The sequence below is a fragment of the Mobula hypostoma genome, chromosome 6, assembly GCF_963921235.1.
Source record: "Mobula hypostoma chromosome 6, sMobHyp1.1, whole genome shotgun sequence".
Lineage (NCBI taxonomy): Eukaryota > Metazoa > Chordata > Chondrichthyes > Myliobatiformes > Myliobatidae > Mobula > Mobula hypostoma.
Window position 1 is genome coordinate 137,312,943 of NC_086102.1, and position 1,153,433 is coordinate 138,466,375.

At 41.3% G+C, this 1,153,433-nt stretch overlaps 6 protein-coding genes across 10 annotated transcripts; 3 read left to right on the forward strand and 3 right to left on the reverse strand.

Annotated features, from left to right (window-relative positions):
* The first annotated feature begins 22,738 nt into the window (after positions 1 to 22,738).
* LOC134347657 (uncharacterized) lies at positions 22,739 to 29,838 on the forward strand. The gene is made up of 12 exons (XM_063050025.1): positions 22,739 to 22,925; positions 23,064 to 23,167; positions 23,696 to 23,824; positions 24,451 to 24,579; positions 24,696 to 24,740; positions 26,225 to 26,269; positions 27,135 to 27,179; positions 27,380 to 27,421; positions 28,027 to 28,071; positions 28,650 to 28,694; positions 29,625 to 29,669; positions 29,802 to 29,838. The coding sequence occupies exons 1-12, from the start codon at positions 22,739 to 22,741 to the stop codon at positions 29,829 to 29,831; spliced, it is 891 nt and encodes a 296-aa protein (XP_062906095.1). The 3' UTR covers positions 29,832 to 29,838.
* Positions 29,839 to 60,266: 30,428 nt separating this feature from the next.
* Positions 60,267 to 66,903, forward strand: LOC134348764 (secreted phosphoprotein 24-like). The gene is made up of 7 exons (XM_063052566.1): positions 60,267 to 60,318; positions 60,461 to 60,564; positions 62,627 to 62,755; positions 63,323 to 63,454; positions 63,564 to 63,608; positions 64,196 to 64,240; positions 66,871 to 66,903. Exons 1-7 carry the CDS (start codon positions 60,267 to 60,269, stop codon positions 66,901 to 66,903), a joined length of 540 nt encoding a protein of 179 aa, XP_062908636.1.
* Positions 66,904 to 89,377: 22,474 nt separating this feature from the next.
* Positions 89,378 to 168,469, reverse strand: LOC134347658 (thioredoxin domain-containing protein 6-like). Of its 2 annotated transcripts, XM_063050026.1 has the most exons (21): positions 168,356 to 168,469; positions 159,170 to 159,217; positions 148,548 to 148,605; positions 143,865 to 143,968; positions 143,151 to 143,222; positions 131,024 to 131,140; positions 125,288 to 125,363; positions 123,285 to 123,367; positions 122,321 to 122,413; positions 121,466 to 121,620; positions 119,704 to 119,903; positions 119,231 to 119,375; positions 117,441 to 117,548; positions 115,717 to 115,868; positions 111,454 to 111,598; positions 109,682 to 109,920; positions 109,195 to 109,251; positions 101,332 to 101,391; positions 100,793 to 100,894; positions 96,850 to 96,909; positions 89,378 to 91,883 (listed from the first exon to the last, which is right to left on the reverse strand). In XM_063050026.1, the coding sequence occupies exons 2-21, from the start codon at positions 159,200 to 159,202 to the stop codon at positions 91,774 to 91,776; spliced, it is 2,169 nt and encodes a 722-aa protein (XP_062906096.1). In that variant the 5' UTR covers positions 159,203 to 159,217; positions 168,356 to 168,469; the 3' UTR covers positions 89,378 to 91,773. The 2 variants fall into 2 exon arrangements, with proteins under 2 accessions (XP_062906096.1, XP_062906097.1); XM_063050027.1 differs by lacking the exons at positions 123,285 to 123,367; positions 125,288 to 125,363.
* Positions 168,470 to 178,175: 9,706 nt separating this feature from the next.
* Positions 178,176 to 860,836, forward strand: vps8 (VPS8 subunit of CORVET complex). Of its 2 annotated transcripts, XM_063051802.1 has the most exons (47): positions 178,219 to 178,318; positions 186,884 to 187,727; positions 191,540 to 191,608; positions 197,488 to 197,618; positions 205,915 to 206,011; positions 210,711 to 210,743; positions 215,547 to 215,601; positions 223,509 to 223,633; positions 225,444 to 225,530; positions 226,723 to 226,790; positions 229,890 to 230,043; positions 232,812 to 232,871; positions 233,325 to 233,432; positions 236,489 to 236,569; positions 247,272 to 247,442; positions 263,192 to 263,266; positions 264,672 to 264,707; positions 267,356 to 267,446; positions 272,749 to 272,795; positions 274,867 to 274,956; positions 285,391 to 285,437; positions 297,012 to 297,234; positions 298,953 to 299,042; positions 301,512 to 301,563; positions 304,971 to 305,013; positions 311,137 to 311,209; positions 327,859 to 327,978; positions 335,105 to 335,176; positions 339,867 to 339,986; positions 340,391 to 340,447; positions 341,432 to 341,514; positions 344,354 to 344,438; positions 360,533 to 360,631; positions 362,631 to 362,720; positions 376,171 to 376,217; positions 396,765 to 396,912; positions 408,918 to 409,007; positions 420,967 to 421,006; positions 449,814 to 449,917; positions 462,808 to 462,889; positions 475,168 to 475,250; positions 548,571 to 548,651; positions 590,772 to 590,941; positions 653,800 to 653,968; positions 706,553 to 706,606; positions 804,084 to 804,161; positions 860,490 to 860,836. In XM_063051802.1, the coding sequence occupies exons 2-47, from the start codon at positions 187,209 to 187,211 to the stop codon at positions 860,628 to 860,630; spliced, it is 4,638 nt and encodes a 1,545-aa protein (XP_062907872.1). In that variant the 5' UTR covers positions 178,219 to 178,318; positions 186,884 to 187,208; the 3' UTR covers positions 860,631 to 860,836. The 2 variants fall into 2 exon arrangements, with proteins under 2 accessions (XP_062907874.1, XP_062907872.1); XM_063051804.1 differs by lacking the exon at positions 186,884 to 187,727 and having other exon boundaries at positions 178,176 to 178,318; positions 860,490 to 860,825.
* Positions 860,837 to 915,140: 54,304 nt separating this feature from the next.
* Positions 915,141 to 959,348, reverse strand: c6h3orf70 (chromosome 6 C3orf70 homolog). The gene is made up of 2 exons (XM_063051805.1): positions 957,449 to 959,348; positions 915,141 to 929,540 (listed from the first exon to the last, which is right to left on the reverse strand). Exons 1-2 carry the CDS (start codon positions 957,630 to 957,632, stop codon positions 928,948 to 928,950), a joined length of 777 nt encoding a protein of 258 aa, XP_062907875.1. The 5' UTR covers positions 957,633 to 959,348; the 3' UTR covers positions 915,141 to 928,947.
* An 84,467-nt stretch (positions 959,349 to 1,043,815) lies between these two features.
* On the reverse strand, positions 1,043,816 to 1,063,298 carry LOC134347659 (uncharacterized). Of its 3 annotated transcripts, none has more exons than XR_010018224.1 (6): positions 1,062,972 to 1,063,003; positions 1,062,587 to 1,062,711; positions 1,059,818 to 1,059,940; positions 1,051,941 to 1,052,510; positions 1,046,198 to 1,046,371; positions 1,043,816 to 1,045,003 (listed from the first exon to the last, which is right to left on the reverse strand). XR_010018224.1 is itself a non-coding variant. In XM_063050028.1 (6 exons), the coding sequence occupies exons 1-5, from the start codon at positions 1,063,294 to 1,063,296 to the stop codon at positions 1,046,210 to 1,046,212; spliced, it is 1,071 nt and encodes a 356-aa protein (XP_062906098.1). In that variant the 5' UTR covers positions 1,063,297 to 1,063,298; the 3' UTR covers positions 1,043,816 to 1,045,003; positions 1,046,198 to 1,046,209. The 3 variants fall into 3 exon arrangements, 1 of the variants encoding a protein (XP_062906098.1); XR_010018223.1 differs by lacking the exon at positions 1,062,972 to 1,063,003 and adding an exon at positions 1,062,812 to 1,062,882; XM_063050028.1 differs by lacking the exon at positions 1,062,972 to 1,063,003 and adding an exon at positions 1,063,206 to 1,063,298.
* Between the last annotated feature and the right edge of the window lie 90,135 nt (positions 1,063,299 to 1,153,433).

The window sequence follows — 1,153,433 nt, forward strand, 5'->3', positions numbered from 1 at the left end:
TATGATCCCCCCCATTTTTTAAATCATTCGCCAAACACCTCCAAGTTTAATACCCCTTCCAATACTATGACAATATGACCTCCAATAAACCTTTTCGCACTCTTCACTACTTTCTTCACCACACCCTGTGCCCTTTTATACTTAATAAGGTCACTCGAAAAGTGATACTTCTTAACTTCCTAAACACCTTATTTCTCTCCCTAATTGCCTCTGAACACTTCTCAGTCCACCATGGTACAGCTTTTCTCCTATTAATGCCCTTTTTAATAGGAGTCACTTCCACCACAGTTTGACAAATAATGTGACATAACCTTTCATTGCAGAAATCCACATCATCCTCAAGATTCAGCCCTGATAGGCATTCATCACATGAAACCTTAAACCTCTCCCAATTTGCTTTAGCGAAATTCCACCTCCTAAAAATGGCCTTCTATCCCCTATATAAATCCACACCTAAGCTTATAAATATAGGAAAATGTTCACTTCCCAATATTTCATCTGCCATGTCATCCCACTCACTTACTCCAGCTAGAATTTTGGAAACTAAAGTTAAATCTATAGCAGTTCCAGAACTATTATGAACATTAAATCTCGTGCCCCTTCCAACATTAAAACACAAGATGTAAAATATCTAAAACTTCTTCTACAATCAAATCATTACCATCATTCTGCGAACAGCCCCACAGTGAACTATGTGCATTAAAATCCCCACACCATATAGTGAGCTAGAGCTACATATGCTTTCCAGCAAATCAATCGAGAGCTTTCCTCGGATTATAAAAATTTACCTCTTTAATACCCCTACCTGTTGAATCAAATATTTCTACTGCAAGTGCCTCATGTACTTCATCTACAACTTTATGTCCTATCCCTTTCCTTATAAAACTTGCAACATCACCCCTTTTACCAACTAATCTATCATACCTAATTACAATATAATCCTGCAAAGAAGAACTTAAATGTGGTAAAAACCAGGTTTCCTGAATACATATAACATCAGGTAGATTTGATAAATCAGAAACAAACTTCTTAGAGTCATGATGGTTTGAAACCAGGCTTCTCACACTCCACTGCAATATTCTTATGCCCATAATGTACCTTCACAAGGAGACTGAAAAACAGATACCCCACCTGTTACAGCTTCATTTACAGCTTCCCACATAACACCTGTTATACCCAGATACTTTTCTGCAGCTTCCACAATAATTATAATTTTTTCAGTGTGACTAGATGTCTGAGCCATACAATTCACTATATCCGTTATGAACATCACAAACTTCATTTGATCAACTAGTAAAATACCTTTAGTAAGAGAAGTATAATGCTGACATATAGCCTTTGACTTCACAGTCTGTTCTCTGACTGGTAATACTCTATTAATGTTTGGTTTAACTTTTCGCACAGCCTCTACACAAGACACACCTAACCGTACTTGAATCTTTTGAACTTCAGCTGCCTTTTTAAGCACTTCACATCTTCTGTAAGTTGCACTATGTTCCCCTCCGGACTTACAAACATCTAAACTTTACGCTTTCACAATCTTCCTATTTATGTTCCCACCACACTTACTACATCTTAGTTTCCCATGACGCACTGCCACAATATGCCCAAACTTCTGACATTTGTAACATCTAAGCGGGGGTGAAATATAAGCTAGAACATTATTACAAACATACCCCAAACTAACTTTATCAGGGAGCTTCTCTTCATCAAAATGTATCAATATAGATAAACTATCCATCCTTTCCCCATCTTGACTACATGCAATCTCTTTACCTCCTCAACTTTGCCTCCCAATAAATGAGATTTAACCTCTTCTATCAAAATCTCTACCTGTACATATGAAACAACACTCCGAACACCTCTACTTTCATTAGGCAAAATAGCTACTATCCTTTTGCCAAGTAAAGTCTTCCATCATAATGCCTTCTCACACTGCTTGTTTTCCTTACGCACAATTAACATCTTCTCAACTTTTAAAGTACAAGCACAATCTATATTCCCTATGGCCACTTTTAGCTCTGCAGTAAATTTAATGGGATTGATGGAGGGCATCTGTTCTAGTTCAAAGTTGAACAATACTTTGAAGTCTTTCTTTTTTTTCTCAAAGTATTGATCTCTTCCTCTCTATCACTTGAAATCATTCCAATATTATATTTCTTTTTCCATTTTCCAGATCTCCATTTGCGGTTTCTTTTCCAGATCTTTCCCCCTACCTAAACCTACACTATTTCCCAACATCCCCACACCATCCACAGCCTGCGCCACCAACCATCACTCCTCCAGCAAGTTCCCAAGTCTGACCGCTCCACCATCCAGCCAGTCCTCTTCTTGTACAGTCACTCAGTTTTTCCTCCCCACTCTAGATTTAGAGTGAGAACAAGAGAGTTTAAAGGAGCTAGATCTTGGGGCTACTTATGAGTTTCACCTTACAGGAGTTTAAAACAGGCAAGTTTTCTAATTGTTGGTTAATTGTAAGTTCATTGAACTAATAAAGAGCAGCAAATAAGAAGAAGGTTGGGAGAAGCAGAGTGTCCATATTGGAGAGGTAATTGTGTGAGTGGGTGAGTGGAAGCATGAAGGTGCTGAGCCTTTGGTTCAGGAGGCTGAGAAAGAGGCCCAGGTGTTGGATATATGTGTGTATCTTTAAAAAGGCTTTGGTAAGGAGGCATTTGCAAGTTCTTAGGTTGCTGTTGATCCTTTGTACTTGATTCAGTGTTGGCAGGATGGGGATAAGGCCAGTAGCATGCTCTTCCTGCAAAATGTGGGAGGTCAGGGAATCTCCTGATCTCCCTGATGACCACATCTGTGGGAAGTGTACCCAGTTACAGCTCCCGATAGACCAAGGCAAGGAACTGAAGTCGGTTCTGGATCATCTGGGATGCAAGGAGCATGATAGATGAGACGCTTATTGAGGTTGTCACACCCAAGGTACAAGCTTCAGATGGATGGTTGGATGGATGACCACCAGGAAAAGTAAAGGGACCTGGCAGTAGTACAGGCTTCCACTGTGCCCATTCCACCTAGATGCAGGTGGACCTCCTCCCTGATGACATCTTCAACAGATGATGCCTCAAGAAGGTGGCATCCATCATGAAGGACCCTTGCCATCCAGGACATGAGCTGTTCTCATTGTTACCATCAGAGAGGAGGCATAGGAGCCTGAAGGCACACGCCTTTAGGAATAGTTCCTTCCCCTTTGCTATCAGATTTTTGAACAGATCGTTCTTTTACATACTTAAGACCATGCCTCACTTTTTACACTCATTTTACACTACATACATGATTTTTATTTATTTTTGTAACATAGTAACTTTTTAATGTATCGCATTGTACGGCTGCCACAAAACAAAACAAAAAAATTGTAACATGCGTCAGAGATAATAATCCTAATGCTAACAGCCTTGGATACTTCTGGGGGGGGGCGGATTCTTTCAGGGACTAGCAGCAGTAGTCAGGTCTCTGACTCAGAGGGAAAGGATCCAGGATGATAGGAGACCTGATAGTGAGGGGGACAGGCGGGAGATTCTATGGCTAAAGAAGAAAAGCCAGGATGGTGTATGCCTCTTGGGAGCCAGTGTCAAGGAAGTCTCTGAGTGGATGCAGAAATATTCTTCAGGGGAGGTGAGCAGTTAAAGGCTTTGTACATATTAGGCACAATTGACATAAGCAGTACAAGGGACGGGGCTCTATAGAATTAGTATAACGAGTTAAGTAAGAAACAAGACCTCAAGTGTAGTGATATCTAGATCACTCCTGGTGCCACATGCTAGTGAGCTCAGAAACAGAAGGAATGGCCAGATGAATGTGACTGAGCAGCTAGTACAGAGATCAGGGGTCAGGGATTCAGGTTTTTGGGTAATTGGGATCCCTTCTAGGATTGGGATGACCTGTACAAGAGGTTGTATTTGGATCTAAGAATCATGATATCCTTAAAGGGTAATTTGTTAATGCTATACAGAAGGGTATAAACTAGATTGGCAGGGTGATGAGGCTCTGAGCAGGAGCAAATCATGGGATAAAACAGTAACCAGTGAGAGCAAATTTGGTCATCAGGATTGCCAGAGACAAATAAAGGAAATGAATACTCAGTTAAGCTGCATTTACAGCATGTCAATGCTGGAGGAACAGAGAAGAAGTGGCATGGTTAGCATAATACTGTACACTGCCAATGACCCAGGTACAATACTACTGCTATCTGAACAGGAGATTGTACGTTCTCCCTCTGACTGTGTGGCTTTCCTCCAGGTGCTCAGGTTTCCTCCCACATTCCAAAGATGTACAGCTAGAGATAATGAGTTATGGGCATGCTGTGGCAACACTTGTGGGCTGCCCCCAGCACAATCCTTGCTGATTTGACTTGATGCAAGTGGCACATTTCACTGTATGTTTCAATGTGCCTGTGACAAATAAAGTTCATCCTTACCTCAACATGGATTGGCTCTGAGAGCTGGGATATTATAACCGTAACCAAAATGTTCCTGAGAGAAGGACAGGACCAACACCTCTACATTGCAGGATACAGATGCTACAATTGTGACTGAGATACAGGGAATGAGGAGGGTGAAGCCTTTTTAATAAGGAAGTACGAAACAGTGGTACTTACAGATGATATTCTCAGGGCATTGTCCAGTGAGGCCATATGGGTAGAACCTAGCAACAAAAAAGGAAGGGTCACTCTAGTGGGGCTGTAGTGGAGAACCACCATCACCCCTACCTCTACTCTCCAGCAGGAACTTGAGGAACAGGAGTGTAGAGGTACTGCTCATAGTTATGAGAAGAAAAGTGTTGCCTTAGAGGGAGATTTTAGTTTCTCCAGTACTGACAGGACTATCCAGAGTGTTAAGGGTCTAGACAATGGAATTTGTAACTTTGTCTAGGAAAACATCCTTATTCAAAGGGCCCTACTTAGAATGTAATACTGGACTTCCTCTTAGAGAATGAAGCAGGGTAAGGGACAGAAATGGCAATCGGGGTGCAAGTTGGTTCTAGTGACCAAAGTTGAGGACATGCCCATAGGTTAGGGTCCTAAATTGAAGCAGGGATAATTTAAGGGAATTTAAGCTGAGTGATTTGGTGAGCACTTTGGAGGGACAGGAATGGATAGAAATTGGGAGACTTTTAAAGGTGTGATATAAGGTATTCAGGAGCAGCATATTTTTGTTGGGACAAAGGGTAAACCTGGTACGTTTAAGGAAGAATGGCCAGTAAGAGATATTGAGGCTCTGATCAAGAAAAAGAGAAATTTTCTGTTGTACTGTGAACAAAGTTGCCATAAAGGCACTGAAGCTCATGGATATAGAAGTGTTTTACTCAACAAAAACAAACAACAGGCATCATAATGAGATCTTTTCGGAGGAAAAGGCCTCGCGACCCAATATTACATAACAATTATATGCTAAAGATCAAAGGACAAGTCTATAGTTACACTATATCTACAATACTTCCTTTGAATCACATATAGTTTTCACACATCTCCTTCTTTGCACCCACACTCCAGACACCCAAAATAAATGAATGTTAATCAGCATTCAAACTGCTGAAGGAACTCAGCAGGCTCGGCAGAATCAATGGAAAAGACTACAGTTGGTGTTTCGGGATAAGGCCCTTCAGCAGGGCTAGAGAAAAAAAGATGAAGAGTAGAGTTAAACTCTTTTTCTCTCCAGTCCTGCTGATGGATCTCAGCACGAAAAATGAACTGTACTCTTTTCTATAGATGCTGCAAATTTTCTCTTGTTTGTAAACCAGCATTGTCTGGTATTCAATTAACTGGCATCCACAGCTGCAAGAAACTAATGTCCAGGGCTGCATTTTAAATTTAATCTACAAAGTACAATCTATGTTCAGGTCTAAAGATTTGTTGCTGAAATTAATATTTTGCTATACAACCTAACTCCAGAATACGCCCTAACAGTTCCTCCTATTGGCCTTCCTGGACAAAAATAAATTTGTTCCAGGAATAGCCAAACCTTAAGAGCGATTGAATCAAATAGGGTCGCAAAGATGCCCTGCTTCAGAACACCTCTCCCAATTACTCTACCGTATGTGCATCTACATCTACACTATCACCCTTAATGCCTACCTACAAGATTCTAAGGAGAGATCATTCCAGAAATTTGACCAACAGTCTTTAAAACACAGCTTCATCATTCGTATGTCTGTTGCTTCCTTCCCCGCCGAACGATTGCAATTTAATCACATTCTTTATCTTCATCCCTTCATTTATTTTTGATAGCTAAAACTCTGTAGTGGCTATCCATGGATACTTTCAAGTCAGGGGCATCAGCAAGGTAAATGTATCAGGCTCAAAGGCCCTCTCATTGATGTACGGGAGGGGTGGGGTGGGGTGGTCTCTATTTGAATGACTGCAAATACTTCACCGTGGCGGCACACCCTTCTGGTCTATTCATTTGATGCCTGGCCCAACCACTCAAAGGGCCCAGTTCATTTGTATTCACTCCCCATTCAGGCTGGGGTGACTGCCCTCAGATGCTGTGTGGATTTTCTTTTCTTTCTCTGTCTGCCCCAACATCGAAGCTGATGTCTCTGCTGTAACTTGGATCCCTTTCCATCAATTCTCCCCAAATGTTTTTCTATACTGAGCCATACAACTGATCATCTACCTTCAGGAACCAGGCTTCATTACAGAGTACCTTCACCATTACATTTTAACATGCTATTCACGACTTGCTGTTGCACTCTCTTGGTGTCCTCTGCCTTTGCATTTGCTGTGGGTCTGCTTCTGTCATCTGTGGTCAGGTCTGAAGCAGCCTGCTGGTGTTCATCACCAGGGTTCTCTGCAATGACACTGTTACCGGGTACACTTGATCTCCCGCTCTGTCTGTGGGGTGACGAGAAGGTGGGCCATACAGTTTAACCTGATCCCAGTGTTTCCACCGGCTGCCTTGCTGGGACTGTACACCAACGCAGGCATCATTCATCCAGAGCTCTGCCTATGGTTCTATCCACCTGGGGGTGAAACCTGCCATTTTAACCAGCTCTTTTTCCATGACTTGGTCACCTGGCTGTGGGAGGACTATCTTCTCTCCCTCAAGCTCTCTCTGATCTGCAGTGTATCACTACTGCTTTGGTTGATCCCTCAATGTGTTACCCTGGTTACAGTGGTCTTTCACATCTCCATGTAATCTTAATAAATTGGCAGTTGTAGTTTCTTTTGTACATTTGTAATTTCTGTTGCTTCTTGTTCTTCCACTGCCTTCCTCGCACTGATGTCTGCCCACTCCTTACTACCCCTTTCTGGTGAGCCTTTACTTCAATCACTGCTACCTCCTCAGGCAGCTGCACTATTTCTAACAACTCCTGACTGTGTTTGGCCCCTACCTTTGGGACCTTCGGACATGATTCCCACACATTGCCCTGTCTCCTCTCTCTGCTTGGATCTGCTGTCTCCCTGTGCGCCATGTTATCTGCGTTACAGGTCACATGTCTACTGCCCCTGTCTTGTCCACGTTATTTCTCCTTTTACTGAGTCTATGATCACACCTGCCTGAGTCAGTGTGTCTGTCCCCAGGATAGCACCTTCATTGTTTGGGCACACCCAAAAATCTACAAAGAGCTGCACTCCCTCAATTTCAAGTACCCAGGGCTGACTTCTCTCCACCCTTGTTGTTTCACCTCCTGCACTGGTAATGTAAATTGCCTCTCCAGTCATGGACAAGGGTAGGTCAGTTGTCGATGCTGACAATCCCATGTCCAATAACATTTCATATTGCTGGTCCCCTAATAAACCTTTGTGTACATCCGTGGATGACCACTACTGGCAATAGAGGCTGCTGTCAGCTGTTTGTCTGACTGAACCAGTCCTATAATCTAGTCAGCAGCCAAATGGGAAAGAGAGAGGGCTGCTGTGGATTCTGCCTAGTTTGGTAAGTGATTTTCACACTTTTCTTTTTTTTTTCACAACACTACCTCCAACCATGGCCTGAAAAGCTGCAGCTATAACAGATCATCTCCTTTCTCCTCCCTCGTCTTCTCCAGCAGTTCCCTTACTGCATGCCCAGCTGTTGACACACAAAGCAAGTTCTCTTTGATGTCACGATAGCTACGTTCACCACAACCACTTTACGACTTCTCTTCCCCCTCCTCTGGTCTATCTCACTGTCCCATAATACTATCTTGCAGTTGGCCGATCCCACTGCTGTCCCCAAATCGAAAACTTCCTGGTGGGCTGAGCTCAGGCCTTCCTTCAGCATTTTCAGGAAGACAGGGTCATCCCTCCCTGGATTGTCCAACCCTGAATATTCCTCTTATGCTCGATATTTACATTCTGCATAATCCATGGCTGGCTCATCAGCTCTCTGAATGACTGATACTATCGTTCCCCAGTCATTTGCACCTCCCCCCAGTTTCTGCTTCACTTCCCCCTTAAAGAAGCCATATCACTCTTCATTGCTGGCATTCCCAATAGTTGCCCATGTACCATCCTGCACACCCCCCGTGCTGTACTGTCCCAGGTATTCCTCGGGCACTTTGCTTTTACCAACACATGGCTAACTTTAGGGCGCATCTGGTGAATTTCAATCATTTCCTGGAGCTTGCGCCAGAGATCTGCATTCCTACAGAGGTCCAAGTGTGAGGTCTAATTTCCCTAAGTAAGGGCAACTCTGACAAAATGCTCTGCTTCTCCTCAGGGGTGAAGGGCTTGTGAATGCTCATAATCAAAGTCAAGGGCTGGCTCGGGCCATCAGGGTTCTCGACCTCAATCGGTGCCATCCCAACAGATATATCTGGGGATCTCCACATTAATTCCAATATTACATACAATATAAGTGATGGATAAAAATTAAACAGTAACACTTAAAACTGCTGGATATGTACTCTGCAAACTGCCTCTTATGTATGTCTGAACTCATAATGCCTGTTATATTTCTTGACATCTAACTGTTACATCAAGGTTACAGATGGTTTGTTAAAACACGCACTCACAAATGCATCAACCAAAATACCATTCCCAGGAAAGTATACCTGACCCCCCCTCCCACCAATGTCCCAAACTGTCAGTAATCTCCTTTCACAACTGATGACCTTGTCTCACCAAATCAACACACAAAGTTCAGTCTCTTATATAAACACACATGTACGCGCACACACACCACACCACCTATCAGCTCTCCGCCATGTTCGTGATACCTCATGATCTCAAAGCCACTGACTCGAACAGGTCCAAGTGTGAGTGTTAATTTTAAAAACACTCTCCCACTTAGACTGCTGAGATCACACAAAGGTATCACATGATGGGTCTCACAAAGGTATCCTGGACGAGCCCCCAAACGTTGTAACAAGAACAAAGCTGCTGGAGAGACACTGAAGCTAGTGGATACAGAAGTGCTTTCTTCAACAAAGATGAGCAGCAAGCATCATATTGAGACCCTTTCGGAGGAAGAGGCCTACACAACCTAATTATACATGATATTTTATATGTTAAAGATCAAAGGACAATTCTATATTACAATGTATCTACAATGCTTCCTTTGAATTACATATAATTTTCACACCTTCTTCGCACCCACACTCCAGACACCCAAAATGAATGTTAACCAGCATTGTCTGATTTTCAATTAACTAGCATCAAAAGCTCCAGGAAACTATTGTCCGGGGCTACATTTTAAACTTAATCTACAATCTACTTTCCGGTCTAAAGATTGTTTGCAGAAGTTAATATTGTGCTATATAACCTAGAACATACATTGGGTTTAGGATGTTGGGGAATGAGTGAATCCCTTGAAAACTAAGAAAAGATTAAGAATACTCTAAGAGGGGCATCAGGAGGTAAAGAGATGGTTAGTTGTATAAGTTGTTGATGAGGTAGCGGCTGGAGTACCTTGTACAATTTTAGTCACCCTGTTATAGGAAAGACATGGTTATGGACTAGACAGTCTGAGCTTTCGGCTAGGTTTTTATTTCTTGAGCATAGGTATGTGAACGAGAGGTGACCTTATAAAGGTTTATAATATCATAATAAGGTTAATGGGAACAGTTTGTTTTTCCCCCCAGGTAGGAGAATCAAAAACTAGGGAACATAGATTTAAGGTGAAATGGGAAAGATTTCAAAGTGATCTGAGGGGCAACTCCTTTATTCAGAAGGTTATGAGTTAATGGAACAAGTATGGATGAAGTGAGCTAGGTGGGCAACATATTCGACAATGACTCATTGGGACAAAGGGCCTCTATCCATACTGTATTACTCTGACTCTGACTCTCTGCAGAAGACTTCTCAATTCCTGTTCTGTTTACTGCCTTTCAATTCTTAGTCTGGTTTCACTACCATTCTAATTCCCCACTCTGGAATCTGCACTGGTAGTTTTGGCATGCTGCCTACACCATATCATTTTATTTTGGCTTTGATTGTATTTCTCCCTTTTTATCCAGGAGCTCTGACTTCAGTGCTCATCACTTTTCCTTCTGTGCGAACGTCTCAATCATCTGAATCTTCAATTTCAAGGCCATCCCTCATCCCATTGGAGTTAAATCTGAATCCTCCCTTCCACTTTACTCTGGCTAGGTCCCCTTTCATCTATTTCAGCTCACATTGCTCCTTGATTTCTTTATTAATAATCTAAACCTTAAAAACACATTAGTGTTTTTTCACTCTCTCTCAACCTATATCATGCCCCAGGACCAGGTCCAGCAAAGACTACTTCCTTTCTGGGCAATCTTGCTGATGATCAAGGATCTTTATTGGACACCAAATTTATTAAGTGACCTACATGATGGATTGAAAATCATAGATTTTCAATGGTAAAGTAGCAATGGAAATGTTAAATTATAAATTAATAGATTCATTGTGCAGAAAAAAATGTGACAAATGGAACAGCATAGTACAGTTCTATTTGCGATATAGGGCCTGTATTGTGCAGTAGCATTTTATGTTCTAGTACAAACCCTTAGGCCCACAATGTTGTGTAGATCTTTCAACTACTCCAAGATCAATCAATCCCTTCCCTCCCACATGGTCCTCCACTTTCTTTCATTCATGAGCATATTTAATTGGAACAAATTGTCAATTGTTAAATGATTTCCTCTTTTACCTTTAAAATTCAAATAAATCGCCATAGATCTCTAATTTATAGGGTCCCAATATTTTTAGTCAGCCTTGATACAGGAATCCTTTATGTTGGGGATGACTATAATGGCCCTTCTCTGTAAATAAAATTCTTGCTCTCATATACCCTATGAGGATATCAAAACGGTCAGGATTTTCCAAGTGATGTCTGAATAAGTACCATAAATCATGCGTCAATCCAGATCAAAGGTCTTGACTCAACATCAACTGTCAATTTCCCACCACAAAATCCTGCCTGCCCTACCGAATTCCTCCAGCATCTTGATTGTTATTCCAGATTCCAGCTCCTGAGTCTGAATAATACCATGCCTTGCACTTAGTGTTACTTCCTATGCACTCCAGTATCTGGTTTCACCTATCAACTATGTTTGTACTACTTCCCCTCCCCCTTCCTATCCACAACCTTATTCTGGCTTCTTCCTCCTTCCTTTCCAGTCCTGATGAAAGGTCTCAGCCTGAAACATCAACTGTTCATTCTTTTCCACAGATGCTGCCTGACCTGCTGTTTTCCTCCAGCAGTTTGTGTGTGTTGCCCCAGTACCTCATTCTCTCAAGCTGTCTCTTTGCAACACTGATCATCTATCTTCAAAGGTGTCAGTACCAGCTGCCAAATTCTTTGTTTCACTGAGGGTGTATATATGTTAACAATTATCTGCACTGATGTTTAACACTGAAAATCATTTTCCAGTAATGAGGCTGTTTTCCTGACACATTAACTAGACAAGGATTGCCTGCAGTGCTACCACTCACATGATGGTAGGCATCATCTATCAATTTGGAAATTGTGCTCGAGCACCTCCATCTGGGGTTTCAAAGCTCAAAGTAAATTTATTATCAAAGTACATATATGTCACTATATACAACCCTGATATTCATTTTCTAATGGGCATAATCAATAAATCTGAAACAATGAAAGACTGCAAAATCTGGACACTTAAACCAATGTACAAATGACAACAAACTGTTCAAATACAAAAAGAGAGAAATAACAATACTAAATAAATAAGCAATAAATATCAAGAACATGAGATGAAGAGTACTTGAAAGTGAGTCCATTGGTTGTAGGAACGTTAAATTTTCAATGATTGGGCAAATGAAGTTGAGTGAAATATGGCTTAACAGCCTGGTGGTTGAGGGGTTATTAGTTGTCCCTGAATCTGGTGGTGAGAGTCATAAGGCTTCTGTACCTTCATCTTGATGGTAGAACAAGAAGTGAGCATGCCCATGGTGGTGGTGGTCCATGATGATGGATGCTGCTTTCCTGTGACAGTGTTTCATGTAGATGTGCTCAATGGATGGAAGGGCTTAACCCATGATCAACTGAATTGTATCCATTACTTTTTTGTAGGATTTTCAGTTCAAGGCCATTGATGTTTTCATACCAGGCTGTGATGTAACCAGTCAATCCACTACACATCTACAAAAGTTTGTCAAAGTTTTAGATGTCGTGCCGAATCTCTGCAAACTGCTCAGGAAGTAGAGGCTTTCTTCATTGTTGGACTTGTGTGCTGGGCCCAGGTCCTCTGACATAATAACACCTAAGAACTTAAAGTTGCTGACCCTCTCAGCTCTGATTGTCCAATGAAGACTGGCTCATGTACCTATGGTTTTCTCCTCCTGAAGTCAATAATCAGCTCCTTGCTCTTGCTGAAATTGAGTGAGAAGTTGTTTCCCAAAGCAGTGAAGAGCAATGAATGGATCTAATACCCTGGGATACCACCAGTAACAGATCTCCAAATGGACCCAAATCCGTCCAGAATTTTGCCTTCAGCTTTCAAGCCCGACTTTAATCATTAGAGATTCAAAAGACTGCAAATGCTGGAATCTGAAACAATGTGCTGGAGGAACTCAGTAGGTTGTGCAGCATCTATGGCATGCTAGGAATCATTGACATTTGTATCATGTATCAAATGTCAAACATTTCATGTCCATCCTCAGCCCCCAACAGATGTTGTCCAACTCACAAGTTCCTCCACCAGGTTGTTTAACAATGAGAGGGTTCAAGCCAATGATCATATATATTTATAAATAAAAGTTTCTGCTCAACCTGGGCCTGAAACATTAACTGTTCTCTTTCACACAGGTGCAGCTTAACCTGCCAAATATTTGCATCATTTTATTATTTTAAATTTTCAGAAACTGTAGTTTCTGACCTATTCTGTTACAATGATTTGCTTGGTTCTGCCCCATTGGTCTGATTTTTTAAAAACATTTTGTTCCAGGGGACTGCTGGAAATGACTAGAAATCAGTTCTCATCCATTATGTGTTGCCCCTGACATTCGTTTGGAGCGTCAGTGGGCAGACACTCAAAGCCATTATGGATTGCAGAAATGCACTGGTGTTCTGAACCAGGCAGAACAGTTGCTCATTCTTTAACATTGCAGGTCTGTCTGTTAAATCAGATGTAAAACAGGTCACCAGCAAACAGGGAACCCTCTGTAATTTTCAGGGCAATGACAGAGTTCGCATCATTAAACAATGTGGCTTAAAGTCAGTAGTTCGCAGAATCTTATGCATAGACTGACCTGTAAAAAAAAGTCCATCACAACTACCGCAGGTGATGACTCTCACTAATTCTCATCCAGGATCCTATTTGCCACCTGTCAATGATTCAGTCCAAATGTTGTCCCACCCTCTCTGCGGTCCTGATGACAATTAAGTTCCACAATTTCACCTCGCAATGTAAGTGGTGAGAGCAGATCTTTTTTCACTTCTTTGAAATGTTGTCTCAACCAAGTCTTCTTGCTCATTAATCCTCAAGATATACCACTTCAACTTTTCTTCCCAGTTGAAGAAATATAGAAACATAGAAATCTACAGCACATTACAGCCCCTTCAGCCCACAATATTGTGCTGACCATGTAAGGTATGCTAGAAACTGCCTAGAATTTCCCTACTGCATAGCCCTCTATTTTACTAAGCTCCATGTACCTATCAAAGAGTCTCTTAAAAGACCGTATTGTATCCAAGAAATGACAGTTTGACCTCAGAACATCATGAAGGGTAAAACATTTTAACTGAAGGATTTCTGAGTCTGAATCTTCTGCAGCACCATGCTTTTCAGCAGTAAAGAGCGGCAGGGTTTGGATGAGGATTGCTGAAGCTTCATTGCCAGGCCAGCTATGTGTCACTCACCATACAACAAGGTCACTTACCATCATCAGTATGGTGAAGCTGGTACAAAGCCACAAACACCCACTGATGTAACCCATTAAACATCAATATTAGATGTTTACAAAGGAAGGCTCAGATCTTCCCTGAAACTTGTATTTTCTGAGGGATGAGGGATGGGCCCATGACCCTTGAAGTTCACTTGTCAGCATTCCTGAAGAGTGACCACAACTCTCCCTTTTCACACTCCTACACATTGCCCACAATGCTCTCTTCCCCCAACCCCTGAATAGTGAACACCCTGCAGTAGGTAATTATCACCTTCTCCCTCAGCCCTCCATTAGTAATTACCTTCATCCCACCCCACAGCATTGGCCACCCTCCCTAACTCCACCTTCTGGTCAGCGACCACAATCGTGACAGCTAAGTGATCTGCTTTGTCCTGGATGATGTAAAGATTCTTGACAATTACTGGAGCTGTATTCATCCAAGCAAGTGAAAGCTGCTTCATTATGCTGCTGATTTGCGCCTTGCAGATAATGAAAAGACTTTGGGGGCTCAGTGCATCTGTTATCACATATTTAACCTTCAACTAATACTCATGGAACACAGAAATATGCATGTCAAACAAGCACACATCGACACTAATCCTTCAATAATCCCATTTTGTTTTAATCCCTCTGCATTCCCATCAACTCACCCCCGGTTCGACCACACACCAGGGGAAGATTACTGTAGCCAATGAACCTGCACACCTTCGGGACGGCGAGGAAACTGGAGCACCTGAAGAAAAGCCATGTGCTTACAGGTGAATGGCCTTCCTCCATTCTAACTCCTTGTACTTGTCCAGATAAACACCATCTGTCATTTCTCATCACCAATCTCCAACTGATCTATATTTTGCAGTATCCTTTGACAACCCTCCCTGATCTTCACAACCCTGCCAATTTTCATGTCCTCAGTAAATTTGCTCATGAGACCATCCACATTTTCAAACATCAATAATATGCATTACAAACTATAGAGGTCCATGCACTTATCCTTACAGAACACTACTGGTTACAGGACTGTCATCTCATCCAGAGAAACAACCCTCTACCATTACCCTCTCTCTTCGAAAAACCAAACCAATTTTTCATCCAATTTACCAAATCACCTTGATATCATATGATTTCATTTTCTGGTTCAATCTGTCATGAGGTACGATGTCAAGTGTTTTACAAAAGTACCCTATAGGCAACGTCCATTGCCTTACCCTCATTCGCATTCTTTATCATTCCTCAAAATACTTAAATTTGTCAGAACCTCCATGCACAAATCATACTCACTACCCATAAAGTCCATGTTTTAATGCGAGTGGAGGAAAATTTAATGTCCTAGAGTCATAGAAAAGTACAGTTCATAAGTAGGCCCTTCAGCCCATTTAGTCTGTGCCAAAACCATTTAAACTGCCTACTTACGTCTACCTGCACTGGGATCATAGCCTTCCATAACCCTACCATTCCTGTACCTATCCAAACCTCCTGTAAATGTTGAAATCGAGCTCATATGGACCATTTGTGCTGACTGATCATTCCACACTCTCATGACTTTCTGATGGAAGAAGTTTCCCCTCATATTCCCTTTAAACTTTTCACCTTTCACCTTGAATCTAGTTGTTATCTCACCCAACCTCAGTGGAAAAAGCCTGCTTGCACTTACCCAGTCTATACCCCTCATAATTTTGTATGCCTCTATCAAATCTCCCCTCAATCTTATATGCTTCAAGGAATAAAGTCCTAACCTTTTTCAGCATTCCTTATAACTCAGGTCCTCCAGTCCTGGCAACGTCCTTGTAAACTTTCTCTGAACTCTTTCGATCTTATCTACATCTTTCTTGTAGGTAGGTGACCAAAACTGCACACAGAACTCCAAATTAGGCCTCACCAATGTTTTATACAACTTCAATATAGCATCCCATCTCCTGTACTCAGTTCCTTGATTCGTGAAGGCCAATGTGCCAAAAGCTTTCTTTGCGAATCTGTCTAGCTGTGACTCCACTTTCAGTGAATTATGGACCTGTATTCCCAGATCCCTTTGTTCTACCACACTCCTCAGTGTCCTACAGTTCACTGTATAAAACCTATCCTGATTGGTCTGACCAAAGTGCAATACCTTGTACTTGTCTGCATTAAATTCCAGCTGCCATTTTTCAGACCATTTTATACAGACGTCAGAGATAGGTATTTTACACAGAGCTTGATAAGTGTGTGGAATGCAAGGCCAGAGGTGGTAGAAAGAACATTTAAGAGACTCAGTCACATGGATGAAAGAAAAATGGAGGGTTGTGTACTATGGAGGAGGGAAGGGTTAGATTGATCATGGAGCAGGTTAAAAGGTCAGCATGACATCATGGACAAAAGAGCCTGAACTGTGCATTAGTGTTCTACGTTCTATGTTTTTCTCAAAGTGAGTAAATATAGTCCTTCAGAATTTTCTCCAGTAATTTCCCTACTACTGTATGTGCAGTCATCCAAAACATTCCCATTTCTGACCCTACAAAGGTAAGGCTCATGAACTGGCATAGATAATTTCAATCACAACAACTCTGAACTGATTCTACAACCTACAGACTCACTTTCAGGGACTCTTTGCAACTCAAGTTCTCAGTATTTTCTTTTATTTGCACAGTTTGTTTTCTTTTGCACATTGGTTGTTGAATGAGAGTTTACCCTCTGGCTTAATTGTCTGGGTTGAATGAGGGATCTGCTGTGCCAAGGGGTTAAAAATTGTGGTGTACCGTTTTCTGTTCCTTACAGATTCTCATGGAAGCCCACCTCTCTGATCTGTTCTGAGTCTATTCCAGCAAGCATATTTGTTTTACAACACGAGATAGAGGTCGTCCTCAACATGAAGGCAAAATTCAGCAGAACTAATGACTAATCCCACCATGGAAAAATGCATCAAGTAGATTGGGTGAGGTTGAGGCCATGTAGATTCATCCCTTTTATTGATGTTTTCCACTGCCTTTTGTAGATCCCTCTATAAGAAATGGTTCATGTTCCCTCATGTTACCCTTCCAGAAGTCCACAATCAGCTCTTTCACCTTATTGACATTAAGTGCAAGGTTATTGCTGCAACATCACTACACTAGTTGGTATATCTCACTTCTAAATGTCCTCTCATCTCCATCTGAGATCCTACCAACAATGGTTGCATCATCAGCAAATTTATAGATGGCGCTTGAGCTATACCTAGCCACACATTCATGGGTATAAAGGGAGTAGAGCAGTGGGCCAAGCACACACCCCGAGGTACACCAGCATTGATCGGCAGTGAGGAGGAGATATTATTAATAAGCCACACAGATTGTCGTCTTCCGGTTAAGAAGTCAAGGATCCAATTGCAGAGGGAAGTACAATGGCCTAGGTTCTGTAGCTTATCGATCAGCACTGTGGGAATGATGGTGTTAAACACTGAGCTATAGTCAACAAATAGCATCCTGACATAGGTGATTGCATTGTGCAGGTGATCTAAGGCCGTGTGAAGAGCCATTAGGATTGTGTCTGCCATAGACCTATTGTGGCGATAGGCAAAATGCTGAGGCAGGAGTTGATTCTAGCCATGACCAGCCTCTCAAAGCATTTCATCACCGTAGATATGAGTGCTACTGGACAATGATTATTAAGCTAGCTCACACTACTTTTCTTGGACACTGGTATAATTGTTGCCTTTTTGAAGTAGGTGGGAACTTCTGACCGTAGCAGTGAGAGGTTGAAAATATCCTTGAATACTCCCGCCAGTGAAGAAGATCCCACTCAGATTCCACTTAAATATTTCACCTTTCACCCTTAACCAATAACCTCTAGTTCTAGTCTCGGCCCACTCAGAGGATAAAGCCTGTTTGCATTAACCCTATCTATACCCTTCATAATTTTGAATACCTCTGTCAAATCTCCTCTCATTCTCCTGTGTTCCTGGGAATTAAGACCTAACCTGTTCAATCTTAGCCAATAACTCAAGTCCTCAAGTCCTGGCAAAATCTTTATATAAAGTGATGATGGACAGGACGAGAGGGACAGAAGAATATCTTCCTGTTCCTAATGCTCTGGTCTTCCCAGGTTTTTTGGTCCATTGAGTTCAGGCTTGCACCTCATTTGTTGCCCCTCTTGATGTTACTCTTCACATTCTCATCTGGGAACAAGGTTTTCGTCAAATCAGTTCAATGGTCAACTGTAATGTTTCAACACCAGCCACAGCCAATGCTGAAGAGTTCAATCATGTAAAAGATTAACTCAAACTATTTCACCCCCCCTACCCCGCCCCACATCCTCACCCACCCACCTTCCCCCTTATCTGGTTTTACTTATCACCTGTCAGCTTGTACTCCTTCCCATTCCCACAGCTTCTTATTATGGTTTCTGCCCCCTTCCTTTCCTGTCCCATTGAAGGACCTCAGCCCAAAACATTGACTCTTCTTAGATGATGCCTGGCCTGCTGTGTTCCTCCAGAACTTTGTGCCTCTTCCTTTAGATTTCCAGCATCTGTAGAATTTTTTAAGTTTAAACTAAAAATAGGGACAGTTTTCCCACAAAATAATGGGACTCAAGTGACCTATGTGCTAAAATATAATCAATGTTTGCAATCAAATTATGATAACTTAGTTCTTGTTCAAAATACGATGTATATTTTCGTGCAGATGTTGACACATGTTTCCCTGGGCACTGATCATTCCCTTGAACTGTTTACCTCCACTAATTATTTTGATGTTCTCTCTTTTGCTCCACACTTCACCTCACATCAACTCTGAGGTCAGTGTGCAACCCAGGAGGCAAAAAGCCTGACCATAGGTTTCATTAACATGTCAACAAGTCCCCATCCAAAACAAAGCCCTGAGTCAAGCACCCATGCTCAGAGACCTAAATAGTTTCTGTCGTCAGGAACCTGTTGCAGAGAGAAGTTTGTAATAGGGCTGATCTTTTATTCAGACAATACTGTGCTGCAACACCATAATAATATGAACTCTTTGTGTGTAGTCGTTTGAGCAAAAGGACAATCCATATAATACGGTGAGGATCAATCCATGATCACAGTCTAAGCTGTCTTGTTGGCCTGTCATTCAATGTCTGAGCACTAACACTGGGGTAAATGTGAACACAGGGCCATGAACACATCAGGTGTTTACTGCTTTGGCACGAGGAGACTTGAATAGAACAACATATTCTGATCTAACTTCCTCAGCGACCGCACTGGGGCTTTGCAGCACCGTGTTTGCCTGTTCCAGAGTGAACGTTTCAGTTCCTGCATGATAGATTACTCAGTAATCCTTGCCAGCTGTTTATCTGCACGTTTTCAGTTTTATATACCACCAAACTGTGATGATGTGTTCTTCATATCCCGCACAATTTTGGCAAGCAGATAAAGACACCGTCAGTTCATGAGCAGCCCACAAAGCCATGTTGGCAATGGTCAACGTGAACCCACTGCCCCCAGTGCATCAGTGAGCTGGTACTCCCATACACGGCACAGTGGATCATCTCAACAGTCAGTGCTGCTCAGAAATACTCAACTGTGTGAAATCGTCATTCTGTTTACAGATCAGATTAACCAAACTGTGCCATGTTTGCTCCAAGTTCAACCCACGGACAATGAATAAGTTAAGGATATCATTACTGGAATGATGCCTGGAAAAGCTTGGCAGGTGCTGAGAGTTGTGCAGTGCACGACAAGCCAGTTCTGTGCTGCTGCTGTTACTGAACGCCCTTTACGTCAGCTCCATAGGGATGATGATACTGCTCCAGGTCCGTGCCCTCCTCTCCAACGTCATCCTTGACGTTGCCTGCCGGAAGGTGACCAAAGAAGCATCGGATCGATAATGCCAAGAAGTGGTCTCAACAACAATAGAACTTTAGAACTAGCCACTTGTCGCTGGCTCCTGTAACTTCCTGTGCTGAGCTCAGTTCGTACCAAGGAGTCGATCTGTCAGAGTGGGAGAAAGGATGTTGAAACCACAAAAAGTGGCTTGGCATCAAATTAGTGATGAGGAATGGAAGTTAAATTTAAGATGCTACGGTATTTTGGATTTAAATTTTTAGATTTAGATTAGCTTTATTTGTCACATGTACATTGAAAAATACAGTGAAATTTTATATTATTTATTTATTTTATTTAGAAACACAGTGTGGAACAGGCCCTTCCAGCCCAACAAGCCACACCACCCAGCAACTAATCTATTTATCCATAGCCTAGTTACAGGATAATTTGAAATGACCAATTAACCTATGAACCAGTATGTCTTGAGAATGTGGGATGAAACCAGAGCACCCGGAGAAAACCCATATGCCCATGGGAAGGACACACAAACTTCTTGCAGACAGCATTAGAATTGACTACCAAACTCCAACGCCCTGAGCTGTGATAGCATCGTGCTAACCTCTATACTACCGTGAAATGTGTCGTTGACATCAAATCAGATCAACAAGCATTGTGCTGGGCACCATACTTCCGACTACAACTTAGCATGCCTACAACTCACTTAGCCGAACTGTGCACTTAAAAAAAAAAATGTGGGAGGAAACTGGAGCACCAGGGTGAAACCCATGAGGTCACAGGGAGAAAGTACAAAATCATTGCAGACAGCAGCGGGAATTGAACCGGATCTTGCGGGTGATACAGTAAAGAATTGCACTAACTGCTACACTACCATCTCGTTGATGCAGGGAAGGATTAATTTAATAGGAACTTAAAAAAATAATATATATAAGTCTTGACAGTGAGAACACAAGGACAATAGAACATAAAAACATATGAAATTAAAACAGGAGACCTTAACTTCATGCCTGTTCACGCAATATATATTGGCGAGACCCGACGCAGACTGGGATACTTCGTCTGGTGCTCCCGATGCGGCTTTCTATATATTGGCGAAACCCGACGCAGACTGGGAGATCATTTCGCTGGACACCTACGCTCTGTCCGCCAGAGAAAGCAGGATCTCCCAGTGGCCACACATTTTAATTCCACGTCCCATTCCCATTCTGATATGTCTATCCACAGCCTCCTCTACTGTAAAGATGAAGCCACACTCAGGTTGGAGGAACAACACCTTATATTCCATCTGAGTAGCCTCCAACCTGATGACATGAACAGTGACTTCTCAAACTTCCGCTAATGCCCCACCTCCCCCTCGTACCCCATCCGTTATTTATTTATATACACACATTCTTTCTCTCTCTCTCCTTTTTCTCCCTCTGTCCCTCTCACTATACCCCTTGCCCATCCACTGGGTTTTTCCCCCCCTCCCCCTTTACTTTCTCCCTGGACCTCCTGTCCCATGATCCTCTCATATCCCTTTTGCCAATCAACTGTCCAGCTCTTGGCTCCATCCCTCCCCCTCCTGTCTTCTCCTATCATTTTGGATCTCCCCTCCCCCTCCCACTTTCAAATCTCTTACTAGCTCTTCTTTTAGTTAGTCCTGACGAAGGGTCTGGGCCCGAAACGTCGACTGTAACTCTTCCTAGAGATGCTGCCTGGCCTGCTGCGTTCACCAGCAACTTTGATGTGTGTTGCTTGAATTTCCAGCATCTGCAGAATTCCTCGTGTTTGAACATTCAGAGGTGTCTCCCACTGTAGATATGCAATTTAAGGGAAGCATTGTCAACTCAAATAATTGAAAGCAAACAATGTCATTGTAACCACTGAAATTGTATAAAATCACTTCCTGTTATCTTGATCTTAAGTTAACAAAAATGTGATGTACCTGAGGGTTTGTGAAACTTTACTGAGAGTGTCTCCAGAATGATGGCTGCTTGTGGCGCTGAATAAAGATTCTATATCACCAGCTTCAATGTCTCTCTGGTGACGTTGTTCACAGTCCAAACAATGTGAAGAATGGACATTTGGGTCAAATATGAGCCCTGGGATGAATGGCAGGAACTGGGGGAAAAGGATCAGGGAGAACAGAAACTGCTTAATGTAGAAAGCTGTTGCAGGAAGGACTTGAATTTGGCAGCTGACCTGAATAAACCATGGAAGGTAACATACCAGTGAATTCAGTCAACCTCCTGGGGTAATGATAAATACAGCAACATTGCCCCCTAGACTTGCGAGTGCCAAATCCAACCTGAACATATTCCAGCAAGTTACATTTTATAATATCCCACTCATTTAAGCAACCTCTTCACGAAGATGATAGAAACCTTAAAGAAAAATGTCCACAAAAAATGAAACACTGTTCTGATCAATAATGTTGTTAGCAGTAGAATCCCAGAGATTAACTTTCAATTATTGGAAAGTGCAGGAAATTCCTGAAATTAGCAACCCTGTTCTAATTGAAAGAAACATAGATGTAATTCCTTTGAATTGAGAGCTGCCTTGTTCAGATTTGTGATGACAATTTCCTCTCTTTGGTTAGTTTATTATTTCAAACTCTAAGGAATAAAACCTGATTTCACTCTTTTCCCACCAAATCTAAACATGATGACGATACAAGGAGGCGGCTTTGCCAATATTATTGCCCCCCTTTCATCTGGTTCCTGTGCCCACGACTTTCAAGCTAGGTAAATATGAGTCAGTGTTTGAATGTGGTGGTGGTGCAAGATATAAAGACCCAAGGCAGTGAGGTGAAAGCAGATCGATCGAGAGAGAGAAGCAGCTTCTTCACTCTGAGAAACCAGCTAGCTGATTCCATACAAGGCAGAATGAAATCCTTCCTGCTCACCATCATTGCCGTGCAGATCCTCCACTGCTTAGGTAGGTTCTGGGGTGAGTGGGACCCCCAGAGAGTGGGACCTCAAAGAACAATGAGTTATTGGTAATGAGCTCCGGTCAGTGATACTTCATGCATGGGTAAAGGGAGTATTTGATAAAATATTCTTTCTCTCTCTTCAGGAGTGCCTGTCCCTGAGGATGCTCTGAGAGCCTCAGTTCTGAAGCTGAATGAAATTACTAAGGTTACCAATCTCTGTGGTATCACTGGAAGAAGGGTAGCAAATGTAAGTGTGTCCTTGTTTCAAGTGTGTTTCACAGACTGAATATTATTAGAAGAAGAGGAATATTTTAGAAGAATACCATTGAGCACAGTTAGACACTTTATTGCATATGAGAAGAATATTAAGCATGCTCAACTTTTCATGAAATTCAGTTCAATTATTTAAATTCTAAATCTGTATTTGGTTTTAGAGACTGGAGTAACCTTTGGAACTGTGATTTGAAATTTCATCCAACTTTGGGATTTATTTTCTTCTGAAATATTTCTAAATCCTGAATTTCCTGTCATTAATTGTTCATTAATTTCCTGTAGAAAATGAAGGCTCCAGAACATTGTTCATTTTGCACAATGAGGGGCAAAGAATTAAACTTACGCTCAGATGCGTTAAATCTTTTGTCCCTGTTACATTGTCATTCTGACTGTCAAATGTAAGCATCTGAATGGAATACAGGCCTCTTTTGTTCTAAGCTGTATCTGACCAGTTATGGATGGCAAATGTGGTAACATATTCATGACTTGTTTCTGTTAATAGACCTATCGCACAGGTAAACTGTCATACAGTGTGGATTTAACATTCTCTGTGAAAGAAACCATCTGCTCCAAGAATTCTGGACTGGAATTTGATGATCCCAGCTGCTATTTCCGTCCCAAAAATATCGCTGTAAGTCCTGTGCTATTCTGTGACATCAAACGCTTCTTCTGAGTAGTAAGTTATACTGTAGTATTGAAATACCTGAAATCAGTATCTCCTGGGTCATCTGGTACAAAGATCCCTGAATACCAATTAATATCAAGAGAAAGGACTTGAGATACTAAGATGCACCGTTGAAATGGCCTCACAACTCCAGGTTCAATCCCGATTTTGGGTGATGTCTGTGTGGTCGTGTATGTTCTCCATGTGACTGCATGGGTTTTGTCTAACATCCAATGACATGTTGGTTGGTAGGATAATTGCCCTTAGCGTGAGTGGCTGGTAAAAGTATTGTGGGAGTGGGGCGAAGATGATAGAGATGTTAGAGGAACAATGGTACTTGTGTAGCTCAGTGCTTGCTTGTCACCACAGATGCAGTAGCCTGAAGGACCTGTTCCCATGTTGTATGATTTCATGAGTACTATATTAAATTTGCAAAAAAAACATAAATACTGAGATATGTCATAGAAACTGCCCGAAGTACTAAGCAACATCATAAGAAAATCTATGGAAAAAGCTGAAAATTGAGCTAAATGGCATTCTACTTCAAAACAAAATTTGCAATCATGTAATACATCATGTTATTCTAACAGGAGGAAGGGTTTTGCAAAAGCCATGTTGAATACTTTGCCGATAAGGTGGCTGACATTGAAGTGGAGTGTGAAGGTCTGAAGATAGTTATCAGTGAGAGTGACTCAACAGAATCAAGTGAAGCCATTATTGAGGTAACTTCACCTTTACACTGTTCAAGGCACTGGGATTTCTTAAAATGGGAGTTTATTTGCTGAATATTTCATTGGTTTCCTGGGCTAAAGATGTGAACATTACTCTTAACGTATAGGAAACATCTGAGTCAAGAGAGACATCATTTGAAGAAACATCAGATGTGAGTATTAACTGCTGACTTGATAAATGATTTTCACATTAATCTCAATTATGCAATAAGTATAAAATGTCACCATTAGTTTTGCCATAATTGATTCTGAGAGACCAGCTTATTTCTGTTCAAGGTGTTAGGAAAAGGGATTCATGTGCTTTATTCCAGTGGGAAATTTCTAACATTTTCAAAGGATTTTAGAATTCCCCCGATCCTGAGGTAACTTTTTTCCATGAAGTCAAAGCTAACTGAAAGTCTAAAGAATGAGATTTTTGTGATGCCATTATTTGTAGAACATAAGCTTCTAGGGATCTCTAATAGTTGGTCCTTACTGAATAGGAAAGGTTTAAAACAATAAATACCAGTTGATGATCATATCACTCATCAACATATCCATTGACAGCAGAATATCAAAGGCTTAGTGAAGATATTTTCACTCTGACTGAGCTATTGCATCTGAGAAGTAAAATATCCCTGATTATCAATTCTATCTCTATAACATTATTTGTCACTTTGTAAATGTTTGCTATTTATCAAATGCAGTGTACAATCCTAAATTGAAAGTGTTAATATTGTAATACAGAGGATTCCTGTTAATTGGGCCGTTGTTACATCAGGGCAGCTGCTTTTTTGGGACAACACGTAAAGAAAAAAAACTAATCAAAAAAATATCTGGAATTCCCTTCATTTATTTGGGATACTATGCAATTTAATTGGGGCAGGAAACCATTGCCATATCATTTCTAACTAGCAGCAGTCATGTGCACTTGCGAGCTCATTAGACGTTACACCATGATTCAAGTAAGCAGTTTTTAAATAGCATCAGTTTTTAGTGTTCGTCTTAAAAAGCAGTGATTTTTGTCACTGATAGTTGGCAAGAAATTAACAGTGAGACAATTCAGAATTGTTTTGCTCACTGCAGTTTCAAGCAATCATGCTTGAAGATGCTAGAAATGGCCATAAGTAAAAATGAAAAGATTTTATGACTTCAACAAGTTGGGAACTATGAAGAATTTGAAGGTGTTGAAAATTGTCTTGAATGCTACAATCAAAATGAAGATTTAGAAGTTGCAATCATTGACAGCATTGTATGAAAGCAGTTCATTATCTGCTCTACGTTTTTGCGCTGATTTTGTTCATTTACAGTCAAAAGAACATAACACAGATTAATTCCTTCATTGATAAGTATTAGCAGCTAATACAGAGTTTTATAATATGGTAGTAGCATTAGTAGTATTTTAATTCATTCTCTATTCATTTAAATATATAATTTGTTACTCAGTTTGTCTTTGTTATACTATTTTAACTATTTCCATGAAACATCAGCTAATTAGGGCAGCCACTTAATTGGGCCAAAATGGACTGGTCCTGATGTGTCCCAATTAACCAGAATCCACTGTACAATTATTTTTAGGTATTTTTTACAAATGTGAAGCATATACATAATTTATCAATTACCTCTTCATTAAACATAAAATAATATCTTAATACAGGTGGAAAGCAAATCAGTCGAGTATTCATTGGAAGAGCCATCAAATGTAAGTTTAAGCTAATGATTCTTAAATATAATATGTCATCAAGATAGAATCTGAGGACTTCAGTTATTGGTTGAAACCCCCAGGAACAGTAAGAGAGAAAGAGACTGTCCAGGCACTAGCAGCATCAAGGCAATTAATGCTGATGCCTTCCTGACAGCAGCCACACATTGAATCTCCTCTTTCAATGTACACTATTCAATAGTTCTGAGGGAAATCAACCCAGCTAGTGGGAAATCTCACCCCCATCATTGATCTTGCAGTTCTACAATTCCAGGGTTGTGTTGATGCATTGCTACAGTGGAACATGAGATACCTGGTGAAGCCTTCCCACTCTCCAAGGTTCAGTCAAGATTTATAAAATTAGGACTTTTTTCCCCCAATTGCATAGGGGGATGAGGGGAGATTTGATATAAGTATACAAAATCATGAGGGACATTGATAGGGGAAATTCAACCAAGCTTTTCCCACTAAAATTGGGTGAGATGAGAACCAGAGATCATGGGTTAAGTGTGAAAGGTGAAATCTTTAAGGGGAACAAGAGGGGGAACTTCTTCACTCAGAGGGTGGTGAGAGTGAGGAGCAAGCTCCCAGCAGAAGTGGTGGATGTGAGTTTGATTTCAACATTTAAGAGACATTTCCTAAGTACATGGTTATGGTCCGGGTGCAGGTCAATGGGATGAGGTAGGTTAATAGTTCAGCATCGACCAGATGGGCCAAAAGGCCCATTTCCGTGCTGTAGTGTTCTATGACTTCTAAACTCTCATTAATAACCTAATAGTCAAATCTTATACACGCTGGGAAATAGTTTTTAAGATGGCACTTTGGTCTTCTGTGCTGAAATGTAAATATTAATATTTCTTTACAGGACCAAACAGAGTCAGAGGACACAACTCTGGAAGAGACAACAGATGTGAGTACTAGTTGGAACTTTGCAAGATGATTTTTCTGTTGATACTGAATACTGAGCCATTGAATACAACTGAGAATATACCATAACTAACAATTCTATATTCGTAACATTTTGACAGTTTTTGAATATTTTAAATATATAATTGAAAAACAGGTATCAATACACTTTTTGCTAAACTTATGAATATTATTCCAATATAGGCACAAAGCAAGTCAGAAGAAACACCATGGGAATCTTTAAAAGTAAGTTTAATCTGGGAAGTTTTATTTTCTGATTCTTAACTACAAAAAATGTGAAACGGATTAAGCTCTCAGAATCTTTTCAGAGTCAGAGGCATTTACTTATTCACATATCCCATAAATAGAAAAGGGGATATGGTGCTCACTTGCTGTTGGGTGTTCACTAACCACATGAGTTTGTTCTTCACTGAATCTGCGGTGACATAAGATAATCAAGAGCACACTCCCCTGACAACAATCAGCACACGTACAGCTGATAGCTTTCTGAAAAAAGCCTCATTTATGTTCCCCTCATCTAAGGGTCAAGTTCTGTGGAAGTTCAATACAGCAGAGACCAGTTGATGGGAGTGGTTGTCTCAGTTAGATTATCCCATGACCCTACCCCTCTCTGCATGAAGGATATACTAACCATTGCCACAATGCACCATAATAGGTACTTGGTGAGAACTTCTCCAATCCAATGCTTAGCAATGAGCTGAAATTCCAAAATGTTCAGATTTAATAATAGCTCATTTGTAACTTAACATATAATTAATTGGTAACAATTGAACTCTTATGGCTCTTTGCTCTCCTATGCCAATTTTTAAAATATTAATATTTTCACACAGGTCAAAACCAGATCAATAGAGACATCACTGGAGGAGACATCAGATGTGAGTATAAACTGGGGACTTGTCAGATGATTTTCTTGGAGATCTTGCTTTTGGGCAATAAAATATGAAGTCCTGAATTTCAGTTTCGGGGCAGACTGAGAGAGCAATTTCATTTTAATTCAAAACTCCAGGGTGGGTTTACAATGTTTGTAAAGGGATTGTTGAATTGACTCCAATATAGGATGAGTTGGTTCTCGAAAGATAAGCTGAATACCAAATTGCAAGGAAAAGTATCAAAGACAGAATTTTTATACTCAAAACAAAGAAAAACACCAAGTACTCATCCTTCCTGATGCAGAATAGCAGGGTTAATACAAGAGATACTGATGGATGGGATGTGTCCCTATCGTTACATAACTATTGACCCTAGAGTCCATATACCAGTTCTGTACTGATCAATACAGTACACAGTAGAACAAGAGAGGTTTGGTGAGGACTTCTTTATCACAATAACAAGTCACTGAATTACAGCTTTGATATGTCCACATCAAACTAATTTAATTTCAAAATCATTTGCTGAAGTTAATTTATCATTTACCAAATGTATTCATTAATCCTGTCCTGATGCTTTCATACAGATGAGAAGCAGATCAGAGGAGACATATCTCCAGGAATCTTCAAATGTAAGTTTAAGCTGAGAGTTTTATCTGCTTACTTTCTCGTATAGCAAGTTGGTGGGATGGTGCAGGCGTTTAGCTAGTAGATCTGCTGTCTAAACACTCCAGCGACCCAAATTCCACACAGACCCATGTTCTCCCCACAATTATATGGGTTTCCAGAAGGTGCTCCAGGTTTATTTCACACCCAAAGACATACAAGTCGGTGGATTACTTATGGGAGTGTGGATGAATGGCAAAATCTGTGGCAGCAAATCGGAATGTGGGGAAGATAGGCACGGGGAAAACTGAGACAGAGATTAGATTGCAGGCTGACAGAGACTCAGTAAGCTGAAACAGCCTCAACTTCAAGTTCAAGGGTATAAAATTAACTTTTTACAGCATTAGTACAGAATATTATAGCCTCTTTTTATGTCATAAGGGAACATGGAGATAATACGGAAATTTGAACCGTCAGAAAAGAATCTGAAGTTTACATTTAAGTGCAGTGATTCAGCTCTTATTGAATTCTCTACAACTATGACCAGAGGGTTGTTGGGTGAAGCTGAGCTTTTGCTCCCTAAACTTTAGAGTAACCCAGATCAATTACCCTAATAGCACCAATGGTCTGTGGATACGTAAAACTAATGGATTCCTAAAAGCAGCCCATCTTACATTCTCCTCACGTAATTATCAGTTCTAGGGAAGTTCAGAACTATAGTGATTAATTGATGGAATATTCCTCCAACATTAGAATAGCTATTGACCCCTCCTATACTGACAATTTCTGCACAACAGAAATTCAAACTTCATTGAAGGTATTTTAACTCTAACATTGAGCAAATGAACGGTACCTCAGGAATATAAGTTGTTCTCACCTCCCGACTTACACCCAGATATTATTTATGCTTTTTGTTTAGAAATGATTCTAAAAATATATACATTATTTTCATTCAGGAGAGAATCCAATCAACAGAATTATCACATGAAGAATATTCACATGTAAGTATAACTGTGTCAGATAATTGCCTTGCTATTATTATCACAAATACAAAAATTATTCTAAAAATAACTATATTTCTTGTATATAAATTACTACTACTATAACAGTTCTGTTAATTCCATCCATCCTAGGAATACGAGGATCCATGGTTCCATCACTAATCAGAAAGAAGCATCTGAAAGTTCAAATTCTATGTGAACACATGAAAGTTTGGTTCCGATTAAAGAAAATGTTGTCAATTTTTTTCATATATAAGACCAAGGGGCCTGGGGCTCCTAACTGTACATAAAATGTACCTAGGGATATCTATACATTGTAAATGTTCTGTATATTGGTGTGTAATGTTGTATTGTATACTATGGATCAAATTAAAATTATAAAGGATTTATTCACATGTTCTTTGAAACAAGTTTTTCATTCTACTAATTATATTTGAATTAGGCTGTTGCACACAGACAGGATTTGTCAGTCTACAGATAATTAGGATGAGCTGCATACTTAGCTGATTGAAGACTGGTGTGGAGATGTGTGAGCGGTATTGCAGTGGCCCAAACTAAAATTTAAAGTCTCCACGTTTCCTGATCCAGAATCTAGCATTAGCTCAGTGAACTCTTTTGTGAGCACAGAATCTTGCATCTTGAGTCAAAGTGACCAGACAACATTTTTCTGTCTCATTTTATTGGAAGAAAACGCTTTGTCCTGAAAATACTTACTGTAAGGTTATTGGTATGAATGATCTCTGACCTAAATATACAAAAGTTATGAGGGTTATAGATAGAGGTATTTACCACTCAATTGGTGAGCCTAGAACTTGAGATCGTAGGATTAGTGTGCAAGTTGTGATATTGAAAGGAAATCTGAAGGAGATCTAGTTCATCTGTGGAAATGGTGGATGCAGGTTCAATCGTAACATTTAAGATAAGTTTGGATAGGTACATTGATGAGAGAGGTGTGGAGGGCTATGATCCAGATGCATGTGGGTGGGACGAGGCAGATAACCACGCCAGCATGGACTAGATGGGTCAACAGGCTTATTCTGTGCTGTAGTGCTCTATAACTCTATGATACTAATCTGCTGAAAGCAGCAAGAAGACTTGCAGGATAATGGGACAATGTGAATGGGACAATGGCATATCCAGACCAGTCAACACTATGAGGTCCTCCATTAAAATTTCAGGACGAGTGTCTACGTTAAGATGGCCATCGCATAGACTCATCAGGCAGCACCCTGATATAGCCATGCACACACAATCCTGTCATTCAGCCAATATTCAAAGCTCCTCCATAATGGTATGTTTCTCATATCTCTCATCTGACAGCTCCAAAGAAGATGGCAATTCAAAGACATACACTTTGAATTGCCAACTAAGAGAGTAAGGCCTCTGAGAGTTTTTAAAATAAACTACATTAAATCTAATGAAAACTGGTCTTACACAGGCAAGGAGCCCCTGCTTATCACCACACATTACAGACTTCCTATCGGATCGCCAGCAGGTGGTAAGGATGGGCGCCCTTACCTCTGCCCCTCTGTCCCTCAGCACAGGTGCTTCTTAGGGTTGTGTCCTGAGTCCCCTTCTCTACTCCCTTTACACCCACGAGTGTACTGACACACACAGCTCCAATCTGCAGATCAAATTTGCAGATAACACGAGTTTGATCAGCCTTATTTCTAGTGGTGATGAGATAGTCCACAGAGGAGAGGTTAATACCCTGACTCAGTGGTGCCAAGATAACAACCTTTCCCTCAATGTCCAAAAAACAAAAGAGCTGATTGTGAATTACAGGAGGAATGGAGACAGGCTTGGCCTGATCAATATCAATGGGACTGCAGTGGAGAGGGTGAATAGTTTCAAGTTCCTCGTATACACATCACTGATGATCTCCCCTGGACTGTACTCACCGGATTTGTGGCAAAAAAAAACCACAAAAACGTCTCTTCCACCTCAGGCGGCTGAAGTTCAGCATGAGCCCTCAAATCCTCAAGAGCTTCTACAGGGGCACCATTGAGACCATACTGACTGGCTGTATCACCACCTGGTATGGGAACTGTACCAACCTTGATTGCTGGGCCCAGTGCATCTGTGGATGTCAGCTTCCCTCCATTGAGGACATTTATAGCAGCAGGTGCAGAAAGAAGGCCTGAAGGATCATCAGGGACACCAGTCACCCCAACCATGAACTGTTTCAGCTGCTTCCATCTGGCAAACAGTACCATAGTATTAAAGCCAGGACCAACAGGCCATGGGACAGCTTCTTTCTACATGCCATTCGACTTTTAAATTCACATTGCAATAGAGTCATAACACAAAGATTATTACTCCCTCACATTGTGGGATGGATGTAAGATTTAAATAAATTCTAAATTCTGGGGAGTAAAGCCCAAACCTATTCAACCTTTCCCTAAAACTCAGATCCTCAAGTGCAAGAAACAACTTTGTAAATTTTCTCTGCACTCTTTCAATCATATTTACATCTTTTCTGTAGGTAGTTGACCAAACCTGGACACAATACTGCAAGTTGGGTTTCACCAACGTCTTATATGTTATCAAGGCCAATGTGAAGCAAGTTTCCTTTATGACCATATTTACCTGTGATGCCACCTTCAAGGAATTATGGATCTGTATTCCCAGATTCCTCTGTTCTACCACACTCCTCAGTGCCCTACCACTCACCATGTAAGACCCACCCTATTTGGTCCTCTCCAAGTGCAACACATTGCACATGTCTGAATTAAATTCAATCTGTCATTTTCAGCCATTTCACCAACTGGTTCAGAACCCACCACAAGCTTTAATAGTCTTCTTCACTGTACACTACATCCCCAATCTTGGTGTCTTCCACAAATTTACTGTTCCAGTTAACCACATTATTATCCAGATCGACGATATAGATGAGAAACAACGATGGACCCTGCACTGATCCCTGCGGTACACCACAAGTCACAGGCCTCCAGTCAGAGAGGCAACCATCTACAACCACTCTCTGACTTATTCCGCAAAGCCAATGTCTAATCTAATTTACTACCTCTTCTTGAATACCAAGCAACCAAATCTTCTTGACCAACTTCCTGTGCGGGACCTTATCAAAGGCCTTGCGAAAGTTCATGTAGACAACATCCACTGCCTCGCTTTCATCCAGTTTCCTGGTAATTTCCTCTATAACATTGGTTAAGCATGACTTACCATGCACAAAGCCACGTTGATTGTCCATAATCAATCCCTGTCTATATAAATACTTATATATCCAATTCCTGAGAATATCTTCCAATAATTTTCCCTCTGCTAATGTCAGGCTCACTTGCCTATTCTCAGAGCCTTTCTCAAATAATACAACAACAATAGCTATCATCGAAACCTCCAGCACCTCACCTGTTGCTAAGGATGTTTTGAATAGCTCTGCTAGGGCCCCTGCAATTTCTGCACGCCTCCCACAGGGTCAGAGGGAACATATCATCAGGCCCTGGGGATTTATCCACCCTCAAGACAGCAAAGACCTCCTCCTGTGTAATCTGCATAGGGTCCACAACCTTGCTGCTGCTTTGTCTCACTTCTATAGTGTCTCACCTGAGTAAATACAGATGCAAAATACCCACTTAAAATCTCCTCCTTCTCTTTTACCTCCACACATAGATTACCATTCTGATCTTCCAGAGGACCAACTTAGTCCCTTGCAATCTTTTTGCTCATAATTTATCTGTAGAAGCCTTCAGGATTCTCCTTCACCTTGCCTGCTCAAGCAACCTCATGTCTTCTTTTAGCCGTCCTGATTTCCTTCTTAAGTGTTCTAATGCATTCCTTATACTCAAGTATCTCATTTGTTCCTGCCTGCCTTTACTTGCTATATACCTCCTTCTTTTTCTTAACCAGAGCCTCAATATCTCTCGAAAACCAAGGTTCCATAAATCTGTTATCCTTGCCTTTTATTCTGACAGGAATATATGAACTCTGTTCTCTCAAAATTTACTTCTGAAGGCCTTCCACTTATCTAGTATACCTTGGCCAGAAAATAGCCTGTGCCAATCAACACCTGGCAGATCCTTTCTGATACCATCAAAATTGGCCTTTCTCCAATTCAGCATCTCAACACAATCCCACATCTATCCCTTCCATAATTGCCCTGAAACTAATGGCATTATGATCATCAGATGCAAAGCAGTCTGCAATCACTCTACAAATTTGCTCCTTTAAGTCCCGCAATGTTGGGTAGTGCATAATATAATCCCATTAACATGGTCATACCTTTCTCTGTTCTACCCATAAAGCCTCACTAGACATGCTCTCCAGTCTGTCCTGACTGAGTACTGCCATGACATTTTCCTTGACAAGTTATTCTGCTCCTCCCTCTTTAATCCCATGCATTTGAATTCCCAAAATGCACCATCACACATAGTCCAGATTCAGCAACTTCTGCCATTTCTCCACCCCTTTCTGTCCTCCAGCGGAGCAACACAGTAACATAGTGGTTAGCATGATGCTGCTACAGTGACAGCAATCGCTGACTGAGGTTCAATTCCTGCCACTGCCTGTAAGAATTCTATACATTCTCCCCATAACCAAATGAGTTTCCTCCTTGTGCTTCAGTTTCCTCCCATATACCAAAGACATAAGGTTATGGTCAGTAAGTTGTGAGCATGTTATGTTGGTGCCAAAAGCATGGCAAAGAAACCAATAGATCCTTCTGCTATTTCTCTACCTCTTTCTCCCCTCCATTGGGGCAGCACAGTAGCATAGCGGTCAGCGTAACACAAATACAGCACCAGTGATCACGGATTGGGTTTCAATTCATGCCTATGCCTGTAAGAAGTCTGTACGTTCTTCCCATGACAGTGTGGGTTTCCTTCGGGTGCTCCACTTTCCTCCCACATTCCAAAGACATACAGTTACGGTTACTAAGTTGTGGACCTGCTATGTTGGTGCAGAAGCATTGCGACACTTTTGAGGCTGTCCAGCACAAACCTTGCTGATTTGATTTGAGGCAACAATGCATTTCACTGACTGTTTCAATGTTTCAATATACAAGTGACAAATGAAACTATTCTCCATCTTTATAAATATATGACTGATCTTATTCCTGCCATATCCTTTGACAACTTTCTTCACAATCCACTATTCCACCAGTTTTTGAGCTGTCTGAAAACTTACTAGTGTGATCATCTACATTTTCCATAAGACCATATGTCCATAAGACATAGGAGCAGAATTAGGCCATTTGGCCCATCAAGACTGCTCTGCCATTCATCATGGCTGATCCTTTTTTCGCCTCCTCAACCATATTTCCCGGCCTTCTCCCCGTAACCTTTGATGCCATGTCCAATCAAGAACCTATCAATCTTGGCCTTAAATACACCCAACGACCTGGCCTCCACCACTGCCTGTGGTATCAAATTCCACAAATTCACCACCCTCCAGCTAAAGAAATTTCTCTGCATCTCTGTTTTAAATGGACACCCCTCTATCCTGAGGCTGTGCCCTCTTGTCCTAGATTCCTCCACCATGGGAAACACCCTTTCCAAATCTACTCTGTCTAGGCCTTCTAATATTCAAAAAAGCTTCAATGACATCTACCTCCCCCATCCTTCTAAATGCCAATGAGTACAGATCGAGAGCCATCAAATATTTCTTGTATGATAACCCTTTAATTTTCAGAATCATCCTTGTGAACTGCCTCTGGACTCTCTCCAATTCCAGGAAACTTTTCTGAGATTAGAAGCCTAAAACTGTCCAAAATACTCAAGATGTGGCCTCACCAGTGCCTTATATAGCCTTAGCATCACATCCCCGCTCTTGTATACTAGACCTCCTAAAATGAATGCTAACATAGCATTTGCCTTCCTCACCACCGACTCAACTGACTTTAGGATGTCCTGCACAAGGACTCCCAATTCCTTTGCATTTCAAATTTTTGGATTTTCTCCCTTTTAGAAAATAGTCTGAACATTTATTTCTACTACCAAAGTGCATGGCCATGCGTTTTCCAACATCATATTTCATTCGGCACTCTCTTGGCCATTCTCCTAATCTGTCTAAGTCCTTCTGCAGCCTACCTATTTCCTCAAAACTACCTGCTTCTCCACCATTCCTAGTATCATCTGCAAACTTGGTATCAGAGCCATCTATTCCATCATCTAAATCATTGATATACAGCTTAAAAAGAACCTGTCCCAACACCGAACCCTGCGGAACACCACTAGTCACTGGCAGCCAACCAGACAAGAATCCTTTTATTCCCATCGCTGCCTCCTACCGATCAGCCAATGCTCTAACCATGCCAGAAACTTTCCTGTTACACCATAAGCTCTTAACATGGTAAGCAGCCTCACGTGTGGCACCTTGTCAAAGACCTTCTGAAAGTCCAAATATACAACATCCCCTTTATCTAGCCTACTTGTAATATCCTCAAAGAATTCTAACAGGTTTGTCAGGCAAGATGTTCCCTTACGGAAATCATGCTGACTTTGTCCTATCTTGTCCTGTATCACCAAGTACTCCATAACCTCATCCTTAACAATTGACTCCAACATCTTCCCAACCACTGAGGTCAGGCTAACTGGTCTATAATTTCCTTTCTGCTGCCTTCCTCCTTTCTTAAAGAGTGGAGTGACATTTGCAATTTTCCAGTCCTCTGGCACCATGCCGGAGTTCAATGAATTTTGAAAGATGATTGCTAATGCCTCCATAATCTCTAATGCTCCCTCCTTCAGAACCCTAGGTGCAGTTCATCTGGTCTGGGTGATTTATGTACCTTTAGGTCTTTCAGCTTTTTGAGCAACTCCTCCCTTGTAATAGTAACTGCACCCACACCACTTCCTTCACACACTACAGCATCTGCCACACTGCTAGTGTCTCCCACAGTGAAGACTGATGTGAAATATTCATTTAGTTAATCTGCCATCTCCTTGTTCCACCATTATTATTTCTCCAGCCTCATTTTCTAGCCATCCTATATCCACTCTCATCTCTCTCATTTTTACATACTTGAAAAAGCTTTTACTATCCACTTTGATATTGTTTGCTAGTTTGCTTTCATTTTTCATCTTTTACCTTTTAGTTGCTCTCTGTATGATTTTAAAGCTTCCCAATCTTCTATCTTCCCACTAATTTTTGGTTTGTTGTATGCCCTCTCTTTTGTTTTTACATTAGCTTTGACTCCTCTTGTCAGCCATGGTTGTACTATTTTATCATTTGAGTATTCCTTCATTTTTGAAATACATCCGTCCAGCACCTTCCCCATTTTTCCCAGAAAATCACACCAATACTGCTCTGCTATCATCCCTGCCAGCAGCTCCTTCCAATTTTCAGACATACTTTGGCCAACTGCTCTCTCATACCACTACAATTTCCTTTACTCCACTGAAATGCTGCTACATCAAACTTTACTTTCTCTCTATCAAATTTCAAGTTGAACTCAATCATATCATGATCACCGGCACCTAAGAGTTCTTTTACCTTAAGCTTTCCAATCACCTCCGGTTCATTACATAACCCCAGTCCAGTGTAGCTGATCCCCTCGTAGGCTCAACAACAAACTGCTCTGAAAAGTGATCTCATAGGCATTCAACAAACTCACTGTCTTGAGATGAATTACCAACCTGATTTTCCCAATCAACCTGCATGTTAAAATCTCCCATGACTATCATAACATTGTCCTTTTGACACATCTTTTCTATTTCCTGTTGTAATCAGTACTCTACATCCCAGCTATTGTTTGGAGGCCTGTATATAACTGCCATCAGACTCCTTTTACCCTTGCAGTTTCTTAACTCAACTCACAAGGATTTAACATGTTTCGATCCTATGTCACATCTTTCTACTGATTTGATGCCATTCTTTACCAGGAGATCCATGCCACCCCCTCTGCCAACCTTCCTATCCCTCGGATACAATGTGTAACCTTGGACATTCAGCTCCCATCTACAACCATCCTTCAGCCATGATTCAGTGATAGCCACAACATCATGCCTGACAATCACTAATAGTACAACAAGATCATCCACCTTATTTCTTATACTCTGTGCATTGACATATAACACTTTGAGTGCTGTAATTGTTACTCTTTTTGATTCTGCATCCTTAATACACTGATACTCACCCTGCTGGCTATCATCTGCCTACCCTTTCTGACAGTCTGACTGCATGCTACAAGGGGTGACTGATAAGTTCGTGGCCTAAGGTAGAAGGAGTCAATTTTAGAAAACCTAGCACATTTATTTTTCCTACATCTACACACTTAGTCCAGCAGTCATGGAGCATACGGATCCCTTCTTTGTAGAAGTCGGAGTCTTGGACCTCCCGAAGTGGTCCACTGCAGGGGTGATTGATAAGTGTGTGGTCTAAGGTAGAAGGAGATGAGTTATTAACTTCAAATTTTCTGCATTTTCACTCAAAGAGTTGAACTGCACGTGCATGTAACGAGAGCTGTATAACTCATCTCCTTCTACCTTAGACCACAAACCTATCAATCACCCTTGCTGTGGACCACCTGGAGGTCCAAGACGCTCTCGTTACATGCACATGCAGTTCAACTCTTTGAGTGATAATGCAGAAAGTTTGAAGTTAATAACTCATCTCCTTCTACCTTAGGCCACGAACTTATCAATCAACCCTGCTGTGGACCACTTCTACAAAGAAGGGATCCGTATGCTCCACGACCGCTGGACTAAGTGTCTACATGTAGGAGGGGACTATGTTGAAAAATTAATGTGCTAGGTTTTCTAAAATTGACTGCTTCTACTTAGGCCACGAACTTATCTTTGCTTTTTTACTATCCGTCTTATCCTAAGGCCCTTCATTCCAGTTCTCACCTCCCTGCCAAATCCTCCACAACAGCTTTAGCAAACCTGCCCGCGAGAATATTGGTCCCCCACGGGTTCACGTGCAACCCATCCCTTTTGTACAGATCGTACCTTCCCCGGAAGAGATCTCAGTGCTCCAAGAACCTGAATCCCTGCCCCCCCCACACCAGCTTCTCAGCCACGCATTTATCTGCCAAGTCATCCTGTTTCTACCCTCGCTAGCATGTGGCACAGGTAACAATCCAGAAATTACTATCCTGGAGGTTCTACATCTCAACTTTCTGCCTAGCCCTCTAAATTCTTTCTTCAGGACCTCTTTGCTTTTCCTTCCTATGTCATGGTACCAAAATATACCAAGTGGGAGGACGGCTCTCCCTCTGTCTCCAAAATGTTGTGGACACAATCTGAGATGTCCCTGACCATGGCACCTGGGAGGCAGCATACCATCTCACCATCTCACGTCCGCAGAATCTCATTTTCATCCAAGATCAATTTATCTATTACAAACTGCAGAGATCCCACCACTGAACCCTCTGGATCTCCAGTCAGAGTAACTTTCCTCTACCACTATGCCTCTGTCTTTGATGACTGAGCCAATTTTGGTGTCAATCTACCATCTCAGTGTGGATCCCATGTGACTTAATCTTGTGGATTATAATGAGGAACATTGCCAAATGTAAGGTCCGTGTAGACAACATTCATCACCCCACACTTGCTATTCAACTTCATCTTTACCTCAAACTGTAATCATATTTGTGAGACTGGACCTCCTCTGCAAAAAGCCATGCAGACTATTTCTACTAAGCTCATGTTTTTCCAAATGTAACTGTATCATGTCCCTGAGTTTCTTCTCCAATAATTTCACAACCGGTGATGTAAGACAATAATTTCCTAGTTTGTCCCTGTTGCCCTTCTTAATCAAAAATGTCTTTGGACATTCTGCAGTATTTAATTTTACATGGTATGTGTGTATCTTAGTCACTGTATGTCTTTGCATGTCTGTGTGTGTCTTGAGTGTGTACCTCTATCTGTGTATGATCTTGTCTATGTCTGTTTTGTGTGTGGTACGTGACTCAGTAACTCGCAAATCCAAACACCCCCATCCCCTCCCTCGCACAAAAAATAACAGATCACTCGAAATCCCAGCCCCCCAATCCACAACAAGAAAGAATGGGCGAGAACACATAAAACAACACAGAACTGAAAGAGGCCAATATGAACTGCAGTTAGCTTGAACTACAGTCCAATCCATAAATCACAGAATTTCGATAGCATTTCTGAGAGTATCAGGACCCAGCAGCCTCTCTGAGGAAAACAAAATGAACCAGCAACCTCTCCAAGAACCATTCATTCCCCTCTGCATTTGCCTCGATGCTTCAATCTGCCTCAACGCTTCAATCTACATCAATGCGTTAATCGGCAAGAAACGTAGTTGATCATGGCCCCTCGTCTCATCTCTCAACTTTTCCTTGTGGTAGCTCAAGCTTGCTTACATTTCTCTCCTGGAGTTTTCTTGGGGACAGCAGAGCATTAGCTCACTCAATCAAACTACAGACTGTAAGTCGCAGGCTCCAACAGTTTTCAAAAACAAAATTAAGATAAAAAGTAGATGTAGAAAAGCTGAAATGATTGACTATCTGGAAGATGTTGCCCAAGGAATCATTCATGGGTGCCACCTTGACTGGAAAATTCACTAGATAAACATAAACTATAAATGATATACAATTTTTACAAGGCAGAACACAAGTAGAACAAAAATTAAATAAAAATACATTTTAGTGCAAAATAATCAAAATAGTCATAGTGTGGCTAAACTGTGGTGATTTGGGTTATATTGGTTGTTTCAAGAATCAAACGGTTGAAGGAATGTAGCTGTTCTTGAACTTGGTGGTGTGGGACTGTAGCTTTCTGTATCTTCTGTGCAATGGCAGCTGCAAGAAGATGGCATGCTGAGAACAATGGGGATCTTTGATGATACATGCTGCCCTCCTGAGGCAGTGCCTCTTGTAGATATCACCAGTGGTGGGAAGGGATGTGCTTGAGATGAACTGGGTTAAATCCACTACTCCCTCCAGCTTCTTATGTTCCTGCAGAATTGAAATGCCATTCCAAACTATAATGCAACCAGTCAGGATACTTTCAACAGTTACAATCCAAACTTGCTTAACTGTGTGTGCTGTTTCTATCTTTTCTGGCTGCTGTGCTGTGTGCACTCAACAGTTCCTTGGCATCATACACTTATATTCCAGTCTAGCTGCTGCAATACTAAGAGATTTAACACAGTATTCATTACAGTGTCCCCTGGCCCTCAGTTTGTTTTTGGAGATTTGTTCAGTGGTATGCTCTATCCACAAAGAGCAAAAAAAAACTCAATATCTGTCATTTCTGCCTTGTTGATCGACATTCAGTCATCAACGAGAAAAGACAAGATATATTGTTGGCCATGTTAGTGCCAGGAACATGCTCACTAATACTCTACTTGGATTCTGCCAAGGTCACTGGGCTCCAAATATAAATGTAAAGTTGGTCCAAACAAGGATGCAAGAGCTGTATTCCAGAAGTGGGATGAGAGGAACAGCCTTGTTAACCCTGTGTACTTAAAAAGAAGCTGGAACAAAAGTAAATAGGAACAATGGTGAAAGTTATCCACCAGCTGGATTCATGCCTCGCACAATGAAAGTGGTTTTAGTTAATATAGATCATCAGGTCCCAGGACATCACTGGAGAGATTCCACGTTGCAGAATCCTTCACCAGCCATCTTCAATGTTTCATTAATGACCAGCCCTCCACCATATGGCCAGAAGTGGGGATGATCACTAATGACTGCAGATTGCAAATTACTGTACACAATTCTCAGATTTAGATGTACCTACCTCATGTAAATGGAAACATACAGTGAAATGCATCATTTTTGTTCAGAATCAACACATCGAAGGATGTGTTGGGGCAGCCCACAAGTGTTGCCACATAGCATGCACACCATGCTTGGCAGGACAGTACAGAACTCAACAAGCAGCAAAATAACAGCAAACCAATATCCTTTCCTCCTGCCACCTACTCATAGACAAAGAGAGTTCTGCAACTCCAGACAGGCCTCCAGCCTCCAGGTTACAACCACCAGGCTTTGATCTTTGGTATCAACACCCAGACTAGCCGATGGCAGGGCACCAAATTCCAGGCTCAAACACCAGGCTGGCCGACTGACTGGCCCTCATTCCTCCTTGTGCCTGCTGCTCACACAGACATCTGATCCTGGGACCAACTGACATGGGACAGCCCAACATCCATGGATGTCCTTTTTCACCCATCCACGTTGTTGGCCTTCAAGCATGGAGAAGAGGCCTATACTCCAAATGTCTTTCATCGCCCATCCACATCGGTAGACTTTGAATGCGAGAACGCAGAGCGGAGGCCTGAACTCGATATCCCTGTCCCTAAACCATAATCTGGACTCTAAGTCACCACATCCCTAACCTGATTTTGAACTTCCCTCTCTGTCCCCAAAACTACAAGCCAGCATTTTCTCAATATCCTAAATTAAGCATTCTTGGAATTCTATTAGGCAAATATATTTCTAATTTTGAGAATCTGCCTTCTTGTGAGAAGCTAGGGACGAAGTCATGGAGCTCCAAAGGGAAATATTTGTCATATTATTAACCATATAAGAGGTACTGGGAGACTGGAAGATTGGAAGATGGCTAATGTCAGAATCAGAGTTACATTTATTATCATTGTCTTATAAGTAGGTCTTAGAATCAAAATCTCAGATGGTGAGGTGCACAGGAGTAAGAGATCAGCTGGTTGGGCAGTGTCACAACAACCACACACCATATCAGTAAAATCAAGGAATTGATTGTGGATTTCAGGTAGATGTTTCCTACATACAACGATCCTTCGGGCGATATTTTCTGGATAGATCATGAAACCATATATTTCACTTCATTCATGTCTTTTGAGAGGGAAGAATGCCTTTTTATCACTTGTGAGATTGCTCTGCTGTGAAGAGGGAGAATGTTGCCCAGGTTTTCTACATTTTGGATGTGGACTTGGACTATGGACTCTTTTTCAGTCCTATGGTTTTTTTCTATTCTGTGTTTTTCGGCCAATCTTTCTTATTTTTTGTGTGGGGGGAGGGAATTTGGGGGTCAATGTGCATGTTCTGTTTTTGTTCATTTTTTTGTGCATGGAGGAGGGATTTGGGGTTGATGATCGTGCTGCTGTTATTTTCTTTCTTAGTTTCATGGCTATCTGGAGAAGAAGAATTTCAGAGTTGCATAGTTTGATAATAGATGTACCTTTGAACCTTTTAATGTGGACTTCAAGTAGGGAGGTCAGAAGAACATACACCAATCCACATTGAAGGTCAGTGAGGGAAAGGATGAGCAGCATGGGTGTCAGCATCACAGAGGATCTATTCTTGGACCAACGCTTTGATGCAAACACAAAGAAGGTGTGGCATATTAGACTCTGTAATCAATGAATGAATGTCTGACAGGTCAAATGATAAATTACCTCTTTCCATGATGGGTGAAGGTACAAGGAGAAACCCAAACTGTGTCTGTGGATAGGGGTAAACTGACTAAGGAAAAATGAAAATATTTTCTGTCTCTCTGTTTTAAAGGTTCCTACTGGAATTTGCTTTGTTCCATTTCAATGCTTGCCTGATGTTTTGTTGGATATCTAACTCTGTTGAGACCCAACAAGCCACTGACAACCTTGTGATTTGTGAAAATGATATTATTATTTTGGGAAAATGTACATTATTTGATATCCACTAATTGAGAGTATGGCAAGCCTATAAGTGAGGGAATGCTGTACACCTAGGGTGACTGGTCTCATATGGCTGTTTTTTCTGGGAAACAAGTAAAGTGCCAAATTGACTGTAATCTGCCTCTAGTAAGTTAACCAAGCTAAGAACCCATGGTATTACAGGAAAGTTACCCTAATATGGTTGGAGCATTGGCTGATTGGTAGGAGGCAGCGAATGGAAATAAAAGGATCCTTTTCTGGTTGGCTGCCAGTGACCAGTGGAGTTTTGCAGGGGTCGGTGTTGGGACCACTTCTTTTTATGCTGTGTATAAATTATTTAGATGGTGGAATAGATGGCTTTGTTGCCAAGTTTGCAGATGATATGAAGATTGGTGGAGGGGCAGATAGCATTGACGAAACAGGTAGGATGCAAAAGGACTTGGACAGATCAGGAGAATGGGCAAGAAAGTGTCAAATGAAATACAATGTTGGACAATGCATGGTCATGCACTTTGGTAGTAGAAATAAATGTGAGGACCATTTTCTAAACAGGGATAAAATCCAGGTAGAGGTACCTTGGAGTCTTTTGTTCAGAACACCCTGAAGGCTAACTTGCAGGTTGAGCCTGTGGTGAGGAAGGCAAGTGCCATGTTAGCATTCATTTCAAGAGGTCTAGAATACAAGAGCAAGGACGTGATGCTGAGGCTTTATAAGGCACTGGTGAGGCCTCACCTTGAGTATTGTGAACAGTTTTGGGCCCCTCATCTTAGAAAAGTTGTGCTGGCATTGGAGAGGGTCCAGAGGAGGTTCACAAGGACGATTCCGGGAATGAAAGGGTTATCATATGAGGAACATTTGATGGCTCTGGTGGGTCTGTTCTCGCTGGAATTCAGAAGGATGAGGGGGAAATATCATTGAAACCTTTCTAATGTTGAAAGGCCTAGACAGAGTAGATGTGGAAAAGATGTGGACAAGGGGGCATTTAAGGCAGAGATTGGTAGGTTCTTGATTGGACATGGCATCAAAAGTTATGGGGAGAAGGCCAGGAACTGGGGTTGAGGGGGAGGTAAAAAAAAGGATCAGCCATGATTAAATGGCGGAGTAGACTTGATGGGACAGATGGCCTAATTTTGCCCCCATGTCTTATGGTCTTATGGATTACAATAAAATCTTGATCATTTTGGTAAGTGGGCTGAGTAATAGCAGATGGGACTTATTGCACATAAATGCAACATGCTATATTTTGATCAGTTAAACCAAGTAAGGACTTGCACAGTAAATGATAGGGCCCTGTGGAGTGTTGTAGTTCAGACAGATAGCTTCTTGAAAATTATGCTATAAATAGATGGAGTGGTGAACAAGGTGCTTGGTAAGCGTGCCTTCGTTGGTCAGGGTAATGTTCAGGAGTCAGGATGTCAGGTTACAGCTGTACAACATATTGGTATGGTCACATTTGGTAAGGCACATGACCAAGGACTGAAAGTGGTAGCTATGGAGTTGGCAGGTGCACTCAAAAATCTAGTTTCTAGCTGAGGTTCATGAGAAAGAGCTAAAGTTTGGCTTAGCTAGGACTTTATTCCTAGGAGTCCAGATAGCTGAGGGATATATTCATAGTGGTTTATCAATTCATGCAGAGCATAGACAAGGTGGTTTGTATGTGAAGCAAGTTGCCAGAGGAAAAGTAGATCTGGATACAGTTAGTAATAGTAATGTGATCACTCAAGTTGAGTACGATGTTCTCCTAAGGGTTTGCATTTTGATGGGTCCTCAGGTGGCTGCCAAGGCCAATATAGAATACACTTAATCTGGTGCAACGTGGTCACGAGTAAGTGGTGGCTATGGTTTGCAGTTGGGTCTTTCGATTGTTCAGTTTTTTCTTTTTATAGCTGCTAGTTGTTCTGTGTGGCACAGCAGAGGTCACTGCCATGTAGCGGAGCTCCCTCTTTAACAGAATTTCTCCAGGTGTATCTATAGAGTGTAATGTCTTCCCAGTTTTTGTTGAATTTCTTCAGGTTGATTTTCATGTTATTGTTGAAGCATTTCCTTTGGCCACAAGGGGCTTGCTGATCTTCTTTCAACTAGGAGTAAAGGATCTGTTTGGGGAGACATGAGTTAGGCATCCGAATGACATGACCTGTCCCTCAGGACTGGTGCTGTTTTATTGTGCTGGAAATGCTGTTGGCCTCGTTCAGTACCCTGGAATTAGTACAACAGTCATTCCAGCAAATCCTCAAGATCTTTTGTAATGTACTTTGCTGGTATTGTTCCAGGGTTTTCAGGTGTTTATTGTAGGTGGTCCATGATTCAACTCTATACAGTAATCTAGGAAGGACCACTGCTCTACGGACCAAAAGTTTTGTTTGGACCTGTAGGCTGCTGTCTTCAAAGACTCAGGTGGTGGTTGATCTCCGAGTCATTGCCTGTTTTTGAGGAGAGAGTACAGCCAAGGTAGGGAAAGTGCTTTACATTTTCAATGGTGATATGGTCAACTTATACGGTGGACTGGATAAATGGGCTATGGGGCGGTGACTGATATAGGGCCTGTGTCTTTTTTATATTCAAAATAAGACCCAGCACTCTGTATGCCTTGGCAAGGGCCTTCAGGATACATTGGAGCTCTTCTTCAGAGTGTGCTATGGTGTCATTGTCATCTGCATACTATTAGTTTCATGATAGAGGTGGTGTTGACCTTGTTTATGGCCTTAAACTGGTTGAGGGTGAAAAGCCTACTGTCCATTCTATACATGGCTTGGGATTCCTTGTGGCAGGTCTTGAACCTGAGGTGAAGGATGGCAGGAATAAACATGGAAAATAGGATGGGTGCAATGATGCAGCCCTGTTTGACTCCTGTCCAGACAATGAAGAGTCTGATTCAATGCCGTAATTGCTGAGTACCGTACTTGACATGCCATCATGCAGTAGCGTCATTATTCATAAGTATGTGTCAGGCCAGTTATGTCTTAATAGAATATGCCAAGATCCTCGGAGAAGATAGTAACTGTCTCTTGGAATGAGGCATAAAGAGCCTTTGGCAGCTGTACACACGATGGAGCAGACCTATTTAGGATCCACTCTACTCACCCTATTCGGGGAAGGGACTGGAAAAGGTCCCCTTAAAATAGCCTGCCTCGAATCCTCCTGGCTGGATTACCACATCCAGAGGATCTCCATGTGTGGTCAGAAACAAAGGAACGTGATATATGGAGCCTGGAATATGCAGACTCTGATAGATAGTGCAACCAGTGATAGACCAGAGTGAAAAGCTGGGATCTTCACCAGAGAGCTGAGGAGATACCCGATTGACCTAGCTGCTCTTTCTGAAACCTGCCTGGCAGATGAAAGGCAACTGAAGGAAGAGAAGGGTGGTTACACATTGTTCTGGAAAGAGAAGGCAACTGACAAGTCCAGGATCCATGGTGTTGGGTTTGCAATAGAGAACCAGCTAGTCAGCGAAATCTTTGAACTTCCCGTGAGGAAATCAGTGAACACTCATGACATCCATTTGGTTCCTGACAACTACTAGATGGCTACCATCATGACTGCTTATGCATCCACTCTGGATGCACATGAGTATGACAAGGAGGCCTTCTGCACTTGCCTAGACGCAATACTGTCAAACATCTCCAAGGAGGATAAGATAATTCTTTTCTGGGACTTCAATGCCAGGGTCGGTCAGGACTTCAGCCTTTGGACAGATACCATAGAAAAGGAAGGCATTGGCAACATCAGCTCAACTGGAGTACTACTTGTCATCATAGGTGCTGAGAACAATTTTATCATCACAATCACTCTCTTCTGCCAGAAAAGCAAATTCAAAGCAACTTAGCAGCACCTGCAATCTAAACAGTGGCCCCTATCACGCAGTCTAACCACGTCATTGTCCGAGCTAGGCACCACTGTGATGTGAATATCACAAGGACCATGACTACCAACAGATGACTGCTAGACAGATCAACACCTGATCCGCTCCTCCATGTCCATCTGTCTCATGACAAAAAGGAGGCTTCAGATGAAGCAGACCAGGACAAGACTAAAACTTGAGAGTCTGCTTGAGACTGCCACCCAACAGCACCTTCAGGTGTCATTTGGGGAAACCTCCAATGGGAATTTCTAGAGGATATCAAAGAACACTCAGGTCTGCTTAAATCCATCATTCTCAATACCTGCAAAAGCATCATTGGGTACTTGGTGAACTGAGAAAGCTCTGGAAATCCAGAGACCTGCAGACTCTGGTAACATGAGTGGCTTCTTTAGTGCCACCAAAGCACTCTATGGTCGGAGTTACTGCTGATTAAACACCCTGCACTCAAAGGATGGGAAGAACTTATTAAAGAATCTGAAGGATATGTACAATTGATAGAGATAGCATTTTCAAGAACTTCTTAACCACCACAGCACAGCTGAACCAGAGATTACTAAGCAAATCCTACAGAGATCTGTGAGCAGCTCCAGAGGCATGGGGCACCTCTCAGTACGAAGGAGGCTTATATTCCATAGCCTGAAAAGCAACAAAGCCATTGGTCCTGATAGGATTGTTGCAGAGATCCTCAAGGAAGGCGGAGCAGCATTCCTGCATCACATATCCACCCTGCTCCTGAAGGTCTAGGAAAAGGAACAACTGCCCTCAGAGCTCAGGGATGAGCTAGTAGTGACCATTTTCAAGAAGGGAGACAAGACAGATGGTGGCAATTGCGGAAGCATCTCCCTCCTGTCAAAAGCAGGCCAAGTGCTTGCATGTATCCTTGTTAACCAATTCCTTCCACTATCTACAGAAGTACTCCTTGAATCACTGTGCAAGTTTCCTCACATCTAGAGGTACAGCAGACATGAACTTCACAGTCTGCCAATTACAGGAAAAATGCCATGAAAAAAGGCAACCCTTGTACTTGGCTTTCATAGATTTGACAAAGGCACTTGGTACAGAAGACTGCCAAGCTCTGTGGCATATACAACACAGAGCATATACAATTACAACATTTAAAAGACATTAGACAAATAGGAAAGGTTTAGAGTGATAGGGGCCAAACACAGGCAAAATAAACAAATAATAATAATGTGACCATAGGACCATAAGACCATAAGACATCGGATCAGAATTAAGCCATTTAGCCCATCAGGTCTGCTCCACCATTCAATCATGGCTGATCCTTTTTTTCTCCTCCTCAACCCCATTTCGCGGCCTTCTCCTCGTAACCTTCGATGCCATGTCCAATCAAGAACCTATCAATCTCGGCCTTAAATACACCCAGCTATGTGGCCTCCACAGCTGCATGTGGCAACAAATTCAACAAATTCACCACCCTTTGGCAAAAGCAATTTCTCCACATCTCTGTTTTGAATAGACGCCCCTCTATCCTGAGGCTGTGCCCTCTTGTCCCAGACTCTCCCACCATGGGAAACATCCTTTCCACATCTACTCTGTCTAGGCCTTTCAACATTCAAAAGGTTTCAATGAGATTCCCCCCTCATTCTTCTAAATTCTAGTGTGTATGGACCAGAGCCATCAAACGTTCCTTGTATGATAACCCTTTCATTCCTGGAATCATCCTTGTGAACCTCCTCTGGACCCTCTCCAATGTAGCACATCTCTTCTAAGATGAGGAGCCCAAAACAGTACACAATACTCAAGGCGAAGCCTCTCTAGTGTCTTATAAAACCTCAGCATGACATACCTGTTCTTGTATTCTAGACCTCCTAAAATGAATGCGAACATTGCATTTGCCTTCCTCACCACAGAATCAACCTGCAGGTTAACCTTTAGGTTGTTCTGCACAAGGACTCCCAAGTCCCTTTGCATCTCAGATTTTTGAATATTCTCCCCGTTTAGAAAATAGTTCACACATTTACTTCTACTATCAAAGTGCATGACCATGCATTTTCCAACATTACATTTCATTTGCCACTTTCTTGCCCAGTCCCCTAATCTAAGTCCTTCTGCATCCTACCTGCTTCCTCAACACTACCTGCCCCTTCACCAATCTTTGTAACATCTGCAAACTTGGCAACAAAGCCATCTACTTCATCATTTAAATCATTTATATACAGCATAAAAAGAAGTGGTCCCAACATTGAACCCTGCGGAACACCACTAATCGCTGGCAGCCAACCAGACAAGAATACTTTATTCCCACTCACTGCCTCCTTCCAATCAGCCAATGCTCTAACCATGTTAGTAACTTTCCTGCAATATCAAGCGCTCTTAAATTGGTAAGCAGCCTCATGTGTGGCACCTTGTCAAAGGCTTTCTGAAAGTCTAAATATACAACTTTCCCTTTATCTATCCTAATTGTAATCTCCTCAAAGAATTCCAACAGGTTCATCAGGCAGGATTTTCTCTTAAGGAAACCACGCTGATTTTGTCCTATCTTGTCCTGTGTCACCAAGTACTCCATAACCTCATCCTTAACAATTGACTCTAACATCTTCCCAACCACTGAGGTCAGGCTAACTGGTTCTTTAATTTCCTCTCTGCTGCCTTCCTCCTTTCTTAGAGTGAAGTGACATTTGCAATTTTCCAGTCCTCTGGCACCATGCCAGAGTCCAATGATTTTTGAAAAACCATTGCTAATGCCACTACAATCTCTACCGCAACCTCTTTCAGATCCCTAGGGGGGAGTTCGTCTGGTCTGGGTGACTTATATACTTCAGGCTTTTCAGCTTTTTCAGCTCCCTCTCCCTTGTAATAGTAACTGCACCCACTTCTCTTCCTTCACACACTACAACATCTGGCACACTGCTAGTGTTTTCCACAGTGAAGACTGATGCAAAATACTCATTTAGTTCATCTGCCATCTCCTTGTCCCCTGTTATTATTTCTCCTGCCTTGTTTTCTAGCAGTTCTATATCGACTGTCATCTCTCTTTTATTTTTTACAGACTTGAAAAAGCTTTTACTATCCACTTTGATATTATTTGCTAGTTTGCTTTCATATTTCATCTTTTCCCTTCTAATGATTTTTTTAGTTGCTCTCTGTAGGTTTATTAAAACTCCCAATCCTCTATCTTCCCACTATTTTTTGCTTTGTTGTATGCCCTCTCTTTTGTTTTAACATGAGCTTTAACCCCCCTTGTCAGCCACGGATGTACTATTTTGCTATTTGAGTATTCCTTCATTTTTAGAATACACATGTCCTGTACCTTCCTCATTTTTCCCAGAAATGCACACCATTACTGCTCTACTGACATCCCTGCCAGCAGCTCCGTCCAATTTACTTTGGCCAACTCCTCTCTCATACCACTGTAATTTCCTTTACTCTACTGAGATACTGCTACATCAGACTTCACTTTCTCTCAAGCAAATTTCAAGTTGAACTTAATCATATTGTGATCACTGGTTCCCAAGGGCTATTTTACCTTAAGTTCCCTAATCACCTCCAGTTCATTACGTAGCACCCAATCCAGTGTAGCTGATCCCCTCATATGCTCAACAACACTGTTCTAAAAAGCCATCTCTTCGGCATTCGACAAACTCACTCTCTTGAGATCAATTGACAACCTGATTTTCCCAATCGACCTACATGTTAAAATCTCCCATGACTATCATAACATTGCCCTTTTGACATGCCTTTTTTATTTCCTGTACTAATCTGTGGCCCACCTCCCAGACACAATTGAGAGGCCTGTATATAACTGCCATCAGGGGCCTTGTACCCTTGCTGTTTCTTAACTCAACCCACAAGGATTCAACATCTTCCAATCCTATGTCACATCTTTCTACTGATTTGATGCCATTCTTTACCAGTAGAGCCACACCACCCCCTCTGCCTGCCTTCCTATCCCTCCAATATAACGTGTAACCTTGGACATTCAGCTCCCAACTACAACCATCCTTCCGCCATGATTCAGTGATAGCCACAACATTATACCTGACAACCTGTAATAGTGCAACAAGATCAGCCGCCTTATTTCTTATACTCCGTGCATTGACGTATAACACTTTGAGTGCTGTAGTTGCTACCCTTTTTGATTCTGCATCCATAATACAATGATACTATGACTATGTCCCATCACCTGCCTGCCCTTCCTGACAGTCTGACTGCATGCTATCTTTACTTTTTACCATCTGTCCTTTCCTGAGTCCCTTCACTCCAGTTCCCACCCTCCTGCTAAATTAGTTTAAACCCTCCCCAACAGCTCTAACAAACCTGGCTGCAAGAATATTGGTTCCTCTCAAGTTCAGGTACAACCCGACCCTTTTGAACAGTTCATACCTCCTCCGGAAGAGATCCCAATGATCCAAGAACCTGAAGCTCTGCCCCCTGCACCAGCTTCTCAGCCATGCATTTATCTGCCAAATTGTCCTGTTTCTACCCTCACTGGCGCATGGCACAGGCAGCAATCCAGAAATCACGACTCTGGTGGTCCTGCTTCTCAGCTTTCTACCTCGCTGTCTAAAGTCTCTTTTCAGGATCTCTTTACTTTTCCTTCCTATGTCACCGGTACCAATATGCACCAAGACATCCGACTGCTTCCCCTCCCTCTCCAAAATGTTGTGAACGTGATCTGAGACATCCCTGACCCTGGCACCTGGGAGGCAACATACCATCCAGGTGTCCCGTTCACGTCCACAGAATCTCCTGTCTGTTCCCCTCACTGCTGAGTCCCCTATCACTACTGCTCCCTTCTTCTCTCTCTTTCCCTTCTGCACTATGGACCCATGCTCACTGCCTGTAACCCGGTCGCTGTGGCATTCCCCCAGGAGGTCAGCCCCCACAAAAGTATCCAAAGCAGTATACTTGTTCTTGAGGGGAATGGCCACAGGGGCGCTCAGCTTTGACTGCCTATTTCTATTTCCATTCCTCCTAACAGTCACCCAGTTACTGGCCTCCTGCAACTACGAGGTGACTACTTCCTTGTCACTCTGATCCATTATCTCCTCACTCGCCCATACAAACCTGAGGTCATCTAGCTGTTGCTCCTGTCCCTAACACGGTTTTCAAGAAGCTGCAGTTGGATTCACTTCACGCAGATGTAGTTCCCTAGGAGACTCTGGGTCTCCCAGGACTTCAGCATCTGGCATGAAGAACACACAACTCCTATTTACTATACCAGGTACAGTCAGAGGAAAACAAAAAGGAAACCTTAACAGAAGCTTGCCCAGAGCCAACACCTCCTTTAAACCAAAGCCTGACGCTTCTACTATCGCCCCTGGCCTACCACTGTCAATGGCCGCTCTGCTTGTCCCTCCTGTACTTTTATTTAGTTTGCAGTGTTCTGCTCCCGCTGCTGACAGGGCCTCTGCAACGGCCATATGCTCGCGAAGCTCTCTTTTTAAACAAGCATCGCCGACCTGCGAGAAACCTCTTCACAGTGCTCTGCTCACACCGGTGATAGGGCCTCTGCGATGGCCAAACACCCACAAAGCTCTCTTTTTAAACAAGGGACATGCTGAGATAGACACCCTGGTTGATATGACGGCCTTAAGGGCCCATTTACTGTGCTGTCTACCTCTGTGAACATAGCTGCTCTCAATTGAACTTATCAGCTCATTTCATCATCTTCAATACCTCAGTTAGAATTCCTTGTAATCCTCCATACTGATGAACCAAGCCTGGAGTGCACAAAAATATACACTATGTCATAAAAAAGATAGTGATCTGCAAAGTGAGTTGGGAACTATTCAAGGGAGAACTGTCATGTCAAACTTTACCTCATGCATTTAACATACTGAATACAAAAGGAGGATATTTACATGGATTTATTAAATGCTGTAGAAATAAATACAGGTTACATTAGAAGGCTTTCAGAGATGATAGACGATGCTCCACTAAGAATGAAAAATTACTGTGGAACAGCAAAAACAAATCAAGTGGGATTATCATGGTGGCAAATAGAAAGTACTATGTTATTCCTGGAACAATTTAATATGTTTTTTTTAACTACAGGAAGTTTCCTGACTGTTTACACACCGCTATCAATGGTCAGATGATTAACTCAAGCCTTCCAAACACAATCTTCTGGTTTTAAATCTTCCGCCGCTTCTTCTGACTTCTGAACTCAAACTTAAAACATTGCAAGCAAACTCATGAGTGGCTACTGCATCCATTTTAAGCCACTAAAGCTCACATAAGGACTATCTAAACCAGAGAATCTGTACAAGGAGACTGAATTTTTCTATTAGTAGAAGACTAGCAAAGATTAGCAAAGAATTAACAAGTAGCAAAGATTTCTCAGCCGACTGTTGTTGCAACCAAGTTGGGAGATCAGTTGTAATTCAGGGGATGCTGTAGAGGATTCAGTATTATTCAGTACATGTTTTGGGAAAACTAATCTCACCTGGACTGTACATATCGGCTGTGTGGTGAAAAATGCACAACATCACCTCTTTCACCTCACCTCTGACAGCTGAAGAAATTCAGCACAAGTCCCCAGGTCCTCAGGACTTTCTACAAGGGCATCATTGAGAGCATCCTGACTGGTTGTGTCATGCTGGTACGGGAACTGTACTGCCCTCTATCACAGGGCACTGCAGACAGCAGTGCGGCATCCGTTAGTCTTGCAAGACCATGGATCTGTGCCTGGAAAGTCTTCACTCTCCAGGGCGCAGGCCTGGACAAAGTTGTATGGAAGACCGGCAGTTGCCCATGCTGCAAGTCTCCCCTCTCCATGACACCAATGTTGTCCAAGGGAAGGGCATTAGGACCCATACAGCTTGGCACCAGTGTCGTCGCAGAGCAATGTGTGGTTGAGCGCTTTGCTCAAGGACACAACACATTGCCTCAGCTGGGGCTCGAACTCACAACCTTCAGGTCGCTAGTCCAATGCCTTAACCACTTGGCCACGTGAGGACAGCCCAACATATCTGTGGACGTGAACTTTCCTCTGTTCAGGACATCAACTGCAGCCTGTGCGTAAAAACGTTCTGGAGGATCATCAGGGACTCCAGCCACCCCAACCACAAACTGTTTCAGCTGTTACCATCTGGCAAACAGTACCCCAGCATTAGGGCCAGGACCAGCAGCCTCCGGGACAGCTTCTTTCACCAGGCCACCAGATTTATTAGTACATTGATCTGGCTGTGTATCTGACTGTATGTATATGTACTCAAAACAATTATGTATACAATGTTAGTGTTTGGGCAATATTCTCCCCCATTTCCCTTCTTTATTGCTTGTACCTTGCGACAGAGGTGCAGCATAAGGATTTTTACTCCCTTGGGTGTAAGAAATAAAATAAATACAAATACAAACAAATCTAGAATCTTAAATGAAGTCAGGTTTCAGATTTCTGAGCAGACATAAACCCACGAATACTACCTCACTATTTTTGCTCTCTTTCGTACTACTTGTTTATTTGTTATCTGGTGCTGGTGAACCAGCCCCACTGCCTTGTGGGTAACCCAGGAGAGATGAAGGCTACAGGATTAAACCCAGGCAGAAGATCCGGAGTGGAGCCCCTAAGGTGGCCGGACATCACTGAGCATCCTTCCGGCAGCTCCTGCAGCCAAGCTGGTGGCAAACGTATTGCTTCACTTTCCTTTAGACTACACCGGTGAAGTCAAGAGGAGGACCTTGACAACTGGGCATCCCAGGATCTCCGTACCTTCCGCACAGGCTTGTGCTGTGGAGAGGGCACAGCCTCCATTGTCCTTCGAGAAAGACGGATACCATCAATTTACTTTTCATTACATAGTTCTTATTATAACTTATAGTACATTTTATGCATTGCACTGTACTGCTGCCACAAGAAAAACAAATTTCATGACACGACAGTGATAATAAACCTGATTCTGATTCTGATTCTGAAATTAGACTAGGACTAGGATACAAGTTCTTTAATGAGATCATCAGTATTTATAACATGCTGAACATAGAATTGTAAAGGCATAATTCTCTGGTGGAATTGTAAACACAGTAGTATACTGTCAGTGGATTGAAATGCAGTTAATGGATAAGCAAGGAGAGACTGCCTGGTTTTCTTTATTGTTTACTGAATTATCTGTCCCACAGAATCTCGGTTATGAAACCATCTCTCCAAAAAAACATAAAGCAATTCCTAAAGCACCTGCACCTGGCAGAAATGTTAATGTTCGCTCCAGTTTTTATCCAATCCTATCTCTCACAGTATTCTATAACACACCATTCAAAATGTCTGCATTGACTGAAGTAGCTAACTCCTCACAAGTTTGTTGATGTCACCACTGCTGTGGACTGTATCAAAGGTGGCGATTAATCAGCATGCAGGAGGAAGATAGAAAATTTGACCAAGTGGTGTAATAACAAAAATTTCTCACTCAATGTCAATAAAACCAAACAACTGATCATGGACTTCAAGAGAGGGACACCAGACGTCCATAAGCCAGTACTCATTGAAGGATTGGAGGTGGAGGAGGTCAGTAACTTTAAATTCCTGTGTGTCACTATCTCAGAGGACCTGTCCTGGACACATGATATGAATGTAATTGCAAAGAAAGCACAACAGCACCTCTACTTCCTCAGGATCTGTGAAGATTCGGCATGTCACCAAAAACCTTGATAAACTTCTATAGATGTGTAGTGGAAAGCGTATTAACTGGCGGCATTATGGCCTGGTATGGGAACATCAATGCCTTTGAGCCGAAAATCCTACAAAAGATAATAGCTTCAGCCCAGTACATCACAGGTAAAGCCCTCCCAACCAGTGTAATGAAATACTGTTGTAGAAAAGCAGCATCCATCATCAAAAATCCCCACCACCCAGGCCATGCTCTTTTCTCGCTGCAGCCATCAGTAGAAGGTACAAGTACCTCAGGGTTCACACCAACAGGTTCAAGAGCAGTTACTACCCCTCAACCATCAGCATCTTGAACAAAAAGGGATAACTACGCTCATTCAATATCTGGTGTTCTCACAACCATGATCTCACTTGAAAGACTCTTTATCTTGTTATTTCATGCTCTCATTATTTATTGCTATTTATTTGTATTTGAATTTTCACAGTTTGTTGTTCATTGATCCTGTTAACAGTTGCTGATCTATAGATTTGCTAAGAATGCCCACAGGAAAAAGAATCTCAGGGTTGTATGTGGTGACATGTATGTAATCTGAGAATAAATTTTACTTTGAACTTTTGAACTTAGAACTTTGAAGCAAATGAGCATAGTTACATATTCTTGGTTTGTCTTCGGGTCAGTTTAGTCCACATGAGAGTTAGAGCCAGAGCGGCAGCCAGAATAGTTTTTTTTAATTGCTTTAACATGCGTAAATATGCTTAAGAAGATAGAGAGTGCTAAGATCACTAACGCTATCGCTTAGACCGTTATTTCATTTTATATTGCTAGTTTTAGTTGCATTAGGTTTTTTTATCATTAAAGTAGGTTCAATAGGTACATATAAAGTCAGGGAAGTGTATAAAATATACATCCTGAAATTCCTTTTCTTTGCAAACATCTACAAAACAGAGGAGTGCCCCAAAGAATGAATGACAGTTAAACTTTAGAACCCCAAAGCCCCCTTCAGACCCTCCCTCCCACACACAAGCAACAGCAAGGCAATGACCCCCACCAGCAAAAAAGCATCAGCGCCCTCCACTGAACACTCAAGCGTGCAACAAGCATCAATAAAGTCACAGACTTGCAGTACCCTAAAGACTACTCGTTCACCCGGTAATTCGACATACCACAGGCTCTCTCTCTCCCTAATAAGAGAAAAAGTTATGTCCCCATTTCACAGCGAGAAACAAACAGCTCACCGATTTACAATGTTAAAAGTCTGTTGTGCCATTTTTCCCGAGCTCTGTGCCCAGAGAGTCAGCTCCAGAAAGACACTGCTCTCCGGACACACAACCCATGGCAGCTAACCTGCTGCTCCCGATGTTCCGTGCTCTCCCGCGGCATTTCAGTCAGGGGCACCAGCCGAGAATCAGCACATCTCCAGAGCCACAAAAATCCAGCACCCTGAAAGCGCACCAGTCTTCCAGGCTGCATCCTTGGGATATCAAAAACAGCCGGTTGTGAGACCCTGACAGTGGGTCCCATTCCCACAAAGAACCGAACTCGGAGTGTAACTCCAGGTCAGGGTCTTCAAAAGAACCTTTAAAAGGAAAAAAAAGAGAAGATAGAAATAGAGCGACTTCCGAAGATGCAAGCAAAGGAGTCGCCAATTAGCGCCATCATAACTTTGCTCCACCCTTCCTATTGATTGTCTTTGCTGATTCCATACTAAAGGATTAAATGTACTCTTTTGAACTTTGAAACTTGGTTACTTTGGAGTGCGTCATATAGTGTCAACCCCCATGATTAGTCTCTGAGTGGTTTTGGCTTGTTTTCATGTAATCACTACAATGAGCGTAATGCTGGCAGATGGAATTTATGTAGATAGGCATCACAGGCGACACAGACGAGATGGGCTGAAAGGCCTGTTTCTGAACTGTATGATTCTCGGTTTCTAATATACAAATCACAGTTCTTTCATAATTATCTATGTAATCAACAATTTCACAAAAGACTCAGCCAATAAAGGCTGGCAAAAACCAGTGAGGTAAAAACGCAGTCAACTTGAATACCACTGGAATCATATGAAAATATGAGATAATTAAGTTCAGCACTATTCCCTGGATTTGTATGCCTGCAATTCAAAAAATGTTGATGAGAAAATAAAGGGCATTCAGCCCACAAACACAAGAAACTGGCCAGACAATAAAATGAATATGGAAACAACCAAGGAATGAGAGGCAAAGGGTCATGAAGATGAAGAAAGCAATCAATCATGAGGCATTGGAGTTCGAACTAAAGTGCCATTTGATCTCAAAGACTAATCCAGAGCAGCTGAAGAACAAATCCTCTGGTGAATGTAACCCTGATTAGCCTTCAGAACACTCTTCCTGTTCATTTTAACCATCCCATGGGGCTATAGGAATTTCTGATGGTGATATACTAAATATTTTCCTGATGCGGTTGTTTATTCCTCTGATAATTATCCTCACCCACCCCTTCTACATTCCTGCCTCTGAACACTCCCTCTCCCCCACTTGCCTGAAACCACTCAGTGCCCTATAAATTGAGCAGCCAGGAAGCCACAAACATAAACCTCTCCACAACTGTCAACAAGACCCTGGTCCAAAGTAAATCTCTGCATGCAGCACCCACGCTCGCTGATGACTGGCCCCCGTTGTCAGTGACGTGAAGCAGAGAAAGCCTGGAGTTTGCTGTGGGTTTCTTCCAATAGCTTCTATATAGTTAGCTGCCACTGCAAGGCATGCAGGGCTGAGGCGGAGTTGTCAAGGGCAGAAAAGTATAAAATTCTGTTCAAAATTAACTCCAACATGAGAGCAGAAGTGAAGTGCATGCAAACGCTTAGATTCAAATTTCCAACTATTGGCACCACTGATCAATTAGAGAATATCTTTAAAATGCCTCAGGGTAGGTACCATCCATCATGAAGGACAAGAGCCATCTTCAACACAGTTTTTAGTAGCCCTGGTTACTAAATGAGAAGTAGAAAACACACTTCATGGAGCCACACTTGGGTAATGTACAAAAGGTTAGAATTTTACTATGAGCACGTTCATATTCCTCGTCCACCAGCTCACAAGGGGGTAGCTGTCTGGGACTCCCAACATCAAAAGGAACATGCACAAGAACATAGGACATAGAAAATTTACAGCACACTACAGGCTCTACGGCCCATAATGTTGTGCCAACCATGTAAACCACTCTAGAAGCTGACTAGAATTTCCCTACCTGTTAGCCCCATGCCCGATGTTTTCTCCAAGTGTATCAATGTTCATCAGTGCTGCCTGTCACCAATACCTCCAAAGGTACTCATTCCATAGACTGAGACTGCAGTTTGAAAGTCAGTCATTGGCAAACAAGAAACTAAACCCAAAATGGAAGCTAACTCATCAAAACGGTGACATGGTTGCAATTATAGAATATCTTTCTGACAAGTTGTATATCAAAGATAGTACAATGACTTCTGTTCATCTGCATTATTCCATGCAACCAATGCGACTTAATGCTTTTACAGTATAATGCACAACAATACATTTTGTTGATGCACACTAATAGCACAATTTATTATGATAAGAGTTCTACTAATGAGAAGCAGAAATCTCAGGGCTGTTCTTCATGAACATCAGACTTTCATTGATGGAACTGTTTTCAACCTTATCAAAACAATCAAAACAAGAAAACTGAAGTGAACTTTAACATTTTTCCTATTAGTCAGACTAGTCTGGAAAATCAGTAGTTTTGCTACCCAAGGTCTAAATGGGCAACAACTGTTCTATTGAAGCAATATTACTACTTTGTAATTTTTTGTCTCTAAAATGAAAAGAAAACATGCTGTGGAATTTCACTATCATACATGTACATATATATTTTAAAAATATAAGTGTTTTAAAACAATAAAAATTATTTGACTTACAGTATTTACAGAGTATCAGCTTTCATGCCCATTGTGCCATTGTGCATTTGTACCATACTCTGTCTAATATTCGTATGTTTAATAAAAACATATTCTATCTTGCAAGGGCACACGCAGCAGTGCTGACGCATTAGTATTAACATTTGGACTATAGAGATCCTCTTAACATCTGGAGTACTGAGATATCTGATAGCAGCAAGTTTTACAAAAAAGAAAATCTATTATACCAAGATACATCTTTGCAAGAAGCTTTTTTCCAGTTCAATGAAATGTGACAGTCATTTACTACTGACCACAAACTCTACACCATGACTTGTGTGGTAAATTATCCAAATTAATAACATCAAGGTATGGTTGACTGATTCCAGGAATCCATTGAATGGACAGAGTGTGATTTTGTACTCTTACCAATAACCATTTCCTTTCTTCCGTCAGTTTTTTATTTAGCATTCTAAGAAATAAAATCGTACCTCATCCATTTGCCACCAAATCTAAACATGATGACCTTTCTAGGAGGAAGTTCTGCCCATTTTTACAGCCCACCTTGTTCCGGTGCCCATGATGGTCAAGCTGGGCAAATATGAGTCAGTGTTTGAATGTGGTGGAGGTGCAGAATATAAAGACCAAGGGCAAAGATGTGAAGGCAGATCAAGAGAGAGAGAAGCAGCTCCTTCACTCTGAGAAGTCATTCGACTGATTTCACAGGAGGCAAAATGAAATTCTTCCTGCTCGCCATTGCTGCTGTGCAGATCCTCTACTGCACAGGTAGGTACTGGGGAGAGTGAGGCATCTGAGATCTCTGAGTTACTGGTAATGAACTTCAGTCTGTTTTATTTCACCTCTGCCTAAGGAGAATACATAGAAGTTTCTTGGAGAGTTTTATCTAAATTCACCTTTTCTTCTGCAGGACTGCCAAGCACTAAGGAAGCTCTGAGAGCCTCAGTTATAAAGCTGAACGAAATCACTGAGATCACCAACCTCTGTGCAATAACTGGGAGGAGAGTGACAAATGTAGGTATATCTGAGCAAAGAACAGGGAGCTTAAATATCAAAATTTACAAATATATTTGACGACATTTAGATGCTGAGTATTAAATATGCACAGAATATGATACAACACATTGTAGAGGCTGAATCTCTGGTCAGTAGTGTTACAGGAAGGATTCTAGTATGTATAAAATAGTGGCTGATTGGCAGGAGGCAAAGACTGGGAATAAAGGGAGCCTTTTCTGACTGGCTGCTGGTGACTAGTGGTTTTCCACAGGAGTCTGTGTTGGGACTAATCTTTTTACGTTATATGTCAATGATTTGGATGATTGAATTGATGGCTTTGTTGCAAAGATTGCAGATAATATGAAGATAGCTGGAGGGGCAAGGAGTTCTGAGGAAGGAGAGATGCTTCAGAAGGACTGAGACAGATTAGGAGAATGGGCAAAAAAATGGCAGATGGAATACAATGTCAGGAAGTGTACGGTCATGCACTTTGGTAGAAGAAATAAAAGAGCCGACTCTTTTCCTAATTGAGAGAAAATACAAAAAACTGAGATGCAAAAGGACTTGGGAGTCATTGTGCCAGATTTGCCAGAGGGTAATTTGCAGGTTGCGTCTGGAGTGAGGAAGGCAAATGCAATGTTAGCATTCATTTCAAGAGGACTAGAATATTAAAGCAAGGATGTAATGCTGAAACTTCGTAAGGCACTAGTGAAACCGCACTTGGAGTATTGTGAGCTGGTTTGGGCCCCTTATCTTAGGAAGGATGTGCTGAAACTAGAGAGGGTTCAAAGGGGGTTCACGAAAATGATTCTAGGATTGAATGGCTTATCATATGAAGAGCATTTGATGGCTCTGGGCCTATATTCACTGGAACTCAGAAAAATGAGGGGTGACCTCATTGAAAACCTATCAAATGGTGAAAGACCTTGATGGAGTGGATGTGGAGAGGATGTTTCCAATGGCGGGAGATTCTAAGACCAGAGGACGCAGCCTTAGAGTAGAGGGACATCCTTTTAGAACAGAAAAGAGAAGGAATTTCTTTAGCCAGAGAGTGGTGAATCTGTGGAATTCTTTGCCAAAGGCAGCTATGGAGGCCGTCTTTATGTAAATTTAAGACAGAGGCTGATAGATTCTTGATTGGTCAGGGCATGAAGGAATATGGGGAGAAGGCAAGAGCTTGGGGCTGAGATGAAAATTAGATCAGCCATGATGAAATGGCAGAGCAGACTTGATGGGTCAAATGGCCTAATTCTGCTCCTATATCTTATGGTATTATTTTCAAAGGGAGACTAACAAATCAGATAATAATCTTGGACAAGTAGTTTAAGATGTCTCAACACTGATTAGGAAACAACACTTCAAATGGCCACAATAGCTACATGATGAAATTATATCCATTCAATTAAATTAATCAGGTATAAAAATGTATCATCAATAAATGCATCATTAGAACAATTGAATTGTTATTCTTAACTTACTGCAGAAAATAAAATTGCTACTTTTCCCTCTCTGGCCTTGGCATGATTTCAGATTCACTGAACTGAGTAACTCTTCACTACTCTCTGAAATAGGTTTATAAGGCAGCCATTCAGTTTATGGCTTTAATCAATGACCAATTGCTGGGCTTGTGTGTAACATCGACATAACAGGAATCAATTAACCCGAGATAAAGTTCAGTTATTCTCAGTTCCTGAGTTTAATTGCTAAATCAGTATTTGATTTTAGGAATTTAGATTGGACCAAAGTCTGCAAATAAAATCTGCTGTTTTTTCCAAACTTTGAACACAGGATTATTTTGTTCTCGTTCCAAATTCTAATTACCTGTTGATAAGAAATAGCCTACAGATACTGAAAAGTTAACGTAAAAATAGTCAGCACTTGTGAAGATAGAAACAGAGTTCATGTTTCAGGACAGCATATTGAACACTACTGAAAATTTAAAGGGATTTTTTTGTCCTTGAACAAATTAAATTTTCCAATCTATGTTGCCTGTTGATGCCGAATGGTAAAGCAGTGAAATCTGTGTAGAGTTTCTCCAACCAGAACAAGCACACACCAATAATCTGTTTCCTTTTATCAGACTTATCGCACAAGCAAACATTCATACAATGTGGATTTGACATTCTCGGTGAAGGAAACAATCTGCTCCAAAAGTTCTGGCCTGGAATTTGATGATCCCAGTTGTCGTTTTCGCCCCAAGAAGATTGGTGTAAGTCTCAAGTTTTATTACAGCATGCAAACTCCATGTGTGCTGAATTATATCAACACAAGGGCCAAGGGTGATAAGTTGTATTAGAGGCAGGGCCAATGGTAGACACATCTTTTCTATTCAGAGTGGTAGGTGCCAGGAACACACTCCCAGAGCCAGTGGTGAAAACTGAGATCTGCTACATTAGTGGCATTCAAGAGGCTTTTAGATCAGCACATGAATATGTGGGAAATGGAGGAGTGTTGATCATGAGCAGGAATGTGGGTTAGTTTAATTTGGCACGATGCTTAGCAGAATTGTCATGGATGGAAGGGTTTGTTTCTGTAGTGTATTATTCCATGTCTATATGTCATAGGAAGTGCCGGCAATGCTGAGTTATATCATAGCGAGTCCCTATTAGGGAACTGAGTCTGAGTGCTGAATTCCATGCATACTGTTAACTCATAGGGAGAATGGTGACCCCTGAGATAAATCAAAAACAAAGAATTGAGCTACACTGTGACCATTTTGTACCTGTGAGGATCGCACAGTCATCAAAACTTAATACATTTCTTTTTATTTTCACAGGAGAAAGGGTTTTGCAAAAGCCGTGTTGAATATTTTGCTGATAAGGTGGCTGACATTGATGTGGAGTGTGAAGGTCTGAAGACAGTTGACAGTGAGAGTGACTCTCTAGAGTCAAGTAAAACCAGTATTGAGGTAACCACAGTTATACAATTCAAGGCAAAGGGATTTCTGACATAGGGTTGTTTAAAATTTGTCTCATTTTCTGCAGTACTGATGATTATTAAATAATCTTTTCATACAGCACAGAAACAAATCCCAAGAAACATCACTGGAAGAACCATCAATGGTGAGTTTAAACTGAGGATTCATTGGATGATTTTCTGGTTGGTCGTGGTTGTCACAAATATAATGTGAAACCCTGGATTCAATTTGGCCAGAATGAAGTGTGAAATGAAATATTAACTTAATTTGAGGAATCCAAGGAGAGTATTCTGATGCTCAACTCCTGTGGGAGATCTCCACTTATTGTGGAGATAAGTATTATTGAAATGGCTCTACATACAGAGGAGCAGTTTGTTTCCTTCTGAAGATAAAGAGAACTCAGCAGAAAAAAAGGGATTTTGGAATGCGTACTATCTGTCACATAATACCAATAATAAACACTATGAAGTTGACGGGAATAGCATTCATTATTAGCTTATCTATTAAACTCACAGCCCCACCACACCTGGACTACATGGCAGAATATGTTAGGTTTATTGACAGTTTTCCAGGTCCAACACTGAGCCATTGAATCACAACTTAAAAACTCAATGAATAAGTCCTCATTTATTATTCAACATATTAATATTTTGTATATCTTATGTATGATTATAATTAACTAAGTATTTAATGAACCCTGTGCCAACTTTGTATGTATTAATATCTTGACAGGAGAAAAGCCATTCTAAAGAGACATCACTGGAGGAAGCATCAAATGTAAGTCTAACTTTTGTCTGCTGGTTTCCACTAAAAAAAGGTTTTCAAATCTGGATTGAACTCTGTTAGAATAGTCTTTGAGAATTTGATTTAACTAAACACCATGCAGAAATAAATGGGAGAGGGAATAATTGAGCTTAATTGCTATTGGTATTTCTACAGACATTGCCAGAGCTTGGGTTGACTTGACCCCAATATAGAAAATGAATTTGCATTGAAGTTAAAGGGAATAGAATGTTGACGGGACTGGGAGTTGCTGCAGATGGAGCATGACAGTACTGTTGTTTACATATAACCATATAACAATTACAGCATGGAAACAGGCCATCTCCGCCCTTCTAGTCCGAGCCGAACTCTTACTCTCACCTAGTCCCACTGACCTGCTCTCAGCCCATAACCCTCCATTCCTTTCCTGTCCATATAGCTATCCAATTTAACTTTAAATGACAACATCAAACCTGCCTCAACTACTTCTGCTGGAAGCTCGTTCCACACAGCTACCACTCTCTGAGTAAAGAAGTTCCCCCTCATGTTACCCCTAAACTTTTGCCCTTTAACTCTCAACTCGTGTCCTCTTGTTTGAGTCTCCCCCACACTCAATGGAAAAAGCCGATCCACGTCAACTCTATCTATCCCCCTCATAATTTTAAATACCTCTATCAAGTCCCCCCTCAACCTTCTACACTCCAAAGAATAAAGACCCAACTTGTTCAACCACGAACAATGGTCCAAATTACAGGTCCTTCCTGTAAGTTCAAAGTGAAAAATCAAAACTGAAGTGGAATTCTTCTTTTGTTATTCAATATTATTGAAATTTGTAGCCCAGCATTTATTGTTCATTAAATGCTGGGTTGCAGATTCTCGTGAATATTGAAAATAGCTCTTGGGAATGTGATGGTGAGCTGCCTTCTTGAACCACTGTTGAAGCTACTTCCACAATACGGTTGGGAGCGGATGCCCAGAATTTAGATCCAGCAGCAATGATAGTTGCATTTCCAAGTTAGGACGAGTTGAGACTCACAGGGCAAATCCCATGCTCCTCTGAACTTGCTTGACTTCCTGTGTGAAGAGGTTTTGCCACTTCATCATTCTGTGATGTAACAATATTAGTGCATTTGTTTGAAGGCGATGCCAGAAATAAAAATGTGAATATTTTTATACAGGTGAGAAGCATATCAATAGAACGATCATCCCAGCAATTTTCAAATGTGAGTATCTGCTGTAACTTTGTTATCCAATACTTTACTCTCAATCTTGAACACTAGCAACCAAATACTGAACTCAGACTGTATTCAGTCCATCGCGAGATGACAGCTCTGTTGGTTCTGTTTATTTTAGGAAAATGCTGAGGATTCAAGAGGCCAGTACTAACAATGAAGAAAAAAACTATGAATGACCAAATGATACAAGCAGACCTCAATCAAATTGAAGAAAATTTGATGAAATATACTTGTCCATAACTAAGGGAGTGGTGGGTGGTGGGGGAGGGGGTGTTCTGGGTTGGGAGCTGCGAGTCAAACTGAGGTTCTCTGACTGTACATTTTACTGTGATGGGGAGATTTTATAATTTGTAAATATTGGTATTGTTTCTTGTGCATTATTGCCTTGTATACTGTGGATCAGATTAAAGTTATAGAGAATATTTCAAGTTCAGGTTTATCTTCATTCAATGAAACACACGTATGCAGCTAAACAAAACATAATTCCTTTGGGGCCAAGGTGCAAAACACAGTACATATAATCACACACACCACATATACGTATATTACTTAAGACCCAGCACATATATTCACAGTCCCCGAGTGGCATGCCCCAGGATTGATGATATGTGGGATGTTGTCCTGTCAGTACTGGAGAACTGGCCTGCAGGGATTAGCTTTTAACCTCGCACGGATTCTAGCGCACTTAGCGTGCTTCTGTTTTTTCTCACACTACTTCCAGTGCCCGGTAAACACAAAATAATCTGCAGATGCTGGGGTCAAAGCAACACTCACAACACGCTGGAGGAACTCAGCAGATCGGGCAGCATCTGTGGAAATGATCAGTTAACGTTTCGGACCAGAACCCTCTGTCAGGACTGAAGAGGGAAGGGGCAGAGGCCCTGTAAAGAAGGTGGGGGGTGGGTGGGAAGGAGAAGGCTGGTAGGTTCCAGGTGAAAAAGCAGTAAGGGGAAAGATAAAGAGGTGGGGGAGGGGAGGCAGGGAGGGGATAGGCAGGAAAGGTGAAGAAAGAATAGGGGAAAACACAATGGGGAGTAGAAGGACGTGGAACCATGAGGAAGGTGATAGGCAGCTGGGGGAGGGGGCAGAGTGACATAGGGATAGGGGAAGGGAGGGGGTGGGAATTACCGGAAGTTGGAGAATTCTATGTTCATACCAAGGGGCTGGAGACTACCTAGACTTCCAGTGCCTCCTTCCCTGGGTGGCTGTAAAAGGTGGCACTGTGCAATAACCCGAGGAGAACCTTTGCTATTGGTCTCACTAATGAACTGTGCTTACAGTATTTTGTATTAATAACGAGCAACAGGGTCCTGCAATCAGAAGAAAAACGTGTCAGATAAACATTTGCACCATTGGAGTGGTTGCTGCGACTAAACATTTACTAATATTCTTCCAAATATTGTTACTTAGCTGAGTGATCACACTGCAAAAAATAAGGAATGAATGCAAATAAAGCAAGTTGTTTCTAAACCTTATCTTATTGCTGGGTGAAATAATAACACCGACTATCAGAAATAAACAACAGAATGTGAGCAAAAGTAGCTAACATAGTTTAGAAAGAAAACACCTTTCCTTTGCAAATATTGTGGTAGAAAATTACATCTCAAGTATGCAGTAAAAATGTGCTATGGTCCTGAGCTTGAAAACTCTTCCCATGAATTTCTGTACTTCTACTGGAGAAGTGTGTGAAGGGAAGCATTGTACAGTCTGAAACTGAATAATGCAACAAAAGGGTCAGAAGAATTGTGTTATTATTTGGCCACCTTATGGAAGACTTGTAGATGAACTGAGCAAAGTTACTGTTTTATAAGTATAAATTACCCAACTGCTGTAAAACTGCATGATATGTCCAGCATTTAATTAGCACCTGTTGGTCTTTGGTACACGCGGGTGTTCACACAATATATGATGCGGTGCTTTACGTTCATGTGGAATCAATGGTCCCACATGAATAAATCTGTCCCTCCCTGAACCTTTGGGAAGGTCAGATATATTCATAATAGTCATGTGAAAGTAAATCCGCACAGAGTTTGGAAGGGCTATCACATCCACAAATATCTGCGACAATAAGTACATTTTCTTATGGTCGGGGCTGTATTTCTGAGGAACACATGTGACTTGTATTTCCTGAGGTGGTCAATAGCACAAACCGCTGCAACACAGTAGCCCTGCCATTTGGGGAATACAAGTTATTTCTTCCTCGGCAGGCTTTCACCCAGAGCTGCAGAACAAGGGGGAAGAGAGGGAGAGAAGGCTGAGAAGTGAGAGTAGAGGGAGCTGCAGGAAAAGGCTAAGTAGAGGTGGAACATATCTGCAAATAAGAGTGAAGAGTGGCCTACTCTGGATACGGTGCCAGGAATGCGTCTGATTTTCTTTAGAGAACCTCACCCCATTGGATCAGTGGCCAAACAGTGTTACGTACCCCGTAACTGGGTTGCCAAACCAGCAGAAATGGATCACTCAGTTGGAGTCTGGATTACTAGAACTCAGAAAGTTTTATTAAAGAAACAAGCAACACAGTAATCGAAAGGATAATAAATGCAACAGTTCAGCAATGATAAACCCACATGTGCACAGAATTAAGATAACAGCATCAATCAAGCTCAGTCGTTGTCTAGGGATAAATGACCAATTTCAAAGTGACACAAAGTTCAGTCCAATTTAGTAGTTCAGTTCACAGTAATCGTTGCCATGGCGATGGACAACGTGGGGGGAGAGAGAGAGAGAGAATGGGAACGACTGATCATTCAGACACGGCTTCCACTCACAGACCGGCGATATTGCTCACAAGCAGCTTCCGGGCGGGTCCTTGGTGATGTCACCTGAGGTCACCGACTGTGACCCCTCCTCCAGATGCGGTCGATCCTCTGCAGTGAACCCGGCACCCAAGCGAGGGTGGACACACACCGGGTTCCCGCTGATCGTACCTTTTCACCCTGTGCGTTGTCCGATACTTCCCACCGACTCGTGAGAGGCTCACCGCTTCCAGGGTCTCGTTACCTCGGGTGTCGTGTGTGTGCTGCCTTAGCGAACCTGTCCCTTTTTATCCCCCTGCTGGGGTATCGCCTGTCCATCACTTCAAACAGTTCAGGGTTCAAAGGGGGAGCCGCTCCAGAGAGCTCTCTCTCCCCCGTCCCTTCATTACACATCTCCAGATGCTGTTTCATTGTGTTCCTTATCTCTCTCTTGAAGACAGGTGGCAGACCAACTGCTGATCACACAGGACAGCTAACATCTTATCTATGTGTATTCTTGTCACAACAGGAAGATCAGTACTGAGGTATAACTGACCAGCAATAATACGGCAAGGCTTTCAAGTCCTATGGTTTGAGTATATTGGTGTACACTTTCAGCCCACTGGGAATTTCTTACTATATGGATGTCACCTGATTAAAGTTATAAGCAATGTCTGAAAGTAGTTTGCAAGACCTGAACATTATAGGAAATCAAGTTAGAGAGTCACGATTCCTCAAGAAGCTGTGGAACAGCATAAATGTATCCTGTTAAAGAATTTCTTCATTAAGTATCTGTAAGGTATGGATCTATTTCTTTTAGAGCAATGACTTCCCTCAGCACTACGCATTGATCTGTTATCTATGCATGCACATTGCTTTCTCTCTCTCATGCAATGTGAATGCACCAGTTAAAGCCATCTCCCATGTGCATGCTTTTACTTAACTGATATGTAGTTGTGAACAGACACACCAGCATCTACGTAGGAACGTAAGACATGGGAGCTGAAAAACAGTGCCCTGCCATTGATCAAGATCATGGCTAATCTTGCACCTCTGCTCCCTTTTTCTGCAATATTCCAATATCTCTTGATTCCCTTAATAAATAGAAACATAGATAGATAGATAGATATACTTTATTGATCCCGAGGGAAATTGGGTTTTGTTACAGCCGCACCAACCAAGAATAGAGCATAAATATAGCAATACAAAAACCACAAACAATCAAACAACAAAATGCAAACTATGCCAGATGGAAAAAAGTCCAGGACCAGTCTATTGGCTCAGGGTGTCTGACCCTCCACGGGAGGAGCTGCAAGTTCGATGGCCACAGGCAGGAACAACCTCCCGTGATGCCCAGTGTTGAATCTCGGTAGAATGTGGTCGAAGTCCAATAGTAGAAAGCTCAATATCCGGTCTACAAACACATTCCTCGATCATAATATGACCCGGATTGCACCATCTGTTGTAAACCAGAACAGTAAGCACCCAACTCCTTTACGCTTACCACTCTCAGTGCACTTCCGGTCAGCCCGAACGGTCTGGAAACCGTCCATGGAGAAGTTTTGATCAGGTATGTCCTCGTGCAGCCCCGTTCCAGTGAAACACATAACACTGCACTCCCGAAATGTTCTCTGACGCCTGGCTAGTGCCATGAACTCCACCATTTTATTACCCACCAAACTCCTCTTCTCCATAAGTCTCTGTTGTCTCGACCCAGTCATCTTTCCTCGACTTTGTGATCCCCCCCCTGCATCCTCTGTGTGATTTCCTCCAGATTTCAGCAGGGGTGTCCGCCGCTCTGCTCGCTAAACCGGCCGGCATTAGCGCAAGCAGCTGGTCCCTGGAATGAACAATGTGACCATGCTTCTGTCCCGCGTGTTGGGATGTAACTATTTCCAGAGCTAAAAACCCAAATAAAACTCTCTCTACCAGCATGTTAGAGAGGGTGCAGCTTCAACATGTTACCGTGAAAATAAATACAAAAATAACTTAAGTTAAAAAGTAAGAAGAAAAAAGTAAGAATCCGATCGGAACGGCTGTAACAGGCTGCATGCATGACCAGCACATGTGCACTAGGAGCCTGAAACGAGATATCAGTCTCGTTTCTGAGTGAATACAGTGCATGAGCCTCTAAAACTCATAGGGGAGAAGAATTGCAAGGATTCACCTCTCTCTGGGTGAAGAGTCCTCTCCTGAATTCAGTCCTGCTCCTGAATGCAGCCATAACCAGGGAGATGGTGATTGATTTTAGGAGGAAGAGGCTTCTGACGAGTCCTGTATACATTCTGGGAGAAGAGATTGCAGTGGTGGACAAGGTCAAATACTTGAGCGTTTACCTCGACAACAGACTTAACTGGAAAACCAACACCATGGTTGTTTACAAGAACAGGGATGAGCAGACTCTATTTTCTAAGGAAGCTGAGACCCTTCAAAGTGCGCAGCAGGATGTTGGAGATCTTTTACCAGTCTGTTGTAGCAAGTGCAGTCTTCTTTGCTTCTTTATTTTGGGGGAGTAGCATCGTCAAAAAGACTGAATCCTTCCTTGGCTACAACCAGGACTATTTTGAGTTTAGTGGTGGAGGAGAGGTCACTAAGCCAACTGTTATCCATTATGGACAATCTGGCACATCCTCTCCATGACCTACTGAATAAGCAGTGGACAGCCTTTTCATACAGCCTCATTCTGCTCTGCTGTCACAAGGAGCAATACAGAAAACCTTTCCTACCAAATGTAATACGCTTATACAACACAAACAAGAGAAAATCTGCAGAGGCAGGAAATCCGAGCAACACACACAAAATGCTGGAGAAATTCAGCAGGCCAGGCAGCATCCATGGAAAAAAAAATACGGTTGACCTTTTGGGTCGAGACCCTTTGGCAGAACTGGAGAAAATAGGCTGAGCAGTAGATTTGATAGGTGGGGGGAGGGGAGAGAGAAATGCCAGGCAATAGGTGAAACTTGGAGGAGGAGGGATGAATCAAAGAACTAGGAAGAAAGTGGGGGGCAGGAGCACCAGAAGGAGGTGATGGGCGGGCAAGAAGATAACATGAGAGAGGGACAAGGGGATGGGAAATGGTGAGGGGGTGTGGGTAGAGGCATTACTGGAAGTTTGAGAAACTGATGTTCATGCCATCAGGTTCGAGGCCAACCAAACAGAATATAAGGTGTTGTTCCTCCAGCCTAAGTGTGCTCTTATCCCGACAGTGGAGGAGGCCATGGATGGACACATTGGAATGGGAATGGGAATGGGAAGTGGAATTGGAATGGTGGCCACTGGGAGATCCCACTTGTTCTGGTAGATGGAGTGTAGATGCTCAGTGAAGCGGTCTTCCAATCTACATCAGATCTTTTTATCTCTGTGCAACAGGAGAACATACATCATAGTACAATAGTCTCTGCTTTATTGTTTCGTACATTATAGGATGTGGAAATCATAGAAAGGGTTCAGAGGAGATTTACAAGGATGTTGCCTGGACTGGGGAGCATGCCTTATGAGAATAGGTTGAGTGAACTCGGCCGTTTTTCCTTGGAGCGACAGAGGATGAGAGGTGACCTGATAGAGGTGTATAAGATGATGAGAGGTATTGATCATGTGGATAGTCAGAGGCTTTTTCCCAGGGCTGAAATGGCTAGCATGAGAGGGCACAGTTTTAAGGTGCTTGGAAGTAGGTACAGAGGAGATATCAGAGGTAAGTTTTTTATTCAGAGAGTGGTGAGTGCGTGGAATGGGCTGCCGGAGACGGTGGTGGAGGCGGACATGATAGGGTCTTTTAAGAGACTCCTGGACAAATATATGGACCTCAGAAAAATAGAGGGCTATGGGTAACCCTAGGTAATTTCTCAGGTAAGGGCATGTTCAGCATAGCTTTGTGGGCCAATGGACCTGTATTGTGCTGTAGGTTTTCTTTCTTTTCCAATCTTCTCATTAATTTTCAAAATTATAAATATTACAACAATATTAATGAACAGAGATTGGGATTACATTATTAATAATTGACATTACAAATATAGCATTGGTAATAATAGATGTGTAAAGTTTCCCAATCTCTAAATATAATTAAACATGATAGAGGGACGTGCTATAGGTTTTCTATGTTTCTATCATTATTGAACATTATTGAACATTGGTACATTATTATTGGGTATATTGTTATTCTGTATTTTATCATTAGTTAAGTCTGCACACAGCTAAGTGTGTTTTTTAAAATGTTGCTGCTGTAACAAAAGAGGGAGCTGTTCCCACTCAAGATGAATAAAATCGTTATTATTATTATTATTATTATTATTATTATATCCCTTACAATCCAAACTGGCGCCAAGCTGTGACCTCTGTTAAATTGCAGCCTAGGTTTAGTTGTTTATTAATTGTTTTTTAGGTTTGTAAAATGGTTTTGAGGACAACATCCCAACCACTGAAGTCAAGCTAAGTGGTCAATAATTTCCTTTCTTCTGCCTCTCACCCTTCTTAAAGAGTGAAGTGACGTTTTCAATTTTCCAGTCCTCTGGAACCATGCCAGAATCTAATGACTATTTGCTTCTATGTTCTTTAATACAATAGATTGTTGGGGGTAGAGGGGAAGGAAGCAATGAATTATTTCGATGTTTGGAAAGTTTTCAAAAGAATCCCACAAAGGAGATTGGTCAGTAAGGTTATCCCTAGAAGCAATTAGTCAATAAGGAAACAGAATTATTGACTGCACCTGGCATTATTAAGCCCCTCTGGCAGAAGTTGTTTTTAATATAGTCAATGACTTGGTCTCCACAGCTATCTGTGACAATGAATTCCACAGATTTACCACCCTCTGGATACAGGAATTTTTCCTCATTTCTTTCCAAACTGGACATCCCTTTATTCTGAGGCTGTACCCTCAGTCCTAGACTCCCCTCTACAGAAAGCATCCTCTCCACATCTGCTAGTATCTTTCATGCAATACTATGAGCTTTGCTGAGAAGCCTTATGTGAAACACCTTGTCAAAGGCCTTTTGAAAAAGCAAATGAGCAACATCCGCTGACTCTCTTTTGTCTATCATGCCTATTATTTCCTCAAAGAATTCCAAAAGATCTGTCCGGCAAGATTTCCTCTGAAGGAAACCATGCCAACTTTAGCCTATTTTATCACGTGCCTCCAAGTACTTTGAAATGTCCCCCTTAATAATGGACTCCAACATCCCAACCACTGAAGTCAAGCTAAGTGGTCAATAATTTCCTTTCTTCTGCCCCTCACCCTTCTTAAAGAGTGAAGTGACGTTTTCAATTTTCCAGTCCTCTGGAGCCATGCCAGAATCTAATGACTAATTGCTTCTATGTTCTTAAATACAATAGATTGTTGGGGGTTTGGTGAAAGAAGTAATGAATGTATTTCATTCCATATGTTGTAATTTGACCTTTCCAAACCTATTCTACTTCTTTTAAATATATGCAGAGAGGAGCAGAGTCAATGACACTAATGGTTCTTTTTGATGTTACACAACACCCCATGTCTTTTCTTTTTCTCAGTTCAGTTGGTTAGTATTTTTGGGCGGGGGGTATTTTTTTTCTTTTTTTTCTTTTTTCATGCTATTTCTGTCTTTTTTGTATATTATATTTGTATTTTGTGCGATTTTGGGAGGGTTAATACCTGTGTGCCAACTGAGCTTATATTTATATATGTTAATTATTGACAATGTAATCCCAATAACTTTGTATTAATACTATGTTATGTTTATCATTTTGATATTAATAAAAAGATTGAAAAAGAGAAGAATGTATTTCAGTGTTTGGAAAGTTTTCAAAGAATCCCACAAAGGAGATTGGTCAGTAAGGTTATCCATAGAAACAATTAGTCAATAAGGGAACAGAATTATTGACTGCATCTGGCATTATTAAGCCCCTCTGGCAGAAGTTTAATTAAGTGCATAACACATTGCCTCATTAGGACTTCTAGCTAACAAATAAATTTTAAATATCTGACAATGATCCACCAAATGAATTGCAGAAGTACTCAGGAGAGGACTTTTTCATGTCACTGAAGATATATATAGCAGGTGTCTTGCCAATTAACTGGCCAGGGCATTGTGGTTGTTTTGTAACTTCAGAGACTTCAGTGCAGTGCGACTGAGCAGCAGAATATGGCAGTATCATTCTTGTCAGTCATGCGCCTGACTCCTGACGTCTGACACATTGGGACACTCAGTCATTGCTGGCCAAGTCTGCAGCATTTTCTATCCCCTGGTCGAGGGTTCAAGATGTGTCAAATTAGAATGCCTCAGAGACTGATGCTGTCTCCTCCTCTGTGAAAGGATGGGGCAAGGTCAGACAGTTAGTCAGTAACAATGCCACAGCACTCTGATATAAAACAAAACTCAACAGCTACCTAATTGCCCTCATAAAAATACTTCCTTCAGTCCTCAATGTCTTTCCTTTGCATTCTGAATTCTGGGCACTCAGCAAAAGCAAGAAGTTATCACTATCTCAGCTCTTGTAGCCAAATGGAGAGGATTCTGTGGGTGCTGAAGGTGATGATTTTGAAGCATCGATTGACATTCCTTTTAGCACTGCTCCTGCCTTTTGTAAAATTAATGAAGTGCAGAGCAGTTAATTAAGAACAGTGAAATGTCTAGCTCAACATGTTTGGGAGTCAAAGTCAAAGAGGTCAAAGTACATTTATCATCAAAGAATGTATAAATGATCCAACCTTGAGATTTCGTTGTTCACAGGTAACCACAAAGCAAGACACCTGAAAGAACCCAATTAAGTAAATAGATGAAAGATCAATACCGATGCGCAAGAGAAAGAAAACAAAAACACAAATTATGCATACAATTAAAGCGAACAACAACATTCTGAACCAAATTGACTCCTCAGGTCTGAACCCAGAGCAGCCCTGAATAGGCCCAAAGCCCCACTTATCAGTTCATCATATTAGCAGGTACAGAGCACTGCAACTGGGGCAGTCTTCATGGAGAGAGGAGTGACTATCACAGAGGACAAATAAAATTGGTTCTTAAATCAGTCGAGCCGATGTTTAAGTTGACCAAACAACAGAACAGCAAAAGCTCCAACGCCCTGGAGAGAGGAGTGAACATCACGTAGAGTGAGCGAAATCGGCTCTCGTCTCCGATCTGGGCGGCGCTTAAATTGTCTAAACAACATATCATACCTTGCACTAGGACCCTGCTACTGTGAAGTACTCGGAGCCTAGACCACGCCACCCTGCGACTGGGTCTGGGCTCAGATTTCCCTGGCCAGCACGAAGCCGCTCTCAAGCTCTTCAAATCAGCTCGGTGTCCAGGGCGATCCAACCTTGCACCCAGGCCAATTGTATGGGCATTGACTGTCCTCTGCCCAGGCCCCAACTTCTCCTCTCAGTGCTAGAGCGATCCAAACTCACATCCGGGCCAGTTTATGGGCACTGGAACTCCATCAGCAACGATTCTGCAACACACCATATCAATTCATCCCCCAAACTCACTTCACTGTTTGCAGTGATAACTTAACACAATTTACCTCAGAGAAGGTATCTTTAGTGATGTCTTTAGTCGGATTTCTTAATTTTTTAACTATCAGTGAGCTGTCACATGAGTTCAGTAGCACCATCTTAGCCATGAGTATAGCGTTCAAGTATAGCAGGCAATCCATTCTAATTTATTATCAGCTGAATTCAATGTGCAGAACGGCAAGTGAAATTGGGTCACATTTGGAAATCTGCCACTGATTTCTGGTGACTAGGGCTAAATAAAGTCGTCAGTACTGTTCCAAGATGGCGCCGATCTGCAACCCTCTATTGAGGCTGCAGCTCAGATTGAGCTATTTTTCAGTTGGTTTTTTTTTAGGTTCATAGAGATGGCTTTGGGAATAGAGAAGGGAGTTAGATCTCAATGTCTGCGAGACCAAGTCTGAGTTGTTTGGAGGCTGAAGAACACAGGCTGTCCTAGGTTTAGAGGGCTGCGGATGTGCATGGGTGGCAGGGAGAAACAGGGCTTGTTCTGCTGTTGTTGTTTTGTTCCTTGCTGTGTTCTCTTTTGTTGGGATCTAGGTTGTTCTCCTAAGCCTTATGGGCTACATTGGCACCAGAATGTGTGGCAACACTTGTGGGCTTCCACAGCACATCCTCAGGTGTGTTGGTTGTTAACACAAATGACACATTTCACTAAATGTTTCAACGTACGTGCGTTAAATAATCTTGATCTTGAACATTAATCAAGCAGATCATTACTGTTTAAAGAATGAGTTACTAGCAAAGAATGTGACTGAGGTACAAATTCAATATCTCTAAATTTTAAAAAATAAATTAATCCCTTCAAAAAAACAGTGTATTGAATTTAAATTAAATTAGTTAAATTAATGAACTGGTTGAAGGAACTGCTGGTATTGTAGCAAGTTTGCAGATGATACCAAGGTAGGTGGAGGGCTAGGTAGATTTCCAGGTGCAGGGAATCTGCAGAAGGATTTGGACAGGTTAGGAGAATGGCAAATAAGTGGTAGATGGAACGTAGCGTGGGGAAGTGTATAGTTGTCCACTTTAGTAGAAAGAATGAAGGCATCTATTTTCTAAATGAGGAGAGAATTCAGATATTGGAGATGTAAAGGGACCTGGGAGTCTTAGTTCAGGATTCTCTTAAAGTTAACTTGCAGGTTGATTTGGTTGCAGGAAGCCAAGTGCAATGTTGATATTCATTTTAAGAGGATTAGAATGTAAAATCAAGGACATACTGCTGAAGGTTCGTAAAGTATTGTTCGGGCTACATTTAGAATATTATGGGCAATTTTGGGCCCTGCATCGAAAGAATATGTGCTGGTCCTGGAGAGGTACCAGAGGAGATTCACAAGAATGATCCCAGGAATGAAAAGCTCAATATATGAGGAGTGTCTGATAGCTCTGGGAACTATCAAACAAACATTCAGGGGATGGGGGTACCTCTTTGAAACATACTGAATATTGAAAGGCTTAGATAGAGTTGATGTGGGGTCGATGTTTTTATTACCAGCAGAGTCTAGGAACTGAGGGCACAGCCTCAGATTAAGGAGATGTCCCTTTAGGACTGAGATGAGGAGGAATTTCTTCAGTCAATGGATAATGAATCTGTGGAATTTCTTGCCATAGAGGTCTGAGGAGGACAGGTTATTGGGTGTATTTAAGCAAAGATTGATTGGTAAGGAGGTTAGGGTGTGAGAATGGGGTTGAAGAAAGAAAAAACAATCAGCCTTGATTGAATGACAGAGTGACTCAATGGGCTGAATGGCCTAATTCTGCACTTCAATCTTATAGTATTATGGTCTAAAACAACTATCAGCAGCCATAACATGGGGCAAAGTCCAGCCTGATCTGCAAAAAAGGGAGGGATAGTTCAAAGAGTCACACTCTAAGTCTTCATTTGAATCACACAGTATATGAGAATACTAATCACATTAATCACCATGACTGATCCAGAAGACCTAAATGTCTTATAATATTAAGGGAGTAAATGATTAAAATCTCTTATGAGATCTGACAATATTCCACTTGTTCACTTTAACCATTCCCTAATTCCATTCAGTTCTGAGCTGATGATGGTGATATACTAAATATTTTCCTGCTACAGTTGTTTATTCCACTAATGATTATCCTCACCCACCTCTTCTACATTCCTGCCTCTGAACCCTCCCCCTCCCCCACAATCCCCAGGCCATTCAGCGCCCTATAAACTGGACAGGCAGGAAGCCACAAACACAAACCTCTCCACAAGTGTCAACAAGACCCTGGCCCAAAGTAAATCATTGGATTCAGCACCCACGCTCGCTGATGACTGCTCCTGTTGTCGGTGACGTGAAGCAGAGAAAGCCTGGAGTTTGGTGAGATTATTGGCCAGTGCTTTCTATCATTGGCTGCAGGTACAGCAAGGAGAGCATGGCTGATGGAGTGTAATGTCCAATAAACAAAATAAAACCCAAACTACCTGCAACATGAGGGCAATATTGAAATGACTAATATACTCTGGACTCATGTCTCCAACCATGGACTGAGTTAGCATTCATATTATAACTAGTGTATATCAGGGATTGATATAAGCATGTGATTAATATAAGCATTAACTGATCAATATATTTCATTTGTGATAAATCATACTCTCTTGCTCTGAAGCTCCTAGAAAGAGATCATTATTAGTAGTGCTTACTGCCTCCATAAAGTAGGCTCAAAACCACCACTAAGTATGCTACAACCCAGCCCAGGGCAAGAATAGCTGAAACAATCAATGCCTATTAGCTCCTGAAAACAAACGGTGACTGAAAGGAACTCTTCAAACTATCTACCATACACAGATCCACAAAACTCTGTGGTCAGGAAAATAAAAACCTTTGATTGGCTTACATTTGAAGTATTATGTGCAGATCTGGTCACTGCATTGCAGGAAAGATGGGGAGGATTCAGAAGCGATACGGAAGAAATTTTACAGCATATTGCCCGGATTATAAGGAGAAATCAGACAAATTTGGACTGTTTTTCTCTGGTCAGGGGCTAAGGGATGACCTGATAGAAGTATATGAATTATGAGAAGAATAGATAAGGTACTGTAGTTAGTCAGAGCCTTTTTCCCAGGGTGCAAATGTTAAATATAAGAGGGCATAGGTTTCTAAGGGCATGGGGAGATGTGTGAAATATTTTAAAGATTAACAAGTACGCAGAAGGGATTATGCAGATGCTGGAAATCCAGAGTATCGCACACGAAAATGTTGGAGTAACTCATCAGGTCAGGTAGCATTTATGGAGATAAATAAACTGCCGCCGTTTTGAGCTGAAACTTTTCATCAGAAGATTAACGGGTAAAGGGTTTTGCAGAGAGAATTTTAAGTTCCTGGATTACACTGCCAGAGAAAGTGGCAGTAGATATAATAGGCATTTAGAGAGAGGGATGTAGACCAGGTGCAGTATATGGGATTGGTTTAAATGGGCATTGTAACCAGCTGAGAACTCATAGGCGGAAGAGCCTGTTACTCTTCTGCACTGTTCTATGTTGTATATTCTAACAGCATTGACTTGATGAGTTTCTCCAGCAACTTGTGTGTGTACATCCATGAGCCTATCTGAGAGTCTTTTAAATTTCTCTTTTATCAGCCTCTACCACCAACCCACTGTAGTGCTTTCCAGGAACCCAACACTCTCTGTGTAAAATACCTATATCTGACATCTCCCCTTATCTTTCCTCCACTCACCTTAAAAGGATGTCTTCTGCTGTTGGTCATTGCTGTACTGGGAAAAAGGTGGTGTAGAAATTGCAAGATTATATCAATGCACAGATACTCTAACAGTCAGTGACCATATTATTATAATAAATGGTGTATCCCTTTATTGATACAAAAGTGGCAATGCACCACCAAGTATACTACAAAGACCCCTGTCTAAGCAAATTTAAAAGTTCTAAATAGATATATGTTACTGTAAAATAGCTTGAGATTCATTTTCTTGCAGGCATTTACAGGAAAGAAGAAATACAATAGAATTTTATGAAAAGTTGATGCACAAAGACTGGCAAACAACCAATGTACAAAAGAAGACAAAAGAAGGTAAAAAAATACTTTTGAGAACAAGAGTTTAAAACAAGTCCTTGAAAGTGAATCTGTAGGTCATAGAATTACCTCAGTGTACTGGTGACTGAAGTTAACAACACCAGTTCAGAAGCCTGATAGTTGTAGGGTAATAACTGTTCCTGAACCTACTAGTGAGGCACCTGAGACTTCTGTGTCTACTTCCCTGTGATAGCAGTGGGCAGGGGGAATGGGCTGGATGGTGGGGTTCTTTGATGATGGATACTGCTTTTTTTTATGGCTGTGCTCCTTGTAAGTGTACTCAATGGGGGGGGAGGGGGGGAGGCTTTGCCAGCGATGGACTGAGCTGTATCCACCACTTTCTGTTGCCTTTTCTGTTCCTGGGCATTGGTGTTTCCATAACAAACTATGTGCAATCAGTCAGTATACTCTATAGTATTTGGTGACATGGCAAATCTATCGAAACTTTTAAGAAAGTAAAGGAGGTTTCCTGCCTTCTTTGTGATGACACTTACAGCTATGTATGTGCTTGTCCCAGGCAGAGTTTCTGACATTTTAGGTACCAAGGAATTTAAAGCTTGTGAGCTTCTCCACCTCCTTTCCCTGAGTGAGGACTGGGTTATAAACCTCCAGCTTCTTCCTCCTGTAGTTGATAATCAGCTAATTGGTTTTGCTGACATTAAGTAAGAGGTTGCTGTTGTAGCTCCATTCAACCAGATTTTCAGTCTCGCTCCTTTTTGACGATTTGTCACCATCTTTGGTCTGGCCAACAATTGACATATATCAGTATGGACCATTCGCATTTACTGATGACTGAGCCCTGAGTGAAGATAGAGTTGAACAAGGCTAGTATTTTCTTCAGTTTATCTTTTTGTTTCATTACAATCATTACTGTGAGCTGAGAAAAACTGAAAAATTGAGGGAGAGTTACATCCAACTCATTAGGGTAAAAAATAATCTATCTCCATCCTGAGGAAGGGTCCAGGCCCATAACATTGACCGGTTGGTCCCCTCCAGAGATGCTGCCTGACCTGCTGAGTTCCTTCAGCAGTTTTTGTGTGTTGCTCTGGATTTCCAGCGTCTGCAGAATCTCTTGTATGAACTTATCTCCATTATGGAAGCAAGATCAAAATGGTTATGAAACCTTCAACTCAAATTCCCAACCACATACATGAGATTTACAACATCACAGGTCATGTATATCAGCTGTTTACTGCTCTACTGATGAACATGGCTTTTGGAGTTTCTTACTCAATGCATGGTTCCGATCTCAGGTACAGCATCTTGTATTTGCTTAGGACCGGAACAAAACCTCCCAAGACACTTCACAGAGGTGTGATCTGACAGGAAGCATGATGGGATTTATAGTACGGAATTCACCAATGTGAGTATAGATATCATTGCTCATCAAACTTCCATTCTCTCTGAAACTTTAATCTGTGCTTTCAGCATAACGATCCTGTTATGCAACAAACATCTTCCAGAACCAAATGGTAAGATGAACAACACATGTAGCAGTTGAATTATCACTTTTGGCTTATTCATAGTCATTCATCTCCTGGTACCCACACAAGATAACAATGCAGCAAGATGGCTGTGCTATGGGGGGTTAACAGAACTGAGTAAGATTCTCGTCAGGTGATTCATGTAATGTATGCAAATATTGATATCAAATTCAGGTCAAGCATTCTGAATGGATCCTTGGGAAAAAGCACATCTTGAGTCCAGGATCCAAAGAGGTCCCACATTTATTGGTGAACAATGAAAACTGAAGATGCAAGAACTGCTCAGCAGGCCAAGCAACATCTGTGGAAGTTAATATTACAGTTCAAAGATCTTTCACTGCAATTAGCGGTCTTTCAGTTGGTTGAGCTCAATATCAATAGCCAATCATTAATTGTAGTTTCATTCCTGAAGAATGGTGACAGGTCAGCCACTGCTGCTAATGAACTAAACCCAGAAGAATGGAGTTAGCACAGGGGAGAGGAATGGAGAGAAAGTGTGGAAAATTCAAATGGAAATAAACGAAATTTGTTTTACACCTCATCCACGTGATGGTTTACAGACAAGTCTTCGATACAGCCACAGGACAGGAGTTAAATATTTTTCCTGCATGTTTTTTTATGCAAAAAATAATTCAAATAACATGCTCAACTCCTCACTGAAAAATTCCAGAAGTTCATCCCAGTGGAGAGAGTGTCACTATGTACACATGGCAAATGATTATTTGTGCTCTTTAGTTTATTTATTATTACATAATCTGATAAATAAGACCAGATTTCACCCCTTTCCCACTAAAACTAAACACGTTGATAAAATTCGGAGGAAGCTTTGCCCATAATTAGAGCCCACCTTTCATCTGATTCCTGTGCCCACAGTCAGCATGCTGGGCAAACAGCAGTCAGTGTTGAAACGTGGTGGAGATGCAAGATATAAAGGCTGAAGGCAGTGAGCTGACAACAGGTAAAGAGAGCGAAGCAGATCCTTCACTCAGAGAAACCAGCCAGGGGATTCCACACCAGGCAGAATGAAATCCCTCCTGCTCGCCATCACTGCTGTGCAGATCCTCCACTGCTCAGGTAGGTACTAGAGAGGGCAGTGAGCTATTGGCAATGATCTTCGGTCTGATTTATTTCAGCCATGTGTAAGAAGAATCCACTGAAGTTTCTTGGAATGTCTTTTTTTTACAACTCCCCCCACCCCCCCGTCTCTCTCTGCAGGAGTGCCAAGCACCAAGGAAGCTCTGAGAGCCTCAGTTATAAAGTTGAATGAGATCACTGTGATCACCAACCTCTGCAGTATGACCAGGAGAGGAGTGATAAATGTAAGTGTGTACATTGTTTTGTTGCATAAATTCTGCAAGAATATCAATGATCTCTGATAAACGGATTACTAAGTATTATCCATACATACTACGTTATGCTGGCTGATTCTCAGTTTGAGAATCTCTAATCTAAATCACTGCTTGATTTCAGAGATTTGGATTGGAGGAGGGATTTCACATATTTTCAGGATTAGTGCTTCATTTCCTCTAAATTATTTCCAGATTTCCAGAGATGCCTCCTACTTATGAACTTTTATCAATAATTAAAAGTTCTGGCAGATTGGACATCTTCTCTATCTGGTTCATCACGGTCATTCAGTAACTGGACAACACTAAGTGTCTTGTCCATGTAGGCTGACAATTCTGAATTTATAAGTGGAGGTATCTCTTCAATCATAGAGCCATGGAGCCAAAGAGCACAATCAACCCGTTATTTGGTCTAGTCCCATCATCCTGCACCTGGATCATAGCTTTCCATAACCCTCCTATCCATGTACTTAAAAAATTAATCTTAAAGTGTTGAAATGGAACCTGTATTTATCACATCATTGGCAACTTATTGCACACCCTGAGTGAGGAGATTCACCCTCAGATTCCCTTTAAACACTTAAATAAAAACCTGTGACATTAAGAGCTATATGTGACCACAGTAATACATCAGTAAACTGCTTTCCTTTGTTTTAGATTTATCGCACTGGCAAATTGACGTACAATGTGGATTTAACATTCTATGTGACAGAAACCATCTGCTCAAAAAATTCTGGATGGGAGTTTGATGACTCTGCCTGTCTTTTCTATCCTAAACCAAATGCTGTAAGTACCGAATTACGTTGTAGCATTGAAACCTTTATATGCCACTATCTAATCGAAGAACGGATGCTGATGTTTCACCTTGCAAGGATGATAATACCTTCCTTGTATTAAATTAAAGCCATACATACTCAGCTACAGCAAAGGAAATACGAAGAGATTTCAATGATATCAAAATACCTTTGAGTTAGTTCTAGTAGTGGTTCATTCAATCTCTCGAGTTGTGTGCATGGTTCTCCTAAGGGATGTCTATTGATGGGAATTCAGGTGGCTGTAGAGCACAATTCTGCCCCCTTTTGCCATGGGAATCAATTCTATGCTTACATAAATCAATATTCTTAATTTTGACAGGAGAGGGGTTTTTGCAGAAGCCACGTGGAATATTTTGCTGATAAAGTGGTTTATGTTGACGTGGAGTGTGATGGGTTGAAGACAGTTGACAGCGAGAGTTACTCATTAGAATCAAGTGAAATCAGTTTTGAGGTAACCACGCAGTTATACAGTTCAAAACTTTCTTATACTTGAGATTAATTATAAAATGTCCCAATATTACACTGTGCTAAAGATGTAAATATTCATTTTTTAAAACAGGATGAATCCAAACCCAAAGAGACATCACTAGAGGATGCATTCAATGTGAGTATTGACTGGATGTTTAATGATTTTCTTTTATATCTTGATTGCTACCAATAAAATCTCAAGTTCTAGGTACAACTGTGCCTGAGTGGAATGCAAGAAGGCAATGTCTTTCGTTTCAAAGCACAGGAGGAAAGAGTTTGATTAATGTTTGATTCCTAAATGAATGTAAGGTTGTGGGGATGGGGCTGGGGTTAATTTCCAACCACTTCCAAAGGTTGTTGAATTGACTCCAACACTTATTTTCCACTGAAGGCAAAGTGAATTGTCCACCAACAGGACATAATAATTGCAAATGATGACATCTAGAGAGCAGCCTTGATGCAATCTCATTAATGGACCTTCTCTAAAGGGAAGATCATGAAGGACCAGTTCTAGAAGCACGTTCACATAATTGGTTTGACCTTTGAACCCAGGGCAGTATTGATCACCTACTATACAATTCCATTTATTTGGTGAGGAAATTCTCTGCTCCAAAACTGAGCTACTGAATCACAGATAATATCCATAATTGACAATTAATATTTGAAATTTTTTGATTTGCTGGTAGGTCCTTATTTACTATTGAGCCCGGCACTAAATACATCAATATTTTCATGCAGGCATATAGCATGTCAGAAGAAACATCAGTGCAAGAATCCTCATTGCAAGACTCCTCAAATGTAAGTTTTTTTGGGGAAATTTTATGTGCTGTTTCTGAACTACAAACATGTTCCACTCTAGGTTAATCTGTCAGGATAAAGTCTGAAAATCAACAAAAGGAGGGGAACGATACTGATACTCAATTGTTTTTCGGGGGTTTGCCATTCTTTAAGGAAGGTTGTTGAGTTGTCCAATGAGCTTCATGAAAAACACTCACTTTCATCCTACAAAGGCCATAGTATCAAAAACTAGGACATTTATATTTATATTCTCCTCATTTAATAAATACTAGTTATCAGCTCCTCAGGATTGCAGGAATCAACACTATCGAGACTTACAGATAGAACACCTCAATTCCATTAGCTCATTCACTGACCATGCAGCCCCCTTGTACCAGGGCTGCTTTGATCCATGCTGCACTGCAGACCAAAGCAATTGCTGAAGACTTTTCAACAATAATATTAAATTTCAATTGTGCCATTTTGACTTTTGCCACTTCCTACAGTTATGATTTGATTGCATTTAAATGTTTTAATAGTTATTACATATTTGAGGTGATGCCAAAAATTAGGATTATTTCCAAAATACTAAAGGTGTAACATTTATGTTTTAAAATAGGTGAAAAGCAAGGAAACAGAATCATCTTCAAATGTAAGTATGAAGTTGGACTGTGTTGATTAAGTTGTCATCACAAACACACACTGAAGCCAGATTCAGTACTCTCCAGCTGCAGCTATTAATTTTGTTAATTCCATTTATTTCAGGAAAGCACTGTGGATTCAAGAGCTTGGCATTAACCATAAAAGTAACTCCTGGGAGCCTAAGCTCAGTGTGAACACAAGAAAACCTCATTCAGAATAAAAAATGCTGTTATCCACTCTACATGTACATGTAAAAGGGGCACTTGGGGTTTCTAACTCTAATTTTCTACTGTAACTGCAAGATACCATTGATTGTAAATGTTTTGTACTTTCATGTTTTATTCTCTTGTATTGTGTTATCATCTTGTATACTGTGGATCAAAATGAAGTGTAAGTTTTTGTGGTATTCTGTACAGCTGTTGTCCATTCTACTCTGGAGTCAATAGCCAATGCCTGCTTGTTAACCTAGGCTTTGTACTGCCACCCTATTTTCTGACAAGATTATCTATTTCACCACCCAGCAGGTCTATTGGTTTACTACAGAGCAGATCATTAATCTGGTCAGTTTGGACTTGTTGTATTGTACTACAATCATATATTCTTGGCTTTTATATCAGAAACAATATAACTGCATTGTTTTTGCAGACATGTACAGGTATATCCTTTTTTTCCTGAAAACAAATGAATAAATTACTTCTAACGAATATGTGTTGTGATTCATTTTCTTTTGTTACCTTGTTTTTATTTGTACTATAACTTTTTTTTTACTAAAATTACATTGGACAACATTGACCACCAGCAGTATCTCCAGCTGAGTTCAGTAATTATCTTTTTTTTACTTTGACTGTACCCAGTATTATGGGGCTACGTACATCATTCCTGTCTATCAGTCAGCCGTACTTTCTACCCCATGATGGATAAGAGCGAATGATTCTATTATATTTAATTACATATGGCTGTTCCCTGCTTCTTTAAGAGAATTGAATGTGCCTGTATCAAATAATAGGAGCTTTGAGAGCAAAGTCAGGCTGTATTGAAACTAAGGAACTGGTTTGTCTTACTTATTTTTTTGTCATCAGTACTTTCTTATTTCCAATTGAAAATTAAAAAAAGAAATTGCACATGCTGGAGAGGCTGAAATAAACAGAGCAAAAGCTAGGAACATGATGGACAGTCTGAGCCCAAAATATCAATAACTTATTCCCTTTCATAGATGCTGCCTGACCCACTTTGACCTGAGACATTGACTCTGTTTTTCTTTTCAATGATCTTGCCAGATCTGCATTTCCCTCTCTCTACATGAATGAAAATACACGTGGAATAACTCCCTATGGTCGGAGTAGAAAAGAATATTGTTACAAAAGTGAAGATTAGTAAGGTTCAATATAAGACTGGCCGCAGATTCTTAAGGCAAGAGGTCAGTCACTTAGACAGAGCAATCTCAAAGTCCCACACTGACTATATCTGCTCCTATTTCCTGCACTCTCATTGAAACTTATGGCTCTGATGCCACAGTAACACAGTAACTTTCTCCCAGACCTCTATCACTGTAAGTAGGATGTTCTGCAAACAAGATAACACTGTGTAGTTTGCTCGGCCTGTGGAGATGCCACAACCTCTGTTTTGACACTCCATATCCAGGATGCCTCAACCTGGATATTGAAAGTGGAAATTGTTCCCCATCCCGGCCTGTTTGTGGGAAAGAGCCAATTCTACTGCTGATGGTCATTTTGTCATTACTACTACTGACAGTCACTAAGAGTAAGTTACTCATGGTTTGTACACAAACATCAAGAATTAACCAAAGAGAGACAGTATTTGTCTATCAGATAAGTAGAAAGGATATTTACTTTGAGATCCACAATTAAACAAAGTAAATTTATTATCAAAATACATATATGTCACCATATACAACTCTGATGTTCATTTTTTGCAGGCATTCACAGTAATTACAAGAAACACGATAGAGTCATTGGAAGACCACACCTAGCAGGATGAACAAACAACCAATGTGGAAAAGACAAGCTGTGCAAATACAAAAGAAAGAAAAAAAAATAATAATAATAATAATAATAGTAATAAATAAATAAATAAATAAATAAGCAATAAATATCAAGAATATGAGATGAAGAGTCTTTGAATGTGAATCCATTGGTGGTGGGAACATTTCAGTGATGGGGCAAGTGAAGCTAAGTGAAGTTATCCCCTTTGGTACTATTGCCTGATGGTTGAGGAGTGATAACTGTTCCTGAACCTGATGGTGTGGGTTCTGAGGCTCCCATACCTTCTTCCTGATGGCAGCAGTGAGAAGCGAGCATGGCCTAGATGGCAGATGCTGCTTTCCTGCGACTGTATTTCTTGTAGATGTGCTCAATGGTGGGGAGGACTTTACCCATGATGGACTGTGCTGTATGCTTAAATACAAGAAAATCTGCAAATGCTGGAAATTCAAACAACAAAATTAAGGGTCTGGTGAAGGTCCTGATGAAGAGTCTCGTCCCAAAGAGTCGACTGTTTACTCTTTTCCACAGATGCTGCCTGGCCTGCTGGGTTCCTCCAGCATTGTGTGTGTGTGTGTGTGTGTGTGTGTGTGTGTGTTTGTTTGTTTGTTGCTGGGCCGTATGCTTTACTTTTTGTAGGCTTTTCCATTCAAGTGCATTTATGTTTACATACCAGGATGTGATGCAAACAGTCAATGTACTTTCCACTACACATCTATAGGAGTTTGTCAGAGTTTTAGATGACATGCCAAATCTTCACAAACTTCAAAGAAAGTAAAGGCACTGCCATGATTTCTTCATAATTACACTTACGTGCTGATCCCGGGACACATCCTTTAAAATGATAAGACCGAGGAATTTAAAGTTGCTGACTCTCTCCACTTCTGATCCCCCGATGAGGACTGGCTCATGGACCTCCAGTTTCCTCCTCCTGTAGTCAATAACCAGTTCCTTGGTCTTGTTGACATTGAATGAGAGGCTGTTGTTGTGGCTCCACTCAGCCAGATTTTCAATCTCCCTCCTGTACGCTGATTTGTCAACATCTTTGATTCGGCCATCAACAGTGGTTTTGTTAGCAAACTTAATGGCACCAGAGCTGTGCTTAGCCTCACCGTCATAAGAATAAAGCAAGTACAGAGGGGGCTAAGCACACAGCCTTGTGGTGCACCTGTGCTGATGGAGATCCTGGAGGACCCTATTTGGCACACTATTTGCCAACAGTGACTTCCAGTGAGAGGAAGAAACATTTTCAAGAAACCAACATTGCATTGCAGAAAGCTATTGAATCATCACTGCGCATCTCATTAAGGTTAAATTTGTGGAATATCTTTCCTGGAACATTATCACGCTTCGGAATATATGCAATGCCTGATGCTGATCAGTCTAAGGTTGGACCCAGCATCACTGACTGCTTGAATTTCATTGCAACCATAACCTCACTAAATTGTTTCTCCATCTGAAACAGAATCAAGGGAAATGACCTTTTTGATTTTCTCGCTCATGTTTTTCCCATTTCTATTAAGCCACATCTGTTGTGTTGTTGCTAGTGAGTCAGAGATGTGGAGGAAAAGCAAAGCACTGCAGATGTTGGAAACCTGAAACCAGAACAGAACATTCTGAAAACACACTGCAGGTCAGGTAGAGTCGTGGACAGCAAAACAGAGTTAGCACTTCAGGTCGATGAGCTTTCAGAACTACAAACATTTAGTATTTCTTTTCCCAAGGACACTGGCTGACTTATTGACCATTTTCTGTTCTAACTTCAGAGTTGTTTCATAATGTCATATAGTATTGAAAAAATGTTTTTTAGCCTCACTCTTCCAACTGACCAAAACTCACATCTAAGCTAGTCCCCTTTGCCCATGTCCCTCTAAAGTTTAAACCTCCAGAGTCTAAACCTTTCCTACCATGTATCTACCCAAGTGCTTCTTAAATGTTATTTATGTGATAGAATCCTACTCACAAAAATAAAAGTAAGTGCCATCACACATCCTGAGAAATCATAGCAGTGGACTCGGAAAGGCTTAAGGAAATTTTTGGCCCCATCAGTTTACTTATGGTCCTCGGTCAGACCAAAATGCTATACTATGGGAGTCAATTTTTAGAGCAGGGTAGTATTTATTTTCCAAGATCCATTAAATAATCAGGCAACATCTCAGTTCAAGTATACTGTACTGCTGTAACTAGATTGACATAACTTTATGATAAAACTATATGTATTACAAATATCATTAGCACACATTATCATTCACAACATTTCCTTATAGATCATAGTGAAGTTGTAATTCAGTCTTCACACTTGAAAAGTTTCTTTCGGTAAATTACGACACTCAGTGATGTAAAAGACCAGAGTAAGGAGACAGTGATTTTCACATCCTTAGTTAAATCCAATGTGCATGCATGTCCAATCAATGGCTAGTTAGCTGCAGTAACGTGGGTTGTTTAGGCACCTTGTTTTATGAGGTGGGCAGCACAGTAGCTTAGCGGTTAGAGCAATTGCTTTACAATGCCAGTAATCACCAATCAGGGTTCGATTCCCACCACTGTAAGAAATTTGTATGTTCTCTTCATGACCACATGGGTTTCCTCTGAGCACTCCAATTTCCTCCTACATCCCAAAGATATACGGGTTAGGGTTAGTGAGTTCTGGGCATGCTAATTAGGCACCAGAAGTTTGGTGACATTTGCAGGCTACTCTCAGAACAATCCTCAGACTGTGTTGGTCATTGACGCAAAATGACGCATTTCACTTTGATTCAATGTACATGTGAAAAATAAAACTTTTTAATCTTTTGATATAAAGGCCTCAGCAAGGATTCCAAGGAGCCTTACTGCAAGGTCTGCAGGATGCTGACAGAGGTTAGTCAGCGCTAATGCTCCTTAAAATGTGGAAGAATCAAATTTAGTCATATTTACAATTTAGTATGATCAATAAGACTGCCAATTCTACCGAAGTCTGTGGTGTAGTGGATAGTAGTCAAGATTATGCAGGATTACAAAAGGATGTAGATCAACTGGGAAAGTGGGCCAAGGAGCGGCTGGTGAAATTTACCTCAGGTAAGTGTGATCTTGGGAAGTTAAACCAAGCCAGGACTTACACAATAGATGCAGGGCTCATGAGAGTGTTGTACAACAAGGAAGGGTACGAGTACGTAGTTCCCTGAAAATGGCAACACAGTTGGTGAAGAAGACATTGCTTTCATCATTAGCACATTGGATACAAGTCATGAGTGTCATGATAGGCCTATACAGGACTTTGGCGAGACTGTATTTGGAATATTCTGCGCAGTTCCAGCTAATAGGAAGAATGTCATTAAGTTAGAGAGAGTACAGAAAGATTGACAGGAATGTTGCTAGGACAGAACTGTTTGACAAATGGATAGGCTGAGGCCTGTTTTCCCGGGAACTTTGGAGGCTAAGATTGATTAAGCGGAGATACAGTATATTAACTCATAAGGGATATAAGTAAGGTGGGTGACTACAATCCTTTCCTCACAGTAAGTGTTTAAAACCGGAAGGCATTGGTTTGAAGGAAGTAGATGTGTATGTGGAACAAGCTGCTAGAAATGCTAGTGGGAGGTACATTTACAGCTTTTAAAAGATGCATAGAAAAGAAGAATTTGGGCCAAATGCAAGCAAATTGTATTTGCTCAGAAGGATATCTTGAGCAGCAGAAAATTAATTGGGAATAAGCGCCTGTTTCCATGATGTATGACTCTAAGACTAGAATGCAATAAAATGGAGTTCTTCAAGAGGCTGAGTGGTCTTGATGCACTGGAAAGAGAAAATCTATTCCTTCTGGTGACGAGTTTAATAACTAGTGATCATAAACATAGAAGTAAAATTGACAGAAGTTGAATGATTAGTACCAATAATGTTAAATAGGACAACATCATGTGACTTTAAAAAAAATCAAGGCATGGTAGTCATTTATTTATTTAGCATTACAGCATGGAGTCGGCCCTTCCAGTCCTTCAAGCCGCCAAAGCCCCAGTAAGCCCACAACCCCGATTAACCCTAACCTAATCACGAGACAATTTACAATGACCAATTAACAGCCTTTGGACTGTGGGAGGAAACCGAAGCACCCGAGGAAAACCCATGCATTCCACAGGGACTATTCACGGAACAGCGTCAGAATTGAGCTCTGACTCCCTGAATGCCCCGCGCTGTCATCGTGTCATGCTAGCCAGTGTTGTATGCTGGACCTACTGACATATCAAGTTTTCAGTCATCAATAAATCAGCCTTTATCAATTAAAGCTGGATTGTTACTATCCAAACCAGACTTAAAAAGAGAACAATGTAATGGTTGATTAATGATAGACGTTGTTCTGTGAGGAATCAGATGAAGAAAAATACCTCAAAGAGACTTCAATTTCATATATGTATTTTTTTGGTGTTAAGGTGCTTTTTTTGCTGTATCAGACTGCCATAGTCAGTCTGAGCTGTTGAAGAGCTGTGTTGCACTGTTTGTAATAGGGTCATATGTGCAGCTTCAGCCAATGTCTTCTCTGCTGATTATATGGAATCACTGATGGAACTATTTCCTTCTGCATTTTCCTTCTCCTCCTCTGTGGGTCCATCTGGAGAGCTTATATTCAAGTGCTCAGCGTAAGCATCATCAGGAGCTGTAAAATTGATAGTGCAAAGGCTGTTTTAATCCCTTCATAAAATGGTCTTACGGTATTGGTATTGTTTTATTATTGTCACACACCGTATACCAAGATGCAATGAACTCCAAAAGCCACGTTCATCGCTAGAGCAATAAACAACTGATATACAGGACGTGTGATGTTGTAAATTTCATTTATGTGGTTGGGTACTTGAGTCGAAGTTTTCATTACCATTTTGATCTTGCTTCCATTACAGAGATAAGGTTAATAAATACAAGAAATCCTGCAGTTGCTAGAAATCCAGAGTAACACACACAAAATGCTGGAGAAATTCAGCAGGTCAGTCGGGGGAGTAAACAGTTGACATTTCAGGCTGAGACACTTCATCTGGACTGGAAAGGAAGAAGCCAGAGGTGGGGGTGGGGTGGGACGTAGTACACCCTAGAAGGTGATAAAGGAAGCCAGGTGGGGGGGAGGAGAGGGGAGGTGAAGTGAGGGAGGTTGAAGAATCTGGGAGGTGATAGGTGGAAAATGTAAAGGACTGTAGAAGGAACCTGATAGGAGAGGAGAGTGGGCCATGGGAGAAAGGGAAGGAGGCGGGGGACCAGGGAGTGGTAATAGACAGGTGAGAAGAGGAGGTAAGAGGGGAGTCAGAGTGGGGAATGGAAGAAGAGGGAAGGAGGAGGGGGAACATTTACTGGAAGTTAGAGAAATTGACGTTCATACCATTAGATTGGAGGCTACCCTGTGGGAATATGAGGTGTTGCTCCTCTAATCTGAGTGTGGCCTTATTGTGGAGGTAGATGAGGCCATGGAGTGATGTGATGGAAGGGAAATGGGGATTGGAATTAAAATGGTAGGCTATGGGGAAATCCTGCTTGTTGTGGATGGAGCAAAGGTGCTTAACAAAATGATCTCCCAGTCTACGTCTGGTCTCACTGATGTAGTGGAGGCTGCATCGACAGCACCGAATACAGTTGATGACCCCAACTGTATTGGATAACAAAAGTGTTACTTCACCTGGAAGGAGAATTTGGAGCCCTGAATGAGGGAGGAGATGAATGGGCAGGTGTAGCACTTCTTCCACTTGGAGGGATGAGTGCCAGAAGGGAGATGAGTGAGGAGTGACAATGGACAAGGGAATCACGGAGAGAGTGATCCCTGTGGATGGCGGAGAGTGAGGGAGGGGTAAACATGTATTTGTGTACCATCCAGGCAGAACATGCCATACATAACTGCTTCACAGTAATAAAGAAAACTGAATACTTTCTATGGTGTACTTCAAAAGGGCAATGGAGTTAAACAAATCACGTGAAAGGACCATGGTGAGGCTGACTGAGAGTTCATCTTCAGTGTAGAAGAAAAACTAACAATATGTTAAGTCCCTAAAGACATGTTCGGCAAAACTTTATGGGCCTGTATTGAGCTGTAGGTTTTCTATGTTTCTGATGTATGACTGTTATAGGACAGATTGACTTCAATGGTTTGTGTTATTCAGAATCAGACAAGACTATTACCCACTCAACTACTCTAGGCACTGTTGAATTCTCTAAGGACAGTAAAGCTTTTTGATTATGCTCTCAATGGCCACCTTATTAGGTACACTGTACACCTGCTCGTTACTGCAAATAACTAATCTGCCAATCATGTGGCAACAACTTAATGCATAAAAATATGCAGACATGATCAATAGGTTTTTTTTTGATCAAACATCAGAATGGGGAAGAAATGTAATCAAAGTGACTTTGATTGTGAAATAATTGTTGGTGCATGACAGGGTGGTTTGAGAATCTCAGAAACTGCTGAACTTCTGGCGTTCTCGTGCATAACTGTCTCTAGAACTTAAAGAGGATGGTGCCAAAAACAAAAAACTTCCAGTGAGCAGCAGTTTTTTGGATGAAATCACATAGTTTGTGAGAGATGAGGACCCTGGTCAGACCCCACTTTGAGTACTGTGCCCAGTTCTGGTCACCTCACTACAGGAAGGATGTGAAAGCCATAGAAAAGGTGCAAAGGAGATTTACAAGGATATTGCCTGGACTGGGGAGCATGCCTTATGAGAATAGGTTGAGTGAACTCGGCCTTTTCTCCTTGGAGCGACGGAGGATGAAAGGTGACCTGATGGAGGTGTATAAGATGATGAGAGGCATTGATCATGTGGATAGTCAGAGGCTTTTTCCCGGGGCGGAAATGGTTGCCACAAGAGGACACAGGTTTAAGGTGCTAGGGAGTAGGTACAGAGGAGATGTCAGGGGTAAGTTTTTTATGCAGAGAGTGGTGAGTGCCTGGAATGGGCTGACGGCAACGGTGGTGGAGAAGGATACAATAGGGTCTTTTAAGAGACTTTTGGATAGGTACATGGAGCTTAGAAAAATAGAGGGCTATGGGGAAGTCTACTAATTTCCAAGATAAGGACATGTTCAGCACAACTTTGTGGGCCAAAGGGCCTGTATTGAGCTGTAGGTTTTCTATGTTTCTATGTCAGAGGAGAATGGGTAGACTGTTTTGAGCTGGCAGGCAGGCAACAGGAACGCATATAACCACACGTTACAACAATGGTGTGCGGAAGAGCATCTCTGAATGCACAACATGTCGAACCTTGAAGTGAATCGGCTACAGCAGCAGAAGACCAGGAATATACACTCAGTGGCCACTTTATTAAGTACAGGAGGTAACAAGAGGTTCCTAATAAATTGGCCACTGATTGTATATGCACCAGCATTTTATATATAACTATACTAGGAACAAACATCTCAGAAAAATATTGCAGCAATTCCGCGCGGTTACAAGATAGAAAGGCGTAAAGAATGAGATGAATTTGAAAACATTGACCAAGATGTTAGAATTGAATGGAAATCAAACAAGCTGCAGATGCTGGAAATCCACAGCTAAACAGAAAATGCTGAAATTACTCAACAGGAGAGGGCAAACCTGTAGGATGAGAAACAGAGTTGAACTTTCAAGTCAAAGACCCTCTATCAGACGTTATTTTGTCTGAAGGATGAAGAGGAGTGAATTATCTTTCCATCACACTCATGTAAAATCTATGTGTTGCTAATAATTAGCAATGATTAATCAATAGAGAGTAGTATTTTCAGTACACGCTACAGAAAATATCATTAGGTCAGCATGTTGAAAAGTTTTCATGTTTTCGCCCTAACTAACTTGACAAAGTTGGGATCTGGTTCCACATCTAAAAGTCTATACTCAAGTCTACTACTTCACAGTAGTAATTACTCCTCATAAATAAGCCTAATCAATGAGTGAGAAGCAACTAATTAAACTATTTAAACTAGACAGATATGGCAACATTAATATCCTTCCTTAACCTGTCTATGCATTCATCTGCAAGGTTCACTAAACAGTAAACAGGGATCCTGTGCAGGTCTCTTCTGGGGGTTAGTTAAAAAATACTCGTGGACTAAGATGTTAGCTGTCCTGTGCTTTCACCAGTGGGATCATCAGTTGATCTGCCACCTGTCTTCAGGAGTTTCGGCCCGCTTATAATCAAGACTCCCTCGAGGTGGTGGGCCAGCAGTGCTAAAGCACCTCCTCCCACTGGTGAGCTTAAAAACTTGGCATCTGCCTCTATCGAGTTGTTGGTCAGTCTGCTCTTCAGGTGTCTATGCAACTACTGAAGGGTTTGCAAGATATGTATACACTGTCTGACTATCTGCCCCTCTGGACATACTTGGTCCACACCCATGCTGATCCTTTTTCTGCTGCCTCAGCTACAGCCCTGCTGGTTGACTTGATCTCTCTTCTAGTGAAGGCAAGGTCACGCAGCCATTTCTGGAAAGTGAACACAATAAACCCACAGCAGCCTACATCGAATGGATAGCATGAGACCTTCCACCCTCTGTCTCTGCTCTCTGATCTTAATCCTTCATACTTGGTTAACTTGCACTCATGGGCTTCATCGCTGTTGTCTTCCCGGGGACTGTGAGTTCACCAATAACCACTTCTCTACTGCTGTCAGACCATACAATTATATCTGGACGCAATGTGGTGAAAACTATTTGCTCTGGGAAACTGCCTTTCCCGTCCAGGTCAGCCTTGACACACCAATCATTTATGCTTGATCGTGAGCCTGCGCTGTACACCCTTGACTTGGAGCCCTCTTTCACAAATGATATACCACGTTCTGTGCAGCATGGGGCATTGCAGCACCTCCAGCTGACTCAGCACAGATAAGGTTCGTGGTTCAGGCTATTCAAATTTTGGAGGCTCTATACTTTGACTCATGGTACATGGAAGGTTTAAGATTGAAAACATCAGAAGCTCTCGCTGATCTTTCCTCAGTTAGGATCTTACTGAATGGGTAGCTGCTCTGGTGAAGGGCCTTATTCTGTCCATTCTGGGGCAGCTCACTCACTTTTGGTCCCCACTGGACACTCAGCCCTCACCTGTGGCTCCAAGTTGCTGTTTGCATGTGAGAGCAGCCACACCCTGGTGCACCACTTTGACAGGCATTCTAAACCCGGTGAGGATGACCAGCGGGCCTCATACCCCAGTGAGATGTGGATCTGCTTGTCCTAGCATACAAAGTCAGCTGTGGTGGACTGGGCAGATGAGATCAACAGTGAGATCTAATGGCCAGAAAGGCAGTTACACAGTGCTTTATTGAGAGTGAAGGGAGAGTGTCATGACAAGGCATAAAAGTAGTGATGGTTATCCACTGCCACCAAGTAAAACCCCAGTTATGACGACTACCCATACCACTGGACCCAGACTTCCAAGGTCGAGGGAGTGAAAGTGCCCAAGTTCAAAGGCTTTTGCACTTTAAAAAAAATTTCCGCACAGGTTTCAAAACTGTCATCATCGGATACAACGAACAACTAAACAATCAGTGAGCTGCCATTACTCTGACAGATGAACATACACCCAGATAGTGTATGTTTTTCTATTAACGAACTGGAATAATGAGTCTTAATTGAAAGTGTAGTTCTGGAATTATTGTGGAAGCAATATTGTAACTCACATTCAGGTTCTGCTGAAGCCAATTCTTTTGCCTCCACCTCATTAGATGCCACCACGGAATCTATAAAAGAAATGCTATAAAATTAACAGAGAATATTTTACAATACTCCCAATATGCAAATTTTGACCACCCATGCAAAGATACAGATTACTTACATATTAACTTACTCTGAAAAATTAAAGTATTTTTCTGCTTCTGGTCACTTTGCTGACCTGCCTTGCCTGTGTGACTCTGGATCAAGTATAATATAATGTTTAAAAGCTGTTTTGTAATGCCCAGAGGAGGAACCAAAAATAAGCAGATGCAGATGGTACATAATATCAAGAACAGAGAATAGAGGAGACACTTCTGGTGCTGAGAATGAGTTGTGGAGGGTGGTGGGGAGGTGCTATTTTAAAAAAATATCTGGAGGGCAAAGACAGTCCACAAAATATTACTGGCACTTCAAAATGAACACTCCTTTACTGTATTCGCTTAGGAAACAAATACTGTAGGTGCAGGTTTCGTGGAAGGGGAGGGAGAGTTACAGAGCATGTTAACATTTAAGAGGAGGAGGTATTAGATATCTGAGCAAACATAAAGGTGGAAAGGTTCCAGGACATGATAACAGTACCCTAGGCTGCAATGGGAGTAATGTAGGAAATTGCTGGGGCCCTGACAGAGATATTTAAAACTTCACTGGCCTGAAGTGAAGTTCCAGGTGGAAGGTGGACAGCAAATGTGTTACCTTTATTCAAGAAGGGCCCCAGGGATAAGGTAGGTAACCATAGGCCAATGAGTCTAACTTCCAGTGGTAAGAAAGCCATTGAACCAAAATTGTGAGAGATAAGAGTAACCTACATTTGGAAAGGTAGGGGCTATTCAGGGATAGTCAGACCTGGTTGATTGCAGGGAGATCCTGTCTGAATAATTTGGTTGAATTTTTGAAGAATAGCAAAATACATTGAAGACAGCAGTTTGGTTAATGTAATTTGCATAGACAAGATCCCAAATGGAAGACTGGTCCTAAAGCGAACCCATGGGATCCAAAGAAGTTGGCAGATTGGATTCAAAGTTGGCTTGTAATAGGAAATTGGGGGTACTTTGTGATTCGAAGCTTGGGACCAGCTTGGGTACTTGATGTTCAGCATGAACAAGGTGGGCCAAAGAGCCTGCTTCTGCACATTATGGTGCAATAAAAGCTTTGTACCTCTGAATAACTGCATGTAGTGTCAGTTTCTCAAAAAAAAAATCTGAGTATTACATCATATTGGCCAGAGATTTCCACAATAAAAAAAACCTATTCAAAGTTGATGTGAGAATTTAGCTCCATAACCATCAGGAAGTTTGAGATTCCCTAGAAAACATCCACAAACATAGAAACTTCAAAATTCCCACAACTGGTTGTCACTGTCACTCAGATACTGGACTCCTCATTGTGAAGGATGAACATGAGAACCTGTTCACTGAATCTATTCCAGGTGAGTTCATTCATTTTAATGGAGAGAAATGGGTGTGATCAGAATATAATTAGCATATTTTGTAATGACTAATCAGGAGGGTTTAATCTAGTCTGGCAGAGATGTGGGACCCAAGGCAGTAGTGCAGAACCTGGGCTAGTGGCAAATATAAATGTTAAAAAGAGCAATTTCAATGGACAGGACGGGCAAGGGAAAGTCAGAGAGCAAGGAAGATCTGCAGGAAGCTTGGCACAAAAGGCAGGTGAACCTAGGGCATGGATTTGTGCATGGCGCTGGGATATTATAGCCAAAGCAGAAACATGCTTGAAGGAGGGGCAGAACTGACAGCTCAACGTTCTAGGCTATGGAAACTCTTAGATAGGCACGTGGATGTACAAAAAGTGGAAGGTTATGATTGTGTAGGAGGGAAGGGTTAGTTTGATCGTGGAGTAGCTTTGTACAGGTCAGTACAACACCGTGGGTTAAAGGGCCTGTACTGTGCTGTACACATGCTCTATGTTCTTGAAAGGTAGGACGTTACATTTTGGAACAGGAAAGTATCACCCTGGTACTTAGAGAGGATATTCCTGTGAGATCTTTTATGCAAGAAAACACAATTGAACTCTGATATGAAGTTATCTGATATCTATACATAGATTGATTGGATTGGATTGTTCGAATTAGTGCAAAGGGTAAGAGTGTCTGCATACTTCTTCCTTGCAATGATACCTGGAAGCCCTGGTATTTTCTGATTGTTTCCAACTTAATACTTTCCAACCAATTACACCAGGAACTTATTGGGTTATCTGAGGCCACAGCCCATTGCTTGCTGAAGGTTAAGATTCAAGTCATCCTTGAATAAGTACAAATGGCTTCAGTGTTTCTGGGTCAGGAAGGAGACAGATCGGCACGGTTTCAGGTTCTGGTGGCTAAACAATGAATCATGCTGGAAAATATGCATATGTGGGTTGTGGAAGAGAATATGATCAGGCATCTACAAGATTGAATAATCTTCCAAAGTTTAATGTCTAGATTTCAGGTTAGGAATAGCAAATAATTGCCTGCATTTAATGGAATTAGCAATAATTAGCAGGGGGGAAGCTCATCTGCACAGGCATAATGGAATGGACAGAACAAAACAGAGGCATGGGTCAATGAATTTGCTATGAGCTCCAAGATCAGCTTCTTCTAGACAATATATGAGAATACTGGGGTAAACTTGGAACAGGGAGATCAATGGCTATGCAACACACACAAATGCTGGAGGAACTTAGCAAGTCAGGCAGCAATTGAAGGCACAGGGGCACAGCTAGTGGCCTTGTGGGACTCACAGTTCCATAGCCCAGGTTCAATCCTGATGTCCATTGCTTTCTGTATGAGGTCCCTATGACTTCATGTGTTTCCCCTGGATTTCCAGCTTCCTCCAACATTACAAAGACATGCAGGTGAACTGGAGACTGCAAATTGCCTCTAGTGTGTTGCTTAGCGGTACAGGTAAGGGGACTGTGGAGAGAATAAGTTACAAGGAGATAAGTGGGAATAGATTATTCTGTGAATATACATAGACTTGATGGGATGAAATGGTCTCTTTCGGTGTTATAAGGAACAGTTTGCAAGATAAGCTTCTCACAGTACCTTGATACATGTGACAATAACAAACCAATACCATCACCAAACAATATTTGGTTTTGATACTAAAAAGACCAAATTGTCTTGTAAACTCACCAATTCTGAAATAATTGTATTTTCCACTTATACTTCCAACCTCTTGCTAAAAAGGCAAGCATACCGTTTACTTGACTGCTTGCATTTTTTTGGTATTTCAGATTTTAAGTATTTTTTTGCATCTTCCACAGGAAGACAGACACAAAATATTTGTTTAAAGTCCTTGCTACTTTCTTTTTTCCATCAAAAATTTTCCGATATTTGTCCCTATTAGATCCATATTTCCTTTCACTAAAACCTTTGTTCCATTTTTGCAGGGGTTCTAGAAATCTGCTCTTATCATTAGGGCTCCCAGCAATCACCATGACGATCTCTCAAGGCAACCAGAGGGGAATTGGTTAGAATGAAAGGATTGGACCAAGTGGGTATCCCATCCCTTCCCCCACCCCCAGGTTCTCCAGTTCTCCCACATCTCAAGCACAAATGACTTGGCAGTTAAGCTAACTGCAGCGAACTGCCCTGGAAGTAAAGGTGAGTAATAAAATGTGGAGGGGAATTGACGGGGACATGGGGAGAATAAAACAGGATTAGTGTAGATGGGTGTGCAATGACTAGCGTAGACCAGTGGGCTGAAGGGCCTGTTTCTGTGTCATGATCATGAAGTGTTGGTAGGAGTACACCAATGTGTTCACTTGACAATGAGCTTGCAAGAGTAACTGTTATCAAGTTATTCTTCAAGCTCTGCAGGTCAGATTGTTCTCTATGTACTGGAGTCTGTGTGCACAGCCCCTAACTGATTCCACTTCCCCACTATAGAGAACATTAGACAGGATCATTACCTTCTTCATTAACTTGCCCCTCTGGAGCTTCTTCTGGCAAATTCTTCTGCAAGTTCTCATCAAAGGTGCTCTTTGAGTTTTCAATCTGAGTGTCTACAGGAGCTGTAGAAATTAAAGGCACAAAAAGACTATTTTGGCAATTGTAGAGATTAAGGGTGACAGAAAAAGAGGTGGGAGTGGACATAGTGGCTCAAAACATCAAATGCTTATTTCACTTCATAAATGCTGCCTGACCTGCTGAGTACCTCCAGCATTTTTATGTGCCATTGAGAGAAAGCAGTTGGCCTTATGTGCATTATTCCTCTAATTCAACTGTCCACAGAAATTCATCTACATCTTAAGTATATTTTATGATACTGACCATCAGATTTACAACAGAAGTAATCTCAGTGAGGACTGGTGTCAACCAATGCTGCCCCAATGCTTTGTACAATCTTTCTCGCCATAAATTAGGATGTCTCTATTTTGGATGGAAGGTTTTAGCTAAAACTGTAGGTTTTTAGCTTACAAAAGGGATGATAAGAGATAGATGCTCTTACTTTCATCACCTACTTCAGTTTTCTCTGTTGAGTCCACTGCATCAGCTCTTAGCTGTGTACCTAAAAAGCAACAAAACAAGAGAATAAAATATTATTTTTACTCTTAGTATCTGCCTCTTCACCATACATGGAATACATACTTACAATCTACTTAATTTTCTATGTTGTTTTATATTAATTCTGTGGAGAATTCGCTCAGATTTCTCTTTTATCTTTAATTTTAAAATGCTCTCCTAATCCATTGTGCAGGATAAAGACCAAAAATATTACTAACATAATTCTTTCCCTCTGCTGAATTGTGCAGATCCAAAAGAGGAAAACTACATTAATCCCAAGGGTCCTGGATTAAAGAAAGGCGATGTAACCCAGTTTTGTTGTTGCCTGTTGGTATCTAACAGCCCCTGCTGGTGGAATGTGTACACAGACATGACTGAGTCAAAAATATGGCTCTGCTGCCACTGGTGGTTGGAGGAGCAGAGGTGCAATAGGGTAGGAATTGTCTTCTTACAATGCTGCAGTCATCATGAGAGTGAAGCAGAGACAGATTTGGCCTTCCTGCTTATTACGTTCACGTGCTTGGAAAATCACTGCCTGTCTACCAAGAATCTGAGGATGACAAATCATATGGAGATGGGCAGAAAGTTAACCCTTACACTTTAACATAACACTTGATTCTACATTCTGTACTGATGTGATGATATGATCTATATTGATAGCATGCAAAACAAAGTTTTACACTGTACTTTGGTGTATATGTAACAATAATAACCCAATTTACCAAACTGATGAAAATGGTGGGTTGATTCTTTAAAGAGATGCCAGATAGCATCTGTTGTTTCAAAGTGAAAGGCTGGTGCACAGTACGACAGTGGACACATGACGAATTCACTATTGTTATGTAGGAATATGTCATTCTTTCCCTCCAGACAAAAAGTGATGTCAGAAATAACTCCCTCTAGAGAGGTGCTGTAGTCTCAGGTTGTCCTAAAACTTGGTACATCTAGTGTAATAGTTTATGCTTTTTATACTGGAAGCAATGACAATACCTTGGATAGAAGTGGAAGACTTATTTTATACATCAGAGGGCTATATTTGACCCTGGAGTAGTGCCCAGTGCCTATAGTGTAAATGCCTCTGACAATATTCATCCAAGATTTAAAAGCAACCTTCACATGAAAATTTAGACCAGTCTTCTCAGAAAGCATTGCTCAAAGCTCAAGAAGGGTTTCTCTGCTACTTTGATAACAAATGGAGCATTCCATTTTGTCAATACCCACACAGATTAAGTCTCTTGGGAGTGACTATTGCTAAAGAATAAACAGTGGAAAGTTACCTTATTTTCTCTGTGACCACAAATCTTTGCCTAATTGTGGATCAGACCGGTCCACAGGCAGGAGTGATCTCACAGACCAGTCTGCATTAGCCCTACTTATTAATGTTTCTGTAATGGAATAAAATCGTTCCAACCCTAACTAATAGTTAAAACAAAGATGACAGCCAAAACTCCCAATTACTAGTATCATGAAATACTGTATTAAATACACATTATGATTTTCCAGGGTTAAACAGCTGGAACCTGAGTAACCTTGTCTCTGCCCTATTTCTCCTGAATATTGTCCAGCACTTGAGCTGCCATATTCATAGTAGACCTTTGGAAAAGATGGAAAGGGCTGTGTAGAAATGTTTCAATCATAACAATGAGGGATATAGATACAAACATGCTTTTTCCACTGAGGTTGGGTGAGACTAGAATCAGAAGTCATAGGTTAAGGGTGAAAGGGTCAAAGTGGAAATATTTAAGGGGAATATGAGGGGGAATTTCACTCAGAGGGTAGTGAAAGTGTGGAACTAACTGCCAGTCGAAGTGGTGCATGCAAGTTTGAATTGAGCACTTAAGAGAAATTTGGATAAGTACATGGATAGGAGGGGTGTGGAGGCCTATGGTTCAGATGCAGGTCAATGGGACCAGTCAGAATAATTGTTTGGCATGGTCTGGATAGCCAAAAGGCCTGTTTCTGTACTGCCATCTATAATTCAATAACAACATGGTGAGGGTAGGGCCTAGAATAAAGCATTTGACAGATCTTCCATGGTAGGTTGGTCCAAAAGGTTCAGGCACAGAGGATCCACATTTAGTTGGAAACAAAATAGGGCTGGTTATTGAGAACAGATGATAGTGGTTGAGAGGTGTTGTTCTGAATGGAGGACTGTGGCTAGTGCTGTTCCACAATATTCAGTGCTGGAAACTTTATTGTTTGTGATATGCACCCAGTGACCACTTTATTAGCTACTTCCTGTACCTAAAAAGTGGCTATTGAGCGTATGTTAATGATTTTCTGCGGTTGTAGCCCATCCACTTCAAGGTTCGTTGTGTTGTGCATTCAGAGATGCTCTTTTTAACACCACTGCTGTAATGTGTGACTATTTGAGTTACTGTAGCCTTACTATTAGCTTGAAGCAGTCTGGCCTCTCTCCTCTGAACTCTCTCATTAACAAGTCGATTTCACCCACAGAACTGCCACTCTGGATTTTCTTCTTCTTTGCACAATTCTCTGTAAACTCTGAAGACTATTGTTCATGAAAATCCCAGCAAATCAGCTGTTTCTGAGATACTCAAACCACACCATCTGGCACCAACAATCAACCTACAGTCGAAGTCACTTAGATCACATTTCTTCCCCATTCTGATGTTTGATCTGAACAACAACTGAGCCTCTTGACCATGTCTGATGCTTTTTCTGCATTGGGTTTCTGCCACATGTTTGTCTGATCAGATATTTGTATTAACAAACAGGGACACGGGTGTACCTAATAAAGTAGCCACTGAGAGTAAGTAAATGATCTGGGTGAAAATGTAAGTGGCCTGATAAGTAAGTTTGCAGATGACATGAAAATTAGCAGAGTTATGGACAGTGATGAAGGTTGTCAAAAGTTAGAGCAGGAGATCACAGTCATCAGGAAAACTGGGTAAAGAAATAGCAGATAGAGTTTAATCCAGACAAGTGTGAGCTGTTGCACTTTGGGCAGTCATATGCAAAAGAAAGTGTACATCCCCCTAAGCAGCTTTGATCTAATGAGGAACCTTAGGATACAAGTGCTTAGATCTCTGAAAGTGACAAGACAAATGGATAGCATGGTAAAGAATGGGTATGTTATGCCAGTTTTCATCGGGTAGGCATTGAGTGTAAAGTAGGAAAGTCATGTTGCAGCTATATAGAACTTTATTCAGGCTATATTTTGAGTATTGTGTGCAGCTCTAGTCAGTGTGGATGAACTGGAGAGGCTGCAGAGAGGTTCACCAAGATGTTGCCTGGATTAGAGAGCATCAGCTATAAGGAGAGGTTGAACAAACTTAGATTGTTTTCTCTGAAGCATCAGAGGCTCAGGGGTAGAAAATTATTTGAGGCACAGGTAGGACAGATGGCCAGAGTCTTTTTCCCAGTGTGGGAATGTCAAATATTGGAAGGTGTTGGTTTAAGGTGAGAGGGAGAAGTTTAAAGGAGATTTGCTAGGCAAGTTCTTTAAACAGAGAGTAGTTGGCAACTGAAATGCAGCACCAGGATAGATTGGAGAAGCAGGTATGATTCCAATCTTCAGGAAGCATTTAGATAGTGACATGAACAGGTAGGAAATGGATGAATGTGGACAATGTCCAGATATGTGGGATTAGTTTAGATTGGCATCAAGTTCAGCATGGATATGGTGGCCTAAATGGCCTGTCCTGTGCTACCCTGTTCTATGTGTCCATGGTAGCGGTCCCCAACCACCGGGCCACAAAGCATGTGCTACCGGGCTGCAAGGAAACGATATGAGTCAGCTGCACCTTTCCTCATTCCCTGTCACGCACTGTTGAACTTGAACATAGGGTTGCCAACTATCCCGTATATTGAGCTAAATTGGTTTGTCCCATACGGGACAGCCCTTATCCCGTATTTCCCCCGCTAAGGTAGAGCGTTCTTATGAAACCTTTCGTGCCGAAATGGCATAAAGCAAAGAAACAATTACCATTAATTTATATGGGAAAACTTTTTGAGCATTCCCAACCCCAAAAGATAACCTACCAAATCATACCAAATAACACATAAAACCTAAAATAACACTAACATATAGTGAAAGCAGGAATGATATGATAAATGCACAGTCTATATAAATTAGAAATAAGTTATGTACAGTATAGTCGGGAAGATTAAGCCAAAACTAATCTGTGGAAAAAAAATCAGCACGTACACGCATGCGCACGTCACGCATGTGCACACAGGTGCCCGTGCAAGGCTTCATGGTCATGGTAGTCTTATGGGGTAAGCACAAGTGTCCCGTATTTGACTGCTACTTTTGTCCCTTATTTGGGAGTGAGAAAATTGGCAAGCCTAACTGTAAAAGACATGCTGAGGTGAGTTTAACCCTACTTGAATACCACCACCCACCCCCCAGTCGGCCGGTCCGCGAGAATATTGTCAATATTAAACCAGTCCGCAGCGCAAAAAAGGTTGGAGACCCCTGGTGTATGGGATTAACCATTGATTTTGTGAATGGAAAACTGTTGTAATGTTAAAAGGAAAACATTCCATTTGGCTGCCCAGCAATTGAAGTGCTGGGGGAAAATGAGAGGTCAGCACAGATTTTGGCGCCAAAAAAAAAGGGAGAGGGCGGTTGTTGATGATCGCAATGCCTACCTCACTGCTCCCTTTTAGATCTGCTCATGCTACCATGTTACTCCAAGCAGACATGTGATTTCTCCACACAATCCAAAAAAGCTTCAAGCAGCACAATCCACCTCATGAGGAGAAGGATAACTGAGGGAATGTCAGACCCAAATAACCCATGTCAGCTCTAACTTTAATCTGTGTTGATAAGAGTTCCAAAATGATGGATAATTGTGGCAGAAATCCTGCTTATTTATAGCTTGGCCATTAGAACATTAAAAAAAACAAATTAAAATAACTTGTTTTGGGAAACAAATTGGTTCATGATTAGACTGCTAGAATGTAAAACAACTTATAAATATCTCTTCAAATTTATTTTTGTGAATGAGCTTGGCATGTAACTTTACTGGAGCAGAAACAAATTTGACTCATCTCAGAAAGTAATACAAACCCCAGAGTAAAAGGAAGAGACACTTGTGGTTTCTCTCCATTTTTACCTGTGTTTTTCCTAAGGTAATAGATGTCCTTCAGGAGTTTGACCCCTAGGAGGAAAGAACCCTTCATTTTATGCCCACCACCCCACTGCCCATAGGACTGCAGGATATCACCAAGTCAGTTGTCAGTCTTTGCTTTTATTATAGACTAGGATCTCTGCTCAATTACATTGATCTTGTTTTCAGTTGAAATGAGTGTAATTTGCATCAGATACAAATTTTGTGAGTTCTTGCACCAGTTATTTCCAAAATAATAACAATAATGTTAGTTACAAAATTGGTCATATTCCCGGACCAATTTTACTTTAGTTGAAAGTCTCCACCCATGTGTTGACCTTCAAAGAGGCTCTAAAAATTAAGCTGGCAGCAATATAGTCCGTCAGCCAGTAGGGTTGATCGGTACCATCTGAGGGGAATAATGCTCATAGTGACTTTTGGCAAGGTATACATCTCTAGAGTTAGAAAACATGTGATAGCATTGCACCAGTGGTAGCTTTATGTGTGCATTTTATAACACTACCCTAAAATAAGCATTTCTGAAAAGTGGCCAATATAAAGTACAACATATATATTCAACCTAGTGGTATTCTGTCATCAGTGATCCCTCAACATTGAAGTTTGTCACAACGATAGCTGAGTTCAAGTACTTTTCATCAACTGTTGTCACTGGTGGCACTCGCAGTACAGTGTCCAATTTCAGTAGAGTGAATCATTTCATTTTTGGAAAAATCTTTGTCCGTTGTTCATTTTGGAAAAGTCAATAAAAACCCTAGGACACATATAATCACATGGATTTGTGGAGAATTTATTCAAGAATTCAAATAAGTAATCACTTTTTGTATATATTCCATATTAACATCAGTACAGCAGAAAATGTTACCCCACCCCAGCAAAAGGTAAAAAAAAAACCTCATTTGGAGAGATTTCTGGAGTTTTATCAATGTCATGATATTTTCCATATTGTTGTATCATATCAAAACAATCCTAAGCTTTTGTCATAGCATATAGAATTACAGTACAATAATTCAAATGTGGGGTTCCACCCTGCCATAACCTAGGCCCCATTTGGTTGTAAAATGAATATATTTAATCAAAGACTGCTTTCCATACTTTGTTTTCCATACTTTCATAACCTATTAATAATCATAATAATTTTCCAAGTCTTCCAAATCTTCCACATCTTCATCTGAACTTTCCACACTCTCTGGGGTAGATGCCTGGTTCTCACAGTCTGCCAGTCTACACATGTCAGTACACCTGAGGCCATTTGCAACACACATACATCTTGGGAATCAACATTTGTTTGGATAGTTACAGGCCAGTAGATCCAAGTCTGTCCACAGGGTTATCAGCTCAGCTAAGAGTGGACTTTGCAGCAGATTGTTCAACTTCTGTTGGTTCAAGTCACTGGCCATGTCGTTCACATGGTCTAAGAATGATTTGATCATCCCACTCCTCTCTGGAACATTGTCCTCAACCCATGGTGTGAACTCTGCCCACACGAGTCGTATCAGTGCTTCATAGATGTACTTGTGGACCCTGACAGCACAATTGTAGTGTTTACCATCAAAAATCCATTGATGGACCCCTCTGCGATAATTCCAGCCTCTATGCATACTTCCTTTAGATCAGCATCCCAAAATCGCTTTCCTAGGATGGCTAAGACATTACATATGGTATGGAATGTCCCCATCCTGAGAAGAATGTTGGAGAAGGGGTCTTTATGCTTCCAGGCAATTTCAGTGGCTTTTGCATAGAGTGCTTGATCCATGACCACCACAATTGTTTCTAGATGAAGTTCCTTCCTGGCTCTGATTGGTTCAGGATTTCAAATACTGTGGTCAACTCTGTGGCTGGTGAATTGATGGTTGGCAGATACCCAACAATATCTTGGGAAATTGGTTCCTGGTTCCTGGTCCCTGGTGCTGATATTAAAACCAGTCCAGCTTGGGATTGTCTGATTCTCTGGATCTGTTTTCTACCACCGCTGCAATGCTATCACATATTTTCTAGCACTAGGGGTGTATACCTTGCCAAAAATCACTGTAAGAATTATTCCCCCCAGATGGTACCAGTGGTCCAAATTTGAGGTCCTGGTTCACTGATAACAACATTTAAATGTTTCTGTTTGTAACTTATGTTTCGATTTGCCAAAAACCCAACCATGATATTTTCCACACACGTGGCACATATTACTTGCACTTTAGAGAAAGAAGCAGAATTAATTAGCAGAAACACTAACTCTGTTTTTCTCTCCATAAATTCTGTCTGAACTACTGAACAGTTCCAGTACTTTTTCTTTTCCTTCCAATTACTAACATTGATTTCATTTTGGGATAGATCCATTTTCAGTTGCAGTTATCAAACTTCACTGTTTCCAACTTTGTGAAATGGAACAATTTTAAAAATATATGTTTTCAAAAGAACTCCTAAATACACAGGTTTGTGGGTGATTTCATGTACAGCAATATGCAGAAATCCAGAGGGTAAGATGGAGAACAGAAATATTATGTTAAAATTTGCTTAAGCCTGGGAATATTTTTTGCACGATCGATAGCTTCAAACATTCCTTATTTTCCTTTTTGCAACATGTTGCTTAAAAGTTATTGTTTGGTATGTTTACCTGCACAGAAACATTCAAATTTGTTTTCAAAATTATGTTATCGCATTGGCTGTGTTAGCTGAATTATCTAATTAAAATAACCATTGGAGTCATTCAAACAGACCTTCTGATTCCTCCATATACTCCGGGTAAACTATTTTCTCCAAGTTTGGTTCAATACCTGAAAGTAAAAAAGACAACTATCAGTAGTATTATCAATTCAAAAATTAACCAACTTCTCGTCTTTTACTTAAGCTGCCCTGTCAAGAGCTTAATTAATTCTTTCAATCAATCTGCACTATAGCTTCAGTTTTGGTCTTAGAAATAATCCTTATATGTCCCATATCCTGAAGCTTCAGATAAGGTGCATTTACAAAGCTGTCAGCTGCTTTCATGTACTTACACTCTAAGCCTGTCATGCTTGTGTTGAGAATAACAGGTTTAGGGTATGGATAAGAATTGGAATATCTAAATGATAAAATATTTAAATTTACATATATCTCCATTTTAAATATCCATTTATTTCACGCAAATATTGTAATATTTCATAATTTAATGCTATAAGCTTAGCCAGACTCCACATTTCATTTCTTCTGCTTATATGTTCTGACCTTGGACAATACCATCCACTCCGATATTTATGTCCCCAAACAGAAACTTGATTTTTTCCATGGCTTCCATCCGATCTGTGGGACCATGCAAGGAATTCCGTAAGACATCCTTTGCAAACTTGGCTCGCAAAGAATCTGGTGCTACTTTCTTGGCCTTCTCAGGATCTCTTGGACCCATCAAATTTCTCCATTCTTCTACTGCGTTCTCCTTACTTAGAATCATCGTCAATGATGGACCTCTGCAGAGGGCACAAAGAGGATTAGAGGCTATCAGTATTAAACTTACTTTAACCTATCTTTCAAAATGTGCACAATTTCTTACCAGAAGGTTCACAAAGAGAAAGTGGTTTCAAACAATAGATTTTAAAATAATGGCTTCATGAACATTCAATGTGCTGAAATCCAAAGTCAATGTATAGAACATTCTATCTATTGAAGGCTCCAATGCATAAATTGCTTAAGGCAAAACTAGACCTACAACCTTTGATTTATTTGCAAGATGTGGACCCTTGGTAGAAATTTTAGTATTAATTGCCAATCCTTATTTGCCCCCAATTGAAGAAGTTAACCACATTGTAAGTTCAGATGTCACATACAAGCTGACTGGGTAAGAACAGATACCCTTCCCTCAAGAAAATTAGTGAACTAGTTGGGATTTGACACCAATCTGACAATTCCTTGAACACCACGTAATATTGGAATTCCAGATTTGGTCACATCTGACATTGTATGATTTGAACTCCTGTTTTTGGATCAATTGCTAGACAAGTAACTTAGCCACTTTGCTACCATACTGTAACCACAGTCAGCTAAGATTATTATTTTCAAATATTGATTTGAAAACTGTGCTGGGTGGACTAATGACCAAAACTCTAAAATTAACACAGTCTTCTACTGTTTATCAAATGATATTCATAGCTGAATCCCATCATATCTTTGTGTCCATGAACTTTGTCAGTTTTTTCCTGACATGTACCATGCTTTTGAGTCAAAACAGAATATTCTAATGGCTCTCTGTCCTCCTCCCCATGGAAGTACATAAAAGGACATAAAGGGTCAGCTGAGAGGGAATGGAGCCAATACTAACACACGAACTGAATAGCCAGTTTCTTGCTGGTGTTTACATTAATTTATCAAACTAAAGAAGGTGGTTTATATGGTGGAAAATAAAACCCAGGAGAAAATAACGTTCAATCAAATGATATTTTTATTTTCCCTATCCTTTTGATCATAACTCTCTATTATTTATTTTGCCGGCCATATTTACATCTTGGCTCCAAATGAATTTCCTTTGGATGGCTGGTTTGTTTACTGCAGGAATAAAAGCCAAACCTTAAATTATTTTCTTAGTAATGAGTAAAATGCTATATTTATAATCCAATGGGATTCATTAGTTGGGTTGGGCTTTGGAGACAAGGTGAGTTATAAACAAAGCCAGACATCAGTTCTACACACTATCTGTCTACCCAAGAATAGAATCATATGATCATAGCACGGAAGGAAGGGCATTCCTTCCAGCATGCCCACTTTGTAAAGGGCTAGCCAATCGGTCCCACTCTCCCCAGAACTCCACAGTTTCCCCTTTTCTATTCCATTTTGTGAGCCGCTGTTGACTTTTAGACAATGCACTCCATATCACTAAATCTACATCAACATTCAGAAATATTTGCATTTCTGCCAATGGAAACAATTTTCCCTCATTTATGCTTTCAAAACTCTTCAGATGTCTGAAGAGCTCAATTAAATCTAGATAGAATCCAAATAAAACCTACTCAGTCATATAGTCAATCAGCTTGTCAAAGAATGGCTTGCCCTTGTGTTCCTTGTAGAACTCTTCAACCAGCTCTCTGCTAAATACTTTTTCTTCCATCTGTGAAATAATAAAGCCTCCTTCTTCAATCTTCTGTACAATCATATCTGCCATAGTTGAAAGTTAAATCACACAAGCAGGTTAACAAAGGCTGCACTCATTCTAATATGATAAAAACAATCATAGCTAGTGAGTGGATAAATATCACAATGATATTGGGAATGTTTTTATGGAATAAGAAATCAAAATGATGAAAATGCTTTAAAAAGTGCTGGTGATTGACTTCAGGACGGAGAAGAGATGTACATGCTCCTGTTTAGATCAATGGCGGTGAGGTTGAAAGGATTGAGAGCTTTGAATTCCCTGGAATAAACACTGCCAATAGTCTGTCCTGACCCAACCATGGTCAAGAAAGAACACCAGCACCTCTACTTCCTCGGAGGTTAAGGAAATTTGCCATATCCCCATCAAACCTTACTAACCTTTATAGATGCACCATAGTAAGCATCCAACCCAGATGCATCACAGATTCATATGGCTACTGCTCTGTCTGAGAACGCAATAGGCTTCAGAGAGTTGTGGGCACAGTTCAGCATATTATGATGGACTCTGCCTGCACTCTTCAATGCTTTAGAATGGCAGCCAAATGCATCAAAGACCCTCCCCACCTCGGACATTCTCTCTTTTCCCCCCTCCCATTGGGTAGAACGTTGAAAAGCCTGAAAGCACATACCCGCAGGCTCAAGGGTAGCTTCTGTCCTGCTGCTATAAGAATAATAAACAGACCGCTTGAATGATAGTGTGGACTATTGACCTTACTGCACTTTCACTGTAACTGTAACACATTACTCTAAATGCTGCTATTGCTTTTCCCCTGTGCTACCTCAATGTGATGAAATGATCTGTATGGATGGCATCAAAACAATGCCTTTCACTGTGCCTCAGGACAAGTGACAATAATAAACCAATTCTGTTACTGTGACAGTATTGTTAAATCTTTCATGAACAAAATTATGCTTGTTTTCACATCAAGAAAGTTTCTTATTTCATTTGGAAAAATTTTGTTGAAATTAAATATGACTGAGTGAAAACTTAAGCAAACTAGTCAGATCTGTATGAACTCGTAATGCAGGACAATTCAAGAGAAGTCCTCATCCTTGTTTACAATTCCCAGCATTAGTTTGTCCAAGCCAGCCCTGGAACCTCCTCTGGTTTCTGCCCAGGTCCAAATCCTCTTATCTCCTTCAAATCTCACCTCACCTTTGCTCCACCAACAATGGCATAAACAAGACTCTGATTTTTTGAAGGGCTTGAAACTGACTTCACAGACAATGCTAGAAACACTCCAACAAAATGGTCGATCTAAATGCCCAAAGTGCCAGAGCTCAAGGATGAAGTTAGTCGAGGCAGTCTTGAGGAGGACTTCATAGAATGCATACATGATAGTTTTCTGAACCTACAAGCGAACACGCTATCTTGGATCTGGTCCTGTGCAATGAGACAGGTAAAATTAGTAACGTTGTAGTTAGGGATCCTCTTGGAAAGAGTGATCACAGTATGGTTAAGTTTCTCATACAAATAGAGGGTGCAATAGTTCAATCTAAAATCTAAATCAGGTATATTATGCCTAAAAAAAGGGAGAATACAAAGGGATGAGGGAAGGAGATGGATAGGATAGACTGGGATCACAGGCTATATGGTGGGACAGTTGAGGAACAGTGGAAGACTTTCAAAGAGATTTGTCACGGTGTATATTCCAGTTAAAAGAAGGGACAGTAAGTGTGGAGAGAGCCAGGCTTGGATAACTAAGGAAATAAAAGAAGGCGTCAAACTAAAAGCTCAGCTGTACAAAGTTGCCAAGAGTAACGAGAAACTGGAAGATTGGGAAAACTTTAAAAAGTAATGAAGAAGCACTAAGCAAGCAATAATGAAAGGGAAGATAGATTATGAAAATAAACTAGCACAAAATATAAAAACGGATAGTAAACATTTTTATAATTATATAAAGTGGAAACGGGTAGCTAAAATGAACATAGGTCCTTTGGAGGACAAGAAGGGGGAATTGATATTAGGTAATGACGAAATGGCAGAAGCTTTGAATGACTATATTGTGTTGGTCTTCACAATGGAGGATCCATCTAACGTGCCAAAAAGAGATGATATGGATGCGATGGGAGGTGAGGACCTCGATACAATAGCTATCACTAAAGAGGTAGTGCTGAGCAAACTTATGGGCCTAAAGTTAGACAAGTCTCCTGGTTCTGATGGGCTGCATCCCAGGGTACTGAAAGAAGCGAGAGCTTATACTTGAGGCTTTGGTGATAATTCACCAAAATTCTCTGGACCCTGGGCAGGTCCTGGCTGACTGGAAGGAGGCAAATGTCACACCACTGTTCAAAAAAGGATATAGGCAAAATGCAGGTAACTATAGGCCAACTAGTTTAACATCTGTAGTTGAGAAAATGTTTGACGCTATCACTAAAGAAGAATTAGCGAGGCATCTGGAAAGAAATGGATCCATCAGGCAGACGCAGCATGGATTCAGCAATAAGTCCTGTTTGACAAACTTACTGGAGTCCTTTGAGGATATAACAAGCAAAGTGGATAGAGGGGTACAGATGGATGTTATTTACTTGGATTTCCAGAAGACGTCTGATAAGGTGCCACATAAAAGACTTATTCATAAGATATGGATGTATAGAGTTGTGGTGATGTATTAGCATGCATAGAGAAGTGGTTAACCAATAGAAAGCAGAGAGTTGGGATACATGGGTGCATCTCTGATTGGCAATCAGGCGTGAGCAGTGTGCTGCAGGGGTCGGTGCTAGTCTGCAACTGTTAACAAAACAGGTCAATGATCTGGAAGAGGGGACCGAGTGCGGTGTATCTAAGTTTCCTGATGACACTAAATTGAGTGGAAAAGCAAACTGTGCAGAGGATAGAGAGAGTCTGCAGAAAGGTTCAGATAGGTTAAGTAAGTGGGCAAGGGTCTGGCAGATGGAGTACAATGTTGGTAAATATGAGCTCATCCGCTTTGAAAGGAAAAATGGCAGATCAGATTATTATTTAAACAGTAAAAGATTGCAGCATGCTGCTGTGCAGAAAGACTTGGGGAGCGCTTGTGCATGAATCGCAAAAGGTTGGTTTGCGGGTGCAGCAGGCAATCGAGAAGGCAAGTGGAATGCCGGCCTTCATTGTGAGAAGGATTGAATTTAAGAGCAGGGAGCTGCAACTGTACAGGGTACTGGTGAGGCCGCACCTGGAGTACTGTGTGCAGTTCTGGTCTCCTTACTTAAGGAAGGATTTACTGGCTTTGGAGGCAGTAAAGAGGAGGTTCACTAGGTTGATTCCAGAGATGATGGGGTTAGACTATGAGGAAAGATTGAGTCACCTGGGACTGTACTCGTTGGAATTCAGAATAATGAGAGGAGATCTTATAGAAACATATAAAATTATGAAAAGGATAGATAAGATAGAGGCAGGAAAGTTGTTTCCAATGATAGGTGAGAATAGAACTAGGGGACATAGTCTCAAGATTCGGGGAGTAAATTTAGGACTGAGATGAGGACGAACTGCTTTTCCCAAAGAATGGTGAATCTGTAGAATTCTCTGCCCAATGAAGCAGTGGAGGCTACCTCAGTAAGTATATTTAAGACAAGGTTGGATAGATTTTTGCCTAGTAGGGGAATTAAGGGTTATGGAGAAAAGGCAGAGAGATGGAGATGAATCCATGGTTAGATCAGTCATGATCTTATTGAATGGCGGAACAGGCTGGATGGGCCGGATGGCCTACTCCTACTCCTATTTCTTAAGTTCTTAAGGATGTTTTATTCCTATTCATGTTTCCTCCTGGTAGATGGTGCCAACTTTGATAAGATACCTCAGATGAAGCTCCCTCAGAAGACTGATGTTACCAAACATCCCAATGATACTGATGGTAAAAGTACAGCTGTACATGAAAAACTGTTAATACTCTATGTTAGTCAATGGAACTATCCAGCCCACATTTCCCAACTCTGTCTTTGCTATTTCCCATCTTCAAAAGTCTCCAAATGCACCTCTTCCCTTAACAACATACTTAACACTCCTCTGAATAGTTTTTATATATTTATTGAGCATTTATTTAAAACATCTTAAAAATGCATGGTTTTTGATTAATTTTGCTATCCTGAATTGCTGGACATTGTTTCTGGTACTGTGTTTGTTTACTGATGTCTCTACATACCTTTGTGATTCTCTATTGCATCAGGTTTGATGACAGCCAGCGTATGTTCCATTTGGAAGAAGAACTTCAGCTCCCTTTCTGCTTCCTCTGGTGTGTTGCTGCCATGCAACTGATTTATTGGAATAGATTCCACTGCAAACCGTGCCCTCAGACTGCCGGGAGGAATGCAATAAATGTATTAAATATGATAGATTACAGCGAGGAATGTAATAGATAGCTCATTTGTAGTTTCGAGGCTCCAGTTGGCACACCTGGTCCTGTCTCCAAAGCTACTTGTCCTTTCAAGTTCCCTGAAGGTATCAGTGACACCTCATTCAAACTGTTATTACCTTAGTCAAATGAACACTCAGTGCCATCAGGAGCCCTCAGAAGTTGTTCTAACACAATCAAGAAGTGAATCCGGTTTACGTTCACACTAATACCTTCCCCCACATTACACTACAGACTGATGACATTGCTGTACTTTCCTCATTTTACTTCACTGCCATCACCAGCGAAACATAATGTAAGGCTTTATTAAAATAACGGATAGTGACAACTTTTTAGATAATGCTATGCCTTTGTCACAAATAAAGCACTTATTTGATCCAAAATATTCTTTGAAAGACCTTTTCCAATCTTTTCAGATCAAATATATTTCCCCCCCAGTTTTCTACGCTTTTCTCTTCTCTCCAGAGGGTCGTCATGAGCTAAGGTAGTTCTATGGGTCTGTGGAGTCCTCCTGTATCACATCAGGTGTCCTTTATTCCTGCATTAGGCTAGTTAGTTGCAGTTGGCAGGACACTTCATAATTACTGTCTGGAATTAATATATTGGTCATTCCTCATCCAGCATTCCCATAATGCACATTAGAGCAAGAGCCACCAACTGCCCTTTCGATCAGTGAGATCCCCCAGCAGCTCAGTCCCAGGATTGGATGTCCAGGGGAGCAGGAGGCAAGAGGACCATTGATCCCTTCATACGCGAGTCAGCGGGCCTAGAGTTTAATGCATAGAGTTTGGGGTCCTGTCATCGGCACGTCCGGAGTATGAGGCCTGCAATTCAGGGTCCCAACATCAACTAGTCCTAGGGTCAGTACCGAAGCTTGAAACCTGAAGATCGATTGGAAGCCCAGAAGTCGAGGCCCTGGTCTATGAGTCTGAAGTGCACTGGGGAATTGGAGGCCTTTTGCCTGCAAGTCTGCAAATCCTCTGTGTGTATGGATTGATGGGAGAGAGAAAAGGGCCTTGTTTTGATGCTGTTGCTCTGTGGCCTGTTGTGTTCTGTGTTGTTTTGCTGAGCATTGTGGGCATACTATGCTGGCACTGAAATGTGTGGTGGCACTTCCATCAGGGCTCTCTCCAGCACATTCTTTGGTTGTGTTGGTTGCTAATGCAAACAACACATTTCACTGCATGTTTTCATGTACCTGAGATCAATAAATGAATCTGAATCGGAACCTGAATCAATTAGTTGTCAGGTCGCCTTTAGAATCAACACGAGTCTACTCGTACAAAACTCAGTTTCAGTACCTCTGTTGCCATTGCTCTGACAGAAGTCAGCTAACTTAGGGCCGTCTGGGGTTAAATATTTATTATTGTCAGATTGGAAGCTACTGAGTCAGCCAATAAACAAAGTCTGTTCATTCTTGACAAGAAGTAAAGGGGCACGTTTTTATTTTTCATCAAATAAATTCACTCCCAGTCTCTGCAAAGAAAACCTGATGGTCATTTGAAAGGACATACCTTTCAGGGGCTTCTTCTTTCGCTTGACGCACATCTTGAGGCCCTAGCTGATTCCTCCAACGTGAAACAGCATCATTGCTGGCAAGAGCCAAAGCAAGTACAGGCCCACTGCAATACAATACAGGCTAATGTTATCACTGATACAGAAGTTTAGTGGGTAAAATACAAGCAGAATACAGACTGCTGATGCTTCAACGGAGCTTCCGTTTGGCTGAAATGATAAAGTCCCCCATGGCGGGCAAGTTGTTTTGTAATACTGTATTTTTTATCATAATGTTCATGGAAAATATTCCTTCAAGGAAAAAATCAAGGCAGGTGTTGATATTGATGGATGCAATCTACCACCCCAGAGACCTAAAACATTCTGTAGTCAAGGAGTACTGCCTGAGTTTGCAAGAGAGCTTCAGTAATATTCATTTATTATTTTGGGGTGGAAAGGCCAAAGCTCCTTCACTCAGGTGAACTTAACCGAAGGGATTTTTTTTTCCCCAAAGGCAGCCAGTTAGCCTCCAAGTGAAGTCACTGATCAGCTTAGCAAAGGCTTGGACCCTTTCAGAATGCCTAAGAAATGTTTAAGACCTCTGAGATGAGATGATGTAAGATCCATCATGGACCTCTAGATAGGCTTCTGCCGAGTAATTATGGGTTACTCAGATTGCAAAGTATTCCTTGTACCAAAGGATTATAGGGAAGCAATCCAACAAGCTTGAAGACAGCTTTATTTGATTATTCCATGATTCTTACATTTCAATCTGGTAAACTAGTTTCAATATTTTAAGCGGTTAGATGAATCCTGACTAATTTTTAAACTCCCTTTCAATTTATTGAACATTATAACATGGATCAAATCAAAATCAAGACAATATGTTTTTAATATTTATTATTATGGAAACGTTCATTGATATACACAGTACATTGGTTAGCAAGATTACAGCAACTGTATTTATAAAGAAATAAAATACTACTGCTGCTGGAAAAGATTAAACCAGAATATGCAGGAAATACTCAGCAAGTCAGGCAGAGTTTACAAAGTACTTTTTCAAATCAGCAAAATTAAAGGTAGATGGGTTTTGAATATTTAAAGGAAGAAATAGGACAGGATGAAGGCGGGAGCAAGAGAAAGAGCTGACAATAGGCCATTACTGTATAACAAAATGATAGTCCATTATAACAAAAGCTTGGTGCAAAATGCAGAATGGTTTTCTAAATTTACCAAGGGAATTTGAAAGGAATTCTAGAAATCCTTTGAGTGTGGTCTCCCCATATTTTGGAGTTGGTGTGACTGTTTTGCAGAACAAAATCCAATATTTCATTATAAGCTTACAATCTCTCGTTCTCTGTATACCTGTCACCTCAACCTCTCTACTTTATGTTGCTCCAACATAAGGAACAAAAGCCTATTGGAAAATGAGGAAATAATAATGAATTCAATAATTTAAGATTATCAACTTAAGTGTTTTTATTTCAAATTATTTGCCTTACCACACATATACAGCATACATGTGGTACTATTCAAGGCATTCTGTAATATGTCCAACACTTTATTTATTTTTCTTTATGTGTTTCTACAATAGAGCTACAGAAAAAAAAATCAACTAAATGGAGATTTATACATTGCAAAACAAACAAGTCCAATATATAATTCACAACAATAAAAAAGCACCCAAAATAAAATCATGTAAGATTAGTATCCACCCCAACCTCTCACTGAGAAAAAAACCCAGGCCAACCATTTCTGTGTATATGTCCAACACTCAAATGCTAAATATAACAATTGTGAATAATGGTACCTGGTCATGTTCTGAAGCAGTGCTGGGAAATATTCTGCTTCCGTGTGCTCTCTGTAAAATTCATAAACTTGTTTTTCTGTAAGTAAGATCTCCTTCTGCATGGCTATTGTTAAGCCAGCCTCACTAATCTTCTGCAGGATGGATTCTACACAGCAGGAATAAAGAATTAACACATGTGGAGTGACAAAAATTGTGTTGTTCATACTTTCAGAAAGCCTTAAATGATTTAAAATTAAAGTCTAATGGTAAGACTGAGGATGATATTAAAACTCAAAAGTTATGTTGTGAAAACCAGAGATTTTTGATCAAAATGAGCAGGAACGAGTAACTGGACTCCACAAGAAGTCTTTAGCATTTTCAGTTCTTTCTGTGCTTTGTTCTCTCCCTTTATCAGATTTAACACTGTGTAAATCTGTGCGGATAGGGCCATATTCAGAGGAACTGTGGTGCAATGCTACACAAATTATTCTCACCCTTCTTATCCTTTAAGATATCCGGCCTGATCAGAGCCAAGGTCTTCTCCACACGTTGGCCAGTCTCAGCATCATTATGGGCCTCAGAGCCGGCCCCAAAGTTGGGGAAGAAAAATGCAAGTTCCCTGGCAGCTTGTTCCTTGTCATCACATCCATGAACTGCATTGAAGAGCTTCTCAGTACCGTATAGAGCTCGGAGACTTTGGGGGAAAAATATCCATTAGGAATTAAAAAGCAGTAAGCACACCAGGTAAGCGTTCTGTGCTTTTGCTGTTACTATTCAAAGCAAATAATTTGGCATATATAATGCGTGACTTACATATTATTGTCTTTTTATTGCATATTTTAAATTATATCTAAGAGTGTTTTCTTCTCTCCCACATTGAATATCTTTCAGGATTGAGGAATTGTGAATGGGAAACTAGGTAATCTGATTTTACATGATGTTGAGAGTTCACAGCTAAAATCTTAAGTATTTATTGCCAATAATCATGAGATGCAGATAATTTCCAACAAGTAAATCACCCTCACCTTGCTTTCAACACTGTTACCAATTATGAATCTCTCACCATTACCATCCTGGGAGCCACCATTCAGCAGAAGCTTAATTGGAGAAGCCACATAAATAGTGTGGCTACAACTGAAGGCCACATTTTAGATACTCTGTGGTGAGTAGAATACCACCAGGCTTCACAACATCATTCTAATGTCCACAAGACCCAGGACACTCATACAGATACAGCAAGACAAATGGTGTATTGGTCTTAATTGCAAAATGATGGAATACAAGAGCAGAGACATCTTGCCTCAACTACATAGAGCCCTGTGAGATTCCATCGGTAATATTACGTGCAGGTCTGGTTTCTCTACCCGAGTAAGGATATCCTTGCAGTAGAGGGGTTACAGACAAGGTTTGCCTGATAAATCCCTGAGATGGTAAAGAGAGATAAAGCCGGCCCTCTAGAGATCAAAAGAATGGGATGCAACCTCATTCAAACATACAAAGTGTTCATGGGGCTTGACAGTATAGATTCAATTTTGATTCCTCCTCAACCTGGTGTGTCTAAACCAGGGTCACAGTCTCAAAATAAGGTAGCTACCTCAGGGCAGAGATGAGAAATTTCTGCACCAAGACCAATTCTCTAACCCCAGAAGGGTGTGGAAGCTCAGGCTGAGTATACTCAAAACAAAAACTGATTGATTTTTAGACTCAAGTTAATCAAGGTAAAAGTGATTACAATAAAATGTGGATTCAAAGTAAAATATCAGTAATGACATTGAATAGCAAACCTTTACCATTTCGACTTATCACCTTCCAGCTTCTTAATTCATCCTCCCCCCCCATCCACCCACCTACCCCCTCACTTGGTCTCACCTATCACCTGCCAGCTTATATTCCTCCCCCCCCCCACCTTAGTCTGGCTTCTTCCATCTTCCTTCCCAGTCCTGATGAAGGGTCTCGGCCTGACATGCCAACTATTTATAACCCTCCATAGACGTTGCCTGACCCGTTGAGTTCCTCCAGTATTTTGTGTGCGATACAGTAACCTTTACTATTTAGAATTGCAACAGTTCAAAAAGATGAGTCACCACCATCTTTTCAAGGGTATTTACAGGTAGGCAATAAATGCTGGACTTCTCTATGGCTTAACATCCCAGTGCTGAGGTAGTTGGTTTAATTTCTTCAAATCCTTAATGCTACCCAGATCAAACCACAGCAGTCAGTAGGACAAAGTTTGGGAGTTCCTTGGTGCTCCAGTACCTTTCAGGTTTCTCCTGTTTTGCAATTTCGACATCTGTTGGGCCAATGAACTCTTTCCACAGAGGAATGACTTCATCTGTTCCTTCAGGTTCGGATATGACCAGAGCACGGCAGGGACCACTTGACATGAAGCGAATTAGCTCTTCGAAATGAGACTTTAATGTCAAGAACAAACAATGTTTGAAAATCAGTATACATTTTTAGATTAATCTTTTATGGTACAATATTTTCTTCCTTTTCTCTTCCTTCAGGCTTCCTTTGACTGTTTAGTACTATGGCATTGGGTTGATGACTAATAACCAGGCTTCCTTTGTTGCTGCTGAGTCTCATCACTGTCACTCATTTTCTGTTTTAAGTCCATAAGCAGCCATACTTAGAGATACCTAGAAAGACAATTTTCTTTCAGGGAAAAATGAATCCTCTTTTTCATGGCCACTCACCTGGTAGCAGAGTAGGAAGGCATTCCATCACATAGCATTAGGGTGAAGAGGTTATATCTTATTCCAGCTTTCTGAATTCATTGGGAAAGTGGGCATATGTATAAAATGACCTGACAGAGTAGATAACTCCCCTTGGATGGAGCATCTAAGAGCAGGAATTATAGTCTCTAAATTGGCTTTCAGGAGCAAGATGAGAAATTTCCACAGCAAGGCGATAATGATTCATTGCAATTTTCTACCTGAGGACTCTGGAGATTTGGAGTCTCAGTTGCTGAGTATATTCAAGACAATTGATGGATTTTGAGAGGTTCCAGGGATCAAGGTATATGGGGTTACAGCAGAGTTACAGATTTTTGACATCCATCTTTTATTCCAATTTAGCAAGACCCAGATACCTGGTACTTTTCACACCCACCTCCTCTGACTGATGTTGGTAGAGGCCTCGTGCCTCATCTTCTGTTAATGTCCGCTCCTCTTGGCAGATAATTTCAAAGCCTGCTTCCTGAACCTAAGCAGACCAAGAGATATTAGAAGGAGTTCAGTGTTTTCAATTCTGAAAATTACAGAAATATTGGTGTATCATATAATCAACTATTTCTACCATAACAATGTGGTAAAATTACTCCTGGATCCAAAAATATTATTAGCATTCAAGCAACCATAGGTCATAGATTTATAGTGTAATATGACAAAGAATTCCACCTCATTTCATTTTTAAGGTAACATCCCTTTGTTTGAGCCTGTTCCTCTCCTCCTTTTGGAAATATCCTCTTCACACCCACTGTATCCAGGCCTTTCAGTATCTATTAGGTTTCAATGAGATCCTTTCTCATCCTAATGAACCCCATTGAGTTTTCCATTCTAGTTTAAAAACCGAAAACATTTTCTGTCAGCAAAACAAAAATAACATTGCAAAGACTCAAGTAGGTTACACAGCATCTGTGGAGCAGTAAACAGAGGGTCTTGAGGATCAAAAATTTACATCTGAATAAAAAAAAACTGCTGGAGGAACTCAGTGGATCTGACAGCAGCTGTAGAAGTAAAGAAGTCAACATTATGGGCCAAGACCCTGTGTAAGATCCTTCCTTAAATCTGAATAATTTGAAACATTAATTTTGTTTCTTCCTCCATGGAAGCTGACTACCTGTCGAGTGCTTCCAGCAGTTTTTAGATCTTCAACTTTAGCTGTATTTTGTTTCTGCTGTATTCTTTACACTTTACATCAGTACATCACTACTAGTTCTATCTCCAGGGATTTCAAGATTCAAACATCAGAGTAGAATTAAAATACAAAGCTGAGTTGCAAACCTGTAAATTGACTGACACTAAATATCCTCAAATAATTTTTAACATTAATGGTTTGAAATTCTGCTTCTCACCTTCATTATTATATCATCTGCTTTCCCATGAGCCACAGCATCAGGTTTGATGATTGCAACCGTGAATGCCTTATTGACAGTAACTGTATCAAATGAACACAGAGTTTGTGATACACATGAGGAATTCACTTTTATTGAATAGTTTAGTGAAAAGATTTAGGAACACAGGTAAAGCAGTCAAACTATTGAGCTGGCCAGGATTTAAAGCACTTGGGAATATATTTCAGTATGTATCTTACTGCTGCCCCCTAAAGGTTGATGTACCAACTACACTGTGGAAACATGTTTACAGCTTTGCTGGTTTTCTCCTCTTTACTCCCTTGTTGTTTATAACAGTCAGCCTGACTCGTGTGGCGCCAATCAGAATTAACACTCACAACATCCTGGTTCAAGTTCTGAAGACCTGAGGCTGAAACTTTAATCTGACACTGAAGAAGTACTGCACACATTTTTGTGACAGGACCTTAAGCCAGGATCTCATCTACCCTTTCAAATGGTTATAAGCATTCCCATAGCACTATTTCAGAAAGAATTTCTAGTGTCCTGGTCAGTACATCACTTAATCAACAACACCAACAGCAACTTATCTGGTCATTGCCTTACTCCTAATTATGGACACTTGCTGTGCATTGTATTTTCTACATCATGAGAGTATCTGTTTAAGATGCACTTGACTAGCTGAAAAGGGTTTTTAGATATCGTCAGGACATAAATGATGAAACTTAAAGCCAAGTCCTTCTTTCATTTGAAAGTGACTAACCTTTAAGATTATACAGGTCACCAGAGCCAATCTGACACTTCATCCTGACAGCGTTTCCAAGCTGGTGTAAAAATATTGAGCTATTACCATCTATTACCAAGTTTATACATGGGAATGTTCCCATCAGTGATTACATAAAAGGAAACTGATAGGGTCATTACATCAAATGGGAAAAAAACTACAAAAAGTAGTGGATACAGCCCAGTAGTGGATACAGGTTAAGCCCTCCCCACCACTGTGGACTTTTACAAAGACAGCTGTCACAATAAATCAGCATCTATCATCAAGGACTCCCGCCATCTAGGCTATGCTCTTCTCTCACTACTGTCATCAGAAAGGAGTTACAGGAGCCTGAAGTTCCATGACACAAGGTTCAGGAAGTTACTACTCCTCAAGCATCAGGCTCTTGAACCAGAGGGGATAACTTTACTCACCCCAGCACCAAATCTGATTCTACAACCTACGGACTCTCTTCTAAAGACTCTGCAACTCGTATTCTCAATACCTGTTGCTTACTTATTACATTTTTTCTTTTCATTTTGTATTTGCGCAGTTTGTTGTCTTTTGCACATTAGTTGCTTTTCCCTGTCATGTGCATTTTTTCATTGATTCTATTGTGTTTCTTTCTACTTACTGTGAATGCCTGTAAGAAAATAAATCACAGGGTTGTATATGTTGACATATATTTACTTTAATAATGCATTTACATTGTATGTTGAACATTCAACCTTTCTCTAGTTCTGCAGTATTACCTATACATTGCCTTAACTAAGATCAGGTGATACTGTACACATCAATAATTGAATATGTAACTTCCTGATCTGCGTGTGACAGGACTGCACCATCAAGCGAACTTACTTCCAGAGACATTAACAGTTCTTTCCTAGTTGGTCTCGCTAATATTGTTACTAGGTATAAATGTCCAGAAATATAACTAAGTCACTGTGGTGTTACGTTGCTCCAGAAAGGAGCCTATAGTAGAAATACAAGACGACAGGAAAAATCCATGAGTAACTGCTTTTTGGCTGACAGTGGTTGGGAACATCTGCAACATGAAGATTTCTTCCCATATGATGTTTTCAAGGACCTCCACTTTCCCTCGTCATTCTAAGTAACTGAGCTGATGCTCCCTCCTCCACTCTATCAAAGGGAAGCAGTGGGTCACCTTGATGGCATCCTTTTGACATTCATTGCTCCAATGGTCCAAGTGGCCTAATTATGCTCCTATATCTTATGGTCTTACCGAGTTCTTTCTCTTCATCAACTGGCAGCACTGTCACTTCCTCGTCATCTTCTTTTACTAAACCTCCATCTTTGATCTAAATCCAAAAGCAAACCATGGCTTTGATTGGTTGCCTTGTTGAGACACTTGAACAATTTTTATGACAGGATTAGACAAAGAAGATATTTCACTGAGGTGCATAGACTTATGAATAAAGATAAATTGAATCCCAAGTATCTACATTCCGTAACAAAGAGTTTTTTCTTAACCAGAGAACATGTATCAGTAATAGATGGCTCGGCAATAACTGCAGACGAATGATTCAAATGTTCGGATTCAGATTCTGATGGAGATGCAGACTAACTTATCATATGTACGTTGAAACATACAGTGAAACGTGTTGTTTGTTTTCTTAAGACTCCATGTGCTTCTCCCTAAATAATACAATTCTAATAAAATTTATCATTCAAGGATTTAAGGGTGTTGATAGATCAGTTTGAAAAAAACTTGCAAGGACTAGATACCCATATAAAAATGAGAGGTGATTAAAAATAAAACGTTCCATTTCTCAGAGTCACAGAAAAGAACGGCACAGAAACAGGCCCCTCAGGCCCACCTAGTCTGTGCCAAACCATTTAAACTGCCTATTCCCATCAACTTCCACGGAATCATAGACCTCCATATCCTAACCATCCATGTACCTATCCAAACTTCTCTTAAACATTAAAATCGAGCTTGCATGCACCACTTGCACTGGCAGCTCATTCCACACTCTCACACCCCTCTGAATGAAGAGGATTTCCCTCATGTTCCCCTTAAACTTTTCACCTTTCACCCTTAACTCATGACCTCTAGTTGTAGTCCCACCCAACCTCAGTGGAAACAGCCTGCTTGCATTTATCCCATCTATACCTCACATAATTTTGTATACCTCTATCAAATCTCCCCTCAATCTTCTATGTTCCAAGGAACAAGTTCAAATCCTGCCCAATCTTTCCTTACAGCGCATTCAAATTTGCCTCAAGGCAGCAAGTATCTCGTCCTCTGTATTCTATATAGGGTCCATGAAGTTCATGCTGCTTTGCCTCTGTTATATGGATTCTGTGTCCATCTCCTGAGTAAATACAGATGCAAAAAATTCATTTAATAGCTCCCCCATCTCTTTTTGCTCCATCCATGGATTACCATTCTCATCTTCTAGAGAACCAATTTTGGCCATTGCAATCCTTTCTCTTAACATATCCTAACAGGAGTAAGGGGAGGCCGTGGCTGACAAGGGAAGTAATGGACAGTATAAAAATAAAAGAGAAGAAGTACAACATAGCAAAGACGAGTGGGCAGCTGGAGGATTGGGAAACTTTTGAAGAGCAACAGAATGTAACTAAAAAGGCAATACGCGGAGAAAAAATGAGGTACCAAGGTAAACTAGCCAAGAATATAAAGGAGGATAGTAAAGGCTTCTTTGGGTATTTGAAAAGGAAAAAAATAGTTAAGACCAAAATTGGGCCCTTGAAGACAGAAGCGGGTGAATTTATTATGGGGAACAAGGAAATGGCAGACGAGTTGAACAGGTACTTTGGATCTGTCTTCACTAGGGAAGACACAAACAATCTCCGAGATATAATCAACATACATCAAAGTTGCTGGTGAACGCAGCAGGCCAAGCAGCATCTATAGGAAGAGGCGCAGTCGACGTTTCAGGCCGAGACCCTTCGTCAGGACTAACTGAAGGAAGAGTGAGTAAGGGATCCCTTACTCACTCTTCCTTCAGTTAGTCCTGACGAAGGGTCTCGGCCTGAAACGTCGACTGCGCCTCTTCCTCTAGATGCTGCTTGGCCTGCTGCGTTCACCAGCAACTTTGATGTATGTTGCTTGAATTTCCAGCATCTGCAGAATTCCTGTTGTTTCCGAGATATAATAGTGGCCAAAGGACCTAAAGTAATGGATAAACTGAAGGAAATTTATATTACGCAGGAAATGGTGTTGGATAGACTGTTGGGTCTGAAGGCTGATAAGTCCCCGGGACCTGATGGTCTGCATCCCAGGGTACTTAAGGAGGTGGCTTTAGAAATCGTGGACGCATTGGTAATCATTTTCCAATGTTCTATAGATTCTGGATCAGTTTCTGTGGATTGGAGGGTGGCTAATGTTGTCCCTCTCTTCAAGAAGGGAGGAAGAGAGAAAACAGCGAATTATAGACTGGTTAGCCTGACGTCGGTGATGGGAAAGATGCTGGAGTCAATTATAAAAGATGAAATTACGACTCATCTGGATGGCAGTAACAGGATCGGTCTGAGTCAGCATGGACTTACGAAGGGGAAATCATGCTTGACTAATCTTCTGGAATTTTTTGAGGATTTAACTATGAAAATGGACAAGGGCGAGCCAGTGGATCTAGTGTACCTGGACTTTCAGAAAGCCTTTGATAAAGTCCAACATAGGAGATTAGTGGGCAAAATTATGGCACATGGGATTGGGGGCAGAGTACTGACATGGATTGAAAATTGGCTGGCTGACAGAAAACAAAGAGTAGTGATTAATGGGTCCCTTTTGGAATGGCAGGCGGTGACCAATGGGGTACCACAGGGTTCAGTGCTGGGACCACAGCTGTTTACACTATACATTAATGATTTAGACGAGGGAATTAAAAGTAACATTAGCAAATTTGCCGATGACAGAAAGCTGGGTGGCAGTGTGAAATGTGAGGAGGATGTTATGAGAATGCAGGGTGACTTCGACAGGCTGGGTGAGTGGGCAGATGCAGTTTAATGTGGATAAATGTGAGGTTATCCACTTTCGTGGTAAGAACAGGAAGGCAGATTATTATCTAAATGGGGTCAAGTTAGGAAAAGGGGAAGTACAACAAGATCTAGGTGTTCTTGTACATCAGTCACTGAAAGCAAGCTTGCAAGTACAGCAGGCAGTGAAGAAAGCTAATGGCATGCTGCCCTTCATAACAAGAGGAATTGAGTATAAGAGCAAAGAGGTCATTCTGCAGCTGTACAGGGCCCTGGTGAGACCACACTTGGAGTACTGTGTGCAGTTTTGGTCTCCAACTTTGAGGAAGGACATTCCTGCTATTGAGGGAGTGCAGCATAGGTTCGCAAGGTTAATTCCCGGGATGGTGGGACTGTCATATGTCGAAAGATTGGAGCGACAGGGCTTGTATACTCTGGAATTTAGAAGGCTGAGAGGGGATCTTATTGAAACATATAAGATTATTAAGGGATTGGACACGCTGGAGGCAAGAAGTATGTTCCCGCTGATGGGTGAGTCCAGAACCAGAGGCCACAGTTTAAGAATAAGGGGTAGGCCATTTAGAATGGAGTTGAGGAAAAACTTTTTCACCCAGAGAGTGGTGGACATATGGAATGCTCTGCCCCAGAAGGCCGTGGAGGCCGTCTCTGGATGCTTTCAAGAAAGAGATGGATAGAGCTCTTAAAGATAGCAGAATCAACGGTTATGGTGATAAGGCAGGAACTGAATACTGATTGTGGATGATCAGCCATGATCACAGTGAATGGCGGTGCTGGCTCGAAGGGCTGAATGGCCTACTCCTGCACCTATTGTTTATTGTCTATATATCTGAGTGCCCCTTAGGATTCTCTTTCACTTTGTCTAAGGCAACTTCATGCCTTCTTTTAGCCCTCCAGATTTCTTTCTTGTGTACTTTTACATTTCTTATCCTCCATAAGCACTACATTTGTTCCTACCTGCCTATACCTACTATGCACCTCCTTTCTTTTTCTTAACCAGGGCCACAATATCTCTTGTAAACCAAGGTTCTTGAAACCTGTTATCTTTACCTGTTATTCTGACAGGTACATACAAGCTTTGTATTCTCAAAATTTCACTTTCTAAGGCTTCCCACTTATGAAGTACACCTTTGTCGGAAAACAGCCTGTCCCAATCCACATTTGCCAGGTCCTTTCTGATACCATCAAAATTGGCCTTTCTCCAATCTAGAGTTGCAACTCGCCAACCTGACCTATCTTTTGTCATAGTTACTTTGAAACTAAAGGCATTATGATCACTAGATACAAAGTAATCCCCTACACAGTATCCATTAATCTGCTCTGCCTCATTCCCGAATAGCAGATCAAGTACCTTCCACTATCTCATTGGGACTTCTATGTATCTCGTTGGGACCTCTATGTACTGATTAAGGAAAACTCCTGAGCACATTTGACAAACTCTATCTCATCTAGTCCTTTTATAGTTTGGAAATGCCAGTCAATATGTGGAAAGTTAAAATCACCTACTATAACAACCTTATGTTTCTGGCAAGTCTGTGATCTCTCCACAAATTTGTTCCTCTAAATCCCGTGGACTGTTGAGTGGTTTATAATAATAGCCTCATCAACATGGCCATACCATTCTTATTTCTTAGTTTCACCCCGAAAGTCCCACTTGACAAGTTATCCTGCCTGTCCTGATTGAGCACTGACTAGTAATGCTACCCTTCCTCCTTTAATCCTTCCTGCTCTGTCACATGTAAAACAATGGAACCCCGGAATATTGAGCTGCCAGTCCTCCTCCTCCTGCAACCAAGTCGCTCTAATAGAAACAATATCATAATTCCACATGCCCTGAGCTCATCTGCCTTTCCTATGATGCTCTTGCATTGAAATATATGCAGCACAGAACAATACCCTCACCATGCTCAAACTTTTGATTCCTGACTTTGTCTGAGGTCTTAGCAACATCCGTCTCCACTAGCTGTTTTGGCCCTCTGGTTCCTACTCCCCTGCAACTGTAGTTTAAATACCTCATGCAGCACGAGGAAACCTTCCCGCTATGATATTAGTCTACTTCCAGTTCAGGGGCAAACCAACCCACCTTCTCTGGAAGAGAGCACAATGATCCAAAAATGTGACAACTCCCTCCTACACCAATTCCTTAGCCACATGTTAAACGGTATACTATTTCTATTTCTGGCCTTACTAGCATATGGCACGGGTAGCAATCCTGAGATCACCGCCCTGGAGGTCCTGTCCTTTAACTTTGCATCTCACTCCATGAATTCACTTTGCAGAACATCACCACGCTTCCCACCCATGTCATTGGTACATACATGGACCAGGACCTCTTGGCTGTTCACCCTCCCGCTTAAGACATTTGAGATGTCCTGGACCCTGGCAGCAGGGAGGCAACATAGGCATCCAGGAATCTCAATCTCATCCACAGAACCTCCTTTCTGTTCCCCTAGCTAACGAATCCCCTATCACCACAGCTCGCCTCTTCTCCCCCCTTTCCTTCTGAGTCACAGAGCCAGACCCAATGTTAGAGACCTAACCACCATGACCTTCCTCTGCTACGTGATTTCCCCCAACAGTATCCAAAGTGGTCTACCTATTTTTGAGGAAGATGGCCACAGGGATACTCTGCAAGGGCTGTTTAACCCCTTTCCCCTTCCTGACTGTCACGCAGTTTCCTGTGTCCTGCACCTTAGGTGTAACTACCTACCTACATGTCCTAACTATCACTCTCTCAGCCTCCCAAATGATCCAGAGTTTATTGAATTGCAGCTCCAACTCCTTAACATGGAGAGTTAGAAGCTGCAAATGGATGCACTTTTCTCGCAGGTGTAGTCGTCAGGGATACTGGAGGTCTCCCTGCCTTCCCACATCCTGCAAGAAAGGCATTCCATTATCCTATCTGGCACCTCTACTGTACTAACTGACTGAATATAAAGGAAAAACAATTAAAGACATTAGTTCGGAATCAGTACTTTTTTTTTGTCATTACTGTTCTCACCACTTTCCGGTCAGCTCCCTCTTCAAGCACCTTCTTTTCTGCAACTAAATGTTCGCGAATGGTTTTCTGGAGCAATGGTGCATTTGCCCCCCTCACAACTGCAACCAGCTGACCTCCCTGAAACACAGAAAGTGCAAGAGTGGCAAGTTTAAAATGTAAGGGTAAGCTTCACAACAAGCTCACCTTCCATGTGAGCTCAGTGTCTCAACAGTTAACGGCCAGTTGACATTCCTAGCAGATATGTCAGTAGCCAAATGGAAAAATCTGGCAGTTGCTCTACAGTGTAGGTGAAGGTAACACAGCCAAGACAGCATTTTCTGACTTATATATTCCACTGGAGCCTCCTCTTACCCTAGCTCTTCTATTTCAGTGAGTAAAACCCTTCATTTGAACCTTGCACAGGAAAATGTTCATGCCTTTCCAATAGATTTCATGACATTTATTTGGTATTATAATAATATTGTTTTTAAGTGTATTTAAATACATGTAGCCCCCCTGGCCAACCTTAGAGTCACTCGGCTCGCTGTCATCTAGGGAAACAGCCCTCAATCCTGGCAAACTGGGTAATTGGTTTGTGTGGATGCTGTGTGATGTACCCCACCCTGCCCAAATAACAGACAATACACCAGATATGATTAAATGATTTACAGTTTATAGATATTACTGGAACTATATAATTAATAAAGAATAAAATATAAAAGGTGCCACACTTATCAAAGTTCAATTTCTTCGTGCACAAACAGTTGGAGCTCAGGACCCTTCTTCACCCTGCGACCCCTTGGACCACCTCGACTGACCGCCTGGGACCAACAACAGTGGTTGACCAGACGCTCCACACGAGTCCGTCTCCAGCTCCCCTCCTCGCCGAATGCCCCGCTCGGGGTCCAATCCCATTAGCAGACTTACAGCACCTGGTCCATTCTCTGTCTCTCTCTCTCTCCAGCCTTCTCCCTCAAAATCCCGCGCATACAAATCTTCCAGATACACCAAAGTCATAACAATTATCCCAATTGGTTCGTAGCATCCTCTTATCACCCCCTAACCCACAACAAGCTGCTAATGCAAAACTTTCTCAGTGTTTAATATAACAAAGAAGCATTCCCAAATATAACATAACAAATAAGCCATTTTAGTAACATAAAAGACGAAACCCCCTTACATACATATACAAGCACTTGACTTTACCAAGTGCTGGTAAATAGGATTAGTCTACTTGGGTTGGCATGGACAGGGTGGAACAAAGGATCTGCTTTCACACTGTATGACTTTTTTTTAAAAAGGCATTATGAAGTAAATGATTAATCATAGTGCTAACCATTTCTCCACTCTGTTTCCAGATCCCTTATTTACCTAGCAACTGGTGGTCATCACCGTTTGTTCCAGATATGACCTCTGGAGCCAGGGAGGATAAACTTCCTTCTTCTTACTCCTTGTCTTCCTTTGACACGGAGACCAAAATGAACCAATCGTCATTATAATCCAGTGCCTTATTTGGTTTCCTCTCATGGCATTAACCCCAAAAAGAAATTCCCGCCCACTAAGTAACAGTGTTCCCCTTCTAAAATAACCCAGCTGGGCCTGAGTAAGTAATTAGCAATGCAAGCCAGGAATCGATGGTTCGTAGTTCTGCAAAAATGCTGATGGAGTCTCAGAAGCATTTCTCAATGTTGAGTTCAGGTGCAGATCACCTTTAATGTAATTAAGTGAGCAAAAGAGACAAATGGCCTGTTTATTGGTATTTACCATGAAAGAGGTCATGGAAGTCAGGGAATTCACAGAAGAGAAAAGTAATCCCCTAAAATGATCAATGTTATAAAAGAAGAGCTGCTGGTAGTCATGAGATGGGTAAATCCCCGGGGTCTGATCCAGTGTATCATTGCAGATTGTGGGAAGGAAGGGAAGAAATTCCTGGGGATCTGCAAGGCAATTTTGTATCTTCCTTAGGAATGGCTGAGGTACTGATACCTGGAGGGCGGTTGCTGTTGTGCAAGCACTAGCCAATGAACTACAGGCTGCCGAGCCTAACATTATCTATGGGTAAGTTACTAGAAGGGATTCCAAGAGAACAGGATCTACCACAATTGTAAAGACAAATACTGAGAAGAAATAGTCAACATGACGACTCATGTGTGGGCAATTATGTCTCACCAACTTAGTTGATATTTTGAAGAGGACAGAGAGGACATTGTCTACATGGACATTAGCAAGGCTTTTGACAAGGTCTGGCATGGTAGGCTGATTCAGAAGGAGAGATCATGTGGGATCCAGTGTGAGCAAGCAAATTGGATTTTAAAAAATGGTGGAAGGAGTCAGGGGGTGATAGTGGAGAGCTGATATTCAGATTAGAGGCCATTACCTGTGGTGTTCTGCAGGGACTGGTGCTGGGTCCACTAATGTGTACCATCTACATTAACGATTTGGGTAAGAATGTAGGTGGCATGATTAGTAAGTTTGCAGTTTGGTGACAAGTGGATGACAAATAAGGTCATCTAACATTATAAAAGGATCTAGCTCAACTGGGAAAGGGGGCCAAGGATTGTCAGATGGAATTTAAGTCAGACAAGTATGAAGTGATGCATTTTCAAAGTTCAAAAGTTCAAAGTAATTTTACTATGAAAGTACATATATGCCACCATATAGAATCCTGAGATTCATTTTCTTGTGGGCATTCACAGTAAATACAGTTGGACAAGCAACCAGTGTGCAAAAGACAACAGACTGTGCAAATACAAAAATAAAATAATAATAGTAATATTATTTTCTCAACTGGTGTCATCCCAAAAGCACTACACAATAGCATTAAGTAATTAGGGCTACACACCAATATCTATGTAGATCTTCAGAAAGCCACAATACTAAACATCACTAGAACAGGCCAAAACTACGCAAACTTCTGATAAATTAGAGGAGCTGCTGTGCTTTCTTTGCCATGTTCCTTATGTGCTGGACCCAGTACAGATCCACTGAAATGAAAATACTGAGGAATTTAAAGTTGCTGAACCTCTCCACTTCTGATCCCCCCAATGAGGACTGGCTCAAGGACATCTGGTTTCCCCCTCCTGTCATCAATAATCAGCTCCTTGGTCTTGCTGACATTGAGTGAGAGGTTGTTGTTGTGGCACCACTCAGGCAGATTTTCAATCTCCCTTCAATATGGTGATTTGTCACACCCTTTCATTGGGGAAGTTAAACTACGTCAGGAATAACAGAATCATGGGGTGTGTTGTAAACCAGAGACACTTAAGGATACAAGTGCATAGCTGACACAGGTAGACAAGTAGAGAATATAAGAACATAAGAAATAGAAGTGGGATTTGGTAATTAGCCATTCATTGTCACGGCTATTCTGGCTATGGACTCAGTTCCACCTGCCTGCCTTTAACCCTAACTCTTACTCCCCCTAGTATTCAAAAAACTGATTGTGTCTTAAACACATTTGGTGATGTAGCCTCCACTGCTTCCCTGGTGGAGAATTCCACAGATTCACTACTCTCTGGGAAACGCAGTTCCTCCTCATCTCCATCCTAAATCTATTCCCTCGAATCTTGAGGCTATGTCCCCTAGTTCTAGTCTCAATTACCATTGGAAACAAGTTTCCTGCTTCTATTTTACCTATCTCTTTCATAATTTTGTATGTTTATATAAGATTCTCTCTCATTCTTCTGAGTTCGAGTGACTATAGTCTCAGACAACTTAATCTTTTCTCATAGCCCATCCCCCTTATAGCCCAGCCCCCTCATCTCCAGAATCAACCTGGTGAACATCTTCTGCACCATTTCCAAAACAAGTATCTCTTTTCTTTAATAAGGAGCCAGAACTGCACACAGCACTCAGGTGCAGCCTTGCCATTTCCCTGTACAGTTCTAGCATATGGCATGTTTGTTTTCATTGGATGGGACATTGAGTACAGGAGTTGGGAGATCATGTTACAGCTGTACAAGGTATTAGGGAGACCATTCCTGGAATATTAACTGCAGTACTGGTGACCATTTCATACAAAGGCTGTGATTCAGCTAGAGGGAATGCAGAAAATATTCACTAGGACATTGCTAGGACTGGAAGGCTTGAGACAGAATATGCTGGAATAGATTTCCCTGGAGCAAAAGAAGTTGAGAGGTGACGTTAAGGAGAATTATAAAATTATGAGGAGTTAAAATAGATTAACAGATAAAATAGATTGTCAATGTATTCCCCCCCACAGTAAGGAAGCCTTTAACTAGAAGGCTTGATCGGGGCATGACTGCTCAAGCACGTGGACATCAGCCAGTGAGGACAGCGAGAAGAGTTCAAAAGGAGATGGTTACTTCTTCAGCGGTTTGATCAGGGCACAACTACGCAAGCGCGTGGACGTCAGCCACTGAGAACAGCGAGAAGAGTTTAAAAGATGCCAGCTTTATAGAGCAGGCATCAGAAGAGCGGGCGACGGAGTAGAGGGAAACAGAGTAGGAAGGCTTTGGCTCAATGGGGCTTCGGCGATAATGAGTCAAGGCGAGGTAGGTTATCTGTGGAGAATACAGACAGGAAGAGTGTGTATGAGGCCAGTGTTCTGTGCTTAGTGTCAGATGTGGGAAGTCCTGGAGTCTCCCAGCCTCCCGGACAGTCACATGTGCACCAGTTGCGTCAAGCTGCAGCTCCTTAGGGACCACGTTAGGGAACTGGAGATGCAGCTCGATGACCTTCATCTGGTCAGGGAGAGTGAGGAGGTGATAGAGGGGAGTTATAGGCAGGTAGTCACACCAGGGCCTTGGAATAAGTGGGTAACAGTCATGAGAGGAAAAGGCAGGAGTCAGACACTGGAGAGCACCCCTGTGGCTGTACCCCTTGACAATAACTACTCCTGTTTGAGTACTGTTGGGGGGGGGGAAACGGCCTTCCTGAGGGAAGCAACAGTCTCTGGCACAGCGTCTGGCCCTGTGACTCAGAAGGGTAGGGAAAGGAAGAGGATGGCAGCAGTGATAGGGGACTCTATAGTTAGGGGGTCAGACAGGCGATTCTGTGGACGTAGGGAAAAAGCACGGATGGCAGTTTGCCTCCCACGTGTCAGGGTCCAGGATGTTTCTGATCACGTCCATGATATCCTGAAGTGGGAAGGAGAACAGCCAGAGATCGTGGGACATATTGGTACCAACGACATAGGCAGGAGAAGGGAGGAGGTCCTGAAAGCAGACTACAGGGAGTTAGGAAGGAAGTTGAGAAGCAGGACTACAAAGGTAGTAATCTTGGGATTACTGCCTGTGCCACGCGACAGTGAGTATAGGAATAGAGTGAGGTGGAGGATAAATGCGTGGCTGAGGGATTGGAGCAGGGGGCAGGGATTCAGATTTCTGGATCATTGGGACCTCTTTTCGGGAAGGAGTGATTTGTACAAAAAGGACGAGTTGCACTTGAATCCCAGGGGGACCAATATCCTGGCAGGCAGGTTTGTTAAGGCTATTGGGGAGAGTTTAAACTAGGATTGCTGGGGGGTGGGAACCAAACTGAAGAGATGGAGGAAGAGGCAGTTGGCTCACAAACAGAGAAAGCTTGGAGACAGTGCGAAAGGGAGAATAGGCAGGTGATAGAGAAGGGACATGGTTTGAGATGTGTCTATTTTAATGCAAGGAGTATTTTGAACAAAGCGGATGAGCTTTGAGTGTGGATCAGTACTAGGAACTATGATGTCATGGCCATTACAGAGACTTGGATGCTTCAGGGGCAAGAATGGTTACTTTGAGTGCCAGGCTTTAAATGTTTCAGAAAGAACAGGGAGGGAGTCAAAGGAGGTGGGGGCGTGACACTGTTGATCCGAGATAGTGTCACGGCTGCAGAAAAGGAGGAAGACATGGAGGGATTGTCTATGGAGTCTCTGTGGGTGGAAATTAGGAAAAGGAAGGGGTCAATTACTCTACTGGCTTTTTTTTATACACCACCCAATAGTAACAGGGACATCGAGGAGCAGATAGGGAGACAGATTCTGGAAAGATGTAATATTAACAGGGTTGTCGTGGCGGGAGATTTTAATTTCCCAAATATCGATTGATATCTCCCTAGAGTGAGGGGTTAGATGGGGTGGAGTTTGTTAGGTGTGTTCAAGAAGGTTTCTTGACACAATATGTAGATACGCCTACAAGAGGAGAGGCTGTACTTGATCTGGTTTTGGGAAATGAACCTGGTCAGGCGTCAAATCTCTTAGTGGGAGAGCATTTTGGAGATAGTGATGACAATTCTATCTCCTTTACCATAGCATTGGAAAGGGATAGGAACAGACAAGTTAGGAAAGCGTTTAAATGGAGTAAGGGGAAATATGAGGCAATCAGGCAGGAACTTAGAAGCAAAAATTGGGAACAGACGTTCTCAGGGAAATGTACGGAAGAAATGTGGCAAACCTTCAGGGGGTATTTGCGTGGAGTGCTGCATAGGTATGTTCCAATGAGACAGGGAAAAGATGGTAGGGTACAGGAACCATGGTGTACAAAGACTGTTGTAAATCTAGTCAAGAAGAAAAGAAGAGCTTATGAAAGGATTAAGAAACTAGGTAATGACAGAGATCTAGAAGATTATAAGGCTAGCAGGAAGGAGCTTAAGAAAGAGATTAGGAGAGCCAGAAGGGGCCATGAGAAGACACTGGCGGACAGGATTAAGGAAAACCCCAAGGCATTCTACAAGCACGTGAAGCTCAAGAGGATAAAACATGATAGAATAGGACCAATCAAGTATGACAGTGGAAAATTGTGTATGGAACTGGAGGAGATAACAGAGGCACTTTATGAGTACTTTGCTTCAGTATTCACTACAGAAAAGGATCTTGGCAATTGTAGGGATGACTTACAGCACACTGAAAAGCTTAAGCACGTAGATATTAAGAAAGAGGATGTATTGGAGATTTTGGAAAGCATCAAGTTGGATTAGTCACCGGGACTGGACGAGATGTACCCTACGCTACTGTGGGAGGTGAGGGAGGAGGTTGCTGAACCTCTGGCAATGATCTTTGCATCATCAATGAGGACGGGAGAGGTTCCAGAGGATTGGAGGGTTGCGGATGTTGTTCCATTACTCAAGAAGGGGAGTAGAGATAGTCCAGGAAATTTTAGACCAGCGGTCTTACTTCAGTGGTTGGTAAGTTGATGGAGAAGATCCTGAGAGGCAGGATTTATGAACATTTAGAGAGGCATAATCTGACTTGGAGTAGTCAGCATGGCCTTGTGAAAGACAGATCATGCCTTACGTGCCTGAATAAATTTTTTGAGGATGTGAATAAACACATTGATGAAGGTAGAGGAGTTGATGTAATGTTATGGATTTCAGCAAGGCATTTAACAAGGTACCGCATGCAAGGCATATTGAGAAAGTAAGGTGGTATGGGATTCAAGGGGACATTGCTTTGTGGATCCAGAACTGGCTTGCCCACAGAAGGCAAAGAGTGGCTGTAGACAGGTCATATTCTGCATAGGTGACCAGTGGTGTGCCTCAGAGATTTGTTCTGGGCCCCTACTCTTGTGATTTTTATAAATGACATCAATGAAGAAGTGGAGGGATGGGTTAGTAAATCTGCTGATGACACAAAGGTTGGTGGTGTTGTGGATAGTGTGGCAGGCTGTCAGAGGTTACCGCGGGACATTGATAGGATGCAAAACTGTGCTGAGAAGTGGCAGATGGAGTTCAACCCAGAAAAGTGTGAGGTGATTCATTTTAGTAGGTCAAATATGATGACAGAATATAGTATTAATGGTAATCCTCTTGGCAGTGTGGAGGATCAGAATGATCTTGGGATCTGAATCCATAGGACACTCAAAGCTGTTGCGCAGGTTGACTCTGTGGTTAAGAAGGCATATGGTACATTGACCTTCATCAACTGTGGGATTGAGTTTAGGAGCCGAGAGGTAATGTTGCAGCTATATAAGACCCTGGTCAAACCCCACTTGGAGTACCGTGCTCAGTTCTGGTCACCTCACGATAGAAAGGATGTGAAAACCATGGAAAGGGTGCAGAGGAGACTTACAAGGATGTTGCTTGGATTGGGGAGCATTCCTTACGAGAATAGGTTGAGTGAACGCAGCCTTTTATCCTTGGAGCGACAGAGGATGAGAGGGGACCTGATAGAGGTGTACAAGATTGTTCATGTGGATGGTCAGAGGCTTTTTCCCAGGGTTGAAATGGCTAGCAAGAGAGGGCACAGGTTTAAGGTGCTTGGAAGCAGGTACAGAGGAGATGTCAGGGGCACGTTTTTTTTTTAACACAGAGAGTGATGAGTGTGTAGAATGGGCTGCTAGCGATGGTGGTGGAGGCGGATACGATAGGGTCTTTTAAGAGACTCCTGGACAGGTACATGGAGCTCATATAAATAGAGGGCTATGGGTGACCCTAGGTAATTTCAAGGTAAGGACATGTTTGGCACAGCTTTGTGGGCTGAAGGGCCAGTATTGTGCCATAGGTTTTCTATGTTTCTATGGCATAGATTTAAGGTCATAAACATGAGAAATTCTGCAGATGCTGGAAATAGGTTTATGGTGAGAGAAATCAATTTACAGGGATCCTGAGGGGCAGGTTTACCACACAGACTGCTGGTTATATGGAGCAAGCTGCTGAGAAGTGGCAGATGTGGATGCAATTATGATTATAAAACGTTTGGACAGGTTCATGGATAAGAAAGATTTAGATAAGGAGCCAAATGCTGGCAAATGAAACCAGCTCAGGAAGGCTCTTTCATAAGCATGGATGAATTGGGCAGAAGGTCCTGTTCCCATTCTCCATAACTTTATAACTCCTTTTTGATAATATTCCTTCATCCTGCTGCATATTTGATGATCTTTTGGCTCTACTGACTCTGATATTGGCCTCAAGGCACTGAACTCGGAATTAGAGTGGAAATCAAGATCTGAAGTAATGAGCTCTGAAAACCTTCCTTTGACTGCCAATTGGAATATTTATTATTTCACAATGTTATTTCGGACAATTTCCATCCCCCTTCAAAGGTTTTTGTAACCACATAGAAAAGAGGAGGTTAATTTATAAAGGGGAATTTTGTTAAGAGCTGTCCGTAAGAATAAATAATATTTTATTTTTCATAAATATTATTACTGGCCTTCATAATACTGAGTTCATTTTATTAAATGACCAAGGTTTATGCTTTCATGTTCTAAGGTGGAAATGGTTTGCATGGAGTTGGTAAAGGTACACAATTGTTTATGCAACCAAGGCGGATGATGGTGAGCATTTCAGGTATCTCCTGTAGAGGGAGAAAATCTCTCCTAGTCTCACTTACAAGAATCTATCCTTTTAGCTGACATGTAATGTTTACATATGTCTAACTTCACAGATGCAAGGTGGGCAGTGTGAAACTGTCACCTCATTAAAGGAAAAATAATTTTGAGGGACATTTTTGAACCATTTTTGACCAGTCTATCTCAATGGTTCATTCATTGAAAAATCCTGAAGACACATTGGAGAGCTCAACAATAAATTGGGATAAGGCAAACATGAGGAAATCTGCAGATGCTGGAATGCAGATGCCGAAGGGTCTCGGCCCAAAACGTACCTCTTCCTATAGATGCTGCCTGGCCTGCTGCGCTCACCAGCAATTTTTAAATGGGATAAAGGCTATGAATCTAGGAAAATTTGTGAAGAGTTAAATGAAAGGAGGAATGAGGTCAGCAAAATTCATTTGGTGATTCCAAGATATCCTAAGCTGCTCCTTGAAGGTCAAATTGCTCAACACATGGTTAGTGGTCATTTTAACGATTCAATCAAGATCAAAGAAAAGCTGGGCAATGAGTTTCTCAATCTAATTGTTCTTATTCCTCTGTACCATACCATCTGTAAATAGCCACCATGGTCATGAAGGGGAATCACACTGAAACATCGAATATCGAAAGACGTAGATATAGTGGACGTTGAGAAGATATAGGGGAGCCTCGGAACAGAAGGCTCAGCCACAGAATACCAGAATGTCCCTCTAGAACAGCGATAAGGAAGAATTTCTTTAACAAGACAGTGGTGAATCTGTGGAATTCATTGTCATAGATGGCTGTGGAGGCCAAATCATTGGGTACATTTAAAGCGGTGGTTGGCAGGTTCTTGATTAGTAAGGTTCTAATTGGCAGAGCAAACTTGATGGACTAATTCTGCTCCTACAGTTGAAATCAGAAGTTTACATACACCTTAGCCAAATACATTTAAACTCAGTTTTTCACAATTCCTGACATTTAATCCTAGAAAACATTCCCTGTCTTAGGTCAGTTAGGATCACTACTTTATTTTAAGAATATGAAATGTCAGAATAATAGTAGAGAGAATGATTTATTTCAGCTTTTATTTCTTTCATCACTTTCCCAATGGGTCAGAAGTTTACATACACTTTGTTAGTATTTGGTAGCGTTGCCTTTAAATTGTTTAACTTGGGTCAAACGTTTTGGATAGCCTTCCACAAGCTTCTCACAATAAGTTGCTGGAATGCACAGAACTGGTGCAACTGAGTCAGGTTTCTAGGCCTCCTTGCTCGCACACACTTTTTCAGTTCTGTCCACAAATTTTCTATCAGATTGAGGTCAGGGCTTTGTGATGGCCACTCCAATATCTTGACTTTGTTGTCCTTAAGCAATTTTGCCACAACTTTGGAGCTATGCTTGGGGTCATTGTCCATTTGGAAGACTCATTTGTGACTGAGCTTTAACTTCCTGGCTGATGTCTTGAGATGTTGCTTCAATATATCCACATAATTTTCCTTTCTCATGATGCCATCTATTTTGTGAAGTGCACCAGTCCCTCCTGCAGCAAAGCACCCCCACAACATGATGCTGCCACCTCCATGCTTCACGATTGGGATGGTGTTCTTCAGTTTGCAAGCCTCACCGTTTTTCCTCCAAACATAACAGTGGTCATTATGGCCAAACAGTTCAATTTTTGTTTTATCAGACCAGAGGACATTTCTCTAAAAAGTAAGATCTTTGTCCCCATGTGCACTTGCAAGCTATAGTCTGGCTTTTTAAATGGCGGTTTTGCACCGGTAGCTTCTTCCTTGGTGAGCAGCATTTCAGGTCATGTCGATATAGGACTCGTTTTACTGTGGATATAGATATTTGTCTACCTGTTTCCTCCAGCATCTTCACAAGGTCCTTTGCTGTTTTCTGGGATTGATTTGCACTTTTCGCTCCAAGGTACATTCATCTCCAGGAGACAGAATGCGTCTCTTTCCTGAGCGGTGTGACGGCTGTGTGGTCCCATGGTGTTTATACTTGCATACTATTGTTTGTACAGGTGAATGTGGTACCTTCAGGCATTTGGAAATTGCTCCCAAGGACTCCCAAGGATGAGTTGACATCATTTTCTGACGTCAATCCGATAGAAAATTTGTGGGCAGAACTGAAGAAGCATGAGTGATCAAGGAGGCCTACAAACCTGACTCAGTTACACCAGTTCTGTCTGGAGGAATGGAACAAAATTCCAGCAGCTTACTGTGAGAAGCTTGTGGAAGGCTACCCAAAACGTTTGACCTAATTTAAACAATTTAAAGGCAATGCTACCACATACCAACAAAGTATATGTAAACTTCTGACCCATTGGGAAAGTGATGAAAGAAATAAAAGCTGAAATAAATCATTCTCTCTACTATTATTCTGACACTTCACATTCTTAAAATAAAGTAGTGATCCTAACTGACCTAAGACAGGGAATGTTTTCTAGGATTAAATGTCAGGAATTGTGAAAGACTGAGTTTAAATGTATTTGGCTAAGGTGTATGTAAACTTCTGACTTCAACTGTATGTCTTATGGTCTTTATCTGAGCCATTGTGAGTGGAAATTTTCTCTGTGACCTCTTTTTGGAGTTGACAGGAACCTGACAGGAAACTATAAGCAAGTTCTCAGGTCTTAGAGCATATGAGAGTATTAGAGATTGTCTTTACGACAGAGGCACCCTCTCCATCCCTCATTCGCGTCTTTCCACCAGAGCTGTCAACGTGCCTTCTGATAATCATAGACTGCACTCACAATTAAGAGAGGCTCCCTGGGAAAAGTACAAGCAGCAGCCAATATTTCAGTCAGCATTCTGTGGAGTTCAGATGTGGGAAGGGTACTGCAGGGGAAGAAGCATAACACAAACCCAAAAACATGTGACATTTCCACTTGATGAATCTATTTTAAATGATCTCACCCCATAGAAAAGGAAAGTGGGTTCACATTTCCCTCTGTACTCTTGTAGAGAGTCAACATTGTCCACTTCGGCCTGGAAAATAAATGTGTGATAACATCAGTGGGTTAATTGCGTTCTGGGAGAGTTTTATTTCCTAGCATGACTGCTTATTTTATGGAAATGTTACTCATTCCACATGGGAATGGAGTGAATTTGCCTCTGGACAGGTTAACAGTTCCCCTAAATTTTAGCCATTTGTGGGATAGTTGCTCACTGGAAGGCCAGCATTTCTGCCATATCTCCAAAGGCATTTGAGCTGAGTATCTTGGGAGACCATTTCAAAGGACATTTCAAGGCAGCCACATTGTTGTAAGTATAGAGTCACATGTAGGCCAGATCTCTAAAGCAGATGAGTGAAGCAAGTACTGTAGCTTGAACAATGATCAGGTGGTCATCTTTGTAATCCAGATACATTGTGGGTATTAGATTGTGATGCTTAAGCCAGTCTCTGTGTTATGATAGAAGATGAATGGCCTCTGGCACTGCATTCGGTCCAGGCAAAGCTACTTCATCCACCACACCTGTAACACTATTTTTTTCTCAAACAATGTTTCCATCTAAGACTCATTCAAGGAGATTTGGAATTGAGTTTTTTTTTGATGAATTTCAAATGAAACCAATTTAGCAGTGATACTGCCTTTCTGAAATTCCATACAAAAAAAATTAAGGTCTTACCACTGCAAAATGCAAGAGGTCGTCTCCCAACTCATTTTTAATCTTCCGAAATAGGCTAATCACAGCCTTACATGGACCACACCACCCTTGGTACACATCAACCACTGCCAAAGAGAAGAGAACTAGCTGTAAACCAAAACATTCTATCTGAAATGCATGTAAATCTCCTTAAAAATTGATTACACGAAAGCAAGGATGCATATTAACTAAATTTAAGGTATTAATACACGACCTATTTTAATGTATTGTTTCTGGGATGTGGGCATCTCTGTCATGACCAGTATTCATGGTCTGTCCCTAACTGTCCCTGCGAAGAGGGCAGTGAGCTGTCTTGTTGAACCGCTGCACTCCTTCCGTTGAAGTACTCCCACAGTGGGGAGGAAGTTCTAGGATTTCAAACTAGTGATTATGAAGGAATTTTGACATATTTCTAAGTCAGTGGTTACAAAGTGCTAAGTGTATCCAAAGCCTTTATTTTCAAGTTGCTCTCAATGTTATTTGTGAGACTTAGGCAAGACAATGCATATTGTTCACCGCTGGTGATAAATAGCCAACCTTGCAGTGTTGAATGAGGCTCATCTCCAGATTAACAAGCTGAGCAAGACCTCGAACCTCCAATTGCTCTTCTGCAGACATCCCACTCTGCAAAAACTCGTTTCAGGGAGGTAGCACCATCAATTTGCAGGAGACTTCCGGGAGAGGTGGGATGTCTGCAATAGGGTAGCCCCTTAGCAGCCAGCCAGCTAGTTTAAATAACATTAGCTATGCTAATGAATGAACGACACCTGTTAAACTCACCTCAACATGTCTTTTACATTTTAACCCACCATGGGCAATAGAAAAGTCACTGTCACAAACAGCGCAGCGAGCAACAGTGTCATTACTTTTTGACCCCTATTAAGCAGGGGTACACTTTAGGGTAGTCTGGGGTGACGTATGTTTCATATTTTCTTTTTTTGGAACACTCTCCCATGGTGTGCTCTTGCTCTCTCTCTCTCTCGCGCGCATGGTCGCTCTTGCTTTCTCTCTCGCTCTCGCTTGTTTTCTCTCTTGCTCTCTCGCTCGCGCGCTCTTGCTTGCTCTCACTCTCTCTCGTGGTCACTCTCGCGCTTTCTCTTTTGCTTTCTCTCTCGCTCGCTCACTCTCAAAAAAATTGATTTCCGTGATATTGTATATAATTTGCGGGCATCAGGGAGCCACTATTCATATTCGGGAGACTCCCGGAACTTCCGGGAGAGGTAGGATATCTGCTTCTGCTGCTAAAACCCTTGTGAAGGCCTTGCATTTTAAGTCTGCCCTCCTGGCTGCTCTCTGGCCTCTCTCGCCAAACAAATTCATGTTCATTCAAAATTCTGGTATCCACCTTTATTTGAAACTAAGCCCTTTTTGTTCATGGCGCTGCACTGCTCCCCAGTCTGAACGCATTTTCATTCATAGATTATTCTAGTCATTTTCAGAGCCCACTGTGGTCTTGCTTTTCTATATCTCACCTCCAACTCTACAACTGTTTGAGGCACTGATATTACTCAATGGTTCTGCATATCCACCATTCTAAATTCATATTTGAAGACCAATCTATAAATTAACAAAGCCGTAGGCTATGGAATTTGTTCCATAAAGCTCGTTGTTTTCTCTACCTCTCTCTCCTTCATTCTTTTGTTACATGAAACCTACTTCTATTTTTTCACAACACACACAAAATGCTGGAGGAACTCAGCAGGTCAGGCAGCAGCTGTGGCAAAGGATGAATAGTCAGAGTTTTGGGCCGAGACCCTTCATCAGGTCTTGGCCCGAAAAGTCATCTATAAACTCCTCTCCATAGATACTGTCTCACCTGCTGAGTTCCTCCTGCATTTTGTGTACGTTGCTCTGGATTTCCAGCATCTGTAGAATTTCTTGTGTTTCTATTTTTCCACATTTCCTCATTTCCTAATAGTCCCTGCATGATACTTGCTATTAGATCTTCAACAGTTTTAATGGGGTTGATGTGGTGCCTAAAAATACTTACTTAAGGGTAGTTAGCATATGACAAATAAAACCATTGAAAGTGTCATGTCCAGATGTTTAACATCCAAGTGAATGAATCACATGAATGAGCAATTCATGGGTGTGCTTCAACAACATATCTTTTAATTCAGCAGCTAAACCACTGAGGGTGATTATAGGCTACAGTGGTCTTAGCATGACTAGCTCATGATGTAAGCAATAATTCCCAAGAATCATCTCTGTGGTAGTTGAACATTCACTTCAGTTTTTCAGTCATCTCTTGCTTGAGCACGCAAACTAGGTAACTTTGATTAAAATATATAAAATGAGAAAGGAATTTAAGGCTTACTTCTTCTACTGATTATGCAGAATTATTTCAACCGTCAGCTCAACCTGATCCACTTGCTTCCCAGAGGAAGATGAGGATTATTCAAGGCTGTTTATGTTTTTCATGGTTTTCTATCCTGTATTTATAATCACTGTGAATATTCTTAGCCAAACCTCCAACCAGAGAAGTTACAACAGATAGCTAATTGAATCTGAGATACTGGTCAACATTGAATTGTTATTTTACATGCAGATTAACTTAGGTAAAATACATTCCGACAATGTTGCTGTACTTACTGAAAGTGTACTGTTGACTTCCAGCAATTACTGATGTTTAACTAAACTTTAAGTGCGGATGTTACATTAACTTAAGACATGGGGCCTCCATTAAAATAACTTTCAAGGGGATATTTGTACTCACAAAGCTTAGTATCAAAACAGTACCAGTTGGAAAATACAGGGTGGAATTTCCTGAAAGAGGAGCTAACTATAAATAAACACAAAATCATTTTCATATGTATTCATAGTTTGGCAATAACAAATTACTGTTAAATTCCAGCCAATTTTATTATCAAATATGAAAACACAGAACTATCAGCAACGTTTTAATTTCACTCCTTATGGTACTGTCAGTATGAAACTTGAAGTATTATGCAAGCTACTGCCCTTACACATCTGGGAGTTACTTTAAAAATCTGTAAGTTTTTTCATTTGCACTGAAACCATAAGAAAACACATTCAAAGAAATGCAAATGCAAATATTTTGTAGGTCTGAATGCAGATGAATTATTTTTTAAAGAAGTTCATTTAAGAGGAGAAAAAGTAGGTTTAGCTGTAAACTCATTCTGAGCGTGTGCAAACTGAGAGCAAAACTCTTCAGTCTGAGGACAGAACTATCATTATGAGCTGAAATGTATTCAGATGCATAGATCTACAGACAGCAGAATCTAAGAAAGAAACAATTTAATTTTGTTCTTAGTACATTTTCCTTAGCTTGATTGAATTTCACTCTAGGTTTCTGATTTACACTGTCCTTATCCATATCGCTGGCTCAAAGTACATAGGAATTCCATGCTTTTCGTCAGCGCTTCATAGTAAAGGACAGTCTAACTTCCTTATCCTGCCTTGGCTAAAGCTCTGTAATTTCTTGAATATAGCAAGGCGTCCCTGTTTGCGGTCCTCTTATCCATGAGCAATTCAATGCACAAAACTGGTTGCTAAGAGGGTCCACACATACAGTGTTCTCTGGTTGTAACTGCCACAAGAACGTGGTTGAGCCAGGTCCTCGGGTCAAAAGTGTCAGGCAGCCTGAATGTTCATAAATGCCCGTAACGGACCATGAAGGAAATTTCGAATATTCTGTATTCAAGCAGGAGTTCTATCCTCCTGAGAGTTTTACGGGAAATTCCAACATTTCTCTGGAGTATCCAGGCTGGTATTTTCTTTGGTTATACTGGACCCAGCCCGTCTCTTGCATTTCCCCTTTACAGGATGCTTATGGCCTCACTGACTGTTGCCATGCAGCTCCCAGCATCAGGTCAGAACAGGCACTGAGGTCATTCTGCATAGGGGAGTGGGCCACATGTTACAAAACCTAAGGGCCCACCATCAACACTGTCTTCAGTCTCCTCGCCAACTTCAGACCTTTCGACATTAACACCATTGCCCCAGGTTCAGCTTGGGCTGAATTAGGCTATTTGCATCTGCAGCAGCTGGATCAACCCTGCACTAGGTGTCTGATCCACACCTTCATAATTCCATTCAACCCTATTTCACTCTCATTAGCACAACCTCTCCACATCCTGTCTGTAGTGCACTCCTCCTCACTCCAGGATTATGTTTTTCAAAGCTTTTCCTCCTCGCATGATGCCAATGGCCTCATGTAACTTTTGTGGCCGTTTGTTCTCTTTTAAAATTTTCTGTGCGCTATAACTCTTACCAAACTTCTCCCAGCCTTGGTGATGCATTTTCTTTTAATTCTGTGCCATTCAATGACTCCACAAACGTTAATTTTTCAGCTGTAACTTTAAGTCTTTCACTGGTGGCATTGCTTCTTTTCTCCAGGAGCTGCTGCTGCCCCACATACCCTCTATCACAACACGAATTTTCAGTTTCTCTGATTTTGTAAGTAATAGTCATTCAATTCAATCTTAATGTTAGTTATGTAAATTCATTCATTTTTATTGAGTGTTAATCTGTTTAATTGAAATACCTTGATTAACAATGGACCCAAGATTTCATATAAATGTAGTAGTGTGTTCACAGTTAATTTTGCAGAGTGTGATTTTGTTCCATTGTTATCCTTACTCTTAAATACCACTCCTATTTTGATGCCAGATTGACTGAATTTCACTTTAAGAAATTTCTTACCAGTCAGCCCAGTTACAGCCAGCATTTCATCCCATTGCTCCTGGCTCGAGACAGTAATCTGCACAGGAAACAGTAGAGTAAATGTTGGGTGCAGTTGTGAGGAACTAAACAGATCCAAAGTAAAGGGACATTTGCTGATAACAGTGACTTAGCTGGGCATCTTCAGAACTGACTGCAAGCTGTTCAAACCCCATTCAACATGCAGAGTGTGCTACAGCTAACAGGGAGGCCTTTTGTTCAGTACTTTGGTGCTGAGATTCTCATTCAATGGATGCCTCAACGTTAACACCACTTGCACCAATTCACTCAGATGCTATTGATGTGGACATGACTGGCCACCCTGGATTAGGGATCTTGAGGCAGGAGGCAAAGTTATGACTATCAGTAAAGTACCTGGGTCCACAGAGATTCTGAATCCTACCTAGATCTCTTTGACAAATAACGTATTTGAAGACTGAGGCTTTTCAATGCTGTGTCTCAAGATATGCGTACTGGCAAGGAAAGACCTTTCACTGCACTCTTGTGTCTTAACCCTCTCTCTTCAGAGCTCAAGATCACATTAGCCCCTAACTTCCTTGCCAAGTGGTGACAGCAGATTCCTACAATGCCTACTAACTTGCTGCTCATCACAACATCAAGGGAGTCACCCAGGCACGTTATTCAGAGAGAAACAGCGATAGTAATGATTCTACCTCACAACTCTGATCTGCGTTCAGTCCTAATCTCTGGTGCAATGTGTGTGGATTTTACATGTTCTCTCTGACCACATGTGTTCTTTGGGGTATTCTACTACCTTCCCAAGTATGGGGTTAATTGCCCAACCGTAATGGCACTTGGTAGATTTGAAGGTGGCAGTTGATGGGGATATGGAGAGTTTTTTAAAAAATGTGTCAGGGTCTGATAGGTTCCCATGCAGTATCTTTTTGAGATGGTTTCAGCTATCTTGATAAACAGCTGGCTCTTCAGGCATTGGGTTTTGCCAGAACTGCTGAGAATATGCAACACTGTTCATTGTATTTTACAATGAATGTGAAGTGGCTTCTTTTCTTTTGAAGGAGCCCACATGGCCTTTTCTTTGTCCCTCAGTCGTACTTATAAAACTCCTGCTCTGTGCAATTTAGCTTGTTGCATCACTTCTGATTTCATCAAGCTTCATTTATCTTAATATTTCTCCATACCACAAATAGCTTGTCATCAATTCAAATACCATTAACTGTTTTATTTTACTTTTAAAATGAGAGTTAATAGTGATCAAAATGATTTAGACAGTAAATGAACTGTCAGAGTTGCTAAGCCTGTGTGTGAAGAAACTAGACTGACATTAGCAGAGATACTGTTATTGAGAAGGGCTGTCTCAACACTGTATGATTATAAATTAATTCAGCTCCCACGCATTGTCAGAATACAGAAATTCTTTCATATTGGCTTTCTGACATCACCAGCATTTGCTGTTTAAATAGGAATATTTAAACATAGACAAAAAAGAAAAACAGCAAAAATGCCTGCTACGTTAAAAGGATTTTTAAGGGGATTGTTTACTGGGTGTGGATGTGCCTCATTAGTAGAGATAATTTCATCTCTGCTCTAGTAAACAGGTTTCCAAAACGTTCCAGTCATACTATTTTAGTAACAGTTCTTAGGCTTCTTAAAATAAGGTGGATTAATAAATGTGCTAAAACTGCAAATACTAATTCACATGAACATGTTACCCTATATTATAATGGTTGAATGTGAGAGAAATCGGTCTTACTTTTACATTCATTGATTGGTGTTGTTCTTAACTTAACCTGTTTTCTTTGCCGCTTTTCAGTAAGTGCTACTTATTCTAAGTGACATTAATTCAAGCACTGGCTGAAATTAAAATAGTTTGTTAAACTTGTTTTCATCGCTTTGAAAGGCTAATGACATTCTGCAGTGTTTTTTAATGAGGAAATTAATATCAGGGCAATGAACTTCATCTGTGTTTTTTTCCAAACGGCATCATGAGCTCAAATTTGTTGTTCAGTAAATATTCTGAATTGATGTTGTTAAGGAATCTGCCAACAATATGGACCCTCCCTTGGGTTAGTGATGGTGGAGCAATCGGAAGTCAGACCACAGTAAACAGGGACTAGGAAGCACAACGTTAGTGTATCAGTTCTGCTTCACTGAAGAAAGACCATATCCCTGTCATTCGCGGAAGCCCCACAGACAGTTCAGCTGCCTAACAGGAAGTGGTTGTGTGTACTATTATTATATTAATTATTTGTACTTAAAAATAGGTTATCTGGCAACTTAAATAATTATAAATTGCACAGGAAAGAAATAATCTTGCGCTTAAAATAGGTAACTTGAATTAACTAATTTTGTATTAACCAGCGTTATTTTTAATCTTGAGGTTGTAACTCAGTTGCAGGTTTGCACGATTAATTCCCATTGGATTGCTCCATTGGGATGATGTGGAACCCTTGTGAATTCATCAGCAGCATTTATTTCTCTGATGTGCTCGTGGGCAATCCATGGCGTGGTAGGTGACTGGGAGAGTCCTGAGGGATGTCAGTGCTATGGAGAACAAGAGCTATCTGATTTCAGTCAGGGCACGTTACCAGTGGGATACTTGACTCTCGGAACACTAAAGGGAGAGGCAGATAAAAAAAAGCATAGTTGGAAACATTGTTCTGAATTGGTACTCCAAGCTGCTGCTGAGAGAAAAATAATGAAAGAAGGAGATGCAGAAAGCAACATCAAATCCGTGCGAGTAATCTATATTACATGTTGTCTATCTTGAAAGGTGGACATTTGAGAATGCAGGCTAAGGGATGGAAGGAGCTTGTTTATTATGATTCTGTCTGCAGGCACCACAGCGTGTGGGTCCAAAACATGCACTTGAGTTGCTGGGGACAAATCCATACATTATTAGGGCACAGAAGGAGAGAAGGAAACATATGGTAGGAAAGGAAGAAGTGGAACGAAAATATTTAATTGTTCCACCCATTTTGACTCATTTCTTTGGGTTTTATTTCGGCTATGAATGCTTTCATACTTTTTGCTGCTGTGCTGTGAGGTGTGATTTATAGTCAGCACCTCACATCAGATAATATAAAACTAATGATATTGTCAGCAAAGAAAGGGCTGTTTGGTACTTTGTTAGAGCAAACTTCAATTAATTCCTCCATCCTATTTTCCCTTTATTGCCCTAAATCTTTCTGTGCTTCAGCTATTTATCATCTGTCCCATTAAAAGGTGGACTTGCCTCTCCTTTAGCTTTGTCTGCTACCATTGTGAAAATCCAAACTAACTTTACAAAGCTCAATTAGCCATCTGTTTAACTCCAGTGAAAAAAAGCACCAACCTTGCCTATGCTAGTCCATGATTCAGCCCAAATTTTAACACACAGTTGTAATTACTTGTGCAAAACTAGACAAAGGGGCCAGGCAGAAAGTCCAAATTCAATTTGATTTGTAAATTAATTATTTTCATTTCAGGCTTTCATAGAGTCATGGTGTTATGTAGCATGGCAGATATCCCACCTCTCCCAGGAGTTCTGGGAGTCTCCCGCATATCGATAGCAGCTCCCTGATGCCCGCAAATTATATACAATTTCCCAGAAATCGATTTTTTAGAGAGGGAGAGGGAGAGGGAAAAAAAGAAAGAAAATGATTGAATCCTGCTTGATATCTCTTTGTGCTAAGTAGACCTATCAGTTTTCTCTGTGGGCGGGCTTTACAGTCAATCTCTCTCTCCCTCTTCCATAGTCCATCAGTTCAGTTACTGCTGTCTGTAATGACACCGAAATGATCCAGACAACTGTCGGTGATGAAGTACAAAAGCCTTGCGAAGAAATTCCCAAGGCTGGCGGTGACAACCTGACTACGCGAGGCTGTCCTATATGGGCGGAGTGTGTTGGCGTCTTAAAGGGGGTGGTTTAAATTGGAGCAAAATTCCAAAATTGTCTGCTAAGACATCTTTAAAAACGCGCTCCCAAATTCTTCGGGGTTTTTTTCCTGAAACACTTCCACTTACAGGTACATCGAAGCCCGTGATGGCTGGGTTTAAGCGCAGCCGTTTTCAGAAGAAAAACCGATTTTAATAAATACCCGGCCCCCACTGAGGTCTCATCATTAGGACAGTGAACTGTTTACCTGTGCTGTGCACTTTGTATGTACTTTGAATTACACTTTATTAAATAATATGGTAATATATTGTTTTATGTGGTGTGCATGATATATGTATTGTGGCTACACCGTGGTCTGGACAGAGGTTGTTTCATTTGTGGACAATCAGCCAGATGACAATAAACTTGAACTTGAAGATACAGAACTTCTAAATCACTCATTTAAAATCCCCCATTTCGATGTAAAATAGTAAGTTCTGATCCCGACTATTGCAGGCAATGTGTGTGTGTGTGTGTGTGTGTATGTGTGTGTGTGTGGTAGAACAGAGGGATTTGGGTAGAACAGATCCATAATTCCTTGAAAGTGGCGTCACAGGTAGATGGGGTTGTAAAGAAAGCTTTTGGTTCAATGGCCTTCATAAATCAAAGTATTGAGTACAGAAGTTGGGATGTTATCTTGAAGTTGTATAAAACACTGGTGAGGCCTAATTTGAAGTATTTTGTGTGGTTTTGGTCACCTACCTACAGAAAGATGTCAATAAGATTGAAAGACTGCAGAGAAAATTGAGAAGGATGTTGCCAGGACTTATGACCTGAGTTATAAGGAAAGGTTGAATAGGTTAGGTCTGTATTCCCTAGAACATAGAAAAATGGGGGGAGATTTGATAGAGGTAAACAAAATTATGGGGGGTACAAATAAGGTGAATGCAAGTAGGTTTTTCCACGTTGTCCAAATGGACTTTCAGCGGTGCACACCTACAATAAGGATACACCTTATGCTTTTTTCTTTTAGAGACCACAACATATTAGGGAGGCTAAGCGCAGGGAAGGCTGCTCAAGTATTTCACAGTTCTTGTCAGCAGAAAACCAAAGTCTGACAGAGAAGGTCGCTAGAGCTGAGGTGTACTTTACATCTTTCATCACTGAGCATAACCTCCCATTCCAGGTATGTAAGCTCACAGGCAAGCTATTCAGGTAAATATTTCCTGATTCAGAAACAGCAAAAAACTATGCCTGCTCATCAACCAAGACAGCAGCAATTGTGAACATGGCACATTAAGACAGAATTGAGAAGTCGGCTGTCTCACAAAGCACTTATGAATCTGTTGTCTTGCAAAATTAACAAATTCATTGACACAGACTGCTATAAGGTTGAGACTTCCGGTTGAGACCTCCGTAAAATGAGTTTTTGCAGGGTGGGATGTCTTGCATGGAAACAGGCCCTTTGGCCTAACTCGACCAGGCTGGCCACCTGCTAGTCTCGTTTGCCCACATTTGCCCTAGATCCCTCTTAACATTTCCTAACCATGAACCTGTCTAAATGTCTTTTAAACATTGCAATCATGCCCTCCTCTACCACATATGGTAGTTTGTTCTATATATCCAACAGGCTCCATGTGAAAAACTTGCCCCTTTGATCCCCTTCAAATCTTTCTCTTCTCATCTTAAATCTATGCTGTCTAGTCTTAGACCTTCCTACCCTTGGAAAAAGACAGTGAGAGTTCACCTTATTTATGCCCCTCATGATTTTCTAAACCTCTATAAGGTCACCCTTCAGCCTACTTCACTCCAGAGACACAAGTCCTAGTCTATGCAGTTTATCCTTATAACTCAAGCTATTCAGTCCTGGTGACATTCTTGTGAGTCTTTTCTGTACTCTTTCCAGTTTACAGTCATCTTTCCAATAGCTAGGTGACCAGAACTGCACACAATAACCAAATGCAGTCTTGTATGGCAGTAACATGTTGTACTTATTGCCCTGACCAATGAAGACAAGCTTGCCAAATACTTTCTTCATCACCCTGTCATTCAACAACAGTCACTCAACTTCAGCAACACTAAACAGCTGATTATTGACCACAGGAGGAAGAAGCTGGAAGTCAGTGAGCCAGATCTTATTAGGGGAATGGAGGTGCAGAGGGTCAGTAACTTTAAATTCCTCAGCGTTAACATATCAGACAATCTGTCCTGCGACCAGCACATAAGTTCCATCACAAAGAAGGCTTGACAGCACCTCTATTTTCTTAGAAGTTTGCGCAGATTCAATGTCATCTAAGTTATTGACAAATTTCTATAGGTGCACAGTGGAGAGTATCCGGATTGGTTGCATCGTGGCCTGAAAACACCAATGCCCAGGAATGGAAAAGTCTACAAAAAGTGGTGGACACAGCCCAGTCCATCACAGGCAAAGCCCTTCCCACCATTGAATACATTTACAAGGAGCACTACGAGAAAGCAGGATCCATTATCAAATGCTTCCACCATCCAGGCCATGTCCTTTCCTCATTGCTACCATCAGGCAGGAAGTACAGGAGCCTTGGGTCCCACACCACCAGGTTCAGGAACAGTTATTACCCAACTGAACTCGTGTGGATAAATTCACTCATCTCAACAGTGAACTAACTCCACAACCTACAGACTCACTTTCAAGGACTCCACGACTCATATTCTCACTATTATTTATTTACTTATTATTATTATTATTTGTAGAATTTGTCTTCTTTTACACAATAGCTGTTTGGCTGTCATAGTCACGAGTCATACAGTACAGAAGTGCTGTCCATGCTGACCAGCATGACTCTCTGAGTTAGCCCATTTGCCTACCTGTGGTCCATGTGATGCAACTGCAGCTTGACCATGTAAAGGACCTCCCTGCAGAAATGCAATCTCAAAGAGTAGGAAGATTTTGGAAAGAGATAATGAGAGTTAGTGAGCAAGAATTCAGGATGAGCAAGCAACAGCAAACATAACTGTGCTTTCTGTGGATTATTGCTGTATGTTCTCAAAAAGAAGAGGAAGGTGTTTTTCTCCATCAGTGGGAGGAAGAGTTCTCCAAACATTGGCAAGACATTGTTGTTGAAGGTAACAAACAGCAGCAACAACGTGCCTAGGTCTTACATATGGCTTCAGAAGTGACTTAATAACCTAATAAGCCCAAAGAATGTGAGTGCAGTTTCTGATTTACCAGCTTCCTGTGGTGTACAAACCTGCCTCCACTCATAACTAGCCAAGTGTAATCTGTCACATCATTCATCACACCTACTCAACTGTCAGCTGCAACAAACTTATACTTCCTGGGCACTTCATTACTTCTAAATTTATATATCCATTGCTGCCACTCACTTCAATCCTTATGGAAATGTTTGAGTCATCCACAAGTAAATACATTAGAAAAAGTAATATTGGTCCATTTGGCTCTTTCTGTCTGTCCTATCATTCAATAGGATCATGGTTAATGTTGTGTATTTAATATTTAAGTAATATCTGATAAAACCTTGTATATATATATATATTGTTTGATTAAGCATTCCTGGCTGGTTGATAATTCAATAATTATGGGTTATATGTAAAAATGCATTAATTGCATACATCATCACGCTACCATGTGATATATGCACACTTCACTTAAAGTAAACTTGAAGCTAGGCCCACATTTCATACTCTTGTGTCATCCTTCAAATAAGTTCAATGTTTTGAAGTTTCAAAACACAACAATTCATACTCTGCCTCAGGATCCCAGTTCTGCACTAGTGCTATATCCTTTGATTTCATTAACAAACAAAAAGCATATTAATCTCCAACTTGAATATACTCTAAAAATGGAGCCTCCAAGGTCCTCTTATACAGCCAATTCATTACCAATGGAGGAAAGAAATTTCTTCTCATCTCTGTCCTGAATGGCCCTGTTATTGACACCCCAACCTTGGAAAACATTATCCATCTACCTATTCAAATTCTGTGTATTTCAATGAAATCACCTCTCATAACCTCTCCTCATATGGAAAATCTGCCATTCTAGGAATTAACGATTAAATCTTTGCTAAACTTCCACTATTATAAGGAATTTATTCTTTAGATAGATAGGAGAAATTATCGAGACTCTTTATAATTGGAGCAATACTCCTACACTCAAATCTTCTTGCAATGAAGGCCCACATATTGTTTGAGTTCCTAATTACTTTTATGTACCTAAATATTAAGTCTTAGTCATTCATATTCGAGGACTCCCAGGTCTCTCTGACCATAGACCTCTTCTACATCTCACCGAATAAAAAAGGACTCCGTGTCAAATCCCAAGGCAATCCTATCAAATCCATTCCACCTTACTGTAAATCCCTGCAACCTATTGTCTGACATAACTCTGCCACTGGGCAGTCCCAAGCCCAGCTACAAAAGCAGGAGGATTGGGCATGGGGCAAGCTACTTCATTCCATTAAAAAAACACCATAGCTGCTGGAGCTCCAGAGACTTCATCCCTGGGAGAGGAAGAATTTTTGATGGGCTACAACTTGGAAAACTGGCCCTGAACTGAGGACTCTGGCAAGCTACGGTGGCCTATGCCCCAGTAGGGATGATGGGCTTAAGTAAGTGAGTGAGTATTATATGACTTGCCCATCCTGGTCCTTCAACCACCCACTTACAGTAGGGGCAATTTACAGGAACCAATTAACCTACCAACTGGCATACCTTTGTGATGAGGGAAACAAATGAGAAGACTCCCAAGGTCACAGAGGAAACTCTACACAGACAGCACTAAAGGCCAGGATGGAACACAGGCTTCTGGGACTGGGAGCTACAGTACTACCTGCCATGTGACTCTGCTTCCCACAGCCTGTCTGCATTGTCCTCACAGCCCACCCTGTCCCTCAGATTATTTGTGTAGTGAATTCACCGGATAGACAAAATTCCTGTGATTCACTCATGGATGTGTTCTTTCATTTTTTGTTAGGAGAAAAAAAATGGTATATAAAAGGCTAAGAAGTAGAAATGGCTCCCACAGTTTGTGGAGCTCACAATGAGGTTGTTGCTTGTTTATTTATTGAGATACAGCATAGAATAGGCCCTTCCAACCCTTCGAGCTGCGCCACTGAGCAATCCCCCAATTTAATCCTAGCCTAATCACAGAACAACTTACAATGACGAAATAACCTACCAACTGGTACATCTTTGGACTGTTTCAGGAAACCCGAGCATTTGGAGGAAGCCCACACAGTCACAGGGAGAACGTGAAAAACTCCATACAGGCAGCAGTAGAAATGGAAAACATAATATTTATGCATCCCCCTCAGATCAATATGAAAGAGTCACAAGCCTTGCAAATGGCTTATGATTAGCTCTGACACACTTCTGTTGACCATGTTTTACGGATCACTGAACCAAGAAAACCCGGCTTATCAAGACTGTGACTTTGCCAAGTATGCTCGGATGGCCTAGTGATGGATGCTCCATCTCTAAGCTGTTTTTCCTCCATAATACCACTTTCGAAGGGGATGATGAGACCCCATGCTTTTATTTCCTGGGTGTTTCTCTTCCACCAACCTCTGCCCATCCGTTTTACCTCCATTCTGCATTCTGCTCAGTTCCCTCCAGGACACCACTGAACTCTGCACCATCCTCCCCTATATTTCCCTTCCATGCTTCTCTCTCTCTCTCTCTCATGCATCTCCCTCATGTACAACCTCTTCCTGTACCCCTGCCTGCTCTACCTCTCCCATCCTCTTTCCACTGTCATTCCACTCAGTATGCCATCTTTCTGTGCATTTTCCTCCTACACACTCTCTCTCTCTTTCAAGCACTTCCCTCCAATAATCCTCCTTTCTGATAATTCCCTTTCGTGCTTTTGTGGACCTTCTCTGCTGCCTCTTTGTTATTGTCCCTCTCTCTACTGGCCCACTCTTTATTGCTCCTCCCCCTTCTCCTTCATCCTCTCTCCTGTGCCTGCTCTCCCTGCTATGCCCCTCTCACATGCCTGTCTCATTTGTGCCCCTCATTCCAGTGTCATATTCTGCTGACACCTCTGCCTCTCCCATCCATCCTGTCTACCTCATCCTGTGAGCCATAGTCTGCGTATTGGAGATCCAAAGCCAACACAACACCACTTTACTGGATAACATTAATCTTCATTGCCTAATGTCCTGGTGTGGGTATGCACACTACTCCCCTGCATTCTGCTTGTGTCATAGATTGACCTCTAGACTTCACAAGAACTGCTTGCAAAATGTTTGTTAGTTGGAAATGAGACATCTTATATTGAGCATTCATTGAGACTGAGAAATCCGAATTTGAAACATCTTATCAAATGCACCTCAGCCTCATCTCCATTTTACTGGCGAGCTTCCCAAGTCCTTGAAAATTCCTGCTGGAAGTCTTAAATTCTGATTTTGTTGAAAAGCTTTTACATTGCCCTTATGAGCTTGCAGTAATGATTGACATTAAGTTATGTGTATGAAGTCAAATGAACCTGTTGGGGGAGTCCTTGCTGTTTTTACAATTCCTTTTCCTTTACACTCAGCCTCACAAGCACCCTTCGTTGATATAGCATAATGGCCCTCTTGTGTCCATTTTAGAGTACAACTAAAAAGGACTTTTTTAGAATTTGTATTGAGTAACAATCTATGAAGTTTTAGATCAATGTACATGATAAAAATTATTTGGGATAGTTTTACAATGTTTTATTATTAATAAAAGTAGGTAACAAATCCAATGGAACCTTGAGATTGCAGCCGTTTATTTAATTTCCTAGTCATACCTGCAGTGTTGTTTCTTTCTTCTTTCCAGCCATTTGTCCCACTCCTGACTGAAATGGAAATTAACAATGTTTGCAAGATTCAATCCACTTTCATCATCTATTGACATATTTTCTTGTACCACTGCAGCATCTTATTAATCAGAATCAGGTTTATTATAACTACTATATGTTGTGAAATTTGGTGTTTTGCGGCACCAGTGCAGAGTAATATAAAAAATATACAGTACCATAAATTATAATTTGAAATATGTAGGTCGTGTTTATGGCTATTCAAAAATTTGATGACCAAGGGGAGTAGCTGTTCCTAAAAAGTTGAGTGTGTGTCTTTAGGCTCCTGTGACTCCACTCTGATGGAAATAATGAGAAGACAGTAAATCCAGGGAGGTGGAGGTCCTTAATGATGGATGTTGCCTTTTTGAGACATTGCCTTTTGAAGATGTCCTCGATGACAAGGTGGCTAGTGCCCATGATGGAGCTGACACCAGCCTCCCCAGCGATAATTTTGGTGGTTGCTAAAATTTATCTTCGTCCATGCACCGCAGTTTAACAAATAACTTTTAAATTAAATTTGCTCAGATGAGAGCAATTTCCATGTTTTTAGAAGATTGAGCTTAAATGATGATCAGCTGGGGGACCAGATTACACAGGTGATTGGATTTAGTTTTTGATGTCTGGGGCTAATTTCAATTCAGTCATGGAATAATTGCCTTCCAAGCATGTGACATTCAAGGTAAACCATTGGAGATAATTCTTCCCTGTGAAGTTTTGTTCAGTGCAAGCACTAATCAACCAATTATTTCCCTCTTAATTTTGTTGGGAATTGGGTCTCTGAAATCAACTCTTAAATATGGTGACTGGACTGAATCTGGCACTGCCAACCAATTTCTTAATGGGATTGAAAGAAATGTGGTCTTTTTAATACTTAGCATCAGTCAGGTGCAAGAAAATAGGGACTTGAAGAGCACCAGAAGATCCCATATACTTCCCTATTCATGGGCAATGCTGCCACCTCCTGCTCAAATGCACTGCTTAGCCACAGACTGATGAGCATATATAAGCAATCCCAATTGGTTTCAGAGATCGAGTTAGTTTCAGAGAAAAAGTTAGTGATATTGTATAAATATATAAATAAATAATCAATCATTGTCAACTGGTCTGACTATTTTTTTCTGTTTATCTCACCACTGGGTGTGATTATCTGAAGGTTCTGTGAATGTTGTTCACAGGAGTCAGGACTTTCACAAAGTCTGGGGAGACTTCATAGAGGAGATAAAATGGAAGCTGGGATTGTGGAAGTAATGCAAGAACCTGGTCACTGGGTTTAAAGTGTTCTTGCTGCAGGCCCTGGTGTTACTCAGATCCTGTGCCTGTGCTGCTGCAATCACCCCAGCATCTTCCACAATATCGAAAAAGGGACAATGTGCTCAGAAATATAACATGTAAATCTTTTAATAATTGGAGGGGGTGGATGTACCAAATAGCTCTCACCTTGATGGCTACCTTTATATGTGGCTGCATTAGATTCAGATCAGACTTAGATTTATGTATCACCTGCACATGGAAACATATAGTGAAATGTGTTCATAGAAACATAGAAAACATAGAAAATAGGTGCAGGAGTAGGCCATTCGGCCCTTCGAGCCTGCACCGCCATTTATTATGATCATGGCTGATCATCCAACTCAGAACCCCGCCCCAGCCTTCCCTCCATACCCCCTGACCCCTGTAGCCACAAGGGCCATATCTAACTCCCTCTTAAATATAGCCAATGAACTGGCCTCAACTGTTTCCTGTGGCAGAGAATTCCAGATTCACCACTCTCTGTGTGAAGAAGTTTTTCCTAATCTCGGTCCTAAAAGGCTTTCCCTTTATCCTCAAACTGTGACCCCTCATTCTGGACTTCCCCAACATTGGGAACAATCTTCCTGCATCTAGCCTGTCCAATCCCTTTAGGATCTTATACGTTTCAATCAGATCCCCCCTCAATCTTCTAAATTCCAATGAGTACAAGCCCAGTTCATCCAGTCTTTCTTCATATGAAAGTCCTGCCATCCCAGGAATCAATCTGGTGAACCTCCTTTGTACTCCCTCTATGGCAAGGATGTCTTTCCTCAGATTAGGGGACCAAAACTGCACACAATACTCCAGGTGTGGTCTCACCAAGGCCTTGTACAGCTGCAGTAGTACCTCCCTGCTCCTGTACTCGAATCCTCTCGCTATAAATATACCATTCGCCTTTTTCACCGCCTGCTGTACCTGCATGCCCACTTTCAATGACTGGTGTATAATGACACCCAGGTCTCGTTGCACCTCCCCTTTTCCTAATCGGCCACCATTCAGATAATCATCTGTTTTCCTATTTTTGCCACCAAAGTGGATAACTTCACATTTATCCACATTAAATTGCATCTGCCATGAATTTGCCCACTCACCTGACCTATCCAAGTCACCCTGCATCCTCTTAGCATCCTCCTCACAGCTAACACTGCCGCCCAGCTTCGTGTCATCCGCAAACTTGGAGATGCTGCACTTAATTCCCTCAGCCAAGTCATTAATATATATTGTACACAACTGGGGTCCCAGCACTGAGCCTTGCGGTACCCCACTAGTCACTGCCTGCCATTCTGAAAAGGTCCCGTTTATTCCCACTCTTTGCTTCCTGTCTGCTAACCAATTCTCTATCCACATCAATACCTTACCCCCAATACCGTGTGCTCTAAGTTTGCACACTAATCTCCTGTGTGGGACCTTGTCAGAAGCCTTCTGAAAATCCAAATATACCACATCCACTGGTTCTCCCCTATCCACTCTACTAGTTACATCCTCAAAAAGTTCTATGAGATTCGTCAGACATGATTTTCCTTTCACAAATCCATGCTGACTTTGTCCGATGATTTCACCACTTTCCAAATGTGCTGTTATCACATCTTTGATAACTGACTCCAGCAGTTTCCCCACCACCGACGTTAGGCTAACCGGTCTATAATTCCCCGGTTTCTCTCTCCCTCCTTTTTTAAAAACTGGGGTTACATTAGCCACCCTCCAATCCTCAGGAACTAGTCCAGAATCTAACGAGTTTTGAAAAATTATCACTAATGTATCCACTATTTCTTGGGCTACTTTCTTAAGCACTCTGGGATGCAGACCATCTGGCCCTGGGGATTTATCTGCCTTTAATCCCTTCAATTTACCTAACACCACTTTCCTACTAACATGTATTTCGCTCAGTTCCTCCATCTCACTGGACCCTCTGTCCCCTACTATTTCTGGAAGATTATTTATGTCCTCCTTAGTGAAGACAGAACCAAAGCAATTATTCAATTGGTCTGCCATGTCCTTGCTCCCCATAATCAATTCACCTGTTTCTGTCTGTAGGGGACCTACATTTGTCTTTACCAGTCTTTTCCTTTTTACATATCTATAAAAGCTTTTACAGTCAGTTTTTATGTTCCCTGCCAGTTTTCTCTCATAATCTTTTATCCCCTTCCTAATTAAGCCCTTTGCCCTCCTCTGCTGAACTCTGAATTTCTCCCAGTCCTCAGGTGAGCCACTTTTTCTGGCTAATTTGTATGCTTCTTCTTTGGAATTGATACTATCCCTAATTTCTCTTGTCAGCCACGGGTGCACTACCTTCCTTGATTTATTCTTTTGCCAAACTGGGATGAACAATTGTTGCAGTTCATCCATGCAATCCTTAAATGCTTGCCATTGCATATCCACCGTCAATCCTTTAAGTGTCACTTGCCAGTCTATCTTAGCTAATTCACGTCTCATACCTTCAAAGTTACCCCTCTTTAAGTTCAGAACCTTTGTTTCTGAATTAACTATGTCACTCTCCATCTTAATGAAGAATTCCACCGTATTATGGTCACTCTTACCCAAGGGGCCTCTCACGACAAGATTGCTAATTAACCCTTCCTCATTGCTCAAAACCCAGTCCAGAATAGCCTGCTCTCTGGTCGGTTCCTCGACATGTTGGTTCAAAAAACCATCCCGCATACATTCCAAGAAATCCTCTTCCTCAGCACCTTTACCAATTTGGTTCACCCAATCTACATGTAGGTTGAAGTCACCCATTATAACTGCTGTTCCTTTATTGCACACATTTCTAATTTCCTGTTTAATACCATCTCCGACCTCACTACTACTGTTAGGTGGCCTGTACACAACTCCCACCAGCATTTTCTGCCCCTTAGTGTTACGCAGCTCTACCCATATCGATTCCACATCTTCCCGGCTTATGTCCTTCCTTTCTATTGCGTTAATTCTTTGTGTTAACAATCAACATAATCTGAGGATGTCCTGGGTCAGCCAGCATGTGTTTCCACACATTCCAGCACCTACATAGCATGCCCTCAGTACACAGCAGAACAACAGAGAACACAACAAACATCAAAACAAGCCCCTTTACTCCCTTCTACCCACCCACCTTTCACATGCAGACAGTCCTGCAACTACAGAACACGCCTCCATTCTCCAGTCTCCAGGCTTTAGGCATTGGACTTCAACTTCTGGACTTCCGATGGACTTTCAGATGATAATCTTTAGCCTCAACCACCCCAGACTAGCTTATGACAGGATCCCGAACTCCAGGCTTGTCAACTGACTGGCTCTAGTGCCTCCTTGGGCCTTATGGACATCTGATCTTGGAACCTACCAACCCAGAGCAGCCCGACATTCACAAATGTCCTTCATCATCCCTCCACAGTGTTGTACTTTGAGTGTAGAGCAGAGGCTTGGACTCTGGATATCCTTCATCTAGCTATGCATGCACTCTGGGTACCAAATGTAACCAAGTTCTGAGATGCTACCTGCCATTGGGCCTGCTTATGTTGTCATGAAACATTCCATTCATTTAGACCCCACCATTCTCACTTCTCACTTGTCCCTTATACAAATGCTGACAGAGGCAAACACCTGCTAACATAACTCAGTCATGCAGTGGTTTGCATGGAAAGTGCTTTAAGCACTGCAGAAAAAGGGGTGGGGGGGGGCCAGTGGATCCTGTCCATTGGTTTCCTAAATAGACCAGCCTAGTGCCTTATCACCAAAACTTTGAAACAAACAGGACAAGACATTGCTTGGTTGTGCTGCGAGGAGGGCCCCTCCCTGTGAAACCTTCATATATGTCTGGGGTTTTAATCTCATCATCACACATTGCCCTTGTGGCAGCCATCTTCCATCTCCATCTTGGAAAGATGCTGAGTTCTTTGTTTAAGCTGACATCGAAACTTTGCACATGCTCTATATTCTGCTCTTGGAAGACCCCAGTGAGACAAATAGTAACTGCGTCCATAACATTATTAGCTCGGTGTAAGTTGTCAAGTTGTCTGCCTGGCACTTTGTAGTCTCCCGCTATGACATGGCCAAACGTTGTAGGTTCAGGACCTCATACTGAAGGATTCACTGTGTGAAAACGTCACAATGGCTGTATGGGGAAAGACCCTCCGATATTATGTCAAGCAAATTTATATGTATATAAAGAGAATTACATGGTTTGTGCTGAGAATGCGGGTACATGAGTATGCTGTGTAAAAAAAATCTCAAACTTTACAATTAAAAATATGCCAACTAGATACCTTTCAAAGGGTTTTCTTTCTGGAATCATGTGGAAATTAAAAACCTTCACTGTCAATTTTTACTAACAATGTTTTATAGTCATCCCTAATATTTTGTAAAATTGAAACTTTGTGTCACTTTGCTATCAAATATTACTTTTATTCCACTTGAGGAAAATTGAATACTTTGCGCAGAAATAAATATTCTGTAATCAATTTCCTTAATGATAATACCAAATTATGATTATATTGAGATTTTTTTTAAATCAAATTAAAATTTGTCTTGGAAACCCATAAGACATTTGAGCAGAATTAGGCCAATTGGCCCACTGAGTCTGCTCCACCATTCAATCATGGCTGATCCTTTCTCCCCCTCCTCATCCCCTTTCCCCGGCCTCTCCCTGTAACCTTTGATGCCTTATCCAATCAAGAACCTACCAAGCTCTGTCTTAAATACACTCAACAACCTAGCCTCCACAGCTGCCTGTGGTAATAAATTCCACAAATTCACCATCCTCTGGCTAAAGAAATTTCTCCACATCTGTTTTAAATGGACACCCCTCTATCCTAAGGCTGTGCCCTCTTGTCCTAGACTCCCCCACCATGGGAAAAATCCTTTCCACATCTACCCTGCCTAGGCCTTTCAACATTTGAAAGGTTTCTATGAGATCCCTCCCCATCCTCCTAAATTCCAGTGAGTACAGACCCAAAGCAATTAAACATTCCTCGTATGATAAAACTTTTGTTCCCAGAATCATCCTTGTGAACCTCCTCTGAATCCTCTACAACACTAGCACAAGTTTCTTAGATGAGGAGCCCAAAATTGCTCACAATACTCAAAGTGAGGCCTCACTAGTGCCTTATAAAGCTTCAGCATCACATCCTTGCTCTTGTATTCTAGACCTCTTGAAATTAACGCTAACATTGCATTCACCTTCCTCACCACCAACTTTACCTGCAAGATAACCTTTAGAGTGTTCTGCACAAGAACTCCCAAGTCCCTATACATCCCAGATTTTTGGATTTTCTGCCCGTTTAGAAAATAGTCTTCACATTTATTTCTGCCATCAAAGTGCATCACCATGCATTTTCCAACATTGTATTTCATTTACCACTCTCTCACCCATTCTCCTAATCTGTCTAAATCCTTCAGCAGCTTACCTGCTTTCTCACCACTGCCTGCCCCTCCACCAATCTTTGAATCATCTGCAAACTTGGCAACAAAGCCATCTATTCCATCATCTAAATCATTGATATACAGCGTAAAAAGAAGTGATCTCAACACCAACCCCTGTGGAATACCAGTAGTCACTGGCAGCCAACCAGAAAAGGATCCTTTTATTCCCACTTGCTGCCTCCTACCAATCAGCCAATGCTCTAACCGTGCCTGTAGTTTTCCTGTAATATCATGGGCTTTTAACTTGGTAAGCAGCCTCATGTGTGACACCTTGTTAAAGGCCTTCTGAAAGACCAAATATACAACATCCAATGCATCCCCTTTATCTATCCCATGTGTAATCACCTCCAAGAATTCCAACAGGTTCCTTAGGCAATATTTTCCCTTATGGAAACCACGCTGACTTTGTCCTAACTTGTCATGTGTCACCAAGTACTCCATCACCTTATCCTTAACAATTGACTCCAACATCTTCACAACCATTGAGGTCAGGCTAACTAGTCTATAATTTCCTTTCTGCTGTCTTCCTCCTTTCTTAAAGAGTGGAGTTACATTTGCAATTTTCTAGTCCTCTGGTACCAAGCCAGATACCAATGATTTTTGAAAATTATTACAAATGCGTCCACAATCTCTACCGCTATCTCTTTCAGAACCCTATGTCATGGGGGTGGGGGAGGGGAACACTGGGAGCAGACCCAAATGCAAGACACAGGCACGGAAGTACTAGGAACAGGACTTGACTAGAGAGCTGGGACAGGAACACAGACTTGGGCTAGGAAAGCAGGACCAGGACAAGGAACTGGGAATTAGGAGCCTGGGCTTGGACTCCGAGCCAGAAACTGGACAAGGACCCAAAACCTGGGTCTTGACTCGGGCTCGGACCCTGGAACTAGGCGAGGACAAGATGTGGCAAGGCAACAGGACTGGACGTGGCGGCAGGACACGGGACTCCAGGGCAGGACAAGGCACTAGCACTGGATGAGGACACAAAGCTCAGACTTGGACTTGGGAGACTGGAACACAGAACCTTGGTAATCTTGGGAGACAGGAATGCGGAACACAGAGCCTTGGTCTTGATAGACAGCAACGCGGAATACAGAGCCTTGGTCTTGAGAGACAGGAGCGCGGAACACAAAGCCTTGGTATTGAGAGACGGGAACATGGAACACGGAGCCAGGACCCCTCCTTGGGAACAGGACATAGGGCCGGGACTCATACACAGAACACAGAGCCAGGACCCCTCCTTGGGAACAAGACGTAGGGCCAGGACTCATACACAGAATTCTGAACACAACAAGACGGTTCCCAACTAAAGGTAGTGGTAAATGGCTGGACCTACCCAGTGAAGGCGTGGACACAGAGATGGTTCTCAATACAAGGTAGTGGCAAACAGCCGGACCTACCTAGTGAAGGCATGGACACAGAGACAATTCCAAACAACAAAAGACAGTTCCTTAACTAGAGACAGCAAGGCTCCAGTCTTGCTCCAGCAGAAGAGCTTGACGGCAAGAATAGGCAAGGCTTGGGATGGGATGGGATGGGATGGGATGGGATGGGATGGGATGGGATGGGATGGGATGGGATGGGATGGGATGGGATGGGATGGGATGGGATGGGATGGGATGGGATGGGATGGGATGGGATGGGATGGGATGGTTTTGACAGGAACAATCCGGCAGCCAAGCCCTGGTCTCCAGAGGTATTTATGTATCTGCGCAAACGAGAATCATGTGCCTCAATTAGAGCATCCTACAGAACAATGGAAAACCGTAAAACCTGGAATACGGATCGATGGACCGGACCATGGATCGGAATGCGGACTTCACGGACCGGACCATGACACCCTAGGATGCAGTTCATCTGGTCCGGGTGACTTATATACTTTTCGAGCACCTTCTCCCTTGTAATAGTAACTACACTCACTTCTCTTCTCTCACACCCTTCAACATCTAACAGACTACTAGTGTCTTCCACAGTGAAGACTGATGCAAAATACTCAGTTAGTTCATATGCCATCTCCTTGGCCCCGATTATTATTTCTCCAGCCTCATTTTCTAGCAGGCCTATAACCACTCTCATCTCTCTTTTTTGCATACTTGAAAATGCTTTTACTATCTACCTTGCTATTGTTTGTTAGCTTGCTTTCGTATTTTCCTTCCTAATGAACTTTCTTAGTTGCTCTCTGTAAGGTTGTAAAAGCTTCCCAAACCTCTGTCTTCCCTGTAAATTTTGCTTTGTTGTATGCCCTCTCTTTTGCGAGATCTATACACGAGATTTCAATTCCAATTGATTCGTGATGCTTTGGTTCTAAAATATCACCAAGTTATGCCGGTATTATTTGGACCTTTAATCAGTATCCACAAAGGCCATCAGCAAGAAAGGGACATTTTTCCGACAGGAACACTCACAACTTTGTGTGCAGAAGATAATCTTTGAGAAGCTTAAGAGTACCTTGATGGAAGTGCTGTCGAACCCAGACTACCCAGCAGCTGGAAGAACTGTCTTTTTGGTGGCAGTGTCCGTGTCTTTTTGTCTCGGACACGAAGTTCAATGGGAGAATCTCAGGAAACCAACTGGCTTCGCAGGCGGAAATGTAAACTGTTGCTGGTTGCCTTGGTTAACCATCATGTGATCTGCATGGCCAGTCCAATGGCACTGTTACCCTGCTTTGGGTCCGTACTCCGGTTTCTTTGCAGTACATTCAAGTGGTGCACTTTGAAATTTGAATACATCAGTGACGGATAATCCGAGAGCGAAACAATATCGCCGCAATAAAGTAATTGAATTTGTTTTCCCACTATCACTTATCGTTTCTCATCCGTTTTCAAAATGCTGATTCAAACTGTGTTAATCGGTTCACAGTTGATTTCCCTCTGCGCTTGTATTTATTGCACAAATGACATTAATTTTATCCGTTAAATTACGCTAGACAATGAGGGGTGTTTTCGGCTTTATCTATTCAGCTACTGGTAACGGTGACCCTGTTTCATTTTAGCGTCAACAAAGTGAAGAGTTGGAAAACCCTACTTGAAATTGACGAAGTTATCAGTTTATTTAAACTAGAGACATTTTCCTTCTCAGCACCATGACACTTCCAATCCGGTTTAAACCAAGCGAGCTCTTAATTAAATACCACAGTGATAAAAAAAAGTTTTAAAAACCCATCCAAAAATATTGTATTATGTAACGCTATTGGAGCGAAAAACTACAAATGCGGGAATTCAGAAGCAAAAACAGAAAATGTGGTTGTTGAGTCCAGAAGCTGACTGAGGCGATGTTACCAATAATCAGAATGAGAATCAGGTTTAACGTCACGGCACATGTCATGAAATTCGATGTTTAGCGGCAGCAGTACATTGCAATACATATTAATTAAAACTGTAATTTACAGTAAATATATATACATTCAAAAGTTACATTTTTACAATAAATATATATACATTCAAAAGTTACATTAAATAAATAGCGCATATTCAGAAAAAAGTGGTGACGTGGTGTTCATGGACTACAGAAATCTGACGGCAAAGGGGACGAAGCTATCCCAGAATCGTTGAGTGTATTCTTCAGGCTCCGGTACTTCCTCCCTGGGGGTAGCATGTCCTGGATGATGGGGGTCCTTAATGATCGGTGCCTTTTTTTTGAGATGTCCGTCATTTTGATGATACTAAATGAAAACGCAGCACACCATTTTCAATTTCTTGACTGAGACTTGAATGCTAAGTCTCCCAACATACAACTAAGAGTATAACTAACTGTGAGCCATTTTGATACCTTGATATGCAAAGATAAAGTCTGGAGTTAGCAGATAACTTCTTTGTCCAACAAAAGACTGCAGATGCTGGGAATCTGGAGCAACACACAAAATACTGGAGGAACTCAGCTGGTCAATCAGCATCTATGGAAGGAAATGGACTGTAGACATTTCGGGTCGGGACCCTTCATCAGGACAGGATCGGGACCTTTATCTTGGAAACAGATTTAGCATATTCATTTGGGAGTTGCCTTGTGATTCAACAGTATACTGTTTATTGAAAATTCTATTCATTTGTTAAAATGCATATCTCTGGAATTACATGTAACAGATTATTAAATTTATATACACAATTGATTTCCATTTTATAATGTATTGACCTAAAATCGGGTCAATTCTGAGACTTACTGATGACAGACCTAATGACACTTTTTATTTGTTACATTGTACACATTAGAAGCATTCTTTTTGCTGCTTGCTAGAATAAAATCCTTTCAATTGTTCTTTCAAATTTAAATTTGCACTTTTGTGAAACACTGAACATATTCTGTTAATTGTCAGTACCTATAATAGTTGTATCAAAATTGACATTGGAATGTGATTGAAGAGGCTGTATGTATATCTCAGGCACTTCAAGTCAATCACTCTCTTGTACATTGCGATGACCAAGTAGTGCAGGGTTCTGTGAATTTTTTTAAAAAGCAATAAGATAATGATAGATTGATTGTATTCAATTATGATCATAACAATATTTTTTCAAATATTTTATGGATTTATGAAGATTATTTACTAATTTAAAGATATGATGTAAAGATGTCCTTTAATTCACTGCCAGAGGATGATGTACCACTATCTTTTTTTCTCTATTTATATAAGCAGATAGCAGAATTAGCCTGAACTGCATGTCCAGTTATTTCCGCCTATTGAATTTTTGCTCTTCACTTCTGGATCTTCATTTCAATTTGCAATCAAACTATCAATATGGCTCACAATTAGCTATACTTATAGCTGTATGTTGGGAGACTTAGAACTCAAGTCTCAGTCAAGAAATTGTATATAATGATTAGATTCTTGAAAAAGAGAGGGAAGAAGAGGAACCTATTAGCCAGTTGGCTTAATATGCATCATAGGGAAAGTATTAGCAGCTATTATTAAAGATGATACATTGCGTCACTAAGAAAAACATTATGATAATCAGACAACTCAAAGTAGCCATTGCTTCACAAAAAGGAAGCAATGTTTGACGAATTCATTGATTTTTTTTTGAGAAAAATAACACATGCAGTGGACAAAGAGAAATCAGCAGATGTACTAAAATTACCAAAAGCATTTGATGATGTACCATGCCAGCTGTAGAAAATAAAAGCTCAAGTGCAGGAGATTACATATTGTTGTGGATAGATGACTGACTTGCAAACAGGAAAAAAGAAAGTAAACATAAATATGCCTTTGATGGCATGACACAGGAACAGGGTTGGGGTCTCAACTTATTACAATTTAAATAGTATGCTTGCATAAAAGGACTAAAGGTATGGTGCCTAAATTTTCAGCTGACTGAAAGAGTAGGAATGTAAATTGTGAAGCAGTAATAAAGAGGGGGCTATAAAGGAATATACAGTGATTAAGTGAGTGAACAAAAATCTAGCAAACCGAGTTATTGTTCAGATTAGTAGAAAAACTGAGAGAAGAAAACATAGCATTTAAATAATAAGAAATTGTCAGTCTTCGAGATACAGGTATTTGGGTATTCTGGTGCACAATTTTCAAAATACAGTCACATTAAGTAATTAATAAAATCTAATCATCAGGCCTGCACAGGCAGACACCTCCAAGTCTCCACCCAGCTAACAGAAGTCACAAGTTCCCTGCCACTCATTTCCAACTAATAACCTGCAGCCTACTAAAACCCAGCTTTTATCCACAGTCCTTGTTGTTGTGTATTTAATATTATAGTAATACTGGAGTAATTTTGTAAACATATTGTTTGTTTAATCATTCTTTGTTGTTTATATAATTTTTATGGTTATATGCAAAAATACATGAATTGCATATGCCTCGCGTAGACTCTTATTTTGGACTCGCCTTTCTTCCTTTGAATTAGTTTAATGTTTTGAAGTTACAAAACATAACAGTGGTGACGAGATATTTTTAAAAACAAACCCAAGATGGCCAGCAACCTGTTGAAGTGCAACAGGCCATTCAAATTGAAAAACACTGAAGTGAGGAATGGTGAGTGAAAAAAGCAGCCCAGCAGATGCGGAGACTGTTGAGTTAAAAACAAGGCAGTAAACAGAAAAATTTAGCATACATAATCAGTGAGTTTCGGATGGTAATGACAGAGGCACAATGGAGTTGCAGTCAAGAATGAGGTGACCATGAGCAATATTGCAGCATCTATACACAGGTCAGCCTGGCAGGGGCTCACATACACCAGACTAATGTAGGTTTCACGGTGGAACTTGCTACATAGTAGGACACATGCAAAGAGAGTGTCGTCAGGCAGCCACAAATAAATGGACTGCACAGGGAAGAGAAAAAGATAAAAAGTCAAGTTGCAGTTTCAACAAATGCACTAATCTGCATACTGTTAGTGACCAATCTGATAATGATGAGCGTGATATTGGGCAGTGCAGCCTTAAGGTTTACAGTGTGAAAATTTACAATGGACAGGCAATATGTTGTACGTCAGAAATGAACATTAAATTAATTAAGTAACACACACAAAATACTGGAGGAACTCAACAAGCCAGGCAACATCTATGGAAAAAATACAGTCAACATTTCAAGCCGAGACTTTTTTCCATCGATACTGCCTGGCCTGCTGAGTTCCTCCAGCATTTTGTGTGTGATACTTGGATTTTTAGCATCTGCAGATTTTCCCTTCTTTGCGGTTAAACTAATGAAAATGGAATTGGAATCTGGCTCGGCTGGTGCAGTCATTCCATAAAATGAGTCTGAACAGCATTTCACAGATACTAAACCGAAGCCTGCAAGTTCCTACTAAGAACTTATATTGGAGAAAATATCCTATGGGAATGATGCTCGTGACAGTGAAATAAAACAACCAATACGCCACATTGAGCTTGTATGCGGTAAAAACAGGAGGACCAGCATTGTGGGGACATGATTGTCTGAAACAATTAAAACTTGAGGGAGATCCATCCACAATTTGCATACCACATTCCCTGCAACAAAGTCAACTGAAAGTGAGTTAACAAGGTCAGTGGATGATGCCACAACTGTCACCATGCTAAACACCAGGAACTGTTGCCCAACGGAGGACAAACAGGTGTTGGTGCCTACCTCTGTGCCTCTGGTTGGAAAGCATATTGGACCAAGGAAGGATCATGCTCGGAGGAATTGTGAAAGTGACAAAAGCATGGCCCGAGTACAACAGCTTTTGTAGATAACATATCTGAGAAAGCTTCTAATTTGTTGATCAAAAAGTTACTTGTGAAACGTAGCTTGGTTTTAAACTGAAAGTAAGCTTAAGGAGCTTCATGAAAGTGATAAGCATTTGGCTTTTGTAGGTTTAACGAACCAGAATCTACTCTACATGGATTAATGTTATTGCATGAACTTCAAGTGGAAGACAAAAAGCTGCTTGTAAAAGTAGATGTAAAAACCAAAGCCCCGCTGGATAAATAGAAGGCCAAAAAGATAGGAGTCAATGGAGTAATGAAAACAGAGGATTCATCAGATGATGTTGTGGACGAAGAAACCAAGAGGAGAGATCTGATCGTAAATGGAGCAATAGAAGGATTAATAAGAGAATGCTCCAGTGAACTAAATGAAACTTCCCAAGATCAAGATGCGCAAACTAGAAAAAGAAAAAGGAAGAAAAAGAAAGGTGAACCATTTCCTGCAATCTCAGAGTCAATTCCCACAACCAACACAGAAGAATCCCCAGAATCTGAGATTATTTTCACAGCCACAAGTCTCACCTGCTAAAAGGAGTGATTCCCCCCCTTCAGCAAAGACATTATCACACAAGAGTAAGAGATCCTCCTCAGCAATTAAATCTTTAGGCTGAATGGGACAATTTAAAATTTACTATGTTGTGGATATCCTTATAGAGTTGGTTGAGACCTCCATCGGTTAGAGTTAATCATGGATATTGCATCCCAGCTGTCTAGATATGCAAGCCTAGGCAGTACAATATGGAGAATAAGCTGTTGCCCATGTAGCAAGCTTCCCCCTCCATGCTTCTTATGAACCCAAAGGAACAGCGGAGACTGGTACAGTTGGTACCAGCAGCATTTCAGGAGTTGCCAGTCAGCTTTGAACCCAATGTAGGACTCCAGCTCTGGGTTTTTCCCTCGGGGTTTACTCCTGAAGCCTTCCCCATGGGTGGGTATAGCCGCAAGGCAGCGGAGGTTTGAGATCAGAGTTTTCCTTCTAGATTAGCTGCCAACCACGGCTAATGAGCCCCATTTGACTGAAGCGACTGATTTTAAGGCACCAGTAACCCACCTTTCCCCTTCTCCTGTCAGTAGAAACGGGCAAGAGCTGGATGTGATTGTCAGAGGCTATTTTAAGCGCGTGCCATTGGGAGTATTTAATAGGTAGCGGGAGCTTGTGCCATTACTACCCCCCAGCTATAACAACCTTAAGGATAGTAGTTGCATTATATAATATACTGTGTATATAGTTGAGATGCATTCTCTATTGAGTTGGAGTTTATAGCTAAGCAGGGAGAGTGTGTATTTGATATTTCAGTAAAATTTGAGTAATCTTGTAATACATTTTTTAATTAAGCATTTTTCATTGTTTATGTAATTAATTATGGTTATATGTAAAAATATGTGAATTGCATACGTCATCACGCTACCACATGATGCATGCACACTCGCTTAAACACGAAGTTAGACTCTCATTTCAGACTCCTTTGTCTTCCTTTGAATTAGTTTAATGTTTTGAAGTTACAAACCATAACAGTTGTTCACTTTTATATGAACCAGCTAGCCTCAATGAGTTGCTCCTAGCCTTCAGTTACCATGTTGCCTTGTCATGTTAAGTATCCGTTCTTTCTTGTTTTGTGGGCCCCCCCCCACCCCCGTGGCTTGTTATTTTGCAGTTTATGACTAAAGTGTTTGCTCACTGCCAAATCACTCCGCTACTCTGTATTTGGCTCAAACCTACTCGACATTTCCTGACAGGATGGGTGAACCAGTGATTGACTAGCAGAGTTTGCTTCAAGTGGAAGTTGTCTGCCGACACGAGTACGTGATGCAGAAGTAGCAGGAAACCAGTGACCATTTCTTCTGCCCTTTCAACCATCTCTCCATAATGTTACAGCAACCCTGTGACAGGCAAACTTCTCCCTTGGGGCTTTGGATTCCAGTACCTAAATGCATTGATGAATCCCCAACTTGATGCTGCAGTTTCCTGTCCCAGTGCTTCCTACACTTTGAGCTGCAGCCAACTCTGTTTCTACAGACCAATCCAAGATTACCTTCAACTCTCTTGACTGGCAGGTTCTGACCTGGGCTGCCACTAACTGGGACAATAAAACCACCATCTGCAATAAATATGAGGAATTCACCGCTGAGATGTGCGGCATTTTCAACCATCAATGTGGAAAGGGGGGACAGCTAATCAGATACTTTGCCTGAGTCAAGGCTCACACTTCGTGCTGGATTACAATGTGGAATTTGGCACTTTCTCGGTGGTGTGCAGCTGGAATGCAAGAGCACTGCTGGCTCATTATCATCATGGCCTCTCAGAGTGCTCGTCTACCCAGGAATTGCATACCAACCTTGAAAGCCTCATCGCTCTGGTCTTCTGTGTTGACAAGTGTCTTATGGAACAAACCTCCAGATAGCCTGCTAGAACCATTTCAGGCTGCAGGACACTCATTTGCAATGCCTTGCAGTTAGGGACAGCTCTCTTAATCCCACCAGAAGCATGAGCATCAGTGGAGAAGCAACTTGTGTGCCTACTGTGGAGTTGCTAATCATCTACGCATCTAATGGCTACTGCATTTAGGAAAATGGCACCACCATCTAGTGAGCTGCTCCCCACCCCCAGCCCTTGTTCCAGCACCATGGTCCAACTCTCTCTCTCTGTACTCCTTCAAACCCTGATGGCTCTATGTGCACTGAGGTCTGTGGTGGATTCTGGTGCAGAAGGCAACTTTCTGGGCTGGACACCGTGTGTGTGCAGCTTGGACTCCCTACGAAGTCTACCTCTCATCTCTTCTGCATCACAGCCATTGATGGACCTCTGGTATAGTCAGAACATGCACACGGCCTGTGCAGATTCGCACAGGAGAGCATCGCGAGTCCATCCAATTCTTCCTTATTGAATCATCCAACACTTCGCTCATCTTGGGTTACCCCTGTCTCTCCAGTCACGACTCGCACTTCTGGTCATTAGGCTCTCTGCTGAGTTGGCGACCCCTCTGCGGGACCTCCTGCCTGCAACCTCACTTGACTTCACTCTGTAAATCCAAGGAGGTGGAGGAAACCCTCAACCTTACCAGCCTCCTGCAGGAATACCATCACCTTCAGTAAAAGGGAAGCCAGCATTCTGCCACCTCACAGATCACACAACTGCACGATTGACCTCCTTCCAGGCACCACCTCTCCACAAGGCCATCTGTTCTCTCTTGCCCCTCCCGAGACCCAAGCCATGAATGACCACATTGCTAATGCCCTACAGCACGGCTTCATTTGACCATCCCGGTCCCCAGCTGGTGCACGATTCATCTTTATCAATAAGAAAGATGGGGGATTAGTCCCTGCATTGACTACTTCCCTCTTGCTTTGAGGCCCCTCATTGCTTAATATTTTGCAATTTATTATGAAAATGATTGTGTATTGCTAAATTGTCTCTATTACTCTGCGTTTGGGTCAAGCCTCCTCTACATTTCTTGACACCCATAGAATGCTATTTCTTTCCATAGATGTTGCCTGGTTCACTGAATTCCTCGAGCATCTCGCCTAGTGCTCTCGGTTCCATCATCTGCAGTCACTTGTGTCTCCAGAATGTTATCGTTTAATGTGAGTGATACCGAATGTAAAAGTTGGAAAAATTTTGCTTCACTTATGTAGGATTGATAAGATGGTGACTGGAATAGGGGAGCAGAGAAGGTTATTGGGGTCTCCCTACCTTCTGTCCAAGACCTCTTTCAGAGTCGATGCCTCCAGAAGACACGGTACATTATTAAAGACCCCTCACACCCTCTCCATGAACTGTTTGTTCTTCTGCCATCAGGCAAACGTTACAAGAGCATCAAAACTAAAACCACAAGGCTACTAAACAGCTTCCTCCCACAGGCAGTCAGACTGCTAAATAGCTGCTCTACCTGACTCTGCTTTGGACACTTTTAACTTGTACTGGACACTTACAATTTGATTTTAACTGACATGTGGCTGTTGTGTTTTACTATTTATTGTTATGTCTATTATTTAGTGTTGCGTTTGTTATGTTATGATTGAACTGCTCCTGGGAAACGCTGTCTCATTCTGCCCTACAGAACTGATGTACGGCTAGAATGACAATAAAGTTTTTTGAATCTTTTGAATCTTGAATACCATAAACACAAGAGATTCTGCAAGTGCTGCAATCTATAGCGGCAGGCACAAGATGCTTGAGGAAGTCAGCAGATCAGGCAGCATCTGTGGAGGTGAATAAACAGACGATGTTTGATGTTTCCAGGCAAGACCCTTCATCAGGATAGACAACTGGAATACTATGTACAGCACCTCTCCTAAACTGAGGAACGACTTCACTGCAACAGGAGTGGTTCGGCGTAAGTATACCACCACTTGGATTAGTCGAGTTGTCTTTTGATAGGATAAACTGGGATCCGTTGTGCGTTCTGGAGAGTGAGGGTTGGGGGTGGTGATTACACGAGTTAATATTAAATCCCGAGGAGTCTTTAACATAGTCGATATGGAGAGGATGGTTTCTCTTGTGACAATCTGTATCCAGGTTTTAATGTTTAAAAATGAGGGATCACCATTACAAATGTGCAAGCAGGAATTTGGAACTGAGGTTTGAATTAGGTCAGTTGGAGCAAGATCGTGGGACCGAGTCGTGTTGTCTTGCATTCCTTACATTCGCATGAAAGTAGCCTTTCTCGTTCAGTATCGAGGAAACGGCACGTGGTTGTAAACACCTGCTCTTCAGTAACCGTTAAAAAAAGACTTGCTATCAAGTTGGCATATGAGATTCGCTTTGCAGAAGATCACTGGAGTTACCCTGGAAAGCATGATCACTATTTATCAACAACAGGTAAAAGACTAATGACATTGCTTTCGAGGAGAAATTCACGACCCTAAATCCCTCTGACAGAGGGTTCAATTTACTGGATTGGCAGTGAAGTTTTGGGATGCACAGAGCATTTATATCGATACAAACACTTCCCAATCCGTGTGTCCGCTCACTGTCAATCACTTCCGGGCAACCAAACAAACTTTCCGCATCAGAGGCATCTGATTGGTTTAGCGCAGCTGTCTGTCAAAGTGCGCGATGACGTACGTTGCGGAGAACATCCCGTAGGCTGGCGGTTGCTACGGTGAGGTTTGGGCGGGACTATCAGCAGAGGGTCAGAGACAGGTGATCGGGGAGGTGGAGCACGGAAGATGTCGGAGTCGCCGGACACACAGAGCTTAACATCGTCTTCGTCCCAGATCAACCTGACGGACGCTGACGGGGTAAGCCGGCTAGGCCCAATGACACCCCCCTTACCCGCGCGGCTACTTACCTTGGCCTTATGCCTTCCTCTTTAACTGGACCCCAGTGCCACAATATCCCCGGTTCAGGCTGCACCATCCCGCCCCTGTGCCCTCTCATTGACCGGCTCATTGGCCCCTATGACCGCCCCCACCCCCCACCTCACCTGCCGTGATCCCAGTGCCCTTCCTTACCTTACCTCTTAGAAACATAGCAAACCTACAGCACAATACAGGCCGTTCGGCCCACAAAGTTGTGCTGAACATGTCCCAACCTTAGAAATTACTAGGCTTACCTATAGCCCTCTATTTTTCTAAGCTCCATGTACCTATCCAAAAGTCTCTTAAAAGACCCTATCGTATCCTTCTCCACCACCGTTGCCGTCAGCCCATTCCAGGCACTCACCACTCTCTGCATAAAAAACTTACCTCTGACATCTCCTCTGTACCTACTCGCTAGCACCTTAAACCTGTGTCCTTTTGGGGCAATCATTTCAGCCCTGGGAAAAAGCCTCTGCCTATCCACACGATCAATGCCTCTCATCATCTTATACACCTCTATCAGGTCACCACTCATCCTCCCTCGCTCCAAGGAGAAAAGGCCGAGTTCACTCAAACTGTTTTTATAAGGCATGTTCCCCAATCCAGGCAACATCCTTGTAAATCTCCTCTTCACCCTTTCTATGGCTTCCACATCCTTCCTGTAGTGAGGCGACCAGAACTGAGCACAGTACTCCAAGTAGGGTCTGACCAGGGTCCTATATAGCTGCAACATTACCTCTCAACTCCTAAATTCAATTCCACGATTAATGAAGGCTAATATGCCTTCTTAACCACAGAGTCGACCTGTGCAGCTGCTTTGAGCGTTCTGTTGACTCGGACCCCAAAATCCCTCTGATCTTCCACACTGCCAAGAGTCTTACCATTAAAACTACATTCTGCCATCATATTTCACCTACCAAAATTAACCACTTCACACATATCTGGGTTGAACGCCATCTGCCACTTCTCAGCCCAGTTTTGCATCCTATCAATGTCCTGCTGTAACCTCTGACAGCCCTCCACACTGTCCACAACACCTCCAACCTTTGTGTCATCAGCAAACTTACTAATCCATCCCTCCACTTCTTCATCCAGGTCACCTATAAAAATCACGTAGAGTACGGGTCCCACCTTTTCTGTAGCCGTGACACTATCTCTGATCGATAGTGCCACGCCCTCACTTCTCTTGCCTCCCTCCTTGTCCTTTCTGAAACATCTAAAACCCGGCACTTGAAGTAACCATTCCTGTCTCTGAGCCATCCAAGTTTCTGCAATGGCCACCGCATCATAGCTCCAAGTACTGATTCACGCTCTAAGTTCATCCGCTTTGTTCACAATACCCCTTGCGTAAAAATTGACACATCTCAAACCTTCCGCCTGAGCGCGTCTCTTCTCTATCACCTGCCTATCCTCCCTCACACACTGTCTCCAAGCTTTCTATTTGTGAGCCAACTGCCTCTTCTCCAGTCTCTTCAGTTCGGTTCCCACCCCGCAACAATTATAGTTTAAACTCTCCCCAGTAGCCTTAGCAAACCTCCCTGCCAGGATATTTGTCCCCCTGGGATTCAAGTGCAACCCGTCCTTTTTGTACAGGTCACACCTGCCCCAAAAGAGGTCCCAATGATCCAGAAATCTGAATCCCTGCCCCCTGCTCCAACCCCTCAACCACGCATTTATCTTCCACCTCATTCTATTCCTATACTCACTGTCGCGTGGCGCAGGCAGTAATCCCGAGGTTACAACCTTTGCGGTCCTGCTTCTCAACTTCCTTCCTAACTCCCAGTAGTCTTTTTTTCAGGACCTCTTCCCTTTTCCTACCTATGTCATTGGTACCAATATATACCACGACCTCTGGCTGTTCTCCCTCCCACTGCAGGATATCTTGGACGCGATCCAAAACATCTTGGACCCTGGCACCTGGGAGGCAAACTACCATCTGAGTTTCCTTCCTGCGTTAACAGAATCACCTGTCTGACCCCCTAACTATAGTGTCCCCTATCACTATTGCCTTCCTCTTCCTTTCCCTACCCTTCTGAGCCACAGTGCCAGACTCTGTGCCAGAGGCACGGCCACTGTCGCTTCCACCAGGTATGCTGTCCCCCTCAACAGTACTCAAACAGGAGTACTTATTGTCAAGTGGTACAGCCACAGGGGTACTCTCTCGTACCTGACTCTTCCCCTTCCCCCTCCTGACTGTGACCCTCTTGTCTATCTCCCGTGGCCCCGGTGTGACCACCTGCCTATAACTCCTTTCTATCACCTCCTCGGTCTCCCTGACCAGGCGAAGGTCATCGAGCTGCATCTCCATTTCCCTAACGTGGTCCCTTAGGAGCTGCAGATCTACACACCGGGTGTAGATATGGTCATCTGGGAGGCTGGGAGACTCCAGAACCTCCCACAATTGACACCAAGCACAGAAAACCGGCCTCACACTCATACTGCTTCCTTTCCACAATTAACACAGGTAAACCTACCTTGCCTCATTACTGCTTAAGCCCGTTGAGCCAAAGCCCTGTCACTGTTGCCCGCCGGATATGGTGGTCTTCTTTTTAAACTTTTCCCGCTCTACTGGCTGACATCACGCACCCGCGCAGTCTTGCCTCTCTTTTACCCCGGTAGTAAAATGCCTTCGCTCCGGAAATCCTTAGCCGTTTCATTCGTAGCCTTCTTGCTCCGAATCTTCAGTTCACTCCAGTTCAGCTCCTTCCTTCCCACCACTGCCCTTGCCATAACACTGCCACCTGTTTCACCCAGTGCGCTCCAGGAACGCTGCCCGAGATCAGTTTTTCACGTAAGGTGTTCCAGCCCCCAGTAACTTATCCAGGACTTCAGAGTTAGTTGCTAACTAACTAATCTCTGTGCCACCTGATTGTTTGATTACCCTGCCTTGCTGTTCTGTAGACCCCTTCCTATGTTAAAATAAAACAATAGTATCATGTCATTTCTCTATTCTTTAGATTTGTAGCACAATTGGTTGTATTGGTGTGAAACAAGACTATATTTTAATGGAGTGACACATTTGTTAATGTATACCACACCTCACTTCATCCCACCTCTTCCACCCACCTACTTACGCCTCACGTGGCTTCATGTATCACCTCCAGTCATAATCATAGTCATAGTTTACTGATCCCGAGGGAAATTGGGTTTCGTTACAGTTGCACCAACCAAGAATGGAGTACAGGCTTGCACTCCTTCCTCACCCTCCACCACCTTATTCTGACTTCTTCTACCTTCCCTTCCATTCTTGTTGAAGGGTCTTGGTCCGAAATGTTGATGTTTATTCCTCTCCGTAGCTCCTGCCTGACCTGTTGAGTTCCTCCAGCAGTCTGTGTGTTACTCTGGTTTTCCAGCATCTGCAGATGATCTTGTATTTATAACAATGCAGAATAGAGTCTTACAAAGAAAATGCAGTGTAGGTAGATAATAAAGTGCAAGGCCATAACGAGGTAGATTGTGAGGTCAATATCCATTTTATTTTGTTAGTTTCCGTACTGTAGTCTTATAACAACATGATTGAAGCTGTCTTTGAGCTGAGTGATATGTGCTGGCAGGGATTTGTTTCTTTTGCCCAGTGGGAGGATGTAAGAAGAGAAAATGCCCAGGGTGGGTGAGGTCTCTGATTATGTTGGCTGATTAACAGAGGCAACAAGGTGCAGACAGAGGGGAAGCTGATTTTTGTGATATGATTAAAGGCCCCATGGCACCATTTTGAACAAGAGCAGAGGAAATGGGGCCGGATTAATGTTTCAAAGAAGAGCAGCAGAATTATTTTGATTACTGGGGAACAACTAATACTGCAAATGCTGAAATCTGAAACACAAACAGAAATGTTGAAGGACTCAGCCAGTCAATCGGCATCTGTAGAAAGGGAAACCAATTAAAGTTACAGGTCAAAGAATGAAGGATCTGCCATCCGTGACTTAACTGCAGAATAATTGTGGAATTATTCCCAGTGCCTTAGCTATCACTTTCATTGTGCTGATTGCTTGCTGACACGTTCCATGTTTACATTTGCTGGCATTATTTCAGTTGTAACAGCATTTCAGAAAGACAGTTCTTCATTAGCTGAAAATATTTTGTACATTCTGTAAGAGATAGGAAAGGCACTACATCACTACAAATTTAGTTGAATTCTACCCTTTGTTGGTGTAGGGTAAAAATGTTATGCTGTACAACTGGCATGCTGTTGATTATTAATACTATTATGAATCTTCTTTTGAACTCTGAAAACCACACACGATTTTATACCTTTAGCATGAGATTATTATCACTCCATGTTGGAGCTACCTGTTTAAAAACATACTACTGTGTTATATTTATAGTTTCAGTGGGTTAACATTGCAGAATAAACAATAACATTGATTTGTTTTTCTCATAATTTTTAAACACATCACAGTGCAGCTTGTGGTCTTGCTTATAACTGCTTGTTATTTCCATCTATTTGGTTTGCCCATTCATAGTTTTTGAATTGTTATTCCTGGCCGATGTCATGTGCTGCATTTTATGTTGTTATAGTCTAGTTGTTGGGAGATATGTGACACTCATTTGTAAGGTATTAAATGTATGACACCATACTGAGATTGTGGACAGCTCTGCTTGCTCCACAAAGTGAAGAACATTGGTTGTTGATGGTATTTTCAGACTTTGATTTCTCATTTGAGTCAATTCTTCTTAGTGTGCGGTAGATGGAAGGTGCATCTTCATGATAAGATGAACCTATACAGAAATGCAGTATACTGTGGACCCACGATAAGCATGTCATTAATCCATGACAAAATAAATCTCACTGCAAAACAACACAAACTTGAGCCCTACTCCATTGGCATTTGTGAATGTGTAAACCAGGAGATGTGGTACACAACAGGATAAGAATAGAACTCCAATAGTCAGCATCTAGGAGGGAAGATAAAAAAAGTATTTCTGCATTACTCTCAGTGCCATATGCCAGTGAAAGTATAAATAAGAAATATATGGAGGTTCAATGTGTAGGCATGGTGCATAAGACATAGGAGCAGAATTAGGCCATTTGGCTCATCGAGTCTGCACTACCATTTCATCCTGGCTGTTTTATTATCCCTCTTGACCCCATTCTCCTGCCTTTTCCCTGTAACCTTTGACACCCTGATTAATCAAGAACCTATCAACCTCTGCCTTAAATATACTCAATGACTTGGCCTCCACAGCCGCCTGTGCCAGTGAATTCCACAGATTCACCAGCCTCTGGCTAAAGAATTTTTTCCTCATCTCTGTTCTAAATGGATGTCTCTTTATTCTGAGACCTTGCCCTTAGGTCCTAGACTCCTCCACTAAATATTAAAAAAAATCCTCTCCATAACCATTCTGTCTAGGCCAGGGGTTCTCAATCTTTATGTCATGGATTAATCTCATTAAACAAGGGAACATGGATGCCAGGTTGGAAGCCCCTGGACTAGGCCTTTCAATATTCAATCAGTTTCAATAAGATCCCCCCTCATTCTCCTAAACTCCAACAATTGCAGGCCCAGAGCCAGCAAACAATCCTCATATGATCACTTTTTAATTCCTGGGATCATTCGTGTGAACCTCCTGTGGACCTTCTTCAATGCCAGCATATTTTTTCTTGGATAAGATGCCTAAAACTGCTCACGATAGTCCAAGTGCAGTCTGACCAATGCCTTATAAAGCTTCAGCATTACATCCTTGCTCTTGTATTCTAGTTGTCTTGAAATTAATGCTAACACTGCATTTGCCTTCCTTACCACTGTATCAACCTGCAAGTTGATCTTTAGGGACTCCCAAGATCCCTTTGTGCCTCAGTTAGAAAATAGTGCACACCTTTTTTCTTCTACCAAAGTGCATGACCATGTACTTCCCTACACTATATTCCATCTGCCATTTCTTTGCCCATTCTAAGCCCTTCTGCAGACACCCTGCTTCCTCAACATTACCTGTCCTCCTCTTTTCTTCATATCATCTGCAATCTGGCCGCAAAGTCATCAATTCCTTTATTGAAATCATTGACATATAACGTGAAAAGAAGCGGTCCCAACCCTGACCCCTGCGGCACACCACTAGTCACTGACAGCCATCTAGAAAATGCCCCCTTTATTCTGACTCTTTGCCTCCTACCAGTCAGCCAGTCTTTATAGTGGTCATAGTCATATTCATCCATGCTAGTATCATTCCTGTAGTACCATTAGCTCTTATTTTGTCGAGCAGCCTAATTTGCGGCATCTTGTCAAAGGCCTTCTGAAAATCCAAATAAACAACATCCACTGACTCTGCTTTGTCTATCCTGTCTGTTACTTCTCAAAGAGTGCTAACAGATTTGTCAGGCAAGATTTCCTGTTAAGGAAACCATGCTGACTTGGGCCTAATTTGTCATGTACCTCCAAGTACCCCAAAACCTCATTCGTAATAATAGACTCCAACAATGTTCTAACCACTGAAGTCAGATTAAACTGCCTGTAATTTCCCTACTTCTGCCTCCCTCCCTTAAAGAGTAGAGTAATATTTGTAATTTTCCAGGTCTTCCAGGATCTAGTGATTCATGGTCATTTTTAACGCCTCCACAATCTCTTCAGCCACCTCTTTCAGAACTCTGGGGTATAGTGCCTCTGGTGCAGGTGACTTGTCTACCTTCAGACTTCTGATCTTCACAAGCACCTTCTCCTGAGTAATCCCAATGACACTCACTTCTGCCCCCTGATGCTCTTGCATTTCTGGCATTCTGCTAGTGTTTTCCACAGCGAAGACTAATACAAAAAAAAAGTTCATCCAGCATTTCTTACTTCTCCATTACTAACTCTCCAGCATTATTTTCCAGTGGTCCAATATACATACTTGCCTCTCTTTATATACAGGTTTCCCCCGCGATTCGAAGGTAGAGCGTTCCTATGAAACGGTTCGTAAGCCGGAATGTCGCAAAGCGAAGAAGCAATTACCATTTATTTATATGGGAAAATTTTGTGAATGTTCGCAGACCCAAAAATAACCGACCAAATCATGCCAAATAACACATAAAACCTAAAATAACAGTAACATATGGTAAAAGCAGGAATGATATGATAAATACACAGTCTATATAAAGTAGAAATGGTTTGTACTTTTCTGCAATCATTGCCGGCACTGTTGTCCGTAGCGAAAATCTCACGCAAGTGCCGTCGGCAAAAACACGGCGCAAGCGCTCTCGGCAGAAAATCTCACGCAAGCGCTGTTGGCAAAAACACTCTCTCCAGTAACCTTTAAGCTATGAAGCTGCCAAATCATACCAAATAACACATAAAAATACACAGCCTATATAAAGTAGAAATAATGTATGTACAGTGTGGTATCACTTACGGGAATCGGGAAGACAGCTTGCCGAACACACTGATGATGGTGTGTTAGACTGAGTCGTCGGAGTTTGGGTGGTGCAGTGGCCCCCACCCTCCAGGCAGCAACCCAATACCGATCCGTGAAGCAGGCAGCGGTGCAGTGGTAGCCGGGAGGCACACAGCACATCTTTAAGAAAAAAGCTGAAATAAACATGCTAATAAATTACGTGTCGGGTGGCACCTAATTACTTAGCATATTTATTTCAGCTTTTTTCTTAAAGATGTGCTCTGTACCTCCCGGCTACCGCCGCATTCTCCACGAATCGGTATCTGTCCGCAGCCTGGGGGTTGGGGTGGTGGGACACTGGGGTGTCATCTCGTTGTCGTCTGTTTCCATTAGGGCAGGCAGCTCATCTTACCTATGACTGCCCGCCTCGATGTCGAAGGTCGAGGTTCGTCGTCTGCTATGGCTGATGTGGAAGGCTTGCTTGACTGCTGAGACTCGTGCATTTTTCTATAATACAGTTCTTTGTAAGCACTCAAACCATCCTGCAAATATCCCCTAAACCTACGTATCCTTTCAAAATTAAAGTCGTACTTTATCATTGCAGCGAAAAACTCACACAGTTGCTTCACGTTCAGTTCGCTACTGCATTCAGTTTCGATTGTTATCCTTTCCTCTTCCAATTGCATCAGCTCTTCATCTATCAGTTCTTGGTCATGGGATGCCAAAACCTCTTCAACATCATCTTCGTCAACTTCCACAAACCAAACTCACTTTGTCCTTACTTCGTTCACCATGATCAAAATGCTTAATTATGTCTAGTTTTACGCTAAGTGTAACACCCTTACGAGCTCTTTCAGGCTTTTCCAATACCTTAGAACTCTTCTTGCTAATGGCTGGTCACGGGCACGTGTTTAAGCAATGCTGGCGAGAATGCCGTTCCGAATCCAGGGGAGAGCAGCTGCTCAGGATGCGCGCTGCCTTTTATTGTGCGCTGATTTTTTATCGCGCGCTGATGTTTTTTGTAACAGTGAAAACACCTTCTGTTAGTGAAAACTGGGAACTAATGTAGGTCTTTCGTAACAGTGAGGTTTTGTAAAGCGAACGTTCGAAAAGCGGGGGACACCTGTATCTAGAAAAACTTGTTAATCACTTTTTATATTATGGCTAGCTTAGCTTCATATTTCATCTTTTCTTTTATAGCTTTTTTAGCTGCCTTCTGTTACAAGAGAATTACAGGAGATCCAGGTATGACCTATGGAAGGCTGTCTCACGGGCAAAGTAGGAACTCCGGACTAAAACTTGAATCAATGAAGGATGCGTGATAGTTTGAATACTATCTCCTCTTATAAAGTTAAATCAGACGACGCAGGGCGACAGCAGGTCTTCAATTCCTGATGAGCTCAATGCCTTCTGTGCTCGCTTTGACCATCAAAACGTGCAGGAACCATCACAAACTTCCACAGCCCCCGATGATCATATGATTTCAGTTTGAGCACGTGTGAGCAGCCTTCCGGAGGATGAACCCATGAAAACGTCTGGCCCAGATGGAGTACCTGGTCAAGTACTGAAGACCTGTGCTGATCAACTGACTGGATGTTCACTGAGATCTTTAAACTCTTGTTTCAATAGTCTGAGGTACACACCTGCTTCAATTATACTGGTGCCCAAAATGAACTTGGTGACCTGGCTCAATGACTATCATTCAGTAGTACCTACATCCACAGTGATGAAGTGTTTTGAGAGGGTGGTGATGAAACATATCAATTCCTGTCTGAGAAATGATTTAGATCTGCTCCAATTTACCTACTGGACCAATAGGTCCACAACAGATGCCATCCCATTAGCTCTTTACTCAACCCTGGAACATCTTGACAACAAAGATACATATATTAGGCTCAAACAACAGGAATTCTGCAGATGCTGGAAATTCAAGCAACATACATCAAAGTTGCTGGTGAACGCAGCAGGCCAAGCAGCATCTATAGGAAGAGGCGCAGTCGACGTTTCAGGCCGAGACCCTTCGTCAGGACTAACTGAAGGAAGAGTGAGTAAGGGATTTGAAAGCTGGAGGGGGAGGGGGAGATGCAAAATGATAGGAGAAGACAGGAGGGGGAGGGATAGAGCCGAGAGCTGGACAGGTGATAGGCAAAAGGGGATACGAGAGGATCATGGGACAGGAGGTCCGGGAAGAAAGACGGGGGGGGGGGTGACCCAGAGGATGGGCAAGAGGTATATTCAGAGGGACAGAGGGAGAAAAAGGAGAGTGAGAGAAAGAATGTGTGCATAAAAATGAGTAACAGCTGGGGTACGAGGGGGAGGTGGGGCCTAGCGGAAGTTAGAGAAGTCAATGTTCATGCCATCAGGTTGGAGGCTACCCAGACGGAATATAAGGTGTTGTTCCTCCAACCTGAGTGTGGCTTCATCTTTACAGTAGAGGAGGCCGTGGATAGACATGTCAGAATGGGAATGGGATGTGGAATTAAAATGTGTGGCCACTGGGAGATCCTGCTTTCTCTGGCGGACAGAGCGTAGATGTTCAGCAAAGCGGTCTCCCAGTCTGCGTCGGGTCTCACCAATATATAAACGGCCACATCGGGAGCACCGGACGCAGTATATCACCCCAGTCGACTCACAGGTGAAGTGATGCCTCACCTGGAAGGACTGTTTGGGGCCCTGAATGGTGGTAAGGGAGGAAGTGTAAGGGCATGTGTACCATATATTAGGCTGTTCTTTATCGGCCACAGCTCAGCATTCAATACCATCATCCCATCAAAGCTAATCAATAAGCTTAAGAACTTGGCCTCAGTACCTCCTTGTACATTTGGATCCTTGATTTCCTCATTTGCAGACCCCAGTTAGTCCAAGATCTCTATCAGTACAGGTGCACCACAAGTCTGCTGCTTAGCCCCCTGCTCTTCTCACTTTACACATACAATTGTGTGGCTAAGTACAGCTCCAATGCCATATTCAAGTTTGCTGATGACACCAGTGTCACAGGCTGAATCAGCATTATTAAAGGGAAATTTTAAATCTGGTTGAGTGGTGCCATAACAACAACCTCTTAACTCAATGCCAGCAAGATTAAGAAGCTGTACTGCAGGAGAAGGAAACCAGAGGTAAATGGTTGATGAACCAGTCTTCATCGAGGATCAGAGGTGGAGAGGATCAGCAACTTTAAATTCCTCAGTGATATCATTTGAGAGGACCTGTTTTGGGGCCAGCTCATAAGTGCAATTACAAGAAAAGCATAGCAGCACCTCTACTTCTTTACAAGTTTGCGAAGATTCGGCATGAGATCTAAAACTTTGACAAACTTCTATAGATGTGTAATTGAGAGTATATTGACTGGCTGCATCACAGTCTTTTATGGAAGCACTAATACTCTTGAATGGAAACTCCTGCAAAAAGTAGTAGATATGGCCCAGTGCACCATGGTAAAGCCCTCCCCACTATTGAGCATATTTACATGATAACACTGTCTCAGGAAAGCAGCATTCATTATCAAGGACCCCCCACTACCCATTATCTGCTTTCTGATCACTGCTGCCGTTAGGAATAAGGTACAGGAGCCTCAGGACTCACACCACCGACTTTAGGAACAGTTACTACTCAACCATTAGGCTTCTGAACCAAAGGGGATAATTTGACTCAACTTCATCATTGAAATGTTCCCGCAACCAATGGCCTCACGTTGAAGGACTCATGTTGTCGATATTTATTGGTTATTTATTTATTATTATTTCTTTCAATAGGTGCATTTAATGTCAGAGAAATGTATATAATATGCATCCTCAGATTCTTTTTCTTCTCAGACATCCATGAAAACAGAGGAGTACCCCAAAGAATGAATGACAGTTAAAATGTTAGAACCCCAAAGCTCCCCTAACTCCTCCCTCCCAGCAAGGCATTGACACCCCCCCGCACCCACCAGCAGAAAAACATCAGCACTCTCCACCGAGCACTCAAGTGTGCAGCAAAGCATTAGTAAAGACACAGACTTACAGTACCCCAAAAACTACTCATTCACCTCATAATTTGACATATCACAAGCTCTCTCTCCCTCCCTAATAAGGGAAAAAGAGGTGTCCCCATTTCACAACAAACAACTTGCTGATTTACGATGTTAAAAGTCTGTTGCATCACTTTTTCTGAGCTCTGCGCCCAGAGAGGCGGCACCAAATAGGCACAGCTCTTCTGACACACAACCCCCAGCCCAGCAGTTAGCCCGCTGCTCCCAATATTGCATGTTCTCCCACGATGTTTCAGTCAGGGGCACTGACCTAGAATCAGCGCATCCCCAGAGCCACAAAATCCCGGAACCTTGAAGGCGTGCTGGTCTTCCAGGTTCCATCATTGGATATCAGAAAGTGGCCCGACGTGAGGTCCTGACAGCGGGTCCCATTCCTGCAAAGAACCGAAGTCAGAGTGTAACTCCAGGTCAGGATCTTCAAAAGACCCCCTCCCACACCCTGAAAAAGGAAAAAAGAGATATTAAAGATAGAAATAAAGCTATTTCTGAAGATGCAAGCAAAGGAATCGCCGTTTAGTGCCATCTTAACTTTTTTATTTACAAAGTTTGTTGCCTTTTGTATACAGGTTGAACATGCAAGCCGATGTGGTCTTTCATTGATATTGCTATGGTTATTATTCTATGAATTTATTGAGTACGGCTGCAAGAAAATGAATCTTAGTGTTGCATATGGTGACATAAATGTACTTTGATTATAAATTTACCTTGAACTTTGGTTTTTAAAAGCTTCCCAATCTGAAAATTTCCCACTAATTGTTGCTCTGCTCTGTGTCCTCCTTTGCTTTTATGCTGTCTTTGACTTGTTAGCCATGGTTGCCTCATCCTCCATTTAGAATACTTCTTCATCTTTGGGATGTATCTTCCCTTCACCTTCTGAATCCCAGAAGCCCCAGCCATTGCTGTTCTGTTGTCATCATGATAGCAGCTCACTGAAAAGTCCAGAAGGTATCCGAGGTCTGTTTAAACTGTTTGAACCTCATGCTGCATCACTAATGAACAACCTCCACTGCTGACTGCGAGAAAGAGCTCATTGAAGAGTCTTGAAAGCACCTTGTAGATAGGAGGGCCTTAGATTCTTGGGGCTAGGAGACTATGTGTAGGGAAGAAGGCAAATAAAGTGGGTTGCATTTGCCCCTGCGGTACTCTTTAGCTTTTGTGCTTGTGGTCATTTTTAAAAATTAAGTTCAGAATCTCAGGCATGGTCTTGTGGTGGAACTTCTGTAGTGGGGTAGGGGGTAGGTTGGAGTTAGTGACACAGCTGGCTTTGCTTATCGACTGTCGTAAGTGCTGTACCCAGTGTAGGGTTGACACTGAACTACTGAGATAAGGATACCAAATGTCATACTTTGGTAAGGGATTATTCAGTAGTATTAGGCACTAATTTTGATAAGAATTCATAAAACTGCCACAATTAAAATAAAAACCTTTTCATGAAATTGCAGTATTCTTGAAATTGAACTTGCTGAAATAGACTTTTTTTTGTAGATGAACTGCTTGGCTGTATTAGTCTTTACCAGTGGGGTCTTCAGTACCCACTCAAAGATGTAGTTGTGTGAAATTCCATCTGCTTCATAAACAATGAAACCAGATTCCTCACGAAGAGGTTACCCATTTCAGAAGCAGTCATATTAACCACTTAGTGTTTTTTGTGTGCTCAGAATATTTCATGATTTATTCTTCAATCGATTTTCAATAAGCTCCCTACATTTATTGCAATGGCTGCAACACGTTCTGGAGAATCTGGGAAAGGATGTGATAGCTGCCAGTCTTATTTTTTCTTGATATGTAGGGAAGAGAAAAAACACCTAATTTTCTTTCTTTTGCAGATCGATGACAAAGAGTTTGATATTCCTCAGGTTGATACTCCACCTACTCTAGAAAGCATTCTAAATGAGGTAAGCTTAATGCTAAAATAAGAGTGCTCTGCCTTTAAAAAGTGCTGGACAACAGATGTGTTGTAGGAATTAATGCTTGATTCATTGACTTTACCTGCATCCCATAGCATTGTAAATTACGTAGTGTCACTGGTGATCTGGGACTGGTTTTGAAATGTAAGGCATATTAAAAAATAACTAAATACTGGAAATGTAAAATAATAAAAAAAAACACTTGCACTTGTAAAAGTGGACGTAAAAGATTGGTTGAATTTCATCAGAATTAAGTTTGTTGCTAGGATTTCTTCATGCATAATATTTTGGTGTAGCTTAGGATATTTTGTTCCAAAACATTAGATTGTGCCAAGACTAAAGGACAAAAAAAGTGCCTGATTGGATTGATTACTAGCTCCTTATACTGCCCTCCTGTATCTTTCCCCTTGGTCCAGATTTGGAACCAAAGGCAAAACACTGATAATTATTGGAATGATCCTTAAATTCATCCTTGCACCACACTAATTATGATTAATCTATAAGTAGCAGTGGTAACATTTGTTAGTTCTGTGAAAGCAATAAATTTTGGAATCATTGAGAAATATAAAAGGTAAAGAAACTAAAGTAATTAAGAACAAGTTTCAATCATCGGGTTTAATGCAATGCTCACAATGGTTATTTAAAATCTTCCAAATGCACAAAAGAGAATGTGTTGTTTTTTCCATGGCCATTGAGGATAATAGTGAGGAAGTTAACGAGTCCAAACCGTCAGAGAAACCTGGCCGAGGTATTTGTCTGCAAAGCTACATAATTAAAAAAAAGCCCTGTCTATATCCAGAAATTAACCCAGAATTTGTGTTGATTTCTGGGGGGATTTGGCATCCATAGGGAAATATGACTGCTGATTTTACAGTGGAATTTTTTTGCACTAACGCTTTTATCAGTGCTGAACTCCCTCCGAATGACTCTAACAGTAGTGTAACACCTAAAATATGCCTACATTGAAATTTTAAATCTTGGTATAAAAACAATAGTTCTTATTTGCTCTTATTAGCTCTTTCTCCTGAAACCACACAATTCATATTGCTGTTGAGATCTGTAAACTCAAATAAGGTGGAAATCAACATTACAGTGACCAACAGTGTCCAGATCTTCATGTCATTCTGGGATATAGATTTTTGCCACATCTGAATTTACTGCTTACCAATGCAGTAAAGGTTTTGCCTTCATAACATGCTTCTCCAAGGTACAAGCATTCATTGATTGTACTCAAATATTTGCAGAGACTACCATGTTAATTTACCAGTAGCTTAATGGCCTCTTGCACAAAGAACATGCTTCTGGGAGAATTGCTTTACCAGTCCCTGTCCAGTTTTCTCTGATCCTCTGCACTTTCCCATCTCAGTTCCATTCATTCAGTAGTATGCTCCTCTGTAGCTTACCAAATACTGCTTTCTACCTCTTTTGACTTTGCTGAAATAATCTTGCTTGTGTTGTTAAGTGCCAGCAACTGAGAGAGATTGCAATAGATCATTAGGCAATATTGGTTTTAAGTACAGCATTATTTATGAAGTCTTTAGTATCTATGAACAGCACATTTGAAGAATGTGATCTTTGTGCAATTCTCATAAGCGAAATTGTGTTGACCCACAATGTGCCTTTAATATAATTAAAAGATGCTAAATCAATTTCTAACCCTTCATCGTGAGAGTTTGCATCAGTTCAGAATCACAGAAAGCCTACAGCACAATACAGGCCCTTTGGCCCACAAAGCTGCGCCGAACATGTCCTTACCTCAGAAATTACTTAAGGTTATCTATCCATAGCCCTGTATTTTTCTAAGCTCCATGTACCTATTCAGGAGTCTCTTAAAAGATCCTATCATATCCGCTTCCACCACCATTGCCGGCAGCCCATTCCATGACTCACCACTCTGTAAAAAAAAAACTTCCCCTGACATCTTCTCTGTACCTACTTCCAAGCACCTTAAATCTGTGCCCTCTCATGCTAGCCATTTCAGCCCTGGGAAAAAGCCTCTGACTATCCACATGATCAATACCTCTCATCATCTTATACACCTTCATTAGGTCACCTCTCATCCTCCGTCGCTCCAAGGAGAAAAGGTCGAGTAAACTCAATCTATTCTCATAAGGCATGCTCCCCAATCCAGGCAACATCCTTGTAAATCTCCTCTGCACCCTCTCCACATCCTTCCTGTAGTGAGTCGACCAGAACTGAGCTCAGTACTCCAAGTAGGGGCTTTGACTGTCCTGTGGACTCAGACCCCAAAATCCCTCTGATCCTCCACACTGCCAAGAGTCTTACCATACTATATTGTGCCATCATATTTGACTTATCAAAGTGAACCACCTCACACGTATATGGGTTGAACTCCATCTGCCACTGCTCAGCCCAGTTTTGCATCCTATCAATGTCCCGCTGTAACATCTGACAGCTCTCCACACTATCCACAACACCCTCAACCTTCGTGTCATCAGCAAATTTACTAACCCATCCCTCCACTTCCTCATCCAGGTCATTTATAAAAATCTTGAAGAGGAAGGGTCCCAGAATAGAACCCTGAGGCACACCACTGGTCACTGACCTCCATGCAGAATATGACCTGTCTACAACCACTCTTTGCCTTCTGTGGGCAAGCCAGTTCTGGATCCACAAAGCAATGTCCCCTTGGATCCCATGCCTCCTTTCTTTCTCAATAAAGTCTTGCATGAGATACCTTATCAAGTGCCTTGCTGAAATCCATATACACTACATCTACTGCTCTTCCTTCATCAAAGTGTTTAGTCACATCCTCAAAAAATTCAATCAGGTTTGTAAGGCACAACCTGCCTTTGACAAAGCTATGCTGACTATTCCTAATCATATTATGCCTCTCCAAATGTTCATCAATCCTGCCTCTCAGGATCTTTTCCATCAACTTACTGTTACATACCCTGTAACTGGGTTGCCAAACCAGCAGAAATGGATCACTCAGTTGGAGTCTGGATTACTAGAACTAAGAAAGTTTTATTAAAGAAACAAGCAACACAGTAATCGAAAGGATAATAAATGCAACAGTTCAGCAATGATAAACACACATGTACACAGAATTAAGATAACAGTATCAATCAAGCTCTATCGTTGTCTAGGGGTAAATGACCAATTTCAAAGTGACTCAAAGTTCAGTCCAATTTAGTTCAGTTTGCAGTAATCGTTGCCATGGCGATGGACAACGTGGGGAGAGAGAGAGAGAGAGAGAGAGAGAACGGGAACGACTGATCATTTGGAAACGGCTTCCACTCACAGACCGGCGATATTGCTCACAAGCAGCTTCCGGGCGGGTCCTTTGTGATCATCGACTGTGACCCCTCCTGCAGATGCGGTCGATCCTCTGCAGTGAACCTGGCACCCAAGCGAGGGTGGACACACACCGGGTTCCCGCTGATCGTACCTTTCCACCCTGTGCGTTTAAGGTCCGGTACTTCCCACCGACTCGTGAGAGGCGCACCGCTTCCAGGGTCTCGTTTCCTCACGTGTCGTGTGTGTGCTGCCTTAGCGAACCTGTCCCTTTTTATCCCCCTGCTGGGGTATCGCCTGTCCATCACTTCAAACAGTTCAGGGTTCAAAGGGGGAGCCGCTCCAGACAGCTCTCTCTCCCGTCCCTTCATTACACATCTCCAGATCGCCTGTCCATCACTTCAAACAGTTCAGGGTTCAAAGGGGGAGCCGATCTTGGCAATACCCAGACTGATGGCTCCTTCATTAACATCTCCACATGCTGCTTCATTGTTCCTTATCTCTCCTTCCCCTGAGGACGGGTGGCAGACCAACTGCTGATGCCACTGATGCTAACCCAGGCCAGCAAACATCTTAATTTTATGTGTATTCTCGCCACAATCATGTTATGCCTCTCCAAATGTTCATCAATCCTGCCTCTCAGGATCTTTTCGATCAACTTACCAATCACTGAAGTAAGACTCACTGGTCTATAATTTCCTGGGCTATCTCTACTCCCTTCCTTGAATAATAGAACAACATCCGCAACCCTCCAATCCTCCGGAATTTCTCCTGTCCCCATTGATGATGCAAAGATGATTGCTAGAGGCCCAGCAATCTCCTCCCTTGCCTTCCACTGTAGCCTGGGGTACATCGCATCCAATCCCGGTGACTTATCCAACTTGATGATTTCCAAAAGCTCCTGCACATCCTCTTCCTTAATATCTACATGCTTAAGCTTTTCAGTCTGCTGTAAGTCATCCCTACATTCGCCAAGATCCTTTTCCGTAGTGAATACTGAAGCAAAGTACTCATTAAGTACCTGTGCTATCTCCTCTGGTTCCATACACATTTTTTCGCAGTCACACTTGATTGGACCTATTCTGTCACGCCTTGTCCTCTTGCTGTTTGTATACTTGTAGAATGCCTTGGGGTTTTCCTTAATCCTGTCTGTCATGGCCTTCTCATGACACCTTCTGGCTCTCCTAATTTCTTTCTTAAGCTCCTTCCTGCTATAATCTTTTAGATCTCTATCATTACCTAGTTTTTTGAACTTTTCATAAGCTCTTGTTTTCTTCTTGACAAGATTTACAACAGCCTTTGTACACCATGGTTCCTGTACCCTATACCATCCTTTCCCTGTCTCATTGGAACGTTGCAGAACTCCATACACATGTCCCTTGAACATTTGCCGCATTTCTTCCATACATTTTCCTGAGAACATGTGTTCCCAGTTTATGCTTCCAAGTTCCTGCCTGATAGCCTTATATTTCCCCTTACCCCAATTAAATGCTTTCCTAACTTGTCTGTTTTTATCCCTGTCAATACTATGGTAAAGGAGATAGAATTGTGATTGCTATCTCCTAAATGCTCTCCCACTGAGAGATCTGACAATACTTCATTTCCCAATACTAAATTAAGTATAGCCTCTTCTTTTGTAGGCTTATCTACATATTGTGTCAAGAAACCTTTCTGAACACACCTAACAAACCCCACCCCATCTCAACCCCTGACTCTAGGGAGATGCCAATCGATATTTGGGAAATTAAAATCTCCCACCACAACAACCCTGTTATTATTACACCTTTCCAGAATCTGTCTCCCTATCTGCTCCTTGATGTCCCTGTTACTGTTGGGTGGTCTATAAAAAACACCCAGTAGAGTTATTGACTCCTTCCTGTTCCTAACGGAGACTCCCTCGACAATTCCTTCATGAGTTCCTCCTTTTCTGCAGCCGTGACACTATCTCTGATCAACAGTGCCATGCCCCCATTTTACAGTTTAATTTAATTTGATAGAGTTTAATTTTGTAAACTCTAAGCATTGCTTTTAATTCACTCTAATGCTTTTATAGCTTCTTGCTTTGCTGGCAGACACTATTGTGGGCAATACGTTATGAGAACTGGCTGCAAAGGGAACGTTAGAAAAGTAGTTCAATTTTTTTTCTTTCACTCTTTTAAATAAGAAAAATGGTTAAAGATTGGGGGAGGGGATTCATAAGATAAAAGATAGGAGGGATTGGGTTTGCAGCCTCTCATGATTGTTCTGCTATTTGGTAAAATCATGGCTGTCCATCTACCTCAGCCTCTCTTGCTGCAGCAATTTCATTTCCATTGGTTCTCCTAATATCCCCAAAATTATCAATGTCTTTATTAAAGAGGGTAACAGAGCTGTTGGGCTGAGAATTCCAAAGATTCATTACCTTCTGGGGGTAACTACATGTCCTTTAATTTCAGTCGTGATTGATCATCTCATCGTTATGAGGTTCTTGGCATATTTTTTGTAACACCTAAAATATGCCTTGGTTTTGGACATCGTAGCTAGGTGAAACATCATCCAGGCAAAGACAGATCCAATCCATTTAAAATGATGTTTCCCTTTTCTTTCCAATATGCCTTTCCTTTAAACAGACAGAAGATGAAGATGAATCATTTATACTGGAGGACCCAACTCTCTTGAATACAGATAATATTGATGCACATTCTGGTGAAACCTCTTCTCTTGCTAGTTCAGACAGTGGTGACAGAGCAAACTTAAAACGGTGAGAATTTGGAGATTATCAGTTCCTACTGTCAAGTTACCACAAAGTGACAAGAATTTACAACTGTGGGAATGGCAGTAACTAAACTTGCAGGGTTTATCTTTGCATGCATTATATTAAATTTAATTTCATTTTTATGAAATTAGTCACAGTGACATTTGTGTTTTGTCATAACATTGATAAGAAGCTAAATGGAAAGGCTCAAAGGATGGACAGTGAAGTAATATATTGAATTTAACAAAAGGGTCATACACTAAGTGGCCAATTTATTAGGTACACTTGTATACCTCATTAATGCAAATATCTAAACAGTCAATCATGTGGCAGCAATTCAATGCTGAACAGCATCCACACACAATCAGGTGGTTCATTTGTTGTTCAAACCAAACAATGGAATGGAGGAGAAATGTGATCAGGTGACTTTGAATGTGGAATAATTTTGATGCCAGAAGGGGTGGTTTGAGTATTTCAGAAACTGCTGATCTCCTGGGATTTTCACATACAACAATCTGTAGAGTTTACACAGAATGGTGTGGAAAAACAAAAGAAATCTAGTGAGCGGCAGTTATGTGGGCAGACATGCGTTGTTAATGAGAGATGTCAGAAGAGAATGGCCAGACTGGTTCAAACTGACAGGAAGGTGACAGTAACTCAAATAATTACGTGTTGCAACGGTGGTGTGCAGAAGATCATCTTTGAATGCACAACATGTTGAACCTCAATTGATGGGCTACAGAAGCAGAAGACCAGGAGGTATCCAATAAAGTGACCACTGAGTGTATGTTTTGTATCAAGGCAATGCCTAGGACAGTTCAATACTGGTATCTATACTAGAATACTCGAATCTAGTTTTCTGCTGACACAATGTTTATATATTTTGAACACAAAGCTAACAGTAAACTAGCAACCACAATTTTCATTGGCAATAATCATATCTGCAAACTAAGCACTGCTTTTAATTCACTCATTTTGAATGCAGACAGGTAACTTTGAAGAATTACATCTTTAAAATGGGAGTGCATCCAGGCTAGCAGAACTCCTTGAATATTCAAATATTGGTGGCTGTTCTGGGAGTATCTGGGCACAAATTTTAGACATCCAAAGTATATCTGTTGTTACATTGTTGAGAGATAACTGCCTGAATATATGAGTGGAAAAATAAGTGGCGCCACATGTAAACAGGGTGATGGAAATGGTGTTTAGCAAGCTGGCCTTTATCAGTCACATCATTAAGTTTAGGAGTTCGGACATTATGGTGCAGTTGTACAAGTTGTTGGTGAGACTACACTTGAAGTAGTATATACAGTTTTGGTCACTCTCTTATGAAAAAAATGTGATTAAACTGCAAAGAATGAAGAAAAGATTTGCAAGGATGTTGTCAGGACTGGAAGGCCTGAGTTTGGCAGAGGTTAGCCTCATTGTAGGAAAATGAGGGGCAATTTTATAGGAATGTTTAAAATTATGGGAGACAATGGTTAAGGTGAATGAATGGTAGCTGCCTTTTTCTCAGGGTAGGAGAGTGCAAAGCTAGAGAGCATAGATTAAGGGTGAAAGGGGAAAGATTTCAAGGGACCTTGGGTAATTTTTTCATACAGAGGGCAATGACTACATGGAATGAGCTGCCAAGAAAACTGGCTGAGGTAGGTAAAATAATATCATTGACAAAGCACTTGGATAGGCACATAGATGGGTGGGGCTTAAGAGGCACATGAGCCCAACACAAGAAATTGGGACTAGCATTGTCAGCATGGACTTGTTGGGCTGAAGGGCCTGTATTCATCCTGTATTGCTATAACTAGCCAGAATATTAAATGACAAAACATACATGTCCTTAACTGTGTATTAAGTGGCAGGGACATGTCTTTAATAATGTTTTAATATATGAGATGGCTGCATAGTGCTTTCCCTAAACTAATCCTGAGGTTTTCACTGAATACTGATTAATATGAACATTCATCTGTTGTCTTCCACCACATAGTTTTAATGGATAGAATCAGAATATCCAGCATTTAATGATTGGTTTCAATAGGCTCAAAGTAGCTAAAGTTAAGTTGTGAACATGTTTTACTTCCTGAAGATGTGTTCCCCTTTTTCATTAATGTCTGCTGTCCATAATTTCATTCTGGAGTAATCCCTTATTTATCTATCTATCATTTATCTATTTATTATTATTTTTATTTTTTATTCTTCTTTGATATTATGTATTGCATTGAACTGTTGCTACTAAGTTAACAAATTTCACGACACATGCCGGTGGTAATAAACCTAATTCTGATTCTGATTCTAACACTGGAACCAAATCAAGTGTTCAGAGTCACAAGCAAAAGAAAATCTGCAGATGCTGGAAATCCAAGCAATAAAGTCAAAATACTGGAGGAACTCCGCCATTCATAGTATCTACGAAAAGAGTACAGTTGACATTTTGGGCTGAAACCCTTCAGCAGGACTGGAGGAAAAAAACTGAGGAGTAGATTTAAAAGGTGGGGGGAGGGGAGAAAAGCATAAAGTGATAGGTGAGACCTGAAGTAGGATGGAGCATCCCCTTTTCCTTCTCATGTTATCTCCTTGTATGCCCATCACCTCCCTCTGGTGCTCCTCCCCCCTTTTCCTTCTTCCATGCCCTTCTGTCTGTTTTACCAATTTACATCCCAGCCTGGCCTGCTGAGTTCCTCCAGCATTTTGTGTTAGTGTTCAGAATATTGGTTTATGTTGAAAATATGGATGTGTGGAGTGATCTATGAGCTGGTATCCAATTCTTCAGTTAAGTTTCTCTAGGGATTTGCAAGTATTGTCTTAAAATAATAAGCACCTAATTTTTAATGTTGCCATCTTTCAAAATTAGTTGATTCTTTTGTAACTCTGGTGCCCAGTAGAATAGAATAGATCTTTATTGTTGCTCAAGACTATGAGATTGCAGTGCTACAATGTTTACAAAGTCTCTTCCTGAGGAAAGACAGTGACTGCATTAATTCTAGGCAGTACATTTTTTAAAGAGGCGGTGACCTTAACTCCCCAACCTTTAGCATAGCCTTGGACAAAGATAGAAGCAGATGGTGTTGGAAGGTACTTAACCGGAGAGGGCTAATTGTGTTGCTTTTAAGCAGGAATTTGGCAGTGTAAATTGAGAACTGCTTCTCAGGGAATTTTACAATGAAAGTATGGAGGTTGTTTGGGGAGCACTTGCATGGTATGTTTGTCCCGTTGAGGCAGGGAAGGAACCATGGTTGACAAGAGAAGTGGAGCATTTAGTCAAGAGGAAGATGAAGCATACTTAAGGTTTAGGAAGCAAAGATTAGATAGGGCTCCTGAGAGTTGTAAGGTAGCCAGCAAAAAAAAAAAAAAAAAAAAAATTAAGGGACTTAAGAGAGCAAGAAGAAGGCGTGAGAAGGGTAAGGGTTAACGACAACTCCATGCCATTGTATACACATACTGCAAGGATGTAATGCTGAGACTTAAGAAAGCACTGGTGAGGCCACACTTGGAATATTGTGTGCAATTTTGGGCCTCTTATCTTAGAAAGGATGTGCTGAAACTAGAGAGCATTTAAAGGAGGTTTACGAAAATTATTCCAGGATTGTCATATGAAGGGTGTTTGATGGCTCGGGGCGTGTACTCACTGGAATTCAGAAGAATGAGGGTAACCTAATTGAAACCTATTGAATAGTGAAAGGGCTTGATAAAGTGGATATGGAGAAGATGTTTCCTGTGGTGGGAGTGTCTAAGACCAGAGAACACAGCTTCAGAGTAAAGTGGTGTCCTTTTAGGATGGAGATGAGGAGGAATTTCTTTAGTCAGTAAGTGGTGATTCTGTGGAACTCATTGCCTCAGGTGGCTATGGAGGCCATGTCTTTATGTATATTTAAGGCAGAGGTTGATAGATTCTTGATTGGTCAGAACATGAAGGGATATGGGGAAAGGCAGGAGACTTGGGCTGAGAGGAAAAATGGATCAGCCATGATGAAATGGCAGAGCAGACTAGATGGTCCAAATGGCCTAACTCTCCTCTTATATCTATGGGGTTATGTTCTTACGTGAAGAACAGGAGTTTGACTAGAGTGAGGGTAGGACAGACCAGGGATAAGATGTGCCTAGAGTCAGAAAAGGTAGGTCCTTAATGAATACTTGGCTTCATTATTCACTAGTGAGAGGACCTTGACAAATATGAGGTCAGCATAGAACAGACTAATGTACTGGAACTTGGTGAGGCTAACAAAGAGGATGTGCTGGAATGTTTGTAAAACTGTAAGGTAGATAAATCTTTGGAGCCAGATCTGATATATCCTAGGTTATTATAGAAAGAGAGGGAAGAGATTACTGCACTGTTGGTGATGATCTTTGGATCCACACTACAGGGATAGTATGAGAAGATTGGAGAGTTGGCAAATGTTATTACTTTGTTCAAGAAAGGTAGTAGGTATAATTGTGGAAGTTATAGAGTAGTGACTTTTGCGTCATTTGTGGACAAACTATTGGACAGGATTCTTAGAAGCAGCATTTACAAGTACTTGGAGAAGCATAGTCTGATTAGACATAGTCAGTTTGGCTTTATGAGGGTGTAGGTTGTGCCTCATGAGCTTGATTGACTTTTTCAAGGAAGTGACAAAATAAATTGATGATGGTAGAGTGGTGGATGTGGTCTAGATAGAGTTTAGTAAGGTATTTGGCAAAGATACCCCATCATTCAGAAAGTCAGGAGGCATGGGATCTAGAGCAGGGGTCCCCAACCTTTTCTGCACTGCGGACTGGTTTAATATTGACAATATTCTTGCGGACCGGCGGACTCGAGGTGTGGGGGGGGGGGTTGGGTTGCCAACGGCCAAGGGTAGTAGTGAAATACATTGTGTTTACCCAGAGAAAGACAAAATGACCATGAAGCCTTGCGTGGCACCATTGCACATGCATGTACGTGCCAATTTTTTGGTTGCAAATCGTTTTTGGCGATTCTGTTCGGGGCGGGCGTGGGGTGTTAATCACGACCGGAATATCGGTGATAAGTGGCTAATACACTCAAATTCTTTTCTAAACGGGTTTATCTAACGAATTTAATATTAAACACAGTGCATATTTTCCTTGCATGATTATAGTGATAAGTCAATTATCAGGGCAGGACAGGGAGCTTGAAGTAAGTGTTGAATGAACTTCCAGTAGAAGTGGCAGAAGCAGGTTTGATATTATCACTTAAAGAAAAATTGGATAGGTATATGGACAAGAAAGGAATGGAGGGTTGTGGGCTGAGTGCAGGTCGGTGGGACTAGGTGAGAGTAGCGTTTGGCACGGACTAGAAGGGCAGAGATGGCCTGTTTCCGAGCTGTAATTGTTATATGATTATATAAGTCAATAGCATCATAACATTTTAAGTAACGTTTGGATATTAAACACACAGCACATATTTTCCCCGTATGAGCATATAAAATCATTGCAACACACCAATATCGCTGAATCAGTGGGAGCTCTGGGCTTGTTTCCCTGCAACAACACTGTCCCATCGAGGGGTGATGGGAGACTGTGATACTCGAAGGGGGTTCATTATGTCCAGTCTATTCCACAATTTAGTTTTCGTTGCATTCATTGCAGCAAACTCCGCTTCGCAGAGATTATGATGTTGGAAATGGAAGCAACGTTTTCAGTGCTTTTGTGGCTATCTCAGGATATTTAGCCTTGACTTTGATCCAGAATGCCGGCAGAGATGTTATGTCAAACATACTTTTCAGCCCGTCGTCATTTACAAGCTTAAGGAGTTGATCTCCTTCCCGCGCTGACACGGATGACGTGCGGGTCATGACCTTGCATGTGTAATGGCTCAACAGAGCGTGACAGAATGAGGAAAGGTGCAGCTGACTCATATCACCAAATCATATCATTCTCTCGTGGCCCGGTACCGGTCCGTGGCCCGGTGGTTGGGGACCGCTAATCTAGAGAGATTTGGCTGCATGGATTTAAATCTGGCCTTTCCACAGAAGGCAGAGGGTGTAGAGTATTCTGCCTGGAGGTCCTTGACTAGTGGTGTTCTGCAGAAGTTTGTTCTTTGTGAATTTTTTAAAGTGACTTGGATGAGAAGGTGGAAGGGTGAGTTAGTAAGTTTGCAGATGATAGGAAGCTTGGTAGTGCTGTCGGTAGTGTAGAAGGTTGTCATTGGTTACAACAGGACATTGATAGGATATGGATGACATCCGAACAGATACCAAAATGTTAGTGTACAAAGCAGTGGTAATCCCAACGCTCCTGTATGCATTAGAAACTTGGACAACATACCGACGACATCTGAAGGCACTTGAAAAGTTCCATCAACGCTGTCTTTGAAACATCTTAAATATCAGCTGGGAAGATAGAAGAACCAACGTCAGTCTGCTAAATGAAGCAAAAACAACAAGCATTGAAGCCTACGTCATCAAGAACCAACTAAGATGGAGTGGTCATGTTGTTCGGATGAAAGAGAAACATCTGCCGAAACAAATCTTCTGCTCCCAGCTTAAAGAAGGCAAACGTAAAAGAGCAGACAACAGGAGAGAATCAAAGTTGTCTTAAAAGCCAACATGAAGAAATGTAACATCGACATCAACAATTGGGAAACCAATGCCAAGGACAGGAAACTCAAGGACAGGAAACTCTGGCAAGCCATCATCCGAGAGAGAACAGCAACTTTCGAAGGCGACAGATGTGCAGAATTAGAAGAAAAGAGAAGAAAATAGAAAGAGAGGCAGCAACAACTAAAGCCCGATCTGCCATCTGGAACTACCTGTTCTGAATGCGGAAGAACTTTCAAAGCCAAGGTTGGACTCATAATCCACTTGAGAGCCCATAAGTAGATCAACAGAATGAAGACCATCATCCTCAACCTCGAGGGATAGCCATGATGACAACAATAGGATACAGAACTGGGCTGAGAAGTGGCAGATGGAGTTCATTCTGGAGAAGTGTGAAATGATTCACTTTGGAAGGTCGAACTTGAAGGCAAAGTGCATAGGTCCCCAAGTTGCCACGCAAGTCGATAGCATAGTTAAGAAGGCATATGGCCTTCATTAGCCTAGGGATTGAGTTCAAGAGCCACGAGATAATGTTGTAACTCTTTAAAATGGTTACGCCACTCTTAGAGTACTGTGTTCATCCGTGGTCACCTCTTTAAAGAAAGAATGTGGAAGCTTTAGAGAGGTTGCGAAGGAGATTTACTTAGGATGCTTGCTTTTTTTTTACAGTGGTAAGTGCATGGAATGCATTGCTGGGGTGGTGGTAGGGGCATGTACATTAGACATATTTAAGAGAATGTTAGATAGACACATGGATGAAAGAAAAATGGAGGGCTATGTGGGAAGGAATGGTGTGATTGATCTTGAGGTAATTGTTAAAGGTCAGGACAACATTGTTGGCCAAAGGGCCTATATTGTGTTGTGGTCTTCTATGTTCTGTGAACTATTATTTTAGGTGAAAGAAAATATGAAAGCATGTCATTTTTTTAACGGCAGACCCTCGTTGTCATTTTTTTTGAAATTGACAGTTTTTATTCAAGTTTGTTTTCAGGTTATTCCAGTACTGTCACTGTAAAGAGGAGTCTTATGCTGCAGAGTGTCAACATTGCAGTGTGAAGTGTGACTTTGCACTGTTTTGGTAGCTGCTCTGAACTAAGGGAACAAGGTTCCTTAAACTCTTCTCTTTCATCATCTTTGTTCCCCTTTTAACAGTTTCAGGTTGCAAATGTATTTAAGTAAGAGCGATCTTACACAATATTTACCTTTTTTTTCATGTGTAAATTATTTATAATTCATGTTTATTACATTAATTCTGAATTTTTGAGTGATAAGGATTGGGTCTGAAGTCACAACTAGACTGGATAAGGATTGGATAGGAAATTTTACTTCCCTAAGAACATTAGTGAGTTCAGTGTATTTTTGTTTTCTTGTGTTTTCATGGTTCTGTAATTTTGTATTCCAGGATAATTTAGTTAACTGAGTTTAAATTCTCCGCATTGTGTGGTTGGATTATTGTGAGCTGTCCAGATTATTAGGCCTCTGATTACTGGTCCAATAGCAGAACTATTTCATTGTACCTTTTAGACTTTAATTTACAGAACTAGTTGATACAAATAAGAGAATTGTCATTGTAATCTCAGCCATGAAGACAGTTGCAATAATTCTGTCATTGCCTCCTGCAATTAATTCTCTTGACTAATCTTGATACTGATTAATTTAGAAGGATCTAGATTAAAATCCAGTTGGGAATGCTTGTGAAGAAGTGGCAAAACAAGGTAACAATAATGTAATTCTCAGTTTTTCTTCTTCTCCCTCATTAACCAATTGTCTAGAAGGAAAAATGTTTCAGATGTCAGCTTATGCATTCATGGTTCAGTTGTTCGGCGATCAGTTCTTAAAGGGGTTTCTGCACAAGTTGTATCTGCAGCAGTAAGTAAATTTTCTCTCTTATCACCTCTCCTAAATGATCCCAGTGAAATGCAGTTTTAACTTTGCTTAATACCTTTTGATTCAACCTGCAATGCAGCACAATAAGGGGTTGGCAATTGTAGATTTTTTTGTGTTTTCATAAGAGGGATCACTGATCAATTTTGAAAAATGCTGTACAACCCCTTCTAGACCAAAGTCAATCTAGAAAGCAAACACTCTGTTGGCTTCAAAGCAAAAATATCCTTCCCTAAACAAGAAGACCAGATCTGTAAGAATTTCTCTGTCATCATAAAACTCAATATGTAGTCGCAGCAAGACCTCCTTATTCTTGCATTTGTCCATGCTGTGCCAGTTTGATGTGAACTCACCGTACTAAGTTCACTTTCTTTTTTCTGTGTTTCTTAATTATGCTTTCATTTTACCACCTTATTCCAAAGTTCAAATTGTCGTGAAGAGGAATTAATGGTCCACTTCTTATGGCTATTGAATGGATGTTTTTGGTGAAGATTGGTGCTATGTCCATGATTGTAATGCCCATGTGAATGTCGGGATAATTAACAAAAAATAAATACAATCAACATTAGGGTATATGAGTGTGTGAAAAGTCAACATAGGGTAGCTAAAAGAGGAATAAAGGGCAATGGGACATGAGGGAGAGTAGGATAAAGATATGAAGTTTAGAAGGTGAAGAATGAGAGATTGACCATGACAGAAATTAACTGGTTGAATCTAGAGGCCGCAAAAGAAAGACACATACAAAATGCTGTGGAACTCAGCTGGCCAGGAAACAGCTATGGAAAAAAGCAACAAACACAAAATGCTGGTGGAATGCAGCAGGCCAGGCAGCATCTATAGGAAGAAGTACAGTCGACGTTTCGGGCTGAGACCCTTCGTCAGGACTAACTGAAAGAACGGATAGTAAGAGATTTGAAAGGGGAAGGGGGAGATCCAAAATGTTGGGAGAAGACAGGAGGGGGAGGGATGAAGCTAAGAGCTGGAAAGTTGATTGACAAAAGGGATACAGAGCTTGAGAAGGGGGCGGATCATGGGATGGGAGACCTAGGGAGAAAGAAAGGGAGAGGGGAGCCCAGAGGAAGATGGAGAGCAGGCAAAGAGTGATTGTGAGAGGGACAGAGAGAGGAAAAAAAGAGGGGGAGAAATAAAAATAAATAAATAAGGGATGGGGTAAGAACGGGAGGAGGGGCCAGAAGGAATATCAGGTGTTGTTCCTCCAACCTGAGTGTGGCTTCATCTTGACAGTTGAGGAGGCCATGGATTGATATATCCTCCCCATCCCTTCCCACCGATCTCCCTCCCGGCGCTTATCCTTGTAAGCGGAACAAGTGCTACTCATGCCTTTACACTTCCTCCCTCACCACCATTCAGGGCCCCAGACAGTCCTTCCAGGTGAGGCGACACTTCAACTGTGAGTCGGCTGGTATGATATACTGCGTCCGGTGTTCCTGGTGTGGCCTTCTATATATTGGTAAGATCCGACGCAGAATGGGAGACTGTTTCGCTGAACATCTACGCTCTGTCTGCCAGAGAAAGCAGGATTTCCCAGTGGCCACACATTTTAATTCCACATCCCATTCCCATTCTGATATGTCAATCCATGGCCGCTTCTACTGTCGAGATGAAGCCACACTCAGGTTGGAGGAACAACACCTTATATTCCTTCTGATAATCAAATGGCACCTGTTAATAGATTCATATCCTTGCTGGTGCATTTGTGGGGAGGCAAATGAGACCAGGGTGATTATAGGAAGCAGATGTGTATCTCTTTAACCAAGTGGATTGATCTACTATGGACTGAACAGTGCAAACACTGGGAACGATATACATAGATTAAGTGAATTCATTGCCAGGTGGATTGATAATGAGGAATAAAGATTGCAAAATGATGGCTTGATTAAGAAACACAGGAAAGAGAAAGTGAATTTAGTATGGTGAGCTCATATCAAATTACTGCAACATGGACAAATACAAGATACTTCTACACCAAAATCAATCTTGTGAACAAGTACTCCATTTCCTCCAAAGCAGAAGGGGTTGTCATCTGGGGAAAAATTGTGGAGTATTAGTCTGCTACACTGAAGTTTAGAAGCATGAAAGATCTCATTGAAATTCTGAGGTAGCATAGCAAGGATGATGTTCTGAAGAAATGACTCCTAAATGAAGAGGCATATTCTAAGGAAACATATCAAACACGAAAGACTTGAGGTACAAAGGGATTCCTTCTCGTGTAAATCTTTGGATTCCTTTAGTCTGGAGAGTTGTGGATGCTGAGTCATTAGTTGTATTTACTTTGAGAACACAAAGGAATTGGGGCCTTATAGAAATTAACCAGAAAGGTGGAGTTGGGGATAAAGTTTGAATTAGTCATGCTTTCATTGAATTAGATATAGACTTAATGGAAGTCATGGGATCACAGGATGAATAGTGCCATATAACACACAGATAGTTTTGCAGCATAAATTGGGCTGTAAAATCATAAACAGGAGAAAATCTGCAGATGCTGGAAATCCCAGCAACACACACAAAATGCTGGAGGGAGGAACTCAGCAGCCAGGCAGCATATATGGAAAAAAATACTGTTGACATTTTGGGCCGAAACCCTTCTGCAAGAATGGAGAAAAAACGCTGAGTAGATTTGAAAGGTGGGGGGAGGGGAGAGAGAAACTTTAGGCAATAGGTGAAGCTTGAAGGGGGAGGGATGCAGCAAAGAGCTAGGAAATTGATTGGTGAAAGAGACAGAAGGCCATGGAAGAAAGATGAAAAGTGGTGGGGGGAAGCGAGGAGCACCAGAGGGAGGTGATGGCAGGCAAGGAGATAACATGAGAGAGGGACAAAGGGATGGGAAATGGTAAAAGGCGGGTGGAGGCATTACTGGAGATTTGAGAAATCGATGCTTATGCCATCCGGTTGGAGGCTACCCAAACGGAATATAGGGTGTTGTTCCTCCAACCTAAGTGTGACCTCATCATGACAGTGGAGAAGACTGTAGATAGACATATCAGAATGGGAATGGGAAGTGGAATTAAAATGGGTGACCGCTGGGAGATCCTGCTTGTTCTGGAGGGTGGAATGTAGATGCTCGGGGAAGCAGTCTCCCAATCTACGTTGGATCTCACTGATATACAAGAGGCCACACTGGGAGCACCGAACACAGTATATGACCCCAACAGACTCACAGGTACAGTGTCGCTTCACCTGAAAGGACTGTTTGGGGCTTTGAACAGTAGTGACAGAGGAGGTGTAGGGGCAGGTGAAGCATTTGTTCCACTTGCAAGGATAAGTGCCTGGATGGAGATCAGTGGGGAGGGACAAATGGACAAGGGAGTCGCATAAGGAGCAATCACTGTGGAAAGCAGAAAGTGGGGGGAGAGGAAGACGTGTTTGTGGTGGGAGCCAGTTGGAGGTGGCGGAAGTTTCGGAGAATTATGTGCTGGACGCTGAGGCTGGTGGGGTGGTAGGTGAGGACAAAAGGAACCCTATCCCTGGTAGCGTGGTGGGAGGGTGGGTAAGAGCAGATGTGCGGGAAATGGAAGAGATGTGGTTGAGGGCAGGGTTGGTGGTGGAGGAAGGGAAGTCCCTTTCTTTGAAAATGCGGACACCTCCTTCATTCTAGAATTGAAAGCCTCATCCTGAGAGCAGATGTGGCAGAGACGGAGGAATTGAGAGAAGGGGATGGCGTTTTTATAAGTGGCAGGGTGGGACGAGGTATAGTCCAGGTAGCTGTGAGAGTCCATTGGTTTATAATAGATATTGGTGGATAAGCTGTTTCTGGAGATAGAGACAGATCGAGAAAGGGAAGGGGAGTTTTGGAAATGGACTAGGTGAATTTGAGGGCCGGGTGGAGGTTGGATGCAAAGTGGATGAAATCGTCGAGTTCAGTATGGGTGTAGGAAGCACTCCTGCAGTGCTTCACCTGCCCCTACACCTCCTCCCTCACTACCATTCAGGGCCCCAAACTGTCCTTCCCCGAATACCTACGCTCTGTCCGCCAGAACAAGCTGCATCTCCCAATAACCACCCATTTTAATTCCACTTCCCATTCCCATTCTGATGTGTCCATCCGTGGCTTCCTCCACTGTCGGGATAAGGCCACACTTATGTTGGAGGAGCAATACCTTGTGTTCCGCTTGGGTAGCCTCCATCGTCATGGCATGAATATCAATTTCTCAAACTTCCAGTAATGTCTCCATCTTCCCCCTTCATCATTTTCCATCCTCTTGTCTCTCTCTCATGTTATCTCCTTGCTTGCCCATTGCCTCCCTCTGGTGCTTCTCCTCCCACTTCCATGGCAATCTGTCTCTTTCACCAATCAACTTCCTAGCTCTTTGCTTGATCCCACCCCTCCAAGTTTCACCTGTCAACTGGCGTTTCTCTCTCCCCTCTCCCCCCAACTTTTCAAATCTACTCAGCTTCCTTTTTTCAGTCCTGCTGAAGGGTTTTGGCCTGAAACACCGACTACTTTTATCCATATATGCTGCCTGGTCTGCTGAGTGCCTCCAGCATTTCGTGTATGTTGGCCCATAAAATGCTTGCTCTGTTGTTTAATTTATCTTGTATCACGTTTGTTTTAGGATTTTGTCATTTGTTTAACATAACTGGAGGAAATACTAGGTTTGTGTAAAGTGTCCCTTGGTGAGATGTGTCTATTTGGTAACGAAATTTTATAACGTTTTTTTTACAGGATAGAGTTGATGCAGGATTACCCACTGCTGTTGTAAGTACAGCATATATAAATCATTCATTTCCACTTTATGGTGTTGGTTATTGATGAAATGTTTATTTTACCTTTTGTAAATGAGATAAAATTTTTGAGATGAAGGTTGATGATCTAATGAATGATTTTATGACTGAATACATACATTGAATAAAAACTGCAAAAACAAACTATTGAAAATACGATTAGTTTGGGTAAATTTTTCAACATCTGCCATTGATATAAGGGAGCAATTTGTTGCCTCAGTGTGTTTTATCTGTGGTTCTCTGATTATAAGACAGTGATTTTTCTTTCTGTATTCAGTGAGGTGCTCCTTGTGATAGAAGAAGATAATTTATTGATTTGACCAGAGCCCAAAATGACTTAGACTTTATTTTCTGTTCCTTTTCTCGAAAATAAAAGCTACCACAATTGCAGATGGAAGATCCTTGTATATATCTGCTATATTTCTCAACTTTCGACTCATACTTGCATTTTTGAGGCACTAAAATAATTTACATTTGATCTCTCTTTGAGTATACCATACTTATTTTAGTTTCTTGCTTTAACTTGAAAATCGGCGTACAGAGTCCAAACTTTTAGGGAGATTCAAGTGATAGTGTTGATATTTGATTTTGTCCCCACTGGCCCAGGAGGTCTTGACTCTATATTTAAACAATACTATAAAGTACTACCCAGGTTTAAAATACTGTCCTGCAAATCATACATTAACTAATACACCCATTAACAGTGCAGTAGAAGAAATTAAAAACTGATACTGGCTTAATGAACGCAAACAACAGGAATTCTGCAGATGCTGGAAATTCAAGCAACACACATCAAAGTTGCTGGTGAACGCAGCAGGCCAGGCAGCATCTCTAGGAAGAGGAACAGTCGACGTTTCGGGCCGAGACCCTTCGTCAGGACTAACTGAAGGAAGAGCTAGTAAGAGATTTGAAAGTCTCCTCTACTGTAAAGATGAAGCCACACTCAGGTTGGAGGAACAACACCTTATATTCCGTCTGGGTAGCCTCCAACCTGATGGCATGAACATTGACTTCTTTAACTTCCGCTAATGCCCCACCTCCCCCTCGTACCCCATCCGTTATTTATTTATATACACATGTTCTTTCTCTCTCTCTCCTTTTTCTCCCTCTGTCCCTCTCACTATACCCCTTGCCCATCCTCTGGGTTTTCCCCCCCTCCCCCTTTTCCTTCTCCCTGGGCCTCCTGTCCCATGATCCTCTCATATCCCTTTTGCCAATCAACTGTCCAGCTCTTGGCTCCATCCCTCCCCCTCCTGTCTTCTCCTATCATTTCGGATCTCCCCCTCCCTCTCCCACTTTCAGATCTCTTACTAGCTCTTCCTTCAGTTAGTCCTGCTGAAGGGTCTCGGCCTGAAACGTCTACTGTACCTCTTCCTAGAGATGATGCCTGGCCTGCTGCATTCACCAGCAACTTTGATGTGTGTTACTGGCTTAACGAATTTCCTTTTAGGCATTATCTCTGGAGGTAGTTTAGAAAAAGAAAGAGGGAAAGAAAGCTACTACTTAGAAATTGGATTTTTTGATGTGCTGTGCTAGCACCATGTATAACACTGAAGCCCATATAGAAATCCTGTAAAAAGAAAACACAAAATTGTAAAGATAGAAGCATGCAACTCTACAGTACAGACACAGGCCCTTCAGTTCGCAGTGTCTAGACAAACCATTAAACTAATATACCTGTTCTGTATCACTTTATTCCTTGCTTGTTCATGGTTCTTTTAAATGTTGCTATCATATCTGCTTCTACCACTTCACCTACATATATAACATTTACCATCAAGAAAAACTTAAGATTGTTCTTAATCACGGCATAGTTTGTGTGTGGGAAATTCGTGCCATTGAACAAAGAGTCCAGGGCATTAACGGGAAGCTAGAATGGATCAAAGTTGCTGGTGAACGCAGCAGGCCAGGCAGCATCTCTAGGAAGAGGTACAGTTGACGTAAGAGATTTGAAAGTGGGAGGGGTAGGGGGAGATCCAAAATGATAGGAGAAGACAGGAGGGGGAGGGATGGAGCCAAGAGCTGGACAGGTGACTGGCAAAAGGGATATGAGAGGATCATGGGACAGGAGGTCTGGGGAGAAAGACAAGGGGGGGCAACCAGAGGATGGGCAAGGGGTATAGTCAGAGGGACAGAGGGAGAAAAAGGAGAGTGAGAGAAAGAATGTGTGTATAAAAATAAATAACGGATGGGGTATGAGGGGGAGGTGGGGCATTAGCGGAAGTTACAGAAGTCAATGTTCATGCCATCAGGTAGGAGGCTACCCAGACGGAATATAAGGTGTTGTTCCTCCAACCTGAGTGTGGCTTCATCTTTACAGTAGAGGAGGCCGTGGATAGACATGTCAGAATGGGAATGGAATGTGGAATTAAAATGTGTGGCCACTGGGAGATCCTGCTTTCTCTGGCGGACAGAGCGTAGATGTTCAGCAAAGCGGTCTCCCAGTCTGCGTCGGGTCTCGCCAATATATAAAAGGCCACATCGGGAGCACCGGACGCAGTATATCACCCCAGTCGACTCACAGGTGAAGTGTCGCCTCACCTGGAAGGACTGTGGGGCTGGAGGTCAGCGGTTGCTCTCCACAGAGGCCATGGGTCAGTGGGTCGGTAGTTGGGTCGGTGGCATTTGGAAGGATGCAAGTCTGCGGTGCGGCTGGTGCTCTTCACAGAAGGATTGAATTTAATTCTGACGGGAGGGTGTTTCTGAAGTTGTAAGATTTATGTGATTATTAGACTGTAGTTTATATTGCTTTCCTTCCGTTTTCTGTATTTTCTTGTTGCAGATTGGCAGGTTGGGCTGCAGGATGGGTGATGTGTTGGTTTTTGTGAAAGAAAAGGGTTGGGGATTTTAGGTTTAATGTTCTTCCTGACTTTTCTTTATGAACGATCTGTTAATTTTTGTGTATGAGAGTGGGGGTTTGATACTATTGTTGCTGTTTTTTGTGAGGAAGAGAATTGGGGGTTTGATGTTATTGTCACTACTTTTTTGCAAGGGTGTGGATATGGGGTTTTATGTTCTAGCCACTATTTTGCATGGGGGCAATCTGTTAGCTGTTGTGCGAGGGAGGGTTTCGGGGTTTAGGATTTGTGGATTTTGTTTCTTTTTCTCTTTCATGCAGGGAAAAGGGTTGATGTCTTCTTTCAATGATTCCTGTTTTTTTTTCTGCATTTCATTGCTATCTGGAAAAGACAAATATGAGAATTGCATTGTACATGCATACTTTGACATTAAAATGAACATTTTGAACTGTTAACCGAAGTGACAGATAGACTGGGATGTCGAGCAAGAACTTGATCATCAGGTGTGAGACACTCTCAGTGTTGCTGTTATTGGTGGAGGTGTGCCATACCATGAGAGTGTGCTGTGACAGTCATTTGATCTCTTTCATCTTGAGATCGAGGATTGTTTGTTTCTATTTAGTCATTATATATAATTCTCCAGAGGAAATAGGAGAAAAAAACAAACTCCATGTACCCCTTACCATGATAGCTATCTTTGTGTGTGCTGCATCATCCTGTTCATAGAACTGAAGTATACATGTGCTGAGGTTCTATGTCTTGGTGTTGTGAAGGCTGGGCCTGGCCTCATTGCTGTGTATTGTTCCATTAATTTGCACCTTGCCACATTGCTTGACCTTCACTCGAAGACAGACAGGCATTAGTCAACATGGAGCATGCTGCCGGCCTCTGAAGAGAAGGGTACAGCAGTCACTTTCCACAAATGCTGCCCTTGAGATGGCAGCCTTGCGGATGAGATTGTCTTCCACTTATTTATAGACTGATTGTCAAGGAGTTTTGGAAAAGGCTGAGGTAGCCCTTGTTGAGGTTTTCCCTGAGCAGCTGTGCAGCAGATGATTTTATAATCTTTGAGCTGTTCTCAGGGATACACGTGAAGTCAAGCATCAACTGGAAGATCATCAACACAGTGAAAAACCTTGCTATGGTTTGCCTCAAACCTGATGGCCTTCCATTGTACTAAGATGCTACCATTCGCTATATTCCAGGATATAAGCATATATGCTGTGGGATGTACTGAAACTCAGTGCAGCCCCTGCAAGAGCTTTGTGAGAAGGGACTACAGTTTGAGGTCCTGATGCCACTGGAAACCGAGGGCTGAGTCCTGGTGGCATCTTTCAAATATTTCATGTAACAGGTTTTCAATTATAAAATCACCCATCACCCATTATTCTTTTCTTCCAGCTGCTAAGGCAATATTTGATCCAGTTTACCACTGTACCTTTGTTTACTTGTCCAGTCTGTCAAATAGCATCTTGACGAAAACCTTGCAAAAATGTATGTGGACTATATCAAACAGTTATTGACCCTCCACAAAGAGTTCGGGTAGTAAGGTCTGCCTTTCAGTTACAAATTCATGCTGATTGACCTTGATTAATCTGTGCCTTTTTAAATGAAAGTTTTACTGTCACTTAGAAGTCCAATAACTTATCCACCAATAAACTTAAACTAGTTGGTTTATAATAACTTGTTTAGCCCCCTTCTAACTTTAACAACAATGTTACAATACTAGCAGATGTAAAAATCTGGCTCTGTTTCAAATGCTAAAGAAGATTGAAATGCAGCATTCAGAGCCTCTGCCATTTGTCCCCTTGTTTCTGCTAGCAACCTGGAAAGTAAATCATCTGAGTGCCAATTTAGCCATGTTATAAAGTGGTAACTTCCTTAATACTTTCTCTGTTATGATATTCTTGTAGCCACTAAAATATTCTTGTAGCCACGAGTCTACGTTATTTATTTAAATTTACTTTTTGCTTCTCCAGGTTGTGTCAAACCTCATAGCAGTGGGCACGTCGCATGGATTGGCACTTGTATTTGGTAAGGTAGAAATCTTTCACAGACTCTTCACTTGTTCAGTGCTCATTGTAACAACCCTAATAATATTGTTGTCTTAAAATAAAAGTTTTTCTCTGAATCTGCAAATGTTAAGTTATTCAGATTTCTTCTAACTCCATTGAAATCTTCATGTTCAAATTTTTCTACATGTAAATATTTGCATCCAACATTGTCCCTGTTTCTATATGGCAAAAAAGAGATAATGTTGAATTCTACCGATTGGTGTGGTAAGATAGAAAGTTATGGCCTCAAGATAGAAATTTATAGGCCCAGTGCCCGTTAGGTTCTGTCATGTGAAATAAATAGAAAATATTTGGTTAAGTTTTTATCATTTTATTGTTCCTAAAATGTTGTTCCAACTGAACGTAGATTCACCCTTCTCCAGCCCTTTGTCTTTCACCTATCAACTTCCCAGATCTTTATTTCATCCCTCCCCCTCTCCTGGTTTCACCTATCACCTGCCACCTTATACTTTTCCTCCCCTCCCCTCACCTTCTTGCTCTAACTTCTCATCTTTTTTTCTCAGTCCTGATGAAGGGTCTCAGCCCGAAATGTTGACTATTTACTCTTTTCCATAGATGCTACTTGACTTGCTGAATTCCTCCAGCATTTTGTGTATATTCATTCTGGCAAGATGTGTGTGTTCATCCTTGGAATGAACTAAAGCCCGAATTATTTGTTACCTGAGTGTATGCTGAAACTGGTGGTGACCTTTCTATTGGTTGATTGGAGTAATGCAAGGCTGCTTTCTGATTGTGCACTCCTTTGTGAGAAAGAATCCTGCTTTCACTTGCTATTTCTATTCAGTGATATGATTTGAAATTAAGAGCTTGGCTGGTGGAGGGATTGACTGACAAACATCCATTCAATATTACAATCTGGATATGTGTAATAATTGATAGAATTCTGGCCATTTCAACTTCCGTTTTTATTAAATCTTGAATATTATGTTTGCAGACAATTCTGCAACCTGATATGTTGGTGGATCAGTTCTCCCTTAATTTGGCACACTTATGTGAAATTATTTTGATTCTGTTGTAGTTGGGGATGAAAAAAATACATTAATTCCAAAGAGAAAATTGTTGGTATTTAAATGGACTGGGTAATGTGGTGTTTTTCTGTTTGTGCAAATAAAATTAGCTACATCACAACATACTAATTGGCCGTAAAAGCATTGTCAAAACCTTTTAATGACCATATTTGAGCTTCAAATCAATAAAAGTATTATATGTGCAATTAATTTTGAATATAAGAAAAAGCTTGCCTTTAAATAGTTCTAAATTGTGTTGTCAATATGAATTACTGTTGGAAAGCAATGACTTGCAGTGCAGCTATCCTTTGTATCGATAGGAAGTTTCAATATTTGAAGTGTTGGCTTACTCCAAGGCAACATCACCTCTGTTTTACAAGCTGTTCAGTCAAGAGTAACCCCAGGACATGGTCATGTATTTTATACTCTTGATGGAATACGACAGGAGTGCTATCTGGAGCCATTTCCCAGCATGGCTGGACTTGAATCAGTGAACTCTGGGTATTGTGTTCAGGCTCTTTTAAAGTTAACATCCCTCCCTCAAATAATAGCACAAATGGCACACCTAGCAGAGCTGTTGCTTTATAACTGCAACATCCTGGATAAATTTATCAGAGTCAGCTTTATTATCACCGACATGTGTTGTAAAATTTGTTAACTTAGCAGCAGCAGTTCAACGCAATACATAATATAGAAGAAAAAAGACACAAAATAGGATAATAAATAAATGAATAAATCAATTACAGTATACGTATATTGAATGATTAAAAATTGTTCCAAAAACAGAAATAATATATTAAAGAAATGAGGTAGTGTCCAAGGGTTCAATGTCCATTTAGGAATCGGATGGCAGAGGGGAAGAAGCTGTTCCTGAATCGCTGAATGTGTGCCTTCAGGCTTATGTTTAATTTAAGTTTATGTTTGCCATTATTTTGTATGGTGAAGGCTCGTGCAATGTTGCACCAATCTTTTTGTAGTATGCATCTCTTTCGTGTGCAGAGTACTGTTTTTCTTTAAGTTATAGAGGAAGTGTTTAATATTGTTATGTATAATGTGCTGAACATTGAATGCTGACTTGTGGTCTCTTCTTTCTCTTCATGTCGCCCTGGATATATAGGAAAAGGTACAGAACACAGAGCTGTGGGTGTACCTAGGGGTTTGCTTGCTTTCTGCTTTTACAAACTGAAGCTCCAATAATTGACATAAAGTAAAATGCTTGTTTTTCTGTCTAAGATTGCAAGTTACCTTTAAATTTAAGTACTGCAGGTGAATTTTATCTTATTAACATTTTTTTGTAAGCTATCTCCAATATTCACCTATAATGATATATTTAAGTAAATAATAGAACATAATTGTAATATTTTCTATTTTGTGATTCTACCCCCATCCTCATCTCCTTTTTTTGGGGTTTTAGGGATATTTCATGCATCTTTAAATTAGCACAATTCTTTAACAGTCTCAAACAAACAATAACAATCAAAACATTTAATACCTTAGTACGTAGAGATGTAATGGGTGATAACAAAAAGCTTGGTCAAAGAGATGGAATTTAAGTAGTGACTTAAAGGAGAAACAAAAAGTGATAGAGATGTGAGGAGGAAATAATTCTTGAGCGTAGGCAGCCAAAAGCACGACCTCTGGAAGGGCAGAGGGGTTTGATTAATTTTGTGACATGCATATTGTATGTCATTAGTATTTTGATGAAAGCTATTTTGATGGCTGCTTTTGGAAGGCTTCAAACAAAAAGTTCCAGGAAAGATCAACATGAATCTGGGGAGTAACAACCTGTTCAGTGAGCTTGGATAGGTTAGTGAGTTTGGATTTGAGTTTAACATGGCAAGTGTGATGACAGCAGATTTGCAGAGGGAGGCAGCCTGTCCCTGAGTTGAAAGAACTGTTAATAATACTAGTTACTATGGGAGCCAGGAAGCAAAGCTGAGTGGCTAGAAGCTTGTAGGAAATAGGGCAAAGGCATGGGAGGTGGTTAAATGAACAGTATAAAGTGGGTGGGTATCAAGGGATAAAATAGAGAGGTTAGGGAAATGCAACTTTGATACTAGGATGGGGGTTAACAGATGAAATTTAGAGGATTAGAGAGATCAAGAGAGAAATGAGGCATTAAGGAAATGAAAAAGAAATTAGGTTAAATAATTAATAACTTGTTTCATATGGATGTTTATACCAAAGGTACCTCAGCCAGATTTTGTTCCAGTATTGGAAAATTCGTGGTGCTTGTTTGCAACTGAGATTGTCATGCCAAGTTAGTATTTGCAATGAATGACTGGATCTATCTTTTAAGCATTAAACCTACTCTCGGAGCTGGTGACTCCTCTGCACGTTCATTATTACTGAACTCAGTCCCAGAATTGAGAGAACTGTTAATAATACAAATCATCCCTTTAGATCAGAGATGAGGAATTTACTTAGCTAGAAGGTGGTGAATCTGTGGAACTCATTGCCACAGACTGCTGTGGAGGTCAAATCATTGGGCATATTTACTGAGGAAGTTAATAGATTCTTAATTAGTAAGGGTATCAAAGGAGAATGGGGTTGAGAGTGAAAATAAATCAGCCATAATTGAATGCAGACTCATTGGGCCAAATGGCATAATTCTATTCCTATGCTTTATGATCATATGGTCATATAATTTATCAGAATGCATAATGGAAATAAAAGCAGAATGTTGGTCTGCAGCAGTGGAAAGAGAGTAAATGAGTTAATGTTCTCCTCGGATTCCTTGAAGCCACACTTGGTCAAATGACTGACTCTTTAATATTGAGGGTAGTCACTCTCGCCTCATGTCTTTAAAAACTCAGCCATTTTACTGATAATTTGGACTGAGACTGTAATGAGTTCTTAAGCTGCATGGTGCTCTGGAGCCAAAAAACTGGGCATCATTGACCAAGTTATTGTTGAGCAAATAGACTTCATGGCTGTGGGCATATCGTCCACTACTGCTAACAACTGAGAAGAGACTTGTGGGCAGTCTATAATTTACTCTGCTTTTGTTGAGATTTCTGCTGAGTGAATTGTTGGCCATTTTAGATGATTGATCAGCATCAACCATTGGTCTGACTTTGTGTATAGACTTACCAGTTATGGATGGTGGATTTCTTTCCTTTAGTGAGCTTATGGTATTTCAGGAAAGATACGAGAATGGATAGAAGATCGGCTGAATGGCAAGAGGGAAAGAGTGGGAATAAAAAGGGCCTTTTATAATTAGCTGCTGTGTTTCACAGAGTTTGGTGTTGGTGGAGGGGCAGGTAGTGTTCAGTAAGCAGGGAGTGTGCAGAAGGACTGAGACAGATTGGGAGAAAGGGCAACGTTGTGGCAGATGGAATATAGTACAGGGAAGTGTATGATAATGCACTTTAGTAGAAGAAATAAAGGTGTAGACTATTTTCTAAATGGGGAGAAAATTCAAAAATCAGATGTGTGAAGAGACTTGGGAGTCTTTGTGCCAAATTCTCTAAAGGTTAACTTGCAGGTTCAGTTGGTGATAAGGAAGATAAATGCAATTTTAGCAACCATTTCAAGAGGATTAGAATATAAGAGCAAGGATGTGATGCTGAAGCTTTATAAGGTATTAGTCAGACCACACTAAGAATATCGTGGCAACACACATCAAAGTTGCTGGTGAACGCAGCAGGCCAAGCAGCGTCTGTAGGAAGAGGTACAGTCGACGTTTCAGGCCGAGACCCTTCGTCAGGACTAACTGAAGGAAGAGTGAGTAAGGGATTTGAAAGTTGGAGGGGCAGGGGGAGATCCAAAATGATAGGAGAAGACAGGAGGGGGAGGGATGGAGCCAAGAGCTGGACAGGTGATAGGCAAAAGGGATACGAGAGGATCATGGGACAGGAGGTCTGGGAAGAAAGACGGGGGGGGGAACCCAGAAGATGGGCAAGAGGTATATTCAGAGGGACAGAGGGAGAAAAAGGAGAGTGAGAGAAAGAATGTGTGCATAAAAATAAGTAACAGATGGGGTACGAGGGGGAGGTGGGGCCTAGCGGAAGTTAGAGAAGTCGATGTTCATGCCATCAGGTTGGAGGCTACCCAGACGGAATATAAGGTGTTGTTCCTCCAACCTGAGTGTGGCTTCATCTTTATAGTAGAGGAGGCCGTGGATAGACATGTCAGAATGGGAATGGGATGTGGAATTAAAATGTGTGGCCACTGGGAGATCCTGCTTTCTCTGGCGGACAGAGCGTAGATGTTTCAGCAAAGCGGTCTCCCAGTCTGCGTCGGGTCTCGCCAATATATAAAAGGCCACATCGGGAGCACCGGATGTAGTATATCACCCCAGTCGACTCACAGGTGAAGTGTTGCCTCACCTGGAAGGACTGTTTGGGGCCCTGAATGGTGGTAAGGGAGGAAGTGTAAGGGCATGAGTAGCACTTGTTCTGCTTACACGGATAAGTGCCAGGAGGGAGATCAATGGGGAGGGATGGGGGGAACGAATGGACAAGGGAGTTGTGTAGGGAGCGATCCCTGCGGAATGCAGAGGGGGGGGGAGGGGAAGATGTGCTTAGTGGTGGGGAGTTGTGTAGGGAGCGATCCCTGCGGAATGCAGAGGGGGGGGGAGGGGAAGATGTGCTTAGTGGTGGGATCCCGTTGGAGGTGGCGGAAGTTACGGAGTATAATATGTTGGACCCGGAGGCTGGTGGGGTGGTAGGTGAGGACCAGGGGAACCCTATTCCTAGTGGGGTGGCGGGAGGATGGAGTCTCAGACCAAAGTGTACATCATCAGAATAGAAGGACGTCTGTTTAGAACAGAGATGAGGAGCAATTTCTTTAGCCAGATTGTGGTGAATCTTTTTAATTCATTGCGATGGATGGCTGTGTAGGCCAAGTCATTGGGTACATATTAAGCAGAGGTTGATAGGTTTTTGATTGGTAAGGGTGTCGAAGGTTACGGGGAGAAGGCAGGGAATGTGGTATGGGGGGAATGATGAATCAGCCATAATAGAATGGTAGAGCAGATTCAACGGGCTGAATATCTTGATTCTGCTCCTATGTCTTATGGTTTTTAATGAACCAATAGTTTTCATTGAATTTGAAAACTTCAATGTCACTACACTAAAATTAACTTGTTTTTGTGATGGATTTGAATAATTGAAATTGCCCAGTGGCCATGCTATCTCTCTGGATCACCAATGCAGACATTTGGATCACTAGTTCAGGAATATAACCACATTGCAGCCATAATACTTTCTCCCCTTTCATATGAATGTCTAAGATAGAATGCATGAACTGAAAAAGACCATTTGGGAAACCAAACCATCTTGTTCCAAGTCAGTTTTCATACATTTAATGGTAATCCTGACATAATTAATTTAATGTTTAGGAATATTTGTCTGACTTTTATATCCAACATAGCTAGTGTAATAACATACTGTATATTAGCTGTTAAACTTGGCTTAGTGCCAGTGCATTCTTCCCTGACTCGGCGTTCTAAGATTAAGCCCCAATGGAACAACTCCACAATATAATCTAAATTGGCATTTATTACTGGTGGGGTAATGCTGCCATAATAGGAGTGCTTGCTTTCCAGTGAAACATTAAACAATATGTTTCTCTCTATGAATTGATAAGAGGAGAATTAGCTGTCTTTTTTATTATATAATGGCTTAACACTATGTGTGATTTTGATAATGTCTATTTCACTTTCTGTTTGTATTGTTATCAATATGTATAATTGAGATAATTCTCCTCTTGTTTGTATTTATGCTCCTTTTAAATAAATAAAAAGATTGATAAAGAAAGAAAAAGAAACATTAAACAATATTAACTTGATTTAGAAGATCCCATGGTTTTATTCAAAGCATTCTGTCAATCATTAGGAGATAATTGAACTGCTCAAAGCAGTAATTCTTTTGTGGAGATAGACATATCTTTTATGGAAATTGAATGCACAGATTCTTTGTGTGTCGCTCCAGATCTTCTTCATCTGCAGTCTCTTGTGTCTTCCTGAGACTTGGACAAGACTTAAAGGAGTACTACTGGGCGAGAGCTGGAACAGAGCTTCATAAAATAGCCAATGCAGACTAACTTTCCTAATTTGTCTCCATTTGTAATATACTTTCTAATATCATGATTAAAGCCTGAAGCAACATCTAATGAAACCTTGGCCAATTTGGCGATTTATTTCAGAACTGTTTGTGTTATTTAGCTGCTTTGCAGCACTGTCCACACTCCAAAAATACAACTGCGTTATTTATTGGGGAGAACTTCAGGTTTTACTGGAGTTTTGGATAAAGCTAGATTAATGCAGGCTTTTTTTTCCATATAAAGTCCTTGCTTTACAATCCTGTATCTTACAGTAGTTCGTGTGAAGCAATTGCTTCCATTACTGCTTTCTTTCCTTAACAAAAAAATTGTGTTTTCATCATCTTTCACCTTTGTTTCTTCTTGCCTTTTACTTAGCATATTCTTTTTAACTTGAAAATTGGGATGTTGTAAGTTTTATTTATCAGCATCTTATTTCACAGATAGTTGTGATCTAGTGAAAGACAAGGGTTAGAGCATCTTGAAGACACCTGTTAATTTGTAATGAGCACATTCTTCTTAAATCATATATTTTAAAATCAAGTCAATTAACTTGTAGCAAAAAGAGCAGAAATTAGTTGATGTTCTGTAGTTTATTTATATAACTAACCTGGTATTTATGACATTTGATTTTTACCCCTAAAGGGCAAAATAGTTTTTCTTTGATGCATAAACTTCTTAATTTTCTTCATATTTTTTAGATACAGAAATTTTAACTTGCCCTGTCTAGATGAAGCTACTAATTGTATCATTTGTTACTTTATGAAAGTATATGTAGCTCTGTGATGAGCTTATTTATCTGATTCTCTTTCAGATCCAAATCAAGCTCTGCGGTTGTGTCTAGGGAGCACGGCAGTAGGGGCTCAGTACGGAGCTGTATCAGCGCTCAGTATCAACAGTGACTGCACTCGTCTCCTCTGTGGGTTTGCCAAGGGACAGGTAGGTTTAGTTGACAGCTGGCAGTTATTGTAGCAGAGGACTGATGTCCACTTGGTGGAAGGTTGGCGGATATTTTAGTATATCTGCCTGCAAATTTTTAACCTTTTTTTTAAAATTACTCACATCAAGCATTTAAGTTGGTGGCATGGTGTTTTTTTTTACTGGATTCTGATACCCTTGGTACAAAGGTTTGTCACTGGATAGGCAGGTACAATTTTGACACATTTAATTTTAGGAATCAACAGATTCTGAGGCAAGGTTAAATATTAAAATTTTCTACTGGTTTAAAAATAATTATTGCATTTTCTGCCAGCTTTCACTAATCTGCCTTATCTGAAAGGGAGAGCTCTTGGCCAAAATGTCAGAGGACTGAGGGCTCTTATAGGAGCCTACAACTAATACACCAACCTTCCGATTCCTGCATCAAAGCATGAATTATAGAATTCTCATTTCCTTTGAATTTTCTGAAAAAAAAAATTGCCATCATGTGCTTTTATGTTCCAGCTGACTGAGTGACTTCATCTGCATCTTTCCTGGTATATGTTGTGTCTCCTTTATTGTAGAAATTGGGCTGTCGGAGTTTGTGACAGAAAAAAATTACTTGAGGTCCTGAATTAATTTTGGGGTGGATGTTTGTAGAAATAATCATTAGTTTAGGCTTGTGTAAGAAAAAAGGGTTGTAAAATCTTACTGAGGTGGTTTTGAATAATAGCATGTTTGGCAAAGTATAGAACCAGCATGTCAACTATTAAACTGCAACTTGGCAAGGAATGAATGCTATCAGGGGAAGGAGTAGAAAGTATGAGTAAAAGATATCCCTGATTATAAAAGAATACTGTGGATGCTGTAGTGATTGGTTCGTTGTAGAACCAGCCTGCTATATCAATCTTTCTGACATGGTAACGTATAAGATGCTTCTGAGGTTTGTCCTGTGTTGGAGTAACTGGTGAAGAATTTTATGTAACATATTGAAATAGCTTGCAATTCAGTGCTATAACTGGGAATCATGTTTGTATTTAGTTTTTAATATTCTCTTGTAACAATTCTAGTCAGTGTAATTGGTTTGTTGCAAAGGTTTATCAATGTCTTTTGTACAAATCGGATGGACTGGGTTATAGGTAGAATTTATAGAAAAATTGAATTGCACCTTCAAAAAGTGTTTAAATCATGCTGAAGTATGCATTTAGATTATGAGAACACTCAGTCCTCTTTTTATTGTCATTTAGAAATGCATACATGCGTTAAAAAATGTTACAATGTTTCTCCGGAGTGATATCACAGAAAACAGGACAAACCAAAGTCTTAACGGTGACAGAACCACATAATTATAACATATAGTTACAGCAGTGCAAAGCAATACCATAATTTGATGAAGAACAAACCATGGGCATGGTAAATAAAGTCTCAAAAGTCCCCGAGTCGATCGACTCCCGAGTCCCCGATAGCAGGTGGCAAAAGGGAGAAACTCCCTGCCATAAACCTCCAGGCACCGTCAACTTGCTGATGCCTTGGAAGCAGCCGACACTGAGTCCATCTGTCCGAAAACTTCGAGCCTCCGACCAGCCTCTTTGCCGAGCGCCTTCGACCTCGCCCCGGCCGCTGAAACAGGCAAAGCCGAGGATTTCAGGGCTTTCTGCTCTGGAGATTCCAGTTACCACACAGCAGCAGCGGGAGCGAAGCGGGCATTTCAGAAATATTCCAGATGTTCCTCCGTGCTCTCACATCTGTCGTCATCAAATCAGAATTGTGCACAACTGTGAATGCAGAATTTACAATTATAAAACACGTGTGTTATTTTTGTCTCTTGTAGATTACCATGTGGGACTTAGCGAATGGGAAGTTGTTGAGAACAATAACTGATGCTCATCCTCCAGGGACAGCCATCCTGCACATAAAGGTTTACTTATCATGAATAAATTTCAATAGCATAGAATACTAATTTCCTTAATGTACATATGAATCCTCAATTTAGTAACTACAGTTGACCATATTATGTTGTGGAGTGTGAATTTAATGTGAACTTATGGAATTTATTGAAACTTTCTGACTTTAGTGAGCTTGGCAGTAAAACAATATTGAATATTTCTATGTCATAGAAGTCATAGAAATCTTAGGACTCTACAGCACGGAAACAAGTCCTTTGTCTTGTTTGGTCTGTGCTGTACTATTAATCTGCCTAATCCCATCGACTAGCACCTGGACCATAGGCCTCTAGCACCTGGACCATAGGCCTCTATACCATGTACCCATCCAAATTTCTCTTAAATGTTGAAATTGAACCTGTGTCCACCACTTCCGCTGGAAGCTCATTCCACATTCACACCACCCTCTGAGTGAAGATGTTCCCCCTCATGTTCCTCTTAAACATTTCACCTTTCACCCATAACCTCTAGTTCTAGTCACATTCAACCTCTGTGAAAAATGTCTGTTTACATTTATCCTATCTATACTCATAATTTTGTATACCTTTATCAGATCTTCCTTCATTTTTTATGCTCTATAGGGCATGAAGTCCTAAAGTATTGAACCTTTCCCTGTAACTTGGGCCCTCAAATCTTGGCAATGATTTAAAAGAATCAAATAACAAAGATGAGGGATTAAAATAGTAGATTTCAATTAAAATTAGGCTTTTGATTACTTTTTCCTTCTTATTTTAGGTTTATTGATCTGTATGGTTCATTTAAGTGTTAGGGACACAGTTTTTATCAAAATGTGATTGGCTGAAGTATTACAGTAATAACACTTGACCTCAAAATAAAGAACTCTGCTTCAGGTATAAAGATCAGCTTGAAATAGTTGTGTATTTTGGACATTTTAAAGGCTGGGGATTATCATAATTGAAAGTGAATTATAACTAATTTGATTTGAAAAACAAGTAGTAGGAAGCTAATAAACAGAAGTAATTTTTATTGCTTACAATATGGGAAGAAAATAAGTAATAAAAATAAATGGGTATCTGGGACATATCTTGTGTGTTCAATATTAAGTAATTGTAATTGAATATTTGTTTTGAATTAGGATCTTTATAACAAGCCACTCTGTTAATTTAATTTGTGTGTAATACATGTGAATTATCCTTTTTATAACAGTTCACTGATGACCCAACTATAGCCATTTGCAATGATAGTGGAGGCTCAGTGTTTGAACTTTCCTTCAAGTAAGTTTGTATTTTTTTATATACATTAGAGGCAAATCTCAAGATCATTCCTTATAGATCTTGTACTTAATCTATGCCTACTGATGATTAAACATGAGTTTCAGATGAGCTTTTGTGGGAAGCCATCCCTTATTTATTTATTTAATATATTTTTTATTTTTTCCCTGTTTTTCCCTCTCTTTTTTCTCCCTCTGTCTCTCTCACTATAACTCCTTGCCTGCTCTCCACCCTCTGGGCTCCCCTCCCCCCTTCTCTCTCTCCCCAGGCTTCCTGTTCCCTGATCCTCTCCCTTCTCCAGTCTGGTATCCCTTTTGCCAATCAACTTTCCAGCTCTTAGATCCACCCCTCCCCTTCAGTCTTCTCCTATCATTTCGGATCTCCTCGTACTTGCAAATCTCTTACCATCTCTTCTTTCAGTTAGTCCTGACGAAGGGTCCCGGCCCGAAATGTCGACTATACCTCTTCCTATAGATGCTGCCTGGCCTGCTGCGTTCCACCCGTATTTTTTGTGTATGTTGCTTGAAATTCCAGCATCTGCTGATTTCCTTATTTCTGTGGCAAGTCTATGTGCAAGATTAAGTATGTTAGATTTCGTTAATATTTTTAGTTGTATTGCTTCACTCATATCATCATGGAATAGTAATACAAATTGGCCTAGTAGTTGAATCACCAGAATAAAGGTAGGATGTGGGCCAGTTATAAATTTGGTTTGAGACTCTTGCAAGGCATGTGTTGGGGACATGGGGAAGGTTGAATTTCAATTGAAGGGAATTGCAACTATGGGGGAGTGGCAAGACTATTTACCCTGAAAATTGGAGTTTTTGAAGGGGTTGGCTGTTGGTGGTGGTTAAGATTGGCTGCTAGAGATCAGTGGGTAGTGAAGGGTATGTCTGAGCAAGGATTAGGTTCATAAGTTATTTCAAGTTGGTAATAAGGTTGCGTCTCAGGTGGTAGATCAGATGTTTTTAGAAAAAGGATGGGTTAGATGGCAGATTGATGACCTTGTGAGACACAGGAAGACAGATTTGGTGTCATTGAAGTTGCAGATTGGTGATTTTGGTGGTTGGACAGATGTTGCAAATAAAAAGTGTTGGGGCAAGGAAGAATGACAACACAAATTTGTTATTTGTCAAGGGTTTATCTGTATTGCATTCCTAGTATTAGAATCACAGAATGAAGCCTACAGTGGGCAAGTCTGCATTACGCATGGATAAAGCAAACCTCAAAGCATTTTGGTGGTCTATGGGCTGTTCATGCAGATTGATATCATGGTAGTAACCTTCAGGAGAGTTGTTGTCGACTGTTTGATCTTTCTTGTATTAGCAGACAAGATGTATTAAGGAGCTAGAACAAAAACTGAGAACTTTGTGGAACTTGCAGTTGATATTTTATTGAAATTTAATTGCATAGAACAGAACAATGTGGCACTCCTGAGATCGAGTTTCAGGGCTGTTTTGTTGTCATAATTTTAGATTTATTTCATCCTTACCGTTCATATTTTCTTTTACATTGTGAGTTGCCCCCAGCATTTGCTTAACATATATCAGGCTTGTAGCTGATTCTGTTCCTGCCATTGCTGCTGCTGAATAGTCACATAGAACATACAGTAGTATCATAAGCAAGGGGGGCATAAGCTTAAGATGAGATGGAGGAGATTCAAAGGGATTTGAGGGTGTATTTATTTTACAGAGTGATTGATGTTTGGAATTAGTTTCCAGAAGAGGTGGTGGAATCAGATACAATACTCATCACATACTGTACACTTAAACAAGCATCTGAATAGGTGAGGATAGAAGGATATAGATCTAATATGAGCAAATGGAATAGTGTAGATGTGGAAAAAGGCTGGCATGACTATGATGGGCTGATGGGCTTGCTTCTGTGCTGTATCATTATGATTCTATAGTAGTAGACTGTCAATGCTGCTGATCTTCTGGTTCAGGAACTGTGGTCAATTCTTCTTGTTTCTGATTAGCTTTGAAATCTTCTTTCGAAAAGTGTGCTCTTGGGTGTTGGGCATAATTGGAAATAGGTTTAATTGTGACCTGTACTTACTGTCAATCAGATCAGGGTGTGATTGTGTATTGGAAGGGCTGTTAATGATTGTACTACAGTATTTTTTGTAATTTTTTTGAAAAAAGGCAGCTGAAAGAAAATTGCTTTAAAACTTTTTCAGCATATAAATTTTCTCTTGTAGATTGTTATAATTTAAGAAGTTGTTACATCTGTTTTAAACAAGTGGGATGATTTCCTTGCAAGCTGATATCATCATGTACTGTTCAAAGTTTTGGGGTAAACTTGCTACCGTCAGGTGGGGAAGTGTAGCACCAAATAGGAGTCTGTGTTGTCTGACTCCTCTTGTGTTGCCACTGAGCATGCCAATAAAATATGAAGTTACAAGTATCCGAAAAAGATGTTGAAAACCTGAAGGTTGGAGAAAACATAAAAATGGGAGAAATTCTGAAAGACAGCGTGAAAAGATGTAAGGTGTCTTTTAGAAAGCATCAGTCCATCAAGCTGATACTTTCTGCAAGTCACGTGCTTCCTTCCATATTTTGGGCTTAGCTTCACTCAATGTCATAAAGGAAAATGGTGTTGAACTATTCCTCCCCAACTCTCAAAGGTTAATCTGGGAGCATAGATTTGTGTCCATACTCTTGATTTTTAACCTGGGCTGATTCCTCTTCACAGATCCAAGTGACCCACTGATTAGAGAAGAATTTAAGTTCTGTCTCATATAGTGATCTATAAACTAGTGTATTTTCTGTTTTCCACTTGATGTTTAACATATTTGTTGGTTGTTGTTCCTTTCCACTCCTTGTTGCGCATTGGGTGGCAAGCTTGCCATTTCTAAAGCATTTTTTTCTGTCTTTTACGAGGCCGAATTGCTTGTCCGATGCTCAACCCAGCACAAATGGAAAGTGTGCTAGGAGCTGGCCGGATTCAAACCCGAGACCTCTCGCCTCGAAGTCTAGTGCAGATGCCATTACACTCCCAGCGGGCTACTTAACATGTTTAATCTAGCTTATTTTATTAATTCCTACAGCTTTATTACATGTTGTTCTGCACCTGAATGTCATTCTGTAATTTTAATCTCAGGAGAGTAATGGGAGTAAGAACATGCGAGTCCCGCTGTTTGTTTAGTGGAGCTAAAGGCGAAGTTTGCTGCATTGAACCGTTACTTGTAAAGCCAGAAATGAGAGATCACCCAATAACACAATATGCACTACTGGCGATGGCTTCTTTAACCAAGGTATAAATGTTTTGATTAATAAAAATATCTATTTTTGAACTGCATCTAGTCTCCTGTGCCCTCCTCTATTGATGACTGTCAAAGAAGGTGTCTACTTACTTGAATGCAGAGTAATATCTGAAAATTGGTTCCAAAGCAAGAAGAGCAGCAATTTGCCAAAAATCGTTGATTCCTTCATTATACTTGAGTACAGCATTTCTCCCACTGCCAGCTTCTCACCTTCCACCCTGATTATATTCAGCTCGTTCAGCCCTCTGTTCATGTACCTTAATGTCCCACATATTTCACTGACCAACATTGACCCTTGTTGTGCAGTATCTTAAAATTTAAACTTCCTTGCATTTAACTTATCACTGGATCACCAAACCTAATCTTTGTGGTAATCTAGTATTTGTCTTCCTAAATTTCCATTTATGCTGATAGATCCTCAGCTGTTTGGGTAAAGTGCTGAAATTTGTCTTTCTTAACTCTGTCCTCTATTTAATCACTCACTGGGGCCATCTATTTATCAATATTCATTTATCTCTCCTAATGTTACCCTTTCTCTCTTATGCATTTCCCTTATTTGTAATTAGTGAGGTCTCTTGGGATTTGTTTTTACTTTTGGACAGTTTAGGTGCAAATTGGATAAGAACTTGAATGTACCATACAATTTTTGAAGAACAACCAAGCATTATCAACTATTTTGTCATATTTTTGAAGTACCTTGTTCTATCTCTGCCCAATCTGCTTGAATTAAAAATACCACCTAAAATAAAAAAATATTGTCAGCAATTTTTAATTGAAAAACAATTACTGAGCAATTAATGATCTAACAACTACATTATAATATAAAGGCAATGCAAGGGATGTGGAACAACAGAATTATTTTTGGCTGAATAGTAGGTAAGTAAGTAATGTAAGTGTTACCAGTCTAATTTGCAGATGCATGATAGAGTTTTGAGAATTGCTTTTAAATTGGCCAGGCTGTTGTTTGCTGTGCTTGATGACTTGGTTATCTGGATAGAGTCATTGAGTGACACAGCATAGATGTCCCAACAATTCCATGCTAACCATGTTGTCCACCTAGCTGGTCCCAGTTTACTGTGTTCAGTCCATATTCCTGCAGGCCCCTCCCTTCCATGAATCTGTTAGGTGTTTCTTAAATGATGGTATCGTACAAGCCTCAACCACTTCCTCTGGCAGCTCGTTTATATACTCACCACTAAAAGTGAAAATATTTTCCCTCAGGCAGATTTTACATCTTTCCTCTCTCTAAATCTATCCTCGCGTTAATCTCCCATACCCTGGGGCAATGTCTAGTACCGTCCACCTTATCTATGCCTCCAATAATTTTAAACACCACTGTGTAAGGTCACTCCCTCATTATCCTACTTTATGAGAAAGAAGGACATAGCCTGATCAACCTCTCCCAATAACTTAGTCCCTGTAGTCCTGGCAATATCCTTGTATGTCTTTTCTGCTTTCTTTGCTAGTTAACCACATCTTTCCTGTGAAAGGGTGATCAAAACTGTACACAGTGTTCCATATATAGCCTCACAAATGACATGAGCAACTGCTACATAATATCCCAACTTCCTAAGGGGATTTGAAGCAAATTCTTTCATCCACAGGATGGATGGAATCCGGTTGCTATGACAATATTTAAGAATTATCTAGATGAGCACTTAATTGTCAAGGCATTATATATTATGAGTTTAGTTCTAGTGACCCAGAATTTGAGAGGAGTTTCGTTCCTAGAAAACCGTTTTGTAATGTGATTGTTTTTTCTTCTCATTACCCGAAAATCTGCATACAATTGAATCTCATGTTGCAATTGGAAATGTGTTCCTATAGGATGTTTTTCTCACAACAGTAATATTTGTTTTGCAGCTGTTGGTTCAGTGTTAGGGCCCACTTGAGATATTACCATATCAGCTTCCCAAGCAAATCTATTGAGGCTTGTACTTGTGTTTAGAAACACAAGTATCTGCAGATGCTGAAAGCCAGAGATAGAGAAAGTTTTTTAAAAAGGTGCAGATGGAGCCAAGTGAGGGAAGTGGAGGTTGGTGGCAGCGTTTGTGTCTCTACTTGCATCTAGCCTTCAGTTTGAATAGAGATGTATTCTTTTAAACATCAAATATAGGTAGGATAACAAAGTAAGAGCAACAGACAATCTTTTGGAGGAAACACTATCTGTGTGGGGGTGGGGGGGTTGTTGGAGTGGAATGATTTGTTGATGTTTCGAGTCAAAACCTGCTTTGACTACTGCCTTACACCTGATTTCAGCATCTGCAGTCTCTTGTGTGTCTCCAGCTAGCAAAATGAATCCCTTGGGTTAAAGTAAAAAGTGCCACATTATCTGCATGTTTCTTAAGAATTATGAGTTAAACAAAAATAAGAAGAGACAAAATTTGTTGTGCCTATTGCATGTTGTGTTTACTTATTTAATTTTTTTCCTGTACATAAATTCCATAAGAGCAAATTTTATTCTGTTTCTTGGATTTTTAAGTAGTTATTTATGAATTTAGTAAGGGTGAATTACTGTAACCTAAATGATTATATTGGGGGTGGGTGGTGAGGGGTCACCTGTAAATAGAATTAGTGTAGACGGGTGCTTGATGGTAGGCATAGCCGTTATGGGCTGAAAGGGTCATTTCTGTGCTATTTGACTGACTGTAGAAAAAAAACTTCTAAACAGAAGCATAAATAGAGCTTGTTCATACCATTTTTTGAAAATGCATTTTTTAAAAAGTGGAATAATTCCAACAACTTGGTTTGTTTTTAAGGTCTTGGTCATTGGATTGAAACCCTCGTTAAAAGTCTGGCTGACATTTCCATATGGAAAAGTAAGTGTACATGTGTTACTTTGGCTTCCTATAACAAATGGGGTACTAGTTCCTCAAAAACCTTCAGATATAATACTGGTAATAGTCTTTAGATGTTTATTTTTCCAATTTTCATATCACACTGTGGGTTGTATTTAACTTTTAGTAACCATTAATCTTCTGAACAGAATATCTGGCCAAGAACTAAAGGAATTATCACCTGCTGTCTTCCATGGTACATGAATTTGTCAGGAAAATGGGCAATATTTTCCTAATTTACGCTGCACATTCTGAATTTATATGATTAGTCTGTAAAACAATTGCAATTACATTGTATACTAGACTGTGTTTCAAACATTAAACGGATGTAACATTTACCTCCATATGACTAAGTTATTGACTACCTACCTAATCAGATTATTAAATTAAAGTTGGCAGTATTTAAATTTTTTTTTTTGTTTTTGTTTATTCTAGACAAATCCAGCAAGTGTTCCGCTTCTATCTTGGCAGTTTGTTGCAGTACAGAGTGTTGTGATGCCCATGCTAGCTTTTTGTAGAGGAAATGCCATTCATTTCCTTCTGGTAAGTTTATCAAGTACGTGAACTTGCATCTGAAGAAAAGAGCATCAGAATATTTTCCTCCACAAAATATTTGTCAATAATATTCTCAACTATAAACTCTTTAGCTTCTGAAATTCTCTCATTCAAACATCTCAATGAAGTTAAAATGCCTTAGTCTTCGCTAATCATGAAAGTACTATTCTTGTGCACAATTGACCTTGGATCTGTCCTTTGCTACTCTCATGCAGTTTAACTGTAAGTACATGGGCATTGTACTTCTCTACTTGTATGTGTAGTAGGAAGTACACAATTCCGCAGTAAGCCAAACTCCACTAAGCTGAAGACGGGAGTCAGGATATAGCATTCAAGCTCCATAACATATAACAATTACAGCACGGGAACAGGCCATCTCCGCCCTTCTAGTCCGTGCTGAACTCTTACTCTCACCTAGTCCCACTGACCTGCACTCAGCCCATAACCCTCCATTACTTTCCTGTCCATATATCTATCCAATTTAACTTCAGATGACAACGTCGAACCTGCCTCAACCACTTCTGCTGGAAGCTCGTTCTACATAGCTACCACTCTCTGAGTAAAGAAGTTCCCCCTCATATTACCCCTAAACTTTTGCCCTTTAACTCTCAACTCATGTCCTCTTGTTTGAATCTCCCCCACTCTCAATGGAAAAAGCCTATCCACGTCAACTCTATCTATCCCCCTCATAATTTTAAGTACCTCTACCAAGTCCCCCCTCAACCTTCTACACTCCAAAGAATAAAGACCTAACTTGTTCAACCTTCCTTTGTAACTTAGGAGATGAAACCCAGGCAACATTTTAGTAAATCTCCTCTTTATTGACATCTTTCCTATAATTCGGTGACCAGAACTGTACACAATACTCCAAATTTGGCCTCACCAATGCCCTATACAATTTCAACATTACATCCCAACTCCTATACTCAATGGTCTGATTTATAAAGGCCAACCTACCAAAAGCTTTTTTCACCACCCTATCCACATGAGATTCCACCTTCAGGGAACTATGCACCATTATTCCTAGATCCCTCTGTTCTGCTGCATTCTTCAATGCCCTACCATTGACCATGTATGTCCTATTTTGATTAGTCCTACCAAAACGTAGCACCTCACATTTATCAGCATTAAACTCCATCTGCCAATTTTCAGCCCACTCTTCTAACTGGCCTAAATCTCTCCGCAAGCTTTGAAAACCTACATCATTGTCCACAACTCCACCTATCTTAGTATCATCTGCATACTTACTAATTCAATTTACCACCCCATCATCCAGATCATTAGTATATATGACAAACAACACTGGACCCAGTACAGATCCCTGAGGCACACCACTAGACACTGTCCTCCAATCTGACACACAGTTATCCATCACTACTCTCTGGCATCTCCCATGCAGCCACTGATGGATCCATTTTGCTACTTTGATATTAATGCCTAACTATTGAACCTTCCTAACTAACCTTCCGTGTCTAACCTTGTCAAAGGCCTTACTGAAGTCCTTATAGACAACAACCACCGCTTTACCCTCGTCAACTTTCCTAGTAACCTCATCAAAACATTCAATAAGATTTGTCAAACATGACCTTCCACACACAAATCCATGTTGGCTGTTCCTAATCAGACCCTGTCTATCCAGATAATTATATATTCCATCTCTAAGAATACTTCCCATCAATTTAAAGTACTCTGGGTGCTTTATTTGGGCAACACACAGGCATACAATTGAGTAAAAATAAAACAGAATGAACTAGAAAAATACTGCAAGTATTTAATGCATCTAACTTATGATGATGAAGTCACACATTCATAAGAAATTAGGAACATATGAAGCAAAACTTACATGTAACATACGCAAAATTACACCCAACGTAAGTAAGCAAAGTTTTAAAGTATGCAAGAAGATTAATATCATGTAAGCACTTATTAAATAGCTAAGGCTGGTCAAACGATATACCGATTTATCAGTTCTGTAAGAGCAGTGTGTTCTGCTTTTAGCATGTTTGGGTTTGAGCTAAAAATGAGCTATGTTGTTCAATTTAGAAATGTTCTGTCAGCCAATCAGGATGATGGAATTGGGAGAAGGTTCTTGAGAACGCTGGGTGGAGAGGTTTTTGTGACTGACACTGGTGTGGGTTGAGGTCTTTTTGGTGAGAGCTGGGAAAAGACAGGAGGGAAGATGGCTGAGGATGCCGTCCCTGGTGCACAAGATGCTTGGTGCAGATGAATGGCTTCACGGAGGAGGGACCAATGCTCCCATGGGAGAGCCTGTTTGTTCCAGGTGAATTTTGAGTGACATCCAGAAGGTGGTGTATGCTTTCATGCAGACCATGGATCCAGCGCACGAGTTAAAGCCATAAAGCCAACTTCAAGATGAGCTACAACTTAACTGCACATATTTAGACTGGGTGAACTGTAATGTTCCCTTTTACTTTTTTTCTTTTTTTCCCTACTAACTTCAATAAATCAGATATTTGAAAATATACTTTCTTTATAATTGTATGCAGTGTACAATCTATTATTTCTTGCCGACGGGAAATTGCACAGTGCCAGTAGTTACACAGTATTCACACAGATTGGCGTTTGGGTGAGTGAGACACCCCAACTTCCTGAGTTTGGTGGGACCCAAGTCATATTGACCCTGGACATATGGAGTCTGCAGAAAGCTAGTTTTATCATTGCTGAGTCTGGTGGCTGTGAGCAAGGGGCTAACAAGCTGAATCTCCAGAGACGCTTGATGAAAGCAGGGTTTCATATCCATAACATACAGAGGGTTTAATTAGGGCTACAGTGTTGTGTAGCTGGAGTCACGGTATTGTGGGTTATTTAATATACATCTGATACTTATTGATTGAGCTTTGGATTTTGATGTTTCTGGAAAATGGACAAAGTTTTTGATTTGCACTATGTTGATGTAAGCAACATTTTGTTTGAATTTATAGCTGACTATGCTGTTTTTCTATTTTGATATGTACCTACTTTAATATTTTTGACTTCATTTATAGTAATAGTTTATTAGATAACTTTTTTTCTGTTCTTTGCAGGTAAAGAAAGATGAATCTGGAGCTATACATGTTAGCAAGCAGAAACAATTACACTTACACTATGACCTCATCAACTTGACGGTACGTTTGAATTTGCGATTTTATACTAGTTTTTTTACTTGTAGAGTACACTTATAATCAACTCTTCCCATTCTGTGTTGACCAAAAACTATATACATTTGGCTACTCAGAAGTGGTACCTGGTGTGGTCATCTGCTGCTGTAGCCCATCCCCTTCAAGGTTTGATGTGTTGTGCATTCAGAGATGCTCTTTTGCACACCACTTTTGTAATATATGGTTGAGTTATTGTTGCCTTACTGTCAGCTTGAATCAGCCTGGCCTTTCATCTCTGACCTCTCTCGTTAACAAGGCATTTTCGTCCACAGAACAGCAGCTCACTGGGTGTTTTTCTTTTGCTTTTAGCACCATTCTCTGTAAACTCTAGAGATTGTTGTGCGTGAAAATCCCAGGCGATCTGCAGTTTCTGAAATGATCAAACCACTCTGTCTGGCACCAACAATGTTTCCATGGTCAAAGTCACTTAGATCACACTTCTTCCCCATTCTGATGTTTTATCTGAATAACAAATGAACCTCTTGACCATGTCTACATGCTTTTATGCATTAATTTTCTGTCACATGATTGGCTGAATAGATATTTGCATTAATGAGCAGATGTACAGGTATACCTAATAAAGTGGCCAGAGTGTAATTTCTTACATTTCATTGGTACTTGAGAGGAAGTTCAGCAGTTTTTTAAACAGCAGTCCTCACATGCTTTCTTGAACTTCAATGAATTGTTGGCTGATACAGAGCAGGTGTTTGACAAAAAATTAAAAATCAATTGCCCATTAAAAGCAAAATCCTTTTGTCTATGTAAATCTCATTGATGGGATCGACATGGATTCACATGTTGTCACAATGTCAGCATTCATAGAATGTTATTATTATTTATGAATTTTTTCTCAGTAATCTGTGTTGTAGTGGTTCATGTTAGTTATGATGATTACCCCATATCTTGCAATTTGGTAACCCTTTTTCTTAGTTCTGTGAAACCATCAGTCTTCCCATTGGAATTTAGTTACATGATTCAGTTCATTTTAAGAAATTGTATACAGTATATAACCTGAAATTTCTACTGCATGTTATCAATGACTATTTCTAGTCTTTGACCAAGTTATCTATACAGTACAAGACAACTAAAAAGGGGCACACATACAGAAAACACAATTGGGCCTAATTTAAACTGTGCTTTATAAATGATAGTCTTTATATGAGGATATCAGGGATAGCTTCTTCACACAAAGGGCAGTGAGTATTTGGAATTAGCTGCCAGAAATAGTAGTTGAGGCAGGCACATTAACAATGTTTAAAAGCCATCTAGATATTTATATGGATAGAAGAGGTGTAGAGTACTATGGGCCAAATGCAGGTAGATGGGAATCACTAGCACAGTCGGCAGGAACGATTTGGGCTGAAGGGGCTGTTTCCATGCAGTATGACTGAAGTATTGTAGCTTAGTACTTGTCCCCTTTGTGCATCTGGAATCTTTCCTTCAACAATGCTGTTTTTTTTGCCATTCCATTATACATTTCCCCAGATGGAGATTTGAAGAATATTTGTGCAGATATCTGTGGATTTGTGCTAGACTGTTTGATACTTCCCTCAAGTTAGATGCTGTGGTTCTGAGGAAAGTAGTTGGTACTTCAAGTCAAGTCAAATCACTTTTTATTGTCATTTCGACCATAACTGCTGGTACAGTCCACAGTAAAAACGAGGCAACATTTTTCAGGAACATGGTGCTACATGAACAATACAAAAACTACACTGAACTACGTAAAAAACAACACAAAACTACACTAGACTACAGACCTACCTAGGATGGCATAAAGTGCACAAAACAGTGCAGGCATTACAATAAATAATAAACAAAACAATAGACACTGTAGAGGGCAGTTGAGGTTGGTGTTAGTCCAGTCCAGGCTCTGGGTATTGAGGAATCTGATGGCTTGGAGGAAGAAACCGTTGCATAGTCTGGTCGTGAGAGCCCGAATGCTTCGGTGCCTTTTGCCAGATGCAGGAGGGAGGAAGAGTTCGTATGAAGGGTGCATGGGGTCCTTCATAATGCTGTTTGCTTTGCGGATGCAGCGTGTGGTGTAAATGTCTGTGATGGTGGGAAGAGAGACCCCGATGATCTTCTCAGCTGACCTCACTATCCGCTGCAGGGTCTTGTGATCCGAGATGATGCAATTTCCGAACCAGGCAGTGATGCAGCTGCTCAGGATGCTCTCAATACAACCTCTGTAGAATGTGGTGAGGATGGGGGGTGGGAAATGGACTTCGTAATAGTATCACAGTTCTCTCTTTCGTTATGATACAGCATTGATTTAGTTTACTTGGTGTAATGTCCTGATGCTTTCACAGAGCTTGACTGTTACTGCACTTTCCCAGCTCTTTCATCTTGTCTCTGTAATTTTATTTTCTCCTTTGCACTTTTATTCAATTATCTTCTGGAGGTTACTTAATCTATTTTCACCACCTTTCAAATCATGCATTCTAAATTGCACTAATTTGCTGATTTTTTTTTAAAATAAGCTTTGATTAAGGTTACTGATCCTTCTGCCATTCATAAGTTTTTCTGCATTTACCCAGTCAAAATCATTATTAATTGTGAACACTTCAACTGAGTCTCCTCTTGGACTTCACTTGTCTAAGGAGAGTGACCCAGGCTTCCCAGACTCCAAAATACTGTAATTTAAAAGAATTGAAGTTTCATCCAGGCAGTATCATAAATCTTTTCTGCATCCTTCCTAGAGTCTATACTTAACAGTTAAACATAGTTCTGCAGTTTGTGTTTTAGAATGGTTTAGGTTAATTTTCTTGGTTTTGGGCTGTATTTCATTAATGAAGCCAAAGCTGCTAAATGTATTTACAACAGTGATCTTGACCTGAGCTACTGCCCTCAATGATTTGTGTATGCATATACCCTAATTTTTACATTATAAATGGAAAATTAAGAGACGGGAGGGTCCGATTGAGATCAAAATTGAGGCCAGCTTCTGGAGGTGAAGGGCATGAGAAAGGAGCTACTTGAACTTGATTGTTTTCACTCTTTCTGATTCCCATTGCAATTATACTGTAGGCTTTGAATTATCTTTCTTTATTAACATCATGCATCACTTCACATTTTTCTGTTTAAATTTCACCACTTGGATGTTTGTCTTTCTTATTTGCCAGTGTAGGTCCTTGCCTAATCTTATTATTCTCTTTTACTTCTCACTGTGTTTCTGAGTTTTATCATCTGGAGTCATTGAAATCCTAGCATGCACATCCAAAAACAAATAATTTATACTCAAAAGACTGGTAGGCCTCAGGGTATTCTTTGTGAGAAATCAATGTAAAATGTGTATATGGAAATAGTACTATTTTAACCTATTACCATATTACTTCAAGTGCTCCCTTTAATAACATAAGCTTTATTTTTTCTATGTACTCCATTGGAAAATAGTTCTTTAACCATCCTTTGAAAACCTAAATATATTTCATCCTTGTGAACCTTGTCAATCATTTGTTATTTCAAAGAGTTCAATGAAGGTAATCAAACATGATTTGCTTTTAACCATTTTATTTTAACCCCTATTTTTTTCCCAAATGGTATTTAATTTCCTTATCACCAAAGTGTGGCTGTTAGTTCTGAAGTTAACCCCTCCCCTTTGTTAAATATATTGGTAACATTTGCAATCTTCCAGACTTTTAATATTTTGCAGGGCATTACTTCCTACAGTGTGAAACCCAACATCATAACTGGCTGCGATGCTTCACTCCCAAATGAACTGAATGCTTTTTATGCATACTTTGAAAGGGAGAATAAAACTACACGTGTGTGAATCCCTGCAGCATCTGGCAACACTGTGATAGCTGTTTCAGATGCTGCCATCAGAGTATCTTTCAAGAGAGTGAATACTCTCAAGACATCAGACATCGATGGTGCACCTGACAGAGCACTAAAAACCTGTGTCAACCAATTGGTTTCAGTGTTCAAGGACATCTTCAATCTCAATCTGCTACAGTTGAAGGTACCTACCTGCTTCAAAAGGGCAGCAGTCATATCACTTCCTTGAAGAGCAGGATGAGCTTCCTCAATGACTATTGCCCAGTTGCACTAACATTTGCTATGATGAAGTGCTTTGAGAGGTTGGGCATAGCTAGAATTAACTCTTGCCTGAGCAAGGGCCTGTACCTACTGCAATTTTCCTACCACCTTAGCAGGTATACAGTGGGTGCAATCTCACTGGCTCTCCCCTTGGCTTTGGACCACCTGGACAACAGCAATACCTACGCCAGGTTGCTGTTTATTGACTATAGCTCAGTGTTCAAGACTACCATCCTCTTAGTACTAAACAACAAGCTTTAAAACCAGGGCCTCTGTACCTCACTTTGCAACTGGATCCTTGACTTCATCAGGAGGCCACAGTCACTGTGGATCAGTAATAGCATCTTGCTGACAACCAACAAGGATGTGTATTTAGCCTGCGGCTCTACTCTCCTATACTTATGACTATGTGACAACGAACAGTGCAAATGCCATCTATAAGTTCGCTGATGATACACTGTTCTTGGCAGAATCTCAGATGGTGATGACGAGTGAGGTCAATAGGCTGGTTGAGTGGTTTTGCAACAATGAATTTGCATTTAATGTCAGTACAACCAAGGAATTGATTGTGAATTTCAAGAAGGAGAAATTGGAAGAACTCATAGTATTTCTCATCGAGAGTTAGGTAGTGAAAAGGATGAGTAGTTTCAAGTTTCTGGTTGTCACCACCTCTGACACCTTAGCCAAGTAGATTCGATGTAGTTATGGAGATGGCTCACCAGTGGCTATATTTACTTAAGAGTTTTAGGAGATTTGACACATCATTAAAGCCTAGCACATTTCTGCGAATGTACCATGGAAAATATTCTGATTGGTTGCATTACTGTCTGGTATGGAGATGCTAATGTGCAGGATCAGAAAAAACTGCAGAGGATTTGAATTCAGATAGCTCCATCATGGATACTAGTCTCCCTAGCATAGAGAACATCTTCAAAAGATGATGCTTCAAGAAGGTGGAGTCCATCCTGAAGGAACCTCACCATCCAGGACATACCATCATCTCATTACTACCATCAATGTGGAGGAATAGGAGCTCAAGGGCAATGTTTTAGGAACAGCTTCTTCCTCTCTGCCGTCTATCAGATTTCTAAATAGACAGTGAACGCACCCTAGAACACTAACTCACTGTTCTTGCTATCTTTTTTTGCATGACTTATTTACTTTAATTTATTTAATATATATAGTTTTTATTGTAATTTATGGTACAGTAGTGGTTAGTTGGGACAGCCACTTAATTTGGGCTACCTCTTAAAGAACAAAAACTAATTGTGAAAATAGCTGGGATTCCTTCATTTGCTACGATACCATGCCACTCAATTGGGGCAGGAGTCTGTTGCCGAACAGTTTCTAATTCACGTCAATCGTGTGTACTTGTGTGCCTTTTAGACACTACACCATGCTGAGAGTGGACAGTTTTTAAATAGTGCTAGTGTTTGTGTTCAAATAGCAGTGATTTTTGACCAGCAGTTGGCGAAAAATAAGCTGTAAGATAATTCAGAATTATTTTGCTCACTCTGGTTTCAAGCATTCAGGCTTGATGGTACCAGAAACAGGGAGTGAAAATGAAACTTTTCAGTACATTAATAAGTTAGGAACTACAAAGGTATCGACAGTCATCTTGAATGTTAGAATGAAAATAAATATTTGGAGGATGCAATTGTTAAAAGGATTGAATGAATGCAGTCCATTATCTACATGAGACGTCTATGCTGATTTTTTTCATTTACAGTCAAACAAGAGAACATGGTAGTGTACATTGATTTCCTCCATCGATCACTATTAGGAACTAATACTCAATTTTATGGTACTATGGTATTATTGATAATATTTTAATTTGTTCTGTATTTCATTTAAATATATAATTTGTTGTTCAGTTAAATTCATCTTTTTTAAAATACCTTTTTAACTATTTTCCTGAAAATTTGGAAGCCGTTTAATTTGGCCAAAATGTGTAGATCTCGATATGTCCCAATTAACTGGAATCCATGTATATTTTATGTATTGCACTGTACTACTGCTGTAAAGCAATAAATTTCATGACATATTTTAGTAATAATAAACCTGATTCTGATTCTGATTCTGAAAATTGTAGCTGAATCTTATTTCCTTGCTGCTTGGGGATGGAGTCCATTTGGACTCCATCCCCAAGCAGCAAGGAAATAAGATTTTATTTCTTATAAATTAATTTCTTTGTTAAATTAATCTCTACCAACTCTTTTTTTTGAGCATATGTTCATAGCCATCTTTATTCCATCCAGTGTTGCTGCTCTTTCTTCCACTCCTCTGTTGGCAGCATCTCTTTGCTGGTGTTGAATAAGTGTTCAATTAGTTCCTCAGCCATAGCCATTTCTGCACAAGATCTCTATTTTGTTCCTTGATTTGCTTCAATTTTCCTTTAACGATTTTTAATATTATGTATATGTACAAAAACCTTTTGACCATTTTATTTCAATTTAGCTTACTATCTATGGCCTTTTAGCTCTCTCTGGCTTGGCTGCCTCCTGTATTTGATGTCTGCTTTTTCTGTGCCATTTCATTATCTTTGGTTATTTCAAGGCAAGCTACCTTTGTACACTCTTCGTTTCCCACTCTGAGGAATTTTTTTTACTGGCATCTGAACTGTTTCCTCTTTGATGAGATCCAGTTGTCAACCAACCTTTTAGCATATCTATTCTTGTTTTCAGTCAACCTTTTCAACTAATTGGGTACATTTTCTCCTTAATTACTTGACTATACTTTTATATTTGATCTTTTTTGTTACTGTCCTTATGTGATTGACAGAAGCTTATAGTTTTGCAGTCACAGGTCTTTCAGCTGCCAAGATCCTGCTCTAGAAACCTCATCGTCTCTTCGAAAGCTCTTCAAAGGTTCTTTTTGTTCAAAGGCTAAAATATTTACTCAGTGTCTCCTTATGTGGCTTTGTGACAAATAATGTTCAGTGAGGAAGTTTGCACCTCCAAATGTGCTACTTGCAGACCTGTTTCTCATGTTTTTGAGTGTACTAATTTTGATATCTCTTCAACTGGCCACCAGATGTCACCTCTGTCCATGGGATCTGTACTAATTAGTTATTTATATTTTGTCACAGTGTGATCAGTGCAAAGGTCAGCCTTCAGACTCTTTTATTTAGCATGACAAAACATGTAAAATGCATTACCTCAGTTAATGGCTTTGAACATTTTTGCTGTTTTGTGAGCACCTTCACATACAGATTCTGTTATCTTGCTCCTTTCTGTGCTTCAGCTCCATAATTTATCTGTATGTGAACATCTTTATTGCTATCTTTGTCACCTTTGCTAGAATTGTAGATGCATTCAAATTAAAGGTTGTCTCTTCATTAGTATTGTATAAGCTTAATTTGGCTTTCTGTGACATAGAAAATCTCTTATTGTTGATCATTGATTCCTTTATTTTTAAACAAGTTGTGCTTCTTAATACCTGTACATTTGATGTCATAACTTGAATTTATATCCCAACACTTCTTCCCCTCTGCCATCCGATTCCTAAATGGACATTGAACCCGTGAACGCTAGCTCACTTTTTTAGTATGTTATTTCCGTTTCTGCACAATTTTAAATCTATTCAATATACATATACTGTAATTGATTTATTTTTTCTTCTATATTAGGTACTGCATTGAACTGCTGCTGCTAAGTTAATGAATTTCACGACACATGCCAATAATAATAAATCTGATTCTGATTCTAAACACCCTTGCCCTGTATTCAAGCCTATACAAGGAATAGCAATGTCAGTCTGTAACCCATCTGCAATGATAGTACAGTTGAGGAATGAACCAACTTTCAGATCAAAATATTTGATGTCCAACATGAATCCACTTTTAGTAGGGCATGTGTATGAATGGATTTTTGTAAGTTGAGAGTCCTTCTCAAGAGTAATGTTTTTTAAGTTATGTATGATCTGTTGATCTAATTGCATTTTATTTAAGGTAATGCTGCTTTTTGATAACTTTCAACTGAATAAAATTGAATAATGTCATTCTGAGAGTTTTTTTTAAAGTTTAATCTGACATTTTTTGATATGACTTAGCCAGGACATTGTAAGAGAATGTTTACTGAGTTTTGTCACTTTGCCTTGGTATTCTCTGAGGCTTTTCTGAGGTGACTTCGGTAATTCAGTTATGAGACCGAACACACACAAATTCTGATGCAGACCATTGGAGCCAGATGGTTCAATAATTAGAGCTGCCTTTCCTTTTTGATTGCATTTAAATATGCTAATATTCAATGAAGCATTAATGATAATAATGCCCACATACTAGCTAGCTGGTGCCTTTCTAAGAACACCATTTTCCTTTTGAATGTTGAATCAGTCATAGTTCTGCATTTTATTACCAGCCTTAATGTGGAAATTGCTTTGAGTTTGAAGCTGCTGGCAAAGTTGCCCAGTGGTTGGTAATTTATTTAACTGTCAACGTTTGTTGTATATGTCATTTATACACAAAACATTTAATGCGTAGGTGATACCATGTGATGTCTAAAAGTTCTAGTTAATTTTTGTTTCCTGCATTGTCCTGTTCAGTTAATGCTTTTGCTACAGTGAGAATGCAACCCAAGTCAAGATATGCTAGTTGGAATCAAATGGAAGTGATAGCTACATTGGTGTGTAACAAATAATGGCATTGAAAGAAACACAGACCTCAAACATGATTCCTTTCCCCTGTCATGAAACCACTACCTATCACATATTGAGGTGTATGGATATACCATTTTCAAAATTTATACGTACAATAACAAGAAACAATGAAAATTAATTGAATCATCTTGGTTGAAAGCAGCATCCTTCATTAGGACCTCTAGCACCCAGGACATGTTCTTTTCTTGCTGCTGCCATCCAGAAGAAGGTACAAGAGCCTCAGGACTCACCACCAGGTTCAGGAGCAGTTACTACTCAACCATCAGGGTCTTGAACCAAAGGGGATAACTTCACTCAACTTCACACCTCATACTTGAAATTTTCCCACAACCTATGGACTCACTTTTAAGGACTCTTTATCTCATGTTCTTGGTAGTTATTATGTGTTATTATTAATTGCTTTATTATTATTGTTTCTATTTTGTATTTGCATAGTTTGTTGTCTTTTGCACACCAGTTGAATGCCCAAGTTGGGGTGGTCTTTCATTGATTCTGTTATGGTTATTATTCTATTATGAATTTATTCCGTATACATGCAAGAAAATGAATCTCGGGTTTGTATATGGTGCCATATATGTACTTTGATAATAAATTTACTTTGAACTTAAAACTTAGTGATATTTTTTATCAGAAGAATGTGGTGTTGAGCTCTGAAAGAAATATGAATAATGGAGAAAGGAAATTCCCCATCTTTATTTTTTTGAGTTCTTTATTGAGTCCTCTACATATAAATTGTGACCAGAATGTGGGAACAATTGAAGAGAATTGACTGAAGATTTTATTTCTTGTTGATGCTTTTTTTTTTAGATTTTTTTTAATTTCATGGCTAAAGTTAGAAACTGAATGGAATTATCATTGTAAGAACATAAGTAAGAGCAGACATAGGCCACTTGGGTGCCTGTGCCTGCTTGACCTTTCCATGCTATTTTCCAGTACTCACTCCATATTTCTTGATACTCAATGTCCAAAAGTAAATTATCTCTGTTTTGTTAGTCCTGACGAAGGGTCTCAGCCTGAAACGTCGACTGCACCTCTTCCTATAGATGCTGCTTGGCCTGCTGCGTTCACCAGCAACTTTGATGTATATCTCTGTTTTAAATATGTTTGGTGACCGAATTTCCAAATTCTTTTAAAAAGAGACTGCCCTTTGGGTAAAGAAACTTCTGTTTTTAATGGATAATCCCCCTTTAATTTGTTACTCATATCCCTCTGAACAATCCTTTTAATCTTTCAGCATTTTAAAAAAAGTGTGCTTCTATTTTTATCTATCAAAGTGGATGCTTACCTTTTATAAATAGTGTTCTCTCATCTATGTCCTTGTGCATTCACTAAGACTGTATTTATTTCTTACCTGATCCTCTATTTCCACCTCACAATTCACACCGCCATCCTGTCTTATTTCATTGGCAAACACTGATATATTAAATTTGGTTCCCTCATCCATGTTATTGAAATAGATTGAGAATAGCTGGGTTTCAAGTACTGATCCATATGGCAATATATGTGATACAACACCCCAACCTGACCCATTTATTTTGAAGATGCGGAAGTAGGTTTTACAAAAATTCAGATGAAATCCTGAATATAATATATTACACCATTGAGTAACCTATCAAAGCTTTCTGATTAGAGTGTTTCCAATAGAAGTTGTATACCACCAAAAATTTACTAGGTGGCTGTGCAAGAGTAAAATATATGGGGATTTAGGAAGAGGCTCATTTTCTCAGCTGCAGTTAGTGAAAACTATGGCAAGTTTATGAAGTGTGAAAAATAGGAATACATTTGAGTAATAATATTCAGACAATTAAAGAGCATAAAAGTTTGAGTGATACGAGCAAGTCCCTTTAGATTTCTTAACTATTATCTGGAATATTGTTACATGTGCTTCAGAACTGTATGGGGTTATTCATCTTTCATCTTTAGCTGAACAGTGAAGGGAGAATTCATTCTCAACTTTTTCCCTTTCTTATCACAGTGGATCAATTCTCGGACACTGGCTCTACTAGATAGTGCTGAGAAGCTACATATGGTGGACCGGCAGAGCCAGAACGAGCTGGAGATCGTAGACATTGCTGAAGTGCAGTTGGTTTATAACAGCAGCCATTTCAAATCCCTGGCCACTGGTGGAAATGTGAGCCAGGCTTTGGTAAGAGCTCAGCAAATTCAAATTATCTTTTTCTTTCCTCTTGTTTTATGGTTAATAATTACAGATATTGATTTGTGGTGGCACCTTTATTGTTTTCAAATTTAAATTAAATCTCCAATAAATTACATTGTTCTTAATATCCTCTCGTATCATTTGAGAGGCTGGTATTGTCTCTTCTCTAGTTAAACCAACATGGCTGTGATTATCAATGCTGTATTTTGTAAGGCTGCATGAAGTAATTACATTTACAGGTTAAAAATAAAGGCCAGTAGATATGCATGCACTGATCTAGGTGAAAACTGTTTTAAATAAAATGCGTTTTGATGAATGCACATGCTCATTTTGTGTTAAATGTTTAATATATTTTTTCCACAATGTTGAATGCCTTCTTTGATCTCATGGTCATACACAGAACTAAAATGATTTTTTTGCTAATAAATTAACTTGTATTGGAAACCAGGACCTTTATAAGATATTTTTCAGGATGCATGTAAATCTTCCAGTGCTTTAACTTCGTATGATTGTCACAAAATTAACTTAAGTTCCATATCAAGAAAGAAACAAATAGTATATGCTTTCTGAATGTTATGCATAAAGGGAGAGGTATGTGTTATGAATAATGTATGGAAACTACTATATATCTTACAAATTCAACATGTTAGACACTGCCACGTACTTTAGTCTGTAGATTAATCAAGGTACAGTTGTATAGTTCTAGGTTGGATCATTACTGGCCCATATGAAGATATTTTTTGTCTGTAGATTTGATACAATTTGAATGGATGAATATTTTCAGATTATTAGCCTGATTTGGGGATTATGTTTTTATTTAATTTAAGATATGGCATAGAGACAGTGGACCAATGTGGCCATTGGGCAGAATTTGTTTGGCCTCCTTTCCTGAATAGGTGTGCTTCCAGCACCTCTAGCCACCCAGGTTCAATCTTGATCTTAAGTGCTGTCTATGTAGAATTTGTTCATTCTTCTTGTAAATGCATGGGTTCCCTTTGGGTGCTCTCATTTCCTCAGTTAATTGACTACTGTGAGCCATCAATGTAAATTTGTTGTGCCAAAGGGCCTATTTCTCTGCTGTTTGATTTTAACTCTTATGAATTGTCAAGACCTGAATCCATCCCAGGCAAAGCAGTCTGCTGGATTACACGCTATCTACCATCTTGGACAAATCATTTTCTGGCATCCTATGACTGCAGTGTGCACTATCTGCAAAACCTATTGGAGTTAATTGTGTTAGGCTACTTCAACAGCACTTCCCAAACCTGAAAACTCTACCAACAAGTGGTTCAAGGACATTAGGCTCATAGGTACACCACAAGTTGCATGTTCTCCTCCTATTCTGAATTGGTAACACTCCTTCCTCAATATCAGATTTGTATCCTGGAATTTCCTCTTTCCAGCATTGTGTCAGTGCCTTCAGCAGAAAGACTGAAATGGTTCAGGTGGCTCCTGCTACCTTCTCAGTGGCAATTAGGGATAGGCGATGAATGCAGACCTTGCCACTGATATTTAGATCTACCCGTATTTATAAAGGCAAGAAATGATTATGCAAAGTCAGGATGGCTCTATGTGTGGAAAATTGTGTCTCTCAGATTGAGGATTGACGAGAGCTATGTGGACTTTAGTGAAACCTTTGTTCAGGTCCCGCATGATATCCTGTTCTGGTTTAGATTACATGGGATTCAGGGTGAGCCAGCCAATTAGGTCTAAAGCTGGCTTGATGGTAGGAGTGAGGGAGTGGTGTGGAGTGTTGTTATTCAGATTGAAGGCACATGACCAATGTTGCGCCACAAGGATCTATGCTGGGTCTCCTGTTTGTAATGTGTATTAACAATTCAGATGAAAATTGTGGTGGCATGGTTGCAGCATAGGTTGTGGAATTGGTGGTATAGTGGATGGTGAAGTAGGTTATCTAAGATTACAATAGGATCTAGTTCAACCAGGAAAGGAACAGAAATTAGAATTTAACTCAGACAAGTGCAGAGTGACAAGTGAACATACATTTACCACCATTTTCTTTTAAAGTTTAATTTTATCATGTTAGGAATTGAGTTATTGGGATGTTGGTGTAGTTCAATTTGCTAGTATTGTAATGTTTGAGACTCCCACACCAAACATCAACTTAGGTTGACCACTTCAAATGCAGCAATGAGTAATCCAGTTCCACAGCTGGTCCAGACATAATTTTTGCCAGCCTAATTTCAAATTTCCTGCATCACTGCACCAACACTTTGTCACTGTTTTGAGGGCGCCATTAGCGGTCAGCTGTGGTACGGTCTTTAAGAGAAGCAAGTCATTCTTCTGTATTTTTCTGCCTTTAGTTTTATAACCTATGCTTATCCATCCCCAATCATGTCTTCGTTGAATTAAAGGAAGTGCTTCTAATGGTGTAAAGTGCAAAAACCATACGTTATCTATGCAAGATAAGGTGGAAATTCTGAAGAAGCTCGACAGTGGTGTGTCTGTGAAAAGCATATGTGATTTGCATAACATTAGCTGTTCCACAGTTTATGATATAAAGAAACAAAAAGAAAAGTTGCTCCAGTTCTTTGCTGACAGCGAAATAATAAAACAGATGTGCATAAGGAAAACAATGGAAGATTGAAGATGTTCACAAGAAGATAAAGTTCTCATAAAGTGATTTAAATTCCACATCAGCAAAGCTATAGAACTATCAGAGATGGTGAAGGAATAAGCAAAATTGTTTCATGAAGAATTAGGACTGGATTATGAGTGTGATTACACTGAAGGGTGGCTTCAGTATTTTAAGCAGAGACATGGCATAAAATTTTGTGCAGTGTGTGGAGAAAAAAGGTCAGCAGACAAGGAAGCAACTGCTGAGTTTGTTGGTGAGTATGCCAAGTTCATTTCTAACGAAAATTTTAAGCCCTGATCAGGTCTACAATGCAGATAAAACTGCCTTACATTGGCATTGTACTCCAAGATGAGCACTGATTACAGAGGATGCAGAATCACCAACAGGTTGTAAAGCATCAAAAGACTGTGTCACTGAGTTGGGCTGCTCTAACGCTGCAGGAACCCACAGATGGAAGTTGTTAGTCATTTGCAAATGTTTATGTCCCTGAGCTTTCAAGGGTATGAAGCAGTTTCCAGTAATTTACCTTGCCAACAAAAAAGATGGATCACAACTGACATTACATTGAAATGGTTTGAACGTTACTTTGTTCCGGAAGTGAGAGCTCACTGTGACTGTTGGTCTGACAAAAATTGTAAGATGATGCTGATTTTGGATAAATGCTCTGCACATCCAAAACAGAGCTCTTTGTTAAAAAATTTTTATGGTATCATAGTCATAGTCATACTTTATTGATCCTGGGGGAAATTGGTTTTCGTTACAGTTGCACCATAAATAATAAATAGTAATAAAACCATAAATAGTTAAATAGTAATATGTAAATTGTGCCAGGAAATAAGTCCAGGACCAGCCTATTGGCTCAGGGTGTCTGACCCTCCAAGGGAGGAGTTGTAAAGTTTGATGGCTGCAGGCAGGAGTGACCTCCTATGACGCTCTGTGTTGCATCTCGGTGGAATGAGTCTCTGGCTGAATGTACTCCTGTGCCCACCTAGTACATTATGTAGTGGATGGGAGACATTGTCCAAGATGGCATGCAACTTGGACAGCGTCCTCTTCTCAGACACCACCATCAGAGAGTCATCTACCTGCCACCTAAATGTACGTTATTAATTCAAACACTGGACAATGGCATATTATGCTCTTCGAAGGCTAACTACCGTTCTCTGTTTATGAAGTGGCTACTGAGTGCAATTGACTCTAGCAGACCAGTACAGGAATTTGTGAAAGAATTGCTTTTCATTTGCAGTTTCTTTTTTCTTTTTTATCCAAGGGTGAGGTGATCATCAAGTGGGTTAGAGCTGTTTGTTTATTTAATCCTAATCTAACCACTAGTGGTTCAGCAAAATCTCTAATCCGACACTTATCATTCTAGATTTGTGGTGACCAACCTGTGCTACTATGTTATTGTGTTTGTCTTTTCTATCCCATATACTCTATGATTGCAGTTTTATATAATAGTGAAGCAATGTAGAATCTTGTGTTCCCGAGTTAATTCTAGATCAATATTCTCTGCTGATTCTGCTGTGGAACTATCTCAGCCTGTGTAGAATTGGGTTGAAGTAGCACTCCAGAAAGCAAATGTGTAGCTAATTTGTATTTCTTAACACTTCCTTAGGTGCTATACTTCAGATTCTTTCTTCTGTTCTCATGACGGTTGTAAATCTTATGTGCAAAATATTCAGCTCCCACAACTATTTTCATATTTAAGTACCTCATTTTCTAAATGTAAAATATATTGAAGTGGGATTTTTGAGCTAATCTACAAAACATTGTGCATCATGTCAAATCAAAAGAAAAATTCCAAAACCCATCAACAATTTACTAAAAATTAAAAACCAAAATTGTGATGCTAAACAAGTATTCATTCCCTTTGTAATTAGTATGCCAACTTTTCTTGGGTGCAATACTATATCATCATCATCATCATCAACGATCACTCACGGTCGAGTATCCGTGGTAGTTGATCTGTCCTGTCCTGTGCTAATTTGTCCCATCTATTTCGGTTGATGTGACACTTCCTCAGGTGGGTCTTGATATTGTCCTTGAACTGCTTTTTCTGCCCTTCAGGAGTGTGCTTTGCATTCTTGAGTTGGCCGAGCAGGAGTTGTTTAGGAGGCGGGAGTCAGGCATACGGATGTTGTGCCCGAACCATTGCAATTCGTGTTGAGTCATGATTGTGGCTATGGAGTTAATGATATCTTCCTCTAGGATGCTGGAGATAGTATGCTTGTTCTTCAGCTAACACTCCGATCTTTTGAAGGCATCTTTGATGGTAAGTTTCTGGGAATTTTATGTGCCTGCTGTATGTTGTCTATTACTTCGCTCCATATAGCAAGGAGGGGAGGACTTTTGCTGTATAGACCAGAAGCTCAGTGTTGGTCTTGATATCCCAATCTTCAGAAGCCCTCTTTCTCAGCCTGACACAAGCTCCACTTGCACAGACTATTCTGCGACTTATTTCAAGGTCAATATGGCTCTTGAAGAGAGAAGCCTGTCAAGATACTGGAGATGATCAATGTTTCCTAGAGGGGTGTTGTCAACTTAGATGGTTGAAGGTTTCGGAACTTGATCTGGAACAGGTTGGTGCAGGACTTGGTGTTTAGATCAAGTCCCAGGAGCTTCTATGCTCTGGCAGAAACATCCATTATGCACTGCCGATCCTCTTCAGAGTGAGCTATGATGGTGTTGTCATCTGCATATTGGAGCTCCATGATGGAAGTAGCTGACACCTTGCTCTTAGCCTTGAACCTGTTAAGGTTAAAGAATCCCCCATCTGTCCTATAGAGAATCTGGACACCTTGTGGGAAGTCTTGGCCTGTGAGTTGGAGACTTTTTACAATGAAAATGGCAATTAGAGTTGGGGCAATGATGCACCCGTGTTTGACCCCGGTCTCAACCTTAAAAAGTGCTACTTCAGAGCCACTGTTGCTGATGACTGATGCACTCATTTGTTGTGTAGGAGCTGCAGGATCTTGAGGTATTTCTTCGGACACCCCATTTTGCACAGTATCTGCCAAAGGGCAAGGATGATTTACAGAGTCAGATGCTTTTTGTAAGGTCTATGAAGGCCATATAAAGTGGGAGATTTTGCTTCCAGGCTTTCTCCTTTTTGAAGAGTGTGATAATCAGGACGTCCCTGAGTTCAGCTGGAATCTTCTCCTGGTCCCAGATCTTGACAAGCAGGTCATGAATATGATTTAAAAGTTCTGTGCCACCTTACTTGAGGATTTCTGCTGGAATTCCATCAGGCCCAGTGGCCTTGCTGTTGCTCAATTTCTTGTAAGCGGTCTGTACCTCTTTGATACTATGAGGTTTACTCATATCCTCCTTCATGGGTTGTTGTGGGAGCCGGTTGAATGACTTCAATGTCAACAGTGGTGTTATGAATAAGTAGCTCCTGAAGGAGTTCCTTCCATTGAGAATAGATGGCATTATTGTCTTTAGCAGCCTTTGTCCAGCTTTGGAACAAACAGGGTTTAGGCCAGAATGGTTAGGGCCATGCCCTCCTTGGTGGCAATAAAGAAGCCCCTGATATCACCAGAGTCAGTATGGGCCCTCTCAGTCCACCACTGATTCTTTATTTTCTTTACTCAACTCTGGACTATGGTCTTGGCTTTCGTGGGCTTTTCTTTTTGCCTTGCAGTTGATGTCTTTCAACAGAAAACTTCCCTTTTGTTGTTGATCAGCTCTTCTATTTCATTGTCATTTTCATCAAACCAATCTTTGATACTGCTTTGAGAGTCTTTCAGAAAGGACAGCCTAGCGATGTTGTACCTTTGCTGTGTCTTTTAGGCTGTTGATGTTGAACCTGGGATGGCTCAGCTTCTTTTGCACTCTGCTTTTCCATATGATTTTGTTGTTCATTTGTGAGTGAATAAGCCGATGGTCTGTCCAGCCATCATCAGCACTGATTATGGCTTTCATTCTTTACGTGTCTGCGATCCTTCCTCCGGGCAATAACATAATTTATAAGATGCCAAGTGAAAACAGAGAAACGTAGAAAAAACTACAGCACAATACATGTCCTTTGGCCTACAATGCTGTGCCGAACATGTACTTACTTTAGAAATTACCTGGGGTTACCATGGCCCTCGATATGTCTAAGCTCCATGTACCTATCCAGGAGTCTCTTCAAAGACCCTATCGTATCCACCTCCACCACTGTCGCTGGCAGCCCATTCCACACAGTCACCACTCCCTGCGTAAAATAAATAACTAAATATATATATATCCCTGACATCTCCTCTGTTCCTACTTCCAAGCACCTTAAAACTGTGCCCTCTCGTGATAGCCATTTCAGCCCTTGGAAAAAACCTCTAACTGTCCACATGATCAATGTCTCTCATAATCTTGTACACCTCTATCAGGTCACCTCTCATCCTCCGTCGCTCCAAGGAGAAAAGGCCGAGTTCTCTCACCCTATTCTGTAAGGCATGCTCCCTAATTCATGCAACATCCTTGTAAGTCTCCTCTGCACCCTTTCTATAGTTTCCACATCCTGTAGTGAGGTGACCAGAACTGAGCACAGTCCTTCAAGTGGGGTCTGACCAGGATCCTATATAGCTGTAACATTACCTTTCAGCTCTTAAACTTAATCCCACGATTGACGAAGCCCAATGCATTGTATGCCTTCTTAACCATAGAGTCAACCTGCGCAGCAGCCTTGAGTGTCCTGTGGACTCGGACCTCAAGATCCCTCTGATCCTCCATACTGCCAAGAGTGTTACCATTAATACCATATTCTGCCATCATATTTGACCTACCAAAATGAACCACTTCACACTTATCTGGGTTGAACTCCATCTGCCACTCCTCAGCCCAGTTTTGCATCCTATCAATGTCCCGCTGTAACCTCTGCAGTCCTCCACACTGACCACAACACCCCCAACCTTTGTGTCATCAGCAAATTTACTAACTCATCCCTCCACTTCCTCATCCAGGTCACTTATAAAAATCACGAAGAGAAGGGGTCCCAGAACAGATCCCTGAGGCACACCACTGGTCACCGATCTCCATGCAGAATATTGACCCGTTTACAACCACTCTTTGCTTTCTGTGGGCAAGCCAATTCTGGATCCTCAAAGCAGTGTCCCCTTGGATCCCATGCCTCCTTTCTTTCTTAATAAGCATTGCATGGGGTACTTTATCAAATGCCTTGCTGAAATCCGTATACACTACATAAATGTATTGAGTCACATCCTCAAAAATTCAATCAGGCTCATAAAGCACGACCTGCCTTTGACAAAGCCATGCTGACTATTCCTAATCATATTATGCTTCTCCAAATGTTCATAAATCCTGTCTCTCAGGATCTTTTCCATCAACTCAACGACCACTGAAGTAAGACTCACTGGTCTATAATTTCCTGGGCTATCTCTACTCCCTTTCTTGAATAATGGAACAATATCTGCAACCCTCCAATCCTCCGGAACTTCCCCCGTCCCCATTGATGACGCAAAGATCATTGCCAGAGGCTCAGCAATCTGCTCCCTCACCTCCCACAGTAGCCTGGGATACATCTCATCCGGTCCCGGAGACTTATCCAACTTGATGCTTTCCAAAAGCTCCAGCACATCCTCTTTCTTAATGTCTATATGCTCAAGCTTTTCAATCTGCTGTAAGTCATCCCTACAATCGCCAAGATCCTTTTCCGTAGTGAATACTGAAGCAAAGTACCTCAGCTATCTCCTCCAGTCTTTGAAAGGGGATGCATCCACAAAGTTTTCACCTTATTATCTGGCAGAACAGGGTATTGGTGGTGGTCATGGCATGTTCAGCACACTTGGAGAGTAAGAGCATTCCATTGGAGTTGATGTTGCCAACAGCTTCCTTCCCAATTGTGCCCTTCCCTGCCAGCTCTGGCATTGAAGTCTCCATGACGAATTGCCTTATTTTACTTGGGAATATCTGATAGTTATGCGGTTTAGGTCAGCGTAGAAGATCTCCTTAATATTGTCTGGTGAGTTTAGGGTTGGAGCGTAGGCAGTCACAGCTGTAACCATTTGGTTGTTAGTGAGTTTAAGTTACATGGTAATGAGGTGTTCAATGATGCCATCTGGCAATTCGGAGAGGTGACTGATGATGCTGTTCTTTCTGGTGAATCTTCCTCAGTGGATTCTGAATCCAATACTATATATTACTTACCTTGCCAACTTACCCTATTTGTTGAAACCTGTGATCACCTTATAAATTCATAAGGATAAATAAATCCCTCTCTTTGTAACTTCCAACAGTATGGTAGATTTTCAATAGACCAAACAAAAAGAAGACAAAAGAGCTTTTAAGGCAAATTAGAGAAATGATAACAGAGAAGCACAAATCTGTGGAAAGATACAAGATCATCATAAAGGCACTGAGCATGCCTTGGAGCTCAATGCAGTCCATTGTGAAAAATGTGAAATCATAGCAAAACTGTTAGGTCAGGCCACCTCCCTAAACTTAGCTGCTGGTGAAGAATGGCATCTGTAAGGGAGGCAAGATCATTAAATATGTTTAAGGTGGTGACAGATAAATATTTTAAGATTGAAGAATAGAAGGTTATGTGAAACTGATATGGAGGAGGTGTTGAGGCATCGTAGATAAGACTTGATCATCTTGAATGGCGGGACTGACTTTATGGGTCTGGTGGGTTCTTATGATGGGTGGGTCAGCAGATGGCTAGCAGAATAGGAGGATCAACAGATAGTTGGTAGATCGGTTGAGTCTGCAGATAAGTTGGTGGGATTGTCATGGGAGGGTGGGGGAGAGTACAGATCAGGTATTGGTTTTAGTGAGGGATGGGGTGGAGGGGTGGGGATCCACTGATTGTTAAAAGGTTAGGATAATCGTGCATTACTATCAGAATGGGGCATACAGTATGTTGTGTAACCTGTGGTGCCTGATCGTCCAGTGAGGCTCAACGTAAGCTTGAGAAATGACATCTCATCATTGGTCTGGGTATATTGAAGCCCTTGAATTGAGTTGCATTGAATTGAATTGACTTTATTTCTTACATCCTGCACATACATGAGTAAAAATCTTTACGTTATGTCTCTATCTAAATGTGCAATGTGCAATCATAGTAACTTATAATAATTTATAATGAATAGAACAGTCAATGTAATATTAATATACTTTATACTTTATTGAGTACACTCAAGTCAGCGTGAGTTCATCAAGAGACAATAGACAATAGGTGCAGGAGTAGGCCATTTGGCCCTTCGGGCCAGCACCGCCATTCACTGTGATCATAGCGGATCATCCACAATCAGTATCCAGTTCCTGCCTTATCCCCATAACAGTGGATTCCGCTATCTTTAAGATCTCTATCCATCTCTTTCTTGAAAGCATCCAGAGACTTGGCCTCCACAGCCTTCTGGGGCAGAGCATTCCACATATCCACCACTCCCTGGGTGAAAAAGTTTTTCTTCAACTCCGTTCTAAATGAGCTACCCTTTATTCTTAAACGGTGGCCTCTGGTTCTGGACTCACCCATCAGCGGGAACATGCTTCCTGCCTCTAGCGTGTCCAATCCCTTAATAATCTTATATGTTTCAATAAGATCCCCTCTCAGCCTTCTAAATTGCTGGGTATACAAGCCCAGTCGCTCCAATCTTTCGACATATGACAGTCCCGCCATCCCAGGAATTAACCTTGTTAACCTACGCTGCACTCCCTCAATAGCATGAATGTCCTTCCTCAAATTTGGAGACCAAAACTGCACACAGTACTCCGGGTGTGGTCTCACCAGGGCCCTGTACAGCTGCAGAAGGACCTCTTTGCTCTTATACTCAGTTCCCCTTGTTATGAAGGGCAGCGTGCCATTAGCTTTCTTCACTGCCTGCTGTACTTGTATGCTTGCTTTCAGCGACTGATGTACAAGAACACCTAGATCTCGTTGTGCTTCCCCTTTTCCTAACTTGACTCCATTTAGATTATAATCTGCCTTCTTGTTCTTACCACCAAAGTGGATAACCTCATCCACATTATCCACATTAAACTGCATCTGCCCACTCACCCAGCCTGTCGAAGTCACCCTGCATTCTCATAACATCCTCCTCACACTTCACACTGCCACCCAGCTTTGTGTCATCGGCAAATTTGCTAATGTTACTTTTAATTCCCTCATCTAATTCATTAATATATTTGTAAACAGCTGCGGTCCCAGCACTGAACCCTGCAGTACCCCCCGGTCACCGCCTGCCATTCCGAATGGGACCCGTTAATCGCTACTCTTTGTTTTCTGTCAGCCAGCCAATTTTCAATCCATGTCAGTACTCTGCCCCCAATACCATGTGCCCTAATTTTGCCCACTAACCTCCTATGTGGGACTTTCTGAACGTCCAGGTACACTACCTCCACTGGCTCTCCCTTGTCCATTTTCATAGTTACATCCTCAAAAAATTCCAGAAGATTAGTCAAGCACGATTTCCCCTTCGTAAGTCCATGCTGACTCAGACCGATCCTGTTACTGCTATCCAGATGTGTCGTAATTTCATCTTTTATAATTGACTCCAGCATCTTTCCCACCACCGACGTCAGGCTAACTGGTCTATAATTCCCTGTTTTCTCTCTTCCTCCCTTCTTGAAGAGAGGGACAACATTAGCCACCCTCCAATCCACAGGAACTGATCCTGAATCTATAGAACATTGGAAAGTGATTACCAATACGTCCACGATTTCTAAAGCCACCTCCTTAAGAACCCTGGGATGCAGACTATCAGGTTCCGGGGACTTATCAGCCTTCAGACCCAACAGCCTATCCAACACCATTTCCTGCCTAATATAAATTTCCTTCAATTCATTCATTACCCTAGGTCCTTTGGCCACTATTACATCTGGGAACACACATCAAAGTTGCTGGTGAACACAGCAGGCCCGGCAGCATCTCTAGGAAGAGGTACAGTCGACGTTTCAGGCCGAGACCTGGGAGATTGTTTGTGTCTTCCCTAGTGAAGACAGATCCAAAGTACCTGTTCAACTCGTCTGCCATTTTCTTGTTCCCCATAATAAATTCACCCACTTCTGTCTTCAAGGGCCCAATTTTGGTCTTACCTATTTTTCTCCATTTCACATACCTAAAGAAGCCTTTACTATCCTCCTTTATATTCTTGGCTAGTTTACCTTCATACCTCATTTTTTCTCCGCGTATTGCCTTTTTAGTTACCTTCTGTTGCTCTTTAAAAGTTTCCCAATCCTCAGGCTTCCCACTCGTCTTTGCTATGTTATACTTCTTCTCTATTATTTTTATACTGTCCATTACTTCCCTTGTCAGCCACGGCCTCCCCTTACTCCCCTTAGGATCTGATCAGTCTGATGGCCTGGTGGAAGAAGCTGTTCCAGATACTGTTGGTCTTGGCTTTTATGCTGCGGTACCGCTTCCTGGTTGGTAGCAGCTGGAATAGATTGTGGTTGGGATGGCTTGTGTACCCAGTGTTCCTACGGGCCCTTTTTTCACACCTCTCCTTGTAAATGTCCTGAATCATGGGAAGTTCACAACTACAGATGCGCTAGGCTGTCCGCACCACTCTCTGCAGAGTCCTGTGATTAAGGGAGATACAGTTCCCATACCAGGCAGTGATGCAGCTAGTCAGGATGCTTGGGCTTGATATTGAATTAAAATATTTCAAACAACAACTCTATTTTCCCATTCTCCACAGATGTGGCTGTACCTTTCTGTTCTACAGTATTTTCTTTTTTTCTCTGTCTCCAACTGCTGTTTTTTAAGTAGTCATTGTCATGCCCATGACTGTTTTGTACACCTTTTTACAGATGTTTTCTGTTAACTCCCCCCTCCCCCCAACAGCTTAAAGTTTCCTCTCCATTGCTATCAGTGCAGCCTTTGCGTTATTTTCTTCCATTTCCTGCACATCTACTTTCACCCCATTCCCCCTCTCCTCATCTAATATAACAAGAATGGGCTTCCTCCGGTCCTTACCTACCATCTCATAAGCTTCCACATCCATATCATTCTCTTCAATGTATGTCATCTCTGGTGGGATGCCACATCTAGGCATATCTTCCTGTTCCCTGTCCCTCTCTGCTTTTCACAGGGATTGACCCTTTTTCTACTCCTCCTCCCCCCCCCCCCAGCAACCAGGTGCACTTATTCCTCCCCATCAATGTCCCTCCAGGTACTTATACCTGCAACTGTCTTGAATGTTTTTTTCTCCCAGATTCCATCACTTATCACAAATATAGAAAACTAGTTTATTTATCCTTGATGGGCGGACTCAAAATATTTGTTTTTTTGTGTGATTAAGCTATTTTATTAGCACTCATCAGATAGCTTACCATTAACTATTTTGGCTCTCTTTTTGCACTACTTATTTAATTTAACCACTGACGTTTTGGGGGTGTGACTCTTAATCAGGACCCTTCATGAGTCCTGATGAAAGGTCTCGTGAAGAAGTGTTCACCAGTTGGTTCATTGTCTCGAAATCTGATGCCATTGTTCCTAAAACACTGAGTGTGTGTCCTCAGGCTCCTGTCCCTCTTCTTTGATGGTAATAGTGAGAAGAGAGCATGTCTTGAGTGATGGGGAACCTTAATATAAAATATTTCAGATATTAAATTGAGTAGTTTCTAATACAAACTTGAACAGTAATTAAATTTTAAAATCCTTCATACTTGTGCAATTTGATGGAAAAATTTTGACAACGCCAAACAAGGGAATGAAGACCTATGTAAATAACCATTCTCTTAAAACTAGTGTATATTATGGTCTGCTCCTCATGGTTGTGAAGCACTTTGTGATGTGCCAACTATGTGAAATCATCTATCTATGTACAATATTTCATTTGTCTTGAAGCTATCGCAAACAAAATGTCTGAGTTAATAATTCATTGATGTCATTATTGATGTCATCTTTTTTCAGGTTTTTACTATTAGCTTGTGATTCTAGCTAATCCATCCCCAATAAAAAGAAAACAGAATTTTTTAGAATCAAGGTTGTTTTGTGTGAATTTTTACACTGACAAGTATTGACTTCTGATTGTTAAAACAGTGAACTTTGTTTTATGTTTCCTTCTCCTCTTCTCAGTTAGTGAGGGTGACAAATTTTAGTAACCAATCCAGCAAGTGCCAGTGGGTCTCTTGTTTGTTTGCTCTCATCCGAAGTGTCACATACAGGTGTGCCCCGCTTTTCGAACGTTTGCTTTACGAAACCTCACTGTTACGAAAGACCTACATTAGTTACCTGTTTTTGCTAACAGAAGGTGTTTCAACTATTACGAATAAAGGCAGCTCGCGAAAAAAGCAGCGCGCGATAGAAAAGGCAGCGTGCCCCGAGCAGCCACTCTCCCCCGGATTCGGAACAGCATTCTCGCCGGCATTGCTTAAAGACGTGCCTGTGAGCAGCCGTTAGCAAGATGAGTTCTAAGGTATCGGAAAACCCTAAAAGAGCTCGAAAGGATGTTACACTTAGCGTAAAACTAGACATAATTAAGCATTTCGATCATGGTGAATGAAGCAAGGACAAAGTGAGTTTGGCTTGTGGAAGCTGACGAAGATGATGTTGAAGAGGTCTTGGCATCCCATGACCAAGAACTGATAGATGAAGAGCTGATGCAATTGGAAGAGAAAAGGATAACAATCGAAACCTAATGAGTAATGATAAAGTACGAATTTAACTTTGAAAGGATACGTCGGTTTAAGGCATATTTGCAGGATGGTTTGAGTGCTTACAAAGAACTGTATGATCTAAAAATGCGCAAGGCTCAGCAGTCAAGCAAGCCTTCCACATCAGCCACAGCAGACGACGGACCTCGACCTTCGACATCGAGGCGGGCAGTCATAGGTGAAGATGACCTGCCTGCCCTAATGGAAACAGACGACGATGAGGTGACACCTCCGTGTCCCACCACTCCAACCCCCAGGCTGCAGACAGATACTGATTCGCGGAGAATGCAGCGATAGCCAGGAGGCACCCAGCACATCTTTAAGAAAAAAGCTGAAATAAACATGCTAATTAATTAGGTGCCGCCCGGCACGTAATTGTCGGCCCAGATCAGAGATGATTGCCGATTGCGTCGTCTCTGATCTGGGCCGACATTTATGTGCCGGGCGGCACCTAATTAATTAACATGTTTGTTTCGGCTTTTTTCTTAAAGATGTGCTGTGCGCCTCCCGGCTACCGCTGTACCCCTGCATGCTTTGCGGATCGATATTGGGTCACTGCCTGGAGGGTGGGGGCCACTGCACCACCCAAACTCTGACGACTCAGTCTAACACACCATCATCAGTGTGCTCGAGGCTGTCCCGATTCCCGTAAGTGATACTACACTGTACATACATTATTTCTACTTTATATCGGCTGTGTATTTTTATGTGTTATTTGGTATGCTTTGGCAGCTTCATAGCTTAAAGGTTACTGGAGAGAATGTTTTTGCCAACAGCGCTTGCATGAGATTTTCGGTATGGAGAATAGTGCCGGCAATGATTGAGGAAAAGCATTTCTACTTTATATAGGCTGTGTATTTATCATACCATTCCTGCTTTTACTGTATGTTACTGTTATTTTGGGTTTTAAGTGTTATTTGGCATGATTTGGTAGGTTATTTTTGGGTCTGTGAATGCTCACAAAATTTTCCCATATAAATAAATGGTAATTGCTTCTTCACTTTACGACATTCCGGCTTACGAACCGTTGCATAGGAATGCTCTACCTTTGGATGGCGGGGGAAACCTGTATTTCTGTTTGAGACCAATATTGAGTTATGGTAAAATTCTTCTATTTTTGGAAGAAGCATAGTTAAACCTGTTCTTGACTGTATCTGATACTCACAGACTTGTATTTGCCAGTGAGGTTCATCTGAGAACCATATACATTATTTTTTTCTGGTCTTAATGTTTTAAGTACTGAAACCAATAATTGGCATTCTGCTTCCATCCTGTATGAGAACAACCAATTAAGTACTGACAAAGGATTGTCCCTGGAATTCATTTTTATATCTATGTCTCTTGATCACGCCATATGCTCTAATTAACCACCATTGTGGAGGTTAATTGGATTGTATTGTGGAGGCTAAAATAATTGAAGGATATAATTTTTTCCTAATTATTATTCTCAGTAATTTTATTGGCATCCACAACAAATTGCGATATTATTGGTTCTTTGCTGTTAATTTCTGTTAATTAAATGACTGTTAATTTCTTAAAGGCTCTGGTTGGTGAAAAGGCATGCTATCAGTCAGTCAGCAGTTATGGAGGACAAATTATCTACCTGGGAACTAAGGTAAATGTGGTGCATCATTCTCACTACCAGTATGGTGGAAGAGTGTGTGTGTGTGTGTGTGTGTGTGTGTGTGTGTGTGTGTGTTTATATATTTTATATAAATTATATATATGTAATTTTTTAAGACTTCAGATTGGTAGTGAAGTATTAACTTGTGTGATTCATTAAATAGCAGTTTTATGTGTATGATTTCTGCATTATTTTGTTTAATCTGATTTTCTTTGTTTAATCAAATTCAGTTTGCTTTCTCATAAGAAAGAGAATTGATGAATCCTGCAAAATAAAATTCCGCAAACACTTTAATAGAATTTCTTATCTTTGGGGTAGTGTGCAGTTCTGCAAAATGTATAACTTTGTTCTACAATGTTTTAATTGACATGAGTACCTGTAACTTGATTTTGACTAGTTATTGCACATAGTTTTCTTGCCAGAGCACACGTGGCTGAACGAACATTTAATGTATTAAATTGCTTTTCACTGAGAAGTTTAGGTGCCCCCATTTGTGATCATTTATCTTCACGTTCACCCTGTGCTATGTACCAACCCTTCTGCAGACTGAATTTTATATTTCTGATAATGGAGTTCACATGCAAGTTCTTTCATGAGCCATTTGCAGCCATCTATACCTGTCTTTTTGGCATGGTATTCAGTGCGAGTCCTGTACATAATCCCATCAGTTAAATCTTCACTGACACTATTTTGTTGTACTGTTGATGTCATTGTTTGCACACAAGATCCTAATCCTTTCTCAGTTTTCTAAACCATTGATTACTTCAGTCTGTATGGTCACTTTATTTAATACGAATACTGGAGTTCTCAGCACCACACTAATTGTTTTGCTGTATTCTAGAATTGACTACTCCCAGTATCGATCAGCATTATTGCATTTTTACGAATATTCCAGATGGGTTCTCCTCAAGTGTCAGTGTCACTCTCCTACATTACCTAGTCAAAATTATGCAGAGTAGCTGTATAATCCATCTCTTAAAGATATTTCTTTATAATGAAGATTTAAGATACATCAGGTATCTGTTGGCAGAAATAAGGACCATTTATAAAAAATACTTCTGTCTCTCTTGACGATGATATGGAGTGAAGAAAAATGGAAAAACTATCTTGAATTTTTATAACTAGTTGTAATTACAGATATATTTGCAGCTAATAAATTTGCTGCAAAATGTCAAGTTAATACCTACTATGCAGGTTATATTATTAAAATGATGACTCGCAATTGGGTGTGCTGGTGTATGGAGACTGCATTTGATAAGCTGTGAGACTTTGAAATGATTAAACCTTATGCTGCTTTTTCATTGATAAGCTTGATGGGACCTTCCATTGCTGAATATGGGATAATCATGAATAATATTGGCCCATATATTGACTTCATATTTCTTTTTTTTTGTAGTCTGTGCATGTGATTACTCTGAGGACTTGGCGGGAGGTAAGCAAGTTAAAATGTTTTGTGGGAGGATCAGGCTGGCTCTTCATTTTAAAGAAAAACAATGTTTTGCTCCACTTTGGCCTGGCGCTAGGCATTTGGACGACTTAGTTTAGCTTATAACATAAAATTTCTTGGTTGTGCAGATCAATAAAAAAATTGTTCCTTTCGGCCATTTCCATCTCCATTGATGTGTATATAGCAAAATCTAACTATGTGAAAGATTAGTTCTCATCTGTTGCTTTAAGTGCAATCTGTCAAAACTGCACCCATCATGGAGGTTTATCTTTCCTTCTGACTGGATTCCTTTTCATCACTCCTGCATTCCCAAATATCCTTTCTTCTTTTGATAGCCGAGTTAAAGAAAACAGCATTAATAGAGAGGACAGCATTTTTTTTTTAAATAGGCAACAGTTTCCAGTTTATTTTAGAAGTTTTCATTATGTACTGATAATAAAAATATTGTTGAAAGCTATATTAGAGAGATAAAAATACATTGGGAAAATTGAGATAAAAATACATTGGGAAAATTGAAAGCACATGAGACATTTGAGATTCATGAAACTGCTGCAACATGCAATTGTGGTTACAGCCTTCAACATGAAAGTTCAGAATTTTGTAGTAATCATAAACAAGATACAAAAGATGCTGACAATCTGAATTAAAAGTATTCAGCAGAGTTATTTAGTTGGTCAGATAATATCTGGGAGAATCGGAGTTATTGTTATCACAACAGGGATAACGTTGCTGAGCTCCGAATCTTTTGTTTGAAGGATCCGTAATATTACTCTGAAGAGTGGAAGATCTTCAGGAGAAGCAGTTATAACTTGAATTAAATTCTCATTCAAGGATGTCATCTTGAACAGTGCAACACTTGCTCGGTCATGCAGTGCAGTATCTGTCCAGATCTTTCAGCACAACTGTTTTTCTAAACCATGGGCAGGAATGCCATGTGCTTGAATCCTGTGACTTGTATGTTGTTGTAATAGAAGTAGACAGTGGTGTACTTTGCAAGTGTGTGTACTTAAGTTAGCTGGTATTTTGTTCAAAAAGCAATGGATGGGTTTTGCTTTGGTGCTTCAAGCACTGAATGCTGTTAAAATGCTTTTTGGAAAATCAGTCCAGGGTTTGAAGGGGTTTTGGGTGTACACAAAGTATTGATTTAGATTTCAGCTATATCGATAGATAGATCCTAATTGATCCAAAAGAAAATTACAGTGTCACAGTAACATTACAAGTGCACAGATATAAATATTAGAAAAAAAGTAGGAAGAATCAAAAATGTTACCACAAACAGCCTAACAGTTGGGGGTCAACATTTCCCCAGCTATGGGTTGACTCATTATAGAGCCCAATGGCCGAGGGTAAGAATGACCTCATATAGCGCTCTTTGGAGCAGCGCAGTTGTTTTAGTCTATTACTAAAAGTGCTCCTCTGTTTGGCCAAGGTGGCATGCAGTGGGTGAGAAACATTGTCCAGAATTGCCGTGATTTTCCATAGGGTCCTTGTTTAACCACAGCCTCCAGTGTGTCCAGTTTGACTTGTATAACAGAGCATAATCAGTTTATTGAGCCTCTTGGCATCACCCATGTTGATGCCATTACCCAGCACACCACTGTATTGAAGATTTTACTGGCAACAACAGACATGTGAAGGAGAGGCCTGCATACCCCAAAGAAGCTGTCTCCTCTATAAGTTGAGCCCTTCTTGTGCACAGCCTCTGTGTTGATGCTCCACTCAAGTTTGTCATCCAGGGGCACCTCGGATACTTGTAGGTCCTCACCATCAATAGTAACAGAGAGCGGTGCGTGATTAGTCTTCCTGAAGTTAATCACTATTTCCCTTATCTTACTGATGTTGAGTTGCAGATGATGCAGCTTGCACCATTTGACAAGTCCTCCACCGGGGTACTGTATTCATCCTCCTGTCCTCCCTCTATACACCCAACTATTGCTGAGTCATCAGAGAATTTCTGCAGATGACATGACTCAGTGTTGTACCTAAAGTCCGAGGTATACAGGGTAAACAGGAAGGGAGCCAATGCAGTCCTCTGTGTGGCCTCAGTGCTGCCTATAGCCATATCTGACACGCAGCTCTGAAGCCGCACATACTGTGGTCTGTCCATTATCCGGAATACAATATGAAGAACTTGAATGTGACTAGCTATTCTGATGTTTCTTTCATTTTGAATAATACTGGGAGATTGTAAAATGCTTATTCATTTTTCTCAGTCATTGTGATATATATTTGAAAAGTGAGTTACTTAACATTGTGTGGCGTGAATATTACAAGCTTCTTGCAGCCATTTACAATTGAAGCATTAATTTTATCCTATTTGCATGAATTATGTAGACAAAACATAGTGATTTCCTTAACCAAAAGTGTGAGGTTGCCTTCTATTGTTTGGTCTGTGAATCATTTTCCAATGACGAAGTTTGCAACTTAGATCAAACTGAGATAACACATGAAGCATTGCTTGAAGATCTTTAGTACAGTCAGATAGTTCACTCACTCTGCAACACTCCAGCCGTTAAACCACGAATGACACGTGCTACTGCATGTGCTGTAAGGAAGTAGATACTTCCTATAGATGCTACTGTGAAGAAGCGTGAGCATTGATGTATGTTTTTCTCCCAATGCTGTGTCTGCAGAGGTTGGATTACCTGTTAAAGCAGGAAAGATTCATTGAGGCACTGTCTCTCGCCTGGTCCTTTCATGAAGGAAAAGCCAAAGCCGTAGTGGGTGAGTTATAATCTTTCCTGAATATCATTGATTGTTAAACTTTCAAATGTTCAAGTTTATTTACATTGATAAAATCATCGAAACGCAGTGTACAGAATTTGAGCGTTCAACAATCATGTTGATGCTATCCTTTTGAAAAGGCAGTTGAGCGCAGTTCCACTAATAATTTGTGACTGAAAATCTTGAAGTTGGGGGAATTAATAATTTGGCGAGGGGGTAAAGGAATTTCAGAGTTCAGTATCCCTTGGGAAACTGATATAGTATTAAGAGGTTTTTAAGGATTAAGTGTTTCAAATGTATGACAAAGATGAGAAGAAAGCTGAGGGGTGTGGAAAAGTGGTGTTGAGGTCAAGATTGCAGCTTCCATTATTTTACTAAATAAGCTTGAGAATATGGTGCAAACAACAGGAATTCTGCAGATGCTGGAAATTCAAGCAACACACATACAAGTTGCTGGTTGCTAATGCCCCACCTCCCCCTCGTACCCCATCTGTTACTTATTCTTATACACACATTCTTTCTCTCACTCTCCCTTTTCTCCCTCTGTCCCTTTGAATATACCCCTTGCCCATCCTCTGGGTTCCCCTCCCCCCCCCCTTGACTTTCTTCTCGGACCTCCTGTCCCATGATCCTCTCGTATCCCTTTTGCCTATCACCTGTCCAGCTCTTGGCTCCATCCCTCCCCCTCCTGTCTTCTCCTATCATTTTGGATCTCCCCCTCCCCCTCCAACTTTCAAATCCCTTACTCACTCTTCCTTCAGTTAGTCCTGACGAAGGGTCTCGGCCTGAAACGTCGACTGCACCTCTTCCTAGAGATGCTGCCTGGCCTGCTGCGTTCACCAGCAACTGGTATGTGCGTTGAGTATATGATGACCTGGTCCTGTTTCATTTGTTCTTATTAACATAAGAGCAAGCTTCTACTTTGATAAAAGCTGCTTTTGGGTAAAGACTGGCAAAATTTCAGGTGCTGCCTACTACAAAGAAGTCGCAAGAAAAGCTCTTAATGCAGATCTAGACAGATTGGTTGTAGGAATCCACGCAAATATTTGTGACAGAAATATCCATGAAATGTCAGAATGGAGAAAGTGATAAGCAATACAAATATTCTAAAGGGTACTAGGCTACAGTGTATCTGTAGAATTAGAAAGAAAGTCTTGACACGCAATGAAGTGCAGCCTTAGAGATATGTACAACATTTTGTGACAGACTGTCTGTTGCCCAGACATCCTGCACAATGAAAATACTGTGTGTATATATGTGCTGTGGTCAGATTACACTGGTACTGCTTTCTACTGCTTCATTCCTTGTGACTTTCTCTTGTATGATGTAGGGATTGATGTTAAAGCCACAGTGTTTGAAATGCTAAATTCAACCCAGACAGAAGTCAAAATCAAAGTACATTTATTATCAAAGTATGTATACGGAATACAACTCTGATATTCGTCCTCCCGCAGGCAGCCATGAAATAAAGAAACACCATGGAACCCATTCAAGAAAACATCAAACACCCAGTGCGCGAAAAAAGAACAAATTACGCAAATGTCAAAAAGCAAACAAACAGCACAAAGAATATCAAACATCAAACCAGCAGTTCAATAGTATTCAGTACAGTTTAGTTCAGTTCAGCACCACATTGCAAGCCCACTGCAGGCTGCAGGTCCATTCTTCACTGAAGTGCCCCAGTTCGTATCGATAGCCCCGATTAAACTGCTCACAGAAATCAAAATCCAGAAACACGTGCAACATGAACTTGAATGGCTCCCAAAACAAGTCCACAGTCTTGCTGATCAATCCTTGCAACATGGATCCCAAGACTCTTACACTTTCCTCTGACAGCAGCTCGCGAGGAGGAGCAGAAGACTGGACAAATGCAGGCAGATGGCGCTGTACACCCACCTGTCCTCTGGCTCTTGTCCTCCTCGACTTCAACCTTGTTCGATGCCTTAATCGGAGAGAAGCAATAGAGTCGATCATGAGCTCGCGCCCCATATCCAGGCCTCTAAAGCGGTACACTCCGCTCCAAATCTCACTAAACTTCCTCAGAGACAGCAAAGCACCAATTGCATAATCGGCCCACAAACATACCATCAAAATGTAAATCACAGGTTCCAATAGCCTGCAGCTTAGTAGTAGAGTCAAATTTGAAAGAAGAAGAGTAAGTGACAGTAGCTTAGTGAACTGTCTCCAGGACATTGCCGTTGATTACATTGTTTGCTGATGCCATTTTGAAGACATTTGCTTCCACAACAGAAATTTAAACCCAATCCAAAAAATTGGCTAATTGTTACAATTGTGAACTATAGTCAACTTATTATAGCCAAGATAGATGCAGCAAAATTAAAGCAGTATTCAGAAGTGGGCTGATATGCCATATTAGATTCACACTGCGGAAGAACTTGACAAAAATTGTGACTAACAATATGTCTTTGATTTCTGCTTTATTTCCATGACTGTCCCCTACTGTTAATGGCCTAGGAGTGAAGAGTTAATAAAAAACGTACTGGACGAATAGCATAGCATTAAGAGCAGGTCAAAGGTTGGAAATTCTCTGCAGTCCACAGGCTGGAAATATGACAGAGTACTTTCAACTTGCCTGGATGCATACAAATCCAACAGCATTTGGAAAGCTTGATGCTATCTATAACGATGCAAATCACCTAAAACTTCCACTGCCTCTCCTACTGGTCACTGTTCTATTGCGGTGGCTATGTACCAACCAAAAATGCTCTCCATTCCTACTTTGACATCAATCCCCAAACCCATGTTCTCTACCAGAAAGAAGAACAGGCTGATGAGAGAACTCCTGCCTGTAAGATCCTCACCATTGTTTTGTGGAAGCCTAGCCCCCTTCCTTCATAACCACTGGGTTGAAATCTTGGCATTTCTACTCAATACTGTTTCAAGAGTGCTTTCAATAGAAGCACAAAGTAGGTTGTGCTTGAGCATTTAAGGATGATCAATAAATGTCAGCCCTGCTTGTAATCTCTCATCTTGTAAATGAATACTTAAAAAAAAAGTTGGCACAACAAATATAAGAAACATGATCATAGAAAATAAAGTTGAATGGAGGGAATTATGTTCATATGCAATTTTTAAAATTAAATATGCAATCATGCAAGAAAGGATCCTGGCAGCTGCCAGTAAATGGTATTAGTGTGCTTGATCGCAAGCAGGCTGTGATGTTGATCTTTGGCAAAATAAGTTGACTATTAAACCCAAGAAATTCTGCAAATTCTGGAAAGCCAAAGCAATGCACAAAATGTTGGAGGAACTCAGCAGGTCAGGCAGCTTCCATGGAAATGAACAAATAGTTGACATTTCAGACTGAGACCTTTCCCATGAGATATTTGTATGGATATCTCAAAGATAGAGCAGAGTGCTTGCTTTCAGATTAAATTGAATTTCTCTAACTCTGGAAAAAGCGTAAAAATAAATACATGTTTTTCTCTATTTAACACAATAAATCTTTTCTGCTTTTCAAATCTTTATTTTCTGTATTTGTTTTTCACATTCTACAAAATCCTTCTCATCAGTTTCTTTTCTCATTTTGATTATTTCTATATACAATAGAAAGTGAAAACTTGAGAGAAGCACATTCTGTTTTGAAGCATTCCTTACTCTTGTATGCTAGGCTTTTGCTATGATGAATGAATAGAAGAAAATATATTCACTAATGTACTAATTGAATAAAGATCGGTACCTACAGTGGAAAATATCACAATTGATAGTTGGCCAGTGGCTAAGCAAATTGTTGAAGTCAGAAGATTTTTGAGTGGTCTTATTTTTTTTTGATTTAAAACAATAAACAATTCTTGGACAAATGGCACTCATGCTTTTTTGTCTTCTTTCATGAACTACCATGTAAGATAATGTATTTTGATAGGGAAAATACTTGGGGCTGTTCTGAAGAATTTTACATTTTTTTACAGCTTCTACATTTTATGGCGATCTCATTCTGCATCTTGAAATTGCTAGTAACGATGAAACTCTAAACACCTTCAAATTACATTGTATAGTAGTAGTTTTATCACTGTTTGCACCCCTTGCAGATGCAGTAAATCTTGAGATGCAACCAGCATAAAATATGGTGAACAATTAAATTCAACTATTTGTTTGTTCTAGCTTATGAAGTTACAGAATATTCATATAATAAACTATTCAGCAGAATACATTACTTTTGTTGTACTGACCTTAATTTGCTTTAAAATTGTTGCTTTTTTCAGGTTTACCTTGTTAAGAAGCTTTAAGTCCCACCCAGTGTAGCTTCATTATGTTTTGTGTATGTTATCTGTTGGGACAAAAGGGTGTTTTATTCATTCTAGGATATTCAGAATTTAACAGTGAGAAAGGGAATATCTACAGAAATAGTAACAGTGGATAAATATTATTAATCATTTGAATAAGCATTTGATAGTGCAAATTTCAACTATTACAAGATTTTTGATCCAGTAGAGCAGTGGATTCACGGCTTTCCCTTGCACAACCATAAAGACTAAGTTGTAATAATTGAGTTTAATTTCAAGCGAACTATGAATACTTCAAGCCCAATCTCAACCTATCCTTAAGACATAGTGTTGCAGCATGCTAGAATTTCTAGTAAGTCAGCTGCTTGACTCCAATTTATAACCACTACAGGAATTCTCAAGATGGTACCCATTCAGTTCAGAGACAGATAAAAGGCAGTCGATATGCCCTACGGATGAAACTTAAATCATCGTATATATCTGCTAAGTTAATTTGTCTGTAATGAGGCCTATTAACATAAAAAGTGAAATTATATAACTACCCCTTGGGAAATCATGAATAAGGAATTAAAAGAAATGAACATTTCATTAACTAGAGAAATGTTAGAACTGGAAAAGGAAGTGATTCTATTTTTGTGATTCTCTGCCAAGCACTTAAGGTCAAGACCAGAAGAGCACAGATGAATATTAAAGCTCTATGTGATGCTTCTAAATCCCACTCTCTGAATAATGCTTTTTAATGCGATTATCCACATAAACACATTTGGTGGCCACAGTAATGAAAATAATTTAGCGCTGAATTACAATGGCACCACTGTCTCGGGAACATATACTACTTGCAGCTAGATTTATGTTGCCACAAACTCATTTCAATAAACAATGGGGTCTGTAGGAAAAGGTAAAATGTCAGCATTTTAATGTTTGAGAAAATATGCAGATTCAGTGTCACCTTGTTCTTAATTCCCATCTCTCCTATGTTTATTGGCTATTCATATCAGAAACAGATGTACATTGTTGGAAGCATTTTTGTTCATTATTCCATTATTATTTGTTGATAGGGCTGTTTGGAGATCAGAACAAACGGAAAGGAGTTGTGGCTGATCGGGTAAAGTATTGCTTATTCATGATTTTCATCTCATTTTATCTACCTAAAACTGTTGAGCATGGCACTGAATGGTTAGAACATCAGTTGCCAAAACAATCAACTCTTGGTACAGCTGTGCTGCTGACAGACTCAAGATGTGCTTTGGCGTGCAATGGTGTGTTTTTTTTCCAAATTTGGGCTTGTCTAGCTGATAAGTGGTTATAAACCTACTGTAGAGCAGTATTTTAAATACTTTCTTAATTGGAAGGGTTGCATATTTATGGAATATTTTGCCTATACCCTAACAATTCCATTGGTAAGTCACAATAGGTTCAGTAAGCTCCAATATGTTAAGTTGCAGGCAAAAGCCCGTGGCATACTTCCTTAGCTGTTCACTGTTCTTCAGTGATAATTTCAGTGAATATTTATCTCATAATAAATAAGATACATGAATGAACACAATCTTTTTTGTTATTTGCTAGTGAAAATTTTTTATCAGATTCTGATTTATAGTTTAACCTGAATGGAAAAAGTGAAAAAAACTACTCTTTTTGCATGACATTTTTACTGGATTTTTTTTTCTTCTTGCATTTTTAACTATATTTAGTAGTGACTATCTTTATTTATACTCGTTTGTCCTGAAATGTTTGCAAATGGGAATATCTCTGCATGTGCTCAGTTAAACTTTTGCATAGCTTATGGCATCAAAAACCTCTTCTACCCTCTCCCTTGAGTAAAGCCCTCAGTCTGTAAGAGTTTATTCTTGATATTATCATTTTAGTGCTGATACTGTCCAAGCAAAATTCTTTTGCACTTCTTCTTGTGCCACTACAGTAAAGCTCCATTAATCTGCCATGCTCAGGTCTTTGGTGATGCCAGATTGGCTGGACCATTGGATGTTATTTTTTATTAATGCGCCAGCACACTTTTAATTCACTTTTTTTTAAAAGCGATTTTACACAGCAACATTTCAGTGAAAAGGAGTAGGAAGTAGAACCAGTTAAGAATCAAGGGAAAGAGCAAACAGAACCAGCAGTTTGAAGGATATGTGGGAACTAGGGCTCCAGTAAGTGACCCGGGAGCTTAGGAATAGGTGCCATGGTGAGTGGCCAGGGAGCACAGGAACATTGATCCAATGAATGGTCAGGCAGGACAGGAACAGGGAAATGTTATAACTGGAGCTTTGGTGAGTTGAAAGGAAACATGGAAATCAGGGCACTGACAAGTGGATGGGGAGTCGAACAACTGAGATCCTGGTGAGTGGTAAGTGGAAACATTACCTGGTAAGCCAGATGCTGATCTATCGGGATTTCTGAATTGCTGGACAGTGGACTATTGAGATTTTCTCTGACCCTTATGTAGAGATCAGAACTGTTCAAGGTACCCCAAGGATTCTGAGCCATGATTTTAAATATGATTTCCTTAATTTTTTCTCATTTTCCATTCTGCACCTTAAGAAATAAACCCTATTTTATTTCCCTATAGCTTATTAACCTGCATTGCCACTTCTACTGATTTGTTTGCCTTTATTCACAGATTCATCTGTTTCTCCACTGCACTTAAGATTATTTATTTTACAAGAAATATGACGTCTTTTTCCCATTGTTCTTGTCACAAATGTGTCACTTCAGAATGCTGGATACTTAAATTTGTTTGCTATTGCATGCCCTATTGGCAAATTTATTAATACTGCTAATATTTTTTCGGGATTATCATCTATAATAACAGCACTCTCTAATCATGACCCATCCACTAACTTTGGAATTGTAATTTGGATTTCCCCATCTTGATCGTTTATGTAAACTTTGTTGATATATCCATATCTTCTGGAATACCATTCCACAGCCTTTGCTATGTGAGCAACTGTAATTCATCCTTTTCTTTGTCTTTGTTTTGTAGCCATACATTCTTCATGCATTTGGACCCCACATGATCCAAATAAGATGTAAAACTGCTCCCAAACTAAAATTTTGTTATCTTAAACATACTTCCTTGCTCTTCAAAATTTTGTTCAGGCTACAAGGAGAGATGTAGTTGACATTTGCATGAAATTGGAATAAATCTGATCTATGTTTAAAATCTTTCTCTTCAGATGGTAGAAATCCTGCTTCAGTATGCTGACCGTGCTCTGAAGAAATGCCCTGAACAGGGCAAGATACAGGTTATGGAACAGCATTTTCAGGCAAGTGAATAGCTCATACTTTTTTTTTAAAGAATGGTAACAAATGCAAACAAAAAGATAAGTTGTACACTGTATTAAAAGGCCATTTACTATAAATGAAAAATGGAAAATACTGCTGAAATATTACCAACTTGAAATACTTGGAACGCCATTTTCCAACGATAGCCCCGTGACTTACGGTTTCTGGTGCTTTTGTTCCCCCCCCCCCCCCAGATTCTTGCATTTGCTATATTTTTGAATTATCTCAGCATTTTGATATAACTATAGAGCAAGTCACTGTTTGTGCAGTGTCAAAGTGCTATAGTTCAGTAACTAGTGTGCCCAATAAATTAGTGAATATGCTGTGGCATGTTATCATATGTTGGTGATACTGGTCTTGTGGAGCAAATGAGTATAGCAGTCATATAGTTGGTGATATCTCCCATTTATATATGAGTAAACAGCATTTATTCCTATAATCACTTGCCATCTACTAATAGATGTTTTTGTTCAAAGGTTCTAGCTAATGAATATTTCTCCTTGCATCTTTGCTGATGATATTTTGATGTTTAATTTCCTGCCTTGAGGACATTCTATGTTATTCTAGCCAGGGGCTGCAGCAAGTAATGTGAAAAAAGTAGTTAGATTAGAGATACTGGGAATAGGGAAGGAAATTGGGTGAAGGCTCCGGATCTGGTAGGATGAGGGACTGGGAGGGGTGGAGTAGCAGAGATTGCACAAAGGCTCTAGTTGTGGGGGAGGGGTTGAATTGCATGACAGCTCCTATAAATTGGGAGAGAGAATTAATTGAAGGAGGCAATATATGGGGAGGGAAGTATTGGGTGAAAGCTGCAGTGTGTGGGGCAGGGGAAACTAGAGAAAGGTTCCTGTAAGTGAAGCAGATTAGATGGACCAGAGATGAACAAATGAAGCAATGTCCCTTGGAATCCACAGGCTTGAATCCAGACAATCTTGTATTAGATCAGACTTGGGCAAAGAAACATCCTCCTCATTTTGTTGAACAAAACTTGGAAGCAGCACTAAAAGAACCATGAGCACGTAATGTACAATGGGACAGTCGCGGGTAGGACTTCAGTGTTCATCACCAGGAGCGACTTGGTAGCACCAGAATTCACCGAAATGGCCAAGTTCTAAATGAAATCAGAATCAGAGTCAGGTTTATTATCACTGGTATGTGTCGTGAAATTTGTTAACTTAGCAGCAGCAGTACAATGCAATACATGATAATATAGAAAGAAAAAATAGTAAATCGATTACAGTAAGTATACAGTAAGCAAAAAACAAATTATATATATTTATTAAAAAAAAAGGGTGAGGTAGTGTTCATGGGTTCAGTGTCCATGTAGGAATTGTATGTTAAAGGAAAAGAAGCTGTTCCTGAATCACTGAATGTGTGCCTTCAGGCTTCTGTATCTCCTTCCTGACAGTAACAAGGAGAAGGGGGCTTGCCCTGGGTGATGGGGGTCCTTAATAATGGACGCCGCTTTCTGAGGAACTGTTCCTTGAAGATTGTTGGATACAATGAAGGCGTGTACCCAAGATGCAGCTGTCTAATTTTACAACTTTCTAGAGCATCTTTCAGTCCTGTGCTGTAGCCCCTCCCCCGTACCAGAATGTGATGCAGCCTTTCAGGATGCTCTCCGTGGGTATATAGAGGTTTTTGAGTGTTTTGAGTGACAAACCAAATCTCTTCAAATTTCTTATGAAATATAGCCACTGCCTTGCCACCTTTATAGTTGCAATGATAAGTTGGGACCATATTAGATCCTCAGAAATCTTGACATCCTAGAACTTGAAATTGCCACTCTCTTCCCTTCTGATCCCTCCATGAGGATTGATTTGTGTTCCTTTATCTTACCTTTCCTGAAGTTCCACAATCAGCTCTTTCCTCATACTGGCATTGAGTGCAAGGTTGTTGCTGCGACATCACTCAACTAACTGGTATATCTCACTCCTGTGCGGCCTCTCATCTCTGTCTGAGATTCTAGCAACACTGGTTGTATCATCAGCAAATTTATAGATCGTATTTCAGTAGGTTTCAATAAGTACATTTAATGTCAGAGAAATGTATACAATATACATCCTGAAATTCTTTTTCTTTCTGAAATTCTTCTTCTTCGCAAACATCCATGAAAATAGAGGAGTGCCCCAAAGGATGAATGACAGTTAAACTTTAGAACCCCAAAGACCCCTCCAGTGCCCCCCTCCCACACACAAGCAGTAGCAAAGCAACGACCCAGACCAGCAAAAAGCATCCGCGCCCTCCACTGAGCACTCAAACGTGCATCAAGCATCAATAAATACTCAGACTTGCAGTATCCCCAAAAACTACTCGTTCACCCAATAATTCGACAGGCTCTCTCTCCCGCCCTAATAAGGGAAAAAGAAGTGTCCCTGTTTCACAGAGAGACGGGAGACATAATAAACAACTCACTGATTTACGATGTTAACAAGTCTGCTGCAATGCTTTTTTTTGAGCTCTGCACCCGGAGGGTCGGCCCCAGAAAGGTGCAGACCTCTGGGCACACAACCCACAGCAGCTAACCTGCTGCTCCTGATGTTCTGTGATCTCCCACTACGCCTCAGTCCTGGGCACTGTTCTAGAATCAACGCGTTTTCACAACTATGAAAATCCATTTCCCTGAAAGCATGCTCGTCTTCCAGGCCACGTCCTAGCGATATCAAAAAGTGGCTGGTCGTGTGGCCCTGAGAGCGGGTCCCATTCTTGCAAAGAACCAAAGTCAGGGTGTAATTGCAGGTCAGGGTCTTCAAAAGAACCTTGACAAGGGGGAAAGAAAGAGATATCAAAGACAGAAATAGAGCTGTTTCTGAAGATGCAAGCAAAGGAGTTGCCGTTTAGCGCCATCTTGACTTTGCTCCATCCTCGCACCTAGCCACGCAGTCACGGGTATAGAGGGAGTAGAGCAGTGTGCCATCCTGGATGCTGCCAAATTCGATCTGTGGAAGGTAATGGATGAATCTACTTGACCTCATTCTCACCAGTTTGCTTTCAGCAGATATATTAGGGAGAGTCAACAGAGCTTTATGTGTAGTAGGTCATGTTTGACCAATCAATTGGAGTTTTTCGAGGAGGTTACCAGGAAAGTGGATGAAGGGAAGTCGGTGGATATTGTCTACATGGACTTCAGTAAGGCCTTTGACAAGGTCCCGCATGGGAGGTTAGTTAGGAAAATTTAGTCGCTAGGTATACATTGGAGAGGTGGTAAATTGGTTTAGACATTGGCTCAATAGAAGAAGCCAAAGAGTGGTAGTAAAGAATTGCTTCTCCGAGTGGAGGTCTGTGACTAGTGGTGTGCCACAGGGATCAGTGCTGGGTCCATTGTTATTTGTCATCTATATCAATGATCTGGATGATAATGTGGTAAATTGGATCAGCAAATTTGCTGATGATACAAAGATTGGAGGTGTAGTAGACAGTGAGGAAGGTTTTCAGAGCCTGCAGAGGGACTTGGACCAGCTGGAAAAATGAGCTGAAAAATGGCAGATGGAGTTTAATACAGACAAGTGTGAGGTATTGCACGTTGGAAGGACAAACCAAGGCAGAACATACAGGATTAATGGTAAGGCACTGAGGAGTGCAGTAGAACAGAGGGATCTGGGAATACAGATACAAAATTCCCTAAAAGTGGCGTCACGGGTAGATAGGGTCGTAAAGAGAGCTTTTGGTACATTTGCCTTTATTAATCAAAGTATTGAGTATAAGAGCTAGAATGTTATGATGAGGTTGTATAAGGCATCGGAGAGGCCGAATCTGGAGTATTGTGTTCAGTTTTGGTCACCAAATTACAGGAAGGATATAAATAAGGTTGAAAGAGTGCAGAGAAGGTTTACAAGGATGTTGCCGGGACTTGAGAAACTCAGTTACAGAGAAAGGTTGAATAGGTTAGGACTTTATTCCCTGGAGCGTAGAAGAATGAGGGGAGATTTGATAGAGGTATATAAAATTATGATGGGTATAGATAGAGCGAATGCAAGCAGGCTTTTTCCATTGAGGCAAGGGGAGAAAAAAACCAGAGGACATGGGTTAAGGGTGAGGGGGGAAAAGTTTAAAGGGAACATTAGGGGGGTCTTCTTCACACAGAGAGTGGTGGGAGTATTGAATGAGCTGCCAGATGAGGTGGTAAATGTGGTTTCTTTTTTTAAAATTTAAGAATAAATTGGACAGGCACATGGATGGGAGGTGCATGGAGGGATATGGTCCGTGTGCAGGTCAGTGGGACTAGGCAGAAAATGGTTCGGCACAGCCAAGAAGGGACAAAAGGCCTGTTTCTGTGCTATAGTTTTTCTATGGTTTCTATATATATCCACTACAGCATTGGGAGAAACGGACCATTGTACAGTCCTTCTGTGAATGCCTTACATTATAAATAAATAATTTTATCAATGAAGTTTTATTTTTAAATATAATACTGAAATATAATATTTGACTCTAGACTTTTTTCCCCTTATCTGGGTAGGAGGAGGTAACTAAAGGATCTTAAGTCAGCTTCAGCAGTAACTAAGCATGCATTGAAAAATTATGAGGCTGGAGAATGTGATGTTGAGGGATTTCAGCTAGGCACTACGCATGCATTTGCAAGTAAACAAAGTTCTGGCAAACTGCTGGTAGCAATGTACCGTTAGAAGAACTCAAGTGTGACAACTTCAGTAGTCCCCTGAAAGCTTGAAGTTGCTTCAGGCAGCTATCAGTCAAGTCATAAAGGACATTGTCTGGCCAGAAGGTGATTATGTAATAGACTGTGCCCAATGATGACTTGTCAGGAGCAAATCAAAAATTTTTTCTGTTTGTATTGATGTGGTAGCTGAATTCTAAAGCAATATGATTGAACAGTTTTGGTCGTTTATGGAGCATTTCTCTGCTGATATTTCAAGTAATCATGGCCCACTGCTGTAATGATGTAAATCTGTTCAGAACAGCTTAGACCTTAGCTGTAATTTGATGGAAATTTCTTATCAGGCTATCAATTATTAAAGCTGTGAATGGTAGTGCCATGCCTGTCCCACTTAACTGACAAGTACTTCTTTTGCCCAAATCTGGAAGATCCGTCGTTGCATTCTATCCAAATTATAGAATTTCCAGTGGTTGAGTAATACAGAAAGGAAGTGATCATTGTTGAATTGGTTTGTGGTTTTAATAGATGTTAATAGACAGGGTATGAAAGGATTTGGACATAATGCAGGCTAATGGGATTAGCGTAGAAAGACAAAAGTGTTGGCATTGAAGTGTTGCGTTGAAGGATCTGTTTCTATCGTGTACAACTCTTGTTTCTGTTTTGTTGACCAGTGTCCAGTTAAGGCTACTTTACAGCTGTTTCCAATATAGAACAATGACCTTGGATATAGGGCATAATTTCAAAAAGTGGTGATAATGCAAACTTTGGAAGAGAAATGAAATATGAGATTGAGTGCAATATGGGCACATGTAAATGTGCAGAATATGTCAAATTTAAAGTGAACATCTAAAAATGAACAAATTTTAATTTCTATGAAAAGGAATAAAGAGAAATCATTTTTGGTAGATGCAGAAAGAACATAATTTGTCATTGTAAGTTGTCCCGTAATTAGTTTAAGGTTAATCATGTTTGTAGATTGTTGCTGGGGAGACGTGGCTCAAAGGGCCAGAAGGGCCTACTCTGTGCTATATCGCTAAATAAATCAAATAAATATGTGACAAAAACATAAGGAAAGCTCATTTCATACACTGAGGATTTGTAATCTTAAGACTTCAAAAACCTATTCGATGCATCTATACTCGTCATTTACAGATGCGCAGCAGAGAGTATTCTAACATGCTGCATGACTGCATGGGTTGGCAACTGTAGTGGACAAGAAGGATCTACAGCGGGTAGTCATAACTGCCCACTGCAAAACTGGCACCAGCCTTTCTGCCATTAAGGGCATATTATGTCCTTAAAAAACCTGTGGGCAAGTTTGTTAGGGGTGTTGGGGAGGGTTTAAACTAATTTAGCAGGGATGGGAACTGGTATGATAGGGCGGAGGATGGGGCAGTTGGTATACAAGTTGATGTATAATGAAACTGAGGAAGGACATGCAGATGAAGGAACAAAATTGTGGTCAGTGGGTTGAGCTGAAGTATAATATGGCAAAATCGAAAAGGGTAACAAATACAGGACTGAAGGTGCTATATTTGAATCCATGTGGTACATGAAATAAGGTAGATGATTTTTTAGCGCAATTAGAGAGTGGTGGGTAATGTGGGCATTACTGAGTTGTAGCGAAAAGAAGATCATAGTTGGGAACTTAACATCCAAGGATATCCATTGATTCAAAAAGACAGGCAGGTAAGCAGAAGGGGTGAGGTGGCTGTGCTGGTAAAATATGAAATCAAATCCTTAGAGGTAACATAGGATCGCAAGATGCAGAATCCTTGTGGGTAGAGTTAAGAAACAACAAGGGTAATGGGAGTTACGTACAGGCCTCTGAACAGTAGCCAGGATGTGGGATATAAATTGCAACTGGAGATGCTCTGTACATACATCTATTGATGCTTCTGGACACATCTTCAGTGATGTTCCTGGAATCATCGGGTGTTTCGGGTCTTTCAACATCATACAACCTCCTCCAGGTGACCCAGCCGGGGCTGATCAGACCCCAGCAGATAAAAAGAGTATATAAAAAGGGCAATGTTACAGTAGTCTTGGGGGATTTCAATATGCAGGTAAATTGGGTAAATCAGATTGGTGCTAAATCCCAAGAGAGGGAATTTGTAGAAGGCTGATGAGCTGGCTTTTTAGAGCAGGTGGTGATTGAGCCCACTAGGAGAATGGCAGTTCTGGATTGGGTGTTGTGTAATGAACTAGATTTGATTAGAGAGCTTAAGGTAAAGGAACCCTTAAGAGACATTGATCATAATATGATAGACTTCACCCTACAGTTTGAGACTGAATTACTTGATGGAGAAGATTGAGTCGGATGTATTGGTATTGCAGTGGAGTTGTGATGAAAGTTCTTGACAAGCATGAATTGTACCCAGATGCAGGGATATCCAAAGTAAGGTTCGAGACACAGTATTACGCTGGATCTGAGCAGAAAGCAAACACTAGGTGATATCACGAGTAGGCTTACAATTGAGCACTGAGCTACAGTTCAGATGTGCCTTAAATACTCAATTCTTGGCATTCGAAACAGGATTACCAATTAGTGGGACTGTCCTGAACCCTTAAAGGGGTCACATCAGCTATCTGTTCTCTGGGGAGTTTGAGCGTCTAAATCCCAGAAGCTGGTACGGTTGGGTATGTCTTGTAACAGGGGTAAAGGGATTTACTGAGGCCTGAGAGAGGAGCTGGCCAAAGTTAATTGGAAAGGGACTATCAAGGGATAACAGCAGGACATCAAAGGTTGGAGCTTCTGGGAGCAATTCAGAAGGCATGGGCTAGAAACATCCCAGAGATGAAGTACTCTAAAGCGAGGATGAAGCAACCATGGGTGACGAGGGAAGTTTAAAGGCAGCATAAAAAGAAAAGGAAGGGCATATAATATCGCAAAGATTAGTTGGGTTGATGGATTGGGAAGCCTTTAATAACCACCAGAAGGCAACTAAAAAGCAATAAGGAGAGAAAAGATGAAATATGAAGGTAAGCTAGCCAATACTATAAAAGAAGATACAAAAAGGTTTTTACAGATATATAATGAAAGATGGGAGTGGATTTCGGACCACTGGAAAATGACGCTGTAGAGGTAGTAATAGGGGACTAACAAATAGTACACCAAGTTAGTATGTATTTTTCATCAGTTTTCACTGTGGAAGACGCCTGCATTATGCCAGAAATTTCAGAGTGTTGCTATTACTAAGGAAATGGTGCTTGGCAAACTGAAAGTTCTGAAGGTGGATAACTCACCTGTGCACCAGATGGACTACACTCCAGGGTTCTGAAAGAGGTAGCTGAAGAGATTGTGGAGGCTTTAGTAATAATCTTTTAAGAATCACTAGATTCTGGAATGGTTCTGGAGGACTGGATAATTGGAAATGTCACTCCACTATTTAAGAAAGAGGGAGGCAGGAGAAAGGAAATTATAGGGCTGTCGGTCTGACTTCAGTGTTTGGGAAGATGTTCAAGTCCATTATCAAGGATGAGGCTTTAGAGAACTTGGAGGCACGTGATAAAGTAGGCCAAAGTCAGCATGTTTTCCTTAAAGGGAAATCTTGCCTGACAAATTTGTTGGAATTCTGTGAGGAAATAACAGACAGGATAGACAAAGGTGAGTCATTGGATGTTATTTATTTGAATTTCAGTAGGCCTTTGTCAAGGTGCCACACATGAGGCTGCTTAACAAGATAAGAGCCCATGGTATTACAGGGAAGATTCTAGCATGGATAGAAAATTGGCTGACTGGCAGGAAGCAAAGAGTGAGAATAAAGGGAGCCTTTTTTGGTTGGCTGCCGGTGACTAGTGGTGTTCCACAGGGGTCGATATTAGGACTGCTTCTTTTCACATTATATCTCAATGATTTGGATGACAGAATTGATGGCTCTGTGGCCAAGTTAGCAGAGAATATGAAGATAAGTGGAAGGGCAGACAATGTTGAGGAAGCAGGGAGTCTGCTGAAGGACTTGGACAGTTTGGGTTTATGGACAAAGAAGTGGCAAATGGAATGTAGTGTAGGGAAGTGTACGGTCATGCATTGGTAGAAGGAATAAAGGCATAGACTACAGTGGCATGGAAAAGTTGGGCACCCCTGGTCAAAATTTCTGTTACTATGAATAGCTAAGTGAGTAAAAGATGACCTGATTTCCAAAAGGCATAGTTAAAGATGACACATTTCTTTAGTATTTTAAGCAAGATTACTTTTTTATTTCCATCTTTTACAGTTTCAAAATAACAAAAAGGAAAAGGGCCCGAAGCAAAAGTTTGGGCACCCTGCATGGTAGTACTTAGTAACACCCCCTTTGGCAAGTATCACAGTTTGTAAATGCTTTCTGTAGCCAGCTAAGAGTCTTTCAATTCTTGTTTGGGGGATTTTCGCTCATTCTTCCTTGCAAAAGGCTTCTAGTTCTGTGAGATTCTTGGGCCGTCTTGCATGCACTGCTTTTTTGAGGTCTATCCACAGATTTTCGATGATGTTTAGGTCGGGGGACTGTGAGGGCCATGGCAAAACCCTCAGCTTGTGCCTCTTGAGGTAGTCCATTGTGGATTTTGGGATGTGTTTAGGATCACTATCCTGTTGTTGAAGCCATCCTCTTTTCATCTTCAGCTTTTTTTTTACAGACGGTGTGATGCTTGCTTCCAGAATTTGCTGGTATTTAATTGAATTCATTCTTCCCTCTTCCAGTGAAAAGTTCTGTGCCACTGGCTGCAACACAAGCCCAAAGCATGATCGATCCACCCCGTGCTTAACAGTTGGAGAGGTGTTCTTTTCATGAAATTCTGCACCTTTTTTTCTCCAAACATACCTTTGCTCATTGTGGCCAAATAGTTCTATTTTAACTTCATCAGTCCACAGGACTTGTTTTCAAAATGCATCAGGGGTTGTTTAGATGTTCCTTTGCAAACTTCCGACGCTGAATTTTGTGGTGAGGACGCAGGAAAGGTTTTCTTCTGATGACTCTTCCATGAAGGTCATATTTGTGCAGGTGTCGCTGCACAGTAGAACAGTGCACCACCACTCCAGAGTCTCCTAAATCTTCCTGAAGGTCTTTTGCAGTCAAACGGGGGTTTTGATTTGCCTTTCTAGCAATCAACCTATGCATGGAAGTAACCTATCTATTTATACTTATTGTGTTTTTGTTGCACTGAATCGGATCTGAAGTAACAATCATTTTATTCTCCGTGCACCTGTGTACTGGAAATGACATTAAACAATCTTGTATCTTAAAGTAATGTTGAGTAAATTGTTAAAGGATAATTACTGTAGGTATCTAGGGTGTGTGCTGGAGTAGGACTAAACGGCTGTCCAAATTCCATGGAGTGTGTGACTTTCTCCTTGACTGTCCTATTGTGATGATGAATGTTTTTGATTTAATGAATATTATCTATCTTTAGCTTGGATTTGACCTGTGAAAACAACTATTGATTCAGCACTTGGTGATGTTGGAAATACGTGCATCAAAGGAGTGTTTGATTTGTCTTGTGTTTTTTTCCTCTCTCTTTTTCTCTGTAAAAGTATATAATCAATTGTACTTTGGGATCTTGTGAAATTCAGCAACCGACGACTCTAAATAGCTAGGTGGAGAGTATTTTAAATCTCTGGTTCTGTTATTCAAATTAAGTTAACAAACTTCTGACTGAAGCTTACCATACCAATCTGACAAAATTTCAGGGCGTTCTGTCTTATTTTGCTCAGTTCTTGAGATGAAACTGTCTTTTAAGTCTCTCACAGAATTCTACAATTTTATTATCAATAAGCAAACGTTTAAGGCTATTGACTATGTTCTATCATGATTTTCCTTTACAGGAAATGGTACCCATCATGGTTGATTATTGTCTTCTGTTAGAACGCATGTAAGTTTTAAATATTATGTTTATTGATATATGTGCTAAATTTATGTGCATATCGTTTTAGGTGAAAGATGAAGTTCTAATTTGCAAATTTTTGATTTTTAGTTTTGTTTCAAATTTTACTTTCATTAATATTCTGAAAATAATTCAGAATTAATAGTTTAAACTTGACTCCTAAAATGAAGGTAATATTAAATGAGAATTCATGATTCTTTATAATAGTGAGAAAAAGATTTCCAATTTGCATTGCATATCCTCTGAACTGAGATGGGTAGTAAAATCTTAAGTGTGGATGAGATTGTCTTCCTCTCACAATTCATAGTCTTGGCCTTTGTTCATTATGTAAACTTCTACTCATGGTTTTTCCAGTCATTGTTCTCCGACTATGAAGTTAGTACCAATCATTTTGCTGCTTTAAGTTAATTTATACTTTAAAGTTTTGTAATGAAGAGTTTTCCAGTCATGGTTTGTAAGAAGATGAGATTAGGAGCAGGAGAAGGCCACCAGGCCCTTCAAGCCTGTGTGCGATTCATTAAGACTTTTCCTGCAGTATCTACACTTTACTTGATCCTCAGCATGAAACTGTAATCTCCTATCTGATTGTTTGGAAATCCCAAGCGTTTGATATTTGGCAAACTGAGACTCTCTTCCCACACTGTCTTTAGCACACGGCATTTCTGGTCCCCATACTATTGCACCAGGGCCCTAGCTTTATATTTCAGAATTAGTGTTTATTCATAATAAAAAATATATAATAGAAACACTGTAAAACTTTTACATTCATTGTCATTATATTCAGTAGTGTTAACTTATCATAGAAACATAGAAACATAGAAACATAGAAAATAGGTGCAGGAGTAGGCCATTCGGCCCTTCGAGCCTGCACCGCCATTTATTATGATCATGGCTGATCATCCAACTCAGAACCCAGCCTTCCCTCCATACCCCCTGACCCCTGTAGCCACAAGGGCCATATCTAACTTCCTTTTAAACATAGCTAATGAACTGGCCTCAACAGTTTGCTGTGGCAGAGAATTCCACAGATTCACCACTCTCTGTGTGAAGAAGTTTTTCCTAACCTCGGTCCTAAAAGGCTTCCCCTCTATCCTCAAACTGTGACCCCTCGTTCTAGACCTCCCCAACATCGGGAACAATCTTCCTGCATCTAGCCTGTCCAATCCCTTTAGGATCTTATACGTTTCAATCAGATCCCCCCTCAATCTTCTAAATTCCAACGAGTACAAGCCCAGTTCATCCAGTCTTTCTTCATATGAAAGACCTGCCATCCCAGGAATCAATCTGGTGAACCTTCTTTGTATTCCCTCTATGGCAAAGATGTCTTTCCTCAGATTAGGGGACCAAAACTGCACACAATACTCCAGGTGTGGTCTCACCAAGGCCTTGTACAACTGCAGTAGTACCTCCCTGCTCCTGTACTCGAATCCTCTCGCTATAAATGCCAGCATACCGTTCGCCTTTTTCACCGCCTGCTGTACCTGCATGCCCACTTTCAATGACTGGTGTATAATGACACCCAGGTCTCGTTGCACCTCCCCTTTTCCTAATCGGCCACCATTCAGATAATAATCTGTTTTCCTATTTTTGCCACCAAAGTGGATAACTTCACATTTATCCACATTAAATTGCATCTGCCATGAGCTTGCCCACTCACCCAACCTATCCAAGTCACCCTGCATCCTCTTAGCATCCTCCTCACTGCTAACACTGCCACCCAGCTTCGTGTCATCCGCAAACTTGGAGATGCTGCATTTAATTCCCTCATCCAAGTCATTAATATATATTGTAAACAACTGGGGTCCCAGCACTGAGCCTTGCGGTACCCCACTAGTCACCGCCTGCCATTCTGAAAAGGTCCCGTTTATTCCCACTCTTTGCTTCCTGTCTGCTAACCAATTCTCCACCCACACCAATACCTTACCCCCAATACCGTGTGCTTTAAGTTTGCACACTAATCTCCTATGTGGGACCTTGTCAAAAGCCTTTTGAAAATCCAAATATACCACATCCACTGGTTCTCCCCTATCCACTCTACTAGTTACATCCTCAAAAAATTCTATGAGATTCGTCAGACATGATTTTCATCATACTCTGCAACAATTTAAAAAAAAGCAAATTGAAAGTGTTATGTAGTTTTAATTTAAAAAACATTTGGTAGTCAAAAAAATCTGCCAGCTCAGCACCACCTAGATCAAGCTTTCTCAACCTTTTTGCCCTGATGACCCCGTGAAATAATTTTCAGGTCTCAGGCACTGCTGCATTATCATATCTAGAGCTCATGGTACATTAGCATGATCAGTAAGTTGTAGATGTAATAATAATCCAAAAATAATTGTCAATGCTCTTTTGAGTAGAGAATTAATTTTTAGCTAACCTTTCTTGAAAAAAAACATAGTTAAGCTTAGCTTACCTTTCTTGAAATTAATCTTTCTTTCTCTTTCATAAATTTTAAAAACTCATAAAGCAAACATAATAAATTTCTCAATTCTGGGTAAAACTTGAGATAAGCACACACAGATTTTATCTAGAACTGAAATGAGACGATTTCTATCTTTGCTCTTGTTGCTTAAATAAGAAAAAGCTTGCTCACATGTAAGAAGTTGAAAACTGCAGCAAAATGTTCATTGCTTTCCTATGTATGGCAGGATACTTTTCTTTCACAGAAATCCAGAACTTATCCAGGGCAAGGTCAGTAAATCTCATCTTGAGTGCACAATCAGACTCTAGCTCACAAAGTTCTTCCTTGTCTCTCAAAGTCAAGTTCTCAGGCTGAGCAGAAGATTCAGGGAAAGGGTCCCTCACCCAATCAAACACTTGTATTGAAAAGGAGGTAAAATACTGTTCATTTTTGTTCTGCAGTTCTTCTAGGTGGTTTTCAATTAGACTGGAGACTTTTTGTTATCTTTCCTCACTCTCAAGCTCAAGCAACAGTGGAAACATTTTAAGATCTCCTTTTGCAGCATGATTTTTCCAAAGATTCAATTTCCTTTTAAATCTAATAATCCTGTCACTTAAAGTTAAAGCATTTTCTCCAGGGTCTTGCAGAGACTTGTTCAACTGGTTCATTTGATGAAAAATGTCTGCCAAGTAGGCTAGTTTCTGCAGCAATTCTTCATTTTCAAAGCACTTAGCAAAATCTGGTCTACTATTCTCTTAAAAGTACTCGTGCAATTCGCCTTTGAGCTCACACACCCTGCTGAGAACTCTTCCTCTGCTAAGCCACTGGATTTCTGTATGAAGCAGGAGATTGGTGTGATATTTGTTCAGGATTTCACACAGTTTTTTAAACATTCTTGAGTGATCTGTTTTTAAAGCCACTAAATAACCTGCGTCCTGAAACTTTTTACTGACTGTTACTTTATTTTCAAAAGTTTTAATCTGTTTGTTTTGAGATTCCAATAGTCATATAAAATAATCAGCATTTTTACGTGTCATATGGCTGTGATTTGTAGTTAAGTGCCTTTTCAATTTTGTTACAGCTATTGCAACATTTGTAAATTGCTTGCCACAGGCTAGGCACAATGGAATAGCCCAACTTATAAAACCCACTGATAAGTAGATTTCATTGTAAAGAATGGTAGCAGCTAATTACTTTAGTCCTGCCCACCGCTTTTGTCTTGAGGATCCAGAGAGGCTATGGTGGACTTCTTCTGGGACAACAGGAAGCACTGGGTCTCTGCTGCCGTTCTGAGTCTCCCGATTGCGGAGGTTGGTCAGTCTTTGGTGTAGGTGCGCGCCCAGCTGGTGCCTCTCCGCCTCAGGATCCTGCGGAGTTACAAATGTCCCCTGCTTTTCGAACGTTCGCTTTACGAAACTTCACTGTTACGAAAGACCGACATTAGTTCCCTGTTTTCGCTAACAGAAGGTGTTTTCACTGTTACGAGAAAAGGCAGCGCGTGGAAAAAGCAGCGCGCGAGAAAAGGCAGCATGTGCCCTGAGCATCCGCTCTTCCCCGGATTCGGAACGGCATTCTCGTGGCATTGCTTAAGCACGTGCCTGTGAGCAGCAGTTAGCAAGATGAGTTCTAAGGTATCGGAAAAGCCTAAAAGAGCTCGTAAGGGTGTTACACTTAGTGTAAAACTAGACATAATTAAACGTTTCGATCGTGGTGAACGAAGTAAGGACAAAATGAGTTTGGCTTGTGGAAGTTGACGAAGATGATGTTGAAGAGGTTTTGGCATCCTATGACCAAGAACTGATAGATGAAGAGCTGATGCAATTAGAAGAGGAAAGGATAACAATCGAAACCGAATGAGTAATGATAAAGTACGACTTTAATTTTGAAAGGATCCGTCGGTTTAGGGCATATTTGCAAGATGGTTTGAGTGCTTACAAAGAACTGTATGATAGAAAAATGCGCGAGGCTCAGCAGTCAAGCATACTGTACTGTCGTTTTTCAAGCCTTCCACATCAGACGATGAACCTCGACCTTCGACATCGAGGCAGGCAGTCATAGAAGAAGATGACCTGCCTGTCCTGATGGAAACAGCCGACGATGAGATGACATCCCAGTGTCCCACCATCCCAAACCCCAGGCCGCAGACAGATACCGATTCGCAGAGAATGCAGCTGTAGCCAGGAGGCACTCAGCACATCTTTAAGAAAAAAGCCGAAATAAACATGCTAATTAATTAAGGTGCCACGTGGCACGTAAATGTCGGCCCAGATTAGAGGTGATTGCCGATTGCGTCGCCTCTGATCTGGGCCGACATTTACGTGCCGGGTGGCACCTAATTAATTAGCATGTTTGTTTTGGCTTTTTTCTTAAAGATGTGCTGGGTGCCTCCCGGCTACCGCTGTAATCCTGCATGCTTCGCGGATCGGTATCGGTTCGCTGCGACTCAGCCTAACACACCATCATCAGTGTGCTGGGCGCTGTCCCAATTCCGGTAAGTGATACTACACTGTACATACATTATTTCTACTTTATATTGGCTGTGTATTTTTACATGTTATTTGGTATGATTTGGCAGCTTCATAGCTTAAAGGTTACTGGAGAGCGCTTTCACCGTGTTTCTGCCAACAGTGCTTGCGTGAGATTTTCGCTACGGAGGACAGTTCAGGCAATGATTGTGGAAAAGTATTTCTACTTCATATAGGCTGTGTATTTATCATATCATTCCTGCTTTTACTATATGTTACTGTTATTTTAGGTTTTATGTGTTATTTGGCATGATTTGGTAGGTTATTTTTGGGTCTGTGAATGCTCACAAAATTTTCCCATATAAATAAATGGTAATTGCTTCTTCGCTTTACGACATTCCGGCTTATGAACCGTTTCATAGGAACGCTCTACCTTCGGGTGGCGGGGGAAACCTGTACTTGTATAATGATCACCCTCTGAGATGGCATGTGCTGCCAACACACTTTCGTCACCAGGGACACAGCTTGCAGGAGGCTCACGGCTTCCAGCTCACAACATCAGCTGCGCCACTTTGAGGGAACTGCCTCGCTTATACGGAGAGCTGTTGAGGCTATTGGGTCTAGTCTCATCCAGACAGGGTGCTCCTGAGCCATCAGGGGACGGTGCTGTAGCTGCGAGGGGGACTGGTCCCCATCCTATCAGAGTGAGTGTTGCAGGGGCTCGGGGAAGTGGATGGGTTCCGGCTGCACCACCACCTGATGGGCCAGAAGTGCTCATCGGACCCAGGCCTCGGGATACCACACAGGAGAGTGTCCCAGACAACGTGAACCATCTCGCAGGGATACCCACTGTGCTGTTCTGTGATGTTCCCAAGCATTTCTTGTCTGTGCTGCTCTTGCACACCTTTCACTTCCTTGCCTTCGTCTTCCACCCAGATTCACCTTAGCGATCTGTTTTACCATCCATCAGCGAAGGAGGTTGCCAGTGGAAATCTCTTTATGCAGGGATCCTTCCCCTGTACATTGGGGATCTGGAGAGGAAGCAGTTGCACAGGTTTTTAAGCAGGTTACTGACAACCTGTCCACCTTTCTATTCTGTGGCCAGGAGGAGTCAGTGTACCTGCTTATATGGAGTGTGGGAGGTTGCACCTTCTGCTTGAGTATCTGAAGTGGCTGTTGCTCAGGTTCTTGTTTCACTTCAGCCTTGCCCTCCTTATATACGGGCACCCAGTATGGAGAGGGTGAGTCACGAGTAGGATCTATTGGTGGGCCTGCTCCTGGCCCTGGCTAAGATGGTTAATCACAGGTCTAGGTGGCGGAAAGTCAAGGGCTCTGCCAGAGCCACCTGCCCCTCTTCCAAGGCTATATTCATGCTTGGAGAGAGGGAGCATGCAGTCACAATAGATACAGTGAGGGATTTCCAGGAGTGGTGCTCCTCCCAGGGAATCGACTGTATTAGAGACAGTAATAATCATATTTTAATTTAAATTTACTCACTGTCTTGTAAATACTTGATGTTTGTACTTCGTGCATTTGTTGTGTAAATAAATTTTATAGTTTTGTGAAAAAAGACACTCTTGTGTCGGTGGTTGTACTAGTGCAATGAAATGACTCAGAACATTGTAATTCTTCATCATTACCCTTACAAGAATTGTTTGTAGGCCTGTACCGGGGATCCTGCTCTTCAACAATTGCCACACTGGACCATCTTTAGAATGAAAATTTCCTTCCAATTTTCTACTACACCAATAGATTTTGTTTGCTTCCTGAAGTCAGTTGGCAGCATGTCAGGGAAAGTTGGGGAAAGTAGTTCGGGAGGGGAAGGTGACGTCACAGCCCGAGTTGGGCGAGTCCATTCAATGCTTGGAAAATGCACTTCATGCTCCTCATCAGACCACCGTCTTCCCCTCTGTGCAATACAGCACTCACCATTATCAGCCTACTGTCCTCACCTTCGGGCAATACAGTGCTCACCATCAGTCCACCATCCTCCCCTCTGTGCAATACAGCATTCACCATTATCAGCCTACCATCCTCCCCTCTGTGCACCAATTTTCAACGGCATCCCCTATGTTGTGTTAAAAACTGAGAATGGACTCAAGCAAGTACACATGATCCTACTGTGCACTGCCATACTGGGCCAAGAGAGTTCTAATGAGATTGCTAATGGGGCTGCTCGGTCAATGTCCACCAATGCAGTTGCTATCATCGCGCATTGCGCAGAGTTTCCAAAACAATGTTTTTTTTTAATCATAATCTCTTTCGGAACCCCTAGCAACCTCTTGTGGAAGCCTAGGGTTCCTTGAAACACCAGTTGAGAAACGCTGACCTAGATCCTGAGTGTGTCGGAGGTACTGGATCCAGAAATCAATCGATCTTCATGTTCAGTAATTTCTTTTTCAATATTTTAATTAATTTTTCTACATAGCAGAATACAGAGTTCAAGAAAAAAGAAATATATCAAATATATTATACCGAATCGCACATACGAACTCCTTACTCATATTCATACAAATTGATTAATTCATAGTATTGAAATATAGTGAATTTATTATGAGGAAAAAAATCTAACCCACTACCAAAACCAAAGCTGATTAGTGAAGAAGAAGAAAGAAAAAAAGTATATTATTAGCCATCATCTGTGCTTTAACGGCAAATCAAAGGTTTTGAAAATAGTTCAGAAAAGGTCCCCACAATGTTTGAAAGTCTTGATTAGATTCAGAATTTGAACACCGAATCTTCTCTAAATTTAAACATGACATCACATCACACAGCCATTGAACGTGAGTGGGCGGAACTGCATCTTTCCATTTAAGCAAGAGCGCCTTCCTAGCCATAAGAGAAATAAAAGCCAAAATGTGCAAATCAGATTTCTCCAAAATAATATGCTTTCCTCCAACAATACCAAATAAAGCGGTCAAAGGATTAGGCTTAAAATTTACTTTAAAAAGTACCAAGAAGTACCGCGAATACTGCTTTCCAATATTTTTCAAGACTCTGGCATGTCCAAAATATATGAATGAGTGAAGCTTCTCCATTGTTACATTTCTCACAATGAGATATAGCCAAATAAAAGCCAGACAACTTGTCCTTCGTCATGTGGGCCCTATGGACCACTTTAAATTGTAGGAGAGAGTGGTAAGCACATAACGATGAATTGTTAACCAATTTAAAAATTTCATTCCAAGTTTCCTCAGAAATTGAAGTCTGTAAATCTTGTTCCCAAAGATTTTTAATTTTATCTGAAGGAACACTTCTCATTCCCAGCAACATATTATAAATATTAGATATAGATCCATTATAAAAAGGTTTCAAATTAAGAATTACATCTAGTAGGTTCTTATCAGGACTTTTAGGAAATGTACATATCTGAGACCGTAAGAAGTCTCTTATTTGTAGGTATCGTTAGAAGTGAGTTTAGGGTAAGCTATATTTAGCTGATAGTTGCTCAAATGAAAGGAAACATCCCTCCACAAACAAGTCCTGGAAGCATTTAATACCTAATCTATCCCATCTTTTAAAAGCCCCCACACGTTCTGTAATTTCAATTACTGAAGTGCCACAATCCTTGGGGAGAGTGAATTCTATATATTCACTACCCTTTGAGTGAAGAGGTTTCACATTATCTCATTCATAAAGGGGGTACTCTTGCAACCTGTGTTTTTAGACTCCACAGCAAGGCTAGTCACCTTGTGTGTACTCTTAACAAGCTCCACAGTCACCTCTCATTCCGCTGCATGCCAGAGAGTGCTGACCTTGTTTACTCACTATGTTCTGGAGTTACACAGTATGGAATTCTGCTCCTATGTCATATGGTTGTATGGTTTTATCAAACAGATCTTTAGTCTTAACTCATCCAAGCATCCATCCATGCTTGTCCCATTTGCCTATGATTGGCCCTCTGACTTAATCTTGTAGCAGCTTAAATATGTTTTAAACTTTGCGATTGCACTTGCCTCTTCTACTTTCTCTGTATACCCTCTACCATCTGGAAAAAATATGCCCCTTAGGTCACCTTTTAATCTTCTTAAACTTGTGCCCTCTAGTTTTGGACTCCCCTACCCTGGGAAATTGACTCTGACCATTCACCTTATCTATGTATCTCCTGATTTTACATGCCTGTATAAGGCCATGCCTCTGCCTTGTATGTTCCAGTGGGATTAAAAACCCCAGTTTATGCAGTGATCCTTGTAACTCAAGTCCTCCAGTACTGATAACATCTTTGTGAATCTTTTCTATATTCTTTCCGCCTTAATGACATCCTTCACATAGGTAGATGATTAGAACTGTGCACAATATTCCAAAGAATATGCCTTTCTCATCACTTTGTATATCTTCTGTTGCCACTGTTGGAGAACTGTGTGCTTGTATTCCAACAACACACATAAAATGCTGAAGCAATTCAGCAGGCCAGGCAGCATCTATGGAAAAGAGTACAGTTGACATTTCGGGCTGAAACTCTTCGACGGGACTGGAGGAGAAAAAGCTAGGGAGTAGATTTAAAAAGTGAGAGAAGGGGAGAGAGAAACACAAGGTAGTAGGTGAAACTTGGAGGTGGAAGGATGAAGTAAAGAGCTGGGAAATTGATTAGTGAAAGAGACAGAAGGCCATGGAAGAAAGAAAAGCAGGGAGGAGTACCAGGAGGAGGCGATGGGTGGGCAAGGAGATAAAGTGAGGCGGGATAAGGGGATGGGAAGCGGGGGTGGGGGTGGGGTGGTGGATAGGAGGCATTACTGGAAGCTTGAGAAATCTATGTCATGCCATCAGGTTGGAGGCTACCCAAGTGGAATATGTTGTTTCTCTAACCTAATTGTGGCCTCATCTCGACAGTGGAGGAGGCCATGGATGGACAAATCAGAATGGGCATGGGAAGTGGAATTAAAATGGGTGGCCACTGGGAGATCCTGCTTGTTCTGGTGGACAGAAGTGCTCGGCAAAACGGTTTCCAAATCTCCCATTCCATATATTGTGAGACGTGACGTAGATTCTGATGGGGGAGAGGAATGGACCATGGAAGAAAAGGAAGGAGCAGCAGCCTCAGGGGTAGATGATGGGCAGGTGAGGGAAAAGAGGTCAGAGACTGGAGTGGGAAATAAATGAAGATGAGTGGGGTAAAAAAACAAAACGAAAAATTGATGTTCATGCTATCAGACTGGAGGCTCCCTAGATGGAATATGAGGTGTTGCTCCTCCACCTTAGAATAGCTTCTGTGGCAAAAGAGGAGGCTGTGGCTGAATGGGGAATGGAATTAAAATGATTGCCCTCTGCGAAATTCTCCTTTTGGCTTCAGCTGCAAATCTGTTAGGGTTTTCTATTGTATCTTGTGCTTCTGATGCAGCCTCCTCTACATTGGTGAGACCCCACGTAAGTTGAGGAACTACTTTGTCGAGCACCTCCACTCCATCCTCCAAAAGCTTGCTTTTTCTTCATGTCCTTCCTGTCTTTTTTTGAAAGAAATATTGATTAATATAAAAATAGAAAATGCTGGCATCTCACACAGGACTGTCTGAAGAGAAAGCCAACAGCTGTCTACCTGCTATTCAGTGATGAATCACTTGCAGGTTTTGGCTGTCTGGGTTTGGAACATGCTGTTCTGTGCTATAAATTTTGATAACAGTTACTCTGTTTTATTCATGTGATTTGTGCATTTTAAATAGTGAGGAGGATATGCCTGCTTTTCATTCCTTTGTCATTTTTTACTATCCTGCTGTTGGCCCACAGCACACTTTTTCCAGCCCTTCTCATTCAGAATTCTGAAAGAACTTGGATTATTTTGCTAGTCACCTACACTAAGGGGTAACTCTCATATGCCCAGTTAACCTACCCACACGTTAGGTTGGGATATGAGAGGAAAATCACTCCACTCACACCTATGCATAAATTCAAAAAAAAACCTTTACGATCTTAAATCATTGTATTCAAGATGGGCAAAGCTTTTTTTTTAGCAAAAGCAATCATTTTCAGCTTTCGAATCCTTTGAATACTACAAAACTGCAGTGCATTGGGGATGGATTGGAGTAGTAGAGATGGGTAGGGAATGAGCTGAACAGCCTTGAATCCAAAGGCAGTTACTATATACAGAAGAATTTTACTAAGATATTGCCAGGACTGTAAAATTGTAGGTATGAACAAATATTTGATAAAATGGGTTACTTACTTTGGAATAGAAAAAGCTGAAGAGAGTATCTACCTGACTGGGGTGTATAAAAATGAATGGCATGGTTAAAATAAAGGACTTATTATCTTCATTATGTGATTGGTCAAAAATTAGTCTTCATGGATATAATTAATTGTTAGTAGTATATTTTCTTTCAGAAAGTGGTAGGGTCTCCCAATTACTGTCTCAAAGGGTGCTTGAGGAAGAAATACTCATCATAGTTAAATAGTCCTAGACTGTGTCCTTGAGCTGTGACCTGCAAAGTTGTGGACTAATTGCTGGAAACTGGGGTTAGTGCTGGATAGTTCTTTCTGTCCTTTGGTATTAGTCCAAAAATAGCTGTCTTCACTTTTGTTTTTTTTTGTGATTTCCCCATGGATTTATATTTGGATTGAAGTTTTATCAAATCCAGGAATCCCTTATTTTACTGTAGTCTTGTCCTTCTGTTTATTTCAGTGTAGTTACATAGATAATGTACATCTGCATATTATATAAATTAATTTTAATAGTAAAATAATTTAACTTTTCTTTTGTTACAGAGACCTTCTATTTGGCCAGATCTACAATAGACTAAGTGAGATCTCAGTGGCAAAAGGAGTTTTTCTTGAATGCCTAGAACCCTATATTTTAAATGACAAGCTAACAAGCATCACACCACAGGTGATGAAGGATTTGCTCATCCACTTTCAGGACAGGGATATGATGGAGAACATTGAAGCATGTATTGTACATATGGACATCACTAGCTTGGACATTCAACAGGTGAATTCATCTTTGTTTTGTTTCCCTTAATATAAATGATTTATTTTTTGCATGTTAGATTACTCTTAGGGCTCCCATCTCAGTGTATTTCTCCTATCGTTAAGCTACTGCTACATTTTCAGCAATATGTTTGGGCTAATGACTGACAAGTCTATTCCTGCCTTTTTTATGATGCAGAAAGTAAGAGCGTCACATGGCCTTGTTCTTCTCATATTATTCAGGCAGCTGATGGTACAAAGTTACATGTTTATGGCAACAAGTTTATTTTTGTTTATATAGTTCTTTTTACTGTATTCTTCACTGATTAGAGCTTGCAATGTTGTCTTTTGAAGTTCAAGTTTATTGTCACTCAACCATATACATGTATACCACAAAAAAATGTTCCTCTGGACAAAATTGCACAGCACTGTACATATGACTCACACACATAACACAAAGTAATATCACCTCAAATAAATTGATAAATAATAGCATGTATTTCCAACACAAGTTTAAAAAGTAAACAGTACAATGCTACTGGTGCTTCATATGTGATGATTCTGGGTGGTGCCAGGGAGTTCAATAGGCTCACGCCTTGAGGGAGAAAGCTGTTTCCTAACAGTCTTTGTCCTGATGCTATGGTACCTCTCGCTTGATGGTAAGTGGGTCAAAGAGATTGTTGGACAGATGCGAGGGATCAATGGCAATGGGAGGGATTAATGCCCTGTGTACGCAGCACTTTTGATAAATATCTCAAATGAGTGGAAGTGGGACCTGATGATTCTTTTAGCAATCCTTGCAATCCTTCGTTGCATCTTGCGGTCAGATGCCTTACAATTCCTGTACCAGACAGTGATGCAGCTGGTTAGGACACTCTCAATGGGCTCCTGTAAAAGTTAGTTAGAACAGGGGCTGGGGGTGGGAGAGCCTTGCTTACTCACTTGCCTCAATATCCTCAGAAAATGGAGGTGCTGCTGTGCTTTGATGGACCAGGTCTGTTGTGTGCACTCCCAGAAAATTGGTGTTCCTAATTCTCACCACAGACGAATCATTTATGTGAAGTGAAGAGTGGTTAGCCTACAGCTTCCTAAGGTGTAGAATCATCTCTTTCATCTTGTCCATGTTGAGATTAAAGTTGTTGCGCTTGCATCATTCTACAAACCACTCTACTTCGTTTCCGTATGCTGTCTCTTCATCCTTGTTAATGAGGCCGACCACTATTGTGTCGTTGTCGAACTTGATCATTTGGTTTGAACTCAATCTAGCATTACAAACTCAGGGGTAGCTCAGCTTTTCTAATTCACCTTAGGGAGTAGATAAGAAGAGAGATTCAGCAGCTGCTTGAAATCTTGAGCAACACATACTAAGTGATGGGAGAACTCAATGGGTAAGGCAGCATCTATGGAGGGAAACATTACTGACATTTCAGTCCAAAATCCTTTATCCTGTTCAATCTCATTAAATATGCTGCACAGTCATATTTCTTTGTTATTTGGTTAAAATCAGTGGAATAGATTTCAAAGGCAGTGTGCAAAGCATAGGCATGAGCTACATATCAGGCATGAATTTGTAGGGAAGAATCTGAATATAGGTAAATACCCTATAGCTTTTAATAAAAGAAAAGTCTATTCTCCAAGGTTTGATACTGAATCCAAAGAGAAGCCTTAAATTTCTGAAATGATTGACATGAAGCCCTTTTGGACATTTTTTGACTATATATATGTGTGCATTTGTTGTAGGTGGTCCATATGTGCTGGGAACATTCTCTCTATGATGCCATGATCTATGTATACAATAGAGGAATGAATGACTACATCACTCCAATGGAGGTAAGTCTTGCGTGTTAAGGGCAAAAGGCACATGATCTGTACATTCCCACCACACGCACCCAGCCCCCAAGTCATTCTGTATAGAAAATATGTGATCTCTCACCATGTGTGATTTGATATCACAGTTTACTTTCTTTGTATAACCTTGTCCTTCAACAGAAAGTTTTTTGGGCCATTTAAGAGTCAACCATTTTGCTGGAACTTGAGCCCATGTCAGTCAGATTAAGTAAGGTTAATAGACTTTCTCACTGAAGGGCATTGGTGGAACATTTGGGTTTTTACAAACATCTTGTACTTTATAGTCATTCATAGGTAGTCCAGATCACTGATCATTTATTAACAATGGAGTCCCCCAGCTACCAGCATTGTGGGACTGCTTTTATAACATGAGCTACAGTGGTTTGAGGTGACTCACCACAACTTCTTGGGGGGAAAAGGGATTTGTCACACAGTGTAAAATTGTCATGGTGAAAGATGCCAAGTTGATATATGAAACATACTACTAAACTGAATCAGCACTGAAAAACTACTTTGGCTATTATATATTAGACCCACTGGTTATCAGTATGACACAGTAAAATCAGTCAGATATGTCATCTTTCCCTCTTATTGGCAATAGCCCAAATGACAATACTAGGAAGTCTGAAGCTGTTCATATCCTTCTGACAGAATAATCTGCAGTGTGTTTACTTTGACTGCTGTGAGATGACAGCAGATATAATCATAATGGCTAAAAGATTTTAGCAGCTATATATTAGATGTACTGTTTAATGCCGAAATTACTTTGATCTTGCTTGGACTATCAAAGCAGATAAAAGCACGGCTGTCTCAGTGATCACTTAGTCATTGCTAACTTTTAGCCTTTCAGTAAAGTAGCTGGCATTCCACATGACTAACTACTGTGAATATCTTTTAGAAACTTCAGACACAAAAGTCTGATAACTCATTCCTAGAAAGATTTATTCAGGAGGGCTGTTACACTCTTCTCTTGAGATTATAATTACCTCATCATCATCATCATTATGTACTGTGTCGTATGATGTGGGTGATCATGATCCTCTATCCATGACCATGATTGTTCTTGGCAGATTTTTCTACGGAAGTGGTTTGATATTGCCTTCTTCCAGGCAGTGTCTTTACAAGGTGGGTGACCACAGTCATTATCAATACTCTTTAGAGATTGACTGCCTGGTGTCAGTGGTCGCATAACCAGGACTTGTGATATGCACCAGCTGCTCATACGACCATCCACCACTTGCTTCCATGGCTTCACGTGAGCCTGATCGTGGGCTTAGCCGGTGATACACCTTACACAATATTGAGTTGCAGGCAAGCAGAGGAAAGGTGCGCTTTACATCTTCTTTGGTAGAGATGTATCTCCACCCCTCTGCCCTTAGCACCTCATAATGAGTAAATAATACTTTTAAGCAATAACAGAGAAATAGCACGGTTTGCTCATAGCTGTGACAAGGTTGCTTTCTGATAATTGTTTCATCTTGCCTGATGGTCTTTTGAAGAAGAGAAACAAAATGGAGCCTTGCTTTTATTACACAGCCTTAAAATGCTGTGGATCTCTGCTAAAGTTTCTTTAGCTCAGTCTCCTAAATTGAGCAGAGCTAGAGCTTTAAGATTAAACTATGATGATGTGGTTTAAGTGGTCAAATGTATTTATTTGAAAATATAAATTGTGTGATTAAAAGGCAAGATAGGTGATGGTTTCTTATCTCACTTCAGTGGTTTATGTTTTCAAATCTAGCAGTCCTTTTGCCTTGTGTAAATGCAATGTTGTAAAAATTCTGAGTACTCTATATACCTCATTTATAAATTGCATAAAATTCCATGAAGTCCAAGCCAAGATGCGTTACCTTGAGAAAATCATGACATAATTAGGAACAACTTTCTGCTTGTGAAGATCAAAGGAAGGGTAATATTTATTTAGGAACAGGAACTTGGAGAGGATGCAACTAAGAGTGAGCAAGTATAGTAGGCTGGAAGGTAATTCCTGTTATCACAGAAAATAAATATTATGTGTGTCATGCTTTAGTCTGTGCACCTAATTAGCTATTGAGCCTTATTCTGTTTATCAACACACACTGTCCTAAGTAGGTGTGAGCACTGGAGTCATTTAATCATTTAATCATGGGGTGATCTTAATAAAATTATAATTTAAAAAAGCATAACAGTTATTGGTCTGTGGTTATGTACCCTTTTACTTGAACGGCTTTATGGCAACATTAGGAAGTATGAACCAAGCTTTTACATTACCTGGAGACAAAGCTAATTATTCACCTTGGATCTTACAATCTTTTTTCTGCATTGAAGTATGGAAACTATTGATCCTATTTTTGTTTGCCTATTGATTTGTTAAATAACGAATTTCAAACTTTAACAGTTATGTTAAGCCATGTTGGCTTGTGAAATCACAGAGTTTCATGTAACATATTGGCTTTTCTCCAAATTATTTTCCAGAAATTATTCCAGGTTATTAGTCCTCCTCTTCGGGCTGGAAAATCTCTCACAGGTAGATGCTACTTTTTCACTAATTAGTTCATGTCAGTAGTTATAAGTGAGCCTTCATGATTAGAGTTTTCATCTATTTAACAGTTTAACAGCTGACAGAACAGAGAATAAGGAATCAGATCAAATTGCACGCACGGAGCATGTTCATATTTTTATAGTCTTTCATCTTTTGTTTTATGAAATACAATGCCACATTGTTCTCTTTGGCTCACAGTTTTTGCATTTACCATTTCAAAGCTACACATTCATGTTTCTGACTTTCACACCTACACATTCAAGATGAAAGTTGAGAAAGTGTTGAAGGTCAGATGCCAGCTCATCTGACCTGCTGCTCTACTGCTGGAATTGACTTTGAGCTCTGAGTCATACTGAACTCAGTGGCCAGCTGCACTTTCCACTCAGCTTTATGCTGATCAAAAGGGTTAATGGACCTGGCTCATTTTCTTGAAATATGATTGTTAATTGCAATAAATTTGTATCAATTAAATGCTTTTCTTTGTAATAATATTTTTTAAAATATTGAGCTCCATTTCAACTGCTTTTTAAATGTCTCTGATAAGAACTATTTAGAGGTCATTGTAAAGATCTTTGATAGAATGAAGTCAAGGGGACATTTAGGGCAATATTATGGCTGTACCTCAGGAGCTACTACTGAGGCCAAGTTGCAGTTTATGGACAGCCCTCCTTCACAGAATGACTGGAGCATCAAGGTCTGATGCTGATTTGTACCATGGGACTGAAAAGGTTGCTGTGATGTGAAGCTTGGTCTGGTGTGAGCACATTTTGGCCCTTTACTTCTGATCTTGTGTAGAACCTGAGCTGTTTGAATTCCATTTCTTCCTGCCTTTTCGATATCTACTTCTCTGCATGGAATGACTTTCAATTTTCCATCAGTGCTACTTTATAGCATGCTGATGAGTTCCTTAAATTGAATTTCTTTGCCCTCTGCTTGTGCGGCTGGGATCCTAGCTGTCTGTTGAATTGCATTATTCCACTTTTTTGTATTTATCAGTCTATATCACTTTTCTCTTTTTGCAACCTTTTGCTATCCATGTTGTTTCCCACTTACTCACTCTTCTTACTGTTCTAGTTTACATTCTCTAAGGCAAATAATTTGCATTGTTCCTCCTACCACACAGTTATTGTCGAATTCTGCAATGAGTGAATACCACCATTCCAGACCCGTCATTATTTGATAATGACATTTCAATGACATAAAACAGCCTTGCCTTGAGATGTGAAGGTTATGTGTGTGAAATTATTAGAACTCAGTTATCATTTTATATCGAGTGTTTATTTGAACTTTATGTAATTTTGCTATGCCAAGACAAAAAAGATATCTCAATTATATTTATTGACTAATGAACCAGTAAAGGTTAAAAATCCATGCAATCACTCGTGTAGGATGTTGTTCTGGCATCACAATATTTGGATGTTCCTTTCCTCCTGGAAGGCCTGACTATTTTAGTGTCATAGGAACTTCCTGAGTAATAACACCTTGACAGTCAAATTGCCAAAGACCTTTTACTAAATGTCCCTAATTATCAGAGACATTTAAAAACAATTGAAAAACACATTCCTTCCCATTGAGGAATTAGATGGATCTGAAGCAGGATGAATATTTGCTGCTATTTCATAGGAATATTCTTGACGCTATTTCATAGGAATATACTTGCCTACTATCTTCAATGTACCAAAAGGGACATTATCAATAAAATTGATTCTATAGAGCTATCTGGGCAGATGAACAGGCGATTGTTCAAAATGGTGGTGTTTGGGGTGGTGGTTCTTTTTTTAAAAAACAGAGGAAAATGGTAGGGTGGCAGTGAGCTTCACAAAAGAATTTCAGGGTTTAGGGCCTTGTCATGTGAGTTATGAAGTAGTTTAAATCCTTGGATGATAATGAAAGTGTAATCAGAGGGACACACGCATTTGGAATGGTTTTGGGCTAGAATAAGTTACAAAGATAATGAGAGTTGAGATAACTGGGAGGTGATTTTGGTCGTAAGTGCAAACATGTCGGAAGTTGATGCATGATAGGATGAGGGCAGTGGAGTTTTAGATGATTATAAATTTTTAAAGGTTAGAGTGAAGGATGCAGGACTTCACCATGGTGGAGTAAGTCAAGGTTGCTGATCATAAAGATGCTGTCGAACAATCAGTACTTTTTGATCCGAAACAGCCATTGAATAGGGCCTTGTTGTGATCTGTGATCTCAATAATAAAGTATACAGTATATATGGTCCCTAATGTATTCTGGTGAAGGCACAAAGATTGGGAACAGGCACATTAAGTTTCATGTGATTGATGAGAGTCAGTGACTAAGCAATGAGCTTTGATAGGGACAATTATTTGGTCTTTCTAGTATTTAGTTAGCGCTAGATATCAAAAGTATAATCTGACAATGCAAAGATGAATAAGGGATCCAGGAGCTGTATGCATTTAAGCTGTACATGAAAACAGTTTTTGGATTGTTGCCAAGACACAGATGTAGATGAGAATTAGGGAAGGTTAAATATGATACCATTGTAGGAATAGCGTTTGTGATTGGTCAGATATGTAAGGAACTAGGTAAGTCTGGAAATTCAAGCAACACACACAAAATGCTGGTGAATGCAGCAGGCCAGGCAGCATCTATAGGAAGAAGTACAGTCGACGTTTCTGGCCGAGACCCTTCGTCAGGTCTAACTGAAAGAAGAGATAGTAAGAGATTTGAAAGTGGGAGGGGGAGATCCGAATTGATAGGAGAAGACAGGAGGGGGAGGGAAGAAGCTAAGACTTGGAAAGTTGATTGGCAAAAGGGATACAGAGTTGGAGAAAGGGGAGGATCATGGGACAGGAGGCCTAGGGAGAAAGAAAGGGGGAGGGGAGCCAAGAGGAAGATGGAGAGCAAGCAAGGAGTGGTGGCGGGCAATAGTATGGTTCGTCTTAACTTCTTCATATATTCATTTTTTGGAGATCTGGGCATGTTCACAAAGGCCATTATTTATTGCTTATAGCCAATTGCCCTTGAGAAGCTGATTTTGATTCTTATTCAAGCTTTTGGATAAAGTTTCCAGAATTTCAATCTGGTTTGTTTTTAAAACAACTTTATTGTTTTGTTTTCTACTGTATTTTCCTGGTTATCATGTATCTCCAATGGCCAGAGGGAGTGGTGGATAAATAGTCATGATATGGCTATATTTCCACTGTGTTGTTGAAGACGATATCAGAATTCAGCCAGTGGGTGATTATTAATGAAAAAGTGCATTTACCACTTTGGTACACTGTTTTGATGCTCATTTGTGTTAAATGTATAGCCTTCTTAATAACTTGCCACTTAGCACAAAATATTAAAGTATTGTGTTGACAAAATGTATGCTCAAAACAAGTTTCTTTTGAATGAATTTAGATTTTTTTTGTTTTCAGATGAACAAGTGATTATGGGTAATAAGTTACTGGTATACATAAGGTAAGTTCTGTTTTACAGATTGTGTTAAGGAATTGGAGCTGGAACTGGATGAACTCTGAATCACTCGGGGGGGGGGGCTGGGGAAGGGGTGATAGACAGGATACAGAGAGGTAGTTACATCCAAAACACAGCACAGAGGAAACTAGTTGACAGTCAGGAGAGTAAAAGGAGTTAAACAGTTAGTGCAGAGTATCCCTGTAGTCATCCCCCTCAACAGCAGGTATACCACTTTGAATTCTGTTGGGGGTGATAACTTAGCAGAAGAAAGTCAGAGTGGTCAGGTCTCTGGCGCTGAGTTTGGCTTTATGACTCTGAAGGGAAGGAGGAAGAAGAGATGAGCTGTGGCGACAAGGGATTCGTTAGAGGAACAGAAAGGAGGTTCTGTGGATGAGAATGAGATTTTTGAATGGTATGTTGCCTCCCAGCTGCCAGGATCCAGGACATCTTGGTTGAGTCTTTAGCATTCTTAAGTGGGAGGGTGAGCCGCCAATATACTGTAGGTGCCCATGAGTTAGGCAGAAAGAGGGACGAGGTTCTGCAAGTGAGTTCAGGAAGTTAGGTGCTAAGTTAAAGGAGAGAACCTCCAGGGTTGTGATGTGAGGATGGCTACCATACCAGATGCTAGTGAAACCAGAATTAGGAAGATCATATAGCTTAAAACGTGCCTAAGGAATTTGTGTAAAAGGAAGGGTTTCGGATTTTTGGATCAATGGGCTCTCTTCCAGGGAAGGTGGGACCTATACAGAAGAGACTGTTTGCACCTAAACTGGAGGGGGCCTAATATCCTATCAGGAAGGTCTGCTAGTACTGCATGGAGGGGGTTTAGACTGGAGTTCCAGGAGGATGGTAACCAGAGTGCTAGTACAGATGGTGGAGTGGTTATGGAGATGGATGTTGTTAAAACACAGACAAAGTCAGTAATCAAAAGGATAAGCATGGTGGGACTAACGTTCTGAGTTGTGTATATTTCAATGCAAGAAATATTGTAGTAAAGGCAGATGAACTCAGGGCAAGGATCAAAGTGGAATTATGATGTTGTAGCCATTAGGGAGACTTGGTTGCAGGAGGGGTCAGGACTGGCAGTTGAATATTCCAGGGTTCATTTGTTTTAGAGATGATAGAGTAGAAGGGATTAAAGGAAGAGGGCAATTTCATGGCAGTGCTCAGTCAGGACAGCCCAGAGAAATTATCTTGTGAGGCCTTATGGATGAAATTGAGGAATAAGAAAAGTAAGAATAGGAATAAGAAAAGTATGACCATGATAATGTGGCTATGTTATAGACTGCCCAACAGTCCACAGGATTTAGATGAACAAATTGATTTAGATGAACAAATTTGTAGACAGATCACAGACTTTTGTCAGAAAGTTAAGGTTGTTATAGCAGGTGATATTAACTTTCACATATTGATTGGCACCCGTGTACTGTAAAAGGACTACATTGGATAGAATTGGTCAAATGTGTTCAGTAAAGTTTCTTTAATCAGTACATAGAAGCGCCAATAAGAGAGTGTGCAATACTTGATCTCCAATTAGTGAATGAGATGGGGCAGGTGACAGATATTTGTATAGGGGAACACTTTGCATCTAGAGATCACAATGCCATTAGTTTCAAGGTAATTATGGAAAAGTAAGTTGGAGAGAAGCCAATTTGGTTATCAGAAAAGATCTGGCAACTGTGGATTGGGGCAGGCTGTTTCTGGCAAAGGTGATTGGGAAAGTGGGAGGCCGACAAAAATGAAGTTTTGAGAGTACAAAGCTTGTATGTGCCTGTCAGAATAAAAAAGTGAAGATAACAGGTTTAGGGAACCTTGGTTTTCAAGAGATATTGAAGCCCTGGTTAAGAAATAAAGGAGATGCGCAGCAGGTACAGGCAGGTAGTTTCAATTGAAGTAGCTGAGTTTAAGAAATCCAAGAAAATAAGAAAGAAATCAGGAGGGCTGAAAGAAGGCTATAACAGACAAGCTGAAGGAGAATCCTAAGGGATTCTACAGTTATGTTGAGAGTGAAAGGGTTGCAAGGGACAAAATTGGTCCTCTGGAAGATCAGAATGGTAATCTATGCATGGAGCCAAAATAAAGATGGAGGAGATCTTCAATGGATTTTCTGAATCTGTATTTACTCAGGAGACAGACACTGAGTCTACAGAAGTGAGACAAAGTAGCAGTGTCATGGACCCTATACAGATTGCAGAGGAGGAGGTGTTTGCTGTCTTGAGGCAAATCAGATTGGACAAATTCCCAAATCCTGACAAGGTGTTCCCTCGAACCCTGTGGGAGGCGAGTGCAGAAATTACAGAGGCCTTTGCAGAAATATTTAAATCATCCTTAGCTACAGGAGAGGTACTGGAGGATTGTACAATAGCTAATGTTGTTCCACTGTTTAAACAAGGTTCTAAGGATAAATCCAGGAAATTATAGGCTTGTTGAGCCTGATACTGGTAGTGGGAAAGTTATTAGAAGGTATTCTCAAGGACTGGACGTATGAGTATTTGGATAGACTGGGACTGATTAGCCCTAGTTAGGAGGCCCTGTGAGTAGTAGGTCATATCTAACCAGGTTTAGAGTTTTTCAAAGAAGTTACCAAGAAGGTTGATGAAGCAAGGTAGTGATGTTCTTCTTGGGCTTCTAGCTGGGTACAGATATAGATTAGCAGATGACACCAAGATTTGCAAACGACACCAAGATATCTGTATCTGGCTGTAAGCCTGAAAAGAATTTATTTGTCATATATGCCAGGAAAGCACTAGATTCTTTTCCATAGTGGACATTGTCTACATGGCTTTCAGCAAGGCATTTGACTCTGTTTGCCAAGAGGCTTCAGTCGCTTGGCATTCAAGATGAGTTAGTAAATTGGATGTTGGCTTTGTTGGAGAAACCAGAGAATGGTAGAAGATGTTTGGCTCTCTGACTGGAGGCCTGTGACTCATAGAGTGTTGCAGGAATTGGGGCTGAGTCTGTTGTTGTTTGTCATCTATACCAACGATCTGGATGACAGTGTAGCAGTGTAGTTAGCTGGATCAGTGAATTTGCAGATGATACTAAAAGTGGGGGTGTATTGGACAGTGATGAAGACCATCAAAGTTTACAGTGGGATCTGGATCAGCTGGAAAATTGATCTGAGAAATGGCATTTGGAATTTAATGCAGACAAGTGTGCGGCGTTGCACTTTAGGAAGACCAACCAGGGTAGATCTTACACAGTGGCGATAGGCCACTGAGAAGTGCGGTAGAACAAAGGGACCTGGGAATACAGATCCATAATTCATTGAAAGTGCTGTTACAGGTAAATGGGGTTGTAAAGGAAGCTTTTGGCACATTGCCCTTCATAGACTAAAGTATTGAGTACAGAAGATGGGATGTTATGTTGAAGTTGTATAAAACACTGGTGAGGCCTAATTTGGAGTATTGCAGTTTTGGTCACCTTCCTACAGGAATGATGTAAATAAGGTTGGAAGAGTACAGAGAAAATTTACAAGGATGTTGCTGGGACTGAGCAATAAGTTGAATCGGTTAAACTTTATTCTCTATAAAGTAGAAGATTGAAGGGAGATTTGATAGAGGTATGCAAAATTATGAGGGGTATAGATGGGGTAAATGCAAGCAGGCTTTTTCCACTAAGGTTGAGTGAGACTAGAACCAGACATCATGGGTTAAGGGGGAAATGTGAAATATTTAAAGGGAACATGTGGAGAAACTTCTTCACTCAGAAGGTGGTGAGTGTTGAATGAGCTGACATCACAAGTCATGAATGCAATTTTGATTTCAACGTTTAAGAGAAGCTTGGATAGATACCTGGATGGGAGGGGAATGGAGGGCTATTATCCAAGTGCAGATCGATGAGACTGGGCAACTTAAATGATTTGGCATGGACTAGATGGTCTGAAGGGCCTGTTTCTGTGCTGTAGTTATATTTGTCTATAGGGTGAGCTCAAATTTAGCATGCTTCTATATGAATCAATCAAAGATGCAACATAATGGGAAGCCATTTGTCCATTACCTCCATGCTAGTGAAAAAAGAGCTACTGTACACGGGCTAAGGAACTTCCTTTACCTCGGATCATGTATAACATTGCAGGTTATGATATATTGAATCTTAATAAAAAAAACTACTATTTTATCAGCATTTAAAGTTAGCAATATTCACCTTGTAGCAGTGTGCATATTAATTCTGAGATATGAAGAGGCAGATATTCCCATTGTCCAGCTGGACCTTTGTGATCAAGCAACACACACAAAATGCTGGTGGAACGCAGCAGGCCAGGCAGCATCTATTGGAAGAGGTACAGTCGACGTTTCGGGCCAAGACCAAAAGGGTCTCGGAAGGGTCTCAGCCCAAAATGTCGACTGTACCTCTTCCAATAGATGCTGCCTGGCCTGCTGCATTCCACCAGCATTTTGTGTGTGTTGCTTGAATTTCCAGCATCTGCAGATTTCCTCGTGTTGGACCCATGTGATAGTTGTTTTGGTTTATTGTTTGTGGGTAGGAGGCCAGGATTTGCTTTTGTTAAATGATACCATAAGGGCAATAATTCAAAAGAATATGTTAATATATTGTGGCTTAATGTTTCCTTGAAAAGCTGTGTTCAAAGGAAATACTTGTGTGTTGCTGCTGTTAAACTTGATAAACGAAATGGCTAATCCATTAGCTAATGTGGATTCATGGGCTAGTGAATGTTTTTTCAACTGGATTATTTCCAAAATTTTTTCACCATTGATCTTTCCTTCCCTCACACCAAACAAGAATGGGGGATAAAGGCTTACAGAAGTTGAAATTAAATGTCAAAAATCATTCAGGATGTGCCTTTTCAAAATTCTTTTGGAACCACATCCGGATTCTTTTGTACAGTAGAAATTCTTTCTGACACGTTCACTTCATTGATTTATTTTCCCCTTATACATTTACTAGAAAAATGTGTTCAGTGCTGATCTGGTACTGCTAGAAATCTAAGGACAATATGTTATGAGCATGTTCTGAATTTTTTTTTGAGGGAGGGGGACTAATTAAGATTGTTCTTGACATGTTTGCTTTCAATTTACACGTTCTATGTCTTCGAAAATTCTCTCCCATGCCTTCATAGCTAAGGGTTAGATTCTGATTGTAAAATATTTTCAGATTGTTAGTGTTCTTTTATTCATGAGGTTTTCTTTTGCTAATAATAATTTGCTTTTCATAGTCTCTCCTTGATAAGTGCTCCTGGGAGCTATTTTTATCAGTCAATTTATATTTTAATTAAAATGGTGAAATGCATTTGAAATGAGCATCGACAATAAGCATATTCGCACATTTATTTCAATGTACTCTGAATATTCAGTATCACTGTTTGTTGATTGAAACTAGCAATAGTGCAAACGATATTGTACAATTTTAAGCAAACTAATTTGATGAAAGAAATAATTAAAAGTAATTCCAGTTGTGTCAAACATGTTGCTGGGTAGCAATCTTGATAAACTGGAGATGACATTTTATGTAGTTATATCCTGAAGCTTTTTTTTTCGACTTTACTGTGATACAAGTAAAGCATGCCATTAAGAGCATTTAATTTTGCTTGCGCTATTACCTTTCTGCCTTCGATTGGAAAATGTGTGGCAAGCCTTGTTTGAATATATTGCTGGAGATTTCATCACAGAACCTACTTCCCTCTTCATGGCATTGGTTGCCTGATACATCCACTCCTGAGGCACTCCACTTTCCCACACCAGTTAGAAAAATCAATAGATTAGCTTATTTGGTTCTTGATAATTGGCCACCGTGTTTCTATGCCAGTATTTTATAATAAACAGAGCTGTGCAAAGCAAAGTTTAAAAATAAAGCTCTCTTTAGTCACATTAAAATGTTTCTGCAGATTTGCTTCCTATGCATTGAATATTTAATTCTTTGAGAATCCAGGCAACTTCAATCAGAATAGAAAATGCTTTTGACTCCGACAAACTTAATTACATTTTATTGATTTTACTAGTTGATGTGCCTCTGTTAACCTTTAAATGTCTGTTGTTCTTAAGAAATTTATAAAAGTTGTTGATGTATAAATTGCATGGTGTATTTTTTAAAAAATGCTGCTGAGATGAAATCTTTGCATGGTATGAGTCCTCAGACTACAGTACTGGAATTATTTTCCCTTTTCAGCTGTTGCCTGGCTGGACGAGCCTATCCTCTTGGTAATATTTCTGAGGACCTTGTCTCGTTGGTAAAGCATCAGGTGAGTAAACCTGATAGCACAAAGTCCTGGATTTGTATCAGTGGGCTTGTTCTACAGTTTAGGACATTAGGAAAAGCTTTGTCATTTCAGTCACTTTTCCTTCTGTAAACCTTGGGTTTCTTCTGCAGTAAACCTTGAGCTGTGTTTGCAAATTATTTAAGTTTAGATTCAGGATCAGAATTAGGATTAATATTACTGGCGTATGTTGTGAAATTTGTTGTTTTGTGGCAGCAGTACTTTGCAATACATAATAATAAAAAACTATAAATTACAATATAAAGAATATATAAAAAATTAAATAAGTGCAACAAGAGAGGGGGGAAAAGTGAGGTAGCATTCATGGTTTCATTGTCTATTAAGAAATCTGATAGCGGAGGGGAAGAAGCTGTTTGTGTAGCATTGTGTATCTTCAGACTTCTATACCTCTTCCTTGATGGTAGCAATGAGAAGAGGGCATGTCCTGAGTGATAGGGATTCGTAATGATGGATGCCACCATTTTTGAGGTATATCCTTTGAAGGTGCCCATGATGGAGCAGGCTGAGTTTATTTATTCCTGCAGCTTTTTCTGATCCTGTGCAGTGGCCCTTCCATATCAGATGGTGATGAAAACAGTTAAAATGTTCTCCATGGTATATCTGTAGAAATTTGTGAGTCTCTTCAAACTCCTTATGAAATATAGCCACTGTTATGCCTTCTTTGTAATTGCATCAATATGTTGGGCGCAGGATTGATCTACATTGACATCCTGGAATTTGAAACTGCTCACCTTTTCCACTGCTGATCCCTCAATGAGGACTGGTCTATGTTCCCTCGACTTCTCCTTCCTGAAATCCACAATCAGTTCGTTGGTCTTACCGGCATTGAGTGCAAGGAGTTGTTGAGACTCCACTCAACCAGCTGATCTGTCTCACTCCTATATGCCTCGTTATCACCATCTGAAATTCTACCAACAATAGTTGTGTCATCAGCAAATTTGCAGAGGGTGTTTGATTTGTGCCTAGTCACACAGTTGTGGGTTCAGAGAGAGTAGAGCAATGGGCAAAGTACACATCCTTGAGGTGTGCCAGTGTTGATTGTCAGCAAGGAGGAGGTATTCTTTCCAATCCGGACTAACTGTGGCCTTCCAGTGGTGAAGTCAAAGATCCATTTGCAGAGGGAGGTATAGAGGTTTTGGAGCATGTTGATTAGAACTGAGCATATGATTGTGTTGAATGCTGAGCTGTAATCAATAAACAGCAGCCTGACTTGGGCATTGCTATTGTCTATGAGATTGCACCTGCTTGTAGACCTATTGTAGCCATAGAGGGTCCAGGTTTTTGCTTTGGTAGGAGTTGATTCTGGCCTTGACTAACCCCTCAAGTCACTTCATCACAGTGGTTGAGTGCAGCTGGGTGATTGTCACTGACGCAGCTCATCCAGTTCTTGGACACAGTTCTGATTGTTGCACAGGTTTTCGGTACCATACCATGTACACCATCAGGGTGTGATACCTTGCGAGGGTTCACCCTCTTGAAAATTGCAATGATGTCGGCCTCCGAGACAGCCATGACAGTGTCACCGAAATCTGTAGGGATTTGCACAATTGTAGTTTTACTCTTCCTTAGTTCTCCTAGATTAGAAGGACAGAGATTACCTGCTTTCTGCCTTTTGATCTTCTCTTTCTTTTCTTTCTTTTTAAATCTTTTTATTGAGTAAGTATACAAAAAAGGTAAGCCATATAAACATTAATACAATGTTAAAGTATAATAAAATTCCAAAAGATAACAATACCAAAAAGAAAATACTACAAACAATGTAATTTAAGCATAAGAAAGCAAGATAACATAATAGTATACTAGATTTTATATATATCAATGGAAAAAAAAAGAAAAAAAAACCCCAAAAAAAAAACCCACCGTGCAACTAACTAAAAGCAAAGCAAAGCAATGGGCTAACTTGAAACCAAACAGAGTTAAACTTAAAATCACGTCCTCAATCCCGACCTCCATTAAAACAGTGAAAAAAAAACAAGAAGGGTAAATATTACATTAAATGAAAATATCGAATAAAAGGTCCCCAAATCTGTTCAAATTTAAATGAAGAATCATAAAGATTACTTCTAATTTTCTCCAGATTCAAACATAAAATCGTCTGAGAAAACCAAAAAAAGGTAGTTGGAGCATTAAGCTCTTTCCAATGTTGTAAAATACATCTTTTCGCCATTAAAGTAAGAAATGCAATCATTCTACGGGCTGAAGGGGAAAGATTACTAGAAATTTTAGGTAGTCCAAAGATAGCAGTAATAGGGTGAGGAGAGATATCTATATTTAATACCTTAGAAATAATATTGAAAATATCTCTCCAAAAAGTTTCCAAAGTAGGGCAAGACCAAAACATATGAGTTAAAGAGGCTATCTGCCCCGAACATCTATCACAGAAAGGATTAATATGCGAGTAAAAACGCGCTAACTTATCTTTGGACATATGTGCTCTATGAACCACTTTAAATTGAATTAGGGAATGTTTAGCACAAATAGAGGAAGTATTAACTAATTGTAAAATCTGCCCCCAATCATCCACAGAAATGGTAAGCCCCAATTCCTGTTCCCAATCTACCCTAATCTTATCAAATGGAGCTTTCCTAAGTTTCATAATAATATTATAAATCATAGCCGATGCACCTTTCTGACATGGATTAAGGTTAATTATCGAATCTAAAATATATATAGGAGGAAGCATTGGAAAGGAAGAAAGTATAGTACTTAGGAAATTTCTAACTTGTAAATATCTAAAAAAATGTATTCTTGATAAGTTATATTTATTAGATAATTGTTCAAAAGACATAAGGGAACCATCTAAAAATAAATCCAAAAACCGTAAAATACCCTTAGTCTTCCAAGTTTGAAAAGCGCGATCCGTAAAAGAGGGAGGAAAAAATATGTTACCTAAAATAGGAATCGCTAACCCGAATTGATTAAGATCAAAAAATTTTCTGAATTGAAACCAAATGCGCAAAGCATATTTAACTATCGGGTTAGAGACCTGCTTAAGGCGTTTCGAATCAAAAGGAAGAGAGGAACCTAAAATAGAACCAAGTGTATAACCCTGAACAGATTGTAATTCCAATGCTACCCATTTAGGAATAGATAGTATGTCCCGGTCAAGTAACCAAAATTTCATATGTCGAATATTAATAGCCCAATAATAAAATCTAAAGTTAGGTAATGCTAAACCTCCATCTCTCTTAGCTTTCTGTAAATGTATTTTACCCAGTCTCGGATTCTTATTCTGCCAAATAAATGAAGAAATTTTAGAGTCAACTTTATCAAAAAAAGATTTAGGAACGAAAATTGGTAATGCCTGAAACACATATAAAAATTTTGGCAAAAAAAACATCTTAACTGCATTAATACGACCAATCAAAGTTAAATATAAGGGAAACCATTTAGATGAAAGTTGAGTAATATGGTCTATTAATGGTAAAAAGTTAGTCTTAAATAAATCTTTATGTTTACAAGTAATTTTAATCCCAAGATATGAAAAGTAATTATTAATCAATTTAAATGGAAATTTATAATATAAGGGAAGATGTTTATTAATCGGAAAAAGTTCACTCTTACTAAGATTTAATTTATAACCTGAGAAAAGACCAAATTGTGCTAATAACTCTAAAACAGCAGGAATGGATCTCTCAGGATTAGAAATATATAAAAGTAAATCATCAGCATAGAGTGATAATTTATGGGACTTTAATCCCCGAGTTATCCCAGTAATATTTGAAGATTCTCGAATAGCAATTGCAAGAGGTTCTAATGCAATATCAAATAATAGGGGACTAAGAGGACAGCCTTGTCGAGTACCACGAAAGAGAGGAAAAAAAGGTGAGTTTAAGGAGTTAGTACGAACCGAGGCTACAGGGGAGTGATATAACAGTTTAATCCAGGATATAAATTTCAAGCTAAAATTAAACATTTCAAGCACCTTAAATAAATAAGGCCATTCTACTCTATCAAAAGCTTTCTCGGCATCTAAAGAAATAACACACTCAGGAACATTTTGTGAGGGAGTATAAACGATATTTAACAATGTACGAATATTATAAAAAGAGTAACGACCTTTAATAAAACCCGTTTGGTCTTCCGAAATAATAGAAGGAAGTACTTTTTCTAGTCTATTTGCTAATAACTTAGAAAAAACTTTAGAATCAACATTTAATAAAGATATTGGTCTATAAGATGCACATTGAGCAGGGTCTTTATCCTTCTTTAGTATTAAAGAAATTGATGCTCTATTAAAAGATTCCGGAAGTTTACCAAGTTTCAAAGAAGCCTCAAAAACCTTATAGAGCCAAGGAATCAATAAAGAAGCAAAACATTTATAAAATTCAACGGTAAACCCATCAGGGCCAGGAGCTTTCCCCAGATTCATAGAAAAAATAACATTCTTAATCTCATCCATTGTAATGGAAGTATCTAATAAAGAAGACATATCCTGTGAAATCTGAGGGAAGTCTAACTTATCTAAAAAATCATTCATATATTTAGAATCTCGAGGAGACTCTGATTGATATAAAGAAGAATAAAAATCACAAAAGGTTTGATTAATCCCCACATGATCCAATATCAATCGATCATTTTGGTTATAAATCTGATTGATTTGAGATTTAACATAATTAGATTTCAATTGATTAGCCAGCAGCTTGCCAATTTTATCACTGTGAACATAAAAATCACTTCTTGTTTTCTTTAATTGGTTTACAATCGAGGACGAGAGTAGTAAACTGTGTTCCATTTGAAGTTCAGTTCTTTGTTTGTATAGCTCCTCAGAAGGAGCCATAACATATTTCTTATCAATTTCTTTAATCTTGTCCACAATTGCCATCTCCTCCTGCTTCTGTTTCTTCCTCAAAGCAACGGAATACGAAATAATCTGACCCCGAATATAGGCTTTAAAAGTGTCCCAAAGAGTGTTAACCGAAATATCTTCTGTATGGTTAATTGTAAAAAAAAGCTCAATCTGTTCATTCATAAAATTAACAAAGTCCGAGTCCTGAAGCAACAGCGAATTAAAACGCCATTGTCTATTGTTTGGTATATTGGCCATAATTTTAATAGAAAGCTTAAGTGGAGCATGATCCGAAATGGTTATAGAATCATAATCACATTTAATCACTGAAGGAATGAGACGAGAATCAATAAAAAAATAATCAATTCTTGAATAGGAATGATGAACATGTGAAAAAAAGGAAAAATCTTTTTCCTGAGGATGCAGAAAACGCCAAATGTCCGTCGACCCAGAATCAGAAAGGAAAAAATTAATCAAATTTGCAGATTTATTAGGTAAAGTCCGTAAAGGAGCCGAACGGTCCAAAGCTGGAGATAAACAGGTATTAAGATCTCCGCCCCAAATCAATGAAAACTCGTTCAAATTCGGAAACTGATCAAACAATGATTTATAAAATTCCGGACAATCCATATTAGGAGCATAAACATTAACCAAAACTACTTTTTTATTAAATAGTAAACCACTAACCAATAAAAATCTACCATTCGGATCAGAGATAATATCCTGTTGTATAAAAGTAACTGAGGAGTCTATAAAAATAGAGACGCCTCGAATCTTAGCATTGGAGTTCGAATGAAATTGTTGTCCCTTCCAGAATTTGAAAAAACGTAGTCTGTCCCCCCTCCGTACATGGGTCTCTTGTAAAAATAAAATTTGTGCTTTAAGTCTCCGGAACACTTTAAAAACTTTTTTCCTTTTAATAGGATGATTAAGACCATTAGTATTCCAGGAGACAAAATTAATAATAGACTCCATAAATCCTAAAGTCAACCCATAACAAGGAGGATTGACAATAGGCGCGACCCACAAACCCGGAGAGGAAACAGAACATACAAAAGATACCAGGGAAAAGGACGCAACCAATACTTCAATAATGTATATAGCCCAAAGAGAAACAAACTAAAACGTGAAGCCCCTCCCACCACCCCCCACCCCAAGACCCCAAGGCGAAATCTAAAGCAGACCCGCCAGAAAGAAGCAAGCGCTAAAACTACCCCCATGACTTCCGGTATACGCTCCCTAAAAAAAAGGTATAAATATGAAAAGGATCAGCTAATTGTAAAACAGTAAAAAAATAAGTAAAAAAAAGTTAGCTCAATTAAAATACACACAGAACAGAACAAAAGCCGGAAAGTATATATTAAAAAAAAACCACAATAAACCTCAAACTCATGAATAGACACAGCAACAAAAAAAATAGGATTATTAACATAAAATGATTATAAAAAGCAAAACAGAATAAAATTTAAAAAAAAACTACAAAATTTAAGGCCGCACAGGAAATACGTAAGATGACAAAAGGGAAGTAACCACCCAGAATCCCCTGGGAAAAGAAAGAAATGACGCAGTTAAAAAGAAAGTTTAGCAGCCATATTAAGAAATCGAAAGTAAACTTTTCTGCCCAAATAGGGCACAGAAAAGTTAAAACCAACCAATTCACAGCCTCCGATCAACGGAGAAAATTAAAAAAAGGCAATTAAGATGTTGAAGATGAAAGTTGATCCAGATAACTCTGGGCATCCGATAGAGAATCAAAAAAACGAAGGGCTCCATCTAACATGCGAATCCTTAGACGTGCAGGGTACAGCAGCGCTGGTCTTAAATCCATCTTATAGAATTCCGACATCACGGATCTGTAACGGACCCGTTGGTCCCAGATTGGTTTACTGAAATCTTCCACGAATCGGAACTTAAGATCCGAAAAATCAATGAAACCTTTAGATCGAGCGAATCGAAACAGTCTCTCCTTGTCTTGAAAGTAATGAAAACGTAAGATAACATGCCTAGGTCTATCTGACCTAGACGAGTATGATGGGATTCTGTGAACACGATCCAGTAGCGGTGGTTGGTCAGGAAATACAGTAGGGAATGCATCTTTTAAAAGTTGGGAGAAATATTTCATAGGGTTGTTAGCTTCCACGGCTTCCCTGACGCCAATCATTCGTAAATTCTGCCGTCGCATTCTAGATTCCAAGTCAGAGTTTTTAAAAGTCAAAAAGTCAAGTTTCTTCTTCATTACATTAATTGTTTCTTCGACTTTCCCCATCTTAAGCTCACTTTGTTGCGCGGATTTTTGAAGATCAGATATAGCCGACTGATGTTCCGCAATACATGTTTGCATCTTATCAATTAAATCGGCAATTTTCTGGAACTTAGTTGAGATTTCCGTATGAATCAGGTCTTTAACAAAGCCCATAATTTCTGTACGAATCATCTCCCTAACAGAGGTTGAAATTTCCCTCTGAATTAACTCCGATATCGCTTTCAAAGTCACCGGTGATTCAGTCGGAGGGAGATCCGTAGCTTTCGGTTTAACCGGAGGTTTACCATCCTTGCCGTCTTTCCCGTTCTTAGACATAGCCGATCTCAGTATCATCCAATTGTCAGAGAATTCAGTTTAATTCAAAGTATTGTAAAAATTGATGCCTTAATAGTTAATTAAAGTATAGCTGACCATAGAGAGAAAAAACTCAGAGGTAATGGAGCGAGTCAAGAACGCGACTTCACTCCATGAGCGCTACCGGAAGTCTCCCTGATCTTCTCATGTTGATTTTGAATGTTAATTTCAGAAGAACTTTTGTTATCACATTCCTTGGTGAAAGTTAAGTGGTGGGGATGAGGTTAGAGGGAGATGTTAAGCAAGCTTTCCATAATAATTGGGTAAAGATTGAAATGGAAAGATGCAACTATACAATTGTTACTGCTTTCTTAGGCTTTGCTGAGTCTTGATCAGATTTTCTAAATGTCCTTCTGGAAGCATTTTTTCAGTAACAAGTTGAGTTTTTTCAGTTAACAAGTAACAAGGCTTCCTCTTCAACACCTATATTAAATGATAACAACTGCTGCATATGATCACAATTGGTGCATCCTTTAAATAGAGCAGCCAAAAAAAAACTAGGAGCTTCACGGAAGTATTACTAGTGAGATTTAATGTGCAGATTATCAAAAAGTCAAAGTAGATTTAAAGAGGCTTTTACGGAATGTAAAAATATGGAAGCAGGAGTAGTTCATTTGACCCTTTGCATTCGCTCCACCATTTGGTAAAATTATCCCTTGTTTTACCTCTGCTACTTTCCTGCCCTATCTTCGTGCATCTTGATTGCCTTAAAATCTGGTGTATTAATCTTAGTTTCAAATATGATCAGTGCTCAAGCCTCTACAGTCTTAGACAGAAAATTTCAAACATTATAGTTGAAAGCAATTTCTTTCCATCTTATTTCCAATCCCTTAATCTCAGACTGTGACCCTGGTTCTTGAGTGATACAGCAAAGCATACAATCCTAGATGTCAGACAGTCCACCATTTTGTAGGTGAAGAAGTCAACACTGGTGCTCAATCTCATCAGAGTACATATAGAAATTTAGATTGTGTCTGGAAAATTTTGCCATTGACCAGTATGAGGGTGAGAAATAGGAAGAGACCAACGATAGACACTGGGGAACACTGGAAATAATGGTGACTATGGATCAGGGAATTTATATCTGGCTATCCTCTGCTTACAACCAATATGATAAAACTAGAATCAGGACATTGAAGTCATATCCAGTTGAATGACCATTGGTCATATCATGACAGTTGCTCCTTTTTTTTTTGAGAGCTGATTTTTTTGTCTTTTGAATCATATTAGCTCTAGCCACCATGTTAAAGTAGCAGTAGCATCCAAAAGGTAATTCTGTTTATTAGTCTTTACCTTCAGCAATCCTAGCTGTATTGTGGTTTAGATTATTCCTAAGAAATTATTGATAGTTAACTGACGAAGTTGCTCAGGCCTCTGTATTTACATGCCATGACTCAGTACATCCTAAGTACAGGGAACCAATTGCATGCCTTTTAATACTGTAGTCTGATTTTGCATTCTCTGTCCATATTATTGTTATCTCTTGTGTCCAAAGTAAGTTCCTTCCCATATGAAAGCAGAATTGGCATAGGCTTCTGAAATGGCATTATAATTGCAATAATAGAAGATGGGAAGTAAGTCTCATTTTTCAACTGTCTGAACTGCAGATGTTTCTTCTTGTTATTAAAGGGTAAATACTATAATGAGGAGAAGCTTAAACTGGTCATTTGTAACATACTAGGTATCATATGGTCATTATGGTTAAGTCAGCCGTGTATTGGTTGGCTGTGAGCAGTGAACTTAGACGTATTGTGCTCCTGAATCTAGAGGTATAAATAATTCTTGTAGTGTAAACCTCAATTTAATAAACTTATTTTGACTAAGTAAACTGTACAGTACAGTCATTGTGAATGTAGGCTTTCTGAACAGTGGCTACTGTGGATAAACCGTAATAAAGAGTTGGGATTTAACTATATATTATGCTGTGAATCACAATAAATTAGTAAGCAGACTGAGAGCTTGTGATCATAATTTATGATTCTGTCCAACACAGCACTGATCAATGTTCCTTAACAAAATAATGATTGCATATCTTAATGAGTATGAAAATAAGATGATTGGAGCAGCCATATAGGAGCTGCAAGCTAAATTGATGTGGTTGGCTTTGTTATTCGACAATGACAATGAGCACATTCACAAGCCAGAGAGGGAATCTTTTGTAAAATATGTACTGAGGTATATAAATATCTGAAGAGCATCTCCTGTGTTCCTGTGTATAGGGTATCTCCATGTCACTTAAGGCTAGAGAGAAACTGGCATACTGTGCCTCAATAATTATGAAGATTTGCTCGAAGGATGTGTACTGTGCAGAAATAAAATTTGTGGAGGAATTGATTTGCTGAATGCATTTCCTGCTTATACCCCTAGATCCAAGTTTTCAACAGAAACTTAAGTGAGCAGTCCATAAATCTGAGAATAGAATAGAAGACCTCCTATTCCATAGCAACACACACAAAATATGTGCAGGAACTCAGCAGGTCAGGCATCATCTATGGAAATGAATAAGCAGTTGATATTTCTGGCCAACATCCTTCTTCAAGACAGGATTACCTTCTGTTCCATGTTTTTACGATGCATATTAAATATTATATGAATCTTGTGTTACATTATAATTTTATTTTTACTTTAGTTTTACCTTTAGGTATTCTGGTTATCGCTATTTTGACCGTGCTTTAAAATTGTCTGCTGATTATTTCTAGAATTTCATGCAACATTCTTTAATGCCCTAAACTTTAATGTTTATGTCTTACCCCTACTTGATTTCCCAGAATACATCACCTTTCACATACATAGAGCATAACATAGTACAGTACAGGATTAGATCCACAATGTATGTGCTGAACATGATGCCAAATTAAATTAAATCTCTTCGGCCTGCATGTGATCCCCAGTCCTACTTGTTTCTGTGTACCCTTCCTTCCAGCATACCTGTCCTATCATCTACTTTCCCTTCAATCCCTCCTTTACTTGCCTGCTTCTCTAGTTCCTATCGCCCGATTACACACTCCCAGATAGCACCAGAAAACAGCCCTTTGAGAATATTGGCTCTCCTCCAGCTCAGGTGTAATTTGTCCCTCTTGTGCAGGTTCCACCTCCCAATGATCCATATACCTAAAGCCTTCCTGCACCAGCATCAGAGCTATGTATTGAACTCCACTACCTTTCAGTTTCTGGCTTCACTAATATTTGACATGGTAATAATCCTGAGATTACAACTTTGAAAGCTCTGCTTTTTAACTTGCTACCTAGCCAGTAGAATGTTGAATTATGTTCTGAAGCTTAACACTAATTCAGTGCCTCCGTTTGTTTTGGAAATAGACTGATTTTACAGAGGTAAAATCTTGCTCCATGAAACTTTGTACAATTAATTTAAGATTGTGGAAAATAAAAGCTGGAAATCTTTTGAGTCACAGGGACATAAAATTGGAAATGGGCTCTTTTGCCCACTCCATCCATATTGACCATCAAGCACAATTTTTTTCTTTACTAAGCTTATGTTAACCTTTTTTTATTCTCTGTAAATTCTCATCACCTCTCTTCCAGATTCAACCACTTGCTAACTTCCAAAAGCCACTTCAGAACTTTTTGTGCATGGTAGAATTTTACAAATATGAAACCAAATGAGTTGAGTACATCATTTGATGTTAATGTTTCTATCCTTACCCTGTAGCCTGATTTCAAAGCCTCAAGCACTCAGAGCTAACCATAATTATAAATACAATTATATAATTGGCATTCCTAGCATTTCCAATGGAGATTATATAAACTGATGCAGCTCTCTCCCAAACGCTGAAAGGGAAAATATATCTGGATTTGTTTTCCACTATTGTTAAATTGACTGCCTATTCAATGTTCCTGATGGCATTAAGTAAATGTTAAAGAATCTTGGAAACTGACCCATTATTATAACCTAACTAAATGAATGGTTCTAGTCCAACCACTCTGCTGGTAACCAAACTTGGAAACTTACCATGCTTGAAAAAGATAACCTCTTCTGAATAAATTCATACAGAACCAACTGACAAAAAAAATTATCATTAATTAAGTCTGCAGTAAATGAGTGGAGAGATTGTTTACAGAATCAGTCAGATTTGTTATCACTGACATATGACATGAAATTTGTTGGCTTCCATCAGTAGTGTAGTGCAAAGACATAAAAAAAATCACTAAACTAGTTTCAAAGTAAATATGGGAAAAGATAGTTCTGATGTGTGGGGTGAGATTCTAGATTGGAGAAAGGCCAATTTTGATGGTATCATAAAGGATCTGACAAGTGTAGATTGGGACAGGTTGTTTTCTGGCAAAGGTGTACTTGGAAAATAGGAGGTCTTCAAAAGTGAAATTTGAGAGTTCAATGTTTGAATGTGTCTGTCAGAATAAAAAGTAAAGATACCAGTTTAGGGAACCTTAGTTTTTAAAGAGATATTGAAGCTTTGGTTAAGAACAAAAATAGCTATATAGGAGATAGGAACAAATAAGGTACTTATGGAGTTAAAGAGATGCGAGAAAACACTTAAGAAGGAAATCAGGATGGATAAAAGAAGGCATGAGGTTGCCTAAGCAGACAGACTGAAGGAGAATTTTATGAGATTCTACAGATATGTTAAGAGGTGTTTGCTGTCTTGAGGCAAATTAGGGTGAATAAATCCCCAGGGCCTGACAAGGTGTTTCCTGGGATCCTGTGGCAGACAAATGCAGAAATTGCAGGGGCCCTACCAGAGATATTTAAGTCATCCTTTACGACAGGTGAGGTACTGGAGGATTGGAGTATAGCTGATGTTGTCGTCTGATGTTTAAGAAATGCTCTAAAAGTAAACCAGGAAATGATAGACCAGTGACCGTGACATCAATAGTGGGAAAGTTATTGGAAAGTATTCTAAGGGACCGGATATAGGAGTATTTAGGAATATTTAGACTGATTAGGGGTAGTTAGGCACAAAGCATGCCTTTGTGCATAATGGTCGAGGGCCTTCTAACTTCCATCATACACTAATTGTTTCATTTCTGAAATCATTCTTGTCAGCCTGCTCTGAACCCGCTCCAATGCCAGCACATCTTTTCTTAGTTAAGAGGCATAAAACTGCTCACAATACTCCAAGTGCAGTCTGAACAATGCCTTATAAAGTCTCAGCATAACATCCTTGCTCTTATATTCCAGTCCTCTTGAAATGAATGCTAACATTGTATTTGCCTTCCGTCATCCAAATCATTAACGTATAACTTGAGAAGAAGTGTTAAATAGCCTCATATGCTGCACCTCATCAACGACATTCTGAAAATCCAAGTATAAAACGTCCACTGATTCTCCTTTGTCTATCCTGACTGTTAGAGTATTTCCTCAAAGAATTCCAACAGATTTGTTAGGCAAGTCTTCCCCTTAAGGAAACCATGCTGACTCTGACCTAGTTTATCATGATCCTTCAAGTACTCTGAAACCTCAACTTTAATAATGTTACTGCAACATTTTTCCAACCACTGAAGTTATACCAATTGGCCTATAATTTCCTTTCTTCTGCCTGCTTCCCTTCTTAAAGAGTGGATGGACATCTGCAATTTTCCAGTCCTCTGGAACCATGTCGTGATTCTGGAAAGAGCATTACATATGCCTGCACAATCTTTTCAGCTACCTTTTTCAGAACCCTGGGGTGTAGTGTATCTGTTCCTGATGACTTGTCTACCTTCAGACCTTTCAGCTTGCCAAGCACCATCTCCTTTGTCACAGCAACTACTCAGTTCTGACCCTGACATGTGAATTTCGGGCATATTGCTAGTGTCTTCCTCAGTGAAAACTGATGAAAAATATTTATTATGTTCGTCTGCCATTTCTCCGTCCCCCGTTACTACTCCTTCAGCATCATTTTCCAGTGGTGCAATATCCACTCTTGCCTCTCTTTTACTCTTTATGTATCTGAATAATAATCTGTATTATAGGTATTGTCTTTTATATTATTGGCTAGCTTACTTTCATATTTTATCTATGCAATTTTTAGTTGTCTTTTTTTTTCAAAGTTTTCCAATCCTCTAACTTCCCACTAATTTTAGCTGTATTATATGACCTCTGTTTAACTTTTTTCACTTTTCTTGTCAGCCATGTTGCCTCATCCTCCCTTTAGAATGCTTGCTCATCTTTGGGTTATATCTATCTTGCGCCTTCTGAATTGCCCCCAGAAACTCCAGCCATTGCTGTCATCTTCCCAGCTAGAGTCCCCTTCTAATCAACTTCAGCCAGCTCCTCTCACGTGTGTCTGTAGTTCTCATTAGTCCTTTAATACTGATAGGCCTGTTTTTATTTTCTCCTTCTCAAACTGCAGGGTAAATTATATCATATTATGATTACTGCTTCCTGTGAGTTCTTTTACCTTAAACTCCCTAATCAAATCTGATTCATTACACAACACCCAATTCAGCATAGCCTTCCCTTAAGTGGGTTCAGCCACTAGCTGCTCTAAGATGCCATCTTGTAGGCATTCTACAAATTCTGTCTCTTGGGATCCAGCACCAATCTGATTTTCCCAATCTACCTGCATATTGAAATCTCCCATGCCCTCTTTGCATCCTTTTCTATTTCCTGTTGTAATTTATATCCCAAATCCTGGCTACGGTTCGGAGATCTGTATATAATTCTCATCAGGATCCTTTCGTTCTTTCATTTTCTTAACTGTACCCAAATGGATTCTGCATTTTCCAATCCTATGTCACCTCTTTCTAAGGGTTTGATATTTTTTTTTACCAACAGAGTCACCTCGACTGCTCTGTCTTGCTTGTCCTTTTGATACAATGTATCTCCTTGCATGTTAAGCTCCCAACAAGGATCTTCTTTCGGTCACAGCTCAGTGATGCCGACAATATCGTACCTGCCAATCTCTTAACTGTGCTACAAGATCATCTACCTTATTCCCGATACTGCGTGTTCAAATGTAACACCTTCAGTTCTGTATACATCACTCTTCTCAATTTTGCCCGTGTTCCACTTCGACTCATTCCACTGACTGCAATTTTGTTTTATCATCTGCCTTTCCTTCCTCACACTCTCACTACACAGTGCATGTACTTGTATACCAACTGCCCCATCCTCTGCTCTATCACTCTGGTTCAGATTCCTCTGCGAAATTAGTTTAAATCCTCCCCAATAGCTCTCGCACATTTCAGATATTAGTCCCCCTTAGGCTCAGGTGTAACCCATATGTTTTGTACAGTAATACTTTTCCAAGAGATCCACCCAGGCTGTGCTCATTTCTCGCTGCTGCCATCAGGTAGAAGGTACAAATGCCTCAGGACTCCCACCACCAGGTTCAAGAACAGTTACTACCCTTTAACTATCAGGCTCTTGAACAAAAGAGAATAGCTACACTCATTTAAAGACTCTGCCATATGTTATTTCCTGCTCATTATTTATTGTCATTTATTTATATCTGCATTTGTGTAGTTTGCGTACAGTTAAGTTGCTGATGTTTACAGTTACTGTTCTAAAGGTTTGCTCAATATGCCAGCAGAAAAAGAATGTCAGGGTTGTATCTAGTAACATGTACGTAATCTGGTAATAAATTTTATTTTGAATTTTAAACCTTGAGGAGATCCCAGTGATCCAGAAATCTGAAACTCTGCCCCCGAATCAATTTCTCAGCCATTCATTCATCTGTCCTAACATCCTATTCCTGCTCTGACTAGCACATGGTATTGCAAGTAATCCAGTGATTGCTGGAGGACATAACTTTCAGCCTGTTCCCTAACTCCCTGTACCCACTGCACAAGACCTCTTCCCCCTTTCTCCTTATGTCATTGGTGCCAATGTACACCACAACCTCTGGCGGTTCACTCTCCCTCTTGAGAATATTCTGCAACCGCTCTGAGACATACTCGACTCTTTTGCGATCAGAGTCTCCTGACTAGAACCCTAACTATCAAGATTCCTATCTCTATTGCTTTACCTGACTTTACCCTTCCCTGCTGAGCCTCAAAGTCAGCTGCAGTGCCACTGGTCTGGTTGCTGCTACTGTGCCCTGATCTGTCATCCCCTTCAGCAATATCCAAAGGAGTATACTTGTTGCAGAGGGAGATACAGAGGCACGTGGTACTGGGATTATTAGTCATGAGGGAACGATGATGGTGAAGGTCCAGCTCAAATTGATAAACAGTGGACTGGCATGTGTTTTATAGTTGTCTAGGTAGCTGTAACACAGAGTGGGGAGCCAGTGTGACTGAGTCTACTGTAGACCCATTGTGATGGTAGGCAAATTGCAGTGGCTCTGGGTCCTTGTTCAGGCAGGATTTCATTAACCTATCTCTTGAAGCACTTCATTATGGTAGATGTGAGTGCTACTAGGCAATAGTCATTGAGACAGCATACCTTGCTCTTTTGAGCACTAAAGGTACTAGAAAGATTGTTGCCTTTTGAAGCAGGTGGGATCCTCACACTGCAACAGTGAGAGGTCGAAGATATTTTTAAACCCTCTGGCCAGTTGGCTGGCACAGATTTTTCAGTACCCGGGCAGGTATGGCATCATGACCTGACGTCTTGCAAGGGCTTCACCCTCTTGAAGGATGTTCTGACATTGGCCTCTGAGATAGACGTGGGTACTTGCACAAATGTAGTGTTATTCTCCCTTTCAAAGCATGCATAAAAGGTGTTGCGCTCACCGGAGACTGAAGCATCATAGCCAGTTTTGCTGTTATGTATAGCCTTTTCGTAAATAATGGCATGCAAACACTGCCACAGCTATTGTGCACCAATTCTGTCTTCAGTTTCACTCAGAGTTGCCTTTTTGCACTCACAGTAACCTTCCTTAAGTCATACCTGGACTTGTTTAATTATGGATTGCTGATGTTGAACACCTCAGATTTAGCCCTCAGCATACTGTGAATCTTTCTCACAGAGAACTTAGAGTTATCCTGGACCTTGTGCTTCCCCTGTATTGGTCGATTTATTTTTAATTAATTTTGAAGTTGTGCTCTGTGATACTCTGCAGGATTTGCTGTCTATTCAATGCTTCAACTAGAGCAATTATACATCAGCCATAAGCCTGGGTTTTATGCACACAGCTCATTAAAAATGTTCTACTGCTGTTTATAAATGCATCTCCTGTGCTCCAAAAGATTTGTTGAGAACAAAAAGGCTTTCTATGTCACATTTATGTAAAAGTGTATTTGAATGATGCTAATTTACATTATCTCTTTGATAGATATTTTCCTGTTTTTGATTTGTTTCAGGTCTTTGAGTTTCTGATCCGTTTGCACTCAACTGAAGTAGCTTCTGATGAAGAACTGTACCCTCAAATTAGGACACTCCTTCACTTCGATACTCGAGAGTTTCTTAATGTTTTGGCTCTGGTACAGTACTTCTACTTTAGCAATTTCAGTTTCATTAAGAGTGTGTTCAGAATTTGTTTTACTGGTGGTTTATTAAACAAAACATCAAGAACTATTTTTCATCTACAACAAATCTTTAATTCTTCGTTGCTTATGTTGCGGTGTTTACTTGCAGTTTTTCTTTAGCTGATGAGAGTAATGCACATCTCTTTGTCTTGCATTTTGGGACTAATTTATCTGTTTATAGCCATAAGATAATTTTGTAATGTATTCCCTATTGTAATGTGAGAAATGTGGCAGCACACAATAGGATTATACTGCCAGCAATGAGACGATGACAGATAAACTGTTTATAAGTGATTTTACCCTTAATGCCAAAGTAACAGTTCTTCAAAGAATTTTATGCATCTACCTGAGAAAACAGTTTATTGTTTAATGTTGATCTGAAAGATGCTGCTTCTTCTAGTACACCATTTCCTTGGACCAAGGTGGAGTCTTATGCTTCAGGCTGGACTTGAATCCACAATATTGAATGCGATGAATCCTGTTCATAGAACATCAGCTAACAAGTGATTATTCTTAAAATTATGGGCCCACACTCAGTGTAGTCGACATTTTAATTATGAGTGTTGCCACTATCAATTACAAACGTAGTATCGTATAATTTTGTTTAATTTGTTTCAATTTTTGTGTAAGTTAAGTTTCTGATGTTATGTGGCTGTGATGTTGCTACAGGTAGGCTTTTCATTCCACCTTCGCATACATGGACTTGTGCATATGACAGTAAATGCAAATTCCACTGTCAATTCAATGCTGGCCCTGTACTTCAGCAGATATTTGATTCCGAGGGTTCTGTTCATGAGCTGAATTACATCCAGCTCGTACAAGCCTTTTTAAGTTGTTTTCCCCAGTTCGTTGTACATTTTATCTAAGGGGCTAAGTATCATGAGGCAAGTATACCTTTTTTAAATTTAGTCCTCCTGTAGCCTGAGGCAGCCAAAATCTACAAGTGGCTCAGCTGCTTTTGCTCAAACAATGGATTCAGGTTTTCTTAGTTCATTTAGACTTGCATCATGTTGAACGGCATGTTCACTCACAAGATAATTGGAAATCTGCATGTGTGTTAGTCATTAATACACATAATTAGTTGTTGTTTAAAGTCATTTCAGAGTTTTAATTTTATGGGAGTTCTAGTAAACCTGTGGGGTTGTTTTACAGGGTTTGTGCTGTATTGAGTTTCTTTCCACCAACTAAATACTAGATATGAATTCATCCTTCATACTTAAACTCACCTTGAATTTATCCTCTGTGCGTTTCACTGTATGTGAAATAAAGCTACTCTTTAAAACACTATCACTGCTAACTTAGATTTTAAATTTAAACCCTCATCTCCCCACAATTACAGTATTACCCTTGCTACATACATGTCTAATTTTCTGATATATACCCTATTACTGTTATGGTTTCGCTGGCTTACAAATAACTCCTTATGTTTTCACACTGTTGTTCTTGACTTAACCCAAATTGATTTTTTTTTGGTAAACGCTCTTATCTAATTGCCCTTAGGAAGGTAGTAGTGACCTGCTGTAATGAACTACAACAATACTCCTGGCATAGGTATTCCCATATTTCTGATGGATAGATAGATTGACCCAGCTCTGGTGAAGGACCACTGATATTTTCCTACAGGGCTAATATAGAAATTGGAGAGGAACTTGTCTTTGGTTGTGCCCCTATTTGCCCCTTGTCCTTAATCCATGAGTATCCCCCCCTCGCATTCTCTTTTTTCACCAAGAGAATGATATGTCTAGAGTATTCTGCCTGAGAGTGGTGAAAGCAGAGTTGCTGATAGCACTTTTGAGACAAGCACTTGAATCGCCTAGGAATAGGGTACTATGGACCGTTTTCTGGAAGATGGGATTATTATTGTTCAGTGACCAATGATTGGGATGGAAGTGATGAGACAAATAGCCTGTTTTATGTTCTATTACTCCAAGTTATTTCTGTAATATCGCATCTGGAACAGCCTCAATACTCCAAATGTGGCTCAACTGAAGTTTTATACAGTTGTATAAAAGAGTAGGGATTAATGGGTCCTTTTCAGGATGGCAGGCAGTGACTAGTGGGGTACCGCAAGACTCGGTGCTGGGACCGCAGCTATTTACAATATTCATTAATGATTTAGATGAAGGGATTAAAAGTAACATTATCAAATTTGCTTATGACACAAAGCTGGGTGGCAGTGTGAAATGTGAGGAGGATGTTATGAGAATGCAGGGTGACTTGGACAGTTTGGGTGAGTGGGCAGGTGCATGGCAGATGCAGTTTAATGTGGATAAGTGTGAGGTTATCCACTTTGGTGGCAAGAACAGGAAGGCAGATTACTATCTGAATGGTGTCAAGTTAGGAAAAGGGGAAGTACAACGAGATCTAGGTGTCCTTGTTCATTAGTCTAGTAAGCATGCAGGTACAGCAGGCTGTGAAGAAAGCTAATGACATATTGGCCTTCATAACAAGGGGAGTTGAGTATAGGAGCAAAGAGGTCCTTCTGCAGTTGTATAGGGCCCTGATGAGACCACACCTGGAGTATTGTGTGCAGTTTTGGTCTCCAAATTTGAGGAAGGACATTCTTGCTATTGAGGGAGTGCAGTGTAGGTTCACGAGGTTAATTCCCAGGATGGCGGGACTGTAAATATGTTGAAAGATTGGAGCGACTCGGCTTGTATACACTGGAATTTAGAAGGATGAGGGGGGATCTGATTGAAACATATAAGATTATTAAGGGATTGGACACGCTAGAGGCAGGACGCATGTTCCAGATGTTGGGGGAGTCCAGAACCAGAGGCCACAGTTTAAGAATAAGGGGTAGACCATTTAGAATGGAGTTGAGGTAAAACTTTTTCACACAGGGTTGTGGTTCTGTGGAATGCTCTGCCTCAGAAGGCAGTGGAGGCCAATTCTCTGGATTCTTTCAAGAAAGAGTTAGAGCTCTTAAAGATAGCAGAGTCAAGGGATATGGGGAGAAGGCAGGAAGAGGGTACTGATTGTGGATGATCAGCTATGATCGCAGTGAATGGCGGTGCTGGCTTGAAGGGCTGAATGGCCTACTCCTGCACCTATTGTCTATTGTACCACGGCTTGCCATCTGTGTCTTAAGCGATGAGGGTAAACCTGCCGTGCACCTTCTTTACCACCCGAATACTTACAGGGAGCTATGGACTTGCACCCTAAGATCCCTCTGTACATCAGATTCCCAAAGTTCCTGCCATTTACAAGGACGTCCCTTTAGAACAAAGGTTAGGAGGAATTTCATTAGTCAGAGTATGGTGAATATGTGCAATTCATTGCTGCAGATAACTGTGGCAGCTAGTTATTGGGTATATTGAAAGCAGATGTTGATAGGTTCTTGGTTAGTAATGCCTTCTCTCCATAACTTTTGATGGCAGGAGAGTAGTGTTAAGAAGGATAATAAATCAGCTATGATGGAATGGTGAATCAGACTTGATGGGCCAAATGGCCTGATTCTGCTCCTGTGTCTTATGGTCTTATGTTTTCTTGTACTTGACCTCCTGAAGTGCAACCCTCACACTTATCTGGATTAAACTCTCATGTCATTACTTTGTCTAAATCTCCAGCTGATGTATTTGATGCTTTATCTTTGACAACCTTCCTCATTGTTCACAGCACCACCAATTTCAGTGTCATCTGCAAACTTGCTAATCAAACCACCTACAGTTTCATCCAAATCATTAATGTATATTACAAACAACAGAGGTCTTAGCATTGTATATTGTAGAGCACTAATAGTCACCGAACACCATTTAGGAAAGTACCACTTGATAACCCAATCTGATTTTGGATCCAGTTATCAAAACACTATGACATAATCTTCTGAACCACTCTGAGTGAAATGTTTTACTGAAGTCCATGCATTCAACATTCACTGCACTACCCTCGTCAATCATCTTCATTACTTCCTCAGAATTATTGGACATTGTGAGATTATCAGTGAATGCTCCCACTTCTGAACATGTAAAAAAGGTCATTGATGAAGCAGCTGAAGCTCATTGAGTGTAGGACGTTGCACTGAGGAGTTGTTGTAGTTACAGCATTATTGTTCCATGTACTAAACCAGGCTTTCTCATCAAGCAAATTACAAATTTGAGAACTTTGAGATAGTTCATCTTGCCCCTTAGTATAAGCTGAAGTCTTAGTTACAAATTTGAGGAGAATATTGCAAATTTCAAGACGATATTGCGTCTGATCTGGCGCCATGGTAGCGCAGCAGTATTACAGCTTGGGGCGTCGGAGTTTGGAGTTCAATTCTGACGTCACCTGTAAGGCGTCTATAAATGCGTGGATTTTCTCTGGGTACTTTTCCTCTTGCAGTTGAAATACACTGGTTAATAGGTTAATTGGTCATTGTTAATTGTTCCGTAATTAGGCTAGGGTTAAATTGGTGGTTGCTGGGTGGCGTGGGTTGAAGGGCTGGGAGGGCCTATACCGCGTTGTATCACAATAAATAAATAAATGAATAAAAATAATACCTCTCATTCTTAAGCTTTTTGTAGACATTACATTCTATTATGCATGTTCTTTAATAATTCTCTTGGGAGAGCTATTAAATAATATTTGGGAATCATTTTACGTGACAGTAGAAAATGGTCTATGTCAGGTTGCCCATCGTTCACTTAACTTGCTTGACTTTATTTTCCATTGACATTCCAGTTTATTTTTTGCCATGCTCTGAGTTGGCTTTAGAAACATATTGGTGAGATGAGGCCAGATATGATTAAGTAGCTTTAGTTTACTGTAAATCTAGAACATGGCCGAAGATGACAGTCTCAACTCATTTGTTGCCATGTGTTGCACTCTGGATATTGAAATATTGAGGCGCAAGGTTGAATTTGGAGGGAGGAGAAGATGGCGGCGTAATGCAGCGCGCGTGGCTGTTCCGAATGAATATCGATATGTGTTAACTAGGGGGCCGTGCACAATCCGGATTTGATGGAGACAGCCGGGAGAAGCACGGAGGAACACCTGGAGTAACTTCTGAAATGCCTGCTTCGCTGCCGCTGCTACTGTGCGATCAAAAATCTCCAGAGAGGAAGGCCCCAAATCCCCAGCTTTGCCTGTTGCCGGGGCCGGGGCCAAAGTGCTCGGCAGAGATGATGCTCGGTGTCGGAAAACTGGTCGGAGGCTCGGAATTTTTGGACGGACCCGGAGTCGGACTGTGGTCAGATGCTTCAGTATGCTGCATCGGCAAGTTGATGGCGCTGGAGGTTCACCGTCTGTGTGAGATGCTGGGACTTTTGAGAGACTTTGAGGCTTTTACTGTACCATGGTCTGTTCTTATCAAATTATGGTATTGCTTTGCACTGTTGTAACTATATGTTATAATTATGTGATTTTTGTTAGTTTTTTAAGTCGGTTTGTCATGTGTCATTTCTTAATGCATGCATTACTAAATGACAAAGAGGACTGCGTGTACTTGTAATCTTAAATAAAATTACTAATTTGTCTAAAATTAGACAGTTAAAAGCTGTTGATATTTCAAGTGTACATTTAGTTTTTACTTTTAAAAGTTATGAAACACTTCTACAATATTGAGCTAATAAACTTGTAAACTTAACAAAATTTGTTTACATTGGTATAACTTGTGTTTCATACCTTCTGAGATAATGCTGCTTTTGGACATCAAAGTACGTTTATATCATATACCACCTTTAAATTCATTTTCTTGCAGACATTTACAGGAAAATGAAGAAATACAAAGGAATATAAAAGCTATACATAAAGAATTGCAAACAACCAATGTGCAAAAGAAGATATATTATGCAAATTAAAAAAAGAACTAATACTGAGAAAATGAGCTGTAGAGTTCATGAATGTAAGTCTATAGGTTGTGGCTTTGTCAGAGTTGTGAGTGAAGTTATCCATGCTGGTTCAGGAGATTGATAGTTGTGGAGTAATAACTGTCTGCTGAACTTGTTGGTGTGGAGTCTAAGGCTCCTGCACCTCTTGCCCAATGGTAGTAGCGAGGAGAGATCATGGCCTGGGTGATGGGGGTCCGTGATAATAGATGTTGATTTTTTGTGGCAGCACTTCATGTAGACGTGCTGAATGATAGGAATGTGTTTGCCTGTGATGGACATGGAATGGAAGTGAAATGCAGATTTTTTAAAATTCTGAAAACTTTGTTTCCACAATTACTTCTGCTAACTCAGAAACCAAATTCGGGCCTACATCCTGGTTGATCTTGCAAATGTCTTCAATTAAATGTCTTCAGTATTTAATTTGGGGGCGGGGGGGGGAGCATGAGATATAAGAAGAAGTGAAACAGGCCTGATGCAGACTGTGGAGCCGAAATGGCAAGCTGTATCTTTTGCATCCATAGATGCTGCTTGATTCGATGACTTCTTCCCGCATTCTGTTTTTTTTGTTCCACAATGTAATACTTACTCAAGTAAATTATATCACTTATAATGCAGCTTCTTTACATCTTTTTTGAAAATATATTTTTGCTGGCTTGGTAACATGGTTCTTCTGGTCTTTGTAGATTCATATCTCAATAGCTCAAAATAACTGAGCCATTAAAGTACAAAAGGTGTCAGATGAGATATTAAAAAGGCATTACATCTCAGACTGGTTAAAGGTTTTATGGCAATATTTTGTTGAGCAGAGAAGTTGCATCTCGTGCCTTGACCAAGTATCTATCCCCTAAAGGCAGTACAGATATTATCTGGTTAGTATGTTTGTGGAACGTTGTTCAGCAGAAACAGAATGTTGTTTCAACAATATGTGTAAACTTCAAAAGTGTCACTTTAATTGTTAAAGATGTTGAAGCACCAAAGTGGTGCAAAATTTTCTCATTGAATTTTCTATGAAGAGCAAAATTTCATTGATTTTAAAGGTTTGTAGAGATTAATTTTTCCATTTTGTGCCTTAATTATGGAGTAGTATTAATAAAAGTCATGGATCTATGTTTCTTCTGTCCTGAGCAGATTAGGATGCAGTGAACCTTACTTAAAAGGAAGTGATGTAAAAATTATAAGGGAGATTTGTTTGTTCTTCTCTCCAAACCTCCATAAACTCATTTTGGCGTATAAGACATAATTCAGCAATGTGCTGCCTTTGTTTTCAATAGACTTTTGAAGACTTCAGAAATGACAAGCAAGCAGTGGAGCATCAGCAGAGGATTGTGGATATCTTACTCAAGGTAAGAATTCTTTGAAAAAAAATGGCAGTAGTCTCTGCAATGGTATAGGCCGTGGTTGTTGATGAAGCCCACTTGGGGCGATTTATACTAGATAGGCTTGGTCTCCATCTTAACTGCTGCAAGCTTTGTGCTGAAAAGAATTTCGGTGTTGTTAATGTTGGGGATTCCAGAACGCAAACTGATGAAGGAAAAACTGCGCGGTCCAGTAAGATTTACCTGAGAGGGAAACTTCTAGTGACAATGATCCCATGTGCCTGCTGCATTTATTCTTCCAGCTGTTAGAGGTAATGCTTTGGGAGATGCTGTTGCATTAGGCTTGTCAAATAACTACAGTGCATACGTCGATATACGTTAAAGCTGTAGTGTGCTGGTGTTGGAGGTGAATAATAAAAGTGGAGTACCTGCTGTGCAACTGACTTGACTTGGGTGCAGTAGAGTATCTTTGGGGTTGCAGGGTCATTGCTGCATTTGCACTCATTTGGGCAGTTGGAGAGTATTCTACCACAATTCTAACATGCTTTAACAGTGTAAAAATTGGTTTGTGGAAACAGTTGAATCATTTGTGGTAGGAAACCCAACATGTTAATACTGTTTCTTTTGTAGATGGTACATTTAGAAATATTTAAGTCTTGGTATCTATTTATGCACCACACATTCCTGTTGGTTAAAAAATACCTCTCAACTACTTCTAGTCCACATACAACAACTATTTTTGTTCTCCTTTGTGAGCTGTCATCGGCATGATGAAAATTATACTGTAAGCAGAGCACGTGAACATTGAGCAAAGAACATAGAACAGTGCAACACACCACGATGTTGTGATGCCCAATATAGTTCTAGTTCAAAGTTTGAGGTAAATTTATTATCTAAGTACATATCTGTCACCATGTACATCCCTAAGATTCATTTTCATGTGGGCATACACAGTAAATCCAAGAAATTCAGTAGAATCAAAGCAAGACTGCACCCAACAGGATGGACAAACAACCAATGTGCAAAAGACAACAAACTGTGCAAATACAAAAGAAAAATAATAAGTAAATAAATACATAAGCAATAAATAAAGAAAACATGAAATCAAGTGTGCTTGAAAGTGAGTCTATAGGTTGTAGGAACAGTTCAATGATGGGGCAGGTGAAGTTATTCCCTCTGGTTCAGTAGCCTGATGCTTGAGGGATAATAACTGTTCATGACCCAGGTGCTGTGGGTACTCAGGCTCCTGTACCTGCTTCCTGATAGCAGCAGTGAGAAAAGAGCATGGCCTGGATGGAGGGGGTCCTTGATAATGGATGCAGCTTTCCTGTGACAGCACTCTGTGTAAATGCGCTCAGTAAAGGGGAGGGCTTTATCTGTTTGACTGGGCCATATCCACTACTTTTTGTAGGATTTTCCATTCAAAGGCATTGATTTACCAGTACCATGCTGTGATACAACCAGTCAATATACTCTTCACCACACACCTATTAACATTTGTTAGTGTTTCAGATGTCATATTGAATCTTGCAAATTTCTAATGAAGTAGAGGCACTGCCATGCTTTCTTCATAATGACACTTATGTGCTGGACTCAGGGCAGATCTTCTGAAATGATAACATCGAGGAAGTTAAAGGTGGTGATCGTTTTCACTGCTGATGATGATGAGATCTGGCTCATGGACCTATGGCTTCCTCCTCCTGAAGTCAATAATCGGCAACTTGGTCTGGCTGACATTGAGTGAGAGGTAGTTGTTATGGCACCATTTAGCCAGATTTTCAGTCTCCCTAAGTGCTGATTTGTCACCACCTTTGATTCAGCCAATGATAGTGGTGACGGTAGGAAACTTAAATATAGCATTGGAGCTGTGCTTAGTCACACAGTCATAAGTATACATCAAGTTGACCAGGGGGCTAAGCACACAGCCTTGTGGTGCTGAGGGAGATTGTGGAAGAGATGTTGTTGACAATCAAAACTGCCTGGGGTCTGCAAGTGAGGATATCGAGGATTCAGTTGCACAAGGAAGTATTAGGGGTAAGATCTTGAAGCTTATTGTTTAGAAGTGAGAGGATGATAGTATTGAATGCTCAGCTGTAGTCGATGAAGAACATCCTGATGTACGCATCTTTGCTGTCCAGGAATTCCAGGGTGAGTGAAGAGCCACTGAAATGGCATCTGCTCTGGAGCTGTTGTGACTGTAGGCAAATTGGAACAGATCCAAGTCGCTTCTCAGGCAGGAGATGATGTGTTTCATCACCAACGTTTCAAAACACTTCATCACTGTGGATGTAAGTGCTGCTGGATGATAGTTATGAGGCAGGTTATCATGTTCTTCTTTGGCACTGGTATAGTGGAAGCCTGTTTGAAGCAGGTGGGTACCCCAGACTGCCAAAGCAAGAGGTTAAAGACCTCAGTGAACACTCCATCCATTTGATCAGCACAGGTTTTTAGTACTCGGCCAGGTATCCCATCTGGGTGAATGCTTTTGTTGGGTTCACTCTCCTGAAGAATGCTCTCATGTCAGCCTCAGAGACTGAAATCAGAGGGTCATCGAGGGTTGTGAAGATTGGTAAAGGTTCCTTCATGTTTTCATGGTCAAATTAAGTGTAGAAGTCATTGAGCTCATCTGGCAGTGAAGCCTTATTTTCACCTTTGTCATTTAGTTTCACTTTGTAAGAGGTAATTACATTTAAGCCCTGCCACAGTTATCGAGCATCCTCCAGTGATTCATGTTTGGTCCAGAATTGCCACTTCACACATATGATGGCTTTCTGGAGATCGGACCTGGACTACTTGTATTTTACTTGGTTGCCTGACCTGTATATTACTGATCTGGTCCTTAGCAGATTGTGGATCGTATAGTTCATCCAGAGCTTCTGCTTGGGGAACACTGGATGATTTTGTGGGGACACACTCATCCATGGCTGTTTTTAGAGTCCGTGATAAATGTGGCATATTCTTTCAGATCCTGTGCATCCTTGAACACAGTCCAGTCCACTGACTTGAAGCAATCCTGTAACCGTTCTTCTGCCTCCTGCAACCACTTCTTTGTTGTCTTCAGAGCCTTGCTGTTTTGGAGGGCAGAGGAGGATAGCCAGGTGGTCAGATTTCAAAAATGCGGTCTAAGCATGGAACAGTAGGCTTTCCCAATGGTAATATAGCATTGGTAATATTCCCAATGGTAATTTATCATGAGTGTGTTGGGATCCCTGGTGCTGTAGGTTATATGTTGATGATAATTAGGCAGAGGTTCCTCAAACAAGCCTGACTGAAGTCCCCGACAATGATTTGAAAGGCGTTGGGGTAGGCTGCTTCTTGTCTGCAAATGGCGGCACTCAACGTCTTGAGTGCCTGTTTAGCGTTGGCCTTTTGTGGTCAGGATCACAGAAGAGCACTCTCTTGCTAAGTAGAATGGTTGGCACCTAATTGTTAGATCTTCCAGGTTGGGGTGAAAATATGTGACAAGACTGCTGTGTCAGAGCACTACAAAGAGTTTATCATGAAACGCAGACCCCCACCTTTTGCCCTCTCAGAATCAGCAGTCTGGTACATACCGTGTATCGAGAAGCCTTTGAGTCTTACCAGTGTATCTGGAGTGAGCTCTGTCTCGGTGAAACACAGAATGCAGCAATTCCTCATTTCCCTGTGATACAGCAATCCTGCCCTTAGGCCCTCAATCTTGTTCTCCAGCCACAAGAGATACTTATTTCATTTCCTCAGGTTTCAGTCTGGCTTTGATTCTTTCCACCTTCTCCTTTCTTTCAGCTCTGGCAATGTACCTTCGTCTGCTTAAAGGTGCAATACCTGCATGCTTCAAAGTTAAGTCAGCTGTGTCATTCAGAATGATTATGAAGACACGTAGTCCTCTTTTATTGTCATTTAGTAATGCATGCATTAAGAAATGATACATTAAGAAGCTGGTGAAATTGCTAGTTCATTAAGTTGTTTCAAAAGTACATTATTTAAATGGATTTAACAGGCTACAGATTGTTTTGAGTATAGTTCAAAAGAAGTATATTTCAAAGTTTTGTCAGTTACCTGCAACATGTTGCCGTGGTTCACCAGCACCATCTTGTACTGCCATGCAATATAAACCTACTCCATGACCATCTAACCCTTCCCTCCAACACTGCCCAAAGCCCTTCATTTTTCTTAAATACTTGTGCCTATCTAAGGGTCTTTTAAATGTTCCTATTGTATCAGCCTCTACCAACACCCCAACAGTGCTTTGCAGGCACCCAGCTCTCTGACATCTCCCCTAAATTTTCCTTCACTTACTGATCTTAAATGGATGTCCTCTGGTATTGACCATTGCTGTCCTGGGAAAAAGGTGCTGGCTGTCCACTCTAACTATGCCTCTCGAAATCTTATTCACCTTTCTCAAGTCACCTCTCATCCTCAGTCTCGCCAAAGAGAACTGCTCTAACCTGCTCAACCTTAATTCACCAGGGAAGGTTGCTAATACTGAGCTAAATCCCATAGAGGAGTTTGATTTAAAAAGTGTAATGAAAGTAGGGCTTGAAGTTTTATCTGAAATTCACTTTCTAGGGTGGTTAGATATATGTTACAGGTATGAAGCTACATTTCTCTAAGTATTTCTAGGTTTCATAGATAAATATGAATATGTTAGTATGAATACTGTATATTATTTGCTGGTTTCATGATAATCAGTTACTGGGAGTGTTGAATTTCTTTGTTTTTTTTTTACTACTTGTAGGTGATGGTGGAGAATTCAGACTTTACTCCATCACAGGTTGGGTGTCTGTTTACCTTTCTGGCAAGGCAGCTGGCAAAACCAGACAACACACTCTTTGTCAACAGAATGCTTTTTGATCAGGTGAGTTATTCTAAGCAATTGTGTTGATTCAGAATTTGATGAAAAGTTAGATGTTTCCTAAATTCTTATCCAATCTTTTGTTTTGACAAAATAGTTCAGTATTTGATCCACCCGTTTATGTGAGTCAGTAAATAAGTACAGTCAATAAATACTCCTTTTTCCATAGAATGTGCCTTTCATTTTCAACCTACCTTACTGCCTCATTTAACACAACTGGCATTACACTTGTGTGAGCTGGCTCTGATATGCCATCTCTCATTTTGCTTCAGTCTCAAGCAAGAGTCAGTGATTTGTGATGGGAAATGGGGGTGAGAACATTTAAACAAGGAAAATTTTCAACTATTCCATTTAAATAATGCATTTGAATAACCTCTTAAAAAAATGTTCGCTTCTGTCTCTTTCAGGTTCTTGAGTTCCTGTGTAGTCCTGATGATGAATCTCGACATGCTGAGAGGCAACAGGTGAAGTGGTATTGATTCAATGGGATGTGCAATTGGATTATGTACTTTTAGAGGGTCCAGACTGCAAGATTCCCATGGTTCAATTTCTGATTCCCAACTCTAGGTTTGGATTTGCCAATGACCTTTTTGGTGCAAAGATGCATTTAGCTATGAAGTGGCAGCACCACTCATTGTAGCCAGTTGAACAGATGTGAAATGTGAAAAGGGTTAACTCTATCTAATCTTAAAATGGTGTTTGAAAGCAGAATAGGAGAAAGGTAAATTGAGGCAGTAGGTGGAGTGTGAAATGAATATAGTGGAAATATTAAGTACAGCAAATATCCCTGAATTATTTTGGGAACAATGACTTGATTTATAAGCATTTCATAATGAAATAAATCACAAGCTGCTTCATTAGTAACAATGAGTTGCCGGGGGAGTAGAGACTATTAATTTATGGATCCAGAATTTTGTGCAACAAATGAATATGGTTTATATTTTGATTAAAATAGAATAGTTGATTGGGCCACATATGAAGCAAGCAAAGACAAGCAATGAACTAAGGAGCAGATTAATGTTTGAAAAATAGCAGGTAAAATGATTGGAAGATGATGAAGGAAGAAATAAAGAGGTCTGTACGCTTTAAAAAAAGAACTGCAGAGCATGACCTGTGTGCACAATTTCATGGTGGAAAAATGGATGATGCATAAGAGACTGATGAAAGAAACGTAGTTGATAGCCTCATGGCCAAAGAAGCTGGTGGAGAAGTGGATCTGAATAAAATCAGTGTGTGTGTGGAAATTGATAAGCGATGTCCTCACAAGCAGACTGCAGATGAGAATCTGGGGTGGGCCATGTGTAGATCCTTGCAACAGTCCTGAACTATACATCTTTAGACAGGCGCAGTATACATTTGATGAAAACTGAATGTTCAAACTGTGTTCATGTGCAGTATAGAAACAAAAGACTTATTTATTATATTAACTGGATTTGGTGTCTTTTTAGGTTCTTCTAGAGCTGCTTCAGGCTGGAGGAATCGTCCAGTTTGATGAAAGCAGATTGATTGCCATGGCAGAGAAAGCTGCATTGTGAGTTGTGTTGAAATGGTTTCTATTAAGTCCTGTTCCATCAGCAAGAAATCTTTAAAGGTGTATTTTGTGGCTCTGGGTAGTAATTTTACTGCTAATGAACTTGATATTTTCATCTACTTAAATTCAAAAGGTAACATGATATTTAAAAAAATATACAAATCATAGAAAATCATTGGATGCCTTGTAATCCCTCTTTGGATGGAGGCCCACTTTAGAAGTTATAACACAAAATAAGGGTTATTGGAGTACATCAGTATGGACAGAGGATTGATTAAGGGACAAGAATCAGAGAAGGAATATTAAGTATGTCATTTACATATTGACAGAGAACTTTGTGGATGAATAGAGGCCTCAGCTATTTCTTATTTCTATTAATGACAGATGAAATGATAAAGTATCATATGTCCAGCTACAAATGTCTGTTGTTTCTTCCAGGTCAATCAAAACAATATGATAGGTTAATGGATTAAAAAGAATGTCTCCCCAGAGCATATCATCATGTTCTGCTGAGAAAAGTTGCCTTTATTCATTCTCTCCTGCAAAATGGCTAAATTAGTCTTTTCTGTCTTCTGGACTAAGTGAGCAATGTCTTGACTAACTCTGTCCCCTTTAGAGCAGTGTAAGCAGGTAAATTTTTGTGCTAAATTTATGACTACTTGGCATTAACCAATAGATTTATTTACTAATTAATACCAGTAAGATAGTCAATATTTGTTTATGATTCCTTTCTCTACCAATGATAGACTAGCAATAACAAATCAAAGTTTAATGTGGATCAGAATTCATTTCATTCTTGAGCACATCTACACCACCATTGTTTGTTCTTGAACAAACAATGGTGCTGGTCTTGCATGGTTTTAACGTTTAAATGTTTGAAAATTGAGCAGGTTTAGAAATAGTAATTCCTTTTCAGTCAATACATTTTCATGGTAATGTTAAGAGAAATTCTCATTAGACAGCATCTGTGGAAATTGAAACAGTTAACATTTCAGTTTTTAGACCTTGTGAGAACCTCTTTCCACAGATGTTGCCTGAACTGCCAAGCATTTCCAGCTTTTTCTGTTGTTATTTCAGATTTCCAGCATCTACAGTATTTTTGATATTCATTATTTATTTATTTTATTATGAATCCTTAGAATAGATTGGTTATAGTTTCTATTGTTTGTTTTTATTCTATAAAAGAAGGATTCGCATTCTTTTCAATCTACCCCTAAGTGCATCCAGAACCTGAACTGTGTCACAAAATGTGTCTTTAATTAATGGCTATAAATGTCCAAACTTGCTTGAGACTGAATGGATATGTCTGAATTACTTAAGGGATCAGTATAATGGTTTCAAAGGTACATTCAATGTCAGAGAAAGGTATACAATATACATCCTGAAATGCTTTTTCTTCTCAACCATCCACAAACACAGAGGAGTGCCCCCAAAGAATGAACAACAGTTAAATGTTAGAGCCCCAAATTCCTCCCCACCACGCTCCTCTCCCTCCCGCGCGTAAGCAGCAGCAAGCAACAATACCCCCCTCTCCCACTGGCAAAAAAAAAGCATCGGCACCCACCACTGAGCACTCAAGTGTGAGCAAGGCAACAGCAAAAACAGACTTTCAGTACTCCAAGGACTACTTGTTCACCTGGCATTTGACATACCAGAGGCTCTCTCTTTCCCAAAAAAGGGAGAAAGCGATGTCTCCATTTCACAGCGAAAGGGGAGAAATAACAACTCACTGGTTTATGATGTTAAAAGTCTGTTGACACACAGCCAAAGATCTTCCGTCTCCAGCGACACACCGGTCTTCTTCTCGGACACGGATTTCCGGTCCCCCCTCATCCTCTGAGCCACGAAAACTTGATCCTCCGAAGGTGACCGGTGCTCTTAAGCCGAGCCCTCGGCGTGCCGAACAACGGCCAGTTATGAAACCCCGACAGCAGGTCCCATTCCCACAAGGAACCTTAGTCAGCATGTAACTCCACGTCAGGGTCTTCAAAAAAATCTGGAAAGGGAAAAATAGACATTAAACATGGAAGTAGAGCTGTTTCCAAAGATACAAGCAAAGGAGTTACTGTTAGGTTATGAAGTTTACATCATGATTTTGTATGAAATATGACTGCATGCTGCATCCATTGTGAAGAATTTTCTCTCTGCAGGTAGTCTATTCAGATTATTGTGTTTAGAGTTTAACATTTGAGTGCATTATTAAAATAAAGCCTGACAGTAGAAGATTTAGCTAATGTTATGTAAAGAACTTCAAAACTCTGGATGCTGGAAACAAATAAAAGATAAAAGCTGGAGATGCACAGCTGGTCAGGCAAAATTTATGCAGAAAGAAACAAAATTAATCTTATATAGTGGACTTTTCATCATAACGAAGTGATGTTAGAAATGCAATGTTTTTAATCAAATGAGTAGAAATATATGCTGTGGGTAGTGTAATTGATTAAAATTACATGGAACCCTTATGGCTAATACAATATACCCTGTATTATTCAAACTGATGATTGGAAAGTTATAGATGATATGTGTGTACATACTTCATCCTTAATCAAAACTTTTTAATTTATTAATTCATCCTCTCTTCCCAGTTGGTAGAGTGACTCATTAGAATTTATTTCACATAAGCTCAGTGTAAGTTTAGAAGCAAAATAGTTTCAGTTCAGTTCACTTGATTCATTTATCTTTTCTGGGTCTTTGGCAGAGCAAACCAAAGGTAATGAGATTGTTTGAATCATTCCCCATATCTTTTCAATGACGCAGATTTCCTTGGAGGGTAGTGAAGTGCTTCTGTAAGCATTATTTTTCAAAATATTATTTTGTAATCACAGTTTTTTCTTTCCAGCTACCAAGTCTGTGAATTCATGTATGAAAAGAAACAACTCTACGTTAAAGTCATTGGCTGTTACCTGAATGACCCAGTTCGCCAGGTATTTTTGTCATAAGACAGGAACTTGTTTAATTATTGTGTTGCATAACACATGCATATTTTCCTCGATTTTTCTAATTACACCAGTATTACTCTGAAAGTCCCTATTATCAAAAAAATCCAAAAATGACATACAATCTACCCACACAGTCAAAATTTCCTGTAATGGTTGCAGACCATTAATGAGTATTTGAATTTATAGCTGAAATGCTGCTGTTTGTTGTTTACAAACTGTTAATATACACTGTTGTACCTAATAAAGTTGCTGGTGAGTATACATTGATGATCTGCTGCTGCTGTAGTTCATCCACTTGAAGGTCGGTCATGTTGGCATTCAGCAATGCTCATCTGCACAACACTATTGTAACATATATTTGAGGTAATGTTGCCTTCCTGTCAGCTTGAACCAGGCTAGCCTCTCCTCTGACCTTTCTCATTAACAAGATGTTTTCACCGACAGAACTGCCGCTCAATTAATTTTTTTCTTTTCTTTGTTTTTCGCATCATTCTCTGTGAATTCTACAATGTTGTGAGTGAAAATCTCAGGAGATCGTCAGTTTCTGAGATGCTCAAACCACCCCATCTAGCGTCAACAATCATTCCACTGTCGAAGTCACTTACATAACATTTCTTTCCCATTTTGATATCTGGTCTGAACAACAATTGAACTTCATGACCATGTTTGCATGCTATTATACACTGAGTTGCTGCCACATGATTGATTGACTGATTAAATATTTGGATTAACAAGCTTATGTACAGGTGTACCTAATAAAGTGGCCATTGAGTACACCAGACGCAGTGAGACAGAAAGAGCAGTGTTCACTTTAGGCAGAGAATTCTTTTGGAGACGGAAAGGATTAGCAACTGGCATAAAGACAGGAGATATGAAAGGCAAGATATATGAAAAGTCTGTGCAGACAGTTCATGATAACCTGTATGAGCTGACTTCAATATTTTGAACTTGCTTTATTTATTTATTTCATGCTTATATATTTCCCTTTCTATATCCTTACATATATATAGTATTCTTCTCAGCAGTTACCTCTCTTAGGTGTCTGATTTCAGGTTGAAGGGCAAAGATATCGTTAGTCTTCATAACTGAGACATACATCCTCTTGGCACTTCTCCATAGAGCTGTTATGATATTGATGTTGTCCTTGTATTTAGTTCCCAAAAATCAAAATAATGTTATGGTTTGATCACTGCTTGCCTTGGCTTGTATTTGATTGCTAACTGCATTCTAACTTTAGTATTTATAAATCTAAATAGTCACTTACTGGAAGATTATATTGGTAAGATGTACATATATTGAATAAAATCAGATTTACCACCCCACAATGAACTGCAGTCTGAGATATTAAGGAGTGGAGAAAGTGCCGGATAACTGTAGTCCCTATTCTCTACCGGTGTTTGGTTCTCTTCAGAGTATGTAAATTGTTTAGCATGGCTTGTGTTTTCATGAAAGTTCTTTTCCCCCAGTTTTATGGCATCTAATGACTGCTGCAATCAAAATTAGAACAGATTAAGTCATTATCTCTTATTTCCATTTTCAAGCAAGTAGTTGGAAATGACTCATTTTTTTTAACTGGATTAGACTCAGTAATGTCTTAATTAATGCTGGCTCATTCTGCAAGCAAAATCTGTGGGCAAGAAGAGGCCGCCCAAAGCAAGCTGTCCCTGTTTATTGCTGCCACATATGCAGTGGGCATTTTCCGGACTTGCTGATCTGAAGCCAAACCAGTCCAAACTGCTGTTCTATGGAGTTGCAGAATCTTGTATGATGTAGAACCATCTATCGGTCAGGATGGTGTTCTACATTGGAGAAAGCAAACAGAGATTGGTGGTCCCTTTACAGAGCATTTGCACACGATACTTGGGTGCAGCCCAGAGCAATGTCCTACTTTACCATCCTACTCCCACAATTTTATATCTATGATCTTCAGCAGTGCTAGAATAAAGTCCAAAGCATGCCTGAGGAACAGTACTTCATTTTACAACTGAGTATACCGCAGCCTTCAGAATTTGGTATAATTCTTAAACTTCAGAAAACTTGCTCTTTCTCCCTGCATCAAAAGCTGACATTTCTATCTGTTAACATTTTGGCTGAGTTTTTCTTTCTGTACAGTGTGACCTGTTCCATAGCCTTAACAATTGCAACATGTTTGCAACACGATACAGAAAGAAGCTCAGTTTAATTTTAACTGCTACCTAGCTACCTCATTTGAGGAATTTGTTCTGCATATCCCTTGTCCACCTTCTCTGCTACTTAAAACTAACTTGTTTTCTCTTCTTGAGTGCAAGCTTGAAGCTTTGATTGTTTGTCTTTGTTACGATGTTGCCTGGACTGCGCTTAATTGTTTCATGTAATTAGAACCATTAAAGCAAACACTATTAATTCAGAAAAAAATGTTAATGATCTTGTGCTTTGTCTCCTGAAATCATACCTTACCATTCGCAAGATTGGGTTCATTGTTTCTAAACTTTGTATAAACTGTTGTGTGTTCGGTCAGCAAGGTTCACAGGAGAGCTAATAGGGAGTTTTAGCAACTTCAGACCTGTGTTCGGTCAGCAAGGTTCACAGGAGAGCTAATAGGGAGTTTTAGCAACTTCAGACCACTGCTGAGCTCTATGAGGAGTGTAGCATTGGAGTGCAGTTAGAGAATCTTGACCATGACTACATGCTTTTATTCTTTGAGTTACTGCCAGATGATTGTCTGATTAGATATTTGCATAACGAGCAGGTATACCTATTAAAGTGGCCACTGTGTGTACATTCTAATTGTTTGGTGTCATCAGTAGCAACTTTGGCAATGCTATGTTAATTTTTTGAGGGTTTTTACTTGATGTAACATACCTATTGGGACTAATAAAAATTATAGGGAAAAAAGTTATTCATTAAAAATGAGATAGGGAAGCAACCTTTACATTTTGAGTCAAAGGATAAAGCTAAAATTCTGTTATTTAGTCTGAAAAACTTAAGTATTATTCCAATTACGCATTAATCTGTTTATAATTACTCATCATTAAACCTTAGTAATAAAATTAATATGCAGGTTGTCTTGAAGCTAACAATTTGAAGTATGCAGTAAAGTTGATGACCATGAAGAATAAGTAAGACCTCAAGACCATAAGATATAGGAACAGAATTAGGCCATTTGGCCCATCGAGTCTGCTCCACCATTTCATCATAGCTGATCCAATTTTCCTTTCAGCCCCAATCTCCAGTCTTCTCCCTGTACCTCTTTAGGCCCTGACCAATCAAGAATCCATCAACCTCTGTCTTAATTATGCATAAAGGTTTGACCTCTGCAGCTGCCTGTTGCAACAAATTCCACAGATTCACCACTTTCTGGCTAAAGAAATTCCTCATTTCCATTCTAAAAGGATGCTCCTGTATTCTGAGACGGTGTCCTCTAGTCTTAGACTCTCCCACCATAGGAAGCATCCTTTCCACATCCACTCTATCAAGATCTTTCACCGTTCAATAGGTTTCAATGAGGTCACCCCTCATTCTTCTGAAATTTAAGTGAATACAGGCCCAGAGCCATCAAGCACTCTTCATATGTCAAGCCATTCAATCCTGGAATCATTTTTTGTAACCTCTTTCAAACCCTTCCAGTTTCAGCACATCCTTTCTAAGATAGGGGCTCAAACCTGCTCACAATACTCCCAAGTGAGGCCTCACCAGTGCTTTTGAAAGTTTCAGCATTACATCCTTCCTTTTATAATCTAGTCCTCTCAAAATGAATGCTAAAATTGCATTTGCCTTCCTCACCACAGGCTCAACCTACAAATTAATCTTTGGGGAATCCTGCACAAGGACTCCCAAGTCCCTTTGCACGTCAGTTTTTTGTATTTTTTCTCCATTTAGGAAATAGTCAACTCTTTCATTTCTTCTACCAAAGTGCATGACCATACACTTCCTGACACTATTCCATTTGCCATTTCTTTGCCCTTTCTCCTAGTCTAAGTCCTTCTGTAGCCTCTCTACTTTTTCAAAACTACCTGCCTGTCCACCTATCTTCATATTGTCCATAAAATTTTCAACAAGGCCATCAATTCCATCGTCCAAATCATTGACATTCAATGTAAAAAGAATCAGTCCCAACACAGATCCCTGTGGAACGGACTAACTCGCCTATAGTTTCCTTTCTTTTGCCTCTCTCCCTTCTCGAAGGATGGAATGACATCAGCAATTTTCCACTCTTCTGGAACCGTTCAAGAATCTCGTGATTCTTGAAAGATGATTACTAATGCCTCCACGATCTCTTCAGCCACCTGTTTGATAACTCTGGGGTGTGTACCATCTGGTCCAGGTGACTTTTCTACCTTCTGTCCTTTCACCTTCCCAAGAACCTTCTCTCTGTAAATGATAACCTCACACACTTCATGCCCCCTAATACCTGGAACTTTCACCACACTACCAGTGTCTTTCACAGTGGAAACTGATGCAAAATACTCAATTCAGTTCATCTGCTATTTCGTTGTCCCTCATTACTACCTTTCCAATGTCATTTTCCAGCGGTTCAATATCCACTCTTATATCTCTTTTACACTTTATGTATCTGAAGAAACTTATGGTATCCTCATTAATATTATTGGGTAGCTTAATTTTGTATTCCATCTTTACCTTCTGAATTACTTTTTTAATTGGCTTCTGTTGGTTTTTAAAACTTCCCATTCCTCTAACTCCCTACTAATTTTTGCTCTATTATATGCCCTCTCTTTGGCTTGTATGTTAGCGTTAACTTCTCTTGTTAGACATGGTTATGTCATCTTTCCTTTAGAATACTTCTTCCTCTTTGGGATGTATATATCCTGTGCCTCCCGAATTGCTTCCAGAAATTCCAACCTTTGCTATCCTGTTGTCATCTCTGCAAGTGTTTTTCCCAATCAATTCTGGCCAACTTCTCTCTCATGCCTCTGTAATTCCCCTTACTCCACTTTAACACTGATACATTTGACTTTAGCTTTTCCTTCTCAAATTTCAGGGTGAGTTTGATCGTATTATGATCACTTGCCCCTAATGGTTCTTTCATCTTGAGATCTCTAAATCAATTCTGGTTCATTGCATAACACCCAATCCAGAATACCTGATCCTCTAGTGAGCTCAACCATGAGCTGTTCTAAAAAACTATCTTGTAGACACATTAGAAATTCCCCCTTCCTGTAATCCAGCACCAAGCTGATTTTCCCAATCTAACTCCATATGTCTATTCTAACATTGTCCTTTTGGCATGCATTTTCTAACTCTTGTTGTAATTTTTATGCCACCAACTTGCTACTGTTTGGGAGTCTGTATACAACCCTCACCAGGGTTTGTTTTTTTTTATCCTCGCAGTTCCTCAGCTCTAGCCACAATGATTCAACCGTTCCGACCATGTCAACTCTTTCTAATGATTTGATTTCACTTTTTTACCAACAGAGCAATGTTGTCCCTTCTGCCTTCCTGCCTGTCCTTTCAATACAATATGTATCCTGGACATTAGGTTCCCAGCTATAATCTTTCAGCCATGATTCAGTGATGCAGACATCATACCTGCCAATCTTCAACTGTGCTGCAAGTTCATCGACCTTATTCCGTATACTGCGCATGTTCAGATACAACATCTTCAGTCCTGTATTCATTCTTTTTGATTTTGTCCACCTTTTATGTTGCAACTCATCCTGTTGACCGCAATTTTTCCCTATCAACAGGATCTCCTCACTACGCATTGCCTCTGTTTGTAAACCAGGTACCTCATCTTCAGCACTATTGTCCATCTTTGCTACGATACTCTTTGCATTGAAATATAGGCATTGCAGGACACTAGTTGCACTATGCTCAGCCTTTTGATTCCTAACTTTGTCTGAAGTCTTACCAACATCTGCCTCCACAACCTTTCCACTAACTGTTTTGGCACTCTGGTTCCCATCCCCTTGCAATTCTGATTTAAACCCCACCATGTAGCATTAACAGTCCTTCCTACTAGGATATATGTCTCCCTCCATTTCAGGTGCAAACTGTACCTTCTATACTGGTCTCAGCTTCCCTGGAAGAGAGCCCAATGATCCAAAAATCTTGTGCCCTCCCTCCTATACAAACTCCTGAGTCACATATTAAACTGTATAATCTTCCTAGTTCTGGACTCATTGGTGCGTGGCATGGATAGCAATCCTGAGATCTCAACTTTGGGGGTACTGTCCTTTAACTTAGCGCCTAACTCTCTGAACTCCCTATGCAGAACCTTGTCACTCATCTTACCCATGTCATGCACCACGACTTCTGGCTGTTCACCCTCCCACTTAAGAATGTTGAGGACTTGATCTGAGATATCACAGACCCTGGCACCCTGGAGGCAACATGAAGAAGAAGAAGGTACCATCCAGGAATTTCTTCCTCACCCACAGAAACTTCTGTCTGTTCCCCTAACTAACAAATCCACTGTCACCACAGCGTGGCTCTTCTTCCCTCTTCCCTTCTGAGTCACAGAGGTAGACTCAGTGCCTGAGACTCAACCACAGTGACTGGGCTCAGTTATGTCATTCCCAACACTCCCCGCCCCCGCTGCCCCTGACAGTATCCAAAATGATATACCTGTTGTTGAGGGGGACGGCCACAGGGGTTCTCTGCACCAGCACAAAAGGAGATCACATGACCCGTTGTGTCTGTGCCAATTGTATTGGTACATCAGTGCAACATTATCCCACTGCTTGTTTTCTGGTAATCTATCATCATCCTTCTTCTGATATTTTAAATGTAGAAAGCCTTTTCACAGAATCTGTAATCTTGCACTATTTTAAAACTTTGGATGTCTCTTTGTCTTTACTTCTGGAATGGTAGAGTTAATCCTTGAGTCTGAAGTTTGTTCTTGTAACTTCAGTTCTTTGCCAGTCATGTCAGAGGCTCTGCACAGTTCACTCTATGTTTTGGTACTGGGGTGAGGACTGGGCTGTTCAGGACATTTTCAATGCAAGCGGCTGACCTAGATAAAGCTTTGGGGAAGGGCTGGTGACTAACAGGGCCCCAAATAGCAAGTAACCTCCTGACCCTTCTTAGCATTTCCTCAATCAATAGGATCATGACTGATGTTTAACTTCAGTTGCTCTTCTATCCTAACCTTGTATCCCTGTATGCCCTTAAAATCCAGAAATTGTTAGCAGTTCCTTTTACTAAAAGTTCTGCACAACAGAGCTTCCACTGAACTCTTCGAGATAAAATTCCAAAATTTATCTATCCTTTCGTTGATTTTATTTTTGCCATCTGAATACTGAATGCACGACCACTTATTTTGAGATGATGTCATCTGTTCCAGACAAACCAACTTGGAGAAATATTGTTGCCTAACATTTCCTATCTTTCAATAATTATAACCCACATTGTTCTATATATTACTTGTTTGAGCCAGCCTTTCCCTCTGCCACTTGTGCATTATTTTGGTAGTCTGTACTATACACATTTTGCTGTTTTATTCTTATTCTTTGGTTCTAATCATATGAATTTTAACATAATTATTTTCCCATGAATTTAACAATGTCTTAAATATTTAATAATTACAGGATTGGTACATTGGACAGATAGGAATTTTTTAATATGTAGTAATTAAAAATATGATCTTTTTTTCATTCTTGGAAATGGAATTGTAGGTTGGCTTAAAATGTAGTTAAACTTACATACTTTTAGTTATTGGCTAAGATTAAGACTGATTGGTTCTCCAAAGGTGGAATCATGGAGTCAGTAGAGCATAGAAACAGGAATTTCAGTCCAACTTGTTCATGCTAACCACATTGCTTCTATGAGCTAGACCCAAGCACCAGCACTTGGCCCATATCCCTCTGAACCTTTCCTATCCATCTATCTCTTTAAATTCCTTTTAAATATTGCAATTTTTCCTGTTCTACTATTCCTCTGGCATCTTGTTCCAGATACCCCCTACCCCCTGTGTGAAAAAACCTGCCCCTAAGGTCCTCTTTAAATCTTTCCCCTCTTGCCTTAAGTTTATGCCCTCTGGTTTCAAACTCCCTTGCTCTGCTTATTAGATAGTCACCACTTATCCTACTGATGCCCCTCAATATTTTAATATGTAACCGTCTCACTAGGCTTGTATTCACACTTGGCTTGTTGGCTAACTGTGCTAACAGCCACATGACAGCGGTGAGAAGACCACCTTTCATAAACAAAATACATCTAGGGTCAGTATGCTTTGAGATTCAACCAAACGGGAAAGTTGGTATGTTCCAATTAAGGATAATGGGCTGTAGCGAATGCTGTATAAATACTGCTCGTACATAGTTATTGGTAGCCCAGAAATGACAGATCGTACACCAGCATAAAATTATAGATAAAGTATATTCACAAGATATTCAACTTTAACAAACAGTTACTGACAAAGAAAAATACAAATAAGCCATTACAGTTAAACCTATCCAATGTGTACATAAACGTTGGAACTCGTCTCTGGAGAAGTTGGAGGTGTATCGCTTTACTCATGCCTGGACCCATGGTCTGCGTGAAAGCGTCTGCCACATCCCAAATGCCCCTCGAAGACCGTCTTGAAAGAACTCGCTCTCTCAGGAATATTGGCCCTTCCTCCTAGGAACCATTCATCTGTACAAATCACTTCTTGCAACGGGGTCTCTCCTTCCAGTGGCATTCTGCGGCATCTTCCCTTCCACTCTGTTCCGCCAAAAGACCCCAAACTGTGTTCAGAAATCTGATCCTGCCAGCTCTCTTGAAGCATCCACTGTGCAGAAAGTTACAATTGGCTGACACAACTTTCTTAAGTTGGACAACATGGCTCATTATCTTTAGCCAAAGCTAAAATACTCTTACCAGCAGGACACACTGCTATTATAGAAAACTGCTAAAATAAAGTACCTCTCAGCATAGCAATAGAAATCTTAACCAGGGTATTACATATATCTTTATAAGGTTATCCCTCAGCTTCCTACACTCCAGGGAAAACAAGTCCCAGCCAATCCAATCTCTCTTTACAACTCAGACCCTCCTTTCCTGGTACTATACTTCTGAATCTTTTCTGCATGCTTTCAAGCAATCATAACTGTACACACTACTTCAGGTATGGATTCACTTATGTCCTTTATGTTTGTAACACAATGCTCCAACTCTTGGATTCATTGTCCTAGATGATAAAGGCAAGCATGCCAAATATCTTCTTCACCACCTTATTTACTTACTTCACCACATTCAGGGAACTATATACTTGTACCCTAAGTGTAGCCCCCTCACTGGGCTCTGATGCAAACTTGGCTTGTTAGCCGACTCTGCTAACAGCCACATAATTCAGTGGTGAGAAGGCCACCTCCCACAAACAATGCGTGTCTAGTGTCAGCATGATTTGGAGTCCAACCAAATAGGAGTGTGTGATGTTTCGATCAAAGAAACCTCTATTTGAGCGAATATTGTGTAAATATTGCCCGTACACAACTATCGGTTGGCAAGAAATAACAGATTGTATACCACATAAAATTATAAAGGAAGTGTATTTACTAATTTCAGCTTTATCAAAGTTATTAAGAGAAAGAAAAGAAGGAAAAAAAATAAAAGGGCCCATTACAGTTAAACCAGTCTAAATGTGCACATGACCATTGGAGCTCATAGTTTCCAAAAGCTGGGTATAGCCATTACTCATGGTGCTGAATTCTCATTACCAATCACTGGTAGAGTTTCCCATCTTGGACTCCTTCATCTCGCAAGCTACTCCTTGCAATCACGTCTTCCCGTCAGTTTGAATCCTATGCTGTCCCTCACAATCTTCTCAGCATCTCCCACCAAAAGACCATGAACCCCACCAGTGTCCATCAAAAATCTCTGTCCGCCCAGCTCTCTCTGGAACCTTTTCTGAATTCCACCATCCTGATTGGCTGATACATCATTACTAAGTTTAACATCATAGCCCCTTATCTTTGGTTGAAACCAAAACATTCCACCAGCAGGACGCACTGCTTTTGCAGAAAGTACCCTATAACATAGCAGTAGAAATCTTAACCAGGGCATTACCTAAGTTTCTCTGTTCTATAACACTTTCCAGAGCCCTCTTGCTTACTGTGTAAGCTCTGCTTTTATCTCTCCCAAATGTCTTTTCCTTGTAACATTTGTTGTGAAGTGAAACAGTTAAAGTGAGGGAAGTCAGTTATCTTTTCTGGTCTCACTGTGCTTTGATATTTACCAGCCCTTCTTGAACAAGACCGTCTTGGGAAAGAAAGAAGCTGTTCTTGCTGAAGTGGGGCAGGCAGTATCCCCTAATGTTATCACTTAAAGCTTGAGTGGGGTTATTTGTGTTGGATTCAGGACAAAAAGGTTAATGTTGAGTGCCCTTGTGGAAGAGGGAAGTAGGAATGTTCCTCCAAACCAGAGAACCAAAGCTCCAGACTTATTATGATGTACAGTGTAGCTGCGACACACTTCAACTGTCTCTTCACAAGGCCAACCAACAGTGGTGTTGGAAGTAGTGCAGCTGTCTCTCAGTTCTATAGACCTGGGTTTAATCCTGACCTCAAGTTCTGTCTTTGTGGAGTTTGCATGTTTACCTCTGTGACTGCATGCATTTCCCTACGTGCTCTGGTCTCTTCTCACATCCCAAATGTGGATTAATAGAATACTCTACATTGGATACTGTATATTGTCCCTAGTGTAGGTGAGGTTGGTGTTCATGACCTTAAGTGAGAGGATAAGTAAACTTGAATTGAATTGACTTTATTTCTTACATCCTTCACATACATGAGGTGTAAAAATCTTTACATTACATCTCCATCTAAATTTGCAGTCATAGTAATTTATAATACATAGAACAGTCAATGTAACATAGAAATACACTCAAATCAGCGTGAGTTAATCAGACTGATGGCCTGGTGGAGGAAGCTGTCCCAGAGCCTGTTGGTCCTGGCTTTTATGCTGCGGTACTGTTTCCCAGATGGAAGCAGCTGGAATAGATTGTGGTTGGGGTGAGTCGCGTCTTCAATGGTCCTTGGGGTCCTTTTTACACACCTGTCTTTGTAAATGTCCTGAATCATGGGAAGTTTCAGAGCTACAGATGCGCTGGGCTGTTCGCACCACTCCCTGCAGAATCCTGCGATTAAGAGAAGTACAGTTCCCATACCAGGCAGTGATGCAGCCAGTCAGGATGCTCTCAATTGTGTCCCTGTAGAAAGTTCTTAGGATTTGGGGGCCCATACCAAACTTCCTCAGCTGTCTGAGGTGAAAGAGGTGCTGTTGTGCCTTTTTCACCACACAGCTGGTGTGTACAGACCACGTGATGTCCTCAGTGATGTGGATGCCGAGGAACTTAAAGCTGTTTACCCTCTCAACCCCAGATCCATTGATGTCAATAGGGGTTAAGCCCAACTCCATTCCTCCTGTGATCCACAACCAGCTTCTTTGTTTTTGCGACATTGAGGGAGAGGTTGTTTTCTTGACACCACTGTGTCAGAGAGATGACTTCTTCCCTGTAGGCCACCTCGTTATTGTTTGAGATAAGGCCAATCAATGTAGTGTCATCTGCAAATTTAATTAGGAGATTAGAGCTGTGGGTGGCAACACAGTCATGGGTATACAGGAAGTAAAGGATGGGACTTAGTACACAGCCCTGAGGGGCTCCTGTATTGAGAGTGGGGTGGAGGTGAGGGAGCCCACTTTTACCACCTGTAGGCGATCTGACAGGAAGTCCAAGATCCAGCTGCACAGGGCAGGGTGAAAGCTGAGACCTCTGAGCTTCTTGTCGAGCCTGGATGGAACAATAATGTTGAATGCTTAACTGTAGTCCAAGAACAGCATTCTCACATAAGCATCCTCCTTCTCCAGATGTGTAAGGATGGTATGTAGAGCAGTGGCTATTGCATTATCTGTTGATCGGTTGTGTCGGGAGGCAAATTGTAGGGGGTCCAGTTTGGGTGGTAGCATGCTGCATATGTAATCCTTGACCAGCCTCTCAAAGCATTTGCTTATTATTGAGGTGAGTGCAACAGGACGTCAGTCGTTCAGGCATGTTACCTTGGTCTTTTTTGGTACAGGAACAATGGTGGATAATTTGAAGCGTGATGGCACTCTACACTGGGAGAGCGAGAGATTAAAAATGTCAGTAAGCACACCTGCCAGTTGTGCTGCACACATCCTGAGTACTTATCCTGGGATGCTGTCCGGTCCTGCAGCTTTGCGACTGGCAACTCGTTGGGAACATTGCATACCTCAGCCTCAGAGATGACCAGATTGCAGGTTGTAGCAGTGGCTTTCCTCAGAGGCTGAGAGTTAACGACATTGAACTGAGCATAAAAGTGATTGAGCTCATCTGGGAGAGAGGCCGCGATGTTGGCAGCACCACAAAGTTTGGCTTTGAAGTCTGCGATGGTATACAGCCCTCGCCACAAGTCACGTGTGCTATTCGTTGTGAATCTTGACTCAATCTTGTCCCTGTGTTGTTGTTTCGCAGACTTGATAGCTTTGCGCAGGTCATAGCTGCTTTCCTTGAGCTCCAGTTAATCACCAGCAATGTAAGCTCTATGTTGTGCGGTAAGTGCTACTTGCACGGAACTATTGGTTCAGGGATTCTGGTTTGGGAAGACCCTAACCGACCTCTGGGGGATAACATCGTCGATGCACTCCCAGATGAAGCACCTGACTCCATCAGTGAACTCAGAGACATCCTCATCATGGAAGACGTTCCAGTCGACGTCATCGAAAGAGTTCTGCAGCATGGAGGCCGATCGGTTGGACCAACAGTGGATGGTTTTAACTATGGCCACCTATTGTTTCAGTTTCTGCTTGTACGTCGGCAAAAGTAGGATTGAAGAGTGATCTGATTTTCCAGAAGCTGGGCGAAAGAGAGCTTTGTAAGCATTGCGGAAGGGAGTGTAACAGTGGTCAAGTATCTTATCTCCACGAGTGCTCACCTGGAGATTAAAGATTTTAATATTAGCTTTATGTGTAACACAACAGCAAAACGTGTAGTGTCTTATGACCAACACTGTCCAAGGATGTGCTTGGGGCAGCACACAAATGTTGCTTTGTTTTTGGTGCCAACATAGCATGCCCACAACTTACTAACCCTTGCACCTTTGGAAACCCATGCAGTCACAGAGCAGAATGTATTACATCCTACAGACTGTGGTGCAAATTGAATTGTTACGTTCGTGGCTATGCTACTTTGCCCCCCGAGGTACAAGGAAATGGGTGAATAGGATAGCCTCCTGTATCAGAAGAAAATGTGGGAAACTAAAGCTTTTCCTTCCAACAGTCTTCTCCTCATCTGACCCCAAATTACACCTTCCTCCCTACCTCTTCCTTCCCCCTCTCTTAAACAATCATGCTGAGTTATTTCAGAAATTCTTCACATAGGTTGCCACTTCCTGCCACCAAATTAACACTCCCAACCAGTGATTGAATGAGATCATACAATGATTTAGCACTAAAATAGGCCCTTTTGGTCCACCTTCTCTGTGTTGACTGAGATGCCTATCTACACAAGTTCAGTTTACCTTAATTAGGCCTATATCTGTGTTGTTTGGAACTCTCCATAGATTTATTTAGATGAGGCTTTGCCTGTTAGGATTGACAGGTCTTCTAAGTCTTAGTCATTTTCCATGAACTCCATCTTAATTGAGGCCAGGATCTTTAAAGCTTTCCTGCTGTTTCTATTTACTTGATATTTGGTTGCAAAGCTCCTAATATGATCTCCCAGTTGAACTCCCAGTTTGTCTTGATTGATTGAATCGATTCCAATGTGGAATACTTCCTAGGTATCTCTATTTTCTTCACTTGGCTTGGCAGAAGGGAAGTGTTATAACTGGTTCATTGGCATAAAATTTATACCACAAAACACTATATATTCTAAAATCTAAAATTCTGGTTAATTGGGACATATCGGGACCAGTACTTTTTGGCCCATTTAAACGGCTGTCCCAGTTAGTCAACGTTTGGTGGAAATAGCTAAGAAAACAACCTACCATTTAACTGAGTAATAAATGATGTATTTAAATGAAATACAGAACAAATTAGAATACTACCAATGCTACTACAGTATTATAAAACTGTCTATTAGTTCCTACGGAGGAATTCATCTGGTTTACGCTGCTGTGTATGGGTTGTTCAGGGAGAAGTAGTACCTCTAGTGAATGGGCTTGTTATGTCCATTCTGGGACAGCTCACTCACCTTTGGTTACCACCGGATGGGTGCTCAGCTCTTATCTGTGGCTCCAAGCATCTCTTTGCATGTAACAGCAGCCACACCAAAGTACAGTGCTTCAACAGGCGGGCTAAATCGGGTGAAGGTAGCCAGTGGGACTCATACCCCGGTGAAATAGGGACATGCCTGTGCTTGCATGTGTGAAGTTACCTCCGGCAGACTGGGCGGATAAAAGCAATAGTGATCTCCAACGGCCAAGAAGGTGGTTCTGCAGTGCTTCATGGAGAGGGAAGGCATGATAAAGCACAGAAGAAGTCATAGTTATCCTCTGCAACCAAGGAAAACCCCAGTTTGTGATGTGTACTCATACCACTGGACCCAGACTTCTGAGATTGAGAGAGTGGAACTACCCTAGTGCAACAGTTTTTCCACTTTAAAAAAAATCTCGCAGTTCTCACCAAGATCGTCAGATACAATGGACACCTACCACTTTGCCATGTTCTTTTGATTGACTGTAAATTAACAAAATTAGCACAGACATCTAGTGCAGATAATGGACTGCCTTCATACAATACTTTTGGTGATTGCATCCTCCAGATTCGTTGTAATATTCAAGATGATTTTTGATACATTCAAATTCTTAGTAGTTCCAAACTTGTTGAAGTAATGAAATTGTTTCATTTTCACTCAATTCTGGCACCTTCAAGCTTGAATGCTTGAAACCGTAGTGAGCAAAACAATTCTGAATTGTCTTGCTGCTTATTTCTTGCCAACAATCAGTGACAAAAATAACTTTTTGAACACAAACACACACAAATGAAAGAATTTAAAAGCTGTTTGCTTTAAGCACACTGTGATGTCTAACAGACACAAAAGTGCATGCATCTGCAGCTAGTTAGAAACTGTTCTGCAACAGTCTCCTGTTCCAACTAAGCAATATATTACCCCAAATAAATAGAGGGAATCCTATTTTCTTGATTAGTTTTTGTTCTGTAAGAGTTGTCCCAAATAAGTGGCTGTCCCAATTAACTAATGGCCCAATTAACTGAAATACATAGTGTTATAAGTGGCTTTAATTTCTTGAGATATTTTTGGAAATTTTTTAAAATCTATTCTGCAAACAGTAACTCTTACTTGAGTAGCTCCTTGCATGCATGTACTTTTCAATCTTTTAATGTTTGTTTTGCTCTCTATTTTGGATCTTAGCCAATTTTTAGGCTTACTGATTAAATTTTCATGAAAATATTTCCTTTTAGATAAAGATGCAACATAAATATTGCAAATGGTAGTGTAGCATACCATTGACACGAACAGTTGTGTTATAACTTTAGGATTTCATAGTCAGGAATAAGTTGTGATGCATGCAAGAATGGATGCAGAACATGAGAGTAATTAAAATCTTAAAGCGTGTTGCCTGTGAAAACTCAAAATTCAACATAATATTTTGAGCATGTATTTCTGAAAAGAATTTTATCAAATAAGATTCATAAATATGTTCAGCATAATCTACCACTTCACTTGAGATAATTTATACGACTGCAGTGGAAAATACAATTTCTGGTCATCAGGAAATCTTTGGTATTGTAGTAATTTATGCAATCTTGATGGTCTGAACATTCCTATAGCAATTCATTAACACACTTGTTAAACTAATTTAACATCCAGAGGTCTGGTTAATTGATCTGGAGCTGAGAGTTCAAATATCAACCCAATGAAATGGGTATTTAAGTTGTTGAATAGATTTACCATGAAACTACTTAATTATTGTTAAGAACCTCTACTGATTCACTTTTGTTACTCGGAGGAGAAAATCCATCGTCTTTTACCCGAATTGGTCCATATGTGACCAGTGTGGTTGCCTTTTAACTCCTTTCCAGATCAATTAGGAGTAGACAGAAATTCTGAACATTGGCATAACCTACGAAATAAGTGATAAATGATGTGCTCCTGTTAATTTTCTTTTCTTCTTTTTTAGGAGGAGATTTTCAATTATGTCCACAATATGTTGTCTATACCTGGCTATAGCACCGAAGAGAAGGAATCTGTATGGAATAAAACAATGGAACACTTCAAGGTAGCTCTTGTGAAGTAACTTGGATGTACAGATCCAATGAGGATGGACAATATTCAAACCAAACACAAACATCCATTATAGGTTGTATAAAGGGTTGGATGGCACTGTGGTACTAGTGGGGCTGCTGCTTCACAGATTTGCTGACCTGGTTTCAGTCCTGACCACTCATGCCGTTTGTGTGGAATTTGCATATTCTCCCTCTTGCATAGCCAATATCATTTAGGTGCACTGGTTTTGGCTTGTTTGAAGTTAATTGTCCACTGTATATTGCCCCTGTTGTGCCCATGAATGATAGGATCTGGAAGAAATTGATGGGAATATAAAATGGAATCTCAACAGAATGAGCGTAATAAGGGCACTTTCTGGTCAGCATTGACTTCGCAGACTGATAGGCCTATTATTTGTAACTGCTAGTCTTGTGTAAATCTGTGTGATCGATAAACGAAGTACATCTGATGTCAATCTTTACAACTTGTATAAACAATTTGTTATTATTTATAAAGTGTTTGTATGAGTTATATTAACTATAGGAGATAGTTTGATTCCATGGAAGAATCTAATGTGTAGGAAAAACAAATTCCTTGCTGAGGAATACGTGATATTTATCAACTATTTTCATTTCTAGCTTGCTGAATAAGACTTGGAATTATACCAATATGATGTCCCACTTGTCTGTAATGTAGATCGAATTCGCAAAGTGAGAATTGAAGTTATTTCAATAGGTACATTTAATGTGAGAGAAATATACGTCCTGAAAGTCTTTTTCTTTGCAAACATCCACGAAAAGAGGAGTGCCTCAAAGAATGAACAACAGTTGAACATTGGAACCCCAAAGCACCCCCCCAGCTCCCCCACCCATGCACAAGCAACAGCAAGGCAACAACGACCCCCACCCCCATCAGCAAAAAGCATCAGCGCCCTCCATTGAGCTCAAGCGTGCAGCAAGCATCAATAAAGACACAGACTTGCAGTACCCCAAAGGCTATTCATTCACCCAATAATTCGACATGCCACAGTGTGTGTGTGTCTCTCCCTCTCCCTCTCTCTCCCTCTCTCTCTCCCTCTCTCTCTCCCCCTCCCTCTCCCCCCTCCCCCTCCCCCTCACCTCCCCCTCCCCCCTCTGTCTGTCATGTGTCCCCGTGTCACAGCGAGAGCGGAGATGTAACAAACAACTCGCTGATTTACAATGTTAAAAATCTGTTGCATCGCTTCTTCTGAGCTCTGCGCCGAGAGAGTCGGCCCCAGAAAGGCGCAGATCTACAGACACACAACCTATGGCAGCTAACCTGTGTTCTCCCACGACACTTCAGTCACGGGCACCGGACTAGAATCAGCTCGATCCAGAGCTACAAAAATCCGGAACCCTGAAGGTGCGCTAGCCTTCCAGGTTTGTGTCCTTGGGATATCAAAAAGCGGCCGGTCCTGAGGCCCTGAGAGCAGGTTCCATTCTCACAAAGAACTGAAGTCAGAGTGTAACTCCAGGTCATGGTCTTCAAATGAGGCTTGAGAAAGAAAAAAAGAGATGTCAAAGATAGAAATAGAGCTGCTTCTGAAGATGCAAGCAAAGGAGTTGCCATTTAGCGCCATCTGACATTGCTCTGCCCCTCCAAATCAATAATGCATTATTGATACAAAGCCTATAAAGTGGTTCATACCCGAGCAGTGCTTTTGATGGAACTGTGCATTTTGACTTTAGTTTATGGAGGTAGATGCTCAGAACCACATTTTGATTTCACTTACTGTATAGGTTTTTTTTTATACATTGTCCAGATTAGTGGCAAATACTATCTTGACTTCCTTTTTTAACACTTTTTATGAGAAGAACCTTGCATGCTATTTGACTCTAAATGAATGTCTTTCCACAAGTAGTAGATATGTAATACTTATCCAGTCTCATAGTGACTTACTGCAGCTGTTTTGACAGTTTTCTGTTGAGATATGCTGTGGAGATTCGCAGATTTTATTTGGAAAAGTAAACTGGCCTCTTTTTAAATTGCAGGAACTGGTGTCTATTAATCCTCCAAAAGCAGCCGAATTGTTAGCTGTGCATTTCTCTACAGAGCTACGATCAATTCTCAACCAATTAGAGGTAGAATTATTTTTCTTCCTTTTTCTGTAACTTAGTTTAAAAGAAATGTTCTTGCATTGAAATTTACACATGCACTTTTTTAAAACTGTGGTGCCTTACCTGCAAAAGTACTGAATCTAGCTGGGTTTTTTTTCTCTTTCTCGGCATTGCAAACTGGTTCTTCTGATCCATGTTCCATGCCAGGCTGCCTTTTGTTTCTCTGTCATGTATCCTACTAAAGAGTTATTTATTTGAGTCAATGTAGAAAACGCATTTTGGACAGCATGCTTCCTGCTGTGACATGAACATTCAGCTGCAGAAATAACGCCTTTGAACAACTATTAGTGCTCGCCTCACATAGTGAGTTATTGGTTCCATTTAAAAAGCAAGGGACTGAAGAAGAATTATGAAATCTTTTAAAATCCTGAAATGGATAATGTTGCAGCCTAGTTTCTCAGCTAATGCTGAGTGAAGCTATCAGATGCAAGGTTAATGAACTGTCTGTGCAGTTCAATATTTGAAAAGCTTATTTTCCTTCACAGAATGTGTGTGTGGAATATATTTACAGCTATTTTTCATCTGCAAATAACCCTAGTACAAGTTGAGGTTATTCTCATATGCACAAGTACATGTTTGCACAGTAGCAATAAAAAAACTTACTCGCAGCAACTTCACAGGCGTATAGCATCATGTAAGTAGTGCTCACAAGAAAAACATAAATTATAGGTCATTCTTATTACAAGAGACACAATTTGAACAAAAAAGTCGATTTTCATGCAAAGTGGTCAAAATAATCATCATGTTCTAAACTAGTGATTAGTATTTTGCTGGCTGGTTTAAGAATTAGTGGATGAAGAGAAGTAGCTGTTCTTAAAGCTGATGGGATGGACGAGGCTTCTGTGTCTCGTGTCCAGTGGTAGCTGTGAAAAGATGACATGGCCTATATAGTGTAGATCTTTGATAATAGATATTACCTTCTTGAGGCAGTGCCGCCTGTAGATACTATCACGGTGGGGAGGGTTGTACCTATGATATATTGGGCAGAGTCCACCGCTCTCTGCTGTCTGCAACTAGTTGTGTCTCTGTGCATTTGAATTACCAGACCTGACCATGATGCAACCAGTCAGGATACTTTCACCAGTACGTCTGTGGAAGCTAGTGTGTTCGGTGACAAGCCAAATCTTTTTAACCGCCTAAGACATTAAAGACACTGGCACGTTTTCCTTTTGATCGCTTTGATGTGCTAGGCCCAGGGGAGATCGTCCATTATGTTAATGTCCAGAAATTTAAAGCTGCCAAGTCTCTCCACTGCTAATCCCTCAACGTTTACTGCACATGTTTACCTTTAAATATGGCATTCGAGCTGTGCTTAGCCTCGCAGTCGTGGGTATCAAGCAAGTGGAGCAGGGGGCTAAACACATAGCCTTGTGCATCTGTGCAAATGGAGATAATGGGGGAGATGTTGCCAGTCTGAACTGACTGGAGTCTGCAAGTGAGGAAATCAAGAATCTAGTTGCACAAGGATGTACTAAGGCATAGATCTTGAAGCTTATTGATCAGTTTTGAAGGGTGATATGGTGATGAAACAACTAATTCCTGCCTGAGAAGTGATTTGAATCCACTCCAATTTGCCTACAGTCACAGCAGGACAACAGCAGATGCAGTTTCATTGCCTCTTCACTCAACCATGGAACATCTGGACAGCAAAAAGATGCATACATCAGGATATTCTTCATTGACCACAGTTTGGCATTCATTACTATCATCCCCCCAGAGTTAATCAGTAAGCTTCAAGACCTGGGTTTGAAGCTGGAGTGCTGTCAGGAGAGTTGTGAGTGCGTCATTTCTCTGTGAACACAACAGTTCCTCATTATACCTCTGATAAAGCTGTCTTGCTCTGAGATCTTTAATCTTGTTTTCTAATGGCTTATTAGGCTGGAGGGTGCTGGGAAGGGATGGGGTCAGGGGCAGGTGGGCCTTCCGTCTTGAGGGAAGCTTTCCCCTGCAGCCCATATTTTCTGAGACACTGGGGGCCTCCCCAGTGTTTCTAACAGCAATGTTTACCTTCTGGGTGTCTGTTCTGGGTAGTTGTTATTTATCAGTTACTCTGAAGATTATGGAAATAATTCCTCATCCAATCCCTTTTGCCTCAATTTGATTGTTCCAGTGCACATTTAGCTTTGCTTCTACAACTGTAAGTAAGTTATCTAAAGCACTACTGTTGGGTCAGGCAGCACAGTGATGTATATATTCTAATCTTGTTTTCAGACCTCTGTGGTGTGACTCTTCGCAGTCTTTTCAAGTTCCTCCAGTTCAGTTATGTGCACTCTTCAAATTCTGGCCTCTTGACCAAACTTAATCACTCCACTGTTAGCTGTACTTTTGGTTGTTAACCACTGCAATTCTCATCTCAGATCTCTTCATAGACTAATCATCTGCCCTGATATTTCCTTGGGTTTCATGATCTATATGAATTTCATTTGATAATTATTGCTGAGAAGCAATTCTTACATTTTACTATATTTTGCATTTCATAGATATGAAATGCTAGCTTCTGAGAATCTGCCATGGGGAGAAAAATTAGGGGCTGCAATTGTGTCATATTATCCTGTACCACAATGAAAAAATGATTCAATACAGCTGTAGTTTTTCTTCCTCTGCTTCATATATGGACTAACAGAAAAAGAGTAATTTCTGACAATTCATTTGTGCTTCTAAATTTTAATCTCACAACAACAGTAGCTTTATGTACGCAAACATGAGGAAGTCTGTAGGTGCTGGAAATTCAAGCAACACACACAAAATGCTGGTGGAACGCAGCAGGTCAGGTAGCATCTATAGGAAGAGGTACAGTTGCCGTTTCAGGCCGAGACCCTTTGTCACGACTCACAGGGTCCTGACAAATGGTCTTGGCCCGAAACGTCGACTATACCTCTTCCTATCGAGGCTGCCTGACCTGCTGCGTTCCACCAGCATTTTGTGTGAGTAGCTTTATGTAAACACTTTTGTTTCTAATTGTATATTGGTAGTTCTCCTGTTATGAACTAACAACAGAGAATGTTGAAAACATTTTGACGGTCAGGAAGCATTTGTGAAAAGAGAAACGGGTAACATTTCTGACCTGAAGCACTTCAGCAAAACTGGGAAAGAGGGAAAGCAATTTGGCTTTCTGTAGCATTTTTAATATGCAATTAAATTATCTCAATGTACTGAAAAAAGGAACAGATGCCTCTTTTAAATTTAATTTGGAATGTTCATGTGCCAAAAAGAATGAGCCTGGAACACTCACAGTAAGTGTCTGCAGAAGTTATAATACATCTCTGCTTCCTTGAAACAGATGAAGTTCAACAACAATTAATTTCCTAATATTTATGTAGTTAATTACACAAATTACACAAATCCAGAATGCACAGGACCCTGCTGAACCTCACATCACAGTGCTAAGCAGTATTGCACCCATATTGTACTGTCTCAGTACTTTTATATTTGTGTGCTGTAGCACTTTTTATTCACAATTATTTTGTAAATAACACTATTCTTTGCATTTCTGGTTAGATGCTAACTGCATTTCATTGGCTTTGTATCTGTACTCAGCACAATGACAATAAAGATGAATCTAATCTAATCTAATTCAATGAAATGATATTCTAGTTATAAATAAGAGTATTTCTAGAATTGCTAGCACCCAATATTTTTCACAATTTTTTTTAGAAACTACTTTTTCAGAGAATCTTTCCAAATTATTGATTTTAACCAAGAAATTTGTACATTACTGTTGCTACTACAAGATTTCCATTTGCATTTCAAAACCTCATTGTTAGTAGTTACTGTTTTTTTTGTCAGCCCAACTGTGAAGTGGAGAAACAAAAATCAATTTTAATACTTGTTTGAAGGAGAAAAACACAATCATGCCAGAATCGTTAGTTTAGAAAGATCAAAATGTTTTGGCATTTGCTGTGGGTACCATTTTCTTTTGCTATGTATCACTTTGAACTATAGAGTTAATTGTGCAGAATACTGGGAAGCAAAACTTAAGACTGGCTTTCTCATCCCTATCATGTCAAAGTAGCAGAGTGGAGTACTGAAAAAGTGAATGACTGTTTATGCTGTTGATCGTATCTTATCCTGTGATAGATATTCACTTTCCAGAGTCTGAGAGGTTTATTGATAAACTCGGCTTTTTAGCACAGCTGGATGACTTTTTCAAAGGGTCAGAATTAAACTTCTAACAAATATTATTTTTTCAGCTTTTTGCTGTAAAGCAGAACTAGTCCCCAGTTCTTAACGTAAGTTACAAACAACAAGCAGTTTGAGGTTGGAGGCATAGCTTTGCAAAGTATGCAGGAGACTTGTCTCCATTAGCCAAATACAAACAATGGGGTTATGTCACTTAACACATCAAACCTGGTCACAAGCTGGGATGTTTGTGTACTCAGGGGGTCAACCCTCACAGCAATAATTATGGATGTTTGGGATCTCTGTTGCCAGAATCTTTTAAGACCATCTCTGTGAGTTACTTTGTCCCAGCAAAGATATCTGGAAAATATCACATGCAGATTATGTCATCTAGTAGAAAATATTGTAAGTATTTAAAAGACGGGAAGGGAGTATTGTTTGGAATGACAATGAAAACAACAGAAAGATGAGGTTACAGAAAGAATTCAAACTTATTCCTCAACCCTTGGTTTCTGCAATTGACAACTCTTTCATTTGCAATTTGTATATGTTTGTATGAATTATAGCTGTGTTTGGAAATTTGCAGTTACTAACTTTTGAAATTTGAAACTCTTCTATAAATTAGAATTCCTCTGCAGGTGTTAAATGTGTGTTAAGAATTTTGTCTGAATTAATACACGTAACAGTAAAAAATAAAATGACTGTGTTTAAACTACTTTGTTAGCTGGAAGCATCTCATCCTTGGTAGCGTGGAGGGTGGGGGAGGACTCACCACTCAAGCAGTGGGTATTGGCAGCTAAACCTTGCCGCAGAAGCTAGACTGGGAAGGAAGCTAGGTGATTACAGTATAATCTCCTTCGAAGATAGATAGATAGTTTATTGATCCCAAAGGAAATTACAGTGTCAAGGTAGCATTACAAGTGCACAGATATACAAATGTACAAATATTAGAAGAAAGGTAAGACCTCAAACAGTCTCTCATGGAGCCTAATGGCCGAGGATGAGAATGACCTCATAGAGCGCTGTTTGGAGCAGTGCAGTGGTCTTAGTCTATTACTAAAAGTGCTCCTGCGTTCAGTCAAGGTGGCATGCAGAGGTTGAGAAACATCATCCAGAATTGCCAGGATTTTCTGTAGGGTCCTTTGTTCTACCACAGCCTCCAGTGTGTCCAGTTTGACTCCCATAACAGAGCCGCCTTTCTAATCAGTTGATTGAGCCTGTTGGCATCATCCGCGTTGATGCCTTTGCCCCAGCACACCACCGCATGAAAAATTGTACTGGCAACAACAAACTGGTAGAACATCTGAAGGAGAAGCCTGCATACTCCAAAGGACCTCAGTCTCTTCAGGAAATAGAGGCGACTCTGGCCCTTCTTGTACACAGCCTCTGTGTTGGTGCTATACACAAGCCTGTCATCCAGGTGCATTCCCAGATACTTGTATGTCCTCACCACATCCACTCCTCACCATCAGCAGTAACAGGGAGCGGTGCAGGCTTAGTCTTCCTAAAGTCCATCACCATTTCCTTGTCTTACTGATGTTGAGCTGAAAATGATTCAGACCTTTTGACAAAGTCCTCCATCACAGCCCTGTATTCATCCTTCTGTACACCCAACTATTACTGAGTCATCAGAGAATTTCTGCAGATGACATGACTCAGTGTTGTATCTAAAGTCCGAGGTATACAGGGTAAACAGGAAGGGAGCCAGTATAGTCCCCTGTGGGGTCCCAGTGCTGTTTGTAGCCATGTCTAACACACAGCTCTGAAGCTGCGCATTCTGTGGTCTGTCAGTCAGGTAGTCTATTATCCAGGATACAATGGAAGTGCCAACCTGCATTGAATGAAGCTTTTTCCCCCACCAATGAGGGCTGTATGGCATTGAAGGCACTTGAGAAATCAAAAAACATGATCCTTACAGTGCTGTCCTGCTTATCGAAATGGGTGTAGGCTCTTTTCAGCAGGTAGATGACACGTTGTCGACTCTAATGTGCTCCAAGTGGGCAAAATGCAGGGGATCGAGGGCTGATCTGACAAGGGGTCGGAGGTGAATGAAAGTACCCTATCTATATTGGATAGGGCTTAAGGTCTTCTTTTGAGTTTACAGCTGGATGGACAAAGAGCCCAATTTCATCACAAACCAAACTGGTCACTATTTCAAGAACTAAATATAAGTGACAGACAATTTGCATTCTGGACCATGGTCTCTGTCTTGAACTGAAATTGGTCAATTTTGAAGCACTTGCTCCCTGATCAGACCTTAAGCATCAGTGTTCAAAGTGAAATAGTGACCCTTCATGATTTTGGAACCAGTTTGTCTGCCTTGGAGGGGTACAGATTTCTATGGTCATGTACAAATATATAATGAGTGTCTCCTGTTGACGTTCATCATCTTGAATATTGAGATTAAAAGATAGATGATTAATCGGGGGAGGGGGGCGGTGAACTAGTGCGGGTAAGTTCAATGTTGAATCCAACCCAAAAAGAGAGACTGAAGTTTGAATAAGGGAAACTGAGAAGTAAATTTCAATAAAATGCATTTTTCAAATCTATGACTATAAACAGTCTGAAAAATGAGACACCAGACTTATTTAATTTTTGGAAAAGTGTTGACTGACAATCAATAAAAATCATGTTGCCAAAAAGAAGGGGCATGTGATTAATTATAAATAATAACGATTATAAATACAACAAATCATGAAAGTGACAAATGTTAATCAATTACTATTTTTGAAAAGCTAATGATAGAGTGGCACAAACTAACCAGAAACTAGGGGTGATTTATCATTTATGGATAATTCATCCAATCTATATTGCCTGGCTAGTTTCCACTTTAATGAAGTTGTTCATCAGGCACTTATTCGGGCTAATTTCTTTAGAGTGCATTATGCTAGTACATGAGTTCAGCTTGCTTATCTTGAAGATGCAAATTTCACCTGGGAAATGGTTCATTAGTTATTATATTGTAGAATATTTTTGAACAGAAATGAAACAATTATGTTTTTGTTCAGGTTATTTGATAATTTTGAATGCCACACTGATTTTAATGTTTCATAGTTTAATTTTTATTAAACGTGGTGCATCCTCTGGCATTTTATTCAGATGTAATCTGCACCCTCATTTGAGCATCACAGTCTATAAGCTTTAATTTTTTAAAAAGCTCTTTCCTCAAAGTCTGCTTTGGAGAGAGATGATATGTTGTACTGAATTTCACAACTATTCAGTGTTACATTCTATATTGGCATATTGCCTGCATATTACATGTTAATAATGATTGCTGCGATTTATAAGCTTTTTTGTAACACATTACTAATTTTATTGTTATAATTCTCTTCTTGTCCCAGACTTAGTCTTGCATGAAAGTGTGTATCCTGGCTGTTAAAGATTGCTGTTGTGTTTTAAACCTGCAGCAGCTGATTTAAAATTTTAAAAATAATATAATGAAATAAAAGCAAGTGTAGGCCATCTAGTCCTTTGAGATGCTGTCCCCTTTAATAAGGTCACTATCGAACCAGTGCATTATCCACCTTTGAACTTGATCACTCATGTCCTGTCGAGAAATCTTCTACTCTCTTGAAAATGCTCATAAATTAACACCCACAGCACTCTTAAGAACTCCACCTTCACAATCTTGATCTTGGTTAAAGGAGAAAAGGCTTCTTGATCTCTTCTCTGTCTATCCCTCTAAGAGTATTAGTTTTCTTAGAGGGATAGTTTTCAATGAGTTGAATTATTCTTGTAAACCTAATGAGTGTAGCTGAGGGTCATTTCTTCATCTGTAATGTACTGACTCCAAGGACTGTACAAGAACACTCCCAATTCTCGATGTGTGGTCTCAGTAATGACGTATATACAATCAGTGCCTCTTTATTAGGTACACCTGCACATCAATGCAAGTATCTTTTCAGCCAATTATGTGGCAGCAACTCAATGCATAAAAGCAGCCAGACATGGTCAAGAAGTTCAGTTGTTGTTCAGACCAAACATAAGAATAAGGAAGAATTGTGATCTAAGTGACCTTTACAGTAGAATGGTTGGTGGTGACAGACGTAGTTTGAGCAGCCAAGAAATTGCTAATCTCTTGGGATTTTCATTTACAACCATCTCCAGAGTTTATAGAGAATAGTGCAAAAGTAGAAAAAAAAATCCAGTGAGTTGCAGTTCTGTGGGCGAAAATGCCTTGTTAATAAGATGTCAGACGCCAGAGTGGATCAAGCTGATAGAAATGTGACAGTAACTCAAATAATCACGCTTTACAATAGTGGTGTGCAGAAGAATGTCTCTAAGTGCATAACATGTCGAACCTTGAAGTTGATGGACGATAGCAGCAGATGACCGTGAACATAGGTACAGGAGGTACCTAATTAAGTGGCTGCTGAATGTAGTTTCAGCAACTTGTTGAAGTTAAAATTCAGTGATACAGTTATTTTAAGCAAGCAATGATACAGGTGTTCCTTTCTGTTAAGATTAAGATCATTTGGAATGTCGTGTACAGGAATGAATAATGTAGTTTCGTATCTTGGGTTATTAGCTCACATGTCTCTTCAGGGAGAAATGTATAGATTTTTATCTTGGAAGATCTATCCATAGTTATTCAATTTCTCCGAGAGGATAAATTTGTTTGAATATCCTGAAGCTATTGTCCAATCATTTATCCTATCTTCCTCTGCATTGTATGCCATCGAGAAAATTGGATACTTTTAAAATGGAGGATGTACTGTTTCCCTTTGACAAAATAGATTAACGCCCTATTATAATGTGCTTGGCAGTGAATTAAAAAAGACAGTGAACATAGAATTGCAAATTTTACCTAATTATAAACTGGGTAATTTAAACACCAGGAACACCCCATTAATTGCAGGATTTTTGCCAGTTACTTATGTTTGTGTATTTGACAGTTTGCTTTGAAATCCTGCAGTTAAGAACTATAATTCAGTGCTATTAGTGATGCTACAATTTTGAATAATCTTCAGTTCTCAACTGCAGAGTATTTATGGTCATTGTTAGCAGTTTGATTACTCTGGGTGATTTGTATTTTTTTAAACACTTTTAGGTGGCAAGGAAAGAGAAGAGTGCTGAATCTAATGAAAATTGGCACCTGATGTCAATACTGACAGATGGTGCAGAATTTTACACAATTATTTTTAAATTGTATGCTGAAACTTTATAATACCACAGGGATCGCTACTAGAAAGTGAGACATTATTGAGTGTTTAGTGCTGTAAACTTTGCTAGTACATTTGATGTGGAAGGTGTTAGAATCTTGCCAGAAGAATGGGATTCTGAACTATCTAGAAACATGAATAAGCAGCAGTGATGATTTTTATGTGATTGCAATTCACGATTTGAGACCAAATTGCTTGGATAAAGAAGCACTGCAATAATATATACTTCCATGTTTCTAACATGTTGCCCTATTGCCAAATGTCACTCAACATCTTGAACTAACTGTTACGCAGGCGAATGCTGTAGCCTTGCTGCACCATGTTATTTGCAGTAAGTATCAATTGTATCATTGTGTATAATGTTAATAGATCAGTTGTCTTCCAGAGTGAGAGCCATTTCTGAGGATTCTTTGATAATTCATTTTACTCAAGAATAATTTGTGTTTAAGCTGTGCAGTTAGTGCAGAAAAACACTCTTAGAAACTTTTCAGGTGTACGGTTAATAAAACATTACTATTACATAATGAAAATGATGCTTGTGTGTGACTTCATGTCTTAATATTTATTCAGCTTCTTCGAACTTCATATGAATTGCATAACTTTTTGTGATGATCATATCTTTATTTTTAAGAGAGCTTTTTTGATTTAATACATATTTGAATTACTGATGTAATCTTAGTTAAGGAGGCTCAAAGGAAGAGAAAGGGATGCAGAGGTATAAAGGGAAATTCATCTTGAGTGTCTTAATGTTCCGGAGGAAGGATAGAAATGATTGTTTAGGGTGGTGGTGCTTCAGCATTTGAGAATTAGAGTGCCCAAGGAGAAGATTTTCAGATAGCAAGTTTACAGAGGTGGGGAGTGATTGTGAATGAGGTAAAGGTTTTTCTGGACATTGGATCTGTGGAAATGTTGAAAGAACAGGACCAATGAAATTCAGCAATGATGAGGTTGACAGAAATCTGACATTGTGCATAATACAAAGATGTTAGAATTTGAATCCACTGAAATTAATGTAGAATGGAAATGCAATAATGACCAGGGATATAGAATATTCAAAACTAGAGATTAAAGCTGATTAAAGATGTAGGGGACTAGAGGCAGTGTTACACAGCCAAAGTGATGGAGAATTAGGAGGATTTGAAGCTGCTTTCTGGGATAAGATTTCAAGTCGCCTCAGCATCCGTGTTTTGCCCTTGAACCCCAGCAGAAAAATAATTTTTGACAAAAGCGTCGTTACCTAATATAACTTGGGAAAAGCAAGAACAGTATTCCTTTTCCCTATATTTTTAACTGTACTGGTATCAGGTTAATGGTGAGGGCAAAGAAAGAAATAATGTTCCATTAAACATAATCATAAAACATCAATAAAATTTGACTAAAAGTGACAGAATTCAAAGCTATTATTGTCTGGAGGATATGTCCTATTATTTCTGAAATATGTTAAGACAAGTCTTAAGTACACAAACATATTGGTTATTGATTTATTATTGCCACATGTACCAAGGGACAATGGAAAATATTTGCTTTACATGCCATCCATGCAGACCATTTCATTACAACATTGCACTGAGGCAGCAGTATCTGAAAGTGAATAAAATGTTACTTTTACAGAGCCAGTACAGTCTGGCAGAAAGAAATGTGCAGGGCCCACAGTGAAATAGACTGTGAAATCAAGAGTCCATCATATTGAACAAGGGTACCATTCAACATTCTTACAGTTGTGGGGTAGAATCTGTCTTTGAGCCTGGTGTACATGCTTTCAGGCTTTTGCATCTTCTGCAAAGAGGAGAAGAGAGAATGTCTTGGGCGGATGGGGTCTTTGATTATGATGGTTGCTTTACCGAGGCAGCACAAAGTATAGTTGAAGTCAGAATCAGGTTTTATTATCACTGGCATGTGACGTGAAATTTGTTAACTTAGCAGCAACAGTTCAATGCAATACATAATCTAGCAGAAAGAAAATAATAAATAAAATAAAAATAATAATAAAGAAAGAAATAAATCAATTACAGTATACATATATTGAATAGATTTTTAAAAACTTGCAAAAACAAGTACTGTACATTTAAAAAATGTGAGGTAGTGTCTAAAGCTTCAATGTCCATTTAGGAATCAGATGGCAGAGGGGAAGAAGCTGTTCCTGAATTCCTGAATGTGTGCCTTCAGGCTTCTGTACCTCCCACCTGATGACAACATCGAGAAAGGGCCATGCCCTGGGTGCTGGAGGTGCTTAATAATGGACGCTGCCTTTCTGAGACACTGCTCCCTGAAGATGTCCTGGGTACTTTGTAGGCTGGTACCCAAGGTGGAGCTGACTAGATTTACAACCTTCTGCAGCTTCTTTTGGTCTTGTGCAGTAGCCCCCCCCCCACCCCATACTAGACAGTGATCCAGCTTGTCAGAATGCTCTCCACGTTACAACTATAGAAGTTTTTGAGTGTATTTGTTGACATGCCAAATTTCTTCAAACTCCTAATAAAGTATAGCCGCTGTCTTGCCTTCTTTATAACCGCATCGATATGTTGGGACCAGGTTAGATCCTCAGAGATCTTGACACCCGAGAACTTGAAGCTGCTCACTCTGTCCACTTCTATGAGGATTGGTATGTCTTCCTTCATCTTACCCTTCTTGAAGTCCACAATCAGCCTTTTATTGTCTTACGTGACGTTAAGTGCCAGGCTGTTGCTGCGGCACCACTCCACTAGTTGGCATATCTCACTCCTGTACACCCTCTCGTCACCACCTAAGGTTCTACCAACAATGGTTGTATCATCAGCAAATTTATAGATGGTATTTGAGCTCTGCCTAGCTACACAGTCATGGGTATATAGAGAGTAGAGCAGTGGGCTAAGCACATGCTCCTGAGGTGCGCCAGTATCGATCGTCAGCGAGGAGGACATGTTATCACCAATCCGCACGGATTGTGGTCTTCAGGTTAGGAAGTCAAGGATCCAATTGCAGAGGGAGGTACAGAAGCCCAGGTTCTGCAACTTCTCAATCAATATTGTGGGAATGATGGTATGAAATGCTGAGCTATAGTCGATGAACAGCATCCTGACATAGGTGTTTGTGTTGTCCAGGTGGTCTAAAGCCATGTGGAGAACCATTGAGGTTGCATCTGCTATTAACCTATTGTGGCTATAGTCATAGTCATACTTCATTGATCCTGGGGGAAATTGGTTAGGATAGGTTGTTTACATGAGTTTTAGTAAAGCATTTGGCAAGATCCCTCCTGGTATGCTGATCCAGAACATTCTGACACACTCTATTAGTGCAATAGATTAAAAATTGGCTTGATGATAGAAAACAGGGGGTAGTCATGGAGGGGTGTTTCTCTGGAGTTAAAGCAGAATTGGATTCTTTGGTAACCGCATTAAGGATGTTAGCTACATTGAAGTCCAGTCCTCACATGGTGTTGAAGGTCAATGGACACATTCACGGTGTAGTTGAATTTGTGTATATTCATATTATAGTATTTTCTTTACACCAACGTCACAGTTAATATGGTCCACTTGAACCCAAAGCCGGCTGAGTCTTGAACAAAACGGAATATGTCTCCTTGGTTGATCATGCTGTGTTTTAAATTCTGCCATCAGTACTGTGTTTCCAATAGAATCAGAATCAGTAACGTATGTTGTAAGATTTGAATCAGTAGTAAAGTGCATGAAATAAAAGTCACTATAAGTTACAAACATAAATAAATAGTGCGAAAGACCAAAAGCCAATTTGCATAAATTCCAATGTAAATATAGCTTTGGGGGAATAGATGTATATCAAATGTATCAAGGAATTGGAAACAGTTGACAATTTTCTATATTAATTACTTGAATAATTGGATGAGAGCAAAGCCTTTGTTGTGGTTATGTTGCCTGCTTGGTTTAAGTACACATAAAGTTGGTATTGCTACATTCTATGCTGACAATAATTAAAAGGGAATAATTTTTTCATGTTTTCATCCTCAAATGCTAAAAAATTAGTCTTTATTTCTTCCAATCTGTCCAAAACACACATTTTTAATTAAAAAAAGACTGGTGTTGGGATTCATTGGTTATTGCTCAGTACAAAAATATCTAAGGTCTGGTGATAACTTAAGGGTAGTGTAATTGTTTTTTTGTCCTTTATGTTTTTTTCAGGATGAACACATGCTATTTCAGTTATTACAGAGTCTTTTGGATTCTCCGTAAGTATACCTTTGCTGCAAATATAACCTAATATATTCATGCATTAAGTTAACTTCTTCCAGTTATTTGATTTGGATTGATCATTTTTCTACCCTTTGTAAATGTCTTGTGCTTCAAAAATGCCATTACAACCAACATCCTTGCTGAGGTTATGAGGTTTGAAAACATTTTCAAAGGTAAAGATGAAATAAGTGAATTGACAGAAAAATGTTCAGGTTTTCAAGTTAGTACATAGGTGCAGGCAAATAAAGTAATTTTCATTTTCATTCAGCATTCTAAAATAAGTTACTAGCAGAGGCAGACTGAACATCATTATGAACTTATATTAACTTTATGCATCAAATTGCAGAGATGGTGTCGATAAAGCTTAGTATTGTATTACTCACAACAAAAATACACCTTTTTGGCAATGATGTTAGAATTTCTCTATTAATACCAATGATTTGCATATTTTGAGCAATGTTCATTTACTGCAGAACGTGTATTATGTATTTGTGTGGGATTTCTTGGAGCATCGCTGTTCATGTTATTCCATGACAACCAAGTCTCAGGTGCCCAATCCCTCCCTAAAACCCAGAAACATTTGTAAGCTCTTTGAAGGAATTTCAGTAATTAAAAAAATCCAAACTTATCCACTAAACTAAAATAGCTAAATGTATCTTTTTGATCAAAGTTGGTGAATGCATTCAACCACAAGGGATCACGCGGAGCAGAGAATCTGAGCTGCAGCTCATTTCTGACTTTTATACTGTAGTATGCACACGTCAGTAATGAGCTGATCCAACACACTGCAACTAGCTTGCAATCATGCAACTCAGTGAGTAAGCAACACAGTGTTGTGTTACTGTATGTTTGTTCAGAAATTAAAATAGCCATTTCATATTTCCCTCTTATTGTTTGTAATATTTTCTAATAATGGAAATATTTTCGATTTTATTAGCAACTGTATACATACATTCCTGGTATGTTTTCAGTTTTTCTTTATATGAAATCGGCATCAGGCAATCTCAGGAAGAATACAATGAGCTGCTTCCTTGATATTCTTTCCAGTTAATTGAACCTCAGATGTATCACAGTTTAAAGGAATAATAAATCTGATCTAAATATGAGATTCTGCAGATGTCAGAAATCTTGAGCAACACACACAAAATGCTGGGGGAGCTCAGCAAGATTGGCAGCGTATATGGAGGGTAATAAACAGTCGCTGTTTCGCATCAAGACTGGAAAGGAAGGGGGAAAGTAGCTAGAATAAAAAAGTGAGGAAGCGGAAGGAGTACAAACTGACATGTAATATGCGAGACCAGTTACTGGAAGGGTGAGGATAAAGTAAGAAGCTGGAAGGGATAGCTGAAGTGGAGAGTGGCTGATGAAGGAGGAATCCAGGAGAGTGGACCATGCAAGAAAGGAAAAGAGGAGGGGAACCTGGGGAAGGTGATGGGCTGATGAGGAGAAGCAAAGGTATGAGAGGGGAACTGAATAGAGGATAGAAAAAGAGAGAAAGGGGAGAGGGAAAGATACTACCAGAAGCTCGAGAAATTGATGTTCATGGTATCAGGTCTGAGGCTACCTAGACGAAATGTGAGGTTCAAAGGGTGTTGGATATAGAATCTTTGAATTTCCTTTCAGACAAGTAGATAGATCTTTAATTCAGGAGGTGAAACATGACTGTGGGTAGACTGGAAAGAAGGTAAGGTTATAATCAGATCAGGCTTGAGGATCCAAGTGGAACATTCCTGCTTCAGGAGCAGCTTCTTCCCCTCTGCCATCCAGTTTCTTGCTCACTATCTCACTCCAGTTTTTATTTATTTTTGCTTTTTGCACTATTTGTTTTAACTTAACTATTTAACACACACACACACACACAATTACTGTAATTCTGTTTTTTTTCTTTATCTATCATGTATTGCTGCCGCAAAGTTAAGAAATTTCACGACATATGCTGGTAATGCTAAACCTGATTCTGCTTTCTAGTTACTATGTTTCCCTCATTTAAATCTTTCCTTCTCCATTTTTGTCATATAAGTAACAGCCTAGTTTCTCTAGCCACTAAATATCATCAAAGTTTTTATACTAAGTGCAATTCCAATTAATTCGCATCTTTAATGATAGTTTAATATGGTCATTCCCAGTATCCGGTGGGTAAACTGTCCTTGCTGGGTCTCAACACCTCTCTCTGTAACTGGATCCTGGTCTTGACAAGAAAAGTCACAGTCAGTCCATGTTGGTAAAAACATCTCTAGCTCCATCACACTGAGCACCAGTGTTCTCCAGGGCTGCATGCTCAAACTACTGCTCTTCATGCTGCTGGTTCATGATTGCATTCCTAGATCCAGTTTGAACTGGATCATTGAGTTTGCTGATGACACAACGGTATTTGGCTTCATCAGCAATGACATGAGTTGGCGTAGTTGGATCTAGATACAGTGCCTTGTAGAAGTATTCAGCCCCTGATCTTTGTTTACATAAATATTGCAACCAAATACTTTTCTATTACTAATTTTTTTATTGCAACACCAACAAATTACATTCAATACAACCAATGGCCAATTACATTTTGACTGTTTAACCCAGCCACCCCCAACCTTCATCACCATCCCCCCTTCACCCCTCTCTCCCCCATCCCTCTCCCCTCCACCAACCGAGTAGTAGTGCATACACAGACAAAGCATTCCTATTTTAACAAAAGATCTTTTAAGTTAGATATCAAATTTGTCCACATTAAGATTGTGTTTGGTCGTGCATCATTTACTGTTGCTGAAGAAAGTTCCAGGTAAGAAATGTCCAAAAAGCTCTGAAGCCAGTGAGTATTTAAAAAATCATGGGGAGGTTTCCAACACTGGACTACAATCTTCTTAGTTGCAGTCAGGCCTGCCAGCCAGACTTTGCGTGTTTTTTCCGTAAGGGAAAGGTGGGAGTCACAATTTAGAAGATGTACAGCAGGGTCCATTGGTAATTGTACCCCCGTTAGTTCTTTAAGAGTACTGATAACCTTCCCCCACAAACTAAAAACCCCTGGACTTGCCCATACAACATGAATAAAAGAGCTAATGGTTCTGTGGGGGCAAAATGAGCAATATGGGTCAGGAACCAGTCCCATTTCATGTCTAATTCTCAGTGTTAAATATGCTCTATGACAAAATTTCAAGTGTATATACCGATGATTTGGGTTTTTCGAAGCACCGGCAGCGTTTTCCCAAACTGCATCCCAGTCTAAGTCTTGTCCCAATTCAGATATGTCCCTATCCCAGGCTTTCATTCCTGATAGTATATGACACTATCTGTCCTGGAGCACTCTGTATCCAACTTAAAATGGGATGGTCTTTTAAATCGGATCCCCAGGGAATGGCGTAGGTTTTACAAGCTGATCTTACTCTAAATTAGAAGAAAAGAGAGTGTTTATCAATATTATATCGAGATATCAGTTCTTGAAAGCTAAGAATAGTACTTGTCCCATTAATATCTTGAAGAGTAGTAATACCTTTATCCTCCCAACTTCTGTTAGTGAATGGTTTCCCCCACAGATAGAAACTGATTATTGTTCCATAATGGAGATGATTTGCACCATACGCTTTTAAAATTTAGGAATTTTTCTGCTGCTCTAAACACTTGTAGCATATGGGTTAAAATCGGACCGTAATACAAATCACATTTTTTGGTAGACATACCTATAAGGAGAAAGTCCTTCAACTTTATTGATGCTATTAGCTCTTGTTCTATATTTTTCCATGACAAAACTTTAACCTCCTCCATCCAATAGCTCAGACTTTTTAATACAAATGCCCAGTGATACAATTTAAAATTTGGACATGCCAAGCCCCCATCCGACTTTTTGAATTGTAGAGCTGACCACTTTATATTGGGTCGTTTACCATTCCAAACATAGTATCGTAGTAGGGAGTCCAGTTTTTGCCAATATCCTGCTGGAGGTGCAAGTGGCATCATTGAGCTGATAAAATTAATGCGGGGTAAGATGTTCATTTTTATGACCGATATACAGGCTGGGACTGATGCTGGCAGGTGCTTCCATCTATTAATATCTTCTATTTTTTTCGAAATTAAAGAGTAATTTGTTTTAGCCACAGATGATAGGGAGGTATTAACTTTAATACCCAAGTAGAGGACCTCATTCGTAGCCTTAATCTGGGGAGGGAGAGACACCTTACTTTTATCCGTATTAATCAACATCAGTGCTGATTTTGACAAATTAACTTTGTATCCTGAAAGGAATCCAAATTGCTCCAGTGTTTTTAAAACATAAGGGAGAGTTTGTTGAACATTTGCCATATAAACTAGCGTGTCGTCCGCGTAAAATGATATTGAATGTGAAGTTGTACCTATTGTAATAGGGGAGATCTGAGGAGAGTTTCTAATTAAATTTGCAAGCAGGTCAATAGATATAGTAAAAATTAAAGGAGACAAAGGGTCCCCTTGTCATGTGCCCTGTCCTATGTCAAATAACTCTGAGAAACCTCCTCCCACACGTACCCAGGCTGAAGGATTAGCATACAGTGTTTGAATCATATTGATAAATGTATTGCTGAATTTAAATTATTTTAGAACTCTCCAAAGGTATGGCCATTCAAGACGATCAAACACTTTTTTAGCATCTAGAAATAGCAGGCCACAGGCAGGCGGGATTTTATGTGTTGCACTCAGTATGTGTCAGAGCTGGCGAATATTATCAGATGCGAGATGCCCCCTGATAAAGCCCGTTTGATCTGGGCTAATTATTTTCCCAACTACTGTCTCAAGTCTACTGGCTAAGACTTTGGAAAATATCTTGAGATCGGCATTTATCAAGGAGATTGGACGGTAATTGGTACACACCAAGGGGTCCTTACCGGTCTTAGGTATAACTGTGATCAGGGCTGTGTTTAGATCTCTATGGAAAGCGCCATTTCCAAAAGCATAATTTAATGTTTCTAACCATACTGGTCCAAGAATATCCCAAAGTGCTAGATAAAGTTCCACTGGTATGCCATCTATGCCTGGCGTATAGCCCTTATTTGTAGCTTTGACTGCTTTAAGTAGCTCATCCAACTGTGATAAGACTGCTGAACAGATCCTGACCCGGATCTAGGCTGTACCCTCCAAATATCCGGACCTGCCTCTCGGTTTTTTTGCACTACCTTACTTTCCATTTTTCTATTTTCTATTTATGAATTTATAATTTAAATTTTAAATATTTACTAATTACTAATTTTAATATTTAATATTGGTAATCCAGGGAGTGGGAAGCGCAGAATCAAATATCGCTGTGATGATTGTACGTTCTAGTACCAGTTGTTTGGCGACAATAAGGTATAAAGTATCCAGTGTAATAGGAGAGTCTAGAGTTTTGGTATCCTCTAATGACAACGTAGGGAGGTCTAATCCACTAAAAAAATCTGTGAAGTCATTCTCAGAAGGAACTGAGCCACTTGTATACAGTTCTTTAAAGTAATTCTTGGATGTCTCATTTATTTCCTCTGTTGAAGATACTGTTCCACATTTAGCACATCTAATTGTCGGAAGCAGGTCGTTGGGTGACAATCAGAGGGGGGAAAGCGAAGGTGAGCAGACAGGTAGTGCAGAGCACCCCTGTGGCCATTCCCCTGAATAATAAGTTTACCGTCCTGGATACTGTTGGCGGGGACGACCGACCAGGTGTGAGCCACGATGGCAGAGCCTCCGGCACTGAGTCTGACCCTGTGGTGCAGAAGGGTGGGACGGAGAAGAGCAGAGCTGTCGTCATTGGAGACTCTATAGTCAGGGGAGCAGACAGGAGATTTTGTGGATGTGAGAAGGACAACCACATGGTTTGTTGCCTCCCGGGTGCCAGGGTCCGGGATGTCTCTGACCGGGTGCACGACATCCTGGTACGAGAGGGAAAGCAACCAGAAGTCGTGATACATGTTGGGACCAATGACATAGGCAGGAAGAGGGATAAGGTCCTGAAGTGTGAGTTTCGGGAATTAGGCAGAAGGCTGAAGAACAGGGCCTCAAGGGTGATGTTCTCAGGATTGCTGCCAGTGCTACGTGACAGTGATGGTAAGAATTGGAGGAGATGGCAGTTGAATGCGTGGCTGAGGAGTTGGTGCAGGGAGCAGGGTTTTAGATTTTTAGATCATTGGGATCTCTTCTGGGGAAGGTGGGACCTGTACAGATTGGATGGGTTGCACCTGAACTCGAGGGGGAGCAATATCCTTGCAGGTAGGTTTGCTAGCATGGTTCGGGAGGGTTTAAACTAATTTGCGAGGGGGATGGGACCCAGAGCGATAGAGCAGTGAAAGAAGTGCGTGGAGTAAAGCCAGATCTAACATACAGAGAGGCTTTGAGGAAAGAGAAGCAGAATAAACGGTGTAAAGACAGTAAGGTAGAAGGGCTGAAATGTGTGTACCTCAATGCAAGAAGCATCAGGAACAAAGGTGATGAACTGAGAGCTTGGATACATACACAGAATTATGATGTAGTGGCTATTACAGAGACTTGGCTGGCACCAGGGCAGGAATAGATTCTCAATATTCCTGGATTTCAGTGCTTTAAAAGGGACAGAGAGGACGGAAAAAGGGGAGGAGGGGTGGTATTACTGGTCGGCGATACTATTACAGCTACAGAAAGGGTGGGTAATGTAGCAGGATCCTCTTTTGATTCAATATGGGTGGAAGTCAGGAACAGGAAGGGAGCAGTTACTCTACTGGGGGTATTCTATAGGCCCCCTGGTAGCAGCAGAGATACAGAGGAGCAGATTGGGAGGCAGATTTTAGAAAGGTGCAAAAATAACAGGGTTGTTATCATGGGTGACTTTAACTTCCCTAATATTGATTGGCACCTAATTAGTTCCAAGGGTTTAAATGGGGCAGAATTTGTTAAGTGTGTCCAGAATGGATTCCTGTCACAGTATATGGACAGGCCAACCAGGGGGAATGCCATACTAGATCTAGTACTTGGTAATGAACCGGGTCAGGTCACAGATCTCTCAGTAGGTGAGCATCTGGGGGACAGTGACCACCACTCCCTGGCCTTTATAATTATCATGGAAAAGGATAGAATCAAAGAGGACAGGAACATTTTTAATTGGGGAAAGGCAAATTATGAGGCTATAAGGCTAGAACTTGCGGATGTGAATTGGGATGATGTTTTTGCAGGGAAATGTACTATGGACATGTGGTTGATGTTTAGAGATCTCTTGCGGGATGTAAGGGATAAATTTGTCCCGGTGAGGAAGATAAAGAATGGTAGGGTGAAGGAACCATGGGTGACAAGTGAGGTGGAAAATCTAGTCAGGTGGAAGAAGGCAGCATACATGAGGTTTAGGAAGCAAGGATCAGCTGGGTCTATTGAGGAATATAGGGAAGCAAGAAAGGAGCTTAAGGAGGGGCTGAGAAGAGCAAGAAGGGGGCATGAGAAGGCCTTGGCGAGTAGGGTAAAGGAAAATCCCAAGGCATTCTTCAATTCTGTGTAGAAAAAAAGGATGACAGGAGTGAAGGTAGGACCGATTAGAGATAAAGGTGGGAAGATGTGCCTGGAGGCTGTGGAAGTGAGCGAGGTCCTCAATGAATACTTCTCTTCGGTATTCACCAATGAGAGGGAACTTGATGATGGTGAGGACAATATGAGTGAGGTTGTGTTCTGGAGCATGCTGATATTAAGGGAGAGGAGGTGTTGGAGTTGTTAAAATACATTAAGACAGATAAGTCCCCAGGACCTGACGGAATATTCCCCAGGCTGCTCCACGAGGCGAGGGCAGAGATTGCTGAGCTTCTGGCTAGGATCTTTATGTCTTCGTTGTCCACGGGAATGGTACCGGAGGACTGGAGGGAGGCAAATGTTGTCTCCTTGTTTAAAAAAGGTAGTAGGGATAGTCCGGGTAATTATAGACCAGTGAGCCTTACGTCTGAGGTGGGAAAGCTGTTGGAAAAGATTCTTAGAGATAGGATCTTTAGGCATTTAGAGAATCATGGTCTGATCAGGGACAGTCAGCATGGCTTTGTGAAGGGCAGATGGTGTCTAACAAGCCTGATAGAGTTCTTTGAGGAGGTGACCAGGCATTTAGATGAGAGTAGTGCAGTGGATGTCAACTATATGGATTTTAGTAAGGCATTTGACAAGGTTCCACACAGTAGGCTTATTCAGAAAGTTAGAAGACATGGGATCCAGGGAAGTTTGGCCAGGGTGGATTCAGAATTGGCTTGCCTGCAGAAGGCAGAGGGTGGTGGTGGAGGGAGTACGTTCAGATTGGAGGATTGTGACTAGTGGTGTCCCACAAGGATCTGTTCTGGGACCTCTACTTTTCGTGATTTTTATTAACAACCTGGATGTGGGGGTAGAAGGGTGGGTTGGCAAGTTTGCAGACAACACAAAGGTTGGTGGTGTTGTAGATAGTGTAGAGGATTGTCAAAGATTGCAGAGAGACATTGATAGGATGCAGAAGTGGGCTGAGAAGTGGCAGATGGAGTTCAACCCGGAGAAGTGTGAGCTGGTACACTTTGGAAGGACAAACTCCAAGGCAGAGTACAAAGTAAATGGCAGGATGCTTAGTAGTGTGGAGGAGCAGAGGGATCTCGGGGTACATGTCCACAGATCCCTGAAAGTTGCCTCACAGGTGGATAGGGTAGTTAAGAAAGCTTATGGGATGTTAGCTTTCATAAGTCGAGGGATAGAGTTTAAGAGTCGCGACGTAATGATGCAGCTCTATAAAACTCTGGTTAGGCCACACTTGGAGTATTGTGTCCAGTTCTGGTCACCTCACTATAGGATGGATGTGGAAGCATTGGAAAGGGTACAGAGGAGATTTACCAGGATGCTGTCTGGTTTAGAGAGTATGGATTATGATCAGAGATTAAGGGAGCTAGGGCTTTACTCTTTGGAGAGGAGGAGGATGAGAGGAGACATGATAGAGGTGTACAAGATATTAAGAGGAATAGATAGAGTGGATAGCCAGCGCCTCTTCCCCAGGGCACCACTGCTCAATACAAGAGGACATAGCTTTAAGGTAAGGGGTGGGAAGTTCAAGGGGGATATTAGAGGAAGGTTTTTTACTCAGAGAGTGGTTGGTGCATGGAATACACTGCCTGAGTCAGTGGTGGAGGCAGATACACTAGTGAAGTTTAAGAGACTACTAGACAGGTATATGGAGGAATCTAAGGTGGGGGCTTATATGGGAGGCAGGGTTTGAGGGTCGGCACAACATTGTGGGCCGAAGGGCCTGTACTGTGCTGTACTGTTCTATGTTCTATGTATAGACCTTTTAGCTTCCTGTTGTTTGAGCGTTAGTGCTAAAAGATGGCTCGGTCTGCTGCCTCCTGCATAATACTTAGGTTTGTTTATATGGATCATATATTCTGCCCTGCTTCTTAATAAATCATTTAATTCTGCTTGTTTTGTTTTGAGCTCGTTTTCTTTTGTTATGGTGTATCTCCTTTTGGGATCATTCTCCAAAACCTTACATTGTTCTTCTAGGGTAGAAATCTTTTGAAGTCGGCTTTTATGTAGATGGGAACTGAACGTTATAGCGTTAGTTTGTAAGAGACCCTTGATGGAGGCCCAAATCACTGTCACATCTGAGACACAATTTTTATTTTAAATTTATAAATTCTGTCAGTTTTGTTCTCAGTTGTGATAGAAATTTGTCGTTTTTTAGAAGGGTGGAGTTAAACCTCCACCTAGTAGCCTTATTTTTATTTTTGCCATAATTAAAAGTAGATATGACTGGGTTGTGATCAGATAGATGTCTGGGCAAAAATTCTATTGAGTGTACCAAAGGCAGCAGACCGGAGGATATAAGAATGTAATCTCTTTGAGAGAAAGTTTTATGTCTTGTGGAGAAGAAGATATAGACTTTAGTCATAGTCATACTTTATTGATCCGGGGGAATTTGGTTTTCGTTACAGTTGCACCATAAATAATTAAATAGTAATAATAAAACCATAAGTAGTTAAATAGTAATATGTAGATTATGCCAGGAAATAAGTCCAGGACCAGCCTATTGGCTCAGGGATTATGCGCCCTCCACACATCAGTTAAATTTAAATCCGTTAGAAAAAGGTTAAGTGCTTTGGAAGCAGATTCTTGAGAGCTTGATATTGTTGAGGAAGATTTATCGAGGTTAATGTTTACCAAAGCATTCATATCCGAACCAACATATAGTTGGTAGTCACTTAACTTCAGTATTTGTGAGGTAATTGAAGGAAAAAATTCAAACTCGAATATAGTTGGGGCATATAGGCTAATGAATGCAACTTTTTTACCCTGAATGGATGTACAGCAAAAAGCTAGACGTCCTTTATTGTCAGTGCCAGTCCTTTCAATTGATACATTAATACTACGTCTCATTAATATCATAACTCCTTTCGTACAAGTACCATCAGCTGATGCCACAACGGGTTTATAAAAGCGGTTTTGAACCCTGGGAATATAATTGGGTTTAAGATATGTTTCCTGTAATAGTGCGATATCTATTTTCTTTCTGCGTAAGAAATCTAAAACCTTTGAACGCTTGTAGGGAGAGTTTAATCCTCTAACATTAAATGATACAATAGTAACATTTTCTAATTTATCTGTGTTGCTCATCTTCCCCTGGATGTGTTGTTGTAAGTTGGTGGTGGAGACCTGAGTTACCACCTTCCCACCCCCCGCCCCATTCAACCCTTTACTTTGTAACATCTGTGAGTGTCACTTAGCAATGTCAGACACTGAACACTGACATTAACCGCCCCCCTCTGGCATCAACAAATTAGAAAGGCAAAGCAGTTCTCATAGGCAATCATATCAAAGATACCAGGAAAAAAAAACCTGGATAAACCGGTTAACCTATATGATTAAAACCATTTCCGTCTCAAATAGAGTACAACACATAATCAAGACCCCAACAGCCTCTTGCTAGAAACTGTCGCTTTAATAGATTGTCGCTTAGCGATGGCGCTAGTGACGTCTTATCTGGCGCCCAGGAATGTAATCAAGTCTACTGGAGACATAGCGTTCTAAAGCTATTCAGAACAAACTGCTGTTTTTCAGCATCATTCTTGATGAAGTATGACATTTGGGTATATTGAATATGACCTTAGAAAGTAAAAGATAAAAAGTATAAGTCTAGGTGGATTTATATCACTTTACCATGTTATCCTTGTACTAACAAGTTAACTGAGCCATTACCTTAAAACTCTGACCTGCAATACTCAGAAACAAATTGGCCCCTTAATTAACTAAATACAAAAGTGCAACGAACGACTTTCTAATAAAAAGATAACCAGAAAACTTCACACCTAGGACGTTAACTTGCCCGTTCCTGTAGATTGTGGATACAGGCTGGTCCGAGCTCTTAATGCAGTTTCATCTCCTCCCGAGGGGTGTGTGGACTTGCCCAGGGTCGTCTTCTGTATCTCCTAGCACCGATGATTTCAGAGCTTCTTTCGCTTCCTCTGTCGAGTTAAACGACATCTTCATGCCCTTGATATTCACTCTCAAAATCGCTGGTTATATGAGGAACGAGTCGATCCCCTTCTGTCGAAGCTTAGCGCGGATCTGCTTGTATCCCTGCCATTCCTGCATCGTACCAGGGCTGTAGTCGGTGAAGAACTGCAGCTGAGTGCCATCCGGGAGAGTAGGTTTGGCTTTCCTCGCGCCTTCCAGGATAGCCTGCTGGTCGGTGTACCGTAGAAGCCTAAAAACCATGGTCCGCGGTTTTGCGGTGTTGTTGGAAAAGATCCTATGTGCTCTATTGATCTTCAATGGAGTACTGTGGGATTTCTTGACTCTGATTGGGCCTTTAAAGGACATCAGTTTTCTTCATTTGAAGCCACTCCATGGTTGCTCTGGCAGTGTGCTTGGGTTGTTGTCCTGCTGAAAGATTGACTTCCTTGCAGATTAAGCTTTCTGGCAGAGGTAGCAGGTTTTTTATCCAGGATCTATCTACATTTAGCGGCATTTATCTCCCCATCAATCCTGACCAGATATCCAGTCCCTGCTGTTGAAAAGCATCCCCTTAGCATGATGCTGCCTCCACCATACTTTACAGCAGGGATGATGCACGGTATTTAGACTTGCGCCACACGTACTGCTTAGTGTTGAGGCCAAAAGGTTCCACTTTAGTCTCTTCTGACCACAAGAAATTCTTCCATATCTTTAGGATAATGAACCTAAACACATCTCAAAATCCACAATGGACGAGGTGCAAGCTGAAGGTTTTGCCATGGCCCTCATGGTCCCCTGACCTAAACATCATCGAGAATCTGTGGATAGACCTCCAACAGAGCAGTACATGCAAGACAGCCCAAGAATCTCACAGAACTAGAAGCCTTTTGCAAGGAAGAATGGGCGAAAATCCCCTGAACAAGAATTGAAAGACTCTGAGCTGGCTACAGAAAGCGTTTACAAGCTGTGATACTTGCCAAAGTGGGTGTTACTAAGTACTGACCATGCAGGGTGCCCAAACTTTTGCTTCAACTCTTTTCCTTTTTTGTTATTTTGAAACTGTAAAATAGTGGTCACCAACCTTTTTAAGCCCAAGATCCCCTACCTCGACCTCAGTGAAAGGCAAGATCTACCTGCTAAATCATTTAGAGAAAAAACAGCTCAGATTGTACTTCCAATTTGAGGCCTTTTATTTGGGCGAATTGTATTTGAATTACACAAAACACTTTTGTCAAACTTTCAGATTAATTCAAACAAGAAAACACTGTAACTAGCATATCAAACAGGCCATAGCTGTCTTTCTTTAAGAATATTACAATACTTCACACCTTTAATTCTAAGTTTCCTTATTTAATTTTATTTCAACACGAAAAATAAATGAATAAATATTGACTGTTGCACTCAGTGTGATGACTGGGGCTGAAAACTTTCTGCTAGTTCCCTGAAATTTGGCTCATAACTACAGACAGCCAGTCTGAGACAGTCTGTGAGGTGTAGGGTTGCCAACTGTCCTGTATTCCCCTTGCTAAGGTAGAACGTTCCTATGAAACCTTTCGTGTCGAAATGCTTTACGCCGAAGAAGCAATTTATATGGAAAAAAATTTTGAGTGTTCCCAGACCCAAAAAAATAACCTAGCAAATCATACCAAATAACACATAAAACCTAAAATAACTCTAACATATAGTAAAAGCAGGAATGATATGATAAATACACAGCCTATATAAAGTAGAAATAATGAAAATTAAGCCAAAACCGATTCGTGGGGTAAAAAAATCGGCATGCATGCGCTCACAGGTGCCCGTGCAAAATTTCATGGTCATGGGAGTCTTTCTCGGGGTAAACACAAGTGTCCCGGGATTTGACTGCTACTTTTGTCCCTTATTTGGGAGTGAGAAAGTTGGCAACCCTAGTGAGGTGTCTGTCAGTAAGTCAGCCCCTGTACTTAGATTTAATGATTTTCATCTGTGAAAATGCAATTTCACATAGATAAGTTGACCCAAAGCAGGCACTGACTTTTAGTGGTATAAAACCAACGCGCACACCGCTCATTGCTCGGCCCCATCAGTAGTAATTGCCACCAGTTTATGAATGGGGATGTCACTTTCACGAACATATATTTTAAAACTCATTGTAAATATCCTTACCTCTCGTTCTTTCCTTTAATTGCAAAAGAGTGGGGAAGTCCTCCTTTGTAAACTCCTGGAAAGCCATTCTGACAAATACAACAAGCTGAGCTATTTGCATTACATCCAGGGATTCATCAAACTGTAGTGAAAAATATTTACGTCTTCTGACGGTGACTCTACCCTCCTTGTCACTGTTGCAGGGCCAAGCAACATATTATGTATTGCGGTTGTGATGCCGTTTTTATTTTTAATGTCATTAAAAACAGCCTCTGCAGTAATGACCATTGCTTCCTTGAATAAGTCGCCGTCTGTAAAAGGCTTCTTGTGTTTAGCCAAAAGGTGACTTACACGAAATGATGCTTCAATAGCAGCCTTATTTTGAGCAGCTTGTTTTATGGAAAATGATTGCTAGGGTGGGCCTTCATCCCTGATTTCAGCTCAACTTTCCAGGCACGACTTGCGCTCTTTGGGGGTAGGTGTCTTTAAATTCCTGGTGGTTGGTGTTGTGGTACTGCTCCAGATTCCCTCTTTTAGTCAATGCTTGTGTTTGGTGGCACAGCATACATACACACTTGTCTTTCACCAAGGTAAATAGAAATTCCTCTTTCCATTCTGGATGGAATTTGTATGTTTTCGCCTTCTTTCGTGGAGCCTCCACTATGCTATCAGGATATCACGAGCGATTGCCGATTGCGTCGCCTCTGATCTGAACCGACATTTACATGCCGGGTGGCACCTAATTAATTAGCTGGTTTATTTCAGCTTTTTTTTCTTAAAAATGTGCTGTGTGCATCCCGACTACCGCTGCACCACTGCATGCTTCGCGGCCCGGAGGTTGGGGACCACTGCCGAATATTGATGTTTGCCACAGTCTGTACTCTTATCTAATCTGATTGGTCACTTTGATGCAGCACAGGCTACGCTGAAAACGCAGTGCATGGTGGGGGACTACACACATGCGCACTGAGCAGAAAGCACGGAACTAAACCCCCACAACCGGGAAACAATCTCTCTTTACAAACAGCTTTTAGTGAAAATATTGCTATATTACCATTAGCCTAATTAGTATTACTTACTTTGATAATGCTCACATTACAACAGTATTTGTGTATTTATTTTTGGTTTTTCTTTGGGATCTACCGGGAAAGTCTCAAAGATCGACCGGTTGATCGTGATCGACGGGTTGGCAACCCCTACTGTAAAAGATGGAAATAAAAAAGTAATCTTGCTTAACATATTAAAGAAATGTGTCATCTTTAACTTTATGCCTCTTGAAAATCAGGTCATCTTTTACTTGCTTAGCTATTCATAGTAACAGAAATTTTGACAGGGGTGCCCAAACTTTTGCATGCCACTGTAAATAACCTTTTTACGCAAAGCCTTGGAGATTTTGGAGCCATGAACTTCATCTCCCATTGCAGCTACTGCAGCTCACTCAGAGGGACTGTTAGCATCACAGTAGCCTCTCTTACATGTCCATTCTTCTCTGGTGACTGTGGAGAGGGGTGGCCTGACCTGGGTAGTGTGGCTGTGGGTTAATTTTTTTTCCACTTTTTCATGATGGACTGCGCTGAGGTCTGAGGTAGGTTCAGTGTCTTTGAGATGGGTTTTCATTCTTTCCCAGATTTGTGCTTCTATTATCACTTCTCTGACTTGAATGTTCTTTTGTCTTCAATTCGGTTTGGTCTGTTGAAAATCTACTATACTGTTGCACCTTATAGATGAGGTAGTTATTCTTATGAATTCATTGAAAAGAGGTGATTCTCCATTTTTCTACATTAACAAATTGGCAAGGTAATACACAGTATTGCACCTGAGGAAGGTTAGTGTATTAATTACAAAGAAGATGAATACTTTTTCAGCCTCGTTTGGTTTTTAATTTTTAGTAAATTATTGACAAGCTTTGGAATTTTTCCTTTGATCTGACATGATGCACAATGTTTTGTAGATTTGCTCAAAAAATCCTACTTCAATATATTTGAAATTTAGAAAATGAGACAGTGAAATGTGAAAACATTTGTGTAGGCTGAATATTTTTCAAGACACTCTATCCTCGTCCATGAAGCACAGCAAATTATGCAGTCTCCAGCAGTTTGCTTTACTCCATGGAGGAGTTTGTGTTTCCTACATTGACTTAATTCGCCGCCTCAGGACCTTCAAAACCAGACTGAAAGCCTGAGGAACTGCTTAAAAAGGTGAAAGGAAACCATACAATCCAATATCAAGAAATACTGAGAGCATTGGATCTGGTTAAGATTGTAGAATCAGAGACCATTTGGGATAATACTCAGAACTTGTGCTGTAGTTCCAATGGAATTACAACAACAAAATGAGGCACTACAGCTCAAAGTTGTGAGGAGGATGCAAAAAAACTGCAAAGGGGTATAAATATATGGGATTTCATATTACGGTTTCTTGCAGCACAGAAGAAGACTATTCAGCCTATTAAGTCTTAGCCAACTGTCAGAACAATTCCAGCAAACACATTCCCCACTTATTTCTTGGCAACTGCCTCTTTCTCCCACATGCATCTTTTGACAGGGTGAAACTTGCCTGTGTATGTTCTGAACACAAAGAGGAGGAAAGATTCAATCAAATCACTGTCTTATCAGCTCACAATCAGACCACAATCATCAGCATTACCAGTAGAGCTGTCAGATACTACTTACTTTCCACTTGCATGTTTACCAGTGCCTGATTTGGGTTTTATCAAGACCACATGATTCCCAACATCATCACAAACTTAATCTGAACAAACATGGAGTCATTGTTGAATTTGAGCAGAGAACGTAGAACAATACAGCACAGGGAACAGGCCCTTCACCTTATGATTTCTGTGATGATCATAATACCAGTCCAAATTTATTCCATGCCTCTTATGTGTTGCTGTTATATCTGCTTCCACACTCAAACCTGGTAGTCCATTCCAGCCTGCTGTTTCCCTGCAGGCTGACTGCAGCTTAATTACATTCTTTTGTCTTCAGCCCTTTATCCTCTGGTCGCTGAAACTCTCCGTCCAGGAGCACCCACGGGCTCTCTCATCAATGTACAGGAAGGGGCTGGGGTGGCCTCCATGTAAATGTCTGCAAGGACCTCTCCCCGGTGGCACCCCTTCTGAACTGTTCGGTCGATCACTGGCCCAACTGCTGAAAAGGGCCCAGCTCCTCAGACTGGGGTGACTGCTTTCAGATGCCGTGTGCAGTCTGAAATGCCATCGAAGTGGTGGAACTTGCCATCTCTGCTTTAACTCAAAAATCCCTCCCCATCTATTTCCCAAATAACTATGCTATAAAATTAATCATCTACCTTCAGCAACCAGCCTTCTTTACAGAGTACCATCGTCATCGCACTTTAGCAGGCTATTCATGGTTTTCCAACACGTTCTCAGTGTCTTCTGCCACGCTCTCAGCGTTTTCTGCCTTTGCGTTTTCTCCGGGTATGTTTTCATCAGCTGTGGTCAGGTCTGGCATGGCCGGCTGGTATTCCTCTCTTAGGTTCTCTGTAATTACATGGTTACTGGGTACACTTGGTTCCCCACTCCGTCTGTGGGAGCAACAAGAGGGTGAGTTGTATGCTTTAACCTGAGTCCAGCGTTTCCACTGGCTGCCTCGCCGAGTCTGTACACAATGGGTTTGTGGCTTTAAAGACTGCCCATTCTGAGTTTCTTCAGTAATGACCAAGTTAGTTCAAAAGCAACTAAATAACAAATTCTCAAAAAAATATGTTTTACTCTAATATTAATAATGAAGATCGGAAATACAAAGTGCGGTGTATACTACATATATTCCACTGCAGGTATTTAAAGTGTTAAGGCTAGAGTTTAGTCTGTTTAGGTTTTTTTTGTGAGACAAGAACATTTGACATAATTTTTCCATAAGTGAGAGAAGTGCAAAAAAAATGAATTCAGTGATATAAAATATGAGTGCCACATTTGTCAAATTCATTGTACATGATTACTCCATCCTGGCAGCAGCCCCAGGTCCTAATTCTAGATGCATAATCAAATGTCAACAGCAAAAACTTAAATGCAATAACTTTATTAAATTACATCTCAGTAACTGGAAAGAATGTAGGTTTGTTTGTTATGGGTATTTTGAAGACTTGAATTTGTTTATAACTAAGAGGTTGCAAAAAGTTGGCGTTGAAAAAATATAGATGTTCTTGTTTCTCAAATAAAACTAAATAGACAAATTTATAAACTTAACATTTTAAATTACAAATTTCACAACAGTGTCCATTATGAAGGACCTCCAGCATCCAGGGCATGCCCTTATCTCATTATTAGCATCAGGTAGGAGGTACAGAAGCCTGGAGGCACACACTCAGTGATTCAGGAACAGCTTCCTCCTGTCTGCCATCCAATTTCTAAATGGACATTGAAGCTTTGGACACTACCTCACTTTTTTTTAATATACAATATTTCTGGTTTTGCACATTTTAAAAATCTATTCAATATATGTAATTGATTTACCTGTATATTTATTTTTATGTTTTATTTATTTATTTTTTTTTCTCTCTGCATTGAACTGCTACTGCTAAGTTAACAAATTTCATGTCACATGCCAGTGATAATAAACCTGATTCTGATTCTGATATGAAACCTGATTCTGGTTATATTATTGACAAGGAGCCAAAGACCTTGACCATAATCTGCAGAACTGAGTTTAATCCAATCATGACAGCCATGGATTTAAATTTAAGTACAAATAATATTGAAATCAAAAGCTAAATATTAATGATGGTGACTATTACACTACCAGATGGCTATAAAAATCCATATTTTTTATTGTGTCTTTAGGGGAAGTCTACTCCTCTTTTCTAGTGTAGTTTTAGGTGCAACCTTGCAACTACTGGTATGTTTAACTTCCAGTTGAAATGGTCCAACAAAACATACTGGGCTCAAACAATACAATAAATGCTAGTTTTGCCAACAACATGTAGATTGAACAAACTTTAAAAATTGAGAAGACTGAAATTTTTGAATGTTCAGGATTATATTCAGCTTTATGTTGACTGGTGATTTATGAAAATTCAGACGGATCATAGTGTGAGATGATTTCTGATATTCACTATAAAATAGTTATCATTAAAGTTTGAAATTCATACGATGATATCTGTGGCCTGTGTCACCATAATTTCACCTCAATAGAAAAGAAATGAAAAGAAGTCTTTGGATGGAGATTGCCAGACAGGAAACTTCTTTGTGAGTCATAGAAACACACAACACAGAATCAGGCCCTTTTTACCCATCTCATCCATGCTGAATATGATCGTTATCTATACTATTTCCATTTGCCTGCATTAGATCTTTATTTCTCTATGCTTTCCTATCCAAATTCTGGTTCAAAGATCTTTCAAATATTGGAATAGCATCTTTCACCATTACTTCCTCTTACAACTCATCCAGAATTTCACCACCCTTCATTAACCTTCATGAGGTCATCTCTAATCATTTTTGTTCCATTGAGAATAAACCCATCCCATCCAAGGTCTGCTTATAGCTAGGCCATCTATTCCAGGCAACATCCTAGTGGTCTCATCTACATTCTCTCCATTGCTACCACCTCCTTCCTTTATTTAGAGATACAACATGGAATAGGCCCTTCTAGCCCTTCTAGCCCTTCAAACTGTGACGCCCCGCAACCCCAACAACCCGGACTTAACCCTGACCTAATTGAGGGAAAATTTACAATAACCAGTTAACCTACCTAGTATGTCCTTGGACGGTGAGAGGAAACCGGAGCATCTAGCAAAATCCCACGCATTGCGAGCTCTGTTCCATGGGGAGGACATTCAGACGCTCCTTACGGAGGATGCTGGGATTGAACTTTGAATTTCCTACATCTTGAGGTGTGATGGCATCGTGCTAACTACTATGCTACCGTGGCTTTATCTGGCTGCCAGAACTGCACACAATACCCTAACTGCTATTCAACCAAAGTTTTCTACAATAGTGACGTGACATCCCTGTGTGATGCTCAATGGCTCAGCCTATGGTGGAAGCATACCAAATACCAATTTTAATGATCCTACGCACCTGTGTTGTCACTTTAATGAAGCTATGGACTTGCACCTTAAAGTCTCCCTGAATACTTCCAAGGTCCCTACCATTTACTCTGTATGCTCTACCAGAATTTGATATGCTAAAATGCATTACCTCACACTTGTCTAGATTAAATTCCTTCTGCCACTACTCTGGCCAATTTTCTAGCAAATCTATGTTTGCTATATCCCTTGACAACCGCCTTCACAGTCTACAATTTCATGAATTTCAGTGTTGTCTGCAGACTTCCCAGTCAGGCTACCTACATTCTTATCCAAGTCATTTACAAACATATTCCAAACAACACGGGTCCATTCACCAATTCAGTCAGAAAGGTAGAAGGTGCAAGTGCCTCAGGATTTGCACCACCAGATTCACTAACAGTTAACTACCCCTTAACCATTGGCTCTTGAACAAAAGGGGATAACTACACTCATTCTATTTCTGGTGTTCCTACAGCCAATGGTCTCACTTTAAGGACTCTTTTATCTTGTTATTTCATTCTCTCATTATTTATTGCTATTTATTTACTTTTACATTTGCACAGTTTGTTGTTCATTGATCCTGTTTACAGTTACTGTTCTAAAGATTTGTTAAGCATGCCCACAGGAAAAAGAATCTCAGGGTTGTATGTGGTGACATGTATGCACTCTGATAATAAATTTTACTTTAAACTTTTGAATTTTGAAAAGCACTCATCCATCATTAACTATTCTCTGCCTTTTAATCGCCATACCAATTTGCCAAAGTGTCCTGAATCCTTTATGCTACTTCAGTCTTGAGGTCTACCTTCCTGTGCAGAACCTTGTCCACAGCCTTATTAAAGTGTGTTAAAGAAAATCTCTAGTTTGCCTATTCCTGCAGACTAAAAAATTAAAGTTGCAACTCCATGTTGATAAATGTTTTTACTTTATATAGATTGCACATCCTTCAGTCTTTCTTTGTCTACCTTAGTGATCACATCTCCACTATGTTTAACTTGCAGAGATGGAGTGCAAGTGAGTCGAGAGCTCTTGCAGTTGAATCCTGACATTCATGAGCAGTACCTCGACTTGCTTTGCCAGTATGATCCACAGCGAGTAACTGATTTCCTGAGGGTGTCAGAACATTACAGACTTGAAGAAGCTGTTCAGGTACTTAATTACACTTAAATTTACACATGATATCTAAAATGGAAGGTATAATGAAATAGTGGTACAAAAAGACATTTTTGAGTATTACAGAATGTGATTTAAATGGGATAGTTTATCAGTTCCATAAATGATTTAAACAAGTTGTGCTCATAAAATTTCAGTACAAAATGTGTAACTATCAGAATAGCTTATCTTTCAGTGATATTTTCAATGCAGTTTTTTGCAGCGCTGGATATCCAAGTAGTTGTGTTGCTGGTGGAATTTTCATTAGGCTTTTTTAATAGTTAATAAGACTGCTGCATCCTGTACCACATTGACATGCTTGAGGCATAATTCTGTAGTAATTAATCCATCAAAAACTCTGGCTTGTCATGAACACTTACTAAATTACCAACCATGCAATAAAAACATTTACACTTATATTACTGTGGATGCCGGTTAACGGGGCCACATTGGGACCAGTACATTTTAGCCCAGTTAAGTGGCTACCCCAGTTACCTGAAATCTCATGGAAATAGTTAAAAAGGTATTAAGAACAAACAAACTACTATTTAATTGAGTAATAAATGATGTATTAAATAAAATACAGAACAGATTACGACGCTACCGATTTAAGCTGCTGTGGATGAGGTGTCCAGGGAGAGCTAGCTTTCAGATTTTCGATTCCATGTTTGGATAGCTCATTCCCCTTTGCTCCCCACCAGGCACTCAGCTCTTACCTTTGGCTCCAAGTAGCTGTTTGCATACGACAGCAGCCCCACATATGAAACAGGTACACTGCTTCGACAGGAGGGTTAAGCTCGAAGAGAGTAGCTGGCAGGCCTCATACCCCAGTGAAGTAGGGAGATGCTTGTTTTAGCTTGTGAAGTCAGCTCCAGCGGACTAGGTGGTTGAGATCAACAGTGATTTCCAACGGCAAATGTGTTTCTGCAACGTTCGTGGAGAGCAAAGGGCATGATAAAGCACAAAAGCAGGCATGGTTATCCACTGCAATCAAGAAAATCTCCAGTTTGTGATGACTACTCATACCACCGGACACGGATTACCATGTTCGAGAGGGGATCAGCTGCCTCAATTAGGCTAAGTTCCATGGAAATAGTCAAAAAGGTATAAAAAGACAAACTGAGTAGTAAATTATGTATTTAAATGAACAAATTGGAATACTACCAATACTACTCTAGTACTATAAAACTGTGTATTATTTCCTAATACTTATTGATGGAGGAGCTCATCCTGTCGCAATCTTTTGACTGAAAATGAACAAAATCAGCATGGACACCCAGTGCAGATTTTGGGCTGCCTTTATACAATGCTGTTGAAGGTTGCATTCTCCAAATATTCATTTTCATTGTAACATTCAAGACGATTGTCGATACCTTCAAATTCTTTGTTGTTCCTAACTTGTTGAAATCGTTTCATGTTCACTCCTGACCATTTCTTGCATCTTGAAGCCTGTTTGCTTGAAACTGCAGTGAGCAGAACAGTTCTGAATTATCTTGCTACTTACTTGCTGCCAACTATCAGTGAGAAAAATTGCTGCTTTTTGAATACAGACATGCACAACTGACACTATTTAAAAACTTTGATGGAAGAACGGTGTAGAGTCTTACGGCTACGTAAGTACACGCGATGGGCCCTAGTTAGAAGCTGTTTGGTAACAGTCTCTTGCCTCAATTAAGTAGTATCATGTCCCAGACAAATGAAAGGAATCCCAGCTATTTTCTCAATTAACTAATGTCCTAATTGACAGGAATCCACAGTAATTCATATGGTTTACATAAATGGCATTGGTTGTGGATAAGTGTAACAAAGAGACGGAAAAATGATTAATTACGAGATGCTCAACCACACTACTTGTTTCAGAGTAGAGCAAGCAGGATTAGTGGAACAGTAAGTGGAGTTTTGAAAATGAGCAGAAAAATCATGAAATGAGTGAAAATGGTTGAGTAAGTAATAAGAGGGAAAACATTGCTGTAACAAAGGGTGAAAGGAGGAGTGGGGAACATATTGTCAAATGCATTTGCTGCTATGTGTTTTTAAAAAAAGAACATGAAACAGTAAGTTATCCAGCACTTGCAGTAACAGACCACTGGGTGCTCATAAGCAGTCTTTGACAGGTGGAATTATCGATTGCTGAGGTTAGGAAACTCTCCTTGCTCTCTCCTCACTCTTCTTTCATTTTTACCCCAGCATTTAATCCCATTCCTCTACTTTCTCCTCCTTTTCCCTCTTTTTACCATAGTTTTGTTCTCTCTCTCTGTTTACTCTCTACTTACCCATCCTCTCCTTTCTCCTTTCCAATTTTCTCCTCACTCCTGCCATCATAGTCGTAGAGTTGTACACCACAGAAATGGACCTCTTGGAGCATCACATCCATATCGAGCTTTTGACCCATCTGCAATAATCTTATATATCTACGTTCTGACTGTAATGCCTTCCCTACTTGAGTATCTCTCTAAATCCTCTGAATTATCTGATTCTATCAATTCCTTTGGAATTAAATTGCACTCTCTGTGTAAACAAAAATCTTTTATGAGCAATCATATCCTATAATGTAGCAACCTGAACTTTACAGAATACTCCATGTGGTGTAACAGTGCACTATAATAGGCTAATTCTAATTTATGAAGGCAAACATGCCATATACTGTCTTCATGATCCTATTGACCTGTGTTACCATTTTCTGTGAACTGTTGACTTGAACCCTTGGGTCTCTCCACTCATCAGCATTCCTTGGTGCCCTATGACAAATTGAATATATCATACCGCTACTTGACTTGCCAAAATGCATCACCCCATATTTGTCAGGATTAAATTCTATCTGCCAATGCTTCATGCAACTTTCCAACTAATCTATATCCTGTTGTACCCTTAGACAACCTTTCTTACTGTCTGCAACTTGACCATTTTTGTGTCACCTGCAAACTTTCTAATTAGCCAAATTATCAGAATGTCATAGACAGCAAAGTTCCCACCCGCAGTCGCTGTGGTACACTAGTAATCATCCTTTCATGCTGTGTTCCCTAATACCAAGCCAATTATAGATCTAGTGGGCTGGCTCAGCTCGGATTCCATTCATCTTAAACATCTGGACCAGCCAACCATGTGGGACCTTATCAAAAAGCCTTACTGGCATCCATCTAGACAACAACAACCACCACCCATTTTCATCAATTTCCTTCACACAGTGCCATGCAGGCTTTCTCTGACCTGCCCCTGGCTTTCTGATGTATATAAACCCTTTCTGATTTCTGAATATTCTGCAGTAATTTATTTATAGTCACCATCCTGCTTATTCCTGTTTCCTTTCTTAAGTAAAGGAACAGTAATAGCTGTTCTCCGCTCTCCGAGTACCTCATCTGTGGCTAGCAAAAATGCAGAATTTTCTCTTGGATTCCCAGCTATTTCCTCCTTTGTTTTTCCAAAGTGTTTTGGGAAAGATCTCAGTATCTACACTTCCATGTTGCAAAACATCTGACACTGCCATAGTTTTACTTATAGCATTCTGCAACCTATCAGTATACTATTCCTTGACCTCACAGTCCCTGTCTTTCTTATTCTTAAGAAATAGGGAGGGAGTTTTCATTTAGAACCTCGTACATTATCCCTTGCTTCATACATAGATTACTGCTTTGGTCCCTAAGGGACACACTATCTCTAGCTACCAACTTCTCCATTTTTCACCTGCCCTCTTCTCCTCTCTCATTCTCGAAACTCTTCTTCCTTCCTGACCTCTTCGACTCAATTCTTGTTCTTCCCCCCACCATTCCTTCCTCCTATCCTCTGCTCCCTGCTTCCCTTCCCCGATCCCTGCCTCCACCCCCCGATCCCTGCCTCCACCCCCCTGATCCCTGCCTCCACCCCCCTGATCCCTGCCTCCACCCTCCCCTGATCCCTGCCTCCGCCTTCCCCCGATCCCTGCCTCCGCCCTCCCCCGATCCCTCCCTCCGCCCTCCCCCGATCCCTCCCTCCGCCCTCCCCCGATCCCTCCCTCCACCCTCCCCGGATCCCTGCCTCCACCCTTCCCGTTCCCTGCTTCCCTTCGCCGATCCCTGCTTCCCCTCCCCTGATCCCTGCCTCCACCCTCCCCTGATCCCTGTCCCCACCCTCCCCTGATCCCTGTCTCCACCCTCCCCTGATCCCTGTCTCCACCCTCCCCCGATCCCTGTCTCCACCCTCCACCGATCCCTGTCTCCACCCTCTACCGATCCCTGCCTCCATCCTCCCCTGATCCCTGCTTCCTTTCCCCTGATCCCTGCTTCCTTTCCCCTGATCCCTGCTTCCCTTCCCCTGATCCCTGCCTCCCTTCCCCTGATCCCTGCCTCCCTTCCCCTGATCCCTGCCTCCACCCTCCGCTGATCCCTGCCTCCACCCTCCGCTGATCCCTGCTTCCCTTCCCCCGATCCCTGCTTCCCTTCCCCTGATCCCTGCTTCCCTTCCCCTGATCCCTGCTTCCCTTCCCCTGATCCCTGCCTCCCTTCCCCTGATCCCTGCCTCCCTTCCCCTGATCCCTGCCTCCACCCTCCCCGATCCCTGCTTCCCCTCCCTGATCCCCGCTTCCCTTCCCCTGATCCCTGCCTCCACCTTCCCGATCCCTGCCTCCACCCTCCCCTGATCCCTGCCTCCACCCTCCCCTGATCCCTGCCTCCACCCTCCCCTGATCCCTGCTTCCACCCTCCCCCCGTTCCCTGCCTTCCCTTCCCCGATCCCTGCCTCCCCTCCCCCGATCCCTGCCTCTACACTCCCCCGATCCCTGCCTCTACACTCCCCCGATCCCTGCCTCTACACTCCCCCGATCCCTGCCTCTACACTCCCCCGATCCCTGCCTCTACACTCCCCCGATCCCTGCCTCTACACTCCCCCGATCCCTGCCTCTACACTCCCCCGATCCCTGCCTCTACACTCCCCCGATCCCTGCCTCTACACTCCCCGATCCCTGCCTCCACCCTCCCCGATCCCTGCTTTCCTTCCCCCGATCCCTGCTTTCCTTCCCCCGATCCCTGCTTCCCTTCCCCCGATCCCTGCTTCCCTTCCCCCGATCCCTGCCTCCACCCTCCCCGATCCCTGCCTCCACCCTCCCCGATCCCTACCTCCACCCACCCCCGATCCCTACCTCCACCCACCCCGATCCCTACCTCCACCCACCCCCGATCCCTGCCTCCACCCTCCACCGATCCCTGCCTCCACCCTCCACCGATCCCTGTCTCCACCCTCCCCCGATCCATGTCTCCACCCTCCCCGATCCCTGCTTCCCCCCGATCCCTGCTTCCCCTCCCCCGATCCCTGCCTCCACCCTCCCCGATCCCTGCCTCCACCCTCCCCGATCCCTGCTTCCCTTCCCCTGATCCCTGCCTCCACCCTCCGCTGATCCCTGCCTCCACCCTCTGCTGATCCCTGCCTCCACCCTCTGCTGATCCCTGCCTCCACCCTCTCCCGATCCCTGCTTCCCCTCCCCGATCCCTGCTTCCCCTCCCCGATCCATGGTTCCCTTCCCCGATCCATGCTTCCCTTCCCCTGATCCCTGCTTCCCTTCCCCCGATCCCTGCCTCCACCCTCCCCCGATCCCTGCCTCCACCCTCCCCCCGATCCCTGCCTCCACCCTCCCCGATCCCTGCCTCCACCCTCCTCTGATCCCTACTTCCACCCTCCCACCGTTCCCTGCTTTCCCTCCCCTCGTTCCCTGCTTTCCCTCCCCCCGTTCCCTGCTTTCCCTCCCCCGTTCCCTGCCTCCACCCTCCCCCGTTCCCTGCCTCCACCCTCCCCCGTTCCCTGCCTCCACCCTCCCCCGTTCCCTGCCTCCACCCCCCCCCGTTCCCTGCCTCCACCCCCCCGTTCCCTGCCTCCACCCCCCCGTTCCCTGCCTCCACCCTCCCCCGTTCCCTGCCTCCACCCTCCCCCGTTCCCTGCTTCCACCCTCCCCCCGTTCCCTGCTTTCCCTCCCCCGATCCCTGCCTCCACCCTCTCCCGTTCCGTGCCTCCACCCTCTCCTGTTCCGTGCCTCCACCCTCTCCCGTTTCCTGCCTCCACCCTCCCCGATCCCTGCCTCCACCCTCCCCCGATCCCTGCCTCCACCCTCTCCGATCCCTGCCTCCACCCTCCCCCGTTCCCTGCCTCCACCCTCCCCCGATCCCTGCTTTCCCTCCCCCGATCCCTGCCTCCACCCTCCCCCGTTCCGTGCCTCCACCCTCCCCCGATCCCTGCTTTCCCTCCCCCGATCCCTGCCTCCACCCTCCCCCGATCCCTGTCTCCATCCTCCCCCGAACACTGTCTCCACCCTCCCCCATTCCTTGCCTCCCCTCCCCCCCGTTCCCTGCCTCTTCGCTCCCCACCATGCCTGGCCCCCCCACCCCTTCTCATCCGCACCTGGTTTCCCCTCGTCACCTAGTCGCTACCTCTCTTCTCACTCACTCTTTGCCTCTTCCCCAGGGATTGCTCCTTTAATTGCTAACATCCACACTTTTCTTAAGATATCATCATGTACACAAATGTGCAAAAATATCAAGTAAGTAAATAATTTGTTATGCATTTTACTTGGAGTGCATTAAAAAGGGTACCTCATAGAGGTCTAATGATACTTGTAAGCACTCATTTGACCCATCCTTTGAGTTGCTTATCCACTGAAGTTTTGCATAACTGTAATAAATTTTTATGTTAATGAATAGATGATGTAAACAGTTTTAATGCAAATGTAAAAATAGAACAATATAGCTTGCTGCTTTTTAAAATTCATAGTTGGAACATAAAGTCCAATTCAAAGTAATTGATCATTTTCAACGGATATGCTTCTCTATTGTAATTATTCAGTGTAAAATATGTCCAAAGTCATTGCTAACTATAACAATAAACATCATGATTCATAGCCCAGCAAATTGCTACCTTTGGTTTATATCATTGGCTTTATTTGCTTAATTTCAGATTTTGTTTTCATTCATTTGCTTGTGTTGAGTTTATTTTAGTGTTTGGCTGCTTGTTGCAACATTGCATCTCAAAAGAGAAGTCTCAATGTCCACTCCCCTTTGTGTGATGAAGTGCTTTCTGATGGTGGCCTGGAAAGACTTAGTTCGATTTTTACCTTTGTGCCCTTATTCTGCGTGTATCTCACCAACCTAAACTGGATGAAATATTCTCTCAACTGTAAGATTTTATTTTGCTCACCTTTTTCTATCATTGAAGGCTAACAGGTAATTTATCCTAAAAGTAAACTATCTCGGCCTCGAAATAATTCCAATGAATCTGGATCTTCTGCAAGCTGATATACCCTGTTCAAGGTATTATGCCCAGAAGTGGTCACGGCATTCACCAAACACAAAATATGTTATATATAGTGTTTGACAGTTGGTTTAATTTTGTCCTTGGATTTCATGACAGACATCAGTTGAATACTTGCTTGATTTTGTCATCTTGATTTTGAGAAAGCAACACATCAGTTATATTTCCATTGAATTGTATGTGTTATCAGGTTTGTTGGAAAACTGTTACCTTTAAATATTTACCAGGTCCAGTTCTCCTTTTAGCATTTTCCTGTTTTGTATATGTGAGCTTATTTATCACTCTTCTGTTTACAATGATATTTGTGTTTTCCATTGTATTGATGATGTGTCATGTTTTCATTACTGCAGCAATGCAGCATATCTCAGTAATAGATTCTTGTGACAACTGTGAAGAGGTGCCATTGTTGCAAATAGTGTTTTTTTTCCAGTTGTATTTTCTGCTACAAAATCAAAAATTGTATCATTAGAGTTGCATAGCAGTTTGGAAAAGATGAAGAGCATAATAAATTTATATGTATTAGACTTCCTTGTAGTTTTTGTTCTGGTTGGCTTTTTTTTGTAGAATCAGAAACTAATGGCATGAATATCACAAAAGTTGTACAGTGGCTGGACATTCATTTTTCCCTGAACGTTAGCCAAGCACACAAGATGAAATTAGCTTTCTTGTTTGTTGCTTTCATACTGAATCACTGCTGTTTTAATCTCTAAGCAGTAAAGCTAATAATATAATAGATCATAAGCATCAATGATTTGTTCTTCATAGTAAGTTGGCACATAAGATAATTTTTTAGTGTTGTTTGGTGTTGATACTTGGTAACTCTTTGCGTACAGCTCCAATGGGAATCATTAAATCCCAATTAGGAATGCTACAACTGAAATCCACAGTGACATATGTGTGTACTTCATTAAGCAACATTGTTTGATGCCGTTTAAAAAAAAATCTATCGGTACTCAAAATTGGCGGATCCTGGACTCCAGACTTTAGTCATAAGTGCAGTTCCCCTTTAAGAAAACGAGGAATACAGCCTGTCCAAGGTGCGATTAAAATGCAGATTGCAGTACCAGAGGTACATTGAGGACTTCTGTGTACTTTGCTTCATGGAAACATGGCTCACTGTCACTATTTCGGACACAGCACTACAGCCTGATGGCTTCACCATTCTCTGCAAAGACAGGAGAGCTCTGGTTTTTTAGAGGTAGCATGCTTTATGAATAACTCATCGTGGTGCACAGATGTGGTGGTTATGTATCAATCCTGCTCTCCTGAGCCAGAACATTTGCTGAGGGAGTTTTTCTTGGTAGCAGTGTACACTCCACCTCAGGCCAATGACAGACAGGCACTGGAGGAGCTGAGCAGCGTGATTAGTAGTCACAAAACAGTGGGGGATTTCATCTAGGCCAGCTTGAAGAAGTCTCTGAACAACTGCCACCAATATATTTCCTGTGGAACCAGCACAGCCAACACAATTGACCACTGTTATCGTTACTCCTTGTGGCACATTGGGTGGCAACCTAGCCGTTTCTTTAGCAGTTTTGTATGCTTTTTATGAGGCAGAGTTGGTAGCTCAAACTCAACCCAGCACAGATGAACTCGGGACCACTTGCCTCGAAGTCTGGTGCAGATGCTAATACACCACCGGACGGCACCACTGTTAAGCCAGCATCAAGTATGCTTATTGTGCCATTCCTTGCCTACACTTGGCTGTACTTCTACTCATAGTGCACAGGCAGAGACTAAAGTCTGCAGCACCAGTGGTGAGGTCCAAGAGGATATGGTTCAAGGAGGCAGAGGACTGCTTTGAATCAGTGGACTGGACAATATTCAGGGTTTCAGCTTCGAATCTGAATGAATATGCCACAGTTGTCACCAAATTCATGAAGACCTGTGTAAATGAATACGTGCTTTTGAGAACACCCTGGACGTTTCCAAATCAAAAACTGGATGAACCAGGTGATTCCTAGTGTGCTGAGGGCTAGATCTGTGGCATTCAAGACCAGTGCAGAACTATACAAGAAGTCCAGGTGTGACCTATGGAAGGTTATTTTAAGAGCAAGAAAACAACGGTGACTGAAGTTAGTGACGGAATTAGATGCGCATCAACGGTGGGAGGGTGTGCAGGCCGCTACTTCACAGGTCGAAAGGCTGTGATGATTCACTCCCAGATGAGCTGAACACCTTTTATCCATGCTTTGAAAGGGAGAATAAAACTACACCTGTGCAAATCCCTGTTTCGGAGGTCAAAGTCAGAACATCATTTAAGAGGGTGAACTTTTGAAAAATGTTCAGTCCTAATTGTGAACCAGACAAGACACTGAAAACCTGTGCCTGCCAATTGGTAGGAGTGTTCAAGGACATCTTCAGTCTCTCACTACTGCAGACAGAGGTTCCCCCTGCTTCAAAAGGGTGAAAATCATACTAGTGCCCAAGAAGAGTATGGTGAGCTTTCTTAATTTCTATCGCACAGTTGCAGTCACATCTACTGTGATAAAGTGGTTTGAGAAGTTGGTCATGGCCAGAATCAACTCCAACCGAAGCAAGGACCTGGATCCGCTGCAGATTGCTTATTGTCACAGTCTTTCAGTTCTAATCAACAAGCTCCAAAACCTGGACTTTTTGTACCTTTCTCTGCAATTGGATCCTTGACTTCCTCACTGAGAGACCACAGTCAGTACTAATTGGAAATCACATCTCCTCCTCACTGACAATCAACTCTGGTGTACCTCAAGAATGTGTGCTTAACCCACTGCTCTACTCTCTGCACATCCACAGCAGTCTGGTTAGGCACAGCTCAAACGCCATCAACAAATTTCCTGATGACACAATTATAGTTGGTAGAATTTCAGATGGTGATGAGGAGGCGTACAGCAGCAAGGTAGATCAGTTGGTTGAATGGTGTTGCAAAAATAACCTTGCACTCAATGTCAGTAGGACCAAGGAATTGATTGTAGACTTCAGGAAGGGGGAGGCAAGGGACACACATCAGTCATTCATTGAAGGATCAGTAGTGGAAAGGGAGGGCAGTTTAAAGTTCCTGGGTTCCAACATCTCTGAAGATCTATCCTAGGTCCAACATATTAGTGCAATTGCAAAGAAGACATGACAGTGGCTTCATTTCATTAGCCTCTTCAGCATTGAGGGCAACTTCAAAAAGGACTCCCATCACTCAGGACATGCTCTATTCTTATTGTTAACGTTGGAAGAGGTACAGGATCCTGAAAACGGACGCTCAACATTTCAGGGACAGCTGCTTCTCCTCTGCAGTCAGACTTCCCAATGGACAATAAATCCATGAACACTACCTCACTATCTGTTTTTGCTCTCCTTTTGCACTTTTTATGTATTGCATTGTACTGCTGCCACAAAACAACAAATTTCATAACATATGCCAATGATATTAACTCTGATTCTGAATGTCACTGGGCTGGGTTAGGGTACAGCTGCATCTAATGGATGATAAGCTTAAATTCTTTACTATGTTTATAATCCCCAAGTATAATATGCTAGAAGATTTTTGAACAGAATTCGCATGATCCCATAACACAGCCAAGTTTTCTTTGATTAATGAAGAGATACAGCTCATTTGTGAAGTCCAAAAATTGATGCTGCTCACGTAAGGATTCATCATCATCATCAGGTGCCGTGCCCAGTTTGAGCTTTGACTGCCATGGCCCACACACTCCTGTTTCGGGTCAACTGGATCAATTCATTGGTATCCATTTCCAGTTCTCTGGCTGCTGTCTCCATCATCATTTGTCTTTGTCTTCCTCTTGCTTTCTTCCCTTCAATCTTTCCCATAATTACCGTGCATTCTAACTCCTCTTTCCTAATCACATGTCCAATGAAGTTACGTTGCCTTTTCATGATCTCAAACATTATTTCTCTTTTTGTGTTTGCTCTGTTCATGACATCCTCGTTAGATATTCGTTTCATCCATGATATTCTTTGCATCCTCCTCAAAAACCACATCTCTGCTGCTTCAATTCATTTCCTCATGTTACTAGATATTGTCCAACATTCTGAGCCATATAACTTAACTGGATAAACGTAACATTTCAGTACTCTGAGGCAGGTTGTCATGCCTAGTTTAGTATTGGTCAGTGTACTCTTCGTTCTCGTAAATGTGTCTTTTGCCATCCCTATTCTTCTTTTGATGGCCATGTCACACCTGCCATCTGATGTCACCCAGCTTCCTAGGTAGCAAAAGTTCTGTACTTGTTTAATGTCTTCCTCATTTATTCTCAGCCTGCAGATAGGATTTTTGGATATCAACATACATTCTGTCTTTTTGCAATTGATAGATAGACCCATTTTTGCACTTTCTTCAACAACTATGTCGATTAAGTTTTGTAGTATTTTAAAATCTGAAGTTCGTAATGCAATAAATAAGATGAAGAAAGGAAAGGCAGCAGGTTCTGATGAATTAGTAATTGAATAAATTATCGCCCTTGAAGATTGTGGAATTGAAAAACTTACTGATTTAATCAATGATATTTATGAGACTGGAATAATACCAGAAGAGATGAGAAAAATCAGTATTTATCATGTAAGAATTACCGTTCTGAAATTGGGTTTAATGTGGTAATGGAGCTCTCCTTAGCATCTGGCTGTATTGCTTTTTTTATATGAATCTGAATATTCAGCACTATATTATGAATGTTATTTAGTGTGAATTGCTTCATTTTTGTATACTCATTTTTGCTAGAATTTTAACTTGAAATGTGTTTGTTACTTAGATTACAAAGAAGCATAAGCTGCATGAAGCCACAGCCTACTTACTGGAAAAGAAGGGTGACATACATGGCGCCTTTTTAGTCCTGCTTGAGGTATAAGCAAAATGTTTTTCTTTATCTGTGCAATTCTTTTAGATTGAAAAGTGAATTATAATTTTAGAGTTATGTTGGTATTGCTTTAGTGTGTGATATTTGTCCTTTAAAAAACAGAATTAGCTCCTGGAATCACAGATAAACAAAGGATTGCAGATGCTGGACCCTGCAGCAAAAAAAAACAAATAGCTGAAGGATCTGGGTAATGCAGACAACATCAGTGGAGGCAGAAGGATGATTGCTGTTTTTGGTCAAGACCCTAGATGAGGATGTTGCGATACAGGGTCTCAACCTGAAGCATCACTGTACCTTTCCCTTCACAAGATGCTGTATAATCCACCAAGTTTTTCCAGCAGTTAACTCCTGACATGTTAATTTCTGCCTTTATTTTAGGCACGGAAACCCTGATCTCTTGCAGTTTCATTTCCAGGTGGAGGGATGTATGGTTTTTGGTTCCTTGAAGTTTAATTTCCTGAAAGGGGGCATGATTATTATAATGTAACTTAAAGATCAACACCCAATTTTCCTGTCTTCTTCCCCATTGCTCAGTAGTGAGTCAGTTATGAGTGATTAAGTCCTGTGCTGCCAGACGCCTGGATCAGCTGTCTCATTATTATCTTGCCGTGCTGTTCGGTTCCTCATGTTCACAGCTAAGCATCTTCAAACTGCTGCCTTGTACATACTTCACCGTTATCTCAGATAACCTTGATCTTTTGCATCATCTTCCCTTTTCCATAATCTATTTAGCTACTATATCTGGTATACGAACATTACTTTGCAAAAGTCTACGTGTGTGTGTGTGTGTGTGTGTGTGTGTGTGTGTGTGTGTGTATGTATATATATATATATATATATATATATATATATATATAGATGCATATAGCAAATTTCATGATATGTGAGTGATGACAAATCTGATATCTGATACTGATGGATCTCTATTGTGGACTGAGAGTGGGAAGGGGACAGAGGGAAGACAATAAGACAATCATGGTTGGGAAAGGGGGAAGGGAGAGGGGATGGAGAGAGAAGCACCAGGGAGATATTTTGTAATGATCAATAGACCAATTGTTTGGCAACAAATGACGTTATCTGGCACTTCAGGGCTGGGTGTGATTGCACCCGCGCCCTGTCTGCTCCGGCATGCCTTCTCTGCCATCTGTCCTACTACGCTCTACCCTCACCATTCCCATTATCTTTTACTCCCACCAGGTTTATGGACTGATTCTCTGCTCTATGTTGCTCCCTAGCTACAAGTAAAGTATGTGCCTAAGACCTTTGCACAACACCGTATGAAATGCCACATCTCCTTTTAAATATTTTAGCCTCCAATCTGAATCTCTTCTTTCTCTATTTCTCATACTTCATTGCCTTTGGAGTTGTAATTGCTGCCTGGTTACCTCTGTTTATCCTACCTGTAGTACTTTGCTCCAATCCGTGAATATTTCTCCACTGTAATTTTCTCCTGCCAATCTTGGAAAGGCATAACCAAACACAGTGCCTAATTCTTCCTTTCTGTTGCTGACTTGCGGGAGCCATTTTCAGCTGTCACATTATCTGAATTGACACATCCTCGACTACCACTTTGACGTTTCAATGAATAAACAACCAGGTGCTGCCTGACCTACTGAAGTTTCCAACACTTTGGTTTTTTGTTTCAAATTTCCAGTGAATGCAGTTTTTTGATTTTAATATACAAACTCTGCCCACTTAATGTGCCTTCCACTGAAAGTCAGTTTATCAGCAAATAAAGTGGTTTCCCTTCATATCCTGCATTGATATTTTGACTTTAAACTGAAACTTAGTACATTGATGACACTTTGCCTTTTATCAAAGCATCTTCAAGTCTGTCTATGCTTTTCATTAACTACCTGGTAGAAGCAATCTTTTTCATGGTTTGTGAGGTGAGAGGTAACTGAGGCCGAAGCACTCAAAATAATCAATTTTATTAACAATTAAGGAACAAGTAAAAGTTGTTTATAAGTTTGTGTGTGCATTCATCTCTGAACCAAGGATGAATATTGCCTCAGGTAATCAATTCTTTATTGTTGACAACACTGAGTTTGGACTTTAAGTATGAATTTTCAGTCTGCCAGTTTTGAGGACAGCTGGAACACATTTATATTTATAAGTTATGAATGAACAATATCCTACGGAAAATGCGGTATGCATCCTGAATATTGTCCTAGCCTTGTAGTTTGTTTGCGCTTACAATAGTTACCCAACGAAGTGGGTATCGTAAGCTCTGATTTTGACTAAGTTGAACCAAATTTTGCCTTAATGGTAGGTCAATCATTTTATTAGATATGTTTGGTCTTTCATGAAACCAGGTATGGAAGGTTTATACTGATAAGCATAAAATCTTTCATTATCTACGTGAGTAAGCAAGAGATTGAATTCTCAACAAAGTTCCTTGTTTCTTATCTTCTAATTTGCATTCAGTCATTTACAAATAAAATTAAGTACTTCTCTTACAAAAAATATCAAGTTAAAGATTACAGATTGCTGTAAGTTCTTTGGAAGCTATTTTTCTTTATTCTTTGTAATGTCCAGACAGCAAATTATTTAAAACATTTTCCCCCAAATCCTACCATTACCAATTTAAGTGTTCTTAGCATTTATATTCTCCAAGAGTAGGTCTTCCTTCTGTTAGGCTTTTAATAAGTAACTCGCATTTTATGCGCACTTCATACCTGCCTTGAGTCATTTGTCATTCTAAGTTAAATTTCATTTGATTAAAATTGCATGTCATATTGAAAAAAATGACAATGTAGAAAGCTAAGGTTAAAATTAAATATCCTTGGACTTGAGGATATTTGAGTATTCTGTTTTAGATCATAAGATATAGGAGCAGAAGTAGGCTATTCAGTCCATCGAGTCTGCTCCACCATTCAATCGTGGGCTGATCCAATTCTTCCAGTCATCCCCACTCCCCTGCCTTCACCCCTTACCCTTTAACGCCCTGGCTAATCAAGAACCTATCTATCTCTGCCTTAAATATACCCAATAACTTGGCCTTCACAGCCGCTCGTGGCAACAAATTCCACACATTTACCACCCTCTGAATAAAGTAATTTCTCCGCATCTCAGTTTTAAATGGACATCCTTCAATCCTGAAGTTGTGCCCTCTTGTCCTAGAATCCCCCCACCATGGGAAATAACTTTGCCGTATCTAATCTTCTCAGGCCTTTCAACATTCAAAATGTTTCTATATCACCCCCCCCCCCCCATTCTCCTGAACTCCAGTGAATATAACCCAGGAGCTGCTAGATGTTCCTCATATGGTAACCCTTTCATTCCAGGAATCATTCGTGTGAATCTTCTCTGAACTCTCTCCAATGTCAGTATATCCTTTCTAAAATAACGAGCCTAAAACTGGACACAATACTCAAGTGTTGTCTCATGAGTGCCTTATAGAGCCTCAACATCACATCCCTGCTCCTGCTCCTATATTCTATACCTCTAGAAATGAATGCCAACATTGCATTCCCCTTCACAACCGACTCAACCTGGAGTTTAAACTTTCGGGTATCTTGCACAAGGGCTCCCAAATCCCTTTGCATCTCTGGATTTTGAATTCTCTCCCCATCTAAATAATAGTCTGCCCGTTTATTTCTTCCACCAAAGTGCTTGACCATACACTTTCCAACATTGTATTTCATTTGCCACTTCTTTGCCCATTCCCCTAAACTGCCTAAGTCTCTCTGCAGGCGCTCTGTTTCCTCAACACTACCTGCTCCTCCACCTTTGTATCATCGGCAAATTTAGCCACAAATCCATTAATACCATAGTCCAAATCATTGACATGCATCATAAAAAGCAGTGGTCCCAACACCGACCCCGTGGAACTCAATTGGTAATCGGCAGCCAGCCAGAATAGGTTCCTTTTATTCTCACTCTGTTTTCTGCCGACCAGCCAATGCTCCACCCTTGCTAGTAACTTCCCTATAATTCCATGGGCTCTTGTCTTGTTAAGCAGCTTCATGTGTGGCACCTTGTCAAAGGCCTTCTGAAAATCCAAGTATACCATGTCTTCTGCATCTCCTTTGTCTACCCTGCTTGTAATTTCCTCAAAGAATTGCAGTAGGTTTGTCAGGCAGGATTTTCTTTTGAAGAAACCATGCTGTCTCTGGCCTATTTGTCATGTGCCTCCAGGGACTCCGTAATCTCATCCCTAGCAATCGATTCCAATAACTTCATAACCACTGGTATCAGGCTAACAGGTCTATAGTTTCCTTTCTGCTGCCTCCCACCCTTCTTAGATAGCGGAGTAACATTTGCAATTTTCCAGTTATCCGGTACAATGCCAGAATCTATCGATTCTTGAAAGATCATCATTAATACCTTTGCATTATCTCCAGCTACTTCCTTCAGAACCGGAGAGTGCATTCCATCAGGTCCAGGAGATTTATCCACCCTCAGACCATTAAGGTTCCTGAGAACCTTCTCAGTCGTAATTTTCACTGCACAAACTTCACTTCCCTGACACTCTTGAATGTCTGATATACTGCAGATGTCCTCCGCTGTGAAGACTGATGCAAAATAAGCATTCAGTTCCTCTGCTGTCTCTGAATCTCTCATTACAATGTCTCCAGTGTCATTTTGTATTTGTCCTATATCTATCCTCGACTCTTTTACCCTTTATATACTTAAAAAAGCTTTTAGTACCTTCATTGATATTAGTCACCAGCTTCCTTTCATAATTCATCTTTTCCTTCCTAATGACCTTATTAGTTTCCTTCTGCAAGTTTTTAAAAGCTTCCCAATCCTCTGTTTTTCCACTAGCTCTGGCTTCCTTGTATACCCTCTCTTTTGCCTTTACTTTGGCTCTGACTTCACTTGTCAGCCATGGTAGTGTCCTTCTTCCCTTTGAAATTTTCTTCTTATTTGGAATATATTTGTCTTGCACTTCCCTCATTTTCGCAGAAACTCCAGCCATTGCTGCTGTGCTGTCTTTCCTGCAAATGTCCCTTTCCAGTCAACTTCAGCCAGTTCCCCTCTCATGCCATTGTAATTTCCTCTATTCCACTGAAATACCGACACATTGGATTTTATCTTTTCCCTCTCAAATTTCAATGTGAACTTGATCATATTGTGATCACTGTTCCTTAAGGGTTCCTTAAACTTAATCTCTCTTATCACCTCCAGATCATTGCATAACACCCAATCCAGCACAGCCGATCCCCTAGTGGGTTCAACGACAAGTTGTTCTGTAAAGCCATCCCCGAGACATTCTATAAATTCTCTCTCTTGAGGTCCAGTATGACCTGGTTTACTCAATCTACGTTCATAATAAAATCCCCAACAATTACATGACATTGCCTTTCTGACACACCTTTTCTATCTCCTGCAGTAATTTGTAATCCACATCCCGGCTGCTGTTTGGAGGCCTGTATACAACTGCCATTATGCTCCTTTTACCCTTGCCATTTCTTAATTCAACGCATGGAGACTCAACACCTTTGAATCCTTTGTCATCTCTTTCTAATGATTTAAATTTTGAGAATGATTAAGAATGATTTTCCTTCATCCATAATAAAAAGTTCACTTCAGTTATGGAATTCCAGATTTCTTCTTTCAGATCAATTTTTAACCCTTCCAAACGTGCCTTCAATCTGCTCAACACCATTTTAATTATTTAATTAACAGATCACCTTATCTTGATGCATGTTCAGGTACTTTGATTAAAAACTTAAAATTATAAGTGGTACAGACTGTTTTCTCTTTCTCCTTAATCACATTAACTATTCCATGTCAGTTCCTCCTCAGGTGTTCCACATATTAATTACTTCACTCAGGCTATATCATAGCTCAACTTGAGCATTCATTCCTCAGGTGCAAAATCAGGTAGAAGTCAGTTTGGACTTCCAGGATATTTTATCAGATGCTTGAGAAGCAACACACCCAAAGTGCTGGAGGTACTCAGCATGTCAGGCAGCATCTATAGAAATGAATAAACAGTTGATGTTTTGGGCAGAGACTCTGATTGAGGTAGTAGCTCTTCCAGCAGTTATTGTAATAAAGATTGAAATAGATATTCTCATTATTTGGTAGAGGTGAAGACATATTCTTTTGCCATAGTGAAGGTTGTTAAAAATGATTCTCCTGAATTTTGGAAGATTATGCTCATTGATTGCAAACTATGCTTTGTGTTTTTTCACTAATTGTTTCTTATAGATATGATTTATACAGTTCCTTTTCTCCAATTCTGATTCTAATTGTGAAGTATACGATATTTATTCATAATGACCTAGGACAATCATAACTCCCATTTATTGGTATCTTCTCAATCTCTTCTCTCTTCTCCAATTTTTTTTTTGGCTTATTTTTCAAGCTTGCCATCTTATTAACTTTGAATCCTTGAAATTTAATCTATAACAATGATTACCTCTTAAATACAAATTACAAGCTGTAAATGCTTGATCACTTAAGTGTCCCATTAATTTTGTTTCTCTTCTCAACAGTACTCTGATAACCTATACAAAGAGCACTGTTTCAAAAAAAATGTGCATTTTTATATCATCTTAAATGCATTAAGGCTCTTCACAGGAGTGTTATATAAAATTTGACTTGAGTTGCATATGGAGATATCAAAAAGCCTAAAAGCTCAATGAAAATTATTAATGGACTATAACGAGGAGAATGAGCAGAGAACTGAATTGATTTAGGGAGGGAACTCCAGAGCTAAGGGCTCTGGTAGATAATAGAAGGACTATCAACAGCTGGCCAACTAAATGTGGAATTAAAGACAGAATTGAAGGAGAGCAGAGCTCTTAATAAGCTCAAGAAATATGAAGAAAGATAAAGCAATAGAGAGATTTGAAAACAAGGATTTAAAAAAAAACTGAGGACTGTTGAGAAACAGACAGTATACATCAGTCTTTGGGTAATGGGATGAACTGGCAGATGCACAGCAGAATTTTGTGTGAGCTTAATTAATAGCTAGTAGATAAAAACAGGCACTGATATTTCAATGGAATATGTACAGTGCCTATAAAAAGTATTCACCCTCCCTTGGAAGTTTTCATGTTTATTGTTTTACAACACTGATTAACAGTGATTTAATGTGGCTTTTTGACACTGATTAATAGAAAAAGACTCTTTTGTGTCGAAGTGAAAAACAGATCTCGATCTAATTTAATTACAAATATAAAACACAAAATAATTGATTGCTTAAGTATTCACCCTCCCCTCCCCAATATTGACACACCAAATCATCATTAGTGTAGCTAATTAGTTTTAGAAGGCACATAATGTTAAATTGATATCTGTTTTTGGAGATCTGTGTACACTCAAGGTGTTTCAGTTGATTGTAGTAAAAATACACCTGTATCTGGTAGGTTTAACTGCTGGTGAGTCAGTATCCTGGCAAAAACTACACCATGAAGACAAAAAAACACTCCAGGCAACTCCGTGAAAAAGTTATTAAAAAGCACAAGTCAGGAAGACGATGAGTTGAACGGTTTGTTTCCATGCTCTTTGACTCTTAACTCAGCGATTCTAGGTGTTGGTCCAGGAAACCCTTCAAACTGCTACTAATGCATTCACATCCCATCTTAAATAGGAAGACCAATACTGTGGTAAAAGTCCACATATGGTTTCACCAATGTCCAAAACAACTGAAGCTTAACTTCCTACTTTTATATTTGTGTCCCCCCACAATAAAGAATAATGTTATTTTTGGTTTCCTAATTACTTGTATATTTTCACACCATTTGAGAATCATGTGCTAGGATACCTGCATTGTCCTTCTTGGAGCAGTGCAATCTCTCAACATTTGTTTTTTTTAATTTTCTTGTTAAAATGAACAATTTCATGTTTCCCAAAGTATAGTCCCAGATATTTGCCTCATCATTTAACCTATCCATATCTATTGTAATCACTGTCTATTCTCTTCACAATTTCTTTTCCTACCTGTCTTTGTGTTACAGCAGATTTAGCAATTATTCCTGGGGTACCTTCATGTGAATCAATTATTATTGAAGTGCCGGTAGTATGACACGCTCCCTGTTCTTGTCAGCCAGAAAAAAGCCTATTTATACCTATTTTCTGTTTACTGTTAGTCAGCTACTCTTCTGGCTATGCCAGTGTGTTCCCCCAACACCGTGGGACATTTTTAACAATACCCTTTGATGGCAGCACATCATCAAATAGTCCATAAATTGGTTTTCCTATATCTACAACATTCGCAATTTTTTAAACACGTCGTAGCCAGGCACTGAGAAAAATCCAAGGTTATCTGGCTATGTCAACATGGTTTTGTGAAAAGAGAAGCATATTTATCCAAGTATGGAAGTACTGGAGTTATATCCTCAAAGAATGTCATGTTACCTTTGGTCAAGTATGTTTTCCATGTTGGCGTTGACAAATTACTTTATTTTTTTCCCGTGTCCAGCTATAGTGTCTTTATTAATAGCTCTCAACATTTTCTGGATGTTAGATGCTGTGTTAGCAATTCTGCAGTTTTTAAAATTTCTGTCTCCGTCTCTTTTTGAATAAAGAAATTCTGTGTTATTCTCCAATTTAATGGAACCTTGTAGGGTAGAAAGAGTAGACGGAATTTGTATTGGCCCAACTTAATAAGAGGAGTTGCTTTTCCCTATTTACCAACAAATTATCAGATTCAATCCCCATTTGTAGTTACTATAGCCAACACAGCTGCCTTATATTAGTCTTTGATACGGATATTAAGGCAGCACAAACTAGCAGTGTCTTTTGATTGCTCCCATTAAGTTTGTAGAAGGGACTCCATGATGCTCCTATAACTTTATCCCTAGATCCTGAAAGCTCTGTCTATTTTTGGCTACCTTTTCTTTCTTGATCTTACATCAGTGTATAAAATCTAAACCGGCATATTGTCTCTCTACATGAAATGATTCAAATTGTTGAGCCAGAGCATGATCATCATTAAGCTCTCAGGAATTTGCAGACATAATCTAAAACTAGATTTTATTCATGTCTTCTATTTAACTGGCATTTCTTTGATATTAATTTATTTTGTATTTTCTAATGACCTTCCAGCTTACTATAGTATATTGCATTTAGTCATAGTCATACTTTATTGATCCCAGGGGGAAATTGGTTTTCGTTACAGTTGCGCCATAAATAATAAATAGTCATAGAACCATAAATAGTCATATAACCATAATAGAAAAATAGTAATATGTAAATTATGCCAGTAAATTATGAAATAAGTCCAGAACCAGCCTATCGGCACAGGGTGTCTGACCCTCCAAGGGAGGAGTTGTAAAGTTTGACTGCCACAGGCAGGAATGACATCCTATGACGCTCTGTGCTGCATCTTGGAGGAATGAGTCTCTGGCTGAATGTACTCCTGTGCCCACCCAGTACATTATGTAGTGGATGGGAGACATTGACTAAGATGGCATGCAACTTAGACAGCATTCTCTTTTCAGACACCACCGTGAGAGAGTCCAGTTCCATCCCCACAGCATCACTGGCCTTACGAATAAGTTTGTTGATTCTGTTGGTGTCTGCTACCCTCAGCCTGCTGCCCCAGCACACAACAGCAAACATGATAGCACTGGCCACCACAGATTCATAGAACATCCTCCGCATCGTCCGGCAGTTGTTAAGGACCTCAGTCTCCTCAGGAAGTAGGGTTGGCTCTATTATTATTTTATTCTCTTTTGTACCAATGTACCAAAGACACATGTACCAATTGTGAGAAGGCATTTCCATGATATCATTAGAGACTATTCATGAAATTCACACAACTCCTTTTCCAAACTGGCCACATTTAGAGTCATAGATTTGTTCATCATGGAAACAGACCCTTTAGTCCAATTGTTCAATGTTGACCAAAATGCCCATCTAAGTCCCATTTATCCATGTTTGTACTTATTACTCTAAACCTCTCCTTTTCATAAACGTGCCTTTTAAATGTTGCTAATGTACCTGCGTCAACCATTTCCTCTGGCAGATCATTCCATATATAGACCACCTTGGTGAAAAATTTGCCCCTTAAGTTTCTATTAAATCTCTTCCCTCCCACCCTAAACTACTGTATGTCCTCCAGTTCTTTTGATAAAGACTGCATGCTTTCACCTTATCTATCCCCCTCTTGATTATATACACCTCTATAAAATCACCATTCCTCCTATGCTCCAGTGAACAAAGTTCTAGCCTCCTCATCCTCTCTGTACAGTTCAGTCCCTTGAGTCCTGGCAAAATTCTTGTAAATCTTCTCTGCACTTTTTCTAGTGTAATGGCATATTACTTCTTGCAGGATAACCAAAACTGAACACAATATTCCAGATATGGCCTTGCCGATGTTTTGTACAACTTCAACACAATATCCCAACTTCCATGCTTAGTGCTCTGACTAATGGAGCCCTCTTCCTTACCCTGTCCACCTGTGACTTTATTTACAAAGAACCATGTACTTGTACTCTGAAGTCCTTCTGTTCTACAACACTCCCTAGAACGCGACAATCCATAGTGAAATTCCTACCCTGATTAGTCTTACAAATTTGTAAATTATTAGTATAGTGATTTTGTTATTAGATTGGTTTGTAGGTCTTTGAATAAAGTCAATATCCACATTGGTCTGTCAAGCTGAGTTATTTGGAATCAAGTGCTTCTAATTTAACTCAGAACTGAAAACAGGAACTTAATATTACAGGGTGACAGATTCATGTACACAGATCCAAGACAGAATTTGTTTACAAAATACAATAAATGGTAAATCATTTTTTTGTCTGTTGGTATACCATTTCATAGAGGGATAAATTTATTGATGTAGTTGAGACAACACTTTGGGAAAATGTGCTATTCTTAATTCCAGCTGTTAAAATTTACAAAAGGGTTAGCGTTGAACAAATTGTGAAATGGGTAAGTACACAGTGCAAGCATGAAAAACCAGTCCGGGTACTCGGTGACTGGTCTCAGCTTTGGAATTTTGCATACACCAAGTTTTGCTGCCCTTTAGACCAAGTTTTCTTTATCACACTCTAGTAAACATAACATCTAATCAATGGTTTTAAGGAGAACTTGTTCTACCTTTTTGTAGAGCTTTTTTCTTCTTGAATTGCTTAATAATGTCTCCATCATGCTCTAACTTTGCTATCTTTCACTATCTTTCGCTGCATCTGTATGTCATTTAACTGGAACTGAAGTTGCTGCTAGCTAATTTACCTACTTTCCAGGTGTAAGCTGAATCTTACATGTTTGCTCTTTTGCGACTCATATTTTTCCTCTCTACTTGAGACTTAAACAAACTCTGCTCACTTTATTCTAAATGCACTCCTAGTTTATCTTCTGTCTTCTACCTTATCCATTGATTAGATTGATTTTGCTCTTTTCAAGTGGGAGCATCTGTAAATATATTTTAACTTTTTAGGGTCATATAATTAACCAGCCAATTAGAAATGTCTGTTTCATTGACATCCTGATTCAATACTTACAGATGATGCTTTTGTTTTTTTTTGGATACGCAAGTTAAAATTAAAGTTGATCATTCCTCCCTAGGAAAAGTGAGGGAATTACTCCTAAAGTCACAGCAAAATGGTTGCCTTTTATAGTGTTCTGCTGGATAAGTAGTCTGGAGATTCTGTAAAGAGTTCTTATCTGATTTGTTGAATGGCCTTTAGTGGAAAGCTACACATCCAAGAGTCTACAAGTCATGGGCAGAGCACTAGTAAACATGTGTTCCTTTCCATTGTACCATATTTCTTTGCCAAACAGGATAACATCTGACTGATTTCTAAATCTCACTGTTTTTCAGAAAGTTCTGTCCACTTGGAAAAGAAACCACAAACATGCTTTGAGATTGATAAAAACAATTTTGTATTTAGAAAACTCTTTGGGGGAAACAAAAGCTGTTTTAGGGGATGTGTTCAACCAAACTAGGGTGGATTTTCCACACAAGATTTCTTATGTAACTGTCTGTAGTCTAATAATATTGAAGCAGGAGATTGATTAACAATTTCTCTTTTAGATTTTGAAGCACAAGCTGTCCTTGTTTACAGATGGTGCAAGTAAGTAATAATTAAACTACATTTTAACACCTGTTCAGCATAATTTTGTCATTGACAGAATCAAAGTTGCTGAGTCTGTATGTCTCTATTTGATGTTTATTCATTGTAATTAAAAAAAAAACGAAAACCTGCTGGAACTGCATCTATAGAGAAAGGAACAAAGTGAACTTGATAGAAAAGAAAATACTCATTGCTCATAAAGATGTGGCATCCTCTGGTGTGATCTTCCTTCAATCTAGTAATGTTTTTTTTCCCTGAGCATCAGTTCAAATGAGTTTGTGGTGTACTTTAACGGTGATGTTAGTCATAGGGTTAAGTACTGAATTGCATTACAGAATTCTGACAGGCAGAAAAAAAAAGGAAAGTTTTATAGACTGCAAAATTAAGATTGAAGTGTGTACAAGGTAGAGTCTAAATCATCCTAAATGTTACAAATTATAAAGGTTTTTTTTTAAATGTGAATTTGGGTCATTTACACAGCTCACTTCCACGAAACTAATTCTGAGGGACAAGTAACAATTAATCATGGATTAAAACAGAATTAAAATTCACTTGTACTTTGTGGAACTAATTGCAACGTACTCTTGAGTATCATACAACAGTCCTGACAAAGGGTCTCGGCCCAAAACATCGACTGTACCTCTTCCTAGAGATGCTGCCTGGCCTGCTGTGTTCACCAGCAACTTTGCGGTGTGTTGCAATAATTGTTAATAGCAAGGTTTCATCAAAAAGCTTAGTTATTGGATCATTGGTCGAGCCACGAACCAAGATTGCAGCTTAACGTGGAGGCTCTGTATGAGCTTGCACTAAACAACTTTAAAACCCTAAGTTACCAATACCAGCTGAATTCGGACTATGTCAAAAATGACTACAATCAAGGACTGTGATATTTTCACCCGAAGACGTGGCTCCCAAAAACTGAAAATCAACACTCCATTGACAGAGCAAGACGAGGAAGCTACTAGTAACATGGCAGTGCTAGCTGAACTAAAATTACTTCGCTCTGAGTTTGGAGGATTTGAATCCAAACTGGACAGTATAGATGACCGCCTGGGTAAGATGACCAGCTCTGTTGCTGCCTTGGAAAACAATATGTCAGAGGTGAAGCGAAATGTTGCTTCTAATACCACACGGATTGTAGAGACTGAAAACCGAATAATGGCAGCAGAGGAGCACATGGAAAAGAACAAGGTTGAACTAACCAACGCCATGAAACGAATCGCCTACCTGGAATCCAAGACTGAAGACCTGGAGAATCGGAGTAGAAGGAAAAGCTTGCAGTTGTTCGGCCCCCGGGAGGGTGCTGAAGGAAACCAGCCACTGTTGGAATTCACGCAGAACATGCTACCGCACTGGCTGGAGCTGGACACCGACAGATCCTTCATTCTAGAAAGAGTTCACTGAACTCTAGCACCACCGAAACCAAACCAGAACAGAGCGGTTCTCATTCGGTTTCTGAAATTTCAAGATCAGGAGTTTGTTTTCCGCTCCACTAAACAGCGTAATATTACATATGAGGGAAACAAACTTTACGTCACTCAGGACCTCTGAGCTGAGACCATGTGACAGCAAAATGAGTTTAACATGGTCAGAAGAGTGTTCGTCGAATAAGGAACTTTCCGCAGATTTCAACATAATCCATGCAAGATGAGAGTCCTCCACAATGGGAAAATACACCTGTTTTCATCACCAAACGAGGTGGAAGATTTCCATCGATGACACACCTGAAGAGTCTGATTAAGGCAGTGGTGAGATTTGTTTACTTCCATACCCATGAGAATCAGCTGATACTGATTCAGCACACATGCAGAACTCGTTGACTTTATTAACTTTGCCTCCAACTCTCACCCTGCCCTCAAGTTTACGTGGTCCATTTCCGACACCTCCCTCCCCTTTCTAGATCTTTCTGTCTCTGGAGACAGCTTATCCACTGATGTCTACTATAAGCCTACTGACTCTCACAGCTATCTGGACTATTCCTCTTCTCACCCTGTCTCTTGCAAAAACGCCATCCCCTTCTCGCAATTCCTCCGTCTCCGCCGCATCTGCTCTCAGGATGAGGCTTTTCATTCTAGGACGAGGGAGATGTCTTCATTTTTTAAAGAAAGGGGCTTCCCTTCCTCCACTATCAACTCTGCTCTTAAACGCATCTCCCCCATTTCACGTACATCTGCTCTCACTCCATCCTCCCGCCACCCCACTAGGAATAGGGTTCCCCTGGTCCTCACCTACCACCCCACCAGCCTCCGGGTCCAACATATTATTCTCCGTAACTTCCGCCACTTCCAACGGGATCCCACCACTAAGCACATCTTTCCCTCCCCCCCCTCTCTGCATTCCGCAGGGATCGCTCCCTACACAACTCCCTTGTCCATTCGTCCCCCCCCATCCCTCCCCACTGATCTCCCTCCTGGCACTTATCCGTGTAAGCGGAACAAGTGCTACACATGCCCTTACACTTCCTCCCTTACCACCATTCAGGGCCCCAAACAGTCCTTCCAGGTGAGGCATCACTTCACCTGTGAGTCGACTGGGGTGATATACTGCGTCCGGTGCTCCCGATGTGGCCTTTTATATATTGGTGAGACCCGACGCAGACTGGGAGACCGCTTTGCTGAACATCTACGCTCTGTCCGCCAGAGAAAGCAGGATCTCCCAGTGGCCACACATTTTAATTCCACATCCCATTCCCATTCTGACATGTCTATCCACGGCCTCCTCTACTGTAAAGATGAAGCCACACTCAGGTTGGAGGAACAACACCTTATATTCCGTCTGGGTAGCCTCCAACCTGATGGCATGAACATCGACTTCTCTAACTTCCGCTAAGGCCCCACCTCCCCCTCGTACCCCATCTGTTACTCATTTTTATACACACATTCTTTCTCTCACTCTCCTTTTTCTCCCTCTGTCCCTCTGAATATACCTCTTGCCCATCCTCTGGGTCACCCCCCCCCTTGTCTTTCTTCCCGGACCTCCTGTCCCATGATCCTCTCGTATCCCCTTTTGCCTATCACCTGTCCAGCTCTCGGCTCTATCCCTCCCCCTCCTGTCTTCTCCTATCATTTTGCATCTCCCCCTCCCCCTCCAGCTTTCAAATCCCTTACTCACTCTTCCTTCAGTTAGCCCTGACGAAGGGTCTCGGCCTGAAATGTCGACTGCACCTCTTCCTAGAGATGCTGCCTGGCCTGCTGCGTTCACCAGCAACTTTGATGTATGTTGCTTGAATTTCCAGCATCTGCAGAATTCTTGTTGTTAGCTTTATTATTTTGCTTGTTTTCATTTATAACATTTTTGTTTGTTGAACCTTAATTCCATTGAAATGGAACTCCATGGACCTGAATAAACATTTATAATAGGCAGTACTGGCATACAGTTCAGTGGCTACTTTGATTTTATTTTTATGCTAAGTAGGTTGAGTATATGATGTTCAAGATATAATAAGGTGCATGGTTGATGGACACCACTAGTTGCCTATGGAGTTAGGTTCGTATAATTTAGCTGCTCCTCCATAGAGTGGATCAGCACAAGCTCTATAGTTTTTTGTTTTGAGTAAGGGAAGGGGAATTCAAGAGTTCAAATGTCTATATGTGTAAATGTATGTGTTTTTTGTTTTTCTTTATGTATGTCGTGCACCCAACACAACAGTAATATATCTTACTTCTTTTCCTGGTATAATTGACATGTAGTATACATGGAACAAACCAGCACTCAGAATATCTTTAATATAAAAGTCACAAGCTGGAATGTTAGGGGACTAAAGAAGTTAACGAAATTGAAACAGGTTTATAAATAGGATCAAAAGGCTTAAGTCCAAAATAATTTTTCTTCAAGAAACCCATCTGACAGTCTCAGATATTAAATTGGTACGGAATAGATGGCCTGGCCAAGTAATATATGCAACATACAACAACTATGCCAGAGGTATACTTATTCTTATTCATAGAACGATACCATTTCAAACTATGAAAACAATCCAAGGCTCAGCCAGAAGGTATGTTATTACGCAAGGTAATATCCTGTCTTTCACATTAAACCTAGTCAGCATATATGGCACAAATGAAGATAATCCTAAATTTTTTGAAGATTTTTTTCCTTACTGTGTCCAGTTTACTAGGCTTTTATATCATTGGAGGGGACTTTAATTGCAGTTTAAACCCAGCTCTACAGCTCTGCAGGCTGTGATAACTATAAGGTACAAACTAGAAAATTACTAAAACAAATCATTGTGGATATAAATTTGATTGAGGTATGGAGAGAACAATCCCTGGCAGAATAGTCATAGTGATACTTTACTGATCCCGGGGGAAATTGGTTTTCGTTACAGTTGCACCATAAATAATAGTAATAGAACCATAAATAGTTAAATAGTAATATGTAAATTATGCCAGTAAATTATGAAATAAATCCAGGACCAGCCTATTGGCTCAGAGTGTCTGACCCTCCAAGGGAGAAGTTGTAAAGTTTGATGGCCGCAGGCAGGAATGACTTCCTCTGACACTCTGTGTTGCATCTCGGTGGAATGAGTCTCTGGCTGAATGTACTCCTGTGCCCACCCAGTACATTATGTAGTGGATGGGAGACATTGACCAAGATGGCATGCAACTTAGACAGCATCCTCTTTTCAGACCCCACCGTGAGAGAGTCCAGTTCCATCCCCACAACATCACTGGCCTTACGAATGAGTTTGTTGATTCTGTTGGTGTCTGCTACCCTCAGCCTGCTGCCCCAGCACACAACGGCAAACATGATAGCACTGGCCACCACTGACTCGTAGAACATCCTCAGCATCCTCCGGCAGATGGTAAAGGACCTCAGTCTCCTCAGGAAATAGAGATGGCTCTGTCCCTTCTTATAGACAGCCTCAGTGTTCTTTGACCAGTCCAGTTTATTGTCAATTCGTATCCCCAGGTATTTGTAATCCTCCACCATGTCCACACTGACCCCCTGGATGGAAACAGGGGTCGCTGGTACCTTAGCTCTCCTCAGGTCTACCACCAGCTCCTTAATCTTTTTCACATTAAGCTGCAGATAATTCTGCTCACACCATGTGACAAAGTTTTCTACCATAGCCCTGTACTCAGCCTCATCTCCCTTGCTGATACTCTTAGAATAGAATACTCTTGTCATTCAAGTACATGTAAATCTCGTTATCGTATTGATTATTTTCTTGTCTCGAAAGCTGTTATCAAAGATTAAAAGTTGCTGGTATGATATCATGGTAATAAGTGACCACGCTGCTATTTCATTAAATGTTCATATAGAGAAATTTATTCAGTCCCCCTAACTGGCGATTTCAGGTGAGATGTCTTCAAAACCCAGACTTTGTTAAATTTGTGGGACATAAAATAGATAGTTATTTTGAGTTAAATACAGATCAAACTAGTGCCAGCATGAGATGGGAGACGTTGAAGTTATATATTACAGGAGAAATCATTAGTTATGCAAGCTCCAAGGTCAAACAACAAAAAATAGAGATGGAAACTTTGGAAAAACAAATTAAATCTTTAGAGAGAAGTAAATGAAAGATATGATCCAACAAAACAAAGAGATCTGCTACTTTTGAGAGCCAAATATAACAAATTATCTGCTGATAAAGCTGCAAATAGTTTAATGTGCCTGAAGCAATCTTATTACAATCAAGGAGAAAAAGCTGGGAAACTCTTGGCATGGAGAATTAAAAAGATACAATAGACAATAGGTGCAGAAGTGGACCATTCGGTCCTTCGAGCCTGCACCGCCATTCTGAGATCATGGCTGATCATCTACTATCAATACCGGGTTCCTGCCTTGTCCCCATAACCCTTGATTCCCCTATCCATAAGATACCTATCTAGCTCCTTCTTGAAAGCATCCAGAGAATTGGCCTCCACTGCTTTCTGAGGCAGCACGTTCCACACCTCCACAACTCTCTGGGAGAAGAAGTTCCTCCTCAACTCTGTCCTAAATGACCTACCCCTTATTCTTAAACCATGTCTTCTGGTATTGGACTCTCCCAGCATCTGGAACATATTTCCTGCCTCTATCTTGTCCAATCCCTTAATAATCTTATATGTCTCAATCAGATCCCCCCTCAATCTCCTTAATTCCAGCTCGTACAAGCCCAGTCTCTCTAACCTCTCTGCGTAAGACAGTCCGGACATCCCAGGAATTAACCTAGTGAACCCACGCTGCACCTCCTCCATAGCCAGGATGTCCTTCCTTAACCCTGGAGACCAAAACTGCACACAATACTCCAGGTGTGGTCTCACCAGGGTCCTGTACAAATGCAAAAGGATTTCCTTGCTCTTGTACTCAATTCCCTTTGTAATAAAGGCCAACATTCCATTAGCCTTCTTCATTGCCTGCTGCACTTGCTCATTCACTTTCAGAGACTGATGAACACGTACTCCTAGATCTCTTTGTATTTCTCCCTTACCTAACTCCACACCATTCAGATAATAATCTGCCTTCCTGTTCTTGCTCCCAAAGTGAATAACCTCACACTTATTCACATTAAACGCCATCTGCCAAGTTTCTGCCCACTCACCCAGCCTATCCAAGTCACCTTGAATTCTCCTAACATCCTCATCACATGTCACACTGCCACCCAGTTTAGTATCATCAGCAAACTTGCTGATGTTATTCACAATGCCTTCCTCTAAATCATTGACGTAAATTGTAAACAGCTGTGGTCCCAATACCGAGCCCTGTGGCACCCCACTAGTCACCACCTACCATTCTGAGAAACACCCATTTACTGCTACCCTTTGCTTTCTATCTGCCTACCAGTTTTCTATCCATGTCAATATCCTCCCCCCAATGCCATGAGCTCTGATTTTACCCACCAATCTCCTATGTGGTACCTTATCGAATGCCTTCTGAAAGTCAAGGTACACCACATCCACTGGATCTCCCACGTCTATCTTCCTGGTTACATCCTCGAAAAACTCCAATAGATTAGTCAAGCATGATTTGCCCTTGGTAAATCCATGCTGGCTCGGCCCAATCCTATCACTGCTATCAAGATATACCGCTATTTCATCTTTAATGATGGACTCTAGCATCTTCCCCACTATTGATGTTAGGCTAACAGGGCGATAGTTCTCTGTTTTCTCCCTGATAGAGTCATCAGTCTGATAGAGCAATTAACAGTATAATAACCTCTTCAGGAAGCCTAACAGTAGATCCACTGGAAATTAATAACAGTTTTAGAGAATTTTATGAACATTTATATAGATCAGAATGCCCCCAAGCCTTCAGAAGAACGGGACACATTTCTTGATCAGTTTCAATTCCAGACACTGACAGAAGATGCAAAAAAGGAGTTAGATAGAGGTTTAACAATTGAAGAGATATCACAGGCTGTCCAAAATATTAACAGTGGTAAAGCGCCAGGGCCTGATGACCTACCAATTGAACTCTACAAAACATTTCAAGAAAAATTACTAGTCCCACTCTTAAATATGTATGGCGGAATGGAACTTATCCCACCCTCTTTAAGGCCAGCAATGATAGCACTGATCTTGAAACCAGGCAAACCTCCTACAGAATGTTCCTCATTTAGACCAGTAAGTCTAATTGGATCAGACACAAAGATACTTTGTAAAGCCTTAGCAAGAAGATTAGATCCTTATATCCCACATCTAGTTCATAATGATCAGAATGATTTTGTGCAAAAACGCCAAGGATTCCATAATATTAGAAGAGTTCTTAACATAATTCATGAAAAATTTGACGCTAAAGATACAGCAATAATATCACTAGATGCTCGGCAGGCCTTCGATAGAATAGAATGACCATATTTATTTCATGTATTGCATAGATTTGGATTTGGAAAGAACTTCTTTAAATGGATTCAGATTTTATATACAAATCCAATAGGCAGTGTCTTAACAAATAGTATAGTTTCTAAACCAACACACATCAAAGTTGCTGGTGAACGCAGCAGGCCAGGCAGCATCTCTAGGAAGAGGTACAATTGACATTTCGGGCCAAGACCCTTTGTCAGGACTAACTGTTACTAGCTCTTCCTTCAGTTAGTCCTGACGAAGGGTCTCGGCCCAAAACGTCGACTGTACCTCTTCCTAGAGATGCTGCCTGGCCTGCTGCGTTCACCAGCAACTTTGATGTGTGTTGCTTGAATTTCCAGCATCTGCAGAACTCCTCGTGTTTAGTTTCTAAACCAGTCATCTTGGAGCGATCTACCTGCCAGGGATGTCCTTTGTCACCGATGTTGTTTATACTGGCCATAGAACCCCTGGCTATGGCAATAAGAACGCAGACAGGCCTGTCAGGCATCCAGCTAGGAGAACGGGAACATAGAATATCCTTATATGCTGATGACGTGTTTCTTTTTTTTTTAACAATTTTATCCGTCAGTATTCCAAACTTAATGCAACAGATTGAATTATTTCGGCAGTTCTCTGGTTATAACATTAACAACTCAAAATCATCAATACTATTTTTGAACAAAGAAGAAAGATTGAAACCAGTCATAGAATCCCATTTATAAATGCAAAGGAAGGATTTACCCACCTTGGTGTCAAAATTACCCCTGAAATTAAAACGATCGGCCCAACAAACTATGACCTACTAGTGGGCGAAGTGAAGGAGACGTTGGATCGATGGATAACAATGCCTACATCAGTCTTAGGCTGCTATACCTGCCTTATGAAAGGGGAGGGCTACGGCTCCCGAACCTGAAATGGTATTATTGGTCTGCTTAATTCCTTTCTCAATGTTTTATTTCTCAATGGAGGCCCTTCCAGCCTGGGTGAATATTGAACGGGCATCAGTACCGAACCTCCCATTAAAGCTCTATCTATACTCTGCAGACCCCAGAAATCTGAAAAGAACAACCGAGAACCCTTTCCTCAAAAATACTATTGACATCTGGTATAAAGCACATCAGCATATTAAAGATACTCCTTCCATTTCTTGCTTCTCCTCAATATGGGGCAATACGTAGTTCAGGGCAGGAAGAGCAGATGGTGGTTTGAGAATCTGAGCAGACAAAGGTGTGCAGAAAATAGAGGACCTTTATATGAATGGTAATCTTATTACATTTGATCAATTGTGTCAGACATACCATACTCCTAAAAAAAACACTTTTTAAAATATTTACAATGAAACATTACATACTATCAAAATAAAAGCATTTAATATCCGAATCACCACTATCACATCTTGAAAATCTCACACTTCTAAACCTAAAGGGGAGGGGTCAGATTTCTTTATTCTATACAGCTTTGATGTCATATTAGGTTAGATTAGATTAGATTCAACTTTATTGTCATTGTGCCGAGTACAGGTACAAAGCCAATGAAATGCATTTAGCATCCTACCAGAAATGCAAAGAATAGTGTTATTTACAAAATAACTGCGAATAAAAAAAGTGCTATAGCACACAAATATAAAAGTACTGAGACAGTACAGTACGGATACAATACTGCTTAGCGCTGTGATGTGAGGTTCGGCAGTGTCACAACCTCAGGGAAGAAGCTCTTCCTGTGCCTGCTGGTGCGGGACAGGAGGCTCCTGTAGCGCCTACCGGATGGGAGGAGAGTAAAAAGTCCATGGTTAGGGTGAGATGCATCCCTGATAATGCTTTTCGCCCTGCCCAGGCAGTGTTTATGGTAGATGTTCTCAGTGGTGGGCAATTGGGTGCTGATAATTTGCTGGGCAGTTTTCACCACGTGCTGGAGTGCTTTGCGGTCTGATACGGGACAATTGATAAGGAGTCCACCATTGACAGGCTAGAGGCATGGAGACTGGATGTTCAAGAGGACATACAAGAAACTGAGTGGGAAATGGCATGCTTAAAAGCTCAAAAACAATCAATTAACGCAAGAATGAAGCTATTACAATACAAATAGTTAATGAGAACTTATATTACCCCAGTCAAACTGAACCGTTGGTCCCCTGACATCCCAGATACTTGTGTTAAATGTTTAGAAGAAAAAGGTACTGTGTTTCACTGTGTATGGGACTGTCCAAAATTTAAAAAATACTGGAAAACAGTTGTTCAGACTATATCTGAGATAGTTGGAGTAAAGGTGCCTCACCAAGCAAAAATGGTGTAATAGGTATATATCCAAAGAACTTTACTGTTAGTTCAAAACAGTCAATTTTAATTGACTTTGGACTCCTGCAGGCCAGGAGGATGATAGCTTTATCTTGAAGAAAAATGGATGTAGATTTGATACATGTATGCGTGAAGGAGATGGCATCTTGTATTGTATCGGAGAGACTGATTTACATAACCAGAGGAAGGGCAGGAGAATTTGAAAATGTGTGGAAACCTTTACTGGAGTTTCTTGGACGTCAAGGTACACAGTCATTTTGAAATAGCTGTGTGTTGTTGAGTGCTTCAACTTTTTTTCCTGATGTGTTTTTATTTTATTTCTTTGTTAAATATGTGAAGTATGTGAAATGTTATATTTCTTTTCCTTTGATGATTGTGAAAAACATGAGGACATGGTTCACTATTTAGTTTAATTATTATTATTGTTTATTTGTATATGTGAAATATATGTAAAATTCAATTAAAATATTGTAAAAAAGAAGCTTAGTTATTTCTGTTGATTACTCCAAACAAAACTTTTGAGTAGGGGATGACACACAGCAACATCTGGAGCTGCTGTAAATTGCTTACCTCCACGACAGGTCTAGAGCAGGTGCATTTTAGTGTGTAGGTGACAGCAAAGTGTGCGCTAAGCTGTTGTTTATCCAGTATCCGTCGTGTCAACACCATCATCCTCCCACTACTAATCACCAAGCTTAAAGACCTGTACCTCTGTAGTTCCATCTACAGCTGGATCTTTGATTTCCTTATGGAGAGACAACAATCAGTGTGGATTGGTAGTAACATCACCTCCTTGCTGACGATCAACACAGGTGCACTCAAGGATATGTGCTCAGCCCACTGCTCTTTCTCCTTCTTTCCCTCGTCCTTGCGTCTCCCCCCCTCTCCCCCTCCCCCTCCCTCCCCTCTCCCCTCCCCCCATCCCCCTCCCCCTCCCCCCTCACTCACTCTTCATTCCCCTCCCTCTCCCGCCTCCCACTCTCTCTTTCTCTCTCTCTTCCTCTTTCTCACCCCCTCCCTTTGGTAGTCATTTTAAGAGATTTTGTATGCCACCTTACAACTATAGAAATTTCTGAGAGCATTCTGACTGGCTGCATCACAGCCTGGTGTGGAGGCTCTGATGCACAGGATTACAAGAGGCCAGCTCCATTTTGACACAGGACTCCCTACCATTGAGACCTTCAAGATCTGGTGCCTCAATAAAATGGCATCCATCACTTAAGACCCTCATCATCCAGGACATGCCCTCTTCTTGTTGTTGCCATTTGGGAGGAGGAAAAGGAATCTGAAGCTCCCCACGTAACTATTCGCACTCAGTTATTTTTCCTCTGCCATCAGATTTCTGAATGATCCAGGAACTCAGTGAATACTGCTTCATTATTGCTTATTTTTCCCCTTTTATTTGTAACCTAATTTTATTTCTTTGCACTGTATTGCTGCTACAAAAGAAAAAAAGTCATGCAACTTAAGAAGGAGTAGGCCAATTTATTTCTTGTACTGCTTCACGTTTCACACTGTCACGGCTAATTGGTGTTTTTTTTCTACTGACTCATTACCCTTTGTAGGAGACATGCATCTATTTTTTCAGTCTACAGGAGCCATGTATCTATTTTATGGTGCGTTTATTATGTTAATCCAAGGTTTCTCAACCATGGTTCAGGAAAGGTCCCTCACTTGGGGTTCTGTGAGGGACCGTGATAAAAAAAACATTGTTTTTTGAACAATGTGCGATGCTATCACTCGCAGTGGTGGGCAGTGACTGAGCAGACTCGTTACAAGTCTCTCAGCCGAGTGTGGCAGCGCGCAATAGGACCGTGTTTATTTGGTTGAGTCCATTCTCAAGTTTTTGATGTGAGATAGGAGAGACCATTGATAATTGGTGAGCACTGTATTGCACGGAGAGTTGGATGGTAGGCTGAAGATTGGTGAGCGCTCTGTTGCACAGAGGGGAGGACAGTAGGCTGTTGAAAAGTGTGAAGTGCATTTTCTGAGCATTGAATGGACTCACCCAGTTTTATATTTTGTTATCCCCTGTGATTTACAGACATGTCTGATGGTTCAATGTGGCGATTTTTGAATTACAATCTTCTGAGTTATTTCACTGTGCTAGTGCAACTACAGACACCAAAAAGTCCATCTTCACAATGAAAGCTGCTTATCAATGGATTTTACGTGGACTGGTGATCCAAGTTGTCCTATTCCATTGTACCTAATCTATGGCAAACAACTTACAAATGCAGCAATGGCTCCAGCAAAATTGAAAAGACACTGAACTACAAATCATAACCATATGACACATAATGCTGATAATTTTAAACAGCTATTGGAATCTCAAAACAGAGTAAAGATTTAGTTAATAAAATCACAGTCAGTCAAAGGGTCCAGGGAGCAAATTATTTTGTAGCAGAAATTATTACCCAGCAAAGGAAAAGTCATACAGTTGGTGAGAACCTAATAATGCCAGCATGTAAAGTTATAGTGGGTAGAATGCTTGGACAAGATGCAGTACAAAAAAATTGAAAAGGTTTCATGCTCAATGATGATGGCTAGTTCTTCATTTGTGTAAATCAAGAGAGATGAAGAGTCCTCAGGAGTGATGGCATGATAGAGAGACCAATTCTGGATCTGTGGACTCTGAAGCAGTAGGGACATGGGAACAGCTGGGATGCAGGCACTCAGGTGGTAGAATCCTTCCTGCATCTCCTCTTCTCTACAACCGTCACTCTTCTGGATTCCTGAAAATTCTTGGCTGCACCATGGATCAGTGTTCTCCAGCAGTCTCTGTCACAAGCCAGCTGCTGCCACTCATTGACCTTGATACTTATGTGAGCGAGTTGCTGCTCAGTTGGAAATTGTACCTTTTACGTGGGACACCACAATCTCTCTTGCCCTGAGAGATTTATCTGTAGAGTACTGCTTTTGGTAACCTGGAGTTGTCCATGCGAGACACTTGGCCAGAATAGCGGAGCTGCTTGAGCAATAAAGTAGCCTCAATGCTTGGAAGTTGAGCCTTCGCTAGGACCTCTTTATTGAAGACACGATCCTGCCAACTCATACTCTTGATGGAGCGGAGGCAGCACTGATGGAAGCGCTCGATGAACCGGATTTGCTTGAGATACAAGACCCAGGCTTCAGAGCTGTAGAGCAGTGTTGTGACAACAGCAGCCCTGTACACCTGGATTTTTTTAGACAGATGCAGCTGGTAGTTCCTGCATGCACGTTTCTGGAGGTGCGTGAACGCACTGCTGGCTTTGGCAAGTGGATTATCAAGTTTCCTTACTACCGTAGTAAACCTGGAGATGACACTGCCCAGAATAGTGAACTGCTCAACTGTGCTGAGATGGTGGTTGTCAGTGGTGATATGAGATGGGTTAAAAATGCCACGGGGGGTGGGGTGGGGGGGGCTTCTGATGGAGGATCATTGTTTTCTTCAGACAGACCATTAATTTGAAAGTCCTTGCAGCCTTGGTGAACTGTGACTGCAACCTGCAGCATATCCTGTGTGTGTGTGTGTGTGTGTGTGTGTGAGAGAGAGAGAGAGAGAGAAAAGGTCCACATAAAGTAGCTCAAGAATGGGCTCTTACATGGTTTTTGTTTGGGTTAGAAGGCGGCCACTCTCAAACAGTCCATAAGTCGACATAGTAATGACATATCACATGGTGGTGAAGAGGTTTTGTGTGATAAATTCCAAAACAACAGCTTCTCTATCCAGATTGATGAGTCAACAGATTTCACCAATAAATGTCATGTTGTAGCATTTGTAAGATTTGTAAATGATGGTGAAATTCAAGAAAACTTGTTCTGTTGCAAAGAGTTGCTGAAACAAGCAAAGGCCAAGATATATTTAATGTTTTGTCTTCATATCTGGAAATAAAAGGTCTGTCTTGGAGGAACTGCATTTGCATCTGACCTAATGGTGCTCTATCAATCAACACACATCAAAGTTGCTGGTGAACGCAGCAGGCCAGGCAGCATCTCTAGGAAGAGGTACAGTTGACGTTTTAGGCCGAGACCCTTCGTCAGGACTAACTGAAGGAAGAGTTAGTAAGAGATTTGAAAGTGGGAGGGGGAGGGGGAGATCCAAAATGATAGGAGAAGACAGGAGGGGGAAGGATGGAGCCAAGAGCTGGACAGGTGATTGGCAAAGGGGACACGAGAGGACCATGGGACAGGAGATCCGGGGAGAAAGACGGGGGGTGGGGACCCAGAGGATGGGCAAGGGGTATATTCAGAGGGACAGAGGGAGAAAAAGGAGAGTGAGAGAAAGAATGTGTGTATAAAAATAATTAACAGATGGGGTACGAGGGGGAGGTGGGGCATTAGCGGAAGTTAGAGAAGTCGATGTTCATGCCATCAGGTTGGAGGCTACCCAGACGGAATATAAGGTGTTGTTCCTCCGACCTGAGTGTGGCTTCAGCTTTACAGTAGAGGAGGCCGTGGATAGACATGTCAGAATGGGAATGGGATGTGGAATTAAAATGTGTGGCCACTGGGAGATCCTGCTTTCTCTGGTGGACAGAGCGTAGATGTTCAGCAAAACGGTCTCGCAGTCTGCGTCGGGTCTCGCCAATATATAGAAGGCCACATCGGAAGCACCGGACGCAGTATATCACCCCAGCCGACTCACAGGTGAAGTGTCGCCTCACCTGGAAGGACTGTTTGGGGCCCTGAATGGTGGTAAGGGAGGAAGTGTAAGGGCATGCGTAGCACTTGTTCCGCTTACAAGGATAAGTGCCAGGAGGGAGATCAGTGGGGAGGGATGGGGGGGACAAATAGACAAGGGAGTCACATAGGGAGCGATCCCTGCAGAAAGCAGGGGGGGTGGGAGGGAGGGAAAGATGTGCTTAGTGGTGGGATCCCGTTGGAAGTGGCGAAAGTTACAGAGAATAATATGTTGGACCCGGAGGCTGGTGAGGACCAGGGGAACCCTATTCCTAGTGGGGTGGCGGGAGGATGGAGTGAGAGCAGATGTTTGTGAAATGGGGGAGATGTGTTTGAGAGCAGAGTTGATAATAGAGGAAGGGAAGCCCCTTTCTTTAAAAAAGGAGGACATCTCCCTCGTCCTGGAATGAAAAGCCTCATCCTGAGAGCAGATGCGGTGGAGACGGAGGAATTGCGAAAAATGGGATGGCATTTTTGCAAGAGACAGGGTGAGAAGAGGAATAGTCCAGATAGCTGTGAGAGTCAGTAGGCTTATAGTAGACCTCAGTGGATAAGCTGTCTCCAGAGACCGAGACTGAGAGATCTAGAAAGGGGAGAGAGGTGTCAGAAATGGACCAGGTAAACTTGAGGGCAGGGTGAAAGTTGGAGGCAAAGGTAATGAAATCAACGAGCTCAGCATGCATGCAGGAAGCAGCGCCAATGCAGTCGTCGATGTAGCGAAGGAAAAGTGGGGGACAGATACCAGAATAGGCACGGAACATAGATTGTTCCACAAAGCCAACAAAAAGGCAGGCATAGCTAGGACCCATACGGGTGCTCATAGCTACACCTGTAGTTTGGAGGAAGTGGGAGGAGCCAAAGGAGAAATTATTAAGAGTAAGGACTAATTCCGCTAGACGGAGCAGAGTGGTGGTAGAGAGGAACTGATTAGGTCTGGAATCCAAAAAGAAGCGGAGAGCTTTGAGACCTTCCTGATGGGGGATGGAAGTATATAGGGACTGGACGTCCATGGTGAAAATAAAGCAGTGAGGGCCAGGGAACTTAAAATCATCGAAAAGTTTAAGAGCGTGAGAAGTGTCACGAACATAGGTCGGAAGGGATTGAACAAGAGGGGATAAAACCGTATTGAGGTATGCAGAAATGAGTTCGGTGGGGCAGGAGCAAGCTGAGACAATAGGTCTGCCAGGACAGGCAGGTTTGTGGATCTTGGGTAGGAGGTAGAAACGGGAAGTGCGAGGTGTGGGAACTATAAGGTTAGTAGCAGTGGGTGGGAGATCCCCTGAGCGGATAAAGTCGGTGATGGTGTGGGACACAATGGCCTAGTGCTCCTTAGTGGGGTCACAATCGAGGGGTAAATAAGAGGAGGTATCCGCGAGTTGTCGCTGTGCCTCGGCAAGGTAGAGGTCAGTACGCCAGACTACAACAGCACCCCCCTTATCGGCGGGTTTAATAATAAGGTTAGGATTAGTGTGGAGGGAGTGGAGAGCAGAGTGTTCGGAAGGAGTGAGGTTGGAATGGGAACAAGGTGCGGTGAAGTCGAGATGGTTGATGTCCTGTCGGCAGTTAGCGATAAAGAGATCCAGAGCAGGCAGAAGACCAAAGCGGGGTGTCTATGAAGAAGAGGAGGGTTGAAGATGAAAGAAGGGGTCATCGGTGGGGGTGGAAGAGTCCTTGCCGAAGAAGTAGGGACGGAGACGGTGAAAGAAGAGTTCCGCATTGTGGCGAACACGGAACTCACTGAGGTGTGGGCGAAGGGGGACAAAGGTGAGATCCTTACTGAGGACACTGCGTTCTGCCTCCGACAGTTGAAGGTCGGAGGGGATGGTAAAGACCCGGCACAGATGAGAGCTGGGATCAGAGGGGGGAGGCTGGGGGTGTCAATGGAGAGGGAAGGGTTGGGGTGAGAGGAAGTTGGAGCCTCTGAAGACCCAGGAGCTGACGATGCTCTATCAATGCTTGGTTCCATGAGAGGTTTCGTTTCTCTTGTAAAAAATAAAGAAAATAAACAATGATTAGTTCACTCGAGAATGTTTTCAAAAAAAACTGGTGTGCTCTTTGTCCAGGTTTTCACACAATCTCCTTTGACATACAGAAATCCGGTGGTTTAGCAGAGGAAGAATTCTCAACAGGTGTCTGAGTTGAAAGGTGAATTGCAGGAGTACTTTCAAGAGGATAGTAAGCCAGATTTTGCTGAGTGTTTTGAAGATGACGAATGGCTGCAGAAACTCACCTACTTGGCAGACATTTTTCATCATATGAACCAGTTGAATAAGTCTCTGCAAGGCCCTGGAGAAAATGTTTTGACTTCAAGTGACAAGATTCTTGGATTTAAAAGGAAACTGAATCTTTGAAAGTATGCTGCAAAAGGAAATCTTGAAATGTTTCCAATGCTGCTTGGGCTTGAGAGTGAGGAAGGGTCAGAAAGTCTTGAGTCTTATTGAAAACCACCTGGAAGAACTGCAGAACAAAATTGAACAGTAGTTTTCCTCCCTTTCAACAGAAGTGTATGACTGGGTGAGTGACCTTTTCTCTGAATCTTCTGCTTAGCCGAAGAACTTGACTTTGAAAGAAGAGGAAGAACTTTGTGAGATGCAGTCTGATCGTGCACTCAAGATGAGATTTATTGACCTGCCCCTGGACAAGTTCTGGATTTCTATGAAAGAAGAGTATCCTGCCATTCGTTGGAAAACAATGGACTTTTTGCTGCAGTTTTTAATTTCTTACATGTGTGAGAAAGCTTTTTCTTGTTTAACAGACAACAAGAGCAAGGATAGAAATCATCTAATTTTAGTTGAAGATCTCTACTCATCTTAAGTTCGACCTAGAACTGAGTATTTGTGCAGCAAAGAACAAGCACTGGTTTCACAAGCTAGGCCTATATCTGAGCCTGATCATTCACTTAGTAAGAAAATGTTTTTCAAAGTCTTGTATAAAATTGTGTCTTAAGCTATATTTTCATCCATATTGCTTTTGCTTATGGATTTTAATATCTATTATTTAGCATTGTCAATAAATGTTCATGTTCATAAATCAATTTCCAGCCTTTATTTAAATTGTATCTACCAAGCCTACCTTTAGAAAAATTGAAGCCCATTTTGGTTTATTTAACAGAAATTTATTATGTTTGCATTCTGAGTTTTTAAAATTTATGAAAGGGAAAGAAGGAAATTAATTTCAGGAAGGGGAGGCTAAACTTAACTACCTGTTTTTTTCAAGAAAGGTTGGCTAAAAATTCATTCTCTACTCAAAAGAGCATTGACAATTATTTTTGGATGATTATTATATCTACAACTTACTGACCACGCTAATGTAGCGTGATCAGTAGATATAATAATTTTTAGTCAGTGTTTCCCTGAGACTTGAAAATTATTTCAAGGTTTCCTCCAGGGCAAAAAGATTGAGAAAAGCTGTGTTAATCTGCCACGTGGGTTGGAGCATGGTAAAAAAGCAAATGAGTATAGTTACGTATTCACATTTAATTTAGTTAGTTGTTAGCCAGTGGGAGTGAGCCACAGCAAATTTTTTTTTGTTGACCACTTAAATTGTGCTAACTTCACTAATTGGGACATTAATTTAATTCACCTGCTAATTATGCTTAGTATTGCTTAGTTATATTGCTAATTAGAACATTTATTTATACTGATATGAATGCTAGGATCGCTATATTGCTGAATTGGTTTCATTAGTTTTTTTTTATCCCTGTAAGATCATTAGTCTTTGCTGGAATCATAATAAAGGATCAAATGTACTTTTTTCAATTTGGAAATTCATTTTTTGGAAGTGCATCATATTGTGTCAATTACCCTGGCTTAGTGTCTCAGTTGGTTTAGTTTGTTTGAAAGTAACCACTGCATTTTGTAAACAAAAAATAGTTCTACCAAATGAACACCTGTCATGGCAAAGGATTGTCTCAGACCATTGACGAAATTGGAGTCACATCTCCTTATAACAGGAGGAGCTTGCAGTAAGATTATCTGTGACTTTTTGTTGATTCATGCTATGCGTTTGTGGTTTGGACACGGTTTGGAATGGTCAGCACTGCCTGTCCGTTGGGGACCATTGCTCGGTTGTGCTGTGTTTGCTTATGGGTGCGTTATTTTGTCTCACTGAAGTGCTGAAATATTCTGGTTGCCGATGTCTGAATTGAAGGCTGTTTATTCAATCTGGTTTAAGCGCTGTGGATGCGCAGATGGTTTGTTTGTTGGCTTCTTTATTGAATTGAATATTGCTGGTGCTGCAGACAAACAATATTGCACAACTACAGACAATAATGTGAATGTATTGAAGCATGGAATTGGTGCCAACAACCCTGCAGTTGGGGCTTGCAAAAGAGAAATTAATGTTTAAGTTAAGGCTAATCCAATCAAAAATCTTTAAAATGTGTAAGAAACAAACGCAAATAAAATAAAGGTTTAATATGGTCAATTAGTGGTCTTATGAAAATTAAAGAAAACATTTTACAAGTGCAATCTCATCTTGAAGATGTGACTAACCTCTGCGAAGCTGTTGCTTAGCACTATCATGTGCTAATCTCAATACTTCACAAGGCTAAACAGGATAAGTAGCAAATGTTTTTCAAACATTGATGCTATTGCAGTACATTTACAAAGTATACAAAACAATGGTTGACCCAAACATGTTACATTGGAGGTTGTGTTGCTGGAACAAGTAAATATGTGCATCACCTTCCATCAAGCAATGTTTCTCAAATCCAAGGCATGTTTTGACTATGCGTAGAGAAGGTTTCTCACAGGATGATGTGAAACCGAATGACATTGTGTCTAATGTCAGCGTTTGAAGTTCTGTTGTAGGAAGAAAATATTCTGTATCTACTACTTCCTCTGCATGCATTAAAATGGAGGCTGATTTAGCTGCATAATTGCACATCAATGATTATTGAAGGACAAACATGCACTGGAAGAGCAAGAGCTGTTGCTCTTGGAACAGGAAAGGAAAAGGAAGGAATAGTTTAAGTTGGAGAAGTAAATTGTTGCACATATGGCCAAAGTTAATATGGTAAGGGCTTCGAGCGTGATGAGTGCTCAGAGGGCTCCAGCAGGACAATCCTGTGCTGTGAGTTCCTATATTGAAAAGGCACACAGGAAAACAGAAACACCCAATGTTAATGCTGATTTATTCATTGCTCAAGTGTCTGTAAAACCTGAACAAGACCCCCGAGAGGTAGTTCAGATTGCTTACTCTCAGTCTGCACTATTGCAGAACACTGAACCTAGGTCATATTCAAAGTGTTCATGAGGCCATTAATTTACAGCTTGGAAACACTCTTGTTTTAGATTATAGAGATCAAAATAGTACTATTGATATTATGAGGAAACAAAATGAAATAATAACCTTCTTTATACAACAACAATGCATTTGATCTTTGCCTAAAGAAGATAGAAATCTTTGATGGAGATCCATTGCTGTATCATGCATTCATAGAGGGCTTTTAAAAAGAGTGTTGAAAACAAGACTGATAGGTATAGTGTCAGCCTGTCTTTCCTCAAACAGTACACTAGGGAACTTGTCTGAAGTTGACAGTATGTTGACCCTAAGAAAGGATATCTTAAGGCTTTAATACCGGATCATTTTGGTAATGAACAGGAAATTGCCTTCATCTACATGCATAAGCTTCTTTCTTGGTTACCCATCAAATCTGAAGGCGTGAAAGCTCTTCAAGACCAGTCTTTTTCTTTGAAGCTGTTGCAGTGCCATGAAAGAAGTGCAGTACATGCGTGAGCTGGACATGCTTGCTAATATGTTGATTGTCATAAAGAATGGTGGTCTGTGAACTGCAAGAAAGGTACAACCGTAAGATTATTTTCACTGATATTGTTAATTTTATAGAAAGACAAGTAAAGATTGCTACACACCCGGTGTTTAGGAATGTACACAATGCTATATCTCCGTCAATAAGGTGTGAACAAAACTAAGTCACTATTTCATTTTGTGGGTAAAGAAGGCAGCTTTGCTACCACTGTGGCCACTGTGAGAAGTAAAGCTAAAACTGAAAATGGAGCTAATGGAAGGGAAATGGGCTCGTTAAGCAAAAGGGTTTGTTGGTTCTGCGAGGATGCACACACATTGGATTTGTGCCCTCAGCTGGAGAAAAGGACTCATAGTGAGAATATTGCCCTCCTTAAAGAAAATAGTGTCTGCTTTGGGCTGTTTCTGTTCAGGGCTTATCAGCAAGGATTGCAGGAAAGGTCTTTCCTTCAAAGTATGCAGTGGCAAGCATGTCAGCATACTTCATATTCACTCTAATGAAAAGGGTGCAGAATCAAAACAAACCATGAAATAACATGACATAGCAGAGAGTAATAATCTAATGACCTTACAGGGGCTGATGATCATGATGGTTAACTTTCCATTGTTCCAGTACAAATAAAGTCTTAAGAAGGTAACAAGACAGTGGTTGTTTATGCTTTCCTAGATGAAGGAAGTACAGCAGTGTTCTGCACTGTGGCCCTCATAAACAAGCTCAACCACACAGGTAAGAGGACATATATTCACTTAGGCACTATGGGTCAGGGGAAGGTCATGAGTAGCTGCATTGTTTCAGAATTGGAAGTGGCTGGCTTAGATGTGAAAACTATTGTGAACTACCAAACATCTACACAGAAGAAAAATGCCTGTCCACAAAGAGAACATTCCATGACAGAGGGATCTCCAGGGATGGTCTCACCTGAAGCTTGTCCATTTACCAGGGAAACATGATTCAGAAATTGAGCTCCCAATGAGAACAAATGTGCCTAAAGCATTGGAGCCATTGCATGTGATTCACAGTGTTAATGATGGACCCTATGCAATTAGAACAATATTGGGTTGGACTGTGAATGGACCACTGAAAGAAGACCATGGTAATGGAAGAGACTGTGCACAGCCAGAGCTAACAGTTAACAGGATGACAGTTTTGAGCCTGGATGAGTTTTGGCTGCAGCAGTTTAAAGCAGATTTCCCTGAATGCAGTCAGGATGAACAAAATGGTTTGCAAGAGAAGACCACTTGCAGAACTGTTGGAAGGTCACTACAAGATTATTTTACCTTTGAGAAAGGAGGTGGTTAACATGCTAAATAATGGGATGATTATTGAACAGTGTGCTCTAAATCAAAGGAAGAGGTTTAAGAAGCATTTGTCATTTTACACTGACAAATTTCATGAAAGATCTGATCTCCAAAGGTTATGCAGAATGAATGCCAGCATAGGATCTGGAACACAATGATGAGCAAGTCTTGTATATGCCACATCATGGTGTTTATCTCCCCAGAAATGCAAAATGTTGTGTTTGGTGGTGGAGTGAATTTTCTTAATGTTCAGCTTTTACAAGGACCAGATCTTACTAGCTCATTAATTGGAGTGATAACTTGATTCAGAAAAGAACCAGAGGTGATCATGGCAGATATTGAATCAATGTTAAAGTACCAGCGAAAGATACAGATCTGCTGAGGTTTCTCTGGTGGCCTGTTAATGACCTCCGCCAAGATATGGTGGAATAGAACGGTGGTACTTCATTACTGAGCTGTTCCAATTTCACTTTCAGTAAATGGTAATGTCCAGAAGAAAATGAAGAGCAGTTCAGCTATGAGGTAGTAGATAAGGTTTTGCATTGCTTCTATGTTGGTGACTGCCTTGTGTCAGTGTCCTCTGAGGAAGAAGTGGTGGCGTCTCCCTATCATGACCTTGTATCCATTTGTACAAAAGGCAGTTTTCCACTCACAAAGTGGATAAGCAACAGACATAGTGTACTAACTGTGATACCAGAAGGGCAAAAAGCGAAAGACATGAAGGATTTGGATTTGGGTGTCCAATGGTGCATTCTGTCTGATACTTTCAAGTTGAAGATTGCAATCCAAGATAGACCATTCGCTAGATGGGGGATCCTCTCCATAGTTCAGGAGTCTTGAGTCCGGTGATGCTATCTGCTAAGATGATCTCTGTAGAAAGGGTTTGGCTGGGATGACACTATAGTAACATCAGTTGCTCATGAAGTGAATAAGCTAGCTGGAAGAACTCTGCCAGTTGGAAGACTTCCAGGTTGTTAGATGTTTGTAATCCCTTGATTTTGGAAAAGTGACTGCTGCACAGTTATACCACTTTACAGATGCAAATGAAAATGGCAATGGAGCCATGAACTACCGATTGTTGCAAAACATGTGCTATCAGGTGCACCATGATTTATCATGGGAAAATCTAGGGTAGCTCCATTGAAGCCAGTTTCCATCCCTCAGATGGAGCTGACCACTGCTACTATGACAAGCCGTATGGACACATTGTGGAGGAAGGAGTTGCACATGCAGCTTCAGGACTCAGTGTTGTAGATTGGTAGTACTTCTGTGCTGAAGTGAGTAAAGAATGAAACTTACAGATTCCAAACCTTAGCTGCAAACAGTTTCAGAAATTCTTAAGGTCTCACAATGAAGGTATGTAAACACTTCAAGCAAACAGGCACATGGGTTGAAGGTGAATGCATTCCTGGAGAATGAGACATGGGTGTCAGGGCCTTAGTATCTTCAGCCTGAATGGCCTGAGAATCCCGATTGTTCTGGAGAACTTCTGCTAAATGATCTAGAAATCAAGAGGAGTGCTACAATGAATGTCACATGAGTTAAAGAGGACATGGTAACACATATGATCTATCACCTCGCCTTGGTCCTGTCTGAAGAAGACAATGATCTGCAATCTTAGATTTAAGAATCTGCTCTTGTTTCTTAGTCGGAAGCAATTGAACATGGCTCTTGCTCAGTCTGACTTGGATGAAGAAACACAAAGATATAGTTTGGAGAGAGAGATTGAGTAGGGCAAAGATCAGATCAGCCGTGATTGTCTCTCAGAGGAGGAGCTCAAAAAGGCTGAAGTGGAGAACATTGGGTTTAGCCGAAGAAAGAGATTTCTAGATGAATTATTAAGTTTACAAAGGGGAGAAAGTGTGAAAACGAACATCCATATTTTGAAACTTAATCCAGTACTTGAAGATGGAATATTGAAAGTTGGTAAACAGCTTTGGAGGGCAGCCAGACCTGAAGAGTTTAAACATCCTGTTATACTGGCAAAGGATCTTCATATCTCAGAACTCATTTTGAGGCATGTACATCAAGAGCTGGGACATGGTGGCTGTAACCAAGTGTTATCCAGGTTGCGCCAAAAATACTGGATTCCCATTGCTAGTACAGCTATAAGAAGAATCCTGTCTAAATGTGCTGTTTGTCAAGGGTTGCACACAGCACCAGAATTCCAGCACATGCTAGATCTGTCACTGGACAGGGTCTCTCCAGATGAACCTCCGTTTACACTTTCGATCTTTTGAAGTGAAGAGCGAAGGGTTCACAAACATTTTCTTGCAACCTGTATCCATATTTTTTCCAGTAAACAACTTTGTTGGCCACAGAATGCTTTAGATCCATTTTTTATTCCTTATCTTCATTAAACTTTTATATTTGTATTCAATTAAATCTATTAATTATTTTTGTTTAATTTATGTGATTTGGACACCAATGTCAAGGCTAGTATTTATTGTCCATCATTAGCTGTCCTAGACAAAGTTATAGTAAACAACAGAGTTCTTCTTGATAGTGTGAATGTACTTCCACAGTAATTTATGTAAGGGTCCCTGGCCTCAGATACAATGACCATGAATTACATTACCATTTCAAAAATCAGAGTAGTGAGAGTACAATTTTTATGTTGCACTACATAACATAAAGTTTACCATTATCAAAGTGCAAAGTCCTAAAGTCTGAGGTCAGCTTGTAACTTCTGAATACAAACAGTGATGGAGGCTACATTCCTTTGATCTAGTCTGAAGCAAAAAATGAAATTTCTTAATACTGCAATGCGTACTCTTTTGAAGTACCTCTCTTTATTGATTGCATGCTTAACACTAGTGTCATGTAGTGTACTTGCTGAAAATCAGTTAATTATAAAATGGCTTGAAGCAATATGTGTGCAAGTCTGATTGCTCAATATTGTTTATTTCTTACTTTGGCCAGCATGATTGGACTTATATAGCTGTAAGCTATACTTGTAAAACTGATAAACCTTCACGCGGCACCTTGAATAAATAATGAACTGATGTTTGCAAATGAGACAAAATACTGTTTTGTTAGTTCTTTTGTATAATTATTCTTACATTGGAAGACAAGATATTGGGATGTGAGTAAAATATTTTTCTTTCCTCCTCAACACTTTTTTACTCTTAATTCTTTTTTCTTACTCTTTCAGTAAGATGGTGGTACACTTGGCTTTTACAGGGTCAACCAGAGGTGTTATTGTCTTTTTTTAAATGTACTTTTTTATGATCACAAGACCCTGCTGGACATTAAGAACTACCCCTCAGTGTTTGCTCGGTAGAAGACAAGCTGTGTTGTGTTCAACTGCAGACTGCTGCAACATTCATGGACTCAGGGACTTGAGCTATAATTTTTGTGTGACTATTTTTTATGTGCTTATTACCTTATGTGTGCTTGTCAACTTATGTGTGTCATGTGTGCCTTGTGCTGTGTATGATTGTTGGTACTGTATTTTTCACCTTATCTCTGGAGTAACGTTATTTCTTTTGGTTGTATACATGTATATTCATGTATGTTGAATACCAGTTAAACTTGAACATTAAATTTTATTCATGGCACTTTTCTTTGACCACATATCTTCTGCTGAACTGGTACTGTTACCACAAACATTCTCCATACAGTTAATTTGTGTATCTGAACTCCGAATTCTTTAATGAATAGCATGTTGCACAGGATGATTGAAAACCAATAAGGGAAGAGAGGTCAGGGTAGGAGACTATCCTTTAATTGCTGTCACATCCCAGTAGTCCATGTTGTGGCTGACACTTTTAACTTAATAAAGCCATTTTGAGATATTTTAGGACTAAAGGTGACAGTCTTTTTATGGATCCAATCTTAATCCAGAATGAGAATGGAATTTATGGGATTTACTTTAAAATAAGTTGTGTATACTAGGTTTTTGACATGGTTAGAGTTTTGTGTACGTAAGGCTTTTTAAATAAAAATAAATCTCAATGCTAGAGGCGAAGCAGAGAGTTGATGGCAAGGACAGAAGGCAAGGAGGAGTACTGTGGGAGTTCTGTAGGAGGGAGCAGATAAGATGTGCTTTTGGAGTAGATTTTGGTTGTTCCAGTGATGATTTTGACAGTAGAGATTTTATCAGTCAGTAGCCAGATGTCAAAAAACCTACATTCATTCTCTGTTAGTATATTGACATTTGATTTAATTTTAGCACCAAGGTTATTAGCTTCAGTTTGCTTTTTGATCTTTCTGACAGTGTTGCTTTTGCATGAAAACAAATCTGAGCTTCAATTCTTTGGAGCATAATTAATAAGGAGCAGCAGGACATGGAGTGAAGTGTTGCTGTCTATGGCAGTTTTTTGACTCACGTTTCCATGGTTTCAAGCATTGGAAGTGGGAGCAGAAGAGCACCCTCAGCCTCTTGAGCCTACTCTGCCATTTAGTAAAATTGTGACTGACTCGATCACAACCTCAGCTATTTTCCTGCTGCCCATGGTAATCTTTCATCTGTTGCTCATCAATATGTATCAACTTCTGTGTTAAAAATATTCAGATATTCTGTGTCCTCCATCCTTTGAGGAGGAGAATTTCAGAGATTCATGACCCTTCAAGAGAAAATATTTTGTGTCATCTCTATCAGAAACAGTTGATTCCTTATTTTAGAACAGTTATCCCTTTGCTTTAGATTCTTCTGCAAAAATAAACATCCTCTACACATCCTCTGTCAAAGTTCCTCAGGATCATATATGTTTCAATGAAGGCACTTCTTGCTCTACTAAACTCCAATGAATATAAACCTAGCCTGTCCAATTTTTCTTGTTAATACAAATCATTATTCCCTGGAGTGGTCCTGTTAATCTTCCCTGATTTGCTTTCAAAGCATTAATGTCCTCCCTTAAAGAGGATATCACTGCTTCACATCATACTCCAAACATGATCTCACCAACGCCCAATGCAAAATGTACCATTTATTTGAAAAGTTATACTTCTATAATATTGTCTCTGCATTTATGTCAAATTGCTGATTGACCATATTGTGATTTAGATTCATTTACAAAACTGAATAGTTGGCATAGACTCAAAGTCTGCAAACTACTGTCATATATTATTCACCTCAATATTATCACCAAAATATGTACACTTTTCATTTCTAATTTGATTCAGTTCTTAGCAAAAATCTGTTAATTATCTAAATGCCTACTATTCTTGATTTTTTTCTTTGTTGGGAAAGTCTTGTAATCAGGTTCAGAAGAGTTACTGTATATCTGCATAAATCTCAATTTTCAGGCTTTTTATGGCAGAAACAGAATGGTAGAATCTCCATATTACAATGAATGTATTACCACCCTGTTCCTGTCATTGAAGCAATGATGATCTTTCCCTTGGCATCACCTAACATGAATGATCCACTCTCTAAGAAGGGAGGAAGGCAAAAAAAAAAGGGAAATTATAGTCCAGTTGGCCTAACCTCAGTGGTTGGGAAGGTGTTGGAGTCTATTATTAAAGGTGAGGTTTCGAGGTACTTGTAGACTAAAGATAAAATAAGTCAAAGTCAACATGGTTTCTATTGAAGTGAAATCTTCCCTGACAAATCTGTTAGAATTCTTCAAGAGAGTAGCAAGCAGGGTGGACAAAGGAGAGGCTGTGGATGTCATTTACTTGGAGTTTCAGAAGGCATTTGATAAGGTGCCACACATAAGGCTGCTTAACAAGATAAAATCCTATGGCGTTACAGGGAAGATACTGGCATGGATAGCGGAATGGCTGACAGGCAGGAGGTAGCGAGTGGGAATAAAAGGGGCCTTTTCTGGTTGGCTGCCGAAGACTAGTGGTGTTCCTCAGGGGTCAGTATTTAGACCACTGCTTTTCACATTGTTTGTCAGTGATTTAGATATTGGAATTGATTGGTTTGTAGCAAATTTTGCGGATGATACGAAGATAGGTGGGAGGGGTAGGTAATGCTGAGGAAGCAATGCGGTTGCAGCAGGACTTAGATAAATTTGGAAGAACTGGTAAAACGTGGAAGATGGAATACAATGTTGAGAAATGTATGATGATGCATCTTGATAAAAGCAACAATAGTGCGGAGTATTATCTAAATGGGGAGAAGGTTCAAACATCAGAGGTGCAGAGGGACTTAGGAGTCCATATGCAAAACTCCCAGAAGGTTAATTTACAGGTTAAGTCTGTTGTAAAGAAGGCAGATGCAATGTGGGTACTTATTTCAAGAGGAATAGAATATAAAAGCAAGGAGATAATGCTGAGCCTTTATAAGACACTAGTCAGGCTGCACTTAGAGAATTCTTAACAGTTTTGGATTCCATATCTCAGAAAAGATGTGTTGTCATTGGAGAGAGTCCAGAGGAGGTTCATGAGCATGATTCTAGGAATGAAGGGGTTAACATATTAGGAGCGTTTGGCAGCTTTGGGCCTATACTCACTGGAATTTAAAGGAATGCGAGTAGATCGCAATGAAACCTACTGAATGTTGAAAGGACTAGATAGGGTGGATGTGGAGAGGATGTTTCCTATGGTGGGGGTATCCAGATCAAGAGGGCACAGCCTCCAAATTAAGTGGTGAGGCTTTAGAACAGAGGTAAGGAGGAATTTTTTTTTAGCCAGAGTAGTAAATCTGTGGAATGTTCTGCCACAGACTGTGGTGGAGGCCAAGTCCATGTGTATTTTTAAGGTAGAAGTTGATCCTTTCCTGATCAGTCAGGGCATCAAAGGATATGGCGAGAAGGCAGGTATTTGGGGTTGAGTGGAATCCAGGATCAGTCCTGATGGAATGGTGGAGCAGACTCAGAGGGCTGAATGGCTTAATTCTGCTCCTATGTCTTATGGTCTTATTGTCATTTGGCCTAGCACTTCTCGTTGCTGGCATCCTGATCTCACTTCAGACATGCTTTCTTTCTGTGCTATCTTCTCCCATCCTCCTGGCAGCTTCCACCAGATCTATTTTGCAGAAATGGTGGACATTTTTTTTGCATTACTCTGTAATATTGTCACACAAATTCCCCATTGTATTTATGTACCTTTACTTGCCTATAGGGGAGAAAAATGAAGATATAGTGCAGGCTGCAGAATCCACACTGGAGGAGACAATTGCACTGTGTCAACGCAATTCACACAGCCTGAACCAACAGCAGCGAGAGGTGAGTCTTGGCATTTTGCACCGAAGTGCTAAATATTTTTACTTGTGTCATATTTTAGGTCTGAAGTTCTTAATTGTTTTGTGGTTTTTATGCTGAAAGATAGCAATATTCATGAGATTTACATTTCATATATAGTGAAGAGGTTTAGTTGCATATTAAATGTTGTATGCTTGGAAAATTATCTCAAATTCCATCACTGTTGTACCCTTCTTCATTAAAAACTTTAGTCAGCCAAGAGTAATTTTCTCATTTGTGGAGTATTCCTCTGTCAGTGGTCACAACAGTGACAATAGGGGTATTAGAGATAAAGGGAATTAACTAGTAGCAACAAAGGCTTTTGTTTTTGCAGGATTGAGATTATTGGGTAGTTTGGTAGGTGTTTTTCTACTTTGATCAGACATTGCAACTAGCCACATATGATTTGAAATTATTCAAAACACTGTTATAAAACTAACCAGATAAAAAGCATGAGAAATCCTTTTGGAGCTTAGAATTGTGAAGCAGACACCCAGTGAACTTTTTGAAATAAACTCAACTAAATTGAGGGTAAACAAAACGAATTAAGAAGTGCACAAACAGGATGGACAAGCATATTTAAGGAGTCAGGCATCAGAATACACATGCATAAAATAATATGATTTGTCTTTGTTGTATTTTCCATATTTCTTAAAAGTTTTGTGCAATTGTCCAAGCAATGCTTTTCATGATAGAAGCAAAACAATCCAGTGCAAATTCTGCATGAAGTTCAGAAAGGATGATTTGGAGATTAACTTCAGACTATGACACTTGATAACTTGTGTTGGAGAGACTTTGGCTCGGGAAAGGAAGTGATGCAGCTCGTAAAGTTTTACATTTTATCTGTAGATTAGCTTCAGCATTATGTCGATTGCACAGCCTTGTGTAGCAGTCATGAGATGCAGGTAGATTTCTTTGGTTGCCAGACGAGGAGATAACAAAGAAAATGCCAGAGAACTCAGTGAAGCAGCATCTGTGGAAAGAGAAAGCAGTTAAAGTTTTGGTCCAGCCTTTCTGCTTTTGTTTCAGATTTCAGCTTCTGCTGTACAAACTTAGGAGTGATGCTTCTCCTTTTTTCTCAATGAATGAAGGGTTTTGTAAGGCCATGGAAGGCTGCTCCCTAAGTGACGCTTTGAATTAGCATCCAGTGAAGATCATGTCCACTGTGCCTTTAAATAGACAAAATCCACATGGTGAATTGTGGGACAACTCTTCAGAGATACTTTTCATTGTGGAGAACTTTCTGTCATTCAGGAGACCTTCTGACAGTTTGTTCCTGTTTTTGAACATGGTTAAGACTATGGCAACTCTGAGATACCAGGGTACATGCTTCTCAACCCAGATGTGTAAAATTGCATTGTGAATTTGTGACTGAAGTTCTTCACTGCCAAGTCTTAGAACTTCAACTGAAATATTGTTTGCCTTAATATGCAGCTTCTCAATAAAAGTATCAAAACTGAAATATTAGAATCCTCATGGACAGCCCCAAAACATGACAGAACTGAATGCCACTGCTCTATCACTACCCTGAGTGTGACAAATTGTGTAGTTGGTGGAAAATACAAAGATAGATACACCTTTTTCTGGAGGAGAAAACTGAAAAAGGAATGCTTTTCATACAGTGGATTCCTCATCCATTGATGATTCAGTCTGATGTCTTTGTGACTCTTCTGTAGGATAAGTGATACCACATGACCTTCAATTCGCTGCAGCCAGAGGCTTTTTGCTGCATGTTCCCCAACCTCTGATGCTGTAAATAAGGAGGACTTCTCCAAACTTCAGTCTGCTGACCTACATCCCAGAGGGAGGCAAACTGAATCTCTTGGGTAATGTCAATGCCAGTGTTAAAATCCTCCTGCAAGACATGACTGGGAAGGAGGAGAAAGGGAAAGCTACTCTTAGCAGAATTGTCCTCCTAATCAAATGCTTGGAGCACAGACATTTCCCTGCAGACAACATTTTGTCAGGGAAACCAATATAAATTCTCATGGCAACACTATAGATTCAGACACTGGCATCTGATGGATTATGTATTTTCTTTTCCTGCATCATGCCTGACATGACTGTTGGATTGGTCATTGCCTATTCTATTCTGTTATCTTCATCACCCTGGCTTCAAAATATTGGACTCAGCAAAAACACTGCATCAACGAAATCAATGTTGAAGGTTAATAAGGATCCCATTCAGATAATTTGCACTAACAGCAGCTCACAGACAATCAGACAGCTTCCAACAACAGGAGTTACATAAGTTATGTAGTATTCTGACTGCTATTTGCTGTCTTTACAGATGCAAAGTAAGGTGAATTTGTGTTTTATCTACCAGAAAGTGTCAAATCTCCCAGAAGGTTGATTCGCAGGTTGAGTCTGTGGGAAAGAAGACAAATGCAATGTTGGCATTTATTTCAAGGGAAACAGAATATAAAAGCAAGGAGATAATGCTGAGGCTTTATAAGGCACTAGTCAGGTTGCACTTGGAGTATTCTCAACAGTTTTGGGCTCCTTATATCAGAAAGGATGTGTTGTCATTGGATTGAGTCCAGAGGAGGTTCACGAGGATGATTCTGGGAATGAAAGGTTTACCATATGAAGAGTATTTGCTGGCTTTGGTCCTCAGTTCACTGGAATTTAGAATAATGGATGGGGATCTCGTTGAAACTTCCCGAAGTGGAGAGGATGTTTCCTGTAGTGGGAGTATGCAGAACTAGAGGGCACAGCCTCAAAACTGAGGTGCGACCTTTTAGATTGGAAGTAAGAAGGAATTTTTTAGCCAAAGAGTGGTGAAACAGTGGAATGCTCTGCCACAGACTGCAGTGGGGGCCAAGTCGGTGGGTATATTCAAAGCAGAAGTTGATAGATTCCTGATTGGTCAGGGCATCAAGGATATGGTGAAAAGGCAGGTGTATGGAGTTGAATGGGATCCGGGATCAGCCATGATTAAATGGTGGAGTAGACTCGATGTGCTGAATGGCCTAATTCTGCTCCTATATCTTATGGTCTAAAGCCCCACAAATCTAGTTTGATGAGAATGAGTAAGAGATCCAGAAGCCGGTTACCACAAAGGCAAGGCATTCCCAGATTGGGAACACAACACACCTGAAGGGGAAGGAAGGAAGCAGTTCTGCAGTCTCCTAAAGACCAAAGTCAAACAGAAATTTTGTAAGAACAGGTAGTGGATGGAAAACAACAGGTGGTCCTGCAGTTCGCTGGTTCTTCAGCCTAAACATCCCAGAGCCTACCCCACTGAGAGACAAGAATGGAGGAAACTTTAATAGTGACAGGGGTTTAAGTGGCAAATAGTGGAAGGAACACTTCAAAGAACCACACAGTCTGACTCATAGTGCCATTGATTCCATTCTACAGCAAGCTATTTGCTTCATTGTTACCACTATCCAAGACTATAAGTGTTGATGGGTTGTACTAAGCATGGAGTTCAGTCATATACAAAGAATGCTGGATTCGCTCAAACATCTTTGGGGTCAAGGACAACTGCTCCAAGAAAATCATTCAGTGCATTTTGTTTGTTTTTTTTTAAAGACAGCTGGCTATCTCTATCATTTAAAACCATGTCCTATAATGTATGAGTGGACAGTATGACCAAGTTGTTTGGATCCTTGTTTCTAGGCTTCTGTGTTAAAGTGAATACAGCAGAGAGATTGACAGATCCCAAGATCATTTATGACAACAGCCATTTGCATCTGCTATTCAGTATTCAGTTTTCGAGTTGAGAGAATTTTGTGCGCGAGTGTCAATGTGAACCATCGTCTCAACAATGTATGGAATTTGCACAGCCCTTCACTTTGTGTGTCCACATTATATACAAGTCATTCCCAATCTGTGGCTGAGTTCCACTTCATGAACTGTTCACAACTCAAACAGTTTATAAGTTAGAAATACAGATAAGGACTTTGTTTCGAGGTGGCAGAGGATGCCTACAGTTACAGCCAGCAAGTCTGGTTTCCTTTATGTTTGTTTGTATATGTGTGCTGTACGTAAGTCAAGTGTTTGTACATAGAACATAGAATAGTACAGCATAGTACAGGCCTTTCGGCCCACAATGTTGTGCCAATCCTCAAACCCTGCCTCCCATATAACCCCCCCACCTTAAATTCCTCCATATACCATATTTGTAAGCTGGGATGTAACTGTATTAAAAAAAGCATTATTCCTCTCCTAGTTCAAAGGGACCTACATAAAATACATTTAGTGGAACATCATAATGAAGTCAGAATAGAAAAAAGCTGTCAGTGGTAAGGAAAGATAGGAATTAGGTCATTTCAAGAATGCCTTTAATAATCAGTGTAAAGAATATGATATTATCTCATGACCAATTCTATTTGGATAGTTAGTCCCCAAAGTAAGAGATAGCCCTCTGCCACTAATAAATTATGTTGTTAAGCTGCATAATTAGTGGAGGTATTAGTTTTTTTTTAAAGTACAATATATTTACCTACAAGCATTCTCCCCATCAGATGTGACATTTTTGCTGTGCTAGAAATACTTCCCTCTAACAACTAACTTTTCTGAACATTCTATTTATTTGGAAGTGAGTCCAACATTTTTTTATCCTTATTAATGTCTGCAATAGAAAATTAAATCAGCTGTGCACTTTTGAAAAGCATAAAATTTTCACTGCCGAATAGTCCTTTGTACAGCGTAGGCAGTACCTTAGGACGCAATGAGCAGAACTGAAATATACAGCAGCCGAATTTAGCATACTGATAGATTAAGAAAAAAAATAGGAAGTAAGTCACATTTTGAAAATGAGTTTTTTCTTTGGCCACTGTGAAGTGGTGCTATGTGTAATAACACAGTGCTTTTCTCAACAATGATTCCATAAATCTTTCGAAAGTAACTTTAAGTCTATGGAGATGAAAGTGTTAATTAAAGTGTGCAGACCTTTATTGTTTTTTTTGTCTTTGAGATCTGGTTCTTTCAGATCATAAAGCAGGTATGTTATGTAGGACTAGATGTTAATATCCCTTATTTGCACTCCTGAGACATGCTGTCTAGACTCTGTGGGGTGGCCAAGTGAGTGGAGGCATCTTTTGGGTTATCAAGTGAGCGCCCTCTTTCCTCAGTGTTTCACTGATAGGCCCACGACACCTCCGGAGGGTTCAGCAGTGAATCCCGGCGTCCCGGGCTCACCCTCTAGATGCCTTTCACTCACTTGGGGGTCCAGATGGAATCTTTTCTCTTCATCCGGAGCCACTGACTACCCTTTTCAGCAGCTCTGGAGAGGTGTTTGACTGCTTGTCGGTGTGTCTTCCCTCGCACTCCCAACTCGCGGAGTAGCCTTGATGTTGATGTGGCTACAAATCCTCTGCAGCCTACTTCAACCGGTCGGACCCTTGCTCTCCAGCTACGTTGTTGCGCATCGGCTGCAAGCACAGCGTACCTCAGCTTCTTGTGCTCGTAGACCTCCTCCGCCGCATCCTCCTGGGGCACTGTAAGCTCAGCGTACCTCAGCTTCTTGTGCTCGTAGGCCTCCTCCGCTGCATCCTCCTGGGGCACTGTAAGCTCAGCGTACCTCAGCTCCTTGTGCTCGTAGGCCTCCTCCACTGCATCCCCCCAGGGCACTGTAAGCGCCTCCTCCGCTGCATCCTCCCAGGCACTGTAAGCTCGATGATGCAAACGAGATGGAGTGAGGCCAACCATAGCACAAGGTCTGGTCTGAGGTTGGTTTCCGCGATTTCAGTTGGGAAGCAGAGCCTCTGGCCTAAGTCTGCCACCATCTTCCAATCACGTGCCCCTTGACCGTCACCTTCCTGGACAAACGCCATTAACGGCCAGCGGGATGAAGGGGGAGGGGGAGCGTTGATGCTCATCTGCCGACTTTCCAGAATTGCTGCAAGACGCCGTAGCACCTGGTTGTGCCGCCAGGTGTATCGGCCTTGAGTAAGGCTGGTCTTGCAGCCCACCAAAATATGTTTTAGTGTTCCTGAAGTCGGGCAGAGGGGGCATGTGGGGTCCTCTCCATACCACTGACTGAGATTCATGGGAGACGGCAAGACATCGTACGCAGCCCTGATGGTGAAGCTCGCTCTGAATGACCCCATCTCCCACAGCTCTTTCTAGGAGATCTTTCTTTTCTCCACTCCCTCCCATCTCATCCATTGCCCTTGCCTTGCCTGAGCAACGGCCTTTGTGCACATTGCCGCCTCCTCCTGCCGGCGTATCTCCTGCATCACGGGCCTGCGTCTCTGAGACGGAGCAGCCTTGTTCCAGGCTGGTGTACTGTCCCCAAGGCCAAGACCGCTCCTCCCTTGCTGCACTCGGCCCACGATGTCCCTGTGCTTGAGAGCCGCCTTTGCTTGCTTGGTTGCTTCTGATGGAGTCCATTTCCTCCCAGTATCCAGGACGTGGGAAGCTTGTGCTACAAATGGATCACTCGCCTCTGTTAACATCATCTCCCGTCTCACTCTGGCGCACTTGTACTCCTCTGAAAGACTGGAAATGGGTAGCTCTAGGACTCCTTTGCTGTAGAACCCTTTGCTACTGAGGCACCTGGGAGGACCAACCCTCTTCCTTACGTATGAGCTGATCAGTCTCTCCAGCTTTTCCACTTTCGAGATTGGAACTTCATACAGGGTTAGTGGCTACATGAGGCGTGGAAGGAGCCCAAACTGCATACACCAGAGCTTCATCTTGCCAGGGAGAGTGGTTCTGTCGATGCTCTCGAGGCCACTGAAGGCATCCTTCCTGAGCTGATCTACCTGCTCTGTGTCTTTGAGGGATGCATTATACCTCCGACCTAGGCTCGTCACAGGCTTCTCGAAGACTGTTGGAATCGTCTCGTCGCCCATGTAGAAGTGTTGGTCTACCAGCTTCTTCTTGACAATAGAGATGCTTCTGGACTTGCTCGGCTTGATCTTCAGCCGAACCTGCTCGATGTTTTGTTAAAGCTTTCTCAACAGGCGTACAGTACAATCCTTGGTCATGATGAGTGTTGTGAGATTGTCCATGTATGCTCTGATAGTGGCAGCCTCAAGCCAAGTCTTATGCGCTATCCTTCAACCAGCCATCGAGATGCTCTAATGATCAAGTACACGGCCATGGTGAAGGCTAGCGGGGAGATGGTACAACCGGCCATGATTCCCACTTCCAGATATTGCCACACTGTGGTGTAATCTGCTGTTGTCAAATATAGCTGCGTGTCCTGGAAGTAGGCCTTAACGAGGCTTGTGAGGACCACTGGGACCCTGAAGAAGTCGAAAGCAGTCCAGAGGAGGTTATGAGGGACTGAGCAGAAGGCATTGGTGAGGTCCAGGAACACCATGTGAATATCAGTTCCCACCTTCTTGGCGACCTGGATCTGATGCCAGATGGTACAAGCATGTCCCAGACAGCCAGAGAGGCCAGAGATCCCTGCTTTCTGGATTGATGTATCAATCAGATGGTTTCTTTGCAAATATCTTCTAACATAATTGTATAAGGGCTAAGAGTGTTGTAAAAGCGAGCCTGAAGGCTTTGTGTGTCAATGCAAGGAGCATTCGTAACAAGGTGGATGAACTAAAAGTGCAGATTATTATTAATGAATATGATATAGTTGGGATCACGGAGACATGGCTCCAGGGTGACCAAGGATGGGAGCTCAACATTCAGGGATATTCAATATTCAGGAGGGATAGACATGAAAGAAAAGGAGGTGGGGTAGCATTGCTGGTTAGAGAGGAGATTAACGCAATAGAAAGGAAGGACATTAGCTGGGAGGATGTGGAATCGATATGGGTAGAGCTGCATAACACTAAGGGGCAGAAAACGCTGGTGGGAGTTATGTACAGGCCACCTAACAGTAGTAGTGAGGTTGGGGATGGTATTAAACAGGAAATTAGAAATGCGTGCAATAAAGGAACAGCAGTTATAATGAGTGACTTCAATCTACATATAGATTGGGTAAACCAAATTGGTAAGGGTGCTGAGGAAGAGGATTTCTTGGAATGTATGCGGGATGGTGTTTTGGACCAACATGTTGAGGAACCAACTAGAGAGCAGGCTATTCTAGACTGGGTATTGAGCAATGAGGAAGGGTTAATTAGCAATCTTGTCGTGACCATAATATGGTGGAATTCTTCATTAAGATGGAGAGTGACATAGTTAATTCAGAAACAAAGGTTCTGAACTTAAAGAAGGATAACTTTGAAGGTATGAGACGTGAATTAGCTAAGATAGACTGGCAAATGACACTTAAGGGTTGATGGTGGATATGCAATGGCAAGCATTTAAAGATCGCATGGATGAACTACAACAATTGTTCATCCCAGTTTGGCAAAAGAATAAATCAGTGAAGGTAGTGCACCCATAGCTGACAAGAGAAATTAGGGATAGTATCAATTCCAAAGAAGAAGCATACAAATTAGCCAGAAAAAAGTGGCTCACCTGAGGACTGGGAGAAATTCAGAGTCCAGCAGAAGAGGAAAAAGGGCTTAATTAGGAAAGGGAAAAGAGATTATGAGAGAAAACTGGCAGGGAACATAAAAACTGACTGTAAAAGCTTTTATAGATATGTGAAAAGAAAAAGATTGGTTAAGACAAATGTAGGTCCCCTCAGACAGAAACAGGTGAATTGATTATGGGGAGCAAGGACATGGCAGACCAATTGAATAACTACTTTGGTTCTGTCTTCACTAAGGAGGACATAAATAATCTTCCAGAAATAGTAGGGGACAGAAGGTCCAGTGAGATGGAGGAACTGAGCGAAATACATGTTAGTAGGGAAGTGGTGTTAGGTAAATTGAAGGGATTAAAGGCAGATAAATCCCCAGGGCCAGATGGTCTGCATCCCAGAGTGCTTAAGGAAGTAGCCCAAGAAATAGTGGATGCATTAGTGATAATTTTTCAAAACTCTTTAGATTCTGGACTAGTTCCTGAGGATTGGAGGGTGGCTAATGTAACCCCACTTTTTAAAAAAGGAGGGAGAGAGAAACTATGGAATTATAGACCGGTTAGCCTAACATCGGTGGTAGGAAAAATGCTAGAGTCATTTATCAAAGATATGATAACAGCTCATTTGGAAAGCGATGAAATCATCGGACAAAGTCAGCATGAATTTGTGAAAGGAAAATCATGTCTGACGAATCTCACAGAATTTTTTGAGGATGTAACTAGTAGAGTGAATAAGGGAGAACCAGTGGATGTGGTATATTTGGATTTTCAAAAGGCTTTTGACAAGGTCCCACACAGGAGATTAGTGTGCAAACTTAAAGCACACGGTATTGGGGGTATGGTATTGATATGGATAGAGAATTGGTTGGCAGACAGGAAGCAAAGAGTGGGAATAAACAGGACCTTTTCAGAATGGCAGGCAGTGACTAGTGGGGTACCACAAGGCTCAGTGCTGGGACCCCAGTTGTTTACAATATATATTAATGACTTGGATGAGGGAATTAAATGCAGCATCTCCAAGTTTGCGGATGACAGGAAGCTGGGTGGCAGTGTTAGCTGTGAGGAGGATGCTGAGAGGATGCAGGGTGACTTGGATAGGTTAGGTGAGTGGGCAAATTCATGGCAGATGTAATTTAATGTGGATAAATGTGAGGTTATCCACTTTGGTGGCAAAAACAGGAAAACAGATTATTATTTGAATGGTGGCCTATTAGGAAAAGGGGAGGTGCAACGAGACCTGGGTATCATTGTACACCAGTCATTGAACGTGGGCATGCAGGTGCAGCAGGCGGTGAAAAAGGCGAATGGTATGCTGGCATTTATAGCAAGAGGATTCGAGTACAGGAGCAGGGAGGTACTACTGCAGTTGTACAGGGCCTTGGTGTGACCACACCTGGAGTATTGTGTGCATTTTTGGTCCTCTAATCTGAGGAAACACATCCTTGCCATAGAGGGAGTACAAAGAAGGTTCACCAGATCGATTCCTGGGATGGCAGGACTTTCATATGATGAAAGACTGGATCGACTAGGCTTATATTTGTTGGTATTTAGAAGATTGAGGGGGGATCTTATAGAAACGTATAAAATCCTAAAGGGATTGGACAGGCTAGATGCAGGAAGATTGTTCCCGATGTTGGGGAAGTCCAGAACGAGGGGTCACAGTTTGAGGATAAAGGGGAAGCCTTTTAGGACAGAGATTAGGAAAAACTTCTTCACACAGACGGTGGTGAATCTGTGGAATTCTCTGCCACAGGAAACAGTTGAGGCCAGTTCATTGGCTATATTTAAGAGGGAGTTAGATATGGCCCTTGTGGCTAAAGGGATCTGCGGGTATGGAGGGAAGGCTGGTACAGGGTTCTGAGTTGGATGATCAGCCATGATCATACTGAATCATGTGACTAGTGGGGTACTGCAAGGCTCAGTGCTGGGACCCCAGTTGTTTACAATATATATTAATGACTTGGATGAGGGAATTAAATGCAGCATCTCCAAGTTTGCAGATGACACGAAGCTGGGTGGCAGTGTTAGCAGTGAGGAGGATGCTAAGAGGATGCAGGGTGACTTGGATAGGTTATGTGAGTGGGCAAATTCATGGCAGATGCAATTTAATGTGGATAAATGTGAAGTTATCCACTTTGGTGGCAAAAATAGGAAAACAGATTATTATCTGAATGGTGGCCGATTAGGAAAAGGGGAGGTGCAACGAGACCTGGGTGTCATTATACACCAGTCATTGAAAGTGGGCATGCAGGTACAGCAGGCGGTGAAAAAGGCGAATGGTATGCTGGCATTTATAGCGAGAGGATTCAAGTACAGGAGCAGGGAGGTACTACTGCAGTTGTACAAGACCTTGGTGAGACCACACCTGGAGTATTGTGTGCAGTTTTGGTCCCCTAATCTGAGGAAAGACATCTTTGCCATAGAGGGAGTACAAAGAAGGTTCACCAGATTGATTCCTGGGATGGCAGGACTTTCATATGAAGAAAGACTGGATGAACTGGGCTTGTACTTGTTGGAATTTAGAAGATTGAGGGGGGATCTGATTGAAACGTATAAGATCCTAAAGAGATTGGACAGGCTAGATGCAGGAAGATTGTTCCCGATGTTGGGGAAGTCCAGAACGAGGGGTCACAGTTTGAGGATAGAGGGGAAGCCTTTTAGGACCGAGATTAGGAAAAACTTCTTCACACAGAGAGTGGTGAATCTGTGGAATTCTCTGCCACAGGAAACAGTTGAGGCCAGTTCATTGGCTATATTTAAGAGGGAGTTAGATATGGCCCTTGTGGCTACGGGGGTCAGGGGGTATGGAGGGAAGGCTGGGGCGGGGTTCTGAGTTGGATGATCAGCCATGATCATAATAAATGGCGGTGCAGGCTCGAAGGGCCGAATGGCCTACTCCTGCATCTATTTTCTATGTTTCTATGTTTCTATGAATGGCGGTGCAGGCTCGTAGAGCTGAATGGCCTACTCCTGCACCTATTTTCTATGTTTCTATCTTGACAGCCTGTGAGCGACCACACTAAAGAAGATTTTGCCCTCGATGTTTAGGAGGCTAATCTGGCGGAATTGGCTGATTTCTGATGAATCCTTTTCCTTTGGGGTCAGGATTCCTCTGGCTCTCTGCCAGGATGTTGGTATCTCCTGCTTATGCCATACCACCTTCATGAGCCTCCAGAGGAACCGCAGGACACCTGGTTCATTTTTGTAGAGCTTGTATGGCACTCCAGTGGGACCTGGGGCTGATGTGGTCCTTGCCCTATGCACAGTTTTCTCCACCTCACTCCATCTAGTTTGGCTGATATCTAGTTGGTGTTCCAGTGGATGATTTGGTGGCATGTCAGGTGGGAGGGTGATCTCTTCATGGCACCGGTTGTCTCTGTATAACTTTTCCAGATGTTTTTCCTGTTCTGCCTTTGACATTGGCAGACTTCCACTCTTCTCCCCTGTAAAGAGATCCTTCATAAACTTGAAGGGTTCTTTATAGGAGCTTGTACTTGTCTGTTCCTTCTTCCTGCGCTTCCTTACCAGGTTCTCAGTTCTCCTCAGTGTCGCGAGCCTGCTCCGGATGTCTGCTTGCAACAGATCATAAAGCAAGAATAGGTTAGTTGCCTCCGCTCCATCACTGAAAATTTTCTTCTTTATGGGTACAGAGATGAATATCCATTGAGCATTTCAAAATAAAGCTCACTTACCATATTTATGTACCTACACTTCCCAGTTGGAAGTATTGCATCATTTTTACAAATGGTAAACTGCTGATGTGGACTAAATTCCAATTTTTTCCTATGGTTTAGGAGCACAGAAATTAATTTTGTATTCCAAGCATTGACTCATTGGAAATTACCCCTGCAGTGACTGAAAGCAAGATTTGGATCCCAGCTGGAAAATGTAAACAGCCTTTGCATTGCTAAAGCCCTGTCTTTAAACTGCACTCAGTGGTCTCTTTATTAGGTATATGAGTGGTCTTCTGCTGCATAGACCATCCACTTCAATATTCAACATGTTGTGTGTTCAGAAAAGCTTTTCTGCACACCACAGTTGTAACGGATGCTTATTTGAATTACGGTCAGCTTGAACCAGTCTGGTCATTTTCCTTTGACCTCTCTCATTAACAAGGCATTTTCGCTCACAGTACTACTACTCAGTGGATATCTTTAATTTTTCGCACCATGCTCTGTTGTCCTTGAAAATCCCGAGAGATTAGCAGTTTCTGAGTTATTCAAACCACCCATCTGGCACCAACAGCTATTCCACAGTTAAAGTCACTTAGATCATATTTCTTCCCATTTTGATGTTTGTTCTGAAGAACATCTGAACTTGTTGACCATGTCTGCATGGATTTATGCATTAAGTTACTGCCATATGATTGGCTGATTAGATGTTTGCATGAACAAGCAGGTCTACAGATGTACTAATTAGGTGGCCCCTGAGTGTATATTGCATCATGTTGTTGAAGCTAGATCTTGATAGATTTGCTTCCCCTCTTACAGGCATTATGGTTTCCATTGCTGGAGGCTGTTATGTCAACCCAGAAGCAGTTAAAAGATGGATCGTCCAGCCAAACCATAGAATGTAAGTATGGAAGCAGTGTGGAATGCCAGTTGTATTGCTTTATAATTAATATTAAAATAATTAACTTTTTATATACTGGGAACATGACTATAGTAGAATCTCAAAATGCAGCGAAAGATTTTTTTTCCTGTTTATTTGTGTTATTTTGGTGTTGAGAATACGGAAATATAAAATAACACAGGGAATTCATGAGATTGAATGGAGCCTTCTGTTGTATTTATAGTATTTGAAGGTATGATTTGACATTGTCTAATATTGTCATTGGTTTATTATTGTCACATGTACCCAAGATACACCAGAAAACTTGTCTTGTATACTGTTCATACAGATCAAATCATTACACTGTGCATTGAGCTAAAATAAAATAAAACAAAAACAATGCAGAATGAAGTATAAAAGCTACCAAAAGAGTGTATCGCGGGTAAACAATAAAGTGCAAGATCAAAATGAGGTAGATTGAGAGGTCAAAGGACCATCTTTTTGTGCAAGAGTCTGATAACAGTGAGATAGAAGCTGTCCTTGAGCCTAGTGCTGGGTATTCTAATGCTTTTGGATCTTCTGCTGGATGAGAGAGGTGAGAAGAGAAAATGTTTGAGGAGGGTGGGGTTTTTGATTATGCTAGCTACTTTGCTGTGGCAGTGAGAAGTTCATACATAAAGGGGAGACTGGTTTATGTGAAGTCCAAGCTATGTTCACAGGTCTCTTTAATTTCTTGCAGTCACATGCAGAGCAGTTGACATACCAAATGATTAATCCAGATAAAGTTTTTTTTTGTGTGGTGTATTGATAAAAATTGGTAAGAGTCGACAGAAACATGGTAAATTTTTTTTTAACCTTCCTGGGAAGTGGAGGTATTGGTGAGCTTTCTTGGCTGTGACATCAATGTGTTTGGACAGGACAGGAACTTCTAGGAACTTCACATCTAGGAACTTGAAGCTCTCAATCCTCTGAACCTCAACACCTCTGATGTAGACAGGAGCTTGTGCACCACCCTTCTTTCTGAAAACAATGACCAACTCTGTTGACATTAAAAGGTTGTTGTCATGATTCTACGTCGCTAAGCTCTCTATCTCCTTCCTGTACTCTGACTCATCATTACCTGAGATGCATCCTAATAATCATTAATGCATTATCACAGAAATCCCTTTTTTTTTGCTGGATTGTAACATTCGGGTGTAACATGGTATTTCAATACAGTTCTTTCTAATGCAGAATGAATGTCCGTTCTGCATCTTTCAAATGCAAGTATATCCAGTAGTTTCTGTAAATTACTCATTTAATCCAGAACATGTTTTAAATCAATCCATTATCATGATGCTATATTTGTGATTTTTATTTTTATGATCCTACACTTTTTTGCCCATTCTGATTTGCCCTGAAAGGTTGAAGTATTAACCCAAGTTGCATTGTCGACAGTCGATTGGTGGCTAACCACAGTGTGAAAGCAATGAATAGGCTAGAGGTTCTGTTTTGATCCTAGACTAATGGTTGTGAGTTAGAAGATCAGCTGTCATTATAATAAATGAAACTACAGGCATGAATAGGGGAGAGCCTAATCTTACTACTTTTTCTTAGCTGGTTTGTAATAGCAGCAATCAAAAAGAAATGATTAACCACTTGAAGTTGAAAATTTGAGGGATTGTGGGGTTAGAGAGGATAATAGGACCAACTATATCCACAAATGCTAGTGTACACTTGGTCATTTTAATGGCTACCTACTACGCTCGAACAATTCTATAGGATAATAATCAAAGAAAGTTTAATAAATGTTAAGATAAATGTAAGGCAAGAAAGTTTTTCTGAATGAACCTGGATATGCCAGATTGTTTTCTAGTTCTTGTCAGGCCTTGCATTCAATACTGTTAAGCTATTTTTCTTCCTTTTTGTCATTTCCGATTATGATGTTTTCTTTTCACATTCATTAAAGCAGCATAAAAGCCTTGCCTAAGGAGCTCTGCATTTTTTTGGGTTCCAATGGACCATTCTAACCAAGATGTTTGCATTGCACCAAGTTCTCTGCAATTGTCAAGTGCTTCCAAATATATAAATGCTACTTCTAAGTTCTCCGTTCTGAAAGATAATTTCTTATGTGGTCTGTCAGGAAGAAGCTGAAATTAAAAAGGCTCTGACAATGCCCGTTGATTTCTGTATGATAAAAATCTTAAGCCATTCCCTTTATTTGGGTTTAATTTTTTCTACTCTTCCTCATCAATGTTAGTACTACATGCCAGCACAATTCTATTCTGGAAGCAGTCAGATAATAAAAGCTGGAATTTCTAATGATTTCAGTATTTCTCTTTGCTTTGTAGTTGAATATTTGTAATTTTTCAGTGAGATTATGTGATCTAGTTGTTTGGTTATTTATTCCGCTGCTTTGAGGGAACTTAATTATTATGCTGAGTTACCTGTATTATTTACTTTCCAATTTGGAGTTTCAGCAAGCATAGATGATTATTTTCTTGGTATAAAAATCATTACCTAGTGTGCTGACAATGTCATAAATAATTCAAGGTAAATTTTATTATCAGAGTACATATATGTCACCACATACAACCCTGAGATTGATTTTCCTGTGGGCATATTCAGAAAATCTTTAGAATAGTAACTATAGCAGGATCAATGAAAGATCAACCAGAAGACAGAAGGTGGCAAAATGTACAAATGCAAATATAAATAAACAGCAATAAGTAATGAGAACATGAAATAACAAGATAAAGAATCCTTAAAGTGAGATCATTATGTGACGAGAATACACATAGATTAAGATGTTAGCTGGACTGTGCTGGCACCAGTGGGATCAGCAGTTGGTCTGCTACCTGTCTTCAGGAGAAAGAGAGATAAGGAAAACAATGGAGCAGCATTTGGAGATGTTTAATGAAGGGACGGGAGAGTTGAACGGAAAGAGAGCTGTCAAGATCGGCTCCCCCTTTGAACCCTGAACTGTTTGAAGTGATGGACAGGCGATACCCCAGCAGGGGGATAAAAAGGGACAGGTTCGCTAAGGCAACACACATGACACCCCGAGGTAACGTGACCCTGAAAGCGGTGCGTCTCCCACAAGTCGGTGGGAAGTTTTGGACGTTGGTTCGCGGGATAAAGCCATAAACGCACAGGGTGGAAAGGCACGATCGGCGGGAACCTGGTGTGTGTCCACCCTTGCCTGGGTGCCAGGTTCACCGCAGAGAAATGATCGTATCTGGAAACGGAGGGATCACGGTCGGTGACCTCAGATGACATCACAAAGGGCTCGCACGAAAGCTGACTGCAAAGAATATCGAAGGTCTATGTGGAAGCCGTTTGAATATTCATTCGTTTTGGTCTCTCTCTCCTTCCCCACACTGTCCATCTCCCACGGCAGCGATTACTGCGAACTGAACTGAACTAAATTGAACTGAACTTTGCGTCACTTTGAAACTGGTCATTTACCCCTAGACAACGATAGAGCTTGATTGATCCTGTTATCTTAATTCTGTGTACATGTGTGTTTATCATTGCTGAACTGTTGCATTTATTATCCTTTTGATTAGAGTACTGTGTTGCTTGTTTCTTTAATAAAACTTTCTTAGTTCTAGTAGTCCAGACACCAACTGAGTGATCCATTTCTGCTGGTTTGGCAACCCAGTTACGGGGTACGAAACAATTGGTTGTGGGAATATCTCAATGGATGGGCAAGTGAGTGTAGTTATCCACTTTTGTTCAAGAGCCTGATGGTTGAGGGGATAGTAATGGTTCTTAAACCTGATGATGCAAGTCCAGAGGCTCTTGTACCTTCCACTTGATAGCTGATGATGGAGGCTGCTTTCTTACGACAGCATTTCATGGCATTTCATGTAGGTGTGTTCCGTGGTGAGGGGAGCTTTAAATGTGACGTACTGGGCCAAATCCACTACCTTTTGTAGAATTTTCCATTCAAAGTCGTTGGTGTTTTCATACCAGGTCATGATGGAGCCAGTCAATTCACTTTCCACTACACATTGAGAGAAGTTTGTCACAAGTTTTTGATGTCATGCTGAATCTCTGAAGATTACTAAGGAGGTAGAGGCACTGTTGTGCATTTTTTGTAATTGCATTTTCATGCTGCGTCCAGGATAAGTCCTCTGAAGCAGTAAACGCCCAGGAATTTAAAGTTGCTAACCCTCTCCACCTCTGATCCTCTGAAGAGGATTGGCTCATGGACCTCTGGTTGACCTCTGGTTTCCCTCTCCTGATGTCTACAGTCTGTTCCTTGGTCATGCTGACATTGATTGAGAGGTTGTCTAGGAGAGTTTTGGGATTCATCTTCATCTAGTGGTGAGTGGATGGTCCATTCAGGTGTTGTCTATTGGAATCTACCATTACAGACCAAACTCACAAACCAAACATTAGGTTTGCTGTATATTATATCAAGAAATGGTTGAGTTTATTGTGCACAGCAAAGGCCATGTTCCCAGCAACAATCTCATTCTAGTATTGATAACTTTTCTTCAATAACCCTAACCATGTAATTCTGTTATAATTCCAACACTGGTCACCATTTTCTATATTACAGCAAGGATGCACATTGATGACAAATTACTCAACTGCCTCAGACATACCAGCAATGTTTTCAGCCCCTGCAGATAGGGGTGTTTCATGTTGAAATCCTTAACCCTGTTGCTGAATTCATGATCTCCTAAGTGATCCTGCCATCTTGTATGCTACAGAGTCATGGACAATTTTCAGAAGGTGTCTTAAGACAATGAGGAAGGACCACCAATGCAGTCTCCATAAAATCTGGCCTGATTGGTGTCAGTATCCTCTCCCAATCCAACATCCTTGTATCACAATGCTGATCACACTCAGTTAGTTCTATTGGGTAGGACAGGTTTGTTTGCGCTGGAGGTTTGGGAAAAAGCAGTTATATAACTGAAGCCTATGAAGCCCTGCGGGATCATGGCAAGGTAGATGTGTTTTGGATGTTTCCTCTTTTTGGAAAAATCCAGAATTACAGTCACTTTAAGAATAAGATTGAGGCAAAACATTTTCTGACAAAGCCTCTTGATTCTGTAGAAATCCTTTCCTCAAGACAGAGGTGAAAGCCTTAAATGTTTTTCAAGTAAAGGTAGACAGATGTATGATAAGCAAAACAGTAAAATGTTATCATGGATAGATGGGAAAATGGAGTTGAGACTGCAATCAGATCAGCTGTGGCCCTATTAATTGGCACATCAGTCTTAAAGAGCCAGGTGGCTTGCTCCTGTTCCTCATTCATATGATCACAAAACATTGATGTAAGAGCAAGTTATCCTTGATCCAAAGAGACTACCTGGGAAGAATATGGTGTCATAACTACAAATAGCCCTGCAAACAAGAAGACTAAAGTCAGAACGTAATTATAATTCAACCTGAAATAGATTCGGATTCAGGTTTATTTATCACATGTATGTTGATACCTGCAGTGAAATGTATCATTTGCGTTAACAAGGAACACATCCAAGGATGTCCTGGGGGCAGCCCGCAAGTGCTGTTGCGCATTCCAGTGCCAACATAGATGCCCACAATGTTCAGCAGAACAGCAACACAACACAGAACAATACAAGCAGCAGGAGCAACAACAGAATAAAACATCAACAGCAAAACAAACCGCTGTAATACTCTCCCACCACTTTATACACACACAGGCTTTCAACTCTGGTACAAGCCACCTCCGGGCTTCCAGTCCTTCACCCCAGGTTCTCAAACTCTCAGACATCAGGCCTCCAATCCTTAGTCTCTGGCCTGGACTCCTAAACTTTAGATATGTTATTTAATTTGCTGAATAATTACAGAATCTTCTGCTTTTAGTTCAGTTTTCCAGCTTCTGTTATGTTTTGCTTTTACAATGTAGAAAATTGTCTACACCACAAAGAAAAGAACAGATTTGGTCTACTGTCCTTTATCAGCAAAATTATGGCAACTATATATTTGGTAGGGTTATTGATTGGCTCTTTTTGCCATTAATCTACTCAACAAAGCTCAGTTTCTGTTGCTGTAGGAGTATTCAGCTGCAAACCTCACACCAACACAAATATGGTCATAACTCCTGAAGTTGGTTGTCAACTGAGCTATAACGGACACAGCTCAGTGCATTGCAAAATCCAACCTCCCCTCCGTGGAATCTGTCTGCACTTCTCATTACCTCAGAAAACAGCCAACGTTATGAAAGACCTCTTCCACCATAGACATTCTCTTTTTCCCGCTTCCTGTCATGCAACTGAAAGCACGAACTACCAAGCTCAAGGCCAGATTGTATCTTGACCTCTCAGTCTACCTTATCATAGTATAACAATATATTCTTCAGCAAAACTACAACACAGGATTTCACAGATGTTGGAAATTTGAAACACATGCACACAAAATGCTGGAGCAACTCAGCAGGTCAGGCAGCATCCATGGAGGAAAATGAATAGTTGACTTTTTGGGCAGGGACCCTTCATCAGCACTGTGCTAAGAAGGATCCTGATGAAGATCTCGGCCTGAAACATTAACTTTTCATGATTAGTTGTTCGTGATTTGCTCACAACTCTTAATGTATGGACTACAGTAGCTTGGAAAGGAACTTCTAGATCAAGTTGGAATGAGCGGCAAAAGATGAGTCAGCAATGCATGTGGCTTCAGAAGGAATTTCAGCAGTAGTTTAAATTTATTGTAATTTATGAAGGATTGGGGAAGAATATGAGCTTGAAAACATTTGTTGTACGAGGGTGATTGATAAGTTCGTGGCTTGAGGTAGAAGGAGGTAAGGTGTACAGCTCTCGTTACATGCACATGCAGTTCAGCTCTTTCAGTGATTATGCAGAAAGTTTGAAGTTAATAACTCATCTCCTTCTACCTTTGGCCACAAACCTATCAATCACCCCTGCTGTGGACACTTTCTGGAGGTCCAAGATCCATATGCTCCATGACCGCTGGACTAAGTGTGTAAATGTAGCAGGGGACTATGTTGAAAAATAAATGTGCTAGGTTTTCTAAAATTGACTCCTCCTACCTTAGGCCATAAACTTATCAATTACCTCTTGTATTACAACATGGTCAAAATAGCCATCTCCATATTTCAGCACAAGTAAAGGCAGTGTTCAAGAAAAGCTTTTGTATGGCCAGAAATGTGAGAGAGCTTTGGCTTAAAGTCTGCTATCAGAAGAAGTAATTTGTTTAAACTAAAACTCAGGAAAATAACACTTTTAAATCTCTAGAGATGCTAGATGAAGCTTAAATTATGCAAAATCTTAATCTGAAACCAGGCAGTTGAAGACGCATGTAATCTGAAACTGCTTAACCACTTTATGATAGTTCCTCTACTGATCTGTATATTCCAGAAGCATTTTAACTGTACATCTTCTGGAAGAATGTCTGAAAGGTCAGAGAGGCTTGAGAGGAGGGAATAGTTCACCTGACACTTGAATAATTGATTTACTCAACCTGAGTGTCAGCAGGTTTAATTCTAGAAAGTATAACTCTTGTAAATTAGTTTGTGACAAATTGAGATTTCGAAAACTTGATAGGAACTTGGTGACAAGACATAGATAAATAGATTGTTCCTTTAGAAAACTTGCAAAACTTAAGGAGTTTGTACAGCGAACAATAAGTTGTTCAGTTGAAAGGTTAAATCACAAATTATATTTTTTGTGCAGCAAAGTAGTTTAATATTGTAGATTTTAAGGGCAGTTGCTCTAACTTTTTACATTGTACCTTTTTACATTAAAAATATTGTGTGACTTTGATGCCTTAGAATTCTGTTTGGAAAGAAAATCATCCAGAGTTCACTGATGAAACTAAACAAATAATGCATTCTAAAACCTAACTGGATCATTTTCTTTGACGGAACAGTACTTAGTAAAATGTTTGTAATTTGTCTCATGGCTTTGCACCAGAACACTTACATCAGAAGGCAATTAGATTTTGCACGAGGCAAACTTTATGTATAATTTTATATTTCAACACACTGCCTAAATAGTTGTGGAGTGGTTCATAATCAACATTCTTTCAGTTTTTAATGATTCAATTTTCATCCCATGAGCAACTGCTTATTCTTGACAGTAGTTTTATTTTTGCTCACTGATTTTCGATTCCATGTAAGGAGAACCAATGACAATTCACTGCAAGTCATTGCAAAATACCCCAACTGCATTCAGAAGTGATTATTTAATGCTCGATGTTATATTGGAATTTTCAAAGATCTTTATTCTTTGCCTTTGAGACATTGGCCATTTTTCCCCTAATCATTTTCATAACTCAACTCATTAGTGTACTTTTACCATATAGTTAACTTATCCAAACATCAGCACAATACCAGAAAGTCAAATTTTGGAGTGTTGGAATTCACATTCCCGATATTTCTAAATCAGTGGTCCCCACCCACCGGGCCATGGACTGGTACTGGGCTGCAAAGCATGCACTATTGGGCTGTGAGGAAACGATATGATTTGGTGATATGAGTCAGTTGCACCTTTCCTCATTCCCTGTCACGCACTGTTGAACTTGAACGCACACGAGGTAATTACCCGCGCGTCAACCATGTCAGCGCGGGAAGAAGATCAACTCCTCGAGCTTGCAAATGATGGCGGGCTGAAAAGTATGTTTGACATACATCGCTGCCGGCATTGTGGATCAAAGTCAAGGCTAAATATCCTGAGGTAGCCATGAAAACACTGAAAACGTTGCTTCCATTTCCAACATCATATCTCTGCGAAGCGGAGTTTTCTGCAATGAATGCAACAAAAACTAAGTTGCAGAATAGACTGAACATAAGGAACCCCCTTCGAGTATCGCTGTCTCTCGTCACCCCTCGATGGGACCATCTTGTTGCAGGGAAACAAGCCCAGGGCTCCCACTGATTCAGCAACATTGGTGTGTTGCAATGATTTTATATGTTCAAACAGGGAAAATATGTGCTGTGTGTTTAATATCCAAATGTTACTTAAAATGTTATGACTTAGAAGTGACTTATAATTGACTTATCACTATATTCATGTGAGGAAAATAATGCAGTGTTTTTAATACTAAATTTGTTAGATAAACCCTTTTAGAAACAAAATTGAGTGTATTAACCACTTATGAGTGACTTATAGTTGACTTATCATCTATATTCCAGTTGTGATTAACATCCCGCCCACCCCCCCGGCAGGGTTGCCTACTGTCCCATATTAGCCAGGACATCCCGTACATTGGGCTAAATTGGTTTGTCCCATATGGGACCACCCTTGTCCCGCATTTCCCCCGCTAAGGTAGAGCGTTCCTATGAAACCTTTTGTGCTGAATTGGCGTAAAGCGAAGAAGCAATTACCTTTAATTTATATGGGAAATTTTTTTGAGCGTTCTCAGACCCAAAAAATAACCTACCAAATCATACCAAATAACACATAAAACTTAAAATAACACTAACATATAGTAAAAGCAGGAATGATATGATAAATACACAGTCTATATAAAGTAGACATAATGTATGTACAGTGTAGTTTCACTGAACAGAATTGCCAAAAATGATTTGTAGAAAAAAATCAGCACATACACGTCACGCAAGAGCACACAGGGACCTGCGCAAGGTTTCTTGGTCATGGTAGTCTTTCTCCGGGTAAACACAACGTATTTGACTGCTACTGTTGTCCGTTGGCAACCCTACCCCCTTCCCCCCTCCCCCGGCCTGTCAGCAAGAATATTGTCAATCGTAAACCGGTCCGCGGTGCAAAAAAGGTTGGGGACCCCTGTTCTAAATAGAGTGGAAGTAAAATTTTTGTGGAATAAGGTGGTAATGGATTAAAAATGATTTCTCAATTACTTCATTTGTAACCCCAGCCTGTAGTATTATGTTACATAATTCCTTATGTATTTTGCCTTTACTGCCAATATGAAATGTTATAGCCAATGTGCATTGACTCCAGAGCTTCCAGTTTGGTTTGTATCTGAGACCAGGAAGGTGGTTGCAACACCAAATGAGATTTACTATTCTAAATACCATGAGTGAAGTTCTTTAATTTCTTAAGAGTCATGAGGAACCACTTTTAGATACTGTGTAATAAACCAGATTTGATTACTGTTAGAAGTGATCACAATATGATTGAATCACCCTGCATTTTAAAAGGGAGAATCTAAAACTGGATGTATCAGTATCGCAGTTGAATGAAGGTAACTACAGAGGTATGAGAGAAGAGCTGGCTAGAGCTAATTAGAAGGGAAGACTAGTAAGGGTGACGATAGAGCAGGAGTGGGTGAAGTTTCTAGGAGTTTGGAAGATGCAGAGTTGGTTCATCCCAAAGAAAAATCTTTATAAAGTGAGGATGAGGCAAATGTGACTGATAAGGGAAGTCAAAGACAGCAGAAAAGCAAAAGAGATGGCATACCATATAGCAACAATTAATGGGAAGCTATAGGATTGGGAAACTTTAAAAAACAAAAAAGCAATGTGGGAAAGGATGAATATGAAGATAAATATTGGACTGGTGGAAAATGCTGCTGATGAGGTAGTAATGGGGGCAAAGAAATGATGTATGATCTGAATAAATATTTTGTGACAATCATCACTGTGGAAGACCCCTGTAGCATGCCAGAAATTTGAAAGTGTCAGGGGCAGAAGTGAGTCACTATTACTAAGGAGAAGGTGCTTAGGAAGCTGAAAGATCTGAAAGTGGGAAAGACACCTGGAGCAGATGGACTACACCCCAGAGTTTTCAACGTGGATAGATGATTGGCTGACTGGCAGAAGGCAAGAAGTGGGAGGAAGGGAGTCTTTTCCTGTTGACTGCAAATGACTAGTGATGTTCTGCAGGGGCCAATGTTGGGACTGCTTCTTTTCATGTTATATATCAATGATTTGGATGATGGAAATGATAACTTTGTAAACTTCTGGATGATAGGAGCAGCAGATAGAGCTGAGGAAGCAGGGAGTCTGCAGAAGACAGATAGATACAAGAAGAATGGGTTAAGAAGTAGCATTTGGAATACAGTGTAGAGAAGTGCATGGTCATTCACTTTGGTAGATGAAATAAATGCATAGACTATTTTATAAATCAAGAACAAATTTAGAAATTGGAGGGGAAAAGGGACTTAGGAGTCCTGGTACAGGATTCCCAAAACGTTAACATGCAGGTTGAGTCTGCAGTGAAGAAGGTAAATGCAGTGTTAGTATTCATTTTGAGCAGAATAAAATATAAAAGCAAAGATGCAATGCTGAGATTCTATAAGGCACTCGTCACACTATATTTGGAGTAGTGTGAGCAGTTTTGGGACGAATATCTGAGAAAGTATGTGCTAGCATTAACAAGGTCCCAGAGGTGGTTTATAAGCATGATCATTGGACTGAAAGGATTAACGTATGAGGAGCACTGGATGCCTCTAGGCCTGTACTTGCTGGAGGTTAGGAGAATGGGGGGGAGGGGGCAGGGGGAAATTGCACTGAAACCCTTCGAATATTGAAAACCCTGGATAGAGTAGACATGGGCGGGATGTTTCCAATGAACATAAGCTTTATAAAGAGATTAGCTTCATAAAGAGGTTAGCTTCAATTGTCAAACGTACAATGAAACATCAAAACATAGTGAGATGCATCACCTGTGTCAATAACCAACACAATTCAAAGATTTGCAGCCTGCAAGTATCACCATGCTTCCAGTACCAACATTTTATGCCCACTACTTATTGTCCCTAACCCTCATCTGTTTGTCTGGATTGTGGGAGGAAACCAGAACACACAGAGGAAATCCATGTGGTCATGGGGAGAATGTAGAAACTCCTTACAGACAGCTTTGGGAATTGAACCCCGAATGCTCGTTGTTGCTGCTGTAAATCGTTGTGCTACCTGCAATGCTACTGTGTCACTACCTTATATTACTGTGCTGCTCGTGCATGCTATCAATCTAGCACCAGAGGGCGGGCACATCATCAGAATAGAAGAATGTTCATTTAAAACAGGAATACGGAGAAATTTCTTTTGCTAGAGGGTGTTGAATCTGGAATTCACTCCCACAGATTGTTGTGGGGGCTAAATTATTGGGTATATTTAAAACAGAAGTTGATATTTTATTGATTAGTAATGTCATCAAAATTTACAGGAAGAAGACAGGGAAGGGGATTGAGGGGAGAAATAAATCAGCCATGATGGAATGGGGAGAAGACGCAATGGGTTGATTGGCCTAATTCTACCTCTATGTCTTATGGAACTTTGAATATGAAACTTTCATTTGATAAATCTCATTTCACATAAAAACACTTGGTGTGCCATCTGGATCCAGGATTTTGTCTGATGTTCCCTAAGTATACTGACTTGTATTCTATTTTGCTTTCCACAGCTCTGAAGAACTTGACAAAACAAGTATTAAACAGTATGACAGGATTCATAGCACTTCCATCAGTTTTGCAGCGAATTCTGCAGGTGAGTTTTGAAATAACTTGGATTACTTTTTCATTCGTCACAATTTCACCCAGAATTTGTTGGAACAGAACATGTAATGATACTGCTGTATAGTAAGTATTCTGTTATATCCTTCCAGTTCAAATATTATCACCCAGGAAATTGATGAAAAAGAAAACTGATGCTTGACTGATTACTTTTGAGTCATAAGTAAATGATAAGAGCAATAATTTTTCTCCTTAGTCAATTCATTCAAATTGGAAGAAACTTTTAATTCAGATGGAAGGAAATATGGACGCCAGCAATAAAAAATGCAATGGAACTGAAAATTAAATGAAGGGAGTAAAGAAAAAAACAAACAAATGAGAAACATTTATTGAAGTTCATCAGCAAACAAACATTTCCATAAGATGTATTTCAGATACTGTACATGTATATCAGATAGTCATATTTGTCACAAATCTTCACATAATATTTATCTGAGGTATACACTTATAGAAAGGAGAGGAAAGAAAGAACAATCAAAAGAAGAAAACTATGTACAAAATAGGATAAGATCCTGAGAAGAAATTTCATATTTTCAGTCATGAGATTCTATAAATCAATTAATTGCCTAATGTGCCTCCATGGTGAATGGTATGTTGAAATTGTTTATTGCCTCGGTAAATTAATCCTTAGTGTGAGTTTTATATTGTGGTGCAGATTTATCAATTTCTTGTCAGCAAACCTCCATTGTTCTGAGGTGAGTAGTGTTACAGAAAAAAATCTTCCACCAGTTTGAGTGATGTGCAACTTTTAGTGCTTATCCACCTCGTTACAAGTTGATGATTTAGTTTGTGCATGCACTGTGAATTCACCATTATTTTTTCAGTGAAGCCTGGTCTGTCAACATTTTGTGGCAATTTACTTTAAAATAAAATTTAAAACCTTCAGCAAAACAATTATTTGGGGAAGAATTAGCTGTTCTGTGTCATTTCAAGAAATGAATATCATGAAACCAACCTTGCTCAGAAACTTAACAGTTGTTTTAAGCACCAGTATTGCAAGATTTGCTTTTATATTTGTGTATCATAGAAATATTGATTTTTGAAGCAATGTTTCACTAAATTAGAGTTGCTGGTCTGGGAGTTTTCAATCCCAGATATTTCCCACACACTCAACGTTTCAGGAACAGCTTCTTCTCCTCCACCATCAGATTTCTGATGGACAATGAACCCATGAACACTACCTCAGTTTTTTGCTCTCTTTTTGCACTACTCATTTGATTTATTTTTCATATATGGACTGTACTTATTCTAATTTATAACTTTTTATTATTACATTTTGCCATATACTGCTACCGCAAAACACAAATTTCAAGACATATGCCAGTGATGTTAAACTTAATTCTGATTCTGTAATATTTGTGAATACCTTTATGAAATACATATGAAAACGTAGTCAGTTTTATAGAACCATCCTATTCATGACGAAGTAACACGAATTTGTATGAGCACCATCTTTTAACCTTGTTGAAACTCTTATCATTATCGCTGAATTCATTCTGTATTTCATGCATACACTCTGTATGAGATGAAACAGACTATTTGGAGTCTTGTGTCTTGTTGCACCATTACTATTTACTCACTGCCCATTGCGCTACTTGTGTTTAGGGCAGCAATGAATGTACTCCATCTCTCTCTGTCCTTGGTCATCTTCTCTATTGTGACCCAGGTGTGGTTCAGGGTTCTCATTTCTGTCTCTGTGGTATGGCACCAAGTTGCCTTTGGTCTGCTGTGTTGTGATGTGCTGTCTTGATGGAGCTGGCCTGTTTTCTCATCATGTGCTCAATCCGTCTATAATGTTTCCTCATGAAGATTGTAGCCATGTCCTCTTGCTGACGCTGAAGGAGTAGGGTGTGGTTGGAGATCTTTCTTGGCCAGAAAGTACAGAATATTGTCCGGTAGCTCCTGGTGTGGAATGAATTCAGCATGACAAAGTCGGTCTCTGTCATGCAGTAGCATTCTGACCTGTACAAGAGTGTGGATGGAACACAGCTCTGGTACAGCTTCACAGATTATATTATACTATAATTCGATATCTGTTATTGTTAGGATCCCCCAAAAAGGAACACTAAGTGACTGCAACAGCTGGTGTGTCAATGCCCAGCAAGATTCTCGCCAAAGTCATTGTCCAATATTTTAAAGATGCTGTTGATATGTGCTTGAGGAAGGAGCAAGCTGGCTTCAGGAAGAACAGAGGCTCTGTCAACCAGATCTTCACGCTGTGTAATAGCATAGAGCTGGTCACAGAGTGGCAAAGACAACTGTATGTAAATTTTGTGGATTTTGAAAGGCTTTTGATAGCATTCACAAGGAGAGCCTCTGACGAATTCTCAGGTCATACAGGATCCCTTCCAAAATTGTCCAGTTTATCCAGAATTCCTGTGCTAATTTCACCTGCACAGTTGGGGATTGCAATTTGATCTTTGAGGTCAAGACAGGAGCCAGTCAAGGCTATGTGATGTCAGCAATATTGATTAACCTGGTCAACGCAAACACGAGGAATTCTGCAGATGCTAGAAATTCAAGTAACACACATCAAAGTTGCTGGTGAACGCAGCATCTCTAGGAAGAGGTACAGTCGACGTTTCGGGCCGACATCCTTCGTCAGGACTAACTGAAAGAAGAGCTAGTAAGAGATTTGAGAGGGGGAGGGGGAGATCCAAAATGATAGGAGAAGATAGGAGGGGGAGGGATGGAGCCAAGAGCTGGACAGGTGATTGGCAAAAGGGATATGAGAGGATCATGGGGCAGGAGGCCCAAGGAGAAAGAAAAGGAGGAGGGGGGAAAAACCCAGAGGATGGGCAAGGGGTATAGTGAGAGGGACAGAGGGAGAAAAAGGAGAGTGAGAGAAAGAATGTGTGTGTAAAAATAAATAATGGATGGGGTACGAGGGGGAGGTGGGGCATTAGCAGAAGTTTGAGAAGTCAATGTTCATGCCATCAGATTGGAGGCTACCCAGATGGAATATAAGGTGTTGTTCCTCCAACCTGAGTGTGGCTTCATCTTTTCAGTAGAGGAGGCTGTGGAGAGACATATCAGAATGGAAATGGGATGTGGAATTAAAATATGTGGCCACTGGGAGATCCTGCTTTCTCTGGCAGACAGAGCATAGATGTTCAGCGAAACGATCTCCCAGTCTGCGTCAGGTCTTGCCAATATATAGAAGGCCACATCGGGAGCACCGGACGCAGTATATCACCGCAGCCGACTCACAGGTGAAGTGTCGCCTCACCTGGAAGGACTGTCTGGGGCCCTAAATGGTGGGAAGGGAGGAAGTGTAAGCATATGTGTAGCACTTGTTCCGCTTACATGGATAAGTGCCAAGAGGGAGATTGGTGGGGAGGGATGAGGGGGACGAATGGACAAGGGAGTCGCGTAGGGAGCATCCCTGTGGAAGGCAGAGTGAGGGGTGGAGGGAAAGATGTGCTTAGTGGTTGGATCCCATTGGAGGTGGCGGAAGTTACGGAGAATGATATGTTGGACCCGGAGGCTGGTGGGATGGTAGGTGAGGACAAGGGGAACCCTACTCCTAGTGGGGTGGTGGGAGGACGGAATGAGAGCAGATGTGCGTGAAATGGGGGAGATGCGTTTGAGAGCAGAGTTGATGGTGGAGGAAGGGAAGCCCCTTTCTTTAAAAAAGGAGGACATCTCTCTCGTCCTGGAATGAAAAGCCTCATCCTGAGAGCAGATGCAGCGGAGATGGAGGAATTGCAAGAAGGGGGTGGCATTTTTGCAAGAGACACGGTGAGAAGAGGAATAGTCCAGATAGCTATGAGAGTCAGTAGGCTTACAGTAGACATCAGTAGATAAGCTGTCTCCAGAGGTAGAGACAGAAAGATCTAAAAAGTGGAGTGAGGTGTCAGAAATGGACCAAGTAAACTTGAGGGCAGGGTGAAAGTTGGAGGCAAAGTTAATGAAGTCAACGGGCTCAGCATGCGTGCAGGAAGCAGCGCCAATGCAGTCATCGATGTAGTGAAGGGAAAGTGGGGGACAGATACCAGAATAGGTTTGGAACATAGATTGTTCCACAAGGCCAACAAAAAGGCAGGCATAGCTAGGACCCATACAGGTGCCCATAGCTACACCTTTAGTTTGGAGGAAGTGGGAGGAGCCAAAGGAGAAATTATTAAGAGTAAGGACTAATTTCGCTAGACAGAGCAGAGTGGTGGTAGAGGGGAACTGGTTAGGTCTGGAATCCAAAAAGAAGTGGAGAGCTTTGAGACCTTGCTGATGGGGGATGAAAGTATATAGGGACTGGACATCTCCAAAAAGAAGCGGAGAGCTTTGAGACCTTCCCGATGGGGGATGGAAGTATATAGGGACTGGACATCTGCTTTATCCACTCAGGGGATCTCCCATCCACTGCACCAACCTTATAGTTCCCACACCCCGCACTTCCCGTTTCTACCTCCTACCCAAAATCCACAAACCTGCCTGTCCTGGGAGACCTATTGTCTCAGCTTGCTCCTGCCCCACCGAACTCATTTCTGCATACCTCGACACAGTTTGATCCCCCCTTGTTCAATCCCTTCCTACCTGTGTTCGTGATACTTCTCACGCTCTTAAACCTTTCAATGATTTCAAGTTCCCTGGCCCCCAGTGCTTTATTTTCACCATGGATCAATGTTGCACTATAACAGGATGTGAATTTCTGTAAGAAATCTCATCCACTTCCCTAACTGGAAATATTGTATTTGTGGGCACTTGGCTGCCTTTTGGTCTTCTAATCTGTATTACTTTGCCACTCTGATAAAAAAAAAATCCTTTCCCTCTTGCCCTGCACTGTTTTCACAGAATCACATTTAATTCCCATCTCTAGTACATTACATTTTTTTTAAATTCCAAATTATCTTGTGACGCTTGTCGTTCTTCCATAATTTTCCCACGGCTCAGCCCCATCCTGAATCAGCAGTTCCTCTGAATTTCCTTTTTTTGCTTTGCCTTTTCTATACTTGCCTTCCTTTCTTGTGTACATTGTAGAATTGAATTCCAGAATTCCATCAAGTACCCTTTTACTTTATGCAGTATTGCTCAATTTGTTTTTGTTCTTATCAATATTTATCCTTCTTTGTCTTAAAGTTTCCATGTGACCTGCAGGCAGATATGATTATACTCTGGGTTTCCAAAGTTTAAATATGGGTGAGTTGAGATAACTATTTTGTGCTGAAGGTTCTACTGCCGTGAAAGTTTATTTATCTGTACCAGTCCTTGTTCAGGAGATGAGATATGCCTTAAGAATTGTAAATTTCCACTAATTTCTCTAACTTGGAAGTTCTTGATGCTGTTGCCAGAAATTTTGGTGTACATTACAATAAAGCCAGGATGTGGACTACAAGTGTTTAGGACTGATTGATGTAATTCATAATATAAAAACAAAAGTATCATTCATTTAATAGATCGGGCATTGTGGGAGCGGACAGTGTTGGAGTGGACAAGTTTTGGCAAAAAGAGGCTGTAATTAAGTTTCCAGTAAGTTTATTTTTTTCTTTCTTTGTCTATTAGTACATAGTTAATGTGGTGAGAATGGGTCCAAGGTTAGTGGTATGTTCTTTGTGTGAGATGTGGGAACTCTAGGAGACCTCCAGTCTCCCTGATAAATACTGTACAAGCTCAAAAAGTGCATAGAGCTGCAGCTCCTTGGAGACCATTAAGGAACTGGAGATGCAGTTCAATGACCCTCTACTCACTGGAGAATAAGGAGGCGATAGATAGGAGTTACAGGGAGATAGTCACCCCTAAGTTGCAGGAGGTAGGTACCTGGGTGACTGTCAGGGGAGGGATAGGAAATAGGCACCCAGTGCAGAGTACCCCTGTGACTGATCCCCTCAAGAATAAATATGCTGCTTTGGATACTGTAGTTGGAGATGACTTAGCAGTGGAAGCTGCAGCAACTGGGTCTCTGGCACTGCTTCGGGCTCTGTAGCTCAGAGGAGAAGTGGGGGAAAGAGCAGTACTGTGTGATAATGAGGGATTCCATAGTTAGAGGAGCAGACAAGTGCTTCTGTGCACATGAAACAAACAGCCGGATGGTATATTGCCCCCCCCCAGATGCCGAAGTTTGCGATGGCACAAATTGGGTCCACAGCATTCTAAAGGGGGAGGGTGAGCAACCAGCAGTCCTGGTACATATTGGTACCAATGATATGGGTAGGATATGGGAGGAGATCCTGAAGAGACAATATAGGAAGTTAGGTGAAAGCTGAAAAGCAGGACCTCCTGGGCAGTTATTTCTAGATTGCTGGCTGCGCCGCATGCCAGTGTGGGTAAGAATAGGATGATTTGGCGGATGAATAAATGGCTGGAGATTGGTGCAGGGGGCAGAGTTTCAAACTTCTGGATGATTCTGATCTCTTCTGGGAAAGGTATAACATGTACAAGAAGGATGGGTTACACTTGAACCCAAGGGGGACCAGAATCTTTATGGGCACCTTTACTTGAGCTGTTCGGGAGGATTAAACTGATTCGCATGCGGATGGGAACCAGAGCTGCGGAAGGACAGCTGATAGATGAGTAAGTGCTTTGTGTAGTGACACTGTGAGGAAGGACAGGTTGATGATAGGGCAAAATTACAGTCAGTGGTATGTGTTGAAGTGAAACATGGAGGCAAAATCAAAAAGGGTGATGAACAGAGAACTGAAAGTGGTAGATTTGAATGTACACATTATACAGATTAAGGTAGATGATCTTGTAACGCATTTAGGGATCGGGGGTACAATGTGGTCATCAGAGTTATGGCTGAAGAAGATCATAGTTGGGAGCATAACATCCAAGGATATGCATTGTATCAAAAGAACAGGCTGGTAAAAAAAATTAAATCAAATTATTAGAACAAGGTGACATAGGATTAGAAGATGTAGTGTCCTAGAGTGTGGAGTTAAGAAACTGCTAGTGTAAAGGACTCTGATGGGGAAAATTAGATTGGTGCTGGATCCCTAGAGAAGGGATTTGTCAAATGCCTATGAGATAGCTTTTTAGAAAAGCTTGTGATTGATCCCACTAGGGGAAAAGGCAATTCTGGATTTGGTGTTGTGTGATAAACCTGATTTGATTAGGAAACTTAAGGTAAAGGAACCCTAAGGAGGCAGTGATCATAATATGATAGAGTTTAGCCTGCAGTTTGAGAGGGAGTTAGACATATCAGCTTTATAGTAGAGTAAAGGGAATTACAGATGCATGGGAGAGGAGATGGCCAAAGTTGATTGAAAGGAAACACTAATTAGGATGATGGCAGAATAGCAATGGCAAGAGTCTCTGGAGCAATTCAGAAGGCACAGGATTAAGCATTATTCCAAAGGAACAATGAGGCCGCCACGGCTGACAAGGGAAGTCAAAGACAACATAAAAGTAAAAAAGAGGGCATAAAATATGGCAAAAATCAATGGAGAGTTGGAGGATTGGGAAGCTTTTTAAAAAAAATCAACAGAAGGCAATGAGAAAATCATAAGGAGAGAAAATATAAACATGAAGGTTATCTAGCCAATAATATAAAAGTTTATTCAGATATACAGTATAAAGAGTAAAAGAGAGGTGAGACTGGATATTAGACTGCTGGAAAGTGGAGAGGTAGTAGTGGGGGAGAAAGTAATTGCAGATGAACTTTAAGTATTTTGGTCAGTCTTCACTGTGGAAGATATTAGTTTGCTAGAAATTTGAGTGTATCGGGGCAGTAGTGAGTGCATTTGCAATTACTGAGGGGATGGTGCATTAGTAATAATCTTCCAAGTATCAATAAATTCTGGAATGATTCTAATGGACTGGAAAATTGCAATTGTCGTTTCACTCTTTAAGAAGGGAAGGAGGCATAAGAAGGGAAATTATAGGCCAGTTAGCCTGACCTCAGTGGTTGGGAAAATGTTGGAGTCCATTATTAAGGATGAGGTTTCGGGATACCTGGAGACACATGATAAAATAGGCTAAAGAGAGTATGATTTTCTTAAGGGGCAATCTTGCCTGACAACTCTGTTGGAATTCTTTGAGGAAGTAACAGGCAGGATAGATAAAGGAGAGTTGATGGATGTTGTTTACTTGGATTTTAAGGTGGTCTTTGACAAGGTTCATACATGAGGCTGCTTAACAAGATAAAAGGCCACGATGTTACAGGAAGGATACTGGTATGGATATAAGATTGGCTGACTGGCCAGAGGCAAATAGTGGGAATAAATGGAGTCTTTCCTGGTTGAATGTCGTGACTAGTGATTCCTGGCACTGGAATGGTTAACGTATGAGGATCATTTGATAACTTTTGGGCCTATACTCGCTGGAGTTCGGAAGACAGAGGGGTGGATCTAATTGAAATCTATCAAATATTGAAGGGCATAGATAGAGTGGATGTGGAGAGAATGTTTCCCATAGTGGGGGAGTCCAGGTCCAGATGGCAGAGCCTCAGAATAGAGAAACGTCCATTTGGATCAGCAATGTGGAGGAATTTCTTTAGCCAGAGCATAGTGAATTTGTGGAATTTATTGCCCCAGACAGCTGTGGAGGCCAAGTCATTAGGTATATTTAAAGCAACGGTCGATAGATGTTTTTATTAGTCAGGGCATCAAAAATTATAGAGAGAAGGCAGGCAATGGGATTGAGGGGAAAAATAAATCATGATGGAATGGCACAGCAGACTCGATAAACCAAATGGCCTAATTCTGCTCCCCTGCCTTGTCTTAATGAATGACTTGCCTCCGGGAATCTGTTCCTTTTTGATGATGGATTCTACATTACAGTCACATGCAATGTGATCAATTTATCTGCTCAAGTGCACTGATTCATGGGAGATCTTTTACTTTTAGGCTTACACTAAAGAGTTCCATAGGTGGTTGAGAGTGACGTTACAGTACCTTGCATTCTAAGCTAATTCTGCTGCTTGTATGCCCAATGGAAACACCACACGTACATGAACTGGATTATGCTGCTTGTCAGCTGGCTGTCCTGTAGAGGACTGCCACCTAGCGGCCATGAATGGGTCAGTTGGTCCTGACTTCCACACCTGTGCATTCTATTGTGGAAGCCAGAAATGAGCTGGAGTTCAGCTGCTGATGCACCTCACTGGCTGCTTTGGAACTGGACTCGGTATCAACACCAGGAGCATATTCAGATATGCTGAGTCTCTCTCCTTTATTATTTAATTTAATTATAAATTTTAATTGTTTTCTCATAATAAATATGTTAATAAATAAGGTTTTTTTAGATGCTTGTAATTTTGAATTATTTAAAACCTTTTGAAGGATGTCATTGATCACAGATGCTTACAACCTTTTTAGTAGCCTTTTCTATAGCTATTGACGACAATGAGCTATCAAAAACCACAAAGGCTGTTCAGGGTACAGGGCCTCGGGTTTAACTGCTTGAGACACATTGCAATTTGTGAACCGCTGTGCTTCACAACATCTGAGGCAGCAAAGGTGTTAGGTCAAATTAACCAACAGGACTACGGAAAGGAAGTACAACTGTTGAATCATGCTAGTTCATTACTGTTAGTTCATTATTCATTCCTTTTTACAGTTATTGGTGGAGTACAATGAATCAACTTTTACACTAAAGGTATAACCGAACCACACACTATGTATTAACATGTTTATCGTGTTAGAATGTAGCAAGGTACAAAGTCAGATTTCAGAAGGATATAAATGAGTCAGTAACACAAGTGGGATTTGGAATTATTATTTTTTTTAAAGCTCTGGGTGAAACTGGCATCACCAGTGTTTACTGTTCATCCATAAAGATACCAGTGTGGAGAGAAGATTGGCTGTCTGGCAGGAGGCAAAGAGTGGGAATCAAAGGAGCCTTTTCTAGTTGGCTGCTGGTAACTAATGGTGTTCCTCAGGGTTTACTGCTGGGTCCAGTACTTTTCATGTTATGTTAATGATCTGGATAATGGAACTGATGGCTTTGTGGCCAAGTTTGCGGTTGATAAAAAAGATAGATGAAGGGGCAGGTGGTATTATGGAAGCAGGGGCTCTGTAAATGGACTTAGATAAATTTGGAGAATGGGCAAAGAAATGGCAGATGGAATACGGTGTAGGAAGGTGTATGTTCAACTTCAAAGTCAATTTATTGTTGAAGTACGTATGAATCACCATATACAACCATACAACCCGGAGATTCATTTTCTTGTGGGCATTCACAGAAAATACAAGAAACATAATAGAATGAATGAAGGACTGCACCCAACAGGACAAACAACCAATGTGCAAAAGATGACAAATTGCAAACACAAAAAAAATAGAAAAAACATAATAATAACAAATAAATAAGCATTAACTATCAAGAATGAGATGAAAAGTGCTTGAAAGTAAGTCCTCATGATGTGGAAAGAGTTCAGTGATGGAGGCGAGTGAAGTTGTCCTCTCTGGTTCAAGGGCTTGATGGTTGAGGGATAGTAACTGTTCCTGATCCTGATGGTGTGGGTCCTGAGGCTCTTGTACCTTCTTCCTGATGTCAGCAGCAAGAAGAGGGCATCTCCTGGACGGTGTGGGACATTGATAATGGATGATGCTTTACCGTGACAGTGCTATGACAATGTATGGCCATGCATTTTGGTGGAAGGAATAAAGGTGTCAAACACTTTCTAAATGGGGAGTAAATTCAGAAATTTGCCTAGGTATGAGCGGTTGTGGAGAGGATATTTCCAATCGTGGTAAAGTCAGGAACCAGAGGACACAGCCTCAGAATAGACGGAACAGGGATAAGGAGGAATTTCTTTAGCCAGTCTGTGGTGAATCTGTAGATAGTTGTGGAGGCCAAGTATATTTAAAGTAGAGGTTGATATGTCCTGGATTAGTAAGGGCATGAGGAAAAGGCAGGAAAATGGCTCTAGGAGGGAAAATAATTCAGCCATGATTGAATGACAGAGTAGACTCAATGGCCTTATTCTGCTTCTTTATCATATAGTCTTATGGTTTCGTGGTCTTCCCCTGAGAAGGTGCTAGTGAACCATTGCTTCATGCCCCTGCTGTCATCATGAAGTTATTTCCAGAGTGCTGTTCGACAGAGCATACAGCAATGCTGACAGAATATATTTCTAAATCAACTTGGAGGGAAATGAGATAGCGTTCCCATGTGCCTGCTACTCTTGGTGTTGTCATAGTAGTTGAGTGATCAACTGCGGTGTCTTTCTCAAATAGTGCATGCTGCAGCCACTGCTCACCATTAGTGGAATGAATGCATGTTCATTGTGCTTTACGTAGTGTCAGCTAAGCAAGTTTCCTTGCTGTGGCTGGTTTCAAGCTTGTTGAGAGTGGTTCGATATGCATTGATCCAAATTAGTGAATATTATTTTATCATTAAGTTGTGCTTCTGATGTGTGCTTGTAAGTGTTAGAATGGCTTTGATGAATCACTTGTCACAGGATACTCAGCATCTGACCTGTCACAGTGGTATTAGATTTTTTTTTGTGACTGGAGGAGTAAATGCTCGTCATTGATGACCTTTTGGGATGATGATGGTCCTAGCAATTGTTTCACTTTCCCAGTTCTGATGAAAAGTCTGTGTCCTATAGAATGAACTATAGAATGAACTGTTTCTCTTTTTGATACTGCCTAAGCTGTTCAGTGTTTGCAACATTTTCTGTTTTCACTTAATTTTCTTTTTAAATTTTCATTCAAATTTTGGGGCTGATGATGTATATAGGAAAAAAAATATATAACTGTATTCCCAACCAGAGTGAAATGATAGGACTCGTCAATGTAAAGATGTCACCAATACGGAGGAAGGTAGTTTAGAGTATTTTTAGAATTAGGATTGCTGTGTCATAGGAAATACAGACACTACTGCATTGTTCATGAAAATGTGAAGCAGAAGATTCACAACATGAATGTAGCTGTACAGTGGGAATTGCTTTGAATTGCAGAACTGATTCTATGGGGAAAAAATTGCCAAAAGGTAGATTCTGTCCTGTAAATGTGTGACTTCCCTAAATCACATCCATGCCTTCTACATCTACTCTCCACATCAAATGCTTATGAGAATTTTGTTGCATCTTAAAATAGGGAATGGTTAAAATCTTACTCTAGTATTCAGCAATCTGTTCATATCTGAAAGATGCAAAATGAAACACTGGCATCTTTTATAGAAGTAGTGGAAGGTTGGGCTGATTATTAAAAAAAAACAATGAAGTCTGATTAAAGCTTTATAAAGAAGGCTAATTTTAGAGTGTGAGTAAAAAGCTAGCCAGAAGTATTATAACTTCTGGGAGTTATAAATAAAGGTAACAGTATTATGTGTTGGTGGTAGAAAAATGATGATGGAAATCGGGGAGATGATAGACAAATTAATAAACGGCATTGCATCAGTCTGCACTATAGAGGATTCAAGTAACCAGGGGCACTCAAGAAATAGCTGTGAATTGGAAATTGAAAGGGAGGGAGAAACTCATAAATAAAATGGAGAAGTGGCATTCAGTAAATTGATGGAGCTGCAGGTTAAAACTTCAGGTTCTGATCGACTGCTTTGTACAATTTGATTTAGTATAAATGGTTAATGACAAAATTGATTCATTAGTTTTAATTTTTCAAAATTCTCTAGATTCAGAGATGATTCCAATACATTGCAAATAGCAAATGTCGATCCTTTATTCAAACGGAGGAAAACAACAGGAAACTATGGGTAGTAGCTTAATGTATGTTTTAGGGAAATGTTAGTAAGTTATTATTAAACATGTTAGAGTGAGGTACTTGGAGAAATTCAAGATAATCAGGCCAAGAGTGCATAGCTTTGTGAAAAATGAATCATATTTAATATATAATGTATCTGAGTTTTCTGAAGAAGTGGTGGACAAAGAGTGACCTAGATTTCCAGGAGGAATTTAATTGTTGTCATATTGAGAGGTTATTTCAGAAGATGAAGTTCAAAGTAAAAGTTTGGAGTAAAATTTATTGCCAGTGTACATACACGTCACTACGTACAACCCTGAGATTCTTTTTTTTTGCTGGCATCTATAGAACAATAAGTGCAAACAGGATCTGTAAACTGTAGATGTCGGGATCTGTAAACTATAAACAAGTTGTGCAAATGCAGATAATAAATAGTAATAATAACTAGCATAAAATAACAAAATAAAAGAGTCCTTAAAGGAGTGTAGTTATCCCCTTTTCTTGATGGTTTTGGAGTGGTAATTGTTCTTGAACCTGGTGGTCCAAGTCCTGAGGCAACTGTACCTTTGACCAGATAGCTGCAGCGAGAAAAGAGCATGGCCTGGGTGGTGACAATCTCGATGATGGATGCTGCTTTTCTACAGCAATGTTTCATGTAGATGTGTTCAATGGTTGGGAGCGTTTTATCCGTGATGTACTGGATTTTCCACTCAAGGGCATTGGTGTTCCCATACTAGGCCATAATATAGCCAGTGAGCACGCTTTCTACCACACATCTATTGGAGTTTGCCAAAGTCTTTGATGACATGCCAAATCTCTGCAAATTACAAAGCATAATTAGAAAAGTGGCTGTCTAACAGAAAAGACAGGACAAGCAGAAATGAGTCTTTTCCTCTTTTTCAAGTTCTAATGAGAGGGTTACCACAGTGGTTAGTGCTGGGGCTTCAACGTTTTGCAATTTGTATATCTGACTTAAATAAAGGCACTAAAAGTACAGCTGCTAAATTTATGAGTCACCTAAATGTAAATAGGAAAGTAAGTTGTGAAGAGAGCAGAAAAGAACTACAAGAACATAGCTGTATTTAGTGAGTGGGCAAAAATTTGGTTGATGGACTACACTGTCCATGTTGGCAGGCATTAGCTAAATGGGTAGTATTGTGTCTTATATTCATTAACTGTAATAACCCTGTTGTTCTTGCAAGCCTCCAGAATCTCCCTATGTATTTGTTCTTGTTGGCTATTTGGGGCCTATAGTATAAACCCAGTTATTTTGGGTGGGTGGAAGCCTGAAGTTGTGGTTATAGTAAGAATATCTGAGATCTTATTAAATGGCAGAGTCAGCTCAAAGATCAAAGTGGTCTTTTACTGCTCTTAATATGTCTGTAAGAATACAGAACATAGAACATTACAGCACAGTACAGGCCCTTCGGCCCACAATATTGTGCTGACCTTTTAACCTACTCAAGATCAGTATAACACTTCCCTCTACATATCCCTCCATTTTTCTTTCATCCACTTCCTTAAAGAGTTTCCTAAATTCCCCTAATGTATCTGTTCTACCACCAACCATAGCAGCACATTCCACCCACCGTTCCCCTGTATTAAAAAAAAGACTGTTGGAAAACTAGCTTTAACATGGCATGAGTTCAATGATGTAAAATATGAAAGTGAATTTTTTTTTGCCTTATAAGTGTTTCTGTATCAACAGGAAATGTTAGATACAGGATTTAGGGCATCTATATTAATGCAATAAATATTTTGATACCGTATGTGATACTGGGTAGATTTTCTTTCCATGCTGCATTACCAGCATTCTCTTGCTCACAGAACATGTATCCATTGATTCTGCAATGCAAATTGCTTTGCTCAGCTTTGGAAGTTGCACTCATCATAAAGAAGGGTGTCCTTTTAAGTTATTCCTGAACACTTTAGGAACTTATGGTGATGCATATCTGCATATATAGAAGCCAGCGTTATGAAGTAACCTTTTAGTTTGCTCTTTGGAAAAGGTTGAAATTGATTATAAACTGTGAAATAATAACTGTATTCAGTATGAGTAGTCAGAGGGCATTTATGATTGTCTATGATATTGTAAGTTAATTGTTAGTACACAGCTTTCTCGGGAGAGGTAGTCACAAGAATATCTCGTCACTTTACAGCGTTTAATCTCAAAAATGCTATGTGTAAAGATTGTCGTGGGAGGAGGTCTAATAAACTAAATTTAGGGAGCTAGGAGATAAGTTAACATTTAGGACTTTTTAATTCAAATGTAATAGTTCTAGAATTGCTACCTGTGCTATGTGTTAGTCAGAGTAGGAATGTCAGCATAGGATAAATATGTGGCATGAGCAGTGGTGCAGGAGGGAGGTTTCAAATTCTTGGGGCATTGGAACTGGTTCTGGGGGAGATAGCACCACTGGACAGGAGTGGGACAAATGTCCTAAGGGATTGTTTGCTAGCGCTGAACTGGGGAGGGTTTAAAGTAATGAGGCAGGGGGATGAGAATCCAGGCAGAAAGGCAGAGAAACAATGCAGAGACAAAAGCAAATCTTAATTGAGGATGAGATCAGGGCGATAGTGAGAGATGATATAAGATCTAAGCAGCCGAATGTTAAGTCCATGTGGGTAGAGATTATGAATCGTAAAATGAACAAGTCACTGGTGGGAGCTATTTGCAGTCCGCCTAAACATTAGCATAAGCAGTAAACCGAGAAATATCTAAAGCATGTTCAAAGTTCAAAGTAAATTTATTATCGGAGTACACATATATCACCATATACAACTCTGAAATTCATTTTCTTATGAGCATACTCCATAAATCCATAGAATAATAATCATAACAGAATCAACGAAAGATTGCACCAAATGGAATGGAAAAGCATTTGTCATGGAGAACTTTAACTTGCAAGTAGGTTGGAGGATTCAAATTGGTTGAGGAAGTCTTCACAGAATCCGTCCATGATAGCTTTCTTGAACAGCATGTTTGTTAGTGAACCTGCAAGGAAATTGTTACCTTACAGAAAAGACAAGACAAATATTGTGCAATGAAGAGATAAAATTAACAACTTTGTTGTGTACTGTATCTAAATAAGGGGGACCACAATGGGCTGAAGGAAGAGCTGACTAGCATAGACTGGGAGAGCAGGCTGTATGTTGGGACTGTTGAGGAATAGTGGAAGAGTTTTCAAAGAAGCTTTTCGCAGTGCTGAACAAAATGTATTCCAGTTAAAACCGAAGACAGTAAGGAATGGGAGAGCCAGGTTTGGATAACTAGGGTAATAAAAGAAGGCATCAAATTAAAAACTCATGTATACAAAATCGTCAAGAGTAGTGGAAAACGGGAAGGTTGGAAAAACTTTAAAAAGCAGCAAAGAGCCCTTAAGTAAGCAGCAAGGAAAGAGAAGATAGATTATGAAAGTAAACTAGTGCAAAATATAAAAACAGATAGTAAAAGTATTTATAATGATAGAAAGCTGAAGTAAAGGTAGGTAATTTGGAAAATAAGCTGGAATTAAGGCTTTGAATGATTATTTTGAGTTGTGTTTTATGGTGGAAGACATGTCTATCATGCCAAAGAGAGAGATTATGGATATAAGGACCTTGATACAATTGATGTCACTAAAGGGGGAGTGATGAGCAAACTTGTGTGTCTGAAGTTAGATAAGTCCCCTGATCCTGATGGGATGCATCCAAGGGTACTGAAAGAAATGGCAGAAGTTATAACAGACATATTTATTATAATTTATCAAAATTTTCTGGATTCTGGTCCAGTACATTGGAAGACAGTGAATGTCACATCGCTGTTTAAGAATGGATGAAAGCAAAAGGAGAGTGACCTTAGGCCAGTTAGTTTCATGTCTCTAGTTGGGAAAATACTTGAAGCTGTTGTTGAGGGGAAATAACAAAACATCTTGAAAGAAGTGTTTCCATCAGGCAGACACAGTATGGATTCATGAAGGGCAGATACTTTTTGACAAATTTACTGGAGTTCATTGAGGATATAACAAGCACAGTGGATAAAGGGGAATGAGTGGATATTGTAGACTTGGATTTCCAAAAGGTGTTCAGGCAGGTGCTACATAAAAAACTTATCCATAAGATAAGGATGCATAAAGTAGGGAGTAAAAGATCATCAAGATGCTGCTAAGATGGGATGTTCGTCAAAGTTGTGGCTCAGACATAGTTATATTTTATGTTTGTAGGGATGGGTTTGGGTACAATGTGCAGGTTTAGGGACAGGTTAGGTATTAGGGCTAGGGATGAGGGGATTCAGATGTAAAGGACAACAAATCAAGAGTCAGGCAGGAACCAGACCTCAGGTCAGAGCGCTTCTCGGTAGAAGGCTAGTGATCCCTGTGGACAAATGTCGGGTTAGCAGTTGCTGAGATGTAGACCAATGATACTCATGGTCAATTTCAAAAGTCAGCTGGTCCCTTGGGCAATAGTTAATTACCTCCCCAGGACAACAGGTTTTGGGATTGGAGATCTGTGTGGGCAGGAAGCATGAGGGCCAATGACAACCAAGTAGAGGAGTCCCAGGGTCAGAGGTCCATCGAAGTTTTGTGATCGATAGGTCCTGGGGTTGATACCTAAAGTCGAGGCCTGAAGGTTATAAACCAAAGTCAGTGAATACAGATATGAAGGCCACTAGGTTGGCATGTCTCGAAGTTGGAGGCCCATTGACAAGAGCTTGGAAGCCCACAGGTTGTCTACCTGGGGTTGGAGGAATTGTTTTGCTTTTGTTTGGTTTTATTGCTGTTGTTGTGTTGTTGCTGCTGTTCTATTGCTGTTGCTTGTGTTGCTCAAGATTGTGGACATACTATGGCGGCACCTGAATATGTGGTGATAGTTGCTGTCTGCTGCTTGCACCTCCTTGGGTTGTGTTGGTTCTTATCACAAACGACGCATTTCACTCTGTTTTGCTGTACATTTGATAAATAAATGAATCTGAAGGTATTAGCATGTATAGAGGATTAGGTAACAAGGGAACACAGAGGTGGGATAAATGGGTGTTTTTCTGGTCGGCAATCAGTTGAGAGCAGCATGCTGCAGGGGTCAGTGTTGGGTCTGCAATATTTCACGATATACATTAACAGTTTGGAAGAGGAGGATGAGTATATGCTAAGTAAGTTTGCTGATGACACTAAAAGTTCAAAGTAAAATTTATCATCAGGGCACGTATGTGTCACCACATACAACCCTGAGATTTTTTTTCCTGTGGACATACTCAGTTATAGAACAGTAACTAAACAGGATCAATGAGATGGCCTGTTTCCGTGCTGTAATTGTTATATGGTTATCTGGTTAATAAAAGAGCAAGAACATAGAAGACAACAAACTATGCAAATATAAATAAATAGCAATAAATAACAAAAGCATGAAATAACAAGATAAAGATTCCTTAAAGTGTGGTTGTGGGAACATCAGAAATAGAATGAGTGTAGTTATCCTCTTTTATTCAAGAGCCTGATGGTTGAGGAGTAATAACTGTTCTTGAACTTGGTGATGCAAATCCTGAGACACTTGTATCTTCTGCCTGGTGACAGTAGTGAGAAAAGAGCATGGCCTGGGCGGTGAGGATGCTTTGATGATGGATGCTTCTTTACTATGACAGCGTTTCATGTAGATGTGCTCAGTGGTTGGGAGGACTGTATTCGTGATGTACTGGGACGAATCCACCACCTTCTGTAGGATTTTCTGCTCAAAGGCATTGGTGTTCCCATAGTAGGCCTTACTGGAGTCAGTCAATACACTTTCCGCTACATATTTATAGAAGTTTGTCGAGGTTTTTGATGACATGCCAAATCTATTCAGACTCCTAAGGAAGTAGAGATGCTGTTGTGCTTTCTTTGCAAACTGAGTGGAAATACAAATTGTACAGAGGATATAGAGAGGGCAGAGAGACATAAGTAGGCCAAGGGAGTGGACAAAGGTATGGCAGATGGAGTATAACATCGGTAAATGCGAGTTCAGCCACCTTGGAAGGAAAAACAGAGCATCAGATTATTATTTAAATAGTGAGAGATTGCAGCATGCTGTTTTGCAGAGAGACTTGGGAGTGCTGGTGCATGAGTTAAGCAAGGTTGGTTTGTAGATGCAACAAGTTATTAAGAGCAATTGGGATGTTGGTCTTCGTTGCTAGAGGGATTGAATTTAAGTGGATGAATGTTATTCTGCAACTGTAGAGGATACTAATGAGACTGCACCTGAAGTACTGTATGCAGGTCTGGTGTCCTTACTTGAGGAAAGATATACTGGCTTTGGAGGAGGTTCACTTGGTTGTTTCTGAAGATGAGGGATTAGCCTTGGAGGAGAGATTAAGTTGTCTGCGACTTGTCTCGGTGGAATTCAGAAAAATGACGTGGGATTTTATAGAAGCATATAAAATTATGAGAAGGGTAGAGACAGGAAATTTGTTTCCACTGGTATGTGAAACTAGAACTAGGGGCATAGCCTCAAGATTCAGGGCAATGGATTTAGGACAGAGATGAGGAGAAGCTCCTTTTCCCAGAGTAGTGGATCTGTGGAATTCTCTGCCTAGATATAATGCATCGGGGAGAAAAAAGCACACTTAATATGTTAACACTGAAACATGATGACAGTTTCATAGCCTTTGAGTATGCATGCTGTCCATTTTCGTAATTGAATTACCCATTCAATCAACTGTGGAACAAGTTAACTTCTGATAACTTGTTTAACATTTTGAAGAATATCGTATTAAACTGAATAAGATTAGAAATAATTTAGAAACACTTCCCTTCATCTCTTTGATTTATTTGCAAATAAGGTAACTGAATTACAAATTAAAATGGAAAGAACTAAACAGATGTTAAGAGGTGACATAATGCCAACGTCAATGTAAAAATGATTTGCATTTAAACATTTGTTAGTTAATTTATAGCATGTAGGTATTTCCAATAATGGACAGAAAGATGAACTGTGTAAGGTTGTTAAAAACAATCGAACTGTTATTGACATGGAACCAATGCTATGTGCAGCATTTAGTTGATATTCCCTTCTCCAGTACCAAGATCAAAAGAAGAAAAGTCCTCTTTGTAGCATTGATAACTTACATTTTTCTCTTCGACCAGGATATATCAGTTGATCTATAGCACAGGTTCAGATGCATCTATAATAGATTTTGCCTTTAGATGCCTTACTAATGTTCCAATGTGCAGTATATTCAGTGACTATTAGGTACTTCCTGTACCTAATAAAGTGGCCACTGTGTTTATGTTTGTGGTCCTCTACTGCTGTAGCCCATAACCTTCAAGGTTTGATGTGTTGTGCATTTAGAATTATTCTTCTGCACATCACTATTTTAACACGTGAATATGTGAGTTAATGTCACCTTCCTGTCAGCTTTGACTTCTCTGGCAATTTTCTTCTGACCTCTCTCGTTAACAAGATGTTTTTGTCTGCAGAACTGCCACTCACTGGATGTTCTTTGTTTATCACACCATTCTCTAAAGTCTAGACCTTGTTGTACATGAAAATCCTGCGAGATCAGCAGTTTCTGAGGTACTCAAACCACCCTACCTGGCACCAGTAATCACTCCACAGAAGAAGTCACTTAGATCACATTTCCTTCCCATTATAATGTTTGATTTGAAGAACAACTGAACCTCTTGACTATGTCTGCCTGATTTTTATGCATTGAGTTGCTGCCACTTGATTGGCTAATTTGATACTTGCATTTATGAGCAGCTGTATCAAATAAAGTGGCCACGAAGTGTAAGTTGTGAAGTTAAGATAAAGTACAAAAATAGATTAAAGGTGTCTGAGGAGGATAAATTAGACTGCCTGCATTTAACTTATTTTTGTTGTCATGCCATCTCAAAATCTTGCACAACAAATGAATTATTTTGAATTTTAGTTATTGTTATTAGGCTAATAAACCTAGTCATTTTTGTGCAGAAGCATGCCCCTCAAAGGAAATAAATAGACGAACAAGTTTTTTTGCAAGATAAATATTTTTTTCTTAAAATGTTAATCACATTTCTATAGAGAAAGTGAAAAATACCTGCTCCCAGCTTTGAGATTGTGTTGACATCATATTTGTTATTCATAATATTGCTGTGCTGAATACTTAGCTAAATTTGAATTTTAAAATAGTTTATCTCCTGTCTTTGTTGGACACAGAAGATTCTTGAAGTATGAATTTGGAGCAGAAGCTCCCTCATCTTAAGTATTCTCCACCAGTTAAAAAGACCATAGTTAACCTAATTGTAATCTTATCTCTGCATTCCCATTTATTACCTGTATCTTCCACCCACTTGCCTTAAAAAATATTTGTAACGGCCTGGTTAAGATTTTTACTGCTATGCTGTAGGTATTTCATTTTAGCAGTTCTGTAAAAGCAGTCTGTTCTGCTTTAGCACGTTTGGGTTTGAGCTAAAGATAAGTGGCTTTGTTGTTCAACTTAGGAATGTTGTGTTAGCCAGTCAGGATGGTAGAATTGGGAGAAGCTTCTAGAGAATGCTAGGCAGAGAGGCTTTTGTGATGGACACTGGTGTGGGTCGAGAATTTTTTGGCAGGAGCTGGGAGAAGACAGGTGGAAAGATGGCCAAAGATGCCATCCCTGTTGCACAAGGTGCTTTGTGCAGATGAATGGCTTCAAGGAGGAAGGACTAATGTTCCCGTGGGGGAGCCCATCTGTTCGAGATGGATTTCGAACAACATTCGGAAGGTGGTGTGTACTTTCATGCAGGCCGTGGGTCCAGTCCATGAATTAAAGACAGCTTCAAGATGAGTTCCAACTTAAGTGCACATTCAGACTGGGTTAACTATAATGGGCCCTTTTTATTTATTTTTTCTTTTCTTTTTCCTACTAATTGTTCGATAACGCTGAAATTTGTAAAAATACATTCTTTATAATTGTATGCAATGTACAATTGTTATTTCTTGCTGACAGGTAATTGCAATTGAGCAGCATTTACATGGTAGTCACTCAGATTGGGGTGTGGTGGTTGAAACATCCTGGCTGTCCCGATTTGGTGGGACCCAAGTCATATTGACCCTAGACATAAGGAGTTCGAGCATGGTGGTTTTCTCACCACTGGGTCCATTGGCTTGTTAGTGAGAGGCTAACTGGCCGAGTTTCTAGAGATGCCTGGTAAAAAGGGGTTTCGTATTCAACAAACTTCAACCATTATTTGAGGAAGAGAGTTGCAAAGACTCATGAACCCTCCCCACTGAGAAGGAAAACTTCTCATCTGTCGTAAGTGGGTTGATATTATTGTAAGAAGTAACCCTTTAGTTTTAAATCCAGTCATAAGAGGGAACATCCATTTTAACAAGTCTTATCAAGATCTTTCAATCATCTTTCACTTTTCTAAACTTGGATACAGGCGTAGCTTGTCTAAAGTTTCTTCATAAATAAACACATATTTTCCAGGTATTACTCTGAATTGTTTCCCGTGCAACTGCTTCAACTGCATCTCCTAACTATAAAGACAAATACTAAACTCAGTACTCCAAATGTGGAAATCTTCCCATCTTAGATTATTAGTTTTCTTGTTCTTGGGTAGTGACTTGTTATGTCTATTACAGCTTTTATCCTTCTGGTTCTATAAAATGTGTACTTTAATATGACCCCCATTCCTGTACTAATAGTCCTCAATATTTATTGGTTGCAAACATGAGGACATCTGCAGATGCTGGAAATTCAAGCAACACACACAAAATGCTGGTGGAACGCAGCACGCCAGGCAGCATCTATAGGAAGAAGGACAGTTGACGTTTGGGGCCGAAACCCTTTGTCAGGACTAACTGAAAGAAGAGATAGTAAGAGATTTGAAAGTGAGAGGGGGTGGGGGAGATCCGAAATGATAGGAGAAGACAGGAGGGGTAGGGAAGAACCTAAGAGCTGAAAAGTTGATTGGCAAAAGAGATACAGAGTTGGAGAAGGGGGAGGATCATGGGACAGGAGACCTAGGGAAGAAGAAAGGGGGATGGGAGCCCAGAGGAAGATGGAGAGCAAGCAAGGACGAAAGATTAGCCCTGACGAAGGGTCTCGGCCCGTAATGTCAACTGTACTTCTTCCTATAGATGCTGCCTGGCCCGCTGCGTTCCACCAGCATTTTGTGTGTGTTGCTTAATATTTATTGGATGTATTTTCTTTTATGGATACTGTCTGAAATTGGGTAACATAGTATAACAAAAAGAGCTTTTAATTTTTGTTGCCTTGCTGAGAATAAAAATGAGTAATGAAAGCAAATTTAGCAGATTAAAAACACAAAAGATTCTGCAGATGCTGATAATCCAGAGGAACTCAGAATGGTCTCGGCCTGAGGCATTGACTCTTTATTCCTCTCCAGCACTTCGAATGCATCAACAAAAGAAATATAGTATGCACTGTGGAGCGACATCACTGCATGATCATTTAGACAGATTTGTTTTGGGTTGAAGTAGTCGTAAACATGATTTTTAACACACTCACATTTATACTGACAAATTAGTTTTACAACAGAAGTGTAAGAATTCCATTGTGGTTTAAATAAAACTCTGTGAATCAATAGATAATTTTCTGTCTCCTTGGATTTCTAAGTGGAAAGGAAATATTTTTCATGAACCTTTTTGATTAATTTCTGAATCTTTTCATAACATTTCAATTACCTATTTACATAAATGTTAAAATTTATTGTATTTTCATAGCTTTATCTTTTAGCATTTGGAAAGCAGTCTTTTCAATCACTTAAGGGTGTAAAGTATATGACCTAGCCTACTTCTCTGAAAATTCATTTGTCCCCATCACATAGTCTGTCAATATTTGTTGTTATGTTGTGCTTCTGTCTACATTGATCTATCCAACTTTGAATTCTTGGCTAGCTTGGATAGGATTTTTCTATTTCCTCATCTAAATTGTTAGTACATACATTCAAGGTTCCAGCACAATTCTCTGTAGAATGGTTTTAGTCACATCCTCCCAATAAACAGATTATCTGCCAATTTAAACATTTAATAAATGAAAGCAGCATTATTAAAACAGGTCCATAATTGACCAGTTTCTTTTCATTAACATTCACAAAGACTGGGTGAATTTAACTAAAACTTTTGAAGTTAAAATCGGTTAACTTTTTGTGTGCTGTCAGTTTCTCTGAAATGGCTGTTAAAGAGCATGGTAAAACAAATGTTTTCAGTAATATTAATGCAAATAAAGGAATGGCATTTTCACAAGGGTCTCTAAAATGCCACATTGTCAGTTGAAGATCACTGGAGCATCAACAAAAAATAGTGCTGGTAGCTCTTTATGAACTTTCTCAAGATTTTGCTGTGATCTGGGCAAAATCTATTGTATTGTGTGGTCAGTCTATGATGCCAATCAACAAAATCGTCAAACTTAATCGAATTTAAAAATTTAGAAATTTAACCATTGTGTTTTATAATAAAAAGGATAGGAAGCTTCAAGACGTACAAGAGGCTTTTAAAGAACTAAAAGTTGTCGTTTATACTGCTTTCTTAGATTAGTGATGAGCTTTTCATCATTGGGTAAATGTGTCACTATATTTTCTATTGGCTGAAAATGTTAAATTCCATAACAGCTGCATGGCCATCTGCAAAAGCCAGCTGCTAAATGGGTGCACTAATCACGTTGCCATTTCTCTATCAATGTTGGGTCTGTAATTGCTGCAAAGAATCATTGCTTTGTTTTGGAGTTTGAGTCATCGGGTTATATAACATAGAAGCAGCTCTGAGTTGTTCCCATTTGCCTGAATTCGGCCCATATCACTGTAAACCTTTCATATCCAAGTACCTGTTTAAATGTCTTCTCAGCATTGTAATTGTACCTGCCTCCACAACCAACACTGTCCATGAGGAAAACTTGGCCCGTCGGTCCCCCTTAATATATTTCCTTCTCAACTTAAATCTAGTTTTAGACTCCCCTATCTTGGGAAAAAGATTGACGATTTATTTATCTATGCCCCTCATGATCTTATCTCCTTCTGTCAGGCCACCCATCAGCCTTCCATGCTCTCCATAAAACAGTCCCAGAATATCCAGTCTCTCCTTATAACTCAAGACTGCCAGTCATTGTGACTTGCCTGTGAATCTTTTCTGTACCCTTTCCAGCTTAATGAAATCTTACCCAAAGCTAGGTGACTAAAACTGCTCACGACGATACTCCACATACAGTCTCACACATGTCTTGTATAATTGGTTTATTATTGTCATATATATTGAAATACAGTGAAGATCTTTGATTTGTATTGCCATCCAAACAAATTATTTCATCACATCAGTACGTCAGTGTAGTATAAGGGAAAAGCAAAAACAGAATGCAGAATATATTTAAGATGGCGCTATTGAATGCTTGTGACTGCTCACTGGTAGTTAAAAAGTTACAAAATTCAACTAAAGCAATCTTTTCTGAGGTAAATTGTGTTAAATTATCCCTGCAAACAGTGAAGGGACGAGCAAAGGTGAGGCGAGTTCAAGGGATAAGTTGAGATGGTGTGTTGCAAAGTCGATGCAGGTGGAGTAAGTAGTTCAGACAGGAGAGGTTGAGGCAGAGGAAACTAGATGCCCATACAATTGGCCTGGGTGCGAGATTGGATCGCTCTGGGTACGGAGCTGAGTTGAAGAGCTTGAGAGTGGCTCTGGGCTGGGTGGCGAAATCCTGCCCGGAGGGAACCGCTGAGCAGTGTGGTCTAGGCCCCTGAACCCTTCACAGTAGCTGGGTCCTCGTGTGAGGTACGATCTGCTGTTTAGACAACTTAAACACTGGCCCAGATTGGAGGCAAGAGCCGATTTTGCTCCCTCTCCATGAAGTTCACTCCTCTCTCCAGGGTACCGGAGCCTTTCGTTGTTCTGTTGTTTGGTCAATTTAAACACCAGCCCAGATAGACTGAAAGATAGGGTGTCCGTAACTTCCGCCACCTCCAACGGGATCCAACCACTAAGCACATCTTTCCCTCCCCCCGCCCCCGCTTTCCGCAGGGATCACTCCCTACGCGACTCCCTTGTCCATTCGTCCCCCCCACCCCTCCCCACTGATCTGGCACTTATCCTTGTAAATGGAACAAGTGCTACACATACCTTTACACTTCCTCCCTTACCACCATTCAGGGCCCCAGACAGTCCTTCCAGATGAGGCGGCATTTCACCTGTGAGTCGGCTGGGGTGATATACTGCATCCGGTGCTCCGGATGTGGCCTTCTATATATTGGCGAGATCTGACACAGACTGGGAGACTGCTTTGCTGGACACCTACGCTCTGTCTGCCAGAGAAAGCAGGATCTCCCAGTGGCCACACATTTTAATTCCATATCCCATTCCCATTCTGATATGTCTACCCACGGCCTCCTCTACTGTAAAGATGAAGCCACACTCAGGTTGGAGGAACAACACCTTATATTCCGTCTGGGTAGCCTCCGAACTGATGGCATGAACATTGACTTCTCTAACTTCCGCTAATGCCCCACCTCCCCCTCATTCCCCATCCTTTATTTATTTTTATACACACATTCTTTCTCTCACTCTCCTTTTTCTCCCTCTGTGCCTCTGACTATACCCTTTGCCCATCCTCTGGGTACCCCCTCCTGTCTTTCTCCCTGGGCCTCCTGTCCCATGATCCTCTCATATCCCCTTTGCCAATCACCTGTCCAGCTCTTGGCTCCATCCCTCCCCCTCCTGTCTTCTCCTATCATTTTGGATCTCCCCTTCCCCCTTCCACTTTCAAATCTCTTACTAACTTTTCCTTCAGTTAGTCCTGATGAAGGGTCTCGGCCTGAAACGTCGACTGTACCTCTTCCTAGAGATGCTGCCTGGCCTGCTGAGTTCACCAGCAACTTTGATGTGTGTTGCTTGAATTTCCAGCATCTGCAGAATTCCTGTTGTTTGACCAATTTAATGTAATCCTTTTTACATGGTTCAATAAAGTAAGAAAGTTTTCTTTAAACAGGTGTTTGTAATTCTTAGTGACTGTTACCCTCAAATAAATAAATGGATTCCTTACAATTTTAAAAGGGAGATTAGTATTAATAGATACCAAATTATTTAAAGGAAATAATGCACTCTTATGTAGGTTCAATTTATATCCTGAAAACTGGCTAAAACGGGGAGTAAAGAAAGTACGCAAGGTAATGAGGTCTCAACATTAGAGATAAAAAGCAATATATCATCAGTGTAAAGCCAGATTTTGTGAGTAATACCTCTCCTTAAAATACCACAGATATCATTAGATTCTCGAAAAGCAATGCGAGGGGTTCTAAAGCTAAATCAAAGAGAAAAGGACTCAACAGACAATCTTGTCTCGTTCCGCAGTGAAGTTTAAATGATTTGGAATTTAGAAAATTAGCAAGAATCCGAGCAAAAGGAGATAGATAAAGTAATTTAATCCATTGAATAAAATCTGGTCCAAAATTAAACTTTTCTAAGGTTTTAAGTAAATAATTCCATTCAACCTGATCGAAGGCCTTCTCAGCATCTAAGAATATCACACATTCCGATATCTCCTGAGAAGGACAGTAAATAACACTTAATACATGGCGTATATTAAAATAGGAATGTCAGTTTTTAATAAATCCAGTCTAATCATCAAAGATAATAGAAGGTAAGATATTTTCAATCCTACGAGCCAGAAATTTAGAAAGGATTTTAGTATCAACATTGAGTAATGAAATTGGTCTAAATGAAGAGCATTCAGTTGGGTCCTTGTTGTTTTTTAGGATAAACGAAATAGAAGCTTCACAGATTGAGGCGAGCTACCCAATTTGAAAGATTCCAAAAAGACTAAGTGTAACTGCGGTATAATTAATGAGGAAAAAGCCCTATAAAATTCTCCAGAAAATCCATCTGGACCCGGAGCCTTCCCCGAGTGTAATGAATGTGTAGCCTCGGCAATTTCCTTATAGGAAATGGGTTGATCCATCTGTTTGCAATTATCTGCAGAAAGTGCAGGGATATTTAATTGACCTAGAAAATTATTCATTACAGTACTATCTTTAGGGGAATCAGAGCTATAAAGTTTAAAATAGAATTCTCTAAAGGTATCATTTATTTCAGAATGATCAGTTGTCCTATCACCAATAGCTTTACAGATTTCTTTAATTTGTCATTTAACTACAGAAATTTTTAATTGGTTGGCCAATACTTTGCCTGATTTATCTCCTTGAATATAAAGTTGAGTTTTATCTTTAAGAAGTTGAGTTTCAATTGGATATGTTAACAGAAAATCATATTTAGTTTTAACTTGAACACATCTTTTATATAAAACAAGATCTGGAGCATATTTTTAATCTAATTGTTTCAAGTGATTGGCTAATTCAGTTCTTTCTTTATTAGCTTTATTCTTAACACTCGCAGTATAAGAAATAATTTGTCCTTTAATATAGGCCTTGAAAGTATCCCATACAATAAGATTAGAAGTCTCTTCCTTTTTATTTTCTTCAAAAAACAAAATAATATGCCTCTCTAGAAATTTTAAAAATTCCTTATCAGATAACCATGGATCTGTTAGTCTTGCAAGACCATGGATCTGCGCCTGGAAAGTCTTCACTCTCCAGGGCGCAGGCCTGGGCAAGGTTGTATGGAAGACCAGCAGTTGCCCATGCTGCAAATCTACCACCCCCCACGACACCAATGTTGTCCAAGGGAAGGGCATTAGGACCCATACAGCTTGGCACCAGTCACAGAGCAATGTGTGATTAAGTGCCTTGCTCAAGGACACAACACGTTGCCTCGGCTGGGGCTTATCAGATAACAAAGTTGTATTAAATCGCCAAAATATCTTTGTTTGAGGAAGACCAGAGAGATTTAAAGATAGAAATACAGGAGAATGATGTGAGACAGCAATCTCTTTATATTCACAGGAATGAACTGATGAAATCATTTGACTATTGATAAAAAAAAAATCAATCCTGGAATATGTATGACAGACATGGGAAAAAAAACGAGTACTGCCTATCTAAAAGATGTAAAAAACGCCAAACATCAACAATACCACACTTCAATAAAAAAGATTGAATAAACAAAGCTGATTTATTTAGAGACATTGGTTTAGAAAATGATCGGTCTAAAATTTGGTCTAGCCAACAGTTAAAATCTCCTCCCATGACCAGAGAATAAAGACTCAGATCCGGTAAAAACGAAAAAAAAAAAATGCTCTAAGAATCCTGGATCATCAACATTTGGGGCATACACATTGGCAAATACTATTAGTTTATTAATCTAGTTTTCCTGGAACTATAACAAAACGTCCATTGGTATTCGACACTACTTTATGTTGGACAAAGGAAAGTGTATTATCTATAAGATTTGAAACTACTCTAGACTTGGCCTGAAAAAAAGAATGAAAACGAAGTCCATTCCAGTGGCTAAAAAAATGTAAATGATCACATTTGCGTAAACGAGTTTCTTGTAAGAAAATAGTAGGGACCTTAAATTTCTTAATATAAGCAAAAATCTTATTACGTTTAACTGGGTAACTTAACGCTTTCACGTTAAAACTGAGTAAATTAATAGCGCAAACGCGAGGAATTCTGCAGATGCTGGAAATTCAAGCAACACACATCAAAGTTGCTGGTGAACGCAGCAGGCCAGGCAGCATCTCTAGGAAGAGGTACAGTCGACGTTTCAGGCCGATACCCTTCGTCAGGATTAATAGTTTGGTCCATTTTTAATATTATTTAATATTATCAAAAATTAATATTATTTGAAAGAAGGGTTAAAATGCAAGTTAAAACCAACCCATAAACCTTGAGAAATGGTAACCAAGCGATAAGTTGGCTAAAAATTCGAAAACAGCTTCTGAGAAAAAAAATCATACCCCGCCCACCTCCCAAAGAAAGAAAGCCAACCAATAGAAAGCTGGCATCTACAACTACGGACAACCCCCCAAAAAACCTGGTGATCGCTCCAATTAGTTTCAACGTTATTTATATTCCAACCTAGACAAAACAATACCCAAACAAGAAATTCAATTCTCCTATATCAAAAATACAGTATTAAAAAATACAAAAGGATATTATTTACAAAGGTTTACCAAAAGTAAAAGATGTAATTCATACAGAAAGACATTAAACATTAATCTTGTATCTTCATGAAAAAGCAGACTAAGCAGTTAGCCTTCAAATTTAAAAAAATCTTTGTGCTTCAGCATTCAAACGAAACCATTCAAAGGATCCATCTTTAATGAGATTCTCAGTCAAACTGGGTAGACAGGGATGGCTTGAAACCCTTGTTAAAAAAGAACCCAACAAAGCTTGTTTAAACTTAACACCACACACAAAAAATGCTGGTGAATGCAGCCGGCCAGGCAGCATCTACAGGAAGAGGTACAGTTGACGTTTCGGGCCAAGACCCTTCGTCAGGACGAACTGAAAGAAGAGATCGTAAGAGATTTGGAAGTGAGAGGGGGAGATCCAAAATGATAGGAGAAGACAGGAGGGGGAAGGATGGAGCTAAGAGCTGGAAAGTTGATTGGCAAAAGGGATACAAGGCTGGAGAAGGAAGAGGATCATGGGATGGGAGGTCCAGGGAGAAAGTAAGGGGAAGGGTAGCCCAGAGGATGGGCAAGGAGTTATGGTGAGAGGGACAGAGGGAGAAAAAGAGAGAGAGAGAGAGAGAGAGAGAGAGAGAGAGAGAGAGAGAGAGAGAGAGAGAGAAAATAAATAAATAAATAAATAAATAAATAAATAAATAAATAGGGGATGGGGTATGAAGGGAAGGTGGAGCATTAATGGAAGTTAGAGAAGTCGATGTTCATGCCATCAGGTTGCAGGCTACCCAGACGGAATATACGGTGTTGTTCCTTCAACCTGAATGTGGCTTCATCTTGACAGTAGAGGAGGCCGTGGATAGACATATCAGAATAGGAATGGAATGTGGAATTAAAATGTGTGGCCACTGGAAGATCCTGCTTTCTCTGGCGGACAGAGTGTAGGTGTTCAGTGAAACGGTTTCCCAGCCTGTGTCGGGTCTCGCCAATATATAGAAGGCTGCATCGGGAGCACCGGACACAGTATATCACCCCAGCTGACTCACAGGTGAAGTGTTGCCTCACCTGGAAGGACTGTCTGGGGCCCTGAATGGTGGTGAGGGAGGAAGTATAAGGGCATGTTTAGCACTTGTTCCGCTTACAAGGATAAGTGTCGGGAGGGAGATCGGTGGGAAAGGATGGGGGGGACAAATGGACAAGGGAGTCGCATAGGGAGCGATCCCTGCAGAACGGTGGGGGGGAGGGGAGGGAAAGCTGTGCTTAATGGTGGGATCCCGTTGGAGGTGGTGGAAGTTATGGAGAATTATATGTTGGACTCGGAGGCTGGTGGGGAGGTAGGTGAGGACAAGGGGAAACACATCCCTAGTGGGGTGGTGGAAGGATGGGGGGAGAGCAGATGTGCGTGAAACTTAGTATGTTCCTGCATAACCTCAAAAGAATCATCCTCGAGAATCTTAATATTCCAACCTATAACCAATCATGCCCGTTCGACGGGATCCGCAAATTAAAAGTTTCTCATTTAATCTTGTAAAGACAAATTAAACAGCTAGCCTTCGGATTTTAAAAACCTTGGTGCTTCAGCAGTCAAATGAAACCATTCGAAAGATCCATTTTTAAGTGTGATTCTGAGTCAGGCTGGGTAATGAAGGGAAGGCTTGAAACCCTTGTTAAAAAACACGGACATAACTTCTTTGAACTTAGCACATTCCTGCATAACCTCAGGCGAGTAATCTTCGACAATTTTAATCTTACAACCATTATAGTCAATACTGCCTCTTGGATGAGATTCATGAATTAACAGTTCCTTTGTTTTAAATTCATGAAAACAGATTATTTCTGATTTTGGTCTATCTCCCTTAGGTCTAAACACGGGAGATCTGTGAACTCGATCAATCATAGGCAAAGACCATTCTTGCAAAAAAGTTTGCAAAAAATTCCATATGATGATTACCTTCGATTAATTCTTCGAGACCCAGAACCCATAGGTTGTTTCTTCTACTTCTATTTTCTAGGTTGATCATCTTCTATCTTAACTTTTTGTTGGACTTCAATTGCTTTTCACAAAGCTTTTGCAATTCATCCACTTTCGTTTCCAGAGATGACAAAATTGCTTTATTATTTTTAATACATTTATCGTGTTCATTAAGAGTTTGTTGAACAGAATCCAATTTACCATCTATTTGTTTAAACTCAGAGCTGAATTGTTGAAACTTCTCAGAGGCCTGTCGTGTGTGACTTTGCTGCAAATCCATAATAGAATCAAAGAAGCAGGGAGATCATCCTTTTTAGTACCTCTGGCACTCCTTCCAGTCATAATGAAAGAACATCACACTTAAAAAAGAAGTTTCAAGACAAGTTGGAAATAGTGAGGTAATTAGAGTTGGAGCAACGGCAGATTGCTGTTACTCCATCAGCCACCACCAGGAAAATCCTTTTTTCTAACCCTGTAGTTAAGATTCATAGAAATAACTCCTTTAATCGTATGCAGTGTGCTGCCTGTTATTTCTTGGCACTGAGTTGTAACAGTGCAGCAAATGACACAGCATCCACACAGACCGGGGTTTGGGATGGGAGAGCCGTCTCAATCTCAAGAGTTTGATGGGACTGGAGTGTGTATTCACGAGATTTACGCAGCCAAGGAAACCAGGCAGGGTTTCACATGATTTGTCTTTTTTTTGCCCTTTCTCTTGTGTTGGTCTTTTATGTTTTTTCTTTAAATGGGTTCTTTCGGGTGTCTTGCTTTATAGCTACCCGTAAGCAAAATAAATATCAATATTGTATAATTTATACATTTTTGATAAATGTACATTGAATGTAGTGTAATAGTTACAGAAAAAGTGCACTGTAGGCAGATATTAATCTGAAATGCCATGACATGATTGATTCTGAGATCATGAATCCCTCTTAATGTGCAGGAGGTCTGTTCACCAGTCAAAGAACACTAGGATAGAAGCTGTCATTGATGTGCTTTCAGATTTATCTATCTTCTGCCCAATGGGAGTGAGGAGAAAAGAGAGTATACAGAGTGGGAGTGGTTGTGAATAAGTTGGCTACTTGTCCTAGGCAACAAGAAGCATAGGTAGAGTCCATTTGGGGGATGCTGATTTTGTGATGTGCTGAGCTGTGCCCTTAACTCTCTGCAGTTTCTTGTAGTCACAGTCAGAGCAGTTGCCATACCACTCAGTAATGTATTCAGATACAATGCTTTCCATGGTGCACCTATGAAAATTGGTGAGGGTCATTGGGGACATGCCAAGTTTCTTTATCCTCCCAAGAAAGGCTGAGGAGGCCAAAGTACTCAAGAAGTGATAATGAATCATTTTCTTTGGCAATGCTGCAAATTTGCATCTACGTATTCTGGTAATAACCTAAAAAAGTGTTTCTGGAAAAAATAGAGTTTATATTTTTCACAGTTAATTAATACATCTCTGATTCCTGCATATTGTAAACCCACATTATTAAATGCATCTAAGATTCAAATGAAATATTATTCTACAATTGAAATTGACACACTGCAATTAATTCTAATTATTAATATGCAGGCATGTTGAATTTTCTTTAAGCTCAGCTTCTCAATCAATGGAGGTACCTGAAATATATTTGGTGGGAGGAGAAGATGGCGGCGCGACGCAGCTCGCAGCGGCCACTCCGGTGGTGATGTCTGTTATTTGTCAAGTAGGGTGCCGTGCACAATCCTGATTTGATGGAGATGGATGTGAGAGCACGGGGGAACATCTGGTGAAACTTCTGAAATGCCTGCTTTGCTGCTGCTGCTGCTGTGTGGTCCAGAATCTCCGGAGGAGAAGGCCCCGAGTCCTCGGCTTTGCTTGTTGCTCAGCGGCCGGGGCGGGGTCAAAGTGCTCGACAGAGGATGGTGCTCGGAGAAGCTGTGTCGGTGGGGCTGGTTGGAGGCTCGAAGTTTTCGGACGGACTCAGAGTCTGCTGCAGTCAGGTGCTTCCAGTGGTGCTGCATCAGTAAGTTGGCTGCGCTTGGAGGTTCGTGGCGGGGAGAGTTTCTTCCTTCTACTGCCCGTGTGAGATGATGAGTCTATCGGGACTTTAAGACTTTTTTTTACCGTGCCCATGGTCTGCTCTTTATCAAATTATGGTATTGCTTTGCACTGTTGTAACTATATGTTATCATTATGTGGTTGTGCCAGTTTTAGTCTTGGTTCGTCCTGTGTTTTCTTGTGATATCATTCTGGAGGAACGTTGTATCATTTTTTAATGCATGCATTTCTCAGTGATAGTAAATGAGGACTGAGTGTCCTCATAATCTAATCTAATCTAATATATTGAAAATCATTCACTGAGGCATTATATTGAAAATCATTCACTGATACCTCTGCTTTTCAGAGTTTATAAAGTTCAAAGTAAATTTTTTTTATCAACTACGTGTATGTCATCGGAAACAACCATGAGATTTATTTTCTTGTGGGCGTACTCAATAATCCATTTAGAATAATAACCATAATCTAATTAGTGAAAGACTACACCAACTTGGATGTTCAACCAGTATGCAAAAGACAACAAACTGCAAATACAAAAACAGTCTTTAAGTATATTCAAGATTGAATGCTAGATATTTTATGTGCATTAATACAGGGGTCCCCAACCTTTTTTGCACTGCGGACCAGTTTAATATTGACAATATTCTTGCAGACCGGCCAACCCAGGCAGGGGGGCGGGGGGCGGGGAGGAGAGGGGAGGGGGTAGGGGGTAGGGTTGCCAACGGACAAGGGTAGCAGTCAAATACGTTGTGTTTACCCAGAGAAAGACTACAATGACCATGAAGCCTTGCACGGGCACCAGTGCACATGCGTGACCTGTGCATGCGTGTACCTGCCAATTTTTTTTCTTCAAATTGTTTTTGGCGATTCTGTTCGGGGGGGGTGGGGGTGGTGTTAATCACAGCCGGAATATAGGTGATAAGTGGCTAATACATTCAATTTCGTTTCTAAAACAGTTTATCTAACAAATTTAATATTAAACACACAGCGCATATTTTCTTCGCATGAATATAGTGATAAGTCAATTATCAGGTGAGGACAGAGGAACTTGAAGTAAGTGTTGAACGAACTTCCAGTAGAAGTGGTAAAGGCAGGTTCGATATTATCATTTAAAGAAAAATTGGATAGGTATATGGACAGGAAAGGAATGGAGGGTTATGGGCTGAGTGCAGGTCGGTGGGACAAGGTGAGAGTAGCGTTCGGCATGGACTAGAAGGGCAGAGATGGCCTTTTTCCGTGTTGTAATTGTTATATGGTTATATAAGTCAATAGCATCATAACATTTTAAGTAACGTTTGGATATTAAACACACAGCACATATTTTCCCTGTATGAACATATAAAATCATTGCAACACACCAATATCGCTGAATCAGTGGGAGCCCTAGGCTTGTTTTCCTGCAACAAGACGGTCCCATCGAAGGGTGATGGGAGACAGCGATACTCGAACGGGGTTCCTTATGTCCAGTCTATTCCGCAATTTAGTTTTCGTTCATTCATTGCAGAAAACTCCGCTTCGCAGCGATATGACGTTGACAATGGAAGCAACGTTTTCAGTGCTTTCGTGGCTACCTCAAGATATTTAGCCTTGACTTTGATCCAGAATGCCGGCAGAGATGTTATGTCAAACATACTTTTCAGCCCGTCGTCATTTGCAAACTCAAGGAGTTGATCTCCTTCCCGCGCTGACATGGATGACATGCAAGTAATGAACTCACGTGCGTTCAAGCTCAACAGTGCGCGTGACAGGGAACGAGGAAAGGTGCAGCTGACTCATATTGTTTCCTCGCGGCCCGGTAGCACATGCTTTGCGGCCCGGTACTGGTCCGCGGCCCAGTGGTTGGGGACCACTGCATTAGTAGATTTACGAGGGGTGACTGATAAGTTTGTGGCTTAAGGTAGATGGAGATGAGTTATTAACTTCAAACTTTCTGCATAATCACTCAAAGCATTGAACTGCATGTGCATGTAACGAGAGCCGTATAACTCATCTCCTTCTGCCTTGGGCCACAAATTTATCAATCACCCCTGCTGTGGACACTTTCTGGAGGTCCAAGATCCATATGCTCCACGACCGCTGGACTAAGTGTGTAAATGTAGGAGGGGACTATGTTGAAAAATAAATGTGCTAGGTTTTCTAAAATTGACTCCTCCTACCTTAGACCACAAGCTTATCAATCGCCCCTCGTAGGAAATAGATAAGAGAATGAATGTATAAATCCAATGGAATTTTCATGAATCACACTGAGGTGCACAATAACTGCTTACATGCTTTCAGTAGCTGGAGGTGAATTTATGAAATTCTGACTTTATATGGTTGTGCATGCCTATTAACAAGAGAAATGGAAGTTTGCTGCAGGCTGGATTGTTGTATTTCTTCTAGTAATTAAAAGAGTTAAGGATATCAAGAAGTCTGAGGAAAAACTTAATAGAATTAAAAACTCTGAAGAAATGCAACATCTCCAGTGCCTCCAGGGAACCTCATATTCCTTAAAAGGAAATTCAGCTTATTATGTCCATACGAGCTTCAATTCCATCTTACTCCTTTACATCCTCGAACCCATTCTCTAACACAACTATCAACTTCCCAGGCACCTGCACTAGAAGTAAATTTGAATCAGTTAACCTACTATTCAGTGTGTCTTTGAGATGTGGGGGTGGGGGGGAAGAGGGGTTGGAAATTCATGCAGTAACTGGAAGAGCATGTGGGAATGTAGTGACAGGAAGAACATGCAACCTGCGCAGATAGCACAGGAGGTCAGGATCAAACCTGGGTCACTGGAGCAATGAGGCAGTGCTGCTACATCTCTGGCTCATGATGGTTCAAAGTGAAGAAGCAGCATTTAGGATGGAAGCTGAGTTAATGTATCAGGCGCACACAGAAATCCTATGTTAAAGTAGCAGTTAAAGTAACTATCTGTCAGTCGATGCATCCACTTGATGTACCAGCCACCATTTTGCCCCATCTGTGCAACAGTATGCTTTTCCCACATTGGCCTCACCAGTCAGCTCAGAATCCACAAAACTAATGTGAATGCAATTTAATCTCAAACCCAGTAGCTCATCTCAGAATGATTATATGAATATTTCATGCAATTCAACTCCCTACATCATAGATATAATGAAATATAAGAGAGGTCTTGCAATTGATTCATGCAGAAAAGTTGTTAATGTGCAGAGGTTCTTCTGTGACCTTTACAAATACGAGGATGGAAGCCATAAGGTTGAAATTTTGAGGCAACATGGGCATTTTTATTTGTACAATGTTTAAAATTTCCATAGGTTGTTTGCTGTTGGTATTCAGTTCTAATGCTTTGAAGTTGAAAATGGGCAGTACTTCACAGAGGAACAGTCCAAAAACTGAAATGAAGACATTCAAAAAAAAAAATTAAGATTTCAAGAGAATAGGAATGTGGCAGGAGTTTAGGGGCAGAGTGCCAAGAGTAAGACTTGGACAGTTGGAAGTTGTACCATTGTAAGGAAATCCATGTCTAAAATCAGAAGATTAGTAGCTAAAGTGAAGGAGTTGAAAGTTGTTGCTATAGACAAAATAGGAAAAGACCGTGAAAAGATTTGAAAACTATCATCCCTTCAATACTAATCGACAAGCTTCAAAATCTGAGCTTCTGCGCCTCCCTTTGCAACTAGATCTTCGACTTCCTTATTGGGAGACCACAGTCAGTAACATCCCCTCCTCATTTTCAGTTAACAGAGGTGCACCTCAAGGATGCATGCTTAGCCCACTGCTATATTCCCTTATACTCAGGACTGTGTGGTTAGGCACAGCTGAAACACCATCTATAAAATACCTAACAACAACCACTGTTGTTGGCAGAATCTCAGATGGCAACAAGGAGGTATACTGGAGTGAGATCGATCAGCTGGTTGAGTGATGTCAGAACAACCACCCCACATTTAACGTCAGCAACGCCAGGAAATTGATTGTGGATTAGAGAAGGTGGGGAAGTGCACACCAAATCCTCACTGAGGGATCAGTGATGGAATAGGTGAGCAGCTTCAGGTTTCTGGCGTCACAATCTTGGACCAAACACAATGATACAGTCACAAAGAAGGCACACCAATGGCTCTACTTCATTAGGAGTTTGAGGGTATTTAGTATGTCATCAAAGACTCTTCTACAGATGTGTGGTGGAGAGCATTCTGAATGGTTGCATCACCACCTAGAATGTAGGCTGTAAAGCATAAGATCACAGGAGGCTGCAGAGTGTTGCAGACAGCCAGCTTCATCATTGTCACAACCTTTCCCACCATCGAGGACATTATCAAAAGGCACTATCTCAAAAAGGTGACACCTATCATCAGGACTCTCTATCTGGGACATGCTTTCTTCTCATTACTCTCATTGGGAAGGAGTTACAGGAATTGGAACTGGTTTATCAGTATTGTTACATGTACTGAAGAAAAGTGAAAACCTTATCTTCCATACTATGAATGCAGATCAAATCATTGCACAATGCATTTAGGTTTTTTTTTAAAAAAAAATGCGGAAAATTGTGTAACAGTTGCAGAGAAAATTCAGTGCAGACAAGTTAGGTATGAAGTGCAAGATCATAATGAGTTAAACTGTGAGATCGAGTCATCTTAACATACTAGGGAACCATTTACTATTCTTATAACAGCAGGTTAGAAGCTGCCCTTGAGCTGGTGGTATGTGCTTTCAGGCTTTTACATCTTCTGCCCAATGGGAGAGGGGAGAATAAAGAATATCAGGGGTAGGTGAGGTCTTTGATTATACTGGCTGCTTCACTGAGGCAGCAAGAAATATAGATAGTGGGGAGGTCTGTTTTAGCACGTAAGCCCGTCCAGAATTGATGGCTAGTCTAGGTCTCAGTTTTGATTGGTCCTGTCTCTTAGTTTTACAGAGGTCATATCTCAATTTCTTTTAAGGATCAAGGTCACTTGATTTGAATGCTGCAGACTCTGTTTTCAGTTGGGAATGGATCTCCCAGTTCATCGATGGTTTTCGGTTTGGGAACACCCGCATTGGTGCTCAGCATAATTGTTGATAAAGTCCATGACGGTGGTGATGTACTGATCTAAGCTGAAGAGACACACTCAACATTTTAGGAACAACCTTCTTCCTGTGTGACATCAGATTTATGAACAGTCAGTGAACCCATGACCACTACCTCATTATTCCTCTTTGACACTATTTATTTTGTAACTTAGAGTAATTTTTATGTCTTGCACCGTATTCTTGCTGCAAAGCAACAGATTTTATGACAAAGGTCAGTTCTAATAGCATAGCCATAAGTGCAAAGCTATTACAACTAGGGGCATTGAAATTCAGAGTTCAATCCACGCGTCCTCTGCATGGAATCTGTACATCATTCTTATAGAATTGTGTATTTTCCCTGGGTGCTCTGGTTTCCTCCCACAGTCCAAAGCCATACTGGATAGGTTAATTGGTCATTGTATATTGTCGCCTTATCATTTAGGGTTAAATCGGGGTGGTGAGGGTCTACCAGGGTGGAGCTACTTGAAGGGCCGGAAGGGCCTACTCACACTGCGTCGCTAAATGAAGAAAATAAAGAAATAATAAACCTGATGTGAAAGGGAGATTGCATTCCTTTTCCTTCAAGGCATTCAAATGATAGGCTGGCTAGTGCACCGTGAATGAGAATGCTACTGTTTTCTAGCATAGTTTAATTATCAGCTGCTATTTGAAGCTTCTCTGATAGATGTAACCAATGGGGATATTAGCATCCTTTGTCAGCATAACAATGGGCAATTAGAAACTGTGCTCTAAGCACAAAATGAAAGACTCTTTCTTCATTGACCCCCATGGATTTTCCATGTTTTCAAAATATAATTAATATTTTACAAAGGGAACTAAACAAACTTTGTCTTCTACTTCAACAAAGATATGGAAACACAATGATGTGGACAAACCAGAAGAAGCCCCACCTTGGGAAAATCTGATAGGCAGCAAGGCCATACTTCGATCTTTCCCAGTTGATAAAACGGTCAAGGTTTCCAAGGATTTTTTAAAAAGTTACTTGGTTTTAGGAAAAGTCTTAATGCTTGATAAAAGAATATTGTTTAATAATTAGAAGTATTGAAAGAAATGTGACAATTTTTAAATGAAAAATATTTTTGCACTTTCGTACCTGTGGCTGAAGTTTCCATTCAAATAAATGAAGTGTAAATGTCTCAGAATCCAAGAGCTGGACACTCAGCAAACTCCTGCTCTACTGTTGGATTCCGTATTGAGTTCAGTGACAGAGAGCAGCTAGGAAACCATAAGCAATGCTGGGACATCAAGATTGGACTTGCGTATTTGTGCAAGTGTCCCAGTCTTGCCAGCAAAAATATGGATATAGATTGGGCACTTTCATTATTTACCAGTAAAATCTGGATAGGGACTTGAACCTGTCTGTTAGTTAATTTATTTAGTTACAGGAAATTTGTTGCATCAGTTATTTTCTGTCAGTAAAAAGAATTGATAATGGAAAATGAGGTGATATCTGTTGTTGGGATAGGTGGGAAGCTCTGTTGTAGAGGAAAGATTGGAGTTTAATCAGACCCCAAACTCTGCATTGTATCTATTTAATTGATATGCAAATCTGCTCCAATATGCAAATAATTAGATGCTCACAGCAGGAGGTGCATGAATATTTGATAGCTTACAGCATCCATGACTGGATTAAGGATGACAAACCTTTATGTTAGAGTCAAGTAACTGCAAATATGAAATAAAAAAATGTGAGAAATGCTCAGCAGGCCAGACAGCATCTACAGAGAGAATGTTTCATTTGGGTTGAAAATCTATCTGCAAAACTTTGAAAGAGAAAACAGTTTGATACAGCAGAGAGTGTGAGTGTGATGAAATATTTCAAAGGTCCATTTTATTTTCACAGTATGTATTCATATACAATTTCAAAATTCATTTTCTCCAGATAGCAATGAAACAAAGAAAGAACATGAAATTTGATCAGAGAGAAACATCAGACCTGCCCCCCCCCCCACGAAAGAGAATGGCATCCCGATCATCGACCCCCAAAACCTCCCTCCCCCTGCACAGATTGAACAAGAACATCGAGTCCCTTACAACTCCTCCCCCACACAAAGAAACTAACAGAACATGAACCCTTAAACCCCCTCCCTTCACACAACAAAACAGAAAAGGAACAAACGATAAAAAGCAAAGCATATAAAAACCATTAAGTCTGAAAAAGTCCGCAGTTCATAAGTGCAATAGCCCAATCCATAAATGCAGAAGCATGGCATCCTCCGTGTATATTTATTCATACTTATGTAGGAATTTTTGCGTATCTTTCAACTATTCAAGAGTTTCGTTTGAAGGAATTTGTTTTTGTTATGTAAAATTGCTGTGTGCATTTACTTTTGATGATCAGTTTATCTTTGACAAAGTTTATACGAAACTAAATGCAGCATACTGTGCTTAATTTTCTAAATTGAAATTAATTAATTTCAATTATAATTGAAATGATCATAAATTAATTGTTAACATAATTGCAATTAATTTTTGATCAGTTTATTAATTAATGATGATTTAAACATGATTAATTTATGATGATTTTATACTTCTGATTAAAATGTTAACACATTTTCATTGTGAATAATGTTCAATATCTTTGGCCATGTAGCTGCTATCAGCCTGATTGATGTGTGGATTCGATGATATCTCGTAAAGTACACAGAATATTAAACTGGAAAAATAGTTACAGATTTCAGCACCAAAGAGAATATAGTGCATAGTTTGGGTGCAGCACTGGTGTAATGGTGAGCATAATGCTATTACTGCTCCAGCAAACCGGGTTCAATTCTCACTTCTGTCTGTAAGGCATTTGTACTTTCTCCTTGTGACCATGTGGATAATCCTCCCACGTTCCAAAGACATAGCGGGTTAATTGGTCACGTGGATGTAATTAGGTGGCACAGGCTCATTGAGCCAAAGGACCAGTTGATGTGTTGTGTGTCTAGATAAAAAAATAAAGTTAATAACTTATTTTCTGTCTTGTTTCAAAGGCACATCAACATGGATTCAAAATAACAAAGTTTTACAGATGATATAGTTTTGTATAGAATAGAACAGGCCCTCGAGCCCACAATGTTGTGTGACCTTTTAACTATTTTAAGATCAATTTAACTATTCCCTCCTATGTACTCCTCCATTTTACCTATCACCCATGTATCTATCCAAGAGACTCTTAAATGTCCTTTGTATATCTGCCTATACCACCAACCCTGGCAGGGCATTTCACACATTCACAATACTCTGTATAAAACAAAAAGAGCTTAACTCTGCCATTCTCCCTGTACTTTCCTCCAATCATCTTAAATTTATGCACCCTCATATTAGCCATTTCTGCCCTGGGATAAAAGTGTCTGGCTATCCATCTGATCTATGACTCTTATCATCTATTTTCTGTTGTGCAGTCAACAGTAAGTGGCAGAATGCTGGCAATGGATCATACAATAGAAAAAAGCTTGCATTCAGCCTTGTATAGAAGTATCACAATTATTTACAATGTGTGACCATGCACATAATTACTGTAAAAGCAAAGAAAAACAGCAGATGGCTGAAGTCTGAAATAAAGACAGAAAGGTGTCTTTGCAGAATGAAACAGAGTTAACGTTTTAGGTCATTAGAATGAGGAAAAGATAGACATCTATTATGTTTTAAGTTATAGAAAAGAGGGATAGGTAGAGGAAGCAAAGGGACTGCGTTTGGTAGGGTGCAGACTGCGTGAGACTAAATGCTCTCACTTGCGTTACATTGGTTAACAGTGGATGGTGAAGGATTTGACTTGTCTGGAAGAGCTGTAAATATAATGACATGAATGATACACAGGGAAAAAGAAAACAATTGTTGGAACTGTGAGAAATCTGAAGCAAAATAAATTTCTGAAAACACTTGGGAGGTCATGCAATATCTGTGGGGAGAGGGTATTTAATCAGAACTGGCCAGTTCTCCTGAATTGGGAAGGTTCTCTAAAATAGTTGAATATAGTAATATGGAGTCTGAAGCTGTAAAGTGCCCTGATTGAAATGTAAGATATTCTTTGACCTTCTGAATTTCATCAGAACAGTGTAAGAGGCCCAAAGTCAGAGAGGTCAGAGAGGGATAAAGAACGAAAGTAACAGGAGACTTAAAAGCTCAGACTCACCTTTGTGGTCTGAAAGGAGGCTTTCAGCAGAGTGGTCACCCAATCTACATTGGTTTATCTAAGTGTAAAGGAGCACTCCTTGTAGTGCACTCAGTGAAACAAGTGCAGGTAAGTCACAGAAGGGAGTATCAATGTCCCTAAATAATGTGAGGGGAAGAGATAGAAGAACAGTTGTTGCATCTCTTTCATTTGCATGAGTTGTTGCATGAGTAGGGGTGTGGGTATTGCTACAGTTTGAGCAATCAGCCAGGGAAAGGGTGGAGATTTATCTGGTGGTAGGATCTCGTTGAAAGAGGCAGAAATTATGGGATATCATCTGTTGAGTGTGGATACCACCAGTGTGAAAGAGAAGGAAGTGAGAATGGAGCAGACATGGTTGAGAGGGAAGTCATGGTTTAGCAAAAAAAACTTAATCAGAACAAATACAACAGAGAAATGGAGAGAATAAGATAGATTCCTTACAGTAAGCATGGTAGGAAGATATATTCATTGTTGATCCTGCCTTTGCTTTTGCTGTCTTACTGGTAGCATATTCCAGATGCCTATCTTTCTCTCTGTTAAAAAAAACTTGTCTCATAAATCTTCTCTAAACTGTCCGCTTCTCATCTTAAAGTTATGCTTGCTAGTATTTAACATTTCCACATTTGAGAAAAGTTCTGACTGTCTACCCTGTCTATGCCTCTAATAATTTTATTTACTTCTATCTGGTTGTCCCTCAGTCTCCAGTGCTTCAGATAAAACAATCGAAGTCTGTACAAACTCTCCTTCTAGCATATATTCTCGAATGATGTTGAACTTCTGCATACTTAGCAAAGCCTTCATATCCTTCCTGTAGAGAAGGAGCAGTACTCTGTATGCACCAGCTAAAGCTGATAGAAAAGTTAAGAGGCCAGATACCAATTATACCCACCTTCTTGACGCAGGACATTACAATACACTGCCTGTAGTGTAAGCACTCAAATTAATGATTGCATGATCTCTAAGGCTTTCATCAATTCTATGACGTAATGTAAAGAACTGAGGGCCAGAGGATAGCTGGGTTATGATTCTCTCCATGTTTACCTGCTGGCCATCAGCACACTCTGACCTTTTGCTACATTGCAAACCGTTTTTATTGTTGGGGTGTTTTACTTCCCTCACCTCCAGTCCCTCCACCACCCCCTCCATGGTTCCATCAACCCACCACCCACACATTTTACCCACCAGCTCCTCTTCCCTATTCCTCCTTTAGTTCTAGTTCCATCTGCTCTTCATCTCTCTGCTAATAGTTCCCATTGTCATCTTCCTTGCATCAGATTTGTGCATTGATAACCCTTTATCCTCCTCCTTATCACTCTTCAGCAGCTAATTCCACTCTCACCCAACCACCCTCTCACCTTTGCTCTATATATTTAGTTTTATTTTGTCTGCCTCCACCTATCAAGCATCTTCCTCTGTCTTCCAGCTCCATGCCTCCTGCTCCCCCACCCAGCCTGAGCAGTCCATCATCCTTCAACTCTCTTCAGTCCACCCATCACCCACTGTTTGACCACTGCCTCTCTGTTTCTTTTGGCTGTCTCTCCCCTCCACTCTTAGCTCTAAAGTGGGTTTTTGCTCCAAAATATCAGTGTTCCCTGTCTCCCCCCCCCCCACCCAAAGATGCTGCTCAGACTGCTGAGTTCCTGCAGCAGATTATTTGTTGCTCTAGATTCTAGTACCTGCAGTCTCTTGTGACTCCATTTTACTCTCTTAGTTACATGATTCAGGCCAGGACCAGTAATTTGCATTAAATTACATGTTCAATTTCAAGTTTATTGTCATCTGGCTATACACATATGCAACCAAACAAAACAACGTTCCTCCAGACCATGGTACACCCACAAAAATAGATCACACATGGCACATAAAACAAAATGTTGCCACAAGTAAGTTAATAAATATAATTGAAAATGTTTGTAGTGCGCAGCTCAGGTAAACAGTAAACAGCTCACTGTCCTAGTGATGAGACATCTGTGGTGGCAAGGTATTCATTTGTCTCACTGCCTGAGGGAAGAAGCTGTTGCCCAGGTGGCATTCGTAGTCCAGATGCTCATTTACCTCTTTCCTGACAGTTATGGGTCAAAGAGATTGTGGGATAGGTGGTAGGTATCCTCAACAATGCTTCAGGTCCTTCATCTACAATACTCCTAGTAGATGTCACAAATAGAAGGGAGGGAGACCCCAGTGATCCTCTCGGCAGTTTTTACTATCCTCTGTAAGGTCTTGCAGTCCAATGCCTTTCAGTCTCTGTACCACATAATGATGCAGCCCGACAGGACACTCTTAAGTGTGCTTCTGCAGAAAGTTGCTAGAACAGGGCCAGGAAGCCTTACACACCTCAATCTTCTCATATGATGCCCACAATAATCTCTTTTGTCTTGTCCACGTTGAGACTCAGGTTGTTGTTCTCACGCCATTGTTGTAACATCAATGAACTAGATGCAGTTTGAGCTGGATTTAGCAATGCAGTATTGAGTTAGCAACATGGACAGAAGTGGGCAAAGCACACAGCCCTGGGAGGCACCAGTGCTCAGTGTGATGGAGCTTGAGATGTTGTTGCCAACTTGGACGAACTGTGAGAAATCAAGTCGTTCTGATTTCCAGAAAGGATCGGAAGGGATGGATAGTGCAATAAGTGATAGGGTGATGAGATATAATAATTATACAGCTATGTGGTAGATAGATTAATAAGGGTAGTTACAGAGAGAGAGAGAAAGCAAAGGAACATCTAAACACAATGAAATGGAGAGAGAATTGAAAGTCACAGTTAGAATTTTAAAATCATTCAGCATGTTTCACATATTGAAGGTCATGAAGGAAAGGATCAATGTGTGAATGTACAAATTAAGATTTGATAGCAGAGTTCAATTGACTAAGTTTCTTAGTGATTAGGTGAGCCAGATGTCCATTGGAATAAGAGGGTGGATGCAACTGGGTCCTGTTTATAGCAGGACCCATGATCCAAAGCTTATACCATGGTTCCATATAGTTCCAGACATTAACTGAAGAGAAAGATGCAGTTGTAGTTAGGGAATGGAATTTGTAATTGGAAATAACCATGGACTATGATAGAAAAAACATAGAAAACATAGAAAATAGGTGCAGGAGTAGGCCATTCGGCCCTTCGAGCCTGCACCGCCATTTATTATGATCATGGCTGATCATCCAACTCAGAACCCAGCCTTCCCTCCATACCCCCTGACCCCTGTAGCCACAAGGGCCATATCTAACTTATGATGTAAGGTCTCAGCCTAAAATGCTGGTCATACCCTTGCCTCCACAGTTGCTGCTTGACCCACGGAGTTCCAGTAGTTTATTTTTCACAAAAGTTTACTGTAGCTGCTCATACTCCTTCAGAAGATTTTTTCTTTCTCCTGTCTTTGATCTTTCCATTCCTATTCCAAGTTCCTCTTTAGCCTTGAGGAGTTGGCTAGCACTGGATTGCACTTAATTGCACTTAATTTCACTATTAGGAAGGATCCCAACTTCATTAAGGATGTAACAATATGGAACAAAATGGGTCAGTCATTGGAAAAGATGCAGGAGAAACACTGAATGGTCTTCCCATAATGGCAATACCCATTAGCCAAATGCTTGGAGCAGACATTAATTCCTGGGTCACCTATAGGCATTTGCTTGAATGTCCCAGTGTCACTCTGCAGTGACTGCACTAACATTGACTTAAATTTCCAGACTGAATGATTATGGCAGAATTCTCACAGTAGTCAGTAGCATGCTGAACTTTTTATTATTTTGTTTCTTTATTAGCATTGTGGCATTTCACTTTGTCATGTACTGCAGAAGAGCCTCCATGAGGGTGATGTACCTACTGTGATGGCACAAAGGATATTTTTGAGGAATCAAAGGCATCAAAAGCCATTCATCCATTCCTAGCTGAAATACAAGGCCCAGCTTACGTAGCTATAAGAAATCAGCCATCATTAGCAGCCTGTTTTATCAGACACCTGCCATTAAAAGACCTTCAGTAAATATGTTTCAGCATTAACAATCAACTGCATCATCTTAATGCAGAGAGCTGGAACTTTCTTCCTGTTTTGAATGATCTCACTGAATATTTGTAGGCCTTCAGGGCAGTTGGCAGAGTTAAGCCAAGAACCAACAAAAAAGAATTTCATTATGTTCAGTATCTTGTGCATTAATTTTTCTCATAACGCACTACCTGTTGGAGTTGTTAAGAGGCTTTGTCAGACCAAGTCACTGCAAGCATCTTTCATAACTTTTGAACTAGATCCCTCCTTATCAAAATGTGCTTCTTATGGATTTGTAAAATTAATAATGTTCTTTCTCTGCAATACATGTCTTTTTTTAAATCTAAGATGTGAAGTTTGGCCCTTATGCTCGGTTCATATTAATGGCACTTAAAACTGATTAAGCTGCAACTAAAGGCTTCAAAATGCACCAGTTATGTAGAACAGCTTTTTGTCTCATGGCAGGAGTCAGATTAATTTGCTGCTGTTATTAATAGTGTATTGACTTGGTATGTAATAATGAGGTTGATTGTGGATGTGGCTTAAACTTAACTAAATGGTGAAATAATGCTTATTACAACAAGGAAGCATTATTAATCCCCTGCATGCTGAAAATGCCAGGAACCAAAGTTCAAAGTTAATTTATTATCCAAGTACATATATGTCTCCACATACAAAGCTGGGATTCATTTTCTTGCGGGCAATCAGTATAAATACAAGAAACACAATAGAAGCAATGATAGACCACAACAAACTAAATGGACAAACAGCCAATGTGCAAAAGGCAACAACCTGTGCAAATAGAAAAAGAAAGAAAAGAAATAATAATAATAATAAATAAGCAATAAATATCAAGAGCATGAGATGAAGAGTCCTTGAAAGTGAGTCCATAGTTTGTGGGAACAATTCAGTGATGGGGTATGTGGAGTTATCTCCTCTGGTTCAAGAGCCTGATGGTTGAGGAGTTATAACTGTTCCTGAATTTGTTGGTGCAGGTCTTGAGGCTCCTGTACCTTCTTGCTAGCATGGCCTGGATGGTGGGGGGTCCTTGATGTTGGATGTTGCTTTCCCATGAGCGCTCCATTTAGATGTGCTCAGTTGTAGGGAGGGCTTTATCCATGATGGACTGGACCGTATCCACTAATTTTTGGAGGATTTTTCCAGTCAAAGGCGTTGGTGTTTCCATACTAGGCTATGATGTAGCCAGTCAATACACTCTCCACCACACACATGTCTCATTACATCGTGGTTGGATGTAACTGCTACTGGACAACAGTTATTGAGGCATGCAACCATGTTCTTATGAACTGGTATAATTGAATCCTGCTTGAAGCAGGTGGATCCTCAAACTGCTGTAGCAGGAGGTTTAGTATTTGGCCTGGTACCCCATCTGGGTCAGATGCATTCCGTGGGTTCACTCTGTTAAAGGATGCTGTCACATTAGCTTTAGAGATTGAAATCACAAGGTAATCAGGGGCCATTGGAGTTCTTGAAGTTGCCTCCATGTTTGGAACCAGAGCCATTTTAGTAGGGTTGCTGTTGATTGCCATAGCTGGCTGGTGGCGTAGTGGCATCAACGCTGGACTTTGGAGTGAAGGCTCCTGAGTTCGAGTCCAGCCGGCTCCCTTACACGTTTTCCATCCGTGCTGGGTTGAGCGTCGAGCTAGCAACTCGGCCTCATAAAAATAAGAAAGCCTGCTAAAAAAAACGCCGTCATTACAGTGTCCCGATGACTCCACTTGGAGTTAAGGGCTTTCTTCTTCTTCTTCATTGATTGCTAAATCTAAACTGGGTCTTGGCACAATTTTTGGCCAGGACTTCAATTTTCGTGCCCTTACAAATGATAAAGTTTTGTTTAATCTTGTGTGTATTGAAAGTTTTCTAACAAGTTGTTATTTCCTTTATAACGGTACTATTTTAAACTGGAAATAACATTTTCATTGAGATTAGAAGGGCTAAGCAAGAAAAGGGTCATAGTTAGCTCAGTTAAACAAATCAAGAGCTTCTGGAAAAGTAACTTTGAAGCATTACAGAAACTTCAACACTTCCCTGGAGAGTTTTGTAAATATTTAAGTATATTTTAGTTGGCTTTGAACTATCATTATTCTGAATGAACACTATTGACAGTCTTTGAATAGATTAAGAAATAAATCGGCATGTTTTAAAACCAGTTAAAGAGAAATGCAGTTGTGTTATTTTGAGCTACATTTATTTTATTTGTGAATTGCAGTCTTTGCTTGAACTCTGACAATTTGCTGCAAGTGTGCAGTAAAGTGAAGCTACTTGAGTGAAGGGGTCCTAGACAAACAGTAGATTTGTTTATTTGGTGCATATTGTATTTTGCACTATGCCAACCCACCCCTTGCTACTTCCTGTTGAAAATATTTAAAATTGTTTTCAAGTTAAGAGCTATTTACTTAGTAACTGTACAGTACTGATCATGAAAATTGCCGCTATGTTAAAGAGTAGCACCCAATGCTGAACAAAATTGATTTCCTGTGACACTGGAAGTGCACACTTCAGGCAAGTTTATGAATAGGTTTCCAGATTTTTTTACTTGAGTGAAAATCTGAAATGAGTGGCACTTACTTTTTATTCGCAGTTATTTTGTAAGTAACACTATTCTTTGCATTTCTGGTTAGATTCTAACTGCATTTCATTGGCTTTGTACCTGTACTCGGCACAATGACAATAAAGTTGAATTGAATCTAATCTAATCTAATTTAATCTAATCGTTTCAAGATAACGGCCTGGCCATTTAAAACTCAGTTACACTGACATTTCTCTCACAGAGGATCATGAATCTTTGGAAGTTTCTCTCTCAGAAAATTTATACAGCCTAGCTGTGTAATGAAATTTTTTTCAAGTTCATTCATTGTTTTTTTCTGATTGAGTTAAGGGCATTTACATATGTATTCAGAAAAAAAGAAGCACTGCCTATACGAATTATGAATTGACTTTATTTCTTACATCCTTCACATACGTGAAGAGTAACACTCTTTACATTACTTCTCCATCTGAATGTGCAAATTATAGTAATTTGTAAGAAATGGTAAATACAGTCAGATATGCATCAGAACAGTCAATATAGCTTAGAAATACAATGTGTCAGCATGAATTAACTAGTCTGATGGCCTGGAAGAAGAAGCTGTCCTGGAGCCTGTTGGTTCTGGCATTAATGCTGTGGTACCGTTTCTCAGATGGTAGCAGCTGTAACAGTTTGTGGCTGGGCTGACTCAGGTCCCCAATGATCCTTTGAGCTCCTTATACACAATTGTCGCTGTAAGTGTCTTGGATAGTGGGAAGTTCACATCCACAGATGCGCTGGGCTGTCCGCACCACTCTCTGCAGAGCCCTGTGATTGAGGGAAATACAGTTTGCATACCAAGTAGAGATACAGCCAGTCAGGATGCTCTCAATTGTATCCCTTTAGAAAGTTCTTAGGATTTGGGGACTCGTGCCACCTTCTCCAACCGTCTGAGGTGAAAGAGGCGTTGTTGTGCTTTTTTTCACCACATAGCCAGTATGTACAGAGTAAGTGAGGTCCTCAGTGATGTGTATACAGAGGAACTTAAAGCTGTTCAGCCTTTCAACCCCAGATCTATTGATGACAATAGTGGGGGGAGCCCATCTCCATTCCTCCTGTGCTCCACAACCAGCTCTTTTTTTTTTGCGACATTGAAGGAGAGGTTGTTTTCTTGACAACACTGTGTCAGGGTGATGACTTCTTCTCTGTCGGTTGCCCCGGCCTTATCTTAAATAATAATCAATGTAGTATCATCTGCAAATTTAATTAGCAGTATGTGTGTAGAGAGACTAATGGAGGGGGCTTAGGACACTGCCTTGGGGGGCTCCTGTGTTGTAGGTCAGAGGGGCAGAGGTGAAGGAGCCCATTCTTACCACCTGCTGGTGATCTGACAAGAAGTCCAAGATTCATTTGCACAAGGCAGGGTGAAGGCTGAGGTCTCTGAGCTGCTTGTGAGCCTGGAGAGAATTATGGTGTTGAATGCTGAACTGCAGTCCAAGAACAGCATTCTCACATACACATCTCTCCTTTCCAGGTATGCAAGGAAGTGTGTAGAGATGTGGCTATTGCATCATTTGTCGATTGGTATTGAGTTAGGTGAATTGTAAGGGGTCCATCGTGGCTGGTAGCATGTTGCAGATGTAGTCCTTGACCAACCTCTCAAAGCATTTGCTTATTATTGAGGTGAGTGCAACAGCACATCAATCGTTCAGACACGTTACCTTGATCTTTTTAGGTTAGGGACAATGGTGGATGTTTTGAAGCAAGAGGCCACTCTACACTGGGAGAGGGAGAGATTAAAAATAACTGTAAACATGCCAGCCAGTTGTGCTGGACACACTCTGAGTACCTGTCTTGGGATGCCGTCCAGTCCCGGAGCCTTGTGGCTGTTCACTTGTTGGAAACACCTGCATACTTCAGGCTCAGAGATGATCAAGGTGCAGGTTGTATTGGTGGCTCTCCTCAGGGACCCAGCATTGGCAACATCAAACCGATCGTAAAAGATGATCTAGTTCATCTGGGAGAGGCAACGATGTTGGGAGCACCATTGAGTTTAGCTGAAGTCTGCGATGGGGTGCAGACCTTGCCATAAGTTGCGTGTGTTTTGGTGGAGAGTTGTGTCTTGATGTTGCTCCTGTATTGTCATTTTGCTGCCTTGATGATTTTGCTTAGATTGTAGCTGCATTTCTTGAGTTCCTGGTGAGCGCAGCGCGCATGGAACTGTTGATTCAGAGTTTATGGTTTGGATAGACTCTGATCGATTTTTGGAGAACAACGTCTTCAAAACACTTCTGGATGAAGCTCATGACCCCTTCCGTGAACTCGGAGGTATCTTCATCATAAAAGACATTCCAGTTGAAGTCATCAAAGCAGTCCTGCAGCATGGAGAATAATTGGTCGGACCAACAGTGGATGGTTGTAACTATGGCCACCTCTTGTTTCAGCTTCTGCCTGTACATGGGCAGAAGTAGGATGGAGGAGTGGTCAATTTCCCAAACAGTGGGACGGAGGAGTGCTTTGTAAGTGTTGCAGAAAGGAGAGTAGCAGTGGTCGAGTATGTTATCTCCCTATGTGCTCACCTGAATGTGTTGACAAAATTTCGGAGAGACTTTAGTGAACAACGCTCAATTAAAGTCTCTGGCGACGATGAAAGCAGCCTCCAGGTGTACTGTCTCCAGGGTGCTGCTGGTCTGGTACAGTTCCTTGAGAGCCATGTCAGTATCAGACTGCAGTGGAATATACACAGCTGTGATAATAACAGCCGTAAACCAGAAAGGTCTACACAGCAGCACAAGGTATTCCAGATACAGGGAACAAAAGGATTTGAGGGCATGCATATTCCGTGGGTCACACTAAGTATTATTGACCATGAAGCATACCCCTCCTTTACTCTTCCCAGAGAGGTTTTTAGACCTGTTTGTTCAGAACAGGGAGAACCCAGAGGGCTCAATGGCATGATCCATTAGCTCTTCCGTCAACCAGGTCTCCACATATCACAAAATGCTACGTTCCTGTGTTTTCCACTGGTAGGAGATTCTGGCTGTCAGTTTACACAGCTTGTTGTTCAGGGACTGAAGGTTAGCCAGGACTATGCTAGGGAGCGGTGGCCGATTAGCGTGCTGTCTCAACCTCACCAGAACACTGGCCATTCTCCCTTGCCTCCGGCGCTGCTTCCGAGGTAGCAACGGTGAGGAAATGAGCCTCCCATGATCGTGTATGCAGGGATTCCCAGTGTAGAAAAGGTGGCATGTTGTGGGTAAATGCTGTCTTCCTGATGTTCAGAAGTGTCAGTCAATCGTATCTGATGTGACTTACCAGCTTCTTGAACAAGAAATGCGAAGGAGCTTGCAGAAATTAGCAGTACACTGTAAAGCTGGTAAGGGGCTCGCGACACGGCTGTGTATGCGGCACCATCCTGGCCAACACATTAAGGGTTACAAGAAATCACTTTGAGTTATGTTACGCATACAATACATGAAGAAAGACAAATGATTACTGAAGTAGAACTACAGAAAACAAAATAATCATTACCATCCATTTCATGAGTGGATCTACACAGTGCCTGAGGGGAACCATAGATCCAACAACCTCACATTACGCATTTTCTCTCCCCCGCCTCCCCCTCCCTCTCCACCTCTGATTCTCTTGACATTCTTGACCCTATCTCCAACTCTTAGCACTAGCACTAGTCACTATCCAGCTGAAGAGAAGTGCCCCCCCAACCCCTGCACAAAGAAATTGCTCCGTTAAGACCCCTTTATTCCTCACTTGGACTCACACAACTCAAAAACAGACACCAGGTGTATAAGTGGGAAAGCATTCTTCACCAATATCTAATGTCAATGGTTGTTTTTTAAATTAGAGACAAAACATTGGTCAATGAGGGGGGAAACGGGCCATTACCACATTCCAAGGTGACACCATTTTGTCTTCAAAACTTTCATTTTGTCTTTAATACAGTACTTCCATTTTATTATCAAGGAGGAATCACATTTAACTATTTCCTTGCAAGCAGTTATATGTACTTGCAGTGGAGATCCATGGCTGCATTAACCTGTTATAACCACATATGTATCTCTCGGTGACCTGAGGTATGGATATTCCATAAAAACAAATCGGTGTTTTGCAGCGACCCATCACAAGTAATTCAAACTGAGCTTCCTTGGGGCATTGCACTTATATTTTTCAGCTTGTTCCACTAAGAGGTGCTTTTACTGTTATCAGATGCCTTTGATGTTTAGAAACATTTAGGAATAGCTGAAAAATATAAAAACATTGAAGGATTGTTTTTTGCATGCCTTCTAGTGTCGGGATGCACTTTTGGAATAGTAAATGTTAATGATTCTATCAAGGCAGGAATTTCAAGTATTAAGCAGTCATGAAATATTTTCAAAATTTTATTTTAAGCCCAAATATCTGATGCTCTTTCAATTAGTTTTCTTAAACTCTGATTTTAATGTCTTAAAGCAGTAATCTGTACATGAAAGCACAAATCAGCATTTAGCAAGTAGAAGATGGTAAAATAGCTCAAAAGATCTGAGGTGTAATTGCAAGAGATGTAATTGAAAAAAATGGATGCTGTTAGTAAAAGTTGGGCATTCAGATCAATACCACTTCAAGTTGGTGTGTTTTCAAGAATTAAAAATTTAAAGGTGGTGCACAGAAGGCAGAGAAATTAAAAAAAAAATTCTGCACATAACAGCAAGTATAATTTGTGAACTAGTGACTTGTGATATATTTCAATATTCAGTAGAGGAGGTCATTATGCAGGCCAAACTTACGTTGGTTGACTGCTTGCATACCTAAACCAAAAATGCTTATGACTGCACTAAGTGGCATTTTGGCTGATTACAGCAACACACATAAAAGTTGCTGGTGAACGCAGCAGGCCAGGCAGCATCTCTAGGAACCTCTTCCTAGAGATGCTGCCTGGCCTGCTGCGTTCACCAGCAACTTTTATGTGTGTTGCTTGAATTTCCAGCATCTGCAGAATTCCTGTTTTTTGGCTGATTACTTCTCTTTTTCTATTTTTTTTAAAGCAGACCTTTCTGAAAATTTTGCTGTCAGAGAAATATTTTACTGTGGTCTTGGGAAGAGGAATGCATAGGAAAAGCTCTATTTTAATGTTTTTGGAACAGTTGAAAAGATAGACAATGCATACTTGTACTGATAGGATTGACATGAGATCAATTTCCTTTCCTCTTCAACTCATTTCTAATGTTATCATGTTTGGGAATTGGTAAGAAAAAATAGTGGTGAAATAAATTTGCTGCCAAAGACAATAGCAATATAAAGCAGAGAGTAACGTAACTTAAATTGGCATTGGCTAGAGTTGCAGGACAGATTGAGAATCTGTAGTATTGTGGTCGTTAAGTACTATCACAAATTTATTAAAAATTCAGTTTAGAACTTTTAAAAGTATCAAGCATGCAGTTTTACTAATGTTTTAAATACAAAAGGAACTTTTAGATGACTATTGATTATTACACCTATTGACACCTTGTATGCTGCTTTCTGAAAACCTCAACATGATATTTTTACTGTGTTATTGAATATGTTGGAGGCCATTTGAAAAATCTTCTTAATGTTCAGTGTTGGTTGTCCATCATTTTTACCGATGACCAAAACCTGTGTGGGACGAGTTTTATAGTGAAAAAGCCATTTCACTGGGGCAGTTCCACTGTATCAACCTCAAAAATCTTGGTCCAGTGGTACGAAAAATCGTCACAACTGGAGATTTCCTCAGCTGCAATGGATAGCCATGATGCCTTCTGTGCCTTTGCTCTCCACGATGCATTGCAGCACTACCTTCTCGGATCTTGTAGATGATCTCATCTGCCTAGTCCGCCAGGACTAGCTTTGCATGCTGGGGTGTGTGTATCCCTAACTCAATAGGGTTGCAAGTTCCTGGCTACCCTCACCTGGTTTAGCCCGTCTTTCAAAGCGGTGTACTGGGGTGTGGCCACTGTTGCATGTAAACAGTTATTTGGAGCCACAGGTGAGAGCTGGGTGACAGATGTGGACCAAAGGTGGACGAGTTGCCCCTGGGCGGAGAATAACAAGCTGCCACTAAATGTGCTACCCCTCTCTAGGCACCCCGTACACCCAAATCAGAGGTGCAGTATCCACTCAATTGATATATCTCCTGCTCATGGATTGGGAGGCAGCTCTGCAAGCTGGAAACAGAAGTTGGAAAAGAGCAAATCTCAGAGTGGATGATAGGGTGCAGTAGAGAAAGAGATGTCTGTAAGAATTAGAGGCAGCAACATGATGAGGATGAATAGAAATGGAAGGAAAAGTAAGTCAGGGATTGGGAAGTTTGAAGATGAGAGGAGATAAAGAAGATTAGATTGGGAAAGAAAAGGGGAATGAAGTACATCGATGTATGTGCTAACAGGTATCTGTGTGTCCATCTTTGCATGTGTGTTAGTGCACATGCAGCAGAGCTGATATGTAGTCACATTGGATCCCCTTGCTGCAGGACCAAGAACTCACTTGTTCAAGGCTGTGTTGTACCTGGCAAGCAACAGCAGTCTTTTGTTAAAAGAAACTATCATGGTCAGTTTCTACTTTTTAATATAAAGTTCAGGGCATGAAGAACTGGACCCTCCTGCAGAGATCTATCATTCTTGTATTAGAATGTCACTGCTGTTCAGGCCTAGGAACTTGGCCATTTAGACATCAATGTTGCCTATTGAACAGGACACAGCTGGCAGGAGATGACCAGTGTAAAGAGCAAGGTGATGGGTATATCTTCCCCTGTGGTGAGGTAAATTGAAAGAAGAACACACTCTTCATCAAGTGAGCTTGTCCATCGAGGAGTGAACCAGTGATCTCTGCAAATTCCACCTGTGTTTTGAGTGTTTCTCATGACACTTGTCTCAATCTAACCCAGAAACAGTGTTCTGTAGTCACTCAAGCATGTAGCCCAACCTCGGAAGATACAGATGTAGCAAGGAGGGAGCTTCCATTTTGCTCTTGATAAAACTTTGTCAGACATTTCAGAGGGATCTCAACAAATTCCCCTGAACAACCTTAGTTCCAGAAAAGACTGTCCTCAGGGAGAGTTTGACTGGCACATAGGGAATAAGAAATGCAAGCTCTAACAGAGCCCTTCTCTTGATAAAATAGTTGTGAAGTAGACTCGTCTTAAATAATATGCTGCTTTGTCTGAATAACAAACACAAGACCTTATGTGAAAGCTCCAAATGTACCCATAAAGACCTGTTAGATTATTACATTGTCCAGAGACCATAAAGAAGCTTACACTACCAGTGTCTTCATTGCTATTTATGACTATTATGCTTGCCACAGTCTCATCCATGTCATCATTTCAGACCCAAATCAAAAGTGGCAACAGAAATGTTTGGGAATAACCAGGCTCACTAGCCACAAATAGAGAATCAGAGTCAGATTTATTATCACTGACATGTGACACAAAATTTGTTATTTTGCAGCAGCAGTACAGGGCAAAGACATAAAAATCTATGGATCATAAAAGTAGGGTAAGAAAAAAAGAATAAGAAGTTAGTGTTCATTGGTTTGTGGAACATTGGGGATGTCATGGTAGCTTAGCAATTAATGTAACGCTTTACTGTGCTAGAAATCTGTGTTCAATTCCCACTGCTAAATGTAATGACTTTGTACATTCTCCTCATGACTGCATGGATTTTCTCTTTGTGCTCTGGCTTCCTCCCATATTCCTAAGACGTATGGGTTAGTAGGTTAATAAGTTCACATGGGTGTAATAGGGTGGTGCAAAATATAAAAAAACAAAATATAAAAAAATCAAAAATCAGATTCCGGAGGAGAAGAAACTGTTTCTAAGTTACTGAGTGTGGGTTCTTTCTCCCTGGTAGTAATGAGAAGAGGGTATGTCCCGGATGGTGAGGGTTGCCTTCTTGAGGCAGTGCCTCTCCAAGATGTCCTTGATAATGGGGAAAGTTGTTCCCAGGATGGGGAGAATTATGCCCATGTTGGAGCTGGCTGAGTCCTTTGCAGTCTCGTGCGATCTTGTGCACTGGAGGCTCTGTACCAGGTTGGGATGCAACTAGACACAGAACATGCCCTTCGCCAACTGAGTCTGTGCCAACCATCAATCATCCATTTACACTAATCCTACATTAGTCCTATTTAGTATTTTCTCTGTATTTTCACAACTGCCCCTAGTTTCTATTATTCACCTAAACACTAAGGTAAGTTTGCATTGGCCAGATGCAACCTGCATGTTTTTGGGAGGTGGGAAGAAACCAGAGGACATTGGAGGAACCCAATGTGGACAAAGGGAGAAAACAAACCCCACGCAGAGAATACCGGAGATCAAGATTGAACCCTCTTCGTTTAGGATAGTATTTAGAGAATAAACAGTGAACCTGAAGGGAAAGTGACAGGCTTGTGCTGAGGGTGCGAGAGTGGAAGTAGAGAAGCAGCACTATGCTGTCAGATATGTATAGGCTGTGGGTGCTACATTTGTAGAGGTGTTTGACCATGGTCTCTATTACAGTTTAATTTTTTCAATGTTTATTTGATACACATTGTCTACTTTGAATAAGATTAATACCTGTTTCTGTCTATGGCCATAAAACTGAACACCTATCTAAGGCACAGCATTATTGCAGTCTGTGAATTGAATCAGAATTTGATTTTTTTTCCAAAAGATGGTGCAAATCTAAATTAGCATGGGTGGATAATTTTCTCTACAAATAAAGAAAATAGCACCAACCTGCAGTAATTAGTCTACTTAGTCTACTATTCTGTACTTGGTATTTTGTACTTTAATGTTAATTAAACACACCTTATTATGTTGTTTGGTAATTATGTTGATTGAATAGTTGTTTTATTGTTTTATTTATATATATATATATATATATATATATATATAAAACTTTGTAACCTCAAAGGGTATAAACTGAACAGTAATAGCTGGACTGCTGTGAGGCCCAATAGATCCAGCAATATTCTTGTAAGGAAACCTAGGAAAGCGATGTCTTTTCATAGTAAACTGTTCATGCTTGAGTGCCATTTTTCCAACATCTGTGATATAATGTACTACCACCTGAGTTAATAACTGCAGCTTCTCCAATCAAATTTACTGTTTACTATAAGTAGATAGAATCTAATTATGTTGGTGATCATCCTCTGTGATTACAATCTTGGAAAAAATATTGTCATAATTTCCTTCCACCTAATTTTATGGTTGCTAAAGAACAGGCAGTTATAGACAAAGCACTCTAATTCCTTTGGATTTCTCCTGATCTCTTCAGGTGCGACTCCCAGAGAAATGACATAAATGGCCACTAGTTCTTTACCTTTTGAGATTTTAGAACATAGAATAGTACAGCACAGTACAGGCCCTTCGGCCCACAATGTTGTGCCGACCCTTAAACCCTGCTTCCCATATAAGCCCCCACCTTAAATTCCTCCATATATCTATCTAGTAGTCTCTCAAATTTCACTAGTGTATCTGCCTCCACCACTGACTCCACTGACAGTGCATTCCACACACCAACCACTTTCTGAGTAAAAAAAAGCTTCCTCTAATATCCCCCTTGAAGTTCCCACCCCTTACCTTAAAGCCATGTCCTCTTGTATTGAGCAGTGGTGCCCTGGGGAAGAGGCGCTGGCTATTCACTCTATCTATTCCTCTTAATATCTTGTATACCTCTATCATGTCTCCTCTCATCCTTCTCTCCAAAGCGTAAACCCTAGCGCCCTTAATCTTTGATCGTAATGCATACTCTCTAAACCAGGCAGCATCCTGGTAAATCTCCTCTGTACCCTTTCCAATGCTTCCACATCCTTCCTATAATGAGGTGACCAGAACTGGACACAGTACTCCAAGTGTGGCCTAACCAGAGTTTTATAGAGCTGCATCATTATCTCACTACTCTTAAACTCTGTCCCTCGACTTATGAAAGCTAACACCCCCATAAGCTTTCTTAACTACCCTATCTACCTGTGAGGCAACTTTCAGGGATCTGTGGACATGTACCCCCAGATCCTTCTGCTCCTCCACGCTACCAAGTATCCTGCCATTTACTTTGTACTCTGCCTTGGAGTTTGTCCTTCCAAAATGTACCACCTCACACTTTTCCGGGTTGAACTCCATCTGCCACTTCTCAGCCCACTTCTGCATCCTGTCAATGTCTCTGCAATCTTCGACAATTTTACTTGAGTTATATTAGAAGTTCGAGATCCTGCAAAATTTTCAGTATCAGATGATTGGATATTAATTCCACTTTCAAATATTTTAATATGTATTTTATATTTTATATCAACTTTGACTGTACCCTGTTTCTTCCTTTAAAAATTGACAAAGCAAAACAAGTATGTGCCTAAAATGTAATATTCTCCAATAGCTGGGGGTTAACTGTGTAAATCATTACAGAGTAATGCAATTGAAAAGATCCGTTGTTAACTCATCTTCATTACTATGATGCAGTTGATTTGTTTGTCCGTATATGTAAGTAGAAGAATTAACAGAGCATAGAACAGTAGATAACATGAACAGGCTCTTCCGCCCACATGTCTGTCTTATGGGCCATGGTGCCAATATATACTAATCACATCTGCCTCCACATGATCTTTATTATTGTCTGTTCAATCTGCTTACACCATTTCCCCTCTTCACTCAAGTGAAAAAAAACATGCTTTGTAAATCTTTAATTTAATTTTTCCCCTCTCAATTTAAAACTACTATTTGATATTTCCACCTTGGGAACAAGACTTTCACAATCTACCCTATCTATGCCTCTCATAATTTAAAAACTCCTATCAGGTTGTTTGTCAGTCTTCAATGCTCCAGATAAAGTATTCCCATTTCTCCCAACCTCTCCCCATAACTAATGTTTTCTTATTTGCAACACCCTGGTAAACCTCTTCTGCACCATCTATAAAGACTTCGTATCCTTCCATAAGTAAACGGAACTGCACAGAATACTTCAAATATGGTCGAACCAAATATGACTTGCCAATACCCTAACCAATAAAGGCCAGTATTCTGTGCGCATCTTTACCACATTTGACTTCCCAAAGTGCAATGTCTCACATTTATCCAGGTTAAATTCCATCTGCCATTAATCTGTCTATTTTTACAACTGGTCTGTGTCCTGCTGAGTCATTTGAAACCTTGCTCACTATCCACAATACTGCCAATTTTTGTGTTGCCTGAAGACCTGTGAATCAGCCCATCTACAAAATAATATAAATATATATCAAAAGCAACAAAGCTCCCCACACACAGATCTGTGTGAGCAGCACTGGTCATGGATCTTAAGGCAGAGTACAGAGTAACACCCCTCCACCAATACCCTCTGTTTTGTTCGGCCATGCCAATTTTGAATCCAGTTTTGGAATGAAATGCAAGGAGAGGTTGAACAAACTAGGGCTGTTTTCTCTGAAATGGCAGAAGCTGAGGCAGAAATCTAAGAGATTATGAGAGAAAAAGGATGGATTAGGCAGCCACTATTTTTATCCCATGGTCAACATGTCTCATATTAGAGGACATGCATTTAAGGTGAGAAGGGCCTTCTGGGCAAGATGACGCCAGCATACAACGCTGCTTCGATGGACATTTTCTGGATGGATCATGAAACCATATATATTTCTCTTCTTCTATGTCTTTTACATTTGTTTTTCATCTTGAATGTGATTCTGGAACTGTCGGAGCCTGTGATTTGCAGTTTGGAAATTGTTTGGATGTTTCAGCACTCTGCACACTCTGAAATGATTTCAGGAGGCAGGGGCTGCGTGCAGGAACCTCTTGGCGAGAAGGTTGCAGGAGGCAAGCCAATGTTCGACTCCATTTAGCTGATTAACGCTTCCATTGTTCGCTGATTAAAGCGATGAGGGAGATTGAAACATCGAAGCAAATGCAGAAGGTGAGCACCAGCTGCCAGCCTTTTTATCACTATGGAATCACTCTGCTACAGAGAGAGGAGACTGCCTTTCTGTCGCTGGTGAGATTGTTCTGCTGGTGGAGAGGAGAGACTGGCTTTTTATTGCTGGGTGATCGATCTACTACCGAAGAGGAGAGACTGCCTTTTATCACTAGGGGATTGATCTGCTACTGGAGAGGGAGACTACCTTTCTGTCGCTGGTGAGATTGTTCTGCTGCCCAGGAGGAGAGACTGTCTTTTTATCACTGGGGGATCAATCAGCTACCGCAGAGGGGAGACTGCCTTCTGATCGCTGGGAGATCTGTTACCGGAGAGGGGAGACTGCCTTCTGTTTACTGGGGGATCGATCTGCTACAGGAGAGGGAAGACTGCCTTTTGACCGCTGGTGCATTGTCCACTGCTGGAGAAGGAAAGGCCAGCTGCTGTGCCTGTAGAATGTTACCCAGGTTTCCCATGTTTTGGATATGGGCTAGGACTTAGCCATTTTTCAGTCTTATAGTTTTTTATGTTCTGTATTTTTTGCCTGATGTTTCTCATTTTTTTTGTGTGTGGGGAGGGGGATTTGGAGGTCCATGTGCCCATTCCATTTTTGTTCATTTTTTTGAGCGGGGAGGAGGGATTTAGGGGTTGATGATCGTGCTGTAATTATTTTCTTTCTGGGTTTCATGGCTATCTGGAGAAGAAGAATTTCAGAGTTGCATAGTTTGATAATAAATGAACCTTTGAAGGGCAAGTTCAGAGGAGACATGCAGAGCAAGTTGTTTCACACAGAGACTAGTGGATTCTCAGAATGCTCTCCCAGTGGAATTCCTGGTAGTGGAGCCAAATAAGATAAAAGTGTTTATCAGACTATTAGATAGGTACGTGAATATTCAGAGAACGCTGAGATATGGAGCTGATGTAGGCATGTTATGTATAATCAGGTTTGTGGGTTTGGTGAGTGGGAATAGAAGACATTCCCTACTTGGAAGTAAGTTACCCATTTATTTACATGACAAAATAAACACTAAACATTCAGTAAACCATTCTAATTGCAGTCAGTTACAAGTACTTACCTAAAGTGTGTGCCTGTACCCTCCTTTACGGCAGTAGATGTCCACTATTTACGTGGAGCCATCTGCAGCGTGATACACAGTGACCCAGAGAGCAAAGGAGAGTGCCTGCTTTCAACATGCTAGATTTAAACTATAGTGGCCCCGTTACATCATCAGCTAAATGGCAGCTAGTGGGAGGGGCTGCAATGCTCCTGAAACGGGCATGGGGAGAAACTGCTTTTGATGAACTGGTAAGGTAGACGTTTACTGCAACATCCCACCCCTTGAAAGATGCAGCACATGACATCCAGTCTGCAGGCTAGTACAATCCCTGTAGCTGCCTGTATACTACATGTAAAACATAACACCATGATTCCCAGAATTATCAGCCCACCAATGTACTACATGGTCCACCAACCTTGCAGTGTCCCATTATCTTAGTGTTTGTCTGATGTATATATGTATGTCTCATGGCCACCATCGTATAAAGCTGTGCTTTTAACTTCAATTTACTGCTTGCAATTTGCAATCTACATCAAGAACAGAAGACCAGTTCTTGCTTGAATTAATATTTGTGATATTCACACAACTCCAGAATACTCACTAGCATACCCTTGTCTTGGCCCCGGGCAGAAACCTATCCCATGAAGATCAAATTTTAAGGAGGATCTAATTAAATAAGGCAGCAAAATGTCCTTCACTTCAGATCTCTTCCCCAATTACTAACCTATCATGTCCCTAAGTGTACCTGCATCTACACTTGCCAGCATTTCTAATTGGCTATCTTTCAGACTAAGCAGAGATGGCAATAAAATGTACCAGAAATTTGATCACATCCTCTTCTTGGATACATTTGTCTTCTCAATTTCAGCCAGTCTTTAAACTGTATCTGTGTCATTTGTGTGATTGTTTCCTCCTTCCCTACTGGATCATTACACACTGATCACATCCTTCTCTTAACCCCTTCAGTCTCCGATAGCTAAAACTATCAGTAATTAGTTACTCTGTGGGCAGGGTCTTACCAAGGTAACTTTGTTTCAGGTTCACAGACAACAATTCACACATTTCATGCGATGACAGAAGATTATCAGAAGAATCTGACAATTAGTCTCTTCGCTCTATGTACAGGAGGGTTTGGGGTGGTTTCTATTTGAATAGCTGCCAGGACTTCACCCCGGCGGCACCCCTTTCCGAACTGTCCTTCGGTGGCCCAACCACTGAAAGGGCCCAGCTAATTTGTGTTCTCTTCCCATTCAAGCTGGGATGGCTACCTTTAGATACTCTGTGCATTGTCTTCTCTCGTTCTCAGTCTACCTTGTGAAGTTGAGGAACTTCATGTTTGTGTCATAACTCAGATGATCCCTCCTATGAGGAAATTTGCAGATGCTGGAAATTCAGGCAACACACACAAAATGCTGGTGAACACAGCAGGCCAGGCAGCATCTATAGGAAGAGGTACAGTCGACTTTTTGGGTCTCGGCCCAAAATGTTGACTATACCTCTTCCTATAGATGCTGCCTGGCCTCCTGTGTTCCACCAGTATTTTGTGATCCCTTCCATCTATTTTCCAAATGTCTTTTTATTCCGCTCTATTAACTAAACTTCTACCTTCCAGAACCAGCCTTCATTACAAAGTACTGTTACTGTTATATTTTAATGTGTTATTCACGGCTTGCTGTCACGTTCTCTGTGTCTTCTACATTCGTGTTCCAGTTACTTTTCATTTGCAGGTCTGCTTCAGTTAGGAAGTTGACGGTGATTACTTAATTTTCTACAATGAGATTGTTAGTGGGCTGACTCATTTGGTCTGCCTTCTCTCCCCGGTTCTCTGTGGTCAGCACTGCTGAATTTCATTTGTATTTTACAAGACACTTGCTGGACTTCAAGCATGTTCTACATTGCTATTCTAGGAGGTAGGAATGATCTGAATCCTGGCTACACATTTGCATTTTATGAGACACCCACTATGACTAAATCTCAACTTTGCGAAGTTATTTCCAAAAGATCTGAAACTCAAACAGTGCATTGACAATACCCAATTTATATACAATATATTAACCTTGTGGAACTTCCTTGTTATGAAAAGCAATGTCTCAGTTCACTACTTTCACAACTTTCCGATCTCCCTCTAAAAACAAATTTCAAATTCCCAATTTGAGTATACACAATCAGTAATCTTCTAAAATGCCAATTCCTTCTAGAATCTGGGAATCTCATGTCTGGAATAGAGGCACTCACATTTCCATCACCTAAACCTGGATTCCACATAGCCAGTGTAGAATCTGAGTCCCTCTCCCCCCCCTCCTCTCCCTTCTCCTCTCCCCTCTTCTCCCCCTCCCTTCCCCTCCCTCCCCCACTCTCTTCCCCCTCCCCTTCCTCTCCCCTTCCCCTCCCCCTTCCCATCCCCCTTCCCCTTCCCATCCCCCTTCCCCCTCTCCTCTCCCCCTCCCCTCTCCCCCTCCCCTCTCCCCCTCCCCTCTCCCCCTCCCCTCTCCCCCTCCCCTCTCTCCCTCCCCTCTCTCCCTTCCCCTCTCTCCCTTCCCTCTCTCCCTTCCCTCTCTCCCTTCCCCTCTCTCCCTTCCCCCTCTCTCCCTCCCTCCTTCCTCTTCCCCCTGCCTCTTACCCCCCCATTCCAAACTGAAATAAATATACACAAACTTCAAACACAGATAAAACAAAGCAAAAATTGATGCTTGTACTTTTTTCCCAAATATACTGAAAAATACTTGGAACAAACATTAAACAAAAAACACATACCAAAGATCAGAGGAAAAGAAAAGATGAATGGATGGGTCTCCCACTTGTGTACATTCACACAGCTTCTTAAAGAGACTACCTCTTAAAATGAGACATACTGCAAATTCATTTCACACCATGTGACACAATCTTCCTATGGATTAATTCAAACACCCTTCCTACACAGATTTAGCAAACAAATGACAGACTTTGCAATCACTCACTTATGCGTACCTTCCCTCTTGCTCGCTAAAGAAACTCAGATGTGACCACACCTCACACAACATTTTTCAAACTCAGACCATTCACACTTCATAGTGGGGTGGGGGTGTAGGGTGAATGTCTCTCCTAAGGTGGGGTGTGGGTGGGAAGGTTCCACCCACTGTGGTACCACTGAAGTTCCACCAGTGACTTTTATAGTGCCTGCTACAAGGGTCAGAGGGAATCCTGAGCATGTGCAATCTTGTGGAGGACAAAGCCGCCCTTGTCATGTGAAAGCTTGGAGAATGACTCTTCTCCATAACGGCCACCTTGCCTCTCTGGCCCAGGCAGTGCTCCCGATACATGGCACGGAGAGTGGGAGTGGAACCCCCTCTACCTGTTCCCACGGGATCTCGACTCTGAGCAACATGTCCTTATGGGGTCATGCGGTTCCCTCAACCCCCAGGCAGCTTGTCCAACATATATGATCGACTATGGAACCTTCCCCCATGTACATTATTCCCATGAATAATCTGATGGTGGCATTTACTATACCCACTATCGCTGGTCCCAATAAGGGCAGCAACATTGCCTTTAGCTGTTACTTTACCTAAATACCCCAGCATGGCTGAGATTAACCCATGCCCCTCTGGTAGGTTGTCACTGTCGTGATAGATCCATGTGAACAGAGACCACTGGCGAAGGGCTCTGCTCCCTTCCTCAACTGTGCTCCACTCTTCCCAGGGCTATAAATCCCACTTGAAGAGTACAGGATACTTGACTTTAACCAGCACTATCACTCTGCCCCATAGCGATTCATCACCTCCGTACAAGCAGTTGCCATTCTCAGAATGTCGTTAAGCAGATGGTGGGTAAACAGCCCTGCCTCCTCCCCCCCCCCCCCAGGATGTGCATCTCTCTATTGGATAATCTCACTCCAGCACTCCCTGATTCCTGGATCTCAGCAACCAGGTGGGCTTCTGCCCCCAAGTCTGTCAGTTCCTTAGTGGTGAACTCTCTGATGATAGTCATCCCAGTGAGACACAGTATTATCCTCCCCAGATCCCTCTCCCTCATACTGTTCTTTTCCCTCTGTTCCATATTGGCGAGAGAGGCTGTGGACCAGCAGCCCCCTTGTTAGGTCTGAGACTGTGTGGCCACCAGTCTGGCCTGTACTGGCGCAACTGCATAGGTGCTTACTTTGAGGGAGGGCCCCGAGGCTCTCTGCTAAAGTCTCTTTCCCATCCTGACTATTGAACTAAGTATCCCCATCCCCCATTCTCATGTTGGGTTTGCCACCCTGCAGGTTCTGGGTTTGAAACTTAATGAGGTCTGGTCGCCATATAGTCTTGTGGGCAGACTAACTACTGCACCCTTACTAGACAATGGGCCATCTCTGTACCCCTATTCTCCAACTCTTTAGCCCGAGTCTGTGCTGACTGGGCAACCTCCCCTGTGGCACCATCGGTAAATCTGCTGACAATACAACTATTGTTGGTAGAATCTCAGGTGGTGAGGAGAGGAGTGAGATATGCCAAATAGTGGAGTGGGGACACAGCAACAACCTGGCAGTCAACATCAGTAAGACGCAAGAGCTGATTGTGGACTTCAGGAAGGGTAAGACGAAGGAGCACATACCAATCCTTGTAGAGGGATCAGAAGTGGAGAGAGTGAGCAGCTTCAAGTTCCTGGGTGTCAAGATCTCTGAGGATCTAACCTGGTCCCAACATATTGATGTAGTTATAAAGAAGGCAAGACAGCGGCTATGCTTTATTAGGAGTTTGAAACAATTTGGCATGTCAACAAATTCATTCAAAAATTTCTATAGTTGTACCGTAGAGAGCATTCTGACAGGCTGCATCATTGTCTGGTATGGAGGGGCTACTGCACAGGACTGAAAAAAGCTGCAGATAGTTGTAAATCTAGTCACCTCCATCTCAGGTACTAGCCTACAAAGTACCTAGGACATTTTCAGAGAGGCAGCGTCCATTATTAAGGACCTCCAGCACCAAGGGCATGCCCTTTTCTCACTGTTACCATCAGGTAGGAGGTACAGAAGCCTGAAGGCATGTACTCAGCAATTCAGGAACAGCTTCTTCCCCTCTGCCATCCAATTTCTAAATGGACATTGAACCCTTGGACACTACCTCACTTTTTAAAATATACAGTATTTACGTTTTTCAATCTATTCAAAGTACATATACTGTAACTGATTTACTTACTATTATTATTTTATTTTTATTTTTTTTCCCTCTTCTATGTCAGTTATTGTATTGAACTGCTGCTGCTAAGTTAACAAATTTCACGTCACATGCTGGTGATAATAAACCTGATTCTGATTCTGATCTAATCTTCTGATCTGATTGTTTCTTAAGCTATCTATCTCTTACTCCTGCTGTGAGAGTGTCCATACTGCTGCTTTATTATGGCAGCCAGCTGCTAGAAAGCACCCATCTGGCTCCTCTTCCTCTTGGGGAACCCTACCTCATTAAGTATAGACACGATGTGGTGACCCATTTTCATTCTGTGGGAGTCCAGCTTGTTGGACCAGTCTACTGGTGTCTCATGGCCTGCCAGTAGGTTGGCAAGACTCCTAAATCTCACACTGTCGGTGCACCCCAGGACTCAGCACCCTTCACAGAGGGGGTTCTCTCTCTTATTTTTGTCTTTACACATATTAATCTTCTGTTTAATCACCTGCTCGCAGCACCAACTGTTGAGTGAGGTCAGGTTTGCAGATTCGTTGAGAGGGTAACGAAGACACTCATTAGCGGGAAGTAAGTTACCCATTATTTACAGGACAACACAGACACTAAACATTCAGTAAGCCATTCAAGTTTCACTCAGTTACAAGTACTTATCTAAGTGTGTGTGTCCGGGCCATGTGTTACTGCAGCACACTTCCACTGTTTCCAAGGACTGTCCATGGTCACCAAGAGAGCATGTGCTTTCAGCGCGTTAGATTTAATCTCCTGTAGCACCATGACATCATCAGCTAAACAGCAGCTAGTGGGAGGTGTTGCAATGCTCCGTAAATGAGCCAGTCCCTAACTAGCACAGGGGAGTGGCTTTCAGTGAGCAGGTAAGATGGACATTTACTGCAACAAGGCAGAAGAAATTAGTTCTGTGTTGAATTACTAGTTCAGTACAACATTATGGGCTGAAGTATCTGGTCCTGCACTATACTGTTCTGTATTCTATTTACCAAGTCTGCATATTCCAATATGCTTTAATCTTCTGCACCTACCTACCATAAGAGATCTTGTTGAGAGTTTTACTGAAATTCAATGAGACAACATCGACAGCCCTGCCCTCATCAGTCATCTTCATCACCTCCTCAAAAAAATCAATCAAGTTTGTATGTCATGACTAACTCTGTAGAAAGCCATGCTGACCTCTCCTTGATAAATCTGTGCTTTTCCACATGTGAGTAGATCCTATCCCCAACAATCTTTTCCAGTAATTTCCCTACCACTGATCTATGTCTCACCAGCCCATAATTTCCTAGTTTGTCTCTAGTATCTTTCTTAAACAGAGGAATAACTTTGGCTATTCTCCAGTTCTCTGTGATTTCAAATGTTGCAAAGAGAATGCAAAGATCTCTGTCAAGCAATCAGCATTTATTGTGGTTATCTATTATAAACTCTTTTTTGGGGAAAATGTCTTTGACAAGTGCTAAAATGGAAATATTGCATTCTTTCTCTAACAGAAAATTCCTTTTCCTTGTGTGGCTAGATGAATGTAAGATGTGAGTCAGGTTTATCTCCGACGCTTAGCATCCAGATAAATATCCAATAGTTCCATTAATTATCAGAGAATGTATACAATATACAACCTGAAATTCTTGGTTTTCACATATATCCTGAAAACAGAAGTGCCCCAATGAATGAGTGACAATAAAAATGTTAGAACTCTGAAAGCAGCAGCAAAGCATCGACCCTTCCCTTCCCCGCTTTCTTCAGCAAATAGCATCAGAATCCTCCAGCCACCAAGCAAGCAATAGCAAAGTCCCCAAGAAAGACGGTGATGTGCAGAACAATAAAAACAATGCAAAAATGTGTGCGAAATGTGCACAAAACAGTGTTTGTGGTGTTTCTGCAGTTATATAAACGAACTGAGCAAAATTGTTCAGAGTCATAACTGAAAAATAGTCACTTGGTAAACTATTAGACCTGATAATTGTTGGACTAGCCGTTAGCATGGAGCAATATATTTAAAATGAAAGTGGTGCAGATAAGAATGTAAATTAATAGCAGTGGAAGTGAATAAAATTAGCTTGACACAAGAAGCTATGAGGTTATTTATATGTTAACTATTTTTCATTTAAATTTGTGTCATTATATTGGATGTACCAATGGAATAGTAGAAACCTTATAATGAAAGTGCCCTAGGTGTATGAAGCTTGTGAATAAGAAAGGTGTTATATTGCTAATCTTATTTCAGGGAGTTTGGAGCTTGGAAAAGAATCCAGGAAAGATACTCTGTTGAGCATTAATGTTTAGCGGCTCAGCTGAAACGTAAAAAAAAATCTGCAGAAGTTGGAAATCCAAAATGAAAACAGAAAACACTGGAACATTCAGTATGTCAGGCAGCATCTGTGGACAGAGAAATCCGCAAAAATTTGAAATCAAAGACCCTTCATCAGTACTGGGAAAAGGAGAATAAAGTTTCATGTTAAGTTACCTACCATCCTCTCTGCAACTTAATTCTAGCTTTTTTTCTCTTTTTCATTTATGATAAGAATCTTCGACCTGAAAGGTGAACTCTTTCTCTTTCCACTGATGCTGCCTGACATCTCCCTCCCTCCCACACCCTACTAGTTTATTTATGCGTGGAATGTCACATGGCATGGGCTAATATTTACGTGGAAACAGAAACCCAATCACAGATTTGTAATACCATCCATGAATTCAGAATAATCAAATCCTGGCACCAGTTCATCAATTAGAGAGGTCATAGATACCATAGATACCATAGTTACAAGTTCATAAGCCACGCATCTCTGATTAATGGAACATCTCTTAATTGGTCAAAGCCTCTACTATGAACAGAGCTTATTAGAATGAGACAATCAAATAAAATTGCTTGGATAGCTGCAGCTCCAAGAATCTTATCAATGTTCAGAACAAAGCACTTATTTATTTGGCACTCAACTCACCATATTATGCAACACACACAAAATGCTAGAGGAACTCAGCAGTCAGAGAGCATCAATGGCAGGGAATAAATTACTTGCCATTTTGGGCTGGGACTGCTCATCAGTACTGGAAGAGAAGGGGGGGCAAAAGCCAGAATAAGAAATTGCCGGTGGGGGGCGGGGGGAGCATGTATTTAGTGTTGGAATGAGTATAAGCTGACAGGTGATAGCTGAAACCAGGTGGGGTGGTTGGGGGAGGGGGGATGAAGTAAGAAGTTGGGAGGCGTATGTGGAAGAGATAAAAGGCTGAAGAAGTAGAAATCTACTAGTCTCACCTATCACTGCCTACTTGTACTCGGCCCCTCCCCTTACCATTTTATTCTGGTTTCTGCCCCCTTCCTTGACTTGCTGAATTCCTCCAGCATTTTCTGTGTTGCTCAAGGTTTCCAACAAATGCAGAATCTCTTGTGTTCACTACCTTGAGCATTTATAACATTTTTTGCTGACACACCATGGTAGGAGTTTATCCCATTTCCAAAAGGCACTGCAGCAACATTTTATGATTCTTCACAAATAACCACTAAACCTCAAATCAAGGAAGACAGGTATGAAGATGTCTTTACCTCCAGCACTATTTTGACATGGAAATATTTTGTTACTGCTTTCTGTTATCCTTGATTTATAATCTGAACTCACATAATATCACCATGGGATATTGTCACTATATGAGCTTTAGTGATCCATAGAGGCACATAACCAGCAGCTCAGCAGTAGTTATAGTTAAAACCTAAATGCCAGCCTTGCTAGTTAGGGCCAAGTCCCCAAGAAAAAAACAGCCTTGAAATATTGAATTTTCTAGTTTCTTGATATCTTCCGAGTTAATGTTTGTGCTTTCTAAATGTAGAAGCGATGTAACATCAACTCTGTTCAATGCTGAAAAGTAAAATTTGACACATATTCTATATTAAAGCAAAGCAATAATATAATTATGCCTTATCATGTACCAGTGGATCACCTCCAGATCTTTTGTTGTCATTTTGCTGAAAAATTAAAGTCAGTAAATCTTTGTCTTGAAAGTTGCTGAGACTAAACAAAAGTTATTAATCTTCTTTAGCATGATTGTTAATATAGAACATAGAACATAGAATAGTACAGCACAGTACAGGCCCTTCGGCCCACAATGTTGTGCCGACCCTCAAACCCTGCCTCCCATATAACCCCCCACCTTAAATTCCTCCATATACCTGTCTGGTAGTCTCTTAAACTTCACGAGTGTATCTGCCTCCACCACTGACTCAGGCAGTGCATTCCACACACCAACCACTCTCTGAGTAAAAAACCTTCCTCTAATATCCCCCTTGAACTTCCCATCTCTTACCTTAAAGCCATGTCCTCTTGTATTGAGCAGTGTTGCCCTAGGGAAGAGATGCTGGTTATCCACTCTATCTATTCCTCTTATTATCTTGTACACCTCTATCATGTCTCCTCTCATCCTCCTTCTCTCCAAAGAGTAAAGCCCTAGCTCCCTTAATCTCTGATCATAATGCATACTCTCTAAACCAGGCAGCATCTTGGTAAATCTCCTCTGTACCCTTTCCAATGCTTCCACATCCTTCCTATAGTGAGGTGACCAGAACTGGACACAGTACTCATGGAAAATAATCTTATCATACTTATTGTTCCATAAAACATTATCAATTCTTAGTGTCAACAGCATTTCAGAATCTATTAGACCTTCAAATGTGAAGACATTTTCCATGAATTGTTTCTTCTTCAGGACTGTGTTTAAATCGACCTGTGAGGGTTTGGTCACATCTTAATATCATCTTGTGTTGCCTGGTGATCCATTTTATTTATGATGCTACCATGAGGTATTTTGAGATGTTTTACTGTGCTGTACAAATAAAAGTTACTGTGATTAAAGCTTTATTTTTATTTCCTCTGGTTAAGGTGATCTAAATGAAAACGAAGCAGAAAATAAATACACTGAGCCTGAATTATCAGATTTCATTTCTTATTGGCTCTGTGCTTGCAGAAAATATAACATTGATTCTATCAGAAGTGAAGACAGTGGTGACCAATGTTGCAGCATGTTAGTGCACCAATTTTTTCACACAGTATGATATAATTTCCAGATTTCAGCTATAGCATTGAGATAAATAGAAATTCTAATTCCAAATCATCGTCCATTCCCCTTCAGTGAGTTTGAGAAATTATATGCACAGGTCTCTGAGAAGATTAATTGAGATTCTCTCTCACTACCTTTGGAATTGTAATTGCCTGGCATCAATTCCAGGATATAGAATATTGACATGCTGCAATATCTGCACCTAAATCCTTCGATCATTTTGCCTGCATGGCAATTTATTTAGTTTGTATCCCGTTTAACTTGAACCCTATTGTGCACGGCCTTTGCACCTAACTCAGCTAAAAATTCAAAATCTCATCCATTCCCAGATTTGTTTATTTCTGCTTTTGTAGAATCAATGCCATTTTAGTGCCTTTGCTACAGAACCTCTAACGTGTGTTCATCAAAGCAAAGCTAAATTTCTAAAATGCTTTTTCACCTACTTCCTGAATATCTTACCTCATACTTTGCACCAATCTCTTATGGAATCTGGCTTTGCTGTTAACCATGTCCTCATAGACTCTATCTTCATGTTCAGACATTCGCAGTTGCTGCAATCATTTCTAGCTTTGTGCCACTGTAGTCAGACTTCAGTCCTGTATATTTTCTCCGTTTTTCCACTCTGCCTTCAGACAGTATACTTCAACTATTTGCCTGCTCTCACCTTCCTTATGCCCTTCACCTTTCCTTTCTGTGTAATCTTGAGTAGCATTCCTGAAAGCTATCTCCCCAACCTTCTCCCATTTCTATTCCGCACTCCCAACACCTTTGATAGGTTAATTCATTGGACTCTATAAAAATACAAATTAATCTTAGTCATGTGGCTGAGACACAAATGAAAATTAATTGTAATTTTTTTTTAACTAAAGTGACCTAATTGTTCTGCTGGATATACGAGCAGTGGACTTGTTTACTAACTTGCTGCATATCTGGTTACTTGCAGGATCCTATGTATGGGAAAGGAAAACTTGGAGAGATTCAAACTCTTATATTGGGAATGATAGACACATTCAATTATGAGCTGGTAAGTACAGCTACTACAATCTGTCCAGCTCTCTAATAAAAATGATAATTGTTGCTAGTTGGAGAGGCTTCATGTATTTTTTTAAAGCGAATTAAGTTGAAGGAATTATTTGAATCTATAGAACAGTTCATGGTGTTTTTAGTTGACATAGAGCTACTATACTAGTGAGGCTATTTTCACTCTCTAGAATCTCTATCTTCATTAGATATTAATGTTATCTAATAGCATCCGTGTTCACTACAGTAATTAATCCCTAAGAAAGATTTCTGAAGAAAGCAAAAATTTTTATGAAACCTTCATTTTAAATCTTGGGTGAAATGTTAGCCTTAAGACTGCACCTTCTGGCAAAAATAATTTCATTTTTAATGCACAGTTCATGGATCTGTGTTTTTTGCTTGCTGTTAACTCAATTATCTGTTTACAGGTAACTATCTTTCATAATTTATTTAGGAAGAAATGCTCATTGTGAATTCCTGAGATTTGGAGACACTGCATTAAAAACACAGTATTAGGTAGATATTGGTGTAAAATGCGAATCATGCATTGAAACCTTGCCACCTCAAATTTAGGAGGGTAATGGAAATACAGCTACATATAATTATTCCACTGTTTTCAAGCAAAATGGAGAAAGTTGGATTATTACCTCATCAATCATGTCCAAAAGTGTGGTACTGTATATAAGAGACTGATTTTAACACATTGTTTTTGTGTTAAGTTCCCTTTACTGCAGTTTGAAATATGATTCTCTTTTTAAAATGAGAATTTACTGTAACTTTGCTCATGTTCTTTACTTTGTAGGCAGTCTTTTTAAATAAGTTCTGTGGATTGCTTTGATATCTGTTTAAATAGATTGCACCAATTAAATTGATTTAGTTTGCTGCAGACTAATCATGCCCTGCCTCCAAGCCTTACCCCTCTTGAATTGACTCACAGTGTTTTAAAAATTAAAATGTCTGAAGAATTATATGTCAGTTAAGTTAAAATCAACAATTGAAATACCTTGATTCTGCTAATATATTAATTTCACTTGAATATGATTAGAGTTTAGTGGTAGGTTACTGCTGCCAACAGTCAACTTCATTGTTTCTAGACAAGAACCATTACGGCATTTTAGCAGTGTTAAAAATCAAGCTGAAATAACTATGTTTCCTATATCTTGATATGCCTTTATGTTGGAACAAGTTAGCAACAACACCCCAAAATCTACTTGGCCGAAGTGGTATAGTTTTCAATGCTCAAACAAAATGTAAAAACAAAATTTAATGCATGTACAAGTAGAAAATCTAGATTGGGCCTTAGGGTGGTTATTAAGAGATCTTGAATCATAAATCAGGTTGTTTTTTTTTCAAAATTGGCTTTGCTTGTGATATCTCATAATTTTGAAAAGTTTTTTTATAGATAATAATGCAAATTTCCATGGATGGCAAGTGAGCTATCATTTTCTGAAGAGCCACCTTTTATATAAATCCCTTCTATACTCCTTATTGAATTCTAGCAAAACTGACATATCACTCATATAGTCCTCTTAATTCTCTAATATCCTGTTGTTAGATAGTTCTGTACTGATTATGCTTGTCATAAAATAACATATTATCTCAGACTTTGCTGTTTTCATGAGGATTCAACATCTTATAATCACAACACGCTGGAGGAACTCAGCAGGTCGGGCAGCATCCGTGGAAATGATCAGTCAACGTTTCGGGCCGTAACCTTCGTCAGGACTGAAGAGGGAGGGGGCAGAGGCCCTTTAAGAAGGTGGGGGGAGGGTGGGAAGGAGAAGGCTGGTAGGTGCTAGGTGAAAAACCAGTAAGGGGAAAAATAAAGGGGTGGGGGAGGGGATAGGCAGGAAAGGTGAAGAAGGAATAGGGAAAAGCACAATGGGTAGTAAAAGGAGGCGGAACCATGAGGGAGGTGATAGGCAGCTGGGGGGGAGGGGGCAGAGTGAAAGTGGGATGGGGGGAAGGGAGAGGGAGGGGACTACCAGAAGTTGGAGAATTCAATGTTCATACCAAGGGGCTATAAAGACTATTTTCTAAATGGAGAGAAAATTAAAAACTCAGAGGTGCATTGGGATTTGGCAGTCTTGTGCAGGGTTCCTGACAGGTTAACTTGCAGGTTGAGTCGGTGGTAAAGAAGGTAAATGCAACGTTAGCATAAGTTTTGAGAGGTCTGCAGTATAAGATCAAGGATATAATGCTGAGGCTTTATAAGGCATTGGTCAGACTACATTTGGAGTATTGTGAACAGCTTGTTTAATTATTTAGAGATACAGTCGACCCTCCTTATCCATGGGTTCTACGTGTGCGGATTCAACCAACCACAGAACGGGATAACCCGGAAGTTCTCTCTCCAGCACTCGTTGTTTAAGACCATAAGACAAAGGAGCAGAAGTAGGCCATTCGGCCCATCGAGTCTGCTCCGCCTTTGAGCATTTTTTCTTGTCATTATTCCCTAAACAATACACTATAACAACTATTTACATAGGGTTTACATTGTATTCGGTATTATAAATAATCTAGAGATGATTTAAAGTATATGGGAGGATGTGATTAGGTTATATGCAAATACTACGCCGTTTTTACATACGGGACTTGAGCATCCGAATTTTCTGGTATCTGCAAGGGGTCCCGGAACCAATCCCCCATGGATAAGGAGGGCCAACTGTCCAGTGTGGAATAGGCCTGCACTGCCCAGCATCCCCAAATGGCCTTCAATTCAACGCTGACCTAATCACAGGGAAACTTACAATGACCAATTAACCTACTAACCAGTACATGTTTGGACTGTGGATGAAAAGCGGAGCATCCAGGGAAAACCCACACATTCCATGGAGAATGTACAAACTCCTTATAGTGTATGCCAGGAGTGAACTCTGAACACTGGCACCCTGAACTGTAATAGTGTTACACCAACTGCTATGCTACTGAGGGGCCCATTTTAAAAGATGTGTTGGAATTAGAGAGGGTCCAGAGAAGGTTTATGAGAATTATTCTGGGAATGAAAGGCTTAAAGTACAAGGAGCATTTGATGGCTCTAGGCCTGTACTTGATGAAGTTTAGAAGAATGAGAAGGGATCTCATTGAAACCTATCGAATATTGAAAGGCCTAGATAGAGTAGGTGTGGAGAGAGTATTTCCAGCACTGGGTGAGTCTAGGACCAGAGGGCACAGTCTCAGAATAGAGGGATGTGCATCTAGAACAGAGATGGGAAAGAATATCTTTAACCAGAGTGTAGTAAATCTGTGGAATTCATTACCATGGTCAGCTGTGGAGGCCAATGTGCCTTAGTTTTCTCAATCAGCATACTACGAAGACTCTTGTGGTAAACTTAACCAAAGTCTAGGTATACAACAGTAGAACGAGAAAGAAGTCTTTATCCTGTCACGTGACTGGCAACAATGAATTATCAATGGAATCACGTTTTTTATAAAAACAAACAAACATTTATTGAACTCTGCTGAACAATAAAGAAAAGTATTCCAACAACTAACTTAACCAGAAGTTAACTGCTGTATGCCAACTCTGGAACAGTTCTTCAAAGGGTAAATTTGAAAACAGTTCTTAAAATGGGAAATTCAAAAGTCCAAGTGATTTACACAGTCAATAAGGAGAGAATTCGCTGGAAATGGATTTCTTCGAAGACGTGACGTTACTGCTGATTCTCCAAAGGATTCACGACGAAGGAAATAAAACATCTTAAAGGAACTGAACTTTTTCTGGCGAGTGAAAACTGCACAAACTTCTCTGCTCTTGCAGGAGTTATCTCAGATACAGGTCACCATTTCTGAATGAATACTCAAGAAGGTCGATCCTTTATTAAACCGCCGAACGACTACAACTTTATTTGATCCTTCAGGCTCTCGTACTTCCATAAGGTCTTCACTCTCCAATACTACTGTAAAGGTAAATCAAAGATACACCAACAAAACTGGCAGCAATTGGCGAAACTGCCGGCACAGCGATTTTACCTTACAATAGGAAGTAGAACTCCACTTTAAAACGAAACTGCATCATGAGACGAATACACAGCATAACGGAGTAACTGATGAACTAAACTGAAAACTAACTGCGTCACAACAGGGTTACCGTTTATATACCTGTTGTAACATGCCATCACGTGACCTCACACTGGCGGGAAAATTACATCACCCCACCATCACAAGACCATTATATCATGCTCACAAGATACTCAATTACATCATGGTCATAAGACAGTCACAAAATACCCCCGAGGTATGTAGCACCTCTCTCCAAAAAAATTTTTGGTCTTTTATGAGCAAAATTTTAACAACTATCTATTTACAAAAAAAATGCAAATATATAAAATCTACAACATACACAATATACACAGTAATATCATACAGAACCATGCAAACTAACATACAGTAGGAGTGTTACAAATGTTAAAATACCACTCCATCAAAAAAAAATTTCATTGTACATTCAACATCTAGATAGACAGTCAGTGATCACATTATCTTTACCTTTAATATAAGTATTCAAAATATTATACTCCTGTAACATCGAACTACAATTCAGTAACCTTCTATTTTTGTTTTTCATCTTACTCAAAAACACTAACGGATTATGATCGGTATAAACTATGAGTGGTTTCTGAGTAGTATCAACATACACTTTAAAGTGTTCTGAAGCCAAAACAAGAGATAATAATTCCTTTTCTATAGTTGAATAATTTCTTTGGTGGGCATTAAATTTCTTAGTAAAGTAAGCTACCAGACGATCAAGCTCATCACTCTCATCCCTGTGAAGTAACACTGCTCCTTCAGCCTCATTGCTAGCATCTACCGCTAATGAAAATGGTTTTTCAAAGTCAGGTGACTTGAGCACAGGTTGATGACTTAGCATAGTTTTCAATTTATCAAATGCCTCCTGACAAGGCTCTGTCCAAAGAAACTTTTCACTTTTCTTCCAGAGATTAGTTAATGGAAGGGTACATTAGCAAAATCCTTACAAAATTTATGATAATATCCCACCATTCCCAAGAATCTTCTTAGAGTCTTTTTACCAGTTGGAATGGGTACCTCTAAAATTGCCTGAACTTCTGCCTGAACAGGAGCTAATTTTCCCTGACCCACAACATAACCAAGGTAGGTCACAGTGGCATGACCAAATTCACTTTTAGCTAAGTTAATAGTTAAGTTGGCTTTTGAAAGTCTCTCAAATAGTTTCTCCACCGCAGTAATGTATTCTTTCCGAGTATCATTTCTTGTAGCTAAATCATCAATATAGGCATCCGTGTCTTTTAACCCCTGAATTACAGAATTAATTATCCACTGGAAAGTACGTGGTGCATTCTTCATCCCAAATGGAAGAACGTTATATTCATATAACCCAGATGGGATTACAAGTGCAGAAATTTCTCTACCTCTATCAGTCAATGGAGCACACCAATAACCTTTTAACAAATCAATCTTTGTAAGGAACTTTGCTTTTCCAACTTTATCCACACAATCATCCAGTCTAGGGATTGGATACGCATCAGTTTTTGTCACAGTATTCACCTTTCTGTAACCCGTCCAAAACCTAATACTATGGTCTGGCTTAGGCACCATAACACACGGTGAACTCCAATTCGAATTAGGTCTAATAATATTATTCTCTAACATATACTTAATTTTTTGTTCAGCAAGTTCACATTTTTCCATGTTCATCCCATATGGATGTTGCTTTATGGGTTTTGCATCTCGAACATCTACATCATGTGAAGCTGCTGTGGTTCTTTTTGGAACATCTGGAAATAAATCCCTATATTTAAAAATCAACTGCTTCATCTGCTCTCTCTGCTCTGGCTGTAAATGAGCTAATTTCTCATCAATATTTTCCAGAATTGTTGAGTTTGGTAACGTGGCAGAAATAATGTTGGGTTTAAAATGAGTTTCAGATGAATCATCCATTAAGTTCCTAGTGGGATCAAACTCATTATTATTTTTATCATATTTATATGACAAAGCTGCGTTGGCTTTCTTCAATCTGGTGTTTTTATCACATAATCCACATCATTAACTTTAGATTTAATTACATAAGGACCATGAAATTTAGCTTGTAATGGGTTCGTTTGCACTGGGAAAAGAACCAACACCTTATCTCCAGGCTTAAATGACCTCATTCTAACGTCCCTATCATATCAAGTTTTCATTTTCTCCTGAACCGATTTTAAATTTTCCTTGGCTAAGCTACAAGCTTTATACAATCTTTCCTTAAATTTCAAACCATAATCCATCAAATTAGTATGTACCTCTTTATTAATCCATTGTTCTTTTAACAAGATCAAAGGTCTTCTAACTCTATGCCCAAACATAAGTTCAAAAGGACTAAATCCTAGAGATTCCTGCACTGACTCCCGTACTGCAAATAAAAGTAAGTGAACTCCCTCATCCCAATCCTTTTCATTTTCCACACAATACATCCTAATCATGGTTTTGAGGGTAGAATGGAACCTCTCTAAGGCTCCTTGTGGTTCTGGATGGTATGCAGATGAGGTAATCTGCTTTGCTACCAGATTATAAACTATCTGTTAGAATAATCCAAACATAAAATTACTACCTTGATAAGATTGTATTTCCTTAGGCAATCCAAAATAAGTAAAGAATTTTATGAGAGCCTTTGTCACAATTTTGGCTCTTATATTCCTAAGAGGTATTGCCTCTGGAAATCTTGATGCTGTGCACATGATGGTCAACAAATATTGATGTCCAGTTTTAGTTTTTGGCAATGAGCCTACACAATCTACAATAATTTTTGAAAACGACTCACCAAATGCTGGAATAGGTTGCAGTGGGGCCACTGGAGTAACTTGATTAGGTTTACCCACAATTTGACAAGTATGACATGTTCTGCCAAATGTCACCACACCTTTTCTTAAACTAGGCCAGTAAAAATGTTTAAAAACCTTGTTCATAGTTTTCTTTACAGCTTGATGGCCACCCAAAGGCACACTACGAGCCAAAGTTAAAATTTCATTCCTATAAACTTTAGGAACGTCTACCTGGTGGTTAACTTCCCATTCTTCACTGGCAGGAATTGTAGGTGATCTCCACTTCCTCATTAATGCTCCCTTCTCAAAATGATATCCTACTGGCACCTTTTCAATTTCATGATCTGGAAGAGCTTGTTCCTTTAATTTGACTATCTCAGGATCTCTATCCTGCTCTGGTATCAGCTCTTTCTGAAATAGAGACAAATCTTCATGGTCAGACTTACTACAATAATCTTGATTAAACAATGTAGGTAAGAAAGTTTCTGACACATCCTCAAAATTTGAATCCCGAGTTGAACGTTCATGGGTAGCAGGCACATCCTGCACAGACCCATCCACCTCAGAAATCTTTTTTGGCCATAGCTCGAGTTACAACAGAGGAGGAATCCCATGTTAGAATCCATCTTTGGTCCCTCAGAAATGGACTTAATTGTCAAATGCACATCAGGAAAAAATTGTCCATTTGCTAAGTCATTCCCAAACAGTAAAGGAACATCATTCACAGGTAAACTGGGTTGTAGTCCTACTTTAACAGGTCCTGTAACTAACCCTGACCTTACATTTACTTTATGCAAATATACAGGCATAAGGGCACTCCCAACACCTCGTATATAGTTTACCTCAGCAATGTCAGACTCATTACTAAACTTTAGAACACTGTCTAAAATAAGTGACTGAGAAGCTCTAGTATTGCTAAGAATTTTTATTGGCACCGGAGTGGATCCCTCTTTCAAGGATACAAATCCTTTGGTTATAAAATGTTCATATCTCCTCTTAACTTGGTCAGAATCTGTCAAAGCTTCATTTCAAATTTATCGAACCCTATGGATTTACAGGTATTTCAATATGTTGCACGCAAGCATCTTGGACTGCCTCCTTCTCCTTTTTCAATCGAAAACAGTTAGCTGTTACGTGACCAGGTTGCCTACAATAATTACAAATAGGACCAAGATGTCTTTCCTTCATTTCTCTCCCTTCATCCTTACCTTTCTCACTAACTTCAGTTTTAAATTCTGGTTTACTTTGACTACCTGGAGAAAATTTACTCTTAAGGATTAAAGCATATTCATCTGCTAATTTTGCAGACTCCTGCAATGGACAGTGTCCCTCTTAATTAAATATGTCCTTACTTCAACAGGGATGCTCCTTTTAAATTCCTCCAATAAAATCAACTCTTTTAATTTATTATACTCCCCATTCACATTTTTAGAGGAAACCCATCTCTCAAAACACAGCAGATTTATCATAGGCAAATTCCACGTAAGTTTTTTCCACGGATTTCTTCAAATTTGTCAATCTTTCTCTATAAGCTTCTGGAAGCAGTTCATACATTTTCAGTATATGCTGCTTCACAATATCATAATCAAGTGCTTGTTCAGCAGTTAACACAGTACAAATTTGTTGCGCTTTACCCTTAATTACACTTTGCAACATCACTGGCCATTAATGTTTCAGCCACTCTGAAATCAGAGCAACTGTCTCAAAATGTTGGAAATATTTATCCACTTCTGTTTCATTAAACGGAGGAGCTAATAGTACTTCTGTACTAGCAACAAACTGTTTCCTTGAACCTTGATTTTCCATCTTTAATTTCTCTATCTCTAGCTCAAACCTCCTCTATTTCTCTGCTTCTTGAGCTTTAAATTCCCTTAGTTTATTTGCCTCTCTTTCAGCCATCTTCACTTTAAATTGCTCAAAGTTTATTTTGATTCTATTTGTAACTGCAGCTCTAATTTACTTATTGGAAACCTTTCTAACACGTCTTCATCAAAATCTCCCGACTTTATACAGTGTTCCGCGATCGTTCTTTGAATTACTGGCTTATTTGTACCCTTCGAAATTCCTTTAAGTTCCAACCTTCCAGCAATCTCGGACACTTCACCCTTATTCACCTTCGCTAATACGGCCGGGTCAGGCGCATCCATAAACTCATCAATATTCATTGCTGACGAATACAACATAGACTAAGCATACAAAAGAAACGGGTATTTCCCTTTTCCAAATCAGATTGATAATTAAACAAGCACTTAAGCTCAAAATTGGAACGATTCTGATGAGCCCCCAAATTATGTCATGTGACCAGCAACAATGAATTACCAATGGAGTCAGGTTTTATAAAAAACAAACAAACATTTATGAAACTCTGCTCAACAATAAGGAAAAGTATTCCAATGACTAATTTAACCGGAAGTTAGCTGCTATATGCCAACTCTGGAACAGTTCTTAAAAGGGTAAGTTCGAAAACAGTTCTTAAAATAGGAAATTCGAAGGTCCAAGTGATTTACACAGTCAATAAGGAGAGAATTCTCTTGAAATGGATTTCTTCGAAGACGTGACGTTACTGTTGATTCTCCAAAGGATTCACGATGAAGGAAATAAAACAGCTTAAAGGAACTGACCTTTTTCTGGTGAGTGAACACTGCCCAGACTTCCCTGCTCTTGCAGGGGTTATCTCAGATACATGTTACCATTTCTGAACGAACACTCAATAAGGTTGATCCTTTATTAAACGGCCGAACGACTCCAATTTTATTCGATCCTTCAGGCTCTGGTACTTTCGTAAGGTCTTCGTTCTCCAATACTACTGTAAAGGTAAATCAAAGATACACCAACAAAACTGGCAGCAATTGGCAAAACTGTTGGCACACCGATTTTACCATACAGTAGAAAGTAGAACTCCACTTTAAAACGAAACTGCATCATAAGACGAATACGCAGCTTAACGGAGTAACTGATGAACTAAACTGAAAACTAACTGCGTCACAACAGGGTTTCCCTTTATATACCTGTTGTAACATGTCATCACGTGACCTCACATTGGCAGGAAAATTACATCACCCCACCATCACAAGACCATTACCTTATGCTCACAAGACACTCAATTACATCATGGTCATAAGACAGCCACAAGATACCCACGAGGTATGTAACAATCCAGAGGTTAGAGAATCTTCGGAATTCATTATCTAAGAACTATTTAGAGGCTTAATTACTGGATATAATCAAAACAGGGATCGAGGGATTAAAGAGATTCCAGAACATGAGGTTAGAGATGTTGCAGAGACATTCCACTGTCATTAATGGTTCGTCATGCTCTAACGGAGTCATGAGTAACTGAATGGCCCACTCTTACCCCTGTGCCTTTCGTATTTGTCTTCTTTAAATTTCTTGTACATTAATCCATGATACCATTGGTAGTACTGATTGCACATCCCTTGTGGTGTTCAAACCTCACATTGAGGACACTTGTCATCATTTGTTCTGAAACTAAAAAGGGTACATTCAGAACAAATCTGAAAGCCTAAAATGGTGCATCTATACATGTTGTGAATCAGCAGTAGCATAATTGCATTCCACCATAACTTGTAACTTCGTGTCTTGGCATAGCCCCTGTTCTGCAATTATAAAGAAGCTGGGAGATGACTGGTTCATTAATAAATACAGAAGAAGGTGTCAGCGTTTGGAGCAGAATCTTGTTAAGTACATTTGCAATTACAGTGGTGGAGCTCAGCATGTGGGTGATAGAGAAAGTCTACAGTATACATTTATTGTTTGCAACTATCTTGGAAGTCCTAATTCCTACATCTGTCTCCTCCTGAGCCCAGTGACATTCCAGAAGCTAATCTTCAGTCAATTTAATTTACAATATGTGATAGTAGAAATAATTGAATGCTGTGGAAACAGAAAAGGCTATTGGAGCTTATCATTGTTTCTGGCAGGACAATTTTGTCTCCAGGTTTCAGTATTGACATGTCCGAAACATGCGATTAATTCCCATGGTGAGAGTGACTGCTCTTGACATCAAAGCCATATTTGACCAAGTGAGGTATCAAGAAAGAAGAAAGATTTACAGACCACATTCATACCTGCACAAAGGAAGATTTTCATGCCTGTTTGGGCGGGGGGTGGTTCTGGGAGGTTTAATCTTCTCATTTCTAGGACTCAACTATATAGATCATTGACTTTGTTACCTTCATCCTTAGCTGCTTAATCAGTGACTTCCTTTGCTTCACTAGAAGCAGAGATGTTCCAATGTCTGCACTGACAACAGTTCCATGTGCACATCTGTAATATGCAGCTTAATTTACTTCAACTGTGCTGGTCATTGATTGGCCTGTTCGAAAGATGCAGCCATTGGTTCTTTCCCATTTGTTCCATTGTGCACCACACATCTCTGGTTCCAGGCACCTCTCCTTTTTGTGGGAGCACTCTTCAATTGGAGCTGGTGTACTTGGTCATCACTTTTGTCCCTTCCGACACGCCATGTTTGGCCAGCTCCCGGGGCAGCAGCAGGCACACGGCGGTCTGGATCTCCCAGGAGCTGATGGTCGACCGCTTGTTGTAATGGACTAGGCGAGAAACTTCGCCAGCAATGTGCTTGAAAATGTTGTTCATGAACGAGTTCATGATGCTCATGGCCTTGGAGGAGATGCGGTGTAGGGAAGAACCTGCTTCATCACTTTGTAGATACAGATGGCGTAACTCTCCTTCCTCAGCCTCCTACGCTTCTTGCCAGACTTGCCTGATGGTTTCGGCAGTGCTTTCTTAGTGTCCTTCTTGAGAGCAGGTTTCTGCTCAGCATTTCTCCCACCAAGTTGAGACCTTCGAGGATATCAGAATAGCTCATGCAAGAGACTTGCTCTCTTCTCCCTTGTCTCCAGGAGCTCCTCTTCACACTGTGTTTACAACCAGTGCTGAGGAACCTTTGAGAAAGTGTGCTGCAGATAGAGGAGGGCTCACACACACACTTAGCTAAGTACCTGTTTGTTGAATGTTTGGTTTTGTAGTTCTGTAACTTGGGCAGGCTTATTGAAATACCTTCTGAGTTTGAAGCATTACTGAATGTGTAGTGTTGTAGTTTTTGTAACTTTGGGTGGCTTAGATGAGTACTTGTTTGACTTGGATGTTTGGTCAAGTGCTTTGCTGGTTGTCTGTAAATAAATGGTTAACTTGAAATCGATGTTTTCTGTCCCGCTTACCGAACCCGTGAATCTGCTTCCCTGTAACAAGATCATCATGCATAAAAGCTGTATGTGGACTTGTGTAGCAAAACAAGACAAAATTCAGGCTTAGTTTGAAGTGGAGGTAATGCCTTTTTCACACTGGCTATTCCCAGTGAAGAATTTTTGCCATTTCCCCTAGATAGTCAATGACATCACTATTGGCATATATACTGTCATCAATTTGATCCCAAACTTGCCTTTCTTTTGGGTAGATGATCTGCTTAATGCTTCTCTAGCTTAGATGAGAAGTGTGTGTTTTCATCAGAAATCTAAAGGCAGGGGGTCACGTGGGGTCTTGGTATGGAGTAGACGTGTGTCCTGGGAGCTGCGCCTACCTTCATCTTTTGCCTCAACCAAATAGCAGTTAATTCTTATTTTTCAAGTAACTGAACTAAGTTGTAATGGGCTGAACGAAATGACGAAGCCAGGTAAAGGGAAGAAGCAAGAAAAGGGTGCAGGAGAAGAAGAATTTGGCGAGGGTGCCGTGAAGCTAGCGGGCCCAGGAGAAGCTAAAGTTAATGCTGTTAGCGCCCCTGTCCCAACTACCATTGACGAAGTCCTTGTGGCAGTAAACAAGTTGTACAGTTTGGTAGACAGGAGACATGCTGAGCATAATAAGACAATCATGAACTTAACAGTGGCTCTAGCCGAAGTCAGTAAGCGTGTTTCTTTAATGGAGGATACCGCCGAATTGTATGAGAGGCGAATCGAAGAGTTGGAGAGGCGGCTTGATAGCCTGGTATCCCAAAACACGCAGCTATAGGCTAAGGTGGATGACCTTGAAGCTCAATCTCGCCGTCAAAACATTCGCATTATCGGGGTTCGGGAGAAAGCCGAAAACCATAAGCCGACGGAACTTGTAGCCATGCTGCTTCTGAAGTTGCTGGGGGAAGAACATTTCCACCAGCCGATTGAAGTGGACCGTGCCCGGTTAAAGTACCGGTTAAAAATGGTAGGCCAAGAGCTATTATTGCTAGGCTACACCACTACCAGGTTAAAGAGCTGGTGCTACGGTTGTCCAGGGAGAGAGCTCTGCTGCTATATGACGGGCACCTGGTGTTCATTTACCCGGATTTAACCTCGGCTACCATGAGGAAACGTCAGGATTTTCAACACATTAAGGAGAAATGCAAAGCCAGGAAAATTAGGTGTGGATTCCGGTATCCGGAGAGGTTTGTGGTTACAGTTAACAACACCCCCAGTACGTTCAGCACTGCAGCCATAGCGGAGGAGTTCCTGAGCCGAGAAGTTAAAGATTGGCATTCTGACACCGTATTAACCTAAAAATGGATTAACGCTGGGTTACTGGTTTTATCGTTGATTGATAGTGACTTCATCTGGAGACTGTTTATTATATTCAGTGCATGAGGAACTGAAAAATAAGCTCACACTAAGATGTGGGTGAGGACTGACTGTTAATTGTTTATTTTTCTACTTCATAGTGTATTTGTGAAGAGGTGTTTCTCCCGAGTTTAGTGAGCAATGGGTAGTTATCTCGCTATTCCGGACCACGTGTTGGCTCTTGGATATAGCTTTAACTCTGGGTTAGGGGTATGGAAGTACTACTTCTGGTGTGTTTTTTTTTTAATTTTTGGAAGGGTTTTTTGTGTTTCTCAAGGGGTTGTTGCAGCAGATCCGTTTGTTCAAGTTACTGTTTGTGTTACGCCACGACCGTACAGCATATTTTTTTTTTGTTAAGCAGCAGACATGACATCTAATCCGCATATGCACAGCAATGGTGAGATTAAGCTTGCCAGCTGCAATGTACGGGGGATGAATAGTCCACTGAAGAGAGGGAAGGTGTATGCACATCTTCGTACACTCAAAGCTGATATTTGTTGTCTCCAAGAAACGCACATTAAGAAAACAGCAGCAAAGGTCCCTCCTGGGCATCTCAGGTCTACCAGTCGAATTTTAGTACAAAAACTAGAGGTGTTGCAACCCTAATAAAAAAAAACATACCGTTTATTCACACACAAACTAGCGCTGACCTGAGGGGCAGATATGTAATAAACTCCATACCATTGACACTAGTGGATGTGTACGGGCCCAACTTTGATGATCCAATTTTTTTTCAGATCCTCTTTAAGGCCATACCTGACATAATTGACATAATTGTCTGACTCTAACATAATTGCAGGTGGAAACTTTAATTGCATCTTAGACTCCCTCCTAGATAGACAATGTCCCCAAGTCTGTTCACTTAAAAATAGTGTAACTCTTAATAATCTCATGCAATCGTATAACATAGTGGATATTTGGAGGCTTCTTAATCCCACGAAGAAGGATTTTTCATATTTTTCCGCAGTATACAAATCCTATTCTAGGATTGATTATGGGTCCTGACGAAGGGTCTCGGCCTGAAACGTCGACTGCGCCTCTTCCTATAGATGCTGCTTGGCCTGCTGCGTTCACCAGCAACTTTGATGTGTGTTGCTTGAATTTCCAGCATCTGCAGAATTCCTGTTGTCTAGTATTGATTATTTTCTGTTAGATTTGAAATTGGTCTTGTCAGTAGTCGGTTGCACATACCATAATATATTTATATCAGATCATACTCCTGCCTCCCTTATACTTAAATTGAACCATAAAAGAGGTGAATATAGTTGGCATTTAAATAATGCTTTGCTAAGGGATAAGGATTTTTGCTGTTTTCTTTCAGATAAGATAGATCTATACTTAAACACCAATGATGTGGGGCGATGTTGATGATTCCACTCTTTGGGAGGCCATGAAGGTGGTTATTAGAGGTTGCATAACAGCATATGAGACACTGGAAAAAAGAAGATTCAAGAAAAGGTTAATTGAAATAGATGATCAGTTGGCAAATCTGGAAGCTTCTTACAAAATAAACCAGGAAGCAGAATTACTCAGTAAGATTACTGCCTTACGGTATGAGTATAATTCTATAATGTCCAAGAGTGTTTCAAAACTACTGACACAAGTCAGACAGAGGTATTTTGAGCGTGGTGAAAAGCCCCATAAGTTATTAGCCCATCAGTTAAGACAGATACAGGCCTCCAGGGCCATACATCATATAAAGATGAAAGATGGCTTTTTATTGATGGATCCGGAAAAAATTAATAAGTGTTTTGAGGAGTTCTATGCTAATATTTACCAATCACAAGGCAGTCTGGACACTGAAGCTATGGAAGCATTTTTTGATAATCTGAATCTGCCCACGCTGTCAACAGATTCAGTAAATACACTTGATGCTGATATAAGCCTAGATGAGATCAAGAAGGTCATCTCCTCCTACCCCAATAATAAGGCAGCAGGTCCGGATGGTTTTAGCATTGAATTCTTCAAAGTATTTGGTCCAAAATTGTTGCCTCTGCTCTTACGAATGTTGAATCGCTCTAGGTTAGCTTCCAGGTTGCCACCCACTTTACGTAAAGCCAATGTCTCCCTGATTCCAAAACCAGGTTGTGATCCCGAGGTAGTTTCATCATATCTCTCCATTTCGCTGCTGCCCATTGAAACCAAAATTCTTGGGAAAGTCCCGGCCAATACTTTTTTCCACCTGGAAACAGAGAGGCATCTGCAGTGTAAGTGACCTATATATTAATGGAAACTTTGCCTCATTTGCGTAGTTACAAGCAGTTTACAATATCCCTGCATCTAGTTTTTTTAGATATTTACAAATTCGAGATTATGTTAGGAAATATATACCTAACTCTGAGGTTTTAGACAAACATGAGTCCCTGGAGGCAATAAATAAATTTGATCCTGTTACTCGTAGTGTGGTATCCTATTTTTATCAGATCCTACATAGTGTAGCTCGGGTGAATACTGCAGGTTTTAAACAGGCATGGGTGGATGAATTGGGTATAGAACTGACAGAGGAGGTCTGGGATGAGTGTTTAAAGAGTATACAGGATTGTTCGGTCAACGTCAGACACAGACTCATACAGTTTAAAATACTACATAGACTCCATTATTCCAAAGAAAAGTTGCACAGCTTCTGCCCTGATGTTTTGTCAGTTTGTAATAGATGTAAATCTGTGAACAGTAACTTGTCACATTCATTCTGGTCATGCTGTAAGCTTTATGCATACTGGAAAAGTATTTTTCACTGTTTCTCTGAGGCTTTTGGGAAGCGGTGGGAACCAGACCCGCTCATAGCCATCCATGGAGCAACAAGCTCCCTATCTTCAGCCAATATGTATGAAAAAGTGGCTGTAATGTTTGGAATGGTGATTGCTAAGAAGTTAATCCTGCAAATGTGGGAAATAGATTCTGTGCCTATGCATGATCTATGACTGAGAGAACTGGCAAATACTTTACCTTTGGAGAGACTGAGATTATGTAATGAGGACAGAGGGGACATCTTTGAAAGGATATGGGACTTCCTTACGGGGTGAGGACTGAGGTTTTTTGGTGCAGTGCATCTCTGCTGTGTATGCTTACTTTTGCCTTTATATTTTTCTCTCTTTTGCTGCTCAATATTCAATTTAATTTTGCTATAGTTGTGGTTTTTGTGGAAGTGCTGTATTTTTTTTGTTAGTAATAAAAAAATTTAAAATAAAGATTTTTTAAAAAGATTAAAAAAGAAATCTAAAGGCTTGAGGAGCATTACAGATTGCATTTTCCTGTTCAAAGATGAAAAATGGAGTGTATAACTCTACTCTTTCATGTTCTTCTGGTAAGATGGCAGCGCAGGCGAACACAGCAAACTCTCGGGGGCCAACCAAAGCTGCTTTTTTGTTTGTAAGATTTGTTTTTTTATATTCCAAAGACAACTCTACTCCAAGAACATTGGATACTGCAGGGCTAGCCAATCAGTGAGCTGCTTATAGATCAGAGTAGCTGGATTGGTGTCAATAGCGGAGCCAGTCGAGATGTCAAAGGAGCTGGTTAAGATATTGGAGGAGTCCATCTGGATGTTGGGAGGAGCCGGTTTGGGTTCAGTGGAGCTGACCTGGCTGCAGACCATGTTGCTGCCTGCGACTCAGAAGCATTGGAGTTGGTGAGGTATAATCATGGGAGATTGTCTGGGACATTTCACTTGCGATTGCACGACTCTGTTGGGCAGTGAATGTAAGTTGTTGCAGGCCTGTTACCCTTGTCTGGTGGAGGGACAGTCGACACGGGAGCTGTGTAGCCTGAATTATATCAAGAACTAGGCCTCAAGCCACAGGCTTGTCTGCTGCAGATTAGGTGAGAGTCGCAGAAGTGCTACAACATGGTTGAGCTTGATTGGGGCCTGGCCTCGCCCTTGGGTGCTGCCATTCCATGCTCAAGTAGTAGAATGACAGGCTGGATTACGTGCATTTGTACACTGCCGGGAGACTGCACCATCGATTGATAGACATTCTCACTCAGGGCCTTGGACAATATGGTGTTTTTTTTTGAGTGAATATGTTTCTTTGCTTGATATTTTGAATTATATTATTCGCTATTTTTGTATGGCTGCTTGCTATTTTGAATGTTTTGCACCTTGGCCCCAGAGAAACACTGTCTTGTTCAGCTATATCTATGTATGGTTTGAATGACAATTAAATTTGATTTGATTTGATTTCTGAAACAAAATACTATGATCAAAGACTTTTGGACAGGCACTTTGAGAAAGGAAAGTTTCTCAGAGAAAGCATAGGCTATTTGTATTGCTTTGGTGTTGCTTCAGACTGTGATTTCAGATTCAGTGTTTTTTTTAAAGTGAGACTTGCTACCATAAGATGTTTGGATATAAATAGCTTTGTTGGGTGCCATATTAATTGGATCTGGGCTCTCAGTTATTTACAATCTATATTAATGACACACATGAAATGATAAAGTGTAATTGGATGGTACTCAGCTAATTGGGAAAGTGAGCTGTAATGATGCAAAGACTGCAGAGTGACATATACAAGTGAATGAGCAAAAATATGTGCTATTAATCATATCCATAGAGATAATTAAAAATAATTAAATGTGACAAGTTTGGAAGTATTGGTTTACAGGTGCATCAGTAGTTAGGCAAATAGTATGTTTTTATTTCTAGGCAGATGGAGTATACAGGTCATGCTATGATTCAAGGCTTCCAATGATTCCTGAGTTCATTTCTTTAGTATTGTTTGTGATTTTTGTCTCAAAACAAAGGATATAATTTCTTTATATAATAATATAAAGACCTCCGCTTAATCATAAATCTGTACTGGGAACAAACTGCTGCTGTAAGAATAGATGGAGAAGTGAGTCAGTTTACGAAAATCAAGAGAGGCGTTAGACAAGGGTGTGTTTTCTCCCCTGATTTATTTAATGTGTACAGTGAAACAATATTACAAAAAATAAGAGACATCTTGGGAATCAAAGTTGGCAGTGAAAACATCAATAATTTCAGATATGCAGGTGACGCTGTGTTAATTGCAAGTATGGAGGAAGAACTACAAAACTTAGTTGATATAATTGTTGAAGAAAGTGCAAAAATAGGTCTATCTTTCAATTGCAAAAAGACAGAATGTATGGTGATATCCAAAAAGAAGGAGAATCCTATCTGCAGACTGAGAATAAACGGGAAAGACATAAAACAAGTACAGAACTTTTGCTACTTAGGAAGATGGGTGACATCAGATGGCAGGTGCGACATAGACATCAAAATGAGAATAGGGATGGCAAAAGACACCTTAATGTGAATGAAGAATATACTGACCAATACTAAACTAGGCATGACAACCCGCCTCAGAGTACTGAAATTTTACATTTATCCAGTTATGTTATATGGCTCAGAATGTTGGACAATATCTAGTAACGTGAGGAAACGATTTGAAGCAGCAGAGATGTGGTTTTTGAGGAGGATGCAAAGAATATCATGGACGAAACGAATATCTAACGAGGATGTCATGAACAGAGCAAACACAAAAAGAGAAATAATGTATGAGATCATGAACAGGCAATGTAACTTCATTGGACATGTGATTAGGAAAGAGGAGTTAGAATGCACGGTAATTATAGTAAAGATTGAAGGGAAGAAAGCAAGAGGAAGACAGACAAATGATGATGAAGACAGCAGCCAGAGAATTGGAAATGAGTACCAATGAATTGATCCACTTGACCCGAAACAGGAGTGTGTGCGCCATGGCAGTCAAAGCTCAAACTGAGCGCAACACCTGATGATGATGATGATAATTTCTTGTTGAGTCTGATTTTTGAGGGGCCTTTGAAACCCATTCAATGACGTGGCATGGTAGCGTAGGTAGGCAGCATGGTAGTGTAGCGGTTAGCTTGAAACTTTACAGTAAAAGTGATGGAGCTCAATTCTCACCGCTGTCAGTAAGGAGTGTGTATGTTCTCCCAGTGTTCCTCTGGGTGCTCTGGTTTCCTCCCACATTCCAAAGTTTTACAGGTTATGGTAGGCACATTTCCCTTGTTTGTTGGTGCAATAAACAGTGGGGATCTGTATGGCTTCAGCTGTAATGAAGACTAGGCCTCAAGCTGCGGGCTTGCTAGCTGCTGCAGTCCAAGAGAGGAGATGCCGGAGATGGTGTATCTCCTGTTGGTGCTGCCCTCCAGTGTTCAATCGTTGGAATGACAAGCTGGATTGCGTGTCTACATTCATCTGCAGACTGCTCGGAACTGCACCATCAATTTGTGGAACATGTCACTCGGGGACTTGGGCTATATATTTATTTTTTGCGCATCTGTATGTTTGCTTGCTATTTTGAATGTGCTGTGTGTGCCTGGTGCTGTGCATGTTTTGCAACTTCGCCCTAGAGAAACGTTGTTTTGTTCAATTGTTTTCACGTATGGTGGAATGATAATTGAACTTGAACTTGAATTTGGGTTAGTATATCGTGGACAGGCTATGTTGGCACTGGAAGCAGGGTGACATATTCTTGGACTGCCTTGTTCATTAATGCAAACAGTGCATTTTGCTGTATGCTTAAATGTACATGTGACAAATAAAGCTCATCTTTATCTTTATCTAAAAGATTTGAAAAAAGGTTTCTCAATTGAGAGGGTGGATTTTGATAGCCTGTTTTCTCAGGTTGGATGATCAAAAACTGGGATGAAAACAGAAAACGGGGAAAAACTCAACAGCCAGGACTCATTTGTGGAAAGAGAAAGAGTTAGCATTCCACAAATGCAACCTGACCTCTTGAGTTTTCCAGCATTTTCTGACTTTTATTCCAGATTTGTTTTTGTTTTTGTTTTGTTAGTTTGGAACTCAGGACAAGGTAATCAATCCATGTAGAGTGGAGATAGGTTGATAATACTTTATTCAAAGTTCATAAGTGTTTGAAATTCTTCACTTCAGAAGAATGTATGCTCAGTCTAATTTAGATAAATGGTAAGATTAAGAGATACAGGAATTGATCAAAATGGATATCATATAGTTGGGTTACTTGAGGTACGGGATCAGCTGACTGGAGACTCTTTATAATGTATTACTTTTTATGTTTTTGAATTTGTTTGAATGAAAGGATAATGGCAAGAACAGATAGAATGAGGGAGACGTCAGATAAATAAACATGAGAACACATCTTTTGGGTAAAATGACTCATTTCTATGCTGTATATTCTATGTCCATATTCATGATTCAAGATTGTTTAATGTCATTTCCAGTACATGAGTGTAAAGGAGTATGAAATAATTGTTACTCTGGATCTGATGCAGCACAAAAAAAGCCACAATAAATATAAATACATAAGATAGCTTATATACATAGATGGTATGTCCATAAAGTGACGTTAGCCACAGGAGTGTCTGTACATAAGGTGACTGACAGGAAATGATATAGTAGTGGTGGTTGGGGGTGTGCAGTGTTGGTTGAATGGGTGGACGTGTTGATCAGCCTTACTGTTTGGGGGAAAGCAACTGTTATTGAATCTTGTCTGGATGGAGTCTTCTCAGGGTCAGGTTGCTGTGAATTCAGCCCAAAGCAGAGGTAAGCTTCATCTACGGCTAAATACCAGCACAAGATACCACCTTTCAGCTATTGCTGAATGGAGGAGATTAACTATTGAAGGAAATCAAGGGTATTCTCCTCTTGAATAATAAACATACATCACTATTGAAACTAAACTAGAAACTGTCAGAAACATCAGTAGTTCAGGCAACAGTGAATAAGAAGTAAAGTTAATATTTCAGGTTAAAGAGGAAGGATCTTTTTCCTGAAATACTAATCTTGTACTTCTCTCCAAAGAATCCACCTGACCTGCTGAGTTTTTTCAAGCATTTTCTATTTGTTGTTATTTCAGATTTCTGGTGTCAGTAGTTTTTTTTTATTTGTTTTTATCATAGTGTTAATTAATTAATTAATGGTTGGAGCCTGTGGATTGAATCTTGGTAGGATAATTGGGCTTGATGGCCTGAAAGGTCAGTTTGCCAAGTGAACCTCCTGATCTGACAGTAAGTTACTGGTTGGATCAGATAGCAATGAACCACCACCATGTTAAGAGTGTTGCAGCAAATGCTTGACAAAGAATTGAGGAAAAAATATAAATCCATCCATTAGGGCTGATTGAGAGCTTTTCACTCAAAATTTATTCCACCAATAATCCTCGGGCCAACATGGGCCACATTTGTTAAGTTGCAGACTTGTGTAAACTTGATAGAAAATAATGCAAAAACTGCTAAACCCTCAAGAACCTTAACATCTTACCTATATGCCTTGAACAAAAAGCTGACTTTTGAAACACAGGTGTCTAACTGTTGAGTTCATGTCCTCACTGTATGACTGTAAAAATTGGATCACCTCCTACAAACAACAGAACTTATACAGCTTTCAATTTCAATGTCTCAATCTCTTACAGCCACTCAGGAGTACAATCACTACAAAATAATTCTTGAGAGGACAGTATTTGGCGATTACACAGTATGCTGACGTGCTTCACTACCTGGGACATGTGGAATGCATGGCTGAAAAATATCTGCTAAAGGCTCTTTTCTATGACCAACTTAACCAACACAGAACAAAGGAAGATCAGAAATATGGTACAATAACAGGGGCTCACAAAATTCTGCTTTCCCAGTCCAGTGATGCTCAGAAACTCATCAGATAGTTTAGCCTCATCCCTGCAGGAGATCCAGCAAGCAGAATGTGATCCAATCTCTGCTTGGCAAGTGAACTTGCAGCCTCTGTGGGAAGGACTGCTAATTAGTCATTGACCCTTGCTCCTGTACCACAGCCAGAAGTAGCTTAATGTCAGTTGTCCTTTCCTGCATCAACAGTTAGGATTAACTTCCAGAGTTGACTAGGTGGGAGGGTTAATTTGAGATGCAGAAAATCAGTTAGTTCAGAATACCACAGATTATCTGATCTACTCGGCTCACAAGAGTGAATGGATCAGCTCAAAAGTAGGTTTCCTCAGTATATAGGTTTTCCTGTTTGTGCTTATATAAGTTAATGCATCTGTTGTAACAACAATCCAGTGTTCTGAGTCATCTTCAGCATCTAATACAATCAAAGGAAGCCAATAAAAGGTTGCAACACACACCAAATACTGGTGGAGTCTCCCCCTACCTTTTAACTCTACTCCTCACCTTTTTTCTCCAGTCCTGCTGAAACGTCATGGCCTGAAACGTCAACTGTACTCTTTTCCATAGATGCTGCCTGGTCTGCTGAGTTCCTCCAGCATTTTGTGTGTGTGTGTGTGTGTGTGTGTGTGTGTGTTGCTTGGATTTCCAGTATCTGCAGATTTTCTCTGGTGTTAATAAAAGATTGTTTCATTTTTCATCTAATTTAGATTATCCCTCTGTTGAGTAAAGTTCTACCAAAGACTTGTCCACTTTGTAAACTATTATGACAGTAAACTTGTCTCAAGCCAATTTTTTTTGCAAGTCAAATGTTGGAATTTAGTTGATTGAGTTTTCAGTTTGGTCTGAATATTGAGATTCAGGTCCTTTATGACATTAGATTTGTCATTCTTCTGCTGACAATATCGTATAATGCTTGTTGTGCTATCATTGTTGAATTATTTTTTAATATTCCCAAATCCAGAGATTAAGAAATGTTTAGCATTTCTAATACTTAGCAGAGATTTCTTCCACAATTACCATCAGCACAGGTACATCTCAAAGCTGTGTTCTTAGCCCCCTGCTCTACTCGCACTTTACCTATGACTGCGAAGCTAAGTATAGCTCCAGGTCTATGTTTAAGTTTGCTGACGTTACCATTGTTGTCGACTGAATCAAAGCTGGTGATGAATCAGCATAAAGGAGGGAGATTGAAAACCTGGTTGAGTGGTGCCATAACACATCCTCTCAATCACTGTGAGCAAAAGCAAAGAACTGATTATTGACTACAGGAGAAAAGTGGGAGGCCCATGAGCTAATCTTCATTAGAGGATTGGAGGTGGAGGGGGGCAGTAACTTTATATTCCTTGGCATTATCATATCAGAGCATCTGTCCTGGGATCAATATATAAGTGCCTTTACAAAGAAGGCACACCAGCGCCTCTACTTTCTTAGAAATTTGCGTAAATTTGACTTGTCATCAAAACTTGGACGAATTTCTGCAGATGCAGTGGAGAGTATCCTAACTGGTTCATCACGGCCTAGTAATGAACTACCAATGCCAAAGTACGGAAAAGCCTATAAAAAGTATATTTACAGCCCAGCCATCACAGGCAACGCTCTCCCCACTATTAAGCAGATTTACAAGGAGTGCTGCCACAAGAAAACAGCATCCATCATCAAGGACCTCCACCATCTAGGCAAGCTCTCTTCTAGTTGCTGCCATTAGGAAGGAGGTACGAGAGCCTAAAGGTTCAGGAACAGTTATTGCCCTGCAAACATAAGGCTTCTCAACCAGCATGGGTAACTTCATTCACCTAAACTCTGAACTGATTTCACAACCTATGGACTCACTTTCAAGGACTCCACAACATGTTCTCAGTAATACTTATTTACTTACTTACTTATTTATTACAAGTTTTTTATTTGCACACCGTCAGTCATTGTGTGTGGCTTTTCATTGATTCTATTGTATTTTTATTCGACTATAAATACCTACAAGAAAATGAGTCTCAAGGTAGTAGATGGTGACATACTAAATACATAGATTGATAATAAATTTTCTTCGAACTTTGAGATCTTCCAATTATCAAACTTAAATTAAAAACCATGGCTGAACTAAAGCATGATGCCTATAATTAGAGGATGGCTTTCATTTGTGTGAACCTTTGACCACCTTAGTAAGTCTTGCAAATCAAAAAATAGTATGTACCAGATTTTTCTTACAATTATTTGTGGAGAAATGGTAACCTTGCAAAAAGGCCATCCAAGAACTGGCCATATTATTATGATATGTTTTATGATTGCTTAGCTTGTCACTTGGATGTCTATAAACTTAGGATATCTACTGTCTTCATCTGTCACTTTCACAATTTTTGAAGGGAGAAAAATTGTGTTGTGCCTTGGCACATTAAGTCTGCATTGTCTGGTTGTCCTTTGTGCCCACATAGCAAAATATATTAAACTGAATATGCAGTCATTTACCTCTGCAATATTCGCAATGAATGTTGACAGAAGGTTCTTTTGGGAAAGGACTGCACCTTCCAACAATGATTTTGAAGTTGAAGCAGTTTTTAATTTATTATGGTTATTGTTTATGGACCCTTGACACCCTTACAGTAAAAGACATTAAGGAAGCAAATTTAATTGACATAACTGAAATGTTGCACTCTTATTAGATAATACATTAATCAATAATTGCACAACAAGCAGCAATAAACTGACAATGGCGATTAACAGAACTGAACACTATTCTGAGAAGCAATATCTGTTACTTTTGGATAATAACAAATTATGTATTTTAAATGAGAAAGAACAGATGTGAAAATACTTGATAATTATGAATTATCATGTGATATACAAGCTAATTAATATTTACAGAAGTCACTAATGCAGAAATATACAAAGGTACATGATCCCTGGCAGTAGCCTGGCAGGAAGTACCCTCGACAGGGATAAGCAAAGGGTAGATCAGTTTGCCACAGGACTGGAGGGAGAGAAGTAAAGCCAGAACGATTTAGAATGGTCAGATCAATAAGGACTTGCTCAGGAAGCAAGCTGTAAAACAATTGGTGCAGCTGAGTTGAGTGAATCATTTGGCTATATCAGTCTGGAGGAAGCAAAACAAATCAGAGAGGAGATAGAAGTACTTTAACACAAAAGCTGGGGTAGTATGAGGCTAAAATGGTGGTGGAGGCAGAAATTTTCTTGGATGTGTGCTTTTGAAATGCTATTATCTTCAAGGATATTAATGAATAGTTGACAATTAAGATGAAGCTCCTTTTCAATGGCACATTTAAATGCCTCTATTCTGTGTTCACTATCTCTATGATGCTCTTTGGAGGAAAAGTTTTATGGAAAGGTTCCAAATTTTCCACCAGAATTTTAATGGAAGAATAAACACCTGATATATTTATAATAGTGTACCAGTGACTTGATTGAAAATTTAAGCACTCTACTGAATTTTAACTTCCTGTGGACTTCCTATGTTCTCTGTTTTAATACATTAAAAATCTTAGATCTGCACATATTTTCTGCCAGCCAGTCCTTACTTAAATACCTATGTTGACATTTGTAATGGAAACTACCTATGCAAATTTGAAATTTATTAAATACAGCCTCTGTAGAAATGCTGTAACGAGAGAATATAATTACAGCATGACAAGTGAACACAAGTTTTTTTAACAGGGGACTTGGGGCTTTAGAAACTGTACATAAGTTAGAGAATTTTTTAAAGGGACTGTTTTCTGGGTTCACTTTTACATCACTTGAAGGCTTCATTATTTTTCAGTCTCATATTGTGGTTCCCCTGGAGGTTGGCTGATCTTTATATTTTTACTAGATAGTATTTAAATTGTTGGGAACATCACAATATTATTTCAGTGGCTGTTGAGAGGTTATCAACTTGACATGTTTGGAGTAGAAATTTTGAAAGATGCTATTTGATTGCAACCCCAAAATAACTATATACCAGAAATTTTGGCCTATATTTCCTGAAGTCTCAAAGAAAGAGAAATGATCTCATTGGAAGAAAAAAAGACTCTTATGGGGATTGTTGCCTTGAAAGGTATTTGGAATTAGATGGCATAGTTTTAGGTTAAGCTGTCAACCATTCTTCATTCAGAAGTTTGTAAATTTTTGGAATTCTCTTAACCAAAAAGGCTTTGACTACTCGATCTTTGAATGTACTTTGAAATTGATGGACTTTTTGGATGTCATTGGTGCATGAAATTAGGATGTTGTGGAGTTTAGATTAAGCATCAGACATGAGCAATTGTTTTTGAAGAAAAGCTCAGCAGTTTTCAGCAACAGCTAAACAATATCTGCACGCTTCATGCGATGACTGAAAATTTTTGAACAATATTTTAATATTGTAGCGGTGTGCTACACGCAGCGCTAGAATAACCACACGGAGTCGGTGAGTTAGAGTTGCGATGAAAGAGATTTATTCAGACTTCGCGGCCTGCTTTAAAGCCTTCCCGTTCCCGCCCTCCCTGGGGTGGGACTGCTGTGGGGAATGCATATTCCCAGACCCTTTCCGCGCGCGGGATTATCCCCCTGCTGGTGAAGATGGCCTGGCGCCGTTTTTGGGGCCCGCCCTCTGCCTGCGCGCGCTGTTGTGAGCCGGTTCGTGGGTGCCAGAAAGTGGGTCGCCACATAACCCCCCCCCCCCCCCAGAACCGGTGATACCGCCCCCAATGTCCACAGTCTGGATCAGCCTCTGTTTGGGAGGTCTGCCCCTGCGCCGCGGTGCCTGAGCCTGGACCGGCTGCGCCAAGTCCACGTGGGCCGGTTTGAGTCGGTCCACCGTGAAAACCTCCTCTCTCCCCCCAATGTCCAGCACGAACGTGGACCCGTTGTTCCTGATCACCTTAAACGGCCCCTCGTAGGGCTGCTGTAGCAGTGCCCGGTGTCCGGCCCGTCGTACAAAAAGAAACTTACAGTTCTGCAGGTCTTTGGGTACGCAGGTCAGGCTCTGTCCGTGCTGTGAAGTGGGTTTGGGGGCCAGGTTACCAAGCCTCTCCCGTAGTCTGTCCAGGACTGCTGTGGGTTCTTCCTCTTGCCCCCTTGGGGCTGGTATGAACTCTCCTGGGACTACCAGGGGTGCGCCGTACACCAACTCGGCCGACGAGGTATGCAGATCCTCTTTTGGCGCCGTGCGGATTCCGAGCCGGACCCAGGGAAGCTCGTCCACCCAGTTAGACCCCTCCAGGCGGACCATGAGAGCCGATTTCAGTTGATGGTGGAAGCGCTCCGCTAGTCCGTTCGACTGTGGGTGGTAGGCAGTTGTGTGGTGTAGCTGAGATCCTAAAAGGTTGGCCATACCTGACCACAGACTGGAGGTGAACTGGGCACCCCTGTCGGAGGTAATGTGGGCCGGTACCCCGCAGGGGGCTACCCAGGTTGCAATCAGTGCTCGGGCACAGGATTCGGAGGTGGTGTCGGTGAGCGGGACTGCCTCTGGCCATCTGGTGAACCGGTCTACCATAGTTAGGAGGTACCACGCTCCTCGTGACACTGGCAAGGGCCCCACGATATCTACATGGATGTGGTCGAACCTCCGGCGGGTGGGTTCGAACTGCTGCGGCTGAGCCTTGGTATGCCGCTGCACCTTGGCCGTTTGGCACTGCATGCACGTTTTGGCCCATTCACTGACCTGTTTACGCAGTCCATGCCACACGAACGTGTTGGCGACCAGCCGGACGGTTGTCCTGATGGAGGGGTGCGCTATGTTGTGAATGGACTCGAAAACCCGCTGGCGCCAGGCTGCTGGGACGATGGGGCGGGGTTGGCCGGTAGCTACATCACATAGTAGGGTCCTCTCACCTGGGCCTACAGGGAGGTCTTGGAGCTGCAAACCGGAGACTGTAGTCCTGTAACTGGGGATCTCAGCGTCTGCCTGCTGTGCCTCTGCCAGCGCTGCATAGTCCACCCCCTGGGACAGGGCCTGTATGGTCGATCTGGAAAGTGCGTCCGCCACGACGTTGTCCTTTCCCGAGACATGCCGGATGTCCGTCGTGTGCTCGGAGATGTAGGACAGATGCCGCTGCTGGCGGGACGACCAGGGGTCGGACACCTTCATGAACGCAAAGGTAAGCGGTTTGTGGTCTGTGAACGCGGTGAAGGGCCTACCTTCTAAGAAGTACCTGAAATGCCGGATTGCCAGGTATAGTGCCAATAGCTCCCGGTCGAAAGCACTTTATTTGAGTTCAGGTAGTCGTAGGTGTTTGCTGAAGAACGCCAGGGGTTGCCAGCGGCCCTCGATGAGTTGTTCCAGCACTCCACCGACTGCTGTGTTGGATGCGTCCACCGTGAGGGCAGTAGGAACATCCGTTCTGGGGTGCACTAGCATCGCAGCGCTTGCCAAGGCCTCTTTGGTTTTAACGAAAGCGGTTGCGGCCTCTTCGTCCCAGGTAATGTCCTTGCCCTTACCCGACATTAGAGTGAACAAGGGGCGCATGGTTTGGGCTGCTGAGGGGAAGAAACGGTGGTAGAAATTCACCATACCCACGAATTCCTGCAGGCCTTTGATTGTGTTGGGTCGGGGGAAGTGGCGGACCGTGTCTACCTTGGCGGGCAGAGGGGTTGCCCCGTCTTTAGTAATCCTGTGGCCCAGGAAGTCGATGGTGTCAAGTCCGAACTGGCATTTGGCTGGGTTGATTGTAAGGCCGAATTCGCTCAGGCGGGAGTAGAGCTGGCGGAGGTGGGACAGATGCTCCTGCCGACTACTGCTGGCTATGAGGATGTCGTCCAAATAGATGAATGCAAAGTCCAAGTCGCGTCCCACCGCATCCATTAGCCGCTGGAAAGTCTGTGCGGCATTCTTTAGACCAAACGGCATTCGGAGGAATTCGAAAAGTCCGAATGGGGTGATAAGTGCTGTTTTGGGGATGTCATCCGGATGTACAGGGATTTGATGGTATCCCCGGACGAGGTCTACCTTGGAAAAGATCCTTGCGCCGTGTAGGTTTGCTGCGAAGTCTTGAATGTGCGGCACAGGGTAGCGGTCTGGCATTGTAGCCTCGTTCAGTCTGCGGTAGTCACCGCATGGTCTCCAGCCCCCCGTTGCCTTGGGCACCATGTGAAGGGGGGAGACCCATGGGCTGTCGGACCGTCGTATGATCCCCAATTCCTCCATCTTCCTGAACTCCTCCTTCGCCAGTCGGAGCTTGTCCGGGGGAAGCCTTCGAGCACAGGCGTGGAGGGGTGGTCCCTGGGTCGGGATGTGGTGCTGTACTCCGTGTCTGGGCATGGCTACCGTGAACTGCGGTGTCAGTACTGATGGGAAATCCGCCAGGACCCTGGTGAATTCGTCGTCGGACAGCGTGATGGAGTCCAGGTGTGGGGCTGGCAACTGTGCTTCACCCAGGGAGAACGTTTGAAAAGTCTTGGCGTGGACTAATCACTTCCCTTGCAGGTCAACCAGCAGGCTGTGGGCTCGCAGAAAATCCGCCCCCAGGAGTGGTTGGGCCACGGCGGCCAGTGTGAAGTCCCACGTGAACCGGCTGGAGCTGAACTGTAGCCGCACCGTGCGGGTGCCATAGGTTCGTATTGTGCTGCCATTTGCGGCCCTCAGGGTGGGTCCCGGTTCTCTGTTGCGGGTGTCGTAACTCGTTGGAGGTAAGACGCTGATCTCCGCTCTGGTGTCGACCAAAAAGCGGTGTCCCGACTGCTTGTCCCAGACGTACAGGAGGCTGTCCTGATGGCCAGCCGCCGTAGCCATCAGCGGCGGCTGGCCCTGGCGTTTCCCAGGAATTTGCAGGGTGGTCTGCAGCGGTGGGCCTCTGTGTTCCACCGCTGGTGGTAGAAACACGATTGTTCGTTGGGCTCCTCACTCCCGTCGCCGGGTTTTGTAGGCTCTGCTGCCGGGCCTGGTCTGGTCTGTCGTTGGGCACGCAGCTTGGTGATCTGTGCGACGGATGCCTCTCTCTCTTTCCTGGCATTCCACAGCACATGTGCTCGGGCCGCCACCTCCCGGGGGTTGCTGAAATCTGCGTCGGACAGCAGCAGGCATATGTCCTCGGGCAGTTGCTCTAGGAACGCCTGCTCAAACATGAGGCAGGGTTTGTGTCCTTCAGCCAGGGCCAACATCTCGTTCATTAATGCTGATGGCGGCCTGTCTCCCAAACCATCCAGGTGCATTAAGCGGCGTGCTCGTTCACGCCATGAGAGTCCGAAAGTCCTTATGAACAGGGCTTTGAATGCTGTGTATTTGCCGTCCTCCAGGGGCGACTGTATAAACTCCTCAACTTGTGCAGCTGTCTCCTGGTCGAGTGAGCTCAGCACGTAGTAGTAGCAAGTGGACTCCGAGGTTATCTGCCGAATGTGGAATTGTGCTTCTGCTTGTTCGAACCATAATTGGAGTCGCAGCGTCCAGAAGCTTGGCAGTTTTAACGAAACTGCGTGAACAGATGCAGCGTCAGTCATCTCTGGTCCAAATATCGTTTGGGCCGTCGGGGTCACCAATTGTAGCGGTGTGCTACAAACAGCGCTAGAATAACCACACGGAGTCGGTGAGTTAGAGTTGCGATGAAAGAGATTTATTCAGACTTCGCGGCCTGCTTTAAAGCCTTCCCGTTCCCGCCCTCTCTGGGGTGGGACTGCTGTGGGGAATGCATATTCCCAGACCCTTTCCGCGCACGGGATTTTCCCCCTACTGGTGAAGATGGCCTGGCGCCCTTTTTGGGGCCGGCCCTCTGCCTGCGCGCACTGTTGTGAGCCGGTTCGTGGGTGCCAGAAAGTGGGTCGCCACAATATAATGTTTTTGCTCACTATTTCAATCTTTGTATTTTTGCAATGCTCCAGACTTAAGTAATTCCTTCGAAGTGTCTCTTCCAAGATGCTCTGTGAATATAATGAGGGACCATCTGCAGCTTTTGTGGAGTTCAAGTAGGTCGATGTATACACAGAGGAGTTCTCCTCGTAATTGTATGTTTGGGCTCAGGACAAGGCAGCTGCTCTGCTCTAATGAGGTTATTAAAAGGCTGCAGGTGTCCATGGAGGCTATTACCATCCTTTAAAGTTGGCAAAGCATTGCCTTCTGCAGTTGAGGTCACTGCAGCCTATGATTTCTTTGTCTTCCGCTCCTTCTTGTCTATAGTGGACAGTTAGGCAGTCTGCAGTTCCTGCTAGCATTCAGCATGTGACTCATTTTCCAAAGCAGGCATTCTCCTCAGCAGCACATACAAAATACTATAGGAACTAAGCAAGTAAAGCCGCATCTATAGAAGAAAATAAACAGTCAACATTTCAGGCTGACACCCTTCATCAGGACTAGAAAGGAAGAGAGCATACTTTTCACTTTCTCCACAAAGACCCGCAGCAAGATAAGGGTCCATCGCTCAACCAGATTGCACACTGCTTTCGACTACAAAGTTCAAAGTACATATATGTCACCATATACTACCCTGAAATTCATTTTCTTGTGGACATTTGCAGTAAATACAAAGAAACACAATATAATCAATGAAAAACCACACATAACAAGGATGGGCAACCAATTGCGAAATATAATAAACTGTGCAAATGCAAAATGATTATATGAGTTGTAGAGTCCTTGCAAGTGAGTCCATAGGTTGTGGAACCAGTTCAGTGTTTGGGTGAGTGAAGATGACAGAGAGATCAAGGAAGAAGAGGGAGGCGTCAGAAATGGACTGAATTAATGTAAGGGCAACATGGAAGTTGGAGGCAAAGTTGATGAAATTGACCAGCTCAGTGTGGATGCATGAATCAGCACTAATGCAGTCAATGTGGCGCAGGGAGAGTTGGGGAGCATTACCAGGGAAGGCTTGGTTCCTTGATTGTTCTATGTAGCTAACACAAGATAAGCATAGCTGGGTCCTACGCTGGTGCCCATGGCTACCCCTTGAGCTTGGAGCAAGTGTGAGGAGTCGAAGAAGATATTGTTGAGGGTGAGGACCAGTTGTGCCAGACAGTGGAAGGTGGTGGTGGAGGGGAATTGGTTGGGTGTTTTTGGGAGAAAGAAGTAGAGAGCTTTAAGGCTTCTTGATGGAGATAGAAGTGTATAGTGACTGGATGTCTACGGAGAATATGAGGCAGTCAGGACCAGGAAATTGAAAGTTGTTGAGGAAATCGAAAGTTGTTGAGGAAATCGAGTGCATGTGAATTGTCACGGCTATAGGTGGGAAAGGACTGAAACAGGGGAATAAAATGGAGTTGAGGTACGTAGACACAAGTTCAGAGGAACAGAAGCAGGCAGAAGCAATGGGCCTACCCAGACAGTCAGGTTTGTGGATCTTGGGTAGGAGGTAGAAATGAGCAGTGCACGGTAAAACCTTGTTGTACTTGCCCTGGGTAATGAAAGTGAAATGCACACATCTACCTGTGAACAACCAACATTATTTACCTGTACTGCCACCTTCAACGATTTTTGGATTTGTACACCAATGTTGCTTGTTCCTCAATACTCCCTAGGATAAAGCTGGTATATGTTTTACTCTTACCTGACACCCCCTCCCCAAAAAATTTAAACTTCATAGTTGTCAGGATAAGATTCTTTTGCTATAGTCAATTTACTAGCTGATCAATATCATTTTGTCACCTAAGGCTGTTCTCAAATATACCATCAAAATTTTTTGCGATCTGCATGATAATTGAGGATTCGGGTTGGGTTCTGTGTTCAACATTATTAATTGCATTTAATGGAAAATATAACATTTTCACAACCAAGCTGAGATACAGAAACATCTCTGCATGGACATCCAGACTGAAAAGCAGCTTTCTCCCCAGGGTTGTCCTGCAACTGAACAATGCCTCCCACCCCACCCACCCATCATCCATGGCACTATGGACAATCTCTAAGTGCATTATATAAGCATGTGCAATATTTGAGTTTAAATGTGGCAACTATCTTCCTTTGATTTCAGAGCTCTTTTTTTAAATCTCAACTTTAATTCTTGATGCCATTTTATATTTAATCATAGCATTTTATAACATAGGCAAGTACAATACTTGAATGGGGCAACCTCTCTTTCTTTTAATTTTAGAGCTGTTTGGGTTTAATTCATTTATAACTTTGATATCATCTGAAGTAACTCAGGTGTTATTTCAAATTTAGTCATTATGTTTTTAGTAATTGAATTGCCAGTGTGTTGTTTTGCACTGAATGGAGTAGCACTGCAATCTCATTGTCCTTAACAATGACAGTACAGGTGTCCCCCGCTTTTCGAACATTCGCTTTACGAAACCTCACTGTTACGAAAGACCTACTTTAGTACCAGTTTTCGCTAACAGAAGGTGTTTTCACTGTTACGAAGAAAGGCAGCGTGCAAAAAAAGCAGCGCGCGCCCCGAGCAGCCGCTCCTCCCCCGGAACTGCATTCTAGCCGGCATTGCTTAAACACGTGCCTGTGAGCATCCGTTAGCAAGATGAGTTCTAAGGTATTGGAAAAGCCTAAAAGAACTTGTAAGGGTGTTACACTTAGCGTAAAACTAGACATAATTAAGCGTTTCAATCGTGGTGAACGAAGCCAGGATAAAGTGAGTTTGGCTTGTGGAAGCTGACGAAGATGATGTTGAAGAGGTTTTGGCATCCCATGACCAAGAAATGATAGATGAAGTGCTGATGCAATTGGAAGAGGAAAGGATAACAATCGAAATCGAATTCAGTAGCGAAAGTGAAGTCATCCAGGAACTGAATGTGAAGCAACTGTGTGAGATTTTTGCTGCAATGATAAAGTACGACTTTAATTTTGAAAGGGTACGTCGGTTTAGGGCATATTTGCAGGATGGTTTGAGTGCTTACAAAGAACTGTATGATCTAAAAATGCACGCGGCTAAGCAGTCAAGCAAGCCTTCCACATCAGCCACAGCAGATGACGAACCTCGACCTTTGACATCGAGGTGGGCAGTCATAGGAAAAGATGAGCTGCCTGCCCTAATGGAAACAGACGACGATGAGATGATACCTCGGTGTCCCACCACCCCAACTCCCGGGCTGTGGACAGATACTGATTCACGGAGAATGCAGTGGTAGCTGGGAGGCACACAGCACGTCTTTAAGAAAAAAGCCGAAATAAACATGCTAATTAATTAGGTGCCGCCTGGCACGTAATTGTCGGCACCTAATTAACTAGCTTGTTTATTTCGGCTTTTTTTCTTAAAGATGTGCTGTGTGCCTCCTGGCTACCACTGTACCCCTGCATTCTTCGCGGATCAGTATCGGTTTGCTGCCCGGAGGGTGGGGACTACTGCACCACCCCAACCTCCGACAGCTCAGCCTAGCACACCATCATCAGTGTGCTCGCTGTCTTCCCGATTCCTGTTACTACACTGTACATACATTATTTCTACTTTATATAGGCTGTGTACTTTTACGTGTTATTTGGTATGATTTGGCGGCTTCATAGTTTAAAGGTTACTGGAGAGAGTGTTTTTGCCAACAGCGCTTGCGTGAGATTTTCTGCCGAGAGCACTTGCGTGAGATTTTCACTACGGAGAACAGAGCCGGCAGTGATTGTAGAAAAGTATTTCTACTTTATATAGGCTGTGTACTTTTACATGTTATTTGGTATGATTTGGCGGCTTCCTATCTTAAAAGTTACTGGAGAGAGTGTTTTTGCCAACAGCGCTTGCGTGAGATTTTCGCTACGGAGAACAGCGCCGGCAGTAGTTGTGGAAAAGTATTTCTACTTTATATAGGCTGTGTATTTATCATATCATTCCTGCTTTTACTATATGTTACTGTTATTTTAGGTTTTTGGCATGATTTGGTAGGTTATTTTTGGGTCTGCTATCGCTCACAAAATTTTCCCATATAAATAAATGGTAATTGCTTCTACGCTTTACGACATTCCGGCTTATGAACCATTTCATAGGAACGCTCTACCTTTGGATGGCGGGGGAAACCCGTACTGTAAAACTCTAACTAACTAAGCTGATGGTAGAAAAGTGTTAATTGCGACTGGGGAAATAATTTCAAACAAAGCTACAATTATGGATATGCGTCTACTTGTTTTTGCTTTGAAAGTGACCTAAGACTGTCTCAGTATTAGTATTTCCATCAATTGATATCATCTGAAGATGTTTGGATCACTGAATTGCTGACATTGAGACAAACTTTTAAACTCCATGTTGTCCAATGGTCCCCTCAGTCTTTCTGGCATTCTTAGAGCATGTGAAAATTTCCCTACAAACCTAGAAGAAGTCAAGCCACTCCCTCAATTCAATTTAATATAAAATTAATATATTTTAACTTTGTCCCAAAGGTGTGATTCTGTATGATGTATGCTTTTCATAAAAAAACATAGTGATAGCCATACGGTAGGAGCAAGAAACGAACTTCTGGATAAACACAAGAGAATTCTGCAGGTGTTGGAAATCTTGAGCAATACACACAAAATGCTGGAGGCATGCAGCAAGTTAGGCAGTATCTATGGAGAGGAATAAGTGATGAAAGGTCTCATCCCAAAGCATTGTCTGTTTATTCCCCTTCATAGATGCTGCCTAACTAACAAATTGCTGGAGGTTTTTTGCTTCAGATTCCAGCATCTGCAGTCTCTTGCCTCTGCATACGTAAGAGGCTTTGCTACTAAATGGTATAATAATCTTATAATATTTGAGGATTCAAATTGAGTTCTATATGTGACCTATTTAATGGAAAATGACTTTTTAGCACAGAAAATGTCAATTGAAAAGCATTAATTCCAGTTTTGGGAAATAGTTTTTTACAAGTTAATCGTGCTATAGCTAATAACTCATAATATTTTCCAATTTAGTCGAAAGAAATTTTGATCAAATCCACGCAATTCCATATGGTTATCTCCATGATGTTGCTCTTAAAGAACAGTCGGTAACATTACCTCCGTACACCATTTTCACTTTCCTTCACATTAAACTAATTGCAGTGATGTAGCATTGGCTTCACCTTGGCAGTGTTTGGAGTAGCCATGCTAAAATTAAATGATTAAATAGCTAGGAGAAAGCTAATGGCCTTTCCTGTCAATGCACAGAAAATGCTGGAGGAGCTCAGCAGGCCAGACAGCATCTATGGAAAAGAGTACAATTGATGGTTTGGGCTGTGACCCTTCTCTCAACCCGAAATGTTTACTGTACTCTTTTCCATAGATGCTATTTGGCCTGCTGAGTTACTCCAGCATTCTGTGTGTGTTGCTTGGATTTCCATCATCTGCAAATTTTCCCATGTTTGTGATTGGCCTTTATCTGTCAGTTCTTATGTTGTTTTGCAGTACCATCAAAGATTTTCAGGATGTTGAGAGGGTGTGATAGATTAGGTTGCTCAAAACTATTACTTAGGTGAATGAATCACTAACCGGTGATAATATATTTTAAATCATTACTAAAACATCTGGCATCTCAGTAAGGAACAATGTTCTTACTTGGAGAATTGATGGGATATGAAACATCAGCCTTGAAGTTGGGAGATGTTGATTACATTAAATAACAATGAAGAGTGATTTGACAGGTACTTGAGAGTAACTTGCAGGGATACAGACAAATATATGATGAAGCATAAACACTTTTTCAGAGAACCAGCACAGGCATAGCAAGATGAGCAGACTCTTCCTACACTGCTAAGATTCTATTTCTTGATTGGAACAAATTTACATTTGGAATACCTATTTGTGCTAACCTATATTCTCAAACATTGGGAATGCACCTTTTCATTCATTTAAATACTCATCACTGGAAACAGAAAGCAACCCAGAGTAATTTACCAATTCTTGTTGAAATGTGGTATTAAATTGCATAAATGATTCAGTTGCCAATTTGATCCATTTCCGGGAAATATGGGGAAGTTAAATTGCTGTGTATTGTAGATGAGTCAAAAATAATTATCCAAAAAAATCTTCCAGAAGCCTGCCAGTAAGCAGTTTTAGCAGCAGTCATCTGCTCCTGACAGTGACTATAGTACAGGCTGAGCACCCCTCACCTGAAATGCTTGGAGCTGGAAGTGTCACAGATTTCGGATTTGGTAGCATTTTGGAATATTTGCAACTAGTATATAATTAGATCCCTTGAGTATGGGACCCAAGTATAAACACAGCTTAGACATATACCCTGAAGGTAGTTTATATACTTCTAATAATTTTGTGCATGAAACAATAACGTATACTTGAACCATCAGAAAGGTAAGCTATCACTACTTTGGCCGCCCACCTGAACAGTCAGTGATTGTTTGGCATCGAATCATTCTTGACTCCGAATTTATGTCCTACCAGTAAACAGTCTTTGTCTTGCATTTGTTCATCATACATGTATACTGATGCAGCCATTCAGCATATTTGATTTTCATCAGCAATGATCTTGGCAAACTCATCAATGAATTTCTCTGCTATTTTGTGATCAGCAGACACTTCATTGCCTCAAATTTAAAAAAAAAATTAATGCTGTGTGTTTTCTTAAATTTCTGCAACCAGCCTACTAAATGTTCACAATTATTTTCAATTTTCAGTTTGTTGTGATAGATGTTTGCTTCTGTCATGATCAGCATACCGTTAAGCAGGATATGTTCATTTCAACGTTGACGAATCCACAATTGAAATCTTCAGTTATTTTTATGCAATGTTTTTTTATTTTTCATTAACTTCTGTTCATTACATGTGTGATGTCACCTCTCAGAATTTTCTGTAATGCGCAGTGACCAGCGCAGAGTCTAAGAACCTTTCCAGTGCCTTTTGGAATTTTCCATTTATGACATCATGCCAGCACTCAAAAAAGTTTCAGATTTCAAAGGTTTTCAGGTTTTGGAGTTTTTGGATAAGGGGTGCTCCACCTGCATTTGTACTGCTGACATCTATTGTTTGCCACTGGGTTCAAAGCAGAGTAAGAGTACAAAAACTATATAAAAAATCAAAAATGTTTATTGAAATATGCTTGAACTGCAGTATACCAGTATGCAAATGTTTATTAGCAAACTGGTTATTCTCTCTTTGAAACTTACAAGTATGCATTGCACTCCTTCTATATTGATATAACAGAAGCAGACATAAGTTATTAAAGGTAAATTATATATTGGGTTTTAAGGAGAGCCCAGGTAAACTTGGGTATTTTTCATTGGAGTGAAGATGGCTAAAGGGGCATTTTATAGAGATTTATAAAATTATGAGGGGCATAGATGGGTAAGATAATCACAGTCCTTTTCCCAGTTCAAAACTAGAGGACCTAGTTTAAGCAACACACATCAAAGTTGCTGGTGAACACAGCAGGCCAGGCAGCATCTATAGGAAGAGGCGCAGTCGACGTTTCAGGCCCAAGTGTTAGCTATGTGAAGTGAATTGCCAGAGAAGTGCTAATGTCAGGTACAGTTACAACATGTAAACAATATATAGATAGGTACATGATTGGAAAACACTAAAAACATGCAAATAGGCATCTTTGTATATCTGTGAATCTACACTTGTACAATTTATCTGTACAATTAAAGAAAAGTCACAGAGATCGTGTGCAGACTTCGTGACTATTTTGTAAACTATATGTACTCTGTCCACAATGACCATCCTGAACTCCTGCTTGCATGTCATTTCAGCTCCCCTTCCCATTTCCACACTGACTTGTTCTTCCTTCGCCTTCTCCACTGTTAGATTGAGGCCCAACACAAACTAGGGGGAAAATACCTCAAATTACACATGCATAGTCTACACCTGATGGTATAAATTTCAGCTAACACTTACAGTACATCCTGCATTTCTCCCACCCCACCCCACCTCCTTATCCATCTCTGGTCCTCACATTTTGTTCACTTTCCCATTCCTCCAAGAACCCCTCCCCCCCACCACCACCACCACATTACCCATTTTGAGCCATTCACCAACCACGTACAGACTTTACACATTGGATATTCTCCTCTTCCATGTCAGTTCCACCTGCCCTTGAATTTCCCCCAGTGGTTCCCAGTGTCACCTCTGTTACTTATTAAATTTACCACTTGGAGCCTTTATCGCTTTCTTACCTATCTCCACTATCGCCACCACTTCCCCCTCTTCTTACCTAAAGTCATCTGCCCTCTTTGTCTCCCCTTCCTCCTCCCCAGCTCTATCTGCCCATCATCCTTACCAAACCTCGGTACAACAATGATCTAATGGCTCTGGCTTACCACTTCCTGCTCTCGACTCCACTTTCAGTCCTAATGCAGGATATCGACCCAAAACATTGACCCCACCCCACCCCCCAAAAGATGCTTGACCCAGGGACATATTACCACAGATTCTTTGCCACTCTATATTCCAGTATCTGCAGTCTTTTGTGTCTCTTGTAATACATATATTGCTTGTCTTATTTCAAGTGTGAAGAATCAACATTATGTTTCTATTTTGCAGTCTCAAAATATGGAATTTCCTTTTTTAATAATTCCCTTCAAATAAATATAAATTGGACTTGCAGTTTAATCCAATCAGGTCTTAGTGCTCGTAACACACACAAAATGCTGGAGGAACTCAACAGGCCAGGCAGCATCTATGGGAAAGCGTATAGTCAACGTTTTGGGCCGAGACCCTTCATCAGTTCTTTGTGCTCAGGCCTAATCAATGAATTCTTTTTGTCCTCTTCTAAGGTGTTTTCCGTATTCTGGAAGGCTACTTGCTAGTATAAAAAGGAATCAATTATATCATGAGTTCCATTTCATTAAGCATTATGGCTGTTAATTTTAATTGGCTGCTGTGAGATGCTAATTTGCAACAGGCGCACTTGTTCATTTTGTGTTAGGCAATGTAAGGTCTGTTGAGTTTATCACTTAACTCTCTGAGTGCTGAATTTCTAATGCAAAGTTTAATGTTCCTAAATTACTTTCTAGGTATTTTACAATAAATTAGCTGTTAATCACTTTTTTATTATTTTGATCAGAAGAGAAATTAGCTTATATGTCATCATTACTACGTGTCAGGGTAAGACCTTGTTAGTGGCTCTTTCCTCGTTAGATGGGATACCTGCAAGGCTTGTTATTCATTAGTGCAATGCCTTCTTGATGTGCTCCTTCCTTGCTGGGGCAGAAATCACTTCCCTGTGGAAGATTGACAAATGTTATCTGCCAGACTACTTTTGATTACACAGAAGTTCGGACAGGAATCTTCCATGATTTTTATCAGCTTTGATTAGCCCTAGTTTGCATTCTGGGTTTCCATTTTATCTAGGCATGTGTGTACAAACTCATGAGGCACACTGTCTGCCTGAGTAGAATAGCATGGGTGGTGATATTATGTATATGTTCATTTCCCATTTTGATGAATATGATAGTTTTAGTGACAATTACAAACAAAATGACTCGGTATCTTTCAGGTCTGGAAAAAAAATCCTAATTTTCTACTGCAAGAGATATGAGTGAGCTTTAGGTTTTTGATAGGATCCCTTTTGCTAGTTATCATATTCTCTTTAATTTTAACAACTCAGTTAAATTGAAGACCAAACCAATGCACGTGACTGCTCATTCTCCATCTGGTCACCAAGAATGTCACCGCTCAGTTTTTAATACATGCACATGTTGGAAATGTAAATTGAACATTTAGCCTTCACTCATTGTTGAGGATCATCCAGGGATAATGGTCGTTTGGATGTAGCAGCAGATAACAATTAATTAATTCCTCAGCTATGTGTCTATCTAGAAGACACTAAACAACATTTCACTTTAAAGTAAATTCCTTCAAAATTGTTACTGGAAAATAAATCAGATTTTTTTTCATGAAAACTCTTTAATTTTATCTTTTTCCAAAGGATTGACCTTGGCATTTGCAGCTCAGCCACGTGTGAAATCAAGTCCCATTATGTCATAGAGTAATTATAGGCCAGGAGATCCTTTAGCCCATTGAGTCCATGCCAACCAATATATGTCTGATTAATTTTGAGGAAAAGGAGAATATTCAATTATATCTGTTGAAGGATTTCCATTCACTATGGCAAATTTATATTTCTTGACATTAAAATACTTCTGTATACTTTTTTTATAATTCCATAAAACCTAACAAAGCAATAGTCATACATGGATTCTTAGGTTCAATTCAGTGACCCTAGAAATGAATCCAAATATTACCAACATCTAACAATAACTTGATTGTTGTCTTAATCACAGGCAATGATAAACTTCTCGACTTCTGCATAACCTGATATGGCAGTTGTTTAGCAAGCTGGATAATTTTAACTATAAAGGCTATTATACAACAGATATTAAAAATAAGCAGGTAAAGTTGGTTTGCCCTTAGTAAAGTTAAATATATAGATTTGCTGCACCACCATAACATTTAGCTGGAGAAAAAAAACAACAAATTTCACAACATTTGTTAGTGATAATAATAAACCTGATTCTGATTCAGGTTTATGATTTTGTTAAAAGAAATAATTAAGGTGAAATGTAATCTAGTGTACAATTATTATTCAAGTTCTTGATTTAGTTGTGATTAGAAATTGATGCATTCTTGTTTAAAGTTATCTTCAATAACTGAAAAACACCAAAGCAATATCCTGAAATTAACCTGGGATAGAAGAACTGAAAAGTTCAATCGCACTATATCTAAAACTCCTATATCCGCCTCATCCCTACTTCATGGTTAAAGAACGTGAGTGTGTTGCATTGTTCTCTTTAAGATGCATGGGTGTGTGGCTCAGTAACTGAAATGGCCCCACGCATATAGCCTTTGTTGTTGCACAGCTGGAATTTTCTTTTATATAATTTTAATATAATTTTGAAATTATGCTGGTAATGAAATCTATATTAATATAATTGTGAAATACCCTGTAATTAATGTGTTAATGAATATAGTTCATAAATTTTCTATATAATAAATGTACCGCAACCTTTGAAATATTTTAGTTCAACATATTTACATTATTAGTGTTTTATGTTACAATGCTGTTACAAATTGTAACAATAAGTACTGAATAGGTCAGTGGTTTATTGTTAATAAACATCTCGCCCGCTGAACACCAGTGCCATCTCATCAAAACGTTTTACTTTTGCCTTTGATTTGACAGCTTGACGTCATTTACTTGTGCTTTGAGTTGTGGTTTGCATTTGTTTGATGTGCATATTGCAAAAATAAACATTTAAAGTGCTGTGCAGTTTTCAATCTGTGTATAAGTTTTCCTGCTTAGAACAATGGTTGTTCCAAACAGCTGTAAAAAAAAATTAGAGGGAATGTTGGCACGTTGGCACAGAATTAGTGTGGCATTAACACAGGGTTGAATTAAAAGGTTCCTTTACCTGCTGTTTCTTTTACAGACGTTGTTAGAAACCACAACAAACCTCTTGAACCACGACCTCCATTGGTCACTCTGCAACCTTCGTGCAGCAGTTAGTAGGGGACTGAACCCCAAACAGGAGCACTGCAGTGTCTGCCTACAGCAGTACAAGAGGAAACAGGAAGGAACAGAAGAAGTCATTGTGTTCAGGTATGTGCAATACCTTGTCGCTGTCTTACGCTAACTAAGCTGAGGGTTTTGTTATTCCATACCTTTTGATGTTTCTTTGTTGACCTGAAATTTGTTGGGAGTATCAAACCACTTGTACTCTCCCTTACTGACAGAAATATTTATTTACTTGAAGTCCACCATTTGTCAGCTGCTTGGTCTGTGAAGCTGATATCAACTTTAAATCTGAGAGGCTCTGTACAGTTTAAGGCATTGTAAGTAACATCCCTTGCCATAGGAATGCAAGGCATAACTAATTAAGCCATGCTTGATATTTGGGAATGTCTTGATATTTGCAGACTTTCCAGAAGTTCACCATTTGATATGCAATTAATAAGAACATAAATAATAAACAAGTTGGCCATGTGGCACCTTATTTCTGTTCTGCAATTCATATGATCATGGATGGTGTTTTACCAGCATGCTACTTTCTTCATGCACACCTCTCAAAAAGCAGATGCAAATAAGATATAAAACAAAGCAAACCTTTACAAAAACTTAGAGGGTTTTCAGTCACAACAATAGTTTATTGGATAGTATTTATTATGGACTTGTTTTTTTGGCAAAGTATATGTGATAGCTATTAGTTTCTAGTGATAGAAATGCTGTGTGTTATATGTGTAATGTACTGTGCTTTACACCCTAGTTTGGAGAATCTACATTCTGTGGTTATATACATGTATATAGTTAGATGACAATAAACTTGACTTGACTTGAAGTAACATTGTGATAAGTTTGTAAACTACCTCAGTAAGTTACTTTATCATTAAAATGACTCCAAAAGTAGATATTTAGAAATATGAGTAGTTAAATAGAATGGAAAGCTTAAAGGATAAAAGCTGGAGATCTTATTTTAGACTCCAGTCTGCAGTTTGCTTAAAAGATTAGTCAACATGGGAAGGTGTGCAATGTCTGTGTTGCCTTTATTCTTTGATTAGTGACCCTGAACAGTTTTTTTTACACTTGCCATTCATGTGCTTAAGTGCATAGTGTGACCTTGTTACCATTTCAGTTGTCTAATTCTCTGCACATCTTTGCCAATCACTATTTTTTCCATTAGCTACCTTTATTCCACAGAACAGTGTTGTAAATTGTCTGTATATCCAGATAGTTAATATTTTGATTTATATAGAGAATTAGTTTTTGATGATGGGAGGGAGTTGGTCTTAGAGCCATGCAGCATTTACACAAACATTTACACATGCATCATCTCACACAAACAAAACACAATTGAGTTCTCATTGTAATTTTGCACAGTTGAATTCATTTCATTGCACAGTAGAAATCACCTGAAACGTGTTATATATTGCAGACCCCTATGTTAACATCATCTGAGTTTAGAATGAGAGGGCAATGTGTCACTGCTGAAAGTAAACATTTGGAAGTGCCTGAAAATCCTTACTGCATATTGAGGAAATAAAGATTTTCTGACCACATTGGCATGTTGTTCTATTAATTGGACCTTGTAGGATAAACTGAGGACAGGGATGGACTGAGCAAAGGGGCAACTAACAGAGGACTGCACAGCAGTTATTAGCTGCAGGGTGAAGCAGGGGAGAGACTGAGAGTGGACTGCGGGAAGTGAAGTGGTGGACGGTGGAGCACCAGCGAACTAGGTGGAGAGAAGAATAAGTTGTCTGTGAAGACAGAATGAAGTGAGGGTAGCCTTCGAGGGTGTAGGAGTAGTGGGCAGCAGGATAATCCTGAGTGGAAATGGCAAACTGGGAGTGGATCCATCAAGGTAGAACTCAAGCGGACCTAAAAAGGGAGAAGGTGGGGTACGGCTGTAAAGAAGGCTGAGCAGGGCTCAAGAGGTGCAAGGCAGAAAGCAGGATGTGGCTTCGATGGATCTGAAAGGAAGACAGCAGAATGGAACTCAAACAGATGTGAAAGGTAGAGGCAGGGTCTGGTTCAAACTGTTGCGAAAGGGAAACACAATTGAGCTCAAAGAGATGTTTTGACTCCCAGACTCCATCTAAATCCTCCAAGCCAACTTAATATTCATGCCGAGCAAATGATGCATGAATGATGTCTGTGCCAGCCATAGTGCCAAAAGAAACTATCCCTTTCCCCCACACATACCCTGAAAGTTTCCCCCTTCTTCTAGTATTTGACATTTCTACACTCCGAAAGAGACTTGAACGATCTACCCTATACATAACTTTAATAATTTTATAAACTTCCATCAGGTCTCCCTTCAGACTCCAGTGCTCCAAAAGAAACAATCCAAGTCTATACATTATCTCTGTAATACTCTCTATACCAGACAGCGTGCTGGTGGATGAAAACAAGGTTCCCAGATGGTATGTTGCCTCCCGCATGCTAGAGTCAGGGATATCTCGGATTGAGTTCACAGCATTCTCGAGTGGGTGGGTGAGCAGCCAGAGGTTATGGTCCACATCGATATCAATGCCGTGGGTAGGAGGGACGATAAAGTCCTGCAAAGTGTATTCAGAAAGTTAGGTGCTAAGTTAAAGAACAGGACCTCCAAGGTGTGATCTCAGGATCACTTCCAGGGCCACATGCTAGTGAGGCCAGAAATAGGAAGATCATATAGTTTAACACATGGCTAAGGAGATGGTGCAGGAGGGAGGGCTTCAGATTTTTGGATCATTGGGCTCTCTTCCGGGGGTGGTAGGAGCTGTACAGAAGCGATGGATTGCATTTGAACAGAAGGGGTCCAATATCCTAGTGGGAAGATTTGCTAGTGTTGCGGGGTGGGAGATGTTAAACTAGAGTTTCAGAGGAATGGGATCCAGAGCAAAAGAACATATAGTGGAGTGGTTGTGCAGAAAGGTACTGCTAAGCCTACATAGAAAGTCAGAAATCAAAAGGTTGAGCTGGGTTGCACTAATGTTCTGAGCTGCATATATTTCAGTGCAAGGGATAATGTAGGAAAGGCAGATAAGTTTAGCGCATGGATCATCACGTGGAATTATGGCATTGTAGCCGTTAGTGGGACTTGGTTGTAGGAGGGGCAGGACTGGCAGCTCAATTTTCCGTGATTCCATTGTTTTAGGTGCGTTAAGAGTGGGAGGGATTAAAGATGAAGGAGTGACATCACCAGTCAGAGAAAATGTCATGGCAATCTCAGTCAAGACAGACTGGTGAGCTCATTTAGTGAGGCTTTATGAGTAGAACTGAGGAATAAGAAAGGTATGACCGCATTAATGTGATTATATTATAGACTAACCAATAGTCCGTGGCACTTAGAACAGCAAATTTGCAGAGAGATATTTCTCTCTGAGCAAGAAACATAAAGTTATGATAGTGTGTGATTATAACTTCACACGTATTGACTGTGACTCTCATACTGTAAAAGGGCTAGATAGCAAAGTCTTTGTCAAATGTGTTCGGAAAGTTTCCTTAATCGGTACACAGAAATCCCAACTAGAGAGCATGCAATACCAGATCTTCTGTTAGGGTATGAGACAGGGCAGGTGACAGAAGTTTGTGTAAGAGAACACTTTACATCTAGTGATCATAAAGCCATTAGTTTCAAGGTAATTATGGAAAAGGATGGGTCTGGTTCTTGGGCAGAGATTCTAAATTGGAGAGAACCAATTTTGATTGTATCAGAAGGATCTGGCAAGTATGGATTGGGGCAGGTTGTTTTCTTGCAAAGGTGTGCTTGATAAGTGGGAGGCCTTCAAAAGTGAAATTTTGAGAGCACAGAGTTTGTATGCTCCTGTTAGAATAAAAGACAAGGATAAGAGGTTTAGGGAACCTTGGTTTTGGGGAGATATTGAGGCCCTGGTTAAGAAAAAGGAGGTACATAGCAGGTGTGAGCAGGCAGGAGTAAATGAAGTATTTGAAGAGTATAAGAGATGCAAAAGAACACCTAAGAAGGAGATCAGGTAGGCTCAAAGAAGGCACGAGGTTCCTCTAGCAGACAAGGTTAAGGTTAAGGAGAATTTTAAGGCTTCTACAGATATATTAAGAGCAAAAGGATAGCAAGGGTCAAAATTGGTCCTCTGGAAGATCAGAGTTGTGATCTATGCATGGAGCCAAAAGAATTGGGGGAGATCTTAAATTGATCTTTTCCATATTTATTTACTTGGGAGATGAACACAGAATCTAGAGAAATGAGCCAAAGCTGCAGTGAGATCATGGACCCTGTACAGATTACAGAGGAAGAAGTGTTTGCTTTCTATAGGCAAATTAGGGCGGGTAAATCCCTAGGGCCTAGTCATTGATTAGAGTTGAATTAATTAGAACAGTGGTCCCCAACCACCGGGTCGCAGACCGGTACCGGGCTGCAAAGCATGTGCTACCTGGCCGCGAGGAAACGATATGAGTCAGCTGCACCTTTCCTCATTCCCTGTCATGCCCACTGTTGAACTTGAAGGTCATCAGCCGGTCATTAACCTGCAACTACTCGATGAGTAAAAAACAAACGTCACTTGTGAGTTTCTTTGGAAGAGATGGTAGGCGACACAAAAGGCGTAAAGATGATGATAGCGCAGAGACAGCTGAGGCCGAGACTGCAAAAAAAAACTTCCTTCAAGAGAAAATATGGCAAGTCGTACATAAAATATGACTTTATTGTGACCGTTGACTTGCACGCTCCAAGCCCTGTGTATGATATGTGGAGACAAGCTGTTTAATGAGGCAATGAAGCCCTCAAAACTGTTTCGGAACCTTGAATCCAAGCACCCTGCACTTAAAGACAAACCTGTTGAGTTTTTTGAGCGGAAAAAATGTGAGCAAGTGGGACAGAAGCAAGTGCTGAGAACCACCACCTCCACAAATGCTGCTGCTCTGAGAGCGTCGTACTTAGTGGCTAGCCGTATTGCTAAGGCTAAGAAGCCTTTTACTATTGGTGAAGAATTGATTCTGCCTGCTGCCAAGGACATGTGTTGTGAACTGTTGGGAGAAGCTGCAGCTAACAAGATGGCACAGGTTTCTCTTTCAGCTATCACAGTTTCAAGGAGAATCGATGACATAGCGGAGGACATCGAAGCACAGCTGTTGGAATGGCTTAATGAGTCTGGTTTCACTACCCGAGTCAAAGAGGTTGCTCCTGAATGCCAGTCTACACACTGTGTCACACACAGGGAAATGCTGGCTAGCTGAGAAATGTCACCTGATCTTATCAGCGTATTGAGTGACGTTGTTGAAGTTATCAATCACATCAAAGCAAAAGCCCTTAACTCACGTCTGTTTGAGCAGCTTTGTGAGGAAATGGATGCAGAGCACAAACGCTTCTCCTACACACTGAAGTCAAGTGACTGTCAAGGGGGAGAGCCCTGGCCAGGGTATTTGAGTTAAGACAGCAGCTACAGAGATTTCTTTCAAAAAGTCACCACTGGCAGCACACTTCAGTGACGAGGAGTGGTCTGCTTTCAAAGCCAAACTGGAACTGTGGGGACGGCAAGTGGACAGGGGCATATTTGACATGTTCCCAACATTAGCTGGGAATTTGGGAGAGACTAAGGCTCACCGCAGGTGCACGAACACCTGTCTTTGCTGTCGACAGAATTCAAGCATTACTTCCCAACCGCAAATGACCCAAGACGTGCAAAGGAATGGGTCCGTGACCCATTTGTGAATGTCCCCGGTGAATCATCCACGTCAGCACGGGAAGATCAACTCCTTGAGCTTGCAAATGATGGTGGGCTGAAAAGTATGTTTGACATAACATCTCTGCCAGCATTCTGGATCAAAGTCAAGGCTGAATATCCTGAGATAGCTACGAAAGCACTGAAAACGTTGCTTCCATTTCCAACATCATATCTCTGCGAAGCGGAGTTTTCTGCAATGAATGCAATGAAAACTAAATTGCAGAATAGACTGGACATAAGGAACCCCCTTATGACTTATAATTGACTTATCACTATATTCAGGCGAGGAAAATATGCGCTGTGTGTTTAATATTAAATTCGTTAGATAAACCCTTTTAGAAACGAAATTGACTGTATTAGCCACTGATAAGTGACTTGTAGTTGACTTATCACCTATATTCTGGTCGTGATTAACACCCCCCCCCCCCCACCTGCGGTCAGCCAGTCCCCAAGAATATTGTCAATATTAAACCGGTTCACGGTGCAAAAAAGGTTGGGGACCCCTGGATTAGAAAGCTTAAAATAACCGTTAGGGGCAAGTCATCATAATATGATCGAATTCACCCTGAAATTTGAGAAGGAGAAGCTAAAGTCAGATCTATCAGTATTACAGTATAATAATGGGAATTACAGAGGCTTAAGAGAGGAGTTGGCCAGAAATGATTGGAAAAGAACTCTGGCAGGGATGATGGCAGAGCAGCAATAGCTAGAATGTCTCGACACAATTTGGAAGGCGTGGGATATATACATTCCAAAGAGTAAATATTTTCATCAGACATCACTATGGAAGACACTAGCAGTACGCTGGAAATTCCAGATACAAGGGGTCATGAAGTGTGTGAAGTTACCATTACTAGAGAGAAGGTTCTTGAGAAACAGAAAGGTCTGAAGGTAGATAAGTCACCTGGACCATATGGGGTACACACCCCAGGGTTCTGAAAGAGGTGGATGAAGAGATCATGGAGGACTTAATAATGATCTTTCAAGAATCACTAAATTCTGGAATGATTCCAGGAGACTGGAAAATTGCAAATGTTACTCCATTCTTCAAGAAGGGAAAGAGGCAGAAGAAAGGAAAGTATAGGCCAGTTAGTCTGACCTCGGTGGTTGGGAAAATGTTGGAGTTGATTATTAAAGATGAAGTCTCAGGGTACTTGGAGGCACAAGATGAAATAGTCAGCATGGTTTCCACAAGGGAAAATCTTGCCTACAAATCTGTTGGAATTCTTTTAAAAAATAACAAGCAGGATAGACAAAGGAGAATTGGTAGATGTTGTGTATGTGGAGAGAAAATAGTAAAAAAAACTGAGATGCAAAGGGATTTGGAAGTCCTTCTGTAGGATTCCCTAAAGGTTAACTTGCAGGTTGAATCTGTGGTGAGGAAGGCAAATGCAATGTTAACATTCTTTTCAAGAGGATTAGAATATAAAAGCAAGGATGTAATTTTGAGAGTTTATAAAGCACTGGTAAGGCCTCACCTGGAGTTTTGTGAGCAGTTTTGGGCCTCTTATCTTAGAAAGGATGTGCTGAAACTGGAGAGGGTTCAGAGGCAGTTCACAAAAATGATTCCAGGATTGAATAGCTTGTCATACGAAGAGCGTTTGATAACTCTGAACCTGTATTCACTGGAATTCAGAAGAATGATAAGTGATCTCAGAAACCTATTGAGTGGTGAAAGGCCTTGATAGGATGAATGTGCAGAGGATGTTTCCTATGGTGGGAGAGTCTAAGACCTGAGGACACAGCCTCAAAATAGAGGGACATTGTTTTAGAATGAAGGTGAGGGGATTTTCTTTAGCTTGAGAATAGTGAATCTGTGGAATTCTTTTCCACAGACAGCTATGGAAGCCAAGTATTTATGTATATTTAAAGCAGCGGTTGATAGATTCTTGACTGGTCAGGGCACAAAGGGATATGGGCAGAAGGCAGGTGATTGGGGTTGAGAGGAAAATTGGATTAACCATAATAGTATGATGGAGCAGACTCGATGGGTCAAATGGCCTAGATTTGCTCCTATATCTTATGGTCTTATGGCCTGATAAGGGTGTTCGCTTGGACCCCGTGAGAGGCAGGTGCAGAAATTGCAGGGGTCCTAGCAGTGATATATAGAGCAACCGTAGCTATGGGTTGCCAGAGGAATGGAGGATAGCTACTGTTGTTCTATTGTTTAAACCAAGGGAATAAACCAGGAAATTATAGACCAACGAACTTAACATCTTTAGTGGGAAAGATATTGGAAGGTATTCTAAGGTAATGGATATATAAGTATTTCGATAGACAAGGACTGGTTAAGGATAGTCAGCCTGGTTTTATGCATGGAAGGTTGTGTCGAATCAACCTTATAGATTATATTGAGGATGTTATCAGGAACGTTGAGGATGTTGTCCACATGGACTTCAGCCAGGCCTTTGACAAGATTCTGCATGGGAAGTTGGTCAAAAGGTTCAGTTGCTTTGCATTCAAATGAGGTAGTAAATTGGATTAAATATTGGCTGTGCAAGAAAAGCCAGAGAGTGATAGTAGATGTTTGCCTCTCCGACTGGAGGCCTGTGACTAAAGGAGTGCCACAGGTATCACTGCTGGGTCTGTTGTTGCTTATTACCTATATCAACAATCTGGATGATAACATGGTAAACTGGATCAGCAAAATTGCGAATGACACCAAATTTGGGGGTATAGTGTGCAGTGAGAAAGACTATTAAGTCTTGCAGCGGGACCTGAACATGCTGGAAAAATGGGCTGAAAATGGCAGATGGAATTCAATGCAGACAAGTGTGAGGTGTGGCACTTTGGGAGGACCGACCAGGGTAGGTCTTACGTAGTGAGCAGTAGGGAACTGAGGTGTTTGTTAGACAGAGATATCTGAGAATTCAGATCCATAAATCTTTGAAAGAGTTGTTACAGGTGGATAGGCTCAGAAAGAAAACTTTTGGCACATTGGCCTTCATAAGTCAATGTACTGAGGGCAGGAGTTGGGATGTTATGTTGAAATTATAAAAGATATTGGCGATGCCTAATTTGGAGGATTATGTCTAGTTTTGGTCACCTATCTACTGGAAAAATGTAAATAAAATTGACAGTACAGAGATACTTTAAAGGATCTTGACAGGACTTGAGGACGTGTTTCATTGGGAAAGGTTGAATAAGTTAGGACTTTATTCCCTAGAATGTTAAAGATTGAGGGGAGATTTGATAGAGGCATACAACATTATTAAGGGTATAGACAGGGTAAATGCAAGCAGGCTTTTTCCACTGACATTGGGTGAAATTACAACTACAAGTCATGTGTCAAGGGTGAAAAGTGAAATGTTAAGAGGAACATGAGGGGAAACTTGTTCACTCAGACAGTGGAGAGAGTGTGGAACAAGCTGACAGCACAAGTGGTGGATGTGGGTTTGATTTCAACACTTAAGAGAAATTTGGAAAGGTTCATGGATGGGAGGGGTATGGTCCGGGTGTAGGTTGATGGGGCTAGGCAGATTAATTGTTTGCTGTGGACTAGATGGGCTGAAGGACATTTTTTCTGTGCTGTGGGGTTCTATGACTCTGACTTCCTCTGTATCCTCTCCAAAGCCTTTGGATCCACTGGTCATGGGGTAATCAGAACTAAATACGGTATCTCAGATGTGCTACTGAAGTTTTACCCAGCTGCAACATGACTTACTGACTCTCATACTCAGTGCCTTGACTTTCACAAATAGCAAGACATAGTACAGTTCAATAGCTGTCTAGCAGAAGAGATACTTGGTAGGATGATGATTTTCTTGTGCAGCCTGTTAAAGCACTGCTGTGCCATCCATTCCTCTTCAGGCCATGTGATTTTATCTGATACCTTTGCCTGGTAGTAAAGTGGTTATGGCTTCTACCTATAGTTAAAATTACTTCTAAAAATGTCACCAATATGCATATCACAGAAAAGGTCCCTCTTTAGAACAACAGATTAAAGTTGGAATCTGTGAACTCAGTAACTCCATGTTGTATGTGTAATCTGCTGGCATTTACTTCCCTAGTGTCCAATTTCCATTGAATGGGTAAGGTTAATATCTCATGATTTTATTTTTGGTAATTGGTTTATTATTGCCATATGTACCAAGACACAGTGAAAATCCTTGTTTGCATGCTTTCCATTTCATAAATAAGTACATCAAGTTAGTAAGGAAGGTGAACAAGATAACAGAATGTAGAAAATGGTGCTACGTTTATCAAGAAAGTACAGTGCAGGTAGACAAATAAGAGGCAAGGTAAATTGAGAGATCAGGATTTCATTTTTATTGTATAAGCAGTCTGTTCAAGAGTTTTATAACAGCGGAATAGAAGCTGCCCTTCAGAGTGTTGGCACATGCTCTCAAGCATCCATATCTTCTGCCAACAGGGAAGGGACCGAGTGCAGAATGACTAGGATGGGAGAGGCACTTGATTATGTTGGCTGTTTTCCCTTGGCATCAGGGAGTATAGATAGTCAATGAAAGGGAGGCTGGTTTTCATTATGCATTGAAACTGCATTTGCAACTCTCTGCAATTTTTTTGTGGTCTTGGAAAGAGCAGTTCCCAGACAAACTGTGATGCATTTGGATAGAATGTTTTCTGTGATGCGTCTGTAAAAATTGATAAGAGCCACTGGGGACATGCTGAATTTCATTATCGTTTTGAGGAAGTAGGAGGTAGCTGATGTACTTTGTTGGCCATTGGTCCATGTAGCTGGAGCAGAGAATATTGTTAATGATATTTACACCTGGAAATTTAAAGCTGTTAACGCTCTCCATCTCAGCACCGTTAATTCAGCATGTCCACCACCCCATTTTTTGAAGTCACTGGCCAGCTCTTTTGGTTTGCTGACATTGAGGGAAAGGTTATTGCCGTACACCATGCCACCACGCTGTAGTCCATGTAACGATTAAAGATTAGCTTTATTTGTCACATATGCATCAAAGCATTGAAGCTTACAGTGAAATGTGTGTTTTGCTACAGTGACCAATGTAGTCTGAGGATTGTGCTGGGAGCAACCTGCTGCACTAATGTAACATATCCACAACTCAGTAACCCATGAGGACGGAGGAAGAATATACAGTCTCCTTGCAGCCAATGTGGGATTTGAGCCCTGATCAGTGATTCCTGGCACTGTAAAGCAATTGCAGACATCCCACCTCTCCCGGAAGTTCTGGGAGTCTCCCGCATATTAATAATGGCTCCCTGATGCCCGCAAATTATATACAATATCACGGAAATCAATTTTTTTGAGAGCCAGCGAGTGAGAGAGCGCGAGAGAGAAAGCAAAAGAGAAAGCACGAGAGCGACCACGAGAGAGAGCGCGAAAGCAAGCGAGAGAGAGAGAGTGCGAGGGAGAGCGCGCCATGGGAGAGTGTTCCAAAAAAAGAAAATATAAAACGTATGTCACCCCAGACTACCCTAAAGTGTACCCCTGCCTAATAGGGGTCAAAAATAATGACAGTGTTGCTCGCTGCACTGTTTGCAACAGTGACTTTTCTATTGCCCATGGTGGGTTAAAATGTAAAAGACATGTTGAGGTGAGTTTAACAGGTGTCATTCATTCATTAGCATACCTAACGTTATTTAAGCTAAAACAACAGGAATTCTGCAGATGCTGGAAATTCAAGCAACACACATCAAAGTTGCTGGTGAACGCAGCAGGCCAAGCAGCATCTATAGGAAGGGGCGGTTATTTAAGCTAGCTGGCTAGCTGCTAAGGAGCTACTCTATTGCAGACATCCCACCACTCCCGGAAGTTCCGGAAGTCTCCTGCAAATTGATGGTGCTACCTCCCTGAAATGAGTTTTTGCAGGGTGGGATGTCTGTAATTACAGCACTACCCCATTGGTGATGTCATTTGCAAACTTATAAATGAAGTTCTAGCAGAACCTGCCCAAGCAGTCTTGAGTGCTTGGGAAGTAAAATAAGGGGCCAAGAATGCATCTCTGCAGAGCTCCAGTATTGAAGATAATCATGGAGGAGGTGTTGCAGTCTGTTCTTATAGATAGTAATCTGTTGGTCATGAAAACAAGGATGATTTTGGATACTCTTCCATTTCAGAATGCGAAATATTTTGCACCAAAATATTGACAAAGATGAGTATTAATGGATCTGGGGAAAGAAAACTATGGAAGAAATGAACTGGGAATTTAATTGACCAGTTGTCATGGAAATAGCAATAATGTAGCAGAAATGAGATGAGCTCTTAATGGCAGCACAGCTGGAGCAGAGGAAAATGTCACACTCTTAATTGTACAAGCTATGTTAGCACAGACATATCTCATTTCAGTGTTTCAGTACAGCTCTTAGGGCAGAAGATGGAGGATCATTGACCAGTCCCAAACTAGTGATTTGTGATAGCAGTTACCTGATAGAAATGATGAGAAGGAAAGTGCTATTTTTTGTGATAATTTAATAAAATTGGATACCTTTCACAGGCCAAGTGAAGCAAGCATGTCAGTTTGTGTTCCTCTAATATTCCCATTTTCAAAATAAATGTATAGACGCATATACATCACTTGTAAACTCATTAACTTTGATTTATTAAAAGAACATTGGCAATGCTTGACTGAATTGTTACAGTGAGCAATTGAAAGATGAAAGCTGTGTGCTGGCTCCCAGCATCACCTTATGCTAGCCAAGATTGGGGTACTCTGTAAATGTACGTTGTACTTAGTTTTGTATGGCACCAGTACCATTAGTTAAAAGAAACTGGCAATCCAGCATAATCTTCTGACAGTTTTGTGACAACTTCTAAACATTTGGAATGTTACATAAACAGGTAAATGCCATATGGTTCCTCTGACTGTGCTGTTATTCAGTATAGTTGTGGTTGATTTTTTTTTAACCTCAGCACCTCTTTCCTCCACTAACTGTATAACCTTGATTACTAAAGTAGAAATATTCAATTAATAACTAAATGTGGTTCAGTATTTGCTTTGAGTATACTCATAGAGCCTCTTAATAGAAGGATGGATAAGTGCCCAAATTCTGACAGGATTTATCCCAGGATGATAATGGAATTAAGAGTTAAGATTGCTGGGGTTTTAACGGAGATTTTTGCTTCTTCACTCACCGTGGATAAGGTGCCAGAAGACTGGAAGACAAAAACAGTATGGTTGAAGTTTGAGAGTGCCAGTGGACAGAAATGAGTGCCGTTGCTATCAGTAAGGAGAAGGTACTTGGGAAGCTGAAAAGTCTGAAAGTTGAAAAGTCACCTGGACCAGATGGTCTACATTCCAGTGTTCTGAAAAACATAGCTGAAGAGATTATGGAGGCATTAGTAATGATCTTTTAAGAATAACTGGACACTGGTGTGGTTCTGGAGAACTGGAAAATTGCAAATGTCACTCCACTCTTTAAGAAGGGAGGGAATCAGAAGAAAGAAAATTATAGGCCAGTTAGCCTGACTTCAGTGGTTGGAAGGATGTTGGACTCTATTAAGGATGAGGTTTCAGGGTGCTTCGAGGCACATGACAAAATAAACCAAAGTCAGCATGGTTTTCTAAAGGGGAAATTTTGCCTGACAAATGTGTTGGAATTCTTTGAGGAAATAATATGCAGGATAGATAAAGGACAGTCAGTGGATGTTGTTTATTTGGATTTTCAGAAGGCCTTTGACAAGGTGCTGCACATGAGGCTGCTCAACAAGAGCACTGGGGTAATAGCATGGGTAGAAGATTGGCTGACTGGCAGCAGGCAAGGAATGGGAATAAAGGGAGACTTTTTTGGTTGGCTACTGGTCACAAGGGTCAGTGTTGGGACCACTTGTTTTCATGTCATATGTCGATGATTTGGACGAAGGAATTGATGGCTTTGTGGCCAAGTTTGTGGATGATACAAACATAGGTGGAGGGGCAGGTAATTTTGAGGAAGTAGTGTGTTTGCAGAAGGACTTAGACAGAATGAGGGAATGGGCAAAGAAGTGTCTGATGGAATGTAGTGTAGCAAAGTGCATGGTCATGCACTCTGGTAGAAGGAACAAAGGTGTAGTTGGTTTTCCAAATCAAGATTCCCAAACTTTTTTTTATGCCGTGGACCCCTAACATTAACCAAGAGCTCTGTAGACCTCAGGTTGGGAGTCCCTATTCTAAATGGAAGGAAAATTTCAAAAATCAGAAGTGTAAAGGGACATGGGAGTCCTCATACGGGATTCCCTGAAGGCTAATTTGCAGCTTTTGTTGATGGTGAGGAAGGCAAATGCAATGGTAGCATAAACAATAGAAAATCTGCAGATGCTGGAAATCTGGGCAACACGCACAAAAGACTGGAGGAACTCAACAGACCAGGCAGCATCTATGGAAAAAGATACAGTCAACGTTTTGGGCCAAAACCCTTCGGCAGGACTGGAGGAAAAAAAGCTGAGCAGTAGATTTAAAAGGTGAGGGGAGGGGAGAGAGAAACACCAGGTGATAGGTGAAACCTGGAGGGGGGTAATGAAGTAAAGTGCTGGGAAGTTGATTGGTAAAAGAGATAGAAGGCCATCGAAGAAAGAAAAAAAGTGGGGGAGAAGCACCAGAGGGAGGTGATAGGCGGGCATTGAGATGAGGTGAGAGGGAAAAAGGGATGGGAAATGGTGAGGGGACATTACTGGAAGTTTGAGAAATCGATGTTCATGCCATCAGATTGGAGGCTACCCAAACGGAATACAAGGTGTTGTTCCTCCAACCTGAGTGTGACCTCATCGCAACAGTAGAGGAGGCCATGGGTTGACAATTTGGAATCGAAATAGGAAGTGGAATTAAAATGGGTGGTCACTGGGAGATCCTGCTGCTTCTGGCATGGAGCATAGATGCTTGGCGAAGTGGTCTCCCAGTCTACATCAGATCTCACCAGTATTCAGGAGGCCACACTGAGAGCACCAAACACAGGAAATGACTCCAACAGACTCTCAGGTGAAGTGTCACCTTACCTGAAAGGACTGTTCAGGGCCCCAAATGGTAGTGAGGGAGGGGGTGTAGGGGTAGGTGTAGCACTTGTTCAGCTTGCAAGGGTAAGTGTCAGGAGGGAGATCAGTGGGGAAGGACAAATAGACAAGGGAGTTATTTAGGGAGCAATCCCTGCAGAAAGCAGAAATTGGGTGGGGGGGGAGGGAAAGATGTGCTTGGTTGTGGGATCTCGTTGGAGATGGCAGAAGTTCCGGAGAATTATGTGTTGGATGCAAAGGCTGGTGGGGTGGTAGGTGAGCAGAAGAGGAACTCAACCCTGGTAGAGTGGTAGGTGGATGGGGTAAGAGCAGATGTGCATGAAATGGAGGAGATGTAGTTCAGAGCAGCATTGATGGTGGAGGAGGTGAAACCCCTTTTTTGAAAAAGGAAGACGTCTCCTTCATTCTAGAATGAAAAGCCTCATCCTGAGAGCAGATGCGGCAGAGACAAAGGAATTGAGAGAAGGGGATGGCGCTTTTACAAGTAGCAGGGTGGAACAAGGTATAGTCCAGATAGCTGTGAGAATCTGTGAGTTTGTAATGGACATTGATGGATAAGCTGTATCCGGAGATGGAGATCGTGAGATCAAGAAAGGAAAAAAAGGTCTTGGAAATGGACCAGGTGAAATTGAGGGCAGGGTGGAAGTTGGAGGCAAAGTGAATAAAGTCGACAAGTTCAGCAGAAGTGCAGGAAGCAGCACCAATATAGTCATCGATGTAGCATAGGAAAAGTGCAGGACGGTCACCAACTTAGGCTTGGAGCATAGACTGTTCCACGTAGCCGACAAAAAGGCAGCCATAGCTGGGACTCATGCAAGTGCCATGGCTACCCCTTTTGTTTGAAGAAAGTGGGAGGAGCCAAAGGAAAAATTATTTAGTGTGAGGACAAGTTCCGTTAGGCGGAAGAAGGTGGAAAAAAGGGGATCTGGGTCGGTCTGGTGTCCAGAAGTAAATGAAGAGCTTTGAGTCCTTCCTGGTGGGGGATGGAGGTGTATAGGGACTGGATATCCATAGTAATGATAAGATGATAGGGGCCAGGGAACTTGAAATCCTTGAAAAGATCAAGAGTGTGTGAGGTGCCATGAATGTAGGCAGGAAGGGACTGAACTTGGAGGATAAAACAGAGTTGCGGTATGCTGATATGAGTTCAGTGGGGCAGGAACAAACTGAAACAATGGGTCTTCCTGGACAAAGAGGTTTGTGAATCTTGGGTAGGAGGTAGAAAAGGAAGGTGCGGGAACTATGAGGTTAGTGGCCGTGGATGGGAGATTCCCAGAGTCAATAAGGTTGGTGATGGTGTGGGAGACAATGGCCTTGTGTTCCTTCGTGGGGTCCTCTTCAAGAGGCAAGTAAGAGGAGGTGTCTGAGAGTTGGTGCTGGGCCTCGGCAAGGGAAAGGTCAGTACAACAGACTACTACATCACCTCCCTTATCTTCGGGGTTGATGTTGAGGTTAGGATTGGTGCAGAGGGAGTGGAGAGCCGAGCATTTGGAAGGAGGGAGGTTGGAATAGGAGAGAGGAGTTTTAAAGTCTAGATGGTTAATGTCCCATTGGCAGTTGGCAATGAAAAGGTCCAGAGCAGGCAGAAGACCAGGGCGGATTGTCCAGGAAGAGGAGGAGGGTTGAAGACAGGAGAAGGAGTCATCAATGCAGGATGGGGAGTCCTTGCCAAAGGAATACGCTCGAAGACAGAGGCAGCAGAAGAAGAGCTCAGTGTCATGAGAGGACTGGAGTATAAATGAATGATGTAATGTTGAGGGTTTATAAGGCATTGGTCAGACCGCACATGGAATATTGCGAGCAATTTTGGGCCCCTTATTGAAGAACAGCTATGCATTGAAGAGAGTTCTGAGGAGATTCACAAGAATGATCCCTGGAGTGAAAGGGTTAACATACAAGGAGCATTTGATGGCTATTGGCCTGTACTTTCTGGAGTTTAGAAGAATGGGGAAAGGAGGTATTTCACTGAAACTTTTCATATGTTGAAAAGCCTTTATAGAGTGGATGTGGAAAAGATGTTTCTTATAGTAGGAGAGTCTAGGACCAGAGGGCACAACCTCAGAATTGAGGGCTTTCCATTTAGAACAGAGATGAAGAAAGATTTCTTTAGCCAGGGGGTGGTGAATCTGTGGAATTCATTGTCACAGACAGTTGTGCAGGCCAATTCATCAGATATATTTAAGTGGATGTTGATAGGTTCTTAATTAATCAGAGCATCAAAGGTTGTGGACAGAAGGTAAGAGAATGGAGTTAAGCCGGACAATAACTCAACCGTGATGGAATGGCGAAGCAGACTTGATGGGCTGAATGGCCTATGTGTTATGGTCTTAAGAAATAAAGGTTTTCTGACCTCAGGTGCAATTGGTTTATTATTATCACTAGCATCGAGGTACAGTGAAAAGCTTGAACACTGATACATTGCTCGTACAAGACAAGCTCATCACTGTACCTCAGTAGAAGTGATAGTAAGAAACTAATTCCAATTCTACTGCATTAGTGTGTATTCAGAGGAATGTTTTCTGAGCTCAGTGGAAGTTTGGCCATTAATATTTCTTCAGAATAATTTACAACTCTGAAGATTTGGAAGGTGTTCTCACTGCTGGCTTTGGTCATGATCATCCCTGCCTCAGACATTTTCACTCCTGGTTGTCATTTAAATTATCCAAGCTCCCTCTCACTGAAGCTATGTAATCCAAACTACAGCCTTTTAGTCCTGAATGACAAATCCTTACTTTAAGACTATAAGCAGTAGTACAAGTCAGGAAAATCATCTCTGCATCTCCTTTGTCAAGTCCTGTAAGAATATAATCTCTTCTCAGCCTTCTGAACTTAAGAGTACTTTTTTATATTAAAATAAACTTTATTCACAATCAAAAAATGCTTACAAGAATAAACAGTGCAATCTCTTTCTTTCTTGCATTCCTTAAAACCAATGTGACTATTGCCACCCTTGCTCCTGCGGGATGCTATTCTACTGCAAAAATTGTGGGGCTTCCTCATCCAACCCGATCTCTTCTCCAGTAGCAGAAGGAACCCTATACCGTGGTTCTTCCCTGCTAGGCACTTGCAGTGGCTGCACCAAGCTTCAGTGTGTCGCTTAGAATGTAGTCCTGAAGCTCGGAATGTCCCAGTTGGCAGTGTGCCTCCATGGACATCAGGGTGTGCTAGCAGTCTAACAAATTTTGGGCAGACCAAAGGGTGACTTTAACTGTGTTGATGATCTGCCAGCAGCACTTGATATCAATCTTTGTGTGTGTCCCTGGGAACGGCCCATAGATTAGCCTTTTGAACTTGAGTATTGGCATAATCAGTATAACTTATATATTGGATAAGCTCACCAGTGCAAGAATCAATGCAATAAACCCTGCTATTACTAGTGTATTTTTCCTTAGTCAGGGAGATCAAATGTATGCACAATATTACAGACTAACTTGTAAAAATTCCAACAAGTGTCTGTAACCATGTGTTTAAATGCTTTTTTCAATAAAACACGATGAGTGTTCTTTGCTGCTTTCTCTTTGACAGGAGTTTAGTGACACCCCCTTTCACTGCTTCTCCCCTGTGATCTCTGCACCTTACGCTCCTAATGCTTCCCTCACCTTCTTATTTTGGCTTCTGCCCGCCCCTTCACCCGTTCCTTTTCAGTCCTGATGAAGGGTCTCGTCCTGAAGCATTGGTTGTTTATTCCCCTACATAGATGCTGCCTGATTTGCTGAGTTCCTCCAGCATTTTGTGTGTGTTGCTTTTGTTTTATGTGATATTTACTCTTCACAGTCCCCTATCAACTATCGGTGCCGTTTTTCCATCTGAATCTAAAAATTCTTCTTTTACCAACAGATATGAAAAGCAAAGCTCAATAAGCCAAATGTATTTTGGGAGGGCTCTCTTGTAGACCTTGGTTTAAATTCTTTTTCCAAAAGGCAGACCTTTTAGCAAAGTAATGCACTCCTTACTGAATGAAACTGTTAACTTTCCATCTCTAAATTGATCATGTGCATTGTGTGAAAATGTAATCAAAAATTATCTGTACATAAGACTCCAACTCTAAACATGGATGGATAGTTAAGGTTAAATTCTTCTTTTACTAAACTGCATTCTTATGCTTAGTATGTCTTAAATAATCTGGGCTGAAATATCTAAGAAGCATGGATTGTTAATGGATCTGAGAAATTCCATTTCATAATCATTCTTGATAATTTTTAATTCAAAAGTCATCTATCTAATTTCAGATTCAAAGTTAATGTGAATCTGTCTACTATATATTTGATCTCCTTCGGCTGTTTTCACTGCTTCAGAATTTCATTAATGGGTACATACATGGTATCTACCTGTTCAGAATGCTCACTATTGCAAAAATGAGAAAAGACATCAAACAGACAAATCAAGGCTATACTACTTTCATGTTTTCCAAAGTAATTTCTTGGAATGGTGCAGTCAGAAGTCATCCAATATTTAATAATTTTTTGATAATGGACTAGCTAAATTAAAGTGAAGGAGCATGTTTCAAATCTTTGTTTCAGCCAAATGAAACCATGGAGGTAATATTTCTTGCAAATGTTTTGCAGGTGGATCAGACATCAATGTTTTGTTGCAGTTGGATCAGACATTTGATTTTATAACTCAAACATGAACTGATTCTTACCAAGCCCATCACTTCTGAATTTAACAGGCACAGGCAGGTGACTAACTTCTGGGAGCCCAGTTAAATGTTATAATGCGAGTACCACTTACTCTTCATCTTCCTTCTAAACAGCTCTCTTACTCATTCTCCTTGCCAACACCTCAACCCACCTCTTCCCCCCACCATACTCTCATTTGACTATTTTCAGTTTCTTTTATTAGTAACTTTCCTTTGACCAGAAGTGGAGATGTCTTCTAATAGTTGCACAATGCTCCTTTTCACTCACACCTCACAATTGCTTGAGCAAACAGAGCAGCCTAAGCCTGTATGAACAATATCTAGGTGACATTCAGTCGTGGGCAGATAAATGACAAGGAACATTTACATCAACAAGCTGTGATTGTTTCCAACCTGAAAAACCAGCAATTGTCGATAATTCAAGTCAAAAACTTGCATTGAGTATTGGCAATTCACGTCCCTTACCCCACCAAACATCCCCTGCCCACAGATGTTGCTCGACCTCCTGAGTTTCTCTAGCCAATTGTTTGTTGTTTGAGATTCTAGTGTCTGTAGTCTCTTGTGTTTACATTCAAGGTGTTGTCATTATCCATCAAAATGGATTCAGCAGTGGCTAGATGGGAGACACCAGAGAGTAGTGGTGGATAACTGTGTGTCAGATTCGAGGATGGGGTGTAGCGGTGTGCCTCAGGGATCTGTTCTGGGTCCGATGTTGTTTGTCTTACATATTAATGATCTGGACAATGGGGTGGTAAATTGGATTAGTAAGAATGCAGATGATACTAAGATAGGTGGCGTTGTGGATGATGAGGAAGGTTTTCAAAGCTTGCAGAGAGATTTAGGACAGTTAGAAGAGTGGGCTGAAAGATGGGAGATGGAGTTTAATGCTGAAAAATGTGAGGTGCTACATTTTAGCAGAACTAATCAAAATAGGACCTACATGGTAAATGGTAGGGCATTGAAGAATGCTGTAGATCAGAGGGATCTAGGAATAATGGTGCATAGTTCCCTGAAAGTGGAATCTCATGTGGATAGGGTGGTGAAGAAAGCTTTTGGTATGCTGGCCTTTATTAATCAGAGCATTGAGTATAGGAGTTGGGATGTAATGTTGAAATTGTAGGTGCCATTGGTAAGGTCAAATTTGGAGTATTCTGTACAGTTTTGGTCACCAAATTATAGGAAAGATGTCAATGAAATTGAGAGAGTACAGAGGAGGTTTACTAAAATGTTGCCTGGGTTTCATCTCCTAAGTTACAGAGAAAGGTTGAACAAGTTAGGTCTTTATTCTTTGGAGCATAGAAGGTTGAGGGGGGACTTGATAGAGGTGTTTAAAATTATGAAGGGGATTGATAGAGTTGATGTGGATAGGCTTTTTCCATTGAGAGTGGGGAAGCTTCAAACAAGAGGACATGAGTTGAGAGTGTTACGTACCCCGTAACTGGGTTGCCAAACCAGCAGAAATGGATCACTCAGTTGGAGTCTGGAGTACTAGAACTAAGAAAGTTTTATTAAAGAAACAAGCAACACAGTAATCGAAAGGATAATAAATGCAACAATTCAACAATGATAACCACACATGTGCACAGAATTAAGATAACAGCATCAATCAAGCTCTATCGTTGTCTAGGGGTAAATGACCAATTTCAAAATGACTCAAAGTTCAGTCCAGTTTGTAGTTCAGTTCGCAGTAATCGTTGCCATGGCGATGGACAACGTGGGGGAAGAGAGACATAGAATAGGAACAACTGATCATTCAGAACACTGCTTCACTCACAGACCAGCGGGATGGCTCACAAACAGCTTTTGGGCAGGTCCTTGGTGATGTCACCTGAGGTCACCGACTGTGACCCCTCCTCCAGATGCGGTCGATCCTCTGCAGTGAACCCGGCACCCAGGCAAGGGCGGACACACACCGGGTTCCCGCTGATCGTACCTTTCCACCCTTGTCGTTGTCTGGGACTTCTCACCCACTCGTGAGAAGCGCACCGCTTCCAGGGTCTCGTTACCTCGGGTGGCGTGTGTGTCTGTCTTAGCGAACCTGTCCCTTTTTATCCCCCTGCTGGGGTATCGCCTGTCCATCACTTCAAACAGTTCAGGGTTCAAAGGGGGGAGCCGCTCCAGACAGCTCTTCCTCCCACATCCCTTCATTACACATCTCCAGACGCTGCTCCATTGTTCCTTATCTCTCCTTCCCCTGAGGGCAGGTGGCAGACCAACTGCTGATGCCACTGATGCTAGCCCCGGCCAGCAAACATCTTAATTTTATGTGTATTCTCGTAACACTTCCCCCCTTTAAGGATTTTTACCGGGAGGTAAAAATTACAAACATGACTACATTATCTGATACATACACAATATACATCTTTAACAGTTATTTAGCTAATACAGAGAATTTGAAGCTGTCAACACCTTGACAGACAGTCATCACATTTTCTGTTCCTTTTACACGTGTTATTAATAATCCCTTAGACCAGGCTCCAACTCAGCAAACTTCATAGTGGCCAAAAACACTGATGAATTGCGACCAATGTAACCTCTCATTTGGTTTTGTCCCGGACCACAACAACAAGGGTCGTCCCATTCCGACTCAATTTTCCCTCGCAAGGGCTTAGTAGGAGGGGGACGGGTATTGACCGCAGAGTTATTGCAAAACTTCCTGCAGTACCCCACCATCTCCAAAAGCCTTCTGAGGGCCCTCTTGTCTGTCGGGGTTGGGAGGTCAGCGATAGCCTGCACTGTAGCTTGCATCACTGCCAGCTGCCCCTGTGTCACCACAATTCCCAGGTAAGTGACATTCGTGTGGCCGAATTCATTTTTTCCAAGGTTCACTATCAAGCTGGCTTCAGACAGCCGTGTTAAATTGCCAATACACACCTCTGTGTTCATCAGCCCTTTAGTCACTGAATTACTCAAAAAATATGGGTGTTGTTTACTTGGCTGCCCTATTGTAACAGACATAACCCAACGTCCCAGTTCTTTGCATTTCCTCGGGACAATCAAACACATGGGTGCGAGTCGTTTAATTACTCCTTCGGGGATTAAGGGAGAGACCTTATCAGTAGACCTGGCCAAAACAATAGCCTTCTCCCATCTGACCGATCCCATCCTAATCTTTTCAAAATGGTTTTTTTCTCTTAGCAGGGGGCCCCTAGCTTCATTGATTTCCACGCTAACACCGACTAGGTTTGTTAGCATATCAAAAGCCGGTGACCGTCTCAGTTCGCGTCGGTCATGATCAATAACATTTTTCCCCCTGGGCAGCCGGAAACTCTCTTTCATGATTCCACCAACTGTTTCCTCCAGCACCGCAAAATGTCCACCGGGGGGTACCTCGTGGGCCATGTTAAAAACCTCATCCCCATAACTCTTTTGCACCACCCCCCATTCCTCATCTGCGGGTACTGTACTTGATTTCCCTTTCTTCCTTAGCACTTCCTCCTCCGCACAATAGCTTGTCAAGGCTGTGTCAGAGAGAGCGGTCTTGGCAAAAACCATCAGCCCCTCGTCTCGCTCCTGCGTCTGCACAAATTCTTTCCTGGCTACTGCTACGTCCGTCCCAGCTCCCTCACTACCTCTTATCTCACTACACCCTGTCTCATACAAGGTTGGCAGAAATGTTTCAGCCAAATTCACCATCGCGGGCGGGGCCTCCATGCTGGCAGGCTGACCCGTCCATCTCACGACTGGGAACACGATTCCTCCGGCGATGTCATTACCGAGCAAGACTTCCACGTCTTTCATCGGTAATTCGGACCTCACCCCGATCGTGACTAGTCCAGAGACCAGGTTGCTCTGTAAATGTATCTGGTGCAAAGGGACTGACTCTGTCCCTTCCCCAACACCTTTGACCTCTACCTCCCCAATCTGGGTCTCTGAGCTAAACTCTAATACACTCTTCAGTATTAGTGACTGACACGCTCCCGTGTCTCTCCAGATCCGCACTGGAACTGGTTTTAACCTCTCCTTCACTGACACCAGTCCGGCCGAGATAAACCTCTCGCGCCCTTCCTGGACTTTTTCAGACCTGTCCTTCCCTAGCGGTTCGCTTAACAGCTCAATACAGCCATTCAAAATTTCCGCTTTTCCTTTCCCCGTCTCCTTCCTTGGGGCAAAGCACCTGGACGCAAAGTGTCCGACTTTCCCACAATTATAACAGACGACCCCAGGAGACTTCCTACCAGACTGCTCCCGGTCTACCTTATCCTTTTCACTAGTCCCCGGCTTACTTTCTGACTTTTCCGGTGGACTCTCCCCGCCGTCCTGACTACCCTTCTGGTAGCCTTTACTCGGGGCAACCTTCATTTTATGCGTCAACGCATACTCATCCGCTAACTTAGCAGTTGCGGCTAACGTGGCTGCCTCTTTCTCATCGAGGTAGGGTCTCATACCCTCAGGGACACAACCTTTAAACTGCTCAATCAGAATCAGCTGCAGCAGTCTGTCATAATCCCCCTCTACCCCTTTCGAGGCGCACCAACGCTCACAATATGTTTGCATCTCGCGAGCAAACTCCAAATACGTGCGGTCCCACCGCTTCCTTGCATTCCGGAACCTCTGCCGGTATGCCTCCGGGACCAACTCATAAATCCTGAGGATGGCCTCTTTCACCACCTCATACCTCTGGGCATCTTCCGCGGATAAAGCGGAGTAAGCTTGTTGGGCTTTCCCTTTCAGTACACTCTGAAGTAAAACAACCCACTTATCCCTTGGCCAGTCCTGACTTATGGCCACTTTTTCGAAATGGAGAAAGTACCGATCCACATCGGTATCGTCAAATGGGGGAACCAGCCTAACCTCCTGGGTCGCCCGGAACCCTCCACCTTGGTTCGGCACGAGCCCCTGCTCGGCCCTTATCCTTAACTTTTCCAGCTCAAATTCCCTTTCCCTCTGTTTCTCCTCTCTCTCCAACTGTCTGTCCCTCTCTCTCTCTTCTCTCTCCAACTGTCTGTCCCTCTCTCTCTCTTCTCTCTCCAACTGTCTGTCCCTCTCCTGCCTTTCTACCTCTCTCTCTTTCTCCTGCCTTTCTAACTCTCTCTCTTTCTCCTGCCTTTCTAACTCTCTCTCTTTCTCCTGCCTTTCTAACTCTCTCTCTTTCTCCTGCCTTTCTAACTCTCTCTCTTTCTCCTGCCTTTCTAACTCTCTCTCTTTCTCCTGCCTTTCTAACTGCCGTACCCGGAACTCGTGCTCGAGTCTCAGTTTTTCAAGCTGTACCTGTACCGCGTCTCCAGCAGGTTTTTCAATAGACACCTCCCCCAGCTCACCTTGGGGAAACACACCTTTAGATACATAGTGCTCTACAATAGCTCTGTGTATCTCCTCTCTCCTCATTGTCAACTTCACCTTAGCAAGATTCACCCGTTTTGCCACAGCTATCAATTCCGATTTCCTGGCATCCTCTAATGCCTCCAAGGTCGGCGCCTTTATAAATTCCTCAACCTCCATTTCTGCTGTTTGTCTTTTCTTTCTTTCGGGAATTTTAACCCAATCAATTTACTCCGTCCCAAATTTAGCGTTCAAAATCGCGGACGAGAACCCCACTTATGTTACGTACCCCGTAACTGGGTTGCCAAACCAGCAGAAATGGATCACTCAGTTGGAGTCTGGAGTACTAGAACTAAGAAAGTTTTATTAAAGAAACAAGCAACACAGTAATCGAAAGGATAATAAATGCAACAATTCAACAATGATAACCACACATGTGCACAGAATTAAGATAACAGCATCAATCAAGCTCTATCGTTGTCTAGGGGTAAATGACCAATTTCAAAATGACTCAAAGTTCAGTCCAGTTTGTAGTTCAGTTCGCAGTAATCGTTGCCATGGCGATGGACAACGTGGGGGAAGAGAGACATAGAATAGGAACAACTGATCATTCAGAACACTGCTTCACTCACAGACCAGCGGGATGGCTCACAAACAGCTTTTGGGCAGGTCCTTGGTGATGTCACCTGAGGTCACCGACTGTGACCCCTCCTCCAGATGCGGTCGATCCTCTGCAGTGAACCCGGCACCCAGGCAAGGGCGGACACACACCGGGTTCCCGCTGATCGTACCTTTCCACCCTTGTCGTTGTCTGGGACTTCTCACCCACTCGTGAGAAGCGCACCGCTTCCAGGGTCTCGTTACCTCGGGTGGCGTGTGTGTCTGTCTTAGCGAACCTGTCCCTTTTTATCCCCCTGCTGGGGTATCGCCTGTCCATCACTTCAAACAGTTCAGGGTTCAAAGGGGGGAGCCGCTCCAGACAGCTCTTCCTCCCACATCCCTTCATTACACATCTCCAGACGCTGCTCCATTGTTCCTTATCTCTCCTTCCCCTGAGGGCAGGTGGCAGACCAACTGCTGATGCCACTGATGCTAGCCCCGGCCAGCAAACATCTTAATTTTATGTGTATTCTCGTAACAAGAGTTAAAGGACAAAAGTTTAGGGGTAACATGAGGGGGAACTTCTTCACTCAGAGAGTGGTAGCTGTGTGGAACGAGCTTCCAGCAGAAGTGGTTGAGGCAGGTTTGATGTTGTCGTTTAAAGTTAAATTGGATAGATATATGGACAGGAAAGGAATGGAGGGTTATGGGCTGCGTGCAGGTCGGTGGGGCTAGGTGAGAGTAAGAGTTCGACACGGAATAGAAGGGCCGAGATGGCTTGTTTCCGTGCTGTAATTGTTATATGGTTATATGGTTATAAGAGCTGAAGTGTTTCAGCTAAATTTTTCAGATCAAAAGCCCTTCATCAGAACTGGAAAGGAAATTTTTAAAAAGCCCATTGAACTGCAGGAAAAACAGGGAAGATTAAACTACCTGGCAGAGTAAAACCAGCATAACCATGGGGAAAGCTGTAAACAAAGTTATCCTGTTGATGAGTGAATGGATGCAGTTAAAGAGCACAAACTTTAGACAAAAGGATACAGGAATTCTGAAGTGCAAGGGAGACAGACATGCCTGGGAATGGAAAGAAAAAAGTGAGCCAATGTCACAGTTGGATCATGTATACAGAGAGAGAATTCAAGTTAACTGAAGCTGTGGAATAAATATTAACATGGCCAGACAGCCAAATTATTTCTGTGGTGATACCCAATCCACCACCTTGAAAATATAGTGGTCTTAAAAAGTAATTAAAAAATGAAATTCTGATGTTCTAATGGATTTCTAGCTGTCCACTGCTTCAGATGCAACTTTGTTAATTGAACCACATCCCAAATATATACTTCAGATGAAAACTTTGAATAACAGTACAGATAATTAATCTCTGCAATTCCATTATATTGACCCCAATTTCATTGTTCTACCAAAAATATAACTGAGATCAGCTCTGTCAATGCAGATCAGTGGTTACATTCCTCTACCTAAATGATTCAATATCACAGCAAGTAGATTATTATCCAGTTATCTATGAAGATAAAATGTATTCAACAATTTATAGACTTACACGGTGTGGAATCAGGCCATTTGATCCGATTTATCCATATCTATGAAGATGTATATCTGCATTAACCCCTTTTGCCTGAATTTGGCCCATATCTGTCTAAATCTTTCCTATTCAAGTACCTGTCTAAATAGATTTTAAATGTTGTTGTTGTATCCATTGCCAACACTACCTCGAGCAGCTATTTCCAGATGACTTCCACCTTCTGTACCCACTCAGTTCCCCTTAAACTTTTCCCCTCTCACCATAAATCTACCCTGGGAAAAATATTGTGATTATCTACCCTGTCACTGCCCTTCACTTCAGCAGTCTGAGGTACCTACCTGCTTCAAGCAGACTTCACTTAGATTGTTGCCTGGGAGGAATGCGGTAACCTGCTTTAATGACTATTGTCCAGTAGCACTTACATCCACAGTCATGAAGTGTTTTGAGAGGTTAGTAATGAAACATATCAACTCCTGCCTGAGAAGTGACTTGGATCGGCTTCTAATTGCCTACCAGTGCAACAGGTCCACAGCAGGTGCTATCTCATTGACTCCTCACTGAACCCTGGAACATCTGGATAGCAAAGATGCATATATCAGGATGCTCAGCATTCAATACCATCATCCCCTCAAAATGAATCAATAGGCTTCAAAACATTGGCCCCAATACCTCCTTGTGCAATTAGATCCTAAATTTCCTCACTTGCTGACCCGTCAGTTCAGTTTGGCAACAACATCTCCGCCATAATCTCCATCAGCACAGGTGCACCAAAAGGCTGTGTGCTTACCTCCCTGCTCTATTCGTTTTGCACTGATAACTGTGTGGCTAAGCACAGCTCCAATGCCATATTCAGGTTTGCTGATGACACCCCACTGTCATAAGCCAAATCAAAGGTGTTAGTATATGTACATATCGGCATATAGGAAGGTAATTGAAAATCTGGCTGAGTTGTGGCACAAAACAACCTCTTACTCAGTGTCAGCAAGACCAAAGAACTGATTGCTGACTTCACGGGGAAGAAACCATAGACCCATGAACCAGTCCTCATCGGAGGATCAGAGGTCAGCAACTTACAATTCCTCAGTGTTATCATTTCTGAGGAACCGTCCTGGGCCCAGCACATAAGTGCATCTACAAAGAAAACATGGCAGTGCCTCCACTTCCTTAGGAATTTGCAAAGATTTGGCATGACATCTAAAACTTTGACAGAATTGTAAGATGTATGGTGGAGAGTCTGTTGACTGGGTGCCTCACAGCCTGGTATGGAAATACCTATGTCCTTGAACGGAAACTCCTACAAAAAGTAGTGGATACGGCACAGTCAATCATGGGTAACACTCTCCCAACCATTGAGCATGTCTACATGAAGCGTTGTTACTGGAAAGTAGCATCCACCGTCAGGGATCTCCACCACCCAGGTCATGCTCTCTTCTCACTGCTGCCATCAGAAAGAAGGTGCAGGAGCCTCAGAGCTCTCACCACCAGGTTCAGGAACCATTCGTTATTACCCTTCAATCACCAGGCTCTTCAACCAAAGGGGATAATTTTATACAACTTCACTTGCCCCATCATTGAGATGTCCCACAGTCTATAGACTCACTTTTAAGGACTCTTCCTCTCATATTGTCAATATATATTGCTTATTTATTTATTATTATTATTAATTCTTTTTCTATTTGCACAGTTGTCTTTTGCACGCTAGCTGAACCCCCAAGCTGATGCAGCCTTTCATTGATTCTGCTATAGTTAATATTCTATTATGAATTTATTAATTATGCCTGAAGAAATGAATCTCATATATATACTTTGTTAATACCTTTACTTTGAACTTTAATAGTCTTATATTTATATGTGTAATGTTAAATAGGTTTATTTTATATAGTTTTATCAGATTACCTTCTGCCTGGTTCACTCCAGGGAAAATTGCCCCAATCTATAAATTCTCTCCTTGCAACTCAAACGTTCTTGTCTGTTTTTTTTCTCTTCCCTGTATATCAGTGGATTAGAACAGATGGCTTGAAGAATACCTACTCCCTCAACCTGCTGTTTACTCCACACATTCTCTGCTGGCAGTTTGTAACGCAAATTGAATTGACAACTAATGCAAGTAAAGTGAAGATGAATAGTGAGAAATATTTGGATGCGATAAATATGAGATATCTGCACTTAACCATATTTTGTGCAAACTGTGTGTAATAAAGAAAGGTAGTGCTAGCGACCTAAACTGCAGTGAGTCCTTATAGTTTTATCTTTATCACAACCAGTTCTTAGGAACAGCCTCCACGCTCCGTCCAAATCATTTGCCATTCTCACTTTGATATGTAACTCTGTATCCTCATTGTTGCTTACTCTAAATCCTGCAACAGTATGTTCACCACAATAGATAAAAGTATTTTCACCCAAATCTACTTCCAGTTACAAGAACTTTCTTTTTTAACTGCAGCATTTGAAGAAGATAATTCACTACCTTCACCAGGTTAATTGAGATTGGGCATTATTGCTGGCCTTGACAATGATGTTGTTTGCGTCATACACGAGGAAGTACAAATTTTAACAAGCCTCCAGCATAGATTCTAGTCTTGAACATGGTATTCAAAAAGTTACACAACCTATTGTGCATTGAAATTGTGTGGTCTTAAGCAATTCTTGCATCCCACCCTCAGTTTTCTCAAAAATTGTCCATATTGCAGTCTTCATAATGCTAAGCCGAGCCATCCACTTATACAAAAATGCAAATGAAAAGAAATGTTTTACTTGGTTATTTTCAGATAAATTACGTAAGAGAAAAGTTTTATTCCATAAACCTAGCATTCTGGGGATAAGTTCTGAATTCCATAGAGCATATTTCCATCACCCAAATTGCCATGCCATGGAGTTAACTGTACTAAGCAGTCTGTCAAAAATACTTCATTTTACTTTCTTAAATGTCATAACATGTATATTTCCAGAATGGTGGTGTATGTGTGTTATATTTTTAAATTCCATCTGCTATTCTTCTTTGTCTGTTCTGATAAAGGGTCCCAGACCTGAAATTTTAAATATTTTTCTTCCCCTAACCTGCCAAATGTTTCCATTATTTAAACGCAAACAACAGGAATTCTGCAGATGCTGGAAATTCAAGCAACATACATCAAAGTTGCTGGTGAACGCAGCAGGCCAAGCAGCATCTATAGGAAGAGGCGCAGTCGACCTTTCAGGCCGAGACCCTTCGTCAGGACTTCCTGACGAAGGGTCTCGGCCTGAAACGTCGACTGCGCCTCTTCCTAAAGATGCTGCTTGGCCTGCTGCGTTCACCAGCAACTTTGATGTATGTTGTTTCCATTATTTTCTCTTTTTGTTTCTGATTTTCAGCATCTGCGTTTTCCTAAGTTCTAACTATGCTGCCTTTTGGTGTGTTATGCAAACATTGACATCCTGTATAGGAGCCCAAATCATTTAGATCTTGAGTAACAAATTTTTGGAGCATCGCTTTGTTGGCAAGACCCTTTGAAGAATCTGTACGGAGTAGCTGTGTGGTTCTAATGCAATAGCATTAATGTTTCTAGCAGCAGGAAAGCGTTTGCTCTGCACTTTGTAGTGCGAAGTGTGAGTGTTGTGTTCACACATGCCATGAGTATGATTCTTAATCAGTTAGTGTGGTGCAAAGTGCATTTAAAAATCTTCATCCTAAGATCCCTGACAAGCATGGTAGAAGTTGTTTTCTGATTTCTGAAAGAAGACTGGAAAGTGTTGCCCTTACTTTTCTTTTCGTGGCAGCTTCGTAAAGCAATGTTAAGCATGTCAGTGCATCATTTTAATCTTGTTATTGGTATTGATTACCAAGACACTATGAAACACTTATCTTGCATACTTTTTCAACAGATCAAATCATTGCATTGAGTTTAGAATAAGGTGAAACAAGATAAAAGCTACAGAAAAAGTCCAGTGCAGGTAAATAATGAAGTGTAAGATCGTAACAAGTTAGATTTTGAGGCCAAGAATCCATCTTATCATACAAAAAGTCAGTTCAGGGATCCGATAACAGTGGAATTCAGCCTGGTATTACGTGTTTTCAGGCGTTTTGTATATTCTGCTCAATGGGAGAGGGGGTTTTTCATTTCTGGGTGCTTTATGAGGCTGTGAGAAGTAGAGATAGAGTCTATAGAGGGGTGGCTGCTTTCTGTGATATGCTTGGCTCTGTACACAATTCCTCTCCTATCAGATTCCTTCTTCTTCAGCCCTTTACCTTTCTTACCCACTGGCTTCACCCATCACCTTCTAGCTATCCTCTTTCCCCTTCCCCCACTTTTTTGTCTGGCATCTTCCCCCTTTCTTTCCAGTCCTGAAGAATCAAACTGGGCGAAGAACAACCAGACTAAAAACTAAGAATGTGGCAGATGTGACAGCTTAACCTTCAAATCATCAATTCTTACACCATGGCAAGAGTGAGCTTAGGAACGAGACACAAGGTGGTCATCCCAAATAAAAATTTCTCCAGTCATCCAGAGTTTCAATATGTGCCATTTAAGCATTTCTGAAGAAGCACAAGGAAGTGGGCGAGGTTGAGGACCTGGTCGGCCACCAAAACTAAGTGCAGCAGATGAGTGATATAGCAAACTGATGTTGCTTCTAAATCAGAGGAAATCCAGTACTGCTATCAGCTCTGAATTGCAAAAAACGACTGGAACTCAAGTACACCCCTCTACAGCTGAGAAATCCTGTTGGATCTGGTCTTCATAGAAGAGTTGTTGCTAGAAAGCCATTCCTCCGAAGTGGAAACAAAGCTCAAAGAGTCATCTACATACAAAAAATGGGGTACTGAACGATAGCAGCAAGTGCTCTGGACTGAGGAGTCAAAATCTAACATTTTTGGCTCAAGCAGGAGACAGTTTGTCCATACAAGAACTGGAGAGTGCTACATGGATAAGTGTCTGCACCCCACAGTGAAGCATGACAGAGTTTAAGGCTGCATTTCTGTTAGTGGAGTTAGCGATCTGGTCAGAATTAATGGAATCCTCAATGCTGAGAAGTACAAGCAGATTCTTATCCACCATGCAGTGCCATCAGGGAGGCATCTGATCGGTTCCAACTTCATTCTGCAGCAGGACAATGACCGTAAACGCACGGCCAAGGTCATAAAGAACTATCTCCAACAAAAAGAAGAACAAGGAGTTCTGCAGTATATGGTATGGCCTCCACGGAGCCCTGATCTCAATATCATCGAGGCTGTCTGAGATTACCTGGAGAGATAGAAGCAAGTGAGACAACTGAAGTCTGCAGAAGAATTATGACAATCGAAATCTGCAGAAGAATGGGTGACAAGTTCTCCAAATTGTTTGAAACAACCTACCAGCCAATTTTCTTGTAAAACTGCACTACAGTGTACCTAAGATAATTGATGCAGTTTTAAAGGCAAAGGATAGTCATACCAAATATTGATTTTATTATGTTTCTTTTTAGTATTTGCTGCTTTTTATGGTTTTTTTATATTTTAAAACTTTTCCTTTCATTATTTTTGAAAGCATCTTCACTTTACAGAATTTTTTACACATCTTGAGACTTCTGCAAAGTACTGTACATACAAAAATAGGGCATAATTGGAGGAAAGTATAGGGGGGTGTCAAAGGTAGTTTATTTTCTGTAAAACAATATTGTTGAAAGCTTTTGACGCAAAGCAAAGCTGGGAGCATTCAATCCAAACACAAATACATTAAAATGATTTAAGTAAAATACACTTTTAAAAATCAAATTAATGAAAAGCTTTTCCTGATTTATTTTATTTAGAGATAAAGCGTAGATCTGGCCCTTCCAACTCTTGGAGCCGTGCTACCCAGCAGTCTAGCTATTTAACCCTAGCCTAATCACATGTTAATTTCCAGTGACTAATTAACCTACGAACTGGTACATCTTTGGACTGGGAGGAAATCCATGCGTACATGGGAAGGAACATACAAACTTGTTTACAGAGAACACCAGAACTGAACTCCAAACTCTGACGCTCTGAGCTGTCATAAAATCGCGCTAACTGCTGTTTTCATGGTGCCCCATAATTAATATTAAGAAGAATTAATATAATTTAAAAATTGCATTTCGCCTTTGCCTTCTCATCCATAGACCTGGAATCCCCACTGAAATCAGTGGATCTTCACTCTTAGTATTTTGGCTTGGCATGATATAGAAATGGAGATTTCCCCTTTGTAATGCTGGGCCCTGCCATTGGTTCCAGCATTGAAACCTTATTGCAGGTGAAGTGCAGTCTGTCAGTAAGCCACCAATCACAGGAATTGCTGAATTGTCAACGCCTAGAATCAGCCAAAAAGATTTGCCAAACTGCCTCTTTTAAAAGTCTAAGTTGGTACTGTTTTTGTCCTGCTGATAGAATCCCTGTGTTGGCTTACAATGAGTGATAAATAAGCAAATCTCACAAATTTGTCCGTAGAAATTAGTAGATATTGATAAGATGTGACTTTGAAGAGCGTGACAGAATTTCATCAAGCTTAAAATGTTGCTCTTTTCATTATAGCCTCCAAATGGAGGATACAAAAATAGACTCAATAAGATCCATCGGCAAAGCCTTGCAAAAGGCCAGATCCTCCAAGATATTTGCTGTGAATGTTTATATATTACAGTCTATTTGAACAATACCAATATGGGATTCCTAATAACATACCAAGTGAAACAATTCTTATTAACTGAATGACAGGCCACATGTCAACATGACAACAGAACCTGGGGTCTTTTGTTAGAATGCATTACTAGAGGGTACCCACTGCTCTGACTGAATGTCTCATTCTTTGCATTATTAGGATTCTTGTAGCTCTTCAGCTCATCTTGTTTGATCAGTTAACATTCTATCTGAGTATCACTCTGTTCCTCTGTAAGGTACCTTTGCCAGGATTACTTAACTAAAACAGCAGAACTCTCGTGGCATTCCACACATCCATAAGTATAAGGAATCTGTGTCAATTAAGTTCTTGTTAACAGCACCCACTACTTTATCCACCTAGAAATAAAAGATTGACTTCATCTCTTCTCTCAAGTTTGCTCTTTGAAACTTTCAAAAATATTAATAAATTTTCATGAATTAAATGAATTATGGAATTTTCCCCCAAAAGAAAAGGTACAAGTTTCAAAATGATGATGTGAAATCCTTTTCTATTTTTGAGAAAAGTGATAGTGGAATTAAAAGACCATGACATCAAGCTTAAATTCAACAGTGTTTGACTCTTTGAGAAACCTATAAGGTGGCAGAGGTTAGAATTTTTGCCTTGCTGTTTTCTATGAGGAATTTGAACTGGAAAACAGGTAATCTGCAATTCTGGTCACTCAGTGTAGAAAATGCCCTATTGTTGTTTTATTGAAAGCATTTATATATGAACATTCAGATGTATCTATTCACCAAAATCTAGATGTATTGGCCATGGTTGGATTTATTGTACATAATACTTCTACTTAATTTACTAATTTTTTGGGACGTGTGTGTTGCTGGAAAGGGTAGCATTTATTGCTCAACACTAATTGCCCTGGGGAAAGTGTCACTGTTGTCTAGGACTGTCATTTGTGACTCGCCTTTGGAATTTGGGCATATTAGCTTCAGAACCGATTATGACATTAGTCCACATTGGGATTAAATTATAATGAGGTCTGAAGCCGAGTGATCCTGGTGAAACCCAATTTTACTTGGTAATCAAGTTATTGGAGAGTGAAAATCCTACCTTGGTTTGTAGTGTAACACCTTGCACTTGTCTGAATTAAGAACAGCACACAGCAATAACTTTTAGGTGTTTTAATTTAAGAATCGTTAATCCAACATAACGCAGTCAGTAGCAAGCATCTGTTGTCACTCTGAATTTTTTTTTTTGGTAATATTGCTCCAGAGGACATTAAGCCTCAACTATGATCATCACTGAGATTGATTGAGAGAGTGAAGTGTGCTAGATACTGCTTCTAGTCCACAAGAAGCCCTGTTAAGGTACTTATAGTCTCCCTAAAGATCATTTCCCTTCTCTTCAAGTGCTCTATTTCCAAAGGCCAGGGAAATTTTGCTGGACTGGGCCAAAGCTACTAGTTAGATTGAATTAGAGTCTGTAAGGCTCCTTTTGACCCTCTGCATCTGAACCTACCATCATGCCTACCTACATTAAATCCCATTTGCCTGTATTAATTCCATATACATCTGTGTGCTGCTGGTCTAAGCACCTTGCAAGATGCCTCTTAAATGTTAACAACAGGAATTCTGCAGATGCTGGAAATTCAAGCAACACACATAAAAGTTGCTGGTGAACGCAGCAGGCCAGGCAGCATCCGTAGGAAGAGGTGCAGTCGACGTTTCAGGCCAAGACCCTTCGTCAGGACTAACTGAAGGAAGAGTGAGTAAGGGATTAGAAAGTTGGAGGGCGAGGGGGAGATGCAAAATGATAGGAGAAGACAGGAGGGGGAGGGATAGAGCCGAGAGCTGGACAGATGATAGGCAAAAGGGGATACGAGAGGATCATGGGACAGGAGGTCCGGGAAGAAAGACAAGGAGCGGGGGGGGACCCAGAGGATGGGCAAGAGGTATATTCAGAGGGACAGAGGGAGAAAAAAGAGAGTGAGAGAAAGAATGTGTGCATAAAAATAAGTAACAGATGGGGTACGAGGGGGGGGTGAGGCCTTAGCAGAAGTTAGAGAAGTCGATGTCCATGCCATCAGGTTGGAGGCTACCCAGACGGGATATAAGGTGTTGTTCCTCCAACCTGAGTGTGGCTTCATCTTTACAGTAGAGGAGGCCGTAGATAGACATGTCAGAATGGGAATGGGATGTGGAATTAAAATGTGTGGCCACTGGGAGATCCTGCTTTCTCTGGCAGACAAAGCGTAGATGTTCAGCAAAGCGGTCTCCCAGTTTGCGTCGGGTCTCGCCAATATATAAAAGGCCACATCGGGAGCACTACCCCAGTCGACTCACAGGTGAAGTGTTGCCTCACCTGGAAGGACTGTTTGGGGCCCTGAATGGTGGTAAGGGAGGAAATGTAAGGGCATGTGTAGCACTTGTTCCGCTTACATGGATAAGTGCCAGGAGGAAGATCAGTGGGGAGGGATAGGGGGGACGAATGGACAAGGGAGTCACTTAGGGAGTGATCTCTGCGGAAAGCAGGGGGGTGGGAGGGAAAGATGTGCTTAGTGGTGGGATCCCGTTGGAGGTGGCGGAAGTTACGGAGAATAATATGTTGGACCCGGAGGCTGGTGGGGTGGTAGGTGAGGACCAGGGAAACCCTATCCCTAGTGGGATGGCGGGAGGATGGAGTGAGAGCAGATGTACGTGAAATGGGGGAGATGCGTTTAAGAGCAGAGTTGATAGTGGAGGAAGGGAAGCCCCTTTCTTTAAAAAAAGAACACATCTCCCTCGTCCTAGAATGAAAAGCTTCATCCTGAGAGCAGATGCGGCGGAGACGGAGTAATTGCGAGAAGGGGATGGCGTTTTTGCAAGAGACAGGGTGAGAAGAGGAATAGTCCAGATAGCTGTGAGAGTCAGTAGGCTTATATTACTCACTCTTCCTTCAGTTAGTCCTGACGAAGGGTTTCGGCCTGAAACGTCGATTGCACCTCTTCCTACGGATGCTGCCTGGCCTGCTGCATTCACCAGCAACTTTTATGTGTGTTGCCTCTTAAATGTTGTTACTATTCCTATCTTCACCACCTCCTCTGGCGGTTCATTCTAGATATCAACTACTTGTCAGAGAAAAAAAAAATCCCTCAGTTCACCTTTAGACTTTCTCCCTCTGACTGACAACATGAAAAAGACCCTTCATCCACTGAGTCCCTGCCAATGCAAGTGCATCTGCATATATGTATGATATAATAACAATAACTGAAACCTGACTGACCCCAAAGGATGGTGATGAATATTGTATTAAAGGATATATTTTAATTGGGAAAGATCGTAAGGGTGAAGGAGTAGCCATATAAATAGTAGAGATTTTATACATGACAGGAGATGAATTGAGACTTAGTGGAGATATCTAGGTGAGAATTGAAAGCTATAAGGATAACGGAATAGCATTGGGCGTATGTTATAACCCCCTACTGTTGATAGTGATTTTAATAAACAACTTTATCAGAATATTAAAAAAAACAAGTTCTGAGGGTGATGTAATACTTATGGATGACTTTAATTTCCCAAATATTGAATGGGAGAACCAATGACTAATGGATTACAGGAAAGTGAATTAATTGAAAAGAAAAAGTAGCTGATAAGAACAGGCATGTTAGCAGAAAGCCAGCATGGGTTCAGAAAGGAAAAATCACGTTTTACTAATATGCTGGAGTTCTATGATGAGGTAAGTAAAATTTTCTGATAATAATAGAGCGGTTGATTTCACTTACTTAGACGTTCAGAAGACTTTGGACAAGGTACCTCACGAGAGGTTAATAATCAAATTACAAAAGATAGGAATGCAGGGTAAGATGTGCAAATGGGTGCAGAATTAACTCAAAATCAGAAAACAGTGAGTTATGGTAAGAAGATAATTTTCACCCTAGAAGCTGTTAAAAGTGGGGTTCCATGGGGATCGGTTTTGAGGCTGCTGTTTTTAATTTACATTAATGATTTGGATAAGCACATAACAAATAAACTAGTAAAGTTGCCGATGACTCAAAATTAGGGGGATGGGCGGATGACATCCAGGCAGCAGAATCAATACATTTAGATCTAAACAAAATCCAGGTGTAGGTAGATAAATGGCAGATGAAATTTAACATAAATAAACTTTAACATAATTAAATGCAATGGGGGGGGGGGTCTTGAGTTAGAAGGTGCACTGTATGAGAAGGATTTGGGCATCCTGGTGGGCTGATCACTACTAACATCCAGGCATGCACAAAAGTGATTAGGAAAGCTAATAGTATTGGGCAATATAATGCGCTCAATGGAGTTCAAGTCAAGAGACGTTCTCCGTAAGTTGTAAACTGTGCTTGTAAGACCGTACCTTGACTACTGTGTACAATTTTTGTCTCCAGATTGTGAGAAGGATGTGAAGGCACTGGAGAGAGTCCAGAGAAAGGTGACTAGACTCATCCAGGTCTGCACGATATGAGCTATAAAGAAAAATTGAAAGAATATTTTTTTTAGGCTAAGTAGATGGAAAATGAGAGGAGACATGATAGAAGTGTTCAAAGTCATTAAGGACATGGGGCCAGAAGTGGAGACTGGTTAAGGGGAGATTTCAATCTGTCATCAGGAAGCACTTCTTTACACAGCAAGTTGTGAATACATGTGAACTACTTTCTTCCTAGGCCTCCTGTCCCATGATCCTCTCATATCCCTTTTGCCAATCAACTGTCCATCTCTTGGCTCCATTCCTCTCCCTCCTGTCTCCTCCTATCATTTTGGATCTCCCCCTCCCCCTCCCACTTTCAAATCTCTTACTAGCTCTTCTTTCAGTTAGTCCTGACAAAGGGTCTCGGCCCAAAACGTTGACTGTACCTCTTCCTAGAGATGCTGCCTGGCCTGCTGCGTTCACCAGCAACTTTGATGTGTGTGGCTTGAATTTCCAGCATCTGCAGATTTCCTCGTGTTTGCGAACTACCTAGTTGTGTAGTTTAGAGTAGTACCTTAGCGACTTTCAAATCTAACCTCGATAGTTATTTCAACGCACTATGTGAATAGGAATTTGGCAAGCTTTGTTGGGCTAAATGACCTGTTCTTGTCAAAAACTTTCTAACGTTCTAACCATTAACCACCCATTTAGACTAAGTCTACCTTAATTCCATTTTATGTTCTCTCATATTCCAATTTAATCTTCTTTCACCACCACCCCCCCCACCTTCCAACCAACCCTAAATTCTACCACTCACCTACATACTAGGGCCAATTTAAAGCAGCCATTTAACTCACAGACCTGCACATTTTCAGGATATGGAAAGAAATAGGAACACCAATAGGATGCAGTGGCAAGGTGGCAGGGGAATGTGAAAACTCCAGATAGACAGTATTGAAGGTCAAGATTGAATCTGGGTCTCTGGAGCTACAAGGCAGCAACTTCACCAGAAGCACCTCTGTGCCACCCAAGGAATAGGGTTCAAGTTCTTCTCATTATTGGTGGATACTGAGCAGCAGTTGCACCATTTAGTTGTTCTCGACACATCAAGGCCTAGCTTCTATTTGCACTTCTGCTGCCTGAGCCCTAAATATCACCACATGCACATGAAGATCTGTTATCGCATAACTGTCCAAAACACTGTGTTCAGCAGCCCACAGTTCATGAAGTATGTGGTCAGTTTCTGACTGTATTACAATTAATAAAGGATTGCATGAATCAGAACCAGATTTATTGTCACTGACTTATATGACATGGAATTTGTTGTTTTGCTGCAGCAATACAATGCAAAGGCATAAAATTACTATAAATTACAAAATAAGATGGCAGCACTGAATTTGTGCAACAGCTTACCAGTAGTCCAGAAATCAAGAAATACGACTAAAAACATTTCTAATATCACCTTTTCTGAAGTAAATCATGGTCAACTATCACCAAAACCAATGAAGAAGCAAGTGGAGACAGAACTGATTTGAAGGATGAGCTGTGCTGGCGTATCGCAAAGCTGAAACACAATGTGTTCAAGACGGGGTCGCAGATGGAGTTCGTATCGCTATTGCTATTAGAGTGAACGATTTGGAGAGAAGTCAATGCGGAAGAGCTTGGGGTAACCCGTTTGTGAGGTTGGATTGCTTCAAGTGGATTTAGTGAGATCGAAAATGGCTGTGGGCTGTGTGGCCCTAGCGTGTCACTGCTTCAGGGCCTGGGTCCTGGAGTGGAGCACTACCCGGTGCTTAGACAATGTAGATGCCGGCCCAGAGAGACTGAAAAGCCCAAGTATCAGGACTGGAGGCGAAGATCGGGCCAATTTCACTGGCTCTCCCGCTATGTTCTTTTCTCTCTCTGGCAGCTGTTGTCTCTTTGAGTTTCATGGTATTTTTAACCTGCTAATATGATACTTGGGCCTAATCTGGCTGCTCCGGGGAGAGGATTCAAGGATTCAATCTGCTTTGGCATGCTGTCGTTTGCTTCTACTGTTTGCATGATGTGTGGTTTTTTTCATCATCTCTGCGCAGTGGTTATGGTCTCTATTTTTAAATGGGTTCTTCGGGTTTCTTGCTTTGTGGCTGCCTGTAAGCAAATGAATCGCAAGGTGTCTAATTTATGCATTGTTTGATAATAAATGTACTTTGAATCTTAAAATAAATAGGGTAATAAGGAAAAATGAGGCAGTGTTAATGGACCTTTCAGAATTCTAATGTCAGTTTCTGAATCACTGAGTTCCTGTACCCCTTTGATGGTAGTAACAAGAAGAAAGCACGTCCTGGATAGCAAGTGCCCTCAGTGATGGCTCTTGAAAATGTCCACTATGGTCGGAGGATTCTGCTGTGCTGCTTTCATAATTGCATTGATGTGTTAAGTCCAGGATACAGTAGATCCTCTGAGATGCTGATACCTTGAAGCTGCTTATCCTTTCCACCACTAACCCCTAAGCTAAACATGGCATCCTTAAAACGTGTATTAGCGAGAAAGAGATGTTACTTCTGCACTGTACTGATGGTGCTCTCCCAATAAGGAAGTTGCAGAGCGAGGTACAGAAGCCCAGGTTTTGAAGCTTGGTGATTAGAACTGTGCAGACAGTGGTGTTGAGCTGTAATCGAGAAATAGCAGTGTGACATTGTTGCAATCACTTAAATGTTCCAAAGCAGAGTGGAGGGCCATTGAGATAGCATTTGCTGTAGATCTGTTATAAATCACAACAGACCAGGGCCTTTCTCAAGCAAGAATTACTTAAACCATAACCAACCTCTTGAAGCGCTTCATTGAGGTTGATGTGTGTGAACTATTTGCAGGCATATGTTCCTTTGAACATTGCAAACATTTAAACAAATAGTGATGTTTAGTTGGGTTCATTTTGGACTAACTAGGAGTTAAATAGTAGTCAAAAGCAAGCAACACACACAAAATGCTGGTAGAACACAGCAGGCCAGGCAGCATCTATAGGAAGAGGTACAGTCGACATTTCGGGCCGAGACCCTTCGTCGGGACAGTAAGATAGTAAGAGATTTGAAAGAGGGAGGGGGAGGGGGAGGGGGAGATCCGAAATGATAGGAGAAGACAGGTGGGGGAGGGATGAAACTAAGAGCTGGGAAGTTGATTGGCTAAAGGGAAACAAAGCTGGAGACACGGGAGAAAGAAAGAGGAAGATGGAGAGCAGGCAAGGAGTGATTGTGAGAGGGAAAGAGAGAGAGAAAAAAGGGGGAAAAATAATAAATGAATAAATAAATTAAATGGGGATGGGGTAAGAAGGGGAGGAGGTTCTATTCATTTAATATTTCCCCCCTTTTTTTCTCTCTCTCTTTCCCTCTCACAATCACTCCTTGACTGCTCTCCATCTTCCTCCGGTGCTCTCCTCCTCCTTTCTTTCTCCCGTGTCTCCAGTTTGTTTCCCTTTAGCCAATCAACTTCTCAGCTCTTGGCTCCATCCCTCCCCCACCTGTCTTCTCCTATCATTTCAGATCTCCCCCTCCCCCTCCCACTTTCAAATCTCTTACTACCTCTTCTTTCAGTTAGTCCTGATGAAGGGTCTCAGCCCAAAATGTCGACTGTGCCTCTTCCCATAGATGCTGCCTAGCCTGCTGTGTTCTACCAGCACTTTGTGTGTGTTGCTTGAATTTCTAGCATCTGCAGATTTTCTCGTGTTTGCGTAGTGAAAAGCAAAGCTGGATATCAATCCTGGAAATCAGAAATAAAACAGAAAACACCAAGCTCTTCTCCTCTTGCCTTTACTTCCTCCTCCAGTTCATTATCATGGAATCTTTCCTAGGCATAGTGCTGAGAATGATTTCTCAATATTATCACTTTTCTCAATTAATTAATGTTTCATCATAGATCTCTCCGTTTTGACTTTTTCCCATTCTTCTTTTTCCTGGCAATACACTTTCTCTCCCACAACTTGGCACATCTAAAGCAAGAAAAGGATCAACCTATAATTTTTTTCTCCATAGGTGCTGCCTAACCAGTGAGGATTTACAGCAATTACTATTGCTACTAATTATATTGCTCACTAGGCTATCCTCAGTTTATCATTGCTTAGCAACTCCGTGATCTGGAGGAATAGGACTGTAATTCAAAATCAATGTGCTGGCTTAATCCGCCTTTCCTATTAAATCTGAATTTGAGAATTCAGAAACCAGAGATCTACTAATTTAAGGACAGGTTGTTTAGAATTTTCAGCAGATAAGGAAAGCAAAATGAAGTTAGCAGACCAGATCATGTGAGACCCACTACTAACCTCTGTCACAGCCTCACTGGAGTATAATAGTCAGTGCGTGGTGACGAAGCTTCAGGTAGTGGAACCTGCCCCCACCACCAGACTACCCAGAGAGTCATTTGCAGCCTATACTGTCTCTAGAACATGTTTCTATTTGCTTCTGATGATCAGAAGTATCTAAAAGCAGTTGAGGCAAACGTGAATTATTTAAAATATTGATTTAAAAAAAAGAAATTTGAAAGTTTTCAAAATTAGCACTAAAAATAAATTTATTTGAAAACATGTAGCCAATCTAAGTTAAAGATATTATTCTGAGTTAAAATTTTTAAAAAATCACTTGCCTTTCCTTTGCTTTTCGATCCTGATCACAGTCAAATGAAGAGTCAAACTGCATTTTCAGGTATGGTTGTCATAGAGCCGAGAAGTTGAGTACACTGAACTTCTGGACTGCATGTAAAGCAGTTCAGTTAGGCATATGGAAACTGTTTGCTGACAGTTTCCTCAAGAATTGCTGGCTTAAGTGGAGAATGATCACAGTTCAGTATTTCAGAATCAGAATTGGATTTATAATCACTGACTTGAAATTATGTGAAATTTGTTGTTTTGGAGAAGCAGTACATTTTACGTCTATACGTGAGGACATAAAATTACTATAAATTACAAAAATAAATAAATAATGCAAAGAAAGGAATAATGAGGTAGTGTTCATGGGCTCATGGACTTTATAGAAATCTGGTGATGGAGGGAATGTGTGATAGATATTCACTGTCTAGAGCCAGGGGGTCTTTCCTTTTTGCCAAGCTCAGATTTCTAAATACTGCAGCTGTAAAATTCTATAGATCAAAGTATAGTTTTTGAATAAGTTAAACTTCCAACTGCTTGTAAACAGGAGCCAGTCTTCAGTTTTTAATGTAATGTCAAGTAGTTATCGGTTTGAAGTTAAAATGACAGGTTTGCAAACAAACACTGACTACAGCACAGACTTAATTGGCTCATAGCACGAGCTAACTACTGAAGAGCTGCAGTGTAACAGTGGGGTATGTTAATTAGGCCTACACCAAACTAGACAACATTGGCTAAGTTGTTTAGTTCAAGGAAGCTTGCATACTATATATATATATATATATATTACTTAGCATATTAAATAGCTGATCTATTAATAGTTGGAAGGTTCATGTACTCAGGGTGTCAGCTTCACAGCATTAATTGTGGGTACCTGAGATCTGTCTCCAGAGGCTTTTGGATGACTTGTGTTAAAAGATATCTAAAAAAATATCATATGTGTGAAATCACCTATATGGCAAAGAAACAGTATAAATGTAGAGAGCATTGAGGAATGACCAAAGAACATTAAGCATGGCAGAAACACAGGATGAACTGGAATCCATTGCACTGCCTTCATTGGATTTTTTCAATGGATGATTTGTTCGTGTCTTTTTAGCTTATAAGAATTGAACCTGTGTTTTGGAAATGGTTTGTATTTTAGAAATTTGAATTTTAGAAATTGCTTGTAATCTGAAACGGAAGAGTATTATTCCCTAATAGAAATAGAAGAGTAGTATTCCTTAATGCAGAACTTGCTGGGATGATAAATGCCACCCAAGAAGCAGTCATGGTAAATAGAGCTGACATAGCTCAAAATCTGCATCTGAGACAAAAGGACATAGCAAAAGCACAATTATAGAAGGTGGCTACATCATAACAAGTATGAATGCAGAAGAATAACCTGTCTACAAACAAATAAAATCCCTACAGCAAGTGTGGTCATGTTTGTTTTAGGAATAGGTGGACTTATGGTAGCTATTGAGTGATCGTCTTTGAACTGTATCAGATCAATTGGTAGAATGTGGCAACTGAGCATGTGGCTGATTGATTGTGTATTGAATCAATTGGGCTTCCTACATGCTGGAAACACTCTCTTTTGGTGCAAGTTTTCAAATACGCGTGTTGTTTCATCTCGGCAGGCCTGGTTCTCGCACCATATGTTGCCCAGTATGTACTGTGGCTGACATGACTCAGTAAAAATGTTTAATCATACTACTCTGTAGTTATTTTTGTTCCATACATGCATAACAATCTCTATCAAAAATAAAATTAGAAAAGCTAAGATGCAACATGGAAAAGTTAGTGTTTGAATATGAGAGAAAGATGGAAATTGGAAGCAAAGTTGATATTTTTATCCAAAATGGGGGAACAGTGGGGAAGATTATAACATTGTTTAAGGAAAAAGAATTCAGGAAGGGAATCTGAAAAGAACTGGAGCAAAGAACGTTTCATGTATTACATGAAGCCAAAACTAGCTTTGCTGTGGTCCAAAGTGACAAAGGTGTGGCAGTTGTCCAGAAAAGTCAAAAAAAACCTTTGACAAGAAACTTACCCATTTTATCCTTTTTTTTCAGAAAATTAGCCACTGTAGCCTTCTGCACTCTTAGTACAGAATTGTTTTCTTAATGCAGTTCTAAGTCTATTGCTCTGCAGCAAATCTGTTCCTCCTCATTCCACACACCCTAGGCAAAGAAATCATCCTCCCTAGAAATTGCCCACCAAGATCTCTTCAAATTGTGTGTGTTTCAGTTAAATCCAGTTCCATTCTTCTTGGCCAGAACCTACTTAATCTTTCCTCATGTGGCAGGTCAGGAATTTACTTGCTAACCCTTTGCTACAGTTCCTCTGTGGTAAAAAAATATTCATCCTTAAGGTGGGGAGATCTGATCTGCGACAATACTCCAGGTCTGGTCTTCTCAAGGTCCTCCATAACTATAGCAAGGGATTCTTATTCTTGTACTCAAATTCTCTTGTAGTGAAAGCCAACAATACGGTTTGCCTTCCCAACTGTTTGCTGCAGCCTGCAGTTTTTTCCCTTTCAGCATAAGGTATACACGGGCATTCAAGTTTATGTACATTAATACTGAATCTAACACTAAAGTGGATAACTTCATAATTAAACATCTTATATTGCTTCTTCTATGTTTCTTTGCCATCTGCTCAATTGTTTTAAGTCACCTTGAAGCCTCTTTGCATTGATAAACTCACCAAGTGTAATGTCATTGGCATCCTTTGAAATATAACATTGAGTTCCATCATCCACATCATTGAGATATATGTATAAAATAATTAGCTCAGGCTCTCTAGCACTGAGCAAATTGACTTTTGTAGCCTTTGGTGGTTCTGTACTCCCAATGAGAATGACTTTGACACTATTTTCTTAGGTGATCACTGCTTTTCATTCCTTGCAGCTCTGTTGCTTGGTAAGATTAATTACCACATCAACTATTGCTTGCTGAGGTGTTTCACTTGATTTTTCTTCAAGCAAACTGTCCTTGAATAAAAGATTGGGCAACATGTTTTTATATTGTATGCATCAGCATCTCATAAGCACTATCCATTAGTGTATCTCTGAGCTTGGTGAGTATTTTGCCTTATGCTGAAATTCATTTTCTTCATACTCTGGGAATTAAAGTCAGTTTCCACCTTTTTTTCATTTAACAAACAGAATACATTCCCCCAAGTACATTTTGCTGGCAATAAAGGAAAATATTGTTCTGTGCCATAGTTCTTTAAACTCCTGGAAGTATTTAATCCTTGTACTTAGTAGAGAATGCTTCCACAGCACTATCCAAGGTAAAAAGTTTTTCATCCACCATTCCAAAGACAAGAGCGCTATAGTGTCAGAAATCAAGCTGATGTACATGGATGATGCTGAGAAGGCCAGTTCCTAGTTGTTATTGACTGGTTCACTGAAACCTAAGAGAGAATGGGTCTTATATTAAGTATCTTTGAAAACAAAGGTCCTTCATTGTACAGCACCGCAGCATTACCCACGCCCCCGCCAACAATTTGAAGACATAATTAGATCCTGGAAAATGTAGATCATTTTTCATAATCTGAGAGCAATTGCTCTGTGAAAGCATTCTTTGATGAAGTTATCTCTCTCTCCACTGCAACTGTGTATCATCCTCACTGACTCAAAGTGAATCACTGGCCAACAGCCATTCAAAATGTAGAAGCAGCATCAAGAAGATACTGAGAACTTTTAAGTCTCAGGATTTGGGATTTGGGAACGCAGCACCTTCCTAAGCATCAACCACACCTGTGGCAATGTCTGCAGATTACATGTAAGCTTTATTAGTCACCTTTGAACTTGAATGAAAGCAAGTCATTCCAGCATTCCTAAATTTCAGGTATGTGCCTGAGAGAAAAGAAATCTGCTAAAGATGTTCCAGTGCAACATGAATAGTTAGAAGTTACATTCTAGTAATCCTGGAATAAGTGTATCAATGCAATATTTGCAACACCGTGTTCCAATTGTTAACTCATCGAAATCAGGCTTTAGAATGTTATTAGATTCCAGCATAGTTTCAGTGTAACTGCAACTGTGTTAGAATGGGCAACGGGAGGTATTCAAAGCTGATCAATGTACTGTATATATATTTGTAATGTATGGCACTTATCCTTTTCAACTGTACGTCCATGCAAGAATTTTTAAGGACAGAGTATGCAGGGTATAATAGCATAGTCTAATTAGGACTAACTACTAAGGAATATCAAATATCTATTTTTCATTCCAAACTCATTAGAGTAAAGTTAATTTTGGTTGAAATTTTCAGTGTGTGAGTTCTTTTTTTTGCCTGCATTTCTTTGATTTACTGGAGGTTTGTAGAGTGCACAAAGTGCGTCTGCTGTGAGACCATCAATGCAGAGCTGTTCCCAAAAGGTTGTGTGATTGAAGGTATCCTAATGTAGTTGCATGTAGCATCTGGGATCTTGAATAGCATACGAAATAAATCTGTAAAACTCATGGTGTGATTTGTTATTCTCCCTTGCAAGCTTGTCCAGGTTTATTTCTGGTTCTGGTTCAGGAAGTCTGATCACCTGGCTGTACCTCTACTCCCTGAGTACAGGCAGAGACTGAAGACTGCAGCACCAGTGGTGAGGACCTAGAAGGTTTGGACAAGGGAAGCACAGGAGCGCCTACAGGACTGCTTTGAATCAGTGGACTGAACTGTATTCAAGGATTCATCTTTGAATCTGGATGAGTATGCTGCAGTTGTTACCGACTTCACTAAAACCTGTGTGGATGAAAGTGTTCCAACAAAGACTTACTGCACATTCCCAAAACAAAAGCCGTGGATGAACCAGGAGGTATGTCGTGTGCTGAAGGCTAGATTTGTAGCATTCAAATCCGGCAACCCAGGCCTGTACCAGAAAACCAGGTATGATTTGCGGAGGGCTATTTCAAGGGCGAAGGGGCAATTTCGAACGAACTTGGAGGCAATATCAAATGCACGGCAACTCTGGCAGGGCCTGAAAGACATTACTTCCTACAAAGCGAAACCCAATAGTGTGAATGGCAGTGATGCTTCACTACCAGATGAACTCAACGCCTTCTATGCATGCTTTGAAAGGGAGAACACATCTACAGCCGTGAAGATCCCTGCTGCACCTGATGACCCTGTGATCTCTGTCTCAGAGGCCGATATTAGACTGTCTTTAAAGAGAGTGAACCCTCGCAAGGTAGAAGGTCCCGATGGAGTACCTGGTATGACTCTGAAAACCTGTGTGCCAGCCAACTAGCGGGAGTATTCAAGGACATTTTCAACCTCTCACTGCTGCGGGCAGAAGTTCCCACTTGCTTTAGAAAGGCAACAATTATACCAGTGCCTAAAAGAATAATGTGGGCTGCTTTAAGGACTATCACCTGGTAGCACTCACATCGACAGTGATGAAATGCTTTGAGAGGTTGGTTATAACTAGACTGATCTCCTGCCTCAACAAGGACCTGGACCCATTGCAATTTGGCTATCGTCACAAAGGGCAGACGCAATCTCCATGGCTCTTCACACGGCTTTAGACCACCTAGACAACACAAACACCTACGTCAGGATGCTGTTCATCGACTATAGCTCAGCATTTAATACCATCATTCCCACAATCCTAATTGAGAAGTTGCAGAACCTGGGCCTCTGTACCTCCCTCTGTAATTGGATCCTTGACTTCCTAACCAGAAGGCCACAGTCTGTGCGGATTGGTGATAACATATCCTCTTCGCTGACAATCAACACTAGCGCACCTCAGGGGTGTGTGCTTAGCCCACTGCTCTACTCTGTGTATACACATGACTATGTGGCTAGACATAGCTCAAACACCATCTACAAATTTGTTGATGATACAACCATTGTGGGTAGAATCTCAGGTGGTGATGAGGGGGCGTACAGGAGTCAAATATGCCAACTAGTGGAGTGGTGTCACAGCAACAACCTGGCACTCAGTGTCAGTAAGATGAAAGGGCTGATTGTAGACTTCAGGAAGGGTAAAACGAAGGAGCACGTACCAATCCTCATAGAGGGTTCAGAAGTAGAGAGAGTGAGCAGCTTCAAGTTCCTGGATGTCAAGATCTCTGAGGATCTAACCTCGTCCCAGCATATTGATGTAGTCATAAAGAAGGCAAGACAGTGGCTATACTTTATTAGGAGTTTGAAGAGATTTGGCATGTCAACAAATACACTCAAAAACTTCTATAGTTGCACCGTGGAGAGCATTCTGACAGGCTGCATCACTATCTGATATGGAGGGGCTACTGCACAGGACCAAAAGAAGCTGCAGAAGGTTGTAAATCTAGTCAGCTCCATCTTGGGTACTAGCCTACAAAGTATCCAAGACATCTTTAGGAAGCGGTGTCTCAGAAAGGCAGCGTCCATTATTAAAGACCTCCAGCACCCAGGACATGCACTTTTCTCACTGTTACCATCAGGGAGGAGATACAGAAGCCTGAAGCACATACTCAGTGCTTCAGGAATAGCTTCTTCCCTTCTGCCATCTGATTCCTAAATGGACTTTGAAGCTTTGGACACTACCTCACTTTTTTAATATACAGTATTTCTGTTTATGCACATTTTTAATAATCTATTTTGATTTACTTGAATATTCATTATGTTTTATTTATTATTATCTTTCTCTCTCTCTGCTAGAGTATGTATTGCATTGAACTGCTGCTGCTAAGTTAACAAATTTCACGTCACATGCCGGTAATAATAAATCTGATTCTGATTCTGATGGTTTTAACATATGTAACAGGTTCTGTAGAAAATAGTCAACCAGAGCCACAAATATTAGTCATCAGGCATGTAGAGAACTGGTGGCATGATGAGTTATGTGGGTGCAGTGATTGTACTTGATAAATAGTAATGAAGAACACTAGCTGTAGGCAAGGGCACTTATTTTTCCAAAAGATATCAAATTACCAAAGCGGAATAATAACAATTATGGTGAACTGTGAGGTCATGATATGATTATTGTAAACTGAGAATCAAGACAAGATGAGAGGGTTCATTTCTATGATAAATGTCAAAGTTCAAAATAATACTGCATGTTTAAAATAATTTTCAACTATCAACTTCCTGCTGATTTTTAACATTTTTAGTTACTATGGTGAATTTTATGAACTACTGTGATCAAAGTGGAGATGAGATTTTAGACTTTGTTTTTCCCCTATTCAGTGGTTTTCCAATAATCTGAAAATGAGCACTGAACTGTTATCGTGATGGATTGCACCTGACATATGGTTTGTGAATGGATTATAAATGGTATGATGACTGCTCGAAGGAGAGGCGCATCACTGATTGGAGCTCTTTGAGCTTTAACTCTCCACCTGCTGTAACTGCAGTTTAATCTTGTAACCTGCTCTTGTTTCTTAAACTATAAAAATTGCAAGCACACATATATATCACAACAATATAATCACAAATGCAATTGTGAAGATGTGTGTCGGTTCACACCTTTAGGTACATTATTGAATTGAATTGACTTTATTACTTACATCCTTCATATACATGAGGAGTAAAAATCTTTGTTACGTCTCCGTCTAAATGTGCAATGTGCAATTTATAATAATTTATAATAAATAGTATGTATAACAGTTATAATGCAGCTTTCTTACCAGTGAAGCCTTTCTTGGTGTTTCTTTCTCTACTATTTCTTAAAAGGTGCTTAATATTGAATAAGTTTTTGATCCAAAAATATGACATTGGAGTAAATTGTGGATAAAACTTAACATAAACCTTTGAAAATAAAATCTCTGAAAAACTGTTGACTAGCAGAATCAATTTCTTGGAGCAGAAAAGATTAAGAGGGATGCCTGTTCAGATAAGCAAAATTTTGAGATGATAGGTAGATTACAGAATGGGGGATTATTTTGTCCCCAGCAAATGTGTCTAAAGCTTGAGGATATAGAGTTATGATAATATTTAAAGGGGTCTGAAGAGAATTTTTTTTCACCTAGAGACTTTGGAATCTGGAGTGCACTCACTGAACAGGTGGTAGGGGACTCTCAGAGCATTTGATAAATCTTTGGCAAATACATGAATCACCAAACCATAGAAATCTATAGGTCAAGCACCAGTAAATAGGATTTGTTGTGGATTTGTATATGGTGGACTGTGTTGAATAACTTTGACTATAAGCATTCACAAAAGAGAAAATGTGCATCGCTGGAAATCCGAGCAACACACACAAATGCTGCCTGGCCTGCTGAGTTCCTTCAGCATTTTGTGTGTGTTGACTATAGCAATAAATGTTATACATAATGGGGCGGAATCTTGTGCTCCATTTCCCAAGTTAAGTTTCATTGTACTTCACTTCAGAAATTTGGATCAATGTTCTGCTGCCTTATTCGTCACTTAGTGTATGCATTTAAGTTCCCTGTAAAATTTGATTTTGGATATACGAATATTTCAAAATCAGTTAAATATACGTTACCCTTTTTCTGAAATTCCATTCACCAGATGCTTTGTTTTAATTTCTTTAATCTCTGTAATTTAATGTCACCCGTCATGCTTCTGTTCAGAATCAGAATTAGGTTTAATATCACCACCGTATGTCGTGAAATTTGGTAACTTTATGGCAACAGTACAATGAAATGAATGATAAATATAGAATGAAAACTGAATTACAGTAAATATATATATATAATAGTTAAATTAAGAATAGTAGTGCAAAAACAGAAATAAACAAGTGAGGTTGTGTTCATAGATTCCAATGTCCATTTCAAAATCGGATGGCAGAGGAGCTGAATCTCTGAGAAAGAGCACTTCCTGGGTGGAGGGGGTCCTTAATGATGGACGCCGTCATCCTAAGGCACCTCTCCTTGAAGATATCTTAGGTACTACGAAGGATAATACCCACGATGGAGCTGGCTAATTTTACAAGTTTTTGCAGCTTAATTTGATCTTGTTCAGTAGCCCTCCCATACCAGACGATGATGCAGCCAGTTAGAATGCTCTCCGCAGTATATTTGTAAATGTTTTTGAGTGATTTAATTGACAAACCAAATCTCCTCAAACTCTGAATGAAATAGAGCCACTGTCTTACCTTCTTTATATCTGCATTAATCTGTGATGATTGGTTTGTGTTCCCTCATCTTACCCTTTCTGAAGTTCACAATCAGCTGTTTGGTCTTACTGACGCTGAGTGTAAGGTTGGTGCTGCAACACCACTCCACTAGTTGGTATATCTTGCTCCTGTGTGCCCTTTTGTCACCACCTGAAATTCTGCCAACAATACTTTATTCCCTTAATATACAGTACAAATGTCTACTCTTTAGAAAACTTCAGCTGATGTTCCAGTAACACCGTAATGTTCAAGCAAAAGTCATTGGTTGGACATTCATTCTTAGTGAGCATAGGAATGATCACGCCACTCTACTCTTCTTTAATGTTGAAGAGTGGAGTCCAGATCCAAGTGGAAAAATACTATGTACATTAAATGTCATTCTTTTGCTTGCTATTTTAACAGATGTTAATTGGCCATATTAATAGTTAATAGCAGGAAAGGAAGAAATATGGCACAAACTAAACACTTATCCACTTAAAATGATAATCATAATTATAACATTTTGCTTCTCTAAAGAAAATGAATTAAAACTTATTAAAATACAAACTTCTTAAAAGGATGGTTTTTCCAATGCCTCATTATAAAATAGTTTATAATTTTACTTGCACAATAGTGAGTTTCTCAATATCAGCACTTAAGAGAATTAACTCCAAAGCCTTCCTTGTGAAGCTACCTTCAATCGATGTCATCTCTATCATTTTACTGTTTTTTCTGCATTAACTAGGTGTCTTCATTCTATGGAAACAAAAGTAACTTTTAATGATAAGGGTTAGGGTTAGAGCACGTCCAGAGGCAAGGAAGTTTGAAATTTAGATAGAATAAACCATTCAGTCAACATAATTTGACCAAGGTAAATGAAAATCTCAAGCTCTATTTACAGTGATCAAGATGGCTGAATGAGTAAATGCTTGACACCAATATGTGACATAGGGGGGTTAACAATGTAATCCCAGTTTGGAGTAGTCAGGCTGAACATCTACTGTAGAGAAAAACTGTACCCGATATTTTTAATTTTATATCATGATATAAATACAAAGTAAGAAAAATGCAAAATAAAACCTATACTTTCATGGTTGGTACATTAGGAAGTGTACACAATTAATCTAAAAAAGAAAACACTAACAAACATAGCAACATAGCTGTTCATTTGGCTCCCTGAAGTGTTACACCCTTTGACTGTTTGAGGGTTTTCTCCACCCCCACCCACCAATTCTGCCCCTCCATGTGCGGTAGCAGAAGGACATATATGTGGTCCTTCCCTACAGAGCCTTGGTATTGGCTGCTCTGCATTTCAGTGTAAAATGGCAGCCTGGTCTGAGCCATTTGGCAGCATTCCCTTACAGGCATCTCTCTGTGCTGGAAGACCTTCACCGAGTTGATGACTTTCTTGAGGTACTTGATGTTGATTTTGATGTGTGTTGCCAGAAACAGTCAGTCGATCAGAGAGTCCTCGGTCATCAGTTGCTGGAGATAACCTGGAACACAAATCCTCGCATACGTCTCCACACCCTCTTAGTAAATCCACATTCTGCAAGCAAAGAGTTGTGTGACCGCTTCCCCATCACAGCAGTCCCGAGAGCAGTGTATATTAGAGGTGAGATATCATCCATAGAGGAAAGCTCTGACTGTGGGGGTACCTCTCACCGCCAGCCAAGTGAGGTCTTGGTGCTTGCTCAAATCTAGTGATGAACTGTTCTACCAGACTTATATTAGACTGTTTGCTCACAAAATCCAGTGCCTGCAGTACATTCCATGCTGACCATTGCATAATCAACTTGCGATCAGAAGTATTTAATTGGAAGAACTCTTCCACAAAGAACAGGTAGAACATTGCGTGGTAATGGGGCTAGGCCCATGTTACAACACCATAAACTGTACATGATGTCCAAGTGATGGAGATGTTGTGAGATTTGTAGTCAGCATCAGCTAAGGAAGGCAACGTCATTATGTTTTTGTTCCCACAGGATGGTGTGGAATATTGGGTTGGGGGGTGTGGGTTGGTGGTGGGAATTACTAAAGCTTGTGGAATATTTTCATTCCAGTGAAGCTGAAGTGATCAGGAGATGCCACTCAGAAGTTTATCAGGAAGTCCGAATTTAACCGAGACTGATAAGAAAAAATCTGATACACTGACCCTTCTTTTTGTTCCTGTAAGCTGAAAAGATGTTCAATTCACAGGCCTGTTAACTAAAACATAATTGATTCTTGGATTTGATTCCTGGCTGGCTTCCCTCGTTCTACTCTTCATAAGCCCTTCAGTCCATTTCCTTACTCCACAAAGTTCCTTTCAGTCTACACTGACTGATGAGTAAGTAGTATCTTAATTTAAATATTTTCTTTTTCATTATCAAATCTTTGTCTGGCTCTGTAATCTCCATTAATCGTTTAAATATTTGAGGTATCAATGCTTCATTTTCGATTCAGAAAATGAGAGCACGCATGAATTTAATTGTCCCACTATTAGCAGCAATTCCTTCATCACCCAAGTCTCTTTGCTGCAGTTCCCACTGAAAATCTTGCCACCGCTCTTTTTTTTGTGGGGGAGGAGCGGGTCCTTAAAGCCTGCTTCTTTGATCAGGATTTTGATATCTATCCTGATATCTGACCCGGCTGGTGGCGTAATGGCATCAGCGTCGGACTTCGGGACGAAAGGTCCCAGGTTCGAATCCAGCCGGCTCCCCTGCGCGCTTTCCATCCGTGCTGGGTTATGAGCTGGTGATCTCTTTGGAAACTCACCCAGCAGAAGACAATGGGAAACCACTGCTGTAACTTGCCTCGTACGCAATTCCCCACTACATCAGAGAGGCGTGGACGGAAATCGTCCAATAACTGGAGAAACTCTGGATGCAACGTACCTTTCCTATCCTAATATCTCATCCTGCAACTTAACATCAACTTTTTGTATGGCAGCATTCCTTTCAGGTATCCTGAGGCAATGTTGCTTTGGCAGTGGTGCTATACAAATTATATCGTTACTTGATAAAGTTTTGTACTTTCTGGGCATTAAGCAGTGTTAAAATTTAATGTTCATCATTTACTTAAACAATTGAGATGAGAATGTACAAGGTACCATTAGCAAGTTTGTGGCTGACACTAAAATAAGTGCTATCGTGAATATTGAAGAATTTTCATGGGATTTTGATCTGCTAGGTTAGTGAGCCGAGGATGAGCAAATAGTACATTCAAGTGTATGAGGTGTTGCATTTTAGGAAGTCAATCCGGGGTAGGACCTTCACAGTAAATGGGAGAACCATGGTATATGTTGTAGAGGGACCTAGGTGTATGAGTACATGGTTCCCTTAAAGTGGCATCACAGTTCGACATGATGGTGACGATGGCATGACTGAGCAGGCCTGTGGATGCCAGCGAGTTAGACCGGCGGGAAGAATTTAAAAAGAGAGCATTTTTTCTTCAGCAGTTTGCTCGAGGCAGAACTGTGCAGGAAAGTGAACGTCAGTGAGTTAGACCAACGGGAAGTATTTAAAAAGAAGACAGCTTTATAGGGTGTGTGTCAGAGAAGAGGGAGTCAGTGTAGGAGGGCTTTGGCATAACAGGGCTTCAGTGGTATCAGGTCCAGGCGAGGTGAATTACTTGTGAGGAATAGGTATAGGAAGTATGTCTGCAAGGCCGGTGTTCTGTACTGAGTGTTAGATGTGGGATGTCCAGGAGACTCCCAGCCTCCTGGATGGCCACATCTGCACCAGGTGTGTCAAGCTGCAGCTCCTTAGGAATTGGGTTAGGGAACTGGAGATGCAGCTCGATGACCTTCGCCTGGTCAGGTAAAATGAGGAGGTGATAGATAGGAGCTATAGACAAGTAGTCACACCGGGGCCTTGGGAGACAGATAAGTGGGTAACGGTCAGGAGAGTGAAGGCCAAGAGTCAGGTACTAGAGAGTACCCTGTGGCTGTCCCCCTTAACAATACTCCTGTTTGAGTAGTGTTGGGGGGACAGCCTACCTGGGAGAAGCACAGAGTCTGGCCATATGGCTCAGAGGGGTAGGGAAGGAAAAGGGTGGCAGCAGTGATAGGGGACTCTGTAGTTAGGGGGTCAGACAGACGATTCTGTGGACGCAGGAAAGAAACGTGGATGGTAGTTTATCTCCCAGGTGCCAGGGTCCGGGATGTTTCTGATCGCGTCCACAATATCCTGAAGTGGGAAGGTGAACAGCCAGAACCCATGGTACATATTGCTACCAACAACATAGGTAAGAAAAGGGAGGAGGTCCTGAAAACAGACTTCAGGGAGTTAGGAAAGAAGCTGAGAAACAGGTCCACAAGCACCACAGTAATATTGAGATTATTGCCTGTGCCATGCGACAGTGAGTATAGGAGTAGAGTAAGGTGGATAAGTGCGTGGCTGATGGATCAGGGGGCAGTGATTCAGATTTCTGGATCATTGGAGACCTCTTTTTGGGCAGACGTGACCTGTACAATAACGAATGGTTGCTCTTGAATCTGAGGGGGATCAATATCCTGGCAGGGAGGTTTGCTAAGGCTATTGGAGAGAGTTTAAACTAGAATTGCTCGGGGGTGGGAACTGAACTGAAGAGACGGAGGAAGGGGTGGTTGGTTCACAAATAGAGAAAGCTTGTAGGCAGTGTGAGAGAGAGGATAGGCAGGTGACAGAGAAGAGATGCGCTCAGACTGATGGTTTGAGATGTGACTATTTTAATGCAGGGAGTATCATGAACAAAGCGGTGAGCTTAGAGCGTGGATCAGTACTTGGAGCATTGATGTTGTGACCATTACAGAGACTTGGATGGCTTGGGGCAGGAACGGCTACTTCAAGTACCAGGCTTTAGCTGTTTCAGAGGGGGGTAAAAGAGGTGGGGGCGTGGCACTGCTGATCAGAGACGGTGTCATGGCTGCAGAAAAGGAGGAAGTCATGGAGGAAATGTCTAGTGAGTCTCTGTGGGTGGAATTTAGAAACAGGAAGGGGTCAATAACTTTACTGGGTGTTTTTTATAGACCACCCAATAGTAACAGGGACATCGAGGAGCAGATAGGGAGACAGATTCTAAAACGGTGCAATAATGACAGGGTTGTTGTGACGGGAGATTTTAATTTCCCCAATATTGATTGGCATCTCCCTAGAGCAAGGGGTTTAGATGAGGTAGAGTTTGTTAGGTGTGTTCATGAAGGTCTCCTGAAACAATATGTAGATAAGCCTCCAAGAGGAGAGGCTGTACTTGATCTGGTATTGGGGAATGTAACCTGGTCAGGTGTCAGGGCTCTCAGTCGGACAGCATTTTAGAGATAGTGATCACAGTTCTACTTCTTTACCATAGCATTGGAGAGGGATAGGAGCAGACAAGTATGGAAAACATTTAATTGGAGTAAGGGGAAATATGAAGCTATCAGGCAGGAACTTGGAAGTATAAATTGGGAGCAGATGTTCTCAGGGAAATTTATGGCAGAAATGTGGCAAATGTTCAGGGGATATGCCTTGGCGAGCAGGATTAAGGAAAACCCCAAGGCATTCTACAAGTATGTGAAGAGCGAGAGGATAAGACGTGAGAGAATAGGACCAATCAAATGTGACAGTAGAAAAGTGTGTATGGAACTGGACGAGGAAGCAGAGATCCCACCACTAAGCACATCTTTCCCTCCCCCCCTCTCTCTGCATTCCGCAGGGATCGCTCCCTACACAACTCCCTTGTCCATTCGTCCCCCCCATCCCTCCCCACTGATCTCCCTCCTGGCACTTATCTGTGTAAGCGGAACAAGTGCTACACATGCCCTTACACTTCCTCCCTTACCACCATTCAGGGCCCCAAACAGTCCTTCCAGGTGAGGCATCACTTCACCTGTGAGTCGACTGGGGTGATATACTGCGTCCGGTGCTCCTGATGTGGCCTTTTATATATTGGTGAGACCCGACGTAGACTGGGAGACCGCTTTGCTGAACATCTACGCTCTGTCCGCCAGAGAAAGCAGGATCTCCCAGTGGCCACACATTTTAATTCCACATCCCATTCCCATTCTGACATGTCTATCCACGGCCTTCTCTACTGTAAAGATGAAGCCACACTCACGTTGGAGGAACAACACCTTATATTCCGTCTGGGTAGCCTCCAACCTGATGGCATGAACATCGACTTCTCTAACTTCCGCTAAGGCCCCACCTCCCCCTCGTACCCCATCTGTTACTCATTTTTATGCACACATTCTTTCTCTCACTCTCCTTTTTCTCCCTCTGTCCCTCTGAATATACCTCTTGCCCATCCTCTGGGTCACCCCCCCCCCCCGTCTTTCTTCCCGGACCTCCTGTCCCATGATCCTCTCGTATCCCCTTTTGCCTATCACCTGTCCAACTCTCGGCTCTATCCCTCCCCCTCCTGTCTTCTCCTATCATTTTGCATCTCCCCCTCCCCCTCCAGCTTTCAAATCCCTTACTCACTCTTCCTTCAGTTAGTCCTGACGAAGGGTCTCGGCCTGAAACGTCGACTGCGCCTCTTCCTATAGATGCTGCTTGGCCTGCTGCGTTCACCAGCAACTTTGATGTATGTTGCTTGAATTTCCAGCATCTGCAGAATTCCTGTTGTTTGTACTTAGTGAATACTTTGCTTCAGTATTCTCTACGGAAAAGGATCTTGGCAATTGTAGGGATGATTTACAGTGGACTGAAATGCTTGAGTATGTGGAAGAGGATGTGCTGGAGCTTTTGGAAAGCATCAAGTTAGATAAGTCACCAGGACCAGACGAGATGTACCCAAGGCTACTGTGGGAGATGAGGGAGGAGATTGCTGAGCCTCTGGCAATGATCTTTACATCAATGGGGATGAGAGAGGTTCCAGAGGATTGGAGAGTTGCAGATGTTGTTCCCTTATTCAAGAAAGGTAGTAGAGATAGGCCAGGAAATTATAGACCAATGAGTGTTTCTTCAGTGGTTGGTAAGTTGATGGCAAAGATCCTAAGAGGCAGGATTTATGAACATTTGGAGAGCTATTATGATTAGGCATAGTCAGAATGGCTTTGTGAAAGGCACGTCATGCATTATGAGCCTGATTGAACTTTTTGAGGATGTGACTAAACACATTGATGAAGGTAGAGCAGTAGATGTAGCGTATATGGATTTCAGCAAGGCATTTGATAAAGTACCCCATGCAATGCTTATTAAGAAAGTAAGGAGGCATGGGATCCAAGGGCACATTGCTTTGTGGATCCAGAACTGGCTTGCCCACAGAAGACAAAGAGTGTTTGTAGATGGGTCATATTCTGCATGAAGGTCAGTGACCAGTGGTGTGCCTCAGGGATCTGTTCTGGTATCCCTTCTCTTCGTGATTTTTATAAATAACCTGGATGAGGAAGTGGAGAGATAGGTTAGTAAATTTGCTGATAACGCTAAGGTTGGGGGTGTTTTGGATAGTGTGGAAAGCGTTCAGAGATCACAGCAGGACATCGATAGGATGCAAAACTGGGTTGAGAAGTGGCAGATGGAGTTCAGCCCAGATGAGTGTGAGGTGGTTCATTTTGGTAGGTCAAATATGATGGCAGAATATATTATTAATGGTAGGACTCTTGGCAGTGTGGAGGATCAGAGGGATCTTGGAGTCCGAGTCCATAGGACACTCAAAGCTGCTGCACAGGTTGACTGTGCAGTTAAGAAGGTATATGGTATGTTGGCCTTCATTAACCGTGAGATTGAGTTCAAGAGCCGAAAGGTAATGTTACAGCTACGTAGGACCCTGGTCAAACCCCACTTGGAGTACTGTGCTCATTTCTGGTCGCCTCACTACAGGAAGGATGTGGAAACTATAGAAAGCGTGCAGAGGAGATTTACAAGGATGTTACCTGGATTGGGGAGCATACCTTATGAGAATAGGTTGAGTGAACTTGTCCTTTTCTCCTTGGAGCGATGGAGGATGAGAGGTGACCTGATAGAGGTGTACAAGGTGGTGAAAGTCATTGATCGTGTGGATAGTCAGAGGCTTTTTTCCAGGGCTGAAATGGCTAACACGAGAGGGCACAGTTTTAAGGTGCTTGGAAGCAGGTACAGAGGAGATGTCGGGTAAGTTTTTTACGTAGAGAGTGGTGAGTGCATGGAATGGGCTACTGGCGACGGTGCTGGAGGCGGATACAATAGGGTGTTCTAAGAGACTCTTGGATAGGTGCATGGAACTTAGAAAAATAGAGGACTATGGGTAACCCTACGTAATGTCTAAAGTAAGTTTATGTTCAGCACAGCATTGTGATCCGAATGGCCTGTATCGAGCTGTAGGTTTTCTGTGTTTCTATGCAAGGCATTTGGCATGCTGGCCTTCATTAGTGAGGGCATTTAGTATAGGAATACTATGTTGCAGTTGTATAAGGTTGCACTTGAAGTATTGTGTATATTTTTGGTTGCCCTGTTGTAGGAAAGACACCATTAATCTGGAAAGAACGCAAAGAAGATTTATGAGAATGTGGCCGGAAGCTGAGGGTCTGGGTTACAGGGACAGATTGGACAGGGTAGGATTTTATTCCTTGGAGAATAGAAGACTGCGAGGTGACTATATGTATATAAAATTATGTCTGCCACATATCAGTCTTTTTTCCCAGGGTAAGGGAGTTTAAAACTGGAAGACATATATTTAATGATTAAAAGGTACCTGAAGGGCAACTTCTTCGCAGAGACTGGGTGTATATGGAATGAGCTTCCAGAGAACGTGGCAGGTACAATAACAACATTTCAAAGGCATTTGGACAGATATATGGATAACAAAGGGATGGACCAAAAACGGACAAATAGATTGCCATCTTGGTTAGCATGGATGAGTTGGGCTAAGGGGCCTGTTTCCATGCTCTATGACTATGATTCTATTACAGTGCATCTTTGTGTTGAGATTAGAAAGCCTGATATAAGAAAAAATATGCTTGCATTGGAGAAGGTCCAGAGGAGGTTCACGAGATGATTCTGGGAATGAAAGGGTTAACAATTGAGCATTTGATGGCTCTGGGCTTGTACTCACTGGAGTTTAGAAGAATGTGGGGAGGGTCTTATTGAAACCTATCGAATATTGAAAGACCTAAGTAGAATGGATGTGGAGAGAATGTTTCCTATATTTGGTTAGTATAGGACCAGAAGGCACTGTGTCAGAATAGAGGGACATTCATTTAGAACAGAGATGAGAAGGATTTCCTTTAGCTAGAGGGTAGTGAATATGTGGAATTTAGTGCCAGGGATGGCAGTGGAGGCCAAATCATTGTGTTTATCTAAAGTGGAAGTTGATAGGTTCTTGGTTAATCAGGGCATTCAAGGTTACGGGAAAAAGTCGGGAGAGTGGGTTTGAAAGAGATAATAAATCAGCCATGATGGAATGGTGGAGCAGACCCAATGGGCTGAGTGGCCTAATTCTGCTCTTATATCTTATGGTCTTATGATTAGAATTTAATGGATTAATTAAAATTTTATGCATCGTGAAACTTAATATCATCCTTTGTTACCAATATTAGCAAGCTGAATGCAGGCCCAGATTTGAAACAGATTGCTAAAAATAGACTTGACAGTGTTTTTAATAGCAAATAACACATGAGCAGCATTTTTTTCTGTTTCTGTAGTGTGCATCAAACTCCTTTATGTAACACAGATTGTTCTATAATTGAAACTTGGCCAGTTTTGATTAGCAACAAACACAATGTTGATTAACAATGTTTTGCAAACACTGATGAAGTGAATGATGTGAATCAGAATAATTGAGTTTTCATGGTCTTGAGGGCAAAATACTATCCAGTTCCCAAGCAAAGCATGTTGTTTTTTCTTATGCAAAGTGAATTTACGGAAAACTTTACTTTCAGTGTGGGAATGGATCAGAAGAACACGTTATCAGCCATATATAAAAGTCTGAATATATAACACCTTTGTCCAAACATCAAAGTTGCCTGCTGAGCCAATTTCGTCCACACTTGGCAAATCAGTCCACCAGACAGTGCTCCTTCTCCCCACATCAAAACAGAAGCTGAAATGTGAGGCATCCAGTATAGAATGTTGTTCAGTGCTGGTCTGAGGAAATGCATGAGATTCTACATGACTGCTTTGGTCAGTAGACTTGTCTATGTTCAGAGATTTAGCAGCCTGCTGAGATGAGTATGTCACTGCCATCATGGACTTTATCAGCAAGTGTATGGAGGTCTGGGTACCAAAGAGGAAAATTTGGGTGTTTCCAAACTGGAAGCCATGACTAAACTGGAAGATCCACTATCTACAAAAGTCTAAGGCTGCAGCGTTCAAATAATCTCAAATTATTCTCGCAAATACCTCTGCAATGTACTCACCCACTGTGTGCACATTTGTAAAAGTAAATGAGCCGTGTATTTAGATCTGGAAAGAGCCATGCTGTCAATAGGCATATAAAGAGGAGGAGGCTATGCAGCCCCATGTTACCCATTCTTGGAGAACACAAGTGTTCAAAATTGAGAGCTTCTGGCATTGGTGGACTAACACTATTACAGCACTAGCTGTAAGAACCTTCAATTCCTGACGCCCTCTGTAAGGAGTCTTTACATGTGACTGTGGATTTCCTTCTGGTGCTCTGGTTTCCCCCACAAACCAAAGACGTATGGTTAAGATTAGTGAGTTGTGAGCATGCTATATCGGTGCAGAACCATGGTGACACGTGCAGGCTGCCCCCAGCACAATCCTCACTAATCTGATTTGATGCAAATAACACATTTCACTGTATGTTTTGATGTACATATGCAATTAAAGCTAACTTTAAATCTTTCTCCTTCTTTAATGCCCCTTGACCTGGCTACCACTCAGTGATAAATAATGATCCAAAGTTCTGAGTACATTTATTATCAAAGTATGTATATACTACATACAGCCTTGAGATTCATCTCCTTACAGGCTTCCACAAAACAAACAAATCCAATAAAACCTATTAAAGAAGACCATTAGACACCCAATGTGCAAAAAAAAACAAATCATGCAAACAATAAAAGTAAGCAAATAGCATTCTGAACTGTAATTCACAAAAGTGAGTCCACAGCCACGAAGCCAGTCATCACTGCAGTCGGTCCAGGAGCCCATTAGTTCAGAGTAGAGACAAGTAAATCTCACAAGCAGTGAGCTGAACACTGGCCTGTCCCTCTCCTCTGGCCCCGAAATCCTGACCTTTTCAATCTGGCCTAGCGCTTAAATTGGCCAAACCTCAGGTCATTCCTCACTTTACGATCCAGGCTCTGCTGCTTTGATAAGCACTCAGACTGGCCCCGCCACCTTGATGCAGTCCGTACCAAACCTTTACTATCTGGCCCAGTGCCTAAATCAGCCATACATCGTTTCTCGCTCTCTGGCCAGGACTTTGCTGCCTCAACTCTGTCTCGCCTCAGTTCTGCCATGTCGAATTGCCTCAAGTCCGCTGCAGCAGTGGCCAAACATGGGCTCATTCACCGTTCTCAAGCCAGGTCCCTACCGCCTCACTTTGGATCATACCCGCCGTGCTACAATCACGAGACTTCGTTTCACACCGCAAAAAATGCCGGGTCATAAACTGTTTCAAAAGGTCAAGTACGAAAGGGAAGTTACAGGCTATTGATTGCCATGACGGTAAATGAGAAAAAGTGTGATTAATAAACTAGTTAGTAGTTTAGTTTGCTGCCAGCAAGTCATCACTGTGCTTCACCAGTGCCGTCTTTAATCAGAAGATCATTTTAATCTCTGTTCATTTCACCTGCAGTTGTGGCCATATCTACCACTCACATTGTCTCCAAAGTAAAGACTGTGGAATTCAAATTGAAGGACAGACAAGATGGACTTGCTACAAATGCAACTCTGGTAATAAAGGTGGACGGTGCCGAGATTTGGGATTAGATGTCAACAGGGGACGTAGCACTTCCTTGGCACAGGTAAGATGCTGTAGAACAGAAGATGTTCTTTTGATAATGATATTTCCGTCAACCTTCCTCAGTGGATGTACTGTTGTTTACATGACAGTGAATGCAATCTTCCTTTCCCTGAATATTTTAAGATTTTCTTTAAAATTAGTAAAATTTCCTTCGATATTTCAGTCTACTCTGCCTTACATATGATGATAATCTGCAGTCAGAATACTATCTAGGGTACAGTGCACCACACAGATGCTCATTTGCTCAGTTCTTTAATGTATTAAGCTGCCAGGCATAGGAAAGCATAACAACAGTTAGTTGGATGAGAAATATAAGCTCTTGTAATGTGACTTTCTGAGGAAGTTGGAGTGGAGGTACTTCTATGTTCATCTCTATGTTTTGGATGCAGTTGGCATAAAATCTGTTCTGGAAGGGACGGCTGAGAGAAGATAATTAGGGGATTGTGTTTACTTTCCAATATTATTCCGCATCTTTGAATGTATTGCAATTGTATTGTTTACCACCAAAGTACTGAAAGTTGATAGAAGCTTTGTATAACCTGATGGATTACATTTTGCTTCGATTGCTAAATTCTATTGCTCTGAGCTTCCTTAATCTGCACAATCTATTTGCATTAACTCCCTTTTTTTTCTCTATAGTCAGTTTTCAGTCAACTTCCTGGATCAATACACTGAGCTTATAGCTAGTTTGCTTATATGGGCTCTGTTAGGAAACTAATTTTTTGAATATCCATCACACTCTGTGGCCACCTTACTAGATAAACCTATATACCTGTTCATTAATGCAAATATATAATCAAGCAATCATGTGGCAGCAATTCAATGCATGAAAAACTTGCAGACATGGTCAAGGGATTCAGTTCGTGTTCAGACCAAACATCAGAATGGGGAAGAAATGTGGTCTAAGTTAGCTTTACCGTGGAATCATTGTTGGTGCCAGATGGGGTGGTTTGAGTATTTCAGAAACTGCTGATCTTCCTGGAATTTTCACACACAACCCTCTGGAGTTAACAGAGAGTGGTGTGAAAAACAAAATTATAACATACAGTGAGCAGCAGTTCTGTGGGTGGAAATGCCTTGTTAATGAGAGAAGTGAGGAGAGAATGGCCAAACTGGTTCAGGCTGACAGGAGGCAATAGTAACTCAAATAACCACATATCACAACAGTGGTGTGTGGAAGGGCATCTCTGAATGGTCAAAACATCAAACATTGAACTGGATGGCTACAGACGCTGAAGACCATGAACATATATCAAAGCTTCAGGCCTGTGTTTCTTTATAGGATGAGTTCAAAGCACAGTTGAATTTGAAAGATTCTTCTCCTTAGACAGTTTCTTGATATTGAGGATCTATTCCAGTTCTGAGAGTTCTGAAGTGCGTGATGAGGCTAATGTAGGCACCACAGTCCCTTTCACAGATGATGCAGGATGTTGCTGGCAAGATAGGTGGATTGATAGTTCGTGAGCTGATATACTGTGCTGTATACTCAAGGTCTGTGTGAACTCTTAATGTAAGGCATTACAAATGTCCCTTTTGCATTTTGGGGTTCATGGGCCAGAATTTCCTGGAATCAGTGAGATGTTGCATTTCTTCAAGGAGATTTTCAGCATATCATTAAATCTTCTGTCCACCAGGAAATCTCTCCCCATGATAGGTACTGTCTTCTGAGAGTCATAGAACACTGCAGCACAGAAACAGGCCGTTCTGCCCATCTAATCCATGCCGAACTATTAATCTGCATAGTCCCATCAAGCAGCACCTGGAACATAGCCCTCCATGCCTATCCCATCTATGCACCTGTCCAAATTTCTCTTAAATATTGAAATTGAACCGCATCCACCATTTACACTGACAGCTCAGTCCACACACTCACCATCCTCTGAGTGAAGTTGTTCCTCCTCATGTTCCCCGTAAACATTTCACCTTTCACCCTTACATAACTCTCATAACCAGAATCTTTAGTTCTAGTCTCACCCAATCTCTGTTTTAGGAATCTGGTATCCAAGACGTCATTGATCTTGCATGTCCACTGCAGACAGCTGAATGTGACAAGGTACGCAATACTGAGCTGTTGGCCTTGGAAGAAACTGAGATGATAGTTTGCTTGTTGTTCAGAATTTGGAGGGTTCTGTGGAAACAATGTATGTGATATTTTTCCAGCACTTTGTAATGCCCACTGTATATAATCCAGATCTGAAAAGCAGCTAAGAAGGCAGTTTATTAAAAGCAAAAAAAAACAAATAAATACCCAACATAAAAATTACTTAAAATGCAGTTATACATTTTGAAATTCTCCCACCCTTCTTCTGGTTATGTAAGTCAGTCTCCAATACAATACAAGATGCCATCTCCTTCACCCATACATGTATCGAAGGTATATCCACTTTTCTCCAAGATAAAGCCATCATCCTCCTGGCCTGCAGGAGTCTAAAGTCAATTAAAATTGACTGTTTTGAACTAACAGTTAAGTTCTTTGGATATATACCTAGTACACACATTTTTGCTTAGTGATGCACCTTTATTCCAACAATCTCAGATATAATCTGAACAACTGTTTTCCAGTATCTTTTTAATTTTGGACAGTCCCATACACAGTGAAACACAGTACCCTTTTCTTCTAAACATTTAACACAAGTATCCAGGATGTCAGGGAACTGGGTGTCAAGATGCACAGTCATTTTGAAATAGCTGTGTGTTTTTGAGTGCTTCTATGTTTTTTTTTGATGTGTTAATTTATTTCTTTGTTAAATATATGAAGTATGTGAAATGTTATATTCCTTTTCCTTTGAAGATTGTGAAAAACATGAGGACATGTTTCACTATTTAGTTTAATTATTATTATTGTTTGTATATGTGAAATATAAGTAAAATTCAATTAAAATATAGTTTTAAAAATGCAATCATAGGAAAAATACTAAATCCTGTTATGCTCAGCCATCCAAATAATTCACATATTCCATCACGTTTTCCATAATCATCTTTCTCTTCAGCCTTACTTTTAGATAAGGTTCCATTACTTCGGAATGCAATAAATTCTAAGAGTCCATATTACAATCTCGGCTCAGAGCATAAATCACTTTTAACTTCATGTATAAAGATGACTAAAACATATATATATCCATGAAGGTGAAAACTATTGAAGACTGTTTTCTATAGCTGCAATTACAGACAAATAGTTTTCTGACATTATAAGCAATATCACTATTAGTTGCATTCAAATGTTTAAATTTTAAAAATGAAGTTAAACCTAACTATTTTTGCATGCATACTTTGTAATGATTTAGAATCCTAGAACACTACAGCACAGAAACAGGCCCTTTGGCCCACCCAGTCCGTGTCGAACCATTAATCTGCCAAGTCCTGTCGACATGCACTCGGACCATAGCCCTCCATACCACCTCCACCCATGTGGACCTGTCGAAGTTTCTCTTAAATGTTGAAATTGAATCCACCACTTGCACTAGCAGCTCGTTCTACACCCTCACAACCCTCCAAGTAAGAGGTTTTTTCTCCTGTTCCCTGCCATAGTTGGATGCATCAGCAAGAGAGATGAGGCTGAGTACAGGGCTATGGTAGGAAACTTTGTCACATGGTGTGAGCAGAATTATCTGCAGCTTAATGTGAAAAAGACTAAGGAGCTGGTGGTAGACCTGAGGAGAGCTAAGGCACCGGTGACCCCTGTTTCCATCCAGGGGGTCAGTGTGGACATGGTGCAGGATTACAAGTACCTGGGGATACAAATTGACAATAAACTGGACTGGTCAAAGGACACTGAGGCTGTCTACAAGAAGGGTCAGAGCCGTCTCTATTTCCTGAGAAGACTGAGGTCCTTTAACATCTGCCGGACGATGCTGAGGATGTTCTACAAGTCTGTGGTGGCCAGTGCTATCATGTTTGCTGTTGTGTGCTGGGGCAGCAGGCTGAGGGTGGCAGACACCAACAGAATCAACAAACTCATTCGTAAGGCCAGTGATGTTGTGGGGATGGAACTGGACTCTCTGGCGGTGGTGTCTGAAAAGAGGATGCTGTCTAAGTTGCATGCTATCTTGGTCAATGTCTCCCATCCACTACATAATGTACTGGGTGGCACAGGAGTACATTCAGCCAGAGGCTCATTCCACCGAGATGCAGCACTGAGCGTCATAGGAAGTCATTCCTGCCTGTGGCCATCAAACTTTACAACTCCTCCCTTGGAAAGTCAGACATCCTGAGCCAATAGGCTGGTCCTGGACTTATTTCATAATTTACTGGCATAATTTACATATTACTATTTAACTATTTATGGTTCTGTTACTATTTATTATTTATGGAGCAACTGTAACGAAAACCAATTCCCCCCGGGATTAATAAAGTATGACTATGACTATGACTAAACATTTCACCTTTCAACCTTAACCTATGACTTGGAGTTGAGTTTCAGCCAACCTCCGTGGAAAAACCCTGCTTGCATTTTTTCATCTATAAAGCTCATAATTTTGAATACCCCTATCAGATCTACTGTCACTCTCTTGTGTACTAGGGAATAAGGTCCTATCCTATTCAACCTTTGCCTATAACTCAGGTTCTTAAGACCTGCAACATCCCTGCAAGTTTACTCTGCACTCTTTCAATTTTCTTTACATCTTTCCTGTAAGTAGGTGACAAAACCTGCACACAATGTTCCAAAAAATGCCTCTTATACTATTTCAACATAACATCCCAACTTCTGTACTAAATACATTGATTTATGAAGGCCATGTGCCAAAAAATTTTCATTACGATCCTATCTACCTGTAATGCCTCTTCCATGAAACTATTGATCTGTATTACTAGCTGAATAGTCTAAAGGTAGATAAATCTCCCGGACCAGATGGAATGCACCCTCGTGTTCTGAAGGAAGTAGCTGTGGAGATTGCGGAGGCATTAGCGATGATCTTTCAAAAGTCAATAGATTCTGGCATGGTTCCGGAGGACTGGAAGATTGCAAACGTCACTCCGCTATTTAAGAAGGGGGCAAAGAAGTAAAAAGGAAACTATAGACCTGTTAGCTTGACATCAGTGGTTGGAAGTTGTTGGAGTCGATTGTCAAGGATGAGGTTACAGAGTACCTGGAGGCATATGACAAGATAGGCAGAACTCAGCATGGATTCCTTAAAGGAAAATCCTCCCTACAAACCTATTACAATTTTTTGAGGAAATTACAAGTAGGCTAGACAAGGGAGATGCAGTGGATGTTGTATATTTGGATTTTCAGAAGGCCTTTGACAAGGTGCCACACATGAAGCTACTTAACAAGATAAGAGCCCATGGAATTACTGGAAAGTTACATACGTGGATAGAGCGTTGGCTGATTGGCAGGAAACAGAGAGTGGGAATAAAGGGATCCTATTCTGGTTGGCTGCCTGTTACCATTGGTGTTCCACAGGGGTCCGTGTTGGGGCCACTTCTTCTTACATTGTACATCAACGATTTGGATTATGGAATAGATGGCTTTATGGCTAAGTTTGCTGACGATACGAAAATAGGTGGAAGGCCCGGTTGTGCTGAGGAAACAGAGAGTCTGCAAAGAGACTTGGATAGATTGGAAGAATGGGCAAGGAAGTGGCAAATGAAATACAATGTTGGAAAGTGTATGGTTATGCACTTTGGCAGAAGAAATATATGGGTAGACTATTATTTAAATAGGGAAAGAATTCAAAATTCTGAGATGCAATGGGACTTGAGAGTCCTTGTACAGGATACCCTTAAGATTAACCTCCAGGTTGAGTCGGTGGTGAAGAAGGCGAATGCAATGTTGGCATTCATTTCTAGAGGAATAGAGTATAGGAGCAGGGATGTGATGTTGAGGCTCTATCAGGCGCTGGTGAGACCTCACTTGGAGTACTGTGGGCAGTTTTGGTCTCCTTATTTAAGAAAGGATATGCTGACATTGGAGAGGGTACAGAGAAGGTTCACTAGAATGATTCCGGGACTGAGAGGGTTAACATATGAGGAATGTTTGTCTGCTCTTGGACTGTATTCCTTGGAATTTAGAAGAATGAGGGGAGACCTCATAGAAACATTTCAAATGTTGAAAGGCATGGACAGAGTGGATGTGGCAAAGTTGTTTCCCATGATGGGGGAGTCCAGTACGAGAGGGCATGACTTAAGGATTGAAGGGCGCCCATTCAGAACAGAAATGCGAAGAAATTTTTTTAATCAGAGGGTGGTGAATCTATGGAATTTGTTGCCACGGGCAGCAGTGGAGGCCAAGTCATTGGGTGTATTTAAGGCAGAGATTGATAGGTATCTGAGTAGCAAGGGCATCAAAGGTTATAGTGAGAAGGCAGGAGAGTGGGATTAAATGGGAGAATGGATCAGCTCAGGATAAAATGGCAGAGCAGACTCAATGGGCCGAATGGCCGACTTCTGCTCCTTTGTCTTATCATCTTATGGTCTTATTCTCAGATCCCTCTGTTCTACTACATTCCTCAGTGTCCTACTGCTCACCATATAAGACCTACCATGGTTGGTCTTCCCAAAGTGCAACACCTCACACTTGTCAGCATTAAGTTCCATTTGCCATTTCTCAGCCCATTTTTCCAGTTGATCCAGATCCTGCTTTGATAGTCTTGATAAGACGGTGGGTGAAACAATGGTTGTAGTTGGCCACCTATAGTTGCTTTGCATTATGTACATGTAAGTCAGGTATAATTAATGTTAATTTACATTTCTGTTGACTTATATTTTCCATGTTTGTAGTTGAATTTGTAATTGCTTTCCACTCTAGAAAATAAACTGTGATAAACTGGTAATCAGAAATACATCACTGCCTGTCCATATTTCTAACCCCGCAAAGTTCTTTAAAGATTCTTGTCAAGGGAGACCAGTAGAAGAAATGCTGCCTGCTCCCTCACTCCCTACATCTCTAAAACTTCCAATAGATAAAATCATACAATTCTGCCCTGTGTCTTGTGGTGCTTGCACAGGTCTGAGATCCACACAAAGCACTAACATTGTTTGGCTGTCTGATTATCATGAGTTATAGTATAACAACCCACTACATTGTTTGGAAGCTGCAATTCCAGCCCTATCACTGTGCTACTGACCATAGAATCTGTGCTACTGTTTCTGTGATTCAGTTTGGTATGGTTTAAAAGAAATATAAACTTGTGTGGTCCAGGTCACAACCTTGAAGCTCCTTTCTCTGAAGGAAATAGTATTGCTGGTCTATGAAATGTATTGACCATTTTTTCGAGAAATCATGCATTGTATAAGCTAAGTAAAACAATACTATCTATTTTTCTACGGGATTTTAAGCTCAAAGCCAGGTTGAGCAATCTGCAGGCTGTGTGACCCCTTTTTGAGAAAATCAGAATAATCTTCAAACCCTTGTCCTCATTTTGAGTTTTAGCAGCAATCTTGAATTAACAAAAGTCATTCTGCTGAGGCTCACTGCTTTCAGACAGCCGAAAGTCGGGCAGTTCCTAGTGAAAGCAGCTGGCAGGTAGTAAAGAAAGAAAATGGAATCTAGTAATGGTGGATTAGACTTGCAGTGAGCCAAACACTTAAAAGCAAAAGACCTCCTGATGAGCCTCTCCAAAAACTTGTATAATTGGATTCAATGTATTTAATGCACACTCTGCTCTATTGTTCATTAGTTCTGATTTGTTATAAAGGTCTGATAAATATGCTTCGAGCCAGGTTCTGTGTGCCAATTTCAAGGGCTGTTTGTGCAGACCAATGGTTGAAGTACTTCTCTCTTTCACGCCCCTTGGTATTGTGGCCTGTATCTGCTCTTCTGCTTGCCCTTTATATTTTTGATTTGCAATGCATAAGATCTTGCAACTATTTTTATTGATTGTAACTATGCAATTGCTGTGTGCAAGTTGTTTATAATGATTTTCGCAAAGTGATAGTGTCTACATTTGGAAAAACATGTACTTATTGGCTATGCAAACTCTAAAGGGCTTTCTGAAGATGACATGAAAGAGGTAGTATAAATGCAAGTCTGTCATCCTTTCGCATCTGTGCATCCATTAGTGTGTGTGAAACCATAAATATGCTAGTCACATTACATCTTGATTTGAATCATGTGATGTGTATAAGCTTTTGATGTCCATACTACAAACCAGAGGCTATTGAGTGACGAAGATTGTGATTGTATTTGTCTTGGTACAGTAACTACTTAAATCCTGAAAGAAATAGCAAATGTAACATAAAGATTTGAGTTCAAGGAAGAAGTAAAGAATATTAGCTTCAGTCAAAACTTTCAGAGCAATTGATGATCTTCTTAGGTACATTAAAGGTTAAAAGCAGAGTTTAAAATTAATTGATTAGAAGATTAAATATAAGGTTGCCGAAAACATCACAAATAAATGCTGAGTATTCATATGTGTAAACTGCAGACAGAATTACCAAAACATGGTTTTAATAAGTGAACTCCATGGTGAAAAAAAAATAGTCCGTTACAAACGAGAGAAAATCTGCAGATGCTGGAAATCCAAGCAACACACACAAACAACGCAAGTGTGTGTGTTGCATGAAAAGAAAATAGTAATTAGTCACCTACTCTTACTTTGTCCCTAATTTAGAAAAGAAAATGACAACTTTTCTCCAAGTAATAGGAAGGTTTGGGAAAGAAAATATCTTTGTTCAGGCTAAAGAGTTTACCTTACAGTGTTAAAACGAATTGATCTGTATGAACATTATGCAAGACAAGTTTTTCACTGTGGCTTGAGCACATGTGACTATAATAAACCAATTTACAAGTGCAGGAATACTCGTCAACATTGGGAAGATGATAAAAGAAGCCCCCACCCACTCAAGCTTCATCACAGATTCTGAACCCATCAACAGAGGCGGTATCATTGGAATATTTGTGCTGATCAGCTCGTACCTTCGACTCCTTGACAATTTGTCACAGTTGATTGAGGGATGAAGTAGTGAAAAGCTAAAGATGTAAGGCTGAGAACTTCTGAAAGACTTTTATGAGAGAAACTGCTTCCTCAGCATCCTGCAGTTCTTAGGAGCCCAAAATAGATTAAATTTCTGCTGTCAGCATGTTCTTTTGGGCTTATCAGTAGGAGATCCAGTTTTGTGGTACCTGCAGCATAATACATTATGTATTAACTTATGTAATACTTCCCATTCTTATAAACGTTATAGTATTCAAAGTAGAATGAATAATGCCACAGAAGATAAGTTACAAATTATAAATTTGCAATTTGTACTGTAAATTAAGTACAATTAAGTTCATTACATTAAGTTCAATTCACTGATGATATGAACGTCACACAAACTTCAATATTATTTGTAAATGTAATTAAAAGTATTGACAAAATTTAAATAAAGCATTTATTCATATCTGATTGCTCAATTAACTGAAGTTCCTCCCTGGAAGTTATATGAAAGGGAAGTTCTAGCTTGCATGAGAGCGATGGTGGAATAAGCCTTAAACATGTTTAAATAACTTTCACCCAGTGCTCAGAAACAAAAGTTAGAATAAATCCAATCCCCAGAAGGTCAAACTTCTGAGCAAATATTCTGTTTCTAAATGTTGTCTTTGTCAGTAGCTGGCAATATGAATTTTAAAAGAGGCAATTTAATAAAGCTTGAAATGACGCCATATCCCAAAAGGTTACTACTGTAGAATGGCTTATGGGTAATGTTGATATCACGTATTAATTCGAACCTTTCATTCCATGTTCAATCTAATTTCTTTCATAATTTAGAACGAATTTAAGAAAATTGTAGTGTTTGCAATGATATTCAAATGACCTTTATTAAAAATGCATGAAGGTGTTGAGTTTTATAGTTATAAAAGATTATAGAAATGAATTATCTGTGCTTCTTGCACAATCTTGCAAGAGAACTGATCAGCAGGCAGCCCAAGATTTCAACCTTCCATAAAATCATATGATATAGGGGCAGAATTAGGCCATTTAACCTGTCGAGTCTGCTCCGCCGTTCCATCATGGCTGATTTACCAACACTCTCAGTCCCTTTCCCCTGCCTTCTCCGCGTAACTTTTGATGCCCTTACTAATCAAGAACGACTGCGGAGAAAGTAGTATTCATCAAGCCACAGCCTCTAGCACAATTTTAATGAATAATGTTCAGGCCAGCACCAAGTACACCAGGGCTTGAGTTACACAGTTGAAGTTAGATGTGTACATCAATTAATTGCTGGGACCCCAGTTGTTTACAATATATATCAATGACTTGGATGAGGGAATTAAATGCAGCATCTCCAAGTTTACGGATGACACGAAGCTGGGTGGCAGTGTTAGCAGTGAGGAGGATGCTAAGAGGATGCAGGGTGACTTGGATAGGTTGGGTGAGTGGGCAAATTCATGGCAGATGCAATTTAATGTGGATAAGTGTGAAGTTATCGACTTTGGTGGCAAAAATAGGAAAACAGATTATTATCTGAATGGTGGCCGATTAGGAAAAAGGGAGGTGCAACGAGACCTGGGTGTCATTATACACCAGTCATTGAAATTGGGCATGCAGGTACAGCAGGCGGTGAAAAAGGCGAATGGTATGCTGGCATTTATAGCGAGAGGATTCGAGTACAGGAGCAGGGAGGTACTACTGCAGTTGTACAAGGCCTTGGTGAGACCACACCTGGAGTATTGTGTGCAGTTTTGGTCCCCTAATCTGAGGAAAGACATCTTTGCCATAGAGGGAGTACAAAGAAGGTTCACCAGATTGATTCCTGGGATGGCAGGACTTTCATATGAAGAAAGACTGGATGAATTGGGCTTGTACTCGTTGGAATTTAGAAGATTGAGGGGGGATCTGATTGAAACGTATAAGATCCTAAAGGGATTGGACAGGCTAGATGCAGGAAGATTGTTCCCGATGTTGGGGAAGTCCAGAACGAGGGGTCACAGTTTGAGGATAGAGGGGAAGCCTTTTAGGACCGAGATTAGGAAAAACTTCTTCACACAGAGAGTGGTGAATCTGTGGAATTCTCTGCCACAGGAAACAGTTGAGGCCAGTTCATTGGCTATATTTAAGAGGGAGTTAGATATGGCCCTTGTGGCTACGGGGGTCAGGGGGTATGGAGGGAAGGCTGGGGCGGGGTTCTGAGTTGGATGATCAGCCATGATCATAATAAATGGCGGTGCAGGCTCGAAGGGCCGAATGGCCTACTCCTGCACCTATTTTCTATGTTTCTATGTTTCTATGTTTCTAATTAGATATGAATGTCAGTTAATGGTTTTCTTCACACCTTATTTTGGAAGTACAAAGAATCTCACAATAGGTTGCCTCAGTTTGGCAGAAATGGGCTAAAAAGCTTTAAAAGAATAAAACAATAAACTAATAAAAACAAAAAAAAATGCAAGAAGTACTAAACTGATTAGGTGAAAAACAATGGAGAGAAAATCAGGGTACCTTTTAACATAATATCTCATCTGCTGTACACGATATTTTGATTTATGAAGGCCAGTGTGCCAAAAGCTTTCTTTAAGATCTTGAAATCTTTATGGAGCTGAAATGAATGGGGTTGCACTTGAGTTAAGTGAGGAGATTCAAAGTGTATCTATCTCTTTTCAGTAAAGTTATGGAATTCCTGCAGTTTCAATGGCAGAATCAGATGTAACAGCCTCTGACTCACAGTTTCCTCAGTTCTGTGCTTTATTGTATAGGTGTGGGAGTTCAGGATGGCATTGATGCAAGCACAATTTGGTGGTTTTCAACAGAACTGTGTGTTAGCCATCAAAATAATCAAGCCCTAAGTGTTTTTATAGTGTTACAGAAACCAAATGCTTAATTTATGCTTGAATAGATAGATAGATAGATAGATATACTTTATTAATCCCGAGGGAAATTTGGTTTCATTACAGCTGCACCAACCAAGAATAGAGCGTAAATATAGCAATACAAAAAACCCCAACAATCAACCAACAAAATGCAAACTATGCCAGATGGAAAATAAGACCAGGACCAGTCTATTGGCTCAGGGTGTCTGACCCTCCATGGGAGGAGCTGCACGTTCGATGGCCACAGGCAGGAACGACCTCCCGTGCCGCCAGTGTTGTATCACGGTGGAATGTGGCCGAAGTCCAACAGTAAAAAGTTCAATATCCAATCTGCAAGCACGTTCCTTGATCATAATATACCCCAGATTGCACTATCCATTGTTAACCAGATCAGTAAGCACGAAACTCCTTTATGCTTACCACTCCCGGTGCACTTCCGGTCAGCCAGAACGGTATTACCCACCGAACTCCTCTTCTCCAAAAATCTCCGTTGTCTCGACCCGGTCCTCTTTCCTCGGTTTTGTGATCAGTTATTTGAATATTGTAGTCTTCAGTCTAACTTTGTTGGAAAAAACTCACATGAAATGTCAGCTAGAGTTTGCTAAAAAGCACGTGGGAGACTTTGAAGTCAGCTAGAAGAAGGTTCCATGGTCTGTTGAAACCAAAATTGAGCTTTTTGGCCATCAGACTAAACATTATGTTTGGTGTAAGCCAAACACCGCACATCATCATCAGCACACCATCCCTACTGATGCATGGTGGTGGCTACATCATACTGTTGGGATGCTTTACTGCAGCTGACCCAGGAAGACTTGTAGAGGGTAAAATAAATGCAGGGAATTCCTAGAGGAAAACCTGATGCAGTCTGCAAGAGAACTGCAGCTTGGGAGAAGATTTGATTTCCAGCAAGATAATAACCCCAAGCATAAAGCCAAGCTACACAGAAATGACTTAAAAACAACAGAATTAATGTTCCGGAGTGCCAGGTCAGAGTCCTGTCCTCAATCCAATTGAGCATTTGTGTCTGGACTTGAAAAGGGCTGTTCATCCACGATCCCCATGCAATCTGACAGAACTTGAGCAGTTTTGTAAAGAAGGATGGGGAAAATTTGCAGTGTTCGGATGTGCAAAGCTGGTAGAGACCTATCCACACAGACTCAAGGCTGTAATTGCAGCCAAAGGTGCATCTACTAAATACTGACTTGAAGGAGATGAGTAATTATGCAATCAATGATCTTGTGTTTAAGAATTGTAATAAATTTAGACCAATTTGTAGACATTTGTTTTCACTTTGACACAAAAGAGTCTTTTCAGTTGATCAGTGTCAAAAAGCCAAATTAAATCCACAGTGATTCAATATTGTAAAACAATAAAACATGATAACTTCCAAGGGGGATGAATACTTTTCGTAGGCACTGTACTTTAATTTGACAAGAGGGATTGGTTAGACACTTATTTACTTGTTTAATTAGCTCAGCACAACATTGTCAGTCAAACAGCTTGTTTCTGTGCTGTAGTGTTCTATATTCTCTGTTCAACATTGTAAACCACAGTTAGAAAAATTAGATTTGAAATGGATAATTTTAACCTTTAGTTTAAGTGTCAATTTATAAGAAGTGCAGAAATTTTCAAGTGCAGAATATTATAGAATAGTAAAAGGGTAACAGTGGAGGAGGGCACTTATTATTTGAGTTGGTGGTAGCTCATTCGCTACTTTTACAGTCCCCTACATTTCCTTTTTAAGGATTAAAATATTTCCTTTTTGATATCCACAGTCAAATCTGCTTCCATTACCCTGTCAGGCAACATATCCCAAATGCCAACTGTTCATTAATCAAAATACAGAAACTCCTATGTCACCTTTGGGTTTTACACTGCTTATATTTTGAAACGAAAACTTAAATTAATTCTTCACCATATAATAGAAGATAAAATTGGTGGAAACTAATGTGTGTTCCCAGCTTGATTAATTTCAGTGGGATCAGGCATGTGGTCTGCAACTGTCTGTGGGGTGACACGCAGCTTGAGTTGAATTGAGGCGTATAATTGAGCTTTGGTACAGCTAAAGTTACTCTTTAACTCATTGTGCTTACAGATTTCAGGTGGAATAGTTTCCTTCAGCCTCTCCTGACCCACCTGCAGTTCAACTAAATTGATATACTGTCCCCATGTCTAACCATAGAACATAGAAAATAGAACAGTAGAGCATAGGAACAGGCCCTTTGGCACACAATGTTGTGCTAAGCCAATTAAATTAGCAATCAAGTGACCAACTGAACTAATCCCCTCTGCCTACATAATGTCCATATCCTTCCAATTTTTTCACATTCATGTGCCTGTTTAAATGTTTTTTAGAAGTCTCTAAGGTACCTGGCTCTACTATCATCCCAGGCAACACATTCTGGGCACCCACCACTCTCTGTGTAAAAAAAAAACTTTCCCCTCACATCTCCTTTCAAATTACCCACTCTCACCGTAAATGCATGACATTTGCTTTTGGACATTTCAACCCGGTGAAAAACATACTGTCTCTCTACTTTATAATTCACTTTTAATCCTGTGCGACAGCCTCCCATAGAGTTGAACCAAAGCACAACAACCTTATGCCATCTGCTCAGTGCAGAAAGTATATTTTTGCTTTGTGGATCTTATAGCAGGGAGTTAAATTGATCTTTGCCTTGCCTGGTTATAAGAATGTAATGAAAGTAAATGGAGAAGATTATTAAGTTCTGTTTTCAGTCTTAATATAGGATAATATGTAATATACTGGCATAAAATTATAGCATTCTCTTAAAGTTATGTATGCATCTTTCTTTCCTACCTCATGGACATGCGAGTTTTTACAAACTTCGTAACCAAACTTGCTTGGTACTTCAACACTGATAGAACATAGAATAGCCCAACATAGTACATAGTCCCCTCGGACCACGATGTTGTGCCAATCTTATAACCTACTCCAAAATTGCCTCTATTTTAAAGTTATTGGTATCCTTCTTTCCAAAACATTTAGTTGACACGTTCTATCTTTATACATTAAGGAGGGAATTTGGTCTTCCAAGAAACTAAACTGCTCTAATTCTGGCAATTAAAAAATGGCCAAATTAAATTATTTTATTATTAGTTCTTGTGTCTTTTGCCTCCAAAAGCCTTAATTTCTGGAAACTCCATGCATACTACAACCCCACAGAGATTTGCTACATGGCTACATTTCCTCCATTCCTAAGACCATGCTATTGGTCACTTTGTCTAATATTTCTTTGTGAGTTTGCAACAGCTTTTATATGATAGTTCTTTTGCAGTATTAATGCTGCAATATAAATGTAAACGTTGTTGCTGCTACATCTTTTGCATTCAGGAATGTTTAATATTTTGTATTTGATGCTGTTGACAGTGGTAATCATAATTGTACTTTCAGCAGCTGGACCATTTGTCATGATGACAATGATTCATAATATGCGTTAAGCACAAAGTGATATTAAGTAGTTTCTGAAATTAAAGTATCAATTTTTATGAATAAGTGGGACCTGATTTAGCAAAACAAAGTTAACTTGAAATAAGAATATGACAAGAAGATTATGGACCTCCATAGAGACTCCCAATCTTCTCATCTTTAGTCTCTGAGCATTAAGAAGGTGAGAAGCACAGAATGAAATTAATACATATGCCACCTACTGCTCTTTAATTGAGCAGATCAAATACATTATCTATTTTTTGAAGGCATCTCACACAGCTATGAGTCTCATAACTAAAAGAGAACCTTTTTTTTATTTTTGCTTCAGCTTATTTAACTCTTTCCTCTGTTGCATTACAAATTCATTCTCTAGAAGATGAAATTAGGAATTGCTTTAGCTAGAGGGTGGTGAATCTGTGGAATTCATTACCACAGACAGCTGTTGAGGCCAAGTCATTGGGATCTTAATTAATAAGTGTGCCAAAGCTTACAGAGAGAAAGGAGGAGAATGGGTTGAAAAGGAAAATTAATAACCCATGATTGAATGGTGGAGCAGACTTGATGGGCTGAATGACCTAATTCTGCTCCTGTCTTATGACCTCAAAATGAGTTTATTCTCTAGAAAATAATTTTAGGATAGGAAAAAATATTGTTTCTGTTTTGGTAACACCGTTGCAATAGTAAGGGACAATGATATTAATGTGACCATTCCAAAGCTTCAGTGTATTAATTGCATTTTGCTTTCATCCATAATAATGCGAATATTGGAGTGCTGTGGGTGGTGAAAGCTTTAAGACCACTACAGAATTGAAAAATGCTGAACTACTCAACAGGTCAGGCTGCATCTGTGTGCAGAGAAGCATAATCAACATTTCAGATCAGAGATTCTTCATCTCAGTTTTTTTTCAGAACAATATTTTTTCAAGACATTTATCCTCTGGGTGGTGGCATACAATTGACTTCTGCATGTGTTCTTTCTTGTTCTGTATTTAATAATACAGAGGGAACTGTTTGTGATGTGACTAACAAATATTTTGCAAATGGCTAATACAGGGGTCCCCGACCTTTCTCGCACTGCGAACCGGTTTAATATTGACAATATTCTTGCGGACCGGCCGACCGGTGGGGGGTGGGGGGGTGGTAGGGTTGCCAACGGACAAGAGTAGCAGACAAATACGTTGAGTTTACCCCCAGTAAGACTACAATGACCATGAAGCCTTGCGCGGGCACCAGTGCGCATGCGTGACGTACCGATCCCCGCCCCCCTTCTACAAATCGTTTTCAGCGACTCTGTTCCGGGGGGGGTGGGGGGCGGTGAGAGAGGGGTGTTAATCACGACTGGAATATAGGTGATAAATGGCTAATACACTCAATTTCGTTTCTAAAAAGGTTTATCTAATGAATTTAATATTAAACACACAGCGCATATTTTCCACGCATGAATATAGTGATAAGTCAATTATCAGGGGAGGACAGGGGAGCTTCAAGAAAGTGTTGAATGAACTTCCAGTAGAAGTGGCAGAAGCAGGTTCGATATTATCATTTAAAGAAAAAATGGATAGGTATATGGACAGGAAAGGGATGGAGGGTTATGGGCTGAGTGCAGGTCAGTGGGACAAGGTGAGAGTAACGTTCGGCACGGACTAGAAGGGCAGAAATGTCCTGTTTCCGTGCTGTAATTATTATATGGTTATATAAGTAAGTCAATAGCATCATAACATTTTAAGTAACGTTTGGATATTAAACACACAGCACATATTTTCCCCGTATGAAGGTATAAAATCATTGCAACACACCAATATCTCTGAATCAGTGGGAGCCCTGGGCTTGTTTCCTATTGAGGGGTGATGGGAGACAGTGATACTCGAACGGGGTTCCTTATGTCCAGTCTATTCCGCAATTTAGTTTTCGTTGCATTCAATGCAGAAAACTCCGCTTAGCAGAAAAATGTTGGAAATGAAAGCAACGTTTTCAGTGCTTTCGTGGATATCTCAGGATATTTAGCCTTGACTTTGATCCAGAATGCCGGCAGAGATGTTATGTCAAACATACTTCTCACCCGGGCGTCATTTGCGAGCTCGAGGAGTTGATCTTCTTCCCGCGCTGACATGGATGACGCGTGCGTAATGACCTCACATGCGTTCAAGCTCAATAGTGCATGACAGGGAATGAGGAACAGTGCAGCTGATTTATATCGCCAAATCATATCGTTCCCTCGCGGCCCAGTGGTTGGGGACCGCTGGGCTAATATGATGGGCTTTTTTTTGGTAAAAAAAATATTACCACAGACAAATAATGAAGTGTGTCTCTAACTTCTGAGGAGAATAAATTAAATGAAAAGAATAAGTATAAATTAATATCACAGAAGAGGTTAATAAATAAATATGGAAGAGCAATATCCACTTTAATTAATAATATTTTTAATATTGAATAATATTTTGCCCTGCGTTTTAACATTGTAAATTGGCCCAACCAAAGTAACAATGGCCTTGAAAACTTGCTCCATGTAATCACCATCAATAACCATGCTCCACTTTTTTAGCATGAAACTTGCAAGAATAATAGTGAGTAAAACTATGACTTACGCTGTTCCTTAATCTTCAAAGACAATTTTCACCTCTCAATTCCCTTATCAAAAACAAGAAATGCTCACTCTTACATCTCTTTCCACCATTTTGTCCAATAGAAACTGCAAATTTATTTAATTTACGCCCTTTTTTGCTAGTCATTTAGGATGGAAAATATTATTGAAGGTGGCCTGTTATTGACAAGATTTTTGGTTTCATGTTGTCACTCATGCACTGGAGGAAGAATGAAATATCTAGTAACACTGCATAGTCCTATCCCTGTGTTTGCATATTGTTCCTGCAATTCTTATTTCTGAGTCTTTGTGTTCCGGCAGTCTTGCAGTTTTATCGCCTGCAATAGTATGGTTGTTGGACAATAATAGGACTCTCAGTCCCTTCAGAGAAATAGTTCCAATGCTTTGTGAATCCTTTTCTGATTTAATGTATCCAACTTGATGGGAGAAGTAGATAAATATCGCACAGAACCTGTGACACCACAGCTAGAAGAAAATGGAAGAAAATGTCAAGGAAAATCAAGGGACTGATCATATAAACATGTCCCAGTCAAGCTGTTGTACAGTTTTCATAGGCTCACCTACAGACAGTTACTGAAATTATCACTGCTACATTTTTCTTCAGAAGGCCTATAGATTTTTATTTACAAAATCAATGCACTGCTGCAGTGGAGAAGCACAAATGTCATGCAGCTGCTGAAATAATTTTTCGAACCTGACAACTGGGACACTTTACTACCTCTTCATATGCATCAAAATATACGGAAGATGAACTGTCATAAAGTAAAAATTCACAATTTTTTCTGCTAGTGCTCACTCTCTTTAATACCTTCTGCCTTTCTTGCGGCTGACTCTATATACTTATTTTACAGTTTAGTTTTGTAAGTAATTTCCTCCATCAGTAATTCTGGAAGACTCTCCTACCTGATAGACTTTCTGCTTGAAGGAGATACTTAAAATCTCAGCTTCAATTAATGATCTTAATTTTTTTTTACTTCTATTTCCTGTTATCAGTTTTCTCTTCCACAATGGCTGGAAAGTGTGCATATTCTTTATCTGCTAAAGCATTTCTTCTTAGTAAATCTCATCTGCCTTCACATTTCTCACCTAAACCTCAGACTTTCATGATTTAATTTACTTACAAGAGCAAGCGTTATTAGTTGAGGTGAGCATTTCTTTCTTGTAAAGTTAAAAGCAGAAACACCATAATTAATAGTTTTGTTGATTTACTTATAACTCAAATTCACTTTTTTCTTATCTTCCTAAAGCCAAGACACCTGCTAATTAGTACAACACAAGCTTGAGCTTAATTTTTATTAACAATATTTAAACCCAATATCTAGCATTTTACTTTGCAAATAAACTTTCAATAACTATATTGAAATTAAAAAAACAAACCCTTTGTACAGCTTCTGAGAGTAAAATCATATCTCAAATGATTTTAAGGGAAACTTCAGTATGAAACTCCAAGCAATCTGAACAACAATGCTTTAGTTTTAATTAGATAATTCACATGATCACTGAATCTAATCAATTTCAAAGCATAGTTTTCTGATTTATGATAATCAATGCTAGCTTTTACCACAAACAATTTAACTAATAGAATATAAAACAGTACATTGCACTACAGGCCCTTCTGCCCACAATGTTGTGTACTGAATGTTTCTGTGCTATTTGTTGTAAATTAATTGCTTGATTAAGCATTCTTTATTTGTTTAAATCATTCATTATAGGTTTTATGTAATAGTACATGAATGGCAAATGTCATTACACTGCCACATCATACATGAGCGCCTCACTAAAGTAAAAACGAGGTACGTGCGTCTATCTCCCAGACCTCTGTTTTGCTTTCAATTAGTTCTAATGTTTTGGAATTACAAAACATAACAATGCCTACCTTTCAACCTACTCTAAGATCAATCTCACCCTTACCTCCCACATCGCCATCAATTTTTCTATCTTCCATGTGCCTATCTAAGAGTCTCTCAAATGACATAATGTATCTGCGTCTACCACCATACCTGGCAGTGCATTCCATGCACCTGACATGCTCTATGTAAAAAAGAAACACATATGGGAAAAAGGCACTGGCTATTCACGCCTTCAATGCCTCAGATTGTCTTATACACCTCTATCATGTCATCCCTCATCTTGCTTCGCTCCAAAAAGAAAAGCCTTGCTCATTCGACCATTCCCCATAAGAAATGCACTCTAATCCAGGCTGCATCCCGGTAAACCACCTCTGCACCCTCGTCCAGGCAACCAGAAGTGAACACAATTGTTGTCTGGTCTAACCATAGTTTTAGAGAGCTGCAGCATTATGTTGCGATTCTGGAATTCAATCAGACTAATTGAAGCCTTGGCAAATTGAGGCCAGCACACCTTCTTAACCACCCCATCAACTTCTGTAGAAGCTTTGAGGGATCTAAGGACGTGGACCCCTACATCCCTCTATTCCTCCGCACATTTAAGAATCATGCCTTTAACCATGTACTCTGTCTTCAAGTTCGACCTTGCAAAGTGCCTCACTTTTCAGCTGAGCACTATATCCTAACCATATCCCGTTGTAAGCTATGACAGCCTCCTATACTATTAACAATGCCACCAACCTTGATGTCATCTGCAAACTTACTAACCCACCCTTCCACTTCTTCATCCAAGTTCTTTATAAAAATTACAAATAGCAGGGGTCCCAGAACAGATTCCTGTAGAACATCACTGGTCACTGTCCAGGTGAATTATGCCCCATCTGCTACCAATGTCTGCCTTCTGGTGGCAAGCCAATTCTGAATCTACACAGCCAAGTTTCCCTGGATCTTTCTGAATGATGAACCTTGTTGAATGCATTACTAAAATCCAAATACATCACATTTGCTGCTCTATCTTCATCAATTTGTTTTGTCATGTCCTCAAAGAATTCAGTCAGGCTTTTGAGTCGTCACCTGCCCCTCACGTAGCCATGCTAACTATCCTTAAGCAAACTATACTTTTCCAAATGCTAATAAATCCTGTCTCTAAGAATCCTCTCCAATAGTTTGCCCAACACTGACATAAGAATCACTAGCAGTCTGTAATTCCCAGGATTATCCTTATGATCTTTTTTTGAACAAAGGATTAACATTTGCCAACACCCAATTTTCTGATACTGCTCCCGTGGCCAGTGAGAATGCAATAATCATCACCAAAGGTGTAGCTATCTCATTCCTTGCTTCCCATAGTAACCTGCGGTATATCCCCCGGAGAGTTTTCTGTCCCAATATATTTCAAAGCTTCCAGCACATCCTCTTAACGTTGACATGTTTCAGCATTTAGCTTGTTCTACGCTGTCCTCACGTTTGTCATATTCCTCTATAAAGATGCAGAAGTTAACAATAAATGTATCATTGGCCTTACAGAATTAAGGGAAATGTAAGGTGAAAAGAGAATTTTAAATGTGGTGTGTCTGTACAACATAACAAGAATGCTGGACATGCATGGTAGATTACCATCAACATAAAAAGGAAGATAATTCCAGGTCAATTTATATTTTCATGGGTTGGAGTTCCACCTGTACAGATGGTCTTGCCAACACCATGGCGAAGTGCTTTTTGTCTGTGAGTCCACTGAGGACTAAACAGATTGTTCTGACGTTACACCCCATCCCAGTTTTGGTCTGTAATGTACTGCCTAATTAAACAGTAAAAGCAGATTCAGTAACAACTTTAAAAAGGAATGCTGGAAGGAGAAAAATAACTTGAGGGTCCTGGGGTGATGGTGAGGAGGTGAAACAGGTTGGAGAGCTCTTTCAAAGAGATGGCATAGTTATATGAGGGCAAATAACCCCTTTCAACATTTTGTGATTCTAATCTCATTAAATTTTAATTAACCATAATACAAAGTCAGAAATTAATGACTTATTAGCAAAATTGAATTTTCAATGCACATGATCTTTTAATTATCTTTGAAGAGCAAATTTTAGTTTCCAACTGCACATCACTTTCCAGCAGGTACACTTGGAGCTTTTAACTCTATTCCAAGAGCTCAGAGATCAGTTGTAGGATCTGACCTTCAGCTCCATGCTGAGCATCTAGGCATTGAAGCTGGTCCCCTGTGGGCTTATACAGCTGAATGCTCCCAGATGGGGATGCTGTCAGTTTACATCCTGTTCCAACCCGAAATGGCATCATTTTTTAAAATAGCTTTAATCTTTTTTCCAAAATCTCTGTAAGTATGCACTATAGCATTGATGGCTTTGAACAGCCAGTGGTAGAGATAAAGCATTTGTTCCCATTGCAAATCAACCAGGCAGATATTTATGAATTGTTGGAGTAGGAGTTTGACTTGATGGTAATATATGTGTGATAATGAGTGTGCTGTCCTTTTCACCATCTGTTTAATTGTCATGCAACAAGTTTGCCAGGGGCTGCCAATACACCCACCTTTAGGTTCTCTTCTGGCTGGAGCAAATTTCTACACCATCATCTTGAGTTTTTTTCTAATATTCTTTCTTAACTTGTGAAGTAACTTGATTTTTATTTTGTTCTTTGTTGCAGTGTGCTCTAATCACAGGTTGCTTTGCGTACATAGGAACATCTCAACCTACATATTCCTTTCTAAGTCGTGCATCATGCTGAATTGGAAATACTCTGTCCACTTTATTAGGTATCTCTTGTACCTAAACAAATGGTCACTGTATGTCTGTGGTCTTCCACTGCTGTAGCCCTTCCACCTCAAAGTTCAACATGTTATATGTTCAGAGATGCTCTGAAAAAAAGATACTGCTGATATTTGCTAGGTTTGTTTTAGTGAAGTTAACCTGCTAAGAAAATTGGAAAGAAGTGACAACAACGGGGATTTAATTGCTTTTCTGCTTGACACTTTCTTAGGCTTCATGAGTATCCCATGAATAAAATCTTCTTTGTAGTTTCTTCCTACCAACAATCAGAGCATTTTTCCAATTATGCAGAGCCTGCTGTGGTAACGTGCAAAATACCACATGACTTCAGTTACTGTAGTGAATGATAAGCCTTATAAATTGATAATAAGGAATATTTAGAAATAACTAGAAATAATAAACAAATCCAGTACCAAAATGTTGATGTACACGGCTTTAAGTACTCCTTGTATTCTGACCTACGAAAGAAAACTAGTCAACAAGACCAATAGGGAAGGATTCAAACTAACACGCCTCCACAGCAGAAACAAGATATCAAACTCGAAATCATCATCCACTTGTTGACCTATAAACCTCCCAACTTTGAAACAAAAAAAAAATCCTCTATAAACCCATCTCCATTGGTCTACACTATCCTCTAACAATAAATGGCCAAAACAAGATCCTGGAAAATGCTTCCATATATTGGAAGCCTTCTCTCAGTGATTTCAGATATCAATAAAGAAATTCTTTAATGACTTTGGTGCATCTGAAAAAGCATCTGAAAATCAAGACCTCAGATCTGGCACAAAACTTGTCTTGTGTTGGGCATTCATGGTCCCTGCTCTCCTGCATGATTCTGACTTATATTGGACATATCTGGATAAAGGAGAGAAACCAGCAATGCTGTTTCAGTAAAATTGCTCCAAATCCATGGGCTGGATAAACAAATCAACCTTGGTGGCCCTCCTAGACCAACTGCCCAGCATTAAGGCCCAAATTACACTCAGTCACGTCCAACTGACATGTTGATCCTGTAATACCATCTAGATAGGCTCTTTTCCAAGCTCCATGATAAAGGTTCCCATTCCGGGATCCACAGACCCCTTGCTTAATGGTATTGGTCAATGGCATAAAAAGAGTTTGGGAATGCCTGCTGTATGGTATTAAGAAGTTACCAGGTAGACCAATGAAATGAAGACCATTTTGCGAAAGGAAGTGCAATCTACCAAACTATCCACATCTGCTTGTTAAGTTTCCCTTACTCAGCTTGAGATGGAGTTTGATGATCAATCCATAATGGCTTCTTGAGCCACTTCAAAGTCCAAAGTATAAGTGTGGGAACAATTCACCATTGATTCTAAGCATCTGTCGAAGATTAGACATTTAACTCCACCATCTTTAACTATGTTAAATGACCGACCTTCACTCCTAGAAAAGCTCAATGCCTTTTATGCACACTTTGAAAGAGAAAATAAAACTATAATTATAAGGATTGCTGCAACATCTGGTGACCCTGTGATCTCTATCTGAGAGATTGATGTCAGACTGTCTTTCAAGTGGGTGAACCTTACCTGGCAACCGGCCTCAATGGAGTACCTAGTAGAACTCTGAAAACCAGTGGCAACCAACTGGCGGATGCGTTCAAAGACATTTTCAGTCTGGCATTGCTACAGTCGGAAGTTCCCACCTGCTTCAAAGGGGCAACAATCCTACCAGCACCCAAGAAGAGAAGAGTGGGCTGCCTTTATGACTGTGATGAAGTGGTTTGAGAGGTTGGCTTTGGCTGGAATTAATTCCTGTTTCAGCAAGGACCTGGACCCACTGTAATTTGCCTATTGCCACAATAGGTCTATGGCGGATGCAATCTCATTGGCTCTTACACGACCTTGCATCATATATATGAATATCTATATCAAGATGTTGTTTACTAACTATGGCTCAGTGTTTAATACCATCATTCCTACAGTTCTGATTGAAAAGCTCCAAAACCTGGGCCCCTGGATGTCACTGTGCAACTATAACCTCGACTTCCTAACCAGAAGACCACAATCTCATCACCATCTGAACTTCTGCCAACAATGGCTGTGTTGTCAGCAAGTTTTTAGATGGTATTTGAATTGTGCCTAGCCTTACAGTCATGGGTGTAGAGAGCAGTACAGTGGGCTAAGCCCACATCCCTGAGTTGTGTCAATGTCGATTGTCAGCAAGGTGCATATGTTATTTCCAATTGAACAACTTGTAATATGAAGAGCATTTGATACCTCAGGGCCTGTATTCACTGAAATTTAAAAGAATGAGGGGTGACCTAATTCAAACCTATCAATAGGTGAAAGGCCTTGAGAGAGTGGATGTGGAAAGGGTGTTTTCTCTGGTGGGAGTGTCTCCCACTTTTACTAAGACGCAGCTTCAGAACAGAGGAGGAATTTTTTAGCCAGAGAGTGGTCAATCTGTGAAATACATTGCTACAGACTGCCGAGGAGGCCAAGTCTTTATTTATATTTTAAAAGGCAGAGTTGATAGATTCTTGATTGGTCAGGGCATGAGGGGATACGGGGAAAAGACAGGTTGTTGGAACTGAGAAGGGAAAATGGAATAACCATGATGAAATAGGAGACCAGACTTAATGGGCCAAATAGCCTAATTCTGTTCCTATATCTTATGGAGTTATGGACATATGCCAGTGATATTAAACCTGGTTCTAATTCTGTTTTATATGCAGAGAAAAGGGCCAATCATCAGTTTGATTTAAAGATAAAACCACATCCATAATTGCCATAATAAACAGAGCAAATCCAGCTGTTGTGTGAATCTGAGTAGACTTTGGAAAAGTCTATGATACTGCATTACTTGTCTATGAAAGTTATACACATGGGAGGCAGCAATGGAGGAGGAGGATTTGGAGAATTTCTTTCTCCTCGGGCAGGATTGATTATGGTTTGCTTCTATTCTGATCAGTGGGTCCTGAAGTGATTAATGAGAAAAATGTGCATGCTGCATGCTCCTCCCCCAGTGAGGCAGGAGTTGACTGGGGTGACAAGTGAGTGGGTGGTTTGTGACCTGGTCCACTCTGTCACCTCTTTCTGCATGTTCTCAAGGTTCATTATATCATCCCGAACGTGCATTCACATCTTTGAGTAGTCATGACTCAGAGGGCCTAGAGGTACACTGAGGATGATGTACTTCATCAAGAAAGACTTGAGACTATCCTTAAGTCTTTTTATTTATCCACCTGGTCATTTCCTGTCACAACAGAGCTGGGAATACTGTTCCAAACAAGAGAAAATCTGCACATGTTGGAAATCCAAGCAACACACAAAAAATGTTGGTGGAACTTAGCAGGTCAGGTAGCATCTATGGATAAAAGTAAACAGTCCAAATTTCAGGCCGAGACCCTTCATCAGGACTGTAGGAATATGTTACCAATTTTGTGACTCTTACCAGGCATCTGAAAGTTGGCCTGCACAGCATAGCTGACTAACAGTATCTAGGGCCTCGTTCTTGGGATGTTTGCCTGAGAATGGCCACTCACAGAGGTTCACCTATACCTCCAAAAAATTTCAACAATTTTGCAGAGACAACATTCGTGGTATATTTCCAGTCCCTCAAAATGCCCTTAAGAATTGTCTGATATTATGGAAATGTAGCTATTAAGTAACTTAAGACAATTGATAAAATTACATTCCAAAATCTGCAAAATACTGCAACAATAGTAAAATCTAAATATCTAGAAAATAATTTAACTTATTCTCGAGAATTTGATTCTTGTGGACTTTCTATACATAACAAGTAGCACAAAAGGAACATTTAACACTCATATGCCACAATTTTTTGTTGCTGTCCCTGTGATTTTGGCATAGTGTTATGTGACCAGTGTGAGAAACAACAGACATCCTGTCCAGCTGGAACTCAGCATGCTTTCTCTCCCAACTGAATTATTGAGTTAAATAAAACATGGGACAGTAGAGCGGGTCTATTGGCCCACAAACTTTGTACTTAACAAGAAGCAGAATTAAACTATTTCTCTTCTTCCTGTGCGTGATCCATAACCCTCCATTCCCTGCATATTGATGTGTTCATCTGATAGCCTCTAAATGCCACATTTGTATCTGCTTCTATCACTCTACTTCCTGGCAGTCTGTTCCATGCACCTGCCACTTTCTTTGTACAAACTGCCCAGCACAACTTTAAACTATGAGCCCCAATCCATAGCACCCCTCCCCAAACACATGCCTCATTTATTATTCCTCTCAACCCCATTCTCCTGACTTCTCCCTGTAACTTTGAAGCCCTAACAAATGAAGAATCTATCAACCTAACCACGAGGAAATCTGCAGATGCTGGAATTTCAAGCAACACACACAAAAGTTGCTGGTGAACACAGCAGGCAAGACAGCATCTCTAGGAAGAGGTGCAGTCGACATTTCGGGCTGAGACCCTTCGTCAGGACTAACTGAAAGAAGAGCTAGAAAGAGATTTGGAAGGGGGAGGGGGAGCTCCGAAATGATAGGAGAAGGCAGGAGGGGGAGGGATGGAGCCAAGAGCTGGACAGTTGATTGGCAAAAGGGATATGAGAGGATCATGGGACACAAGGCCTAGGGAGAAAGAAAAGGGGGAGGGAGGAAGCCCAGAGGATGGGCTAGGGGTATAGTGAGAGGGACAGAGGGAGAAAAAGAAGAGAGAGAAAAAGAATGTGTGTATATAAATAAATAAATACTGGATGGGGTACAAGGGGGAGGTGGGACATTAGCGGAAGTTTGAGAAGTCAATGTTCACGCCATCAGGTTGGAGGCTACCCAGACGGAATATAAGGTGTTATTCCTCCGACCTGAGTGTGGCTTCATCTTGACAGTAGAGGAGGCCATCGATAGACATACCAGAATGGGAATGGGACGTGGGAATAAAATGTGTGGCCACTGGGAGATCCTGCGTCCTCTGGCGGACAGAGTGTAGGTGTTCAGCGAAACGATCTCCCAGTCTGCGTTGGGTCTCGCCAATATATAGAAGGCCACGTCGGGAGCACCGGATGCAGTATATCACCCCAGCCGACTCACAGGTGAAGTGTCGCCTCACCTGGAAGGACTGTCTGGGGCCCTGAATGGTAGTAATCTATCAACCTCTTTTTTTGGTCTCCACGGGCATCTGTGGCAATGAATTCCACAGATTCATCACACTTTGGCTAAAAAATTTCTCCTCATCACTGTTCTAAATGGATGTCCCTCTATTCTGAGGCTGTGCCTTCTGTGCCGCTAGACTCTACTACAATAGCAAACATCCTCTCCACATCCACTATATCTGGCCCTTTCAATATTCGATACGTTTCAAAGAGATTCCCCCCCCCCCACATTCTTCTAAACTCCAGCGAATACAGTCCCAGAGCCATCAAACTCTCCTCATATTTAAACTCTTTCACTCCTGGAATCATTCTTGTGAATCTCCTGTGGACACTCTCTAATGCCAGCACATCTTTTCTTAGATAAAGGGCCAAAAACTGCTCACAATATTCCAAGGTCAGTCTGTCCAATGCCTTATATAACCTCAGCATTACATCCTTGTTTTAACGTTCTAGTCCCAATGAAATAAATGCTAACATTGCATTTGCCTTCCTTACCACTGACTCAACCTGCGAGTTACACGTAGGGGATCCTGCATTAAGATTACCAACCCTTTGCACCTTTAGTTTCTGAATTTTCTCCCCATTTAGAAAATTGTGTAAACCTTTATTCCCTCTACCAAAGTACACAACTATATACTTATCTATACTATATTCCATATATCACTTCTTTGTCCATACTTCTAATCTGTCTTGGTCCTTCTGCAGACTCCCTGTTTTCTCAACACTACCTGCCCTTCCACCTTTCTTTGCATCATCCACAAAGTTGGCCACAAAGCCATCAATTCTGCCATCCAAATCCTTGATTATATAAAGTGGAAAGCATTCCCAACCACCAACACCTGCAGAACAACACTAATCACAGCCGCCAACCTTTATTCCCACTATTTGCCTCCTGCCAGTCAGTCAATCCTCTATCCATGCTAGTATCTTTCTTTAATACCACGGGCTCTTGTTAACTAGCTAAATGTGCTGCACCTTGTCAAGGGCCTTCTGAAATCCAAATAAACAACTCATCTTAAGGATTGCAACTTCCCTTTCTACACCCCTCATAAAATTATAAACCTACCAATCCTTCCCTCAGTGTCAGTTGCTTTGGAGTTTGTCCAACTTGTGGCATCACAAGTAGATAGGATCATAAAGAGACCTTTTGACGCATTGGTTTTAATAAATCAGGGCTTTTAATGCAGAAACTGGGATGTTATGTTGAAATTTTGTTAGATATTGGTGAGGGTGAATTTGGAGTTTTCTGTGCATTTCTAGTCACCTACCTACAGGAAAGACATCAACATACTTGAAAGAGTACAGATAAAATTTACAAGGATGTTGCTGGGACTAAGTTATAGGGAAAGGTTGAATAGGTTAGGACTTTATTTCCTGGAATGCAGGAGAATGAGGGGAGATCTTATAGAAGTATACAAAACTACAAGAATATTGATAGCATGAATGCATGCAGGCATTTCCCTTTCAGGTTGGGTGAGACCAGACCAAGAGGTCAAAAGTTTTGGGTAACAGGTGAAATATTTAAGGGAAATCTGAGAGAAAACCTTTTCAGTCAGAGGGTGGTGTGAGTGTGGAAATTGCAAATTAAATTGTAACATTTAAGATAAGTTTGGATAGGTACATGGGCGGGAGTGGTCCAGAACAATATGGTCTAGCTGCAGGTTGATGGGTCTAGGCAGAAAATCAGGTGATTATTGACTAGATATGCCAAAGGGCCTTGGTTTTGTGTTGTAGTGTCCTGTAACTTTAACCTCTCCTTATAGCTCATACCTTCTAATCCAGGCTGCATTCTGGTAAATCTGTTCTGCACCCTTTCCAGAGCCTTTACATCCTTCCTGCAATGGGGACAACCAGAATTTTACACAATGTGGCAAGCAAATCTCCTTATGTTGTGTCCTGCAGGATAATAAACGTTTGTTTTATCCACTTAACAAAGCCATCTTTTGTCTTGTGTTGCCAGGTATGTACTGTATATTGAACATTTTATCATTTTGGAAAACAGAATACATTTTTTCTTCATTGCTATCCTTATTTTTTTTTGTCATCAGTACTATTTATGCAGTAAAACAGTCTGCTTGATATAGCCCAATGATAGGATGTGCAAAGTAAGGTCAAGTCGGATGAAAACTGATGCAAATCTAAATTCAGCCTTGATTCTGAGACAGACTGATGTTGCTGCTGATACCAAAAGGTGAAGTTGCTCATTTGCTTGATATCTGCTTTCCTCATCTTGATGATTGCAAAATTTCATCCAGAAAGATCTACTTGAATAATTCAGTGACTACAGAGAAGAAATATTAATTCAAGCTATTTAAACATATGTAATTTAATGTGATGAGAGAAAATTAACCTTGTTATAGTCTTTTGGAGAACTCTTCAGTAATACTTTTGTATTCAAAAGAAACTTGTCTAGACAATTATAATGGTACAGAAAAGGATAGAATAAGGTTTAACCATTTTAGTTAGATATAAATTGTTATTCATCGTTGCTCAGTTGAAAAATTAATGGAATTGAAACTTAGCTTGCATTTTGCATCTACAGAGATGTTTTCAACTGATCCCATGTTTTCTTTTTGCTAGATACCAGTTAAAGCAGGTTTTGTGTGCCAGTAATTTTATATTACATATGATTGGATTGGCAATAAACTGGTTAACATTCAAGCGAAAGCACAAGGTTAAGAGAAAGCATCATGGAATATAGACAGCTTAAGTGATTAGGCAGTGTGGTAGAGCATGAGACGGTGCATATGAAATGCTGATACCTTAGAGATGAAAGCAAGTCACTTTAGATTTATAGAAAAATAAGAGAAAACAAAGAAATTAGAAAGGCAAAAGGGTTTCATGAAATGACCTTGGCCAGCAGGATTAAGGAGAATCCTATAATCCTTATGTATATTAGAAGGAAGGAATTGGCCAGATAGGTAATCTATGTATGGCACTAGGGGGTATGAATGAAATCCTAAATGAATACTCTTTAGTATTCCCTAAGGAGAGGGATGTGGAGGCTGGAGAGGTAAAAGAAGGGTACACTGATATTTTCAGCACATCTGAATTAGGAAGATATAAGTGCTGGAAATATTGGAACACATTAGGATGGATAAATCCCAAAAAACAAAGACATCTTTGTTAAATATAGGTAAAGTAGTAGAAGATTGGAAGACAGTTGAACTTGGCCCTTGTTCAAAAAGGAGCAGTAGAAATAGTTATGGAAACTGCAGGTCAGTAAGGTTTACATCAGTAGTAGGGCTTTTATGTATCACACCTCACAAAATCTGACTGAAATCTTTGAGGAAGTGATGAAGTGATTAATGAGGTGAATCAGTGGTCATCTATTATATCACTTATCCTACATTATCAACTGTTCCAGAAGGGACAGGGGATCTGAGGTATATCGGTAAAATAGATCCAAAATTGGCTTGGATTCATGTAGTCATGCATATGTGTTTTTCTTGCTGGAAGTCTGTAACAGATGATGTACTGCAGGGATCCATGTTTTGACCATTGCTGAATGTAGGCAGTTTAGTTAGAAGGTTGCAAATCACTCAAAAATTGCTGAAGTCATAGATAACAAAGAAGGTTGTTTAAAAATATAGTGGGACATAGAGGAAAGTTGGGTGGATCAGCGGCAGGTGGAATTTAAACCAAGCAGGTGTGAGGATGGTCCATTGGGATGGCAAATTCTGCTAAAACGCACAGAATAAATGGCAGGCACCTTAGGATCATTAATGTAAAGAGAGACATTGAGCTGCAAGTCCAAATTCTCAATTGGTGACACTGGTTAACAGGATAGTGAAAAAGGCATTTAGTATTTGTTTGCATTTGTAGGTTAGCAAGAAAAAGACTTGGTATGTCCTGACGAAGGGTCTCGGCCTGAAACGTCGACTGCACCTCTTCCTAGAGATGCTGCCTGGCCTGCTGCGTTCACCAGCAACTTTTAAGTGTGTTGCTTGGTATGTTATATTCTGTTTGTTCAAAACATTGATTAAACTGCACTTAATGCATTATACACAGTTCTGATTTCCACGCTACAGGAAGGATGTGGTAGCAATAGGGAGAGAGAAGAAGAGGTTCACCAAATGTGGACTGGAATGGATGGCAATAGTTATAATGCAAAGTGGATAGACTGGTCTTATTCTCACTGGAATGTAAATGGCTGACGGGTGACCTTATAGGCATTTACAAAGTTATAAAGGGCAATGATAGGTAGTTAGAATTTTCTTACCAGGGCAGGAGAGACCAAAACTAGATGGCACTGGTTTAAGAGGAGGGGAGGGGGGAGTTAAAGTCCTGAGAGGTAAGGTTTTCACACACAGTGTGGTGAATATAACCAATGAGCTGCTAGAGGAGGTCTTGGAGTCAGATACTATCATAATATTTAAGAAGAATTGAGACAAGTACTTGGATAGAAAAGGAGTAGCGAGATATGGGCCGAATGTGGACAAATGGGTTTAACATAGATAGGTGTCATATTCAGCATGGATGAGATGAGCCATCAAAGCTTATTTACATGTTGTAGAATTCTGTGATTCTAAGAATGAACACAGACCAAGATTTCACAAAATGGTCATACAAGTTAAAAAATATTCCAGGATGAAAACTGAAAGGTCAATGCTGTAGTATGTTTTATGGGAAAAATGTGGTATTCAGAGGCACATGGTGGTCTAAGTTCAAGAATCAGAGAAGGTTGGTATGCAGACAATTGTGAAACCAAACCCAACATTATTCTTAATATTTGAATGGTTACAATATACACCTTGAAAATTTTAAAGGAGAAAGGCTGTCTTCAGTCAGTTGCTGGATTACGAACACAAAAATGAAAGAATAATCAAATATTATGTAATCAATGTTCCCTATGAGGTGTGCACACACACCTTTTGCTACTGGTTCACAAAAGATTGTCATCCTCTACCTCGTGGGTATATTAAGTACCTCACGATTGGATGCAATCCCATTTCCTTTTCCGATTTCTGATGCGATCGGCGTTGACAACATGGAGTTTGCTATGATTTGGGTCTGCAGGTTTTAGAACTGGCTAATTTATATTGTTTTTATTTAAGAAATTATTCAGTGCACACATGTCACTGGGCAAAAAATTGCACAGCTCATTTTTGCGCACTCTGGTCATTACAAATTAGAAGGAACGTATGTAATGCAAAGTATATTCCGCACAATATTCTGCCCAAGACTGAGTTATATCAGGATGCTACATTCTCTAACCAGCTGAATTTCAGCCTCTTTATTTCACGGCGTAATTAACTGGATGCCAAACTGGTAGGGAACAGCCTGAATTTTAAAATTGAGACTGCACCTTAAATATCAGTTATATTTCATTTCTTCTTATTAGATGAAAGGCATACGTGCCTTAGAGAAATCACGATTAATTCATGAGATAAAGGAATTGCTCTTCAAGGAGAGTAGAATGAGATGTGGTTTTGTTCATATACTTCTCTTTTAATAGATGATATGACAGAGCAGAAGATTAGATGCTATTTCTCGTGGCAAGGTTATCTTGAATTCAGGGTTGCCATTTCAGAATAAAGGGTTTGGGCATTTAGCACCGAGACAAACACATTTATTTTTCCAGAAGTTGTAAGTGGTTGTAATTTTTCTAAGTGAACTCAAGTCAAGTCAAGTCACTTTTTAATTGTCATTTCGACCATAACTGCTGGTACAGTACATAGTAAAAACTAGACAACGTTTTTCAGGACCATGGTGCTACATGAAACAATACAAAAACTACATGAACTATGTAAAACAACACAAAAACTACATGAACTATGTAAAACAACACAAAAACTACACTAGACTACAGACCTACCCAGGACTGCATAAAGTGCACAAAACAGTGCAGGCATTACAATAAATAATAAACAAGACAATAGGCACTGTAGAGGGCAGTTGAGGTTGGTGTCAGTCCAGGCTCTGGGTATTGAGGAATCTGATGGCTTGGGGGAAGGAACTGTTACGTCTGGTCGTGAGAGCCCGAATGTTTCGGTGTCTTTTGCCAGATGGCAGGAGGGAGAAAAGTTTGTATGAGGGGTGCGTGGGGTCCTTCATAATGCTGTTTACTTTGCAAATGCAGCGTGTGGTGTAAATGTCTGTAATGGCAGGAAGAGAGACCCGATGATCTTCTCAGCTGACCTCACTATCTGCTGCAGGGTCTTGCGATCCGAGGTGATGCAATTTCCGAACCAGGCAGTGATGCAGCTGCTCAGGATGCTCTCAATACAACCTCTGTAGAATGTGGTGAGGATGGAGGGTGGGAGATGGACTTTTCTCAGTCTTTGCAGAAAGTAGAGGTGCTGCTGGGCTTTCTTTGATATGGAGCTGGTGTTGAGGTGAGATTCTCCGCCAGGTGAACACCAAGAAATTTGGTGCTCTTAACGATCTCTATGGAGGAGTCATCGATGTTCAGCGGAGAGGGGTCGCTCCGTGTCCTCTTGAAGGCAACAACCATCTCTTTTGTTTTGTTCACATTCAGAGACAGGTTGTTGGCTCTGCGCCAGTCTGTTAGCCACTGCACCTCCTCTCTGTATGCTGACTCATCATTCTTGCTGATGAGACCCACCACGGTCATGTCATTGTGAACTTGACGATGTGGTTCGAGCTGCGTGTTGCAGCACAGTCGTGGGTCAGCAGAGGGAACAGCAGTGGACTGAGCACACAGCCCTGGGGGGCCCCCGTGCTCAGTGTGATGGTGTTGACCATAAGACATAGGAGCAGAATTAGGCCATTTGCCCCAGCGAATTTTCTCCGCCATCCCTTCATGGCTGATTTATTATCTCTGAACTCCATTCTCCTACCTTCTCCCTTAACCTTTGACACCCTTACTAATCACGAACCTATCAAGCTCCACTTTAAATATACGCGATGACTTAGGTTTCACAGCCATCTTGGCAATGAATTCTACAGATTCACCACTCTCTGGCTAAAGAAATTCCTGCTCATCAGTGTTCCAAGGGGATGTCCTTCCATTGTGAGTCTGTGCTCTCTGGTTGTAGACACCCCATTATTGGACACAGCTTCTGTATATCCACTCATTTTATGCCTTTCACTATTTGGTAGTTTTCAGTGGGATTCCCCTTCATCCTTCTAAACTCCAGCGAGTACAGGCCCAGAATCAGCAAACGCTCCTCTTAGGTTAAACGTATTAATGTCATGTATATCTGTACGTAGGTTCAGAGAGTTGAGCACAGTTTCAACCTTTGGCTCTGTTCTGGTGACCTGTTTTCTGAGTTCATCTGATTTTTTTTTTCAAACTACTGAAACCATACAAACATGCCCATCTGTTATGTTACCTAGACATTAATGTTTGGCTCAGTGTTCTACCATAGAAGTGTAACAGCTGAATTAAGATAGTTTATACCTCTGCATTTTCAACAAAAATTCTGGACTCAGGATCAAAGGATCCTTGATTCTCTGGAAGAATCAAGTTCTCCTTATTCTCTGAAGAGAACAGATGAAGCTCTGATTTGACTGTGTTTTCATGCCTCCCTGATATTCCTTAATACCCTTATTGAGCATAAAACTAAGCCTTGACTATGTTCCTAGTGATACTTAACTCTAACCATTGTGAACTTCAGATTATTAAATTCTGCATCTGTCATTGAAACTTGTATTGATTAAGAACAAATTGGTTCTTGCTATGGTTCAAGAAGTGACATCACTCATTGATCCCTCAGTGTCGGACGTCAGACTGTTGTGCATCAATGTCTGACTGCTTCTGCGTAGACATGACTGTTATGTAAGTGAATAAGCAACTTAACAAAAGCACCCTTTAAACTGTAATCCAAGAATAGCATTTGAAGAATTATCTTTCTTTTAGTCAGGTGAACCATTGCAACAATAATCTAGTAGCGCTGTTTAAATAATAAATGCAAGCCCTCAGCACATGAGAAGGATTTGTAATCACCCTCGCCTATCCATTCCATTATGTCCAAGATGTTGATGAAACTGCATCTTGAATATAGTCTGTGGTACTGATTACACAACATAGAAGGATGTGATTAAGCCAGAAAGGTTGCAGAAAAGACTCACAACAATGTTGCCGGGGCTGAAGGCCCTGAGTTATAAGAAAAGACTCTTAAGACTGAGACTGTTTCCTCTGGAGCGAAAGCAACTGAGGGCTGTTCTTATAGTTTACAACATCAGGACAGTTGTAAATTAAGGTGATTGATAAGTCTTTTCTAATAAAGGAAACCAAACCTTGTAAAACAAAAACCACCTGAATGCAGATGGCTTGAAAAGCCTGTAAGGCTGTAACCCTTGGATTATGCAAGCGACCTTTAGAGTAACATTCCTGTTCTCTGCAAAGTACTTGAAATGCAAATAATTATGTGAGATTCCGAAGCAAAGAAAATAAAAAAAACAATATTAGATTAGATTATGAGGACACGCAGTCTTCTTTTATTATCATTTAGTAATGCATGCATTAAGAAATGATACAAAGCTTCTCCAGAATGATATCACACAAACACAAGACAAACCGACTGAAAAACTGACAAAAACCACATAATTATAACAAATACTGTAATTTGATGAAGAACAGACCATGAGCACAGTATAAAAAGTCTCAGTCTCTCAAAAGTCCCATAATCTCACGCAGACGGTAGAAGGAAGAAAAACAACTCTTCTTGCCATAAGTCTCCAGCACCGCAAACTTGCCGATGCAGCATCCTGGAAGCACCCGACCACGGCCGACTCCTGAGCCCGTCCGAAAACTCTGAGCCTCCTACCAGCCCTCCGACACCGAGCAGCGAGCACCATCTCTGCTGAGCACTTCGACCCCGGCCCCAGCAATAGGCAAAGCCGAGGATTTGGGGCCTTCCCCTCCGGAGGTTCTCGATCGCACAGTAGCAGTGGCAGCGAAGCAGGCATTTCAGAAGTTTCTCCAGGTGCTCCTCTGTGCTTCTCACGGCTGTCTCCATCAAATCGTGATTGTGCACAGCATCCTAGTTAACACATATGATATCATTTGGAGTGGCCGCGCACGCTGCGTCGCACTGCCATCTTCTCCTCCCTCCACTTAATGTCAAGGTGCTTTTTGTTTTAACTGATAACCTCTAGCTTGTTGTTTTTCAGCCTATTGTATTTTTAATTTAGACTATGAAAAAGGTATAGCATTAATTTTCTTTATTATGTGTTAGTTGTATTGCTTGAGTAATAACTAATATTCCACTATCGTTCCTGTAGGTTACATTTTTGGATTTCTACTTAAAATCTTTTAATTCCTGCACTCCCCCCTGAACATCACTTGTTCTTACACCTCCTCCCCACCAGCATCCAGAGACCTACACAGCCCTTCTATTCACCTACATCTCCTCCAACCTTACCAACCTCAATCGCTGCTTTTGATGTGACCTTCCCTACCTTGACAAGACCAATTCCATACTAGATGACTAATATGCAGAGCAGCTGCATTTTGTCAGCAATGGATGTCTCGAGCTTCTGGTTGCATGGCATTCCCACAATGGGATGTCTGTTGTCTGCCTTCTCCACTGCCAAGGTTCCAACACATTTTCACCCACCAGACCTCACCTCCACCTGATTCCATCTGCCTTTCAACCCTCTTCTCTAGGTATCTTTCATAATTTTGAAAAGGTAAACTATGTTTGTCTTTGCCTTCTATTTTAAAGGGGAAAACAACACATTTTTTTGGTGTTTCCCCATTCTATAACCTGTCATTGCCGCTGAAATTCTAGTGAAATCATACTTTACTTTTTCAAGGATTATAGTATATTTTCTATAACATGATATTAAAATTAGGAGATGTTCTAAATCACAGTCTAACACATGCATAAATTCAACATACTTTATTCCTTACCTGTTGAAAGATTAGGCAGCAAATCTATTATTTAACTGACCTTTCAGCAATCTCTGCAATCCCTTACATTCTGACCTAATAGTTCTTGTGAACTATTTGTTTGTCTGTCCTGTTGGATGCCGCCTTTCATTGATTCTATTGTGTTTCTTGTATTTACTGTGAATGCTGCAAGAAAATGAATCTCAGGCTTGTATATGGTGACATGTATGTATTTTGAGAATAAATTTACTTTGAACTATGAAATGGGTTGTATCAAGTATGAATTTTCTGGTTTACATATTCTTGTCTTCATGCAGCTGTCAAAAAGGAGTTAGAAAATTTGTCAGTGGTTTGTCAAAATAATATTTTATCTTTTGAGGAATTCAGCCTGGGCTGCGTGAAGACATAATACAAATTAAAAATCTTCATTTCAACCAGGCAATTACAGAATGGAATTGGAACTGGTTTACACACACAAAATGCTGGAGGAACTCAGCAGGCCAGGAAGCATCTAAGGAAAAAAGTACAGTCGACATTTCAGCCAAATCCCTTCAGCAGGACCGAAACATCGACTGTACTTTTTTCCATAGATGCTACCTGACCTGCTGAGTTCCTCCAGCATTTTGTGTGTTTGCTTGGTTTCCAGCATCCGCAGATTTTCTCTTGTTTGTGATTGGAACTGGTTTATTATTGTCACTCGTACTGAGGTACAGTGAAAAGTTTGTCTTGTATACCGCTTATCTCAATCAATTCATTATACAGAGCATTGAGGTAGTACAAGGTAAAGCAATGACAATACAGAATAAAGTGTAACAGCTACAGAAAAAATGCAATGCAAATAGACAATACAGTGCAAGATTTTAACCAGGTAGATTATAATAGATTTTTTTGGATTATGTGGTTGTGTTTATACTTATATTTATATAAAATATCTTTATATTGATATTTAAATTTCAGCTTTCTGCTTTTTCTCTTGAAATATTACTGATGTAATTGTTGTAGCATGATTGAATGCCCACACGGTGTGGCAAGAATGTGTTTAATTTATATTCTATATGGCCAAATATGCTTCCGCACAAAAGAAGTTTTCTTCCAGCCCCTTTTCCCAGGGGGTCTGAATCTAACCCTTAAGTCTCGTGAAGGATTTGATGTCATCAATTTATATACCCTGCGCACCTCTGCATATAGTGGGATAAAGGCAACTCAGGCATTTCTTGCTTCTGGCAAAGATGTTTTATCTGTAGATTGACTGGATAGCAACTTGTCACCATTGTTCTATTAAAGTCAAAGGCCAAGGATTACTAGCACTCATCAACCTGGAAATGTTGTTGTTGCTTACATAACAAAAATGTGCATGAAGCTATCACCAGTTTATCATTCTTAGGTCCTTTAGACAAGAGTTGAGGCAGTAAATTAGACAATGCCTTATATCTTGCATGACATCTGAAAATGGACGTTTTAATTGTATAGTTTTCTTCCTATGTTTTAGCAATGAGGTCTATTTCTCTGATGTTTTGTTTCATTTCTTTGGAATCATTACCAGTTAAGGAATAGAAGAGTTTTCACGTGGAATGTTCATAGAACATACAGTACTGTGTAAAAGTTTTAGGTACATATATATTACTAGGGTGCCCAAGACTTCTGCAAAAGTACTGTATTTGTCAACTTGGAACAGAGAGCAAATCTGGCAGGAGCAAAAGATGTTGGGAATGGTGAGGGTGGAGCACCACGGGCGGGGTGCAGGTCAAATGGTACAGAAGACATGCCGGGGGCAAAGGATGGTGTGGGTGCAGATACACCAAACCCGGAGACACCAGGCAAGGTCATTTGGTTTCAAAAAATTGGTTTATTTATTATTACAAAATGTCTCTCTGGGGCTTCCTGCTCCATTCCCTCATCCTTCCCCTTGTCCCAACTATGATTACCTTCTCCCTTCCCCCTTCCCACTCTCAGTCCACAAAAGAGACCCATATCAGAATCAGGTTTATCATCACTCACATACATCGTGAAATCTATATATTTTGCTGCAGTAGCAGCACAATGCCATACATAAAATTACCACAGTACTGTACAAACTTCTGAGGCACCCTAGCTCAACTTCCTATATACACTCAGTGACCACTTTATTAGATACAAGATTGTACAGCAGTGGAACCAGAAATGGGCTTCTGCTGCTGTAGCCCATCCACTTTGTGGTCACGTGCTCTGCATTCTGAGGTGCTCTTCTGCACACCACTGTTGTAACGCATGGTTGTAAGAGTTACAAATGTCTTCCTGTCAGCTTGAACCAATCTGGTCATTCTCTGACCTCGCTGATTAATAAGGCATTTTCGTTCATTGAACTGCCGCTCACTAGATTTTTTTTTTTGGTTTTTGTGTTATTCTCTGTAAATTCTAGAGAATGTTGTGCTTGAAAATTCCAGGAGATCAATAGTTTCTGAGATATGCAAACCACCACATCTGGCACCAACAATATTTCCACGGTCAAAGTCACATAGATCATACTTGTTTTCCATTCTGATGTTTGGTCTGAACAACAACTGAACCGCTTGACAATGTCTGCATGCTTTTATGCATTGAGTTGCTGCCACATGATTGGCTGATTAGATACTTGCATTCAGGAGCAGGTGTGTAGGTGTACCTAATAAAGTGGCCACTGAATATGTTTGTACCATCGTAAAAAAACCTGGCATTAGATAGGTAGCTGTTAAGCTTGCGTATCACAAGGAAAATTAATTGGTGCAAATAGTTCAGCGATTTTGAGCCTTTTGCTCTTAATGATAACATCACGAGAGTCCTCAGCATTGAAACAAGCCTTCAGGCTCACCAAGGCTGTGATGGCCCATTAACATGAATTGCATTTTATTCTCAGTCTTATCATCTAGCATTGTATTCTTCCATTCACTAGCGTACCAGGAGCAATTTACAGAAGCCAATAAACCTACTAGCCTCACTGTCCTTGGCAGAAATGGGAGCAACTGGAGGAAACTCACCTGATTACAAAGAGAACATTCAAACTCCACACATAGCACCCGAGGACAGGATTAAACCCTAGTTGCCAGAGCTGTGAGACAGCAATTTCACCGGTTGTTTCAATGTTGCTGCCACACTGCCTAGGACCTGTAATTTATTGGATTTCCCAGTGACAGTGGCAAAGTTCATTGTTGAAAATAAACCTATACTTGTCAAATTGTAAATGAAGAAGTGCTCAGTGGCTCAGTGAGTACATGGCCTGATTAGTGTACAAACAGTGAATGATAAACGTTTTAGGAACAGTTTCTTCCCTTCCACCATCAGATTGCTGTGCAGTCCATGAATGCTACCTCACTACTATGCTTTCTTTTTGCATACACATATACTTTTTTTAATATTTTCTTTATTGTTATTTATTTGAGTGACATGGTAGCATAGTAGTTAGTGTAGCAGTATTACAGCGCCAGCAACCCAGGTTCAATTCCACCACTGTCTGAAAGGAGTTTGTACATTCTCCTTAAGACCATGTACTCCGGTTGTCCTCCAGATGCTCCAGTTTCCCCCAGTATTCCAAAGGCTTACGGGTTAGTAGGTTAATTACCCTCGTGGGTATAATTGGCTAGCACGGGCTCGATGGGTCAGAAGGGCCTGTAACAGAACTGTATTTCTCTGCACTAACTACACAGCTGCTGCAAAACAACAAATTTCATAACATATTTCAGGGATATTAAATGATGCTGATTTTGAGGAAGGTCTATGGAGGTGGTTCAGTGATGAAGTTCTAAGATTGCACCATGATGCTGGGCAGAAAGAAAATCAGTGGCTTATTGATTTCCATTCTCTTTTGTTTGGGAATATTCTTGGCTGAAGTTGGATCATGTTAGAAGCATGTTTAGCAGTAAGTGTTTCAGAGCTGTTGGATTTGCCAATCTATAGCCTCCTGAGGGAATAAGACTAAGTGTCAAGTATCATGGAAGCAGAACCTGCAGGGCTGCAGCTTTATACTTGTATTTCTGCTTCAAGTTGATATTTACCTCAGACCTCTGCTCTGTTAGTCCCACATAGCTCTTGCTTCTCTCAATATATATCTGTCTCCTTCTTAAATGCCCCCAGCCTCCACAACTGCAAATGAAAATCAAAAAAATTGTAAATGGTGGAAATCTTAAATAAAAACAGAAAATGCTGGAAACACACAGCAGATCAGATAGCATGGATACAGACCATTCAGCCCAGCTCATCCATGATGACCGGTGGGTATCTTGCTGTGTTAATCCTGACATTCATTACTTGGTCCATTGCCCTCTATGCCTAAGTGATGTAGGTGCTCATCTAGACACTTCGTTCAGCAGCAAACCAGCTGCAATGACTCTCTCTGGCAGTGCTCTGTGGAAAAGGAACAGAGTTAACATGATGTGTTCAAGATCATTCATCTTGAGAAAGAGGTTACCAAGAGAAATGAGTCACAAATCTGATCATTGCATTTCAGAGCACCTTTGTTCAGTCAAAAGGGGTGACCTTGAGTTTCTGGTTACCTACTACTTCAATTCACCATCCTTCTCCCAACTCTCACCTACCTGACTCTTCTACTGCACTGTTACAATGAGAGCCAAACCAAATTTTAAGTTCAACTATATGTGCACTTGCATCTTTCTGAACTTGAATTGAATTTCTCAACTTTCATTACATAGTCTAGTACAGCACAGAATCAGGCAATTCGGCCCAGCATGTCAGTGCTGACCATGCTGCAAAACTAATTAATCCCACTGGCCTACACATGCTTAGTATCCCTCTGTCCCCTGCCTATTCATATGTCTGTCTAAACTCTAACTGTTGCTTAAATGTTCCTATGGTATCTGCTTCTACCAATTCCCTGGGAACACTTCCGGACACCTACAAATTGCACATTTCCTTTAGGTGTTCCCCTCTCAACTTGAAGTTTTGTCCTCCCTAAGGAAAAGACTTTGACTGCGTATCCTATCTGTGTCTCAAAGCTTTCAACATTACAGAAAAAATAATCCAAGTTATTCTAACCTGTCCTTGTAGCTAACTCACTCTTTCTTTCTGTGTGTATCATACTAGCCTTTTAATCAGTGATTCATCTTTAATATTGGCTGAGTTTTTCTCCTATCAGTAGTACTGTCAGGTCACACATCAATGCTATTAGCAACTCTTAACACAAACAAAGAAGCAAAATTTACTTCTAATAGCCACATTAACCCATTCAGTACTGGAGCAACACAGCAAGTCAGGCTGCATCCATAGAAGGGAATAAACAGTTAATGTTTCGAGCCACGATACTTCATTGGTACACTTGATGGTTTTCACCTTGAACTGAAACATCGACTGTTTATTCCTCTCCATAGATCCTGCCGGACCTACTGAGTTCCTGCAGCTCTTTGTTTGTTTCTCAAGATTTACAGTATCTATGCTTCACCTATTCAGTTCCAAACTGTGAAATATTCTCTTTATTCTACTCATTCCTCCTCCACCTTCTCTACAACTGAAAACTAATTAGTTTTCTCTTTTTCCCAGTTTTGACAAATAGTCTTGGTCATAAAACTTTAATTCTCATTTTCTTTTTGCACTTGCTGCTTGACCTGCTAAGTGGTTCTAGCATTTTCTGTTTTAATTGTATTTATAAATCAGTCAGGGTCTATCCAAACCAGAAACTCTGAATGAACAGTTCTGTTCGTGCTGCACTAACCGCGCGAGACAGAGCTTTTGCCACCAGTAACCACCAGGAACTCAAGAAATGCAGCTATGATCTACACAAAATCATGAAGGTAGCGAAACAACAATACAGGGAGAAGATCCAGACCAACAACACACGCACCTTATGGCAAGGTCTGCACACCTTCGCAGACCTCAAAGCTAAACGCAGTGGTGTTGCCAACATCGCTTGTCTCTCTCCCAGATGAGCTAAATATTTTTTACGCTAGGCTTGATGTCATCAACACTGAGCCCCTGAGGAGAGCTGCCAATGCGACTTGCACCTTGCTCATCTCTGAGGCTGAGGTACGCAGGTGTATCCAATGAGTGAACAGCCGCACGGCTGGGGACCAGACAGCATCCCAGGGCGGGTACTCAGAGTGTGTGCGGCACAATTGGCTGGTGTGTTTGCAGACATTTTTAATCTCTCCCTCTCCCAGTGTAGAGTGCCTTCCTGCTTCGAAACACTTACCATTGTCCCTGTACCTAAAAAGACCAAGGTAACACGTCTGAACGTCTGGCATCCGGTCGAACACACCTCAATAATAAGCAAATGCTTTGAGGGGCTGGTCAAGGACTACATCTGCAGGGTGCTACCACCCACACTGGACCCCCTACAATTTGCCTACCAACAAAACCGATTGACAGATGATGCAATAGCCACAGCTCTACACACCATCCTTACACCACGGGAGAGTAAAAATGCTTATGTGAGAATGCTGTTCTTGGACTACAGTTCAACATTCAACACCATAATTCCCTCCATGCTTGACAAGAAGCTCAGAGACCTCGGCTTTCACCCTGCCTTGTGCAGCTGGATCCCGGACTTCCTGCCAAGATCGTCAGCAGGTGGTAAGAGTGGGCCCCCTCACCTCTGCCCCTCTGACCCTTAACACAGGAGCCCCCAGGGCTGTGTCCTAAGTCCCCTCCCCCTCCTTTACTCTCTGTACACCATGACTGTGTAGCCACCCACAGCTCCAATCTGCTAATTAAGTTTGCAGATGATACTACATTGATTGGCCTTATCTCAAATAGTAACGAGACAGCCTACAGAGTAGAAGTCAACACGCAGGCGCAGTGCTATCAAGAAAACAACCTCTCCCTCATTGTCACAAAAACAACGGAGCTAGTTGTGGACTGCAGGAGGAACAGAGATAGGCTCAGCCTTATTGACATAAATGGATCTGGGGTTGAGAGGGTGAACAGCTTCAAGTTCATCGATATGTACATCACCGAGGATCTCACTTGGTCTATACAATCTTGTGTGGTGAGGAAGGCACAACAGCACCTCTTTTGCCTCAGATGGTTGAAGAAGTTTGGCATGAGTCCCCAAATCCTAAGGACTTTCTACAGGGCCACAATTGAGAGCATCTTGTCTGGCTGTACAAGAGAGCGCATCTGTGGATGTGAACTTCCCACTATTCAGGACATTTACAGCAACAGATGCGTAAAAAGTGCCCAAAGGGTCATTGGGGACCGGTGTCACCCCAACCACAAACTGTTCCAGCTGCTACCATCCGGGAAATGGTACCGCAGCATAAAAGCCAGGACCAACAGGCTCCGGGACAGCTTCATCCACCAGGCCATCAGACTGATTAATTCACACTGACACAATTGTATTTCTAAGCTAAATTGGCTGTTCAGTTGTATATCTTACTGTACATACTATTTATTACAAATTACTATAATTTTCACATTGCACATTAAGTCAAGAGTCGTAACATAAAGATGTTCACTTCCTCACGTATGTGAAGGATGTAAGAAATAAAGTCAATTCAATTCAAAATCTCCATGGCCCTCCTGGGTAGAATTCCAGAATTCACCATTCTCTGTGAGAAGAACTACATATATATTTCAGTTTTAAATTACTGACTGTTTACCTTGTAGCCATGTGCCTTGACTGGAGATCTATCACTTATGGAAACATCTTAACATCTATCTTAACATACCCTCATAGTTTTCAGTAAAGGTCATCCTTCATTTTCCTAAACTGCAAAGAACAAAGATCTAACTTTTTGAGCTATTCATGATAGGACTAGCAAGTTTAATAATTTGATGATTTGTAATCTAAACAGTATTTAAGAAAATAAGAAAGGAGGAGTAGGTCATCTGGCCCATCAAGCCAACTCCGCCATTCAAGAAGATCATGGCTGATCTGACTATGGACTCATCTCCACCAACCTGCCTTTTTCCCATAACCCTTACTTACCCTACTATGCAAAAGTCTATCCAACCTTGTCCTAGATATATCTACAGAGGTAGCCTCCACTGCATCATTGGGCAGAGAATTCCAAAGATTCACCACTTGCGCCTATGTCCCCTAGCTCTAGTCTCACCTACTAGTGGAAACAATTTTTCTGGCTCTGTCTTATCTATCCCTTTCATAATTTTATATGTTTCAATTAGATCTCCTCACTTCCTTCTGAATGCCAGTGATTACAGTCCCAGCTGACTCAATCTCTCCTCATAGTCTAACCCCCTCATCTCTGGAATCAACCTGGTGAACCTCCTCTGCCCCATCTCCAAAGCCAGTATATCCTTCCTGAAGTAAGGCGACTTGCACTGCATGCAGTACTCTAGATGTGGCCTCACCAGTACCCTATACAGTTGCAGCATAACTTCCCTGCTCTTAAATTCGCTCCTTCTAGCAATGAAGGCCAACTTTTCATTTGTCTTCATGATAGCCTGCTGCACCTGCAAACCAACCTTTTGCGATTCATGCACAAGCACTCCCAAGTCCTCTGTGAAGTAGCATGCTGCAATTTTTTTACCATTTAAATTGTAATCTGCTCTTCCAATTTTCCTTCCAAAGTGGATAACCTTGCATTTACCAACAAGGTACTCCATCTGCCTGACCCTTGCCCACTCACTTAACCTATCTATATCCCTTTGCAGACTCTCTGTATCCTCTACACAGTTTGCTTTTCCACTCAATTTACACTCGGTCTCCTCTTCCAGATCGTTAATGTATATCATGAATAGTTGCTGGCCCAGCACCTATCCCTGCAGCACACCACCCACCACTGATTGCCAACCAGAGAAACACCCATGTATCCCATGTAGTTATTAAAACATCCTTGGCCTTTTCACCCTTTTATCCTGATTGAACTTTAACATAGTAGCTTTTTTATTGAATGACAATAGCGTAAAAAGAGGCCAATTGGCCCATTGAGTCTGTGCTGGCTTCTAGTGGGGCAATCATACTATTCATGTTCCCCTGCCCTTTCTGCATGGCACTTCCTTCAAGTGCCATTCTAATTATTTTTTAAACTTCTGAAGAAACTTTAAAAGCTGAGCTGGAATACCAAATGCACAAACCGTACATCTATATAGAAAACCTGCTTTTCATTGTTAATACTCAAGAATGTTGATATTGGAATCTAAATAACATCATGACTTAATGTAGAAATTCATTTCTAATTGGATTATTATTATCATATACCGTGATACAGTGAAAAACTTTGCATGCCATGCATACATACAGATGATTTCGCAACATAAATATATCAAAATAGTGCAAGAGAAAATGGAAACCAGGATGTTGCAATTACAGAGAATGTGCAGTGCAGGAAGACAACAATTTGTAGGACACATGGCATGGTATATTGTGAGGTTAATCTTTATCATATGAGGTCCATTAAATAGTCTTATTAAAGTGAGATAGAAGCTGTTACTGAGCCTGGTATACGTGTTTCCAAGTTTTTGCATCACCTACCTGACGGTGGGGAAGAAGAGAGAATATCTGGGGTGGGAGGTGTCTTTGATTATGTTGGCTCCTTTTCCAAGGTACAGTAGACAGAGTCATTAACTAGATTGGGGCACCTGATGAATTCCCAAAATGCATAAATTTTTGGAAATTGATAGTTATCACAGACTAACCATTTTGCAGTTTAAGAAAGATATTAAGTTGGTATTTTAAATTGGAACAAGAGGCTGAGAGTGAAGGAGTAACGGAATCTCGGAGAGAAGTTTTTCTTACACTGCTCGGGGAAAAGAGGCTAGACTACACAGGCGCGTGACGTAGAGCGCCAAGCGTTTAAAAAGGAGAGGAATTTTCAATGGTCTTTTTTAAATCGGAGGAAGAGGCTGAGAGTGAAGGAGTAAAGGAATCTCGTAGAGAAGTCATTTTTTTTTACACTGCTTGGGGAAAGGAGGCTAGACTGCGCAGGCACGTCATGTAGAGCGCCAAAGGTTTAAAAAAAAAACCACCATATACAGCGAGCAGTGAAGTGAGAGGGAGCAGAGTGGGATGGCTTTGGCACAACAGGCTTCGGCGTGAACAGGCAGAGGCGAGGGTAGGTTCCAATAAATTTTGTTATGGTTGTTTAGAGTAGAGAGAATGCCAGGCAGGATGTTGGAATGCTCCTCTTGCAGGATGTGGGAAGTCAGGGAGACCGCAGGTCTCCCTGACAACAACACCTGCCAGAAGTACATCCAGCTGCAGCTCCTAACAAACTGCGTTAGGGAACTGGATGACCTCCGGATCATTTGGGATAATGAGGAGTTTATAGATAGTAGCTTCAAGGAGGTTGTTATGCCAAAGGAGCAGTGCATAGGTAATTGGGTTACCGTCAGGCGAGGGAAGGGGAAAGGGCAGGCAGAGCAGGGTTCCCCTCAACAACAAGTATACCGATTTGGATACTGTTGGCGGGGGGGGGGGGGTGACTTACTTGGGACAAGCTGCGGCAGCCAGATCTCTGGCACTGAGTCTGGTTCTGCAATGCAGAAGGGAGGATGGAAGAAGAGGAGAATGGGAGTGATAGGGGACCTAGTAGTTAGAGGTACAGACAGAGGTTCTGTGGTCGTGACAGAGACTCCCGGATGGTTTGTTGCCTCCCGGGTGCCAGGGTCAGGGGTGTCTCTGATCGCGCGCACAGCATTCTGAAGTGGGAGGGTGATCAGCCAGATGTCATGGTACATATTGGTACCAATGACGTAGGAAGAAAGAGTGAGGAGGTCCTGGAGAGTGAGTATAGAGAGCTTGGTAGGAAGTTAAAAGGCAGGACCCCGAGGGTGGTAATCTCAGGATTGCTACCTGCGCCACGTGCCAGTGAGGGTAAGAATAAGATGCTCTGGCGGATGAACCCGTGGCTGAGGAACTGGTGTAGGGGGCAGGGTTTCTAATTTCAGGATCATTGGGAGCTCTTCTGGGGCAGGTGGGACCTGTACAAGAGAGACAGGTTACACCTGAACTACAAGGGGACAAATATCCTTGCAGGAAGGTTTGTTAGTGCTATTGGGGAGGGTTTAAACTAGATTTGCGGGGGGATGGGAACCAGAGTGCCAGAGCAGATAGTGGAGCGGGGGTGAAAATAAATGATGTTAAAAGTTCATGCAAAGTCACAAATAGAAGGGTTGTGCATGGTGGTAATAATCTTCTGAGGTGTGTCTATTTCAATGCAAGGAGTATTGTGGGGAAGGCAGACGAGCTGAGGGCATGGATTGACACATGGAATTATGACATTATAGCCATTAGTGAAACTTGGCTACAGGAGGGACAGGACTGGCAGTTTAATGTTCCAGGGTTCTGATGTTTCAGACATGATAGAGGCAGAGGAATAAAGGGTGGGGGGGTGGCATTGCTAGTCAGGGAAAATGTTATAGCAGTGCTAAGGCAGGACAGATTAGAGGGCTTGTCTACCAAGGCCATATGGGTGGAGCTGAGAAACAGGACAGGTATGACCACGTTAATGGCATTGTGTTATAGACACCCAATAGTCAGTGAGAATTGGAGGAGCAGATCTGCAGAGAGATTGCAGACAGCTGCAGGAAATATAAAGTTGTGATAGCAGGGGATTTTAATTTTCCACATATTGATTGGGACTCCCATACTGTTAAAGGTCTAGATGGGTTAGTGTTTGTAAAATGTGTTCAGGAAAGTTTTCTAAATCAATATATAGAGGTACCAACTAGAGAAGATGCAATATTAGACCTCCTATTAGGAAACGAGTTAGGACAGGTGACGGAAGTGTGTGTAGGGGAACACTTTGGTTCCAGTGATCATAACACCATTAGTTTCAACTTGATCATGGATAAAGATAGATCTGGTCCTCGGGTTGAGGTTCTAAACCGGAAAAAGGCCAAATTTAAAGAAATAAGAAAGGATCTAAAAAGCGTGGATTGGGACAGGTTGTTCTCTGGCAAGGATTTGATTGCTAAGTGGGAGGCCTTCAAAGGAGAAATTTTGAGAGTGCAGAGTTTGCATGTTTCTGTCAGGATTAAAGGCAAAGTGAATAAGAATAAGGAACCTTGGTTCTCAAGGGATATTGGAACTTTGATAAAGAAGAAGAGAGAGATGTATGATATGTATAGGAAACAGGGAGCAAATAAGGTGCTTGAGGAGTATAAAAAGTGCAAAAAACACTTAAGAAAGAAATCAGGAGGGCTAAAAGAAGACATGAGGTTGCTTTGGCAGTCAAGTTGAAGGATAATGCAAAGAGTTTCTACAGGTATACTAAGAGCAAAAAGATAGTAAGGGATAAAATCGGTCCTCTTGAAGATCAGAGTGGTCGGCTATGTATGGAACCAAAAGAAATGGGGGAGATCTGAAATGGGTTTTTTGCATCTGTATTTACTAAGGAAACTGGCATGGAGTCTATGGAAATAAGGCAAACAAGTAGTGAGGTCATGGAATCTATACAGATTGAAGAGGAGGAGGTGCTTGCTATCTTGAGGCAAATCAGAGTAGATAAATCCCCAGGACCTGACAGGGTATTCCCTCAGACCTTGAAGGAGACTAGTGTTGAAATTGCAGGGGCCCTGGCAGATATATTTAAAATGTCGGCATCTACAGGTGAAGTGCTGGAGGATTGGAGGATAGCTCATGTTGTTCCGTTGTTTAAAAAAGGCTGTAAAAGTAATCCGGAAAATTATAATTCGGTAAGTTTGATATCGGTAGTAGGTAAATTATTGGAAGGAGTACTAAAAGATAGGATCTACAAGTATTTGGATAGACAGGGACTTATTAGGGAGAGTCAACATGGCTTTGTGCGTGGTAGGTCATGTTTAACCAATCTATTAGAGTTTTTCGAGGAGGTTACCAGGAAAGTGGACGAAGGGAAGGCAGTGGATGTTGTCTACATGGACTTCAGTAAGGTCTTTGACAAGGTCCCGCATGGGAGGTTAGTTAGGAAGATTCAGTCGTTAGGTATACATGGAGAGGTAGTAAATTGGATTAGACATTGGCTCAATGGAAGAAACCAGAGAGTGGTAGTGGAGGATTGCTTCTCTGAGTGGAGGCCTGTGACTAGTGATGTGCCACAGGGATCAGTGCTGGGTCCATTGTTATTTGTCGTCTATATCAATGATCTGGATGATAATGTGGTAAATTGGATCAGCAAATTTGCTGATGATACAAAGATTGGAGGTGCAGTAGACAGTGAGGAAGGTTTTCAAAGCTTGCAGAGCGATTTGGACCAGCTGGAAAAATGGGCTGAAAATTAGCAGATTGAGATTAATACATACAAGTGTGAGGTATTGCACTTTGGAAAGACAAACCAAGGTAGAACATACAAGGGCACTGAGGAGTTCGGTAGAACAGAGGAATCTGGGAATACAGATACAAAATTCCCTAAAAGTGGCGTAACAGGTAGATAAGGTCGTAAAGAGAGCTTTTGATACATTAGCCTTTATAAAATCATATTATAGAGTATAAAGGCTGATTTGTACTTGTACATCAAATGTACGCCGTAGGTGTGGCGTAGCAACGTACCCTACTTATACTCTACGCCGTAGTCTAATACGCACCTCTCCCAAAATGTAACTACGTGTCACGGCGTCGCAGACCACAACAACTGTGATTGGTCCGCTTGGTAGCATCGCATTTCCTCCTGCGCTGCAATAGCTTCCCATTGGCTGACTGAAGGGCAGGGAAGGAACTCTGGCTGCAATACTTTCCATAAAGCTTTACAGACCTCCGAAATTATGGAGGACCCTGTGCTTGACGCCAGTTTGTAGCTAGCTGCTACAGCCTGTTGACTTCCACCTGAAGCTAAAACTCGAATGGTGATTGCCAGCCTCTGAGTATATTGTGTGTACACTGATGCGAAATAAATGGTTGGAGATGATGAACCAAATCGTCAAATCTACCTGCCGACATCCAAAAATATTTGAAATGCATTTCCTCATCCATGTCTCTCAGTGGCCGGACAAGCACAGAGAATTCACCCTCCTTCAGTTTCCGTCACCATTGTTTGAAGTTTGAGTTTCTTTGTGTTGAATTAGTATGCACAAGTATAAATCAGCCTTAAGAGTTGGAATGTTATGGTGAGGTTGTATAAGGAATTGGCCAGGCCGAATTTGGAGTATGGTGTGCAGTTCTGGTCACCAAATTACAGGAAGGATATTAATAAGGTTGAAAGAGTGCAGAGAAGGTTTACAAGGATGTTGCCGGGACTTGAGAAACTGAGTTACAGAGAAAGGTTGAATAGGTTAGGACTTTATTCCCTGGAATGTAGAAGAATGAGGGGAGATTTGATAGAGGTACATAAAATTATGATGAGTACAGATAGAGTGAATGCAAGCAGGCTTTTTCCACTGAGGCAAAGGGAGGAAAAAAAACTAGAGGAATTGGGTTAATGGTGAAGGGGGAAAAGTTTAGAGTGGTGGGAGTATGGAATAAGCTGCCAGATGAAGTGGTGAATGTGGGCTCACTTGTAACATTTAAGAAAAACTTGGACAGGTACATGGATGAGAGGAGTACAGAGGAATATGGTCCAGGTGCAGGTCAGTGGGACTAGGCAAAAAACGGTTTGGCACAGCCAAGAAGGGCCAAAAGGCCTGTTTCTGTGCTGTAATGTTCTATGTTCTATGGTTCTAGTAATGTTACTGGAAGCAAAAGGCTGTGCTGATGGAGATATATTTTTTACTTTCACTAGTGCCTTGCATTGAAGCATGCCTTCTGAAACAGTGGTTTCTTACAAATAGAACCCATAATTGATTGGCACACCATTTGCTTTTTTCTTACTTCAAGCAACTCAAGATATGCAAATTAACCCCAGCCAGTCTAGATTTACTCTTATTGCTATGATGTTCTGTTCAGAGCTGTGTGTTCTTTTACTGTGTTCCATGATATAATTCAAGTTAGTCAGTTGTTTGAAGACTTTTTCACCAGACATTTTGGAACTGATTTAGACCAGAACTTTTGAAATCCCTGGACTTTTGTCCTATGGAACATTGTTATGTCTAACTCCTCGAACAAGTTTTCATTGTTATTACCCTTGGGCTAAATGTTAACATAGCCAAATGCTGATTTGCTGGGTGAGCTGCTGATTGTGAGGAGCACATTTGTATGCATGCAAGCCTGATGATATCGAATGTAAAAAAAATACTTAACTCTGCAACATAATCTATAATCTATTCACTGTCTTTAATGTAACAAAATATCCTCTGGATAGTCCTGAAGCTCAAAATACAAAGCATTTGATTTTATATTCACGTGCTGAAAAACATCTGTGACCTCATTGTTACACAATGCCCACACTGATGTCAAGCTTAGATTATTGAGTGGAAAAAGTATAAGAATCACTCTCCGCTCCACTTCTCTGAAAATGTCAATATTCTGACTGATTCCATTTCCTGTTTTTTCTCCTAGATTAAAGTAATGCCAGTCTATTACTCAGCGAACAAGGATTCTGACAGTAGAAAGGTAAACCATTTACTTGTTAACCTAACTGCTTGCCTTTTCTTCTAAATGAAAGTATTCTGTAAGTGCATCAGTCTTAAATCATCAAAAAAATAGCAATTCCAAAGGAGTAAAACTGACAGCTATAGAATTACTGGCACCTATGCATCTGATTTCTTAGTCTTTAATAAGTTGATACATTTGGCCAGTTTAGAATCATTTATGTACTGGATGAGGAAACATCAGTTTTAAGAAAATGGTAGTGAACAATATCTATATTAGAATATGAACCTCAATGATACCTGCTGAAAGTTTCATTTGAAAGGGTAGGCATTCTATATTGTATATTCACCATGATCACAATGGAGCACATTCGGAGGATGTAAATATGAGTTTCCTTGTGGGTTATATCTTAAATAGTGCCCAGAACGTTGGAGAAGACTAATAATTAGATATGTTCATGGATGGATGTTCACAGTTATCACAGAACTGGTGGTGTGGAAACAAGGAAGGTTTCCTACTAAAGCTACAGTAGGATATGGATCAGGTGGAAAGTTGGGCAGAACAGGGACAAAATGTTTTTAATCCAAACAAGTGTGAAGAAATGCAATTAAGTGATAGGGTGCTAATGAATGTTTATGCACAGAGGGATCTTGGGGTTCAAGTCCATGGTTCCCTGAGAGTGGCAACACAGGAGAGATAGGGTTGGAAAAGAAGGCAAATGGCAGTCATGCCGTCCTGTGTCAGAACATAAAATATAAAAGTTAGGATGTTATGTTGTAACTTAACAAAACACTTGTTAAACTGTTCTTGAAGTATTATGTGCATTTCTGGTCATCACATTATACAAAACATGTAGATTTGCTAGAGCATGTAGAGAATATTCACGTGTTCACCAGGTCATTCCCTGGATTAGAGAACTTTTGTTATGGAGGAAGGTTGACTCATTGGACTTATTTTCCTTGAAGTAAAAGAGACTGATGTGTGACCTGACAGAGTCATATTAAATTAAATGTAGAGAGGGTTGATGGTCATGATCTTTTTCCCATGATAAGTGAATCAAAGACAAAAAGGCATAGGTTTATTATGAGAGAACCTGAGGAGAAATTTTGTTATACGGAGAGCTGATATCTAGATGCACTGCCAGAGTAGATAGTGGAATTAGTTACAATCATTACCTTTAAGAGACATTTCAACAGGCAAGACTTAGAAGGATACAGACCTAATGCAGGCAGATGTGGTTAGTGTAGATGGGTATAAAGGTTGGCATGGGTGTGGTGATGTGAAGGGTCCATTTATGTATGTTATAGAAATACAAATATGTCTTTCATTTCTTAGATTTAAAAAAAAAGCTATTGTTTAAGATGAACTGACTTCTGCATCTTTTGGAAGCTGATTTATTAGCATGGAACTTGTAAGAATGATTACAGTTTCCAAACTTTCTAGTTATACTTTCTAGCCCTTTTTACTCACAATGATCTCAATGTGCTCGATCACTCGACTATTCAGGAAGTCCATTACTGGGGCATGAACCTGCAGCAATTCTCTAACGCTAATGTCAGAAATTTACTTGCTGAGGCTGCACCATTTTAATATCAACAGTGGGAAATAATTGCCTTTATTAAAATATTGTTGTATTTAGTTATATATTTTCAATTATTTAAAGTGTTTAAATATTTTTTAAAAATATTTTAGTAATATTTTGAATATCTTAATCATTTAATTTTTAATAATCCTAAGCTGTTCCTGAAAGTCAGAAACATTCAGAGCTTTTGACAAGTATGACAGCCAGCTATGACAGGGGTGCAACAAAACTGGTTTTCAAATGGGATCTTCATCCAAGTCAAAGATAGAGCTTGTTGGCAGCCTATTATGTGATTGTGTAATGACACATGTTATTACCAGACTTTATTGCAATGTCTCAGCAGCTAAGATTAGGACAGCATCAAATAGGAAGTTGACTACAGTAGATCCAAAGTAACTTGTCGGGGAGTTCTTTGCCAACATTTCTGGTTCATTTTGTTTTATAATATATTCAAATATAGTACAAAAGAAACTTCATAATGGGATCTTGATTGTAGGGTGCATCAATAATTTTAGAAATTTGGGGGTAATTTCAACTAGTTTTATTTTAGTAGTGAAGTGATTTTCTCTGTTTCTGGGTCATAAACTTGATGTTACAAAAGGAGCATGTTGTTAATTTAATGATTATGTAGCAGTTGAAGCAGGGCATCTCGATCAAATCCGCTTCAAGAACTGAATGGGACTAAGTACAGTCGGCCCTCCTTCTCCGCGAATTCAACCAACCGCGAATCGAGAAAACCTGGAAGTGCTCTTCCAGCACTTGTTGTTCGAACATGTACAGACTTGTTTTTCTTGTCACTATTCCCTAAACAATACAGTATAACAACAATTTACATAGCATTTACATTGTATTAGGTATTATAAGTAATCTAGAGATGATTTAAAGTATACGGGAGGATGTGCGTAGGTTATCGTGGGTCGGGATCCAAAAAAAACCAGAAGTTCTCTTACTAAGCAAGTTGGAACAGGTACATCCGGTATTATTTAGTGTCAGTTAGTCAAACGTTTGTCTTAGTATATAGTATATATTTTACCTTTCTATGCATATAAAACACTTAAAAAACGTATGTTTCAGCGCCGGGCTCGGGAACGGAAATTCCCGAGTTCGATCCAGTGACAGACCGCTCCCGAGCACGTCTCCATCCGTGCTGGGTTGATGTGGAGGATCAAAAACCCAAAACCCCAAAACCCAATAATTAAACTTCCATCGGGGCAGGGCTTTTCTCACTTTATCCTTTAAAATTGTTCTGATCGTTGACGAACTGTAGCCTGATGCTTTTCCAATGACCGATGGCGTTTCACCTCTTTCCAGTCGCTTTATTATTTCCACTTTACTTAAAATCGCGATCGTGATTATTTTCATGAACAGAAACACTGCGGATTCAGTGCTCCACCGCCGGGTCCTAATGTCCACTGCACTGAGACAGGTTAAATAAGGTCCGGGGTTCTGCTGGGTCCTGAGATCCACCATATTTAGACAGGTTGAATAAGGGACTTGGGCATCCGCGAGTGGTCCTGGAACCAATCCCGCACGGATAAGGAGGGCCGACTGTATAGGAGTAGGTATTTTTTATGGAAACAAAGCACTAAAACTAAAGAATGTGTTTATCTTTAGATTTTGTGAGTCAAAAGGGATCCGTGAAGTGAACATAGTAAACTGAGCTTAATTCTGCCTTTTTTAATAGATGTTTTGATTCTTTATTTTGAATGCGCATCCCCATTAAATAATTTAATTTAGAACATTTATCTATGTTGACAGCTCAAGAACAGTTGGCTTGGGAATGTTTCTAGAACTGATAACATGTGCAAGCTAAAATTATATTACTAGAAGTTCAGTTATTAAACTAAAATGCCACAACAATAATGGTATTTCAACTGAATGTGTTCATTTTGCAATTCTCCATTCCTCGTTTTTGTAATCCTTGCAAACCAGCTTGATCAAGATATTAATCTTGTAGGCAGCATCTCTGAGGAGGCAGAGTTAATGTTTCAGGTCGATGGCTTCTCATCTTCTAACATTTCTCTCTGATATGAACTGCTAGTTCTGAATTTGCTTACCATCTATTTCTCACATGCTGCCATACTAAAAAGGGCTATGCTGATTTTACCAAATATGACTAGAGAATTAGCTAAGTTTTTGAAAAATCAAAGATTGGGAGAAGGATGTTCCGTCAAAATCAGGAAATGATAAAGTTGATTGAGAGTAGGACTTTCTGTGTTATTTTCTGTTTTAGGATGGGATTCTGTGTATTTGGAAAGGACATCGTGTCTATATGAATGAGGAAGGGGCTTCTTCTCAATGGTATACTTGAGTATGTAATCAGGGAGTTGGAAAATTTGCAATCTGGGAATCTTTCCAAGAAATCAGATGAAGATGGGCTCGGAGTTCCCCCAAGATCTTATCTTCTGCTCAAGATGACGCCAACATACAATGCTCCCTCGGTCGACATTTTCCCATAGCAAATGAAAATATCTTTTTTACTACATTTATTTCTGTTTTTCACCTTAAATGTGTTTCTGGGACTGTTAGAGCTTGTGATTTACAGTTTGGAGATCATTTGAGTGATCCAATGCTTTGCTGTCTCCGAGAAGATTCCGGGATGTGAGTGTACTCGGGCAGCCTCGACACCCTGAAACTTCGAGATGGGGCACGAGCTGATGTTCGACTCAATTTCGCCATTTAAGGAATCCATTAATTGCTGATTAAAGCATCCAGGAAGATTGAGACATCGAGGTGAATGCAGAAGTCGAGCAAGAGTTTCAGCACCGACTGCCTGCCTTTTGATCACTGCCAGAGAAGGGGTCTGTGAGCAGACTATTGTTGTTTGGCTCTCTGCCTCTTGTGATGTCCCTCTCTCTTGATGAAGGTCCCTGATGTTGTAGGATGATATCGTGTTTCTGCATTTATGGATTGGATATTGAGTTTACGGACTGTAGCCTTTTTTTCAGACTTATAGTTTTTATATTCTGGGTTTTTTTTAATCCCCAGTTCCTTTTCTGTTTTGTTGTGCAAGGGGAAGGTGTTTGGGCGTTTGTGTTCTGTTAGTTTTTGTACAGTGTTTGTTTTTTTGGGGGTCAGTGTTCCTCTTCCAGTTTGTGCAGGGGTAGTGGGGTTTTGGGGGGTTGATAATTGTGATGCTGTTCTTTTTTGTATGGCGGGGCTGAGTCTGATGTTTCTCTCGAAATGACTTCCATGTTCTTTCTTTCGTGGCTATCTGGAGAATACAGATTTCAGAGTTGCATATGGATACATGCTTTGATAATAAATGAACCTTTGAAGATCAGGATGGTGTGGAATAAGTCAAAAATCTTACGTGTGTCAGCAACGTTTCTGCAGTTGTCTGGTCCACGTCATTCTGTATTGTGCCACTATCCTCCATCCTTCCATCTCCATTGTCCTACCTCTAACCTGGGATCTACAGCTAGGCATCTACTGTGAGACATTACTCCTGTATTTTTTTCAAATTTATATCACATTGCAATGCAAAGATCCTATAAGTTAGCAATTGAATCCTAAATCGCTCTTAGTACTCACTATTCTTAATATCACAGTAATTAGTTAGGAGGCAGTATCATAATTTTCTAGATTTTAGCATCCTGCTTAACTTTAGGAAATGGGCAGGTAAATTTCAGGTTAAATTGTATGACATAATTTTACCAATATTTCCAAATGTCACCAGCTATAATAAAAGCTGTTTTTGAAGAAAATAGCATCAGCAGGATGGTTAATTCCCTTTATATTGTATTCTATGGGCAATGCTACATAGAAATATTTTTCCTATCATTAACTTCTGTTAAACTCAACTTATTGATAAACATTCATAGACTACTTCAGTAACAGGAACTGGCCTTTTGGCCCATGTTGTCTGAGCGAACCATAATGTCATCGTCTTTCAAAGTGAATTTACTAGTATGCAATTTTCGTACTCCAGCAAGACAAGTAGATACTTGTTGCCTTGGTCAGTGGCTTGTTCTGATTAAATCAATGGCAGATGGTGATCAATGTACATAAATGTCAGATCATGAAGTTAAGAAAGAAAGACCTAAAAGGAAGAAAGTGATCCATGGAGTTGCATGCAGAGACTATTGGAATTTTGCTTTATTGTTTTCAAACAAGAAAAAATCAATTAAAATATTGATATGTTTTGACTAGCTTGTCAATGGCATGTAGTTCCAGTGAAGTAACAACCATATTTATGTAATTCGGTATAAATTGATTCTTCTTGATTTATTCCTTTAGTAAGGTTACATTGATAATGAAGTTTGAGAACTGTAATATGATAGCTGGGGAATTTATATGTAATACAGGTTGAGCACCTTTTATCTGAAAATTCAAAAATCTCCAAAGTGTGAAAATGTTTTGAGTGCTGACATGACGTCACAAATGGAGAATTCCACAAGACGTTGGGAATGTTCTCAGGTGATGCTCAGTTCTCTGCGCACCACAGGCAGTTCTGAGAAGTGACCTAATATACCCTGAGTGGGACCTTGTTGGTGCCAGCTTTTTTCCAGCAGTTTTCATAGCCAGATCTTTTTGTATTACTCACAGTGATTACCATGTGTTTTGCACTTATTCTCTGCTCTGTGTGGTGAAGATATTGTTGAAAATGTCAAAAAAGCCTACAGTTACCACTATGGGTAATAGTAAAAGGAAAATGAGGAAGCATATATGTTTATAACACAGAAAATCAAATTGTTAGAAACACCTGATAGTTTGAAGCATCTGACAGAGGAGTATGGTGTTGGAACAACCACCATTTATGACTTTACCTTACATATAATCTAAAAATAAAGTAAAATACAAATAACCTTTTAATCAAAATATGGCATTGTAGGTGGAGACTGAAAGCCTGCCGTTGTCTGTGGTTGTTCAACGGCTGGTACCCAATGCTGCTACGCTGTTTTAGTTACCCTGCACGCATTATATTTTCATTATATTAAAGGTATGTAATAATTTTACTGTTAAGTACATATATGTGATGAACAAGAGTAAGACAAAGGCTGCTTACTGGTAAGCACATAGATTCAGAGTCAGGTATGATGGCAGTACCGGACAGCCACTGACTGTCCATCTGGGCAGCTGAGGTAGTGATAGCTTACCTTTTGGATGGTTCAGTGTACGTATTATTATGTCATACTCAAAATTATTTAAAGTATTATATAAAACTACCTTCAGGGTATATAGTCGGCCCTCCTTATCCGCGAGTTCGGCCTGCGCGAATTCAACCAACTGCGAATTGAGGAAACCCGGAAGTGCTCTTCCAGCACTTCTTGTTCAAACATGACAGACTTTTTTTCTTGTCATTATTCCCTAAACAATGCAGTATAACAACTATTTTACATAGCAATTACAGTGTATTAGGTATTATAAGTAATCTAGAGATGATTTAAAGTGTACAAGAGGATGTGCGTAGATTATTGTGGATTGGGATCGGGAAAAAAACGGAAGTTCTCTTACTAAGTAAGTCGGAACAGGTACATCTGGTATTATTTAGCATCAGTTAGTCAAACGTTTGTCTTAGTATATAGTATATATTTTACCTTTATAGGCATATAAAACACTTAAGAAACGTATGTTTCAGTGCTGGGCTCGGGAACAGAAATTCCTGAGTTCAATCCAGTGACAGATCACTCCCGAATGCGCTGTCCATCCATGCCAGGTTGATGTGAAGGATCAAAAACCCAAAACCCCAAAACCCAATAATTAAACGACTACATTGCTTAGTAATAATTGTAGCTTTCATTGGGGCAGGGCCTTTCTCACTTTATCATTTAAAATTGTTGGAATCGTTGACCGATTGTAGCCTAATGTTTTTCCAATGACCGATGGTGTTTCACCTCTTTCCGATCGCTTTATTATTTCCATTTTATTTTAAATCGTGATCGTGATTATTTTCGTGAACAGAAACACTGCGGATTCAGAGGTCCGCCGCCGGGTCCTAATGTCCACCTCACTGAGACATGTTAAATAAGGTCCGGGGTTCCGCTGGGTCCTAAGGTCCACCGCATTTAGACAGGTTGAATAAGGGACTTTAGCATCCGCGTTTTTTAGTATCCGCGAGGGGTCCCAGAACCAATCCCTCACGGATAAGAAGGGCCGACTGTATATCTAAACTCTATATGTAATGTCAATGGATTTCATATTTTAACTTGGGACCTATCCCCAGGGTATCTCATTATACAGATACAAATATTCCAAATTCTGAAAAAATCTAAAATCCAAAACACTTCTGGCCCCAGGCACTTTGAATAAGCGATGCTCAACCTGTATTGTATCTTCTATGAGATTGTTCGATTTGACAATCAGGACTACTGATTTATAGTGACTTGAGTATGTTGCAATGCCAGTTATTAGATTATTGTGGAACTGTTCCTGCTATTTCTACACTGGATTTCTATAATGTAATTTCTTTAATTACATTATGGATATAGTAGATACAGAATTCTGATTACCATTAAATATTAGTTTAACCCTGCAGTTAATTTTATCTTCTCTCATTTTTAAACTGTGGGCTGCAGAGATAATTGGAAAAAACATTTTCTAAGCTGCAGGTTGACCAAAGGAGACAAGTTGGGAGGTTGCCAAAAGTGAAAAGGAGCCTCCTTGCATTGGTGCAGTTGAAAGGGTGATCCTGAGAAAGGGGCTGATAGCTGAGAGGATATTAGGAAGAGTAAACTAACTCTTAACAGTATGATCTCAGGGGCATTCACATGATAGTGAGACCATGTGTTGTTACTGAAGCCAATGAAAAATAAATATTGGTCTGGATATCAGGGGTAGTCCCTGTCCTCTTCTTTGGGTAAATTCTCATGAGAGGGCAGAAGATCATCTGCCTTGTGTCTTCTAAAAAAAAACCTCCAGCAGGGATTAAAACATCAGAATCAGAATTGGGTTTAATAGCACTAGCATATGTTGTGAAATCTGTTGTTTTGCAGCAGCAGTAAAATGGTAATTTATAGTTTCTTTTATTAAGGATAACAATGTACTGTTGCCACAAAACATCAATAACACATATAATTAAACAAAGAAGTCCAAAAGGAGAGCCAAAAAAGTAGTAAGGTTGTGTACAAGTGTACATGCGTTCGTTGTCCGTTCAGAGATCAGATGGTGGATGGGAAGAAACTTCCTGAAATGGTGAGTGTATGTCTTCAGGCTCCTGTGCCGCCTCCTGATGATAGCAATGAGAAGAGGGCATGTCCTGGTTGATGGGGATCCTTAAGTATGGATACTACCTTTCTGAGGCATTGCCTTTTGAAGATGTTCTCGATGCAGCTGGTGGCTAGTGCCCATGATGGACCTGGCTGAGATTGAAACTTGCTGCAGATTTTTCTTATCCTGTGCAGAGACCCCTCCATATCAGACAGTGCTGCAACCGCTTGTCCCATTATAATGCTATCTTGCAAAAGTAAATGAGGTTTTGGGATTTGTGGAGCTGAGTTTTGCTACGTAGCCTTGCAGCTGACTATGTAACCTTGTAGACAAGTTAATTAAATACATCTGCTTGTTCCATTCCTCCAGCTGTGTGCAGCTGTCCCTCAGTGAATCTACTTTTATCTACCTGGGACATATCATGCACACATACATTTTGTTCAGTGGGAGGAACTGTCATCAATGAGTGAGAAGCACATCGGCTCCCGTCTCGTTTCAAATTTAGAAACACGTAACTGGAGCCATTCCCAGTACTCAGGGCTTAATGAACCCACGGAGGTGGTATCTTCAGAATGAGACAATTAACCATCTATCCTTCGTTAGAGATACAACTGCATTTACTCCTAGGAGAACAGATCCACTTTCCCCAGTGTTCTGGGTCCAGTATATCTTGAACACCAAAGGCATCATCAAGATCTTAGCTTTATGGTTGTTGGGGCAGCACAGTGGTGTAACAGGTCGTGCTGCTGCCTTGGAGAGCCAAAGATAAAGGGTTAAACTTGACCTCTGGCACTGTCTGTGTGGAGTTTACACATTCTCACTGGGTTTCATGTGCCAAAGATTAATTGGCCACTGTATATTGTTCCTAGTGTGCAGGTGGATATGTAGAATCTGGGAAGAATTGATAGGAATGCGGAGAGAGTTAAAAATTGGGATTAATGTAAGTGAATGGTTGATAGTTATTGAGTACTTGATGGGCCGAAGGTCTTGTTTCCATGATTGTGGGATTTGCCATGCATTGCGCTAGTTATATTTCCACCATTGCAGTGCTGAGTGTTCTTTAGAAGTACTTAATTGGTTGTAAATCTACAGTTGAAGTCAGAAGTTTACATACACCTTAGCCAAATACATTTAAACTGAGTTTTTCACAATTCCTGACACTTAATCGTAGAAAACATTCCCTGTCTTAGGTCAGTTAGGATCACTACTTTATTTTAAAAATGTCAGAATAATAGTAGAGAGAATAATTTATTTCAGCTTTTATTTCTTTCATCACTTTCCCAGTGGGTCAGAAGTTTACATACACTTTGTTAGTATTTGGTAGCGTTGCCTTTAAATTGTTTAACTTGGGTCAAACGTTTTGGGTAGCCTTCCACAAGCTGCTCGAATTTTGTTCCATTCCTCCAGACAGAACTGGTGTAACTGAGTCAGGTTTGTAGGCCTCCTTGTTCGCACATGCTTTTTCAGTTCTGCCCACAAATTTTCTATCGGATTGAGGTCAGAAAATGATGTCAAGTCTGGTTCATCCTTGGGAGCAATTTCGAAACACCTGAAGGTACGTTTGTCTGTACAAACAGTAGTATGCAAGTATAAACACCATGGGACCACGCAGCCGACATACCGCTCAGGAAGGAGACACATTCTGTCTCCTGGAGATGAATGTACTTTGGTGTGAAAAGTGCAAATCAATCCCAGAACAACAGCAAAGGACCTTGTGAAGATGCTGGAGGAAACAGGTAGACAAGTATCTATATCCACAGTAAAATGAGTCCTATATCGACATGACCTGAAAGGCTGCTCACCAAGGAAGAAGCCACTGCTCCAAAACCACCATAAAAAAGCCAGACTACTGTTTGCAAGTGCACATGGGGACAAAGATCTTACTTTTTGGAGAAATGTCCTCTGGTCTGATGAAACAAAAATTGAACTGTTTGGACATAATGACCATCATTATGTTTGGAGGAAAAAGGGTGAGGCTTGCAAGCCGAAGAACACCATCCCAACCGTGAAGCATGGGGGTGGCAGCATCATGTTGTGGGGGTGCTTTGCTGCAGGAGGGACTGGTGCACTTCACAAAATAGGTGGCATCATGAGGAAGGAAAATTATGTGGATATTTGAAGCAACATCTCAAGACATCAGCCGGGAAGGTAAAGCTCGGTGTCAAATGGGTCTTCCAAATGGACATTGACCCCAAGCATACCTCCAAAGTTGTGGCAAAATTGCTTAAGGACAACAAAGTCAAGGTATTGGAGTGGCCATCACAAAGCCCTGACCTCAATCTGATAGAAAATTTGTGGGCAGAACTGAAAAAGTGTTTGCGAGCAAGGAGGCCTACAAACCTGACTCAGTTACACCAGTTCTGTCTGGAGGAATGGAACAAAATTCCAGCAACTTACTGTGAGAAGCCTGTGGAAGGCTACCCAAAATGTTTGACCCAAGTTAATCAACTTAAAGGCAATGATACCAAATACTAACAAAGTGTATGTAAACTTGTGACCCACTGAGAAACTGATGAAAGAAATAAAAGCTGAAATAAATCATTCTCTCTACTATTATTCTGACATTTCACCTTCTTAAAATAAAGTAGTGATCCTAACTGACCTAAGACAGGGAATGTTTTCTATGATTAAATGTCAGAAATTGTGAAAAACTGAGTTTAAATGTATTTGGCTAAGGTGTATGTAAACTTCTGACTTCAACTGTAGTTGTGACGTTCAGAGTGGCATAAACAAGAGAAAGTCTGCAGATGCTGGAAATCCGAGCAACACACACAAAATGCTGGAGCAACACAGCAGGCCAGGTAGCATTTATGGAAAAAAGTGCAGTTGACCTTTTGAGCCGAAACCCTTTGGTAGGACTGGGGAAAAAAGAAACTGAGGAGTAAATTTAATAGGTGGGGGGAGGGAAGAGAGAACCACCAGGTGATAGGTGAAACCTGGAGGGGATGAAGTAAAGAACTGGGAAGTTGATTGATGAGATGAAGTGAGAGAGGGAAAAGGGGATGGGAAATAGAGAAGGAGGTTGGGGGGCATTACTGGAAGCTTGAAAAATCGATGTTCATGCCATCAGGTTGGAGGCTACCCAAATGGAATATAAGACTTTTTTTTCCAACCCAAGCGTGTTCTCATCATGACAGTGTAGGAGGCTGTGGCCCGTTTGTTCTGGCGGACGGAGCGTAGATGCTCGGCAAAGTGGTCTCCCAATCTACATTGGGTCTCACTGATGTACAGGAGGCCATATCGGAAGCACCGAATACCATAGGTGACCATAACAGACTCACAGATGAAGTGTCGCCTCACTTGGAAGGACTGTTCAGGGTGTTCCAGGTGAGGTGACACTTCGCTGAGAGTCTGTTGAGTTCATTTACTGTGTTCGGTCTCCCAGTGGCTGCCCATTTTAATCTCACTTCCCATTCTCATTCCGGTATGTCCATCCATGGCCTCCTCCACTGTCATGATGAGGCCACACTTAGGTTGAAGGAACAACACCTTATATTCTGTTTGGGTAGCCTCCAACCTGATGGCATGATTTCTCAAACTTCCAGTTATGCCAGCCAACCACCCCCCCCCCCACTCCCCGCTTCCCCTTTTCCCACTCTCACCTCATCTCACCCATCAACTTCCCAGCTCTTTACTTCATCCTCTCCAGGTTTCACTTATCACCTGGTGGTTCTTCCTCCCCAGCAACCCCCTTCCACCTTTTAAATGTACTTGTCAGTTTTTTTTCTCCAGTTCTGCCGAAGGGTTTCAGCCCAAAACATCGAATGTACTTTTTTCCATCGATGCTTCCTGGCCTACTGAGTTCCTCCAGCATTTTGTGTGGATTGTTCAGAGTGGCATAGTCACCAGTTTACAAAATCTGGCCTCTTTGCTCACCAGAAATAGCTTTTGTTACACCCGACCTTCCACTTCACAGAACTTGGCCTCTCCAACTTCTTCCATTATTTTGCCTACCACCAGTGTTCGCCTCAGTACAGAGTGAAGAGTTCATTCATTTTCTCTTTTTGAGCAAAGAAGTACAAGGATATGTGGGATTTCTTTTGCATGTCACACCACTCATTCCAGGAGCAGTCATCAAAAAATTTTCAGCCCTCAGTCCATGCTTTTATATCCCAAATTTATTGAAGATGTGCACTTTTAAAAAAATGCTTCCTCAATCAAGAGCAGAAAATAGATCTTCTAAAATATATATGAGTTGCTTGAGGTATTAAATGAAATAGGTTTGAGCACAATTCAACACTTGAACATTGTATGTTCAGACATCAGGCCGTTGCATAATGTTTATCCCGTGAGGCATAATGTACTGTTTTCATGTTGAATAAGTGACGATGCTGCACATATTGACATTTATCTTGTCTGTACCCTTTTAATAACTCCAGTATGATCTCGGTAGAGCCACATTCTGCAATATAAACATCCCTAGCTTCCACAGCACTTTGTAATAAAATTAGTGTTTACTCTGTAGCTATCAGTTTAGCAACCCTTCCAGTGCCTGGCTGACTGTAATACTGTGCCCAGAATTGTCTACTTTACAGGGGTGGTGTTGGATCAGTGTTTTGTGCATGGTGGAAACTGGGAACTGCTTCCTCATCTTGAGTTGCCATATTCAATGAACTATTGCTCATTATCCCCAATTAGGTTGTGGGCCACTGTCAGGAATTCATTATTGCTCCTTACTAATTTGCCTTCTCAGTGAATCGTTATATTCTGATCTGAGTCATCTATAATTCCCAGCTCTTGTTGAATAATTTTATATGCCAGTGAGTCAAATTCTGATAGCTTGCTTAGTTTGTTCATACTTGACATTGGCAAATGATGTAGTAGCATAAAAGTGTGTTAAGTTTTTGTGATTTTTTTTTCAAAAGAGGGATATCCACCAGATCTGTTTGTAATCAGCCACTGAGAGAACAGCATAAGTTCAGCATTAAGGCTTTTACTGGGCATTGAAGTGTAAATTCCTCCTGGTAACTATGATAACAACATGACCTTGAAACCCTGCTCTCTGAGGCATCACAGCAGCTCTGGGTCATTTTATGACTGTACCAGCGGACTGTGTAAGATTGTGGCAAAGATTGAGTTGCTGAATTGTGTTTTTTATCAACTCAGAAGGTCAAAAGCATTTGCCCAGAGATCTTTAATCCTCTTGCACCCTTCTACAAAATCTAAACTATATTGCCATTTTAACTTCATGGTTTCTGTTGTCACATCATTGTGCACAAACTTAATTAATTTGCCACTTGCATAACTGAAGCGCAAATAATGTTGTCTTCTCAAGGAGGAATAGCTAAAACTCAATTGAGACTGTTTCAGTAATTACAGTCTTCTATCATTGTCATCTGGGAAACCTCTTCTCTCTGAAGTCTATGATAAAAAAAATCTATCACAGATAGAAGGTAAGCCTAAATCTTATTATCAACAATGATCTCCACTTACAGAATGGAATTGCTTCACAGAGGCAGAAATTTGTTGACAAGTATTTCTGACAAAGTAGGTTAAATCTCATGCTTATCTTAGATTTTCTTATGGCATAGATAAAGGCTGTTTGGTTCATTGAATCAGTGCTGGCTCCTTGTGCATTCCCACTAGTTCAATTTTCCACTTATTCCCCTATGATTTATATTTTTTCCAATACCCATCACCTCTGCCCCAATTCTTCTGCCACCCAGGTACACCAGAGGTAGTTTATAGTAACAAAGAGACTAAAACCTGTCATCTCCAGCGAAACTTCATGAAAATAGGATTACAGATTTAATTCCTACATTACATTGAATATTAAAATTAAAATGTTTACCCTTAAATGCAGCCTTAAGAAAAGTGAGAGCAAATTATTTTGCTTGTCATACATGAAATTTATAATCAGAAGTGTATATCATCCATAAGTAGAAATTCTTTATTAGTAAAAAGCTGATGCATCACATATTATAGTGTATTATAGAGTAGGAAAGCATCTATGTTTATATGCTGGCATGATGATTTCATTGGATGCAAAATTATGATTTATGAATTCATTTTAATTTTGGCAGGTTGCTGTTAGTGAGGTGTCACAAAGATTGTTACTGGGGCTCAGCTTTTTAAAAAAATATTAAATATATCTTTGAATGCGTACTTCCAAGTTTGCTGACACTACAAGCGTAGGCAGCAAATTGAGCTCTGAGGAGAATGCAAAGTGTCTAGAAAGATTTATAAACATTAACTGAGTGAGCAAAATGTGAAGGATAAATCATAATGCAGATTAATGTGATTACTTCGGATAGAAGAATAGAAACTACAAATGTATGGATCTCTCAGAGCATTGTAAAATACATGCTTGTACCCACCTGCTTCATTGATTATCGCCCAGTGGCACTTCCATCCACAGTGCTGAAGTGTCTTGAGAGGCTGGTGATGGAGCATATCAGCTCTTGTCTGAGTGGCAACTTGGATCCGCTTCAATTTGCCTACTGAAGCAGCTGGTCTACAGCAGATGCCATCTCAATGGCTCTTCACACAACCCTGGGACATCTGAACAGCAAAGATGCATACATCAGGATGCTCTTTATCAATTACAGCTCAGCACTTTATACCATCATCCCCTCAAAACTAAAGAGGCCAATCCAGACATCAGAAGTTTTGAGAGGAAGGACTCCAGTCAGGTCCACTGCCTGGGTACAAAAGGCAGCAGTGGACCACTACAGCAAGAAGGAGCTTTGACCAGCAGCCAGTCGGCATTTGGGATTGATTAACAAGAGCAAATTAAAGGAAAGCAGGGGCTAATGCAGCGGCCTTCCTTTGAGTGGACAGAATCAGAGTGGTGATCTTGAGGCTTTAGCTCTTTGAAGCTTTAGTGAGAAGAGGCTTCAGTCAAAGAATGCAAAGAAAAAAAAAACTATGTCAAGTTTTTTTTTCCTTCCCCTCTTTATATCTGCTCAACTAGGACCGTAGACCAGGCAAGATAGTTGAATGCTGCTCTTGCAGCATGTGAAAAGGCGGGAAGAGCTCCTGTGTCCCTGGTGCAGATGCAGCTTCAGGTTCCGGCCCGAAACGTTGACTGATCGTTTCCACGGATTCTGCCCGACCTGCTGAGTTCCTCCAGCGTGTTGTGAGTGTTGCTTTGACCCCAGCATCTGCAGAGTATTTTGTGTAAAGGAAAGTCATGGTGGTCAAGTCTCTGGTACTGTGTCTGCCTCTCTGACTCAGAAGCAAAGGTGGAAGAAGAGGCAGGCTGTGGTGATAGGGGATTCGTTAGTTAGGGGAACAGACAGGAGGTTCTGTGGGCGAAAATGAGATTCCCAGATGGGATTTTAAAAAAACGCAAACAACAGGAATTCTGCAGATGCTGGAAATTCAAGCAACACACATCAAAGTTGCTGGTGAACGCAGCAGGCCAGGCAGCATCTCTAGGAAGAGGTACAGTTGACGTTTCAGCCTGGGTCTCGGCCTGAAACGTCGACTGTACCTCTTCCTAGAGATGCTGCCTGGCCTGCTGCGTTCACCAGCAACTTTGATGTGTGTTCCCAGATGGGATGTTGCCTCCCAGGTGTCAGGATATCTTGGATTGAGTCCTCACATTCTTAAGTGGGAATGTGAACAGCCAGAAGTCATGGTCCATGTAGGTAACAATGGCATGGGTAGGACGAGTGACAAGGTTCTGCATAGGGAGTTCAAAGAGTTGAGTGCTAAGTTAAAGGGGCAGGACCTCCAGAGTTGTGATCTCAGGGTTGCTACCCATGCCAGGTGCTAGTGAGTCTAGAACTAGGAAAATTATACAATTTAAAAATACAATTTAATATGTGGTTAAGGAGTTGGTATAGGAGGGATAGCATAAGATTTTTGGATCATTGGGCTCTCTTCCAGGGAAGATGGGACCTGTATAGAAGGGACAGTTTGCACCTAAACTGGAGGAAGACTAATATCCTTGTGAGAAGGTTTATTAATGTTTGAACTAAAGTTGCAGGGGGATGGAAGCCAGAGTGCCAGAATAGTTGGTGGAGAGATGGATGTTGGTAAGACTTCAGACAAAGTTAGGAATCAAAAGGTTGAGCACTGTGTGACTAGTGTCCTGAGCAGCGTATATTTCAATGCAAAAATTATCGTAGGAAAGACGGATGATAGTGCTGAAAATGAGGTAGCTGGTTTGCAAACAGAGCCAATGAATAGTGAGGAGAGCCTGTTTAATCAAAATTGCAGTCAGCAGGATGAGTTCTAACATAAAAGGGTGATACATGACTGAAGGTGTTATATTTAAGTGTGCACAGTATACAGAATAAGATAGATGAACTTGCAAAACAGTTGCAGATTGGCAGGTATGATGTAGCCACCACTGAATCATGGCTAAAAGAAGATTATGGCTGGGAGCTTAATTATAGCAAGGATACACATTGTATCAAAAGTACAGGCAGGAAGTTCAAGGGAGCGACGTTGCTCTGTTGGTAAAAAATGAAATCAAATCATGAGAAAGAAGTGGCATTGGGTGTTGAATCATTGGGAATAGAGCTAAGAGACTGCAAGGGTAAAAAGACCTTGTTACAGACCCCCAAACAGTAGTAAGGATGTGGTCTACAAGTTGCAATGAATACGGAAAATGCATGCCAAAAGGGCAATGTTACAATAATCAGGGAGGACTTTAATATACAGGTACATTGGGAAAATCAGGTTGGTGCTGGATTACAGGAGGGTGAATTTCTAGAGTGCCTACGAGATGGCTATTTAGAGCAGCTTGTGGCTAAGCCCACAAGAGGACCAGCTATTCTGGATCGGGTGTTGTGCAATGAATCAGAATTGATTAGAGAGCTTAAAGTAAAAGAACCCTGAGGGGAAAGTGATCATAATATGATTGAATTCACCCTGAAATTTGAGAAGTAGAAGCTAAAGTCAGGTATATCAGTATTACAGTGGAGTAGGGGACTTACAGAAGCACGAGATAGGAGTTGGCCGGAATTGATTGGAGAAGAACACTGACAGGGATGACTACAGAGCAGCAATGGCTGGAATTCCAGGAAGCAATTGGGAAGGCATAGGATGTGTACAGCCCAGAATGTATACATTCCTCACTGAGTATTCTAAAGGAAAGATGACACAACCGTGCTACAAGAGAACTCAAAGCCAATATAAAAGCCGAAGAGTGGGTATATAATAGAGCAAAAATTAGTCAGAAGTTAGATTGGGAAACTTTTAAAAGGCAAGTAAAGAGTCATTAAAATAATGATGATGAAATAGAAAAGCAAGCTAGCTAATACTGTTAAAGAGGATACCGGAAGTTTCTTCAGATACATAAAGTGTAAAAGATAGGAAAGGATGGATATTGGCCTGCTAGAAAACAGTGCTGGAGAGGCAGTAATTGGGAACAAGGAAATGGTGGATGAACTGAATAAGTATTTTGCATCAGTCTTTGCTGTGGAAGACACGAGCAGTATGGTGGACCACGAAGTTACCATTACTAGAGAGAAGATTCTTGGGAAACCGAAAGGTAGATAAGTCACCAGGACCAGATGGTGTACACCCCAGTGTTCTGAAAGAGGTGGCTGAAGAGATTGTGGAGGCATTAGTAATGATCTTTCAAGAATCACAATTTCTGGAATGGTTCAAGAAAATTGGAAAATTTCAAATGTCAACCTACTCTTCAAGAAGGGAGAGAGGCTGAAGAATGGAAATTGTAGGTCAGTTAGTCTGACCTCAGTGGTTGGATGTTGAAGTCGATTATTAAGGATAAGATCTCAGGGTACTTGAAGGCTCATGATAAAATAGGCCATGGACAGCATGGTTTCCTCAAGGGAAAATCTTGCCAGACAAATCTGTTGGAATTCCTTGAAGAAATAACAAGCAGGATAGACAAAGGGGAATCGGTTGATGTTGTGTACTTGGATTTTCAGAAGGCTTTTGACAAGGTGCCACACGTGAAGCTGCTTAACAAGCTACCCAAGATCCACAAACCTGCCTGTCCTGGCAGACCTATTGTCTCAGCTTGCTCCTGCCCCACCGAACTCGTTTCTGCATACCTCAACACGATTTTATCCCCTCTTGTTCAATCCCTTCCTACCTATGTTCGTGACACTTCTCACGCTCTTAAACTGTTCGATGATTTTAAGTTCCCCGGCCCCCACCGCTTTATTTTCACCATGGATGTCCAGTCCTTATATACTTCCATCCCCCATCAGGAAGGTCTCAAAGCTCTCTGCTTCTTTTTGGATTCCAGACCTAATCAGTTCCCCTCTACCACCACTCTGCTCCGTCTAGCGGAATTAGTCCTTACTCTTAATAATTTCTCCTTTGGCTCCTCCCACTTCCTCCAAACTAAAGGTGTAGCTATGGGCACCCGTATGGGTCCTAGCTATGCCTGCCTTTTTGTTGGCTTTGTGGAACAATCTATGTTCCGTGCCTATTCTGGTATCTGTCCCCCACTTTTCCTTCGCTACATCGACGACTGCATTGGCGCTGCTTCCTGCACGCATGCTGAGCTCGTTGACTTTATTAACTTTGCCTCCAACTTTCACCCTGCCCTCAAGTTTACTTGGTCCATTTCCGACACCTCCCTCCCCTTTCTAGATCTTTCTGTCTCTGTCTCTGGAGACAGCTTATCCACTGATGTCTACTATAAGCCTACTGACTCTCACAGCTATCTGGACTATTCCTCTTCTCACCCTGTCTCTTGCAAAAATGCCATCCCCTTCTCACAATTCCTCCGTCTCCGCCGCATCTGCTCTCAGGATGAGGCCTTTCATTCTAGGACGAGGGAGATGTCCTCCTTTTTTAAAGAAAGGGGCTTCCCTTCCTCCACTATCAACTCTGCTCTTAAACGCATCTCCCCCATTTCATGTACATCTGCTCTCACTCCATCCTCCCGCCACCCCACTAGGGATAGGGTTCTCCTGGTCCTCACCTACCACCCCACCAACCTCCAGGTCCAACATATTATTCTCCGTAACTTCCGCCACCTCCAACGGGATCCCACCACTAAGCACATCTTTCCCTCCCCCCCCCCTCTCTGCTTTCCACAGGGATCACTCCCTTGTCCATTTGTCCCCCCCATCCCTCCCCACTGATCTCCCTCCTGGCACTTATCCTTGTAAGCGGAATAAGTGCTACACATGCCCTTACACTTCCTCCCTTACCACCATTCAGGGCCCCAGACAGTCCTTCCAGGTGAGGCGACACTGCACCTGTGAGTCGGCTGGGGTGACATATTGCGTCCGGTGCTCCCGATGTGGCCTTCTATATATCGGCGAGACCCGACGCAGACTGAGAGACCGCTTTGCTGAACACCTACGCTCTGTCCGCCAGAGAAAGCAGGATCTCCCAGTGGCCACACATTTTAATTCCACATCCCATTCCCATTCTGACATGTCTATCCACGGCCTCCTCTACTGTAAAGATAAAGCCACACTCAGGTTGGAGGAACCACACCTTATATTCCGTCTGGGTAGCCTCCAACCTGATGGCATGAACATCGACTTCTCTAACTTCTGCTAATGCCCCACCTCCCCCTCGTACCCCATCCGTTATTTATTTTTATACACACATTCTTTCTCTCACTCTCCTTTTTCTCCCTCTGTCCCTCTCACTATGCCCCTTGCCCATCCTCTGGGTTCCCCCCCCCCCCCCGCTTGTCTTTCTCCCTGGACCTCCTGTCCCATGATCCTCTCATATCCCCTTTGCCAATCACCTGTCCAGCTCTTGGCTCCATCCCTTCCCCTCCTGTCTTCTCCTATCATTTTGTATCTCCCCCTCCCCCTCCCACTTTCAAATCTCTTACTAACTCATCCTTCAGTTAGTCCTGACGAAGGGTCTCAGCCTGAAACGTCGACTGTACCTCTTCCTAGAGATGCTGCCTGGCTTGCTGCGTTCACCAGCAACTTTGATGTGAGGCCATGTTATTACAGGAAAGATTCTGGCATGGATAAAGCAGTGACTGATTGGCAGGAGGCGAATAAGGGGAATAAAGGAAGTCTTTTCTGGTTGGCTGCTGGTGACTAGTGGTGTTCCATAGGGGTCTGTATTGGGACCAATTCTTTTTACATTATATGTCAATGATTCGGATAGTGAAATTGATGGCTTTGTTGCGAAGTTTGCAGATGATATGAAGACAGGTGGAGGGGCAGGTAGCTTTGAGGAAGTAGAGAGACTACAGAAGGACTTACACAGATTAGAGGAATGGGCAAAGAAATGGCAGAAGGAATACAGTGTCAGGGAGCGTATGGTCATGCACATTGGTAGAGGACATGAAAGGGTTGACTATTTTCTAAATAGAGTGGAAAATACAAAAAATAACTGAAGCGCAAAGGGACTTGGAAGTCCTTGACAAGAGAAAATCTGCAGATGCTGAAAATCCTGCTGAAGGTTCTCGGCCCAAAACATCGACTGTACTTTTTTCTATAGATGCTGCCTGGACTGCTGAGTTCCTCTAGCATTTTGCTTGTGTTGGGGGTCTCTGTGCATGATTCCCTAAAGGTTAGCATGCTGGCTGAGTCTGTGGTGAAGAAGGCAAATGCATTGTTAGCATTCATTTCAAGAGGGCGAGAATAGAAAAGCAAGGATGTAAGGTTGAGATCTTATAAAGCACTGGTGAGGCCTCATGTGGAGTATTGTGAGCAGTATTGGGCCCCTTATCCTTAGAAAGGATATGCTGAAACTGGAGAAGGTCCAAAGGAGGTTCACAAAAATTATTCCAGGATTGAATATAAGAGTGTTTGATGTTTCTGAGCCTCTAGTCACTGGAATTCAGAAGAATGAGTGATAACCTAATTGAAACCTATCGAATGGTAAAAGGCCTTGATAGAGTGGATTGGGAGAAGATAGTTCCTATGGTGGGAGAGTGTAAACCAGAGGACACAGCCTCAGAACAGAGGGGCGTCCTTTTAGAATGGTGATGGGGTGGAATTTGTTTAGTCACAGAGTAGTGAATCTGTGGAATTCTTTGCCACAGGCAGCTGTGCAGGTCGTCTTTATGTATATGCAAGGCAGAGGTTAATAAATTCTTGATTGGTTAGGGCATGAAGGGATATGGGGAGAAGGCAGTAGATTAGAGCTAAGAGAAAATTGGATCAGCATGATGAAATAGCAGAGCAGGCCTGATAGGCCAAATGGCCTATTTCTGCTCCTAAATCTAATGGTCCAATCAGTAAACTCTTAAGACCTGGGCCTCAATACTCCCAAGTCTTGGATCCTGGATTTCCTCACTTGTAGACCCCAGACAGTTTGGATTAGCAAAAACATCTCCATCGCAATCTTCATCAGCACTGGAGCACCACAAAGATGTGTATTTATATCCCTTCTCTACTTGCTTTGCACCTATGACTGTGTGGCTAAGTACAGCTCCAACACCATATACAAGTTTGCTGATGGCACCACTGTTACGGGCTGTATCAAAGGCAGTGAGGAATCAGCACACAGGAGGGAGACCGAAAAATTTGCTGAGTTGTGTAATAAGAACAGCCTCTCGCTCATTGTCAATAAGACCAAGGAACTGATTGTAGACTTCAGAAGAGGGAAACCAGAGATCCATGAGCCAGTAATCATCAGAGGATCAGAGGTGGAGGAGGTCAGTAACTTTAAATTCCAGGGTGTCACTATCTCAAAGAACCTGTCCTGGACCCATCATATAAATATAATTGTAAAGAAAGCATGAGAGCGCCTCTACTTTCTCAGGAGTCTGCGGAGATTCAGCATCTCATCAAAAACATAGTCATAGTCATACTTTATTGATCCCGGGGGAAATTGGTTTTCGTTACAGTTGCGTCATAAATAATAAATAGTAATAGAACCATAAATAGTTAAATAGTAATATGTAAATTCTGCCAGTAAATTATTAAATAAGTCCAGGACCAGCCTATTGGCTCAGGATGTCTGACTCTCCAAGGGAGGAGTTGTAAAGTTTGATGGCCACAGGCGGGAATGACTTCCTATGACGCTCTGTGCTGCATCTCGGTGGAATGAGTCTCTGGCTGAATGTACTCCTGTACACCACCAGGTTCAAGAACAGTTACTACCCCTCAACCATCAGGCTCTTGAGCAAAAGGGGATAACTATACTTACTCTAATTCTGATGTTCCCACAACGATGGTCTTATTTGAAGGCCTCTTTATCTTGTTATTTCATGCTCATCATTTATTGATATTTATTTATATTTGCATTTACAGCGTTTATTGTCTATTGATCCTGTTTGCAGTTATTGATCTATCGCCCACGGAAAAAGTATTTCAGGGTTGTATATTGTGACATGTATGTACTCTAATAATAAATTTTACTTTGAACTTTGAATAGTCAGTTTATTTCTCAGCTTAGGGAAGGCTAAAACTAGAGGGTGTATATTTAAGGTGAGAAGGGAAAGATTTGAAGGGTGCCTGAGGGGAAACTTTTCTGCAAAGAAAATGATGCATAACTGGAACAAACTGTCAAAGAAAACTAGAAGTTGGTACAATTACAACATTTAAACAACTTTTGTACAGATACATGGATAGAGAAGATTTAAAGGGATATGATCCAAATACAAGCAAATAGAATTAGCTCAGATAGACATCTGGGTCAGCATGGACAAGTTGGGTCATAGAGCCTGTTTCTGCTTTGTCTAATTCTATGACTCTGACTGTTTTAAGCGTGCACAAAGGTGTGCTTGTGTATGAGAAGTAAAGTACAGGTGCCGCAAGAGAGCTCCGGTAAATGAGCAAGCCGCAATTGTGAATGGATTGGTGAGAACAGAGCTAGCAATTGTGCAGAGTTGGTAACTAAGGATGGATATTCATGCCATGGAGTCATACACAATAGAAACAGGCCATTCTTGCCCATCATGTCTTTGCCAATCTTCAAGCACACATTTACATTCATTCCATTTTGTTCTCTCCATGTTCCCATCGGTTTCCCGCAGATTTGACTCCCTGACCTGCACACAGTCACCAGATAAGCTCCCCACCCGCATGGGTTTGGAATGTGGGAGGAAAACAGAATTCCAATGCAATCGCAGTCAGAATGTATAAACTCCACAGAGAGGGTCAGGGTCAAACCAGACTCACTAGAGCTGTGCAGGAGCAGCGGAGCAGCTGTGCCATCACATATACCTTGAATACCCAACCAGATAGGGTCATTTAATTGGTTCCTCAAATGAGGGCATTGTCCTGTTAGAAGGGGATAATGTTGTTTATGACTGAAATACGTTATCTCAATGAAGCAGATAATGATTAAGAATTATTAATATGCAGAATGCCTAGGCTCACAAACAAGAGAAAATCTGCAGTTACTGGAAATCAAAGCAATGCACACACAATGCTGGAGGAACTCAGCAGGCCATTCAGCACTATGGAAAAGAGTAAACAGTCAACATATCGGGCCTGTCCTGATGAAGGGTCTCAGCCCAAAACATCAACTATGTATTCGTTTTTATATATGCTGCCTGGTCTGCACAGTTCCTCCAGCATTTTGAATGACTAGACTCCTTCCCTTGGCTGGAATAAATAGAAGAAGGGAGCACAATCACACATTGAGTGGACATTCAAACTTAAAATAAGAAATTTGTTCACTCAGAAGGGCATTGATTTCCAGAATTAGCTGCCCACAAGAGCTCAATCTGTGAATATATTTTCATATAATAAATATTTTTCTGTTCATTGACCACTCATTTTTAGTACAGTTTAGGTTGTATACTTATGATAATGGTGCTAATTACACTCTGTGGTCACACAAGGACCTTCCATGGAGCAAAATGAGTTGCTAGAAGTGACAAGCCTACATTAGCCACAGAGTTTAAGTGTCATCACATGATCTTTGCTTGAAGCAAGCACGATCCAACCCGATACTGAGAAATCCTCAAGAGGTCAGACTGTCAAACATTCCATTCCTTCACAGCCACATTGAGCCAAATTGGAGTTGCATGAAACTTTCAAATTCAAAAAGAAATCAAACTTAAATAGTTTAACTGCTAGAATAAAAAAATAAAGGATATGAGGCTAACAGGCAAGAACTTGGAAGCATAAATTGGAAACAGATGTTCTCGGAAATGTATGAAAGAAATGGAGCAAATGTTCAGGGGATATTTGCGTAGGGCTCTGCATAGGTACATTCCAATGAGACAGGGAAAGGATGGTAAGGTACAGGAATCGTGGTGTACAAAGTCTATTGTAAATCTAGTCAAGAAGAAAAGAAGAGCTTATGAAAGCTTCAAAAAACTAGGAAAAGATAGAGATCTAGAAGATTATAAGGCGAGCAGGAAGGAGTTTAAGAATGAAATTAGGAGAGCCAGAAGGGGCCATGAGAAGGCTTTGGCAGACAGGATTGAGGAAAACCAAAGGGCATTCTACAAGTAGGTGAAAAGCAAGAGGATAAGACATGAGAGAATAGGACCAATCAAGTGTGACAGTGGGAAAGTGTATATGGAACCGGAGGAAATAGCAGAGATACTTAATAAATACTTTGCTTCAGTATTCACTATGGAAAAGGATCTTAGCAATTGTGGGGTAGACTTGCGGTGGACTGAGAAGCTTGAGCATGTAGATATTGAGGAAGAGGATGTGCCGGAGCTTTTGGAAAGCATCAAGTTGGATAAGTCACTGGGACCAAATGGGATTTTTCCTCCAGGCTACTGTGCGAAACAAGTAAGGAGATTGCTGAGCCTCTGGCAATGATCTTTGCGTCATCAATGAGGACAGGAGAGGTTCTGGAGGACTGGAGAGTTGCAGATGTTGTTCCCTTACTCAAGAAAGAGAGTAGAGGTAGCCCAGGAAATTGTAGACCAGTGAGTCTTACTTCAGTGGTTGGTAAGTTGATGGAGAAGATCCTGAGAGAGAGGATTTATGAACATTTGGAGAGGCATAATATAATTAGGAATAATTAGCATGGTTTTGTCAAAGGCAGGTTGTGCCTTATGAGCCTGATTGAGTTTTTTGAGGATGTGACTAAAGACATTGATGAAGGTAGAGCTGTAGACGTAGTATATATGGATTTCACAAGGCATTTGATAAGGTGCCCCATGCAAGGCTTATTGAGGAAATAAGGAGCCATGGTATCCAAGGGGACATTGCTTTGTGGATCCAGAACTGGCTTGCCCACAGAAGGGAAAGAGTGGTTGTAGATGGGTCATATTCTGCCTGGAGGTCAGTGACCAGTGGTGTGCCTCTGGGATCTGTTCTGGGACCCCTACACTTCACGATTTTTATAAATGACCTGGATGAGGAAGTGGAGATATGGGTTAGTAAATTTGCTGATGACACAAAGGTTGAGGGTGTTGTGGATAGGGTGGAGGGCTGCCAGAGGTTACAGCAGGACAATGATAGGATGCAAAACTGGGCTGAGAAGTGGCAGATCGAGTTCAACCCAGGTAAGTGTGAGGTGGTTCATTTTGCTAGGTCAAATATGATGGCAGAATATGGTAAGACTCTTGGCAGTGTGGAGGATCAGAGGGATCTTGGGATCAAAGCTGCTGTGCAGGTTGACTCTGTGATTAAGAAGGCCAGTGCATTGGCCTTCATCAACCATGGGATTGAGTTTAAGAGCCGAGAGGTAATGTTGCAGCTATACCGGACCCTGGTCAAACCCAACTTGGAGTACTGTGCTCAATTCTGGTTGCCTCACTACAGGAAGGATGTGGAAAGCATAGAGAGGGTGCAGAGGAGATTTACAAGGATGTTGCCTGGATTGGGGAGCATGCCTTATGAGAATAGGTTGAGTGAACTCAGCCTTTTCTCCTTGGAGCGATGGATGATGAGCGGAGACCTGCAGCTGGAAAGTTCTATTCAAAAGGTTCAAAAGAGCATCTAAACAAGTCCTGTGGACTGATAAAGTTAAAATGGAGCTTCTTGGCCACAATAAGCAAAGGTGTGTTTGAAGAAAAAAGGGTGCAGAATTTCATGAAAAGAACACCTCTCCAACTGTTACGCACGGGGGTGGATCGATCATGCATTGGGCTTGTGTTGCAGCCAGTGGCACACGAAACATTTACTGGTAGAGGGAAGAATGAATTCAATTAAATACCAGCAAATTCTGGAAGCAAACATCACACCGTCTGTAAAAAAGCCGAAGATGAAATGAGGATGGCTTCTACAACAGAACTAGAAGTCTTTTGTGAAAATCCCCCAAACAAAAATTGAAAGACTCTTAGCTGGCTACAAAAAGTGTTTACAAGCTGTGATATTTGCCAAAGGGGGTGTTACTAACGTACTGCCATGCAGGGTGCCCAAACTTTTGCTTCGGGCCCTTTTCCTTTTTTGTTATTTTGAAACTGTAAAAGATGGAAGTAAAAGTTTTCTTGCTTAAAATATTAAAGGAATGTCTCATCTTTAACTTTATGCCTTTTGGAAATCAGTTCATCTTTTACTCGCTTAGCTATTCCCAGTTACAGAAGTTTTGACCAGGGTGCCCAAACTTTTGCATGCCATTGTATATGAGAAGTGCATCTGCTTTCTCAGCTCAGTATACTCTAACCACTTGTCTATCTTTACATAGCAGTGCAGAAGCACCAAGGTCAGAGACCAAGTGACCCACAAGGAGGATGTCTGCATTTGAAAACTAAAAACAAATTGCATGTTACAACCAACTTAGAAATGTTTGATTATGCAGACTTGTTTTGAGAGAATACAAATCACAAATCTCAATGCTATTAACAGTACATTTCTTTTCAGCATTATGGCCTGGTAGAATTAACTCCATTAAACCTTTTAGTGATTTACGGTGAAAAGAAATTTGAATTAAATAAAATGGAATTTTTAAGGTCAGTTATTTTTGGTGAACTATCCTCTTAGTTCATTAATGTAGATCAAGAAAGGAAATTCTGAGAATTATACCAAGATAAGAGGTCAATTTACATTAACTGCCTTGCTTTTTCTTCAAAGGAATTTTTATTGCTACATGCAAGTGTAATTGATGTTTAGAGCTGTTACCAACTGTTAAGTCTTTAAAGGTGTTAACTTTTCTTATAAAATACAATCTTACTCCAGGTTTACACAGCTGTTTTAGTGTGAAGGCAAACAGTTTGGCTTTCCCCTCAACCTGCGATCTGGGCTTTGTCTAGTTTCACTTCAATGCAGAAATGCATGTATGCAGTGTCTCGCTTTACTTTGCCATAACATTTTATGGATTCTAAATTCACTGATGCCTCTGATACCAAGTGATCATAGCTTTTTTTAAACAAAACAAAGTTCAAGAAGTATCGGTTTAAATGCTTGCACTGAAAAATGTTCTCCTTGTTTTCCAAACATATCAGTTTTTAATTAATCAGACAGATGCTCAACTTGTCATAAGTTTACTACAGAGCTAGACAGTGAAAATACACACTCTGTGATCACTTTATCAGGTGCCTCCTGTATCTAATAAAGTGGCTATCAGGTGTATGCTTGTGGTCTTCTGCTGCTGTAGCCCATCCACTTCTAGGTTTACAAGTGCATTCAGAAATGCTGTTCTGCACATCACTGTTGTAACGTGTGGTTATTTGTGTTAAGTTCTGTTGTCTTCCTCCCAGCTTGAAAATCTGCCCATTCTCTTTTGTTCTCTCGCCATTTTCATTGACAGAATTTCTGCACGCTGGATTTTTTTTACACCATTTTCTATGAACTCTAGAGACAGTTATGTGTAAAAATCCCAGAGGATCAACATTTTCTGAGATACTGTTCTGACATCAACAATCATTTCATGGTCAAGGTCACTGAGATCACAGTTCTTCCCCATTCTGTTGTTTGGTCTGAACACTGAACTTCTTGACCATGCCTGTATGCTTTTATGTATACTGTTGCTGCCACATAATTGGCTGAGCTGATATTTTCATTAACGAGCATTTGTACCTAATAAAGTGGCCACTGAGTGTAATTCAGTCAAGAGATGTTCTTACTTTCCCAAGCATAAGAATGGAACACTTTCTAAAATACTGAGGAGGTTAGATATTGTAGATTTAAATATTGTTCATAAAATGAGTTTAAAGCCTGTAAACAAAATTACATTAACAGGTGTCACAAGCAATTCTAGAGGCACTTCTGCCTCATTCTAGTAGGTCTTTTTATATAAATACCAGTATTTTAATACATATTTATGCACACATTTTGGTCTGAAATGGGTAGGCGCAATTTATGTACACCACAAGCAGGATACACAGTGAGTACTTTTATTAGGTACCCCTGTACACCTGCTCATTTATACAGGCAAGAAGGAAGGAGGGAGAAAACAGAGAATTACTCAGTCTGAGTACAGGTGACAGGGGAAATACTGGTATGTTGTATCACCTGTGTTTTCAAGGGAAAGTACCATAAGAAGAGGGGTTCAGAGTTCAAAATATATTTATTATCAAAGAACATCTATAGCACCATATACAATCCTGAGATTCATTTTCTCACAGGCATACTCAGAAAATCCAAGAAACATAAGAGAATCAATGAAAGACTACATCCAGCAGGATAGACAAACAGCCAATGTGCAAAAGACATCAAAATGTACAATTAAAAACTTTTATTTATAAATAAATATATAAGCAAGCAAGCAAGCAATAAATATCAAGAACATGAGATGAAGAGTCCATGAAAGTGAGTCCATAGCTTGTGGGAACAGTTCAGTGATGGGACTAGTGAAGTTGAGCGAAGTTATCCCTACTAGTTCAAGTACCTGATGGTTGAGGTGTAATAACTGCTCCTGAATCTGGTGGTGTGGGTCCTGAGGTTCCTGTACACTCTTTCTGATGGCAGCAGCGAGAAGAGAGCATGGCCTGAGTGGTGGGGGTCCTTATTGATGCATGTTGCTTCCCTGAGATTGCACTCCATGTAGATGTTTTCAATGGTGGGTAGGGCGTTACCCACAATGAACTGGGCTATATCCGCTACATTTTGTTGGATTTTCCATTCAAGGGCATTGATGTTCCATACCAGGCCATAAAGCAACCAGCAAATATACTCTCTACCACAGATCTATAGAAGTTTGTACTTGAGATTGGTAAAACCTAACCAGTGAGTCATATAGAAACTTCTTCCCTACATTGGACCCAATAAAGAATTGTGTATGTTCAGGTAACATCTGTCTTGGTTATGCTGCAGTGATACTGGCTCAGCTTTGTGTTTGTGTGTTTCATCCCCATTATTTTCTCTCTGGAAGGGGAGGACAGGCGCAGCATGACCCGCAAGGCATGTTATCCTGGTCTGCATTTCATAGCTGCTAAATTCTTCTGTTGAAGTTGTTCTGTTTATGTTCTCAAAATTCCGTCTTGTTCCCTCTCAAAGTTCAAAGTACATTTACTATCAAAGTGTGTATAAATTGAATTGACTTTATTTCTTACATCCTTCGCATACATAAGGAGTAAAAATATTTACACAACACACACAAAATGCTGGTGGAACGCAGCAGGCCAGGCAGCATCCATAGGAAGAAGCACAGTCGACATTTCAGGCCGAGACCCTTCATCAGGAGTTCTGAAACGAAGGATCTCGGCCTGAAACGCCGACTGTGCTTCTTCCTATGGATGCTGCCTGGCCTGCTGCGTTCCACCAGCATTTTGTGTGTGTTGCTTGTGTTACGAGAATACACATAAAATTAAGATGTTTGCTGGCCTGGGCTAGCATCAGTGGCATCAGCAGTTGGTCTGCCACCTGCCCTCAGGGGAAGGAGAGATAAGGAACAATGGAGCAGCGTCTGGAGATGTGTAATGAAGGGATGTGGGAGGAAGAGCTGTCTGGAGCGGCTCCCCCCTTTGAGCCCTGAACTGTTTGAAGTGATGGACAGGCGATACCCCAGCAGGGGGATAAAAAGGGACAGGTTCGCTAAGACAGACACACACGCCACCCGAGGTAACGAGACCCTGGAAGCGGTGCGCTTCTCACGAGTGGGTGAGAAGTCCCAGACAACGACAAGGGTGGAAAGGTACGATCAGCGGGAACCCGGTGTGTGTCCGCCCTTGCCTGGGTGCCGGGTTCACTGCAGAGGATCGACCGCATCTGGAGGAGGGGTCACAGTCGGTGACCTCAGGTGACATCACCAAGGACCTGCCCAAAAGCTGTTTGTGAGCCATCTTGCTGGTCTGTGAGTGAAGCCGTTCTGAATGATGAGTTGTTCCTATTCTATCTCTCTCTTCCCCCACGTTGTCCACCACCATGGCAACGATTACTGCGAACTGAACTACAAACTGGACTGAACTTTGAGTCATTTTGAAATTGGTCATTTAACCCCTAGACAACGATAGAGCTTGATTGATGCTGTTATCTTAATTCTGTGCACATGTGTGGTTATCATTGTTGAATTGTTGCATTTATTATCCTTTCGATTACTGTGTTGCTTGTCTCTTTAATAAAACTTTCTTAGTTCTAGTACTCCAGACTCCAACTGAGTGATCCATTTCTGCTGGTTTGGCAACCCAGTTACGGGGTACGTAACATAAGTGGGGTTCTCGTCCGCGATTTTGAACGCTAAATTTGGGACGGAGTAAATTGATTGGGTTAAAATTCCCGAAAGAAAGAAAAGACAAACAGCAGAAATGGAGGTTGAGGAATTTATAAAGGCGCCGACCTTGGAGGCATTAGAGGATGCCAGGAAATCGGAATTGATAGCTGTGGCAAAACGGGTGAATCTTGCTAAGGTGAAGTCGACAATGAGGAGAGAGGAGATACACAGAGCTATTGTAGAGCACTATGTATCTAAAGGTGTGTTTCCCCAAGGTGAGCTGGGGGAGGTGTCTATTGAAAAACCTGCTGGAGACGCGGTACAGGTACAGCTTGAAAAACTGAGACTCGAGCACGAGTTCCGGGTACGGCAGTTAGAAAGGCAGGAGAAAGAGAGAGAGTTAGAAAGGCAGGAGAAAGAGAGAGAGTTAGAAAGGCAGGAGAAAGAGAGAGAGTTAGAAAGGCAGGAGAAAGAGAGAGAGTTAGAAAGGCGGGAGAAAGAGAGAGAGTTAGAAAGGCGGGAGAGAGAGAAAGAGGTAGAAAGGCAAGAGAGAGAAAGACAGTTGGAGAGAGAAGAGAGAGAGAGGGACAGACAGTTGGAGAGAGAAGAGAGAGAGAGGGACAGACAGTTGGAGAGAGAGGAGAAACAGAGGGAAAGGGAATTTGAGCTGGAGAAGTTAAAGATAAGGGCCGAGCAGGGGCTCGTGCCGAACCAAGGTGGAGGGTTCCGGGCGACCCAGGAGGTTAGGCTGGTTCCCCCATTTGACGATACCGATGTGGATCGGTACTTTCTCCACTTCGAAAAAGTAGCTATAAGTCAGGAATGGCCGAGGGATAAGTGGGTTGTCTTACTTCAGAGTGTACTGAAAGGGAAGGCCCAACAAGCTTACTCCGCCTTATCCGCGGAAGATGCCCAGAAGTATGAGGTGGTGAAGGAGGCCATCCTCAGGATTTATGAGTTGGTCCCGGAGGCATACCGGCAGAGGTTCCGGAATGCGAGGAAGCGGTGGGACCGCACGTATTTGGAGTTTGCTCGTGAGGTGCAAACATATTGTGAGCGTTGGTGCGCCTCGAAAGGGGTAGAGGGGGATTATGACAGACTGCTGCAGCTGATTCTGATTGAGCAGTTTAAAGGTTGTGTCCCTGAGGGTATGAGACCCTACCTCGATGAGAAAGAGGCAGCCACGTTAGCCGCAACTGCTAAGTTAGCGGATGAGTATGCGTTGACGCATAAAATGAAGGTTGCCCCGAGTAAAGGCTACCAGAAGGGTAGTCAGGACGGCGGGGAGAGTCCGCCGGAAAAGTCAGAAAGTAAGCCGGGGACTAGTGAAAAGGATAAGGTAGACCGGGAGCAGTCTGGTAGGAAGTCTCCTGGGGTCGTCTGTTATAATTGTGGGAAAGTCGGACACTTTGCGTCCAGGTGCTTTGCCCCAAGGAAGGAGACGGGGAAAGGAAAAGCGGAAATTTTGAATGGCTGTATTGAGCTGTTAAGCGAACCGCTAGGGAAGGACAGGTCTGAAAAAGTCCAGGAAGGGCGCGAGAGGTTTATCTCGGCCGGACTGGTGTCAGTGAAGGAGAGGTTAAAACCAGTTCCAGTGCGGATCTGGAGAGACACGGGAGCGTGTCAGTCACTAATACTGAAGAGTGTATTAAAGTTTAGCTCAGAGACCCAGACTGGGGAGGTAGAGGTCAACGGTGTTGGGGAAGGGACAGAGTCAGTCCCTTTGCACCAGATACATTTACAGAGCAACCTGGTCTCTGGACTAGTCACGATTGGGGTGAGGTCCGAATTACCGATGAAAGACGTGGAAGTCTTGCTCGGAAATGACATCGCCGGAGGAATCGTGTTCCCAGTTGTGAGATTGACGGGTCAGCCTGCCAGCATGGAGGCCCCGCCCGCGATGGTGAATTTGGCTGAAACATTTCTGCCAACCTTGTATGAGACAGGGTGTAGTGAGATAAGAGGTAGTGAGGGAGCTGGGACGGACGTAGCAGTAGCCAGGAAAGAATTTGTGCAGACGCAGGAGCGAGACGAGGGGCTGATGGTTTTGGCCGAGACCGCTCTCTCTGACACAGCCTTGACAAGGGAACTAGTAGGCTATTGTGCGGATGAGGAAGTGCTAAGGAAGAAAGGGAAATCAAGTACAGCATCCGCAGATGAGGAGTGGGGGGTGGTGCAAAAGAGTTATGGGGATGAGGTTTTTAACATGGCCCACGAGGTACCCCCCGGTGGACATTTTGCGGTGCTGGAGGAAACAGTTGGTGGAATCATGAAAGAGAGTTACCGGCTGCCCAGGGGGAAAAATGTTATTGATCATGACCGACGCGAACTGAGACGGTCACCGGCTTTTGATATGCTAACAAACCTAGTCGGTGTTAGCGTGGAAATCAATGAAGCTAGGGGCCCCTTGATAAGAGGAAAAAACCATTTTGAAAAGATTAGGATGGGATCGGTCAGATGGGAGAAGGCTATTGTTTTGGCCAGGTCTACTGATAAGGTCTCTCCCTTAATCCCCGAAGGAGTAATTAAACGACTCGCACCCATGTGTTTGATTGTCCCGAGGAAATGCAAAGAACTGGGACGTTGGGTTATGTCGGTTACAATAGGGCGGCCAAGTAAACAACACCCATATTTTTTGAGTAATTCAGTGACTAAAGGGCTGATGAACACAGAGGTGTGTATTGGCAATTTAAAACGGCTGTCTGAAACCAGCTTGATAGTGAACCTTGGAAAAAATGAATTCGGCCACGCGAATGTCACTTACCTGGGAATTGTGGTGACACAGGGGCAGCTGACAGTGATGCAAGCTACAGTGCAGGCTATCGCTGACCTCCCAACCCCGACAGACAAGAGGGCCCTCAGAAGGCTTTTGGAGATGGTGGGGTACTGCAGGAAGTTTTGCAATAACTCTGCGGTCAATACCCGTCCCCCTCCTACTAAGCCCTTGCGAGGGAAAATTGAGTCGGAATGGGACGACCCTTGTTGTTGTGGTCCGGGACAAAACCAAATGAGAGGTTACATTGGTCGCAATTCATCAGTGTTTTTGGCCACTATGAAGTTTGCTGAGTTGGAGCCTGGTCTAAGGGATTATTAATAACACGTGTAAAAGGAACAGAAAATGTGATGACTGTCTGTCAAGGTGTTGACAATGTCAAATTCTCTGTATTAGCTAAATAACTGTTAAAGATGTATATTGTGTATGTATCAGATAATGTAGTCATGTTTGTAATTTTTACCTCCCGGTAAAAATCCTTAAAGGGGGGAAGTGTTACGAGAATACACATAAAATTAAGATGTTTGCTGGCCTGGGCTAGCATCAGTGGCATCAGCAGTTGGTCTGCCACCTGCCCTCAGGGGAAGGAGAGATAAGGAACAATGGAGCAGCGTCTGGAGATGTGTAATGAAGGGATGTGGGAGGAAGAGCTGTCTGGAGCGGCTCCCCCCTTTGAGCCCTGAACTGTTTGAAGTGATGGACAGGCGATACCCCAGCAGGGGGATAAAAAGGGACAGGTTCGCTAAGACAGACACACACGCCACCCGAGGTAACGAGACCCTGGAAGCGGTGCGCTTCTCACGAGTGGGTGAGAAGTCCCAGACAACGACAAGGGTGGAAAGGTACGATCAGCGGGAACCCGGTGTGTGTCCGCCCTTGCCTGGGTGCCGGGTTCACTGCAGAGGATCGACCGCATCTGGAGGAGGGGTCACAGTCGGTGACCTCAGGTGACATCACCAAGGACCTGCCCAAAAGCTGTTTGTGAGCCATCTTGCTGGTCTGTGAGTGAAGCCGTTCTGAATGATGAGTTGTTCCTATTCTATCTCTCTCTTCCCCCACGTTGTCCACCGCCATGGCAACGATTACTGCGAACTGAACTACAAACTGGACTGAACTTTGAGTCATTTTGAAATTGGTCATTTAACCCCTAGACAACGATAGAGCTTGATTGATGCTGTTATCTTAATTCTGTGCACATGTGTGGTTATCATTGTTGAATTGTTGCATTTATTATCCTTTCGATTACTGTGTTGCTTGTCTCTTTAATAAAACTTTCTTAGTTCTAGTACTCCAGACTCCAACTGAGTGATCCATTTCTGCTGGTTTGGCAACCCAGTTACGGGGTACGTAACACTTGAATTTCCAGCATCTGCTAATTTCCTCCTGTTTGCGTTTAAAAATTATTTACGTTATGTTTGTCTAAATGTGCAATGCGCAATTTATAGTAATTTGTAGTAAATTGTATGTACAACAGAACAGTCAATATAGCATGGAAATACAATTGTGTCAGCGTGAATTAATCAGTCATGGCCTAGTGGAAGAAGCTGTCCCAAAGCCTGTTGGTCCTGACTTTTATGCTGCGGTACCGTTTCCTGGATAGTAGCAGCTGGAGCAGTTTGTGGTTGGGATGACTCGGATCCCCAATGATCCTTCGGGCCCTTTTTTATGCACCTGTCATTGTATATGCCCTGAATAGTGGGAAGTTCACATCCACAGATGCACTGGGCTGTCCGCACCACTCTCTGAAAAATCCTGCGATTGAGGGAAGTATATTTTCCATAGCAGGCAGTAATGCAGCCAGTCAGGATGCTCTCAATTGTGCCCTTGTAGAAAGTCCTTAGAATCTGGAGGCTCATGCCAAATTTCTTCAACCATCTGAGGTGAAAGAGGCACTGTTGTACTTTTCTCAGCCCACAGCCGGTATGTACAGACCACGTGAGATTCTCGGTGATGTGCATGCCGAAGAACTTGAAGCTGTTCACCTCTCAACCCCAGATCTAGTGACATCAATAGGGGTTAGCCTGTTTCCATTCCTCCTATAGTCCACAATCAGCTTCTTTGGTTTTGCGACATTGAGGGAAAAGTTGTTTTCTTGACACCACTGTGTCAGGATGATTACTTCTTCTCTGCAGGCAGTCTCATTATTATTTGAGATAAGGCCAATCAATGTAGTATTGTCAACAAATTAATTAGCAGATTGGAGCAGTGGATGACGACACAGTCATGTGTACACAGAGTAAAGGAGGGGGCTTATGACACAGCCCTGAGGGGCACCTGTGTTGAGGGTCAGAGGGCCAGAAGTGAGTGAGCCCACTCTTACCACCTGCAGGCGATCTAACAGGAAGTCCAGGATCCAGCTGCACAAGGCAGGGTGAAGGCTTCTTGTCGAGCCCGGAGGGAATTATGGTATGGAATGCTGAACTGTAGTCCAAAAACAGCATTCTAATATAAGCAAACATGAGGAAATCTGCAGATGCTGGAATTTCAAGCAACACACATAAAAGTTGCCGGTGAACGCAGCAAGCCAGGCAGCATCTCTAGGAAGAGGTACAGTTGATATTTCGGGCCGAGACCCTTCGTCAGGACTAAGTTTTGGGCCGAGACCCTTCATCCTGACGAAGGGTCTCGGCCCGAAACGTCGACTATACCTCTTCCAAGAGATGCTGCCTGGCCTGCTGCGTTCACCAGCAACTTTTATGTGTGTTGCTTCTAATGTAAGCATCCTTCTTCATCAGATGTGTAAAGACAGTGTGTAAAGCTGTGGCTATTGTGTCATCTGTCAATTGGTTATGTCGCTAGACAAATTGTAGGGGGCCTAGTGTGGGTGGTAGCACGCTGCAGATGTAGTCCTTGACCAGCCTCTCAAAGCATTTGATTATTATTGAGGTGAGTGCAACAGGACGCCAGTCATTCAGACACATTACCTTGGTCTTTTTAGGTACAGGAACAATGGTGGATGCTTTGAAGCAGGAAGGCACTCCACACTGGGAGAGGGAGAGATTTAAAATGTCTCTGAACACACCTGCCAGTTGTGCTGCGCACATCCTGAGTACCTGCCCTGGGATGCTGTCCGGTCCCGCAGACTTGCATCTGTCCACTCGCTGGAAACACCTGCGTAATTCAGACTTCGAGGCGACTAAGGTGCAGGTCGCTTCGACAGCTCTCCTCAGGGGCTCAGTGTTGGCGACATCAACCGAGCGTAAAAAAAGATTTAGCTCATGTGGGAGAGAGGCAGTGATGTTAGCCGCACCACTGTGTTTAGCTTTGATGTGTGCGATGGTGTGCAGACCTTATACAACCATGAGATTCATCTGCTTATAGGCAGCCGGAAAGCAAGAAACCCAAAGGAACCCAATTAGAAGTAAAGACCAACACCCAATGTACAGAGAAAGAGGGGAAAAAAACAAAAATCATGCAAACAATAAAAGCAAGCAATAGCGTTCCGAACCAAGTTGAGTCCATAGACCCAAATCTCAGAGCAGCTGGAGTCCATTCACCCATTGAACCGATAATCTTATTAAAATGTTAACAATTTATTCTAATGGTTATCCTGTTTTAATTCATTCAGAGACTTTCTACCTTCCCTGCCCTTTAACAAGCTTCTTTTGTCACATTCCCAGATTTGACAAGAGCCTTTGACCTGAACATTATCTCTTTATATTTTTCCCACAGATATCTGCTGAGTATTTCTGGCATTTTCAGTTTTTAAAAAATTATCTACAGCATCTATAATATTTTGATCTTTATTAGTGTCTGATCTAACCTCACACCGGATCTGAAACCATCAAAAAACTTGGAGAATCTCAGCAAGATTTAGCTCTACCATTACACTTTATAGATGGTTCGAAACCATCTGTATGTATGTTGTAGAATCTGAATCAGTATTGTTAAGTATTTCTGCAGATTCTATTTTAGCTAAATGCTCTCAGGGTTTCCGCACGTTGACTGAATTGTAATCTTGGAGTTGCTTCCAAGATAACTACTGATGCAAATCTCCAAACTTCCTTCATACTCTGTCCATTTTAGTATCATTTGTTTTCATCAGTTTAAATTATTTAAAAAAAGGAAGTGTTTTCAGTGGCCAGATTCATGAAATTTTAATCACTGAATGCAAAATGCACCATCTCTGTTTCCTTTAACAAGTGTATCTCTTTCCAAAAGAAGTAATGTACCATTGTATGCAGTGTCCATATTGTAGTAGTTAATAAAGGTATTGATTAAATAAAAATGCCTAGTAGACAAATAGTATTTAGAAACCCAATTTCTGTTGCTTAAGAATTGGCAAGGAATATTATGGGTTTTGTGGTGATTGCTGTAACAGTGGAGAGCTCAGTCTGGAAGCATTTTGCCTGCAGATAATATATTCATTAAGTTGTCTATGTAACAAGGATTAGGCCTCAGTGCATTTGTTTCAGTTTGATTTTTTTCACACCACTATAAGGTAAATTGGGTAACTTAAGTATGAATAACAATATGAAATAAAATGAACATATGTCAGCATGTGATATTTTCTCTAGTAAGGCTTGTTTGAGGATGAGAAAAATGTTGGTGCATATAGATGAAGGAGAAAATCATCAGTTATTGCTAGCTGAGCTATTTGTAGAAAACACTGAAGAACTCACATTTCTTTGTCGCCCAACTTGGTCTCCTTGAACTTCACATCTAAAGATATGTTTGGTGCCATCTCCAGCTGTACGAATAAATGTATGCCAATTCGCAAGAGTTGAACAGTTTCTTAAACTGTTAATGGAGTGAATGGCTATTTTGTCTGTTGTGTCTGGTTTTAAACAAAGAAAGTTTGGATGATTCAGGCACTAGGAGAATTCCCTGGTCCAACGGATGTTGATGGATCTTTGTCATCCACCTCAGCCACAGAGCAACAAACATTGGCAGAATTTAATTTCTAATACTGAGACTGCACCCCAATTTTGCACTCGTGTTTCAGCAAACATATAATTAAGCTCTGAACCTGTCACATTTTTTATTAAACAGTGTAGGTAGCACTATCAAATGAACAGAATTGATACTTGACAATGGATTTAACAATATAGGCCACAAAAGAAGCAAAAGACTGAAAGTAGGATCTCCTTACATTTTGGCTGAGTAATGATGATAGTAATTTTAATTGTCATTGTCATTGTCATACTTTATTGATCCCTGGGGAAATTGATGTTTGTTACAGTTGCACCATAAATAATAAATAGTAATAGAACCATAAATAGTTATATAGTAATATGTAAATTATGCCAGTAGATTATGAAATAAGTCCAGGACCAGCCTATCGGCTCAGGGTGTCTGACCCTCCAAGGGAGGAATTGTAAAGTTTGATGACCACAAGCAGGAATGACTTCCTATGACGCTCTGTGCTGCATCTCGGAGGAATGAGTCTCTGGCTGAATGTACTCCTGTGCCCACCCAGTACATTATGTAGTGGATGGGAGACATTGACCAAGATGGCATGCAACTTAGACAGCCATTTGATTATTAAGTAAGCCATTTGATTAGTATGGACACTACCATTAAGATTGTACTGCTGTTGCTGTGATTTTCAGTAACTACTAAGCTTTTGTTGAACATTTCTTGAAATACATTGCAGAATGCCAAAGGCAGTAATTTCTCCTTTGGCTCCTCCCACTTCCTCCAAACTAAAGGTGTAGCCATGGGCACCTGTATGGGTCCCTGCTATGCCTGCTTTTTTGTTGGCTTTGTGGAACAATCCATGTTCCAAGCCTATACTGGTATCTGTCCCCCACTTTTCCTTCACTACATCGATGACTGCATTGGTGCTGCTTCCTGCATGCATGCTGAGCTTGTTGACTTCATTAATTTTGCCTCCAACTTTCACCTTACCCTCAAGTTTACTTGGTCCATTTCCGACACCTCCCTCCCCTTTCTTGATCTTTCTGTCTTATCTCTGGAGACAGCTTATCTACTGATGTCTACTATAAGCCTACGGACTCTCACAGCTACCTGGACTATTCCTCTTCCCACCCTGTCTCTTTCAAAAACGCCAACCCCTTCTCGCAATTCCTCCGTCTTCGCCACATCTGCTCTCAGCATGAGGCTTTTCATTCCAGGACAAAGGAGATGTCCTCCTTATTTAAAGAAAGGGCTTCCCTTCCTCCACCATCTACTTTGCTCTCAAACGCATCTCTCCCATTTCACGCTTATCTGCTCTCACCCCATCCTCCCTCCACCCCTCTAGGGATAGGGTTCCCCTTGTCCTCACCTACCACCCCACCAGTCTCTGGGTCCACCATATAATTCTCCGTAACTTCCGCCACCTCCAATGGGATCCCACTACTAAGCACACCTTTCCCTCCCCACCTTTCTGCTTTCCGCAGGGATCGCTCCCTACGCGACTCCCTTGTCCACTCATACCTCCCATCCCTCCCCACCGAACTCCCTCCCGGCACTTATCCTTGTAAGCGGAACAAGTGCTACACATGCCCTTACACTTCCTCCCTTACCACCATTCAGGGCCCCAGATAGTCCTTCCAGGTGAGGTGACACTTTACCTATGAGTCGGCTGGGGTGATGTACTGCATCGGGTGCTCCCGATGAGGCTTCCTATATATTGGCGAGACCCAACACAGACTGGGAGATCATTTTGCTGAACATCTACGCTCTGCCCACCAGAGAAAGCAGGATCTCCCAGTGGCCACACATTTTAATTCCACGTCCTGTTCCCAATCTGATATGTCTATCCAAGGCCTCCTCTACTGTCAAGATGAAGCCACACTCAGTTTGGAGAAAGGACACCTTATATTCCGTCTGGGTAGCCTCCAACCTGTTGGCATGAATATTGACTTCTCTAACTTCCGTTAATGCCCCACCTCCCCCTCGTACCCCATCCCTTATTTATTTATCTATCTATCTTCTCTCCCCCCTTTTTTTCTCTCTTTTTTCTCCCTCTGTCCCTCTCACTATAACTCCTTGCCCCCTCCCCCTTCCTTGCTCCCTAGGCTTCCCGTCCCATGATCCTCTCCCTTCTCCAGTCTTGTATCCCTTTCGCCAATCAACTTTCCAGCTCTTAGCTCCATCCCTCCCACTTCAGTCTCCTGCTATCATTTTGGATCTCCCCCTCCCCCTCCCACTTCCAAATCTCTTACTAGCTCTTCTTTCAGTTAGTCCTGACGAAGGGTCTCAGCCGGAAAAGTCAACTGTACCTCTTCCTATATATGCTGCCTGGCCTGCTGCGTTCACCAGCATTTTTTGTGTATGTTGCTTGAATTTCCAGCAACTGCAGATTTCCTCGTGTTTGTTAAAGGTAGTGCTATGACAGGGCTTGTGTTACTTAATGTGTGACACTGGAGTAATGTGAAAGGACAAGAAATTATCACTACTCTGTTTCACTACATCAGAACTATGTTTTCAATCAAATTTCAAGCCTACAATATTTAAAGGAAAATGGAACTTCTTCTCTAAATATTTGTCTTGGAAGCAATTCCAAGATTACAATCCAGTATAGTTGTAGTGTCTCTGAGAGCTTTCACACAAAACCACAGCCTACGGAAATACTTATAAACACTAATTCAGATTCTGAACCATGCAGAAAGTTCAGTGGTAGAGCTAGATCTCGCCGAGACTTTCCAAAATATGTGATAGGAATCACAAACACGAGAAAATCTGAAAATGCTGGAAATTGAAAGCAACACACAGAAAATGCTGGAGGAACTCAACAGGCCAGGCAGCACCTATGGAAAAGAGTAAACATTCCATGTTTCGGGCCGAGTCTCCTGATGAGGCAATTTGCGTGTGTGGTTATGTGATGGGAAATTAGTTTTCTGTTTCTGTGCTAGTTTAGAGCAGGCACTAAGTAAAAATCAAAATACTACAGATGTTGTAAATCCAAAATAAAAGCAGAAAATGCTGGAAATGCACAACAGTTCAGACCATACCTGTGGGAAGAGAAACAGCATTCAGGTTGAAGACCCTTTGTCAAAACTGGAAGAAGACAAAAGCAGTTTGTTAAGGCACATAGAGATATTATGCCTCTGATAGGATAAAACCTGGATGATGATGAGAATAGGTTGTAAACAAGGTTATTTTTACAGTAGACATGCTCCTGTGAGGAAGGAAAGCAAGAATCAGAAGGAAATCGCTGTTGAAGACCAAGCAGATTGGAGAGTAGCCAAAGTTTTTCCTCTTTTTAAGAAGGTCAATAGAGACAAACCAGGAAAAATCATCATCTGCTGAGCCTTACGTCAGTGGGAGGAAGTTATTGGATTAGATTCTTATGGATAGAATCAACTTACACCTGGAAAGCATAGACATTACGGATAGTCAGCATGGCTTTCTACAGTTTTACAAACTTGATTAAGATTTTTTGAAGAAGTTACAAAGATGATTGATGAGGGTAGGGTAATAGATGTTATATACATAGACTTTAGTAGAGCTTTCGATGTGGTCTCATGATAAGCTGGTCCAGAAGATTAAGACACACAGGAACTATGGAGACCTAATAGGCTGGATTCAAAACTGGCTTGACCATGGAGGACATAGAGTAAAGGAAGAGGGGTATTTTCTAGCTGGAGGCACATCTCACCGTTGCATGTTGTTCCACAGGGATCAGTGCTGAGACTTCTGTTTATGACATATATAAATGATGTGGGTGAAAATGTAAGTATGTTGATGAACATGTTTACAGTTGACACAAAAATTGGTTGAGTTGTGGATAATGAGGAAGTTTGTCAAGCAATTCAGCAGGATATAGATATAAGTTAGTAAACAGTCAACATTTCAGGCAAGACCTTTCATCTGGACTAGACCTGAAGTCTAGTACAGCCCTGATAAAGGGTCTCAGCCAAAAACATTGACTATTTATTTTCCTCTATAGCTGTTGCCTGACTTACTCAATTCCTCCAGCATTTTGTGTGGGTTGCTCAATAATTACAGCATCTAAGGAAACTCCTGTGTCCTTGATGTACAGAGGGGTCCTGGTGTTCCAGTTCATTGCTCCCTGAAAGTAGCAACATAAGTGGGTTGGTAAAGAAGGTGTATAGCATACTTGCCTTAAGAAGTCATGTTGCAGCTGCATAGATCATTGGGTAGACCACATTTGAAGTACTATGTCCACTTCTAGTTACCACATTGCAGGAAACGATGATGGGGCTTTGGAGAAGGTCAGTAAAAGGTTCACCAGGAGAAGCTGGACAAACTTGAAATGATTTCTCTGGGACAACAGAAGATGAGGGACAATCTGATAAAAGTATATAAAATTATGTGATAGTCTTTCTTCCCAGGATGGTTTGTTTTTAATGTGGCGGTGGGGGGGGGGGGGGTGAAGTTTAAAGGAGATTTATAAGGCAAGTTTTTATTTTACCCAGAAAGTGCTGGGTGCCTGTAATGTGCTGCTGGGGAGGTGTTAGAAGGAGATACAAGAGTAATGTTTATGAGGCATTTAGATAAACATACAAACCAGCAAGACTGGGAGGACACAGACTACGTGCAGGCAGATGGGAGTAATTTGGATTGGCATAATGTTCATCTTGAGCTGAGGTTTGTTGCTGTACACTACTGTCGTATGTTTTGCAAGTTATATCCAGTACTTACCCAAGAGAGATTTCCTAATTTACACTTCACCAATGTGCTACATGAAAAATTCAGACAATATTAAAAAGTCATAACTTCAGAGAGTTTTCAAAGTAGTAACTTAATTTTGAGAGTTAGTTGAAAGTTGTTAACTATTTAAAGCTTAAATTTGTGTTTAATAATGTTAGCTGAATCTCAAAATCACAGTACTGCTTTGAAATTTTTACAAGGCTGTTTTTACATTTCTGTGGATTTTCTTGCAAATTGAATAGCACATTTTTATGTAGTAAGACAACTATGTTGCACAGGAAAAAGAGCAAGAAGCTGTTAGCCATTTTCTCATTAACAATTTTGTCCATTTTAGAGTGCTTTGGGCTGGAAAAATGTAATCCAGAAAATTAAGTTGGCAACTCTAAATGCTCCTGGCTGGAACGCAGGTTTTTGTTCAAGTGCTCTGCTCCATTTCATCTCTGCCAAACCATTCTTGATATATCAGGGAATGCGCAAGCTAGAAGATCCAAATCTCTAAACAACACACTCGATAATTTATGCTTTTTCCAAAGTATGTTTCAATACTGATATTTGCTTAGTGTTAAACATGCTGCCCTGATGAAAAGCTTGGACTTGGGTAGTAAAACTTATTTTGTGGTAAATGACGAGAGATACTGCAAGGCAGCCTATACTTTCAGCTGCTGGGGAGTATTAACAATATACACTCAGTGACCACTTTTTTAGGTACCTCTTCTACCTAATAAAGTGTCCAGTGAGTGAATGCTTCTGCTGCTGTTGCAAACCACTTCAAGGTTCAGCATGTTGTACGTTCAAACATGATCTTCTGCACACCACTGCTGTAACACTTTCTTATTTGAGTTACTGTCACCAGCTTGAACTAGTTTAGCCATTCTCCTCTAACCTCTCATGGACAAAGCAGTTTCACCCAGAGAACTACCATTCACTGGATGTTTCTTTTTGTTTTTGCACCATTCTCTGTAAACTCTAGAGAAGTTTGTGTGTGAAAATCCCAGGAGATCAGCAGTTTCTGAGTTATTCAAACCACTCGTTCTGGTACCAACAGTCATTCCACAGTTGAAATCACTTAGATCACATTTCTTCCCCATAACATTCTGAACAACGAAAGTGAATCTCTTGAACATGTCTGCGTGCATTTATGCATTGAGTTGCTGCCACATAATTGGCTGATCAAATATTTGCATTAACGTACAGGTGAACCTATTAAGGTGGCCTCTGAGTGTATGAGTACATCCTGTAATGACAGAATGAGGAAGGAGGTGAGGGGACAATAAAGTGCTCACAGGGATCAGAAGAACTTGTGCAGGCATTAAAGAACAGTGTGCAGATACGAGGCTGCCTCCTTGGGCAAAGCTACAAACCATGCAGCCGATTAATGGAAAACATTCATGCCCTTACACCCACCTGGCAACTTCTAACCATCAGAGTTTGTAGTATCTTTACTCACTTTTTGATTACATCAACAATTTCTCATTTTGCAGAATCTCTTCTGGTATTTCTGATACCTTAGTTTTCATGGGAGACCTGCTGAAGCTACCTGACTGTGTAGTGACCAGGATCAATGTTCTTGAAGTTTGGTTTTGCAGATATGAAAAAAAATCGGAAAATAGAGCATAGAGCGTAGAACATTACTTCATCCCACGTTATGCTGTCTATTTAACTTACTGTAAAATCAATCTAACCTTTCACTCCTACATAGCCCTCCGTTGCTCGATCATTTATGTGCCTGTCCAAAAGTTTCTTAAATGCCTCTAATGCGTGTCTCTACCACCACCTCGGTATGGTGTTCTACTTGCCCACTACTCTCTGTGTAAAGAACTTACCATTGACATTCCCTTCATTTTCTCCTCCAATCACCTTAAAATTATGCCCCCTTGTATTAGCCATTACTTAGAGATCAGGTGTTAGCTGTGGAGAAATCAGAACAATGTTCCATGTCATCTACCTTCTCTATGTTCCTCCAAACCTCTCTCTCATTTAAGACATGCTTGTTTTCAGACTTTTTCCTCCTTCTGATTAAATATTATTGACCTGAAACATGACTTTTGTTTCTCTTTCCTCAGAAAACTGAGAAGCTGAAAACTGCTATCTGAGTTGCGGCGTGCTTTCAGCATGTCAGCATTTTCTGCTTGCTGTTTCAGGTTGTTGATTTGTGATATGTTTGACAGGAAGTTGTGCAACATTCAGCTCATAGATGCAGGAAAGGTGTGCCTGACCCTTTGGAGAACATTTACTTTGAGTTTTCAGCATTATTAAAAGCTGGATCTCTTGAATGTCAGAGCTGTGAAAATGGGTGCCATTAATGTAGTGCATTTAACATCTAGTTCCCGCTGTTCCTGGAAGAGGAATATTATAATGAGGGAAATCTAGCACCATTTTGAAACTATTACTAACATGTGTCATGATTTTTAAGAGCTTTTTGAAACAGCATTAGGGAGACAGCTAATACTGTAATAAAGTGCTAGTTTTGTTTTAGCATTCTGATTTTTTGCTAATCAATTGCAGACTTTGATTAGTCAGCATGTGCGTAATAGTTGAACTGTCTAATGAGTTCTCCAGTCATCATCTGTTGTTCTCATGTTCCAAAACTGAACTCAATCATCAGGGAAGTAGCATGGTCTGCCCTTCAGTTATTGTAGCAGTGTACCACTGCAGGGGGTCACACGAGTGCTAACAGTCCTATTGGATTTAGAGGATGTATTAGACCACTCTGCAACACATTGACTATGAATATTAGAATGAAAGGCATTGCATTGTTTATTCCTGGAAATATTTTTTATTATGAATAAAGTTTGTTTTGATATTTAAAAAAATCATGGTGTGCCCAAGACTTGTTGGCCTGCCAGCACATTGAGATATCTATCTCAAAAGCCGTGGATGAACCAGGAGGTACGTCGTGTGCTGAAGGCTAGGTTTGTAGCATTCAAATCCGGCAATCCAGGCCTGTACCAGAAAACCAGGTATGATTTGCGGAGGGCTATTTCAAGGGCGAAGGGGCAATTTCGAACGAACTTGGAGGCAATATCAGATGCACGGCAACTCTGGCAGGGCCTGCAAGACATTACTTCCTACAAAGCAAAACCCAGTAGTATGAATGGCAGCGATGCTTCACTACCAGATGAATTCAACGCCTTCTATGCATGCTTTGAAAGGGAGAACACAACTACAATTGTGACGATCCCTGCTGCACCTGATGACCTCTCTGATGATCTCCATCTCAAAGGCCGATGTTAGACTCTCTTTAAAGAGAGTGAACCCTCGCAAGGCAGAAGGTCCTGATGGAGTACCTGGTAAGGCTTTGAAAACCTGTGCCAGCCAACTCACAGGAGTATTCAAGGACATTTTCAACCTCTCACTGCTACAGGCAGAAGTTCCCACTTGCTTCAAAAAGGCAACAATCATACCAGTGCCAAAGAAGAATAATGTGGGCTGCCTTAACAACTATCATCCAGTAGCAATCACATTGACAGTGATGAAATGCTTTGAGAGGTTGGTTATGACTAGACTGAATTCCTGCCTCAGGAAGGACCTGGACCCATTGCAGTTTGCCTATCGTCACAATAGGTCAAAGGCAGACGCAATCTCTATGGCTCTTCACACAGCTTTAGACCACCTAGACAATACAAACACCTAAGTCAGGATGCTGTTCATCAACTATAGCTCCAGCATTTAATACCATCATTCCCACAATCCTGATTGAGAAGTTGCAGAATCTGGGTCTCTGTACCTCCCTCTGTAATTGGATCCTGACTTCCTAACCAGAAGACCACAGTCTGTGCAGATTGGTGATAACATATCCTCTTCGCTGACGATTAACACTGGTGCATGTCAGGGGTGTGTGCTTAGCCCACTGCTCTGCTCTCTGTATACACATGACTGTGTGGCTAGGCATAGCTCAAATACCATCTTCAAATTTGCTGACGATACAACCATTGTTGGTAGAATCTCAGGTGGTGACGAGAGGGCATACATGAGTGAAATATGCCAACTAGTGGAATGGTGCCGCAGCAACAACCTGGCACTCAACGTCAGTAAGACGAAAGAGCTGATTGTAGACTTCAGGAAGGGTAAGACGAAGTAGCACATACCAATCCTCGTAGAGGGATGGGAAGTGGAGAGAGTGAGCAGCTTCAAGTTCCTGGGTGTCAAGATCTCTGAGGATCTAACCTGGTCCCAGAATATTGATCGAGTCATAAAGAAGGCAAGACAGCGGCTATACTTTATTAGGAGTTTGAAGCGATTTGACATGTCAACAAATACACTCAAAAACTTCTATAGTTGTACCATGGAGAGCATTCTGACAGGCTGCATCACCGTCTGGTATGGAGGGGCTACTGCACAGGACCGAAAGAAGCTGCAGAAGGTTGTAAGTTAGTGAGCTTCATCTTGGGCACTAGCCTACAAAGTACCCAGGGCATCTTTAGGGAGCAGTGTCTTAGAAAGGCAGCGTCCATTATTAAAGACCTCCATCACCCAGGGCATGCCCCTTTCTCACTGTTGCCATCAGGTTGGAGATACAGAAGCCTGAAGGCACACACTCAACGATTCAGGAACAGCTTCTTCCCCTTTGCCATCTGATTCCTAATTGGACTTTGAAGATTTGGACACTACCTCACTTTTTTAAATATACAGTATTTGTTTTTGCTCATTTTAAATAATCTATTCAATATAAGTAATTGATTCACTTGTTTATTTATTATTATGTTTTATTTTATTTATTATTATTTTTCTCTTTCTCTCTGCTAGATTATGTTTTGAATTGAACTGCTGCTGCTAAATTAACAAATTTCACGGTGCAATCCAGTGATAATAAACCTGATTCTGATTCTATAGAGAAATCAGAATCACAATCAGAACCAGGTTTACTATTACCAGCATATGTTGTGAAATTTGTTGTTCTACGGTAGCAGTACATTGTAGTACACGATAATGAAAGCTATAAATTACAATAAGAAGTATATGTAAAAATAATAAATAAGTAATGCAAAAAGGAAGGGAAAAACTACTGATGAAGTTCCGAAGGGTTCATTGTCCATTCTGAAATCTGATGGCGGAGGGGAAGAAGTGTTCCTAAGGCATTAAATTTGTATGTTTAGGCTCCTGTACCACCTCCCTGATGGTAATAATGGGAAGAGGGGAACGTCCTGGGTGATGGGGGTCCTTAATCATGGATGCTGCCTTTCTGAGGCATCGCCTTTTGAAGGTTTCCTGGATGCTGGGGAGACTGGTGCCCATGATGGAGCTGGCTCAGTTTACAACTTTCTGCAGCTTTTTCCGATTCTCTGCAGTGGCCTCTGTATACCAGATGGTGATGCAACCAGTTAAAATGCTCTCCATGGTACATTGGTAGAAATCTGTGAGTGTCTTTAGTCACATACCAATTCTCTGCAAGCTCTGAATGAAGCATTGCCACTGTCTTGTCTTCTTTGTAATTGCATCAATATGTTCATCTGAGATTAGATCCTCAGAGATGTTGCCACCCAAGAATTTGAAACTGCTCACCCTTTCCACATCTGATCCCTCGATGAGGACTGCTGTTTGCTCCACTGAGTGATGCTTCCTGAAGTCCACAAGCAATTCCTTGGTCTTACTGATGTTGAATGCAGGATTCTTGCTGGACACCAGTCAATGAGCTGATCTATCTTACTCCTGTACACCACCTTGTCACCATTTGAAATTCTGCCAACAACAGATGTGTCGTCAGTAAATTTATAGATGATGTTTGAGCTGTGCCTAGCCACACAGTTGTAGGTGTAAAGAGAGTGGAGCAGTGGACTAAGCACACATCCTTGAGGTGTGCCAGTGTTGAGGAGATGTTATCACCAGTCTGTACTGACTGTAGTCTCCCGATGAGGAAGTCAGTGATCCATGTTTTGGAGCTTTGTTGGTTAGAACTGAGTGTGTTTGTGTTGATCGCTAAGGCGTAGTCATTAAGCAGCAGCCTGATGTAATTATTACTAATGTCCAGGTGACCCAAGGCCAAGCGGAGAGCCAGTGAGATTGCGTCTGCTGTAGACCTATTATGTTGCCAAATGCCTCAGTTAAGACTTTTGGAATATGTGCTGAGGGCCACATTGAAGCTGTGTGCACTCACCACTAGGGCTCGGTGGGGAAGGACCACAATATAGGGTTCTCTACTGGATCGGGTTGGTTAACAGTGCCCTTCAATTATTGTGGTAATGTACCACCCGAGGAGGCCACATGAGTGGCAACAGTCCCATTGGTTTTAAGGAATGTAATAGAACAGTACATAAAGCATTAATTATGAATGTCAGAATGAAAAGGCATTGCACGGTTTATTCTTGTAAATATTTTTATTATAAATAAAGTTTAATTTAATATTTTAATATATAAAAAGCACAATTATATCACAGTCTAGTTTGTCACAATGACCACATCAGTGGTAGCTGGCCATGCATAAGAATTGTCTGCCCTTAACCCTATTAGAGAAAGCGCCTGGTAGCTTGGCAGTTTGAAGCCATGTAGATAGACTCTAGGATCCTTTACAAGGACTTGTTTGATGTCAGTGTTGACCTGTATTTCTGATGTCAAAGGGCCTCTGACATATCATCCTGGTGTAAGCAGTGTGCGCTATGATGTAATCGGTGGAAAGCTACCTCTTAGTACCTGATCCTTCCACCTACATCTCTATCCTACAAGAGTTCCTTTTCTCCTTACAAATGTAGACTTTAAAACAAAAGCTTTCTGTTGCACTCTACTGTGGTATGGAGATCACAATGCATTATTTAACGGCACCAGATGATTGTAATATTGTAACAAGCAATCTGCTACCTTTACATTGACATTTCTTTTAATCTTATTTTAACAAGCAGACAATGCCAACAACTGGGCTATTAATGGGAGTTAATGTTGTGAGTGACCAGGAGCATTTGAAGTGTCTCATAGTAAAGCAACTAAAATGTGTACATAGAAAATAGTTAAAAGCAGAGAACCATGAAGGTCAGTGACAGGTGTCAAGTGGAGGCCACCTGGATACAATACTGAAAGAATTAAATTGAACCCACTTGAGTGGTCAAGGTTAGTTAATCATCTCCAAGAGCCATATTTCCACCAGCTGTACCAATAGACTCAGGCACTGCTGAATTCTCCAGGCTTCTATTACTCACAATATAGCAGTCTGCATCAATCAGACTCAAATATAACCTTCATATGCTCCATTGCCTCTTTACAGACTTAGCAATGTCACAGGCCTCTACTCTTGTGTAATGGTTTGCACACAATTCTAGTGCTCAATAATGGTAATGGGTATTCATCCCAATTGAATGACACTCACTAGCGGATATTTTTATTTATTTATTGAGATACAGTGCGGAATAGGCCCTTCTGGCCCTTCGAGCCCTGCCACCCTGGCCCAATCATGGGACAATTTACAACGACCAGTTTGCCAACTAATCGGTACTTCTTTGGACTTTGTGAAGTAACAGGAGCACCTGGAAGAAACCCACGTGGTCACAGGGAGGACGTACAAACTTTACAGACTGTAAAAGGGAATGAACCTGAGTCTCTAGTACTATAAAATATTGTGCTAACCACTACGCTACCATACCATCCCTTTTCTATTCATTAGAACCATACCATAGCCACTTCACCTGTTAGGAAATAGTTTTTACTCACAGCAGAGTTGGAATTCCATTTTTTCCAAAATGTTCTATTGCATATGGAGACATTTGCTAAAACTGGCAGAATTAGCAAACAGATTTGTTAAATCACATATATATGAACATTCCTCTATTAATTATAAACCACATATGATATGGATTTTCGCTATGAACTATAACAAAATTTGTAGAATAGCTAAGTCTGGGTACCAGCCATATCAAATGGCAATATAGAAAACATTATTTGTTTTCTATCCAGTGTACTAAACTTGTGTATTAATAAAAAAGGATTGACTTATATCTCTTTCAAGATGTACCATGGTAATTTAAAGTCAGTTATATAGCAAAGAAAAAGTCCCTTCAACTCAAATTATCCCATGCAGACCAGAGTGCCTACCTTAGCTAGTCCCATTTGCCCTATATCCCTCTAAACCTTTTCTAACCATGTAGCGTCCAATTTTTAAAACATTTTGAACATTGTAATTGTACCTGTCTCTCCTTCCTCTGCTAACCCATTCAATATATCTACCATGTTTGGAAAAACTTGTTCCTCAGGTCCTCTTTAAATCTTTTCCCCTCTTAGCTTAATCACATTTTTTATGATAAGTTCATATAAACAAACATACGATAATGGCCAAATATCCCAATTTAGTGAAGTTAATTGGGGAGTGATTAACATTAGATTTAATCGACTTCATTTAAAAATGTGGATAAATGGTTATGATTTTCTTTGAAGTTTTTTCTACAAAGGACTCTGATGAGGAATTTGATGAACAGGCTACAGAAGCTGAAGGTGGACGTATGCAATAATATATTTGATGAAATGGGAAACTGAATTCCAGCAACCAGAATTCTGATCTCTGCTGCTGTCTGTGTGGACTTTGTACATTTGCCATGTGAACATGTCAAACCCCTGGGTTGTCTATTTTCCTCTTTTGTTTGAAAGGGATGTAGGAGCTTAATTGGCTATTTTAACTTGCCCCTGGTCCAGGTAGCTGATAGAATTAGGGGCATGTTAGTGACCAGGTGTAACAGAATAATTTCCTTTGAAATAAATGGGGGAATAAGATTAATAAGTTGTTCTATGAGTTAGTATAACTCGATTGTCTGAATGGCCACTTACTTTTGTGCACTGAGAAGTCTGCAAAAGGTTAGAGCCCATGGTCATCTCCATGTGGGCTTTTTGGTATGATGCAATACATTATTGATGATGTCTCGGTGTCAGTGGGGAGACAAGCAGCCTTCGCCATCAGAATTCTGCAAGAGAAACAGGGTGCAGAGGACATCCCAGGTCTCTCAGCAATCTGTGCCTAAGCATATTGATAGGATTGCTGCAGCACTTCCCCGAGGAAAAGCTGAAGCTGTATAAAGTATAGATCTGTTCCTTTCCCTCAAGACAACATTCGTCTATCCACACTTACCAGTAGCAGTCTTGGGGAGCAGCTGACGTGATGTGATACTGCAATGCACACTTGAGCTTGCTAGTCTCTGAACTGCTCAAGGTCATTCTCCAAGGCCATCTGAAAACAGCAGCATCTGCAGTCACATTTCCCAGAAGCACATAGCAGTCAAAGTCAAACAACAGCAAGGCACCAATAGGGATTGAATAATTTGTGTATTTGGTGGGATTTCATTCAGAAATCAGCTCAGAATATTTTTCTGTGGTGTTTGTTTTTGCCTTTTGACCACAGTCACAGTGATGGTTGCTGGCAGAAGGAAATTAAAGTGTGGGACTGTTAAATGGGATTTGCTGCTTTAAATGAGATCTTGATGAATAGATACAAGGGATTCTGTAGATGATAGAAATATTGAGTTCTGATGAAAGTTATTGGCCTGTACTGTTGATTGTTTATTCACCTCCATAGATGCTATCTTACCTGCTGATTTACTTGATGGTCAAATTCTCTTAATGCTTCATTTTCCTCTTGGTAATACTCCCTTTCTTCATCAGGTCACGATATACCTGATGGCATAAACATATGGTGTGCAGCCTGCAATAGACCCTCACAATCTTAAAAGCCCTGCAGAGCCCCTCGAGGATGGGCCAGGAAATGGCAGTGTTGGTTTAGATCTCCAGTGAAATACTCTCAGTACAATTTACTTGACAGAGACATCAATCAAATCATCAGCTGGTTGCATTTATCTCCTGGACCTTTTGTTTTGCATCATGGACAAATTTAGCAAACTGACCTGCTCTGTGCCTGCAGAAGACCGACAGTAGACTTGGTGTAAGAACCAATAGTTCTTGCTGTGCCAGGCTACTATCTCCCCAACTCCTATAGCCTATGATTTCTCAACATTCCTACAGTCTAGGAGCTACCATGAGCAACTGCTGTGGGACATCAAATGAAGAAGAGGTCAAAATGTTCCTCTGAGGCTTAGAGTACCGTTCCTGCACCTCCTGCCTGAGGAAATTCCTCTGGATTACTATTTTCTCAATAACTTCCAGCTTGGGTCTCCTGGCAGGAACACCACAGTGACTTTCCCATGTAAGCCCTCAATAAGAGCATTTTTATTGACACATTTAGGCCAGTATTTGCATTGATTCTGGAGGCAGTTGTCTACTTCCATTTAACTTTCAAAAAGATTATGTTTAGTATAGACTTGATAAACTTATCACTAAATATTATATGGTTAATCGGTCAACAGAATGAAATGCAAGTCCCGTATTTTTTCTACTGGTGATCCCTTATGACATTATGGTTCTTAAGGAGTCATGCTTTATTCAATAGCCAACTAATCAATATAAGCTAAAAATAAGTATGAGCAAAGAACATGTTGCATGTAGTATCTGTATGGAAATAAGTTCTAGTTGATGTCTACATTGAATGGAATTAAGAAGAAAATGCTGATTTTAAAAGATCAGTGATTATTACCCGAGTCCTTAAGGTGAGGATATTGCAGGAAGGTTATAACTTGCTATAGGCAAAGTCAGAGACTACTAAAATATCACTTCAGGCAAGCAATAATGAATGTAAAAGTACTTGAACCAGTGACAGGAAGATAGATGAGAAAATCGAGTTGGTGGTGTCAGTACTAGTGTGGTGTTATTTAAGTTACAGAATTAGAAATCAAATTAAAATGCTGGAACATGGAGTGAAATGTGAGTCTGAGATTAAAAACCATCGTTCATAATACCCAGGTTTTACTGTTTCTCAATCTTATGATGATTTTAGTCAGAATATTGCATGCAGCTATTTAATCTTTTGCCTTCTGTACATGAAAATGGCCAAACTCAGATTAGGTGAATACTAATATAAAATATACTGAGCATATTTAAATCAGAGAGCATTTGTGAAGGCAGAAACAGACTAAATATGCAATGATCATAGAATTCCAATTATTGATAGTATTATATGGTCACTCTATTGAAATACTCAAAAGTTATAAAAAGAAATGTGATCTTTTGCAAACTGAACTCTCCATATTTAGTCAAGTCCTGGTGGTGCCAGGGGATTGACAGGTATATTTCTCTGCCAAGTGTTTTTACAACTAGTTCAAAACATTATTGTCTATTCAGGAATCTGAATAACACTTTCATATTATTCCTTTTACTGGTTTTAACAGATTTCAGGGATGGAAAATATCTTTTGAACATAGAGCATACAACAGTGCAGCACAAGACCACGCCTTCAGGCCACAATGTGTGTGCTGTATTAGCTAAGATTAGCCTAAATTTCTTCCGCCATAACGATCCATATTTTCTTAATATATAAATATATAAACAAATGGCTGGCTGGTGGCATAGAGCCATCAGCGCCGGTCTTCGGAGTGAAGGCTCCCGAGTTCGAATCCGGCCGGCTCCCTTGCACGCTTTTCATCCGTGCTGGGTTGAGCGTCAAGCTAGCAACTCAGCCTCATAAAAATAAGAAAGCCTGCTAAAAAAAAACGCCGTCATGATGGCGTCCTGACGACTCCACTCGGAGTTAAGGGCTTTCTTCTAGTTCATATAAACAGATATTCTTAATATAAAAATATATCAGCATTTACCTCTACTTCCCAATATCAAATGCCGTGATGGTGAGATTTTGGGAAAGGAGTTACATCATATTCTGAAATTGAAATCTTAATCTCATATATCACAAATAGGGCTCATTTGGACCAGCAAAGTAATTCTCTCTCTTTTGCAAAGAAAGTTAGTACTGCTCCCACTTTTCCCCCATTTCCATAACATATTTCCTCCTAAAAGTATTTATCCAATTCTCAACTGACGGGTATAATCACATCTGTTCCCACTGGCCTATGATGCAGGGAATTCCAAATCCTGATCCATTCCCTGAGTAAAGTTGTTCCACTGTTTCTGTCCTTTCGGTCTGTTCATCATTCTTTCTTGATCCTTCAGAAAGCTTGGAAATTTTCCTTGTATTTGTTTAATAGCCATTATTCACCATACAAAAGACTTGCATTCATAGGAAACATTGCAATAGATAAAATCTTGTAAATTAAAGAAGCAGGAGAAGAGCATTGTAAAAATTTGGTACAAAACATTTAAGCATAGAGAGTGGTACATTATTTATTATTGCAAGAAATAGCTTCGTAAATCAAAGACATGTTTCAAAGGATTATGGTCAAAGTATGTAAATTGAATGTTTTCAGTGTGTTGTAAGGATATTCTTCTTTAGTTTTTTTTTCTGTTCTAAGAAGACTGATCTCAGCTTCTCCGTTCTATCTATGGATCACTTATTTCTGAGTTTTATTCCAGAAAACTTTGTTTGTGTGCTTGCCAAAAGAATCACTTCCCTCCTAAAGCATGGTGCCCAGAATTAGACACAGTATTGCTACAGGCCCCAGGTGTAACACAACTTCCTAGCATTTGTGCATAAAACTCTACCTGTAAACCATAAGCTAGCATGTGTTTAATTATATGTTTTGTTAAAGCATTCAACTACCTTCAAAGATTTATGCATAGGTACTTCCAGGTTTTTCATCTTGCATCTGGCTGAGCAAACAAACAACTTGCTTTTTAGTATACAGTTAATTGGGCTATCAGTTAATAGGGCCAACTGCTTATTTGGGACAACTCTTAAAGAATAAAAGCTAATTGAGGAGCTATCCAGAATTCCCTTTGTTTATTTGGGACACGATGCTGCTTAACTGGGGCAGGAGACTGTTGCCAAACAGTTTCTAGCTCGCATCAGTCACTTGCTCTTGCATGACCAGTTGACACAACACTGTCCTTCGAGTAAACAGTTTTTAAATGGTGTCAGTTGTATGTGTTTGTGTTTAAAAAGCAGCGATTTTTGTCACTGATAGTTGATGAGACATAAGCATTAAGACAATTCAGAACAGTTTTGCTCACTGCAGTTTCAAATATTCTGGCTTGGAGATGCCTGAACGGCTGAGAGTGAAAATGAAACAATTTTACTATTTCGACAGGTTAGAAACTACAAAGAATTTGAAGGTATCGACCATCATCTTGAATGTTACAATGAAAAAGAAAATTTGGGAGATGCAGTCATCAACTGCATTCTATGAAGGCTAGTGTCTGCGTTGATTTTGTCATTTACAGTCAAAAGAACATGACGTGGATGAATTCTTCCATTTATATTAGGAACTAATACAGAGTTTTATAATACTGTAGTAGTATTGGTAGTATTCTAATTTGTTCTGTATTTCATTTAAATACATCATAGGTTACTCAGTTTATCTTTTTTTTATGCCTTTTTAACTATTTCCATGAAACTTCAGCTAATTGGGGCAGCCACTTAATTGGGCCAAAATGTACTGGTTCTGATGTGTCCCAATTAATCGGAATACACTGTACGTAAATATACCGGACTATATTTTTGCACTAAATGCTGATGCATACTACTTTGTCCAAAACATTGACCACAGCTAAAATTACCACCGCTAATTTTATTCTTGAGGCATTTTCATAGCCATTCTGCTATTGTGCTTGTATCTCATTTTGTTCATGATAATGTGCCTTATCAAATACTGTTAGTATGCCTATCAAAAACTATCTCTTCTTCCACTTTCCCTGTGACTTCATCAAAAAGCTTCAATCAGTTTAATCAAACAAACTTCTCCTAGAAATTTGCGGATTTTTGCTTTATTATCCAACCATGTATTGGTTCCTCCGAGATTAATGTTTTAGGAAGTTTTCCTGCTAGCCTGTATTGACAGGTTTACCTGACTCCACTCTTTAGGTCAAGGATGCAAAACTTTTCACTTTGCATCTTCTTCTCCCAACACCAAGGCCAAGATGAAGACTGCATTCATAATTGACTGTATAACCAAATTCTACAGTACTGCAATAATCTCAATGAATAATAAATTCAATGGCTACCAAATTAATTCTGTTTTTTGTAGACCTACATTTAGAGAGCATAATAAAAAAAGATTAAGTGATGCCTACATTGGCCATGTAATTAATTGGTAATTGTTCTGTGATTATCACATGTACCAAGGTAAGGCAAAAAGCTTTGGTTCACATGGCATCCATTCAGATCATTTCATCATATTAGCACATCGAAGTAGACCAAGGGAAAGCAATAGCAGAATACAGGGTAAAGTGTTACAGTTACAGAGAAAGTGCTGTACAAGCAAGACAATTATGAGGTCAAGATTTCATCTTACCGTACAAGAGGTGCATTCAGAAGTCTTATAATAGTGGGATAGAAGCTGCCCTTCAGCTTGGAGGAGGGAACCTTTTAACTGCCAAAAGGTATTGATAGTCAATTAGGCAGAAAAGTAACAAAATGAAATTTACGTGTGAGGTAATTTATGGAAACATACAGTAAAAGACACATGTTGAGTGATACAGAGGAACAAAGGAATCTCAGAGTGCAGAATCTTAAATCTTTAAAGGTAGCACAAAAGGGCAGCAAAGTAATTGAAATGGCATAAGGGATGGTTTTTTCTGTTAGGTTAGACATGGAATGTAAGAATAGGGAGGAATGCATCGATACTCAGCACAGCTTGAATACTAGGTATGGTTCAAGTCACCACGTTATTGCACTAATATCATTCGGGTTTGGGTTCTGCTGCAAAGGTTGCAGTGCAGACGTATGAGGATATTGCAAGGATTGGAAAAAATAGAATTGTGTCCTTTGGCTGAGTGGAGACAAAATGAAACACATAAAATTGGATAGCCTAGTAAAATAAATAGAAATCAACCTTTTCTTTAGCAGAGGGGTCATAATTGATAACAGGACTTGAGGGGAGATACTCCGAGGGTAGTAGGAGTCAGCAAGTCATTTTTCTAAAAAGCAGTTGAAGGCAGGGACCCTCATTGCATTAAATCGCACAAGAATGCTTATGAAGGAACTGTGGAACCATTACGAAAGGTGGGATAGGATGGCTGGCTGGCTGCTCTTCTTCAACAGACATTGATATAATAAGCCAAATGGTCTCCAGTGTAATAAATAAGCTGTGATTATAATTTGGAGCTTTCAACAGGAAATTTACACAAAGGAGGCCACAGATGAATATCACAACCCTGAATATCAAATCTAAAATATTTCTATATTGTGCAGCATGACATGTTGCTTTGTAGCACTCCCCCAGGATTGGGCAGGCAGCAGCATATTAAATCCCCATGGAGTGATATTTCTAGTTTCAAAAATATTCAGTTCATGTTTTCTTTATGTGTAGAGATACTTAAAAAATATTAACACCACACATGTCCCTTTACAATCATACAACTTCACCTGTTTTTAGGGGATTTCACATACATGTGATATTTCATCAAGTCACAGGAACTTACAAAGCAGTTGTGTTTCTGTTTGCATAGCATTATATTTATTCCGGTGTTTGGATATTCCACAACCACAAATCTCCCTTGCCTGTTACAAGAGGAACTAGACCACAAGACATAGGACATAGGCCATTCAGCCCATCGAGTGTGCTCCGCATTTCATGATGGCTGATCCTGGATCCCACTCAACCCCATCAACCTGCTTCCTCACCATATCCTTTGATGCCGACTGATCAGGAAACTATCAATTTCTGCCTCAAATATACCCATGGACTTGGCCTCCACTGCAGTCTGTGGGCAGAGCATCCCACAGATTCACCACTCTCTAGCTAAGAATAAATCCTCCTTGCCTCCCTTCTAAAATGTTGCCTCTCAATTTTGAGGCTTTGTCCTCTAGTTCTGGATACCTCCATCATAGGAACCATCCTCTCTACGTTCACCCTATCTAGTCCTTTCAGCATATGATAGGTTTCAATGAGATTCCTCCACATTCTTCTAAATTCCAGCGAGTACAGACGTAAATCTGCCAAATGCTTCTCATATGTTAACCCCTTCATTACTGGAATCATCCTTGTGACCTCCCTGAGACTCTCTCCAATGACAACACATCCTTTCTGAGATATGGAGCCCAAAGCTGCTGACAATACTCCAAGTGTAGCCTGACTAGTGTCTTTTGAAGGCTCGGCATTATCTCCTTGATTTTATATTCTATTCCCCTTGAAATAAAATGCCAACATTTTGCATTTGCCTTCTTTCCCACTGACTCTGCCTGTAAATTAACCTTCTGGAAGTCTTACACGAGGATTCCCAAGTCCCTCTGCACCTCTGATGTTTGAATTTTCTTCCCATTTAGATAATAGTCTGTACTATTTTTCATTTTGCTAAAATGCATTATCATACATTTCCCAACACTATATTCCATCACCCACTTTTTTGCCCATTCTTCCAATTTGTGGAAGATCACATTGTTTCCTCAACACTACCTACCCCTCCACCTATCTTCATATCATCAGCAAATTTTACCACAAAGTCATCAATTCCATTACCCAAATCATTGATATAGTGAAAAGTTTCAGTCTCAATACTGAACCCCTGAGAAACACTTCTCATCATCGTCAGCCAACCAGAAAAGGCCCCTTTTATTCCCACTCACTGTCTCCCGCTTGTCCGCTATTCCTCTATCCATGTCAGTATCTTTCCTGTAATGCCATAGGATTTTATCTTGTTAAGCAGCCTCATGTGTGGCACCTTATCAAATGGCTTCTGAAAATCCAAGTAAATGCTATCCACTGCCTCTCCTTTGTCCACCCCGTTTATTACTTCCTCGAAGAACTGTAACAGATTTATCAGGCAAGATTTCCCTTTACAGAAACTGTGCTGACTTTGACATAATTTATCACTAGTCTCCGAGTACTCCAAAACGTCATCCTAAATAATGGACTCCAACACTTTGCCAACCACTGAGATTAGGCTAACTGGCCTATAATTTCCTTTCTTTTGCCTTCCTCTCTTCTTAAAGAGTGGAGTGACATTTGCAATTTTCCGGTCCTCCACGATTATGCCAGAATCAAGTGATTCTTGAAAAATCATGACCAATGCATCCGTTATCTCTTCAGCAACCTCTCTCAGAACTCTGGGATGTAGCCCATCTGGTCCAGGTAACTTATTGACCTTACAACCTTTCAGATTGTCTTGCACTTTTTCCTTTGTAATAGCAATGGCACTCACTCTTCCTCCCTGACACTCACGGACCTCTGGCACACTGCTGGTGTCTTCCACAGTGAAGACTGATGCAAAATACCCATTAAGTTCATCTGCCATTTCTTTGTCCCTCATTACTACCTCACCAGCATCATTTTCCAGTGGTCCAAAAATCAACTCTCACCTCCCTTTTCCTCTTTACATAACTGAAAAAGTCTTTTAGTATCCTGCATTATTGGCTAGTTTGCCCTCGTATTTCATCTTTTCTCTTCTTAAAGCTTTTTTAGTTGTCTTTTGTTGGATTTTAAAAGCTTCCCAATCATCCAACTTTCCACTCACTTTTGCTACCTTATGTAGTCCTTAAGTTCCCTTGTCAGCTACGGTTGCCTACCCCTGCCATTTGAGAATTTCTTCTATGGGGCATGTTATCCTGCGTCTTGTAAACCATTCCCAGCAACAGCCATCTCTGTTCTGCTGTCATCTCTGCCATTATCGTCCTCCAATCCACCTGGGAAAGCTCCTCTCTCATGCCTCTGTAATTCCCTTTATTCCATTGCGATATTAATAGCTGTGACTTATGCTTCTCCCTCTCAAACTGCAGTATGAATTCAATCATAGTATGATCACTGCCTCCTCAGGGTTCCTTTACATTAAGCTCCCTAATAAGATCTGAGGTATTACACAAATCCCAACCTAAGATAGCCCTTCCCCGAGTAGGCTCAAGCATAATCTGCTCTAAAAAGCCATCTCAGCAGCATTCAACAAATTCCTTCTCTTGCAATCCGACACCAACCAATTTTTCCCAATCCTCTTGCATATTAAAGTCCCCCATTACAATTGTGACATTACCCTTATTACATACCTTTTCCGGATTGTATGTCACTGCCCATATCAGTGACATAGCTTATCATGGCTTTATAGTTTGGATAGATATCCAAAATCCAGATATTTATGAACTGGAGTTACCTGAAAAGATGTTTTGAAAAATCTTCTCTATATTACTCAGTAAAATGAAATTCTGATCTACTGTCTAAATGCTAGGACAAGTAAACTAGGTAATAGTTGTCAGTGCAGGGCCAGTTATTGGCTTCATTACTTTATTTAGAGTGGTGCAGCAGTCTAGTTCTTGCTCTCTGTGATGTCCCCTGTGGTCCTCCATTTCCACTCTCACATCCCCACCCTCTGCAAATTTTATGTTTTCCTGTCTTTTATGCCCCATCAATATCACGTCAAAAAAGGCCAAAGACAGTTTCTCTCAAGGGTAGTACTGTCGGAAGAAAGCTACCTATTTTGTCGTCTTGACAAATGCAGAGCAAGTCCTTTTCTCCAAAACTCTATGTATATGGGCCAAAATCCTGGAGAGCATTAATGCAGTCTTAGTCTGAAGCCTGCTGGTTTTCCAGGAAACTATGATAACTTTAAAGAAAATGTCTGGACTGTTCTGAATTTGTATTGTTTCAAGTGACAAATTTTGCCAATGATCCACCAGAGTGGAGAAATGTCCGGCAGCTGTCAGACTTCATCTTCAGAGCATTTGGCTACTAGGTCTGTATAGAAGGCAAAAGGTACCTAAAGTATGATCCTAAAATGCCATTTTCCAAAACTGTCGATTATGCAATTTCCTTCTGGTTAAATACTGTCCCTTACAATCTGAGTGACAGCTGCCTAAAGCAATTTGAGACTTCACAAAATCATACAGGAATAATAGCTGTCAGACTTGATTTTCTTCAATTTTCCACAGCTACCAACACTTAATTAGTTCTCTAACAGGTTGTATAATGGTCATTTTTCCCTCTATTCAGAAGGTACTGTTGAGTCCGGAGTAGTTGAAATATCTAGCAACTTGAAAGGCTTGGAGGCTCTCCCTGCAAAGGAGTGCAGTGTGATGGTGGGGGTGAAGACTGTGATTGAGCCAGGAAGTAGCAGAATAACTCCATGATGGAGCTGAGGATAAGTGAGGTGTTGCTGCTCCTCCTCCCTGCTCAGGAAATGTCTTACATTGAAGCCAGCAATTCCCATCACCTTTTCACTGCTGTGCATTCCTTTTCTGAGATCACTGAGGAATGCAGTTGCACAGCAAGATCCTATTTTAAATATATACTGAAATGACCTGGTGAAAGTCAAGGAAATCTTCAGTTTCTGCCACTGTAATGGAAGCAGTAGGCCCATGCATTGTTTCTCGGGATCAAGTGAACTCTGTCACTATTCTACCAACCTTATCGTGGGGTGAGAAGCTTTAATTCTGAGGCCAGGATTGTGCTGGGCAGGCCAAAAGTATCGACATGCTTCTGGCGCCAACATAGCATGTCTGCATCCCAGAATCAGAATCAGCTTTAATATCACTGGCATATTTCATGAAATTTGTTGTTTTACAGCAGCAGTACATTGCAATACATAATAGAAAAGGAAACTATAAATTACAATAAGAACTATATATTAAAAAAGTTCAATCAAGTAAGTCATACAAAAGTGATTTTGTTTTCATGCGTTCATTGTCCATTCAGGGATCTGTTGGTGGAGGGGAAGAAGGGGTTCCTGAAAAGTTGATTGTGTGTCTTCAGGCTCTTGTACATTCTAGCTGATGTTAGCAATGTGAATAGGGCATGTCCTGGGTGATGGGGATTATTAATGATGAATGCCGCCTTTTTGGGGCATTGCCTTTTGAAGGTGTCCTCGATGCTGGGGAGGCTAGTGCCCATGTTGAACCTGGCTGAGTTTACAACTTTGTTCAGCTTTTTCTGATCCTGTGCAGTTGGACCTCCATACCAGATGGTAATGCAACCAGTTAGAATGCTGTCCACGGTACACCTGTAGAAATTTGCAAGGGTCTTTGATGACATATCAAGTCTCCTCAAACTTTTTATGAAATATAACTACTGCCATGCCTTCTTTGTAATTGCATCAGTATGTTGGACCCAGAATAGTTCTTCAGCAATGTTGACACCAGGAACTTCAAATTGCTCACCCTTTTCACTGGTGATCTTTTTATGGCTACTGGTGTATGTTCCCTTGACTTCACCTTCCTGAAGACCACGTCAATTCCTTAGTCTTAACAACGTCGAGTGCAAGGTTGTTGCTGTGACACCTCTTAACTAGCTGATCTATCTCACTCATGTACGCAACCTCGTCACCATCTGAAATTCTGCCAATAGTTGTGTTACCAGCAAATTTATAGATGGCATTTGAGCTGTGCCTAGCCATACAATCATGGGTATAGAGAGAGCAGAACAGTGGGCGAAGCTGGCATCCTTGAGCTGTGCAATATTCTCAGTGAGGAGGAGTGGTCTCCCAGTGAGGAAGTCAAGGATCCCATTGCAGAGGGAGGTACAGAGGCCCAGGTTTTGGAGCTTGTTGATTAGAGTTGAAGGTGTGACTATTGAACACAGAGCTGTAATCAATAAATAGCAGCCTCACGTTGGTATTGCTGTGGTCTGGGTGATCCAAAGCTGAATGGAGAACCAGTGAGATTGTATCTGCTGTAGACCTATTGTGATAATGCAAAGTGCAGCAGGTCCAGGTCCTTGCTTAGGCATGAGTTGATTCTGACCATGACAAACCTCTCGAAGAATTTATTACTGTAGATGTGAATGCACCTCGCCGTTTGTCATTCACCTTGCTCTTACTGGGCACTTGGGCATTGTTGCCCTTTTGAAGCAGGAGAGAACCTCCAACTGCAGCAGCGAAAGATTGAAGATGTCTTTGAACACTTTTGCCAGTTGGTTGACAGAGGTTTTCCATGCCCTACCAGATACACCATCAGGGTCTGTCACCTTGTGAAGGTTCACTTCTTGAAAGATGTTGTGACGTTGACCTCCCAGATAGAGATCACAGGGTCACCAGATGCTACAGGATTCACACAGGTGTAGCTTAATTCTCCCTTTCAAAGCATGCATAAAAGGTGTTGATGTCATCTGGGAATGAAGCTTCACAGCTACTTATGATGTTAGTTTTTGTCTTGTAGGAAGCAATGCCTGCAAATTGTACCAGAGCTGATGGGCATCCAATTCTATCTCTAACTTCAATAGGAATTGTTTTCTTGCTCTTAAAATAGCCTTCTGAAGGTCCTGCCTGGATTTCTTGTATAGTCCTGGATCGCAGTCTTGAATACACAGATATAGTCCTAATACAAATCTTCTGGTTCATCCGTGGCTTTTGGTTTGGGTATGTCTGGTACATTCTCGAAGGCACACATTCATCCACACAAGTCCTGATCAAGTCGGTGACAGCTGTGGTGTATCCATTCAGATTCAAAGACGAGTCCCTGAATATTATCCAGTTCACCAACTCGGACACAGTTCAAAGACAACCTCTGTAGTATCCAGGACATCTTCAAGGAGCGATGCCTCAAAAAGGCGGCATCCATCATTAAGGATGCTATCACCCAGGTCATGTGTTGCTACCATCAGGAAGGAAGTACAGAAGCCTGAAGGCAGACACAATGATTCAGGAACAGTTTCTTCCTCTCTGCCATCTGATTTCTGAATGGACATTGAATTCACAAACACAACCTCACTCCCTTTTTATTTCTATTTTTGCTGGTGATATTAAACCTGATTCTGATTCTCAAAGCAGTTCTATAAGTGCTCCTCTACCTCCCTTGACCAAACAATATTATCCCCTGCCTGTCATTTTCCAGCCTTTGTGAAGGTAGTTTGAAGCTTTTGGTGCATGGGACTAACTTAATCAGGCTTTCATGATCACTTAATAGCAGCATCTGAGGCATCTTTTAATTATTATATTTGACTGTTTCCCATTTTTATTTGAATATTTCAATGTTTTTCATTGATTCTATTGTTTTTCATTATCCTACTATGAATCTCTGCAAGAAAATGAATCTTAGTATATGATGATCTGCATACTTTAATAATAGATTTATTTTACTTTGAACTTTGAACTTTCTCTGTGCTGTTACCCATTCCCTTCCCAAAATATAAATAACTTCCCCTTTCAGGGAGTATCAATGGTTTATTTGCTTCATTATGAGAATATTTTCCTCCCAATATGTAAAAACCCCAAGAGCAAAGGATACAAAAATAAATCAACAATATTGGTCTCTGAATTAATAAGAGAGGATTTAAGTGGAATCCATGTATTTAGATCGAAGCTTATGTGAATTACAAAATGGTTATTATTACCTTTTCGTCAGCTACGTAGAACAGTCTATGTTCAAAGACTTCCCTGGTTATGCTCCCCTTTCTCCTATTGTCTACTTTCCTCACCTATCAGATTCTTTCTTCTCCAGCGCTTGAACTGTTCCACCCACCTGGCTTCACCTGTTACCTTCCAGGTATCTTCTTTCCCCTCCCCCACTTTATAATTCAGGCATCTCTCCCCTTCCTTCTCAGTCCTAAAGAAGGCTCTCAGCCTGAAATGTCAACTGTTTACTCGTTTCCATAGATGCTGCCTGACCTGCTGAGTTCCTCCAGCCTTTTGTGTATATTGCTATGGTTATTGTAAGTTGTTTATTCCATCATTACTGATGAGTTATTACAGTCAATCAATTAAATAGCTGAAAATCTCATCCAAGTTTATGGTGTTCCATTAGCACAATTTCAAAGCGCAAGCATTGCACCCATCATTATTCTTTGCTATCATATTTCTTGTGCAAAGCTTTCTAACCTCACCATTTGACATTTCCTGTGAGAGGAACTTCAGCTGGATATAAGGATAGCCCCTGACTGTGTTAAGTTTCATTTCTGTTATTTGTGTCTTAGTACATGAAAATAACAGATCCTAATGAGTTGCCAACTGAGATGGATTGAACAAGTTTTATTTATCACTGGTGTAGTTTACCACTAATGAGCCAGCACCTCCAGCACCTTTGTTACTTCTCTAAACATGCACAATTATGTAAACTATTTGTGGGAGGAAAGGCACAGAATATTTTTCAAACCATTTGTATTATAACTGTACTTGCATCCTTTGCCTGCAAGTATGTAGTTTCCATTCCTCAAATGCCAAATATTCATGTTGTATTTTAAGTAATTTTTAGCAAATTTAGGGAGATACTTTCTTTCTGATATTTAGCAATAATGGAGAAGTAAACAAAAATTAAATTAGGAACAAAAATAGTAGTTGAATTTCCTGCAGAATATTTTTATATAACAACAGAAATCATAAACTTTGAAAGGACGTTATTTTCCCCTTAAAGCCAGTCTTTTTTTGCCTTCAATACTAAAACTACAATCCCTCATTTTTTTTTCTCTCTTATTCTGGCTGTATTATCTTTTCCAACCCTTTTTTTTATTTTGTTGATTACTTATCCCTGTCACCATTGTGCTCTAGTTATCGTCAGCCCCATTCCTTTTAATATACTCTTTTAATCCCAGTTGATGTCTCTACATTTTACCAATTCTTGATTATGTGTGTCCAATGACAATTAAGATTGATTAACTTTTTGTTACATTCAAATGAATGTATTTACTCATCTGAAACAGGCTATTACTAGTAGACACCAGCTGGTGTAGGAAATATAGAGCACAGTGTCATTAGTCTGCCCCAGTGGTATTAATGCTTAAACTCAAATTTTAACTAAAATGTGATTTATTAACTGCAGTGGGGCTATTAAGGAGAGCTGGTAAGGAAGTCTTCTTTCAAAGCACTCACTCTATGAGTAACCATGCTGGGCATGAGTCTGAGGTAGAGGGTGGGCCTTTTTTCCACCATGCAAAATGTTTAGATGGGCAGCCCAGTAATACATTTTAACGTCTGGTAGGGCAAAACCACCTGCTTCCTTGGGCTTTGACAAGTGCTTTTTAGTAATTCTAATGGGTTTGTAATTCCAAATGAAGGGTATAATAATTGAATCCAATTGCTTAAAATATGACAGAGGAATAAAACATGAAATTGACTGGAAAAGATGAAGAAATTGTGGCAGTACAATCATCTTGATTGCGTTAACCCTCCCACCACGGAAATTGGAAGGGTTTTCCAAAAGTCAATATTGTGATTAACCTGCTCAACTTTGTTTCGCCAATTCACTTGCAAAAGGTCATCTGGGTTTATCACATTTTAGTAACAGCTTCGTGATTGGCAGCACTATAAGAATTTGGAAGCAGATTCAACTGTACGTTAAGGCCCCAAAAACTTATATTAACACTCTGATTTGTGACAATCATTCCTTTTTGCCTGGCCTGAATGATATTGTTTTTCTACCTGGAAACAGAGAGGCATCTGTAGTGTAGGTGACCCATATATTAATGGAAACTTTGCCTCATTTGCGCAGTTACAAGTAGTTTACAATATCCCTGCATCTAGTTTTTTTAGATATTTTCAAATTCGAGATTATGTTAGGAAATATACACCTAACTTCGAAGTTTTAGACAAACATGAGTCCCTGGAGGCAATAAATAAATTTGATCCTGCTACTGGTAGTGTGGTATCCTATCTTTATCAGATCCTACATAATGGAGCTCGGGTGAATACTGCAGGTCTTAAACAGGCATGGGTGGATTAATTGGGTACAGAACTGACAGAGGAGGTCTGGGATGAGTGTTTAAGGAGTATACATGATCGTTCAGTCAACATCAGACACAGACTTATACAGTTTAAAACAATATGTACATAGACTTCATTACTCCAAAGAAAAGTTGCACAGTTTCTGCCTTGTTGTTTCGCCAGATTGTAATAGATGTAAATCTGTGAATAGTAACTTGTCACATTCATTCTGGTCATGTTGTAAGCTTTATGCATACTGGAAAAGTATTTTTCACTGTTTCTCTGAGGCTTTTGGGAAGCGGTGGGAACCAGACCCACTCATAGCCATCCATGGAGCAAGAAGCTCCCTATCTTCAGCCAATAAGTACGAAAATATGGCTGTATTGTTTGGAATGGTGATTGCTAAGAAGTTAATCCTGCAAATGTGGAAAATGGACTCTGTGCCTATGCATGACCTGTGGCTGAGAGAACTGGCAAATACTTTACATTTGGAGAGACTGAGACTATGTAATGAGGACAGAGGGGACATCTTTGAAAGGATATGGGACTTCCTTACGGGGTGAGGACTGAGGTTTTTTGGTGCGGTGCATCTCTGCTGTGTATGCTTACTTTTGCCTTTATATTTTTCTCCCTTTTGCTGCTCGATATTTAATTAGATTTTGTTAAGGTCGTGGTTTTTGTAGATGTGCTGTTTTTTTTTGTTTGTAATAAAAATAAATAAAAAGAATATTAAAAAAAACTCAAATTGTAAAGTATTAGAAACCTCAAAAAGTGAATTCTGAACCCATATTTCTTTCCAACGTCAGATAGTAAAGATGGGAACTGTGACCTGCATCTTCTGCAGCCCTCAGTGAAAGCACATCAGGTTTTCACCTGCTGGGAACATCCTTCAGAAATTCAGACGCGTGCTGCCTGTAATTTTCCATCCATTAAAATTAATGAATGGAAAATAACACAAAGTAGCGATGTGTTTTCCTTCTAACAAAGCCCATGATTCTGGATGCCAAAGATGTTAATCTAAGTCTCTATCCATTTCACTATTGGTGCCATTAATTACTTTCAGCTAGCCAAGCCATCTTTTCTAACCCATGCCTAATTGCCCTTCAGAGACTGATAATGAGCCACCATCTTGAACTGCCACAGCCCACTCTGGTTTCATGAAGGGTGTTTTATGATTTAGATAGTGTCATTGACGGAACAGTGATATATTTTCAGGTCAAGATGTTATACAACTTGTAACGTAGCCGACAGGGAGCCCTGTTCCTATGGCCTTCTTCCATTGTCCTTCTTGATGAGATCTTAGAAATAGTAATATCTCTAAATGTACAAACGATGTAAGTGATGGGAGGTGACTGTTTGCAGGGTGCTGTTGGAACAGCCTTTGTGAGTAATTGCAGTACATTTTATAGATAATATACACTGTGGCTATTCTTTGCCAGTGGTGGATCAAATACATGTTTACAATGGATGGGGTCCCAATCAACCAGGTGCTTTGCCCTGAAAGACACTGAGTTGTCTGGGTACTGCTGGAGTTAAATTAGTCCAGATAAATATTTTATTAGGTTGCCTTGGAAATGATGGAAAGGTGTCAGGAAATGGACCAGCTGTTGGATACGCAGCTTCCAAACTGCTTATGTAGCCACAGTATTTGTGCAGCTGATCCATTTGAGTGTTTGGTAGTATTGCCATTGAATATCAAGATAAGTAGCCATTACTTGGCAGTTGTTTGACAGAAATTATACTTGTCACTTACCAGGCCATGTCTGAATATTTTTTTTAGATCTTGCTGCTTGCATTATAATCTCCCTTATTGAATGAGGAGCTTGTGAATGTTATCTGATATTGTGCAAGCACCTGCAAACATCACCTCTTCTGACCTTTCAGCAGAAAGAAGGTTTTGATGAAACAACTAAGAATAGTTAAACCCAAGGCATTGCCCTAAGGATCTCAATTGTAGCCAGTGGGTAGAATAGTCAGCCTCCAATGCTTAAAATCTTTGAGGTATGTTTGCAATTTTTGTAGCATTTTCCCTGTGTTTCTCTTGATTTCAGTTTTTCTAGTGCTACTTATTGCCACTCTTGATCAAAAATTCTGGCAAATAATTATCCTGGTTAAACACAATCTGAGTATAGAATTTGCTATTTACTTATGAATGTGCTCTGTTTGATAGCACAATTGACAACACCTTCAATCAATTTGCTGATAATTGGGAATGGACTGACTGGGCTAGATTGAATTGTCTTGCTTTTTGTAGACAGAGCTCCACTGGAAAAATTTACCTGGAGGTGTGGCTAATTCTGAAGGTCAGGTCTTCGGTACAACAGATAGAATATCATTTGATCCCGAGCTTTTGTTTATCCAATGTTCTTGTTCTTGATATTGTGTCCAGAGAAATCAAATTAGTGAATGACTAGCACCAGTAGTGATGGGATCTGAGGAAGAAGACAAATTAAGTCATCCATTTGGCAGTGATGCTGAATGACCTGCAAATGGTTCAGCTTTGAGCAGCATGTGCATTCTGAGTTCTACCAGCATTAATGATGAGAGTGCTCCCAGAACCACCTGCTCTCATTTGTTTTAATTGTACAGCAGGGTTCACAATTAGATATGGTTAGACTACAAAACCTTGGTATATTTGTAAGATCACGGTGGCATATAAACACCCCTGGCAATGCCAGCATTTACTTCCATCCTTAATTACCACTGACCCCAGAAGACTGATGGACTTGCAGTCATAGATAGGCCAGATGGGGTAAGGATGGCAGATTTCCATCCTGGGAACATCAGTGAACCATTTTTATTTATTACAACAATCTGGCAGTTTGATCGTAATCATTACTGTGACTGTATTTGTTTTTAATTCCAGATTTATTTAAATACCCAAACGTAAAATCTCCAGCTGCTAAGCTGAGATGCATACTTGTGTCTCTGGATCAGTAGTACACAATAATGGCTGCTAAACTATAAAATAACTTTTATACTACTGCACCTCTAAAACATACAAGTTCTTTAAACAATAATAAGATGTCACTAAGTTAGAGTTAACTGTCTTCTCAAGAGAATAAACTCTAAAATTATTTGTGAATTCAAATTGATGTGCTTTGACTTTTTATTATATTAGTCACCAGAAATTGTGGCTAAAGCACAATAAAAATATTAATTGGACTTTAATGTTCAGTGTTGCCATTGTATCATGTTTTCACTGTAAGTTGCTCAATGTTGATCTGGTAAGAAGATAGCTGTCAATCTTCCAATTTATGGCTTTTTTCCAGAGCCAATGAAAGCTGGATAATGAAAAAGAATGATAAACAATTGGGTGAATTGGAAACAAGTTAATTTTAAACAGTAAGAATAAGTGTAATTAAGGGAGAGATAAAAAGGAAATGTAAAATAATTGGTAAAATATATGAGCAAAAGAAGGTGTAACTGAAGCCAATTATGTTTAAGAATTACAGTAACAGTTCTTGAGAATTACAGCATGTTTCAGACTAGGTGTATGATGAAATATGGAAATATTGAACACATTCACAATACAGTGCTGACAACATTGCAGCAATACTGTCTGCATTCAAACATGACCTTTTAATTTGGCTTAATAATCTAATAAATACACAATAATAAGATTTGTCTAATCACAGCAGTTGATCTTTTTGAAGTAATTCACAACATAGTTTGAAATATTTTGAACATAACCACATTACAGTTTTTTTTTCCCTGCGTTTTAACACAAATCTACCTCACTGCATGGGCCCATGCCTTACAGATGTTGCGAAAAATAGAAAAATTAGAATTAAATTGTTTTAAAGTTATTCTTTTGAAATTCTTGTGCATCAACTTGGACTAGTCCCACTGTTGCCCTCTTTAACTTACTGAAAATTGTGTTCTTAATGATCTCATGAAGATCCAGTGAGCAATTTTCAGCCCTTTACCTTAGAATGAATGTGCAGAAACTGGAGAGGGTTCAAAGGAGGTTCATGCAAATGATTCCAGGATTGAATGGCTTGTCATATCATTCCACCGAGATGCAGCACTGAGCGTCATAGGAAGTCATTCCTGCCTGTGGCCATCAAACTTTACAACTCCTCCCTTGGAGGGTCAGACATCCTGAGCCAATAGGCTGGTCCTGGACTTATTTCATAATTTACTGGCATAATTTGCATATTACTATTTAACTATTTATGGTTCTATTACTATTTATTATTTATGGAGCAACTGTAACGAAAACCAATTTCCCCCGGGATTAATAAAGTATGACTATGACTATGACATACGAAGAGCATTTGATGGCATTTGAATTCACTAGAATTCAAAAAAATGAGGGGTGACCTCATTGAAACCTATTGAATGGTGAAAGGCTTTGATGAAATGGATGTGGAGAAGATTTTCCTGTGGTGGGAGAGTCTAAGACCAGAGGACACAATCTCAAAATAGATAAGCGTGCTTTCAGAATGGAGAGGAAGAGGAATTTCTTTTGCGAGAGATGGGTGAATCTGTGGAATTCTTTGCCACAGGCAGCTGTGGAGGTCAAGTCTTTATGTATATTTATGGTGGAGGTTGATAGATTCTTGATTGGTCAGGGCATGAAGGGATACGGGGGGAAGGCAGGAGATTGGGGCTGAGAGGAGAATTGGATCAGCCATGAAAAAATGGCAGAGCAGAATCAATGGGCCAAATGGCCTAATTCTGCTTCTATGTCTTATGGACTTATGGTCTATAATATTCAGGAAAATCAGTCCAAAATTGTCCTTTTCTGCCAGTGATGACATACTTGCATATGAATTATCTCAAATTATTTATATGCTTAATTCTAAAATGCTATTTTCTGAAAGAAATCAATGCAATTTGTATGTTAATAAGTCTCTTCTTTAAATGTCTTTTCTACAATTGCTTGAAGCAGTTTTGGGTCATCAGATTTTTCTCACAGGACACCAAAGTGATGTGGATAACAAGACAGACTCAGAAATTACAACTTAACCTCGAGAAACCATTCACTTTCTACAGCTGCAGGATTCCATAGTTGCACTGGTCTGATTATAACTTCCAAATTAGGATGTCATGTACCTCTCATTATTACTAGTGCTCTCTGAGGCATTAATTACCAGTCCTAAATTATGGTAATGTGAAGGATTCATAATAACATTGTAAATCCAGCACATTCACAATTACCGTTAAGATCATTGAAGAGAATGTTTGCAGGTTCAACTTTGTCTGCTTTGGTGGAGGCTAACTGTGGTGTGTCATAAATCACCCTGAAATTTTCACAGGCTCTAAACTGTTGTTGTATCTCTTTCAAGCACAAGTTGCTGGAACTTTCATAAATCAATAATTGAATGTGCTATTAATGTGGACTCGAGAGTCTGTAAATGCTGGAATCTGGAGCAAGAAAAAATCAAACTGCTGGAGGGACTCAGCAGGTCAAGCAATATCTGTGGAGGCAAATGGACAGTCAACATTTCAGTTTGAGATCCTCTATCAGGATTGATATACGGACTTCGCCCAAATCATCCACTACACTTTTGGCCTTCACAGATGATGTTTGACCTGCTGAGTTCCACCAGCAATTTGCATTTGTACTGCCAATGTATCCTTCTATTTGGCCATTAAATGACTGTCATGTTATTAGCCAAAGAAAATTATTTAAAACTTAGTTAAAGATCGAGTAGATAAATGAATTAATTCCTGTGCATAGCTTGCTGGAGTAAATAACTGGTTCTAAATGCATTATAACTGGTTGCATCAATGTCTGGTTTGGAAGTTTCAATGCACCGGATTGGAAAAAGCTGCAGAGGGCTGTAAATTCAGCTAGCTCCATCATGAGCACTATCCTCCCACCATTGAGGAAATCTTCAAAAGCTGATGCCTCAAGAAGACAGCATCCATTATTAAGGACCCCTAATACCTGGGACGTGCTCTCTTCTCACAGCTACCATCAGGGAGGAGATACAGGAGCCTGAGGATACACACTCAATATTTCAGGAATAGCTTCTTCCCTTCTGCCATCGGATTTCTGAATGCTCATTGAACCCATGAACACTTCGTCACTATATTGGTCTCTTTTTGTACTACTTATATATTTTTTATATATTTCTTATTGTAACTTAGATTAATTTTTATGTATTGCAGACTAGTGCTGCCACAATGGAACAATTTTTGCAACATATGTCAGTGATAGTAAATCTGATTCTGATTCTAACTAAATAAACCTGGAGAGATAATCAGACAGATAGATCTTTGTGGGGTTAAACTGGTTAGTTTTCAAAAGTGAGCTCATAGACGGCAGTGTGTTACTTTTGTCATTCTCTGTGACACTGGCTAGGTATTTCATTTTTGATACATGACGCATTTGATGATTGTAGAATGATATCATGAGTACTTTCCTTAACAGCTGTCCTAATACAGTGAATACCCAGTACTATATTTATTAAATTTTTATAGCTAGGATAGACGTTAGGCATCATTTCAGAAGAGAATCTGTTCTGTGAAAGACTGGTGAATTGATGATTGTAGTAGAGACGATGGACCCTGATTTTTATGATGCCATGATGGAGACCTCAATTGGGAAAATGAAATGGAAGTAATGGCTGCAGAGGGATAGGGAGCCTTCCAGACACATTCTCAAAGACATCACCAATGATGCTGCTCTAAAATCAAGACTCCAGTGTCCCCATCATTTTTGATTTGAACACATTGCTTGAAATTATATGCAGGCTTTCCGAGTATATCCTCTTAACATTTTTTATTCAAAAGAGACCCTCTTCAATCAGTTAGTTGTTAACCATCATCCTAGAAACTACTTTACAGTACTCAAGGTGTTGTATCTAAATGTGTGTAGTATAAAAAATAAGGCGGATAATCTTGTTGCAATATTACAGATTTTCAGGTATGATGTTGTGGCCATCACTGAATCATGGCTGAAGGATGGTTGTAGTTGGGAGCTGAATGTCCAAGGTTGCACGTTATATCAGAGGGCTAGGAAGGTAGGCAGAGGGGATGGTGTGGCTCTACTGGTAGAGAATGCATTCAAGTCAGTAGAAAGATGTGACCCAGGATCAAAGATGTTGAATCCTTGTGTATTGAGTTAAGAAACTGCAAGGGTAAAAGGACATTAATGGCAGTTATATACAGGCCTCCCAACAGTGGCCAGGAGTGGACCACAGATTACAACAGGAAGTAAAAAAGGTGAGTCAACAGGGCAATGTAGTCATGGGAGATTTTAACGTCCGGGTCGATTAGGAAATTCAGGTTGAAAATGGATCTTAGGAGCGTTAGTTTTTTGAATGCCTAAGAGATAGCTTTTTAGAGAAGTTTGTCGTTGAGCCTACTAGGGGATCAGCTATACTAGATTGGGTGTTATGCAATGAACCGGAGGTGATTAGGGAGTTTATCGTAAAAGAACCCTTAGGAACCAGTGATCACAATATGATTGTGTTCATCTCAAAGTTTGATAGGGAGAAAGTAAAGTGTGGTGTAGTAGTACTTCAGTGGAGTAAGGGAAATTATAGTGGTATGAGAGGGCAGGGAGGTCAGCATTATAGTGGTATGAGAGGGCAGGGAGGTCAGCATTATAGTGGTATGAGAGGGCAGGGAGGTCAGCAGAGCAGCAATGCTGTGCGATTCTGGGAAAAATGAGGAAGATGCAGGACATATGTATTCCAGAAATTAAGAAATACTCAAATGGTAAAGTAATACACCGTGGCTGACAAGGAAAGTCAAAGCCATTGTAAAAGCAAAAGGAAGGGTATATAACAAAGCAAAAATTAGTAGGAAGGTAGAGGATTGGGAAGTTTTTAAAAAAACTACAGCGAGCAACTAAAAAATCATTAGAAGGGAAAAGATGAAATATGAAAGCAAGCTAGCAAATAATATCAAAGTGGATAGTAAAAGTTTTTTCAAGTTCATTAAAAATAGAAGAGAAATGAGAGTGGATATAGGACTGCTTGACAATGAGGCAGGGAAATAATAACAGGGGACAAGGAGGTGGCTGATGAACTAATTGAGCATTTTGCATCAATCTTCACTGTGGAAGACACTAGCAGTATGCCTGATGTTGTAGTGTGTGAAGGAAGATAAGTGGGTGCAGTTACTGTTACAAGAGAGAGGTTGCTCAAAAAGCTGAAAGACCTAAAGGTACACAAGTCACCCGGACCAAAGGAACTGCACCCTAGGACTGAAAGAGGTAGCATTAGAGATTGTGGTGGCATTAGAAATGATCTTTCAAAAATCAATGGACTCTGGCATGGGGAAAATTGCAAATGTGACTCCGCTATTTAAGAAAGGAGGAAGACAGTGGAATGGAAATTATAGACCAGTTAGCTCAACCTCAGTGGTTGGAAAGATGTTAGAATCAATTGTTAAGGGTGAGGTGATGGAGTGCTTGGTGACACAGGACAAGATGGTACAAAGTCAGCATGGTTTCCTTCAGGGAAAATCCTGCCTGACGAACCTGTTGGAATTCTTTCAGGAGATTACAAGTAGGATAGATAAAGGGGATGCAGTGGATGTTGTATATTAGGACTTTCAGAAGGCCTTCAGCAAAGTGCCACACGTGAGGCTGCTTACCAAGTTAAGAGCCCATAGTATTACGGGAAAGTTACTAACATGGTTAGAGCATTGGCTGATTGGTAGGAGGCAGCGAGTGGAAATAAAGGATCCTTTTCTGGTTGGCTGCCAGTGACTAGTGGTGTTCCGCAGGGGTCGGTGTTGGGACTGCTTCTTTTTATGCTGTATACCAATGATTTAGGTGATGGAATAGATAGCTTTGTTGCCAACTTTGCAGATGATACAAAGATTGGCAGAGGGGCTGGTGGTGTTGAGGAAACAGGTAGGATGCAGAAGGACAGATTAGGAGAATAGGCAAGAAAGTGGCAAATGAAGTACAGTGTTGGAAAATGCATGGTCATGCACTTTGGTAATAGAAATAAATGTGCGGACTATTTTCTAAACGGGGAGAAAATCCAGGAATCTGAGATGCAGAGGGGCTTGGGAGTTCTTGTGCAGAACACCCTGAAGGTTAACTTGCAGGTTGAGTCAGGGGTGAGGAAGGCAAATGCCATGTTAACTTTCATTTCAAGAGGTCTAGAATACAAGAGCAAGGATGTGATGCTGAGGCTTCATAAGGCACTGGTGAAGCCTCACCTTGAGTATTGTGAACAGTTTTGGGCCCCTCATCCTACAAAAGATGTGGTGGCATTGGAGAGGGTCCAGAGGAGTTTCATAAAGATGATTCCAGGAATGAAGGGGTTATCATATGAGGAACGTTTGATGGCTGTGGGTCTGTACTCGCTGGGATTCAAAAGGATGGGGGGAGCTCATTGAAACTTTTCGAATGTTGAAAGGCCTAGACAAAGTAGATGTGTAGAGGATGTTTTCTACGGTAGGAGAGTCTAAGACAAGAAGGCACTGCTTCAGGACAGAGGGGCACCCTTTCAAAATAGAGATGCGGAGAAATTTCTTTAGCCAAAGGGTGGTGAATTTGTGGAATTTCTTGCCACACAAAGCTGTGGAGGCCAGGTCATTGGGTGTATTTAAGGCAGAGATTGATAGGTTCTTGATTGGACATGGCATCAAAGGTTACGGGGAGAAGGCCGGGGACTGGTGTTGAGGAGGAGATTAAAAAAAAAAGGATCAGCCATGATTGAATGGTAGATGGTCTAATTCTGCTCCTATGTCTTACAATTTTATGGAATTGTGGATGGAACGATCCCTGCAGAAAGCAGAGGGGAGGGGAATCTAAAGATATGATTAGTGGGAGCATCCCTTTGGAGATGCTGGAAGCTGGGAAGGATGATGTGTTGGATGTGAAGGTTCATGGGGTGGTAGGTTAGGAACTCGATCACCGTTAAGGCATCTGGGAATGGGTTGAGCACAGAGGTTTGGGAAATGGAGGAGATGTTGGTGAGGGCAGCATCAATAGTGGAGGAAGGGAAACCTCCATTATGAAAGGAGGAAGATATCTCTGATACCCTGGAAAGGAAGGCCACATCCTGGGAACAAATGTGGTGGAGGTGAAGGAACTGAGAAAAGGGAATAGCATTTTTATAGGAGATAGCATGGGAATAGGTGGTGTCATGTTAATGATAGGAATTGTTAGGTTTATGAAAGATGTCGGTTCTCAGTTTGTCTCCAGAGATGGATTCGAGGAGATTGAGAAAGTGGAGAGAGATGTCAGAAATGGACCAAGTGAATTTAAGGTTTGTTCTTTTGTTAAGAAAGGATCAGAGAATTTTGAGTAATAGAAGTGTATAGGGACTGAATATCCATGGTGAAGATGAGGCGCTCAGGGCCAGGCAATTGAAAGGTACTGAGGAGATCAAGAGCATGAGAAGTGTTGCAGATGTAGGTGGGAACAGACTGAACCAAGGAGGATAGAATGGAATTGAGGTATGAGGACACAAGTTCAATGGGGCAGGAGCAGACAGAGACAATCAGTCTATCCAGACAGTTGGGGTTCTGGATTTTGGGTAGGAGGAAGAAGCAAGCAGTGTGGGGTAAGGGAACTATGAGTTTAGTGTGGTGGATGGGAGTTTGCCAGAATGGATGAGGTCAGTGATGGTGTCAGAGAAAAATTTCTGATGGTCTGGAGTAGGGTCCTCGTCAAGGGGTAGGTATGTGGATGTGTCTGAGAGTAGCCTCCTGGCCTCAGCAGGGTAGAGGTCAGTGTGCCACACTACAATAGCGCCCCCTTTGTCTGCATGTGTAATGGTAAAGTTGGGATTGATGCAGAGAGACGGGAGGGCAGTGCCTTCAGAGGGGGTAAGGTTTGAGGAGGAGAGAGGAGTGCTGAGTCTTGTTGGCAATTCAAGATGAAAAGATCCAGAGCAAGTGGAGAATCAGGGTGGGGTATCCACGAAGAGGAGGAGGATTGAAGACAGGAGGAAGGGTCAGCAGTGCGGGGCGTGGAATCCTTGACAAAGAAGTGGGTTCGGAGATGGCGGTGACGAAGGAAGAACTTGATGTTGGTGTGAATGAAACTCACTGAACTGCAAACGAAGGAGGTCAAAGATAAAACCCTTGCTGAAGACAGAAGATTCTGCCTCAGAGAGGGGAAGGTCAGAGGGAATAGTGCAGACATGGCAAGGATTAGAGCTAGGTTCAGGGGAGGAAGAGGGTTGATGTGATCAGGGAAGGTGGGGGTGGAAGGAAGATGGAGACTCCAAGGACCAAAGAGGTGACAGTGGAGCCCGAGAAACTCGGGGTTGGTGAGTGGTGGTGGGGAATAAGGAGCCAGGGAGCCCAGTGGCAGCAAGTGAAGTCACAACCTGGAAGTACTTGTGGTTAAGGTCCAGGCTAGAACTGGATCTGGAGGCCATGTAGTTTGTAGTCTGAAGGTATCTGAGGTCGTAGGAACTGATACTGGTGGCGGTAGAATTCAGGTTCTGGATCTGCTTGTCGGAATCTGGTTTGGAATCAATAGTGTCAACAGGCCTGAGGCATCAGAGCTGGGGCTGGAATTGGCGAGGTGCTTGGTTTGGGGCGACCAATCAAATCGATGTGCGAGTGGGAGCAGCAGGGTTAATTGATAATGTCATCATGTTTTTCTTGCCCTTGGAATTCTTTGTCACACACTCGGGAAATGCCATCAGAGCAGCCAACTATAGTGCACTTTGTAGATGTTGGACACTTCAATCACTACACCAGTGGGGAAGAGAAGAATATGTAACGCAGTGGAAAGGGTGTCAATCAAGAACATTGTTTTATTTTAGAAATTGTTAAGCTTCTGTAGTATTGTTGAAGCTGTAAGCTTTCAGACACTGGAAACTATTTCATCCCGTTTCTGTGGCAACACACACAATGCTGGATGAACTGCACAGACTAGAGTAACTAGTCAACATTTTGGGCCAAGACCCTTCATCAGGGTTGGAAAAAAAGATGAGAAGTTAGAGTACAAATGTGGGAGGAAAGGAGGAACAAGTGCAAGGTGGTAGTTGATAGGTGAAACTGGGTGAGGGGGAGGGGGTGAAGTAAAGAGCTGGGAAGTTGATAGGTGAAAGAGATAAAAGGCTGGAGGAAGGGGAATCTGGTACGAAAAAGTGGAACTTCATGGAAGAAAGGGAAGGAGGAGGAGCACCATCTAACCATCTATTCTTGACATTCAATGACATTACAATGGGCAGGTAGTGAGATAGGAGAGAGAGGGATACAGGATTTCGAAATGGTGAAGAAGAGGGTGTGGACAATTACAGAAGTTTAAGAAATCGATGTTCATGCCATCAGGTTGGAGGCTACCCAAATGGAGTATAAGGTGTTGCTCCTCCAACCTGAGCGAAGCCTTATTGCGGCAGTAGAGGAGGCCATGTACTGACATGTTGGAATGGGAATGTTAAATGGAATTCAAATGGGTGGCCACCGCTTTTTCTGGTGAATGGAGCGTAGGTGCTTGGCGAAGTGGTCTCCCAATCTCCGTTGGGTCTCACTGATATACAGGAGGCCGCACTGAAAGCACCAGATACGATAGGTCTGTGGTCCCCAACCTCCGGGCCGCGGACCGATACATTGCCGCGAAGAATGCAGTGGTGCAGCGGTAGCCGGAACGCACCCAGCACATCTTTAAGAAAAAAGCCAAAATAAACAAAGCTAATTAATTAGGTGCCACCTGGCGTCACCTCTGATCTGGACCAACATTTATGTGCCGGGTGGCACCTAATTAATTAGCTTGTTTATTTCGGCTTTTTTCTTAAAGATGTGCTGGGTGCATTCCGGCTACCGCTGCACCACTGCATTCTTCGCGGCAATGTATCGGTTCGCGGCAATGTATCGGTTCGCGGCCCGGAGGTTGGGGACCACTGCAGTAGGTGACCCCAACAGACTCACAGGTGAAGTGTCACCTCACCTGGAAGGACTGTTTGGGGCCCTGAATGGTAGTGAGGCAGAAGAAGTAGAGGGGCAGGTGTGACGACTTTGGGCTCTCCTCATGACAGAATATTCAACTTCGAACTTATTTTATAGCTATGTATTTATGTGGCTGGCCCAGCTATGGTTTTGATCAATGATGCCCCTCCACTCCCACCAAGATGTTGATTGTAGGGTATTTGGTGATTGTAAAGTCATTGAATGTCAAGAATAGATGGTTAGGTAGTCTGTTTCAAAAATAGTCGTCAGTGAATATTGATTTCAGTTTTACCATGGTGCTTTATACCACACTTGGTTTAACATCAAAAGCAGCAAAGGACCTGGTTCTAAACTTTGGTAATTACCATCGTATTCTTTCTTCAATCCAAAGAACTTTCATTCGTAACAGTGTTTTCTCCCTTCAGCACGTTTCATATCCCTACTGCTACTGTCACTTACAGCCTACTGGTTTGAAGTTTTGACGACAAGTTGTGTTTAGCAAGGTACTTCATCAGATATCTTGTGAAAGCAAATACACACATTAGCTGTACTTACTTTATCCATTCTGTCTGCTACTTCATCAACATGCTTAATTCAGATACTCAGGCCCATAACCTCTGCCACCAGAAAAGGCATCATCTGTAAATTTCCCTCAGAGCCTGACTTAGAAATAAATTATCATTCCTTTACAGTAATTGGATCCAAAGGACACATCTCCTGACTGTGGGGCACCTTCACCATCTAAGCTGTATTGATTCAATTAAGCAGGTCACTACTGCCTTCATGAACACAATCACAGATGGACAATAAACTCTGCTTTCCAGTGACTTCCACTGTCCATGGATGAGTGAGAAATAAATTGTGCAATTGACAAAGTCAAAGGAAAGAATAGAATAGCACCCTACTAGACAAGAACCAGAGTAATTGGGGTGCCATGGTAGCGTAGTACTTAACACGACACTATTATAGCTTGGGGTGATGTAAGTTCTGAGTTCAATTCCAGCATCCTCTGTAAGCAGGTTTCTAAGTTCTTTCCCATGTGCGTGTGGTTTCGTGCAGGTGCTCTGGTCTCCTCCCACCGTCCAAAGGCATGCCAGTTAGTAGGTTAATTGGTCATTATAAATTGTTCCATGATTAGGCTAGGATTAAGTTGGTGGGTTGCAGCTCAAAGGGTCTCAAGGACCTATATACTTCGCTGTATCTCTAAATAAAATAAAAATTAAAGTATGTTATGAAAACTAATTCTGCGGCAGAGAACTCATGAATAGTTTGAAGGTTGAACCAGGGAAGAAGGCAATATGTAAAAGTCAGATCTCTGGTGTACAGATATCAATCCCAGAAAGCCTGTACATAATTTACAGCAGCATAGATCCTGGACTGCTGTCCTGACAACTGATGATGCCACATTTAAAGGAACATTCAGGTTTTGCAGCAGTCCATCAAGCTCTTTCCCCAGAGGAAACAAGGATCAGTGAGGCATCATCGCAGGAGAATGGCATTGGTTCCAAGCACAAACACAGCTCTGAATCTCTCACCCTGATCAGCTGCTTGTGGATTCCAGTACAGCATGGTACCAAGTATGGCTTTGTCATTGCCCGAATATTTTATTTGATCTATTTCACCACAATGCTGTCTCTTGTGCCCAAGCTTTCTATGAAGAGGAGCTAACTTTCTAGATGAATAGCAAAATATCCAGCCTCTATTGAATCCATTGCAGAACCAAGACTGCCCCAACATTGGTCATCTAATTGCAGAACCCAAATGATGCTCATGTTTGTATGTGTTTGAATGGTGGGCTCCATTGTTCAATGAAACATGCAAGAGAGCACTTTGTACAAAGAATTTCTGATAATAAAGGTTCCTGTCAAGACCCCGGAAATCAAGGGCTGTTTGCCAAATCTCAACAACTATCTATCAGTGAAGGGAGATGTTAATAATGAAATTCCCCATCATCTTTAGAGTGTCCACACGTCTGGACATCTGAAGAAAAAAGTGAATATCAAGATCTCAAGCTACACATAACGTAGTGATCCTTGCCTGCTGTATGTCATAGACTAACTGGCATAGGCACCCTAAAGCAGTGACAAGTTGCCAACAACACAATTTCTGAAAAATCACTTTTTTGGTTACAAAATAAGTGAGACATAAGCCAGCATTTTCTCCTAGGCCAATATTCTCAGCAGTGAGACCTGAAATAAACTCTGTCAGCTCTAATGAGCAAGCATGTTTTCAACACACCCAGCAATGGATTTCCAAAACAGGCAGTCTCTTCTGAGCTCTATTGAGGCAAGATTTAAGGATTTGTTTTTTTTTAGAGAAACAGCATGGTAACAGGGCCTTCCAGCCAAGCGATCCCACTCTGCCCAATTACTCCCATGTGACCAATTAACTTACTAACACATACATCTTTGGAATGTGGGAGGGAATCAGAGCACCCAGAGAAAATCCAAGTTGTTAAGGGGAGAGTGTACAGACAATGGCAGAACTGTACCCTGGTCGCTGTCGCTGTAACCGTGTTATGCTAACCACATCTTCAGTGATCCTCAAATATGTGGAATGACCCATCAACTCATTGCAGTTTCGAGTTTGTCAAAGTCAAGTTTATTGTCATGTGCTCTAATACAGATATGCACAGGTGCAATGAAAATCGTACCTGTAGCACCATCACAGGCACATAGCATCATATAAGAAGAGTTCCAATGATAAGTGTGCATTACACATAAATAATACACAACTTCTACAAGAGTGAAAATAATTAAAACAAAAAAATGAAGTTCATTTTAGTGCAAAGTAATCAAGGTTGTTGAAGTGTTACTAAACTCCAGTGATTAGGGTTTTGTCAGTTATTTGATAGGAAATAGCTGTTCCTGAACCTGATGGTGTGGGACTTCAAGCTTCTGTACCTCCTACACCAGTGATCCCCAACCTCCGGGCCGCAGACCGATACTTGGCCGCGAAGCATGCAGGGGTGCAGTGGTAGCCGGAGCGCACCCAGTACATCTTTAAGAAAAAAGCCGAAATAAACAAGCTAATTAGTTAGGTGCCACCCAGAAGCCAGTCTTCATTAAAGGAACTGAGGTGGAGAGGGTCAATAACTTTAAATTCTTCAGCATAAGGATCGACATTTCTCTCTTTGAAAAGTGTCAGAGGATCTGTCCTGGGACCAGCACGTAACTGTCATTACAAAGAAAGCATAGCAGCGCCTATAATTTATTAGAAGTTTATGTAGATTCAACATGTCACCTTGATCCTGACAGCCATGTCTTTTCAGCCTGTTTGGGCTGGTGGTTTAAATTGACCAAACAATGGAATAGCTAAAGGCTCCAGCACCCTGGAAAGAGAGGTGAACATCGCGTAGAGCAAGTGAAATCGGCAATCACCTCTGATCTGGGCCAACATTATGTGCCGGGCGGCACCTAATTAATTAGCTTGTTTATTTCGGCTTTTTTCTTAAAGATGTGCTGGGTGTGCGCCAGCTACCGCTGCACCCCTGCATGCTTCGTGGCCTGGTATCGGTCCGCGGTCCGGAGGTTGGGGACCACTGTCCTACACAATGGTAGCTGAAAAAAGTAACAGCTTCGATGGTTAGAATCTTTAATAGATGCTGCCTTCTTGAGGCAGCTCCTCCTGTGGTGGGGAAGGATGTGTCTGTGATGTGTTGGGAAGAGTCCACAACACCACAGCTTCTTATGTTTCTGTGCATTTGAATTGCTATGCCAGTCCATGATGTGGCTGATAGGTTACTTTCAACAGTGCATCTGTAGAAGATTGATAGAGTGTTCAATGATAGGCCAAATCTCCTTAACCTCCTAAGAAAGTAAAGATGCTGGTGTGCTTTCCTTATAATTGTGTCTATGTGGTGGGCTCAGAACTGGATATTCAATATGTTAATACCCAGGAATTTATAATTTCTGACTCCATCCACTGTTAATCCCCCAATGTAGAGTGCCACAAGTTTGCCCTCCTTCTTCTTCCTGAAGTCAACAATCAGCTCTTTAGGTTTGCTGATGTTGAGTGAATGATTGTTGCTGCAGCACCATTCGACCAGGTGTCCTATCTCACCAGTCATAATGGAGAAAGATGGCATTGAGAATCTCAAGTCCATGCTTCAGGAACCTATAGACAAGCTGCTTCTGTGCAGTATATTCAGATTCCTGAATGGGGTTAAATTTCTAATCAATTGTGTTCTTGTGAATGTAGTGTGCTGTAGGCCTGTAATACAATTGGTACCTGCTGCCACCAAGTTCCCGATTTGGGTTCCGTGGTGTCCTCGCTAAGTTTGCAAATTTTACACCATTTCATTGCAAAAGTCATTTTCACATTTATGTGACCTAGTATGCCTACGCTTTAGGCTCACTTTTCATCTTAATCAATAAGGCTGATAGTCAGTGCATTTAGACATTTTTTTTTATTAACCACCAAACCATCGTTAAAAACACCCACAAATATTGTTGCTGCAAGTTTACATAATGATTTGATGGTAAATATGCATTAGTTGTTTTGACAAAGCATTATGGAATATCTAGTCTATTATTCACCAGTACACTGAATGTAAATAGTCTGTATAGCAGAGATATGTAATCGCTGTTGATCATTTTCCAGTGAGCGGTTAATTTTAATGAGTTGTACGATGGTGGAACTGAGTGTTTTGCATTGAAACCAACTGTTTGAACTTGATTATTTTACAGAATAGAACATATATATATCTTAATGAGATTTAAGTAGAAATAACAATGGCTGATGTGATATACAAGACAAGAACTGTCATCTTTTAACAGCCGGACTCATCAGTATGCAGATACAATAATTTAGAGAAATCTCCATTTCACAGTGCAATGCTTCCGATTACAAGTATTCCAAAATACATCCAATAATGAAAGAATAGATGGAGGGGAGATGTGAACTTGTTACCTGAAATTCAGTAATATAGTTGTTTATTTTCCAGATGGTATGAGCTCAGTTAAAATTTGATGTCTGAATGAAAAATATGCCATCACTGAATTTCTCTTACCAAGTATTTTAGAACAATATTTCCTGTCGGTGCTATCTGCTATCTCATTTCACAGCCAAATGAGTAAGTGGGGATTTAATTCACATCATTAATTGCTGTGAAAGGTAGATGGTAAAAGGCTTTGGATGTGGTGAAAAGTGTAGCATTTTGATGTAACAGCATGGCTTGTGATGGAATTTCTGGGAGCAGCTAGTAGTCTTGGTGGATAGCAGGTATCTTTGCTGAAGAATGTTTTTGAACCAATTGTTCTTTTCAGAACGATTGAAAAGCTACAAGGCCATCTTTACTGATGCAACAAGCACAACACACAAGGAACTCAGCATCTCTGGAGGGAAGTGAACATTTGATGTTTCAGGTGAACTGCAAAACAAGGCCATTTCCTCTTCCACACCTACCCAAACACATACACACAGGCCTCTAACCCCACCCACTCCACCCTGGACTCGTAGTCTTGCAGACATTAGCCTCTGATTTTCCCAGTGGACTCTCGGAACCAGGGATTTGTCCATCCAACCTCAACTTCCAGACTCGCTGACTACGGTGTTTGACCGTCAGGCTTCGATCTTTGTCATCAAGCCCGGGACTCATTGACGATGGGACCCCAAACTCCAGGCCTTGAACTTGAACTCCAGACTCATTGATTCGCCGACTAGGAAGTCATCAGCCTTCATATCAACTGCCTGCACAGACCTCTTATCCTGAGACCTGCCAACCTAGGGAATCTTGCTGACCTGAGCTTCACCAGCACTCATCCTTGCTGGTCTTCATCCATAGCTTTTGCCAGCCCACCATCCATCCCTAGGGATTACTGGCCTTCAACCCACAGAACGCCTCAACCTGCAGTCCAACCTATGTCCTCAAATTCCGCCACATCCCTGTCCCTAAACCCTAAACTGATACCTTATTCCCCAAAACCCTACAAACCTAAAAATAAACCGAAGTCTGAGCCACGATCTTGACAGAGACCACAGCAGCTCATTGCCATCTTGAAAGATGGAAGGAGAGAAGAGTGGAAATAGTAACAGAAGTTAGGAGGTAATAGGTGTAGCTGGCAAAGGGCTGTAGATGATGGAAAGTTTCTAGTGTCTACAGTCTCATGTGTCCTTATTTTTACTGATGCCTGCTTATTTTTATAAATTGAGCTTTTCTATACTGGATTTGCATTCTGAACCTACTATTTTCTAATACTGCTTGGATTAGAGACATTTATAAGGAAAGACTGTGAGCTAGAGCTTTTCTCTTTGGAGCAACAGAGGATGAGAGGTGACTTGACAGAGGGTATATAAGATTATGAGAGGCATAGATGGAGTGGACAGTCAGCACCTTTTTCCCAGGGCAGCAGTAGCCAACAACAGAAGGCAGTAGAGGAAAGTTCAGGAAAGATGTCGGAGATAGTTTTTGTTTACACAGAGATTTGCAATTTGGAGTGCACTGCCAGGTGTGGTGGTAGAGGCTGATACAATAGAAAAATTTAAAAGACTCTTAGATGGGCACTTGGATTTATGAAAAATGAAGGGTTATAGACTGTATCAGAAGAAAATTTTAGATTAATTGTGGAGTATGTTTATATAGGTCAGCACAACGTTGTGGGTCGAAAGGCCTGTACGTTACTGCACTAATGTAAGTTTTATGTTCCTGTCTGGGATTTGAACTCTTGATGACTGGATTAGACTTGAGCCATCAGAATTACTATGTTATTAACACTGCACCGCCATAGAAGACAATGAATGCTGGCTGGCTATTAAAAGTGCTGGTTTCAAGAAATCAGCCCAATCGTTTTTCTCCTGATCTCCACATTTCCCTGATGGAATCATTGAATGGTAATATTGAAGATATTTGCTGATCTGATTTTTATCATTGTAGGGGTGATGGATTAATTGTGAAGGTTCAACTACTGGCCCATCGGAATTTGATGTTTATAACTCCACTTAAAATATGGAGGGAAACAAATACACCCATTTACTTTATGGATGCAGGAATAGCCCCTAAAAATGATTTTTTTTTGTGGGCTAAGCACTTTCTCTCTCCTTCACCAAGCAGAGCTGTAACTATGGCAACTCCCGCACAATATCTGGCCAAAGCATTCTGAAACGTCAGAAATACAAAATGCATTGCTGATGAAAACACTAAAAGGTGCTAAATGTGCAAATTAATACAGCTGAACGTTGTGTGCTCCACAGATGTGCAATACTCAGGTGCTACTATGTTACATATTTAGTCCAAAGAACAAAGGGAAATTTTTTACTTCAAAACATATATGCAGATTGCCACTCAGAAAGGTTTGCTCCAAATGTACTCTAGCTTCGTCATAATAAACATTATATAAGCACACATTTTGTTGCATCCCTTCCCTCAACCAGCACACAGACCCTACTTCAATGCCTTTTGTTCCCGACAATGGACATAGAGCCACATCACTGCAACTTTTTGCTAATAACTAATAGATATTCCATCACTGCATCCTGCTTCTTTAAGGCAAGATATGCAAGTTCTGTCAATGTATTATCTTCCAATTAAACAGCATCAATTATTAAACATCTGTTGGAAGCAATGACAGGAATGATCTGTTATCACTGCCCTTGTCTGCCCATTGCCTTAGGGAATTGTGGTATATGGCAGGCTATTTGTAGTTTGAAGTTCAAAGCTATATTTTATGATGAGCAGAATTTAATAACTAAACTAATGTTCCATCCTAAACTGAATGTCAAGAAGAGAAATGGACAAAAGCATCATTTGAAAAATGTGTTCTTCACAGAAGGCAACCTGATAATAGTCATTGATTGAATGCATATGTCACAAACCAACCTTTACACGATCAGTATCATGATATGTTTGCCAGACCTTCGTAACAATAGTGTACTGCAGAGTGAATTCATGGTACCTGCATATTTTAGAACCATAGAACATTAGAGCACTGAAACAGGCCTTTTGGCCCTTCTTGGCTGTGCTGAACCATCTTTTGCCTAGTCCCACTGACCTACACCTGGACCATATCCCTCCATACTCCTCTCATCCATGTACCTGTCCAAGTTTTTCTTAAATGTTAAAAGTGAGCCCGCATTTACCACCTCATCTGGCAGCTCATTCCACACTCGCACCACTCTCTGTCTGAAGAACCCCCCTAAACTTTAAACTTTTCCCCCTTCACCCTTAACCCATGTCCTCTGGTTTTTTTCTCCCTTAGCCTCAGTGGAAAAAGCCTGCTTGCATTCACTCTATCTATACCCACCATAATTTTATATACCTCTATCAAATCTTCCCTCATTCTTCTGCGCTCCAGGGAATAGAGTCCTAACCTATTCAACCTTTCTCTGTAACTCACTTTCTCAAGTCCCGGCAACATCCTTGTAAACCTTCTCTGCACTCTTTCAAACTTATTAATATCCTTCCTGTAGTTTGGTGACCAAAACTGTATACAATACTCCAAATTTGGCCTCAGCAATGCCTTACACAACCTCACCATAACATTCCAACTCTTCTGCTCAATACTTTGATTTATAAAAGCTAATGTACCAAAAGCTCTCTTTACGACCCTATCTACCTGTGATGCCACTTTTAGGGAATTTTTGTACCTGTATTCCCAGATCCCCCGTTCTACTGCACTGCTCAGTGCCTTACCATTAACCCTGTATGTTCTACTTTGGTTTGTCCTTCCAACGTGCAATACCTCACACTTGTCTGTATTAAAGTCCTTTTGCCGTTCTTCAGCCCATTTTTCCAGCTGGTCCAAATCGCTCTGCAATCTTTGAAACCCTTCCTCACTGTCCACTACACCTCCAGTCTTTGTATCATCAACAAATTTGCTGATCCAATTTACCACATTATCATCCAGATCGTTGATATAGATGACAAATAACAATGGACCCAGCACTGATCCCTGTGGCACACCACTAGGCACAGGCCTCCACTCAGAGAAGCAATCCTCCACTACCACTCTCTGGATTCTTCCATTGAGCCAATATCTAATCCAATTTACTACCTCTCCATGTATACCTAGCGACTGAATCTTCCTAACTAACCTCCCATGTGCGACCTTGTCAAAGGCCTTACTGAAGTCCATGTAGACAACATTCACTGCCTTCCCTTCATCCACTTTCCTGGTAACCTCCTCAAAAAACTCTAATAGATTGGTTAAACATGACCTACCATGCACAAAGCCATGTTGACTCTCCCTAATAAGTCCCTGTCTATCCAAATACCTGTAGATCCTATCTCTTAGTACTCCTTCCAATAATTTACCTACTACCGGCATCAAACTTACCGGCCTGTAATTCCCCGGATTACTTTTAGAGCCTTTTTTAAATAACGGAACAACACGACCTATCCTCCAATCTATGGCAATCTAAGCTATCAATGGCACCTCACCCATAGATACCAACATTTTAAATATATCTGCCAGGGCTCCTGCAATTTCAACATTAGTCTTCTTCAACGTCTGAAGGAATACCCTGTCAGGTCCTGGAGATTTATCTACTCTGATTTGTCTCAAGATAGTAAGCATCTCCTCCTCCTCAATCTGTGTAGGTTCCATGACCTCACTACTTGTTTGCCTTATTTCCATTGTTCTATGCCAGTTTCCTTAGTAAATACAGATACAAAAAACCCATTTCAGATCTCCCCCATTTCTTTTGGTTCCATACATAGCCAACCACTCTGATCTTCAAGAGGACTAATTTTATCTCTTACTATCCTTTTGCTCTTAATATATCTGTAGAAGCTCTTTGGATTATCCTTCACCTTGATTGCCAAAGCAACCTCATGTCTTCTTTTAGCCCTCCTGATTTCTTTCTTAATTTTTTTTGCACTTTTTTATACTCCTCAAGCACCTTATTTGCTCCGTTTCCTATACATGTCATACCTCTCTCTCTTCTTCTTTATCAGAGTTCCAGTATCCCTTGAGAACTAAGGTTCCTTATTCTTATTCACTTTGCCTTTAATCCTGACAGAAACATACAAACTCTGCACTCTCAAAATTTCTCCTTTGAAGGCCTCCCACTTACCAATCACATCCTTGCCAGAGAACAACCTGTCCCAATCCACGCTTTTTAGATCCTTTCTCATTTCTTCAGATTTGGCCTTTTTCCAGTTTAGAACCTTAACTCGAGGACCATTTATCCATGATCAAGTTGAAACTAATGGTGTTATGATCACTGGAACCAAAGTATTCCCCTACACACACTTCCGTCACCTAACTCTTTTCCTAATAGGAGATCTAATATTGCACCCTCTCTAGTTGGTACCTCTATATATTGATTTAGAAAACTTTCCTGAACGCATTTTACAAACACTAACCCGTCTAGACGTTTATCAATATGGGAATCCCAATCAATATGTGGAAAATTAAAATCCCCTACTATCACAACTTTATGTTTCCTGCATTTGTCTGCCATCTCTCTGCAGATTTGCTCCTCCAATTCTCGCTGACTATTGTGTGGTCTATAATAGAACCCCATTAATGTGGTCATACTTTTCCTATTTCTCAGCTCCACCCATATGGCCTTGGTAGACAAGCCCTCTAATCTGTCCTGCCTGAGCACTGCTGTAACATTTTCCCTGACTAGCAATGCCAACCCCCCCCCCCCCCACCGCATCCTTCATTTCTCTGCCTCTATCATGTCTGAAACATCAGAAACCTGGAACATTAAGCTGCCAGTCCTGCCTTCCCCACAATACTCCTTGCATTGAAATAGACACACCTCAGAAGATTATTACCACCATGCACAACCCTTCTATTTGTGACTTTGCATGAACTTTTAACGTCATTTATTTTCAGCCCCGCTCCACTATCTGCTCTTGCACTCTGGTTCCCATCCCCCTGCAAATCTAGTTTAAACCCTCCCCAAAAGCACTAACAAACCCCTCTGCAAGGATAATGGTCCCCTTGTAGTTCAGGTATAACCCGTCTCTCTTGTACAAGTCCCACCTGCCCCAGAAGAGGTCCCAATGATCCTGAATTATGTTGGAGAAGAAAGCTATTTGGCAAAGTGGATCCATGCTGATTCACAAAAGAATAATATCAGCAGTCCATTCACTCTCTTGTTTTCCGTATTGCCTAACAATTTGCTCTTTCTAACATGCACATCAACTCCTATTTAACATCATTGGCGTTTGTGACTAATCTAGAGTAGCCAATTAACCTTCCAACACTTCTTTCAGAGGGGAGAGGAAATAAGAACTCCATGTGAATTGAATTGAATTGACTTTATTTCTTGCATCTTTCACATATATGAGGAGTAAAAATCTTTACGTTCCGGCTCTTTCTAAATGTGCAATGTGCAATCATAGTAATATATAATAATGTATAATAAATAGAACAGTCAATGTAACATACAAGGATGTAAAAATGTTCCACAGAAAGCATCCATTGTCAGGTTGAAATGCAGGTTCCTGTGAAGATTATTGCCTACACTTCACGGCCTTAGTTATAGAGAGAGCTTGGACAAGTTAGGACTTTATTCCTTGAGTTCGAGGGGTGACCATTATCCAATAGTTCTGACAGCCCTTTCTGATACCATGTACATATTTGTCTCCAGCATGAAATTTAGACCTTAACATCAAAAGAGATAGGAGCAGAATTAGGCTACTCAGCCCATCAAGTCTGCTCTATCATTTTGCCACAGCTGATCCAATTTTTCTCTCAACCCTATTTTCCTGCATTCTCCCTGTAACCCATCATCCCTGACTAATGAAGAACCGATCAACTTCTCCCTTAAATCCATCCAATGCTCTGGGCTCCACATCCGCCTGTAGCAACAAATTCCACGGATTTACCATCCTCTGGCTAAAGAAATTGCTCCAAATCCACATTCTAAGTGGACATCCCTCTGGTCTTAGACTCCCCCACTATATTTTCTTTTAGAAAATGCTCTACGTTCTTGTTCCTTCTACCAAAGTGCATGACCATACACTCCTCGACACTGTATTCCATCCACCCCTTCTTTGCCCATTCTCCTAACCTGTCTAAGTCTTTCTGCAGCCTCGCTACTTCCTCAACACTGCCTGCCTCTCCACCTATCTTGGTATTGTCTGCAGATGTGACCATAAAGCCATCAATTCATTATCCAAATAATTGTAAAAAGTTTAATGTAAAAAAGAAGCAAACCTAACACTGACCAGTAGTCACCAGTAGCCATCAAGAAAAGTCTCCCTTTACTCCTAGTCTTCGCCTCCTGCCAAACAGCCAATCCTCTATCCTTGCTACTATCTCTTATCTTGTTAAGCAGCCTCATGTGACTTGCCAAAGGCCTTCTGAAAAATCCAAGTACACACTGATTTTCCTTTGTCTATCTGATTTGTTATTTGCTCAAAGAATTTCAATAGATTTGTCTGGCAAAATTTTCCTTTAAGGAAGCCATGCTCACTTGAGCCTATTTCATCATATGCCTCCAAGTACCCTGACACCTCATCCTTAACAATCAACTCCAACATCTTCCCAACTACTGAGATCAGACCTACCGACCTATAATTTCCTCTTATCTGCCTTTCCCCATTCTTGGAGTGGCATTTACAATTTTCCAGTCCTCTGGAACCATCCCATAATCTAGTGATTACTTATGCCTCCACAATTCTTCAACTAACTCTTTCAGAAACTTGGGGTGTAGTCCATCTGGTCCAGTAATTTATCTACCTTCAGATCTTTTGCTTCCCAAGCACCTTCTCCCTAATAACAGCAACTGTACTTACATCTGCCTCCTGATACTCTCAAAAGTCCGGCTTACTGCTAGTCTAGTGTCTTCCACAGTAAATAAGGATGCAAAATACTTAATTAGTTCATCCTGCCATTTCTTTGTCTCCCATTACTACCTCTCCAGCATAATTTTCCAGCAGTCCAATATCTATTCTTGTCTTTCCTTTACTCTTTATATATCTGAAAAAAACTTATGGTATCCTCTTTGATAGCATTGTCTAGCTTACCTTTATATTTAATCTTTTCCCTTTTTTTGGCTTTTTAATTGCCGCCTTTTTGTTTTTTAAAAACATCAAATCCTCTATCTTCCCACTAATTTTTGCTCCATTATGTGTCCTCTGTTTTACTTTTATGTTGTTGTTCACTTCCCTTATCAGCCACGGTTGTGTCATCCTGTCTTTAGAATATGACTTCATCGTTGGGATGTATCTATCCTGCATTTTATGAATTTCTCACAGAAACTCCAGCCATTGCTGTTCTATTGTGATCCCTGCTAGTGTACCTTTCCAATCAGTGTTGCCCAGCTCCTCTCTCATGCATCTGTAATCCCTTTTTCTCCACTGACACACTGATTTTAACTACTTCCTCTCAAATTGCAGGGTGAATTTTATCATATTATGATCACTGCCTCCTAAGGATTCCTTTACCTTAAGCTCCCTAATGAATCTGATTCATTACACAACACACAATGCAGAATAGCCTTTCCCCTAGTGGGCTCAATCACTCGCTGCTCTAAAAAACCATTTGTTGACATTCTACATATTCTCTCTCTTGGGATCCAGCACCAACCTGATTTTCCAATCTACATACGTATTGAAATCCCACACGACTATTGTAACATTGTCCTTTAGACATGTGTTTTGTATCTCCTGCTGTAATTTGTTGCCGACCTCCTGGCTACATCCTTTGGAAGACTGCATGTAATTCCCTTCAGGGTCTTTTTACCCTTACAGTTTCTCAATTCTACCCACAAACTTTCTACATCTTCTGACCCTATGTCACTTCTTTCTAAGACTTTCATTTCACCGTTTACCAACAGAGCTACCTCACCCCCTCTGCTTACCTGCCTGTCTTTTCAATACAGTGTGTATCCTTGGATGTTAAGCTCCCCACAATGATCTTTCAGTCACGGTTCAGTGATGCCCACAATGTCATACCTGCTAATTTCTAACTGTGCTACAAGATCATTTACCTTATTCCGTATACTGGGTGCATTCAAATATAACACCTTCCAGTATTCATCACCCTTTTCAATTTTGCCCTATCATCTGCCTATCCTTCCTGACAGTCTCACTACACATGGCAACTAGTTGTATATCCACTGCCCCATCCTCAGCTCGAGCACTCTACTTCCCGTCCCCCTACCAGATTAGCTAAAACCCTTTCCAACAGCTCTAGCAAACTTGTCTACAAGGATATTGGTTCCCCCTCAGGTTCAGGTGTAGCCCATCCCTTTTGTACAGGTCTTACCTTCCCCAGAGGAGATCCCCATGATCCAGAAGTCTGAAGCACTGCCCCCTGCACCAATTCCTTGGCCACACATTCATCTGTCAAATCATCCTATTGAGGTCATGCTTTTCAGGACCTCCTCCCTTTTCCTACCTATCTCATTGGTGCCAATAAAAACCATGACTTCGGGCTGCTCACTCTCCCCCTGTAGAATGCCATGGACTCGATCTGAGATATCTCTGACTCTGGCACCTGGGAGTCAAAATACCATCTGGATGTCCACAGAATCTCACTTCTGCTTCTATAACTGTGGAACCCCTATCACTATTGCAGTCCTCTTCTACTCTCTTCCCTTCTGAGCCACAGCACCAGACTCAGTGCCAGAGACATAGTCACTGCCGCTCCCTCCTAGTAGACTATCCACCCCACCCCCCACCCCACCCAACAGTATACTTATTATTGTAGGGAATAGCCACTGGGGTACTCTGCACTGGCTGCCCATTTTTCCCTCTCCTGACAGGCACCTGCCACCTGCAACTTAGGGGTGACTACCTCCCTATCACCTCCTCATTTTTCCATAAGAGCTGAAGGTCATTGAGCTGCAGCTCCAGTTCCTTAACACATTCTCTGAGGACTGTAGCTAGGTGCACCTTGTGCAGATGGGAGTGTCTGGGAGGCTGGAGGTCTCCCAGAATTCCCACATCTCACACAAAGAATACAACACAGCCCCTGTAGCAATTCTCACTACACTAACTATACACAAGCAAAGAATGAAGAAGCAAAAACTTACCAGTAACCCACCTTGCCCAAAGCTGTTGAGCCAAAGCCTCTCCACTCTAACAGTGGACAAAAACATACAATGGCCGCTCCACTTGTCCCTACCTTATTTTTATTTGCCCTTGCTAATGAATCGCAATTTGATTGGGTCACTGGTAAGAGCCAAAAGCCTGTGACCACTCCTTTTAAAATCTCTTGTCCTGACCTGTGTGTGGCCTCCTCTCTCGATACAAATTTCACTCAGATAACTGCACAAATCTTCATATGATTTTACAGTTCAAACCATTTTCATTTTCCATTGTGGGGAACACAAAACAACTGATTTGCCACGACCTTTCACACTTCTGTCAAGACTGAGCAACTCCCACAAAATGCTGGAGGAACTCAGCAAGACAGACAGCATCAGTTAAAAAGAGTAAACAGTTGATGTTTCGGCCAACAGTTTTCATCAGGACTGAAAATAAAAGATGAGGAGTCACAGCAAGAAGGTGGGGGAGGGGAAGAAGAAATGCAAGCTGGTAGGTGATGGGTGAAACCGAGAGAGGGCGGGAGGTGAAGTAAAGAGCTGGGAAGTTGATTGATGAAAGAGGAAAAGGGCTGGAGTAGTGGAAATCTGATGGGAGAGGGAAGAAAACCATGGAAGAAAGGAAAGGGGGAGGTGATAGGCAGGTAAGGAAATAAGGTGAGAAAGGGAAATGGAAATAGGGTAATGGTAAAGGGGGGGGCAATTTCCAGAAGTTGAGAATTCAAGGTTCATGCAATCAAGCATCTGCAGATTTTCTTGTGTCTGTCAAGACTGATTTCTCTTCCGTTTTATTTGAAAGTTATAGTGATGATTGTTACCGTTTTAAACACAAGACTGTGTCTGGAACAGTGCTGCATTTTGGATGCAATCTAGCGATGCCTGTTTTACATTTGTACTGCAGCGATAATAGTTTGCTCGTGTCCTGACTGTGATCTCACCTCAGCATCTGCTGTGAGGAGCAGAAGAATAATGTCATTTCATGGTATGAACTTGTGGCATGAGGTCAGGTACGAGATACTTGCTGAAAGATAAAAATGAGAGTACTAAGGTGACTAATTACAGCCACAACAACTTGTCTGTACAAAACACAAGATGCTGAATTTTGGTATAAAAATAGCCATTTAAGCTGACTGTGGCTGGTATGGTACTGATTGTAAGTCTGATCACAAAGCTATTTAGTCAGTACTGATCCACACAAAAGAATAAACAATCAGCACCACTCACCCCTCAAGTACTGTATCAGACTATCTTTTAAACAATCAATACGCCAACTCTTTACCTGAAATTGGACATTTTAAAGGGAAGATTTAATAAATATTTTTAGAATTCTGTCAATTCAGATCTTTATTTGTTTCACTGTAATTTATTAAGTATATTTCAGCACATTTTATTGACCATTTTATTTTAATATTTGGTCACGTCACTCTCTTATTTGAGCAGGACACAGTTTGTCCTGCACTAAAAGAAATAGCTATGCAGTTCTGAATAGTTTCTTCTCAAAATAATATTAATCTATTTATTTGATAGAATTGTAATCCTCCCCAGGCTTTTTTATTTTGTTGCAATCTAATGGAACCATTCTGGTGTCATAAGTAGCAGCTGGACAGTTAAGTAGTGTCAGATCAAGATACCTTTAATATACTAGAATGTATGCTTGCTGGAAATATTATTGGAAAAAGAAACAGATTTTTTATTCATTATTACATTGCTGTTTGTGGTAGCTCGATGTGAACAAATGGGCTCTCTTGCTTCCCATATTACAACAATATCCAAGCATTTATCCTACTGCAGAGGGTTGTAGACATTTTAGAATGGGTATAAAAGCAATTATATAAGCGTGGATATTTCTTGGCACATATCCCACATATTTTGTTTCTTTTTATTGTGTGCAGCCAACTGAGGCAACATTAGAACCACAACAGCTCCAGGCCTTTGACCAGCTCCGGCGCCTCTACAGAGGACCATCAAGGGTATGTGCTTAACTTTTCTCTTGATGATTTCACTTAAAGCAAAACACTTCCCAATAAAGCAGCATTTCCACTTGGGAATGTAAGGAGCCACAGTCAGAGGTTCTACTGCAACATGCACAGCTTTAGAAGTAATGAGCTGATGTCATAAACTGTTTTGTCTTTATTTATTTATAACCACATCCTATACTAAACATTATTATTCACATAAAACAGTTATAAAAAGTGATTGTGGTAGGAGAATTTGTACTATTTTTAAAGATTTTTTTAAGTTATCCAGCATAAGTGTAGCCTGGAGAAAAGTACACACTCAGGGCAACAAATACTTTTTCTTGTTTTAATTCCTTTATCTATTTTAGATGTTTACATACCAGAAGAGGGTCGTGAAACAAAACGAACCAATTTACAACCAGTTCTTGCAGTTACAATCTCAGTTTAACTTTCGATCCACACCCTTGTGTATGAACAGATTGCATTTGCAGTATAAAAAAAAATCAGAACTAATACGGTACTAATACAGTAGTGGCAACCCTACTTGGATGGTGAGGAACTTTGTATAATCCACAGTACCCAATGTCGATTTCTTCACTCGTGGAAATCTTTCCTCACCATGCCCAGCACACTCTGGGAGGAACCCAATTCCAACACCCTACCACGTCTTCAGCAGAAAGCAAAATGGTCTCCCCACTATCCCGCGCATGCGTAATGACATCACCGTCTCCCTTAAAGGCACAGACAACTATTCTAGCATTACCCGGATGGATGCCTAAGTACACTTTTAACAATACTGAATAAGAACCGACGGTCACCTGGTTACATTCTCTCCTGCATTCAAGTAATCGAACTCGATTACTCGCTCACTACAAGGGTACTTTTAACCTCCTTAACTGCTTGTCTAAAGAGAACTGAACTGAGACTAGCCAGTCATGTTTCCGGTCCACCGTCTGTTCTTGCCCCAACAGAGCATCCACGGGCAAGTGGGGATCCACCCAAACAACAGACAGTAAGATGAATACCCAGTGGTTGCGTGAGGTGTCGCATTATATGCGTACACCAACTCGGGTAGATGTTCTGGCCATCTGCGCTTCTTTTCTGGAGGCAACGTACGCAACAAATCATGCATCATCCTGTCGAAACGCTCGCACTGCGTGTTTCCAGTAGGATGATGAGGTGTGGTACGGCTTTTCTTTACCCCATATAGTTTGCAAAGCTCCACTATGACCTCACTTTCGAAGTTATGGCCCTGGTCAGAATGCAATCTCTCAGGGACATCGTACTTCATGAACCATTCCCTCAAGAGCACCCTTGTTGTGGTATCTGCCTTTTGATCCCGAGTCGGAAATGCTTGGGTGAATTTAGGGAAAACGTCCGTGACTATTAAGACATTCTTACGCCCGTCAGTTGCCGGCTCCAACACAGTGAAATCTACAGCTACAACTTCAAGCGGCCTAGAAGCCAGAAATGACTTCATGGGGGGAGGGGGGGCAGATCCTAGGGTGTGGCATCTTAGTTAGTACACAACGTGGACAATTTTTGACCCACTGTGCCACATTCTCGTGAATGCCCACCCAAAAACATCGGCTTCTCAACAACTGCAGAGTACGTTCTATGCCTTGATGGCCCATAGAGTCATGTACATACTCTTAACACTTTGCTCCTCAAGCTGTTAGATATCAGAAGCTGGTAACACTCCCCAAGCTTCTCATCCTGAACTACCCTACACAGTAACCCTTTACGCTCCCTGATACTGTCCCAGTGCCTTAACAGAGACAAAACAGGTTTAGGCAGAGTTTTAAGCTCTTGGCCACTCAGCTTCCTTTTCTGATCCCATAAGTCTCTTAGGACACTAAACACAGGGTCTTGCTGTTGAAAAGTACGCAAAAGTCCCCATTAGAATAACCTGGGAGGGTTGGAGTGTTCCCTTGCGTCGGAACACTTACATCGTAGTACCAGCTTCCCAGGCTCAAAATTGCTTAATGCTACAGCTGTTAAGACCAGCTGTAACCAGTGACAGGTCAAGGGCAGTGCCGCGATTGATCAAACTACAAATCGCCACAGACCCACCAAACTCTGTATCCTCTGAGACAGGCTCAGGCTCCCCTGCAAATGGCTGCCTAGAGAGTGCATCAGCCACTGTATCGCTCCGGCCCGGACAATACTGGACATCGAAGTCAAACACTGCATAGACAAGTTGCCTACGCTGATTGATAATGTTCATGCCTACAATACATGGGATAGGGGGTTCGGTGCTAACAGGATCCCTGACTACTAGAAAGCCACAATTTGGTATCTTCATGCCCATTGCTTGAACCTCTAGCTCTAGCTACCCAAGGCAAGGAATTTCAAGACCATTTGCAGCTGCTAGCCTAAGCCATCCAGCAGTGGACAACATACCCTCGTCCTCTCCATTCAAGTGTTCTCGAAAGAACTGTTCGGTCAGGGTGCTTACCTGACTACCTGTGTCCAACAGACAACGGACAGCAACACCTGATATTTCAAGCTCCACAACTGGACATGTCCCTATGGCGCCTTGCAGCAACTGGTCACAGGGTAGCTGTACATTATCTGTATCTATGAGGTTTCGCCGAATTGCCCGACTCCCAACCACTTGAGGGCAGGAGGATGCAGACTCCACTTCCCTTGCACCCCGCTTCCATGGGCAATTCTTAGCCAAATGCCCTCCCACCTGACACTTGAAACATATTGGTTGCCCATCTTCTGTGAACCTAGGCTGTAAATTACGTCTGCCACTAGTAGCGCGTGTAAGATCCCTCTGTACAGTGAGATCTTTCACTGCTGGAGTCAATTCACAAAGGGCTTTGCCCTGCTCTGCAACCACTTTAAGGACATCATCTAGTGTGACAGACTCGGATTCCCAAGCTGTAAGAATTGAGCATTGTGCCTGGCCACTCCTACACTTTGACTTTCCAGACTTTGTATTTCCCAGGAGCTCTTCTACGAGCCACAGACGAGCCTTCTGTCTCACTTCTGTCATTGAGGACTCAGGGTGGCCCCACACACATCTGTGGAGCTCTCTTCTGAGGGAAGGATCCCTGATCCCCTCTATAAATTGATCTCTTAGCACCACTCTCTTATCGGTCATGGCATCGGGGAAGTGCTTCAGTATCAAGTTAAGAGCTTGGGCTAGGGCAGGTGAAAACTCTCTTACATCATCACCCTCACGCTGTTTGTGACTGTAGAAGCCATGCCACAGCTGAGGTGCACTACGCTCGTCTCTAACACCTTCCCTGAGATAGGTGAACAAGTCATCAGCGCGGTCTTCCCCAGCATCACTGCGCATACGTGCTCCCTCTAAGGCTGCTGCCCTGAGCAGGGACATAACAAAGTCATACTGATCCTGGTCAGACTGATTTCTACTATGAAGTGCATGTTGTACTTCTTCAATAAAGTCATCAACAGACCTCCCATCTTTCTCAACATCCCCCGTAAATGGAACAATGTGTCTTTCCCTTGGGACATATACATAGCACCTTTTGCTTAATTTATCTATGGTTGCCATGGCTTCATGATACCTACTACGCAATTCCCTAATTTGTTCATTCAAATCAAGTTCAACTGGTGTGTCCTCTGAGCCTGACATAGTAAAACCTCAAGTCTTTAAAGTTCACACAACAAGCCTGCAAAAAGAAGCTGCTGCCGTCCTTTGCTGCAAATGCAGTGGCTTTACAGTCCACAGTTCCCTGGGTCCACGTCTCTGCTCTGCGTCCTGACGTCAGTCACTGACGTCCCAGCCCATTCTCGAGGCTCCACCACACTCTCTATGAGGCTCTACCGCGCTGTCTCCTTCCGCCCGACGGGAACTTGGTCCTGTCTTCACCTCTACCATATTCGGTATTGTATATTATACTGCATACAACAATCAGAGACCCTCTAAACTGGCTTGGAATTAACCCCACTCCTGGTACCAGATTTTGTAGCCTGGGGAAAAGTATACACTCAGGCCAACGAATACTTTTTCGGGTTTTAATTCCTTTATCTATTTTAGATGTTTAAGTGCCAGAAGAGGGTTGCGAAACAAAATGAACGAATTTACAACCAGTTCTTGCCGTTACAATCTCAGTTTAACTTTCGATCCACACCCTTGTGTATGAACAGAACTGCACATGCAGTATAAAAAATACCAGAACTAATACGGTACTAATACGGTAGTGGCAATCCTACTTGGATGGTGAGGAACTTTGTATAATCCACGGTACCCAACGTCGATTTCTTCACCATGGAAATCTTTCCTCACTATGCCCAGCACACTCTGGGAGGAACCCAATTCCAATGCCCTACCACGTCTTCAGAAAGCAAAATGGTTTCCCCACTATCGTGTGTAATGACATCACCGTCTCCCTTAAAGGCACAGACAACTATTCTAGCATTACCCGGATGGATGCCTAAGTACACTTTTAACAATACTGAATAAGATCCGACAGTCACCCAGTTACATAAGGGATGAAGTTAGGTTGATTTTAGAAACTGCAAAGGTAAAAGGACCCTGACGACAGTTTTACGCAGGCCTCCCAACAGTAGCTGAGATGTGGACCACAGATTACATCAGGAAGTAGAAAAGGCATGTCAAAAGGGCAATGTTATGATAGTCATGGGAGATTTCAGCATGCAGGTCAATTGGGAAAATCAGGTTGGAAATGGATCTCAAGATAGTAAGTTTGTTGAATGCTTACAAGATGGCTTTTTAGAGCAGTTTGTTGTTGAGCCTGTTAGGAGATCAGCTATATTTGAGTGGGTGTTATATAATGAAGCGGAGGTGATTAGGGAGTTTAAGGTAAAAGAACCCTAGGAAGTATTGATCACAATATGATTGAGTTTCCCTTGAAAGTTGATAGGGATACAGTAAAGTCGGACATAGCAGTATTTCAATGGAGTAAAGAAAATTACAGTGGTGTGAGAGAGGAGTTGGCCAAAGTAAATTGGAGGGAGATGCTGGGAGGGATGACAGCAGAGCAGCAATGGCATGAGTTTCCGGGAAAAATGAGGAAGGTGCAGAATAGATGTATTCCAAAAATGAATAAATGCTCAAACAGCAAAAATAGTACAGCCATCACTGACAAGGGAAGTCAAAGCTAAGAGCAAAAAATTAGTGGGAAGACAGAAGATTGGGAAGCTTTTAAAACCCTATAGAGAACAACTAAAAGAATCATTAGGAGGAAAAAGATAAAATATGAAAACAGGCTAGCAAACAAAATAAAAGTGGATAGTGAAAGCTTTTTTAAGTATGTAAAAAAAAGAGATGAGAGCGGATAAAGGACTACTAGAAAATGAGGCTGGGGAAATAATAATGGGGGCCAAGGAGATGTCATATGAACTAACTGAGTATTTTGTGTCAGTCTTCATTTTGGAAGACACTAGCAGTGTGCGAGATGTTGAAGGGTATGAGAGAAGAAAAGTGAGTGCAGTTACTATTACAAGGGAGAAGGTGCTCAAAAAGCTGAAAGACCTAAGGGTACATAAGTCGCCCAGACCAGATGAACTGCAGCCTAGGGTTCTGAAAGAGGCAGCAGTAGAAATTGTGGTGGCATTAGTAATGATCTTTCAAAAATCATTGGACTCTGGCATGGTACCAGGGGACTGGAAAATTGCAAATGTCACTCCACTGTTTAAGAAAGGAGGAAGGCAGCAGGAAGGAAATTGGGAAGATGTTGGAGTCAATTGTTAAGGATGAGGCTATGGAGTATTCGGTGAACGCAGGACAAAATAGGACAAAGTCTGCATGATTTCCTTAAGGGAAAATCTTAACTGATGAACCTGTTTGAATTCTTTGAGGAGATTTCACGTAGGATAGATAAAGAGGATGCAATGGATGTTGTATATCTGGACTTTCAGAAGGCCTTTGGCAAGGTGCCACACACGAGGCTGCTTACCAAGTTAAGAGCCCATGGTATTACAGGAAAGTTACTGGCATGGTTAGAACATTGGCTGATTGGTAGGATGCAGCAAGTGGGAATAAAAGGATCCTTTTCTGATTGGCTGCCAGTGACTAGTGGTGTTCACAAGATCACAAGACAAAGGAGCAGAAGTAGGACATTCGGCCCATTGAGTCTGCTCTGCAGCTCCCCCATGAGCTAAACTATTCATCCATCTAGTTCCAATTTCCGGCTTTTTCCCCATAGCCCTTGATACCCTGACTAATTAGATACCTGTCAATCTGCTCCTTAAACACCCTCAATGATCAGGCCTCCACAGCTGTATGTGGCAACGAAATCCACAAATCCACGACACTCTGGCTAAAAAAAATTCTCCTCATCTCTGTTTTAACTGGGTACCCTCTAATTCTAAGACTATGGCCTCTTGTCTTGGACTCACCCACTAAGGGAAACAACCTTTCCACATCTACTCTGTCCAACCCTTTCAATGTTCGAAGTGTTTCTATGAGATCTCCTCTCATTCTTCTATACTCTAATGAATACAATTCAAGAGCCAACAAACGCTCCTCATATGTTAGCCCCTACATTCCAGGAATCATCCTCATAAATCTTCTCTGAACTCTCTCCAACATCAGTAGATCCTTTCTAAGATAGGGGGCCCAAAACTGCATACAGTATTCCAGATGAGGTCTCACTAATGCCCCATAGAGCCTCATCAACACCTCCTTACTCTTATACACTATTCCTCTTGAAATGAATGCCAACATAGCATTCGCTTTCCTTACCACCGATCCAATTTGGTGGTTAACCTTTAGGGTATTCTGCACGAGGACCCCCAAGTCCCTTTGCACTTCCAATTTTTGAATTTTCTCCCCATCTAAATAATAATCTGCCCGATTATTTCTTCTTCCGAAATGTACAACCGTACATTTGTCAACGTTGTATCTCATCTGCCATTTCTTTGCCCACTCTCCTAAACTGACTAGGTCTCTCTGCAACCTTTCCGTTTCTTCAACATTTCCTGCTCCTCCACCTATCTTGGTGTCATCTGTAAACTTAGCCACAAAACCACTTAATCCATAATCCAAATCATCAATATATATCGTAAAAAGAAGCGGCCCCAACACCAACCCCTGCGGAACACCACTAGTAACCAGCAACCAATCAGAATAGGATCCCTTTATTCCCACCCTTTGCTTTCTGCCTATCAGCCAATGCTCCACCCATTTCAATATCTTTCCTATAATTCCATGGGCTCTCATCTTATTATGCAGCCTCATATGCGGCACCTTATCGAAGGCCTTTTGAAAATCCAAATACACAACATCCACAGCCTCTCCCTTGTCAATCTTATTCGAGATTACCTCAAAAAATTCCAATAGGTTGGTGAGGCAGGATCTTCCCTTCATGAAACCATGCTGGCTTCGGCCTATCTTGTCATGCACCTCGAGGTATTTCATAACCTCATCCTTGAGGATTGACTCCAATATCTTTCCAACTACCGATGTCAGACTAATAGGTCTGTAATTTTCTTTTTGCTGCCTCCTTCCTTTCTTAAATAGCGGAACTACATTTGCGACCTTCCAGTCCTCCAGAACCATGCCAGAGTCTATTGATTCCTGGAAGATTAATTCCAATGCTTCCACAATCTCCAAAGCCACCTCCTTCAGAACCCTTGGGTACACCTCATCTGGTCCAGGAGACTTATCTATTCTTAGTCCACTTAGCTTCCCAAGCACTTTCTCTCTAATAATCTTGATTGTACCTAATTCTATTCCCTGATACCTCTGGCTATCAGGTATATTGCTCATGTCTTCCACTGTGAAGACTGATGCAAAATACTCATTCAGTTCCTTCACCATCGCTTTGTTATCCATTATAATTTCTCCAGCATCATTTTCAATCGGTCCCGTATCTACCCTTGTCACTCTTTTACTCTTCATATATTTAAAATAACTCTTAGTATCCTTTTTTATGTTAATCGCCAACTTCCTTTCATAATTCAACTTTTCTTTCCTAATGACTTTCTTAGTTTCCTTCTGTAAGTTTTTAAAAGTCTTCCAGTCCTCATTTTTCCCACTAATTTTTGCTTCCTTGTACGCCGTTTCTTTTGCTTTTATTTTTGCCTTAACCTCTCTCATTAGCCACATTTGTGCCATTTTTCCATTCATGATTTTCTTTTTTCTTGAAGTATATTTTTCCTACATTTTCCTTATTTCTTGTAGGAATTTCATCCAATTCTGCTGTGCCATTCCTCTATTTAGCTTACTTTTCCAATCGACTTCGACCAGTTCCTCTCTCATACCACTGTAATTTCCCCTTTTCCACTGAAATATCGATACACCTGATACCAGCTTCTCCTTTTCAAATTTGAAACTGAACTCAATCATATTATGATCACTACTTCCAAGAGGTTCCTTTACCTCCAGCGCCCTAATCGCCTCAGGTTCGTTACACAGCACCCAATCCAAAACAGCCGGTCCCCTGGTGGGCTTCTGGACAAGCTGCTCCAAAAAGCCATCCTGTAGGCATTCTACAAACTCCCTCTCCTGAGATCCATTACCTTCCTGACTTTCCCAATCCACTTTCATATTAAAATCCCCCATAATTATCTTGACATTTTCCTTCTGACACACTTTTTCTATTTCCAGCTGCAACTTGTAGTCCACATCTCGGCTGCTGTTTGGAGGCCTGTATATAACTGCTATTAGTGTCTTTTTACCCTTGCCATTTCTTAATTCTACCCATAGGGATTCTACCTCTTCTGATCCTATGTCCCTTCTTTCTATTGATTTGATATCATTACTTACCATCAGGGCCACGCCACCCACTTTACCTACCTTCCTATCTTTCCTATACACTGTGTAACCTGGGATATTCAGCTCCCAATCATTTCCGTCATTTAGCCATGACTCGGTTTATGGCCACAATGTCATATCTTTTAACCTGCAGCTGTGCAGCAAGGTCATCCACTTTATTTCTAATGCTGTGTGCATTTAAGTACAGTACATTTAGATCAGTGTATTCACTGGCCTGTCCTTCTTGCCATCTTTGCTGCACAGTATTTTTGACTTATTTCTATTTTCCTCTTCCTTGACCCTAACACCTTGGTTTCCTTCCCCTTGCCAACTTAGTTTAATCCCTCCCTAACAGCTATATTAAACAATCCTGCCAGGATATTAGTACCTTTTGAGTTCAGGTGTAATCCACCTTTTTTGTATAAGTCATACCTTCCCCAAAATAGATCCCAATGATTCAAGAATTTGAAGCCCTGCCCCCTGCACCAGTTACTTAGCCACACATTCCATAGGGGTCGATGTTGGAACTGCTTTTTATGCTATATATCAATGAATTAGTTGATGGAATAAATAGATTTGTTGCCAAGTTTGCAAATGATACAAAGATTGGTGGAGGGGCAGATAGTGTTGAGGAAACAGGTAGGCTGCAGATTAGGAGAGTGGGCAAGAGAGTGGCAAGTGAAATACCATGTTGGAAAATGCAAGGTCATGCACTTTGGTAGTAGAAATAAATGTGAAGACTATTTTCTAAAATGGGAGAAAATCCAAAAATCTGAAATGCAAAGGGACTTGGGAGTACTTGTGCAGAACACCCTAAAGGTTAACCTGCGGGTAAAGTCTGTGGTGACGAAGGCAAATGCAATGTTAGCATTCATTTCAAGATGTCCAGAATACATGAGCAGGGATGTGATGCTGAGGCTTTATAAGGCACTGGTGAGGCCTCACCTTGAGAATTGTGAACAGTTTTGGGCCCCTCATCTGAGAAAAGATGTGCCTGCATTGTTGAGGGTTCAGAGGAGGTTCACAAGGATGATTCTGGGAACGAAAAGATTGTCGTACGAGGAACGTTTGAGAGTGCTGAGTCTGCACTCGCTGGAATTTAGAAGGATGGGGGGATCGAATGTTGAAAGGCCTAGACAGAGCAGATGTGGAAGGATGTTTCCCATGGTGGGGGAGTCTAAGACAAGGGGGCACAGCCTCAGGATAGAAGGGTCTCCATTTAAAGGAGAGAAGTGGATACATTTCTTTAGCCAAAGAATGGTGAATTTAATTGATTACCACAGGCAGCTGTGGAGGCCAGATTATTGGGTATATTTAAGACAGAGCTTGGTAGGTTCTTGATTGGACATAGCATCAAAGGTTATGGGGAGAAGGCCAGGGAGTGGAGCTGAGGAGGGGAAAAAAATGATCAGCCATGATTGAATGCTAGAGCAGACTCGATGGGCCAGATGGCCTAATCCTGCTCCTATGTCTTATGGTCTTATAGTTAAGTAGCAATGTACATTCCAAGCATCCATCTTTAGCATCAGAATTGCTCATGAAAGTGCATCAAAAAAAGTCTGGTCTGCTGGCATTGTATCTCATTCTTATCATATGCAATTCCCCACTGTATCTGTGTGGTATCTCATTATTTATTTCCAGAAAGGTGTTGCTCCAAGCTCTTTAATTATTCAGTTCATCGATCTTGGCTTTATCAGGGCCATGGTTCAATACCCATGTATTAATTAAATAACGTCTTGATTATTTTGTGATTACTTTTATTGGTGAAACTGAGAGAAAGATGCTTCAGTCATACATGTTAGAGGGAAGAGCAAGGGAAAATGAGACATCATGATAGCATTTAAACAAACCCTTTCCATGCCCAGTGTAATTCCTATCTCACTGTTCCTTTTTTCCATTATTAAGCCTGAATCCTTTTTAAATCCTTCTTAGTGAATGACCAAGCATCTTTTAAAATCTGTAATTGCATCTGCCTTCTTCACCTCAATCCAGGTCACCATAGAAACATAGAAAATAGGTGCAGGAGTAGGCCATTCGGCCCTTCGAGCCTGCACCACCATAGTATGATCATGGCTGATCATCCAACTCAGAACCCTGTGCCTGCCTTCTCTCCATACTCCCTTATCCCTTTAGCCACAAGGGCCATATCTAACTCCCTCTTAAATATGGCCAATGAACTGGCCTCAACTGTTTCCTGTGGCAGAGAATTCTACAGATTCACCACTCTCTGTGTGAAGAGGTTTTTCCTCATCTCGGTACTAAAAGGCTTCCCCTTTATCCTTAAACTATGACCCCTCATTCTGGACTTCCCCAACATCGGGAACAATCTTCCTGCATCTAGCCTGTCCAATCCCTTTAGAATTTTATACATTTCAATAAGATCCCTCCTCAATCTTCTAAATTCCAGCAAGTATAATCCTAGTCGATCCAGTCTTTCATCATATGAAAGTCCTGCCATCCCAGGAATCAATCTGGTGAATCTTCTTTGTACTCCCTCTATGGCAAGAATGTCTTTCCTCAGATTAGGAGACCAAAACTGCACACAATACTCCAGGTGTGGTCTCACCAAGGCCTTGTACAACTGCAGTAGTACCTCCCTGCTCCTGTACTCGAATCCTCTTGCTATAATGCCAGTATACCATTCGCCTTTTTCACTGACTGCTGTACTTGCATGCCCACTTTCAATGACTGGTGTACAATGACACCCAGGTCTCGTTGCATCTCCCCTTTTCCTAATCGGCCACCATTCAGATAATAATCTGTTTTCCTGTTCTTGCCACTAAAGTGGATAACCTCACATTTATCCACTTAAATTGCATCTGCCATGAATTTGCCCACTCACCTAACCTATCCAAGTCACCCTGCATCCTCTTAGCATCCTCCTCACATCCTCCTCACAGCTAACACTGCCACCCAGCTTCGTGTCATCTGCAAACTTGGAGATGCTGCATTTAATTCCCTCATCTAAGTCATTAATATATATTGTAAACAACTGGGGTCCCTAGCACTGAGCCTTGCGGTACCCCACTAGTCACTGCCTGCCGTTCTGAAAAGGTCCCGTTTATTCCCACTCTTTGCTTCCTGTCTGCCAACCAATTCTCTATCCACATCAATACCATACCCCCAATACTGTGTGCTTTAAGTTTGCACACTAATCTCCTGTGTGGGACCTTGTCAAAAGCCTTTTGAAAATGCAAATATACCACATCCACTGGTTCTCCCCTATCCACTCTACTAGTTACATCCCCAAAAAATTCTGTGAGGTTCATCAGACATGATTTTCCTTTCACAAATCCATGCTGACTTTCTCCAATGATTTCACCGCTTTCCAAATGTGCTGTTATCACATGTTTGATAACTGACTCCAGCATTTTCCCCACCACAGATGTCAGGTTTACTGGTCTATAATTCCCCAGTTTCTCTCGCCCTCCTTTTTTAAAAAGCGGGGTTACATTAGCCACCCTTAAATCCTCAGGAACTAATCCAGAATCTGAAGAGTTTTGAAAAATTATCACTAATGCATCCACTATTTCTTGGGCTACTTCCTTAAGCACTCTGGGATACAGGCCATCTGGCCCCTGGGGATTTATTTGCCTTTAATCCCTTCAATTTACCTAACACCATTTCCCTACTAACATGTATTTCCTTCAGTTCCTCCATCTCACTAGACCCTCGGTCCCCTACTACTTCCGAAAGATTATTTATGTCCTCCTTAGTGAAAACAGAACCAAAGTAGTTATTCAGTTGGTCTGCCATGTCCTTGTTCCCCATCATCAATTCACCTGTTTCTGACTGTAAGGGACCTATATTTGTCTTAACCACTCTTTTTCTTTTCACATATCTATAAAAGCTTTTACAGTCAGTGTTTATGTTCCCTGCCAGCTTTCTGTCATAATCTTTTTTCCCTTTCCTAATTAAGCCCTTTGTCCTCCTCTGCTGGACTCTGAATTTCTCCCAGTCCTCAGGTATGGAGCTTTTTCTGGCTAATTTGTATGTTTCTTCTTTGGAATTGATACTATCCCTGATTTCCCTTGTCAGCCACGGGTGCACTACCTTCCCTGGTTTATTCTTTTGCCAAACTGGGATGAACAATTGTTGTAGTTCATCCATGCAATCTTTAAATGCTTGCCATTGCATGTCCACCGTCAACCCTTAAGTATCATTTGCCAGTCTATCTTAGATCATTCACATCTCATACCTTCAAAGTTACCCTTCTTTAAGTTCAGAACCTTTGTTTCTGAATTAACTATGTCACTCTCCATCTTAATGAAGAATTCCACCATATTATGGTCACTCTTACCCAAGGGGCCTCGCACGACAAGATTGCTAACTAACCCTTCCTCATTGCTCAAAACCCAGTCCAGAATAGCCTGCTCTCTAGTTGGTTCCTCGACATGTTGGTTCAAAAAACCATCCCTCATACTTTCGAAGAAATCCTCTTCCTCAGCACCCTCACCAATTTGGTTCACCCAATCTATATGTAGATTGAAGTCACCCATTATAACTGCTGTTCCTTTATTGCCCGCATTTCTAATTTCCTGTTTAATGCCATCCCCAACCTCACTACTACTGTTAGGTGGCCTGTACACAACTCCCACCAGTGTTTTCTGCCCCTTAGAGTTATGCAACTCTACCCATATAGATTCCACATCCTCCAGGCTAATGTCCCTCCTTTCTATTGTGTTAATCTCCTCTCTAACCAGCAATGCTACCCCACCTCCTTTTCTTTCATGTCTCTCCCTCCTGAATATTGAATATCCCTGAAAGTTGAGCTCCTATCCTCCCACCGTGACTCTGTGTGGAAAAAAATTACCTTTCAGATCTCCTCTACATTTCTCCCCTCTCATCTTAAACCTCTTCTTCTACGTTCACGTTCCCTTGAGGAAAGAAAATGGTTGCATATCCTATTTTTGTTACACATAATTTGATAAACCAAAATATCATCCCTCAGACTCCCATATTCCAGTGAGAATAAAGTAGCCTATCCCATGTCCTTACAACTATGCCCTTCATTCACAGCAACATCTTCGTGAATCTCTTCTGCATTCTTTCTTCTGCTACTCTATCCTTACTGCAGCATGTTGAATAGAGCTGGACACAATATTTACTCTGAGTTCAGTCAAAGCAATGTTTTATACATCTGCAACATGACATTCCAACTCTTATAATCAATACCTTTATCTATGAAGACATACATATTGAATGTGTTTTTCAGTACATTATCCACCTGTGTTGTCTCTTTCAGCGAGCTAGGCAATTTACTACAATGTCTGACCAGAACTTTACCTCTCAAAGTGCATTATTTCAAATATGTCTGGATTAAATGCCATCTGCCTGCCACCAATCAGCCAACTTTTCCATCTGATCTGTGTCTTGCTGTACCCTTAGACAACCTTTTGTACTATCTGTGACTGCCAACAATTTTCACTGCATCTGCAAATTTCTTAACTGGACCCTTTTCATTCTTCTCCAATCATTAATATAGGACAAACAACAGACATAACCACCCATCTCTGCAGTCTATTGACTCAATCTGCTGATCATTCTGCTATATTCAGAAGTTATAGCTGTATAAGATTTTAGTTGAACCAAATGTCTTTTTTCCCAGGGAAAGGGAATCATCAGCTAGAGGGTGTAAGTTTTAGGTGAGAAGGGAAAATTTTTAAAGGGAACTGAGGGCCAACTTCCTCACACAACTTGTGGTGCATATGTAGGATGAGCTGTGGTAGAACTGGTTGAAGCAGGTACAATAACAGCACTTAAAAGGCACTTGGACAGGTACATGAATAGGAAAGGTTTAGAGGGATGGGAGCCAAATGCTGGCACGTGGGACGAATCTAGTGGAGCATTGGTTGCCATAGATGAGTTGAGCCAATGGGCTTGTTTCTGTGCTGTATGACTCCATGACTCCAATAAACCTTTCCAATCCATTCTGTACAACTCGTGAAGTGAACCAGGAAGTGATGTTTGACAATAATCTTTTTCTATTATCTGCTGAATCCTTTCATGCATCTCATGGTACATGTAATTAATCAAGAAAACTCGATTTAATTCAACTGGTAACAAGTATGGAGATAACTATTTCTTCTGAAAAACATAATGATATGTTTGTCTTATCGGCTGCTTCAATGTCTGTTTTCAAAACTATTAATGTATCCATAGTTAGAAAAATCCTTTTGAAAGTGCTTGTGGAGCTTGCTAAATTCTATAGATTACTTAACATTTTAATTTTAGTTTTCTTTATTATGTCATTCATATAGTTGGAACAAACAAAGGCAGAAAAGATGCTTCTTAACTAAGGTTCTATATAGTGGTTTAACGTGTTGATGGCATCTGAAGTTGGGAGTATCATTCCCTTCTTGATATGGAAGTGTTTGCAAAGTGCTGCATTGACTACAACTCTGTACTTACACAACTTCGGAAGTCTTCAATTCATCTTGATTCAATAAAATAGGTAGAATATCTATGTTGCGTGCAATGCATTGTGTAGTCAGACTATGAGGAAGGACAGGCAGATGCAGTCAGTGGGATGAGTTGAAAGCTAACATCAGGGCAAAATTGAAAAGGGGATGATACAGTACTGAAGGTGTTATATTTGAATGCACGCAGTATATGGAATAAAGTAGGTGATGTTGCAGTGCATTTAGTGATTGGCAAGTATGACATTGTGCGCATCACTGTGTTTTGGCTGAAAGAAGATCATAGTTGGGAGCTTAACATTCAAGGATACACATTGTATCAAAAGGACAAGCAGGTAAACAGAGGGGTTGGGATAGCTCTGTTGGTAAAAAAATCAAATCAAGTCCTTAGAGGTGACACAGGATCAGAAGATGTAGAATCCTTGCGGGTAGAGTTGGAAGCTAAGGGTAAAAGGACCCTGATGAGAGCTACCTGCAGACCTCCAAGCAGTAGCCAGGAAGCGGGATATAAATTGCAACAGGAGATAGAAATGCCATGTAGTAAGGGCAATGCTGCAATAGTCAAGGGGGATTTCAGTACATGGGTGGATTGGGAAAATTAGGCTGCTGCTGGTTCCTAATGGAGGGAATATGTAGAATGCCTGTGAGGTGGCTTTTTAGAGCAGCTTGTGGGTGAGCCCACTAGGAGAAAGGCTATTCTGGATTGTGTGGTGTGTAATGAACCAGATTTGATTAGGGAGTTTAAGGTAAAAGAGCCCTTAGGAGGCAGTGATCATAATATGATAGAATTCACACTGCAGTTTGAGAGGAAGAAAAGAAAGTCTGGTGTATCAATGTGCCAGAAGAGAAAAGGGAATTACAGACACGTGAGAGAGGAGCTGGCAAAAGTTGGTATTTTCTATGCTTCTATGTTTCTATGGAAGGGGACACTGACAGGGATGACAGCAGAACAACAATGGCCGGAATTTCTGGGGGCAATATGGAAGCACAGGATAGAAACCAAAAGATGAAGCATTATTCTAAAGGGAGATGAGGCAACTGTGGCTGACTAGAATAAAAGCAAAAGAGGGGGCATATAATAGCAAAAGTTAGTGGAAGTTAGTGGATTGGGAAGTTTTTAAAAAGTAACAGAAGGCAATTAAAATAGCCATTAGCAGAGAAAAGATGAAATCTGAAGGTATGCAAGCCAATAATATTAACAAGGATAGCAAAATAAAAATAAAATAGCAAAGAAGGAAACTAGATACATTTTTTTCAGTTATGTAGAGTAAAAGGGAGGCGAGAGTGGATATCGGACTGCTGGAAAATGATATGGGGTCAAAGAAATTGCAGACGAACTTAATAAGAATTTTGCATCAGTCTTCACTGTGGAAGAAGCTAGCTGCATGCCAGAAATTTGAGAGTGCCAGGGGGCAGAAGTGAGTATAGTTGCTATTCTAAGGCAAAGGTCCTCAGGAGGCTGAAAGGTCTGAATGTGGATAAGTCACCTGGACCGCCTAGATTGCACCCCAGGGTTCTGAAAGAGATAGCTGAAGAGAGTGGGGAGGCATGAGTAATGGTCTTTTAAGAATCACTAGATTCTGGAACGGTTCCAGAGGATTGGAAAATTGCAAATGTCATTCCAGTTTTTAAGAAGAGAAGGAGGCAGAAAAAAGGAAATTTAGTCCACTTAAACTGACTTCAATGTTTAGGAAAATTTTGGAGTCCATTATTAAGGATGAGGTTTCAGGTTACTTGAAAGCACATGATAAAGTAAGCCAAAGTCACCGTAGCCTCCTTAAGGGGAAATCTTGCCTGACAACTTTTTTTTGGAATTCTTTAGGGAAATAACAGGCAGGATAGATAAAGGAGAGTCAGTGGATGATGTTTACTTGGATTTTCAGATTTCCTTTGACAAGGTACCACACATGAGGCTGCACAACAAGATAGGAGTCTATGTTATTACTGGAAAGATATGAGCACTGACAGAAAATTGGCTGACTGGCAGAAGGCAAAGAGTGGGATTAAAGGGGTACTTTTCTGGTTGGCAGTGCTGTTCCTCAGGGGTTGGTATTGGGACAGCTTCTACAGAAGGATTTAGACAGATTGGGAGAATGGGCAAAGAAGTGGCAGATAGAATATTGAAGTGTATGGTCATGCACGTTGGTAGAAGGAATAAAGGCATAAGACTATATTCTAAATGCAGAGAAAAGTTAAAAATCAGAGGGGCAAAGGGACTTGGGAGGCCTCATGCAGGATCCCCTAAAGGTTAGCTTGAAGGTTGAACTAGTGAGCAGTTTTGAGCCCCTTATCCATGAAAAGATGTGCTTGCATGGAAGAGGGTCCAGGGAATTTTCTTGAGAATGATTCTGGGAATGAAAGAGTTAAAGTATGAGATATGCTTAGTGGCTCTGGCTTTGTACTCTGGGATTTAAAAGACAGGCGGGGGAGTCTCTCATTGAAACCTTTTGTACATTGAAAAGAATTCATAGAGTGGATGTGGAGAGGATGTTTCCTATATTGGATGAGCCTAGGATCAGAGGACACAGGCTCAGAATAGAGGGCCATCAATTTAGTACAGAAATGAGGAGGAATTTCTTTAGCCAGAGGGTGGTGAATCTGTGGAATTCATTACCATGGACGACTGTGTGGCCATGTCATTGGGTTTATTTAAAGTGGAGATTGATAAGTTCTTAATTAATCAGGGTGTCAAAGGTTACGGGGAGAAGGCTGAAGAAAGGGATTGAACTTTGAGGAGAATAATAAATCAGCCAAGATGGAATGACAGAGCAGACCAATGGGCTAAATGACCTGATTCTGCTTCTATGTCTGTGTTTTGTGTCATCCACTAAAAATATGCAGTATATCCGACATTGCGCTTAACTGTTTTTTTTAAAGGTATTCTTATGCTCTAACTTTGAAAGAGTCACCCTAAAAAAAAGGAATATAGCAGCTAGTATAGTAGAAGTAGTGAGTCATTGCAGGAGCCTCAAGAGCATAGAAGGAGCTTGAGGATAAATAACATAATAATTGAAAGAAAGTAATAAGTGTCTTGTGAAGTGTCATAGAAATTGCTAACAATGGATGTAGAGAAAGTTTCCTTTTAATAAGGTTTCTACTTCCTAATACTAACACTTAGCGTTAAGTAATTTTAATTGCTCTATGAGTAAAATAGAAGACATCAGTTTTCATGTTTTGTTCCATTCAAATAAGACAAAGAGATGTAGGAATTGGGTTAAAATTAGGGTCCATAAATCTAATCCATATTTTGTGAGATCTGCAGCAAGAATAGCTACAGTGGCTGGGCCTTTACACTCAAGATTGTGATCAGGTTGCTGTCCAACTGATCGATAGTGGATCTGAGAAGAAATCAGCGGTCCAAAAGATGTTGACAGCAAGGCAGAGTAGAAGCAAACAATAAGGGAAGCTCTTAAGACATGGTCTGCATCAGAGAAGAGACCTAATACATTTACTAGGAAGCAAGCAGGGCACAGTCCCCTTCAGTAAAGACAGAAGCAGAGGCAGCCTTTTACTCCATTGTCAAGATGTGATTCTCCCTCAATAGGCTAAGCCAATCACTAACCTTTAATGTGAAAAAATGAATTTATTCTAGTGAGAACAGAGTGTGCATTGCAATTCATTAGATTTGGGTGCAAATATTTGATGGCTTTGTTGTTCTGAGGACATGCATCAACTTTTGCAAGCTCTGACAGAATCATGTTTAGCATTTAGACTCAGATTCTTTCTTCACAAAAATGTCCCTTTATGGAACAATATCCTTTAGAGGATTATTTTAAATGTGACTGTGTATTTCAATCTATCTGTTGGCAGTACAGTGCCTGCTTTGTCTTCCACAGAGCCACCTGATACCATCTCTGCCCATTTATCCTTAACTTGTGCTTGCTTCAGTCAGAATGATGTTATTTTTAAGGGATTATCTCCCACCACTGTGCACCCATTTCAGACATTGTAGATGAGTTCTTTAGCTGCCCTGACCACCCACCACTTCCCACAGCAAATGTCCTACTAGCAAACTATATGGTTTTGAGTGCACAGGCAAGCCGCAAACAAATACTTACATCCAATTGCAAAAATCAGAAATGCTGAAAATGCTTATGAAGGGTCTCTGACCCGAAATATTGACTGCATTTCTTTTCCCACAGCAGCAGCCAGATCTGATTCCTTCACACTTGCATTTAACTGACTATTTCTTTATTCAGATAAAAATATAGATTTGCAAAGTGAGGTTGAAGAGTGTTGCTGTCAGGTACTTACAGTGCATCCTTTTTAGCTTTGCTTAGGAACTCGAGCTCTTCATATTGCAAAAAGCAAATGTGTTGGAAATGCAGAGTGAATCTTTCTGTTTGCCTCCCACAGACATAGCCTGATTCTTTATTTGATTATTTCCAGCATTGGCACATTGACGAAAGAAAACTGGAGGGCTATTTTGGAGGGAAGGGTTAGATTAATCTTGGAGCAGGTTAAGGTCAACACAACATTGTGGGCCGAAGTGCCATATTGTAATGTTCTATATTCTATTTTATATTTCTAGCATCTCATTTTTTTTTCATAAATTTGAGTTAGTCTCTCTGGTAGTTAACATGGGAAATCAGTAAGGGGAGAAAGATAAACAAGAGAAAATCTGCAGGTTTGGGAAATCCAAGCAACACACACAAAATGTTGGAGGAACTCAGCAGACCAGGCGGCATCTACGGAGAAAAATACAATCGATGTTTCGGGCTGAGAGCCTTAGGCAGGACTGGAGAAAAAAAGATAAGGATATTTAAACGAATGGGTAAGGGAGTCACATAGGGAGTGATCTCTGTGGAAAGCAGAAAATGGAGGGGAGACAGCTTATCTATTGATGTCTGTTATAAGCCCACTGATTCTCACAGCTGACTGGACTATACCCCTTCCCACCCTGTTACTTTGTAAAAACACCATTTCCTTATCTCAGTTCCTCTATCTCCACCGCATCATTTTTCACGATGAGGCTTTTCATTCTAGAACAAAGGAGATGTCTTCCTTTTTCAAAGAAAGAGGCTTCCCTTCCTCTACCATCAACGCTGCCCTCAACTGCATCTCTTCAGTTTTACGCATTGTGCTCTTACCCTATCCCCCTGCTACTCTACCAGGGATAGGGTTCCTCTTGTCCTTCCCTACCACCCCACCAGCCTCCACGTCCAGCACATAGTTCTTCAGAACTTCCACTATTTCCAATGGGATCCACTACCAAACACATCTTTCTCTTCTCCCTCCCCCCACACTTTCTGCTTTCCGCAGTGATTGCTCACTACGCAACTCCCTTGTCCATTCATCCCTCCCACTGATCACCCTCCTGGCACTTATCCTTGCAAGTGGAACAAGTGGTACACCTGTCCCTACACCTCTTCTCTCACTATCATTCAGGGCCCCAAACAGTCCTTCCTGGTGAGGCGACGCTTCACCTATGGGTCATATACTGTGTCCAGTGCTCCTGGTGTGGCCTCCTGTGAGACCCAACGTGGATTGGGAGATGATTTTGCCAAGCACCTATGCTCTGCCAGAAGAAGCGGAATCTCCCAGTGGCCACCCATTTTAATTCCGCTTCCCATTCCTATTCTGATATGTCAATCCAGGGCCTCCTCTACTTTCGCGATGAGGCCATACTTAGGTTGGAGGAACAACACCTTATATTCTGTCTAGGTAGCAGCCAACCTGATTGCATGAACATCGATTTCTCAAACTTCCGGTAATGCACCCCCCCCCACTTCACTATTTCCCATCCCCTTTTCCCACTTTCACCCTATCTCCTTGTCTGCTTGTCTGCCCATTCCCCCTTTTCTTTCTTCCATGGCCTTCTGTTCTCTCCTATCGGACCCCACCTATCCAGCCTGTATCTCTTTCACTAATCAACTTCCCAGCTCTTTACTTCACCCTTTCCCCCCTCCCAGTTTCACCTATCACCTTGTGTTTCTTCCTCTCCTCCCCCCACTTTCTAACTCTGACTCCTCATCTTTTTCTGTCCAGTCCTGCCGAAGGGTCTCGGCCCGAAACGTCGACTGTACTTTTTCCGTAGGTGTTGCCTGGCCTGCTGAGTTCGTCCAGCATTTTGTTAAGGGAGAAAGATAGACGGCAAGAGGGAGGGGAAATAGCAGTTTTAGCAGCAGTTATTCTGTAATTCAAGTTATTAAGTTGCTTTTATGTGTGCAGTGTACTCCAAAGCACTGAAGCAGCGCCATCAATTAACTGCTTATCAAACAGCCCCCTTCCCCCCCCAAATGTTTCCACTGCCCCATCAGTCACTTTGCAGCTCAGGTATTCAGCCAGATCATTTTGATAAATCGTCCTGACATTTTCAAATAGAGCTTTATTGCAAATACTGTAGCTGTACAGTGATGATTTCAAAACACATTACTTATATAGATTATAAGCATTACTAACAGCAGCACAGATCATGAATGCCATGCAATTTCCAGCAGATAATTTCATAATATTATAATGCACTACAATGTTATTGCCAGAACCAGATTTCTCAGCAGTATATTTGCCCTTGGTGAAGCACTTCTCTAAGCAGTGGTTGACTGCATAAATGGAAGGTAAGTGAGTTAGTCTCTCTTAACTACAAACATCATCTTAGTGTAGAGATTTGATCCCGTTTGTCTACTGGAACTGCTAGATTAAGCTAGCATCCAATCTATCATATGGGGCACTGACTGAGAAACAAATCAATAGATTAAATTATCAAAAAAAAATAAAAGAAATTAAAGATAAAACTCATCCAGACTGTTATGTAAAGATAAAATGACTGATCAACTTTTGTGGAATGCAGACATTGCAAATCATTCTCAGTCATTTCTTGTGAAGTACTGATAAAATTCATAATGAAATCGGATTGAATTTGTCAACTAGTGCTATTATTGATAGACATTTTAAGATGCAATTTGTAATTACAAAGCATCTTGCAAGAGGAAAGGCAATGTATTAATTAAATAATATCTTGATTATTTTGTGATTGCTTTTATTACTACAACTGGGAGAAAGATGCTTCAGTCGTACAGGTTAGAGAGCAGAGCAAGCTGGAATTGCCCATTATCAACAGAAGGTATAAAGTCAGCAGCAATAAGTCTGACAAATTTTGACCTATTGATTTCAGGTCAGCTGATTGCTCATTCTTTCACCATAACCTTTCACATTAAATAACAAGTAAATCTTTCAGAAACATGAGCATTCAGCATTGCTGTGGAATTAAGTCCCAGACTTATGTGGAGCAGCTGGAAAGCCAGTACTTGGTGAAAACCAGATAGCGAAACACCTGTCACAACAGTCTCTCACTGGATTTCCTCTGAAGATCCACAGAATTGAGTGAGTTGTTTAGATCTTTTGATCTGGAAGGCAACTCATCCAATCCTGGTTTTCAAAGGTACAATGCTCATGACAGGCAGTCAGCTGTATCTCTCAGTTTTTAAAATGACCCAATATTTGAAGGAAGTCCACAGGACAGCACGGGGGGGGGCAATAGTGATAGGTTTGAGTTTCCTTTGGGTGCACGGATTTTGCCATATCCTAAATATGTGTGGGTTGATTGGGTAATTGACCTCAGTATGCAGGTGAGTGGCAGAATCATCTCCATGTAGAGTGTACCTTATGTGGGGAGAATAAGTTTTCTCAAGCCTCAGGTGAATTGCCAGATGATTACAGTAGAGTAAATGTAGTACCATTATTCAAGAACAGCTGCAGAGATGAAGCTGGGAACTGCATGCCTGCAGCCTTATGTTGAGCACCTTTTGGCTATGTCTTAAAACAAACAACAATTAACTCAGAGTGGATTAATCATACACACATATTTTACCTGCAGAAAGGGAAAGACTAGCACGGCACAAGAGTCTGTGATATCTTCAAGAAAACAGACAGCATAGTCACTTCTTTATACCCATTGTTTGTTACCCATACTTCAGTTCAAGGGACGGGTGCATTCTTTCCTTCTGCTTAATCTGTGCATTTGGCATTCTTCCAGTAACATATCTGCTGATCTGCAGTTTGTCAAGGACTCAGGTTCCATCTGCATAATGTTGCATGAACACTATGTTACGAACAAAAATGCCATTTTGTTACTACAAGTGCATTACCACATTGTTGAAAGAGAAATATTTAGAAAAATAATCAGACGGCTTTGTAAATGGGAGATTCGGTCTAACAAAAATGATTGAAGTATTCCGAGGTAATAAAACGTGTTGATGAAGGCATTGCGGTTGATATAATCAACAGTGGACAAGACCCCTGACAGAAAACTGGCCCTAAAGATTAGACCATGGTTCCAAGGCATATCAGCATAAATGGAGGTAGAGAGCAATAGTGGAAGGTTTTTTTTTAATGTTTGGAAGCCTATGAACCATAGGGATCAGTGATGGGAATCTTACGGCAATATATATCAACAATTAAAAATTAATGTAGGAGGCATGAGTAACACACACAAAATGCCCGAGGAGCTCAACAAGTCAGGCAGTATATATGGAGGCGAATAAGCAGTGGATGTTGAGGTGGGAGGAGGGAAATCGTTTCAAGCTGGAAGGTGATACGTAAAGCCAGGTGAGGGGGAAGTGGGTGGGTGGGGGAAGAGCATGAAAATGAGGTGGCATTGTTGATAGAGAGGTGGATAGTCTGTGGGAAGTAAGCATAGCATCAGCAGTTAGAATTGAGTTATGCTCCACCTGTGGTGATGCACTAAGGGAAGGATGTACACAATGAATATTAAAGCCCTAGGGAGTATTCAGGATCAGAAGGAACTTTGTGTACCAGTTCATAAATTCCTAAAGGTAGTAGCACAAGTGACAAGATGAAGAAGGCATATGGGATGCTTGTATCTAGAATATAATGCTAAATTATAAATTTAACTCTCTAAAGGATGCCTTGGTAGAATCAGCAAAGTCAGTGATTCCTAAAAGAGAAAAAAGCACAAAGAATAAATGGCTGACAGAAATCAAAAATCTAATGGAAGAAAGGAGACGGAAGAAAGCAAATCCTATAGACTATAACTCCTTAGATAAAAAAGTTAAAACCTTATGTCAAAAAGCCAAAGAAGAGTGGTTAAACCAGGAATGTGAGCAAATAGAAAGAATCCCTATTACTGATCCAAAAAGGTTACATCAACAAATCAGGAATATCACTGGTAAAAAGCTCCTCTGTTCTTCAGGTGGATATTTGAAAGCAAAGGATGGTACCATTATCATGGAAAAAGATGAGATTATGAACAGATGGACTGAGTATATTCAGGAATTGTTTGAAGACGATCGAGGCGAAAAACCAGAAATTAAGAAAAACATTGAAGGTCCAAGTATTTTAAAATCTGAAGTTCGTAATGCAATAAATAAGATGAAGAAAGGAAAGGCAGCAGGTCCTGATGAATTAGTAATAGAACAAATTATTAACCTTGAAGATTATGGAATTGAAAAACTTACTGATTTAATCAATGACATTTATGAGACTGGAATAATGCCAGAAGAGATGAAAAATCAGTATTTATCACTCTTCCTAAGAAAACTGGAACAATAGAATGTGAATTACAAAGGACCATAAGTTTAATGAGTCGTATCACCAAGATGCTTCTAAGAATTTTGATGACAAGAACTACAAGCTGAAATAGGTAAAAGAACAATGTGGTTTTGTGAAAGACAAAGGTACAAGAAACGCAATATTGATGTTAAGGATACTCTCAGAACAAGCTATTCAAGTGCAAAAAGATTTGTTTGTTTTATTGACTGTTTTATTGATAAAGTGAAGCACAATAAGTTATTTGAAATATTACAGAAAACTCTAGATCTAGATTCGAAAGATCTCCACCTAATCAGAAATCTGTACTGGGAACAAACTGCCGCTCTAAGAATAGATGGAGAAGTGAGTCAGTTTATGAAAATCAAGAGAGGCGTAAGACAAGGGTGTGTTTTCTCCCCTGATTTATTTAATGTGTACAGTGAAACAATATTACAAAAAATAAGAGACATCTTCGGAATCAAAGTTGGCGGTGAAAACATCAATCATTTCAGATATGCAGATGACACTGTGTTAATTGCATGTAAGGAGGAAGAACTACAAAACTTAACTGATATAGTTGTTGAAGAAAGTGCAAAGGTGGGTCTATCTATCAATTGCAAAAAGACACTATGTATGGTGATGTCCAAAAAGATGGAGAATCCTATCTGCAGGCTGAGAATAAATGGGAAAGGCATAAAACAAGTACAGAACTTTTGCTACTTAGGAAGCTGGGTGACATCAGATGGCAGGTGTGACATAGACATCAAAAGAAGAATAGGGTTGGCAAAAGACACCTTTATGAGAATGAAGAGTATACTGACCAATACTAAACTAGGCATGACAACCTGCCTCAGAGTACTGAAATGTTACGTTTATCCAGTTATGTTATATGGCTCAGAATGTTGGACAATATCTAGTAACATGAGGAAACGATTTGAAGCAGCAGAGATGTGGTTTTTGAGGAGGATGCAAAGAATATCATGGACGAAACAAATATCTAACGAGGATGTCATGAACAGAGCAAACACAAAAAGAAATAATGTATGAGATCATGAAAAGGCAACGTAATTTCATTGGACATGTGATTAGGAAAGAGGAGTTAGAATGCACAGTAATTATGGGAAAGATTGAAGGGAAGAAAGCAACAGGAAGACAAAGACAAATAATGATGGAGACGGCAGCCAGGGAACTGGAAATGAATACCAATGAATTGATCCACTTGACCCAAAACAGGAGTGTGTGGGCCATGGCAGTCGAAGCTCAAACTGGGCACGGCACCTGATGATGATGATGATGATAGAATATAATATTTTATGTCAATGTGCTCAAACCCCCTGATCAGCAGAAGTAAGCTCAAAAATTTTCTTTGCAGTAGTCACTGATTAACACACAATCCTAAACACCAAAGGGCCAGCCTGAGATATTGGATTTAAATTGTATTTGTTTATAAATTAATCAAGCTATTATACACTGAGTAGCCACTTTGTTAGGCACACCTGTACACCTTGTTAATGCAAATACCTAATTAACCAATTATGTGGCAGCAACTCAGTGCATAAAAAGCATGAAGACATGGTCAAGAGGTTCAGTTATTGTTCAGACCAAACATTAAAGTGGAGGAGACATGTGATCTATGTGACCTTAACCATGGAATGATTGCTGGTGCTAGATGGGGTGGTTTGAGTATCTCAGGAAATGTTGACCTCCTGGGATTTTCACGCACAATGGTCTCCTGAATTTACGGAGAGTGGTATGAAAAACTTAAAAAACATCCAGTGAACGTCAATACTGTGGGTGAAAAAGCTGTGTAAATGAGAGGGTTCAGAGGAAAATGGCCATACTGGTTCAAGATGACAGGAAGATGACAATAACTTAAATAACCATGTGTTACAACCATGGTGCGCAGAAAAGCATTGCTGAACACACAACACATCGAACTCTGAAGTGAATGGGCTACAGCAGCAAAAGACCATGCACATACACTTAGTGGCCACTTAATTAGGTACAGGAGGTCCTATAAAGAGGCCACCTAAGTGCATATTGTCAGACTGCCACAAATGGTTTCAAGAGTGTGTTTTTGTAAATAATCTGCACATCAGTTTGACTGCTTATGGGTTGATCTAAATCACTGTTTTAAATTACTGCCTTGTAAAACACTTCTGGGTAGCAATCATTCTTTGCATAATGCTTCCAAAATGGTCAGCTACCATTTTTAATTTTAGCTTTAATAAGTTAAGATTATATGAAGCAGTGCAATTATTTCTATAAACAGTCAATCAAAAGCAGGTTATAAGCAGAGGTGTTTAAGTAAGGTAAGAGACAAAATGGAACATGGAAATAGTTTGTATGCAGATCAGCTGAACAGCATTGAAATAACCTAGACTGCAGGTGAGGCAAATCCATTCTGAAGGAAAAGCAATATATTGTGAGGTTGAAAATCTCCAGTGAGACTGGAACGTGCTATAAATATACAGCAAGTCAGACAGCAATCTGAAATGAGAACAGATTGACTTGTCCTTTTGAGGTTTCACTGGAAACGGAATCACACAACAATTATATGCAAGGGTAAATGAGAGACATTTATCCATGGACATGATCTGTGGAAAAAGAGAGAAGAAGGCTGAGGCTGCATTTTCTATTTTTGTTAGGAATTATACCTTTAAAGAGAATTTGGCTGTTCCTGAAGAGATTTCCAGTATGCTGTTACCGGTTCAGAAAGCTTTATTTTCCCAGTCTCTTTTATGATTGCTATAAAGGCATGTGCGGCAGCACACAAGGATTTCACTGTTGTGTGCTATTTCTGGTGCAATTTAATTTGGGAGCTTTTAAACTTTTAAGAGGATTTTAAAATTTTGTGCTGAATGATTGCAGTGTGATTGAGGCAGAAATTACTGAGTATTTTAAGAAAAATTCACTAAATATTTGATACAGGAGAAGCTGTTTCTGTAGACTGATCGTAAGATTGATAATGCATTTCTCGGGTGAAAAGCACATTATAGCTTTGAAATTAGATGGCATTCAGTTGTGTTTCCTGGCCCCCATACAGGATTCTTAGAATCCAAGGAAACTAAACTAGTTAAGTTTGGTCCTTGTTTTCATATTGGTATTCTTCTAAAAGAGGGCACAACAAAGGCTATATTTCATTAGGTGTTTGAGGAGACTTGGTATGTCACCAAACGCTCTCACAAATTTCTACAGGTATACCATAGGGAGTATTCTAACTGGCTACATTACCATCTGGTACTGAGGGGCCACTGCATAGGATAGGAAAAAGGGTGCAGAGAGTTGCAAACTCCACCAACTCCATCATGGGCACTGGCCTCCCCATCATCTTCATTGGTCATCTTCAAGGACCAATGCCTCAAATAGTTAGCATCTATCATTAAGGACCCCCAACACTCAGGACATGCCCTCTTTTCATTACTACCATCAGGGAAAAGTTACAGGAGCCTGAAGCACACACTCAACATTTTAGGATCAGCTTCTTCCTCTCCACCGTCAGGTTTCTGAATGGACAATGAGCCATGTACATTATCTCACAATTTTTTTTTGATGCACTACATATTTAATTCAATTATCTATATTTCTTATTCTAATTTATATTTTTATTATGTATTGCAATGTACTGCTGCTGCAAAACAACAAATTTCATATGCCGGTGATATTAAATCTAAATCTGATTCTGATTAAGGTTCCATGCAATTGAACATCTACTACTCAATCAATGGCAACAATTCCCACTGGTGTATTGAAAAGACGTATTCATTTGGTAGACCACTGTCCTGGATTGATAGCAGATTGGTGGCTTGAAACAAACAAAAGTTGAAGTTGAGGTTAGCTGGAGTAAAATTCCAGGAATCTTGGGGTTTAGGGTAATAGCTAGAGGGATGGGAGATTGCAGGTAGGTATATTTCTTTTTCATTTTAAAATGATTTTCATAAGTACAGGCAACAATGGTGTTAGTTTTCTTAGTGCAGCCAGTGTAACAGCAGGACCTTTAACAAGCTTTATATTCGTGATTTGTACCTGCAAATAAAAGTCCAATACCCATGCCAGGTTTGTCAAGTAAAGATGCCTCTTATTTGTCCTTACCCACTGTGTTGAATAGTGCAATTCTGACTAGCACTTCCTGTAGACCTTGGTCGCACATCAACCCTGTAAATGGGGTACCAGATAACCTAATTTGTAGGTTAATGCATCATATAGTTGTTTTATTAAATGCATTGTTCAACCTTGTCAGTGTTATTCTTTGTATTAAGTGGCTATCCAGTCTGTGCTGATAATGGGTGCAGGTAGTTTTCCAACAAGAGGCTCTGGGATCACAATCTTTTCTTTACAATATTGGTGAAAGGTGAAGTGCTGTTTTTGGGATATTCAGATTGTGTTTATTTTGAGGAACACTATGCGGGAAGATTTTTTTTCTCTTCAACTTTTGGGGGTGATCATTTCAAGATTCAAAATGTGTTATTATTAGTAAGATTAGAGATACTCGGGATTGTGATTTATTGATATGAAGAACTCTAATTAACCAAATATTTTTCGTGCCTACTTTAAAAAGTTATACCAAATAGTTTAATTTTTGGAATTTGTCACCAACCTATTTGGATCCTTTCCTCTACTGTAAGTGTGGATGAATTACTTCCAGTCTCAACCGTCACTTCTCACCTTACTCTTTCAAACTTTGAACTCCCTCGGCCTCAATTCATAACGTTCCTGAATTTTGAGCTCTGTCTCTGGATGCATACCCGTAATGGTATGATTATCGTGGGCTAGTAAGAGTTAGTTATGGTGCAAGATAACCAAGGCTTCTCTCCATCATCACTATGACCTTTACTGCTAAACCACCCTGATTTCCTTGGCTGTGTAAATCTAGGGAAGATACTCAAGTCCCACCAAACTCATGAGATTGAGACATTCCAAACCCTGGTTTGTGTGGATGCTGTGTAATTTGCTACCCTGTTACAAATTAATGCCATGAAATAACAGACAGTACACTGTATACGATTAAAGGAATTATATTTATGAATCTTAACTAAAGGGTTAGTAAAGAATAGCAAAAAGAAAAGGGCCCATTCTAATTAAACAGTCAAATGTGCACAAGTTGGAGCTCATCTTGAACTTCTCTGTCACTCACACGCTGGGCCCTCAGTCAACGTGAACACCCACACCACCATCTGAATGTTACTCGCAATCTATCTCGAACAAATGGGTCTCCCACTGCATCGTATCTACGGCCGGTTCTCCTCAGTGTCTTCTCTCTTCATTTCCCGACGAACAAAAGCCCAAGACCAACCTTATTGTCCCTCACCAAGAAAGCCTCCCGCTAATTGGATGGCACACGTTCCACATCATTCCTTATCTTCCACAATAACCCTAACAGGCTGAAAGCAGAACAGAGCTACTAAATGAAGTACCTGCAACATAACAGTAAAGATGTGAAACAGGGCATTACACTGCCTTCAGTCATCTAGTTTCCTTTCATAGCAACGCTCTTCAAAGCATTTTCTGACCCCAGTATTGAGGTTTTTTGAGGCATAACCCAGCCTGAAGGTGCTGGATAGATTTGAGAGGGGTGGGTGACAGGATGTACTTCTATCCTTGCAATGAACATTCGTCAAATCTACTGCAGGAGTAGCAATCTAAAACTATGTAACACTTTACAACACATTTTTTAAAAAGCCATGACATTTTATTGAGGTTAAAAAGAAAAAGGATATTGAGACAAAGATAGTATAGAGAACTTAGTCAAAGTGCTTGTTTCCAATCATGTTTTTTAAAGAAAAAGAGCTGAGGGAGAGAGTTCTGGAACATGGACATCGGTGACTGATGCCACAGTCACTGATGTTCTAACAAAGAGAGGGAAACTGGGTTGCGCAGGGTTATGTTACTCCAGAGTGGCAGCAACATTTGACTACAAGGACCACTTCATCGAGCACCCTTGTTCCATCCACCACAAATGGCAAAATTTCAAGTAGCCACCCATTTTAATTTGACTTACTATTCTCATTCTAATATGTCAGTACATGGCCTCCTCTACTGCCACGATGAGGCCACACTCAGCAACACCTTATATTTTATCTGGGTGGCCTCCAACCTGAGAGCATGAACATCAATTTCTTTAACTTATGGTAATTTCTCACCCTCTGCCTTCTCTTTTTTTTCTATTCCCCATTCTGCTTCCCCTCTCATCTCTTCTCTTATCCTCACCTGCCCGCCACCTCTCTCTGGATTCCTTCTTCGGCCTTTTATCTCTTTCACCTTGCACTTCCCAGCTTCTTACTTCATCCCCTCTTCCCCACCCACCCACCAACCTTCCTCCTCACCTGCCAGCTGTACTCCTTCCTGTCCCCCAACTTTCTCATTCTGGTTGCTTTCTGCTTCCTTTTTGGTACTGATGAAGGGGCTCGGCCCAAAATGTCAACTGTTTATTCCCCTCTCGAGATGTTGCTCGACGTGCTCAGTTTCTCCAGTGCCTTGTGTGTGTTACATAAGTCTATGTAAAAGTAGGTAAGAGAGACATGAGGATAAAATTATGAATGGCTTTCTTGCATTGATTCAGAGCAAGTTACAGTTCCTAAGCTCTAATCTTGTGCAATGTTTTTGATTCAGACACAATCGAGAACTTGTACTTTTAAAAAAAATCTTCTGGCATGCCAGAGAGAGGGAGGGGAACTCATGTGGTGATTTATTTGCAAATGAAAAGAGTTTATTTTCTTTCCGTGGAGAAGAGCTTAGGGTTAAATGCTGGAGGTGTGTAAAATTGGTTAATTGTATTGAGGTTCAGTGAAAACCTTTGTTGTGCATATCATCCAGATAGATCAATTCATCACATCTGTGCACTGAGTTAGTACAAGCAAAAACAGTAGAATGCAGAATCAGTTGCTGTAGTTACAGATGAGGTTTTTATGAACAAAATAATCCTTTCTCTTTGGACATGAGATACTGGATAGTCTTATTTCATACTTCAGTATGTGCTAAGCACAAGCACACTTAGGATGCCTTGCTGGATTGTACTTTATCACAGTATTTTTGAAAGGTTATAACAGCCTAATATACAGTATACATACCCATTATTGAAAACTGAAATCTTATAGACCATCCTCAAATTATAAAATACATTCTGGTCCCTGTAGATCCTCTATTTTAAGCAGCAGAAAGAGTCAGACCTTGATCGGACAGAGCCCTGATTTTCTGCTCAGTTTGCAGTCGGGGGAATTAAAGGAGCCACTGGTCTACCCCATGGAATTTCAAAGCGAGTATGTTTTGAAAGGTATACGTAGGAGCGAAGACACGGACAAATTACATTTCCTAGAAACTCTTGTTAAGGTTACTGATCCCAAGGGTACGTTTAAAATGATCACTCATGAATGACAAAGTCATCTTATTATTTGACAGCATAGAAATAAGTTATTTCATGTGATGTAAGAAGATATCCTAAGGTCATGATATGGCACTATGCCCATTATATTTGTAATGGTAAAATATCATCTCACAGAAAATAATGATTAGATATTTGAATCTGTAACTCTGATACAAACCATTACTGATCTATTCTAACTGTGCTGTAAAGCACTTTCCTGTTCCCTCAGAATCAACCCTGAATTGGTGTCGGTTCTGTGCAGTTATCCATTCCTACTTGAACCTTTTGCACATTGTACTACTTGGTTTTCCATCTCTTTCTATTCTTCCTGGTTGCCCCATTACTGAATAAAAGGTAATGATGGAATGCCCAAACCACATAATAATTCAAGGGAATTGATGAGAGAGTAAATCAGCTTTACTTGCTTTCAAATGCTGCTATGATGACTCTATAATTCCAAAGTATTTTTTAATGTTTGAGAGGAGATCTGTAAACTTAGGCTCATTTCTAGGAGATGGTAATATAGTAAAATGATAGGTTTTGTATGTTACAAGGGCAGCCTGGTCAGTCACTTGAACCATTATGTTAGATCTCATGATTATTTGAGAAGAAGATGACTTCTGTGCTCCTATCCCTGCAGGTTTTCTTTTATAGCTAGTGGTAGAAGTTTTGCCTGCCAGTTAGAAAATAAAGGGACAAGTTTCACTTCAGAGGCTTGAGTATGTAAGATAACCAACACTTAAGTGTTGTAGCAAGGGATTGCTGTATTGTCTGAGTTGCTGCATTTTGGATGCTAAGTTAAGCCAAGTCTTCATTGGACACCTCATTTGAATTCAAAAGATTCCCTGACGAGATTTGAAGAATTTTTCTGACGTCTTTATACATTGGCACATTACAATAAAATGGCTGAACAATCTTTTACTTCTCTGTTGCACTGGGAAATGTGCACTACCTGGAGCATCTTGTTTTGGCTGTGGTATTTAACTGAGGCCCTGTCATCTTCTCAAGAGAGCATTGAAGATACATGATGCAGTTTGAAGAGTGGAAGAATTTTTCCAGGATTCTGGGATAAAGTCCATGTTTCCCTCACTGGAATAATGAACTTGGTTGTAAAGTATTTAACTGGTTATGAAGTGCTTTGTGTCATCCTCAAGTTCTGACAGATACTATATGAAAAAATGTCTTTATTTTGTTTGTTTATTCATATCTCCTCTTCTTAGGCAGTCCCTGCCATTGAGGATAACTTTCTTCTGTTGGTGATGGGTGGGGAGTATGGAGAAATAATGGATTTCTTCATTATTTACTCAATGCTTCTAACTCAAGGATAGATTGGGTGAGCTAGGGCTTTTCTCTTTGGAGCGAAGGAGGATGAGAGCTGATTTGATAATAGAGGTCTTCAAGATGACAAGAGCCACTAAATCAAGTGGATAGCCAGAGACTGTTTCCTAGGGTGGAAATAGCTAATACCAGAGAGCATAATTTTAAGATGATTGGAGAAAAGTATAGGGGGGATGTCAGAGGTAAATTTTTGTAATACAGAGAGAGGTGCATGGTGGAGGAGTGGATGCAAAAGGGACATTGAAGAAACTCTTGGATAGGTGCATGACTGACAAAAAGCAATAGATGGCTGTGTAGTTTTAGATTGATCTTAGAGTAGGATATGCAATCGGTACAACATTATGGATTGAAGTGCCTGTACCCTAGTGTTATGTTTTATATTGTAAAAGATCTCAAGAATGCTCCTTCTCTATTTTGAGCAGACATAGGTGAGGATTTTAGAACTTCTCATAGGGTTTGAGAAAATCCTTGAATCATTTCCTCTGTCCATCAAGTAATATCTTCCTGTGACAGAACTCAGAATACCGTATCTGTCTTAAGAGGTTGGTGTCAGGCATGCAACAATTTAGTCTACCCAACGGAGCTGACTAAATGTAATTAAGACCCCAGTTTTGTGGATGTTGGCCTGAGAGATGACACTGCCATTGATTTGGGGGTCCTTCTCGTGAATTTGGAGGATTTTGCATCAAAAACATTGTGGTGGGTCTTCATTATTCTGAGATGCCTATTCTCCCAAGACTCTGAAGGAGAAAACATTTATAGATGATGTGAGCCAAGAAAAGGATAGACAAAATATAGAGGAAGTAAGGAAAAAAAAAATTTTTTTTCTTTGAGGCAAATGGTCTAGGTTGGAGTACTTTTATTTTAAAAATCACATCTATATATCAGAAATTAACAATACAATATGCTTCTCACTCTTTTAAGGCATGTAGATAATTCACATGTGGATATTGTATTTTCTCAAGATTTTTGACACGTTACGTCGAAATCAGACTTTCCAAAATTGAAAGTTTAATTTTTAAATGTTTTTGATACTTTATATTCTGAATTATTTAGAATATACAAGGAGACATCATTTAAAGGTGATTGGTGGAAAATATAGTGGGGGATGTCAGATGTAGGTTCTTTGCACAGGTATGTGGAACACCCTGCCAGAGGTGGTGGTAGAGGCAGATACATTAGAGTCATCTAAAAAACCCTTAGATAGGCACATGGATGATAGAAAAATGCATGTCAGAAGGATTAGATTAATCTTAGAGTAGGTTAAAAGATTGGCACAATGTTATGGGCCAAAGGGCCTGTACTGTGCTGTTATGTTCTATGTAGTCTTTCTGTTCTCTAACTTAGCCACTGGGGGAGTCATCACATGCTGATGTATTTTTGTGATAGATTGGAAGACTGCTTAATCACAGCAGCCACAGCGTAATTCTGTGACAGGGAATAAATGGTCTGTTGTGTGGGAAGGGAAGAAACGATAAATGGATCCTTAGTAATAGTTCGATTGTTCTAAGCATTTAGCATTGTTGAACTTCTTCAGTATACTTATCCTTTTAACATAACTGTCACTGACTTCTCTTAGTCACTGAGAAAACTCACTGATCGTTGATCTAAGTGGAAACTTTACATAGACCCAATGGGCACTTATTCCACGAAATAAGTATATGGAATGTTTTTTGTTCTTTGAGGAAAGCATTCTACCATTCTACTTTCCTGGTGCAAATGAAAGCCACTTTGACAGGACACTAGGCTATGGTTGAAATTGGCTGAGTGTAATGATGGCATTAATTTGCTTTTGCCTCTCTCCTGTGTTATAATATCACAGTTTATATATTATAAGATTAGGCTTAGTGTTATTGTGTCTCTAATTTAAAGTAAATTGAGAATGGCATACTTAATCACACAATTGTAAAAAAAACTGTTCTTTGGAGGCACACAGACTGCAGATGCTGGAATCTGGAGCTGAAAAAGTGCTGGAGGAAGATAGAAGGTCAAGCGGCATCTGTATCGTCAAAGAAATGGCCAACACTTCAGGTTGAGACCCTGTATTGAGACTGCGAGTGCAAAGGGGAAATGGCTAGTTAAAATGGGTGAGAGGAAGGGATGTGGCAAGGTCTGGCAGGTGATGGGTAAATGGAACTATGTGGGGGAGAGTGGATTGGGGAGAGAGCAGAAAGGGGCAGATAAGAAGGCAGATGGAGCTGGGAGGATGGAAGTAGTGACAAGTCACTGGAAGGTGATGCCGAACCGAGAGGCAGCAAATACTGGAATCTGATAAGTAAGAAAGGTGAAAAGTGGAACCGTATAAGGGGCTGATGATGGGTAGATGACCCTGTTGGAGAAAGGAATATTACAACCAGAAGTTGTGGATGATAGGAAGATGAAACCAGGTGCAGAAGGGAAATGAAACTTGGTAAAAAGAAAGAGGAGATCAGAAGGAGGGAGAAATGAGCGCAGGGAGTGTGGGTTTCTTGAAGTAAAAAAATCAGTCTTCATACCATTTGGTTGTAGACTACCCAGGCATAATATAAGGTGCTGTTCTTCTAGTGTGCGTTTAGCCTCACCCTGGCAGTGGAGAAGGCCAAAGACAGACATGTCATCAAAGGAAATGGGGAAAACATTTGAGTCTTCGGACAATGCAACATAGTACCATAGTTGGTATCTACTGCTACAGCATGTAATGTAAATGACAGCTTTGCTGCTGTTGGCATGCTATTATGGCCATATGTTTGTAGTTTAGCCTGATTATATTTAAATAGGTTTGGAATTGTTTTGTTTGTGTCTTGCCAAAATAAGCCAGTTTTAAGATTAAAACTATTTTTAATCAGATTTTCATCTCAATATTCAATTTCTTAGTAGACAATTTGGCTTTGCTAGCGTTGGGGAAGTTCCATATAGGCGCTGTATAAACTCCATATAAGCAGGAGCTTTATCAGATATGAGTCACTTATGTTGAACTTGTCACGACACCCAACTTTTTGATTTGAGGTAGGTGGGTTGGGTCACAACTGCAAAACAATTGAGGACTCGGGCATAGCTTTGGTCGACGAGCTCCAATAGTCCAATTGATGCAGCGGTGTAGCTATAGTTGGTATCTCCTGATTTGAGTTGAGCATATGGAGAGAGCAGATGATATTTGTGCTACAAAAGGCAGCAGCTGATCATTTGTAGCAACTGCCTGGTAACTCATTTGTGTGACAGGCCAATCTATCACTTACAGAGGAGCCATGTAATGTAAGACAATTTCTCTTTGGGCAAACAATTATTCCTAGAGCAAATGTATGTAGCCAGACACTGGGAAAAGATGCAGCTGAAAGGAGCAGGGAGATCTAGAGAGATGGAACTGGGGTTTTAAGATTTTCTGGACAAGAGAACAGTGGATTTGACTAGGATGAGAGAGAATTTTTTTTAAAAATTGCTGAGATTATGCATAGGAAAAAGCTTTAAAACCTGAGCATGTTCAAGCATCCTGTGATGATTAGGTCAGGCTAGAAACGGGTCAAGAGGCCAAGGAGGAATAGATGACATTAGGTGTAATCATAGAGAATGTGTGATATGAGTGGCACTGATAAAAGCAAACTTAGCTCGAGGTCTGATTGGAGCAATTGAGACTTGGTATTCCAGGAAAACTGGCAGACTTCTTGGATGTCCACAACATATTCAAGGTTTTGTAAAACAAAGAATTTAGGGATGTTATATCAGTTTCTATGGACAGAAAGATTCAAGTTTCATTTTAGTTTCGAGAAGGAGCCACTACGTGAGATGAGACAACCACTAGCCACATTAACAACCAGGGTGGTCATGAAGTCAAGATTTCTTCTCAGAAGTTTAGTGGGAATAAACTAAGTGGCATAGTCAGTGCTAAGGAGAGTTCAATGGTGACTTCCTTATAACAGCTGAATGGCAGCCAACAGCAGTTAGAACAAGCTTCCTGTGCTGCCTTTGATGCAGCAAAAGGTCACAGGTTAACAGTGTACCAAAATACCGATGTCTGTTTGAAAGTTTGGTTATGTAATCTGCCTCTCCAACCTCACCATTAAAATGCATGTCAATAGCATGTTTTATTTCACTTTCAGACTTGCCTGTCAGTTATTGTCTAGAAATATAGATGTTTTTAACACCATGCCATAGTAAACTACCTGTACATCTGTCTGAGTTAAAGGACAAATTATTCAATAAATAGTGCATTAATTGTGTAAAATATACCAGTTCATCTGTCTCAGGCTGAGATACGCCCTGGCCAGGTCAGACCAGCCAGCTCTCAGTTACGTTGTGCCTCATCTCATGAAGAGAACAGCAAGCTCTTCCAATATAGCAATTCTGAGTTGTGCTCTGAAAGGTGAACTGAGCCACATGTCTAACTCTGAGTAATTAATTGTCAGGACTGTAGCAAAGTACTCTCCAATTTGTTTCAAAGTGTTTTCAGTTCTCCCATAGAGCTCAACTCAAAGCCTGACCTCCTTCTCTCTGTCTTAAAATTCAGATTTGTATTGCTCTTACTTTGTAACATTTATACTAAAAGATTATTCAAGTTTGATTATTCAGTTAGCCTGATCTCAGTGATTGGGAAGATGTTGGACTCAGTTGTTAAGGATGAGGCTATGGAGTATTTGGTCAAGATAGGACAAAGTCAGCATGTTTCCTTAAGGAAAAATCTTCTTGATGAACCTGTTGGAATTCTTTGAGGAGACTACAAGTAAGAAAGATAAAGGGGATACAGGGGATGTTATTTGGACTTTCAGGAGGTCTTTGACAAAGTGCCATACCTGAGGCTGCTTACCAAGTTAAGAGCCCATGGTATTACAGGAAAGTTACTGGCATGGTTAGAGCATTGACTTTTTGGTAAGAGGCAGCGAGTGGGAATAAAAGGATCCTTTTCTGATTGGCTGCCAGTGAGTAGTGGTGTTCAGCAGGGGTCGGTCTTCAGAGCACTTCTTTTTTATGCTATATGTCAATGATTTAGGTGACGGAATAGATAATTTTTTTGCCAAGTTTGCAAATAATACAGAGGTTGGTGGAGGGTCAGATAGTGTTGAGGAAACAGGTAGAATGCAGAAGGACTTAGACAGATTAGAAGGATAGGCGAAAGAGTGGCAAATGATATACGATGTTGGAAAATGCATGGTCATGCACTTTTGTAGTAGAAATAGATGTGCAGATTTTTTTCTAAGCGGGGAGAAAATGCAAAAATCTGTGATGCAAAAGGACTTGGGAGTCCTTTTATAGAACACCTTAAAGGTTAACTTGTAGGTTAAGTCAGTGGTGAGGAAGGGAAATGCCATGTTAACATTCATTTCAAGAGGTCTGGAATACAAGAGATGTGATACTGAGGCTTTATAAGGCACTGATGAGGCCTCACCTTGAGTAATGTGAACAGTTTTGGGCTCCTCATCTAAGAAATGATGTGCTGGCATTGGAGAGGATTCAGAGGAGATTCACAAGGATGATTCTGGGAATGAAAGGGTTATCGAAGGAGGAACGTTTGATAGCTCTGGGTCTGTACTCGCTGGAATTTAGGATGGGGGGGATCTCATTGAATCCTTTCAAATGTTGAAAGGCCTAGACAGAGTAGATGTGGAAAGGATGTTTCCCTTTATGGGGGGCTCTAGGATAAGAGGGCACAGTCTCCAGATAGAGGGGTGCCCATTTAAAACAGAGGTGCAGAGAAATTTCTTCAGCCAGAAGGTAGTGAATTTGTGGAATTTGTTGCCACAGGCGGCTGGAGGCCAAGTCATTAGGCGTATTTAAGGCAGAGCTTGATAGGTTCTTGATTGGACATGACATCAGAGGTTACAGGAAGGAGGTCAGGGAGTTTGGCTAAAGAAGGGAAAAAAGGATCAGCCATGATTGAATGGTGGAGAGGACTCGATGGGCCAAATAGCCTAACTTTTCTCCTATATCTTATGGTCTAAGTCAAGTGAAGTTTATTGTCATTTAACTACATAAATGTATATTGCGTATATAACCATAAAATGTATATAGAAGCAAGACATTTCTCCAAACTAGGGTGTAAAGCACAGTAGTACGCATAACAGACATAACACACAATAACTTATCAAGGTAAAGATAAAATCTACAAGTGAATCACGCATGAATAGCAAAATAAAGTGCATTAATATTAAATCTTGTGAAGTACCAAATAGATTAACCAGTGACACTTCAAATACGATGCGGCAGAGAGTTAAGAAGCTTAATGGCCTGGAGGAAGAAACTGTTTCTCATCCTGACCGTTCTTGCTTTTATGATTGTAGTCTCCTGCCTGATGGTAGAAAGTTAAAGGGGATGTAGAATGGTTGGGTGGAATTTTTAATAATACTAAGAGCCCTGCGTATGCAGCGCTCCTGATAAAATGTCCCCGATGGATGTTGGGGGGTCCCCTATGATCGGCTAAACTGTTCTAATTGTCTTGAAATACAAAAGCAGTATACACAAAATTCTTGAAAATTAAAACAAGTGTTTAAGTCAGCAAGTGTAAAAAAGTAAAGGTTGGAGCATGCAGCAACATGACCCTCTGCCGAAAGGATAAACGAAGTACAAACCTCATAAACGTAAAAAAACATGAAGAAAGAAGGAAGGTGACAAGAATCAGAAGAAGGAATGAATGATGTGCAATCTAATTTTCCTTTTGGAAATCAGATCTTTTTCAAAGTCTGCAATCTGATGCAGAACATAGAACAGACCCTTCAGCCCCAAATGTTGTCCCAAACTAATTAAGTTAGTAATCAGATACCAATCTAAATTGATTCCTTCTGCCAATACAATGCACCCATACTTCCATTTCTTGCACATTCATGTGACTATCTAAAAACTTCTTAAACACCCCTATTGTATTTAGCTGCAGGAACCCACCACATTCTATGTAAAGAAAAATTAACTTATCCAGCACATCTCCCCAAAATTTAACACCTCACCTATAATTCCTGCCTTCTGGTCTTAGACATTTCAACCCTGAGGTAAAAATCCTGACTTTCTACTCTATCCATGCCTCTTTTAATCTTATAAACATCCACTAGGTCACCCTTCAGCCTTCAACACCCTCGAGAACAACACTGAAGTTTGTTCAACCTCTCCTTACAGTACATGCACTCTAATCCAGGCAGCATCGTGGTAAACCTCTTCTGTGCCTTCTCCAAAGCCTTGGCATTCTTCCATGGGGTGACCAGAACTTAATGCAATACTCCAGATGCAGCCTAACTAGAGTTTCATAGATTTCTTAACTTCCCAATTCTTGGACTCAATTCCTTGATTAATAAAGTCTAGCATACCATCTGCCTTCTTCACTACCCGATCAACCTGTGTAACCATTTTCAGGAACCTATGAATTTAGACCAAAAGAACCTTCTGCACATCAAAATAGTTAAGATTCTTGTCATGAACAGTGTTCTATCGCTAAACGTTTGGTCTCCCAAAGTGCAACACTTCATACTGCACAAAGTGCAATGCTCCATCTGCTATTTCTCTGCCTATACTGTATCTACAACTGATCTATACTCACTGTATTATTTACCAGTCTTCTACACTATCCATGACACCACCAATCTTTGTTTTGTCTGCAAGCATATTTAACCCCCCCCCCCCCCCCCCCCGGCAACCTACATTCACCCAGGTCTTTTATATATAGCACAAACATTATGGATCTTTGCAGAACACCACTGGTCACAGTTCTCAGCCAGAAAACATCCCATCGACCACTACCTTCTGAATTGTAAGGGCAGGCCAATTCTGAATCCAAGCAGCCAATTTACTGTGGATTCCATGCACATTAATTTTCTGGATGAGCCTCCATTTAAGAATCCTGTCAAAGCACCTTTCTAAAATCTACGCCAGTAACTTCTATAAGGTCTACCTCCAATCACCATGTCACCTCCTCAAAAAACTCAATGAAGTTAATAGGCACAGATTGGCTTGTAAAATGCCATGTTGACTACCCCTAATTAGGCCATGATTTTCTAATTCCTCATAAATTTAATCTCTAAGAATCCTCTCCAGTAACTTCTCAACCAGTGAGATGAGACTATAGTTTCCCTTCTTGAACAGTGCAACAACAGCCAGTCAGAATTTTGATGTAATGCAGCGGCAGTACATTGCAGGAAATTAAATAAGTAGTGCAAAAAAAGAAAAAGAAAGTAGTAAGGTAGTGTTCATAGGTTCAATGTCCATTCAGAAATCTGATGGCAGAGAGGAAGAAGCTATTCCTGAATCGTTGAGTGTGTGTCTTCAGGCTCCTTTACCTTCTCTCTGTTGGTAACAATGAGAAGAAGGTGTGTCCTGGGTGGTGGGGGTACTTAATGATGGACGCCACTTCGAAGATATCCTGGATGCTGGGGAGGCTAGTGCCCATGATAGAGCTGACTGAGTTTACAACCTTCTGAAGCTTACTTGGATCCTGTGCAGTAGACCCTCAAAGCCAGACAGTGATGCAGCCAGCTTGAATGCTCTCCACAGTACACCTGTAGAAATTTGCGAGTGTCTATGGTGACATACCAGATCTCCTCAAACTCCTAATGAAATATGGCTGCTGCCATGCCTTCTTTGGAACTGCATTGATATGTTGGGTCTAGGATAGATCCTCAGCAATGTTGACACCCAGGAGCTTGAAATTGCTGACACTTCCCACTTCTAATCCCTCTGAGACTGGTGTGTGAGCCCCCGTCTTACCCTTTTTGAAGTCCACAATCAATGCTTTGGTTTTACTGACGTTCAGTGCTATGTTGTTGTTGAGACACCACTCAGCCAGTTCATCTATCTTGCTACCGTACGCCTTCTTGTCACCATCTGCCAACAATAGTTGTGTCATCAGCGAATTTATAGATGGCTTTTGAGCTGTGTGTAGCCACAGAGTCATGGACGTTGAGAGGACAGCAGTGAGCTAAGCGCACATCCTTGTGGTGCATCTGTGTTGATTATCAGCAAGGTGGAGAAGTTATTTCTGATCCACACAGACTGTTGTCTTCTGGAGCAGAGGTTGAGGATCCATTTGCAAAGGAAGGTACAGAGGCCCAGGCTTTGGAGATCTTTGATCAGTACTGTAGGAATGATTGTGTTAAATGCTGACCTATAGTCAATAAACAGCAGCCTGATGTAAGTATTAGTATTGTCCAGATGATCCAAGGCTGCATGGAGAGCTAATGACCTATTGTGTTGATAGGGAAATTACAGTGGGTTGAGGTCCTTGCTTAGGCAAGCGTTTTTTCTAGCTATAACCAACCTCTCAAAGCACTTAATTACTCTGGGAGCTTGCTTATGGTTAGAGAGGACATGGAGATTTTGGTCAAGGCCCCAACAATCTCCTTTCTTGATTCTCTCAGTAACCTGGGGTTTATTCCATTCAGCCTCTGGAAGCTTATCCACCTTAACATTCTTTAAGAAACCCCACGCTTCCTTTTCGTTTATCTCAAAATGCCCAAGGAAATTAGCACACTCAGAAGTATAAAGTGTTAGATTTTCCCCCCAGTTTTAAGCAGTACCAGACTTCTGTCATGGCCCCCTAAATCCCAAGCTGCGGCAAACATATCCTAGACCTACTGGAAGTGCAAGTTAATGTAGAAACCCATTTATTCTCTTCCCTCTCTGGTCAGCCAGCAGATACAAAAGCCTGAGGGCATGAACCACCAGTCTCAGATAGCTTCTATCTCACCACTATCAAACTCTGAAATGGATTTCTCATACATTCAAGAATGAACTTTTGAACTCTTCATTTCTCAGTCTATCACGATCACGATGTGGCCCTTATATTTTGTTGTCTCTTCTAATACTAAATTCTGATTTCTATTTTCTTTTTACTACCTCAGTGTAATTAAAAATGACATGATCAATTGGTTTTCCTTCTTTGCTACTTCCTCTGAAGTATTCAGCCTGAAATATTAACTCTCTTTCTGTTTACAGAAGTGCTGCCTGACCTGCTGAGTATTTCCAGGAGCTTTTTGTTTCAACATTCCAACATTCACGGGTTTTTTTATTGGTGACTTTCATCTCTATGATGAGATCATGGATATTGATAACTTACAATTTTCCAAGAATTATTCAAATTTTTAGAATTCCATCAGCCCATCTCGGACCTTAGCGAATGACAGATCTAAGGCTCCCCATTAAGAAGTAAGATTAAAAGATAGCAGAAGCCCAAAAGCAAAGTTAGTTAGGTTTAAGTACAGAAAGAAAAGAGAGAGATAAAAACATTAAAATCAAAAAGCAATTTGAAATGTAGAAACTGAATATTGTAAAGTTCTCCATTTCTGGACTGGAGATACTTAGATATAATGCGGAAACTTACTTCTGGAGTAAAAGAACACCTGCACTGTGAAACTGCAGTTCAAATGTTCTGATTGTATTGAGCAAAGGACATACAAAAGTGAGTATTTAATGAAACAGTGAAGTTGACAGCAATTAGCCTTTTTCAACAAGGATAACACTGGAGCAGCATAAATTGCTCAAATGGTTATGGGATTTGCAATACTCTACATGAGGTATCTCTCTCTGTGCCATTAGACCTGCAATTATTTCAGCAGGAATTTCCAATCCAACAACTTCTTACTCGTATAAAGAAACTATACACATTATTGTTATATGTTCTATCTGCATTCAGTAATGCCTTTCTTAATAAAAAAAATGTTGCACCTATGGTACTCAGCCACATACATCATATTCTAAGAATGTACAATGATGCCATGATATATTTCCTTGGCATATTTTATCTATGTCTTAAGTGATCTAACACACATTCACACTAACTTTTATTGACTTTCATTTATTGCTTTCCTTTATATTGAGTGTAGTCTTCAGCTATAGCGTGATATTGATGTATTGGTAAAATGGGCCGAGAAATGGCAGGTGACGTCTAATTCAGATGAATGTAAGGTGTAAGATTTTGGGAGTACTAATGAGGCTAAGACGTACATCATGAATAATAAGGTCCTAGTTTCCAACCTGGTGGCATCAACATTGATTTCTCCTTCCAGTTTTTTTGCCATTTTTTTCTTTTCCCCTCCACCTTCCCTCCTCTTCTATCCCCAACTCTGGCCTCTTCTGTCTTCTCCTCACTCGCTTATCACCACCTCCTGGTGCTCCTCCTTCTTCCCTTTCTCCCATGGTCCATTCCCCCTTCCGATCAGATTCCTTCTTCTCCAGCCCTTTTACCTTTCCCACCCACCTTCTAGCTTGTCTTCCTTCCCCTGCTCCCACTTTTTTATTCTGGCATCTTCCCCCTTCCTTTCCAGTCCTGATGAAGGATCTTGACCCGAAACTTGGACTGTTCATTCATTTCCATAGATGCTGCCTGATCTGCTGAGTTTCTCTGGCATTTTGTGTATGTTGCTCAGGATTTCCAGCATCTGCAGAATCTCTTGTGTTCAGAGGTTGAGTCTTCTGAACCCCCCTAGAGCAGAGGAGATTGAGGGGACTTAATAGTTATTTAAAATTATAAGGTATATAGCAGGTGTACACATCAAGTGCTTTTTCCCCTTATCAGAGGTGAATAAAGTCAGAGGACAAAGGATAAGGGTAAAAGCTTTAGATGACCTCATGTTAGAACTGCGCAAGACATTGGTGAGACGACACTAGGAGTATTATTGACACTTTGGTCATTTACCTACAGGAAGAATGTCACTAAACTGGAAAGGATGCAGAAGAGATTCACAAGGACTTTACTGGAACTGGAGGGCTTGAGTTATTTCGAGAGGCTGGTCTTTTCTCTGGAGTGATAGTGACCTTGTAAAGGAATATAAATTAAAAAGTAGCATTGATCAGGTGAATGATCACGGTCTTTTCTCCAAGGTAGGGGAATCTAAAACAAGAGGGCATAGATTTAAGGTGAGAGAGGAAAGATTTAAAGGAACCTTAGGGGCAAGTTTTTCAATATGCGGGTAGCTGGTTTTTGGAATGAGCTACCAGAGGAAGTGATAAATTACAATGTTTAAAGGGCATTTGAACAGGTATATGGATAGGAGTGGTTTGGAAGAATACGTGCCAATCCAGGCAAGTGGGACTACCTCCCGCTAGGCAACTTGAATAGTTCATCTGTTATAGATGCACCAGAGAAAGTATCACATCTGGATGCATTACAGCTGAATGGCAACTGCTCTACTGAGGTCCACAAGAAATTGCATAGAGTTGTGAATGCAGCTCAGCCCATCGTGCAAACTAGCTCCTACCTCATTAACCATCTACATCTACCGCTGCCTTGGGGAAACAGCCAACATAATCAAGGAACCCATTTATTCTGTACCCTCTCCAGTCGGCCAGTAGATACAAAAGCCTGAGGGCATGAACCACCAGTCTCAGATAGCTTCTATCTCACCACTATCGAACTCTGAAATGGATTTCTCATACATTCAAGAATGAACTCTTGAACTCTTCATTTCTCAGTCTATCATGATGTGGCCCTTACACTTTGTTGTCTCTTCTAATACTAAATTCTGATTTCTCTTTTCTTTTTACTACTTCAGTGTAATTAAAAATGACATGATCTGTCTGGCAGATCAATTAGTTTTCCTTCTTTGCTACTTATGAAGTATTCAGCTTGAAATATTAACTCTCTTTCTCTTTACAGTAGTACTGCCTGACCTGCTGAGTATTTCCAGGAGCTTTCTTTTCAATATTCCAACATTCACGGTTTTTTTATTGGTGACTTTCATCTCTATGTTGAGATCATGGGTATTGATAACTTATAATTTTCCTAGGATTATTCAAATTTTTCATTAGAAAATTTTCTTCTACCTCAACTGTTTCTCAGGTAAAACATTCCTTACCAAATAAAGGAAAAGAAACCGAAATTCCTGGATGTACTCAGCAGGTAAAACATTAATTGGAAGGAGAAACTGTTCATGTTTAAGGACAATATTGAGATACTTTATTTTCATCTGTATAATTTTAAACTGATGGCCTATTATGCTGGACTTGCCAACAACAAACTCTTTTGCTTCTCTTCTGTTGTCCTTTAGTCCAGCTGCAATAGTCTGTGACTCCAGGTTTCCTCAAATGTTTCCATCCTTAGCAATGTCTCAGTGATCTGCCTGATGCATCCTGCATAGCTTTAATACCTTTTCTTTTGAAGCTTTGGGAAAAGTCATGACAAAGAGCCAGTTCTAAGTTTTGTGGGACTAGTATTTGAGGAAAGGAGCAAGGTGGGAAACTCAGGAATGCCTTCTATCTTATTCTCGTTCTCGTATCTCATTGTATGTAATGTTAAAGATGCACAGGAACTCAGCAGCTACTCTGGCTCCCAATAATGGTGCTATCTTTAAATTCTTAGATGGTGTTTCAAAGTTTCTTGTTAGGGATTTCAGTTATCCAAAGCTCAGCGAATGCAGCACTGCTGAACACTTAAGCGAAATTACATTTAATCTACCAGCAGCAGAGTTAATAGCGGTGCTCAATGGGAAAGGGATTCTACGGATTCCAGACCCGGCACCAGTAACCTGGCCTAAGCAGCTCAGCTGAGGAAGTAGTAGATGCAGTCGTCAGAGAGGAAGCAGAAACGTAGCAACAGAGCCAGGGCAGTAGCTAGGCTGAGAGCTAACCCAACCAGACTGGCAGTACCATCAATCTTCCTGGCCAGCATCCGCTAGCTAGATAATAAAATAGACAGTGAGACTGAGAATGAATGCACAGAAAGAGTTGAGTAACTGCTGCATTCTGGTTTTCACTGAAACGTGGCTAAACAGCAATATGATCGACTCAGCATTTCAACTCGACAGATGTCTCTGTTCAACACAAGTTTTAACTCTCTGTCAGGGAATTCCAAAGAAGATGGAATCTGTTTGTGCAAAGGTTGTTGCACAAACTTAACTGTAGTTAGCAGCCACTGTTCTGGGGAAATTGAGCATCGTACAATTAAATGCCAGCCATGTTACCTGTTCAGGGAGTTTACTGTTGTGTTTATCACTGTCTCCATTCCCCTGAGAACCAACACCAAGGATGCTCTAGGAGAGCTGTACAGTATCAAGAGCTCTCTACAAAACAAGCATCTGGACGGTGTCTTCATAATCGCAGGAAGCTTCAGTCATGTTAAACTGCAGGACATTTTATCCAAATTCCACCAACATGTCACCACAGCCACTAGGGGAACAAATAGACAGGGCCATGTTTATTTAAACAGATACGGTGCTTACAAAGCCATCCCACATCCTCATCCTGGCCTCTCAGACCATGTCTCTATAATGTTAATCCCAGCATACCAACCACTGCTGAAACTGCATAGAGTAATCAGTCAAGAGGATCATCACTGTATGGCCTAATGAGGCAACCTGTATGCTTCAGGATTGTTTTGAATGGACCAACTGGAAGATGTTCAAGTAGGCCGCCACAGACCTCAAAAAATATGACTCATCTGTTATCAGTAAGTAGACGACGTTGGTACCTCAAGAATGGTCGTCCCACAGCCCAACCAGAAGCCCTAGTGGGACACAGCGGTGCACTCCCTACTAAAACTCCAGGATGTTGACTTCAAGTCCAATGACAGAACAGCTCTCAGATCAGCCAGAAAAACCTCATGTTATGCATCAAGAGGGCAAGGACGGCCTATGCACAAAAAAGAAATCAGGAACACCTGTCTAATAACAATCCTCAATGTATTTTAGGGGAATTAAGGATTATGGGGAAAAGGTAAGTAGGTGGAGATGAGTCTATGGTCAGGTCAGCCATGATCTTATTGAATGGTGGAGCAGGCAAGATGGCCTACTGCTGCTCCTATTACTTATGCTCTTCTCTTTCAATATTTTTTATTAGTTTCTGCTTGGAAGAATACAGAGTACAAGAAGCTATATATTATGTCAAAAGGTGGACAGGGTAGTTAAGAAAGCTAATGGGGTGTTAGCTTTCATAAGTCGAGAGAGAGAGTTTAAGAGTCGCCATGTAATGATGCAGCTCTATAAAACTCTGGTTAGGCCACACTTGGAGTACTGTGTCCAGTTCTGGTCACCTCACTATAGGAAGGATGTGGAAGCATTGGAAAGGGTACAGAGGAGATTTATCAAGATGCTGCCTGGTTTAGAAAGTATGCATTATGATCAGATATTAAGGGAGCTAGGGCTTTGCTCTTTGGAGAGAAGGAGGATTAGAGGAGACATGATAGAGGTGTACAAGATAATAAGAGGAATAGATAGAGTGGATAGCCAGCGCCTCTTCCCCAGCGCACCACTGCCCAATACAAGAGGACATGGCTTTAAGGTAAGGGGTGGGAAGTTCAAGGGGGTTATTAGAGGAAGGTTTTTTACTCAGAGAGTGGTTGGTGCGTGGAATGCACTGCCTGAGTCAGTGGTGGAGGCAGATACACTCGTGAAATTTAAGAGACTACTAGACAGGTATATGGAGGAATTTAAGGTGGAGGCTTATATGGGAGGCAGGGTTTGAGGGTCAGCACAACATTGTGGGTCAAAGGGCCTGTACTGTGCTGTACTATTCTATGTTCTATGTCTATGTAAAAGAAAAAAAAAGTACCAAATACATTATATTAAAATACAATTACAATCACAAAACTCCTTCATAGGAAAATTAAGTAAAATCGTAATATCATAATTTTATAATACAGAAAAAAATCTAAACCCACTACCAAAGTCAGAGCTGTTAGGACAAACAAGTAAAAAGGGGAGAAAAGACCCTTATCATGTAGTAAAATATATTATTAGTCACCATTTGTACTTTAACAACAAATCAAAGGCTTTGAAAAGAACTCAGAAATGGTCCCCACAATGTATAAAAGTCTTGGCTAGATTCAAAAACTGAACAACGGATCTTCTCTAAATTTAAGCATGACATAACATCACGTGACCATTGAGCATGAGTAGGCGGAGCAGCATCCTTCCATTTAAGCAAAAGAGCCCTCCTAGCTATAAGAGAAATAAAAGCCAAAATATGTAAATCAGGTGTCTCCGAAATGAAGACTTTTCCTCCAGCAATATCAAATAGTGCGGTCAAAGGGTTAGGCTTAAAATTTACCTTGAAGAGTACCGAGAAGGTTTGAAATACTTCCTTCCAATATCTTTCAAGGCTCGGACATGTCTAAAATGTGAATTAATGAAGCTTCTCCATCTTATCATCTGTCGCAGAAAGGAGATATATCCGAATAAAAACAAGATAGTATATCTTTAGACATGTGAGCCCTATGAATCACTTCAAATTGTAATAGGGAATTACAGGCACATAACGATGAAGAGTTCACCAATTTAAAAATTTCATTCCAAGTTTCCTCAGTCTGTAAATCTTGTTCCCAAAAATTTTTACTTTTGTCCATAGGAACATTTCTTATTCCTAACAGCATACCATAAATATTGGAAATTGAACCATTATAAAAAGGTTTCAAATTAAAAATTACATCTAATAAGTCCTTATCGGAACTTATAGGAAATGTATATAATTGAGAGCGCAAAAAGTCTCTAATTTGTAAATAATGAAAAAGGTGAGTTTTGGGTAAACTATATTTAACTGACAATTGCTCAGAGGAAAGAAGACTTCCTTCTCAAACAAATCCTGGAATCATTTAATACCCAATCTATCCCATTCTTTAAAAACTGAATCAGTCATTGAAGGTTTAAAAAAATAGTTAGAACAAATGGGACTAGACAAAGAAAATCTCAATAAACCAGAGTTTCCTAAATTGTACCCAGATCCTCAAAGTATATCTAACTACCAAATTTTCAGTTGGTTCGCTAAAAGATTAAAGAAATGAAGATCTGAGAAGAGAAATAATAGAACATTTATTAACAGAGTTAACTTCTAAAGAAACCCACATCAGACAGTCCCCACAGTTAATATAATATGTCCAAGACGTAAGATTTTGTATATTGACTGCCCAATAATAAAACCTAAAATTTGGTAAAGCTAAACCTCCATTCTTCTTAGATTTTTGAAGATGAACTTTATTTAGTCGAGAACGTTTGATTTTCCATATACAAGAAGATATAATAGAATCAAGAGAATCAAAAAAAGATTTAGGAATAAAAACAGGTAATGCCTGAAACAGGTATATAAATTTAGGTAAAATATTCATTTTAATACAGTTAATTTGGCCAATCAAGGATAACGAAAAAGGTGACCAGGTTGATAATGTCCTTTTTAAGGTAAGGTAAGAAAATTTTCATTAAATACGTATGTATAATTCTTAGTAATTGTTACACCCAAATAGATAAATTGATTTCTTACAATTTTAAAAAGAAAGTTAGTATTAATTAATAAGAGGTTATTCAGAGGAAAAAGTTCACTCTTATGTAAATTCAGTTTGTATTGTGACAAGAATACACATAGATTAAGATGTATCTGTCCTGTGCTGGCACCAGTGGAATCAGCAGTTGGTCTGCCACCTGTCTTCAGGAGAGAGAGAGATAAGGAAAACAATGGAGCAGCATTTGGAGATGTTAATGAAGGGACGGGAGAGTTTAACGGAAGGAGAGCTGTCAAGATCGGCTCCCCCTTTGAACCCCGAACTGTTTGAATTGATGGACAGGCGATACCCCAGCAGGGGGATAAAAAGGGACAGGTTCGCTAAGGAAGGACACACACGACACCCGAGGTAACAAGACCCTGGAAGTGGTGCGTCTCTCACAAGTCGGTGGAAAGTACCGGGCCATAGACGCACGGGGTGGAGAGGCACGATCGGCGGGAACCTGGTGTGTGTCCACCCTTGCCTGGGTGCCGGGTTCACCGCAAGGAAACGATCGTATCTGGAAACGGAGGGGTCACGGTCGGTGACCTCAGATGACATCACAAAGGACTCGCCCAAAAGCTGACTGCGAAGGTCTGTGTGGAAGCCTTGAATATTCATTTGTTTTTGCTCTCTCTCTCCTTCCCCCACACTGTCCATCTCCCACGGCAGCGATTACTGCGAACTGAACTGAACTAAATTGAACTGAACTTTGCGTCACTTTGAAACTGGTCATTTACCCCTAGACAACGATAGAGCTTGATTGATCCTGTTATCTTAATTCTGTGTACATGTATGTTCATCATTGCTGAACTGTTGCATTCATTATCCTTTTGATTAGAGTACTGTGTTGCTTGTTTCTTTAATAAAACTTTCTTAGTTCTAGTAATCCAGACTCCAACCGAGTGATCCATTTCTACTGGTTTGGCAACCCAGTTACGGGGTACGTAACAGTATCCTGAAAACTAACTAAAATAAGGAAGTAAGGAAAGCACAGGAGGTAATGAAGTCTTGACATTAGAAATGAAAAGCAGTAGGTTATCAGCATAAAGCGAGACTTTATGAACAGTCCCTTTCCTTAAAATACCAGTAATATCATTAGATTCTCCGAAAGCAATGGCTAAGGGTTCTAACACCAAATTAAAGAACAGAGGACTCAAGGGACAACCTTGTCTAGTTCCACGTTGAAGTTTAAAAAGTTTGGAATACTGAAAATTGGTAAGGACCCTGGCAGAAGGAGATAAATAAAGTAATTTAATCCATTGAATAAAATCGGGCCCAAAATTAAATTTTTCTAAAGTTTTAAATAAATAATTCCATTCAACCCTATCAAAAGCCTTCTCAGCGTCCAAAGAAATCACACATTCCGATATCTCCTTAGAAGGGGAATAAACAATGTTTAGTAAACGACAAATATTAAAGTGGGAATATCGATTTTTAATAAATCCCATCTGATCTTCAGAAATGATAGAAGGTAAAATACTTCCAATTCTATGGGCCAGAACTTTAGATAAGATTTTAGTATCAACATTAAGTAAAGAAATTGGTCTGTATGAAGAGCATTCAGACATCCATGGTTTTTGATGCAAAATAGAGAGCATCCTAACAAGCTACATCACTACTTCGTACAGAAGCTGCACTACAAATGGAAATCAAAACTGCCCAATGCATCCCTGGCACCAGCCTACTCATCATGAAGGATATATTAGAATCAGAACCAAGTTTAATATCACTGGCATAAGTCATAAAATTTGTTGTTATGCGGCAGAAGTACATTGCAAAACATAATAATAGAAACCAAATTACAGTGCAAGGTGTGTGTGTATGTATATATATATATATATGGATTAAAAAGTTAAATTACATACGTAGTGAAAAAGAGAAGAAAAAGTGAGTTAGTGTTCACGGTTTCAATATTCATTCAGAAATCTGATGGCAGAAGGGAAGACGCTACTCATGAATCATTAAGTGTGTGTCTTCAAGCTCCCGTACTTACTCCCTGATGCTAGCAATGAAAATAGGGCATGACCTGAGTGATGGGGGTCCTTAATAATGGATGCCGCCTTTTTGAGGCATCACTCCTTGAAGATGTCTTGGATGTTGGGGAGGCAATTGCCCATGATAGAGCTGACTGAGTTTACAACTTGCTGTAGTTTATTTTGACCCTGTGCAGTGCCCCCCTCACCCATACCAGACAGTGATGTAGCCAGTTAGAATGCTCTCCATGGTACATCTGTAAAGATTTGTGAATGGTTTTGGTGACATACCAAATGTCCTTGAAGTCTTAATGTAATATACCTGCTGCCATGCCTTCTTTGTAACTGCATTGATATGTTAGGCTCAAGATAGACCTCAGAGATGTTGAAAGCCAAGAACTTGATATTGTTCACCCTTTCCAGTACCTATCCCTTGATGAAGACTGGTGTGTGTTTCATCATCTTACCTTTTCTGAAGTCCACAATTAATCCTTTGGTTTTACTGACAAGTGCAATATTGTTGTTGAGACCCCACTCAGCCAGCTGACCTGTCTCGCTGCTGTAGGCATTCTTGTCACCATCTGAAATTCTGCCAATATTCTGTGTCATCAGCAAATTTATTGATAGCATTTGAGCTGTGCGTAGCCACACAGTAATGGGTGTCAAGAGGACAGCAGTGAGCTAAGCACACATCTTCTTGTGGTACACCAGTGTTGATTATCAGCAAGATGGAGATGTTATTTCTGATCTATACAGACTGCAGTCTTCTGGTGAGGAAGTCGAAGATCCATTTGCAAAGGGAGGTATAGAGGTCCAGGCTTTGGAGGTTTTTGATCAGAACTGTAGGAATAATCGTGTTAAACAATGAGCTGTAGTTAATGAACAGCAGCTTGAATAAATAATAGTGTTGACCAGGTGGTTCAAGGACGCATGAAAAGCCAATGAGATCGCATCCACTCATTGTGGCAATAGGCCAGTTGCAGTCGATGGAAGACTGTTCTTAGGCAGGAGTTGATTCTAGTCATAATCAGTCTCTGAGAGCACTTCATAACTGTAGATGAGAGTGCTACTGGATGACAGTCGTTAAGGTAGCTCATCCTGCTCTTCTTGGACACTGGTATGATTGTTACCCACTTGAAGCAGGTGGGAACTTCTGACTGTAGCAATGAAAGATTAAAAATACCTTTGAAAACACCCACTTGTTAGTTAGCCACACACACTCACAAAAATGCTGGTGAACGCAACAGGCCAGGCAGCATCTATAGGAAAAGGTACTGTTGACTTTTCGGGCCGAGACCCTTCATCAGGACGCAGGGTCTTGGCCCGAAACGTCGACTGTACCTCTTCCTATAGATGCTGCCTGGCCTGCTGCGTTCACCAGCATTTTTTGTGTGTGTTGCTTGAATTTCCAGCATCTGCAGATTTCCTCGTGTTTGACTTATTAGTTAGAACTAGTTTTCAGAACCCTACCAGATACACTGTCACCTTGCAAGAGTTCATCCTCTTGAAAGATGTCCTGATGACGACCTCAGAGAAGATCACAGGTTAACAGGATGCAGCAGGGATGTAGTTTTATTCTCCCTTTCAAGGCGTGTATAAAAGGCGTTGAGCTCATCTGAGACTGAAACATCACTACTATTCATGAAGTTGAGTTTCACTTTGTAGGAAGTAATGGCCTGCAATCTCTGCTAGAGTTGACGTGCATCCAATTCCACCTTTAACCTCAATCGGAATTGTTCCTTTGCTCTTGAGATAGCCTTCCATAAATTGTACCTGGCCTTCTTGTGTAGTCCTGGGTCACCAGACTTGAATGCACAGAGCTAGCCCTCAACAGACTACGAATCTCCTGGTTCATGCATGGATTTTGATTCTAGTATGTACGATATGTTCTGGTAGACACACACTCATCCACACAGATTTAAATGAGGTCCATGACAACTGTAGTGTATTCATTCAGACTTAGAGATGAATCCCTGAATACTGTCCAGTTCACTGACTCAAAGCAATCCTGTAAGCCCTCCTGCATGTCCCTTGTCCATACCTTCTTGTTTCTCTCTACTGGTATTGCAGTCTTCAATCACTGCCTATTCTCAAGGAGTAGAAGTACAACCAGGTAATCTGACTTTCCAAAGTGTGGGCATGGGATGGCACGGTAAGCGTTCTTGATGGTAGTATAACAGTGGTTCAGTGTGCTGGTTCCTCTGGTTCAACAAGTGATATGTTGGTGATAATAGCCTCAGTTGTCACAAGGTCGAAGCCTAAAGCCACAGTACTGCCCTTTTGCAGCCGCCCAGAAGAGAGATGTCGCAGTTATTGTGCTGTATCGGAGGCGGTGTGGCACTGTGTCCAAGCTGGATTTCGTGCTGCCCCCCAGTGTTCACTTAGCAAAAGACAAGCTGTATTATGTTCAACTGCAGACTCCTGCAACATTCATGGACTCAGGGCCTTGCAATGTATATTTTTTTGTGTGACTGTATTTTTACTGATATATGTGCTTGCTATCGTATATGTGGTCTGCGTGCCTTGTGCTGTGTATGACTGTTGGCACTGTGATTTGCACCTTGGCCCCAGAGTAACGCTGTTTCGTTTGGCTTTATTCATGGGTATTAATGTATGGTTGAATGACTATTAAACTTGAAGGTGAACTGAATTAGAGACTTTTTCAAGCTGGCCAGGTTAAAACCCACCAAAAAGATGGGGAAGGTATCAGTGCACTATTTCAGGCCTGTTGATTACTTTACTCAATTCATATAGTCTGTTTGACACAGGCCTGAGGTGGAATGTACACCGCTTCCAAGACAATGGCTGAAAACTCCCGCAGCAGATAAAATGGACGATACTTAATCACTAGATACTGCAGGCCGGATGAGCAGGACTGGGACAAAACCACCACGTTTGTGTACTTCAAGGAATTAATCATAAAAGATAGGCCATCTCCTCTGCCTTTGAAAGACTCGGCAGTCCTATCTTGGCAATGAGTCATGAAGCCAGTGCGTTGCACGCCTGGGATAGGCAAGTCGCAGTGAAACAAAACAAAAATAGAAAGATGCTGGAAAAGGGCCAGTAACTTCATGAAGGGTCCCATGCACTCTGATCATAGACAATTGGTCTCATTTCAGTTAGGGAGGAAGTTAAGTGGCATCCGCGCCATGAATACCAGGCTCAAAAACAGTTACTTTCCCCAAGCTGTAAGGCTCATCTACATCTCCATTGACTAACACCGCCTCTACTTTATTATTTCCTGTCAGTCACCTTATACATAGCCTAGTGTTATTTTATGGACATACAATCAATCTATGTATATAAGCTGTCTTATGTATTTATATTTACTGTGTGTTTTCTATTATCGTGTTCTTTATCTTTTGTGTTTTTTCTTGCTATATCGGATCTGCAATAACAATTATTTCATTTTCCTTACACTCGTTTACAGGAAGTGACATTAAAGGATCTTAAATGGTCATTCAGTGACATTTTGGAGTGAGTTTGATTTGTGTAATTGCATAAGGTATATTGTAGACAGGGAGTCTATTTCCTACACTACCACTGTTCTTAAGTTCTTGACGATGACAGTGATTACAAAAATTGATCATCCATCATTTTGGAGCACAAAAAGCTTTCTTCATGTAAGCAACACACACAGACAAAATGCTGGAGGAACTCGGCAGGCCAGGTGGCATCTATGGAAAAGACTAAACAGTCGATATTTTGGGCCGAAACCCTTCATCAGTTCTTCCTGCATTTTGTGTGTGTTGCTTGGATTTCCAACATCTGCAGATTTTCTCTTATTTCTTCATGTAATATTGAGTCTCTCTGTTCAAGAACAGAAGTAGTGAGCCTTACTATTTACTTCTATCACTTCTTTGAATTGTATTAACTCATAACTAAACAGAACATCCAGCATCTATAAATGTTCTTTTCTTTGTTTCTTGCAGCTTGCAATTCTCACAGAACTCTCACGTAATCGAAGCGGTGACAAGCATGGCTTTCTTCGTCCTGGTACAGCGGCAAATAGTGTTTTCCAGAATGAGAACTTCCAGTTGCGTCTGTCACCACCTCCTGTCACTGAAGATTAACGTTACAGATGCTGTTTGCACAATCGCAAAGGCCTAAAACTTCTTAAAACCTTTTACATTAAGATTTAATGCCAAGGCTAAAAATACCAGTAGCCTACATAATTCTCAAAACTTGCATACATAACATTGCTACTATTAATAAAGTATGTTCTGTTCTGCCGTGCTGGTTATGTTTTTATGAAAAGACTCAGACAATGCACTTTTCCACTTTATCATGAAACACATGAAAAAAGTCACGGATTTCTTAACCATATCTTGTGCTGTTTTCCCCCCATAAAAATATTGTTGAATAAGTGTTAGAGAAGATGGAAATATTTAAGATTCATGACAAAAGTTCACTGTTCACTCCTTTTACTGCAAGCATGATAGAATATTTTTCAAGTTACTTGGTCTACGTGCCTAAACAATTAACCACATAAACTGAACATAATACGAGTAGTCCAAATTCGTATCTAGGCAGTGCTTGGAAATATTTTCTCAAAAACAGCACAATCCAAACCTAAAATGTGTGCATAGTAGAGAGGATGAGAATGGATAGTTGACTCATTGGTGTTTATCTCCTCGCAACCTGCTAATGTTAATTGTAGCACTTGTGTATTCTGCATAAACCAGACCAGTTCTGAATTGGACACTAAAATCTTCCCGTTTCATGTGAGTGATGGACCAGGAAGGAGAGCAGCAGGCATGCTCTTCCTTCCATTCCTACATGAATGGAGAGAACTGAGCTGACTGAAAGACGAGGGTTATCAGTCTATTGGACCTCAGCACAAGACAGGCATGCATGCAGAAGCAATCAAATATCGAAGTCTAGGATGAGCCAAAATCTGAAATGAGATGGAAGACAGATGCTATCTAATCTAACACTACGCTCCTCCACCGAGCTCTTCAGCAACACAGCCATGACTGTTTGAACGTATCTGGTGCTCAGCTTTACAAAAGGTAGGGCACACAAGAAACTGCAGGTGGTGGAACCTGATGCAAAATGAAACAATGTGCTGAAGGAGCTCAGCAGGTCAAGCATCATCTGAGAAGGCAAAAGGCCTTTGGTTCAAGGCCTTCATCAGTCCTGCTGTTGATTGACCTGAGCTCATTCAGCAACTTGTTTTTTGTGCTGAAATCTAAGTTTGTTTGAATTGTCAGATCTGTGTAAAAAGTTAAATGCTTGTGTTACTTAATTTTTTTTAACATTTTTAATTGTTATGTTTAGCTTTTAATTTATGATGTTTAATTTTTTCATATTTTATTATTCAGTCACTTTAAATAGTATAACATTTTCAGACCATCAGATATTTATTCTGACAATTAAATATGTTTCACGAGCCTTTGATGCATCTGAAAACTGACAAACGGTGTCGGATCACTTAGGGAGGGGCAGTGTCCCAGGATATAATACTCTAAACTTGGTTACACCTGAGATCTCGCTCCACCTCGTGGAACAACTCTTGGTCTCAGTCAGCTTATCTAGCCTTCCACATCATGAAAACAAACTGTGAGCAAGGGCTCTGGATCTAGGAGTATTCAAATTAGCAATGTTCACATGGCAAAGGGGCATCCAATGACTAATCGGTTTCAAGGGTAAGGCAGCTGGTGCTCTTGATCTTCCAATACCTTATGTTCTTCTTCATCTCAAGTAGCACCGAGGTAACTTGTTCCCACTCTGTCAGTTCTGAGGTGGATGAGGAGACTCGTGATGGATCCACAAATTTTACTACAGTTAAAGGAGAAGGTGATTGGCCAAATGTAGAAAGTGCTAGGTTTCTATGTACTTTCAATTCGTGGGTTCAAGGTTCTCAAAGTCACCTCAAATACTACTCCTCCAGTCTTTGTAAGACTGTTGCAAATGGTCAGTGAAGCTTTGAGAACCTTTTTCTTCTGCTCACCCTGTTATCTCTCTCTGTGACAGAGCTCAGAATAGAGTGTCTGTTCACAATAGTGGAGTACCGCAAGGCTCGGTGCTGGGACCACAGCTATTTACAATATACATTAATGATTTAGATGAAGGGATTAAATGCAACATTAGCAAATTTGCAGATGACACAAAGATGGGTGACAGTGTGAAATATGAGGAGGATGTTATGAGAATGCAGGGTGACTTGGACAGGCTGGGTGAGTGGGCAGATGCAGTTTAATGTGGATAAATGTGAGGTTATCCACTTTGGTGGCAAGAACAGGGAGGCAGATTACTATCTGAATGGTGTAAAATTAGGAAAAAGCGAAGTACAATGAGATCAGGGTGTCCTTGTTCATCAGTCACTGAAAGTAGGCATACAGGTACAGCAGGCAGTGAAGAAAGCTAATGGCATTTTGGCCTTCATAACAAGGGGAGTTGAGTATAGGAGCAAAGAGGTCCTTCTGCAGTTGTACAAGGCCCTGGTGAGACCCCACCTGGAGTATTGTGTGCAGTTTTGGTCTCCAAATTTGAGGAAGGATATTCTTGCTATGGAGGGAGTGCAGCGTAGGTTCACTGGGTTAATTCCTGGGATGGCGGGATTGTCATATGTTGAAAGATTGGAGCAACTGGGCTTGTATACACTGCAATTTAGAAGGATGAGGGGGGATCTGATTGAAACATATAAGATTATTAAGGGATTGGACACGCTTGAGGTAAGAAACATGTTCCCAATGTTGGGGGAGCCCAGAACCAGAGGCCACAGTTTAAGAATAAGGGGTAGACCATTTAGAACGGAGTTGAGGAAAAACTTTATCACACAGAGGGTGGTGGATCTGTGGAATGCTCTGCCTCAGAAGGGTGGAGGCGAATTCTCTGGATTCTTTCAAGAAAGAATTAGATAGAGCTCTTAAAGATAGGGAAGTCAAGGGATATGGGGAGAAGGCAGGAATAGGGTATTGATTGCGGATGATCAGCCATGATCTCAGTGATGGTGGTGCTGGCTTGAAGGGCTGAATGGTCTACTCCTGCACCTATTGTCTGTTGTCTAATACAAGCAAGAGAACTGAGGGCGGATGGATGAATAGAGAAATAGCAAGGAGGAAGAAGGGAATGTCCATCAGTACTTGAGTTACATATCTTGTAAGGTCACAAACAGACAACCCAACTTTTTTTGTCATTGGTTGAATGCTTGATGGTAGGAGAAATAGTTAAAAATAGTACTGAACTCAAAGGAAAGTCAAATACTCAAACAAAGATGGGTGGCTATATACAAGATCGGACAGAATGTAATCAGCAACAGCAAATGATAAGCACGTACTAAAGATGGACGCACTAGAGTATTAGGTAAAGATAGACAGGAATGTAAGAACAACCAGTAACAATTACTATTGAGTTTGGAAACTAATTTTGGAAAACAGGATGAATTAAGCAGCTGTGTTCATCAGTTTTGGCCAGATACCAAGATTAGCTTTATTTGTCACACATACATCAAAACATTGAACCACACAGTGAAATACATTGTTTGTATCAGTGACCGATACAGTCTGAAGGTGTGCTGGGGCATCTCGCAAGTGTCGCCATGCTTCTGATGCCAACATAGCATGCCCACAACTTACTACCCCTAACCCAAATGTCTTTGGAATGCGGGAGAAAATCAGATCACCCTGAGGAAACCCATGTGGTCATGGGGAGAATGTACAAACTCCTTTCAGAGAGTGGTGGAATTGTATCTGGGTCTCTGGTGCTGTAAATAGCATTACACTGACCACTATGCTACAATGCCACCCTTCCCAGGAGTAGTTGCAAATGTGGAAAGGAAAGAAGAAGTGAGCAAGATTACAGTTACCAGGGAAGAGTGCTGAAGCTGCAGTTAGCAAGATCCCAAATCCTGATGGACTTCATTTTGATCTTAAGTGGTTATGAGCCTGTTGGTTTTAATTTTTTTAAAAGTCCCAATATGCAAAGAGCAAATATAACTTCTTTATTCAAAAGAGGGAGGCAGAAATCAGGAAACTACAGGCCAGTTAGCTTGAAATTTGTCATTGAGAAAATGTCAAAAACTACTATTAAATATGCTATAGCTAGACATTTAAAAAACTCATAGTAATCAAGCAAAGTCAACTTGGTTTTGTGTTAGGAAAAATCATGTTTGGCTGAGTTATTAGAGTCCATTCAAGAAGAAATGTGCTGTTGTTAAAAGGTATCAGTGGGTGGACGCATTATTGAATCTTCCATTTTTAAATAGCTTGGTCTTTATGTCTGTATCACAACTGTCCACTTGTGCTTGCAGTTTTTCTTTCATTTGTATGTTCTAGTCTGCTGGCAATGGACCAATAATTTATAACATTGCACACTTCACAACATTACAAACTGCTCATTTAATGCCTGCATTATTTTACAGGCATTGCCTTTATTTGCCCATTGCCTCCGCTGCACCCCGTTCCCCCCCTCCCCACCCAGCTAACTGGATTAAGTTTTTTTCTCCCTTTCTCAGTTATGATGAGTCTTTGGCCTGAAATGTTAGTTGCTTCTCTTCCCTCGAATGGAAAAGATTTATAATTAGGGATGGTGGGGCCAGGTTAGGCTTTATCCATTGGAGATTAGAAGAGTGAAATGTGATTTATCACAACATACAAGTCTGAGAGTTGGCATCAGAGGTTGTGGACTGATCTGATAGAAGTTTAGAAAATTATGAGAGGCCAATATAGAGTAGATAGTCGAGCCATATTCCATGATGGAAATGTCAAATATTAGAGTCATAGCTTTAAATTGAGAGGGGCAAAGTGAAAAAAGATACTTATGATGTAAGTACAGTGGATTTTGTTTGATTGGGCCACATTAGGGCCAGTACATTTTGGTCCAATTAAGCAGCTACCCCAATTAGCCAAAGTTTCATGGAAGTAGTTAAAAATGTATAAAAAAGACAAACTACCATTTAACTAAGTACCAAATTATGTATTTAAATGAAATACAGAACAAATTAAAATACTATCAATCGGTTTGGTGGTTGTCCATCATATCCGATGTTGACAGGAAAACCTCTGAGGGAGAATTTTTAAAGTGGGGCAGTTCCACTCCCTTGACTCGAAAGTCCGGTTCCAATGGTACAAATATTGTCACAACTAGGGTCTTCCATGGCTGCAGTGGTTAACCATTACTTCTGTGCCTCATCATGCCCTTCGCTCTCCATATAGTGTTGCAGAACTACCTTCCTGACCATTGGATCTCACGATAGATGCCATGCACCCAGTCTGTTGGAGCTGACTTTGCAGGCTACAACAGGCATGTCCCTGTTTCACCAGGGTATAAGGCCCGCTGGCTGCCCTCACCTGGTTATCCTGCCTGTCGAAGTGGTGTACCAGGGTGTACCTGCTGTCACATGCAAGCAACTCCTTGAAGACACAGGTGAGAACTGAGTGTGAACTGCTGTGTACTTTTGATTGACTGTAAATGAAGAAAGTCAGCAGACACCTAGTGAAGATAATGGACTGTGTTCATACAGTTTTCATTGATTGCATCCTCTAAATCTTCATTTACATTGTAATATTCAAGATGATTGTCGATACCTTAAAATTATTTATAGTTCCTAACATGTTGAAGTATTGAAATCATTTCATTTTCACTCCCAGCATCTGCAAGCCTGAATGCTTGAAACCACAGTGAGCAAAACGGTTCTGCATTGTCTTACTGGTTAATTCTTGTTTACTATCAGTGACAAAAGTCACTGATTATTAAGCAGAAGCTAACACTATTTAAAAACTGTTCACTCTAAGCACAGTGTACCGTCTAACAGCCACACAAGCACACAAATCTGACACTAGGTAGAAACTGTTTGGCAACAGTTTCCTGTCCCAGTTAAGTGGCATAGTGTCCCAAATAAATGAAGGGAATCCCTGCTATTTTTTCAATTAGTTTTGTTCTTTAAAAGTTGTCTCAAATAAGCAGCTGCCCTGATTAACCGATTGGCCAAATAACTAGAATCCACTATAATTTTTACACAGAGTGGTATGTGTCTCTGCAATGGATCAGCATAGAAAATGATAGAAGTAGATATGATAAACACAAGAGATTCTGCAGATGCTGGAAATCAGAGAAATACACACAAAATCTTGGAGGAACTCAGCAGGTCCGACTGCAGCGATGGAAATAAATGAACAGTCAATGTTTCAGGCCCAGACTGTTCAAGACTGAAATGGAAGGGGGAAATTGGCAGAATAAGGAGGTGGGGGGAGGAGAATGAGTATGAGCTAAAAGGTGATGGCTGAAGCCAGGTGTGTGAGGGAAGGAGGATGAAGTAAGAAGCTAGGAGGTTATAGGTGGAAAATGAAAAGGGCTAGAGAAGAAGGAATGTGATTGGAGAGTAAAATGAACTATGAGAGAAAGGGAAGGAGGAAAGAAACCATGGGGAGGTTAGGAGAAGTGGTAAGAGAGGGGGCAGAGTGGGGAACTGAAGAAGAAGGTAGTGTGAGGGAGAAAAGAATATTTTGGAAAGTTAGAGAAATCAATTTTCATGCTATCAGGTTGGAGGCTGCCTAAATGGAATATAAGGTGTTGCTCCTCCAACCTGAGAGTAGGTATAATAGTAGTGTTTAAAAATGTATGCATTTCTAAATGACAATAAAAGATGACTGAGCGTTCTCATAATCTAAAAAGTCTTTTAGATGGGCATATAAATTTGCAGAGAATGGATGGATATTTTGAAGCAGCAATTCATTTGCACATTTAAGAGGGATGAACAGGTAATAATGGAAGGTTACCAACCATATGCAGGCAAATGGGATTAGCTTGGACTGGCTTCACGTTAAGCATAAACAAGTAGACGGAACAGCCTGTTCCTGGTTTGTACTGTTCTATGTTCCATTACAAAATTGGCAGAAATCTGAAATACTTATATTGTTAACAGCCTGTGATTACTTATTGTTGATATTGGTGTAACTCCCTGCCTATTCCTCATCAAAGATGACAGAAAAGTGCACTGGTTAACTTCCATTCACAACCAAATAATTCCTTAAATTCAATTTTAATTATAGCTAGCACTGATTTTTTAAATTTTATTCATACAATTTCATGAAACAATTTTTACTTTCTCTCTTTTGAACCTGTTAGTCATTACCAATTTTTACTTTGGATTACTGTCACAATTCCGTCTAATTTATAATTCAGTCTAATATATAATTCTGAGTTAAACTCTGTACATCAATCAAAGCATTCAAAGAGCGTTGCTGTGTTTTTTGCTCGACACTCAGAGAATGAAGACCTGAGAATCAAATACAGATAAGACTGTACTTGTTCAAGGCCTGAGAAAGTTACAGGCATGGTGAATGGGAGGGAGTGTCATTGGAGTATTCTGACCGAAAACACTATGCCAAATTGGCATCCTTCATGGCAATGTGGCATCAAACTTTGGAGAATCTGTATCCTTCTTTTAGGTTCTTAGTTTGGTCCAGACCCAACGCAAAGTGATTTTAGAATTTTAATGTGCTGCTTAGCAAGTATTTCCAGTGTTCATGCAAACAATAGAGAGAAACAGAATGTGTGAAAGTAGTTAAAGACTTCACCATGGACACACTGTCCGAAGATAGTGAACCCGTTCTTGGAAAGTTATAGTTCTTTATTGACAGCTGTCCAGTTCAAATCTTGTTAAATAATCTGCTAATTTGATTCTTTGTATAATACTTTGTGAATGGTGACAGAAAACTTCTGCAGCAGTTCATCCACAGGGAACCACCAAATTTGCACACATTATTGCACATCATTATATAACCAGTAGGTAAATATACAATATATTCTCAACTTCTGTATAATACTATTAATTAGAGTGAAGTGAGATTCATCCAGTCCAAACTGGTCCATTGACATAGCTGATTCAATATTCCTCCTTTTCCAATATGTTCATCATCATCATTATGAAATTGCTGCTTATATTTTCAACTCATGTCTAGAGACATAATATGGGCAGGTTTACTTCTCAGAGTTGTTTAACTTCTTCCTTTTTCTTTGAAGGGTGTTATCATATGATGTTATCGTTACTAAGGGAGTTAACACATTGCTTTGGTGTTATTAAATAAGTAGGATAATGGCATTGCCGAAACCAAATCAGCACTGAAGCAATTAGTAAACATATTACAAACTATACATTTATATTCATCATACTTTTATATACAGCACTTCCGGTCCTTTGAGCCACGCTGCCCAGAAACATCTGTGTTAACCCTAGCCTAATCACTGGATAATTTGCAATGACCACTTAACCCACTAACAGGCAGGTTTTTGGATTGTGAGAGGAAACAGGAGGATCCGGAGAAAACCCATGCGTTCCACGGGGAGGAAGTACAGACTCCTTGCCGATGACCTTAGATTTGAACTCCAAACTACGACGCCCCAAACTGTGATAGCATCAAACTAACCACTACTCTACTGTGGCACTATTTTTATCAATACGTGTCCCCATATTCTTTACTCAGTTGGAGCATTAAAAGGAATGTCATTTTGATTTGCTAGCTGCCATTTATCTGCTAGCCAGTAATTAAAAGTTGATTTCAGAACAGCGATGCGCAGGTCAGGTTGCACTTGTGGGATCAGAGAATCTCTTCCTTTGACCACAGGTCCATCAGGCTGTTGTCAGCCAGCTACATCCTGCAGAAGCTGCAGGGGAAGGATCAGATGGAGACTGTGCTGTGCTTCCTTGAGCAGGTTGTTCAGAGGATCTGGCAGAATGCCTCATCGCCACATCTCAGCAACAGGCACCAGGACTTCGCCTCGCTGGCGGTGAGAATGGCCGTCCCAATCAGATCCTTCTTGCATGCCCATCACTCCCATCTTGTGTTGACCCCAGGATGATTGTAGTGGGGTTGAGACAGTTGCTCATCTTTTTGTGGGCTGTAGGTACAGAAGCAGATGTGGAGAAAGATGCAAGGGTCTTTTGTCACGGATCGCCCCAAGCAACTGCATGATATGGAGCTTTCTGATTTATGGGCTTTCCCCTCTGATCTGTAGGCATATCAATCCAGTGAGCCACATGAGTGGCATTGGTGCTATTAGTTTTAAAAATGTTAGTTAACACTGCTTAATGCATTGCCCATGAATGAAAAGGCTTTGCATGGTTTGTCTTGTACATATTTTTTATTCTGAATAAAGTTTATTTTGTTTTAAAAAGAACTCAGGTCAAAAATCCTTTTTCCTAAACTTGGAAAGTGAAAACAAATTGAACTCCAGAGCGGGTGAGGAAGGAATGATTCGGACAAAGTAAATATCTCTGATAAGGTAAGGCCACCTCCATGTCTTTTCAAAATCAATCACACCTTTCCTCTGCTTTCAGCATTTCAAAGGGACAGTTCTATTTATGACCACTGGATCTGCTCTTACACCATCATAAAATTATAAAAGACATATAAAATTATGAGAAGCATAGATGGGGACTTAGAGTTCTGACAATCTATGAATAGACCATCATAATCTTTAGGTAACTCAAATATTAGAGAACATGCATTTAAGGAGGGGGCAGTTTAAAGGGGATGTGCTTTGCTTTTGCAAGGACCAATATATTGTTGGCATGCTGGATTGGATACTGTACTATCTTTTCCCTCAAAGGTTGCCCCTATAGAACAGAAATGAGGAATTTCTTTAGCTAGAGGGTGGGAAATCTGTGGAACTGATCACCACAAATGGCTGTGGAAACCAAGTCATTATATTTAAAGCAGAGGTTGATAGCTTCCTGATTCATAATGGCATCAAAGGTTAAGGGGAGAAGGCAGGAAAATAGGGTTTAAGAGGGATAATAAATAGTCATGATGGAATGGCACAACAGATTCAGAGGGTCAAATGGCTCATTTCTGCTGCTTTGTCTTGTGGTCTTACAGAGTAGTAGGTGTCTGAAGCGTGCTGTCAGGGTTAGTGATACTTTATACTTCATACTTTATTGTCGCCAAACAATTCATACTAGAACGTACAATCATCACGGCGATATTTGATGGAAGCAGATATGATAGAATCAGAATCAGGTTTATTATCACCAGCATGTGACGTGGAATTTCTTAACTTAGCAGCAGCAGTTCAATGCAACACGGAATCTAGCAGAGAGAAAAATAATTTAAAAAAAATAACAAATAAACAAGTAAATCAGCCCTGGGTGCTAGATGTCCTTAATAATGGACGCTGCCTTTCTGAGACACTGGTCCCTAAAGATGTCCCGGGTAGTTTGTAGGCTAGTACCCGAGATGGAGCTGACTAGGTTTATAACCTTATGCAGCTTCTTTCAGTCCTATGCAGTAGCCCCTCTATACCAAACCGTGATACAGCCTGTCAGAATGCTCTCAACTATAGAAGTTTTTGACTGTATTTGTTGCCAAATCTCTTCAAACTCCTAATAAAGTATATCTGCTGTCTTGCCTTCTTTATAACTACATTGATATGTTGGGACTAGGTTAGAGGATTGATACGTGTTCCTTCGTCTTACCCTTCCTGAAGTCCATCATCAGCTCTTTAATCTTACTGATGTTGAGTGCCACGTTGTTGCTGTGGCACCACTCCACTAGTTAGCATATCTCACTCTAGTACGCCCTCTTGTCACCACCTGAGATTCTACCAACAATGGTTGTATCGTCAGCAAATTTATAGATATTATTTGAGCTATGTCTGGCCACACAGTCATGTGTATACAGAGAGTAGAGCAGTGGGCTAAGCACACACCCCTGAGGTGCGCCAGTGTTGATTGGCAGCAAGGAGGATATGTTACCACCAACCCACACAGATTGTGGTCTTTTGGTTAGAAAGTCAAGGATCCAAGTACAGAGGGAGGTACAGAGGCCCAGGTTCTGCAACTTCTCATTCAGGATTGTGGGAATGATGGTATTAAATGCTGAACTATAGTCGATGAACAGCATCCTGACATAGGTGTTTGTGTTGTCCAGGTGGTCTAAAGCCGTGTAGAGAGCTATTGAGATCGCTTCCGGTGTTTGACTTATTGTGGCAAAAGGCAAATTGCAATGGGTCCAGGTCCTTGCTGAGGCAGGAGTTCAGTCTAGTCATGACCAACCTCTCAAAGCATTTCATCACTGTAGATGTGAGTGCTATTGGGCAATAGGAGCATTTAAGAGACATTTAGATAGGCAAATGAATATGGAAGGATATGGATCATACACAGGCAGAAGAATGTTAGTTTGATTTGGCATTGTCTTCAGCACTGATATTGTAGGCCAAAGGGCATGTTTATACAGCGTCTGGTACTGTTCTATGTTCCAAACCATTCCCTTATTACAGCAGTATCTAATGCAGCTACAGAAGATACAAACCTGCCATTAATTTCTTCCTTTCCCAACATACTGAACAGGGACACAGAAATCCTTCCAGTTAAATCTGCTATTAACTTGCACTTTTTTCCCAATCTGGTGTGCTATATTTATTACTCATGTTGGAGAAAACAAAAACAGATTGGTGACTAGTTTTCAGAGTACCTGCATTCAATTCAATTGCTTGCCACTTTAGTTCTCTCTCTCACCCCAACTCTTATTTATCTGAATATGACCTCCAGCACTGCTTGAGAAGCAGCACCTCATCTGGGTGTGAAATGGCTTACTATCCCATCTTTTTTCAAAATCTGGGATCTTCTTCTCATCAGCATTAAACACCACAGTTTTTGGTATATTAAATTTCATTTAGCCATAATTTGCATTTAATTTCAGATTATTCTTTTGGTGCAGTTCATATTTCATTTTGTAAACTCCTGCATGCAACCACCTCCATGTCACAACAAAATCCTCAGACAGACTCTTGTCAGTTTTGAATTGCTTTGCTATGTACAAGATACAAGGGCTCCCAAGTTAATTACGACAGTTGGAGCAGTAGAATGTGGGAGGCGAAGAACAGATAAATGGTTTGACGTGTGATATAGTGACAGAAGAAAGGGAAATAGGGAGCAGTGCTGTGGGGAGCAGGATAATGAGTACTCCTGTTTGCTACATTGCTGTAATTGAGCTGGAAACAGAATCTTACCTTTATAATCCTGTTGAGATCATTAAACAAGTTTTGCTCTGAAGAATCTAAGCTTTTTGTGTACTGCTATTATTTGATGAGATGGAGTTTTTTTCTGATGTTAGCTAACAATCCTGAGAATAAAGCAACTCAGCAGCTACTTCTCGGACTATGTATGAGAAAATCTAATCTTTCATCTTGAGTTTATTTGCCATGCCGGAATTTGTTCAACCGGGATGCTCAGCATTAATGTGGAATTGTCAATGGAATAAAAAAGTGACAAAGAAACAACTAAAAAGCTGCAATTTATTATAAAAATAACTTTTGCTTTATGGCTGATAAAATATTTTCATATACTAGTTATAATCCAAGCATATGTTTGCCTTTCTGCTTGTTAACTTCAATATGCAGGTAGATTGGGAAAATCAGGTAGGTGATGGAACCGAGAAGAAATTTGTACGATGCCTACAAGATAACTTTTTAGAGCAGCTTGTGGCAGAACCCACTAGGGTATTCAGTGTTATGTAATGACTCAGATTTTATTAAGGAACTTAAGTTTTAAAAAAAACCATAGGATGCAGTGATCATAGGGTGACCAGGGATGGGAGCTCAACGTTCAGGGATATTCAATATTCAGGAGGGATAGACATGAAGGAAGGGGAGGTGGGGTGGCGTTGCTGGTTAAAGAAGAGATTAACGCAATAGAAAGGAAGGACATAAGCCGGGAAGATGTGGAATCGATATGGGTAGAGCTGCGTAACACCAAGGGGCAGAAGACGCTGGTGGGAGTTGTGTACAGGCCACCTAACAGTAGTGGTGAAGTCGGAGATGGTATTAAACAGGAAATTAGAAATGTGTGCAATAAAGGAACAGCAGTTATAATGGGTGACTTCGTTCTACATGTAGACTGGGTGAACCAAATTGGTAAAGGTGCTGAGGAAGAGGATTTCTTGGAACGTATGCGGGATGGTTTTTTGAACCAACATGTCGAGGAACCAACTAGAGAGCAGGCTATTCTGGACTGGGTTTTGAGCAATGAGGAAGGGTTAATTAGCGATCTTGTCATGAGAGGCCCCTTGGGTAAGAGTGACCATAATATGGTGGAATTCTTCATTAAGATGGAGAGTGACATAGTTAATTCAGAAGCGAAGGTTCTGAACTTAAAGAGGGGTAACTTTGAAGGTATGAGACGTGAATTAGCTAAGATAGACTGGCAAATGACACTTAAAGGATTGACGGTGGATATGCAATGGCAAGCATTTAAAGGTTGCATGGATGAACTACAACAATTGTTCATCCCAGTTTGGCAAAAGAATAAATCAAGGAAGGTAGTGCACCCGTGGCTGACAAGAGAAATTAGGGATAGTATCAATTCCAAAGAAGAAACATACAAATTAGCCAGAGAAAGTGGCTGACCTGAGGACTGGGAGAAATTCAGAGTTCAGCAGAGGAGGACAAAGGGCTTAATTAGGAAGGGGAAAAAAGATTCTGAGAGAAAACTGGCGGGGAACATAAAAACGGACTGTAAAAGCTTTTATAGATATGTAAAAAGGAAAAGACTGGTAAAGACAAATGTAGGTCCCCTGCAGACAGAAACAGGTGAATTGATTATGGGGAGCAAGGACATGGCAGACCAATTGAATAGATACTTTGGTTCTGTCTTCACTAAGGAGGACATAAATAATCTTCCAGAAATAGTAAGGGACAGAGGGTCCAGTGGGATGGAGGAACTGAGCGAAATACATATTAGTAGGGAAGTGGTGTTAGGTAAATTGAAGGGATTGAAGGCAGATAAATCCCCAGGGCCAGATGGTCTGCATCCTAGAGTGCTTAAGGAAGTAGCCCAAGAAATAGTGGATGCATTAGTGATAATTTTTCAAAACTCGTTAGATTTGGACTAGTTCCTGAGGATTGGAGGGTGGCTAATGTAACCCCACTTTTTAAAAAAGGAGGGAGAGAGAAACCGGGGAATTATAGACCGGTTAGCCTAACGTCGGTGGTGGGGAAACTGCTGGAGTCAGTTATCAAGGATGTGATAACAGCACATTTGGAAAGCGGTGAAATGATCGGACAAAGTCAGCATGGATTTGTGAAAGGAAAATCATGTCTGACGAATCTCATAGAATTTTTTGAGGATGTAACTAGTAGAGTGGATAGGGGAGAACCAGTGGATGTGGTATATTTGGATTTTGAAAAGGCTTTTGACAAGGTCCCACACAGGAGATTAGTGTGCAAACTTAAAGCACACGGTATTGGGGGTAAGGTATTGGTGTGGGTGGAGAATTGGTTAGCAGACAGGAAGCAAAGAGTGGGAATAAACGGGACCTTTTCAGAATGGCAGGCGGTGACTAGTGGGGTACCGCAAGGCTCAGTGCTGGGACCCCAGTTGTTTACAATATATATTAATGACTTGGATGAGGGAATTAAATGCAGCATCTCCAAGTTTGCGGATGACACGAAGCTGGGTGGCAGTGTTAGCAGTGAGGAGGATGCTGAGAGGATGCAGGGTGACTTGGATAGGTTGGGTGAGTGGGCAAATTCATGGCAGATGCAATTTAATGTGGATAAATGTGAAGTTATCCACTTTGGTGGCAAAAATAGGAAAACAGATTATTATCTGAATGGTGGCCGATTAGGAAAAGGGGAGGTGCAACAAGACCTGGGTGTCATTATACACCAGTCATTGAAAGTGGGCATGCAGGTACAGCAGGCGGTGAAAAAGGCAAATGGTATGCTGGCATTTATAGCAAGAGGATTCGAGTACAGGAGCAGGGACGTACTACTGCAGTTGTACAAGGCCTTGGTGAGACCATACCTGGAGTATTGTGTGCAGTTTTGGTCCCCTAATCTGAGGAAAGACATCTTTGCCATAGAGGGAGTACAAAGAAGGTTCACCAGATTGATTCCTGGGATGGCGGGACTTTCATATGAAGAAAGACTGGATGAATTGGGCTTGTACTCGTTGGAATTTAGAAGATTGAGGGGGGATCTGATTGAAACGTATAAGATCCTAAAGGGATTGGACAGGCTAGATGCAGGAAGATTGTTCCCGATGTTGGGGAAGTCCAGAACGAGGGGTCACAGTTTGAGGATAAAGGGGACGCCTTTTAGGACCGAGATTAGGAAAAACTTCTTCACACAGAGAGTGGTGAATCTGTGGAATTCTCTGCCACAGGAAATTGTTGGGGCCAGTTCATTGGCTATATTTAAGAGGGAGTTAGATATGGCCTTGTGGCTACGGGGGTCAGGGGGTATGGAGGGAAGGCTGGGGCAGGGTTCTGAGTTGGATGATCAGCCATGATCATAATAAATGGCGGTGCAGGCTCGAAGGGCCGAATGGCCTACTCCTGCACCTATTTTCTATGTTTCTATAATATAATAGAAATCTCACTGAAATTTGAGAAGTTAAAATTGGATGTATTAGCATTACAGTTGAGTAAAGGGAATTACAGGGGCATGAGAAAGCCCCTGATAGGAAGGTGGCATCAGCAGGGGTGATATTAGAACAGAAATAGTTGAGGTTTCTGGGATCAATTCAGAAGGCCCAGAAAAGATACATCACAAAGATAAAGAAATATTCTGAAGGGAGGACAAGGCAACCGTGGCTGAAAATGGAAGTGAAAGAAAGCATAAAAGCAAAAGGGAGGGCATAATTCAGCAAAAATTAGTGAGAACATAGAGGATGGGAAGCTTTTAAAAACCAACAGAAGGCAACTATATAAGCCATAACGAGAGATAAGATAAAATATGAAGGTAAACTAGTCAATAATATCTAAGAGGATACAGACATATGAAGAGTAAAAGATACTAGAGTGGATACTGGACCACTGGAAGATGATGCTGGAGAGGTAGTAATGAGGGACAAAGGAATAGTGGACAAACTGAATAAGTATTTTGCATCAGTCTTTACTGTAGAAGACACACACTAGCAGAATGCCAGAAATGTGAGAGTGTCAGGGGGCAGAAGTAAATGTTGTTGCTTTTACTAAGGAGAAGGGGCTTGGGAAGCTGATAAGTCTGAAGGCACATAGATAAGTCACCTGGACCAGATGGACTACACCCCAGGTTCTCAAAGAGGTAGCTGAGGAGATTACGGTGGAATTAGTAATGATCTTTCAAGAATCACTAGAGTCTGAAATGGTTCTGGAAGACTGGAAAATTGCAAATGTCACTCCACTCTTTAAGAAGGGAGGGAGGCAGAAGAAAGAAACTATAGGACAGTAAGCCTGACTTCACTGGTTGGGAAGATGTTGGAGTCCAGTACTAAGGATGAGGTTTCAGAGTTCTTGGAGGCAGATGATCAAATTGGCCAAAGTCAGCATGGAAATAAAGGGGAAATTTTGCCTGACAAATCTGATAAGATTCTTTGAGGAAATAACAGACAAGACAGACAAAGGAGAGTCAGTAGATGTTGTTTATTTGGGTTTTCAGATAGCGTTTGATAAGGTTCCACACGAGGCTGTTCAACAGCCTAAGAGCCCATGGTATTACAGGAAAGGACGAGCATGGATAGAAGATTGGCTGACTGGTTTTGATAGCTTTGTGCCAGATTTTTGGATGATACAAAGATAGGTGGAGGGACAGGTAAGGTAATGCTGAGGAATCAGGGTGTGTCCACTGAAGATTGGGGGAATACGCAGATGGAATATAGTGTACGGGAGTGCATGGTCATGCACTTTCGCAGAAGGAATAGAGGTGTGGACTATTTTCTAAATAGGAGAAATTTCAGAAATCAGAGTTGCAGAGGAACTTGGAAGTCCTTGTGTTGGATTCCCTAAAGGTTAATTTGCAGGTGGATTCAGAAGTAAAGAAGGCAAATGCAATGGTGGCATTCATTTCAAGAGGCCTAGACTACAAAAGCAAGGATGTAATGTAGAGCCTTTATAAGGTTAGCAGCTTTGGACTTTATTTCTAAGTAAGGATGTGTTGGCATTGGAAGGTCGTGAGAATGATCCCAGGAATGAAAGGGTTAACATATGAGAAGCATTTGATGGCACTAGACCTGTACTCACTGGAATTTAGAAGAATGAGGGGGAATCTCTTTGAGAACTATTAAATGTTGAATGGTCTAGATTGAGTGGATGTGGAGAGAATGCTTCCTATAGTGGGCGAGTCAAGGACCAGAGGACACAGCCTGAGTATAGAGGGATGTCCATTTAGAACAGTGATGAGGAAAAATTTCTTTAGCAAGAGGGTGGTGAATCTGTGGAATTCATTGCCACAGATGGCTGTGTAGGCCAAGTCATTGGGTGGAGGTTGATAGGTTCTTGATTAATCAGGGCATCAAAGGTTATGGGGAGAAGGCAGGAGAATGGGATTGTGAGGAATAATAAATCAGCTTGTTGGAAAGGCAGAACTGACTCGACAGGCCAAGTGGCCTGGTTCTGCTCCTATGTCTCATTATCAAGATAAATAAGTATCAAACTGATTTCAAACTCCTTCATTTCTGGACTCCTGTATCAAGGTAATTTAATCCAAGTCTAATCACTTCTATTCTTCCACTCGCGTAATTATTTTCACCTCCCTCTCAGGATTTGTAAGTATCCAGATCCAACTGAACATGAGCTTCTACAGAATCATACAGTGATTCTTTTCTGCATAAAGAAGAATGTATTAAAAATAGACCTTGTCATTTTTGGGGACATGGGTTCATATTCCATCTATGTGATACTCGGCTCTATTTCGAACATCATGACCAAAGGCGCATGGCGCAGACATGTGTAAGAATTTAGTAATTTTTTTTTAAATAGGTGCTCAAAGACACAGAGAAAGGAAATATTGTTTAGTTGGAGAGGAGCGTAATACACACAAAATGCTGGAGAGCTCAGCAGGTCAGGCAAAACCTATGAATGAGAACAAAAAGACAATTTTCTGGGCTGAGACCCTTCATCGGAACTGGAAAGTGGAGAGAAGCCAGAATAAGAAGGTTCGGGGGGAGAAGGAGGTGTACAAGTTCTCAGGTGATAGGTGAAGCCAAGTGAGGGGATAGGTGGGTGGGTGGGGGAGGATAATGAAGTATTAAGTTTGGAGGTGATAGCAGGAAAAAAAACAGGTGAAGGGCTGAATGAGAAGGAATATGACAGGAGAGGAGAATAGACCATGGGAGAAAGGGAAGGAAGAGGAGAACAAGGGAGGTAAAAGGCAGATGAGGAGAAGAGAAAGAGGGTGATATTCTCAAGACTGCAGCTGCACACAGTGTTGGGAAGAAGATTTATATCTTACTACTGATACACTCACAAAGCTTATCATCATGCAGAAAGCTTCAGTACAGCAAAATTTAAGAAAAACAAATAATGATAAAGAGATTAGTTCTTCAAAATAAAGTGAAAGTTCCAGTTGGTGTTATCCTCCAATTGGCATTTGCTTGTATATGTAGCAATTACTTTCCAGAACCCTTGATGTGCAGATAACCTTTTCTATCAATATTGTTTTGCAGTCACAGTTTGACATTGAGGATATTTTTACATCATTTAAAAAGGTCATGCTTTTTTGTATTGTATACTTCAGTGAGCATTGGTGTGCAAAGCATTTGCAGATCTTTAAGATTCTTGGGTCATAGTCGGCTGTTATGAATGGAGGTGAGACCTGAAGATGACAGCAGATGGAAGATGAGATACTGTTCTGCAAACTTTCATCGGGCACAATTATAACAGTACTGGAGGCCACAATCAAATAGGTTAGGGTGAGATGGAGAATTAAAAAGGCAGAAATTAGGAATCTCCAAGCTGTGGGGAAGACTAAACACAGGTGGACCACAAGGAAGTCACCCAATCTGATTTTTGTGTCTCTTTTGTAGAGAAGACCACATTGTAAGCACCAAGTGCAGAACACTCATTTGGAAGAAATGCAAATGAATCACTGCTTCACCTGGAAAGACTATTGGAATCCATTGATGGGAAGGTGTGAAAGGACAATTGGAAGATAGCTGATGTTGTTCCGTGATTTAAGAAAGGCGGTAAGAATAAGCCAGGAAAATTGATGAAGGCAAGGTAGTGGATATTATCTACGTTGTCTTCAGTAAGGCCTTTGACAAGGTCCTACATGAGAGGTTACACAAGATGTTTCAGTAGTTTGGTGTTCAAGTTCAAGTTTAATTGTCATTCAATCATACATGAAGGCCCATGAATACAGCTAAATGAAACAGTGTTCCCCGGGGCCAAGGTGCAAAACACAGCACCCAACAGTTATACACTGTACAAGGCTCATACAGGCTCATACAAGACTCAAGATAGTAGTAAACGTACAGTCACCCAAAAATATAATATAGCCCAAGTCCCTGAGTCCATATATGCTGTTGGCAAAAACAAGCACACAGCAGTCTGCAGATGAACGTCTTCCACCGAGCGAAAACTGGAGGGCCCAGTTTGCAATCCGGCATAGACGCTGCACCACACCACCGCCGGTGTCAACTTCCCTGGCTGACTGCAACAGGTGACACCACAGCATGAGGCTTAGTCCGTGCTACAACCAACACCATGCAGCTTCCCCACCGTCAGTCTCACCTATAAAACAGTGAGTCAGACTTGCAGTATTCTGCGTTACCGATGTCCAACAGGGTCTTGCAATCACAAGAAAAATGTCCAGGACAGTCACTTGCTGTTAGAATGCACAACATTGCCTTTGTTCTTTGACTCCGAAGCCTTTCTCTAGCAGGCAGCAACATGGTCTGCAAAATGTCCAGCTCTTCCACCTCCTCTGCTAATGAGCAACTTGCTGATGGGGTAGACCTTCAATACTTAAAGTAGAGTCTTGCAATCATAAAAAGATGTTTAAGAAAGACAACAACACTTTGGTAGGCCCCGTAGAGGCCACTGCATAGGGGCACACTGCTATCTTACCTGAAACATGGTCAAGATGAGGTACTAAATTAGATTAGACATTGGCTTCCTGGGAGAAGCCAGAGAGTGATAGTAGAAGGTTGCCTTTCTGACCAGAGGCCTGTGACAAGTGGTGTCTCACAGGGATCAATGTTGTGACTGTCATTGCTTGTCATCTGTATAAATGATCTGGATGATAATGTGGTCAACTGGATCAGTAAATTTGCAGATGACACCGAGATTGCGGGTGTAGTGGATGGCAAGGAAGACTATCAAAGTTTTGCAGTGAGATCTGAATCAGCTGGAAAGAAAGGCTGAAAAATGGCAGATGAAATTAATGAGTCAAGTGTGAGGTGTTGCACTTTGGGAGGACAAACCAAGGTTGGTTTTACATAGTGAGTGGTAGGGCACTGAGGAATGTGGTAGAATAGAGGAATCTGGGAATACAAATCCATAATTCCTTGAAAGTGTTGTCACAGATAGATAGGGTCATTAAGAAAGCTTTTGGCACATTGGACTTCATAAATCAAAGAATTGGGCACCAGGAGTTAGGATGTTATGTTGAAGTTTTACAAGCAGTTAATGAGGTCTAACTTAGAGCACTGTGTGCAGTTTTTGCACCTACCAATTGGAAAGATGTCAATAAGATTAAAAGAATCCACAGAAAATTTACAGGGATGTTGGTATGACTTGAGGACCTGAATTATTAGGGAAACGTTAAATAGATTAGAATTTTATTCCCTAGAGCAGAGAGGAATGCTGGAAATTTGATAAAGGTATATACAATTATGAGGGGTATAGAGAGGGTAAATGCAAGCAGGCTTTTTCCACTGAGGTTGGGTGAAACTAGAACTCGAGGTCATGGGTTATGGGTGAATGTTGAATTATTTAAGGGGAACTTCTTCACTCAGAGGTTGCTGAGAGTGTGGACTGAGATGCCAGCAAAGTGGTGGATGTAGGCTTGATTTCAACACTTAAGAGAAATTTGGATTGATACCTGGAATGGAGGACAATGGTCCATATGCAGGTCAATAGGACTAGGAAGATTAATACTGCAGCAGAGACCTATCACCTGTACTCCTTCCCCTCCATCCACTTTCCTATTCTGGTTTCTTCACCCTTCCTTTCCAGTCCTGCTTATCCCCCTCCTTAGATACTGCCTGACTTGCAGAGTTCCTCCAGCAGAGCTTGTATGTTGCACAGATACAAAAACATTGTCTCCTGTTATATTGCTTATAACGCTTTCTCACTCAATTTCTTTAAAGTTCATTGCTTAGGGTGAGCATTCATTCTTCCTTTCACATTACTAATCTCTACATAACCTATTATCTCTCACCTTACTCCTCCCCTTAGCTCTGCTGTGAAAACCGTGAGCAACCCTCAACCTCCATCCAACCCCCATTAGAAATTGCTGGCCCAAAAGGTTGACTGGTTTCTATTTCCACAAAAGCTTCCTGACTGGCTGAGTTCTTCCAGAATTTCTCATTTCATTACAGAAAACATTGCTGGATTAAGTGAAAGAGCAAAACATAAAGTTCAGTGTTGGGAATGATGAAGGGTTTTCTTAGGACCTTAGAAAAATAGAAATACATTTTAAAATGACAAAACGTCCTGAGCTTTGGAAGAGAAAGGAAATTTGAGTTTTTGCAGAAACAACTACAAAGCAATGGGTAAGTGGGAAAAACTAATATAAAATACTATTGGAATAAAACATCACGTAATGCAACACATTCTCGTCACTTACGTCACCCAACTCCTCTTAGATTCTTTTTGCCATTAACCTACACTGGGGAGAAATTTACACCAACTGATTAATTTACCAGAGCATCAGTTATCAAAGAGAAAACTTGCAAACTCCACACAGATAGTGCCCAGATCCAATCCACATTCCTGAAACCGTGAGGCAGCAAGACTGGCTCCCTTTTACTGTGAGAATTTGTATTTTACCTAGATTTCTTTCCCCTCCTGTTATTCAAAGAGCACAGCATTTATCTACTCATTTGAACCAGGCACTGGGTATAAGAGAAGAGATGGAAGAGGGGCTGGTTATTTAGTTACTTATTTACACTGTGCAACTTACGGAAGATTGGAGACATATGACTCCCGCCTTCTGCCTGATATACAAACATACTTCTAGATTTCAGCATTGTCATTTTGTTGTTCAATTCTCATATCTCAATATAAAGTGCTTATTTTGCTTCTGTATTAAAGCATAATTGAAATTCTAGTTATGTGTAATGGATTTGTAAAGGTTAAAAACATAACTAATTTAATGCCTTTAACTGGATTTGCATCCAGTTAGCAATACCAGGAAAGAAACTGCATTGAATTTAGCCATAATGGACCATATCCTGTTCAGTCCCATTGCACAGAGCTCTAAATTCAAGCGTAGCATTTGAACCCAGAGCTTTGGAAGATGCATAAAGCCATCATTGTTTATCATGTTAAGTAGTTAAGCAGAAAGGACTTGTAACCCATCCACCTGTGAAGTGCTTTTGTTTCTGATCTGGATCATTCTACAAATAATTACAAATTAACCCTATCTAAAGGCATTGTTTAAAAATAATCCCTTTATCCCTAGTCATCCCCCTTCTGAAGATATGAACTCTCCACAATGTATACATATTGGTTATAGCTTTAGCATAGAAGGAATTGGTTCATGAAATTGTTACAAGTGATCTGTGTCTGGATTTCCTTCCCAAGACTTAGCTCACTCAATAACAAGGCACGCTTCTTTTAAATGGAATTTCTCACAGGTTCTGGGACATATAGGATATAAGTTTGATTGAATGATAGTACTAAATTTTCGTTATTTTTTTTCTCCAACGGCTTTCTGAGAGGCGGGACTGCGCAGGCGTGTGACGTCGGGCAGTGCAGCGCGGCAGATTTAAAAGGAACAGAGCCTCATAGAGCGGGCAGCGTAGTTTGCGGGCGGGGGAGTGAGCCGGGAGCAGAGTGAAGACTTAAGGGCTTCGGCTCACCGGGCTTAGGCGGAAGCGGGCGAGGCGAGGAAGGTTTGACATTCATTTTCTGTTGCTATTTGAGGAGAGGGGCATTATGACTGTGAGGGCAGTTTGCTGTTCTCGGTGTCGGATGTGGGAGGCCCTGGAGTCTCCAAGCCTCCCGGACGTCTACATCTGCGCCAAGTGCATCGAGATGCAGCTCCTAAGGGACCGCGTTACGGAACTGGAGCTGCAGCTCGATGACCTTCGTCTGGTCAGGGAGAGCGAGGAGGTGATAGAGAGGAGTGGAAGGCAGGTGGTCACGCCGGGGCCACGGGAGGCAGACAAGTGGGTCACGGTTAGGAGGGGGAAGGGGAAAAGGAAGGTGATGGGGAGTACCCCGGTGGCTGTGCCCCTTAACAACAGGTACTCCTGTTTGAGTACTGTTGGGGGGGACAGCTTACCCGGGGGAAGCGACAGTGGCCCTGCCTCCGGCACAGAGTCTGGCCCTGTAGCTCAGAAGGGTAGGGCAAGGAAGAGGAGGGCAGTTGTGATAGGGGACTCGATAGTAAGGGGGTCAGATAGGCGATTCTGTGGACGCAGTCCAGAGACTCGGATGGTAGTTTGCCTCCCTGGTGCCAGGGTCCGGGATATTGCTGATCGTGTCCAAGATATCCTGAAGTGGGAGGGTGAAGAGCCAGAGGTCCTGGTACATATAGGTACCAATGACATAGGTAGGAAAAGGGATGAGGTCCTGAAAGAAGAATATAGGGAGCTAGGAAGGGAGTTGAGAAAAAGGACCGCAAAGGTAGTAATCTCGGGATTACTGCCTGTGCCACGCGACAGTGAGAGTAGGAATGCGATGAGGTGGAGGATAAATGCGTGGCTGAGGGATTGGAGCAGGGGGCAGGGATTCAAGTTTTTGGATCATTGGGACCTCTTTTGGCGCAGGTGTGACCTGTACAAAAAGGACGGGTTACACTTAAATCCTAGGGGGACCAATATCCTGGCAGGGAGATTAGCGGGGGCTACTGAGGTGACTTTAAACTAGAATGGTTGGGGGGTGGGAATCAAATTAAAGCGGCTAGGTGTGAGGAGGTTAGTTCACAACAGAGGGATGGGAACCAGTGCAGAGAGACAGAGGGGTGTAAAGTGAGCGTAGAAGCAAAAAGTACAAAGGGGAAAAGTAAAAGTGGCAGGCCGACAAATCCAGGGCAAGCATTAAAAAGGGCTAAGAGAGTTGTAAAAGAGCGCCTGAAGGCTTTATGTGTCAATGCAAGGAGCATTCGTAATAAGGTGGATGAATTGAAAGTGCAGATTGTTATTAATGATTATGATATAGTTGGGATCACAGAGACATGGCTCCAGGGTGACCAGGGATGGGAGCTCAACGTTCAGGGATATTCAATATTCAGGAGGGATAGACACGAAGGAAGGGGAGGTGGGGTGGCGTTGCTGGTTAAAAAAGAGATTAACGCAATAGAAAGGAAGGACATAAGCCGGGAAGATGTGGAATCGATATGGGTAGAGCTGCGTAACACTAAGGGGCAGAAGACGCTGGTGGGAGTTGTGTACAGGCCACCTAACAGTAGTAGTGAGGTCGGAGATGGTATTAAACAGGAAATTAGAAATGTGTGCAATAAAGGAACAGCAGTTATAATGGGTGACTTCAATCTACATGTAGACTGGGTGAACCAAATTGGTAAAGGTGCTGAGGAAGAGGATTTCTTGGAATGTATGCGGGATGGTTTTTTGAACCAACATGTCGAGGAACCGACTAGAGAGCAGGCTATTCTGGACTGGGTTTTGAGCAATGAGGAAGGGTTAATTAGCGATCTTGTTGTGAGAGGCCCCTTGGGTAAGAGTGACCATAATATGGTGGAATTCTTCATTAACATGGAGAGTGACGTAGTTAATTCAGAAACAAAGGTTCTGAACTTAAAGAGGGGTAACTTTGAAGGTATGAGACGTGAATTAGCTAAGATAGACTGGCAAATGACACTTCAAGGATTGACGGTGGATATGCAATGGCAGGCATTTAAAGGTTGCATGGATGAACTACAACAATTGTTCATCCCAGTTTGGCAAAAGAATAAATCAAGGAAGGTAGTGCACCCGTGGCTGACAAGAGAAATTAGGGATAGTATCAATTCCAAAGAAGTAGCATACAAATTAGCCAGAGAAAGTGGCTCACCTGAGGACTGGGAGAAATTCAGAGTTCAGCAGAGGAGGACAAAGGGCTTAATTAGGAAGGGGAAAAAAGATTATGAGAGAAAACTGGCAGAGAACATAAAAACGGACTGTAAAAGCTTTTATAGATATGTAAAAAGGAAAAGACTGATAAAGACAAATGTAGGTCCCCTGCAAACAGAAACAGGTGAATTGATTATGGGGAGCAAGGACATGGCAGACCAATTGAATAATTACTTTGGTTCTGTCTTCACTAAGGAGGACATAAATAATCTTCCAGAAATAGTAAGGGACAGAGGGTCCAGTGAGATGGAGGAACTGAGCGAAATACATGTTAGTAGGGAAGTGGTGTTAGGTAAATTGAAGGGATTGAAGGCAGATAAATCCCCGGGGCCAGATGGTCTGCATCCCAGAGTGCTTAAGGAAGTGGCCCAAGAAATAGTGGATGCATTAGTGATAATTTTTCAAAACTCGTTAGATTCTGGACTAGTTCCTGAGGATTGGAGGGTGGCTAATGTAACCCCACTTTTTAAAAAAGGAGGGAGAGAGAAACCGGGGAATTATAGGCCGGTTAGCCTAACGTCGGTGGTGGGGAAACTGCTGGAGTCAGTTATCAAGGATGTGATAACAGCACATTTGGAAAGCGGTGAAATGATTGGACAAAGTCAGCATGGATTTGTGAAAGGAAAATCATGTCTGACGAATCTCATAGAATTTTTTGAGGATGTAACTAGTAGAGTGGATAGGGGAGAACCAGTGGATGTGGTATATTTGGATTTTCAAAAGGCTTTTGACAAGGTCCCACATAGGAGATTAGTGTGCAAACTTAAAGCACACGGTATTGGGGGTAAGGTATTGGTGTGGGTGGAGAATTGGTTAGCAGACAGGAAGCAAAGAGTGGGAATAAACGGGACCTTTTCAGAATGGCAGGCGGTGACTAGTGGGGTACCGCAAGGCTCAGTGCTGGGACCCCAGTTGTTTACAATATATATTAATGACTTGGATGAGGGAATTAAATGCAGCATCTCCAAGTTTGCGGATGACACGAAGCTGGGTGGCAGTGTTAGCAGTGAGGAGGATGCTAAGAGGATGCAGGGTGACTTGGATAGGTTGGGTGAGTGGGCAAACTCATGGCAGATGCAATTTAATGTGGATAAATGTGAAGTTATCCACTTTGGTGGCAAAAATAGGAAAACAGATTATTATCTGAATGGTGGCCGATTAGGAAAAGGGGAGGTGCAACGAGACCTGGGTGTCATTATACACCAGTCATTGAAAGTGGGCATGCAGGTACAGCAGGCGGTGAAAAAGGTGAACGGTATGCTGGCATTTATAGCGAGAGGATTCGAGTACAGGAGCAGGGAGGTACTACTGCAGTTGTACAAGGCCTTGGTGAGACCACACCCGGAGTATTGTGTGCAGTTTTGGTCCCCTAATCTGAGGAAAGACATCTTTGCCATAGAGGGAGTACAAAGAAGGTTCACCAGATTGATTCCTGGGATGGCAGGTCTTTCATATGAAGAAAGACTGGATGAACTGGGCTTGTACTCGTTGGAATTTAGAAGATTGAGGGGGGATCTGATTGAAACGTATAAGATCCTAAAGGGATTGGACAGGCTAGATGCGGGAAGATTGTTCCCGATGTTGGGGAGGTTTAGAACGAGGGGTCACAGTTTGAGGATAGAGGGGAAGCCTTTTAGGACCGAGGTTAGGAAAAACTTCTTCACACAGAGAGTGGTGAATCTGTGGAATTCTCTGCCACAGCAAACTGTTGAGGCCAGTTCATTAGCTATGTTTAAAAGGAAGTTAGATATGGCCCTTGTGGCTACAGGGGTCAGGGGGTTTGGAGGGAAGGCTGGGTTCTGAGTTGGATGATCAGCCATGATCATAATAAATGGCGGTGCAGGCTCGAAGGGCCGAATGGCCTACTCCTGCACCTATTTTCTATGTTTCTATGTTTCTATGTTAAATAGGTGCTACATTGACTGTCTATTATATATCATGCAACAAGTGAAACAGAATATGAGGTTGAGATCATAATAAGTGGTAGATAGAGATCAGATTGTTTTGTGGCATCAATGTGGTGGATTTCTAGCCCATTATTTTGGACCCATGTCTATTTCTGTAATAGTAGGAGTGTCTTCATTAATTTTGACAGAGTATTATGTGATTTTTTAATTAGAGGAAGGATACAAAAAAGTAGAAAAACAGCATCTGGATAGTACCGGGCTTTAGGGATCCAGCGATATAGAGAGACAGAGGAATTGATGGTTTTCAGTGTAGCTGAGAAGGTGCAAAAATAACCAGCATGTATCAGTCAATGCAAGAACATAAATAATTATATAAAAGTAAATTCTAAAACACAGAGATGATAGTTCAGGTAATATTCTGCCTTTTTGGAAATTGTGCCATACATGCAGGTCTCCGAAAAAAGAAGCAGTATGTAACACGGTAATATTTAGGTATGGGTTGGTAAGTGACAAGAAGCTGCTTCACCACCATCTTCCCGAGGGCAATTATGGATGGATAATATATAATAGTGTTTATTGATCCCAAAAACTGTAAATGAATGAAATAGTTATTTAGGTAGAGGATCAAACATATTTTCGTCAAACATTTTGTAATTCCTAGTGATAATATGCATGGACATAATTCTGATTCAAACTAAATGCAGACATCACTCTTGCAAGTATAAAAGCTTCAACGTGCTTTTATAAATGTGTGCAAAGAGCTTTCAGCATTTGAAAGTTAAGTGAAACTGCAGGCAAATAAAGCATTTATTATTTACTTCATGGTTATTTTTAATCAACATTTATTCTTGTAATGTTTGCACATATGCGTCTTGAATGATATTAGTCAACTCTTCAGATTAAATATTAAATGGTGTTTGAAAGCCCTTTGCAAAGCCAACATGAGAAAATAATGGAAATACCACTTCCTCCCAGAAGAATGGTCCCTTTGTAATTTATCATTGCCATAATCAGAGCAGGATGTAGGGCACTCTGGATAGAGGTAGTATCCTTAATGTCTGGCAGCTGCTCTCTACATACTGTAGTAGGATGGACAGGTATCACTAGTCCTCATCTATCTCCTAAATCTCTCACACCTACCTCCAAGGGCACACCCTAGTACACTGCTTCAGCTGGTGGGCTAAATGACATGAGGGCGTGGTGGTAACACAGCACCACCTTGTGAAGGACCTTGTCGATGAAGTTACCAGGCAGGGCGGATATGAGTTCCCTGAAGAACTGCAGCAGCCATGAGTTCCGGACCAGGGCGAGCCACTGAGTTGGGGGACGTCAGCTGTGGTCTGGCCTGGAGAGGGATAGGCGCCACCAGGCCTCATCAGCTCAAGACACGCGACATGATGGACACAGCAACAGACCCCATACCGGGTCGGTCATCGCCCGGATCACCAAGGACCACGCTCTCCAGGGCAGAGGTGTTAAGTGTGCTACTGGTATAACCTCACCACAGAAGATCCATGGGAGAAACTACATCTCATTAGCCACATGGAACGTGAGAACACTTCCCCAAACATGGAAACTGCAGGAGTTTGCATATGAGCTTGAGAGGTATACCTGGCACATTGTAGGACTCTGTGACATCAGGTGGAAGAACTTCGGTGAACATCTTACTAGGGGAGGCCATATACTATACTACAGTGTAGAATTTTACAAATATGCCAATAGTGTAGGATTTCTTGTCAACAAGAGCATCAAGAACTCAATACACTGGTGCCACCCAGAATCTAGCAGGCTTATTTCCATCTGCCTTAGAGCAGCACCTTTCAACACTACAGGCCTATTCACCGACTACTGATTATGAAGGTGACCTAGTGGAGGAATTCTACACCCAACGCCAGGATATTAATGACAAGCTGAAGGAACTCTGCAGCCCCTCCTGTAATACCATAACCAACAAGCGAGGATTACGCCTACTTGAGTTCACCAGCTACAACGTCATGGTATTTGCGATCACCCTTGGAGAGCACAAGGCATCACAACACTGGACCTGGCATGTGCCCAATGGAATATAAATCATAGCCAGATCGATTACATACTGGTTCAGAACCGGTTTCGGGATCAAGAGAGCCACAATAAGGACGTTCCCAGGTGTTATTATTGGAAGTGATAACAACCTGGTGATAATGAACTTTAGAATAAGGCTGAAGAAAGTCAAGAAGCCCAAGAACATCAGAATGTCTGAGGGACCCCTCCATCGCTGAATCATTCAAAGCTACAGTTAGTGAAAAAATTGCACCACTGCTGACACTTGACAAAGACACTGAAGTGTTGACAACTAAGTTCAATGAAATGATGATAGAAACATTCAATGAGATACTTGGAAAACACCATCAGAAAACCCAACCCTGGAAAACAGAGGAGATCCTGGAAATGTGTGACACTAAAAGAGACCTGAAGAAAACTAAGAACACAACAACAGGAGCTGTAGTGTACAGAGATCAGCAAGAAGATCAGGAAAAACAAGATCAAGGCCAAGGAAGCACAGACTGAGAGACAGTATACAGAAACAGAAGATAGTCTGGACAAGAACAACAGCAGGCGAGCGTTTCAAATTGTGAAGGACCTCACTAAACAGAGAGAGTCCTGAGTCAGCACCATCCAAGACAAAGAAGGAAACTTTCTCACAGACAATGAAGAGTGACTAAGTATTGTTCAGACCTTTACAACCATTAGACCCAATGAGACCCGAGTGTACTTGCAAGTCAAGAATCATCAAACAATGATGACTTTCCAATTCTGTGGGAAGAAGTAGAAACAGCCATAAGATCTCTAAAGAATGAGAAAGCTGCAGGAATCCCAGCTGAGCTGATAAAACACTAGGGAGATACAGTGATAGACATCCTCACCAATATTCGCAACAAAAACTAGTAGACCAAAGAACAGCCAACACCCTGGACAAAATCACTCATCATCATTATCCCCAAGAAAGGCAACTTACAGCATTGTCAGAATTATAGAACCATAAGGCTTATCAGCCATGCAAGCAAGGTGGTTGAAGGTCATCTTGAACAGACTGAAACCACAGGCAGAAGAAATAATCACTGAAGAGCAAGCTGGATTCAGAAGTGGAAGAAATACAACAGAACAAATATTCAGCCCACAAGTACTGTGCAAGAAGTACAACCAACATCAACAGGACAACTTCCACATGTTCGTAGACTTCAAGAAGGTATTCGGTAGGGTGTGGCTTGATGGACTGTCGGCCACAATAAAGAGATACAACCTGGGCCAGAAGCCAATCCAAACCATCAAGCAGCTCTACATCAAAGCTAGCTGGCACAGTTGGAGAGTGGTTCCACACATCAGTAGGAATCCAACAAGGCTGCCTCTTTCCACCCATGCTGTTCAACATTTTCCTGAAGCAAATAATGACAGATGCCCTGGAAGACCATATTGGCATAGTCAGAATCGGCGGACAGATCATAACGAACCTCAGGTTCGTCGATTACGTTGATGGGCTGGCAAGAAGTGAGGATGAATTGGCCTGCCTTACAAACCGTCTGGGTGATACATATACCAGATATGGCATGAAGATCGGCACAGAGAAAACCAAGTTGTTGAGAAACAGTGAGAAGCCAATCATAACAAAAATCACCGTCAGTGGACAAGAACTAGAGACTGTCAAATGGTTGAAGTATCTTGGTGCCATTATCAACCAAGGAGGATTAAAGCCTGAGGTCCTTGTAAGGACAGCCCAAACAACAGCAATGCTAGCTAAACTAAAACCAATCTGGAGAGACAATAAGATCGCTCTCAGATCCAAGTTGAAACTCCTGCAAGCACTTATGCTCTCCATCTTCTTGTATGCATGTGAATCATGGACTTTGACAGCAGAACTGCAAAAGAAGATCCAGTCTGTAAAACTGAGATGCTTCAGAAGGCCTGTCAGCATTTCCTACATAGACCATGTTTCAAACAAAGAACCATCGCCCTGCACATGAGACAGTACAAAGACCTACTGTCCACAGTAAAGAAGAGGAAACTGAAGTTGTATGGCCACATAACAAGATCAAATGGACTCTCAAAGACCATTCTTTAGGGAATGCTGCAGGGGAAAAGGAAAAGGGGCAGGCAAAGGGAAAAATGGACCGACAACATTGCAGAGTGGAGTGGAGAGAGCTTTGCCGCAACCCAGACACTCACCCAAAACAGTAAGAGATGGAGACAACTGGTGCACCACTCATCTGTACAGAGCCCCTATGACCCAGGTGGGTTGCAGGATCCATAACCATAAAGTAACTATATACTCACAGCCTAATTTGGCATTGTTTTATCTATGTCAATGTCTCTTCCATCCTGAGTTGTACTCATGTTCATTAGCTTTTCAGCAGGCAAGTATTTGGAATCCACAGAACTTGTCAGTTTTTCCTCCAGCTCAGTGAATTTCTTGAGTGAATAGCTGAGCCATAAGGTCTCAGTCCTCAATTAATCGGCATCTAGCAAGACTGCATTAAAGAGGGAATGTTGCCAAACCTACACTTCCGGATCAATAGCCATCAAGTTTTTCAATTTTGTACAATGGTTTCAAATGAGTGACAGCATATCAACTGTGCATTTATTTATTTGGGATGGAATTGCAATAGCTGATTAATTATTACTAATTTTACATTATCATACATAATCAAGATCTATCTAGTGTCTTCAAGAGATTGCTTAATAAAAGTAATATAAAGCAGGAATTTCTGGAAAAGCACAGGTAAGCCACATAGTATCAATAGAGAGCAAAAATGTTGTTTCAGTTGACAAATTCTTGTCAGACCTGGAAGAGAGCTGAGATTAATGGAGGGTATCTAAGGTCAGACAGGGAGATGGGGGAAATGTAGAATAAGAGGTAAAGAACTAAATGGCACATGTGTAAAAGGATGCAAGATAAGAAAGTGTGACATAACGGTGAAGAAAATGGTTAGAGAACCTGGAATGGTATGTCAGGAGGAGCTGTTAAATTCAACAGAAGTGCATAACATCCAAAACAATATGTGCAAGTATGATTATTAGTTACTGAAATTACTAGGAAGTTCGGAATGTTACTTATCTGAAAGGTAAGGTGCTTCATTGGAGCAAAGAAGGAAGCAAAGGACAGGTTAGAAGGAACGTAGAATTATAGCAGAATGTTAAGATTACACTTACAAAAAAAAGAGTTCAACAAAGCAATCAGTTGGTCAACTTTTGATCATTTCTATGTCAAATCCTCAATATTCCTGTTTGTGAACTTACTTGTAAACTGTTAATATTGCACTGCTTCTTGTTCAGATAAAAGACCTTTGACCTGCAGTACACTCTCCATTCAATACCAAATACTCCTGATCTACAATGTGTTTTTAGCCTGTTTTTATTTCACATAATTTTCCTTTTGAACAAAAAAGTACATAGGTTTGAAAATCTGCAAACCAAATTCAATTTCCACCTTTATTTTGGAAATGATGTAAAAAGCTATGTAAAGAAAAGACAGCCTAGAGGGAGGCTTGTGTGCGCAGGAACACGAACAGAATAACATATGCTGTTCTCCTTTACTACGTGAGAGAAAGAAAGGATATGACCACAGTAAAGCAATCAACCAGCATCTGGGCTGTGTAATTAACTTGGTTGCCTTTGCAAAGTAACCTGCTCAGCAGATGAATTCAAAGCACCAACCATCTGGCAAATAGTAGGTTTCTCTGCACTGTACACTCCAATAAGTGGCTTTCCCGCTTCCATTTTTAGCAAAGCCCTTACCTGCATCTCATCTATTTCCATCATCCTCTCGTACCTCCTACCACCTTCCACAACAAAACAAAGAAAGAGTAGTTGGCATTGTTAGTAAGTTTGCAGATGACATTGATGGTACAGTGAACAATGAAGAAGGTTTTCTAAGATTAAAACAGGGCCTAACCTAGCAACATGAACAGTTGGCTAAGAAATAACAGATGGAATTTAATGCAGACAAGTGGCAAATATTGCATTTTGGTAAGTTAAACTTGGGCAGGATTTGCACGGTAATTGGGAAGGTCACGGGTAGTGTTGTAGAACAGAGATACCTAGGAGTACAAGCACATACATGTAGTTTCCTGAAGGTGATGACATAAGTAGACAGGGTAGCGAAGAAGATGTTTGGCATGCTTGCCTTCCTCAGCCAGGATACTGCCTGCAAGAATTGGGATGTCCACTTGTGGAGTACTGTGTACCATGTTGGTCAAGTAGCTTTAGGAAGGATGACATTAAGTAAGAACATGTGCGGGAAAAAAAATCGCAAGGATGTTAATGGAAGTGAAGTGCTTGAGTTTTAAGAGAAGATTGGATAGGCTGTTTTTTTTCCCCTAGAGCAAAGGAAGTTGAGTTTTATAAAATCACATGGTACATAGGTTACGTGAATCATCTCAGTCATTTTCCCAGGATAGGAGTAGTCCATAAGCGCAAGGGCATACATTTAAGGTGAGAAGGGAAAGATTTAATTGGGACTTTCTTTACACATAATGAGTGTAGTCAATTTGTGGAGTAGCTGCCAGAGGAAGTGTTAGAGACGGGTTCAATTACACTTAAAAGGCTTTAGGAGAGATAACTGTACAGGAATAGTTCAGTAAGATGGTTCAAAAACAGGCAAATGGGACTTGGCATCTTGATCATGTTGACAAGTTGGACTGAAGGGCTCATTTCAAAGCCGTATGTCTCTATTATCCCACACATCTTCTTTATTCCGATAACCTGACCAAGACCTGCATCGTTTAATTCTTAGCAGGGTCAATGGAATTTTGACAATGAAATTTGTCGAAATATATCTCCTCACTATGAGATGTAGTTTAAGGGTGCAGCTTTTTTCCCAACACATGCATCAAATATGCGTAACTTGGTCAGACATACAGCATCAGAATTATACGGCATAGAAATAGGTCCTTTAGCACATTGAGACTGTACTGTCCATCAAGCACCCAATGACACTGATCGGTCTTTATTCTGCCTATATCACCATGAATTCCCCTCATCCCACATAGTTTCTAACTGTCACCAAAACACTAGACCCAATTTACACTGGTCAACAAAAATGCTTATATGCATATCTTTGGGACATTAGAAATAACCTATGTGATCACAAGGAGAATATGCAAACTCCAGACAGACTACACTGAAATTTAGGATTGAACCTGAATTATTGGAGCGTGAGGTGTCTTCTCTCCCAGCTGTCCACTGTACCAGCCATGCCTGGAGAATAAATTCTGGCATGTAAAAGAATTAATTATTAACCACTGATCTAAAATCATCTTCCCAGAGTGTCATTCTAAATGAAGCAAACATATGCTTCACTTTATAGGGCATCCTTCTGGTGGTTCTCAGATTTAATCATAAACAAACATTTCTGTGACTGAGACCTGTATCAACGTAATGTATTCAAGCTCAAGGAAAGAAGAAATACTTTCATATTTAGCCAGGATCTCAAAGAGCCAGCCTCCCACATGCTTCAGTCAGGAAAGGAAATTATTATTTTTTAATCTGACACAATTCTATTTTAACATGCGCCACTTTAAAACTCCACTGAAGTTGGGATAATGTTAATATAGTTAACTAGGCAGCCAACATCCATTCAACAAGATTCCACCGGTGTTGTCAAAAGCTGGATGATTATTTAGTCTTGTTATTGAGTCACAGCATGAAAGCATGCCCATCAGCCCAACTCAACCATTCTGATCAAGCTGTCTACTTGGGCTAAACCTATTTCCATGTGTTTGGCCCATATCCCTCTAAATTTTCCTATCTATATACCTGTCTAAATGCCTTCTAAATGTTGGAATTGTACCTGCCTCTACTGCTTCTCTGGCTGCTTGTTCCATACACCTACCACACACTGTGTGAAAAAGCTGCTCCTCAGATCCTCTTGTTAATCTTTCTTCTCCCTCCTTAAATCAATGTCCTCTAGTTTAAGACTTTACTACCCTGGGGAAAAGGCTGTGACCTTATCTATGCCCCTCATGATTTAAACTTCTATATGGTCACTTTTGGTTGAATTGCCCAGGGTAGTCCTCACTACATAGAATCATGGGATCTTATATGTTACACACAAGCATATTGAGACAAGGAATATTCTTCTATGCTCAAATTTTGTGTTGCCCAGCATCCACAAATGACAGATGCAAAGGGCTCAATTAATGACTCAATGTGAATATGTTTCTTTAGGCCATTAATAGGCACAATTTTTATTCCTAACTGCTTACAAGTTATCTGCTTATAAAATGTAAGTGTTTATTTTAATGCTACCTGCTAATCTTTCTCATAACCTCCCTTTACCTCTTGCATTTGATGTAATTCTCTCCTATACATTGCATTATCTTTTTGTTTATTAAAGAAATCTTGCTCTTGACATATGTCATTTCTTAACATAATCTTTCTTTTAAACCTTTGCTTCCTTTCTCATGCTCAAATGTTTTCTGTAAGTTATGTTCTGGGTATTAGGACCCATATCTTCATACCTTGGCTTCAACTACCCAATATAACTTGTTGTCAGACTGCCATGAATGTTCTATTCCACAACAGTGCCTTGTTTAGTTTCTCAATTGATTCATCCTTCTTAACCATGGGGATATTTCAAATAAATTACAGCATGCCTAGAGGGAGGAGAAGTTGGCATGGAAGCAGAACTATTTGTTATTCTATAGTCAACTTATTTGTACTTTTTACAATAAAGATTTCTCACTGATTCATCAAATCATTTTGCTATAGTTATTTTGGAAAATATATCAATTAGTCACAGATGACTGATCTCATTCAGCCACCCATTGGAATTAATATCTTGCCAAGCCATTGACACTTTTAATCATGATATTAGTGTTTACTTGGGTTAAGATAGCCACATTCTTGTAAGACTTGCAACATGTTTTGATAATTTGTTGAAGCAACTATTTTATTACTATTCATGAACCAACATGTCAACTGTCTCTGACACTCTCTAGAAAGATTATGAATTAAGATTCAAGCATAATGTCACACCACTCGTAGGAAGTGTAACAACTCTTAGAATGGTTTTGCCAAAGCATAGATTTATTGAATCACAGAAACTTAAAGTACATACCAAGGCTATTCTGTCCACTCCATTCATGCTGACCCCAAACAGAGCTATCTAGGGTGTTGCCACTTCCCCTTGTAAACTGTGGTTCTTCAACTATTCAACTTTCAATGGGATTAGGGTTTCTGCCTTCACCATCCTTTCAGAGAGTAAATTCTAGACCTGGGGCGGGGAGGGGGGCATTGAGGGGTGATATTCCTCAACCTAATCCTTTTACTAATAACTTATATCTTTGTTCCTAGATTATCAAATTCTCCACCAAGGAAATAAATCCTGCCTAACTACTCTCTTCTGGTGTCTCAAAATTTCATAGACCATATTTAAATCTCCTCACTGCCTCATCTGTTACACAGGATTGTTGAAGATAGAGCTGCGGGTGCTATATATTTAAGAGGTCATTTCACTTGACCCACTATAATAGACATATGGAAAATGGAAGCACTTCAGAATTCAAGGATCGTGATTAATTTGATGCATAATGAGCTAACGTTCAGGAAGAGGACAGAATGGTAAATGGTTACTTTCCACCTAGAAGAAAACATAAAGTAGAAAATTCCGGGGTTGATAGCAGCACCAGTGATTTTCTTATATCTAAATGCCTTCTACTGTATGTAGAGAGTAGGGAGGACAGTTTCAAAGTTTACAAAAATGCAATTTAGTGAATAGTAAGTATTATAGCATAAGACCCTGGTTATTTTGACAGATTGGTACTACGGTAGACACCTGGTTGATGCCATCCAATGGAAATAAGCATAAAGTGATGAATCCTTGGCAGAATCAAAATGAAGTGCTGGTATAATCAAAATGCTACAATTGTAAGAGGTTACGAGAACAGTGCAACCTAAATATACATACTCACAAATCTTTATGGGTGGTAGGGCAAAGCAGTTAGAAATGATAATGGAAAACCCAGCTTTCTAAGCTGGTACACTGAAGACAAAATTAAGAAGTCAAGCTAAAAAAAATGGCACGTCACTGGTTAGCCCTCAGCTGGAGAACTGTGCACTTGTACTAGAACTGGTTTAGAGATGGTTTTCGGGTTGATACGAAGAACGAGGAACTTAATTCATCCAAGAATTCAACGCAGCTGAAATTGTTCTCTTCTGAGCAGAGCAGACTGAATAAAAATCAACTAATAGATTTTCAAAATCACAGTGCCTTTTGTTGACAGGTTTAAAAGATTGGGCAAAGACATAGGGTAAATTAAGAAAACATCACATGTGGTCCGTTGAAATTTAAAATATACCACACTGTTGTTTCCAATAACAATTTATTGAACTTACAGTTGTTGACATAAATGGAGGATTCCAAGTAAATACTGCAGCAAGTAATTCAATTGCCATCTAAGTACTGGCAAAGGTTCAGTGAGATGATTGACCTTTTTCAGGGCTGTATAATCCTCCACTGCTTTAAACTTTGATGCCCTGCTTCCCCAAAATTATTCCTCAACACCATAATTACAGAAACATTCCTGAGTTGTTCATTTTAAAGAACTAAATTATGTCCTTGCACAATTATAATAAATAAATGTGACAATTCTCTGTTTCTGCATCTCTTACAGAATACATTGAGACCGTGGCTGAGGAGTGCAACAAATATATATCACAAATATCAGATTAAATTCAAAGATTCAAAGTACATTTATTATCAAAGTATGTATACATACTGAGATTTCTCTTCCCACAGACAGCCGCAAAACAAAGAAAACCATGGAACCCGTTAAAAGAAAAACATCAACCCCCCCATGCACAAAAAAAACAAATAGTGCAATTACAAAAAAATTAGTGAAAAACCCGGAATATGTACACTTAACACCCAACCATGAAGTCTTTGAAAGAGTCCAGGCATATTCAGTGTAGCTCAGTTCAGCCCAACCCTGTGCTGTGTCATTTCTTGTGTCAGTGCAGGCCGCACAGCCAGTCTGTCCCAATCAAATTCGTGCAAAATACCAACAAAAAAAGGAACAACCAGAAACCAGGAACACATTATAATGCGAACTATAGAGTCCAATCTACAAATCACGTTGATTAAACCTTGCTCAAGGCCCAGGGCTCTGTCACCATCCTCCGGCAGCATCAAGTGAGAGGGAGAGAGAACATTCATACACAGGCATCTTCTTCCAGGACCAGTGAATGAGAGAGAGAGAGAGAGACCAGTCACAAGCAGGTAGATGGCACTGAATACCCGCCAACTTTCTGCTCTTGCCCTCATTAATTTCAATCTTCCTCGACGCTTTAATCAGCAAGATCAGTGAGAAATGGATTCGATCACTGGCTCGTGCCCCATCTCCAGGCTTCTTGGCCTACAAAGCTCACACTTCGCTTGAAACCTCACCGAACCTCCTGAGACAGAAAAGCACCAGATCACTCAATTGGCCTGAAAAGAACCCTGACCTGTAGATCACAGGCTCCAATAGTAGTAGAACCATATTTGAAAGAAAGAGAAGAAGAAGATGGTGCCAGTGAATGTCCATGTGCATTGGATATATATTACAGGTATAATGTTATAAGTATACAACTATGCATATTAAATTACGTGAATGAATTGTGTTATTATTTCGAGATAGAAAGTAATAGAAGCACTGTTGGTGCAAACACTGAGTGTCTGGGGCCTGTATAGGGACTGGGAACATTTGGATCTGGTTTGGAGGCTGTGAGAATCCAGTGCTGGCAACATTTAAGACTCTTGAGATGTCTGGGAACAGTACAGAAACTACCCTTCTGGTGACAATTAGCTCTTTAGCTATGTGTAGTGGTACACAAGTAAATCAGTCAGAGAGGCAGAATAACTAACTCACAGAGTGATATGCATTATATCAGTGCTGGACTACATCTGAGATTTCAAGTGATTTGAAATAAATCAGATTTTGACTATGGGTTAAAGAGGATACTTTAAATTTGTTGTTTAATTTATAATGTGTTCATCAAATAATAATTGCTGGTTTTCATGCAAGATACTGATATGAGGAGCAAAGATGGTGTCAAATGGTTGCCTCTTCGAGCTCATCTGCAAAACAGCTTAAATTCCTCTCTTTAATGTCTCTTTTTACCTTCCTAAGGTGGCTGGAGCTCTGTCAGAATCCATGATCTACAGCTGCACTCAAACAGTAGTTCTTCACGATGGTGGATTCACTTCTGGAACTCATTGACCAGCCGCTTTTGATATCTCCAAGAGCGGCCTGGAAGACGTGTGCCTTTGGGGATGCATCCTCGGAAGGGCCTTGTAGGCTCGATTCCTCACTGATATCGCCAACTGGAACATTGTGGAGATCGGAAAACTGAAACAGCTATCAGAGGCCTCTGCACTCAGGTGATCTCTCTCTCTCTCTCTCTCTCTCTCTCTCTCTCGCTCTCTCTCTCTCTCCCCCCCCTGCTCCCCCTCCCCTCCCTCTCCCTCCCTCTCCCTCTCCATCTCCCTCTCCCTCTCCCCTCCCCCTCTCCCCCTCCCTTCTCCCTCCTCTCCCCCTCCCTCTCTCCCTCTCTCTAACCCCTCTCCTCCTCTCCCCCTCTCTCTTCCCTCCTTCCCTCCCTCTCTCTAACCCCTCTCCTCCTCTCCTTCCCTCCCTCTTCCCTCCTTCCCTCCCTCTCTCACTGTAGTTTCTGATGGACCTGGATCATGGTCTCTTTGGGGCCTTTGCTATTGTTTGCTTCGTGGGTGGTGGGCACTGATGCTTCCAGCTGGAACAAGTGGGGCGGAGAGTTGATGTCTTGATGTCCCTTTTTACCTTCCTAAGGTTCCTAAGGTTGATGTCCCTTTCTCTTCACCATTTACACCTTGGACTTCAACTACAGCACAGAGTCTTGTCATCTTCAGAAGTTTTCAGATGACTCTGCCATAGTTGGATGCATCAGCAAGGGAGATGAGGTTGAGTACAGGGCTACTGTAGGAAACTTTGTCACATGGTGTGAGCAGAATTATCTGCAGCTTAATGTGAAAAAGACTAAGGACCTGGTGGTAGACTTGAGGAGAGCTAAGGTACCGGTGACCCCTGTTTCCATCCAGGGGGTCAGTGTGGACATGGTGGAGGATTACAAATACCTGGGGATACGTATTGACAATAAACTGGACTGGTCAAAGAACACTGAGGCTGTCTACAAGAAGGGTCAGAGCCGTCTCTATTTCCTAAGGAGACTGAGGACCTTTAACATCTGCCGGACGATGCTGAAGGTGTTCTAGGAGTCTGTGGTGGCCAGCGCTATCATGTTTGCTGTTGTGTGCTGGGGCAGCAGGCTGAGGGTAGCAGACACCAACAGAATCAACAAACTTATTTGTAAGGCCAGTGATGTTGTGGGGATGGAACTGGACTCTCTCACGGTGGTGTCTGAAAAGAGGATGCTGTCTAAGTTGCATGCCATCTTGGTCAATGTCTCCCATCCACTACATAATGTACTGGGTGGGCACAGGAGTACATTCAGCCAGAGACTCATTCCTCCAAGATGCAGCACAGAGCGTCATAGGAAGTCATTCCTCCCTGTGGCCATCAAACTTTACAACTCCTCTCTTGGAGGGTCAGACACCCTGTGCCGATAGGATGGTCCTGGACTTATTTCATAATTTACTGGCATAATTTACATATTACTATTTAACTATTTATGGTTCTATTACTATTTATTATTTATGGTGCAACTGTAACGAAAACCAATTTCCCCCGGGATCAATAAAGTATGACTATGACTATGTCTTGCTGCTGCTTGTGCATGGGAGGGAGGTGAGGGTCGTGGGGTTCCAACATTTTTCTGGCATTCATTTTTTGGGGTTTTCTTCTGTTTTGTGGATGTCTGAGAAGATTATGAATTTCAGGTTGTGTACTATATACATTTTTCTGATATTAAACTGAACCATCGAGCCATTGAGGTACTGTGGTGAGTCAGGAACTGGTATAATTACTATATATGAAAACTTTCCTCATGATCTCATGTCAAAGTTACTCATAAGAACATAAGAAATAGGAGCAGGAGTAGGCCATTGAACCCGTTAAGCCTGCTCCACCATTGAGTAAGATCATAATGATCTGGTCATGGACTCAGCTCTACCTATTCTCCTTTTCTCCGTAACCCTTAATTCTCCTGCTATGCCAGAAATCTATCTGACCATGTCTTCAAGATATTTGATGAGGTAGCCTGTACTGCATCCCTAGGCAGAGAATTCCACACATTCACTACCCTCTGGTAAAAGCAGTTTCTCCTCACTTCTGACCTAAATCTATTTCCCTGAATCTTGAGGTTATGTCACAAAGTTCTAGTCTCACTTACCAATAGAAACAACTTTTCTGTTTCTTCCTTATTTATCCTTTTCATAATGTATATGTTTCTGTTAGATCCCCCCTCCTCCTTCTGCATTCCTCTGAATATAGTCCCAGGTGACTCAATTTCTCCTCATAGGCTAATCCCCTCATTTTAAGAATCAACTTCATGAATCTCCTCTGCAACACTTCCAAAGCCAATATGCCTTGCCTTAAGTAAAGAGACTAGAATTGTATGCAGTACTCACCAGAACCCTGTGCAGTTGCAGCATAATCTCCCTGCATTTAAATTCAATCCCTCTAGCAATGAAGGCCCACATTTCATCTACCTTCTTGATATGCTGTTGCACCTACAAAGTAATCTTACATGATTCATGCACAAACACTCCCAAGTTCCTCTGCACAACAGCATGCTGCAATCTATCACCATTTAAATAATAATCTGATCTGTTATTTTTTCTTCCAAAGTGGATGACCTCACAACTGTAGACCTGGAGGGCTGATCCTGGCTGGTTTTGTATTTTAATGTGCTTCTGATAGAATACCTTGGGCAACCTATCTTTCAGGAATGAGGAGAAGACAAGCAATATTTTTGGCATAACCTTTACTTTTCTGCATTCGCACAATATGTCCTGCTGCTTCCCAGACAGTGTAATAAAGGCAATAAGAAGCAGTGTTTCTAGTAGATTTTTGAACGTAATAAGTTGGTTAATATGGCGGAGTGATTTTGGAAATGAAGGGCTTATAGGGAAGACCCAAAAAGACATAAAGACCAAAATAAATATGTAAATATGTAAACAAATAAAATATGTAAAATATAAAAATATGTAACAGAGAAATAAAATAAAATTTTAGAAATACAAAATTCAGATGTTAAGTGGTCAGCTTTAACACTGATTTCATTTCCAAGCCCAACAGAATGCTCACGGTTTTAAATTTTTATGTAATTTGATTTAAGAATTCTGAATAATAGATGAGCCATTTTGTATTGTACAGAAATATTTGTGAACAAAATTAATCTGCAGTCTTTCTTCCACAGTGTCTCTGTGATCTGTTCTGGTCTTTGGTTTCAGACAGAATTTGACCATTTTTAGATTACTGCCAATCTCATTTAGTTTCTAGGCATTACAATTTGCATAAGGACACTGACATTAAGCTGTGGTTGAGTTGTACACAATTACAAAAGATCTTCATTATGTCTGAATAAACATTTCCCATCATATGCTAATAACTAGATATCTTAATTACCAAAACTCAAAACATACAGTAAATAGATATGTACACTGTGCAAGACATTAGTGTGTTGCACTTTTATTTTTGCAATAATGTGCTTATTATCAGGAAGCGATTTAGCCTTTGGCCAATAATATACAAGTTACATACATATTACTGGACACAACTAAACTTCATGAAGTTTATGCTAAGTTCAAAAACTTTGTTGGTATATCATCTCTAGATTTCCCAAAGCCTTTCCACCATCAATAAAGTTTGTCAGGTTTACTTGAATGAATATATCTCCAACAATACTAATTTCATCTATATACTTACTAATGCTACTCCTAACCAAGATTCGAAGTCACTTCAAATTATTGTAAAAGATAATGGACCTTGAAGCAATTTGTAAGCATGCAAAGTGTAAACAGCCAGCTAGAGAAAACAAAATACACTATTAAGGACAATCTCCCGAGGGCCATTACTGCAAACTACCAGCTAGACAGAAATACATCCAGTTACTGCTATCTTTTGCTTTATTTCTGAAAACAACATAGCCTCTATGTTGTTTCCTGGGATGGCAGAACTTTCATATGATGAAAGACTGGATCAACTAGGCTTATACTCATTGGAATTTAGAAGATTGAGGGGGGATCTTATTGAAACGTATAAAATCCAAAAGGGATTGGACAGGTTAGATGCGGGAAGATTGTTTCCGATGTTGGGGAAGTCCAGAACGAGGGGTCACAGTTTGAGGATAAAGGGGAAGCCTTTTAGGACCGAGGTTAGGAAAAACTTCTTCACACAGTGAGTGGTGAATCTGTAGAATTCTCTACCACAGGAAACAGTTGAGGCCAGTTCATTGGCTATATTTAAGAGGGAGTTAGATATGGCCCTTGTGGCTGAAGGGATCAGGGGGTATGGAGGGAAGGCTGGTACAGGGTTCTGAGTTGGATGATCAGCCATGATCATACTGAATGGCAGTGCAGGCTCGAAGGGCCGAATGGCCTACTCCTGCACCTATTTTCTATGTTTCTGTGTTTCTACGCAGTTGACTTGCAGTGTATGGACATGAAGGGTAACAACATCTTTGTAGGGTCAATAAAAGGAAAGGAGGTATAAGGGAGAGTAGCCACTCTTGGAGTAGGGCATCGTTAGAGTGGTTTGGCTTCGGTTCAGCAGGCCTGGGCGAGCACAGGTGGAGTGCTCCTCTAGTTTTATTGTTAGTACATAGTTAGTGCACTGACAATGAGTCCAGAGGTATTGGTATATTCCTTGTGTGAGGTCTGTGAAATCTGGGAGTACTCCAGTCTCTCTGATAACTAAGTCTGCAAAAAGTGCATCGAGCTGCAACTCATTAGAGGCCATGTTAAGGAACTGGGGCTGCAGCTGGATGACCTTTGGCCCATATGGGAAAATAAGGAGGTGATAGATAGGAGCTGCAGGGAGGTAGTTACCCCGAAGTAGTAGAATGCAGGTACCTGGGTGATTGACAGGAGAAGGAAAGGGAATAGGCAGCCAGTGTAAAGTACTCCTGTGGCCATTCTCCTCAATAATAAGTATAGTGCTTTGGATAGTGTTGTAGGGGGAATGACCTTCTGGGAGAAGACCAGGCAAGCAGGTCTCCGACACCAAGTCTGGTTCTGCGGCTCAGAACAGATGGGAGTGATGAAAAGGAGTGCAGCAGGGTTTTGTTGGAATATTGGGATTCCATAATCAGAGAAGCAGAAAGCAGATTCTGTGGATGTGAAAGAGACATGTGGATGGTATGTTGTCTCCCAGGTTCCAAGGTCAGTGATGTCTCAGATCATTCTAAAAGGGGTGAGGAACAGCTGGATGTCATGTTGCATATTGGCACCAACACCATAGGTAGGAAAAAGGAGGAGGTTCTGAAGAGAGAATACAGGGACTTAGGCAGAAAGCTGAAAAGCAGGACCTTCAGGGTAGTAATCTCTAGATGGCTGCCTGTACCAGTGAGGGTAAAAGTAGGATAATGGCAGATGACTGTGTGGCTGAGGAATTAGTGCAGTGGGCAGGGTTGCAGATTTCTGGATCATTGGGATCTCCTCTGGGGAAGTTATGGCCTGGACAATAAAGATGGGTTATGCCTGAACCTGACCAATATCCTTGTAGGCATGTTTACTAGAGCTGTTGGGGAGAGTTTAAACTAATTTGACAGAGAGATAAGGAACTGAAGTGATAGGGCTGAGCATGGGGCAGTTGGTATACACGTAGATGCAATGTGTAGTGTGACTGTGAGGAAAGACAGGCAAATGGTAGGGCAAAATTGGGGTCTGTGGGATGAGTTAAAGTGTAGCGGAACAAAAATCAAAAAAGGTGATAAATACAAGACTGGAGGTGGTATATTTGAATGCACACAGTATGTGGAATAAGGTAGATGATCTCGTGGAGCACTTAGAGAATGGCAGGTGTGATATGTGGGCATCTCTGGCTCATGGCTGAAGGAAGATCAGAGTTGGGAGGGGGAGCTTAACATCCAAGTATACACATGGTATAGAAAGGACAGGCAGGGAGGCAGAGGGGGTGGGTGGCTCTGTTGGCAAAAAATGAAATCCATTTCTTCGAAAGACGTAACATAGGACTGGAAGTGGTAGAACCCTTGTGGATAGAGTTTAGAAACTGTAAGGGTAAAAAGACTCTGAAGGGAGTTATTCACAGGATGTGGGCTACAAATTACAAATGGAATAGAAAAAAAACACATTGAAAGGCCAATATTGTGAAAATAATGGGGGATTTCAATGTGCAGGAAGATTGGGAAAATCCGGTTGATGCTGGATCCCAAGAGAGGGAATTTATAGAATGCCTACAAGATAGCTTTTTAGAGCAGCTTGTGGTTGAGAATAACAATTCTGGATTGGGTGTTATGTAATGACACTGATTGGATTAGGAACCCTTAGGAGAGAGTGATCATAATATGTCAGAATTCACCCTATAGTTTGAGAAGGAGAAGCTAAAATTAGATGTATCAGTATTACAGTGGAGTAAAGAGAGTAAAGAGAGAGGAGATGGCCAAAGTTTGGGACATAAGCCTTTGACAAAGTTCCACACATGAGGCTGCTTAACAAAATAAGAGCCCATGGTAGTACAGGAAACATAATAACATGGATAAAAGATTGGAATGGGCTTTCTCTCCAGTAACAGGATCAATGACCAAATTAGAGATAGCATTATTGGCAAAAATAGCAGAGGGCGAATGAAGAGAAATCTCATCATTCAAGATTTTGCTGGGTTCTGGAGTACTCTTCATTTTAAAAAAAGGATTTCAATATATTAAAACTGTGTTGGACAAACTTGCAGGATGAGGAACTGAGAGAACTATGGACAAAAGGTGCAGGTGTAGAAGTAAATACAACTGTCCTCTATGAGGTTCACAAGAGACAGTCGATGCTGAACCTGGACCAACGAACAATCTGCTTAAGGTCTTGATGCAACACCATGACTGTCTGTTTCCCTCAGCAGATACTGCCCGACCCATTAAGTTCCTCTAGAATTTTGTGTTTTTTTCCCATGATGGAGCCAGCACAAAGCAGAATGGATAAAATAGCTTCCTTTAGCATTACAAATATTATGGTGTGCGGATTTTGCCAGCATTTGCCACAAAAGACGTTTGAACAATGTGAACAGCATTTCGTAGATGTTTTGTATTCACCTCCTTTTCCAATATCCTTGTTGATAACTTGCCAATAAAGCTAATCCCCAATAAAATGAAAGATCTTCTATTGTAAGCTCAGGGAGATACAGACAAATTGGAAATCCCAGGACACATCACTTTAAATCTCCAATGGCAGATGAACAATAAAATCAGTGTTTTGTTTGCAAAATAGCTGCCTCATTGCAATATGCTGGTTGGGCATGTGAGGTGAAAAATTTCCTGGTTTCATTGCCCGTAGCTTTTTCACTGGATCCAAATCTATTTATTAAATGGATATTTGAGTTTAGTTTTAACAGCCTGAGTGTGTGAATTTTTAAAGCAAACTCATTCATCAAAGAAAGTTATTCTATCTCTGTCACTGCTTTTTCTAAGCTGTTCCTATCACAGTTCTTTCGGTAAAATTAAACAAATTTGATATTAAGACTGAACTTATTGGAAATTTTGCTTGCAGTGCTGATAGAGCAGACTGAATGCCCTTGTTTAACCATATAAGTGGGATGGATGAACATAGCAGCAATGGTATTCATTTGGGTTGTAGGAATCCAAGTAGCCAATCTGAGGGATTCCAATGACTTTTTTGTGGCGTGATTGGGAGGACTTCCCAGTGACCACTCAGTTGGTTGAGATATGAATGGGGGGATCCAATATCCATGAGGGTAGTGTGTAGGTCAAAAGGGGTCCTGGAGACTATTTGGGGGGGGGGGGAAAGGAGGTTACAAAATCAATTTTGGGGTGCAGGGGTATCCACTGTGCACCAACTGGGACCAAAGCTGAAGGGGGTGAGGTGATTTTGGCGGGAGTTACTGTAGGATCAAGGTCAGGGGATTGGGGCAAAATCCAGGTGGCTAAAGTGAGATCAATGGGTGGGAGCCACAATGGAATAAGAATTGTTCAGTGTCATGGTTGGCATATCGCAGCCTTTTCCATTTGTAAGCCTCATCCACAGCATCCTCCCAGGGGACCGTCAGCTCAGTGATAAAGACGCACCGACAGGAGTTGGACCAAAGGACCAGGTCAGGCCGTAGGTTGGTCTTTGCAATTTCAGATGGGAAGCTAAATTTCTGGCCTAAGTCAACATGCATTTCCCAGTCCCTGGCTGCACTCAGTGGGCATGAGTTGTGAGGCCAGGAGTTAGCCCCCGGTTTCCCTCCTTCCCGGATGAAGGATGGTAGTTGTGGGACCATTGTCTGGGTATTGAGAGGCCTGGAGTTGGTGGTTACTCTCTTACACTCAAGTTCAGCTGCCAAACACCTCAGCAGTTGGTTGTGTCTCCAGGTGTATCTGCCTTGTATTAGGCTGGTCTTGCAACTAACCAAGATGTGCTTGAGAGATGCTGGAACTGCGCACAGAGGATAGGCTGGATCCCCTCACAGACAAAGATTTAGTGGAAAACTTAACTCTACCTTCATTTGACAAGGTGCCTCATGATCAGCTGATCCAGAAGATTAAGATGCATGAGATCTAAGATAGTTTGGACTTGGAATTGGTTTGCCCATAGAAGACAGAAGGTAGTGATGGAAAGTTATTATTCTGGCTGGAGGTCCCACAACTAGTGGGTTCCACATAAACTGGTGATGGGGCCTCTGTTGTTTGTGATATATTTGTACATGACTTGGGTTGGATGAAAATGCATATGGGTAGGTTTTTTAAGTTTCCAGATGACACATTGTTTGGTAGAGTTACAGACAGTGTGAAGAGTTGTCAAAAAATACAGCAGGATATTGGTTCAGTTGCATATGGGCAGAGGAATGGCAGATGGAGTTTATTCTTACTAAGAGTGAAGTGCTGCACTTCCTTAGATCAAATAAAAGGGGAAAGTATGCAGTTAATGTCATGATCTTTAACAGCACTGATGTACAGAGGGATCTCAGGGTCCAATTCCATAGCTCACCAAAAGTGGCAACACAAGTAGATAGAATAGTAAGTAAGGCATATGGCACGCTTGCTGTCATTGGTCGACACACTGAATATGAGTAAGGAAGTTATGTTGCAGCTATATAGAACTTTGGTTAGGCTACACTTGGAGTATTGAGTACAGTTCATTACAGGAAGGATGTTGAGGTTTTGGAAAAGATGCAGAAAAGGTCTACCAAGACTTTAGAAGGTGTGAGCTATAAGGAGAGGTTGAACAAATTTGGGTGGGTTTCTCTAGAACATGTGAGGCTAAGTGGAGATCTATCAGATAGTTTATAGAATTATGAGAAGCAAAGACAGGGTAGACAGTCAGGGTCCTTTTTCCAGGGAGGAAACAACAAATATAAGGATATACATTCTAGGTGAGAGGGGCAACACTTCTTCGCAGAGACTGGTGGGGTTTGGGATGGGCTGGCAGGCGTAGCGGTGAAAGCAGATATGATAGTGGTGTTTAAGAGTCTGTTAAATAGACACATGAGTATGCAGGGAATGGATGGATATGGATCATGTACAGGCGGAAGAGATTGAGTTTAATCTAGCATCATGTTGGGAGCAGGTATCGTGTGCTGAAGGGCCTGTTCCTCTACTTTACTGTTGTTCTATTGCCTCAGTCTTCGTAATTGAGAAACTCAACACTGAGATAGTATGCTTTTATTCCGTTGTCATCTTAATTGTATTAAATTTAAAAAAAGGATTAAAAACACTAATAACTAGCCTAGGTAAAGAAGACTACAGGAACAGATCAAAGAGCTACTTCTATTAAGGGTGTGAAGATGGATAGAGTTTTGCATTCCCTTTTTGCAAACACTTTAACCTGACCACACAGAATACATTTAAAACAAGTTGCAAGATTTAATTTGTGTTAGCTATTCTCTGGACTCATTAATTTGGATGAAAGTGAGAGGGAATTAAGATGAGTTGGATTTAAAGGTACCACTGAACTGAAGTATATTTTGGCTAACCAATTTTGCAATCCATGCATTCAAAAGAGAAAAAATAACTGAACAATCGGGTCTCAGAATCTACAACCTCAGTCAGTAAACACTGTTTTAATCAGAAAATTACAAACAAAACACTTTTACTATACCTGTGTGAGGCTTCTATCTGCTTCTCCTTTCAACCATTCATGGCTCCACCTGATCAAGATTGTTGAATCCTGGAATTGCTTTTTAAGTTCTGTTCTTTAATCAACAATGTAATATGCAATTTCATTCCTTGGAAACTTAATTAGGCTGGTTGCTGTGAATAAATAGATTTATGTGCCCCTGTACAGTCTGCTAAATGATGCATCAGCTCTGCAGTAAGGTGGCAAAGTACTTTTGCTTTTGAAAGCCAGAAACAACCAGATTTCACTAAAGGTTGATTTAGTTATTTTATTTTCTCTGTAGTTGCTTACTCTACTTTTGCTTGTTCATTTATTTCACTTAATTGTAATGCTGTAGTGCAGTTTTATTTACCAAAGATAAACTATGTATGAGAAATGAACACTTTCAACCTGTTTTATTAAGGGTCAGCAATCAATATGTCCTGATCAATAACTGCGTAAGGAACTTGCCCTTCAGCTGTCAGTTTCAGGTTGGGAGTTTTATTTAATGATTGTAAATGCCCCCTTCGTTGAATATGATCTTTCCAACTTTAGTGATAAAATAGGACTAATATTGTGCACCACACGAGCAATAAGCTCATAACTTGCTGGTGAGGCATGCTGTTTTCAGTTGTAATTTTCAACCATCCTATTAATGACTAGACTCAGAATAGCTGCCTGAATAAAATATTAATGGTGTTTGGATTCTTGGATGTTATTCATGTTTAGGCTTGGTCGAGTTCCTGTTGGGAAAAGGGGAATCATTTTAAAGCGATGGCTTCTTAGAGTAACACACAAGATGCTGCAGGAACTCAGCAGGTCAGGCAGCATCGGTGGAGGCAAATGGACAGTCAAGGTTTTGGGTTGAGACCCTATAGCTGTTCATTTCTCTCCACAGCTGCTGCTTGACCCAATGAGTTCCTCCAGCATCTTCTGTGTGTCTCTAGATTCCAGCATCTGCAGTCTCATGTATCTCAGCTTTTTAGAGAACAAGAAACAAATAAAGTTTAAGGCAGCATTAGCAATCCTGTTAGTATTGAAATTCTTCAGAACAGCACTCAATAATGAAAACTCTAGTAAGTGATTTCATGATTCAAGTTTATTTAATGTCATTTCCTGTACACAAGTGTAAAAGAGAATGAAATAATTGTTACCCCGGATCTGATGCAGCACAAAAAAAACACAAGTGGATAAAGAACCACAATAATAATAATAAAAACTATAACCATAAATAGTTAAGATAGATTATATACATCAATTGATTGTATGTCCATAAAGTGACACTAGGCCTGTACATAAGGTGACTGACAGGGAATGATATAGTGGTGGTTGGGGGCGTGGGGGGTGGGTTATTGTGTGGAGGTGTTGATCAGCCTTACTGCTTGGGAAAAGTAACTATTTTTGAGTCTACTAGTCCTGGTGTGGATGCTACCTAGCCTTCTTCCTGATGGGAGTGAGAGGAACGGTCCATGAGCAGGGTGAGTGGGATCCTTCATGATACTGCTGGCCCTTTTCCGGCACCTTTCTGTATACATGCCCTGGATGGTGGGTAAACTGGTGCCGGTGGTGCATTGGGCTGTCTTGGCTGCCCGCTGCAGAGCCTTCCTCTCCGCCACAGTGTGGTTTTCATACCGGGCAGTGATTCAGCTTGTTAAGAGTGCTTTCGACTGCACATTTTTAGGATGATGTGAATATAGATGTGGTAACTTCTGCTTTGAAAAAGGCACACTCGACAATTTCATGCCCAAAGAAACCACTTTATCTCGAACGTCAAAACCATTATGTATACACAGAGACTTTCACAACCTGTACGGCATGACAGGAACACTATATACAGTGCCCACCGGAAGTAAAAAGAACGGAAGTAAAACCCTCTATTACCCTAATTAGTATTAACTTACTTTTAATAATGCTCACATGACAACACTTCTCCCCCTTTAAAATCCAACATTCCCCAAATGTAAAAACTAGGAAATAAAAACAGTGGTGTTATTAACTTGCGTACCCCTGAAAACTTATACTAGTATCTCCGCAACAGTTTATCAATACAAAACATCTGGAGAACATGACAAATTCAACATTCGATCTAACAACAACAAAATAAAAACTGTCCCGTCAAAGATTCAGTCTGTCAGGAGGTTTACGAGTGCGCTGTGATTTGCACACTACCCCTGGTGACCCAGCAGGCACCACTGGTGAGGGTGTTTTGGGTGGGTCTGGTGTTGCGGGCATGAGAGGGGTCTGTGTGTCTGCGTGAGAATGTCCATCCTCCTCAGGGGACCCCGACCCCTCTGCCAGCGTCTCGCCCTCTGGCAAAGTCACTGGTGGACATGCTTCCACCGTAGTCTGTCTCACAAATGGAAACTCCATGGAACTGTCTGCCTCTGAGCCGGTATCATGACGTAGGCGCACATGGTCCTGATGTCTGCGGAAAACACGCCCATCAGTCAGCTTAATAACATAGGAGACGGGACCACTCTGCTTAAGAATAACCCCAGGCAGCCATTGCTGATTGTTTCTCACATAGACATTGTCATCTGGTTTTAACTGTCTCTCTCGCCCATGTTGATCATGTCCCTCCTTCTGCTTTTCCTGCTTTCTCTCCACTTTTGCCTTCATGTCCAGGTGCAGCAGGTCCAATCTTGACTTGGGCCTACACCCCATCAGCATCTCTGCTGGAGTGAGGGCAGTCATAGTCTGTGGTGTGAGGCGGTATTTAAACAGGAAGCGTGAAAGCCAAATACTGAGAGAGTCCCCTGTCATCCGCTTCAGGCCCTCCTTCACTGTCTGAACAGCCCGCTCAGCTAAACCACTGGAGGCTGGGTGGAAAGGGGCCCTCCGAATGTGATGAATGCCATTCTGCTGCATGAACTCACTGAACAGTTCACTGGTGAACGTCGGGCCATTATCAGTGACCAGAGTGTCAGGCAACCCGTGGACTGCAAACACTTGCCTGAGTTTGTCTATGGTTGAGGGGGCTGTGATGTTGCTCCTGATGTGAGCTTCGATCCATTTAGAATGTGTATCCACCATCACAAGAAACATCTGCCCCATAAAAGGGCCGGCAAAGTCCAAATGTAGCCTAGCCCAGGGGTGGTCTGGCCACTCCCATGGGTGCAGAGGAGCTGGTGGTGGCATATTCAGATTAGTCTGACATTGTGTGCATGATTTTACCTTGTTCTCCAAATCCTGATCCATTCTTGGCCATCAAATGTAGGATCTTGCAAGGCCTTTTTTTTCCGAGACACTCCTGGGTGAGCCTCATAAAATCCTCCGCAATCTGTGAATGGCCAGGGGGAGGAATGATGACCCTTGCCCCCCCCCAGAAAATACAGCCATCCTGCAGACTGAGTTCTGTCCTGTGTTTGGCAGAAGGCCTCAGTTCCTCTCCTTCCACGACTCTGGGACAACCTTGTGAAAGAAAAGTCTTGACTTGGGACAGGACTGGGTCCCTGTCTGTCCACTGCTAGATCTGGGTTGCCTTTACAGGTGTCTCCAATGAAAACACAGTCTCTGGAGGCACATATGTAGTAACAGGTGTCTCAGGTAAAGGTAGTCGACTCAGTGTATCGGCGTTTGCATTATCCCCACCTGCTCTGTACACTATAGTATACTGGTAGGCTGACAATGTAAGAGCCCAACGCTGTATCCTGGCTGAGGCTAGCGATGGGATGCATCTAGTCTCACTGAACAGGCTCATCAGTGGTTTATGGTCCGTATAAATTGTAAATATGCGTCCATAAAGGTACTGATGAAAGCGTTTGACCACAAAAACAATGGCCAGACCTTCTTTGTCTAGCTGTGAATATCCCTTCCCAGCAGCTGTCAGGGTACGTGAAGCAAAACCAATAGGCTTCTCTGAACAGTCCTCCATTACATGTGAGAGAACTGCCCCGACTCCATAGGGCGAGGCATCGCATGCCAGGGTGATCTCCTTGTCTGGGTCATAGTGAACAAGCAGCTTCGCTGAGTGGAGAAGTTCTTTCACTTCCTTGAAAGCTTTCTCCTGCTCTTCACCCCACTGCCACTTAGTGTCATTGTGAAGCAGCTTATACAGTCAGGTCAAAATCCTTGAGAGGTCTGGAAGAAACTTGCCATAATAATTCACCATGCCCAAAAATGATCTGAGTTCCGTGACAGTCTTAGGGCTTAGGGCCTCCTTAATAGCTCTCACTTTGTCCTCCACCGAACAAAGCCCCTCAGCTGTGATCTTGTGTCCCAGGTAAGTCACACTCAATGCCAGGAACACACATTTTCCGTGTTTCAATCACAGCCCTGCATCTGCGAGCCTCTTCAGCACCCATTCTAAATTAGCCAGATGCTCCACCTCCGTAGCCCCCATGATCAAACTATCATCAAGGTACACTGCTACGTGTGGAATCCCCTGCAGCAAAGTGTCCATTGTCCTTTGGAAAATGGCAGGGCTGGACGCCACTCCAAACACCAGGCGATTGTACTTGAATAAACCCTTGTGCGTATTAATTGTGACGTACTCCTTTGAATCCTCGTCGAGCAGCAGCTGTGTAGGCGTGGCTCATGTCCAGCTTTGTGAACAGCTTACCCCCTGACAGGGTCACAAACAGGTCATCCACCCGTGGCAATGGGTACTCCTCCAGCCTAGATTAACCATGAGCATATAATCCCCACATATCCTCACCATTTTGTCTGCCTTCAAAGTTGGAACAATGGGAGCCGCCCAGCTTGAAAAATGGACGGGCTGAATAATGCCCAGCCTCTGTAAACTTTCCAGCTCCTCCTCGACTTTGCCTTTCATGGCACAGGGCACTGAATTGGGCTTAAAAAATGTGGTGTAGCCTCAGGGTCGACATGGAGTTTCACTGTTACACCCTTCAGTGTTCCCAGCTCCTCCCTGAAAACGTCACTGTACCACTGCAGAATGTCCTCCGTCGTGTGCGCATACTTAATTTCATGCCAAATTAGCCAGATTTTGCGAAGCCAATTGCAACCCAAAAGGCTGGGACCCCGCCCTTAGCTATCACTAGCCTGGCTTCAGCCTTCTGACCCCCGGCTGAAATGTCCACATATAACACCCCTAAATGAGGTATGGGCTGCCCGTATAGGTCCTAAGTTTGAGCTTTGACGGTCTGATTGGAGGCAGGTTGGACCCCCATGTCCTCCTGTAGGTCTCCTCACTAATGACCAATGCAGTAGCCCCTGAATCAATCTCAAACTTCATGTCCTTTCCCCTGACAGTGACTGTGGCATAATATGGTTCAGGTGGTTCCTCATCTGTTTCCACTGCAAACATGTTGTAGGCACACGCTGCCTCTTCATCTGCTTCTTCTAGATGGTGTGTGGCTGCCTGAGCCTGTTGAGCTTTCTCCTGCCCAGGCTTAATCTTACCCTTTGAACTTCTGCACTTTTTAGCTAAATGTCCCTTTTTGCTACAAGCATGGCAGACAGTGTCTTTGAATTTGCAATCATTTGCATAGTGTGTCCCTCCACACCAGAAACATTCCACCCGCTTTGCCTGTTTACCAGTCTCCCTCCTGACTTGGTGCACTGTCACCGACTGCGACCCCCCCATGTCCTTTCTGGATATCCTTGACATTATTAGCAGCCATCTCCATGCCTTGGGCAATCTCTAAGGCTTTCTTGAAAGTCAGTGGTGGGGTTTCCCCTAACAGGCGGCGTTGTATGCCGTCATTATTAATGTCGCATACCAATCGATCACGGAGCATGTCATCGAACACCACTCCGAAATCACAATGCTCTGACATCTGCTGAAGCTCGGCCACAAAATTGGCCACAGACTGACCTGGCTTCCTGAAACGGCTGTGAAACTTACACCGTTCGACTATCACAGAAGGTTTCGGATTGTAGTGGTTCCCCACGAGCTTGACCAGTTCGTCATATGGAAAGTCCCCCGGTTTCTGTGGTGCTGCTAAATTGCTTATTAGCTTGTAAGTCTTTGCCCCACACACACTCAGGAGAATAGAGCGTTTCTTAGCCTCCTCAGTAATTCCATTAGCACAGAAAAAGTGTCCCAACCTTTCCTCATAGATAATAGACGATAGGTGCAGGAGTAGGCCATTCGGCCCTTCGAGCCAGCACCACCATTCACTGTGATCATGGCTGATCATCCACAATCAGTACCCCGTTCCTGCCTTCTCCCCATATCCCTTGACTCCGCTATCATTAAGAGCCCTATCTGACTCTTTCTTGAAAGCATCCAGAGAATTGGCCCCCACTGCCTTCTGAGGTAGAGCATTCCACAGACCCATAACTCTCTGGGTGAAAAAGTTTTTGCTCAGCTCTGTAACCTCCACAAATTCAACAATAGTCCCAAACGTAGCCATCTGAACATGAGGCTCCTTACCGGCGCTGCTGTTCCCATTCGAAACGTGCTGACACGTCCACAAAACCAGATTACCTCGTTGCCAAAAATATGTGGTAACTTCTGCTTTGAAAAAGGCACACTCGACAACTTCATGCCCAAAGAAACCACTTTATCCCGAACAACAAAACATTATGTATATACAGAGGCTTTCACAACCCGTACGGCATGGCAGGAACACTATATACAAAGCCCACTAGAAGTAAAAAGAACGGAAGTAAAACCCCCCATTATCCTAATTAGTATTAACTTAATTTTAATAATGCTCACATTACAACAATGGATGCGCATAGTCCAGCTCTATTCAGACTGCTCAAAAAAGTAGAGGTGTTGGTGAGCTTTCCTGACTGTGTATAATGTGTTCTTGGGACGGTGAAACATTGTGCAAGATATGCGCTCCTAGGAGAATGAAACCGCTCGTAGTTTCCACTTCAGTGCCACCAATGCAAAGAGGGGTGTGAGTAGTGCAAATTCTCTGATAACCATCTCCTTTCTCTTGTTGACATTGAGGAAGAGGTTATTTGCAAACCTGGAGCAGCTGATGACAATAGCAGCACCTCTGCCATAAATTTGATAAAGATCAGTTAATGGCAAGTTGATTTAGTTACTAATTTCATTGAATGAAAAAACTGTCAGATATAACAAAATTTAGTTTATATAATAATAAGTAAAGCACATTTTGTTTTTCCCATGATATTAATTACATTTTTGAAAGAAGATTTCAGTGCACTTGCAGTAAGCTTTCACTGTAGTGCACCGCAGAGATTCATATTGATTAATTGTAAATGATCTCAGAGCAACCACAGGGGAGTCCAGCGTCTGCTTTCAGCAGCTCTGAATTAGTTAACAATATTCTCTTCCTGAGCAAATAACCATTTTTTGTAAACTTGACTCAGAACAGCATTGTGAATTCACTGCCAGTAGTTTTTTAATTCAGATAGGCCACAGGTAAGGCCAGAATCTATTGCTTGTAGTGGCTAGTAATGTAGCCACACTTGTGGGCCATGCTGACTGTGTTGGTTGTTAACACAAATGATGCATTTCACTGTATGTTTTGATATATGTGTAATAAATAAACTTGGATCTTGAATCTTGAATCTTGAAACACATTTCTGATTTCCCTTCTCTCCTGAAAGTGATACTTTATAGAGTTAAAGTCCTGTGCTTTATATATATATATAAAGATTTTTTCCCCAGTGGAAATCAAAATAGCTCAAAGATCCAACAGGAATTTACAAATAGTTGTAATACCGAAAATGAAAAATCATCTAACATTGGTTGCTGTACATGGGTATCAAATTGAGTAAGCTGAGGTAAAATTAAGCTGACGCCAGCAAGTTTCACAGATTGTGCCATGAAAGCAAAGGTGTAAAGATTTTCTATTACTGTTTTGGTTGGGTCTAGCACAGCTCCTCAGAGAATAATTGTGTAGAGTATGGGCTGGAAGACTATCATCTTTGACTGAAAGCTTCTGGAGTCTGTAAACATGGAAATTGGATGTCAGCATGGTATATGATCTCAATAAAAGATATGAAGTATTTGCCTTCATCCTAATACCATGGAAGCTACGGGCAAGGGACCAAGCATGCTTGGAAACCATGATTCCTGTTTGAGTAATCCACTGCAAATCCAAGCTGGAAAGTCTAATTTGTAAATGGACGTTACCACTTTCATCCCTTGCATGGATTTGATCAGTTTAGTATTTGAGGTAGTTTAAGGTGTAGTGCTTACCATAATGCTTTACAGTACAGGTGACCCGGGTTCAATTCCCGTCACCGCCTGTAAGGAGTTTGTACATTCTCCCCGTTATAACATGGGTTTCCTCCAGGTACTCTAGCTTTCTCCCATACTCCAAAGGTGTACCAGCTGGTAGGTTAATTGATAATTGTAAATGGTCCCATGGTTAGGCTCAGATTAAATCAGTTCTATTGTTCTATTTAACAAGTTCGAACTGTGAAAAGAGTTTTCTAATTCACCCCCACCAAGGGGGTGGAAGTGATGCAGGAGTGACTTGGCAGATACAGTATATTAATTGATTGGATTCAAGGAGCTTTAACATTGCCATTGGATCATGTCATGTCATTCTCTGAGTTGATGGATTTTCTTCATGTTAATAGTTCCCTTGAAGGAAGATTTTGTTCCAATGCCCTCTGAATAGTCAGTTAAAGACAATGCACCATTATCCTAGTTAATATGTTCATTAGGGTCAGCTGTGTGAAATTAATAAGTGTTACCATCACTGGGAGATACTGTGCTTCATTGGTCTTTATTAGTATTGTCATTTGTCTTGTAACATCCAATGATACCATTCCTATTAAATTTTTCATTTGGGATGTCAAAACGAAGGAAACCTAAGGAAGTCCAGAGGTTTACATTCTTCATTAGCTCCATTCCTTGTATCCACAATGGCTCCCACTTAGGACATCTGTTTATGATGTAGCATTCAAAGTGGCAAAGTGGCACTGAGCCTTCCAGGAAGATATTCCTCACTGTTCATTGCTGTATCTACACCACATGGCAACACTATGCTAATATAACTGATCTGCCCTTTGCTATTATATCCCTAAGTCTAAAGTTTTGGTGTAAAGCCCAAAAGGAGAAGTGGTGACTGAGATGCCTTGCTCTTCTTCAGATAAAACATAGAACATAGAATATTACAGCACAGTACAGGCCCTTTGGCCCACAATATTGTGCATGATAAACTGTATCACTAACATTAATATTCATCAGATTTCCAACTTGAATTAATCCAAAAGTCCCAATTTTCCCATTCTCTGGTTAGCATTTCTTCTTTATTTCCTCTGTTCTGTCCTGGAATCATATGACGAACTTTCTCACCACATCCTAAATACAGTCTTTTTTGTAAATGCCTGTGACCACATGCCTAACTCATACATGGTTTAATTTAACTCCATTTTTCAGATTTATGTTTACTTCCTAATGGTGTTTTTACTTAAGTTTTTAATAACCCATTCCTATTTTGTACTTTTCCTTTATGAGACAAATATTATTCCATGCACATTTAGCACTTTATATATCATTTGCAAGAATCTTTAGATGGATGAAAGAATTGGAGGCTTTATTAGAAACAAGCAACATACATTTTTAATGTGTACAGCAAGCCACATTAAGTGAGAAAAACACCAGAGTGAAGATTGGAGATTGATTACTTCTCCAATCCTTCACAATCTGTTCCCAGTTGGTTCCAAAGGTTCCTTTCATTAGCAATTTAGCAGTTTTCCTTCCTATAATTCAGCACTAAAGTAAGTCTATAATGAAAAGTTTGCAATGTTGCATATGTTCTCTGAACATTAGCTGTAAACAAAAAAGTTCCCATTTTGGCAAACTGAAATTGACCTGGACTATCAGAATGGAAGTTTACACATTGAAAAATTCAAGATTCAAATGTATTCAGGAGAATTAATTTCCTCAGTGAAAACTTGAAGCATAACACTTGATGGTGAAGAGTTATTTTCTCCAAAAGATCAATTACTTTGATTATTCAATATGTAAATGGATGGTCTCCTTGTTTAGAACGTTGGAAGGGAGTGTTTGAATAATTAATTTTAATTCAACACAATTCATGCTGAAAATACTAAACTGGTCAAGCAGTAACTCTGGAGAGATAAACAAGAAAATGTTCCAAGGCAATGTCTTATTATCAGAAGTATGAAAATTAAAAATCGGCAAGTTACAAGGTACAGAGAAAAGGGAGAGTGCAGGAGAAAGCAAGTGGGAAGTTTTTTGGTAAGTTGGAGGCAGGATGGGTAAGATGATAGACTTAGTGAAGATCAGATAGTGAAAATGATTGGTAAAGGGATTACTGAATAATGAAAGATCAGTTTGAAAAAGGTATAATTCTTTTTGATTATTTAAACTTTCATTCATCCCCTTGTGTTCTTCTTTCCACCTTTCTCTGTAGCTTAAGACTTGTTCTAACTCTGACTGATTTCCACTTTTGATGAAAGATCTTTGACATGAACTCTCCACAAAAGGTGCCTGTTTGACTGGTAATTTCCAATATTCTCTATTTTACCTCAGATTTCCAACTTTTACAGTATTTTGCTCTTGTATTATGTACTTTGATTGACAGCGAGATGGTGTTGGGAATTAATGTTTCTTCACAGGACTGAGTGAACGCATTGATGCCCATGAAGGAAATATACCTTCTTGAAGCCATTTACAGTTAGCGGTCAAATAGATTTAGTCAACAGATGTTTAACTTGGCAGGTATACCCGGTGCATTTGAGAGTACGAGTCTAATGGGGAAGAAGGAAAAATAGGAAAGTTTATTGAGATGTCACTCCATGTGGAAAGCAAACTAATCCTGGAGCAGGTCAGGAAATTTAGAGGAGACGACCCAAATGCAGAGCAGTGGAAATGATTTAGTGGTGAGCAGCAATAAACTGCAAAGTAACAAGCTGTGAAGGACCACAAAGCAAGAGAGAACAGATACTTAACATGACAAGGCAACTGAAGGTTGCCAGTGGCTGAGGATGGCTGGTTCAAATGAATGATACGAGGACTGTAGATGCACACGGGGTGTAAATAGGCTGCAGGTGATGAGTTGGAAACGAGAAGCAGGTGACTCCTATTTGCTGGGTGGAGACTGGGAGGTGCCTGCCTGACAGAGCAAGGGGATTCTAAGCAGTATTATAACTTCATTTCAATTTATTATTTATATCTGTTTTCATAAGGGATTTCTTTTACTTTTGAGAGGAAATGACAAATACTTTATGATTTGGTAAAGTAAAAAATAAAACAAAGCTGCAAAGCTGACATGAATGATAAATATCAACACGATCCTTCTCAGGAACTAGCCTTAAACATTTCTGAGCTCGTGTTAAATTTGTGTATTGGTTTAGGTTAATGACATTTGGTAGTCCGACAAAGGAATGAGCTCACCACTTTCTGAAGTCTGAATCACAACATGCATATTAAAAAGAATGGTAGCCAAAAATACCTGGAATCAGGGAATTCTTGCAAAGCTTGCAAGCTGTGAAAAAATGAATTCTCCTGTGCCAAGAAAATTGCATTTGGAAATACCTAATTTGGTAATACATACAGAAATGTTCTTTTCCACTTTTTGTTAAGAATACCTCCCATCTCTTCTCTCTGAAAAACACATGCAAATTGGAACTTCATTTCATTTAGATGTGAAAGATAAAAAAAATGTGTAAATCCAGAATCCACAAGTATTAGACAGGGTTGGTCTGTAAGATTAGCTGAAGGTTTTGGAAGCTGCTTCTACACGATTACTATTAAGTCCATAAGATATAGGAGCAGAATTAGGCCATTTGGCCCGTCGAGTCTGCTCCGCAATTTCATCATAGCTGATCCAATTTTCCTCTCAGCCCCAATCTCCTGCCTTCTCTCCGTATCCCTTCATGCCCTGACCAATCAAGAATCTATCAACCTCTGCCTTAAATATACACAAAGACTTGACCTCCACAGCTGTCTGTGGCAAAGAATTCCACAGATTCACCACTCGCTGGCTAAAGAAATTCCTCCTCATCTCCATTCGAAAAGGACACCCTGTGTCGTCGGAGTCTTAGTCTCTTCCACCACAGGAAATATTCTCTCCACATCTACTCTATCAAGGCCTTTCACCCTTTGATGGATTTCGGTGAGATCGTTCTTCTAAATTCTAGTGAATACAGGGCCCATCAAACGCTCTTCATACGACAAGCCATTCAATTCTGGAACCATTTTCGTGAACTGCCTTTGAATCCTCTCAAGTTTCAGCACATCCTTTCTAAGATAAAACTGCTCACAATACTCCAAGTCAGGCCTCACCAGTGCTTTATAAAGTCTCAACATTACATCCTTGCTTTTACACTCTCGTCCTCTTGAAATGAATTCTAACATTGCACTTGCCTTCCTCACCACAGATACAACCTGTGAATGAACCTTTAGGGAATCCTGCACAAGGACTCCCAAATCCCCTTGCACCTCAGTTTTTTTTGTATTTTCTCTCCATTTACGAAAAAAGTGAACCCTTTCATTTCTTCTACCAAAGTGCCAACAGGTATGCATATGTATTTCCTTATTTTGCCATTGCATGGCATATTTAGTTATGTGAATATATTATAACAGGATATAATCACTAAGATTCCATTAAAGTCTAAAATTTATAGGGATAACATTATTAATTACTGCGTAAAATTGTGTGTCATTTTGCTATGTTGCTAATAGACTGATTCTGTTTCCACATAGGCTTTGAATCCTCTGTCTAATAACATATCTTGTAAAATTCTGAGCTATTTTTAATTAAATTTATATATAATTAAATGAATATTAACAAACCACAAAAATCAGTTGATTACATTTGTACGAATTAACATTATTATTATCTATACTTGAACATACTGACTCTAATAACACCAAAATTAGTATATCCACGATCAAATAGACACATGAGAATTTGAGTTGGAAAGTGATACGCTAAAATTCATTAATTTTATTTTTTTAATGTACTCACAGACGCAGCATAGTAACAGGCCCTTCTAGCCCAACAAGTCCACATTGCTCAAATAAGCCCATGTGACTCATTAGCCTACTAACCCATATGTCTTTGGAATGTGGGAGGAAACTGGAGCACCTGGAGAAAACCTATGCAGTTACGGGGAGAACATACAAACTCCTTACAGAGGGTGGCAGAATTGAATCCTGGTCACTGGCACTGTAATAGCATTGTGGTCATAGACATAGACACATGTAGGTATCTAAAAGTTCCAGGGAAATTTAAGCATACAAATTGTAAAAGGCTTCTTTGGTACAAAGATAAGTAAACATGGAAGTATCTAAATTAGGAAAGCAATGTTACTTTCCAACTGCCACGTATTTGGACTATGATTTGAATTATGTTCTTGTTTGCCAACCAGTTTACTTACTTTTCCCCTTTTCTCACTAAAAGCCCATCCTCTCCTCTCATTGAGGGAATTGAATTGTTTACAGAGCTATGGTTCCACAAGAAAAGGCCACGTAGAAGTCATCATTTTTTTCATGTGTAACCCTTACTAATCAACTTTAGCAAGCAATCCAGTTGCTAATGGAGGCAAAAGATCTAACCTGATATGATGTCTGTATGATATACACAGAACTGTACTTCCCACAAAGACCATTAGGGAGTAATCAGTTGTGAAAAAATTGTTTTTTTTTTCTTCCCAACTCTAAGGGAAGTGTATCTAAAGACAGCGAAGATCATACACAGTGGAGTAATTCTGTCACCCATACACAGGTTTCAATTGCCCTTCTTATGACTATTCCAAGGATGAACAGAGGCTTCAAGTTCCTGTTACAGGGCTATTTGTGCCAGTCCTCTTGAAATGCTGCTGTCACTTTTGAACAGGTGGGACAGGGGAGCACAGAAGAATCTGACTTCGTGAAATGGTTTCTTTGGCAATCTCCAGTTGATAAATGAGTTGAAGCATCTTCTGCTGTAGATTCATGAGTACACATTGCTGACAGTGAGTAGAAGGTATAGTTTATACCTAAAATCCTCTTTGCTTCACATACCATCAAGCACATACCTTTGTTTGGTCCCAAAAATGTGACCATAAAGCTATTTACTGTATGTTTGTTTCTTCCACTTAGGGAGTCCTTGAGATCAGAGATAACTTGCTTCCTCTCATGTTCCGTGGACTCTAGGGTGAAAGAGAAGACCAATATGGGTCCTATGGTCTCTTCAATAGATGGTTCAGGAGATACCTGACAGGAACAGCAGATGAGGAGGTTCACTTCTTCTGTGGTTGAGTCTGGGATTCTGCATACTCCCAAGAAGTGGCCTTGAAGTTGGCAATGCCACCCTGAATGTCCCTTCTCCATTTCAGGATTTTCAAAGGCCATGTCCAAAGGCTGTTTCCAGCTGATATTCTCCTACCAAAAAAATAATGGTTTTAGGAGCCTGATTTTGGAAGGTGATTGGTGTGGCCTTCCCAAAGGAGCTGATTGAATGTAATTATAACATTAATGTTGCAGACATTGGCTTGGGAGAGAACAGTGAGAACGGTTCACTTCTCCTGACGGTAGATTTAGAGGAATTTGCTGAGACATCTTTGGTGGTATCCCTCTGATGTTCCTGAGGTTCTGACTGTGTTTGGTCCCAGAGTCAGGAGCACACAGGAGAGCAAGTCTCACTGCCAGGTTTGTGCTGGGTTCAGGCTCCTGACTTCAAATTGTCATTTTTGTAGGCCAATATATTATCCTGGCATTGTGAAGAGAATGGCAAATTTCATCATCAGTGTCTGATCACTAAGAGGCATTCCTAAAATTTAACAAGTGCTCTACATTTTCCAGAGTCTGGTGAAATTTCATTGTCAGATTACAATGTTGGTAAAACACTGGTGTGTGTGTGTGTGTCCAACATAATGCCCATCCTCTTGTATCCTTCATTAAATGATGTGAGAATGGCTTGAAACTTGGCCTCCAAATGTGGTCTGTGTACTGCAGAAGTTACGGTGATCGTGGTGCTGGAGTAGAGGCAGTGCAGTTGAACATTTTCAGAATCAGAATCAGGTTCACTTGTTTATCACGTATACATTGAAGCCTCCAGCGAAATGCGCCACTTGCATTAACAATCAACAGAACCTAAGGGTTCATATGAGCCCTGCAGGTCAGTTCCACTGTGGCAGGAAGTGTGGTAAAATATTGTGGGGAGAAAGACTGAACAAACATATCCTCAAGATGTACAGAATCCAGGCTGCAATTTGAGGAGCAGGTCTTTTATTCCACTGTAAGAATGGGAAATTGAGGAGTACCTGGTGAAGAATTTTTCTACGAAGAGTAGCAGAGAGATGCCTCTGTAATTCCCATTTGGATCTGAAACCTTTGTTGAATTCAGTTATAGTTCTGAGGTCCTCTGATATATCCTCCCCTTCTCAAACGATGGAACTGAGTTCGTGCATTTATGTCTGAAGTTCATCACGGACATGTTTACAACAAATATCACAGTCATGAAAAACATATTATCTAGGTCAGACTTGTACTAAAAGAACCCCTGCTAGGTCTGAAGTTGGTTACCCTATTTGCCTTAAAAAACTTGATTGCATTTCCTCAGTAGTTCTGCTTCAGTGGAGTTTTTATAGTTAGACTCTGATCATCACTGTTGTTCCTGATCTTGTACAATTTCAATCAAAGGAATGTTTCCTTTATCATAGGATGTTTAAAATTTCACACTATTACTTGGCCTTCACCATGTATACATTTATTCCTAAATTGCGCTCTACATTTTGCTCTTTTAATTTACCCCCTTTAATTACATCCAAAATACGATACAACAGTGACATTATAATCTAAGGGTATTCTTAAAAAGGGGTGGATATAATGACAGTAATTTTTGATGAAATTGGGACAATATTAAAACAGAAATCTTTCTGGTTCTGACTACATTAGACACAGCCAAATGATCAGATAGATATAGTTCATATGTAAACAAGTTGCAAACATTCTGATGTACGAACTGTCTACCTCGTGTATACTTATTGCAAGAAAAGGCATCGGGATAACTACAGACCAGTTAATTTAATGTCAAGAGTGGGCAAAGTTTAAGAATCAATAATCAGAGTCAGAATTAGCAGGCACTTGGAGAAGTGTGAGTTGATTAGAGAAAGCCTTTATAGGTTTGTTAAAGGCAAAACCAACTAATTTTAAGGATTCTTTTGATGAAGTAACAGAGAGGGGAATGCAGTTGAAGCAATAGATGTAGATTTCCAAAAGGTATTTGCTAAGGTGCTACAGAACAGGGTTGAGATTGAAGCAAAGGGGACTACAGCACTGTGGATTGAAAACTGGCTGAATTAAAGAAGATACAGAGGAGGAATGAAAGGTTCTTTCTCAGTCTGGGGCTAAGTGTGAAGGACGTCCCCAAAATCTGGTTTAAGTTTTGTTTTGGTATGTTTAATGAGTTGCACCTGGTTATTCAGGGCATAATTTTAGAACTTGCAGATGACACACAATTTAGGAGTGTAGTGAAATCTTAAGATAGTAACAGACTTCAAGGTGCAATAAGTAGATTTGTGGACTGGGTGCCCATGAGGGACTGCAGATGCTGGAATCTGGTCCTGATGCACAATCTCAACCTGAAACTTTGGCAACCCCTTTGTCTCCTCAGACGCTGCATGAGCTCTTCAAGTGGATTACCATCTGCTGGTGAAGTGGGTAAGGGGTGGCAGATGAAATCTAAACCTGAGTAATGAGCTCAAGGAATGAGAAAAGCCAATGTAAAAAGAACAAAACTAAAAGGGAGACAAGATTGGAGAGAACTGAGGGTTCCATGAAAGTGGCAGGCAGGCTGTGGAAGAAGTCAAAAAAGCACACAGGATCTTGGACCTCATAAATGGGGCAGAGGGTACAAGAGCAAGGAACTCAAAATTAATTGTATGAAACACTGATTTAGCTCCAGTGGGAGTTCTGGGCACCACAGTCTACAGGAGGTGGAAAAGCTTTGGACAGGGTAATGGAGATATTAACAAATACAATTCCTGGGGAAAATGACTTCAGTTATATGGATGGACACGATAATCTCATGTCCTCCTTTGTACCAGGGAGGGAATATAACATTTAAAGCTATTAAGGTTATGGATGGAGTAGCTGTTTCCATTGATGGAAAGGATGTAGAAATAGGGAACGCATGATGCAGGTGATTTGCAAAAGGACCTAAAGTTACATGATAAATATAAATCTCCATTTGGGAGTGGTTAGAAATGGGAAAGGGTTGCCAATGGTTTAAATGAATTGAATTGAATTTATTTCTTACATTCTTCTCATACATGAGGAGTAAAAATCTTTATGTTACGTCTCCAACTAAATGTGCCACGTGCAATCATAGTAATTTATAATAAATAGAGCAGTCCATGTAATATAGAGTCCACTCAAATCAGCATGAGTTCATCAGTCTGATGGCCTGGTGGAAGAAGCTGTCCTGGAGCCTGTTGGTCCTGGCTTTTATGCTGCGGTGCCACTTCCCGGATGGTAGCAGCTGGAATAGGTTATGGTTGGAATGATTTGGGTCCCCAATGATCCTACGGACCCTTTTTACACACCTGTCCTTGTAAATGTTCCTGAATGGGAAGTACACAACTACAGATGCACTGGGCTGTCTGCACCACTCTCTGCAGAGTCCTGCGATTAAGAGAGGTATAGTTCCCATACCAGGCAGTGATGCAGCTAGTCAGGATGCTCTCAATTGTGCCCCTGTAGAAAGTTCTTAGGATTTGGGGGCCCATACCAAACCTTCTCAACCGTCTGAGGTGAAAGAGGTGCTGCTGTGCCTTTTTCACCACACAGCTGGTGTGTACGGACCATGTGAGGACCTCGGTGATGTGGAAAGCTGTTCACCTTCTCAACCCCAGATCCAATGATGTCAACAGGGGTTAGCCCATCTCCATTCCTCCTGCAATTCACAACCAGCTCCTTTGTTTTTATAATGGAGGCAGTTTGAATTGTAGAATTATAAAGATTATGAACAGAATGGCAGTACTTTGGGATAAGGATGGGGGAGTGTGACTCATGTAGTGTTGGTACAGATTTGGAAGCCAAATGGCCTTCTTCTTTGCTTCTGGTATTGAGTGACTGGTGGTATATCGCACCTTGACAGATTAAATACACATAAAAAGTCAGATCATCAACTGCAATGTCTACCAATATGTTGCAATTAGGATTAATGATTGGTGTTATTTGCAGCATGGATTGCACACAGATTTAGCCATACTGCACATGGCAGGCACCAACTGAACAAAAAACATTATTGTGTTCTAATTCCGTCCTTCATTGGGCAATCCACTTGAAATTTATAGAAAGATCAGAAGTTTTGAGTACTTTAGCTTGTGTCACAGTGCCAAATTTTCAGTTTGTTAATCTTAATTCCTCTTTAATTTACTCAATTACCAGGCACTGTTCTCCTTTATCAATATGTACACAAGCATGTCATTTGAATATGGTGTTCCATGAGTCCTATTCAGTGCTTCCCAAATCAAGAATATATTTGGCAAAAGTCTGTTTCATTTTTCATCCCCCACAAAATTCTGTTTAATTGTGCACAATCTGCTGTCTCAATGAAAAGGTGCACTCAACATGAGCCTTATTGCTAACTGAGGAAATCCTGAACCAGTAGTTTATTTTAGCTATGATCTTCTGTATAATACAAAACAGCACAGAGCAAGTTAAATAATGTAACAAAGGTATCTATCCTAATAGTGTAAACATCAAGAAAAATACTTGACAATCAATATTGAGTTAATGACAATGTATATTTTACAAGTATCTCCAAAATGAAAGCACTTTTTCATGCGGGGTTAATGTAACTCATTCAGCATTATATCCACAAATTATTGGATTGATGGAATCATTTGACATGTTGCACAACAAGACTTTAGATCCTAATGTCTTTACTGATCTGTGACTTAGGAAAAGGTGATTTTTTTTTCAGAATGCACATTTTGTGTAATTCTCTCTGTGATTGGAATAATCCTAATATACTGTAAATCATCTACTTGTGTCTTTACTCTTCTCTCCTCCTCCCCACTACTTCCAGCCCACCATCCCCCCGCCCCCAAGTCAGGAGGGAAACACAGTCTGGACTTGTACAAATGATGCTGTGTGTTCAATTGTGCTTGAGTGTGATGTTCAAATTATGAGAATGCCAAAGTCAAAGTACTGGATTAAAAAGTTGTCAGCTTTGATATTGTGCTTGGTAGCTTCAAAAGTCTTGGCCCCTTTGGTCTTTCCACAGTCTAAATCACTAGGTTGACATAGCAATCATTCACCTACCATCTGCATGCATTATATTTTAATTAGTTGTCTATTTTATAATTGAGAAAGCTTTGATCAGTTTTTGTTTTTAATTACTTCAAAACAATTATATTAAATACTGAGCACATCTTCAACTTATCTTGGAATTCATAAACCTTGGTTGTATCTGTATCATCTGGAATGAATGAAGATAGCAGGAAAGCTTCCTTGCTGCTTTAACTTAAACAGTTGTTTCAATTTTTTCAATAATTTCCATGGCGGATTGAGAAGGAGAAAGCAAAGCACAATCATCTGGATCCCACTGACTCTCTGGAGTAGAGTCATCATCTGAACTCAGTTCATCTTCATCCTCATCCTCCTCTGTGTCATCATCACATGATTCTGGGTAGTGGAGCCCTAAAGCATTTATCCCAGAATCCTCTGAGGCGGATGGTGAGGAGCACTGGTTCATTTGTGGGACCGTCACCTTGTCTGCCATAGTTGGCCCCTTTGAACAAACGGAGGTCGTCTGACTGACGTAATCTCCAGCCTTTTGGTCCTGCACAACAGGGGCTGGTTGAGGCTGACGCTGAACATAGCACATCTTCCCATTAATCCTTTTGACCCGATAGCTGTCAACAAAAAGTTTGGAAATGGTGCAGTACCTCGGTGCGTCGGGTGTGAATGGAGGCCTGAGGAAGGAAGAAGTCTTTAGAAAACGTTCTGTCAGCGACATGGACAGCTGGATGGTATCTGTATGGCTGCTTGTGCTGATCGGGATTGATGTGCTTGGTAGACGCTCTACTGGGGTCATAGGTTGATAAATATATCTACCTGAAAAAGGTCAAAATGAATGAGAATGGTGAGAATGCAAGGGAGTTAGAAAGCAATTTTTTGATGATTATTGCTGATTATTTTATCCTGTTCAGATTAGATAAACTACCAAACAAGTTAATGCATAACAAAACCTAAAACGTTTTATTCATGTCATTGATAATCCACTTCGAAAGCATAGTTCTTCATTTTGGGGTATGTGATATTCGTTACTTTATCCTCTTTACAATTTGTGTACCATTTGGATGTGTGTGATTTAACTAGCATTTAATGTTGTCCTTCCTTCATTACTACCAAAGAATTTGATTGCCTTTTGTGTTTGGATGTTGGAAACTCTGGGAAAGGAATAATTCAAACTGACAATGTGTTAATATTTGTATCTCTGAAGCTGGATATTGTAAGAGTTATAGCAACCAATGACTTAGTATCTACTAGTACCTACACAGACACTGGGCAGTTTCAGACTGACATATTCTCAGCTGACATTACTGCAGGAGATGTTGGGCCAATTCTTGTCAGTTATAGTCTGTGCTGTGTTGAAGAAGTGAAAGGGATTTCAATTCCACATCTGCTTTTAAGCAATAATATTGAAGCTTCTGCAAAAACACTGCAAATTTATGGTATATCATGGTATATTAATTAACCATATGCTCAAAACAAAGGGGATTTTTTATATATTAAAAGGATTCAGCAAAGATTTCCCTCTCCTTGATTCATAGAGTCAGAGTCATAAAATGCTACAGCATAGAAACAAGCCCTTTGGCCCATCTAGTTCATGCTGAACTGTTCTTCTGCCTAGTCTCAACAACCTGCACCAGGAACATACACCGCTCCACACCCCTCCCACCCACGTACTTATCCAAATTTCTCTTAAAAATTGAAATTGAACCCGTATCTACCACTCCTGCTGGCAGCTTGTTCCACTCTCACACCACCCTCTGAGTAAAAATGTTCCTCCTCATTCCCCCAGTTCTAGTCTCACCCATCCAACCCACAAGCTACTTGTCAAAATATTGTTACTGATTGATCAGACCTCTGATCAATCAGTAATAATTTGGGATGGGGGGAGATGGAGAAGGGAGTAACATAAATGTGTAAGTGGCTGCACCAAGACTGCAATTTTTGTAAGCGCGTAAGTATCACTCCAACATCTGAGAGGTCACCGTTGATACTGGAAGCAACATTTAACATGTCTAATCTTTAGAAGCAGTATATTGCTAATCTGAAAAAAAATCATTAGAGTGAGATATCCATTTTATTTTTAAAAGATTTGTCTCATTGAATCACCTCTTTAATATATTCCTTACTGGGGTTTCGAATCCTGTCCCTTCAAACAACCAACATTAAGAACAACAGAAAAAGAAAATTTGCTAAAACCTTTAGGTCATCTGGTTTATTGTTATGGAGTTTCATAGTCATTGCTAATACAACCAAGATTCCTTCCCCGAAAACATCCCAGCTGTAATAATAGTGACCTGTGCTCCGACAAAGTTGTATCCTTGGCTAAACAGTTCTTGGCAACGTAAAGTATTGGTACTGACTGAACATTGTGGAAATGTGCTCAGAATGGCCCTATCCATGCATTGGTCTGCATTCAGTTGCCAGCAAAGATATGTACCGACTGACTTTATGGGAAACACAGAGTAGATTAAACTGAATGAAACTAGAGGTAAAAAATTTAAATTACAAAGATGGGTTGCATTTAGTTTTAAGTATAAAAGAGCATTAAATGTTCCAATTATGTTTAAAATTAACAAATGATTTGACTGTGTAGCTAGAAACAAAGATTTGCTAAGGTGTAAAATGAAAACCTGACTTGAAAGTTGGGCAACTACAACCAGTCTGAATTTAGCCATAGCTAACCCAAACCCAAATGAAATACAGCCAAATCAAATCCAACCCAATAACAGTCAATCTGGATCTGACATTCCCGCAGCCAACTCAAATCAACTCAATCAAAGCAAGGTCAAAACCTAATCTCAGATTCATGGCACACAGGTCTTTTTGATACACAACCTTAGCTAATACATATTGTCATTTCTTTTTAGCTTGGCTCAGGAAGCTAAGCTCTGGGTAGAAATGCTTCCTTCTGGTGGTAGTGTTCAAAGCAAGATGGTATAAACTAGAGCCAACCAATCAATGTACGTTTGTAATAAAGAGAAGCATAACTTTGCAAGAAAATTAATGAAAATATCTCTCTGCTTCAAACTTTTGTTCAGATGAATAGGCTATGGATGACTGACTGACTCCTTTTCTTATAGAGGTAGATAGGTTTTGGAAGGAGACATCAATAATGCAATTCAATAATGCTGAGATCAGGTTCAACTGAGATATTTGATTTCAAATATGGTGATGAACGGAATTTTGGACCACCCTTGATATTGAGGAAAATTCCAATAGTTGGATACATACTTTGGATAAAGCACAATGGCTGTGGTTGTCGGGGGCAAATCATCTCAGCCCCAGGGTAATGCTTCATTATTTTCCTCATGAAGTGAGACAATTGGCTGATGAATGGAAAATTTTCAACAATAATATAACGCTCCAGATAATGAAGAGGTCTGAAAAATTTGTCTTTATGCAGTGACATCTAGACTGACTCCAATAAATGGCAAGTATTGATTGAATGTAACTTGATTAAAATCTAAGAATCTACCCTTGACATTTGAGAAAATTACATGAATGAATCTTCCTCAGCAATATCCTGAGTCCAGTGACTAACTGGATGAGTTACAACAGTATAATAGCTTTTGGAACAGGTTAGGGATTAGTACATTAACACCAACTAAGCACAATTCAAATGGAGTATCCTCCACTTCGAAAGGCAGTTCAGCTCTGTCTACTTTTATAGCACCTGTGTACTAGTATAAACATCCTGTGTTAAAATCTGGATTTATTTTTTGGAAAATAACTTTTATTATCTATTAATATACAGTCTATTGCTCGTTTATTTACTACATTGACAAAGGTTCAGGAAGATGCACAGACACTTCCTCGAAGTATTTCAAGATGATCAATAACTGTTAGCTTGGCCATCTATAATCGATGCTCAGAGAAACAGAAAACACTCAGCAGATCAAGCATCATCTGCAAACAGGAACAGTTTAGAGCCAGGTCAGAAATTTCTTTGCAGGAACAGTACTGATTGTTTAGGATCAGAGAGAGACAGATCAAGAAAGACATTGAAAACACAGCAGAAAGGCAAGGCTGTGTGTAGGGATGAGGACAGAAGAAAGTGAAGGGAAAGAAGGGTCAGGAACGGTATAGCAAACTGAGACTGTTGACATTAGCAATCTGTGATATCAAAAAGAAATGAAAAATAGAAGTATTTATAACTCCAAATGCAAAATAGAATTGCAGTGGGTGAGATCTTTGAGATGGACTGAGTTGGTGTTACTGCAAGGAGAGGTCAAGAGCATACATGCATCAATGCATTGGCATAAAGAGGGGTATCTCAGGATGAGATGAGATCAGTGTCTTGAGAAACATTAACTGTTTGATTATATCCGTGATCCTGGGTGGGTCCAAATTGTTTAGGATAGAATTTGAAATTGAATTTTTGAAGGATGAGCTGGGACCAGAGAGTCTTGCTATAAGGGTAGCTGGTATAAAACATTAACCCTGTTTCTCCTTCCACAGCTGCTGTGTTTCTAGCATTTTTCATTTTTTTTCAGATTTTCATATACTCTCTAATCCTTTTAGAGTGAGTTCACATCCCAAAAAACCAACGTATATTTTCTTAATAAGCACAGCTTCTGAGATACCCTAAGAACAACTGTTCTTCTTGAGACCTTTGCAGATGACAGGGATATCTCTGACCAATATCTTCCAGCTGCCTCACTCCCAACTTCCCGTCCACATCCTTTCTGGGTGTTTCACCTGTTGCTTATTCCAATACTTATTTTGCTTTCATTCTCCTTCAGACAGTGTGGATTTCATCCATTCCAACAGAACCGGCAAATTCTGGATTCTTCCTTTATTCAGAGGACCATAATCTAAACATTACAACGTTTTGCTCTTCTCCAGTGTGACTAGACACTCACAAGTAGATAGTCATAGAGTCATACAGCACTAAAACAGGATCAGCCATCAAGTACCAACCTAGACTAATCCCATTTACCAGTGTTTGGTGCATAGCATTCTATGGCTCAGTGATTTAAGTGCTTGCTTAGATACTTTACCACCATCCCTGTCAGTTCTATTTTATCAGGGCCAAAGAATTGTCCATGATCTGAATATTAACTCTGTTCTCTCTCCACAGATGCAGCCCACTGCTAAGTTTCTACAGCATTTTTGTGTTATACATGCTAATGTAATATCATAAGAGGACATATTTGAGTTTGTACATTCAACAAATGAAAAGAAATTAACACAATCTGAATTTTCTTTTCAAAACTCGGGGGGGGGAGGTGGGTGTGGGTGAATATTTTAAATTTTGTGTCCATTTAAAGTTCCTCAAAGATTACACATTGTTGCAGATAAGAGCAGTGGGAGCCCTTTTCTGGAGATATACAAGTCTTCATTGAACTAGATTCTGGACTTACGCCATCCTGCTAATAACATCAGGAAAGCTTCCATACAAAACTCAGTGTAATGCTGGCCATGTGATCCATCTGCTATGGAAGAGGATGGGGAAAAAAGTGTGATGAATCAAACTAAAAGCTCAAACATTTTGAGTTTCTGGCCTCTTTTTCAAAAATGGGGAACTTTATAATAGCTGTTTCTGTTAGTTTCAGTTCCTTTTTTTCTGAAACAATTCAGTAATTTAATCTGTTGGCTGTCTTGCAAACATCTTTCTCTTCTTGTTTCTCCTGTCTAACTCAGCAGCTTCGCGACCTGCTAAATATTTGCGGTTTAATTTCAGAATTTAGTTTTTCTGCAGGCTTTTGCTTTCGAAACCCCATTTTGAATATCTAAATTAAATGTGAATTGAACAGGGATGTCGGTGACCCATTTCAAAGTCTGCTGGGAATTTAAATCGAGTTCATGATCACCAGTTGGAATGTTCAAAAAGTCCCATCTGCTACAGTTTTCCAGCGCAAAACAGTCAAAATTATCTTCCTCCAACTGTTTTTTAGTTTTGAATTGAGATACTCCACTGTTCTCAAGGCAGTGGGTGTGCGTGAGTTCATAAGTAGTTAGGTGAATGCCATTAACAGGTTGAGTTTTGACAGCCAGGTGATTGTGTAGCATGCATTGCCAGGATGTGCACAGGCTAAGTGAAATCACATCAGCTTCTTCTTTTCACTGAGTCATTTTAGTTGAATACAAAGCTGCAATTAACTGTAAAATAAAATTTCATGGATGCAAATCAGTGTCTGCCGACAATCTATAGGATATCTAGCATGGAACTCAGTAGGAAAGATAAAGGGGGCACTGAACTATGCATTTGCATTGTGTAGAACACCCTGCTGTATACCAAACCAATTCATTCTGAATTCTTTTGAAATTGCAGCAATCGGTTAGATTTGTATAATTACTGGAAAGTTTAACACATTTCAACCTGTTACCTTCATATAGCAATATATTTTTTCCCTTACACATAATGGCCGAGGCATAGTGATAATTCGTATGTCCTCACACCTACATTCTAACACACATTTTGCACACTATTCACACAATCATCCAAGAATTCCACACCTTCATATGTAGTCAGCCACCTCTCACCACTGTTGTTTATTGAAAGCAAAGATGCAGGCAACTGAAGTTATAGACCAGGGGTGTCTCACCTCAGGAAGCAGGTTAATGCCTCAGAATGAGACAGTGCTGGATCTGATAGATGCTGGAGCAGGTGACATCTAATTACCAGGAGAAGCAGAGTTTGTCCTCACCTGGACAGGTAACATTTCAATGTCACTTCAATAAACTTCTCTTTCTACATGCAGAGGCTACACCTGTGGCCACTTACTCTCAAATGAATGGCACCTTCACACATCAACATAACAACTCGGATCTTAGCCAGGTGCAAACAATAGCTCACTGTGCACACCCCTACAGAGCCAAAGGCTTGCGTAGGCTAGAAAGAACATAGATCCCTACATCCTTCACAATCCAGCATGTCATATGAAGGGGACAGTACAACACGTAACTTTGAAATCTAGCATGAAATCTACCACTCATTTTACCATATACTGTAATCTAGCATACACTCTAATGTTCCAAGTATCACAAAAGAGCAAGAGTTAAGGAAATTTATGATCAACTATGAAAGGATCAGGAGCATGAGAACTCATACTATGCTTTTCTCACAGATCTGTGGTTTGAGCTTGTAAACAGGCACATTCTCAGAATCTTCATTATTCCGAAATGATTTCAGTATTCATTGAAAACCCTTAGCTGTTGGAAATATGTCATATGATGTCAACCAGTTCTGAGTCATTGTCTTCTGCATAAGCTCTCTGCTTTGACAATAATAGCAAATAATTTCAAACAAATCCATTTTTGGATAAAGATGTTAGATGCATTCCCATTGCAGCAATGAGACACTGGCTGAGTAATGACATATGATAATTCCCTGGTAATGCTCCCCAATTCTTCCCATGTTACAATGATGACTGCATTGGTGCTGCTTTGCCTCTAACTTCCACCCTGCCTTTAAATTCACATGGCTCATTTCAGACACCTCCCTCCCTTTCTCGGTCTGTCTTTCATTTCTGGAGACAAATTGTCAACTGACATCTTTTAGAAACCTTCTGATTCCCATGGTTATTTTGACTATATGTAACTCTTCCCACTCTGTCTCTTGTAAAAATGCTATTCCCTTTTCCCGGTTCCTTCATCTCTGTTGCATCTTATCCAGGATGAGGCTTTCCTTTCCAGAACATCAGAGGTATTCTCTTTCTGCAAGGAACAGTGTTTCATTCCTCCACTATTGATGCTGCCCTCACCCGCATCTCCTCCATTTCCTGGGCAGCTCATCCCATCTGCCTGTCGACTTAACGAGGATAAAGTTCCTTTTGTGCTCACCTATCACCCCAAGAGCCTCCGCGTTCAACACATTGTTCTCTGCAACTCCCGCCATCTTCAACCTACCACCAAGCACATCTTTACCTCCCCCCACCAACTCTCCTTTTTTCCGCAGGGATCACTCCCTCCGTGATTCTCTTGTCCACTCGTCCCTCCTCACCAATCTCCCTCCTGGCACATACCCCTGCAGGTGATCAAAGTGCAACACCTGTCCATTTACCTCCCCCCTTACCTCCATTCAGGACCCCAAACTGTCCTTCCAAGTGAAGCAACACATCAGCTATGAAACTGTTGGGGTTGTTTACTGTATTTGATGCTCCTGATGTGGCCTCCTCTACAATGCTGAGACCCGACATAAATTGAGAGACCGCTTTGTCGAGCACCTCTGCTCCATCTGCCAACAGCAGAACTTCCTGATAGCCAACCATATTAATTCCTATCCCCATTCCCATCCAACATGTTAGTCCATGGCCTCTTGTAGTGCCACAAAGAGGCCACCCTCAGGGTGGAGGAGCAACAGCTTATATTCCGTTTGGGTAGCCTCCAACCTGATGGCACCAATATCTATTTTTTCCTTCTGGTAAAAACATTTTCCCTCCCCATCCCCACTTCTTCTATTCCCAACTGGGACATCTTACCTCTTCTCACCTGCCTACCACTACCCCTTGGATCCCCTCTTCCTTTCCTTTCTCCTGTATTCTAGTCTCCTCTCCTATCAGATTCCTTCTTCTCCAGCACTTTACCGTTCCCAGCCGACTGGCTTCACCTACTAGCTTCTAGCTCATCCTCTTTCCCCTGACCCTACCTTGTTATTCTGGCACCTTACCTCTTCCAGTCCCAGAGAAGTGTCTTGACCTGAAACAGCGACTATTTATTTATTTCCATAACTGCTACATGAACTGCTGAGTTCCTTCAGCATTTTCTGTGTGTTGCTGTGAATTTCCAGCATCTCCAAAATCTCAAGTGTTTATGATATTTTCAGGTCACCATTTCTATCAGATTAAATTTCATTTCAGGGCATCTGTGGAGTGGTAGAGATGGTAGCTTCGAGCCATGGTCTGGTGCCTGGAGTGAGCTGAAGAACTGGAGGATGGGCTACATTTATTGGGGCAGTCAAAGGACATGCCATTGTGCACATGACCCAATCCTTCAGAACATCATTTTGAATGCTGGCTCCATAGGAGATTAGAGAGGCACATTTTATCAGCATTAGTGAGCAAATGTCAGGCAAAAAAGGAACAGGAACTACTATTCACACTCCAGAGATGTCTCCTCTTATAAAATTAAATCAAATGATATAGGAGACAGCAGGGCTACTCATGCAGATGAGATCAATGTCTACTAGGCTTGCTTTGACCATCAAAGCAGGGAGGAACCATCACAAACTCCCATGTTCCTCGATGATCCTATGATTTCCGTCTCTAAGGCTAATATGCAAGCAGCCTTCAGGAGGGTGAACTCAGCCCAGATGGTGTACCTGGTCAAGTACTAAAGACCTGTGCTGATGAACCGGCTGGGGCATTCACCGAGATCTTTAACCTCCTGGTTCGCCAGTCTGAGTTATCCACCTGCTTCAATCAGGCTGTAATAATACTGGTGCCCAAGAGGAGTGCGGTGACCTATCTCAATGATAATCACCCAGCTGCACTTACATCCACAGTGATGAAGTGTTTTGAGAGATTGCCTGAGAAGCAACTTAGATCCATTCCAATTTTCCTACTGGAGCAAAAGGTCCACAGCAGATACCATCTCATTGGCTCTTCACTCAAATCTGGAACATCTGGACTGCAAAGATGCATACATCAAGATGCTCTTTATTGACTATAGTTCAGCATTCGATACTATCATCCACTTAAAACTAATGAATAAGCTCCAAGACTTTGGCCTCAATACCTCCTTGTGCAATTGGATCCTTGGTTTCCTTATTTGAAGACCCCAGTCAGTTTCAATTGGCAACATCTCCTCCACGATCTCCATCAGCAAAGGTGAATCACAAGGCTGTTGTGCTTAGTCCCCTGCTCTACTTGCTTTACACTTATGACTGTGCGGCTAAGCACAGCTCAAATGCCATATTCAAGTTTGTCGACGACACCACTGTTGTAGTCCGAATCAAAGGTGACGATGAATCAGCATACTGGAGGGAGATTGATAATTTGGCTGAGTGATGTCACAACCATCTGTTACTGACTGTCAGCAAGGAGCTGATTATTGACTTCAGAAGAAGGAAACCAGAGGTCCATGATTCAGTCCTCATCAGAGGATCAGAGGTAGAGAAGGGTCAGCAACTTTAAAGTTCCTTGGTGTCATTTTTTCAGAGGACCCTTCCTGGACCCAACATGTAAGTGTAACTAAAAAGAAACCATGGCAGTGCCCTTACTTCCTTAGGAGTTTTCGGCATGACATCTAAAACTTTGACAAATTTCTTCAGGTATGTTAACTGGCTGCACCACAGTCTGGTATAGAAACACCAATGCCCTTGAACAGAAAGTCCTCAAAAAGCACTGGATGTGGCCCATCCATCTTGGGTAAAGCCCTCCCCACCATTAAGCACATCTACACAAAGTATTGTCACAGGAATTCAGCATCCATCATTAGGGATCCCCCACCACCCAGGATATGCACACTTCTCACTGCTGCCATCAGGAAGAAGGTACAGGAGCCTCAGGACTCGTAACAACAGGTTTAAGACCAGTTATTGGCCCTCAACAATTAGGTTCTTAAACCAAAGGGGATAACTTCACTCACTCCATCATTGAAATATTCCCATAACTAATCACTTTTGAGGACTCTTCACTTCATGTTCTTTATATTTATTGCTTATTTATTCATTATTATTCTTTCTTTCTTTTTGTATTTGCACAGTTTGTTGTTTTTTCCACACTGGTTGAATTCTCAAGTTGGAGTGGTCTTTCCCTGATACTCAGGTGGTGTCATCCATTAGTCTCGCGAGACCATGGATCTGCGCCTGGAAGGTCTTGCTTCAGTCTGTGTTAGAGCAGCGTCTGTTGTGGCTGTAGAGGCCCACACGGGAGTGACAGTCTCGGTTGCATCGACTCCACTTGAAGTCGCCGTCCTCCAGTGTTGTCTTGGTGCTGTTTTCCCGACGAGTGCGCTTTTCTTCAGCAGCAAGCTTCAGCTTCTCTTGGTAGTTCTGCGTAGTTCTCCCTGATACTATTATGGTTATTATTCTGTTTTGGATTTATTGAGTCTGCCCACAAGATAATGAATCTCAGGGTTGTGTATGATGACATATATGTACTTTGATAATAAATTTACTTCAAACCTTTGATTTACATCCTCTTTCGACAACTATAGCCCTTCGTTTAACTTCTTGCTGAAGTCAGAGAACAAGTACTCCTTTCAACCATTTGGTTCTTGATTACCAGAGTTTAGCAATACCATGACTACTTTGCTCATTTTACACAAAAGGTACTTTGATATTTTTTGGTTCTGGTTGTGTTCTTCCTTGTAAAACCCATGTATAATTTAAGCTTAGTTTTTGTTTTTCTTTGAAAGCTGCTTATATGATGCTGTGTACCTGTGATGCTGTTGAAAGCAACGTGCTCTCCAAAACTAGCTGTGACTTAAATCAGGCTGTTCCAGTACAGTTACAACATATGTCCTGTTTATAAAAAGCAGGACAGGTCCACTCTGGCTTATTAATGCCTAGTCAGTCTACCCGATCAATCAAGCCATTGGTGACACTGCTATCAAATATTATTTCCTCACCAATTACTTATCCAACTTTGCCATAGGTTGTCCCAGGTCCAACCGCAAAAGAAGGAGGGTTGAGTGGGTGTTAGCAACCCAGACCTACAGAAACGCCAACAGAAACTCTAAAGTGCCCAGTACAGAGGACTCTAGCAAGCTGCTCTCAGTGGCTGTAATTGGAGTGCTGGGCTTAAAAAGAAGAACCAATATTGGGCATCGGTAAACAAGTTCTTTTCAAGTCCTACACACTCAGCTTTCTGGAAGTCATCACTGGGTAGAAACTCAGCTGGACCAGTGACACAAAAACTGAGCTACAAGCACGGCTGGGTCTCCTGCAGAAAACGACACATCTCCTAACACTCTAAGGCCTTTTTATCATATACAAGGAATATCAGGAGTGTGATGGAATATTCTCCACTTGCCTGGATGAGTGCACCTCCAACAACTCTTGATGCCCCAAGGGCCAAGTAGCTCACTAGAATTGGTACCCCATCTACCATCTGAAGCACACATTCACTCTACCACTAACGCACAGCACAAACTGCTTGCTGTTACTCAGCACTGATACTACTTCACAAATAGTACAATCTCTACCAAAAAGCATAAGGATAGCAGAATCGCGTCTTCAGAAATATCTACTGGAAGTTCATTGTTGCACAATTCCACTGTCTTGTTTCTTTCACAGAGGTTTTGTAGGAACTGTATCATCTGACTATGGCTGTCAGTCCATGAAACTAGGTCTGTAATTACATAGATTAACTTGTCAAATTGATTGATTTGTAAATTTGACCATAACTTTAAATGAAGCTTCAGTATGCTTCTTAATCAAGAGAAACAAAGACTGCAGTTACCGCACAAGATTATTATTAATATTTTATGTGAATGATCTCTCACCAGTTCTGATCAAAACCTTTAAATCTATTTCTTTCTCCACAGATCCTGCCTGACCTGCTGAGTGTTTCTAATAATTTTTTTTTATTTTTTATTTTCAGCATGTGTGAAATTTTGCTTTTGGAGATTGGAACATGACCTTCTGAAATAATTGAAAGGTTCTGGTATTTGGTATCATTCTGATCCTCCATATATATTCGTGGTACTGTTAAATGGCCTATTCTCTGAGCATCCATAAGATTTGAAAATAGAAGTCACTGCTTTCCAGAAACTTATGCCATTTCTGAGATTAATTCAAGGCAAACATATGCTAGCCTTGAAGAGTGAACAAGTATGTGTACAATTAAAAAGAACATGAGTAATTTTGTAAGGTTGGTTGATGATAAATAGAATTATTCAGTTAATTTGTTGGTTCTGATAAATCCCTGGGTGGCAATGTCTGGCTGAGACTGAGAACTAAATTGTTAGCTTTGACTTTCTGTTTATCAGAGTCACATTTATTTTAAGCTAAATAACTTGCTTTAAATAATTTATATTTGCAGCATGGTTATGGTGCAAGGTGGTATTAAACAATTATATCACACTGATTAAAAACTATTGCTAAAACATTACAGTGGTTTGAATGACTCTCAAATGTACCGGTATACAGAAAGAAGGGCTTAAAGGAACATTTCCATGATCAAACGGTGCATCAGAGAATGTTCAAATAGGATTATGAAGAAAGTAAACAACTTAAAATGTTAAACAAGAGAAAATCTGCAGACGCTGGAAATCCGGGCAGCACACACAAAATGCTGGAGGAGCTCAGCAGGCCAGGGAGCACTTATGGAAAGTACAGTCGACATTACGGCCCAAAACATCAACTGAACATTTTGCCATAGATGCTGCCTTGCCTGCTGTGTTCCTCCAGCATTTTGTGTGTGTAACTTAAAATGTTAGCACTGTTTTTTACTGCAGTGATGTGCACTGACCTCTGAGTAGTTCCTTCATTCCTGCTTTTATATCAAGAACATTTTTCTCATCATTAAAATCTAACATTTGTTTTCTGTTGTTGAGGGGATAATCTGAGTTGTTCATTGCCTCATCTTCTATTTGTTTCAGCAACTATATTTAAAAAAACCTTCTGGGAAAAAAAGTTTGTCTATTTCCATTTTGTGAAACAATATGACACAATGTCATAAGGCGTAACAGGAAGCTGTAAATTTAATCACAGCTGCTTTTAGTCTTAGATGCTTCTTGTTTCTCTGTCAATTTCCAGTCTATCAGATGATTTAGCAAATATTCAGATGCTACCTCTTTGCTTAAATATGGGAGGAAAAGTCCATTACAATTGAGGAGTCATAAGCAGGCCTTCAGCTTTGTCAGATTGTTTGAACTCTAAGCACTGAGCATGGCTTGATGGTCCTACATTGGGTGGAATTCTTCAGTGTCTGTCATACAACCAAGGACAATCTCTGAGCCAACAAACATGTCCCTATTCCTCCTACATGCCAGAGTTGCTGGAGAACATTTTCTGGTTCTCCTTCATTTTCTGCTCTATTTTTCCAGATGCTAATGTATCATCATGGCAGGGTATATCGCCTAGTAGACTTTGGATGCAATAATGTATTGTCCTCGGGAAAATGGCCAGAGCTGACACTCTCTCAAATGTCAATATGTATTCTTTAAATCTCTGTCTAACTCGATCTGATGGTAGGAGTTTAAAGAACTCTCCTCCTTCTAAGTCATTGATGCATAGAGTTATAAAGCACTACAGCACAGAAACAGGCCCTTTGGCCCATCTACTCCATGTCATTCTGGTTTTCTGTCTTGTTCCATCTAGCCCACCATCCATCTCTCATGCATGTACCTATTGAAACTTTGCTTCAACGTTACAAATGAACCCATATCTACCACTTATACTGACTTTTGTTTCACACTCACATCACCGTCTGAGTGAAGAAACTCCATTCAGATCCCTCTTAAATATTTCACCTTTCACCCTAAACCTGTGACCTCTAGTTCTAGTCACACCCAGCCTGAGGGGAAAAAGCCTGTATGCATTCACCTTGTCAATACTCCTTATAAATTTGTATACCTCTGTAGGATCTCCCCTCATTCTCCTATACTCCAGGAAATAAAGTCCTAACCTATTCAGCCTATCCCTGTAAACCAGGCCCTTAATCGGTGTAAGTGTTCTCTGCACTCTTTCAAACTTATTAATAGCTTTCCTGTAGGTAGGTAACTAGAACGACATGTAATACTTTAAATTTTGCCTCACCAATGTCTTATATAATTTCAACATAACATCCAAAATCTGTACTGAGTGCCCTGATTTACAAATGCCAAAGAGCCAAAAGCTCTCTTTGTGACCGTATCTCCCACTTTCAATTTTTATGGGTCTGTATTCCCAGGTCCCTTCGTTCTACAGCATACTCAGTACCGCACTGCTTACTATGTAAATTTTACCACATTTTGTCCTCCCGATGTACAACACCTCACACTTGGTTGCAATAAATTCCATCTGCCATTTTCAGCTCATTTTCCCAGTTGGTCTAGAACACTTTGCAAGCTTTGACACCACTCCTCACTCTCTACTACGCCCCCATTCCTGGTGTCATCTGCAAATTTGTTGATCCAGTTTACCACATTATCATCTAAGTCATGAATATAGATGATAAACTACAACAGACTTAGCAACGATCCCTGCAGCACTCCACTAGTCACAGGCCTCTAATCAGCCAATGATAAGTCCAATTGACTGTTCCATCCTGGATGCCAAGTGACTAAACAATTTGGACCAGCCTCACAAGCAGGATTTTGTCAAAGGCCGGTGACCAGTGGTGTGCCTCAGGGATCTGTTCTGGGACCCTTACTCTTCATGATTTTTATAAATGATCTGGATGAGGAAGTGGAGGGATGGATTAGTAAGTTTGCTGATGACACAAAGGTTGGCGGTGTTGTGGATAGTGTGGAGGGCTGTCAGAGGTTACAGCGGGACATTGATAGGATGCAAAACTGGGCTGAGAAGCGGCAGATGGAGTTCAACCCAGGTAAGTGTGAAGTGGTTCATTTTGGTAGGTCGAATATGATGGCAGAATATAGTATTAATAGTAAGACTCTTGGCAGTGTGGAGGATCAGAGGGATCTTGGGGTCCGAGTCCATAGGATGCTCAAAGCAGCTGCACAGGTTGGCTCTGTGGTTAAGAAGGCAGATGGTGCATTGGCCTTCATCAATCATGGAATTGAATTTATGAGCCAAGAGGTAATGTTGCAGCTATATAGGACCCTGGTCAGACCCCACTTGGAGTACTGTGCTCAGTTCTGGTCACCTCACTACAGGAAGGATGTGGAAAACATAGAAAGGATGCAGAGGAGATTTACACGGATGTTGCCTGGATTGGGGAGCATACCTTATGAGAATAGGTTAAGTGAACTCGGCCTTTTCTCCTTGGAGCGATGGAGAATGAGAGGTGACCTGATAGAAGTGTATAAGATGATGAGAGGCATTGATCATGTTGATAGTCAGACGCTTTTTCCCAGGGCTGAAATGGCTGCCACAAGAAGACATAGGTTTAAGTTGCTTGGGAGTAGGTACGGAGGAGGTGTCAGAGGTAAGTTTTTTACGCAGAGAGTGGTGAGTGCCTGGAATGGGCTGCCAGCAACGGTGGTGGAGGCAGATACGATAGGGTCTTTTAAGAGACATTTGGATAGGTACATGGAGCTTAGAAAAATAGAGGGCTATGGGTAAGCCTAGTAATTTCTAAGATAGGGACATGTTCAGCACAACTTTGTGGGCTGAAGGGCCTATATTGTGCTGTAGGTTTTCTATGTTTCTATGCTTCTACAAATGTCCATGTCGGTAACGTCCACCCTCATCAACCTTTTTGATAACCTCCTCAAAAATCTGTAAGATTGGTTACACCCAATTTACCACACACCAAACCACTTTGACTGTCCCTAATCAGGCCATGTCTATACAAATACTTATATATATTCTGCCCCTTATAATATCCTCCAGTAATTTACCTACAATTGACATCAGGCTCACTGGCCTATAATTTCCTGACTTATTCTTATAGCTTTTCTTAAACAATGGAACAACATTAGTTACCCTCCAGTCACCCAGCTCCTTACCCATGGCTAAGGATATTTTAATTATCGCCTGCAAATCCTGCACTGGCCTCCTACAAGGGGCAGGAAGACACCTTGTCATGCCCTAGGGACTTACCCACCCCAATTGTCCTTCAGACAGCAAGCACCTTCTCTTCAGTACCTGCGTCAGCTTCTAGTAATAATCGCTTTTAGAGTCACTCACAGAGCACTACAGCCCAGAAGCAGGCCATTTGGCCCATCTAGTCCATGCCAAATTGTATCTTCAAAGCGTTCTGATGTATGGAAAGGTTCAGCAAAATGAACTCTATACCAAACCACTCGGTTTCAGCTAATTCATACATTCAATGTCCGTTTTCATTCATTTCACTAACCTTGTCCTGTTTGGCTACATGAGTTTGCTGTGATCACACAAAAGGCAAGCACGACTTACTTTGATAACCATTCTGATTAGTCTCACTTCATCCCCACCATGAAATATCATAAAGGCACTTTTTGGCTAATGGAAACATTGAGTGAAAACAGCCCTCGTGATTCAGCAGTTAAAACCACACACTGCTCTGTGTAAGAAATCATATTTCACTTGGCTGCTCATCCTAGAGAGTATATGATATCACAGACTATACACGAGTCCAAAAAGGTTTAACACAGCACTCCTGTTGACTATGTTTGAGAGGAGTAGTGGAAAACAAATCATTCCAAAACCCGTAACAGGAACACCTATGGGAAGCCATCAGCCTGCAGTTGCTCTCAATTTTTTCTCATTTGGTTCAATGTCACTAGTGGTTCATCTCTCCTTTTCATCTCAATGTACAATACTTGCTTTGTCTCATGTATGTTGAAATAGATTTTCCTTGACAAAGAAACTTTCCATTGTTTGAATTAGCGGGCTACCTCTATTCACACTTGTCTCAGAATTGACACCAGCATACTTCTGATAAGATACTGGCTGCCCAGTTTGCACTGGATTCAAAAGTAACCATATAAAAGATCAAGCGACATGTCTGCAGTGAAATACAACCATATCCCAAACAGAATTCAAAAGGGAAAATAGTCCATTTGTTCCTATTTAAATATGATTTCTAACTGCACTGAATATCCCTTTTATTGATTGTGCATTCCTCTATTGCAGACAGAGCTCTTGTGGAACTGAAGTGCTTTTCTCTACTAGGTGCACTGTGTATTGAGCAAATACTGAGCAAAACATCTGATGCGATTTATTAGACCATTTTCCTTTAGTTACTCTTCCGTCAATGAGGACTTAGCAAAAACAGCTATTACAAGCCGTAGTTTTTGCTGTCAGCTGTTTTAAAGAGGTAGTTGGCCTCGGCAGATTTATTCTTGACTGCAATTGATACCTTGTGCTTTGACATATCAAATAACATGTTTTATTATTTTCTCTAATGCCCATACTGACATTTTCATTCTATCATTCAAGAGCATATACCTTAAAACTGCTGCAGAGAAAAAGATGAATTCAGTCAGGAATTAATAAATAATGTCCTTCAGCATATGTTGTACGCTCCTGCAAAATACTTACTTTAATTAAAGTACTAAGATATTTTAATCATTAAAGGGAAATTTTAGATGATAATTATCATTACAGAAGACAGAGAAAATAACGTGCAATGGAGGGAATTTTATCCCTGCCTGCCTGACAGAAATTGTTTGCTTAAAGAGGTGGATTACCTATCTGCATTGAACCAATCAGCTTCCTGTAGACTTGAATTATAAGGTAATACTTTGAGCAGCCAAGCAAGACACTGTCATTGGCAGCTATTTTCTTCTGAGGCATGCACTGGGATACCATTATGTCTTTTCTTCAAGGACAATCGAGCAGGAAGAGAATCCAAAGCTAGAAGGCGCATGAGGAATTTGAGTTTATTTCAGTTATTTTCTCGTGTCGTTTAGGAGCTTGGACCTCAATAGTTCAAGAATTTACTGGCCTATCTCCTTTTTTGATATGCATTCATTTTATTGATATGAGCATTGTGGGCAAAGACAGTACTTATTGCTGAGCCCTACATCCCCTTGAGATGATGATGAGCTGCCTTGTGGTCCTTTTGATGAAAGTTTTCCCACAGGAAGTTCCAGGAGTTAGATCCAGGAACAATGAAGGACCAGCATTATATTTCCCAGTTAAGATGGTGTGAGACTTGGAAGGGAACTTGGGGGTGGTGATGCTCCACTTTTCTTTATACCCTTGTCCTCGGTAATGCAGTTTGCAGGTTTGGAAGGCACTGACAGGATAACCTAGGATTTTGTAAACCGTAAATATTGTGGCTTCCATGGTGGAGGAAGTGAATATTTGGAGTGGTAAATGGGATATCTATCTATCTATCTATCTATCTCTCCCTCTCTCCCCTCCCCCCCCCCTTTCCTCTCTCCACCTGATGAAATGGTCTCCATAGCTCAACCACAAATCAGATTCCTGCTGCCCAATATCTTGCTCTTGGCTTCTGGCTTTTGGCAAGGTAGATAATAGACCGCATTCTATTACTAGAGATACTACAGAGGTTCAATCACAAGATCTCTGATCAAATCACATTCATTTCACATTTTGCTTCTATTGTGAATAGACTCATTTGTATTCAAGGCCCCTGTAACGGGAACATACCTAAATGTTAGGATCAGTTGTATGTTAGAACTTAAAAGTCTAAATTTGCCAATGCAATGACACAAACAAGTAGCAACAACATCCTCAACCCAGGATTCATACAAGAGTGGTCCAAACTCAATGTAGTATAAATGTTAATAAATATTGATAATATTTATACCACAGGCAGTCAATCCCTGGAGTCTGCATTTGACTTGTGGCATAGAGCATGAGAGGTGACTGGACAGAGGCGTACAAGATGATAAAAGGCATAGATCAAATGGATAGCCAGAGACATTTTCGCAGGGTGGTACATTAGGGACATTTAAGAAACTCTTAGATAGGCACATGGATGATAGGAAAATAGAGGAATATGCAGAAGGAAATGGTCAGATTGATTTTAGAGTAGGCTAACAGGTTAGCACAACATTGTGGGCTGAAGGGCCTGTACTGTGCTGCTATGTTCTATGCCCTATGTTCCTTCTGTTATCCTATTCCCAGAACATGAAGCAAATAAGAACACAAGGAAAATTAAAGGAAACATCTGGTTCCACCTATCACCCACTAGCCTCTGTCCCACCCCCTCACTCATATGGCTTTCTATTGGCTATCGTTTGTCTCTCTTCTTAATCCTATTGCAAGGTCTCAACCCAAAATGTTGACATACACATTTTGCCTCTACAGTGGCTGCTTCACATACTGAGTTCTTCTAATGTCTGGTGCTTTTTTTTGCTCTGCAGGATAATGCTAAATGGCCGATAGCACATGGAGACCCAGGAGATAATGTGCCCATCACAATATCTACAGTATGCAGTTAGTCTGGCTAAGTTTTAAATCAATTGTGACCCCCAGGTTATGGAATGTTATACAGAGATATTAGCATTAAAAATCAAGAGTAGATAGCTGCACTTCCTCCTCCCAGAGATACTTAATTCTTAAAACATGAATAGTATGAAATATTAGGAAGTCCCTAAGTAATGACCTTGCTGTAATTGTAGAACAGTTATATGAAGGCAAACTTGGAGTGAAATTTAGGACATCATATCTCAAAAGGGGGTGGGGGGAATAGACTTTTCTGTACCTAGAGAGGCCCAAGATAATACACAATAGATTCAAAAATTGATTTCTAGGATGAGGATATTGTTGTATTGGGAAAGTTTAAGTAGCATTATCCTATATTCAGATTTTGGCAATCTCATTCAAACATTTAAGAAATTAATAAAGAAGTGAATCAAACTAGAGGACACTGATTTAGGGTAAGGGGTAAGAGATTTAGGGGGATTTGCATGAGATATTTTTTCACTCAGAGACTGATGATTATTGGAATGCATTTCTGGACAGGGCATCTAAGTAGTCAAGAATGAGCATTTGAATCACTTAGACACTGAAGCACAAGTAAACTGGTGAAGATGGGACTTGTACAGATGGGTGCCCACTGGTTAGCATGGATGTGGTGGGCTGATTGGCCCATTTCCTTGCAGTATGACTCTATGATTCGACACCATTATAAGAAGATGACGAGGATTAATCTGGAGAATTTGAAGGTCATAGGGTACAGTCTCAAGACAGTTCTGTGTGCAGTTTTGGCCACCTTGTTGCAGGAACTGACGTGGAGGGTTTGGACAGATACAAAGGAAGATTCACAGGATCTTGCCTGGAAAGACAGTATTAACTGTAAGGAGTGGTTGGACAACCTTAGATTGATTTCTCTGGGATGCTGAAGGCAGAGGGCCTGTTGCTATGTTCAATGCATGCTAAGATATTTGCCATTTCCGACCGGAATCACTATTAATTTGTTTACTTAGGGGGTTGCAAGTTTTTTGAGTTCTCTAAACTAGAGGTGTGCAAATACTTGATCATTAAAAATAATCGGATTTGAACAATAAAAATAAATTAGTGACATTCAAAGATATGGAAATAACGTACAAATGTGGACTTAAGTTACATTAGTGAGCATAACCTTCTGGAATAGTAAAGCAGATTCAGAGAGCCCAACTTGTCTACTCCTGTTTCCATGTTTTTATGTTGATACAGGTGCATATTATTTACTAACAGTAAATGTAGTGCGGATGAATCGATATTGAAGATTGTGGAATTTTACTAGTTACTGCCATGTGCGAATGACCGATAAAATTATATCTCAACTATCCTAACTAAGCCCATTAAGTCTTGCAAATACATGATGTGATACATGATCTGGAAGAACTTGATACTCACATTTTAACAAATATTAAAATTTCTGAGAAAAGAAATCCCCAAAAATATCAAAATGATGATAAGTTTAATTCTGTTTTCTACAACACAATAAGACTTTTGTATCAAAGCATCTAAATTAATTCGCAGAGATTCTCTCCATTTTTTTTCTTATTTGATACAAGGGTTCAGTCCTTATCTTGAAAAGCAGGCTTCAGGCATCTTAGAGCCTACTAATTCTCCAGATTCTTATGTTTTTGAATTTCACATTCCCAGAGGTCAATCACTTAAAATTTTGGAAGTTTCATCTTCACTTGCTGTACTGTTTTCATGGTAACTGGTGAATGAATAATCCAGTAGTTTTTTTATCCGCATAGATCAAATACATGTCATGTTATTTACTGAGGATTAGATTATTCTCAATAACAAAATTATTACTTTTACCCAGCTGGTTTATTGTCATCATAAATAGTGAAAATTTGAAATGATGATTGTTGTACAGTGTTATCTAATAATCTTGGTGAGTAGGATGGGTTTAAAAAAAGACATGTTAAAGGTGGAGGGAGAGATGAAGAGGATTAGAGAGAGAATTCCAGAGTTTTAGGCTTGAATAGTTGAAGGAACAATTATCGGTGGGTGAAGGAGATAGAGGATCTTACAGTACTGTGCAAAAGACTAAGGGTGCCTAATACTTTTGCACAGTACTGTGTTTGTCAATGTGGAATGGAGAGAGAGTTTGCACATCAGTTGAGAGCAAAGGATGTTGGGAATGGTGAGGGTCAAGTGCCATGGCTGGGGTGTGGGACAGGTGGCAGAGGAGTGCCAGGGGCAGGCAGTGGCAGAGGTGACATACCCAGCCCTGAGGCACCAGGCAAGGTCATCTGATTCTACACAATTGGTTTATTGATCATTACAGAATGTCTCTCTGGTACTTCCCTCTCCTACCCCTCTCCCTTCCCCTTTTCCAACCCTTCCCACCCTCAGTCCATAATAGAGACCTATATTGGAATCAAGTTTATCAACACTCACATATGACTTGAAAGTTGTTTTTTTTTTACAGCATCAGTACAGTGCAATACATAGAATTACAATGGTACTGTGCAAAGGTCTTAGGCACCCTGCTATACAGTATCTATGTGCCTAAGACATTTGCACTGTACTGTAGATTTACAAGAATGTTGCAGAGCTACAGGGCCTGGGTTATACTGAGAGCTTCAGCAGGTTAGGACTTTCAGGTTGACCTAACAGAGGAGTATAAAATTATGAGGGACAAATGCATGCAGTCTTTTTTCTCCGAGGGAAAGGGAGCCAGAAACAGGAGGGATAGGCATACATTGAGGAGGGAAAGTTTTAAAAAGGACCTGAGGGGCAACATCATGCAGAGAGAGGGTGGTGTGTATATGGAATGAGCTCTCAGAGAATGTAGTTGAGCAAGGTATAGTAAAACAATTAAAAGGCATGTGGATAAGAACATGAAAAGGAAAGGTTTAGAGGAATATAAGAAAAACATGGGCAAATGGGACTAGTTTTAAGAAGGTACCTGGGTCAGCATGGACATTTCGAATAGGAGTTGAGATAAAGTTCCTATTCAAAACCTAAGCCTGTCCTTTTGTATTTGGATGCTGACAGGGGTATTGTATATTTTCAGCCTTTTCTAGCTTTATTTTGGATAATCATCAAGTGTTGTTTTCTATATTTAATCTGCTTTATAAAAAAATTAATCCATTTATTAGTATGTTTTATTGGCTGATATTGGCTGTGCCTCTGCTGCGAGCTGTTTGCTAACAAAATTCTAGAGGGACATTTGATTACAGTGGGTATTCTCCACAGTACAAAAGCATAGGTTTAGAGAACTCAACTTTTGTCAATATTAGCAATAATTAAGTTCCAGATAGTAAATGTCAGTCATACTGAAGCTGATGGTATTAAGTGAACACCAGTGGCTTGGCTATTAATGAAGCTGAGACACAGGGGAGAGTGCTCAGAGATGAAAAGGTAGCTTTTCAGATTGGATGGAAGCCTATCTGACTTTCAAGGGATGGTAATGACTGGGATTTGGGTATAAAGAGAACAATACCAGAGATTTCACAGGACGTGTGATTAGGAAATGTAGGCATTTTTATGAGAAGGTTGCCAGGACTCAAGGGTTTGAGTTATAGGGAAAGGTTGGGTAGGCTAGGACTCATTCACAGAACATAGAACATTACAGCACAGTACAGGCCCCTTGGCTCACGAAGTTTTGCCAACCTTTTAACCTATTCTAAGATCCATACTAACCCTTCCCTCCTACATCGCCCTCCATTTTTCCATGGAGCATAGCTCACGATTTTGTACACCTCCATATTGTCGGAGAGGAGTGACCTTATGGAGGTGCATAAAATCATGAAGGGCATAGGTCTGGTGAATTCACACAATCTTTTTCTCCGTGAAAGGGAATCAGAAACTAGAAGGCATAGTTTTAAATTCAAAGCTCAATGTCCAAATAAATTTATTATCAAAGTACATGTATACTACCTATATACTACTTCGGGATTCATTTTCTTGCAGCATTTACAGGAAAAATGATATACAATAGACTTTATCGACTGGGACTAGAGGGCTAACTTCTTCATGTGGAGGGTGATGTGTATAGGAAACAAGCTACCAAAGTACATGGACAGGAAAGTGTTAGAGAGGTATGGGCCAAATTCAGACAAATGGGACTAGCTTGGATGGGCATCTTGGTTGGCATGGACCAACTGGGCCAAAAGCTCTATTTCCATGCAGTACGTCTATGACTAAACAGTGAAAGTGATTTCTCAGGGATATCGACAGATTGCTGATGTGGCCTGACACATAGAGAATGAAATCTAATACATAAGAGTGTGGAGATATGTTTTGGGAGTAAACGTAAACTAAATCAGAATCAGAATCAGGTTTATTATTACCAGCATGTGACGTGAAATTTGTTAATTTAGCAGCAGCAGTTCAACGCAATACATAGCAGAGAGAGAGCGAGAGAAAAAAATAATAAATAAAATAAAACATAATAATATATAATCAAGTGAATCAATTACATACATTGAATAGATTATTTAAAAATGTGCAAAAACAGAAATACTCTACATTTTAAAAAGTGAGGCAATGTCCAAAGCTTCAATGTCCATTTAGGAATCGGATGGCAGAGGGGAAGAAGCTGTTCCTGAATCACTGAGTGTGTGCCTTCAGGCTTCTGTATCTCCTACCTGATGGTAACAGTGAGAAAAGGGCATGACCTGGGTGCTGGAGGTCCTTAATAATGGACGCTGCGCGCAGTAACTGAAGGAAACAGAGATCGACTATATCTATATTGATATATATATATACACACACAGATCATTTGATATGAGAAGTTAATAAAGCTTTTGGAATGTTTGGCTTTATTGATTGGCATTGAGAATTGGTGCAAAGAACTTCTACTGAACCATTATAAGTCACTTGGGTCTCATCTGGAGTTTAATATCTGTTTCTGCTCATTAGATTCAAAGAACGATGGTATTTCCTTTAAAACTACTGAAGAGTTTAAATGGAAAATGAATGTTTCCACTAACAGGTGAGTGGATGAATAGAAAACACAAATTTAATGTAATGACCAAAGAACAAAAAATGAGATAAGTAGAGTTCTGCTTGATAGATATTATGAGGTGGAACACACTTCCTACAGGATAGTGAAACAGGTTGCAAAATAATTTAAAATATTTCAAATTGATAGTTGCACAGCACAGAAACTCACCCATGCAGATCAAGATGCCTACTTAACCTAATCTTGTATTTGGACCATATCACTCAAAACCTTTTCTATCCACATACCAGTCCAAGTGTTTCTCTTTAAAATGTTGAAATGGAAAAATTTGCAGAGCTTCAGGGAAAGTGCAGGAGACTCAGTTGACTTAGATAGCTCCTTTGAAGAGTCAGTAAGGACCCAAAGGACTGAATATCCTCTTCCCCTCTCTAAAGCTGATGGTTGGTTTATGAATTTTGAATTTGAAAACCAGTCAGCTTTCCATTAACCAGAATACAAAATTTCTTATTTACATTTTATAAATAATTTCATTACTTTTATAACCACACATTTGAAAATATTCCAACTTTGCAGCCCCCTCTTCTTGTATGCAAATCATTAGCTAATCTCATAAAGTAATGAAATGTGTAATTAGGGTAGAAAGGGGGAATTTTAAAAAACCTGCACTAACAAAGTACCATCTAATGACCCTTTACCAGGCTGAGATGAGGGGGAATTTCTTTCAGCTGAAGGTTGTCAATTGTGTACCCTGGGGAATTGTGATTGCTATGTCATTAAGTCTATTCAAGGGTGATGTAGATAGATTTTTGGTCTATGGGGAACACTGAGAGATTGGACAAGAAAATAGATTTGAAGCCAAAAATCAGATGAGATCTTAGTGGAACTAGTTTCAGGGGCAATACCACCTCTTTCTACTATTTTTCACAACTGCATGTTCTTCAAAATCCAGACACAGATGCACCTCATGATGAGGGTTTCCATTTCTATGCAAAAAGATAAGGCCACTTGGCCCTTCTGGATACACTTTCTACAGGAGAATCATTGCTGCAACAAAATTGCCTCTCATTTGCCATTAATTGACAAGATGACACAAAGAAATGTTGTTGTAAAAAAGGTATAAAGATATGGCTATCATGCAGAATGAAATGATTTTAAATGTTTGAGTTGAGGAGCATTGGGGAACCTTTTGAGTAAAGTAGTGGGAGTTCAGTATAAAATTTAATTGAACTGTGTCTGCCACTGTACTTCATTACTACACTCATCACAATTGTGATTCTTGGACTGCAGAAGGGGGAAGAGAGGTGATTTTCTTATTAATGGTTAATATCTAATTTCATTTAAAGCAGGGGTTCCAAACTTTTTTTATGACATGGACCCCTACCATTAACTGAGGGATCCATGGATTCCAGGTTGGGAAACCCTGCTTTAGCACATTCAAAGGGAAATTTGATGGGCACTTAGGGAATAATACGTAGAGCTTCATCAGCCTTGAATAGATTTAGTGACTCAGCATTCACAACTCCCTAGGGAAGAGAATTCAAAGACTTTAGTGAAAAGAAATACCTCCTCATCTCAGTCTGGTTAAAGAGATTAGACAGTTGGGAATGCTCGAACAGGAACCAGCATGGATTCAAGGGCCCAGTGACCTCATATGTGCATTTAAAACTCATGATTCAACAAGGTATTCAAGTCAAAGAACTGTGAGAAGGAGTCATGAGAATTATTTCTCCCATTAGGTCACTGAAAGACCACAAAAAAAAATGAGGACTCCAAGTAGTGACTAATACAAGCTCTTGTACCAATCATTACAATCATAAATAATTTCGAGCAAGTTAAATACAATGTGTTGGTTTGAACAATGAAAGTGCAGTTTCCAACACTGGATAAAAGATAAGCAGAGGATTTAAATTCATCTACATGCAAATTGAAGTATTTTAGTCACCACATTATAGAAAGGATGTGATAGAGAGAGTCTAGGAAAGACTTACAAGTACCATTTGTAGGATGAGGAATTACATTTTCTGTGACAGACTCGGATGTCTAGAACTGTTTCTCTCAGAGGAGATTTGACAGAAGTACATAAAATAATGAAGACTCTGGATAGAGTGTAGTGGAAGGCTTTTGCTTTTGTGGAGAGTGTAATGATTAGAGATCACAGGTGTTAAAACAAAAAGGGGAATAAATATTACACGGGAAAAAAATTTCAAGGCTCCACAGAAAGTGCCTTCACGTGAAAGTAGAGATCTGCTCTTGTAGAGTTGGATAAGATGGGCTGAATAGCCTCTTATTGTGCTGTAACCATTCTGTGACTCTATGGGTTGACTAGGAAGGATGATTGCATTCCTTATTATATCTCGCCTTTGACTTTTTTTTCTGATACTTTCCTTTTCTTTCAAAACTAGCTGGAATTGGGAGTGAACTAAACCAACCTGCAGAGGATGACGTAGTGACCTTTACCTTTGCAAGGTGATTGAGGAGGGGTTGAAAATTCAATAAAATTCTCAACCATGCCTTGCATTCTCAAGCCTATGTTTGGTTGAATATATTAGGACTACAGAATACATTCTTTTCACTCCATTAATGAAGTGATTTCCCAAGCAGGTATACTATACCAATTTACGTGAAACACCAAATACTCAATAGATAATTACTTGCAGTCATTTAACAAAATAACTATGTAGTAATATTTTTAAATTAAATCAATGCCTTAAGTTTGGTGCCTGATGTGTTGAATTTCGTTTCTGTCTAATCTGGCTGTTGTAGAGGCTGTTAAACTGCTAGCCAAAGATTCACTGAAGTTTCACTAAGCTCCCCATTTTCTGAATTTGACAACAAATGGCTGACTAGTGCCATAGTTAAAATTCTTGCATTCACCAACTTTGACTCATAAGAATGCAGCAAACCCAGCTTCATATAAACTATTCCTCCCCTGCCCCCACCCCATTTTCAGGCTAAATTATATCTCCAGCTTTGAAGGAATTGGAGTAGAGTTGGCTCCCTCTTACACTGACTCACTCACATGACCTTCTCTGATTCCTAAAATGACCTTTGCCATATCAGATTTCTAAACTGACCATCCCTCTCCCGTTACTTTTCTGTGAAGGGTTACCCCAGCAGTAGCCTAACAAACAAAATTCGACCACGAGGAAATCTGCAGCTGCTGGAAATTCAAGCAACACACACAAAATGTTGGTGGAACGCAGCAGGCCAGACAGCATCCATAGGAAGAAGCACAGTCGACGTTTCGGGCCGAGGCCCTCCGTCAGGACTCAAACAAAACTCAACAATCTTTTGCATCGGAAGCCTTGTCAGCCAATTGACATTCAGCAATGACTACGGCCCCAATTTATCACCGTTACGTGCTTTGCAGAGAACCAGATTACAGGTTCAAATTGTCCAATCGGGATTAAAACATTCTCCCTTTTTGATGCTTTGATGTTTTGCCTTGTCTACTATTGAATTTAGTTTTTAGTATCAATTATTTATATCTGTAAATTAATTATTTGAGGTCTGATGGCGGTACTATAGGGACTGAAGTGTTTTCTGTCGATAGGATGCATAGAAACTGCCATTACAGCAGTTAGATGGCCAGAATATTTCTTTAAACTCCGAATTATAACGGGTTAGAATAAAAAGTAAACGAGCAGTGTATATATTGTTCAGTGTGTGTGTTCATTGTTCACACACATCCGAATGCCGTTTCCTCAATTTAAAGAAAGGACGGCAGGTAGGCTTTAAAAGAGCTATAAAGAGCACCGTTTGCCGAAGAAGAGGATAAATATTTTCAGAATCTCAGTCAACATTTTGAGGATTGCATGCTAAACAGTATAATTACCAAATCAATGCGGACCACGATATAATTTTAACTGACATTTCACTTCTGCTAATCGGAGGCAAACATTAACGAATATCGCTTACAGTGACACCATCCTAAGTGGCAACACCAGTGCCGTTTGAAGCACTTGCCATGGCTGTGCGTGGCACAGATGGAGAGGCCGTCACAAGGCTGGAAGTCTGGTCTCCCCGCACAGCTCCGAGCCAAAGCCTGGGCTTCATCCACCTTCTCGTTCTTCCAAATCTTCCTCACACCGGAGGCCTTCATTTCGGCGAAGGAAGGTGGTATCCAGTTGGGGAAATCCAGACCGGGGAGAAAAGGCAAAAGGAGGTCCCGTCCACACACACACACACAAAATGTGTTTATGTGTAAGGAGGCGGAGATGCACTATAAAGAGAGTGAAGCAAACTTCAATTAAACAGGACCCTGTGTAGTTCAGTCAAGTTTAGAGTTTAGGACGGGGGTGGGATTTGGATTGGATTGGAGAAATTAGGAAGCGGGCAGTTCGGAAGGTCACAAATACTGCAGCTGTAAGGATGATCAGGATCAGATGAAGATTGCCCCGGCCCGTGGCTATGATCTGTCCAATGTGTAATTGTAAGAGGGTGGTGCTGGAGAACAGAGATGCATCTGCCAGAAAAAGTAGCCATAAGGAATACTCCCCATCGCGCCGTCAGACAGAACTGGGACAGAGGCTTTCAGCTGTACGGGTTGTAGAGGTTGGAGACAAATCCACTCGGCAGGAAACTTGATGGCCGGCGGAGAGGAGGATAAATGAAGAGAAAACGCTACGTCAATCGGAGTTGAGGAGCCTCAGATTAGTGGAATGGTTTTCCGGGGTGGGGGGACTGCAATGGGATCAGGCCAGATCCCAATCCGCTCCTTCCAAGTGTAATGTAGGACCAAAAGTGGGAGCACGAAGTCGAAGCCAAAATCAATTGAATCGCTTTCAGTCGATGTCCTGGTAATAACCTGAAGTGCAGAAGACTTTCACCGCATCTTCATAGTTTATCGCAGCAAGCACAACGGCAATGCGCCGCGCATTCAAATTCTACCCTTTTCCACACATTAATCCTTCACTAGCGTGGCATATTCCTTTCCCAAACCGGATCAGTCCCGAAGGTCGCTCAGTAATCCCGCCCAGACGAAGCCGAGCCCTGGGCAGTGTCTGATTTTTAAAGTCACTTCTGCTCTCGCTCTCGATGTTCTTGTCACCGTCGACGTGATGTCAGTGACACGAAGCAACAGCCTGTGGAAATGCAGTCTCGAAACTGGAAACGGAAGGAGAAGGGAGGAGGAGGAGGAGGAGGGGGAAACGCTTTGGCAACAACAGCACAAAAAATACATTTGCTGTTCCATTTGTTAGTTTCTAACGTCCGGAGCAACCTTCCGCTTCACAACTGTAACAGTGTGACAACATTCTTTCCGCATCCCTAGTTGCATGCAAGGACAATCTGGTCGGTCTCGTTTCCTTAGAACTTTGATCAGCATAGCAGAAGTTCCGTGATGGCTGGTTTGTCCTTTTTTAAATGTTTCTATGGAATCGGGAAACTGGTGCAGCTGTTCAGTGACGATAACTCATGTGATCCAGTCGTTTTAATATATGCGTTCCTCGTAGTGGAAGGCAGTGTGTAGTAAACGACAATCCTTTTGATACACTCATTTAACAGAACTTGAAAAGAACACGGAATAAAATGGGGTTCTACCCCATACGGGGAAGAACCCAATTCATTATATAGTTTGAATCGTTTGTTTCTGCCGATCGCAATTTGCTGATCTCCATTTTAACATTTATGTGTGTCAACTTAAAAACAATGATTAATGTTTGAAAACTGGTGTACGGTACTCGACTACATTTTCGTTTGCAAGTTCTTTTAACCGGATAGAATATCCCTGAAAATGTTAACATAACTCAAATAACTACTTGTCCTTAATTCTAAGATGTACAATCAAATACCTGTGGGAAATGGAGAAAACATTCTTGCAATGTTAGTGCACACTATTTTATGTAAGCAAATATTTTACATAAATATTTTATGTAAACAAAAAAGATGTGAAAAAGTATTTCTATAATCAATCCCGCTTTACAGACAGTGAGTTATTTCTAAAATGTGTAGGAAGTAATACTACAATAAAATAGATTTTATAGGAAGCACAATGTTTAAGTTAGTCTGCTATTGCGATGTTTTTATTCCGCGCATCCAGAAGCACTGTGACTATCCTAGCACGCCCTCATGGTACTTCTGCCAAAACATTCATCAGCATCAGCCATGGTTAAAAAGAAATATTCTGGGAAGAATCTTTAGATGTGATTTACATACCCTTGGTTAATGCAATAGGTTAAAAATCAACATTTTATCATAGACTATCAGCGTCTCCAAGACGATCAAAAGCAACTGAACGATTGCTACAAATGGACTTGATGTGTTGCCTAGAAGACGTATCGCCACTCATCCGACAGGCTCCTTCGGTTCTGATCCATGCTGGGTTTTTCTCCAGTTTATAAACTCTGTGAGTTTTTTAAGGGTATAAGGGTTTTACCTTTAAGGACTGACAACCTTCATAAACAGAGGAACTATGTCGCTTCTGGGCTATGCCACATAGTTAAACTATGTGAGTGAGATGCACATACTAGTTAAACAGGATCATACCTAAACTAGGTATATAACAGTTTATCTAACTCTAAATTGTTATGAGGCTTCTAAATGTGTTCCTCCAAACTGCAAGCATCGTACAACTATCAAAGGATGACCTATTGGAGGGCATAACAGTATATGTATTCTGTTGACTCTTGGAACCTATACACTCTCTTTGGGTTCAGGAGGAATTTTGTTGAATTCTGTTCCTTTTGAAGCAGCCTGGGGTTTAATATGTCTTTGATTCTCTTGTTAATTACCTAGATGTTCTTTCCTGGATAGTAGCATTGGGTCTCATGATTCTTTGAGCAAGTGTGATCATGCGGGACCAGCTCAAGAAATCATCTGGTCTTTCAAAAAAAATGAAATATTCAAAGGAACATTCTGAAAGAAACTTTTGTTCTGAATTGCTTTTACATTTAAGACCAACACTGTAATGAAGGAAACGTACTATCAATAAGTTGTTCATGACAATCAGAGTTGTTGCTTTCACTATCTGTGAATTTTAAGCTTAAGGACATAATTCATATTCTATTTTAATATTCCTTTGAGCCTGAACAAATTTTGACATAAGTGTAATGTGCAAATATTACTTTAAATGTTTTCCTTAGAGGTAGTACCCACACACATACCATCGTAGGTCAAAACCAATTGTTGGCTGAAAATTCACTGCTTCTGACGCATCCACTGCTAAAAGTTCAATGAGCTTGGGAAGAAATGAAATCACACATTATGAAATCACATAGGCTTAGTATGTTTAATATGAAACAACAGGCCCTGCAGAAGATGAAGCTTTTGTCAGTTTTTCACAAGGCTAGTGATGCAGAAGTGGGCAGGGATTCCTCGTGCCCTTCAATTAAATTTCTATTCTAACTTCTTCCCACCTCTGATATTGGTCCTTCATTTTGGCAACTTAATTCAAGGTAACACAAAATGACTGGACAAGGATTCCTTTTGCAGATTTAAAAATAGACAGTGCTAGTTTGTGATTCAAGATGCAATATTCAAGTTTATTTGTCATATGATACATTGAAACACAAAGTTAAATGCATTGTTTGCATTGACAACCAACATACCTGAGGGTGTTCTGGGGGCAGCCTGCAAACGTTGCCACAATTCCAGTGTCACAATACTCGGCAGAACCACACAGAACAAAATAACAACAGCAAAAGCAAGCCCTGCTCCCCCCTTCCACTCACACACGTAGACAATCCTTTAACCCCAGCTCAGGCCTCCAGCAGGCACGGTCTTATCCTTGGATTTGGATACATCCACAATACTCATTTTATTTGTTAGTTTCTTGAAAAAAAAATCTATGGCTATTGGTGGCCAAAAGCTTTAGTTTGTTAGAACAACAAACTTTCTTTAGGAGGGACAATCATCTCTGCAGAGGTGGTGCTCTATAGGAATTGGAGTGACGTATAAATTGCAGAGGTCATTCAGTCCAACTCTTGCTTAGACAATAACTTCATTGACATTAAGCACTGAATATTGGTCTATGCATTGTGGTCTGACCATTACTTACTTGAAAGAAGTCATTCATATCATGGCCCCTGCTACCACTGTATACCAGACCATCTCCATGTCACCATTGTAAATGGTAGTCTGTACCAGAAGTAGGTCCAGATGTTTCTTCACCTCAGATCAGCACTTTCCTGAGAATGGGCCTAAGATATTTGCAATGTTACTATAGTGAGTAAAGTGTTTGACGCTGGTTTGAGGTGGCAACCCAATATTTGTATAACCCACTTATATTTTCCAGGTTACTTTAGGCTGAAGGACACAGCCCTTAATTTTGTCCTAGGTTTTCTATCGATTATGTATGTTCAAAAATCACCAGTTTTTACCCTCTTAATGTGACAGCCCTTCCGTACAATCTACTGTAAGGTGAAGTCAGTGGGTTGGCAGTTCACTCATCCAACAAAGCTGGCCACCACATACTACAGACTCACTTTCAAGGACTGTACAACTAATGTTCTCCATATTATTTATTGTTCCATCTTTTTATTCAGCTATTTATTTATGCACAGCTTGTCTTCATTTGCATATTGGTTGTTTGTCAGTCTTTATTCATGTATTGTTTTTCATTAAAAACATAGAAACATAGAAATCTACAGCACATTACAGGCCCTTTGGCCCACAATGTTGTGCCAACCTTGTAACCTACTCTAGAAACTGCCTGGAATTTCCCTACCACATACTTCTCTATTTGTCTAAGCTCCATGTACCTATCTAAGAGTCTCTTAAAAGACCCTACTGTATCCGTCTCTACCACCTTTGGTGGCAGTGCATTCCACACACCCACCACGCTCTGTGTGAAAAACTTCCCTCTGACACCCCCGTTGTACCTACTTCCAAGCACCTTAAAACTATGGCCCCTCATGTTAGCCATTTCAGCCCTGAGAAAAAGCCTCGGCTATTCACTTGATCAATGCCTCTCATCATCTTATACACCTCTGTCAGGTCACCTCTCATCCTCCGTCGCCCCATGGAGAAAAGGCCAAATTCACTCATCCTATTCTCATCAGTCATGTTCTCCAATCTAGGCAACATCCTTGAAAATCTCCTCTGCAATCTCTCTATAGTTCCACATTTCTTTATTTTCCTGTAAATGCCTGCAAGAAAATGTATCTCCAGGTTGTATATGGTAATAAATGGTAAATTTTATTTTAAATTTACCTTGACTTTGACTATTTGAAAATTCTTGCATATGCTACAAATGACCAATATGATTTATCCTTTTTTTAGCAAGTGTTATTACTGTGGTTGGTTAAAAGGCTGAGGGCATTCTGATTTTGTAATGAACGACACAAGATTGAAATTTAATAGACAGGAAGCATAGAGGTAATCAATAATATATCATCATTAATATGATAATATTGCTTATTAAATGCTAAGATGAAAGCAGAGAACACTAGAAGTACTCAGCAGGTCTGGCAGCATCCATTAAAAAGAAACAGAATTAACATTCCCCTTGAACCTACTTCTAAGCACCTTAAAGCTATGCCCCCTTGTGTTAGCCATTTCAGCCCTGGGAAAAAGCCTCAGCTATCCACTTGATCAATGCCTCACATCATCTTATACACCTCTGTCAGGCCACTTCTCATCCTTCGTTGATGAGAGGTATTGATCAAGTGGATAGCTGAGGCTTTTTCCCAGGGCTGAAATGGCTAACACAAGGGGGCATAGCTTTAAGGTTCCAAACTTCAGTGTTCCAGGATTTAGAGTTTTGTGATTCTCAGCTAAATGTTGAGGCTAATTTTGTTTTAGTATCTCTCCATTTATGAATGTATTATAGGATATTCAAAGCCATCATTAGCAGTATTCTGTCCCAGCTTCACTGCATTTAATAACCCATTCTACATCCTCAAAGGCTTCTTCAGAACCTTATATCAATTCTATGCTGATTATATTTTCTACAATTATTTCTATCCTTCTGTTTTTGCTGTCTTTTCTTGCAGTGCTTTAAAATGTTTATTGTATAAAAGTTTTTTAATGCAGTCTTCATTATGATTTTTTCACAACATATTTTTTTTATTTATGAAGTTACATAGGTTACTTTCAATTGACTCAATAAGAAACAGCATCCCTCTAGTGTGATCCAATAAGGTTAAGATGTTAAGATATTCCATATATCTTACTATGCTACCCATTTGAAACATGTTTGCTAAATATTGCTTTTCAGAACACAATTATCCTTGCCTGATTGACATCTAGCAAGCATGTGTCAATTTCTGTCACTTACAGTATTTTGGTTGGGACTCTGCAAATCCAGCAATGAGTAAAATGCGCCCCCTGTCTTTTATTCACAGTGAACATGCAGCATTCAAAATAAATCATTCATTGCATTTGCCAGATATGTAAAATATTTAGGAAGCTTTGATACATCTTAGTTATGTCCAAGAAGCCATCACAACCATTCATCATTTATTCATTTTTTTCCTCCAGTAAGAGGCATCAGAATAGAGGATCAGAAGGTTAGTCAGAGGTAGAAAGGGATAGAATTTAAGGAGAAAGAGATGATTGGCTGATAAACCTGTAATGTTAGCCTTTGGTGATGTTATTAATTAGTGAGTGAAACTCACTACCATCGACCTTCACTAATCCGACTACCTGTAATCCGGTTCCTTCGATAATCTGGCACTGATTATGCTTAATGTGATCCTTCTGTAATTTGACATTTTCATTTTGGTCCCAATAGTGCCGGATCAGCGAAGGTCGACCTGTAGTGTATTAGTATACTAACAGTGAGATATTAGTGAGATGCAAGGCATCTGATGCTTCATATTGTTACTGCTTCCTATGTTGTGCCATTACTTTTACATTGATAAGCATCCAAGATGCTTAGCATGAGTACTCCTGTAGTTATGAGCCTTATCCTTTTGAATCCTGATTGGGATTAAAGACAGTGAAAGCAGAAGAATTAATTAACCTGTCAAGTGGCCATAACTGGTCCCAAATATCTTTTATAAAATGAAATATTCATAGGTTTGGGAGAGAGCAGACAGAAGTGTTTTCCTAGGTATTCTCCTTGTGCTGATCCTCCAAAACAAATTAGAGTGGCTCCAGGGGTGATGGACTTTGGTTACTGGAGACACAGCAGTACAAGGATTTACCAGTTCATCAGATGCCTTGCAAGGCAGTACCTCAATAAATATTAGCCTTATATTATAGGTTAAGCAGAGATTCAATTAGTGTTCAAAATTGTATTGATCTTTAATGGAACAAACATAGTTCGTTCGCCTGAATGATCAGTAAACCAGAGTCTTTGGATAATCAATAATACGCAAAAAACTGAACTACGAGATTGTGAATTGGAATGTGCTATCTGAAAGGATGGTGGAATCAGATTTAATAACAATTTTCTGCAGGGAAGTCGATATATGTGCGAAAATGAAAATATTACCGGTTCAATTGGAAAATTCAGGATAGTAAGTCTAACTGGATGATTGCTTCTAGGTCCCAGGACAGACATTCTGGGCTATGTAATCTCCTGTTGTCTGGTGAATAGTGTCTGGGAATAATGGAAAGTGGATGTGTTAATGTGTTAGAATCATAGAGAGTAAGCACAATTGTCAGATATTCAGCCCTGTTTGTTTTCAATAACAGATATATCCAGATCTCATAGTAGCTTCCCTTTCCCCAGACTATACATTTTCAGATAATATCTTGCCTTTCCGTTTTCAGGACAAGAGCGCATCATCTCATACTTATTTCCATTAACCTGCACTTGTCATGAGTTTGCCCAATTCCTAACCTGTTAAAAACACACGGGAGCTTCTCTGCATTCATCATGCAACTGACATTTCCCTCCATCAGCAAATATGGACTTGTTACATTAAGCTCCCTTATCCAAGTCAGTAAGTATATTGTGATTAGCTGGGGTCTCAACACTGATCCTCGCAGCATCTACTTGTCACTGCCTGCCACTTGGTCAAAAACCCAATTATTCCTCCTCTTTCTTTCCTTCTGTCAAATACTGTAATCCCCATTCCATGTTGGTATATTGCCCCCAACTCCATGTACTTTAAATCTGTTCATAATCTTGTACATAGAACTCATCAAAAGCCTTCAAAACGTTAAATACACCATATTTATTGTTTCTTTCAAATTTCTTCCACTAGTTGCATCCTCAAATAAAGTCCAGTAGATTTCTCTTTCATAACCCATACTGATCCTAATGTTTTCTTAATAATTTCCAGGTTTTATCTTTTACAAAAGATTAAAGCCTTTTTTACACATAAAAATAGATTAACCTGTATGATAATGATTAAAACAGTGTTATCACTGCTTATTTTAAAGAAATGGAAGCGAATGCTGGGAATTATTTTTGCCACTGATGTCAAATTTGTTTGTTATAAATACGTAGCTGGTTCTATATCTCACCAGATTCTCTTTTCCATTGGAACCGATAAGGAAGAATCCAGTACATAACAGAACATGGGCTGCCAAAAGCTTATGACTCCATCTTTCACTTCTGACGAAGACTAGTGTCACTCTTGCTTGCTGAGGCAATCCTTGGGGAACTAATTAGTGATACCTTTCTTTGCTAGTTTATTTTTGAAGTTGAAATACATTCAATGTTTGTACCCACTGGCTTTCAAGCTTATTCTGAGGCTGCCTATTGAAATAAAGTGTTTCACTGTGCCAAAAACATATTTTTCTTTGATCCAGCAATTCTAGGAAAAGCTAGGCTGTATACTAATTTGACTTAAAACCCAAACAGATAATACGAAGTAATGTGCACAATTCACTTCCAATGTAGAATTGATCTCCTTAGCCTAATTGATTCGTGCTTCAGTTAAGCTCCACACAAACTGTTTCATAGTCTATTTTTCCTAATCTCATTAGCACTTTCATCCTTTTCTTCTTAATTCAATTACCTAGATTCTTTCTGAACCATTTACTTCAACTATTTTATGTGCTCTGGTACCAAGTTCTACATTCAGAGCATTAACTGAGTGATTAAATGTCTCCTTACGTTTTCTTATTGCTTTTAATATTTTATATAACTTCACAGTTTTCCCATTCTACAGTGCCACATTCTACATTCAGCAGTTTTAAAATAACAAAATGCTATGGAACTATTTCAGGTTTGCCTAAAAATGATTACTAATCAGAACAAGATATTTACTGTGTTATTTGAGTCACTTTTGGCCCATTTTCCTCCACACCCACTCCTAATGGAAAGAGAAGCATAGCTTTTTATTCCCATTATATAATTCATGTGCTAAATCCATCAAATTTACTTGTGATTTGCAATTAGGATATATCCTTTATAGTCAGAATTTCTAGATTTGGTTGAAAAGCAAGCTATTTCTCATCTAACCAGCCAATAATCTTTGCTTAATAAACTATGTAACCCAAAGAATAAAAGCAAGAAAACATTTTTCAAAGGATCTCACATTCTGCTGTGATGACTGTGAAGATTCTGTTTTGATGTGTACATCAACAGCTGAAGTTATTCAGAATAGTTCTGAATTTCAAACTGAATCTAAATTGCTGTTCTCAAACATATGTAGCCACCCCCCCCCCCCCCCGGCCACCCTCAGGGTCGCTCGGCTCACTGTCGTCTAGGGAAACAGCCCTTGGCCCCGCCAAACTGGGTAATAGTTTGTGTGAATGCTGTGTGAGGTACCCCACCCCGCCCAAATAACAGACAATACACCAGATGCAATTAAATGATTTAAAGTTTATAGATATTACTGGAACTATATAATTAAGAGCGAATAAAATATAAAAGGAAAATAAAAGGCGCCACACTTATCAAAGTTCAATCTCTTCGTGCACAAAACCATTGGAGCTCAAGGACCTTCTTCTTCACCCTGCGACCCCTTGGACCACCTCAACCGGCCGCCTGGGACCACCAATGGTGGTCGACCAGAGGCTCCACACGAGTCCATCTCGGTCTCCTCGCCGAACGCCCTCCTCGGGGTCCGACCCCGTCAGCTGACATCACAGCACCAGCTCTATCCTCTCTCTCTCTCTCCCGCCTTCTGCCCCATAACCCCGTGCATACAGTATCTTCAAATACACCAAAAACATAACAACTATCCCAATTGGTTAATAGCACCCTCTTATCACACTCTAAACAAAAACAAGCTGCTAGTGCAAACTTTCTCAGCGTTTAACACAACAAAGATTCCACAGATTAACATAACAAAGACGCCATTTTAATTAGCCTCCGCAGTAACATAAAAGTCGAAACCCCCTGCACATACATAACAAATGTATGAATGAATGGGTAGGATACCAGGGTAGTGAAGGAGGGGCCTCCTCAGGGTCATAGTGCAGTACAGCACAGAAACAGCTTTTGGCCCATTACATCCAATCTTCTTGCCCATCAACACTAATTCCATTTGCTTACATTAGGAGCATCCTTCTGCAACTTGCCTACTTATTTGGCTCTTAAACATAATGATTATATCTCATTCCACCAACTGCTTTGGCATTGAGTTCCAGGTATCAACTACTTTTGGTGTGTAAAAGAAAACCCTCTCAGATTCCCTTCAATACTCCTTCCTCTGTCCATGTCTCCTTGTTACTGATACCCCTGCCACGGAGAAAGAATACCCTCTCAAAATTGCATCTGCTTCTATTAGGTCATCTTTTAGCCTCCTTTGCTCCAGGAAAAACAAACACTTTTTATCCAGAGGGTTCAAATTCGGCAGTGAAGGAGTTCCTTCCTCTGCAACCACAGGAGACACCAATCCCATCCTTTCATCTCTTCCCATCATCTAACAACAGATTGCTCTTCTAAGTGAGCCACCCACTCACACCTCTCTTCTAATTAGAGGCTCATTGTGAGCCTTTTGTGCTCACAATGTAGTCTTCTGTACACTGGAGAAACCAAATACAGATCACAGATTAGCTGGCTGCTAAGTGTTTAACACACACGAGCAAGCTAAGATTCCTGAAGCTTGCCACCTTAGTTCTCCTATTTCTTCAATCACTCCTATTCTCAGTTTCTCAGTCTGTAGCCTCCTGTACAATTATAATGATGACCAACATAAGTTATCTGTCTAAGTGCTTTCCAGCCTTCTGAAACCCAACATCAACATTTACAAGTTCAGGTAACTTTTTTTTCTGATTTTATCAGAACTGACTATTTCTGCTTCAGGGCACCCAAGTCAAAGTACAAAATGCTGATGAGACTGAACTTGGAGTATTATGTGCTGCGCTGAACACCATGTTATAGGAAGAACATGACTAAGATGGCAGAGAAGATTCAACAGGATGTGACCAAGACTGAAGTGCTTGAGTCACAGGGAGGAACTGGATAAGTTGGAAATGCTTTCCCTGGAGCACTGAGGCTGAGGGGTAACTTTATCAAGTTTTATAAAATCATGAGGGGGCATAGATTTGGTGGCTGGCCACACTATTCCAGTAATGGCCGAACCAATGTTTTATGAGTTGTATATAGCCTTCCTGCTCTTATATCTAATGGTTCAGCTAATGAAGATGGGCATGCTCTATGCTTTCTTCACCAATTTATCTACCTGTACTGCTATCTTCAGGGAATCCTTAGGTTTGTACACTGAGGTGCTTCTGTTTCTCAATAATTCATAAAGCCCTACCATCCATTGTGAGTGTCCTCACACTTATAAGGATTAAATTCCATCTACTGTTGCCCTGGCCATCTGACCAGCTGATCAATGTTATCCTATATCCTCACAATCAACAACACTACTTACTTTTTGTGTCATTTGCAAACTTCTTTTTATCATAACTCTTACATTCATATCGGGTATCAATAGAGAATTCAGCGCAGCTGGGGTGGGGGGGGGGCTGCTGCTGGGTGCATGGATATTTCATTTGCAAGAGAATTGCTCAACATAAACATTATTGTACATCATATACTGGTATTCTACTCTCCTGTGAATAAACCTTAAAATAAACTCACAAGCTAAATGCTCCATTCCTTGAGTTCACTAATAACTATTCAAACTTTGCACCTTGTGATTTCAAGTTGTAATTTGACTAGATATCACTAGTTGAATTAGTTTGATAAAATACTGTGGGCTGAAGGGCCTGTTCCTGTGCTATATGGTCCTATGTTTTAAATCACTGAAGAACAATGTTGAACTCTTTCATAGGAACATTACAAATTTTCCAGATTTCTATTTTCTCTTTGTTAAAACAAAATGTTTTTGCTTCACACCTTTGCTGGGAGTATTCTTATCAACATTGTGGATGGACAGGGATGGAGCGCCATTGTAGTGTAGTGGTTAACGCAACACCATTACAGCTCGGGCCATTGGGATTTCGGAATTCAATTCCGACACTGTCTGTAAGGAGCTTGTACATTCTACCCACGAATGCCTGGGTTTCCTCCGGGTGCTCTGGTTTCCTCTTGCAGTCCAAAGACTTACCAGTCTGTAAGTGAGTTGGTCATTGTAAAGTGTCCCGTGATTAGGCTATTGTTAAATAGGGGGTTGCTAGGTGGTGTGGCTCGGTGGGCTGGAAGGCCTGTTCCACATAGTATTTGTAAGTAAAATACAGTCCAGGATAGAACACACAGCTGGAACCAACCACCACATGTGAATGATAGATGGGAGCTTGCTGTGCTGCAATCTGATGGGAGACAAGGTATCAATGAAATTTCATTGGAACCTGCCATACCAAACTCAAATATAAGGTTTTGAAAATCTTTTCTGAAATTGCTTAATATTCTTAAAAACTTTTGTCAGTTGCATGAGCTATCTGGGTATATAAATACAAGAAAAGTGAGAATGTACTATCTTTGATTACCTCCTGCCTTCAGAGTATTTTTCCAATAACTTCCCTAAAATCGATCTTGGGTGCACAGGCTTATAACAATATGGCTTATCACAGCTGTCCTTTTTGAATAAAGGTACCATATTTGTTGTCCTCCAGTCGTCTGGGGAGTCACCCGTGGTGAGTGAAGAGCTAAAATTCTCTGTCAGCGCCCCAGCAATCTCTCACAATGCCTTCTCTGACAGAATTGGATATACTTCATCAGGTCCTGGGCACTTATTCACCTCTAAGCCTCCTACAAGGCCTAATACAATTCTTCCTTTTTAATGATAACATACTTTAAGAATTTCACCCTCTCCAGCCCTGAATTGCCAAACTACAATATTCTTCTTTTGTCCTTTTCTTTAGTAGTTACAGGTGAGATGTGTTCATTTAAGAATTCTGAAGAAAGGGCACATCTGTACCCAGTAGTGGGTGGAAAGCAAACTGTGCTGCCAGCCAAAAGGTATAGTTAGTTTTCTTCTAACTAATACACAATGGAAAATCATTATTGAGATCAGCATTTATTGCCCATTCCTAATAATATTTACAGGGAGGAGTAGTGAGCCTGCAGTACAATTAGTTAGTTCTGGTAAGAGTTGCTGTTTGAGACTATCTTCTCACCTCTCTGATATGCTTCCTTTTGTACTTAACCCACAAAGATTAAGAAACTGGGAGAAAGATCATTCCTCCATGGTCAATGTATGCAGTTTTAACCTGACTTGCCAGCTGTAGCCTCTCTCTTATTTCTTCACATATTCTCAGCTTTCTACAATGTCCAGCTTTCATTGTGTGTACTTCCCTTTTTATCCCTACTTCTGTCATAGTGCCAGAGTCATACAGCACAGAACTAGGCCATTTGGCCCATCCGGTGGATGCTGACCATCAAGTACCCATCTATGCATATCAATCCCATTTACCAGCTCTTTGTCAGCAGCCTACTATGCCTTGGTGATTCAAGTGTTCATCTAAATATTATGGTCTCATCAGGCATGGCAACTGGATTGCAGCCACGGCTTGGGTGAAAAATATTCTTCTTTGGAGTTCCTTGAAACTTTTTCTCCCTTAGCCTAAACATTTTATTCCTAGAAAGTGACCTCTTGTTAGAGTTATTTCTGCTGAGGGGAAAATGTTCCTACTACCTATCCTAATAATGTTATACATCTCTTTCAGATATCTCCATCAGCTTCATTCACTCAGTGGAAAACCCACACTATCCAGTAACACACCTAATCCTTCTGCAGCATGATGCATCTAAATAAGTGTCATCCTCACAGAACTAGAGCATTGACTTGGCGAAAACCAGGAAAGACTAGAACATTCAATAAAAAAGGAATGAACAGAACGCACCTATCATACATTATACATCTTACTGAAGTAGAGGAGATCTGGGTACAAGTGAGTCCTTCTCTGTCAGAGGTAGAAAGACTGGAAATTCACAGTCTGATAGTGACAGAATTAAGAGTCATCCTGACAAATATGTTGCCTTGATTATGATGTTGACTTTAAGAGGATTATGGTGACTGTCAAGACTGTGGATAAACTGTAACTAAGTCAAATTTCATTCTTCAGATAAACAGGAAAGATTACTGGAGTAGCTGAGGGCTTTCCTTCACAGCCACAACTGCAACCATTAATGAAGAGCTTGTAGTACTCATTAGGTGCCTAACATGTTCCTCAAGAGATAATGTGAGCAACTGCATTAAGTAGACTCATGCTCATGTTCAGATAATTTAAGGTATAATTCCATGTGCTGTGAATTCTCCACTGAGTTCTTCCTGTTGACTTTGTGGTTTAATGTGGAACTCTTCAATATCGGATACTGTATTGCTTTATGCATTGTAGCATAATGGCATTATCATGTCAGCAATCTAGATTCTTTTCGGGCCGTTGTCTGTAAAGAGTTTGTACATTCTCCCTGTGACCATATGGGTTTCCTCCAGGCAATCGGTTTCCTCCCATAGTCCAAAGATGTACTGGTTTGTAGGTTTATTAGTCACAGGGATATAATCAAACAGCACAGGCTTGTTTGGCCGTAAGAGCCTGTTACCGAGTTGTATCACTAAATAAATAAATGTAATGCGAGTGAACCATCCTTCCGAGTTCCACAATAATTCCTTGGACAAATACCAGGCTTCACACTGATTTCCAGCTTTACATAATGCTCTCCCCACTAACCCCTGTCTATACCAGTGTATGTGTATTTACGTCTCATTCTGTTTACCCAGCCTCTTCGCCTCCAGCAGCCAGTTCGGTGCCTCTGTGCTGCTATTGAGCAGAGGACCTCAACTAGCATTAGAGTTGTCCCCAACTTTATTCAGAGGTAATCAGCGGATTTCCTTTGGAGGTACCATCCTGCCAGAATTACTCCAGAGAGGTCAGGGACCACTTCCATTCCTCCTTTTCCAATGTTTGCCTTTTTTTTTGGCCAGAATCTAACTTCAACAAGCTTCTCCAACTTTGAAAACTTTCATGCTGTTCTGAGATAGCTAAGGTCAAAATGAAATGACCTTTTCTTGCTTCCTGGATCATCAGAATTGAGATGATACTGGGAACCGCTTCAGGGTGGAACTCAACATGGCCCGAGCTTTCGTACGGTATGTCCACGGAATGTTGATAAGACATCCGGCACTTATGCATCTGTATGATAGATTGCTTTATTAGGCAAGCTATTTCTTGTGGCGATAACACTACTGATGGTGAGATCTGGATGAGCAGTAGAGCTAAAAATATTTGTGTATTGCTCCCAGCTAGTTCCTGCATTATTTACACAGGCAATTATATTTCCTCTGGGCTTTACATCCGTAACAGGCAATATCTGTGTTTCAAGCAAGAGCTTGCCATTATGGGAAGGAAACTTCAATTCCCAGTCTATCAGAATTCATCTAGTCAGCAGCACAACACAAAGCACAGATTCCGCTGTCCATTTCTCAGTATTATTGATTCCACTGTTTCTTTCATCTAAGGAATATTCTTTCCATGCTGTCACCCAGAAAATGCAAACTAATCATTAGCATTTTAGAGGAGCTATTAGTTAAAGAAATAAATCTGGATGAATGCTATCACATCTTATAAAGTAAAATCAAGCGATATAGGTGGCAACAGGGCTTCACTTCCAGTTCAGCAGGACGCATTCTCTTCTCACTTTGACTATCAAAACATGGAGGCACCATCTCAAACTCTCACAGCCCTCGATGATTCTGTGATTTCAGTCTCTGAGGCCAATGTAAAAGCAGTTTTCAGGAGGTGGAACCTTGGAAAGCATCCGGCCCAGACAGGGGACCTGGCCAAGTACTAAACGCCTGTGCTAATCAACTGGGTGGAGTGTTCACTGAGATCTTTAACCTCTGCTTCAACAGTCTGAGGTACCCACCAGCTTCAAGCAGGCTTCAATTATACTGGTGCCTAACCTGCCTCGCAGGCTAGTGTTCTATAGCACTTACATCCACAGTTAAGTGTTTTGAGAGGTTGGTGATGAAACATATCAACTCCTGCCTGAGAAGAGACTTGGATCCACTCCAATTTGCCTACCAGAGCAACAGACCACAGCAGATGCCACCTCATTGGCTCTTCACTCAAACCTGGAACACCTGGACAGCAAAGATGCATCAGGATGCTCTTTATTGACTGCAGCTCAGTGTCATCACCCCCTCAAAACTAATCAATAAGCTCAAGACCTTGGCCTCAAAATCTCCTTGGACAGTTGGATCCTTGATCTCCTCACTTGCAAACCCCAGTCACTTTGGATTGGCAACAGTATCTCCTCCACAGTCACCATCAGCACAGGTGCACCACAAGGTTGTGTGCTTGGGCAACTGCTCTATCTGCTTTACCCTTATGACAGGGTGACTAAGCACAGCTCTAATGTCACATCCATGTTTGCTGACAATGCCATTGACGTAGGCTGAATCATAGGCACCGATGAATCAGCATATAAGAGGGAGGTTGAAAGTTCGGCTGAGTGGTGGTGTCACACCAACAACCTCTTACTCAGTGTCAGCAAGACCAAGGAGCTGATTATTGACTTCAGAAGAAGGAAAGCTGAGGTCCATGAGGCAGTCCTCATCGGAGGATTAGAGGGGGAGAGGGTCAGCAACTTTAAATTCCTTGGTGCTGTAATTTCAGAGGGCCTGTCCTGGGCCCAGCATGTAAAATGCAATTACAAGGTAAACATATCACCAACTCTACTTCCTTAGGAGCTTGTGGAGATTTGGCATGACATATAAAACTTCGACAAACTTCTGTAGATGTGTGGTGGTGAATATATTGACTGGCTTCATCACAGCTTGGCATGGACACATCAATGCCCTTGAATGGAAAATCCTACAAAATGCGGTCCCTCCTCATCATTGAGCATATCTACATGAAGCATTGTTGCAGGAAAGCAGTGTCCATCATTAGGGGCCCCCACCACCCAGGACATGCTCCCCTCATGCTGCTGCCATAAGGAAGAAGCGACAGGACTCACACCACCAGGATCAGGAACAGTTATTACCCCTCAGGCATCAGGGTCTTGAACCAAAGGGGATGACTTCACCCAACTTCAGTTGCACCATCGCTGAAATATTCCCACAACCTACTAATTACTGATTATTTATTTATTTATTATTATTTCTTTCTTTTTGTATTTGCACAGTTTGTTGTCTTTTTGCACACTGGTTGAATGCCCAAGCTGGTGTGGTCTTTCATTGATTTTGTTATGATTATTATTCTATTATGGATCTATTGAGAATGCCTGAAAAAATATGATTTTCAGAGTTGTATATGGTGACATGTTTACTTTGAACTTTGAGTCATCACCAGTCCATAGTTCCCTTTTCGCTTGGATAAGAATGCATTGGAAAATAGTTTTCTGGTGTATTTATATTTCAAATGCTTGGGCGGAACTCCAACTCAATTACACTTCTGAGGAAAGAGAAAGGGAGTCAAAACTTTAAATCACAGGCATTTTATCAGATGAAAGGTTATTAACCACAAGTATTCTGTATCTCCTTTCACAGATAGCACTTGTCCTGCAGACATTTTCTGGCATTTTTTTTGTTTCTATTTCAGATTTCCAACATCTGCAGTATTTTCTTTAGTATTGCTCACACTCTGGCACTTTTATAGCTGAGTCCTAAAAAGATAGGAACATAGGAGAATGCCCAGTGTCCAGATTCAGCCTTGTTTGTGTGGACTTTGCATATTCTCCCTATGATTGCTTGAGTTTATTTGGTGTTCTTTTTCCCTTCCAATATCTCAAAGTTATGCAGGTTGGAAGTGTGATTAGTTACTGTAAGTTTCTCCGAATCTGTAGATGGTGGTAGGAACTGGGAGAATTTGATGGGGGATGAATGTAGCTGAGTGGCAGGTGTATGCTTGTGGGCTGAAGGGCCTGTTTCATGCCATGTGATACAATGACTAAAATACTTCATCCTTTAAGCATTTCAAGATTGAAAAAAAGGTAAATTGACGTGTTCAGAAGATACTCCAATGACAGTTTCCATCAGGAACAACTGTAACTTTTATTTACAGCCCTGCTACATCTAACCACATGCATTATTAGTGATAGGCACTAAACGTTGGTCTTGCCAGTGATAACCTGTGTGCATTTATGTGAGAAAACTCCTATAAACCTCATATCAGCAGTACAGTAATTATTCCATTGTGTTAATGATTGCAACAAATTGTTCACCAATTCCATTCTGCCAACATCCTAGGTATTGTTCCTGAATGTAAAGGTAACAAGGAATGCCGCATAGTTCATGTATTTTCCTAATTAATGTGTTTCGCCTTTTCCTTGTTCTGGATATAGACCACGTGTTACCATTTGAAGATCCCATTTTTAATCAACTTCTGTATTATGGATTATCCTGGAATTGTATAATTATGTGAATATAGCAGATGTTACTTCAAGTGAGCACTGATCTTCAGTTCATAATGTAAACTGCAAGCAACAATCAGTTTGAAGCGATCATGAGATGTTCTCGTATGCATCGGCTAAATGTAAGACAATGGGGTTATGTTAATTGGCCTGAATGAAACCAGGCAACATGGGCTAAGTTACTTTGCACCATTGTGACTGAGTTCAAGCTGGCAGTCCAGACTGATTTTGTTACAGAGCATATCAAAGATGGTCACAGGTGTAGTGGATCAATCAATAGTTGGGATACTTGTGCACTCAGACTGAGCCTTGACAACATAAGTTTTGGGTGTCTATGATCACTGTCCCTATCCGTGTGAATTACTTTTGTCACAGAAAAAGTGTTTGAACATTCACAGGTTTCTCCCACTGTAGCTATGTAATTCAAAGGAAGTATTGTCAACCCAAAATATTGGAAGTGAACAATGCTATTGTAACTATTGAAATTGTGTTGAATCACCTATTGTTACTTTTGATCTGAAGAGTAGAAAAATATAATGAACTTTTCAATTGAGAGACTCTACCAGGAAGGTATCTAGGAAAAAGCCCCTGTGTCGTGATGAAGGAAAACCTTTACATCACCAGCTCGAGTGTCTGTTCAATGACTCAGATCACAGTCACCATGCTCTGTAGCACATAGAAAGCCAACATCTAAGCTTGAATCTTACATCACTTGTATCTTGTAAATTAGAAAGGCTTATGGATGAGAAATAAGTGCGATCGGATCAGAAAGGGGTATTTATCATTCAGGTTTTTTGCACTGGATTTGGACCTGGACTGGTGACTGTTCAATGTGCAACAGTGCTTCCAGGCTGACAAGCTAAAACTTTCCCCCTAGATTTTCCCAGCTATTGGAAATAAAGGTCACCTCTCTTTAATGAGATGCAAACAAGGCTTATGTAAATGTTATCTAGATTTGATTGGGACCAATGATTCAGAGTTGAAACCTTATACCTATGTCAGCAGAGCATGCTGGCTGAAGACTCTATAAAGTGGGTCAAACATTTTGCCTCCAAACTACTTTGCTCTAACAATCACAGGTTAACTATGCACCCTGCTTCCAAAGCTGGTCAATTTTTCACCATCCTTCCAGAAGAACTTGTACTTGTCCATCCCCACCCCACCCCCACTCGCAATCTATTGCAGGCAATATTATTTACAATGTCCTCCAACAGCAATAAAGATTTGGGGGATAATATTTACTTTGAATTGAGTTGTTGTCTGGTAACAATAGACCATTCCAGCTTGTTGCTGAGTTTCTCACTATTAACTAGAGTGTATGTAGTGTGTATTTGAGTCACACAACACAGAAACGGGCTCTTTGGTCTACTGAGTCCAAACCAACAATTATGTTCCCAGCTATACTGATTGTGTTATATTCTCCCTGTATTCTCATCAAGTCCTCTCCGATTCTACCCCTCACCTGCACTTTACAAGTTTACAGTGGCCAGTTTGGGACCCGGCAGAAAACTGGAACTGGAGCAGATGCTAGGATTGAACCTGGGATCCTGGAACTGTGAGGCATCAGCACTACTTGCTGTGCCACTGTGCAGCCTACAGGTAGGGAAGGCAACAGGTCCAGATATTTGCACCTTTCGGATCTGAAAGTCACCATCTCTTGTAAATGTGAGGCCTTCTACTATCTACATTGGGTTTATTCAATTAATTCCAAGTGCAGATCATGGTCAAAAGTGAAACAAGTTTCCAGACTATTCTGGGCATCATTAAATTACCATTTCAAAATACAAGATGAATTACCTCAGCTATGCAGACGACATACAACTGTCGAATTATCCCCGAGGCCTTACTAGCATTACAGAATGGATTTCCTTAAACTGGATAAGGGAGAAAAAACAGAAATTTTGGTTATTGTTAGCAATAAAAAAAAGTGTGAACCTTAGAGATAAATTTGATCATCTGGCCCTGCAAATCAAGCCAGAGGTAAATAATTTAGGTGTTATTGATTGAGCAAAATTTTAAATCACGTATTAACCAATTAATAAGGCTGCATTCTTTCATTTAAGGAAGATTGCAACAATTCAATTTCTTATAACATCTCAAGATGTGGAAAAATTGATACACTCTTTTGTTTTTATTTGATTAGACTGCTGTAATGCACTCTTTTCAGGACTGGCTAAGAAAGATATAAATTGGCTGCAACTTGTTTAAAACGCAGCAGCAAGAATTGTAACCAAGAAGGAAAATCTGAGCACATTTCACCAGTTGGTGTCATTACACTGGCTGCCTGTGTCCTTTAAGATCAAGTTTAAAATACTCAATTGTAGATAAGGCTCTGAATGACCTAGCTCTGCCGTGTATTTTGGAGTGTCTATCTGCTTACATCCCTAATCATAACCTTAGATCCATGAATACAGTTTTGCTTAGTGCTCCTAGAGCAAAGCACATAAGAACTGGTGATGTGGCTTTTCGCTCTTATGCATCAAAAATCTAGAACACTCTACTGACTGAGGTGCTGGATGCCAGGCTAGTACTGTGGAATATTTGAAAACACTTCTAAACATCTTCTTTTTAAATTTGGCCTACTTACAGGATTACTTCATGCTTGTTAATGTTGATTACATTTATATAATTTGGTATATTTGATTACATTTTATTCTATATAATGTTTGGCTTTATTTACGATTTTTAATTTTGTCTTGTATTTTTGTGATTATATTGATTTATCTTTATAATCTTTGTAATGCACTTTGAGCCTGCATCTTAATGTATGAAAGGTGCTATATAAATAGTTATTATTATTATTATTGTTTTCTGTAATTATTAATATGTAACTCTTCAAACACATTTTCTCCCACCGACTCACTTGCTTAATCTTTGCTGACATATCCACAGTTACTACTCTGACTTAGAAGAAGTTCAGATTTAGTTGGACCAAGTCTTTTGATGCTCCCAGTACAGATTTCCTTTCAGTTTTAAGTGCATATTGCAAGCACATTTTAAGCATAAGTTCCACTCCTTGGATAAATGGATAATACATTAGTACTTGCCTCGTATTCCCAAGTCAGAAGGACACAGACTTCAATTTTCGTGCGATACTGATTTAACAACAACCCAGACAGACTGGGTCATGGTGACTCACCAGGTGATGCTCATGCACAGGAGACATGGCACCTATTTGGAAACACAGGAGGCCGCAGATGCTGGAATCAGTTTAAATAAAAGTTCTCAACCCAAAGTACTGACTGCCTATTCCCCTTCATTGGTACTGCATGACCTGCTGAGTTTCTCCAGCATCTTGCGAATGGCACCTATTTCTTTAAAAACACTGTGATGTCCTTTAACTCATCTGCGTATCCCCTCCCAGTTTCTCATTTCATCCCCCTTCCCCCACCCACCCAACCTCTCCTTCATGTGGCTTCACCTATCACCTTCTAGCTTGCTCTCCTTCCACCCTCCCCCACCTTCTTATTCTGGTTTCTTCCCCCTTCCTTTCCAGTCCGGATGAAGGGTTACAGTCTGAGACGCCAACTGTTCATTCCTCTCCATAGATGCTGCCTGACCTGCTGAGCATTTTATATGTGTTGCTCTGAATTTCCAGCATCTGCGGAATCTCTTGTGTTTGCTGTCACACCAATTAATGTTTTCAGTTAATGCAAGTTAGAAAGAGAAGCTGGTGATTGAATCGTTTCTTTCTTGTTGCATTAAACAATTATTGAGCGGTGAGACAATGTGGGCTCATTTAAGGGCTTGTCACTGGACAATTCGACAGCAGATCAATAGTGGTGTCTATCGAGCAGGTCTTACACTTGGGAGATACAAGAGACAGCAATTGCTGGAATCGAGAGCAACAAACAATCTTCTGGAAGAACAGTGGTTTGAGCAGCATCTCCTGTGAGGTGGGAGTGATTGTTGGAAACACAGGTAGACAGGGTTGTGAGGAAAGCACTTGGCACATTGCCTTCATCTGTTGGGGCATTCAGTACAAGAGTTGGCATGTTATAATTTAGCTGTACGAACATTGTGTGACTGCCCTTGGAGTACTGTGTTTACCTCTGGTTATCCAGCTACACAAAGGATGCCATTAAACTGGAGAAGGTGCAGTAAAGATTTGCAAGGATGTTACCAGGACTGGACACCTTCAGCTAAGAAGGAGAGAATGGATAGTCTGAAGCTGTTTCCTCTGGAGCACAGAAGGTTGAGAAGTAACCTTACAGGAGGTATATGAAATCATAAAGGGCATTGATAGCCCTGCTGAAGGGTTTTGGCCTGAAGTGTCGACTCTACTCTTTTCCATAGATGCTGCCTGGCCTGCTGAGTTCCTCCAGCACTTTGTGTGTGTTGGTTGGGTGTAGATAAGGTCTTTCCTCACAAGGCAGATGAGTCTAAAACTAGAGAGCATAGGTTTAAGTTGGGGTATGGGGGTGCAGGTGGGAGTGAAATTTAAACAGAACCAGAGTGGCAACTGTTTTACACTGATACGTGGGTGTGTGGAATGAGCTGCCAGAGGAATTCATAGAAGGAAGTGAAATTACAATGTTTCGAAGGCATTTAGACAGGTACATGGACAAGAATGGCTGAGAGGGATATAGACATAGAATAGTACAGCACATTACAGGCCCTTCAGCCCACAATGTTGTGCCGACCCTCAAACCCTGCCTCCCATATGTCCCCACCTTAAATTGCTCCATATACCTGTCTAGTAGTCTCTTAATCTTCACGAGTGTATCTGCCTCCACCACTGACTCAGGCAGTGCATTCCACGCACCAACCACTCTCTGAGTAAAAAACCTTCCTCTAATAACCCCCTTGAACTTCCCACCCCTTACCTTAAAGCCGTGTCCTCTTGTATTGAGCAGTGATATAGGGTAAATGGGATTGGCTCAGGTAGGCAACTTGTTCGGAATAGATGGGTTGGGCCTGTTTCCATACTGTATAACTCTGTGTCTGGGCACAGGCTTTGTCCCTGCTAAATCAGCTGCTTGGATGAAAACCACTGGCACCTCTCTTAAAGCATTTTTCACGTCCATTCGGTATTCTTGTGGGGTGGTCCATGTTGCAGTTGGCCTGGCCATCAATTGGTGCAGAAGATGTGAGGGGACAAAACACGGGTAGTCTCCCTCACTCTCCCATCTCCACCCGGATCGCGTGTAAGCAAGCATTAGATTGGGTTATATGGCAAGACTTCAGCCCAGAGTCTCCGGGCGTTCTGTTCGATGGCACTGGAAAATGTCCGTGGGATTTGTGTTATGCACTTGAATCTGTGCCATTCCATGTGTTGTAAACTCATACTTCCTGCAAATGTTGTGATTCAGCAGCACACCAGTGTTAACCAGTCTGTTTGTGGCTTTAGCACATTTGCAATGGGCCAACTTCGTAACAACAAATAGTCTTCTGAAAGAACTCAAGGGGATGAGCAGCATCGGTGGGACGTGGGGTTGGCAGGGGGGATGAAATTTTCTACATTGCATGTCACCAACCTACATCAGAACTGAGAGTGGACAGGGAAGATAGCCAGTATAAAGAGCAAGGGTGAATGGCTGAGCCGGGGGCTAGTGGGTGATATGTGGTCAGAGGAGGGGTCAAGGATGATGGCTGGATAGAGCCAGCTGGGGGAGGGAGAGGTGGATTTCGGGACAAAGGCAGGTGGATGATAGCCAGAGACAGGCATAAGAATAGAGGCAGAAGGAGCCATGTAGGGGAGGAAACAGTGTAGACAGAGACCGCTCGGAGGATGCATTTGTTGCTCTAGAGACGGGTTGTTGCTCTAGATTACAATATCTGCAGTCTCTGGTGTCCCCAGCTAACTTTGTAAGATAACTAGATCCAGTTCACGCTCCCTTGCAATGTTTAAGCACACTCTGAAATCATTACCATGTAAACATTGGTAGAATTATTCAGAAACTCATCATTCAGAAACTCTGTACTCTATGGAATTTTCTACATGTTTAATCACTAGAATTAAATATAGAAATGCTAGAAACACTCAACAGACCAGGCAGCATCTCTGGCAAGTAAAACAGCTGACATTTGACAACAGTGATACTTTCTCTGAAGAGTCTTATGTTCTGATGAGGGGTCTCCGAGTTGAAACATTAATTCTGTTTCTCCGCGAATACAAGCTGACCTGCTAGTGTTTCTAGCATTTTCTGTTTCTGTTTAAGACGTCCAGCAATCAGCTTTGCTTTGGTTCTTCATCGTAGTTTATACATTGAGATCATTATTTTCATATCAAGATCTGATCCAACGTGTCACAAAAAGCTTGTTACACTGTAATTTTGATGTATCCCAGAAAAAAATTACAATTTAAATCCAAACCATTTATTAGTGTTGTTTCACTAATTCAATGTTTTATAATATCATTGTCATCAGAACAGCTTGTTCATTTATTGAAATAAAATAGTATTTGGAACACACAGAATTGTCCCACACAATCCAAAATACAGCTTAAAAGTGCCCCAAGGCTGTTGTCTTGGACCGCACCATCACCACCACCCTCAGCCTACAGCAGCAACAGGGTCTGCCAGGCAGTGCTGGCATTCCTGTCAGACGATGGGATTCCGAGCAGTGTTTTTGTTTAAATTACAGCTTCCGTCTACACAACTGAGATATGTCCCAAGCATTCGCCAGTAGATATGTACAGCAGAGGGCAGGCCATTCATCCCACATATAATCTGTGGAACTAATTAGCAATCAAATGGCCAACTGAACTAATCACTTCTGCCCAGACATTGCCCATAACCTTCCATTTCCCACACTTTCATGTGCATGTCAAAGAGCCTCTTGAGGGCCCCTATCACGTTTGCCTCCACTACCACCCCAGGCAGCACACTCCAAGCACTCATCACTCTCTGTGGAAAATAAAACTCTGCCCTGCACATCTTCTTTTAACTTATCACCTCTCACCTTGAATGCATGCCTTCCAGTATTAGGTATTTCAACACTGGGAAAAAGATACTGGCTGTCTGCTCTATCTACCCAGTTTATAATCTTATAAACATTTATCAGATCTCCTCTCAGCCTTTGCTGCTCCAAAGAAAATAACCCAAGTTTGACCAACTCTCCTTATAGCATATGTTCTCAGCATCCTGTTAAACCTCTCCAAAGCCAACACATCCGCTCTACAATGGGGCCACCAGAAATGAATGCAATACCTCAGATGGAGCCTAACCAGAGTTTTATAAAGCTGCAACATAAACTCCTGCATCTTGAACTCAGTTCCTTAACTAACAAAGGCCAGCTTGCCTTTTGCATTCTTTACCAGCCTATCAAGTAGCCACTTTCAGGGAGCTCCCTGTCCTCCACATCCCTCCCCTCAGAAAATACTGATTTAGCTCTCATTTAGGACCTCACTACATTCTTCACCTTCAAGCACATGTTCTCTCCTTTATCCTTGTGTGCTCCTATTTGCTCCCTAGATATACAGTATTCTTGCTCTGGTTCTTGGGATTCTCTTTAACCCTACTTACCATGGACCCTCCTGGCTCTCCTAATTCTTTTCTGGTTTCTTTATAATCCTTTGGGCCTTTGTTTGAGTTAAGCTTCTGAAATCTTACATAAATTTCTTTCCAAATTCACCTTCTCTCTCATCATCGAAGGTTCCCTTACCTCGCCATTCTTGTCCTCCCTTCTTCCTGGATCGTACCTGTCCTGTATTCTGTGCAGTTGGTCTTTAAACATCCTCCTCATCAGAAGTGGACCTGGCCAGAGACAGTTGCTTCCAATTAACTTTTCCTAGTACTCTTGTAATTTGCCTTGCTTCAATTTAATACTCTTCTGTGAGGTTCATATTTATTCATGTTCTAATCTCTGACCTGGGGTGCTCTTGGTCCCATTTCCTGCCAAACTAGTTTAAACCCTCCCGAGTAGCACTAACAAACCTTTCAGACAGGATATTGCTCCCCCCTCCAGTTAAGGTCCAACCCTTTCCTTTTTTATGAGTTACTCCAGCTCCAGAAGAGATTCCAATTATACTTGTTCATTTTATTAATATGACCAACCGTATTTGTTCACACTTCAAAATGAGTAAAATTAAATCACTGTTCCAAATATGTTTTTTTACTGGTGCAATTTTTTGTTGTGTTCTTCACAGTTATTTCTGCCAGGTCTTGGAATAAGTAAAATATCATAAGTGAGTAGTTTACCCTGGAGCTAGAAAGCATCCTGTAAAGTGTTTCTGGTTAAGCTGAATTTTCTTTAATGTTTGAGGTGTGTTGTTCCTATTTGTTACACTGTGGACTGTGTACGGATTGTTAATTGGTTGCTTTCAGCTTGAGCATGCAGTGTATCAGATAGGACGGCTCTAACTATAAGACCATCATCAATCCATTACATCACATCTATTGATGGTAATTTGTAGTGATTATTATTATTAAATATCCATAGGCAATCCTGTCAGTTAAGGCTTGGTATAATTAGCTTACAAATCTTTCCCGTGGTTAGATCAGCACCAGTGGCAACACTTATTAAAATATTCAATAGATGTTCTAAGAATTTGCCTATTTTTATTAAGCATTCAGTGTGGTTTACTGCTAATTAATTAGATTTCTTGCAGCTTGCTTCTCATCTTTTCCAGACAGACTCTGCTACATTATAGGCACCCGTTAGTCTCGTGAGACTATGGATTTGCACCTTAGAAGGTTTCCAGGGCACAGGCCTGGGTAAGGTTGTATGGAAGACCTGCAGTTGTCCATGCTGCAAGTCTCCCCTCTCCACGCCACCGGTGTCGTTGCAGAGCAATGTGCGGTTAAGTGCCTTGCTCAAGGATACAACATGCCCCCTCAGCCAGGGCTCGAACTAGCGACCTTCAGATCACTAGACGAACGCCTTAACCACTTGGTCATGCGCCAACACCTACATTAAGCGCCTTACAAACTGAGGTGCAACTTTGAGCACTTGTTGGTCCAACTGTTAGCCTACCTTCAGGTAGACAGAAGAACAGATATTTTTCCATTTGCCACCTGTTAATCATATTCTGTTAATATTGCCTTTTATTGTTTGTAAAAAGAAGTCATTTAACTCTCTTACTGCTTTGTTGCCTCAGGATGCGCTTTGTTGTTTATAAATATGGTGTCTAATGTTAATGCTATCTTATCTGAATAAGACCAGATATTAGATCATTATAATGTATCACCAATCAGTATTTTGACTTTGTCACAAATACCAGCTTGTTATAGTCGTATCCCAATCAATGACCCATGTTAGAGATTTAGCTTCATATTTTTCATTCCCATTCTAACTTTTAAGTTGCAGACCACAAGGCTCTGCCAACTAAATTGGAATGGTTGTGATAAGCCTTCACAGAATTAGTGTGAGATAGGTACATTCCTGTCATTGGACTGATGTTTGCCTTGTAAGGATATTGGCAGTGGCAGAATTATCTGCAAGAATAGGAAAATGGCAATCAACCTTGAATAAATTTTCCCCCAAAATATCTGGTGGTCTCTGTAATGTGGGCCCGGTCCTTTACAACGTTACTGATACCATTTCCTAGAATCACCTGCCATGTGCTGCAGTGATGTCATCAAGCAACCAAAGACACCAAATGTAATGAAGGCCCTAAAGCAAGAAATAAAAAGCACCATTTAAAAATAGCTTAAGTATTTTACGCAGAGTGTATTATGAGCATTATGAAAATCAGATCTGAAGCATGATAAACACAAGAGATTCTGCAGATGCTGGAAATCCCGAATAACACACACACACACAAAGTGCTGGGGGATCTCATCAGGTCAGGAATCATCTGTGGAAAGGAACGAAGAGTCAATATTTTGGGCTGAGACACTTCATTGCAATTCCTGTGAAGTATGATTAACAATTTTTCTAGCAAATGTCAGATCGCAGCATTTGCAGACGAACATAAGTACAAGAGATTCTGCAGATGTTGAAAATCCAGAACAACACACACAGAATGCTGAAAGAACTCAGCAGGTCAGTCAGCACCTATGGAAATGGAAGAAACAATTGGTGTTTTGGGCCAAGACTCTTCATCAGCACTGGAAAAGAAAGGGCTAGCTTGTTCCTCCTTCCCATCTCGTCCTGATGAATGATCTTGGCCCGGAACACTGCCAGTTTATTCATTTCCATAGCTGCTACCTGATTTGCAGAAGAAGTTGTAATTTTTAGCTGTATAAATAAAGCTTTGTTATGCATGGTAAACTGCCAGTCTGTCTTAATACACCATTCAACACCAACTTGTAACACAGACACTTTGAAGGTAGTTTTCAGTGAGATTACTCAGTGTGCGTGAGAACAACATCAGTATATCAAGAACAGTCATCTCATGGCTCAACCAGAAGGCCTGGATGAATGTAGAGGTGCACTTCCAAATAAAGCCCAGGATACTGCCTTCAAGGAGCATCTGTCTGATACTGAAAACTGATACTGGTTCCCTCTCCTGTCTTCTCCTATCATTTCAGATCTCCCTCTCCCGCTCCCACTTTCAAATCTTTTATTATCTCTTTTTTCAGTTAGTCCTGATGAAGGGTCTCGGCCCGAAACGTTGACTGTACCTCTTCCTATAGATGCTGCCTGGCCTGCTGCGCTCACCAGCATTTTTTATGTGTGTTGCTTGAAGTTCCAGCATCTGCAGATTTCCTGGTATCTGATACTGATCCCTGGTGTATGTGGCTGGGCGTCAAGGGTATTACTGACTGTGCAAGGAAAAACAGCATTGACTGTACCAGTGATGCCTCCCTCCCTGACGCTCCGAACAACCTTTATGCATGCTTCAAAGCAAGCAACACAACACCAGCCATGAAAGCTACTCCAACCACCCCACCCCCACCCCCAGGTGAGCTGCCACTCTGTAAGAGCAGCAGAAAGGAGAAGAACTCTACAGAGAGTTAACCCCTGTAAGGCGGCTAGGCCGGACAACGACCCAGGCTGAGTGCTCAGGGAGTGCACACGCCAGCTCACTGACATCTTCACGGACAACTTCAAAACTTTGGGGTGCTGCTCCCACATGCTTCAAGTCAGCCACCACCATCCCTGTACCAAAGACCTCTACACCTCCAAAACTAAATGACTACTGCCCAGTAGCACAGACACCAATCATAATGTAGTGCCTTGAACAGCTGTTAATGGCACAAACTAAAATCTCCATTCACTGAAATGCTTACCAACAGAACCACTCTACGACAGATGCATCTGTCGTTCACCTTGCCCTAACATACCTAAAAGACAAGGACACTTATGTCAGAATGCTACTTCTGTTCAGTTCGACATCCAACACTATTGTCCCACAGACCTTGGTGAGCAAACTCCTACTCCTTGGTCTGAACACTCCACTGTGCAACTGGGTGTTGGACTTCGAAACGAATAGACCTTGGATAGTCTGGATACACAACTGCTCCCGTCTCCCCGTCATCCTCAACACAGGTGCCCCCCACCCCCAGCCCATTGCTACCCACTCCGCTCCCACTTGACAGCACAGCCAGTCATCCGAGCCGTCACATCAACAAGTTTGCCGATGAGAGTGGTGGGCTCATCACTAACAATGATGAGGCGGCCTACAGAGAGGAGATGGGAGAGCCCGAGGCCTGTTGCCAGGCAAGCAACCTCTTCCTTGATGTCAACAAGACAAAGGAGATGGTTGTCGACTTCAGGAGAACTCACACCACTCACTCCCGCCCCCCACCTTATATTGGCAGCACAGCAGTGGAATCTGCAAGCAGTTTCAAACTCCTGGGATGCACATCACGTACAACCTTTCATGGTCCCAGAACACACCGTACACAGTCAAGAAAGCTCACCAACATCTCTCCTTTCTGGGGAGGCTAAAGGGAGCTGGACTTTACAATCCATCCTCACGTCATTCTGGGGAGCATCATAACATCACTGCACAGTATGGAAACTGCACTGTGGTGGCCAGGAAGTCTCTACCGCAGGTGGTCAAAGCTGCCCAATGCATCACTGGCACCAGCCTACCCACCACCAAGGACATGTATATAAAAAGGTCCCGGAAAAGGGCCAGTATCATCATGAAGGATCCCACTCACCCTGCACATGGACTATTTGTCCCATTCCCCTCGGGGAGGAGACTACGTAGCATCCACGCCAGGAACACCAATCTCAAAAGCAGTTACTTTCTCCAAGCAGTAAAGCTGATCAACACTTCCATCCACTAACGCAACCACTACTTTATTATTTCACGTCAGTCACCTTATATACAGCCTACCGTCACTTTATAGACATATAATCAATCTATGTATACAAGCTATTTTATGTATTTATATTTATTGTGTTTATTATTATTATTATCATTATTATGTTCTTTGTCTTTTGTGGGGGGTTTTTGTACTGCATCAGATCCAAAGTAACAACTATTTCATTCTCCTTACAGTTTTGTATGTGAAATGACATTAAAGAAAATTGAAATTTGAGGCTACGAATCTTTGGAGAAGATGGTGAAACAGCACCCTCCTGTGGTGGAATAAAGAAATGCTGACAGCAATTTTTGGATTTTCATTTTGAATGGCAACAAGTGCAATCCAGATGTTGCTGCAAGTTTTCTGACGTGAGGACAGCAAATACTGACAGTTTCACCAGCAAACTCAAAAGCTGGGCTATTATCTGCTTGAGGGCGGTTGGTCCATGATTAGTGAGATAATTAGTATTAACACCATAAAAACAATTTAACAGATATGGTGTCAGTACATTTGAAATAATGAAACTAATCCAACATCAGTAAGCAACATTAGAAGAAAAGTTTAATAAATATGGAACATCACTATTGGTGAAGAATATGACAGTGTATGCATATATGTAAAGTCAACATACACTGATTGTAACATAAAGAGAGATTACTGTCATGGTCCGGTCCTTGAAGTCCGATTCAGGTTCACGGTCCAGTCCATCGATCCTTGCTCCAGGTTTTCCTGTCTACCCTGTTTCTGTTCCTGTTGAGCACTAATTGAGGCAGCTGATGCTCGTTGGGGCTGGCTGCATAAATACCTCCAGAGACCAGGGTGTGGCTGCTGGATTGTTCTTGTCCTTAGTCCTTGTATCCCTTCCTCTGCCTTCTGTTTCCTCGCCTGAAGCCCTGCCTTGTCTTGCTGGTAACTCTCACCTCACCTCACCTGTAGTCTTGTCTTGGAGCCACCCTGTACCTAGCTCCCTTCCTGTCCCTTGCCTCCGCTGGGTAAGTCAGGCTGTTTTGCCATTACCCTGCGGTTGGTTCTGCCCCTGGCCTCCGCTGGGTAAGTCAGGCTGTTTTGCCGTTACCCTGCGGTTGGTTCTGCCCCTGGCCTCCGCTGGGTAAGTCAGGCTGTTTTGCCGTTACCCTGCGGTTGGTTCTGCCCCTGGCCTCCGCTGGGTAAGTCAGGCTGTTTTGCCGTTACCCTGCGGTTGGTTCTGCCCCTTGCCTCCGCTGGGTAAGTCAGGCTGTTTTGCCGTTACCCTGCGGTCGGTTCCGTCCCTTCCTGTCCCTTGCCTCCGTTGGGTAAACCAGGCCATCTTGCCATTACCCTATGGTAGGTTCTGTCCCTTCCTGTCCCTTGCCTCTGTCGGATGGAGATCCGCGCCCTGCCCAGGAGTACCGTTCCTTGCCCAGGAGGAGCTTCAAGACCCCAAGCCTCAAGCTGTGCCCCATGCCAAGCTTCAAGACTCCAAGCCTCGAGCCTCGTCCCAAGCCAAGCTTCAAGACTCCAAGCCTCGAGCCATGTCCCAAGCCAAGCTTCAAGACCCCAAGCCTCTAGCCTCACCTCTAGACCCCAAGCCTTGAGCCTCGCCCCGAGCCAAGCTTCAAGACCCCAAGCCTTGAGCCTCGCCCCAAGTCTCTAGTCTCAAGCCTCGCCCCAGGTCTCTAGTCTCAAGCCTCGCCTCAGGTCTCTAGTCTCAAGCCTCGCCTCAGGTCTCTAGTCTCAAGCCTGAAGACTCCAGCCTCGTCCTGCCTGCCAGCCAAGTCATGTCCTTGCCTGGTTCTGGGGTCCGAGCCAGAGGCAAGACTCAGGTTCTGGGTCCTTGTCCAGTCTCTGGTTTGGAGTCCAAGCCCGGGCTCCTAGCTCTCTTGTTCAGTCCTGTTCCGGGTTCCCGGTTTTCGTATCCATGTCCTAGCCCTTACCCTGTATCCTAGTCCTGTCCCTAGTACTTCAGTGTCTGTGTCTTGCACTTGGGTCTGTTCCCAGCCACCACCCTATGATGATTACTTTCTGCAATCTACAAGAGTTATGTTATATTTCTTTATTTACAGCTGGGTTCAAGTGACAAGACCAGATTTACTGGGTGATTCCAACTGAAGCTTGTGGTGAACAGCCTTTCTGAATCATACTCTCTGTCTGCAGTTACATCTAGGCAATAGAAGGCAAGTACAGTAGATTTCATTTCCCAAAGGACATAAGCAAATGAACTCTGTCTTTCTTAATTGACATTCCAGTCATTTGACTAATGGTAATAGCTGTGCACTGTCTGTCTGTTTTCCATGTTCTCTGTCTGACCTCTAGTGCCCGGGTCCTCACACATTCCAGTGAGGTGTAGTTTGGTGGTTTAACTGACCATCATAAGTTGCCCCTAGTGTGTAAATGAGAGGTAACTCCGAGGGCAATCAAATGGGATTGGTGCAAATTTTTGTTTCATGTTTAGGCAGACTCTGTGCTGAAGATCTAACTTTCTGTAGTTAGTGACTGTATAACTATTTATATTCCTTATTGACTACATTGAGATTTGCTTTACCTTCTCAATTATTAGTCCAAGAACACAACCACAATTTTCATATTGATAAAACAAAGAGTGAAACTGTATGGTAATACTGAGATATCCTATTGAGGGTGGGTATGTCAAGTTGGAAATGGGTCATTAAGCTCTCAGTTTTACAAGCTACTGCTAGGATGTTTGAAAAGAATAAAATACAATGCCCTATGTTGCATTAACCTTAACAGCAGATTTGATGAAAACTCTCACGCCAATGAGCCTTGCAAAGTCCCTCTCCATGAAGGTCACAGCTTAAGAGCCAGGAGTGTCCCAGAGTCAAACAGCAGCCCGGTCTGGTCACGCTCAGAAAAATGCTTGTTTCAGCCCATCTACCAGGCTCATTCATTATTATCCTATTCCCTGGGACTGATCCGCCAGCAGAACTAGTCTGGCTGAGTCAAACAACAGCCTGGTAGAGTTTGACTCAGAGAATCATATCTTTCAGCCAACATACCAGGTTCATTTAATGCTATCACAGAAAATGGGATTGTTCCACCAGCAGAAAAAATCCTCCTGAGGTAATAACCTTCTGTCAGACAATTAAGGGGGAGGCAATAAAGTCGACTCCCAGGCTAACCATCATAATGGCTCAGCAAGCCACTCATGGCAATTCAGGATTGTTAACTGAGTTTGGCTTTGAGGTGATACCACCCTCTTGTGTTAAAACAAGAAGCATGAGACCATCCTGGAGTTAACTGCCTCCATATTGAGCAGATCATGCTCCATCTTATATGCAATGTTCTTATATATAATGTAATGGAAGAAATGTGCACCAGGCATTAGATACGTTGTAGCAAATCACAAGGCCTCCTTTAAGGGGAGTTCTGAGAAAAACTCTGAGGGCAATGTCATCGGTTACATAACCAAATCTACATTCCACTCCATGTCACACCAGGGTAATTTAGCTGTAAATTATTGCTTCCTCAACATGGAAAAGTCTCGAAACTCCCTTCCCTTCTGCATCATGAGATTACTTTAAACACATGGGACGTGAGAAATCAAAATGATAGCTTATCACTACCTTCTGAAGGGAAGATAGGATTATAAGATGTAGTATCAGAATTAGGCCATTCGCTCCATTGAGTCTACTCTGCCATTTCATCACGGCTGAACCAATTACCCTCTCAGCCCCAGACTTGCCTTCTCCCCATATCCCTTCATGCCCCGACCAATCAAAAATCTATCAACTTCTGCCTTAAATATACATAAAGACTTGGCCTCCACAGATTCATCACTCTCTGGCTAAAGAAATTCCAGCTCATCTCCATTCTAAAAGGATGCCCCTCTATTCTGAGTCTATGTCCTTTGGTGCTAGACCATGGGAAACATTCTCTCCACATCCTCTCTTTTGAGGCCCTTCAGCATTTGATCGGTTTCAATGAGGTTACTCCCCATTCTTATGAATTCCAGCGAATACTGGCCCAGAGCTATAGACTGTTCTTCATATAATAAGCCGTTCAATCCTGGAATTATTTTTGTGAGCCTCCTTTGAACCCTCTCCAGTGTCAGCACATCTTTTCTAAGATAAAGGGCCTAAACCTGCTCACAACACTCCAAGTGCTCACCAGTGCTCTATAAAGCCTCAACATTACATCCTTGCTTTCATATTCTAGTCCTCTTGAAATGAATGCTAACATCGTATTTGACTTCCTCATCAATAACTCAGTCTGCAAAATAACCTTTAGGGAATCCTGCCGAAGGACTCCTAAGTCCTTTTGTGTCTCAGATTTTTGAACATTCTCTCCATTTAGAAAATAGTCTACCCTTTTATTTCTTCTACCAAAGTGCAGGACTATACATTTCCTGACACTGTATTCCATCTGCCACTTCCTTGCCCATTCTCCTAATCTGTCCAAGTCCTTCTGTAGCCTCTCTACTTTTTCAAAACTACCTGGCTCTTCATCTATCTTTGTATCATTTGCAAACTTTGCAAAAAGGCTATAAATTCCTTCATTCAAATCATTGACGTAAAACATTAACAGAAGGTAGTCCCAACATAGACCCCGTGAAATACCAGTCATCACCAGCAGCCAACCAGAAAAGGCCACTCTTTGCCTCCTGCCAATCAACCACCACTTTATCCATGCTAGAATCTTCCCTGTAATACCATTGGCTCTTAATTTGTTAAGCAGGCTCATGTGTCCAGTTACACAACATTCACCGATTCTATCCTGCTTGTCATTTTTTCAAAGAATTCCAACAGATATGTCAGGCAAAATTTTCCCTTTAGAAAACCATGCTGACTATGGCCTATTTTATCATGTGCCTCCAAGTACCCCAAAAACACATCCTTAACAATTGACTCCAACAAATTCCTAACCACTGAGGTCAGACTAACTGGCCTATAATTTCCTTTTTTCTGCCTCTCTCCCTTCTTGAAGAGTGCAGTGACATTGGCAACTTTCCAGTCTTCCGAAATTCTCAACAGGCACTAAACACTGGTTATAACACTGTGCAGCAGTGCTGGACGAGGGCCAGTAACATCATGAAGGATCCAGCCCACCCTGCTCATTGACTGTTTGCCCAAACCCATCAGGAAGGAAGCAGCAAAACATCCTCCCCAGGACAACCAGACTCAATAACACTTCCACTAAGCAGGAAGGCTCATCAACATCCCCATCACTACTTTATTATTTCCTTTCAGAGTCACCTTATGTACAGACATTCCTGTGCCTAGAGTCACTTTATGAACATACAATCAATCTATGTATATCAGCTATCCTATGTATTTATAGTTATTGTGGTTTTTTATTGTTGTGTTCTTTATCATATTGGCTTTTTTGTGCTGCATCAGATCCAGAGTAACAATTATTTTGTTTTCATTTATACTTGTGTACAGGAAATGACATTAAACAATATTGACACCCACATCCTTTGAATGTATTTGGTCTGATCTTGTTAAAGTATTCATCAGAAACAAGCAGTCAAAATGCCATAGCTCTACAGTCACTTCCCATACCATGTGTTGTGAAAATACTGCTCTACATTAATTCGAATCTTTCCTGGAGCGTTTTCTAGTTCGTTAGCTAGCTTTTATTACGAGGACCTGGACCCGCTGTAATTTGCCTATTTCTGCAATAAGTCTACAGTGGATGCAATCTCACTGGCTCTCCACTTGGCTTTGGATCACCTGACAATAACAATGCCTATGACAGACTGCTGTTTATTGACAACAGCTCAACGATCAACAAAATCAAACTCTCAGTTCTAATCAACAAGCGCCAAATCCTGGGACTCTGTTCCTTCCTCTACAACTGGATCCTTGACTTCCTCATCGGGAGACCGCAGTCTGTGTGTATCGTGAATGACATCACTTCCTCACTGAAAATCAACACTGGCGCATCTCAAGAATGCATGCTTAGCCCACTGCTCTACTCTCTCTACACCCGTGACTGATGGCAGAATTGGAGGTGGTGACGAGGAGGCGTATACGGGCGAGGTAGGTGACTGATGGCAGAATTGGAGGTGGTGACGAGGAGGCGTATACGGGCGAGGTAGGTGACTGATGGCAGAATTGGAGGTGGTGACGAGGAGGCGTATACGGGCGAGGTAGGTGACTGATGGCAGAATTGGAGGTGGTGACGAGGAGGCGTATACGGGCGAGGTAGGTGACTGATGGCAGAATTGGAGATGGTGACGAGGAGGCGTATACGGGCGAGGTAGGTGACTGATGGCAGAATTGGAGATGGTGACGAGGAGGCGTATACGAGCGAGGTAGGTGACTGATGGCAGAATTGGAGGTGGTGACGAGGAGGCGTATACGGGCGAGGTAGGTGACTGATGGCAGAATTGGAGATGGTGACGAGGAGGTGTATACGGGCGAGGTAGGTCAGCTTGCTGAGTGGATTTGCAGCACCAATTTTGCACTCAGCATCAGTAAGACTAAGGAATTGATTGTGGACTTCAGGAAGAGGAAGTTGGGGGAACACACATCAGTCCTCATCGAGGGATCAGATGTGGAAAGAGAGAACGGTTTCAAGTTCCTGTCTACCAACATCTCTGAGGAGTCTGTTCTGCTGACCAACATATTGATGCAATTACAAGAAGGCACATCAGCAGCTATAGTTCATTAAGAGTTTGAGAAAAATTGGTATGTCACCAAAGACACTCGCAAATTTCTACAGATGTACTGTGGAGAGCATTCTAACTGGTTGCATCACAGTCTGGAATGGAGGAGCAACTGCACAGGAATGAAAAAACTCCAGAAAGTTGTGAATTCTGCGAGCTCCATCATGGCACGGGTCTCCCCAGCATCCAGGACACTTCCAAAGGCGATGCCTGAAAAAGTGGGCATCCATTATTAAGAACGCACATCACCCAGGACATGCCTTCTATTCATTGTTACCAACAAGGAGGAGGTATAGGAGCCTGAAGACACACACTCAACCTTTCAGGAACAGCTTCTTCCCATCTACCTTCAGATTTATGAATGGACAATGAACCCGTGAATACCACCTGAGTGAGTTTTTCCCTCTCTTTTTTCACTACATATCAATTTAATTTCCTTTCTTTATGCATACTTATGATTGTAATTTATAGTTTTATTATTATTAGATTAGATTAGATTATGAGGACACTCAGTCCTCGTTTTTTGTCATTTAGAAATGCATGCATTAAAAAATGATACATTCCTCCAGAATGATATCACAAGAAGCACAAGACAAACCAAGACTAAAACTGACGGAAACCACATAATTATAACATATTGTTGCAACAGTGCAAAGCAATACTATAATTTGATAAAGAGCAGACATGGGCACGGTAAAAAACAGTCTCAAAGTTCCGATAGCCTCAACATCTCACGCAGACGGTAGAAGAGAGAAACTCTCCCTGCCATGAACCTCCAAGCACTGCAAACTTGCCGATGCAGCACCACTGGAAACACCCGACCGCAGCGGACTCTGAGTCCGTCCGAAAACTTCGAGCCTCCGACCAGCCCTTCGACACAGCCTCTCTGAGCACCATCCACTGCCGAGTGCTTCAACCGTGCCCCGGCCGCCGAGCAACAAGCAAAGCCGAGGACTCGGGGCCTCCCCCTCAGGAGATTCTGGACCACACAGTAGCAGCAATAGCAAAGCAGGCATTTTAGAAGTTTCACTGGATGTTCCTCCATGCTCTCACGTCCATCTCCATCGAATCAGAATTGTGCATGGCACCCTACTTGACAAATAACAGACATCACCACCAGAGTGGCCACTGCGAGCTGCGTCGCGCCGCCATCTTCTCCTCCTCCTATGTATTATGTATTGCAAGGCACTGCTGCTGCAAAACAACAAATTTCATGACATATGCCCCGATATCAAACCTGATTCTGATGCTCAATTTTTTTTAATATAAAGTTTTATACAAAGTTACCTTTGTAATAAGTCTCATGAAGCTAGACCCACAGCATGGTTTTCTTTATTGTTGAAACTTGGATTTCTCCAGGCTTTTAATGAAAAATATTAATTCATACTATTTCTAGTCATTTATTCTTATAGTCACACAACATTGAAAAGGCCCTTTAGGCTGTTAATTCCATGCCAACAATTAAGCACATGTTTGCACTAATTCTAATTTGCCCATATTACCTTCAATTTCCACCACTCACCTACACTAGGGTGAATTTACATTAACCTACACACTCATTCCTTTAGAACGTGGAAACAATCAGGAGCACCCGGAAGGAACTCACACAGTCGACAGAAGGACATGCAAGGTCATACGGATAACAACTAAGGTCAGGATTGAACTGGGGTGGGTAGAGCTGTGAGAAAGTGGCTCTCCTGGCTGTGCCACCATTCTGTCTTTTGCAAATCTAGTTTATAGTTTATGCTTTTGTTGGGTCCATTCTGAGACAATATATATTTATGGTTATGACTAAGCATCTTTTATATTCTCTACCTCCATTTCTTATATTGTGTTCAGAAATCTTGATTTATTTTCCTTATCTTACAAAATTCTCTTTATTCCATAAATTATAACTTCTGTAAAACTTGATTCTAATCAAGGAACAAGGTTCAAACCCTCAAATAATTCAATTTAATATCAGAAAATGTATACCGTATACAACCTGTGATTCTTACTCTTCCCAGACATCTACAAAACAAAAAAAACCCCCAAAGAATGAATGTCAGGGTATGTTAGAATCTTAAAGCCCCTCTTCCCCCTTCCCATGCACAAGCAGCATGAAAAGCATCATCCTTCTCCCCTTCTCCACCCACCACTTGCACCAGCAAAATCATCTACCCTCACCACCCACCATCCACCATGCAAGCAATAGCAAAGCCCCCAAGGAGACCATGATCTAGGGTCCATCGAAACTACTGTCCATCCCAACACTTCACCAACTCAAACAGGCTCTCTCTCACTAGCGAGGGGGAGAGATATTTCCCCTGCAACAATGAGAGGGGAGATCAACAATGTTACAAACTTCCACTTGTGATTATCCAACATGATGCTTTCCAAAAGCTCCAGCACATCCTTTTCCTTAATATCTACTGTATATGCTCAAGCTTTTCAGTCCTCTGTATCCTGCCGATCCTCCCTATTGCACTGTCTCCAAGCTTTCTCTATTTGTGAGCCAATAGCCCCTTCCTCCATCTCTTCAGTTTGGTTCCCACCCACCAGCAATCCAAGTTTAAACTCTCCCCAATAGCCTTAGCAAACCTCCCTGCCGGGATATTGGTCCCCCTCAGATTCAAGTGCAACCTGTCCTTTTTGTACAGGTCACTCCTGCCCCAAAAAAGGTTCCAACGATCCAGAAATCTGAATCCCTGTCTCCTGCTCCAATCCCTCAACCACGCATTTATCCTCCACCTCGCTCTATTCCTATACTCACTGTCACGTGCCACAGGCAGTAATCCCAAGATTACTACCTTTGTGGTCCTGCTTCTCAACTTCCTTCCTAACTCCCCGTAGTCTGCTTTCAGGACCTCCTCTCTTTTCCTGCCTATGTCGTTGGTACCAATATGTACCGCGACCTCTGGCAGTTCTCCTTTCCACTTCAGGATATCGTGGACGCGATCTGAAACATCCTGGACCCTGGCACCTGGGAGGCAAACTACCATCTGCGCTTCTTTCCTGCGTCCACAGAATCGCCTGTCTGACCCCCTAACTACAGAGTCCCCTATCACTGCTGCCATCCTCTTCCTTTCCCTACCTTTCTGAGCCACAGGGTCAGACTCTGTGCTTCCCCAAGTAGGCTGTTCCCCCCCAACAGTACTCAAGCAAGAATACTTATTGTCAAGGGGTACAGCCATAGGGGTACTCTCTAGCCTCTGACTCCTGCCCTTCCCTCTCCTGACTGTTACCGGCTTATCTGTCTCCCCAGGTCCCGGTGTGACTACCTGCCTATAGCTCCTCCCTATCACCTCCTCACTTTCTCTGACCAGACGAAGGTCATCGAGCTGCATCTCCAGTTCCCTAACACGGTCGCTAAGGAGCTATAGCTCGATGCACTTGGTGCAGATGTGGCCGTCCGGGAGGCCGGGAATCTCCAGGACCTCCCACATCTGACACCTAGCACAGAAAACCGGCCTCACACATATATGCATAAGTTGAGTTTATGACCATATAACGACGCTAGGCACAGGAGAGTCTGCACATAAGATGACTGGCAAGAAATGATAAAGTCGTGGTAGGGAGCGAGTGCTGGGGTAGGTTAGTTGTTGGGGGTGTTGATCAGCATTACTGCTTGGGGAAAGTAACTGTTTTTCAGTTCTGGTGTGGATGCTACGTAGACTTTCTCATGATGGGAGTGGGCAAATGTAGCAAGAATAGAGTTTTTGATATTTGCCATTATCAACCATTCAAAGCAACTCCACATACCATCATTCAGTTCATTTTTATTGTGTTGTAAAATAAAACTCTATTTAATATGTTTATAAGTGTTAATCCTTTGTTAATAACTTATAACAGCTACCTTCAACATTCCAGATCATATGAATATACCATCTGCATTTTCTCTATTATTAAGTATATATATATAATGCTTAAAAGCTTCATTCTTTCATAAAATTCCCTGTAGTTGATTAGTTCCTAAGATCTGTCTCATTATTTTGCAGCCCATCTAAATATTGATCTATCAATCTCCACTAAATTTCATATGTTCTGGGCCATTCTCAACACAACATTTTCTGTCAATTGAGCATCTTTACTTCAGCTGTAAAAAGCAGGATATCCCGCCTCCCATCCAACCACCCATTCCCATTCCAACGTGTCAGTCCCTGACCTCCTCTACTGCCAAAATAAGGCCATTCTCAGGTTGGTGGTGCAACACTTCATATTTCATCTGGGTAGCCTCCATCCTAACCACATGAAAATCGATTTCTCCAACTTCTGGTAATTCCACTCCCCCCCCCACCCCCCTTCAACTCCCCACTCTAGCTCCGGAATTACCTCTTATCTTCTCCTCACATGCCTATCACCTTCCTCCTCCTTCTCCTTCTCCCATGGTCCCTATCAGATTCCTTCTTAGAGGTGCAGATAGGAGGTTCTGTGGTCGTGACAGAGAATCCAGGATGGTTTGTTGCCTCCCGGGTGCCAGGGTCAAGGATGTCTCTGATCGATTGCATGACATTCTGAAGTGGGAGGGTGATCAGCCAGATGTCGTGGTGCATATCGGTACCAATGACATAGCAAGGAAGAGTGAGGAGGTCCTGGAGAGTGAGTATAGAGAGCTTGGTAGGAAGTTGAAAAGCAGGACCTCGAGGGTGGTAATCTCAGGATTGCTACCTGTGCTAGGTGCCAGTGAGGGTAGGAATAGGATGCTCTGGAGGATGAACAAGTGGCTGAGGAACTGGTGTAGGGAGCAGGGTTTCAGATTTCAGGATAATTGGGACCTCTTCTGGGGCAGGTGGGACCTGTACAAGAGAGACGGGTTACACTTGAACTACAGGGGGACCAATATCCTTTCAAGGAGGTTGGTTAATGCTATTGGGGGGGCTTTAAACTAGATTTGCAGGGGGATGGGAACCACAGTACCAGAGCTGACAGTGTGGCTGGGGTGAAAATAAATGATGTTAAAAGTTCAAGCAAATCCACTAACAGAAAGGTTGTGAGTGGTGGTAACAATCTTCTGAGGTGTGTATATTTCAATGCTAGGAGTATTGCGGGGAAGGCGGATGAGTTGAGGGCGTGGATTGACACATGGAATTATAACGTTGTAGCAATTAGTGAAACTTGGCTACAGGAGGGGCAGGACTGGCAGCTTAATATTCCAGGGTTCCGATGTTTCAGATGTGATCGAGGCAGAGGAATGAAAGGTGGGGGAGTAGCATTGCTTGTTAGGGAAAATATTACAGCAGTGCTCAGGCAGGACAGATTTGAGGGCTTGTCTACTGAGTCCTTGTGGGTGGAGCTGAGAAACAGGAAAGGTATGGCCACATTAGTGGGATTGTATTACAGACCACCCAATTGTCAAAGAGAATTGGAAGTGCAAATCTGCAGAGAGAGATAGCAGACAACTGCAGGAAACATAAAGTTGTGGTGGTAGGGGATTTTAATTTTCCATATATTGATTGAGTCTCCCATACTGTTAGGGGTCTAGATGGTTTAGAGTTTGTAAAATGTGTTCAGGAAAGTTTTCTAAATCAATATATAGAGGGACCAACTAGAGGGGATGCAATATTGGATCTCCTGTTAGGAAACGAGTTAGGACAAGTGACAGAAGTCTGTGTAGGGGAGCACTTTGGTTCCAGTGATCATAACACCATTAGTTTCAACTTGATCATGGACAAGGATAGATCTGGTTCTAGGGTTGAGGTTCTGAACTGGAAGAAGGCCAAATTTGAAGAAATGAGAAAGGATCTAAAAAGCGTGAATTGGGACAGGTTGTTCTCTGGCATGGATGTGATCGGTAGGTGGGAAGCCTTCAAAGCAGAAATTTTGAGAGTGCAGAATTTGTATGTTCCTGTCAGGATTAAAGGCAAGGTGAATAGGAATAAGGAACCTTGGTTCTCAAGGGATATTGCAACTCTGATAAAGAAGAAGAGGGAGTTGTATGACGTGTATAGGAAGCAGGGAGTAAATAAGGTTCTTGAGGAGTATAAGAAGTGCAAGAAAATACTTAAGAAAGAAATCAGGAGGGCTAAAAGAAGACATGAGGTTGCCTTGGCAGTCAAAGTGAAGGATAATCCAAAGAGCTTTTAAAGGTATATTAAGAGCAAAAGGATTGTAAGGGATAAAATTGGTCCTCTTGAATATCAGAGTGGTCGGCTATGTGCGGAACCAAAGGAAATGGGGGAGATCTTAAATAGGTTTTTTGGGTCTGTGTTTACTAAGGAAACTGGCATGAAGTCTATGGAATTAAGGGAAACAAGTAGTGAGATCATGGAAACTGTACAGATCGAAAAGGAGGATGTCCTTGCTGTCTTGAGGAAAATTAAAGTGGATAAATCCCCGGGACCTGACAGGGTGTTCCCTCGGACCTTGAAGGAGACTAGTGTTGAAATTGCGGGGGCCCTGGCAGGAATATTTAAAATGTCTCTGTCTACAGGTGAGGTGCCGGAGGATTGGAGAGTGGCTCATGTTGTTCCGTTGTTTAAAAAAGGATCGAAAAGTAATCCAGGAAATTATAGGCCAGTAAGTTTAACGTCGGTAGTAGGTAAGATATTGGAGGGAGTACTAAGAGACAGAATGTACAAGCATTTGGATAGACTGGGACTTATTAGGGAGACTCAACATGGCTTTGTGCGTGGTAGGTCATGTTTGACCAACCTATTGGAGTTTTTCGAGGAGGTTACCAGGAAAGTGGATGAACGGAAGGCAGTGGATATTGTCTACATGGACTTCAGTAAGGCCTTTGACAAGGTCCCGCATGGGAGGTTAGTTAGAAAAATTCAGTCGCTGGGTATACATGGAGAGGTGGTAAATTGGATTAGACTTTGGCTCGATGGAAGAAGCCAGAGAGTGGTGGTAGAGAATTACTTCTCTGAGTGGAGGCCTGTGACTAGTGGTGTGCCACAGGGATCAGTGCTGGGTCCATTGTTATTTGTCATCTATATCAATGATCTGGATGATAATGTGATAAATTGGATCAGCAAGTTTGCTGATGATACAAAGATTGGAGGTGTAGTAGGCAGTGAGGAAAGTTTTCAGAGCCTGCAGAGGGACTTGGACCAGCTGGAAAAATGGGCTAAAAAATGGCAGATGGAGTTTAATACTGACAAGTGTGAGGTATTGCACATTGGAAGGACAAACCAACATAGAACATACAGGGTTAATGGTAAGGCACTGAGGAATGCAGTGGAACAGAGGGATCTGGGAATACAGATACAAAATTCCCTGGAAGTGGTGTCACAAGTAGATAGGGTTGTAAAGAGAGCTTTTGGTACTTTGGCCTTTATTAATCAAAGTATTGAGTATAAGAGCTGGAATGTTATGATGAGGTTGTATAAGGCATTGGTGAGGCCGAATCTGGAGTATTGTGTTCAGTTTTGGTCACCAAATTACAGGAAGGATATAAATAAGGTTGAAAGAGTGCAGAGAAGGTTTACAAGGATGTTGCTGGGACTTGAGAAACTCAGTTACAGAGAAAGGTTGAATAGTTTGGGACTTTATTTCCTGGCGCGTAGAAGAATGAGGGGAGATTTGATAGAGGTATATAAAATTATGATGGGTATAGATAGAGTGAATGCAAGCAGGCTTTTTCCACTGAGGCAAGGGGAGAAAAAACCAGAGGACATGTGTTAAGGGTGAGGGGGGAAAAGTTTAAAGGGAACATTAGGAGGAGCTTCTTCACACAGAGAGTGGTGGGAGTATGGAATGAGCTGCCAGATGAGGTGGTAAATGCGGGTTCTTTTTTAACATTTAAGAATAAATTGGACAGATACACGGATGGGAGGTGTATGGAGGGATATGGTCAGTGTGCAGGTCAGTGGGACTAGGCAGAAAATGGTTCAGCACAGCCAAGAAGGGCCAAAAGGCCTGTTTCTGTGCTGTAGTTTCTATGGTTTCTTTTCCAGTCCTTTACTTTTTCCACCTATCACCTCCCAGTATCTTACTTCATTCCCTCCCCCCCTTCCCCACCCACCTGGCTTCACCTGTCACCTTCTAGCTTGTACACATTCCCTTCCCCCCACCTTCTTATTCTGCCTTCTTTCCCCATCTTTTCCAGTCCTGATGAAGGTCTTGGCCTGAAACAGCAAGAGTTTACACATTTCCTTAGCTGCTGCCTGACCTACTGAGTTCCTCCAGCATTGTGTGTCTGTTGCTCTGGATTTCCAGCATCTACAGAATCTCTTGTGTCTGTGAATTTGTTCTGTGTGTAATCTTGTGCTTTGTTACAGTAAGCCAAAATTAGATATCATAAAGTCAGTTGGAACATCATAAACACAAGAGATTCTGCAAATTCTGGAAATCCAGAGCAACACGCACAAAATGCTAGAGGAACTGAGCAGGTCAGGCAGGTAGCAAGTTGAGGAGAAGAGTTAGGAGGCTAGAGTGAGGGAAGGGGAAGGGGAAGGGAAAAAATACCAGAAGTAGAAATCAATGTTCATGCCATCAGGTTGTTTTATTCAAATTAATACACTAGTTTCAGTTTAACTACTTTGTTGCGGAAACAGGTGTTATGAGGGCAGCCACTCAGAGCAATCAAATCTTTGTGTTCACCTTGTGATCAGTCTAACTCGATAGCTGGATACACATAATGACAGACCAATATCACAACAGCTAATAAAGGAGCTGCTAGTCTGGAAGGATCTGTAAAGAAAAAATAGACACCTTTATAAAATTTGCAAGATGCTTTGATTTCTCAGCCAAGTATGAACTACATAAAATCCAGGTGATAATGAAAAGACTTCTTTTTATGGGTAATTGAAATGTAAAACAGGCTCCATTAAAAGAAGTTAATGCATGTCCATAAGCAAATGTTGCCAATGGCACATCCCTGGGTGCAGGAGAACATGCTGAAGGATGCACAGGAACTGAGAGCAGCTATCACCAAACCTGTGTGGGGTAGGGTTACAGTTCGAGATGCTGAGGGGGCCAGGTCCATGTTACAGACCCTCTGAAACAGATTATGTCAATGCGATGGCACATTGTGGGAGTATGTATAGATTTGATTGTGCAATAACGTAAAGAAAGTCATACACTAATTGTATTGTTTCCTCTGTATATTTTTTATGAATAAAGTATATTTTTAAAATGAAAAGTAAAAGTAGGGAAGGCAGGAAATGTTCAGTAAGTCAGGTAGCCTCCATGGATTGAGAAACAGGTTTCAGGTATATTAGTGTGGAAAATTGTTCTTTAACTTTCTCTATGCTTGTTTATAGTTTTATATAATCATCTATATGTGTGTAATTGTGGTATATTTTACAATGAATTTTCAGTAATTGCTGTGTAGCTGATTCCACATTTTTCTAGAAGTTTCTATGCAATGTGTGTCATGCCACTAATCTGACTATTTCATAGGTTATTGCTTATCAATTGAATGTGCTTTAACTGTCTAGCTTGTACAAGAAGGCCATGGCTTCTTTGTTTTTTTAAACTTGGCTTCCCTTCATTCTTTGTTCTTTCTTCTTATAAAACAGTGGTAATAACCAAGTTTTTTGCCTCATTCTTGACTTCTGAAGAAGCTCTGGATCATTACATCTCTAGATCCAACAGACCTAAGAATGCTTTCTCACTTGTCCAGTTCAAAAGTCGTCAGTCTGAAACATTCACACTGTTTCTTATGTCACAGATTCTGCCTGACCTGCAAGGTATTGCCAGCAGTTTCCATTCTTATCCCACATTCCCATCTGCCTTTGCAACTGATGTCAAACTATTATCATAGTTCCCTCAGTCTGTAGACCCCACAGTATTGACTGCATGTAGCAGTTAATTCAATGCTACGATTCAGTTACTATAAAACATAAAACAAGCATTTCCATTTTAATTTTGACCATTTTATATCTAGCAGCTTGGAGGATTTTGAAAAAGTTTGATAAATAATTTTGTTTTTCTTTCATTGTGAGTAGAAAAATAATAGTTCATTTCAAAGCAGGTTAACGGTGTTTATATTGTGACGGGGTCCTGAATTAACCCTATGAACTGTGCTTTTGAAAAGAGAGAGAGACAGTTGTTCAACACCAGACACCTTGTTAAAAAGAGAGAGAGAGAGGCAAAGACTGCTCGCAGTTTGTTTACACCTTTGCAAGGACACTAGCAGCTTCCCAGTTCTCACAGAGAGAGAAGGGAGAAGCTGCTTGATGGACAGCTAGCATTCAGTACGGTGAGATAAATAGAAGGTCGGCTGTTAGACCTGGAGACACATGGTTTTGGACACTGAATGAGCTTTGTTGTGCCCACAGAAAAGGTGGGTCTTGGAGGATCAATCAGGCGGATCGATCAGTGGCTCTCTCAGTGTGAAAAAGTGAGTGACCTGTGGGGAGTTATTTGTGTGTCCAATCCTCGCCTGGGTTGATAATTCCACCACAGAAGAACGGTCCCCTTTGTGGTGGTCACAGTCAGTGACTTCTAAAGGATTTCGGAGGGCAAAGGGAAGATCGATGGCATCAGATCACCTGAAGGCTCAAATCTCTCCCTCTCTCTCTCTCTCCATCACCACTCAATTCAATACCACGAGCTGAACTGAACTTTACTCATCATCGTAAGACTATTTATTTACCCCTAGACTTGAAGGAGCTTGGTTTTCATATATTTCCATACTTACTTCTATATATATATAATCAATGCTAGCCTGTTATATATATCTGCATTTACATTACTGTATTGCGTAGTTACCAATAAATAGCAATACTGCACTCCAAAGTGTTTTCCATTTCTGCTGGTTCTTTAACTCGTCACGGGGTATGTGACAATATAAATAATCACCTCATCTTTTTTTGTGATTCTAGTTAGGATGACAGCCTGGGGAATCAGACTCAATATAAAGCATATAGAGATGTGGAAGGAAGGAAGGATAGTGAAGAAGCAGTGCAAAAGCACAAAAAAGAGTCTAAAACCATGTTTTGAGCACATTGACAGTCATAGGCTTGTCAAAGTAGCAATGGGACTAATTAAAGATCAAAACTATTATCCATTGCTGGGGGCAGACATCGTAAGAGATAAGATGGGCCCTTTGTTTCATTGCTTCACAGGCAAAAGGACATTGCCAAAGCTCTGATAAACATGGAGGTTACAAAACTATTTGATAACAAAATAACTAAAAGTTAAAGTGAAACTCCTAGAAAATTGGAGGCAAGAGTGTCTGTACTGTGCTGCGATGTTCGATGTTCTAAAACCTGGTCTATCTAAGATGATTGAGACATAAGTTCTGGAAAGTATATTTCCTAAGTTACTAAGGAAAGCGGGTAAAAACTGCAGAGCTACAAGTTACAACCTTGTAAGGTAGGATGATGCCAAACTACGGGAGGATTTTAAACATTACAATGTTGTTTAAAAAGGGGAAGACAGACAAACTAGTCATCTACCACATTCACACAAGCCATGAGATAGTTTATAGAAAAAAATCTGCCAGAAAAATTGTATACGTATGGAATGATAGAAGAAGAAATAAAAATTAGAAGTGCTGGAAACAATCAGCGTGTCAGGCAGCGTTTGCAGAGACAGAAGCAAATTTAGTATTCAAGACTTTTTTTTAGTTGAAAGGTTATTGACTTGAAATGTAACTCTCTGCAGATGTTGCCTCACCTTCCAAATATTTCCCGTGTTTCCTGATTTCAGAATCAGAATCAGGTTTATTATCACCGGCACGTGTCGTGAAATTTGTTAACTTAGCAGCAGCAGTTCAATGCATACATAATATAGGAGAAAAAAAACAAAAGAAAATAATAATAATAATAATAAATAAACAAGTAAATCAATTACAGTATACGTATATTGAATAGATTAAAAATCGTGTAAAGAACAGAAATAATATATATTTAAAAAGTGAGGTAGTGTCCAAGCATTCAATGTCCATTTAGGAATCGGATGGCAGAGGGGAAGAAGCTGTTTCTGAATCGCTGAGTATGTGCCTTCAGGCTTCTGTACCTTCTTCTTGATGGTAACAGTGAGAAAAGGGCATGCCCTGGGCACTGGAGGTCCTTAATAATGGACGCTGCCTTTCTGAGACACCTCTCTTTGATGACGTCCGGGGTACTTTGTAGGCTAGTACCCAAGATGTGTGGGCATGTGACCAAGTGGTTAAGGCATTGGACTAGCGACCTGAAGGTCGTGAATTCAAGCCCCAGCTGAGGCAACGTGTTGTTTCCTTGAGCAAGGCACTTAATCACACATTGCTCTGCGATGACACTGGTGCCAAGCTGTATGGATCTTAATGCCCTTCCCTTGGACAACATTGGTGTCGTGGAGAGGGGAGACTTGCAGCATGGGCAACTACTGGTCTTCCATTCAACCTTGCCCAGGCCTGCACCCTGGAGAGTGAAGACTTTCCAGGCGCAGATCCATGGCTTCGCAAGACAAACAGATGCCTCCAACTAACCCAAGATGGAGCCGACTAAATTTACAACCCTCTGCAGCTTCTTTCTGTCCTGTGCTGTAGCTCCCCTACCTCCCCGTACTAGACAGTGATGCAGCCTGTCAGGATGTTCTCCACGGTACATCTATAGAATTTGCTTTAAGTTTTCAAGTTCAAGTTCATTTAATTATCATTCAACTCAAATGCCTGTGTCCATGAATACAGCCAAATAAGACAGCATTCCTTCAGGGCCAAGCTGAAAAACACAGTGCCAACAGTCATACACATCGCATATAGCACCTATAAGATTGCAGTAAACATACAGTCACACACGCAAAATATGTAATATAGCCCAAGTCCCTGAATGTCATGTCCTCTAGTTTGCTGGTGCCTAGATATTGTTGGAAAGAACAAGCCTACAAGAAGAGCAAACCTGCAGCAATTTTTTTTTAGCTTGTGCTTCGTATAATGACATACTGTACATCCTTACTGGTTTGTTAGTATCATTTTATGTTTGACTAACTTGAATGAGTTTTTTGATGAGGTAATAAAAGGCAGATGAAAGTAGTTGAGCTGATGTTGTGTTAACTGGTGAATGTGACATTTCCACTGGTGTTTGATCAGCTACCGCATTTCAGGCTCAGGAGTAGAATTGAATCCCTTGTGATTAAAAGAAAGCACAATTGAATTCAGATGCAGAATTTGTAAGTAATGGAAAAGAGAGTTTTGGTACATAATTATTTTTGGATTGGTAAAGGGTATACATTATGGTCTGTCCCAAGACCACAGATTTTATTGCTCAGTGGATATCTTGGCAGAATAATTAGAACAATGTAAGAAAGAAACAGTCAGAGATCTGGGCAGCCTGAAAGATAAATGGGATAAGGCCCAGCAGGTGGGTGCTAACTGGACAGCAGCCATGGGAATAACTGCTGAGGAAGGGTATGAGATAAATTGATAAGCACCGAACCAGGGTGTTAACAAGTGGGAAAGTACCCACAAACAGGAGTGGTTATACCCTGTACTGCCTGTTGGAACAACACCCATAGAGAACAGACAATGACAGGCTGAGAACCCCGGTGATCCCTGCCAGCCACTCACACTCATCACCATCATCCACAAGCCCTTTACACCATGGCAAAAGCAAAGCATTCTATCCAAACTGCCCTCACTTACAGCTGCGTGTGGCAATGCAGAATTTCGGCATAAGTTAGAAGAAATGGTCAAAATGCACCAGATGCACTGCAAAGTCACACACATATTGGTTAAAGCTACATGCCCAAGCACTCCGGGGATGCAGGATGAACATGAGCACCTAGTGGGAGTGCTAGCAATGAGAAATATATCGGAACTTTTAGGAAGAAGTGAGGCAGCGACTTGCAGGAGAGTGTAACTGGGGAATGATACTGTCAGTTGTTCAGAAGGCTGACGAACGTGCCATAGACTATGGAGAGTGAAAATATCAGGCCTACGAAGAAAACTTAGGGCTGGGCAATCCTCCCTGAAAACGCTCAGGGAAGGGCTGAGCTCAGCCATCAGGAGATTTTAGACATGGGGATAACTGTAGGATTGACCCACTCCACAATAGCTTCATCGGCTGAGGAAATAGATAAAAAGAGAGGAAAGGTGGGTCATAGGGTGGCTGTAGCAGTTGGAGCTACTGTGAAGCTGCAGGAATCTTGCTTTGTTTGCCACTGACCAGAGCACTTCGCAAGAGACTGTTGCGCTAGACATAGAAGGGCAAAGGAGATAGTATGTGACAGCTGTGGTCTCCCAGACCTATCAAGGAAAGGAGACATGAGAGTCATCCACTGAGACAGGTGGAGACTGCAACAGACAGGTAGAGAGCCCAAACAAAACAGCAGAGCCTCTCTACCCAATCTGACTGCTGTCCAGATTGTTGACTGCTAGCCTTAGATCACCTGAACAATATAAACACCTATGTCAGGATGCTGTTCGTTGACTACAGCTGAGCACTTAACAGCACCATTCCCACAGACCTGATCGATAGGCTACAGAACCTGGGCCTCTGTACCTGCCTCTACAATTGGATCCTCAGCTTCCTAACTGGAAGACCACAATCTGTGTGGATTAGAGATAATATCTCCTCCTGGCTGATGATTAACACTGGTGCAAATCTGGGGTGTGTGCTTTACTCCCTCTGTACCCGTGACTGTGTGACTAAGTATAGCTCAAATGCCATGTATAGATTTGCCGATGATTTAACCATTGCTGGTAGAATCTCAGACAGAGATGAGAGGGTGTACAGGAGTGAGATGAGTGGTGTCACCGCAACAACCTGGCACTCAATGACAGTAAGACAAAAGAGCTGATTGTGGACTTCAGGAAGCGTAAAATGAGGGAACACAAACCAATCCTCATAGAGGGATCAGAAGTGGAGAGAGTGAGCAGTTTCAAGTTCCTGGGTGTCAAGATCTCTGAGGACCTAACCTGATCCCAACATATTGATGCAGGTATAAAGAAGGCAAGACAGTGGCTATAGGAGTTTAGGAGTTTGAAGAAACCTGGTTTGTCACCTAAAACGCTTGAAAACTTCTATAGACATATTGTGGAGGACATTCTGAGCATACCTCACTGCCTGGTGGGGTGGGGGGCAGGGGTTACTACACGGGATCGAAAGAAGAGGAGTGGTGCCTCAGAAAGGTGACTTCCATTATTAAGACCTCCCATCACCCAGGACATGTCGTCTTTTCATTGTTACCATCAGGAAGGAGGTACAGGAGCCTGAAGGTACACATTCAGCAATTCAAGAACAGCTTCTTCACCTCTGTCGTATGATTCCTAAATGGACATTGAATCCATGAACACTAACTCACTTTTTTTTAATAAATATTATTTCTGTTTGCACTATTTTAATCTAATTATTTAATATACATATATATTTACTGTAATCGATATTCTTATTTATTTTTCCTTTTTTTTGTTATTAACTGCAATCATGAACAATAGCCAGATCAGAAATGCTGATCAAGTCAACTGGTTCCCAAAGAGAACTCTGATAGGCCAATCAGATGGTTCATTGCTGCTCAGCGATAGAACACAAAAAAATCACATGTAAATTAAGAAACATTAAAAAATAGTAGAAATACTGGAGCCATGATGATCATGATGAAATCTGCTGGAGAGAGACATTTATACACATGCTGTCCTCCATAATTCAAAGAAATTGAAGGATAAGGTTTCAGGGTGACAAAATGTGGCAGGAGCACTTGGAACTAAAAACTAATCCCTACCGGGGGAAAACAGCACCTGTTCTTTCTGCACTGTTCTCCAGCAGTTTAAGGACTAAGTCCAGCCGGAACATAACTCACAAGTGCTCTTGAAGGTCAGGTATTAACCCTACCTACCAACAACCAAGCATTTCCATCCTGGTCCCCTTCATGATAGTTTATGAAGAAGCATGTGACTTCCCTCCCAGAGATGATAGGTGTTTGTGCACTCGACTCTTGAAGGTTTGGACCCCATCGTCGCAGATGTTTCCAACCACAGCATCTGGAAGGCTGTTCCAAATTCTAATAGCACAGTGAAGGAAGCTTCTATCCAGTGTGTAGTCTATATTATTATGTATTGAAGTGTACTGCTGCTGCTAAGTTAAATTTCACGACACATGCTGGTGATAATAAACCTGATTCTGATCATAGGACTAGCAAAAGTAGCCTCAAGGTCAGACGAGTAGCTGGCGGCCGTCCCCATTGTTAGCACTGGCGACCCATGGATGTACATGACAGCATTGTTAGGAGGCCTACTGGAGCCAGGATGGTGTCAATGGGTTGCTTTGTCAGCAGTTTTCAAAGCTGTAGGTTAGCACAAGCAAGATTGTGTTAGGTGAAGGCTAACCCAGTTAATATAGAGGGGAATCTGCATAAGCCCCATAAGCAGTATCCCATAAAAGCAGATGTACTGGCAACTGTCTGGAATATAGAAAAGGAACTAAAATATTAGGGGATACTAAAGGAATTAGGTGGATCATATTGGTTAACAATTGGTTAATGCCCTCAATAAGACCACACCCAGATGACATCCAACTGTGGCCAGCCCTGCCACAATCCTGAATGTCCTGTTTCCAAAATATAAAATTTTCTCAGTCCAGGATATTGCTAATGGATTTCGTGGGCTTCCATTAGCACCTGAGTCCCAAGACCAATTTGCCTTCATCCTGGTTGGTCAGCAGTTTACATGGACAAGACTTCCCAAGGGATTCCACAATAGCTCAGCCAATTTTCATAAAGTCATGACAGAGACTCTGGGAAAGCTCAATTCAACATCCTTCTGCTCAACCATCTTACAGTACAGTAGATGATTTACTAATTTCTCAGAGGATGAAGCAGGTCATTTAGCGGTTATAGCCAGCGTTTTGGAAATGTTGCATGATGAGGGGGTTAAAAGCAGCCCACACAAGGCTCAGATAGAGAAACAGACTGTACAGTGCCCTAAGATAAATGACTTCAAGGGGTGGAAGGACATGTCGGATGACAGATGTTCCACAATCTGCTCCCAGTCAACGCAAGGGGAGTGAGGAAGGTAACAGGTCTATTCAACGACTGCCATAATTTCATACCAGGGCTCTCAGCACCAGTGGCTCTGATACAAGCCTTAATCAAAGGAGGGAAGCCTCCTCTGTAGGAAGTAAAATGGGGGGCAGATGAGGAAAAAGCTTTATCGGATATCAAGAAAGCCCTGATCTCTACACCTACACTAGGGTTACCCGATGCGGCTCACCTCTTTCACCTTTACTACAGCAACGAGGGAAGGTATTACAACACAGTGGTAGTGCAGGCCAATAGGGACACAAGATGAGCAGCGGCATATTATTCAACAAAGCAGGCCTTCCTGACTATGTAGCATCATTAAACTGTGCAGAGTGGGCAATGCAAGTAAACGACCTGGTGTGATGATGGGACAACTCAGACTACACACTCCACATACTGCTGTAGAGCTCCTGAACACAGGGAGGCTGACAGAAGGGTAGCTTGGGAGGCAGTTCTGATCCCCAAACACAATTCAGTGACAATAGTAAGGGACAATGGAATGAACCCTGCAAGAACCATCCGAACAGAAGGGGAGGCACATGAGCACCAAATAGAAATAGAGCAGCAGCAAGATAATTGGTCTGAGGGAAACACCTCTGGAAGAGAAAGCAGAGGAGATTTTTATAGATGGGTCTTGGATGTACATAGGTGGGAAGCCACGGAGGAGATGGGCCATGGTGAAGAAAACAGGTGAGGAATTAGCTGCAGGAGGACTGGCAGGAGGTTGCTCAGCTCAGGTTGTTCTGATAGAAGCCCCGTGCTACAGCAAGGGCAGACAATTAATTATATATACAGACTTACGGGCTGATGCATGATTACCTGGCGGCATGGACATCAATACAACGAGGCATAAAACTTGCTGCTTCATGATTGTTTATTAAGTGTTAGTAGAACAAAGAGAACAGGAACAGATCAGTGACAGGAGACACTGCTACTTGAAGAAGAGAAAAACTTATGGCAACTAGCATAAAACAATTACTTCTATACCCAAAGATAAAGGAAATTCCATTGATAAGAATAGTCCATTTGGAAAATACTTACTAAATACTGTCGTAACATTAACCAGAGGAAATATTCATTCACTTAATGAAAGAACATAAAAGCTAAGAAGCTTCCAGTATAATACTATGTATAGCCACTAGGGCAGGGGTTTCCAACCCTTTTTATGGTATTGACCCCTACCATTAACTGAGAAGCCCATGAACCTCAGCTTGGAACTCCTGCACTAGAAGTATATGAAACTGCTATGTACGTATATAAAGGCTACTTAAAAATACAAGGTGATAATTAATTGTTAAACTGTAAAGAAAATGACAGTTAAACGGTTGGAGTCAACAGGGGAGAATACGGAGCAGAATGGGAATGAGCGTGCAGACATCAGGACAAAAGAGCATCAGAAGAACAAGAGGCAAATGAAATTGGAAGTGTGCAGGAAGAAGCTACTGGAGCCAGTTTAGTAAAATTATATGAAGCAGTAGAAGCAGAGAAGAAGGAGAAGTAGAGGAGAGAGGGAGCAAAAGAGAGACCAAATGGGAGCTGGACTTACAGAGAGGCAGGAATCCCAGTATTCCCACCATGTATTCGGCAGATACTACTGAAGTTATATCATGGGGTGACACAACCGATTGAGAGATGATGCAATAGCCACAGCTCTACACACCATTCTTACACATCTGGAGAAGAAGGATGTTTATGTGAGAATGATGTTCTTGGACTTCAGTTCTGCATTCAACACAATAATTCCCTCCAGGCTTGACAAGAAGCTCAGAGACCTCCGCCTTCAACCTGTCGTGTGTAGCTGGATCCTGGACTTCCTGTCAGATTGCTGCCAGGTGGTAAGGGTGGGCTCCCTCACCTCTGCCCCTCTGACTCTCAACTCAGGTGCCCCTCAGGGCTGTGTCCTAAGCCCCCTCCTTTACTCTCTGTATACCATGACTGTGTTGCCACCCACAGCTCCAATCTGCTAAATAAATCTGCTGACGATACTACATTGATTGGCCTTATCTCAAATAATAATGAGGCAGCCTACAGAGAAGAAGTCATCACCCTGACACAGTGGTGTCAAGAAAACAACCTCTCCCTCAATGCCGCAAAAACAAAGGAGCCGGTTGTGGACTACAGGAGGAATGGAGACAGGCTAACCCCTATTGTCATCAATGAATCTGGGGTTGAGAGGGTGAACACCTTTAAGTTCCTCGGCATAAGCATCACCAGCATCTCATGTGGTCTGTACATACCAGCTGTATGGTGAAAAAGGCACAACAGCGTCTCTTTCACTTCAGATGATTGAAGAAATTTGGTATGGTCCTCCAAATCCTAAGAACTTTCTACAGGGGCACGATTGAAGGCATCCTGACTGGCTTCATCGCTGCCTGGTATGGGAACTGTACTTCCCTCAATCGCAGGATTCTGCAGAGAGTGGTGCGGGCAGCCCAGTGCATCTGTAGATGTGAACTTCCCATGACTCAGGACATTTACAAAGATAGGTATGTAAAAAGGGCCTGAAGGATCATTGGGGACCCGAGTCACCCCAACCACAAACTGTTCCAGCTGCTACCATCCAGGAAATGGGACTGCAGTGTAAAAGCCAGGACCAACAGGCTCCAGGACAGCTTCTTCCATCAGGCCATCAGACTGATTAATTCATGCTGATACAATTGTATTTCTATGTTATGCTGACTGTCCTGTTGTACATACTATTTATAACAAATTACTATAAATTGCACATTGCACATTTAGATGGAGACGTAACATAAAGATTTTTACTCCTCATGTCTATGAAGGATGTAATAACAAAGTCAATTCAACTCAATTCAATCAGGGAAGGCACTGCATGACCCTCATGACCCTCCAGCAGGCCTGGTGTTGGACAGGGATGGGTGAAGATTTTGAGAAATTCTGTGGCCATTGCATCATTTGTGCTCAGCATAACCCCAGTGAGGACAACAAGGTGCAGTTGGCAACACAGCGATGACCAAGAGAACCCTGAGAAAATACCCTGATGGACTTCATGGGGCCCCTGCCAAAAGGTCAGTTGAAAACATTATTATCTGGTGATCAGAGGCTTTCCCAATGAGAGATCGTGCCACCAGCAATGATTTTAGGTCAGGAAATCTTCCCCAAGTGGGGAACCCCAGCCCAGGTGGACTTCGATCAGTGAGCATGTTTCACAGAGACAGTGATGAAGGAGATGAGCAAACTGTTGGGGATTCAACAATGATTCCATGTACCCTACCACCCCCGGCCCCCAGAACTCAGGGATAGGAGAAAGGATGAACCTAACAATCAAAAGTGCATTAGCTAAAGCTATAACAGAGACACAAAAGATATGAGTTGATGTCAGGAATCCTGACGAGGTTACGAGCAACCCCAAAACATATGCTGGGTCTGAGCCCCAATGAATTACCGATGGGGTGAGCAATGTGACTCCCTTATGGGGTGATTACAGGCTGCAGTGAACCTGGAACTTATAGGGATAAAATGACTCCGGATGTAGAGAACCTCTGTAACAGCTTTAAGTGTTGAGGGACTGAGCAAAACAACGGCAACATATTGCTGATCAGATGGAGAGAAGATAATCCTCCCACAGCCAGGAGACCAAGTCATGGGAAGGGAGCTGCCTAAAACGGCAGGGTTTGTTCCCAGGTGGACAGGGCCACAGGTGGTGCTCCTGACAACCGACACGTGTTTGTGTACTGTACAGACCTGGTGAGGCAGCCAGTGGAAACACTGGACTCAGGTTAAACCAAATCACTCACCTTCTTGTCACCCTCACAGAGAGAACAAAGGATCAGGTCCACCCAATAACACTGTCATTACAGAGAATCTAGGTGATGAAACCAGCCTACTGTGTCATACCTCACCACTCCTGATGGAAGAAGACCCACAGATGAAAGAGAACGGAAACACAGATACAGGAGGGAGAGAGGGAGAGAGAGAGAGGGAGAGAGAGAGAATGTCAGTGAATCATTAATAAAGTTTAAAACATAATGGTAACTATACTTTGTAATGAAGATTGGTTCTTGAAGGTAGATGATTAGTTGTGTAGATCAGAATAGAAAGATATTGGGTAAAATAGACTGGAAGAGATCCGAGTTAAGACACAGACATCAAGTTTCACAACCTCGATGGCAAGGCAGGCCAAGAAAGGGAGAAGAAATCACACTCGGTGTCAGAAGACAACCACCCCAGCTGAATGGGGAGTGAGCACAAATAAACTGGGCCCTTTCAGTGGTTGGGCCAACGATCGAAAGGACAGTCCGGGTGGGGGTGCCACTGGGGCAAAGACCTTGCAGCTATTTGAATAGAGACCCTCGTGTAGATCGATCAATAAGACCGATTGCCAAGATCATTCTGATAATCTCCTGCTGTGGCATGGAATGTGAACTGCTGTCGGTGAACCGGAAACAAAGTTACCTTGCTGTGAGCCTGCCCACAGGTTTACTACAGACAGCCACAACTGATGGTTTTAGCTGTCAGAGCTTGAAGGGGCAAAGAGGATGTGATCAAATTTCTGGATTGTTTTATTGCCGTCTCTGTGCAGTCTTGCAGATAGCCAATTAGGGATGTTAGATTGTGTAGATGTAGGATCACATAGTAATTGGGGAAGGGATCCAAAGTGAAGGACATTTTTCACTGCCCTGCCTAATCAGATCCTTAATGTTTGGCCTTCCTGGGACAAATTTCTGTCTGGGTGTCCAAGAGGAGGGAGTATTCTGGAGTTGTATGAATACAGGAGGTATGAATTCAAACAAGAAACAGGCTTCAGTTCTCATTGTAAATGTAACTAAGTTCAGAAAGCTTGCAAGTAGCCTTCTTTATTTTTGTAAATTGCAAGCAGTAAACTGAAGTTAAAAATCACAGGCTGCTCCGCAGTCTAAGAAATCGCATATGCAAGAGCCAAAACATTAGATAGTGTTAATTGTCTTGCATCAAATCTGGCAACATGGCTAAGTTATTTGTACTGTTGTGACTTGAATTCAAACTGGCAGATCACATAGGTACAAGGAAATCTGCAGATGCTGGAATTTCAATCAACACACATAAAAATTGCTGGTGAACGCAGCAGGCCAGGCAGCATCTATAGGAAGAGGTGCAGTTGACGTTTTGGGCCGAGACCCTTCGTCAGGACTAACTGAAAGAGGAGATAGTAAGAGATTTGAAAGTCGGGGGGGTGGGGGGGGGGAGATCCAAAATGATCACACAGATGACTCTTCGCATATCAAACATGGTCACAGGCATAGGCAATCAATAGTTTTTGTGTGCTTATCATAGTTGTATACACAGAGACAGCCCTGACCACATTAATTTTGGGTGTCTGGCTCTCTGTTGTCAAATGATTTCAGGATACTTATATTAATTAATTTCTCCCAAAGGTACCTGGACCTTCAGAGATGTCTTATTAATTACAATATGCTTCCACTATGTAACTCAAAGAAACCATCTGTCAATCCAAAGTATCAAAGTAAACAATGTCATTTTAACTATTGAAATTGTATTGAATCATCTGCTGTTACCTTTGATCTTAAGGGTATAAAAATATGATATATCTAAGTATTTGTGATCCTCTACTGAGAGTGTCTCCACAAGATTGCCTGCTTGTTATGCTGAATAAAGACTTTTATGTCACCAGCTTCAGTGTCTCTCTGATGACTTTGATCACAGTCACAACAGTTGGGTCCACTGTTACATGCTATTTATACTGATGATTTGGATGACAATGCGGGTTAATACGTTTGTGGAATACACCAAAATTGGTGGTGTAGTGGACGATGAAGAAGGTTGTCCAAGGTTACGACAGGATGAAGTTGGTCAAGGGGTGATGGGTGGAACTTAACTCTAGCAAGTGTGAGGCTTAGAAAGTTAAACCCTTGTATGGTACAGCCAAAGTGAGTATTATATAACAAAAAGACCTAGGGACTTAGGGATGATATTTCTCTGAAAGTGGCACAAAAGATAGACAGGTGATGAAAACGGTGTTTATCATGCTGGCCTTCATCAGTTTAGGAATTAGGATGTAATGTTACCATTTACGAGATTACTTATAGAGCTCTATGTATATTTCTGGTCACCCAGCTATAGGAAGGATGTTATTACATTAGACAGAGTGAAGAGAAGATTCAGGAGGTGTTACTGAGTTAAAAGGAGTGGCTGAATAAGCTGGGGTCTTTATCATTGGAGCACATGAAGAGTGACTTTATAGATATAATGGAAGATCACAGTCTTTTTCTAGATTCTAAAACTAAAGGATATAGATTTAAGGTGAGGGTAAAGAGTTAAAAGGGACATGAGGTTGTGATGGATGTGCATGCAGTGTCCAAGTCTGTGGAGCCATTTTTGCCAAGATCATCTTTCTAACATAGCAGATGACACTTGTAGAGATCAAAGAGTTACTTTTGAGTAAGTTAAATTTCTAACTGATATTCTTTGTTCTAGTTCTTTTCATAAATGGGAGCCGATCTTCAGTGCTTAAGGTAAATGGCAAACAAAAATCGCTCTGAAGTAAAATGGACAGTTCTGTAACCAAATACGCCTGTCAGTAGAGCACAGGATCCTGGCACATAGCATCGGGCTGGTTGCAGTGTAAGACAATGGGGTTATATTAATTGGCCTGTTTTCAAACTGCACAACACTGGCTAAGTTATTTAGTTCAAGGAAGTTTGCAGAACAGATTGATCACTTAGCACACCAGATTGCTGATCTATTAATAGCTGGAAGATTTGTTTACTCAGAGAGTCACTTTCCAGCATTAACTGTGGGTACCTGGGAACCCTGTCTCCAGAAGCTTTTAGACATCTGTATGAAAAGGGATCTGAAAAAATATCACATGTGTGTGAAGTAACTCAAAAGGCAAAAAAACAGCATAGATGTTATTGGGCAGTCAGGCTTTTTAGGAATGGTCAAGGAACAGCAAGAAGAATGGCAGAAAGATAGGGTGACTAGAATCCATTCCTTTGTCTTCAATTTCTCTGATGAACGATTCATTCTTCTGCAACTCGATGGTATGTCTTGTTAGCTTGTAGTAATTGAACCTGTGTTTTGGAAATCATTTGTAATCTAGGAATCTTTTACAACATAGAAAACCTGTGAGTTTTAAATGTGTTTCACGAGTTTTGCCTGGATTTAAACATGTATCACTAAAAATAAATGAACTGTGTTTAAGCTACTTTGTTAGCTGGAGGTATCTCCATAAGACCATAAGACATGGGAGCAGAATTAGGCCATTCAGTCCATCAAGTCTGCTATGCTATTCCATCATGGCTGATCCCAAATCCCACTCAACCCCACACACCTGTCTTCTCGCCACATCCTTTGATGTCCCGACCGATCAGGAAATGATCAACTTCTGTCTTAACTATACCTACAGACTTGGCCTCCACTGCAGTCTGTGGAAGAATATTCCACAGATTTACTACTCTCTGGATCAAAAAAAATCCTCCTTACCTCTATTCTAAAGGGTCGCCACTCAATTTTGAGGCTGTGCCCTCTTGTTCTGGATACCCCCACCATAGGAAACATTCTCTCCACATCCACCCTATCTAGTCCTTTCAACATTCAGTAGTTTTCAAGGATATCCCCACACATTCTTCTAAATTCCAGTAAGTACAAGCCCAAAGCTGTCAAATGCTCCTCATATGTTAACCCCTTCATTGCCAGAATCATCCTTGTGAACCTCCTCTGGACTCTCTCCAGTGACAGCACATCCTTTCTGAGATATGGGGCTCAAAACTGTTGACAATACTCCAAGTGCAGCTTTCAGATTAGATTTTTTAGATTATGAGGACACTCAGCCTTTGTTTATTGTCATTTAGAAATGCATGCATTAAAAAATGATATAACGTTCTTCCAGAAAGATATCACAAGAAAACACAAGACAAGCCAAGACTAAAATTGACAATACCACATAATTAGATTTTTAGATTATGCGAACACTCAGTCCTCTTTTATTGTCATTCAGAAATGCATACATGCATTAAGAAAGGATACAATGTTTCTCCAGAGTGATATCACAGAAAACAGGACAGATTAAAGACTAACACTGACAGAACCACATAATTACAACATATAGTTACAGCAGTGCAAAACGATACCATAATTTGATGAAGAACAGACCATGGGCACAGTAAAAAAAAAGTCTCAAAGTCCCGATAGACTCATCATCTCACGCAGGCGGCAGAAGGGAGGAACTCTCCCTGCCATGAACCTCCAAGCGCCACCAACTTGCTGATGCAGCACCCTTGGAAGCACCCGACCGCAGCGGACTCTGAGTCCATCCAAAAACTTTGAGCCTCCGCCCAGCCCCTCTGACATAGCCTCTCCGAGCACCATTCTCTGCTGAGCGCTTCAACCCCGCCCCGGCCACCGAGCAACAAGCAAAGCTGAGGACTCAGGGCCTTCTCCTCCGGAGATTCTGGACCACACAGTAGCAACATCAGCAAAGAAGGCATTTCAGAAGTTTCACCAGATGTTTCTGCGTGCTCGCAGCTTGACTAGTGTCTTATAAAGTCTCAGCACTATCTCCTAGCTTTTATATTCTATTCCCCTTGCATATTCCCAATGTTGCATATGCCTTCTTTACCACATACTCAATCTGTAAATTAACTTACTGTGAATCTTGCACGAGGACTCCTGAGTCCCTCTGCACCTCTGATATGTGAATCTTCTCCCCATTTAGATAAAAATCCACACTACTGTTCCTTTTACCAAAATACATTATCATACGTTACCCAACACTCTATTCCAACTACCATTTTTTTGCTCATTTTTCCATTTGTCTGTCCTGCTACAATGGTGTTGCTTCCTCAGCATTACTTACACCTCCACCTATCTTCATATCATTTGCACACTTTACCACAAAGCCATCAATTCCATTATCCAAATCAATGACAAACAATGTGACAAGCAGTCGTCCCAATACTGAACCCTGAGGAACACCACGAGGCACTGGTAGCCAACCAGAACAGATACCTTTTATTCCCACTCACTGCCTCCTGCCTATCAGCCATTCCACTATCCATCGCAGTATCTTTCCTGTAAAGCCATAGGATTTTATCTTGTTAAGCAGCCTTGATACAGTGAGGGGGGTGGGTGGGGGCTCACTGGTCAAATATGTAGTGAGTATTGGCACTTGAACTTGGCATGGAGGATAAACAGGGAAGTAATTGTGTGTTTGAAGAGTAGTTAGTGACTGTGTAACTCCCATTAGTAAGGGTACACATAGCTATCTATATCAGATAGGGCTTAAGATGTTTGAGTTTAGAACTTTGTCATCTGTAAACCCAATACCATCAAAATTTGCGTTTTTTTTCGGTACAGATGGCGGGTATCTGGAATGACCAGAGTAGAAGAAGGTAAAATAATGATGTTTATAAAGGCATTTGAACTGTTGTTTAAGAAAGAAGTAGATGACAGGTGGGCATCATGATGGTATGCACAAGTTTAAGTCAACTTCTGTGATATTCTATTCTATAAACCAGGGGTCCCCAACCTTTTTTGCACTGCTGACTGGTTTAATATTGACAATATTCTTGCGGACCGGCTGACCCGTTGGGGGAGTAGGGTTGCCAACGGACAAGAGTAGCTGCCAAATACATTGGGTTTACCCCGAGAAAGACTACAATAACCATGAAGCCTTAATAATACACTCAATTTCGTTTCTAAAAGGGTTTATCTAACAAATTTAATATTAAACACACAGCGCATATTTTCCTTGCATGAATATAGTGATAAGTCAATTATCAGGGAAGGACAGGGGAGCTTGAAGTAAGTGTTGAATGAACTTCCAGTAGAAGTGGTGGAGGCAGGTTCGATATTATCATTTAAAGAAAAATTGGATAGCTATATGGACACGAAAGGAATGGAGGGTTATGGGCTGAGTGCAGGTCGGTGGGACAAGGTGAGAGTAGCGTTCGGCATGGACTAGCAGGGCAGAGATGGCCTGTTTCCGTGCTGTAGTTGTTATATCGTTGTATAAGTCACTAGCATCGTAACATTTTAAGTAACGTTTGGATATTAAACACACAGCACATATTTTCCTCGTATGAACATACAAAATCATTGCAACACACCAATATCGCTGAATCAGTGGGAGCCCTGGGCTTGTTTCCCTGCAACAAGATGGTGATGGGAGACAGTGATACTCAAAGGGGTTCCTTATGTCCAGTCTATTCCGCAATTTAGTTTTCATTGCATTCACTGCAGAAAACCTCGCTTTGCAGAGATATGTTGGAAATGGAAACAACGTTTTCAGTGCTTTCGTCGCTATCTCAGGATATTCAGCCTTGACTTTGATCCAGAATGCCGGCAGAGATGTTACATCAAACATACTTTTCAGCCCGCCGTCATTTGCAAGCTCGAGGTGTTGATCTCCTTCACGCGCTGACATGGATGACGCGTGGGTAATGACCTCGCGTGCGTTCAAGCTCAACAGTGGGTGTGACAGGGAATGAGGAAAGGTTTCCTCGCGGCCCAGTACCGGTGGTTGGGGACCGCTGCTATAAACAGCTGCCATCCATTCAGTTAGGGGTAGCATTGCTGTACATGGGGTATCCAGGAAGGTACTTGTTTGCTACCCTTCAGTCTGTTGGGAATACAAGGAACTTTGAAAGAGCATCACAAATGTATTCACTACCTCGGCAACCACCTTTGACAACATCAGCGCACAAGTTACTGATTCAAAAATGGTTCTAGGTTTCAGTTCTTTTACTTTCTCTCATAGTTTTCCTTTAGTGCTATTAATTACCTGAAATGAAATTCATAACAAAAACTGCAGTTGCTGAAAGTCTGAAGGTGAAATGGAAAATGCTGAAGATACTCAGCAGGTCAAACAGCATCTGTGGAGAGAGAAACAGAGCCAAGGCTTCAGGAGAGACCCCTTCTCAGAATTAGTTTAAGCTCTACATTATCATTCGACCTCTGTTTCTCCAACATTCTGACTATTGTAAATCTCCCATATTCAGCCGTCTGACAATTCAGAAATCCTGATAGTTCACCGCCTAGTTCACTGGGTAATGATTCTCTTGCTCTCTTCGGCCTAGTTCCCACACTCCCATAAAACTTACTGGGGCTTTGCTTTCTACATGACTTTTAAATTTACAATATTCACCAGAGAATTTATTACATAATTCCTGAACATAAAAACTGAACTAAAAGTGTTCTGAAGGCTTAATTGGATTAAAGCTTGATGGTCTAGAAAGTCTTCTGGCTCAGCATCACCCAAGTTCTGAACATGCAGGATTAAGAGAGTTTTGCTGTACACTGTTTGTATCTTTGTAGTGGCAGAACAGTAATGTAGCCCATTTAACACAATTGTTTTACAGCGTCAACTGTAAGATTGGGCTTCAAATTCCACCTTTGTCAGTAAGGAGTTTGTAGATATTCTCCTTGTTACCATGAGGGTTTCTCCCAGCTGCTCTGGTTTCTTCCCACATTCTGAAGCACACAGTCAGGATTGGATGTTTGCATCACCGTCTGGTATGGAGAGGCCACTGCACAGGACCGGAAAAAGCTGCAGAAAGTTGTAAGCTCAGCCAGCTCCATCACAGGCACCAGCTTCCCCAGCTCCAAAAGGCGATGACTTAGAAAAGGCAGCATCCCTTCATTAAGGACCCTCATCACCCAGAACATGCCCTTTCCTCATTCCTACCATCAGGGAAGAGGTGCAGGAGCCTGAAGGCCACACTCAGTGTTTCAGGAACAACTTCTTCCCCTTTGCCATCAGATTTATGAATGGACAATTCACCCGTGAACACAACCTCACTACTTCTTGTGCTCTCTTTTTGTACTTTTGCTTAATTTAATAGGCATCCGTTAGTCTTGTGAGACCATGGATTTGCGCCTTGGAAGGTTTCCAGGGCGCAGGCCTGGGCAAGGTTGTATGGAAGACCGGCAGTTGCCCATGCTGCAAGTCTCCCCTCTCCATACCACCAATGTTGACCAAGGGAAGGGCACTAGGACCCATACAACTTGGCACCAGTGTCATCGCAGAGCAATGTGTAGTTAAGTGCCTTGCTCAAGGACACAACACGCTGCCTCAGCTGAGGCTCGAACTAGCGACCTTCAGATCACTAGACCGACGCCTTAACCACTTGGCCACGCGCCAACACGCACAAATTAAACTGCTTAATTTAACATTGTATGTATATAACTAATTGTAATTTATAGTTTATTTTTATTATTGTGTATTGCAATGTACTGCTGCTGCAAAACAAAAACATTCCCAACATATGCCAATTACATTATACCGGCTTTTGAATTGTGGACATGCTATGTTGGTGCCAGAAGCACATCAACACATGTGCATGGCTCAGCACAATCCTCGCTGAATTGATTTGACACAAATGATGCATTTCACTGTACATGTGACATAAAAAGCTAGTCTTAATATCTACCAGTTAAATTTCTCCTCTCATTTACCACCAGAGGGCCCCCTACCCAGCTATTTCCTTGCAGACGTTCTGCATATTCTCATTGTCTGCTCAAAACTTTCAAATGATCTCAGGGCATGGACCCAGTTATCAACTTTAGCTACACCAGGGATGACCTAATGAAAAGGAAGTTTCTATTATCCGACAACAAGCCACTTTGAATCCTCATAAATGTCAAAAACACACATAACATTAAGAGAGTGCTCACCTACTATTAGAAATATGGCCAGTGCAGCTGGCCATTTACTGTGGGAAGGGACTCTTGTTACACTGGCTCCACATTAATAAACTGAGAGACTGCCTCCTGTGGAACAACTTGCCCTACACCATGCTGGGGAAATAGTGTGACACACGATGCAAATATCTGGTGATGACTGGGCATCTGAGCACATGCAAGAGAAACAGTAGCAGGACATTGAGAAGGATATCTCTAGTCTTGTACTTGAGTTCTCTTACCTACATGTTAATATTAATAATTTTTGTAAATCAAAGGTTGAAAGGTTCATTTTAATATCAAAATATCTACACAGTATACAACTCTGAGATTCATCTTCTGCAGATAGTCACGAAACAAAGAAAACCATGGAAGTTATTGAAAGAAAGACACCAGCCTCCCCCCGCACAAGAAAAAAAAACTTGCAAAGCGCAAACTCCCAATCCCCTTCCTCACACAAAAACAGATTGCCCACATGGACGATGGCAGCTTAGAACATCCCAGTGTGTTCCATTCTCTTACAACTTAAAAATGCTGAGACTTTCTACTTCTTCTTCCAAAGTGACCACATACATCTCCAGCTTTAGCTTCAGTTTTATAAGCACAAGAGATTCTTCAGGTGCTAGGAATCCAGGACAACACACAAAATGCTGGAGGAACTCAGCAGGACAGGCAGCATCTATGGACAGGTGTAAACAAGACCCTGAATGGTGTCAGTCTGAAACATCAATCGTTTATTCCCCTCCATAGATGCTATCTGACCTGATGAGTTCTTCCAGCATTTTGTGTAGCTTTTAGCTTTATTTATCACGTACATCTAAGCGTACAGTGACATGTGTTATTTACATCAACAGCCAACACAGTCCAAGAATTGCACTGGGGTAGGCCGCAAGTACATTACGCCTCTGGTGCCAAAATAGCACGCCCACAATGTACTTCACTTAGCTTGACTATATTCTCCCAAGGGAAGAGAAAGATTTTTTTTATATAAACACAAAATTCCAACATCTACAGTCTCTTGTATCATCATATCCTCCTAAAGCCTCTTTTCATACTCCTCACTGCCCCCGCAGCTACTGAGATTTGCATTATCAGAAACCTAGGATATTTTGCACCTGTTCTCAAGCAAATTGCTGAAATAGCTTATAAATAGCTGAAGACAGTTTCAGTCTCTGCAGCTTGTGTTTTCCCCGCTTTTTGCTTTCTGCCCTTTAACTAAACCTCAGTCTAAGCTGATGTACTTCCTCTAATTACACTGGCTCTAAATTGTGTTTGTATAATCTTTTATGTGGCACTTTATCAAAGGGCTTTTAAAATTCCAAAAATACCACATCTACTAGCTCACCTTAAATATTCTGTTAATTATAATCTCAGCACAGTCGAGAGATACCTCAAGTCGTGCTCAGTCACAAATATACTATTATTATTTCCTCTATGTCCTGTAATCACTTTCTTAATAATTGAATTTTTTTGCTTCATATCCATTTTGCTGTTTGTGAAGACAAATACAAAATGTTTGTTTACTTTCTCTTCCATTTTCTATTGTCCCAGAATGATTTGGCTTGTTTCAGTCTTTATGTGACCAACAATAGCTAATCTGTTTTTTCCAGACATTTGCCCTCACCCCAGCTGCCTGCTGTTATAACACAGATACCGCCTCCGCATCCCAGCAAATCATTCACTGCAACATCCACCATCTTCAATGGGATCCTACCACCAAACACATCTTTAACTCTTCCCACTCTCCATTTTCTGTGTGGTTTGTTCTCCATGATGTTCTTATCCACACGTCCCTCCTCATTGAGCTCCCTCCTAGCACCTTTCCTTCCTAGTGTGAGAAGTGATACACTTGCATCTGCAAGTCCTCCCTCATCACCATTCAGGGACCCAAACAATCCTTCCAGTTGAGGAAACACTTCACCTGCAAGTCTGTCGGGGTCATCTACTGTATCCAGTGCTCCCGGTGTGGCCTCCTCTGCATTGGTGAGAGGTGGAATAGACTGGGGGAAAGCTTCATTGAGCACCTTCATTGTGTCCACTACAACAGGCAGGACGTCCTGGTGCACAACCATTTTAATTCTACTCCCCATTCCCATTTTGATATGTCAGTCCATGGCCTCAGCTACTGCTGTGATGAGGCCATTCTCAGGTTGGAGGAGCAACACCTCCTATTCTGTCTGGATAGCCTCCAACCTGATGGCATGAATATAGATTTATCTAACTTCCAGTAATTTCTCCCTCCTCTCTATTTCTCTCTATTTTCATTTCCCATTCTGATTTCCCTCTCACCTCTTCTCTTCTCCTCACCTGCCCATCACCTCCCTACGATTCCACCCCCCTTCCAATTTTCCAAGGTCCACTGTCCTTGGTAAATTAGAACCTTGCCCATCTTTTCCAGCCCAAAGCTCATGTCCTTTCTTTATCCTTAAGTATCTTTCTTATTTCCCTTCTTGAATTCTTGCTGAGCTCTTTACATTCTTATTTGATTCCCATTTCCTAAAATATACATACTTCCTTTTCACCAACAACTTACTGTAAAAATCATGCCCCACACATCTTCTCTAAACATTCTCTCTTGTAACTCCATGCATGTCCTCTGCAGCTTAACATTTCTACCTTGGGACAAAGAATCTCCATCCATTTAGAATTAAAAAATGTCTAATATTCATATTGATATTCTTGTGGTTGTGATAAAATCACATAGATAATGTCCAGGATATTAAACGGCAAGTGTTCTTTGGGAATGAGCCACTGCTTTGAAGTAGTGAGTGAGAGAGTGACGTCTTGCAGGGCAGGAGCCATTTGAAAGCACTAGTCTCATTGGGAGTGAGTTTTATTTGAGCCAATAAGGTGAAGGGAGGTGTCAGTGGAGTGGCCATTATTGGAATGGGACTGTGTTAGAGTGGTCCAGCTTTGGCTCAACAGGCTTGGAGAAGCAGAGATGCAGGTTCTAGGTAAGTTTCCAGTAAGTTTTTTTTTACTGTTAGTACATAGTGGAAGAAAGTGGTCGCTGAGGCTCTGGCAGAGTATGGCACATGATGATGACAGAGCTAGTGCACTGAGCATGGGTCCAGAGTTAGTGATATATACCTTCTGAGAAATGTAGGAACTTTTGGAGACCGCCGATCTTCTTGATAACTACATCTGTATGAAGTGCAACAAACTGCAACACCTTAGAGACAAGTTTTTTTAACAAAATATATTTTATTCACAATAAAATTATTTACAATAAACCATTCAATAACTCTGACTACTTTACAGATATTACCATTACATTCTGTACAGTTCAACAATTTCAGCCACTCAGGTGGCACTCTGATGGTTCATATTGTACAATCATCGTTGAGGGGTATATGCCCCACCACCCAACCCCTCCCATTCCCTCGGGAGAAGAACCCTAAACCGTGATCCTTCCCCACCAGACCTTTGCAGTGGCTGCACCAAGTTTCAGTGCGTCCCTCAGCACGTACTCCTGCAGCTGAGAATGTGACAGTTGGCAGCATTCTCCCACGGACATCTTGATGTGCTGATAGACCATCAAGTTTCGGGCCGACCAAAGAGCGTCTTTCACCGAATTGATGATCATTAGCAGCACCGCATGTTTGTCTCCGTGTGCGTTCCCGGGAACAGCCCGTAAAGCAGAGAGTCCTCTGTTACGCAGCTGCTGGGGATGAAGCGTGACACTAGCCCACCCATCCTCCTCCATACCTTCTCTGCAAACCCACGGTGTGCAAAGAGGTGGGTCACTGATTCCGCCCCACGCCAGTCCTCCCGTGGAGGTGGACAGGTGGCATGACTAATTAGGGAAAACGTCACGGCAGTGTTCAGTCAGGACAGGCTGGAGAGCTCGTCTAGTGAGGTTTTATGGGTATAACTGAGCAATAAGATGGTATGAGCAAGTTAATGGAATTATATTATAGACCCCCCAACAGTCCATGGGATTTAGCGGAGCAAATTCGTAGAGAGATCGCAGACTGTTGCAAGAACCACAAGGCTGTAATAGCAGGCAGTTTTAACTTTCCACAAATTGACTGAGACTCCCACAATGTAAAAGGACTGGATGGGAAAGAGTTTGTCAAATGTGTTCGGGAAAGTTTCCTTCATCAGTACATTGAAGTCCCAACTAGAGAGAGAGGGATACTAGATCTCCGATCAGGGGATGAGACAGGGCAGGTGACAGAAGTTTGTGTAGGGGAACGCTTTGCATCTAGCGATCATTATGCATTAGCTTCAAGGCAATTATAGAAATGATAGGTTTGGTCCTTGGGTTGAACTTCTAAATTGGAGACAGGCAAATTTTGATGATATCATAAATAATCTGGCAAGTGTGGATTGGGATAGGTTGTTTTCCTGCAAAGGTGTAATTGGCAAATGGGAAGCCTTCAAAAGAGAAATTTTGAGAGAACAGTTTGTACAGTATGTTCCTGTCAGAATTAAAGGCAAGGACACTAGGTTTATGGAAACTTAGTTTCCAAGAGATATTGAAGTCCTGTCTAAGTAAAGGTAAAAAGTGCATAGCAAGTATGGGCAGGACGGAACAAATGAGGAACTAGAAGAGTATAAGAAATGCAAGAGGATACTAAAGCACTAAAGAAGGAAATCAAGAAGGCTAAGAGAACACATGCGGTTGTTCTAGCAGACAAGGTGAAGGAAAATCCTAAGGGCTCTACAGATATATTAAAAGCAACAAGACAGCAAGGGGAAGGGGAGGGGAAGATGGTGGCATGACGCAGCGCGGGCTGCTGCTCCTAAATGATATTGGTATTTGTTAAGTAGGTACCGTGCACAATCCTGATTTGATGGAGACAGACATGAGAAGCACAGAGGAACACCTGGAGAAACTTCTGAAATCCCCGCTTCGCTGCCGCTGCTACTGCGCGATCGAGAATCTCCGGAGGGGAAGGCCCCAAATCCTCGGCTTTGCATATTGCCGGTTGCTGGGGCCGGGGTCGAAGTGCTCGGCAGAGATGGTGCTCGGTGCTCGGTGTTGGAGGGCTGGTCGGATGCTCGAAGTTTTCGGACGGACTCAAGAGTCGGCTGTGGTCGGGTGATTCCAGGGTGCTGCATCGGCAAGTTTGTGGCGCTGGAGGTTCATGGCAGGGAGAGTTTTTCTTCCTTCTACCGTCTGTGTGAGATGATGGGACTTTCGAGAAACCTTGAGACGTTTTTTTACCGTGCCCATGGTCTGTTCTTTATCAAATTACAATACTGCTTTGCACTGTTGTAACTATATGTTCTAATTATGTGGTTTTTCAGTCTTAATTTGTCTTGTGTTTCTGTGATATCATTCTGGAGGAACATTGTGTCATTTCTTAATGCATGCATTACTAAATGACAATAAAAGAGGACTGTGTGTCCTCATAATCTAATCTAATAGCAAAGGAGAAATTTGGTACCCTGGAAGTTCAGAGTGGTGATCCGCATGGAGCCAAAAATGTGGGGGAGATCTTAAATGGATTTTTTGCATCTGTCTTTATTTGGTAGATGGATAAAGAATCTATAGATGAGAGGAAATGCAGCATGGAGTTCATGGACCCTATACAGGATACAGAGGAGGAGGTGTTTGCCATCTTGAATCAACTTTGGGTGCATAAATCCCTAGGGCTTGACAAGGTGTTCCCTTGGACCCTGAGGGAAGCTAGTGCAGAAATTGCAGGCATCCTAGCAGAGATATTTAAGTCTTCCTTAGCCATGGTTGATGAGCTGCAGGATAGCCAGACTTGTTCCGTTGTTTAAGAAAGGCTCAAAAAAAAAGCCAGAAAATTACGTATAGGTGAGTGAGGCTGACATCAGTAGTGGAAAACTTATTGGAAAATATTCTTAGGGACTGGATATACAAATATTTTTAGAGACAGGGACTGATTATGGATAGTCAGCATGGCTGATTATAGATAGTCAAGTGAAAGCAGGGCCTCACGATCTTTAGGCCTGTGACTAATGGTGTGCCACAGTGATTGGTGTTAGTCCATTATCTCTTATCTACATCAATGATCTGGATGATAATCTGGCAAATCTCCAGGAGAAGAGTGTTGATGGCATGAGTTCTTTGCAGCTATTCAAGTAGAGACCACCCAAACCCTATTTAGATCAATTAAATCAACTGCAAGACATGATTATTCTGACAATTTGCCTGTGAATATTAGTTGAATTAAGTTCCCCAGATGGTGCCCTTGCCCACACAATAACTACTAATAGCCATATAGGACAGTTTCAATTTCAGGGATTGAATGGATGAAGATTAGGATGTGAGATATACTGCAATGGGCCAGCAGGGAAAGAGGCCACAAGCAAATTATCATGAATAACAAAGTTGTATTTTAAAGACTAGTTGAAATTGAGAAGACAAATGTATACAAGAAAAGATGTGATCAAATGCCTGAAAATTTTATTGCTGTTTCTGCTAGTGTCTTGCAGATAGTGAATTAGGACCACACAGGGACATGGTAACTGAATGATTGGGGAGGGGATCTGATCCGATATTGCTGCCCTAATTAATTAAATTCTTCTTATAGTTTGGCCTTCCTGGGATAGATATCTTTCCAGGGACAAAGAGGTGGTTATGTTAGGGATTATTCTGGAGTTATGAAATTATAGATAACATAAATATGGATTAATTAAAATGAGAGCCTGTCATCAGGAGATAAAATCTGTTCATACTTTTAACTTCCGATGATACAATGTGGTTACCCAAACCTTTCATTGGGTGTGGAATAATTGGTGCTCATTACATACACCCACCAAACCATTGCACTGGCAATGTAAATTGGTTCTCCATTTGTGGGAAAGGGTGGACCAGTTAGAGTCATAGAAAAGTACAGCACAGAAACAGGCCCTTCAGTTCATCTTGCCTGTGAGACAAGTGCCATCAACCAGCACCCAATCCATAGCCCTATATATTCCCAGCTATCCATGTAAATATCCAAACTTCTCTAAAATGTTGAAAATGAACTTGCATGCACCACTTGCACTGGCCACTCGTTCCACACTTTCACGACCCTCTGAGTGAAAAAGTTTCTCTTTATGTTCCCTTAAACTTTTTACCTTTCACTCTTAACCCATGACCTCTACTTGTAGACCCATCCAACCTCAGTGGAAAGAAAGCCTGCTCGCATTTATCCTATTTATATCCCTCATTATTATGTGTACATCTATCACATCTCACCTCAATCTTCTATGCTACAAGGAAAAAAGTCCTAACCTATGTTGTAGCATGGGTGAAATCACTGGAGAGACAGAGTCACTGGTAGATACAAAGCAGCTTCTTTATTCGACACAACAAGGTACAGCAGGTATCATATGGAGATGCTTTCAGTGGAAAGGTCTGCTAGCCCAATGTGGGCTCGATATTTATTTGCTAACACAAAGGACAATTCGTATTTACAAGTATAGACAATGTTTCCTTTTGAAGCTACATACAAAACATCACACCTTCTGACCTTCATCCATTCCTCCCGACACCAACATGTCTGGGTTGGTATTCACAGCCTTTAGGAGTGCAAGTTAAATCCACAATACATATATTTGGTATTTTACGTGCTAACATAGTGGACAATTCGTATTTACAAAGTATAGATAAGGCTGTCTTTGAAACTACCTGTAAACTTCACACTTCCATCCACAGCGTCTGGGCTAGTATTCCGGTATTCACAGCTTTTAGGAACAGCATTGTTACAAATGTACTGGGTTTACAGCTTTTAGGAAATGCATTGTTGTGAACTCAATCCACAGTACTTTGTCAAACAGAAGACTGGTGGCCAAAGTCATTTAAGTGTAAATGAATCATCTACCCAAAAACTCACTCTAACAACTTATTCAATCTTTCCATATAACTCGGATCCTCTAGTCCAGGCAACATTCTCTAACTTCTGTTAATGCCCCCTTCACACCCCATCCCACATATATTTATTTAATATATTTCCCCCCCCTTTTTTATTTCTCTCTCTCTTTTTTCTCCCTCTGTCCCTCTCACTGTATCTTCTTGCCTGCTCTCCATCCTCTGGGCTCCCCTCCCTCCTTCTCTCTCTCCCCAAGCTTCCCGTCCCACAATCCTCTCCCTTCTCCAGTCTGGTATCCCTTTTGTCAATCAACTTTCCAGCTCTTAGATCCACCCCTCCCCCTCCTGTCTTCTCCTATCATTTCAGATCTCCCCCTCCCCCTCTCACTTTCAAATCTCTTACAATCTCTTCTTTCAGTTAGTCCCGACGAAGGGTCCCGGCCTGAAACGTCGACTGTACCTCTTCCTAGAGATGCTGCCTGGCCTGCTGTGTTCACCAGCATTTTTTGTGTGTGTTGCTTGAATTTCCAGCATTTGCAGATTTCCTGGTGTCAATGTATTGATAATGTTTTCTTTGAAACTATATACAACCTTCACACCTCCCAATTCACTTGCACACCACAGGCATCTCAATTAATTTTAATTAGCATTGTCTGGTCTTTGATTCATGGCTTTTAGGAACCTATTGTTCATTAAAATTAAATCTACAATTTATATTCAGATTTGAAGATTACTGGCTGAGAAGTCATTTGCTAAATGTAAATGTGCTGAACCCACAAATCACTCAAATGTATTGTAGCTGTCTAGAGTTTGTGATCAGAAGCTTTTGGAATAAACACCAGTACTGAATACTCAATGGGGTTCTGTTAGAATGTGTAACCATTTTAACTATGTAATTCTGCAAATTTACCAGGCAATATTTGAAACGGTGAAGTAGGTGATTAGAGTCATTTAAGTTGTAATTAATCATTTATTCTTACCATTGCATTTAAAAGGTATAAAGCATTGTCTCAGGAGAGTGATATTTCTTGGACTTCCTTGTCTGAAGGTTTGCTGCGTTGGTTACCCATTTACAGCTTTGCTGTGCCTCAGATTAGTTAGACCATAAGGCCACGAGACAGAGGAGCAGAATTAGGCCATTCAGACCATCGAGTCTGCTTAGCTATTCCATCATGACTGATACCAGTTAACACTCAACCCCGTACACCAGCCTTCTCGCCATATTCTTTGATGTCCTGACTGATCAGGAAATGATTAACTTCTGCCTTAAATATAGCCACGGACCTGGCCTCCACCGCAGTCTGTGGCAGAGCATTCCTCAGATTCACGACTCTCTAAAAAAACTTCCTCCTTACCTCTGTTCTAAAATGTCAGCCCTAAATTTTGAAGTTGTGCCTTCTAGTTCTGGATACCCCCACCTTAGGAAACAGCCTTTCTGCATCCACTTTATCTAGTCCTTTCAACATTCGGTGGGTTTCACTGAGATCCCCCTGCATTCTTTTAAATTCCAGCGAATACAGGCTCTAGGTGGCCAAATACCTCTTATTCCCGGAATCATTCTTGTTAACCTCCTCTGGACTCTCTCCAATGGCAATAGGGCTCAAAACTGTTGACAATGTTCCGAGTGCAGCCTGACTAGGAAAGGTACGTCGCATCCGGAGTTTCTCCTGTTAGCAGACGATTTCCCTCCACACCTCTCTGACGTAGTGGGGAATCGTGTACGAGGCAAGTTACAGCAGTGGTTTGCCATTGCCTTCTGCCGGGTGAGCTTCCAAAGAGATCACCAGCTCATAACCTAGAACGGATGGAAAATGTGCAGGGGAGCCGGCTGGATTCGAACCTGGGACCTTTCGTCCTGAAGTCGGACGCTGATGTCACTACACCATCAGCTGGGTCACAGCCTGACTAGTGCCTTATAAAACCTCAGCGTTATCTCCTTGCTTTTATATTCTATTCCCCTTGAAATAAATGCCAGCTTTGCATTTGCTTTCTTTACCACAGATCCAACCTGTAAATTAACCTCCTGGGAGTCTTGCACAAGGTCTCCCAAGTCCCTCTACACCTCTGATGTTTGAACCTTCTCCCCATTTAGATAATAGTCCGCACTATTGTTCCTTTTTCCAAAATGCATTATCATACATTTCCCAACACTGTATTCCATCTGCCACCAGAGGGAGATTATAGGCAGGTGAGGAGAAGAGAAAGGGTGAAAAAGGAATGGAAAAAGAGAACAGTGGGGGGGGGGGCGCGAGAGAAAGGTGTGTTTAGCAGCAGGATCTCCTGGTAGATGGAAGAAATTATGTAGGATGATGTCCTGGATATGAAGGCTTATGGAGTGGTGGTTTGCTATGCCTGTTATGGTGGCAGGAAGATGGGGGTGAGGGCAAATGTGAGGGTAATGGAGGAGGTACGGGTGAGGCCCATGTCAATGTAGCGGAAGGAAAAGCCCGTACTTTGAAGGACATGTCAGATGTTCTTGAATGGAAAGCCTCATCCTGAGAACAGTGGCAGTAGAGAGAGAGGAACTGAGAAAGGGGAATAACATTTTACAAGTGACTGGGAGGGAAGAGGTATAGTCAAGACAGCTATGAGAGTTAGTGGGTTTTTAAAAGATTTCAGTCAGTAATCTGTCTCCAGAGATGAAGAAAGAGATTGAGAAGGTGAGAGGCAAGTGTCAGCAATAACAGAATGCAGAATGTATTGTCATACTTACGGAGAAAGTGCAGTGCAGGCAGACAAGAAATAGATTAAATGCAGCTAAGGTATTTCTCCCCGAAGGAGATAGCGTGGACATGTCTAAAACAACGGTTCGTAATTTTAGGATATGTAATGTGACAAAAAAAAAGGAAAAATTTTTGTCCCAGTCCGAGGGCATGAACCTCAAGGAGCTCAATGTATCTAAGATGGCTGCAGATAGCTACTGAGGCACAAAAGACATTAAGAGGGATGGAGAAAGAGTAGGAATATGATGTTGAGATAAAGGATTAGCCATGATCATATTAATGCAGAGCAGACTAAAGTTCTACTCCCATTTTCAGTTTTGTTCTTATTAGAAGGCTGATAGAGTTGCCAAAAATAGAGCTTTGACTAGCAGCCAATCAGACATCGGAGGTTTGGAGAGGAGGGGACTTCAAACCGGTCCACTGCTCAAGAATAAATGGCAGGAGCAGTTCATAGCAGCACATTAGAGCTTTGACCAGCAGCCAATTGGCGTTTGGGATTGATTAGTAAGAGTAAGTTAAAGGAACGCTGGGCAAGCAGTCACCATCTTCTGAATGGACATAGTCAGAGTGGTGATCTTAAGGCTTTAGCTCTTCGAGGCTTCTATGAAGAGAGACTTCACTTAGAGAAAGCAAAAAAGGAAAGCTTAAGTCTTTTTTTCCTTCTCTTTTTTATATCTGCTCAGCTAGGACAGTAGAGATGTTAGGCAGGATAGAGGAATACTCCTCTTGCGGGATGTGGGAAGGCAGGGAGACCTCCAGTGTCCCTGATGACTACAACTATGAGAAGTGCATCCAGCTGCAGCTTCTAACAAACTGCATTAAGGAGTTGGAGCTGGAACCGGATGAACTCTGGATCACTTGGGAGGCTGAAGGGGTGATATACAGGACATGTAGAGAGGTAGTTACACACAAGGTGCAGGACACAAGAAACTAGATGACAGTCAGGAAGGGGAAAGGGATTAAGGAGCCGGTGCAGAGTACCCCTGTGGCCACCCCACTAAACAACAGGAATATCACTTTGGATACTGTCGTGGGAATGACCTAACAGAGGAAAGTCATGGAGATCGAGTCTCTGGCACTGTGTCTGCCTCTGCGACTCCAATGGGAAGGGTGAAGAAAAGGCACACTGTGGTGATAAGGGATTTGTTAGTTAGGGGAGAAGACATGAGATTCTATGGATGAGAACAACATTCCTGGATGGTATGTTGTCTCTCAGGTGCCAGGGTCCAGGACGTCTCAGATCGAGTCCTCAACATTCTTAAGCGGGAGGGTGAAAAGCCAGAAGTTGTGGTCCATGTAGGTAGCAATGACATGGGTAGGACGAGTCATGAGGTTCTGCATAGGGAGTTCAGGGAGTTAGGTGTTAAGTTAAAGGCAGGACCTCCAGGGTTGTGATATCTGGCTAGCTATCTATGCCATGTGCTAGTGAAGCTAGAACTAGGAAGGTTATACAGTTTAATATGTAGCTAAGGAGTTGGTTCAAGAAAGAAGGCATAAGATTTTTGGATCATTGAGCTCTCTTCCAGGGAAGGTGGACCTGAACTGGAGGGGAACTAATATCCTAGCGGGAAGGTTTGTTAATACTGCATGGTAGGGTTTAAACTAGAGCTGCAGGGGGATGGGAACCAGAGTGCCAGAACAGAGAACGGATGGATTGTGGAGGCAGATGCTGGTAAGACCACAGACAAAGTTAGGAATCAAAGGGTTGACCATAATGCTACAAAATCGAAAAGGGTGAACACAGGACAGAAGGTGTTGTATCTGAATGCATGCAATACACAGAACAGGGTAGATAAACTTACAGCACAGTTGCAGATTGGCAGGTCTAATGTTGTAGGCATCACTGAATTAAGGCTGCAAAATTATAGCTGGGAGCTTAATGCTCAAGGATACACATTGTATTGAAAGGACAGGCAGAAAGGCAGAGGGAGTGGCACTGCACTGTTGGTAAAAAATGCCATCAAATCATTAGAAAGAGGTGACATAGGTTCAGAAGGTTGTTATATCATTGTGGATAGAGCTAAGGAACTGCAAGGGTAAAAAGACCCAGATGGGAGTTATATAATGACCCTTGCTATGGTCTGGAGATGTGGCCTACAAATTACAACAGGAAATAGAAAATGCATGCCAAAAGGGCAATGTTACAATAGTCATGGGGGACTTCGATATGCAGGTAGATTGGGAACATCATGTTGGTGCTGGATTACAGGAAGGGGGAATTTCTAGAATGCATACAAGATGGCTTTTTAGAGCGGCTCATGTCTGAGCCCACGAGAGGATCAGCTATTCTGGATTGGGTATTGTGTAATGAACCAGAATTGATTAGAGACCTTAAGGTAAAAGAAACCTTAGGGGAAAGTGATCATAATATGATCAAATTCAACCTGAAATGTGAGAAGGAGAAGCTAAAGTCAGATATATCATTATTACAGTGAAGTAAAGGGCATTACAGAGGCATGAGAGAGGAATTGGCCAGACTGGATTGGAAAAGAACACTGCCAGAGATGACAGCAGAGCAGCAGTGGCTGGAATTTCTGGATGCAATTCAGAAGGCACTGGATATATGCATCCCAAAGAGGAAGAAGTATTTCAAAGGAAAGATGATGCAACTGTGGCAAACAAGTGAAGACAAAACCAACATAAGAGCCAAAGAGAAGCATATAATAGTACAAAAATTAGCGGGAGTTAGAGGATTGGGTAGCTTTTTAAAAAAAACAACAGCAGGCAACTAAAAAAGTCATTAAGAATGTAAAGGTGGAATATGAAATTAAGATAGCCAATAATATTATAGAGGATTCCAAATGTTTCTTCAGATACATAAAATGTAAAAGAGAGATGAGAGTGGATGTTGAACCTTTGGAAAATGATGCTGGAGAGATAGTAATGAGGGACAATGAAATGGTGGACAAAATGAATAAATATTTGCATCACTCTTCACTGTGAAAGATACTAGTAGTATGGTGGATGTTCCAGGTGTCAGGGGGCATGAAGTGTGTGATGTTACCATAGCTAGAGAGCAGGTTCTTGGGAAACTGAAAGGTCTGAAGATTGATAAGTCACCTGGACCAGATGGTGTACACCCCAGAGTTCTGAAAAAGGTGGCTGAAGAGAATGTGGAGGCATTAGTAATAATCTTTAGTGTATCACTAGATTCTGGAATTATTCCAGCAGATTGGAAAATTGAAAATGTCACTCCATGCTTCAAGAAAGGAGAGAGGCAGAAGAAAGGAAACTATAGGTAGATAGTCTGACATCAGTGGTTGGGAAGGTGTTGGAGTTGATTATTAAGGATGAGGTCTCAGTGTACCTGGAGGCACATGATAAAATAGGCCATAGTCAGCATGGTTTACTCAAGGAAAATCTTGCCTGACAAATCTGTTGGAATTCTTCGAAGAAATTTCAAGCAGGATAGACAAAGTAGAATCAGTTGATACTGTGTACTTGGATTTTCAGAAGGCCTTTGACAAGTTGTCACACATGACGTTGCTTAACAAGCTACAAGCCCATAGTATTACAGAAGGACGTTCTAGCATGGACACAGCATGGCTGATTGGCAGGAGACAAAGACTGGGAATAAAGGGTACCTTTTCTGACTGGCTGCTAGTGTTCCACAGGGGTTTGTGTTGGGACCAATTCTTTTTATGTTATATGTCAATGACATGGATAATAGAATTGATGGTTTTGTTGTAAAGTTTGCAGACTATATGAAGATGGGTGGAGGGGCAGTTAGTTTTAAGGAAGTAGAGACGCTACAGAAGGACTTAAATGGATTAGGAGAATAGACAAAGAAATGGCAGATGGAATACAGCAATGGGAATTGACTGGACATGCATCATCTTTCCTTTGGAATGATGGAAAGTCTTGATAGAGTGGATGTGGAGAGGATATTTTCTGTGGAGGAATATCCTAAGACCAGAGGACACAGCCTCAGAATAGTGGGGCTTCCTTTTAGAACAGAAATGAGGAGGAATTTCTTTAGCCAGAGAGTGGTGAATCTGTGGAATTCTTTGCCACAGGCAGCTGTGGAAGTCAAATCTTTATGTATACTGAAGGCAGAGGTTGATAAGATTCTTGATTGGTCAGGGCCTGAATGGACACTTGGAGAAGGTAGGAGATTGGGGCTGAGAGGAAAATTGGATCAGCAATGATGAAATGGCGAGCAGACATGATGGGTCTAATGACCTAATTCTGCTCCTATATCTTATGGTTTTGTGGTCTAGAATGCAGAAAGTAGTGTGTTGTAACTGTAAACAAACCACACATTAACTGGAGCAGAAGAACAAAAACATAACGCTGGAAGAACTCAGCTGGTTACGAACATCGGTGGAGGGAAATGGTCAGTTTCAGGTCTCGATGCAAGATATCAGCCGTCCATTTCCCTCCACAGATGCTACCTGACTAGTTCAACTAAGAGTAGTTTTTTTGCTTCAGATTCCAGCATCTACAATCTCTTGTATCTCCTGAGCTGCAAATGGATGAGGCTTTCATTCGGCTTAACAAGCAGGCATTTTGGAAGAAGCCCTCTCTGAGAAGCTTATTAAATATAGTTACAATGGTTATAGTTACAATGTTAACTTCAACATTTTGGGTATACCCTTGGAGAATTACATATTTACAATGGAAGCTCATCATCAATATTTAAGAGACCTTTGAATATTTAAACGCAAAGATGGCTTGAAGAGCTCTGAGCACAAAAACCCTAACACTTAAAGTTCAGTTAGACCTTAAGACCATAAAACATAGAAACAGAAATAGGACATTTAGCCCACCAAGTTTGCTCTGCCATTTAATCATGTCCGATTTATTTTTCCTCTCAACCCCATTCTACTGTCTTCTCCCCATAATTTTTGATGCCTTTACTAATCAAGGACTTTATCAACCTCCACTTTAAAATATACCCAATGATTTGACTTCCACAGCCATCTGTTGCAATGAATTCCAGAGATTCACCACACTCAGGTTAAAGAAATTATTCATCTCTGTTCTAAAGGAATGTCTTTCTATTTTGAGGCTATGCCATCCAGTCCTAGACTTTCCCACTCATAGGAGCATCCTCTCCGTAGATTTTTAATTACAGTGTTGAGGGGTGGCTCCAGGATCTATCAACACCCAAAATATTGATGGCAATCATCAATTAATTTGCCCCGTAAAATTTACGATTGTGCAAAACCAGAATGTCCCACACCCAATGGCTGGTACATTGTTTAATAAAGTATTTGTCCAAATGTCAAGGGAGGAGTTTGTTTTGTCAGTTTCCAAAGTGGTCTCCTGCTATGGAATAGTTGCTTGCAGTCTTCGTAGATTATGGTCTCTGTTTGATTACTGCTGGGATTTTACATGTGAATAGTTTTGTTTGAAGACCGGTTGTTGTTTGTATTAATGGTCAATATCCACATAATTCCTGATGGATATCCAAAGTCTAACCATGATAAACACTGAGAATTCAGAATTCTGCAAAGAAGGATCAAGGCAACAATAATAAAAGGTAAATCAGGATTTGAGAATAGGCTGGCATACTATATAAAGACATTCTGTATAGGCTTCTATTGATGGAAAACCAGGAAAAGATTCAAGAGACTCAAGAGATCAACGCAAGAGGTTCTGCAGATTCTGGAAATCCAGAGTAACACACACAAAATGTTGAAGGAACTCAGCTGGTCAGGCAATATATTTGGAGGAAAATAAACAATTGATGTTTTGGGCCAAAACTCTTCACCAGGATTGGAAAGGAAGAAGGAAGAAGCTAGAATATGAAGAAGGGGAAGAGAAGGGGCACAATCTGGTAGGTGATTGGTTAAGCCAGGTGAGAGGGAAGGTTGGTGGGTGGGAAGACGAATCAAGAAGTTGGAAGGTGATAGGTGGAAAAGATAATAGGGTGAAGAAGAAGGAATCTGATAGGAGAAAGGAAGTGGAAATGCTGGACAGAGGGAAGTGATGGAGGGTGAAGTGAAGGGAGGGGTTAAGAGGGAGCCAGAATGTGGAATAGAAAAAGAGAGAAGGTGATGGACAGGAAGGGGGGGGGGAGAAAGTACCCAAAATTAGATAAATCGATGTTCATGTTATCAAGTTAGAGGCTACTAATATCCAATATGTGGTGTTGCTCCTTCAACCTGAGTTTGACATCATCACGGCAGTAGAGGAGGCCATCAACAGACATACCAGAATAGGAATGGGAAGTTGAATTAAAATACATAGCCACCGGGAAATCCACGTTTTGTGGCAGAGTGAAGGTGCTCACAAGGTGGTCCCCAGTCTCTATCGGTCTTACTGACATAAAGGAGACCGCACTTGAACATTGGGTATAGTAGAAGACCATGACAGGTTTGTAGGTGAACTGTCTCACCTTGACGGACTGCTTGAGATCAAGAATAGAAATGCGGGAGGAGGCTTAGGGACAGGTGTAGCACATGTCGTGCTTGTAAGAATAAATGCCAGGAAGGCTATCAGTGGGGTAGTCAAGTAAGTCGACTGTTTATTCTCCTCCATAGAAGCTGCTTGACTTGCTGAGTTCGTCCACCATTTTATTGTGTTGCTCAAGGGCATTTCATGGCCTCTTTTTGCCCTCCCAATTTTTTTCTTATATTCTTGCCTACGTCCTCTAAAAGCCTCAATTGACTGATTTAATGCAAATTTCTCATATTTGTCATACTCTTCCTTTTCCCTGATCAAACAATAGCCTTTAATTCACCAAGGATTCTTAATCCTTACAGCTTTTCCTCCTTTTCATGCAGGGACATCCTGGTTCCGAACTTCTACTTTTGTTTTTAAATACCCCTCACTTATCAGATATTTCCCTTCTAGCAGCTGGTCCTTCTACCACCAGGTCCTGTCCTGCATCTCTGATATCAGTTCTACGTGCCACCCCCTCCCCCCCCCCCCCCCGTTTAGTGCTCAAACTCGGGGACTAATCATAATAACTGTCTTGAAGCCTATGGTTACTACTCCTAAAGGGTTCCTTTATAGACCTTTATCACTTTCCCATTCTCATTCCCTAAGATTAGGCCAGGTATGGCCCCCTCTCAAACTGCACACTCTACATACTGTTTCAGAAAAATCTACCAAATGTATTTTATGAATTCCTCCCCTATCCAAGTTCCTTGCACTAAGGCAATCCCAATCAATAATGAGCAAGTTAAATTCCCCTGATACTACAACCTTATAACTTGAAAAGTTCATGAGGATAGCTTGTGTGAGTGAGACCTTTTCTCTTTTGAGTGAAGAGGATGAGATGTGACTTGATATAGCTGTACAAGATGGTAATTGGCATAGATTGAATGGATAGTCAGAGACTTTTCCCAGGCAGGAATAGCTACATGGCATAAATTTAAGGCGATGGGAGGAAATTATAGGGGCTGAATGTCAGATATATATATTTTTTAATACACAGGGAGTAGTGGGTGTGTGGAACACCTTGCCAGTGATGTTGGTAGAGGCAGAAACATTAGAGGCATTTAAGAAACTTTTAGATAGGTGATAGAAAAATGGAGGTCTATATAGGAAGAAAGGTCTAGATTGATCTTGGAATAGTTTAAAAGGTCGGCTCAACATCATGAGCCTACAGACTTTGATTGGGCTGTAATGATCTATGTTCTATGAATCTAATTTTAATGGAAGGTGGCGCATGTGGTGTTCATTCAGCTCCAAATATCAGTGAAAGTCAGGGTATCTCACTGCGAGGATTCTTATTCTGACTGAGACTCTGCATCCAGAAGAGATGCCACTGATGCGGTGTAAGCTGCTTTGCTCTCTTTTTGACTATCAAGGGGTTCGGTAAGGGCAAGATGGAGAAGGGGCATGAGTTGGCTTTCAGTCAGATAGCCTAATGGTGAAGAAAGTTGGAGGAGATGGAGGGGCCTGGGGAACAAGGATGCAGGGCATATGAATATAGCTGGTTGTGGGCATAATCAAAGTGGTACAGGTTGGGACATGATTGGGATGGGAATTAGAAGGTTTTTGGGAATTTCCCTGTTGAGAAGATGATTGGAGGGAGGTTGAGGATATGGTAGGATGGGGGTCAGGGAGTGTATGCTGAGAGTCAGAATGGAGGCTGAAGATAGGATCGTAGGATTGCAGTTGACAACAAAGATAGGAGGAACATATACACCTCCAGGAATATTGGATACCATCAGTTTTAGCATGGGGTCAATAATTCTGCAGTGATGAACTTAGAGCACTCTGTATTACTCAGGACACTGTAATGTGTTCTGAGACCAAGAGCTGATGCACGACTAGGCTTATGAAGTGGAGCTTCTATTTGGGGCAGCATCTGCTTAGTACCCCAAAGCCAAAGTAACAAGTCCCCAAAATGGTTCAGCACCCCATTAATGAGACATCTGCCTGAAACCAACATTTCCCTCTGTGTCTATTTTACAACATCATTGACCTTTCAGCCCCGTGCTTGCTCCACCATTCAGTAAGATTATGGCTGACCTTTTACCTCATTGTCTCTTTCCTGCATTAACGCTGATTAACCCTGCATTCGTGTTGACATTAATAGGTATCTTCATTTAATCTTTTCGCAATTTAATGCCTTTGCTGGGAAGCGAGTGGCTTAATATCTGATTATTGCAGCTACCATCGCTTTACCCAACCATTCATGACCTGACAAAAGGTGAGAAACTTGTTCCACCTTGTGACACAAAGAAGATGATCAGTGGATTAAACACCCATTAGATATTGTACTTGAGCCTTATTGCAATTGATGGCAATGGCAGAATTCATGATTTGATGAGAAGCGGTGTTTACTTATTTTTGGAGCACCAATCTTCTGAAATGAATTGAGCTTCAAGACTTATTTCTTCCCATTAATAAAAGGTCATAAGACATTCAGAAGGTTCTGATAATTAGATTTGTATTCAATACAAGAATTAAGACAACTATTAGCATTAAGATAGCTAAAAATCTTACCATTTAAGGAAATAGATAAATATCTGAATTGGTTGTCACCTTTATTTGCTGAACCCAGGGATCAGATGTTTAATCTCTCAACAAACAATGGATTATACCTCTATTTTTGGCATTTCAAACATTCTTGCATTAATCACCAACACCAAATTATATTCTATGCAAGCAAACTGGAAAATATTTTGATTTCAAGCTGCTATAGGGCAGTTTCCATCCAGAAAGATGCAGACGCATGATATGAACTGTTCCTGATTGGACTTCACCCAATTTTACACATCCCTACATCTTGCTGTGCATCATTCAGAGAAGACACTTCAATGGCCGATGGACAGAAACAACAAATTCTTTATTAAAAGGAAATGACAGAGGCTGCAGAGGAGTGAGAGATGACTATCCCAGCAGAAATGCGAGTGAATATCCCAGCAGAAAAATGCACTCTAAAGTTCTCTAACTGTGGAAATTTTATATAAAGAGCAGAAAAACCAATAACCTAGAGTGAAGTGTTCCTAGTTCTTCTGAGCCTGTTCCATGACCGTAATACAAAACATCCTACAGTTGATGGCAACGTGGATGGAAATGAATGTTATACTGTACCATTAATGAGAGGAAGATGTCAGTAATGTTTACATGAATCTCTCATGAATGGAAGGGAAGGGGAAGGGAACGTCGACTCAGACCATGAGAGGCCTGCGTCAGGCGTTTTCATGCCTTACAAAGCGCAGATTGGAAGTCTGTGTGAGGCGCCTTATGTGGTTAAGGTCCTTGCTCAAGGACACAAACACGCTGTCACAGCTGAGGCTCGAACTAGCGACCTTCAGATTACTAGATGAATGCCTTAACCACTTGGCCACGCGCCCAACACATGAAGGAGTCTGGTCCAATTTCACAAATTACGTGCTTTCATTAAGGAATGCTCACCACCAGGCAGCTATGCCCTGAAGACAGACATAGCTAAACCCAATAATATGATTCTACTTCTTATTCAAGGACATTAGGAATAGAAAATAGCTCAAACTAATTAGTTTGCACATCAATGAACAACAAGAACTTTGTAAATTCCATTGAAAGCTATTGCATAAAATACTAATGATTTAATAGCACACTACTTGTAATTAAAAATGAAACATTATGTGTAAATTTACGTTTTTATGACCAATAATTTTATTCATATGGACTAATTCTATTTGTCTTCGTATCTTCATCCATTGGTTTTACTATAAAATCTGAAATTCAAATTGAAAAGTTTGTTTATTTCAAGCTTTCATCAGAGGTATAAACCTTCCCATTATTTAGGGCATCTTCAAGAGTTGGTGCATCAAGAAGACAGCATCCATCACAAGGAGTCGTCATCTAATGGGACATGCTCTTCCCACCCCCCACTCCCCCATTACTACTCTTGGGCAGGAGTTACAGGAACCTAAAAACTCTCACTCATTGATTCAGAAACAACCTCTTCCCCTCTGCCATCAGATCTCTGAATGATACATGAACCCATAAACCCTACCACATTATTTCTTATATTTATGTTGTAATTTATTGTAACTTTTATGCCTTTATACTGCACTGCTGACATGGAACAGCAAATTTCACTTCATTGAAGTTATTAGTAATGAAAGTGGTTCTGAATGATTCTCATAGCTTCAACTGAACATTAATGTATCATTTTTCAAAATTCTTTTTGGTAATCATTTTCCTTAAGTAACAATAAATGAAATTGTCTTCCCCTTGGACATATGTGTGTAGAAATTGACTGCTTTTGTGTGTTTGTCATGTAATATTAATTGTGTGAACATGAAATAAATTATTTAATTTGAAATGCTTTTACTGCAAAAAAATCAAGAACAAATACTCAGAAATTTCAACTCCATTCATGGGCAGTTGGATGAGTAAAGGATATTAAAGCAAATGATGATTATGTATTTCATTTCCATATAAACATATTTACAAGATCTCAATAGGAAAAATGGATTAGTGAATGAAAATCAAGAAAACTACGGAGGCTGGAAATTTGAAAATAAAAAAAAGAAAAATGTTGGAAATACTCAGCAGATCAGGCCATATTTGTGAAAAAGATTTACCACAGTACATAATTACCTATTTAAGTGTTTATTTTACTTTTATATCATCTCAATGTGTACTTAAGAATGTATAAATAATTGTAGTTTTATACATATAAAAAAATGGAAAAGGTTATATGTGTGAAAAAAGTACATGATAATTGTGAACTCCTTATCCAAATAAAAATAAAATTAAAAAAAAAAGAACTGGAATTAGGATTTGTGCTCATTTGAAGGATAAATATCAGGAAAACTCAACTGGGTGAGATGGCCTATTTTATACAATAAAGTAATTACACAAATAAAACAAAATGAGAATTTCCTTTTCAGAAGTTGACAAATAACTGAGTTGATACTTACCAAGCCTTCATTTTACTCTCCATTTTCCTCTGCCTTGTAAGCTGTATTTGTAGCATAAGTACTCCTATATGGACTGATCAGTTGTCTTCTATTGTAGTGAGGACTCCACCTCCTCCTATTGCCCCTTCTCCAATCTCGTCTCCTCCTGCAGTTCCAATATCTTCTCCAGCCAAACTTTGAGGATAAAATGTTTTATTTATACAGTTACCCAAAAGAAAATAATGCCCTTTTTCTGCTGATGTTTATGACAGCATCTTTGAATCTGCCTCTGCTCAAAATAACCACATCTTATATGCAAACAGACCTGTCCATTTTAAGCACCTGATTGTCAGAATGCATTGATCAGATTGAACCTCCATTAGTTAGCTTATGGAAGTTTTCATGATGTGGCTCTGTAACTGCATGCAATATATGAATTAATATATTTTAAGCACTTAACAGGAGAACATAAGCATTATGTTCTCAGTAATGTGTGGCCTGATTTTCATAAACTCCTTGATGCAGGCTATTCTATAATATTGGGACAGTTATACCATTACCCCAAATCACAGGCCATTCTGGGACACGTTCTTCCAACGTGCAATCTAGTGCAGGTTTCTGTTAGAGACCTGGCCATCTGCTCATTGTTGCAGCCGAGTATATATTAGGGTAGTGACACTCGTAGAACAGCTTTGGTGTGGCCCCCATTCTCAGACTCACCAGCTGTTATAGCTGTCAGCAAGATTGGATTGATACAAATGTGTTTCATAGTCTCTAACATTAGAGAACAGCCTGTACCTACTCAAATAACTGTAAAGTTAAAAACTGTTTTTATATTTTCATGCAAATTGTGATCTAACTTAAATGAACTAAAAACTAAAACCTAGCAACCAATTCTTCTCAACAATTGCAAAGAGCTTGTTATAGTTGCACTAATTTTATCATAATGCATAAGTTTAAAAAATAATAAAAACACAATGTGGCTTCTGTGCAGGTATGTTGAGAATTTCCTGAATTTTCTTAACTTTATTTTGGATTTGTAGTTTTAGTTTTTTTTACTTGGTATATCCTCAGCTGATAGATTTCCCGGTCTGAGAGATGGGAAACCATCGCTGTTGGATTCCATGATTAATACACTTCAGCTACTTAAGCCCACAGTGGCATTGGACAGCTACTGAGAAATGGGACTTAGTCCTGGTGCATGTGCTGGTGCTGGGGTGGCAGATTTGCCTACTGTAAGCCACAATACCATATTCAGGTCACTGTCACTGATCATGGCTCATAGGTATTTCTGTCCAGGTTTGCTTTAAGTTGGTCCAAAGCTCCCAGCATCAGTAAAACTCATAGGCTGAAATCTGTTTTGATGTCAGTACCATGCTAGAATTCTCAAAGGAATTCATTCCAAAGGTTATTTAAAATAATGCTGGTTAAATCCGATACCAACAAAATCTGATGATAGGAAAGCTTTGTGTGCCACAGTTTTCCCCTTAGACTGTGGGGCAGGGATGGGATGAGATGCTGATGAGAGCAGTGAGTCTAACTAACCTACAATAATGTGGTAAAAGCAAGTTAATAATTGTGAACAGATGTATCAATGAATTTAAGGAGCTTGAATGATGGATACAGAGCAGGTCACCTTGTTCTCATTAAATGTACAGTATATCCTTTGCCATGTGAGAAAATATGGAACACTTCTCACACTCTTGGGCTGTGTTGTAGCTGGGTGAGCTCAACTCTTGGTTCTGAGTATGAGCCAGATATGTTATTACTCAAACGCACCCACTGGGAGTAGGATGTGGAATTAGAAATAATTGAGAGGGTGAAGCAGCACTGGAGGAAGAAATAGTACATGTGAAGAGAAGGAGAGACAATACAACAAATCCAAGACAGCTATCTGTTTATATACGCCATAAAAGTACAATTGTATCAACCCCAGCCTCCTCTACACTGAGCTACAGATTATCAAACATTGTATGTACAAAATAAATCTTCTCAAATCCCCTTTGAAATTCCTTCCTCTATCTTAAACATATGCTCTCTTGATTTCAATAAGTAATCTAATATTAACAAAAGTGCATCAGCTCAAAGATCTAAGTCCACCAACATTTGTAGAACATTTGTAGGTTGTGAAAGTTGCTGTGAAAAGTACACAGAGACCTGAGCTTCAAACATAGATGCATAGAGCACATTGGTGGAGAATTTATGAAGAGCCTTTATTAAAGATCAACCTGGCTATACCATCTAGTCCAAGTCACTACATTTAAGATTTTTGTGAAGGCCTTATGTAGGGTGCCAAAAATGTTCAAAAGGAATGGTTGAAGATGATGGGATTATTCTCCTTTGAGCAGAAAAAGAAAAGAGTGGAGATGATAGAGGTGTTTAAGATAATGAGTCATCTAGAAGGCAGTGTGAAATTGTTTCCATTGAAGATAGACAAAAAAAATTAAGATGAACAATGAAAATGCCAAGGATATCATGACTGTAAAGTCTGTTACTTCTAAAATGCACAAGAGGTTCAGTCGTTAATGGATTTCATAAAGAAAAGAAAATTGAAGGCCTAATGGAAAATGATGAAGGGCCGAGATAACATATTGTCCTTACAAAATCCAATGCTATTTTTTGAAGGGATCCCTGTGCTCTGACCGTGCAGTTAATGTTAGAGTCATAGAGAAGTACAGCACAAGTAAAGGCCCTTTGTCTCATACATGATCATGCCGACAAGCTGTGTGTTCAAACAAACCCCACTTTTCCAGAACTTGGACCAGAACAGGTCATGCATATACCTGCCAACACCCTTCTTAAAAGCATCTGTTATACGTGTCTCAACCACTTCCTCTGGCAGCTAGTTCCATATATCTCCCGCAAGCTGTGTAAAAATGTTTCTCCTCGGATTATGATGAAATGTTTTAGCTATCCCCTTAAACTATGTCTTTTAGTTTTCTTTTCCCAATCTTGGAGACAAAACAAACTGTTCACCCTTTCTATCCCCCATGTGACTTCACTTATATCTATGAACCCACCCCTCAGTCTCCTCCACTCCAAAGATGAAAGGCTCTCCCTATATCTCAGTGCCTCAATTTATGTCCAAGTCCATGTAAATCTTTTTTGCATTCTTTCCATTTTAATCACATCCTTCTATAACAGCATGATCAAAACTGAACGCAGTACTCCAAGAATGATCCAAAAAAATCTGTTTTGTACAATAGTCTTGTACAATAGCAACGTAACCTCATAACTTCTATATTCAACACTCTGATGAATGCTACCATGTCAAAAGCATTTTTCACCTGTGATTTCACTGTAAGGGAACTATGCATCTGTACCGCATGGTTCCTCTGTTCTACAACAGTACCCATTTAATGTTAAACTCTTGCTGATTTATCTTTACAAAATGTAACATATTTCACTTACCTAGAATAAATTGTACTTACCATTCCTCATCCTACCCAACCAATCAAGATCCCACAAAAATCCTTAATACTCTTCTTCTCTGCCTATGACACCACCTATTTTAGCGTCATCTGCAAACTTACAAACTATTTCTTAAGTGTTCTTCATATAGCCTCATCCATATCATTAATTTAGTTGACAAATTACAATGGGCTCAGCTCTGACTGCTGGGGCATACCATGAGTCACAGACCTCCAGTGTGAAAATCATTCATCCACCTGTTTCCTACCATCCATACAATCTTGTATGTAGTTTTCTAGCTCTCCTTGGATGCCATGCTATCTAACCTCCTGGAGCAGCTCACCATGTGAAACCTGATCAAAAGCCCTAGGAAAATCCGTATACACCACATCTATCACCACCCTTCAATAACCTTCCTCAGCACTTGATTAAAACCATTAAATCAAGTGCTTAAAATATACTCTCCTACACACAAAACTATCCTGGCTACACCTAATCAAGTCCTGCCTTTCCAAATGTAAATATTTCTTATCCCTCAGAATGCTTTCCTGCAATCTACCTATGATGAGGTTTTGTCCATCCCTTCTTAAATAATTTGCTATCCTTCTGTCTTCTGGAACGTTGTGTAAGTGCTCTCACATTTTCTTCTTCCATAGTGTTGTGGATGCACCTTGTCTGGATTCAGAAATTTGTCTGCCTTCTTGCATTTTAACACATTCAACACTTCTTCTACTGTAATCTGGACATTCCAGGATTCATTTAAGCTTCCAAGACGTGAACTTTTGCAATCAGCAGCAGAGGGTTGTCAGTGGAGTATATCTCCAAACTTAAGATCTGGGACTCGACACATACCTTTGCAACTGGATTCCTGGCCTCCTGACCAACAGACAACAATCTGTAAGGATCAGCATTGAAACCTATGCCACAACTACTGTGAACACACTTGTGCCCCACAAAGCTGTATCATCAATCCCTACCCTACTTCTGCAACACACATGACATGTCCAGATTCTACTCTAACTCCATCTATACATTTTCAGATGATCCCACTGGTGTGGGCCATATTACAAATGAGATGAGTCGGAGTACGGGAGAGCTCAGTGACAAAGTGTCATGACCAGAACCCTTCTGTCAAAGACAGCAATACAAAATATCTGGACATTGACCTCAGGAAAGGTGTGGTGCACAAGTTCCTGCCCACACCAATGCTATTGGGTTGAGAGGGTGAGAATTTCAAGTTCCTATGGGTGAACATCATCATTAGTCTGACTTGGTCCAGCCACATAAACGCCACAGCCTAGAAAACTCACCAGTGCCATTACCTTCTCAGAAGGCTAAAGGAATTTGGCATGAGCCCTTTGACCCTCTCTAATTTACATCAAAGAAATGTAGACAACAGAAAAACATATGCCTGGTTGTTATTTATCAAAGACACCTCAATTTTCAATACCATCATACCCTCAAAATTAATAATCACGTTTCTAAACCTGGGACTCTGCATATCCCTCTGCAATTAGATCCTTAGCTTCATCATCATGAGACTCTAGTCATTACTAATTGGTGATAACATCGCCTCCTTGCTAACAATCAACACAAGTGCAACTCAAGGAATTGTACTTAGCGACGTGCTCTACTCTCTCTACATTCATGACAATGTGGTTGAGCACATCTCACCGCCATTTACACATTCGCAGATGATACAACTGTTGTTAGTAAATCTGAAATGGCAACAAGAAAATATGCAGGAATGAGACAGATTGGTTGGTTGAGTGATGTTGCAATAATATTCTTGCACTGTGTCAGCAAGATGAAGTAACTGATTGTGGACTATATTTCTCACTGCTTCAATACAACAGCAGCAAAATTAAAGACCACATCCACCCCAACAATTTTCCCTTCTCCCCTCTCCCATGCTCAGAAAACACAAAATCCTGAAAGCATCAAAGGCCTGTCCCAATGCAGGCAAATAGGATTGGTGTAAGTGGGCATAAAGGTCAGCGTGGACTTGTTGAGTCAAGAGCCCATTTCCCTGCTGTACAGCTCTCTGACTCTGCATTATGTTGCCTACCTGACAGATCATTTACACAGACACATAAGCAGGCACGGAATGGAGGGATATTGACCAGGTGTAGGCAGATGGGATTAGTTTGGTTTGCCGTCACGGTCAGCACATTGTGTGGAGGAGAGCCTGTTCCCGTGCTGTGCTGAAATAACTTTTAAGTCCTATGGCTCTATAAAACAGTGTTCAAATCAGTTCCTCTATTTTTACATTGGAAGTTAAAAATATTAAATATTTATGCTATTGTTTTTGCACACATTCTCACAATAAATTCAATGAAAATCCATGAATTACCCTTCTTGAACATCTTTCTGATGATTCACTACTTTCAGAGGATGATGACGATGATCGATTTCTTGTTGTTGTTGTTGTTGTTGTTGTTGTCATCCTCGTTGTTGATGTCATATTCACTGTTGAGGTTTGTCTAGTTGTTGGTGTGGTAGCTGATGTATTTGCTGAGGTACTGGATGGGTTTAGTGCAGTGCCTGTTGTTGTTGGTGTGGTAGCTGATGTATTTGCTGAGGTACTGGATGGGTTTAGTGCAGTGCCTGTTGTTGTTGGTGTGGTAGCTGATGTATTTGCTGAGGTACTGGATGGGTTTAGTGCAGTGCCTGTTGTTGTTGGTGTGGTAGCTGATGTATTTGCTGAGGTACTGGATGGGTTTAGTGCAGTGCCTGTTGTTGTTGGTGTGGTAGCTGATGTATTTGCTGAGGTACTGGATGGGTTTAGTGCAGTGCCTGTTGTTGTTGGTGTGGCAGTTGATGTATCAAGTTGGTCTGTTGCTGTGGTATTTGCGCAATTAATAATGACACTACGAACTCTGTCCTCTTCGATTAGGACTCGGCCTGTACAATCAGCAGTCTCCTGTATACAGAATGTAATTCCATAAAACTTTCAAAGCAGCAGATTTGTAATTACCATCCTCAGAATATTGACCTATTGCTCATAGGCATCAGTTTTAAGTGGGTTATTCCTATAGGCATTGTTTTATCGTCAAAGTAAGGTCCCTTAATGGGGAACGCCTATGTGTGACCTTGTTTAACTTGGGGAGGCTAATGAATGGGCGGCCTTGACAGATCAATGTCAGTGTCCAGTAGCATGGAGTGAAAGATGACTGAAAACCCTTCACTGCGGCAGTCTTTCTCCACTCACACTGCTATTGTGATATGACATCATCTTCCACCAGATCCACCGTTAACGTTGTGGATGAATTGCTCTTTGTCTAGAAACTCTTCCTTGACTTTACCATCATGGGTGACCCTACCACGAGCTAAACTCCAGGCAGCATCTCTCTTTGGATTTCGGGAACCCACTTGTCTCTCCACCATGACAAGGTGACGGTTCTCGAAGAGGTCAGGGTGAGTAGCATATGACACACTCTAGAGACACTTGTATTTGTTTATCCGTTGAAAGTTTCTCTAAAAAATGCAATACTCTTAGCTTTGCAGTGGGCTCAAAATATTCATGAGCAATCACATATTTAGAACAGTGAGCATGAGCTATAAAAAGTTTTGTAACTTTTCGGAGGGCTTGAGATATCATGGATTATTAGACTCTTGGCAAAGGCCTGTAATAAGAAATGAGGTTTAAGCAGAGTGACCATTGTGGGAGTGTCTGTTGTATGAGTGGACAGTGTTAGAGTAGAGAGCTTGAGGCTTTGGCTCAAGGTGCTCCAGTGAGAAGAAGCAAAGGCTATGATAAATTTCTGGTAAGTTTCTTTCCTTGTTTCTTTCTTTGTCTATCGGTGTCTACCCAGAATAGAAAGAATGGATCCAAGGTTATTTGTGTGTTCCTCATGTCAACTGTGGGCGTTTTGAGTGACCACCAATCTCCCTGATAACTACATTCGTGTGAAGAGTATCCAGCTGCAGTATTAGGGAACTGGAGCTACAGTTGGGTGCCTTATAGATCATACAGAACATTCAGGAGGTGATATATAAAGGTTACAAGGAGGTGGTCACCCATAAGCTGCAGGAGGCAGGTATCTGGCAGAATGTCAGCAAAGGGGAAGGGAATGGGCAGCCAGTGCAGAGTACCCCTATGGTACTACCAGAGTAAACCCTCAGCGACTTAGGTCTATGGCATTGAGATTGGCTTTGAGGCTCTGAAGGGAAGTGGGGAGACGAGGAGTGCAGTGTCCCAAGGAAAGGAATGGCTGCTGGATGTTCAGGAATTTAGATGTTTCGAAAGGACAGTGGAAGCAGTAAAAGAGGTGAGGGAGTGTCATTTCTATTGAGGGATAGGATCACAGCTACAAAAAGGGAGAACGTTCTGGAGGGATTTTCAACTGAGTCAGTGTGGGTGGAAGTCAGAAACAGGAAGGGAGCAATCATTCTATAGAGAGTATTCTATAGACCCTCTCACACAGAGGAACAGATCGGGAGACAGATTTTGAAAGGTTGCAAAAACAAGACAGTGAGAGTGACATGAAGGAGCTGAAGAATGGACTTAGGAGAGCTAGAAGCTGGCATGGCAAGGACTTGGAGAGTAGAAATAAGGAAACCCCCAAGGTATTATACACATATGTGAAGTACAGGAGGATGTAGGATCGATTAGGAATAAAAGAAGAAACATTTATCTGAAGTTGGAGGAGGTAGGGGAGGTCCTTAATGAATGCTTTGCATCAGTATTCAGCAGTAAGAGGGACATTAATGTGTTTGAGGACTGCATAAAACAGGCTGATATGCTAGAACGTGTCAATGTTAAGAAGGAAGATATGCTGGAACATTTGAAAAATATTATGATAGATGAATCCCACAGGTTGGATGGGATACATGACAGGTTACGATGGGAAGTGAGGGAAGAAATTGCTGCACCATTAACAATGATCTGTTCACCCTCACTGTTCACAGGAATGGTACCAGATGATTGGAGGGTGACAAATTTTATTCCTTTGTTCTAGAATGGGAGCAGGGATAATCCTGGGAATTATAGTCCAATAAATCTTACTATAGTGGTGGGCAAATTACTGGAGAAGATTCTTAGATACAGGATTTATAAACATTTGGAGAAGCATAGTCACATTAGGGATAGTCAGCATGGCTTTGAGAAGGGTAGGTCATACTCACGAGCCTGACTAAATTCTTTGAGGATGTGACAAAGCACAATGATGAAGGTAGAACAGTGGGTTTGGTGTATACGGATTTTAGTAAGACATTTGTTAAGTTTCCCATGATAGCCTCATTCAAAAAGTCGTAGGCATGGGATCCAGGGAAACCTGGCTATATGGATGCAGAACTAACTTGCTCATAGAAGACAGAGCATATTTTGCCTGGAGATTGTTGTCCATTGTTGTTCTGAACTGTTCTAGACCCCTGCTCTTTGTGACTTGGACAAAAAAGTTGAAGGGTGGGTTAGTAAATTTGCAAATTACATGAAAGCTGATGGAGTTGTGGATAATGTAAAAGTTTGTCACATGTTACAGAAGGATATTGACAGAATACAGAGCTGAGCTGACAAGTGAAAGATGGGGATCCACCTGGAAAAGTGTGAAGTGATTCACTTTAGAAGGCTGAATTTAAAGGCAGAATACATGGTTAATGGCAGGAATCTTTGCAGTGTGGAGGAACAGAAGGATCTTGAGGTCTATGTTCATAGATCCCTCAAAATTGCCACACAATTTGATAGGGTGGTTAAGAAAGTGCATGGTGTTTTGGCAGAGGATTGAGTTCAAGAGCCATGAAATCATATTGCAACTTTATAAACCTTGGTTGGACTACACTTAGAATATTGTGTTCAGTTTTGGTCATCTCATTATTGGAAGGATGTGGAAACTTTAGAGAGGTTGCTGTGGACATTTACCAGGATGCTGCTCGGATTAGAGAGCATGTTTTATGAGGATAGGTTGAGCGAGCGAGGGCTTTTTTCTCAGGAGTGAAAGGGGATGAGAGCTGACTTAATAGAGGTATACAAGTTGATAAGAGGCATTGATTGAGTGGACAGCCAGAGACATTTTCCAATAGTGGAAATGGCCAGTACAAGGGAATCATAATTTTAAGGTGATTGGGGGAAGTTATAGAGTGGGATGGATATCAGAGGTAAGTATTTTACACAGAGAATGGTGGGTTCATGGTAAGCCCTGCCTTGGGTGGTGATAGAGACAGATACCATAGGGGCATTTAAGAAACTCTTAAGTAACAGCAAAATGGAATGGCGTGTAAGAGGGAAGGGTTAGATTGATCTTAAAGTAAATTAAAAGGTCGGCACAACATCCTGGGACAAATGGCTTGTATTGTTCTGTAATGTTTTATGTTCTATGTTCTATTAATCTCCTTTTTGTGAGCTCATTGACTTTCTTGGTCAAAGGAATTGAGAATCAATGGTGGCATTGGAGTCATACATCTGCTAACTGTGAACAAGATTTTTTAAACGATAATTTAGTACTTTTATGGTTACATTACTAGTGTTAGCTTTTAAGTGCGAGATTTAGTTCAATAGTTGAACTTAAGAGAAGAGGGTGGGATCAGATCAGTTGCTGAGGGTGATAGTCAGACAGGGGATAGAGAATCAAGATCAGGAAGCCTCTAGCTAGAGTGATCTCCGAGTTGACTGCAGCTCTATGGCAGATCCCACTGGGAATCTGAGAGAAGGTGTGACATGAGGAAGTGACACTTTGAGAAAGGTAAATTATTTACAAATTAGTGATGGATTCAACAGAGCGCCTCCAAACCAGTAACTGACGCATTTACAGATCCAGGCTAAAACGGGCAGCAGATGAACTACTGATCCCAGGTGGGTGGTGCAGGGTTGGAACCATTTGTTGCCCCCGGCTGCTCCGCATCCATTGCAGGCCCTTAGCAATAGCCCCCAATATATCAAAAATCAAAATGATCAAAAATATATATCTGGAAAACACTATCATTTTGAAAGTGGCTTTGTATTTCTGCTCTTCAATCACTGAGGTCAATCCAATTCCAAGGCTGCAGATAATTTAAATATTCTGTTGCATAACTCTGGTATATATTTATTCTCATATTCCTTAATAAGAAAAGGAATCCCATGAGGTTAACAAACCAGTTGTTATGGGGCAAGAATGGGTGACTAACGGTCTGGTCACCAAACGTTGTATGAGAACTAGGTGCATGAGATTGCATTGGGATTCATCATTGGGAGATACTGACACACACCATCTGGAATTTGAAAATCAGAAAGCTACAGATGCTGAAAATTTAATGAAGATAGTAGATACTGGGAGAATATGTACCTGTTTCCAGATGGAAGAAGCTATCTTCTGACTCTTTTGAGTCAGTACAGGTGGAAGTCAGGAACAGGAGGGGAGCAGTTACTCTATTGGGAGTATTCTATAGGCCCCCTGGTAGCAGCAGAGATATAGAGGAGCAGATTGGGAGGCAGATTTTGGAAAGGTGCAAAAATGACAGGGTTGTTATCATGGGTGACTTTAACTTCCGTAATATTGATTAACATCTGATTAGTTCCAAGGGTTTGGACAGGGTAAAGTTTGTTAAGTGTGTCCAGGACGGATTCTTGTCACAGTATGTTGACAGGCCGACTCGAGGGAATGCCATACTAGATCTAGTATTAGGTAACGAACCGGGTCAGGTCTCAATGGGTTAGCATCTGGGAGACAGTGACCACTGCTCCCTGGCCTTCAGCATTACCATGGAAAAGGATAGAATCAGAGAGGACAGGAAATTATTTAATTGGGGAAGGGCAAATTATGAGGCTATAAGGCTAGAACTTGCGGGTGTGAATTGGGATGATGTTTTTGCAGGGAAATGTACTATGGACATGTGGTCAATGCTTGGAGATCTCTTGCAGGATGTTAGGGATAAATTTGTCCCAGTGAGGAAGATAAAGAATGGTAGAGTGAAGGAACCATGGGTGACAAGTAAGGTGGAAAATCTAGTCAGGTGGAAGAAGGCAGCATACATGAGGTTTAGGAAGCAAGGATCAGATGGGTCTATTGAGGAACATAGGGTAGCAAGAAAGGAGCTTAAGAAGGGGCTGAGAAGAGCAAGAAGGGTGCATGAGAAGGCCTTGGTGAGTAGGGTAAAGGAAAACCCCAAGGCATGCTTCAATTATGTGAAGAACAGAAGGACGACAGGAGTGAAGGTAGGACCGATTAGAGATAAAGGTGGGAAGATGTGCCTGGAGGCTGTGGAAGTGAGCAAGGTCCTCAATGAATACTTCTCTTCGGTATTCACCAATGAGAGGGAACTTGATGATGGTGAGGACAATATGAGTGAGATTGATGTTCTGGAGCATGTTGATATTAAGGGAGAGGAGGTGTTGGAGTTGTTAAAATGTATTAGGATGGATAAGTCCCCGGGGACTGATGTAATATTCCCCAGGCTGCTCTACGAGGCGAGGGAAGAGATTGCTGAGCCTCTGGCTATGATCTTTATGTCCTCGTTGTCTACGGGAATGGTACCGGAGGATTGGAGGGAGGCGAATGTTGTCCCCTTGTTGAAAAAAGGTAGTAGGGATAGTCCGGGTAATTATAGACCAGTGAGCCTTACATCTGTGGTGGGAAAGCTGTTGGAAAAGATTCTTAGAGATAGGATCTATAGGCATTTAGAGAATCATGGTCTGATCAGGGATAGTCAGCATGGCTTTGTGAAAGGCAGATCGTGTTGAACAAGCCTGATAGAGTTCTTTGAGGAGGTGACCAGGCATATAGATGAGGGTAGTGCAGTGGATGTGATCTATATGGATTTTAGTAAGGCATTTGACAAGGTTCCACATGGTAGGATTATTCAGAAAGTCAGAAGGCATGGGATCCAGGGAAGTTTGGCCCAATGGATTCAGAGTTGGCTTGCCTGCAGAAGGCAGAGGGTCGTGGTGGAAGGAGTACATTTGGATTGGAGGGTTGTGACTAGTGGTGTCCCACAAAGATTGGTTCTGGGACCTCTACTTTTCGTGACTTTTATTAACGATTTAGATGTGGGTGTAGAAGGGTGGGTTGGCAAGTTTGCAGACGACACAAAGGTTGGTGGTGTTGTAGATAGTGTAGAGGATTGTCGAAGATTGCAGAGAGACATTGATACGTTGCAGAAGTGGGCTGAAAAGTGGCAGATGGAGTTCAACCTGGAGAAGTGTGAGCTGGTACACTTTGGAAGGCCAAACTCCATGGCAGAGTACAAAATAAATGGCAGGATACTTGGTAGTGTGGAGGAGCAGAGGGATCTGGGGGTGCATGTCCACAGATCCCTGAAAGTTGCCTCACAGGTAGATAAGGTAGTTAAGAAAGCTTATGGAGTATTAGCTTTCGTAAGTCGAAGTATAGAGTTTAAGAGTTACGAGGTAATGATGCAGCTCTATAAAACCCTGGTTAGGCCACACTTGGAGTATTGTGTCCAGTTCTGGTCGCCTCACTATAGGAAGGATGTGGAAGCATTAGAAAGGGTACAGAGGAGATTTACCAGGATGCTGCCTGGTTTAGAGTGTATGCATTATGATCAGAGATTAAGGGAGCTAGGGCTTTACTCTTTGGAGAGAAGGAGGATGAGAGGAGACATGATAGAGGTGTACAAGATAATAAGAGGAATAGATAGAGTGGATAGCCAGCGCCTCTTCCCCAGGGCACCACTGCTCAATACAAGAGGACATGGCTTTAAGGTAAGGGGTGGGAAGTTCAAGGGGGATATTAGAGGAAGGTTTTCTCAGAGAGTGGTTGGTGCATGGAATACCTCGCCTGAGTTAGTGGTGGAGGCAGATTAGTGAAATCTAAGGGACTAATAAACAGGTATATGGAGGAATTTAAGGTGGGGGGTTATATGGGAGGCAGGGTTTGAGGGTCGGCACAACAATGTGGGCCGTAGGGCCTGCACTGTGCTGCACTATTCTATGTTCTAAAAAATAAAGAATATTTATACAAATCAATAGTTAGCACGAGTGCTGAACAGTGTGTCGGTACATTCATCCAATCCAATTTCCACATGACTGTGAGTCTCGGTTCTCACTGCCAAGCAATTTCCCTCCCCACTCACTGTTTACACAACAACATTATAACCCTGCAAAGTTGCCCCTATAATGCAAGGTAACAGACAGTCGCTTTAATAGTTTCTGCTGTGTGGGAGTCCTCAGGAGATGTTAACCAGGTGAGGACTAATCTTCACACGTTCCCTGTGAGATCACAGCACTATGGAACCACGGGGCCAATAGCCCCAGATGACAACAGAAAAGAGATTGGCAAACTTTGTAATACTTACAGCATCTGAGATGGGTTTCAGAGGACACTCTGCCAGGTCCAAAGTAGAATTCTTAGCACATTCAGTTTCCTGGACACTAATAGCTATGTCCAGCAGGGAAAAGCCATTTGTTAGAGGAATGGTCTAAAAAGAAGAACAATTTTATACTCAATGAATAGTATTTAAAAGTATTTGCACATTGTTTTCCATCCAACTGTGTCATTTGAAATCCCTGTGCATTACCACAATGAAGTGAAATGACTTGATATGTCTAAGGATGGTATCCAGTATAAGTTACAGCAGTGGCCAGTATCAGGAGGATCTACAATATAATTCCTTTCAATAACTCTTGTCCTAGTGATGTTAGACTCACAAGTTTATAGTCAGTAGGCATTTCCAGCTGTCCTTCTTGAAAAGAGGTACCACATTTACCATTATTTCCTTGCTTCAAGTTCAAAATTCATTTTATTTGTTGATACTTATGAAAAAAAAACTCCTTTAGGCTCTTACCTGTGTCTTACTGCCTCAAAGATCCTACTTTTTCCATGCTTATCCTTTTGTTCTTAATATACTTACACAACTCCTTCAGATTTACATTAATCCAGTCCACCTATGATATTTTGTGCCACTCTTTCCCTTGTTAATTTCTTTAATATTATTGACAGTCCTGTACCACCTGTACCTGCCATATGCAAGCTTTACCCTCTTATTCAACCTTTGCTATCCTTCAACATTCAGGGTTCCTTCTACTTCTTACCCTTGGCTTTAGTACCTACTGGGAGATGTTACCCTAAGTGCTCTCTCTTTCTCCTTTGAGTGCTTCTTCTCGATCAGCAGTAGATCAATGGAAAATCTATTTCACATTTACAAAGATGTTAGAACAGGGAAGTTCTATTATTGTGTTAATAACCTAAATTTCATGGTAAGAATTTCTCAAAAACATGAGAAAATATATGACAACATAAAATCACTTACTTGGACACAATTTACAGTCAAGTATTGTGAAAGTTATAGATATTAAAATATCAACAATAATAAACCTTTGTCCTAATATAAGCAGCCTTTACAAAAGTGTCATTTAATGTTTCTTAACATCAGAATAAAGATAACAGGAGCAGAAGGGTTACATGATTTGTTGAATTTTATCCATCATTACAAGAAAACATGGTTGATCCTTTATCCCATCCACTTTTCTGCACAATTGCCTTTTTCTTTAAGTCCCTATCAACTCCTGCATTCAGTGGAGAGCCAGATGGAGATATCCACTAGATAGGAAAGTCCCTTTTCTTTACAGCCCTCATTCAAAGACCAAGAGCCTTGTAATTTATTGTCATTCAGATGAGATGTACACTTGCAGTTTTGCATTTTGCTCTGCTTCTGATATTCAGCTGCTCCTATAACTTCTGCACAGATAATCTGTTTTCAAATATTATTCAGCAACCTCAATTTTTTATTCTAATAATTCTTCTTAATATATGATAAGCTTCAATAACACTGACTCTTATTCTTTTAAGCTGCAGTAAGTATTTTGTTGTATTCAATTTCATCTGATTTACAAGAATGCTGACTGCACTTGAGGGCTGGAGTTATAAACAGAGATTGGGCAGGCTTGGCCTTTATGCCTTGGAGCATGCAACACTTTGGAATGACCTTATTGAAATGTACAAAATAATGAGTGGCAAAGTTAGGGTGAGTACAACTGGAGAGGTCCTATACAAATACACCAAGATATTTTTACTCCACTCTCCCACCCAGGTCAGCATTTCATTTGCTTTTCTAATTGTTTGCTTCACCTGCAGGTTATCTGACACTGTTTGTAAAAAAATAAGTCCAAATTGCTCTGAATTTTGACATTGTTTATTTTAAATTTAAAAAATATTAAATTTCTCTATGTTTATTTCTAAAATGAATAAACTCACTTTGTCACTTTTAGTACTTTCCAGGTAAATCATGACATCTGTCCACATATCTTTGCAGTTCCCACTCCCTCCCCACCACAATCTTTTTGCTTTACATTGTTTTGCCAATTTGAAATTATTTACCCACAGGCATTAATACAGGATAAGCGTACATATAACCCCATAAGCAACATTTTGGTATGCTGTATTAACAGCCAGCCAAGCTGAAAATGGTCCTTTCCTTCCTATGCTCTATATTCTGTAAGCTGAACAATCTTCCATTCTCTTAATATTCACCCACCAGTTGGTGAAAACCGGCCAGCGGATTATCGGCACCCAATTGCCCACCATTGAGAACATCTATCATTAACGCTGCCCGCCTGCAAAAAGCATTATCAAGGATGCATCTCATCCTAACCATGGACTTTTTATTCTCCTCCCAGCCGGTAGGCACTACAGGAACCTTCGCTCTCGCACCAGCAGGCTCAGGAAGAGTTTCTTCCCTGAGGCTATGACCCTGCTGATCCTCACATCACAGCACTAAGCAGTACTGCATCCATATTGGACTGTCTCAGTACTTTTATATTTGTATGCTGTAGCACTTACTTTTTATTCGCAGTTATTTTGTAAATAATACTATTCTTTTGCACTTCTGGTCAGATGTTAATTGTATTTCATTGGCTTTGTATCTGTACTTGGCACAATGATAATAAAGTTGAATCTAATCTAATCTAATATGCTATGTCCAACCTTAATAGCTCTTATTTTTGACTGGTGAGATCTAATTTCCCAAAAGATGATCACTACAATTTCATAAGAATGAACTCTTGTTGATGTTATTTAATACTAGGCAAGTGATAAAAATGAATCAGTAAAATTTAATAGCACTTACCTGTACAACCTCACACGATTGCACAGCAAAGATGTTACTGATTGCATATTCTTCATTCGCCCTTGTGATTGTGGCATTTAGTGCCAGCTCTGCCTCTGGAGAGGCTGTCTCTCCACATGTTTGTGCTGTGACAAAATAAAAACAGATTTAAAGAACAAAATATGTTTGATAGCTAAATGTTTCTGCCTCAACCTCCCCTCCTTACTATATTTCTTTAAAATCTACCTCTTTAGTCAAGTGTTTCTTATCAACTGCTCTAATCACAATTTTATGCAGCCCTGTAAGTAACATTAAGATATTTTAGAATGTAAAATTATACTTGCTGCGTTTTTGTTAGATTAATATTACACAGATTATCAGAACAACAAACCATAGTCCAACACACACAAAACTCTGGAGGAATTTCACAGGTCAGGCATCATCTACAGAGGAAAATGAATGATTAACATTTCAGGCCGAGTCAAGTCTGGGTGAAGATCTTGGCCTGAAACATCCACTGTTCACTTTCCTCCATAAATGCTGCCTGACCTTCTAAGTTCTTGCAGCATTTTGAGCGTGTTGACACAGATTTCTAGCATCTGCAGTATCCAGTTATTCAACAGCAGTTTTCAATACTTACCAGAGCAGTAGAAAATCTGGACTGCAGCGAAAATAAAGATGATGCTTTTCATCTTGTTTGCATGCAGTGTTGTAAGGTGCACCAATCTCATTCCTCTCTGCTTGCTGGTTCCACATTTATACACCGTGACCCTTCAAATGTATTGCACAAATTATGCTACAATGATGCAAGTCAATACCAGAACAATTACTCATCTCCTTCATTTCCTGGAAACTCTTACTAATGAACAAAATTTTTAAAGAGCAATCTATTTTGCACAGACTATGGTGTCAAATTTCTGTTTGGCAGTCAATGCAATCCAGGGTGCTAACAGCAACAGACTGAAGATGTGGGAACTTTGAAGTACAAGAACTCCGGGATGCGGAAGCCATATTGTGTGGTTCAGTAACGTTTACCCATGAAGGGAACTGGCCAAGGTTGACTGGAAAGGGACACTAGCAGGAAGGGTAGCAGACCAGAAATGGCTGGAGTTTCTGTGAAAAATGAGGGAAATGCAACACAGATATATTCCAAATAAGAAGAAATTTTTGAATGGAAGGAGGACACGAAAGTGGCTGACAAGTGAGATCAGAGCCAAAGTAAAATCAAAAGAGAGGGCATATAATGAAGCCAAAGCTAGTGGCAAGATAGAAAATTGGAAAGCTTTTAAAAACTTGCAGAAGGAAACCAAGAAGGTCATTAGGAAGGAAAAGGAAGGAAGGATAATGAAAGGAAGCTGGCGACTAATATCAAAGAAGATACTAAGAGCTTTTTTAAGTATATAAAGGGTAAAAGAGAATTGAGGGTAGATATAGGACCAACAGAGAATGACACTGAAGATATTGTAATGAGAGAGTCAGAGATGGCAGAGGAACTGAATGCGTATTTTGCATCAGTCTTCACCGTGGAAGACATCTGCAGTATACCGGACATTCAAGAGTGTCAGGGAAGTGAAGTATGTGCAATGAAAATTACAACGGAGAAGGTTTACTGGAAGCTTAATGGTCTGAGGGTGGATAAATCTCCTGGACCAGATGGAATGCACCCTTCGGTTCTGAAGTAAGTAGCTAGAGAGATTGCGGAGGCACTAACAATGATTTTTCAGGCATCGGTAGATTCTGGCATTGTACCAGATGACTGGAAAATTGCAAATGTTACACCGCTATTTAAGAAGGGTGAGAGGCAGCAGAAAGGAAACTATAGACTAGGGGTAGGCAACCTATGGCCCGTGAGCAAATATTGGGATACTATGCTTATCCGGCCCGCGAGTGACTTTTCCTTATTCTGAGTGTTTCACACTATCACACTGATGGACATGCATGGCGTCTTGTTACACTGACCCCAGGTTCCGTTTTGTTCCAAACCAAACACTGGTATATACGAATGACAGGAAGGCAGACTACCTTATTAATATGTATTAGATCAGTAGTCCCCAGCCACCAGGCCACTGACCGGTACCGGGCCGCAAGGAAACAATATGATTTAGCGGTATGATGAGTAAAAAATAAACGTCGCTTGGGAGTTTCTTTAGAAGAGGTGGTAGGGGACATAAAAGGTCTAACGATGATGATAACACAGAGACAGCTGAGGCCGAGACTACAAAAAAAAAGAAAGCTTCCTTCAACAGAAAATACGACAAGTCGTACAAAAAATATGTCTTTACTGCGACTGGTGACTGGCACGCTCCAAGCCCCCTGTGTGTGATATGTGGAGACAAGCTGTCTAGTGAGGCACTAAAGCCCTCAACACTGTTTCGGCACCTTGAGTCCAATCACCCTGCACTTAAAGACAAACCCTTTGAATTTTTTGAGCAGAAAAAACGTGAGCAAGCGGGACAGAAGCAAGTGCTGAGAGCCACCATCTCCACAAATGCTGCTGCTCTGAGAGCGTCGTACTTAGTGGCTAGCCGTATTGCTAAGGCTAAGAAACGTCTGTTTGAGCAGCTTTGCGGGGAAATGGATGCAGAGCACAATGCTTCTCTTACACACTGAAGTCAGGTGGCTATCAAGGGGGAGATCCCTGGCCAGGATTTTTGAGTTAAGAGAGCAGCTACAGAGATTTCTTTCAGGAAAAAAGTCACCACTGGCAGTACACTTCAGTGACGAGGAGTGGATAGCAAAACTGGCTTATCTGTGTGACATCTTCAACCTGCTCAATGAACTCAATTTGTCACTTCAGGGGAGAATGACAACTGTCTTCAAGTTTGCAGATCAAGTGTCTGCTTTCAGTGCCAAACTGGAACTGTGGGGACGGCGAGTGGACAGGGGGCATATTTGACATGTTCCCTACATTAGCTGGGATTTTGGGAGAGACTGAGGCTGCACCATCTTTCTCACAGCTGGTGCGCGATCACCTATCTTCGCTGTCGACCGAATTCGAGCGTTACTTCCCAACCACAAATGACCCAAGACGTGCAAAGGAGTGGGTCCGTGACCCACTTGTGAATGTCTCTGGTGAATCATTCATGTCAGCGCAGGAAGATCAACTCCTCAAGCTTGCAAATGACGGTGGGTTGCCGACCCCTGCTATAGACCTATCAGCCTGATATCAGTGGTAGAAAGTTATTCAAATCAATAGTTAGGGATGAGGTTACAGAGTACCTGGAGGCACATGACAAGATAGGTCAAAGCCAGCATGACTTCTTGAAAGGAAAATCCTGCCTGACTAACCTACTGCAATTTTTGTGAGGAAATTACAAGCAGGTTAGACAAAGGAGATGCAGTGGATGTGGTGTACTTGGATTTCAGAAGGCCTTTGACAAGGTGCCGCACAGCTGTTTAGCAAGATAAGACATATAGAATTACAGGTAAGTTACTAGCATGGGTGGAGCATTGAGAAAGCAGAAAGTGGGAATAAAGAGGTCCTATTTTGGCTGGCTGCTGGCTACCAGTGGAGTTCCACAGGAGTCGGTGTTAGGACTGCTGCTTTTTACGATATATGTCAATGATTTGGACTATGGAATTAATGGATCTGTGGCTAAATTTGCCGATGATACAAAGATAGGCAGAGGAGCGGGTAGTGTTGAGGAAACAGAGAGCCTGCAGAGAGTCTTAGATAGTTTAAGGGAATGGTCAAAAAAGTGGCAAATGAAATACAATGTTGGAAAGTGTGTGGTCATGCATTTTGGCAGAACAAATACATGGGTAGACTATTATTTAGATGGAGAGAGAATTCAAAATACAGAGATGCAAAGGAAGTTGGGAGTCTTTGTGCTGGATACCCTAAAGGTTAACCTCCAGGTCGAGTCGGTGGTGAAGAAGACAAATGCAATTTTGGCATTCATTTCTAGAGGTATAGAATATAACAGTAGGGATGTGATGTTGTGGCTCTATAAGGTAGTTGTGAGACCACACTTTGTGTATTGTGTGCAGTTCTGGGCTCCTTATTTTAGAAAGGATATACTGACATTGGAAAGGGTTCAGAGAATGTTCACAAGAATGATTCCAAGAATGAAAGGGTTACCGTAAGAGGAACGTCTGGCAGCTCTTGGGTTGTGTTCCCTGGAGCTCAGGAGAATGAAGGGGGATCTCATAGAAACATTCTAAGTGTTAGAAGGCCTGAACAGATTAGATATGGCAAAGTTATTTCCCGTGGCAGGAGAGTCTAGGACAAGAGGGCATGATTTCAGGATTGAAGGACATCCATTTAGAACAGAGATGTGGAGAAATTACTTTCATCAGAGGGTGGTAAATCTGTGGAATTTGTTGCCACAAGTGGCTGTGGAGGCTAAGTCATTGGGTGTATTTACGGCAGGGATAGATAGGTTCTTGATTAGCCGGGGCATCAAAGAGCATGGTGAGAAGGCAGGGGAGTTGGGATGACTGGAAGAATTGGATCAGCTATGATTGAATGGTGGGGCAGACCTGGTGGGCTGAATGGCCTACTTCTGCTCCTATATCTTATGTTCTTATGTCATCTGGGCATCAGTGACCTCCATTCTCCATTTCTCTAGATAAGATAAGGATGAGTGATCTTATTGAATCTCTTTATTTTGGCTCTTCCAGGTGTTTTACTCACCGAGAATGGGTGGAATCAGCACTCCGTGTATGTCAGAGCTTTAATTCCCATCCCCAGTATCGAGAACAACAATGATTTGAGAACCTGCTTCTCCATTGTACACTACAATTGTCCTCTTCCCTCCTCCCCCCACCACAAGTAGTTTTGCTGAATTATTTAGCAGCAGAAGCAACAACAGTTCATTTCAGTGTCTCAAGACTATGTTCTCAACGTACTATTGCACACAGCATTCATAGAAAATGTCACTGTTTTCCCAGTGCCCTCTCTCTTCTTCTCCTTGCACCCGTACCTTAGCTTATGAGCTCAATGCTGGTGGCAGTTACTTGTCACATGTTGGGAAGATTGTGCAATGTGCAGTGAACCATCAAATCCTGTGAGCCTTTCAACTACGTTCTGCAGAGTGGTTCAGGGAGCAGAAGCATTGTCCCAGCACAGTAGTGTTCTGCTCTTGCAGCGGCTTTCGTGTCAACTGTGCATGCATGGTTGGTACATGGAGATGTCAGGATGTCAGTGGCATCACTGGCATATTCCAATTAGCACCAACAGTCATGATTTGACTTGCCGCAGAGTTAACGAGCAGCTCACATAATCTGTGCCTGTCATCCTTATGAGGACAAGTATCCTTGTTGATTCTGGTTATGACTTCAAAGTAAAGTGTAACTTCCTTGCTCTAAGTAAAGATCCTCAGTATCTTCCCTTTATGGACTGGTAACAGTGAGATGTTGCGATTACATACAGATGCTGCTTGATCTGAGTACCTATGCATTTTCTCTTTAAATTTCAACTTTACAGCATTGGCAAGTTTTTATTGTCGCATTATTTTCCCATTGTACTTACATTATGTTCTATTTTAATTTTAATAATGGGTAATGTACTGGATCTTATGTTCCTTAACTGAAATTGTGTGTAAATGTGTGGAAGTCAATCCTTGGCTAGGTGAAAGATAATGAACACTTTTCAGCTGATAACTTCATAAGCAGAAACTGACACTTCCTGGTTTTATTTTTGACTTAATGTGAATGAAGAGAATGGAGCCTCTGCTTAAGCCAAATTTGTCAATTGGTGGGGGAGTGAAGTAAATTCTGTGAGTGGTTTCTAAATAATTAATGAGGGACATCTGGGGAATAAAAGACAGGATTATTGCAACTAGTTTGTTACTTAAGATCATAAGACCACAAGACATAGGAGCAGAATTAGGTTATTCAGCCCATCGAATCTGCTTTCCCATCTCATCATGGCTGATCCATTTCCCTCTTAACCCCATTCTCCTGCTTTCTCCCCACTGTTCATGCCCTGACTAATCAAGAACCTATCAATATCTACCTTAAATGTATCTAGTGACCTGGCCTCCACAGCCAATGGTGCAACAAGTTTCACAGATTTACCACCCTCTGGCTCTTCATCTCTGTTCTAAGTGGACATAGTTTTTGGATAGATTAGGAGAATGGGCAAAACCTGGCAGATGCAATGCAGTCTGCCCTCAGAATAGACGGACGACCCTTCAGAGCAGAGATGAGGAGGGATATCTTTAGCCAGCGGGTAGAATTCATTGTTGGAAAAAGCTGGGGAAGCCAAGCTGGGTAGCGAATTCAGAAGGAATTAAAGTGCTGACTAGTTTCTAAACTGGGAGCTAGTTCAGAAAATGGAGGTGCAAAAGGATAACTTGTAGATTGAGTAGATAGGAAGGAAGGCAAACGCAATACTAAGTGCAAGAGATTCTGCAGGCACTGGTAATTCAGACCAACACACAAAATGCTGGTGGAACTCAGTAGGTCAGGTAGTAGCTATGAAAATGAATAAACAATCGATATTTCAAGCCAAGACCCTTCTTTCGGACTGGAAAGGAAAGAGGACGATGCCAGAATAAGAAAGTGGGTGGGGGGGGGGGGAGAGGAAGGAGAACTAGCTGGAAGATGAGCTAGATGGGCAGGAAAGGTAAAGGGCTGGAGAAGAAGGAGTCTGATAGGAGATCAGAGAGAACCATGGGAGAAGGGGGGCACCAGAGGGAGGTAATGTCATGGTTCTGTTTGGTTGTTCCCCTTTAACGCTCCTTTCTCCTTGATTATGCCCTAATTTCAGCCATTAGATTTCCAATTGCTGCTAGTTTACTTAATTACGGTACACCTGGTTTGCATCAGAGACTGTGAAATAGGTACGATGGCCTCACTATCACAGGTTGCCAGTATGTTGGTCTATTCTCATGTGATATTTCATTCTCTCGTCCGCTTAGAACTGTTAGTTCTAAGTTTAGTTTCAAATTCTGCTCTAGTTTCAAGGTAGTCCCTGTAAATCCCATCTCCTTGTCAAGATCCCTCCGGTTTGCTGTTCGATGTTCACGTCTATGCCAACATCCCCAACTCAGTAGGCGTGCCGGTGTCCTGCACTTGGGTTCTCCTCAGTCGCCCTGTGCAATGGGTAATGGGCAGTAGAGTAGAAGAGGTAAGAGTCCAGAGTGGGGAACAGAAAAGGAGAGAAGTGGGAGGGAAAAAATTACCTGAAGGAAAAATCAAAGTTTACACCATTAGCTTGGAGACTCACCAGACAGAATATGAGATGTTGCTCCTCCTCCCTGAGAGTGGCCTCATTGTGGCAAAGGATGAGGCCATGGACTGACATGCCAAAACGGGAATTGATATAGAAATTAAGATGGATGGCTAGTGGGAAATTCTATTCTTGGTGATGGAACAGTCCCTCAATTTACATTGGGTTTCACCAGTGAAGAGAAGGCTGCATCAGGAGCACCAGATACAGTAGACAACCCCAAAAGATTTGCAGGTGAAGAGTTACCTCACCTGGAAGGACTGTTTGGGGCCCTAAATCGAGATAAGGTGGAGGTAAATGGACAGGTTAGCATTTAAGTCACTTGCAGGAGTATGTGCCAGGAGGGAGATTAAAGGGGAGGGATGAACGCACAAGAGAATCATGGGGGGAGTAATCCCTGTGGAAAGTGGAGAGTTAGTGCGGGGGGGGGAGGAGAAGATGTGTTTGGAGGTAGGATCCTGTTGAAGATGGCAGAAGTTGCGGTGGATAATATGTTGAATACAGAGGTTCATGGAGTGGTAGGTGAGGACAGGAGTAACTCTATCACTGTTAAGGTGGTGGGAAGGTGGGGTGAGCACAGATATCCATGAAATGGAGGAGATGTGGGTGAGGGCAACATCAATGGTGGGGGAAAGAAAACCCCGTTCTTTAATAAAGGAGGATGCCTGTGATATCCTGGGCACAGATGTTGTGGAGAAGAAGGAACTAAGAAAAGGAAATAGCATTTTCACAGGAAACAGTGGGGGAAGAGGTATAGTCAAGATAGCTGTGAGAATCAGTAGGTCTATAAAATATGTCAGAAGGGACAAGGTGAAGTTAAGGGCAGAATGGAAGTTGAAGGCAAAGGATGAAATTGATGTGCTCAGCATGGGTGCATGAAACAACACCAATGCAGTCGTTAGTGTAGCTTAGGAAGAATTGGGAGCATTACCATGGAAAGCTTGTAGCATGGACTGTTATACGGAGCCAACAAAAAAGCAGGCATACATGGGGACCCAGTGGGTGCTCATGGCTATCACTTGAGTCTGGAGAAAGTGGGAGGAGCTGAAAGAGAAATTGTTGAGGGTGAGGACCTGGTCTGCTAGATGGAGGAGTCACTGCTTGGGTCTTTTGTTGAGAAAGAAGCAGAGTGTTTTGAGGCCTTCTTATTGGGGGATAGGGACTGGACATCCATGGTGAAAATGAGCAGGTCAGGTTCAGGGAATTGAAAGTTGTTGAGGACAGCGGGAGCCTGTGAAATATTATGGATGTAGGTGAGAAGGGTGTGAACCAAGGGGAATGGAATGGATATGAAATACGCAGATATGAGTTCAGTGGGGCAGGGGCAGGAGCAGGCAGTGACAATGGGCCTATCCAGACAGTCAGGATCGTGGACCTTGGGTAGGAGATAGAAATGAGCAATGCAGGGTGAGGGAACTCTGAGCCTGGTGGCAGTGGATGGGAATTCTCCAGAGTTGATGAGGTCAGTGAAGGTAGTGGAGACAATTTTCTGATGGTCTAGACTTGGTTCCTTTTCAAGGGGAAGTTAAGAGGTGGTATTTCAGAGTTCTGTCTAGCCTCGGCGATTTAAAGCTCAGCCTGCCATACTACAATAGCACTCCTTTTGTTTGCGGGTTTGATGGTAAACTTGGGATTGGTGAGGGGAGAGTGGAGGGCAATGTGTTCAGAGGCCTTAAGGTTTGAGGAGGAAAGAGGAATGCTGAAGCTGAGCCAGGCGATATCTCATCAGCAATTAGAAATAAAAAGATCTTGAGAAATCAGAGAACCAGAGCGGAGTGTTCAAGAAGAGGAGGAGGATTGGAGATGGGAAAAGGTGTCATAGGTGGTGAATTCTTGCCAAACAACTGTGCTCGGACACGGGGGCGATGGAAAGCGTGCATCATGGTGGACATGAAGCTCACTAAGGTGTGAGGAAGAAGAAAACAAATGTAATTTTAGTATTCATTTAGAGAGGATTGGAACAGAAAACCAAGGATGCAATGGTAGGGCTTTATAAAGCATAGGTCAGTCAGATTGCATTCAGAGTAGTTTTGGGCCCCTTGTCTAAGAAAGAGTGTGTTGGCATTGGAGAGGCTCCAGAGGTCGTTGACAAGAGAGATCTCAGGAATGACAGGGTTAACATATGAGGAAGTGGAGAACAGGTATAAATGCATCTTATCCATTGTTTCAGAGAGTGACTAGTGAGATACACGAAGGTTTATTGTTTAAATCCCAGCTATTCAAAACTTGTGTCAATTATTGGTGTGGAACATTCACATTCTATCCTGTTAAGACCACTCAGGGAAGGACAATAGATGATTGTTCATGTTAATTGGTAGCCATTGCAAACTTCTATCCAGCAGTATCTTTGTCTAATCTGACTGATGACCAGATCGTAGAGCTGTTGAGGAAAGTGTCCAGGTCAGTCAAATGATTGACAGCTGCCTCCATTGCCAGACTGCCAGTACTGATAACCTACTGATGTATACAATAGGTTTATTAGTGGACCAGCTATATGATACAGGGTCATCAGTATTGATATCCGACCTACCCTTGCCTATGACTGGACAGTGATTTACATCACCAGAGCACAGGGGAGTGGGGGGGTGGTGATGTGGAATAATGAGATCAGAGTGGAATGAGGTACAGGTACTTGAGATAGAGGGAGTACAGCATCCTGTGGAATTTTTCGGTGTGCTCACACAATGAATGTACTGTCCTATGGATAGACACCCTACGTAGGGCTGGTGCTATCATGCTCAGAAGAGGGAGAGATTCTGTATGAGTCAGGATCAGCAAACACTGATTATCCATAGAACAGACAATATGGCCACAGAAACCCTGAGAAGCGTAGACAGAAGACAGGATACTTTATGTGAACCATATCAGGAGGTCCCAAAGGAAGGTCCAAACACAGAACACAGTAGCAAGGAATGGCTGCAGGATAGCATAGTAGTCAGCACAACACATTACCAAGAGAGCTGTAAGATGGGGCTTCAATTCCTCCTGCTGTCTGTTTCCTCTCTAAATGTACTGCCCTCACCTCGCTCCACACTAATCCCAATCTTACTATCAAACTTGCAGACAAAGCTGTTACAATGTGGCAGACTGACCTCTACCATGTGGCAACACTCAGACATCTCCTTATACCTACCCCTTTTCTTTTTAAATCTTTTTATTAATTTTCAAAATGATAAACAAAATAACAATGTTGATACAAAGAGATTGGAATAATCTTACATATACAAAAAGATTTCAAATAACATAGGTATAATAGACTTCCAAACTCATGATGAAATTAATCATAAAGAAGAAAAAGAAATAAAAAGAAAAAAAATACATATATAAAGAAAAATCCCCCAAAGAGAAAAAAAGGAACTAAATACTAAACCCAAAAAAAGCAAACAGAACAAAACAGGGCTAGACCAATATCTTAAATCGAACACGTTCAGTAGTGTCGTCAACTCCCCTCCTCTATTCATACACTTTAAGTTAATAAAGAAGATTTGGAAAGGTCAGATTACATCATAGGAAAATGTTGCGTAAAAGGTTTCGAAGCTTCTTCAAATTTAACCGAAGGATCAAAAATATCACTTCTAATTTTTTCTAAATTCAAACTTAATATAGTTTGGGAAAACCATTGGAATGTAGTAGGAGGATTGGTCTCCTTCCAGTTCAATAAAATAGATCTTCTGGCCATTAAAGTAACAAATGCTATCATCTGACAGGCTGAAGAAGACAAAGATCTATGTTCTACCATTGGTAATCCAAAAATTGCCGTAATAGGATGGGGTACCTACTCCTTGAAGAGGATCCCACGCTGGATCATCAGAAACTGTTTCTGACATCGTCACTGATCTCATCAACTCTGGAGACTCACTTCCACTGCCACCAAACTAATAGTTCCCTTACCCTGCACTGCTTGCTTCTATCTCCTGCCCAAGATCCACAATCCTGACTGTCCAGGTAGGCCTATTGTCTCTGCTTGCTCCTGTCCCAATGAACTCATGTCCATTCTGACCCCCTTGCTTCAGTCTATGCCCACCTACATCTGTGACACTTCTCATGCTCTTGATTTCCTCAGTACGTTTCAATTCCCTGGCCTTGACCACCTCATTTTCACCGTGGATGTCCAGTCCATATGTATTTCTATCCCCATCAAGAAGGCCTCAAAGCTCTAGGTATCATTCTTAATAAAAGAACCAACCAGTTTCCCTCTTCCAACACCCTTCTCCATCTAGCAGAACTCTCCTTACCATCAACAATTTTTCCTTTGGCTCTTCCCACTTTCTCCAGACTCGAGGGGTTGCCATGGGCACGTGCCTGGGTCCAAGCTACTCCAGCCTCTCTGTTGATGTTGTAGACTAGCCCATGTTCCAAGACTTCCCCGGTAATGTTCCCCAGCTATTCCTCCACTACATTTATGACTGCATTGGCGCTGTTTATGCACCCATGCTGAGCACGTCAATTCCATCAACTTTGCCACTGACTTCCACCATACTCTTAAACTCACTTGGTCCGTTTCTGACAGCTCTATCTTCTTTCTCTATCTCTCTGTCTCCATCTCTGGCGATAAACTGTTGACCAATATCTTTGATCAACCTACTGATTCTCACAGTTATCTTGACTTTTCTTCTTCCTACCCTGTCTCGTGGAAAAATGCTATTCCCTTTTCTCAGTTCCTTCGTCTCCATTGTATCTGTTCCTAGGATGTAGCTTTCCTTTCTAGAACATGCCCTCTTTCAAAGACCGGTGTTCCCTTCCTCCACCATAGATGCTGCTCTCATCTGCATCTCCTCCATTTCCCAGACTTCTACGCTCACCCCATCTTCCCACGACCTCAACAGTGATAGAACTCCTCTTGTCCTTACCAATCACCCCATGAGCCTCTGCATCCAACACATCATCTGCCCCAACTTCCACCATTGGCAAAGTGATGCTACCACTAAACATATCTTTACCTCTGCCCCACCCTCCTTGATTCCCTTGTCCAAATGTTCATCCCCACTAATCTCCCTCCTGGCGCTTTTCCCTGCCAGTAGCCTAAGTGCCAGTACACCTCTTCCCTCACCTCTATTCAAGGCCCCAAACAGTCCTTCCATGTGAGACAGGCACTTCACTTGTGAAGGTGCTAGGGTAGTCTGTTGTGTCCAGTGCTCCCGAGGTGACCTCCTCTACATTGGTGAAAACCATCATAAACTGCTTTGTTGAACACCTCTGCTCCATCCTCCAAAAAGGCCAAACAGTGGCCAAACATTTTAATTGTGATTCCCATTCCCGTTCTGACATGTCGGTCCATGGCCTCCTCTTGTGCCAAGATGCGGCCACCCTCAGGGTGGAGGAGCAAGACCTTGTATTCCATTTGGGCAGCCTCCAACCTGACAGCATGAATATCAATTTCTCCCTCGTTAAAATAAAAATTTCCTCCTCCTCCCCTCTTTTTCTATTCTGCACTCTGGTCTCTTCTCTCTATTTACCTGCTTATCCTCTCTTCCTTCTCTTTCTCCTGTGGTCTAATATATTCTCCTATCCCTGGGGTCAGCAAACTTTTTGCCTCTGTGGGCTAGATTGCGTATTAATGAATGGACAAGATAAGTGTCATTAAAAATTTGAAATATGGGAATTATCCATTTAAATACATCTAGTTATGTTTTGCCTCATTTGTGCTTAAGGTTGCCAACCCCTGTCCTATCATATTCCTTCCTCTCCAGCCCTTCGCATTTTCTACTCACCTGGCTTCACCAATGACCTTCTAGATAGCTTCCTTCCCCTCCCCCTACCTTTTTAATCCTCGTGTCTTCCCTTTCCGTTTCCAGTCCTGAAGAAGGGTCTCAGCCCGAAACGCTTCCATAGAATCTGTTTAACTTCCTGAGTTCCTCCAGCATTTTGTGTGTGTTGTGTGTGTTGCTTTGGATTTCCAGCATCTGCAGATTGTGTTTATGATTAGCTGCTCCACTGGGAAGTCTCATTGAGGGATGCCTAACCTGAAGAAGTTTAATATCTTCCCTTTGACGAGAGTTCAGTGAGACTTCCTGTGATCTCGACTGCCCTCCGACTCTTTGACCATATCAGAATCAGGTTCAGGCTTAGTAGCACTGGCATATGCTGTGAACTCTGGTGGCTTTGCTGCAGCAGTACAATTCAATTCATAATGATAGAAAAAACCTGCAAGTTACAGGAAGTAAACTGCTGAAAGATGGACTGAAAATTGGTGCAGCTGGCTTTAAGGGTCAGTGGGAATGGGCCACAATCTAAGGTCCTCCTTTTACCACACACAGAAGGTCAGAGTCAGGTGGGGGAAGTTCCTCATACAATGGAAAGGTATATCACCCCAGGGGGCCACGTAAAGGATAATGCTAGGTTTGTGGCCAAGATCGACAAACAGGTGTGTCACAGATGTAGGTGAGAAGGGACTGAACCACGAGGGATAGATTGGAGTCGAGGTATGCAGACATGAGCTTGATGGGGCAGGAGCAGGCAGAAAGAATGGACCTACTCGGACAATTAAGTTTGTGGATATTAGATAGGACAGGGAAAGGAACGGTGCAGCATTCAGGAACGATGAGATTGGTGGCAGAGGGTGGGAGATCTCCAGAGATGATGAGGAAACAGTTATCAAGGGAGAGTTGAGAAGAGATGATCGAGAATTGCCACCTGCCCCCAGCAACACAGAGGTCAGTCCGCCACACTACAACAGAATCCTCTTTGTCTGCGAGATTGATGGTAAGGTTGGGATTGGTGAGGAGAGACTGGAGGGCAGTGCATTCAGAGGGCTTAAGTTCAAGGAGGAGAGAGTAGTGACATAGTTGAACCCACTGGTGTCTCATTGGCAATTAGAGCTGGAAAGATACAGAGCAGGCAGAGGATTGGAACAGGTGACTAAGAAGAGACTGAGGGTTGGAGACAGGAGAAGGGGCTCTCAGTGCTGAGTAGGGAATTCTTGTTGACGAAGTGGGCTCGGAGACAAAGGTGAGAGAAGAAGAATTCGGCGTTGAGGTGGCACGGAAATCACTGAGATGTGAGCGAAGGGAGACAAATGTTATGACAGCATTCATTTTGAGAGGACTAGAACACAAAAGCAAGGGTGTAATGCTGAGGCTTTACAGGGCATTGGTCAGATTGCATTTGGAGTATTGTGAGTAATTCTGGGCCCCTTATCTAAAAAAGAATGTGCTGGAATTGGACAGGGTCCAGAGGAGGTTCATGAGAAGGATCCCGGGAATGACAGGGTTAATGTATGAAGAAGTGAGCAGTCAGTATATATGGAGCAGGGAGGTACTACTGCAGTTGTACAAGGCCTTGGTGAGACCACACCTGGAGTATTGTGTGCAGTTTTGGTCCCCTAATCTGAGGAAAGACATCTTTGCCATAGAGGGAGTACAAAGAAGGTTCACCAGATTGATTCCTGGGATGGCAGGTCTTTCATATGAAGAAAGACTGGATGAACTGGGCTTGTACTCGTTGGAATTTAGAAGATTGAGGGAGGATCTGATTGAAACGTATAAGATCCTAAAGGGATTGGACAGGCTAGATGCAGGAAGATTGTTCCCGATGTTGGGGAGGTCTAGAACGAGGGGTCACAGTTTGAGGATAGAGGGGAAGCCTTTTAGGACCGAGGTTAGGAAAAACTTCTTCACACAGAGAGTGGTGAATCTGTGGAATTCTCTGCCACAGCAAACTGTTGAGGCCAGTTCATTAGCTATGTTTAAAAGGAAGTTAGATATGGCCCTTGTGGCTACAGGGGTCAGGGGGTATGGAGGGAAGGCTGGGTTCTGAGTTGGATGATCAGCCATGATCATAATAAATGGCGGTGCAGGCTCGAAGGGCCGAATGGCCTACTCCTGCACCTATTTTCTATGTTTCTATGTTTCTATGTATCGTATCCAGGGGTGCAGACAGTGACTAGTGAGATAGTTTAAATCTCATCTGTCAAAACTTACGCCAATGATTTTATTGATGGATATGTTCTGTTTCTCAGCCTGCTATCAACATGAGATGGCGTGGATTCTGCGTTGACAGGAAGTTTCAAAGGGATTTAGATAACAGGAGTGAATGGCTAGAATCATGGCAAGTGCACTGGTTGTGCAAGTGAGTGTGAAGTATCCATTGTATCAGAAAATACAGAAAGGCAGAGTATTTTTTAATTGCAAACACAAGAAAGTCTACAGATGCTGGAAATCCAAAGCAACACTCACAAAATGATAGAGGAACTCAGCAGGTCAGGCAGCATCTATGGAAAGGATTAAACAGTCAACGTTGACATTTATTCTTTTCCATAGATGCTGCCCGACATTCTGAGATCCTCCAGCATTTTGTGTGTATCATTTAATGGTGATTGCTTTGGAAGCATTTATGTAAAGGTTGTTACGCAACAGTCACAATAAATAAATGTGCAGGTGCTACAACAAAGTGTATAAAACTGTGAGGTGTATAAATAGGGTTGATGCACAGTCTTTTTCCGAGGGGTCAGGAATCAGGAACGAGGGGATATAGGTTAAAGGTGAGAGTGGAGAGATTTATTAGGAACCTTGGGGGGGCAAGTTTTTCACACAGATGGTGGTCAATATCACGGATTATTCTGGAGCTACGAAATTACAGATAGCATAATTATTGGTTAATTAAAATGAGAACTAGTCTTCAGGAAATCTGTTCATACTTTAACTTCCAATGATACTTTGTGGTTACTGAAACTAATGATTGGGTGTGGGACATTCACATTCTATTCCATTGAAACTACTCAGGGGACCACAATAGATGATTGTTTGTGTTAATTGGTAGCCATTGCAAACTTCATAGCAGCGGCACCTCTCTAACCTGACTGCCGACCGGATCATAGAGCTGGCGAGGACAGTATTCAGGTCAAAAAACAGCTGACAGCTGCCTACTTTGCTAGTACTGATCACCCATCATGTACATTAGGGGACCAGCAATGCGATAAATGAACATAGTGTCATCAATATTGATAACTGATCTACGCTTGCCCTGAACTGGAGAGTGATTTACATTACCGGAGCATTGGAGGGAGATAATGAGGGTACAGAGGAGTGAGCCTCAGGTGCATGAGATAGAGGGAGTACAGCATCCTGTGGAATTCATTGTCAGAGATGGCTTTGAAAGCCAAGTCATTAGGTGGATTTATAATGGGTAACAAATTCAGAAGGAAAAAAGGTACAGATTATTTTCTAAATTGGGAGCAAACTCAGAAAATGGAGGTGTAATAGGATTCCTTGAAGGTTAACGTGCAGTTGAGTTGGTTGGTAGTAACTGAGTTGGTAATAATGAAGGCAAATGTAATGTTGAATGCAAGAGGTTCTACAGATGCCAGAAATCCAGACCAACACACACAAAATGCTGGAGGAACTCAGCAGGTCAGGCAGCATCTATGGAAATGAGTAAACAGTCAACGTTTTGGGCCAAGACCTTTTTCAGAACTGGAATGGAAGGAGGAAGATGCCAGAGTGAAAAAAGTTGGGGAAGGGGATGTAAGACAAGCTAGAAGTTGATAGATGAACCAGGAGAGTGGAAAAAGTAAAGTGCTGAAGATGAAGGAGTCTGATAGGACAGGAGAGTGGACTATGGGTTAAAATGAAGAAGGAGGGGGACTATGGTGTGGTGGTGGGCAGGTGAGGAGAAGAAGTAAAAGGCCAGACTGGGGAACAGAAGAAGAGGGAAGGGGGAGGGAATTTTTTTTAGCGGAATAAGAAATCAAAGTTCATGCCATTATGTTGGAGGCTATCCTGATGGAGTTTGAGGTGTTGCTCCTCCATGCTAAGAGTGACCTCAATGTGGTAAAAGAGGACAGCTTGGACTGATATGTCAGACTGGGGATGGGAAATAAAATGGTTCTTGGTGGATGAAAGAGAGTTGCTCGACAAAGCAGATCCTAATTTATGTCAGATTTCACCAATGTTGAGGAGGCTTCATTGGGAGCTACAGGTACAGTAGATAACTCCACCAGATTCTTAGGTGAAGTGTTGCCTCACTTGGAAGAACTGTTTGGGGCCCTGAATGGAGGCAAGGGAGGAGGTAAATGGGCAGGTGTAGCATTTCTGACCCTTGCAGGGGTAAGAGCCAGGAAGAAGATCAGTGGGGAGCGATGAATAGGCAAGGGAATCACAGATGGAGTGACCCCTGAGGAAAGCAGGAGTGGGAGGGAGGTAAGGATGTGTTTGGTGGTATGATCCTGTTGAAGATGATGGATGTCATGGAGAATGATATGTTGAATATAGAGGCTCATAGGGTAGGTGAGGATAAGAGGAACTCTACTTTTGTTAAGGCAGTGGGAAGATGGGGTGAGTACGATGTCGGTGAAATGGAGGAGATGTGAGTGAGAACAGCATCAATGGTGGAGGAAGGGAGAACTTGTGCTTTGAAGAAAGAGGACATCTCTGACGTGCTGGAAAGGAAAGTTTCATCCTGGGAATAGATACCATGGAGGTGAAGGAACTGAGATTAAGGAGATAGCATTTTCACAGGAGATAGGACTTGAAGAGGCATAGTCAAGACAGATGTGGCAATCTGTAGTTTTTTTTTAAAGATATTGGTAGATAATTTGTCTCCAGAGATGGAGACTGAGAGATTATGAAAGGAGAGGGAGGTGCCAAAAATGGACTAAGTAATTTTAAGAGCAGAATGGAAGTTGGAGGCAAAGTTGATAAAATTGACAAACTCAGCATGGGTGCATGGAACAGTACCAATGTTGTCATTAATGTAGAGTAGAAAGAGTTGAGGAGCATTACTGCAGAAGGCTTGGAACATGGTCTGCTCTACATAGCCATTGAAAAGGCTGATACAGCTGTGGCCCATCCGGAGCAGGCAGGGGACCAGAGTAGTGTCATAAGGCGGTGGCTGGGAACGGACCCAAATGCAAGACACAGACACTGCAGTACTAGGAACAGGACTAGGATACAGGGTGAGGGCAAGGATATGGACACGAAAACCAGGAACCCGGAACAGGGCTGGACAAGAGAGCTAGGAGCCTGAGCTTGGACTCCAAGCCAGAGACTGGACAAGGACCCAGTACCTGGGTCTTGCCTGTGGCACGGGCCCCAGAACTAGGCAAGGATGAGGCTTGGCTGGCAGGCAGGACGAGGCTGGAGTCTTCAGGCTTGAGGCTAGAGATGAGGCTTGGCAGGAGGCAGGAGGCTGAGGTCTTCAGGCTTGAGGCTAGAGGCTAGAAATGAGGCTTAGCAGTAGGCAGGAGGCTGTGGTCTTCAGGCTCGAGGCTAGAGGCTAGAGGCTAGACGAGGCTTGGCAGGATGCAGGAGGCTGGGGTCTTCAGGCTAGAGACGAGGCTTGACAGGAGGCTGGAGTCTTCAGACTTGAGGCTAGAGGCTAGAAATGAGGCTTAGCAGGAGGCAGGAGGCTGGGTTCTTCAGGCTTGAGGCTAGAGGCTAGACGAGGCTTGGCAAGAGGCAGGATGCTGGGGTCTTCAGGCTAGAGGCTAGAGATGAGGCTTGGCAGGAGGCTGGGGTCTTAGGCTAGAGGCTAGAGACGAGGCTTGGTAGGGGGCAGGAGGCTGGGGTCTTCAGGCTTGAGGCTAGATGCTAGAGACGAGGCTTGGCAGTAGGCCGGAGGCTGGGGTCTTCAGGCTTGAGGCTAGGCTGGAGGCTGGGGTCTTCAGACTTGAGGCTAGGCAGGCCCCTCCTGGGCAGGGTGCGGTACTCCTGGGCAGGGCGCAGATTACCACCCGACGGAGGCATGGAACAGGAAGGGACAGAACCAACCGCATGTGACAGCAAGACCTCCTGGCTTACCTGGGTGGAGGCAAGGGACAGGAAGGGAGCTAGGTACAGGGTGGCTCCAGGACAAGACTGCAGGCAAGACGAGGCGAGAGTTACCAGCAAGACAAGGCAAGGCTTCAGGCAAAGCAAGGCGAGATGAGAACTTCAGGTAAGGCAAGAGTTACTGGCAAGACAAGGCAGGGCTTCAGGCAAGGAAACAGAAGGCAGAGGAAGGGATACAAAGAGTAAGGACAAGAACAATCCAGCAGCCACGCCCTGGTCTCTGAAGGTATTTATGCAGCCAGCCCCATCTAGCATCAGCTGCCTCAATTAGAGCTCAACAAGAACAGAAACAGGGTAGACAGGAAAACCTAGAGCAAGGGTCGATGGACTGGACCATGAACCGGAATACGGACTTCACGGACCGGACCATGACAAGTAGGGTGTTGAAGAAGAGATGGAGGTTTGGAGATGGAAGAAAGGGTCACCAGTGCAGGATGGGAAATTCTTGCTGAAGAAGCGGGCTCGGAGGAAGAGGTGATAGAAGAAGAGCTTGGCTTCATGGCAGGCATGGAACTCACTGAGGTGAAGGCAAAAGGAGTTTAATGAAATAAAGCATTCATTTTGGGAAGACCAGAACATTAAATCAAGGATGTAATGCTGAGTTTTTATAAGGCATTGGTCAGATAGCATTTGGGGTATTGTGAGAAGTTTTAAGCCCCTTACCTAAGAAAGGATATGTTGGTATTGGAGCGGATCCAGAGGAGGTTCATGAGCGGGATCTCAGGAATGATAGGCTTAATGTATGAGAATGTGAAGAATAGGTATCAATGCATCTTACCCAGTGCTGCAGACAGTGAATAGTGAGATACAATAAGGTTCATTGTTAAAACCCCAGTTATTCAGAACTTATGTCAGGGATCTGTTTGACAGACCTGTACTGCTCACCATCAACATAGGATGGAGTGGGATTCTGTGTTGAGAGGAAGTTTTAAAGGGATTTCCAGCAACATAGATAAAAGGAGAGTGGCTAGAATCACGGCAGGTGCACTGTTTGTGCATGTAAGTGAGAAGTTATCCATTGTGTGAGGAAATACACAAAGGTGGAGTATTATTTAATGATGATTGATTTGGAAGCATTTATGTAAAGGTTCTCGTTCAGCAGTCACAATAAATAAGTGTGAAGTTGCAACAGCAAAGTGTATAAGTGAGGGACACAAGTAGGGTAAATGCAGTCTTTTTCCAGGGGTTCAGGAATCTAGGACCAGAGGAATTCAGTTAAAGGTGAGAGTGGGGAGATTTATTAGGAACCTGAGGGGGAAACCTTTCGCACAGATGGTGGTCAATTATCAGGAATTATTCTGGAGTTATGAAATTATAGATTGCATAATTATGGGTTAATTAAAATGAGAACTAGTCTTCAGGAAATAAACTCAGCTCATAATTTAGCTTCCAATGATACTTTGTGGCTACTGAAATCAATCACTGGGTGTGGGACATTCACATTCTATCCCATTGAAACTTCTCAGGGGACGACAATAGATGATTGTTTGTGTTAATTGGTAGCTGTTGCAAACTTCACAACAGTGGCACCTCTGTCTAATCTGATTGCCAAACAGATCATAGAGCTGGTGAGGACAGTATCCAGGTCAGAAAGCTGCCTCCGTTGCCCGTACTGATCACCCACTATGTATGCAAAAAGATTATTAGCAGACCTTCAAATCGAAACGTAAGTGGACACAGAGTCATTGGTATTGATACCTCATCTACCCTTGCCCACAACAAGAGAGTGATTTACATTACCAGAGCACTGGGTGGGGGGGAGGAGGGGGTAGATAATGCGGTCAGAGTGGAATAAGCCTCAGGTACTTCAGATAGAGGGAGTGCAGTATCCTGTGGAATATTTGGGTGTGCCAAACAATGAGGGGACTCTTCTAGGGATAGACACACTAAATAGGGCTGGTGCTATCATAAATTTATGAAAGGGAGAGATTTCATGCTTGGATCAGTGTTAGCAAAAGCTAATGATCCACAGGACACGAGGAAATCTGCAGATGCTGGAATTTCAAGCAACACACTTAAAATTTGCTGGTGAATGCAGCAGACCAAGCAGCATCTATGTATAGGAAAAGGTACAGTCGACGTTTTGGGCCGAGACCAGGTAGCATGGCCACAGCAACCCTGAGAAGCAGGGACATGTGGCAGGATAGGAATATGCATGAACCATGTCAGGGGGTCCCAAAGGAAAACAAGTGTTAGAATTAGTGCAGCAGTTGGCAGAGGCAGTAGCAAGCAAGGGCTGCAGGGTAGTATAGTCGTTAGTATAACACATTGCAGGGACAGCTGTAAGATCGGGGTTCAAATCCTCCCTCTGTAAGGAGTTTGTAAGTTCTCCCTGCGAATGTGTTGGTTTCCTCTGGTGCTCTGGTTTCCTCACACATTCCAAAAAGTAAGTAATTGCAAATGTGGGCGCATTACGTTAGTGCCAGTAGCGCAGTCATACTTGTGGGATGCCCCAGCACGTATTTGGACTGTGTTGGTCAATTGCATAAAAGAGCACATTTCACTGTATGTTTTGGTGTGACAAGGTACATGTGACAAATAAAGATAATCTTTAATCTATTAAAGTAAAGGCACCCCAGAAAGGGGAAAGTAAAAAGTAAAACAGAATAAAGTGGGCAGATCACAGTGCAAAAAGAAAAACAGAAGAACATGAGATGACAGAAATTGAAATCGAAGATACAAAAAAAGACAATTTAGTGAAATTATGTGGAGAAATAAATGACTATTGTGACCTGGTTAACATGTTGAGGGACAGAGTAAAACAGCAGTGACACATTGCTGGCCAGTGACAGCCAAATGAAGAGAAGATAATCCTTCCACTGCCAGGTGATCAATTCATGGTAAGGGATCTGCCTGAAGAGCAGGGTTTGCTCCTACGTGAATTGGACTCAACAGGTAGTGCTACTGACAAATGATATGTCTGAGTGCAGGCCTGCCAAGGCAGCCAGTGGAAACAATGGACTCAATAATAAAAAAGAAGTTTTCTTGCTTAAAATATTAAAGAAATGTGTCATCTTTAACTTTATGCCTTTTGGAAATCAGTTCATCTTTTACTTGCTTAGCTATTCACAGTAACAAAATTTTGACTAGTGTGCCCAAACTTCTGCATACCACTGTAAGTGCTCCATGGAGGGTGCAGATGCTTTTATGCTGGAGGGGGACGGGGGTCATTGCTTTGCTGCTGCTTGTGTATGGGAGAGGAAGCTGAGGCGGGGTTTAGAATTTTAACATTTAACTGTCATTCATTCTTTGGGGCACTCCTCTGTTTTCGTGGATGTTTGCGAAGAAAAAGAATTTCAGGATGTATATTGGAGGTGAGGGAGGAGTTGCATGGGCAGGTGTAACACTTGGGCCACTTGCTGGGTTAAGAACCAGGAGGGAGATTAGTGAAGAGGGATGAATGGACAAGAGAATTGTGGAAGGAGCGATTCTTGTGGAAAGCTGGGGTGGGGGGGAGTTTTTGGGATGAAGGTAAAGATATGTTTAGTGGTGGGATCCCTTTGGAGATGGTAGAAGTTGCAGAGGATGAAGTGCTAGATGCGGAGCACAATGGGGTGGTAGGTAAGGACAAGAGGCACTCTATCACAGTTAAACACGCAAAATGCTGGAGGAATTCAGCAGGCCAGGCAGCATCTGTGGAAAAAATTCGACATTTCGGGCCGAGATCCTTCATCAGAACTTGTACCATCACTGTTAATGTGGTGAGAAGGTGGGGTGTGTGCAGATGTTCGGGAAAGGGGGTAGATACAGGTGAGGGCAGCATCAATAGTGGAGGGAGGGAAGCTCCGTTCTTTGAAGGAGGACATCTCTGATGTCTTGGAACAGAAGGCTGTGTCCTGGGAACAGATGTAACAGAGGCAAAGGAACTGAGAAAAGACGGTGGCATTTTACAGGAGATCGGATAGGAAGAGGTATAGTCAAGATAACCATGGGAATCAGTAGGTTTATAAAAGGTGTCAGCTGGCAGCTTGCCTCCAGAGATGGACACAGAGAGGTCAAGAAAGGGGAGTTAAGAAAAGATCTTAATTAGAGTTTCTACATCTGTATTTAGCCGGGAGACAGAGACAGTCTACAGAATTGCGATAAAACAACAGTGAGGTCATGGAATGATTCCATATTACAGAAGAGAAGGTGCTTGCTATCTTGAGGCAAATTAGGGTAGATAAATCCCTCGGGCTGATCAGGTTCCCTCGGACTGTGTGGAGGTCTTGTGCCGAAATTGCAGGGGCTCTAGCAGAGATATTTAAAACAGCCTTAGGTACAGATAAGGAGCTGGAGGATTGACTATTTGTTTAAGAAACTCTCTATGAATAAGCCAGGAAATTATAGGCCAGTGAGCCTGACATAGTAGGAAAATTATTGAAAGGTATTCCAAGGACCTGATATATAAGTATTTTGTTTGGATAGATAAGGACTGATTTGGGATAGTCAATGTTGCTTTGAAGGTGGAAGGTCATGTCTAATCAATCTTATAGAGAGTTTTGAGGAGGATTCCAGTAAAGTGGATTAAGAACAGGCAGTGGATGTTGTCTACACAGACGTTAACAAGGACTTTGACATGGTCCTGCATGGGAGATTGATCCGAAAGGTTCAGTTGCTTGGCAATCAGGATGAGATAGTGAATTGGATTGATCATTGGCCATATTTAAGTTTGCTGAATTCACCGCTATTGTTGGCTGAATCAAAGGTGTTGATGAATCAGCATGTAGGAGGGAGATTGGAAATCGACTGAATAGTGCCACAACAACAACCTCTCATTCAATGTCAACGAAACCAAAGAACTGATTATTGTCTACAGGAGGAGCAAACCAGAGGTCCCTTATCAGGGGACCAGAGGTGGAGAGAGTTAGTAATTTCAAATTACTTGGCATTATAATTTCAGAGGATCTGTCTTGGGTCCAGCACCTCTACTTTTTTAGAAATTTGTGAAGAGTTGGCATGTTGTCTAAAACTTTGACAAACTTCTATACAAGCATGGTGGAGTGTATACTGTCCAGTGGCATCACAGCCTGGTATGAAAACACCAAAGTCCTTTAACAGAAAAGCTTTCCAAAAAATGAATAGATACAGACCAGACCATCACAGGTAAAACCCTCCCCACATTGAACACAGTTACAAGGAGCGCTATTGCAGGAAAGCAGCATCCATCATCATAGACCCCCACCATTCAAGCCATGCTCTCTTATCGCTGCTGCCATCAGGAAGGAGGAACAGGAGGATTAGATCCCACAACTCCATGTTTAGGAACAGTTATTACCCCTCAACCATCAGGCTCCCAAATCAGAGTGAATCAGAAATCAGAGGTACAAAAGAGAATCCTAGTGCAGGGATCCTTAAAGGTTAACTTGTAGATCAAGTCGACAGTAAGGAATGCAATTATAATGTTAGCATTCATTTTAAGAGGACTAGAACATAAAAGCAAGGATGTAATAGTACGGCTTTATAAGGCATCTGCAAGATTGCATTTGGCGTATTGTGAGCAGCTTTGGGCGTTGTTATCTAAGAAAGGATGTGCTGGCATTGGAAAGGATACAGAAGTTTGTGGGAATGATCCTGGGAATGAAGGGTTAATAGGAACATTTAATTGGTTCTGGACCTGTACTCACTGGAGTCTAGGAGAATTAGGTAGGATCTCTTCGAAACCTCTCGTATAGAATTTTTTAATGTTTAATGTCTTTTCCAGTACACAAGTGTAAACGAGAACAAAATAGTTATTACTCCAGATCCGATGCAGCACACTGGAAGCACAATAAGATAAAAACACAATAATAAAAAACACACATAATAAATATAATACATTTACATAGTTTATATACATGGTTGATTGCATGTCCATTAAGTGATTTGAGGCACAGAAGTGTCTGTACATAAGGTGACTGATAGGAAACGATAAAGTAGTGGTGGGGAGGAGTGTGGAGAGGTGGGTTAGTGGGTGGAGTTGTTGATCTGCCTTACTGCTTGGGGAAAGTAACTGCTTTTGAGTCTAGATGGAGTGGATGTGCACAGAGCGTTTCCATTTGTAGGAGAGTCTATGACCCGAGGGTGCATCCTCAGAATATTAGGATAACCCTTTATAACAGAGATGATGAAGAATTCTTTAGTCAGAGAGTAGTTACATTGCCACAGATAGCTGTGGAGGTCAAGTCATCGGGTGCACTTAAAGCGGAGACTGATACATTCTTGATTAACAAGGGTGTCAAAGCTTATGGGGAGAAGCCAGGAGAACGGGGTTGAGAGGGACTCTAAATCAGACGTGGTCGAATAGCAGCAGACTTGATGGGCAAATGTCCTAATTCTGCTCCATTATGGTCTAATGGTCTAATAGGGAAATGTTTCAAAGAATGCAAAGAACAGTTCACTGAAAAAAATATCAGTGGGATTAAATAAATATAACATTGATTTATGAAAGGGAAATCAACTCTAGATTTTTTTAATGAGGCAAATGGTAGAATACATAAGGAAGTTGTGAATATGGCTTACTTTGATCTTCAGAAAACCTAATAAATATAGTGATAAATGATAGTGCCCAAAATATGAAAAAAAATTGAATTGGGGCTTAGCACTGACATGGATTGAAAATTAGTTGGTTACTAGGAAGTATAGAGTAGGAATAAATGCCTCTGTCCCAGAGTTACAGAAAGTGACACAAAGTTTATTTCTTAAACCACAGCTATTCACCATTTATGCAGTGACTTGAGTGAGGAACTGTATTATTTCAAACTCACGAACAACATGAGATAAAGTGTGATTATGAGTTGTTGGGACGAAATAAAGGGACTTCAAGGCAATTGAGATTAAATGTTAATCTATTAGATAACAGATAGTAGATAATGGGTAGAATCACAGCAGGTGTAGTATTTGTGCAAGTAAGTGCAAGTTAAGTTTGAAGTTATCTGCTTTGTTAGGAAATACAGAAAGACAGAGTATCATTTACGCAAGTGGTGATTGATTTGGAAAAGCTTATGTGAAGGTTTTCTCACTACAGTGACAATAAATAATTTAGTAGGTGCAGCAACAAAATTTATAAAATCGTGAGGCACGTAAATATAGTTAATGCAGTCTTTTTCCATGGATTCAGGCATCAAGAGCTAGAGGGCGTGGGATTAAGGTGAGAGGGGAGGTATTTAATAGAACCCTGAGGGGTAACATTTTTGCACATATAGTGGTCAGTACTCAGTTTATTCTGGAGTTGTGAAATTACAGATAGCATAATTATAGATTAATTAAAATGAACACTAGTCTTCAGGAAGTAATATCTGTTCATACTTTAACTTCCAATAATACTTTGTGGCTACTGGAACCAATTATTGTGTGTGGGATATTCACATTCTATTACATTGAAACTACTCAGGAGAATGTTCATGTTAATTGGTAGTTAGTGCAAAATTCAGAGCAGCACCCTCTGTTCCGACAGACAGATTATCAAGTCATGGTAAGGGAGCTGCCTGAAAAGGCAGGGGTTGCCTCCAGTTGGCTGGGTGGTGCTCTCGACAAATGACATCTGTGTTTGTGTGAAGACCTGGATTCTGGTTAAAGAGCATGACTCACCTTTGACTATCATCTAACTCACCATCAGTCTCACATTGTAATACTTCCAGATAAGACTCTACTGCTAAAAGCCATGTCTCCATCTGATTAAACCTGTGGTGTCTCCTGCAGATGGTCATCAAAAATGAAAGTTCACCCAACAAGATCTTTACCCTCAACAACAAGCAAGGTGGAGAGGGAGATGACATCTTGTAGCGGTGTGCTACACACAGCGCTAGAATAACCACACTGAGTCGGTGAGTTGGAGTTGTGATGAAAGAGATTTATTCAAACTTCGCGGCCTGCTTTAAAGCCTTCCCGTTCCCGCCCTCCCTGAGCGGGACTCCTGTGGGGAATGCATAATCGCAGATCCTTTCCGTGCGCGTGATTTTCCCCCTGCTGGTGAAGATGGCCTGGAGCCCTTTTTGGGGCCAGCCTCTCTGCCCGCGCGCGCTGTTTTGTGAGCCTGTTTGTGTGTACTAGAAAGTGGGTCGCCACATAACCACCCCCCCCAGAACCGGCGATACCTCCTCCAATGTCCACAGTCTGGATCGGCCTCTGTTTGGGAGGTCTGCCCCTGCGCCGCGGTGCCTGAGCCTGGACCGGCTGCACCAAGTCCACATGGGCCGGTTTGAGTCGGTCCACCGTGAAAACCTCCTCTCTCCCCCCAATGTCTAGCACGAACGTGGACCCGTTGTTCCTGATCACCTTAAACGGCCCCTTGTAGGGCCGCTGTAGCGGTGCCCGGTGTCCGCCCCGTCGTACAAAAAGAAACTTACAGTTCTGCAGGTCTTTGGGTACGCAGGTCGGGCTCTGTCCGTGCTGTGAAGTGGGTATGGCGGCCAGGTTACCGAGCCTCTCCCGTAGTCTGTCCAGGACTGCTGTGGGTTCTTCCTCTTGCCCCCTTGGGGCTGGTATGAACTCTCCTGGGATAACTAGGGGTGCGCCGTACACCAGCTCGGCTGACGAGGTGTGTAGATCCTCTTTGGGCGCCGTGCGGATTCCGAGCAGGACCCAGGGAAGTTCGTCCACCCAGTTAGACCCCTCCAGGTGGGCCATGAGAGCCGATTTCAGGTGACGGTGGAAGCGCTCCACTAGTCCGTTCGACTGTGGGTGGTAGGCAGTTGTGTGGTGTAGCTGTGATCCTAAAAGTCTGGCCATAGGGTCCTCTCACCTGGGCCTACGGGGAGGTCTTGGAACTGCAAACCGGAGACCGCAGTCCTGTAACTAGGGATCTCATCGTCTCCCTGCTGTGCCTCTGCCAGCGCTGCATAGTCCACCCCCTGGGATAGGGCCTGTATGGTAGGTCTGGATAGTGCGTCCGCCACGACGTTGTCCTTTCCCGAGACATGCCGGATGTCCGTCGTGTACTCGGAGATGTAGGACAGATGTCACTGCTGGCAGGACGACCAGGGGTCGGACACCTTCATGAACGCAAAGGTAAGCGGTTTGTGGTCTGTGAACGCGGTGAAGGGCCTACCTTCTAAGAAGTACCTGAAATGCTGGATTGCCAGGTATAGTGCCAGTAGCTCCCGGTCGAGAGCACTGTATTTGAGTTCCGGTGGTCGTAGGTGTTTGCTGAAGAACACCAGGGGTTGCCAGCGACCCTTGATGAGCTGTTCCAGCACTCCGCCGACCGCTGTGTTGGATGCGTCCACCGTGAGGGCAGTAGGAACGTCCGTTCTGGGGTGCACTAGCGTCGCAGTGTTTGTCAAGGCTTCTTTGGTTTTAACGAAAGCGGCTGCAGCCTCTTCGTCCCAGGTAATGTCCTTGCCCTTACCCGACATCAGGGTGAACAGGGGGCGCATGATTCGGGCTGCTGAGGGGAGGAAACGGTGGTAGAAATTCACCATACCCACGAATTCCTGCAGGCCTTTGATTGTGTTGGGTCGGGGTAAGTGGCGGACTGCATCTACCTTGGCGGGCAGAGGGGCTGCCCCGTCTTTAGTAATCCTGTGGCCCAGGAAGTCGATGGTGTCGAGTCCAAAGTGGCATTTGGCCGGGTTGATTGTAAGGCCGAGTTCACTCAGGCGGGAGTAGAGTTGACGGAGGTGGGACAGATGCTCCTGACGACTAATGCTGGCTATGAGGATGTCGTCCAAATAGATGAATGTAAACTCCAGGTCGCGTCCCACCGTGTCCATTAGCTGCTGGAACGTCTGTGCGGCATTCTTTAGGCCGAACGGCATTCGGAGGAATTCGAAAAGGCTGAGCGGGGTGATGAGTGCTGTTTTGGGGATGTCGTCCAGATGTACCGGGATTTGATGGTATCCCCGGACGAGGTCTACCTTGGAAAAGATCCTTGCACTGTGTAGGCTTGCTGCGAAGTCTTGAATGTGTGGCACAGGGTAGCGGTCTGGCGTTGTAGCCTCGTTCAGTCTGCGGTCGTCACCGCATGGTCTCTAGCCCCCCTTTGCCTTGGGCACCATGTGCAGGGGGGAGGCCCATGGGCTGTCAGACCGTCGTATGATCCCCAGTTCCTCCATCTTCTTGAACTCCTCATTCGCCGGTTGGAGCTTGCCCGGGGGAAGCCTTCGAGCAGGGGTGTGGAGAGGTGGTCCCTGGGTCAGGATGTGGTGCTCTACTCCCTGTCTGGGCATGGCTGTCGTGAACTACGGTGTCAGTACTGATGGGAAATCCGCCAGGACCCTGGTGAATTCATCGTCGGACAGCGTGATGGAGTCCAGGTGTGAGGCTGGCAACTTGGCTTCACCCAGGGAGAACGTTTGAAAAGTCTTGGCGTGGACTAACTGCTTCCCTTGCAGGTCGACCAGCAGGCTGTGGGCTCGTAGAAAATCCGCTCCCAGGAGTGGTTGGGCTACGGCGGCCATTGTGAAGTCCCACGTGAACCAGCTGGAGCAGAACTGTAGCCGCACCGTGCGGGTGCCGTAGGTTCGTATTGTGCTGCCATTTGCGGCCCTCAGGGTGGGTCCCGGTTCTCTGTTGCGGGTGTCGTAACTCGTTGGAGGTAAGACGCTGATCTCCACTCCGGTGTCAACCAAAAAATGGCGTCCCAACTGCTTGTCCCAGATGTACAGGAGGCTGTCCTGATGGCCAGCCGCCGTAGCGATCAGCAGCGGCTGGGCCTTGGCGTTTCCCGGGAATTTGCAGGGTGGTCTACAGCGGCGGGCCTCTGTGCCCCATCGCTGGTGGTAGAAGCACCATTGTTCGTTGGGCTCTGCTGCTGGGCCTGGTCTGGTCTGTCGTTGGGCACGCGGCTTGGTGATCTGTGCGACGGATGCCCCACTCTCTTTCCTGGCATTCCACAGCACATCTGCTCGGGCCGCCACCTCCTGGGGGTTGCTGAGATCTGCGTCGGACAGCAGCAGGCATATGTCCTCGGGCAGTTGCTCTAGGAACGCCTGCTCAAACATGAGGCAGGGTTTGTGTCCTTCAGCCAGGGCCAGCGTTTCGTTCAATAATACCGATGGTGGCCTGTCTCCCAAACCATCCAGATGCAGTAAGTGGACAGCTCGTTTGCACCGTGAGAGTCTGAATGTCCTTATGAGCAAGGCTTTGAATGCTGTGTATTTGCCGTCCTCCGGGGGCGACTGTATAAACTCCTCAACTTGTGCAGCTGTCTCCTGGTCGAGGGAGCTCAGCATGTAGTAGTAGCAAGTGGACTCCGTGGCTATCTGCTGAATGTGGAATTGTGCTTCTGCTTGTTCGAACCATAAATGGGGTCGCAGCGCCCAGAAGCTTGGCAGTTGTAACGAAACTGCGTGAACGGATGCGGCGTCAGTGATCTCTGGCCCAAATATCGTTTGGGCCGTCGGGGTCACCAAATGTACCGGTGTGCTACACACAGCGCTAGAATAACGACACATAGTCGGTGAGTTGGAGTTGCGATAAAAGAGATTTATTCAATCTTCGCTGCCTGCTTTAAAGCCTTCCCGTTCCCGCCCTCCCTGGGTGGGACTCCTGTAGGGAATGCATAATTGCAGACCCTTTCCGTGCGCGGGACTTTCCCCCTGCTGGTGAAGATGGCCTGGCTCCCTTTTTGGGGCCGGCCTCTCTGCCCGCGCGGGCTTTTTTGTGAGCCGGTTCGTGTGTGCTAGAAAGTGGGTTGCCACAATCTCATCAATTTCACTGTTGAGTAGTCGAAGTACAGACTGACCAATGTCTTATAAAACTCAGCATCACATCCTTGCTCTTATATTTTAGTCCTCTCAAAATAAATGTTAATATTGCATTTGCTGTACTAACCACACTCAAACTTCAAGTTGATCTTCAGAGAATCCAGATCCCAAAACACTTTGAACCTCCAAATTCTGAACTTTCTCCATTTCAAAAATAGTCTGTGCCTTTATTCCTTATACCACGTGCATGACCTTAAACTTTCCTTCACCATATTCCATTTGCTACATTGCCCATTCTCCCAATCTGTTCAAAGTCCTTCTAAAGACTCCATGCTTCCTCAATACTACCTGCCCGTCCACTTATTTTTGTATCATCTGCAAACCTGGCCACAAAATCATCGATTCTGTCAACTAAATCATTAACATAATTTGGAAAAAAGCCATCACAACACTAACCTCTGAGGATCACCACTATTCACTGATAGTCAACCAGATTAGGTCCTTTTTATTCTGACTCTTTGCCTCCTGCCAATCAGCCAATAGTCTATTCACGCTAGTATCTTTACTGGAATATTGTGGGCTTTTATCTTGTTAAGAAGCCCCATATCTGGCACCTTGTCAAAGGCCTTCTGAGAATCCAAATAAACAACATCCAATGACTCTCCTTTGTTTATCCTGTCTGTTATTTCTTCAAAGAATTCCAACAGATTAGTCAAGGCAAGATTTCTCCTGAAGGAAACCATGCTGACTTTGGCCTATTTTATCCTGCCCCTCCAAGTACTCATCCATAATAATGGACTTCAACATCTTCCCAATCACTGATGTCAGACTAACTGCCCTGTAATTTCCTTTCTTCTGCCTCCCTCCCTTCTTGAAGAGTGGAGTGACAGTTGTTATTTTACAGTCCTCTGGAAACATTCCAGATTCTAGTGATTCTTGAAAGGTCATTACTAATGCCCCCATAATCTCTTCAGCTACTTCTTACAGAACCCGGGGTATACTCCATCTAGTCCAGGTGATATATCCAGCTTCAGCACTTTCAGCTTGCTCTCCAGTATCATTTTCCAATGGTTCAATATTCACTCCCACCTCTCTTCAACTCTTTATATATCTGTAAAACATTTGGTATCCTCTTCGCTATTATTGGCTAGCTTACCTTCATATTTCATCTTTTCTCTCCTTATGGCTTTTTCAATTACCTACAGCTGGTTTTTAAAAGCTTTCCAATTCCTACCTTCCCACAATTTTTTGCTGTTATGTGCTCTCTTTTTTGCTGTTATGCTGTCTTTGACTTGTTAGCCATGGTTGCCTTACCCTCCCTGTAGAATACTTTTTCATCTTCGGGATGTATCTATCCTGTGCCTTCCGAATTATCACCAGAAACTCCAGCCATTGCTTTTCTGTTGTGATTCCTGTAAGTATCTTCTTGCAATCAACCATGGCCAGGCCTCTCTCATGCCTCTGTAATTCCATTGACTCCACTGTCAGACTGATACATCTGACTTCATCTTCTCCCTTTCAAATACTATCAGATTGTGATCACTGTCACATAAGGGTTTCTTAATTCTATACACAATGATTCTACAACTTCTGATCCTATACCACCTCTTTCTCAGGATTTGATTTCATTTTTTACTAATAGAGCTATGCCACCTCCTCTGCTTAATTGCCTGATATTTCTATACAATGTGTATCCTTGGATGTTAAGCTCCCAACATCCTCCTTCAGCCAAGATTCAGTGATGTGCACAACATCATGCCTGCCAATCTCTACCTATGCTACAAGATCATCTACCTTATTCTGTATACTGCATGCATACGAATATAACGCGGTCAGTCCTGTATTCATCACCCTTTTTGATTTTGCCCTTATGTTACACTTCAACTCATCTTACTAACTGCAATTTTGCCCTATCATCTGCCTGTCCTACCTCATAGTCTCATTATACACTGCATCGACTTGTATACCAACTGCCCCATCCTCAGCCCGATCACTCTGATTACCACCCCCCTGCCAATTTAGTTTAAACCTTTCCTAACAGCTCTAGCAAACCTGCTGCAATGATATTAGTCTCCCTCGGGCTCAGGTGTAATCCATCCTTTTTTTACTGGTCATACCTCCCCCAGAAGAGATCCCAATGACTGAGAAATATGAAACCATGACCCCTGCATCAGTTCCTCAGCCAATCATTCATCTGTGCTACCATTCTGTTGCTGCCCTGACCAGCACGTGGTACTGGGAGTAATCCAGAGATTATTAACTTGGATGTGCTACTCCTCAGCCTCTTTCCTACCTCCTTAAACTCACTGTACTGGATCTCTTCCCCCTTTCTACCCCTGTTATTGGTGCCAATGTACACCACGATCTCTGGCTGTTCACCTTCCCTCTTGAGAATCTTATGCAGCCACTCTAAGACATCCTCGAACCGAGTACCTGGGTGGTAACACATCATCCTGGCTTCTCTGTTGCAGCCGCAGAATGTGCTGTCTGGCCGCTAATTATTGAAGGCTTTACCCTTCCTACTGAGCCTCGGAGCTGGCCACCGGCCTGGATGCTGTTGCTGTGCACTGATAGGTCATCCCACCCAGCAATATTCAAAAGGATATACTTTTTTCCCCCTTACTTCTGGTGGTTACACATCTACTATCTGAAGCCTGCACTCTGGATGTGACCACCTATTTAAAGACACATCTTTAAAATAATTGGTCAGAAGATCTTAAGTGAGGGGCATTTTTACTGCCATAATTAAGTAGATCCTCCTTATAGTCTGGCCTTGCTGGGACAGATTTCTGTCCAGCATCCAAGCGGGAGTATTCCGAAGTTACAAAATTATAGAGAGCATAATTATGGATTAATTAAAGAGGCAACCTGTCATTAGGAAATAAAATCTGTTTATACTTTAACTTCCAATGATACTTCGTGGCTGCCAAAACTATTCATTGGATGTGGAACATCCTTTTTCTATCTCATTGAAACTACTCAGGGGACAAAAATAGATGAATGTTCATGTTAATTGGTGGCCATTGAAGTATACAGAATATCACAGAAAGCATTGTGACCATCTCTGGTGCTAACACAACGTTAAAGGTGCATCCCTCTCACTTTACTGCACAGTTTAACATGGATCTGCATTCTGTCTAGTTGTATATCCAAGGGATGATCCATCAATGCCAGCTGGAATGACTGCAGCGAGAGTATATCGGCAGGAGGACATGGGACAAAACACTGTCAGGGTGGCAGTGAGGGGAACCCCTTCAATAGTGATTGTTTTATTATGAAGGTCCCGTTGGACTGCTGCAGGTTCAAGGATGATGGACATTTTCTGCGTCCAAGACTATGCCGGTAATAGCTTCTTCAATGACACCTGGGATGTGGAAGCTGTGTGGATGTCAAAGACATGGTCTTGATGTGGACAACTGAGTGCCAGGTGAAGGTCCCAAGTTGAGGGTGGATGCAAATGGCGGAATCGTCCACCCTCCCTCAGGTTTCGCTATGGGAGGGAACTGTGGTTTCATGGTGTGTGCAGGTCAACACAGGGTGTGCCGTAACTGCAACTAATCTGGACATGTGCTGGCCCAATGCAGTGCAGCGATCTGCTGGGACCGCAAGCTGGAAGGCCACCAGACAGAGGACTGCCAGGAAATCAAATGCTACAACCTGTGTGGAGAGACAGTCCACCTCAACAAAGCCTACCCATAGCGTGCTGGCATCTACGCTCAGAAGTAAGAGGGGGAGCTGGCATCAATAATGCACAGACAAACGCCAACACAGAGACCGGGGCAAGACCAAAATAGAGACTGTGACTGAGGAAAGGCCGATTGCTTTGAGCTCCCACCACCCCGCCCCCCCCGCCCCCCAGCCAAGAAACCCCAGGCCCCTCCACAAGACGAGAAGGAGTCAATGGAGGAAGGGAGGGCAGAAGGAGAATGATGGGTGATGAGGAGGAAGGAGTCCCAGGGGACACACTCGAGAGACAGTGGGCTGCTGAGAGCAAAAGAATGGGAATGAAAGGGCAGGGCAGCAGATAGATGGCAGCTACCTCTCTTTGTGAAGGAACATGGGAAAGAGGTGATGCATGCAGAGGAAGCACCAAGCTAGGGCAGACAAAGTGGAAGAGAGCTAACAGGAGCAAGATTTTGACAAGATGTCACACACATACATGATGAACGTATTCTCCAAAATGGGCTTTGGGGAGGAAATCAGGAATTGAATTGATGGTGGCATATTCATTCACAGCAGCTTCTACAGGGTCAACCAAAGGTGTTATTGCCCTCTTTAAATGTATTTTTTTTATAACTGCAGGACTATGCTGGACAATAAGAAATTAAAATACTGAAGATCTGCGTCAGCAGTGGGTTGCACATTGCTCGAGAAACTGAAGGAGCTGGACTTAGTTTGGATTCAAGAGATGTCGGATAGGTCAATGCACGAAGGGGTGTGCAGTCTAACAGTGTGTGACCGTCTTAGTCACTTTTCTTGTGATCACAAAGCCCTGTTGGACATTGTTAATGGGGAATGCTGCAAATACTGATGTCAGGCTAACAGGTCTATAGTTTCCTTTCTGCTGCCTCCCACCCTTCTTAAATTGTGGTTTAACTTTGCAATTTTCCAGTCATCCGGTACAATGCCAGAATCTATCGATTCTTGAAAGATCATTGTTAATGCCTCTGCAATCTCTCAGCTACTTCCTTCAGAACTCAAAGGTGCGTTCCATCTGGTCCAGGAGATTTATACACCCTCAGATCATTAAGCTTCCTGAGCACCTTCTCAGTCATAATTTTCACTGCACATACTTCACTTCCCTGACACTCTAGAATGTCCGGTATACTGCAGATGTCTTCCACTGTGAAGACTGATGCAAAATACGCATTCAGTTCCTCTGCCATCTCTGTGTCTCTCATTACAATAACTCCAGCGTCATTTTCTATTGGTCCTATATCTACTCTCAACTCTCTTTTACCCTTTATATACTTAAAAAAGCTTTAAATATCTTCTTTGATATTAGTTGCCAGCTTCCTTTCATAATTCATCTTTTCCTTCCTAATGACCTTCTTAGTTTCCTTCTGCAAGTTTTTAAAAGCTTCCCAATCCTCTATCTTCCCACTAACTTTGGCTTCCTTGTATGCCCTCTCTTTTGCTTTTACTTTGGCTCTGGCTTCAATTGTCAGCCATGGTAGTATCCTTCTTCCATTCGAAATGGACTCTCTCACAGTGGTGTCTGAAAAGAGGATGCTGTCTAAGTTGCATGCCATCTTGGTCAATGTCTCCCATCCACTACATAACGTACTGGGTGGGCACAGGAGTACATTCAGCCAGAGACTCATTCCTCCGAGATGCAGCACAGAGTGTCATAGGAAGTCATTCCTGCCTGTGGCCATCAAACTTTACAACTCCTCCCTTGGAGGGTCAGACACCCTGAGCCTATAGGCTGGTCCTGGACTTATTTCACAATTTACTGGCATAATTTACATATTACTATTTAACTATTTATGGTTCTATTACTATTTATTATTTATGGTGCAACTGTAACGAAAATCAATTTCCCCCGGGATCAATAAAGTATGACTATGACAATGACTAAACTTCTTTTTTGGAATATATTTGTCTTGCATTTCCCTCATTTTTTGCAGAAACTCCAGCCATTGCTGCTCTGCTGTCCTTCCTGCTCGTGTCCTTTCCCAGTCAACCCTGGCCAGTTCTCTTCTCATGCCACGGTAATTTTCTTTATTACACTGAAATACCGGCACATTGGAATTTAGTTTATCTTTCACAAATTTGAAAGTGAACTTGATCATACTGTAATCACTGTTCCCGAAGGGTTCCTTAACCTTAAACTCTCTTATCACCTCCGGATCGTTGCACCACACCCAGCACAGCCGATCTCCTAGTGGGCTGAACAACAAGCTGTTCTAAAAAGCCATCCCTTAGATATTTTACAAATTCTCTCTCTTGAGATCCAGTACTGGCCTGGTTTTCCCAATCCACTTTCATGTTAAAAACCCCAACAATTATGACATTGTCCATCTGACATATCTTTCCTATCTCCTGTTGTAAATTGTAATCCACATCCTGTCTGCTGTTTGGTGGCCTGTATACAACTGCCATTAGCATCCTTTTACCCCTGCCACTTCTTAATTCAACCCATAGAGACTCTACACCTTCCGATCCTATGTGATCCCTTCCTAATGATTTAATTTTTTTTATACACAGGGCCACACCACCCCCTCTGTCTATGAACCTATCTTTCCGATACACCGTATATCCTTGTAAATTCAACTCCCAATGGCAGAAATCCTTTAGCTAATTTTCAGAGATGGCCATGTCATACTTGCCAATTTATAGCTGAATTTCAAGATCGACGATTTTATTTCTTATGCTGAATGACTATGGGATTAATGGATTTTTTTCAGTCCAGTATTTGTTGCTTTCTGCTTGAATTGCACCACACCTCTATTGCCCAGTATCTGATCCCACTGGCTGTGATTATGTCTCATCTCCTGCCTGTCCTTTCTACTATCTCTGTTGCATGCCATCTTTGATTTATTTCTGTTTTCCCCTTCCTCAGTCCTATCACTCCGGTTCCCATCCCGCTGCCAAATTAGTTTTATCCCTCTCTAACAGCTCTATCAAACCTGCGTGCTAGGATATTGGACCCCTTTGGATTCAGATGTAAGCCGTCCTTTTTGTTCAGGTCGTACCTCCCCCAGAAGATGCTCCAGTGATCCAGGAACCCGAAGCCCTGCCCCCTACACCAGTCTCTCAGCCACGCATTAATATGCCTGATCATGCTATTCTTGCACTCATTAGCACGTGGCACAGGCAGCAATCCCCAGATTACTACCCTGGAGGTCCTGTTTTTCAGCTACCTCCCCAACTCCCTGAATTCTTTCTTCAGGACCTTCACCCTTTTTCTACCTATGTCACTGGTACCAACGTGTACCAAGACTTCTGACTATTCCCCCACTCTCTTCAGAATACTCTGCACCTGATCCGAGACATCCCGTACCCTGGCACCAGGGAGGCAACACACCATGCGGGTATCTCTATCAGGCTGACAGAACCTCCTGTCTGTTCCCTTCACTATGGAATCCCCTTTGACTACCACATTCCTCATCTTCTTCTCTCCCTTCTGCACCATGGAACCAGGCTCAGTGCCAGAGACCTGATTGCTATTGTCATCCTCTGTCAAGTCACCCCCCTCAACAGCATCCACAGCAAGATAACAATTACTGAGGGGGATGGCCACAGGGGTGCTCTCTACTATCTGAGCTTTTCCCATCCCTTCCCTGACAGCCACCCACTTATCTAACTCCTGCAGTCTCTGGGTGACTACCTCCCTGTAGCTCCTATCTATCTCCTGCTCACTTTCCCTAATAAGCTGTAGGTCAAGAAGCTGCAGCTCCAGATCCCTAACACGGCCTCTCAGGAGCTGCATCTCGGTGCAGATGTGGCCATCTGGGAGACTGGAAAATTCCCAGAATTCCCATATCTGATACTCAGAGCAAAGTACTAACCCTACAGACATGATCTTTATTCATCTAAACAAATGGAAGGAAAGATCCTTGCTGAAGCCCAAATGAGCCAAAGCCCTACCACTTTGCCTCAGATCACTCCGTCGATGACCACTCCTTTGAAAACCGCTCCGCTAGGCAGTGTCTCCCTTTTATGCCTGAACCTTCCCTGTCAACTATTTCACGATTAGTGCTCTGGTTATAGCCGCTGATAGGCCACGTACAATGGACAAATGTTCTCAAAGCTCCCGTTCAAAATAACCACCGCCGACCTGCGAGAAATCCCTCTTGGTAAAGCTCTGTTGATGCCGCTGATAGGCCACGTACAAATGTGTTGGTAGAACAAAGGGATATGGGAATACAAATCCATATTTCCTTCAAAGTGGCATCACAGGTGTATAAGGTCATAAAGGGAGATTTTGGCGCATCGGCTTTCATAACTCAGGGCGTTGAGTACAGGAGTTGGGATGTTATGTTGAAGTTTCATAAGGTGATGGTGAGGCTGAATTTAGAGAATTGTGTTCAGTTCTGGCTCTTACATACCTACAAGATAGGTATCAGTAAGATTGAAAGAATGCAGAGAAAAATTACGAGGATGTTGCCTGAAACTGAGGGCCTGAGTTCCAAGGAAAGGTTGATAAGGTTAAGACTTTATTTATTGAAGAATAGGAGAATGAGAGAGAGGTGATAGGCAGATGGGAAAAGAAGTAAAAGAGGAGCCAATGTCAGTGTGGAGAATGGAAGAAGAGGGAAGGAGTAAGGGAAGAAATTATCCAATGTTAGAAACATTGATGTTCATGCTGTCAGGTTGGAGGCCACCCAGATGGAATATGATGTGAATCTCCAAACTGAAAGTGGTGGAAGAAATTCTACACCTGCCCATTCAATTCCCCTCTTACCTCTATCCAGAGCCCCAAACAGGCCCCAAAAACTTACCCTATGTCCAACCCAATCACTTCTCACTCTTTGGCTCAGACCAAGTATAGTCTCTGTTCTTACGAGTTTAATATTGTGGTGGATATCTGAGCTCACCGAAAGTGAGGATGGAAAAGGGAAACATCATAATCAAATGGTCAATAAGAGTTAACCTGCTGACATAAGGTTAGATTCTCATGCTGACTGGGGAAACCAGTCTAACACCCCTTCCAGCAATCAGCACCCAGTTAGAATGGCTGCATCTACCAGCACGTCGACTGGAGGACCTGGGATCTGAAACACCATCAGGGTGGTAGTGAAGGATCTTAGTGAGGTAAACCCCTTCAGTAGAGACCTCTTCAGTTGAAAGGTCATGCTCGAGTGCTGCAAGTTCGAGGAGAAGGATATCTACTGCGTCCAAGACTTCACTGGTAACAGCTTTTTCAATATCACAGCGAGATGGCAGAAGATCCTACAGGGTTTGTTAGGCAAGGGAAATGAAGCGTCTCTGTCACTGCAAAATGAGCAGCAGCTTTTCACTGTTCCCCACCCTGAAGGAGTATGTGATCACTGTGAACATGTTCAACCCACATGTGCCTATTGTGGATGTCCTCACTTTTCAATGATGTTCAAAGTCCAAAGTTCAAAGTATATTTATTATCAAAGTATGTATACAACCTTGAGATTCATCTCCTTACAGGCAGCCACTAAACAAGAAACCCAACAGAGCTCACTTAAAAAAGATCATCACACACTCAATATGCAGTGAAAAATAACAATCATGCAAATAAGGTTCAGAACTGAATTTCGTGATAGTGAATGCACAGCCACAAATCTAATCATCACTTCAGCCGATCCAGGAGCCCATTCGTGCAGGCCACAGCCTCAGTTCAGCACAGAGATGAGAAATCCTCACAGAGCAATGAGCTGAACACCATTTCGTCCCTCTCCTTTGGCCCCAACACCCTGACGTTTGCAATAAAATAGGGATCTGGCACAGAAAATACAGAGACAAACATTGATCCACCTACCACCAGCAGAGACCACAGACACCAGCTAAACATGCCTGAGGAAAGGCCGACCACCTCAAGCTCCCACCTCCCATCCAGCCAACACACCCCATGCCTCTGCACAAGACGAGAAGAAGTCCATGGAGGATGAGAAGGCGGAAGAACAGCAAAAAGAAAGGTGAGTAGTGAAGAGGAAGAGGTCTCAGAAGGCACAGTCCAAGAGACAACGGGCTGCCGAAAATCGAAGGAATGGGAAGAAAAGGGCAGGGTATCAAACATAGAAACATAAAAACAAAGAAAATAGGTGCAGGAGTAGGCCATTCGGCCCTTCGAGACTGCACCGCCATTTATTATGATCATGGCTGATCATCCAACTCAGAACCCCGCCCCAGTCTTCCCTCCATACCCCCTGACCCCCGTAGCCACAAGGGCCATATCTAACTCCCTCTTAAATATAGCCAATGAACTGGCCTCAACAGTTTCCTGTGGCAGAGAATTCCACAGATTCACCACTCTCTGTGTGAAGAAGTTTTTCCTAATCTTGGTCCTAAAAGGCTTCCCCTCTATCCTCAAACTGTGACCCCTCGTTCTGGACTTCCCCAACATCGGGAACAATCTTCCTGCATCTAGCCTGTCCAATCCCTTTAGGATCTTATACTTTTCAATCAGATCCCCCCTCAATCTTCTAAATTCCAACAAGTACAAGCCCAATTCATCCAGTCTTTCTTCATATGAAAGTCCCGCCATCCCAGGAATCAATCTGGTGAACCTTCTTTGTACTCCCTCTATGGCAAAGATGTCTTTCCTCAGATTAGGGGACCAAAACTGCACACAATACTCCAGGTGTGGTCTCACCAAGGCCTTGTACAACTGCAGTAGTACGTCCCTGCTCCTGTACTCGAATCCTCTTGCTATAAATGCCAGCATACCATTCGCCTTTTTCACCGCCTGCTGTACCTGCATGCCCACTTTCAATGACTGGTGTATAATGACACCCAGGTCTCGTTGCACCTCCCCTTTTCCTAATCGGCCACCATTCAGATAATAATCTGTTTTCCTATTTTTGCCACCAAAGTGGATAACTTCACATTTATCCACATTAAATTGCATCTGCCATGAATTTGCCCACTCACCCAACCTATCCAAGTCACCCTGCATCCTCTCAGCATCCTCCTCACTGCTAACACTGCCACCCAGCTTCGTGTCATCCGCAAACTTGGAGATGCTGCATTTAATTCCCTCATCCAAGTCATTAATATATATTGTAAACTACTGGGGTCCCAGCACTGAGCCTTGCGGTACCCGACTAGTCACCGCCTGCCATTCTGTAAAGGTCCCGTTTATTCCCACTCTTTGCTTCCTGTCTGCTAACCAATTCTCCACCCACACCAATACCTTACCCCCAATACCGTGTGCTTTAAGTTTGCACACTAATCTCCTGTGTGGGACCTTGTCAAAAGCCTTTTGAAAATCCAAATATACCACATCCACTGGTTCTCCCCTATCCACTCTACTAGTTACATCCTCAAAAAATTCTATGAGATTCATCAGACATGATTTTCCTTTCACAAATCCATGCTGACTTTATCCGATGATTTCACCGCTTTCCAAATGTGCTGTTATCACATCCTTGATAACTGACTCCAGCAGTTTCCCCACCACCGACGTTAGGCTAACCAGTCTATAATTCCCCGGTTTCTCTCTCCCTCCTTTTTTAAAAAGTGGGGTTACATTAGCCACCCTCCAATCCTCAGGAACTAGTCCAGAATCTAACGGATGCCAGCAACCTCTCCTTGTTGAAGGATGAAGCAAACACAGGAAACCCAATGTTGCAGGCAGAGGGAGGAAAAGGCAGAAAGGGAAAATAGGGATGGGAAAGGAGTTTTGCTGACCACAACCTCAGCCGTTGGATGTTGGGGGCAGCACAGAGATTCTAAGCTCCTAGATCCAGGAGACTGGGAGTAGCACAGCACCCAGTAATCACTAGCTCTGGGAATGGGGAATTGGCATTCAGCTCCAGGAGACTGGGAGCAGAACAGGAGCCATCACACCCCAGTTCCAGGAATGTGGGAGCAGACCAGCATCTGATACCACCACAGTTCAGAGAGGTGGAGGGTGTGGATCCTCCATGGCAGTATGTTGGAGGAGGAACAGAGACCAACCTCCCCACAGGCACACTACCCGCATTATCATAACCAGACTGTCAATCACCTGGCCCCAGAACTTGATCACTACCTGACCCCACAAATGGTGCAGCAGTTTACCAAGGCCAGGGGCATGACAACTCAGACCAAGTGACCTGGATTGGAACTGTGACTCAAAAACTAATCATGGATATTAAACTGGCGTATTTGAATGTGTTCAGTGTGAAGTGAATGATGCAATGTATCAATGCTTTACAATTCCTAGCCAAGGTCAAGGCTGATTTGACTTTCTTACAGGAATGTGGACGACCATACCTCCTCAACTACTAGAAGTAGTCGCGATGGTGGCCCCATGGTTTGTTTGTATGGTTGGGGGGGCAATGATTGTTAAGCTTCCAGCCTAGGAATTCTGCTGTGGGGAAGCAACTTCTCAGTCACCCAAGTCAGAGGCTATTGGGTGGGACACCTCATCATAGCAGATGTAATGTACTGAAACACTCCGCTCTGAAATCAGACTGGCTGACATATAATTTTCTTTCTTTTGCCTTGCTCCCTTCTTAAAGAGTGGAGTGACATTTGCAACCTCTCTCAGGACTCTGGGATGTAGTCCATCTGATCCAGGTAACTTATCCACCTTAAGACCCTTCAAATTGCCGAGCACTTTTTCCTTTGTAATAGCAATGACACTCACTGCTGTTCCCTGACACTCATGGACCTCTGGCACTCTGCTAGTTTCTCCCACAGTGAAGACTGATGCAAAGTACCCATTACATTAATCTGCCATTTCTTTGTTCCCCATTACTACTGCACCAGTATCATTTTCCAATGATCCAATATCAACTCTCACCTCCCATTTACTCTTTATGTAACTGGAAAAACTTTTAATGTCCTAGTTTATTTTATTTGCTAGTTTGCCCTCATATTTCATCTTGTCCCTGCCTAAAGCTTTTTTATTTGCCATTTGTTGGATTTTAAAAGCCTCTCAATCATTCGACTTCCCAATCACTTTCGCTACCTAATATGCCCTTTCCTCAGCTTTTATGCAGTCCTTAATTTCCCTAGTCAGCCCTGATTGCCTACCCCTGCCATTTGAGAATAACTTCTTCCGTAGGACATATCTATCCTGTACTTCGTGAACTATTCCCAGAAACATCACCCATCTCTGCCCTGCTGTCATCCTTGCCAGTATCCCACTCCAATCCACCTGGGCAAGCTCCTCTCTCATGCCTCTGTAATTCCCTTTATTCCATTGCAACACTGATACATGTGGCTTCTGCTTCTCGCTCTCAAACTGCAGTGTGAATTCAATCGTACTGTCAGTGGATACTGCCATCTGGTTCTATTAAAAGAAGCTTTGTCTCAACACATCAGTTCTGCTCATGCAGCAGCTTTCATGTCAACCACGCATGTATGTTCGGTTTGTACATGGAGCTGTCAGTGGCATCACCGACATGTTCCAATCAGCAGCAACCACGTATGGATTTGCCACCAAGCCTCTGTGGAGTTGTCAGAGAATTTACCTTAGAATAAAAGAATCATGAATGGTAACATGGCACTGACGTAGACCTGCACACTTCACTACCTATGGAGGAGCATCATAAGTACACTGTGGAACTTGAGTTTCCTTTGCTCTAGTATAGAACAGAGCTGACAAGCAGTTCCCACAATTTGTGCTCACTACCCTTCTGAAAACAAGTATTTTTTGTTGACTACTGGTTTATCACAACAAAAATGAAATGTAACTTCCCTTCTCTGGGTTAAGATCCTCAGTATATTCCCTTCTGAGGGAATTGCAACTGTGACATGTACAATATACAAAGTACAAATACAATCACCCACAGATGCTGATTGACATGAAAACAGCATTTTTTTTCTATTTAAGTTTCATGTTTTAATCATCTGAGTTTCTTCTATTGTCTCATTATTTTCCTATTACACTTGCCTTATTTTCCATTTTAATCATATTCCATTTTAATTTAGAGGGTGCTGTGTCTGATCTTATGCTCCTTCACTGAAATTGTGTGTGAATATATGGAACTTCATCCTCAGCTATGTGAAAGCTACTGATTACTTATCATCCAATGATTGCAGAAGCAATCCTGATGAAGGGTCTTGGCCCGAAACATCAACTGTTTAATCATTTCTATAGATTCTGCCTGACCTGCTGAGTTCCTCCAGCTTTTAGCATGTGTTGCAATTGGTGACATTTTCTATTTTTCACTTTGAACTAATGTGTAGGAGGAGACGGGAGGCTCGAATTCATTTTTTACATTGTTTGTAAATTGGTGGATCGAAACAAACTCTGTGAAACATTGTTAAATATTCCGTAAGGGACATGAGAAAAATCATGCAGCTTTATTAAATCTTCTTTTCAACTGAAAATTGCATACACAGGAATGCAGGAAGAGATATGGAAAATGTAAAACAATTGTAAACTTTAAATGTAAAGCAAAAATCTTCAGTAAACTGCTGCTGTGGGATAAACCATAAGATAAAGAATCTTCGATTGTTTCACAATAAGGAAGTAATTTGCCCTTATTTCTAGAAGCAAAATAATATTGCTTGAAACATTAAGCTGTTTCGCACACGAATCTTTAAAAATCTTAACTTCCAGCATTCGAATTTACTTCAAGCTGAAAGAACATACAGGAATTAGGGTGTGCGTGACTGTGTAGGTGTATGGGGCAGGGGTAGCAGGGTGAATGTAGTGGTGGATAATTTATACATGAATATTTAATATATTGATTCCTGGCCTGGGAGGATCTACAAATCATAGAGTAAATCCACAGAAACAGCTCTTCGGCTCAATTTGTCCACGGCAACAGAGATTCCTCTCGAAGCTAATACCATTTACCTGCTGTTGGCCATATCCCTCTGAGCTTTTTATTTCCATGAACTTGTCCAAGGGCTTTTTATATGTTCTTGATGTACCTGCCTCAACCATTTCCTCTGGCATCTTATTCCAAATATGCTCCAAAAAGCGTCTGGAAATGCAGAGTCCAACAACAATCCATTCCAGACATTAGTGTCTTTACATTTCAGACATTAGTACCTCTACATTAAACAAACATGTGCAATTACACGTCAAGTCTCACTCTAAACAAATAAATCAGATGGAGATTGATGTGAAGAAGCTAAGAACAAAAGAATATATTGATCTTTAACATGTACTGACAGGTTATTAAATCAAAGGCAACCTATTTATCTATATTTTGCTCATTCATTAAAATTTCTCTCAAATTTTATGCATCTACCAACACCACTGACCAGGGTAGCTACCTTCATAGCATCCACTTAGATAGCAACAGTGTTCCGTTCCAACCACCTCACTAAACCTATTGGGAAGACCTATAGGAAGACATCCCTCCCCGCCTCTCTCTGCATTCCGCAGGGATCGCTCCCTACACAACTCCCTGGTCCATTCGTCCCCCCCATCCCTCCCCACTGATCTCCCTCCTGGAACTTATCCCTGTAAGCGGAACAAGTGCTACACATGCCCTTACACTTCCTCCCTTACCACCATTCAGGGCCCCAAACAGTCCTTCCAGGTGAGGCATCACTTCACCTGTGAGTCGACTGGGGTGATATACTGCGTCCGGTGCTCCTGATGTGGCCTTTTATATATTGGTGAGACCCGACGCAGACTGGGAGACCGCTTTGCTGAACATCTACGCTCTGTCCGCCAGAGAAAGCAGGATCTCCCAGTGGCCACACATTTTAATTCCACATCCCATTCCCATTCTGACATGTCTATCCATGGCCTCCTCTACTGTAAAGATGAAGCCACACTCAGGTTGGAGGAACAACACCTTATATTCTGTCTGGGTAGCCTCCAACCTGATGGCATGAACATCGACTTCTCTAACTTCCGCTAAGGCCCCACCTCCCCCTCGTACCCCATCTGTTACTCATTTTTATGCACACATTCTTTCTCTCACTCTCCTTTTTCTCCTCTGTCCCTCTGAATATACCTCTTGCCCATCCTCTGGGTCACCCCCCCCCCCCGTCTTTCTTCCCGGACCTCCTGTCCCATGATCCTCTCGTATCCCCTTTTGCCTATCACCTGTCCAGCTCTCGGCTCTATCCCTCCCCCTCCTGTCTTCTCCTATCATTTTGCATCTCCCCCTCCCCCTCCAGCTTTCAAATCCCTTACTCACTCTTCGTTCAGTTAGTCCTGACGAAGGGTCTCGGCCTGAAACGTCGACTGCACCTCTTCCTATAGATGCTGCTTGGCCTGCTGCGTTCACCAGCAACTTTGATGTATGTTGCTTGAATTTCCAGCATCTGCAGAATTCCTGTTTTTTGGGAAGACCTATGCCAGGCAGATGAAGATAAGAAATAGAACCATTAACCAAGGCACTAAGGAGCCAACACAGATCCCTGTGGAGGTGCCATTAATCACAGACCATTTCAGCAAATTATCAGAAGATTTCTTACTCCCCAGCAAGAATACAGTTAATGGCAGGATTCTTAACAGAAGGGTATTGTGGTTCAAATGCACTGCTCCCAGGACATAGAAACACAGAAAACCTACAGCACAATGCAGACCACAAAACTGAGCTGAACATGTCCTTACCTTAGAAATTATCGAGGCTCACCCATAGCCCTCTATTTTTCTAAGCTCCATGTACCTATCCAGGAGTCTCTTAAAAAATCCTATCATTTTGACCTCCACCACCGCCGCCGGCAGCCTATTCTATGCACTCACCACTCTCTGCGTAAAAAACCTACCCTGTACCTACTTCCTCTGTATCTACTTCCAAGCACCTTAAAACTATGCCCCCTCGTTCTAGCTATTTCAATCCTGGGAAAAAGCCGCTGATTATCCACACGATCAATGTCTCTCATCATCTTGTACACCTCTATTAGGTCACCTCTCATCCTCCGTCACTCCAAGGAGAAAAGGCTGAGTTCACTCAATCTGTTCTCATAAGAAATGCTCCCCAATCCAGACAACATCCTTGTAAATCTCCTCTGCACCCTTTCTATGGTTTCCACATTCTTCCTGTAGTGAGGTGACCAGAACTGAGCACAGTACTCCAAGTGGGGTCTGACCAGGGTCCTATATAGCTGCAACATTACCTCTCGCTCTTAAGCTCAATACCACGATTGATGAAGGCCAATGCACTGTATGCCTTCTTTACCACAGTCAACCTGCGCAGCAGCTTTGAGTGTCCGATAGACTCAGACCCCAAGATCCCTCTGATCCTCCACACTGCCAAGAGTCTTACCATTAATGCTAATTCTGCCATCACATTTGACCTTCCAAAATGAACCACATCATGCTTATCTGGGTTGAACTCCATCTGCCACTTCTCAGCCCAGTTTTGCATCCTATCAATGTCCTGCTGTAACCTCTGACAGCCCTCCACACTATCCACAACACCCTCAACCTTTGTGTCATCAGCTAATTTACTAACCTATCCCTTCACTTCCTCATCCAGGTCATTTATAAAAATCACGAAGAGAAGGGGTCCCAGAACAGATCCCTGAGGCACACCACTGGTCACCAACCTCCATGCAGAATATGACCCATCTAAAACCACTCTTTGCTTTCTGTGGGAAAGCCAGTTCTGGATCCACAAAGCAATGTCCCCTTGGATCCCATGCCTCCTTCCTTTCTCAATGAGCCTTGCATGGGGTACCTTATCAAATGCCTTGCTGAAATCCATATACACTACATCTACGGCTCTACCTTCATCAATGTGTTTAGTCACATCCTCAAAACATTTAATCAGGCTTGTAAGGTATGACCTACCCTTGACAAAGCCATACTGACCATTCCTAATCATATTATGCCTCTCCAAATGTTCATAAATCCTGCCTCTCAGGACCTTTTCCATCAACTTACCAACCACTGAAGTAAGAGTCGCTGGTCTATAATTTCCTGGGCTATCTCTACTCCCTTTCTTGAATAAGAGAACAACATCCACAACCCTCCAATCCTCCGGAACCTCTCCCGTCCTCACTGATGATGCAAAGATCATTGCCAGAGGCTCAGCAATCTCCTCCCTTGCCTCCCACAGTAGCCTGGGGTGCATCCCATCCAGTTCTGGTGACTTATCCCACTTGATGCTTTCCTAAAGCTCCAGCACATCCTCCTTCTTAATATCTACATGCTCGAGCTTTTCAGTCCACTGCAAGTCATCCCTACAATCGCCAAAATCCTTTTCTGTAGTGAATACTGAAGCAAAGTATTCATTAGGTACCTCTGCTATCTCCTCCGGTTCCATACACACTTTTCCACTGTCACACTTGATTGGTCCTATTCTCTCATGTTTTATCCTCTTGCTCTTCACATACTTATAGAATGCCTTGGGGTTTTCCTTAATGCTGTCCACCAAGGCCTTCTCATAGCTCCTTCTGGCTCTCCTAATTTCATTCTTAAGCTCCTTCCTGCTAGCCTTATCATCTTCTAGATCTCTAGCATTAACTAGTTTTTTTGAACCTTTCGTAAGCTCTTCTTTTCTTCTTGCCTAGATTTACAACAGCCTTTGTACACCATAATTTCTGTACCCTACCATTCTTTCCCTGTCTCATTGGAACATACCTAGGCAGAACCCCAGGCAAGTATGTTCTGAACATTTGATACAGTTCTTCTGTACGTTTCAGAACTTCCCACATCTGACACCAAGCACACAACACCGGCCTCACACACATTCGCCCTGTCTGTATTCTCGCCTCGACCTGTTATCGCCGAAGGCCCGTTAAGCCAAGGCTTTTCTATTCTGTCTCCCTCTACTCCTTCACCCGCTCCTCTGACGTCCGCTCTGTAAAGCTGTTTCTTTTTAAACTCTTCTCGCTGTTCTCAGTGGCTGATGTCCACGTGCTCACACAGTCATGCCCCGATCAAACCGCTGAAGAAATAACCATCTTCTTTTAAACTCTTCTTGCTGTTCTCTCTGGCTGACGTTTGCGCACTTGCACAGTCATGCCCCGATCAAACCTCTGAAGAACATGGCATGCAGGTACTGAAGGCAAAAAACACAACTGGCATGCTCGCCTTCAACACGAGGAGCATAGGGTACAGTCAGGAAGACATGTTGCAGTTGAATAAAACTTAGATTAAGCTGGTCTTTGAGTATTGCATGCAGTTCTGGCCACTCAGTTACAGGGAAGATTTATACGCTTCGACATCTTGGCATCAAGTGGTTTATGAGAGTATTTATCCTCACTACCATTCAGGGCCCCAAGCAGTCCTTCCAGGTGCGTAGACACATCACCTATAAGTCTTTTGAGGTCATCTACTGTATCCAGTGTTCTCGCTGTGGCCTTCTGTACATCAGTGAGACCTGATGTAGATTGAGAGATCGCTTTGCTGAGCACCTACACTCTGTCAGCCAGAAAAAGCAGGATCTCCCAGTGGCAACCCATTTTAATTTCACTTCCCATCCTCATTCCAATATGTCAGTCCGTAGCCTCCTCTACTGCTGTGGTGAGGCCATACTCAGGGTGGAGGAGCAACACCTTATATTCTCTCTGTGTAGCCTCCAACCTGATGACATGAATGTCGATTTCTCAGACTTCTGGTAATGCCCCCCACTTCCCCATTCCCTTTTCCTTCTCTCAACTTATCTCCTTACCTGCCCATCACCTCCCTCTGGTGCTCCTTCCTCTTTTCTTTCTTCCATGGCCTCTGTCCTCTCCTATCAGATTCCCCCTTCTCCAGCTCTGTATCTCTTTCACTAATCAACTTCTCAGTTCTCCTCCCCTCTTCCTGATTTCACCTATCACCTTGTAATTCTTCCTCCCCTCCCCACACCTTCAAAAAGATGGTGCCGGTAACTGGCAACCTGGCGCGTGCTCTCCCGAGCAAACTGCCCTCTCCACTATCCTATAGCCGAGAAACCCTTCTAAACCGCCAATTTAGCAAGATCAAGATCAACAACACCCGTGAAGCTACTGACCCAGCTGGAGACCACTGCGCCAGAACTGCTCCTTAAACTCCGGACCGCACCTGGACCCGACCAACGAGGCCCACCATGTTCCCGGAGACCCACGGTCTGCTACCATGCCAGAGTGCTTGGAGACACGGCCCATTCTGACCAGTACCTCTCCGGAGCAGACAACCACACAGAAGTGACGGCGGAGACCTCAAGGTGCCCCAGACGCTTCCCCGGAGTGACCACCGTAATGGTGGCCATCCACAGCTGCCAGAAGTGAGCCCTTTGCAGCCGACCTCTGAAATCGAGCCCGAGGCTCGGCTGGAGCAGAGGCCTCCGCAACCGTGACTCGGCTTAAGGACTTGTTTCAGCCAGGAGCCTGGCCATCTAGGATTAAGTGTCGGCTTTGGGGCCTGACCCAATCGACAGCCCAGGCCCCTGGCAGCTGGAAGTGGCAGCGGAGCCTCCCCCGTTACTCGGCCCGACCCGGAGCGTCCAACGACGCGACCTGCCGATCGATTCCTGCGGGACGCGTCCACCTACCTCAAAGAGCTGATAACAACACACTGCATTGATGGAAACCTGGAAAGATGCACGACTTCCCGAGGAAGTGTGGGAAAAGAGTTGGGCTGCTGGTCAGATTGAAGCTGAGGAGCTTCAGGGTCCCTATGCCCACCATCCTACTAGCTAATGTGCAAGCCATAGAGAACAAGGTGGATGATCTTAAAGGGAGACTCACCCACTGCAGGGAGATGCAGAACTTCTGTGTACTCTGTTTCACCGAGACCTGGCTCTCTCCTGCCACCCCCGACTGTGCCATCTGACCGGAAGGATTTTCGATCCATTGGATGGACCGCACGGTGTCTTCGGGCAAGACGAGGGGAGGTGGTGTCTGCCTACTGATCAACACTGCGTGGTGCTCGGACACAGTGGCACTGACAAGCTCCTGCAGCCCGGACCTGCAACACCTGTCGGTGAAGTGTCATCCCTACTATCTGCCACGGGAATTCACCTCTGTCATAATGACAGCGGTATACATTCCCCTCCAGGTGGACGTGGAGTGTGCTCTGAACATACTGTATGCCTAGATTAGTGAACTTGAGACCAGGTATCAGGAGGCTTTGCTCATTACAGCCGAGGACTTTAACCAGGCCAACCTCAGAAAGGCGCTGCCAAAGTTATACCAACATGTCTCCTGCCCCACTAGAGTCCTGAATATACTTGACCACTGCTACACAGCAGTCAAGGATGCTTACCGTTCTGTCCCACGACCTCACTTAGGAAAATCGGACCATCAGGCTGTACTCCTCCTCCCGGCTTACAAACAGAAACTGAAGCAGGAGGTCACAGTGTCAAAAGTAGTGTCGCGTTGGACGGAAGAAACGGATGAGGTCCTCCGTGACTGCTTTGAATCAGTGGACTGGTTAGTATTCAAGGACTCGGCAGCTAACCTCGATGAGTATGCCTCAGCTGTCATGGACTTTATTTGGATATGCACGGAGAATTGTGTGTCTCACAAGATGATCTGGGTATTCCCTAACCGGAAACCTTAGATGAATTATGAGGTCAAGTCTCTTTTCAGGGCAGGTTGGGGGACCATTTCGTCGAGCACCTCCGCTCCATCCGCCAAAACAGACAGGATCTCCCAGTAGCCACCCACTTCAACTCTGCTTCCCACTCCCATTCAGATATGTCCATACATGGCCTCCTCTACTGCCATGGTGAGGCTAAACTCAGGTTGGAGGAGCAACACCTCATATACCGTCTAGGTAGTCTCCAGCCCCTTGGTATGAACATAGAATTCTCCAACTTCCGATAATTCCCTCCCCCTCCCTTCCTCTATCCCTATGTCACTCTGCTCCCTTCCCCAGCTGCCTATCACCTCCCTCATGGTTCTGCCTCCTTCTACCACCCATTGTGTTTTCCCCTATTCTTTCTTCACCTTTCCTGCCTATCACCTCCCTGCCTCCCTTCCCACACCCCTTTATCTTTCCCCTTACTGGTTTTTCACCTGGAACCTACCAGCCTTCTCCTTCCCACCCTCCCCCCGCCTTCTTTATAGGGCCTCCGCCCCTTCCCTCTACAGTCCTCACGAAGGGTTCCGGCCCGAAACGTCGACGGATCTTTTCCACGGATGCTGCCCGACCTGCTGAGTTCCTCCATCGTGTTGTGAGTGTTGCTTTGACCCCAACATCTACAGATTATTTTGTGTTTATGATTCGCTACTCCGCTGCGAAGTCCCTTCGAGGTATGCCTACCCTGAAGAAGTTTAAATCTGCTCTTCGATGGCAATTCAGTGAGACCCTCTCTCACTGCTCCCCCTCTGTGGTCTCCACCTCTGTCCGATTCTTCGACCAGATCCTGACCCAGATCTGCTACCACAGCCACGTCTCCTTCCTGGGAACGTGTCTCTGCTGCCATCTGTTACCGCAGGGATTCCAGCTCCGGTTCCAGGCATCCCAGTTCAGGCCCAGTGTGGATCCTAGGTACCTCCATGTCATTGACCACTGCTCCCTCCGCTGCTCCTGCTGCCATGCAGAGATACCTACGGGCCCTGTCCCTCTCTCTGCTACCACTCTGGGCCGCACTCTCCACCGTCTGCCATAGACCTCTCCTACACTTCATTCTCCACCGGATTCACATCTCCAACCGCCGTTTCTTCTCCTTCCTTGCGTCCAAGAAGGACCACAAGCTTGCCCGCCTGGAGCCCACAACGACGACCGGCTCCAGCCCGGACCCCGACCCCTGGGACCTCGACTTCTGAGGCCTTCGGCAGACCGAAGACCCATCCACCTCTGATTCTGACCCCGAATGGAACCACCGCCTCCTGGACATGGGCACCAGCCCCCAGTGGGCTATGGACTCACTCGCCTCCGACTCTGACCTCAGCTCTGGGGCCCTGCAGACTACAGGCTCCGCCACCCCCCACTCCGGATCCAGCTCGGACCGAGGTCCCAAGCCTCTCCAGACCAGGACCGCTCTTACTGCCGCTGGGTCCTACCACCCATCTTATTCCCCCACTACCCTCTTTCCTCCCCGCGACTCCCCACCTTCCCTCTATCCCTCATCGTCCCTCCATTCCTCTGATCCCTCATCCTCACCTAACCCCGCTCTCTCTGAATATCCCAACCCCCCTCTCCCTCCTGAGACCTCCCACTCTTTACCCTCCTCTGACCCCAGTCCCAACCCTTGCCGTGTCTTTACCATCCCCTCTGACCTTCCCCTCTCTGAGGCAGAACGTTCTGTCCTTAGCAAGGGCCTCATTTTTGTCCCCCTCCGTCCACACCTCAGTGAGTTCTGTGCCCGCCATGACGCTGAACTCTTCTTCCGTCGCCTACATCTCCGAGCCTACTTCTTTGGCAAGGATTCACCTCCCCCTACTGAGGACCCCTTCTCCTGTCTTCAACCCTTCTCCTCTTCCTGGACACCCCGCCCGGGCCTTCTACCTACACTCGATCTTTTTATCTCCAACTGTCGCCGAGACATCAACCGTCTCAACTTCACCACTCCTCTCTCCTGTTCCAACCTCACTCCCTCTGAACGCACTGCCCTCCACTCTCTCCGCACTAATCCCAACCTCACCATCAAACCCGCAGACAAAGGTGGTGCTGTAGTAGTCTGGTGGACGGACCTCTACCTCACTGAGGCCAAACGGCAGCTCTCTGACACCTCCTCTTACTTACCCCTGGAACAGGACCCCACCAAAAAACATCAAACCATTATCTCCCGCACCATCACCGTCCTTATCAACTCCGGAGACCTTCCATCCTCAACCACTAAACTCATAATTCCCACACCCCGTACCGCTCGGTTTTACCTCCTCCCAAAGATCCACAAGCCTGTCTGTCCCGGTAGACCCATAGTTTCTGTCTGCTCCTGTCCCACCGAACTTGTATCTGCCTACCTAGACTCCATTTTGTCACCCATAGTTCAGTCCCTCCCCACCTACATCCGGGATACATCCCATGCCCTCCATCTCTTCAATAACTTCCAGTTCCCCAGTCCCAACCGCTTTATTTTCACTATGGATGTCCAATCCTTATACACCTCCATTCCCCATCAAGAAGGCCTCAAAGCCCTCCGCTGTTTTCTGGATAATAGACCTCACCAGTTCCCCACCACCACTACCCTCCTCTGGTTGGCGGAACCGGTTCTCACACTCAATAACTTCTCTTTTGTCTCTCCCCACTTTCTTCAGACTAAGGGTGTAGCTATGGGAACTTTCATGGGCCCTAGCTATGCCTGCCTCTTTGTTGGTTATGTGGAACAGTCTTTGCTCCAAACCTATTCTGGTACTGCTCTCCAACTTTTCCTTCGGTACATTGACGACTACATTGTTGCTGCTTCCTGTACCCATGCTGAACTTGTCAATTTCATCGACTTTACTCCTAACTTCCACCCAGCCCTCAAATTCACTTGGTCTATCTCGGACACTTCTCTCCCCTTTCTCGATCTCTCGATCTCCATCTCTGGAAACAGACTGTCCACTGACATCTTCTATAAGCCCACTGATTCTCATGACTACCTCAACTATACCTCTTCCCACCCCACCACATGCAAAAATGCCATTCCCTATTCCCAGTTCCTCTGTCTCCGCCGCATCTGCTCTGAGGATGAGGTTTTCCGTTCCAGGACATCTCAAATGTCCTCTTTCTTTAAGGATCGTGGTTTCCCTTCTGCTGTCATCAGTGATGCCCTCACCCATATCTCCATTTCCCGCACTTCGGCTCTCACCCCATCCTCCCACCACCACAACAGGGACAGAGTTCCCCTTGTCCTCATCTACAACCCCACCAGCCTCCGGATCCAGCACATTATGCTCCGCAACTTCCGCCACCTTCAACAGGACCCTACCTCTAAGCACATCTTTCCCTCTCCACCCCTCTTCACTTTCCGCAGAGATTGGTCCCTCCGCGACTCCCTGGTCCACACGTCCCTCCCCACGGATCTCCCACCTGGCACTTATCCCTGTAAGCGCAAGTGCTACACCTGTCCCTACACCTCCTCTCTTGTCACCATTCAGGGCCCCAAACAGTCCTTCCAAGTGAGGCAACACTTCACTTGTGAGTCTGTTGGGGTCATCTATTGAATCCAGTGCTCCCGGTGCGGCCTCCTCTACATGGGTGAAACCCGACGCAGATTGGGGGACCGCTTCGTTGAGCACCTCCGCTCCATCCGCCACAACAGACAGGATCTCCCGGTAGCCACCCACTTCAACTCTGCTTCACACTCCCATTCAGAAATGTCCATACATGGCCTCCTCTACTGCCATGATGAGGCTAATCTCAGGTTGGAGGAGCAACACCTCATATACCATCTAGGTAGTCTCCAGCCACTTGGTATGTACATAGAATTCTCCAACTTCCGGTAATTCCCTCCCCCTCCCTTCCTCTATCCCTATTTCACTCTGCTCCCTTCCCCAGCTGCCTATCACCTCCCTCATGGTTCTGCGTCCTTCTACCACCCATTGTGTTTTCCCCTATTCCTTCTTCACCTTTCCTGCCTATCACCTCCCTGCCTCCCTTCCCACACCCCTTTATCTTTCCCCTTACTGGTTTTTCACCTGGAACCTACCAGCCTTCTCCTTCCCACCCTCCCCCCACCTTCCTTATAGGGCCTCTGCCCCTTCCCTCTACAGTCCTGACGAAGGGTTCCAGCCCGAAACGTCGACCGATCTTTTCCACGGATGCTGCCCGACCTGCTGAGTTCCTCCAGCGTGTTGTGAGTGTTGCTTTGACCCCAGCATCTGCAGATTATTTTGTGTTTATGAAAGGCTAGAGCTGCGGCTTTTAGGTCCGTGGATACCAGTCACTACACGGAATCCAAGCATGAACTCTGGAAAGCCATTAAGGGCGCCAAGAGACAATATCAAGCCAAGTTGGAAGCCCAGGCTAACCAAAAGGATGCCAGTAGACTACGGCAGGGTCTAAATGAGATCACTGGGTGCAAAGGAAAGGCTGGGAATATCAATAACTGTGGCGCTTCTCTTCCTGATGAACTTAACATATTCTACGCAAGATTCGAACAGAAGAAGGGCGTCCCGCTCCCTCTGGATGAACCGGATCTGGTGGCATCGAGATTCATTGTCACCGAGGAGGATGTTACAAGGGCCTTCCTGAAGGTAAATCCAAGGAAGGTGACGGGCCCAGATGGCGTCCCAGGGTGGGTTCTCCGGGCCTGTGCAAGCGAGCTAGCTGGAGTGTTTGCTGATATCTTCAACTGCTCCTTGCTTCAGTCTAAGATCCCCTCGTGTTTTAAGAAGGCAACGATAATCCTGGTGCCGAAGAAGAGCAAGGTGGCATGCCTGAATGACTATCGACCTGTGGCTCTGATATCAATTGCTATTAAATGCTTCAAGAGATTGGTTATGGCACACATCAACCACAGCCTATTGGTCAACCTCGACACTTTGTAGTTCACCTACCGGAGCAACAGGTCAACGGCAGATGCCATCCCTCTGGCCCTACATTCCTCCTTAGAACACCTGGAGAATAAAGACGCATACGTAAGGCTCCCTTTCATTAACTACAGCTCTGCCTTTAATACCATCATTCCAAATAAACTGATTCCTAAGCTCCAGAACCTGGGCCTTAGCACTCAGATCTGCAGCTGGATCTTCAACTTCCTCACAGACAGGACCCAGGCTGTAAAAATACGGGACAGGCTCTCCTCTACAATCACTCTGAGCACTGGTGCCCCACAAGGCTGTGTACTCAGCCCCCTGCTATATTCACTGTACACCCATGATTGTGTAGCCAAGTTTCCATCAAACTCAATATATAAGTTTGCTGATGACACAACAATTGTAGGCCGTATCTCGGGTAATGATGAATTTGAGTACAGAGAGGAAATTAAGAACCTAGTGGCATGGTGCGAAGACAATAACTTATCCCTCAACGTCAGCAGGACGAAGGAATTGGTTGTTGACTTCAGAAGGAGTAGCGGACCGCACGACCCAATTTACATCGGTGGTGCACAAGTGGAACAGGTCAAAAGCTTTAAGTTCCTCGGGGTCAATATTACAAATGACCTGACTTGGTCCAACCAAGCAGAGTTCACTGCCAAGAATGCCCACCAGCGCCTTTACTTCCTGAGAAAACTAAAGAAATTTGGCCTATCCCCTAAAACCCTCACTAATTCTTATAGATGCACCGTAGAAAGCATTCTTCTAGGGTGCATCACAACTTGATATGGAAGTTGCCCTGTCCAAGACCGAAAGAAGCTGCAGAAGATCGTGAACACGGCGCGGCACATCACACAAACCAATCTTCCGTCCTTGGACTCACTCTACACCGCACGCTATCGGAGCAGTGCTGCCAGGATAATCAAGGACACGACCCACCCAGCCAACGCACTTTTTGCCCCTCTTCCCTCCGGGAGAAGGCTCAGGAGCTTGAAGACTTGTACGGCCAGATTTGGGAACAGCTGCTTTCCAACTGTGATAAGACTGCTGAACGGATCCTAACCCGGATCTGGGCCGTACCCTCCAAATATCCGGACCGGCCTCTCGGTATTTTTGCACTACCTTACTTTCCATTTATCTATTTTCAATTTATGATTTATAATTTAAATTTTTAATATTTACTATTTTTTTTACTATTTTTAATACTTAATATTTGTAATCCAGGGAGTGGGAAGTGCAGAATCAAATATCGCTGTGATGATTGTACGTTCTAGTAGCAATTGTTTGGCGACAATAAAGTATAAAGTAATTCTGACTCATCTTTCTTTCTCCAGTCCTGATGAAGGGTCTTGGTCAAAAAGTTGACTATACTCTTTTCCATAGATGCTGCCTAGCCTGTTGAGTTCCTCCAGTACTTTGTGTGTGTTGCTTAGATTTCCAGCACCCGCAGATTTTCACTTGTTTATAAACTTGGGTTATATCCTCCAAGTTTGTCCAACCTCTCCTTATAGCTAATGACCTGTATTTGTGTATTGTAAGGATATAAACCATAAAACTGTGAAGACTGAACTGAGACCTGTTTGAATTATGAGAGGCATAAAAGACAGGCTAAGTAGTCAGAACCTTTCTTCCAGGGTAGAAATGCCAAATACCAGCAGACATCGGTTTGAGGTAAGTGGGGGAGTGTATATAAGGGATGTATGGGACAAGTTTCAGACACAATGGTAGTTAGCACATTCCTATTTGGTACAAGGGAAGTCAATTTAATCTCTTTAACCTATTTCTGGCACAGATAAGTCACGCAGGCTTGACTGCACTGATCAATTTTGTGCAGGTATGTGAGTCAAGTTATGACTGCTCCCATAGCAATCGTAAAAACAATATTTGCATTCAAGCAGGCGTCAGACAGAGCCTAACATTCAGTTGCAATCTCCAAGTGAGCACAAGGATAACAAGATGGACCTAAATGGAAATATAAATCATCATCCTCCCACTCAAAGATTATGAGAGAAAACTGGCAGAGAACATAAAAACGGACTGTAAAAGCTTTTATAGATATGTAAAAAGGAAAAGACTGGTAAAGACAAATGTAGGTCCCCTGCAGACAGAAACAGGTGAATTGATTATGGGGAGCAAGGACATGGCAGACCAATTGAATAATTACTTTGGTTCTGTCTTCACTAAGGAGGACATAAATAATCTTCCAGAAATAGTAAGGGACAGAGGGTCCAGTGAGATGGAGGAACTGAGTGAAATACATGTTAGTAGGGAAGTGGTGTTAGGTAAATTGAAGGGATTGAAGGCAGATAAATCCCCAGGGCCAGATGGTCTGCATCCTAGAGTGCTTAAGGAAGTAGCCCAAGAAATAGTGGATGCATTAGTGATAATTTTTCAAAACTCGTTAGATTCTGGACTAGTTCCTGAGGATTGGAGGGTGGCTAATGTAACCCCAATTTTTAAAAAAGGAGGGAGAGAGAAACCGGGGAATTATAGACCGGTTAGCCTAACGTCGGTGGTGGGGAAACTGCTGGAGTCAGTTATCAAGGATGTGATAACAGCACATTTGGAAAGCGGAGAAATGATCGGACAAAGTCAGCATGGATTTGTGAAAGGAAAATCATGTCTGACGAATCTCATAGAATTTTTTGAGTATGTAACTAGTAGAGTGGATAGGGGAGAACCAGTGGATGTGGTATATTTGGATTTTCAAAAGGCTTTTGACAAGGTCCCACACAGGAGATTAGTGTGCAAACTTAAAGCACACGGTATTGGGGGTAAGGTATTGGTGTGGGTGGAGAATTGGTTAGCAGACAGGAAGCAAAGAGTGGGAATAAACGGGACCTTTTCAGAATGGCAGGCGGTGACTAGTGGGGTACCGCAAGGCTCAGTGCTGGGACCCCAGTTGTTTACAATATATATTAATGACTTGGATGAGGGAATTAAATGCAGCATCTCCAAGTTTGCGGATGACACGAAGCTTGGCGGCAGTGTTAGCAGTGAGGAGGATGCTAAGAGGATGCAGGGTGACTTGGATAGGTTGGGTGAGTGGGCAAACTCATGGCAGATGCAATTTAATGTGGATAAATGTGAAGTTATCCACTTTGGTGGCAAAAATAGGAAAACAGATTATTATCTGAATGGTGGCCGATTAGGAAAAGGGGAGGTGCAACGAGACCTGGGTGTCATTATACACCAGTCATTGAAAGTGGGCATGCAGGTACAGCAGGCGGTGAAAAAGGCGAATGGTATGCTGGCATTTATAGCGAGAGGATTCGAGTACAGGAGCAGGGAGGTACTACTGCAGTTGTACAAGGCCTTGGTGAGACCACACCTGGAGTATTGTGTGCAGTTTTGGTCCCCTAATCTGAGGAAAGACATCTTTGCCATAGAGGGAGTACAAAGAAGGTTCACTAGATTGATTCCTGGGATGACAGGACTTTCATATGAAGAAAGACTGGATGAACTGGGCTTGTACTCATTGGAATTTAGAAGATTGAGGGGGGATCTGATTGAAAAGTATAAGATCCTAGAGGGATTGGACAGGCTAGATGCAGGAAGATTGTTCCCGATGTTCGGAAAGTCCAGAACGAGGGGTCACAGTTTGAGGATAGAGGGGAAGCCTTTTAGGACCGAGATTAGGAAAAACTTCTTCACACAGAGAGTGGTGAATCTGTGGAATTCTCTGCCACAGCAAACTGTTGAGGCCAGTTCATTGGCTATGTTTAAGAGGGAGTTAGATATGGCCCTTGTGGCTACAGGGGTCACGGGGTATGGAGGGAAGGCTGGGGCGGGGTTCTGAGTTGGATGATCAGCCATGATCATAATAAATGGCGGTGCAGGCTCGAAGGGCCGAATGGCCTACTCCTGCACCTATTTTCTATGTTTCTATGTTTCTATGTTTTAGTGAAGGGTCTTTGACTTGAAGTATTTACTTCACGGAGGAGACCTAACCTGCTGGATATTTCCAACATTTTCTGCTACTAATTTCGTTTTCTATCATCTGCAGATTATCATTTTCACTCTGAGTTTTCATTCATTTAATTAAAAAGTGGCTTATTTTTATAAACAATAATTGATTGTGAAATAAACCATTGCCCCATTTTTCCCAATGAACCCTATGTTCACAGATCCGCCAAGAATTCAATACTTGCAGAATTATTGGAAACAACAGCGGAGAAGGAGTAATTAGGGAACACTGATACGATGAACAGAATGGGTACATTTAATGAAGGAAATCAAATGTATTTTGATGAGTATCATTAATTTAAGGAGGCATTAGTAAGGACCTTTCAAAAATCAATAGATTCTGGCATGGTTCCAGAAGACTGGAAAATTGCAAACATCACTCCACTCTTCAAGAAGGGAGAGGCAGGAGAAAGGGAATTATAGGTCAGTTAGTCTGACCTCAGTGATTGGGAAGATGTTGGAGTCGATTGTTAAAAATGTGGGTTTGGTTTTCTTGGAAACACATGATCAAACAGGCCAAAGTCAGCATGGTTTCCTTAAGGGAAAATCTTGCCTGACAAATTTGTTGCAATTTTTAAAAAAATAACAAGCAGAATAGACAAGGAGAATTGGTGGATGTTGTGTGCTGGGATTTTCGGAAGGCCTTTGATCAGGTGCCACACGTGAGGCTGCTTAACAAACTAAGAGCCCATGATATTACAGGAACGATACTAGCATAGATAGAGTATTGGCTGATTAGCAGTAAGTAAAGAGTGTGAATAAAAGGAGCCTTTTTTTTAGATTATGAGAACACTCAGTCCTCGTTTATTGCCATTTAGAAATGCATGCATGCATTAAGAAATGATACAATGTTCCTCCAGTGTGATATCACAGAAAAACAGGTCAAACCAAAGACTAACAATGACAGAACCACATAATTATAACATATAGTTACAGCAGTGCAAAACAATACCATAATTTGATAAAGAACAGACCATGGCCACGGAAAAAAAAGTCTCAAAGTCCCGAGTTGATCGACTTCCGAGTCCCTGATAGCAGGTGGCAAAGGGAGAAACTCCCTGCCATAAACCTCCAGGCACTGACAACTGCCGATGCACTGGAAGTACTTGATAACAGCCTACACTGAGTCCGTCCGTCCGAAAACTTCGAGCCTCCGACCAGCCCCTCCGATACAGCCTCCCGAGTGCCATCTTCTGCTGAGTGCCTTTGACCTCACCCAGCCGCCAAAACAAGGAAAGCCAAGGATTCGGGGCCTTCTCTTCTGGAGATTCCAGACCACACAGTAACAGTGGCAGCAAAGTGGGCATTTCAGAAGTTTCTCCAGATGGTCCTCCGTACTCTCACATCTGTCTCCATCAAATCAGAATTGTGCACGGTCCCCAACTTGACAAATAACAGACATTACCACCGAAGTGGCCACGTGCGCTGCGTCATACTGCCATCTTCTCCTCCTCCTAACTTTTCAGGTTGGCTACTAGTGACTTGTAACTGTGGTGCGACCTTATCTTTTTACGTTATATGTCAATGATTTGGATGATGGAATTAATGGCTTTGTGGCCAAGTGTGTGAACAATATGAAGATAAGTGGAGAGGCAGATGGTGTTGAGGAAGCACAGAGTCTACAAAAAGACTTGGAAAGATTAGGAGAATGGGCAAAGAAATGGCAGATGGACTACAGTGTTGGAAAGTGCATGGTCATGCAGTTTGCAGAAAAAATAAAAGTGCAGACTGTTTTCTAAATGGAGAGAAAATTCAAAAATTTGAAGTGCAAATGGACCTGGGAGTCCTTGTGCAAGATTCCTGAAAGGTTCATTTGGATGGTGAGGAAGGCAAGTAAAATGTTAGCAATCATTTCAAGAGGGCGAGAATATAAAAGCAAGGATGTAATGTTGAGGCTTTCTAATGCACTGGAAATGCCTCATGGAGTATTTTGAGCAGTTCTGGGCCCCGTATCTCAGATCGTATGCACTGACATTCGAGAAGGTTCAAAGGATGTTCATGAAAATGACTCCAGGATTGAAAAGCTTATCATATGAGAAGCATTTGATGGATCTGGGCTTGTACTCAATGGAATTCAGAAGAATGAGGGGGGAGATCTCATTGAAACCTATAGAACGTTGAAAGGCCTCGATAGAATGGACGTGGAGAGGATGTTTCTTATAGTGGGGCTGTCTCAGACCATGGGACACAGTGCCAGAGTAGAGGGGCATCAATTTAGAACAGAGCTGAGGAGGAATTTCTTCAGCCAGTGGGAAACGGATCTGTGGAATTCATTGCCACAGGTGGCTGTGGAGGCCAAGTTATTGGGTGTCCTAAGTAGAGCTTCGTAGATTCTTGATTAGTTATAGCATGAAGGGATATGGGGAGAAGGCTGCAGATTGATACTGAGAGGGAAATGGATCAGTCATGATAAAATGGTGGAGCAGAACTAATGGGCCAAATGGCCTAATTCTGCTCCTATATTTTATGGCCTTTTCAATGCATTAGGATACACACTGTTCAGTGAGCTGGACATTACCTACTGCATCACAAGAATATCATATAAATAATGGACAAACTACCCTAATTCACAAATGGGTGGAGATTGTTTGTACCAGGGAAGTCGAATCAAGCACCAAAAGACATGCATTGGAGGTGAGAGAGGAAATATGTGGAGCAGATGTGCGCAGCAAAGTTTTTACACAGTGAGAGGAAAGTTCCTGGAATAGATTGCCATGGGTAGTGGTGGAAGCAGATACAACAGTGATATTTTAGAGTCTTTTAGATAGACACATGAATAGACGTTAAGGCAATGGCTCAAATGTGGGCGGAAGAGATTAATTTGATTTTGCAATGCGTTCTGTGTTGACTTTGTGGAATGCTGGAGAGGTAGTAATAGGGAAGAGTGAAATGGGGGATGAACTGAATAAATATTTTGCATCAGTCTTCACTGTGTAAGACACTAGCAGTATGCTGGAAGTTTCAGGTGTCGGGGGTCATGAATTGTGTGAAGTTATCAGTACAAGAGAGAAGTTTCTTGGGAAACTGAAAGGTCTGAAGGTAATCACTTAGGCCTGATGGTGTACACCCAGGAGTTCGGAAAGAAATGACTGAAGAGATTGTGGATGCATTAGTAATGATCTTTCAAGACTCACTAGATTCTGAAATGGTTCCAGAAGACTAGAAAATTGAAAATGTCACTCCACTCTTCAGGAAGGGAGAAAGGCAGAATAAAGGAAACTATAGATCAGTTAGTATGACATCAGTGATTGGGAAGACATTGGATTATTTAGGATGAGAGCTCAGAGTACTTGAAGGCACATGATAAAATAGGCCATAGTCAGCATAGTTTCCTCAAGGGAAAATCTTGTCTGACAAATCTTTGAAGAAATATCAAGCAGGATAGACAAATGAGAATTGGTTGATACTGTGTACTTGGATTATCAGAAGGCCTTTAATAAGCCTATGGTATTACATGGATCAAGCAGTGGCCCATTGGCAGGAGGCAAAGAGTGTGAATAAAAGGGAGACTTTTCTGGTTGGCTGCTGGTGACTAGTGGTGTTCCACTGAGGTCTGTGTTGGGACCAATTCTTTTTACATTATATGCCAATGATTTGGTTGATGGAATTGACAACTTTATTGCAAACAAGATAGGTGGAAGGGCAGGTAGCTTGGAGAAAGTAGAAAGGCTACAGAAGGATTTAAACAGATTTGGAGAATGGGCAAAAAAGTGGCAGATGGAATATAGTGTTGGGAAGTGTATGGTCATGCACTTCGGTAGAAAAGATGGAGTGAACATCAAAACAACGCAGATACAATGGGACTTGGAAATCCTCATGCAGGATTTCCTAATGATTAATTTGCAGGTTGAGTCTGTGGTGAGGAAAGCAAATGCAATGTTGGCATTCATTTCAAGAGAACTAGAATAGAAAAGCAAGGACGTAATGTTGAGACTTCATAAAGCACTGGTGAGGCCTCGTTTGGAGTATTGTGAGCAGCTATGGAACCCTTATCTTAGAAAGGATGTGCTGAAAGTGGAAAGGGATCAAAGAAGGTTAACGAAAATGAATGCTTGTCATATGAAGAGCATTTAATGGCTCTGGGCCTCTATTCACTAGAATCCAGAAGAATGAGGGGTGACCTCATTGAAAACTATCAAATTGTGGGATAGAGTGGATGTGGAGAAGATGTTTCTGATGGTGGTAGAAGGGCATCCTTTTAGAATGATGAGGAGGAATTTCTTTAGCCAGAGTGTGGTGAATCTGTGGAATATTTTGCCACAGGCAGCCATAGAAACCAAGTCTTCATGTACATTTAAGGTAGAGGTTGATAGTTTCTTGATTGGTCAGGGCATGAAGGGATATAGAGGGAAGGCAGGAGATTGGGGCTGAGAGGAAAATAGGATTAGCCATGATGAAATAGCAAAGCAGTCTTCATGGGCCAAATGGACTAATTCTGCTCCTATATCTTATGGTCTTATCATCTTTTATGAAATACAAGAATTAAGGCAGCTTTGAGCAGTGATCAATTGGAGATCTGAAGCCTAAGAAAACCTAGTTCACTCAAGTTCACCGACTGAGAAGAAAAGACAGTGACTTGCAGCAGTTTGGAACTTCGAGTAGTGCCCAGTCTGAGATCAGATGCCTGAAAAGACTTAGTTCCCTTAGGTCCGCCAATTGAGTAGAAAAGGCAGTGACTCACAGCAGTTTAGTACATTGAGCAGCGGCTAATCGTCAGTCAGGATTGATTGCCAAGAACAAATTAAAGTAAGCAGAGCAAGAGGAGCTGCCATTGTTGGAGCAGCCATCATTTGAGTGGGCAGAGTTAGAGTGCGGTTTCTGAGGCTTTAGCTCTTCGAGGATTCAGCAAGGAGAAGTTTCAGTCAGAGAAGACAAATAAAGCTGTAGGTGGAGATTTGTTCCTGCCCCCACGGTTTATTCATTGTCCTTCTTCATAGTTGCTCAGTTAGGAACAGTAGAGATGCCAGGCACGATTGTGGAACGGTCATCTTGCGGGATGTGGGAAGGCAGGGAGACCTTCAGTATCCCCGAAGTTTCTAAGGGCCGTGCGATAAGGAGCTGGAGCTAGAACTGGGTGAACTCTGGATCATCCAGGAGGCTGAGGGGGTGATAGAGAGGACATTTTGAGAGGTAGTTACACCCAAGGTGCAAAACACAGGAAATTAGGTAACAGTCAGGAAGGAGAAAGGGGGTAAAGAGCCCATACAGAATATCCCTGTCGTCATCTGCCTCAATAATAGATATACCACTTTGAATACTTTGGGGGGGGGGGACGAACTAGCTGAGGAAAATCAGAGCTGTCAGGTCTCTGGCATTTAGTCTGGCTCTGTGATTCAGAAGGGAAGAGGGACGGAGAGGCGAACTGTAGTGATAGGGAATTCATTACTTAGGGGAACAGAAAGGAGGTTCTGAGAATAAGGACATGATTCCCGGATGATATGTTGCCTCCCGGATGCCAGGGTCCAGGATATCTTGGATCGAGTCCTCAGCATCTGAACAGGGAGGGTGAACATCCAGAGGACATGGTTCATGTAGGTACCAATGACATAGGTAGGAGGAGTGATGAGGGTCTACAAAGTGAGTTTAGAGAGTTAGGTGCTAAGCTAAAGGGCAAGAGCTCCAGGGTTGTTGTATCAGGATTGCTCCCCTTGCCACATGTTAATGAGTCCAGATTATACAATTTAACATGTGGCTAAGAAGCTAGTGCAGGAAGGAGGACATTGCATTTTTGGATCATTGAGTTCTCTTCCAGGGAAGGTGGGATCTGTACAGAAGAGACGGTTTGCTCCAGAACTGGAAGGGACTGCTATCCTAGTGGGAAGTCTTGCAAGTGCTGCATGGGGGGGGGGGTTGGGTTTAAACTAGAGTCACAGGGGGATGGGAACCAACGTGTCAGAACAAATAGTTCTGACTAGAGGTTATGGAGATTGATGTTGTTAAGACCTCAGACAGAGTCAGGAATCAAAAGGTTGAGCATGGTGCAACTAATGTTCTGTGCTTCATATATTTCAATGCAAGAAATATCGTAGGAAAGACAAATAAGCTCAGGGCATGGATCAACATCTGGAATTATGATATTGTCGCCATTAGTGGGACTTGTTTGCAGGAGAGTTTAAGGACTCATCTCTGAATTAATTGGTGAGAAGATCTTAAGTGAGGGGCATTTTTACTGCCATAGTTAATTAGATCCTCCTTCTAGTCTGGCCTTGCTGGGACAGATTTCTGTCCAGCATCCAAGAGGGAGCATTCTCAAGTTACTAAATTATAGATAGCATAATTATGGATTAAGTGGCAACCTGTCATTAGGAAATAAAATCTTAACTTAACTTCCAATGATACTTTGTGGCTGCCAAAACTATGCATTGGATGTGGAACATTCTTTTTCTATCTCATTGAAACTACTCAGGGGCCAACAATAGATGAATGTTCATGTTAATTGGTGGCCGTTGAAATATTCAGAATATCACAGAAAGCATTGTGACCATCTCTGGTGTTAACACAACGTTAAAGGTGCATCCCTCTCACTTTACTGCACAGTTTAACATGGGTCTGCATTCTGGCTAGTTGTATATCCAAGGGATGATCCATCAATGCCAGCTGGAATGACTGCAGCGAGAGTATATCGGCAGGAGGACATGGGACAAAACACTGTCAGGGTGACAGTGAGGGGAACCCCTTCAATAATGATTGCTTCATTGTGAAGGTCCCGTTGGACTGCTGCAAGTTCAAGGATGATGGACATTTTCTGCGTCCAAGACTATGCCGGTAATAGCTTCTTCAATGACACCTGGGATGTGGAAGCTGTGTGGATGTCAAAGACATGGTCTTGATGTGGACAACTGAGTGCCAGGTGAAGGTCCCAAGTTGAGGGTGGATGCAAATGGCGGAATCGTCCACCCTCCCTCAGGTTTCGCTATGGGAGGGAACTGTGGTTGCATGGTGTGTGCAGGTCAACCCAGGGTGTGCCGTAACTGCAACTAATCTGGACATGTGCTGGCCCAATGCAGTGCAGCGATCTGCTGGGACTGCAAGCTGGAAGGCCACCAGACAGAGGACTGCCAGGAAATCAAATGCTACAACCTGTGTGGAGAGACAGTCCACCTCAACAAAGCCTACCCATAGCGTGCTGGCATCTACGCTCAGAAGTAAGAGGGGGAGCTGGCATCAATAATGCACAGACAAACGCCAACACAGAGACCGGGGCAAGACCAAAATAGAGACTGTGACTGAGGAAAGGCCGATTGCTTTGAGCTCCCACCACCCCGCCCCCCCGCCCCCCAGCCAAGAAACCCCAGGCCCCTCCACAAGACGAGAAGGAGTCAATGGAGGAAGGGAGGGCAGAAGGAGAATGATGGGTGATGAGGAGGAAGGAGTCCCAGGGGACACACTCGAGAGACAGTGGGCTGCTGAGAGCAAAAGAATGGGAATGAAAGGGCAGGGCAACAGATAGATGGCAGCTACCTCTCTTTGTGAGGGAACATGGGAAACAGGTGATGCAAGCAGAGGAAGCACCAAGCCAGGGCAGACAAAGTGGATGAAAGCTAACAGGAGCAAGATTTTGACAAGATATCACACACATACACGATGAACGTATTCTCCAAAATGGGCTTTGGGGAGGAAATCAGGAATTGGATTGATGGTGACGCGTTAATTCACTGCAGCTTCTACAGGGTCAACCAAAAGTGTTATTGTCCTCTTTAAATGTATTTTTTTACAATTGCTGGACTCTGCTGGACAATAAGAAATTAAATACTGCAGGTCTGCCTCAGCAATGGGTTGCACATTGTTGGAGAAACTGGAGGAGCTGGACTTGGTTTGGATCAAAGAGATGTCAGAAAAGTCAATGCATGAAGGGTTGGGCAGTCTGACAGTGAGTGATCATATTAGTCACTTTTCTTGTGATAACAAAGCCCTCTTGGATATTGTTAATGTGGAATGCTGCATATGCGGTTCACTGATTTATTGGCGGATGGCTGGGGACGGTCAGTAGGGAGCTGTGTGGCCTCCAGTCACGGTGTCGCCTGTTTACAGCCACTCAGGAGAGAGGCATCATAGTCAGTGTGCTCTGCTGGAGGCAGTGTGGTGAGGCGTCCAGGCTGGAGTCAGTGCTGCCCTCCAGTGTTCACTCGGCAGAAGACGAGCTGTATTGTGTTTGACTGCACACTGCTGGAGTCAGGGTTTGGGCTATATATTTTTTGTGACTATTTTTTTTTGTGATAGCTTCCAGGGGTGGGGGGGGGCAGATACTTTTTATAGGCACTGTATGTGACGGAGAGTGTATTAACTGGTGGTATTACACCCAGATACGGAAAAACCAATGCCCTTGAATGGAAAATCCTACAAAAAGTAGTGGATATGCTTCAGTCCAGTACAGGTAAAGCCCTCCTCACCATTAAGCATAAATACACAGAGTGCTGTTGCAGGCAAGCAATAAGGACCCAAACCATCTAGGCCATGCTGTCTTCTCGCTAAATGCCAACAGGAAGAAGGTACTGACACCATCAGGTTCCGAAATAGTTATTACCTCTCAACCATCAGGCTCTTGAACCAGAAGGGTTATCTTCACTCTACTTCACTTGCCCCAGCACTGGACTGTTCCCACAAACTATGTCCTCACTTTCAAGGACTCTTCATCTCATGTTCTCAATAGTAATTTGTTATTAATATTTTTTCTTCTATATTTGCACAGTTTATTATCTTTAGCACATTGCTTGTTTGTCCATCTTGTTAGGTGTGGTCTTTCTTTGATTCTATTGTGCTTCTGGGGTTTACTGTGAATGCCCGCAAGAAAATGAATCTCAGGGTTGCATATGGTGATGTATATGTACTTTGATAATAAATTTACTTTGAACTTTGAAGTAGTGTGCAGATGCGTGAAGGTCATTCCTCAGCTCTGTGAGAGTTAAATAGTATTTACCTACTGATATTTGATCACCAGAAAACTGATGATAATTTGTGTTCTTCTTTCTTTTAACTCATTGTGCATAAAGAGAATGGAACCTCTGCTTAGGTGAATAAATTGACAATTGGTGGAGTGAAGCAAATTCTGTGACTGGTTGCTAAATGTTGAATGAGGGACACCTGGGGAAATAAAAGACAGAATTGTTGAAACTTGTTTCCTACTTAAACTCACATAGACGAGAATGAGTGGATAACTTAGTTTTATTTATGTTAAATGCAAAATAAAAAAGTTTGTGGGAACTGTTTACTGTAGGATATGTCAGATAAACATTCTGCGATTGTTTCACAATCAGAATATCATTTGCACTTATTTCTCAAACATAAGCTGCTGCTGACACAAATCTTTCATATTCTTAACTTCCAGGACTTTAATCTTGACTCTCATTGCACTTAAATCAGCTTTGAACAAAGAAAAAACATTCTGGAATGAGATTCACTCTGAAGCTTGTCTGACCATCTACCTTCCTGCCTTCTTCCGTCTGGTGACCCCTTTCCCTTCCTCACCGCAATTCATTAAGCTGCAGAGTGAACATGTCGAGAAACATGCTCATCACACAATCCTCTGTCAGCCTCACATTGTAATGCTTCCATCTGAGGCTCAACTGCTGAAACCCAGTGCTCCAGCTGGTGCCTCCTGCGGATGGTCATCCGAACTGCAAGGTCATCCAACTGAGGAAGACTATCTTCACCTGCAACAATGAGCAAAGTGGGAAGAGGAAGCATATCTCAACCATTTCCCTGTTGAATGTGGATCATAAGATACTGCACAAGGTCATTACCAATTGGATCAAATCTGCTCTGGGAGCAATGATTCACTCAGACAAAACCTATGCACTACTCAGGGGCTCCATGTCTTTATGTGCAGGACAGAGCGGTAAATGACTGCCTGATTACTTGAATCAGAAGTCCTTTGACAGGATATCACATACGTACATGATGGACTTGCTCTCCAAGATGAAACAGAGGCAGTAACATTTCGCTATCAGTCAAATGTATTTTGTTCTTTAAATCTGTTTTGTTTCGTCACACCACAAGCATGTGGAGAAACAGCCCCTCCACAGGCCGTACTGGCACTAAATGCTACTATCACAAGCGTAAACGTAACATCCTTGCTGTCCTATTCTGTGAGGTTGTAGAGGTAAGTACTATTAAATTCTACTGGTTCATTTTTATCTCTTATCTAGCATTAAATGACATCAACAATAGTTTCTTCTTGTGAACTTGTAGTGATCACCTTTTGGGAAGTTACGTAAGAGCTATTACAGTTGGACATAGCATATTAGAAGAATGAATGATTGTCTGACTTACAGAATGTAGAGCATGGGCCATTTTCATCATGGCTGGCTGTTATTTCTGGCCTGCTACAATTGTTCACTACTGAGGCAATATTTGTTTATAACCTGTATCAATGCCTGATGGCAAATGAGTTGGAACTACAGAGATACATTGACAGGTGTAATGAAGGGCTAATGTGAGTTTGTTCATTTTATAAATGAACATAGAGAAAATGAATAATTTAATGTTACATACCTCAAGGAGATCTGTGATTTTTTTGTGAGAATGATGTAATGGTCTTTTGGAGGTCACCTGATGTAATTTTCCTGCCGATGTGAGGTCATGTGATGACATGTGCACCATGGGTATATAAGGGAAGACCTCAGATGACGCAGTTAGTTTTTAGCTTTTCATTTTCCAGCTAGAACGTTAATGTGTCTCCGTTTCTGTTGCGTATTTGTTTTTATGACACAGTTTTATTTTTAAAATGGAGTGTTACATTCTGTTGCAAGGTACAATAGTGCTGGACTGGCAACTTTTGCTAGATGTGTTGATGCACCTTTTTCAGCAGTACTGGAGAGTGAAGACTTTATCGAAGTACAGGACCTGAAGGATTAAGGGAAGTTGGTATCGTTCGGCAGTTTAACAAATGATCGACCTTATTGAGTCTTCGTTGAAGAAGCAGGAACCTGCATCGAAGATAACTCTTGCCAAAAGAGGAAGGAAGTTCATGCGGGATTTGCTCTCTCTAAAAGAAATTAAGGTCAGATGTTTTAAACTGTTTATTTCCTGCATTGTGAATCATTTGGACAGAACGAACAGGAAAGTCGCATCTATGAAGAAATCCTTCTCCAGAAACGTCTCTCCTAATTGAACGTATAAATCTGTTGGACTTTTGAATTTACCATTTTAAGAACTATATCTGACTTTACCGCTTTAAGAACAGTTTTCGCATTTAATGCTTTAAGAACCAGTGCCGAGTGACGATTTGTTGAATGGCTGCATAGCGGTTAACTTCCAGTTAAGGTTTTTGTTTGTTTTTTATTGTTTATCCGTGTTTAATAAATGTTTGGTTGTTTTTATATAACCTGTCTCGATTGATATTCATTGTTGCCGGTTACGTAACATAATTTTTGGGGGCTCGTAGGATATGTTCCGATTTTGAGTTTAAGTGCTGGTAATTGCCATTCTGATTTGGAAAAGGGAAGTACATGATTTTTTTTCAGTTTGATTGGTGTGCGAGTGGCATTCAGTAACAATGAATATTGACAAGTTTATGGACACACCTGACCCGGTGTCTTTAGTGAATGTGAGAAAATCTGAGGTATTGGAGATTGCTAGGAGGTTGGATATTAAAGGAATTACGAAGAATACTACAAAGGCTTTAATACAAAAAAAAATTGCTGAGCATTATATTACTTTGAAAATGTTCGAGGATGAGGTGTTAGATAGGTTTCCAGTGAGTAACCTGGAAATGCAGTTACATCTTGAACAATTAAAGTTTGAAAGATTCAAAGTGGAAATGGCCGAAAGAGAGGCTAATAAAAAAAAGGGAATTTGACGAAAGAGAAGCTAATAAAAAAAGGGAATTTGAAGAAAGAGAGGAAAGTAAACTAAGAAAATTTAAAGAAAGATAAGCTGAAAACCAGAGGAAATTTGAGTTTGAGATGGAGAAATTAAGAAGGGGAAATCTGTCTTCTGGTTCTACGAAAGTTTATTGCTAGTTGTGAGGTTATTTTGGCTCCTCCATTTAATGAAGCTGAAGTGGACATATATTTCCAGCATTTCGAAATTGTTGTTCTGACTTTAAAGTGGCCGAAAGAGTAATGGCCAGTGATGTTACAAAGTGTAATTGAAGGAAAGGCACAACAAGTTTATTCAGCTTTAAATGCTGAGCAAGCACTGGATTATGACATTGTTAAACAGCATATATTAAAGGCATATGAGTTGGTTCCAGAAGCGTATAGAGAAAGATTCAGAAATTTGAAAAAATCTGTGGAAAAAACTTACGTGGAATTTGCCTATGAGAAATCTGCGTGTTTTGAGAGATGGGTTTCCTCTAAAAATCTGAATGGGGAGTATAATAAATTAAAAGAGTTGATTTTACTGGAGGAATTTAAAAGAAGCATTCCTGTTGAAGTGAGAACATACTTAAATGAAAGGGACACTGCTACATTGCAGGAGACTGCTAAATTAGCTGATGAATATGCTTTAATTCATAAGAATAAATTTTCTCCAGGTAGAATTGTTAAAAGGAAAAATAACACAGAGAGTCAAAGTAAATCAGAAATTAAATCTGAAGTTAGTGAGAAAAATAAGGATGAAGGGAGACGTGAAGGAAAGACATTTTGGTATTATTTGTAATTATTGTAAGAAACCTGGACATGTAGTAGCTAATTGCTTTCCATTGAAAAAGAAAGAGAAAGAAGATGCTTGTGTGAAGCACCTTGAAACACCTGTAAATTCACAGGGTTTAGGAAATACTAATGAAGATGTGTTAGAGTCTGACTAAGTTAAGAGGGGATATGAAAATTTTACAACAGAAGGATTTGTATCCTTGAAAGAAGGATCCAATTCAGTACCAATAAGAATGCTTAGAGATACTGGAGCTTCTCAATCACTAATATTAGACAACGTGCTAAAGTTTAGTGATGGGTCTGACATTGGTGAGGTAAATTATTTAAGAGGAGTTAGGAGTGCCCTTATGCTAGTACATTTACATAGAGTAAATTCAAGGTCAGGATTAGTTATAGGGGTTGTTAAAGTAGGACTACAATCCAGTTTACCTGTGAATGATGTTTTTCTTTTGTTAGGGAATGATTTAGCAAGTGGACAAGTTTTTCCTGAAGTGCATTTGACAATAAATCCAAATTCTGAGGAACCACAGAGGGATTCTAACACAGATTCTTCCTGAGTTGTAACAAGAGCTATGGCTAAAAAGACTGATGTAAAGGATGAGGTTGTTACCCATGATTGTTCAAATCAAGATTTGAATTTTGAGGATGTATCAGAAACTTTCTTACCTACATTATTTGATCAGGATTTTGGTGGTAAGTCTGACCAGGAAGATTTGTCTTTATCTCGGATGGAGATGATAGCAGAGCAGGGTAGAGATCCTGAGATAGTTAAATTAAAGGAGTAAGCTCTTCCAGATAGTGAAATTGAAAAAGTACCAGTGGGGTATTATTTTGAAAAGGGAGTATTAATGAGAAAGTGGAGATTGCCCACAATTCCTGATAGTGAGAAATGGAAAGATAATCATCATGTGGTAGTTCCTAAAATTTATCAAAATGAGATTTTAACTATGGCTCATAGTATTCCTTTGGGTGGTCATTTAAGTGTAAATAAAACTATGAACAAAGTTTCTAAACATTTTTATTGGCTTAGTTTAAGAAAAGATGTGGCGACATTTTGTAGAACGTGTCATACATGTCAAATTGTGGGTAAACCTAATCAGGTTACTCCAGTGGCCCCACTGCAAACAATTCCAGTATTTGGTGAGCCGTTCTCAAAAATCATTGTAGACTGTGTAGGTCCTTTGCCAAAAACTAAAACTGGACATCAATATTTATTAACTATTATATGCACAGTGTCTAGGTTTCCAGAGGCAGTACTTCTTAGGAATATAACAGCCAAAACTGTGATAAAGGCTCTTATAAAATTCTTTGAAGCAACACACATCAAAGTTGCTGGTGAACGCAGCAGGCCAGGCAGCATCTATAGGAAGAGGCGCAGTCGACGTTTCAGGCCGAGACCCTTCGTCAGGACTAACTGAAGGAAGAGTGAGTAAGGGATTTGAAAGCTGGAGGGGGAGGGGGAGATGCAAAATGATAGGAGAAGACAGGAGGGGGAGGGATAGAGCCGAGAGCTGGACAGGTGATAGGCAGAAGGGGATACGAGAGGATCATGGGACAGGAGGTCCAGGAAGAAAGACGGGGGGGGGGTGACCCAGAGGATGGGCAAGAGGTATATTCAGAGGGACAGAGGGAGAAAAAGGAGAGTGAGAGAAAGAATGTGTGCATAAAAAAGAGTAACAGATGGGGTACGAGGGGGAGGTGGGGCCTAGCGGAAGTTAGAGAAGTCAATGTTCATGCCATCAGGTTGGAGGCTACCCATACGGAATATAAGGTGTTGTTCCTCCAACCTGAGTGTGGCTTCATCTTTACAGTAGAGGAGGCCGTGGATAGACATGTCAGAATGGGAATGGGATGTGGAATTAAAATGTGTGGCCACTGGGAGATCCTGCTTTCTCTGGCGGACAGAGCATAGATGTTCAGCAAAGTGGTCTCCCAGTCTGCGTCGAGTCTCACCAATATATAAAAGGCCACATCGGGAGCACCGGACGCAGTATATCACCCCAGTCGACTCACAGGTGAAGTGATGCCTCACCTGGAAGGACTGTTTGGGGCCCTGAATGGTGGTAAGGGAGGAAGTGTAAGGGCATGTGTAGCACTTGTTCCGCTTACACGGATAAGTGCCAGGAGGGATATCAGTGGGGAGGGATGGGGGGGACGAATGGACAAGGGAGTTGTGTAGGGAGCGATCCCTGCGGAATGCAGAGAGAGGGGGGGAGGGAAAGATGTGCTTAGTGGTGGGATCCCGTTGGAGGTGGCGGAAGTTACGGAGAATAATATGTTGGACCCGGAGGCTGGTGGGGTGGTAGGTGAGGACCAGGGGAACCCTATTCCTAGTGGGGTGGTGGGAGGATGGAGTGAGAGCAGATGTACGTGAAATGGGGGAGATGCGTTTAAGAGCAGAGTTGATAGTGGAGGAAGGGAAGCCCCTTTCTTTAAAAAATGAAGACATCTCCCTCGTCCTAGAATGAAAAGCCTCATCCTGAGAGCAGATGCGGCGGAGACGGAGGAATTGCGAGAAGGGGATGGCGTTTTTGCAAGAGACAGGGTGAGAAGAGGAATAGTCCAGATAGCTGTGAGAGTCAGTAGGCTTATAGTAGACATCAGTGGATAAGCTGTCTCCAGAGACAGAGACAGAAAGATCTAGAAAGGGGAGGGAGGTGTCGGAAATGGACCAGGTAAACTTGATGGCAGGGTGAAAGTTGGAGGCAAAGTTAATAAAGTCAACGAGTTCTGCATGCGTGCAGGAAGCAGCGCCAATGCAGTCGTCGATGTAGCGAAGGAAAAGTGGGGGACAGATACCAGAATAGGCACGGAACATAGATTGTTCCACAAACCCAACAAAAAGGCAGGCATAGCTAGGACCCATACGGGTGCCCATAGCTACACCTTTAGTTTGAAGGAAATGGGAGGAGCAAAAGGAGAAATTATTAAGAGTAAGGACTAATTCTGCTAGACGGAGCAGAGTGGTGGTAGAGGGGAATTCTTTACTTATTTTGCGTTGCCTAAGGAAATACAATCGGATCAAGGTAGTAATTTTATGTCGGGATTGTTTCAGCAGATAGTTTATAAACTGGGAGCAAAACAGATTATTTCATCAGCCTATCATCCAGAATCATAAGGAACCTTGGAGAGATTTCATTCTACATTAAAAACTATGATTAGGACATATTGTGTGGAAAACAAAAAGGACTGGGATGAAGGTATACATTTACTACTTTTTGCAGTACGAGAGGCAGTGCAGGAATCATTAGGTTTTAGTCCTTCTGAACTTGTGTTTGAGCATAGAGTTCGAGGACCTTTGGCCTTGTTGAAAGAACAATGGACTAATGAAGAGGTACACACTAATTTGCTAGATCATGTTTTAAAATTTAAAGAAAGATTATATAAAGCTTGTAGCTTGGCCAAGGAAAATTTTAAATTAGCTCAAGAGAAGGTGAAGACTTGGTATGGTAAGGAAGCTAGGATGAGGTCATTTAAACCTGGAGATAAGGTGTTGGTTCTTTTCCCAGTGTAAACGAACCCATTACAAGCTAAATTTCATGGTCCTTATGAGATTAAATCTAAGGTAAATGATGTAGATTACGTGATAAAAACCCCAGATCGAAAAAAGACAACACACACAGCTGTGTCATATAAATATGATAAAAACCGTATTATGAGAGAGAAGCTGCTACTATGACTGTTGTGATCAATAATGAGTCTGATCTTAATAAAAACTTAATGGAGGATTCATCTGAAACTCATTTTAAACCCAACATTATTTCAGCCAGGTTACCAAATTCAAAAATTCTAGAAAATATTGATGAAAAATTAGCTCATTTACAGCCAGAGCAGAGAGAGCAGATGAAACAGTTAATTTTTAAATATAGAGATTTATTTCCAGACGTTCCTAGAAGAACCACCATAGCTACACATGATGTAGATGTTGGAGATGCAAAACCCATAAAACAACATCCGTATCAAATGAACAGGGAAAAATGTGAACTTGCTGGAGAAGAAATTAAATATATATTAGAGAATAATATTATTAGACATTCTAATTCAAATTGGAGTTCAATGTGTGTTATGGTGCCTAAGCCAGAGAATAGTATTAGGTTTTGTACAGATTACAGGAAGGTAAATGCTGTGACAAAAACTGATGCCGTGATTTTGGTCTTTACCGCAACTACTTTGGTCTTTCTAAAAAAAATCTGCAATCCATGAACAAATACCCCTTAAACCAATAGTTCAATGTTCTAACATTTAGGAATTCATTATTTGCAATCTGCCACTCTGTAACTTCTATGGAATTCTATTCTGTTTACAGGAAACTGCTACTTGTAGAGGCCAAGTCCTTGCTGAAGGTGAGGAAGTTCGAAGTGTTACTATTCTGTGCACAAATACTTCATCACTTGCCATACAAACCACAGCATCTACCACACGTGCATCAGCAGCCTCCACTCTAGACACAACCATGTCAGATGCATCATCTACAACACCAGCACCAACAATATCAGCTACCATACCAAGCACCATAGTAACTCTAGCCATCTCAACAATCTCTGTGACATCATCAACAACAACAACAAATTGATGGTCATCATCATCATCGCCAGCTGAAAGTGATGGGTCATCCATGGGATGTTAAAGTAAAGATAGCTCATGGATTTTTGTTGAATATATTACGAAAGAAAAGAATGCCACAATGGTCTGATAACTTCTACAGAAACAACAGTATAAATATTTAATATTTTTAACTTACACTGTAAAAGATAGATGAATTCATTTTAACTCTGTTTTACAGAGTTATAGGACGCAGAAGATACACAGGAACAGGCTAACACACAATGTGAAGACCTTTCTGGCACACCAGGCTAATCATATCTGCCTGCACTTGGTCGATACACCTCCATTCCCTGCCTCCTCTTGTTCCTATATAAATGCCTGTCAGGTAGGCAACATAATGCTGAGTCAGGGAGCTGTACAGCAGGGAAATGGGCTCTTCACTCAACAAGTCCACGCTGACCTTTATGGCCACCTACACCAATCCTATTTGCCTGCAATGGGACTAGGCTTTTGATGGTTTCAGGCTTTCTTTTTGTTGTTGGCCAGTGGGAGAGGGGAGAAGGAAAGATGTTTGGGCTGGGTGTGGTCTTAGATTATGCTGGCTGCTGTGATGAAGCAGTAAGAAGTACAGACAGAGGCCATGGAGGTGAAGTTGTCTTTTTGTGATGTGCTGAGCTGTGTCCATAACTCTATGCAGTTTATAGCAGTCACAGGCTGAGCAGTTGTACTGCACTGCGATAGGGTGATTACTAGTATCAAAATCACTGTCTTAAATAACGTGAAATTTGTTGTCTTACAGCAACAGTACAGTGCAAAGATATAAAATTACTATAAATTACAAAAATAAATAAATATTGTCATAGAAGAGAATACTGAGGTATTGTTCAAGGGTTCATGAATTATTCAGAAATCTGATGATGGTAGGAAAGACACTGGACCTGAATCAATGACTATGGTCTTGAGGCATCTGTATCTCCTCTCTGATGCTAGTAATGAGAAGAGGGCATATCCTGGATGGTGAGGGTTCTTGACGATGGATGCTGCCTTCTTCAGACACTGCTTGTTGAAGGTGTCCTCAATGGTTAGGAGAGTTGTGCCCAGGATGGAACTGGCTGACTCTACAATCCTCTGCTTCCTCTTGCAATCCTGAGCCTTGAGCTTCCATAGTAGGCTCTGATGCAAGCTCTCAAAATACACCCCTCTGCACAGCTGCACGAATTTGCAAGTGTCTTTAGTGACATACCAAATCTCCTCAAACTCGTAATGATGTGGTCCTCCCTCCGGTGGAATGTTAGGTCCAGCTTCTTCCCCTCTATCATCAGATTTCATGGACAGTTCCAGTTTAAGATGGTGCTACTGAAGATGGGCAACAGCTTACTCGTGGGTCATAAAGGAAGAAACACAAATGAATAATGTATTAATAACACATTTTCTGTGGAAAATTGTGGTAAACAATCACCACAAACAATGAAGAGGCGAGCGAAGGCTAGGCTGACCCAAGGGTCAAAGTGTACGGGTGCGAGATGGAGACAGAGACAAAGTCGGAGTAAAGCCAAGACATGTACAAGGAGAAGTGGTTGGAATGAGGTCGAGACATGGACGAGATGGAGTTGGGGGATGTGAAGTGGAGAAAAGTTGGAGTGGAGGGTATTCAGAGCCCATCCACCTAAACTGAGAGCGAGGTCTGATTGCTCTAAGCACACAGCCAATTTGGAATGTTTTGGGAGGGCCAAAATCTGGTGGTGGGGTCCAGACCTAGAGCATATTGAAGGGAGAAACTCCATGTCCAAGTGAGGGGAACGACCCAGTGTTTGGACAATTTAAACGACGGGCCAGATGGACTGAAGAAGCAGGTTGTCAGGACCAGAAACAAGGGTCCGGCTGGTTCTGCTCACTACTCTTTGACTTCTGCTCCGCTCTCCGTGGTGCTGAGCCTGGAGACTGCTCCAGGCTATGCGCTCCACAATGATTTGCCCCGCTGTGTGACGAACTGAAGCTGAGGCTATGGGCCTGCTCCAGCTGCTCCGGGCTTCGCGTCAATGGACTCATTTTCATTCTCAATACTGGTGCTTGCTTTTATTGTTTGCACGATGTTTTCTCTCTCTGTATTGGGTGTTGGTGCTTATTTAATGGGTTCTTTCGGTTTCTTTTTTTGTGGCTGCCTGTAAGCAGACAAATCTCATGGCTTATATATACTTTGATAATAAATGCACTTTGAAATTTGAACCTTGAACTTTGAGCAGCTGCTTGCATCATTATGTTGAGCGAGGACAGATTGTCGCAGATGTTCAAAGCTCAACGTTCAGAGTAAATTTATTTTCAAAGTATGTATATGTCACCAAATACAACCTCAAGATTCATTTTCTTATGGGCATTCTCAATAAATTCATATTAGAATAATAACCTTAATAGAATCAACGAAAGACCGCGCCAACTTGTGCATTCAACCAGTGTGCAAAAGTCAACAAACTGCACAAATACCAAAAGAAAGAAGTAGTAAATAAATAAATACATCCATACATATGTAAATAAATAACTAAGCAATAAATATCGAGAACAATAGATAAAGAGTCCTGGAAAGTGAATCCACAGACTGTGGGAACATTTCGGTGATGAAGTGAAGTTGAGTGAAGTTATCCCATTTGGTTCAAGAGCCTAATGGTTGAGGGGTAATAACTATTCCTGAATCTGGTGCTCCTGTACCTTCTTCCTGATGGCAGCAGCTAGGAGAGAGCATGTTCTGGATGGTGGGGGTCCCTGTTGACAGATGCTGCTTTCCTACAACAATGTTCCATGTAGATGTGCTTTACCCGTAATTGATCAGGCCGTGTACATTACGTTTTTTTCGGAGGATTTTCCGTTCAAGGTCATTGGTGTTTTCATACCAGGCTGTGATGCAGCCAGTCAATATACTCTCCACTACACTCTTATAGAAGTTTGTCAAAGTTATAAATGCCATGCTGAAACTCCGCAAACTACTTAGGAAATAGAGGTGCTGTCATGCTTTCTTTGTAATTGCACTTATGTGCTGGGCCGAGGACAGGTCCTCCAAAACAAAAACTCTGAGGAGTTTTATGTTGCTGAATCTCTCCACCTCTGATCCTCCAATGGGGGCTGACTCATGGACCTCCTCCTGACGTCAATAATCACCCCCTTAGTCTTGCTGACATTGAGTAAGAGGTTGTAGCCGTGGCTCCACTCAGCGAGATTTTCAATCTCCCTCCTACATGCTGATTTGTCACCATATTGGTTTCGGCCTATAACAGTGGAGTCATCAGCAAGCATCAACGTGCATTGGAGCTGTGCTTAGCCACCTGGTCATAAGTGTAAAGCAACTGGAGTAGAGGGCGTGGGGGGACGGGGGTAAGCACACAGCCTTGTGGTGTGCCTGTGCTAATGGAGACGGTAGAGGAGATGTTGTTGCCAATCCAGTCTGACAGGATCTGTACGTGAGGAAATTGAGGGTCCAATTGTACAAGGAGGCATTGAAACTTCTTGATTAGTTTTGAGAGGATGATGCTGTTGAATGCTGAGCTGCAGTTGATAAAGAACATCCTGATGTATGCATCTTTGCTGTCTAAGTGTTCCAGGGTTGAGTGAGATGTCACCTGTTGTGGACCTGTTGTTCCAATAGGCAATTTGTGCAGATCCAAGTCATTTCTCAGGTAGGAGTTGACATACTCTCCGCCAGTGGTTCCAGGGCCAACGCAAACAAGAAGGGACTTAATGCACAGCCCTGTCTTGTGCCCCTGTGCAAACTGAATGGTTCAGAGAGGGTCTGATTAGTTAGTATTTTAGCACTAAGGTTACTGTACAGTAGCTTAATCCAAGTTACGTATTTGTCTCCCATTCCAATTTTTTTCAAAACCTCGTAGAGGTATTGCCATTCCACTTGGTCAAATGCTTTCTCAGCATCTAAACTTAATATTATAAGGTCTTCCTTAGGATGTCTTGGGGAATGCATTATGTTAAGAAGGCACCTGATGTTATGGAAGGAATTCCTTTTAGGGATAAACCCGGTTTGATCTGAATGTACCAATTTATTTATCTGCTGACCGAGTCTCCTTGCCAGCGTTTTAGCCAAAATTTTCTGATCCAAATTTAGCAGTGAAATCAGCCTAGAAGATCCTACCTCCTCTGGGTTTTTGTCCTTCTTCGGAATAAGTGTGATAATGGCCTCGCTCATAGTTTGGGGGTAACCTGCCAGTTTCAAATGACTTTCTATACATCCTTACCATTTAAGGTGCTAATAACTCAATAAACTTCTTATAAAACTAATTGTCTATTCCATCCAAACCTGGATTCTTGCCATTTTTCAGGGATCTTATTGTTCTTACTATTTCATATTTGTAATCTCTGCTTCCAAAGCCGGACACTCCGTCAGATTGAGTGAAGGTAGCCTACAGGCATCCAGAAATGGCAGGTTATCACATTCTTCTTAGGCGCTGGTAAAATTGAAGCCTGTTTGAAGTGGGAGGATGGCAGTGGAGAACAGGGCAGAGGGCGTACCTCAGACTGTGAGCACTCCAGCCAGGTGATCAGTACAGGTTTTTAGTACTTGGCCAGGTACTCCATCTGGCTAGTGAGCTCATCTGCCGCGAAATATCACAGTCTTGAGTGCCCTTGTAGATCAGGGATCTTGACAGAACCCCGGCCACCTTGAAAAGGGGAAAAAGAGACATTAAAAAGAGGAATTTAAGCTGTTCCCGTAGGTGAGCTCAAAGAGGCAGCCACCTGGCACTATCTTAACTCCGCCCACTTGAACACGGTCCTAACTCCAGTTCTGATAAAATTCTTTGGTCTGAAACCTTATTGCAATTTCTTTATCACATACATGTCCTTATCTGCTGAGGGTATCAAATATGTTCTTCTTTTTTTAATTTCAAATTTCCAGGCACTGTATTTTTCTTGATTTTCATTCATAATCCCTTTTTCCTGTGAGATCTCATAAATTTACATACGCATACAGAAATGAAAACAATATTCCTCATTTACCTTAAATATCCTTCACAAATCCATCTTCTCATGAATAGAGTTTTAAAAGTTATGAATATTTGCGCTTGATAAATGCAGTCAGACAAATTAAACAGTTCAACTGATGGCGACACCAATAATATTACATGAGAAACACACAAAGGCACACACAATTTCTACACATACATCCAGGTAGAAGATACTTGCATTTATTGTAAGTTAAAAATATTCATCAAAATAATCCTGAAAAATTATCTGCTAAAATTCATCTGATGCTGTGAGAATCTCACAGAATCTGATTCATTATCACTGAATTTTATGAAGTAAAATTTGTTGTGTTGTGTCAGCAGTATAGCGTATGGACAGAAAACTTAATATAAATTACAAAATAAGGAGTGCAAATAGAGAGAGTTATGAGGTAATGTTTATTGCTCATATACTGTTCAGAAATCTGATGACAGTGGGGATGAAGCTGTTTCTGAATTGTTGTGTGTTGGACATCAGACTCCCAAACTCCTCCCCAATCGTAGTAAAGAGAAAAGAACACGCCAAGGAAGGTAAAGGTTCATTCTGATGGATACTGTCTTCTTGTGTCACAAACTCTTGAAGATGTCCTGAATGGTGGGGAGATTTGTGTCTGCGATGGAGACTTAAAATGAATAAAGTTTCGACTCGAAATTCAGATTTCATGTAGAACCAATGGATGAAGATATCAAGACAAAGAGAATCAGTCCGCATGAATAAAAGCCTTTGAGTTAAAATTTTAATTTTACACTTAATATTTTAAGTTTGGTTACAAATAATGTGTTGCTTAATCATTAGTATTTTATGCAGAAGCATTCAACAGGAATTTGCAATGTTCTCACCGTTCATGAATGTACAAATTAATTGGTTCAAGCTATTTTCTATTCCAAATGTCCTCAGATAAGAAGCAGAATTATATAGTTGGGTGTAGCGCTGTCTGTCTTCAGGGCATAGCTTCCTGGAGGTGAGCATTCCTTAATGAAAGCATGTTAATTGTGAAATTGGGCCAGACCCTTCATGTGAGATTCACGTAGACATTACTGGCATCTTCCTTTCATTATTGGTATAACATTCATTTCCTACCATGTTGCCATAACCTGTAGGATGTTTTGTATGAGGGTCATGGAATAGACTTCGGAGAACTCTAGGGTATTGCTTTTTCTGCTCTTTATATAAACACTCCACAGTTACAGAACTTGCTTTGCTCAAATGCCTTCAGGAGCTTAGAGAGTGTACAATAATCAGAGTGCATTTTTATTATGGTTTTTCACTCATATTGAATGTGAGAGCTGTCTCCCTCTTCTCTGCAGCCTCTGTCATTTCCATTCAGTGAAAGGACTTGTATCTGCCCATCTGCTATTGGAGACTGTGTGTTCTGTGGTTGACGCACAGTAGAGAGTAGGAACGTGTAAACTTGGGTGAGGTCCTATCAAGGACAACACATATAGTTCTCTTGCTCTCTAGATGGAAACTACCCTGTAGCTGTACATTGCAAGGGACATGATTTGGTGTCAGTGATTAACGCAGCCTGTTTGAAATGCCAAAAATAGAGATGTAATCCACTTTTATTGAGAGTTCAAACATTGAATCCCTGGGGACTTTCAGTTCAGCAATTCAAGATGACAGTCAACTTGCACATTGCATCCATTCCTTTAAATGATGTGACGTTCTGCAATCTGAACGCTAACATAAAGTCATAGAGTGATAGAAAAGTACAGCACAGAAATGGGCCCTTTGGCCCATCTAGTCTCTGCTGAGCCATTTAAACTACGTACTACCATTAACCTGCACTAGGACCATAGCCCTCCATACCCTCACCATCCATGCACCTAACAAACCTTCTCTTAAACGTTGAAATCAAGCTCACCTGCACCACTTGCACTGGAAGCTCATTCCACACTCTTACAACTCTCTGAGTGATGAAGGTCCCCTCATGTTCCCCTTAAATTCTTCACCTTGCACCCTTAACCCATGACCTCTGGTTGTAGTCCCACCCAACCTCAGTGGAAAAAGTCTGCTTGCATTTACCCTATCTATACTCCTCATAATTTTGTATACCTCTGTCAAATCTCTTCTCAATCTTCTACAATAATAAGAAATAAAGTCCTACCTATTCAATCTTTCCATATAACTCTGGTCCTCCAGATACAGCAACATCCTTGATTGCCACCCCACCTCCCCTTCCTTCATGTCTATCCCTCCTGAATATTGAATATCCCTTAACGTTGAGCTCCCATCCCTGGTCACCCTGGAGCCATGTCTCTGTGATCCCAACTATATCATAATCATTAATAACAATCTGCACTTTCAATTCATCCACCTTATTACGAATGCTCCTTGCATTGACACATAAAGCCTTCAGGCGCTCTTTTACAACTCTCTTTGCCCTTATACAATTATGTTGAAAAGTGGCCCTTTTTAATGCTTGCCCTGGATTTGTCGGCCTGCCACTTTTACTTTTCTCCTTTGTACTTTTTGCTTCTACCCTCACTTTACACCCCTCTGTCTCTCTGCACTGGTTCCCATCCCTCTGTTGTGAACTAACCTCCTCACGCCTAGCCTCTTTAATTTGATTCCCACCCCCCAACCATTCTAGTTTAAAGTCACCTCAGTAGCCCCCGCTAATCTCCCTGCTAGGATATTGGTCCCCCTAGGATTTAAGTGTAACCCGTCCTTTTTGTACAGGTCACACCTGCGCCAAAAGAGGTCCCAATGATCCAAAAACTTGAATTCCTGCCCCCTGCTCCAATCCCTCAGCCACGCATTTATCCTCCACCTCATCGCATTCCTACTCTCACTGTCGCGTGGCACAGGCAGTAATCCCGAGATTACTACCTTTGCAGTCCTTTTTCTCAACTCCCTTCCTAGCTCCCTATATTCTCCTTTCAGGACCTCATTCCTTTTCCTACCTATGTCATTGGTACCTATATGTACCACGACCTCGGGCTCCTCACCCTCCCACTTCAGGATATCTTGGACACGGTAGAAATATCCCGGACCCTAGCACCAGGGAGGCAAACTACCATCCTTGTGTACAGGCCACCTAACAGTAGTAGTGAGGTCGGAGATGGTATTAAACAGGAAATTAGAAATGTGTGCAATAAAGGAACAGCAGTTATAATGGGTGACTTCAATCAAACTACCATCAAACTTAAAGCACACGGTATTGGGGGTAAGGTGTTGGTGTGGGTGGAGAATTGGTTAGCAGACAGGAAGCAAAGAGTGGGAATAAACGGGACCTTTTCAGAATGGCAGGCGGTGACTAGTGGGCTACCGCAAGGCTCAGTGCTGGGACCCCAGTTGTTTACAATATATATTAATGACTTGGATGAGGGAATTAAATGCAGCATCTCCAAGTTTGCGGATGACACGAAGCTGGGTGGCAGTGTTAGCAGTGAGGAGGATGCTAAGAGGATGCAGGGTGACTTGGATAGGTTGGGTGAGTGGGCAAATTCATGGCAGATGCAATTTAATGTGGATAAGTGTGAAGTTATCCACTTTGGTGGCAAAAATAGGAAAGCAGATTATTATCTGAATGGTGGCCGATTAGGAAAAGGGGAGGTGCAACGAGACCTGGGTGTCATTATACACCAGTCATTGAAAGTGGGCATGCAGGTACAGCAGGCGGTGGAAAAGGCGAATGGTATGCTGGCAGTTATAGTGAGAGGATTCGAGTACAGGAGCAGGGAGGTACTACTGCAGTTGTACAAGGCCTTGGTGAGACCACACCTGGAGTATTGTGTGCAGTTTTGGTCCCCTAATCTGAGGAAAGACATCTTTGCCATAGAGGGAGTACAAAGAAGGTTCACCAGATTGATTCCTGGGATGGCGGGACTTTCATATGAAGAAAGACTGGTTGAACTGGGCTTGTACTCGTTGGAATTTAGAAGATTGAGGGGGGATCTGATTGAAACGTATAAGATCCTAAAGGGATTGGACAGGCTAGATGCAGGAAGATTGTTCCCGATGTTGGGGAAGTCCAGAACGAAGGGTCACAGTTTGAGGATAGAGGGGAAGCCTTTTAGGACCGAGATTAGGAAAAACTTCTTCACACAGAGAGTGGTGAATCTGTGGAATTCTCTGCCACAGGAAACTGTTGAGGCCAGTTCATTGGCTATATTTAAGAGGGAGTTAGATATGGCCCTTGTGGCTACGGGGGTCAGGGGGTATGGAGGGAAGGCTGGGGCAGGGTTCTGAGTTGGATGATCAGCCATGATCATAATAAATGGCAGTGCAGGCTCGAAGGGCCGAATGGCCTACTCCTGCACCTATTTTCTATGTTTCTATGTTTCTATCCTTCTAAATTGTCTCTGTGCTCTTTCAACCTTATTTACAACTTTCCTGTAGGTAGGTGACCAAAACTGCACAAATTAGACCTCACCAATGTCATATACAATTTCAACATAACATCCAATCTCCCTTACTCAGTACTTGGATTTATGAAGGCCAATGTATCAAAAGCTTTCTTTAAGCATGATCTACCTGTGACACCACTTTCAATGAATTACGGACCTGTATGCCTTGATCTCTTTGATCTACTGCACTCCTCACTGGCCTATCATTCACATAAGACCCTACTGAAGGTGGTTGGTCCTACTGAAGTGCAACACCTCGCACTTGGCTGCTTTAAATTCCATCTGCCATTTTTTCAGCAAATTCAGATCCCTCTGCAAGCCTTCCTCACTGTCCATTGTCCCACTCTTCCCCCCAATCTTGGTGTCATCCGTAAATCTTTTGATCCAGTTAATCACATTATCACCCAGATCATTGACATAGATGACAAACAACCAAGGACCCAGTAACAATCCCTGCGGCATACCATTAGTCACAGGCCTCCAGTCAAAGAAGCAACCTTTTACTACCGCTCTCTGGCTTCTCCCACAAAGCCAATGTCTAATCCAATTTACTACCTCATCTTGAATACCGAGCGACTGAACCTTTTTGACCAATCTCCCATGTGGGATCTTGTCAAAGGCCTTGCTGAAGTTCATGCAGGCAACATCTACTACATTGCCTTCATCAACTTTCCTGGTAACATCTTTGAAAAACTCTACAAGATTGGTGAGACACAAACTATCATACACAAGGCCATGTTGACTATTCTTAATCAGTCCACGTCTATCCAAATATTCATATATCTGGTCCCATAATATACCTTGCAATAACTTTCCCACAACTTAAATCAGGCTCACTGGCCTATAATTTCCTGTTTATTTTTAGGGCTTTCTTAAACAGCAGAACAACTTTGACTATTCTCTAGTCCTCTAATATCTCTCCTGTTACTAAGGACGATTTAAATATCAGGTAGATTGTACTATCAGGTAGAAGGTACAAGTGCCGCAGAACTTGCACCACCAGGTTCAATAACAGTTACAACCCTTCAACCATCAGGTTCTTGAGCAAAAGGGGTTAACTACTCTCATTCTACTTTGTACTTCTGGTGTTCCCACGACCGGTGGTCTCACTTTAAGGACTCTTATTTCATACTTGTCATTTATTGCTATTTATTTATATTTGCATTTGCACAGTCTGTTGTTCATTAATCTTGTTTACAGTTACTGTTGTATAGATTTGCTAAGTATGCCTGCAGGAAAAAGAATCTCAGGGTTGTATGTGGTGACATGTATGTACTCTGATAATAACTTCTACTTTAAATTTTAACTTTGAAATATCTCTGCTGGGGCCCTGACAATTTCTAAACTTACCTTCCAAATGACCCAAGCATACACCTTGTCAGGCCCTAGCAATTTATCCACCCTGATTTGCCCCAAAACAACAAATGCCTCCTCCTCCATAATTGTTATAGAGTCCATGAAGTTGATACCACCTTGCCTCACTTCTATAGACCTGTATCCACCTCCTGACTAAATACAGATGCAAAAGATTTATTTATGATCTCGCCCCCCCCCCCAATCTTTTTTGTCTCCACACATGGATTACCATTCTGATCTTCCAGAGGACCAATTTTGTCCTTGCAATCCTTTTACTCTTAACATCTCTGTAGAATCCTTTAGGATTCTCCTTCACCTTGTCTGCTAAGGCAACCTCATGCCTTCTTTTAGCCCTTGTGATTTCCTTCTTAAGTGTTCTCTTGCATTTCTTATGCTCCACAGGCACCTCATTTGTTCTTACCTGCCTACATCTGCAATGCATCTCCATTTTTTCTTAGCAGGGTCTCAATATCTCATACAAACATAGAAAGCCTACAGCACAATACAGGCCCTTCAGCCCACAAAGCTGTGCCGCACATGTCCTTACCTAGGGTTACCCATTGCCCTCTATTTTTCTAAGTTACATGTACCTATCTGGAAGTCTGTTAAACGACGCTATCATATCCATCTCCACCACCGTCTCCGGTAGACCATTCCATGCATTCACCACTCTCTGCATTAAAAACTTACCCCTGACATCTCCTCTGTACTTCTCTCTTGAAAACCAAAGTTCCCTGCACCCGTTAACCTTACCTTTTATTCTGATAGGCACATACAAGCTTTGTGCTCTCAAAATTTAATTTTTGGAAGCCTCCCACTTACCAAGTACAACTTTGCCAGAAAACAGCCTGTCCCAATCCACACTTGCCAGATCCATTTCTGATACCATCATAATTGCCTTCTCCAATTTAGAATCTCAGTCTGTGGACCAGACCTATCTTTTTGCATATTCACTTTGAAACTAATGGCATTATGATCACTATGTGCAAAGTATTAACATACACAAACTTCTGTCACCTCCCCTGCCTCATTCCCTAATAGCAAATGAAGTGTCATACACTCTTTATTGGGACTTTGATGCATTGATTAAGAAAGCTTTCCTGAACACGTTTGACAAACTCTATCCCATTTAGTCATTTTAAAAGTATGGGAGTCCCAGTCAATATGTGATCTACAATAACAACCTTATGTTTCTTGCAACAGTCTGTGATCACTCTACAATTTTGTTCCTCTAAATCCCTCGGACAGTTGAGTGGTCTGTAATATAGCCCAATTAACATGGTCATATCTTTCTTATTAATCAGTTGTACCCATAATGCCTCGCTAGATGAGATCTCCAGTCTGTCCTGACTGAGTAATACCGTTACATTTTCCTTGATTAGTAAAACCACCTCTCCTTCTTTAATCCTTCCCACATAGCCGCATCTAAAACAAAGGAACCCCATAATGTTTGAGATGCCTGTCCGGCCCCTCCTGCAAACAAGTCTCACTAATGGTGACAATATCATAATTCTAGATGTTGATCCTTGCCTTGAGCTTATTTGCCTTTCCTACGATACTTCTTGCATTGAAATATTTGAAGCACAGGACATTAGTTGCACCATGCTCAACCTTTTGATTCCTGACTTTGTCTGAGGTCTTAACAACATCTATCTCCATAACCTCCATAACTATTTGTTCTGACACTCTGGTTCCCATCCTCCTGTGACTCTAGTTTAAACCCCACCTTCCCCAGGCAGCACTTGCAAGCCTTCCCACTAGGATATCAGTCCCTTCCAGTTCAGGAGCAAACCGTCTCTTCTGTACAGATCCCACCTTCCCTGGAAGAGAACTCAATGATCCAAAAATGCTATGTCCTCCTTCCTGCACCAGCTTCTTAGCCACATGTTAAATTGTATAATCTAGCCTCATTAGCATGTGGCAAGGGGAGCAATCCTGATACAACAACCCTGGAGCTCTTGCCCTTTAACTTAGCACCTAACTCTCTAAACTCACTTTGTAGACCCTCATCACTCCTCCTACCTATGTCATTGGTGCCTACATGGACCATGACCTCTGGCTGTTCACCCTCCCTGTTCAGATGCTGAGGACTCGATCCAAGATATCCTGGACCCTGGCATCCGGGAGGCAACATATCATCTGGGAATCATGTCCTTATCCTCAGAACCTCCTTTCTGTTTCCCTAAGTAATGAATTCCCTAACACTACAGTTCGCCTCTCCTTCCCTCTTCCCTTCTGAATCGCAGAGCCAGACTAAATGCCAGAGACCTGACAGCTCTGACTTTCCTCAGCTAGGTCATTCCCCACTGCCCCCCGCCAAAGTATTCAAAGTGGTATATCTATTATTGAGGCAGATGACGACAGGGATACTCTGTATGGGCTCTTTAACCCCTTTCTCCTTCCTGACTGTTACCTAATTTCCTGTGTTTTGCACCTTGGGTGTAACTACCTCTCTATCACCCCCTCAGCCTCCTGAATGGTCCAGAGTTCATCCAGTTCTAACTCCAACTCCTTATCGCATGGCCTTAGAAACTGCAACTGAATGCACTTCTCGCAGGTGTAGTCTTCAGGGACACTGGAGGTCTCCCTGCCTTCCCACATCCCACAAGAGGAGCATTCCACAATCGTGCCTGGCATTTCT

Excerpts from the sequence above, each read along its gene's own strand:
- LOC134347657 (XM_063050025.1), top strand. The coding sequence starts at position 22,739 with ATGAGTCAGTGTTTGAATGTGGTGGTGGTGCAAGATATAAAGACCCAA. Across the intron at positions 26,270-27,134 it reads CATTGGAAGAGCCATCAAAT|GACCAAACAGAGTCAGAGGA; the intron begins GTAAGTTTAAGC and ends ATTTCTTTACAG. Across the intron at positions 27,180-27,379 it reads CTCTGGAAGAGACAACAGAT|GCACAAAGCAAGTCAGAAGA; the intron begins GTGAGTACTAGT and ends ATTCCAATATAG.
- LOC134348764 (XM_063052566.1), top strand. The coding sequence starts at position 60,267 with ATGAAATTCTTCCTGCTCGCCATTGCTGCTGTGCAGATCCTCTACTGC. Across the intron at positions 62,756-63,322 it reads TTCGCCCCAAGAAGATTGGT|GAGAAAGGGTTTTGCAAAAG; the intron begins GTAAGTCTCAAG and ends TTATTTTCACAG. Across the intron at positions 64,241-66,870 it reads CACTGGAGGAAGCATCAAAT|CTGAGTGATCACACTGCAAA; the intron begins GTAAGTCTAACT and ends ATTGTTACTTAG.
- LOC134347658 (XM_063050026.1), bottom strand. The coding sequence starts at position 159,202 with ATGGCTGGAAAGAAGAAAGAAACAACACTGCAG. Across the intron at positions 119,904-121,465 it reads AAACAGGAGAAACCTGAAAG|TCTCCGAGCTCTATACGGTA; the intron begins GTACTGGAGCAC and ends TTTCCCCCAAAG. Across the intron at positions 109,252-109,681 it reads AGTGGATGGTATTGTCCAAG|GTATTGAACCAAACTTGGAG; the intron begins GTCAGAACATAT and ends TTTTACTTTCAG.
- vps8 (XM_063051802.1), top strand. The coding sequence starts at position 187,209 with ATGAAAACGTCTGGCCCAGATGGAGTACCTGGTCAAGTACTGAAGACC. Across the intron at positions 223,634-225,443 it reads GTGGGTTTGCCAAGGGACAG|ATTACCATGTGGGACTTAGC; the intron begins GTAGGTTTAGTT and ends TGTCTCTTGTAG. Across the intron at positions 396,913-408,917 it reads GACTTGAAGAAGCTGTTCAG|ATTACAAAGAAGCATAAGCT; the intron begins GTACTTAATTAC and ends TTTGTTACTTAG.
- c6h3orf70 (XM_063051805.1), bottom strand. The coding sequence starts at position 957,632 with ATGAAGGCCTCCGGTGTGAGGAAGATTTGGAAGAACGAGAAGGTGGAT. Across the intron at positions 929,541-957,448 it reads CCACTTAGGATGGTGTCACT|GTAGATATATTTATCAACCT; the intron begins GTAAGCGATATT and ends GACCTTTTTCAG.
- LOC134347659 (XM_063050028.1), bottom strand. The coding sequence starts at position 1,063,296 with ATGAGATTGGTGCACCTTACAACACTGCATGCAAACAAGATGAAAAGC. Across the intron at positions 1,059,941-1,062,586 it reads AATCGTGTGAGGTTGTACAG|ACCATTCCTCTAACAAATGG; the intron begins GTAAGTGCTATT and ends TCTTCTTTTTAG. Across the intron at positions 1,046,372-1,051,940 it reads CAGAAAGATGTTCAAGAAGG|TTTGGCTGGAGAAGATATTG; the intron begins GTAATTCATGGA and ends TTATCCTCAAAG.